This window comes from Cuculus canorus, chromosome 15 (genome assembly GCF_017976375.1).
Source record: "Cuculus canorus isolate bCucCan1 chromosome 15, bCucCan1.pri, whole genome shotgun sequence".
Classification (NCBI taxonomy): domain Eukaryota; kingdom Metazoa; phylum Chordata; class Aves; order Cuculiformes; family Cuculidae; genus Cuculus; species Cuculus canorus.
The window spans coordinates 11,027,791-11,948,080 of record NC_071415.1 but is presented as its reverse complement, the minus strand read 5'-3'; the positions used below and the strand labels follow the sequence as shown (position 1 = coordinate 11,948,080).

Below are 920,290 nucleotides of genomic sequence, written 5' to 3'. Positions count from 1 at the left end.
CCAAAAATGTTTTTTTCTACAAAATGTCTAAAGTGCTGTATTACCTCATGCCGCCGGGTGATGTGACCCAACCCAGTATTTTATTGTCCAACTCTGGAATTAGTGGGTAGGCACTATTACTATTCAAATAATAAAACATGCAAATTGAGTGGGAATTCAGTGCTATTTGCATATATTAAACTATTCTGTTAAAAATGAAGAGCATTAAAATGAGATTTGCTATACAAGGGAGGATTTTCCAAGAGACACGGTAGTTCTGCTGGGAGAAACGTTATAAAAATAGGTGGCTAATAATGAAGGGCCATTCTCTCCTTCTGTGTGTCGCAAAATTATTTCACATAAAAGTGTATTGTCATGCACACTCATTTACTCAGACTCACATGGCTTAATTGATTTTGGAAACCAAAGCTGTAACACATCACCACTGGAGGGAGACATCATTCTTTTAAAAAGCTGTAAAACTTCTGCTGCCATAAATGCACTTCAGTAAGAAAGGGTGAAAAAACAATCTCGAGAAATATAGCTGCTGAATTTGATCCAGGCTGGACACAGTAAATCATGGGTTCTAATAACAATAATAATACAGCATGAATGAAACAGCGCCAGATTAACAGAGATACTTAATGTTTCCACTCTGATCAATACCCCTCAAGTGAATCTTATCCAGGTGTCTGAACTTAGCCCAGGTTAAACCCACCACCCATATCTGTATATTCTCTTCCCTTCTTCCTCACTCCCTCCCATCACTCACAAGCTGTGCTTGCACAAACCCATTTGTGATGTTAAAGTCTCAGGTTGATATTTCCTAACCCTTTATCTGACTGTGACCTTAAGTGTGACCAAAAAACGCTCCTCTACATGACATTATTTTAGTTTTCACTTAACCCCTAGTGGCTTAGTGTCCCGTTTTACGATCATTCAATTACCCCTACTGCTGGTGAAAAACCTCAGTGAGAAAATAATTCTTTAGTGCAACTCAAGGTCACCAGCTGCAGGAGGACAGGGAACCATCAGACAACCTCCAAGTCATACTACTCAGACACTGTTGGACAACTGACAACTGTATGTATGTACTTCAGAGAGAGGCACAGGGCACTACACCTCGGCTCTAAAAACTAAAAGCTTCTGCTAGTAGAACAAAAGAAACAGTTCTGCTAGTAAAAAAAACCAAACAAAAAAACCCAAACAATAAAAAATAGAGTAATTCTACCTGATGTCATGTGGCACGTTCCCAAAGAGGATAATGTCGCACTCGTCCCAGTAGACTCATCCTGTTGTGTTGTTGCACATGTGCCCACAGATGTGTGTTTGCACATGCACAACACGTTCACACATTCTGCTTAAGTTACAAAATAGCATCTCAGCAAGATAAAGCATGTGATAAGAGAGAAATTCCTGTGTGAGGGACTCTCACATTTCAAGTAACAATGAAGAGCCCATGGAAACTTTCAGCTCAGCTGACTGTGGTTTCTGTTTTGAACTTTGTTAATGATACATGCTACCACCTGCTAGCTGCCTCCTCACTCTTGAATTAGGCTAATTATAAAATTAATACAGAAAACAAAGCTTTTTTGAAAAAATAGATTCTCATCACCTCCCCACGCAACTGCATCTCACACCTACAGCTGCAGCCAAACATGGGTTTCCTGTTGTACTCACTGAATGGGGCAATTTCAGAACAAATATAGTTCAAACACTTACAAATCTCTAGAGTGAAATCCTAGCTGTGCTGATAATCAGAGCTTCACCACAGATTTTGATATTTTTTTTGAGACAGTTTTTAAGTTGGTTTTGGTTCTCAATGAGCCTTGTTTATGGAAAGGAGATGATTAATGCAATCTTACAGCATGTGCCATCCTTTGGCTGTTTGCTGACCCGTGTGTCAACTTCCATAAACCACCATATACCTTCTGACAGCAGTCATATGGTCTTCCCTGATGTTTTAGATGTGTTGGCTGAAGTTTGCAAGATCCAACTTGTGAACAGTGATCTAAGACATTAGAAAAGAGCTAAAAACAAGCAGGAAAAAAAACATCATTACCATCATCTCAATTAATTTTATTGCAAGACAAAAACTCATCCCGAAACCAGCAGATTGTCTTAGTGTAAGCATATGCGTATGCCCATTCTGCTTGCTCTTTCATTATACCTTCCAATGGGTTTAGTTACAGCAATGGTTCTGGTCAGTGCTGAGAATTTGTAAGATGTCATCCTGGAGATCTCATTTTCAGACGTGCTCAGTATCCATGATTCTCATGGATTTCTCTAGGACTCTACCGGCAGGACTTCACACACTGGTGGAGTCCAATTATTACAAGGGCTCCACACACTGTTTTATAGTGGACAAGGTCATGGTTTAGTTGCTGCAAGAGCCTACTGTTCTGACTATCATAATAGAAATAGCAAGAGCTAAAAAGAAGAGAAATTCAAATATGTACCCCTACTGCACAGTGCAGTTCAATCTCCCTGAGGCATACAAAGTAAATAGTAGTAATAAAATGTGATAGGAAAATCAATTGGAACAAATGAAGCACTGTCTGTGTTGTATTCCAGCTTCTGTGTCCCATTGTTACTGCTTTGATTAATAAACAGCAATCTGATAATGAGCGAATCAGTTCAGCACCAGGATACGGTGAAGTAAGTGCCGCAGACATGCTACAATGACAAAGCTAAATCTCACCAGCAGAAGGTTCTCTTTGGAAAACTGCTTCAGGAGGCAACTCACAGAAAAACCATTACTACAGCAGGGTAGGCAGTGCTTGGAGGGCAGAGCTGTTTGGGAGAGAAGCTGTTGTAAGCCACTAGATTTCATGTTATATTCATAAATGTGTACTTAGAACCAGGCATCTTTTTCTTCACATTCACTTAATAGAAGTTTACCCCACTGGCTTTCTCTAAGGTGTAAAAATGAAGGCAACAACCAAATATCGGCTCTTAGTATTTTAACAATACAGTAATGTTACTATAAAGAAATCCAACAGAGTCAATATCCAGCTTAGTTCCTTCTGGTACATATTTAGACAGAAATGAAAGGTAATGGAATTGTGTCTGTTTATGCCAGGAATAAATCAGTTTAATTATGAGCTCTTCTTTATTTCTTATTATGTTAATGTCTTTCCTGAAGATTCTGGATGCCCCTGTGACTACGGCTAGAGATTGCCTTGTGTAGCCCTTCCCGAGCACTGTCCTGATGTGCCCCAGTGCCTTCTTAAACACTGTGTTAGGAGATATGAGCAGGGGATTGAACTTCAGCAAGTTTCAGTGCCTGTTTCTGTTTTCTTGCTATTTTGCTAATGCTTTGGTAGATGCAATTACTGCAGGATGTGCCAGAGAATCTTGTTAGCTCCCCACTTCATCTGTGAGCAAAAATTATCAGATTCACTGACATTTCAGACAGAGAGACAAGGAGGAGTGTACATAATTGATGTAAGACCACTAGTTGCAGTGAATTTAAATCAGAAAAAGGAAGCTGTTCTCCAAAGGACTGTATATACCCAGCACTTCGCATCAGGAAATGGTTCCAAGATCTGACTGTGGACCACAAGAAGGCTTTTCTATCAACTTTTGAAAAAGTAGTTAATGGGACAGAGAATAAAGGAGAAAATAGTTGCCTCTTAGCTTTCAGGTGGAATTTTTCCTCGATTGCCAAGGTGAGAAAAACAGTTACTTTCCCAATACCCTACAAAGTCAGGATGGCTGCTGTATCTGAGGGAGGGACTGGTGGAGGGGCAGCTATTGCTATTCAGACTGCTTTGTAGTAAGTAATTCTCGTGTCCTCTGAAAACAGCCCTGCATTCCAGGACTTGTACGTGCCATCCCTTCTCCACTCCATTACACTACTTCCATTTTCCTTGGTGGAAACAGCCTGGTCCTGGCTGTTTCCCATGTCTTCCTCCCTACTCCATTCTGCACAGCTCCTGATAAGCCTGGAGCTGAACTAGCTCTAGTATCCCTTCATAACCTCTAACCTGCGGGCTGCAGGTTAACCTGATGGCAGGACTGGCTGGTGCAGATACTTTGCTGTCTGGCAGTCTCGTTATTTGCCCAGGCATGATGGGGATCATACAAAAGAGCCACCTCTCCATCTTTGTCTTTCTGCGCCTGCAGTTTGGAAGAAAATCAATATTGCTGTTTGTTGCTAAATTGTCAGACAGCTTTTGATGCTAATATCTGATGAAGCAGACATGCTGTTGTAGATATTTACTCTCAAACAGGTTCTTTATCACCCACCATCTGCTTTTAAAGGGTCTTTTTTTCCCCTTTTCCCAGTGACTAATGGTGCATTTAACCCCGGAGAGCCTCTGATCTGAACATCAGAAAGTTTCTGCAGCAGAGGAACAGAAAAAAAGGAGGCGGGGGAGGGAGGGTGGATGAGCTTCCTGTTGTTCTAACTTGGCTTGCTGGTAGAGTTCTCAAATCAAACTAGAAATCTCACCGCTTAAGGCAACCGCCACTCAAATCCTTGATACAGCTGCCAGACTCGCATTATACTTTTGTTCTCAGTGTCTTGAGACCAGAGCAGTGCAGAGCCAGGGCAGGCAGTACCCAGCAGGGACTGGGGACCCAGCCCGTGGTGTTGACCTGCGCAGAGAAGCCACATCCGCTCTCTGTCCACTTGCTGTATCTGTACGAAAGTGTTAACAACACCTTTTTCATGAAAAGCAGTAGTTCTACAGGTGAAAACTATGGGGATGGGAGGCCTCCTGTCTGCTTTCGCCGGCTCAGAGACAGAGATCAAAATTTACATGAGAGTCAGGGGAAAGTCCATGAGAATGGTACAGATTCTCCGGTGTTTGGGTCCGGAATCATCCCTAACAGCTGGAGTTAGTTTGGCAGAAATATCAAGTGTGCAGCATGGCAGAATTCTGTAGTACCTGAAAGATGCAGGAGGAAAATTCGTGTCATAGGCTTTCAGCTTGGTGTTGGCTCAATCAGGTTTTCTCTTCAGCAAAGTGTCAGTCAAATTGGTTATCCCAGTTCCTCCCAGTACTGTGTGGGCAGGAGCCTTGCACAGCAGTGCTATGCCAGGAGGGGTGTCCCAGGCAATGACTGCATTGCCATCCAAGCTGACAGAAAAAAGAACCCTATTCACTCTGCTTGAACCAAAAATCACACCGGGATTTGGTCTTCAAACTTAAAAGGCACACGGCATTGGTCCTCCTTATTCTTCTACAGACAAGTCTGGGAGAGCATAAGGTTTTTCTGGAATTACAGTTTCAATTGCCACACTTGCCTTCGTCTTTTGGAGCAGTAGAGCACTGCACAGAGGAGCTCTGTGGAAGGATCTCAGGGCTACAAACCCTGAATCAGCCCATGTGTTACATGGCGCTGAGAGCAAAGAAGTCTGGAAACTGAGCAAGCACGAGAAATTGGGAAAAGAAAATAACTTATAAGGAAGGAATCACAAAGTCTTGGTGGAAATCTTGTCTTCCTTTTAATGATATATAGAACTGAACAATGCTGTACTATTTGGTTCTCAGAATTGAATGAGAGCAAGAGAGAGAGTAACTGCACCAAAGGGGAATGCATCTGATAGGGGTGTCCACAGTAGGAGCTGATGGATGCTGAATGACTTGGAGTACTTAATTCAAACAACTGCAAAATCCTGGACTGTTGCTCTCCCTGAAATCCCAGACCCCTAACTGTGTCTTGCTTTTCCAGTCTCCAGGGAATAGCATAGTAGCTGCTGCTTAAACATCTCAGCTTCGTGTGCCCGTGGAGTGTTGTAACCCGCGTGGCAGCTCCAGGGTTCACACAATCCCAACTCCTCAGAGCTGCAGTCAGTCTACCTGAATACTCTCTCTGACTTCATCCTTGCTACAGAGTTTTCAAACCTTAGCCCACGAAAATAGCTTGGCATAAAAGAATACAGAAACCTCTAACAGGTTTACAGGCACTTTTCCAGCTTTGGCAACTGTCTCCGCTTAAAGTTCATAGGCAAAAGTCTGCTTTGTGTGTGTTCCTACTCCCTTGCAAATTGTGCTGCCAGAGCTGTCTGTGCTGCAGACAGACCGATTGACAGCTTAGCCTCCAGCCAGAATTCTGATTCAAAGGAATATCAAATTCTGTGTAATAAAGTTTGCATGAATTTTTTACCTGCAACAATTCCCCTATGTCCTGAACTGCGTGATACTGACTTAAATCATACATCATTTTAGCAGCAGAGTTAAACAAAATGCAAAGCCAGATTCAGTTTGATTTTTTTTCTCATGATCATAGACATTATACTGCATCTGATAGCTATAAGCCATTACTTCCATTATTTAGTAGTATATAAACATCAAATACAAAATTTTCTTCACCAAATGGTTTGATCAAATCAACTGTTTAAATGTAGCCTTTAAAAATATTTCAACTATAAATAAAATAAAAAAAATAAAACCTAAAATGCTTTTAGGTAAAAGAAAAAGTATGTGAAAAATCAAAAAGGACTGCTTAGGTATTATTAAAATACTTTAGAATTTTTAAAACTGAAATGACAGAATGGAAACATTTCCATGGACAACGGATTTGGATCAAAACACATTTTCTAAAAGAACAATATCCCACTGAAAATTTTTCCATTTGCATTTTCTAGTGGCAAATTTTTCAATAACATTTTCCAAAGAACAGTCTACATCTGAAAATTTTTCAAGAAGCTCTTAAAGGAAAGAAGTAGTTTTCCAAGAATAGATTTTGAAAGGAGATTATTATTCCATGCTTTACACCTTTTTACAGAAAAAGCAACATAACAATTGCAGGGCAATTGCCCAGACTTTTTGTTTACTCTTCTTTTAATTTAAAATACAAATTGCTGAGAAATGCTTCCAGAATTCAATTAAAATGCTTGAGTAATTTGATTTTAAAATGCATTGGCGTAAATGCTGCTCACCTTAGGCAGACCTATAGGACTGGTATCCAGAAATGCCACTGACAAGCAGCTTGGTCTGAGCTCTGGTGTCCAAGCAAGGCATCCGGATCAAACTTGGGTCTGCAGCTTGAATTTTTCTGTTTATTAGACTTATAGAATTTCAGTGGTGCCTGCAAGTCCAACTATTGATCACAAATCTTACACCAACTGCTGCCTTGGTGCTACAAGAACACCCAAAGAATAGTCCAACACAAAACTTGTCACATCTTTACACTTTGATGAGATCAGGCTGAGATAAGAGTCTACTTTGATGCTGTTGTGATAATGTTTACAACAAACACTTAACAAGATTTCCAGTTTCCATTTTGTTTTCTTCATCATCGCTTCCAGGTTTTCAACCCTACAGTCACTACTGAAGCCCAAATGGGCATTTGTACATTTGCTGAGGATCGCAGGTTTGTATATATTAAATATATGTTTGAGGAGGGAGGTGGTTGGTAGCTTAAAGTAATACCTCACAACCGAGACTTAGCAGAATGAAAAATACTGCAAAGATCTACAGCCCAAGTTCCAAGTTTGCACTTCAAATCTGCCAGCTCAGGACTTGGAATCCACACTGAATCCAACACTCTGACATTTAGGAAAATTCATGGCCTCTTTTCAAGCCCATAGATTTGAATATATTTCCAAAGATGCAGAGGTGAATTTCTTCCAGTTTAGATGGGCAGCCTTTGGATCTAGAGCAGAAGCTCCTCCTCAGCTTGTGTAAATTACAAAAGCCCCTTTGCTCTGTCACAGTTCTGGGAATGTGTTCCAACTATAGATTTGCTCTGAGGTCACACGCAGAAATCAAGGGGAGGGGGATATAGTTTTCAGTACCTCTTCGCTGAGTTAGAGAGACATGAGGGTTGTGCAGCTACAGCACAGAGCTCTGTCACGGGGAACCTCACTTAAGAGAGTCTGGTTGTTCTACATCATGAGTACACAATCACAATGCCTTACAGTATCCGCAGAGTGGGAATTTACAGGAGATGTACCCAGATAACAAAAAGTAAAGTCTGATCCATGTATTCACTCCTCTCTGTTTCACAGAAATAATTACATCTCTTGTTGTTCTCTGCCTCAGTCTCTTGTTCCAATTTTCCCATAAGGTGCTTTACCTCTTCTAAATTACAGATCAAAAAGCTAAATGCTAAAGGCCAGGCTAATTCTCTAGTTTCTTTCGATAGTCCGTGAAAAACCCCAGCCAGTTCAGAGGACCATTCATCTCACCCTTAGATAGCCATCTACAGTAAGTTAGACAAATGGCTCTTTGGAGGTGCATCTCCATTCATAGTAAAAGGAACTTCCTTTAGACTTTGGCATATACCTTTCCTATGTCTAAAGTTAAGTGAGATAAATCACATCCACAGCTGTTGTCTCTGTATAGAGGGCTCAGAAATAAAGATGTGGTGAGAGAAGATCACTGCACAAACAACCATGGCAGCCTGAGATACTTCATCTGCTTCGCCCCACTAGCCATCTGTTCCGGCCGTTCTGCCAGATGTTACTGATCCCTGTGGCACAGCCAGCGGGACACGGACATCCTCTGAGCTCTGTCTGGTGAGCAGTCAGCTGGTGGCTCCTAAAGGGATCTGATGCTGACCGGGCTGAACTTTTTGCTGAAGCAGCTGAGAAATGTTCCAACAGTCCTTCCCATTGCTCAGCTGCGCCCTGAGAAACTATCACAAGAGGAGCAGGAACAAACCACAAGCAGCTGTTACGCAGGGCTGCGTTATCAGAACATAAGAAATGAATGCAAAATTCTCCTGGAAGGCTGAGCTTCTCCAACTGATACTTTCTTACTTCTGTATAAGAAATCATCCAATTTGTTCTATATATACCCCAACCGGTTGTTATTCTGTGCCGTGGAGGGAGCTGCAAATTCTGTATGCAGCCTGTACTTTGTAAAGAGAGGGCAAAAGAGTAGTATCCTTCTGCTTACGCAGCCCAAACAGATGGCATTGGGCAGGTAAAGAGCTCTTCTCTGAGAGATGCTAATATGAACAATCTTTAAAAGAGTAATAATTTGAGAAACACAGCAGCAGCAAGTTAGATGGAAAGCAATGTAAATGACTTCTAGAAGACACCGTTAGTTATAAAATGATGTGCATAAAAGAGAAGAGCAGAAAAGCACAATCACACAAGCCAAAGTGACCCAATCTAACTGAGAGAGGCCAAAAACATCAAAAGCTCATTGCAAAGACAATCTAGCAGCTAATCTAGAGAGGGCAACCAGGCCAGATGTGTTGCTTAGATTCTGTTTGTCTTTTTATTGCCAGCTGCTGCACGCCAGAAGGAAGCACCAAGATGGGGGACTTTGGATGAATACAGAAGCAAAGGTAAATTTGTTATTAAATGCATCTTCAAAGCGAGGAATATGGCAAGGAATGAAGGACCCAAGGGTAATGGGATGTACAACCCTTCATTTGTAGGTCAATTTTTATTGCATTTCAGATCAGCAATTGTGCAAGCCATTATTATCTGGTCAGTTTTATTGAATCAATTTGGCACTCTCAAGACAGTGTCTAACGTATAGAGGAAAAAATTAAAAGACTCAAGAGATTTAGGAGTCTAAGTCCCACTCATTATTAGCGGAACTTAAACTCTCTGAGGAGTTAAGTGCTTTTGAAAACGGGATGTGGTCTTCTAAGTCATGTAGACATATTTCAAAATATTATCCTACTTGGCCACAGCACAGTGTGACGCTTGCTGGTCGCTTGCTGTCAATCACGGTAGAGTGGTCAAGGACTGAGTGGTTCACAGTGATTACTGGCTTATGAAATTCTTCTTTGCTTCTTCTCAGAACAGTCCCTCCTGTTGAGAGCAGGCATGCTGGCAGGCAATGGTGTTGTAGAGAAATACAGACTTCGGTGGAGAAACAGAGAAACCTGTTGTCTGTAGAAGGCACCATGGTATTTTCCATGAGTAAGAAATGTTAAAAACTGAGAGACGTACAAATGAACACGATGCTGACAGGGATAAATGAAATGAAACATTCGCAGATCTAGAAAGATCTGATGTGCCACTGGGACTGAAGACTCTATTTACCTGTAAGTGCTAGTACTACAAAGGAAACCTGCAAAATGGTCGAATAGAACTGGGGTATAAAAAAGAATTGTAATGTTAATTAATGCTAGGAATAACAGCTAGTTTCTTCTCTTCCGATTGAAACGGTTATGGAAAAACAGGGCTACAGAGCTGTTATGGCCATCAGCGGTAGTGTGGCTGTTGATACTAACCAGCCTTCATCTTCCTTAACTGAGTATGTTCAGAATCCCACCTCAGTCTGTGTGTGTGTGGCACATCTCAATTCCATATCTGTTAGCCCAGTTCTCATGCTTTATTCCTATTAGATTCCACTCACCTGTTCTCATCAGACATTTTCAATGAGCCAAATGCGATCCGTATTTTTAACATAATAAATTACCCCAAGCTCCCTCTCAAGACTTTTGTCCTTCTCATATGTTAAACAGCTGCTGTCCCTTAAGAGATGCCAGTGGATGAGAAGTTGTGGTGGTGGCTGTGGTCTGACCCACAGCCCAGATCCCCAGCATCTGAGAGACTGGCTGTGCAAACACAACTCCAGTTCCACTCCATACATACGTTTGGCCAACAGGAAGTCCCCAGCCAGCAAGGGTGAACAGGATTGAGTGCCGGGCACCTTATCAGAGAATTCTGCAAGCCCCTGCTCCACCTGGGTATGTCCTTTTGTCACCAAAGAGCTCCGTATTACTTATTGTTTTTTTATAGCTGATCTTCATCTATCCAGATGGTTTTACGCTGCTCTTCTGCAATCCTGTCTTTTATTGTCCGGATAAGATCTTCAATACTGCTCCATGCATCTGCCTCTACAGAGGCATAAAGACATGGAAGTGCTTCCAGTTCTTTTTCCTTCAGACGGCACATACGTAAAAACTCATCTTCAGTCTCCGGCTTTGGCAACAGTTTCCTGTATCAAATGAGCAGACCGAAAATAAATGTCTTATGTTTTAAGTTAATCCTGTAGTCTCAGCTGCCCCATCAAAAATTTATTTTCTACTGACTATATACAAGCAATAAAAGCAGTGGAAAATACAGTGACTCCAGGTCTATCCTCCCCCTACATCCCTGCTGCCTCTAAGGCAAAATATTTGCTATAGGGAAACAATTTAAAAGGATTGAATGTGGGGAGAGTGCAAATGTTTACGACCTTTCCTCTTCCAGCTAGCATTACCTTAAGAAATGCTGTGGGAGTGCTGAGCGTGGAAAAAACGACATATTCTTCAGTCTCAACTCCCACAATGTTCATTGCTATCAGTGACAGTGAAAGAGTGCTAGATTTGGGGAATTCCTTCTTTCCCCGGTTTTAAGATTTCAGGTAGGAGTCATGGGAAGAAATAGCGCACATAGAAGCACCAGATGAAGAGAGAAGAGGTTCTTTATTTCTGTCAGTGAGAACAGTGTTGGACTCGAAAATTATTCACTGAATAAGACCCAATATCAAATATGCAAAAGATTTTGATACGTTACCTGAACCTCTTGATGTTTTTCTCTGACACTCTGATAAAGAGAACAATAGGATATATCTTGGCTTTGATTAAATCCTTTGTGCAGCTTATTCCAGCTTCCAGGAGACAATGCTTGTTCTAAAAACAAAGTCATAACACATTCACAAAGGCACATTCACTGCTGTGGAATCTTGAGCTAAAGACATCCACACCGTATAGGGTCAGCTGAAAACCTCTCCCTTTCCCATTGTATTAATTTAAAACCTTTTAATCAAATATACATTCAAAGTCCAAACTCCTCCTACTGCCTTAAAACTAGTCAGTCAAATAAAAGCTGAGCTTAGTAGCTTTCTGAAAAGGCTTAAAATAGAAACGGATTGATCTAAAGATGAAAAGTATGATAAAATACCAGCTTTACATGTATATACAAACACATATACGTGCTCTTTGTTCAGAGAGAACATCTACAGCAACTACTTGTGAGAGAAAAAACCAACACTTTAATTCTCCTTTTTTTTCCATGCTGTGCATGAAATCTACTTTACTTGATATGAGATCTGTGTCTTTGACATTGTTATCTTTGTACTGTACACCCCTGTGTCTGAGTTTCAGGCTATCCTTTCTTTTCTCTAGGTCCTTGTATCTCTCACTCTCTCGCACATTCATATATACTTATGATGTGACACGGAACTGAATAAGGGATGGAGCATAGAAAATGAAAGGATATTTTGCTGCATCGATATGGGTCATCACGGGGAATGAGCAAGAATATAAAAGGATATGGCTCAGGATGATAAAGAAAAGGCAAAGCAAGAGCACAAATAAAAGCTGTTTGGGAGAATAAATATAAATCTGAGATTGAAAGTGCACAAGAGAGAGAACATGCAACTATAAATTGGTCAGTCTTATTCAGGAAGAAACAGACACTGCAGACAGATTCACAGATAGCCCGTGGAAGGGATGCAGAGTATTCTAAGCACCTTGGCAGTGACAGCCTCAATGTTGGCAGGTACAATACATTCATATGTGTTTGGATTCTTTTCCCTGCTGAAGATAATAGTCTCCGCTCTTTGCTTCCTTAAGAACTCTTCCTTTGTGACAATATCTGGAAAGAGATGCACATGAGGACAAAAATCAAGATTACATCAACACCTAGAAAACTATCCAAGAGTACTTCACACAGGATGTAAGGATGGTTCGGGGGAAGAAGACGAGCAATGAATTGTCTTAACAGCTGCTTCATTTCTTCCACTGAATTCAATTAAAGCTTAATCTGATCACAGCTGAGCATCTCAGCTATATCCTGCACCAATGAGTCCTTAGGCAATTACTAAAACACTATGAAGGCATTAAATTAAAACAGTAAATACAATTCCAGTACCTAATGTTATATAGTTACATTTCAGGGATGGAGGATGCTGAGAAGTGCTAAAAAAAAAAGAAGGTCTCTTCAGAATAGACTCCTAAACCAAGGATTTAATGTTCCAACATTTGTGTTTAAAGTTTTAAAAAATTTGGCTTTGAGTGTAATGTGGGGTACTGGTCCCTTTGTGAATTGCAGCTCTACATCAAAGCTTTTGTTTTATGTTGCAAGACAGGGGATGTTTATTATAATACTTAACTTTCCAGTTTCTCTGTCTGGATAACTGTAAGACTGTGTACTACGTGGTGGGTATTCAATATTAGTGTAAAAATGAAACGTCAGCTGTGTTTAATGCTGCGTTGTATACAATCCTGCCCTACAGCAATCACAGTACTGCATATTGCTTTAACAGTAAATACTTAGCATGGATGAAAATCAGTCTTTCGAGTAGATCAAATGCACAATCTTCACAGTCTTGGATGAGATAGAAACCTAAAGTCGCTCTAGGGAAGATATTCCTCATAATAGCAAATACTAGAAACAAATTAATCAAAATTTCACATTGCCTAGATGTGCAGTATGTAAGCAGTATGCAAACAGAAAGAGCACTCGCAGCATTTCAGTCTCGAAGGGGCATCCTAGCAACCACATAGCATACACACGGATAATATTCATAGACACAGAATCTCATAACCATGTGCACTGGCTGTCTCAAAAACATTCAAATTTCTCAGATATTCTCAAAAAGCAGGATTTTCAGCTACATATCACTCTGATGTGACTTGAAGTACCTCAAGAAACTATCACATGTGCATGCCCCTACGTGTGCGCGCATATATATGTCCAGATTTCCGACACTGAGGATTAACAGTCATGGTCTTCTTTTATCCCATTACCTGGCTTGCATATGTTGAATTCCAGGGCACCTCCAGAGTTGAGAAGCTTCTGTACCAAGGTCTTGGCAAGCATGGTGGGACTGAAAAGTACGGGGCGCCTGCGCTCACAGTGGATTGGTCTCACCAAGCTATAAGGGATCAGACTGAGCCTCTTATTGATTTCACTTTCGGAATCCAAATCTGAGTAAAGAACAAGACATTTATCCTCTGGTTTCCTTTTCATCAGAGAAAAAGGAGAAATACATGAACCAGAAATAGCATGGCTAGTCATACTGGTCATCCTTTTTCTTTTGCTGGGGTCATGTGTTCTACATGACTAGTAGTATCATGTCCAACCTAGTACTAAATAATTCAAGCACCTTTTGCTTTCAAGAGATTATTTCACAGTTTAACAAGACACTTGCTTGGAGAATCTTTCTGGTTATTACCTTGACTTACTTTGACTTAAATATTTCTTAGACAAAGAGCAAGAAAGAACCTAGGAAGAGCTGCAAAACAAACAGGGAGTTTCAGTGTCCTAAACTTCCTCATGGAAGTCTAAAGCTCAAGGCACTTTTAGTAAAATCAGTGTTTTGGTCACAAATGCTGTTAATTTTTGCAGAGCGGGCCGCAGAGGGTAGCAATAGGAAAGACCTGTGATGTTTTTTCACAGCCATGCTCTTATTGTAAGTGGTCTTTATATTAGTGCTATATGTGTAAAAGCTATTATTATTTTCTATCCATACCTTCCAGTTTATCAGGCGAGGGCTTCTTTGCTTCAGATGAGGTCCGTGCCAGACCAGAGGGCCAGCCAGTGACGATGCGGACTCGCTCATTGCTATTCATACGCTTATATTTGTTTTCAGACCTACTCACAAACTGAAACAGTGAACAAAGAGATTTGACCCTCATTTCATACATTCTTTATTCTCCCATGTATTCATTACCCCACACTTGTTATCTATGAGATCTGAATTACCGATGTCTATCAAAGACAAGGCTCCATGGATCTATTGACGGAATTCTAAGGCTCTTTAAATATCATAGATCTGATCCAGGTCATTCGTTAATCCCTTTTGGGATTTCTTATTTTGTTCTCTGCTTTTAAGCAGCATCTTCTTTTTTCTTCACAGAACTCCCTGCTAACACCAGTACAAGCACCGACATGTCCACAGCAGCGTAACAGACCCACACTATTTGCACAAATATATCACAGGTTATACCCAAAATTCTGCCTCCTTTTTGCTGTACCGTAGAGTCTTAAAACCTCCCAAATGGCACATTTTTACGCTGAGAAATGCTTTCATTCCCCATCCGCCCAACTATTCCTCTATCCAAATATTAACTCCTCCTCCTGTATATTTGCTAACCTTCACAACCATCTTCCTCCACAAGACTTTTTTTATCTTTCACCCACATGGTTTCTGTCACGCTGAGACTCACAATGAAAGGACTATTTTCTGATGGAACCTCATCTCACAGAGACTTGGGGATTTGGTCTGGCCCAATGGATTTGTCCTTATGCTTCAAGCAAAACACGTTTCAGCCTCTGATAGCAGGCACGTTTGATTCATCAAGCTACATTAGCAATGGAAGGCATGCACTTCAAAATAAATATCCCACATCACAAGAGCAGTTAGAAAACACAAGCCATTCATCTTTTTCATATAGCAAATCTCTTTTGATAGGACTAAATTCCAATACAACCTCTAGACCTGCAGTGGGGTTTCTGAAGAGATTAGGATAGCCTGAGAATATCTGCTGCCAGATCCTCTATTTCCAACACTACGCTGAAGATTTGAACTTTATTACCTGTAATATTTGGCCCAAAAGAAAGCTTGCTCTGGATAGGCGAGGGCTGGATTTTGGGTCGTTCTGTGGGGGAGGCTCCTCTGGCTGCAATGTATTCTGGTAAGAAAATAACACAGGAATTTTTCTTTCCCTCCTTTTTTTTTTTGTTGTTTGCTTGTTTGTTTTAAACAACAGCATTTGAGAAACAGAACAAACAGATATTTCATATTTCTAATAGAAGAGATAGTGATTGATTCATATCTATCCCAAATACAATGTTCTAAGCAAACTGTACACATAGCACGGTCTATGCTGAGAAACATCGCTTCTGTTACTGCACTTCCACATTGTTTTCTTCACAGGAGATGGCTCTCATGGCTTATGAAAGAGGTAATTTTGGCACCAAGAAACAGCATATAAAGCTTTTGCTTTCACTAGCATCTCTGTCAGTGATCTCTGCCCCTTTGATCAGTGGGGACTGGAATACAGAAGGAATGTGTGACACTTAACCTCGATTGAAATCAAACCCAAGCACTGGCTACAGCACCTCTGCAGATGTTTGAAACATATAGGTCTTTCAAGATCTAAAATAATGTATGGTAACTAATACACCAGGAAGTTAGTTTGTAATTATGTAAAGATGGAATTATTTGGTCTAAAGAAAGAAAAATCAAATTACTTTCACTGAGGGAAAAGGAGAAATCAGCAAGGCCGTTGTGTGTGAAGACCTGATAATCCTGCTTCTCTCCATAGTTCGTAGGTTGGAAGAGACAGGTTTGTGTAACATGGGACAATGATAGCTCTGTGGATTAGATGCTTCTTCACAGAAGGAGAGAAATAATTCTGATTATTAACTCCAAGGACACAGCTTCTTCCTCATGTGGATATGAAAATGCATTAGAGGCTTACAGGCAGAGAAGAATGAAAAGGATTAAGGTAGAGACAGAACAGATAGTAGACTTCTAAAGTGTACTCCCTAATATCTGGAAGGGTTAATAATGTGCTGATGCTACGTCCACTGTCAGGGACAATATTATTTAAGACAAACTTAAGGTGCCCATCGCCTCAGACAATCAAAACCTACTTTGGGTATAAACAAGACTTTCTGTAAAACTAACATAATGAACAACAATTAGCAGTGGAGCAACCAGTGTTATAAAGACCTTGCTTGTAGACACTTACCCGGAGAGCCCGAAGGGTATTGTATGAACTTTCCGTCTCGTCTTTGCTTCCTCTGTGCATCAGCCGCTGCAGCTTCACCAAAAGAAGTTGCTGGGCTCTGAAAGAAAGGGTGGAATCACACAGATCAAGATATCTCTGAAACCACTCAGAAGAACGCTGAACTACAGTGGGTCTGTGTCTGCAGAAAAGATTAAATAGAAACAGCAGTGAAGGCTGACTGAACCACACAGTTAATGCAGGAACAAAATAATAAGCAGGACTGCAGTGCAGTTAAGGATTAATCTCCATGGCATATTTTCCTATGACACTCTTTGAGAAACCAACATTATTTTTTCAGGTACATCCGGACTCCCCTTTCTAAAACTTTATAACTCATGTTACAGTTTAACATCACCAGGTCTTATCTAAAAAATAAAGACATATACCTCTCAGGGCAGTTTAGGAGTTATTATTTCCCTGTGTAGTGCACATTATTATTATTTCCCTGCGTGGTTGTGGTCACTCAGTGTTACGCTCACCTGCTGTAGCTGGGAATGGTCCCCATTTCCATGTCCTTGTCCATGAAAGGATCAACTCTGGCACACAGCCACTCACACCTCCCCTGGTACATAGTGTCACGAATATGGACAATCTCATCGCATTTCACTGAGAGAGAACAGCAGTCCAGCTGGCTGGAGATGTTCAGGTTCAAGCGGATATAAAACGAATCCCCCGATGTGATCAGCCCTTCTTCCAGCTCTGACAGGAGTTTTCGATAACCTGCAGCAATGGAGGAAGGGGTGAAGCGTGACGGCTCCCGTTCAGACCTCAGCATTGCCGCATTCCTGGGCATCCTCTGGGAGAAGCACACAGCACAGATTTCTGGGGCTCCTCTGAGAGAGGGTCTATTCTAGAGCACCAGTTACACAACAACAAGGTTATGGCTCTTGCACCTTAAAGACACCAACAGGGCATTGATTCAAAAGTGGCTCATGCTGCTGGTATCAGAATCTGTGAGAATGTTCTCAGTATCATAGAATCACAAGGTTGGAAAGGACCCATTGGATCATCGAGTCCAACCATTCCTAACACTCCCTTAAACCATGTCCCTCAGCACCTCATCCACCCGTCCCTTAAACACCTCCAGGGAAGGCGACTCGACCCCCTCCCTGGGCAGCTGTTCCAGTATAATGATACATTTAGGTTAACTCCATTTTCAGTGCTCCACACATGACCTGTGAAACAGAGAACTTCTCAGCCAAGATGCAGACACAACTGTAGCTCTATCCTGTAAGTACAGCTTGAGTTCTGCCACCTATTTTAATGACAAGATATTCCCTTTATTATTAGTTCTAATTGGCACTCCTATAATCTATAGCATGTTTTATCTGCAGTTAAGTGGTTCTCAAAAAAAATTGCAATAGTCTTTCCTACCTTTGAAAACATCAAAGAAAATCAAAGACATCACTTCCTGTGTGATCTATGCAGCTGAAACTCTAACCAGAGGGGAAAAAAAAACCCTGCGAATTTATATATACCAGTTAAAAATGGATTTTGGAATGTAATTTTTGATCCATAACCTGAAATTATCATTACAGGCCATGAACACTAAAATTAAATTCTGTTCACCACACATGAACTCCAGCTGCTAAAGATAAGATAAAGCCACAAAGGTAATAAACAGAGCAACTCCATCAGGTAAATGCTAAATTGACTTCAGCTGGATAAAGATGAGTCAGCTCACCACACTGCATTACAGAAAGCTGTACATAAAAATAAGCTCAATGTGTTTTGTGAGTCATGTTGTTATTGGCCCACCATGTAAATTCTTCAGAGTCCTGTAGTGACAAGCATATGGGCTTTTTTTTTTGTTCTCAGTCACAAAGCTAAAAGCTGGAGCAGTTACACAGAGTCGCTATAATCAACACCAGCGGACATGCTTCAGATTTATACCAATACAAAGGAAATTCTGGTTCTGTCATTCTCATCCAGACGAGTTACTATAATAGACCTGGGGCTATATGAGATGAGAAATACTTTCAGTCTTACCTTCGTGATTTGATTTATACTGGAGTGTCACTGGACCACTGCACCTCTGAATTGTCCAGTGTACTTCTTCCTTTGTGCAAGTATCCAAGGGAACACTCTGATTTTCCCCTTTGATGCAGCCGTCCAACTAGGTATGAAAGAAATATTATTCTCCAGTAGAAGTTCAATCTCTGAGTCAATTACATAATTTTTTCTAAGTGACAATCTTTTTCTGATTAAACAATGCAGACGCTTTCCTATCAAGATGCAGATTAAATTTGAATAATTTAATTTATTTTCTCTCAAATTAGGAATGTTAGCAGTCAACAGAACTGCAACTCTTTGACAACCCCAGGCTTCCCAGTAGTAAGTAGTACAGGAATATCAGTTGTGTTTTTTCCCCTCGTTGGACATTTTAGTAGGAAAATGGTTTGGGAACATTGGCAATGGAGGGAAAACTAAGCAAAGTGTAACTTAGCAGAAGTATTGTTGAACTCTTGCTTATGTGACGCCGGGGAGAGCTATGCAGGTGTGCAGCCCTTCCCATTCATATTGAAGCTGGATCGGTTTCTGTTCATAACGTGTCCAGTCTCAGAATAGGCCACTCAAAGAATGGTTTAGGAGTCATCAAGGCAAGCTAAGTAGCACAAATATCCTTTCAGACAGGAAAGTACTGGGAAGATCAGAGAAAATTGCATTCTAGTCTTTATAAAGGGGCTGTACTACAAAGTACAGCATTAAAGAAAGCATCAGCTGCTCTCATCTCTTCCATATAGAGCTACTGTGACGCGCAGAAGCGCGTGTGTGCATGTTAGATGACCATAAAAGCTGTTCTCCCACATTTTCATAGTCAATAGCAGACATCCAACACTGTTAATTGATTATTTTATGCTCACCAGTAGGATTTGGTGTCCCTCCCGAAGGCCTGCTTTCTCTGCAAGTGATCCCGCCTTGACAGAGCTAATAAAGCTCCCTTTATCATTACCCCCAACCAGAGTGATTTCTGAATTGAGACTGTCTCCATTTAGTGTCACACGCTGGACAGTATGGCAGGAGCTTCTAATGCGACCCACAGATGTGACAGAGGGACGAAAAGGTCTGTGTTCATGAGAGAAAGTAACAGTTAGACAGTTATCTCAGCCTTTAACTGTCACTCCAGGATTAAATTGGTGCATGATAAATGAGAGATATAAAGAAGCTTTTGGTGTTATCAAGCAATCGGATCTAAGGACTCTAAAAGAAATCCTTTTCATCACTGTGTAAGTTCTGGAGAAGAGCATCTAGATAGCCTCAAGTGCTCTGACATGACTGAATGTGGACTACACGGTCACGTGTGCAATCCTGCCTCACCTAGCAACCTGCAGGAGCAACATTACAAGATCACAAGGATAAATTTAAGCCTCTAGAACATTTTGTCTGCCTTGAAGTTTTAGAAATCTTAGGGTGGTGTTGATTGGTTTACAGGATGTGAAAGGGCTCCAAAATAACATGTTATACCGTTGCCAACATAAAGAAGCAAAGACCTAGCACACTATCAGGAGATATTTGTGTCAAATAACTTGGGACATCATAGTCCTGCCATTCTATCTTCAGCAACTAATAAGAGAAATGGAAGATCTCTAGCACAGTAGCCTTTCCCCTCAGTCTCTCTCTAAGGTAGGTAAACTGGCATCACAAATACCTCTCCAGAGAGAATTTTCTAAATATGGAGTTGACATGCTCAAGCTCACAGGCATCCAGGCCTTCTGACTGATGAGAAGAAGAGGAAGAGTGCACTGAAGGAGCTCCATGCGACTGCCTGTCATGGCTGTCATCTGAAAAGAATAAAAAGAATGAAAATGGGTCCTAGATAGAGTGACAAAGATGGAAAAGGGGAAGATGAATGTTTGATTGATCCCAACCAAAACTGAAGGAGGAAATTCCTGATGCAGAGGCATGATTCTTGTCCACAAGCCATGGCAAGGAATTCCAGTCTTGCTTACTGGATCTACCAGATCCCTCTCGCAGAACAGCATGTTGGAAGTGACCTCTGGAGACTGTCTAGTCAACCCCCCTTTATTTTTTTCTATTTAAATGAAATGGCTTGTTCTTTATTTGTGCCCGTTGCCTCTTCTCCGTTCATTGCATAGCACTAAGAAGAATCTGGCTCTGTCGTTTTTACTCTTTCCCCTCTCAACTTGACGCTTTCCGCATTTTAAGGATGGAGGTCTTATCAACCCGCAAACCTCAGCTAAGTACCCTCCATCTATTCATCCAATCTAGTCCTTCTCCCACTAATCTTCTGTTTTCTTATTTCTACACTAGCTGATCCTTTGTTTTCTTGTTATAATGAACTCGACTAGATTTTTTCTCAGACTATGTGACCCATCTTATTTAGACCAGGAGTTGATTATTTGACACTCTCTGTAGCTGATCAACTAATTGCACATCTCATAGTTAAATTGTATATGTTATATCCTCTCACTTACCATCGAGCTCCAAAGCATCATATCCAAAGCTGTCATTGTCCTCTTCAACCAGGCTGGAATTAAAAACAAGGCATGAGATAATGGAAGAGAGAGAGAGAGGGAGAAAGCTGTTCACTTTCCCATTTTCAGCAGATTTCATTAAGTTCTGAAGGAGGAATGTTTTCTGTGAAAAAGAAAGATGTTGGAGGTGGTGCATTAGGCAATTGTGCAGCTGCAGGAAAATAAGTCACACATTTGTGGGCCCAGGGAAGAAATCGGAAGATGGCAGGCAGACAGTATGTGTCAGCCAGCATGGGAAGAATGGGAAGCAGGAAGAAGATTCAGAAGGAAGAGCTGCTAACAGCACTGAGGGAAGGAAGATTTTGCTGAAGACAAAGGGAAGCTGCTGACTGATGGTCTCGTTTGTGTGACTTACACCACATCTGCTTCAGCACTGAGATAAACGGTTGTAGAGTACCTGCAGCATGGCATTTTTTCCATGATAGATCAAAAATGTCACAAGCTCAGTGATGGACAGAGTGACTGTAAGGGAAGTGACTGAGGTGCAGCAGTAAAGGAGTAATTTACCTGCTTGATTTAAAGTCTTTGAAGCATTTTATAACAGCTTAATGGAACCTCGCATGGTTACTCAGATACTTACAGTAACAGAATGGCAAGATGTACCAAGCTTTTGCACAGAAACCATTATGCCACAGCACTGCCCCTCGTCCAACTCCCACTGACATCCTTTCTGGTTTCCCTGCATAAGCAGGGAAATAACGCATCTTTTCCTACCTATTAAATTATGATCTCACTTTTTTTTTTCACACAAATCAAGATCGGATGAACTGTGAAACCTGCAACTTGGCATGCAAACAGCGATTATTTTGAATTATGCTCACAAACAAAATAAAAAAACCTCAGCAGGCTAATTTTAAAATTATAAACCACGGTGAACTTTTGGGCATGCTCTTGAGTTACTTGGCTTTAGTGATTATTAACTCAAAAAATTAAGGTCACATTCAGACCTTGCTCCAGGGTACCTTTTCCATCCACATGCCAGTGGGAAGGAGTATCTAATACAAGGAAGAGTTTCAGATTTCAGTACAGCTCAGTCATCCAGTCCCTTAACATATGGAAGAGAATATAGTCAGAGCCGTGGTGAAATTAGGTCCACAAGATGAATAATATCTATGTAATCTTTACTGCATTCTGTAATATACTGCAAATATTTAAATGTTCAAGCTTGCCAAAGGCTTTTCAAGTTAAGCACCTGAAACATTCAAATCATTAACTGATCAACTCCTTCTCTCCGTCTTGAATGAATACAACATACTTTTAAAAGGGTCTTGGAATACAGTATAGGACAACCTAAGGAAGAGTAGAATAAACTCTGCCTAAACCCTCAGCAGCCTAGAAAATTGTGTGGAACTGGCAGACGATGCCTTCAACTGAAAGCTCACAGGCAAAGCTTTACACAGAGAAAGAGAGGCAAAAGCTGCAGTGTGTCAGAGATCAGTTTGCTTTGAAAAGCATTAAAAATGTAAATAACATTCTAATAAAGACTAGATCTAAAAAAAAGTAGATCTAACACAGATCTAAACCTTCCACCTATATTGCTTTCTTCCAAATCAGTTTGCTTGAGATTTGTTCTCTTCTCCTTCTTCTTGAGACCTTTAGGGAATTTATTTGTAGCTGCCAATATTTCCGATACAAACACTGATGCTATTGACACCAGAACAGTACATCCAAGTATAGCATTGCTATAAACCTTTTAGAAAAGGGGTCAGTGCCATCAGGGGACTGTGAGGCAAGCAAGGTCTCTCTCCTTCTGGCCACTAACTTCCCATTCTCCAGCTGATCCGACTTCATTCGCAGGGGAAGTCCTCAAGGCCGTGACCCGACAGAAGAGGAAGCTGCAGCAGAAGGTGAAGCAGAGGACAATGCATCTCTCTCTCTCTCTCCTCATTGCTATGCTGAGATACAGAGCCCTGAGCCCACGAAAAACCACCTCCCTCCTCCACTTCTCCCTCTACCATTCCTCGCAGACATTCAAGCAGCTCTGCTCTATTTTGGCAGCTTATAGAGAAGAAGGAGGGGCTTTGAGACAAGGGAAGAGGAGAGGGACACAGACACAGGAGCATGGGGCTGAAAAGCCAAAAGTGAAACCTTATCAGTCTACAAAGGCAAAGTACATTCTGTTTCTTAATGTGTGCATTAAAAAGTCAGTGCTGCAGTGGTACCATTGTGTCATTCATCCCCAGCTGAACTGTCAGAGACTCCGGAGTGTTTTGGACAAAATGAGGGATGAAAGACTGCAGCCTTGAGAATTGCAGCAAGTCAGTCCTGCTGCCTGATGGAAGCTTTCCAAGTAGAGACAGACACAAGGACATTTAGGGGCATTTTTACCTTGTGACAACAGTTTCTGGGCATATTTCAGCAGCGCAGCTACCTACCTGCAGTGAGGGGCATCCTCTTTGCACCGTCGGACTATTGAATCATTTCCTGGAGGTTCAGGAGTGGTAGACATGATACTGTCGTTGCGATTTCTCAGGGTTTGCTTTTAAAAACCAAAGTGACAGAAAGGTTATCAGTATTAAATGCGCTATCATTTCTAACTTACAGAAGCATTAGCCTGCTAGCTTGCCGGTGGCAGTCGGCACTGCGAAGCGCACACAATAGTAAGAGAAATTGATTCTACATGTGCAGAATGCTATACGCAAGAGCATTCATATTCATATATTCCGGTATTTTAGCAATGTGCGCAGCTTGTGTCCTGGCACAGTACCTTCTCCTGTGACCACATGACTGGCAGGTTCACCAAACAATTTTAACTTTACTCTCGATGTGTGGCACAGCTGGCGTACAGGAGGAAGAGGATGAAAAGCAGAATGAATGTATACTTATATATATATAAATAATAGGAATGAGGAAGAAAAATACAGCTCTACATACATGAAGTTATTAATCTAGTGCACTGGAAACTAAACTCTGAAATGTATTAGAGGGAAGACAGTATAAAACATCAAAATATCCAACAGATATTCCAAAGAATATTCCTAACCCAGCTAAGCTTATTACAGGTGTTAGGGAATTCTTTCCTGGTTATTCTTGGGTATAATTTTAATTTCCTGGAGGCAGCATTTTTCACGGTGTTCTAGAAAGATGTTTTGTTCTTTGTTATTAACACTCTGCAAGAGCACTCTGTCTGCTTGTCCTGCTGTGTCAGTGCTCACATATGTTTAATGGAATATCTACCTTGGGAGATTATGGGGATATAGCAAGCAGGGAAGAAATGGTTTGGCTATGATATGCAGAAATTTCCAGCTGTGATCTGCACCCCTTTTCTCACTCACTGTTACTTATAGACAGGAGAAGCATTAGAGAACTCAAAACCACCCTGAAAGTTTTCTTCAACAAATTGCAAAGCAGCTTTTAAAGAAAATCTCTTCCTTCGAACAATAAATGTGAAATGGCATAAGGAGACAGCAAGAGGTCATAAATACCTTTGAAATATCTTTAAATAAACATAAACCAATTCTGTGACTTTGGACAAGGCTAATAACATAGTTCTAACAAAATGCTGGTAAGTGGATTAAGGGAGCCTTTGACAAGAGCCTTGAATAGGATCACAGTTGGGATGCTAGTGAAGTGCTAGACTGGATTGCAAAAGCTCTGAGCCACATTAGGAGGGACAACAGTAGACAGGAAAGGGGCATCTAAAGGCTTCTTACAATTTTGCTGACTTCACTGCTGCTGATGGAGTTACTCATGGAAACAGAATTGGAGGAACTCGTATCTGTACGGCCGTTGCTGCCATCAGCCCCATCTTCATCCTGTGCTCTGACTGCTGCGCTCACGGATGACAGGGAAAAATACAGACACCAGAGAAAACTATGTCAGATCTCTTTCAGTACAGTCTTTCACAGATCTGCAACAAGCCATAAGTTATCTTTCTGTTTCAGCTTATCTTGTTTCCCCTGTACTGGACAGAGGCTCCGGGACATGCTCTGAGGGCTACAGTTCTCCCTTTCCCTCCCCGTCAGCTTCCCAATAAAGCACAGAAATGCCCTCTACTCTGGACAGCCTCTCGTCAACTCTTCCTTTCAACTCTGTGCTGTATGTTTTTTTATTAGGTCTATGAATACTATTTGACAAATTAAAGGAAAATCATTTTATAAACCTATGTTTTAACTTCATCATCTGAATCTGATCACCTGCAATAAGATTGGCTCACTGGATGATGCTAACTTTTTACAACAAAAAATTTCCAACAGGGACCAAGAAGCTTGAGATCCCTTGGCAGCCCCAGGTAGCACAGTATCAATGTCTTTGTGGACTCCTTCCCTTCCTCAGCACTTCTAATCTGTACTAACGCACATTACCTGACACCAAACATACAGTTTAACATGCATTATCTTGCAGCGAGAACCACATTTTGCATCATATTTTGTACAACAGTGAACGTGCTGTTACAAATAAATGAAAGAAGTGCTGCCTAGGATGGTGTTTGGTTTGAGAACAATATTATATGAATAAGAGGAATTTGAAGCAGCTCAAACATGAGTTAATGGCAATGAATTTGGTAAATTGGCAGCTGGCTGATGGGTGGGTCAACCTCCCTCCCCTGAACCTTTGCAATGCTTTAGATTTAAAATTAATTCCTTTTTGCTGAAGGAATCCATCAGACGATCACTAGATTAGGGATTTTTCAGCTTAAAGGATTTTTTTCAACAACAAAAAGGAAATAGTATAATGACTTTTTAGTCCAGGTGTTACACCTACGACTAATACTTTTGTAAAATAAGTGGAAAACCAAGTAAACAGAAAAATTAGGTAAGCTACGGGATGTAATACTGTGTTTCTGTGGAGGTATCTCTGGATGGAGAGAAGATTCAGGTAGAACAGGACTACTTTAAATTATGACATTGCTCACTATGACACAAACTGCCTGTTTTTACTGACTCGGACCTAGTTAAGAATTTCCCTGGTTGGCGTGTTTCTTAAAACAACTTAAAGAGATTAAGTGAATGAGACAAAGCAGGAGAAAAGGAATAAGGACATGAGTGCTCTGTCTGACCTTGAAAGTCTGATGTTTTGTTCATGCTGACAGGGGATTTAGCTCTTGGATTTATCTAAAAGAAAGAGGACAAAAATCAGCACAAATGTAGACTATTTGCCACACTCTGTAAACCAGACATGTTCACCCCTTTTTTCACTGTTATGCTGCAATATATTTGTGCTCCTTTAAAGAACAGGACCCAAAATTGAGAAGATATTTAGGTATCCAAACACCATGGCAGTGAATGAGAGTTAACGACCCAACTACTTCTAAAAGTCTAGCCCAAATGCATAGCAATTTCCAGATTCTGCTGAGGGAACAAAGAGACAAAAGGTGAAGTGGGTGCCTTGGGACTGGTTTCAGGCAGCTGTTAATACCACAGGCATCCTTTTGGAGTGAGCAACATAAAAAATGCAGCTCTCTTGCCACAAGTAATAATGACAGTCAGAGCTCAGAAAGGTTATGATGGGCAGGAAGAATTCAAATGCAGATCAAAGGAAAAAGAAGCTCAAACCCCTGAATGTTAGATTGTATATTTTGAACACAGCATTGGATAATAGCTGTATGAATGCAGCTAGTTGGGAAATCATGGGCTAACTCATACTAACCCTTACAGTAAAGTAAGGGGAAATTGCTATAATTTAATTCTAAATTAGGCAGTTAATTTAACTCTAGATTTTGTCCATTTCTTTCTATTATTCCTCCCAGCTGATGTGAGCTTTTCTACTAATGCTTCGTTTTCCATCTTCAGTTACTTCTGTGCTAGACTTTGGGCATTATGCCATTTTTTCCCCCTACTGTTAAGAAGGAAAAGAATCAACTTATTGACGATGGTCCAAGAATGTGACTGAATAGCAGAAGCAAGGACAATATAGCAAATGGAGAGAAGGGGCAGAAAACAGTCTATAAAGCCTGATTATATCTGCTCCTCTAGATGCAAATCACCATAGGGCAAAACCTGACAGCTCACTATCATATACAAATTTATTTCTAACTTTACAGCACAGCACCTTCAGAGGCATGACTGCAATGTGTCTTATGTCTCTTAGTTTGGACAGTCCCTACACTGTATCATTCTATCCTCATATTAAGACATACCTGGATTCCCTTCAGATTCACTCTTCTCTTGAGTCGAGCTTGATCAGGCAAGAAGAATTTGTTGTCTTCTGGAGACTCTTCAGAGGTGGAGGAGTCATCTGCTTCCTGACCATTGGCTTTTGGGCTAGAAGTCCCAAAGGTCTGGGAGATAATGGTAATGGGTAGATTCCGTGGCAAACTCTAAAGAGCAGAAGGAAAAACTTCACCCCAGTGTAGAAATTAATTGTCTTTCTGCATTTATTTCCCTTCCATTCCATGATTCTACGATTTAAAAGCAAGTTGTGGAACGTCAGCCTTTGAGAAGCTATGTGCATGATGCAGACCACTTGAACCCCACTGTACAGAAGAACTCTCAACATAGACGTTTGGTAGAAGGAGATTACTTTTTTCAGTTAATTCATGGAGAGAATTAAAGAAGTCTCCTCTTCCTTCCATATCAAAATATTTTTAAAAGCAAGTCTTAAAAAAACCCCTCAAGTATGTCTTCCTCAGCCCTACCTGGTCATGAAAGTTATTGTCCTTAGAGAGCCGTCGGAGTTTGCACTCCAGGTTAACAATGCAAGCTTCTTTCCGAACCACCTCAATTCGGAGCTCATCATTTCTCTCCTCCAGCTCTCGAATCTGCTTCCTGTATTTATCTTTTTCAATTAGACAATGTGAATACTGCGTCTGAGCCTCATCACGCGAGCGGAATGCCTGCAGTGGAGAAAAGAAACCTGCTTTGCACCTCAGCACTAGATACCTTCTCCTGCTGCTTTTGTTTGTAAGGTGGACTTGGTGAATGTAGACTTCAGAACTGTTAATCATTCACCAATTAACATAGCAGTCAGGACCAGGATGCACCATTGAGAATTAGGATGATGAGGGTGGTTCATTTCCAGCTCCCTCTTGGTTGGTGGCAAAATGCTCCAGAGTGCAAAGAGGATGACTTGACACTAATATAAAGCCCACAGTAGCTGTTGTTAAGACCTTGGTCCTGCCTGCCAGATGCTACGCTGTGGAAACAACCCAAAATTATCCTATGTTTAATTACTGTAATGCAAATTCCAATAAGTAGCAATTTCTCGTGTTTAGTTTTTAATGGTATTTTGGGTTCAATTACCCACAATTCCCCAAAGTGACACATCTGAGATGTAGACTTTTGCTTCTAATTTTCTCCACTTTAACTGTTAGATACCTGGTCTCGCTCCTTTTCCACCTCTTCCAGCTGTATCATCACAGTGTTCATACGGTGCTTGTACATCTCACAGTCTTTTCCTAGTGTCGAACACTTTAACTCCAAATCTTCTTTCTCTTCTAGATACTGGAAATGACACACTGTTAACCACCACTGCTCTCAGAGTTTTTGGGCACCAGCCTGAGATGCTCCATCTTTCTGTCCTTCCATTGCTCACCTTGTCTCTCAAGTCTTCCACATGACGAATCTCCTCTTGGAGATTAAAGATCTTGTTGACCAACTCATGACGATCTTCTAGTGCCTCCTTACGGTCATGTTCCAGAATATCCAGAATGGCTTTGTCTGAATCTGGCAAACTCCGCTTGTCAGCCTGAGGAAAGACATTTTTAAGAGACAAGCAGCAAAACACAAAATAGCATCACAGGGAGGAAAGTAACAAAGACAGTAACAAGCAAGAGGAGTAGAAAATGAACATGGTATTGCAATGGGAAAGCAGAAGAGATGGACATCTGTTCATATTTTAAAATAGTGTCGGAGAAGATGAATAAAGACTGTCAGAATAGTCTGATGAAGGAACTGTTTTACTCTACTGCCTATAATTCGATCCATTTTGGATGCAGTGATAATTCTTAACTTCAAGCCTTGCATTCAAAACTCTTCTCTACTAATCAGCCCTCACTGAGCACAAAAATCACCCTTTGCCAAAGAGCAGGGCCTAAGAAAACCTGCAGGGGAATTTTTAAAGCATGCATAGGCTTTGCAGGGCTCTGCTCAGAGAATGTTAAATATGCCTGGAGTAGCTCGTACCACTGCTTCATTTTCTATAGTGTCCAGCAATATTTTTTTCTTTCAGATTTAAAATTAACAAAATCACCAGAGTAGCTTCCAATAAATAAATTCCTATCCAAAATTAACCATAAATGGAAGACAAAAAAGGCACAAAATGCAAGCAAGCAATATGCACATTTATTTTTAAAGTACTCAGACTAAGCTGGAGATTTCAGTGACATTTTGATTACTCAGTATTTCTAAGTACACCTAAGTATTTCTAGAACAAACTGTCTTTTGTTTATTTATACTTTCACTTAGGAGAATTTCCATCCTACTTTTAGCTATTTCATGATTCTTTCTCTGTTTCTTTACGTACTACAAGACCATTTCAATTAGTAGAAGGGATTCTATGTGGACCAGAACTTCCAGAACCATCTGTGCTACGCCCCTTGTCAACCTTTGAATTGGATTGGTATTAGAACTAGGAATCGTTAGGCACTGCTAGAGGCTACAGCCATTTCAGAAATGTATTCTATTGATAATTTTTTTCAGTTTTGTTTTAAAATGCCACAAGCCTTGTCTAGCCCAGTGCTAAGCACTCTCACATATATCCTAATATTTGACTAAGTTCTTCAAAGAGTAACACAGTGCTAAATTTGATGTATCTCATTCTTTCCCCCCATCTGCCCCAAAAGAAGTTAGTTAAGATCTGTCTGCAAGTTACAGCAGTGTTTTACAGAGCGTTCTGGTAACCAGTGACCACTCAAGTACACAAAGCTTTATCACCCTCTGATTCATTAAGACTTTTTGGCATACGTATGACAATAGCCCAGAATACAGAGTCACTGTCGGAAATTTCTGGGCTGGCTATTTAACATAGCTTTGTAGTAACAGACTGGCACAAAGAACCACAGTGGAGCCAAAACATGGAGTTGAATGCTCAGCAATTAAACAGCTGCACTCTGCACCCTGAAAGAGTCAATCTCTCATGTATGGCTTGATTTATTAGATGATAATTTTTTGGGGAGTAGAACTCCTCATGCATGTGTTTGTACAAGGAGCACTACAGACAGCTGGGAGATGTATAACCAAACTTCTGCTTGTCAAACTTTGCTCTTATGCAGATAAAGGTTTCACCCAACACTTCCCAGCACTACAACAAGTATGCGTTGAGTTTGAGGTGAGGAGCAGTAGCAGAGACCATGACATCTCCTCCTCTTGTTCATAGTTACCCTGTTATGTACTCAACTTCGTGTCTCCCTACTGAAAACCCACGGGAGCTGTCAACACCTCCTCCTCTGTCCCATTCTCATAGCCTCCTCCAGACACTTAGAACCTGAGGGAGAGGCACCAAGGCAGGCAGTAAGGACACATGGAGAATGTGAGACAGTATGGGAGGAAAGTGTGGGGGTGCCTGGAGGCACAGGGTTGAAGCCTGTTGAATCCATCTTCTTGGTAAGCAGGAGGAGTAAGCTGAAGTAGCTGGAATTTTAAATGTAGCAATCTGTTTTTATACCTGAATGATGGATTGTAACTCCTGGATTTTAGTCTTCAGCATCTCATTTTCCCGCTCTAGCTCCAAAACTTGTTCCTTTTTGGGTCGGTTTTCAATATCATTTTTCAGCTTCAAAGACTGGTTCCTCTCCAGCTTGCACTCCTCTTCCACTTTGTTCAAACGATGCTTCAGCTGATCAATCTGGATCAGCCAGAGAGCAGTGAAAAGGAGAAAGAGGAAAGGAAAGGAATCATTCCTAGCTCTGATGTTTACTGCTCTGAAAACACTCTCACTTCCAGGCGAGAACATACTCATAGGTGGAAAAAACAGCTTAAACTATGAATGCTAATAAGCAGCAGATAATTGGGTGTAAGCGTGTGTGCATCAAATATCCACAATTGAACTGCTGAACTCTCCAGCAGAAGCCTGCTATTTCCTAGGTACAAGTACACCTGGGCTGGTTGTAAATTTTGATAACATCTGGACTAGAAGAAAAATGATGGGTTCTCAATCCTTTAATAATAAACAAAGAAGCGGGAAATGGAACTAACACTCGGGAGGCTGACCACACATTGTGCTTTTGCACATAGGCTGGTTGGATTGGGAAAAACATAGGCTTAGAGTTCTGGATAGAAAAGAGAGGTTCCTACAAAGAAAAAGTGGCTTCAAACAGAAGGGGGCTTGGGAAGAAGGTAATGATGATCCTGGCTTAAGGGAAGATTTGAAAATAGAGGTTTCAGTTCTGTTCCAGTGCTGCATGTGAGACTTTTTGAATAAACCACCGGCAGCTGTTGTGCAGACCTGGATAACCGCCCCAAGATATTACTGAGCCTGAAAATGTAAAATTATGTTTTTAGCAAACAATGATGTTCTTACAATTTTGTTTTTAAGTATGCTAGGTTCTGTTAATCCATTACAAATATGAAAATTATTTGCCATTAATATGTATCACTGTAGTTAGCATTTCTGCACAGCGATGCCTCTAATCATCTGGATAAGCAAAGCAAATGAGAGCTCTACACCTTTCGATTGTCAGAGAAGGTCTCGTTTTGCCAGATGCCACTGACGTTCTCCATTGCTGCTCCTGATTAAAGCAGCCCACAGCATTTATCTCACCTCTAACTGGAGGTCTCGGCTCCTTATCACAGCCATGCTCTTCTCGTCACTCAGCTGGGCATATCTCATGGCTAGATTGTAGTTCTCATCTTTCACTTTGACCAGCTCATCGTTGTAGTTGTTCCTCTCCTCCTTCATCTTGTTGTATCTCTCCTGGAAGGTCAGCAGCTCTATCTTGTTTAGTTTTAGCTGCTTTCGCTCATCCTCCAACTGGCGAGACTTAGCCAAGAGTTCACAGCGCTGCATATCTTTTGTCTTTACTTGCTGCTGAAGCTTAATGATCTCATTCATTAGGAAATGGGTAAGGCCTTCATGTCCCTCCTCCACTGAAAATGTTTGAACAGCTTATCAACATCTAATAAAGTAATTTTATACTAAGTAGGGTCAGCAGAACTGAATGTGAAACAGATGTCCCAGAACACGTACAGAGGTGCAGAATATGCACAAACACTTACACATTTGTATGTCTAACTGGCAACAGTACAAATATTATACAGGGCACTATTATCAGAATCACAACATAGATGCACACAGCTTGTCTGGATAGAGTATGAAGGCTTTACACTTGTTGTGTTTCAGCTGAGCTGACAGGCCGGTGGAAACAGCACAGACTTTGTAAGGATAATCTGTACGAGTACAATTAATCTGAATCCCTCAAATTTCCTGCACCTGTGTAGGTCATCTGTATAATTTAGTCCCTTGTTCTGATATTTCTTTTCTTGAGATTTCTTGTATTGCCTATCATTCAATTTGAAGCTCTTCGACTTCATTCAGACAACTGAGATGTTTCTTTTCTTTATACATTACCTGTTAGTAGCTCATTTTGCATTGAAGAGGACTGAAAAACTGCAGAATGCCACTATGAAGCTAGCTTTTATTTCCATGTCTTGCCTGAAAAAATCAAACTCAGTCTTCACAATGGTCCTTATTTCAACAGGCTCCTTTTGGAATGATTCTACTCACCAACAATAGTGGAAAATCTTCGTGTAGGTTCTTTCCCTGTCACCAGTTTGTAGAGTTCAGGGTAGTAAAACTCCAGGCTCTCCAAGAAAACTACATAGCCCCTTTGGCCCCTGGTGTGGAGAATGTCCAGCAGTCGACCTAAGTACGGAGAACAGAGAGAAAGGTGACATAGAATCACAGAATCATAGAATCACTAGGTTGGAAGGGACCCGCTGGGTCATCCCGTCCAACCACTCCTAACACTCCCTAACCCATGCCCCTCAGCACCTCATCCACCCGTTCCTTAAACACCTCCAGGGAAGGGGACTCCACCCCCTCCCTGCTCAGCCTCTGCCAGTGCCCAATGACCCCTCTCATGAAAAATTGTTTCCTGATGTCCAGCCTGAACCTCCCCTGGCAGAGCTCGAGGCCATTCCCCCTTGTCCTGTCACTTGGGAGAAGAGCCCAACTCCCTCCTCTCCACAACCTCCTTTCAGGTAGTTGTAGAGAGCAATAAGGTCTCCCCTCAGCCTCCTCTTCTCCAGGCTAAACAACTCCAGCTCTCTCAGGCGTTCCTGCTAAGACTTGTTCTCCGGCCCCTTCACCAGCTTCGTTGCTCTTCTCTGGACACACTCCAGAGCCTCAACATCCTTCTTGTGGTGAGGGACCCAGAACTGAACATAGTACTCAAGGTGCGGTCTCACCAGTGCCAAGTACAGAGGGAGAATAACCTCCCTGGCCCTGCTGGTCACACTGTTTCTGATACAAGCCAAGATGCCATTGGCCTTCTTGACCACCTGGGCACACTGCTGGCTCATGTTCAGTCGGCTGTCAACCAGCACTCCCAGATCCTTCTCCTCCAGGCAGCTTTCTAGCCAGATTTCTCCTAGTCTGTAGCACTGCACAGGGTTGTTGTGCCCCAAGCGCAGGACCCGGCATTTGGCCTTGTTGCGCCTCATGCCATTGGTCTCGGCCCAGCGGTCCAGCCTGTTCAGATCCCTTTGCAGAGCCTCCCTACCCTCCAGCAGATCCACGCTTCCACCCAGCTTAGTGTCATCCGCAAACTTGCTGAGGGTGCACTCAATGCCTTCATCCAGGTCACTAATAAAGACATTGAACAGGGCTGGACCCAGTACGGAGCCTGTGAGCAGCACAAGCAAGTACCATCTCCTTGAAGTCAAATCTGCTTAAGGTTCGTCTCTGCCACAGCAATGCACTGTGGAAAAGCTGGCTGATTAATTGAGTTCAGTTGAACTCATAAAGTAATGTCACATATTCTTTATGTTTGTGCTGATTGTTATTCTGAAGGACCGTGGGCAAATTGGTCTCTGGAACAGAAATTTCAAAAGAGACGTTTTTCAGCGCAGCCTCTACCAGACAGCACTGAAACGCTAGGATGGCATGCCCTTCAGTGACAAATCACGAAGAACAGCAAGACAGCTGAAAACTTACTCTTGGAATGTCAGTGGTTGCTGCTTGTGTTAACCGAAATAGTTGCCAGGGCTTTGATAGGAATGTGAACCCCATAAACTCCAGTCTGCACAGCACTGGAAAGAATCACTGTTATCAAAATAGCAGCAGCAGGTTCCCCTGTTTACATTAAATCTCCTGTAAATGAGATATAGGGTTTCCATTTGATAATCTGTAATTTGATACAGGCTCTCTCCAGACTTAGCAAAATCACACTGTCCAGATAGGGATGCAGATGTAGCCATTCACAAAATAATTACCTGCTCGGTTAATTTTGGAGGGCAGCATAAGTGAGTTAAGCACCTCATCCTCATCTTGCTCATCGATTACTTTGCACTGCCTTAAGTACGGGGTCAGCTTGGCCGGATTGATGTACCGGCTCAGCACGTGCCGGTTGCATTCCACGTTCTCCCACAAAGCTTCCTCCTCATCTTTCAGTGTCTCCAGGCAGTCTTCCATCTCTGGCTCTCCTCCTAAACAAGAAAAACAATTGGCAAATGAACAAGTAGGACAGTTTCGATCCTGTTACTTTTTAGTGTTTCCGTGTCAGATAGGACGAGTTTAGAATCACTTCTGACTAATGCTGGATTTGTCCTATATTGAAACGGTTTGAATTGAAGCACAGTCTGCCCACCGCTCATCTGGAAAGTGACAGTTCAGAGAAGCGCTATCTTGAGCCTATGAACTATTGCATATTGCTCTCTAGTGATGAATCTGCAGCTCAACTAACTCTGTGAAGGTCTCTACACGTCAGAGAATCCCTCTTCATTTTGGAAGCAATGGGAAAGGACATATTGCCATGCAAGACAGGCTATGAACATGCAGAGCTTAGAGCAAAGACAGATATTTGCTGTGGGCAACTAAGGCTTTCATTCTCGCCTCCTTTGTTCCTCTCAGCTGTAGTGATTTGAACCTGCAGTTTTTCCTGCATATATGTGATGAGCCAATACATGTAAATGACTACACGAGAATATTTAAGCAGTTACATCTGTCTGCCTTCTGCAGCCCTCTATGGATTGACTGATGTGTGGCCATGAAGCCCTTACGAGTTCAGACCTTGCCTTTCTCTCCATGACTGCATAGGCATGAGCATTGTACCACTGAAGTCTGAAAATGTTCTTGACTCATGCAAACATTACCACATGATTTCTGAGTGCTTGATAAGAAATTTCCTGCAAGCTCCTAATTTGTAACCACCTCATTAAAGAAGATTACAAGGCAGGCAATAATGAGGTGAGAAAACTTGCACTGACGTTAAGAGTAAAGAAACTTTGTAAAAATCTTTCCGTCTTAATTTTGTAATAAATGTTAAGCTTTGAAATAAGCTTTACTTTTGCATTCTAGCTTTTTCAAGATCTTGTGATCCAGGTGGCGCAAGGAAGATAAGCTTCTATTTCAAGAGTTATTTTCCCCCATCAGAGACCATTGTATAAGAAGAATGTGCAGTTCTTAGGTCATGTGAGACAAGGTCTGGACTTTATGAGACTTTGCTGGCAATCAGTAACTAAAGACCTCAAAACCAACATGTTGTTTTTCTTGGACCAAAAGAGTTCTCTCCACTTTGTTTTAATTTCCTCAGCTTTCAAATCAAGAACTGCAAAGCAGCCTGCGTTACATCGAACATCATTGGGCTAAATCAGATATTAATCTGTATAGCCAGAGGCTATAAACTCCTGACTTTAAAAGCTAAAACCACAAGTGCTAATCCGCTAAATAACGTAAGTCGGTGTTGCATTATAATGAATGTTATTGTAATGAAATACAGAGAAATCCTAGAAAAATGCACGTACTTTTCTCGATGCTTCCAAAGGCTTTCCCAAATCATCCAAAACCCTAGGCTGGGGTTCAATATCTCTATTAGAAAAATTTGGATGGGTTTCTCATACTATGGGCAGGTTAGACGAGCATTGCCAAAAGTTCTGCTATACTCCTGTACCTCTTCCAGAGTTCCATTTTTGTAGTTTCACATCCTAAAAACCACTTATTTAGCATTTGCTTTGCGAAGTGCGTATAGATTTCAGTCCTCCAGTGAGTGCTATTTAAATGAGCTGAGAGAGATAACATCCTTGGAGGACAAGGAAGACCACATCTGCTCAAAGTGATCCAGAATCAAGGGGGCACGGCTGTAATCATGGGAAAATCGCTCTGGTTTTATGAACTAATCATAAGCTGGATGAAATTCTTACTGAATTCCAGTATTTACATGTGGTAAAGATGACACTGCAGCAATGACCAGCATAAAGGTAAAGCGATAGAAGCAGGCAGCAGTGGGAGGAACGCTAAAGGTGAAATAGCTTCATCGGAAGCACACATACATTCTCATGAACTTTAGTCTCCACCGCTTATTCTGGAAATAACTGTTCCTGACTTCAAAGGTGAATTAAAAAAACACTGCATAATTGGAGAAGCTGAACTTTTGGGAGCAGAAGGCAGTAAAGCAGAAGGTCACAGAGTGCAGTGCCTTAGTCATCCTCCAGGCACAGCTATCTGCCGCGTCTAAAAGCAGGGGTGTTGCAGGGCCTTTCATTTTGGGGACAGTACCAGAATGCTCACAGATGGACCTCAGAGCGCAAAAGAAGCGCTTGCTTGAATTTCATAAAATGCAAGATATCTTGTAATCTGCTGCACCGAACCAGAAATTATTACACACTGTCAGCAGTTCCCTCAGGACATTAGTAAGGGATTTCTCCATTAAATGATTCAAAGAAGAGTTCACTCATCAGCGTAATTCTCAACATGAATACTTTTTCGTACCTGACATTAAAAACACCTTTATCAAGTAGTCCCTCGTGTATGGGCATAATATGTCCATACTGTTATTTTGGGAACATAATGTCTAATGGGAAAGTAATAAGTACATTGCATGAGTGGCTAAGAATTTTTAAAAGGAGATTTCTGGTAGGAAACTCCTGTTAAACGGAGTCTATTATTAGGAGCAAGCCATTAGAAAATACATTTAGTGGAGTGGTCCCTCACTGTCACATAGGAATTTCAGAATCGTCCTTTTGCTTCCTTTGTATTTCCACCTTAGAAATGCCCTACCAGAGGCACAGCTGAACCCCATCCTGGCTCGCTGCGCTGTTGCTAATCGCCTTGCAGGGATCACTGCTGCACAAGAGGTAGCAGTCCTTTCTTCCCTAGAGCTCGGGATGTTGCCCCCGTTGTGCCTCTTTGGCCAGACTGGTTTAAGACTATAAACCCCAGGCAGCTCCTCTCTCTTGTGGAGTTACTCAGGAGACAAAGGCAACGGACAGCTGGTGTAAGTACAGCCCCTTCTTAATGAGCACATATTTCTTTGATTTAGCCTCTAATATAATGTTGAACAGAAAATCAAATGCTTGCGACTGGTTGAAATTTTGTTGTGCTGGTCAAAAAACATATGACAACTGAAACTCAGTGAAAAACCAACAAAGGTATCATATTAGTGGCTTTAATTTTAAGATTTTCAGCAGCACATACATTTTCTAGGTTTTTAAAAGACTGTGTTCCCTGTTCCTTTCCTTCCTTCCTGTGATGATATTGCAGAAAAGTTTTCACCTACAAAATTAAAAATGACAGATTTAAAATGTTTTCAAATGTGCAATCACTTATTTAATCTGATCCCTATTACCATTATCTAGTTTCTGTATTCAGCACCTCTTGAGTTGTAACCTAACACATTCAGAAGTTGCGATATGTCATAGAAATACCATGGCGCCCATGACAAATCACAGGCGTGAAGTTACAGGTTTGGACCGACTTCAACAGATATTAACTAAGAAGAAATAAGAATAGCCACAGCAGTTAAAAAATTGATCTCCTGCCGCTCCTTTCAGTAGTTAGTATACAACATGGCTTTTAACTGCAGGAGGTCTTAATCCAGTAATAATCTCAGCTAGCCCATCTATTTCAAAGGTTTCTGTAGATTCAGACAAATAAAAGATAGAACCCTTTTTTTACAGTAAAAGAAACACTCCATCTCCCTCATCTCCTGTTGTCTCTCAGGGACTGTCCTTCTCTTGGCTGTTACACACAAATGAATCTTTCTATGTGTTTGTTATTTTTTTGTTATATTTTTTCAACTGAAGAAATCACCTTGCAGTTAGAGCTGTTCTCTGTTCTCACCGAGACTCCACACTTTCATATGTCAGTGACACTCTTCACTGATCAAGGGAATAAAGCCTGCAGGCTTCAGAACCAACCAGGGGTTCTCTAAAGCGCTCATCATCAGGGCACATCTAAAGCTTCATTTTTTTGTCATTCATTTCGTGATGGTGCAGAAATTAACCCTTCAGCCGTTTAATTATTTGCATCCCCTTGCTCTGAATTTTTGTCAGCCTGCCAACACCAAGGAACCACCGCAGCAGACTGCAAATGCAGGCTTCAACTAGGTTTTCTGATTTCTTGATACCTCCTTTGTGAAACATGAAAAAAACAGTATTGTCATACTGGGAAGCAGGAGGAAGTTTATTTTGGAAGAGGTGATCTATTTTACTGGTTTGGACTTCTGTGCTTATTGCAGGTGTTCAGACTGGCAGTATTTAGAAAAGAAAACCACAATACACAAAATGTTCATGCAAATTATAAGTTAATGAGAACACACGTTTATGTTAAATACTAAATATGTGTGTGTAAATCAGGAAAGGATTGCACAGGAATTATCACACTTTAAAGCAAAAATAAAGATGAAAATAGCATTTTAAAACTGTGTATATAATTATACTCAGCATTTTGAGGGTGTTGTATTACATCCTCTTTCTATGTATGCGTATCTCTAGACTTCACAGGGCAGCACCCTTTGTCCCTCAGGTCTGTAGAACGCCTCACACCATGAGGCAAAACACGAGCGCGATTTTCTCAAAAGCTGCTTGTATGGATATAAGCAGTTCTGCAATATCAGAGAACCACAAACCCACAAAGGGATTGAGAACTATTTTTAATTTTAGAGGAAAGTCACAGTTTATAGAGTGTGATAGGGAAGTTCTCTTCCTTTGCTTAAGGATGGGAGAGCTCTGTTTGCACTCTTGGCTTTCTGAAATGCAGAATACCAGCAGCTTCCAATTATGTTGGCTGCATTGCTGGATGTTCTATGGTACCAAAAACACCTTTAAAAAGCTTAAACATTGATTGAGAAGACTAAATTTGATTACCTAGGCTTGAAATTTTTTCCCTACCGGTGCTTAAATCTGGACTTCCAAAGGAGATGAGTTAATGTCTTCATCTACCTTTAAGAATTTGCACTGTATATCCATTATTTCCACCTCAGTGTCCCCATCTGTAAACAAGGTGGGTAAGAAGAATTTTTGGTGGCAAAGTAGGACTCATTAATTAGTGACTGCAAAGCACGTGGAACCACCAAGTTGGGAAGGCTCTAGAAAAGCATTTATTATGAGTGCAGTTTTATTACTTCAGATTCTGCAGGTGCTGGGATGCTTCCTGAAGCCGGCAGCACTACGGAATGGACTGGGTTGCATTTCTGGTTTAGGTCACAGTGGCTGTGTGTGGAAAGAAGCATTCTGTATATATCAGAACCTCTCTTTAAGCAAAAGATTCAGCTTACTGGATGCCACAGTTTCAATAAAATACAAAAGAAAAATATAGAACAAGAGATACCAAAGTAATAGAAGAGCAGGGAGCTTTAAACACAAAATAGGATTATTTCAGCACAAATGTATTCTGTTCAATTCCATTGAGTCAATCTTCCCATTACACACAACCTATAAAAACCCTACAAAACTCTAGTAGATTTACAAAGCTTCAGTGAGGGAAAACTAGATCTTCAGTGAAGCCAGATGATAGACACCGTCACAAATTTTAGTCCCATTTCCTGAACAGAAGAGAGACAGAGGTAACCAAAAGAAACTCCCCAACTGGTTCAAAGGGCTCTGGAGGCATATTTGTCTTGTTTCTACAAGCAGAAGAGGGAAAGAAAATTCCCCTCATTTTCACAACATATTTGCTCAACAACAAACAAGTGAGAGAAAAGAAATTAAGAATTCTATCATGTTACTCTTAGTATCTCTGCTGCACAAAAAAAAAAAAAGAATGGAATAGAATAAATCAGAGATTTGTCTCTATTTACTATTCCTGTCCTAGCAGAAGTCCAGAAGAATTAATACAAAGGAACTCCCTTTAATTATCTCTCCTTTGCCTTTATTTACTCTCCCAAGAACAGATCCATATAAAACTCCATATCAGAAAAAAAGAAAGTGTAATGCATACATAAAGCTGGGATCAATCATTAGTATTTAGTCAGTACACCCAAGGGTTTGCTTAGTACCACCTAAGCCAGAAAATACTGTATGCAACAAAGATGCACAAGGTTTTCAGTATTAGGGGATAATATTGCTGAAGAACTGAATAATACATGCGTTGAATTCCACACTTATTACGTTTAGCTTCTGTCTGCTTTTGAAATTACATATGAAACTTATAAAATACTTATCACTTCCTGGATGAAAAAACTATTTACACGTGAAGAATGTTGGTTTGCTCAATGGCACATTGTTGCAAAAGAACCGTAATCAGTTCAATAACACTGATTAGGATCCTGTAATAACCTCTGTTTTATAAAAGGCCGAGATCTACACTCTCACGTTTTGTCTTCTGTCTGGTGAAACTATCTGAAGTCTATGTTTTCCTCAAGTCTGCCAGCTTTAGAACTTCAGAACTTTTATCATCTTCTCACACGGGAAGGAAATGACTAATTTAATCTCAGTAGCAAACCGACAGCAGACTGTGCTACCTCGAACATGCAACACCCAATCGGATTTGGTTGTAGAACATATATTACCAATAATAAACAAAGAAAATGGAAAAATCCTCCCCTACAAATAGCTTAAATGACGTTTTGACATCTCTATCATTTTTTTATGTGTCACTGTTTTCTATACACCACGAAGATGCTTCTAGCTCCCTCAGGAACACCGTCTTAGCACTGCTGATAGAGGAGCAAATTTAGAGAGTGGATTCATGTTCTGTTCCAAATTTCATCCCACTGTTTTACACTTCCTCCTTAGAACGCCCTATAAAGGCTGGGTTCTAGTCACGACTAGTTGCCTAGGTTCCCTCTAGGGTCAATCAAGTGAGATTTGTCCCTTCAGATGGCAATGACTGTACTGGTGATTTGATGTATATTATTCTGTTTTCCCATATTGTTTAAGAATCTGACTCCTAGATTTAAGAAACTGTTAATCCTACTATTTTTAAATTATAATAACATGAAATAAAAAGAGAAAGAAGGGAGGTGAGCAATGAGAGAAAAAAAAAGATGACAGAGAAAGACATTTGCGGATGAAAAATGGTGAGGACAAGAGAAATGGAAATATAAGAAGAGAACAGGAAAAGAATAAGTCAGAGAAAGGGGAACACAACAGAATGAAAGTGAGGAACAAAGTGAGACAGAGATGGTAACAGGAAAGGCCTCAGTAAAGGCAAAGGAAAGGAATAAGGAGTGTAAAGCAAATGAAAAGATAAATAGAGAAGGCCCTGCCACAGACCCTGACACATTAGAAATCAGTGTTAGCTCTCAGCATGCAAATCAAGATAACGACACAATAATTTAAATAAATAATTTACCACCAGAATTTAGTGCATCTGTTTTAAAGGCTTTGCAGCGTAGCAGTGGAAAGCCTGACATTTAATAAATGCTTCAATCTACACACCCTCGATCCTGTTAGGCATGATGATGATGAGGAGGACAACAGAAATCACTGTGCTAATGTGGTACAAATATGTTTATATGTCTAGATTGTTTTTTTTTCTGAAGTGCAGCACGAGCATTTCCATTCAGCTACTGTGTGCTAAAAGCTAAGATGTGAAAAAGAAGCTTTCATCCTCAAGCTACCGAGGGCTCATGAGAATGTTGGTCCAAGAAATGCTTCGGAATTCATTAATAGGTTCCATGTTAATTTTTTCTCCAGACAGACTCACTCTGCTTTTACAGCTGATAATGAGATTCTCACTAGCTTAGGAAGAAGCAGTAGCAAAGCCGGGGGCAAGCATTGGTTGATAGGAATGGTTGGACTCGATGATCCTAGAGGTCTTTTCCAACCTAGTGATTCTACGATTCTATATAGTACTGTGTGATGGAAGGACCGCGCTGTAGATTAACAATCTCCAAATTCAGCAATGACTGACAGTAAGTGCTTAGGCCATTTTTACCACAGAAAAGGTTACACTCCAATCTCAAAGACTGTCAGATAATCACAATGTAATTCACCACAACCCAAGAAAGTTTGAAAATAATATTTCATAAAGCAGGCTTTATAAAATGAGTGGAAAAAAGGACAGAACCCTATATTAAGGATCCTACAGTTGCTCAAAACGCATCAAATACAAAGAATGAATGAATAAGGAGCCAGCTCTCATAGCCTTCATATAAAGATCAACCTTAACAAACAATACTACTCCAAACACATGAAAAATAACCCCCTCACAAACTGTTTACTGCATTATGACAGCAGCATGGATTGATTGCAACGAGAATATGATTCAGCTCAATATTTTAAACGCGCTATGCAAGGGTATAATAGCTTCCTATCTAGCTCGGTGAAGTCTATCTATCCACTTATCTACCCAGCTCTTAATGGCTAACAATATAGTTTGTTGGATCAAATATTGCCCAGTATCCTAAGAGTGAAGACTGCTATAATTCACATATACATTTTGTTCATTTATGGAAATGCATAGCTTCACATAGATAGAAGAGATATCTATATCTTACTCTATCTGTGACTTCTTTGTAACTATTACTTTAAAACAGACCCTAATTTTAAAGACCACATGGCTGCCTTGCCCATGCCAGTTTGACTGTAGATTGAAGAATGACATACATGCCTTACACAAGAAATATCTGTAGTCTTTCCACCTCAGAGCCACTGGGAGAAGGAAGCTTCACTCCTAGTGCAGACTGCCATAGTCTAATATTCTGCTCATTGACAAAATCCTCTATCCTTCTAAACTTGCTTAAAGCATGCATCTCACCCAGCAGAGTACAAGACATGCAGAAGACAACCGGATGCCATTTGACAAGGAAAAGCATACAATAGATCACAAGCAGCCTCGCCTAGGAAGGACAAAACCTCACCAGGAATCAGAAAGAGGTTGCTATTTTAGTGCTGGAAGTTAGAATTCTCCTTTCACGTGGAAATGTGAAATTATACTTGTTTTATGAATAGATTTTTTTCCCACTTATGCTTTCTGGTCACTTCCTCTTCTTATTGCTTTGCGTCCTCTCTGTTCTTGTACCAGTGTTGTGGGACCGTGTCACATTGCTCCGGAAACATACACCCACCATCCTCTCGCTCAAACTTAACCATCTATTTATAGTAGATAGAAAGCCTGGGGGCTGCTTTACTTCCCTTTTCTTCTGAACAGAGGTTGTGGGTAACTTTCAAATATGACACGATCGCAGAGGAAAGTCTTAAAGGAAGTGTTCTTCTGACCACAGAGCTGTGTGCTCCAGATGGAGCCAGAGAGACCTGAGGAGCACCTCAAATAGGTCCTATTTCCCCACACTACTGCAGTTGGGGTTTATAAATTATTCTGATGGCAAAGAAGCTTACCTGTAAGGCCTGCAATTAAGAGCAGGAAAGCAACCTCTGGAAAAAAAGAGAGAGAATTCACTTCCTGTCCTGCAGGAGAGCTCCTTTAAGTCCTTCTATAGCAATTTAAAGCAAGAAGTGTGATTCTTTGCTTAAAGGGACTGTACTTTATTTCTGCGAGTGGTAACCTCTCTAGGACCTTACCTGGCTGTCTTGGGGAAGAGACAACACCAGATACTTGGTAATTCTATATTTTCTACCTTCAGAGCATTGCAAGGAGGAATTAAGTATCTTCCATTGCTTTTTTTCCATAACTAAGTCCATTGCTCAGAGGAGATAGAATAAAATCCTGTAAAGCATCCACGTGGAAAACTTAACCCAGAAGAATTAACTAACTATTGGACTACACTCTGTTTCCATGAGGAAACTCTGGCCACTTCAGTTTATGGTTAACATGTATTTTTTGAAAAGACCTAAGCAGCAAAGTACTAAAATAGCAAGAAATCTGACTATCCATCTTCACCTGAGCGCGGCTCCCGAGAACGAGTCAACATAAGGAGAAGGATGAGATTTCACTGAATTCACTGTTGACTGTAGAAATAAATACTTGTGAAAAGAGCAACTGTAAAGTGATGCCAGAATTACACTCCATCTGTGAACATCCTCGTCTTTAAGCACAGGCAGCTGCTGCTAAAACAGCATCTACCAACGACATCACAAAAACAAGATTTACAGGATTATATGCACCTAAATCCCGAGCTTTAGGAGAAGCTGTTTAAAAGCACAAAGGGTGGTAAGGCATCACAGCCAAGTAAAAGTCAGTGGAAGCTTTGTTTTATTCTCCTAACTTAGGCCTTGAAGCGTAACAATTCCTTATGTGCTATCTGCATTAGCTGTACCTCATAGCATAAAATATCACAAGTTAACAACAAAAGCATTTGCAGAACGTGCAGGAAAGCCCTTGTTTTAAATGCAGTGTTGTATTTGTGTATGAAGTAGGGTTACAAGCTATATTAGCGCTAGTAAACAGCTCCCACACATAAGGATTGATTTCCCCTATTTCTCATTCCGACTCAAGGGCACAACTCATAATTAGGGTCAGATTTTCAAAGAGCGTAGGTGGCATTTAGGCATCAAAATAAATGGCCAGAGTTTTTGCAAGACTTGCCTCAGAGTGTAGGATAAGATAGCGTTATGAATCACAGGGCTGCTGAGCGTTAAGCATCAGGTCTTTCTTCCACACTTAAATTGAAGCTGAGCTCTTTCAAAAATCTTTTTGCCACTGGAGCATCCTTCAAGTGCTAAGCACTTGAAAAATGGGCCTTTAAAGCTTTGTGACGTGCTAATTTTCACATGAATAGGAAACTGCTCTATACAGCACCTATAAATCTGGCTGGCAGCACTATTTAAGTAGTTCTGATTCTCCAGTGTTGCATAAACTTTCCAGTGGTACCCATTGCGCAGGAAAGAAGGCAGAGGCTCTGTGTCAGTGCTCACCTGTGTTAATCCTAACCCTTCTGAATCCATGAAATAAATAGTCTCCTGGCTAAGAGATGAACACTGACGATGCATCGACCTCTTTTCAGATTATTGTCCCCAACTACAACTGAGATTTTAAGAATTAGATGAAATTTTATGCTTTGAACCCTCTGAGATGCAATAAAAGAAGGGTTCTTTCTACATGACTAGCAATATTTCTTTCTATGAGGAATAAAGTCAAAATTATTTTTCTCATGCTCAAAAATTAATACAGTGTAGAAACTATATGAGGTTTTTGATTAGACTCTCCTGCCATAGTTATTTGCTCTATCTATCTTTTTTTTCAAAGCCAATAAGTTCAGCCTTGCAGAATCTATACTGCTGACTCAACTAACTGAGCCAAAACTCATAAAAATCTATTTAAAAAAGGTCCAATGATTTTATTTTCTAATCGTAAATATGACATTTAATTAGCACCTCATTGCTAATGAAGTCACCGTGGAGGCTGAGGAAATAGGCACAGGGATGGAACATCAAGTGTGAAACAAAACAACTGTTATGCAGGAGTCAGTTTAACTCCTGCTTTCTTCCACTCAGGTTTCAGATCATTCAAGAATTATGTGCTGTGTTCAGGCGTTTCCCTCTTTGATGGCAAGGGCCTTCTAGCCTCTCTGGCAGTAATCACTCTAACATGATATAGAATCATATGAAATACAAAATAACAACAGATAAGGTTCACTCTGGATTAGAAAAAGAAGATAGAGCAAGCTCAATTCAAAATCCTATTTTGTCATAAGTTACCCAGCTCCATAACTGTTTCAAATCCTATAAAAGCAATATACTCATCAACTGAGAAAATAACTCACACTATTCTCCAGGGTGCTGCGAACATCAGAAAGATTAAAGGAATTATTTTAAAGGAAACATATGGAGAATTTTAAAAGCTTTGTGAAATTAGAAAATGTGTCCAACCTTTTCATTATTAGAATGCCCAGAATGGGTGTTCTAAGCAGACATCACCATTGATGTTGGCACGCTTAGTGGTATTCTGTCTACTGTGAGCTACCTCTACTGTCTTTCCAGAGCTCTGAGAGCACAGGAGCTCTTGATCTCGTGTCACCACGCCAGCATGAACGGGTGACATGAGTCCAGTCCTTTGCACAGCAACACAGTTAGCTGGGATGAAGGCAGGGACAGGCGTTCTTCTGCTGTTGCTCCACAAGGTTCCTTTCTGAGAGAGCACAAAATACAGAACACCACAGAAGAATGGACTTGATGAGAAGTAGGCAAGCACTGTGGGAGAGCTCTGAAAGGGCTGATGAACTACAGTAACCACAAAACTGTACTTTCTCCTTATAGTCACACTGAAATTGTTCATAGCAACTCAGTGTGGGAGGAAGTGTTTATAGGACCTGTCCTGAGAGCGAGTAATTATTAATAATTCCTGGATTGCTAGAAAAGCTTTCGGAGTAACTCTGTATGTGGGCATGTCCCTTGGCTCCTGTCAATGACATTCTCTAGGGTAAAAAAGGCTTTGTTAGTGTTGGTCCTGGTACTTATGAGGGGGCAACTTCTAATTCTTGTACACTCCCTGATGGGACTTGAAAGCTGGAAACATCCAGCATTATAAACTGTGGTCACAGCATTATAAAAGCTTACTGCTTTGCAACATGACAAAACCAGCTCTTGTTCGTTATCATAATGGAAAGCAGAAGTTCTACATCAAGCACTGTTCTGTGCAGCAGAAAATATGGAAGAACCCCATGCCTTATTTTAACATCCTGACCATTTATCACCCCTCGAATTAGCCCTTTCTGTCCTAGTATCCCTGCTTGCTTGGAAGTAAGCAAGCTGTCAGGAGGTAGACTGGTATTTCACCTTTTTGTATTTATGTTCTTCGTCATTTAAAATACATTTAATACACAAAAATTAATGGTAAAAATTGCAAGAAGAGCTCAATTTACCTGTGTCCTGTTTTCAAAAGTGATGAAAATACACAGGAGCCCATGTTCATTAAGAGAGAGGAGATTAAAGATTCGATTCTCAAAATTTTTGGAGCTTAGCAACTTTTAGAATTGTAAGATGGGTTCTTAGCCTAATTCTTGCTGCTCATTCCTGCCTCTCAATGGGGGCAGGAGGTGGTCCACTGGGAAAAACAGTTTTTTGCATGGTTAAGTTTCAGCTGGATCAGTTTCTCCATCCAGCTCAACACATGACCTTGCAAATACACGTGTCAATAGGTCATAAAAGGTAGTGCAAAATCAGCAACAAGTGGCCAGAGCCAGGCCTTCAGTGGAGCTGCTGCGAGATGAGTAACCACAGCTGCAGAGGCTGAAGCTGTTCAGGAATTTTTGGAACGCTGTCCCATGGAGCTCAATGAGTCAGCATTTGCAATGAAGCTGAATGAAGAGCAGAGAAACTGCAACATCCAGCCAATACTTCCCAGCACCGTTCCACAAATCCAACTGTTTTTTTTTATCACAAGGAAATACGAGTCCTATCAGAAAAATGAAATGCAGCGAAGTTTTAAAATAAAATTTTGCAAAGTTTTAATTGTAGGGAGTCGAAATCTGACCCCAAAAAAAAGTAAAAACAAACAATGTCTGTTTAAAATAGAACTATGCCACTCGCTCTCCTCTGACAACCTTTGCTCAAAATGCAAGGCCAAAAATATCAAAAGTTGCTACCAATTGTCCAATTGCATATACAGCAGGACAATTTTACATTGCTGTTACACTATTATTCACTTGGAATGTCAACCAGCTATAAGCCAGAGATGTTGTCGTCAAGACTGACGTGGGAAACACTTGTCTTTTTATTAGCAGTTGTGGCAACGATGTGAATAGCAAAGTTGAGGTGAGCTGAGCACGGACTACCAGCTTTCTGCAAACAACTGATACGCCCAGTCCGTGGTATCCCCAGTGGACTGGGGATGTCAGTCTCTGTAAATCAGACTTATCCCTGTTCAAATTTCCAGATTGACTCTTAAAATTTTTTTTCTAATGTTTATGATGTGACTCACCCTAGCAAGGAAAATAGAGAATTTAACTTTCCCACTCTACAGTCTGAGGACCAGAAATGGATAATATCTGTTAAAAGATATTCTTAAAGAATAAACCAAGTTTAAAGCAATAAACACACTCTCCTTCTGGATTCTTTCACGCAGACTTCCAGCACTTAGCCAAAAATGTGGCTATTCCTCTTTGAGACAGAAGGGTCCGGCTGGTGGCTCGTAACCCACATCCACCCATCAGAAGGCATTTCCTCTATTCGCTGTGATTTTCTCTGCAGGAAACGGGGATTGTTGGTCTGGGCAGCAGACAGCTGCATGTCTCTCTTGGGCTTGCGTGAGGCCAAATTCGCACCAGAATGAATTTCTGAGACTACAGAGTTCACTGTTTCCACGTGAGTGGCAGAGGAAGGTGGGAAGTAACCCACTTCTAGACACATAGCGCACAATACAGAACGCCAGGATGTGGCCCTGCACAGCCCACGGGGTCTGATGCTCTGATCTGACTCTTTATAGTTTCTCTGCATGTATGGCCAAAGGATCAATTTTGGACCCTGTTGTCTGAAACACAGCACAATGACCTGTCCTACTACAGCCAGCTTTATGTGTTAAGCATTCTTTACGAGAGTAAAGAAGTAGAATAATCTCCTGGATGAAAGTATTACTTTGTCGGTGAGGTCCAGAAACCTTGCTAAAGCAAAGCAGCCCGTCTCTGCATTCCCTCTGATTTTTTATTTTTGTTTTTTTTTGTATGTTGTGCTCAATGCATTGCTTCATTTCCCTTAGGATCAGTTCTAAACTGGAGGTGACAGACACCCTCAGTCCTAAGGCTTGCTCTATAGAGAGAACTTTGTTAGTTATCCTCTCTCATCTGATGTAACTACTATATATGGAATGGCAATTGGAATTACGAGAGGAACGAGACACAAACCAAGACAAATGAGGCAAGTCAGACAAACGGGTCAGACTGAAGGTGGAAAGGACTTGGGATGTCCTGTGAGAACCAAAACCACAGCAACAAACCACCCTCTGCCTTTTCTCATGTTCTTTCCTCACAGCAGCTGAATGTTCAAATTACCTCTACTGTTCCAGTCCCTTTGTGCAGAGACTGTACTTAAATCTGTGCTGATTTCATCGGTTTGCATCCGATATTTTTAATACTATCCTGCTCAAACTGCTTTGGATTTACCCGCTATTATCATGTTGTAATGACACAGTCGCAATGAGTTTGCATTTTTCTGCAGTGCAGAACATGTATCAGGAGTTTGTCATTCAATTCACAGCCTTCAAAGTGGCATTCAAATTCTGACCATTTCTGTCTCAGACCTGGCATTTTCCAACTGTTCTTTGCAGGTGAAAAAGTTCAGTCCTTCCTGATACTGTATTCTCCCATGACTTCTAAAGTAACTATCAAGCCAGATGCTGCTCTCCCAGGTGCGCCAGGCTTGTTGCTCAGTGACTCAAATGAAGTCTTGCAGTTGATAGGATTTAATCCAGCAGAACTGCCTGGATACTGCTCTCACTATGGATATAGGCAAGTCACTAAAACACCATTCTGTAATGTAATACTCCATATGAAATTGCCCAAGTACCACTTTTCCTTCAGACCACAGACTCGCAGATTAAAAAAACCAAATAAACAAACAACTTGATTCAGTGCTTCCAGCCTTGCAGGAAATGTAATACTCCATCACTTGTTTTTTTTTTTTTTCTAACTACTAAAGCAGAAGAAAACCACACTCCTTTCTGCCCTAACAGAAAATTTTAAATATTTTTTTGTTTCATACCACATTGACATCTTTCATGGCATAAACTGCAAAATGAGAAAATAAAAGGCAGAAGGAAACGAAACCTTCTACAAGAAAACAGGCTGAGGTCTCCCTGAAAAATGTGTAACTGGAAATACAAGAATATGTTACTGGAAGGATGAAACACACCCAAAACCTTCTTAAACATTTAAATACTGAAACTTAGTCTGACTTGTTTTGGCAGGAGCTGTGAAGGAAGACTGCAGTATAGTAGCAGAGAAGTGTCTTGTCTTAAGCTTGGGGTTTTTTTTCCCCACGAGAAAATTGTCTCAACAAGAGTGAAAAAAGTGGAAAGAGTTTATGGAATTTTATATTTTCAATCAGTGCAATTCATTAGCAAAATAAGCTTGATGATGCCACTAACTACGTCATTATAAAGTACAAAAACCATGGCAACTACTTTGATGTGGCGCTCAAGGATATGGTTTCGTGTTGCACTTGGCAATGGTAGTTTAACTGCTGGACTCAATGATCTTAAGGATCTTTTCCAACCTAAATGTCTGTGATTCTGTGATTCAGAAAATGCCAAGAAATAGAGATGCAGGAAGAAGCTACTGGATTAGACACTGTGACTTGTTCTTATAATAGACTGGGACGCACCAGTAGACTTTGGAGAGGATCCATGCAAAATTGCAACCAAGGAGGAAATGTTCATTTAAACTCAGGCTTCATGCAACAAATGAGTTTAGACAGTGAATGGTAAATGTCACTGCTATTTTAATTGAGAAGTCAAAAGCCAAATGCCTTCAAATGATCTTATAAATGTGCTAAGCTTTCAGTTCCCGATCAAGGAGAAAAGATTAAATGACCTGTGGCCCTGTAGTTTGGAAATGAAGTGCATTTGGTGTAATCTTTAAAAAAAAGAGTTGAAGCAACCTTTGGGTGTTTTCCCATTCTGCTCAGGATTCAGAATTCACAGAGGGAAACATTTGAAAGGTTTCCTTCTTGGTGTTTCAAAAGTTGGAGGAACTTTTGTGCTCAAGTATACTAAACGCGTGTAACAACTTGTTAAGCATACTCATACTGATTTCAAGTATGGACACGGCTAGATTAGAAATGTTTACATAGATACAAAACTGTAAAAAATGAAAGTGGAAATGATCCATTAGCTGCTAACGATAACCACATATGTACTGCTAGCATACAGCTTTTTCTGTGTTCAAATGGATAAAAAGTCCTTATCCCATTTTACACAGAAACCTGATGTTAAATTTACTCTTCAGAGCCTCAGTTACAACCTCAGGAAAATTTGCCAGCAAACAAACAGCGCTGCAGAGGCCAGTGGGAATCCTTTCACTGCTTACAAGGAAGCTGTATTCCTCCCCTAACTACAGAAAACAGGGAGACTATCAGACCTGAGCAAATAACAAGTATCTTTGTATAAGGCCAAACTGGCTTCAGGGACAAGGACAAACACATCCCTTAATGCCACACAACATTGCTTTACAGAGACAAATTCATTTAGGCAACAATTACTAGAAATAATATCCCATGCACAGCTGTATCTACATTTATACTTTTGACAAAACCACAACGTTATAGCGTTTTGTATGACTTTTCTGATAGGTTTCTAGTGAGATTTGACAAATTTCTCTTCCTCTCGAGCTAATAAACAGATTCAGTGATGTAGACATCATTAGAAAGTAATGCGCCATCCAGCACTGAAAATAGGTTTTGCAGTATAACACAAATATTCTCTTCACTACACGTTCAGCAGTGATAGCAGACAATGCACAACATGTTGCCAGCTTTTGGTGCTACTAGTAATGTGCTTTTATGAGCTGTGAGAAAAAAACCTTGTATAAAAAAGCATGAAGGTCTTACCCTCTGCTAAAACCACAAACGTACCCCCTGTAGCTCCGTGAGCGTGTGAATTCGTGGCACTCCCAAACTACCACCGTTCCTAAAGCCCAAATATCTGGCAGATGATTATAAAGTAAGAGGGGTGTTAAAATCAATGTTCAGAGAAGAACTTCGTGTTTAACTGAAGTCAGTGTGAAAACCGCCAGCTGTGGAGCAATCCACTGCCCACAGCTGGGACACACCACAACGGGGGCTGTGGCAGAGCTGCTGCTGTCAAATTGCACTTTAAACAGACCGGCTCTGTATTCTCCTTTTGCCTGAGAGGAGCAAAGTGAGAGGGTAATATAGGAAGAGAACACTGACTAAAGAAGTAGAGAGAAAGAAGCTTTTATCAGCCATTGGATGTGTGCCACAGAGACCAATTATATACATTTGGCAGCAACCATTATAATTCCAGAGTCCTTGAACAAATCACAAGCAGAAAGGTTACCTTCCTGAAAATGTTCATTGCCATTAAATAACTGACCCAGACTAGAGGGTGAAGGCAGCACTTAACAGAGTTTTGGGGGAAGGGAGGACGTGGAGAATCTTATTACATATACACCTGAGAATTTGTTCTCAAAAAGGAATTGCAGCTTCACTGCAAATACGGTATTCTCAGCAAAGCGAACAGTGTTCTGAGAATGCAAATCCTACAGACAGCACTGACAAAACAGCCTAGACAAAAATAATTTCTAGCTGATATCAGAGGCAAAATTTGACTAAACTTGGTGAGCTTTATGGTTTTACCCTCCTGTTTGAAAGTCACAAGATCTGGTCCCACGTTCCTTGCTCTTTTAAGTTTAGATCACTGTGGAGGCTACTTAGAAAGAAAGCTGCCATAGGTCAAACTCCACCATCAGTTACATAACCTTAATGACCACATCTAAGCGAAACATTTGTATTTCATGAAACACACATTTCAATATCAAAAAGAGAGTTGAGACGTACTGAAAAGCAGGTAGCTCATTCTTTCCCAATAAAACAGGCATAAGACTGGAGAAATAAAGCTGCCTCTGTTTCATCTTCTGTGAGCAATCATTCCACAGATCTGATTAAAATCTATCCGATTAAAATCTACCAAGCAACAGTATATAAACCAAGGTCATTTCATACGTCGCATTCAGATTTCTTCAGCATATCCTAGTTATTTGGGATACATCCTTCCAAAGAAGGTTCAAATTGCCTTTAATTTTAATAGATACATGCAGTTCGATGGTTCTCTTTTCATCCATGTTAAAAGTTCATTTTTCTTTTAATTTAGAGTTAAATCTAATTGGAAATAACTATTCACATAAGAACAGGGAGTCACACACATTGTTCTGAATTTCTGCTCTGGGGCTGGCCCTCTCAATATACCACTTTTCGAGGTAGGATGGAAAGTTTCCCATCTCTTTCCAGCTGAAATTCCTCCTCTGCCAGACACAAGACTCAAGAAACTAGACATACACACACAAAATTGCCGGCTCCAGGTCCCCTTGCAACCGTCACAACCCAAGTTTGACAATGCCCATTTTTAACTCAACATACAGCAGACCATCATGATGAAAAAGAAAAGGGAGGGAGAAACAGAGAGAAAAGATGTTGTCTAAGCCAATTTATTTCTGGGAAACATCAAGGCCTTACAAAAGGAACGAGTAATGGTGGCACAGAATACTGAAAAAACAAAGCACAAAATCATCATATAAGTTTTGCAGAATGACTAAAAGGAATGCAAGAACTTTTCACATCACAAGACAACTTGTAATAAAGCAAAAGTCATAAAACTAACATCTCTTGTTTTATTGTTCTAGGCTAGTGGGATTTTTGCAAGATCCAAAAGACAAAGATATTTTAATGTACCTGTTTCTGTATTCAGGAGAGAATGCTCACAGCTCAAAGGCCACAGTTTTCTAGCTCTGAATCAGAAAGGACATATTATAATTGCAAACATAAAATTTAAGCTCCTTTCACTCATAAGGAGATGGACAATTTGAGAGCAGGACAGATTGCTAAGAGAATTCTCCCACATAATAATTCTCTTATTAATTCAGCTGAGTTTAATATGTGATCTTTATTCAGTCCCCAAAAGCCCACATAAGAACATCCCTAGAAATAAATTTTCACTTTCAATAGTCCTGCTTAAGAACGTGAGGCTAAGAGGCTTCATCAAAGACATGTACTTATTCATCATATCTAGTCCAAAGCTTACCAACTTAAAGAAAGAATACCACTAGATACAGTTTTTAGCCAGGCCTGATCTTGATGACTCACCAGTACGTCTGGTATAAAAGAAACAGGTCGGTTCCAGATCTTAGGAGTAAAATTACTCCCAAAACAGCATTACAGTTGAGAACCTCTACCTCTAAGATTTGAACTCCCATAGAAGTCAAATGGACAAAATCTACACCAGAAGTTCTGTTTTCAGGGTAGGAAGGTGAAAACGTAATTAAGTTTAGCAAAAAGGCTTATGATCACCTAGAACTATTTTTACAGTTTTCCAAAGAGATTTTGAATTGTGTTCTCCCATTTTTTTTTTTTCATCTACCTTGAGTTCCACCACTAAGCTCTTGCTCTGCTGCAACCTGCATATCCTGCAAAGGAAAGAGGAGCTGAGAGACTGCGATACTTCCTCCAGTTCCCTCACAGGTACTCCGCGGGGATGCTAAGGCAGCACAGAGTAAGACCATCTGCATCAGTGGTTCCACCCAATATGAATTGAACATCAAGACAAAAGCAGATTGAGAAACCTGGTAGAGAGTTGCGGTAAGGACTTAGGAAGGAGTGGGATGATAGAAAGAAAAGGTATAGAATTACACAGAGTCAGGGCAGGCTGTATTTGTGAGTGGAGAGGAAGTTACGGTGTGTTACAGGTATTAGAAAATTCTGTTTGTGAGACAGAAGGAAACAGGCAGGATGACAGTAACTCTTTGTTGTGGATGACTAAACACAAGCCTAAGAACTGGAAGGAAGTTTTGCAAGTATAAAACTTTTGTCTTTTGGGATGCATCCCCAAGCCTGCAAAGATGCAAATCCTGCACATGCGCCTGAAAGGCAGGAAAGCAGCGAGTTTGTGCTAGGATAATCCAGTGGAGGGGCACCACCACTGAGCATGTAAAATTCAGTTTGCGGGGCTGTGTGCATGAAAAAGTGGATGGAGCAGGAAGTAGGAGTGCGTGTGAGAAGCTTGAGGAGCAACAGGAAAGGGGAACACAAGACAGAGAAGGAACTGACAGAGGGGAAGGAGCAAAAGATTAAGACCACGGGGGAGGATGTACAGTCTGTTGCACAGGCAAGAAAGAAAAGGTGGAGGGAAAGAAAAGGAATGACCAAGGGGTGCACTTGTCTTACAGAAAATAAGCTTGATGAAAAAAAGACATAAAAAGATAATGAGAGAGATACATTGAGAAAAGAACAAAGGAACTAAGAAGAACAAATTAAAACTGAAAAAAAACCCAAGAAGAAATATTTTATTACTTAGCAGAAAGCTTAAATCCCCAGTGAAGAGATTTAAAGAAAAAGCTGGGGCACAACACACTGGGTAGAACCAGAGACTCCCTGGAGGCCAGTGCTGATGATCAGTCCTTTCATCCACCCTCTTCAGACCTCCACTGCAAATATCCTTCCTATCACAACTATTTCTTGTTCCTTTAAGAATCCTTTTGCACCTGCAGCTACAGCCTGTTTACCTCGCTGAACTCTGAGCTCCAGGTATCGGTGCACGCAAAGTACAGCGAGATTTGCTGAGGGCGAGGAAGGCGCAAATGCAATCATTTTCAAAGAAACATACTGTTGAAAATGAACATAAAAAAAGGTGAAAGTGGAACTTGTAGTGATTAGAGTCAAGTGCTGTCCTAGGAGGTGGAGCTGATCTGACAGCTCCTTTCCTTACCTTGGGTGCTCATGAGTGACCCGGCTGTCTCGCTGCAGCTCCTGCAATCTGAAACTCCCTATGTCGCCTCCATGCAATTGTCGGGGTCTCTCCAGGAGTCTTGGAGAGGTTATTTGTGCTCTGCAGCTGTTGAAAAGTAAAGGAAATGCAAAAAGCAAAACAACCCGTGGCCCCTAAAGTGCCAAAAGTTTTAGCGAGATGCAGGAACGAAAGCAGCAAGTGCACCAGCGTCAGAACACGCAAAGAGCGACACAGAAAGTGAGAAAAAGTGTGTCAGAGGCTGGGAGGGGCGGAGAAGGAAAATGCAAAGACCTGACAGGAAACCAGACTATAAATCTGCTTAGGGTTTTAAAAAACACATTTCTGCTCTCCAGCGATACAGCCCGTTTGCAAATGACTCTGCACGCAGGTGACGGCAGAGCCCTGCAGTGCCGCTGTAAGCAAATCAAGAGCCGCTTTCGCCCCTTCCCCAGGAAGAACAGTGGGCAGAGTTGGCAGCAGCACAAAGGACTGGCTCAGACAGAAGAAGAAGGCTGTCTCCACTGCCTCACATCTGGTCCTCTGGACTTTCAGTGTGTTTCCTTCAGGCTGAAGGGGACCTGCAGAATGCCAGCCTCACTGATGCCTCCCTGGGCACAAAGCAGCAGCCCTTGCTTCTCGGTGCACACGCTGGCTCGAAAGCAAGCAGGAAAGAAAAAACAAAGAAAAGACTGAACAAAGTTTCAAGAACAATAGTTCCTGGCAGAAGGCTTTCTGGATTTTCCAGGGTTTAAAGGCTTTCTGGATTTTCCAAGGTTCTAAAGGGTTTTCCAAGGCTTTAAAGGCTTTTTGAGACAACATCTATTTTAGCAGTCATTGCTTTTTGCTAAAAAAGTGGTCAACGAGGTTTGCTTTATGCAAGAATTAGATTTTACAGTTGAATGGTAGATACTTGAAACAATATATTTTCCAAAGAGAGTCTCTGATGATAGAAAGAACTCAAAGTATATTTTGTACTGCTTTAATGAGTGGCTTAAGGCCACACATGCAAATCCGACTATGTGTGGGTCTCACTGAAGACATTTACCTGCTAGTCTACAAAGCAGAGCCTCCCTCCACAGGCAAGCCCACAACAGCAGAGTCAGTCAGTGCTCTCCCTTACTGTTCTCTCAGTCCCCATCACTGCTAGAAGTGCCCTTCAGAGCTGCTGTCACCTTGCTTTGGAGTCTTTAGCCCGAATCTCTCGCACCGTGATGCGCTGGTTTTTGTTCTGCCGTTGCCTATTCATCTTCTAGGGGTAAAACAAAGCATAAGTATTGCTCTACTCCCAGTCACTCCCCAGGCTTTACCCTTTGCACTGGGTAGATGAACACAAATGAAGCCTCACTGGAGTCAGAAATAGGTCCTGAATATGTAAGAATCAGAGGAAAGACCCCGTGAAAGAAGAATCGCATGTGAGTACACGGGATGCGTGCACGTGAGGGTGACCGTGGCTAGAAGAAAGCAAGCGTGTATAGATCTATGCGTGGGTATGTTTTTATCTCCTGAGAGAAACTAACAGAAAGAAAAGCAGAAACACTAGGAACAATAAGCGTTAAGTGATCGATGACAGATAATTTAGGAATGTGAGAAGGGAAAAAGGATAATGATAGTAATGGAGTGAGAGAATGCGAAAGGAAAAAATAGTTGTTAGAGAATGAAGGAAAACACAACGAATGGAAAGTAAGTATAAAAACACAGTGGAAAAACTATCAAAGGATACAGCAGCATCAAAGAATATAGCAGCGTCAAAGGATACAGCAGCGTCAAAGACAACAGATTGGAGGAAGTGAGATGATAAAGTGAAAAGAAAAACTGTAAGGGAGAAAAGATATGCCTTAAAGTATCATTAAAATAACACTCAAAAGTGTCCTCACCAAGCTGAAAACCTGAGCCCCATGAAAACGAGAGAGCAGAATATATTCCAGGCAGCAAAATGTGGGGGGGAGCTCTGCTCTAATTCTCCCCTATTGTTCCTGTAATTTCACCTTTGCACCTGTACCTGGACTGGTCAGGGCCCAATTTTAGCCATACGGATGACATTGGAAGGGATTCCAGTTCTCTAAATCAAGAGGTCACAGACTAAGGAAGGCCGGACTTTCTCCCGCTGAGCAATACCAGAACATGCTATGCCCCTACCGATTTTTTTTCCATCGAGGACTATATTGTTATGCGCTACTTTTCTTCTCGTGCAACTTTACCAAAAAGAGCCTTTGAAGAAACTTGCAAACTGCATGTGACAAAGTGCAGGAAAGCTTCCTGCTTCGAGCAGCCCAATATCTATCCATGTGATAACCACACGGGTGAGGCCCTGCAGGTTCTGACGGGAGGTGGGGTCGAAACCAGGAGAAAAACTATGAAATACAGAATCGTGGCCTACAATTATTCCATCAAAACCGATATAAGTTATTTCTGAGGCAAGCTTTCTACTGCTCTCTCCAGAAGAAGCTGCTCTGTGTGTGCAACAGAGGAACCATCTTAAGCACAACCAGAGAAATTAACTCTGCTGGTGGGAGGCTTTGAGGCTTCACCTCCATTTAAAAACCACAGATCTTCCACACACAGGTGCTAACCTGAAAGGAAAAACATGCTAGAAATTCAAGTCAAAACTCACTAAGCCTTCTCACAGCTTTCTCCTCTTGATTTCTTCAGCAAACGGGGCATCAGAGACTACAGAACTGCCCCCCAACAGACAAACAAAGCATTAGGTATTATTCATTCCCGTTTCTGCTTTTGTTTTGCCTAATGTTGCACATTACAAACAGCTTTCAAAAAGTACAGTAACCGCTCTGAAGAAGATCCTGCATTTCCCTGAGCCTAGAATGACACACTAGAAGAGAAACAGCTTTCCAGTGGAGCCCGAGCAGCTTTCTATCTTTCTATCACTGAAACTCCAAGACCTAAAATTCTCCTAATCATAAAGACTTTCCTGTCAAACTGAGATCAGCCGAGTGGGATCCACTCAACAATCACAAAGCCACGTGTAACTGAGAATGTACCATCTTAATCTCAGTTTCCAGTGTTAAAAAAATGTCTACGAGGGTGATCAAAGAGCAGAGAGGACTTGGCATCTTAGAAATTCCCCCACGTTGTTGCTGGCCTCCTACTTATTTTACTCAAAGTGACTTTCATTCCATAACATTGTTATTGGGGTCTATAGGGAAAGCCTCTCCTTCTGTCTATCCCACAGGAACTACATAAAATTTGTTTATCCGGAGGAAGGTTATCCTTGTACACTATGACTTCCTATAGAATGCCTTTTTACAGAGTTGATTGATCACCGCGTGGGAGGGCAGGCCATAACTTGGAAATGAAGCTGCTGATAGCTTTAAATAGTGGCAGACTGAAGAGCTGGAAAAAACATGAACACGTGGGAGCAGAAAAAGTCTAAACTGTCCAGCTCTTAATCTGCTGCTCCTGCTCTTCTATTCCCTTCTTCTCCCAAGAGAGCCATCCCAGCCCATGAGGAGATTGCCCTTGACTCCTTATCAGTGTAACAGTCCTGAAAATCCCTGGATGCCAGAAAGGCATTTCACAAACTAGTGATTTGAGAATTAATATATTGCATTTCTCCTGCATGCCTGAGCACAGTAGCATCGTATATATTGATAACACAACCCTTCCAACTCTTGAGTGATCGAAACAGAAGTATTAAATATTTCCCATGTTTTACATATTTTATATTATCAGCCTTGCTCAACTATCCTTAGAGACTATCATTCTTACTTATAGATGCTCGCAATTTATCATTTTTCTCTTGAGATCTGACTTCCAGAACAGAAGTATTTCCCTATTCAATTCACCAGCCTGTGGATAAGCAGCTGTTAGCGTTCATCTGCCTTTTCTAGGCATTAACATCAAAAATGCCCCTTGATCTTAAAAAGTGACACACAGCAGGGTTTCTTTAACACCTTTAGGGGTAATGGTTTAAATCCAGTAGGGAAATGTTCTCATCTATAGGTTTATGATACACATTTAAACAGTGTTTCAATTGCCTGAGCGATGAAATAAGATGACAGTCAAACATATATCAGTGGAAAACGGAGTATAAAATTCTCTCTTTCTTTCGACAGTGCCGGGGCTTACGTATTCTTGCACAAAACGTACAGTCTCTGTTGAGTTTGACAGTATTACGGGATTTATCTGTCTGTGTCAGCTGTTAGCATATTCACCCTTCTTTTAAAGGAAAAGTTAGGTTCAAATCCACTCCAGGAGCTGGGCTCCCAACCCACAGCCCAGTGGATAGTGCCTTGCCAAGAGAACTGCCCTTCACTGACGCAAAGAATCCGATCTATTCTGCCTCTTGGGGCCGGAGGGAAGGAAGCTCCAGATGCTTTGATGCTCTTTCCAGAAAAGTCAGAGTTAATTTAGTGATTACTCCATTCTCTTTTCATTACACATATATTATTAATCAAAACTGAGGATGAGTCATAGCTCAGGTCCTTGTGCTGTTCCTTTTGCTCTTAATTGTATGTCCATAAACTTAAAATCCAAGGATCTTTAAACTTAGTTTCACCGCAACCGATGAGTTAGATATTCATATCCATACTCGACAGATGACGAGATGAAGGATTGGGGAAATAAGAAAGGAATACTTATTCCTCCTCAAAAGTGATAAAAATACAGGTTTTTCACATAGTTTAATTTAAAAAAAAATAATCTTATGGACTTATTTAAAAAACTGGCAAAAATTAAAAAGTCAAGGCAAACATAAAATAACATTTCTTGTTAAAACAAAGGGGATAGGAGGCAATCTAGCTGCTATTACTGAAAAAAAAATCAACAGAGCTCAGATTTTCAGTAGAAAATACATCAAAAAATAATTTTAGCTCAATAACTTTTGTTAAAATTTTTCTAAATAAATTAATTAGTCCTATATCTCATCTTCTGCTCAAAACACAAGGTCATCTTTCCCCGCTTATACGACAGTAGCATTGTCAGTATGTATTCTGATTATTGGACCATGAAGGATTTAGCATATCTGGAATCTGAAGGATGTTCTATCAAACCTGAAATTTAGTAGATGCAGGGAGCGGCGAGTTACTCGCTCTTGCTTGTTTGTTTGAAGTTGGAAGGTTTCTCGTGTTCTCTACAGGTCAACATTTATTCTAATTAAAAATGCGTGCATATTTTTAATAGAGACAAATTGAAAACAATTGCAGAGTTTTAATGGCTTGCATTCTTCAACATTTTCTCCCCTTTTGTTCTGTACAGCTCCTTTAAAAGGTCAGAAGGAGGAAAACTTGTGCCAAGTGCTGTGCTCAGAGAGGCTATGTGCCTCACACTAAAAACAATGTTAGGGTTAATTAATAATATAAATGATGCAATAGCTAAAACAAGAGTTACATATTAATCCACATAGTTTGAAAGGTAAGGGGACATTTTCCATAGCTTAAATACCCAGTGAAGGCAGCACAGACCTGGAAGTTAAGGACCTTTTAACTTTCATAGCAACTCTTGTACAGACATCATCTGTGATTCACATGTTCTAAGGGTGCTTCCCTTACCTCTTCTGGAGGACCGCAGCACCTCTGAACTTCAAACTGTTATATAAATGAGATGTGTCAAAACCAGCACACAACCCCCCCGCCCCCCAAGAGCACAGTGTAAGTAAATGTTATAAACCCAATAATTACTATACAGAGCCAAATCAACCATCCATCTCTGCCAGAGAACAGAAACTGTCTCTTCCCAAAGCTGGAAGTTGAACCCATCCTTAAGGAAAACACACCTCCTCTCTTGCAAAGAAACCACTGCGGGAACACGAGTTAGGAAACAGGAATTTGTCAAAAGCAACTTGCACTAGGTCAGTAATTTGATGGAAGAGTTATCAGAGACTGAACTGGCCGGCATGACTTCCAACATAGCTGATAAAAATCTTGATGCTGTGGTTGATCACGTGTGCTTTTTCTATGAATTGTTACTTATAAATTATTTTTTCAGCTTTGGATATATTTGTTCTTCCAGGCTCTCGTGTTCATTTTCCTTTTAACTGTGTAGCTCCCAAGGGAAGGAAGCTAAGCATTCTTTTAGAAGAGCTCTTAAAAAGCATATAAATAGTGGTTATATATCAGTGAAGATTTTACATATGTTAGATTAAACATAGCCATAAAACTATATGACTTCTATTTATTGATCCATAAATGAATACCTGGGTTTGAATTTTTAGTACTTCTCTTTGAAACAATGGTATAGATTTCTGAAAGCTACGCTTTCCTCACTGTGTGGCAACTCTGTGTTAGAATACTGAATACTTTTACAACTATGCGACATTTATTTCACTTCCTTCCAATGCTCATACATCCACACATATTACCAGCCATAAACTTTGTAATAAACAATAATTCACTTGTCATTCATGGAGTTACTCCTGATTCACCTGATGTAACAGGATGCAGATACCACATGTCAAAGAAAGTCTGATTTTACAAGACATTGCACTAATTACCTGATTTGATGTTTAAATTACCTGATTCTTGGGTAAAACCACAAGAACACTGTGGAGCTTACTGACCCCCATTTATTCACAGAAGTGTGCCTATGTTATACTTTGTATGTAGAAATGGACACAGTCCCTTCATAGAAGAGTTTAACCTGAAAAAAATTTGTCTAAAAATAACAGTACTGCACAGTGTCCTTTAAAAGTCTAAAAAGTCTTGGATAAAACAAAGAAACAATATCGTCTGTTTCTGAAAAAAGATTGAATTATGCATTTATCATATTTTAACTCACCAAAATCTGAAAAACTGCTTCGGAACTTTTAGACCTAAACTTCCAGCGAGTAAAACCCATAAATTTTAAGAAGCCCCAGTGACTCCTAAATTGGACTTGCGGTGAGACAAAGAAGCAATTATCTTAAAAGTATTGACAGAAAGAGGGAACTACTATTTTACATTAGGATCTAGGGAATTATATATTCCCCTTGCAATTACTGCATTGAATTCTTATCCTTACATGATGAAACAAACTATATTCTATATTCTATCATGGATCTGTTGAGCTCTTTCTCTCCTCCAATATAATTGAGGAATTTAACTGTTACTCACACTAATCCGGAAGATTTATCCAGAATGAAATAGTTCTTTTTCTAAATACACCACCATAATCTTTTACTAATTACATACCTGTTGTTAGAGAGTTGCCTTCCTTTCTTCTGAATTGAAGTCATGTGTGTTTTATACTGCAGAATGTGGTGTTTTTCTGCTCATGACAAATGAGCGTGCGTGTGGGAGTACATTTGCTTTCCCTGCATTTAACAGCTCGCTAATAGGTGATCTGAGTTTGTTTTAGCATCATCCACTTAATGAACAAGATGGAAAACTTCCTTCAAGAATGGACAGTAATCCAATCCAGGGAAAAAGCCAAGTGTTTGAATAATTCTATGGTTTGGGTCTTGAGTGACTAACACATTGATGAGAGGTTGTCATGAAGGCTGAGAGTGAAGGTACACACAAAACTATCAGCCTTCTGCTGGCACATTAGGGAACGGGATTCCCAGTAAGTGTTCTCTGAAATCTGTCCCCTATTCTGTTCTTACAGAGTCTGACTCTGGTGACTGCTCGCTGCAAAATGCTCATAAAAATTTGGAAGGAGGAGTTGAAACACAGAATCTGCTTTTTTTCCTCTGGCTTTTACTTTTAAAAGTTGTATCACAGAATCACCAGGTTGGAAGGGACCCACTGGATCATCGAGTCCAACCATTCCTAACACTCCCTAACCCATGTCCCTCAGCACCTCATCCACCCGTCCCTTAAACACCTCCAGGGAAGGGGACTCAACCCCCTCCCTGCGCAGCCTCTGCCAATGCCCAGTGACCCTTTCCATGAAAAATTTTTTCCTGATGTCCAGCCTGAACCTCCCCTGGCGGAGCTTGAGGCCATTCCCCCTTGTCCTGTCCCCTGTCACTTGGGAGAAGAGCCCAGCTCCCTCCTCTCCACAACCTCCTTTCAGGTAGTTGTATCCTTCTATTAAAATTTCTTTCAGTAATAGTACATTCCTAAATTAACTACGTCTATTTCTAATAGGGGAGGGAATTCAAAAGTAAATGAAAAGGAAAAACAGGTGGTCGCCTGAGGCATTTCTGAACTGGTTTCATGCATATGATTGGGGTTAAAGTCCAGCAGAGTTTAAACACCTCAGGGTCCATATCCAGATGCCACAGAAAAACATGACGTGCTTGCCTGGTGCTTTAACCATGTGTGGGCAAGAGGAGCGGGAAGGGTAAAACGGGAAGGAAGCAAAAAGGCTTGCATTTCTGACAGGCTGGAAACCTATACACTAATATCACCTTTAGTTCTGCCTGCCAGAGAAGTGAATAAGACAGAGGGCAGAACCGTGACCAGCTTTTGAAACTGGAACAAAGTGCTGCACCAGCTCTGTCCGGGCAGCAGACAAAACCCTCTCATGAGACCGCTGGAACAAACAGTGGTTTAGTGTATGCTGTCTCTGAGCCCAGCCCAGTCCTTCTGACTATCTCTTTAGCATGTGACTGGGCTCCCTTAACATTTGCAACTTAGATAAAATTATTAGATAAAGTGTATAGGAGGATCCCTATACACTTTTCAAAGTTGCATATTTACTTCCAAGTGTGCTGTAATGCGAGCAAAATTAACTTGGGTAAATAATAGCCTACTGGAATAGCATACATAAAATGCTCTCTGCACAGAGAGTTTACCCAATACATGACAATAATAAAAAGACAGACTATTTTCTAGACTCTAGACAAGGATGAGAAAGAGGGGGGTAATCCTCAATATAGGGATATAACCTCATTTAATTTATTTTTTAACACAGAAGGTCTAGGAAATGTTTCACATTTGGACACAGCCTGCGTATGGAAACACAAGTGAAGTAACTAGGTAATAATGCAGTAAGCAGGTAGGACCTGGAGACAAGGGAGGAGTTGTGAAGATGGGTACATAAGATTCAGAAAACTTAGTTCTTCACAAATACAAATGTACGTGCTGTTAGTAGCCAGCAGACGAAGATCTGCTTGGCCAAAAGCTATAGGTCTCCATAGTTCTGTATAGACAAGGGAAGAAAAACAAACTAATGGAAAAGGAAGGGCAATGAAATTGTCTTATATGTCATACAAACAGAACACTGTCCCGGTCCAAAAACTACACAGCAGTCACTGGTGTAATGACTTGCATGAGAACTAGACTGGTACTGGATGGCTTCATAGAGAACAGAGATGATAGCAAGGGAGAAGAGAAAGCTCTAAAGGTGGAACCTGCAGGAGGTCAGAAAATCATCCATGAATATTGCATTTAAGATGATGAAAGTGAAAGGGCAGAATGGAAAATGAGACCTTGGACACCGAGTATCGGTGGAACAGGCTGCTGAGCAGGTGCAGAAGAAACAGTAATGCTGAAAGTACAAAATCACAGGCAATGGGGAAGATTTTGTACTGATTTATGGAAACAAACCAGGAATCAGCTTACATTTCATAATGATAGTGGTAGTGTTCTGCTTTCAGCAAAAACTAAGAAAGAGACATTTGCTATAAATAGTGCTGTACACTTCTTTAAGCCCTTCATCTGAGGTTCGCAACAGTTACTATTTTTGCCCAAAGAAAGCAGCTCTGTAATATTGACCTACACAGGCAGAAAAAAGCAGGATTTGAAATCTTACAGAACAGACACAGACATTCTCACTACAGACATAAAGAAATGCCCTTGTAAGACATGGCACAACTTAATCCTTATTACATTAAAATCAAGCTCCAACCTTTTTTTCAATATGAGAAACCATTGTGGATGCCTTAGGTATAAAAAACAAGTATGACAGTAAGTAAATAAAGGCCTGATAAGAATGAATTAACAAGAAAAAAAAAGTGAGATAAAGATTCTGATGATGATACAATGCTTTCAGCAGAAGCTTTCACTTTGCTGAGTCTAGTCAAAACTGACAGCCCTGGCTGGAAGCTAAAACTCAAGTGTGCAGAGGAGTGGAGAAGGAAAACTCACGTTTTTTTTCCCGCTGAGTTGAAAAGTGTCAGTTTTCATTTTGCTTTTATAGTTGCTGGAGACCATTACTGCTCACCCCATATTGGCTTTCCCTGCCCTGCAGAAAGTAAATGACATCTGAGAGTGCAGTAACCGTGTGGTTTATCGTCCCATTACATGGTACCCCTACAAAACTACTGCAGGCTGATCTGTACATTTTAGCTTTACATCAGTCGGATGGATCAGTGAACCAGGGACAACTCCTTTTGTTTGTATAAATCTCAACAATTTACACTAGGGACGTAGGAACACAATGACTGCTCTGTCAAGCCTAGAGGAAAGCACGATCATCACAGGAGACCTTGTAGGAGCTTGCCGTCCTTGAAGAGAGGAGGGCTGGGAGGGAGAAGTATCAGTATACGTAGTGGCACGTGCACATGGTTTAGATATTGGGCAAATTTTATTTCTGGAACGAGGCATATACCTAATTTTTAGCAGTTCAGAATGTCTCCATAAGCTGTGAGTGGGTGAAGGTAATGCAGTAAGGAAGGATTCCTTCTGGCACAAACCGGAGAAGGAAGAAAGGGGCTCTACAAAGGCCAAATGCTTCTTTTACATTACAGAAATTAGATTAACCCACTGTGAGATTTTCAATGCAGGCGACACTTGGGGTATGACAGCACCTCTCTTGATTTCTAATCAAAATCACTCCTGTGGAAGGGAAGAGGATGGAGGGGAGGCAGCACCCAGTTATGCTTCTGGAATGATCAGAAGCAAAGGGTAATTAATTCTGTGACAGTGCAAAAGGGAGTAAGAGAATATAAGAACAAGAATTGCCTGTAGGCTCATTGGCTGAATGAAACCAGGTTGTAAAGTCAGAGATTGTAGGATCAATGCACAAATACAATCTGCTGCTCTGCAGCTATCCATAATTGAGGTAGCTGGCAACTATCCTCGAAAACAGTGCACTACTATAATTAAAGATGAAGATTGAAATAAAGTTAGCATTCTAGACCTCAGTTCTGCAAAGTCTTATGTAGATTCTCAATCTTCCATGCTGGGAACAGTCCTGCTGAAGCATTAGTGCATAAAATCATGGCCATTAACAAGCCTCTGTACAATCAGGATCAAGGACTGCATTTTAAATCCCCTGTTGACCCAGGAAGGTGGCTTCGCGAGAAAGATGTTAGAATAAAGTCACCTGGCAAAACATATTGCAGAAATTCTTTGATCCTAAAGCCTACACAAGCTGGCCTATTCATTAACATTTCTGGTCTTCCCCAAAGTCATAAGAGATTACCATGATTGGTGCAGCAAAGGGCTGCAAGTACTACTGAGAAGCAAAATGTCTACATATGTATAAAGCCAGACTAAATTTGATTGCCTTTGTATAGCATCTCCATATTTATATCAATATATTTCATTTCATAAAGCGGTATAAAGAAGATGCTGATTTCTCTGGATTACTTTCAGAGTTGAATATATCAATAGCGTGAAACAGTAAGGTAAAATACATCACAAACAGCTGCACAAGTCCAGCATTTCATCCGATCCAGAGTAAGACATTAGCTACTTTATTATCAATGCAAAAAAAAGGTGCAGAGAAAAAGAGAGGGCTTGGGGTAAGGTTTTTTTCACATGAAAAGTAAAAATAAGACTCCTTCCACGGTGTGCTTGTATGACTGCTTTCATTGCCGCAAGCAAGTTATATCAACCCCCCACACCAGATATCTTCCATTACCTCCACAGGGATGCAGAGCAGGTCATCTCCTACATTAGCTTTTTATTCAAATAGCTAATGACTTCAAACAGACAAAAAGTACTAAAAATAAAACCCAGAAAATTTAAGTGGAATGGTCTTAGAGTCTACAAACTCAGAGGAACTAGGAGAGTCAGAATGAGAAGTGAACTTTCAGGGTCTAGATAAAATGAAAGGTTGATTAAAACATACTTCTGCACATTTAATTATTATATTTGCCCCTATTTCTGATTTTGTTTTCCTTCCCTAACCGCCCTACTCTTTTCCTGGTTCCTGCATGAGAAGAGGTAATTCCATTCCCATGCAAAATCACGTGAATGAGATTTGCAGTTATTTAAGGCAACTTCGCCTCCAAACAGAAGTCCTTATTTGCTTCCCAATGCTGACATAAGAGAGCAGGCAATCATCTGAAAATATGAAACCAAAGAATGCAGGCACTTTGCAATTTCAAATTACTTATTCCCATATATGCCCAATCGTCTGCGGTGTTTACTCTTTGTTTAGTGATCCCAAAGCTGAGCAGTACAACTATCTCAGCTGCCTCGGCACGACTTGCTTATTCCCACCATCTTCATGGGTGACACTGATTTATTCAGCCACCGAGCGTGCTGCGTAGCCTGGGCTAAGAGAGCAGGCAGCAGCTCTCCTTTGGTAAGCAAAACACTTGCATGGTCCCCAGCAGAAGGCTCTCAGCGCGTCTTTGCCCCTGATGTGCCAGTGTGAACAGAAACAAAACGTCCACGTCACAAAGGCTATGAGTGCAGTTCTTTCCGTACCACAAGCAAATTAAAGCAAACCCTCCCTCCCTCCCTCTCTGCCTCCCACCCCGCAGTGGTCTCTCCCCACTGTACCCAATGGGTTCCAACGCTGTACCGTGTTCTGCTATTTCAAAGACTTCATTACTTTTACGAAATATGTTGCAGCACATTTACCAATGCACTGTGAAGTGTTATAAATAATTAAAACTAAACCATTCGTGTCAGAAACAAATGAACGAAGCCCATTTTGCAAGGCAGCATCCCTGATTTGCTTTCATTGCACTCATTTAGAACATTTGTTAATTCTCAAAACCCAGCAGTCCACACAGAGTGGGTCTCCAAAACGTTAGTGGCTGCTACTGAGGTTGTGTCTTCTTTTTAGATGCATAAAGGGACAGATCACTTTGCGTCAATAAAAAACATACAGAATACACAAAACTAACAAGCAACTGCTCCTGGATTTCCCATTTTGTGTTTTCCAAGTGCATGCTATTCTGAATGTCTGTTTTCAAGAACTTTATTTGCATTTTGCATTTGCAAAAGGGCACAAAATATGCAGAATCACACTCCCACTTCCAAAGTATTGGAAATACTTTTAAATATAGTGATAGCTTATATACACCTTGAGAGACTGATACTATCTTGGCTGAGCCTTGACTTCCAATGTGCTTGTTTGTAAGCACTATAAATAATACTGCTTCTTTTTAAAGTTTCAGTTTCACACGGTGAGGATTTATTTTGGGGGTGGAGGTTCGGGTAGGGGTGATCAGACATTCTTCCTGTATTGCTGTCACTACTGTCATTGTCTGCATCACCGACAAGAAAGCTGTGATCAAATATAGGAGAGGATAAATAAGCATATCTCCTCAGAGCTACTGGTGGTAATATAAAGCCATACTGTCAAAAACCCTACTTCACCACATTTTAAAAGATATTCTGGATAGAGGTGAACCTGCAGTCAAATTCCTACATTAAACAGTGAAAAAAAAAATCTCAAAATCAATAAAATGATAGTGAACTTAAAAACGGCATTTAAAAATATTTCAGAACACATATACAGGCACCTGTGGCAAAAATAAAATTCAGGAATAATATTGGACCCTTCCAATTCTGTTCTTTTCATCACAAACTCAGGCATCTCTTTAACAGCTCAGTCCCTGACTGCAGCAACTCCTATAACAGAAGGAGTTCATTGGGCTTTCTTTGCTGGAAGAATGCCCAAGAAAGCTGGAAATCACAAACTTAGGTGAGAATCTTGACAAAGCAGAGTGTTCATCTCTCTTAAATGGCTTTTCTTATTATTCTGCCAAAATATTTCCAAACCCTATGCATGTATTTTTAATACTATGATTAAATTAGTTCATACTATTCCAGTATTAATTATCCTACAAAATTTTGCAACTACTGCAGAGCTATCTCTGGTAAAAATTCATAGGTTTATTGATTGTGTGTCAATACTTTAATTGCAAACAGTTTCACAGATGGAATATTTTTAATCTTTCCTAAGGTTCCTACAAGCTTCTCTGGCCTAATTTTTCTTGTCATTTAAAGAGAAAATACATTCTCAGATATGAAAAGGTAAGAAGGCAAAGGCTCTGCTTCTCTTCTGTTCTATTCTATGCTATTATACATTGTATGCTTTTCACAACACTGAAAGCGGAGAAGTTTGTAGACCCAAGAAACTGCACTTTTCTGGTAGTTTCCCTATTCATAAAACTCTAGTAACACCCTTACCTGCATTCCAAATGCACCACAGAAATGAATGGATTTAATCTTGCTACATTATCACAGCAAAAACACCTATAAAGATTAACATGACGCAAAATTAGGTACCGTACCCTTTAATTTTGAAACCAACCTCTATCACACACGATGTTTCCCAGCACAAATAGCTCCTTGATACCTGGGCAAATTACCAATGGCAAATGCATTGCTCCCCAGAGTGGATATTTGCACATGCAGCCCTGAAATCTGCAAGCGTACACAACCTCGCATAAAACGGGGTTCGAGAAAAAAACATCCTTGCTGACATGAGTCCAAATACTCAACAGTGAGCGGAGCTTTTCTGCTATGCAATGGGATGCTTTATGCAAGGAGATCCAAAGCAATGAGTATTTGATGAATTAAGTTGTAAGGAGATAGGACGAAGCAGATCGTCTGCTCTAATTCATAATGAGAGAGGAATTCTGCCTAGATTCCATTGTGAAAGTCTTCATGGAAGGGCAGTTGAGCTCACTTGAATCCCGCAGCAAGAAATGCCTGTATCCCCACCTCCACAGACTTGATGCAGCACTCAGACGCCAGAAATAAATTTCCCTTGTGTTCAATAGGATAGGAGCATGCATTTACTGAACACGGAGTCTGGCTTCTCCCAGAAGGTACCGCACTCAAGGTCTGAACTTATGCATGTAATTTTTATTTCAGTCCAATCATCTTTATGCATGAACTGGATTTATTTTATTTTTCTAAGCCATTATTTAATACAATAGGCAGTGCAGAAATGAAGAAGTTAATACAATCATTTCTGCAATGTACTACAGGTTTATCTGGCTGAAAAGGTAAAAATGTCAGAATGCATGAAGTACGTCGGAAGTGTCACTGGGCTTGTTTGGTATGCGAAAGAGCACTGAAGAAGGTATTTTATGTTAAAAAATATTTACTCCAAATAACATTTCTCCTACTATACCTGCAGTAATCAACAGCTAGTTTTCTTAAAAATAAAAATCTGTCTGATTTTTACATATTTATAAGGAATGCAAAGCCTGTGGTTAACAAGACTTGGGTCCAGACTGAGACATAAACATGCATAACAGCTTTAACCTGAGCAGCTTGTCATATTTGAGTATTTAAACCAACTTGAACAGTTAAGGTGCCTTCCAGTTCTTACCAGACAAACAGCTCTGATGCCTATTTTGAGGCAACTAATGCTGCAGAGACTGAACACTTCTCAAAGGACACAGATGCTACTCAGTTTTAATCCTGAATGCCCCTTGTATTTGGCATTGCTTACCTTCTACTTTGAACACATGCTGGTTTCAGTTGGGACAGTTAATTTTCTTCACAGTAGCTCGTACGGGGCTCTGTTTGGGATTTGTGCCGTGTTGATAACACAAGGATGTTTTCGTTACTGCCAAGCAGTGTTTTCACAGGGTCAAGGCTGTTTCTGCTCCACCACACGAGGGGCTGGGAGGGGACGTAGTTGGGACAGCTGATCCTCACTGGCCACAGGGTTATTCCACACCACCTGACATCATGCTCAGCATATAAAAACGGGAGAAAGAAGAAGGAAGGGGGGACATTTGGAGTGATGGTGTTTGTCTTCCTAAGTAACCATTACACATGACAGAGCCCTACTTTCCTAGAGAAGGCTCAACGCCTGTCTGCTGATGGGAAGTACTGAAAGAATCCCTGGTTTTTCTTTGCTTGTGTGTGCAGCTTTTGCTTTACCTATTGAACAGTCTTTATTTCAACCCATGAGTTTTACCACCTTTGCCCTTCTGATTCTTCCATGGCAATACATAACTTTCAACAGAGGGAAGCACCTACAGAAAGAACTACTGTCGTCACCTGACTAGAGGATATTTTTATACATGTGAACTTCTTCAGAAACTGAAGTTCAAGTTTGGTCTTGGGTAGACATAGTTATGTTACTGTGATAGTTAAAGAATCATAGAATCAGAATCACCAGGTTGGAAAGGACCCACTGGATCATCGAGTCCAACCATTCCTAACACTCCCTTAAACCATGTCCCTCAGCACTTCATCCACCCGTTCCTTAAACACCTCCAGGGAAGGGGACTCGACCCCCTCCCTGGGCAGCTGTTCCAGTAGCCAATGACTCTTACTGTGAAGAATTTTTTCCTGATGTCCAGCCTGAACCTCCCCTGGCGGAGCTTCAGGCCATTCCCTCTTGTCCTGTCCCTGTCACTTGGGAGAAGAGCCCAGCTCCCTCCTCTCCACAACCTCCTTTCAGGTATTTGTAGAGAGTAATAAGGTCTCCCCTCAGCCTCCTCTTCTCCAGGATAAACAACTCCAGGTCCCTCAACTGCTCCTCATAAGATTTGTTCTCCAGCCCCCTCACCAGCTTCGTTGCTCTTCTCTGGACACACTCCAGAGCCTCAACATCCTTCTTGTGGTGAGAGGCCCAGAACCGAACACAGTACTCAAGGAGTGCCGAGTACAGAGGGAGAATGATACAACATTTAAATCAGTTAGAAATAAAGCAGAACAGCTGACTCTCCATCTCCACCCGGAGAATCAGCTCTACCGGCAAACAGGTGCAAAGTCAGGATTAGGTAAACACATCTTATACGGGGGCTTATAAGTGCTCGTTAAGAACAGCTCAAACCCCATTTCTCAACACAGACCAAGGCTGAAAGGGAGAGCTCCATAAGTAGGACCACAAGCAAGAGCACCTGGAGCTGGAGGACTGCCTGCCCAGCACCAGGCTGGGACGCAGAAGACACTGACTGTTTAGTTACACTGAGACTGTCTGTTATATTTACTCAAGAATGCCTTAGCCACTAAAGTAACATGCAGCAGTGTCTTAACATGATCACCATAACAATGATGACTCTTCATTATTGAAGAAGCACTATTTAAATCACCCCCTTTTTCTATTAAAACATTAACAAAAATTCCCATTAAGTAATCTGCATTTCACAAATGACAGTGACCTAGGTCTGCTGCTGCTAGAAGCACAACTTGCTTTAGGGCAAAGGGCTCTTAACAACCGTCAGTTTGCAGCAAATGAACATTTATCTGATTTTTTTATTTTATTGTATTGTATTTCTGCAATGATGCTTGAAATTAACATTTTTACTCTGTTTTTTTCACTCTTTTTTGACCATTAATGTAGTAAATTATACCAGCAAAATGAGTACAGCAGTTTCATCTATGTCCTAAAAACCTATTAACTTTAAAAGTCTGAGTAGAAACTGCGTAGCATTTTGAGGTTGACTGTCTTGTTTCTAAGGTCAGAGTTGGGCCTACTGACCTAAACCAAAGTGACTCCCGCTCCAATATTCACAAGAAGAATCCTATCAAATTAAAAGCATAAAGCAAAAGAGGAAAAAAGAGCCTAGACATATGGCTACATAATCAAAGCTAAAATAATCTATATCGGGTCAAAGCATCTTGGTGCCCTCCGCAGGCTGTCTTCCTGTGAGGCCTCTATTGTAGTCTTCAGATTTTGAAAAACCGAGTAAGTTGAGGTATTCAGCAAGCTGCGGGATATAATTTATCTTGCTTTAATTTATTGGAACGTGTCTCTATATCACTGTTCTTATTTTAACAAAGAGGTTTTTAAACTGGTAAAAATAAATTTATATTCAATTTATTTCACCCAGTGAAGAATCCTTGAGAAAATCAATTTCCATTTACAAAGGCATCCCAGCAGGTTGGAAGTCCCATTACTGCAGTATTGTACCTCTTACATCCAGGTTTATGTGACATATGGTATAATTTCTTCTCCATGATTCTATTACTTTTGGAAAACTATGTTAAAGCATCATTATAAATGTAACTTAAAAGTGACAAAAGCTGTGAAAAACAAAGGTAGTGCTGATCACCGGCAGTTTTGGTTGTACTTCTGATGATCAACACATGCATTTTCATATTTCTGCCATCATATGAGCAAGCAAACTCCTTATACTTCACCCTCACAACTACTGAGGTATCACCAATAGTCATATTTCTATCTGGTAAGGCATGAAGGGATTCCATACTACTGTTTGTTTATCTAATCAGAAATGCCCATTAAAAAAAAACCACAAACTATTTTCCTGGTATATAGTTAATTTCTTAATCAAACAACGCTATTTAAATGTCTGTAGTGGGTATCCTAATGCTGAACCACTGACAGATGTAAAAATCTTCCGTTTTGTATAGTACAGGATCTCAAAATGTGCAGTTCATCCCCATTGGAGATGATCCGGAATCAGCATTTTCAAAATCTTCAGTTTAATGCTGTGGTGTAGACCAAATATAAGTTAGTGTGACTGGTTGTCACGTACATGGGGAGGTTTGCAGATCTCATAAGCTATGCGACCGCTGAAACTGTTCCTCAGAACCACGCTTGCCTAGATCCCAGGACTGATGAATGTCACATTAACACATTTAGATAGCAGCAGTTACTCTAGTCCACGGCTGGATGAGCAGTTCCCCTCCAAGATGATGCACTCAAAAACCACACGGTTCCATCCCACCTTTCCCTCCCTAAAATCTTCTTCCCCATGCTTGGTTCAAGAAATGTGATTTTTGTGTTTGTTTTTTTTTTACATTTTAGATGACAAGTAAAGAACTATTACAATCATTCATAGCTGCCGTTATTCTCAAAGTATATGTTTGAGTCTACAGACACCGAACAGTTCAACTCTAATAACGTATTCTTCGTATGAACCATTATTTTCACAGGAATTTAAATCATTTTCAGGTTGGACCTCAATTTCACTCTTAATTTTATACTCAGCATAAAAAATGCATGTGTGTGTACAATCACATAATAAAAGGTGCTGTGTATTCCGTCGGAGCTTCTGATGGCATCATAAACAACAGGAGAGGGAATCCAGTGGATTGTGTAATCAACAGAAGCCAAAGCATAAATTACAGCTCTGCAATTCAAACCTGAGCTGCTTTGTATTTCAGACAAAATATTGGTACAACTGCTGTGCAGTTATCAGTCTCTTAGGGCTACTGCATCTGTTTACTCTGCTTCCTCAATAACCTACCCCAGACACACCCAAGTTTGCTGATTTTCACTGCTGTGACTCCTCTTCAAGTATTTCTGGAAAGTTCTGATATTCTTGTACACAACATTTTGCGATCAATGAGCACAACTTCAGGATGAATGCTAATTTAGGTATATAATGGCATACACAGGAATTACGAGGGCTTTTTCTGGAGCTGTAATGCGTGCAACACCGCAATGAATAATACTCCATTCCCCAAGCTAGCACAAGAAAAACAGGGTTGTAAAACTCATAGCCCAAGAATGACACAGCTGAGGTTGCCTTTGCATCCCTGATTCATTTCAAGGTGTGTATTAGGAAGATTTTTTTTCCTCTGAGAGTGGTGGGGCAGTGGGACACGTTGCCCAGAGGAGTCGTGGATGCTCTGGTTTAAGACCAAGTTGGATGAGGCTTTGAGCACCCTGATCCAGTGGAAGGTGTCCTTGTCCATGACAGCGAGCTTGGAATTGGATGATTTTTAAGGTCCCTTGCAACCCAAACCATTCCATGAATCTATGATTGCCCCTTATCCACATTAGTATGGATTTCAAAGGCAACTAAGGGAATCAGATGCTCTGCTCTCACTGAAGTTCTGAAGAACATAACTCCAGCTTTTTAAGAAACTATTGAAAAGTACCATTTACTGTATTTAATTCTACAGTCCTTCTGTCTTACTGAAGGGTAGATGGTTCTTACTAAGGTAATGGCTGAGCAAATGTAATCAAGTTGTTAATTTGAGTATATCTTTAAATCCCATTTCCTTTAGTACAAGAGTAACGAATCTCTGACCAGAAGAAGTGTGAGGTTTACTTTAAAATATCTGAAAACAGAAAAGAAAAACATCTCAGATCTAAGCACTTTCCTCTTATGAACTGGAAGAGACTCAGAAGTGAAAAGAGGAAGACAAAAATTTGTGTTCCTTAAGAATGCACATAATGACCAAAGGCAAAGAGAATGAAGATAAGATTTCCAAATGGGGGAGTAAAGTTTTCTCTCAAGTTATTCACAGAATTATTATGTAGACTACACAACAGAAAATGTCTATGGTCAGTACAAACACTTAATTTTCATTTGCTAACACAAAGTGATTCAAATGTGGAAAATGAATTTATAGGTAAGGCAGCGACAGCAACCATTCCCATCCACGGGTAATAATCCTCCCATGTGACAGGAGGCATTCAATTTTTATAACCTGGACCTATGTTAGGTGACTGGGATCAGAAAATTGAGGGCAATTTGTTCCTAACTCTCCTTTATTGCACATTTTTCACAAGGTTTTAACCTCCAGCAACTCTGGGATTTGAAAAGAGGAGGTATCTCCCTTAGACTATATCCCTACATCCTGCAGCAGACTAAGAGTAAATTCCAGCAAGCCATTAACCGTGTGTGAATCAATAGAAAACAAACAAACAAAAATAAATCCCAGAAGCCAAACATATAAGATCAGAATTTCCAAGCACTTGTCTGATTTATAGACTCTCTCACTAATTCTAAAACCAAGCCTGTTATCAGCCCCCTAGCAGTGCATCAGGAATGCCACACAGCCACTAGTCTTTATCCTTATCTTCATCACCATTTTCCCTCTGCCACTTCAACACAGACAGAAAGAGCAACAGCTATTCTGCTATTGGATATCACTGCAGGCATTTTTGTTCATTAGTTGAATATTATGTACGTGATTGCTGCACACACTTTTGTTGTTACAAATATAGTTGTCTTCTTTATGGATGATTTTTTAATAAGCTAATGTTAACAATGCCCAAAGATGCACATCACGAACAGTGACAGCACGTAAAATACAAAACACACAGAAACTGTGTGTTTGTGTGCATGTGCACAGACGCCAAGAACTAATAGCAAAGAAGGAATTACTTCTATAACTTGTCCTGTTGGAAGACTGACCGTGTTGCAATACAGGACAAGATGATGCTGTACTATGTAGACCTGCATAATGTTTCAGTAATGCAGCAACACCACATCCAGAAGCAAAAGCACCAGGAGGAACTGTTGGAACAAGCTAGAAGTTGAAATGAACATGCAGAGCAGGAGCTGCACAATGCTGACTTCTTCCAAATATAACGTAAGAGTACGGTTTTCCTTTACAAATCTCTTTTAATCGTTATGAGAGCTTCAGGCTTCTTGTGAGCAGTTATAGAGCTTTGAAAGTCACTATTTTTGTAACACGTTGGTGGTGATAGCATTCGTGGAACAATGCCATGGCATATGCCACAGAAACATATCACTGAACTAAAGCCTCCTTCTTTCCACGCTGAACGAAATGTGACACACAAATATGTCATATTCAGAGCTGCGTATGTTCAAGTCAGGCAGTTCTTAACCCCCAGCTCTGAGCAGGCAGCTCCTGCTCTGCCTGTGCTGGCGCAGAGCTGCGGCACTGCTCACACTGCAGCTCATTGCCCCATCCTCAGCACGCACACGGAGTGCCGAGGGGATTTCACCACCTAGAAAGAGCAGGCAAGATTAATCCCCGCTCTCAGTCCACTGATTGCAGAACACTTACATCGCAGACAGAGTTGCTTTTGTCGATGTATCATCCTTCATCACGATATCCGCTAAAATATGCATTGGCAGAACAAAAAAAAGGCTGTTAAATTTCTGTTGGCACTGAGGTACCTTCATACTGCTAGAGAATTTCACAGGGGTGATCAAAATAATCAGCACCCTATTGAGTAATGAAGCTCATACAGCATAAATCATCTTCTCACTAATATCTACATCTCTGAGATCTTATCTTCTCCTAGAAAGAACCTAAATCCAGTGTTCTCAGCTGTGCTGTCCTGTAACACACCAGAAGCCAGCACTTTGTGACAATTACTATTCAGTAGAAAGCTGTTTTTCCACAGCTACAATATTCGGCATGTCTTTAGCATGTAGGCTGTTGAGTCCATATGAAATTAAGTGTCCCATTGACCATATGAAGGGTGAAAGGCCCACATGAAATGTTTTGGTAGCAAAGGTGCCGAAGGGTAAAGAGGCTATAAGTAAAACGCAAGGGGATGGGGAGGGCAAGAGCTCCTGAGTGAACTTCTCTCGTGCTGTCATCCCAGGTTGTGTAAATATTAGCTATGTGAACTGGAATAATGGCTCAATTGTCTGAGAGGATGACAAGTGGCAGCTAAAAACTGGGTCAGGATCAATCACTATTTGCATACCAATTAGTTAATGTTCTTCCTTTTCTCATACCAATAGAGTAAAAGGTAAAATTTCTCTCTTTTGGAATTAAGAGCTTCAAGTGCTTTTCACACGATGGCTTATGTTGTAGTGTTAGAAAATGTGGTTAGTCCTCAGAGGATCTGCTAGAACTCCTTACTCGTGATTTGAAACTCATCTAAGTCCCGGCTTCGTCAACTCTGCTAACGTATCTTAAGCAGTACCGCTCACCTTTCCAGCAAACCAGTGTGCAATGTGTTTCTTCTGGAGCACTCACTCCTCTTTCAGTCCTAAAGTTCTTCTTAACTCTTATGTTTTTCAGCATATTGTGGGACTGACATCTGTGGTTTGCCTCTTATTCAACCCATAGGCCCTTTGTCAACACACCAAAATCCAAACATGTGGCACTCCTGCAGATTCATCATTTAAATCGAGCTTGAATTCCACCCTGTTTCTGTGCATGGCAGATTTATGACAGAAATTACAAGAATCATTCATCTTTTTCAAGTTTATAGTATAGTTCACTGCTGGACCGTTACCTTTCTTACAGAGGCTACTTGCAGTAGGGAAATTAAAAAGAGGAGCAGCTAGATGGAAACTCTTATCATTTGCACGCTGTTCTCGTTCTTATTGATCCTTGCCTTAGTTCAGCCAGTACCCCTTTAGCTCCAATACTTATTTCTAATGAGAGAAGCAGCATCTCAGAGACTATGAATGGTGACTTAGTAAACCCACCACCTTCTAGGCTTATTTCTTCAAGTATTTTAATACTTCAAAGAACTCCTTCTAAATGTTTTAAGAGCTTTAAATTAGTAGCTGTAACCTGATGATAAATTAAAAGTCTTCCCTCTCCAATGAAAAGCAATGCCAAGCTATTTGTATACTTATTGTTTGTTTACACTCCCCATCAAGATATTCCCTGGAAACTGATTCTTACTGCCAGAAGAATTTGAAAACATAAAACAACTTCTATGCTAACTAATCCTGTTCATCATACAACTGCAAGACCATTCATTCCTTGCCAGGCACAAACATCCACCCAAACCTGGGAAATTTTCAATGTAAATAAATATTCAAAGGTCCATACAAGCAGAGCATCGAATTCTTCCATTGGAATGCACGTGAGCGAGAATGTGTGTGCAATCATATCCAAAAGGAATTTCAGATGATGTAAAGTTCTAAATCAAGAGCTGTGGCCAAATGCAGGAATCTCAGTGACTCTGGCTTCTCTCTCCAGACAAAAAGGAAACTCAGAGTCATAGTCATGCACATATGCTAGGATGGACTTTTTATTTTATTTTTATTTGTTTTATTTATTTAACACGGTAGCACTACAAGTCACATCTGGGTTCAACCCCATTGCTCTAGATACTCTATGGCCATATAATGGAAAATAGCTACTTAAAACTAAGCCAGAGGAAAGCTAAATGGATTCTGGCATCGCGAGGGCTGGGGGTGGGCAGAGTGAAGTGTGCCCGCAGTGATTTTCCTAATTATGGATGGCCTCTTCCCCTAGATTTTTTTAAAAAACTAAAGCTTTTGGACTTCTTTCTCATTCCAATGAAAATAGATGCTCCACCAGACATTGCAGGAACGCACACACTTCCATTGATTGCATTAGGAATCACCCCGGGCCAACAGTCAGCAACACATTGGGTTCTTCAGATGGCATTTCTGCACCTCATTCTATTATTAATGGAAAATGGGAACAAATTCCAACTAGTGCAAAGTATTGTAACCAAAAAGATGCAAGATACAAAGAAGATGTTGTCCCAGAACTCTGCTTTTGTATTGGTGCAGCATTGCTTAGAGAATAAAAAATCTACATGCTTGTGAAATCCCAGAGGTCTGTCCTGGTGTTCAGAACTGTTCTCCTCTGGCTTTACTTTAGCTATCTGAAAGCAGAGTTACACAAACTGCCTCTATGTACATTCTTTGCCTAAAATGAATAAGTAATAATGACATTTAACTTACCCATAATTAGAACTTCACATGACAGCTATATCCCATTGGAATAAAGAAACTGTCAAGTCAACTAAAGGAAGCTCATGAGAACAGGAAAAAGAAATTTAACATGAGTTGGATCTCCAAAAATCATTAGCAATTGGGGTGGCATTGGCCAAAAGGTTTCACAGATACAAGTAAAACATTATCCTGAACTAATTTCTCAGTTTCTTCACCTTAGATATTGTCCTACTCGAATTCCACAAACTTTAGAAATACTCAACACTCTACACAGCGCTATATAATCCTAAGGATACATTTTTCCAGTTTATCTACTCCTATGGCACAGCCATACCAAAAATAAACTTTCTAACTGGAGAAAATTTAAATAATTAAGTCCTTGGTTTTTTAAACAGCAAAACCAACAGCCCTTTTCTAAGCATTTGGAGATCTTCACAAGTATGTATCCATCTAACTCACCCTGTTTTCACCACAAATTGTGCACTTCAGTACACCTGAGAATCCAACTAAGGCAGTAATGAAATCCATACACGCAGTATAAGGTTTCTGGAGACATTACTTTGCTAACGCCCTAAAAAGAAAGGCACAGAAAGCTCATTGGTTTCCAGCTGATGGAATATTTACAGTGCCTCATGTCTAAATGCCATTTTATTGCATTCTCCTCGCTTCATTCCCTAGAAATTAAAAGATGTGTGATTAATCAGTTGTACTTCGGGTCCCACAAGCAATTTCATGGCATGCCCTGCCAAACCCATAGCCCAAGTGTGCCATCTAATGGCCCTGGAGTCAAGAATGCATCTATACTACCAGTTTAGCAAATGAAATTTAAAGAAAGCACAACTTCACTTGTGGAGCTGGAGGTGAACTTTTATAATTATTTTTTCTGAAGGACTTATCCACTACCATTTACTGGTAATGCTGAGGGTCTGATGAAATAATTCCTTCAAGGCACTGCAGAATTTTTAGGTAAGCAAGCATCTGAATTTCACTGTGAGGGTAAAGAGTTTTGCATAGCTTTAACCTCACAGTCAAAACCTCACAGGTTACAGGCTGCCCAGAAACCTTGATATCCTGATTGCCTCTATTTACTCCCACTCTTACTGCTGAATGACCGCAATTTCAAGCGAAGTTGTGGTGAGTGGCAGCAATAGATCCATCCTGCTAAATGAATGTGTTATTTCTTTTATCTGTTAAAATACTTACACAGGCCAAGCTCAATTTAGGTGATATCATCTGCTTAACAATGCAGTTCTATAGTCAGGATAGGCGCATGCCTTAAGAAGCATAAGGAAAAAAAAAAACCATGTATGGAGGAACTGTGGAAATACACTTGCAGTGGTGATAAGTACGAACTCAAAGAGAATATAATTACGCTATAAAATAGATATCACAGCAGCATACACTAATGAACGTAGTTATCAAGCAAAGTTCTTAAAAACAGTATCCATCTAAAAATATTGTAAAGGAATTAAAAAGAGAAATGCAGATGCAACTTATTTCATATAACATTTAATATTGGGAAGCATAGCTACATTATAATCATTTACAAAAGTAAGCATTACAAATGTGCAGGGGTTATAGGTTAAGGAAATAAGTTACTTATTTGGTTACATGCTCAGAAATGGAAGTCTAGGAAGGAGGTTTGGGATTTACATTTACATTGCAATTTAGAACAGCTTCCCGTCAATCCCTGTTTTCTACCGCTTGAAAAGAAGATTCAGAAAATACTTACATTTGAATGGCACTAATGATTTATTATAAACACAGTATGCCGGCAGATGAACAAGGGATGGAAAATACTCCTTGACATTCAAACTATTTTCACATGTACTCAATGCTTCCTTTTCACTATCATTAGCCAGTAATGTAAAATCTAAATATTGTCAGATACAAAACTGCACGGCAAGACAGTGTTTATATTATTTATTTTGAAATAACTTACACTATTTCCCTTTTTCTTTCCAAACGTGTCTGAATTCTGTGTCTACTCAACCATCCTACTTACTTTCGGTGGGATGAACTATGTACGTCTTTTGATTCTGATAAAGTCACCCACACAGGATTGCTTTCTCTTTATCTAACATTAATAGTAGGAACAGGACAATCGCATCTGTTTTAAAGAGTTGTAACGTTACAGAATATCTCCATGGTATGTAAGTGTGGTGCTTTAGGAGGAACAATTACTGAAGAGGTGTGTTGACTACCTCAGTGGCACAAGTACAGCAATAAGGAAATGCCTATGCATGCAGCATGCTCTCAAAAGACTACCAGGAGCTGAGATGCCATGAACTCCATTCATAGTTAGCACACGTTAACGACAAACATTCAAATCCCATGCATTCCAACATATGTATTATACATTTTATGCATGTCAGTGCATACACCTGAATTTAAAGCTTAGTGCCATTCTGCACCTTTTGGAATTCTTGGTGAAGTGGGAGGAATCACTCTAGATCTAATAACTCTCTTCCACCTATTGTGAAATCCCACTAATGAAAAAGATGCTTGGATTTCAGATACAATAACCTTGCTCTGCTTATTTTGACTTTCTGGAAAGAGATTATGCTGTTACAGTTTGATAAGAGATTTCAGAAAGCTAGAGGCTGAAAGAAAAAAAATCATCTTATTTATGGGGTATTTAAAAATTACACGATGTACAGCTAAATTTCTGCAGCCATCACCTAATCAGACATTTGTTTACTGCAGCCTGTTCACTTAGAAACTAGTAAACTATTCCAGCCACTGCATGATGAAATTCCCATCTCCAGTGGAAAGGGTTATTGTACGAATACACGCGGCAAACAATCAAAATGCTGATTTTAGGATGCATTTATAGCCTTTAGCCCAAGCACGCTATTCCTGAAGCAGCCTCCTACAAAATGTTCAAGCAAACATGAGGCTCTAACCCCCGCACCGTGAAGGAAGCTGCTCTATACCATGGGATTTCATTTCCACGCCAGAAACCTTCTGGAAGTTGCCTAGGCTGTACAGCAGTGAACTCATCAAAGCAAAAAGCAGGCTTTGTTCAAAGGAGAAATGGGCAGAAACAGTTGTCTTCCTTTCTCAGAAAAGGGATGAAGACGTCCCCACATCAAGGTGTACTTTTTCAGTTTAACCACAGAATTCTCAATATGCTGGCATGGTAATAGATGGAAGGATGTGCAACGGAAAAGATTTCATTTTCTTTTCCTATAAACTCTGGATTGCTTTTGCCTCAGTGATGAAGCTGGTATAACACTCTGCATGCTGCCCAAGCCAACACCAGTAGAAGGATGAGGCAAGAATAAGTTGAGTCAGGGTAGATAACAGAATGAAGTAGGTGTTACCGGGCTTTTTACCTCTCTCTTTCTCACTTCTCCACATTGATACTTGTACAAATCCACACAGAGCCATCTAATCCTGCCCCCAGCCAAGCTGCAAGGTTCTTTCCACTCAGAATCTCATTCCTCTGACAGGCTGCCAAACAGAGAGTTATCCCACAATTTGTCACCTCAGGATTGCTAGTAAAACAATAAAGGAAAATAAAGATAGAAAATACCCAAGAAGAATTAAGGAAGTCACAGCCAAGGCATTTCCGGGGAAGTGAAGTTTAAGCAAGGTACGTCTTGTACACCGTTCCTGTCACAACCAAGGCAGTTCTGCGGGTGGCTACACTAAGACTGCAGTTCATGGAGTTATAATACTACTTCCTTTATTGTGAAAAGAAGAACAAGACCTCTCTACTTCCCATCTTATTCTTTGCTGTGTTGTGCAATTTGTAAATTTTGCTAACAAATGGAAGATGCATTTATTCCCTCTCATTACAACAAACATTGACCAAAGGACTTGGTTTTAGTGGAAAGGCATAGTCGCTGCAGGTGCTGCTGATTAGCAAGGACGGAATCAGTTGATGTTGGTAGACACAACCTTTCCCACTCTTTATTTGGAGACAAAACTTCCTTAATGTATGACTCTCATAATGCGTGCATATATCTTAAGACTGCAATTCTGTATAAATATTTAAATTAAATCAGTGGCAGCTTTCCCTGGTGACGAAATACAAATGAAACTTGCAAAGAAAGGAAAAAAAGTGCTTTTACTGAATGCTACAGAAAACTGCATGAGGTTTTTATGGAAATTTTTCACACCGCTCCCCTTCTCATTTCCTGTTGTCATATAAATAAATCACCAGCAAAATCCTAATTCTGAGCAAGAAATGAAAATATTAAATAAACCAAAGATCTACAGATATACACAGGCTCTGCAAAAGTTATATATTAAGATTTTTTTTTTTTTTAAACTAGGTAGTCACTTGTTCACAAAACAGCCTGACACACTGGGATGAGAGGAAGGAATTGCAGAACTTGCAAATAGATAAAACTGCTTGAGAGGCTGGAATTTTATTTCCTTATCAGCCTCAGAAAGTTACCTGATGCAAAGCAAAGTGCAGACATTGAGCTTTTGTACTTTAAGAAGGCAGAGAAAAAATGGTAATTGCACAGTGATGGCTCTGAGTTCATTGCAAAATAAGTCACCAAAACAGGTGAATAATTCAAATATGACATATCTGTCAAGGTAGAGGAATGGGGCAGGTATCTTCCCATCAACAGCAAGTAGTTAGTAGATTTTCCTCCATCCCTATCATCCTCTAAAGATCTTGAAGTTGAAGAATCTTGCTATATGCATAATCCAGTTTTAGCCAGAATTAGCAATTTGAGAACGTTTCTGTAAACTTTCACATCACTCGTGTCAATATTACTCATCCCAACGTAACCTGTAAGCTCAAAAACCATTAAAAAAGAAGGATTCACTTCAGTGCGAATCCTTCTTCAACAAGTTGGTTGAGCCTGCTGATCCTTCGAAGACTATTCTTTCTGGAGGGGGCAATCTTCAGCATCTCAGCTGGATAGTGGAATAGTTTCTTCCCAAAAGATAAAGACCAGGAAACTTGCAAAACATTTTTCATTCTCATGGTGCGATTGCAGTCATAAGGCTGCCTGAACGCACATCCCATGACTGCATCTCCACTGCTCTGTCAGGAGCCACTGTCAGCAAAGGTTAAGAAGAACCATGAAAACCCTATTCCCGCTGACTTGTAAGAATATTCTGTTGTCAACTTAGGGAAAAGCATGAAGTTATTCAGGAATATCAGCAACCATCTACACGTTTGAAACACTCATAAGAAAGTAAGAATTTATAGCATTAAAAGGTCGTCTACAATTAGTTCTTCCTTCCATCCCAAGGTCCTCGGTTGCACAACACCAGTATCTGCCATCAATACCAGGTCTTGCCTGTAGAGCAGAAGAAATACTTGGCAGCACGTCCTAGAAACAGCCGGAGATTCAGAATGCTCCCAATACCCAGGAACTGCAAGGACATTGCAGCCAGTCTGACCAACTCCATCCTAGCTCCTCTACGGGGCTGACTTCTCCGTTTGTCTAGGCTGGTATAAATGAAAATCTTGGGACAGCTGTCAATGATACTTCCAGGAAAGCCTAGGTAGGAATCCTGAGCAGCAGCTCTGCGTGTTAAGCTGTTACTGGAAGATGACAAAAGGAAACCGAATAGTGCTCAAATAGATATGATGGCAGCTGGGCAAGCACAAAGCTCCTCTTTCAGAAATAAAAGCCTGCTGTATCCCAAGAGTTTACTTTAGTTAGGGAAAATAAGGAAAGGGCAACTAGTTCTCTTGATACTTCTGTGATTCTCCAAAAATAAACTACATCACAAAACAAATTTAGGCACAGTATTTTTATCTATGTGCTGAAAAAGAACACGTAACAGTGTTTTGTATCGCTATTTTAATAATGATGGCTTCTTCCATGGTATATGTGTGGAAATTCATGTCATCAAAAGATAACTGTCTCAAAATTATGAAAGATTTAATGGGGCAGGTTCTATCCTCAATACTTTCAGACAACCCTATTTAAGTCAGTAGTAGTGCATAAATATAACTCTGAATAGAATCTGTAATTTATAAATGAGCATATATACTGCTGGAGTCTGCAGCTGTGTTGTGCTGATATTTAGCCGCTCTATTGTGAGCCTCTGACTCCGATATGAATAAATACACCAATGACAGAATGCACAAGCAGGGTAAATCTCAGGGGGACTGCAAATGGATTTTCTTGTTTGGCTTTTTTTTTTTTAATCATTCCAATCTCCTTTATTTGGAACAAAGGATTTTTGGAGGGAGGAGGAATATAGAAGAACCTGATGAAAATACCATCTAGGTATTTCTGAGTTTGAATTTTCAAGCAGCCCGATGCAAGGTAATTAAACTTACCTCACGCTAAAAAATTCTCTTTGTGAAGAGCAGGTGTGAAAAAGTTTCAGATAGAAACAAAAGAAAACCGTTATAAAGAAGACTTGGATACTGAAGAGTTTTTTCTGGAAGTTCTGGAAACATGTCCCCATCTTTCCCCTCCAGGGTGATGGGAACAGACTACAGTGGTGACCTTAATTCTGACTGGTACAGTTCAGTCCTGTATCCCGACTGGGGGCATCAGCTAATTCTATAGATGGAGGGGGGAAATGTAGGACACGCCTAAACGGTGAACTGCAGACAATCGTGCGCTGAGCATCCTTTGTTGGCGAGTCTGCCTGCACAATGAACCAGCTGGGATCCAGAAGCACTGAGCCATGCTGGGGGCTGGGGGTGTTCTGCTGTTCCCAGGCTCCCTTCTAGTCACCTCTCTTGGGTGAGCTGAGAGAGCACGTCTGTGCCACGCCGAGCCAGAATATGCACAGAGCTGATGCAACAGCTATTCATGTCTACTGATGCCCAGTCTCAAACCCAGCAGCTCACAATAAGTCAAAGAAGGAAAAACTGCCTTCATTTTAGGTACAGTATTTTTCCTGTCACAGGAGAAGTGTTTTAAATCGAAAGCGAGTAATCTCAGATTCATACCACTGTATAGGGGTTCAGAAAAGAAAGGCTGAATGAAAGTGGAAATTCAATATAACCCTAGTTTGCTTGAAAAACATATGATTTACCTTCAGATCAATGGAAAGAACAATGAGTTCGGTTGGAAATCCCTGACTAACAACCAGTATGGAATGAAAAAAATGAAAGAGGTAGGCAAGGTTTTTTTTTTGCTTCATCTAAGACAGTCTTGCTAGGTCAGAGTTACAGTGCCACTGATGAATCACGATACACAGAATTCAAAGCTGAATGCAAATCAAGTTCCACCAAAGTAAAAAAAAAAGAAATGCCTGAACTCTGAAAAGTGCAGATCAAATAAAGCTAAGCAAGATCCCTCTTTATCACCAGTTAATTCAGATCTTGGCCAAACAGCACAACTACAAATCTGAGTTCAGATGTAGGCAAAAAATTTTTTGTAACTTCCTTTAAATGAACCCAATGATTCTGTCTTCCAGGGCAGCATTAAACCTCCGTGGAGCTTAACCAAAATCAAGGGATTACTCTCCACTATTATCCTATAACAAACAGAATAGGTTAATAGCTGTCATTGCCATTTCGAAATAGAGCACGGTATCATTATGCATTGTTAGAACTGACAGGCACACATCCCTATTACAGTACTTCCATAACCTCATACAGTAGCAGCAATGATGTTTTGCAAGATGTTTTGATATTTGCAGAGCTTATAAGATCTTAGCAAAAGCAGGGTTTAGGTTAGATAGGAAAAAGGAGAGTGAAAACAGAAGTGTTTTTCTTCTTATCCTAATTTAATGTTATTTCCTGCACAACACTTGCAACTTTTTTGACATAGGAGAAATGCCTGGAGGAGGCCAGTCTGTCAGCAAAACAGTCAGGAAGAAGTTTATTTATGGAAAGAACAGAGATGCAGTTAAAAAGGAAAATAAAAAAAAAAACCCAAAATACTCCCCTTTGAGAGGAGACAGAAAAGCAGCTCTAGACTAATGAGCCTTTCTTCATCTTTCCTCCTTCCTTGAGCAAAATTATTCCAAAGAAGCTGGACTCCCAGTACTCAGAATAGAGTTGGAAATTGCCATACAGTGTCTCCCAAAGCTTTCTACAAAATAATATATGCTTTGCTTAGGGACTATTTCCCACGGGCCTCCTGCGTGATGCAGTAGTTCCCATCTACATCAGTCTGGTATCCACTCGAGACCTGTCACACTCAGATTTGAGCTCCGCTCCAAGTTCATGCACAAACTTGTTTTCTGCATCAGACATTAGCCCAGAATCACATATCAGTGCAATTAATAACGGCTACTCTTGTTTTCAATGTCTTGCAAATGTTTTTAGAAGACTGAAATGTTTCTCTTCTGCCTAATTGTACTGCCAGGCTTCCCCCCCCACCCCATAAAACTGGTGAAGTAATCACAGAACAAATATGATATGGAAAGTAAAATTATTGCACAGGGCATAAAAATATTATGATCAAAATTACAATTCCTTTCTTTGACTAAGGCACTCCTAAATTGAGCTTGGACAATAAACTCATCTCTCTACAACCTTCTACTGTATCATGATGCTAAATTTTCCTTCTGCACAGTAGACCATTTCTGCAGAGCTCCTAGGGCTGTACACAGAATCTATCGTCTTGATTTTCAGCTCCATTGCACTGTTTTAGCTTATGACAAAGAATCCCTCTACAACACCTGACTCAAGTGCACAAGTTCGGTGAGGGGCTGTAACTTCCCTCACGCACTACTAAAGGAAACCCATGACATACGGCAATGCAAAACATATTTATAATACACTTGCACCTAAATCTATGGGTTAGGCATTGGTATTCTCACGTGAGCGCTACTCTCTCAATTGGAACTGCACCTACTGACTACAATATAATTTTATCTATAGCCCGTCTGGAAGTACAGCCAGCTTTATTGCAAGGAAATGCATTCTCATACATTCTTTTTCTCTCTATTTCTTAGTCATTCACACATATAAATGCTGTTGGTTTCACATTTATCTCTCGCAGCATACTAATTAAATGTTTCAAAAGGCTTTATCCATGGTTAAGTGAAGATAAAAATTTAATGATTTAATTAGCAAGCACTAGGAAAAAATAATAACTAACAAAGGCGGGTACTTTTAGTGTTTCTTACTCTCACATTACATTAGAAGCATAGGAATATTCAACATCGCTTTTCCCTGTATATGCAGTAATAGAGAATGTGGTCCATACCATGCGAGAAGGGAAGTGGGGAAAGAACAGTTGAGTGAATTTTGCCAGTTCTTAGCTGCATGTCGTGAAGGGTGCTTCCTCCAAGGAAAAGGGCATCTTCCTTAGGGAAAAACAAATCAACTATCATTTGACTCCTAATGCTTGAAAGCAGCGGGGGAAAAAAAAAAAAAAAAAAGAATGCTGTTTTCTAAAGGATGAACTGAGAACTGGTTCAGTTTCAATATTTCCTCATGACTTTGTGTTTTGCTTTTCACCTGTCAGTTGGCTGTTTTACCCTCCCTGAACTCTGCATTTAGGGTTTGGTAAAGACAAAATTCTGTTATTTTTTATTATATGTTGGAGAAGAAAAGACTAATTGTTCTGTTTGAATAACTTACTACAATCTAGAATTTATTCTTCTGCTTTTCTCTCCACCAAGATCAGTCTATTGTGAAAATCGCTATCCAGACACTACATATCATTGTCACAGAGCACTAAAGGCAGTTAGAGCTTTCCTGTGGGATGGAGCCATTCTAATCCCACCACTTGGCTTTCCCCCTCCAAATGTGAAGAAGTTGGTTGTAATATTCCATTTCACGTGATGCACTATGCTCCAACGCACATGCCGAATATGAAAACCTAGCATGTAAGGAGATGAAAGGGAGCATGGATTGTTCACTTATTATAACGTATCATTCAGTCAAAGAAGTTAAATGCATCAATACACAGCTTTACTCCCTCAGCACAATTCAGAAGGATCAACGGTACACGTTATCTCCCGCTTTAAGAATTAAGAGACGAGGCCAGAGCAGAAGGAGAGCACAGAAAACACGCATTTAGCTGCAATTAGAATTCCAGTCCATTGTAACATAATAATTGTTTTAGTTCACAAAATTTGCAGTTGGCAGCAGTCTCCCTGTCAGCCATCAGCAAGCCTGCTCTGGAAAGACCAAGAGCTGTGCTCACAATCAGCCCCTGGCAAAAGTGATTGCCATACAGTCACTCAAAGCAATGTGATATGTATATTCTCATCACATTATCACTATTCTTCTCAGCCAGGATCTCCCATAAGAAGCCAGAGCTGGCCAAGTTCTATGGAAGGCTGCGCGCACAGGATAATAAAGCCATGAAAGCTACATGCAAAGGGAGGGTATGTAACAAACACGCAGAGGGTACGTGACTGAGAAGGGATGTAGTGAGAAAACCGAGAAACTGATTCCAGTCATGGAAACCACAGCATGCAACTCCAAGACTTTTAGTATACAATGCTTATTCTGAATTTTATAAACTTAGAATATGGACACCGCTCAAGCCTTTAATCTGCAGATCTCTTGCAGTAAGGATTTACTTTTGCATGCGCTAGTCAACCTGTTGTAAATCTCTGTGTACAGCTAACATCACGCTACCAATGACCAGCCACGAAAGGTAGCATGGGTGTCTGAGAAACCTGGAGAGAGAAGCTGCGAGGAGAAAGCATATAACTGATGTGGATATAAAGAAACACTTGAGGCCAGTTCCAGGTGTTCAGCTTAAAATTCAGACCTCTGTTTTTCAATGCTTAGTTAAGAAACAAGATATGTGAGCCATATATATCGAAGTCCCATCTACTGGACGTCTTTATGCTGCTCATTTCTACACAATATGCTCTCCACACTATTTGGCTTATGTCCTGTAAATCTGAATAACCAAAGATGACCTGTACCATTGCAAAACACTCAAGTTGAAATTGGTTCACAAAAGCAGGTTTGGAGGACAGAAAGAGGAGCAGATGATCTGAACCATTCACTCATTAGAAAGCATCATCCCTTCACAGCTGATATTTTACAGCTGATATATTTTGTTTTGTTTTCTATGCATAAAAGAATCGAGCAAGGAAATCAACAGCTTTGAACTTCGAGCTATACTGAAAGCAGAAAGGGAGTGTTCAACCCCTGGTCAAGGTAAAAAAAATAACACCACCCCTCCACAGTCCTTACAATTAGACTTTTTAAAGTCCTTACAATTATACTTTAGAAATACTGAGTACTTAACTGTAATAATCTGAACGAGTTGCAGTGTATAGCATACCCAAATCTTCAATGTAAGTACATCAGTCTTGCAATGCCCTCACTCTTGCACACTTCACAGCGAGAACCAGCGATGGTGATTCAAACTCTTTCCTGACATGAGGGTTTTCCACACTTCCCACTGCTACAGAGTGCAGTTATCTTCCTGGTGAAATTATGGAGCACCACCTCCCTCTTCCACCAACCCTAACAACACAGGAAAACTTGTGCTATAAATATATTAACAACACTTTGGTTAAAATTTGGTTAAAATGATCACAGGCTTCTAGTAAGCAAAGGTCTTTCGAAAGACAGCTGTTGTTGCCTGGCATCTTTGCAAATTTGCCTATGAGGGGCTTCAAAAGCTCTTTTATAAAGGTTAATTAAGGAAGAAAGAGCCTATGTTTGCAATCCCTTAATTTTCCCTGGAAATGTAAATGTTTGAAGACACTCCAAGATTACTTTCAACTCTTTCAAACAGAAAACTATCGCTGGTGAGATAGACAGTCTTACATGGGCGCAGCCAAGGAACAGAAGCTCCAGCTTAGAATTACGAGTGTAACTTGTTATCTCGCGGATCAGCTGTTAAAAACTAAGCTGGACAGAAGCAAGAACGAGTTCAGCAGTATCTCAAAAAAACATCTACCAGGGATTCTCACATTGGCGTGGCTGTAATAAAAAGTCTATCAGTGTTTAAATCATAAGCCTCGCTTAATTTAACTGTAAAAATTTGCTAGAGGCAGAGATTTGGAATATAAATTTTTAGCCTGACAGCAATTTCCACTTTACACATTTTCAAAACAAATGTGGCAATGTTTCAGTTAGTGGAGAACAAATAATGTCTTAGAAGTCTGTTAGAGGAGCTGAGAAAAGGAGGATCGGCACATTTTAAAGCTGACAAACTCCCATTAATATCAACGCTGACATGTGCTTGGTTAATTCATACTTTACCAGAAACTGCCATCAGGGCATGAAATGTAGAATAACTACAAATGTTTCATAAGCATTCACAGTGACAAATCATGCTTGATTGCCTTTACTCGTTTAAATAGGAAAATTCAGAATATACTACAGAAATTTAGGCTTGATGTTTCTTTCCCAGGTATTTGCTGGACAGAAGTTTTGATCTAAATAATCTCCTTACTCAACAGGATGAGACACGCCCTCACAACACCTGTGCCCTGATACACAGGTGTATCTGCAACAAAAGGATGACTTTTCTGCACAGGAGAAGGGATTATTTTTTTTCTAGACATTAATCTCAGACCCTCAGGATCATAGAATCATCATTAACCTTCCTCAATTTCGTTCCAAGAGCAAGGTACAAATCTTCTATTGGCTTTTGCACATAGAAACTCTGCAGAGGATAATCTAAAGTACAACCACTAAAAATAATTTTATTCTATTACTGATATTTTAAGATGGGTGGGGAGACAGAATGAATTAGTGTTGAAAGTTATAAGGTTTTACTGGATTTCTAGAGTGGGTTTATGTATTACTATGATGCAAATGGCACAAGAATTTGAATAAACCAGATTAGAAATAAAACTGTTCCTCCATAAGTCAGTGAGGAAAGTATGGTCTTAGATGAGTAGGCTTTTTTTTCCTTTCCCATCCAGGCAAAGACAAGAGTGCTAGCATTTTATATAGAAGTCAGAACAAACAACTGCTCTCTCCTAACTGAGTCCAGTCCCGCTGATAACTAGCCTCAAATGTCTCTTTGAATGGAATCACCTTTGGAACAGAATACAGCTTATAATCCCCTGTGTATTATCTTCAACAAGACTAATTTAGACTCAGTATCCACAAATCTGTCCTTTGGAGGCTATGATCATTAATATATTGATTGCACCATACAGGCTTGATAAAGCAAAATACCGTTTCTTCTTTGCAATAGGATTGCTTTGCAGACAAGAAATCAAGCATCTGCTAGCAAACTCGCCCACCTTGATCGTCTGACGTTCCTTTGGGAGTCCAGCTTCTTTAGACACCTTTCAACAAAGCTTCTGTCTTAGTCAGCTTATCCTCCCAGAGGTTTTAACAAATGATCTCACGATTCTTTCAGTGGAACGCATTTTAATTGTTTATCATCCTGTAGATTTTACACCATAACAGAGTAAGGCTTAACTTTGTTAAGGAATGACAGGAGGATCTGCCCAATAAAGAACCCAACAATAATTTTCTTAAAGATAGCTGATGCGTTTTTAAGGTGGTATCTTAACCATAGCAACTTTGCCCAATCCCCCTGTGTTTTCTCCCAACAATCCTCTCTGACTTAATGCTATACAGTCAAAAAAACTCACCCCAACAACAAAGAGTCCTGTACCATGTACACGCATACAATTTCTGAACGTGATGTGCATGATGCAAACCGCTTAACCTTCTTTTTCAACTGGGTTTCACAATTTCCTTCAGGCCTTGCAGAATTATTCAGGATAGATAAGAAACCAAAATTTTGAAAAGATGTAAGAAATACTTAATAGCAAAATTTATACTTCTGTAAAGGGAAAATTCTCTTTGAACTACAATATAACGCATCATGTACTGAACAGTCACTCATAATATACCTGATAAGTAATCTACTTAGAAAAAGATCAGAACCTGGATATAGATATCACACTACACTTGCCTATGACTAAACAATGATACAGCCAAAAGCATAGCCTTCATAGACTTTTCCTGTGGAAATTGTTTTATTGCAGGTTTTAAGTGTAAAGTCATTGTCGGAGGAGAAAAAAAATAAGAAAGGATTGCACTAATCACCCCAAGACAAGGACGAAGAAGTCGGGTTGTGGGGGTTTTCGGTTGGTTACCCCCTTCTTTATGAACACACATTTGTTTCCATTACTGCTGCTCTTTTGTTCCACGTATGTCTTACGATTTTTGTTGTAAATCTGCCAAGTCCTGGTTTTTGAACATTCTGGAAGTATAATGAGCCATCACAACACTAGAAGTGACAGTTGTAGATATAAAACATGAGGCCAAAAAGAGCCAAAGGCACCAGAAGCCTGGACGTATGGCAAAGGTCCACACAGTTTTGGAAGTGCAAATGCGTGTGACGCAAAGCACACATCGGCATGACTCCCGAGACAGCATGACCCGGTGAGCACGTCATGTGTACGCAGTTCCAGGCACACCAGAGACATGTGTCCACAAAACAGGCTCTAATATAGCCTGATCTGCAGTCGAGCCTGTCCACTATATAATTAGCATTTGTGTGTTTTTCACTGCCCAGGACTGTCATCTAGAATCCTATAGATTACCACTTTCCATTTCCCCTCCAGTATTGTAATTTCTGCCAAATGGCCTTAATGCCAGAGAACATAGTCGTGAAATGATTGAAGAATAAATGAACAAACTCATCATATTTGATTTTAACTGCTTTCTACGTTCATTTACATGTTTGTCTCTCAGGCTTTGTTGAACCGCTTACCTTCCGTGTGGCCCTACAATCTCCACTTCACAATTGAAAAGCTTGCTTGCAATTATTTTCACAAAATTAGAAAGACAGTTTGAATTAAGCTGTTATGCTTAATGGATTTCAGTTCCTAAATTGGCAAGCAAGCTTTTACTTATTTCTTAGTAGGTTTACCGATGAACTTCTCTATAATCTACAACAGTTAGAAAGTCCTCGTGTTACACATAAAAATTGAAAGCAAAACATCTCCAGTCACTCAGTATGAAATCCACTGAGTCCACTGGGCTGTCTTTTAACCAACCCCTGGGGAAAAAAAGTGTGTTTTACTGGATGCTATGAAGCTTAATGCACTTAGGCTCTGATGGACCAAGGAAACAATTAATTGCTCCTCAATGGAAAATGCGCCAGTCCCAGATTACCGATAAATACATTTTTGCTTCTCAGGTTATCTCAAATGAGCGGATATGGCTTAAAGAAAGATGGTCTCTGGGCTACGTTGGATTAACACCACCACAAAAGTTGTGTAGCTTAAATTGTACCTAGGCACAAACTGGAAGCCAATTAGCTCTAAAAAGAACAAAGATCATTTGCTCCACTAAGAAGCAAGGCAGCAGGAGTCCACGTTGGGTGAGATTTCAGTGATCTTTTAGTATTGCTGTAATGCATATCAACAATCAATTCTGAAACAGCAAAGACGGATAACTGCAGTGAGCACTGCTCCCTTTAAAGCTCAGGAAAAAGAAAAAGAAGAATGTGATAAAGCAGGACAATATTTCAAATAATGAATGTTTTAAAACATTTATTCTGCAGAAGTTATGACAAAGTTTTATTAAAAAGCTTCCTAGGAAATTCAATTTTCCTATGAACAGAACCCTTCTAAAGAGAAAAATCATTCATTAAAGTGCAAGTCCTACGTCATATAAAAATCTGAATACGCCCTTAACTGCTCGTTTGCTGCTGACAGCTCCGTAATATGTGACTTTATAAAGATTTTAAAAATTAAGTATTTATACTCCTCAATCACTCCTGCCTGAAAAATACTGAGTATTCAGCAATTTTGAAAATCACGCCCTTGCACGCCTAAATGTCGATGTACGATGTTCTTGATCACTAAAGCATCATAGAATTTTTCTCAGCTGAAAGTAAATATTACTACTACTCTGAGTCCTAATTCATCACTCTGCATAGCGCTTTGAGATCTTTAGCTACGAAGGATTACAGATCTATTTCTAAGATCTTTTCCAGAACTCTGGGAGTATTTAAAAGCTCTGTAAAACCTTTCCTTCTTTAATAGGACTTATAGTGTATGTTCTCAAAAGAACATATATGCCATTCGCTTTTATATACTGGCAAATGGAATTCTGTCAACCAGAGTTCTTTTGCCTTAACCTATTCTTTGTTCTATTTTTGTTATTCTGTGATAGGCTTTCCTCTCACTGACGGATGCTGCAGCTATATTCAATGATGTGTACTTTTAATGAAAATAAACTCACTGTTAGCTCGCTAGCCATATCATCATCACTTCATTAGTTTCTGTACATAAGCTGTGTCTGATTAATTACATAAAACTTCTAAAAAAGACAACAAATGCTGAAAAAAAATATATATAAGTAGATGTATGAGCCTAGAGCCAGTAAAAAAGGGTGAAATAGCAGCTAGGCAACCTTCCAGCAACGTCACAGTAAAAGTAGGCTCTGGCTTTTGTTGTTTATTTGATCTGTCCAGAGCTTTTCTCATTTATCAGGACAGCTGGTTTACAGCTATAGTGCACAATTTTTTGAATAATAGTGCATTCATCTTAACCCTATTAAATAAACAACAAAAAAAATGCTCTTGTGACTGCAAAGGGTTTAGCTTTTTTTTTTAAGAAGCTTTCTGTACCTTGAGGCTCGCAGGACTGCTTTCTAGTGGGAAAAAAAGCATATCTGTTTTGAAAGGGTCCAATTAGCAAGTCTCAGGACGCTCAGCTTACAGTGCTTAGTGAAACTGGAGCTGCACTTCTGCAAAACAAAACTCCAGGACAGTGTTCACTCGATAGAAAATGTGGTCAACTGAGAAGCAGGAAATAAGAGGAACAAAAAGAGGAAAAAAAAAAAAAGAAAGTGGGTGATAAAACCCATTCTCCCCACGTTTTCATTTAGAAAGCATCTGAAAGCTTACTTAGAGGCTTCTATTTACTCTTAAGCTTGATAGTGGAGTTTCCCCTGAACGTTCAACATCCCCCACTGGAAATACTATTACTATTTTCATACTTAGACAGAAATATTTATTATTTGTCTTTATGAAATTATGATTTTTAAAATATTGTAAACGATGCACAGGTTGATGAGTCTGGGGGGCATCAGAGCTCGTAGAATCACTTTGTTTTCATGCAGAAGAGAGGGGAAAAAGAGCGAAACATGCAAGTGAAAATAGTCCAATCAGGGCCAAAGAACAGAAAGGAAATCGTACAGCAGTTAAACTGTAGTATTATGAATCCAAGGGAAATCTAGCAAACTCCATAATGCAAACTCAAGCCAAACATGCCAAAGTTTTCCATTGAAGTACAGATGCAGATCCTGAGATCTACTAATTAGTATCTATTAATCTCCACTTTCATATTAATGGTCTTCCTACTACCAAAGCTAAGTTTACAGGATGTCTTTTTACCACATCAAGCAATAAGGATCAATATAAAAAGTAAGCACTCGGGCACAGAAGAGCGCCTTCCAACATCAAAGCCCAACCCAGTGTGGAATGGGTAAAGTACAGACCCCACTCCACCAGAGAGAACGCTGGACTCCTTACTGGTCAGGTGTTCCCAGTAGTGTCCTACGCCACACTGCAGCTGTGTAGCAGTAAATGAAAGGCAAAATCATTCTGTTTGTTGCTCTGATCTCTCTACCTGGTGCCAAATTCCTTTCCTTTTGCTGATGAAGGCAGGTGATCGTTCAGCAGCAGCTCTCAGACGTGCTGTTTTTCGTTCTGCTTTTATCTTTTCTGTCTCATTTTGAAGAGGGCACTGCTTTCTGACAGCAGACAGAGTTGTCCTTTTTTGAACGGAAGGGAAGGAATATGTTCAACATATTCATCCATGACCTGGATGACGGGACAGAACGCACCCTCAGCAAATTGCTGATGACACAAAACTAGGAGGAGCGGCTGATGCACACAAAAGCTGTGCTGCCATTTAGCAAGACCTGGACAGGCTGGAAAGTTGAGTGTAGAGGAATCTAATGAAGTTCAACAAATGCAAGTGCAGAGTCCTGCACCTGAGGAGGAATAATCCCATGCACCAGTACAGGTTAGCGGTTGGCTGGCTGGCTGCAAGGTATCTCTGGAGAAGGACCTGGGAGTCCCGGTGGACAACAAGCTCACTATGAGACCGCAACGTGCCCTTGTGGCCACGAAGGATGATGGTATCTTAGGGTGCATCAAGAAGAGTGATGTTATCCTCATTATCTGTTCTGCCCTAAGGAGGCTGCGTCCGTGCTCAGTTCTGGGCTCCTTTGCTCAAGAAAGAACAAGAGTGCAGCTGAGAACCATGAAGATGACAAAGGGACTGGAAGATCTCTGTTATGAGGAAAGGCTGAGAGATCTGGGTCCAGAGGGCCTTTCCAACCCCCACCAATCTGTGACTCTGTGAAAACAGGGCAGAAAAATAATCCGATTTCTGATGCATACATATCTATATAGAAGACAAGTATACAGAGTAATATATACCTAGCTATATCTACCAATACGCATGCATTGCTCATGCCGTATATAGGGTGTCTTTAGAGATATACGTGTATGCACAGACGTGTGTATATCTATAGATATGCATTCATCCATGATTTTTACATTGGGGAACGCGAGAGTTCATACAGACTTTTAAAATGAAATTGCTCTCTCATACAACATTAAAAACCAAAACTTATAAGGATCTACCAACATGTATTTTCTATTTTGCAGTGGTAAATCATAAACGTGTACGTATTACACGCGGTGTAGTGACAGAGCTAAAACACCAATTTGAAAAAAATAAGCCTGTTCACTGTTGTCGACTCCTCTAACCATTTCAGCAGCATCTAATATACCCAGAGATCCTTAAATAGGGTACGTTCAAAACACATTGCAAGAAAGCAATCAGAAGGTTGTGTATGAACAAATAGCAGCTAGGCAACAACAAGCCATAAATACCAAACGGAGCTGCAGCCCGGAGCTGCCCTGGTGCCCAAGCACAGGACTCAAAGTAGAGAAAGCATATTGGGAGCCTTTGGTAAATCGTGTCCCCAAGGGATGGTCCCCAAGGCAGCGCAAAACCACAGAGCAACCTAAGCACCTCTATGAGAGTGTCATATGGAAGGTATTATGAAGTGAAAAGCAGTATTGTATTACCACTGGTACTGGCAGCTGTGCAAACACAAGGAACCATTTGCTGTCTTTTTATAAGTGCACGGGTGATTGGGGGAAAAACGAGCTAAAAACATGATCTTCCGAAGTAAGTGATGTTGGCTTAGTTTCCAACATTTCTGTCAACAAATCTGTGGGCTAAGGTCATACTCTTGAGTCATTCCCAACTTAGTTTCGGCATGTAGGTGTTATATTAATGTTTTTTATGGCCACAGTATATAAGCCCTCAGGACAATGACTGCAATTCATGGATCTGAGGGGATGATGTTCTCAAACACAACTGCATTAGCTGCTGACCACCACCACAACTACTATGAAAGGACAACGTTCATGAAAAAAGGAACAGATAGCATGTTTTTTCCAGCCTAACCCACAACAGCATCCCATCTAAAATTCATACCCCATTCCAGTTTTTTTCTTTCTGCTTTGCTGCTGCTGGCTTGTATTATGTGCCGTGTCTAACTATTAAAAAGCACGCCCAGTCTTACAGCACAGAACAGAACATCGCAGTTTCAACAACAAATACAGTTATCTTGACCTGACTATTCACCACCAACTTACAGGTAAGAAACGCTTGTTCCCAAGGAAGAAAAGCAGCTCAGCAATGTACAGAAAACGTAGGCTGGGATTACGTATTACACATAGCAAGAAGCTACTTTAGTATTATTTCTTGTCAGCGGTGTTGTCTCGTGGAGGCTGCAGCAAACACTGGCTATTTGTTGTAAAAACAGATGAAAAATTGTGGTACATAATGGAAAATCACATCGTACAAAAGAAAGAATACTGGAAGTAGGAATTGATTTCTAGAGCTCAGAAAACTAAAATTCATGGCTTAATACTGTGACTTGGTACCGCCATGAAGCTTCACATTTCCAAAGAACAGTACAAACACTGCCTAATTGATCCTCATGAATAATTCACTGTTGGAAGTGACATTATAACCCTTGGCCTTTCAGTGTACCACTGAATCTTCTGCCTTATTTTTAAGGTGTAGATTCTGCAAGGCATACAGATAAGCAAGTTTTAATAATTTAACAGAATTTCAGTTGTGAAATACCCCACTACAAAATACTTGTTGATTCTTCCCTATGATCAAGTGTACTGCTCATGGAAATAACTTAAATCCTCATCTAACTGCCTTAAATATGCTACCCTTGCATATGCACTGTATCTGCATATAAAATGCACAAAAATCCTTTAATTTTTAAAAGACCACTTCCCCAATAAAATATTGTGAACCTCTCATTAGTCTCATTAGTGACTTTTCGTGACAACACATGGAAATCATTGCTACAACGAATCATTTGCTACATGAACTCATTGCTACAAGAAATCAGAGGGCGCAATTTAAGTACAATTTAAATAAAGGATCAGACATTTACACAGAAACAACCATAATTACATCAGATAGAATAGAACTAATTATCAGGGCTACAAAACCCCATGCTTCAGACCTTAAGCCAACATTGTGCCTGATAACACACCTTGTGGTGTTCTTTCTTTTTTTATATATATTTTTCTACCATTCACCAATATGTTTTATACTTTCAAATGTCAGATACGACACAGCTTTAAATGAACAACCAGTTTGATCTGTCATGGCAATTCTTAACTACTTAAAAAATGTGGAAGAGACTTTGCAATATTCAATGTGAAAACCCAAACCTACTGGAATCAAGTAGCATAGCAATTATTTTTTAAATGAATGTGCAATAGCATCAATAGTGCTAATAATTTAATTGAATTTCTAATCTGATTTTTCTATTATTAAACATGACAATTGTGTGCAACACACTTCACATTCACTCCATTGGTACCTAAAATGTAATAATCATCTTATCACACAAAATTTTTTACATGACAATCATTAAATGTTCTTTAGTGTACTGTGTATTTGTTGAGCTACATGTATATTTTAATAAAGCTGAGTGAAAAATTTATAGGAAGCCTTTTTGCATCTTTTCAAGCATGAAACTGCCTTACTAGAGACGAAGGACTACTCTGCAAAAGTGCTCAGTGCTATGACAGCTCCAGAATGACACAGATAACAGTGCTCCATACAAACATAGAAGGACAAAGGAGCATTTTACCTTGTGCTCATATACTCGACAGATTTTTCCATTATACACAAAAAATTCCTTGATGTCTTTCTTTCTCCCCTCTTTTACACATAACAGCACAAACATGATTTCACACACACGCAGTCTCACAAACTATAAACTTTTTCCACCTGCAAAGTAAATTATAAATTATAACCCCTGGAGGCTCACTACCGATATTCTCTTAACTCACATGGTCAATAACAATATATAGTTTCATGGCTAAATAGTGAGCCTGGAATTGAACCATAGGGTCCTGCTGCCATTTATAAATTGCTGCAGCTTTTATGATGTCAGCATCGCACCCTCTTTTGAAATGCACAACGTTATTCAGACATAAACCTTGTATTATTCTAAATGTACCATGACTGTAAGGCTGCATCCACATAAATATTACCCCAATGGGAATATATTCTTTCTGGCCAGAGTTGCTGGTGCAGTTCACCAGGTTGAGACACGTTTCTGGAAGGGGGGAAAGGCAGGTAGACTTACCTTACACTTTAAGGCTAAGATCTAACAGAAACCAGACAAAACACATCTTAGTTCAAAGATCACCTTTCTCTTATTGCTCTTGCAAGACCTTGTACTTTGTACTGGAACAAAAGAGTGTCTGAATTCTAGCTAGCCTTGAAATATAAGCCAGAACCCTTCCCATCAAGCTGTGTTTTCATGTGACATATTTAATTCTCGTACCCAGCATAAAATTACAGTTGGAAAACCACATGCCCACAAGTTCAGAAAGAAATAGAAAAGAATTGGGTCAACAAGGAAAATAAGAAAAATAGCAAAAAGAGAGAGGCAGGGGAGAAAAGAACAAGTAAATTTATTTCCACTGCTTGGATATTTTTTCCACAAGAAGTCCTCAAACAGTCAAAGTTCAGCAACTCTGGTGCGCTGTATTATGTGTATAACCTCAGCCTCCTTGCAAATACATCATGGTATTGCCAAAATGACACCATAGGTCTACGGTGGAGGGCAAGGATTTAAGACAATAAAATCCTTCAGTGTGTGATACTTGCTCTGTTTTCTATATATTTTGTGGGGGTTTTAATAAACATTAGGTTTGCCAGATTACTACTATAATCATCATTCTTCTAATGAGGAACAGCGAGAGGATTTATAGATTCTTTCTACGTGAACAACACTACTTTGTCTCTTGACAGTTAGAGGAGATGAAAAAGATGGCACTTGGCACAGTTTGACAGTTTCACTGTTTATTTTATTTAGGAGTTAGCACTGACACCCTACTGCTCTTCAGGGAATTTTTTTCCAGGTCAGTTCCAACATAACGCTCCAACAGTGGCAGAATTAGCGTCGTCTGTCTCTCACCCTCCCTTTCTCAGTGGCCTTGGACACTTACGATAGAATCTGTGAAATCTATAGAAAGGGGGACTACACCGAGAACTGTGACCATCAGAGCTTTCAAGTGAGTTTCGCTGAATATGAACTGATTCTTAGTTCAGATTAATGACCAAGAAGAATGCGTGATGAATGGATATTACGACTCTTGCAGTTGAGAAACCGAAGCATAAGTAAAAAAAATAAATCTGGTTAACTCCATGTGACTAGCACTGTGGCAGGAGCAACGGGAACCACAGCCTCATCCTAGATAAAGTACCTCTGAAGGGAAAAGCATTAGTCAAACTTTACACTCAGCTCCATTTATCTCGGCTGTCTTCGAGAGGACCGAACAGCTGACCCACCATTTGAACTCCTGAATTGTAATTGGAAAGACATATCTCCGCTTAATTTTCTGTAGTGATATCTGTTCAGGGGTCTCCTATTCAGTCTTAAATCTGAAGACAGTCAGGATATACCGTCTACATTTAAATATTTCAGGTATTCCACACAAGTGGAATAAATTTATACCTAAATTAAGATAAATCTGATTCTAAATAGCTCAGACTTCACTTTCTCTGCCTGCCACATGGGTGCAAAAAGGATTACAAAATGCTACTACGGAATTCCACAGGATTCTACTGAATCTCTTTCTGTGCCTATGTAAATACTCCACAAAGGTGCAAATGACTATAAAAAAAAAACAAAACAAACTCAAAAAGGACTCCAAAGCATTAGTTATTATCCACAAATATTACACCTTCTGCAATTCTTCTATCCTTCAGAAATTACCATTTGTACGTAAGCTTACAAAGCAAACACACATAACTTGTAGAAAAATAGGGGTGAAAAGCTTTGTTTACTGGAATAAAGCTCATTTTAAGGCCAAATCACAAGGTAAAGTTCTACTTCTAGCATGTATCAGTGACACAACTTGTTGTTTCACATGTTCATCAACATACAGTAAAAGTTTTCCAGCTTTATGTCTAAACCAATGATTGAATGATAGACTATCCCAAGTTAGAAGACAGCCCTAAGAATCATCAACTCCAACTCGCTGCTCCTCACAGGACTACCTAAAACTAACCCATATGACTAAAAGCCTCATCCAGATGCTCCTTGAACTCCGCCATCACTCCCCTCTCTGCCCTAATTTTGCTTTTAAGTGAACTAATATTTTTACTTTCTTCCAGGCCAACGCAGAAACAACTCAAAACCCACTGCTTCCATTCTAACCCAGCGCCAGCTGTTTCCATGTAGCCTGGCTGTCAGCCAGCCTCCTGAGGGATTCTTCTCTGGTTTGTATGAACAGAGGTCACAGACTGAAGTCCTGGCGAATACAATAACATACTTCAATATATGCTTAATAATACAGCTCCAAGACAACTGAACAAATGCTTATCTTTCAATGTTCCTCCAAGATAATAAAAGGTGAATAAATTCTGAGGTTCTATGGAATGGCCTAGATTTAGGTTTCCCTCAATTTAAGGAGCTCTTCTGAACTTGCAACCCCTGTGTCTGTTAGTACTAAAATCCCTCCATTTCTCTATTTAAGTATACAGAAAAGATTCTTTAAGTCTCTGATGATTACAACACTTTTTAATAACGCTCTTTCTCGTGGTCCTTCTTTCCCAATTTAATCTTTTACCTCAAAACGTCTTTCTGAAGGATGCAGAATGAACAATGGAAACATCATTCAATCCAGTTTGAATCCAAAGATTACTTGACTTTGCACTACTGACACTTTAACAGGTTGATGTCACTAAAATTAATAAATACCATCCAACAGTTGGACCTTAGCCACAGCAAAGTGTTATGAAAATGAATGATGTAGCATATGTCATTCATATATCAAGGTAGGAAGAATCATGGTTTTCCACTCTACAGAATGCCCAAGTCTAATCAGAAAACGTAAGACTTCCTATTCCAGGAAGGACACCAGACTATCAGGTGATTTTCAGTGCTTGAGAAAAGTGGACAATGTAGTCAAAGCAGGCAACGTAGACGTGGATAACTTTATAAGTAGTACGTTTATAACCATATTCTCTCTCTCCCTCTCCACAAATATCATCAACCTGCTTTTCACACAAACTTAGGAAGCAAGGCTTTGCCTTAATTAAGCAAATACAGAATCCACCGGTTTTGTTTCCTTGATCAGCGGAGGTCAGTGGGAGCACAAGGATATACTTTATATTCAGAGTTTATGCACCATCTTGTCTCTGTAGCCACACACCAGAGGATTAGAGGAGAGATACCTAATGTTTGCTTACCATACGAAGAATTTAACTGTGTCACCTGAAGGAACTGCTTAATCTTCACTGGGGAAAGAAATAAAATCATTTTACATCAGAAGGCCAAAACATTCAAGCAGTCAAAATTCTGCTTGTTTTGTTTGTGGATTTTATATTCATGTTTTTTCTACAGGGAAAAAAGTGTTCATGCTTCACGATCCTAAATATCTTCCATCTCTGTGCTATGAAATCACCCAAAGATATAAATAAACTATTCTAAATACAGTTCAGACTGACTGCAGCATTGAATGTCTACTAATGTATGTGACTGTCAGCCAAAATAAATTAACCTCCAATAGAAGTCCTTTTCATATAATTAATTATTCCAATGTCAGCTAAAAGAGATAGGCGCACTCTCACTGTTCCTTCACTTTTCAATGAACTTCTCAAACACGCTGCAGTTAGAAAACTTAATAAGTCTGTATTTGCAGATCTTTCATTGCTCTTCCTAAACTGTGAGGTTGCTGTTTTGGGCTTTTTTAAAGTAAACTAAAGGATCAAGAAAAAAAAATAAAGGATTCCTGAGCAACTTATATATAGTACAGTTTGATATAAAAAATATAAAAGGAAACTCAATGGAATGAACAACATTGAGCTTCGTGCACCAGAATATGGAACTGAGATACAGGCAAGAACTTGTTACTTCAGGCATTTGGCTTTCGCCTCTCTTCTGAAAGTTTGCCCAAACTTAGTAAATCTTTCGAGAATGAGTTTGCATAGCTCACTGGAGACTTGATTTTAGTTGCCAATGCCTTCAAGATTCCACACTGAGAATAGAATAGTTCATTTCGAAAGGACCTACAACGATTGTCTTGTCCAACTGTCGCATTAAACTCACCGCAGTCAAACCCAACTGGACTGCCCAACATAGTTGCAGCTCTTGGCTGCTACGAAATGCCTCCTTCTAAGCTCAGGCATAAACACTTATTCAGAGCCTGCATGGGAATTCCTGCATACTGAGTTACTGTGCTATATAGAAATACTCCAAGCAGATATCTCCAAGATCACTCCTCTGCGTGGAACGGAGCACAGAGCCCACGGGGAAAAAAAAATGCAGGCATGTAGTTGAAATCTGTATTTTGTAAAGCATGGAGCAAACATATGGATGACTATTAATTACAGAGAACCAGGTCACAGTTTCATAGGCTTCATAGTTAAATGGAGCTGTATTTTGCACTTGTAAAAAGGATTCCAGCTGCTCGCTACATCTAAAAGAATTGAGAATTCTAAAATTTGCAATTAAACCCATTTGTTTTCTGAGGTAAAAACTGGTTAAAATGTGAATTCCACCTTAAAACGTAACTTAGACTGTACACACTTATTGCCAAACTGGAGGTAAAGCTCCAAAAGTTTTTGAGAAGTATTTTGGTATTATAAATCTCAGCATTAGTAACAGCATAGATTGGACCAAAAAGAAATCCAAACGTGTTAAGGCCTGGATGTGTATTGTCAAGGCATCAACACAGCCTCAACTGCATTGTTGTGGCAGCCATGAACACGCAGGAGACGGCCACAAATCATACCCAAGTACCTGCACTGGTGCCAATCCACGCTAAAAGAACCACACGGAGCAACGGAGCACCAGGAGAGACCATTGCTAGTCCTCAGCTGCTTCCAATTCCAGAGCTTTCCTGGCCTTTCCTGCTACACCTCTATTCCTACTTCATTTTCATGGTGTTGGCATGTTCTGAAGTGCAAGAAAGTATATTTGAAAGGGAAAAATAGTATGCTTCCAACTCAGGTTTATTATTTAAAACGACAGTGGTACGAACCTATTTATATTGTAATTAGTTAATGCAGAGGTTCTTATCCTCTCTGTTTTTTCGCTAGGGTGACTGCGCTACGATTCCTTGGTGCATATTGAAGCAGGATTTGAAACTCTAGTTATAGTTTCCTCTTTGTTGGCAGTCTTAAGTTTCACTGAAGGGCATTGCTGATAGACTACCGAGTACTGTAATGCTATTTCCATGCCTCCGGATCAATTTAAGTTCAAATATACTACTGTAATTTTCTAGGGTTGCAGTTCTTGGTTTTGGAATAACTATTACATTTTCCTGACATAAATAAGTACCTTTGTGTGTATTTTAAGGATGCTAATATGTATTCTCAAACTTCTTGCCTGGCTTAGTGTTCAGTATGTTTGGGGGGTAACACAAATTGCTTGATTAACATAATGACAGTTTGGAAGGAATAGCTAAAAGCTAGTTGTGAAGAGGTTTGGCCTGGCAGTAATTTGTATATAGAAGCATATATTAAACACCCGGGCAGGGAAAAATCTTAATGCTGTAGGCAAGGTTTGCTACGGAATAAAGATCCATCTCCTTCTGCACAGAAAATACAATAGTTTCCTAACATCACAACATTCCAAGAGAGAATTGGAGCATACACTATTCAATTTTACAAAACTGTTGAATTGTGCACTTGAGACAGTAAATGTGGGCAGCATGACAGACAGGCTCTATATTCCAGCAAAACTATTTTGTGTTGATATTCTGTGTCCGTGATGCATCCAAATAGCTGCCCTGGGGCAAGACCCCAGTGCAATCAACCTGTCAGGTTTAACATAGTTATTCCATGAAAAGAACTTTAATAAATAAATTAAAGACAGTGGCTACTTGCAAAATAGGCTATTCACTACTTTACAGGCAGGTCAGGCATTTCTTATCAGTAAAATAGCAGGTTGCCTTCAGATATTTAGAGGGATAGTTACAACACCAGCAGGATAAACAAAAAAAATGTTCCCCAGCCCTTAAATCCCTTTGCTGTCTATGTCTTAACAAATTCAAGCCAGAACGAACTTGTTTTACTGTCAGCATATTAGACAAAGTACGAGTCTTGTCAATTTGTTGGACTAAATCAGTCTGTTCAGACGGGTCTCAGAACAGAGCTGCAGGTTTGCTTCATACCTGCCCACTTGATTATTTGAAGAATAAAAGAAGTTTTGGGGAAATGAATGTCAAGCTTAGCAAAGCGTAAGTTGCAGGCCACTAAAATAATATTCCCTTATTTTAAATCATTTTCACCCTCTTAATTCATTTTCATTCCAAAGGATTAAAATGATTTTCAAGAAATGGTCCCCCAGCCTCTCGATGCATTGGATTCCGCTGCTGTTCTGCCTAAGCTGCCACAACCTACTTGGAAATAAAACGTTATTTACAAAAGGAATATTTTTATTTCTCAGTTGCTGTAATTTTGAAGCAACAAATATACAGTTGTTTGGTATTTCTTTGGGCACTCAAAGGAGAACAAAGACGTGAACCGTAAACAGTCTGTAAGAATTTCCCGACACCAGGTATTTTGGTTTTGTTGTTTTTATAGATGGGAAAATACAGATGGTGAACAGCAGTAAAGTTTTTTGTTCTAGAGCAAAACATGAAGTCAGCTTCCCAAAGCACTTGCCTTTCTCAGAGAAACAAGGAAATCAGAGTAATAGCCTGCCACATCCTGTTGGTTCAATGGACAGCAACAGTACAGAGCTTTCAGTCATTTGGATGTTGTTATGGGAACTACAAAATTAGAGATCTGACAATTGCAGGTATGAGTAAAAAAAATGCTGGTTTTCTCCAAATTCATTTTGGTTGGTCACTTTTCTCAACGCTAAAAATCAATACGTACTTGATGTAGAAGTCACATCCATTCCTTTCCATGCACTGCAAACCATGGCTTATATTTGATAATAAAGACTAATAAAAAAACCCCCTTATTTTCTGTCCTATGTGATACTGTCAAAACATTTTAATTCTACTCTTGAAAACAGCTTGTTCTGAGATTAGAATTGCCTATGTCAAAATGACAGTCTAGCAATTAAGTCATTACTCAACATCAATAGGGTTGCAAGCATCAGATGCTTAGTATGTCTATCTGAGGCATGAATTTGAATGAAGGGGAATAAAAGAAGTAACAGTTCAACAAAACTGCTGAACACATACTTAACTTTAAACTTGTTCTTAATTACTCTATAGCACGTAGGCCACCAAAAACATAAGCAAGCAATAAGCAGTTTAAATTAATGCCCTATACAACAAGAATTACAGTAAGAGGCCATCATAGGAAGCCACAGATAATACAGAGTTTAATTAAAGTAACCCTCTAATGATGTCATCAGTAGACCACAGTTTAACTTTGTAAATGGCAATTACTCCAGAACTGCAGAATTATTAACCCAACCTTATTTATCAACTCCTCAGTATAAAGCTTTCCTGTAAGTTGTGTGTTAAACAGCATAAATATAGCACAGTTAATTTACCCAAGTGTCAATACCTAATAAGGTTGTAACTGACATTTTTATTGAAGCAAGAGCGCACCTAAGAATAACAAGCTGTTACTTTATGGACAGCCATTAAGGGATTCTTATTAAATGCAAAATCTAAAATAAAGATTATATTCACAAGAGAGTCATAGTTATCACAGTGCTCATCTCAAGCTTTAATTTTCAGAAACCAGTCAAATCCATAACTGCGCGTGAAGTGCTTTTTTATATGATGCCCAGAAGAACACCAAGCACCTCAACATGGAATTCCGAACAACTAACGAGAAGGTAATCACCAAAACTAGCCAGCTGAAAATATTAAAGATGTATGCACGTCTTAAATTTAATCTCTTTCCAGGTTTTAGACTTCTAGTTGCAGATTCCAGAACATGCTTATCTTGGTTTAGGATTGATAGCCTATTATACTTCCCAAGCTTAAGTGTTCTTCTTCCTCCTTATAAAAGGGGAACAGATGTACCTGTTTTTCTTTTAAGAGAATTAAGTAATTTAAAAATTTGTCAATGCAATGCAACAGGAGCAGATTAACAAAACGAAACAACTGGTGCTGAGGCCCCAGTATCTATGCACGTTTCACAGGGATTTACTTCAGACTTGTTCCTGTCTGATCCAATGAATTGAATACCCCACCACATCTTTCTGTTTAGTTTCATCTGACATAAATCCAGTTTGCATGAACTAAGACTGCTCCATAATGCAAACCAAGACACGCTAATAAACACAGACAGCTGGTAGATTCACTTCAAAAGCTCACTCCTGACTCAAGTTAAAATGCTACTGACATAGATACCGATGCCACCACAAACTAATGGGTGAAAGATCTACAGGAGGGTTAGCTTGAAGAAAGCCAAAGCTTTTAAGGTTCCAGAAGTTTTCAGGGATGGCAGTTGTCTTTGCCGTTGAAGCTGCACAACTTTATATGAAAGGAGAGAAAGAGAGGGCAAGAAGGATCTCTTGATTTTGCAACTTCGGAATTCGGCGCTAGATCTGGGGACTGGAATTGGGAAACATGGATTCCAACCTCTGCTCCAAGGAACGTTTAGGAATTTCATTCAATGGCTATCTGAATGTAAGAAGCAGCCTCTAAAGGCTTGAAATTGCACCCCTTGTCAGAGGAGACAGTAAGAGAAAGATCCTGATCACGATCAATTGTTCCTGCGCGTGGGCATATGTAAAAAGAGAACTTTAAAATGCCTTGCAAATCTTACTTAACCGAAAATCCTGAATAACGCACTTCTGAACTGAGGGATCCAAGGTCTGCTCAAGTTCCTTTAGGCATTCCTTCTGGGAATTTGGAACAAAAACATAGCTATAAAGCATGTAAGGAGGAATGCAAGCCAACAAAGAATTTATTAGCTTGGAGGCCTACAAATACCTGAAGCTACACTCTTCAGTTACTTCATGGTTGTGCATATTTATATCTCCTTTTTTTAGCAGCACGACTTCTTAGAAAGTAACAGAGCATGAACTGCCTTTCCATCACACCATTTTAATGATGGTGAGCCTCCACTAAGTTTAGTGAAACTCTGTTGGCAAATAAAAAGGAGAATATAGTCCACAGGATAAAATCCTGGGTCAGCTGTTCAGAATGAGCTTTTCAGAACAACTGATATCCCTATAGATTGCTGAGAGAACTTCAATTCAATTAAAAATGAAAAATAAACAGAGGACAGTTTCTGCCACTTTGGGCACATCGTAAATAGAGAGCAACTGGTTTCACGGGGACTAGAAGACACAACTCAAACACACAGAACAGCAGAATACTTATTAATTGATATTACCCTTAAAACAGTATTTACTCCAGATGTTTAAATATGTTGAGACATCTATGGATGTTCTATATGTGCGTACACATGTGTACATGCGTTACACTTTGTTAATTTTCTGTCCAGTTAATGCAAACTTGTAAACCCATGTTTTATAATTGAAGTTCTTTGTCATTAGAAGCAAACTGCTAAGACACTTCAGAAACATGTCCAATTTCATCTGTAAAGAATGACAGACTATAAACAGCACATTAAGCAGTTTGAAAACCATTCGGGAAAAAATTCAAGACTTAATTACAGAGTTGAAATTATTGAAATTGCTCATGCCAGTGTTAAAAAAACCCTCAAAAATCTCCAATAGAAATTATTGACCCATTCTTGTAAGGCTAATCTAAGAAATACAATTTGTCTTGAGGCTTTCCTTAAGAAAGTAATAATTTAAAACTGTGCTGGTCCCCAATAAGTAAGACTCCAAGACAGTTTTGATCCATTGATGAATTCTTCCTAATATGTTCCCTGAGGTACAGTTTTCCTAAATCTATTAGACATTTACAGTCTTTCAAGATGTGCTGCCTGAGATGCTCTATCACACTGTATTAACTTGACAAGGTAATGCAGCGCTATCTTTTATTTTCATAGAAAGAGCTATGTTTGACCTTGGAACTACTAACAACAGTTTATTACCCTTAACCTTACTAGGAGGACATTCTGATATATTATGGAGAGTTATTATGCTAGACATAAGATACACATCAGATGCACGCAGCAAGTTACAGGGGGGTCATTCAGAACAATATCCTGGATCTACTAAAAATCACAATATTTTTTCGACCTGATACCCAGCTTTCCAAAGAAAGGAAGGCAAATCAAAATAAAGTCACTCCCTAATGATCGAGCCATTTACAAAACACAGGCAATAGAAGGCAAAACAACTCCCTTTTGTTGCTTAGTGGCTTCTCTACTCTGTCCCTATCAGCATGGAATCATGGTCTGAACTCCTCTTGCAATCATAAACAATCTTGAACCCTAGATATAAATATTCCAGTATATATACTTACATATTCGTGGTGATAAAACAAAGTGCAGGCCCTCCCGTCTTATTCTGCAACAGCTTCTGGAAGAGTACCTTGAGTACTACTGCACTGATAAAAATATCACAGCTACACCCGGCGCAGTTGTAAACCCTCCTATGCAACAGATTTTGAGAGTTTATGCATCACAGTAAGCTTCCAGGAAAAAGAGTTATTTGTGCATTAATCTTCATCTTAATAACCCCTTTGCTCCAAATAAATTAGCTATACTTAACTGTGTCATAAGACGATATACTGCAATGTGCTAGAAGGAAAGCTGCTCTTCCATTTTTCTTTCTCAGAATTACTCTCCACATAAATGTTTATCAGGGAGTCAACGCACAGGAGTAAGCTAAAACAAAGGTTCTTTTTTACCCTTTTGATGTTCTTCTAGGAACACATTTACGCGTATTATTTAAAATATAAATATTAAAGTAACTAAAAATAGAATAATTTAAACCCCTTGGTAACTGAAAAATTCGACATCTGTAGTATTTTAAGCAGTGATTTAAGATACAGTCTTTCTTTTTTTTCAGAGTTTTTATAATCAGCTACATTACAGCATTTTTTTAAGGTTCCTTTTATTGACTTTTTTCCAAAACAATAAAGGCTAAGTGACTGCAAGCCCCTGCAACTTGTTAGAGAGATCAACCAATAACAGTAAGCAAGGCACAATGTCTCCAACCACAGCACAAAGATCTGCTCTCACCGCAACTAGGAGTATCTGCTTAAATTAAATCCTGCAGAGATATTAATCTGCTGGAAGTTAAGCATGTATATATTACTGCCGTAATATCCAGGATTTGTCCCCTGCCTGAAGTCGAGTATACATACTAAGTCCTTGTGGTATTAAGGCTTTATTTTGGATTTATATCATTATGATAAAGGGTAGAATATATTATTTAGAGCAGATGCATACAGTGAAAGTAGAAAGGCCACATCTATGAAAGCTTTTCTTGATCTACTGCAACTCCCTGAGACTTCAAACACCCATAGCAGGATTCAGACTCTATCCAGGTATCCAAATGATTAAAGGTACTCGTTTTGTAAAAAATTAATTAAGATCAAATGAAAGAACTCTCTGAACATATGGTTTTGAGGTTTGCCAGCATCCAAGGCCAATTTATCTTTTATTAATCTATGTTTTGTGAGATGTCCGAGACATTGTATAAATCTCCTTTTGAAAGGCTGAAGTCGAGAGTTGAGAAAGAAAGAGCAAGATGCAGATGTTATTCAAAGAATGCCACAAAGCAAAGTTTCTTTCATCAAATAAGAGAAATACAGAGACACCAAACTAGCTTCGTTTGCAATGCATTTCACTGATTAATTTAATTAGTTATTTTAATTCTTTTAAAAAGATTTAATTGTAAATGGCCTTCCTTGCTGGCTTGGTTCCTGTCCAAAGCAAGCATCTTGTTTTTCTCTTGACAATTCTGTCAGAAGTTGGAACTTTTTAGTGTCTTTGTTTTCTTTTTTTCTTTATTGCACATTCAATTAACTCGTTGGGTGCTACTGCGGTCAATGATGATCACTGGATTCAGATGAAACTCAGACCAACCAACCACTGTGCAACAGCATCTTCCTTTCCTCTCTTCCCTAAAGCTAAAAGGCCAGAATTTTCCTCCAGCTTGTGAGGTGAAGATTTGATAAAGCTATTTTGATCCATACTGCAACCTCTCACTAACTTTTAAAGCTAAAAACTGTAGACAAATGTTTCTTTTTTGAGTTAGAAGATTAACACACCATTAGTTATTTTATTGGAAAACCATACTGACCACTGAGAATTATCGCATTAGGAATAGCAAAGATTCCATTTGCAGATTAATTTCTAAATAAGCAACAGCGTCTTCTACAGACAGGGGAGCCTTTGCATTTCTAGGTGAAGCATTCAAAGACCGCTTACCAACTGGAAAGGTCTAAGTGGTTAGATCGGGAAAGGTAAGCTGGCGAACATCAACAATGAACTAAACAGGTTAAACAGTGCAGCTGATTTCATTTCAGATGTTAAAATCCCTTAAATGGTGAAGACCAGCATGGAGTTCACATTACTCAGAACTGATGGCATCCACAAAAGGATTTATCATTTTTCAATTTATATTCTCTTAATTTCACACTTCCAGATGCCTCAGCTGGAGCTTTTCTAAGTGTCACCATACAGATGCCAATTTACTGTTGACAACCTCTACTCTTATTTGTAATCTGAAATCATTTAGCACCACTTTTCAGCTGTGGTCTCTGCCTCACAAGCATGCCTTTCCTGACATACTAAAGATCTATCAAAATAGCATTCTCCAGGAAGGATCCTGAATAACATCAGGCCAAAACCCAGACCTGACAGTTCCCTCATACACACACTTCTTCCACGTACCTTTCAACTATGTTTTTCTGAAGATTTTTAGGTTTATAACTCTAATCTAAAAGGTTGAACATCAGATAACACACATTTTTTTTTTAAACCACAATCATGCAAGACAGTATGGTCAAATGACAGTGCTGAAGTCAAAGTACATTAAATCAAACAATAGGAGATTATCAGTCAACCTTGCAATCTCATCAAAAGCACCAGCATGCTTGTTCAACATCTCTTTTCCATAAAAATCATATCAATCACCACTGATTGGAAACAGTAGAAACAAAATTAACATCTTAACCAGCCTTAGTGCATAAGAACCGGTCTTCAATTAACAAATCTGGGATTACCTGGCATCATGTTTAACCTTAAAATAATTACTCAACATTCAGTTTTCTTTCTTTCAACTGTTCAGTAACTTCTAATGGCAGTTCAAGATTTGTCAAAAAGAAAATTGACAGTTCACAGAACTTCTTGGGCAATTCTTTTAAGAAACCCTGGTATATCCAGTTATAGTATTATATTATTCAAGTATTATAAACAGGAAGGTATTCTGCATTCTTCCTTGTGAATCTCTGAAAGTATTAACTTCAACTAACAAAGAAATGCATCGAACTTTCTTTCCAAAGAAAGAAATATAAACTGAAGTTGCGTCCATAAGAGATAATGTACACACCGCCTTCCTTCAATTTGTTTAGCCCTCGTTATTAATATATTTAGGCTTTTATAGGTTTTTAAGGTTATAGAGTTCATGATTTAGTTAAATAGGGAGTGAATGAACACAAGTTACAACTCAACATTGAAGTTCCACCCTTATGCGCTTAATTTTTGTCCTTGTGAAGGGACTTGAGACTGTCATGACAAGCAATGACATACACGCTCAGCAAAACAAGGCAGCCCTTATTCTAATCTTACATAGCGTCTGATCTGGAATTCACTATAGCTCTAAGGAAAACCAATACATTAACTGCCATGTTTTTTTCGCCTTACCAGTATAAACCAGAAGAAATGATGCCAAAACCTGTAGAGCTGCATCAGCCAAAGTAACATGTTCAGAATTAAGTTCTACTGCTCTATAGCAACCCAGACTGGGTTGAATTTTACTTTATTTCACTATTACTTAAGGCAACAGGAGTCCTGATTACCAAGTGCTTAATATAGCATGTCAGCTCACCTCTTAGTTTGTACTTACATCTTCCTTTCTTGAGAGTGCTGTGGAGCTGCTCCCAAAGGAAGGTCGTATTATAGTCATTTCTGAATACTTAAAACCTGATGATATGCATACAAAGTCAGGAATGAGATCAGACTTAATGTGAAGATTTATAGGTTTTATACAATGTGTTCATTAAAAAAAAGCCAGAAAGACTGTAGCATTGTTATACTATGACTGCCACTCAGATCAAATTTAATGAAGTTTTATGTATCTTAGTAAACTTATTACTAAAAGAAAAATCTCCATCTTTTGTTGTCCCCGAACCTTTTATTAGTAGGATCATACGTACGTATAAACCAGCTATAAGATTAAGACTATACTATAACTCACTAACAACTGTTTTCAAAGTGTATTTACATTCACCCCGTATAAGCGTTGCCCTTTTTTCCATCACTGTGAATTATTTACATCAGAAGTGTTGATTCATGAAACTCGGGTTTCACCAAACTTGACCTATGCAAAACACCCGCATCTGATGTAGTTCTCTGAACTACTGATTTTTCCACGTCCATCTGTCTCGCACTCACTCTGTTCTGAGTACTCTCTGAAGAATAATGCTGGCATCTGTTTTAAGTACAAGCATTCCAAATCACTGCATAGATGCATTACAGAGTAGTTAAGAACAACCAGTGGTTTCATTGTAAATAGCCACAAAGCTTTGCTACTTTCTTTAAAACATAAATTTATTTATTAAAGATTGTTTCATTTTATTTTTACTTCAATATTTCTCCTTTACTTCAACTACTGCAAGCCAAAGCTATCATAATATTCTGCTGCTGCTTAAATTTACCGCTGGTGCAAATTCCTTTGTTGCAGGTGTTTTTTTCCAAGGAACGTGCATTTCATATTGCGTTTACTACTGAAAAGTGAGATTTTGAATCTTTAAGATATAAAAAGACTATACATTGAAATACATTTTCTTAGCTTTCCTAAAAATGGTGCAAGGTTGCCACCCTAGTGGATCGTTTACAAAACGTTTCAGATTAGCCTTTTACAGTAATATTTAATTGCTTTGGAAATTAAAATAAAATTTCCGTAATTAGGATGCATTCTTCCCTCCTGAGCATGAAGCAGCAATAATAACCTTGAGCTACAGCTATGAGAATAGTAAAATGTACCGTCCGTGTCCACAGCCTGGATTTCTACAGAATTAATTTCTGTTAGCAAGATCACGAGAAGAGACCTGTGGAAAAGAAAGCTCTTCAGTGTCTTAACACTTGTCCTATCTTAAAACAAAGATATAATTACTCTTGATCATCTTTAAAAACAAAAAGGCTTATAAGGAAAAGAAGAACCACAGCACTGAGAAGAACCAGTATTGAGAAGCAGTGAAGCACCGATTAGACGCCAGTTGAATTATGGACAGCCAAGAAGAGGGGGTCAAGACAGTCAAGAGAAGGAGAGTTGATGTACGCAAGGATGCAGCCAAGGAGAACAGTGGTGACAAATAAATTATTTTAGCTGTGGAAGATAAGAAACCGCTGGTGAAGATGGTTTGCACCAACTAACTGGGGAAAACTGTTTGGGGACTTGACTTTTATGCCAAAATAGCATCTTTTGTAAAAACCAGCTGGCACAGTTGCTCACTCGCATTAATTCTCCTACTTCGTCTCCCTGAACTGACAGAGTCTGGTCCATTTTTTTATTCATGCAATCCAAACCTAAGCCTGATGTCTCTACTTCAGCCATGGATAAACCTGGAAAAGTCTGGGATGCACAAGTGTAAAGTCCCAAAAGATTAATAGAGACAACATGTCATTAACAGACAAGCAAAACTCTCATTATGGCAGAAAACTCTTTGCTGAAGTGCCGGTAGTGATAGATTCCCCTGGATTTGAATCTTAATTTAAATCACTACTAATCAATAGCTTTTCATGTCCTATGGAGAAAAAAGTAATTTATAACTAAGGTAGCCAACACTGCAGTCCCTGTAAACACCTTCTATGTGCTCTTTAAAGCTTACTTTCTCATTTCATGACCAGTTTATTTTATATGGTAGGCAAATTGTAGACTATGACAGCAGTAATATGGCTGAGATGTTCAGTTATATCCCCTTTAGCAAGTGTGATTGCTCAAACCCTTGTAGTAAATGTTCTCATCCTCCTCCTTGTTAACTGTTTATCACACTGCAGTAAAAGGGATTTTTCTTTTAAGGTTGTTCTATTAGAGTCATGTTGATCAATTCAGGACTGCAATAATGAACTCATCATATCTATTACTTTGCATTTCTCCATTAATTACAGTAGTATGTCAAGAATATGCTATTTTTGGAACATCATCTCCACATATGCATTTAATGCTGTTCTTCAAAGCCATAACGCGGTCCCATCACAAAACGTTCAAGCGATGCTTTTGCTTATTTAAGACAGGGCATTTATATACATCTGACAATAACACACGCGCTTGATAAAAACACAATCTTCAACATCGTTCGGGAACTGCAAGAATGTTAAGTCTTCATAAGATCTTTGTGAGTAAGCACAGGGGAGACAACAATCAGTTCACCAACCACAGAACTAGCATGCTCTCCGAGTGAAACCACGGTCACGTTACAGCATCTTAGTAAAAGAACATCAGGAAATTAAGAAAACCGTAACCAACAGAAATCACATCGGATCTTGAATGGTATACAATGGCTTCAGGTTTTAGTGGCTGTTTGTTATTTTTATTAATATCAAAGTCACTGCTTTGAAAAGTGGAAAACACCATGAAATCTAATCCTATTACAAAGCTCTTAACATTTTATGCTCTACCTGAAACAAGCCCTGCAGCAGCAGTACCTTTTAATATTGTAGATGGGTTTTGATTCAGTTCTGGAGGGGAAAAAAAAAAAACAACCAGCTAACACCACGCTCCCAATAGCCTGATGGTATTCTCTGAAAATTTTCTACCCTACTGTGGTCACGTATAAGCTGATGGATTAATACATTTCAACGGTAATATTACCACAGGATCAGTTGCAATTTAGTAGATTTCTTTTTCACTTCAGGTTTCAGGTTCTGTCTTTTTTTTTTCCCCCTTCCCCTAATCAACTAGAAGGCTGAGAAAGTTACCAAGATGGCACTCATAACTATAAAGGTTAGGTACAACCGAAAGATTTAGTCTTTGTCCAAAGTCCTCCCTAGTATTTATGGGCAATTTCAGACATTCCTCAAAGCGCTCAGGTCACTTATGCCTGGGGCGTCATCTGAATCATGAAAGGGCAACCCCTGCAACCCATGGCTGGATAGCCAGACTGGCTGGTGTTTGAAGACACAGACTTCTTAAAATAAGAGCTTTCTCTACATTCTAGCCAAACTTGACTGGAGCGGAATCATTACAGCCCCTGTCGTCTTCCTCTGGGAGGCTCTAAGAATGTTTTCAAACGTCTACATTTCAAAAACGCCGAACCTGTTGTCTTGATCCTTTATGTTACTTCGCTAACTCTCTACTCGGTAAAACACAGCAGGGCAACGCGGCGAGGTCATCGTGAATTTCTTCTGATAGCTAAATAGGAAAGCCTATTGTTACATTGGGATAATACAGAAACGACATTAGCCCCTTCTCCTGACTGTGCAGACGTTGACCACAGCGGCTTCGCTGGGTTTGACCGTAAACAGCTGTGCTACAGCTCTATCAGGACAGCTCTTCGACTCATAAAAGCTGTGAAATACACGTTTCAGTCTATCCACTCTGCTCTCAACTTTTACCACTGTGCTTTAGAACTGTGCCTTGCCTGTTCCCGGACTCTCGAGCACAATCATATTAAGCAGCAAGCGAAGGAATTTAACTTCGAATTTGCTAGCATTTCTGAATTTAAAATCAGACCTAAGAGGTATATAAATCTAATTCTAATTTCTTTTATGTAAATTCAAACCACATGGAGAAAACAAAAATCTGTCATTCTGTTTGTTTTGGGGCTCTGTAACTGACACCATATTAAGTTATTTAAGCCCAGTAAAACTTAATGGGAGTTATTCTTGCTCTTGCAACAGCATTACTGCAGAAGATACTTCCAGAAGTGTGGTGAAGTCATTGTTTAATGTCTCCCCTGAGACTTTCAGCTATGTAATGTGATATTTTTTTCTTCTCTTCCAATGCTTATTATTGATGTAGAAGCATATTTACGCCATAAAAGCAAAGCAGCTGGCTAGTGACCCTTGGGAACACATCCTTGTTAAGGAAGATTTTAGCCTCCTCCCAATAGTTTACTGCACTCAGGTTGATTTAGCATGCTGAAAAACAATCCTATTTGAAAGCAAGTTACTTTCAACTCACATACTCATTGCTTTCTAAAGCTCTGTCCCTCTTGGGAGAAAAGAGAAGGCAATATAAAAATCTTCTGGGATGATCACATGGTAGTCAATAAAATCGCCCCCAGTTTTGCACTTTAAGTTTTTACGTGAAGGAAAACAGAACTGTAGGAACAAACAAAAAATAGCGTGTGTTTAGACTATCCATATGACCTATACCTTTTGCAGGAAATCCTTCTACCCAAAAAATTAGAAATATTAATTGTTCTACAGTACTGATGATGAAGACCTTACTAAAATATTAACTTCTTGGTTGCAATAGTATGTGATGATTTTGTCGGTTAAAGTGTTTCTATCTCTCTCCATTTCCTTTTCTAAGTTTTTTTGGTAAGGTTTTTTTTCTTTTCCAGTTTAATTTTTCAGGTAAAGTAAATCATCTCCAAGAAAGCGCACTGGTGGAAAATGCCACATTATACAAAATTACTCAATGATTTTAGGGGTTTTTTTTGGTATAAGAACAAATACGAGACAATTACATGGCTTGCAGGACTAAAACAGGCAAGGAAACTATAGCAATTAGCTGGATGAAAAAACTTCACATGCTGTATATTCTATGCCTCAGCTGGGTGCTACCCATCAATGACTGCAAGAACCAGAGACCGCATCAGGAGATGCACTAGATCAAAAGAACCTGCTGCATCTCTCAAAAAAGGGCATATAAATTATTTGTATGTGAGAATGTGTCTCAAAAGGAATTTAGCTAACTCCAAATGCTAGGAAGAGTCAATAAGCTATACCTTAGAACATACAGTCTTGTGAAAGGAAACGAAGAATTAAAGTTGTACAGCATTGGGCAGATATTCCTCTGAGAGTAGTTCCATGATTCCATTTTTTTTAACCTAGAAAGCCGCCTCCGATCCAGTGGCCTGTCTTGACCAGTGGACTCTTCTATTCCCTTCTGTTTTGTCTCAATGACTTACTGCTTATGCAAATAAAATAAATGTCCCACCATACGATATTAATTACACAAAAGTCTACAGCCTTTATACCTCATTGTGGAACACAACAGACATCAGAAAATAACTTTCACCTCCTTTCACTGCTTCTTTTCTTTCAGTTACTTCAAAAAATCCTGAGCAGGCATCCTCTCCTCTTCTGTATCTTTGTGAGCATCAGATTTGTTCTTTCTGCTTTTTCAGGTGGGAGGGCTGCTCTCCTACCAGCCTTCCTGCTACACGTTTAAGAGTTCAGTTCCCCACTTGTTCCATGCACGCAGGAGAGCGAAGAAGCAAGTGTAGAACAGAGGTAGAAAACTGTGCAATGCTTTTACTAGTCTGGAGAACAAGACTTCAGATAATAGTGTTCAAACCAAGAGAAAATCAAGTGCAGTTATTGCAACCAAGGCAAACAGAAAAAAAAAAGTCACAAATGTTGTCCTCAGTGAGATGTCCAAGGGATTCGGTTATTGATTTCGGTTATTGCTGTTGGCAACTCTAAAAGATACTACCATATTTAAATAAGTTTTAAAAAGCCAGGCCCCAGTGATGAAAACAGTTTAGCTTCCTATTCTCCTTGAACAGATTTAAAGTACTACAAGGAAAATGTATTAATTCCAAGAGGAAACAAGCTTTCACTATAACTAAACAAAGTATTTATCTTCTACTGCATCTTGGTTTTACCACTGAAGGTTTTGGCCCTAATGGCAGACTTTAGAGGCTAATAACATAACCACCACAAAGTGCCACCCTTCGAACTGATAAGGAAACATGGACTCCTTTTCTTAGGGATCAAACAATCTGAAATCCTTAACTAAAATTTCCATCAGCAGCCCCACGCTCCTTTGTTAGCGGTACTTAAAGAACAACGAGCAAGCACGCAATTAAATATATTTTCCATTTCCAGTTAAGATGAATCAGTCCCACCCAAAATTACCAGTGAAATAAAAAGCTTCTACGCACTGCAGTGAATTAATTACAATTAATGGTGCAATGGGAGGTACAAACTGATTGTGACTTCCTTGAGGTCAGTTCTCGACACAGCGGAAAACAATCTGGGTTCACTTTGCATTGTTCTCAAAACGGACATATTGAAGGGAAAAATCATAAGCACTGAGTCCTGATATCTGTAGATAATTATTCATGGGGTCTACACACAAAAAAAGGAAAGTGTGACGTGAGAGGTAGAACAGAATCTATTTACGCTCTACTGAGGAGGAGATGGGTGTTGAAGTACAGTTCATTTCTTTCACTTACCATGAAAAAGTGACAAAGCAGGAGAAGAATTTAAGTACAGCAACTTCTTGAGCATAGGAGCAACAAGCTCGCACACGCAGCGGAGAGGGAAGGGTAGAAAATAGATGTCATAAACCTTATTAACCTGTTTGATACCAGAAGATGCACAGGCACCAGTGTAGGTGAGAATCTGGTGGTGAGGACAAGCTTTACCTGGGAGATCCAAAGGGAAGGTCAGGAGGAAACTGAGCAACCGTTTCATGGATTCAGCAGCTGGGATTGAAGAGGGTGAAACTGTGGAGCACCTGCAGCGCGCACAGAGCCCCGGAGCCAGCAAACGCTGCTCACCTGTGCTGGGGTGGGGGGGAAACGAGGAAGACATTTGACCTTTTTGAGCTCTAAAATAATAAAAGGCACAAGAAAAGGGTGCTTTCTTGAATAATACACCTCGGCCGAACAGCTCTACCCGCAGCTGTTACTAATACAACTGAATGACCTTGCAGCTGATGCGCCCATCGGCCGCGTCTGCCCGCACGGCTCCATCCGAAGAGACAGCTCGCCCAGAAGGAGGAGAAAAAAAAAAGAGAGAGAGCAGAACCTGGCAGCTAGTCTTGAACTCAAACATTTGCTAAACTCATTGAATAAAACCAAACCGAGCCCAGAAACTTGGCGGCGCTGCCAGCCTCGCGGGCTGAATTAAACGCAGCACAAAGAGCAGGAAGGGGGGTTAATTTGCACCTCCAGGCTCGCCGGCTCCGTCACATACCTGCTATTTCCCCTTGTTTGCGGCAAATAAAGGATAAAAGGCATAGCCGCCGGGCACGCCGGGGCCGCCGCACCCCTGCCTTCCCGGGCGTGCCCGCCGTGCCCCGGCCGGAGCCGCCGGAGCGGCAGCGGCAGCAGCCGAGCGTAGGGGGCGCCGCGAGCGCGGGGACGCGGGCGATCGTCCCGGTGGGGGCGGCTCCGAGCGGCGGCGCGGCGCGGGGGGGGGGGAGGGGAGGACCCGCGCTGCTGGCTCCTTCCCCGGCGGGCAAACGTGTTTGAAATATCCCCCCATTCGTGTGCGGTGCTCGCAGTCCTACAGCTGTACTACCTCCCCCCATCCTGTAAGCTCCCTCTGCTCCGGGGAGGATGCTCCTCCGCGCAAACAGCCCCATCCGTGCCCCCCCCCCCATCCCATGTAGACCTCTGATCCATGGAGGATGCTGCGCTGCACAGACGCAGCCAAGTTCGTGCCCCCCATCCTGTAACCTGCTGCACCGTGGAGGATGCTTCCCCCAGACAGACACAACCCCATCCGTGTCCCGCGTCCTGTAGCTCCCTCTGCACCGTGGAGGATGCTCGGCCCCCATCCTGTAGCTCCCTCTACTCCGTGGAGGATGCTCCCCCAGACAGACACAGCCCGTGCCCCCCATCCTATACTCCGTCTGCACCGTGGAGGATGGTCCCCCAGACAGACACAGCCCCCCCCCCCCCCCCGTGCCCCCCATCCTGTAGCTCCCTCTGCCCCGTGGAGGATGCTCGCCCCCATCCTGTAGCTCCTCTTGCTCCGTGGAGGATGCTCCCCCCCACACAGGCACAGCCCCATCCCTGCCCCCCATCCCTTAGCCCCCTCTGCTCCATGCAGGATCCTCGCCCCCGATCCTGCAGCTCCCTCCGCTCCGCGGAGAAGGCTCCCCCGCGCATTTAGGGTGTAATTCATTTAGGTGGGGAGAGAGGGCAGCGGGGGGAGGCGGCAAACTGGGCGCCCGGGGGGGGGATGGATGGGCGAGCGCACTACCAGGAAAGGGTTAAACCACTTTGGAGCTGGAGCACCGGGAAAAGTTCAGGCTGCCTCTCGGGGCGGGGGGCAGAGCCGGCAGGGTTTGTGTTTGATCGACTTCGCGCTTAGGCGCTTTGTTTTAAACTCGCGCTTATCCTGGGTGCGTTTTTATAACTACTCGTATCCTTTTTTTTTTTTCTCTCCTTTTTTTTTTTTTTTTTTTTTTTTTTAAAATAGAGGATTGAAGCTTCCACGAAACTTTTTTCCTTTACGGAAGGCGGGACTGAAACAATACCCGACGCATTGTTTAAATGTAAAACCTCCAGCGCTGCTTTGGTTGGTTTTTTTTTTTTTTGACCCTCTCGGTTCGGTTTTATCGCCGCCGCCGCTGTGATCGCGCTTTCCCTCTTGTGTTTACAGCTTCTGGAAGGGAGAGACGCTCCGAGGGAGAACCAGGATCCCCGGGCTGCATAAACAAGGCAAGCAGGAGTCCATCTGAGCAAAGCTGGAAGGATTTTTCACCTTGTTGCTGTTTGTTTCGGGAGATTTTCCCTCCCTCCCTCTCCCTCCCCCCCCCGCCCCGGACACTCTCCAGCTGAGGGTTTGTTTCGTAGCCGATCAGAAGAAAAACGCTTTACGTGTTTGAGGTGATTTTATTTTGTCGTGGTTTCCCTGCAAGAAAGAGATCAGCATCAGTGTTGGAGGAGGAGGAGGGAGACGGGATCAGCGGAGGTTCTGAACGTGAGGGTTACCTGCGGGGGGGACCCCGCCAGCCCCGCCGCTGCCGGCAGAGATTTGTATCCAAAGGAAAATCGGATTAATATAAACTATGCAGAGCTTTGCGGGGGATATCTGGAGGCTACTCTGTCTGCATGGCTAATCTTGAAATTGTCTGAAATAAATCCTTAGCTCAAGGAATAACGAGATACTTTCAATTAGGTCCGTCCCCCCCCCCCCCCTCCCCTCCCGTCACCCGAGAATTTAACACTTCCATTGCGAGGTTTTCACAGGAGAACGGGACACATGCTGGAAAACTCACCGGGCTTCATGGAAACCACAGGGGGAAGAGTTTCCATCAGCGTTGCGGTATGAAAGGTGCTCTTTGGATTGTCTGCTGGTGGCTGAGATGGATCAGCCTCTCTCCGCTTCGGTTGGCGATGTGCTGAAGGATCCGGATTTACTGAAATACTGACGCCCATAAACTTACTCTCTGCCTCTGCCGAAGGCATCGGATGTGACACTGCAGAGAAACATGTGTTTCACATTTCTGACTGGTTGTTTTGGTGCAATCAATACCTCCACAAGAAACATTGACTCGGGTGGCGGTTTTCCTGCCGGGAGGCGCGGGGAGCGCTGCCGCGGGGTTGTATGCAAAGAGAGCACAAAGCGAGGATCCCGGAGCTCCCCCGAAGCGGGGGCTGCGGCTCCCCCCGCGCTCCGGGGCGAAGGCAGCGGGCGATGCTCGGGGAGAGCGACCTCGGGGTGCGGAACGAGCGCTGCCGGGCAGGCGGCTCGGATGGGGAACAGGACGGTGGAAAGAAAGGTGGATGGCGAAATCCTTGCCCGAAGGAATAGCAGGCGAGGCGGAATGATGATAAAGTTAAACTTCTGTTTCGTCTCCAGTCGGGGATGGTGGGCGTTTCTGTTGCTTCGGCTCCACATGTTGCAAGCACTGGCACAAGGTAGGGGAGAGACGGTTTTGTTTATAGAAATGCTGCATCTGCCTGCTAAGAGGAAAGGGAATCTCGCTCGGATACAGAGAAACCCTTTTTACTTTATCCTCATCCGAGGTAAACTGCAGGATTCGCACCAAGCTGATTTGATGTAGGAACGGTTGTTTCTTGAACGCAATCCTTTCTTTATGGAACGGGGATTTACAAACTGTACCTACATGTTTCTCTCCCTGTCTCGTCCTCTCCTTCCCCTGTCCCCACCTCTCAGAGAAAGTCATTAACCGCACGGGGACCAAACCTGCTTGATTTACTGAAATACCTCCTGACATTTCTGTTGTTTTAGGCAGCAAAAGAGTTAACCGCTGGTTGTGTGTGTGTGTGTTTAAAAACACTGTGCACTGGGATAAGTTATTAGGAGAAGGGGACTCATAAATCTGCCGGCTGGAACTAAACCAGGCATGTAAAAGGAATTCTTTAAACGTAAGAATAGTATTCTGTGCGAACCTCGGTTTGAGCATTGTTCATTGCTTTCGGATTGCCAAGTAACATTTACCCGAGACAAAAACTGCAATTGATTCGAATCTGAGCACTTCCACATCAGAGATCCTCGCAGTCAAATGAGTCACTTGCAGACGAGGGTCAGAGTCGACCAATAGACTTTAAATATCAAGTGTCAGTCACTTAGCATGTAAATTCCCTTCCCCAAAAAATTGCCAAATGTAGCCTAATTCTTAATAATCCCTTGACAGAGTAAACAATAAATGGCAGGCAGGAGCATTACAGTTGGCTGCGCCAAATGACATGCTGAACAAACGCAGCTTTCACTTTCTTTTGCTGGGTTGAGTTTTATTGCTGTGTGCATTGTCTGGCTGGAGTGGTCTGTGTGGCACAATGCAGAGCTGTGTGGCGGGGGATGAGGAGTCACTTATTAAAAGCGGAAGTTAATACGCTACGAAGGGGAATGAGCTTTGTGTTTTAGTTCTTTGTTTCCAAGTATTTCATAGGGAACAACGGTGCATTCAGTTTTAATAACTGGATGGGCTTGTGTGCCGAGGAAGAGGGGTTGTAAGCCAAGTCTGCTGTAGTTTGCCTGCTCAGGGTTTGCTGCTGCATCCTCTTGAAAGTTTGGAGCCGCAGGATACAGAAGAGTTTTAATTCAGTGGTTAATAATGGACTCCACCCTCATAAACCTTTCTCAGTGCTTTGTTTGTGCTGTCATTACTTATGTCAGGTACTCATGCTGAGGCCTGCAAAGCCCTAACAGGGGATTGTTTTTCTCAAACAAGGCATACCTGAAATAATTCTCTCTTGAAATTAAAGTACGTGCCACTTTTTTATTGATAGATGCCAACGTGATGCTTCATTTTGGAAGATGGATGCTAATGGTTCTTGCTGTTTACACTAAAAATGCAAAAGTTTTTCATGTAAAGCAGTTTAAAGTGCCAGTGACGCAGGAATCCTTTTAGATGCCATGTAAAAGACTTATCTCTTGTTTAGTAGTAAACTAGCAATTTTACTGGATTGAAAAGTGAATTGAAACTTTTCTTTAGTAGAGAGTATAGAAAAATAGAATATTGCAGTAGCCTGTTTGAGGTTACTAAGCATTAGCTGTAGTATCAGGTTTAGGTAATATATATATATCTCAGGGAGTGATGTGGTGTTGGTGAACAGTCCTAAGGAAAAGTCCTAACACAAAGTTAGTTTTACCCATCAATATTTAATAGGGGGAGAGGAAGCAAAGAGAATAAGATACGTTATTTCTAAGAAATATTGGTGCAGGTAAAGGTCAGAGTCCAGAAGACATTAAACAATGAAAGATAAAACAATTATATGATGCAGAAATAAAACACAGTTTTATTTTTAAAAAGTGCAGAAAACTCAGATTAGATAGTCCTCTAGAAGTTCTTTGATATATAATCAGTATGGAGGTATTGGTGTGGAGCGCTTCTATTAAGTTTTCACAAAATTTATATTCATTTATAACTTAGTGTTCTTTTTGCAATCTGAATCCTAATGGATTCTAATAGATTCATCATTTTAATGCAAAAATTTACTTTACAGAGAAGTTGGCAATTTTTATAAAAAAAAAATTTTCATGAAAATGGAAATACTGCTACAGCCACAAAAAGTTTTTAATGGGGTGATCTGGTCATATGCATGAGAGAATTACATGACTCCAATCTTTTCACGTGATAAAGCCTCCCAACATTCTAAATATATGGGTCATGGGTGTTTTGAATGAATCCTAATACTACGCTATAACCAGCTAACTTTTCCATAATAGCTATTTCAGTATTAAAGAATATTTCAAGCATACTAAAATGCAGGTTCTTAGTTCATAGGAAGGAGTTTAGATAAAGTCATTGAGATTAACTATTTAAATGGAAGAAAAGGTTTTAAACTGCAACAGGTTGCTGTGGATTCTCTAGACTTGAATGATCATCCACGTAAAAGCAGATCTAGAGGCGAACTGTAGGTAAAGGCAATTGTAAAGTCATTTTGTATTTAGCTCTTCAGCTTTTCTTTCTTTTGGTAGTGTTACATAATTAGATGCAATGATTTATTTGATTTCTTTTTGAAAGTGAGTTTAATTCTTAGGAAACGTATAGTGGTTTATTGTATTGAATCATCAAGCATTCTCTTCGAACCCTGGCATTGTTAGTGCAGAACTTCTCATTATGGGGTGACTTTCTGGGTAGAAGAAACATAGAGGTGACGGAGGTGGTGGCCTGCCCCATGCTTATTGCCTGGAGTGGTTCTCCCACTTTGCTAAGTGCTGCAGATCTGCAAAGGTTGACATCTTCAGGCTCTGCTTGTGTGTCTCACCCCTTACTGCGTAGGCCCATCTGGGAATGGGAAACTCATTAGGAAAAATAACCTGCAACAGTCTAAAAACTCTTGGGTGTTTCTTTGCTTGATGTTCTTCATGCCTGCTAGCCCCTGCCATGATGCCTCTTCTCTTGGTATTTCTGTTAAATTTGAGTATTAGGTGCAAGTTTGCCTTGTATGTTGTCAAATAGTGATGGGATGTTAATTGATAATCACTATAATTATCAGATTAGAATTTGAAAGGTGATGATACAGATGAATCATTTTGACGCAGTGACTAACAACCACACTTTGTAGAGCATTTTCCTTCCGTGACTTCTAGCTCTGTGGCCTAGCATGCCTGGGCATAGTCCTCTTGAATACATTGAGCTCGTTGCAGGATTGGAATTTATTAGTTATGTATGGGATTAACAAGCACAGATGCCTACTGAGGTACAAAGTGGTTACTAAAATACTAGAATATTTGTATGGAAATAGAAAAATTCATCTTATTTAAATAGGTTGGAAGTTGATGGAGGCTGCTCTACATGCATCTTAATGGATTTAAGTACCTTCCACCTTTGTTGAAGAGTGAAAGAATACTTAGAAAATATACTTCTTCAGGTTGGCGGCTGCCATTTGGAATTGTTCTAGAATAGATAAAACCAGTACAAATCTGTAAGCTTCTCCAACAGGGGATGGGTATCTTTAAGTAGTAAGAAAGAGAAGCTTGTCTGATTTTTCTTAGTTCTACAGCAGTGGAAGTGTAATCTTTTTATGCTACTTGACCAAATCTGTAATTCAGAATTCTACACAAATTTGAATGTATTTTTAAAGTGATAGTGATATCTATTGTCATTTGACAGAAGCTATGACATGGAAGATAGAAGAAAATGTGTCTGGGACCCAACTTTTTTTAATGCAAATATTCAATCTGGTGTAAATTTCAAATATGCTAAATGCAGGAAGTGGTTTCAAGCAGACTTCAAACTGCATTTGATGCAGAGGCGATAAGCAATTTGTACTGAGTAGTTGCCGGAAGGACTGAGAGATAGTTATATGTGAGGGCAGTACTTACTGGAGAGTGGAAAACAGTCCGAATTAAATGTAGAATGATGCATTTCTAATTCCAAAAGACTCTGGTGCTCTTTATTGGAAACTCATTAATTCGTGCTGGATTTACCTTTTCTGTTCCCTTTCTTTAGATGAACACTTTAAGAATGTGCTAGTTTTTAAGCAGGTGAATTATTTGTATATATAGTAATTAAAGAATTGATTTGGAGGAGCAGATACAAATCTAGTCTAAACAGAAATGTGGTAGAGAGAGTGGGCTTTTTCTGTGGCCATATCATGCAACTTTTAACTGTCTTTGCTGTGGCAAACCTGTGTTTGGTTTGTATGCTTATTTTTTTGTGTAAAAATTACTTAATTTTAAGAGTTCTTAAGTCAAGTTTAGACAGATAGTGTATACATACCTATCGACATTTGAAGTACAGTGTTTCTGGAGAGTGCAGCGTAATAGGAAGACGTGATGAAATAGGTGTTTATCAAGGCTGTTTTCATGTATTATCTGAAGATGCTTAGACTAGAAATGACCTCGGTAGAGTGAGAGAGGTTATGGTGGCACAGTCTTAGAGTTATGCTGGGTGACTTACACATCACTTAAAAAACCGACAGGGAATCTGTGCCCATGGCTTATAGTCCTTGAAAGGTCGTTCTGGAAGGTTCTGTCATCCCTGTGCATAGTCATATATTCTGAATAACAAATATTGGCCAGTATTTAAAGATTGTATGGTTAAACAAGCCACATTAATTTTAATAAACAATCTTAAAGTGAACTGTTAGAAGGCTGTTAAGTGAAGAGCTTGGGTTTGTCTGTATATCAGAGGGTTTTTTTTTGTTGTTGTTGTTTTATTGCTCTTCCCAGCATGTATGTACAACTGGTGAAAGAACTCTTAATTCTAGTAGAAGTTTTTCATGCGTTTAGCAACTTTGTATACAGCTTTACCTGAACATTCTGAATGGACTAGTTATTTAGTTCACTTGGACACTTTCACTGTAATAAATCTGCGGGCAATTAGATTCCTGATGGAGTGAAATCTTGTTCATGCTAAGTTCAATGGCTATAAGTTGGAGAGGGGCAGATTTAGGTCTAGACATAAGGAGGAATTTCTTCACAATGAGTGTAGGGAGGCCCTGGCCCAGGTTGTCCAGGGAAGATGTGGCTGCCCCATCCCTGGAGGTGTTCAAGGCCAGGTTGGGCTTTGAGCAGTCTGAGCTAGTGGGAGGTGTCCCTGCCCATGGCAGGGGGGTTAGAATTAGATGATCTTTAAGATCCCTTCCAACTCAAACCATTCTATGATTCACTGTAGAAATAGACCTTTCTTCCTCCCTTTGTATGTATGCATACATAATGTGTAACTACATAGTTTTTAACAAGAAAATTGATGATTTGTTGGCCTTTTCAAAACTGTGTTTTTTTGAAGTTATAACATAGAAACCAAAATAACTTTCATAAGAGATTAGAAAATGCCAAGATAGCTTGTGCATCTTTAATATGAATTCTTTATGTGTGCATTATAATTAAGTTTAAATTGATACGTATTACTTTACTGTCTCCCTTATAACTAAGACTGAATACTGCTCACTGATCAGTTTTTCAGCATTTTGTTTCCTTCTCAGTGCTTGTCCTCTTCTTTCATTTACATCAAATCTTTTAGATTTAGCGCAAGAAAAAGTCTTGCATGGTCTAAAGGAAGAACTGTTAGCAGCTATAGTATGGCATTAGATTGGACTAACAATTATTACACCTGGAAAGCAGGTGATTGGTGAGATTTGGTTTCTGTTTCTGACCACTGAGTGAGTATTTTCTAGTGAAAAAAGAACCTTCTCTCCATGTGCCTTAGATAGGACCCTTCACCACCCATATAGCTCATGCAGAACAAAAATATAACTCCATGAGAAGTCTGTTCCTGAAGAGGCTGGAGTTACTGGATTTATTTCTGCCTGTGCTGATGTTTGTCTTGTTAAAGACTAATTCAGACAATTTCATGATTTTTAATTCCCTAGGATTCTTCTGATAAATGGCCTCGCGTGTAGCCTTTCGTAGTTATCGAAAAATTGGAGTTGTGTAGTAGTACTTGGCACACTGTCTTATGGGAAGTATATTGTTTCCTCAGTTTATTCTTATGTTATATTCTTAAAATAGATGTGATGAATTTTTTTCATCTAACTAAAACTTTCCGATTCCTTTATGGACACGGTCTTTGAACTGCCACAGCCCTAGGACTTCCAGTAGGTTCTATAGGAATTAGTTCATGTAGCAGTTGCAGGTTTGAATTCAAGGGCTGAGAAGGGAAGAACCTTTTATCTTAATGTGTATACTAACTTAATTACTTTTAAATGTATATGACTGTTTTTGTAAGATCTATTCATTATACAAATTCTTAGCTTCTAGGCATACACGGTATTTGTATACTGTATTTTGAGCATTAGTATTTTTGGTTTAGTAAGAGTTATTTGTTGTTCTGCCTTTGCTACGAAAAATAGTAAATGTTACTAGGTTATATGCTCGGCTGTTGCTAATGATACGTTTTATCTGTGGAATGCCCCTGAGGTGTAATACAAATAGCACCCTCACTAATATTAAAAATGTCGAGCTAGGCTTTTTAGAGGAAGTGTTTTTAAAGTTAATTTTCAGCTATTTAACTCCCTGAACTAGCTCAGACTGGAGTCACACAAGCATCAAGGACAATGCAAAAGAGCTGATGGGAATGGGTGGCCAAGGGCTGTGACCCTGGCAGCCATCGCTAAGATCAGCTTAAATGGTCTGAGAGTTTTCAGGTTCAGACAAAACACAAGGGAACATACGCAGCCTAACTTCTTACAAACATGTGGAGTCTGCAGTTCCTGGGTAGAAAATAGAAAGGTTAGTGCTTTTAAAGGGGTGGTTTTGAAGACTTCACTTTGGACTTATCCTCTGAAAGGCCCTTTCCATGAGTTTCTCCCTCAGTTAGATGGAGTCTTTCTAAGAAAAGTCTTCCTAAAAAAAAGTCTTCCTAACCTAAGTTTGCAAGGTGAGCACTAAGTTAGGTAATATGAATATTCCCCTTAATCCTGTCTGTCTCGAGTCTCCAGACTTCTATAATGGGAATAATATTTTACTTTTTTAAAAAAAGAAACATCGTAACCTAATTCACACATTCCATAGGTACTACTGTGTAGCCTTTGTATCTAATGTGCTGCTTTGGCAGCTAAAAATGATGGTATGATCTCCAACAACTCTGATAAAAGGGAGTCTTTAAAACCACTTAATGCAAAATGTGGAAGTGGATTGTACAGTCTTATGTCACACCATCCAGACAGATAACTTCTGAAGTGTCATTCTTGATAAACGATAAAGCATTTGCAGTTTTAAACAGATAACTTGCATCTTTAATCCTGTTTTTCAAATTTCCATGCTTTATTGATTCTGGTAGATAAATCACTGTCCCTTAGGTCTCTTTAAACCACTTTATGGTCTTTCAAGCCACAAGCCATATATTTTTCTACTAAACTCCTAGGTCTAACAAATTATCTAAAAAATAATTTGTTGTGTATAGGCCTCTTGGACCAGAAAGTGGAGAATAACGATAGATAGCTCCAGTATGTGTTGCCAAAATGGTCCCACATTGATTCCAGGGTGAAACTTAGGAGTTTGTAACTCATTGCTACACAAAACATTGGAAGATCTGGTAGACACTCCTTCCGTTATGCTTAGATTCATATTTTTCTACCTTTCTGTACTGTTTAGCTGAGATTGTTGTGATTTTGGTAAGTGTTTTTAGCATTGAGTTAATAAGACATCTACTCGGTAACAATGCTACCCTGTAAGGCTAAGGTACTAAGAAAATAATACAACTATAATGCAAATATTTGGAATGTTTAGACATTTATAAAGAATACATTTTGTTACAAGCGATGCTGTTTGCTCACCTAACATTTGTGTTGAATACAGACTCCGTACAACACAGTCATTGCTACCTTCCTTGCACATTCTTACTTCTTATCTGCCAAGAAGTGCAAAGGATGTGCATGACTAAAGACTTCTGAAATAACTAAACGGTATGCGATTATTCGGAAAGGAGTTACTATGGTATGCCGTACTTGCAGTTGAACGATAATACGTGTATCATAACATGGAACACATGGCAAGTGCTGAACTGCTGTAGTATCGGATTGTGTGGGAGGAGATAAGGGGAATTTTCTATCAGTATTTCTGTGTGTGCTGATTAGTGTAATTTCAAGTCCACTTGAATCTGTGCATGTAGAGGTACAACTAACTTTTCTTGTAATTAGCAAAGCACGTTGTGCTTTCTTCCCTGGTGTCCCCTTTTCTTAGGAGAAACTCTTTGTCCATGAATAAATATGTCCTTTAAAGTTTTCAAGCACTCTTTGTTTTCTATACTGAATAAAAAACCCCTTTACCTTTACCGTAGCTCAGTTTATACTGCACTGGAAACGCTGCTGTCCCATGGTGAAGGTTGTCTTCATGTTCACACATATGTCTGTCTGTCTTGCTTTGTCCTCTATCTGCTTTGCTTTTTGTCCCAGGTTGATGGAGCCTCTACCACAATGTGATTCTGGTCTCTGATTACTGCTCCTAGGTGTTATTGTAATACAAATAATACTTACTGCTAGGAAAAGACTGAGGTCATAGTTTAAAACCCCTAATTCTACAGGTGAAACATAGAACAAATTCCTTAGTTATCCTCTAACTGGACACAGAATAGCTCTTCTAGGACGCTCTAGGACGTGTTATCTGAAGCAGGGCTTTTATTGTGCTGGAAGACCTTGTTCACAATAGATAATCAAAAAGATTGTTTAATGGTGGGTTATCCCAGGCATTGTTTTTCAAAAATGTCAGATAAGACTAAGAGGCAAGAAATCAAGAATAGTACCTCCTGTGTTTGACCTTTGACTATTTTTATTGCCGTGAAGAGTTAACTTGTTTTTGAAGAGGGAGGAAGTGAAATTACTTTTTGAAACCACTTTTATACACGCCATTTCAAACACCAGATTTTAAGGTAAATGCTGTCAACCAATTTCCTATCTCCCTTCAGATTTTTTTTCCCAACATAACTAGTTACTTCTTTATTATGAGCAATGTTGGGTGTGCCTTAAATGGAGAAAAATACGTGGATTATTGTTAAATTGATTTCCTGTGTTGGCATGTGCAAGCATAATTTTTAAAATTACGTATTTTAAAAAGAAAATAATATTCTTTCCAGTTATTGTAAGAATTTTATTATTTTTTTTTAAGTTCTGTGCCAGCTTCCCTCTTGGAAGCAGTGTGCAAAATTCTTAGCTTTTAAGAACTGAGAGACCTGTGGGGTTTTAGTTCTTTTTTCTTCTTGAAAAGAGTACATATTTTATCTAATAACTTCTGGAAATTTATAGATAGGGAGGTGTTTCCCATTCACAAAGCCTAATCATGCTAGTGCTTGTTATCCATGGAAGGCTAAAATTTCACTTTAAAGTGTTTTTTGTTCATGGAAATTGGAGAATAGGTTAATTGATTCTACCTTAGCTCAATTAACAAAATAAGCTGGTGATGCTCTTGTTTAATGAAGTTATCAGCAGAATAATTTCATGTGACTCTGAGGACAAATCTCACATTTTCCTGCAATTTTGAAGTAGCAATGAATAACAGAGCAAGGCAGATTTCATACCTGTTTTGAAAACTTATTTTGAAGTCATTTATGTAGGACCTAACATCCTTAGTTCAAGTTCCTGTGTATCACTGTGCAATCTTCCTAAAATTTAATTATTTTCATTATATATGATTTATTATTAGCATTTAATGGATGAAATATTTATGTATTTTTTTCTCAGTCTTCAGTTGAGCATTCTGAGTTAATGAGACTCACATCAAACTCAAAACTTTTCAGTGCCGGTAATTCAACGTTACATTCACTATGTAAATGTATCATAATTAAAATGATGCCTTGTCAATCCCATTCAGGTTTCTCATGAGTATAATTTTCAGCTTTTGTATACTGGATATAGCCATGTCTTCTGCTGCTTGAACAGACATATTTATGGCATACTGGTGCCAATAAAGATCTGCAACGTTAAGTGTTGTGCTTGTTAAAATTTGAAGAGTGCAGATCTTATAAGCTCTGTTACAGAAATCCAGGTAAGATCTAAAACTTAAGTTTTTAATGTCATTGAGCTCGACTATAAAAAAAAAATAGTAGCGCAATCCAGTAAGAAAATAAGATGGCTCTGCAGTTGGGCCATCCTACCCTCATGGGCAGAGAAGGATACAAATGTGGTGTCGCTTTCACCCTAAATGCTCTTTGACTGAATAGATACAAATTTTTTTCCAGTTTCTTTTATACATTTGACATTATGCTGAATGCATCTGCTTTAGGCGGTTTGCTCTATAAGTTGGCAGTTGGGGAGACGAGACATAAACACAACGAAAACACAGGCAAATGCTACTCCAGAACTAAAAACTGTCAGCAGAGGAAGCTGTAGACAGACAGAGCTTTAAAACTTACTTCTGAGACAGTGGAGGCTTCCCTGAAATAGCTGAGTCCAGATGGGCTCCATGAAGGAAGGATATTCTTTGGTCTAGTTTCTACTCTCACTAAGTAGGGTTGTGTTTTCATTGCCCTTCAAATTGTTAGTTTCATTGTAATGGTTAATAAATCAAGGATTAAATCAAAGATCAGTCAATTGGGGTTATTTTTCTATACTTACAAATGTCAAAATACGGAAACTTTCACTGCTGGCAAGGATGATACTAATGGGAAGTGATTTGTCAGTATGACTTGGTGGCAGGTGTATTAGGAGACAGTATTTGTAATCGTCTGATTGTATTCTGTGGCTGAGTGCCACCATTGCCAGTGTAAGCTCTTCAGCTTGGGGAAGAACCTCTCTGCTAGGGTCTGATCTCAACTGAAGTTACATCCCCAGAAGTTTTCAGTTGTCATGTGCTAGTGCAGCTGGGCAATAACAAAAAACTGAGCTCCTCTGGCTCACTCTTTGACTTGGCAAACAAAAGAAAGGAGTAACGGTCAGTTTATGCTTGTGTAGTCTGGTCAAAAAGAGATGTTACGTTAATAAATCTTCAGTGACGTTATTTAATATCTATCCTAATGTTTTCGTACAAGTGAAGTCAAAGTTTTCATATTGTATTAAAGTGCTGGATATTTTTGAATTTCCACGCTTATATGTGAACAAATGTTGTTACATGTAAGAATAATTCTTCCAAGAATTTTTAGAGTTCTAAATGTCTATAGAGCTGCTGGACATTGTCCCTACTGATCAGCCAGCTTTTGTGCAGATGTACGCTACAGTGGAGAAAGTGTTAAATGTGACTTTATTAGAATTAATGGCATAACTACGTGTATTTACTTGAAATGCATTGCAGCATGAAGTGATTAGGCACTGGTGCTTTGGTAAATTATGGCGTGTTGCGTGTATTTATAACCAATTAGTGAGCATTGGTGTCAGGCACACACAGTGCATTGTTCCCCACGCTTGAGTTGAATTTGACACCTGTACCTGTGTGTTTAGCAGAGAGTTCTGTTGGAACTATTAACATGTGACAGAGACAGTGGATAGTCACTAACTTGGGAAAGAAAAAACATTTGCTATTGCTGGTTTTATTACAAGATCAGATATAGTGTTATTCTAAGGACTTGACTGTCTTGACTGGAAGAGCTCACAAAACCAGAACTGGAGTTGCCAGATGTGGATTTCTCATAATTGAGTCAAACCTTAGAGTCCATGTGAAAGGCAAATGTCACTTTCATACCTATTTGTAGATCAGTTGCTTTTGCAGATGCCCAACAGTCTCAGCTGCCTTGAGATTCTGGAGAAGTGGCTACATGCTGACTAACCTCTGTGTATGCGTGTTTGGTCAGATGCTGCATCAAGGCACATAAAAACACAAGACACAGCTATTCAGAGCTCACATAGTAAGCTGACAAACAGAATGTTCTGTTCATAGTGATGGATTGGGGATTTTTGAAGCTTTCAGTGGGTTCAAGCTCTCTGAAGTCCTGTTAGTTGATGCTAGTCACAAGTTCTTTTGCTTTTCTTGGTTTTTGTAGACCAAGTATTACAGCTACATAGAAAGAAGTTTTAAATTAACATACTATTATTAGGCATATTGGTACTTTGCATAATTGTATTTTCCAAAATTGCATTTTAATGCCTTTGCCCTGTTTTAAATAATTCCTTTTTAACAGGTTATTTTAACATGTCTAAAAGAATGTTTTGTGTCATTTGGCATTGAGTTAAATAATTGCACCGTTATAGTGTTTAGAACTGTGACCCTCGGGGTGCAGGGTAAGAAAGAAAATACTGTCCTAGCAATGGTTTCCGCTTTTAGGTCCTTCTCCTCTGCTCAGCTGCCTTTACCTACTCCTCTAAATTCTGCAGGCAGAGGCAAAGCAAAGAAAAAAAAGGATGGAACTACAGAAAATAAACCAACCAACCCCAAGTTACAGAAATAGAATGAATAGTGCTCATCTTTAACTAAGGCCATCAAACATCATCTCAGTTTTTAGAACACTAATTTTGGAGGCTTCCTCCTTCCTTTTGTGAGGTTTGTTCCCTTTCCACATGCATTTATTTCAACTCATTTTAAAATGCTTCTGATATTTTAGTTGAAACTTTTAACTTTGTGCAGTGTTTGAGTTTTAAACAATTGACTCTGCTGTGCCCAGCTAATACATATTTAATTACATAAACCTTTCAAACTTTCTTCCCAATGAAACTATCTGTTATACTCATAATATTACTTCATAATCTTTCTTAGTTGTCTAGAACTATGTGAAAACAATGGTATTGAAGTAATTATCAAATACGTTGTGACCTTAATAAACAAGATGCTCTCCTTAAGCCAAACGATATACAACAGAGTGGATTACTCTTTTTCATTTCAGATAGAGACATTAATGTCAGTCAGTGTTATGTGTAATGCTGTGACTTAATTTTTGTGATTTAAATGCATTTATTGCTGAATTTCAGATATCTAAGCATAATTTGTATTTAGGACGGTATCCAAATGTAGTCTAATTTTGTGCCTTGTATATGAACTGAGAGAAACTGTAGGAATTTGTATGATCTTAAAGGGAGATCTCAAATCTCATAAATCTGCATCGTGCAATGTGATCATGTTAGAGTCAAAACACTTTTGGTTATTCAGTTACTTAGTTGTGCTGTTTCATACCGCTTTCTGTGCAGCAGTTCTGTCGGAAACAAAGAGTTCAGATCTCTCAGATGTACCATCTTTGAAGAAACAGCTACAGGCAACAGGTTCCAAGCTCTTTGAAACCTTGGCTCTTTGAGTCCTTGGTAAAGGATGGTCTGTCATCATTAGTGGTCATTTATTAAACGTGCTTTTAAAGTTGTGGGGAAAAAAAATGAAGCGCATTATTACACATTCATGTAGCACAAAAAGGGCCTTGTTTTTTTCTTATATAGTACGCATCTATATTTTTGAACTTGCAAAAGTTATTAGGCTAGTTAAAATTAATGCTTTTGATAGGAGGAAACTAATGACCATCCAAACTAATATCACAAAAAGGAAGGTTAATATTTGTATGACTTGTCTGAACATGGTAACTCATGTAATTTTACTGCCATAATAATGTGACGTGTAAAAGTAGGTGATTTTAATTTTCACATATATTCACTAAAGCCTATCCGTTAGAAATATTCTCTGACATGGTGAGTTTTACTGTAGAATATTTTGAAGTGTTACAAACTTTAAACATTTGTATTGTTGTTATAAAATTAATAGTCTTTCTTGAGGCATTTAAAAGCTTCATATTGGGACAGTTTTAAAACTTTCTGGGAGAGGAATTAATGTGTACAGTAGCGCTTACTAACAAGTATTACTGCAGTTACACAGATTAATTCCAGTGAAGGTCTTTAATGTCAGTGTGTAAATTGCTCTCCTTTTACTGTCATGCTGATCTAATTTTTTTGCTCATAAGTAAATGTGGGGGATTTTGTGTGTGAAAAAGGATGTGCTTCAGCAGGTTTCAGGAACTGCAAAATTAGTCTATCTCCTTACTCATATTGGTAATGGAAGTAATACGCTTTCCAGATAAAAGTAAGTTTAAATGTAAGGATTTTATGATGCAAATACTTGTCTTTTGGGATATATAGTTTTCACAGCAGCTTATAATAAAGCCAGGAGTCCCATGTTTAGGTTTTGGTTTAGTATTTTTTTTGTTGTTTGTTGTTGTTGTGGGTTTTTGTGGGTTTTTTTAATGTTATATTTTGGCTTTATATAAGAGGCTTAAGAACATAAACAGAATCAGGAGATCAAAACCATGAAAGGTTTTTAAACCATGAAAGGTTTTTTAAACAGAAATTTTGTTTGAAGCAGGAAAAGACGAGACATGAGACTGTATCTTCATGTGTATAGTAAGCAAAAAGAAAAAATTAGTACATTTTGACTAATGGTACTTAGCAAGGTGCACAGAACAGTTTGATGGCTCACCAAGTTAGTAAAAGGTAGCCATAATCTTTAGTCTTCTACCGGAGCATATGTGAGATATTTAATAACATCAGATATTTTTTCTAAGTCTTAAATATAGTTACTTATGAAGGTGTTCTAGACAGAAACAGATCGATGAGTTGAGTTTTACTGGACTTGACTCTTCCAGATGTGTAGATCCCCAGTCGTAAGAAGGCAGTAGTGGTCTAAACTCTGTTTGTTCCTTTCACTAGATGCAAAGGAAAGATACATGTTCTCAGTAAGTCAAATATTTAGATTTATCTGGCTTTTAGGTGTTTCACAGTCCAAAATAATGCATGTTAAGCAAAAGGATTTCCTCTAACAGCCATGATTTAAAAAATCAATGACAGAATTCAAGATACCCTGTTTCCTTATGCATTTTTCTCCTTTCTGTCGAAAAATCTTCGTATAAAAACCAGCATCCCATATTCCCAGAGCTTTCCCTTGGCTCACCTGCCTTTACTTGGGTTGTTTGTTGTTGTGCGTTTGTTTTTGGTTTTCTTCTGTAGCTACTGCAGGGACTTACATTACTTTCATTCGCAGAAAGGATGTCCTGTGTGGGAGACAGCAGAGATACTGCATAAATGGCTTTTTCCAGACTGGAAGATGAAGGATTGTTCTTGAGTTCTTATCTATAAATTCCTGATAGTGTCCATCTCGGCAGAGAATAGAAAACATATATCACAAACTGTAAGTTAGAGGGGAAAAAAGTTGAATAGGAAAACCAGCTAAAACCTGCTGGCTCTTACAGAGAGTTTCCTCAGAGCAACAAGCTCTGGGGCTCCAGAGGGATGAGCTCTACTGTAATCATGATTTTGTTGCAATTATGTCTCTCCCAACATTCAGTACCTCATGTTCCAGTTAGTCAAAATGAACATGGAATTGTTGGGTTTGCATGTAATCCACATCTTTCTGTACAACAGACAAGGATTAGTACTACGATACCTAATTATGGCACATTCCATCACTCTTTCGAAAAGGGTGTTTACTTACCAGGTATTGTCTCCTGGATCCCCTCTGAAGTGTGTTGTTTATAAGACTGGAGATATGTAGACGAGTTTTATTTGATTACTGTGATTAGAGTGGCAGAGGAATCCTTCGTCATTTATCTTCTTTAATGTCTTGATGGTCCTTTGATCATCTTGGATCCTATTTCTCTTCATGCATCATCCACAGAATTGTTTATTAAGTTCTGAACAATTAACCTATGCAAACTCTTTCAAGGGAAGATAATCTCAGCAAATGCTGGTGAAGCACTTGTACAATATCAATATTGCATTGATATTGCAAATATCATGCATTAATTCATTTTCTGTATCGGTTTGACACTATGACATAATTTAAGGGAAGAAAAATAGATTTTAATAAGTATAGTTCTGTGTTACTGAATAGGTATTTAGGGAAATTGAAGTACTTTCTTAGCTATGAATAGTAGATTGAAGGAACTGTGCAACAAAAATGCCGTACTGCTTACTTCCTGCAAACCACCCTATTAATTCTATTACAGATTATTAGTAGTGGATCATAAAGTGTGCATGAAGATGAGATTACTGTCAGTCTAACTGAAGAAAATTATAAAGACAGAAGAACCAAACCTTTGAAAATCAGAGTTTGCTAGAAAAATTATTAATATTGATTAGTTCATATGGCAATGCTAATAATATAAAAATCTGCTACTCACAGCTTTAGATTCTTAAAATGAATGCCATAATAATGAGAAAAATTTGCCTTTTCATCAAAAGGAGTTTTACATTTCCTTTTGTTACTTTAATTATTAATCTATTTTTAATCAGTTTTCACATTTTGAAAACTTTGTTAGAGAATTCTAACTATTTTTTGCGAAAGTTCTTGTATAGCAAATTATGTTACTACTACGCAAAATATATATTTAACTAGCATACAGTTTCCTCTGGCAAGCTATTTGGATATTGACATTACATTAGATTAACTAAATTATGTATTATCACCAAGGGCAATATAACAAAATACATGAGGAATACACTGAAGTACACGTTAGTCCATCAACTTTGTAGAGAACCATGTCTTTGGGAGGCAGATAAACATTATTCTGACTTTATTGCTGCTTTGAGAGTTAATGACCATAATAAAGGTAAGTACAGCTCACTAATTATCCATTACTTTTGTTTTTAATAACAGTTTAATTTGCATGTTGGTCTTCTGCTGAAAACACGGGCTTTTAATTGTTCATATTCAATTAGCATTACTTTTCAGATTTTTTTAAATAGGCTCTTAAAAAGTTTAACAGGTTTGTCTAAATGGAGATACCCAATTAAAAATGTGCAAAAGTAGGCTCATGTAAAAATACTGAATAATAGCTAGAAACTTAAAGTTATGTATTCAGTTCTTGTCCTACATGGTTTTCAATTTGGAATGTTTTGGGCCATTATGACTGTTACCAAATTGACTTCTGCATCTTATCTTGGACGAAACGGATCTTGTTTAGACCCTAGGCATTACAGTTTGAAAGGATAAATTATTGATTGTTGACATTTTGCACAATATCAGATGTTTCTCTAAGATCCTTCCTACGAGATGCAATCTAATTTCTTTGATCTTGTAAAAGTAAAGTAGAAAAGCATACTTCAAATTGATTTGGGAAAAAAAAAACTTCTACAAATAAAAAGTTTTTTTCATATTTGCATTACTTAAAATGCATTTTTTGTCTTATAAATATGCTAATCTTTATGAGCTGCTTCTGGTATGACATATGGTATATAATTTTGTTTCAGTTCTTTGACATCAACCTAGTTACTGTTACATAAAAATGTACAATTGGCAGGGAAAATTTCTATAAGCCACTATTTATCATATTTGAGAAGCTGTGGCAGTCTGGTGAAGTTCCCACTGACTGGAAAATGGGAAACACCCTGATCCAGTGGGAGGTGTCCCTGCCTATGGCAGGGGAGTTGGAACTGGATGGACTTTAAGGTCCATTCCAACCCAAACCATTCCGTGATTCGATGATTCTATGATGTGTGGAGAGTGGGAGCAGGTAGCACCAAGCTGGAGCCCACAAGGAAATGTCACCAACTTGGAGTGGGCTGGAAGTGGTGGAGAGGAGAGATCTTTGGAAGCAGGAGGGCTTGGAAAGCTTTTTAGTTACTGATGATCAACTTCACAGAAACATAGGATGATAAAATGGTATAATGTCCTGAGCTGGAAGGGACCCACAAAGATCATCAAGTCCAACTCCTGTTCCTGCAAAGGACAATCCAAATATTCACTGTGTGTCTGAGGCTGTTGTCCAAATGCTTCTGGAACAAGGACAGGATTTGCCTCAGTTTTATAGGCACTTTTCAGGGAATAGGATACAAGAATTTCAGAGTTGAACTCCTTGTGCTGAGGGGCATAACTGAATCTACATTTCATATTCTGGTGAGAAGGATAATGGGTCTTTGGATAAAGCAGTGCAACTAGGTTTCTGTGCTGAGAGACAGTTGCAGAATCTAACAGCGCCATCTATGCTGGTGAACAAAATGGACCAATCCTGTTCTCTGCACTGAAGCCATTTGGCATGATAGAACCATGTGTGGCATAGAATATGGTCTGATATATATAATCCAATGGAAGCCATGTGTTAAATTCTTTAACCTGTTAAAACAAGGTGTGTATACCTAATCTGTATGTTGGAAATAGTCCCTGGTAGACACACTAAACTGAAAGCATGTCCAGGCAATGTTTGGGAGAGTAATAAGTGGTTTATCACTAACATCATGCCAAGGACTGTGTTAACAGCATGTCAGTATGGATGATTAAAGACAATGCCTGTGTGTTTATTGGTATGTGTGTAGCTTTGATGTGAGCAGGGGTTTCAGGCATTTATGTATAAACAAATGATTCAGCATTGTAGGCAGGAATTTGATTGTTGGAGAAGCAGAATTTCAAACTTACCCTTTGTTAACCTTAGCTCCAGCTGACCTTACATCTAATATTTTCTACGCCTTGTTGATGGTAGCTACTGAGAATCTCACATACACAGCTCTTCTCAACTGAGTCTGGATTTGTGAATAGAACTGCCCAAAGCAGATATCAAAAAGTTTGCTATAGCATATACCTATTTGTTACATCTTAAATGTTAAAGCATGTTAAAAATACTTGCTTTTGTTGCTAAGTGTTTTCTGTTTAAATTAGAAGCAATTAAGTATTGTTACATAGATACTTCTGCCTTTTCTTACAAACTTCTCTTGGTCTTAGCTACAGAGGAGGTACTTAATATAGGTGTTTTGGTGTTAAAGACTCTTGGTGTTAAAGAGTTCTTTGCTACAAATTGATAATGAAGAACATTTCCAAGAATTAATTCATTTCTCCTGGTTTTGGAAGGTTGGTTTGATTATGATTTTAATTTAGCTAAATTCCATTCCCAAATCATTGAGCAATGATACCATACAATTTTATTAAAACTAATGAAACGAGTACTCTGTTTATAGGCCAAATTCAGCATGGTACTTCAGCAAAAGCTTAATTTCAACTACATGAGAGATGATGTTATTGATAAATCAAGCATGCTTTATCTTACTGAAGTTGGATCATCATTTGTATAAAAAAACCCTCCCACTCATTCAAGGTTTCCTTAATGAAAAGTCTCTATAAATTAATTTTGGTAAATGGAAAGCATCCTATTAGTCTTGCTTGGCTTTGTTTGCTATGGATTTTTATTATTTTTTTTTTGTATTTTGAGTAGTATGTAGAATTTGTTGTACTTTTGGACCATTAGTTTAATGCTATTTACACAAAAACTGGCAAGAGCATCACTGAAGTTTTATCACATGTTTTGGCTCCATAGTCAGGCAGTCTTTTTAGAATCAACATCTCTGCTTTTATTTTATCTTAAATTGATGTGCACTTAGTAAGAGATAAACTTCAGCTGATCAGAATTAGCACCTATCTAGAGGAATAGACTGTTCAGGTGTGGCTGTGGGTCACCTGTCAACTTTGCCTCTCTCAATCTACATGAAGATCAGGTGTGCTACCGGTCACATTAGGTGTTAATTTCCTTGACCAATCTCTCCTGTGCCTTCCACCCACACCCCTCTGCCTTTGGGCTCAGGAGCTCCATTTGAGCTCTGGGCTGGCTGTTTAGTCCTTGTCTAAGCTTTCTTGTAGGCATGCCCGTCTCCTGGGTAGACCTCCGGCCTGTGTGGTAGGTGGCTTGTCTGCTCCATGAGCCCCTCGGGTGTGCGTTGTAGCTTGCATCTAGTGCTGTTGCTGTACCCATTTTTTTTTGCTTCTCGATGGTCTACCTGGCTAAGACCATTTTGTGTCTTGTCTGGGACTGTCGGGGCATTACATTACCAACAGTTTCCTCTGCCTGCTGTGTTGAAGCGCGGTGGGACTGCACCCTGGGTGGGGAGGGAAGCCCCTGTGCTGGGGTCATGCTTGGCTCTTGGTTTATTCTCCTTCTGGGGACACTTAACCCTGGTGGTTGCTTGGCACTGCTATAAATTTGATGTTGTGTTCTGGGGCGAGCGTTACGGTAAAGAGACTTTCTTAGCACTGGTAGTCGATACTCTTAATCTTGCTCTTTTTCATCAGTGGCAGAAACAGCAAACGCAGCTCTCTGGCTCAGATACAGTTTCCTGGCACCGGTACACCTTTCCATCTCCTCACACCTGCTTCTGAGCCCCTTGTCTGTCAGCCCGTCTCGCCTACCTTGTGTTGTTGAAACCACACTCTTCCAGTCTAAATTTTCCCCACCATGCCAGAAGGCAGTGAGCTTTTTGTAATCATCTGCTGCTTCATGAATGAATTAAATATGCTTAATTTTGAATATTTTTCAAAAGATAAATTAGCTAAAATACAGTGATGCTGCAATTCACTGACTCAAAGAGAAGAAAAAAGCAGAGGGGCTGGAAGGGGATTCAGAGAGGTTGAACAGTTTATTCTCCTGGGTTGTGGCAGGATCAGTCATACCAACACGGTTCCTGACAGATATTTACTTAATGTGTTTTTTAAGCACTTCAGAAAGGGAGATTCCAGAGATTCCATTGTCAATCTGTTTGCTATTTAACTGTAAGGGCAGAATTTTCTTTAGTTCAGAGTCTAATTTCCTTTGCTGCTACCGGTGCTCCAGATTGCTGAAGTAGATGATATTTCAGACACCTGCTATGCGTGATCCTTTTCTGTTTCATGGTTTTGATGAGCCTGTGATTCTTGCAGTGAAATTTGAAAAGAACTGGATGGAATTATCTTTTGCTAGTGAAGTAAACAAATAATTCAACTGTGTCCTCAACAGATTACTCAGCCAAGTTTTGGGGAACTACTTGGAAGGTCTTAAGAGTGCTGGGGAAAATTAGCCGTTAGGATCCTTGTTTAAAAAACAACACAAAAAAGCCCCACAACTCCCCAGCTTTCTGTAGGCATTTGCAATTCTGCAGCCTTCAGCTGGAGATGGCGGTGAAGTTTTATGCTTCTTTCTGACTCGATTCTTCTCAGCCTCATGTGTTCTCAGTATATTCTCATGGCTCAAGTCGGCCGTCTTTCAGGGATGTCTAATCGGAATCCTTTAGTTTTGAACTTGTTTCCTAAGTGTCAGGCACACCCCAGGATCATCCCAGTGTACCTTAGGTCTGTTCAGCTTGAGAGGAAACAGCGTTAACTTATTCCCTAAGGTAGAATTGCAATGTAAAATTTCAGGTTTTGGAGCCTGAAATGTAGCTTCTTTCTCTGTGCTTTGTTGTAGTTACATTAAGCGTTGCCTTCTGCAAGACTGAATGCTTGCAGGCCAGCTATAATGTAAATATACATAAGTGTGAAGAATGTAGGAGATTTCAGTGTTTAATGAAATATTATGTGTGGCTTGAGTGAAATGACATTGTTTTGTTACTTTGACTTGTAGGGTTTGTTTTTTTTTCCCCAAGAAAATGTTAGAGATACTTAATAAAGAAGAAGAGCGTTTGGATGTGTTTATCTTCAGAGAGGAGCAGTAATTTGTAACAGAGGAGGAAAAAACTTATTGCAGTGAGTTTTAAAGAAATGAAAATGAAGCAACGGAGCGGAAGCGTAGTTTTTTTAGAATGGGATGGGATTTTTTTGTTAAATAGGAGGTCATACTTTTGCCAAAGAAAGCTGTTTAGATAAGGATTGGAGTCTACATTTCAGTAGAAGCCAGAAGGTCAGAGGCCCAAGGTAGGAAGTTTGGAATCCTAAATGCTTGAAATCCCTTCAGGGCAGGAGTAAAGCACAGGGAACTGACAAATGGAAGGAACTGCCTACACATTCCTACCACGTGTACCCTTTCCAGAGTGACTTCTTTTAAACTGCGAAGTTGTTTTGTGCTTCAGTTGTCAATCCTAGAGTTGGTAAGCTGTGTATGGGAATGGCTGTAGGTGTGGAGCTCTGGAAAAGAAGGGTATTGAAGTCTCTGCCGCCGGTGGGAGGTCTGCACAGCCTGAGAGGTGGTGGAGCAATGTCACCCCAGAGCTCGACTTACGCGGGAGGCACAGGGAATCATAGAATCACCAGGTTGGAAAAGACCTCTTGGATCATCGAATCCAACCATTCCTATCAGCTACTAAACCATGTCTCTGAGCACCTTGTCTGCCTGTCTTTTAAACACCTCCAGGAAAGGGGACTCCACCCCCTCACTGTGCAGCCTCTGACAGTGCCGAATGACCCTTTCCATGAGAAATTTTTTCCTGATGTCCAGCCTGAACCTCCCCTGGCGGAGCTCGAGGCCATTCCCCCTTGTCCTGTCCCCTGTCACTTGGGAAAAGAGCCCAACTCCCTCCTCTCCACAACCTCCTTTCAGGCAGTTGTGGAGAGCAATGAGGCGAGAGCCCGGCTGGTGGCAGCGCCGCGGGAGCCCGGCAGAGGGCGCCAGAGCGCAAGGCGGGCGCGGCCGCGGGGCTGCTCCGCCCGGGGCTCCCCGCGCGTGGCTGCGGGGCCCGCGGGGACAGGGCCGGTCCCGCCCCAACGACCACGGGATGCTCCGTGCGAGCCCAGGAGCGAGTTGAATGAATAACTCCACAGCGTGCACTAAAAATGCTTTAGAAGCGTTTAGAAGTTGGGAGGATGAAGGATTTGGTGAGACCGCACCTTGAGTACTGTGTTCAGTTCTGGGCCCCTCACCACAAGACGGATGTTGAGGCTCTGGAGCGTGAACAGAGAAGAGCAATGAAGCTGGTGAGGGGTCTGGAGAACAAGTCTGACGAGGAGCAGCTGAGGGTTGTTTATCCTGGAGAAGAGGAGGCTGAGGGGAGACCTCATTGCTCTCTGCAACTACCTGAAAGGAGGTTGTGGAGAGGAGGGAGCTGGGCTCTTCTCCCAAGTGGCAGGGGACAGGACAAAAGGGAATGGCCTCAAGCTCTGCCAGGGGAGGTTCAGGCTGGGCATCAGGAAAAAATTTTTCATGGAAAGGGTCATTCGGCACTGTCAGAGACTGCGCAGTGAGGAGGTGGAGTCTTCAGCCCTGGAGGTGTTTAAGGAACAGGTGGATGAGGTGCTGAGGGGCATGGGTTAGGGAGCGTTAGGAATGGTTGGACTCAATGATCCAGTGATTCTGGATCACTGGATCCAACCTGGTGATTCTATGATTTGATTTAGTTTAATGTTTGAGTAAGAACTTAGATTTGAATGACGTCTCCTAAGACAATGCTTTAAAATCCTTTTTCCAGTTGTGGGGTGGATTTTCCTTCTCCTTTCAGGTGAGGTGTTCAGGGATATGGCTTGGTGTTGCGCTGGATGATCTTAAAGATCTTTTCCAATCAAACGATTCCATGATTCGGTCCAGGAGCTGTACAGGCTCATCCAACAAATATCTCGGGGTTATCGTAATCCGTTTGATTTTTACCACATAAACACGTGTTTGATTTGTGAGGACAGATGTTCAACCTGTTGAAGGATTTGACGAGCTAAGAATTATAGGAAGCTTTTTGACATGACTAATAACTTGTTGGCGATCTAGTTACCTTCTTGAGAGAAAAGGATCCTGGAAAACAGTCTTTGTATGCCAAGGAAGATGATGAAGGGGCTACAAGAAAGTTGAGGAGGGGCTGTTTAAAAAGGCTTGTGGTGATAGGGTGAGGGGAAATGGGTATAAACTGGAGAGGGGCAGATTTAGACTGGACATAGGGAGGAATTTCTTTACTATGAGAGTGGTGAGGCACTGGCACAGGTTGCCCAGGGAAGTTGTGGCTGCCCCATCCCTGGAGGTGTTCCAGGCCAGGTTGGATGGGCCTTGGGCAGCCTGATCCAGTGGGAGGTGTCCCTGCCCATGGCAGGCGGTTGGAACTGGATGATCTTTAAGGTCTCTTCCAACCCAAACCGTTCTGTGATTCTGTGTTTCATGCAAGATCCGCTACTACATTCAATATGCAGCTGTGGTTCCTGTAACTTTAACAGGGTCAGGGTTTTATTGGAACTTGTCTTTTGTGTTATTCTTCATACATCTTGGGCTGTCTGGAAGAAGCAGTGAAGGATACACAGTACAGTTTATTTACCTGCCTAATGGTGTCAAAATGAGCAAAGCTGCTGTTGTACTTGGAAGTTCAGGTCAATTCATTTAGAAATGATATTTTTTTTTAATAGATGGACATAAAACCTATAATTTTAAGAGAACCGACCATACTTTTTATCCAGAATGTGTTTGGTTTGCTAAATACCTTGTGTTTCTTAAGTATTCACCAAGTATCCAAATAGATTACCTACCTCCTGCCTTGTACTAAAATTTATCTTTTTTCTTTTACGTGAAATGAAACGGTTGAATAGAAGTCTCAACTGTACCCCCTGCCTCTTTTCTGTTTCTCCTTTGCCCATACAAATTATGAGAGTTTTTCCTTTCTGTTAAATGGAATCTGAGACACTCCACTCTAGGGACTTCCAGTAGGTGATAGACCTCAGCATTCCAGCTACTGGAGGATGAAAAGATTCTTTGTGTGTGGTTGGTTTGTTTTGTTAACAACAGGAATAGATTAGTCACATAGCTTTTGTAGATAAAAAGGCTGAGTAATTTAGCCTGCTGGCAGAACCCTCCCCTACAAGACTTGTCCTGTTGTATATATAACAGGCAGTTTAGTTTGTGTTTATCTTGGTAGGGAGAATTTTTCTTGAGGACCTCAGTTTGCATCTTAAGGGGTTTTCTTATTTTTATACCATCCTTTTCATTTTATTAGTATTTAATTAAAATAATATTTCACTGTTTAGTAGCTCCAGTTCCCATCTTTTCAACACACAAAGCTTTCACTTTCTTGAAATACTGCTATATTTTTTTTTTAATATAAATCTTGGCACATCTGCCTTTAAACAGCTATTCGAGAATGTACTGCTGTTTATTTTATGACCTTTGCAGAGGTGTGGCCTCTTCCCTTTGGTGAGGAGCATAAGGAGGCATTGCTAAATCTATAACTAAACCCTAGTCAACATGTGTATACGTAACTTACATATAGGGAGTTAAATGACCTGACAGGATAACCGTTCAGGATCAAGTCGCTTTGCTTAATTTGTACAGCAATGTTTTCATCAACATAATGACAGCAGGTAATTTTTATAGAATTTTCGTTTTTATGACAATATCTGGAAATACGTATTTTAAGCTGCAATATATGCAACTCTTAAGCAAGCTTACTTTTCGCCTTTCAGGAAAAGATTAACTTTAGAAGCCTCAAAAGCCTTCTGTAAAGAGAATGCTTTCCTTAAACTTTTAAAGTAGCAACATCACAGTGCTTATGAAGGCTCGTGTTTTAATCAGAATTTTGTTGATATCTTAACTGAAGAATTTCTTCTGTATCAAGAGCGAAAAGAGGAAGAAAGCCTGGTTTTGTAGTGAAGTTTTTAATAATGCCTCTTTTTGCATTATGCCTCCTTGACATATCAAAGATAGAGATCTTCTGTACTCTCCAGTCAATCAAAGTGTCTTTGAAAAGCAGCAAAAGGTGTTGGGTTTTTTTAATGTAATAGCAGTTGGAACCTTAGATGAAACGTCAATAAAAAAAAAATTTAATTGTTTAGTGAGATTGCTTAGATGATTGTTTCACCTAATTGTTTCTCCAGCATAGCTGTGCAGCAAAAGTTATATATAGCAAAATCCATTCCATAAATCTCTTTATCTGTCTTTGAGAACTTAAGGTGCGTTATATAGCGTAGTTTCTTTTCTGTGAATCTTAACAAGTCCCTGAGTAGAGAAAGCAGAAAAATTTCCTAATAGGAAACTGATGTGTTAAGGCCACTCTTCCTGTAGCTATCTATAAAATGGTCAAGCGTTTTTTCAGCGTTTTAAAGATTTTTAGGAACATGTATGTAGTTTAGCATCCTCTACGCTTTCTTGGTCTGAACAGTAATTGTAATGTTTGGAAAAACCCTTATGATACCAATTGTTTTAGGTTATTTACCCAAGAATAGAGTTTTCTCATTAACACTTCATAACATGATATTACCACCACTTTATACGACTTCAACTTAATTAATTTTTTCACACCAGAATTGTTATTAAAATGTCAGACTTGAATCACTTGTTCCTTGGGAGCATTCATATGTAGTGCTGGTAGTAACCAAGCAAACTGGAGTAACTACATTAATCGAGTCTTTTTAATGTAATTGTTCTATTTCATGAATCAAATAGCAAAACTTGCCATGCCTGGAAAACAGTATGCAATAAGAAAGCAAAGAAAAACATCAGAGCTTCAAACCAAAATTGAAGTTTCGGTGTTTCGTGTGACTTTCAAAGGTGTTGCTCGATAGCTTGGTTGTTAGCTGTAAGAAAAGTCAATCAGTTTCCTTAGTGCATGGATTTTGTGAAATGTTTGTTTTTCAACATGGGAATTATCAGACGGGGCTGGATTCCAGACAGCTGGGCAGATGGTTCTTTCTTTTAAAATTGGGCTGTGCCAACGAAGAGAGACAGCTATACAAATGTTAACCCCTAAGGGATAGAGAAATCTCTGTCAATCTTCCCCTCCACCCCCAAGTGTCCATTTGAAAAGAGGAGCAAAATAGCTATTTTGATCCAATTACTGAAAAATATTCTGTTTTTTCAATATAAGTTTTTCAGACTTTGTCTTTTCAAAAATACCTGTCTTTAGAAATATGAAGCAGGTGATTAGCTGGTGTTTAACATCTGATTCTCTATATAATGAAGCATGAAAACCCCCCAGATTTACCTCAGGTAATGTACATATCTGGGGCAGCATCATAGAGATGCAAATATATCTATTTAAGAAAAGTGGTTAATAACTTGCTGCAAAACTGATTTGTGCATGGGATGTAAGTAGATTTATTTTTTTATGTTTGAATGAATTTTGTTTTCTATTCTTAAGACTGAGAGTTTGAAGTCTGTTGCCTAGTAAGAACTACTTTAGGAAACAGACCTAACAATTTGTGATCTTGGAAGAAGAATTTTAAGTTAGCTCTGAGTGTCAGAGTAGTTTAGTTGTTTATAAACAGAACTTTAATTATTTGAAATTCTTTGACCTTTAAAATAAATTTCAGATACTGTTCTGTGCCCAGTCAAATGAATGTTATCTTTTTTTTTTCCTAGTTTTGAAAATAAGAAAGCAGTTTTCTTCTTATCTGCATATTTAGGTGGGCTTTTATTCAGATAATAGAGGCTTGACTAGCAGATGCAGAAGGGAAATTTCATTTTTTGTTGAGAAAGAGCAAGTCTGAGATACTGCAGACAGAATAAACAGGTATTGTTTGTCTTCATTTGTGAAACGGAATTAGAGAGGAAAATTATTCAGACTGACTGATGCAGAGTTTAGTGGTTCAGGACAGGGTTTTGTATACAGCAGCTGAAAAATAAACACTTTCCTGCTTTTTAACATACATTTACTTGGATTGGAAATCAGCTAGCTCCAGTGCACTCAGTGGTCTGTGGAGTCCGAGTTCCCGTCTTAGTCAAAGAAAAGCATCCTTAGTGTGTATAAGGATTCCATGTATTACCCCGTTCAATTTTTGCTCTTCATGTCTGCTATAGAAATTGCATATTAATTCAAAGTTTTGAAAGATAGACTTTGTAGGATGCGTTATTTTTGTTTTCAGACATCCGTGTCATGCCTCTTTTTTTTTATTCATTTACCTTTTCAAACTTTTCTAGTCCGAACTTAGCCTCTGGACTTTTAAAACCAAAAAAAAAAAGAAATCACAGTGATGCAGAAGAACGTTGGTGCTATAGGTGGTTTCAGTGTAAGCCTTTGATTTAGACTGTTTAAGTCAGTTTGGAGAAACTGTCTGCTGTGAACCTGCAGCTAGCTCTTCAAGGTTATTTCACAGTAAAAAGCTGAATTTGGAATGTTAAAAAAAATTAACATGGTGTGGAAACACTGCAAAATGATATTGCGTAAATGTTATGAGGGAGGAGAGTTTATTGTCTAAATAATGATTTGGATGCAAGCTTAAATTATGTGTTATGTATATGCAATACAGTTTTCTTGAAGGACGAATTAAAGTCTAGATATTAAAGCCTTATTTACAGAAAATGTGAACAGTAAAATGGAATTTTCTAGCTTTAGCATTTTGTTTGTTACTTTAAATTCTGTCTTCCCTGGTACCTAGGTTTAATGTTTCATTTAAGTTTTCTAGCCTTTCATTGTGCTCTTTTTTTGGTTCTTCGTTTCTGCTGGTCTCGCTAACAGTGTATATGAAGTATGATCTGTGAATTAACCGTATGTGAATTATAATGTGCTATTGATTTAGAATGGAGGGGTAGAATATGAAATCCAGCCAATTATTTCAATCTGAAAAACTTTCAGTGTTGTTAAAGCCCTTCTGCAGTGCCTGCCTTTACATCTCTTCTTAGACTCTCCTGGCTTTATAGCAGAGGAGTTTATCTTGTAGCTTTTGGGTGGTTCAGATGTCTCCGCTGCCTCGTGTGTGATGTGTAGCCGTGGGACTTGGATAACCCAAATTACTGATTTTTCAACAAAGTGAACGATCAGAACGAATGATAGGAAGAGAAAAGGACACTTAGGGAGGGGGCATGATATTCTCACATCCTTTTCTGTAATATAATTAAAAAATGCTCCAGAAAATGACAGGTATCTTATTTTAGGGTAAATATAGAATCATAGTATAGTTAGGGTTGGAAGGGACCTTAAAGATCGTCTAGTTCTAATGCCCCTGCCGTCGGCAGGGACACCTCCCACTGGATCAGGCTGCCCAAGGCCAATCCGACCTGGCCTTGAACACCTCCAGGAATGGGGCAGCCACAGCTTCTCTGGGCAACCTGGGCCACTGCCTCACCGCTCTCCTAATTCTCCTAATGTTTAGTTTAAATCGGCCCCTGTCCAGTTTATACCTATTCTCTTTGGTCCTATCCCCACAAGCCTTTATGAACAGTCCCTTTCCAGCTTTCCTGTAGCCCCTTCAGGTACTGGCAGGTCGCTATAAGGTCTCCTCTGAGCCTTCTCTTCTCCAGGTTGAGCAACTCCAACTCTCTCGAGCCTGCCCTTGTAGGAAAGGTGCTCCAGCCCTCCATTCATCCTTGTAGCCCTTCTCTGGACCCATTCCAACAGCTCCATATCCTTCTTACATTGAGGATTCAATATAAGCTATTGTTTCGTACACTGAAGCCACAGAAGTTAGTGCATCTTTTTAATTCGCATATTTTTATTTTGCTTTAGTAGAAAATGAATCCTAGGAGTTCATCAACTCATTTGCAGTTTTATTTGGTTATGTTAGTTATAACTGTATGTTTATATTTAATGTAAGACAGATTACAAATATTAATAAATTTGTTCTGCTAGCAAATATTTCAAATCAAAATGTTTGCATTTTGGATGTGGTTATATTCTTGAATAAATAGGAACAAGCATGCATTGACCCATTCAAAATACTGGAGAGACTGGTGCGTATGAATAAAATAGAATTTAATATAGTATCAAACCTTATAGTACATTGTTTTATTTTCAGGTAGCCTTATAGTCTTAAATGACTTCAACAATCAGTGAAGCTTTTCTTATTTTGGACATTGCTGCTTGACTGTTTGTATTTATTTATTTGAACAGTCGACTTCCCATTATTTTTGGCCTACCCACTGATTTTTTATTGCTAAAATTATTTCTGCAAACTGCTTGTCAGCATGTTATGATAGCATACTCTGAATCTGATTTAACCCATGGTAGTTGTTACCAGTAGCCAGCCTCTCTATTCCCCTCTTGGTTTCAATCAGATTTTTATACCTTGTTGGCTGTCAAATTGCCATTTTAAGATCAAGTTGTGTCAATTGAGCTTTTCTCTCCTGGCCTTGGTCTATGGTAAAGTAAAAAGTCAGATGGAATTACCCAGATAGTATTATTAATTTATGTATCTTTCTTCATTTCAGACTTACACGGTGGGTTTTATGCTCTGATGTGCAAATACAGGAATAAAGTCATTGCTACTGGAGTAGAGTTTAGGCCAATGTCCTAGCGAAGTAATTTGGGTCAGGGCAGTATATAGAACTTTGTGTAGGTGAAGCTTTCTGTCTGTGGAAGAACAATTTTGGCACCTTGAGCAGTTATTAAGTTTATTGTATTTGAAAGAAAGAACAAGGATCTGTCTAGATGATCTTCATAGACTCTCGACTTCCACTTGATTTCAAGTGTTCCCTACTACAAGCCATGGTTTTACTTTGTTTTGCTTTTACTTTGCTACCAAGAATCTCTCAATTTTGATTTCTTCAATCTATCTGAAAATACTAAGGAGAAACACGTGTGTGTTCTTAAATAGCGCAAGTGGAGAATTGGTCCTAAGTTTTGCTGTTTGGTTACCTACAAATTGGAATTTGATTGGAATCAGGAGAGAGGGGGTGGTGTGGTTTGTTTTTCTTAAGATCACGACAAAAGAGATTTGTGTTTTCTCTTCAGTGTTGGGAAAATCATTCCTTGATGTTGTGAATGCCTGCATCTGGGTGGGTAACTTCTCCGTAAACATGTCTTTCTTAACTTTGAAACTCCATTCTCAGGGCTTACCCTTTGCTTTATCCAAAGAAATAGAATACTCTACTTGAGTTACTTTGTTTTGATGCAGTTCCAAATCCAGTCAGCAACCAATTAGAAATGAGAACACTTTTGCTTTCAGACCCTTAGTTAAAAATAATCAATAAAATGTATGTTAACATTTTGAATCACATTATTATGATATGAAGACGTGTATGTCTTCTGATTTTTTATAAAGGTCAAGTATTGTGGCAGCAATTAATGGTTGATTGTGTTGTGAAATAGAATTCAAATCTATTTTTTTTTTTTCACATCTGAACACAATATGGAATTAAGACTGTTGCTTAGAAAAGCTTTTAGTATACTTCTGAATCTGGGAAAATGTAGTTTACTTGATGACTGTATTGGCAAGTCAGTTAGCAGAAAAGCTAAAAACCCCATACCCTCCAGGAAGCAGACTTGACCTTCAACCAAGCCAGTGTGGTGTCTTTCAGCAGACTTTGTAACTGGCAATGCACTAATGAAAGATTTCTCCAGTACCTTTATTTCTCTGTAACCAGGTTGTCAAATAGACGTTTTCCCTTTATTTGTATAATTTAATACTATGTCTACTTCTTGTTGTGCTGCTTTATTTAGGATTCCTAAAGCTTCTAGAAATGGTGAACTAGCTTCTACAGCTGATGAGCCAACTTATTTGTTGTGAATAGACTGGTCTTGACAAATGTGAGGGAAGCTTAATTTTTTTATTATTACAAAAAATGAAACTGAAAGGTATAAATGCACCACATTTTCACCGTGTTCCAAAAGCGACCCTTTGGACAAGGAAAAAGGAGAGTTTTTGTCCTAGGCTGGTTTTCATTGAATACGTCTGAAAATAATGGTCTTGAAAAATAATGTCAAGACTCAACACCATTTTTAGAAAAATAGTTGTTCTCATTTGATGTTGGCGTACGTTCACAGAAGTTGTAATCTGCGTTGTGAACATTCAGATTTCTGTAATTTACTATTAGCCAGCTATGGATTGCTTTCAAGGGGATCCAAAAAATGTAAACATCAGATAAGGTAAATGGCAGATAGACAGTTTTTTCATCTAAAAACCGAGTCTTGAAAAATATAAATTCAAAGTTAAAGTTTTGTTATGTGAGAGTGTTGACTTTTTCAGTGTTGCCTTAGGTGTAATTTGCCCCCAACTTTCAGAAAGTATGGAAATCCGTATAGTTTCCCAATTAATGTAGGTTTCAGTTTGATAAGTGATGTATACCTTGCTATTGTGTGCAAATGTCATCTTGTGCTAAATTTCTAGGAGGTTGACATTACACAGAGAGAAGTGCTTTTTTGGAGAAAATTTTCCTGCTTCAGCCTGTCTTCTGAAATGTTAATGGTAAAAGCAAGGCTGTTTCAGAGCAACAGTTGACCTCTTGAAAATATAGCTGCTTGGAAAAAAAAATCCAGTGAAAACATCTTGTGAAGAAGCTAGACACATCAGAAAATAGTGCTGGAGTAAGTGAAAATGTCAGCTCTAATAGTGCTTTTGTTGTACTGGCTCCTGGTCCCTGTACTTGCTTCTGAAGTTTTATGCTGAATGCTGGAGGCACTGGAGGAGGAAGTGGATGTTGCTCTGAGGTTTTCCTTGGATGAATAGTTTGTGGTCATGTTCTTTGATGACACAATTCTCTCAATTATATATGCAGCTTTCTAATTTGTCTCTAAACAATGAATCCAGAGGCTATGTGTTGCCCTTCTTTGGATTTCTTCAGACTTTGCTTCTGTGTTTAAAAAAACAAATATTCTAATTAAGTGTGTGCAAGAAGTCTAAGGAAAACCCAACAAAAGCTGTACAGGGTTCAAAAGGTGTGACTAGAGAGTGCTTCTTCCTTCTTTCTTTGAAAAGCCTTTGAGTCTGGTATCGAGAAATTAATTTTTGAATGAGTAGTTTGTGGCAAAAAGTTGATTTTATCGGTTAATCTTTAAAATATCAAAGATTTCAAAATGAAAACATGTATTTTATTTAAGTAGCAGAATTACATGAAACTTAAATCTGAGCAAAAGATACAGTGATATTTGCAGAGAGAAAGATTTCCTCTGAAGAGTGCAGTCTGACAAGAAAATTAATTCATGCCTGAGAAGGAATCATGAGACTTTGGCAGCAAAGTGCCTTGAAAAAGGGAGATCTAGAAGACACTTCATTTGCAGGCAGTGAATCTATTCACCTAAGCCGACTGCTTTGTTCTTGCAATCAGAGCAATCCTTAGAAGAAGTCAAGTAGAAAGGGAAAATTCACCAAGTAGGGAACAATTTTGCTAGGCAAAGTCATTTTCCTTTCAGAAGTGTTTGAGTGTACAATCCGGGAGAGAATAGACCAAGAAATATATTTTTGATCAATAGAAACACAAGAAAGCTGTCTGAAAATTCTATACCTCTCCCCCACTTTTTATTCCCTTCTATTAGTTCAATAGCGTACAGGCATACATTTTCAATTGCGGAATTTCATTAAACTTGTTTGTGCCAAGTTGAAGCTCAGAACCTCAGCAGAACAGCTGAAAACATTGGTCGACAGGAACTCCAGATGGAATGCAGTGTCCTGACTTCATAAATTTTAGCGTCTTGCCTGAGCTGGGAGTAGTGACTTTTGCTGGCCTCTAAACAAAGTAAAATGAGTCTGTGTAGTAAAAAGGAACAATGTCTTGAAGATGTCTTGGGATTGGCAGGGGCTTTAATACTTTGTTGAAGCCCTCTGATATTCTATGAATCTGTAATTATTTGAAGGTGGTACTGAATAAACGGTAACCATTTTTCTGCATTTGACTAAGTTATTTAGTTCTGTGTTGTTGTAAATTAAATGAAAATTCATGTCCTGAAGTGATTTAAAGATGTAAGAAAGGGGACCAATATTTGGGTATAGTACAATTGCAGTAAACAATTTGTTAGAAGAGTTTGTTCTATAGTGAAGTAGTTAGGGATTCATAGGAATATGAAGTTGCTGATTACTACCTGCTGGCATTGTACTTTGTATTCTAAGATAATAATGAAATAGGCTTTCTGCCTTAGCATTCTTTACATTTATGAATATATATAACTGAATAAATTTCATCAGCTTCTACAAGGATGCTGAAGAGGCTGTGATAGCGCTGATCCAGGGACCTCAGAGGTGTACATAAACATCGGTTGGCAATATGTGATTAAAGAATGCATCTTGAGGCTAGAATCAGGGGCAGGGGGGAGGGAAACATGTTTTAAAGGTATAAGAGCTTACTTAAAAATCTACAGTGAGATTTTTTTGCTGAACTTAGCCCTCATTTTTCCTCACTCATAGTCCTAACTCAATAATAATGTGATTGAAAAAATGTTAAACATATCATTGAATTATTGCTGCTTCTGATTTACTGACACTCCAAACACCATCTGTCAGTCTTCAAAGGAAGACTCCAGTACTACTTTATAAGAAATGCCTTTTTAATATATTTTATATATAAATGCTTTGCATATTTTAAAATATTTTTTTCAATCTTGAGACTGAGAATGAAATTCTTTTTTGACTCTTGTGCCAAGAGTCATTGCTGCTTAGCAAGTGTTCTACCTGATAGTATGCTGAAAACAGAAGTAAAAATTAATGTATTGTGGAAGTCAGTAATATATGAATATGCATTTCATTGTTAAGCGGACAAGAGCAAAAGGCAGAAGACCTGGTGAGGGTCAGACCTGGTTGTATTTGTAGCAGAATGAAAGTGAAGGTAATGAAATGAGCAGGTGAAGGCAAACTAAAAGGTCATTGGATAAACTTCAGTTCAGAAAATATTGCCTTTCAGCAAAACATTGCATGGTGTTTACTGGAAGAAAAATTTCATTGTTCAATTTGAAATATAGAGAAGTTATTAGATATTAAGTGTATCGTGGTAATTTGTTACTCCTTATTGGTAAAATGATTCTGTCTGTCAGTCCATCAGTTTGCACTGGGTCCAGAAGGAATGATCCTTAGAGGAACAGCAGATTACAGTGTTGCTTGTAATTACTAAAAAAAGTGTGGAAGTAGTGTGTATTTTTAAGTTTGAAAAAAAACCACACCAACCCTGTGGGCAAGATCTTGATCTTATCTTAACCTTTAAATCATCAGTATGACCAACAAAACATGAGGACAGTCTTTGACCTTTTTGTATTCTGTTAGTCTTATTGGAGGCTTAAAAATCAAAATAAAACTGTATGAAAATTAATTGTACTGTGTCAGTTTGTCTGATCAACTGAAAACTAATAGTCAGGAAGCTGTAAAATGCAATTTAGTCCATTTTAATAATAAAAAAATGCTACAAGCAATATTTTTATATTGCATAGAATAAAATGCCTACACTAAATCATTGACTTATTATTTTCTCAGGCAAATGCCGGTACAGTTGATGCTTCAATTTTAATTATAATACCACTTAAATATTTTTTTCTTACTGTTATTTTAGTAGCACTGTAATCTTTTTTCCTTATTCCTGTAAAGTTAAAAAGAATTTTTAAAATCTATAATTTGAATTTCTGCTATGGTATTAAGAAAACAAAAGAAGATGCTGTTCTTTCCTGAAATACTTTCTAATGAAGTCTAAGCAGTGCTTGTTTCTCTCTTGAGTGAATTTAAATTTTGTAAGTTTTCTTGAAAAGATGGTGCTTTAAATATGCAAAGGCAAGATCTCAGTTGGTTTCTTTCCTTTTAGGACTTTTTCCAATTTTATACTATCAGATCTTCCCTTTCATATCTTTAAAACAAAACAAAAAGTCTCCCCAACACCCCCATGACTTGTAATAATCTCCTGAGCCTGCAATAGGATGCATTTTAGTGAAGCGGTAAGGTGACGCGTCTGTCCTCCTGCTGCCCTTCAGATGATGGAAAATATTTACACCGTGGTTCCAACCTGGTGTGTGTGAAATGGTCCCTGTTCTGCTATTAGTAGAATTCGGATTGTTCGATAACTCTGCGTGTTTTGAGTCTATGTGCAGCACTGCACTCCAGAAAAGTTTAGATCATGTGTTTTATTCTATTTAACCCTTACTCACATATTGGGGTATCTTTTGCTGAGTATTTGCGGTACCGAATGATTCTGCCCTTTGGGGTGGCGTGGCTGTGTGAAAAAAGGAGCAGCTTATGGTGCGTAAGCACTGGCACGTTCATGTACTCTGCAGCGTTCTGACCAGGGAATTGTGCTTTCTTTCATATGCAGCTCCTGACAGAGCTACTGCTTTAGTTCAATTGCAGAATGTTATGGAAAACATCACAGTTATTGATACTTGGGTAAATCTTTTCAATTTCTTGTCGTTTTTCCAGAATGTGCATCTTACATCAGGTTTCAGCCAGCGTTTGTTCTGTAAATAGACTTCTGGTTTAATTTTGTAATTCTCCCAGCGATTTAGATTTAATTTTCTACTGTCTCTCCTGCTTAAAGGAATTGGATGCCACAGAGATGCTGGGGTATAGTCCTGGTAGGACATCTATAGTAATGAGAAGGGACCAAGAGAAAAGGAGGTGGCTGTCAAGAGAAGGGAGGAGAGGCTGTTTAATGAGGTGGTTGCCACTGTTCCTCATGAAAGCAGCTCAACTGGAAACCACTGCTGTGGCTTTAGTTGTCTGCAGATAGGAGCGAGCCTTCTGCTGGAGTCGCGGACAGTGGTGCTATCAGAGGACACTCACCCTGCCCAAACCTGCTCTGCACTCGCATTTTCTGCCAGACAGCAGCGAGCATATTGATGTCATGGACTCTTTTTCAGAATAGGTAACTGTTTCTCTCCAGTTTTTAGACTTTTTTAACACAGAAGCCGTTTAACTTTCCAGACAAAATTGGTGTAGTTCCTGTTCTTTTAATTGTCTTGGAGTCAATTAATGGAATCCAGGTAGCCTGTGCTATCGTATTGCCCCCAACTGTTTTCCTTTGTTCGCTAGAGTAAAACTGATGGAGTCTCCTTATGGATTCCAGAGTCATGCTTTATTTTCCTGTGTCCTAGAGTCCTCTTTTGGGCCACATTCTTTATGAAAAGAAGTAGCCATACCATAATTTACTATGCTTTAAGACTAACTTTCAAAATATGTGATTTTAACATTTCTGATGATTTATTTGCAGAAGTGCCTTTAAAAATATGAAGTGGTTGAGTTTTATCTGAGTTGATCTGTGTCTAACATTGAAGCTGTGTTTAATGTGCTGTTTAAACTTTGTTTGTTGATTTGACACTTGTCACTTCCATCAGGGAGTCCCAGTACATCTTCTGTTTAATCCTTTTTGTACAATAGCAGATTTTATATGGAAATATAGGTACAATTTTAATAGATCCCAAAGGCAGAATTTTGCTATGAAGTTGCTCTATGCATAAATAAATGAAAAAAAAATGTAAAGAATAAGAAACTAGTGAGAAGGACAGCACAAAAATTCATCGTTAGTTTTATGGCTGTTTCCAGTCTTTCAATGTAATCTCATTGATTTCTCTTAAATTAGTATCTTCTGCTACAGAACCAGATGTCATGTTCACATAATTATGTATGCAGCTTCTAAATTCTTTTTGGAAACAACATTAACTACAAGATTTAGTTCTTCGGTTTTACTATATGATGTACTGAATTATGTATTCATAGAGATAATAAATTTAGATGAATACTCTCTCTGGATTCCTTTACTCTTGTTTAGACATACTGACAGCTCTAGGGCCTTGAAGGAACTTAATTCAGCTCTTGAGCAGGTACTAATTCTCAGAAAATAAATTGGCAGGTAGGCATAAATTTAATTTACTGTATTAACTGCAAAGGGTAAAAGTCTTGCTGATGTAAATGGAGGGCTATGCATGATCAGCATTCCTCAGCTTGCCCTCCTGTTTCTCTTCCTGGATTTATTTTTTTGCTTCCAGAGAGATCTATATGTATGCAAAGTACACACAGGTATACATTTTCATGTGTGTGTGTGTCTCTTGCACCTGCCCTGTGTTTCTGGACACAGCTACTCCTTGGTCATCAGAGCTGGATTGCTGTCTGCTGGACAGTCCCAGACCTGTTACCTGTGCTGACTGAGAAAGCTGATTTGCTTTTGGACATCACTGAACATTTTGTGCAACTTCAATATTTTCTGTATAGAAAATCTAAAATTTTAGAAAACTATTTGCTGGAGTTCTATCTATATTTGAGTTGCACATACTGAGCAAATTCAGAATTTTGAGGAAGCTTTGAAATTGTGACATATAGTTTGTGCAGGGGATGCCTGAATCTATCTGTCTGGAAGAGTCTGTGTAGCCAACTGGGCTCTGTAATGTAAGTAAATGGCCCACATACTTTACTTCCTAGATTGTTAATTGAGGTGAAAGATTACTATGGATCATGGACGACTTCTATAGAGATACGATGTAATTGTATTAACTGTGAACTAGCACTTCCATGAAAATGTTGGGTGTGAGCCTCCAACTAGACAGATTGGTAAGAAGATACTGTATGAACGCTAGTCAGGTCTGGGGAAAGAAACATACTTCAAGAATTTCTATTTTTATAGCTTGTTTCTTATATTTCTGCAGTGACCTCTGATGTATTGATGCACTTTGAAGCCTGTTTTTGTTAGCATTAACTTTTAATGGTCTTGATCAACCGTAATCTAAAATTTTGGATGGTATGTATTATATTAGTCTTGGCAACATCATGTTTTCAGAATTCGGAGGGTGAAGCACAGATTGTTGTGTGTTATAACTTTGCCTCTTGTTTCGAACATTTCTTTATAATTGTTCTATTAAGTATGGTTTTTTTGTTTAAAAGCATGATGTTTTCATTAGTGAATGTAATAATTGCAGAAGCCACAGTTAAGAGTTGCACAAGGTTTTTGTAGTTAATGCATAGGAATATCCAATAAAACCATGATCGATAATGTGAATACCTCTGCAGAGTTTGGCAGTTTCAGACTTCTATATAGTAAAATATTGGTTTATGTTCTTGCTTTCATAGCGAATTCTAATTATATGCTGTAATTATTTTTTATTACTTAAATATTAGCATTCTCTTAAACTATCAGTCCACTCTAGAAAGTAAAATAAACAAATGGGAGTGTCATAATGGGTTTTGGTCAAGGACAGAAACTTAGTAATACATTGTAATCAATTCTATATGGTTTTAATAACTAGGGAGGTGGGAAGTGGTCTTAAGCACTGCATACCTATGCAAGGAAGAATAGTAAGAAATATTAAAAGATTAGATGTTCCTTTCTAGTACCCCTTTGTTGCTCACACACAGGTACTTTGAGAGAGATAAGAGTGCATTTTTTAAATAGTGAGAATAAATGGCAAAAATGTTGATTTGAAATGTAGATTTTCTAGAATGTTTGTCAGTGTTTTAATCGATAATTTTACCATTTGGTAGAACTGCCATTGTTTATACGAATTTTTTAAGTTTTATTATGGTTTTCCTGAAGTGAGCGTGAATGTTGTGTGGAAAGAAATTACCAGGAAGTTGTTACTGAGCTGTGGCAAAGAGGTCATACAGGTCATACGTAAAAATATGATTATAGATCTTCAAATGAAATAAGAGCGTGTCCCGTGAAGGTGGTTTGAAGTGTATTTTTTAATAGGAGGATAGTTCATGATGACAATTCTAATTTCTAAACAAATCGAATGGACTGTTGTTATTCTTAAGGCATTTCTTTCCGCTATGGTCTGTTTTTAAAATATGGAAGTTAGAAAGTTCAAAGCTTGAATCTGAAACAACCTCCTCAGTGCATTACACTCGTTACTCCAAGAAATGTGAAATAAGTTTGACCAATACCTTGGAATCCTAATTTTCCTCTTAGGAAGAGAGTGCTTCCCTTGCCACCAAAACGCTCATAGGAGACTGAGAACTTGCACGTTCTGGAAAGATTTTGGTTTAGAAAAACTGCCGCTAATTATAACATAGCAGACTTCTTACATGTAATATTTAGCTCTTAGGTTTGCACAAAGCGTAATATAGAGTAGCTTTGTGATTATATTCTTAATTTGCTACATTCTGATGACCCAACTCAAGCAGAGTCATTACAGGTAGTACAGATACGGAAGGACCAGCATTCTGTAGCTGAAGATTCCTCCTGTATGCAAATAGTACTCACTGAAGATGCTTTTATAACTAGATAATCTGTGATTACAGTTTAGGAATGGCAAATTGAATGGTGAAATCAAAAAATGGGACAGAAAAGTGGCTGTTCATAGCACGTTTGGGGTTTTTTTATGGACTCAGAAGGACTATTGCCCAGTTCACAGTATTATTTAAATTTGTACTTAAGACCAGCTTTGGAATTACAGAGGAGCTAAAGGCACATAAACCTTCCAAATTAGTCCCTGCTTCCCTTTTCCTTGCCCTTCAGCACTGTTCCTACTGTAGCATCGTGGCTACTTTCCAGCTTTACAGCCCTACCTGTCTGAGGAAGGAAACCACTGTAACTGCTGTACAAGACCTGCTGGAGAGGGTACCGTACCCCAGTTTGGAGTCCTGGGTTGAAGGTCTGTTCCTGTCGTGCGCCTCAGTATGGTCAATGTGTGCAAAGCCGGACTTGCATTGGGACTGTGTCTACTGATGCTTATGTCCCAGGGAAATCAGTTGGACTGAAAGATTTTAAGGAAATCTTTGCTTAACGCATAGACTCAATCATGTATTAAAGTATACACTGAAGTGCTACTGAATTTGCATCTTTAAAAATGGGTCTACGAAGCACTTCTTTGAACTTTTTTAGTATGCTTTTTGCGTATTACCTTTCCTTCTATGTTTTTATAAAAAGGGGCAGTCCCTTCTCTGTCATGGGGAATGTATGTACAGTGATAACATAGGTTACGGAAATAATGAGGAAATTGGATCTCCTTAGGTACAAAAACCAAGTTCTGTTAGTATTTATATCCCAGTCAGTGAGGAACTGAATTACTTAAATACTTGTCATATATTTATTTTGATTCATTAAACCCAATAATTAAGTTTTTAATTAATAAACCAGTAAACAGTTTTTATAATTCCTCATAATTTTTCTGGAACATTCATTAAACTGATTTTGGTCACTATTTAGTGCAATTGAGGTAAATATTCAACTATTCTTTGCTTATTTATTGAAAACGGAGAATTTGTGTCTCTTTCTCAGTGTCTGATTGTTTGCACCTATATGAAATAGGTGGAGAGCAATGCTACAGTGGATTGTAGGGTTTTGTAATGATTTGACTTGCATATACCTCACATAACTGAAAATAGCTACCTGGTGTTCAAGTCGGTGGAACATTCAGTTATTACGGTGCAGTTTCAGTGCAAACTTCAGTACATCCTTAATTACAGAGTCACATAATATTTGCCATCAGATCCGTTTGTCAACTCCATTTGCTGTCCAAAGTTGCAGATGTCAGAATTTTGTACATGTCAACAATTCATTTGTCATAGTTGTTGTATGTTAACATTAAAACCAAGTTAGCTAACGTTGACATCTAAATTGCCATCTTTAGGCTTCAGAGTCAATAACAGCTTTCAATTAATCTCATACTGATCTGAGATATTGTGTCAGGGTGGTGCAGATATAATGGAGCCAACACTGGTTTAGTGCTTCCTTCACTTGTGCGTTTCCTTCAGAAATAAATCATGAAAGTGTAAAACAAAGGTTTCCCAAATATAGTTTTCACAAATTAAGGTTTCTGTTGATGCTGGCAGGGCAAGAAGGTGCTCTTCAAATTATAGCATGAGGTTGATTCTGATTTAAAAAAAAAAAAAGTGGGAGGGAAATCAGGAGAAAGAAAACCAATTTTACGTGTGACCTGTTATGGTAAGCTTTTGAATTGTTGCTTATTGGATACTGAGCATGTATTTGTTTAGACAGATTATATAAACATGAAAAGTAACAACTACAGTTGCATGCTTCTTAGCAATCTTAAATCTACGTTTAAAAATTAGCAGGCCACTACTTGTATCTTTTGCTGAGGCATAAATACAGTTTTAATTACGATGCAGGGTATTGCAAAAAACGTTTTGACTCATGACACTTTGAACAAATGTTGTATTGCTCAAACAGAGTAAAAGCAAACCAAACTTAGTGATTTGTAACCATAAGATTCATAATGAACTTTACTAAAATTTAACAAAAAAAATGGACTGTTATGGTTGTGCTTTTTTTTTGTTCTTTGTAACTCTAGTGTTGTATGCAACTGGAAGAAAATGATAAAGAGATTGAGAGGTGGTTTTGCTGGCTGAGAGAGTTTACTCTTGTCCGTGTTCTTACATGACAGGGGCCAATAGCTGCGATATCACCCACTGCACACCAAGTAAATTGACTGAATTTGGCCAATGACACCATGTTGGAGTCCTTTTAAATGTTCAGTTAATTATCACTAATATTTTTTTTAACTCAGAAGCAAATGTAAAAGCTATGCTAGAATTTTAAAAGAAAAAGTTTAGCATGGCTAACTTGCTAATCTTTCTTCCAAGTGTAAAAAAGCTGAACTTTCAGCCTTGCTGTTTAAGAATGTACGGACAGATCAATAGATCTGTTGTATTGCACTGCAGTTACAATAAGCCAACGCATAACTTAGTTAAGTAGAATCTTTGTTGTTAGTTTTAATCATGCCAGTTCCCTCAAAAGTATCTACACGCCATTGTAGATTCCACAAACAACTATAAAGAGTTGTCATTAGCTGTAGATTTTCTTCAGTTTCTTGCTTCAAGTGTGCCTTGTTAGTATGGAATTCTGCTGAATGTACTAGCTCCAAGAAAGAGAGGCATCTAATACGTCCCAGGATCTTGGTGTAGCATGGTGGATCAATGTCAATTGGACATGCCTTTTTTCTGGAGCAGGACAACTTGGTTCTTGGTTTTTACTTCTTTTGTATTCTGTTTTGCCTCTAGAATGGGATGTGACTTCAGAAAAAAAAACCCTCAGTTCAGTTTTTAGGTGGAATTTTGTAGAGAAGTTTACAACATATTGGTTTTAAAAAAACAAACAAACAGAATTGTGCTATTACTGGGTGGCTGGGGGTTTATCAGAAGCTTGTGGTGTTCCAGATTGCAGACTTGGAGAAATACCCTGCTCAGTAACCTGGGAGGAGAAAACATATTCCTGTATGGATAATGTGAGGAATTCCTGTGTAGTGGAAAATGTGTATGTTTTTGCATGTTCAGTAGCAGGGTGGGGCTCAAGACAGTTCTGTGGGGTAAGAAAGGGGAAGGAGAACAAAGAAATAAGAGGTGCTGGTCAGCTAAGATAGCCAAGTCCAAACAAACCGAGTGGATTGCTAAGAACTATTAACATTTGAATGGAGTTATCTAGGGGAGACAGTTACCAGACATTAACTTTTAGCTATTGTCAGCCAGCAGAGGGAATTCACATCAATTCACTGTGATTCACTTGAAAAAAAGAACTGATATGTCAGAAAATCCTATTAAATACTTGCCTTTCCAATACAATGAAAGAAATGAAATCCAGGATAGTGTTTGATGAAGGACAATACTGCTAATACATGTGTGTATTTCAGTTTTCCATTCTGTAAGAACACTGAAATACTACTTTCTCAACAGATCCCATGGGTTGGTTTGAAAAATGTCCCGAGAAGGGTAAATCTTTGGTCAGAATCCGAGTTCTTTTTGGCTTGTTAGAAGAGCCAGAAAGGAAGGCAACTGCTAAAGACAAGAACTTTGAGTTGCACAGTGTTGGGTTCTCTGGTTAAAAAAAATATGTGGGCATAGACCCCAGGTCTTACGGTGTATGATCCCAGTCCTCATGGTGTACACAAAGAGTGAGAGAGAGACAGAGGTGATGTGTTTTCCCCTTCTCATTGTCCTGCAACGAGACAGCAGGGAAAACAGGTGCTGTTCCAGATGCATTTTCTATTCTTTTGGTTGTAGAAATCTGGAATTCCAACTGTGCTCAGGGGCAAAAGGAATAGGAAAAAAAATGTTCTTTATTTAATTGCTAAGCTATCCGGACATTTTACAGGGTTAGGGTGCTGATAGACCATGATGGGAAGAAAAGAGAGATCCATCAACCAGGGAAAGAAAGAAAGAAAGGGTGAAAAAAAAGGTAAAAATTACATTCATGCCTTAGTGTGTCTTCATCCTTGTGTTAGAAGAAAGTTAGCTGATACCTAATTAGAAGTTAACATAGCAATAATTTTGTAGGGCAAGCATGTGCATGCAATGAGCTGATGTCGCAGGAAGGAAATGACAAGTGCAGAAGAGCATAAATCAACCTCTAGATGAAATCTCTTGTTTTTCATCAGTGCATGAAGGCTCTATAAAAATTTTAACCCTGAAGTAGTTCTTAGTTTTCAGATTTTCTGAGAGGATGGTTGTAGTTCTCAAAGTCGCTAATTGGCTCAAAAGTAATTTGAGATTTTTAAAAAGTGGCAACTTAGTGATATTCTGTGCAGTTTATCTGCTTAAAGTTGAGAATTTGAACTTGACTGAAGTCAAGTGAGCAACAGCTCTGCCCTGATATAGTGGACAAAGGAGATGATGCACGTTAGTAGCAGATAAAGAGTATCGGTAGTGTAAAAATTGTGTTATCTTTTAATTTTTAATTGATACTCAGTGTATATTTTAGTATTTTTCTTACAAGTACTTCTGTATTAAGTCTATAAATTTTGAACTCTGAGGGTGTACATTGAATTGACTTTTTGAATTTAATGAATTTTACACAAACAAAGCTAAGGGGGACTAGCTACGGTAGTATTTACTTTTTTGTTTGATGAATTGCTGGGACTGGGGTGCTAAAGGGCATCACAGTGCAGGTGGTTTCAATACTTTTGTGTTCTTCCTGTGTTTTTATTTGGAACTCTTTAGCTGCTGTTAAAGCAGTAATAATTGCCTAGATGCAGCTGAAATCCTTAGTTCTTATCAAACCCCTCCTGTGTTTTTTCTGCCTCCTTATTTTAGTGTATTTTAGTTTCATTACAAGCCTTGACAACCTGGTATTTTTCTTGTGTTTGCTTAGGCTTCAAATTATGTTTAAAATGATATTTTAATTTAGAGTGTATTTTGTCTTTTATGCTTCATGAGAATGTGGAAGTTTGGACTGTCTTTACAATGCATGTGGTTGCAATATCTTCTTCATATGAAGAAGTTGATGCCATTCATGTGACTTCAAAGCAATTGCAATGAAAAAGTTGAGTCTCTGGAAGAGCTTGCCAAGATTCCATTTTCCAAGTACTTTTGCTTTTTCTAATGTACCGTTGTTTTATAATCCTTGTTGGAGAGAACAGACCAAGACCATTTGATACAAGCACTGTTTTTTTGTGCTTTTTGACTTTGTTTTATATTTGCTAATGAACTATTCTAATAAATTGCCGACAACCGAGAGCCCAGAAGTCTTTTTATCTGCCCCCCTCCCCCCATGCTAAATTATGAAATACGTTATTCTCATTGGGAATCTCCAGGTCTTTTTCTTCCCAAATGAGGTAGAACTGGAGTTCATTTTTACCTGGAAGTAGCAGAAGATTCTCCATGCAAATTGTTTGGCACAGATCTAGGTTTGTGGCTGCCAAGATTACTGTTGAAGTAGATGGAGGGCTACCCTTTTGCCGTCATTACACACTGAACTGTACCTTAATGTTAGTAGTATCCTACTGCTAATATATCTAAGGACATGGGTTGAGTTTCGACAAAAATGTGATCCGGTTTAAGCAAGTTGAAAAAACAATCTAATTGTGAACGTACCTATAGAAAACTCTTTTTCAGAATGTTCGTTATTTCTTTGAGTGAGAAAGGAAACAACATTGGACTCCAGGGAGTTATACATTACATATAATAAAAAATACTTAACAGTGATATAAATGGTAAAGCCAGCTTAAATGCTTTCCTCGTTATTAGTGGGCTATAAAAAACTATAATCAGAACAAGCATGCTGTAAAAGGAAACTCTTGTTCAAAAGAATTCCTTTCTTTCAGTTCAGAAGGAAGCCATCAGTAATTGTATTACTTAGCAATTATAAGGAAATCCCTTTTTGTTTAAAATGATTTATAAGCCTGAGCTAATCCTTCAGTGGTCTGTGGAAATAAACCGAGGCAAAAAAAATAATAAATAAATAAAGCAATTCAACCAAAACTTGAGTTTAATAACAGTCAGAACCGACAATGAACTCTGAATTGTTCGTCTTATGCCTCTAGTAACAGACTCAGAATCTCTGGGCTTGTATGACATTTTTCTGTGGTTTTTCAATTAATATGTGATATTAATATTTGTTACTAACACGATTAACAGAGAAATGTATGAAAACTTTTGGTTTTGGTAGAATACATGCTAGCAAGTCTTACTCTCAGACAGGAAAGTATGAAAGAACCAGTGTCTTTTGTGTTGCAGTGTGTTTTATATGAGTTGTTTGAGAGGATGGTTTGCTTGCCAGACTGGAAAGGCATGGCTAGTGAGGATTAAAATAAAACATATTATATAACATAAATCACTTCGGAGGGTACCATTATGACTAAGATCAATTAAGAAATAGGAGCATCTCAAAGGATTAATGTATAATGCTCTTGCATTCTCACAAGTCAGTAGATTCCATGTAGTATTCTCAAGCTTATATACATAATTTAGACTTGCGCTGTACGTCATTTTGCTTGAGGGCGGACATCTCTCTGCAGTGCCTACCAACCTTGCTTCCTCCAGAAAAAAATGAAATAGTGCTCAGCAGAACATACCTCGATAGGAACAGAAACCCCATTATTTAGATAAAAATGTAAGAGCAGAGATGACTGAACTTCTTCTACTATGAAATTGTCAGCAAGTTAATCATAGCTGATTTATCATGAGATAAATTAAGATGATAGTTTATTAAGTACAGACTAGCAGGCATGCTTTATAAATATCTAGAAAATCTGCTTTCCTTGTAGTTATTAATTATGTATCAAAAGTTATCCACACACATCTAGTATTCATTAAGAAAGACCTTAACGTGATTCTGCCTTCTCACTTCTAGAATTGGGGGCTGTTATAACTTGGCAATGGAAGTTAACCTCGTTTGTTTGTTTTTGTTTGTATTTAACTTTCCACTGTATTTCATTATGGTTGCATGATTCTCTTCTTAAAGCACTGAATTAGAGCCTAAATGGGACTAAATAGCAAGAACATGAACCAGTTCACTTCTTTTTAAAATAAAGGAAGTTTGAAACAGTGATGAGAGGACTATTACTGGATTAGTCTGGAGCTGTGAAGAAAAGACTGCCTAAAATAGCAAAATTGCCTTTCTCCTGGTAGCTTTCATGCTGGCTGTATTGAGGAGTTACGGAAGATCATGAAAGAAGTGAAAAGTAATGTTTTTAAAGTCAGTTGCCCTCCATTTGACAGCTGGCTCAATGTTGTCTTCAAAACCCTAACTTGTCAGTGAGCCTGTGCAGCGGTCAGAATGCTAGGACTGTGACTATTTCCCATGCCAGCCTTTTAATTTTCTCTGCTCTCTGGGATGCGGGAATCTGACCAGTTATGTTTAACATGTTGCGACACTTGAAAATAATTTTCAAACCTGATGATTGCAGTTGTCGTTGTGGAAAATGACTGATGTATTTTTCATGGTCTTTAATAATCTCATGAAAAATAATATTATCTGTTAAGCTTTGTGCTGTTATAGGAATCAGGTATCCCCCTTTTCCAGGCAAACGAAGCAGCTCTCTGCAGCCTGGAAGTTCAGTGCTTGGGGTACGTTAGATCTGCAATGTACTGAGCAGAAAAATGCCATCTTAAGGAGGATACTGATGGTGCCGATACACACGTTTTGATCCTTTCTCTAACCATAAGGTGTTCTGCTAAAGCATATGATTCTCTATTTTGCAGAGCCAGTGCTACTTGATTTTTCTGCTCATCTTCCACGATAATGCTGTTCCGTTAAAAATAACAAATACTGTGAGGCTTCATTCTGTTTCATGTTAAGAGGGTTTTTTTTTTTTTGTTTCCAACGCCTCTTTCATATTGTCCTCTATTGTCCTGTCTTCGTATCTTCTTTCTTTCTGGAAATCAGGCGACCTCAGGAAATTGCTGTTTCAGGAGAACTCTGGCCATGGAGATGGTTGAAGTCAGATGAAACCAATTCCTACACCTACTCTGGCTGTGCCATAACTCACTGTCACTTCAAGATGGGGAAAAACTTTTTATCGGGCATGGAGCAGTAAGACAAGGGGTGATGGTTTTAAACTAAAAGAGGAGAGATTTAGACTAGATATTAGAAAGAAATTTTTTATGCTGTGGGTGGTGAAACGCTGGCACAGGTTACCTAGAGAAGTTGTAGATGCCCCATCATTCATCAATGGAAATATTCAAGGTCTGGCTGTATGGGGCTCTGAGCAACCTGAGCTGGCTGAGGATGTCCCTGCTCACTGCGAGGGGGTTGGACTGGATGACCTTCATTGTCCCTTCCAACCCTAACCATTCTATGATTCATTTTCCTCAAGAAGGCTCGTTTGAGAGTCTTTGTGCTTAAAGGAACAAAAATGAAACAGAAAAATTAACAAAGGAAATTGTGTCTAATATCTCTGTGCCTTCCAGGCACTGTACAATGCTCATTGCTTCTCTGATGAAGTTTTGTTTTCTTTTAGAGAAACGAACTCCCATCTTGTGTCTCAGTTTGCTTCTGCCACAAATGCTCCTGGCAGTTTACAGTCTTTGGCACATTAGTAATTCTGGGCAATGTCCTTTAACATTTCAGATCTAATGGATGGAGAAATCCGTCCTATAACTTTTATTTTCCCTTCTAGTTTGTTTTACATGATGTTTCTAATGTCCCTTTTATTTATGGAAATTGGTTTTGGAACTGGTTGGTTGTAAGAAACAATGAATTCTGGACTGTAAGGTGACTGAGGGAGGTAGGAAGGCTAAACCACCCATCTTTGTTTTTGCTGAAGGAGAGGAGAATTCCAGCAGCACCAAGAGATTACATACATAATGCTAATAATGCAAAATCCTGTTTCTTTGGGGGTTTTGTCAGTTTAAATTACATTTATCATATTTCTGTGCATTCTCAGTGTTGAAAGTATTCATATGAAAATAAAGGTGGTTCAACTGGCAAGAGATTTCAGCTCCAGTTTTGCAAGCAAATGAAGGGGAAATTCAATTAAAAACCTTCTGTTTAATAAGTCAGTAATGTGGTATTAGTTTTCTCATTTGTATTGGATTTAGATGAGAGAAATTATTATTACTGGCAAAAAAAAAATGTTTTTATCCTTTGTGGAACTTGAATTTATTGCAAAAAAACCACAACCACAATGTTTTTTAATGTTGTTAATACTGAAAGAAAGGCAACTGTAAATAGAGAGGTGGGCTTCCTCAACTTTATTTAGTAATTTTGTTACTTTAATGTAACTGCTTTTATTTTCAGTCAAGTACTTGTGTTTCAAGATTGTTTAATTTGTTCTTGGTAGGACTGGGTAGTCTGTTTATGTTTGAAGTAGTATTTACAACTTATGTGCCTCAAGGCTATGGCGGGGTTTTGGCATCATCGGACCAGAGAGAGTAAAAAGTACACTGATATAAACTTTCATGTGAAGAAATTAATCTGGATATGCTTATTCCGTGCATATTGTACAAGTTTTACATCTTGTTTTATGGAGCAGTGTGATTGCATTTAGAAATGAATTTGTTTTACCTTTTCTTACACAGGATTAGCTTTATTGTGTTTTGTTGTCCTTTTGCAGTTGCTTTCATGGAAGGTCTAAAGCAAATCTTGTCACCTGTTGTGACTATTCCTTTGAAATGTGGTGATCCAAACCCCTTGTATTCTTTGCAAGTGTTTTGGAGGATGTTAAATTAAGGAAGTTAATAGGAACTCTTAGTCAAATTGATCATGTCATAACTTCAGTTTATAGGATAAAGCATTGATTGTGACATCTAAGCTATAACCGAATTATGGTGATTACTCACACGGAGGACGTGTAGCACTGGTTAATGACAGGTATAGTGCACTTTGCATTCAGTTCAGTGTCATAACTGTCTTAAAACGTTACAGTACCAGTGCTGTATCATTTCCATTTATGCCTAACTGGATATTTTAGAATTATTTTTAAGATCATGGCTTGCCAGCAAGGTTCTATTATTAGGTGACTTTTTAATGTGGACAAAGGAATACAAGAAGCTGTCTTCTTTCTGTTGTGGTTTAGGATTCTATACGATTCCTGCTTTTCAGCATAAATTCACATATTAGCTTTTCATTTTTATCTTTGAATTTTTGAGTCCTGTTTATGACACTGATATTCAAAGAGTGCCTTGATGTTGGAAGATGTGACTTCTATATATAATCAAATAAAAATTGGTTTCCAGAATTTCTATCAGTGAAGAAGCAGAGTAGAACTGACCTATTTATATTTAATCATAATAATAATAATAAAAGATAACTGGAAGAATATTGCTTTAAATTACTGTAGTGGTATGTGTTGAGTGTCCTGAATACATACATGGATATGAGGGGCAGTCAGAATATAGGATACTTCTGAACAAAACTTTTTGTATCTACACCATGCTCATCTAGACTGGGTGGGTTTTATTTCTCAGTGATATCTGTGGACAGTGTCATTGTTAATTGTCAGGTACTTTTTGGAGTCTTTTGGTCACCTTTTTTTTAATGTCCTCAAATCGTATCTTTTTTGCCATAGAAGTACTCCATGCAATCAATGCCTGAGGGGAAAAAAAACACATTACTGCAGGGAAGAAAAGTAGAAAATACGGTGGTGCTGCCGTAAGTTTTGTCCTTTGGGCATGGCTTGGGTACAGAAATAAACTTCCATGTGCTAAAGGAAACTTTTTTGCTTATTAATAAGCTTATGTTGCTTTTGCTCAAAATTTAAAGCCTCACATTTTAAATACATTGAGTTACTTATAATGGTCATCAGACCGTATCCTGGGCTGCATCAAAAGAATTTTAACCAGCAGGTCAGTGCAAGTGATTCTCACCTTCTACTCAGCTCTCATGAGACCCCACCTAAAGCTCTGTCTTCGGTTCTGGAGTCCTCAGCAGAGGTAGGACACCCATCTGTTAGAGTGTGTTTAAATATATATATATATTCTGATACTATAGCCATACCTCTGTGGGAAGATGATTGTGTCTATACCAACTTCAGGAATTTAGATACCATTCTTTTTGATCTTCAAGATCCAGTTTAGGTGGAGAAACTCCATAGTTATCAACTAGAGAGAAAAACAACTCAGAGTGCAGAACTGTACCTTTTGAAACAGATTTATCAGGAAGAAGTACATCTGTTGCATCCTAGGATTAATCGAAAAAGCTGTGGAGTTGTATGGGAATGTAGAAGTCAAAACTGACCAAATAATTCATGATGTAGCAACAAAAGCAAACATGGGTAAGTAGGTGAGAACAGTTGCAGCTCCTGGGATTGGTGACGTGTGTTACTTATTACTGTGTTGAGAGAGAATAGTAACAGAAAAGGCAAAGGCAAATCTATGTTTTTTACTCTTGCTAATATAGCAAAACAGCTTCAACCTAGTTTTTTGGAGATTATTTTTGCAGTTATAAGGTTAGAAAGATTTATTTCAAAATAAACGCTTTAGAATATGTAGAAAATACTTCCTCTTTCAAAGTACAATTTTTGGGTCAGGTCACGCATTTGGAGCGTGAAAATACTTGCTAGCAGGTGTAATTCTTGCACAAGTAACTCTACTTGAATTCTGCTTTGACTATCGCTGCCATTCATATTTGGAATTGATGTACTTTTCTGCCATGTCAAAAATAGATGAGAATAGTTTTGCAGTTTTTCTGGGAATAGCTGATCTGTTTTTCTGAAAATAATGCTGATTGTTGTTAATCAACTTGTCAGAACTGAATAGTTTTCTGCTTTATCAAAGTGAAGAAAATTGGGACACTAAATAACAGGCTGTGCGGAACTAGGACACTGTGTTTGGAGATGTAGCTCCAGACACTGTAGAGGATTTTTTTGACAGATAAGCTGTGTGCTTAAAGAGATAAATGTTAATCTAATACATTGGAAAACAGACAGATTACAGTGTACTGCGATGCATTCAAATAACAAGACTAAGTTCTATGCACTAGCTACGTCTGTTTCATAAAACTCCATAAACTTACTGTGAAGACTGTGGCAGCAGCTACTAAACTGTATCTCAAGAACTCTTGATATACCAGCCAAACATTAGTAAAGCAACAGCTCAACAAACATTTTTGATACAGAAAAATAATTTTTTTGGATTGGATTGTAGGGAGTTGAAAGAAGATCAACATAGTGCTGCTGTTGTCTTTGTTCTCAGTCAGGCTTCTCTGTCGTTTTTGTTTTCTTTTCAAGTTTCTAAAATAAATATTGTCTGTCCTTACTATGTCCAGAATACTGATGCTTGCTATAGTTGTATGAAATGATCATTTGTATACTCTACAGCATATGATTTCTTCAGTAAATTGTTCAGATTAGTGCAGACACGGAGTACGATACACATGGCAGACTCAAACTTGTTAAATGGTGTAGTTTAATACTGTGTTGCCTCAGGCTTGTATGATAGGACGTATTAAAGAATGATGGTGATCCAAAGAAGACTTATAGAAGCTTCAAGGTGTGAGAGCTGTTCTTGTCATAATAAGACATGTTCTTTTATGGTTAAAGGTAAGATAAGGAACAGCGAAAATGAGCCCATTCAATGAAGTTATCGGTTCTCTGGAATTATTCTTAAATTTTATTAACTGAATATAAGTTTGGAGATGACTTCTTAGAGTTTTGTAGTTTCTAATACATAATAAAGTGTGTTCTAACTTCTCTCTATATACACCTGACTACAAAAGGTTTCACAGGGAACTTACTAGGCAGAGGCAAAAGAAAGAGACAGTATCCCCGAGTAAGGATGCACAATGCTGAAATAATCACTGTCATTTAAAATGTGGAAGCAAACTCAGCTTTTCTGTTTAATATCATGTGTGTGACATTGATATGTGTAAGAGAACACATGCAGATTCTCATGCAGTCATTTGTCTTTGTTTTCTGGGTTCAGAATTTGCATTAAATATTAGTATAACATGTGAGTACATTGTTAGTGTATCACCGTACCAGAGCTGACAAAGACCTGCTGAAAATCCGCCCTGCCTTCATCTGCCTGTGTAGTTCCCAACTGGAACTGTTTTGTGTGGTGCACAACACAGGTGAATTACCTGCCTGTAAAGAGACATCCTCTGTAGTCATTTTATATCCTGTCATGTTTGCTGGACATGATATAAATCCGTGTTAAAGTGCATTGTCTAGTAGAATCCGAGAGGTACCTGGACAAGATCAGTCCAGAATAGAAAAACAAAAAGATGAGTAAAAATAAATTATAAAGTCACTTTTCTAAACCGCTTCTATTGGTCTGGAAAAAAAAAGTCTGTTGGAAGTAATTATCTCTGAACTCCAGTCTGGATGGTTTTGTCTAATACAAGAACATACTGTGATCTTGTGAAGGTTCCCGCTAATTGCATGCGAACCAGTTAGAGCAGAGTCATTTGAGCCCCCGAAAGCAGTAATACCTGAGGCAGGAGATTTTAGACCTTTCCAAAGACATCCACACAGAAAGAAGCTGTGGTAGCAGTTGTCGGCTTGCATTCCTTACAAAGAGAATTTCCCTCTCTCTGAACCTTTATGAAGCCTTTATGGCTTGACACAGCATTAGCAAGGAAGCAGTGAGGTCGTAAGTGCCGTTTCAAAACTGCATTGCTGTTGCAAAGGTGATACCAAAGTGCTACCAAGAGAGTAGAAAGATTGCTTGATATGTTTGCCCATTACATTGAAAGGGGGATTTCAGATGCTAATCGTATCATTTTATATATCTTGGCCCAGCATTATAAAGGATGTTTTGAAACTTCTCCATGGGTACTGAACTTTCTTTCATTGAGTGCTGCTGTAGTACCTGAAACCTACTGTATCAAATAGCAGATAAAACCAGACGGATGGGCACTGCTGTTGCTGCAACAAGGAGCCCTGGAGCCTCTGCACTTCTTACTTGCTATAAACTGCTCCTTTCCTGGGTTTTGTCATCCCGGGGAACCTGGTGCTGGACTTACAGTAACTTCACAGCAAGTGAGCTCAGTTCTGTGTCTGTCTTGTAACACAAACCAGCAGCAAGAGTAGTCATTTTAAGAAAGGCAGACTTGGTTGAGCTAGTATTTTAGAGGGGCTGTCTCATCTTTTCTGGAAATATTTATGAACAGGTGGAAACAGAAAATATAGCGGTTCTTTTTGGATGAAATACAGGGCTGTTAGATAGAACAAGAGTAGCACTTTTAAGATATTTGACTGCACGGCATCTTAGAAGCAAACATTGGGGAGATAAATTATAACGTTCATATAAATATATGCCCATCTAAATTTAACACTGAAGTAAAGATACAGTTGCCTGAGTAAGTGACTGGATTTTTAAAGATGCTGCACACTGAGAATTCACCTTGACTGAAGTGCTGAGCTGGAATCACAGACATCACCACTTCGGCATTTCCTCATCTTATGTATGTACTTCACTTCAAGATGATCACTCTCAGATAATCAAAATACTTCCATAAGTATTTGTAAGACTGGAGGTATATTTGGAAACGGTTTCTTGAGCTTGGGCACAAATGTTAGAGAATTCTATCTGGGTTCTTGTCAACAGTGTAATAACCTAAGTAGGGGTTACAGTTTCTGGTTTGTTTTTACTTAACTGGGCATTTAGCAAATATTGCTGCAGCACTGGAGTACTATTGTACTATAGTTCAATGTGAACTTTGCTGGGTGATTTTAAAAAGTACTAACTCAACCTTGTAAGCTTTGTTAAATGCAGGATTCCTAGTAATTTTAAAAGTAGTGAAACGTATTAGAGTTTATAAAGACATTGGAAAGGTAAATGCTTCTTCGAGCACGTTTTAATTCTGTTGGTAGCATAAAAATGATGTTCAGATCGTCTCTTGGAGGACTCTCATTAGCATTTATGAAATAAAGCAGAAGTGAAGACTGTTATGCCACTTTCCTACAAAATATTTGGTGAGCATTTCTAATTTGCAGAATCACGGTTTCCCATTTCTGCCTATAAATGCTTATTCGGAGGCGATATTGAATAGAGCTATTAGAGCTGAGAGATTGTCCTGTACCACAGATGAAGATCTCTGTGTAGCCACCAGCATTTCATCTTAGTGCATAAGTCAGGGAAATGGTCAATATGCTGGACAAATGTAAAAGATGTGACAAACTTTTTGTGCTATTCCAATTTGATCTTTACCAAATGATGTCTATTATGAAATAAGACAAACGCTATTAATTTATACAACTGCCTTGCAAAAATGGCTTTGACTTAGAAGTATTAGTTTCTGTCACAAGTTGTATTTATTTTTCCTGTGGAGAGAACTCAGTGTGCCAACAATGTTCTGGTAAAAGCTAAAATTGCGCCTATGGTAACAGCAAGTGACAGACTTAATAACATTGCCTTCTTTAAAGATTTGAAATTTCAGCTTAAAAAATGTATGGAATAGGCTTTTGACGAGTGACAAAGCTCCAGTTCTTTGCTTGATGTAGTTTTCAGGAGAATATTTGACTGCAACATGTCGTTCCAAAGATGCAGGTCAGTGTTTCTCTAGTACAGTGGGACAGACCAACATGGTACCAATGCTCTCGTGGCTCTACTTTCTTTATCCCCGCAGTGTTACATTTCCGTATTAGAGGAGTGAAGTGATTTAAGGAGGAGGGGGAAAAATAATTTTTAGTTTCATAAGACAATGTATGTATTTATTGAGCAAATATGGCAGCATTTTATGTTTTCAGAAGGCATTGTACGTTAATAATATTGTATAAAGAATATTAATATTTAATATAGGCATTTATTTTTCAGTGAAAAAAACCTTATATTTTATTGCCAGACAGACTCATGGTAACTGACCTTGTCTAAACTCTGACAAACAGTATCTAAGAAATGATTATATGGACCAATGCATCCATCCTATGCTGGTAAAGCTTATCTTAGAATACATTATTTTAAAGTTATTTTCAGTTTTGAGTGGGAATTAATAAAGTGAATATATTTTCATTTCATTGTTGGTAAGCTGGATAAAAATAAAGTATTCTATCTTATCTTGAATACTGTTATAGCTGTTCAGATTTAGTATTCTAATGGCCTGCTGACCCTCCTTGCTGAGAAATGGAGACTGAGATGCTCTCAGACTATTTTTCATTAAGTGGCTGCAGATTTAAAAATTGAATGAAAGTCATCTCTAATTGCAGGTAATCACAAAGCAAATGATGATAAGGAAAAGGTAATGCTTAGCTGAGTTATCAATCATTTTTTTTTAGTTTATTTTCATTAGATTACCAACTGTTCTTTCAGAAGTAGTACTTTCTAATAGAAATAAATATCAATAAAATTATGAATTAGTTTGTCTCTGTTTGTATCGGTATTTGTCTTGTTTTTATATACATAGACCATTATACTGAGTGCAATTTTATTTAAAGGCAATGTAGTGTAGGCTACTGGAAAGTTAAAAGAGGATGAGATATTTAATATGTTAATTGTACCTTGTTCTCTTAAAAGGATTCAGCATTCTCTCTCACATTTCATGATTATTTGCTGAATGCAGGTAGGAAGCTTGGAATATGTAATTGTAGGAAATGACTAGTATTTTGGTAGTTTCTACCTTGTTTTGCAGTGTTCATACTTTCATTTATTAAAGCAAATAACATTAATTGTCTCCAAGATTTAACATCACCTCCCCTCTCCCAAAGGAAGCAAAAAAAAATCCCAAATTAAGAACCCAGCTCCCCCCACCAAATTTGTTCAAGTGCCCGTGTTAATGTTTTGCTGCTTGAAGAGATCATGGGTGGTAGTTTGTACAGCATGGCCCGAAGAACTTAATGGTAAATATTTTATTGAATAAAGCTTTGTATTATAAAGGGACTGTTCAGGTTGTAATTATCAAACTAAAATCAATATCACTTTCACAGACTGGTACTTTATATGTAAGGGTATTCTTAAATACAATAGTATAATCAATAAACAACCGGACATTTTCCATTTTCAGTAATTAACTCTATCCAGTAGTTTTTCAAGGGACATTCTGCTTTCTGTGCTGTTAATAAGAGTTCTACTTCTTCCCTTAACACTTTCTCAACGGAGCCAAAAAGCCTGGAGAATTATTATTGGGTTTTGAATACATTTAATCTTCCACTGCTTCTCTCTTATTTCCTTTGAAGGCTCAGACACCTATCACCATTGCAATGGAATTGTTAGTTTTTCTTTTTTAAAAAAATAAATATCAAATGGATTTTTTGACCTGAACTGGAGAACCTTCTCCTTCACTTTGAGAGGAAGCCCTGTTTCTTAATGATCCCACTGATCGGGTTTATTAACATTTGGGGCTGCTGGAAGCACACACAAACTGTTTGCGTATGCATTTCCGATCTATTAGGTAATACACACTCCTAAGCATTAATTTAGCTGGTGTGCTGGGAGTGACTGTTCGAGAGGTTAAGGCATAGCTGCTTTATGGTATTGGAGTCAATGTGTATACTCTTTTTAAATTCACTGTGTCAGCAGATCGGTAGTTTTCAGGAATTTTATAAGTATTGCAGCTCTGCCTCTAGCAGAGTCGGAAGCTTTTATGAGGTAGTTGGATTGGGTAGTTGACAGCAATCCCATCCCATCTGAACGTTCTCTTCAGACTGTACAGCAAATCCAGCTTTCTCAGCCTCTTCCCATGCAGCTTTTTTTCCAATTTCCCACTCTCTCGATGCTCCTCCATTTGATTAGTTCAGCTTTTTCAGCGCTGTTTGTGAGGGATAGAAGGGGAAGCTGGATATGGTGCTGCTCTAGACCTGTCTCCCAGGTGCTGACTTGAGAGCAGTAATTCCATCCCTTGACCTTCTCGATTGGCTCTAACTAGTTGTCTTATTTTTACTTGTTACGTTTCCCTAGAAGGAAAGATGGAAAGAGCTAAAAGGGCTCCAGCAGTATGGAAAGATGAGACATCTTTCACTTTCCACTAACATCATCAAACCTAAACTTAACAGGTTTAAACTGTGTTGTAACAGGCTCGTACCCTTGATGCACAGGCACAGCAGGATGTCTCTTTTACCTTGATAAAGGGTGCATCTGTTATCATTACTGGTGGGATTGTTCAACAACTAAATGAAAAACTGGATTGTACTTTAGTGTCTAAGAAAAGGATGCATCAATGCTGGAGATATTATTTTGGATGTGTTTAAAAACAGTATTTGTAAATACTCTAGTATAAGACAACTTGCTTTGACCTTTATATCAGTGAATGTTGCTATTTATTTTGTTTTAATCGGAATTCATTTTAGAGTGAACGAGTGTGAAATTACTGTTTTGAAAGATGAAAGAAAAAAAATCTGTGGTACACTTGTATGCAACAAAAATTCTATTTCTTCTATAATAAGTTGCAGATGATCCATATATTGACTGGATGGAAAGTGTTGTTTCTCAGAATAAACTCGCTTGGCTTTCCAGGAATAGCAAAATAAATAGTTAAACAGAAAATAAAGTAACTTTAGAAAGTAGTGTGTTAGCAACTTTTAAAGACAAAGCCATTAGGACTCTCTACGTGTTTCAAGTTAGTGGAACTAATTTGAATGATCATCCCGATTAAGCATATGTATCCTCACAAGTGTTCATGAAGTTTGTAATGGCCTACGGGAACAAATGTGAGTTTCAGGAGCTGAAATAACTCTTTTTCTAACAAAAAATCATCCTTTACATCAGGATGCAACCAAGCCTGGCAGACCTTTCCTGGCAGATACAGCTGCCAGTGCACAGTTTCAATACTTCCATATCAATACCTTCCATTGGGTAAAAATAACTTCACGGATTTTGTGCAAGGCAATGATTCTGCTTTGCGGAGAGAAGATACAAAACTTTCTATTAAATAGCAGTGCTTTTCTCTTCCAAATGGACTTATATAATTTGAAAAGGATGTTCCATTTCTTGGCAGGGTGGTTGAAACTATGCAGTTCATAAAAAAAAGATATATTTTGGGACACTGCAAAAGTGTATACTGAAATTGTTCCTGAGGTTTGAACGCAGAATATGAAGAGTACTTAATATTTTATAAAGAATATATTTTTTAGCTCTGGTTGACTGCTAAATGAGTTTAGTAAAATGTTTCAGTATGTTTTGTTACTAATATTTTATATATATATATTACTGACAATAAAAATGGCTACAGATTTACCTTAATCATTCACTTCATTTTCTCATTGGTCTTTTTTAGTATATTTGTTCAGTCCCATTTAACCGCAAACCAAATATATGATACTTCTGAGAGCCAGTGAAAAGAATTATCAGTGCACTGTATACTGATAAAAGATACTCTTCCAAAATGAGTTGATAGAAGAAAAGAAAGGAATGGTATTACCTATACAGGGCTTCCAATTCAAGACCACTGATGAAATATCTTTTAAAAAATAATAAAATGTCCTAAACTGGATGCCAATGCAGGGTATTCGTAACTGTGTTAACACATACCAGTGACGATGTTTAAAGTAATAGAGTACTTGATTATAAACCTCAGCAGTATTGTCAAACTAGCCAGCCTTTGATAAAGTAGTGTTCTGTAAATGGTTTGCTTTATAGATTTTTAAGGTGATTTGGTTGATAGCGTCTATATAGAGGTTAAAGGGAATTTTTGCTTATAATTGTAGGAATGAGTTTAATGTAACTATTTTAAGTCTTTCAAAAAACACTGTATATACTAATTATTGAAATTATACTGTTTACTAATATATACTAGATTATTTAAATTATACTGTTTAGGATCTATGCTCGTAGAACACCTGTTTGGTGGTGGCCTCGGTGGTCTCATGGTGAGTTGACTCCAGAATAAGGCCATTTAGACTGTGTGCAGGGAAATCCTAAAGAAATTTAAAAAACTGGTTGCTTGCCAACGTTTCCTTTGCTTTTCCGAACGCACTGATTTAGTCAGCTAATATGATTCCTTTTAAGGAGTGTATTTGAATTGTTGTAATGCTGGGGTAGCTGAATAAATCTTAATACAGTTTACCTGTATCCCTTAATGAAGTTTTAAGCATCCTTATGAGTCGTTCCATTACCTGTACAATTGTCTTCTAAGGACGTGCTTAATTGAATTTATGTCAGATGGGATTTAAAAACTTTCATAATGTATGTGGAATAAGTGTAATAGGTTTTGCTTTGGAATACGATAACCAAGGGACACTTTAATTCCTCACGATAACCCCGTGTCTATAATATTTCTGTCTCAAACAGATGATAGAATCTTCGGTTCCTCTCTTTTCCCCCAACCAGGAAAATAAAAATGAGAAGAGCAGAAAATGAGTATTTTACAGTGGATACTCCATTTACATATATTTCCTGCATATAGGAGCATAAAGTTTTGAAATATATAGGCAGGCAGGATAATTGCAGAAATAAATACTATGCATGTTTTTTAATGCCTTAACATAAATATGATGTACCTGACTCAGTACTATAGTGTCCACATTTCTTTTGCATGAATGTTAAATTTGTGGTTACTCTGGAGATGAGAGGGAATTTTATTGGTGTTCTTTGGGATACAGAAATAAATTAATATTTATAATCTACATTGCTTGGAGGAGTTAAAAAATAGTGGAATAACAGAAAATTCCTGATGGTTTTAAAGCATTTTTAGCCTTGGAGGTTGTTACTACAGTCATAGAAGATTTTACTTAAAACTAAGACTTTTTCTTTTTGGATGTAAGAAATTCTTATAGAACGTGGTTGTGAGAAGTGGAATTGCCAGCAAATACTGACATTTGTAGAAAGAAGGCAGATGGAAAGAGAATTTTAAACAAGTCTATTATTATCTTTAGTATTACTTATTAATAACTTATGCCCCATCCTTTTGAGTAGTAGGATGGAGTTAAGTTTCTTCATGGTAGCCCGTATGGTGCTGTGTTTTGAATTTGTGACTGAAGTGGTGTTGATAACCCACCTGGGTTTTGGCTGCCGCTGAGCAGTGCCTGCCCAGTCTCAATGCTCTCTCTTCCCCAGCAGACTGGGGATGCAGCCGGGACAGCTGCCCTCAACTGGTTCAAGGGGCATTCCATCCTATCAAACACCACACTCAGCAATTAAAAAACCAAACTCCAACCCCCTAAAAAACAAGGGGAGGGGTTTAGTTTGCCAAGGTTGCTGTTGCTTAGAGACTGGGAAGGCCATCATCTGCTAGTGGGAGGTGGTGAGTGGTTGTCTTTGCATGACTTGTTTGTTCCCCCTCCCCATTTCCTCCAGTTTAACTGTGTTTATCTTCACGTCCGAGTCTTCTCTTATACTCTCCCTCATCCTGTTAAGGGAGGGGGTGAGCAGAGGGCTGCGTGGGTGCTTAACTGCTGGCTGGGGTCAACCCACCATGGAGTGTCGCTCTATAATCTACGTTAAGATCAGGAAAAAAAAATGTACTCTTTGATTTTATAAATAAGATAAATAAGCCAGGGAGATCATGTGCCATATATTCAGTCCTCTATCTATTTCCCTGGAATTGCCACAGGGAAGATGCACAGGTCTTACAGCTGGCAGGTTTTGTTTGAAACAGAAATGTGTGTCTTGGACATTTTTCGATAGGTACAAACTTGTCTTGTTTCTGTGTTATAATATCCTTCTCTTCTATGAAATAGAATATAAATATTATAATTCCAGTTTGAGCAGACTGAAAAAAAATGACCCTTGATGTTGTGGGCATCTTATATTATTAGCTTTATCGGTGTTAAATCACGTGGAAGATTTTTTTTTTTCCCCTGACAAAACCTTTGCATTAAGAAATTTGTCTTTATTTCTGTGATGAATAAGCTGGCTTTTATTATTTTGTGTTCTGCTGTTGATCAGTGCCTTGCGTTGTTTCCCTTTGCTAATAACTAGGTAAATATCTCAGCCTGGTGCTGAGCTCATTGATCTTTGGGAAGCCTTTGGTTACTGACAAAGAAGTCTTTCTAGCTGCAAGATATTTGAAGGAAAAATTCAAGTTAATTTGAAGTATGTGTCTCATCATGCAGCTCAGACAAGGTAATATGCCATTAAGAATTAAATTGAGTCTTTTAGCCAAAATGGTTGTTGAAGAAATAAAGATGTTTTTTCTTTCCACTTCTGATCAATTAGAAAACCACAATTATTACACAATACTGAAAATATGAGAAATTCTAGGTTTATATATTCTACGCAGTATGGTACATACGAGTTACTTACTATTTCTTGTCGACTTACTGACTTACAGGCTATTTGCCTTGCATGCTGAATAACTGAGGCTATGCTTAAGAATATGTAGTTAAACTCAAGAGGCTCTCACTTCTTTTGATCATAAGGTAACATGAAATAGGAACGTGGGCTTGCTTGAGCCTGTGTTTTCTATATTGGTATAAGCCTATCATTACTGCAATTGATTTTATGTAAGGTTTAGCCATGATTTGTTATATTAAAAGGAACAAACCCCATCCACACCTATTATGAATACATACGCATTCTAGAAAGACATAATTTATCTAGCAGACTCGGGGCATTATTTAATATCTTTATGAATTATGAGGAAGAAATGTGGGGACATTGGAGGCAGTTGTGACTTGCGGAGTTGTAGGCTGTGAGTGACAGTGAACCGGAGAAGGAATTGCTTCATCCTTTAGTCCTACTGTTATTCGTCTTGTGCATGTAGCAGTGGTTGGTGTAAAGAGTACCTAAGCTGTCCAAGGTAAAATAGCAGTGTGGTAACGGCAGCCAGGCGTGCGGGCGTTGGTGGGAGTTGTGGTCCCTGCTCACAGAATGTGTTGCAAACAAATGCGGTCTGAGTGCAGCCTGACCTTTGGTCTAACCTGTTACAGCCGTCATGTGTTCTCTTTAGGTTTTGCTTTTGATAACATTTGTTAGCTTTAAAATCTAACTTGAAATGAGAAGGAGGGATCCGAGTTGTTGCAAATGACTTATTTGAGAATTTCATGGGGCTGTTTTGACTTATGGCCTGTCATTAGAAACTCATCAAAATGTATTCATGGAGCTTAATTTCATTGAGCTGTCTAGTGTTATTTTTCTGCTTTTTTCTCTGTGAAATATTAAGCCTTGATAGTTTCTTGTGTTTTAGTGAAGTGGTGTGTGTTAATGTTTGAGCATTCTTATTGCCGAGCTCACACTGACAAGTGAAAATGTGCAATTGAAATTCTAGTTTTTAAACTTGGTACTTTGCTGAAATAAATATCTAACATATCTACTAGACCAGTGGTTCTTCGGTGTTCTTGATCCTTCCAGGAATGACATCAGTTATTGCTTAGCATGTGCTTTTCGCTTGCCTTTTTCTGGATGCCATGAAGAATTCCCTACACAAAAACTGAAAACAACCACGTACTCTTCAGCATTTCAGGAGCTAAGTGGTATTTTAAGAATATTGAGGGGGAAGGGTTTGCAGTTGTTTGTGACATGGCTTTTTTTTTTTTTTCTTCTTCTCCCCACCCACCCGTAGTATTTCAGTATTTTCTGTATTGTTTTGTTTTCCTTACGCTCTCTAATGTCACGCTGTCTCCTCTTGTGTAGCATACTGCAGGAATGTCCACTGGAGACTAGGCCAAAGATGGATAAATTTCAAAAAAAGGTTTGTGAGCAGGCTCAGATGCGCATGATCCAAGGATTGAGTAATTTTTACTTATTTAAATTTTGAAATGCGTGTTGATGTGGCAAGATGACATTACAGCTGGACCCTTAAAGTATTAAGGTGATTTGATTAAAACTTAAAAGGAGGTAAATGAAAGGTCAAACTGCTGTCAAACTTCTTACGGCGTGTACAAACAAACTTATCAATGTTGCTTTGAATTTTCCAAAAACTCAGATTATCATAGTTTACATTCTTGGAGCAATTTTAAAACAAAACATCATGGAAAAAAACTCCCGAGTTCCTTTATTTTGTAACCTTCCTAAAATCATGGCAGAGACTTTTCCTAGGTGGGAACATTAGATTCTATTAACATGCTGTTAAGCTTTCTATTTTTATTAATGTATTCCTGATTTATTTATTTGTGCTTGTCTGAGAAGGACCGTGAGCTGACAATTGACTCAGCAGCAATGGGACAGCAATAATCACAATAATTTAGCAAAATACATTTTTCTTTTTCAACATAAATAAGACCATTTATCTAAGGGGGAAACGTGTGAGTCACTAATTTGGAGTTCATCCACTAGCAACCTGTCATCTCGCTTTCTCAAGAATATATTTTTCTGTGTTTGCTCAAAGGATTTTTTAGATCTTTTCCTTTCTCTGTGGTACTGGCGGTCAGGGCAGCAGCTAATTTTCATTGAGTTGACAGTAGCCCTAGCACCCGCCACAAGTACAAAGTACTATAATTTAAATCGGTACTAGGAGTTAAATTGAGCTCAGTCCCCTGGGAGACAGCAATTCAAGTCCTTGTGTTATGCTAAGGAGAGTGAGCAATGGGATATGTTATCGGAAGGAGATTATGAATTCATTTGTTGAAATAAGATATTGAAATCTCCTGGTGTCTCCTCGCTGTCTCCGTGGCCCAGGAAGGATTGTTGTCCTAGCTGAAGCTTGTGACATCCTTTCCTTCAACGCTTAATCCAGTATTAGGGTGCAGGAGGAACACATCTAGCTAGAAGAGAGAAGGAACTTCTCTCCTGTGCTTTTCCTTGCTGTCTTGGTTGTTGTTTGTTTGCTTGGAGAATTCTCTAAGCAAGCTGTTGCGTTTTTTTTTTTAATTTTTCTTTTTTTTTTCCTGGTTACTATGGTCTGAAACCCCCAACAGATCTGGTGTCCTGTATCAGTTATTTAGTAAGAATATTTTTGCATTCAGTTGTTCCCTAGCCTAGCTGCAATATGTCTTTCCCCCCTGAGATTCCTCATGTCCTTTCATTTAACCTTGTTCTTTCTTGCGTTTTCTCTGATGTGCTCTTGTTCTCTCACACTTGCTGTGTCTCTCTTACAAGCTGAGTTCTTAGTTGAAATGTGGTGTAGTAGGATAAATGCCATCAGTTTTGGGGGAGAAGGAGCTGTGTTACTGTGACTGGTTCATACTGAACTATAGAAAAGTTGTTTTGTGGATGACTGGTTTGGGGAGCATAGAAGGAGGACAGGTGAGATGGGGCTTGAGGCATGCAGTGATTGAAAGAGGCTTGGAAGAGGGATGGCCTACAGCAAGCACACAGTGAGAATCCAGCAGCTGGAGAAAGCAGAGGTGCCCACATCCATGTATACTTTGTATTATTTTAAACTAGCAGTCTCCACAACCACATGAAATAGAATCTCAAAGATTCGGCTGGGTGCTATGTTAGTTTCTTCAAACTTCAAGGTAATCCAAGGCGACTTTCTTGCCTGTCACGCCTCTGAAGCTCACAGCATCCCTTCTGTCGAAGAAGTGCTACACACCCTGAGGCAGCTACAGCTCAGGAACAGTACTTGGAAGGTAAAATCAATATCAGTGATGTCCTTGCTGAACTTCAGAACACTCATTAAGCATCTGCTTTAATTTCTCTTTTACTTTGCTGGCATATGAACAAGGATGCAAACTGTCTTGGAGAGCTCTTGTTAATGTACAATATTAAAAAGTGAACAACAAAGTCAACGCTGCATATGGTACAGGTTCTTTTTCCTCAAAACATCGGTTAGTCTTGATAAGAACCTTTCAAATAGGGAGGCCCCACTGCAGCCCCGGTGCTGTGGTGTGTAGACAGTGAAAGTTCTGTAGAATATCACTAAAGACAATTCATATCTTGAACATAAGGAGCATTTTAGAAGATAAGTGCTGAATATTAGATATATGAAGGGATTTTCTTTCAAAATCGACTAACTAGTACCTAGATTTTTCAGTCTTCCTAGCAGCTACAATTTGTGTTTTGTGGATCATACTTGAGACTGAGTGCTATTCCAGTAATGAGGTTAATCTTGCCGTTAAAATTAACTGTGAAGCATGATGTTTACTTCAGGTCTATTCTGAAATGTAGGAGTGCATCTATGATGAAAGTGATGTGTTATAAATAGTTGTTCTGCAATTAATTCTGAATCATCATGCACAGTTTTTAAATTTTCCCAGTAATAGTAGGAAATCCTACCCCCAAGTAGGGTTTTTGTTTAAATCTTTTCCTCCTCACATTCTCCCAACATAGTGCCAAACTCACTTTGTCCTGAATCAGGAACACAGCAGAGCAAAAGGCAACACAACAGTTAAAAAGTGCTCACATCATATCCTTATTTCAAATTTCAGGCAAGCAAAACTGAATTATGTTCCAGGTCCTAAAAGCAACATAATAAAACGTTTTCACACACTTTGACCAGAAAAAAACCCAGAAAAATATATTTTATAGTATGTACAGTAAACCCAGGGAGATTTAGGCCTAGCACTATGTAACATACCACTTCTGCTCTAGAAATGTGTTGTCAATGCAGTGAGTATGGGAACCGCCCTGCATCATCATGTTCCTTCAGGGCTGTGATCCTTGGACCATTCCCATTTCATATCATAGCCAGAAAGGAGACCTGGCCCTCTGGTTATGCTACTAGGCATAAGTCTGGCTGCATTCTGCTGTGACGGTCAAGTCTTACGTTTTATCCAAAGACCAGAGTTTGCCAGAGCCATGTAAGCTGTTTACATGGTTGAGATCCATCAAGGGCATTATCTTAATGCTTTGTTTATCTCTAAATCTTGTGTGGGCAGCGGAATGAGGGTTAGAACCACTGTTTTAAGGTTCTTGAGGTATGCTTAAGAGGTTTTATTTAAAGCTGTTACAATAGAGGGGTTTTTATGAGTTTAGGATTGATGTAAAGAACTGCAACCTCATCAAGTACATTTTGGCCTATATACAAAATAGTCTAAAACTCCCAGGTATTCTTAGTAAGCACTTTGCTTTGTCTTGATTTGAAACCCGTGGTACAGAGTTTCAAGGAGATCTGTCAGGCATCCAGTAGAGCTGTCTCCTCCCATTTATCAGTTTAAATGGTGCTAGAAAAAGTACTTCCGCTCATAATTCAGGTATTACTTCAATGTTTTAAAAGTAATTCTGGTGTTTCAATCAAAAACTTGCTGTCACAATACATGCAAACAGGAAAAGGGCGGCAGGGGCAGGAAGCTGGAAGCACTCATATGACCAGCTCTAATACGACTGCAGTGCTTATTGGGCTGATCTTGAAGGTTTTATGTCATCCTTCATTCACAGAGCTTTAGAATAAATAACAGGCATGTACATCACGTGAGCTCACTTTGAGGAAAAGAATTATGTAAAAAGAAAACTTGCAAGTTATTTCATTAAAAAATAAATGTAATGATAAATACAACGCAGGGAAAGCAAGTAAACTTCTTAAGGATAATCTCAATGTCAGTTGTTTTGTTGGCCCTGTTTGAAGGGCATGGACTCATTCTAGCGTTCTACGTGGTTGGTTGTACTGCACCGGTTCTGTTGTTCCATTTGGAAATGATGATTTTATAGAAAAAGATTTTGGCAGCTGTCCATGCTCAGTTCAACTTCATGGCACATGCAGAATTGATTCAGAATTACAGTGTGTGACCAGGCCATTAATGCAGTGCAATTGCCACTGGCTTCGTAAGTTTGAAATACATAGAAAATCATGACACAAGTGTTGCATAAATGCTCATATGGGAATCTTATGTGGAAATGTAGGTAAACACCACATGCGAGCCTTCTAAGGATAAAAGATGGAATATGAGAGAGTGAAAAATGAGATCTGCTCAGATTGTAATGGTGGATATGTGTTTAGAATTAGTTTGTTAGATTCCCACTATCCTACAAAAAGACAATTTTAATTGATTCTTATGAAGCACTGTATATTTTTTATTAATTGTTTATATTAAATGCATAGCGAGGCTAATCATCTGCTCAGTTGATTTCTTAATATCCTGAGGGATTTTTGCTGTTGTTCTTTCAATATTTGCTTAAGCTAGAAATAAGATACAAAAGGCATTTTATCTTGAACAGAAACAGTGCAGTGATCTGAATTTTGTGTGTTTCTTGTTCTTTCTCAGCAGTTGTTATTTTCATTAACTCATTCTTTATTTTAAAGAAATTACTGCCAAATATGGCTAAATTCCACAGCGATAGCGGTTAACTGCAGAGTAGTGGAGTTAAACAAAACAAAATCAACCCAAAACCCCCTTGAAGTTAATAGTGAAGGTTTTTTTCCATATCCACTGACCTTTTTGAAGGTTTTTATCCTCTGTTCTGCTGCCTGATTACTTAGGGATTCACTGAGCAGTTTCCTTGAAGGCTATTCTTTCTGCTCGCCATTGGCATGAAAGTGCATCTGTCGGAGTGAGACCTCTTTGATCTTCAGAGCGCTTTGTAAAGGTAGATTAAAAAGAAAGCTATCAGGCATTTTTTTGCCCAATGCAAATACTGCCTGTGATTTCAAGTCAGGTAGTGTTGGGGGAGGTTGGTTGGTTGGTTTTTAGGGAATTGAGATTTGGAGTTGTGATCATAGCTTGTTTAAAAAAAAAATCCAAACACCTGAAAATACATGAATGTGTATGGTGCCTTTGGAAAGAAAAAAACAGAAAACCCAAAACAGCCCTCCATGGAACATTTTACGTTATTCGAATTCCAGAGGGATGATGAATCTAGTACCCTCTGAACAAAATGATGTTTAAAAAGGCTTACAAAGGGCTTGATTCCAATAAAGTAATTAAAGCAGAGTATGACTCTAAGTAATCTGAGTTTATATTGAGGTGCTGATGTTCAGATAAATGAAAATTTGCTCTTGCAAGTTAAAACCAGAGTCTGCTATGCTTACAGAGTGTATTACAATACAAAATTTTAAATGATACGTTACTTTTCAGCTGTGTACCTCCAGTGCTTTTAATCTGAAAATGTGTAGTTACGTTTTTTCTTCCTTTGAGACCACGTATTTGTATTGAAATTTTAAATAGTCCATGTTCCTGTTTTAGATGCCTGAAATCAGTTGCTTTGCATTTCAGTAGTTTGAATATCTGCTGGGAGGTGGGAGAGGAAGGATTTTTGAAGTGGAGCATTTGTATAGTGTTTAGAAGGGATAAACAGCAAAAATGCATCTTGATTTCTGCATATAATTGACTTAATAGTTTAAAATTGTAAATAGATACTTTTAATGCATATTTCCCCCACCAAATTTTATTACAGCCTATGTACTTTGGACATGTTTCCCCATTGCTGCAATGTAGCCACTACTAGTAAGATACACCAGTGGTGCATTTCATTTGAGTGTTGATACCCTAAGCTGTGCTGTTCTGGGACACTTATGTTTGTGTCAGCTGAGATGTCCATTTTTTATTTTTTTCGCATTCCATAGATGCCTGATTTATCACACTTTTTTCACTATTGCTTTTTACTTCAATTACTGATGAGATCAAAATATCAATTGGTACTATTTCTCAGAAACATAAATGAATCCAACTTCTTATTGAGTGTAAAGACAGGCACGAGAACTTTTTTTATGGTTACTAAACAGCACAGGTTAAGACAGTCTACAAAATCAGTTTGGGGACTTCTAGAGCGCACCAATCGATACAGTTCCTTTCGGAGTCCTGATGTATCAATTCAGGTTTCCTCAACTTCCAACAGAATGCCTTACTCAACTAGCTAGAGGCTGGTTTGGTCAGTGGCAAAACAGTCTCACATTGCAGAGGCTATTTTTTGTAAGCCCAGCTTACCCGATCACCAGGATCTTATCAGTCTTTTCTGCACAGTGGCACATATGCTAAATGTGGATACGGTATGATGGGAACAGTCTTAGTAGAGCTACAGGAGAACATAAATATCACCCAGTCAGAGATACTAGGTTTTGTCATCGTGCTTTTACACCATCTCTATGGAGTTGTAAAATATTCTCCACTTTTTTTCCTGACAAAACAAAAGTAATTTAATCAGTGAAATCCATCAACTTCCCTAACTAGTCCCTCTAAATCATTAATAACTCAAACAAAACACTGGTTTTGGTACTACCTTCAGCAGTTCGCTATTACTAACATTTTCCATTCAGAGGAACAGCTACTGAGATTTTGAAAGTGAAATATTTTTTATAACAATAGCTGTATTTTGCTTTCATTTCTCTGATTTTGTTACAGTACAGTTGTAAGTTAGGGAGATCTGATGATCATTAGGCAGTAAAAGGAGTTTTTATTACTTCTAATGTATTGCAGGTTTTATTGTCTTTAGTGTTCCTCATTAGTTAACACAACTATTTTGATTTTGGGGCATAAGTACTTATTAATTATTTTATCATGAGAAAAATGAGTGGGGTCCAAGTGCCCTATTAATTCATTTCAGCCGGAAAAATTTCCTTATAGTTAGTTTGGCGAGAGGAATGAGTGAAATTAGCTACTAATGAGAAGATAAGTATAGTAATCTTTTCATGATATAAAACTGTGATTGTCAGTAGGTAGTAATAGGAAATGAGACTATATTTCATGGGACCTTACTTCAGTGTGTGAAATCATTAACATCATCTGATATCGTAAATTGGGTTATTTCACACCTGTATTTCTGTCACTGACTGCTAACTCTCCAGCCACAGATACTGATAAGTTTTTGCTAATTAGAGAGTCATTAATGAAGTAAAGAATATGAGCAATCAATTATGGCTTGTTTTACTAATCCAAACAAAAACTTAATTGCATAAATTTGTCTGGTACTTTCAAGTTTTGACAGTGTATTTGTGGAATGTCAACACACTGTGAGTAGCAGGTGTGACCTGTACAATGTTTTCTGATGTTCATTTGCAAATTGCTTGACTTGTGATATGCAATGATAGATTAATGGCTTGTTAAAATCCACTTTTTTCTGTAAACAAGGACTTCATGTTCCCTATTCGGGTTCATTCTGTTTGCATCATTTATGTGGTGAGGTTTGTGAGAAATAACTCGCGTCTTTTTTTTTTTTTTACTGTACAGATTTACAAGGTAAAACAGTACTATATAAACAAAGTTAAGCTCACCCCCCAACTTCAAATTTGAATGTATTTTTCTTATACGTAAGAAGTGCACATCTTGTGTTTTCTTGCTCCTTTTCTGTCTAGGTCTCTATAGTAAAATAAGATTTCATGCCGATTGCCTCTTATTTATATTTGTTTAAATTTCCTCATGTTATATAATAATAATAAAAGTTACCATTCCAAGAAATGAAATTGCAAGCAATTCTTTTTAGCTCTATTAGCTGTGCAGTGGTAACTCAGCTGAAGTGTACCTTCCTATACAAATAATGCTCCATTATTTTTTCTGCATAGGACCGTAGAGGAGTTTATTCATGGTGCACTACACATCCACTAAAGCATCTGGTGACTAGTGAAGCACGCAACTGCTGATGTCTAATGCACAGTAGAAGAAGGATTGTCTCTGGGTAGGACCATGCTCCGAACACAGTGAAGCTTGTTGGATGTAGAAGCAGCTATGAAGTAGCTTTTAAGGCGGTGCTTCTTGTTGCAAGGTGTTTCACAAGGCATCTTTTGGCATCAGCAACAGCAGCTGTTTGAAGGGAAAAGTAGAAGAGCAGTTTAGTGTTGAAGTGGGTTTGCACAATACAGCATTTCTACCCATATACTTTGTGTGTGTGCTGTCTTGTAATTGGATTCAGCGCACTCTTACGCCAAAATGATAATGCGAGCCCTCTCAAATGATACTAGCCTTTCTGAGGAATAAAGGTGGTGGCAGAGAAGGTTGTGGTGAAGATATTTCGTGATATGAAGTTGGATGACTTTCTAATTGTACTTTTTCAATTTGTCTAGGAGGTAAAATTGAGTAACTTTTGTATCAAATTACAAGTAAGTGTGATTGTGATGGAGTGCACTCAGGAATGCTAAGAAGAGCTCGTAACTTTTTCCCCTACTCAGAACTTTGTGGATACGAAAGTATGCAGTGTCAAATATATATTAGTAAGTTTAATAGTAAGTTTTTTCTCCCCTAATTCGATACTTAAAAGGCTTACACTAAGGGTGTAGGTAGATATACATACAAATTGCTCTGAGGTCATGACATGCTGGTACTACTACTCACATCTGGAAGGTATTTATACAGCATGACAACACTGTACTGTAATGCAATTATTAACATTACTTTGGTATTAACTGATTAAAAGACAAGGGTGGAACGCGTTCTTATTGTCGCATGGTCATTTTTTCAGAGCATATTTTCACGCTAAGTAGCTCAGGTAAGAACGAGACAGCTTGTTCCAAGGTGAATGACCAGAGCTGTCATAGGATGTTGGTAGTGTCCTTGAGAAAGCATCTTAGGCATCAGTCCTTCACTTGAAAAAATCTCTTTCCAAATAGAACAGCACATTTTGTGTCTGCTGAGTGTCACCACTGAAACCCTTGACAGAAGGGGGTTGATTTGGGGGTTATGTTGGCCACAGAACTTGTGAATCTGCTTTCTGTTGTTGCACTTCTGCATTGTCCTGAGTTTGAAGAAGAAAATTCTGAAAATTAGTGTCTAAATAACTAATAGTATTTCAATAAATATTCTGTAGTTGGAGGGTTTTGATTATTAAGCAACAACTTTGTTGTTGAAATAAAGGGTAGGGAAAATTCTAGAAAAGCAGCTTTGTTTTTAATAAAGCCCTATTGATTAATTACGTGGTAAGTATAACCTGATGAAGATGAAGAAGGATTATTAAGTCATGAGTATTTAAACTTAAAACCTGATCTATCATTTAGCCAGAAATGCATGACAGAATCTTTTGCAAAAGGGAAAAGTCACATAAAATGTTTTCTTACATGAAGATGCTTAGCAGGAAGCTTGAAAAACATTCTACCACTAAAGCCGGTCCCATCCTTTGGATACAAACCAAAGAAGCATTAAAATACTTAAAGACATAATTGCTAGATGATTTTCTGTAAAGGCTGATATTTTTTTGTTTGTACTGAAGGAAGGATTAAGTATGATGTATGATGCATTTTCTTCTTGTTTGTGTTTTTTCTTCTAATATTTGGGTTTAGGCTTCAATTAGCTGTGAAATCTACCATTGGAGGAATTATCACAACCATAGCGTGGGCTTGCCAGTAGCTGCTTCATTCTGTAGCTACCAGGCTGCCTTAGCTGGGCTTCTTAACTGGGATGCAAAAATCTTTGCGAGGGACTAGGAATAATTTAGGTTAATATTCCTCATCATCAAAGAGCAATCAGAGGAAAGAATAATGATTCTGTTTACGTCGTCCCCACTCCCCCTTATCTTTCAGAGGACAGCTGCCTGTCATGTTGAGGTGTTTATAGTTGTGTGGTACTTTCTGGTGTTATCACATCCCAATGTGAAAATAAGTACTGTATTACTATTTTCATAGTCTGCATGCTTAATTGGGTCTAAAGAAATGGTTTTATGTTATCCTGGTTTCTGGGAGAGGAAAGGACCTCATTGTAAATCATATTCTTAAGTCCTAATTTGTTTCCTCCTAAATAGTGACAAAGTTACAAGTACTTATCCTTAGAGAAAATAAATATGCCATTAAGGGTTCCTGTGGCATTTGTCAAGCTCCTTTCCCCAGTTATGGGCTGACATCCCTTTCTCCCAGAAAGTAAAGCACTCAGAAGAGCTGCAGGTCTTATAAAAACATTTTATTAAAAACCTATAGGGGATAGGAAGGTTTTCCAAAGCAGCCAGACCCAACCTCTGACTGCCAGCCATTCAGGAAATATTATATACTGTTCTCTGCAGGCGGAGCCAAAACAAAACAGTGTTTAAAGCAAGGCTGTGCAGCCTATCTTCCAGTAATCCTCTGTTGAAGCTACAGAGCTGGTTGATGAATAAATAGCACAAGGTGAATACTAAATATACCCTGTATGTTTAGTTTACCAGGTACAAATAGAAGGTAAGATAAGGGTATGCCTATGCTACAAATAAGATCTGACCAACATCACCGCCTGAAAAAGCTTTTTCGGTGCAATTTTCAAGTAGCTAACTTGAGTCATCATTAGTTTAGCCATAAATAACTACAGCATCCCAATATTCTGCTTAAGAGAGCCACCGGTTCATTGAGTTCTTTGCCAGATTTTCCCAATCACAGCAGCTTTGCGTTCCTGTGGATCTGCTGTTGTTGGTACCTATGCTTGCAGATGTAGAGCTGTGCTCACGTTCAGCACTGCAGTACAAATATACCCTGTGTTGCCGATGTCCTTTGGCATTTCAATTACAGTTTGTAAACCACGTCTTACACGGCAAAACTGAGAGGCAAAGCATGGAGAAGTCCCTTCAGCAATGTTGGAAGCGGTCTCCTCTCCTTGACACCGAGTGCTATGCTTTGTCCGCCTTCAGACTCTCTGACTGAGATCAGGCTGCTTGCTTTGTCCCATAACCTTTCTGAAATACCATGATCCCATCAGTCTTTTAAAATGATTAAGTTTGCTGATTTATCAAACAGTGTTTCAGGATTATAGCTGCTGAATGTAAGGGTATAAGGTTATTGACTCTAAAAAATACTCTCTTTTTCATTTCTGCCTCCCCTGCATATCATATATATCCCCAGTCTCTCCATTTAATAAAACTTAAACTGTCTTTTGTGTATGAACCTCATCTCTCTGACTGTGAATGGGCACTAAAGCATATTTCTTTGTTCATATATCACAGAAAATATTTTTTTCTTAAATTCCTGCCTCACTTCTCAGTCCTGTGTCGAGAACTGTATTAGGAATGCAACTCTGAAAAGAATAGCTGTTCCCCTCTGAAAAGCTTTTGGTTTTTAATACCTACTGAGGAGCTGAAATACTTTCAAGATTTTTTTTTCTGAGTATAAACTGGAGTAAAAGTAAAACTTATATCTACCTTTTAGTCGGGTGCTGTTGTCTTAATACTGACAATTGGTCTAATACTTAATGTTCTCTGATCATTGTGTAGTACCAGACTGTTACTTACAACTCTTCCTTGAGGGGAAAAATTAATACTCAATTATATTATTATGCCTTTTTTTAAACTTGCAGAAATGGGAGAAGGAAGAAAACAATGTTTTTTGTTCAGGGTTAATGGAACTACTTGGTGGCAAGTATATAGAAATAGAAAAAAATTGTCGTTATCCCTGCTTTTTATCTTGTATTGATGACTAATGGAAATAGGAAGTGAAATAGTAAATCTATATGTATGCGTACTAAATTATGAAGTAGCTGTTCTAAGTTATTTCCAAAACAATAGGTGAGAAAGTTAAATTGAAACTTTTGCTAAATTAACAAAAATCAGTGGGCATAATTATAGGAACTAGAAGCTTCATTTGGTAATAAAAATCAGCATGAAATATTTTTCATGTTTTCAGATCTTAGCCACATTTTATATAGGTAAAGTGGCACACGTGTCTCTGCTTGCTGCAGATCTGTAGTGTGTGGAGTCCTCAGCACTTCATCCACTTCGTTCAGACTCGAGCTTACTTTTCAAAGCTATGAAATCAAAGAAAAGACTTCCTACTGAATTCAGCAAGAGTTGTGTGTTCTGCTATAGTTTTAATAAATTACTCCAAGTGACATTTATGCACTACGTATTTTCAGTGCTCTCCTATGCTGTTTGTCTTTGCTTAAAGGACGATGTTAGCAAGGCCTTACCTGTTTTGTGTCCTCAGTATTTAATTTGCTAATCATCATCTCTCTACTGTGCCCCCATGAAGACTCCTTTGACTCATCTGTTAAGTTAATGGATGCATGGAAGCTCTTCAGGAAGGTGTAAATTTAGAAGGATGTATCAGCGGGGAGTCTCTCGTTTGTCTAAAAATGGTAATTTAAAATTTTTAAATAGAAACACAGAGCACGGGACTTGAGAAATTTGGAAGTCTGTGTGTATTTTTTATGACTGCTTACTATAAGCAATTTTATGTCTTCTGCTTTTATTTTTGAACAGACACATCTCTGCTAACTCTATATGCAAAAGAAGTGTTCAGCAATAAGCAGTCAATAGCTAAGTTTTTCTTTAAAAAGTCTAATGTCAGACTAAGGAACTGGAGAGATATTAGAGCAAGAACTTCAGTTGTTCTGTTATCAGACTCCAGGGTTCTGGAATTCTGTAGAACTTCAGTGATAAAAGGAGTTGATTTTTCCCCTATTCATTCAGAAACTCTGACCACCTCACACCTCTTTTAATGCAGTATAAATAAAATGGTATAGACATATTAATGCATTAAAAGGCGTTTTGTTGACTGCCAGCGAGTTTTAACACCTTCTGGTTTACTTGGATGACTTTTCCTCATTTCATCTAGATATTTTAAGCTTTGACGTCAATGGAATGAAAAACAGCACTCGTCTAATTCAGTAGCAGTTTATTTAGTAAAAAAAATGAACAACTCTCTAAAATTTAACTGAAGTGTTTCTATGATTCTTCCAGACAACTAAAAAAAAGATGTGTAAGTCCCCTATCACCTTAGTAGGTAAAATGTGCAGGATATATTCTAACTATTAAATAGAGATTGGCTTGTCCAGGAGACCAGGAATTGTCTTGTCAGTGTTATTCTGTTATCGTCTTGAAAGTGGGCCCACAGAATGTGTTTTCCTGAAGAACAGACTATTTTCATTGTCAAGGAAGAAACCAGTTGAACACGGAATAAGATTTAAACAATAATTTAGACTTTGAGTTTAGGATGTACAAAGAATAGCCATTCCTAGCTTCCGTATTTCCTCCAAAACTGCCTGGTTTGCATGTCTTCAAGTTTTATAGTCATGTTTTATTGCTTATTATGTATCTAATAAATTTGAAGTATCTGAAAATCTAAGAAATTTGATATTACGAACACATTCAATATTGACAGTGCCTACTTTGCTATTAAAATCATATAGTTCAAAAATGTACTGCAATTAGTAACGTATAAAACATTCTCCATTAGCAAAGCTGAGAAACACTTCTTTGTTTTTTTAAACAGTAATATTGCACCCATGCACTCATGAAGTGTAGCTCTAATTTTCTTCACAGGTGGTGAGAATATTTACTAATGTCAGAGCATGTATAGTTCTAATTTATTGTTTCTTTAGTTCTTCAAAACAATTTAAAAAAGAACATGAATGGAAAACAGTTTTATTGAGTAATTTACTGCATGTAAATTATGGACTAAATGTCCCGTTCAAACAATCTTTGCATATTTTATAGTGTTTCTATGGTAAATTATTGATCAGTACTCAGACTATTAAACAACACAGAGCTACTTATTCTAAACAATGACTTAGGGGAAAAACCCGGATACATCGGTTTCTTTTCAGTTGAGTCATACCAGTTCTGCTATTGTTAATTAGGGTACTAGGGAAACAAAGTAAAACTCTGAGGGAGGCCATCAAAGAGGAGAAAAAAAAAGGAGCAGCAGATTTTAATTTGCTGTAATTTGGAATATGCAACCAAACCTGACATTTAAACACCAAAGAAAATGTCTGGGTTTTTTTTCAAACCTTACTTGAAGTCAGTTTTGTTCAGTACTTAGTTTAAAAGTGTTTAACTTCCTCTTAATTTTTGCGTTGTAGAGGCACAGTGTGTGTGTCACCTTCTTTACAGTAGCAGTGGTGATAAAAGTAATGTCGCCTGGTAGTCAGTGCTGCTCTAGAGTGAGTTTTTGGAGCAGAAGGAGAGATTATTTTACAAGTGGCTGTACAATACCAGTTATGATAAAGAAGGAACTTGCAGTTTCTGTCCCCTTCAAAGAGATGACATTTAATTATGGCAATAACTTTTCTGATAGCTGATACACAGTATGGTGTGCATTGCAATTACACAGGCTGGGAGGAATTACGTCAAAATGTTGTTTGAAAATAGAAGGAAAGAAAATACTTCCCCACAGGGGGAAAATTGTTAGAAATGTCTTTTGACTAAGGGGGTAATATAGGCATTTTATTTCTTGTTTCTTTCTGCGAAGGTGGTAAAAGATAATTTGACAAATGCTGACAAATGTGGTAACCTCATCTAATTCCTTCACTGCCCATTTTAATCCCTGATGTGCTCTCCTCAAATAGATGGGCTGGGAGTATGAGGAGTTTTAGATGTGACGCCTTTGCAGCAGTTTCCCGCTGACAGATGCAGTGACCTTATCATCCCGACAGCTCTATCCAGTGTGACAGGCTAGCCATCTGCCTTGTATTGATCATAATTGATTTAAAGAAAGTGATCCTCCAAAGCTTGGTGCTGTTAAACCCCACAGCTAAATAGACGGTTTATTTGGAGGCTTTAACCTTTAGGGTGTTTTTTCTCTCATTTCATTCTGATCATCTGAAAATGTGTCTTCTGGTGGGGAAAGTGTTATTGTCTTTCAAAAATACAGCTTTAAATATCTGAGGTGACTCAAATTCCAGACAGATAAGGACAGAACTGGAGTTCACCATGGTTGAGGTAGCAAATAACTGTTCACTGATCCTGAAGGGCGATGGGATCTTTTCAACTATTTTCCAAGTAAAATATAGATATTTTATCTAGTTCTCCAGCTGTTGTTCTTGTGTAAGTTATATGTATGTAGGTACTTTTGTCTACAGTCTAACAATATCTTGTTCTATTTCAGTAACTATGACGAAGAGGCACAAATTTGCTGTGTAGTCCTGCATATTTTTCTTACTTATTTTTAAAACCTGAAGTAGATCGATGGTCTTATTAGTTGTAATGTTCTTTGCGTTTACAATATAATTGACATTAAAACGTGATAATTTATTTCATCTTTTACATTTGTAATTTAAAAATGTTGCTTAACATCTCATTAAAAAGGCATTGCTTTTAATAAAGTGTAAATCCTGCGCTAGAAATTCTGTAGCGTATGTAGCAGAGAGTCAGTCACAGAGAGACTGTGTAATACTGAATGTAGAAATTCTCTCAGTTCTGAAATACGCCTAAGCAGTAAATAAGAATCGCTTCAATGAGAACTAAAAGTCTGCTGTCTCCAGGGGCTGCTGCTCTTGTACAACGATGCTAATACCAGAGGTTTGGCAAAGGGACTAAAAAATGTGATATCTCACTGAAGCAGCTGAGCTGCCAGCATAGTTCAAGAAGTGAATGGGCATGGGGGCCGGAATCTTGTTTTGCTTCTTAAGGATGATTTCTTCAAGTTCACCAGGAGGACAGTTCTAGAGAAACTTGTATTTTTTGCTCTTTGTTCCTCTTTGAGGGTGAAGCAGTTTAACATCCAGGGGTATAAATTCAGCAGTTTTCAGAAATTCCAGAGGGAAGATTTTCAGAATCACATAGCCAAGACCCAACTCTCCTTTGTGTCTTTTGAAAATCTATGAGAACTGGAGAGGGACTTGAGGTATCTGATACTGTGACGTGTGTTAGAACCGTTGAAAGGGAGGACTTTTGTCTCAAACCAGAATAACTTAATGTTATATATCACTTATCTTAAAAATATTTTGTGTGGTCTCAATGGAAAGAAGGCAGCACATAAAATATCACATCATCTAAGTATATATGCAATGAATTATATATTTAAAAGGAGTCATTAGTCAACTATGTAGAAGGAACAGTTCAGATTGGATGAGGAAGGGATGGCTCTAGCATGAACGCAGACAGAAATGAAATAAGCATTGATGGCCCCCTAGATTGAAGAACCACCTAGAGTCACGGGGGCCACTGATAAAACATACTTTCTGCGTGATCCTTTGCAAATCAAGTCTGATTTGGAAGGGAGGGAGTTTGGGGCTTACTGCAGTTAAGGATCCCGGCTGCCTGGCTTCAGGTGAGGCCATTATGGAGTTACTCTGAATGCTTGACTGTCTGTGGCGAATGACTGGGCCACATATTAAGAATTTTAAGTGGATGTAATTAAGCAAGTATTAATTATATCTTATTAAGATGTGGATAAATCAGGATGAAGGTGACAATTACAAATCACTCTCTATTCTGAAGGTGATGAGTCTGTGTACAGTAGTGCTTGTGGACAACCCTGAGGGACTTGTGTCCTAAAGTGTTTGACACACCGAACATTTGTTCACTTGGATACCACCTTTTTACAAGAATCTCCCCACTCCCTAAGTTATTTAATGGGTATCAATTTCTAGGGATTAATTTTTTAGTTTCATCCAAAACTTGATGACACAGTCCTTTTCTTGCTGCTTAATGTATTCCTGGGGAAACAGTGTTTGTCTATACCAGAATGAAAATGGAGTTGGGTAGTCCTGAAGGACATAATTTTGAGAGCTGTCTCGAGGCTTCTCAGCAGTGTAGGCAAAATATGTTTGTGTAAAAGTAAAAGTTCTCTGCAAGAGGAAGGTTAGTTATAGGGGGGAGGTGATCTCAGTGGGGTTTTACAGTGGGTGTGAGGAGTCAGACAGGGTTATTAAGGTGCTGTCGAAAGGAAGAAAAAAATGGGAAAAGTTGGGTTATGAAAACAGTAGCAACAGAGTATTGAGCTGCAGATGTTTCTTAGTGTTCAGGAGAATATGTATTGCTGCACAGCTGATTGCTGCCTGTTGCACAGGCAGGGGTCAGGGTATCACATATTGAAAATATTTTACCTTCCCCCCAAGCAGTCAGTTGCTAAATATCAGTTACCTATTTTGCCTAGGCCAAAAGTCAACTCTAATCATAATCCTGTTGCAGTATATTATAGCTCTTCCAAAAAAAAGAAGTGCAATATGATATCAATATATTTTCACAAGAAAATGTGTAAACATCTGAAACTTTTGAAAGAAGATGTCTGCAATTCACATACTGTAGCGTCAAAGGGAATGATATTAGAGCAAATGCAGAGTGAAACTTGCAAATAAAATATAAAAATAATTGCAAAACCGAACAAACTAGTATTAGTCTCGGAGGTGGCTTGGGTGGCTAGAAGAAAAGCATTTATGTAACTTCCATGAGAAAGGTTTTAAGAAGAAAGGAGATTATTTAAAGCATGAAAGGCACGGAATTAATGACGATACAAAAGCAGACCAGACACCAGTTTCCTTTGAAAATTTTCTAATTGTTCGGATTTTTTCCTTTTCTTTTCTTTGAAATTAAGAAGCAAAACCTGAGGAAACTTTAGGTGTGGGTGAAGAGAAAGGAGAGTCTGCTAAGATGTCTGCTTTCTGAAGAAGGTTATGCATACTTCCTGATGGAAATTACTGACATTACTTGTTTCTCTAGACAGATAATGAACATGTAGGAAAGTGCTCTTATTGTCCACAGTGCCTGATAATTGGCTGTGCTCAAGGTTTTCTAGTTCTGTGAAGCTTGGGACTAATACCCCTGTGCTGTGACACTTTGTTTTGTTTGTATTGGGTCGCCTTATTAACCATTCAATTGCCTATTGAAAAGAGAACAGGAAAATATTTCTTGCAGTTCGTTTGCAGAAGAGCATTCTTAGTCTTAGTGTTTGGATAATTTATTCTTATATGAAATTCACATAGAATATCTAATGGCAGCATTAAATAAAAAAAAATCCAAGTATTCTAATTTGCTAGGAGGAAAACGATGGAGATTTCTCTAGCTTGGTTTAAAACATGTGGGTTATTCAGGTTTTTATTGTACAGATATAGAATGCAAAGTTCAGAGAGAGATGCATTTCTTGCTGAAATAGGCCATACAGTCACCAAAAGTAAAGGTAGGAGATTTACTCCGCTTTGAAGCGAGATGCTCGCTTACTTGTAATATGCAAGGATAATGGCATCAAAGTGTCTTGAAGATCTTAAAGAATCAATCTTCAGAAAATATAACTCTGGGAAGACAGTATTTTTCAATTACTGTTGATCCAACTTATGTTTGCCTTGTAAATCAAATGTTTTCATATTGATTGGGATTATTTCATCACATTTTGATCAATATAATGATACTGATCCGAACAAGCTTTACTTGTTTGAAGCTGGTGAGGGGGCTGGAGAACAAGTCTTACAAGGAGTGGCTGGGGGGACTGGGGTTGTTTAGCCTGGAGAAGAGGAGGCTGAGGGAAGACCTTATTGCTCCTGAAAGGAGGTTGTGGAGAGGAGGGAGCTGGGCTCTTCTCCCAAGTGACAGGGGACAGGACAAGGGGGAATGGCTTGAAGCTCCGCCAGGGGAGGTTCAGGCTGGACGTCAGGAAAAAATTTTTCACAGAAAGGGTCATTGGGCACTGGCAGAGGCTGCGCAGGGAGTGAGTGGAGTCCCCTTCCCTGGAGGTGTTTAAGGGACGGGTGGATGAGGTGCTGAGGGGCATGGTTTAGGGAGTGTTAGGAATGGTTGGACTCCATAATCCGGTGGGTCCTTTCCAATCTGGTGATTCTATGATTCTATGAAATGTACTATTTCAGTTTGCACTGGGTTTTGCTTAGCTCTATAATGACCTCGGAGGGATATAATAATTTGTATCACTGAATCACCTTGATTCTAAGCAACAACCTGAAATCTCCCAGCAGTTTGTAGGATTCTCCAGAACAGTGTTATACCAGACATTTCAAGAGCAATTCTATTTAATTGCCTGGTGCTGGCTGGATTTCAAAAGAAGCTGACTCTGTATGAGTGTTGCAGGTTTGATGTAACAGGTGGATCTTGTCATCCTGCTGATCTGATTATTAGTGGAAAGCTGTTGCATAATTGTTTTGAAGTAGGAAATTAAGAGTAAAAAGAGCCCATTCCTGTCAGTCTTCCCACTCTTCAATTTTGCTTCCCAGGATTTTGCATTTGGTAGCCAACTTTTTCTCCTGGATACAATAATACTACTTATCTTAAAAATTACGGGCTTTTACTTCTCCGATTGACTACACTGTGAAGCAATTTAAAACTTCTAAGAGTGAAAACTATTAGCTAGAAGTCAATGCTTTTTGAGATCACATCCTTTTAAGATGCTTTCAGTAAATTCAAGTATGTGTTATTCTAAACGTTGTGTATTTTGTTTTTGAAAAGGCATTTACTGAGGTTTACAGTTTATTTTTAGAGATAAATAAGTACTGATAAGGTTTAATGAAGATTACACTGAGTCACTAAGTGTGCATTTATTTTGATAAAGGTTGGTGAGTATTTTTGGAAACGTGGGGCTTGTCTGACTTCCTTTAAAACCATTGAGATCACTGTGTATTGTGAGCACTATTTCACTATTTCAGGATTGGTAACTCACCCTACTTAAAATAGGTTCTTTAATGCACAAGAAAAGATCTCGTCACAGGTTTATTTGGGTTTTCAGTTGCTCTTTATCTCATCCAGCTGAAATTTTTGACTAACGAGTAATATGAAGTCTTCTCAAAACCAGTGAGTTCTTGACACTGTGTTGTATTTAAGACTTTCAGCCTTGTGGAATGACCATGAATTTAAAGTTTTAGGCATTGTTTTTTTTGTTTTGTTTCATTTTCTTCTTTTTTATTGTAGACTTCTAAGTATAAAATACCGAGTGCATAAAGGTACATTGTTTAAAAGAACCCTACACAGAACCTGTACCATAAATCTTGTTTTCTTATGGTTCCAATATTGCTAGCTGTGTTCAGTGTATTGTTTCAGATACTGATGGCATTGTTTCACCTACTGTGGTGGATTTCTGGTAATTAAAATTACATAGCATTGTTGGGAACCTTACTGCAATCATGTCCTCACTTGCAAATGATGAATGCATATAAACTAAAAATATTTAAATGATACGTAATTGCTAGGTTCTTGACTCAATAATTTAGTTAGCTCTAGGGAGAGGGAATGAAAAAGGAAAAATGTTCATTAGGGCTTAGGGATTCAGCCTGGTGTATTAGAAGGAATTGGATTATTCGGTTTACAGTGTTCTTAACAGATTCAATTTCAGCCAGAGATAATTGAAGTGTCGTCAAAGCTGTGTGCATCACTAAAACATACAGAAAGACATAGTCCCATGGGTTCAGTAAAACAATATAGAACAATGTGGAGTAGCTTTTCAGAGATTTAACTGCTATTACATTTAAAGCATATTACAGTAAACTTAGATGAATGCCTTCCTGTGTAATTTCCAGAGAATGAATGTTTAGATTGTTTTCTTTCATTGTTGAAGGAGTCTGTTTAAGAAATTATTGTTATAATCTAATGCCAAAACTTGTGACTTTGTAGCAAGAATTCATCCATGTTTCCAATCAGTCTATTCCCAAAATTCTCACAATTTCTTTATTAACTTTACCTATAAAGGCAGATTTGGATTTTAAATCTATTTTTAACACAGTGAATGACACTAGTGATAAAAACATAATTTAGTTACTGTTTATTGCTAGGTCACAACATATGATTATTGAGAGAGATCTGTTAGAGGACCGTATCAATCACCTTTACACAGGGAATTGACTTATTCAACCAACTCGCTGCCCTGGTCTCTGCTGTCAACGTGTTACTGCACTGGGTTGTGTGCTTTGGGGGTTCTTGTTAGCCAGCCAGATTCTAATGCGGTGTCATAACCTATAAACTCCCTTCATGGTGTAGTACAAAATGGACTTAATCATATTTACTTTAAATTCTGTGAGATCAAGGTGAAGTTAGCAGAGAGTATAGCAAAGAGCTGACATTTCTTGGCCATTAACGAGTTTTCCTGATGTCAAGATACTGATGATTGAGGCCTAGTAGCTGATGTGAGTGCAGAAAAAAATCGCTTGTTCATGACCTGTTTATGTAGATGACAAGAAATTTGGAAGAGATGCAGGCAGAAGCAGGTATGATATATGTGAAACAGAAGTACTAAAAATACTTACCTTAAATAAGCTTTGGAAAAGTTGCTCTTTTGGATGCTTCCTTAGCCCCTGAAGTTTCTTTTCAACTGGTTATCTATAAATATTGCGAATGTTGGGATGAATTGTTGCTTCTCCCACATATTTTATTGGGTTTTATGGGATTTCGTATTGTATTTGGTTTATTTGAAACAGTATAATGCAATTGTTCTTGTGAAAGTAACTTCAGGTTTCTCTACTCCTTTACACTTGCTTTGAAACAGAAATACTTCTTGTGAATTTCCCATTACATTTATTTATAATGGACATCACCAAGGTTTTGGTAAAACATGAATTTTTACTGTTCTTTAGCTCTGAATGAGGTCATCAATTTATATCTAAACTAGAAAATTATTTTACATTTTATAGTGATGCCTACTCAGTTTCTTAACAAAATATTTTGTCTTCCATGAAATCAAAGTACTTAATTTTTTTAATACATAAAAAGATATAAGGAAAATCTTTTTCATATCCACACAGAAAATCATTCTCTAGGGCCACTTCATATCCATTTTAAAGTTAAGATTTTCTTAAGGAAACCATTGCTTTTAGAAGGCTCTTTGAACACTGTTCATATAGATAGAGAAAGCCAGGGAGGAGAAGCTGTTTCAAGGGAGACACAGTGTGTGATAAGTACGTATTACACCTGTAAGTAGAAAAATCTGAAGTGTTGATTTAAGTTATTTTACCTTTATGATCTTCTTTTTAACCTATTGAAATAGGCAAAGTTATTATTGCAGTAGCTATACTGATTTAGATGATCAGAGTTAATTCTGTATGAGCTTGACAAGGTAAAAGCAATAAGAAATGGATTCACAAGATAAAACTTGATGCTTTGTGCTGTTTTCAATTCACTGATTTCAAAGCACTTTGCCAGGATTAACATTCTAAGCCTCCACACCATTCCCAGGAGGAAGTAAAGCATTATTCACATTTTAGAAATGGGTAAATGAAATCCAGAGAGGTTATAACCTGTACAAAGTCACACAGAGGCACTGGGCCTCTGGAGAGCGAAGGAACAGACACAGAAAATTTTGCATCTTGTTACCTGCTGTTACCATGTGAGTAAGAGATCACCTGGAAGACACAAAAAAACCCCTCTGAGACTCAATAGTTTAAGTCACTTTTAACCCATTTAATGGATTTGTAAGTAAGAAGCAGCAGTTATTTCATGCAGGTCTTTAATTCCTAGTGAGTTATGTCATGTCTGACCTTCATAGTTGTTTTCTATGTGACAGCATGCTCATTATTGAATCATATCTACAAAGATAAGACTGCAAAAACTGGCGTATGCTGGTTCGTTGGTGCTGGGGTGAAATGTCATTTCTTCTGGTGCCTGGCTCTGTGAGGAACAGTAAGCTAGGAGATCAACAAGCCTCTTTTTAACTTCCCATTGCACTTGATAGGTGTGAAGATTTTAGTTCCCTATGGGGACAGAAAGACTAAAACGATGGAGAAACTGGGATGATTCCTGTTTCTTTATTCTAAGATGTAAAATAAGTAATATTACCTGTACCCCCAGCTGCTAAATAAAGTCGCATCTTCAAACTGCAGAGTTTGGCAACCGGATTTTGGGTGGCTACTTTTGTTAATATGCTGTACATAAATTCCCTCTTTTCCTGAATGTATTGGTTTGCTTCATGCTGACTCTGTAGTTTTTTTGGCTGTAATACCACAAATCTATTTGTTTATTTATCCTTTCCTTGAATGCAGGCTCTTTGAGTTTATGGATTGAGATCATACTGTGGTATTCATATAGCTACAGTATCGCTATATTTTGGGGGTATGTGTTTAAAAAATTAAAATTCAGTTATGCACGAAAATACATAATATTAATGAACATACTTTTATTATAGTTAGTGATGCTTTTCAGACATTGATTCATCTGCTAGGGAGATCAAATTACTGTTGCATTATGGTTTTCCCTAGTCTGTAGCAACACCAAATAAATGGGATGGAAGCCTGGGGTATTTGAGGCAAGGTAGGATTGTGCTTGGAGGAATGAAAAAAAGAGATGACCTTTGAAAGTACTCATATGGTGGAATTAATGTTTTCTTAATATCTCATTTGTAATTCTTGGTACAGGCTCGTTATTCACCAGAAATGTTTTGCTGCTGTGTGGTATTGCTTTCTAAGCTGCAATATATAGAAGTAGCTGGAATTAAATAATAATAAAACCCCCTCACTTTGCTCTAGCAAGTGAACTTTTCACAAATGATGTAATACTTCCTTGGTTACCTTTGTGTTTCAGGATGGGTAGTATGTTACTTTTGTAGCATACCTTCATTAGAACAATTTCTTTGAATCTCCATAGGGTTTCTTTTTGTACAATGTCTTTTTATTCTGTCTTAGGTACAGTGATCACTGAAGATTCAGTTTAGCAAAGTACTTAGTACTCGCTTAACTTAAAACCTATGAGCTGTCCAACTGGCTGTAACAGAATTATTTATTCCACTTTTCAAACTGTTGCCTAATTGGCAGGTATGATATTGGGTGAGAAATCAGCTCTTATTCTTACAGACCTTCAAGGAGTGCGACTGATGCTTATGTAATTACGATGCCACCTTGAACAGGAACACCTTGAAGGCAAGTGTTTTGCTAATGTCAGAGTACGTGAGCGCGGTGATTGTCAGGCGGAGGCAGAAAGGTGGGTAGGCTACCCTTGAGAGATGATGATCCTATTTCACTGGAGAAAATTACAAATTTTGCAGATGGCAGAACATTCTCTTGCTCAATGTCATTCATATAAAAGGCATTCTAATGAGAAGAAAAACATGTTAAGTGAAGTATGCAAAGTCTTGAGTGGTGATTACCGACTCACAGATTTCTGGCTGATGATTTCCAGGTATACAAAGCCTGGTAATTTGATCAGTAGCCGCTGAGAGCCATTACAGTGTCAGGTGTCAGCAGTAGCGTCAGTGAGTGCACTAGCAGAGGACAGTAGCTGTTTTGTACTTCTGGAGAACTTTGGCTGAACTGACATTAAGCAGTGTATGCTACCCCAGCTCCAGTGCTGTATCTGAGTTCAGCTGGAACTTCTCAGAAGTAATTCTGCATAGAATCATTCAGGTTGGAAAAGACCTCTAAGATCATCAAGTCCGACCGTCAGCCCACCACCACCATATCTACTAAACCATGTCCCGAAGTGCCACATCTGCATAGTTTTTGAATACCACCAGGGATGAGGACTTCATTGCTTCCCTGGGCAGCCTGTTCCAGTGCTTCACTACTCTTTCAGTAAAGAAATTTTTCCTAATCCCAATCTAAACCTCCCCTAGTGCAACTTGAGGCTATTCCCTTTTGTCCGGTCACTTGTCACTTGGGAGAAGTGACCAGCATGCTTCTACACCCCACTTTTAGGCAGCTGTAGAGAGTGATGAAGTTTCACCTCAGCGTCCTTTTCTCCAGACTAAATCCCAGTTCCTGCAGCCGCTTGTCATAAGACTTGTGTCCAGTCTCCTCACCATTTCTGTCGCTCCTCTCTGTTTGTGCTTCAGCAACTCGGTGTCCGTCTTATACAGTGAGAAATCGAGGCATCAGGCTTGCACTCAGCTGGCATGTTACCACGTGCCAGTTACTTTTGTGCATAAACCGATGAGATCACATACCCGGCACGTGGCAGCTCTGCTGTGTTACGCACCCTGATTAAGGAGCCAAGGGGACAAGTAGGAGAAATTTTCAGTCATGTAACAATTTCTTGTGACTCATTCTTGTGTTTGTCTTGAGCGACTGTTTTATTATGTGATACATTCAGTATGGGCATAGCTTTTTTGCGTATATTTTGGTTGCATGTTGTCATAATGACACAGAAACTACTGTCAGTTCAGTTAATTCTTGCTTTTCAATTAATGATCATCAGTATTTTTTGAGAGAGGTAGGATTAAAAAAAAATTTGCATCTGTTCAGAAGGCCAGCAATTGATATTTAAAGCTGCCCTTTTACGCTAGTGCTTCAACTGTACTCTTTTTGGTACTAACTTATTAAGGCTACCCACTATAATTTGGGTGTTGCAATCAGCCTGATATTTAGGTTGTTTAATTTGGAAGAACAATGTTGTATGTCCCGAAAGATGAAGTTCTTTCAACGAGTTGACCAGTCCAGTGGCAGGGGTAGGATACCCATGTGTTGTAACTGAGCAGGACTATTCCGGAAGCCTCCTTCAGAACTTGTAATACTCTTTTTAAAACATAGGCTCTGATACAATAGGATTTGTTTCAGTCGTGATGTAGTGAATTTATCCTTGGGGATACCAGGAAGGGGGAGTTCCATCAACAAGTGTCTCCTTTTCTGTCAAGATCTGATTAGTTGTGAAATTACGAGTAGCATTTTAGACATGGTTACAGTAAAGGTTACAGGCACTCTTTGGATCTGAAATTTCATTTGAAAGCAAAAGGTCCCCAAGGGCTAGTTTAATTTATTTAATTACGTTGTACAAGACTTGGGTAATAGTTTTAGATCAAAGTATAAAAACCAACTTCCAGGCGAATTTGTAATATAATTCAAAGTGGTAAATTGCTAAACACTTCAACGGATTTGCTTCATAGGACAGAATGATACAAGGCAATGGATCGCAGTGATATAGTACAAGTGTAAGCTTTATATTAAAACCATAAATAATAAACTAAGAAAAGTAACTTACTTAATTGTAATGGCAGGATATCTTCCTTGAAAAGATTGTGTTACAAAACTGAATTAAATTGGTCTAGGAAGCCCCAGGCCTTTTATGCATTTCTTACCCCCTTTGGTAGTTTGGATGGGAAGATGGGCTTTAAGTCTAGTATTTTCATAAAATAATTGTATTTCAGAGGGTTCTCTGCCTGCAGGAAGGATTATTTAATTAGTTCTAGGGCTTTCATTATGAGGTGTCTCAAGGTGATGGGTGAAAGCATCTTCGCACTTTCAGATTCCCCTCATTGCATATCTTGAGTGATACTACTTTTCCCTCTTCCTGCTTCCAGTTAAAACTCCTGTAACCAAGTTCCTAGACATGAAGTTTTAGGAATTTTAGAAGCTATTTCACTACCACAAGCCCAAGCGTCTGCCAGCTCTTTCAGTTCTGGGTCTGTGATTCACAACGTGATGCAAATGGCTCAGACGCAGCATCCCCAAAGAAAAGCATTAATGACTCATTTTCCTGAAGTTCGAAGTGCACACAGCAAGAAGTAGAAAGCATAAAAAACACGCTGGTCCAGATCTTTCTTAGACCATAATCTTTCATTACCAGCTCTTTTCATTTACCCTTAAGCAAACTATTTTCAACTCCCTTGCTTTGGGCATGCCGCTCGCTGTGTGTTTCCTTTCTAATCAGTCAGCGTTGACTGTCACTCACGGCGCCGTGTCAGATCACTAATGCGGTTCCAAGGCCAAGGCTCCACTAATGGCAGCCGTTCCTAAAACTTGACAAAGGAGATGGATGACAAGGGGGGGAGGCTGGCGATAAATCTCAGCTGTTTTATGTGGTGTTTGCTAGGCTGACTTTTATCTGAGTTAGTGTTTTACAGTTTTTACATTAAATCTTTTGATGCAAAAGTATATGCTACATCCATCAGAAGTTTTTCCAATTCATCATGCGCGATTTTATAGCTTCTTTTTATAATTTAAAAAAAAAATAGATCAGCAATTTCATTGAAGCCTTCCTTTAAATAAAGGCGGTAGGACGGTTTGCCGTCAGTGTTCCCAAGATCAATATTCCTCTGAAATATAGTGCTCTTTCTTCTGTTTCATATTTAAAGGACAGTTCTGTTTGTTTCTGTATTGATGTGCTGCTTTTTCATGCTTTTCCATCTTGCTTATTTAATCTATTTGGCAATACAGCACTGTTAGTTTTTGCTCAGCTAAGGTAAAAGCTATGACTCATCCAAGAGCTGTCTTAGTGATATCTCCCACTTCAAATTATTCCACCTAAATAAACACTAAATACCTGGAATTTCAATATTCAGATTCTTATTTTTGGAACAAAAATAAGCAGCATAGACTAAAATTCCAGCAAATACAATAGCTTTTTCTAGAATAAACTTAGTGATCGGTTTAATGAGAAAGGTTAAAAATGAAAAGTAGGAATCAAAAACTGAGTTATGTTGCCAAGCTTAGTTTTCTCCATGGTAACTGTCAATATAGTACTAACATTTTTCATATGGATACATTAATTATTACAGCAGAAATAATAGTAGCTTCAGAACTACATTAGAACTTCTTTATACTAACACACAGACGTCTTCTCTGTTGGCAGATAGAGTGAAAAGCTGAAATGGTACTGTCTGCTCCCTGCCTTCTGAGCTTATCAGACATTCTTCTAATTATCTGTTAGCTCTTTTGGCCATTTAACACTAAACTCACTCCCAGTCAATACAAAAAGCTGTTTTAATGGTTCTCTGTGTTGACTGGATATTCGCTACGCTTCTTGCACAAGCCAAATAGAGCTGACTTTTGTTTAAATTCTGCAGTATTGTGACAGATAATAAAATCTACTGCAGTTTCCAAGTTTATAAAACCCTTGAAGCATTGTACTAACCCTAGAATGGGAGAGTCATTTCGTTGAAGTTGTGCACAAACACAAAAATTGAAATCTGCAAGTGGCTAACCAATGTTTCGATATCTATATTTAAATAATTACCTTCAAATGTTTGATTAGTCTTGCAATTTGCTGTTTAACATCAAAGAATCAGTCAATGGTCGTGATTATTATTTGTGCTGGAGTCGCTTCATCGTAAAAGAATCATTAACTGGTGGTTAAACGGTCTGTTCTGTAGTATATAATTTCCAAATGGATATGAATAATTAAAGGTATGGGGTTTTTTGGTGTGTTTTGTTATTGTGGTTTTGGGGTGCTTTTTTTGTCCTTTTGAAGGTTTTCTTGAAACTTGTTTTGGAGAGGGATACTTCCAATGTATTTTTTTTTTTCACATTTACCAGGCTTTGTGTTATTTTTTTTCTTTCTGTAATTTGAACTTTATTGTTTTGAAGGACCGTTTCCTACTAGTCTCCTCTACCCTGCTGTTTAACCGTTCTGGCCCTTTTAATAAGCTTCTTTATTCTGGGCAGTTTCCCCCTACAAAACAATACTGTAGTAAATTTTCTTATTATTTTGATAGTTGTTAAAACTTCTGAAGTCTTGTGTTAAAAATAGATGTTTTTAGGGAAGCAATTATGAAAGGAATTATGAAAGGAATTACATGCTAAACCATTAAAATTTAGGAAATTCCTTGAATTTAAAAGTTTTATTCAAAATATCAGTGAGAAATTCTGAAGCTTGGAAGGAGCTTGTTGGCTCAATATCGCTTGTATTACAAATCGTGTTTAAATGTTACTAGCAGAAAGTAGATTATTTTAAGGATACAAGTTTTCATTGTAGCTAAGCTGAAAGAGCTGTTAAAGTTTATAGTTCAGTTAATAAACTTTAGTTAAATAATTGGATTTATTTAAGTATAAGCTAGAGATAGGAAAATAATTCTATTATCATTTGTCTAAATTAGAAGCCTCAATTTAGTTTTCCTTAAGTTCCTGAAAATTGATGGCTGCATAATAGAGGGGATCCAAATTACCACGGGCATTAAATATAATCTCAGCATTTCTCTTTTGTTGTTGATTTACTGGCTCACCAGGCAATGTGTTGATGCTGGTTGTCCCAACAGCAAGAAGGAACCTCCTGCTGCACCTTATGCTTTTTGTAGCCTGATAGTCAGTGGAAGGGTCTGAGGGTTGAGGCAGAGCAAACTGTAGATTGAATGAGGAATGAAGGTGTAGGGATGTGGAGGGGACCTGGTGTTAAATGTGTGGCTGGACTGATGGTACTTAGGAAGTCATGAATGAAGAAGATGGCTTTTGGGGTTACTGGAATTTGCAATGGGGGGATTTCATAGACACAAGCATGACCATTGATAATTAGAATTTATTAATTCCTTGGCTGACACAGTGATGTGCTTGCTGTACAATACATCTCAGCATTGTACATAAATGAGGTCCAGGAAGATGTGTTTGTCACTCGGGTGTTTTTCTCTCTTTCATTTATATCAGGATTTTTTGCTTGCTCTAATGAATGAACTCCAGATGTTGGATTCCATATGGGAAGTGAAGCCAGCATAGCTCTTCCTGACAACTTGTGCCTGTACTGTGAAAGATGAGAATGAATCAGCATGAGAGATCTGGGAATGATAGTCTAACATAAAACAGATGACTGTCATCTATTATTTGGAGAGACAAAAGGGAGGCAACTTTACTTTTCAAGCAGAGTTAAAGAAATGAACTTTTCCTCTCAATGCAGTTTGTGGCTCTAATTTGGAAACTATTTACAGTCACTTGGGAAATTCAAGAGTGAGTTGAAGGTGTATACTGGGGAGAAAGGAATGGTCGTAGTGGCTTCCGAGTCGCTACAGTAGCTGAGGAAAAAGGGGAAAATAAATTAAAAAAGGGCAAAGAAACCAAACCAACCCCCCCGCTCCACTCTGCTTTTAGCTGTCACCATAATTAAAACAGTTACTAATGGATGTTTGCGTATTATCATCTGACAGGCTGTAAAGTTTGAAGAAATAAGTAGCAAATAAAAAGTAAATTAGTTTTGTGAATCTCTGTTTTCTATTTCATGCATGCCTATTCTTTTCTGATTTTAAAGATATACTAATTTTCACCTTTTTTTTTAAGCAGAGGCAGCATGAACAGAATGCAGTTGAATTAGTAGACCCTATTTGGATTTCAGAATTTCAGGCAAGGTTCTGGGTCTCAGCTTACAGCAAAGACAAATTGTTTTGTGTATTGTGCATTCTTGGAGAATTACAGAGTGAAAATTTACCATGATGCTCCTCACTGTTTTGGAGTACCTTCACTATGTGTGTCGATGTTCCTTTAATGATTCAATTCCTTTAACTATTCTTTTCTTTATCTTTTTTTTCTTTTTTTCCCCTGGGACATGAGTGCCGCCTTCTCCTTCTGGTGTTCTCATTCTCTGTTTTCTGTCTCTACAGTGATCTTGAGCTAACCTGGTTTCACCCAGTATATTTCACAGTAACGCCCATCACCATACCTCTCTTGTATTGCATGTTCACAATGCCTTTGCTGATCTCTTTCTTTGCAGTTTAACTTGATGGAGCTGGTTTTCCTACAGCTTATCTGTGTGTTCTCCAAAACGTGGATATCTTTTAAGCATCTTCTGTTTTACTGCCGATTTCTTTCAAGCAGTGGCAGTACTACATCCTGCGGACCCTGTTGATCCATGCTATTTCTTTATGGATTCATGTATACTTTCACCCTTTGATAATAAATGGATTCATAATGTGTCCGTTGAAATATATATGTCTACAATGGCTATAAACTGGAGAGGGGCAGATATAGACTACACATAAGGAGGAATTTCTTCAGAATGAGAGTGTTGAGGCACTGGAACGGGTTGCCCAGGGAAGCTGTGGCTGGAGGTGCTCAAGGCCAGGTTGGATGGGGCCTTGGGCATCCTGATCCAGTGGGAGGTGTCCCTGCCCATGACAGCGGGGTTGGAACTGGATGATCTTTAGGGTCCCTTCCAACCCAAACCATTCTATGGTTCTATGTAACTTTTAATCATTGTATCAATAGAGAGAAGTATGAGCTGATACTGTTATTACATTTTTCCCTTAAATAGTTTGTTTAGACCAACAAAGGTTCCCAGGAAAGAAATGATTAATTTTTATGACATTTATAATTTAGTGACTGGAATGTCTAATTTTCAGAGAGGAAAAAAAAAGTCTATTTTCCGTGTTTGTTAATAGAAAAAGAGGAAGTGTTAAGAAGAATGAAAGCATTTAATGTGGATCTTGTTACATAAACCTATATCATAATGATGGTGTAGCTACTCCAATTTATTTTGCCTACATATGTTTACTTTCTATAGGGCATATTTGGCTGTGGAAAATTTTTTCTTAATTGCTTGAATTTTGAGCTGAAATACTTTATCCTGATCTACGCTTGAGGGTAAGGTTTTTTTTTAAAGCTTGAACAAAAATGAATAGTTCGTCTTTTTGCATAGAGAAATATATGGCAAACTCACTATTGCCATTAGAAATGAAAAACTGCATCAATTTAGATGAAGAATGACAGTTTAAAATAGTGTGTATACAAGATTTATTTGGAATTCATGAAGCTAATTTTCATTAATGATCCAACACTATTTATTAGAAATGTGTGATATAAATACTTTATAGTTCTTAGCCCTGATGATACCTTCAGAATAAAAGAGAAGAGAGCTCCTTTTACTTGCATGGTTTCTGTGGGCATTTTTCTTTAGTCCAGCAAGCTGTTTGGTACCTTCTGTGCCTCTTGGTTCACTTTAAGTGTTGGGTAAGCACTGAAATGTGAAGTGGACATCTGTTCTCAGGTGGTTGGTGCTCAGTACGCGAAGCAAGCGCAGGTATTCGATGCATCCTGTAACTGTATGGATGATCATAGGTGTCTGAAGGCACAGTGACATTACAAAAAAAGCATGTTTGAGTTAAATAGATCAGAAGGAAAACATGGAACCACTAATGTAGTGTACTTTCACCGAACAATGAGAAGAAAATGTACTTTTGAAAGGTTTCTTCATTCAGATTTTCAAATTATAGATGTATGGGGACTTCAGCAACAAGATTCACGACCAGGTCATCTTCCCGTGAGGGAGGTAGGAAGGAAGGGGGAGGAGAAACTTGACATTGGAGGTTTGAACCCTAGAGGATACACCCCAAGATGTAACTAACTTGTTACATTTCCAGAACTGATTTGTCAATAGGTCCATGCCACAAACTGAGCCCTCCCAGTGGGTTTAGAAAAGGAGGGAGCTAGTGTGTGGCCTCCTGCAGTAGTTACCATTTGATCAGAATCTACTTATGTGAAATGTAACTCTAAATTAATAGAAATTCTTAGTGTGCCTCTCTTGTTTTAGAGATGAAGACCAGTTGTGCCAGTATCTTTACCCACTGAGACGGAGAAATACAACATATTTCCAATCTTTTGCTTTCTCTCCCTTTCTGCTTGTTGGGTACATTTTCTATTTGTTTACTGTAAGATGAGGAACATATGGTTCTGAGTTTCCAGCAAAGTTTATAATTCCAAAGACTACACAAATAGCTCAATTTCCTTGACTTCCAGAATTTTGTTTGTTATGCTTCAGTAGTGTTTTATTATTTCACTTCTTTTTATAAAAAGCTCTTTCCCTTGTAGGTGCAGTTGATAAAATCAAAAGATCAGTTTCAGTTCTGAATCTCTTGAGAGAACTTAGAGCTCTCAAATTCTCTTGCACAATTTAAAGTAAGTTTTCATCTTAGAAGATCACAGATCCCAGCCATTTTGGCTTCCAAATACTATAAAGCTGCCAGAAGAGAAATAATTAATATTTCCTTTGAACCCTGATGTGTGCCAGAAGCACTCATTAGAAGTAAAAGGCTGAAACTTGTGTGATAGCTGCCATGGATTTTGTAGTTTCTTTATCTAGTATATTGATATCCAATTTTAAGGCTCAAAACGGCCTCTGTTACTGATGCAGATATTCTTATGACATGTACACAGCTGTTATCAGACAATGATTTGCAGAGAACAGTTGTAGTAACCCAAGGATCTTTAAAAAGTCTGATGGAGACCGACTTTCAAGAGTGAAACTCCAGGTCAGAATTGCACAGTAGTTTCTGAGTTTTGTGAACTTGATACAAACACATTTTCACTGAATAGTTTTTATTGCTGCTTGCTAAGGTTGTGTCAACACAGCAAATCTAATCCTTCCCTGTATGCCTTGTTCTAAAGAAAGCCAGCATTTTTCCCAGGAAGTCTTTTAAGGCTTTCTACTTGCAATGAAAAATAGTATTAATTACCTTAGAATGAAGGTATGTACCATTAGTCATGCGGCGTGTGGCGTTCTGCTTTTGTACTGTTTACAGGAAAAGAACTCGGATTCTTTTCCTCTATGTAATTTGTATTTGGTTTTTCTTTCCTTTTTGATAATATTGGGCATTCTGATGGGAATTCAGAAAAGCTGAGATTTCTTATTGTTTCCAGAATTCCAGAGCTCTCAGTAGTAACTGCATGTTGCTAAAATCAAATAAACATTGTGTTCTGCACATTTAAGAAATACTGTGTGCATAATATAAACAAGATATTTATTATAATCTTTCTTAGCTATTTTTTTCTCTGCCAGCTATGCAAGCAAAGCAGCAAGGTAAAGGTCCCTCATCCATAGATTTAATCTTTCTTCAGTTCAAAGCTTTGTAAGTAAAAGCAACCATCTGTACAGGACAGCTGTTGAAATCCCTCTCTTACAAGCATTGTATTGGTGCCAAAGTGAAGCTTCTTGCCCTAATATCATTGTGCCCTCGTTAAAAATAAGCAGCCCAAACCCATTCTGTGTTATCCTTGAAATCCATTAAATGATACAATAATTCCTCTTACAACAACAGTGTTCTTTAGTGGTTCTTAATGTAGAGCCTCAATGTATGGGGTTCATTGCATTTCAGCCAGTGTATGTTTAATAAGGAGTTGGCTTTTTTTTTATATATATATATTTCACTAATTTTTGAGTATTCTTTTTATCAGTTAGGTAAACTAACCACGAATTCGTTCAGTCTATGGGCAAATTGTAGAATAACGCAATTGAAGTGATTGTTTTCTTTGTCTCTGTAAATATATTTGTCCTCTCTCTATAAATTTTGGTCTGGAAAAGAAGAAATCTGAGAAATTGAAAACAATACATTTGTAAGGGCATGTATTTTCATGAAAGATTAGGCTTTCGCTAAGTATGTGAAAAAACATTGTCCAGATATTGTCACAGAGAAGAAAAACAGAACATGATAAATGTATAACCTCAAAGAATTGTTTTTCCTATATTTGGTTGGTATTCGTTTCAGAGGCACAGGAGTAAGGGTCAGATACATGTAAGAATTTTTAATGGAGTTTTCTTTCAGTTACTTAATGATGCAGATGATTTTCAAGTACCGGGGCGGGGGGAAGCTAGGGTTATACATTTGATTTTCTCTTTTACAAGGCTTTTCTTATGTCCTTTTCTGTAATATTCTTGCCTTCTCGAGTGTCTGTCATTGAAATCAATTTCAGATGTCAGGAAAAAAGTTAAAGATGTTGGCATTAGTTGTCACAGATCAGACTAGGATGTCTCATTAAACTGAGCAAAGGAGGAGTGTGAAATCACCTTTAATTTTCAGATTGGTTGGTCTTCAATGTTAAACTGAACGTGATTCATGCCTTTCAGAGTAATATGTGATAACGTTTACTAAAACTTCACTTAAATATTAGAAGATGTATTTTTGTCTCTGCATGGTACGAATGATTTTGGTTTCCTGTATTCTCCTTTCTCGGCTGATGGCCTCTAAAAGTGAACTTTCAGAACAAATGTAGAGCAAGTGAGGCATGCCCCTGTTGTGTTGATAATATCAACTTGACAAATGTATTTTGAATTTTGCCTGCAGCCATTAAAATGGAAAGCGAAGTCGCAAGTGTTTTACGGAAGGGTTTTCTTTATTGCTTGTACCAGCAAGTATTGTACTGATTTTGTCAAAGGAAAACGTAATTTCTATAAAGCACTTGCCCTATTGACTCCCAGCTAGAACAATATATTTTAATCCATCATCATGGGTTTTGCTGCTTCATTGTTGAGTTTGCCATTATTGCACTTTTTCTGTTTACTTCTAAGCTGATATAAGCTAAAGGCCAAAATTCTGAACTAAATAAATATTATGTTAATGCTAATTTAAGCTGACTGTTTATTAATAGAAATTGTTTTCTCTACATAACGAAGAAAAATAACAGAGGTTGTTGTTGAACTTTGCATATACAATGTTCATTATTTGGGTGCAGAGAAGGTCAACTCTGGTTCTGCTTTTCTGTCATGTATACCATTTTTATTGATTTTAGTTAGTTATTTTTACAATGGATTGTACTTGAAGTACATTGTAAATATGAAATAGAAGGATAAAAACAATTAGCTTTTGTCAGATACAATGGCTTGGCAGGCAGCAAGTGTGGAGAAGTGTCTTAGGTAATTTAATGTACGATACTTTAATTTAGAAATTATCATTTTTGTTGTGAGGCTGCTGGGTTGGCCTTCGTCCAACAAATGTTTCCTGTAACCATGGAACGTGTTAATTTATTGTGTTTTCACATTAAAACGGTGTCAAAATAAGTACCTGTTGAGTATTGCTAAACAGAGAGAAAAACAACTAATTTGCTTTTTAATGAGCCATTAATAATGTGCTAGCATTTCAGTCTGTTTACTTTTAAGTCAGACAGGATTCCTGGTTGAGCGTGTATTCCAGAAGATCTACTCCCTAAACAAGTCTTTGAAAAGCTGTGCTATTAGAAGACATTTTCATAAACTGCACGAGTGAAAGCTCTGATTGTGACAAACACGTGAATCGGAGTATTTATGTGATAACCCCTTCAAATAATAACTGCAGGGTGTTTGGAATAGACCACAGAAAGTTATATTATATTTGGGCCAAACTGTGTTCTGATTTTTTGCAACTCAGATGCCATTTCCTTTAAAAATAAGAACAGGTACATTGCATCCATTTTGCCCTTGTTTTTCTCTTCTTCACACCATGATGGGATTTAAAAGAACGGAAGCACCCAGGAGGCTCCCCACTACCTTTGCTTCCTGGGGTCACCGATTTCCGCTGTGCCGCAGCGTGTGTGTTCTGCCTCCTATTAGAACTTGCCGAATGAGGTGGGTTTGGAATAGTGTGTCTGAGTATCACTATCGGATTGCAGCTGTGTTCGGTGACCTCCTTAAAGACAGATAATCTATAAACCTCCTTCCAGTACCTGAAGGGGCTACAAGAAAGCTGGGGAGGGACTGTTGACAAAGGCTTGTGGGGATAGAACAAGGGGCAATGGGTATAAACTGGAGAGGGGCAGATTTAGACTAGATCTAAGGAGGATATTCTTCATTATGGGGGTGGTGAGACACCGGCCCAGGTGGCCCAGGGAAGCTGTGGCTGCCCCATCCCTGGAGGTGTTCAAGGCCAGGTTGGATGGGGCTTGGGGAGCCTGAGCCAGTGGGAGGTGTCCTGGGGGGGATGTTGGAACTGGATGAGCTTTAAGGTCCCTTCCAAACCATTCTATGATTCTATAAAAATCTGTGGTTTTGTCTATTTGGCAAATAGATATAAGCTTTCCTTTCTTTTGTCAATTCCCTTTTGGTATTTAAGAAACCATTTCCCAGGTATTTCTAGAGGACTATATTTCTGCACCTTGTACAAGTTTTTTTTCTTTTAATAAAATTAGAACATTTTAGTTTGTGCTTCAGATAATTGATTTTATTTTGAAGTTTCCGGTCGGAAAAACAGCAAATGTGCATTGATATTTTTCAGTCTTATATCTAAATGTGCGAGGAATTGCAGTCTCTGAAGCAGGAGAGCAGTAACTATCATTTGTGAATCTTAAACCTCAAATAGCCCAGGCTGTTTTCCAGCTGGGTTGGCATTAAGTGTCTGGTGAAAGGTGAAACTAACTTTGTTGATCTTGTCTCACCCATTGCTTTCCTAGAAAACAAGTTAGTGCTCATGTTAGACAAAGAACTGCTCTTTGTTTAAAAATAACTTGAAGTTGCCAGTCCTTTCAGAGAATGTAATTATTTCCTCTGGGGAAAAAAAGAATAACGTGCCTTATCTACTCAAGGAAAGCATTGAGATGCCCTTTCCTGCTTTCTTTGTCCTGCAATAATCTGCTTGCTTTTTTTTTCTTTTAAAGAACAATTCTTCTATGAACGTTCTTCTCTAGTGGTGCCTGGTGAAAATAACCTCAGTCTGTATTGTCCTGTGATGCACTCCTGGTAAAACTGTGTAAATCACCAACTATATTTGTCTCTTTCTCCCACGGAGTTTAATAAAGGAAATTCTTTTGATTAATAGCTTTTAGATTTAACAAACAACGCTGTTTTGGGTTATACATCCATCTGGTCCAGTTTCTAAATTGTCAGCTTGATGATGTATGTGAATGTATAGAGCAGAAACAGATGACTGGAGGGACTTGTGAAACCCTGCAGAGAATTAAGTCGGCAGATTGTTTTCCCCAGTGAGCAATTTTGTAGAACTTGTAAACCCGCCCAGGGCTTACCTCTTACAGGATACAGGAGTTCTCGTGACCAAGGTTCCGGCTTATTCCATATTCCTTTTGAATATACATCTTCATTAATGTCAGGTCGTCTAGGTTCAAAGTAAAGAGTAGGGGATTGCTCTGCATTTGTTTAACGCTGCTAAACAGGATTTAGCAAGACTATCTGCATTTATTTGATTAGGCTCCAGCAAAAATGATCAGGTCCTTCAGAGCTGGATTGCATGGGAGTAGGATTATGATGTGGTATACTAAATGTAACGTGTTGGAGTGTGGTGGTGGTTTTCTTCTTTGACAACTTGTGTGTTACGCAGCAGTGAGATGGGACTGAACACCAGGTTGTATTTCTGTTCTGTGCTGTATCGCCAGTCTCTTGTAGGCTCTTCCTGTCTTCTGATTTGCAATGTCAAGTTGGACAGAAAGGTTATGCGTGCACAATTCTCACACTTCACCAGGATAATATTTTCACATCTCTTTAAGGTGACTGAGGACTTGCAGGAAATTATACCGAACTTACAAACCCAGGCTTTGCCTTAAGCAGTTGATCCGCTTTCTCTTTTATGCCCATACTCCCTTTAACAATTTAGAAGAATGATTTTTGTGAAAGGAAGTCTTTTGTCTGATTGTTTGAGAGAAAATACTCAGACTCTGAAGACAGCCTCCTGATTTTTCTTGCATTAATTGCCAGTCTCATTAAAGGTTTTACACTGCTCTCCAAGGCACGCCTTAGCCAGTGATTACATGGTTTCATTCCATAGAATCATGGAATTATTAGGTTGGAAAAGACCTAATGATCATCAGCTCCAACCATACCTGTCTACTACTTAAATCATGTCCCCAAGCACCTCATCTACCCACTTTTTAAACTCCTTCAGGGATGGGGACTCAACCACCTCCTTGGGCAGCTGTTACAGTACTTGAGAACCCTTTCTGTGAAGAAATTTTTCTTAATGTCCAATCTAAACTCCTCCTGGCGCAGCTTGAGGCCATTTCTTGTCCTATCACCTGTCACTTGGGAGAAGAGACGAACACCCACCTCTCTGCAACCTCTTGAAAAACTTTGGTTAAACAGAATTTCATCTTTTTGCAACCAAGTTTGAAGGGAAGTTTTTAAATGCTCTTTTGTCTTTGAATTAGATTCACCATCCTTTTTTCCTTTTTTTCTTTTTATTGTGAACTATCTCGTAAGCACGCTAACATGACTGGTAGATGGTAGTCATTACATGGTTATTACTGTTGTCCAGAGTAAGAGGGCTCATGAAGTTCCACTGACTTGTGCTTAATTTAGTGTTGTGGTGGTGTTAACACAGAGGTGTCGTTTTACTTGCTTGTCAGATAAATCGCACTAACATACAGTGATTACATGAATTACTTCCAAAGGATAGCAATTCTTCAAGTTTACGTTTGTGGACCTTTAGTAACTTTAAAAAGATCATCCTTATAGTAATTTTTTATGTATAAGGACTTCTTTTTCCTCTTTTCTAGTTTGAACATAGTATATTGAGTAGTTATTACTTCTGTCCTGAGAAATCTATCCATACTAGAAGGAAAACAATTTTCCCTTCTATTTCAGTGCATAATTATACATCCTGTATCTATACACACTTCTTATAATGGGTTTTAAACAATATTACATTGATTTGCTATTGTTACATACAGAGTAATAGCTTTCAGTTATTTTGAATTACCTGATTTTAACATACTTGATGTAGTCCTTACAAATGACACAAATAAATAATGAATATTAATAACACCGTGAGCCGTATATCTCTTCAAGATATGTGAGTGCATTAGTACTAGCTCTTAAAATGATTTTTTAACTGACTGGTTTCTTTTATTACAGCTCATAGTGTAGTGAATGCAGTCTTTGAAGTTGTTTTATGATAAAAATTCTGCTCGCACAGTCTTTAAAATTTTAAGCACATTAACTGCAGCATGTTTACAAATGGTAAAGCAATTATCAACTATGATTTTTTTTTTTTTGATTGCTCGGTAGTGCCTTTAGATAGAGATACTGTGTGTTGAACACAGAAATATGGTACTTCAGTAAAAATATACTCCAGTTTGGGAGTTGCAATTCCTTGTTCCTACATACTGCAGGATACACAGTATTAACCTAATAGTTCTCTACACAGAACAATCTGCTGCAAGCCTTGGTATTAAAAACAAAAAACCAAAACCTCAAACCCAATCAACACCTCTCTTCCCCCAAATAAAAACCCCAAGAAGAAAACCACTCAAACCTTAATAAAGTTATGACGTTATTTTGAAACCACTATTTAAGTTCCCTCTCTGCCTAACTGGGGGTTTAACCCTGTCTGACTTATAAATAAATCTTTTATTTTTCCTTTGCATATCCTTTTGATGTATGTCATCCATCAATGTTAGCAAGAACCGTAAATGCATTGATCTATTGCTACACTTGGCAAGTTAAATAACACTTTATGTAAGAAGTATTGATTTATAAAATCCAGTACATGTAATTAACATTAGAACTGTCAAAAGCTGAAAACAGTATTAACTTGCTGCTTATTTATAACCCAAAGAAAATTAAATAAAATATCCAGATTAATAAACTAACTCCTTTTTTTTTTGTCTTTAGATATGTCAGGCTGAGTTATGTTTTCAAGAACAGTGATGTGTTTCTTCCAACTTCTGACAAGAAGAAATTACATATTTCATCAGTATTGTTGAAAATAATTTTATAGTCTCTAGATATGTGTATTATCCCTGAGGTGGTGAAAGAATTCCACTTGGATAGTTCTGAAAGGGGTTAGTGTACAAGATGCAGAAATAAGCGATGATATTAGGGAAAATTAAGGTAGCCCATTTATGTCAGGTTTTCACGGATCCTTTGTTCTGGCCCTTAATTAGTGCCTGCTCTTCTGCATGACAGTACACAAAGGCGGATCGCCCTGTTTGCCGGTAGAGTGTGTTATCCAGTTGTCTACACAAATTATGCCATGAGATACTTTGAGAGCTCTGCAAGGATCACTTTCTGTTTCTGAATAAAGCACTAACCAGGTAACTGTAACAGGGTTTTCTTAGGATGATGGGAATGTTTCAATTGAGTTCTGTGAACTTTGGGCTGTGCTTTGATTGTGGTTTTGTCCTAATTCAGCATCGCATAAGGATATGAACAATCCTGTCTCTGTTCAGTATAGCGTATGATGGTGCGCTTACCACCCTTGAATTCAATGGCACCATTGAGATCCTTTGAATTGACTTTGTTGAGGCAGGCCTTATGCAATTTATAAAGCTATTTACATTTTTAAAGTTTAAAGGGCAAAGTAAGAAAATTACAAGTTACATGTAAACAAAAGAACAATAGCAGAAGGAGTGGGCGTTGTTTTTTAACAAAAGTTTTGCATGAATCATTTCCCCTTTAGTCCCCTTCATCAAAAGAGATGTGTGTGTTTATATTGTCTATGGATATTCATAGCTGCTTTGCTGTTTGGAGATAATTCTCCCCTTGAAATAATAAATATGTGGCTCTACATGGCTTTCAATCTGGCAGCACCTTTGCTGTGCCATTGTTTCCTCTGCTGCACTAGCGTTTCTCTTCTGGTACTTCCAGATGCTCCTCAGCTGCTTACCTTTTTGATTTAATTCATCTTCTGCAGCAAAAACGATGGAGAATACCTCTTATACCAAGGACAAACCTGTGGAAAACACATCTATGTTTTTATCTTTCCTGTTCTCTTAAATGTTCTGTAGGGTTTCATCTTGCCTTCATCCTGCTGTCAGTTGGAATATTTAGTGGGTATATGCATTGATGGGTAGGTATCGATGTGATCAAATTGGCCCTACAGCAGCTGGGGATTGTAGGCTATGTAGTAGCAATAGTAACTTCCTTTGTGGTTAAGACAGTGAACAAAATCCTGCTATATTTGGATTTTTTTCGGTAAAGCACTTTTGCCTTCTCAGGACGTGTGTAACTTTCTGTAAGATATCCTCATGAATATTTCCAAAAATAATTCTGCAGTGTTTTTCAAGGGTGAACTACACTGCACATAACTTAAGAACATCATCTATAGCTTCTTGAGTTTTAATCTTAAGGCAGATATTCCTTGAATTCATGAAACTGTGAATTGAGATTGCCTCCTCATATACAACAAACCCTTTTTTTTTGCCCTGACTCAACTGAAGTATTACAGGAGGTCAGAAAGAGAAACTAAAACACGTGATGTAGAAATTAAACAGGAAAAGGAAACCTTTGTGGGACTTTAGGTTAATACACCAGGAGCTGCTTGAGGCTCAGTTAAAATGATATCAGCTCTTTTTTGTTTTTCTCCTTGGCTGGTCTGCTCAAGAAATCAATTTTTAAGAAAGGAATGATACAACTGTAATTGGGAAAATCTTTCTCAGTGCATTTGGGATAACCAAGAGAGTTTTATGTTGAATTTTAAATGGAGTGATGTTACCGACCACTGTCTTTTTCTGTCAGAATCCAGGCCCTGTAAAAATTCTCTTTTGTGCTTCTCCTCTTTTCAGTTCTGTTTGTGTGTGTCTAATAAAGCTCAAGAAATCTTTTCTCAAAAGGGAATTCTTCTTCAAGAAGTGATCCTGTAGTGATTGAAAGGATGGTCTTTAAATAGCTGGAGAGTGATAGGGAGTAGATTTTATGAATGCAAAGAACAGGTTATGTTTAAGGACTTCTAAGCAACCGTTGATAGTAAGATTTTCTCACAAAAGAACTGCCTTAGCTTTTTTCTGTTGTCTTGTCTCACCATAACATGCAAACGTGTCTTTGTGGTTCATCTAAAGCTGTTTGCAGGGAAAAATGGAAGGAGGTGAAGAGGTATAACAGGAAATATTTGTGCCCGAAAACAGGGTAGAAAGGTTAGAAATATTAAAACAGGTTTTCCTGTAGCAAATAATTTTGTGGTGTCTACCTTAGAATTGTAGAAATTTCTGAGGGAATGAATTGTGAGGTTTGTTCTTTTAAACAATAGTATGTACTAGTCAACATTTGGGAAAAAGATTTGGTGTGTTTCCACCAAGAAATGAGGGGCTTGGAAGCAAACTGAACTCTACAGTGCCATTTAGGTAATTCTGAAATACAGAGCTGATGCTTCAATTAAAAAACTAAAATAAGTTTTAATTAAATCTACTTAACTATCAGTGTGAAACACTCATTCTTGCCACTTGGGACTCCTATTCTATTGGATTATTGAAAGCTAATCATAACTATACATTACAGAGCATTTAGTTTTCCTCTTGGGATAGGACGCAACAGGTATGCAATCTTAAGTTCAATATTTCTTCCATCCAAATCAAATATATGATTGGCAATTACCCAATAAGTAACTTGCCAGTTACTTATTTGACCTGTTCAAGGCACAAAAAGTTACCCATCAAAATCCTGTCTCCCAGTGACTGTGCATTTAAAAGAAATAAATGTCACTTTTTCGAGAAATATGTAGGTTTCCTCACGGAACTTGCTGAGTCCTAAAACAATTTAATTCTATCCCCAATTAAAGCTTTAAAAGCACTATCCATCAACTTTAGCTGATGCTGTATTTGCATTTAGAGATCATAGTAGAGGTATCCAACAAGCAGATTATCTTTCTTATCTGTAGGAGAACAAAAATGGGTAGTGTGGGCTAATTTACTTGCCTTATGAAACTGAGAAAGAAAGATTGATTTAAATACAGTTGCTTCAGCATTATTCCAATATAGAATCAGATATGGTCTTTGATAAAAGTTCAGGAAATCCACTTTAAGGGAATGCTTTATACCATTGTGTGAAAATTCTTAACTATGGCAATATATTTGAAAAATAACCTGATATTTTAATGAAATATTCACTATGATGCATCAGTCCTTTCAAATCCAGGCTGAGAATGAGGTAGTAAAATGCAATTTAAATTTAATTGTTGTACTTGGTGATTTATGTCACACTTCCAACCAAGACGATTTGAATCTCAAATATCCAATATTTTGGGTAGAATAGCCTTCCTGCAAATCAATACAGTTCAAGTGACTGAATGCTCTAATGTATGTTTGACACTGTTGACAGTTTATGAATAGATCATATACTAACTTTCCCAGCATCTCACCAATACATTTTAGAAGGTTTGAACTCAAAAGAAGATTGATTCAAATATATCTGAGTTCAATCTGACTTCCCGGTACATTTCCCAAGATTTACTGTGTAATAATTCCAAATTTTTATGCCAAATAAGCTGTTGAAGTTCATTTCCACAAGAGAATAAAACTTGCATCCAGAGCTAGCACGTGTATGCATGCATGACAGGAACTAAGATAATAAGATTAAAAAGATCTTTTGAAAAGGAAAAAGAGAAAAATCTTTTCCATATCCAAGTTGGGAATAGGAAGAAAATGGACCTAATTCCCCAGAAGGTTCCAGTTATCAGCTGTCAGTCAGTACGGAGAAGTTCTACTCAACTGTATGCGCTCTGAAGCATCAGCTTGTGAATGTCACAGCTGAACTTTAATCTTTTCTCGATGGGATTCTGCTGTCCATAGTTGTACCTGCTTTCTTTGGATTAATGAAAAGACTCTTCCTGTCTTTAGTTTGGGTTTCCTGACTCTAGCTTCCTTTTTAATTTAACTATGCTCTTGTATTATGCATTCAATCCCCTAGATAGATCTTTTAAAATACTCTTTTCATGGCAGTTATCATTAATCTACCTGAAGATGGCTCACATCCCTCTTCCTTGCAAACAATGAAAGTAAAAGCATTTCTGTATTGTTGCTCTTCCGGACTGATTGTTCAGCCTCTGTATATAATTTATTTATCTAGTCTCATTTTCCTGGAAAATGCCTCAGAGATATTATCTTCTTTATTTTTTCTGTGTCAGTTGATTGTAGCTTTTAGACGTGCATGTGAAGAAAGGGTGATGTGCATCATGCTTTGACTAGGGACTAATAAGCTAAAATCAACGTAGGTGTGTTGTTTAATAAACCAATTGTATTTTTCTTTGACTTTATTGAAAAATGTATCTTCTCAGTTAAAAATTTATTTTCAATCTCATCTGTTGGGTGAATTGAGCTATGGAAAGACGGCTGCCGAAATGATATTTGTTAGTGATTGAGCTGTATTTGTTCTGACTTGCTGATTTATGAACAGATTAATCTACTTTTAATATTCAATATTGGCTCACCTAAAAGTGACTTAAAAGTAGAGATACATAACAAATATCAATGGAGGTGGGGGTTTCTAGCCTGTTCTCTGCACTCATTGCATTATTCCTCTGAGCGTGTTCAGGACTACAGTAACAGATTTTCTCAAGATGTGAGCACCACGTGCTTTCACCTGTAAGTGTTGTTATCCAGTATTTCTGGATAAAAAAATGCTAAGATTTTAACAGGGTAGTTGCAGTGTTGCTCACTGAAGATGATGTGGTATTTCTCTGGAGCATGGTATCTTTTCTTTGCTCAGTAGGATGGAGGTGTTCATCTTTAATTAAAAAATATGAATTCCTGAGGGACAGAACTGCAAGATTACTTTCAAGATCTTGTAGCACGCTGTAGTAATTGAAAGATCTATTTGATCTGGCTTTGGTTTATGTATTTTACAAATGTAAGCTGTTAGAGGGATAAGAATCATTAGCGAGAGTTTGTTAATGTGTTTATTAGACAGTATGGTTGAGGTCCCAGAGGTGGTACTCAGTTACTCGGTTTCTGAAGTCTTGTTCACTCATGCAATCCTTATGAGATTAGGTTCCTTTGGTTGACTAATGAGTGGCAAACCCTTAGAATGTTTGGTTTTGTTCCGTTCAGTACAAAGCTGTGCAGTCAGGCTGCCTTCTCCTCTTACAGATTCTTTTTGTGTGTGCCTGAAGATGACTTTCAGGGAGAGCAGCGTATGAGTGAGCTCTCAGCTTTTCTGTGATGCAACTCATCTGCTGGTGCTGGGGAGAAGGTCAGAGTAGGTAACAGTTGCATACAGAACCATTTTTGTATTTAAATGTCAGCATTAATTCAAACAAAAGTGTACAGGCATTTTTGAATTGGGTCCTGGAACTGTATTTTGAGATAAAATCTATCTAAGCATGTACCAGGGAAAGAAAATAGACAAACTCGGTAGTATAATGGAACTCTTGCAGTGTAATGATGCACAAAAGCGAGGCAGACGTGTTTTCGTGTTTTGGAGCGAATTTCCAAATTTTGGCATGTTCAATCCTATTTCTTCTTGAGATTGAAATAAAAATAGATGTGCACCATCCTTTTAAGGACATGAGTCGGGATGTTAGTGAGTTTGATAAGTGGTCTTAATGAGAATTTATAGAACCTCTGTATATGTGCCAACCTTATACTTTCAATAGTCCTTGCAACTCAAATTATTAGTAGTGTTGTTGTTATTGTTATTCTTGTTATTATTAAATTAGTGTAGCTGAAGAACGAGAGAGGCTGCAAGTATTTAGTATTTAGAAGAAAGCAATAGTGTATAGCATGAATGCTTTATTTTTATATTTTGTTAGGCAGAAAGCTTTTTTAGCTAAGGCTATTAATTCCAGTGTTTTATTATTCCTCATTCTAGGACTCGGATAGGCTTTTTATTAGCTTTTTGTTTTGTCCTTCAAAATAATACAAGCTGAGATGGTGTCATGGCTTCTAAACCATTGACTGGCCAAGGTTAGTCTTACGGTGAGCCTTTCCTGTATTTAATGATGTGCGAGTATCCCACACCTATTACATGACCCCCTGGTATCCTCCATCCCTTAGGCAGCTCCTTCTTTCCTACAAGGGAAGATATTTCTTTCTGAGATGGTTTTCATTTTTCCTGCCAATTTTCCTGTTGCCTTTAGATGCTCTATAACAACCAAACTTGTCCTTGTAGGTCTGGTATAAAATTCTGCTTTTCGTTACAGCTTAAAGACGTAAAGCTTAGGGTGCAGCCACCGTTTTGATCGTGTGTCTGAGGTGTGAGCAGCACTGTGCCGCAGCAATGCCAGAGTCAGCAAACCTGTACTGCTGCCTCTCTTCATGGAATCTTTGCTCAGTATCTTATTTTCATTTCTGCTTTCAGTGTCTATTTAGTGAGCTCTGATTACATAATTGATTTTGATAAACTGATGGCATGTGATTGATGAGAAAGTCAGGAATAAAAGATTAGAAGATAAAATTACTTTAAGGGTTTAAGTAAAACTTCCAGAGAGATGGGGTAATTTATAAAGCATGCTCTACACTTTATAAAAATATTCCCGTAGGTCTATTAAATTTTACCTTCTACCAGAATTGGATTGAATTTTGAGAATATTTTTCATGTAATACCGGCTTGATGGTGATGCTGCAAATGGGATAAGAGTTCTGAGTGGGTTGCAACATCGCTGGGTTTGGAATATTTGAGTAGGAAGTGTGGGGCTGAATGACAGACTTGTGGGCAGCAGTCTTTGTCTTTCAAATAAATCATTTGGTCTTGGAAAAATATAAGTTAGAAGGAGTAAGTGGATAATTCAGAGTGAAATAAGCAAGGAGGTTATGCTGCTCGAGTCTGTAAATCGCTGAAAAACAGGATCAACAGATTACTTAGGTAGAGGTTTATAGTGCAGATACCAGTTTCATTGTAATCTCCCAGACTGGCTCATTTCCTTCAGGAAGGAATCATTTAACAAGCTCACTAGCAAGTAGATGTCATTGTTTTCAGAGTACTCAGCACTAATAATCTCAATTTCCCAACTGGACCCTACTACAACCCCTTCCCCTAAACACCAGCTCCTTGCCACTGCCTGTTCATCTCCAGAGAAAACCTGATACCTTAAGTCTTGCAAGGATAGAATGGCTCTCTCACAACAACTTTGGGAGGCTCCCCAAAATATGTGTGAGGCCTCTGAAATTATTTAACATTTCCTTATTGTTTAGAAATATCTTTGGGAAAAAAAATGCTTTTTGCTCTGGGTAAAATAACTGTGTTTCACACTAATGTCATCTAACTCCAGTTTAGAGTTTTCTTTATTAAGGTTTAAAATATTGGTTGATTTGACTAATTAAGAGAAAATAGGAAGTGAGATAACACTTCACAATATTTGCAGTCATTAAAGCAAGCAAACAAAAAAAAGAGCTTTGCAGAATATGATCTCAGTCATGTAATAGAGTGGAGAAGAGTGGAGATGGAAAACCATCACTGATTTGCCTGAGTCTGACTAGTTCAGAGCTGTTCCTATATTCTCATATGTTGCATTTTCATAGATTCCTATATATCCATTTAAAGAAAATATTGCTCATCTACACGGGGCATTAATCAATTCGTTTGAAAATATAATTTTGTAAAATGCTAAAATTCAGAAAGGGGCCTTACCTCAAAATATGTTTTTTTTAATTGGCTTTGTTAGGTTTTGTGTAGTAAGTATTGCTTAAAGATGAAGTTCTTTTTCTCTGCAGAAATAGCTATATCTTTCTGCAGTTAAACTTTAGGAACTAGTGAGACGATTTATCAATACAAACCATCAAATGTGCACACAGCTGATGTTCACCTTCATAGCCAATTGTAGCTAATAGTTTGGCAACAGTCAGCCCGTGACTCCGTGACCGCAGCCAGCTGAAGTGCAGCTGCTACCCCGGGAAGGTACCATTTGGCTGAGGATGAGTCGGTGTTGCTGTGTAGTCTGCGAAGTGATAAAAATTCCCCGATGAGAGACAAAGTGAAAGATAAGGGCTTAGAGAGGTTGACCTCACCAGGCTGAGCTGAGCTGCATACCCTCTGCTGTCTCAGTCTTTGGTGGAGCACCAGAGCACCTGGAAATCCACCGACATCCCTTACCTTGAGCTCTTTCTTCCCTTACGTGTGTCGTTGCTGTCTTGTGACTATCAGCTGTTAAATACTGTAGGATGTGACCTGCGGACTTAAACATCTGAGACAACCTTGAATAGTAAATGAGGTCACTCCCCCATGAACTGTAAAAGATAGCTTAAACTCTTTAAATAGCAAGTATAAAAATACCTGAGCTTAATCTAAAATAAGCTTTAAAAGAAAGATTAGCAGTTTACCTGAACAGTTAGTTGCCCTGGGACAACATTTGTGTAATTTGCTACACATACACCTTGCTGCACTCCTGAAAAGCAGCGTGCAGGAACATTATTCTGTATTTTATACTAAATTGCTGATCTTGAGTGTAGCTTCGGTATTCTATTATAAATGCACATAAACATGTTAATTTTTAGTATAGATGGTACTTGTAAGGTTCTAAGATGAAGTCTGTAGTTCCGACACAGTTACAAGTAGAAATTTGGCGTGTAAAATGTGCAAACCTCCATCTCCCAGAGGTGACAAGGGGCGGGTTGCCAACCAGTGGAGACTTGTAATAAATCTGTGTTTGAGTGGCGGTTTGGCAATTTACCAGTCAAGATTTTTGCTACTTGGAGTATTTTGAGCATTTGTGAGCCACGGGAGAACAACAGTTTGAAACTACATGTGACCCTCGAACATTATTGAAGTACCCTAATTCAAAATCTGTTAGTGGTTTCAGGTAATATAATTTTAACACGTTTTGGTTGGCAATAATGTTGAAAAACACATTAATCTTGCGGTTTTGTGAGGTGTTTTTTTCTAAACTCCTTTTTTTTTCTATCAAAATTCTTCATTTACCCTGAGACTTCTCCTGCCGTGATAATCATTTCTATCCAAGATTACTCTTCTGGTTTGTATTCAAGAAATAAAAAAACCCCTCTGAGTGGATTTAATCCTCGCAGAGGATGGGGGCGAGGGGGAAAAGCCAATGGGGCTCTTCACTGCCTGCCACAGTAGACAGTGCTGAAATTCTTGTATGTATAAACAGTGAATATGGACAAAAGCTTGTCTGAGTGGGCACTTCATTTCTAAGTAAGTTCCAAGGACTAATGTTATAAAGGTCTTGTGAATTCTGCATCTAAAGATAAAGCTTGGTTATGAATATACCAGGGTAAGCCTGAACTACTCAATCATGTTGCCTCTTGTTTTATGATGGACATTTTGAGATGAAATGAGTAAAATGTTGGTGGCTCATACTGTACTTGCTTAAATAGCTTACAAAACTGTTTTCTGTCTGTATTTCAGATGATGTTGCGCCATACTTCAAGACGGAGCCAGGCTTGCCCCAGATACACTTGGAAGGAAATCGACTCGTCCTTACGTGCCTTGCCGAAGGCAGCTGGCCCTTGGAATTTAAGTGGTTACACAATGACAGTGAAATAACCACTTACTCCACTGAATATAAGTAAATAAAAGCTATATAATAGCCTTCGCTAAGTGTAATTGCAAAAAGCCACAAACCAAACACGCTGCCCCCCAAAATCCCCAGTACCTCAAGCCAGCTTTGCAGATACTGATACGTTACCAGGGTGTTTCATCATGAAAGAAGACTTTTTTTTTTTTGTCAAAAAATAAGATCTCTTTAAAAGAATATCCTTTGCTAAAAGTGATATTTCACACTTCAAAACAAGGGTCCTAACCCTTGAATTTTTACATACCAGAAATGCTATTTGCTGGAGATGTAACTTAGCATGTATTTGTAATAAACAGCAGGCATATTCCTTAGATAAATATTATATATGATGGGTTACTCATCCTTGAACAAAGCAAAGCTCACTGGGACTATTCTTTTCGATAAGACCTAAAAGAATGTTGTCTATCTTAAATTGCATACGAAACTTTTGGTTTCACTTCCAAGAATGTGAAAATTAATCTTGTAGTTTAACAAACTGTTCTTCTGTGATTATGCACTTTGCTCCCGGGGCCTCACTGACTCCCTCTCTATTCCCCAACACATCCCATCAGGCAAGAGAAAAACCATACTGTGGCTAATTAGAGCTACAGTTTTGCTGATAGGCAGCAGATGGCTGGCCAAATATCAAAGTGTGGAAGAGCCAAGTTTTGGCTCCTTTTCTTTAAAGAGAGCATGAACTGGGACTCCCCTATGCAACTGGTGATTTCTGTAACCTTATAGACATTTAATATTTATGCAACTTATTTATTGCTTTCAAATTTTGTTGAAGTTACCTAGTGACTTCAGAATTTATAAGGGGTGGGTGTGTGACAGATGGAGCCCTTGTACAGCATTATATCTTTAGCTGACGAAGGTAACTAGTGCACTGTTGTAATTAGATTGCTTAAGGTAGGGAAAAGTTGTGCTCTATCACTATAGACAAATTACAGGATGGATTAGTATAAAAAGGCAGATAATGTTATAATGTTCTACATCATTGCACAAGGTAGTCCAAAATTACTTTTTCCAAAGATTTTAAAAATTAAAATCTGACATTAGTTTTATTTTCAATATTATTTACATTTACAGAGTGATAGGGAAAAAGTTTAAACTTTTTTTGGGTCATTTAGCATCTAAAATATTTAGCACCTATGTTTCAAATCAAACGTATAGATATATGTGAACTTCCCAGAAGTTAAAGACTTTTGATTTTAGATAAAACTACTTAATCTTGAGTAATCACATCTATTAATGATTGGTATTTTCCAGCCTTGAGATACGCTGATAGCTCAAATGAGCCATACACACATATAGATTTGTGAATACTTTCTACAAAGTACAAAAAGTCTTTAATAGCAAAAATAATCACAGGAGGTTTGAGCGTCACTTTGTGTAAATGCCACTTGTTTTGATCAACAATAGCAGAGTCTGTTGTAGTTTCTTGGTAGAAGGAGCTGACAACAGCTTTTAACTGAGTAAGATGCTGAGGAAGTAAGACAAAGAAATGGTGTGGGAGGAGAGAACACATCAATGTGGAATAAACAAAAAGCAAAGGTTAGAAAACAAGCTTTGTAGATGTGGTAATCACTAAGAGACTTATATTTGATGATACTAGGAGAAACCTGGATAGGAAAGTGTGACATTTCAAAACTAAGATCAGAATGCTGTGCTATATCTTAAATAAGTGCACACCCTAATACAAAACAGTATTTTTATTGTGTATCACAGGAGAAGTAAGAATCTGTGCATTGGAACACCCTTCCCAAGCTGTCTGCGTACATATGTCTATACTTTGTTTCTCATCATTGGACTTAAGTTAGTCTAGTGAACGCCCGGTCATGATACATGCTATATTTACTAATTTTGCATTTTTCATATTGTTTTTGTTTGTATTTCTGTTTAAAACATCATCTACAGAGGTGATTAAGAAGATAGGAAAACTGCTGGTTTATAATAAAAAAATAATAGCGATAGAAAACATTAATTTAGAAGTTGCAACCCTACTACTACTATACCACAGAGATAAGCCAAATGAGATTTTGATTCTATAGAAATGCAGAGATTTAAGCTGCCGAAAAGGATTATATGACATAGGTGCATTTGAGTGAATGAAAGTAAGGAAAATATATGCTTAGACATAACAATTCCAGTTGCAAAATTTAAACTTTGACCCCATAATAGTTTGCTTTGCAGTTCTCTTGGGTAAATACTCTGTTCAAACGCATGACTCTTTCCTGTATAAGTGACTTCTGCTGCAGTTTGAATCATCAATCAAAGATTTTTGGTAATTGATATTACTTAGTGTGTCTCAGTCAAACTAACGCATATATTGTAACAGGCTGAAAATGTTCAAATCTTGTTATAACGCACCAAGTGAGTAAAGAACTAATTGGAGTCTTTGCATTTTGACATTGGTGACCCTGATCGAACGGGTTTTCTTTATATAACGATGCTGATGTGCGCACAGCCTGGCTTTTGTAGTGACTGTGCATACACTAGTTTGTTTTAAGAATTTATAAAACAACATTATAAATTCTTTGTGATCTGAGATGCATGTAATGAAAACAAATCGATATTGCTGACTCGAGCAGCAATTTGGCTTATGTCTATAAGTTAAGAGTCTTTAAAGTTCAGGCACTGACTTTTTTCTTCTTCTTTATTTTTCTTTTTTTCTTTTGAATTAAAGTCTGGACACAGTGTGTCTTCCATATTTGATTTTGTGGCCTGAAGATATTGCTACATTTCATAAACTAAGGTTATGTTTAAGCAGCAGTACACTTTCTGTCTAAACTACTTACAAGTATCTGATTATTATATTTGTATTTTTAACATTGGATGTGTTTAAATTTTATTCTATGTAAAAAAAAGTTGGATCAGCTGATGCATAAGTCCCCTACTGAAAAGTCTGAATAGATAAGAAGCTATGTGGCTCTCCAATAAAATATATTTGGTTTTAATTCTGTCTTTACAATTATGGCCATTAAAACCAGTAGATTCACTTCAAAGTCTTAGATGATTTAAAATGAAAGTTAATAATGTTTTGCAGCAATCATTTGCCTGGCAGAGAAGCAAATTATTCTGTAAGGAACTTGGGAAGCCTTATGTGCTATTGATTTCTATCCTGTGCCTTGTATTTTTACCTCTTTTCTCGCTCTATTTCCTATGGCATTCTCATCAGGCAAGAGGCAACAGGGCTAATTCAGAGTTATATACTCACTGCCCAGCAAGTATTTGTGTGCTGGTTGTTGGGTTTACTACTACTCCCAAGCAGAGCACTATTTTGAGGCTTCCTTATCTTCACAGTGCAAATGGTCATAATCGCAGGAGCAAATTTGTCGGTTGCTCCAAAGGAGGTCAGGAGGAGTCAGCTTAGACACACAGGCAGACAGACAACACAATTACCTACAATTTGTGTACTTAGGGAGCCAGGATCTCATAGGAATCACAGCAGATTGCTAAAATTTGTCCATGGGCTCTGTTTTAATTCACTGTATTTTGTTGTCTGATTGATTTGCTATACTGTATTTGATTGTAATTATAATGCAGTGATTATAGACTTCATTTATCACTTAAACTAGATTTTTTTTCCTTCCTCCTTTGTTTTTGTGCTTTCTGATCCTGTTCAGATATTAAGCTCTGTATGTGGGTGTGTGTAGTATGTGTGTGTATGAGAAGAGATGGTTTCTTTTAGAGGAATTAAATTTGGAAGATTAAAATTCAGCAGTTTTATTTTTCCTCATCTTTTCATAAAGACTTTCATTAATCCTACCATAATATCTCCAGAAGGTGACCAGGGGAATATGTGCTTTGATTAATGTTTGTTTAAAGCAGGATTATCTATATTATTCATGTGTTTTATTCACATTAAACTGTGCCTATCGGCTCATTTTCATGTTGAGTAATCAGATGTAGTTGAATGAGGAAGGTGAGCGTTCAGTGACTTCTGAAGCAGAGTGAAGGGCAGAACAAAAACAATGCACTGTGTCTTTTCCACTCTTCTTCTGAGTTACAGTAGTCACGCAGTGTAGTCACCAGCATTTTTTCATTGTAAAGCTTTGATATTTCTTGCAAGTCTTCCTAATGTCTACATTTAGATTACAGTCTTCTTGTGCCACCTCTGAACAAAGTACCAGGAATCTTTACCTTAAGAGTGAGGGTAGATAGAACTAAGGAGAACATTTCAATCTATATTTCGAGAGGATTTGTGGAAAACTAATTAGTATTTATCAAATGTAGCTTTTAAGGCTGGAAGGTATTTTATGCATTTTAAGTACTTTTTTTCCTCTATATAATACAGAAAATATTGTAGAAAGAGACCAGAGATTATATGGGAATGCTGTTTGTAAGAAAAAGATACAACTAAGCGTTTGAGACAGCGTGTGAAATATTAGAAGAGAAATAAGGAATGCCACCTAAAGTAGCACTGATCTGCCATTACGAAGCAGTGCGCTATAATTCTGCATTTTGTCTTACAGGTACATCATCCCAGCTTTGCAGAGGTCGGATGCTGGCTTCTATCAGTGCGTGGTACGGAACAGGATGGGGGCATTGCTGCAAAGAAGATCTGAAGTTCAAGTGGCATGTAGGTTTGAATGGAAGTTATTCTGTGATTCTTTGCTAACTGATTCTTTTTAGGGGGGAAAAAAAAGCAACGTAGCAATAACAATTGCTGTTGTGAGAAGTTATTATATATCACGTTCAATAAATTTTAAAAGGATTGCATCACAAGAAGCTTGCGCTTACTCTTGTTATCTTCTGGGAAACAGTTCAAAGTGGTGCAAAATGAAGTCTTTAGAGCAAGCTCTGAGCTGTTCAAAGCCGTCAAAACCAGTTCATTTGGAAAGAGCAATAGCATGAGAAGACTATGATACCTTTCCCTGAATATGCAGGGATTAAGAAAGGCCATATACCACAAATCAGTATCAATGAAAACAACAACAACAAAAGCCCAGAGGACAGCAGAGGGTATCTGAGATAAAACCATATGGTGAAGACAGCTCCATGAAGGTTTTGGATCATAATCTGTATGATACAAAATAAGCAATTGTTTCACAATGAAAACCTTGCTAATGAGACTTTAAAAGTCAGGTCTTGGCAACGTTCGGAGCCAAACCCTCCGGTATCTGTACTGCTTTCATTTGGACTATGCAGAATTTTTGAGCTGACCTCTGATTTGATATGTAAATTCCATTTGGGAATGTTACATTGATTTTTTTTCAGGAGTTAGTTAACAGTGCTAGTTAACACAATCTGAGAAATACTATAATTTTCTTTTTTTTTCAGTTAACTTATAGACAATATGACCCAAATAAGTTGTTTCACAATAACCATGAAATTAGGCCTTATTCTTTTTTTCAAAGTAAAAACACATAATATTTTTTTAAAAGACAGATTTGTATGCTGCCTGTAAGTAATCTGATATATAGATCAAATTTCTCATCTTCAGGGTCAGTAACTGGAAATTCAGTAGTAGTAAATGTCACTTGATAAGTGGAATTTAGATAAATTGAATTATTTATTAGGAACTCAATCCGTGGAACTGATTCAAGTTAATCACTATGCCATGAGAGAAAATACATGGAATTTCCTGTGTTTTAACATAAAAACAGTCGCAAATGATACCATGTAAGTTTTAGCATCCTTTTCACCAGTGCATTATGTTACTATGTACCTGTAATGTCAGCAATTTCAGTGGTCTGATGTTTGATCTCTCAGTGGTATCATTTCAGAGATGCTGGGAGCTGATGTATAGTTCCACTGCTGCTAAAACGGGTTTTTCCTTCCCAGCCTTCTACCCACCTTTATGCCCCTGCTCTATACTCCTCCGAGTGCTCTTGTGCTCACTCTGATGTATGTCAGACCTTTTCCTGAATATTCTTCTGTATAAATGAATTGTATCAGGTCACAGATTGTCTGGTGTAAGCTGCTACAAGCAGGTACAGCTGCGAGTGGGGTGAGGGACCTTTGATGAGGTTAGAAGTAGAAGGTGGAGCAGGAGAAGATGAGAGTGAGATACTTCTCATTCCGCTGCAGTGAGCTATTAGATTAGCCCAGATGCCTCTGGAGTTGCATCTACAGGTGTGGTTTCAGGGGAAGGCTATGGTAGCTGTACCAGAGAACCTACTCATTTTCTCCTCCATCCCACTGATTGTTCCCTGCCTTGTATTGCAGCGTACCACTCTATCCCTTTAGACTCAGTGGGAAAACTTGTTTGTGCAGCTGTGGGCTGGAAAGCTTCTCCAAAATGGAAAGAAAAAAAAAAAAGGCAAAGCAACAATTAATTTTGTAGTGTTTGTTGTAACAGTTCCTTCCCCGCCATCTGATTGCCTATGCAGCTGTACCGGCAGTTGTACTGGTGTAGTGGAGGGAGCGATTCTTGAGGATGTACTTGTGGGAATGACGGTGAGAAAGAGGCACAGGAATGTCTTGGTACCGCTGCTGAAGAATTTTGTCTCCTGAAAAGACAGCTTTATTCCCCTCAGAACAAGAAAAGATCTGCAGAAAGTGTTCTGTTTCTCCAGGCTGTTTTGTGTATGCGTTTGGTTGTTCTTGGGAGAGAAAGAAGTGTAATTTTAAAGTGTTTACTTTCTCCGGTTTTAATGTTTTCCTCCCAGTTCGTAGTTCTGCATCGCTGAATGGGGTTAAAAAGCTATCTTTTAAGACTTGTCTGCCTGAATTAAGCAGTCTGTCTATAAATTCATTTTCACTGACAAAGAGATTGAGACAAAGCAAAGCAGATCTTAGCTGATGGGGGAAACCTTTTATCTTGAACCTAGAGTGACCTATAGGTTCTGTAGTGAAACTCATCAGTCAAACTTGCACTTCTTTCCTGCACATATTAATCTTGTGTTCTACAAGTTTTAAATACCCTCTTTCTCCTCCACCCAGGGCAGCTACTGATACTGTGTCATTATTTCCTGTATTTTAACGTTTCTAAGCTAAATTAATTGGTTTAAGCTGTATGGATGTAATGATGTATCTGGTATTTACCAAATTGAGTTCTTGGTTGTTCTTGAGAAAATATTGGAAAGCAGCATTCCAAAGGATTGCTAAAGTCATCTTATCCAATCAGCAGGTGTTATGGGGAACTGTACATTAGGTGTTGAACTCAAAAGGGTTCACAGGAGATGCCACTGGATAGAGGATGCTTCCCAATACATGTAAACTCAGGATCTCTAGTGAAAAATGGGAAGGCACAGTTGTAATGTGCATTGAGAAAGATCTGAGGTATTTTGCATGTCTTAGATCTCTGAAGTAACAGGGAGCTTGTTTAATAATTAAAAAAATCTTCTCAACACATGCTAACATATTACTTAGCTGAATGGGAACAGATATTTGTGAAAAAACTGCAGAGCAGATCTTAATTACAGAATGGGCTTAAAAACTCTTGGATTGTGAAGACTGAAATAATCATATGACAGTGAAGTTAATTAGATCCACCTACGCGGTTTGAAACTTCTTTTTAAGTACATGATCTGATTACAGTTGTAAGAAATATGGAGCAACAGAGGAAGTACAATGCTGATTATGTCTGAATAAATAACTTGAAAAATCACAAAGATGATTAAAGCTTCTTTAAAATACCATGTGTTTTTAATTTCTGCTCTTGTTCTGTCTCTTCTCATCTCCTGCCAGCTGCAGACCTGATAGCAGTTTGTGTTTCAATGTCCTTTGCATCCCTCTGCAGCAGAGAACTTGTAAAGAACCCTGTGGTCCTTAAAAAAAAAAGGAATACAGTGGCAGAAACCAGGATAGTTCTGTGTGTGTGTCAGTTTCTTGCTTTAAAGCAAATTAAAATGCATAGAAGTTCTTTGGAAGGTGAATAAGTAGGAGCCTACAGCCCTGTTTATTTTAACGGATAGGAATGTGATACAAAAGGCAAAAGAAAAACAAGTAGAAAACGTTCACTGAATTTTTACGAGGTCTCCATAGATATTTGAACTTGTCTATGAAATAAAACCTTCAGAGCCAGAAGTTCTGCAACTGTGGCTTTCTTTCTTCCATTAAAATTTTCGTTAAAAGCTGCTCTATAATACTCTGGATGCTTTTGTAAATGTCAGAGGTCTAGATGCACTATTTAAATTGTAGTATAGTGCCAGAAGAACTAATAGCTACCAACATGACTGTAGCCTTGTTATTTTGATATCCATTTGGGTATAATGGCTTACGTGCATAGATCTAATTATACATTGGTTTGACTACAAGTGATACAGCTGCATGTCTGTTTGTGTAGCTATGGATAAAAGGCTAAAAAAGAAATTGGTGACCAAAAAATTGCTATAATTATGTACACCATTTACGTGCTTTTGCATTGCACAGGAATTTATTTTATATTGTGAAAGGATTTATTTTTAAAAAACTCTACCAAACCTCAATTAAAACGTCACTTTCAGTTAAAAACAGACTCAGTTATTGGAAAAGAACACTGAGGCCATACAGGACTGCTGACTGATGCACTTCTTGTGTGCACCAGCAGCACTTAGCTTTGCCTTATGCCTTGCTGCTCATACAAATCTGTATTAATCAACATAGTCTCATGATCTGTAGCTTCATATTGACTAATTGTAGCAATGCCAATGACTATTGTAAAATACAGTTATTTCTCTGTCCACTGAAAAGAAATGGGCAGAGAGACAAGAACTCCCAGAACTCGTATTTTTTTTTTCTTTGCAGACATGGGGAATTTCATGGACACAGACCAGAGAAAAACAGTGACTCAAGGACAAGCTGCAGTTTTAAACTTCCTACACATACTCAGCTATCCGAGACCACAAGTGACATGGTTTAGAGACGGGCACAAGATAATACCAAGCAGCAGAATGTAAGTCAATTTAAAGCTCAAAATATCCCCATCCTAAAATATGATTAATTACATTTGATAACACAACTTACATTTTAAGTACGCTAATTAAGGTTTAAAGAGAATAAAGTAGCCTTGTTCTTACGAAGTTTGAGATAAATGACTATTTTAAGACCATCTCTGAACTTCCTAAGCAGTTTGACAAAATAATTCATGTGATTTTAATGGTCCTGGTGCAGCATAAGGGAGTAGATGTGCAGAACGCCTGCACTTCCTTCTCACTATTCATTTTCATGTTACATTTTGGAAAAGTAAATGCTCCTCTCTCAATTATGTTTACTTGAGTGGACTAACTTAATGAATACTGAGATTTTTCTTTTTTAATGTATGAGTCTGATTTTCCTTTTAACATGGAGTTGTGCTTAATGCTATTTTCCTCTCGATAAAATTCTAAATATTGTGCTTTTTTCTCGCTTATCTTTTTAGCCTACAATGACAGTTTTATTTCTTTTTGACTAATTAGCAGCTCACTCACTAATGGCCCAGTACTTGCACTTTGATTAGTTATTATCTCAAGGTGTGCTCATTTATCATTTCCTGAAACAGTTACGAAGCCATCCTGTGTTTTTACATGCTCAGTTTTATTTAGAGACCGAAGGAGTTAGCTGCAACATTAAAAAATGTAGATAAATCTTGTTTTACTTGCCTAATTTATTAGGAAACTGTTGAAGTGCCAAGAATGTTGATGGGTTTTTTTATCTGCATATTATATTTTCATATGTTCAAAGGGATAGATGTGCTAGCGACTGATGGTAATTGGATATTGCTAAGTTCCAGAAGGGTTGGTCAGTCTTTAGAGTTTATATTAGAAAGGGGAAACTCTTCTTGGATTTTAATTTTATTAATCCATGCTGTATATTTTACTGCTGCTTATGTGCATTTTTTAAACCTGAAAGCTAGTGTTACAATCTCTTTGGAACTGTTAAAATTAGTATTGCAGGGATGTGAAGCAACTATGTAATAATTTATGAATAATTTAATAGTAATTTGATGGGAAACAAGCTGGAAGATAAAACAATGGGTTTCTGGGCAATCTCTTGAAGGGAGCTAAGTGACAAATCCTGAGTTATTAACCATTAAAAAGCTACTTCCTCTGCTTCTGCCACGTTAGAAATTTTCTTTTGTCAGTGCTGAGAATACACAAATCAAAAATTTGCAGATGGTGAAAAAAAGCCTTGTTATCCAGGTATCAGACAGTTTCTTGGGAGCTGTTACCGGGGAGCACAATAGAGTGACTTTGGCAAACATGCAGGGTCTGAAAATGAGATTTGTGTGACTTTTCTTGCAGTTTGTGAAGAATAAAAGTGTATTCGTTAATAGAAAAATTTTGATTTTCATAGGCTGTGCTTTACTTTTAGTCCTACCCTCTTGGGACTGTTAGGGTGAAATCACTGTGGTAACGCTTATAAATGGGGAAACTGTAAAGCTGTTCAGTAGTAGGAGTCGAACATACCTAAAGGTTTCCACATGTGTTTTATTTCCCTGGTCAGAAATTTTACCTGAAAGGAGTTTGAGGACATTTGTCTGGCCCTTCTAGGAATTTATGAAAACTTTTGCGGTAGAAGTACACATGCTGAAATTGTGAACCTCCTTGGAAGTTTGATATATATCGAGTAGTAAACCTGGTAAGTTCAGGAAGTGACAGATTTATGGTACACGTACCAATCATCAGTGCAATCTATGTGCAGTAGGTCTGCTGCTCCCTCAATGTATTGGAAAAACCATATAGCATCCACTCACTTATTGCCATCTGTGGCATTCTGGAAGTAAATGTGGCAGCCCTAAAAATACGGGAAACCTGCCTGAGACACAGAGAGGATGCATATAAAACTGTGAGAAATGTAAAAATGTCTTATGGGAACTTGATTTCTCATCTGTGGAGGGATTGATACATTTAACATGTTTTCCCTACACAAAGAGGTGTATCAATGCAACTGATCGGTTTAGCAGGTCATCCAGTTAGACAGATGCATCCATCTGACTGGATCACCTGCTAAACTGATCGGTTACATTGATACAATCACCTTGTATGGATGCTCTTTAAACTGGTTAAAGGTACCTTATGTTACTAAATCAATATAAAGCTTTTTTTAATCCTCTTAAACTAGCTTACGATGATTTGGCCAAATGAGCCAGCTATAACAATGATTTCTGAGAGTGACATCACTGCAGTGTATGCAGACTGAGGAAATCAGTGGCGCTAAAATTGACGACAGCAGTGGTGCTCATGGTACCAAATAATTTCTCTTCTGTGCCTGCTGAATACAAAGTTGGCATTGCCCAATATTTTATCTGTTGCAACTTTAAAGAAAACAATTAATTTAAATGGTTATAGTTTGAGAAGTTATTTCTTACTCGTGCAAAAGCTGTAATGTACACATGCTTTATACTGCAGCATTTTTATGTCATAATAGTGATCGTGATGCTTATTTACACAGGATTACTATCACCACTAGTATGAATTCATTTCACTGATGTAGAAACAAAGAATATGCTGAGTTGTCCTTATGTGAGAAACCTGAAGGAGTAGTTCTGAGAAAAAAAATAATCCTTAAGATTTTTAAAGGATTGTAATTTAATTGACTCTGCAGTAGGCTTTGCCTACCAGGTTTAAGGTAGTAAATGCTAATGTAGTTCTCTTTCCCTGTTTACCAGTATTCAGGACATTTATGGTGAGGGGTTCTGCCAGCTGTTCGGCTTTCCAATAGTAGTGTGTTTCTACGCAGCCAAGATAACAAAATTACTGAATATTCAAAAAGTTCTACTATCACTATATACATTATTTTAAAGCTACTTTACAATATGTCAGATATGACTCTTATTCACTCTTGGTGTTTTCTATTAATTATTTATACACCTTAACACAGTTGCGAGTTCTAACAGATCACAGAATGATAGAATGGTTTGGGTTGGAAGGGACCCTTAAAGCTCATCCAGTCCAAACCCCCTGCAGTGAGCAGGGGCATCTTCAACTCCATCAGGTTGCTCAGAACCCAGTCCAACCTGACCTTAAATATTTCCAGGGCTGGGGCATCTTAACACCACTCTGGACAACCTGTTCCAGTGTTTCACCACCCTCATTGTAAAAAAATTCTTCATTATGTCCAGTCTCAATTTCCCCTCTTTTAATTTAAAACAATCACCTCTTGTCTTATTGCTGCAGGCCCTGATAAGGAGTTTGTCACAATCATGCTCATAAGCCCTCTTCAAGCGCTGAAAAGCTGCAATAAATTCTCTCGGGAGCCTTCTCTTCTCCAGACTGAACAATGCCAACTCACAAAAGAGGCGTTCTAGCCCTGTGATCATTTTTGTAGCCCTCCTCTTCATGGACCTGCTTCCAAAGGTCCACGTCCTTCCTGTGCCGAGGGCTCCAGAGTGGGATGTGGGGTCCAGACAGGGTCTCAGCAGAGCCGATGCTCCTGATCTCTGATGACCAGCAGTAACAAACCTATAATATCCCCTTTCTCCTACAGATCATTAAGTGGAAAAGTATCAATTGTTTAGGATGGAGGAAACAAAAGAGATTCAGCGGATAACTTATTTTTTGCCTTTTGGTAGTCAGAATGGTAATCCCACCCTGAGACTGAAGGGCTGTGATATTTTCTGGGAAGAAGTTTGAGACAGAGGCATTTTTTTCAAACTGCCTATTTTGTTTGATTTAATCTGAATTGTAACATGGTGGAATTTTGCAGCAAATAGCTACGTATTAATTCCCGTTTTAGTGGCATTCGTGCCATAATATTTTGTTAAAGCCCCTGGATAAAAGCAAGAATAGAATGACGAGTTCCTCCTAAATGTAAAGTCAACAAATCCCTGTATAATATATGAACGTGAAGCAAAAGGCCTGCATATACTCATGGGGTTGTTGTTATAGTTTATGGCTTAAGGCAACTAACAAATCTGCAGCAGAGGTAGTGCGATGTGATGGTGTGTGTTTAAAAATTTAAGTCCTAAAATCCACCCCCCCTCGCTTAATACAGTGTGCATGTATATTCATTTTGGGTTTTGTGCATTATCTGTTACCAAAGCCTGAGCTTGATGTTTTAAAGGAATGCTTCTAGATCATGAGAAGGAAGCAGTGTACGTGCTAGAGAAGTATGCTTTGGAGAATTGGAGGGAAGACCAAAAGATTGACAGCGAGAGAAAATAAGCAAGGAGAAGAATTAGGGTTTGAGGTGGTTTTTATTATCTTACATGAAAATTTCCTAAGGAAAAAGACTTCACAGTACACCTAGAGAGATTAATGGTTTCCAAATATACTAGTAGGCTAATGTGAAATTACAACTACACTGTTATCCAGGGTCTTGACTGATGGGGTGATCTTGCTTGTTTCCTCGTCTCATCTTACAGAAAACAATAGACTCTCTAAAGGTAACTGCATCAAAAGAAATTGCTACCCTGAGATGTCAAGTCTTCACCTTGCCTCGCCTGGGTGTACTTCATCAGACTTCAAAGCAGAGCACATTTAACTTTCTTTACACAAAGCATGTACAGTACCTTGGAAAGGCACAAAGGACAGTGGCATTGTCAAGGTCTACAATTGCCTTTCAGTTGTGATACTGAGGAATTAAATTCTTAGTACTCTTAGACAATTTTTTACCCTTTTCTAACTGAAGGACTTTTTCACTGAAAATATTCACTGTTGCCATGAATTCATTCGTTGTTGGTTTCTTTAAGATGAAAACTTCTGCTGTAAAGACATTGTTGCTGTCTTCACTAGCTTTCTGACTGTGAAACTATTTTTTCCCTGTTAAGCTGCAGTTAGGTGAATATTAGCTTATGTCTTTTGTTAGTGGAATTATGCCTGACACAAAACAGGAAAGTTCATTTTTGGCATGTAAAGGCACTTCTAGGCTGTCCCTTTCAGCTGGGTGGATGTTTTGTCACTTACTTAACTATTAATGAACCAAACCACTTTACAAATGCACTTCATGGGGAAGAGGAATTGCATTGCCTTTACGTATACAGGAGTTTAATATCTGTTTTTTTGCAGTAAGAACGATTCATTATGTATTTGAATGTGTGTGGTTATTCCTAACTCTTATGAGACTAAATGTGCTGACAGATTATGGAATGAAAAAATATTAGGCACAAGCAACTGTCAAATATGACTTGCTATGGTCTTGAACACTCGTAATACCTTGCAAATAAGCAAAGCTGGTGGTGATTTACTAGCCATTTGTTAAGGTAAAATTGTAAATATATTAATGACAGTCTCGAAAAACATGTAGGTGTAGCTAAATAGGCATTAAAAGATGAGAAAATTAAAACATCTAGGAATAATAAATCAGATTTGGGGCTGATATTAGCATTAGATTAGTTTTTTGCTTTGATGATAGCGGCTCACTTAATGTGCCATGTATACATTTTTCACTTTAAAACAAACACCACTTCATTTTATACGAGCAGGTCTAGTGACAGCAATGCATTTCTCTGCAAATACTGGCCTGTCATACAACTTACGTTAGTTGCACATAATTACTTTTCACATACACTGGATAATACTTTAATTAAAATTGTGATGATTAGCAGTAGTGAACAATAAATTCAGAGACTGTCAGCTCTGCAGTGTATTAGCTGAGCAATACATTAAAAAAAAAAAGCTAGCATATCTCTTAAGTCTGCTAACGTAATGAGATGGAGGGGTACCTCTCAGCAGTAAGAGATGTGACAAAAACCCATAAGCTGTTTTGGTCAGTCCATACCTTTTAGAGCCACCACGTTGAAGTCAGTACCTGAAAAAGGGGAATATTTGGCACTTCTAAATTAATTCCTTAAACTGGAATTCATTAGTGCCTTGTTATTCATGTATTTACGCAAAGTTCTGCATTGAGTAATTTCAATTTGAAGGAACAGGCAGCACTAGGAATCATCTTACATAAAAGTTAGTGTTATCCCCAAGGCCCACATGCATATGAAAGACTACAGGGAAATCTCCCATCATCTCTTGAAGTGCTCAGTTTGAGTAGTCCTGGGTGCTGTCAGTGGACTGTTTTGACTATTATTGTCTACTGTGTTCAGCAGAGGAAAACGTTAACACCTCAGGGTAAGCAAATCCCAGGATTATTTTCTAAAGCTGTTTGACTTGTCTAGATTCAGCCTCACTGTTTTTCTCTCTGCTTATGATTTGTTTGCCATGGGTTTTAAACATACGTATCAAAAATTAATTTGTTCAGACCTCTTAACTCGTAGGGTGAAATCTCATGTGTTGGTTAGAGGAAGGGAGAGGGAGACCGAGTCGTATTTGGGAAGCGTGTCTGTGCTTAAGGCAGGGTGTGTAGAAGCAACACAGCCCATCCCAGTGAAGGAGAGGGACAGTAGGAATAAAATCGCTGCCAAAGAACAAGTTTTTTAGCCGGGCTCATTTGGAAGTGGCTTTCTCCCCAGACATGGTCCGACTGATGAGATGTGAGGCACATTTTGGGATTTGACCAATATGTTTCATTACAAATTTGGACCACAAACCACGAAGGGTTTTTTAATATATATTTTTTTCATAAGCTAGGGGAAGTTGCTGCCATTATGATAGCACTGTAAAATCCGTATTTTTTTTGCTAGAAAAAAAGAGTGGATGCTTGGAACTAACCCTGTGTTTTAATGGGCCTCAGCTGCTCACAGTATCTTTGAGCACAATCTTCAACAGATGTATCTTTCAATGAAATTTTAAAGATCGTTGTCTGAGAGGAAAATCTGACGGTTGGATATTGTTTTTCCCAAGATGATCACATTTTTAAGAACAGAATCATTTTATGTGCCGCTATGTTTATTAATCATAGATTTGAAATTTGTAAAAGAAAGGGAATGGAAGTGTCAGTAGAAGGAAACCTTTTTGCTCTTAGTGTGATTTAGTTATCACGACTTGCAGTCGAAATTGATTTATGAGTTTGTTGCTTCCTGGGGACAAATGTACTTTGAGAGAGAAAATATGGACTACAGAAAAAGTGTTAATAGCATAACTCTCTGAAAGTCAACTGCACACTTTTTAACATCGTATGCAATTCAGAGGTGGGAAAACACAAAGACTCATTGTCATTGTACTTTGGGGCTCACTTCTTGCTTCTGCTGTCCTTCCTAATCAGAAGTAGTTATGATATTATGGACAAGCTAGGGATATAATCCTTTAGCAACTAATGTGCCTTTGTGGAAAAACATTTTTTCTGTCTGTCTTTGAAATACTCTGTGTACAAATGGAAATATTTTAATATGCAGCCAAGATAAGACTATTTAAAAGCATTGCAGTCATTCTTAAGAGCAAATATGCATTAAAAAAACCCCTATTGCCTTGTGCTTAAGTGGTAATATTTCACAAATCCCTAGGAACAATTTACTTGCTATGACCCCTCACGTATCTTTATTTTTATGGAAAGAGATGCAAAATGCTTGTGACTTATCAAATATAGCAGAAGAAAATGTCTTATGTTTACCAATTAACTTTTATTAATCAAAACTGACTGAAGTAAAATGTATCTGTCAGTACTTCTAACTTTGTGCTACAAAGGATTATTAATTTTCCTTCTATGCAGAAATAGACAAATGCTGTCTTTCCTCGCGATTCTAGTGGATTTTTATATGATGTACACAGGTGTTAAGACATACAAGTTTGTAATTTTATAATACAGATCCATGTAGGATAATTTTAAAAGCCCATCCTTTTGGCAGATTTACTTTCCTATGTGATTCAGGAAGAAAAAAAACCCATGGACGTTTGCACTCTGAGGATGCGTTGTGGCTTTTGTGGTTGGTTTGCATCAATACTACTTTGTTAACAGTATTCAACTTGAATTTAAAGAATTTGGTACGTGGAAGCAAATGTGAAGCAAACCTTACATTAATTAATGCTGCAGAGAGAGGGAGAAGCTGGCAGCCTGCCTATGGCTTATCTCTGATCCTTAGTTGTGAGTGGAATCTTTAGCTCGTTTGTGTTTGACTTTCATCTAACAGATTTCAAATGAATTTAAATAAATTGTAAATGCTCTGTCTGAGGTTTCACTGGTCTGTCTGATCTATATGAGAAGAGGTGATTTTTTTGGCTTTGGTGAGATTTTATAGAGGCATCTTGCAATTAGAAGTGGGAAAAAGCAGTCAATTTGTGCCAATGTTCATATGAAATCTATTTGTCTGCTGCGTGTTAGCACTACCGTTTATTTCTTAATATATGTCTGTGGCTATTTTTATATATTACACAAATCTGTTGTTTTACATGTCAGTACCAATTCTAGGCATAGACAAACCAGGCATCTGTTTATTGGGGTCACCACAGTGATCGCTTGCTTGCTCAGCTTTATTCTCTTTGCTTTTCCCTCTAAACTCTAGGGTGGGGAAAGAGTAGAATAGATCAGCCCGCTTACCTCATGACAGCAGTGACAAGGGGAAAGGAGGAGAAAGGGAAATGCTGGAGGAAGTCTCTGCCTCTCCTCCCCGTCCACCTGGCTGATATGTGCTGTCAGCACTGAAATGAAAACCTTAGCTGGGTCGAGATAGGTGCGTGCGTGAAGTCTGTGGATGCTGGAAGAGAGGTGGATTGCACTGTTTAACTCTGCTGGAGGCGAGAAAAGACAGAGAGAGGAACTTGGAAGGTGGCACGGCCTGAGGAAACAGTCGTAAATCCTAGGGGATGGAGAGGGTGGATTAGAAGGAGGTGGAAGGACAATGGTCTGGGGGTGGTAGTCTTCTGCACCCACTCACATGGCAGAGGGAGTGCCCATGTCCTGAGCACGTGGCCCATACTCGTGTCACCATTTTATTGTGAAGCCCCGCCGGAGCAAAAGGCAGTCCTCCCCAGGAGATCAGAGTAGCCCCCACACCTGTTCCATGAGCTGCCTCGCTCTTCTGTAATTTCTTCCCCCAAAATCTTACTGAGCCTCTCAGTCCAGACTCCCATCACAACCCCCCATTTTGCCACTGATCCCTCCTAGATGTGTGTCCCCTCTGGACCTACCCTCCAGTCTCTGGAAAACTGAACATTGCCAACATTTTGCCTTTGTTTGTAGTGACTTATTTATCAGATTGGAACCTAATGTGTAACTGACAAACGTGTAGGTCAGAAAGCAGAAGAAATATCTAGCAATTTCTAGCTTGTATGTTCCCAGCTACTTGGGTTCACAAAATAGAGGTATAAAGGAGATCTTATTTCGGAAAAGCACTTGAAAGTATTAAAGCTAAGATCTGTACAACAACGTTTTAGGTATTTTTCTGCAGAACCTCAAAGGCTGCTCACCTTTCAAAACAGAGTTTTGCTAGATTTTACTCAATGATTGATCAAGAAACTGCATTTGCTGTTGTTGTTGAGCAACCAATACCATTTGCAAGAATTTTAACAACTCTGCTGCTGTCTGCCAGCTGCCATGTGTTCTTTTCCTACTCCCAGCAAAATACCTCTTCACTGGAAGAAGAGTGCAATACGTTCGGAGTAATCACTAGTTCAAATCACTGATTATTTTAAAACATCAAATCTCATTTTTGGCAATCCATCATCAGTTTCCATGGGAACTGAAGCCGGCCTTAGCAGCAACAACAAGCAGAGTTTATTGGGATACTTATACATTTCAATGGCTGTTGTTAGACAGCTGCATTTTTTGTTTACCCAACAGATATTGCAGGAACGAACTCATAATACATTTTTGAAATTCTATGTACATTTCATTTTAATTTATTTTTATTTTTATTCATATTTTTCATAATTTAGCAGAAATATTATGATGAAGGAGAGAGAAGAAGTCAATAGTCCCTAGCATATGCTGTCAATATTGCATGTTTCCATCAAATGTCCTTAGTATTCTTTCAACTAGGCCTGTGATAGAAAAGAATGGAAAATTGTCCTACACTGAGGGAGCAAACAGCAGGCGGAAGGTCCCATGTTTAAGGGTGGCAGGTACAGTATTGTCCCTTGGTAATCTTATCCCAGAGTTTCTGCTTTCCAAAGTCTTATTTCCTCTGTAAATTTTGTTCCTGAACAACCATTTTCCTAAGCGTGTGACCTGTCTTCCTGCTCCACAGCTCCAATTCCTCTAAGTCTTGCTATTTCAGAGCTCCATGAAACTTCTCTGTCTGTAATTCCTTCCTCCCGACTATTTCTGTCATCGACAACCAAGTTCTTGGGCTGTTTCCATGTTGGACATATCCCCTTCTCCTCACCTTTCCACACAGACACCTTATCAGCTTTCAGCAAAAACCTGAATGGAGTCTGCACTGATCATACATCAGCACAGAGAGCTGTATGAGAGGAAGGAAAGGAGGCAAATCCAAGAAAAATTTTAGTCATACAAACACTACCACTTCTAAACCCCATTTTCTAAATTATGATAGTAAGTAGTAGTAGTGTGGATTTAAATATGCTGTTTTGCTGCAGATTTGTATGGAGTATTTGAGTATCAAAGAGAATAATTGGGCAACTAATTGAATGTAATATTAATATGCATATCGAGCCGCTTTTTTTTCCTTTTCTTCCACTGTTTTAGAATGAAAACCATTGCTTTGTCATTATTTTGTTTCAGAAGTGAGGCAGTCATTTAAGACAAATCTTGAATCTTGAGAAGCTGTTCTATTACAAGGCCTTATAGCAAACAAACAACCCTATCATCTTCTCCCATTTTCTAATACTATTTTTGTCATCACAGCTGAAAGTTGGCTTACAAGGAAGTAATCTGGGGCAAAATAGATCACATGTGCCAATAAACGTGCTGGAAAGAAACTGAGGATGAATTGTCTTGCAAAATAGTAAGAGAGAGGAAATTATTAGATACTCCGTCTACTGCTGGGGTTTAAGGGCAGGAATGCTGATTTTCCCAGGCTCTGAAATTGTCACTGGAGAGTTTCTACTAACATGAAGCATCTCATAAAACTACTGTAGAAGCTAGCAAAAACATTCCCTAGCCTTGTTTGCCAGCTACTAATACACCAGATCTTACTTGGTCAAAATTAGATAAATTAACTGTTCTTGAGTAAAATGGCATTGTTCCTTGATTTGTTGGGTGATCCCAAAATAGAAGTATTTTAGAGTGATTTCTGCTGCAAATCTGGCTAGTTTTTATATCTTTGATTGTATCGCTCATCCCAAACCGAAGTCATGAAGAGGTTAGTGGAAGTGCCTTGAAAATTCTCAATCCTTCCTGCTTTCTGTTGTCGGCACTTTCACAGGATTCACTGTTGCAGTGTTTACCACAAACCCCGCTTTCTAAACTAAATATCTGCCCTGACACCTTTGTGTCGGCTTGTTTATCAGTGATTTATTCACATTTAGTGTAATTATGAACCAATCAGGCTGTATTTTCAGAGAGCTGCATTTGACTGCATACCTACATGTAGTTACACTCACACTGCAATGAGGAGGATGATAAAATGCTCGGTAGGTAATAAGGGTATATAGCAGGAGAGCCTGAGCAGAGAATATTGTGCAGCTACTTTGCTGGCTCCAAGATCTGGTATTGACTGAACCCAACTATGGTTTCAACAGCATTATCTGAAGAGTAAATTAATTTAATTTAGCAGAAGTAGTGAAAATGTTTTGAAGAGATCTGCGAAATAGGTCGTTATGGTATGTTGATGATTTAAAAATTCCAGTACAAGAAATAAGCTAATATGTCACTTATAATTTAATAAAAACAGGGAGTTAGCAAAATCTTCTTGCTTCGGTGAAATAAAGAGAAGCAGCAGTTTAATATTTTAATGCCTGATAGCTTCTAATCCATAGCTGTCAGTGTTAATTTCACTAAATAAAAATCTTTATGGTGCTGAAGGTTCACTAATCAAGACTCATAAAGGTACAATTTCAGTTGTCATCCGCTTGTCTCTTCGGGAAGCCACTTTTATTCAGGAAACAATTCCAGAAAGATAAAAATACCAAGCGTGAAGTAGCGTGTTGAAATACACTTTGCTTTCTCTCATGAGAACTGTAGAGGTAGAACTGGATGAATAAAGAATCTCAACAACATTCCTGATGTTTTTAATTATTTAAGCAAAAATATTTCATCAGTACGAAGTTTTCTGATTAAGGAAACACCTTTTTGAATTCTCTTTTTCTTGCTGGGAGGTAGTAATGAATTATGGGGTCCCTGAGACTGCTGTCATCTACTCTAAAGCCTGCTGCACCCAATGGGATATTCTCTTAATCTGTTCTAATACATTCTGTTACTGGTAGGTGTGAATTTTAATCATTTCTGTAGTAAAATATACATGTCCATCAAATACAGTACTTTTTTGTTCTTCTGATTGGTTTATGTTAGATGACACACACCAACTGTTTTACACCAAAAGCAAAGATAATGCATTATATTTGCTGCACCTTGTTTTATATAAAGCAATATATACACTTGAGCAATATAAAAAGCATATGCATGATGAAAATGGCTAGTGTGATGAGAGATCGAAGCTACTCCCCTACCAGATAATTTGCTAATAGTTTAAGTTTTTAAATTCCCTAATACTTCATTTATGCCTCTGAAATAACATAATAATAAATCCTTCCTTTGTATAACATCAAATAATTTCCAAAGGTTTGCTTTTTTTACTCACACGTGATCCTTAAAAAAAAAAAGTCCACTGGGTTTTCACTCACATGCAAATGCTGAATATCTTCTTTTATTAAACCGCAAAAGGGATTTACCAGAATTATGAAAAGGACTCTGAGCCTGTGCTTTATAAATGCTAATATAAAATCTAGTATTTTAATAAGTTTTTTAAATTTGCATTTTTAAGTATTGTACATTGAGTGAGCTTTGAAGGTGCACCCTCTCACTTTGACATTTACTTTCTGTTGCAACAGTTCCCTACTCCTTTAATATAGTCAGAATTAAGAAGCTGTTTGTACTTTAATCTTTTAACTATCATAAATTATTTTACCCTGTGCTCTGCTATATCTATAAAGTGGAAGGGAAGGTATGCAGGGCAGAGGTATGTGGAGGCTACAGTATGTTCTGCTGGGGATATAGCAATCTTTAGAGCAGTAAAGTGTTGCCTCCCCAACCCACGTCATCACCCATGATGGCAACAAACTGCTCCTTCGTAGAAACCTTTGTAAGTGAAGAACCGGTGTCACCTGCTCAGTCTCACTTTTGTGTTATTGGTAGCATTTTAACTTCAGTGACTGTAGTAAGAAGAATCAATGAAAATATAACTAAAGAGAATAAAAATAGAAACCTTTCTAGAGTAGCTCAGAATAGAACAAACCAGGAGAGAAGATTTAGTCGCCTACTAATTTATATCAGTAATGTTCTAAGCCATTTTGGTATGTGAATGGCTTATGTTATTCTTTCTAAAACCGTATAGTGGTTTAGATTAGTTAATGCTTATTTTTCATTTCAGCCTTCCTTGCTCAATTGTCATGAGAGGATAAATACTGCTTTGTCCTTCGCAATTTTGCCCTATCACAATTTAATTATTCAACATCAGCCAATTATAGAAACATCATGATTGTCCAGAAGTAACTCTGCCAAACTCTGAATTGACCATTTGTATGTAATGTTTATTTTTACCTCAATCAGAATTCTAATCCGTCTCATTATTTTGCATCTTGTTCTATGAGAATGCTATTTTCTTAATACCGGCTTATGAGAGTTTTTCAAATTTCTAGTGTACTACCATATAGTTCTCCGCCATCCATCCTTTGTTGCTACAACTTAGCAAAATTAATAAGGGTGCAGGATGAGTTAATTTCATTTTTTTTATTATTCTTGTGAAACCTCAGATTCTGAGGGAAATTCTTGTGGTATTTTTGGGAGGCTTGGGCACTTCAGGAGCCCTTGGATCATTTTGCTTACTGCACTGCAAATGTAATCCCTGCATAGTGTTTTAATGGAACAGTACTAAAGCATGTACTTCTCTTTAAGCATGTGATAAATTTACTGCATTTATTTGCATAAATATTTACAGGATCTGATCTCCGTTTGAGGATTCAAAAAGCATATTTTAGTCAAGCATTGTTTAATTGAATAAACAAGTTTTTGCAAGAAAATCTCATTCCTTTACAGTTCTTCCAAAAAGTTGCTAAGCAGTGAAGAAAAGCAACACAATTGGATTTTAAAGGTATTTATGACACAATCACTTGACTGGTACATTATAAATTTAAAGGATATTTTATGTTTTTACAAATCTCTCAGCTTTGCTTCGAGGTTCCAAGATGAAAACAATTGTGTTACAATTATCAACTGCTTAAAACTGGAATTAGATTTATACTGTTGTAAAATTCAGGCCACTGCTTCCACATTAGGAAGTTTTATTTCTGTAATTACTTCTGTGTTAGGGTGGTCAAAGATTTGAGTGATTGGAACCATATATCTATGTTTTCTAGGTAACATTTCTAAATAAATATTGTAATGAACAAACTATTTCACTACTCAGAATGCTGAGCAGGAGCAAATTGGATGACTTGAAATCTCTACTTTGATTCCCTTTATTTATAATGCAGACATCTGCCCGTGAGATGGTGGTGGAGTATTCTGTGTTAATAGAGAAGTGCCTTAAATAAGGGCAAAAAATATAATGCCATCACAGATAGTATATTTGCATATACTTATATAGAATTGTCAACTATATTACATGAAATATATATTGTATCAAATCTATATAGGATACAGAAACAAAACAAATCCAGGGAATGATAGGGAAAATATCCTAATGGTTTCAGAATATGGAAAGACAGTTGTACCATGACTTCTACTTTGTGCGTCTTAGTTATCTTCCTGACAATGGGAACAGAATTTTCAGCCATTTGCCGTGGCATATGAAAAGCTCTATTGAGCACAGTATTTGAATCATGAAAGACATAATGGAAATGTCTGAGATTCATTTTTTGGGTTTGCTTGTTTGGCTTTTTCACCATGAGTTGTATCAATGATATGTTCAGTTGATTTAAATAGATGTTTGTTTGTGTACTTGCACTCAAGCTTTGGAATAGTGCAGCTCCTTCCAAATCTAATGGTCTGGGTGCAGGTAACCACCTCTTTTCCATTTGGATCATTCTACGTTACTGTTAACACTTAGCTTTATGAAAGCTAAAATAATGGTAAAGGTAATGAAATCTCATGCTTCAGGGCATATGCTAATACTTACAAATCTGCTTCACGTTTTGTGAGATTAATTAGTTAATTTGCGTACAGCATTTGTAACATAAGTGATGTCAAAGTTATGCCAAGAACTGCTATAGACTGATTGTCTGTGGAACTCAGGAGTTAAGTCCTTCTGTGGGTGCTGTAAAGATGAAGAACAGCATTAGTTTTTTGGATGATCTGTATTTGCTACGTTTTGTATGCTTATAACCCAACTAGTCCTGGTTAGTTTGGTCATTATAGCGGAGCTTGTAGTTCCAGTCTGGCTGTGTCCACATGAGGTCATAGCCTTCCAATAAAGTGTTGGCAGTACCTTCAAACACTTGACAGTCATACTTACTCTTCAGAGTGGGAATTTCAAATAGTAGTCTATACCTGGGATTCTGGCCCTTTCCTCTTTTTCCTTGCAAGGGTGTGCTTATAGCCATCAAGAAATCAAAAGTGGCTTAAGAGGTATGCTGTGAGATTTACAGAGCCTGGAAAGGAGGATTTATATTAGGAAGATGAGGAGTGAAGCTGGAGTATACACCTGAAGTAAAAGAGTGGTGGTAGGAAGTCAAAATCAACAAGTTCTGCCTTGTTCAATGGAAAAAGCTATTCACAATACACAGAGTAAATAAAGGCAGAACAAGAAAAAACGTATTGAAAAAGCTTGTTCAGGGATAGAAATCATTACCGAAAGCAGAGAAAGAGTAGACTGGATTTAACCAATTGTTGTATTTTATTCCTCATCAAAAGGTGCACAAACTTAGCTTTGTAAGTCAACCTGTGCAGATTTGCACTTGAAAAAAGACTTTCATGTGAAATTTACACCCCATGTTATTTTTAATTAGTAAATAGTTAAGAATTAGAGTTGTAATTATGATTTGGCAGCAAGTTTAACTGTGTTGAAACAAACATTTCTCTATAAAGCTTATTTTCACTGAGACTGAAATGGCTGATACTTGCATTGCATGTTGCCTTGTTTACTTTATTATTTTTCCTGGAATTATGTTTGCTGTCATTTGCAAACAAGAGAGATCAGTCTGTTATTTACTGAGACTGAGTAAAAACACAGCATATTATCCAGTTAGAAGACACAGTACACAGAGTAAGCGGATCAGGAAAATGTATTTCGATGCCAGCTTCATTAAGTCGATAATCATCTCAATATATTCTCTTACAACTTCAACAATTAGTAGCCATAGTTTTATTTTCATGATTATCTCTAATAATTTGTACCAAAAAATATCCCCGAGAAAATTCTGTGGTAATTGGAAACTTCCAAAGAAATGTTCTCATGTGTGGAGCAGCAATGAGTCACACGACCAAAACTTGCTCGTTAGTTCTGGATTCAGAGTGGTTGAATTTATCACAGGTGATGTAGCAGCTGCTCAAGTCTGAAGATGTTTCCATCTTAGACCATATGTTTCTTCAAAATATATTCTTGTTTCCAGATACCTCAACACTAGGGCATGGCCACATGGAGACAGCATCAGTGACGTTGGTGGCCTGGTTACACTGGTGCCAGAGTTTAGTGTGACTCTGCTTATCTCTCCTGGGAACACCATGAAGAATTATTTCTGTCCTTGACAAGCAGTTACTGTGGCATTGACTTTGTTCACAGGCTAATTTTTATGGTGGGGATTTGTGCTTAGCTTTTGCTGTTTTAGTAAAAGGTTCTGAAGGCATTTTAATGAAAATTCTTCAGAATTTTCAACACATATAAAAAAAATTAATAAATTATTGACAGAATATGGGAGTAAATAATGCCATAGCACAATCACCATGGAATAAATATCCCCTGACAATGAAATAGACCTGAATGCCCCTGAAGACAGTGGGAAAACCCTGCAGCTGGCTTTCATCTGTGCTGATCTCCTCCCATAGGTGCACACAGACATAGCCGTTCCCTCGTCTTACCCAGCCCATGGTCTCTGGGCTGCCAGCAGCTCCGGTGGTTTTATTGACTGCACTGGGTAGATCATTTGTTCAAATAGCGTCCTCTACTATAGGAAGAAAGTTATCCTGGGCTTTAGGAGTTTAAATAGATTAAATGAGCAGAAAGGAGAGGGAAAGGCAGTGCCAACGCAGCCGTGCTATCTTTCTAACCTGGATTTCAGTCATTGTGATAAGTTGATTTGATAATACTTGAAATCTTTTCTTTTTCCTTTCTATTTTTGTTCGATTCAGGGATTGTTTTCCATAGCATTCATGAATCTTGGTTAGAGAGCAGTTGGTGTTCAGAGAAGCATTTCTGCCAGGAATCTGCCCATTTGAGATCTGAACTGCTTGGTGCATCCTTGACAGTGTTCATGGACAGAGTCCAGGCCAGTAACATGATAGATATGCCCTGTTTGCACTCACTCTTCAAGGCAAGTGGTCTCTTACCTTGCAGACTATAGAAAGTTTGGAAGGAAGATAATACTTGGCTGAGGATCAACTCCTCTCCTCAAAAGTATTCCAAATTTTGATATTGGGTCCCTTTATCACTTATGAGGAAAAGAGACTAGAAACGCTGAACAATATTATTGTATGAGTAGATTGAGTATCTCTTGAAACTTACTGAAACAATGTGAAAAGATCCTTCTTTTTCCAAGAAGAATTTTGTTTTATAAGGTGTTTTCAAAAAATTATAGACAAAAATATTTTTGACTGACATGTTTCAGTCTGACATATTTAGAGTTATATTCTGAACACAGACAATGATCTCTGATGGCATTGCTTAAGAAGAGTATACTCTGTCCCCAGATCAGTGACAGTGAAGATGAGATAGGCTAATAAATATTTTTGGAAATGTTACCAACTGCTGTGGTGTCCAAGATACAGTGTGTTAAAGCCAGTTCTGTATCTCGTGGGGAAGGCTCCTGCCTTTGTGGTTGCAATGTTAAACATCTGCTCTCATTTTGAGGAAATTGGATATTTAGAACAATAACTTATAAGGACATTTGTTACAGAAGCAAAAATCAACAATGGAAACTTTCTATTCACTTTGTGTCTGACTAGAGATGACAAAGAACATCCTATTTCCTTTTTCTTATTGTAGAAGGTCTCTTAATCTTAGACAAAAAGTGTTAAAGTTGTCTACAGTGGTACATACACATTAGGCTGATTTCAATAGAGTAGATGAATTCCTGATACTATAGTTTTCAGTGTGAATTTAAATTCCATGAACATCTTTCATTCATTCACCATAGCTATTCGAGGTATATTATTATTTTTAGCTGACTTTTATTGATTTTAAATAAGTGTTTATTTGACGTAAAGTGTTACAGTATGTTTTCTAACGTGTCATAAAATTCACTGAGCATTATCTGGATTGATTCACACCCAGTATGAAATACGCTGAAAGACCGCTTCCTTGGCAATTTCTTGTTTTTCTGATCATGTATTTTAAGCCTCTCTTTCTAAAATATTATACAGATTTTTCTCACTGTGGTGAGCGGAAAGGCTCATGGACACAAGAAGCCTCACTATTTTCCTGTGCTCCCTGCTGCTTTGTGTATTCTGTCACTTGCGTATTCACTTAATTATATGACAGGCAATAACTGCTCTCTGAGGGAGTAAAAACAACTGTTGAATTAGTTTTTAAATTATATCATACTGCTCTGTTGGAAACCTCTTTTAAATAAATGTTGAGGCTAGAACTATTGATGTGGTTTTTAAACTTTAAATTTCAGTTAGTTCAGATCATTTTAAATAATCTTTCAGCAAGAATAAATCAGGTTTTGTAACTTACAACTTGTAGTTACAGTCTTCGGAGAGTGTAATAGCATGTTTCAAGGAGCTATAAAGTAAAACAACAAGGAAATGTTGCTGTTCCATTTGTGCAGACTTTAAGCGCTTGTGGAACGTAACATGAGATTTTTCATCCGGAAGCAGATCCTAGAGGGATCCTTGAGTATGTTGGTCTAGGTATGGCTTTGATCTAGTGTTTGAGCTTTCACTTAGGGAGCTTACTGGTAAACCTTATGAGGTGATGGTGCTGATCTACTTTGCTCTATTTCTACCCCTCAATAAAAATGGACTGAGAATCACCAGCTGTTGGAGTCTTCACTGATGTGCCACTGGATTGCATGAAAAAAATGTTTCCTCTGTATGAACTGCAAACTGGTGGCTTTGAGGAAGGAGAAATTTCACTAATACCTGACTTCAGTGAGAGGTACTGAGCAATGTGAAAACTTTAAAATATAGCAGGAGCAAATTTAAACTAAGTTAGGTATGGATTTATTGTTAATGCAAACTAGAAATACTTATTTTGAGCAGGTATAAGTGTTCTATGTTTAAAACAAACAGTATTGAGTTGGATAGATGCATAGGTAGAACCCACACAATAGTGTGGATTAAATAGAAGGCTTACCTGGTAATTTATTCTAAGTCTGTTAAAAGACTCAGCTGATTGGTTCTTGTGAGTTTTTAAGAAATCTTTCAGAGCCTGGTAAAATCCAAAGGGCTAGACGACTGCCAGTATAATGCTAGTCCTTAAAAAAACTCAAAAAGAATGACTCTAGTGGCACTTTCATTAGAGGACATCAGTCCTGGGCAGAGTAGCTGAATGGCTCTGTTGGCACTGTAGCAACAAAAATGGTAAATTGACCCTACTTTAATTCTTTAGAGTGTAATTTACTGATTTGTTCTGCCTGAGCTTTGTTTCTGTGTATGCAGAGTGAGTTAATAAGATAGTCTTTGGAAATAACGTGGAAATACTGGAGCAATCTTTCTCTCCTCTTTTTCTGACCCACTTGCCTGATTTTGGCACATACTCAAACAGTTGGTATTGGGAATGGAGCACGTGTTGATGTCACGGCATTGTTTTTCTGCTGGACTAGGGCTGTACCAAGTAAATTGCCTCCTCCGAAGTCTCTCTTGGTCCAGCTCTAAGACGATGGGTGTTAGGAGAGAAAATGATAACCATGTTCATTTTTTGCTGCTTACTATGTAGGTTTTCCTCTGTCTAATTGGACTACATGATTATTGAATGTATAGGACCTGAATCCATTGCTTCTACCGTTGCTTTACTGGTGAAGCAGAAACAAGGGTGTAATTGTTTGAAAAACTTACTTGAAATGTTTAGCATTAATACTGTGCTGAAACATCTCTTTCTTGTTTGCATTTTCTGTCCTGCTCTGTAGCATTAAACACTTTAGGTTTTTTTTCTGCTATGATAATGCTGTATTCTATGATCTAAATATTTTTTAAAATAAAGTCTTTATATCTCTTCTTTTTTTCCATAAACACAAAGACAGATGAATGCAACTTATGAAAAAGTTACTAAATTGGCATATGCAACATTAATTCCAGGATATCTGTGTTACAGATTGACCTGATTTTTTTTTCCATTTTCAATTAAGAAAAAAGAATAGCATAAATAGCAATAAGATGTGGAAAGCATAATATTTTCTCAGGTGAATCTCATTCAAATTGTCAGGCATGCAAATTTTGTTAAGACAAAGATGAGAAAATATTGTCCTTTAAACCAACTTCAATGAAATTATACAGGTTAGAAAAGCAAAGCCATGAACAGTAGAAATATGAATAATTTCTTAATACTAAATGTATTTTCTTTTCGTTTCTTCACTCCTTTTTCCTTTCTTTCCTTTTTTTTTTTCTCTCACTTGCAGTGCATGGACTGTAGAGTTTCATTATTTACTGCATAAATCAGTATTTTATCTTTTGTAGTTGATTTTCAGGCATTTGCTAGCATAGATTCATATAATGGAATTCAAATTGTGTTACTGACTTGCTATTCTGAGGCTTCTAAGGCTTCTAGTGCTTTATCCTTTTATCTGACCCTTGATGAAGCTGTTTGCACAACTATAGACATTATACAATTTTTACTATAGAAGTTGCACAGTTTTGACCTTTTCATTTCACAGATCTCAGTCTGCCTTTCTGAGCGATAGATTGAGAACTTTAGGATGTATTTCATGTAGTTCTATAAAACGATGGCTGAACTAGGACAACGTATATCCCCTCTCCCAACACGCCTCAGGAATTTCCCACATCATTAGTGTTTTCTGCACTGAAGCAGTAGTAGGTAAAAAGGTACCAGTTCTCCACCTCTGCGTGCCTATTGTAATTATCCTTGAAATACAGATTATGAGATGGAAGTTTTGTACATGAGCTTCAGTCATGGAAAGTGAAAAAAATGAAGAAAAATATATGTAAAATGATAAAGGGAAATCCAACCATTTCATTTTAAAGTGATGGACTTACACTGGACACTAACTTCTAACACAGTCTTATTGCTTAGTATAATCCAAAATAATTGCACATATAATTAGTATTCAATTAGCATGGGTTACACTTCTCTAACTGCTACTAACTCTGAATCTTCATTTACAGATTGTCATAAGTTGATAATAATATCTTTTTTCTTTTTTTTTTTTATGGCGTCTAATTGGCTTCTAGAAAAGATAAATTAGGTTTCCATTAGAACGTTTAAAAACGTGCTATTGGCTCAGACTAATGGTCCATCAAGCCCATTCTTTGCTAGTCTTTCCACTAACAAAATGAGATGCCTTAGAGGGAGAGCATACAACTGTTTTCCCTTATTCTCCTATGGCATCTAGAATTTTGGGATCAGAGATGCTTGAGGGTTCATTCCTGCCCAGTTCTTTTAGTATCTGGTTACAGATTTGCTGTCCATGAGTTTATCTAATTCTCTTTTAAACCTGCTGAGATTGTCTGCCTCCATAAATTTACCAGTTTCTTGCTGCTGTTAAATATTATTAAAATTATGATCCAGCTTTTTTGTAATCACAAATATGATTTAGCACAGATCATGTAAGGAATATTACAAACAAAGGGAACATATTTACTTCATGTACATGCAAAGCAAGAGGGTAACATAGTCACAACATAGCGTTTTCTTTCTTTAAAAAATTAGGCAGTAAAATTGGGAGGAAAATTTAATGTAATAGTGAACTATTTCAATATGACAACACAGATCTACGGAAATATCTTTCCTATTTAATAGTTGTAGAAATTGTCTAGGAAAGAGGCTAAACATAATGCTGCTGTGGTAACATTTACAGGTTATACTAGATTTGATGGAATGCTAAAGGACTGAAGCGAACATTTATAGATGTTAGACAAGGTAGGTACAGGATGACATTTGGTTGAAAAATGGAGGCTCTTTCAAAAAAGAAAAAAACCAACCTGGCCAGTGATTTAATGATCAAGAGGTAGCACTTTCTCTGGCAGAGGGAGAGTATTTGAGTCCAGGAGTTCTGGAAGAAAAAATAAAAAAGTCAAAACTTTTTGTATGATCTTTCAGGGTATTCGTCTGACTCTCTAAACTTGATTCAGAAAGAGGACAATATGTGTTTCTCTTCTTTCTTTCATCTTTTCTTCTAGGCTGTTGCACAAAGGGCTAAGTTAGAAAAGGTTTCCTGGGTGTTATGCTGACAGCACCTCTTAACAGATCCAGCTGTGCATTAGTAATATGGAAATGCTTGTACCTGTATCCTGAAATAAGTTGTCCTTTAATCAGTAAAAACCAGATTTTTTTCAGGGTTAAGATTTACCCACCCCTATACAGATATTACTGATATAACTGCTTATACATCGTGGCTTTTGCTGATACAGAAATGCCTTTAAATCTCTAACTGAATTTACTGCGTTAGCAAAAATTCTAAGCCTTTACTAATACAAGTGGAAGAAATTTCTTGAACTCTTTTACTCTACTGTATGCTGGCTGAAGCATTTTCACAATCTGCCCTATCATCACTGCGCTGAGCTGATTAAGGATTACTGTGTTATAAAGACATTCCAGTCAGGAGGGGGATTAGCTATGCATCAATCCATAGCGATAACTCATGAATCATCAAAAAAGGCACTGAATAGCCATGTTTAGCATGGAATATTTTCTTGGGTTAAAACACAGTTCATCAGCTTTTTTCCTCTGTTGAAGTGGTTGCAAAGTCTAGCAGTTTCCTGGGTGATGTCGATGTCAGCTATAGATATGTTGGCTGTTGAAACCTCCTTCCTCAGTTATGGAAGAGTAGATGATAACAGAACGCTAAACAAAATGCCACTTTTATTTACTATTATATTATTATATAATATATTGTCGTATATTATCTATATACTTTTAAGTATATTATACATATCTATGTACTTAATTTATTGTCTAGTTATGATAGTTCCATGCCTGATGATTATCTTCTATTGTAAACAGCAGAGACATCCAAGATATTGTTAGGTAAACATTTCAAGGCAATGTTATATTTGCTGTTTTCTTCAGGAAGAAGCCTTTTGGTTCATGTAACTCTACTGAATTGTTGTTTCTTTAGTTACAAAGCTTATAATTGCAATTAAGTATCTGAAAGTACAGTAGTAAAAATCAAATTTCATAAAACACTAAACCGAGTCTGCTTTAGAAAGCACTTATACAACACTAAGAGAATGGAATGAACTGTAAATTTTCCAATTCCTTGCCAGCCAGAGTGCTACAAAGTACACTCGCAAAATCTGGTACAAAAAAAAATCCATAGCATGTGCTCGCACGACGTTTAACTCCAGTGGGTGTCATCCCTTCTGGTTCCTGCGAGGAGTAGGCTCACGCTAACAGGAGAGCTCTGAAAGGTTATGATTTCCAAGTCCCCGTATGAAAAAGGCTTTAGATCCAGTAGACATTTAGCCAAAAGAATGTAATACTAATCAACATCTGGAGACAAATAGGGTCCTGCAGGAGGATGTTAGCTGTGGAATAAAAGGAAAGAGGGTAATGAATGCAGGTTATGAATAAACAGATTAGAGAAGACATTTCAGCTGTAAGCTCTTCTTAGGGCGATGAGAATATTTATTCTGTTTTTTCCCCACAGCCTGAGATGGTCGCATAGTCCAAGTGCCATCTCTTGTTTGACTCTCTCTACTAGCGCAAATTAACCCGTCTGTCAGTGTTGCTATACTCTATACTGATGCTGAAAATGATATGAAATTGTTCTATTTTAATCTTAGCAACTCTCACAGTAGTTTTCTGAACAGTCTTAAGTAGGTAATGAGTTTGCAGACAGATTAATTGGTTTACACCATTCTTTGACAAATGTAGTCAAGATCAGCAAGATCTTTGGATCAGAACATAATTACAGTGAGTGGCAAATCTGTGTGTTCTATAGCTCGTTAAGCCCCAAATGCAAGATTTTGTGGTTAATTTTTTTTAGTATGAAGTATCTTGAACAACTTTATTTCTGCACTTCTCAGTCTCAAATATCTTGTGAATCCTTTCAACTGATCTAGGTAAAATATTTTTTTATGAGAAATGATTAATTGTATGATAAAAGTCCAAGAAGTCACAGATTTTTAAAAAATATGTTACATTCCCAGTGAATTTTGGTGCTATCAGTGTTTTTTCATCTCTATATAATTCTTGAGAAAATAAACTGGTCAATATCATAGGAGATTTTCTAAATCTGTGAGTAGAACATAAGAACTGTTTGTTAAAATCTTTACAATCTTTTTCCCGGTGAGGGATCATTAAAGAGGTTTCCTCTTCTGATTGACATTCCTGGGAATGTGTTTTTTAAGCTTTACAAGAGTGACACGGCTTTGATAAGGAACAAGAGTGGGTCATTTACTGTGGTTGCAAAGAGACAGTGATGCTCCCTCTGTTGAAGGGCATTGATTTTTCATTTTGGCTTGCATCATAAATAGACACTGAGAAAAAGTACCACTCGATGATTGTTTGCATGGGGAAAGGGAGTTGAGATACTTTTCATTTGAAAGTGAATCTTGTTGCTGCATTGATTTTATCTGACTGCTGTTTGTTTCTGTGTACAGATCTAATGTACAATCAGAATCACTAAACAGGGAAAACAGTTAGTAAATCGTATTATATGTCGTTTTATAGTAGCAGAAAGTATATGATCTGTTTCCATGACTGTAACATAAAATCTGGCTTTAATTTAGCCAAATAGCCATGGAAAATGTTAGCAGTTAGATAGTCTGCTGACCAGGAAAGGAAAATTCTGAGATATAGTCACTTCTTTTTTCCCTTAAATACCAGGTACAGGAGATTTCTATGCCTTCTCTTCATGTAAAAAATGTTTGTTAAATTAGGGAGACTTTTTCATGTAAATACTTTAATTATCGAAGTTTTGGGTTTTTTAATCAAATGGTCACATGGAATTATACTGCTGAGAATGAAACAGAATTAAATTTTTTTAGCAAGTTGCCACCTTGACCATTTTTTAATGATTTATTTATCTCTTGGGAGGAATTTTCACTTACTAAATAACAAGTTCTTCCTGTTGCACCAAAAATTGTGGGTCTGCCTTCATTAAGAGCAAAATTTTACTACTCAGCAATCTGGAGAGTATCTAGCTGGTACAAATGTGATAAGTGCACTAAATTAATTCATTCACTTTCTTCTAATACAGAAAAGTCCTTGAAGGAGAGTGTCACAGGAGTAAAGGAATAAAGAACTGAAAGTAAGCAACCGCTTAAGAGAGATGAGGGATGTATTTCTCATCCAGTTAAAACAGATGAAACCCTATTTGCAAGGCTTCATTGGCATTTAAGGAGAAAATTGCAGAATAAGAATGAAAGATGATGTGCTAGAAAGACTTAAAGAAATGGAGAATATTGAAAAGTGCAACGAGAAATATAAGGATTAATTTTTAGAGTCCATAATTTTTTTAAATAGTCACCACCTTTTTTTCAACCTTTTTATATAAATCCTTATTTCTTCCTTATTGATTCTTATATGTGTCAGTTTTTCTTTATTTGGTTTTCCTTCATCTTCCACGTATTTTTTCTTCATCTTTTCATCTGTAGTTTCTCCAGTTCATCTCCCCCTGCCCGTTTTTTAACCAGGATCCATGAACTGGCCTTCCTTTCCAGAGGTCTTCCTGTGTATTAGATCATATTTGCAGTAATCAGCACAGATGAAATGGGAAAGGCTCCTGCTCTGCAGGGAGTTCCCTGGCATATTTTTGTTTTGCTACAGGTCTTTCTGCAGGGTTTTTTTTTGCTTTTCTGAGCTGCTTTTTCCAGCTAAGTCAAAAGAATAGTAATCTTTATAGGGCTCCTCATCACTGCGATACCTGAGAAGTGATGTTCCAGCTTTTCTGTCAGTCACCTTGTTTCCTCCAAAAGCGCTTTTATTCATGGGATCCTGTGAAGTTTGCACTGAGTTGGTCCATGGCTGAAAAGCAGTGGCAGGCTTTGTGTAGCAGTTATCAATTTGGTCTCCAGAAAGTAAGCCTTTATGTTTAATATAAATAAATAAATAAATAAATAAAAAGGCAGTCTATCTTTCCTGAAACTAGTCATGTCGTTCAGTTTATGGCAGATCTTGTTAACTTACCTGCAAGCTAGACACAAAAGCCTCTCAAAACTGTGTAGGTGAGGAATTGCTTGAGGTAGCTCGTACAGCCAGAGATACAGGGCAAACCTCACGAAACCTTCCCTCAAGAGCTGTTAGCTTAACCTCGTTTCACATTGCAGGCAGATTAACCCTGTGACATAATCAAAGGCTCCTGGTCTCTCAGTGGCTGCTTTGCATCCTTCGGGTTATCCTGTTCTGTGACCTAATTTGACATCTGTCTGCTATGGGTTCCTGAACAGAGTCAGCAGTTCCCAGAGTTCTGATCTTCGGGTTGCCTACATCCCAGAACCAGCAGCAATTCCCTCTCTGAATTCTAGGAAGACTGTTGAAAAGCTTTCATTTTAGTATCTTACCAGCTAGTGTGAGACCAAAGCTTTGAAGACACCTGCCTTCTAGAGGAATTACAAACCCGGAGCTGTACAAGGAAGACTGTGCTTGGTAGAAACCTAGAACAGAAACTAAATGTTGCTGTGAAACTTATTAACTATGCATTTGTTCTTTACTCATCCAGTTACAAACTAGAACATGCCTATTACAAGCCTTCAGGGACCACCCTGAAGATAGGCAGGTTTATTTTGCTTGGCAAATAGAGCAGACTAAAAGAATCCATGCGGTCAGGTGTCCTGGCTCAGGTGACTCGTGGAGCCACAGTCATTTTTTCGCTTCTGATCATCTGAGCATTTACTGAGACACTGGGTTTTTTTAAACATAAGATTTTAAATGTAGAACCATAAAGATTGGAAGACCTCTAAGATCATCCAGTCCCACCATCAGCCCGACACTGCCTTGCTCCCTGAACTGTGTCACAAAGTGCCACGTCTACATGCTTTTTGAACACCGCCAGGGAAGGAAACTCTGCTGCTTCCCTGGACATCCTGCTTCACTGCTTGACCACTCTTTTGGTAAAGAAGTTTCTTCCAGGATTCAATCTAAACCTCCACTGGTGCAGCTTGAGGCCATTTCCTCTTGTCCTATAAGTTGTTACTTAGGAGACGAACACCCACCTCTCTGCAGTCTCCTTTCAGGTAATTGTAGAGGGTGATGAGGTTTCCTCTCAGCCTGCTTTTCTCCAGACTGAACAACCCCAGTTCCCTCAGCTGCTCCTCATAACGCTTGTGCTCCAAACCCTTCACCAGAAGCTTTACATGTAAGGCTCAGGGTGACAATGTATATATGGTGACACATGGAATGACCTATTGATGATCTGCCCAGCTGGAGATGGTTTAATATACACAGAGTAATCCCACTTTATTTTAGAAACATTTACATTGGGGAATTACAACAACCAGCAATTATAAAACCCAGCACCATATACTGATGAAGTTATATAGAAATAAACCAGTGTGAATGTATCAATAAAGATGAAAAAGAAATTGGCAGCTATATCAGCATTACTGGAGGACTATTTTAAGCCACCAAGTTATTTCTGGTTTTCTAATGGGTGTGTTTATGAATGCTATTTGATATGTTTGGGAAAACAGATTCCCTCCTGAATGCGGTCAGACCTAACGTGTTCTGAAACAGGGCAACACGTAAGTGACTTTACCAGATGTTACAGGGTGTGTGCGAGGTGTAAGTGAAATGAAGGCAACCATTTTCTGTAATTTTAGAGGTCAGTGTGACACAATCTATTTGGTTTAAATGTCATCAGCTTCTTGAAGTACTCATGATTTGGAGAATTTCTTCCCTTATTTTCCATTGGTTAATGTGATAAAATGAAAAAAAGCCCCTTTGAAGCTTACACTTGTCATGATGACAGGTTTGCTTTTTGCTTTGCATATTCTGACATCTTCAGTCACAATTCTGTTGTGTTCAAATGCAGTGTGTTTTGATTTACTGTGTGACTGGGATTCACCTTCCTATGCTTCTTCACAAAGGGCTTTATGTAGATACATTTCACATCTTGCAGACAGTCTGTCATCTCCCACAATGAGATGATAGAAATCACGAGAATATAAATATCTCTTGAAGACCATGTCTTTAGCTGGTCTAAATAAAACATCTTGGGCATAAAATACCAGTACTAAGAAGTTTTTCTAAGTGTTTGTTTCTTAAGTAGCCTTAGAAGGAGGCATAGGCTCGGAGGGTTGCAGACAGGCTGAGGAGAGAGCCCAGATGAGGATTCTAAGGAGAACCATGATGTGTGTGAATTGAGTACTGTGTTGCTAACCTATATCAAATAATAGTTTTCAAGTTGTAGTAAGATCTAACGGGAGTAACCGCTTATGGCGTGGGACTGGAGTGACCTTGAATAGATATCATGATGTCTTGAGGACCATTCACAAGTGAGGTACTTTTTAACATGAGAAGAGAAAGCTCGTTCAGTGTACAGTTTGCATTAAACAGGACTCCAAAGCCACAATAGTCAACTATATCAATTATTCATTTATGCCTTTAATCCTTATCTTATTCATGCTTAATATCACCAGCTTACAGCGGCAAATAGTGCAGCTTGACAGAAGTTAATACTTCCTATATTGTGGCCAGAATTCTATAAATTGCCACTTCTTTTGGAGTGCTTTAATACAGACATTCTTCAGAAGATACTACAGATAAGCTTGAAGTAGAACTTGAGTGCTTTTCTTAATGTGAAAAAAACACAGAAACTTTCTGCCTTTTTGTACACTTTTAAATGTGCTTAACTTAACCATAATCTGATGTAGTAATTAAAGAATTTTTTTGTGTTAGTTTTTCATTAATGACTTTGGTAATCTTTTCATCATTAACTCAATTGTCATTCAGAATAAGATAAAAAACAATTAGTTTTTCTTTTTATGTTTTAAGTAGGGTGGTAGTTGAAGAGGCTGTGTTGATTAACAGCTCCCTTTACATGCTATTGCATCTTGTAAAAACATTTTGGTTTTTCCTCCAGGTACTTCAGTTGTGGTCCAGTTTTAAGATTAAACTTCCTACTTTGAAGCAGTTACAGAGCACCTGCAAATATTTATCTGGTGGCTGTTCATTGTAGGCCACTCCTACAAGCTAGTGGATGCTTTCAGCCCTGTCTAGAAGTTGAGGGAGCTTAGCAGTTTTCCATGTACAGCCGTTTAATAAGGGTTCTTCTTTAACAGAAGAAAACCAGCATTCATGGAGTTGCTCTACCTTACTAAGGGGTGACAGAATAGGTCATTAGTAATGATGTCAGATAATGGAAATATATGTTCTGCGCATGAAACTTTGTATCAACAAAAAGGTCAGTATATTATAGTAGTTAGTATATTGTAGTAGTTACATCTAGTCACCAATAATATAAATGCCAGGTGCTAAATTGACTGAAGTCATGGATTAGTGTTCACTCACCTAAAATGTCATAGGAAATCTGCCCTTCATTCCCCGCCATCCTCCAAAATTCAGGACTTGTATACAGAAAGGACAGTTGCCAGAATAATTATTATCATCTCTAAAAAGAGGAATGTTCTTATTTGTTGCTTGTATGGAATATTTATTACACTGAGGTCTACATCTGACCTTTCTTTGGAGTAATTTTTCCAGGTAAACACGACTCCTCAGAGGAAGATAGATGCTTCAATGTCCTGCACAGATTCCCATTAAACAGAAGAGAGCAAACACTGGCTACTTCAAAAATATAACAGGGTTGCTTAGGACTTAGGCTTACATTCATTTTCAGTAGGTTGATGTGATTTGAGAAGTTACCGTGCCTTTTGGTGTCATTGTCCCCACTCAGCTAGAGGCTGCCGTCCTAGAGCAGAGCTGGCCATAAGAACACTCCCCAAGTGCCTACGGGCAAAGTCTGCTGTCCTGGTTTAAACCACAGGGAATGATCTGAGCTAATAAGTTTGAACTGACATTGTGCAAGTAGAGAGCTGACCTGTGGTTTAATAACCTCTGCCTGGGAGGCAGGGCAGAAGTGGTGTGTTCAACCTACATCATGGTCCTAAGTTCTTACCAACCATGTTAAATGAATATAGGAGCATCTCTAGCACATGATATTTTGCACTCTTTTATTGCTGCCTGTAGCTATTCAGCTATGTTTTAACTTCAGGTTCTCTTATAAACTCAGTTCCCATTTTGGTATCGTATCAACAAGCTGTAAATTCTTGGTTTTGTTAGGACGTGACTCTGAACAGATTACTTAGCTTACAAGGATGATCAAGCCAGAGGCTTTTTTAAAGTAGTGAAAAGATAGAAAAAAAAATTCTCTGAGCTAAGAGGATGAGAACAGTGAGGGCAGTAACTTTATTCAGGAATTTAACTTGCCTCTTAACACGTGCATGTCCTGTGTTACAACCATTTTATACTCTTGCACATCTCACAAGGAACGGGGTGAGGTAGACCTAAACACTTAAATTAAATTTAAGTGGGTACAGTTTACGCTATGTAACATACAATTTCTGATCTGTCCCTAGAGATATTGAACTCGTTTGCAGAAAGGGATGTGTATCTTCTGTGTAGGACTTATACAGAAATGAATGGTTTAAAACGTTCTGTGGCCTCACAGTGTACAAAAATAGCCTGAACTGACATCATAACATTGAAAAGAAAGATGATGAGTTATTATCACACCAGCCATCCATTTCCAGCTTAAATCAATAGAATGTATTATGTGACTAGACTGAGCCTTCCTCCAGCTTCTTTTATTTGTTGAGAGGTGTTGTGAGGTGGGACTTCATTTGAGAATTTTGTCTGCTTTAGACAAGCATCTGATATCCTTATGAATTTGGGAGAGTAGGACACATCAACAAAGATAGAATGGAAATGTTTTCTGTTTTTCTTTCAGAATTGGGACGTAGAATTTCTGATCTAATGTCATAATGGCTAAATAAAGAATAATTTTCCCCACCTCTGTCATTTTAGGCAATGTCTGTAGGTGGAAAAGGCTGGAGGACAATTTTTTTTTTGGTCATTCGTAGCATATTTGTACTGATTACTCTTGATACCTTTAAATTAGTTCAATTTATTTGATGTTGTCTTTGGAGAGAAGAGAGCTTAGTCATAAAGGTGCATGGGTACTACTCTGCAGAAGCACTCAACAGTCATCTTAGAGGCATGGTTAGAGAGAGTGTGTTAACAGGCACATTATTCATCTGCATCTGAAATAAATTTTATTTGCTCATTTCAGTGTTAATACCGGAGTTGCATAGAGAATATTGAAAAATGTTATGTTTTACTTTATTTGCTATTCCAATTGCTCAGAAAGGATTCCTACATAATTCCTTTCTCCCATAGTTGTTCTTCCGTGTCTGTCTGAATATGTGCATGTGTATTAATTTATGTGGTACAGAGAAGCTGTAGTTGCCTTATCATTTTCAGCTCTTGTTCTCTGAATGCAAAAGAACATATACAATGTTTACAAGTAAGTTGGTTAATTAGTTTAAATATATGCATTTAAAATTGACCTTATGATACAATGTCTGGGTAGCAATTAAAATAAAACTATTACATTGTTTTCCTTCCAGCTTCTACAGACATTTAGCAGCTTTATGTTCCTACTTTCCTTTACCGTGGAAACCTCTTGGCATCAATGACTCTGTGATCCTGTCATGGGATTTATGGTTGTGGAAATGCAAAAGCAAACAAAGCATAAAGCAGAATGAAAAGAATTGATAAGGTGAATATTTTATAGGCCATGGTCTTATCATTCTGCACCTCAGACCTTAGTCAGATGGTCTTGTGTGTAGCTCTGGAACAGAAGGTCAAAAAGGAGGCTACCACTCAGCATCAGAAATGGGGAGAGCAAGGAGGTTGAAATTTAGGAGGAGCAGTGAGATTTTTGCAACAAAGTTGATAAATAAAATGCCTCTTTCAGCACAGACAGTGATTTCATGCACTCCCCAACTAAGAGTAACCTTGTCAGACCAGCTTTCCTATGCAGGGAAGTTTGAGAGATGGGAGATGTTTTGTGAGGAAGAAATGCTGAATTCAAGTGAAAACCCTTTGGATTGACAATAAGAGTTTTGAAGAGGGTTATGGACTCCTCAACCAAACAAAAAACTTCTGTACTCTGTTGTTCATCTGCCTTTGTTCACAGTGTTTCAGTGTGCACTCTGAAACCTTCAGAGCGAGGTAAAGAATGGAACATCTTTGGGAAAACGATTGCACTGGCTTAATTGAACTCAGTCCTTTCTGCTGGGATACGTGGCCTCCATCCTCCTGTGAAGTGATCTCGTCGTCTGTCGTACTGGAGCTGTATGAGACAGGGGTGCCGTGGCAGCAGGTAATGCCGATAGGCAAGCTGCAGTGCCCCGTGTACAACAGGTTATGTATTCCCAGCATCGCCTCCAGCTCCCCTGTGTCTGTGAGCCATTGCACTGGGCTGACATGCACAGTCCGTGAATCAATAACAAGAACCTGAAAGTCAACTCGGTGATTCTTAGAAATATCTTGATCTTCACCAGAGCTGACAGGGTTTTTTTTCCACCCCCTCCCAGCTCTACATAAGAGTGGAAATCATAAAATACTATGATATCATCTTATTTATTTCTCATCTTTTAAATTTTACAGTTAAATTATCTGTTAAGAATTCTTTAAAGAAATACTGTAACATATTTATTCCAGGTTTCTGCTTAAGGTCACCATAATGTAACGTAGATATGTAGAAGAAGCTGTATTAAATTCCAAATACCTTTAATCTGTAATGTAATTAGTTTGATTAAGACTGGTTATCTCTCTTAATTAGCATATCTTTTAGAAGCATTGACTGAAGCGCTTTTCATGATCACAACCAGTTCTTTATGGATTTAGAAATTCTTTCGTTGTGTCTGTTGCCGGGTTAACTGGAAAAGATCAGATCTCAAAGATGTGAGACACTGTCGCTGTGGAGTAAGCAGTGCTCCCAGAAGAACTGGCAAATGAGGAGAAGATGAAGGAATAGGATTTGTTTAGTTTTAGAACATTAAGAAGGAACAGGATAACATTTTCTAGCACGTATTAGATTATTAAGTGGATGATGATCAGTTTTTCAGTTTAGCCGGTGGGGAAAGGAGGTAGAACAGGAAAAATCAGCATAGTTTCTTGTAAGAAAGATTTAGTTTAGATAGATTTTGGTTTTTTAACTGAAAAAGACTACATACTGATACTTCTGTGTTAGAAGATTTCTTGGCATATCTTTTACAGGTAATTCTTGTAAGTATGATAAGACAATTTTCTCTTTGGAATAATCTAGGTGTTGCCTTTGTGCCTTAGACCGGAGGATTTATTTAGATGGTCTCTTATGGTTGGTTCTATGACTCATGGTTTTGTGATTAAGAGGAACAGGTTACTACTATTGATAGGCAGTTCTTCTGTCAGAAGGTTGGCATAGGAAATGTAGGAAGGCACTTTCTTCCCCAAACTGGTGAGTTTCTGAAGTTAAGACTTTACTTCTCGCTAATGAACAAAAGGCCCAACAAGTCAGCTAAAAGAGGGAGAATAAGCAAATACTTTTTATATAGGAATTTTCACGTACTGTGAATATAATTAAACAAATGTGTATTGGAAAAATTACATATTTTGTTGTTTTGGCTTTAATAAAAATAGTCAAGCTAGTAACACTTAGCAAAAAGCAATGCAGGAAGGTGCTAAGTAGAATATTTCTTGTAGTATTTAGCATGAATAGAAAGTTCTTATTTTTCATCTGCAGTATTACTGAAAGAGTTTATGAGGTGCTTTACAAGTTTCCCATGGTTGAAAGGCTCAGACAGACTCTGCTAACTTACCTCCCATGAGACTGATTCTATGCTGCATAGGGTAGTAAATTTTTACAATCAATTTACTTAATTAATTTAGTAGATCAATTTATTTTTTTCTGTGATGTATTCCTCGAAGGGCTTTAAATTTCTTTTTTTTTTCTTTTCTGACTTTTTTTTTTTCCCCTCAAGCTTTCATGACTTTCACTTTGATATTTATTTACTGAATGTACAGACTTATCATTTTAATACATTATTCCTTTGTGGGTCTAATGGATTAAATTAAAAATGCATGTTAAAAAGTATTGCAAGTTGCATGCCTATTAGTATTGCCCATCAGGGGCTCAGGGAATTTTATGGCTCTGCTTGTGTCATAGGTCCCTGTTAAAAAATCTGAAAGACTTCAGGTGGGAAGTCGCTCAAATTGTTCATTTTCTTAAATATTTCCTCCTCCCAGTTTGTTTCAGTTCTGAAAATATGTACTGCTGCACTTTACAGTTGCATCATCACCATTTTCCCTGTGTATAGCAGCCATAGGAGGAAGTCAAGTGCACTCCTTCCCCATGATTCGTCATATATTTTATGCATTAACTCTACACAAAATGCTATATTTTGACGTGTCTTTCTGGATGAAAGTGATACAATGTCTTGTTGAAGATATAAGAATAAAATAGTTTCTTTGCGAAGTTATCCATTCAGTATGAATTGAGATCAGTAATATAATCCACTAAATCCTTTCTAATTTCTTTATATCAATTAATTTAAAATCGCATCTGTTTTAACTAATTTGTTGTATCATTTCATTCTCAATTTCTGTCCTTTCCAACTCTCTTCCTTCCTTTTTATTGCATCCTTCGCTTGTTCCTATACGCCTCCTTTTTGTATCTGTTGTAAATTTAATTTTCTTATAATACCAAGGACTTTAAAGAAGTTTCATTCGCTTGGTTGGAAATCAATATCTATATTTTTTCATTGCCGTGTTCAAGAATTACTTTTTTGAAGGTTCTGAGAAGATTTGTTTTAATTAACAGACTAGATTAACCAAGTGCATGGCTGGACATCTTCTTCTCCATTTAAGACCAGGTGGTTTTCATGACTTCTTCAAACCCTGCCTGCCCAAAATCATCAGGGCATCATCCAAGAAAATCTGATTAGCTGGCCAAGCCTGCGTCATTCTCAACTTGCTTATGATAGATGATGGCTTCCATATAACATTAGCTTAAAACATTAAAGGCTTGAGGAGCATTTCAATCAGCTTCAATATTTCAATTGATATGCCTGAGCAAGCTGACAAAGTGTATTATTTAGACAAAACCTTTTTATCTGGCTACATGCGAATGCACGCCGTTGATTGAGTAAGATGAATTTCCCTGCTGCACGTGTCTTCAGAAGTTTGGAGATTAACAATTTGTGTCTTGAAAGTCTGAACCATTTAAAAAAATCTCATTTTTTTTTAGGGAATTAAGGTACATATTTTCTGTGCAGGTAATTGCAGATGTGAAGTTGGGATTCTTTTCTGTGTAAGGTGATACTTGTAAACCCCTTCCTGTCCCACGACAATAACAAAATGAACCTGCGGCATCTCAGTGGAAAACAGTGGTTTATAAATAAAACTTAACTGCTCTGAAAAACAAAAAGCAATTTGCATAAAATAAAAGCTTTTCTATAACAGTTTTTCTGTACATATCATGTTTACAGAAAAAGTTCCTGGGAAAGTTTAGGCAAGCATGCGGCTGAAAAACATTTATTTCTGAAAGCCATCTGTTGTAAGAGGTATTAAAACAATTCAGAACAAAAAACTGAATGAACTTAATTTAACTGGTTTTTGAAGGTAAATATAAGTATTTCTCTGAATTGGATGGCTCTGGCAGCTCACATAATATTCATAAGGGAATTCTGAACGGGAAGAGAGGGTTGGATATGACATTTTTTGCTTCCTTGGGCAAACTTTGTTCTACTTTTCTGTCAGAGTAATTTTGAATCCGCATCAGGTAATTTGGCACAGATTAATCTTTCACTTCTCTTTAGGAATCTAACAGACTGTTGTAAGTAGTGAGGAAGAAAAGCTTTTAGAACTGAAACTAGAAATGCTAGCTTATTACAGAGTGAATCATTTTAATCGGCTGCTGGAAGCATTCCACCAACCTCCCCTCCACAGCCTCTGAGATAAGCTTGGGGAACTAATTTTTCTGAGAGGACGACGTATGGGAATAAAACAATTCTTTTCCACACCGTTCCTCCCATTGCTTGCTTCTCACCAAAAAAGTTTGGTTATTCAGAGATCACTAGCAGTTATATCCGCATGACCTGGTATCCAGGCAACCTAGAACTTTGTCAGCGGTAACAATACACAATGAATAACTCCAGGATGATGAAAGCAAACGAGTCTCGTTTGACAAGATAGCGCCTGTTTCACTCTGAACAGCCAGTGTTGAAATAATGATGGCATTAGTCAGGGGAATACAAGAGGTTCAAAAGGGTTTTTGTGACTTTGAAAGTGAATTGCGGCACAGGGAGCCATCACCAGTTTCCTCTTCAGAGATGGGTTGTTATGTCTTCTATTTATTTGATAGTGAATTTTAATGATTTTATTGCTCCTAATCTGTTTCTGCTCTCGGCTCCAGCTAGTCGCAGGCATGCATAGGCTTACGTCTCGGAAATAAACAGTGTTCTATATTGAACATATCTAGCAATATGAATTATCATAAATTAAGTGAAAACTGTGGTGTGTAATGAGGAAGTGATTACATTTTTGGTCACGATTTTTTAGTTAGTGACTCTCCTCCAGGTGTGCCTCACAGCACTTGGCAGCCTCGGTCAGCTGGCACATTGACTCTTCTCCTGCTGAGTGTTCCCGCTCACCCTGGAGGTCAGTAAATCCATAATCTTCTGGTCTGAAGGAAGGCAGAAGGAGTAAGGAGAGTATCTCACAAGACAAAAGTAGAATCTGTACAGAGGGGACTGAACTGATTCAAAAGACTTAGATCTGGAGAAACAGTAGGAAACATGAAAGCAAAGTACAGCAAAAGAAACAGGAAGACGGGGAAATGATAGAAGCGACTCAGCGGGGAAGCAAAATATGTAAAACTGAAATATTCAAATGATGGAATAAAGCAGGAGTGGGAAATGATATGGAAATGAATTAATCAGGCAACAGCTGTATTACCTTAATGGAAGTTAGTTAGGGTCACTGGAGGCCCGTGAAAGAGTTTTGGTGGCTCACTGTGTTGGGAACCAGCGCATTGGAGGTCGTCTCATTTCTAGTTACTCACTGAAGCTTCATCAGGGCTCAGACTGACCAAAACTGTGTACATATATTGGCTGTCTGGCAAACTGTAAGAAATGAGTTCATGGTGTGGGATATCTCCAGCAGATAATGCTAAAGAAGATTTTTATTCTCTTGTCCTAGTGGCTAGGAAGATATGAGAAATCAAACAGTAGTGAAAAGCGCCGTATTCCATCCAGACATTATAACTCGTCTTATCACTTCTTAAAATAAAAAAAAAATGATGATTACAAAGCTGAGTAATAAATAGTGTACTGAGTGGCAAAATAAACGTAGGATGGAAAAGTATTGAACAGAAAAGTAAAAGAGGGGTCACCTACTGTCTTTTTCCACTTCACCTCTCTTTAGTGTATCTCCTACTCAGAATTAAGTTAAATAAGGAGAAATAATTTTATCTACAAAACTTGAAATTGGAAAAGAAAATAAATTGACTTTTGTTTGTAATGAAAAAGTCGTGTGCTAAACTGGGTTTAACAAACAAAAGAAAATTAAGAAGAACCAATAATAAGAAAAGAAACCTCAACTTCCTATTTTGCCTCTTGTTGTCTGTGGTCCCCATTTGGTTTCACCAGTTCAGCGCCCTCCTGTCTCTCTGACACTGTCTGCTCTCAGCCTCCAGAATCTCTCTGGAAGCTCATGGCTGATTTTGATGAAAGTTGACAGAGGGAGAGATGTCTTGAATTCTAAGAAATTTTGATGATAATGTGAAGCTGGATGGAAGCAAGAGACCAATAATGCATCTCGTGTGAGAAAAGCTACAGCCCTGGACAGTAAAGAATCCACGTGGGACCTCAGCCTCAAGGTGCAATCTGAGGAGAGACAAGGCTTTATTGGTTCCCCTGCTTATGGAGCTGATTCTTCCCTTTTAACTTCCTACCAAGGCTTTTACTATTCTTTTCGTACTTTTCTAATCTAGCATATCTTCTTTTTTTTTCTCCTCTGTTCTCTGCACATCCTAAATGAAAGTTGTCTTTCATCAAACGGTGATGAAATGTAGATTTTGGACGACCACAAATTAAGAGTGGTCAAAAATTAACTATTGGTGGCTCAGAAGTCTCAGGAAGGTGAACAGAGGCAGCTGAAATATTCTGACATCGATACATTAGGAACTGAAAGGAACTTGGAACAAACTGGCCCAGTAACTACACATAAGCATGAATGTTTGTGGTTCTATCAGTTTTTGAGAGTTTGAGGTAAATATAGGAATGGGCAAAAAATGTACAAAATGTGCCTCTTGCAAAAATGTGTTAACTGTTATTTTTTGCCCATTAGTACATCTTCTTATGACTGCAGGATGGATCTTTTGTCATGCTCTACCACTAGAAAAAGCAATAACTCAAAGTATCATTTGTAATGCTTCGGCATTATCAAAGGAAATAAAATTACTTCGTCTATATTGTTGTGTACTCTTCCATCTCAGGGTATAAAAGGAGAGTGCAGAACGCAGGAGGATTTCTAGGAATTTAGGAAAGCGAAAGAATGTGTTTGGTGTATATGCGTTTAGGGACATGCCTGGACTTTGCATTGCGTTTCCTGTATTCAGTTTTAGTGTGTAAAGTTATGATAATCATTTGATTTGGAGAATTCAAGGTGAGGTTGCATAACGATGGAGTTCTCTTTGAATTAACAAAAATCTGTTTTCTTGCAACATTTTTTTTTCTATTACCCTGCTAGTGACTGAAGGAAGCTTTAAAAATCCATTTGCTGCACAGATATTACAGTAATTTGTGGTAAAAAACTTCTTGAAACTTTAGAGGAGTTGAAATTTAAGTGCAGAAAGATAAAGTAGCATATAATAAACTACAACCTGTAGGAGGAATAAATGGATGCATATGAAATTGGTGCTTTGCAACTTCATGATATAATAAATCGCAGTATTATATTCAATGATATTGAAGTTTTCTTAAACTGAGAAAATTATAAATATCTACTTTTCTCTTAGAGGGTTTGGATTATGTTTGTCTGCTATTTGGAGCTGAGAAATGTTGAACAGTTGCAGGGATAAGCAAAGAGGATTTTCTAGGTGAGTTTGCAAGCACTTCTGTCTTTAGTGGACTCAGTAGAGCCACAGGAGCACAATCCTTTGCAGTGCTGTGAGCTTCAAGAGTAGATTAGTATCCAGCCAGCTTTATGAATCTGCATTTTTCAGATAGAGGAGACAATGTAGAAGACTTATGGTAAAAAGAGAGTTAATTTAGTCTATTTCTTTAAATGGCACTCTTGCTAAAGAAGCTGAATATTATTAATATAACAGCGTTTGGAGTGATCATTGAATTTACGGTATATAACAAAAAGAAATGCCACATTAAGATACTTTACTATTTTTCCTTGCTTATTTTAAAAATAAAAAAAAAAAAAGAAGGAAAGTAAACAAGATTTTTTTAGAGGAATCTGCAGTTTCCACAGATCTGGAACTGGGTCAGTCTCTAGACGGTATGGGTTAAGTGGCAGATGACTGAATTTTGCTCATTCAAACGAATACAGTATATTCTGTATTTTGGTAATATTGAAGGTAGTCTGACTCATTAATGGGGATCTTAAATTTTTATTAAATTTATTAAATTATTTTTAATTTTAGCAGCTGCAGAGTTTCACTGTTTTGCTACACCTTTGTTTGCAAAGCATGAGACTGGTAGAACAATATTTAGTTTTCAGCTTTTACACTTCAGAATAGATTCTCAAACTTTATAATATAATTCCATTTGTAGTAGTACAAAACTCGAATATCTCCTTAAGATTGGGAGAAGCACATTTTTGTCCATTCTTATAACGTTTTTTTTCGCATAACAGTATTTTTTTCTCTATTTACTTATAAAATCATATCAATTAAATGTGAAATCCAGTAGAGAAAACCTTTGAAGTAAATCTTTGTTACTCATTTTTCTTAAAGAAAAGAACAATCGTATTTGTTGACAATTGATAGACGAAAACTATAATTCTCAAACAATCTGTATACATAGTTTCATGACATTACTTCAAGAGGGCTTGTGGGTGTTTGGCAGCTTTTAGGTTTCTAATGACTATTTAACAGCTACTAATGTTGATATATGTTCAGAGATTGACATCGCTGACAAATTGCTACATTTTTCAGTGGCAGACATAGCATTCTGTGCTTGAAGACTGGCATCTTGCATTGTATGGACAAGCTAACCAGAATGCTCCATGTTCAGAAAATACTGTCAGTATAAGATCAACTTTACCTCGTTAGTATTTTAGATACATTGGTAATGTAAAATATGCAAACTAATTTTTCATCCATCTCAGTTTGAATGCTTTGTGAATTCACACTTCAGTAATCTGATCCATCTTAGACACACAGTCCAAATATCATTACCTGCAAACTGCATGTCCTCCCATTCCTTGGATGTTTTATTTTAAAGATTTGAGATTAGAGAGTTTGCTACTGCTGCAGGGATAGAGAAAAATGGTTTTTTTGAAATTCAAACAGCTTTTCCCAGTGCAGCTGATGAAAGCTTTTTCCGAATCGGTTCTTTCTGCAACCTGCCTTCCTGTTTGCCTCACCTAATTCACAGTGAGAAAGGACTCGAAATGTCTGACCCAGGAGTTTCTTCACTGTGCTTTCTTCTAGTTCTCTTTTGCACAAAAACACCCTAGAAAAGTTATCAGGTCTTTACGTTTGATCACTGAATTGTGGAAGTTTCCTGTTCTTTCAGTATTGCTTCCTGTTGGCTGCGTTGTAAACCATTGGAGACAAAATATTTCTCTTTCTTGTGTCTTCTAACCTGGTATAGAGTATGATTTTTAAAGTTCAAAACTTTGTGCGGAAGAGCTAAAAGCAGCTTGGGCAGCGTAGACAGCAGAGTGGTGTTTCACAGAGATTTTATTTTTGTTGTTAAATGGTCCCTTTTCCTCGCCTTATGCTCTGAAACACAAGGTTTTCAGAGGTAGGAAAAGGAACAGCCATCAGAATTGTGAACTTTAATGAAGGTCTTATGAATACGATTCTGGGTTCTCGAGAGATAGATGCTGGAGCTTAAACTTTATGCTAGAGCTTTACTTGAAAATCATACTTGATGTACGTTGGTTTGTTGGGTTTTTAGTTGAATAACGTACAACAACCTTACAAATGCAGTCACCAGATTTTTCTCTTCTCCTGTTCTCATAAATCTTTCTCCAAATTGATACAGTATGCTGGATTCCTTCCATGCACATCAGTGATCTTTATTGCAAGGAAAATACCACTTGAGCTTTGTGAGTGTGGTTATTAAACTCAAGCGTTCATTCTGATGTTTCGATCCAGTTTGAAATCTGTGTCCTGGACAGGAGTGATGAATGGTGGCCGCTTGCTCCTGCATTCCCCATCTGCCAAATTGTCTTATGTGTAGAGGAAAACAGGAAAGTGTTAATTTAATATGCTTTGCTTTGCTGAGAAAATATGTCTTGATGTGTAAACAGGCACTCCCGGAGGTATACTATCTTATCTACAAATATTTATCTCAACCTTAAAAATCCTCTTCTTATTATCCTTAAAGTATTTTCCAGAATGCATTGTAGTCTTCCGCAGTGTGTTCTGATGAGCTGTCAGTTAAAAGCTGCTTTATGTCTTTTACCTGTCCACCCCGTTCTAAATAAATTAGACTACTTTTAGTGAGAAATTTATTCAGAAGCGCTCACTGAAGAGTAAGACTAAGTAAATGGGGGGGGGGGTTTAGCTTTCCTAAAAATGTTCTTCTGACCCTTGTACTTCAGTTGACTATTGATTCTGTCTTCTCTTTTGTTATCAGTATGCATTATTCACGCAGTGCATAAGTCTCTGCCTATATGTTAATATTATTCATAATTAAACTCTAGAGGGTTGATGAAACTAAAGATATCTAAATAGACATGTTTTTCTCCAGTAAATATTTTCATCCTGATTGACAGTGATAAGATTACTGCAAGGGAGCTGATTACAGGCAAAAACAAACTCAAAGAAAAAGACACTTTGGAAGGTATATACCCCAAAGTTGTCAGGTAAGTCAATTTAAGTTACTCTTTCTTAAGATTTGAAGCCACTAAAGTAAGCATTCTCCAGGGACTGACTGCACTTGTTTAGAAATCTTCTTGAGCACTAATCTCTGCTGAGAAGACACACGAAATATAAAGTGACCTGAAAAATGGCTGCAATATAAACTGTATCCACTTCATTGTTTATGAGACAATGAGTCTGGTTAGGGAACATGACACTGGATGGCAAATGATATCTGTGACTGGAAAGCATTAATTTCTTCTTTTTTTTTTATTTTTTTTATTTGAATTAGGAACACAAACTGTATCCAGGAGTAGCAGAGCCATTATGACACACTGTTTTCCAAATTCTACATTTTTTTTTGATACAGTTTTGTAAATATTACAGAAGAAAAAGAACAATTTGGATCCATGGTTATAATTAATAATACAGTAAGGACATTTACTTTTAAACAGTGAGTTAGATACCTAATTATGTACTAAAGATTGATATCTTGGGTATTTATTGCATTTATATTTAATAAAAAACTATGGAGGTACTTATAATGTGTCATATACAGTTGTACATCTTAACATATTTTTGTATCTCAATATCACATATATATGTAGATATACACAAAGAGATGCGTATACCAACACAGTTTGGTCTTCTCATCCAGTGACTGAAAATTAAAATTCCATCCAAAGATCTCCCTCTGTTTCACCAATATTTCATTTTTTTTCTCCAGGCGCAAAGCCCAAATTGAAACAACTGAACTTTTTGAGTATTAGGTTCAACAGGACTACCCAGGTTTAGTTGGATATAATTGTCTGCAGCTATTTGGGAAAGTCTGAGGATGTGTTTTCCTGTGTCTGAGATCTCTCCTACCAGCTGGTTTTGCCTATGCGGCAGGCGATGCTTTTATCTTGTGTCTTAATATTTCCTCCAAATCCTCAACCCTCTGCTAGAGCTCTCTATTTAAAAATAGAGCCTTTAACAGGCACGGTGACATACGTGTGTGCATCCCGTATCCTTACTACAACATGAATTATATTTGTCTGGGATTAAAGACATTAAAGACTAATTTTGTTTTATGTACCTCACATACCTTCTTTATTGAAAATTGCTTCATACCATAATCTTCAGAACACAATTCTGCATGACATCGGCAGCAGAAAACTAATCTTACTGTTGCATTTGGAATAAGTGCAGCTTTTACCTTCAGATGCTCAGTCATTATTAAAGGGACCTGGAGACATGATATAAAAATGAAAATTTGATTAATTAAGGTGTGGGAGGTGAGGCAGTTCTTTCTGATCATATATGTCGTTTCCTGCCCTTGGTTCCCATGCTGTCTTAAAAAATGAATTGTATCTGCCGTATAAAGAGTGAACGTGAAAGCCAGGCGGAATTGGAACTGTGTAGTGTGACTTCCCTCAGGAATTTGGTTTCAGAAGAAGGACGACTCTTCCATGTCGGAATGAGACCAAGATGACAGCATGTTGCTGTCTGAATCCCTCTTTAGCAGATACTTGTAATTTTATTAACCATTTTTTCCCAGTTGTAAATACCACTGTTGTCAAAGCAGCTGGAAGTGTGAACGGTGGCAGAGGAAGCATAATATCTTCCGGAGTCTGAACAGAAAAGCTGTTACTTAGAAACTCTGGAGAATATAGTCTTGTATTGTATAACAGGATTGCTTTATATTAACTCAAGTGTGGGCACCACTTGGAAACAGTACTCTACAAAACAAATAAAACATCATGAAAATAAAGTGCTTCAAAATTCTCACAAGAGAAAAGCTTTAAGATTAAAAATAATAGTAATACAGAGAAATAAATCTATTAGTCAACTACATCATTTTCCTTAATTCTTCATTGAGATTTCCCTCTCAATGTGCTTTGACAGCAGTTTAAATAGGAAAATTACATTGCTGGATAATAGGATCTTGGATCAAGTATGAGGCACAATATACTTATAGCAAGACATAGTCTTGTCTCCCAAAACCTGGTGTCAAAAAAACTAATAATCAGTGTTGATGATAGCAATAGTGTGCATGTAATTTAAGTTCCGTTCTTTTGTTGTTATCTTGCATGTATAATTTGTTCCAAGATAAACCTTTGCTTCATCACAAGTAGCTTTCAGTTGCCTGAAAATTTACAACAGAAAAATATATTCTCCTTGCATGAATGAGTAAGGATTTCACATGCAAGATTCCAGCTGCCTTGAAAATAGATTTCCTACTGCTGATACGTCTTGTACCATTGATGCAGTTATCTGTGAAGCAGTGAGTATACTGCTATGCATGCATATTCTCTTCTTTATCTGTTTTGTTATGCAATACAAACCTAGAGCATACCGAGATTCCCTTCCTGATGCTTAACTACCACAGTAATGACTGTGCTGGTGGCTGTCATCGTCATTCTTCTGGCAAAATTACACGACTGATAAGAAATCCCAGTGATATAAGCCTGTTCTTCTAATAGTGAGTAAATTAAGGAGAGATAAAAGGGACTAAACACAGTCCTTAGAGTTTTGTTCGCTAATTTAACCAAAATAACATAGGAAATGCCTCTAAGCAGGGTATAGTAAAATGCAAGTGAAAAGTAATTCACGTTTGAAAAAATAATTTGAATATATACATAGTAAAAGGGTTTTAAAGCTGGATATCAGTATCAGGATAAGGGAGGACAGTAATCAGTGCTTTTAATATATGAGTTCTTTGCTCAGGTCTGTGATGTGAAGAATTACCAGGAGTGGCAAAGCGGTGGCTCAGTGGTTCTGCTGGAGTTTGTTGTGGCATACTTGGCAGACAGTGACATTGCACAGGTGTAAGTAGAGGGGTGTTCCTTGCTAGTGAGGATGAAAAAGAGGCATAAAAAGAGTTCAGCTTAATTTTGAATTTTGCTGTGCACAATCGTAAAAGAAATATCTTTTTCATTCCAAACATAGCAGAAGTCATCAGTGTGTAGTTGACAGATATATGTTTGCTTTGCAGGGTTGACAGATACATTTGCTGTATCTTGTAGCATCCTATTTTAGAGTAGAATAGCATTTTATATAAAAATAATGAGTTTATAATTATATAACATAAACAGAATAAGGTTGAAGGGTCCATTGGGTTTCATTACTTCAAAGTGCTGCAATGCTTGCACATTACAGACAAAATTTTACCACTAAAAACAATTCACATGAGACATTAGCAGACAGGAATACAAAGTAGTTAAATGGCCTTAGACTAAGGTAGCTGTTTGTTTTGTAGGATTAACTTCCTTGACACACAAGAGACTTTGGCATCCCTTTTGATGAGGTGCTTTTAATACATGACACTTTAATAGAATACCACAGTGTAATATTAAATTAACAAAGGCAACGGTAAATTATTAATGTTCTTTTCCTCCTCCCTTTCTTTTCTGTCCTTCTGCCCAAAGTTATCTGTATATTGACTTTTTCGAAATAAACATCCAATCTGTCTTGCAGTGCGGTTTGACATCTATCGGTGAAATAGATTTTGAATATAAAAAGTACAGACGTTAAGATTGTCGCGCTGTCTGTCTTAGGCTGGAGCAGCGAATTGCATTAGGACTGCAGTTTTTTTAGAAAGAATCTGTAATAAATCCCTGCTTCTGTGTGGGCGAGTGCCGTAGTCAAATCTGTCTTCTGTGTTAAGGTTTCCAGGATTACACATGATCCAGAGGGTCAAAAAGTGGAGATAACATCAGCTGCTTTTATAGGTGTCAAAAGTGATGCGTAGCAGGTGATTTTGGTAGTATCAATGCAGTATATTGAAAATTCTTCATTCAAACTCGAGAAGCTGTAATTGTCCTTTATATTCTTGAATAATATTATACAGCACCGGCAATTTTGAAAGCATCTCAGTAGTGTCTTTCAGATGGGTAAACTATGGTCACTTGTTAGTAGTGTTTCGCCATTTTTGTAAAATACTGTTATGTGCAAAAGATAAGCCATATGTCGGAATTCACTAAGTCTTCGATGTCTGTGAGCTCAATAATAGCTTTTAGTCTATGCCAGAAGATGAACAGTCTTACACTTGTGGGCGATAATGTGCAAAAGTAAATAAAAGCACAAAATCTTTTTCCATATGAAACTTCTCTACTGCAGTAGTTTTGAAAGTGAGCTGCTTTTCAGTGTTGCTCAAGCTATTTTCCCTACCATGCTATCAAATAGGGTGATGACTTCTTATCACACATCATCAGAATACCACATTCCAGTGACATAACTTGTCAAGGAGAGCTGTTTCCGGCAGGTTCAGTACAAAAAGAGCTTTCTAAGAAGAGAGAGCTGATGTCAAAAGCCATCTCATATCCATCTGCTATCTGCATTTTTTCCCTATTTTTTGGGGGGATGTTATTTTTCTTTTTTTTTTTTTTTTTTTTAATTTAAAATCTAATTAATTGTGGATTTTCTTTTACTACTTGGAATTGGAAATTATGTAGTGGCATTTAGGGCTTCTGATACTCTTCCTCAACATGTCTCAGCTTTCCACTCATACTGGATTGCTTATTTAAACATTACCTCTTTATTTTTAAGAATATAGATCTCTGGGTGCTGTTTTATTTTCTGAAATAGAGCTTTAATTAAATGGCCATATAACTCATTGAAGATCATGATTCGAAATGATAAGAGGTGATTCTGACAGAAAGCAGGGAGCATTAGATCATTGTACATTAAGATCACAGCATAAGGGGCAATGCTAGAAGACTTCAGCCACTGCACTCTCTATTCTTAGAGTGTGAGCATGTGTTTAAGAAGAAAAATCAATGTGTTTTTAAATTAAAATTAAAAAATGAGACAGATATAATCTTTGAGTCTAGAATGTGCTTGAAATATCTGAAGTTGATGCAGCTCACTTGTTCATTCATTGCAGAGCACAGAAACTTACCTTTGATAAGCAGATGCTTTGAAACCTCAGGGTCTGAATCCTTTGAATATTCCTTCCTAGGTCAGACGAGGTTTTTGATTTTAGTAGAGCTGCAGTGAGGATGCAGAACATCCTTGTTTCCCATATATGATACAACCATCGTGTATCAGAGTTGTTTAATACCTTGATTGTGCAAGGTATTAAATGTTCTTGACTTCCTTTAAAGTCAGGAATTGTATCATCTGTCAACACGTCCAATAACATTTTCAGAGTTCTTGTCAAATTCTGCCTTAGAGGAGCGATAACTTATAATCAGTTCTGGATAGAATAATGTTTACTCTCTCTTTTCCCAGATCATCTTCACTACTTACTGTCTATAAGAAGTCATATTCTCTCTTGCACCTTATCTTAGGAGACTCAATTTACATACACAGCAGCAACTGCCTGTTGTCCACTGTGTGTGTACTGCGTACGGTTGGATGTTGTATGAATAGATGTGGTAAGCTGGATAGTGACTGAAGAGTAATTCTCGATTTGAAATGCACGAGGGAAGCCAGAGGGTGAGCGAGGAACCCTGGCAGCAGTTTAGGTGAGTTCATGTGCTGTGCCTCGGGCAAACACTGATTAATGCAATGGCACAGTACCTGGGCAGCTTTGGAATCTGCTGGGAGAGGCTGTTTATGGCAGACACGTGGCATTTTTGGACATAAATTGTCTGCAGTAGAAAGTTCTTTATACTTCTATGAGGAATACATAAGTATATATAATTCTGTAATTCTAAGGCATAAATACATATGCAAGAAAAGCCAAAACATGTTAATTTCTTTCCATGTGGGTAGGAGGCAACATAAGTGAAGTGATGCCCTCATCCAGAGTTTCCCAGCTCTGCCCTTCTCTGTTAAAGTAGATTTATCTGTAGGATACAGCAAGTCTGGCCGGAGAGTCTTAACTGAGGGCATCAAGCAGGAACGTCTGCTCTTTAGGCATATCCAGAGGCAAGATAGTTGTGGCACAGTTACATTCAAACAACAGTAATAGAAAGAAAATAAATGTCAGAAGAACATGGAAAGCTTGACTTATTGCAATTCACTGCTTGCGTCCTTAAAAGCTAAAGCTAAAAGGCCTAGGAACTGAGGGAGCTGTGATACAGGATTTATTCTGACTAACTCTGCATCTGTAAGAAGTAGTTCCTAAATGTGTAGCAGTCTGAGCTTTTCCAGAGGCAGAGTGAGCTGATTCAGCAATGAGCTTAATCCTGCATTTAAACTGAAGAGAGAATTTACTTTCAGTTATTGGTGAAGTGATGAGAATCTGTACACTCTATACTTTTTGAAGTATCTAATTAAAAAGGGGGAAAGGCAGGTAGCTTGATTTTGTTACAGTAATAACATTCTGGCTTGTCTGTAAGCCCAGCTTCGTGTTTGCCTTTCATCTGCATGCTCTGATCAATATCTGTAAGCCACAGCAGTTACTGGAGTCTCACATAAATCCCCTCTCACGCCTGATATTTCTGCTCCCAGTCTTGAAATTGAATTCCTCTCAGCATCTCTAATAACTGTATCACAGGGGCTGCATGTGGGTATGGGTGGTCTTTTGCCTCTTTCCTTCGAGTTTCAGGATTTTTGCAGACCAACTTCCACAGGATTTCCAACCTGTAGTATTTGCATTTGGAAATGCTATTTAAATCCTTATTAATTACTTCTCCCTTTTGCATACAGAGCTGCAACTTCCATTTTTGCTCTGGGAAACCAAGTGCTCTGTGACTTGCTGTGTGTTTGCAGCACTAGTTTTCAAAGCCAAAGTACAGGCTACGTATTCTAGGAATGTTTGGATGTTTTTATAGGCTGATAGAGAGCCACACAGGTATTCGCATGGAGCTGAAGGCCTGTTCAGTGTACAAAGGGTGATTGTTCTGTTCTCCTGTCATCCACAACGTGCAGCAGTCGTTTCAACGGTTAAACAATTCCTCAGAACGGCTTCTGAAAATGTTTGAAGGTTGAAGCACAAAAAGCAAGAAAAAGAAAGTGTAATGAAGACATTAGGACTTGTCCTGGGAACATTGATGTTTATGAAGAGAATACAAATTGGTCTGCCCCTGTGCATGTCACGCTTCAGATCTTTATGTGCCGTTGTTTGAATCTTCTGAATTTTGTTTGTGTATCAAGGATTGTATGACACTGGGCCAACATTAGTTAGGAGGACCAAAATTTGGCTTCAGTCATAACAGTTGCAATTGGTATTTGCCCTACTTGACAGGAAATGTATAGCAGTTTTCTATTTTTATTTCTGTTTTCATCAAGGGATTAGATTAATTCATATGATTCTCTGTGTGTATATATATATATATACACAAACTGCCATTAGCTTGTATGGATAATAGAAGGCAGCAAAAAAGCTCAAAACATTAATCATATGTTTGCTCACTCTGATTTTGAGAATAATTATGACTTTGCTAGATGCTGAGTTCAGGTTCATAATTAAGGAATAAAACATTCTTCCATATATATATATAAAAAAAAATAAACTTTTCCTCTTCTGTTGTTTTAGAAGAACTTTTTGTATTGCACTTAGATGCACTTTCTCTGTAATATTTTATAGCAAAAGGCAGAGAGTTGGGGTTGTTCAGCCTGGAGAAGAGAAAGTGTTGGGGAGACCTTAGAGCAGCTTCCAGTTCTTAATGGGGGGCTACAGAAAAGCTGGAGAAGGGCTCATTTGTCAGGGACTGCAAGGATAGGGTGAGAGGGAACTGTTTTAACCTGAAAGAGGGGAAATTTCAATTAGATATCAGGAAGAAATGTTTTCCTGTGAGAGTGAGGCACTGGCACAGGCTGCCTAGAGTAGTTGTGGATGCCCTGTCCCTGCTGATGTTCAAGGCCGAGGCTTTGAGCAACCTGATCCATGTCAAGGGGGTCGGAACTGGTTGACTTTTGAGGTCCTTTCCAACCCAAACCATTCTATGATTGATTCTATGAAATAAATTAGCTTTTCCATAGAAACCTCCCAGTGATAGCTCTTTGTGCATTGGTGATACGGTCACTTCAGGAAGTAGCCAAGAATACTTTGACCTTGGGTTTTCTGACTGAGGTCAGTATCTTTAATCAGGAGTAATAGTTCTTTGAGAAAAACTTTGCCGAGGTGTACTTTTTTCTAGATGAAGCTTCACTTTCATCAATTGTAGTACGACACGTAGCCACCTCTGGATGGGGTTGCAGATTTACTTTGAGATACCTGATAGTTCCTCCATACTGTTGTGTATATTAAAGCTAATATGTATTGCAAAACACTACTGAGAAGTGCAGTATCATATCTAAATATAAACTTACCTAATTTATCTTCTGCTTAGTTTATGTGTGCAGCTTGAAAAAAAATCCTCCCATTTGCCCCTGTTAACATTGCATTTTCTTAACTCCAAGTTAAACCAGCCTGTGGTTTTTATAGTCATAATGCTTTGTTTGTATATTGGTGCTAAAAATAAATTTATAAGGGGAACAGCAGAACAGTGGCATTGACTGTAGTAAGCTAAGTAATTTTAAGAAAATAAATGCACAAGAAAACTACTTGTTCGAGCCCTTCCAGAAAATGAACTATTTAAATTTATTTCCCACTCTAAGAATCTTTGAGCACTGTCTTTTCAGCAGCTCAATTGTGAACACCAGAAAAGTGACTTGAAATGCTTCCACTTATGAAAACTAAGAACAGCCTCATCACATGAGATGCTCTCTGTGGAACGCAAATGTTTACCATTCATCATTTGGATTTTTCTCATCTGTGAAATATTTCATTGAAAATAAAAAACACTCGTCCAAATCCTTCTTTGTGAAAACATCTAGGGCAAAACAGGCAGTCAGGATTAGGGCCATATACCATTGCTATTCAAGAAAAGTCGAAGCGCAAAGACTGCAGTAAACAAGAAGTTATCATACAACTGATTCTAATATCAGCAGTATCGAACCCATGGGAAGTTTTACGAGTTTTACAACTGCTAGTTATCTATGTATGCATTCAAATTATTGCCTTTCGTTGCGTGGATTTGGAATTGCTTAATTGATTCATCGTCTCCATAAAGCAAGCAGCTAATGAAGATTGCCTTATCTTGTGGAAACAGTGCTTTTGAAAAAGAAGGATCCCAATTTTGTCTGTCCCGATGCTTTGAAGTTCTGAGTGGCAATCATATGCTGCATAGTGACAAATGGGATATTTTAGGTGACTACAGGGGTTTTTTTTTCATTAGACTCGGAGGCATAAGAGGCTGGAATGAAGCAACAAGTTGGAGCTGTTAGTTTCAAAACTAGGGGAAGGACAGTAAAATGTATGGCTTGGTGAAAAAAATACATTTCCTACGTTTTTAATCAAATGGATTTCATATCAGTATACTGCATAATCTAAGAATTAGTTCTCCTTTCTACATTTACTTCCTGGGAAACCCTGATAACAGAGATATTTTTAGAGCACCACATTCTTGAATTAGCAGGTTTTTTTAGTGTTCTAAAATAACATTTCTGCAATTTGGTCAGGTATAAGAAAATGTATTACTGAAACAAACACTGTAGATACATAATTGAAAGTGCAGTATTCTACACTTATATTTTGTAGGAAGAATAATGATGCTATTATTTTGTAAAAGTTATGAATAGAAAAGTCCCTTTTCCGTTTTATTTCCTTTTCATTTACAGATATGTTTACAAGGATAGTGTATGTGTGCTCATAAATGCATGAACGTGTAGTACAATCCTTTTACTACTTAACGTAATGCTTAGATCTGTTAATGGTACACACACTGCACCAGGTAATATGTATTTTATGAACAGAACACACATTGCCAAGTAGTATGTAAGATAATCCACAGTTATCTGCATGCCTTTAAATATCAAGTGGGAGAAGACCATGTATTGGGGTGACCTCAGATACTACAAATACTGTTAGAAAAACCTATGCATGAAACAAAATGCGACTTTTGTGACCCCAGTTAGTGGAGCTGACCGGCAAATGGAGAGACTTTGCAAATAAGATTGCTCATTAATGCCTTATCTAACATACTTTTCTTAACACAAAAGAATTGCTGTTCTTGGCCCTAGTGGACTTGAAACTTTACTGAAATGTCATATGAAGAAATTCTATGAACCGCTAGGCTTCTGCAAGTGGCCTCTTCATATGTGTTTAGTTTATTTAAGAATACTGTGTAATTATCTGTGTGTGAAATCTGCATTAATAATTAGCATATAACTTACCGAGTGTTTTGGGGTCTGTGTTGCTCCTATGCTGTCGCTCTTTGCTGATGTTCTTTTCTGCATGTAGCTACGGTGGAGGTTTATCAATGGTTTAATAGTTTTCGTAAGTCTAAGGTAGAACATCAACTGCCTTTTTTTAGTTTGAGGACTATAGGCCATCAAGAGACCCCAGGGAATGTGATGAAGCATGCTCTTTGTCGTGTTCTCCCATTGTACCGTAACTCCAGAAAATAATTACAAATTCTCTTCACATTTCTCCCTCCTTCCCTGCACATTCTAGAGCTGGGAAAGAGCGAGCCTGGTTTCCAGACATGGGGCCTGGTGTGTTCTGAGCTGCTGGCATCACCCAGGACACGCAGAAAACTTTCATTGGTTTTAATGTTCTTCGTTCCCTCTGTCCTGTTCTGGAATGTTCTGAAGCATGGGATGAAGGAATCTATTTTTAGCTGCTACTCTAGCAAGCATCTGAATTACTTTCTTAGGAGCTCCCAGACTTCGAGGTTTACCTCGAGACTTCTCTTGAATGACTGGAGTCATCCTCATGGAGAACTGAGAGCAGGTACAGCAAAGAGCGAGCAGCAAATCCTCAGAGCACCCGTTGCTGGATTGCCCACAGAGACACAAAAGCCGTGGAGGCACGAGGAAGCACTATCAAACATGATTAACTTCAGCATAAAAAAGCAAGGCATGCACTGAGAGGCTTCATTTGGTTCATATTAATTTTCTTTTCAACTCAATATCCTTTCAAGGCCATGAACCACATCCTGAGGGTCAGAAGTGCTCTCCAGCTAGCTAGAATGATAGAGCATTCGATGTTGTTGAGGTAATAAATTGGAAATAAGTAATCATAAAAAACATGAGAACATCATGATGCTTTTGAAAACAAGCAATATTTCCTCTTTATTACATATATAACCATCCCTCTTTCTTGATGTCATAGCTTAAATATTTCTTAATCAGCTGGCCAGGTGAAGTTTATCTAGGTTATGTAGAGAATTTACAGAACAGTTTTGGAATTATTAGCAGTTATCCTGGGGAATGAATGCAGAATGTGAGCCTGGGATGCAAAACACCAGGAAATGTCATGCCTATTTTTAGGAAGTGGAAAAAGAAATCTGGAAATTAAATGTCAGTCAGCTTACTTCTCATTCCTGGAATAATACTGTAATAAGAAACCAAATAAACTAATTCTAATCTCCTAAACAAAAAAGAAAGGTCATTTAGCATCATATATATATATGTGTATATATATATATATATCTATCTCATATATATATATGTATATATATGTGTATATATTATATATACATATATATGTATATATATATGTAAGAAATAGATTGTGTTTAACTCTTCCGTGATTTGGTAGCAGACTCTATGGATATGAGCGGAGCAGCAGCAGATGTCATACATCTTAATCTCAGCAAGGCTTTTGATACTGCTCAGTAAGTTCTAAGAAAGACTAGTCCTCCAGAAGTTACTACAAAAGGGACGGAAAGCTGGAAAATTGTACTTTGAGAAGAGTTATCAGCAGTTCACCACTTAAGTGAAATAATTTATAAGATCTGCAAGGTTCTCATCCTGATATGATGAACCAGCCAGCAGTCTTGGAAATTGTTTCTCATATTTTGAGTATGCAGTGATTAGAAGGAAAAAGTCAAATTTTGAGCAAAACCATTAGTGATCTCACAGCAGCCAAACTGTTGACAAAAAAAATTGAATAAGTTGTTTTAAAATGTCAGTCTTTTCTGGTATGAAAAATCAGATACATCAGGTTGTAGTGCTCTCCATGCAGGTAAGGATGCAGTGTACAGAATATAATAAATCCATTGCCAGTATTTACTGTATTAAAGTCTCGATGCATGGTAGAAAAATCTAGTAATTTTTCACCTATATCTTTATATCACTCTGAAAACTGTTTGTCTGCCCCTGTTTGTCTACATTGCATGCTTAAGTCCATCTTCTTTCTTTTCTGTGGTTGCTGCTGCATGGTTTGTAGAAGAGTAGTTTAGCAGAAGCTGCTATGTTTTGTGTTATGTTGACAGTGAATCATACTTCCTGCTATTTCTTATTGCACAAATACATCATTTGCTTGTTACTACTGGAGAATGTTTGCATATATCCTAAGGTTTTAGGCTCCTTATAGACCTACTACAACCAGTGCAACTGGAGGCAGCTGTTTGTCGGTAGTTCTTACAGATGATAATACGGAACATAGACACAACTGACCACTCAAAGGTTACCTTTCTGTTCTCAAGGTCAGGATGGTGGATTATTGTTTCAAAAAAATACTGAAAATTTATGTGCAGTGGCTGTAAACATATACGGTTTCCAAAGTTGTGAGATCCAAGTTTGCAGAAGGCTCACAGAGCATTGTCTGTCTATTTAAACTGCAGATCCTTAGGACAAAAATTACATGTAATTTCTTCTTAATGCATGAAAAATACTTGTATTTTAAGGACATTAAGGGCTCTGAGTAAGCATATAATCATTAAATATTCACAGTGTTCAACATTTAATGTGCACAACATTGAATACGCAAAAGAATAATGCCATAATTACAACTCCTGTAATAATTATGTTTTATTGTGGCTTCCTTACTCTTTTTATCCCACAGTTGGTATAAGCTTTTAAGCAGATGCCTTGGTGTTGCTCTTTGTGGCTTATAGGCGGATCACTGCTGTGTTGATTCCGCAGTCATTGTCAGCTATTCAGCAATCCCATTTTTCTTTTACTGTTTTGGCAGAGATGAAATGCAAAGTTTTTCACCTTCCGCTTTCCTGCTTCTTATTTGGCTGTTGGAAGCAAAGCTTAAAGCTTAAATAGGAGAGCAGGCATATCCTCAACAGTAACACGTTTTTCTTCTCCCTGGAGTTCTTGAAGCAACTGACTATTATTTAACGAATGAAACGCAGTCAGGCTAAGGACACAAATAATAGACCTGAGTAAAATATAATTTGAATGGTGTCATTTGTAATTAACAGCAGCTTAGATTCTGTAACTCAAACCTCCAAACAGAAACTTGTCTTGTAGATATAGAATATATTACAGATTTATTATTGTAGATGCAGAATATCTATTGATACAGGATATATGAGGGAGATGTAGTCAATATATATAGACTATATATCCTAGGATGAGAAGTTTATGGGGACCCTTATCAAGATGTGAAAAAACATCATGTAAGCCTGGATTTCAGTTCTAGATCCTTCTGCTCTGAGATAATGGGAACACTGCAATTTTCCCATGAAAAGATTATTATCCATGAGACTCAATACAGTGCTGTGCAAAGTAGTACAGCTAAGAAGAAATAAATAGAATCTGGCACGATGTGGACATCTTTAAATCCCAAAAGACTGAAGCTTATGTAGAATAGTTTGTTCTGTTTGTCCACATCTACCTCTGGTTTGTTCCTGCAAAATCTTTTTGAATCTGTGGGACAAAATTAGCTCCCACTGAGCAGAGGGTACAAATAGAAGTTCCCACAGTCTTTGTGGGAATCAGGTGCTGGGTGAGAAGAAGAAGTGCCTACGAGGTGCCCGTTTGCTAGGAAGCCTGCTGCCAGCTGGGCTCAGCTGGGCTGTGTTGACATCAGCGGCTTCTTGTTATCTCCAGATGAGCTGCAGGTGCTGCCACTTCTCAGCCACATAGAGGTGGTGGAGTTAAAAGGAGCTCAGAGGGTTTGGGCTGATTGCTGCAAAACAACAATGCAGCTTGGAGAGAGAGTCAAAGGCAAGGTGGAAGGTCTCCCAGAGCATTTTGTGGTTGTAGGTAGCAAAGGAGGTAGTGGGGCTGTAGCATCGGATGTTAAAGAAGGTAAGGATTCTGGTTTATTTTTTTTTTTTTTTTTTGTGATGGTGTGAAGATTTAGGGGTATAAGATACAACTTTTGAGAGAAAAAGGCCTTGTTTTGCAACTCAAAATGGCATGTATGTCTTTGTAGACTTAGGTGCTGCTTTGCCATGCAGGCTACACTCGTGCTTCTGCAGTGTAGTGCAGGAGAGCAGCTGTTGTTTCATTGCTGGCTGGTTGGCTTTTGCACCATTTTATCCTGTCAGGTAATTTCAGTTGAACAACAAACACATGTAATTGTGTATTTGTTGTTACTACAAGTATATGTTTCCAGAAAATAAAGGGAATGTGAAAATATTAGGCATATAGAATTACAGTTGTGTTTGGGCAAAGGTTTTATGTCCTCTTTTTTGGTTGAAAGCAGTTCCAAGGACCTGTTTTAAATCTACATTAAGTGCATGAAATATGGTTTAAAGCAGTAAAGCATTGAAATTCAGAGCTTTGGGGTTTGCTCATCCATCTTCACAGGTCACCTTAACATTATCCTTCACGTATTGCTGCAGGCTCCCGTAAGAGGATTCACTGGCAGTTTGTCTCAGGGTTGGGACATGTAACGGGTGAAGCAGTGTGGGCTGCACATTTAAGAGTCGCCACTATGTCAGAGGCTGATAGTGTTGCAGAAGATGAGGACTGGGTGGAAGCGCAGGGTTTCAGGTGGCTCAGCAACCTCCAGTAAGCTTCGGATGGGAAAAAGAATTGTTAGTTCCTAGGAAAATGCTTTATATTAATATTGGTTTTCCATAGAGATTATCAACAAAAGTTATTCTGATACATCCTTGAGGCCCAGAGAATCCACTTTTGAGCAGCAACAGGAATGTAGAAGAAAAATTCCATTACTGAAGTGCTGGATTTTGGTGGAGAGTTTTTCTCTTCTGTTTCTAGTGCTATTGGAGTGAAGAATTTCTTTAAACTGAGAGTCCCTCTGCTGCTTTAGGAGAGAAACCATTGAAACAGTGTTAGTGGTCATGGCAGTTCTGCTTCTGCCGGGTAACTCTTGGTCTCTTCTCGGGTATTCCTTCACTGTTGCCACTCTCTAGTGAAGACTAAACGAAGAGGGAAGAAAATTTACACGTTATATTCATGACCTTTTGGGTGAAGTCATCTAAACTGAGAATACTGAAATTATCTGTAGAGCAATATCGTTACTTATTAAAACTTGATTCTGTGATTATAAAAATCCCTGCTATCGTGTAGGCACTACTAGCTCATTTGAGGCACCGGGGAACTGAATTTCAAGTATCTACTTCAAAAACTGAGGCTGTTGAATGAGCTAAAGGAGGAACTTCAGTACTTCAGTTGACAGAGGGATCAATCAAGGAGCAGCTCTGACACCTCTCTCGAGATGGGTATCTGTGTGTTTTAGCGTAGATGTGTGCCCTCTCTTCTGCTCATTCTCATGCGCAAGTACTCAATTAGAAATGAGCCGTGCCATGATATTCTTTTTCCCAGTGGTCTCTCCAACTTTGTAGAGAGTGCACTGAGCTGAAGTGTAAACTTACATGTATTGAGTAACTGTGAGCCTGCGTTCCTGCCTAATTGTTTTAGCTTTCAGGAAAGTTATGATACTTGGGTACGTGTTCAGCTTCTGTTCTGGGTTAAATGTTAAGCACTTGCACAATGTGGTTTTGCTACCTCAAAACAAGGCTACTATGTGAACTTAGTTTTGTCCTTTTAATAAGTTTTTTATCAACAAATGAGAATTTATCTGATTAAGTATTACAAACAAGCTGTCTTACGATTATTAAATGAACAGCACTTGTTGCAGATAGTAACTTTTCCGATTGTTTTACATGTTTCAGGAAGGGCTGCAGTATAACCAAATACATGTTTTAGCTATTAGTTGTTGGGTAAAGAATATAAAGAAGAAAATAAGTCTACCTAATGATCCTGTGTGACTGTCTTGTTCCATATCTTCTATTTGTTAGCTCTGTTTTTAACATCTCATTTTTAACGTTGTACGTTGCTATCATTGGCGTCCTTGCTCTGGCCATCATATGACTCTCTTTGTCATTCTTTTATATCATATTTTCATCTTGGGAGATAAGAGGTTAATTTTCTTATTTCTTTAGCGAAGTTGCCTGTGGGGTTTATTTGGGCATTGTTTCTGTTTACCTGCTTCTGAGTTCAGTAACAACAGGATTAAGAACTTGGAAGTTAAAAATGTAGACTTCTATCTAATTAAAGGAATTGGCTGTCTGGGTTGTATTTTTCTTTCTCATTAGCATTCTGTTCATCCTGTTTTCTTTCCCTATCTCTCTGTTCCCTACACACTCGGCTTGTAATAAAAGTTGGTTCTTGAATGTAAAGAAGTGTGTTAATGCACCTGGGAAAAACATGTACAGGAAGGAATTGAATTTGTTCTATCTAACTTAGGTAAGATATAGTGGAATGCTTCATTGTTTATCTTCACAGTAATAATCAAAGCATCCTTTCAACGCTCATAAGGATTATTTAAGAAGAAAATTAAGTAAATGTATTTATTTGCTTGTTTTCAACAGAAAAACAATCTCCTATTTTAAGTTTATAGCCCTGCAGCCAAGTGATAAGGGCATTTTAATGTCTTCCTGCATCTATCTTTCCATTTTAATGTGTTGCAGGATTAGGGGATAGCTGATGCTGCCGTTACGTAAATGTGACCAAGTAGAGATCCTCATTACAGGGCAAAGTGGATAAAAAGAGTCAGTCACTGAAGGTGATGGAACTGTTGTGTCTACTGTCCATTAACTCAGTAATAGCACCTCTTCCCCAGATGAGGGGAATCACAGGGAGCAGCATTTTGCTGCGTTGCAGGACCAAATCCCTAAAACCTCTGCAGCAGAAATGTCTGCAAGTAAGGAGATAAATATGTGAAGACAGATTGCAGCAAAGACTTTGGGGGCATCAGAGGTTTTCTGTTCTGGTCTAACTATTATGTAGAATTACTTGCATCGGCAAGATGTTGAGCATTCTGTTCACAACCCCGAGAATATAAGCTAGGCTGGTGGCACACATGCGTGGTTTCCAGAATTTGTGAGTTCTTTCGCCATGTAACTCATAGCTGAGTGTTTCTTCAGCACTGAAAATAAAACTGCTCTGCAAAGCATATTGTAGCCATAAAATCAAAGAAACCAAACTGTGTGTGCTGACACTTCAGGGTTTCATTTGCCTGCTCAATAGACATAGTGTTTATGGATCATCCAGCAAATGTAAACAAGGCAGTCTCTCAGATGCACACTCTCTATCCCTCTTCATTAGGGGGAATGCGTGGTGCTTATAACTTCAGTATTGGAAAGGACGGAGTCGAAGTTCTTTGCCTTCTATGTTACCTCTGGGACTCTTCCTAAAGTAGAAGTTGCTGTCATTCTACCAGAGGACTAGCAAGATTTACTACACGAGCTTTGGCCTTCTGACTTCTTTAAGCTTTACAACCAGATGGCCCGAATATATGATGCTTCTCCACTGCAAGGAAATTTGTGTCATTAGGCTCAGAAGTCAAATAAGCAGTAAGTCATACAAACACATCGTGTATTGATTTCAGGTAATTTAAAAATAAGTGTAGTTGATAGGTAACCTGTCTTCTTGGTTTTGGCAACACCACCTGAGTTGAAAGCAAAAAGTCTGTATGGTCTGTCACTCTTTTAATCATGCATTATTTACATTTTAGTTGGCCTTGAAGTGTTCTTTATGGGATTTGGAGTCAAGGGCTACAGCCGAGTTTCAAATACGACATACAAATGGATCCCAAAGGGGAGCTATACTTCTAAATGTCTAAAGGCTGTCTTCCAGGGCACTTTAAGATGCTAATGTTCACATTTGGTTTTCATAGTTTTAAATATACGTAGTATTACTTTGTCTTGGAAAAGGATGATCAGATTTAGATATAATTGCATTTATTGTCTCAGTCTCTTGAATAAATCCTCTTATAACTTTCTTTTCCACCTTTTAACATTTTGTAGCTTTGCTACACAGCAGCTCTTTGTAAGTTTGCCTTATTTACTGGAAAGAGGGATTCTTCTTTTCTTCCTGCAAAATTTTCAGCTTGTATGATTTTTGACTGTAACATATAGCACAGACCTAACGGAACAGTTAAAATGTTATTGATAGAGCAATATTTTCCAGTTGTTTACTGTGATCTGTTTCACACAGAATTGACAGGAAATCATGTTTGGGTAGAAACCATGACACAAAATGCTGCTGCGCTGTTGTGCAGTTTTCTCTTTATTCCAGAGTTTCCAGTGTTTGACTTCATATGTACATTCAGCATATGATGGAATGTAACCAACCTGGTTTTGAGTTTATGTCACTGTATGGCCGACTTGTAATAGAAATAGGGAGCCACTGGTTCCTCTTAAGTTTCTACTGAAGTTCTGCTTATTTGTGTTCTTTTTTTAACTAGTATTTTCTATGTTTTATTGTCACTAACTTGAATTGTTTTGAAATGTTTACCTTAATGGCATTAAAAATCCCCAAACCCTCTGTGAATGACTGACTTGAAATTTCATCTGCTGTATTATTTGCAATGATAACCGGGATGTTACCGAGTCTGTGGTAGAGGTGTTTGTTACTAGAAGCATTTGTATTCACTGTGCGGGTATTCTGATGAAAGAAGTATACAATACCATCAGTTCCTGGAAGACTGGTGTTTGGAAAGCAATACTCACCTGCCTGGTGTGTATAATTCAGGAGATGTTACAGCAGTTGAAAAGCAGAAAGCAAGAAGTTGCTTTGCCTGAAGTTGTAACAAAATGCCTGTTAGTCAACTGAAACGCAAGGGGAGGGGGGAAGAAGAGAGTGTTAAGATTTAGCACTTAAATAATCCTCTACATCTTTTGAGTGCTAGAGGTATTAACTATTTAAGCCTCTAGATAAATTTTTCAGCATAAAAAGAAATACATACATTTATTATCCTTTTTCTCTCTTGCAAAACACACAGACCGAAAAGCTAAATAACTCACCCAAGGCTATGTATCACTGGCAAACTCCGGGTATACTTGGCTCCCGGGCCTGTGCTCAATTCCTGCTGCGTGGCAATAGTATATGTCTTAATGGTGTGTGAGTAGAAATAACTACACGAAATCCCTATTTTGATGTTGACGACAAATCTAAGATAATGTATAATAACATCGTACAATAAATTTGTAGCAATAACAGAAGTGCTAGTCTCAGCAAACTGCAGTACTGTACGTAGCTAACGTTGGCTGTTGTATTGATCCAGGCCAATAAATGTTTAATTATCTTTCATGGTAAAATTAGTCTAAATAAATTGCTTTATTCCTACCTAGTACCACCATTCTTAAGCAGTAGGAGAGGTTAATGCTCGGGTCACTTGCTGGTTTTTACCACATCCATGCTCTTTGTTTAAAGATTTGGTACTATTAGAAGGAGAAGTAATGTGTCTAAATACTAATGGGCTACTAGGCTATCAATTCTGGGGCTCAGCCGTCGTAGCCTGCGGTGGTGGTTATGGCTTGATCAGAGTTAGAGGAAGAGGTCAGGTTGGGGCTGGGGCGAGCACTTTCACCGTATCCACCGATACACAGCTGCCGTTAGGTTTCATGATTAGAGCCAGCTGATTTCTGTCAATGCTCTGTGTACTCAGTAGATCACTTTTAAATATACTCATGTGCATGTATTTAGCTGCTGAAGAAGGACTTGTTTGGACTGTGAAAGCGGACAAAATGTCTTAGAAAGAGATTTGTATTGACCCATCTGAGATTTGAAATTTTATTCCCAGTCTGTTTGGACACTTCATTTGCTACTATACAGATATCGAGTGCATCAGACTGGGTGTGTTTATACAGCAACAACTGTTCCAAATCTTATTCTCAGCTACACCCATGTGAAAATGGAGGTGGTTTCAAATCGGGTGTGTGTGGAAGGAGAATAATGGCAGAGATGGTGCTAAGACAGGTTCAGGAACATAAATGGAGTTTTGGAGCATCTCAGTAGGCACAGTTGTGTCATGTCTAAATGGATCTGTTAAATATTCTGTTAAGAGGTAAAACTCGTCTTTGTCATTGTTGTATAATCAATTATCTCTTCAGTGCATTGCTCTGTGACAGGGCCATACCACTGCTAATTTGTTTTATAGTTAGTGCAGTTCACAGTCATGTCTTACGTTTGTTTTTAATCTGTAGCATATATCTCAGTAAAATAATGGGATGATGATACAAAATTCAACAGGAAGCTTTTTAATGCTTGACTACAAACCACTGTACCACATACCATTATGCTGACATGTTTTATCGGAATTGAAGATATAATTTAATAACAGAAGTTTTCCTTTCACAGTGAAGGAAAGGGGAAGAATCGGTGTTTAAAAAACCACAGCACCTTGAACAATCAGTTTGGGATAAATGCCATAAAGTGGAGCAATATTCATGGCTATCTGTATCTGAAAATTGAACTAAAAAATCCCAAATGATTACAAATAGTCTTTGTGCTTGCCATCAGTGAAGTCAGCCAGCTGTGTAGATCAACAACGTATTATACTTCTTAACTGCAATGTTTTGGTTAAATAACCCATTTATATTTAAAAATTTCTATTGTTCTTCTTTCCAGTAGTTGCTATCTATGTCCATAGCAACAGATACCAGCATCACAAATGGAGTTCAACGTGTTGATTATAGGATCAGCTGGAGAGAGAAGAAAATAGATACTCTGTTTACAAATATATTGAATGCAGTAAGAGATATATAAGAAGAGGAGACTGGGAAAAAAATGACTTATTTTAGTCCAAGGTTTGGTTTCTGTTGTTGACCAAGATCCATATTTTGTCTTGAAAGTCTGGATTTTTCTTCTAGTTTGAGAACTACTATTGCTGGAATAGCACATCCAGACACACATTAGATAACGCTCAAGAGCTGTGTTTTTAAGCACACATTGGTTTTTCTATCAGCTGTATTAAGTCTTGTTGCTTAAATGTAATAATAATTTAAAAAATAACAAAACCAAAGGAGTAGAATTGTCTAATAATAATAATTAAGTTGCATTAAATTAGAATTGAAGCTGCTGAAAACCTGGGGGGAGAAAAAGAACATTTTAACTTTAGTAGCACAGTTATGAATATTGTTCCTTGTTTTTTTTCTGTAATTGCTTGCTTCTGGATTGGTAGCGTCAGCTCTCAATGAAAACAGCTCTTTTGTGATCAGTTATGTAGTATTATCTTTGGTTTTGTTTTGTGAGTTTTTTTCTTAATCGCTAGACCAGTACTCGATTGATATGAGCACGATTTAAAATATATATTTGGGATAATTAATCTGAGCATCCATCTCGGAGTCTCTAAATCCAAAGACTAAAAATAAGCTTTTCCAAGGGTGAGCTGCTAAGATTTTTATAACAAGACTCAATAGCTGATGATTCTGCTTAAATATGTGATTTTTTTTTTCTAACAGTTCTGTTTGTATATGAAGGTGACTTCTTCATATACATCTTGCGATGACTTCTTTGGTTATTGACTATTTTCTTGCATGTTGCATTTTCTAGATTACTCTTTGAGGTTGGATGGTTGGAGGCAGGGAGTAGATGATTCTGGTGTAGGTTTGAGGATTTTTGATTCCTCTTGACTAGCCCACATGTTGAAATCTGTAACTAAAACTGACTGGAGGCCACACTGGATGAGAAACAGAGTTATTTCTTAAATTTTCCGATGACACTGCTGTTTGCACACCCTGTTGTGAGGCTTGCCTGTTTTGCAGTCAGTTATTCCTTCTTGAATAGAATGTTTTGAACTTGTTCATTGAACTGTAAACCTCAGTCTCGGGGAGAAGCTTGAACAGGTCTTCTGCATTTGGAATTCTAACTCTGTCTCCCAGAGTCTTTGGGACTTTGCCCGCAGATTTAGTAAGTGAAATCTATATTTAGTCAACAAACACCAATAAAAATATTAAATAATGCCAGGCCAAAGACAGGCCCTATGGATTTCTACCTGATTTAACTTTCCAGTCAGGTAATGGATCACTGCTGATTTGTCAAGTACAATTTTTCCATTCAGTTCTGTTCCAACCTTACACTTGCTTTACACCGAACAGATTTTGTGTAATGTGTTCATGAACAAATGTGGGGAATAATGTCTATATCCTTACTAAACCAAGACCTTGCAAGCTCCAAATTTAGCGTCGTGGAATAGGGAAGCCAAGCTTAAAACATGTAAATTCTGCCGCTTCTTACATTTCCTCTTGCAAATGTATCTGCTAAACCTGCCAGTAGCAAGTCGTCCTTAATTTCATGATAGTATTCAAGCTCTGTCTGGTATTTAGGACTGTCTTGGTTATTCCTTGGTGTAACCTTGGAAAGCTTTCGTGACCAGTAATCGCAGTTGCTTCTCAGAAGCGCCTGTTTTGCCGTGGCATACCTAGGGAAGCAATCAATTGGTCACTAGCATTGAGTATTGATAAATCTATCAATACATGGATAAACTAGCATTGATTGTAAAATCAGTTCATTGACTCGTGTAATTATACTTAATATTCAGTGCCTTTGTACGCATAACGCTTTTATTAATAGAGACATTGATTTGCATTAACAATCGATCTGGACCCTGAATAAAGATTTGTAAAATTGGCATCCAGCGACGGCATAGTCCGTTGTTGCTATGGACGTGTTGCTCTGTAGCACATACACTAATATTTTGCTCTGTGATTAAGTTCTGAAAAACAAGAAACTGTTTATGGAAGACATGTAATTAAATAACTTTGACTAATAATTCCCTATCAGAATTGGAGGATGCAGTGGTGATGAAATGCTCACTCTGTTGAGCCGTGCATGTGCCACTGTGAGTCAGGATTTCACTTGAACAGCTGTGTTTTTAACTGTAGTGTATCTGTGTGTTTTTCCAAAAGGGGAAATCCATGGGGGAAGTCTTTCAGTAATTATGTTATTACTCCATAATCTCTCCCTTTTCTGTTAACATCACTGTTACTGTGAGGTGTCTGGCTTGTGGTAAAAGATTGGCGTTTGCTGTGTACTGTGGACAAACCTTTTTAAAAGGTGAACAGAGGTTTTCTAGAAAAAAATCTTATAAAGAGAGATTAATATCCGTATTAGCTAGAGATAATGTTGGAAAAGAGGCTTTATAAAGGCCTTTGTACTAAAATATTGCACACTGATTCATGAGCAGATGGCAGCCTTCTAAGAGAGAGCCTAATCAGGTTACTCTGGTTTTATTATTTTATGTTGGTTTTATAACCTTGTATTATCTATTTATTGTGTAATCTGTTAGACTAATAAGCTAACAAATATCTAACTTTTGGGATTATCTACTTGTAGAGAAAATATTCATATTTTTACTTAAAAACCATTATTAATGGAAATCTACCTATTTAAGATACTGAAGAGTTCATTTGCAGCGTTTCAATAACTGATGCAATTTTCAGTGCAGGAAAAACTTGTTTAACTCCAAAAACTGTCTTAAATGCCTTAATAATGACACCCCCTTTGGAAAATCCCCTTTGCTTCCAAAGGCGTGAGTCACGTTCCACAGATGTTGACAGAATAATTGCGGTGAGCTTTCGATCAAACTTAAAGATTACTTGCACCAGATTTAGAGCAGACATAAGGAAGAATTTCTTCACTATGAGAGCAGTGAGGCACTGGCACAGGTTGCCCAGGGAGGTTGTGGCTGCCCCATCCCTTGAGGGATGTGTTCAAGGCCAGGTTGGATGGGCCTTGGGCAGCCTGATCCAGTGGGAGTTGTCTCATGGCAGGGGATTGGAACTGGGTGATCTTTAAGGTCCCTTCCAACCCAAACTATTCTATGATTCTATGGTTTTTTTTCAGTATTTGGATAAGGCTTCAATTAAAATTCCCAGCGTATTTAAGTGCTAGATTCTGACTGCAATATGTGGAAGTGATGAAAATATCGTTAGGTGCCCATTTACATGTTCAGAACATGCTTAGAACTGGGTATATAAAATGATTTGTTTCCACCATTGCTGCATTTTCCCATCCTGTCAGGCGGCGGCCCTTGGTTAGTCAGCATGGATTGTGGATTACTTGTAGTTCCAAAGGCGCAACTCGCCTTCGCTTTCAGATCAGTCTGTTCTAGTTTTAAGCTGAAAGGGGAGATTTAGATTAGATACTAGAAAAAAAATTACTGAGAGGGTGGTGAGGCACTGCAGAAGTTGTGGATGCCCCATCCCTTTAGGGATTCAAGGCCAGGTTGGATGAGGCTTTGCGTAACCTGATCCAGTGGAAGGTGTTGGCGGGGGAGTTAGAACTTTAAGGTCCCTTCCAACCCCAACCATTCAATGATTCCATTCTGTGATTCTAGTTTCTGTCTGCTTTTGTGGTAAAGGTATCGGTGGAATCCTTGTAGGACATGATAATACTGAACCCCCACTATAACTGCCTACCACTCAGACACGAACGTTGCCGTTTGTCTGTTGGCTGCTGTTCCCTGCAGGCTTCCAGTGAGCTCCAGAGACATTTTAAAAATTCTTCTATTAAAGTGTATGATTTAAAATGCACCTTTTCTCTGTGCATAAGAAATCCCAAAGGATCAGTCTGCTTAGTTTACTTGCTGGTTGCTCCTGTCTTGAAAATGTTAGCTTCAGTTAAAACAATATTTATATTTTTCATGAATTCTGTGCAGGCTATGAATTACTGACAGGTCCACTCCATCTGCTGCAGTCGTCTCCCTCAAATCTGCTGATAAACTGAGCAGCCGGGAATCAGATTTTCCTTGGAACGTTAGCGTGGTGCTGTCATAACTTAAAAGTCATATCAGACAATGAGTACAAACAATAAACCCAGGAAAACGTGTTAAGCCAATGTTAGGTCGCTCTGTGCAGCTGTTGTGGCTGCAACCCTGGTAAGGGTGGGGGCGTGAATCTTCAGATGGTTTAGAAACATTGGAATTAATGAGTCCTTAAAACGTGACTAATTGATTTTCCTGATGCACAGAGCTTATACTTGATCTAAATAAACCTCCCAGAGTCTGCAGCTCATGTCTTGTGCTGTCCCTGTCTTTAGTTAATGAGATTGAAACATTCCATTTTTCACAGAGTTATTAAGAGATCAATAATTCATTTTGGGGTTTCAAATTAGTCATTAATTTAACTTAATGACCCCAAAGTATCGTCTTCTGAAGATTTTATTTTTTTGTCTTCTAGTTGTTTTTTTTTCTGTACAAATTAACATCAAACTTTTCACGCTTTTTTGAATGTGGAATTTGTAATGTTTAGCCCTTCTGTACTGTTCTCTTTAGATTCAAATATACTTCATTTAGTCTTAACAATTTCCTTACATTTCACTCTCAAATGTTATTTTGCTCACGTTGCAATGAATTATTTGTGTATTATTTTTTAAAAATCTCCATTTTGAACAAGTTTCTTAAGAAATAAGTCTCAATTCCCTTTACTCTGGATAAGTATATAATGAGTATAATGGATTAATTATCAGGATTTCCAGCCAGTTTAATACAGATGGTAGCCATATGCATCTCAACAATATTTAAGGGTAACCAGTAAAAATTTAGGTACAGTTGCAGCTGGCATCAAAACCACCTGAAATATATTTCAGTATTTTCAAACAATCTTTGTAATGTTGCTTTCTTTAGAACTGTAATAGAAGTGACTGTAAATGCCATTGTCTTTTAATAGTCAATTATTAGCACTTCCTTGGAATTTTATCTTTATTTGCTTTATCAAGTATCATATTAATTGCATTTTATATCCCCTCTCTGTAAATCCATCACAGTTACTTTGGTTATTTTCCTAAGACAAAATAATAATAAGTTCACTGAATAAAGAAAAAAAAATTATTTTTTTTAGTAGTAGTTTTTATTATAAATCCTGTCAGTAAAGATAATGTAAATGGGATCTTTAGTGAATGTGTGAAGACTGATTTTGAAACTGAAAATATAGCCTTTTATTATTTTCAGGAAGTTTTTATTTATCAGTATTTACCGATAGCGTTATAGAAGTGTTTTCTGTATCCACATTAGAAAATTGAAGTGATGTGAATAAAGTACACAGAGCCTTTGAGCATTGCTATGTTCTCCCTGTAATTTTCTATGGCCCCTCCTACAGGTAAAAACCAGTACGCCGCAGTAGGAATGTGCGGTTACCCTATTGCTTTAAATGCTTTTTCAAAAGCAAAATAGCTGTGAATTATTGTTAACCACAGCATGCCAAAACAGGACGAAGAAATGTAGGATTGTTCATTATTGATCAATTAGCGTATGGATACTTTGACTCAGCGCTGATTCTTATTGATGCCTATTGATGTAGGAACTTCTGTCCGGTATAATAAGTTGATATGTTGTTTCACCCACATGCTGGAGGATATGACTAATAGCACAGCTGGACTCCATGAGGCTTCATAAAGTAATAGGAGGGAAAGCGGGAGCTTCCTGTGCCAAGTATTCTTTCAGATTTCCAAGTTTGTGCCTGTCCTAGCCTGAATTAGTGTCGGCGCTTTGCTCCACAGGCTTTCTTTGGACTTTTATGTGTTCTTTTACTCCTACCTGGTTTTTTGAGCTTCCTGTGTCCTATTCAGTTAAGCCCTTCAATTTTTGCAGGTTTTCTCCAGATTGAAATTCATCTTGCATAGTCAAGGAAGGATCATCTAAGAGATGTAAACTGCAAGGTAACCAACCCTATTGCAGTGCAGATGGATAATGCTGCCTACGAGGGAGTTTATAGAGACATTTGTTATGTAGCAGCCCTACGCAAGAATGGGCGTTACACAATGACATTTATTGACTCCTTCAGGCCCGCACCAGTGCTAACTACAGGCTTGCGCTTTCCTACCTGCTTTAGATTAAATGGAAAGTCTTCCCTCCCTATCTACACACAGATCATCTGCGTATATCAATTAAGCTCTAAATTGCCAGTGTTCTTGTCTGTGATGTTGTGATAATTAGCAATGCCGTAAAATACAGAAAGTTTATCTTCTGAGGTTCTGCTGCCTTTGATTTTTTTACTTCTCCCACCCCAACACTAAACTAGGTGCTGTTATTCCCCCAGTGTCGCTTTTAATAGGCTGGTTTTCTCTTGTTAAGAAGGTTTTCAATAAAACTGACTGCAGCGTACTGGTGTTTGCAAGGACCATCATCAACCTATAACAACGCAGTTTGCAGGCTATCGGTCTCTGTTGTCATTTGCTGTTTCTCGTGTAACTTCTTATTGCCATTTAAACAGTTCTTGTTTCACATGTTATAGCTCTCTGCTTATCACCATGAACATCTTATATGATCTAACCAGAGAAAAGGCCCAGAAACATCAAAGATCTCAAGTGTTACTTGTGAATGTGTTTGAAATCAGGTTGGTTTTGATTCCCCGACGATGAATTAGATGATCAATGAATATCGTATCAATCTGTCAAGTCTGAAGCGTTGCACGGTTCTTGCCTAGTGGATACCATTCTTCTGGTTTCAATGCAATCTTTCTCTCTCCTAAATAGAGCCATCACACTGCAGAATCAGCTGGTGATCCTTGCAACATCACTGACTGATGCAGGAGGCTACTATGTCCAGGCGGTCAACGAGAAGAATGGGGAGAACAAGACAAGTCCATTTATTCATCTCAGTGTAGCGAGTGAGTATTCAAATTCTGGATGATATGCTGTCATACTGAGGTTGCAAACAGTGTTCACAAAAGCCTGCTTTAAGAAAAAGAACCTTGCTCATAAAGGATTTGATCTTTAAAAGAGTTGAACCTTTTCTGCTTGGCTTGGAGCGCATTGAACTCTTTGTGCAATAAGGAGGACCTCATAGAGTATATGCCCTCGACAAATCACCCTCATAGCCTTTTGCCTGATAGTTTATTTTGTGCACGGCAGGTGCATGATGACATCCCTCGCTGTTTGTTATGAAGTTGTGATCATAATTTCTTTTTAATGCCGGGGTTTATAATGTATTGTTTTCCATTGTGCGTAAGTAAACAAGTCACCCTTCTGAGTGCAATTTTATTAATGAGTCTATTCCCAGTCTATGGCATTATTTTTACCTGGAGTTATCAGAGAGTCCCAGGGAACATGCGTTTCATTGTTATTGCCTGTTATTTTACATTGCACAAATTATATGAACACCTCCCATTACAGAGGCATTCCATGAGTACATTTTACAGCAAAGGGGAAGGAAAAGCAGCAGAGCAATGGGGTCAGAAAGACGGCTGCACACAAAATTTACAAACCTGCACGTTCACCAAAAATACGCGTGTGTATACTATTGTAAATTGTAATTGTAAAGCATTTACTAAATGTGTTTGTGAGGAATTAATATTCTAACTATGTAGAATGGTTTGAGTCCGTTTCTCAGGGCATTTGGTGAAAGTGTTTTTAATGTAGCAGCGACAGACAGGGAGTATGTTGGGCTGTGTATAAGGTTTCTATTTCTCATTATAGATATGAGGAAGAGATGACTGGGTAAATTGTTGATGATGCTGGCAACTTCACTGAAGGCTGATCTTCTGGTTTGGGTTTCTAGGGGAATAAGGTTCTCGGGTCCAGATCAGTCAGCACGATGACATGCCTGAGATCTCTCGATCTTGGATAAAATTAGATTCGAGACAATCCTTATGACTCATTTCCTTTCTTGGGAGTCTGGGTTTCTGAGAGGAGATCCAGCAAATAGATTTGGGAAATATGCTTATGTTTGTCAGAAGTTCATCAAAAGCGTTCCTGTGAAACATGTAATTTCTAAGAAAGTATGACTTTTCTGCTAAAATTCCTAATCGGATTTCAAGGAGAGCTGTTGTTACACAAGCAATGGAAGCGCTGTTGGTGGGATCAGAGCTCAGGGAGGGCAGCAGCTGTGTGGTGTAACAGACAGCACCAGAGACAAACCTGTGTTTTCTTCCAGATATGTTTATAAACTAAATGAACTTCTCAGGGGCTTTATGTGTATCTTTCTGAAGAGGAAATAATATTCCAAATCCACTTGTGAATTCTGGCTGTACTGTGGCATGTAGATTGTAAACATTATTATTTCTGACAGTATGAAGAGGTTTGCTAACACTTTAGTAATTTCATTTTTAAAGCAAATTTGTGGTGTTTGTATTATGTGACCAATAATGTACTTCCCACTTTAATTTCGTATCTTAATTAATGCTAGAAATAGTCTGTGATCATGCATGCATAACAAGTGCTATGCCAAGCAGAAGGCAATACGGGCATATGGAATAGAAAACACTTCAAAATGCATACAGACTTGATACCATGAATGCAAAATCTATCTGGAATGTGAAAAATAGGAAAGATTAAATGGATAAAAGAAAATGAAGAATGAGGCAAGATGGAAAGCCAAAAATGGATTTGCTTGCTAAAATCAATATTAGCCAATGAGGTTTTTAAATTGTCTTGATATCCAGGACTACTAATGCTATGGGCACGCTGAAGGAACGTACTGGCCATAAGGTATAACAGTGTCTGTAAAGAAAATGGGATTAACATGATCATTCTCAACTTTGATCTGAGGAAGGAAAGTATGTGGTACTTTAGATAGTGAATAAGCATTTTTGGCCCAGTAACAGAAAATAATCAGGCAAAAATATAGTCCTGAAGCAATACACAGAGAAAAATTGTGGAAAAATGATGTATTTTGAAAGAGTAATAAAGGATTTCAGCAAGTAGTTGGAAACGGACGGTTAAAGATACGTCAAGGTATGGAAGACATCACATTGAGTTGTCACTGTCTGAATCTTATCAGATGTTAAGAGTGATGATGTGTCATTTTCTATTAGAGCATGCATGAAATTTAAAAACAGTTTAATCAAAATCAACTAAACCACAAGTAAAGTGAACTATCCAATCTCTGTGCGAGTACTTTATGTATTAATTACTGAGTACAACCTTGCTACATGACTCAGCATGCATATTGCCACTTTTATTGAGGGCAAAAGGAAAAAAAAAGACTGGAGATAATTCCCAGGGCAGTCATCCACTAAGAACAGTGTTAGATATGCATAGCTTGTTATTCCTTGAAGGATATTGGTGTCAGGCTTGCTCCAGCCTGTAGGAAAAGCACATTTGCAGAATCAGTCTAACAGCTGAGAAAGCTGTAAGCTATCTGTCCTGGTCCAAAATACAAGACTGGCAGTAGGAGAAAGGTGTAGCTCCGAGCTAGGCTGATGATGAGTTATAGGTCTTTGTATTGTAGATTAAAGTTGGTTCCACGAACTGTGGCTGAAACTAAATGGAGTTTGAATGCCGTCTGGAAAATAGTTATTAATTGAAGGAAAGTTTAGTATATTTTATACATGTTGAATAAGAAGATTTGAGACTGTATTTCTGAAATATATTCAACATCATCAACCCCATCATGATGAATTCTCTAGTAGGGCTTTGAGTAGTAAAGGTAAAGATATTTCATTTCTTGCCAGTCTGACCTATAGCTCATTGCATCCAAGGCACCATCAAGTCTTACATCCAACCTTGACCACCTGATTACAAACGTAATGCATGGAAGCTGAATAACTGTGTTATTGTTTCAGAGAATTTCAGGATTAACTCTGTTGGAATTTCTCAACTCACGAGTTGTGGGAGTTAATCTATCACTAAGCTATTGCAGGTTTCTTGGATGTTACTTTTTGATAAAACCAGTTGGGAAATCCTTAACGTTCTTTCCTGTTTCACAGAATCTCAGAATCATTTAGGTTGGAAATGACATCATAAAGTCCAACCATAAACCTAACACTGCCAAGTCCACCACTGATCTGTGTCCCGAAGTGCCAGATCTACACGTATTTTAAATGCCTCTAGGGATGGTGACTCAACCACTTCCCTGGGCAGCCTGTTCTAGTGCATGACAACCCTTTCCGTGAAGTAATATTTCCTAATATCCAGTCTAAACCTCCTCTGGCACAACTTAAGGCCATTTCCTGTCATCCTTTCACTTCTTGCTTGAGAGAAGAGACCAACACTCGCCTTGCTACAGCCTTAGGTAATTGTAGGGAGTGATGAGATCTCTCATCAGCATCCTCTTCTCCAGACTAAACAACTCCAGGCTCCTCAGATGCTCCCCATAACCCCTGTGCTCCAGACCCTTCCCCAGCTCCCACTGCCCTTCTCCGGATGCACTCCAACCTCTCGGTGTCTGTCCTGTACTGAGAGGTGCAAAACTGAACCCAGGATTTGAGGTGCGGCTTTGCCAGCGCTGAGTACAGCGTTTCCTTCTGTTCAACAATACATTTGATGATAATGTCTTAAACTGGTCCTTAATTCTTTAGGCTTTTTTGTGCCCGTTCTCCTGCAGATAGACATACACTGCAGCACAGATGGTCGGATCTCTTCCTAAAGGCTTTGGCTTGTCAGGGGGATAAAATATCATGCCTTTGATCTTACCAGTGTTGGCAGGACACTTACTTTGGTGAACACTTCAATCTTTAAGGCCACCATTAAACTCTTATTTCCTCAAAGGCCCTGTTCCATGTATCAGATAAATTTCCCTAAGACTTTGTCTCCAAGCCTCTACAGTTCTATTATGGAATAATAAATAAAAACTGATGCATGGTATTTGCTGTAGGCTGTGCCACTTATGTCTGAAGGTGTTTTTGCACGGCAAGAAGGAGCAGGGCTGGTAAGAGCTTCCTTAATTAAGCCATAAGGGTCTCTAGTCAAGAGTTTAAGTATTTTTTTCAGCGGGCAGAGAAGAAAAAAATTCATAGGGAGCTTTTTTGTTATCGTAAGGAACTGGCTGCAGTATTCATTGCAACGTATGCAATGCATGTCCCGGTTACTTTATTACATGATAATGTGACAAGACTCTTGTGCTGTTTTAGAAGTTTGAAAAGCCCTGCTGAGATTTTTCTATTATTAACTTTAGTGCCACACTGTAGCTGTGAGCAGTGCTGGCCCAGTCTGAGCAACTTTTAACAGTGTGCGCTGCTATTTCTGAGTTTAGTTGCTGTATTTTATGAAAAAAAAAATTGAGAAAGCGTCCCCCAGTAAGTGATTTAAATGGCAAGTTTGCAAAAGGTGGGGATGTGTAAGCTGTTCTGACAGCTTAGATGCTCCTGCTTCAATTGGTTTTGCAGCGCTAATCATCTGGAACTGCGATTCGGGGCCTTGCTTCTGGACCTTCTTGTTAGGCTGTGAAATATTGAGATGCATGTCGCTTCAATAGATTTATTAGTAAATTAGATAGTCTCAAGACCTATTCATAACACCAGGAGATACAGAGTGTTCTGCAGACTGATGTATTTTTCTGATGCAGGCTTTGTAAAAACAGAAAACAAGATTGATGAAAATTTTAAAAACCTTGCCAGCCAGCATTTCTGAAGAGTCAAAGATAATAAAGCCAATTATCATTTAACGAAGATAAATTTTTCCCTTGAGCACTAGCAACGCCGAACAAAAAAGTAGTGGTGGTGGGGGGGACATTGGGGACTGAAAATTAAACTCCTGGCTTGGCTGCATTGCAATTAATTTCAAATAGCAGGGTGTTGTGTTGCAAGTGGAAGCTGGGCAGAGCAACAAGACGAATTTTATTCTCTTGGGGCAGGCATTGACATGAGGCCAAATAGACCCTGTTTGCCATTGGTTGGTGCCTATTTTGTTCTTCAATTTCATGTATCAAAGCGTAAATTTTACAGAGAGGAAGGGACCTTTTTCAGATTTGCAGGGTTCCGATTTTGCACTAAGAACTTTTGTTTGTTTTTCTATTATAAAGAATCATAGGATCATAGAATGGTTTGGGTTGGAAGGGACCTGAAAGCTCACCCAGTTCCAACTCCCCTGCCATGGGCAGGGACACCTCCCACTGGATCAGGGGCTCCAAGCCCCATCCAACCTGGCCTTGAACACCTCCAGGGATGGGACAGCCACAGCTTCCCTGGGCAAACTGGGCCAGGGCCTCACCATTCTCACAGGAAAAGATTTCTTCTTAATATCTAATCTAAATCTCCCCTCTTTCAGCTTAAAAAGTTTCATGATAGCACAAGATATTTACGTCTCTTTCAGTGTCTTTAAATATGAAATATTTTCTATATTGTTAGGAAAGAAAGTGAGGGAATAGTGCCATGTTACCTTTTGTTGTACTTGGTAGGATATTACTTTGGATACCCTTCAGGCTTGCTAAGAAGAGAAGTTTTCAGAAGATTCTGAGCAGGTATTTTCCGCTCTGGAAGAGAGTATTTCGCTAACATAATTTTTCATATTAACCATCAAGGTTTGTTCAAGTCAGCAGATGTTGAGAATCCTTCATGGATGTGTTTGAAGCATACTGCTGCATGAATTTTTCATAGCGGTTTCCAGCTTTCAGGTGTAGGTAGGAGGGGCAAAAAAAAGGAATGGGCTGGCACCCCCAGGGAATGGATATTTCTGTTCTGAGGTCAAATCCACACGAGCTCTATAAACTTGTCAAACTGTTTTTAGTTCCTGCCAAGGGAATTTACTTTGCTTAGTCTCTCTGGGTCAGTGCCTTTGAGGTAAAATTAGTACTTCAATGATGCTTTGGTTTTTTTGGTGGAGGAACGAGAGGAAGATGGGATGTAATGAAATTGCATTTCTATGCTATTATTGTACACAATTGCCTGAGGTTCTGACCAAATACTGGGGAAACCCAGTGCAGCACAGCTCGACCCTCTGTGCACCGATTTTAATTCCCCCATTGAAATAACAACATTTCTTTCCTTTCCGATTTTCTACACAGGTTTTGCTTTTTCTTTGCCAAGCAGGATTTCCAGGAAGGATATGCTAGTGGTTGTGTCATAGGTGTTTTCACGAGTAAATGTGTGCTTGTTGCTTTGATGGTCACTTAATGTTCTTTTGTTATCCAAAATGTTAATTTGAAGGAGACTATAGCAGTGTTCGCTGTTTAAGACTAAACTTTATGCATAAATTATGTTTAAATACCATCTCTAATACCCTCGTAAAAGACTGATTTGTCTGAATGCTTTTTCTTCAGTTGTAGCTCCAATCTTCTCTAATACCGAAGGGCATAAATTTTTAAATGGGGGTCTTTGTTTCTTTCTATTTTGAGAATAAAATTGATTGAGTACAACTTAAGCACGCTTTTGAGATATATGTATGTATATATTTAAGTCAAATGCATTTTAGTAACAATTATAGCTATAATGAAAAGGACTGAATTAAGTTACTTTTAAAGGTTTGAGGTTGCTATAATGGAACAAATGTTAGCTTAAGCTTTAACCAGAGCTAGGAATGCCCATAGAGGCTAATATTCACAACGGTTTACCCTATTATCCACTGCAAAATGAATACTGTATTGCAGTGTGGAATATTTTTAGATGCATTACGAAGAAATTACAGATGATTATTATGATTTATCAGTGTTCTTGCACTCCAAATTTCATTGGGATAGGTTTTTTTGTTTCTTTTTTTTTGTTGTTGTTTTTCAAAGCTTCAGCTAGATCTTTTCTGTAATTCTTTACCTTTTTCACCTTAAAAGAAAGCTTTCCTTGCTTTTAACCCTAATGATGTGTAGGGAGATCTGTGGTTTAAATGATAGATTGCTAAACTGCAGGAATAATAAAGATAAGCCAAGAAACCTCTGCAGCAGCTTGAGCTTGTCTTTGGTTTTACCCAAATATTCTGTCAGTGCTCTTTCTGATAAATAGCAGAAGTACTTGTGGATCTCTAATTTCTTCTTCCTTAGGATGATTTTTGATAATACTTATTGGCACACGTGATGCACTTTTGCATCTACTTCAGCGTCTGACGCAGGCAACTGGTGTCTCCTCTGCTAGTACTTTTTGCAATGGAAAGGTAATAATAAAGTAAAGTTTCTGTAAGACTGAAAAAAACCTTCTCTCTATAGGAGAGAGAGAAGATTTCTTCTCTCTCTTCTCTTCTCTCTCTCCTCTATGGAAGAGAACTTAAACAGCCAAAATCAGCATAAAACATGTTTAAATAGCTGGCACTTAATTTTCATCATGTTGCATCAACAAATGTAATAAAGCTTTAAATACATGATTTATGGGAAGAATAGTTCTCTCATTTTCTCCCAAGAGCAGCAATACCACCCTGTTGTTATGGGGACTCATCGCTAGCTGGTGAAGCTGAGCATGTGTTCCTTCAGCATATGTACATACATTATGCATACTGCTCTGACAAAATGGAAATGCTCAAGTTTCTATAATCTAACTTATTTTAACATAGCTTGTCTGTTTATAAGGTTTGGGAGTTTGGGTCTGGAATACACACACACACTCAAAATCCTGGGTTGTCTCCTAAATCCTTTATTTATATCTGACACATGCAATTAATCTCTCCCTATCTCTAATCAGTTTTGCTATTACATTCATTGGAGTGATTTGTATCCTATCTCTGTCACTGCTCTGTAATTGATATGTGGAGATAAGAGATTCTTAGAGGACACAAATAAGGAAAGAGAAAATTGAATTTACCTTGCAACCATTTTATAAAATGTGACATACATCAATTATAGATGCCATCCAGGAAAATGCCATCTTGAACAAATTGTGATGATTTGTTGGAAGACCAGCATAAGAGAAATGCCAGAAAACTTCTCTGGACAGAAAAGTATTGCTAGTTCAACAGACAGACTTTTCAATCTCACCGATTCACCAACTTTTTTTTTTTCTTTTTAAAATAACACTGCAGAAGTTAAAAAGAAAATATAATTTTTGATCAGTGTTTTTCTGCAGTTGTGCGCTAATACTCTAGTATGGAATAAGATGAAAAGAAGCTGCTGAAATAAACACTTTTGATCAGACATGAAAAGATGATGTTGGTTACTCAAGATTGAATCATCTTTCATGGGCAAAAATAGTAAAATTGATAGTATAGTCCGATTCCAACTTCACTGCATTCTGCCGTGAAAATATTTCTCTTTTGTTTCTCTTTTCATTTAATTTCAGTGAGAAATGAACTAATTTTCTCATTCTTGTTTAAACACTTTGTACTTATGGTTAGTTCTAATTGTTTGCGTGAACATATTCCTCTCCTTATCAATTTTAGTAATACTTTGGGATCTTTAAAAGCCGTTTAATATGTATTGATAACACCACAAAAAACAAATCTAGTACAAAGATATGATTAATAATACAATAACAGTAATAGAAATCATATAACTCAGAATGATTAATAATACGATAACAGTAATAGAAATCATATAACTCAGAAGATTGGATGTTGTTGACTTGAATAAATGTCGGCCAGTTTGTGGGACTGCAGGACTGGCAAACGGGCTTTTCCTTAGACAAGTCTATTTCTTTATCATGTACACCCAAGATAAACTGCACTCTCTGAAGACTTCCCGAGGAGACAGAAGTATAGCGATTTGTAGGCATTTGTAAAGGGCTTTGCATTTCAGTTTATGTAAGTATCGTGATTCTGAAGCTTTAAAAGGAATAGCTACTGCAGACACGCATATCAATTTACCCCTTTTGAACATTACCTTTTGATCTGTTATGAGTCCCGTTCTGTTATGCCATACTTCTGGATTATGCCAAGTAGCTGACTTGAAATTGTTCAGTTGGTTTCCCATCTTTACACAGTTTGGTGTATTTAAAGTTGCTAAATCCTACTGAAGGTACTTTTTACTGAGAAAGTAAGAATCTGTCTTTTACCGAAGAGAGCTTTAGCTTAAACATGCTATTTTAAGGGGACAAAAAGTCATATTTAGAGAAAAACATCCATGTAATAGATGGATGACAGCTCTTTACTGTTCTGTAATGAGAGAGGTTGTCCTGGCTGGTCAGTGAACAAGAAGGTAAAAAGGTCAAAGCTCCTGCTCAGGAAAATAGTGAGGAACATCTTATTTCTTATGAATTGGATAAACTTGCAGCATGTAATTTTCTTTTTTTTTTTAATTCATAAGAGTAGTACTTGCTCTTCAATTTAGAAAATAAGTAATATAGGAGCCATTTAATGGTGTTCTTCAAACTGCCATTGTGTTAGGCAAGCTTGAAAAGTCTTATAAATGATATAGATAAGGAATACTAAATATGCTCAAAACAGATGTTAAATAGAATAACTTTGCACTTACTTAGTTACTGCAAAAGCCTAAATATGTCCTAAAGATTGTTTTACATATGCTAAAGGTCTGCATGGCAGAACCCCCCCAGCATATTTACAAAAACTAATCTTAATCTCAAGTTTTCAAACATATGGTTGCTCGAGGGTTATCATTTTTAAAAAATCCTCATATTAAAGATATTTTTAATTTCTTCTCAATATGCATCACAGAATAGGAAGATTGAATGAGGGTAGAAACCTCTCGCGTGTCTGTTATGATTCTGCCAGATAGATGCAATTTGTAATTCGGAATGTGCACACAATAGCTGGCGTGTGAACAAAAATGGAAAAACAGCAATTACAACTGCAACATAAACATTGGAGAGTCGGGACATGGAAGATCCAAGGTCCTCTGTAAAATGTTTAATAGTCTTCTTTATATAGAACCATTATGATAAGGCATTTGATTTGATTGTTACTGTTTTTTTGTTCAGTAGAAAAGATGAAAGTTACTTATTTATACGCTGCCCATCTAGGTTTGTCTTTTGAAATCAGCTAAGCAATTTTTCCCCTAAATTTTAACAAAAAGGGTTTAGTAATGGAAACTTACATAGGTTTTAGGAATGATTTGCTATGAATTTTTAAGTAATGTATAACAGAATAATTGAGCCTTGCTATCAAATTTGTAATAGGAAAAAAACCTCAGACTCGATTGAAAACTGAGTTTCTTCACCTGACGTAAGTAAAAGCTGCATTGATTTCTTGTCCACGTGGTTGTACTGTGGGAGCTGTAAATTGCCAGTCCTGGATGTTCATTATCCTCTGTTTTTGTACTCCTCGGTTTCACATACTGCCATTTGCATCTGGGGAGTGGTTAAACATCAGAGTAATTGGAGTTTGGATTTTTTTCCCTACTGACAGTGCTGTAAGGTGATAGAAATGCTGATATCTTTTCATGTGCAGACTATTGTCTCCACTCTTAAGCATCTTAAAAATAATCCGTAATCCCAAACCTTGCCTTTTTATGGCGGATAAATCATTTTAGCTATGGAGCATGGGAATAAAGTTACAACCCCTATAATCTGGGAGAACATCGTTGTTTAATGGTGCCTCGTTGAAAGACTGCAAACATTCTGTGATAAAAATGAAGGAATGCAGCAGCCAGGAAGGTGCACACGACGTCCCGGTCTCTGAGGCCCTGTTTGTGCAAAATTGTTATTACATTTTGCCCGTTTGCTGTTAAATATGTTTACAAGCTGAGAACAAGTAGGTGGCTGCTGTTGTGTATAAGAAAAGTACTGCATTGGACAGCGTGTTCCGTGAAGAAGGAAAGGCAAGAGAAGTGCCAGGTGGGTGTTTTTATTCCCCACTTGTTCCTTAATCTAAGGGGAGATAAAAAGAAAAGCTTGCTTATTTACTTCACGTTAGCTGTGTTTCGATCTGCTCTGCAAAGCCATAAACCCGACTTAGTAAAGACAGTGAAGGTTTAAAAAGGCAGCAAATGCTGGGAAGGAAGCTGAGCACCCACAGCTGCCTTCACCTTTCCTTATGGATTTATCTGATCGCTGTGAGTGATGCTGTCATAGCTATTAAAGAAAGTAATTGGTAGTGAGTGATTAAAATTGCAGATGGCCTTTTCAAGGTGATTATGAATATTAAATCATGTCTGTAAAAGCCAGCTAAAAAGGCCCATGAAACTCAGAAGTGGATATGTTGAGGATAACTGCATTAAAAGAGGATCTTGCAGGCATGCTGTGCTCATCCAACCCCCTTAACCAATCGATCAACCAACCAAAAAGCCCCAAGAGGTAAAATAATTCAAGTGGACCTATTGTACCAAAGGACGTGGATCTAAATATTCGTCTTTTCAGGCTGTAAATCGCTTTATGCAGAGAACTTACTGCATCTCGCTCCTCTTTAAGTAAAATGTGATCCCAAGTCCATTGCTGTCATCATTGAGCACTGATAGGTTGGCCAAGTCCCCTGTGCCATGTGATGCTGTGTCATTAACAGCGATCTTTTTCTGTTCTTTTCCAATTGGAAGTGATTATGACAAATGTTCCTTTCCCTGTCACCGTGGAACAAGGCCAAGGATTACTGTGGGGTGACTTAATTTCATTTGGTGAACTTTATCTCCCAAAGCAAAGGTTAGATAGAAATCTTTTTTTAGCTGAAAAAACCTAAGGTTCATTTTGTTCCATAATTTAAAATGGAGATGCAAACAAAAATAAAGGCAGAGGAAACTAAAAAATAAATATCTTCATTTTGAGCCCTGCTTACTTACATGTATATTTTAATACAAGTGCAGAGATCTTTCACATATGTATAAATAGCTTGTGAACTTGGAGCCTGAAGGATTGTTTTCTTGTGCATATTGTAATTATAGACTCATCACTTTCGGACCAATTTCCTATTTTCAAATAGAAGAATTTCCTATGATTGCTTATACTTCAGCATGTGATTATAGTATTGATCTCAAACTTCATGCTGACCTATCTAATCTGCTCTTAAACTGGAAAACACAATGGGATTTACTGTCAAGGTTTGTATGAATGTATTTTACAATTATAGTTTATTACCTTTGGTGTGACAGGAATAATTTAAGGAGCTTTTTCGCCTTCAGACAGTATTTCTGCTTACCTGAATTTTGTAGTCGTTGTTATGTTACTGCTTTTGTTACATATTGATTCTTCATCTAAATTACTACTATTTCACTTATGGATATTCCCTTAGCAAATCTGATAGAGAATCCTGCTTATTCTGCTAGATTTCTTATGCTATTTCTGACCCTGTTGGCTAAGGAGATGGTCTGTAGCCCCTTTGACAAACTTTTATACCATGGAAGTATTTTAAAAAGCTGTTCTAAAGAAATACCGAAGCATCTGTTGCTGCTTCATTGCCAGTCGGTGCAGCAGGTGTGTTTGAGGGTGGTCTAAGCAGATGCTCAACATTTCCCTTTACCTATGGAAAGACAAGTTCCACTTTGTAACGCAAATAAATCATACCTAAGAAGTTATGAGGAATTAAAACAATAAAAGGAGGGCTTTTTTTCTGTTGAAAGAAGTGATGAATTGGAACATGACAACGTTATGTTTTTCCACTCTCAAGACAACAAGTGAATTTTAACTCTTCAAGAATGTTTTGTACGAAATATAAGTATATATGTGCTCACAGCAAATGTGGCAGGCTGTTTAAAATAGAAAGCATCTTGATGTAGTTTGGATTATGATTTGCCACTCTGCTTTTTGGAGAGGATATTGATTATTTTTATCTCATCAATATAGCGTGTTGCAACTTTGAGGGCCTGGGATCTTTTGGAAACTAGTACTGTTGGCCATGTCATCAGCAAACAAAGAGTTGCGTAAGATGCGATGGGGATAGGAGAGGAAGACTGCCTTTGATTCAGCTGTGGCTGATAGATTTGGTGTGTTCTTTGATGAAGACGGCAATTTGCACTTTGTAGGCTAGTGAGAAGATGTGATCTGGAATCAGCCAGATCTTTTTGAACTTGATAGTTGCTGCTGAATTCCTTTCTGGAATATAACACAGAATTTATTTAAAAAAAAAAAAATAGGCTGGGAAGGTTGCACATTTTTTTTGGCAGCTTGTAGCTGTGCTGATACCTTGCCATTAGCAGAGCCTCTGAAAGAGTCAGCGTGCTAATTACCGAGGGCTTTTTTTCATGGTTTAAAGGTGGAAAAAGCAGTGTAATTTTAAAAATTCAGATAATTTTTTTTTACAAGATTGTTACGAATGCTTTCAAAGGGTGTTTGTAATGGAAGAAGTGACAGACGTCTAATTGGTGTGGCAGCATGAGCCACTGCAGTATATATGTGCTCACAAAGGAGAGGGATGAAGTAACACTGTTTATCCAGAGTTTATGGCTAGCAGATGCAGGTAGATATTTTTCTTGGCTCATTCTTTCACTGCACATTCCAGAGGAGGTGTCCTTAATTTTGTCAAAATATTTCCAGGTTTTGAAACTTAAAACATGGAAATTAAGAATTTACTATGAATCATGACCAAGCTGTTTACCTGCAAGCCTTTATAAGCCCTGTTTGTTGAAGGCAACTTCTTTTCAGAATTGTATTTAAAGCCATAAAGCTATTTTTGGGGGAAAGGATACTATGTGTTTAAAGTAATGGTTTATGAAGTCAGCTGACAGGACTTTATTGCAAAAGATTATGTTTTAAGACTTATCCTGTTATAGTTCTGTGCGGATCTGGTGCTTCGTTTCAGTTTCACTTCATAATGTCACGAGCATCCTTGCGGACCTCTTAGTATCTTAATGCAGCATTTACACATGCTTCGAGCCACAGTATTCAGTTGAACAGGAAGTACAGAACTAATTTGTGTTACTACTGAAGATATTACATTTGTCATAAATGGTGGTTCTTAACTGGTTTGTATTTTTTAAATGTTAATCAGCAGGGGATATGATTTACGGAAGTAATATTTGTGATGTAAAAGTTGGTCAGTCATACCTTTTAATGAGAATTTTCAAAAGTAAATTTAACCTTCACGGTGCAGCGGAAGCTGTGTGACTTCTGTGAATGAGTGCAAACAGCCACCCAGCAAACCCGTCTGTGCTGATGACCCTCCGAACTCTGGAAGGAATGGTTTCTGCAAAAACGCTGGCCTATAATAATCAAATGGCACTGCAATTTTGATCATTTTAGCATCTTACTGTGTTTTTCAGACATACCTATTTGAAAAATAAAAAGAGAGAGGGGACATGACAGACAGTTGTTAGAGGTGCGTGTGCTGTAAAAATAGGACCTTTTGTGAAATGTCAGCTGGTGAAATATGTGGCAGAAGCCCCTCTTTTTTTCTTTCTTGAGGATGCAGTGGTGTGTTTTAAGTGGTCTCTACATCCTTAACAGTAGTAGGCTTGTGGTTAGAATGAGATAAAGGTGAACCAGACTGAACAATCAATTTAAAAGGAAGAGAAGCTTGCATCCAAGTTATCTTAACTTACTATCCTCTACAATTCAGCACTGGGAAAGGAGGGGCTTGCCTTTAGAGCCAGAGTTGTTCCTTTTGATGAGCCCTTAAGAACAATGTAAGATAGCTCTCCTTTTCATCCTTGATCACCACGGGAGCTTTAAAATCTGTGTTTTGGAAAGGAATCCTGGGTAGCAGTCTCTGGAAATGTGCAGAGCTCACCAAAACTGCGTGATAGGTAATATAAAATCGCAATGAAAAGTGCAGATCCCAATTGAGAGCGCTGCACTGAATCACAGAAACACGTATGGTTTGGAATGCTTTGCTTCTATCAGGTTGTAGAATTCAGTTTTATGAGCTTTGTACAAGATGGGGACTTCTTTTTTTTTTATTCTTTTTTTTTTGTAGGGGGAGGGATGTGGTCCAAGAATGTATCACATACAATCCATTTAGAAATTACAAAGTAAGCCTAGGTAAGAATAGGAATCCTCTGTTAAGACCCACCAGGTTAACTAGTGTAAGTAATTCTCATTTTGCCATTTTGCTCTTTTTATCAAACAATGAATTTTGAAAACAGAATAGCCAAGTTGTTTGAGCAGCTAAGGATTTATGAGACTGTGATTCTCATTCGGAAGAGGAGTGTGTGTCTGTGTGAATTCTTTTTTACAATATGCCACCATGATCCTGAAGTAATTCGGAGATTGATTTGTAAAAGATTCTGAATCAATTAAGGCTTTAATCAGCAAGCAGCAAACTTCAGATGGCTCGTGGACTAATTTTACCATCTCCCATCAACATAAACCTAAGCTGGAAAAAGAAAACAATTAAGAGGATGTAATTATCTGTCCTGATTACTGAATTAGAAGAGTTTGTGTTTATCCATTGCTATGTAAAAGGAGAAAACTGCTTTGAAAAACAATTGGAGATTGCTACTAAACTGCCAAGGGTTTGCAGGGTGCAATGTAGATGTTTGCTAGGACAGTTTTGGAGGAGGTTTTTCATCAGAAACTGCCGTACAAGTACTGTATATTCAGCTTTGGAGGCTGTTGCCTGGCAGCTCTCTAGTGTACTACACAAGATCTAGTCCTGAGAGTATTTTTTTCCTCCCTATGCTTAAAATGAGTTTGGATTTTCAAGGCTAAGCCTCCTCTACAATTACTTCTCCAAGCATATATCTGGTACTTAAATCTAGTGATCACAAAATATCTTGCAATTTTTGGAAACTGGGCATTAATGTCAGAGCTCCCGTACCTTTCTGGAAAGCAGGGAGGGGAAAAACATCTCTGCGTGATCAGTCCAAGCAGCCTGTGGTGGTGTCTTCCTGCTACCAAGTGGAATTATGTTACGATGTTGGTATTTTGCTTGACGAAATGAGAATAGCCTATAGAAATAGACCAAATTTATTACGTAATTCTTTCTCAAGCGAGACTTTTGCGTTTGGTAGGATTTTTATTTTTGGCTTAGCAGAGAGATAAATACAGATTTGTGGCAGACCTTTAGTTACCCTTTATATCATCCCAGATTTGATCAGAATCCACAAATTGCATAAAACCTCTCATAAACCCCCAGCTTACAAGGCTACTGTAATTTCTGATTGACTATTTAGCAGAATTTTAATCCTGACATTTTTAACTGCGACGCTGAAGGATTGTTGTTGCATTCTGTGCAAAGTTCAGAATAAATGCCCAGAACTCCGATGAGTTATAGGTCAATTACAGTAACTGGAAGGAAAAGAACCTTAGTAGTATCCAGCAGGAGTGATACTTCTATTTTTTTGTTAATGAGCAATAAACAAGCCTGTCGCCAATCTCTGATTTAAAAAATGTGCCATATAACTTACTGATATAAATGGCATCGTTTCTGCATAGCTGTGTGTCTCCTGGTAGTACTGGATTTATTAAATACTGTTGAAGAAAATTTTCAGTCGAATGGGATTAAAACTGTCTTCTTAAGAAAACTGAACTTTATTTAAGCAGCAAGAGATAAGGCTGCCTCATCCACATTTACTTTGCGGAAGACTGATTTTTATAGTGTTGGTGATGCTCAATTAATGGCCTAGTATATTTTGAAACTTAAGTTGTGTTATTATGAAATAAACTAGAAGTACAGTCACTGTACAAATATAAATTACATCCTATCTGCTAGAACACAGTCGTATAAAGGTCCAACCAGTTTCTCATTTACACAGTGTCATGTAAATTAGTTTAATAGTACTTTAATTTATGCAGATTTAATAAATATATTTGATTTCTGGAACAGTAAAATGGGTTATGGCATTATCGTGAAGGTAATTATTATTGGTGTTGTTGACTGCATTACATTTTTAAATTAAGAAAATCCGTAATGATAGGTATGTTTGAGAGAAATGCTTTATGCTCCTGAAAGACCCTTAGTGTTAATACTCTCTTAATTCTGTACTGTATGCTATCTAGAGTTGCTGGGTTATGATGCTACTGGCATGGTCCTTTGTGAACACCACCTTATTCAAAGAGGAGATAAAACTCTACTTACGTTGTTTTCCTTCGTTATGTAGTCTGGCTAGGTGAACGAGTAATTTTTTGGGAGTAAAAGTGTTTGGGGACGTTCCGGTTGACAAAGCCAGCCCAGTGCAGGGCAGAGAAAAGGGGAAAATTACTTTGCTTTTCTGAAGAGTGTTACGTTCTGCAGAGTCAGATATTTCTGCAGGCAGAAGGCAGCTTTCTTTACTCTAGATATATAAGCTTACAGAGTGCAGCAGAGCAGGTAATCATCAGTGTTGGGTTTCCTTGCAGAGCTTCACGAAAAGCTAATGGAGCACTTGTTTAAAACTGGGAATTTGTTTCATTTGTGGAATGCCGTGTAGAGTACTGAATATGCGAAGACTGGGCCGTGGACGTACCTCAAGGCTTACATAAACACATTCCACAAAGACAGCGTTTGTGATTAGGAGACTGGAGAGAACAACAAATCACAGGATAAAATACAAGTTCCAAAACAAAGGTTTACTCTTACCTGCAAGAATGTACAAGGCAGATAAATTGTTTTGCACTCATCTGGGGCTATAAGCGTTATTGGCAAGTTGTGTATCCACTTTCTGTGCACCCTAAGGTCTAACTGGACAGATTTCTTGATGTATGTGAAGGAGTCACCAAGTTTCAGAATGTAACCCAATTTGGTGGTCACAATGCGGATGTGCTTTGTTGTCAGATCGCTTGAGCAGCATGGATATTGCCATGAGTTTGTGGATGGTGTGGTGAGCAAGGTGTCTTGGACTTACTGTGAGAGGAGAATCAGCAGTTCTGTGGCTGTAGTAGCATTCTTATTTTAGTGTTATCCAAAGCCCTTGTTAAGTGTTGCACCATTCAGATAAATATGTTGCAGTGGAATTGTCCTGTGAAGAAGTTAGTTCAAGTTTTTCTAGCAGCCTTCCATGCAGATTCCTAATGTAGGAAATAAAGCAGCTGAGGAATCTTCTTTTCAAAGAAATTCAGTTTCTCTAAGGGTGTATGTATTGTGTTTCTTTGGGTGGTTGACTTGGAATTCTTACTGATCATTACTGTCTTTGCAGTATTGAAAAAATTCCTCTTTCTTCTCGTAGCTCTCACCTCTCACAGGATTCTGAAATTATTGATGGAAGGGATCTTGTTGAGCAAATTGGCCGTGGTAGTGTTTCACACAGGCTGAAGTGTGGAGGGAGAAGACATTTGTGTGAGATGAGGGAATGTCTAGAACATTTATGTTATGTGGAAGAGTGTAAATCACTATAGGCAGTGAAGCGGTGTGAGGCAGGGGTCTTCTCTTCTGCCAAGCTCGCTTCCTGGCCTCTGTGGATGGACAGACAATGTTTCGAACAAAAGTCAGAGAGAACAGATGAAAGAACAAGTTTCTTAGGGAAACAAGCTTAGGAAGGCTGCTTTTCTAATGACTCGGGGAAAAAGGACAGTCTGCAGTCAGTCTGCTCCTCTAGTAACCAAAGGGCAAATCAATGTTAAATCTGATTTCCCCTGAAGACAGTGGGCAGATTATTGAGAATGAGGAGTATGTGCAGAGCTAGTACTTTGTTTGGTAAAATAGTATTAGTAGTACAGGTTTTTGCCTACCCTGATTATCGCAAGGTTTCTTTATTTACTAGCTGGGTTATGATGTACATTAACAGACATCTTGTCTACAGGAAATCCAGATGGTCTCTTCTCTTTTCTCTCTTCTCCTACTAGATGCAAAAGGTCAGAAGAAAAGCAGCAATGGGAATTCTTGCTGCCAGCACAAGACGCTCTTGACTCTGTCTGCATCAGTACCACAGACTTTAATTTCCTTTACACTGAACTAAGGTTAGACTTACTTAAAGGTCATTCGCTGTGCAGTAGGGTTTGTTTTGTTTTGCCATTTGTTTTATTATTGAAAACGGCATCTTTCCTGAGAAGCAGAGTTGTTTTCCCTGCTATTACCTCCCCTGTTCTTAAGTTGCATTTGAAAGGTGTTTCATTACTTGCTAAGCTCTAAAGTGATCTTTCTGATAGCGATAATATCAACTTGTGAAATCTTTGAGCTGGGAGCTTTTTTATCTCAGAACTGCTTGTTGCATAGAGAGATGGTGACATTTGGAATTGACCCTGCCCTTATTAACTCCAGTTTTGACAGAACTCTGAAATTATCCTGTTATCTTTCTGTCAGCTCCATCAGATTCCTGAGATAAAAGTCCATCATACATTGGACATGACCAGTGCTCTCGTCACACAGTTTTATTTGGAAAGTCAAATGTTTTATCAGCTAATGTCAGAAAAATAACTTTGAAATGTTTTGCTTCCAGTTGGTTGAGGTTTTTATTCTGATACTGACCAGAATTTCCTGCTTTGTAACTGTGACAGCTTCTTCTGTAGAAAAATAGGTGCTGCTAAAAGGATATCGACTCCTCTTGGCATCCATTTTTGAATGTGGCAGGACCGTGAGAAGCCATGGTTTGTCTTATGCCACCTTTGGTACCTGGATGCTTAGTAACTGTTAGAAAAAGCTCCCTCTCCTTCTGTGCACAGGAAGACGTAGTTCCCAAGAGAACTAGCTTCCAGAACTAGATATTTCTACGAACGTTTGAGCTCTAGGCCTGTCTTTAGAAACAGGCAAAGGAAAATTTCTCTATTGAGTCTCCTTCTTGTTTCCTGACCCCCCAAAACCACTGTGAATTTGTTTGTATTGATCATACTAGGTATTTTTCAAGGTAAAATGTGTAGGTTGTTGATTATGAAGAAACAGCAGAAATAAAAGGAATTAAAATGTGGGCTCTTCCTTGCAGCAAAATCACCTGGGAAAAACCTGGGACTGACAAAATATGACAGCCTTAGGATTAAGGATGGGTTGGTTTACTGGATGATGGAGTTCTCCTCTGGGCAGGCATGGGAGGATTTCGTTAAATATTGGTCTTATATAATTTGCTAAATGTGTTCATAACTCCAGATGGCTGGATTTAAAAATAAAATTAATAAATTATCTTTTACACACTTTTAAAGTCTGCTGTTAATAGCCAGGTATATCCAAAGCGTAATATAGAGAAGAATTGATGGGCTGCTGTGAAGTAAAAGGAAATAAAAGTAATTAAGTGTTCTCCTTGCTTAATGAAACGCTGCAGAAGCTTTGAGTCCACAGGAATTGTCAAATATTTTGAATGTTTTTCTAAAAGGAAGCTTATTTGGGGCCAAAAGATATTCTTGGTGTTCTGCTTTCTGGTAGAAAAGTTAAGTACCCTGAGAGCAGTAACTGGCAGCAAAATGTGGCCTTGTATGAAAATGATGTCTGGTGGTGTGGAAGAGCCTTGTAATCAGGATAAGTTTGGCTTAGAGATTACCTTGTTAGCAGTTACAATCCGTCCACGTTTGACATTTTTTATGATGTAATAAATATTGGCTGCTGGTGAGAAGCCTGAATGCTCCCCTCACACCACTGATTTTGAAAATATTTAAATAGAATATAACAATATCTCTGTATGTTCCAAGGAAACAAAGGCAGACTTCTTTCTCCCACTTCATTCCAAGGATGGAACTTCCTCCCAAGGGCAAATTTCCCTAATTAAAAAAAACCCAGAGCCCTATTCAACTCTTTCTTCTCAAACCAAATGCCCATAAAAGAGAGATTTGTCTGCTAAGATGTAAGCACAAAACACTGACTGGGGCTTGTAATAATCACGACAGAAGTTTTTAAAGGGATAGTCCTTTGTTACTGTGTCAGAGCAGAGAGCTATGACTCCTGTGATTTCCAACCAGTTAGTTCTTTCTCTTTTAATGCGGCTGTTCCTGTTACTATGCAATTACTCCATTTGTTTTTCTTTGCGTTTGCTACAGTAAGGCTCTGAGTGGAGACAGAGCTGGAAAGAAGCATGGAGAGTGTGGAGAACATGCTCTGTCTCAAAGCTATCTGGGTATATCTCTAAATCGGAAAAGAACCTCACTGTTCTCCATTTGGCCTCTCTGTGCCATTCTGCCTCTGTTCACACAAACGATCGGGCTCAGTTGTCTTGTTCGGTCAATAGGTTTTGCACTGCCTTGTTGTGCGTGTGCTTCACGTTGCGCATTTCCTCTTCTTCTTTCCCCTCCCTTTTATTTTTTTTCAAGCAAACGTGGCCACGCTTGAAGAGCTTCTCTTGCTTTTAGAAAGTTATAGACTGAGATGGAGCGGAACGGTGATCTGATTAGTGATTAAAACTATATACAGAATGCATAATTAACCTTTGCCCTGCCTGCCAGGGGAGCTGATGCATGGAGCTGATACTGTATCTCTCCATGGCAGCAGCCCTGTGCTACATGCCTTTCCTTTTTTTTTTCTAGAGAACTTTAATCGCTTGAGATAAAGAGCCAGGAGAGAGAGATCAGGGCTGTATTAATCCTCTCAATGGCTTTATAATTTCCCTGCTATTCTGCTGCTGGTAATCAAGAAAAATAATGCTGGCTTAATCCTGGACGCCAAGGTCAATCATCCCTGAGCCTTTTGATAGTAAGGGTGTCATTATGAAAAGATTTTTAATGAACGTAATTTTCCTTGTGTACTTTGGGGCCGGGGATATGTATGTGATTTCTTGTTCCTGGTGGAAGAATATTTCTTGGTTGGAGTAATAATGGGCCCATTTTGGTCATTTTCTAACAGCTGGTTAGGGCAGCAGGACAGCCGCAGTAGACAAAGGCTGTTTTGGAAAATGCTGAGGGAGAGAGTGCCACCAATCTGCCAGGGCTCGAACAATAGGAACAGAGAGGCTGTTTCTGGGGATCAGTGGGTGAGCAGGAGGGCAGAGGCATTGTAACGTGTAATGGTTGAACATATGTCCGTTCTCACTGGGTCTGGACACACAAACTGGAGAGGCACTATTACACCCCCAAATATGTTTTCTGTTGTGATTTCAATCTGCCTCAATTTTAATTCTTAAAAAAAAAAAAATAAACCTTCAAAAGTATTATTTTTCTGTTTCTGGACTAAGGTGAAAAAGCTTCTTAGCTGTTTCCTGAAAGCTGCCATTCTGAGCATCTTAAAAAGCCAACGCTGTCAACAATGCTGCTTACCATCACATTTAACTTAACTCTGCAGTGCTTTCAAGATTAGCAATGGTGAAAGATACGTCTGTCACTAAGACTGAAGTCTGAAAGTGCTAAAAAGGCAGAGCTGGCACTCGTACAAAAGTTGATGTTAATAGTGGGCTCATCTCATGAGAAAACGTATCAGCTGTATTTGTGTTTGGAGAAAAAAAGTGTTAGGGAATGTTCAGTTTTGCCCCTATAGCCAGCATTTCAGTTAATCCTGTTGAGGTTATTCTGTGTTCTTGCTTCTCACATTCATGGTTGATAACATCTAAAAGTTATGAAATGTGCACAGGATATTAGCGCTTTTGCCTTCTGCAAAACCAGCCCTTTCTTCCAGAGCCATCTGTTAGGAATTGCTAACTTTTACCTCTGTATTTTATTAGGTTGCAAGCCACAGCATCCAAACCATAAAGCTCCCTACTTAAAGACAATGGGAGTTTAAGAAAAGAAAAGAAGGGCAAACTGAAAAAAAAAAAAGCCACTCACTACTGAACACTCCGTTTTATCCAGATCCTCTCTCATTGCTGACTCCTTATAGAAAAATACTAAATGCAACTTAAAAAAACCCAAACTAATGCACACTAAGGTAGAGCAGGATAAAATCCATGTTAAGATTTTCATATAATGCAGTAAAAGCCAAGAATTCAAAGGAAAGGGCTTTTTATTGCGCAGTTCTCTTATGTTTAGTGCGTGAGAGTTTTATCTGTCACGGCATTGTCCTGGTTTTGCAATACAGGGTCAAACCAGTTAGGTTGGCAATTGTTGAGAGACTTAATCAGGTCTTTACTTTGAAAGCCTGTACTTCATAGGTGAGAAACCTTTTCTTTCTGGGAATATCCATATTGATAATATTGCATAATTTGACTCTTTCTCAGGAAGATGAAGAAAAAACATTATTCAAGATGCTATTTGAGATTTAACCATTGGGTTTAGATAAGTTGCTGTCAAGAAACTTAGATTTTCTTGCAATAACATACATTGCTTTTTCTCCATGCTGGAAGTTTTTGGGTTGTTGCGTAGCAGTCTTTTTATCCAGGGACAAGATAAATTATATGTTCTACAGCATCATTTTTTTTTGTCTTGGGGAAAAGATGGTGTTTTACAGCATCACAGTCAAAACAAACAACCCAAACCCTAATAGTTTTTTGAGTGATATTTTGATGTGACCAAAACAAATGATAGTTATTCTGTGCAATACATTTTGAATGCAATCTTTTGTGAGTAGGTAGTATTTTAAATGAACCCAATTATAAAAGTAGCTGAAATATTTATAGTGCCTGACTATGGATGACTATTTTTTTAGTAATGTACTTCTCATTGTCCCTATCCTTCTGTATGGAAAATTGGATACTGGAAATCATTATTCTTTTTTTTTTCCCACATATGCATGGTTTTTTAAAATTTGAAATGGATTTAGGCAGCACTTAAGATCTTGTATAAGGTGTGTACTTCAAGCCCCAAGCAGCATGCTGGTTTCATTTGATTTGCTGGTTTTGTTCTAGCAGCACCTTAAACTGTAAAAAATGTACAAATCCTGAGCTCCCAAATCATTTCCATTGGAATGCAGACAGTACACTGAACAGAAATGACAGCTGCTTGGTTTGGTGTCACAATTTTGATAAATGACCAAAAAGGGCTTAATTATTATTATTTGATGGGGAAAAAAATCTTTTATCCAAATTTCTCTCTTTAATCTCACTTTATTTCCCATTGAGAAGCAAATACTGCTGAAAATTGGACTAGTCCTTCAGCTCCCTACCTCCTGCAGGAGTTTTGCTTGAGGCCATCAATGCCGGTTGCTTGTTAATTCCCCAGAAGTTCGTCAGAAGTGCCGCAGGCCAAGGCCATCTTTGCTAATCTAATTGATTTGTTTTGTTATTAAACAAAACAAAACCGTGTTACGGTTTCCCATGGAGTTCTCATTGCTTCCAGGAAGCGCGAAGACAAGCTGTCGGAACATGGCACTGGGGCAGGCAGGGATTCCTCAATAATTAATAGAAGCTTAGGCAACCACTGAGGTTTCCTCTTCTCATTTTCAACTTGGAATCTGGGCTATAATGAAGAAATAGCGTTCCTGGAAGAGAACGCTGTCGTAAGGTAAGGGTCTCTGGCTAGATAATTTTGAGGAACAGAGATATTCTGAAATACGATAAATTTGGGTTCTGGCTGTATTAAAGTGTGTGAGTGCATTAGGTCTGATAATTTCTGATGCGAACTGATTAGTAATTAAGTCTGTTGTTGCTGTCTGGCCAGGATTAGGATGGCTAAAAAGAGCCATGTTTATGCTTTATTTCTCTTGGGTAGAGGATGCATAACCAGGAAAGAAAAATAAAGTTTTCTCTGCAGTCTTTTATAAGGGGAGGTATTCTGATAACCAGTCAGGGTTCGAAGTGTTTGCAGCTGCTTTCTCTATTTCCAGTAGCAAATATAGGTCACACATCAACAATCTGGTGATCTGAAAGGAATTGATAATCCATAGAATCACTGAATGGATGAGGCTGGAAGGCTCCTCTGGAGTCCATCCCTCTGCTAAAGCACGTCACCTGGAGCAGGTCACAGGACTGTCCCCTTGGTGTTTGAACAGCTTCAAGGATGGAGAGCCCACAGCTTCTGGGCAAACTTTTCCAGTGTTTCATCACCCTTTCAGTAAAAAAATAAATAAACTTTTATACGCTTAAACAGAATTTCTTGTATTTCAGTTTGTGCCCTTTGCCTCTTTCTCTGTTGCCGGGTACCACTGAGAAGATAATATCAGTTTACAGTTGTATTTTCTGCAATTTTTTATGAAGACAGTGGGTGAAGTTCCGGCTCAGAGCAGACTGAAGCCAATGCTGTGCTTGTTTTCTTTGTCATTGCATGCTGAAGGCTGCTCTCCGGTAGCCCGGATGTTATTGGCAGCATTCAGCTCTAAAAGCAAAAAAAGAAACATAATGAGCTGTGCCATGCAGAGTAGTTATGTTGGATAATTGCACTAATAGACACTGTGGATTTTACAAAGGCTTTTGTGGATGAAAATATAGGGCACATTAGTGAATAAATCAATGGCAATACATTAATAGACTGTGGCTCTGTTCTCCGCTCACTCGGTGAAACTACTTGATAATGACATTTTGTTCTGTATATCATTTCAAAACAATAGCAGTTTCATCGCTCTTGTAATGATTTTGATAAAATGTTGCATAAATGGAAGGTTTGAAGTTTGACTATTAATGGAATTTAGGGATTTCAGCATTTGTGGAGAAGATTCCATTAATACTGAATATCCCAACAGCAGCATAAAATTTGAATATATGACATGTGAGATCTTGAGCAGTACAAAGTAGATGTTCTAAAGCCTCAGAAGCTGCAGCAATAATAATGTAAGGGGTTTAATATCTTTTTTTTACACTTATAACTTTGTGTATCTGCTATGAAGTAATTTGAGTTCAATTTACCTGTCAGTGTGTAAGGAAAACTGGGGTAGATCTGAAAGATGAAGCAATTAAAGTACTAATATTTTCTTTGAATTTAAATAGCACTTATCATCCAAGGATCCCAAAGCAATTTACTATTATTAATAATAAGGCCTGATTCATATCTAATGCTTTTCATCAGTATTCCTCAAAAGTCTTTACCAAGGTGCATGTCATTAATTCCAATATCAGAATGAGGAAACTGATGCACAGAAAAGATAAAAGTGATTAGCCGAAGATCACTTAGAATCGGGGGCAGAAACAAGGTTAGAAATCACATTTCATAATTCCCAATCCCACGCTCTTCTCACTTAACAAAATTGACTCCTATATACAACACAAGGATAATTAATTTATAGAATTTTTAAGAGCTATGTCAAATAATTTCTATTAAAATAGCTCATATCTGTCATCTTTAGGGGAACAATGGTAGAATAACGTAAAGCAGAAGCACTTAACAAATCAAAATTGATCTGCATTGGTCTGTTGAAGGACGATTATCAGCAGTGATTGTGAGTTGATCTGCGTAATGTACTTGAGGACCAGATGTGCTGATCCTGAAAGATCAGTGAAATTTGCACATAATAATGTATTACCTTGATGTTTTATTTTTGTGTGTGTGTGTTCCCATCTTGAAAAATATCAGTATTTTGAAAGGAAGAGTCCTATTCTTTCCTTACTATTTTGCTGGTAATGAGAGTATATAGTAGAATGTCTGTGCTTTCAGGAAGTATTTGAATCAGCTAATTTTTTTTCCATGTATTTTCCTCATCTTTTCTGTTGCTGGTGTGCATTGACTGGTACCAACCTATTATGGAAAAAATAGGTACTTCTAAGTTCATCACAGCGCTATTTACTTGCAAGAGGCAGCTATCACACAATGAAGCTTTTTGGCAGAATCTAAATACTGCATTGGAAATAGCAGGGCGGGGAACATAAACCAGGAGAATAAAATGCTGGAAATTACCTAATGAGTGAAGAAAAGCATCAGTGACCAGAGTTTTTCCCATCAATGTTAATGGGAATTCTTGATATAAAGCCCATCTCTGTTCCATCTTCCTTTTCTCCCTACACGTATCACCCGAAGATGAAATTGCAAAATATGAATAAATTATTGGAAAATAAAAATTTATAGGTGCTGTAGAAGTGTTTGCATTCATTTGTGAAGATTTGCAAGCAAATTTATTTTTTTTTTTAGTCAAAGTTGAGAAAATACTGATTACAGTTTGAGCTCCAAATTATGCAGATAAATGGCCCCTTTTAATAAGTTGTGATAATGAAGTTACAATGTATTGTATATTAGCAGTGTTAATATTAACCCTTTTGAGCAAGAGGTCACTCTGTCTTTTCTGTGTTGACCCTCGCTGGTCCAATCTGACTGGATGCCAGGATTGCTGATTGATGAAGGTTTCAGCCCAAATCTCATATTCCAGCATAATTCCTTTTCTCCCCTGGTTCTTCTCTAGCATCCCCTGATCCCCACAAAATGATGATTCTCTTCTGTTGCTCTTTGCTAGGGAAAGGGACGAGACATAGTTCTTCCTTGCTCTAGTGTTGGTACCACTGGGGCCAGGTGCTCTGATAGAACACACGCCGCGAGGGTTGCGGGTGCCTCGGGCATGTTGGTTCCCTGTCGTTGTTGAGACTCTCTCAGTTTTAGGATTATAGTAATCTAATGATAACGAATTATCATTTCTTCAAACATTAAAGTCTTTCATAACAGTGAGAAGAGTTACCTTAGATAGTGAGACGATGCTCTAGATAAAAATGTGTGAGTAGCCCCTTGTGGTGATGTGCTTTAAGAGATGATGCTTCTGAACATGTTGTTCATACACAGACCATGCACCAGGCAAATATAAGACTGGAAAGACTAAGAGGTGAGAAATATCACTGAAAACTAGGCTGACAACTTTCTCAAGGATTTGATTGTTGTAAGGAGGATATCAAGAAAGTGATTTTCCTCTTTCTTCTTGTACCAGTTTAATTTGATTATCCTTGCTTGAGTGACTGTCTCATTTGATGGAGAACCTTTTTGAACTAGCCATTGTTTGAGGCCTGCAATGCAAGGAAATGTAACCTTTGAGGCTGTGTGCACTTTTTTCTAGTGCTATGGATAAGAATAAATATCAGGATGCAATTCTGCTCTGTGACTATGGATACCTGTAGGTCACCGTTTCTTTTTTGTTCATGTGAGTCACTGCCAGTGTGCTGAAGCTTCCTGGGCTTCCTTAAATTCCTATGAAAATTCTACTCCATTCCTTTTAAAGCTAAGTACCTTTGAAGGAAACGTATACAAATGAAATGAAAGATTAGAGAAGAGTGGGAGCTGGAGGATCGCTTTGGTTTTCCTGCTTCTGAGGTATTTTTTTATTCTGCGAATATGCTTAAGAAACAAGACCCATAGTCTCTATGCTATGTCATCACCCAGAGTGAAATCATCTTTGTTAGGAACTCTGACAACTGATTTTTCTATCCAGCTGCTCCTGTGGTCACTTGCTTACCCCTCTCCAATTGCTCCTAATTGACACGCTAGCTTGTGTCCTGAACATATTTAATTTGGTAGGGTTTTGGTGAGCATTTTGGAACTACAGCAGCTTGTTTGAGTATATATTGCACTTCTCCCTGCAGAGCATAACAAATGCACGGCTATTAAGCCAGGGTGGTTTCTAAACAGAAAGATGTAGTATGGGTATTTGGGCACCGGGGAGAAGCATAATGCTTGGGGATCCTCAAATCAGAGGAGCAGCAAATGCTTGCATGTTGCCGTGACAGATCCAGCAGATGACAAGAACACCAGTTCCAATGAAACCTTGCCACCATCATTTGTGGAAATCCTGATTACAAATTTCTACACGAAGCCCTTGCTGTGAACATTCATAGATTAAACGAGACAGCTCCTTTTCGAGTTTTACTTCATCTTTGCTGTGTTTGCTCCTGGGGCCATCTACAGCACGTTTTCTGAGATTTAGAGAAAGAGTGAAAAATTACAGTGCATGTAGTGCCATAGGAACATTCTTCAAGATACTGATTTTTATGAAAAAGGAGAGAGGATGGATTGAACGCCAGTCTAGTTATAGTTGTAACCACAATATTTTTCAAACTAAAGGCTATCGATTGTGTCCTTGAACCAGCAGTGATTGTTTTTACGAAGCTTTATGTTAACTATAAAAAGTATTTTAATATTTCTTGGTCTAATTAGGTTCTTCTACAGAAAGCAATTAAACAAAAGAGTTGCAGTCAGTTATATTGATGTTAGATGAGAGTTGTGCAGCAGTGCTTAAGTCAAATGCTGTTAGCAGTGCTAATCTAAATATTATGTTCATTATTTATTCACTGGTTTTTGTATGACTTGTAATCCAGAACTGCCCTAATTATGCTACAAGATTATATGTAGAAAACATTTTACCTTCTATTCTCTACAGGACAGGTACTATTGTAATTATATTTTCAGTTATCTCTTTCATAACAAATGGCACAATAGTTTAAGGTGTGAAATGAAAAAGAATTTTCATGTGGACTTTAATCAGTACATACTATGTACCTAGTTAAACAATGGTGCTACAGCAAATAATCTTAGAAGTAATTACAACTATATAATGTGGTGACATTTTCTATTCAATCTTGGATTGTACTCCCTACATCCCAAAATATCACCCAGAGCATGGATTCAGTATTCACTCTGAAAAGAATCTGAATCTCTTAGCGTACCTGTGCTGTTCTGTTGGATTTTCTACAGATGGACACCAGTACCAAAGTAGTTTGTGAACACCAAAAGAAATAATTATTTTTTGTTAAGTCAAAATAGAGATAACGTTTAGGATACTTGTAGAAGTATTAATCATGGAACCATAGAATAGTTTATGTTGGAATGGACCTTAAAGATCATCCAGTTCCAACCCCCTGCCATGGGCAGGGACACCTCCCACTGGCTCAGGCTACCCAAGGCCCATCCAACCTGGCCTTGAACACCTCCAGGGATGGGGCAGCCACAACCTCCCTGGACAACCTGGGCCAGTGCCTCACCACTCTCATAGTGGAGAAATTCTTCCTTATGTCTAGGAAATAAATGCTAGGTGTTTGACTGCTAGCCAAACCCCCAAAGTTAACAGGTTAAAACAGCGACCTGAGTTGGTCTTGAGAAGCAGATTCTCTTTCTTCCTAGGATATCTCAGTTGTGACTTCAGCCTGGCACTGAGAATAGAAACATCTACGACTTTCTTTTCTGAGCACCTCAGGGAGAAAATCTCATATCTCATATGGCAACTCTGAGAGTATCGGGTGCCAGACATTGGGCCATGACAATGGTGAGGGAGGCGTCTTGCTTTATACTTCTGTGAAAGGAAGAAAAGAAGTGTGGCTTAATTGCCAAAACAGGCTGCACAAGCTGTATCTTAAGTGATGATAGCTAAACGTTAAAGAGCCATTTCTGAGCAAGGACATGGCTTTCTGTGTTGACAGTGACCTTTTTAAATTAACTTTCACCTAAAGAGCGTAGAGGCCTAAAAATGTATTGCAAGTTGTGTTTATTACTCAAAGCACATCTCTATGAAGCATAATGAGCACTTGGCTGTTTTACTCTGTGTATTTGACCATTGTATTGAGTTGTGCACCTTTTTGTGCTTGATAATCGAAATGCTGATTCTTCTTATACTCTAAGATGTTATTATACTTATTCCTTCATGTTTACTTGTTAATAATGAGTAGACATTAAGCCCATTTTTTCACTTGTAGATAACCTTCCAATGTACATCCCAAATTGTTTATTGTTCCTACGTGAGCTGGGAGATAGAATTTCTTTGCAAAAAGAATACGAGAGTTAGTAATAATGAATAAAAGGCATTTGGAAACTGAAAAGCTGACCAAGAATGTTGTTAACTTTTCCTAAAAGTAACAGTGGAAGAACTGACTCTTTGTGTCTTGTAGGAAATGCCATGCATGCTGTGTGCCTGCCTCTCGGGCACTGTGCTGCGCCAGCAGGTTTCTGGGGAGCGCGTGGTACTTGGTGTCTGTGCGTGGCAAACAATGTGCAGAATCACAGGATTGGCTTTGCTTACATTTTTAAAGACAAAAATAGATTATCATGCTGTATTGTTACTTCACTCTACAACAATAGTGTTTCGTAGTGACCTCTTATACAAAAAAGAAAAGTACTTTTCCAAGCAGAGGCACTCAAACTGTTCTTGGCCTACGAAGGCGTTGTCTATTTTCTGATGAGCCGATTCTGCTAGGAGTAAGTCATTGTTTTTTAAAGCCAGTCAGCATTGTTAAAATACAAGGCTATAGGAAATGAAAACTTTTGATGCCTTATTTTTTCATAGCGTAAATTTCTATGTTGTAAAATGAAAATAATTTTGTTAAGTTTCTCTCTGTCACCCCCATCCTGTTTCACCTTTGATGCTTTGTTTCCTAGTTGGTTTTGCATCTATTTAAAAAATCAAGGTCCTGTGTTTCAGCCCTTTCCAATAACTTGTTTTCTGTACTTTTCTTCTTTAAACCTCCTGTGCTCATCTTGGTTTCCTTACTACTCAAATACTGAAATAACAAAGGGGAAATTTCTAAACCTCCTGCTAATTTAAGTACACATTTTATGCAAGATATTTATTTTTTTTTAGTTTGTGGAAGTAGGTGGTACAAATGCTCTTTTACTTGGTCTAGACCAGACACCATCCTTGCTTGATTTCTTATCAATCTAATCACTCTTCCAGAGAGCTCCCACCTTATCCCTATTTCAGCTTCCTTGGGTTATCTTTTTTTGCCCTTCCTCTTAATCTCATTGATATTTATCAAATATTTATCAACAACTTTTGAAGACTCAGATTTATCTTGCCATAGCAGTTCTTACAGATCCTGCCACACCTCTTCCTCTCATTCTTTTCCGATTCCCCAGAGAATATAAACATGCTGCTTGTCCTAAAGTATGTCATTGCCAAGAAATTACTTTGTCATATTTTTAGATCCTTCATATTTATGTTGTATCTATTATTTACAAATTCCTCTTACTTTCAATACTCCTGTGATGATACAGCCTTTCCAATAAATCTAAAACTCTTATTCCAGGCTCTCAACACCTCGTATTTCAAATGCTACAATGCTTTCTTTTATTCCTCCTTTTGTTTATGGTTTTTTTTTTTTTTCTCTCAAGATTTCAGAAAGCTGATCTTGGCTATTGCTTTGATGTTTACACTCATGTATTGTATCTCACAGTTTCTCTCCTTTCCCCACTTTTGAGGTGGTTTATGACCTTTCCCAGCCTTGGAGGCAGCAAGGAGAGATCAGCTCCTGGCTCCAGTCAGCCGTTTGCCAGCCCATTATCTTCTTGTTTTGTTTTCGAAGCGTCCCACCTGTGCTAATTTCTCTGCTGTTCCTGAGTTATACTCAAGAAAAAAATTAAATCCTGTGGATATACCTCATTAGTACTACAAAACACCTTTTGGAAGTGTTTCTGTGCTGGGATGCTTACAAGAAGCTTTGAGTGTGATCCAGCAAGGGAATGTACTGTCAAAAAGAGTTGAATAATTTCCTTCTACTTTCTTGTTTGCCCATCTTTGGGAGGGGGATGTCTGTCTTATACCTGTGCCACAAGATCTTTGAGACAGTGACAGTCTGTTTCATTTTGGTTGATGAACTCTTACTCTAGGAAGTCCCGGTCAGTGTGCTTAACAAGACTTCATTCCTCAGTCTATTCTGTGCTTTGAGCTGGAATTTCCATGATTTGGGGAGCGCAGTTGAGAAAACATCTCACCTAGATAGAGCTTGCTTTCTCTCAAATCCATAAACCAGGTAATTGCTCATTGCAAATACCACCAATGCAATTTTCTTGTTATTTTAAGCTTGTGATTTACATGAAGCTTCGTTTACCTTTGCATTCTCAAGATCCTAAATCCTTTCTCTTTTTTGATATATTGTCCAGGGAAGGTTAGGTGTGCATCTTAATGATTTTCAATTTTGTTCATCTGTGCATCCATCTCTTTCACGGTATTGAGGAGCTTCTGGTGCAGACCTGATTTTTTTCAAACTTTTCTTACATTTACTTTCTAAAATATTTTCTGGTGTTTTATCTGATGGAACATTATGTAAAAAATATGACTTGAATAGATTGTGTACAGAAGTGAAGAGAAAATATGAGGCTATGACAGACTGCAAACAGAACTTTGCCAATTTAACTGAATTTTTACGGTTCTATAGCTCAAGAAATACTTTGGATCTCAAAACTGAAAGGTTTTGAATGGCTCCATAACAGCATCTAATTGCTCTTGCTATTTATGAAAAAGAGAAATCATAAAATACAGAAGTTCAAAAGCTAGCTATTGCACATGCCCAACAATCTTTTTCAACAATAATTTCATAATGATTTTTAGCTTGAGGACTTTGTGCTGTGCATTTGTAGCAGCCAAATTGACACGATGGAGTGTAATAGCTCCAAAGCAGCTATTACAGTCTGTTGGGTAATTAAAAGCTAAATGGAACGTTGATAAATGATCCATGCAATCGGATTGGCTAATTTCTTCACTTTTGTAGATTTAAGTCACTCAAGATGATGCTATAATTTTTTTAAAGTGGGTTTATATTGTTTAAACCACCATGAAACCCAGTTCAGCCTCAATAGGATGTTAAGGAAGATGTCAGGCTTTCTTGGTTTTGTGAATTTTATATATATTTTTTTTTTAATCTCATGAAATACTTTCACGCTTTTGTTGTCCGCTGAGCTCATGATAGAAAGGATAATTTATTTGGAAATTCCTAGGAAATATGACAGCTTATTTGCCATTACCGTCACTGCAGGGGTTCAGCAAAATGATAGACTTTCCTTTGGGGTGATGTCCCTGTAGCCACAGCACAGGCATCCAGGAGCATTCCTCACGCTGTCCCAGCATATTCCTTGGCCTTGGGCTGGGCTGAGAATTGGAGAGGTAGATGTGAACAGCATTACTGCTACTTGCTTTTGTTGTGCTCAGTCTTGCTCTAGATGGCTGTAGTCCCAAAAGGTGAGGATATTTTAGACTTGTTTCCATAGATATTGAAGCATTTCTTTTGATGACAGATTCTTAATCTGAAGCTCTATGGAAGTATGATCTGACCTGTATGTAAAAGGTCATTATATTTCACTGTGTTACGTTATGTTGAGCATAACACCAGAATCACTTTGAGTGATTAATTGAGAATGTGTCTTAGGAACAGAACAAGAGACACCAGAGTACATTTGAGGATCCTCCAGTGACAGGAAAGTAATTAGATGAAATTTGTGCTGTAGATTCTATTCTTGCAGAGATTTTGGCTGTTTTTACCTTTTATTTAAGCAGATTAAGATATATGCTTCAATTTTAACAGTTCTCGATTAAGTTATTGAAACCCATAGTCCTACTGTTTCATTTAAGAAATCAGTTTTAAAGGAAGTTCGAGGTCTGTTAGAAGCTAACTCTCTAGCTGGTTTTTTTTTGGACCAAGAAAGCACAAGTGTATGATAATAGAACTTGTTTTGCAAACACTTCCTCTTTAGAAGGGCTGTCTTGAGGGAAGAATGAAAGGTAATCATGACACCACTAATGAAAATTGATCTCAGTGCTATCACAGTTACAGTTACTACCTTACGAATGTTAAAGCTTCTTGTCAAATTAGTGAGCATCTCCAAAAGAAAAGAAAGAGAGAGGGGGATTGTGTGGTGCCACTGAGCGGATTAAAATGTTTCTACAGTTGTTCAGCCAGATGATATTTTCTTGGCCATAAGATTATGGTGTAATATGAACTCTGAAATTTGGTTTTACAAATATGAATGCATTTATATATGTAGTTACCATAGCTGTAACAGTGGTTCTTGAACTCTTTTGGCCGTGGGAGAAGAGATAACTACTGCAGGCAGATCTCGTCTGATCTTCCTTTGAACTCTATTTAGACTTCCTTTTTGTTTCTTGTAACCCATGAACCTTTAGTTGGAAGTTGGATTTATAGCTGAAGATAAGACCTGTGGTCTCATGTCCTGGTTTTAACGATCCTGCTGCTGCATTCCAAAGGCTGCCATCCTGCAGCAGGTGGTCTTGTGGGTCTTCATGAGCTTTTCTCCTTGGGAAATACTCTGCGGTACAGCTGGCAGTTGTGACTTTTAGCCTGAAAACACCAACCGAACATTAGTGTTCATCAGCTTCCTCTCAAACCATGTTCTGAATAAATCTCATTTCTGCCAGGCGTTATTCATTCAGCAAACCATTCCTTAAATTCTAGACAACAGCATTTCTTTAAAAGATGGACTTATTATGACTGTATTTATATACAGATATATACACCAAATCGTAAGATAAAATGAATTACTTTGTCTCCTGAATTTAAATAGATCAGTACCAAAATATTCTGGCTGAGCATCTGTCCCATGAAGCGACTGTTTAGTAGTGCAGTTCTAAACCTGTACAGAGACAAGAACAAATCTTGGCTTCTGTACAAGCATGTGTGTCTGCACTTGAGAATGAATACAATTTTGTAAGTGTTATGTTTGAAAATCTGTCTTTCATTGGGGACTCAAAAATGTAGTTAAAAGATTTCCTTTCTTATCCTAGACGCTAAAATAGCAACTACATGAGAGTGGTGAGACCCTGGCCCAGGTGACCCAGAGCAGTGGTGGCTGCCCCATCCCTGGAGGTGTTCCAGGCCAGGTTGGATGGGGCTTGGAGAAACCTGATCTAGTGGGCGGTGTCCCTGCCCATGGCAGGGGGATTGGAAGTGGATGAGCTTTAAGGTCCCTTCCTCTGAAAGAGCTATCCCAAAGTACCAGCAAATACTCCACACGTATGAAATTGTGAAATCTTCATTCTATTCCAACTTAAATCTTAACTTTACTTCTCCTAACTAAGCAATTCTTGCAGGCTGTTGTCAGTTCATTTTGTGGACCTGTCTGTCTTAATTCTACCTGGTGGAGGGCCACGTAGTTTCTTTTTTACTGGTTCTGGGGTCCCCTGAGACACGGTCACACGTGTAATTCAGCAAAGTGTTCTGCAGCTCCATCAGAGTTCCCGCAGAACAAGCTGTTTCTGTTTTATTGGTCTTCATTAAACTACATATTATTGCTGATCCATGGGTTGGACACTTCAAACAGGCTTTATGGTGATGCTGATGGAACTGTACTTGACAGATATTTTTCAACCTGCCCAGAGTTAGCTTGGTTTTACTATCATTTCAGACAGCTATTGTAGCAAAAATTATGCTGCAACACAGGCTACCGGATAGGCAATCCATATTTCAGGGTGTAACGATGTTAGGTGTGCATTCAAACTTGTTAAAACTCTCTTTGACTGTAACTACATTTAAAAATGGTTTCAGCCATAGTTACAAGCCCCAGAGGGAACAGGGCTTTGCCGTGTCTCTCCTCCAGGACAGCGCACGCTACCAGCTTCCTGAGTTCTTGCTAGCCTACAGAATAAATGGTGGATTAATCTTCTGTGACTGAGAGAAACTTATGGTACATGAAATTTAGAATGCTGTCCAGACCCTTTCAAAGAGGCTTCCATCTCTTTCAGACCCCAGGCTCTAGAAAATTGAACCAAAAGAATATATGTTGTACTTCTGACAGGACTCCTGTTGTTAACTATTTCTCATCCTTTAATTTCTCGGAGTCAATAAGCTGGTGCTGATGCAGTTCATTGTTTCAATCAGAAACCTGCTTTGAGGAATGCTGCACCTGAGCTGCTGAGACAGTCACCTTCGTCAGCCTGGCTGTGACCTTGCATGCACACTCGTCTCAATCTTCTGGTTCAGCAAGGGCTAAATCTCTCCATTTGCATTTATTTTGCCTTTTCTTACTGGAGTCCTTGACAGAGCTTTTTGTTTAGACAGGGAAGGACAATCTCACCGATATGTAACCTGCTTGTCTAATTCTTCAGTCTTACTAATTGCTAAAGTTGTAATTTTAAATTTGACTGGTGGTACCAGAAGGTCAACTGCATGCTGTTAGGTGGGTCAGGACCTGCAGCTTCCGGCATCTTAATTTGACCTTTGGCAATTGACTCCGTGCAGTTTTATTCCCCATCTTTTCTCCTTAATTGCAGTTGCAGCTGTATGTCTAGCTGCTATTATAAGAACTGAATTAGGGAAATGGAAGAAGTTATTCCATGATGCTTTCGCCCCAGAAGTAGCTGTTTAACCCTGTCATTTTATTAGAGCCATGCATGAAAACCATGCCTCTGATGTCTCTTCTGTCATACATACTTATAATGCTGAGAAAGAACGCTCTCAAAATGATGATAAAATGAAAACTTCAGAATTGTGATAATTTTGACACATCATTACTATGACTGACATGATAAATAAGTCAGGTCATAAGGAATAATGCAGTTCTAAATCCCCGACCACATAAGCTTGCTGAGAGGGAAAAAAGGGTCTATTAAATTTTCTGTATAGAGATTGCAGTCAGTGATGCATAAACAATACATTCTATAGCAACCTGTTCATTGCTCAAGTTGTTATTGGCAGGCGCTGTGGCATTTCTACAGTCATTAAAAGAAGCTATCACTATTAATCTCCAGTCTCAAGGCAGACAGGTTTAACCTGAAGCTGATCATCGAATAATGGTAACATATATTTGTGCTTTGCCGAATGTGCCCTCTCATCTTTGGGTGCATTTCCTGTAATGTAATGAGCAGCGCTGAAGATTCTAGACTTCATTATTAAAGTTAGTAATAACTTGTCTTTTAAAAATACTTTTCCCCTCAAACCAGGGGTGTTGATGAAGGGGAGGAGTTTTTATGAAGCTTGGCAGCTCGTTCTGTGCATCTCCAGTGTTCAGAATATTTATTTTCTTAATCCTTGGTCAAGTAAAAAAAAACCCTCACCCTAATGGTGCCCAAAGGTACACAGGTGTGTTTAGAGAGACAGCTCAGAGCGAGCTCTCAATGAGTAAAGGAATAACTCCGTGGCCAGAAGAATGGCTGGAGATCATCTAGATCAAATTCATATTAATATTCCTCCACTAGAAGGAATTGTTTTTTGATGGATTGCTGAATCAAGTCTTCAAAGATAAACCAGAGAGTAATGTACTAACTAGTAATGTATCCCTTTTCTTTCGAGTGGCCTAGGGAACTTGATCTCACCCTATAGATGCAACTGTAGGTACAGGACTCCTGGGTAAGGGCAGCCATATGGATGGATTCATCAAGTTGCTTCCTTAGAAAGAATTGAAAGGATCGAACCATTTTGATTGCCATTCTCTCTTTCTTCCCCTTCCTCAAGGAAAATTGTCTTTTCCTTTGGGAAATATAGGAATCCATCAACACAGACAAATAGGAAGCTCTGATTCATAAAGGCTACAGAGAGAAAATTCAATTTATTTTTCATTCTTGTTAAAGAGAAAGTTGTATCCCTTCTCGAATATCCCTTAACATCCTATCAAAAATGCGATGGCATCTGCTGTTTAAGCTCTCTAAGTACTCTTGTCCCGGTTCCAACTTTTGGTTGTAGTAATCAAGTGATTAGGGAAAAACAAACTCATCCAAAGTTATGTCTTCAGAAGCAGTTTTTGTGTGCAAATAAAAAAATTGATCTTCTACCCAGGAGAATTCTCTAACATAAATTATCTTTGAAGTATTTAGTGTCAGCACTACGTGTAGTTCACCAGAAATATGTCAGTAGCCCTGTCCACCTTGTCTGTCATACCCAGTGTGCTCATCTAGCTGTTGACAGCAATACTCTCAAAAGATAAAGCAACAGTGGTTTACCCAGCATCTCATGTAACCCTTTTGGTTTGTAGTCTATTATTGATCACAATGGTGGACACAGACTGGAAAGTAAATTTAAAACTAACAATTTTTAGTCTGTTCATTTTCTTTTTTAGGTTTTTTGCTTTGAGGCAAGAGGTGTCACTTGCTGTTGTCTATCAAGGGTCAGTCTTGGGCTTTTTAGGGGTCAGGCAGATGGTTGTTGGGTTTATATGTTTATTTTAATACTGCTATATTTCCTTTTGTCATCTGTACTTCATTTTTTTTTTTCCTTGAGCTTCTAATTCCAGATAGGGCTATATCTGAGCAGGAAATTAATGAGGTCTCAGATTTTACATTAACCTGCCTTGCTAGGCAGGTTGCTCAAATCCTGAGCCTGCTGTTTGAGTACTGGCTGTCAGGGTGCAGCAAGGGCAAGTTGGTCTGTGAGAGAGTTAAGGGTGAGAGCAAGGCAGCAGCAGGGTCCTGACGAGGAACACACCGTCCTACGTTGTCTGAAGGAATATGTCCAATCAGCCAGTCATCACTAGACAAATCCATAGTGACAAGGCAGGTCTAAGCTAATGCCAGGAGGTCAAGTCAGCAAGGTTATAAGGCTGGATGCAAGCATACCTACAGCATATCTCAGGTGAGGACCAAGGTCCTGAGTTTAAATGTAGCTCCTCTGTCAACGGGTGGAGGCCCTGGATGAGATTTCTCATTTTTTTCCTCAGGTAGCTCTCACAAGTTAGCAATTTTCCCATCAACCTGATCCAGGGTTATATAGCTGCACCATATCAGAGCTGACCTTGACCACAGGTGGAACTGTAGAACCTGCTGGTTGGACTCCAGGTCCTAATACTGGTGTTTTGGGCCATGTTCCAGTTCAGGATGATGCTCCTCCAGCTGCTCTGTGGAACTAAATAGCAACCAGGAGTTGATTGAGCATTTTACGCTGACTGCATCAGTGTTCATAGGAGGATTGAGAAGGCAAAGAGATGCTTCTGGTTTGCATCTTGAAAGGACAGTTCAGAGCCTTAAGAACAGCCTTTGCTGGCTTAGTATCAGGACGGGGCAGGCAGTGAGGCCAAGTGCTTGCTAACAGCAGAATTACACACTGACTGAATGTTCTGCAATGTTTCAGACTATTTATTTTCAAATATGTTGAATATATAAATTTAATGTCTTTGAAAAAGTACAGAAGAAAGATACGGCAGAAAAATCACTGTAGAGATGAAGAGCCAGGAAGGAGATTTTTAACACTGGAATGAAACCTGCTGTTTGAATGGCCTTAACATACGCTGTGATCTAGGGTTTAGACATTAATTTGTAATGCTTGTAATAGCTAAAGCTCAGTTAAATTGGTGTGATGACATGTGCCAGAGGCTGTAGACAGCTTGAAACAATAACTGAAGAATGCAAATTGCCTGGTTTATTCTCTTATGGGCATTGCCTGTAGTAAAACCTGGGAGAATACAACTTTTTCCCTATCCTGTCCGCTGTGGACCAGAGATGCTGTGAATAACTGTCCAGCGTTGTCTGAAACTTTGCAGTAGAATTTAATTTAGATTGCCACATCACATTAACAGATCTTTCAACTGAGAACTGACCCGCAAAAAGGGAGTGTGAGAAGGGGAGACAGCTCAAAGCGAGCAAGCTCCCCATGGATATTGTTTAGCAATCTTCTTCCAGTTGGAGATTAGAAAGAAAGAAAAGTTTTCCATCCTGTATTTGAGCGTAGCCTAAAATGTTAAAAGGTCATAATAAGCAAATTGGACTTTTACCTGCTATAGCCTCATTTCGGTAGTGTTTGTCCTTGCCTCGTTTTCACCACATGTGAAATGGAGATAATGGTTCCTCCATCTTCTCCAGAGGTCCCTCGTGTGCTGGTAGAAGCAGTTATTATTTTTCAAGATCAGTTTCTACTTCTTGCACTTTCCAGTGGTAGTAAGTTGTGCTTTCTAATAGTAGGATTAAAGGTTTTGTGTAGAATTAAATCAGCTTTTTTAAATGTTCCACTTTCCCTCTTTGTTGAGTTTTATATTTTATGCAGTTGTATGCATAGACAGGAATCAGAAAAAATGGAGAAAAATCGGCATTTAAAAACTTTTGTTTTAAAGCAGTTTTGGTGATTCTAGTTCGTCTATATGAGAGGATAGACGAACTTGTTTGCAAGATGCTATTTTATCTTGATGTCCTTTACATTGACTGTTGTTATTAGTTATTGTAATAGGTGATTCATGATAAAATATACAATTTTATATCCATCCTGCCTATAACAATGGAAGGTTTCAACCATTTACCATTTTCAAAGATGGCTTTGAGTACCTTAAAATGATTTACAGAAGTTTCTTAACATCTATCAGAAATCTGGTCATTTTGATCGTGTCCATGGCTACGAACCTCAAATTTCTGACCAGCCAAAGAATGGGAAATGCAGAGAAACTCTGATAGCCAACATTTCCAGACCTTTGGGCACCTATTGAAGTTGGAGCTTGTAAATTTTTCCGTTTATGTTATTTAAAAATCAAAACTCACATAAAAACCCCCACCCAAAATAATCAGAGCAAAGCCCTACCCTCAGTTTGTGCATCATTGCTTGCAGGATCGAGGCTAAGCGGTAAGCAAGAAAGCATAAAATCAAGGCAATTACCATATTATGTGAGATAAATTGCTTTATTAAATGTACACAGCTCTCAGTAGATATGTCTGAAGTCCCTGCTTGTATGAGCATGCCACATGCGAGCATGGGTGAGCTGTTTATGAAGCCCCAGAACACTGTACGTCGTGTAGCCTGGACGTGGTTCCGGCACCAGTAACCGCTCACCTTCTTTACAGCAGAAAGTGCAGTCTCACCTGTGTCCCCTTCTAGTTCTGGGGTGCCGTCTGTGCTTGAATATGAAGAGCTTTGTTTGTAAGTTATGGTGGGCTCTTACAAAGCTGCATGAAAGCATTTTCCTGAAATACCAAGTAACCCTTTTCTCTTCCAAAAGTGCTAAGTGCAAATGCATTGATTTTTATTTTCTTTCAGCAACTTCAATAGCTCAACATTATTGCTATTTTTAAGAGTGATAGATAAATGTAAAATATGCTGCAATTGTACTTTATTTTTATATATCACCAGGTTTTGTTTGTTTCAGGGCTTTTTTTTGGTTGGGGGTTACAGGCTTTGGAGGCAAAACGAGAGAGATATTATGGTTTATTTCAAAAAGCTGCTTGTATTTCTGAGTTTTCTCCTGTTTTTTTTTTTTTGTGGTTCTATAGTTAACGCATTTTATTGACTTAAACTGGTGTACGATTCTTTGGTTCCAGAATAGCCAAATGGTCTGGCACACCATATTCTCTTCTTTATAATTACTCTTGAAAGAAAGGAGGAGCAAGGAGAGAGATTTAATATGTGACACTCTAGGGCGTTCTGAGTAGCCTGTAGAGAGGTCAGCAGGAGCTTTTGATCGTACGTGTGATTTGTTGATTTAGTATTTTCTTTCACTGAAGACAGGTATGGATGAACTGCATTTCTAGAACAAATACCACATTAAAAAAATGTAGGCACAAATCACAAAGGCAAAAAACAGCTCAGTGTTGTAGGCTGGTGGGTCTCCTCTGCAGAATTCAGGTTCCAGGTGCTGACTACAGCTGGCTCTTGCCATCCTGGCTTCCAGTTTTCTTTTAGCTGCTTCATTTAGGTTTAATCCATATTTAAACACATGCATTTTATTTCTGTCTATAAGTGAAGGGATTTGTCCTCTTTCATTCTGTGTAGGTCAGCAGTTTTAGGAGATTTTATGTGTATCAAAGAAAGCAGTGTTTTGTTGTCAAGTGGACCCTGCAACATTTTCTTACTGTTCTAGTTGCTCTGACATTCAATAGTTCTGTGCAAACCCAACCCATTACTATTCACATAGCAGAATGATATCATTAAGAGTTATTTTCAGGGCAAATCTGAATGAAATGGATTTGATTAAATATAAACAATGTTGCTACGTTCTGCCTAATCACACATTGCCAATTAGTTTCAAACTGGTAACCCAAGGACAGTTTGCAAAGCAACAGTGTGTTTCTAAACCTAGGGGTGGTTTTATTTCTGTTTAAAATAAAACAAATTGGTGTTACTTGTATCTCAGAAATATATTAATTACCGTCTTAGACAATGGTGTGTTTCCTAAAGTACCATTTTCTCGCTTTATCTTTCATCAATTTCCCTCTGATTTTCCTTATTAAATGTAATTCTGTTGTGACATCCTTGTGTCATATAATGATGATAGACATTTCAAATAAGAAACAGCGTGAAACGCAAAGTTTTGGATGAGCTGGGAGACAAGAGCACCCTGTGGAAATAAGCTTCCGTTTCTTGCTATGGCAGTAATGAGTCCTTGTCATATGCAGAGAGACTGTTTACCATCCATACAGCTAAAAACAGCGACCCAGTCCTTTTCTGAGTAAGAAGTCAATGCAAGATCGAAAAGGCATCATACTCCTAAACTCCTCTCTTATCTGGGAGCAGCAGATAGGAAATCATAAGTACATTAATGCAAACGGCATTTGTACCAGCCAAGTAAGGGACGACTAACAATTTATTTTTAACAATGCTGACACTCCCCGTACTGCAAAAATACTAACAAAGAGCCTTGAGTAATAACTTCCCCTTAGATTTCTCTTTACAGTACTCGCAGCATTCTCTGAGGATGCATTTATGTACTATGTATAAATAGGCAGATACAAAAACCTATTCCATCTTCCAGAGGAGACGCTGGTTTATTCTCACTTCAGAAAATTAAATGCTTATCCATCTGTGGAATTATTTTTGAATGAATAAGTTTGTAGACTTTCTTTAGCTGTGTTATTGTTTGGTCTTTTGGAACATTCTTTGCTTTCACAGTTGTTTTGTTCTTGCTACAGAGGAAATACAGCAATGTGTATTTTTCTCCCTGCTGAGGTCTGAGGCAACCTTATATTATAAAATAACTGAAGATTGATAATCACAAAGGCTGCAAAGGGAAAGTCTCACTTTATTTAGAAGAACATCTGTGCTATAAAGAGGAAGAAAAATTCTTTCTTTTGATAGAAAAATATTTCTTTAGATTCTGAGCTCTGCTCTGTGAGTGATTTTGCTGTTTTTTTTTACTGTACAGTACTCTAAATAGATAAATGAAATTTTTATTTGTTTCTGAGTCTCTGTGACCTTAACAGCTCTTTCTTTTATTAAGGGTTGTATCCCTTTATAGAAGAGAAGGGGAAAAGTAGCATGATATGGTCAGGGGATGGAGAACTTTAGACCATATGGAGTGGACCTGAGGCCCCTCATAACCTATTTCTCAGAATATTATTTTGACAAGTCATTCCATATGTTTAGTTGAGTTAGCTGTTGGAAGAAGGCTGTGGGGTGTCTTCTTGTTTTTCAGATCTGCTCTCTTTATGTAAAGACTTGGAAACAGCAGACCTTTGGGAGCGAGGTAGCAATCTGGATCCCCAAACACGTTTCTCATATATATATGTATAAATAGAATGCGGCGAGGGTTGACCTTGAGCTTAAAATGCTGCTCAGTGAGTGCATCTTCGTTTGAATAGTAGTTCAGCAACAAAGAACAGAACAGAACAATCTCTTTAGTTGAGTATTATATGTATCCGTAGAATCGCTCTCATTTAAGCCCTCATAAGTTGTTCTGTGCATAGCATCTTGGATCTGTAGGCAGGTTTCAAATTAGTTGATTTTTTTCCTTGCTTTCTAAAGTTCAAATCATGTTTCTATGTAGCAGATTTTAATCTCTTTTCTTGGAGTGGATTTGCTGCAGAAAGCTTTGATCAACACCTTGATTACCCAGTAACTGCAAAAATGGCCTTGCATAGCGTTAACAGAGTGCCTCTTGTATGCGCTTTTTAGATAACGATGGCTGATTTGGTGGCCTGTACGAATTTACTGGCACCAAGTGTCTGTGACACAAAAGCCCTTCCTTTCGTTGTGAAGGGTAAGTCTGCTGTGGAACACTTTTGGATTTGTCTTTTGTTTATTCTCAGTGAGGGCAGGTTTAAATTCTTTTCTCTAATCTTCGGGAAGATGGAAGATTTTTAAAGCAGTAGCCAGCTACAGTAGATATTCTGGCCCAAGGAAATCTCTAAAATCCAATAATATTTATTATTGTCATGTATTATTTTCCAGGTATCTGATAATGTTCTCCTGAATCTAAGTTGATACTAGAGAACTCCCAACATTTTTTAAACTTGGAGCCTAACTGCAATTTCGTTCTAAAGGGCTACTCGTCAAGTAATCAATATAAATCTGTGTCTGCTTCCAATGTACCACACCGCAACATCAGGTTCACTTAAAAAGATGCTACAAAGAAATAGATCTTAGAAACTCGCATAGCAACAATTTTACGTATTCGTTTTATGCTCTGTAGAACATATTTAATCTTATATATTCCCTGTGAAAATAGTGCTTCAGTTATTGTTGTCAAAGAATTTAATTTCTACGTAGAACGATGTTTAAACTTATTATAAGTAGAAGAGGCGACTAGATTGTCAGTTGTGTGATTTTTATTTGTGCCAAAGTAAAGAGTTAAGAAGTGCACTTATAAAAAAAAGTGAAGCCACATATGAAGATACATTTGAAAAATAGAGGGTAGCATTTTATTGTCCCCAGTATATCTTTCCTTCCTGCTGCTTGACAGTAAACCAGAATCTGCTGGTGAGGGTTGCAGCATCTGAAATAGCAGCAGTTCTCTGACTCTTGTAAGGCAGCCGTCTCCCCAGCTCAGCTTTTTTTCTGTATTCTCTCAGCTCTTGTCTCACCGCTGAATTTTTAATTTGTAGACAGTTCTAGTTTATTTAACATCCAATTACCGATATATGGTTTATTAATTTCATTTACTTTTCCTAAGAAAGCAAATGGTAAATATCCAGATACATGAAGCGTCAGGATTTTAAGGTGTTAGAAGTTTGTTTCTGTCCTCAGGAGAAAGTGCTTCTTGCTGTCTGCTACAGAAATCCATGCAACCGCTGTCAGATCCCGCAAAACTCTTTCCTTCTCCTAAATGCACGTCTGTTGATATTAAAAGGCTGATTCTCTTATGATGTGCTAAAGTGCATTGGAAATATATAAAGCCTCTTAAAAATAATTTCCACCAATGAGTTATTTGACATAGTTTTTAGACCTGGACGTGTTTTGGACTGTACCAGTGAAACTCCAAAGGCTGTTGTGGGTGCTGGCTGCAAAGGTGCCGCTGGCTGCAGCAGGCTGCTGTACCTGTTGCTTCTCGCATCGCTTTGAAAATGACTCTGAGGCTAATGGATTACACTGCTAGACCACGGATATATTTTTTTCCCTCCTCTTTTAACTGCTGTTGAATAAGATTACACACTCTACCCACTTATATAGCTGATATTAAAGCTATCTGGTGAATTGAAAAGCCACCTGAGTGTTCTTTACCTAGAATAGCTTGAGGCTATGTATTTTTTCATGTTAAAAGCTCTAATGATGTGCTGGATGATAAGTTTCTAGGCAGAAAGGAACTCCTCACTGTGCATGCGGGAAGGTCAGGTCAGTGGTAGAGACTGAACTTCCAAATTGCTCTTTTTACACAAGGAGTTGCAAGAAGGGAATTTCCGAGTGGTGGAGCAGAAATTTGGTCTGCTTTTGAATGTAGCTGATGAATTGTCAGTTGGAGCCGTGTAAATAAGCAGTGGCTTAGTTTCCTTAAAACTTCATGGGACAGCACTAGAAAATTCTTTCTGAAGTAGTCCTGAAATGCCAAGTGTCTTTGTAGAGCTTAGGTAGTAGAAAAGAAGAGGAACAAGTCTGTTTTGTGGAGGGCTCACCCCCAAACAGCAGTCGCTGGGTCACCTGCACTGAACGGCCTGGAGGAAAATGGCAAAATTGGGGTGGAAAAGGCCAGATCCCTTTCTTGTCCCAGTCTTTGGAGCAGAAGTGGTGAGAGAGAAGCTGGAGAGACCATGAACACTGCTGGCCGTGGTTCCTCTTCTTGGGGGCTGCGCTATTTCTGCTGTGTACAGAGATACATTTTATATTTGTAAATCAACTGAATTCTCCCCATCTCTCCCTGTGCCCAGGAATAGACCCTAAAAACTCTCTGGAAGGTTTTAGAAGCTTCTCAACCTGTAGTTTATGCTCTGTTTTATCTAATAAAATATATAAAGCTCCTCTTTGCTACAGTATCTACAGACAAAAGGGTATAAGTCATTTTGTGGATAGAGTTGAATTCTCCATTAATCTTTCCCTAGGGCTAAAACTAACAGCTCTTGTAGTCTGTGTGAAAGCCTTACAAAGGGGAAAAAAAGCTGTTACAAAGGTGGCTGTTATTTGTTTAAACATTTGGAAACATTTATAGTGTGATGGTAGCACTAGCATCTTATATTTTTTTTTACCCTTGCTTCTATTCTTTTGTTTATATATGTTTCAGTGAATCCCTTCAAACTTGTCAGACAAGAAAAGTTTGGCGTGTTTAGCTAAGTAAAATTAAGACTGTGAAGGAGTATGATTGTTTTCTATAAATACTTCAGGACATAAACATCACAGAGGGAGAAAACAGCTATTTAAGCTAAAGGACAGCTTTGGCAGAAGAACAAATGGGGTACATTGACCATGAATGCATTTAAGTTACAAATTAGGAGTGTTTTTAACAGGTTGAACAACAGAGCTCTAGGAAACTTTCCAGCCAGAAAAGTGCTGTTAAAAAAAAAAGCCTCAATGTTTTTACCATAGGCCCCAGTAAGGTCATAAATGGGATTGCACGATGTGATATCGGAGAGACAGGGAACTGGGCTGACCCAGGAGATGCTTTCCAGTCCTCTGCCTCAAACATAGCTGGCAGAATGCTCCACGCACATAAAATATCTTCTTGCCCACATTTTGCATAATTAATATATTTTTTCCACTTTCTTCATTAAGTCTCTGTTTCTGTAATATTATGTCTACTTGAATTAGGAATGTGACTAGTTTCACTCTCTTCAAACCAACCAGCAAGTACATGAAGTAAAGTACATTTCGGTCTGCTTGCAGAATTGCGAGCTTGACTGGGTAAATCACGTGTTTTGTAGGTTCATTTCTCTGAGTAACTTTATTTTTCCAAATTAAACAGATCAGAAGTACTGTTGTAACATGTACAGCGTGTTTCACAGACTCAGAAGGGGTGGATGGAAAAGGAAGGAGTGCAGGTTTCCAGGCAGTGCTTTATGACATGGGCGATTCAGCCAAGATCAGTTTATGCAAAGCTTCTCAACAGTTATTGATGAAATTTCTAGTGATTGCTTCTCTTTGCCTTATCCCCCCTCATACACTGGCTATTTAACTTACCATCTAGTTCCTGTATTTTTGTTGGGTTTTATTCTTCTGTTCACCATCTTTTTTTTAAGCTTCGTTTGTTTGCAGTGGAAATGAATTTTGTGTTTGATCCGTTATGAGCAAAGCTTAGTCACATTGACAAGAGTGTATTGAGTCGATAAATGTAACTGACCTAGATCATTCACTTGTTTGGCTTGTATTCTGTTTCATAACCCTTTTTCATATCTGGTATTTTATTCATATGTTTTGGTGCCTGATGTGTGGATCGAGATGAGGACCGTATATATAAGAATCCACGTACTGTGATTTCAAGCAACAAAGCCATTTTCACTATAAATTTGGTCCACAAAGATCTGATTTTATGTTGTGGCTTATTTCCTTTGGGTCTAGAGTCTAGTTTCTTAGTGGTTCAAGATGAGAAATTATGTTAATATGTACATGTTTGAGAAGTCTTTTAGATATCCTTGGGTACTGAGAAGTCATCATTCTTCTTACACCAACTCTGTACCAGTAGATTGCTAATTATTTTATAAATACATACTTTTGACTCAAAAACCCTCCATCTGGAGTTTTAATGTAATTCGTCAAACTAAACAAATGTGACCAAGAATCCTCCCAGGAAAGTCTCCGTTATTTTTCTTTAATCTAGAAATCTGAGCGGAGACCTGCACAGTGCACAGCAACCTCACGTGTTCCCCTTTTCTTGAAAATTAATACAGTCCTTGCTACAATAAAAGTGAAAAAATGAAATTATAACTTTTATTATCTTAAGTCTCTCATTGTATAACCTGTTAGTAATCACTCTAATAGTTAGGGAACAAATAGACAAGCCATGTTTTAGGGTAGAGTTTTACGATTGAGAAATACGCTTTTGTTTCATTATTTGCATAATGTTCCTCTCTTGTGCCTGCAGGTGATTGTCAGCGGTTGCTACTCTGTTGATCAGACTCCAGTTCCTGTGGTTTTATCTTTTACTGCAAAGGGGAAGGGAAATTAATCTATTATTGATCACGATCCAATTCCTGTTGTATATCTTGTACCGGATAGGGACATTAATCCATTACGGGTTGATAATCCAAACCATCTGCAGGCCGTTCCTAGGAAAAGTGAAAATTTATTCCATTAGATTGTTTGCTTGGGGAAGGTTCCCCCACCGCCCCCTCTCTGAGCAATCCTGAGATGCTGTGTGATTGTAATTTCTCCTCTTTCCACTTATCCCATGTTACATGGGCAGAGAGGTTGGACATTGTTGATGCCATAACGTTGAACTATTTATATGTAATATTTTTACTATTTGTATTGGACTCTATGTCCCGTTCTGCTTTTTTTTCTAACTCAGGTGTCCGTAATATGGTAACATGAAGCTTTGCACGTATCCCTCACAGTGATTGCGAAAGGATTTGTTCATACAATGCAAGTCTGAAAGTCTCTAGCAAGTTTATGGAGAAGGTTTTCAATTTTTTTTTCTCCCTGGATAACTTATAAATGGTTTCGAAGTTCTGTTAAAAGCGTTCAATTTCTCTGTTAGCTTGAAGGTAGTCCACTTGTGATCATTTCTGTGCATTTTTTTTCTCCCATACACAAATTTAATAATATGAAGAAGTAAATCCATTTTTTGGTTAATAATTCCTGTGGGATTCCTTCTTCATTGAAAAAGGAACACTGAGAAGTAATTGCAGTGGTAACTAAGACTAAGGGTGGGAATGACTGGCAGTCAACGTCACATTCCAGGCTCTGCCCCATACTAAGTAAACAAAGGATCTGGGGGATTATTGAGGCAATTCTCCCTTCCTGCATATGGTCACCTTGTTTGTATTGAGTGTCGTGAAAGGATTTGGACCTATAAGCATGTCTCAAAAATAATAGTTGGGTTTTTTTTCTGAAGTCTGTACTCAATGTATTACTTCTTTTCAACAGATAAACAATTTTTCTCACCTCTTATTAGAACTGGTTTGCACTGCGTCTCTCTCAGATGAATTTGAGCATCCATTGAAGAAATACTCTTAATATTCGGTACTGCAAACACAGATGTAGATAAACTTTGCATGCCGTAATGTAAAGTCTGGGCAATAACCTACTGTTTATACATCTCTGAAGGGAAAGCACCTTTTGTATCTTCATCCATGTCACCCGAGTGAGAGTTAATCTCTGTTGGCAAAATTAAGCACCCAAGTGGTTTGATAACATTTGTGATCTTTATAAACTGTACGCTATAATATATATAAATTCCTTGTACTTTACATGGCAATACATTTAGAGATAAACCCACTGTCTTTTCAGAGATGATAAGGCAGCCTGCATGATTATTTTATTTAAATAACAAATTAAAAATTTTACAGCTTATCAGTATTTAAAAATTAGTGTTATAGTCCTCTTGGGACAGGTTTTGTTCTTGGTCAGATGGGAGGATTCAAGAGGGAAGAACAGTGTGATCCAAGATCAGCGTTGTGCAGTCATACACAGCCACTGGTGATAAAAACAAATAGACCATGCAGAGGTGTTCACTCGTTCTTTTTCTCTCTTCCCTCGATAAATCTCTGCTTTCTGCAGAATTGCCAGATTTTTGAATGCCACAGTGGGGGGGAGTTTATGTTTAGGGGGACAGAAACCCCTCAGATCTCCTTTCCATTTTCTCTTTTTTTCCTCCTCTTCCCTCCCACTGCCCACACCCCTCATTTTTCATTTTTTTTTTCTTTTTTTTTTTGACTCTTTTTTTTTTTTTTTTCTTTTTTAAAAAAGTCTAATGTGGAAAAATGGTACTTGTGCCAATTTACCTTAATATTTTGGGTGGTAAATGGGGGAAGTTCGCAGACTGCTTCAGGAGCAGCTGGGAATGGGGAGCACTGAAACAGCTCCAAGAGAAGCTCCCTTCAGTTCTGATGTTTGGTGTTGTGACAGTCAAGCTGCAAAGATTGGTTGGGGCTGGTCCTGAAGGTACTTCAGTTACTGAGCCGTAGTAGATACTGGTAATAATTAAGACAGTGTCTGATGAGAAGGTTTAGAATCAAAGGGAAAATTGAAAATACTGAGACTACTGTGGCTAAAACAGATATTTGCCTGTGGCAGTCCTTCTGTCCAGTCGTCTATTAAGGACTAGAATCAGATTAGAAGCACATCCCTTAAGTGTTTTCCAGTGCCGTTCAGCCTTGTCTCTGCAGTGTCCTACCAGTTCCCCACAGACTTACATCTAATGGTGAGGCATCCCTTGGTTACAGTTCTGAAGTCAGTGGTTTTGCCTAATGTTACTTTGCTTTCTTAGCGGAGAGAAGAAGGGTTCTGAAAGCAGATAGAAAGGAAAGAAGGTATTTTCTTTAAGAAAACATAGAGTATGATGGTCTCCTGTTAGCAAATTCATCTTGCTGTAACTGTGTTCTCATATGCATTTGTATCAATCTCCCATTTCAGTATCTTTAATAAATATTTCCTACTAATGGATGTGAATCAGAGAAATTAAAGCTCTGTCATTGAAATGAAGGACATATGGGAAATAGACCAGTTCTTAAATAATGTGAGACATCTGTTGGGGGCCATGGAAAGGCAGGGAGGGGGAATGATCAGTGATGAAGTTGGCTGAGTGAGGGGAGGCAGGGAAGGAAGAGGTCGTGAAAAGCTAGAAGGAAACAGCAAAGCCGTAGAAAACTTGGACGAGCAAAACTCTGATGAAGTAAAAAAGGGAACAGTGAAGAGGGGGAGAAATTCAATTTTCTACAAAGGATTTTCATAGAAACTGTCTGTTTACTAACAATGACATTCTGCATTGCGTGTAGGTGTAGCATCAGTCAAGTAAAATCATGTCAAGTGTGCTGCATAAGGATGCTGGATAGGGATGGGCTGGCTTTGTTGACAGGTAGGATAAGGAACTTAGAAAGTCTGGGTAGTTTTTCATTATCTGGTTGTTTAAATAGCTCTCTACCTTCCACAACCAGAACAAAGTCTGATTTGCTGTGTCACACCATCAAAATAAAATCATAGTGTTTCCCTCTCTAGATTAGGAGCCTGGCTACTCTGATATTCCAGCCTGTGGATTTCTCACAAAAGATGAAGTTCTGAAAGGGTAGGGTCGACACCGAGATCCCACGTTACAGCCTCATTGAGATTTTTACTCTAAAGTAAAATTAAATTCCTCCTTTGATATTTTGATCTGCCGTGAAACAAAGCTGCAAACCAGGAAACTCTGCAAAAAGAACCATGGAAAAGTCCCCACTGAGTTTTAGTTGGCAGGATTGGGGCCAGAGTGAAATACAGCAAGTGGTTTCTTTTGGCTGCAAAGGGAAACTTAAACTATCTTTGAGTTTAAATAGGAATAGGCTGCTGCCTACGTACTGGTTAGATAATACTTTGAAATGTTGTTTTCTATATATGTGTGGTATGTCTTAAGCTGACTTTTGTGGGTATATTAATATACTTGGAACCCAAGCCCTAACAATTTTGGTGAGCCCTCCATATCACATCTGGATTAGTTCACCTGCTCAAAATCTCTATCAGCAGCCTGCTTTTAACAGGTTTGTTTCAAAGACGGTTCAGAATGAAAATAAGCACATACTTTTGTTTAGATTCTTGTTACAGCTAGTAAGAAAATCAAAGATATCTTACATTTTCCTGATTACAGTAGAGTAACACGCACTTTTATTTTCCATCTGTGCTCATCTGCTTACTCCACAAAGAGCCCATTTGCATATGGTGAACTCCTAGAGGCTACAACAAAGCTGGCTTCTCTTCTTCTACTGGTTTTAGTGGGGTTGAGCCATTCTTCAGAGGAGCTGATAAGTCAAACAAGTGGTTTTCCTCTTTTCCAGATGGAAATAAGAAATTATTCTTGCCAAATTTGTAACTTGTTTCTTGTTATCATTTACTGTTGTAAACCTTCAACTTGCACAGAAGTAGTGGTGAACAGTAATGCTGAGGTTTCCTATTCTGGTTAATGGGCATGAGCCTGGCTTTTGGCTGGGATAGAGGTGATTTTCTAGCTGGTGCCTGGTATGGTGCTGTGGTCAGGATTTGGGATAAAAATAATGTTGATAACACACGGATGGTTTAGTTGCTGCTAAGCAGTCAAGAACTTTTCAGTTTCTCCTGCTGGCCAGCCAGCAAGAAGGTAGAGGGAATATGGGAAGCTGGGAAAGAACACAGCTGGGACAGCTGACCCAAACTGGCCAAAGGGACATTCTATATCGTGCAACATCATGCTCAGTATATAAACTTGGGGAGTTGGCTGGGGGCTGACGATTGCTGCTGAGCAACAGGCTGGGTATCGGTCTTTGGGTGCTAAGTGATTTCATTGTGCATCACTTGTTTTGTATATTGTTTTCTTATTATTATTGTTATTATTCTTTCTCCCGGTGTGCTATGGAACTGTCTTTATCTCAACCTGTGAGTTTTACTGTTTTTTTGTTCTCCTCCTCATCCTACCTGGAGCAGGGAGGGCGTGAGCAAGCAACTGCATGGTGATTAGTTGCTGGCTGGGGTTAGACCACAACAGCATGAGTTATCCTCCTTTGCAGAAAACATTTAATGAACTGGCTTGCTTTTGCATCAGTTTAGTTTTATTTTCATTACTTTTCCCTATAATTCGTTTATTGGATTCTGTATCTTTGGAAATTTTTATTACTCTGTTATCCAAGCTAAAAAATAGCTAATTTTTCTTTCCCAAATGAGTTGCTTGAAGCAAAGTACCTATGAATACATGGGTATTTTAATTCACTTACTAAATGCGTACCGAGAAAATTTACAAGCAGCCTTTTTACTATTTTTTAAGTGTCTGCTGACTGTTGCATAAGCTAAATTATTTACAGTATGATGCCTCACAAAAGAGTAGAAGATTTAGGTTATTTACTTTCCTGATAAGAAAAAGGGATTGAAGTTGCTGTGATATGCTGCTTTGTTAATTTTATATTTGTTCCCCAGTGTGTAAAATCTTTTTAAAGAACTAGCATGAGTATTGGCAGACTCTTTTGAAATGGTATAGAAGTGGTAAGATTAAACAAAACATGAAAAGGTCTTAAAAATATAAGTCAGCAAGTGTTTGATAAAAATAAAAGTGCTCGACAATAGAAAACCTTTAGGATGCTTAATTTATTTGCTCTCTGTTTGAGAGTGGCCCCTGCACTCCATTTGGGAGTAGCTCTTGCAAGTTATGTGTTTAGAATGATACCAAGCTGGGTGTATTGAAACAGTGTGTTTGTACAGTATAATGAAAGCCATCGAGAATGGTCGTGCTGAAGATCTCCCCTTAATGAGAAGATTAAAATCCATGGTGAGGTTGAAGAGTGAAATATGCAGCTGTGTTGCTTGACGAGATCCTTTGCCTGGAACATGTCTGTCCTCACCGTTTGCAGATGTACAGGGTCTTCACAAGGTTTCTTTCTTGCCCATGCAGGTGCCGTAGAGCCTTTTGACACCATGGCTCCCACCATCGTAATCCCTCCACAGAATACCAGCGTGGTAGCAGGGAGCAGCGACATCACGCTGGAGTGTGTGGCCACTGCAAGGTACTGGAAAAGCGGCCGGGTTATATGGAACTCATTTTAATGTACTGCCCTTTACTGAGAACGACATAGGAAGTTGTTTTCATTATTTCGTTATTTTAAAGATTGAAGCAGAATGTGGCAGCCTGGCCTTCAAAGTAACCTTCTGAATAATATTGTTTGTCCAACGTTACTGAATTAAACATTGATTTTTCTGGCCAAATAAGGATATAGACAGAGTTACTTCCTCACCTGTTACTCAGGTGATAAGGAAAAGTAGCCTGATGGTGTTTAATCAGCAGACATATCTTAAGGAAGACGTTATGCTAAGGCTTACTATTTCAGCTTTATTGCCTATTGACATGAAAGGTGGTATTGTTGAGCAGCCTGTGCTTCCCAGTAAATAAATCAACGAGCATCTCCCATGAAGTAATTTCTTACAAACACTCTGATTTTACAGTGTTTATTGCTCAACTGTTCATAATGCACCGTAATATAGAGTTCACAGCATTCCTCCTGTATTTCCATCTAGTTGGGCTTGAATAGCATTGAATGCCAGTGGAACTGAATAGTTGAGGTCTGCAGATGATAAGATGACCGGCTGATTCACGTTTGTCTCTGAGGGCAGAGATGTTCTTGTTATCGTTTATAATTGTTAATATTGTTTTGGTAATTGAGTTATAATGAAAGCACTTCCCATGCAGCTGATTTCCATAGCAGTATTTACTCCTTTTGCTTCAAGATATCAAATTATTAGCACTTAAATTCTATTGCTGTATCAATTAGTTGTACTTGCACTATGCCACGTGAGTAGTCTGTAGGCTTGATGTGTAGAATTAATATATGCATTTGCTTCTTAATAGCAAATGTCAGGGATAGAGAAAGACTTGGAGAAGTTTTATAATCTTATATATAACTGCAGACAAGATTATTCTGTAATATACATGTTTTATTGCTGTATTATTGGTTGTTTTGTTGTTTGCCTTTTATTTTTCAAACTTCAACAGACCTCTTGAGAAGCTAAGTGTAATCTGGAAGAGAAACGGCGTGAAAATAACCACTGGCATTAGCAGTTTTGGGAGACGACTCACTATCACCAACCCAACTTCTGCTGATGCAGGGATGTACTTCTGTGAAGCAGAATTGAGAGACAGCACAGAGGAACCTGCAAGAGCGAAAGCCTTCCTTTCTGTAATGGGTAATTCTCAAGGCAATGTGTTTTTTTAGTAAAACAGGCTCTGGACTGAGATATAATAGGAAATAAAATTGATATTTTAATATTTCATTGACCTTACATTTGAACCTTTCTTTGGAGAACAGAACAAAGGAGGTGAAGGAGAGTTATCTTCCAAATTAATTCAGCTCTTCTTCTCCATGAATATAAATCCATCAAATAGATTTTTTTAAACACTGATGTGAATCTGAATCCCCCGTGAAACTATACATTTAATCAGAAGTTGGAGAAATACAGTAGTGAAATCCTTATTGGGCAACTTCCACATCTTGGCTTTTAGATGCATTAAATCCTGATTAACTCCCAGCTTGCTTACATCTAGTTTTAATATGTCAAGTGCCTGTACTTCCGACAGAAGCCTTTTAGGAGCACTTCTGCGCGCTGTCTGTTGCAAGTGCCGGTTAGGGGGGCAAGGACATTCCCGAGCACACAGGCAGGCGAGATACCATTACTGAGTAACAAAAGGGAGAAGGAAATACAATTAAAATCAGTGCTACGTGCCAGACTGTTGACTCCAAGGGAAGCTTTGGACTTAATATTTTTAAAAGAGCATTGGTGCCCTTTCTCTGATGGTTTCCCCCATCACTCTGTGTTAGAGTTTTGCTGTAGCAAGGAGGTTGTCATTTGGAAATGAACCTTACCGTACGTGTCATATCCTGATACAATAACGCAAATTAGCACATGACACACAATGTAGGGGTTTTTTAGGACTTTTAGAATAAGAGACAATTCGATATTTTAAGGCAGAGATGTTTTTGTAAAGCCTAGCTTTTATGTAATAGTCCTGGTGATAACTGTGCAAGTGTCCTGATAGGGTTATGGCTCTGGCGATGACACAGGTCTCAGCCCTGATCAGAATTCATGCACATGCATTTCTGTAGTGCATTGCAGAGGGAATTCGTGCACAATTCTGTATGCTCTTGTAGCCTTCTGATAATACAATTTTAAAGACTGCTGTATGGTCTGTATTCTACTAAAGCAATTTACAGTAGTTCGTGCTAAATGAGAAAACAGCTCTTCTCTTTACAAAGCTCTGTTCCAGGTTCACTTGAAGCACTGTGTCTTTATTACATTTATTACCAACTAGATGAGGTTTGGTTCCAGTCTTTTCTTTGTACTCTGTTTCTTAGAATTATTACCTCGCAGATTCCCTTCCCTTTAAGAAGCAGAGACAGATTTCACTTATTTATGGGTTTTGTTTAAACTCTTCCTTGTTCGTAAGATTTTATTGTAACTAGTTTAACTTTGCTGCTGTGCTGTCAGATCCAGCCTAATGCAATACTTAAAGCAGCCTCTCAGTTAAAGATTCTTAAATACAGTTACAATAAAACTGAGAAATAATCATTGGGGAATCATATTAAACTAGCACTGCTGCCTTTCTTCAGTAGCTTATCTGCTCTCCTATTTTTAAATGTTTTATTTATTTCTTATCCAGTTTTAGGGGGCTGTCAGGGAATGAAGTTATGAAAAGGCCTGTAGATAAGAACAAGCAGATGAAAGAAAGCAGAAACAAATTGGTTACCAATTACTTTTATTTCTTTCTGATGGAACAAGACACTTCAGTTGCAGGTGTTTACTCAAAGTGTCAGCAAAGCCTGATAGATTTCTTTATTTATGAGTTTCTTGAGCTGCAGGATGGATTTCTAATTCTAAACAGGAAGCCAAATCAAAGGACTGGTAGTTAACGCATAACTTATATTCAGCCTTAGAAATCTTAGATGGATCTGGCCGTCATTTAATTAGTCAGGGGATGGGTTCTAGAGGAAAGTGCAGACAAGATTGGAAGCTAAGAATTTTTGTGGTGTATCCGTCATAGTCTAGTGAAGTAGTACTTACTGAGAATCAAGTACGCTTGTCTGTTTGCATGCATAAAATATCTGTAGCGTGTACATGGTGATAATGAGCTGTACTTCTTGGGAGAATAGCATAGTGTAGACTTAATAAAGGCTCTTAACTAACAGAGAAAGGAAATTTAATTAATAGAAGGGTTTTTTTTTTCTAGAACGATTGGGATAAATGAAATACAGCCCCTTGGTAGTATGATAATGAGAGCTTTTGTGAATTAATAGAAAAAATATGTTGCTATTAACAGGTAGAATTGGGATAGTGACAAAAAGATGCATCAAAGGTATCACAAATATATCAGTCCTTGCCTTTCCCAGCTAAGAAAAGTCGCACAGCTTGAGTGTGGGCTCAGATGGTGACAAGAGCTGTATTAGGAGGCAGTGGAATTTAGTACAAAGGTGTGTACTCAGTTCAAATTATTATTTGTGATCTACAATATTATCTTGATATTTTTGTGAGTAATTCTGAGAGTAAATCTCAGTTCGTAAATTAAAATCACAGTAATATTTGAAAAATGAATTTCTAATGTAACAAGGTAATATTGCGTAAACAGGAAGAAAATAATTTAGTTGTGCTGCACTGCAATTTTCTTCTGAATGTGGCAAAAGCTTTCTGACATCTTCATATTGTTCCAGCAAAGATAAACCGAGATGGTTCCAAACCCTGGTTTTATTAGCTGCAGTTGTTATAAATTTTTAAAGGGTAGCATGTTCCTCAGTTGGCAGAGTAACAGTTTGGGAAAGATTTGTTGCAGATTAGATAAGAGCACATTTGTTTTATCACTCACAGTTTGAGGATTAAGTAATTTAAGGAGTCTTCTCATGAGGAATTTGAAAACTGAGCTAATCTTAAATTCTTTTTCTCCATTTCTACAAGTTCTGTTAGCGACAAATTACAATAGTTATTTTTTAAGTGGTAGTTTTATGGAAAATTATGAGTTTCAGAAGCTTAAGAGAATGAGGAATGAAACCCTTCCACTACACGAAAGCCATACTGCTCTTTAAATCAGATACAGTTAAAGCAAAATCTGAAAGCAATTAGAAAGAACAGCGTGGTATGATGAGGTGTTGCACACAACTGAGTGTTGAAGTTCTAACAAAAGGCAGAAGGAAATACCATTAAAATTGGTGCTACGCGCTAGACTGTTGACTCTAAGGGAAGCTTTGGAGTTAATATTTTTACAGGGACTTTGGTAACCTTTCACTGCCTGTTTCTACCATCATTACCTCTGTGTTGCAGTTTTGGCGTAGCAAAGAAGTTGCCTTTCTGTCCAAAGGAGCAGGGTGGAATAAAGTAGAATCACAGTGGAGGGCTTCCATTCTTTCTGGAGCATTTTTGTGCCTGGAAGAACTACCTTAATAGACATATTATTCTCATGTTGGTGTTTCCTAGCCAGAACTTCTATATCCCAGCTGGATAAATTTCTTTCTGAAAATGGGACAATAAGGGAGTGTTGTAGGTCTGTGTCTCTCTTAAAGGCTGCTCTGTTTCTCATCGGGTATGGATACAGCTTCATGGGATTCAGGAACACACCAGAAAAATTATTGTTAGTGTGGAGGGCCCACCTGTCTGGGGCTGTGATGAACTACAGAGTAGTTCCTTCTCTGTGCTTCTCCAGGTGAAGTGCAGAGATGCCAAAGGGCCGCCTTTGTGCATTGGCATTGTTCATGACTTGGCATTGAACATCTATAACTGCCAGAAGAGAAGTTATTTTCCTCTGCTACTGACCTTGTGCTCAGACCTCTGGAAACAATAGCTCTCGTGGCTCTAGCTTGAACACTTTGAAACGCTACAACTGGTGTCCTGAAAGCAGAGGAAAGAATTTTTCAACGGTGATTGTGTTCTTCATGTATTGTGCTTAAGAAAAGGCCATGATAACTGTGTTCATGTGCTGTGTGTTCGGAAGGAATAAGATTTATCAGGAAAACAGTAATATAAAACATATTTGGGCTTGCCTAAGTTTCAGCAGGGAAAAGTTGACTTTCTGAGGCTTGATAAATCAGAGGAGGTTCTTGAGATGGATGCAGATGTGTTGCCTTGACTGCAAATGTATGCACGGCCAACACCAAAGTGAAGTAATGGGACTTCTGGGAAGTCCAGTTGTCTCTGACATTTGAGAGAAATCCCCCTTCTTTCGGTTCTGCAAACAGATGTGTTCCCTGTGCTGCTATAAGATTTTAGAACACACAGACTGCAGCTTGCAGTAGGGGTAGGAATAAGACACAGAGTACTTTTTCATGTCTCTCTGTTTTAACCTGATATTCATGCAAAGGAAAATCCTGCTTCAAGGAACCTGTTGTACAGTGTGACTTCTCTCCCAGCATGGACAGTCTGATCTACTGTGTGGAGTTATGGACTTCGTGCCTGCAGGGGGACCTCAAGTTTCCAGTTCCTCTTTATTTTCAGGATTTTCACCAAATAAATTAGTTTATGGTTACGCTAGAGAAAGGCTTCCATGTTTGAGGCTCAATTTTCCTCTTTAAATATACAGTCCTGAATTTCTGAGTGACGCAGGAGTTTCAGCTTTGGAGGAGCCCCTGGGGCTTTCTCTGTTCTTTCTGACTTTCATGTATGTATCTAGGATTAGGTCACACATCTCCAATGCAGCTTGAAGGGTACGTAATGGATGCTGACTGCTATCTTTTGAATGTTAAAATCAGTGACCATGTAACTCTGCATGGGGGAAGTTAGAACAGTTGCAAATTTTGCAGGCTCCCAAGGGCTTTGCAGGGAGGCTATCTTTTCAATGATGTCTGTAGAGCAAAAAAACCCTGAAACCCTCAACTATTAAATCATGCATTTATATTCAGATATTCTTTTTCCTCTTTGCTTGTTCTTGCCCTTTTAGTTAAGATCAGTCAAACACCAATACAATGTCTGAACAATAGAGTATCTGTTTCTTTCAGTCTGATCCAAGATGTGACCCCTCTCATTGCATGGCACGTTGCACTGCCAGCAGGGTGAACTGGGTGTAATGGGTCCTTTCCTATTCTAACTATTGTGATTCTATAATTTAAAAAAATTTTAAATGTTTGACCTAATACCAAGAGACTACTGTCATTCCTAGAAATTGCCATGTCTGGGGGCTTGTGTCTGACATGTTATATAGTTTGGAAGACATTGTAATTTCGCTACACATATTAAATTCCAACACATGATTATTGCCTACAACGATAAATGTTCAAATTCATACTCTGTGATTCAAACCAAGCCTTATACATATGCAATGGAGTGATATATACAGACAGCCAGAATGCTCCTTCAGAATGCCATCTGACCCCTATAAATATTGCTGCATTTTTATGGTCTTTCTGATAGTTATTCACCAGGTCAAGCACAGCACCCAAATTTGGATACCCTGGATATTTCACTTAGGATTTATGCTGGGCCAACCGGCCCTCGGGCACACACCTGATGTGCAGATGAATCGTATGACTCGTCTGAAAAGCAGAGAGCCTAGATTTTGATTGTCTAGCACTGTACCTAGAGCTGTTTATTCCACTGTCGGAGTTCTGTTGGAGTCCCTCACCGCAAAGGATCATCCGTGTTGCTGGTTTAAGACACACATGTGGAAAAGAAGAACAACTTGTATGGAAGTCACTGTTGCACTTCCTTCAAAGCCGTAGGAGTGTACCTACACAAATACTGCTCTGATTCATACCTTTAACCACCAAGACTAATGTATATTAGATTTGGGATGCCACAGCACTGTTGTCCTTCTGGTATGCTAGATCTTCCAGAATTCCCTAGGGAATTAGTGTTGGTTTCCTGTCCAGGCTTATCTTTAACACCAGGCAACAGAAGCAGGTAGCTAATAATCAGTACATTGTAAGGTTGCTTCTGGAAGGTTTTCTGCATCTCTGATTATTTTACAAGAGTAAGATCGTGGGCAGTTATCGCCTCAGCCTCTCAACCCCTCTGTGTCGATTGTAGCATTTGGCAGGGTTTCCAGCAGCTTCAGTGGCTGTGAAAATTGAGTTTGGTGGGCTTTGCTGTAAGGGAAAAGGTGGGTCTGGGCCTGATGAAGACTGGAAATCATGTCTTTTGGCACAGCTTCACCTGGAAAGTCCTCTGGGAGCTGTGTGTGGCCTTTAGGTTGCTTCTTTCTGCTGCTTCTGCCATTCTTCTGTCCTGTCTGCTCCTGTTTCTCCCTGCTTCTTTCAAAAAAAGCTGATGTGAATCTTCCTTTTATAACATCACAGTTGCTTTTCCTAAGTGACAGTTGTCACTGACTTCATGTTCCTTGTCAGGTAATTCATTGCTTGATACCTGCTCACCTAAGCATCTCTTAATGTAATAAGTTTTTTTGAGGGTGGCAAAAACAGCCTGTATGGGATTTAAGGGAAGGAGCACAGATTGTAGGACAGGATTTTGGGAGAGACACTGGGAAAGCAGACTGTATAAATATGTCAAGTGTAACTGCAGAAATTGCATCAAAGCGGTGCATAAGCAATGGTCACGGAACCATTAGCATCTTCGCGGTCACATTTAGTGCTTTGCAGCTGGACCGCAGGCCCATGTTGGAAGATAAATCTGCAAATTTATCACCGGTGTGTGAATATGTTTCTGATACGGGAGAGAGTTTGAGAGCTGAGAGCTGGAGGCTGCCAAGTTTAGAAATTGGCTCATTAAGGTCAGAGTGCCTTCTAAAAGGAAGAGTGGAAAATGTGCATTTGGAACTCCCTAATGGGAAGAAAGTACATTTGAACCTCACTAACTGAAGAGACGCCCGTAGAAGGAGCCCAAAGTTAGAAGTGAATGTCTGGATGTGGGTTATGTGTCTGGATGCTGTCTTGTTCCTGCGCTACTTTGGCCACCTTCTCCCTTTGCCTCACCTCATGATCACATTAAATTGCCACAGAATGAAAGATTTGGATTTTATTTTGAGATGGACGCTTATTTGGGTGTCCACAGACAGGCGCATAAAGAAGTAAGGAGGCTAGGCTAGAAGTTTTGAATTTAAAAGATAAAATTCTGGGAAGTGGAGCGCAAGGATATCATCAGACAAGACTTGGAGGATGATATGAGAAGTACGAGTGTACTCAGAGTTAAAACAGGGACTTAGATGAACTGCAGAGGACTCATCAACTTGGTTCATCAAATGTGTCAAACTGTACCATCAGTGAATTTCAATTACATATTCAGCTTTTCAATTTGTCATTTAGATTAATGCATGAGATCATGTGCAATAAATCACAAGTTATTATGCATGTTTATTAATAGCTTTATATTTAGGCAGTGAGGATCAATAATGTTAACACGTGTATATTATTAGAATATAATAAATCAGATAGATTGTTTTATTGGTTTTGCTGGGTAAATGAGTATTCCAGGCTGTTTTGCAACCTCACCTCCTCCTCTGCACAGGATTTTGAAGACTAATATTGATTGACTTTATTTGGAATGAATACTGAAGCGTAATATCCATTGGTGCTCAAATGAGACCCCAGTTCTGTACACTCAAGCAAGTATTTTATTATAGTTAGTGGGAAGGAGTGCTGGGAAAGGGGATTTTGCATTCTAATTTGGTGCTTACTGATGTGTACCTGCTGGCGTGTCACGTCATCACTGTGAAACGACAGCAACGCTTACTATACTACAGGCAGTAGCAGGAGAAATAAGATTTATCAGGATAAAATTAGGTGATTTTTGTTTTATTTGTGAAAGTACTAATGTCCTATCAAGAATACAAACCATGCGTCTGGTTTTCAACCGTGGTTGGTGAAGAGGTGACCTTGAGAAAAGGTCATTTCGGATGACCTTGGACCTTGTTGTAGCTTACAACATTTCTTTTGAACGTACTTGATCTCCTTAAAATAGAAATACAAATAACTTGTTCTCACAAATTACTTATATTGCCTTTTCTGTATTTCTAAAACTCAGCAGTGAATTTGTCTGTGCTACAATAGAACTCTAGTTATAATCAAATAAAATGCTTCTAAAAACAGTACTCAGATGATAATTGCATTGAACAGACTATGACAGTTTTCAGTTACCATGATAATCACTGCAACCTTAATGCCTGTGGGACTTTGACTCGATGCTCTTCAATTTTATGCTGCGTAGAAGAGAGAGTTGCACGACAGCTTACTCTACCATTTCTGGAATCTTGTCTTTGTTTAATTAAATGTCTAATATCTTTTCTTTAGTCCTAATGATAAAGTGTGGATTTTTATGATTGTTACTATAACTTCAATTAAAGCATCAAATCTGTTTACTTTCAAGAAATAAAACAGTTGAGAACATACTTTTTTAATTATGCTGCTGTCTGATCCTGGCGCTCTGACATGCTATGGCACTTCATTTGAAATGCTTCATGCCTTCACGAGGTAGAATTTAGTTCAGATACTGAAGCAAACTGTCCTATAAAAGGCTATGTTGTAAATATAAACCTTTATAAACCTCTCGGGAGGGCCTTTCTGAAAGACGGATTTAAATGTTCCGTGATTCATACCTATAAAACGAAAAGTTGCCCCTGCTTTGAGTATTAATTTGCAGTGCAAGCCCCTAAATCATACCTTAAATTGACTTGACCCTTTAGAATTCATACTCAGAATAACAAAATATTGTTGGCCTCTTTATGATGCTTTTATTACCAAAAAAGCAACTCCAAATAGAGACACACTTCGACAAACTATTCTGTAACACACTATTAAATACAATGCATGTGGAGGCATTATATGATTAGTATCTTTAAATCAACACCTGTTTTTCACTTTCCGGTGGCTTTGTTTGTTTGATTTTGTTTCTTTTCCCCTTTTGACAGAACCACCGTATTTTACGGCCGAGCCGGAGAGTGTGATTTTGGCTGAAATGGAGAAAGATGTGGACATCCTCTGCCAGGCAATGGGTGAGTGCAGATGTGTTCCAGCTTGGATGGGAGATATATGTCTATCCTGTACCTAAGAAAGCATCTTGTATCAACTTTAAATGTTTTGCATTATCACGAGCTATCACAGCTGCGTGTACAAGGTAGAGGGATGGCCTTTGCCCTTGGAAAACTGTGCAGTGCAGTCCTTGTAGTTTAGTTTAGATACAAGTAGTGCCGGCGCATTCCAGTTTATCAGTAGGACAGGCAGGGCACCTTCCCGTTCTTTCGCTCTGGTAGTCTGCTTTTGCTTCGTAGTCGTTGCTGTGTAACAGACATTCCTATGTGGAGCCAGAAAAGTAGCTGAGGTGAAATTGTGGGTTTGGAACCCATCGTTTGCAATGCAGTGAATATTTAAAAAAAAAAATCGAATGTCCTTTTTTTTTTGTCTCAAAATTATAGATCTTTTATACTGAATAGAAATGTCAGTAACTCTTGACATTTAAGTGAAGTTAAGAATTCTGCAGGAGGACTATTACAGGCAGGTTTTAATTGACAGGTGTTTTAATAACATACAAGGCTTTAAATGTTTGGAATTCCACCCAAACCGCAACGGTTTTTAAGATTTAGTTCCAAAGAAATAGAAGGCCCTCCTATTCCAGCACTATTCCTCCTATTCCAGCATTGTAGTCTTGTGATTAGAGCCAATTTGTCTGCGTCACTGAATTGCTACGTGACTTTGGCATGTGACTGAACTTTTTGTTACCTCACTTTCCTGATGCTGAGTTTAACAAGCAACACACACAAAAATGCCATGAGATCCTTAGGTAAAAAGTACACAACCTTGATTAAAAAAACCACCCAAACCTAACCAACAGCTTCTTTGAATGGGTTCTTTCTTCAAGTCAGAGCCAATAAAGAGATTCTTTATTGCATGATTACACTATTTTCACTATGATTTAAGCATTTTTATGCTCTGTGTAGGAAAGAGTCAACAGTGCCTTTTTAGACGGGAGCTTTGCAAATATGTTTGTGTGATAAACAAATGTGTGCAAGGGTACTCTGGTTGATTTAGAATTTCAGAAGCCCTTGATTAGGTCTCTTATGAAAAGGATGTTATAGAAATGAAGCGATCAGGTTAGAAGAGATGAGGTCTTCTTATTAATTAATAGATTTTTAAAAGAAACACAGCAGGATCTGTTTCCAGTGGAGTTCTCCAGGAATCTCTGCTGGAACCTGTGCTGTTCAACAGACTCGGAAATGTCCTGGAAAAAGAGTATGAATAGTAAGATGATAATATTTGCTGATCATATAAAATTATTCAAGATAACCAACATTAAAACTGGCTGCCAGAGAGTTGCAGAAGGTTCTGAAGACTTGAACTGACTAGACAATAAAACGGCAGGCAAAATTATTGAAAGAAATTAAATTACTCATTACTATCCAGAAAAGATATTTCTTCTGAAAATACCAGTTCAGTGCCAAGCCGCGGCTCAAAATATTCGGTACTTGGAAGAAAAGAATAGAAAAAAAAAAATAAGTAATAAGAAAAATAAAAAAATAAGAAATAAGAAATAAGAAAAATAAGAGAATGCTGCTGTATGAATCGCTGGGGCAGCACCCACATCTCGAATACTTCACACAATTCTAACCGCTCTGATGAAGAGAGGGATGTAGAAAAGCTGGAAAAGATACTGAAAATTAGAAATGGTATAATGAGAGGTCTACCATGGGTTTTGAATAACGAAACATTAAATTGACTGGAACAGTTTGTGAAAGAGATGACTGAAGGGTAGGTGCCGTATGGGAGTGTGAGCAGAAGATGGTTCTGTATTGCTTAGTGCAAGAAGTAAAGGAGAGACACAGCTAAATTTTCAGGTAGGAGATGTTTAATAAATGCAAGAGAGTACTTTTTCATGAAACAAACTGTGAAGGTCCTGAGTCCAGGCAGTAGTGAAGTTCAGAAATAAAAATAATTTAGGAAACCAAACAAAAGTTCTGGGACAAAAATCCGGTAAGGAGTATTAAATAGAGCTGTGTGTTTGCAGCCTCTGGCGCAGGAAATAGCTAAAGCACAGGTTACTGGAGCTGAGAAGGTGGAAATAGCATTTTGTCCTTGGGCTGTTCTTGCATTTTGTGCCTAAGCGTCCAAGACAAGACAATTTCAAAGGCAAGAAAAGTGACTAGGTAGACATTTATCCTGGCCATGTGCCACCAACTGTTCCAGCATGTGGTATGACAAACATATTGGCTTTTTTTATTGGAGAAGATTTTCAAGTAGCTGAATTAAAAGTGTTATACCATTAGAGAAATTGGATCGAAAGAAGTGTTTTAATCCTACACAGCTATCTGACAAATCTCCAGACTGTCTCGCTGTCACTAAAAAAGTCCTATCTGCTGTCTCAAAAGTTTTTCATACATTACAAAAAAAAAAAGAAAAAAAAAACCAAAACCAAACCTGAAACTTGGAGTAATCAATCAGTGAGAGAAGTTGTTGACTTCTAACTCATTCTTTCACCTTGGCTCTTCCTTTGAGCAGTTTAGCTCCCAAGGGCATTAATAGGGCAATTATAAACATTCTCAGTAGTTGAGGTTTTGTTGGAGGTATGAGAACCTTTACTACAGAAAATAATTTATTTCTGCTGAACTATTCCAGTGCACATCTAATTTGCTGATGAACATCATACGGGAGCGTGGAAACCTATCTTCACATGGATTATTTTGCTGAGTATATATAACACAGACTTGAAAGTGGCAGGTACTAGTATAGAACATAGAGGGATCTCGATCCGTTATTGCACAAATCTGGCAATTGCTGGTATTCAGAAAGAGGGTAAGTGAAGTGCTGCCTCCCTGCTCCAGGCCAGGAGCTAGAATAAAGCCCTCGGGGAAGTGCAAAACTGCCCTGTACCTTTGCTCCGAATAGGAAGACAGATTGCATTTCCCGCAGCCCCGTTAAGTTCTGTGCATAAAGCCCATTTGCCAAGTCTTGGTGCACTTTGAATGTGTGAGAGACAGATTAATTTTGCAGTATAAGCAGAGATTAGCTGTAAATAAAATTGCAGCTTGCACAGGCGAGCTTTATACTTCCCTGTAATGGAGTTTCAGACTGCGCAGTAACCGTGCTCTGCTGTATATCTTTCAGCAGTCGCTGGTGCTGCCTGCATTTTCAGTGGGTTTCTTTTAAATGCTTTTTCTTATTTGCTTATAGGAAGTTTAGAGCTGCAGACAGCAGTGGTGGTGTCTGGGGACTGCACTTAATTGGGCTTTAGTTCTACCTGTTTAGACAAGTAGATGGAAGGATGCTTTTGGGATTCCCCAGCAGCCCACGGGGACCTGGAGAAGGCTATAAAAAAAAAATAACAAAAATGACAGTGAATATTTCAAGTCTTTTATCCAGGTTCTTAAGTAAGTTAAATTTGGCAAAGAGTCAAGCATCTGTTCCACAGATGGGGAACTGGAGCCTCAAATTGCATAAATTATTTGCCCAAGGTTACAGAGAAAGTGGCAAAGCCAGAACCAGAGTCTGTCTCCTGCCCTCCCTTTTCCTCCATAGCACTAGATTAATTTGTCTGTGAAAAATGGATAGTGCTGCATACGTGCAGGGAAATAAGCTTATTTTATTTATTATTACTAGTCTTTTTGGCCACTCTCATCTTTCAAACAGTAAGGTAGGACTGCTACTCCCTGGAAAGCTGTAGCCCAAAAGGTCTTCAAAGTGTTTTCTTCTGTTCATCATTTTTTCACCAGAATTGTTTAGAGAGGAAAAGAATTAAAATTTATTTGGGGCTGTGGGGAGAAGAAAGGCTGTGGGGTACGAAGAGGGAGAAGAAAACAAGCTGCATTTAACTGTTTTTATAGCCAAAGACGTAGCAAAACGATAAAAAAAAATAAATGTGTACTACTTGGAAGACAAATCTCTCTGGCAAGATCACTAAAGCCCAAATGAATGCTGCTGACAGGCATCAGAGTGCTTAGATAAGATCCTATTATTCCGACTCCAACTTTGAGTAGAGGAAGATATCCGTAACCGAAATGTAGAAAAATAGAGATGGTAATATTCAGTTTGTCAGCTGAGTTGGTGATAGGAAGGTGTATCTCACAGCGATTATAGGATTAGAAAGTTTGCTAATACTGTTAGTAGAATGGGATTTACGGAATAACACCAACGTTAAAGGTTTGAGCGTACTGAAAACAGGATTTCATTATTTCCTAGGTGCGTATCAAGTCGAATGTGTAGGAAAATGGAGTTGCTATTATTTAAACTTGAAATCATTTCCAGGCTTCTCAGTATCAGCAGAACTATTCCATTTTGCATCATCTGTTTCTTCATTACTCAGTGATAATTTGTGTTTGCCCAGGAGGATTTTTAAGAGATGAATAACACTCTTACCGAGAATTCTGAACATTGAAATTTACACTAATTCTGTATATGGGCTGTTGTATGAAATTTAAATTATGCCTATTGCAAGCTACTACACTACGTTTATTCTCTGACAGACGGTGCACTCTACATAGAGGATTTCTTCCTGAGATGATTACATTCTAGATTATGAGTACATTTTATTTTATCAGCAGAACAAAAGCATCCGAGGTGATTGGAGTAAATGATACATGTTTGTAAAAGTAGCAGCAGCAATTGAATGTTGTTTTTCAATCATTCCATACATTGTTTGTACATTCTTTCCAGAAGTTAATATAGCCTTTTTTTTTTTTTTTTAAAGAGAATAAGTACAGTGAGAGAAGATATGAATGAAAGTATAATACAATAGTATTTATCTTTGGGATTTTTAAAATGATAATATAGATCTTGCCGTAGCGCTTTTGCTCTGGAAACTGTACGTCATTGCCAGGGTTGCAGTGAAATTCGTTATCTGCAAATGCTCCGTTCATCAGTGACATCCCACCCGTAATGCTTCTGTGAGACCCTGCTTCTCCCTCTTGGGGCAAATTTCACTCACTCCTGAATTTAAATCTACAGTTCCTTACCTTATTACTAGGGAATGTGAAGTGCTGAGGTTTTAACTGATACGTGCTCAAAAATAGCTACCGTTTATGAAAATGCCATGTTTAGGACTGAGACGACTTAAATGAGCGTGATACCCTTGTGATCCTGTGATTATCCAATCACATAATAAAATATCTGCTTCGATTAGATCCCTGTATAAGGCCCTCAGCATTTGATCAGTGAGGAATTTCTGAAATAAAACATTGATGGCTATGAGGAGCCCAACAGGAACATCTGTGTATGACTGTTCCAGGGCCCTGACATCTCTCGAAGGAAAGAGAATCCTACGCTATTTTTATATACTAAATTTACAGCTACTTCATCTCACCCGACCGGGATGTGATTGCAGCAAAAATATGTGTGAAATAACTGTAGAACACGGACCTGAAAGAGCACAGGAATATGTGGGACTGTAAGTTAGGTCTAGGGTAGGATTTTTGTTTCTCCTGATGTCTGCATTTTTCAAATAACAGGTGAAACTTGAGAGTTAATAAAAAATAATAATAATTTAATAAATAGTAATAATAATCATTTATAGCTAGCTTATGGTTGGCAACATGTTGTTTGTACAGCAGCTCAAACTAAGCTGCCAGATTAGGACTTGACTACAGCCATGTGAGCGCTTCATTTTTTATTTGCAGCTTGCCACTTCCTTTTTATTTTGACATCTTAGCTATAGTAGCACAGAAGAATCTTATTTGGGATGGAAGAGTTTTATAGACTTGCTGTATTGCCACACTGCTGCTGTTTAAGTAGCTTGATACTGGCTTTCAACGTGAAATTGCTGTAAATCTTATTTTGTAGTAGCATGAAATATGATTGGGTAAAGAAAGTAATTTGATAACATGTTTTCTCAACATTTCCCCTTTCACTGTGTGCTGGTTTTATTCCCACATGTTCTGCAGTGTAATATTACCACTGATAATGTAAGATGCAGCCTCCATTTATCTAAAGCAGCTTGTAAAGATATAAATAATTGGTGTGGAAGGATGAGAAACCAGGGATATGACCATAACAGTGCTGAGTATTTTGACTACCTAAAACATGTTTTGTGAAAACCAATAGTGAAATTCTTCTTTCTTTTATAGGTGTTCCCATTCCCACCCTGATCTGGTATAAGGACTCCGTTCCTCTGAGCAAGTTGGAAAACCCCCGCTACAAAGTGCTGCTGAGTGGTGGGCTGCGGATCCACGCGCTGCGTCCTCAGGATGCTGGAATCTTCCAGTGTTTTGCTAGTAATAAAGCCGGGGAGATACAGAGCTACACCTATCTGGATGTGACTAGTGAGTAAGGAGCTGTGATAAGAAAGCGATGAGTTGTCTTGTTGTTTCTGTAGATTTCTGAACCACTCTTTTCTTATGTTGGACTAAGAACCTTGGTTTTCATTGAATGTAGTCGTCCCATCTGTATAGTACGCCAAAATGCTCTCTGTGACCTGAAAACAGTCTGCTGAAGCCTGGAGAAAGACTTTCCATTATCTCAGGGGCTTGAGGTGAACTCTCCTGTTTCATGGTACAGAAGGACAACTTAGTGAAAAGAAAAAAAAGAAAGATTAATTGTGAAATCTTTTTATCTTTCATTTATATTTAAATAATTTATTTCTATAGTGTAGTTAGAGAACTAATTAATAACTAAATAATCAGTTACTGTAATGTAATTCTGTTCTGAATTTGAGCTAGCATGGTTGTGCATGGTATCATTTTATCTGCTTTTTGTCTACGACAAAAATTTATCTGCCTTTTGTCTTCCTCCACATTTGGTGGAGGAAGGAAAGTTCAAATTAAATGTCTTTTTTTTGGCCAAAAAGTCTGATTAAATGGTTTTCTTAATGAAGTACACTCTTCTCTGTGGAAGAATTACGAATCCTAGTAGTCTCTTTTAAAAGCACTTATTAGCAGGCATTTCTGTAATGCTGTAACTCCTCTTCAGGAAGCTGTTTTTTAGCCTGAGAGCAGTTTACATTTGCTGACTGGAATTCCTACTGGCCTCGGAAAAGAAATCAGCCCCAGTTCAATATATATCTAGGAAACTGCTGGAAAAAATATAATACAATGCAATTGGGGGAAAATAAGAGAGAAAGAAACTTAGAAAATATCTTGGACGAGACTTACGTTCTGCGTTTTTTTCCTGACATTTAAGTTTTAAAGTTAATGCCTTTCTCAAGTTACTTTTCGTCTTAAAGAACTCTGTTATGAAGATGGAAGAAAATAGTTTTTGTTTATTTAGATTTCTCTACTTCCCCCCAAACACTCATTTTGAGCTTTATCTTCCTTTTTCTGTAAGCCATCTTACTTGTACATGTACAAGCGTTGATAGATTTTTATTTTCCATGTAGGTAATAAACCGAGTTAGGCAATTCCTAGGAGATGAATAATGAAAGGTTACAGTCACTCCTGAAAGGTTTTCATGTATTATTGTCGTGTCCTTCTCCATGATCGGCCCTATAAAAGGGGATGTAAAGTAGGCCATGACAATAGTTAAAGGATTTTTCTGGTAGCTGATGCATTCTGGTTTTCAAATTTTTGATTCTAGATATTAAACCAACATTTATACAGCCTCCAGAGGATGCCACTGTTACAGAGGGGATGACTGCAGTGCTCAACTGTGAAGTTTCAGGGGCTCCAAAACCTGCTATCACATGGAAGAAAGGTAGCCAACTATTAAGTTGTTGTGGAAAAGTTTTCTTATCCATTTCTGTGATTGAAATTCTGTAGATCTGTTTAATGTATATTTCTTTATTTCTCTGGTTCTGTGAGAAGGGGTTTTCTTGTGCGGCTGGTGTGTGAGCCAGCAGCCTGCATGGGGTGTAATAGTGTTTCGGAAGAACCAAAATTGCAGTGCTTAATCCGTGTAGTCTACGTGACACTAATCACACTGCTTTTCCCTTCTGTGTTTCAGGAGACCAGGTCTTAGCCAGCGGCTCAGTTCAGATCCCTCGGTTCATTCTTCTTGAATCTGGAGGGCTCCAGATAATGCCCGTTTTCCTTCAGGATGCTGGCAATTATACTTGCTGTGCAGTCAACTCTGAAGGAGCTCTGAATGCTTTTGTGATGCTGACAGTGTGGAGTAAGGATAATGCTTTGTTTAAAGTCTGACTTTAATCAAGTATTAATCAGGTTTTGTTATATGCTCAGGAAATTTTCATAAGTAATTATGCTTTTCTAGTTAATAGAGATACTTGTATGATTTAATAGGAATAATGTGTCTATTTTAGGAAAGCTATCTCAAATATCCTTTTTGTTTGTAAAATTATGCATATGAACTTTTATTTTGTGAAAGGAAATGTATTTAGGTAGAGCTTCAATCACAATTACAATTTACTCAGGTTCTGCCTTGGTGAATCTTGCATTGCAAATCAGACCTTTTAACTTGTAGAGCTGGCTATTGCAGTTGGTTTCTGCCTCCAGGAGTCTGCAGGCAGCATAGAACGGGCCACAGTGTTACCGCAGGTTGGCCACAGTTCCTCAGAGCTTTGTGTTTCTTTGTGGCCCTGGGTGCAGTTGGAAGCCAAACCAAAGTACAACAGGCTTCAGCTACTCTCTCACGCTACCGATTGGCATGGCGCAACGCAACCCATCAAATGATTTTGTCCTTCACCATTTGCCCTTGATGTCTATTTTGTCTTTTCCTCTGTTGGGGAAGAGAGTCTGGTCGGTCAGCTTCACCTGTGCTACTCCTAAGTGAGCTAAATTTAAGTGTAATGTCATTTTTGCTGCTAAAGGTAGGAAATAACAATCCCTGAGCCGAGACTAAAAATAGTTAAAAACAATAAAGGTGATGGTGATAAATACAGAAGTGTTGTGGCCCTCTCTCCTTTCCTGTACTTGAAGTACTGATTAGGCTGCTGACGTGTGGTGCATATTTGACGTTTGTTATTCCCCAAACTGTGCCGCTTATATCAGCTGCGTTTTTTATTTTGAACTTGGGAATACCTGCAAATGGTACTGATGGTCATATGGCCATCATAGTTATATCTTATTGACAGTATAGAGTTGTTATACATATCAAGGTGATGTAAGCTGAATGATATCCAGGTGTATGGATCGAGTAAAGGAGATCCTTCCTATTAATTCTCAAAGGCATGGTTCTTGTACATGTTAAAGATAGTTCCTGTTCGCTGTACTGTATCGGAGAAGGAAAAGAGAAGTGGCTATAACCCAATATTGATGTACTAGCAGCATCATTATAAAGCTAGAAAACATACATAGGAACATTGGGAATAATGCTAAAATTCCCACTCTATTAGAATTAGCTTGTAATTTTACTGCTGGTTCCTTCTTGTGCATGTATGAGAGATCTCTGTAGACGCTGATTATCTCGGTAGGGATTTGGGACTGATTAACATTATCCACATATCTTCTATACTCATCCTAGCTGTCTACCTGCTTCAGCTGATGCGATCTGCAGTTGCTCTGTTTGTTAGGCGTAAGAGAGATCTTTCATACTAGATCTGGTTGCTGTAGTTACAGCAGTTATTGTGTTCTGGGTCTCCAAGAGGTGCTTGAATAAAGATGTTTTGAAACATTTGAGTAAACAGTATATCTTTCTTATATGGAAAATTTAGACTACTGGAAGCTCCTCCTTTAACCTTTTTCCTGGATTTGGTAATTGTAGGGTGCCATTCCTTTTCTGGATATTTTTCTATTGTTCTATTTTTCTTTGCACAGATTTTCTTTGGGTTTGTTTTTGTTTTCCCTGCTCCATTGTGTCTTTTTTCCTGACTAAACGTGTGTTTGGATTCATTCATAACACATAACAAACATACTTGCTGCCTTTTGACTTTAGGGAGTTACAGTAGATGCTTCCCACAAGACAAGTGAGAGTTAGTAGAGCTTTAGCACTCTTCCTACTCAGATCACTGCCAGCTCAGATTCATGCCCTCTGCTGCTTTTGCTTCTCTGCATGCCACAGCTTACGACCTCGTCTTGACACAATGACATGAGAGGGAGGGGAGCCTTCAAAGCAAAGACTTGAAGAGGAATGGCCTGCTTGCTTTGAATGACAAATGTTCAGTTGCCTATTCTTTGAGTGAATACCCAAGTCAAAATGCTGTAATTTCTCCTGAACTGTGGTTTGTGTTCCTTTCAGATCGCACTTCCATTGTTCACCCTCCTGAGGACAGCACTGTGATCAAAGGAACCACAGCCACTCTGCGATGTGAAGCGACTCATGATCCTAGAATTTCAATCAGGTTCGTGGTGTCAGTTCTTGTTTGTGTGGTTTATCCGAGTTTAATTTTATAAGCTATCTGAATAGTATTAGGTGGAAAGTTTCAGGACCCCAGATTTTGACACTAGACCCCTGATTAGTGCATTATAAGGTCGTACACTGTATCATTAATCATATAAATCCCCTCTTCCATTTCAGCCTTATGTATTATTTACAATAAGCTATGTTCCACTTTATGACTTCAATACAGCCTTCCATGATTTTACTGTCAAGGTTAATACACTATCAATAAAACCAACTTGTCAGAAGCTGATACTTAATGAAAGTAAAAGCCGAAGAGAAGGAATAGGATTTCAGAAGTGTTTACATTGGGGTGCATGAAAGCAACACAAGAGATGCTCATGTTCTTAGAAGCTACTCAATAGCTAGGTGCTACATTCTGCTTTAACTGTGTAAAGGAAAACAGACTTTGTCTGAACTATTAAAATTTGCAGTAGAGCATTTAGAGGAAGCTCACCGTTTTAAAATAAATTTACCATGAAAATTCATGTAGTCAGAAAGCAAGACAAATGAGAGAAAATGCAAGGAGCAGCTTTGGAGAGTGCTAGAAGGGGGAACTGCAAAAAGAACTTTGGAAAGAAAAATACAAATTTCGTGCTTAACTGTAAGACCATGGGCTATGCTATGCACATCTGACAAGTTGGTATGTGTGTGTTTTAACACAAGAGCTCTTGTAAGCCTTGTCACAGCAGTTTAAGATATTACTGATTATGGTAGTCCAAAAGCCGTTACGGTCTTAGAAGAGCTAGACCAACACCTCAGCTATTAACTTCAATATAATGTTCTAGATTAAAATGCTGCTAAAGGTGGACTTTCAAACTTGGACGCGAGTACTTCGTGTTTTCCATGTAAAATATATAGCATTGATATAAAATATGTAGTAATTTGGATGCAATTACATTGCACATTCTGATCACTGATCTAAAACTAAAATTTGTAAAAGGCACTGTTCCTGAAAGTAACTGTAGGCGCCTGTCCTTTTTAACATGTGATTTCAGAAGCTGATATCTTACAGCACAGTTCAAATAAATCTGTTTTGAAGTTCTTGTAATTATTAACTGAAGCACTGTAATTCTCAGGTATGTGTGGAAGAAGGACAACGTTGTAATAAATCCGTCCAGCAGTTCCAGGATCACAGTAGAGAAAGATGGGACCCTCCTCATCAGCCAGACATGGTCAGGTGACATTGGAGACTATACCTGTGAGGTCATTTCTTTTGGAGGAAATGACTCCAGAGTAGCTCGACTAGAAGTGATGTAAGTGTTCCTTCTTAAATGTACGCTGTGTTTGATTTCAGTTACCTTTGGGCATTTTTCTAGTGTATCCTAGGAGATCTGAGGAGTCTGTAAGTTTGAATTTTGGTGCAGGTTTGTTTAGGGGAAACGAAGCCCAGCTCATTCCTAATTAAATTGCCTTGAAAAGTCCTCCCTTTTGCATGCTGCCATGCTGCTTGGACTTCTAAGTAGCTGGAGCCTCGGAGGTTACTTTCAAGTAGCTGCGTCTCTCTGAATCACCGTGTGTACACGTCCATCTGGTTGGATGATTGAACTCAAGGGATAACAATTAAGAGGCTGTAGTCCACCTGAAGCCAGTAACAAGTGTGCTGCCACAGGGGAATCTAATTGCACACGTCCTGCTCAACATTTTTATCAGTGATCAAAAGGAGATGTTGGAGGACTGTACGCTCATCAGTTTGCAAGTGGCACAAAATGGGTGAGGGACAGTTGAGATACACTCAGGGGAAGGGCCAACACTCAGAGGAACTTAGACTGAGAAATAGGCCAACAGGAACCTTATGAAATTCAGTATGGACAAATGCAACGTCTGCATCTGGGGAGGAATACCCTTTTTCAGTAACACAGGCTGTGCACTGACTGGCAGTAGGAGTTCTGCTGCAAAGAACCCGGGAGTCTTGGTAGACAGCAGCTGAACATGAGCCAGCTGTGTGCCTTGGCAACAAAAAAGGCTAACAGCATCCTTGGCCATGTTAACATAAGCACAGTAGATTGATGGGCATGATTACTCTCTTTTATTTGATGCTTATCAGTCTACATCTGGAATCCAGTTTTCAAGACCAGACTGGATAAACTGGTCCAATCTCATGGCTGACCCTGCTTTGAGCAGTTTAGACCAGAGATCTCCCCAGGTCCCTTCCAGCCTGAGTCTTTCTCTCATCTCATGCTGTAGGGCTTTTCTGTAAAGCCGCTTTGCTGTGATGCCAAGGTTATAGGAAAAAGGTTTCGTCCGATCAATATTTTTTCTCTTAAATATATATCGGAGTAGCTGGTCCCCGGACAGGCATTATTTATTCTTCCATTGTCTTTATATGTAGTTTTTCTGGGGAGAACTGTTTTTACGTATGCCTTTTATTCCTAAAGATCTTTAAGAATAAAAACAAGTAAATGGTTAAAGTGCAGAAAGAAAAGGATTATAAAAATATCATTACAGCGTTCCATATTTTCTATTTCTGTCATTCCACTGGGGTGAAGTGCACTCCATTTTCTTTTTATCACTAAAAACAATAACTGTGGTTTTGGTACATGTGTGGAGTAGATCAAATGAATAAGAAGGTAACGTTTTATGTAGGGTTTTTTCTTTTTTTCTTTGAGTAGTGCCGCATGCTTTAATTTAACTAAAATGGCATCTGTTTCTGCTGGTCATGCCTGATGTCTCTGAGAAGATGGCAACTTCTGCTGTTGGCAGTGTAATGAGTTAACCTCCGAGATTTGCTATGCATAGGGCTGTTTGATACAGCATTGTTCTGACAGTGCCAAGGCTAGATGAGAGGCCCATTTTCAGAGAACGGTCATACATTCTTTCTCTAATTAAGCACTCCTCAGCTCTCCTCCCAAAGTGCATTTTACTGCTGGTTTGAATCCAAGAGCAGGAGACAATTCAAAATATATTGCTGCTATATAACCATACTTGCTTTTCTCTGAGGCAGTTTTTGAATGGAGAGCAGAAAATTATGGAGTAAAGACTGAAAAGAATGTTAAGGCTTGGAATAAGAAGCAAAGCTATAAATATGTGCTAAACACTTCAGCAGTCTGACCATTTCTTAGTCCTAAATAGAAAAGATGCCGTGTGCAACCCAGTACGGGATAGCTGACGTATTTACTTGCAGTTTCCTGTTGACCGGTGAGGAACGGGTTTATACTCTAGAAAACCCAGGCTAGAAGTTAGCTGGGAGAGGCGCATCTTGTCTGTGTTGCTGAGGCTGCATTTCTTGCACCCCAACTTGTTCCAATTGTGTTGTCTGGCTCTCCGTGCACTGGGACTGGCTTTTAATCCCGTAGCTCCTCTTCCTCCAGAGTTCTGTTGCTCATCACCTATCACCTGTTTTACCTAAAGGAATTAAAGAAACATATCAGACCCACTCTTTTAGAGGACTTCAGTAACTGATAAGTCATTCAATCATACCTTGAATTGTGACATTTTATTTCGAAGTAGTGCTGCAGGTAGTGCAATAATGCCCCAAACCATTGCATTCCTTTGCGGCTCTCATCATTATCGTTTGGCTCAGCAGCTCTAAGCTGTGAGAAATAGAGATACGTGATACAACAGAAGTGAAATGAAGAAGAAAATTTGTGGAAAGGAAATGTCTGAAGTAAAGCTTAAATTAAATTCTAGCTCGTACACGAGTGACAGATCTATAGCATTCCCTGTTCTCCCAGATAATTCTCCTGTGCAGAACATTAACAAACAGGGCATGTACATTCCCATCGATGAGCACTTACACTTCAGTGCCTTGAGTAGCACTAATGTCAGACAAATGTTCAGAGGAGGCCTCTCAACGAATTACAGACTGGAGCAGTCTACCAACAGATAATATCGTAGCCTACCTAGCTTTATCTGACAACTCCAATTGTCTCACCACCTTTTTTCCCCCCAGGAGCCAACATGTCTCTCCTTCACCTCTAGGAATGAAGAGAAATTTCCAAAGGCACAAATAAGTTTGTTACTGCTTTCTATTCAAACTGATTCAATTCAAAACCATTGACCTTCAGGGTGACCTTCAGTTATTTAATCTCTGAGTGGTCTGGTTTTCTAATCTGTGAAAAGAAGGAAAGAAAACTTCGTCCTTTGTCTTCCCTTGTTGGAAGACGGGCTGGGGGAAAAAAGGACTTCTCGCTAGAAGAGCATATGCTGGTAGCACAGCGTGGTGTACTTTGGAGGTGCAGGCAGGATGAATCGCTTTTCTTAGCATGTCTATGAGGAAATAAAATATTTGAAAAGGAAAGCCAGAAAACTAATGAAGAACTTGCTAAAGTGCAGCCAAAGGTTACCTTGCTCATCAATTTTGCACTGATGGTACTTGGGCACAGAAACTAATTGCTAGTCAAGATACTTTATTCATTCATTTGTCTTCCCTCTAAATGTGTTTATTCTTCACGTACATCACTTGATTTGATTTCCATGAGGTAAAACATTTGCGAGTGATGTTTCTGTTCTGCAAGACATAGAGTTTAATTTTTTGCTCGCTTTTTTTTCTCCTAGCAGACCTTCTTGACTGCAAATAAAAACATTTGTGGGTCTTTTGATGATGAGCTTGTGCTTCTCTTGCATTCCTCCAAGTCATAGGATTTGATCCTGAAAATAATTGCATTTTATGAAACTTCCCAGCTTTGTTTTGCATACTTTTATAGTCCTGTAAAGACCATACTGAAATACATACAGCAGAAAAACGCTTGTTCCTAAAGCTGCATAAGCTGAGTTATCACAGTGTATCACTCACCTGATGGAAAACTGTGCTGATTCTAGCTCAAAGTATCCTGAGGGTTCTCAGTACATATAAAATATGCAGAATTCCCAATATCTATGCCTGATGATACCTGCTGCTCAGTATCAGCCTGTCTGCAGCCCATGCTAAGGAATCTCTTTATTGTGTGAATGTGACTGAAAAGTACGGTAATGTTGCATTGTTGGAAAATCAAAGCCCTATGCGAGCTTCTGTTATGTCACAACATATAGTAAAATCTTTCAGGCTCTTTCTCTATGCAAAAATGTAGGGAGGACAATGTAATACAAAAATAGACCATTTATTCCTGGCAGCAAGTTCATCTTCTTTCAGTTCTCTTCCACCAGAAAAAAAGAACTGTTATTGTTCTGTCTTCTTCAGAAGCAGGAGAAGAGAGCTAACCACTTAAAATAAAAGCCAGTGGGTTGCCAAGAGTGTTCAGTGTTGCCTTTGTCAATTATTTATACGTGAATTTTGATACTGTTTTTACTAGAGTATTTGTAATTGCTGCTTCTTCCAATTTCTTCCCAATATATCCCATTGAAAAAGTAACTCAATTACTAAAAATAAAAAAGTAAGACAGAGTGACAAATCAAAATGTTGTCTCATTACAAGTGTATCTTCATCTGGATCCCGTATCCCTCGGTTTCGATAGCCCATCTCTTTGCCTTTCTGCAGGGAGTGAAAACAGGAAGGATGTCAACCTTGAAAATATATTATTCTTTCCTCACTAGAAAGAAAGCTTATATTTACTTCTCTAAGCTCTCTATTGAGATGTCATCCAAGAAGTAAGGTTCACTGCTGAGTCTAAATGCACTTGATACTCGAAAGAGAAATAGCACCCAGAAATCCACTCAGAAATACGCTTGTGTCTGTTCATCATTGAAGGTATAGGAGAAAAATAGATGCTTTTAGCAAAGAGTAAGCATAAAATTCAAAAGCCTTTCCCAAATTGTCAGTAGATTTGAGCTTGTGCTGAACACTAAAATGAAATGAAAAGTAAATCTGCGCATTCTGGGACTTGGCAAACCTTTAATTTCAAGAATCCACCTCGTTATAGGCCTATGAGAAACATGAAGCCTCGAAACTCATGGATGCCTTGCAAGAATCCTTCCTGTGTTTAGCAATTGGAAAGGATTCTTTTGCAAGAGAAACTGGAAAGTCCTGAGCAACAGCTGACACGTTTCTTAATTTAAAACACTATAAACTTTTATGAGCAAAGCCATAAGGGCTGAGTGCTTTGTTAGGCTTCCTACCTCAACTTCTTACTACATTGTCAGGTCTAGCAGATGAACCAGCTGCTCCCAAGTGAAACTTGTATGGTGGACCTGATTTAGGAAATAATTTATGAAATAGGAATGGGGCTTTTTATACACTGACAAGAAAACATGTTTCATCTCCCTTGCCTTTTCAGTATTCCTCTCTTCGGTCATGGTCTCCGATTACCTGCAATTGGACCATTTTTCCTGAAATCCCTCCAAACCGTGTCTGGTTTATTTCCCTCAGCAAATAGTCTGCTTTTCATTAATTTTATAAAACACTTTATGTGTTTGCTGAGTGAACTTTTCAGCTGCCCTCTGGCAGTGGTGATCTGACTGAAAACATTAGGGTTTCTGTTTTGAATGTGTGTCATCTGCAACAAGCTAATATTTCTCTCCTAGATTGTCACAATCGCTTCATGTTCCTCTTTGCAAATCTGCTTTTTTAATTGCTTTGTCGGAGTCCCCTGAGGTCACCTTGGTGGCTGGGCCATTAACCCTGGGCTTATCAATTACAGATTTAAAAGTGTCCGTATATGTATTTTTCTATCATACAAAGTAAGTTATGGAAAACGTGCTACCATACAACTCTCCAGCATTAGAGAAGTGAGGTCTTAAGATAACCTATATTGAAAAACCTTCACGTGTTTCCTCTTTGGGGCTCCAGTGAACAAACGAAAGATAATAATGCTGGAATTAAACTTCCAGTGTGTGATCAAGGACTGTTCTGTGCACTGTGTGTTATTGTCCTAAATCTCATCCACTTTCTTGGTGTATCAGAAGTTGAGCAGTTCTAGTCTGAGATCCTCCTTATCCTGAAGAAGGTTTAAAATAACCATTCCCTGCAATGATTTCTTGAATGTTGGCAGCAAGGAAAGTAATCCTCTTAAATGAAAAAAGGAGGAAGCGATCTGTTTTGGGAATGTGAATATTCATGATGGTGGTACGGGTCTCATTTATCATCTCTTCCACACACTATGTGCTAGCAAATGAGAAGGAGACAAAATGTAAGTGCTTGCTAAAGTAGGAGTTACTATTTATTAATCTCTGCTTTTGTGTTCTACAGAGAGACAGGTTCACTTCTGTACTGAAATATCTTTGTAGTTTTAAATATTTATTTCTGTCCAGGTGTGTTTCTTAGGCACTTGTTACGCCTGCCTTGAGGGATTTAAATCCGTAAGCACCATCTGTTGCTGTTCATTGTGGACACATATGGCTAAAAAATATGATATTAGTGGAGATAGGTGTGCTGTATGGCTGCTGCATCTCATGCTACTCAATCTCTGAACAGAAAGTGCCCATTCCCTTCACGCAGCTGACTGATAACCATTTCATGTCAATTTTATAGAATTAAAATCCTAAGGAAAAAAAAAATCCCAAGTTTAAGCTCAGTTTGTGCTTAAAAAAACATGGAAAAGGGAATGTCCCCTCTCCCCCAGAAGTCTTCGAAGAGTTGCACCCTAAGGAAAAGAGACTGAGCTGTAGAGTCTTTCTTAGTCATGTAGCCTCTGTCCTCAAAGGAGCTGTTAATTCAACCCTTCTAAACATATGAAAAGGTGAAACAAGATTAACTAGAAAATGCACACCCTGGAAATAGTCTTAATGTATTCTGGGAGTGTTTATTTAGTTCCCAGCAAAGGAGTTACGTGGGGATAAGTTTGCTGTGAGCTCCCCCTCAGCCAACACTCCTGCATTGCTCCCTGCGTGAGCATTGTCTCCTGGTTGAAGCTGAAGCCACAGCCCATCTCTGAGCTCTCCCTCACGGGGCCTGGAGATAAATAAAGTGGGGACTGGAACTTTAGAGAGCTGTGTCACAACAAGATGTTTCACTCTTTTTCCTTCAGTAATTTCCTTTGCCAGCTTAATCACAAAACTCCTTTTCCGACCAGCTTGCTTAGGACATAATGATAAATTGTAGTGGAGGTTTAATGTTTATTATAATTTAATGTTTCATTCAAAATTAAGTAGCACACTCTTGTAGTCCCTGGGTACATGGCCATATCTCAAAGCCCCACTCCACACTTTTCAAATTGCAGGGTTATTCTGTTCTTCTGCCATTTCGTCGTGCAAACTGGCTGCCCTCCTACTTTGTTTCCAGATCCTTCGCTTCCCTAAAGCTGTTCATCCAGAATTAGGCAATGCTCTGATCAAAATCTGCTTCCGTTGGGCCCATACACACTCCTTCCTGCCCCTGACATTTCTTCTAGCCCAAAAGTCTTAGCTGGTTTTGCATCAGAAGTCTGGAGCCTGGTTGCTGCGTGCCAGGACCTAAGAGAGAATGTAGACAGCCTAAACTTCTCATAACTGAGGCATCCTGAGTGAGTGATTTAATGAAGTTAAGATCTGAATCACACCCTGAGGTGTCATTCCATGTTTACTACAGAAAGAGCCTGGGGTGATACTGCTGCTAATTGGGTTAAGCATTTAAAGTCAAATGAGATGAGATGAGACTTTTGAGTCTCTGGGTTTAGCCTTAGGAAGCATCAACTCTTTCAGCCTAGAGTGAGTGTCTTCCACTTATGTTGTCTCATCATCTGTCCTTTTTTCTCACCACTCTTTGGCTTTTCCAGCAATCTTTCTTTTTTGTCACTAACTCCACAGTGTGTAACCATCATAACCACGTAAACAAAAGCATACGCAGTTTTAACAGAAAAATAATAAACTATTGTCTGGCTCTCCATATGTTCCTCAATCTTCCTGTAGAAACCCAAACCCAGGCCATATTTATTGTTCTGGCTTAAAGCCAGAGTCTGTATTTGCTTTTGTGAGTGGCTAAGGAGTTGCGGTTTTTAAATAACTGTAAGCCTTCAGTAGCGTGATAGATTACAACCAGAAATTACTACGTGTTTAAATTAAGCATGCGAAGTACCTTGTGGCTTTCTGCTCTGGTCAGAGCAGATTAGCGGTGGTGCTTATTGCAGGAGGGTTACCCTCCACTTTCCTGAGGAGGAGCAGTGGATTGAATGGGTGAAAACCGATCATCACTTTTCCTTCACTGTCTGAGGTCTTTGTCCTCCTTAGGAACCACGGTAATAAGGAGTAGAAAACGGGGTCAAATATAACAGCCAAAGGGTTCTTCTCACTTCATGCAGATCAGCATTTAGGGGATGTAGCAGAATTTAGTTTTCTCACTGCACCGTGCAGCCTTTGACTTTCAGCCAATGTGTACAAATGAAATGTTTTTCCACAAATTGCCTTTATGTGGAGAAATTACATGTTTTAATTGAGCTGTTGTTTTATTTTTTGGGTTTTTAATGTTTCATTTTGTATTTCCGTGGGGTTTCTGCAGGCATTTTCACATTTTCTAGTTGGGTGCCTCCAAAAAAATCCTTTTTATAGAAAAGAAAGATTCAACCCATGACAGGATAAGCCTGAATCCCTGAGTAAATCAAGCTGTTCTGTAGCCTAAGAATACATATGGTAATTTTGATTAGTAGCTCTATATGGATAGTGTCAATGTCTTCTGCTTCCTTGAGTATGAAAAATTCCATGTTAAATCATATCTCCCGTGTGTTCTACTGTTTATATGTATTACTGCTGTCACATTGCTGGGACATCACTGTAAGGGTAAAAAAGTGAGAGAGAAAATTTATTGGCCAACTTGTCTCAATCAAAACCAGTGTGAAAATTGTTTTTCTTCCACATTTAGCAACATTTCCATTAGCTCTTCTAAGCATTAACCTTGGGACTTTCAGCATATTTTTTTTTCCAAATAGGATAAAATTTTGAAGAATTCAGAGATGTCTTTCATTTATTTAATTGTACAATAGCTGCTAGTAGTTGTACATTTATCAGCATACGAGTCTGATGTCATGTGCCTGTAACTGCCTCTAAGACTGTAACTGAATGAAATGTAGATTGATTTTTCTGTGCTGTTTTTTCTCTCTTTCTCTTTTCCTTAACAGTGAGCTGCCTCATTCCCCTCAGAATCTCCTGGCCACTCTAAATTCCTCATACAGCCGCAGCGTGATGCTCTCCTGGGTGCGCCCCTTTGATGGAAACAGCCCTGTTCTCTACTACATGGTTGAGCTTTCTGAGAACAGTGAGTATAGTCAAATATGGTTCAGTCTCATGTTCTTCTTAATTATTCAGCCTTCTTTCAGAGTCACCTTTTACTAGACCTGCCAATGAAATATTGCTGTTTGCTAAACGAGAGACACTGTGCATGAAGGGAGAGGCCCTGGATTTTACGCCCAACTATTTGCCCACTGAAAGAGTTAAACAAGAAAAAGAGGCCTTAGATGGTAGAACTGCTATACAGGAAAGCTTTGGTTCCACCTCCACTATTGCCAGCCAGACTTGAGGCACGAATGTGCTTCTACTTGATATCTGTAAGATAGCAATAGTCGTATTTTTTTTCTTCCCATTGTTGTCTTTTTGCTCTGGGTTCGTAGATATCCTTATGTATTTGGAGCCCCAATTTTACCTGAAAACTGCAGGCAGTATAATAGAAAAAAGAACAATGGTCTGTCAGAGGAACAAACTTGGATGTCAGTAGGAGCTACTATCTCATCTGTGTATTTGTTCATCTGTTTTCTTTCCCCAGGTTATCATTTTCCACCCCTCTTTTAGGTAGTTGTTTGAGGGTGCTTGGAAGATGTCCAAACACTTAGCTTCGTGGGTTACAAACTTGGTCTCTGTGAATTTCCACTTCTCACAGTTTTATCATGCTGTATGTCTGGTCCTTTGTGGCTCTCGGTTTGCAAGGTTATTCGGGGACATTGCTAATGCCTTTTTAGGAGTTGATGGAAAGATGAGGTTATATGGAAATCGGTCACCTTGGCAATACTTTCTAATCTCTATCACCCTTGGAGCTGGAAATTCAAGCCTAACAATTGGTTCTTGATGAAAAAATTAAGAGCATCACTTTTTCTGACATGTGGAAATTAGCCACTGCATAACTGAATGTGAAACAGTCCTGATTTCTGATTATCTGGAGAGTGGTATTTTGTTTTGCCACACAGAGAGCTTGAGATGAAACTTAAGCTTCAGATCACATACAAGCCTTTTGCTTTGCAGGCTGAAGTGTATAACTTCTCAGATGTGAAGGTCCCAGCACTGATGATCTTGACATCTCTTAAGCAAAGTGCAGTTTTGTAATCCTTGCAGAAATCCTGAGCCATGCCCAGGACTACTGTCCTTAAAACAGTTCTTTTCAAGCAAAGACTCCTGATCTTTTTGTAACAAATTACTCAGAAAATCCAGTGATCTGTACTCACACCCCCTCTCTGTCTTTTTATCACCACCTTCTTTTTTCATTATCACTCTTCTCTCCTTCCTCTCCTATTCACTACAGGCAAGTCACTGCCCTTTTGCTTTTCCTTACCTGTTCTCTCACCCAAGGATGTTACCCTATGTTTTGTGTTTCCCGGTGGCTTTGACAACACAACCTAATAGAGTCCCAGTCTGGGAACATGATGCAAAGGTACCAGAGCTACATTTACATAGTGACAGCACAGAGCTGGCAGAACACTGGCACTTGATTCCTCTGCTGGGCTGCATTGATTCGGAAGAGTCACTAAAAGAGGAGGCAGTTCATTCCATGCCAGGAGAAATTTGTAAGTTCATGTGCCTTTCTAGCAAGGATGCTTTCTGGTTGTTCTAGTGTAGGAATGGGGTAAATGTGTCATCATTCTAAACGTATTCCTTCACTGAGATTTGCAGAAGACTCAGCAAAAATCAACAGTAGTTCTCCAGAGGTCATGCAGACTCTGAACTCCACGGGGTCCTGTGAACCCTCGCACATTCCGTGATAGATCCAATAATTTTGGCTGATGGCATTGCGATCTGTCACTGAGTCTCATTATCACAAATTGTAGGTGTATGTACTTCTGCAAGCTTGCAGCTGCAAAAACCAAACACAGACTGGGTTTGTTGTGATTCGAGCATCTTAACTCCCAGAAACATTCTCTATCTTGCTGTCCTTTCAGTTTTCATCTATATCTTTATTTATTTTGCTTTTATGTGCAATATCTAAATGGTTACTCATAGAAGTAGGACAAAGAGGAATCCAAGCCCTTGAATGTTTCACTGTTGCTGTGTTCTCTCAATTCATATATTATTGCTCAGCTTTACGGCTGCCAACAGAATAGCAAACAGTGTCAACAGTGATTCTATGATTTCAGTGACTTTGGTTCAGAAAGCTGATTTCACTGTCTGCGTATTGTCACTGTCTTGTTTTGGTTTTTATTTTCTTGAAGTGTTTGGGTTTTAGAGTTATTTTGGTCTCAGTGGCACGTGGTTAATATTTAGTTTCTACAGACTTCCTGCTCCTTTGGAAAACACCACCGTTCCTTTGTTCCACCCCTCCCTGCCCCATCCCAACTGGTGTCTGTGAATGAAGCTGACATTTGATCTTGTGTAGGTATAGTTTTGTCTGATACAACTATGCGGAATCTCTTTGCTTTTCAAAGAAAATTTCCTTCTTTCCTTTCAGGTTGTCTGTTGGTCCCATTTGTGCCACAGAAAAAGCAGCTGTCAAGGAGTTGGCGAGTGCCCTCCATGAACTCATCTGCTTGTGTCTGTCACTCTTTTGCTGTTGGCAGCGGTGCAATGTGCTTAAGGTCCCAATCCCCATTTCCATTCATACATTTAAAGGATAGGGAAGGACATCAGAATTATGATTTATTTTCCAGTGAGCAAAGCTGCACAAGAGATGATGTTCTTAGTTCTGTGGAGCTTTAATACCCGTGTTTTGCTTTGCAATTATAGGTGCCAAAATGTAGCCTAGTTTCGTTCAATTTTTTTAGGCTTTTTGCTTTGAGTAGTTTTCTAATAGCTTTAGGATCCACTGTATATTTTGAACCATGTACCATAAATAAATATAAAATAACAGCATCTGTTTCAGAGAAATAGCTGAAGAGAGTTCAAAATAATGAGTGTAAATTTCAGGGGACTAATTACTCTCTGCATTAGAAAGAGGCGTGTCACTCCACCTGGCATGGATTACAACTCCTTTTCATTAATATCATTTCAGTAAAGAGATATAAAAACCTTATTATAATTAGAGGGAAAAACAGTGGCAGATCGTGCACATAAATTGCTGGAAATAACGAACGACTCTAAGTCACCAAGTCACCTAATTTTCAAAATGAATGTATTTGGCACAGTGCAATAATTCTCAAATTACAAGTATTCACAGTAGACCATGTCTGTGGGTGACTTGAGACATATGGCCTTAAACATTTGAGGGCAAATTTATAATCTAATTTGAAAAACATAGTTCCAGGGAAACACAGTCATTAAGTATTCCTGCCCACACAGAGCCCAGAATGTGAACATTCGTTTGAAATAGGATTTTCAAATAAATAGTACCATACATTGCTGTCATTTGCAGTAATATAATTTTTGGATGTTTCAGGACTTGTTTAGCCCCTGTTGCAATATACCTAGGAATTCCAATGAAGTATCCGCATGGAGCTAGAAGAGGATGGGCTTATTTTACTTTACTTATTAAATTTCAGGGATTAATAGAAAATGATTCTGAATAGACTTTTAGCTGAATAAATGAATTAATACTTAAAGAATTCTGCTGAGTATAATTAAGATAAAAGCCTGGTTTTGTTTTGTTATAGTCTGGGATATCTGTGTTGCGTGATGCAATGCTATAACAGAGATTCATCATATTGTGCCAATGAGGAGATGGTAAGTGCTCCTCTGAATAGCATGTGTACGTGCTTAAATGAAAGCCTATGAATTATCATTCTGAATTTGGTAGTAATATTCAAATGATAAAAATTGAACACATCAAATCTTTGCAGAAATCAGAATAGAACTGTGTTGTACATTATGAATGTGACTCAGATCTGTACATGATAGTATTAAAAGATACTTTTTCTCAGGCCATTGGTAGACCCTATTGAAGTTCTACCAAACAATGGATGAGCCATTTCATTTTTAGTTGAACTTTTTGCAATATCATATTGTTATGAAGATTTGAAAGATTAATTCAGTAAACTCCAGCACTGCAGCAAATTCCAATACTGTCATCTATGCAAAACCCCCTGGAGAAGGAAGGAGATGGAAGTGTACTCCAAACATGGAAAAAACAGATTTCTCAGTAGATCTAATCTGTAGTATTGAATTAGGAATTATTTTTGAGTAATTTGCAATTAATGCAAGAATGTAAGGTAAGTAGGGAAATACAGAAGAAATGTTTCTTGGTGAGTCACTGGTGTCATTAAACTTGAGCCAAGTGCATCCAAAAATTCTTGACAGAACAAAAGTAATTTCTAAACTCCCCAAAATCACATTGTAAACTGGAGAGTAGCCTGTGAGAGTCTTTGTTTCCAATAATTTCACTTGGAGAGGCAATCAGATTTAATTCAAAATACCCAATATCCTTAAGACGATAGACAGCTAAACACAGAAGTTTTTCAGACAGTAGCAATTACAGCGGAAGAGCAGGCGAGCAAAGCCCAGAGTGCGTTCTGGGCAGCTTAAGTTAAATGAGGGATTAGCGCAGCCTGTTCAATCTAACAGAGACTTATTTAATAGTTTGACCTGGCAAGTCTTTTGTCACCATGGAGCTTCTCCAGGCTTCTTGGGACAGGCAAATGACAGTCATCCCTGGAGGAGAAAGAAGTCAGTGCTGAAAATTTTATGGCACGTTTCTGATGTCAGAATTGCTTTTCTCTGTGGTAAAACAAACTTCTGCACAATGCTGGGGTTTGTTGTGTATCTAAGGATTGAGAGCAGCCTTTCAAAATATTCAGGTTTATTGATTGTCAAAAAAAAAGACTTGACATTTAAATTTTAAAGATACTGTGCACACTCCCTGTATCCACTGCTCCTCGACTGAGCAAATCCTCCCCAAACCACTTTCCTTTACGAATCAGAGTGCCCAGGAGATGAATAGGCTTCGTTTATATTAGTTTTCAGTTTAATCTCTCTTCCTGCCAGATCTTTTATCTTCCACCAGGAGAGGAAAAAGAATAAATAAAGTATTCTACAGATGCAGCATATAAACAGAGCAAAGCCCCAAGGTGCCGAAGAGATTAATAGGCCCTGTTGTTGAATCAAACTGCTCACTACATTGAGCTGCTTGGGTTAAGCACTCTCAGGTGGTGTTTACACTAGCAGTAAACAAATGAAATGCTCTAGGAAATGGACCACTACTCAAGTAGCTCATCCAAGGGTATTTCACTCTCTCTTTGGTGTCTGCTCTTCCATTTTCCTCAGGAAGCTGCTTCAGGCAATGGAGTAGGTCAGCCATACCCTAACTTTGCTTACCTTGATTTGTTATTGTGCGCTCTGGCTCTAACAGGATGAACAGTTGTTTATGAAGTCTCAAGAGAAGCTTGATAAATTCTGAAGGAACTAGGGTGCAAAAAACTCCTAACCAATGCTTCTCTAGATTGCATAGGTGTGCTTCCTCTAAGGTCTTTCTAAAAGAAGTTCAGTGTTCAGCTAGGATGAATCACCATCAGGTTCTTGCAGCTGAAGTGACCGTTAGTAAATCATCATCAACTGGCAAGGATGGAACTTGACTGCTGTGCAAATGTCCATCTCCTCCTCACTCAGTGTTGTGCCGTGTCATCATTACTGTTAAAAAGCCTTTGTTCTCAGAAAGCCTTTACTGGAATAAATAACTTTTAAATAGTTTGAAGATGCTGTGTTTGTAGCCCAACTGGCATCACACCTCACAGGACTTAAACTTGCTAAGGAGTCTGCCAGAAAAGCAGTAAATCAGTGGTTTATGTCTTGGTGTGAAGTTTAGCAGCCTTCCACATTTGGGACATCTCATCTTCATTTTCAAGCAGTCGTCTAGGTGACCTGCCAGGAGCTGCAATGCACTTCTGATGAGCAGCATGCACAGATACATTGCCAAGATCTACAGCTAACTCCTCGGTAATTTCCAGAAGTGTTAGTAATTTTGAGCAGAGAGCATGAAAACAGCTGGTATTATTTAAAAACTGAACAAATCTTTAAATTGGCCAATTCCGTTGCTGTACTGTTGCAACACAGAGCAAATGTCACCTCTCCCTGACTACTTCGCTCATGACTTCGGGGAGAATATGTGACACAAGGCTGGGAGGAAAAAAAAAGTCAGTATATTTAATTTTCAACATATTTTGTTTCTGACCTCATTAAAAACTTGAAAATGTAATTTGGGCTCAGTGTGTCAAGTATGGGAAAGGACAACAAGGAGTTTTATTGTACCGCCAGGGCTGTTTGTAGCAGGGAATCTTCCCAGGGAATGATTAGACCGAATGCCATATACCATCTCAAGAAAAAAAAAGATGCAGACATTTAGAATTTGCAGCAGAAGCTTTCTGAGGTCTTACAACAAAGGGCTGATTTGGCAGAGAGAGTCACGCTTCTACACCTGCTTGCAAGCTGGGTAGGAAGATATTCCAAACTGACTGAATTTCATTAGAGTCCTTCCACCAGAGCCACTCATGGGTGTGGTGTTGTAATGGCCTGCCAAACAGATGGGTTGTGAAATACACAGCCCATCTGTCTTTATCATGCTTGTTTCCTCTTTTATTAAAATGTTAATGAATATAGTTTTTATTTATTATGCCATGACATGTGCAGCATCACTTTCCAGTAGACAAATGTGCAATCTGCATAACCGTGTGGGCTGACAGGAAGGTTTCTTCTGCTGAAACGAAACTTCTTCCCAAAGTTCCTCTTGAGGAAAACAAGCACAAAGAGCTTTGAGCAGTCAGAGGCATTTTCTCACTTATGCTGGGCTTCTAACAAGCGCTTTCATCTTTTTCACATGTGAATTATTCCAACAGATTCTCCCTGGAAGGTTCACCTATCAAATCTTGACCCAAAGATGACCGGTGTCACTGTGAGTGGACTAACTCCAGCCCGAACCTACCAGTTCAGGGTGTGTGCGGTTAACCAGGTGGGAAAGGGGCAGTACAGCTCTGAGACCAGCAGGTACAGTAAAAATAAATGCCTATGTCCTAAAGGTACAATAACCTAGAATTACTCAGTGAAAAAAATGCTGATTGTTTGTGAATGAAGAAAATAAAGTTACCTATTGCACAATAATTGGGTAACGGAGCAGTTAGTGTTACCCAGGCCTCTGGAGAGTGCTCTGCAGCTGTCAGTAATTGGTGATAATGGCAATTAGACAATGCAGGATATCAGCACTCAGTGGGAGAGGTGCTCTTATGCTCCCAGAGTATCAGTTGAGCAGAATCTTGGAAATATTTTTTGCTCTTGTGTTAAGCCTCAGCAGTTAGCCAGGGAAGGAGTACAGCATTTACCCAATCATTGCAATGTCACTTCTAGAATTCACCCAGATGCGACGTAGAAGGATGGCTTCATCAAATTTGGTTTCAAATGCATCCCCCTTCTTCTGTGAACCAAAGCTTGCTGTGAGCTTGAATTGCAGAACGGCTGAACTCTAAATGGCTTTTTCAAAATGTGGGAGTTTGATATGAAAAATATTGAAAGAGCTGAAAGAAACAATTTGGAAGGAGTCACAGACACTGGACCTGAGCTCTAACTCATTCAGGCTTGTAATCTTTTTAAAGAGTTGTAGCAGCCTGGGTGATTCAGAGAGAATAAGGTTACCTCAGCTGTCTGTCTTGTTGCTTGCTTAACTGATTTCCTATTATGTTGATTTGTTGTAACTATTTCATGCATGTCTTCAGCGGTTTGATCAGCGTTATATTTCTTTCTAAGTCATCAGACTTTGATAAAAGAAACTGGTTCACATGGAGTGGATACATGAAATAGAAATGTTATCTATCATTTATTTCAACACCCACCTCCATCACGTTCTTTTATACTCAGGTTGATGCTACCTGAAGAGCCCCCCAGTGCCCCACCTAAAAATATAGTGGCCAGTGGGCGCACCAATCAGTCTATCATGGTCCAGTGGCAGCCTCCTCCTGAGAGTGAACATAATGGAGTTCTTCATGGGTACATCCTAAGGTAAGTAATGTCATAGCCTAGGAAATCTGGAGATAGATCTCTCTGTGTATGAGGGAATTCAGAATAGGATGAGTTAAGAATGTATTGAAAACTATTTCTAATTCCATTAAATATATTAGTTATTATTCACAGATGCTGTGGCTGCCCTGGTTTATCATAGATGAGAAAACACCTCTGTTCAAGTGGCCACAAGAGTGCAGGCGCTTGAATTCTAACGTGCCTATACTGGAGAGTCAGTAAGCTGAGGTGTCTGTTAGCTACTCCGAATGGACTGCCTAGATGGACTCGCTCTCTATGGAGCCTCTCAACAGCCAGATAGCTTTTTTCCATTTTCAAAGTGAAGTGAAGCACCGAGCACTCTAGGTGTTCACATGGGAAGTTGGTACAGTGTAGCCTGTGCATTGCAGATGTGGTTTTGCTTATTACAATCTCGGCTTGCTGCTAAAAAGGTTAATTGAATTTATCAGAGACTCAACAGAGCTCCTGCACTGTGGAAGAGCAAGAATAGAATTGATAAACTTCAGGTTTACGCCAAACAAAGTGGAGAGAGGGAATGACGGGTCAGATGCTTCATGGCAGACCTTGATTTGCTTTTGAGGAATCAGTCAATTAAGTAAGATTCTATCAGCCCCATCCATATTTATCAATGAGAAACAGATTTAAGCAGGTAACTGAGAATCCTGAATACATTCAGTCTTTCTGCTTACACAGGATTTATTGTGTTGGAAAGGATGTTGCCACACCGAGAGACTTTGCAGAGCATTTCCCTTTTGTAATTTTTTGGGACTCAGTTATTCACTCCTACTCTATTTAGCTGCAGCTTACTGGCTAATTTGGCATCCTACATATTCTGCAGTGCTAACAGCCAGCTAGGGCTGCACCTTTAGTAAGGGAGACATCATCTAAATTGGAGTTTTTGTGGGAAACTCCCAAGCATTGCACCACCACTGACATATTCCAAGTGATGGTTACAGCCTATTATAGGCAGGCTACTGACATTTTTAATACAGTGTCCTCCAGACCTGCTAAAAGATAACTAAATGCTACAGCTTAAATGCCAACATCCTGTTCATGCTGTGTTCCTGCTTTTGCTGGCATGGATAGAAATGCTTTTGTGATGTTAAGAGCATTGATGAGCTCCCAAAATAGTGCTGGAAAGTTCCTTCTCTCTGCAGGCGGAGTTGAAGTCTGTTAATCTCCCTGTCACCTGCTCAGAGCCTGTTTCAGTGCTAAGCGATTCATGCAAGTGGTTTTAAGAGCTGGCCTCAGTTTGGAAGCTGTGCCAGTCATCAGTAACGGGGAAAGGGTGTTTTAACTTCGGTCTATAGTTAGGATCTTGTCATGAGACTTGAGTACAGCACACAGGGTACAAGTGTTGCTTGTATCAGTTGTTCAAACCAGTCTACTCTATTAAGATTAAGTCATTAGCTATTCTCAATGAGTCTTACTCAGTCTCAGCACTAAGTCCTTGGAGAAAGCAATCCCATAGCCTCCTATTCTGGCAGTCAGTGCTGTTTTCTACATATAGTGCTTTCAATAATATTTAACTTAAATATTTTCTACATCTATCAGCATAATCGATCCCTGTAACATTTCTTTCCATTTAAATAGTGATCATATTCATTATGCACAATCTGTTTGATGCCTACATGCTTTGTCTCGACTACAGAGCAGAGAAACCAGTTATTTGACAGGAATTTAAAATTCTTATATAAACGCAAAGCTATCCTAGGCTGTTCTTCCAAGTCAAATTTTCTGGTCACAGTGCTGTGCACTGAAGAAAAGTCTTCCTGCGCTGTTTTCGGTAGAATGAGGATATAACAAAATGAAAACCACAATGCATCCCACAGACCCAGTTCTCATGACATCCAAGATACTAAGCTGATGGAACACCTGATCTTTAAAAGTGAAGGTGCACTGCACAAGTCATATGGAGTATACATCAAAGTCTGTGGTGAGAAAAATCATGAAGACATGACATTTCTGAACTTGCCTCCTTCCGCTGCCCTTTTTATCACCAGCAGTATTGCATTTATAGGACTGCCATGCTAACAGCATAATAGATTAAATCACAGGAGCACTCTACACCTTGGCTGTTAGGTGTGAGACAGAACATCGCTGCACAAAGAATTTACTTTGCCAAGAAGAGTACATCCTTCACGGGAGACAAAAAGAAAGGAAAAAGTAGATACTGCATGAAGTAGAAAAAGATGAAGACAAATACTCGGCTGAGGGCTGGTATTTCTGTATTTCCATTTGTATTTCATGAATGGAATTACACCAGTGTAGCATTACAAATATTAAGTGTGCCAAAACATGGTCAGGCAAGCAGCTCTTCAGCAGGAAATAGAGGGGTTGTCAATGATTAAGAACTGATCTCTTTATAAGAAGACTTTAGAACAAAATCTGTGGCTGAAACACATGAAGAAGTTGTCTAGTCATAGAAATTGCACCAATTTAACTTAGATGAATTTTAAATTGGACTGTAAGATGTCAATGAAATTGTTCTGTGTCAATAATCTTTTTGGCGATTACTGTGAAGCGAGAGATGAATGAGAGTGCATAAGAGCTGTGTAGTGAATAAAAATACAAATGTTTCCATGTTTGTCTTTTGCATGGAACAGTAATGCCTTGTGTCCCTTACTTGGTCTCTGGTTTTCTGCTTTTTTTGTGAATTAGCATATTGTAAGCAACCATTGTATCCTTTTCCTCAAGGATGGAAAAAAAAGTCTTAGTCACTTCTACCGAGTTGCAAGGTTTGTTTTCTATAATTCAGTTCCTCATAGTTTACTGCCCTAAAGAGACACATCAAAGGGGCTCTGTTTTCTGCAGTACAGGTTTTACACAAGAAAATAGATTCAGTATTTCAATTTCCCATGTCCGAGCAGAAAGTTCATCGGGATGTTCGCCACTCAGCCGTATTTGCTACAGCCCTTCTCCTGGGTTCCAATGCTTAACTAAACTTGAAGTCTCAAACATGTTCGACCCATGTCACATTGTGAAGTAAATCCTGGTGGAAACCAGAGGTGGCAGTGCCTGAGACTCTAGAAGGCCACAGCCCCCTGAGCTCTTCCTTTTCAGATTTCAGAGGAGGAGGAAAACAATGTTTCTCAAGCTGATTTACAGCAGCACCCTGATAAAAATCACATCTGGGCTATTTTTTTGTACTAAATCACAGGTTTTACTAGACAAGCCACATTTAAAAAGCTGTAATTTTTCCATGATCATAAAAAAAGGACAAAATACCCGTTTTGTTTAGCCTTGAGCATGTAGTCATGGTGAGATCAGATTATAAATACTATAGCAGTTAAACATGATATGGTCTTATCAGGAGTTACTCTGTTCTTTCTGATTATTTTTCATTATTCTGTGTATAATTCTGCTGTAAAAGTTTGCATATTGCCTGTTCACAAAGGAAGCTAGTTTGCTAGTCAGGATATTTGCTATAATTGATAACATCTCATTAACTAGCAAATTTTTCTTCCCATATGGTAGGTATCGCCTGGCCGGCCTCCCTGGAGAATACCAGTATAAGAACATCACCAGTGCAGAAATTAACTACTGCTTAGTGAAAGACTTGATCATTTGGACCCAATATGAAATCCAGGTGGCATCTTACAATGGAGCAGGGCTGGGAGCATTCAGCAGACCTGTGACAGAGTACACTTTACAGGGAGGTGAGCAAATCAGATCAATACACCCTTTATAGTTGTCGTTTATAGCACAGTTTCCTAAGGAGGAGATGCACTCTCTGGTATTCCCACAACTTGTAAAATGAATGGTCCGTTCAGTCAAATTTGATAGAAAGCTTAGAGTAGGAAATACAAATTTTGAATATCTAAGTAGAGACACGATGAGACACTGCTACAATCTCTGTTGTAGAAAAAGGTGTGAGTGAATTCAAAAATTATCTGTTTTTGTTGACCCTCGTGATGACGTGTTGCCACACTTACAGGTCAGAGTCAGCCACAGCATAAGTAATAAATAGAACTGCTAAAAAGAGCTGGTATCCCATGGAACAGATTTATAGGACACGTGACAGGCGGGGGCTGAGGTTACTCTGCCAGGAAAGGTAGAGAGAATGTGGCAGTGAATATGCTACATATGCAGTATAGGAGACAAAAGCCAAGTACACCAGCTGCATTAATTCTGATAATCACAGAATACCTTGTTTTAGAAATAGAAAATAAATTGTAGAGGAGCAGTAGAGAGAGAAATATGGCCTGTGGAGAAAGTGTGTTTTGTAGCATTTCAGGAATGCTGCAGACATTTGCAAGAGAAAGATAAAATGATCTTTAAAGCCCTGATTTTTATGCTAAAGCTCTTCCACACCTTTCTGGTAAGTGCTTTAAGAACAGTATAAATTACATCAACAAAAGGATATGTAATTACTTTTTACAACCAGTGTAAGGCATGTTTACACCTCTAGATTGGTATAAAAATCTGTAGGATAATTAAGTATCAGGCCCTTAAAGCTTTCATATATTCCCATAATTGCAAGATTGTGCTGGATTCTGAGCACCGGACAGTACATGGTCTCTATTAGTTATAAAACAATTAAAATATTTTTAAAACTTACAGTTTTATAGTATGTCTGTTAATTTACAATCAGTGAAGAATATGTAGTTGTTTGTTAATTGTTACTACGAGTACATTACAACATGGTTAGGTACAGTTTCAGGTGTAGGAAGATCTTTAAGAAAAAATTATTCATATGCAACCCTAATTAACCACAACAGTAATTAAAGATGGAAGCTATCCATATTTTGTCTTAGGCATGTAAAGTCTCACATTTTAGAGGAGTCTAGACACACTCAACCTCTTTCTAGAAGTATTTATAGCAGACCTTGAAATGTTTTTCTTAAAGTCTTCTCCTTGCAGCCAGGATTAGTGTTTCGAATCCCTCTAAAGACCACATCTCAGCTGAGAATTGGTTTGCACACGGAATTTTAATCTCTTTTGTAAATATGCTTGTAATTCATTACTCTGTTTATTTGCACATTTTAAGCTATCGTAACACCTTAACCTTCCATCTGTCAAGACTCAAGTTTGGACTTTGCACTCTTTTCTTAAACCCTGCAACTGACTCTAATTTCCCTTGATATTATGTGCTGTTATTATCATCCTTTATTGATTGGCTGTCTGTTGTCATTCATAAGGATATAAATCCTCTGTTATAAATTAAGTGTAGTCAGTCCTGCATACGTATTAATGAGCAAGTGTTTAGACTACGGGACTCCTGCAATGGCCTGTTTGTCTTTATGTAGTTCCTAAAGGCCCGATGGTAGGTGGGCATAGAAGAAAACATTGATATTTCCTATTTGTTTTATATCAGTATTTAATAATAGCAGCAAATAACTACCTCGTGGATGCTGCCATGTCCTAGTGAATGACTTGCTGGGTTTCTGTGCAAATCACCAAAGGCATACGGTTTATTCTAAAAAGAGTTTGAAGCCTTTTTACATTTACAGTTGAAAAGGGAGGCTGGTTGGTATTACTATCATTTGAAACTGGATTAATATCAAGACTCCATATGTAGTGCACTACTGTCCAAAGCTCTGATCCTTTGTCTTTCTAGTATTTGGGAAATAATAGAAAAAGACAATGGCTGTTTCTTGCTCTCAAACGTCCCTCCTAAACCAAACCAGAAAAAGTAAGAAAAAGCCATGTGGAAAACTGCCTTGTAAATCATATTCTGATTTTAATATGAGCAGAGATAAATGTCAAAGACACACACTCCCATCTATCCCCTTTTCCTACTACCACCACTGCCACCGCCTCTTTTCTGACACGCATTAAATGATGTGAGCTATGCTGGCAAGAACCTGTCTGTCTGCAGATGAAAAATACCTGAAATACCTCATATTAATCAAGTGTGCTCTGAGTCAAAGCCTGGCAGGAAATGAACACTGGGAGCACATCAACCCATTGGCAGGAGCACATCAGCATATTGGCATCTTTGTCATGGGGAATATTGACTGGCCATAAAAGCTGTAAATTTATACCAGAACCTAGTCTATTAATCCCTTATTAGTCCTCTGGCATTGCTGTAGCCACTGATAACTAATCAGCTACTCAAAGCTCAGAAATCTCGAATGTAGCCAAAGTCACAAGATGCTGAAAGATCTGAATTTGTAGAGAAGCTGGCACATAATGTCAGTTAGATAAAATGTCAGAAAGACTTACTGGCAAAGCACTGAACATCCTAGCACTGGGGTCAGACAGTTTGACTGTCTCTAAATCTTGAAAGTCTTTTCAGAGTGATATTCAGCCTAATCCTTTGATGCTCTGTATATATAGGTCTTTCTTCATCAGAGTTTCTCCAGCTGTTCCTTCCTTTGATGTTACTTTTCACAGGGATTTGTGCCAGCCTTCTGCATAGGCCAATTTTTCCTTATTTAACCAGTGTCCTGCAGGACTTTCCATTGCCGTGTGAAAAACTGAAGTTTCCCAATACCTTTTCATACAAGACCACCTTTGTGAGAAGTAGAAGCATCTTTCTGGATGGTGACAATGTTGTCTGTGCTCTGTACTATCGGACATGCCTACCTTTTCCTGCAGGTTGATTGAGGAAACAGAAGCTTCCATCCTTTAATTTGAGTCTGTCCCTTTTATCTCATTAGCATGAATACTTCTGAACCCTTCTCTCTCTTTGAAAAACTCCCACCGCTCCTTAGAATTAGACAAGGCAAGGTCTGTAGGCAGAAATGTAACTTTCATTCCACTCCTTCTATTGACACTAAACCACTTTGTGTTACTTTAGATGCTATATCTTTCTTCCAAGGCATAGCCCAGAGGCCAGTCTCATGTCCTAAAGTTCATAGGTCTCAATGTGTAGTTTGATATTGATTTCTTTTCCCTTCTGTGCTGTGCATGGACTCCTTGAATGGCCAGGAAGGTCTGAGCAAAAGGCCGTTCCTGAATAAAAGAGTGGGAGAGTCACCAGACTAGAGAATATTGATGGTATGGAGAGAAGGATAAAAGCAAGGTGAGTCTGTTCAGCCAGGTCCAAAGTGGTTTCTTCCTCAGACAGTAGGAGGTGAATCAGAGAAATTTAAAAGGATTGAGACGGAAAACCAGAGTAAACCCAGTTAACTGAAAACTTCCCACTCTTTGTAGGAAATAATCTTGGAACAAGAATCTCAGAATAAGGAGTGTCCTCCACAAGCCTTCAATTTTATCTCAGTGAAAAGACATTTTTCTTGGCAAAACCGTTTTAAAGATCCCCATTCACTTTATTTGGGAAACTTACCAACAACCTTGAAGCATTGATGGCCAAGTTGGGCCCAGCTGCTCCTGTGTAGAACCAGGCTGGAATTGTAGTGGCTGGATTTTATCTCTCTCGGTTTAATCATTATGAAGTGTGATTGCTGTCTACTGCCTTTTTTTTTTTCCTTTTATGTTTTCACAAAGGTTGTGAAATTAGCAGTTGTCTTGGTGAGGCCCCTGGGCCCCAGCACTTAATAAAGTGGTAAATTCTTGTCCTTGTGAGAGCAGGCAAGAAAGGAAAAAGCTATTTCCCAGCTGCAAGAAGCAGAACTCATCAGTTAGCACTGATTCTTATACTCTTGAATTTCGAATATTGGCATGTGTAGAACTGTAGAGACCACTTTTTGCGTCTACCGGCTGCAGTTCACAGCCCAGCAAAGGGTGTAAGCTGGGAGCGTAGAGGAATAGGCTTCACAGGAGGAATTGCTTGCTTCTGCGGCAGACTCCCCACCGCTCCCAGCAGCGACGTGCAGCTTAGCACCTCATGCCAGTGCATTAAAGAAAAACCAGATCTTCACACAGAAGTAAAACCTGCAGTTCCCCGAGCTTACCTTATTGAGACGTGGAAGGGAAGCTGCCACCTCAGCGGTGAGGAGCTCTGGAGGAGTAAGAGGCTTTTCTACAAGCCTTTGTTGAAGGTCTATATTTAAGACCAGTAGTCTGGCTGTCAGAATCTCTGCAGGGTTTACATGCTATTTGCACATAGCTAGAGACAGAATAATTACATGTACACATGCTTAACCTTAATGCCTTCTCTTCTCTCAATTATCTCGTCAGCCAAACTCTTTTAATGGCTTTTATCTAGAGTGCTTCCATGACCTTTTCTACTTAGAATGTTGTGCGTCGACTCGCAGTCCCGGGGGCTGAGCTTTTAACAGATTTCCAACCACGTGAACTTTATCAGGAAGAAAGTAACAGTTGGTTTTGTCTGACCAATTTGATCTGCAAATCTGAGATGACTCCCAAATGGGTCTCCACTGTGAGATGGTTTAGGAATACTTGCAAACATGATGAAGAACAGGTTTAAAAACTGAGGACATAAGCACTTGGGGATTACTCTTGAAACACCTATTTGACATTGATAGCTTTTGTACCACTTGACAAGAACCTTATAGAAAGAGGATAGATATCCACCACTGCATTAGAAAATCCTTTCTGTGGACAGCTGCATCTTCGGGAAGCTACTAAACATGATCTTGAAAAAGTATTTGAGTTTTGAAGTGACCAGAAAGTCAATTCTGATTTAGCTTCTGTGAAACTTCCTTCTTTTTTCTTTTTTCTTTTTTTTTTTTTTTTGTAATGCAGAACTGTTGAGATACCCAAGAAGTCTTTACTATCAGGACATAAAAGAAGAACTTTATACTGACACTTTGAAGTAGATTTGAGATTATAATGCCAATATTGTACTGATTAAAAATCGAATAATGTATTATGTTATGTATTCTGCAGTATAATTAAGCTTATTCGTATCAGATGGAGCACCACGTTTTTTCCATCTTGTAAATGCATCCATTGAGATGCAGATGTTGATTTTTCAATAAAGGTGTCTAAAGAGGAATAGTAATATAAATCATTATTCCCAGCATTCTGAAGGTTTTATGTTTTCCATTCATAATTTTTACCATTTTTCTTCTTCTAGCAGGTACTTTTTGTGTTATGATGATTTATTATTGTTTCAGGAAATTATCTCCTAATGGAAGAAAAATATTTCCCTTTTAAAAAGAACTAACTAATGTGCATTTGGTTATGTACATTTCTAAAGCTGCAGTAAACCTATGCAAGTTCTTGCCTGAGCATTTTTGAGGACTCTAAGGACTGCAAATGAAAGCTTGGAGCTTGTCGATGCAGGTTTTTTCCTCTCTTAAAAAAATAGGCAATATTTTGAATTATACCTAAAAGACTCATCAGACCCTTAGAATAAGATTTGTGTGTTATTGAAATCACTTGAAATTTGTTATTCATTGTACAACATTCATGGAGTCCTCCACTAAAGCAAATAATGCCCACAGAAAGAAAGCAGCATCATGCAGGCCAACCCGTGTTTCAGGGAAATGAGAAAGGCAGTGGGAGAGTCCTGCTGGGAGTGGTTGTACCATTAGCTCTCAGATCACCACTGGGTGTTTCTTATGCTCTGGGGAAAAAACAGACACTTCCTACCACTGGCAAAGTTCTGCTTTTCTTCAAGTGTGGCTGTTGGTGGGCAGCACATGTGTTATGTATAGATTTTCTGTACAATAATTGTGTAACAAAATCAACCTACCTCATATAAATAGAGTTGTAATGTAGCAGTTCAATAGGAGGAAGGGGAATGAGTGGAAAGGATGTTGCTCAGCTGATTTAGACTTCGTGACGGAAGGAGATTAATATATCAATGATATCCAGGTGACTTTCTGATAACAAACTACCTTGAAGGCTTCTAACACAATTTTCTTCTGCAATAACAAATCTCTGGCAGTTACAATATCTGCATATGCATATATGCAGGCAAGTAAGAGCTTTGATGTTACCGTTGATTATTCAAAGTATTGCACACAAAAGCAAATTGAAATATATCTTGTGGCTCTCATAATAAACAGTTTCATCAAAGAACATGAATAGGAAAAAAAAATGCGTTTATTAGGGGACTGTAGCCAAAGAAGCTGGTTACGACTGTAGAGTGACTTTAATATGTATGCCTGAATAGCAGGATGATTTGGTGAATCTCTTTACTACAGAAACTTTATGATGTCTGTAGGTCATTAAGATGATGATATAACTTTCCAAAAGCATATAGACAATTATGATACATGGAAGGAAGTAGGGTCCAGATTCTAATGAAAATTTAAAGTCGTATAAGACAAGTTCTGGGTTTAGAAGTCAATAATTATGCATAGTTCATAAATTGTGACATCAAGGTTTAAATTAAGGCAAGAAAATTCTGAATAATATGCGGTTTCTGAGGTTAAAATAATGTGCAGAACTAAATTTTCCAGCCACAGTGTAGTCCTCGGGGAGTTTTAGTGACACAGGGCCTGAAAGTGGATGTTCTTGTCATTTAAAACCTGGCATCTTTCAGGATTTCTTCATTTCTTAGTGTTGAAAGGTCTGGGTTGTGGATGTCTTTGATAAGCGTATACTGCCCTGCCTCTGTTGGCTGTAGTCTCAATGAATTTGTACACCAGTTAAAAATAATGCCCTTTTTATGTCTCTTTCAAACAAACATTGCTTTTATGGAAAAAGGGGCATTTTTACATTTTTGAACTTAATGTCTTGATTTCTTCTCCATACAAAGATTCATCCTGCAAAAGTACTTTGAAGCTTTAAAAGTTTGTGACCTGCTTCTGAAAAGTATGGAGCAAACCACCATTTCTCAGTGGGAATTGTGGATGCTTTTTAGAAGCGCAGGTCATTGGGCTTTGGTAGAAATTTTCCTTTGGAAGCAGAAGGAACAAAGCTTTCCAGGCTTCAAAACCACTTGTGGTTAGTTCCTCTTTCGTAGAATACAAATGCACATGGCTGTCAATAGTGATGTTTTTGAAGCTTTATTAGAGTTATTTTATAGGATTCAAAGGGCATTAGTCCATTTTTTATACTCAAATAGCAATTTTCTTCTTAAACTTATTATAAGCTTGGTAATTTCAGAAAAATAGATATGTCTGTTAGTATCCTTTCCTCTCAGAACTATAGAAACGACATCCTACAGCAATAAGTTGAAGAAATTGCCTGGAAAGTATTTAGAGAGATATTGTATTAAATAGCAAAATATTTAGGTGTTATTTTTTGTTGTTTGAAAGCAGTATGCCTCTGTGTTCCTTACTTTCTTTTGTATTGAGAAAACATCTGTCTAATTGAATACTTGGCATAAAATGTTTATGCAACTTTTAGTAGATTAGAGCATGTATTGGCTCAGAATATATATAATCAATTCAATATACATGAATGAATATCATATCAAGATAAAATGAGAACATCTCCAATTCCCAAGAAAAATCTATATTGCCTGTGATGTGACTGGTCCTAATTCTTTAAGCAGCGGTAAATAATAAACCGATGCTGTCGCCAGATTATAATTCACAATTAAGAGTTTTAATTGTGTGAACTCCATGTTTGCTTGTCTGATCTGGGGAATTGTGCCGTATTGAAAGACTCAAGAAATTTCTTTCTGAAACTGTTCATCTCTGTGCAGTCATGGATAATTGAAAGAGATATGTTCACCTATCATTACCTAGCTTCTGTCTCAAGTCTTTATGAGAAATTCATCTGTGGTGTAGTAAGCTACAGAAGTCATTTTATCCCCTCCCCTGGAAAGAATCTCCAATACAGAATGAGAAATTAACCCAATTACCCTTCTTTCCAAATCATTACTGGTTCTAGTTTCACAAGAAGTGCATTTTTCTCTCAAGGTTGTTATTACTTCTTGAGTGGCAGTGCATAGCTTCTATATTAATATTTTGTTCCTCCATCCTTCCTCCACTCTGTTTTATTTTGTTTTATTATGTTTGCAGTGCCTACAGCTCCACCACAGAATGTGCAAGTCGAAGCTGTGAACTCCACAACCATCCATTTCCTCTGGACCCCTCCACCCCAGCAGTTCATCAATGGGATTAACCAAGGGTATAAGGTAAATAGAAACAAGATTTCTGTAACTTCAAATAACATTTGCCCTAACAGTCCTGGGATGTAACAATTAGAAATTGAATCTGATAATTTGTGAATCCCCACAGTGATTGTATGTTTTCAGGGGCATCTTACATGAGTAAAATGAAGAGAGAACTGAGAAGTTGTTGCTCCTAACATAACATTTGCTAATCTATGCAAGTTCTGGAAAAGGAGTGTGTCATTGGCTAGAAGTCCTATAATACCTTTGTCATTCACCTGGAGATCTTCCAAAGCCAAAAAGCAGTTTAGTGCCAATCAGTCTGGAAAGTCAACACAGGAGATATGATACTGTGCCACTTGAAAAATCAAATTTGAGATTTCTATTTACTCTAATGCAAAAATCTCTTTCATTTCATTTCATTAGGAACCACGACATCACACTAAATATTTGTCTTAACTTTCCCACTGTGATGATTTGGGAGATATAAGAATGTAAAATTTATTAATCATGCTTGATGACACGGAGTTAGCATGATAAGTCCCTGTTGATGGGGCAACTGGCAATATCTATTACAGTACGCAGAGTAGAGAGTGCTTAACAGAGCACTTGTTGGTACTTTGACCAGTGGAGCGCATGCTAAGAAGGTAGCTTGAGTGGTTTATTTCTGTCTCTCAGGAAGAACTGCTTAATAGAAACTCCTTCAACGCATTGGAAGTAGGGGCATAATAAACAAAGGGTTTAGAATCATTCACGGAAAAAGCAAAGAGAAATCTCATAGGAATCACAGAGCAGGAAAAGTGAAGACCAGGTATCTTTTGTGAGCAGGGAGGAGGAAGGTTGATTTAGGTGTTGGGTGAGCAGAACAGATATGCAGTTCGAAAGACAAGCTCTGAATTGAGGGGTTGTAGGTGGATTTTAGTACCAGAAGACTTGATTCTTCTCTAAAGTTTCAGGCAGTGGTTTAGGCTGGAAGGAACCTTAAAACCCATCCAGTTCCAGCGCCCCTGCCATGGGCAGGGACACCTCCCACTGGATCGGGTTGCTCCAAGCCCCATCCAACCTGGGCTTGAACTCCTCCAGGGATGGGACAGCCACCCCTGCTCTGGGCAACCTGGGCCAGGGCCTCACTGCCCTCACAGTAAAAAATTTCTTCCCAACATCTAATCTAAATTCCACCTCTTTCAGCTTAAAACTCTTCCACCTCATCCTGTCCCTGCCCTCCCTGATAAAGAGCCCCTCCCCAGCTTTCATGTGGGCATTTTCTCACAGTGGTGGAGAAACAAAGACAGACTTTCAGCATATATCTTGTAAAAAAACCGTGATGATTTCAGAATCCTACTGCTGAAGTACTCTATAGATGTAGACAGGTGTGTCTGTTTGTTTCCCAGAGATGGAATCAGCTCTCAGGATTAGGTCGCTGCCAGGGCTGCAGGTGTGTATCCTGAGACCTCAGTGCAGAAGTAGAACTTGGCTTCTGTTCGGACTCTGGAAAATAAAAGCACTTTGGGGACTCAGTGGACTGCAATGCACTGTAATTTTCTGGTGCAAGTCCAAGCGTGGTGAACTCAGTCAAATTTGCAGAAGTCATATTTCAGATTTTTGTTCATTGCTTTATTCAAACAGAGTTTCAGTCTAAAGAGCTTTGGTCTCATCCTATGGCTACTTCTAATTTATGTTTTGATTTCTTTTGCAATGGTATAAAATAACCAAAATTGTAATTTGTGTCTGTCGTTGGTCAGTGAAAACTAGCAAAATTTCTCTTTCCTTTAATTTCTTTGGATTGTAACAGCTTTATCATTCCTGTTTCTCGTAGGGTTTGTGAATTGCAGTAGTAAGACTGTCAGGTACTTCTATGGCATAGTTTTGTGTATGATTTATAAATCACTAGTAGTCAAATCTAGGCCTTTGCTTTTCTTAAGGATTAAACCCATTTTTTCCTGTAACTGATGGAACTGTTCACCTTTATTTTCCGCACATTTCCTGAAGACACTGCAATGAAATGTAGTCAATAAAGAGAAGTTCAGTTCTCCAAAGTTGTAAATGCCAATTGTAACCCACAAAGGTGATTTAGAAAAGAAAATAAAACTTAGTATTCCATCAACCATTTTCCATTTTTATCTTTTCTTTGAAATTTATTTGCATTTCAAGAAGTTGTAAAGTGCACCTTTTGAAATATGAAATATTCCTAACAAAATTACTCCTTATAGTCCTCTAGCTGTGCTTTCTGATTATCAGAAACTACATGCATTGGCTAAATGTGTCAAATATGGCTCATTAATTTCAGGCATCTATTCATGTTTATGAGCCTGAAATCAATACAAGTAGCATAATTTACATAGCTACCGAGCAAGGCCTAGAATTTTAACACACTTGTATGAGCTACACGGTAAGAATTTTTGGATGAAATAAAAATTTCATAAGCACTTTAAAGCTGTAGACCCCTAAGCCGTTAAGGCGATTTCAAAAATTGTTTTAAAATTTCAAAGTCATTTGCCAAAAATGAATTTTTTAGGTCCTCGTTTAGGTACCTACGCATGAGGTGCTCCAGTCTAAAAAATATCGATCACCCAGAAGATCTGCCGAGATGAGTGAAACCTGGAAGAACAGAGCACATCTGACAAGCACGCTATTTTAAATGCATGAAAATGTCTTCAGGAGTATAACTTTTAGAACCTAGGTGCTGAAAATTGTAGTATTCATCTTTACAACCATTTTCTATTCTTTTTGTAGTTGCAGAAGCACATGAATCATTTGCAATGCAGATATCCCCAAACCCCCAAACACTGTAATCCCCTTAGTCTGCTAGGCTAGGCTGGTCAATGGGATGCTGGAGGGCTGTGGGAGGAGAAGGATTCCTTCCCATCCCGCTAACCTCTCTGGCCAGTGGGATCTTTAAAGGAACCCCAGAATAAGATAAAGCATTTATTTTGGGGTAGCATTGAAAGTACTATTCAGCTTTCTTTCAGCAGCAGAGACTGTCCAGGCTGCACAGAGCAGCCCAGAGAGAGACAAAAGACTCGTGTCATACAAATAATCACTCACGATAGTTTTGGCGTTGTTCAGTAGCAGACATCGAGAATTGCAGTACCTCCGTGGTATCAGTATATCCCTCATCACTAGTGAATGTGATACACATCCCTCCAGTTATCACAGTAACAGTGTTATATCCATCTGTTCAGCATCAGAGCTGACAGTAGTTTAACAGCATTGCTTGTTTTTCACAATCAGATTAAGATGGTTTTGGCAGCCAAGCATACTTGCATTCCAAATAGACACAACTTCTGATGAGAACTCATCCCTGTTTAAATTTTCTAGCTTCTAGCATGGCCAGTGGATTCTCCAGAGACTCTGACTGTGGTCACCATTGCTCCAGATTTTCATGGTGTTCATAGCGGCTGTATCACCAACCTGAAGAAATACACTGCTTACTATACATCGGTTCTGTGTTTCACCACACCTGGCGATGGACCACAGAGCCCACCCCAGCTCCTGCGTACCCTTGAAGACAGTGAGTAGTCAACACTGGTGGAAAATGTCAGTGCTTGGATTTTGTTTGGTTGGATAGAAAAGCCATAATTTTCAAATCTGGGCACTTAACATTGGACCCCCAGGATCGCAATCAGTTTGTAATCTTGTCAAGTTACTCTGCGTGAGACAGTGACCTCAGCCAGTTGTCCGTGTGTGTTCTTGTAGCCTGTGGCAAATTAAAGACATTTAATTTCTTTTTCATTATGGTTTAAACCTCAACATTTTTTTTTTATATTGGTCAGAAGTTGAAAACTGTGTAGCCTGGTTCAGCTAACACGCAACACAATGTTTATGTCTGTAAAACCCTTGTGCTCTTAAATCCATGTTCAGGCATCTGAATAAATATGAATTGATCTTCCTCCAAACTGAGCGCTGGAAATACCCGTGGTGGTCAATTTTTAATTTATGATTGTTTCCTTCTCTTGTTCAATATATTGAAAATGTCTTTATCTATATTATATTGCAAGTACTTGTATAAAGGAATCGGGATCATAACAATGCAGTAACTTTTATTTTGCAAAACTAGAATCAAATTCATAGGATGAAATAAAATGAGCTGGATAGCTTAGCATATAAATTAATTCCCACATCAGAAAACGTTTTGGCCTCTGTGGCCCCTTGGAAATGTTTCCTTAAGACATATTTGGGACTAACAAGTCCGCCATGTGTCTGATGCAGATAACTACATTGCAGTGGCCCTGATATCTAACTGTGTGTCCACAGCGCTTCAGTCCTGTCACAGATTGTCATAAACACTGCTGCACATTTTCAAATCCAAATAGGAATTAAAAAAAAGTCTTATACATCCTTTAAGATATTGTTTTTAGAAATACTACTTTACCTTAATAGGGATCTTTTAGGTTAGTCAGTATTTCCATAAAGAAAAATCTGATTATCATTAACATTCACAGAAGTGAGACTCAAAGTGATAATCCAGTTTTTCATGAGATGCTCTTGAAAGAATATGAAGAAAATTAAGGACTTTCCTGTGGGTTTTCCCTTTATGGTTAGTCTCCTCCATGCGCTAGACCTCTGCGCCAAGAGCAGGTTGTAGACTAAAACTAGAAGATCACAAGGACAGCAATTTAACTACCAGAAATCCATGTGAACCATTAATATAAACTCATACATGTTTACCTGGGCTTAAAGCAAAAGACACGGAGGAAAGAAAAATGTGCATTAGGTTCCTGTGTGTGGTATTAACTTTTCTGCCTCTTTTCCTAAAGCAGGGCTTTTGATAGTGATGATTTGTAAACGTGTTCAGTTGTGTGTCTTACGTCCATCTGTCTTTCTCCCTCCAACAACATTTGAACCACATGTCTAATTTCAGTGAGTACAGAAGGGGAAGAAGCCAAAGATCCCTAAGATTTAGTGAAAATTGACCAGCTGGGAAGAGGAAAGAAACTGTTAATTATGAAGGAAAGGCTGCAGAAATGAGCCTTGAAGACTTTGTGCAAAGTGGGAGGAAAGGCACAGTCAAGGCATTAAAGGAGGTGTTGGGAACACATGCTTTTTTAAACACAAGGAAATTCCATTATGAAACATAAAATGAGAGAAAGCCAGACTTGTATTTTGTAAAACATATAAAACTTTTCTTGATGTATGCAGCTGTGTGCTACAAGAAGCTTCAGCAGTAGAGATGAGCAGGAATTTTTATTTGGTTTTGATCCTTCAGAATTGCTTTCCTTGATTTTCACCGTGACTGAGAAGTTAAGTGCTGGGTAGTGTAATGCATCTTTGTGGAGGACGTGTTGAATGTGAGTTACTTCAGGATGTATGTGGTAGGAAACAGGATTCAAAAGGACTGCCATTCATGTTCTCAGGTGATAATTTTCTGTCTGTAGAGCAAAGCTAGGCAATCTTTTAGAGAAAAACAGCGCAAACAGATCTGTTTGCTGATGAACTGTAGGTCAAATAAAATCTGACATCCAGTCAGAAGCAACGTGTCCTGGCTTGGAGTAGCCTGCACCTGTTTTTCATTACGACGTTAAAACTGGACTGCAACCGTGGGAGCTAATTGGAGTAAAGCTTTGTGAGTGTGCGATTTGAAGGTCTGCAGATACGTGCTTCCAAATAGTGCGTAATTGCTGTGCTCTTGTTGGGTATTCCTGAGATCGCTACCAGATCAGCAGTTTTTTCTGTAATGCTGTGATTACTAGATATCACAGAATGAATTTGGAAATTTTCCTCACTAGAATTGCAGAATTGCAAATTCCGACCTACTGGCAGGATTGGGGGTTTTTTTTATCATAGCTGGAGGGGAATGAGAAACTGGACTAAAGTGAAGAGGAAACAAAATACGAAATTGCAGACGAGAAATTGCCAACTGATGTCAGTGGAGCTGGAGGATACTCGGGCAGGGATCCAATGACAGAAGCACAGTGAATATAAAGTGAACAAAAACTCCTTTTTCCAGTACATCGATTGAAGATAGAACAGCAGTTGGATCAAAAATCAGTCAGGATGTCTTCCTTGAAGATCAAAATTGAGGGACGATGGCATATTCTTGACAGTCATTCCATTTTATGCTCTTTCATTGCACACTAGGGAGCTGAAATTTTTAAGAGCTCTTGAGCTTCATCATAAAAATCCTTTAAAAGTTTCACACACTTGTATTCATTTTACGGAAGACAGCTGCCATTATGTTGGACATTTTTAGAGTTGTTTTGAGAGAATCTATCCAAGCAGTGGCTTGGTGACTGTCCTTGGCTGTGACCTTGCATAAGCAAAAAGCCCTTCCTGGGTGGAGGGGCTGCTGCTGGGGTTGTTGAGGGCAGATAAGCTGCACACAGCAGCGCAGGTAAATGCCACACACTGTAGGGAAAACAGCAAATACAGTTGCCTCCAAGATTGCCAGCTTGATTGTTCTAATTAGATTAGATCAAGAGGAGAGCCAGAGAACAAGTTGCACGCGAGTTTCCTGCTGCCACTCTCTTTAGTTTGCTGCGCAGTTAGGGTGATGACTGGGTAGAATAATTTATGTGATGATAGCCAGAGTGTTTCTTAACACCTTGCGTTCTCCCTCCTCTCCTGCAGCTCTCACTGATGTTTCCAGCAGGCTTCCCTTGGCCCAGCTCAGGGTTTTATTTCTTCAACCCTAACCTTGCAGCATGAATCAGATCAAAAGTACATGGGGTTCTCCTGTTAACAGATTTCCTTCTCTGATTGCCAGAGCCAGGAGCGGTGGGACACCTGAGTTTCACGGAGATTCTGGACACGTCTCTCAAGGTCAGCTGGCAAGAACCTGTAGAGAAAAATGGCATCATTACAGGCAAGTATCAGCTGCTATCTCCTTTTTGGTTTTTTTTTAAGTGTGTGTATCGTTGCATTGAAAAAATGTTTGTGTAATAGAGCATTTAGGGAGAATCGGCTACTGCGAGTGCTGGTTTCCCGATTCCTCTTTTGGATAATTGAAATGTCAGCTAGGGCATGTTGTAGAAAGTACGGGTCCAATTACTGGCAGCTCATGATTGTGGTCACTGAAAAGGCAGTCTGTGTTAGAAATCAGCTCCCCATGGAGTTCCTGGTCTTGTTAAATCTTCAGTGACCTCCACCTGTGTTACTAAATTGCTGAAACTTTGTGAGAGTGTTTGGCCTTTGCCCTGAAAGTGGGGGTTCCTCCATGGAGTTTACAGCTGCGAAATCTGGATTGGCATTGTGAAGATTTGCAATCAAGAGCAAGCCTGAAATCAGCAGTGTCCTTCCTCTGTGATCAAACCGTCTGGCTGTGGTCTGCATGACAGAATTTGCATGTCATTACTTAATTTTGTATAAACCATCACAAGGGTTCAGAACTCTCTTGTTTCTCGTTGATGAGCTTGCCATTTGACAAGCTATTTTTCTATTTACTGTATGATAGTGTATACACAACATCAGCAACTTCATTATTTTTCACAAAGGGAGCTATAAATAGTTGAGAAAATTCTAGTTCCTATCAACAGAGGCAATATTGGTTTCAGATGGGAAACTATTACAGCTGCACAGGATGGACATTCTGTTTAACAAAGGCTTTCAAGGATTTTGAAGTGCAAGAAAGCTCCCAAATTTTAAAGTACTGGAAGTAAAAATCATAGTTGGGAAGGGAGAAGATCATTTCACGTGGATCACATTTAAATGTTTTAAAAATATTATTATAACTTGTAAAGAAGAAATACATTGTAGGAGTTAAAAAATAATCAGACTTTCTGGCCCCTGAACATTGAAATATTATATCAGTCTGATTTTCTGAAGCATTTTAATTTAGACAGATCTAATTATTTTGATAGGACTTGCACTTGTCAGTGTTTTCTCTGTGCATCCATAATAGGCACCATTTGTATATTGCTGTATTTTGTATATGGCGAGTGCTTATGCAGATCATCTTATGCCTTTATACCATAGTAACCTTCCTGAAATATGCATTTATTTAAGCGGTACAAGAACAGAAGCTAATGACTTCTGAAAGCAGAGCAGTATTGATTCAGTGAAGATGGCCAAAGCCTTCAAGTCTGAATGCTTAAATTTAGGTACCTAAATCCAAGTGTAGCTATCTAAGTAAAATGATGTAATCATCATCCTTGTTAAGCACAAGAAAACAACACTGTGCTTAGTGTTGTGGAATTGCTTTGCTAGAAACAAGCTGCTGCCTCCCAGAATGGCTTGAAACCCAGTGGAGCACGATGATGGATCATATTATATTTGGGACAAAATATTTCATAAGGAATTAAGTCAAGAAGCTCTATTGTTCATGAAGAAGCATTACTGTAAAATGCCCAGTGAAGTTTATAAGGAAAAAGAAACATTCTTAACGATGCAAATCGTATTTGGACTATGAGAAAAGAATAGCGAAATTGTTTCGTGCCCTTAGTACCTTACAGGTTTATAGAGGGCCTCTTGGGGATCTGAGTGCTTAGGGAGGCAATTATTCATCATTTCTGTTCATTGATATCTTTACTGGACCTTCTTGCTTCATGCAGCAGAGCTGGGAGGAGGAAAGCGGGGAGGGTGGTGCCCGGCAGCCGGCCTGCTCTGGGAAATTGCCCATTACTCTTGCTGTAAATTTCCGTATCTTCCTCGTTCGCTCGGTAAACGTTGATTTATGAGGACCTGGATGTAGACGGACAGTTTGTGATTGGGTGTACTGCTCTCTTGTAGAGAATTTACTCCAGATCAACAGAAAATTATTTCTGAAACTCCTCTGGTCATTAGTTTCCGTTAGGCAGCATTTTGTGGAGAGGGTGTAGCGCCCAAGCAGACAGGCAGGCCCTGTGGCACCTTTCCTATTCTCACTTACAGCCAGAGGAAACACTCTCAGCCCAGGCCACTGGGCTCCCTCGTGCGCGTTTCTGGCAGTGATAACGTCTGTAAAACAGAGCGAGCGGGTTTTTACCAACCACATGTCCTAAAGTTCTGCCCATCTGTCAGTCATTGTGGCTTAAGTGCTCTTTGGGGGTACAGGGGATGTTGTTCCTTCCCTTCAGCGTTTTTTTTCACCTGTTTTTGTTATGCATGCTTACATCTGGCTTTGTGTCTGCTCGGTATGTATGTAGGTATTTTCTCTTTGTGTTTTTTTATGACTAGTATGTAACTATACTTTTGGGACTGAAATATCCAATAGCAAATGCTGCCTTTTTGCCTTTTCTTCAGTTTGCATGTCAACTCAGGCTATTTGTCCTAGTGAATGTTTTTTTCCAGTAAGTAAATACATAGAGACTATGTCTAATGCCTAATGGGTGGGAACACTGGGTCTCATCCCTATAGTCACAGGGGCAAAACCATAAAATATGCGAAGAACAATCACCAACACTTGATGTATATGCAAAGCTTATCCAGATGGGAAAGAAGATATCTCAATCGCTTAAGATTGCCTCATGTGTGCTGCATGAAATTTTCTGTTCTTTGCAAGCAACGAATAGGGAGAGCATTAAAAGTCCTCTGGTTGTCTTCTGATTATTTATTGCTTTGAGCAACCCATTTTGTTTTGTTCTGAGGTGGTACTCCTTGATTCCCTCTGCCAGCCCATGCGTAGGGTTCAAAGCAGGCATAGCAGGGTCATCCCCAGCTCCCAGGCAGGCAGATGCGCCACGGCCTGGCCCTTGCCCAGCTTCTACTCCTGAGTCCATGGCTGCACACAGATATTTTGCTAACTGTGGATGTGGCTACGAGCTTTGTGTCCTCATGTCCTCTGTTGGGAAGTAGGAAGAGGCACAATTGCACCTCCTTTGGACTCATCCTTTCACTCTGTCCTATCTGGAACAGACAGTACCTGTGGATTTTGGAAGAAAGGGATGTTTGCTCTGTCATTCCGTTTGCAACTCCTTCCTGCCTTTTCACTGAGCATCAAATGGAGTGGACAGTCATCTACTGCCTTTCTGTTCTCTATTAATAAAGGCAATAGAGTCCTTATTTTGTCAAAATATTCATACAGATTATAATATTGCCTGCACTACATCAACTGTAATCACTGGTAAATGGTTCTAAAGCCTTTTCAGAGAGCATCAAAACACCACGGTGCCTCTGAGATATCGGTAAATTATTGATTTATGTAATGCCCATTCAGACACTTACTTAAAATTGGTTCCAGAGGACCATTCGGGAGTTTTTCCCCTTCCCCTAGGTAGGGCGTATCCAGACAAGCAGTTGCAGTGTAGCTGCAGTTGTTGAAGTATCACCTCTCTTTACAACAATTAGTGACTGTGTCAGTACTCTGAACCCATTTTTGTGCAAAAATAGGTGAAGACGAATCTCTATCAGTGATGAGAGCTAGCACCAGATGAAGGATACCATCTCACACATCTCAAACTCTTGGAGAAATATTTGTCTCATAACGCTTTCAGTTCATGAGATGACGTTTCCCTGTTGATCAATACCATAAGGTGTTTATTACGTGAGTTTGTATATGTTAATCAACTTATGTTAAACAAAAAAAAAAGAGGAAGGAAAAAAACCTGAAGCCCCACACTGTTCTGAATTCCTCATCTCAAATGGTGGAACAGGAACCCAGTAGGGAGTTTCTCTAGCCAGCTTGCCTCATGCATGGTTCACTCAGTAGGGTTCCTTTCTGTTAGTCCTTTTCACTCACTTCCATTTCACAGGCATTCAAGAGCTATATGTATTTTTTTCTCCCCTTGAGTGAAATCACAAAGAAAGCTGCAATCAAGCAAACTTTTCAGACATGCTCTCTGGAGACTGGCACAGTAAGGTTCAAAAGGGTTCAAACGAGAATAAAGTGGGACTGGGCAGGAGGAGGACAAGCAGATTTGGAGATAAAATTGAGCAAATCAGACAGCAGAAAGTTTCAAAAGTTCTTAGAAGGCAAATGGTTATCGAAGTGAAAAAAAGGAAAGCCCAGCTATGATAGAAGAAGGTCAGAGTGAGCGCAGTTTTGGACAATGCATTGGCTATGCTATGGATTTGAAAGAAAGGATAATGATTCACCCTGCTAAAGGATTTGTGTGAGGAACAAGCAGTGGGGAGTAGAGATTTTTCAGTTCCTAGAAGATTCCCACAATGTTCCTACTTGGTTATTGTCAGATTTGTAAGTATTTCTGGATATACAACAGTGAAGGTTACTTCAGCCTGGAAAGGGAGTATCCCTACAAAGCACATATAGATTTTTAATTAGCTATTCTAGCCAGTGAGAAGGTGGTGTATTTTACAGTGTTTCTTCTTAGTTGCTTCGTAAAATGCCCTAAATGGAAGTCCACCCTTCTGTGAGATTATCCCCAGGTTTCCTGGCCATTTTATAGCAAACACAATGTGGTCATAGAAGAAGAGACAGCCTGTTGAGACTCCGTGTCCGCTACCCCCACCTGTGATCTAATGGGCAAGTGATACCCCACAGGGTAGCTACATCAACTGCTTATTGGAAATAACAGCATCAGAAAACTACTTGGGTATTTTAGCAAGTGTTTATTTAAACTTTTTTTTTTTTCTGCTTCTAAAAGGTGGCCATAATGGAGCAGAGTAGGAAACAAGTGATACAGCCGTTGACCACAGGCAATTCTTGCAGAAGCAGGATTTTACCAGTCTCTGTGTTATTATATAACCGTGCTTTAGAAGAAAAAGTAGCCCCCGCTACTGCTACAGCCCCCTGACTTCTGTGTAATTGTTTTTCAGAGTACCAGATCTCCTGGGAGGTGTATGGCAGGAACGAATCTCGTCTTGCACGCACACTACCCAACACGACGCTGGAGTACAAGCTCACGGGGCTGTCGTCTCTCACCACCTACACAATTGAGGTGGCAGCTGTGACTGCAAAAGGGAGCGGATGGGTCACGTCCTCCACCATCTCTTCTGGTGTGCCCCCAGGTTGGTGAAACTGCATGAAACAAATGAAAATGGGCTGATGCTTCAGGTTTCTGTGTTCAAAAGATCACAAAGTACTTCGGTTCAGCAATAAGAAAAATGGTTTTATTTATAAAGTATTGAATTCCTTCTCACGTAATTTAAATTTCATTTTTAGAGCAGACAAAGTGTTAACGTGAACACACTTGAAATCTGAAATTGGCAGAAACTTGAAGCTGTTTAAAACAAATACAAAAAAAAGTTGTAGAGGTGGCAGAAGGAATGGACAAAGTAATAAAGTTGATACAGTACAGAACCTCTTGACATTTACAAAGTAACAGAAGAATGAAACCTGCGTCAATTCAAAAAGTGTTGCTTTGGAGGAAGAACAGAGTTTGGATCATGTTAAAAAGTATACGATTTTCCATTTATAGGTGGTGTAGGTTACATCACCTATGAGAGAACGCTTGTATAATGACTCTAAAATCTTATTTACAAGATTTGGGAATTGTGGCTTGAGAAAGATTTGTGAGGAAGTAGTCCTGTACTGCGTTGTCTGAGTTACCATTGGGGCACCTGTGATTTTAAGCTTTTTTGCACTTTGGTTTTAAAATTCTACACTCTCCATCATCCCTTATAGCAAGCAAACCGAAAAACCAATTCATACCTCAAACAAACAGTTTCAGTTAATTTATGGGTTATAGAAGTAGAATTTCACGAAGTAGAGCAGTTAGTGTACATCACTGATGATGGTAATCCAGTTTTCCCCTTTTCTAGTATTATTGAACTTTTCTGTATGTCTTGAAGTATGTTTGCCATTCTTTTCCCTAATCGTAGGTAATTGTGACAAGTTGTAGACTGGATCAATGCCATGCTCCCTGTTGTTAGCCAGATAACAGCATTATCCTACTTGGTCAGGGTTAGTTTATCAATCATAGTTCCCACAAATGTGAAGTAAGAATCAAGAAATATTGTATATTCATGCGTACTTGAGATATGTGCCAAAAAGCTGCCCATTTTTTGCCTGTTGCGTTCACACATAGTACGATAATATGAATGATTACTGATTATAATAGTAATTTCCATTACTTGCAAGTGCAGCTACTATTCAGAATTTATTCTAAACAATCTATAATTAATCTCTTTCCTGGGCTTGCCTTTGTTGATAATTCAGATAATATTAAAAATGTAAATGCTGCTGGAAGCTTGACTGATGTGAGGCAAAGATGTGGTTGGGGCTGCAGATTTGCCATTTAGAAGGTCACCCTCTTTATTTGCTACAGAGATTTAAAAAAAATCATCTATTTTATTCAGGCATCAGAAATGCCCTGTAAACTGTTATAGGTCAGTGTAAGAATTACAAAATATTCCCCATACACTACCCAAAAATAGGAGTGTTTTTCTGTTGTTAATATATCAAAGTTTTATATACTCAAAGAAGCTAGTAAAAATTGTCATTTAATTCTGGAGAAACAGAAGAACAGTGGAATTAGGTGACTTGGTGAGTGACGGGCAGATCTGGAGCTGAGAAGTACCTTCCCCCTGAGACACCACGCTTTGTCTGTTGTGTGACTTCTCTAAAATAGTAGCTGTAATTCTGTAGATGAGCACATTCTTTTCTCTTTTGATCTGTAAAAATGTACTGTCTGCTCTGACCAGCAGAAATAGTAATGCTGGATGTAATGGTCTGCCAAAAAAAAGGTAAAGAAAAAAACACACAGCTTTTGCTCTATTTTAATTATTACAGAGATATTTTTTGAAAGAGATAATATTTTGAAATATTGAATGTTAGCCTGTGTTACTGGGCATTTCCACTTCTCATCTGCATTTCTATTTCTTCAGAACTTCCAGGTGCCCCAACCAACCTGGTGATTTCCAACATCAGCCCTCGTTCTGCCACGCTTCAATTCCGGCCAGGATATGATGGCAAAACCTCCATCTCCAAGTGGATAGTCGAAGGCCAGGTATGTTTCTGATAAGTAGCTCTTAATTAGGTACCTGAGGGGTTAAAGAGGGTGTAAATAGTAAATTGCTGTTTGGATTATAGATTTTGTTTAATGTTGAGTCAAAGCTCTTCAGTAAATGGCCTGGTGGTAGCTGTTCATGAGGTCCTGGAAAGGTTGGCGTGCTAGGGAGCTTGAGAGGCTTAGCTGGGAAATATCTATGCGGTAGCCAGTGAGAAAAGGGTCATGTGAATGCTGTAGTTTCCGTTCACAGGAACAAGGGAAAATATATATATATGTGAGTGCTTATCCTTTAATAATTCACATGGATTTTTTTAAAGCAGCTTTGCTTATGTTCAGAGGAACATCAGGTACATCCTAAGCAACACGTACAGCAGAGCTTAAGTTGATCCATTTATTTAAAATAGGATTTGAAACTTGTGTTTAAGTTCTGTTAGGTGCATTTTCAAACCAGATGCAAACCTGGACTCATTACTCATAGAGTCAGAAGTATAAGAAGACTTACACTGAACAGTGGAGATACCATTATTCATAAGACTGAGTATATTTTTCTGTCTTGTAATGGAATATACTGAGGTTTTCTATCCAGGCCTCTAGATATGAATAGGATGAATTCTCTTCTTCATCAGCTTTAAACAGTATCCCTCTTTTTGCTGTCATTATGCCTTGGAGGAGTTATCTATTCCTCATTTGTTTTCCTGACAGATGAGCTTTGCTTCTTCCTTTCCACCCACAGATCTTTATAAATAATATAATCTGTTTTTAAGACCAAATGTTGGACTTCTTACATCACCGTCACCACATAGACATGTTGATACAATCACTTCACTTGGTAATGAGATTGTTGTGAACAAGTTGGTGTATTTTGTACCATTTACATACACGTTATTGCATGTTCCAGAAATAAACACTAAAATCTTATAAGATGGTGGCTTGGCGCATTCTGTGAAGAGTTTTTGTGCTGGAGCACAGCGTTGGTATTGCTAATGGAATTTGTTAATTTTGTGAGTTGCAGAATGCCACTGAAGTAAATCTGATTGCTTTAAAACTGCAATAATAATTACCATGAAGTTCATCTACATCCTTGAAGAGCCATAGGTACAAATAGTTGTTGAAAGGTTCTTGCTTTGCGGGGAGTGAAGGGAGGATCTCTCTTGCTCTCAAACCCTTACCAACATCTCATGTGTTGCTGGAAGAGTCAAGGGGCTGGTGGTGTTGATCCTGGATCCAGGAATACTTTCTCCATTTGGGGAAGGAGCACAGCGTAAGTCTTTGTGGAGTCTGGGCAGTTCTTTTCACCACAGCCTATCTGCAAGTTTCTTCTGCACTGTACCTCCTAGTTTAGCTTTGGCACAACAAGAGGTGTTGTTCCAAGTGGATTTAATTAAAAAAAAAAGGAAAAAATCTTTCTCACATAATTAACAAAATTCATGTAGGCAGAGAAATTGGTGACTTTGTAAGGATACAGCAAATCTTGTATCCAGGATGACACCTGCGTATAATCCTTTGTTCACAGCCCTTTTCTGCCAGCAACTCCGCTCAAACTCTTTCTCTGCTAAAGTGCAGTTTCACAGCACCTTTAGCTGATCTAAAGCAGAGCTCTCGTCCCGCTCCTGTTCCCTCTCCTCATCTCCCCATCACTCTTACCAAGACTTTCTTACTCTGTATGTACTGATTCTGGCATAATTGTACCCAGAGCTGCTACAAGACTTGATCCAGCCAAGAACAAATGAGTTTCAGACAAATCAATTCCCTGCGCAGGCTGTGTTTGATCAGAAGAGCACCATCGCAAGGGAGGAGACGAGAACATGGTAGCAGGAGCAGAGATGAGGGCAGGAATGCCTCCATCCTGACTTCAATCTCGGCTGCCATTGACCTGCCCTCTGGACTTCACGGGTTTTTCTGCCCGCCTTTCAAAGATACACAAGCTTTCACAAAACAACTGCTGGTGACGCTGTGTTCTCTCATACCTTTCATGTATTTGTTCTCAGCAGTGGTGTGTCTGTGCTGGAGCGCAAACTGTTGCAGCATCACTGTTTTACCATAATTGTTCCTGAGGACTATGTTAGATTGAAGGGCAGTGGTGACACCCAACCCACAAGAATACTTTCTAAACAGAAATACAGGCAAGGCTTTTTCCTTCTGGATCTTTCAATCACTCACCCAATGCTTTCAGTAGCACTGTTAAACATTTCATGCCTTAGCATTAAATTAAAAGCCACTTAAGACATTGATTTGCATACTGTGAATTTAAAAGAGGTGGTATTGTTGGAGCGATAGGATCACATCTAACTATAAAACACTAATCTGTATATTCTAGTGTACTTGACAGTTAATTGGCTGAATTAAAGGATAAAGATTCTGACCAGGCAGATACAGGGACTGCATCTCTGTCCATTTGTGATTTTTTTTTGACTGTTCACCTTCTTGAAAGTTTGCGATAAGGTGCAGAGTAGCTGAAAACAGCTAATAGCTTGGGAAAAAAATCTGTTGCAGTTTACTAAGACTTTGTACAGCATGATCCTTCCTGGGAGGAGAATAACTGGGTCAATGTTCCGCATAGGCTGTCAGTGGGTTCATGACAAAGCATGACCAGCAAATTCAGGGTCCTGTCATGTAATTCATCAATTTCCACCTCTGTTTGTCTAGTTAGGTGATAGCTTTGCACTGGACATCCCTTATGTATGTGTCTTCTCTTCCGTCTCTATGGGGAATACCTTTACTCTGAACGTCAGAGTCCTTACAGGCAAAATTCAAAGAATATATATTCATACACACAAATGACCTGCCACTAATATATTTTTTTCTTCTTTGTTTCTTTATGTAACACAAAGCTTCCTTAATAGGGGCAGGTCTAGAAAATGTTCCAAATATTCTGTTTTGGCTAAGCGCCGTTTTTCAGGTCTGAGACTTCACGAACAATTCGGATGAAAAACACAGCCAAGAACTCCATTTGACGTGAAATTGTGTACATCTGGCCTTGGCTGCTGTGTTTTGTGCTGGGGTGTAAATTCGTGGGAGCCACTGTGTAACTAGTTCTCAATTATGTCAATGAACATGAGAGGAGAATTAGGTCTTTAAGATTTTAGTGTTGGTAGACACTGAAATATTAAGCGTTTAAAATCCCATTTCTGTGTTTCTAGCTGTTCTTCTGAAGGGATTTCTTAAAAATCACTAGGCTGTTTCTTTTCCATCTCTCCATCTAGACTCAGAGGACTGGAGGAAACTAGATTTCCAAACAGAGAACTAGAATGAAGTACCATAGCAGTGGCTTTTAAAAATATTTCTGACGTTGTTTTTCCATTACATACAGTATAGTCAAAAGAGAAGGAGGTCTAACGTAATATAAAGCTTCTGCTGACGCTTGTTCATAGGGACCAGCAGTAACTGTCTTGTGGCGTTGACTCACACAGGTAACATGTTCATCCCCAAAGAATTCTGTAAATCCTTCTAATCACCCGGTACTCTCAGATGCAGTTACAGTAGGTATCGTAGACATTTTTTTCTGGCAATTTGCAGCCACGAACGGCTCTGAATCCCTGCTGTTGTTCACCTGGTTTTGTGTTTGCACTCTCAATGTGCTGCAGTCCAGTTTCAGCTTACTTTTGTCGCACTGGATTTTTCCTGGCGTTTTGTCAGGAGAAGTAAGTAAATGACAATATCATGACTGTGCCTTGGTCTGCAGCATCAGGATTTCCAGTGGGTGATTAGAAAAGAAGAGCTCTTTGCCCATCTGCTGAGGCTGATTTGGTTCTTTTGCTTTATTTGTTTGGGTTTTTTTGGTTTTCCTGGTGATTAACATTATTTTGCAGACAGGAGAAGACTTGTGGAAGGGCTGAATGCCATGTGTGAAGAGATGTTGCAAGTTGTGGAGTCATGAGTAAACGGGCTAATATTGAGAGGCTTTGCTTAAAGCCTTTCTGCTGTTTTTAATGAGATTTTGAACGTGTAACATGGTAAGCGGTAGCAGAATTGGAAAAGGGAGTTTCAAAGTAGTAAAACCTTTAAAGTATTATTGCTGTGTTTGCTTGTAAAGCTGTGAGTTGGGAAGTCATTGTAGCTTTAACCACAATTTTATCTGGTTTTGCGGTTCAAGTCAGTGACCCAGATAGGATTCATCCATTGTACGAGGTGATTCTCTTGGTGTCGTTTTTACTTCAGAGGTGGTAAATAAAGTGTCTGAAACTCTGACAATTTTATGCCTTTGCCAATCTTTAAATCAAAAATGGCTGAATCGATTTAAGGATTTTGTAAGGAAAAAAATTGCGCCCAGGCTGACATCCTGTGAACCGAATTTCTCCCAAAGCGATTTCAATGTGTGAGTTATGGACCTCTATAATGAAAACTCTGACATATCTTGAACTATAGTGGAACACAGGGTACCTCTATAATGTACAGAAACATTGTGGTTTACTTTCCTACAGTTAGTACTTCCTAACTGTTCACAATTTTGTAAGCCTTACTATCTTATACAAAATATGGCAAATGATTTTTCATTCCAAATTGTAATTATTTTCAGTTGAAATTTCTTTAAAGTTAAAATTCTGCAATTTGGCTTGGTTAGTGCCTCCCAACAGAAAATGTTAAGTGGCTTCATAAAATATGTAACATTATCCTTTTTATAAATGGAGAAACTAATGCATAGAGAAGTAAAGGGTTCTGACATCACTTCCAATATTGTTTTATACTGTCTCATTTCTGTAATAATAAATGAATATGCCCTTTTATTGAATGTAATGCCTTGGGAGCAGCTGAGAGATAGGAATGAATATGTGCTAACTTGTGATGGCTGATCATTACCGAGAATTATATGAAATGTCTCAGTGGACATAAGTGTTTTTATTGTGGCAATCCTGGGGGCCTCCTGAGGATTGTGACCCGATTGCATTGAGAACCGTTAAGATGCAGAGTGCATTTCTTAAGGGGTTTTTATGCCGATGGTAACAGAAAAGTAGTTGGTGTTCTCATCTGCCTCCTGAAACAATGCAAACAGGAGTATGTGTGCGTCTGTCAACAAACACAATACTTTTCTCAAGTTTGCATACACTGTTATTCAAAATACAGCTACAAGAAACAAAACTCCAAATTAATTTTATTTTATTCAGAGCAGCTCATAGTGGACTCTCTTGCCCCTCAAAGAACTCTTAGCCTTACCATTACCCGTAGTTCTTTTTGCTCCATGTGGGAATGCCTTTATGCTTTCATTCTTGAAACTGATACATTTCCTCTGATCTGACATCAGAGTGCTTCAGAAAAAATAATTTCCCTTTCCTTCAAGAGCCTGAAACTTGGAATCTAGTACAGAACTTGCAGAAGTTAAAAATATAGAAGTCCATCACTGGAAGTTCTCTTTGGAGAGTGATTTCTGAGGTTATTTTTTAATGAAAGAAAATTATTTTGAGTAACGTTGAACTCAAATTGCTTGGCCATACAAGTCAGAGGTCATGCAGAAGTCACCAGACTGTTCACCAAGCCTAACCTACAACCATTCACCCTCCAGTCCTCTTACTTTGGAAAAGCTCCCTACTCAAGCAGCACTCTCTTAAAATATATTCTTGATTCCAGTAGAAGATCTGACCCTTTGAGTAAGTTTCCCAAGTGCTGGCACCAGATCCTGGGAATACTGCAAGGTATTATTCTAACTAAAGACATCTTCTGGTCTGTTTTTCTTAAAATCTTTCTCTGAATCGCAGAATTATGCCTGTGGTTGACATTTTGCTACCTCTCTGTCCCTACCTTTCAACAGAAATCTGTCTAAAATTGGTATCTTTGGACTGTATGTGCTGCTGCTTTGCCCAGGATCCCCCACCTCCCAATACAGGTAGCAGCCACCTGTTTACCAGCAGCTTCTTGAACTCAGGAACAATTAACGTTCCAGGCTTGGTTGGCATCTGCCATATCCTGCCAGGCTGCACCCGTCGTGTCTAGCAGGGAGAGCATTCAAAACAAAAAAGATGTGTCCTGGGATAGCGTTTGAGGGCTTTGCCACAGTCCTGGGCACACAGAAGCTTTTGCTGATTTTCAATCAGTAAAAACTCCTTAACATTTGCACCTTTGCAGCCGGCTGGAAAAAGTCTAGCTGTAAAACAGGCAGGAGGTTTTGGACACCTCTCAAGCTTGAGTCAATGTCAATTGTTCGCAGCCCTGTGGGCCTCTGGGTCTGAACCATGTGGTCCTTAATGTGTATTAATGACCCGCCTGCTGCTGCATAACCATTGAAATCTGTGGTCTTTTTTTATATATATATATATATTTTTCTTTTTTTTGCTACGTAAGAAATATTTTTAAAAGCTCTTACTGTTCTCAAAGTACAAAAAAATTACTAGCTCACCACTGGAGATTATTTGCAGCTTCCAAAGCACTGTGGATTGTTGCTATACAATTACTGCAGCACTTTGAGGTGATGCTGTTAAAAGCAAGGAGTTTTGCAAAAATAAGCATTTACTGTAGGCTTTCTACAGTATTAAGCAATAAGTCTTTTTAATAAAATGTTCCTTGACTGAAAACAACCCTCTCTTCCTTTCTTTCTTCATGTAGGTTTTTTATAAAACTCCTCTTTATCATCTCTCTGGTCTCTGGGTTCACTTCAGGGCTGCTCAGTTGTACCGTGCAGAACTGTCTCAACTTGCTTCCTTTAAGCTTCTGCATCCATGGACTTTACTAAAATTTATGGAGCTCACTTGGGACAGGGAATTTTAAAAGGCTATAATCTTCGCTGACATCTGTTTCATACATTGTTTGGTACATGGCAATGTCCTTGATAACCAACGAGATTGAAAGGCCCGTCAAGACCTGTGCAACCACATCCCTCTGTGCAAGCAGTGCTCTGCTGGGAAGATCACAGAGGCTTCTTTCCACAGTGCAACACAGAACTTATTTCTTTGACCTAATTTTCCTTGTGTCATTTCTTCATGCACAAACATAAATATGCAGCACATCAAGTCCTGGGTGAGCAGAGAACTAAAACATCTATAAATAAATCAGGCTGCTCTTCCTGAATGAAAAAAAAATAAAAGGAGTGACTGGAACCTAATTTTCTATTTGAAGTACTTGGCGTATGGTAGATACTTTGGGCTATGGTGCCTGCTGAGTGCTTTGAGAGTGTCTGCGGATGTAACTGGTATACAGAACTCGTAAGGGACCTGTATGGAAAAGATTAAAGGAAATAGCTCTTTACACAGTGGGTTGTGAGCTTCTGGAATTTGTTACTACAACAGTCTGTGGGAGTAGATAGTGTCAGTAGGTTAAAAAAGAATTAGGGATCTTCATGGATATTACGTCTGTAAACAGATACTAAAGGGAGTAGCTGCCTGCGTACCCTTGAATATCAGCCCGTGACTGTGGATACCAGGGTAGGGTGAGGGAATTGGGCTGCCGGTCCAGCCCTTTGTGGTAGGATTGAAACACCAGAATGAATGTGCTCAGTGCTAGGGAATTAGGGAATCTTGTCTAAGGTCCCCTGTGATTCATCATCTGTGAATCTCCAAACTGAAGCTCAGCCATCTACCACTTCCCTTCTATCTCCTCTTCCACGCCCCTACTGTGGCTTTTACACACACAAGCCTGCCTACTGATGCTTTTTCCAGGGGCTTGGGTCAGAAACTGGCCTTTTTGTGATGCTTTGTTGACTTCCTTTTAAGTCCTGATTCATCTTCCATTTTATCTGCAGAAAGCTGTATGGAAAGTAGTGCTTTTAATTTTCGTCACCATTTTGTCACTTCTAACATAGCTGTAGCTGAGGGACTATATTGGGCAACATGTTGTGATTAATTAATGTGGAGAATTGCACTTGGAAAAGTCTGGTCTAAGTGCAGACCAACAGTTGAGGTTAAAACACTTCTGTTCTTTGACTTTGTTCTTGTTTCTCTGTCTGCATTTCTCTGGCATTTTGCCTCCACTGAGACTTACTTAGTATGCATCAGTTCCTGCAAGTTATTATCGAGGCTGTTTTTCATTTTGTTATATTACTACTTGATACTTTTGTGTTGTGGCAGCGAGACTGAACATGGTATTAGCACTCTCACACTGTTTTCCTGGAATAGATCTTATCAGAAGATCCCAGTGACGTCCCAGTAGGTATAGGAAAATTTGGCTAACTTAGCTGTGGTGTGGCTTTACAAATAATTAGTGCCTTGTCATATAAAAATTAATATCAAATAGATAATCTGTATTTTAAAACATTTATCTTTTAACTGCAGTGATGCCACGTTGCAAATAGGTTATATGGATAAGTCTTTACATAGAGAGAGAGAGTCTGTTTCGTATTCCTTCTTACCTTTGCCATGTACAGGTTGGTGTACTGGGTGATGAAGAGGAGTGGGTGACTCTTCATGAGGTGGAGAATGAACCTGATGCTCAGATGCTGGAGGTACCGAACCTTACTCCTTACACTCATTACAGGTAAGAACAGCAGGTAATTATCTGCAGCATGAAAAAAAACTGAGTAAATAGCAGCAACGAACAGCTTTCCTAATCAGAAACAGCTGGCTGTGTTTTATAATCTCAACAAAAGAGAGGTTTGCTGTTTTCATAGTTTATACTTAGAATTACCTGTCTGATATTGTTAATTGCAATTTACATACAATACAGTTTGTAACATTAAAAAGAAATCCAAGTGCACAGTGAAATGCTTTTATGAGTAATTGATATCCTGTGACTTCCCTCAGCTAAAGCGTACACTGACATCAGTCAGTGACAAATCAGCTGTAGTTAAACTGATGCAAACTTGTACTTACATATTTACATCAGTTTAAGCATCGTTTTATTGATTTAGCTTAATTTGGTAACATCAGTTAGATGAAACCTTTGTTTATAAGAATTTACCAATTTAAGCTTAATAGATATATGCAATGCTTAAACTGATTGAAGTGAATCTACATTATGGGTGCACCCCAGTTAAACGAGATTGATTTTTAAATCGATTCAGTTCAAGTGATGCGTTGCTTTAGTATAGACAAAATTTGAGGTACTCAATCCTAATGAAAAATACTTCATGAGTTAGCTTGCTAATGTACAGACTGGTTGCAAGGAGATGTAGTGGCGCGTGTTAAATCAGCTTACTAGAAACATGTCCATTTTGCACTAGCTGAAGGCCTATTAGCTCGCTCGTGTGGTGTTGTGAGCTGGTAGTTGGTGCAACCAGTAAAGGTCGTATACTTTACAACTAATTCAGTGCTGGTACACTAAATTTCTTCCCTTAATCAGAAGCCTACGAACATATTGGATTTCTCACAGACTCTCCACTGAAGTGTTTTACACCTCATCCTCAAGCGCTAAACGTTTCCCTAAAAGCTCTTTGAAAAATTTTGAACTTGAGCAGAGATTTCTGGTGCAGAGGTTTATGAAAATTATCTTCAGACCGAGAAGATTTTGCTCTCCTCAGAAAGGTGGATCCGTAAAGCTGAAAGGATGGAAGTGAATAATAAAGTGCAGGTCATACCAGAGTTCACCATTCAGTGTCCATGCAAAATAAGCAAGACTTGCACACTTGGCAGGAGAAATGTCTTTGGGATAAAAAATAATGAGGAAGTACATGAAGAATTTGAGGTGGTTATATTTTTTCCTATTGTTAAACTTTTTAGTTTATTTTACTGCTACATCTCATTTCTGTCTTGTATCCATTGAATTCTAAAGTGATCCCGTTAACACTGGGATCTTTCACGCTTCCAACTCACCTTTGGTTTTTTTTTTTCATCCTGAAGCGGTTCCTTGAATTTCCTTTTCTTTTTTTCTGTCGTGCATGTGCAGATACAAGCTGTTTTGATTTTGTTTCAGCAATGAACAGCAATTTTTTATAATATTTTGAAACCTGGAAATTTGTTGCCAGATGGATTTGTCCTCTGCTCAGCTTTAGTCATTGCCCACTGAAGAAATAATTTGTGAGAGCTGATTATCAAATCACATCTTTATTGTCCAACTTCTTTTCTATATTTTATGCCAATGTCTGAGAGCGAATTCAAATACAGTATTTGTTTAATGTGTTTCCTTTAAGGCATTCTCCAGGGATAGCAGATAAATAAACACTGCTGTGTTGACTAGTTCATGTTTTTTCCAAGCTCAGTCATTAGGTCCAAAAATTAAGTGTTTAGTATGAACAGATCATGTATTTATGTGCAAATACTGGATACCTCTAATTGCTTGTGACGGGTGAAAGTAGGAAATGTACAGCTCATCTTAATTATTTTGTGCTTCCTGAAAAAAAGATTTCTCTAAATCTTTTGTGACCCAATAGAGATTTCTATTGTAGAAGAGACAGTTTCAGGCAGACAGGGTATTTTTTAAAGACGTATATCCATATTAAATAACTTAATCTTTCTTGTGCAGGAAGGCTGAAAATGCAGCGCGGGAATAAATCAGCTTCTTTCAAGCAGTAATTGAGGGGAAATGTTATCACTAGTATATTTTTTATATTGACAGGGAATGAGAATATCCAGAGTTTGATATTTTAATACCTTTCTGAATGTATTGTGCAAGCATCGCAAGAGAAAATCACTTAGTGCTAGCATAAGCTCATCAGGCTTGATATAATTAACATACATTTCTCACACAAATACCTAAGTTTCTAATAGACCCTAAGCTAATCTCATTTTCATTTTTTTAATACCTGAGAGGATCTGAAAGCAGTTACCATAAAGCATTCAGCACTGAATACAGAGGGGATCTGCATGTACCGACCTTTGTGAAACGTTTAGAAAGGCCTAATTTGTATTTTTCCATCTTTTTCCTGTTCTGTAAAGAGAGGAATCATTCACTGAGCTCTTACAGCATGCACCACATCTTTTCTCTCTGCTCCAGGTTCCGGATGCGGCAGGTGAACGTGGTGGGCCCCAGCCCGCTCAGCCAACCCTCCCGTGTCATCCAGACGCTGCAGGCTCCACCAGATGTTGCTCCCGGGAGCGTCACTGTGCGCACGGCCAGCGAGACCAGCCTGTGGCTGCGCTGGGTGGTGAGCCAGCCAGGAGGAATGGGGGGCTTGGGATGCAGCTGCTTCCCCAGAGGGTCAGGCCAGCACTTAGGAATGCCTTTTCCTTGCATTCAGCATAAGGAATTATGGCAAAATTACTTCCTTTTTCAGAATAGTCGGAAATCTGAGACTTACCTTAAGTGCCTTATTAATCACTTAAATTGCCTCCTGCCACTATTTCTGCCACTTCATCGGGGAATATATGCTTGTGTGTGAAACCTTGGCTTTTGAGACTCTCTAGTTCCACATTCTGGGTCAACATGCGGGACAGGAATATATAACCTGAGCCAGTTTGCAATTTCCTAAGGCTCAGTTGTTTGCTTTGTACCAAGGAGTCCCCAGAAGGTGCACACCGGCCATTGGTGATCATCCTTCAGGTGCTGAACATCTATGACTCAAAGGCAGCAAACATTGCACGTTACACCCATGTAGGACAATTATATTTACATGAAAGGATGTGGACTTATGTGATAAAATGTAGAAAGCAGTGATAAATTGTGAAGATGCAGTGATTGATGATGTTATTGTGCCCCTTTGACTGCCTCAGTTACCAGCGGAGTTGCCACACTGGGATTTACTTGGCAATTAACCTGCTTCAGAAAGGTTTCTCTTCTCCCGTGTTAGGCAGAATTTTCCGCTGGGGTTACTGTGGTGTGAAGTTGATGAAGCACAAGTTTCCTTTTGCCCAAATGTTAGCTTTTCCGTGCATAAACTCACTATGGCTGAGACTCAGAATCAGGTTAGAAACAAGAGAGGTTTTCTCCTGTCAGAAAGGAATAATTCCAGTTTCTCTGTGGGACACTGCACTGAATTTTGAACCTTAAAAGACCAAAAAATCAAATTTGAAGGTATCGCCTCAGTATCCGTAGAAAAGCCATTGCACTTAATTTGATAGGACCCACATCACTCACTGTGGTTTTACAGTGTGTATAATATGCCCACATTGTTAAACCTTTGGTACTATATCCAGACCTGCATATTTTCCATCAAAATTAACTCAAGGTTGTTTTAAGAGACTTTAAAACATTTTAGAGATGATGTTTCCTTGCTGCGCTACCTGGAAGCCCGGGTTTTGTGACTCAAACTGTGCAGAGTTCAGGAGGAGCAACAGCCACAGCTAAAAATGACCTGACATAGCTTTTTCATGCTTAATAACATCAGTATTTGAAAGTGTTTAATCTCTCTTTTTCAAGACCTGTGTCCCCATGGGAGCTGGGAATTCCTTCCTTCCTACAGAATAAGGGTCACATTTCTAGCCCTGCTTGCCTGTGGGATACAGTCTTCTAAGCTGTGAAATGTTAATGTATATCAAACTTTCCCAGTGATTGAGAACTGAATCTCAGCCATCCGTGGCGTCATGTAGTTAGTTTTATAGGGAAAAAACTCTAAACTTCACGAAGTAGGCTAATTATTTCATATTTTAATCTCTGAAATTGCTTGGGGAGTTAGAATACTAGAATAAATCTCTGCTGATAAATGATCAGACAGAGAGTCAGTAAAAAAAAGTAAAAAATGTACGATAAATGAATTTGTCACATGCTTCAGCAATTTATCATTCATTTCCATAATTAATCACAAAGCTCTGAAATATATTGTATTCATATCGTCTCTGTTCATACACCCACAGCAAGTGGCATAGTTCTGTGAGCTTATCTGTGTGGTTCAGAATTAAGGTAAAAATCAAAAGAAAATTTCAAGCAACACAGGAATTTAGAGACCATGAAGCATAAATAAAACCGAAAATCAACCTCTGAATCTTTTTTGCCTTCCTATAGCCTTGTATGAGTTCACACAGCTCTGGTACATAGCGTGGAAAGCTCTTGCAATTTATGCTCTAGAGGAATATTGTGCTTTTCTTTGTGTCGTTTGCCAGCCGCTCCCTGACACACAGTACAATGGCAATCCAGAGTCAGTGGGTTACCGGATAAAGTTCTGGCGTGTGGATCTGCAATCTCCCACCCTGATGAAGGTTATTAATGACCGATTGGAAAGAGAGTACACAATTGAAGGTCTGGAGGAGTGGACAGAGTATGAACTGCAGATCCAGGCTTTCAATGCCATCGGGGCAGGACCATGGAGCGATGTAGTGAGAGGTCGAACGCGGGAGTCTGGTAAGTCAAAGCACCATGTCTGCTATGAAGGACACATCTGAGAACTTCAGTATTTTCTGCCCTTTTATTCAGCTCTTCTCTTTTTTCCCTCGCTTGTTGATCCATTAAATCTAAAATGAAAGCAAAACCTGTAATCTCTAGATGCACTGAAGGCAAAAACACATGTAGACGTTTGGGGGAGTTATTTATTTTATTCCTAGACTGCTTTCATGTATAAACCTGCTAGTTATTTATTTAAAGCAAACAAAACAACCTCTCCCCATTCCTGCCCCCCATTTGGCAGCAGTGCAGACAACACAACAAGCAGCTGGCATACAGCCTTCTCTGGCTGAGCTGGTCTCTTGTGCTTCTGTCCCTCCCTGAGCATAGAATGGTTTGGGTTGGAAGGGACGTTAAAGCCCATCCAGTTCCAACACCCCTGCCATGGGCAGGGCCGCATCCCATTAGACAGCCTACTCAAGGCCCCATCCAACTTGGCCTTGAACCCTTCCAGGGAGGGGGGCATCCACAACTTTCCTGGGCCCCTCCTGATACCCCATTACCCTTCATTCTTCCCCTTTCTGTCTCTGCCTTCAGGCTGGGACAGATTTTTTTCTCTATCATGATTATGTGAAATTTCATTTTGAGCACTAAATATTAAAGGGTACAAGTTATTTTAGAAAGCTGATTAGCCATATAAAACCAAAATAATTATATGAGCTCTTGATGGAAACTGCCTTCTGAGATTTTGTATACGAGACTATATAGACCTAGAGCACAGGTACTGTATTGTCCTGCTGAATTGTCCGTACTAGCATAGAGTCTTCAACCTTCAGAAGCAAACTCTCGGTCTTAAGCAACGGTAAACTATTGATAGCTTAGGAGCTACAGTAAAGACATATCTTGAAAAGCTGCTCTCTAGCCATTAGCTTCCACAAAACTGTTTCAAAACCTACACTGCATACACTCAATGAATTAAAATTTATATTGCAAGTGAATAACAAATTGGATGAGATATAGTTTAAAAGTTCAATAATAAAAGTTCTTTGTGACCTGTATTTAGACAAGGTTCAACACTGATATTTTTTCTTCATATTTTTTCCTATTTTTCTTCATTAAAAATGTTTTGGAATTCAGTCCTGTGCATACCATACCCCTATAGACACATGTATGCATATCTCTGCAGTCTGTACCACGCAGAGTTACATGGTGGGAAGTGTGAACGTGCTGTACGTGGCAGGATTTGCTCTGCTAGTTCAGATAAGTGGCCTTTGAACTACCCAAGGAGAAGGCTGAACAAAGTCACCCCCCTCTATTAAAGTGTTGCTTTTTGGGAAGTAGTGATTGGAAAGCTATCGCCAGAGGTATTTTAAACAAGGCGTGCTTGTGCTGGGGTTAGAGATAGCATGACCGAGACAAAATAGTTTTGAAGTGTTCTGTATTGTAATAAAAAGATACTGTATTCTCCACTTTTTCCTTTCTGCTGCTCTTCAAACGCTTCTTTTGAAATGTAGTAAATACTAAGATTAGGTGATTTCATAAAACCTAAGGATTATAGTGCTCTTCCTCAGCATCTAAAGATCAGAGGTTACGTATGTATTTGGCATTTTCTCTTGCAGTACTAAAAGAGGGTTGACTTGAAACTGATTGTAGGAGGCACAGAGAAACTGGGATCAAAATAACACAAAGCTGTGATCTAGGCCATAAGGACTCATTTGGATTTTTGTATGTGTTTTCTTTGATACTAACATCTGGTTTCTTGAATACAGCAAGTCTGGGCTCAGACGGTTGGCTATATCTTCTTAAGTTTAGAATGTATAAGAAGTGCTGGCATAGTGGCAAGCCTTGTGAGAGAACTTCGGGGAATCTGCAGTTAGCCTGTATGCACAGTCAAGCAGGGTTGAAATGCAAATAAAGGTATCTAAAGCCAGGGAGAGGGGTCAAAGCATTTTTAGGTCAATCTTCTCAACTATATGAAAATATTCTGTTTATCACTATGTTTTCAAAGTACTTTAAAAGCAGGTGTCCTAAATATTTCTTTTTTTCCATTTGTAGACCAAGAGTCTTAGGGAAGTTGGTTTTTCCTGGTGCTGTGGGTTATAAGCATCCCTCACAGCTGGCAGAGGTGCCTAGGCCAGGATCACATGGTGGTTCATTGGCAGAAATCGCGTTTCTGTGTTTTACACCATCCATGGAGCCCAGGAGGCTAAAGCCTGGGCACTAAATTGGCTCGTGGTATCTAATGGCAGTGTGGCCAGCAGAGTCCAAAATCTTTATTAAAAATAAATTGACACTGGAACGGGTCGCGCAGGGAAGCTGTGGCTGCCCCATCCCTGGGGGTGTTCGAAGCCAGGTTGGATGGGCCTTGGGCAGCCTGATCCAGTGGGATGTCCCTGCCCAGGGCAGGGGGTTGGAACTGGATGATCTTTAAGGTCCCTTCCAACCCTTACTATACTATGAATAAATCTATGCTTGAAGGCTTCTGTTTATTCTGGGATATGTGATCGCATCGCTAATAGCTGAGCACACATGCTGACAATAAAGGAACATGCTGATACAGGTACTCTCTGGTTTCTGAAGCTCTTGGATAGAAAATGTATTGAAACCAAAGAAACTATGAGAGAATAAATGATGCTGTAGGTTTTGGTAACCCAGCTCTGAAAAAGTTGGGAAACCCTAAAATGAAAGTCTGGGATAGGGTAGCAAGCAGCCAGAGGGGAATGAATTAGGATTTTTAAACAGGACAGGTTTTATCAATCCAAAATGTTTTTATAATGTTAGAAATTAAATAACTTGTGAAATTTTACAGTATAAAATAACTGCAGGATAACAAGCTCAGTTTCCTCTCAATAAATTGAAAGTTATGGTAGATACAATATAGAGAAAGCAAGGAAATGCAAAGACCTTTAATGTATTAGAACAGCCTTGGCAGGGCTGCTTCCTTTCAAATGTGCACCCTCTTATTTTATGATTCTATGATTATTTTAAAACAATTAATATCAAATACTAAATTTCCACTTATTAATTGATGTCAGGTGTACAATATGCCACTTTAATTTTTACTTTCAAAAACAGGGATGGATGTTCAGCTAAAATAAGCTTCAAAGATGGAGAGGACCGTTGTATCCCACGATGTAGCTTGCTTAGAAAGCCAGCTTACAGGCTAGCTTATTAAAAGCTGCTCTTGGCCCAGGCAGGGACATAAATCGGCGTCATTTGCTATATATCAAATATGGCTGTGTCAGATGTAGAAAGAGGATGCGTGATCTTAGATGCCAACATGGATAACCTTAAAAATTTGACTTCTTATTGAAGCTCCAGTGTAAAGTACCAGTAACTCTGTAATTTCCTACGTTTGATTTTCTAAAGTACATCATGCAGCTAACAGTTTGCTGGATTGGCTTATCATTTTTTGTTTCCAGTTCATTTTGTTAAAGCTCTGAGATTCATTTGGACACTGTTGCTTGGCTTCCGTACTGTTCTTGAAGGTTACTAATGAGTACTTGGCTTTGGAGCTTATAACAAAGTCCTCAGTGCAACAGTTAAGAAAACCAGCATTAGGGAAGGAAGCTTGCAAAGGAAAGAGGGATCTATATGCTTACACAAGCCACTAATTACTCCCAGCAAACCATAATTTCTTTGAATCAGGGTATCCGGAGCGAGGAGAGAGGTCAGAGAAATGAAGATTACATTTCAGTTCATTCTTAAAAGGTTGATCAAAGTCTGTTACTTGATGAAAGACTTGTGGCAATAAGATTCATAATATCACTTACAGATCCTGCATTCATACATCTGTATTAGAATAAAATTCTCAACATCAATATGAGATCTGGAGAATTAAAGCACACTCAATGAACGCAAGTATTTTTGCCATTTAGGCGATGGACTTAGATTCTTCCCCAGTGAGAAGGGACATTCAGCTGCTCTGGCTGTCGCTGGGAATTAAGAGGAGTCTGGGCTGATAAATCTTCAGATAGACCATTCTCTCCTTTGTTAGCTTTCAAGTCCCCGCGCCAGCAGTGTGATCGTACACACACCTCAAAGCAAGCATGCACGCAGGGCCAGCCTGGGCACAGCCTCCACCTTTTGTCAATCCAGAAACTCTCATGGCTGCTGATCAAAGAGGAAAAGAATTATTTGTAAAATAAAGAAACTTTTTCTTTCTTGAAAGGCTTCAAACCAGATAAAATAAAAATAAATGTGGCTGGAAAGGGCTTCTTTCCTCTACGCATCCTGGTTTCCTGTGACCCACCTCCACCCTTTCTCTCTCCAGAAGTGATTCATGTGGGAGTAGCTCTTTGTGAAGATCTACAGATAAAGTTATGGCAGCTATCCAAAGACATTCATGGCTCCTGGCAATCTATTTTCCTTTAACGTAATTATATCATTGTGGGGGATAAATCTAGGAGAAGATTTAAAAAAAAAAAAAAAAAAAAGCACTTCAGCATTGAAGGGGAAAAAAAATTGGATTTTAGTCTGCTTAGTCTGCTGCAGTGTTGTGTGATGGTGCTCTGTTTCTCATGTCCCAAATAATTGGTAACAGGGAAATTGTTTCAGAAATGACTATCTCTGCGGTTAACCTTGAGTGCACAAGGGGTGGGGGCGGTGCATTTTTTTTTTCAATTTATATTAATTCTGGTGTCATACTCATTATCTCGTTCATGTTGCTAGGAGCTTCAGGAGCTCGCCTTCAAAACAGCAGATCTGTTCTTTCATTCGGACAGCCAGGAAACCATTACTTTTGACAGAGATTTGTGCTCTTTTTTTTTCGTGATATATTCAGGACCTAATCAAGCCTCACTGTCCAGAAGTGTTTGTGCAACGTAACTTGGTGAAATGTTCTCTTGAGGTCTGGCAGGTGCTTCATGCTTTAGAAAAGATTGTACCCTTCAGATGTTGCAAATGCCACGGGGAAAAAAAAAATGCAAAAGGGCAGCATAAAATGTGAACTCTTAAAAATAGCCTCAAATTCTGCTTGCGTAACATCGCACGCTATTAAGCTTGCCTACAAAAGCTTGCAGTTGTATGGTTGTTCTGCAGTGGTTAGAGTTTTAATGGCATGAGAAAACGCAAGATTGCTCTTCTCTCAAGTTAGAGAAAATTACAGTGTTCCTGTGCTATCAGTTCTAATGATGTTTCTAGTTTCATAAGAGCCAATTTTGCAACATAAATGAAGCAGGCATATCTTTCATTTACACCATATCAGTCCCCGAAAATACACCTTGTGTTAATGTATCCGTCTATAATTGATGTATTGCAAATGTTGAGCACTATCACATAATCACAAGGCTTAGAGGTTAAAGAACTTCTTACTGAACTGGGAATGCAATCCAGGGGTTGAAAAATTGTTGCTAACTGTAGACAAGATGATATAATTTCCTTTCAGATAATATAGGAAGCCAGGGTGGCATAAAACTTCATGTTAGAACAGATCGTACCGTAAGATAAACTCCCATTCATAAAGATTTCTAGATTTTGGCATAGGGACATAAAATGTATGGGAAAGAAATACTAGGAGATAGACTTCTATAGAAGTCCAGCAATTTTAACTTGATTCTAATTACTGCAAATATATAAAACTTGAAATTTATTCCTATCTGTCTATATTTACTGTCTGTCTGCAGACTTTGGTTGGTATTAAAAGTTTAGCTCTTTACAAATATGGTGATTTCTGAGATGAACTGGCAAAAAGTTGTGAAGCAGGCTGAAATATAAAGATCTGAATACAGAGAAAAAGGGATTGTCCAGAATCCATTCCAGTTGTTTTGGATTTGAATAGTCCTCTACTGGATCTTGGAACAATCCCAGGCAGATAGGAAGATGGAGCAAAACTGTATGGTACATCTCACCTATTCCTGCTTTTTGGCAATGCTGTATGATTCCAGTTCCCTCTGCTCCTCCTGAAAATGTCTCTGCTGAAGCCGTGAGTTCAACCCAGATCCTTCTGACATGGACTGCAGTCCCTGAGCCCGAGCAGAATGGTCTCATCCTGGGTTACAAGGTATGTAAGTGGCATTACATGCTTACTTAATTTTTAATGCATTGCCTGGCTATGGTTTTGCATTTGTTATTTATTATTCACCTGCTGGATGTTGATTTTATTCCTAAGTCAGCTGGAGAAGATATAGGAATTAAGCTGTTTTTGCGAGGGATGATTGGTGAATATCATCTGAGTTCATATTTTGTGAAAAGGAGGAATCTAAAACATGTACCCCTCTTTTCAGTCCTCGTGTAATGGTCTTTTTTCCATATTTCGTACATTTATTCTGCAGATACTTTTTAAAGCAAAAGATTTAGACTTTGAACCGAAGAGCCAAATAGTGAGAGGTAACCATACTCAGTCTTTCCTGCTGTCTGGCTTGCGGAAATATGTGCTCTATGAGATCCAGGTATTGGCATTCACTCGCATTGGAGATGGAGTCCCCAGCTCTCCTGCAGTTATAGAAAGAACCAAGGATGATGGTAAGTTTACAGATTATTAGAATAAGTATCTTATTTGATCCAACCTTTTAACAGTGCTTTCTTTTAGTGGTAGAAATGTAAACAACAGTCTAAACTAAGGCTATAGGGGCTTAATTTTGGTTAGAATCATAGAATCATAGAACGGTTTGGGTTGGAAGAGAGCTTAAACATCATCCAGTTCCAACCCCCCTGCCATGGGCAGGGACAGGTTGCTCAAAGCCTCATCCAACCTGATCTTGAACACCTCCGGAAATGGGGCTTCTGCAACATCTCTGGGCAACCTGTTCTGGTGCCTCATCACAGTGAAAAATTTCTTGCTAATGTCTCATCTAAATCTCCCCTCTTTCAGCTTGTTTTGGTTTTGTTCTGGTTTGTTTTTTTTTTTTTCAACTTTGAACCTGAAGGACTTGATCCTTACCTGATATAACTCAGCACTTTTCCACTGGTCACAGCCTGAGGATTTGTCAAAACCACAGAAAAACAGTGCCCCATTTCTTCTCTCTCTGTGACTGATGAAGAGGAAAATCCCTTCTAAAATTATACTCTGAAGCTCAATGTAGACAATTTCTATTGAAGACAATTTTTAAAGCCCAATTATAAATTCCTATTGAAGTTCAATCACACTCTAAAAAAAAAAGTAGAGTAATGCAATTGAAAGCAATAAACAAATCTGGGCCCGATTGGACTCAAAGAGAGATATGGAATTTGCAACTTCAGTAATCAATTATCTTTTTTTGTTCCAAAAAGAATAAGACATTGGCCCTGGAAGATGATCATATTGACATCCTTTTGCAACCACCTCCAGTGCTTCCCATGAGCTCAGGGACTCATGGTCATGTGTTGAAGGACCCAAGCGAGCCCCTCACATCAATGCTGCCACATCCATGTGGCGGAAGCATTCCTGCTGATGGGGTTTTGCAGAAATTCAATTAAACTCTTAAAATACTTTTGATTTTGCAGATACTAAAGTTACTTTTAGTTTCATTGCCTTTTCAGTATTAAATGAAGGTTAATATTAGTGTGAAAGGCTTGTGTTTATTGTTCCTAATAAAAATGAGCTGAAATTAAAAAAAAAAAAAAAGCCTGCCTTTTCATCAAATCTTTTCAATAGTAATGGAATAAACATTGGTTTCTACAAGCAACTTCATTAAGGTAATTTGGTTGGACTGAAAGCACATTCAGACTTCTGGCTTAACAAGACATTTTTTATGGAGCGCAGGGAAGGAGGAAGAGCATGCAGGGACAGGAATGGGGGTGGGAAGAGGGACAGCAGCTCCCTGACTCTTTTAAGCCATTATCTAGCACACTGCCTGTGTGGGGACTTGGCTTTTCTTTGAATGGAAACAAAGAGAAATTACTGTTAGCAGAACTCTGCATGGAGATAAAAGGCACTCACTGAAGTGTACATATTGGACTATAATGAGAAATATTTTAAAATGTTTGTTTTAGATAACCCCATTATAGCAGTTTCCTCCTTAAGTGCATGTTGGCAAATGATATAAATTGTTCTTCCATCTCTGTACCCCTGACATAAATATGTTGTGTCTCCTCTGGGCTCAACTTAATTAAAAGTATCGTCAGGGGTAATGCAGGTGGAATTTGTGCTGAAGGGGAAATTTTCCGAATGCTAATGTATGAATTATCATCTCCTTCCCCATGAACCTGGGATGGTCAGTGCAGCCACCAGCCATCTGTACTAATCTGCGTCTCACCTGCCTCAGGTTCTTCTGCTCAGCCTTAAGTGTTTAAAATGCACATGTAAAATCAAAAGGCAGTTCAAAGCTGGGGCTGGTGACAGCGAGAGGAGATATTATTCCATTCTAAGAGGTATGAAACAGATAAAGCTGACATGGAACTCGCTGTAAAGGCAGCTCAGTGACTTGCTTCACAGTATGTAATCAGTGACTCGCGGTGCTGCGGCCAGTTCGCAGGGACTCCCCGCTACGCTGCTGAGGTCAGAGCTCCTTTGTCAGAGCTAAATGCATTTCATAGGTGTGGAAAACACTGTAGGGTGCACTGATTGCGTCGCATTTGGTGTCCATGGGTGCTGGAGGCATTTGGCGATGGACAGGATTCCTCAGAGTGAATTTATATGAGTATGTTCATAGGTACTCCTAACGGTCTTCTCATTGTTGGTGAATACAGCTTGGACTGCCTTCTCTCTAAGGTGAGAAGAGAACCTGTATTCCTCTGATGTGCAATGCTTCCTAGCATGATCTCTGTTTTTCTTTCCAGCCCCTGGGCCACCTGTGAGGCTGGTGTTCCCCGAGGTGAGGCTAACATCCGTACGGATTGTTTGGCAGCCACCAGAGGAGCCCAATGGAATTATTCTGGGTAAGAGGGAGCAGCAAACCCAGAATGAGGAGGAGAGGGCTGGAAACCAGAGCAAGCTCTGGCTGTTGGGCTTTCCTTCCCCTTGCACGTTGGATTAAAAACCACACGTAAGCAAATCTGTGGCTAAACTAAAGAAAATATGTTACTGTCAACTGAGAGACACAGTACCCTGTGGTGAGGAGGAAATGTCTGCCCAGCTCCATGGTGTGTGTTTTCCTGAGCCAGAATTACATGTCATTCATGGCACTGTGTTTGAATTGTCATCTCTCTTCCCATCTGCATTTGGGTTTGTCACCTGTTTGGCTGGGCAACGTTGTTGGGCAGCATGTGTGTAGAGCTGTGGCAGGGAAGAGCTGGATTTTCCTATTCTTCCCCCAACTAACCTTTGCCAGGCATGCCCAACATTTCAGTTTCATGTGCATTTCCATTTTATTGCTTCTTTTGGATAATACTGTCTGACAAGTCACAAGAAGTTAACTCATGTTTGGCTTTTCATCAAGGGAAATAAAGGCAGCAAGGCATGGCAAGCATTTGTGAAAAACCTCCTTAGCTTCCTGCTTTCATAACTCTTGGGTTGCCTTTGCAATGTGTACATCAGCCACTACTTGTACTTAAAACATGAAGACTTTTACAGTGTAAGAATCCATTCTTGCCTCTAAAATTAAAGTAGTTAATAGTTCCCCAGCAATTTTGTGTTCTCTGATGATGTTAAACATATTTTACAGTGGTTCTAGATGGTGAATAAAGATTTGTCTCTTAATTCTGAAATCAGAAGCAAAAGCTTTTGTTTTTTTATCTAGTTATCAGTCTGCCAGGCCTTTCTGCTTCTAATTTCACTGCCATCATGCAGGCTTGTATTCAGTCTTTTAGCAATATTTCCTGAAGCCTTCATTATTGGGTGGAGGATGCCGACTTCGAATGCTTCTGCATTGGTGGCATCCCTTTAAATAAAATATATATATTTAAATAAAGGACCAGTCTTGCATTGTGTTTAAATCTCAAGTCAAGAACTCAAAGTGTTTGTTCAGGTGTTTTGTTTCCCAAAATGGTCCCGATGCCTGAAGGTGCAGGGAAATCATTAGATGGGATCTCAAGGCAGCCGCTGCGGGGATTTTGTGAGCATGAGAATCTGCGTGAAGCTTGGCACTCGTTACCTGCCAGAGACAGAACCACGCAGGGTTCCTCTGCTGCTCAAGGAAGCTTGGCTTCCAGGTTGTCTTGTGAGTTTGATTTGTTGCTTTTTTTTAAGGAACTGTGTGTCCTTGAGCTTGCTCTCAGCAGAGATTGGGATTTGAGTCACAGGATGTGGTTAAGGAGGAAAAAAAGTCATTTGATAGAAATGATGAGAAAGTACAAAAGAGATTTTGCTCTCCCGACTGTGTTCCAATGTCTCATGTTGCTGCACTTTGTCAGCCTTATTTGCTGAAGTTGCAAGCTTGGTGAAGGAGGAACTCTCTTCTATTTTGTTTTTGCACAGTGCTTTCAGCAATGCATCGCTTTCTCAGTCAGTTCTTACTCACTCGTTGCTGTGTTGATGATAAAATCATACAAATGCAGGGTGGGAAGGAGAAGGGAAGGGTGTCCCGTGAAGAATGCTTGGCATACTTAGCATGTAGACAGTTGTCTCTGATGTCTAGAATAGTCTATTCCAAATAACACGTCCCAGAATACTTGATAATCTCCTGACTTGGCTTTTTTGCAACACCAATATTATAACTAAGTAGGTTTATGACCCACTGTTAATTCCTACCCTTTTTCTGCAGTACGCTTCCAGATCAGTCAGTCCCTCTTTTTTATGAACATTAAGCTTTTCCTTTGTAAGTGTGATAATTTGCAGGTGCCTTTATTGAATTTCATCTTACTAATTCCAGACCATCTCTCCTTATCATCAAGATCACTTTAAATTACACTCTTGTCCTCTAAAGGGCTCACAGCCACTCAAAATTGGGTTTTATTTTTGAAGTTTGCAAGTAGACTCATAATTCCATCAGCCAGGTCATTAATGAAAATATTGAACAGAGCCAGACTCATGTCTTATTCTCATGAGACCTTACTTAACAGGTTCTCCCAGTTTGTTAGCAAACTGCTAATAACAACATTTTGACTTTTGATTTCCCAAGTGTTCAAGTGAAAATGTGTAGTGTTTGCCTTGGATTCTGTTTTTCTTGTTTGCTTTTGACAGGACTGCATGCAGCCATGTTAAAGCCTTACTTAAAGTCAATCTGGATCGTATCAACTCTTCCCACCTGGCCAATTACACTGTCAAAATGGAAAATAGATTATTTGATATTTATTATTTGCTCCAGACAAAAACATATTGGCTGTTCGCTGGCACTTTATTGTCCTTATGGTTGCTTGTATATTGACTCATATTTTTTTCCAGGATCTTTCTGGGTATTGAACTTCAGCTTGATTTGTCCATAATTCCTCTGGGTTTTTTCATTCCTCACTTTAAAAGATAGGATACTCTGTTTGCCCTTCTGTAACATTCTGGGATGTCAACTGCCCTCCGTATGTTCTTGAAGATAATCACTAATTATTCAGAGACAGCTCCAGCTAGTTGTATAAGCACTGAAGGGCAAATTTCATCAGGCCTTTCTAACTTGATTATATCTAGCTTAACTACATATTCGTTAACCTGTTCTCTATTCTAGCCTACATTCCTACTTATAGTCTTGTCAGTTTTAATTTTTTTTAAGTACCTAGGTAGGATCAACGTTTTTGTGTGTGTGAAAATGGAGCAATGGAGGCATAAGCCTTCCATTCTTTTCTGTCTCACCTGTCTTTAGCTCATCTTTTCTTCCCAGTGGTCGACTTGTCCTCCTTCTGTCTCTCAGATTTCTAATGTATTTCTAAAATCTTTCTCATTGCCTTTGATGCCCTTTAAGTTATAACTCACTTTTGCACTTTAGCCATTCTGATTTTGTCCCTACATGCTTGTGCTATCTATTTATACACTCCCTTAGACATGTGTCCTGTTTCAACTTTTGTCCAATTTAGTTTTGATTTTTAGGTCATTAGTGAGCTCTGAATGCAAACATACTGGTCTCTTAACATCTTTTGTCTGCATTGGGATAGTTGTACCTTTTCTTTGTCTCTTTTAAACCTGTCGGGTAACCTGAATTCTTTTTTTTTTTTCCCCTTAGAATTCCCTCCCAGGGGAATCTTACCTGCCAGTTCCCCCAGTCCACCTCTTTGAAGTCTATTGTCTTTATTCAACAGTTCTGATTTCTTTATTTTTTTATTTTTTTTTAATAGTAGAAACATTGAGGTTTATAGAGAAAGTAGTTAGCTGCAAATGTCAGGGAGAAAAAGTAAAATTTAGTTATGCTGGGTACTTCTGTGATCCTTCCCAAGAAGTGAGGAGTGCATCAATAATATCTCAAAACAAATGCGTAGCATTCTAAGTAAAGGTTGCAAGTGTGTTTATTTTTCTGTACACCTTTTAACTCTCATTACTGTAATAAACTTTCAGAACAGCATTGTGATGACCCCAGTCAAGTGCACTGAAGTAGAATTATTGGAAAAAAGAAGTTAACATAATTTTGCACCTTGTCCTTCTATTCACTAGTGGGATTGGAAAGAAAAAATACTTGCTTTGCAAGAGCAACTAATGTTCAGAGGCTTTGAACTAATGTTCCTGCTCTGCTAGCTTTGTCCTCTGAGTATACAAGCACCTTTGCAGCTAACATTTTTGTAATCTATATCAAAACATGTTCCAGCATTTCAGAGAGAGATTAGCAGGATGAAATACTGGCAGGCACCAAGAGGGAAAACCACTTGTTTGTTTGTTTAAATATTTTACTCTGGAAGACTGTTAGATATTTCCATTTCTCCTTTTGGGAATGTTACAGCAACCATCTGAGGCTTCATTCCATCATCTTCATTCCATCATTCCATCATTCCAGCATGAACCGAGCTGCACTCGGTTCAGCTGCACCCAATATAGTTCCATCAAATACTATTAAAGAAAAATGGTGCGTTAATATGCGTATGTGTACTAATAGCTACAAGCTCCCCCTAAAAATGAGAGCTCAACCAGCATCCTTCCAGGCCCTGGTTGGTATTCCTCGTGATATCTTTGTATTTAGCATTTACCTGAAGCTTATTGGGAGAGTGTAAGAGCTTCACTCAGAATTAGAACCAAAATTGGATGTAATCCATGTTTGCAAATTCATATTTTGATCCTAGGCTGCATTTGCACACCCTCTAGCCCTTAAACAGATAAGCAGTAGAATCAACAGACTGGATTGCTGCTCCACTAGGCAGACCGTAACCTCCCAATATCATTTGGCTTTCCCTAAGTTCTGTGACAAATTAATAAGTGTTTGTATCTCTGCTGCACCGTGGCCTGCACGAACGGGTGCTGTCAGTTCTGAAAGGCTTTGTATGGTGATGAGCTTGAAAGCTTTTTTATATTCATGATGTGTTGTCATCTTCCTGTCTGTTTGCTTTGGGGAATCCAGTGGTTGTGTTGCAGTGACCTAACATTTAACAGGCAGTTCAGATTTGGCATTTATTGAGTTCAGAAAGCGTAGCTCATGAAACTGTCTGCTGTTGTGCGAAAAATACTTTAGAAGATGCTAATGCAAAAATAAGCCTAGTTTCAGTGAATAAATAAGCTTCTGAAGAGTTGATCTTTTAGAGCTTTCTTTATGCTCTTTTGGCCTGGTGAACAGCAGAACTCCCAATAGCAGAAGAAATTTGGGATCTAATACAGTATGGGGGAAAAAAAAGAAAAATTGAGAAAACTATATTAATCATTGTTATTGACCATCCAGATACTTCAGTAAGATATTCCTTTCCCAAAAAATTTTGCTCTGATCGCCTTTTAAAGATTTTACTTTCACTCATAAACTTTTTATTTTTTATCTAAAATATCTGCAACATTTTATTGTTGTAATCTTATAAGGGAAGGAAGCTTCCTTATTCCTCCACTGCAGCAGCTGCAGTTATTGCCTCTTATAGCCCTCGAGCATACATTAATTTCTCTTTGAACACTTTCCATTTACCTCTATTGATTTGCCTTGTTTGATTTCACTTAACATTTCCTGTCTTCTCCCATCCCTTGTTGCTGAAATTCATCAACTTAATAATTCTATCTTTTTGATCTTGCATTAGCCCTAATTATTATCCAAGCTGTAGTTTAAATACTGTGCCTTCTGTGCCACTCAGAAAAAAAGAAAAGCGGTGCTTTCTATGCCAGTATGTACCCTGGCTGTCCCAAACTCTCTAATAGGAGAAGGTGATGTAGGGATCAAAATTAAGATAGTGGATATGTCTCAAGTGGATTGTAGGTTCAGTAAAAGTGAGCTGAGTTCAGGTGCAGAGGCTGAGTATGTACCTTTGAATCAGACCGAGGGAAGTGTTAAGTTTCTGAAGAAATCTGGAAGGGTGATGGCTCTGGTTTCCTAAACTGCACAATATCTCCAGGAAAATAGATATTTACCCAGACTGTCAGCCAACACAGCAGATGTAGGAGAGGACAGTGAGGGCTGATACTGTTTTTCGCAGGGATGCATTGAAAGGGAGTTGGCGGAGCCTGTCAGAGAGACAGGCTGTGACAAGTGATTTCTTCTTTCTCATGGCTAAATTAGATTTACACCAGCCAAGGATCCACTCTTGTGTAAGTTATTATAATGGCCTAGATACATGGGTGTTCCTTTGCCTAATCTGAGCATGTTTGTAATTGGCTTTCCCGCACAAGTACCACCATTTAGCAGTAAATAGTTATCTTTCTATTCCCTCCTTACATTTTAACTACATTTTATATTTCACAAAGGTTTAGAAAAGAGAAGAAATTGCTCGACAAGAACATGTCCCAGATATCATACTTATCTTTTAATAACTAGATAAATCAACTTTTCTGTTCTTTTAATGTTCTCTGTTTCCCTCCAGGTCTTATTCTTTACGTCTTATGTCCCTTTATCAAACTTCTTTAGCCTTCTTAGTTGCTTCTTCCTTCATCTTTACTGCTGCTGTAAAGATTTCCCCAGTGCTTTTCTTTGACTATTTTCCCCCCTAATTAAGATCCTGCGCTGGGGTTTTCACTCCTGCATTCTTCACATCTGTATAAACAGGAAAGATTGTAGTATATTGGTTCCTTCTCCTTATTGCTGTCTGTCTGTGGACTTTAAAAAAGATCAAAATGTTATAGTATTAAAGCTACAGAAATACTTTGGTGAAATATATTGCACCAGTAATGGGAGAGCTGGTGCTATGGATAAAAGTAGGTAGAATGCAGGTGGAAAAATGAAACGTTGGAAGTGGAGGACCCTAAGACTTTGCTGGGATCTAATCATGCTCAGGAGCTCTCAAAAATCAGGCCACTTTTTATCTGGTAGAATAGAAGAAACTGTTTGGTTTGGAAGGGACGTACAACAATCATCTAATCCCACTGCCTGACTGCTTCAGGGCGGACCAAAAGCTGAAGCATGTTCTTAAGGGCATTGTCCAAATGCCTCTTAGACACTGACAGGCTTGGGGCATAGACCACCTCACTAGGAAGGCTATTCCAGTGTTTGACCACTTCTTCTTTTTGGTGAAGAAATACTTCCTAATCTTCAGTCTCAGCCTCCCCTGGCACTGCTTTGAACCATTCCCACTTGTCCTACCACTGGATCCTAGGGAGAAATTCTCAGCGCCTCCCTCTCCGCATCCTCTCCTCAGGAAGCTGTAGAGGGCAATGAGGTTGCTCCTCAGCCTCCTTTTCTCAAAATAAAGAAGGACCAAAGTCCTTAGCCACTGCTCATAGGATATGCCTTCCAGCCCAGTCTAGCGCTCTCCCCCCAGCTGTGAAAATGTGGCTGTAGGAATGTGTGACAGAGCAACTGCTGTGATGTAGGAGAGGACCCCAGACTGCAGGAGGTGAGACCGCTCAGGCACTGGGAGCCTTTTTGCTGCTGATGCCCGTTTTCAGATGCAGGTGCCCAAGGCGCTTTAAAGGTCTTCAGTGAATCAGGTCTGTACCCAAACCTGTTTGTAACAACAGCGGGCAGGAGCTCAGACCAAAGCCACAGGTGCTTGGAAAGGCCAAGTCACTCTTGAAGGTGTCTCTACAATCGAATCTGTTCCGTGTGAGGCAGCTCTGGCTGTTGCCCCTCATCCCCTAGCAGCTGCCGAAACAAAAAGATCAAGGAAATGCTGGTGCATCGTCAACAGCACTGTGAGAGTCAGCACACCAAAATTAACACCATCTGTATCCCAATTAAATTCCACTGTTTGTGACAGCGTGCACCACACGCAAGTATGGCATTCATTCAAGAGAGTGCAGGAACTCTGTGCCTTCTCTGTGAGTGGGCATGTGGCAATTGTTGTTTAGTCACACTGGGAAATAAATGTCATTGATTTTATCTAATAGCCACAGGTAAAATAAAAACCTCAGTTTTTGTGCACTGACCTTCATGAACAAAGCACGCCAGGTTTGGCTCCCTTTGTTCTTGTTCCAGCCAAAATGTGGTGGGGTTCAAACTCCAGCTGGGATATTGGATCCAAGAGAAAGAGATGGTCTCAGGTGCTACAGACCCCTCTGTCATTCAGAAGATGAGCAGAGGGTTGGCAGAGTCGTGTCACGACTGTTTCATTTTCAGCTGGTTTGATTTGGATTTGTTGGCTGCCCTCTGCCCTGTATAACTCCATGAAGCGTTTAATCATATGCCTGTATTCAGCTTGGGCAGTAAAACCCCACACCAGTTCTGGTATTAATTGATTTTGGAAGTCAGCAGCTGGACTCAAAGTTACCATCGAGCTCCAGAAGTTAGAGCCTGATTCAGTTGCTGGGTTTGCAGAATGGATTTGAACATTTGGCAGCTCCTCTTTGGGGGACAGTTGTTGCTAGTGGTGCGTGAGAACTCTGGAAGCCCTCCTTTGCACAGTTGGATCATTAATAATACAGGCTAAACTGTGAACTCCTAATTGTCAAGCAGGTTGGAATGGGGGTTGTCACTTACAGGCGTCAACAAAATTGATTATTAAGTGCCGCATGGTTGAAGCAGGACCTCACAGCTTGCAGGCTTCTTCCTTGGGCTGTGGGCAAGGGCAGCAGAGTTGAACGACAGAAGCAGGATGCTTTTATTGGCAATTCTGGCACTCTCTGTACATTTACAGGGGAGGGGGAGAACTGAGAAAGAGGCAAGTGCAAAAAGCAGGAGGAAGCCTTTACTTGGGCAGTAGGAAGGCTGTGTGGTTTGGGCAATCCAGCTGCTCCTCGGCTGAAAAACCTGTAGTTTAAACAAGTGCTGAAATTGTGAGAGGGCAGAACAGCCTGAATGTGTGTGCGTACGTGGGCACGTGTGTGGCAGTGGAAAGTTGAAATAGAAAGTGTTGCCTTGAACTGGCTTAACCAGGTGAGATTCATTGCACAGACTCTATTTGTTCCATTACCTTTCCAAATAGGAAAGATTAAAGTGTTTTTTTTAATCTTATTGGTGTAAAGGATAGAAAGTGAAATCTGTTTCCTGGTAGATAGTACACAGTAGACCCTTGTGTGCACCAGTCTGTAATTTGCCTCATAAGGTGCAGTGCCTGACTGGGGAAGGTCTGCCATATCACAGTGTTATGGCATTAAAGGTAATAAACTCCTTTGTTTGGATCTTAGATAAGTAATTATGATAAGTTAATAGTTTCTAGTCGCTGCTAGAAAGACATCCTAACCCTTTTTCTCTCTCTCTTGTTGATGCTGTGGTTTCAGGGTATCAGATTGCCTATCGTCTGGCCAGCAGCAGCCCTAACAAGTTCACGACGGTGGAGGTTGGATCAACAGTCAGGCAGTTTACTGCTACGGATCTCACCCCTGAGTCGGCATACATCTTCCGGACATCTGCCAAGACCAGGCAGGGCTGGGGAGAGCCTCTGGAAGCCACAGTGATTACAACAGAAAAAAGAGGTAATGCTTGCAGCCACAGGTTGAGGTACTGTCTGCTGCCTGCCTGGGAGCGAGTGCTGCGCTTAGGGGAATTTTAATAACAGGCTACAGCCTGTACACCTCTTCCTTGTTGCCCCATAGACCTGCCCCAAACCATAGCAACATCATGATTTGAGAAACTTGGTGAGCAAGACAGACTTTTACGAGACACAGTTCTTCTAACCTGCTGGGCTGTTGGAGATTGATTTTCCCATCAGCTGCTATATTGGCCATACGCAGCCTCCTTCTGCAGTCAGATCCTTTTTTCAGCTCTCTCATTTTCTAGAAAGATTGCAATCTTAAGAAAGTAAGTGATGGATGAACTGTATTGATTAAGGAATGCAAAATGAGAGGCGGAGATCTTGCAAGATTTCTCCATGGCTCCTCCATTGTCCCTCAGTCCTGACCTAATGTGTTAGTAATTACTGTGGCCTTTCGCAGCTACACACGCGAGCAGAGTGTTTGCATCTGGATTGCCCAGAATTGTTCTGCTTCTTGCATCAGCTATAAAATGGTTATTTGCATTCTGAAACCCCAATAAAATTCTGTTCTATAGGGAACCTACTTGAAGAAAGCAGGAGTTACATGTGTATAAATGAAACCAGATGCTTAGATACCAAACATTTTAAAACGTGAAAGACATTTCAGGTATTACAGAACCTGCTCTGCATCATTGCTTGTTTCTAATGCTTTTGGCTCAACTACTTAATTCTCCAGCTTAGAACAGATTTCTAGAGCTGCCCGTTAGAAAAATTGTATTTTCTACTTCTGTGTGAAGATTTTTATTTTTTTTTACATTCAGAGTTAAATAGAATATATTGGTAGAGGACAGGAGTGTGGGCTTTCCTTGTACCATATGCCACGTCCCACCGCAAAGCACTTATCTGGTCTCTTGAGCTGGCAAAGTCAAAACTAGCCAGGGTGATTTTACCAGCATCACTTCCTTGTGCGTCAGTGGATTTTTTTGCCACGTGCCGCTCGGACCTATTGTGCTGTCTGGATATTGGTATTTAAGAAAACTTCTCCTTCAGAAATTCAAAACATGCAACTTCAGTGATTTATAAAAGTCGTAGTTTAGAGAGAAGCACACTTCAGCAGGTAACTAGGGCAGACCTCTGTAGACGCCTTGCAGTATTGTCGGCACTTTTGCATGTGCTTGTGTGCCTGGTCTTGGCTCTTGCCCAAGTCTTGCACTATAAGACAACCAATTCTATTTACTTTTAGTTCTTAAAATGTGCCTTCTAAGCTATCTCTCATTTTAAGTCCTTTCTACACCCTGCAAATCATTTGGTATAAGGACAAGGATTTCCCACGCTATTTGCCCACAATATCTTCCTTATTATTTTCCTGTAACACTTCTAAGAAGAGAGGATGTTCACCTGGTGTTCAGCCACCTGACCCGTAGGGTGCATTTCAACTACTTTTGACCTGTCTGATTGGTGTTAAAATTCCCACTGCCATAGCTCTCTGGGTCGTCTGCAGCCTTCCCAGTGTATAACAGCGCAGTCTTCAGATAAAGAACATCCAGAGCTGGATTAGGAATCTTCAAGTACCTCTGCCAAAGAGACTGTCCGTCAAACTGATTTATCAGCAAAATGTTTCTTCCACTCCTCTCTGGCTGCTGTCAAAGTTGAAGTTTAAAGTCCAATGCATGGAAGTTTCAAAGGAACCCACCATGCCAAATAAAGTGAAAACTCGAAGCCTAGAGCCTCTCCTTTTCAATAAAATGTACTCAGGTTTCCCAGACCATGCACAAGCTGTTGCTGGATACACAATAGCTCAAGGCAAAACTCCCAGCTCGGCTGGAGGAACACTGATCCCTTGTTGTTATCAGTGCTTTAGGGTTATCTTGAATAGGCAAGTGGTGTGTAAAAGGAACCCTTTCTCTTTTTGATGGATGGCTCTGCTGTGTCTCTGTGCATGCTATGGAACCGTGTCCCAGGGCACTGAGATTTAACTGAAGTGATCCCATATGTAACGTGTAGAGAGAAAAATATGTATCCTCACATCAGCAAGATTGATATGAGGAGATGATAAAGAAATTTATTCGGTGCAGCTGTTCTGCTAACAAGTAAATAAACAAACAAACAAACCCCAAACTCATACACATGACAATAAGTATTCTAGAGTGAAGAAATATTTAACATGCATTAATAAAAGTACAATTAATATCCTTGTAGTCCTTGATGCTAAGGTAGCCAGGCACAAAAATTCCCTTAAAAATTTGCAAATTTGGTCACTCTTGTCCTTTTAAATTCCTTATTCCTTGGATAATCCCAATATAAATCTTTATGTTTTACAATGATACCTGTGATTTACAGATCTCAGGTTGTATTATATTTTGTATTATAGGTTCTTTCTACAGGTGTATCCAGAGGTTCTTCCATAGTGCTTGGAATCAACACAGAGGCATGGCACCTTTCGGAATGCTTAACACCAGTGATCAGGGCAGAACTGTGCCAGAAGATGTAAATATAGTGAGAAATTAAAAGGAGTCCATTGAGTCATACAGCCTGGCCGTACATTCCTGCACAAATGGCTCACCTTAGCATTTGCTTGTGGCTAAACTCCAATAAATAAACTCTTTATACTAATGGTTTTGTACAAACCGTCAGGAAGAGTATATCTTGCAACACAGGAGATTTTAAGATCTCCCATTAGCAGCAGAAGGAAACCCAATCGTGGGAGACTGACTGCAAGATCTGACCTGCCCAAAACTGCAAGCTGGTTCAAGCTTATCAGCAGAGAGTATTAAATCCCTGCACGACACTCGCTTCCTCTGATAGAATAACCCTGAATACCTGTCTCAGCCTGTCAGTGTAAGGCATTGACCTTTTGCATTGTACTCAGGCTCTCAGGCTGCTGGCACCGAGGGCTTCCTCCAGCTAATAGCTTACAAATCTTTGGGCACTGATGTCAGCAAGAGGACGCTGCAGAGAAATGCCAAAACATATAGGAAATGGTTTTCGGGGATGGCAGGGAAATGACGTGCTCGCCATACAGAGCTGCAAGGAAGCATGCAGGCAGGGGTGTGTTTATGGAAACAAGTGCTGATGAAGTTGAATTGAATTGCTTCTCAAAAGCAAGTCACTGCGGTGTCTCCAATCAATTTCTGCTTTATTACATGCCACACATTTTAATCAGAATCAATAATCTTCATGATAAACAATTAAACAATTATTCCTCACTCTATAGCATTTCTCTATTGAAATCGATGGAGTGTGGAGACAAAGTGACGGGAAAGGAGATCTATATTGAAACAGTTGGGGACTGGCATGCTTACACCTGCATTACCATTCCCTGCTTCATCGAGAAGGTGTATGGTTAATTACTCTGGAGAGATCTCCCTCAGCATTGGCACTGGCTGGTTTGACTTTGCAGGTTCAAGGTCAGAGTATATGGAGGGAAAAAGAGAGGAGCTCTGGAAGTGAACTGCAGCAGGTACTCAAGCTCCAAGCTGGGTTTGGAAGCAGCAGCAGGAGCTGCTGATGGCTCCTGGTTCTTTGCCAGAGAGAGCTGGTGCAGGAATTCAGTATCAGCTGTAAGACATCCTCTGCTACCCACCAGCCTGTTCCAGCTTCATCCCTTCCTCTTCTTCATGCCCTGGCTGGGGAGCAGCTAGGGAAAGAGGATGCTGTGTGGCAAAGAGAAAACATCGTCCTGTGGAACCAAGTAGTAAGCACAGGTTAAAAAGCGAGCAGGCAAATCCTGTCAAAAGAGTCATCGCAGCTGGAAGGACCGCTGAGTTTCATTGAAGACCAGCTTGGTTTCCTTGGCTGCTGGTCCTAGTGCTTCTTCCTTAATCTGCCCGGCTAAGACCCCTCTGCCTAGTTTGAGGTCTGTTGCTAGGAAAGTGTATATTCAATGGTGACCTTTTATGCAGGGAGATAAGAATTGTGTTTACTGCTGCTCTTTGCAGCAGAAGGTTAGGGAATGAGATGGCTTTCCTACTTCATGGGATAAATCTGCAAGTTCAAACTCCTGTGGCATTACCACTATGAAAATCCGATCAGGCTGCCACATTTTATGTTAGCTTGTACTTCTTCTCAAAGCAGCACCAAATTTTGGTTTAATTGCAGAACGACCAGCACCTCCCAGGCAGGTGATGACACCCCAGAGTGATGTGTCATCACGGAGTCTGCTGTTGAAGTGGGTCCCTGGAAGTGATGGATCTTCACCAATAAGATATTTTACAGTACAAGTGCGAGAATTGCCGAATGGAGACTGGCAAACCTACTCCTCTTCCATCAGCCACGAGGCAACATCCTGCATTATTGAAAGGTACCGTATGATCCCAGGCTAGCATAGAAATTCCCACACTTTTCACTTCCAACAGTCAAGAAGCCAAAGCGAGCATCACTTCTGCTTCATAGTCTTTTTGAGGGAGAGAGTTTAAGTGTGGTTACCTATCCCGTTTTAGAAGTGGTGTTATGAGCAGCAGTTGAGAGATTTGCTGAAGGTCATGCAATAAATCTAATTAAAGTTGGATTGCAATGCATCTTTTTGAAGCCCTTCCTGAAAGCTCAGCATGGGAGATAAGGCTACTTAGGCTAAACCATACGTAGCTACACAATGCTCTGCAAAATATGACTAATTAAAAAAATCTTTTCAGTAGTGACTGCTGTTAAAATCCACTCTCAATGCTGCATTGCAATTATCTCTATATAAGCTTTTCCAGATGAAACGCGAACCATTTTTATCTGTATTTTTCATACTGAAGTTTATAGATAGCATCGGAATGTTTAAACTTTGTTATTCAGGATTCATTATATCCTCTGCGACACTGTTGTAATTAAACTCCTTATAACATCTGTGAAAGCAATTGAATATCTTTGGGAAGGTACTTGTTTTGCTGTCCATTTCCTTTATTGACCAGCTACTATAAATCAGATTATTTCTGAAAGGCTGTGTGCTTTTGGAGATTCAAGCATTCAAAGCATTCAGATACAGTTTTTCCAGCTCTGTTATAAAACCATGAATGGCTATAGTATATGGCAGCTCGCTGGTCATGTGCCAGAAGATACAGCTACCTCATTATCCTTTCATACGACTGTGCGGGAAAAAGAAAACTTGACAATTATAGTTACAAATACAGACCTGATTTTAGAGGTGTTAAACCCACCTTGAATTATACCCAGTATCTTCCCAGTCAAAACCTGTAAAATCAAAAAAGCAACTATATCATTTAGACTTGGCATTGGCATTACTGAAAACAAAAGATCAAGAAGATGTTTGAGCTGCTATAGGTAACGGTGTCCTAATAGGGTGGCACTACTAAAAAAGATTTTGTCTCCTGCTTGCTAGAAGCATTTTCCTGTGAAAGTCTGAAAGAGTAGCACATGTGGGACACGAGAACGCTGCCCATCAGAATGCATTATCCCTTGATGTTTAATCATTCCTTACAAGTAACTACTTGGGTTTGTAGTCAGTGTTACATCTGCCAGCTGATGGCTAGACACTACCAATTAATTAGCTAAATCCCCTGTAACTTAGAGCTCTGCATTTCTACCCTCTGCATGTGACTCGAAAGGCAGCCTCCCCCACACCTTCCCCTGCCAAGCCAAGACAGAAGAATCTTTGTGAAGGTTATGTCAGCTGGAAATCACTCTTTGCATATCTTAAAGCACCGCATAGATAAAGGAGCTGCAGGGAACCTGTTGTTACTGTCTTTATTAAATAATCCAGGTAATGGCATTAATTTGAAATCCAGTAGGAATAAAACGCACTGATCAAGCGGTATGGTCTACAGGATTAGTCAGAAGGCTTCCGATATGAATTCCAGCGCCTGCTGTGCACTGGCTGACCCTGGGCACATTTCCTGCCTCCTCTCTACCTGTCATCCCCATCTGTGCACGGAGGATGAGCCGACCCACGGGTCTGTTCTGAGGGGAGCTCAGGCAAAGCACCTTGAAAGCCAGGTTTTTTGTAGCCATACAAAACTCCAGTAACAGCACATCTTGTCCTTTCCAACAACCCCCAGTCATACGCTGCCTCGTGAACTGCAACTGTTTTCTGGAGCCCGATTCAGCTGTGAGTCCATGCATGTTTTCAGGGACTTGAGCCAATGGGAATCTGAGAAGATGCTGGTAGTAGCAAGGGTGCAAACACCCCCGCGTCCTGAGGAAGGTGAGGGAGGCTACAAAGAAAAGGCAGTGTGGGGAAAAGACAAACTACGCTATTTACCAAAGGGCAGGTGCTCTGTAGAGGCTTGTTCTAAGGGAAGTTGGGACGATGTGGGGAGATTTCATCACTCAGCCTTATTTTTTACATTCCACAGCTTGAACCCGTTCACCTCTTACAAGCTGCGTGTGAAAGCAACCAACGACATTGGAGACAGTGACTTCAGTGCAGAGACTGAGGCTGTCACAACTCTGCAGGATGGTAAGTGAGGAGGAGATGCACGCTGGGGGCATCACTGTGGGATGGATGCTCCCCAGTGCTCCTGGGTTTCCTGAACCCATTGCCATGTGTTCTCCTGTGGGACAGAGCAGTGAAAATTCAACTTCCAATGCAGTTTTGTTCATAGGAGATTGATACAGGTAGTAATGAGACGTGGCTGAATTAATAACAGGCAGCCTTAAGTGTCCTGCTGTGCCCTCTGATAATGAATCATACTTTCAGGAGTCTCGAAATGGAATTAAACTCCGTTTGATTGGCTTCCAAACTCTGCGCTAACCATTATCTGTGCAGAAATTGAATAATTTACAAGAGATCATTAAAAATAAATGTAGAACCATGCATATATTTGAAGAAGTTTCTTCAATTGTTTTCACTCACAATCCACATCAGTCTGCAATATGGCAAAATTGCTGAGGTATAAGTAAGAAAGAATCTGAAGCTCCTGGAAACATGAGCATTTAATCCTGCAGATCAGGGCTAATAAACTGTGAATGACATTGACAGGGCTTTTATTTTTAGCCTTAGAGATCAGCTTCTAATTCCTTGATTGTATAAAGTCAATGCCTGAATGCAGAAGTAGCTTGAATGTCTTGAATGGAGAAAGGAACTCTGCAAAGTGCAAAAAAAGCATCAGTATTTACCCTCAGCCTGGGAAATGGGATAATATTGGCTATACATACACACATATATATATATGTGGTGCTAGGAATTAGCCAGTATTTTATACCATGCAGAGATAACTACTTAAATATGACATTGACATGCAAAAATAGGAAACGATTTTGCAAAGGAATATTTGAAGAATATAGTCTTGAAATCAGAAAAACAGAGAACAGAGCTCAGGAGTGTCCTAAATTAAACAAGAACCCGTGTAATAAATAATGTGCCTAACAGCCTTTTAAAGATACCCTGACTGCCCACCTTCCCAAACAGAGGTTGCTGTATCAGTGCAGGCTGTAACTGGTACTGGTGAGGCAACGCTGACTCACTGTTAAGGAATTTTAAATTTTATTTTTAATTCTCTTTGAATTTGCCTATAGTGAATCTGGAGTTGTGCTTGACCTCTTCACAACACAATGGGGAAACACTGCGAGAGCTTCTCACCTCCTTAACAAACTGAACATTTATTCTGCTGAGCAAACCTGGTGCTGCCACTAGAGCATTGCACTGTGGAGGGCTGTCAGCTCCTGATAAGCCTTCCCTTCTTCTTCGGATTTGAGATTCGGATTTTCTGTGTGTGCATGTGCTATAGGCCATGGGCACAGGAATGGGTTAACCCCTGGTAAATCAAGCTTTCTTAAGTGATCTGTGAATATGTGAGACAGACTCCTAATACAAGGGTGGGCTTGCCCCAGCTGTGATGAAAATGCCATGGAAAATTTGGGAGTAGTTTGCTTACACTTCCAAGTGCACACGCAGCTGGTTTAACTTTTCTTTTCGAATGTATTCCAGTTGTTTGTGAGCAGCTGGCACACTGAAGCTTCCTCCAGATTTATGCCCTCAACTTTTCTCTTATTCCTCCTCAAATTGCCGGGGCCACAGGTAGAGCGAGGGATGTAGAAGAAGTGGCTGATGTCTCCCTGGATTGCAATGTTCGTATCCACCTCATTGCTTTTGAGACCCACCATGTAGTAGCTGGGATAGCAGATTTTCTTCAATGTGCAAAGAAAGGGAATCTGGTGCATAAAGGCTGCCCATTTCCCACCCTGTCACTATAACTGCTTTGGTTACCATTTTTTCTTGTTTAGTTCCAGATGAACCACCCAGTTCTGTGTTAGTAACTCCCCACACGACTTCATCTGTCCTTGTGCAGTGGCAGGTAGGTAAAATGAAAGATTTTGATGTTTCTGGATGATGTTTTTTGGTTGCTTTGACTTGTTGACCTTATTGATACATTTCAAGGGATATTTTCCTGAGCTGGAAGAATTGTGGTACAGTTGAAGGACTGCAACTACTTCCTTATTTTCCTCATCGAGGCATATATTTTAGTGATGGATGGAAATTTCTGGCAGTTGCTTTTACTTTGTGCCCCATGAGAGAAAGCTTAGGGGGGAAAGGTGTTTCTGTAGCAAAGCCAAAGATCGTTGCTTGTACAGATTCTCCTGTCCTTTCGTTGAGATCAGTAGATGTGCATCCTCACATTGAAAACATTCAACAGAAGGTGGCACTGATAAAGATCAGGTAATCAAAGCTCACTTTTGTTCGCATCGCGTATGCCTCCTTCAGCTGCTGAAATAATCAGAGTGTACGCTGTTCCTGAAATCCTTTTCATACCTTTGAGGAACTCCGCATGCCCTTTTGGCTCTTTGAGGGCGAAAAATTGAGACTTCTTCAGAGAACAGAAAAGAATTCGGAGCTCTCTGTAACATTTCTAAGTTGGATGTGGAAGTGTTCATGCCAAGTCTGCATTTTATATATGCGTTTCCTCTGACTTCCTTTATCTTTCAATACTGGCCTCCTGGGAGATGCTGGAACATTGTGTGACCCAGTGCCTGAGGCTTCTTTTTGCAGAGTGAGCGTTAATGGAGGGAAGCCAGTGGGGTACCGCACGTTATCCATAACCTATCCTGGAAAGCCTCTGCCCACCCTGCTCCTGAGACAACGTCCCACACACATAATAAGGATAACTTTGGACAGATTGCATTATAGTGAAAAATGTACACGCGCTTTTACAGTACAGATGGGGCTCCTTGAATTTTTGGAAAAAAAAATATATGTATGAGGGTCTGTTTATTGCTATGCAGCATCACTTTAAAAATATGCCTGGCTGTACTGCTGGGTTGCTGCCCAAGTTCATGCAGCAGCATCGTTGCTTACAGCGTGTTGAACAAATAGAAGACATGTTGAGCAGTTTTATCAAAGGAATTATGGCGAGATGTAAATCTACTGCCTCACCTACAAATAAAGCCCACAGTGAAGGGAAAAAAAGTATTCAAAAAGAGGACAAAGAGGATGTGAGGCATGATGTACCGTAGAAATAAACATTGCCCCAATTGACTGATTATTGGTGTGTAGTTAATGTGAAATAGGTGGTTGTTTAGGTAATTGGATGCTTTTTATTTCATGAAAATGAAATGGGGTTGTTGTGGCAGAACCATCTCAAGGGAGTTGTGGGCAATTATATGTCATTACTAAGTGTATATTAATAGGTCCTGGTAATTCAGCCGTACTATATTTTTCAAATAAACAAAAATCTTCAAGTCCCACAATAGCCTCCAATTAAGAGGAAGTTTCACAGCAGTGTCTAAGAAATAATGTAAACTGAAAACAGCAGTCAGGATAAATGGGAGAGTAGATTTCCAAGCAAAGCTAAATTTTTAACTTTGAGCTGTGTTAATAATTCACAAAACAAACTCTAGATGCACTATCTGTGCTTTCAGCTGCTTGGTCCAATCAGTCCATTATTTTTAGATTTAAAGTAGAAAGAAAAAAAGTAATTTCCATTGAGGTCTGTTGTATCAATAATGCAAGGTTATTTCAACTGTATTGGAGGATGTTGCAGTCAACATCAGGATCATGCACTGTTCTGCTTCAATCTTAGAGATAACAATTATTCAAACTTACATTTTAATCTTTTTTCTTTTTTCATTTTTAAATAGCACAAAAATGTTTCTCTTACCTCCGTACAACATTACAGGCTGCCACTCAGAATCATTTTACCTATTCCAGCAGATCCCTCAGGCCTTCCTACAAAGTTCTAAATAATCCATTACATCAAAAGCAGAGTTTTGTCCGTGAAAGACAGATACGAAGGGGAAGACCTGACCTTTTAGCAGAGTACCCTATTCAGGAAAGAATCATCATTTCCATGGCAAGGAGAAAGGCAGTTTTCAAGCCATTTATTTTCTGAACTTTTCTGTCCTAAATTTAAAGGAAGAAAAAAACTGAGAATCGTATGCAAGCCTAAGAAAATAATGTTTGCTATCAACTAATCAGTGTTGTACCACAATGAGGTATTAAGCTTTATCTGTTAGGCAGCTACATGGAAAAGTAGGATGTAAGGGTCTTTCTCAGCTTCAAGTAGTGTTTTCTTTTCAAGATACTGTAGGATATCTTATTAATAGTTAAAATAGGAAAAGACATTGAATCTTTCCAAGATCACCTTCCTTCTAGATAATAATTAACTGAAATGTAAATCCATGTAATGTTCATAGTGTTTTTTTTCATTGTGTGAATTTTATTTCCATGCTGGATAGGCTTTGTGTTCTTGCAGTGTCTGTTCTCCTTTGTGGTAGAACACTCTGTGTATCTCGGTGGGACAGTGCTGCTTTTATCCTGTCTCTGGAGAAGGCACTTCTCATGCTTTATGTTGTGACTCCTCCCTAGCAGGATGGAGTGATAGATACACTAGGAAATAAGTAAACTATACCTTCTCTTCAAGGCCAGGTTGGATTGGCTTTGAGCAACTGGATCTAGTGGAAGGTGTCTCTGCCCATGGCAGAGGGGCTGGAACTGGATGATCTTTAAGGTCCCTTCCAACCCAAACTATTCTATGATTCTATGACATTTTAGAGAAGGGTCAAGTTCTATGATTCTCCAGCTTGCAAAAGAGATCATTTCAGCTGGTCCATGAGTGATGGTATCATCAGGCAGCCCTGAAGAAAGCTGTCACTTTATTTGGTTTATTCGCTCAGTCCCTTGAACAAGGGAATCTGTCTGAGACTAGGAAAGGCTGTTGTAGAAGAGGTTGATTTATTTGCCTTGTAAAATGGAGTCTGAGAGGGAATATGATTGCCCTTTTTAAAATACATCAGGGAAGTAAACACCCCATGGAGAGAAGAACAAATTAACCCAAAAGGCAATGTTAGCACAGGAACAAATGGTTATAAACTAGCTGTGAATTATTTAAATTAGAAATTACATGAAGGGTTTTAACCACCTCAGAATACTGGAAAGCAGAAAAATTAGCTTGTTTTCTGGTCGAGCTTGCTCTGTTTATGAAAAGAACTTTAAGAAGTCATTTCTGCAGTCTTGAGGGCCTGTTGATTCTCGAGGTCCCTCACAATTTTGTGTTAATAGATCATTCTGAAAAGCAAATGCTAAATAATCGCAGAAGGTGGTCAGATTTTCTCCAAAGGATGGAGAACCGTAATGAGCATGAAACAAGCATGAATGAGATTCTCCAGCCACACAGAGCAAGTACAGCAAGATCTTGGGATTATTTGGATTGCTTTCAGCAGGCTTTTGGCAGGACTGCTGCTTGAGGCGGTGGCTTCTTTCAGGAGCAGCTTCTGCTGCTTTTCCTTGTAGCAGAGAAGCTCTCTTATACTCTGATTCACGTAGTTTTCTTTCTAAGTTTCCATAAACTGCAATGTTTCTACTTAATCCCTTCAGCCCTCACCCAAAGCAAAGTCCTTTGCTCTGAGACAGGACAGCCCTCTCTCTCCTTTTGCCATTATAATGAAATAATGGAAAATTCTTGTCATTTCTGGAAGCAGAATACCAGGTTATTGCCAAGTATCTCCCTCCTTTCCCATAAAAATATTCTTACTTTCTTAATCACAATTACATGTGGTGTTACCTTCTATTGTGGCAGTGTTTCACACCAGCAGTTAACTTTTCCACAATGGACAGAACGTTTTCCTTAGTTAAGTTCTCAAGATTGCTAGAGATCTTTCTGAGTTAAAAGAGAGATCATCATTAAAATCCTTTTCATTTATACTTTCAGCTCCTTTAATTTCAGTACAAGAATCTTTAGAGGATAAATGGCTCAGGGCGTCTTTTCTTCTCTGTAGTTCTTAGCCTGTATTACACTCGTGAAAGTAAATGTTTTCCCAAACATGAAGAATTCCTGTGCTTGTTTTTCTTCAAGGAAGCCATTCAGGCAAAGATCTCCTTCTCGGTGTACTGGGCTTTATACCTGTATCTGAAGGAATGTGTGGGGCTGCTGAAGAATCTTCACTGAAATATTATGCCTTTGAGCACCTTCCTTCCAGCATGTTTGCAGAAGCAAAGGAAGAACCGTACACCCTGTGCTTCTCCAAGCTGTTACGGAGGAGACTTGAATTTGCCTGTGAGACCAGACCTGTGCAGCACACCAGAGTCCATCATACTGTGCCTTCTCTCCAAATGCCTCTCTGAGGCTGTTAGACCTATTTTCGTCTTCCTAATTCAAGCCAAAATGCACCAATGTTATTTTCTCATCATTATTAAAATAATGCCAAATGGAGAATGTTCTGTCAACAGTTCCCAAGGAAAACAGCCACTAAAGAAATTCTGCCTATGACAAAATAATTTCTTTCTTTTCATCTCAGAAGTGAAATTCAGGTTTGCTGTTCCACGGGTGGTGGCCAGCAACATGCGTTTTCAGGGCCATGTTTATTTATCGTCTTTATCGCACACAAGTTTCTGTGGATGACGAAGGAAAAGAGCTCTGCTCTTAGTAGTGGATTAGGTGTCAGTTCTTATATAAAGAACCTTCTGTAATTGCTGCAGCTGAGTGAAATCATTGAAGTTGCCTATAACTTGTATTTTTCGAATTACACAACCTTTGACCTGTATATCGTTAACGGCTCTATTCACCAGAGAGCATTGCGTCCCTTTGCACCAGCATCGGCTTCTGCCTGTTGTGACGGGTGTTTGTTGCAATGCACATCTTAACAAGGCTCTTCTCAATTCTTTTCAGCCACCCAAAGCTGAAAGTCTAAACGGTTTGCTGTTGGGATACCGGATCTACTATCGGGAACTGGATTACGACACTGGATCTGGAACAGAATCCAAAACCATCCAGAACCCTTCAGCTTTAAGAGCAGAGCTCACGCGTAAGCCCATGTTTTGAACTCGTGTTATATCCCGGAATGGTAATCTGTCCTTATACCAGACACTATATGCCCTCTTGCCCCATCAAAATAATGCACAACTGTGTCTAAGAGGACTGAGGATAATTTAGCTTTTACACAATCAGGGTGAAGATGCTGAAAAATGCTAATAACTTCCTTCTGATCAGCATCACTTGTAATGGTACACGCTAATCTATGCCAGCACGCTTAAATTTATGTTCTGTCCCCCATGTATCTCCTGATTTCCTGCTTTCCACTACCTCCATTTCATGATTATCCTGGTATAATTTGTTCTGCCATCAGACAAAAAGGGCTTAATTTTCCTCAATTGGGAACATTTTTCTTTCTTGCTATTTTTTTCATAGTTTAGATAATTGACTTTTCTTTCTTTTTGCAGTATAAGAAAACAGCTTAGGAGAAATTTTTAATAGAATTTTTACAATTTCAATATACTCCTCCCTGTTTTGGAAGAAAATAGCAAAAATAAGCAAGAATTTTAAGGTGCATGCTTGCCATGTTAGTCACTGGGGATTTGGGATCTTGTGGAAAGAAGGTGGAGAGGGAAGGGACTAAGAGAAAAATGAAAAGGATTTTTAGACAAAGCTTAGAACGGAAATCAGAGGAAAGAACAAGCAGAATAATATCATGGAAGTCAAAGATGTGAGCACTCGGTAGCCTGACAGATACAGTCCAGCAGTGAGATGTACTCATGAAGGCACCAGCTTTCGTGCTGGGTAATGTCAGTGGAATATTCAGAACAATTAATACTGACTCTAAGAGCAGCAGAATAGGGTTGAGTGAAACTATTAAGATATTCTGCATCATCTTCTGTGTTTTCTTGAAGCCATAAAAGCAGTTCCTACAAAAGCAAGAGTGAGTTTAGTGCATGTGTGGGGAAAGACGGTGTCTTAAATATAGTTAAGCACCTAACTCTGACGTCCTGCATATCATCTGTGCTGAATGAGACTTCTCAGAGAGTTTTAACCATGACAGAGTAGAGGTGTAAAGCTCCTATAGATATGCATAAGGGTTTTTTTTCCAGACAAAAGCTGAATGACTATGTATACTATTAGAAAATAGTTACTTTGGACGCTGTCTAATCTCACAAGCCATGTAACCTGTAAAACCTACTGATTTTCTCTCTTCCCCCTTCTTGGCTGGCCATGCGTCTACTTTCCTAATAGCAGTAGAGTAGAAAAAAATCCATGCTATACCTATTCAGGGAGTCAAGAGAGAGAGAAAAGGGTAGAGATATGTATTTTAAGAGAAGTTTCCCTCTTTCTCCTCATAATATGACAATTCTCACCTTCGTACACCTCTGATCCTCATTGACCTATAGGTTTGCACAGCTTAGCATATTCATACAATTTGCTCACAGCAGGAATATTGAATTCTGCAAATGAAACTGTGGGAAATCTAACACACGTGTAAAGAAGCGAGTCCTGTCCTATTGTAGCTGCCTGCTCTCTGTGGCCTATGTTCCAGGTCTTTACCCTGCAGCTCTTCAGGGTTTGAATTTTGCATGTTGAAAAATAGGGATGTAATACAGCGTTGAGAGTTTCCATCACAGAAATCGTTTCCTTTTACTAGTTTGTTCTCTTTAGTCAAGAAGTCAGAACATTTCTGTGTTGTATATTTGTGAGAGATTCTCTGTTTGAGGAGGAATTGAAACAGCCCCATGTGAGTGAGATGTTTTTGATGTGTTACGAGAAAGTGATGTGATTTTATTGCCCTTCAAGGTATAGTCCTAAAGCTCAAACTGTGTATGTGTGTGCTGCATCATTTACCTCTGTCTCTGCTGTACATCATTTGCAATAACTATTTCCTTGCACTGTAACAAGCTTTCTGCTTTGCTTACCCTGAATAGCCCAAAGCAGCTTCAAGACAGTGAACAGCAGCTCTGCATTAACGACGTATGAATTAACACGTAAGTGCACATTGCCTTTAGACGAGACTCTTTGTAGTGGTTCAGAATACACTATGGGCAAACTCCTATGGTTCTTCTCAGTGGATCTAGCAGAAATCAGCACAGATTAATGACTCTGCTTACTTGAGTTTCTTTTTCTTTAAGCCTTTGCTTTTCCTAAATCAAGAGACATTGATGATGCAAGTAGGTAGCTGTTGTAAAAACGTGGCTGCTGGGAAGGTAAAACATTATTGACTGTAACAACCCAGTATTGCTGATGTTAAATGAATTTTGATTCACTTGCTACATATTTTTGCAATCCATCTGCGTTTAGCTGTGTCACATCATTAGTCCTGTGATTCAAGCACTGCAATGCTCACGCATTCCATGGAGTTGGAGGCCAGTTTAGAGAGGGCCCAATGAATTTATGTGCATCTACAGAGGTGTTTTCAATTGGAAATGAATAAAATAGCATTCGACAGAGTTAAAAGGCAAGTTGCTTTGTGGTAATGATGGTTCACTAGATAGGTTTTGCCCAAGGCTTTTGAGTCACAGATTGTGATGGGCTAAAAAAAATGAAGCCCTATCCCCACTGAAACTTGCATGCATGAACTCTCATGCGTTCCATTTTCTCCCACATTCACTTAACACTAAAATCTCCCATGTGGTTTTTCATGGCAGCAATTAAAACTTCCCTGTACAAGCTACCTAGTACTATATTGTACATACCTTGCTATTTTTTGTTTGTTTATGAACATAGCACCATTATTGCTTGCTACATGTTTTGCAGTCTGGTCGAGTTTAGTGGTATCACGTCAAAAAGTTAGTGATATATCAGGTATGATTTCTAGTATGCCTGAAACTGGGGAATGATGCTGTGCTCTGAGTCAGGTGTAGGAGCACAACACTTTTAAACACTTCAGTGAAACTGAAATTAGACAGACCTTTATGATTAAGCATATTGAACTTTACCAAACCAATGGTATACTGTCAGCCACAGAGTTAAGGGTACTATGATTCATAGATAGCCAAGAAAATTATTGGCAAAGGGAGAAATTTGGACCCCTGGCCATGTGTGCCTTAATTCAATTCTCATTTACATAGAGCAATTTATATCGTTGATTGCTTTCTTACTCTGATTTCACTGTTAAATATTTTAGATGAGAAATATTTTTGTTAGGATTGATGCTTTCATCCTGAAAATGCAAAATCTGAAATGAAACTGCTCAGGTGCTGCCTCCTCTTATGACGTGTACATGATTCTACTCTATCCTCATTTACATCTACTAATTACTCTCATACAATTGAGTTTTCTAGGGCTTTCTCACACTGCTCTCACTCTCCTACCTCATCTGTCAGAGTAGTTTCTATGTGTCAGCAAAGAAATCGCTTGCCTGATGGCTAAATGGAGTCTAGACTTCAAAGGCTCCTTTCCCATTGTGATTGATGTTCAGGCTGTGGTCACTTTGGAGTGCCATGCAATACTTTGAATAGGACTCCAGACTCCCGGCTGCAGATCATCATCTGCACCCTGCTTCAGCAGTGACGTTCTTGAGCAGTGTATTTGCTAAATGAATCCCGAGATGAAAGTCCCTAGGATTAGGCAAAGGCTTGAAGCCACATTCTTTCCTAACAGTAGAGACCAAAGGGAGCCCATATGTTGAACATTCAAAGCAAAATCCTGCCTTTTTCTGTCATTAAGAATGACCTAGAGTTGTTCCTCTGGCTAGTTACCCATCAGGAATGATTCCTCTTGCTGGAGCAAACACCATGAGGAAAACACTGGAAAATCCTGCCATTTCATTGCAAAGCTTTTTCATGATTATGCAAATCCCGCCATGGTGTGTGAGTTAAGGAAGGGTGGAAGTAGCCAATGTACTATTTAACACTATATTTCTCAAGAGAGAAATCTGGTGATAAAGAGGTGATGGAATCTAAAAGATGTCTGTAATATAGTATGTAATGTAATATTTTACTTTTTCAGAGTTGAAGAAATACAAGAGATATGAGGTGCTAATGACAGCATATAATGTAATTGGTGAGAGCCCAACCAGCACACCAGTGGAAGTCTTTGTAGGTGAAGCAGGTAGGTACAAGGAAAAGAAATTGTTTGTTTTGTTTCTTTTTAAAGTACTGGCATATTTTAGTATTCTCATGTCCAGGAATGGAATTATTGGAAAAATTCCCCAGTCATGATGAGTAACAATTTTTTTGAATGTCCTCTCCTGGAACAGGTTGGCACTGACAGTTTCTTGCCATTTGAAAGCCGTCTGGTCTACACAAATAAGGAAGAAAGGGCATTTGAAAGAAAGAAGAGAAAATATTTTTGGAGTTACAGGCGGATGACTGTTCATACCAAATTAGCTTGAGGGAAAAATTGACTCAAGTTAGAGAAGTGAAAAGTGGAGCACAGGAAAGCCACAAGGGAAAAGCAACAAAACTAGAAAACAAGGGAGACTTGGAAATCTGGTTCTTTTATTTTATAGCTCTTTGTGTAGAGGCATTGCCTGTGCACTAGACCTTGCTGTATTTTTTATGGTTCTGAAGCCAGGAAGACCTTGTGTCCACTTTAATGCTAGCTTTGGGGGCACAGGTGATGATTACTGTCAGGAACATGCTGACTCTGTACCTGCATCTGGGCTCTACAGAAGCCAAGGGTCAGCACCACTGTTCATGCCAACACTTGTTATGGATCCACTGCATGAATCCAGGTTGTATTTATGAAATGTAACTCGCTGATCATTTTTAAATCCCTCCGCTGAAATGCCAGAGGCAGAATTTGGGACGAGACAGTTAACTAGACGCTTCTTTGGCTCTTTGGTGATTTTGCAAAGCCCAGATAACCCACAGCTGAGTCTGTCTTCTCAGTACCTCTAGCTGAGAAGCGTGGGACTGGAATAGCTGATGTCTTTCTCACAGCCACAACGGTGGTGCCGTATTTATGGTGACCCCAGCTGGAGAGAGGCTGGCGCTGAAATAGTTGTTAGTTATGGTATCAATTTCTACAGCAGCATCTTTTGAAGCTTAGAACAAGCATAGGCGACACGCGCCCTCCTGTTGTTCAGTCTGCCACCATGAACGAATCCGATTACACTTTTGTTGTTTTGTCTCAAGGCTAGGATGTAGGAGCTATCAAACCCACTGCTAATTCATTTCATTATTATTCATTAAATATTCTATTGCTCAAAAGTAAGCAAAGCACATTCTTTCAAAGTCTACTGCGCTTTTTTTTTTAAACTCTACTTAACCTTTTCATTTCAAATACGGTGTAACATTCACTATCTCACTCTGAAAACATCATCAATTAATCAGAGCAGCATGGTTCTGGAGAGACAGCTGGCAATATTTACATTTTTTTTTTTATTTAGTTTGTTGCTGCTCCAACTTACTTCTGCAACTGCAGCAAAGAAAGTCCCAAGTGGAGCCAACTGTAGCTGGCTTCGAAATACTTTGCTGTTCCAGAGCCAAACATCTCACTGCTGCAAACGGAGCCAGCACATGCATTTGTACACATGTACACAGCACAGAAAATCAGCCAGGGAAAGTCAGGAGATGCTGTTATATTGTGTCTTTTAATCCCACAGGCCACGTCTTCCATATCGTAACTCAGACAAGGAACAGGGCAATGAGGGAGCCAAACTTGGGAGGAAACTGAGATATCCAGGAGACCTTTCACAAGGCAGGGCTGGTATATCTGAAATTGCAGCATGAGTCTGATGGTTTTTTTGGAAATACTGGATTTACCTCTGGTTAGGGACAATCCGGGTTCATGCGGTAGAAATGATGAATGTAGGATCTTCCTGCTGATTTTCACTCTTGTTGTGTGAAGTTATTGTACTTTGTTATATAACTGCCTCTTCCACCTCCAGAACTGGCTGTGATTTATACTGTGAGTAAAGTGATTGGAGACGGTATTGCAATTTAAGTTTTAAATTGATTTGTGACACCTTTGAGTTAAAGTGTGCTTTTGGAAATACAAGTTTTTTGTTGTTATTGTTTCCTTGATGTTCTTACCCGTGGTAAAGGCAGTTAAGCAGAGCGCTGGAAAAAAATGGGTCCGCTTAGCTTCAGCAATGGGGCATCTGTGTTAAAAATAGAGGAAACCTTCCCAATAAACAAGTGCCAGCAACACAGGCATCGCACTGAACACAAAATGACTGAAGGCCCCAGATAACTTACGTTTTAGTGCTGTTAAATGGTGGTTCATTCTGTTGTAAGGGCTGTAGTAATTCTAGGAGGTGCAAGAACATTCCTTTCTCAGTTGTAAAAAGGAATATAAGGCATCTGCCTTCAGGGGAATGTGTTGAGTTTAGGCCAGCTCAGTCAAAATACCCAATTCTGTGCCGTTGGGTGTTTCACGCAGCATGGCACACCTGGAAATAATACTGACAGCTGATGTGCTGTTCAGCTTCTGTGTCTGGAGCAACCAGACAAGCGGTGCAGGAGGAAGAGTATCTGTAATTCCGTCCTTCCCTCTTGCCCTCTCTCCAGTTAGATTTGAAGATTTTCTTATCATCATATCTGGGTTGGGTTTTTTTCCAGTAAAGGCTCGAGAAGGCAGCGGAGCCTCGTAACAAACTTGGAAATAAAGCCATTAAAACCAACCTTCTGGCAGTTTTGCCCATCAAACGCATAAGGAGCACCTGGATGGGATGTTTCTCTCAAGCCCTGGAGCACGCTGAACTGTACTCCAGCCTCCTCGGGCAGTCGAAGTGCTCAGGTCTTATTTACCTTTGACAGATGGGCAGCGGGAAGATTTGAGAGACAATAACCTGCTGATAGGCAATGGGCCAGACATGAGGAGCAGACCTCTGTATCCTGACTTGCCTGGTGAATAAGGGAGCTGGATGCAAGTGGTTTTGGGGTTTTGCAGGTTTGGGGTTTTTTTTTTTTGCTACAAGTAGAGCAAAACCTTTATCTTCTAATGGTAGCTCGTAAGATCAAAGCCCCAGCAAAAGCTCAATCTTGATTTCTGCCTGGGTGTTTGCAAAACTCTGGTGAGAAGAGCAGTTCCTTCCCCATGCCAGGAGAACGGGCCAGGAGCCCTCAGTGCAGCCAGGAAGGATGTGTGGCCTGTTCAGTCTGAACAGAGCTGGTGTCGTTCCCCCACCTGCCACGAGCATCTGGATCCCTCTCCTCCATGGACCAGCAGATCTTCATAACACTGCCTTTTTAGAGCTGGCTGCAGCTCTGCCCTACTCATTACAGAACCATGTGCATCTCCTGACAAATGACAGAAAAATTGAAAGCCGCCACTTGCAGAAATTAGGAAGGGAGTCACAGCCCCGTCGGCAAGCCCCCTTCTCGCCTTGTTAATTCATTTAACAGTTCAGCTGTCAGGGATGCCAGCTTTGATTGGGAAGGCAGTGAGTGTTCAGCGAGAGGCTGGGTACTGATATTCATCCCAGCCCTAAATGCAGCTGCTACCAGAGGTGCTGTTTTGCTCAACTGAAATTAAGACTCTTATTAGAGCAGCCACTATATCAAGAACATTATTCTACCAGGTCGCTGTCACTACCTGATTGTATGGTGGGTTCTGGAATTCAGAAGACTCCACTACCTGCATTTTAATTAAACAGAAATCACAGGTTTGGAGCAGGCATGCTACACCTAATTTGGGGAGGTGAATAAAATGGAAGGTGGCAATACAAATCCTGTGCTAATGACCTGCAGCCTCCAGTGCTTCTCCCATATACTGCAAAGCTGTTCTGGGTAAAAGATGTTGGAATTCGTAATTTCTTCCAGCAGCAGCTGCTGGAGGAGAGCGCTTGTGTGTGAAGAGGAGGTAGCAGAAAGGTTGAAGTACACTGAGAGACACTAGCCTTTAAACAGGTTGTAAATCCATTTGTCTGATGAGGGGAGTGATGTGTGTCGTTATAACTTCTGGTGACATTGGTGACCTTCAGAATTCAGAAGAACTGATGAGGCTGGTTTGTCGTTGTTGTTCTTTTTAATAATGATCTCTGAGGGCTGGTTCTGCAGCGGAAAAGGGAGGGAGTAAAAAGAGCTGGAAGTCGGAAGCTTCTTAGAAGTTCTCCATTGAAATGACGCCTTGGTTGCTAGCACCATCTTTCAGAAAAGCCGGTTTCCTAGCCATCTCACTTTCTTCAGAGTGGAAGTGTGGCTTGGAAGTGAACGGGACTGGGACAGGAGGGCAGCTGCTTCTTAACTCTCTTTTCTTGCCGTCTTCAAAAACTTGAATTTACCTCTTCATGCAAAGTTGAAGATGCCAAAGCAAGTTTCCCTGCTCTCACTGTTATTTGCAATTATTTTCATCTACCCTCTTGCTTGCAGCTCCACAGGTGTTCCTGGACTTCCCAAACGTTTTTTTTTGTCCACCTATAACTGACACATGGAGGGAAGCTCTGCTTTGCCAGTAACTCAGCTGCCTGGCCATCTCCAGCATTTTACAATCAAGGAGTGAAACCATCTGGAAAGCTCCGAGACCAAAAATAGTGATTTAGGTTTAGGAAAGAGAAAACAAAATACAGAGAAGCAGCCATGCTAAAGAGAAAGAAGCCTCATAAAGAGCAAAGATGACTCCAGGCACCTGGTTGCCCTTTATAAGATGCTTCTGGCAAAGACCTCTTGTCCCTTCTTACTTGATTATCTGTGCTTGGGCGATGTCTCTGTCTCTCATGCTAATGCCAGAGCAGGTTGTCAGAACAGCTGCTATGTCCCTGAGTGTTTTCATCTGTTCCCGCAGGCCTCACTCTTCGTGTGTTCATACAAAATCTACACTCTACCTGGTGTCGCTCCCCATGATAAGTTACCTTCTGGAGAAGGGAGTCCCTCAGCTTTACCTTGGGCCCACCTTTCTCTTATAGCACAGAAGCTTTGTCTCCTTCTGTGCCCCAAATGTAGCTGCAAAGATGCTGTGCAGGGAAGTCCCCTGTGCCTCCTTGTTAACAGCCTACAAGAGGAATGACAACATTTCAGCGCATTAGAGCTGGCAGCTTCAATCAGTCTGCTGTGGCCCCCTTGGCTGTTTTCTCCTATCTGTTTGGGACACGTGGGCCGTGTCTCTCGGAGACTGACTGTGCTTATGCAGATAGGGAGCACGTTGCTGCTGGCGCAGCCAGAAGAACTGGGTGGGCATTTCCATCCCAGACACCACTGAAGGAGGGTAGAAGAAGGGTTATCGTGGCCATTTCATATTGCAGTAGTCTAAAACCTGTCAGCCTAGGGACAGTATCTTGATAAACAAAAGGAGATGGAGGGAAGCCATGGGAAAGTAGTATAATAAATATGTTATTGGTTTCACTTGCTCAAACTTTAAACAAAGGGATTGACCTTGTTGCCACTTTAAAGGCACCAAGCCTTTGAAATGCCTCCTAATGGCTGATGCTTCTGAAAGGCAGCAAAAGGCTGCTTTTGGGGAATGGCAGGGTGTTTGAAGCATTTATTTCCCTCACCTGTCCCCCCTCCTGCCCCAGATTTAAAGAATCTGCGGAGCTGTTCCAATCTAGTGTTCAGTTGTGATTGAGTTCTGCGCAGCTGTCCTGGGAATGCACAGCTCCAGGTGTGACACTGTCCCCAGTGTCATTCTCCCTAAGGAAAGAGAACTTCTCCTCTGTGCTCAGAGTAAGCCGTGTTCTCCAACAACGCGCTAAAAGAGAAAAGTAAATCAAAGTAGAGCAAGAAAGGGAAAATATACGAAGTTGTAGAGGAAAAAAAAAGGTGGTGAGACGTTTCCTGTTCAGACTGGGGAAAAAAAAACCCTCTTTTCAGTTTCTCTTGCATTACTGGAAACCATTACAGCTGTATCCCAGCAGCATTCTATTTCTGAGAGTAAGATCAGCCACTGGGTACATGCCGTCACTATTTCTTGGTGGATTTTAGACTCCGCCAGCCTCGCTGTATATATACATGGTTTCCACTTGGGGCTTGTCTGCAGCAAGTCCAATTTGGATTTGTTGTTCCCATCAATGCAGCTCCACTGGTGGTAATAGCAGTATAGATAGCACTTGGCTGCATTATCGAATCCTGCAGGGCTGTGACAGGATAGTAAAAAATAACAAACTAAAGTGTGCCTACATTAGAGCATTAGTCATTGCTTATGTGTTACTGGTATTGCTGCACTGCTGCGGAATTATGGATATGAATTTCTATATAAACCTTGCCTCCCTCTTCTACTCAAACTTGCTATTTTTTTTAAGGGTAATTTTACATTCTTAATCTGTTTACAGATGAGCACAAAGGTTTCATAATTAAACTTCCAAATTTGGTAGCTTAGCTCAGGATCTGCTCTTATAACGGTAAGGCAGAAAGTAACCGTGCCAGTGTGAGTCTGTGGAAGAAGTGTCCTTAATGTCAACATGTCAAAAAGACATCCCTGCAGCTCTCTGGAGACTGAAATCTAATGTCAAGGCAGAAGGAAGCAAAGTCTAAGTGGGACTCGTACTGCTGTCAAAGCAAGTTATTCTACCATATAGGAAAAGGAATTTTAAGAGAATGCACTGGAAAGCAGCGTCCAGATTGAGACATAGATTTGATGGGCTTATTTGACATCTTTAATTCTGCATTGACAGTCCAGAAGCTCCCTAAAATGATTTGTGATGTTTTTATGCTGCAAGTAAAAGCTGAATGCGCGCCTCATTAACAGCTCATTAAGTTGTTAATATTGGTCATAAGCAGCCTTTGGTACAGCACAATGCTTTGTACAGTGCAGCAGCTCCTGCTTAGCTCTGGTTTAATTACCTCTTTTTATCACGTCTGAATGTAGGAAAGATGTTTCTGTCCAAGCAAAAATATCATCAATTTTTGATCAACTGAGCTTCCTTATCTCCACCACTGCTATCGCTGGTGTGGGTGGTGCTGGGCTGCAATTGCCATGTGATTTTAGCTCAGATGATGAACTTCTGTCTCACGAACCCAACAACTTGATGTCAATTTTCAATACTGACTGTAGCCCACGACAGACAGAGTGTCTGCACTCAAATTCATCATCAGGACTCTTGCCTTTGTTCTGCAGTTGGTGCAAGCAGCAGTGGGAGGGGTAGGACAAATTAGCTGTTCTGCTGCAGTGTTATATGGCCTGTGAAGAAGCGAGTGCAGGGACATCCCTGCACAGTACACAGAGGGTGGAGGGATGAGAAGCCTGATCGTGTATGCAAAGCTTTACTGAACTAACAGCACAGCTACTCCATTAAAAGCGAAGGAATTAACCTTCCCTTCAAAAACATGAGCAATCAGTAGTAAAGTAAAATGGACCATAAATTGCACTGGTAAAGAAGTGGGGAAGCCCTTGGCTGATAACTCATATTGGAGCAGGCACAGGCTGGAGTTTGAGTATTTTTCACTAAAGGGTTATATTTGCAGGCAGATTTCGATTTCCTCTAATTGTGCGGTCCTGCTCTGCTTGTTTTCAGTCATCCTGGGATATGTGAGCAAAACGCCGTAAGTATTTTCATATGGGCCTCAACTCCCGTGGCTTTGCCTCCTCCGTACGGCTTTTTTGTGAAGCCAGCTGTAGAGAAACACAGTTGGTTTTCCTTTTTGACATCTGTTTGCTGTATCCATCGTCAATCATGGAACTGGAGGCATTTCAGGTTACCTGCTGTAGTCTGAAAACAGAAGTTGCCATTTTTTCTTATGAAAGTACGAATTAGCGGTCTTCTGAAACATTTTGGCCACAGCAGTCTGGACACTGAGATGATATGGGGAGATGGGACCGCAGCGGTGGGCTTGGGGATGCTATGGTTGCAAAATAAACAAAGAGAAAACTCTCGCTCACAGTCTAGAAAATATAGATTTACTCTCTCTCTCTCCCCAGGACTAAGAGATCACAGACCTCCGTGGGCTTCCCGGGGTTCACTGACCATTGCAATCTGTAAATCCTAAATTAATCCCTCATGAGGGTCAGCTACCCAAACTTGCATCAAAAGCCACAGCGAAAGGTTATCACAGTGGCAGATCTCACCTGCTCAGTTTGACTTTTTTTTCGATACAGCTTTTAACATTTAGTATATGGCAGACCCAGAGGAGATTCGCCCTGATTATTTGATACGCTCTCTTGACTTTAGTGGAGCATAAGGAGTTGTCGGTGCTTATTAGGCTTTTGTAGGTGCTGCTGTTACTGTTAGTGAACGTTAAGTGGGTGCTTTTGTCGACTGCCATGAACTTGTGGTATTACGATATTAGAGTGTGGGATTAACAAATTATAATGAATGGAACATGTCTGTAAATGGAGGAGGAGTCGTCTTGGGAACTGGAGAGCCTGGGGAAATAGTCTGAAGTAGGTAATTTTGCCTCTGTCTAACGGTTAAACTTTTTTGAGAGAATTGAGAGCAGTACTTTCCCACCCGGTGCTGCTCTCACTCCTCCCAGTGCACATGAGAGACAATCAGGCCAGAGTATCAAGCACTCAGCAGTTCTTCACTATCCCTTGCACCCTTGAACAACCTTCGGTACCTCCTCGGGGGTGAATCCTGCACTCATCAGAGCTGACACTGCTCTCAGTTACACGACTTTCACACTGGGTTAGCTCTACTGGCTTTAGCGAAGCTAACCCTAATTTGCATTGATGTAAGTGAGATGGGATTTTAGCTTGTAGGTTTATGCCTGTATGTTTGTTTGCGCATACCTAATGCTTGTCAGGCTCTTGCTGTTCCTGCTCATGGGTCCATCTCTGCTGATGGGCTGCCTGCCTGTGTCTGATCATCTCCTTGTTGACACAGAAGGAATAAAGGAAAAACCTCATTTTATTATTTCCCCTCTTCCTGTTTTAACCACCTGTGCGCTCTTTCCAGAGGCAGTCTGATAGTTCTGTAAGGGCTTTACCCTTGGGCCAAGTGCTGTTAGGTGGGTAATCTTAGTACGCGGTGTGGCAGCCTGTTTTAGGTTTTATTAGATAAGTAGAACTGTGGACTTCAGCAAAAGAAAAGCGTGCAGGCTTTGTTTGTAGGCTCTGTTTTGCAATACTGCTCCATGAGATTTGCCTCAGTTGTAGGCATTGAAATGCGATCGTGGTAAATTTTTCTGCTTCACTCAGATCGTATTTGTCCCATGAAAATCCTGGATTGCACATGCCTCGTTGGGAAATCTGAACCCCATGTTAAGAGATTAGTGATCACAGCAACAGTGTTTTCACAATCGTTGGAAGAGATGGTGAGGGACAGGATGAGAATTACTTCTGCTTGAGTCACTCGCCAGTTTATGAAAGTTCTTCATGAATAAATCATATCCATGGAGGTTTCCTCAGAACATGATTATCTCCTCAGTTGTAAAAAAATGGCATTGGCAGATAACCTAGAGTCTGGGTCCGTGGAAAGGATGCTCCATTTCTAGTCCTTGTTTCATTTAGTGTTTTTCTGACATGTGCGGTGAATGTCATCTCTCCTTCTTTCCACCCTCCACCTCCGCCTCCCTCTCATATCTCTGCAGATGGTAAAGATATGCCTAGGCAGTGCTGGGAAGCTCCCCAGTGCTAAGCAAAGAAGTTGTGGATGTTGCATTTGGGTATCATTCGCAGCTGCTTTTATTTATGCCTTTTCATGACTTCAAATACCCTTAAAAATTTGATGTGGCAAAACAGAGCTACTGTACTAAGTGTAGTATACAGGGAGGGGGCCAAGTGTTTGCCTATGTGAATAATATGGCACGGAGTAAAGCAGTTGCAGGTGTGCTAGATTCCCAAAGTCCTAACAGCTGTTCTCTTTCTGTTCTCCACCTCTTCTTCCCCACCAAGGTAGATTTGTCTGTTTGTCTTTCTGTTTTTGTATTGATTTGCTTGTGCTCCTTCTTCGTCAGCGTTCATGAAAGCGAGAGAGATGTTATTCAAGTTCTTCTTGTATTGACTTCCATTGTTCTCTTGTACACCAGAAAATGTTTCAGTTTCTCTTGACTGAGCTATGCAACCGTGGAAATCAACACATTTATCAAATATATCAACATCCTTGGGAAAAAAAAGGGTTATTTCCTGTTGCACACGCATGGTGGTTGGGCTTCTCAAAGATGGAGGAGAACAGATTGCTCCTTTCCCAAGACTCATTTCAAGTTGCAGGGCGACACAAGCCTGCTGAAGCTAAAAACTGGCGGAGCACTACGTTTTGCTGCCAAATTGTCATGCTTGCAAAAGAGGGTAGGAGCACTCCAGTGTAATGTTAGGAAATGGAGTTGCATTGGAGGGGTTAAGACCCGCAGCTCTTTTTGGATCTACCTGTCTCACTGCATCTGAAATACATCTGAGCGCACCAGAAAATGCAGTCCTTGGGAAGAGTGCATACTTCCATCACGAAATATAGCCTAGCTTGAAACAGCCAGAAATTGGTGGGAAACATCTTTTACGTTCTAAATATAGCTTGTGCCGCTTTGTCACAGCGGAAAGCAGCTTTGCAGTAGCTGTTTTTGAAGCACAATTAACTAATTGTTATTGAACTAATCAGCATCACTCACGCAGCATTCCTGGCGGCACAGAGGTACTGCTGCACAGGGGAAGTGTTCCTTGCTCCCACCTCTCTTTTCCATATAGTGTAAGAAAATGGCTAATAAATGCTGAATTTTTTTTTCTCATGCTGCTTTTCCTTCGTGGAAGGAGTGACTGCAGACATCTGCAGATACACCTTTTTCTTCTTTCTTGGGAGGTGCCACCTCTGCCTTCCTTCTCTAAGCCCATACTTGCAAGAAAAAAGAAAACCTTGTGTTTTGCTTTGCCACTTCTGCACATGAGTCTTATCAGATTCATCTTTCAGCTTTCTCCTTGTTGTGTTGTGTTTGGCTTATCTACAGCGTAACTTGAGGACAGTGACTGCAAGGGGACAAAAAACTGACCTTAAGTTGTGCCATGGGAGGTTTAGATTGGATATTATAAAAAAAAAATTCTTTACAGAAAGGGTGTTGAAGCACTGGAAGAGGCTGTCAAGGGAAGTGGTGGAGTCACCATCCCTGGAGGGGTTCAAAAACATGTAGACGTGGCACATGTGGTTTACTGGGCACGGTGGGGTTGGGCTGACAGTTGGAGTGGATGAGCTCAGAGGTCTTTTACAACCTTAATGATTCTATGATTCTGTCTGTTCTCCATGCCCCTGCAGGGCAGAACTTCAGTAGAGCGAGGGTGGCTAGGCTAGACGTTTAACAACAAACAACAACACGAGAGTTGTTTTAACTATTATTAAAGTAGGGATACGCTAGCAGAGTTTATGTGAGGATGACAGGGGAATCTGGAAAGAGATCAGTGATTAACATTAAGCAAACATCTGACCAGATGAGCTGATCCCAGTGTGACACAAGAGGATGGATGTATGAACTCTCTCCAAATCCTTTCCAGAGATATTTTCCATGACTGTGTGTGCCAGGAACCAGTGTGTAAACTTTGGAGGTGCTGCGTGTGCATGCTTTAATTGTCAGCACATGCTACATTTGAACATTGCTGTGTCTTCTCTCTTGTTGTTACTCACTAGGTAGATAAGATTACAGCTGATATGTCAGAACATGCTGCAACCACCCCTCCATTATAATGTGTAGACATACAGATTAGAGGCTTTTTAAGCCTGGAGCTGTCTCTTTGTTCTGTGTTTATGCAACACATTGTGCAATGAGATTCTGGCCTCTAGGTGCTAACACCAAAATGCAAATATATTGATTACTAGGGAATAAAAGCAGGCATGTTCACAAAAGCACGCTTTGATGAACTGGGGGGAAAATGCTTGCTAGATAGAAAAGGATCAGAGGTCTTCACAAAACAGAAATTTGCTTGGGATTGTTTGGAACTGTGGGATCAAGCTGATGCACAGCAAATCTTCAGTCTCTTTCACTGCATTTTTCTCGTCATTTTTTTGACTGCATGTTTATTTCAGTGGTTTAATATCGAGGAATCTTGTCCCAGACTTGTCTGTGAGTTTCCTGACATAATACCAGCATTACAGAAACAATTAGAAAATCAGTAGAGGAGAAATCTTTCACTACCGAGAAATTGGAGCAGATATAACAGCAGCAAGGAACGCTTCATAAAAGCAGTTAAGTTTACCCAATGAATCACAAGGATTTGTAGCCCACCTGTGCTCCAGAGCATTACGGCAACTGTCGCTAAGAAAAGGAATAGTAGTTTTGTGTTGACAAAAAGCTCTCAGTGCCTCACAGCCAAGAGAGGAAACATCCCAAGCAAGCAGCAAGAAAAACTAAGGCAAACCTTCTGCAATACTTAGAGCTCCAGTGCAGGCAGGACGGCCACTGGGGATCTTAAGCACCTTCTCTTCAAAGGTTATAAGCATTTGCAAGCTAAAATTGACTGCAGTGTGAGCAGAGCCTGTTCAGTACAACTGGAAAATGAGGGCAGTGATATGTTTAAATATGAATTTAGATGTATAACTTTATTAATGGGCTCATTTTGACTCTTACTGCATTTCCAGATTCGTTGTCTTCACGTGATCCTGCCAACATCATCACAGACTGCAGATGATGATGGTTTTATCCTAATTTACAACCTACTCAGCCTTTCTCCTTACGTTTTGGCTGAGAATTTCAAGGAGACAATCTCAAAGTTGAATTGAAATCAGATAAGAAAAGAAATGTTTACAAATATCTGCATGAGCTTCCAAGGCAGCGTATGTGGACAGACTTAGACCTCATGAATACATACATTTTTTTCAGGGAAAGTGAAACGCTTTCCACCTGCCAAGAGCTGAAGTTGAACCCCCAGGGGTCTGTGTCACTCATGCTATAGTTGATAATGTCACTAACACCTAAAGCAGTGTGGGGTATGCAGCTTTAACCTTGCCTTTTATGTATTCGCAATATCAACAGCCACGAAAATATTCAGAGCTCAGTAATCTTGAACAGCGTTCCTAGAAGGTAAAAGGCTTTTGAATTCACCTTTAAAATGCTCTTGCTTTCGCTGGCACAGGCTGTCCAGATATTCAGTGAATGGTTTGGGGTTTCAAACAGGTAGAGTCTTTAGGGATATGTTTCCTTCTTTTTAAAGTATTTCATTTCACCCTTAATATAATGTGCTGTCTGCACTGAGCCCCATCAAGCGTCAGCAGCACTTTTCTGCTGTCCCTTGCTGTCAACAAGAAATCTGTGCTTAGAAGAGGAGGGACACATCAGCCTTTGAAAGTTGAATAGAGGGACAGACTCACAGGGCACAAAACCAAACAATTTGCATCTCATCGATGCTCTGGGGTAGGCAAGAGAAATGTCTTTTTTTCCACATTGTCTTTATTTTTTTTTTCCCTTCCATCAAATTTTCTGCCGCCGTGCCAGCAAAACTGCAGCTCCAGCAGTGTGTGTGTCAGCGGAGAATGATCACTGGCAGTTTTTAACCATTGTGTTTCTTAGATGTGCTCCAGAAAGGGTTTGAGGAAAAGTGGTGTTTTTCTGGCTGCAGGTTGTGCACGCCAGCGCTGCTCATGGGCGCATCTCGGAAGCAGCAATTGTTCCAGGCGGGCACACAGGTTCCAAAGAAAAATGCTATTGTAAACGCTGCTTCAGCCCTGGGTATTGAGAGCACTTTGAAGCTGTCAGTTCAGGACAGACAGTAGTGTCACTACCCAGAAAGAAAATACATTGCTAAAGCGATCCATTTTCTTCTGTGATTGTACATTTTCCTGTTTCTCTTGAGTATGTCATCGTGTGCAAATCTCTGAGATAGCTTTTCAGGTTGGAACTGTGTGATCAGTTTGGCCTCACACTCTGATGCATGCTGTGAAAGTCTCAAAATGTTGAGATTTTTGGTCCTTAACAGACAAGCACTAGGTTGCAGTGCACGCAGCCAGCCAGCGGCTGCTCCCTTCGCTCCTCCGGCAAAGCGGAAGAGACAGGGTGGCGGTTAGACAAGTGCATCCCTGTGGGCAAACTGTATTTTACTGATGGTCATTGTCACCTCATGCATTCGCTACATCCAGCTGAAAAAGAAACAAAAAAACAAATATAATAAATATTTTTAACTGAGCTCTGGGATAAAGGCTATTTTCAATTTTGCCTTTCACATTTTAATTGTACAGCAATAATTTTGCAATAGAGTTGCCGATGGCAAACATGCAAAAGACATTAACTTTATTTATGTTTTGGATTATTAATGTGGCTGTTAAAATTCCTCCAGTTAGTTTTGATTGAATTGTTTTTTTGTGTGATTCTGTCGTTTAATGGAGCGGTAAATAAGAATTTCTGATAATGAGCCCAAGCATCTGTCACAACAACCTGGCGCTGGTTATTAACATTTCCATTAACGGCAGGGTGGGCAGTGATAATATGGAAACCACACAGTTAGAACAAAATAAATAGTTGGTGTCAGGCTGAGTGGGTGTTAATTACTATTTTATTTTATAACTCTGGGAGGAGGGAGTATTGGTAGAAAAGTGTGACTTATGAAGGTCATTCTCTCTAAAGAAAGAAGTCTCCTGAGGAACAGATAACCGAGGCTATCCAACTCCAGTAGTCAGTGTTTTAGCACTTCTATTTATGGCCCACAAAGGGGCAGAGAGAAGAGAGGCGGTTTCTCAGGTGGTCTGAGTGAAGGCTACGGCACTGTGAACACAGAGAAAGGAGAAGCGTACCCTTTGCCCTGCCTTTCCCTTCTGACTTCTGGAGTTTGAACAGGACACGCTTTGGCACCTTTTCTGTAAACAGAACATGTGCTGTTTTGTTAAGACCTGCCGCAGGCAGAGCCAGCAGGTCGGGAAAACAGACCATCCTTGCTAGCCGCTGGGGAAGAAAATCCACCTGCACCGAGTTGGATCCTGACAAAGGGAAAGACGGTGTGACCCAGGTGCACTCAAAGATTAGTTTTCTAGCACAGCACAATGCAGAGAAGAAATGCCATCAGGAGCCAAAGAGAGCCAGCACGTGTGTGTGAAGGTATAATCAGAGCAGAGCTAACAAGTAGCGAGCTAAAAGTCATTTTTGTCATACATAAAATATTACTTGAATTGATTAGCATCTGGCTGGGTTTGGAGGTAATTTTAGACAGTGTTTTGGCCCTAAGTCATGGAGTGTTGCAAACAGGCTGTTATAAAGACTTGCTGCTGAGTGGGGGCCAGGCTGATGGTGGCGAGGGGGCCGCCTTGCTCCCAGTTACTTTCAGGAGTCAGCGTCACTGCCAAAGGCAAACTCCAAACATTACTGTAGAATGAAGACAAAATTCTCCTTTCTTTTCCAAAGCTACTGGCAGGATTGAGTTGATTCTGTGTCTAACCCAGGCTGTGTGGGAAAGAACATAACCACCTCCAGAGGCTCGGCTGCTCCTCAGTCCGCGTGTGCTGAGACTTCCCTGTGATATATTTTAGATATCTCCAGGGCTGACTCTGTTAGCTGACTTGTGGCATAAACAGTCTGTCCTGGGTCCTTTCACAAAGGGAAATTGCAACCTGGATATGAACTAGTTCTACTTGTCACTATTAATTCTTCTGTCCTCCTTTCTCTCCAGCACCAGCACTGGCCCCACAGAACATCCGAGTAAACTCTCTCTCTGCAAGCCAGCTGGAGCTCGCCTGGGACCCCCCTCCTGCTGACAGCCAAAATGGGAACATCCAAGGCTACAAGGCAATCCTACTATTTCTACTGGTTTCATTTATCTTGCTTGATAAATTGTGAGATAGCTCACTATTACTTGTGAGATAGCTGTACAAACTACAGTTGCCGTCACCGCATAAGGCAAATTAAAACAGCATTCATACTGCAGTGCAGAAATGGCACTAAGTGCCAAAATCAAAAGAGAGAGAATGAGACTAGGGAGAAAGAAAAGGAAAAGTATGTCACTGTTTGTGCAGAAGAAGAGCACGGAGAAACAGGGTATGCAGATAAGGAGGCAGTTTCACTTATGCAAGCAACGTATCTGCTCCAAAAAGCAACAGACGCACAAGAGCTAAGGGCAAGAAATGTATTCAAGAAAATTAACTGAGCTTTCTGTCTATCCAGCGTGGCAAGCCATTAGGAAAACAGAACTTTCACCAAGCTAGAAGCTTGAGCCAGGTCAGATTTAGGAAGAATTATTTCATTTCCTCAACTTCAACAAAATTAAATCATAATATTAATTGCGTTTGGTTCATAAGAGGTGAGGCGCTTTGCAGAGACATGATGTTTAGCTTCTCCAGCATGAGAATGGACCCTCGGAGAGTGGAAATGGGCAAGTCTACAAACAGTGGAGCTTGGCTTGGGTTCAGTGTCTGGCTCTGCCTCTCTCCGTGAATTTAGGTCCATAAGCAAAGAAAAGCCAAGCCAATGTGAATAATCTGGCATCCCTTCTTGGCAGTAACAAGCATCCTTATATATCAATTCATGTTCTTTTCCTTTTGTACGTATATAGATGGCTCTAACAGCTTGGCTTGTAGAGCCAAGGTGGAGTCTTGCCTTGGCTCATTTTCTCAGCTTTCTGGCTTGCTTTGGCCTGTTGTAATGCTCTTGCTGCCAGGCCTGTCCAATAAGTAGGGCTGGCACCACTTTTCCTCTTGGAAACGACTTCTCCAAAGCCTAATTTTACGGTATCAGGGCAAGAATTGCGTAAGGGAAGAATGGGGAAAAATACCTCAACGAACTTTAGGGAAAGTCTTTATCACCCTCTTCAGGAAAGCATTTGCTTGACTGTCCTGCGAACACAAATGGTGAAACCATTGTGTGCACGTGGCGGTGAATTATGGAGCGTCGTATCAGGATTGCAGTGCTGACAGGCAGCTAGCATTTCAGGGAGAGTTTAAAAACTGACCTCTCATCGCTGAACTCTGGCAGCTCGTATCTGCTGTCATTAGGCCATATTCAGCCCGTGCTCTATTTTTGAGTGATGTACTCAGCTACACAGTCGCTGGACTCAGGGGGATTTTGCCAGAGGAAGCAAAAAGATAGGGCACGTGGTGAAAAGTATTAGTATCCCTTTAATGGAGAAGGCTAGAGCAAGGCAGAGCCATCTTCCTGATGTTTTATAGCTGCAATGCCTAGATATTTTCTAGGTGTAGGATGTACTAAAACGTCTCACTGTCTAAACAGATTTATTACTGGGAGAGCGACAACCAAAATGACACAGAGAAAGTGAAGGTCCTTTTCCTCCCGGAGACAACCATCCGGCTCAAAAACCTGACCAGCCACACGCGCTACATGGTCTGCATCTCCGCCTTCAACGCGGCTGGGGATGGCCCCAGGAGCAGCCCCTCGCAGGGCAGGACGCACCAGGCAGGTACGGGATCGTTGTCTTGTCTCAAAGCACAGGCATGGCGATGACTGGCACGTAACTGGGCAGTGGCTAAGGGGAACGGGTGGATGCAGGAGGGAGAGCACTGGTGTTTGGATTTAGCTTTCAGGGTGGGTCATTGCATTGTAATGGTCTTGGAGGAGAAAATGGGATCAAATAAGTGGGCCATGTGGGAAAATGAGCTACACAGCCAAAATGAGAATGGTCTGGCAGAAAGGCCAGTCCCTTCACAAGCTGGTCCAGAAGTAAACTCTTTGTGGGTCCATCTCTGGCCTCTGCTATCACAACTGAAAATCTGAAGGAACTCATCTCCTGTGCCTGGAAATTGCCCAAACAGTCCTGTGAGAGAATTATTGTGCTTTTTGTAATTCCTCCCTTATTTTTTTAAAGCTGAATCAGCAGCCACACAGTCAGAATGAACTGGTTTTGTGCTGGATGTGACTATGCAGGGAGCACTCCAGCACAGGGTGAGGGCGATGCCCTTGTTGGTGGCTATGACGAGGAGGTGTGCATTCAGGCTATATGCTCAAATTGCACCTTTCTGAAGGTCTTTGCTTTCTGTGTCGTATCTTATTTACTTTTGAGGTTCAGTTTTGCAGCTGAGTGGCCCTTTTTTTAGGACAGACTGGGTTTCTGATTGATTACAGGACATTTGGATATAATTGACAAATCCTATTCTCAGCTTGCTCCCTTTAGATTTAGGCTGGGCAAATAAACCAATGTTTTTTAATATATATATGTATACCAAATTGACTGTTTCTACTGCAATTCAATCTGTTTGTAATCTTTTCAGCACCCAGTGCTCCCAGCTTCTTGGCATTCTCCGAAATCACTTGCACTACGCTCAATGTGTCTTGGGGCGAGCCGACAGCAGCAAATGGAGTCCTGCAGGGTTATCGAGTAGTCTATGAGCCTTTGGCTCCTGTCCAGGGTAAGAAAGACCTCGGATCATACATATTCATGGGGAAATGACAGAAAAGTACTATAGTATCTTTTATCTCTGCCCAATTTCCTACTTGCTCTCTGCTGTTTTCCAAGAGAAGCCAGGTGGCAGAGGGTAAGTAAAACAATTCCGCTTTTGCCAAAACTGTTCAGCAAACTATAATATTGTAGAATATAGCTTTTATCTGTCCTCTCTCATTTTCTTCCACAAACTATATTCTGTTTGATTTGAAAAGTCATTTTATGGCTGTCGTTACCTGGTACGGGTGAAGAGGGAGCTCAGCCTGAGTGCCTGATTGTCTCCCCACGTTGCGCTTCGAAATTGCTGAGTAGGCTTCGTCCCAGAATAGTCGTCAGACGCATTTGTGTGGCTTATCACATCATGTGTCACTTCTGTTATCGCAAAGATTGCCCAGGCATCAAATGTGCTAGTCATCACTGGTACAACTGCTGCTTTTGACAGGGGAGAATAACTGTAATAGAAATTTAGTTGTGTCTGTTTTACATGGAGTTTTCAAGCAGCATTTTTAACCCAGCAGTGTGGTGGCCACAAATGTTGCATTAATTTGCCAGAACAGCAACAGAGAAGGTTTTGCAATTTCTCTGAAAACAAATGTAAATTCACTCCAAAAGTGAATTAGAAAAGATTACAAAGTTTGTGGACAGTCAGATTAATATTTTTGTATTCCTGGTAGATTGCCAGTAGTGCAATAGGATGTCCAACTTTGGCAGTGTTACAGCAGGGAAAGTAATTTCAGCCATTGCCAATCCATTTTAAACTCTTCCAAAGAAATAAGGATATCAATCACTGGTATTTGCTTCTTCTGTAAGGAATAAAGATCTGTATTGTCGGAATATCTGTGCCTTATGCACTGAGAAAGTTATATTCAGGAATGAAAACATGAGAATAAAAGCATTTTCAGCCTTTACGGCTGGCAGGTCTGAGCACAAAGAGCTAATGCAGAAAATATTTCTCATTCTGACCAAGAAATGTGCACAGGGTATGCAGGAGGTTCAGGCTGTTTGGGCATTTCCTGCCTTTTATTCATTCCTATACAATGTTTAAGAATACTTTTTTCCCCCTGAAAATATGGAAGTGTCAGATCATGTTTTCTCTGCGTGCATTTGACTTAACATCCTCAGAATCTTTGTTTTCTTTCCTTTTCTTCCCCACCTCTGCGTGTTCTGTCTCTGACTACAGTTTGTCTCTCCTTCCCCTGTAGAAGATTTCTGATGTGAGCAGGGAGGCTATGGAGGGCTTTTCCTTAGATACTAAATTTTTACCTAAATTTGTTTTCCAGTTTATATCCATTTGCTCCTCTGTCAGCATTTTTCTTTTAGCAAACATATTTATACTCCTGGCATGGTAAGCAATCCCTCCCTTGATGCCATCATTTTCCTCCAATAGAAAAGCCATTCCCCTTTACTTAGAGAGCAACGTAGAGCCAAAGTTGTTTGAAGACGGAGCACATAATGGTGCTGAATGCAGACATCGAGGATTGTGGGGCCGGCAGCTGCCGGACACAACGATCTCAGAGGGTCCTTCCAGCCCCAGGTCTCGCATTCCTCCATGCCACCAATACAGTGCAACATTACGGAGGATCGACCAGACCCTCGGGAGCTTTTTTCCTGCATCTTTTGCCTTTACACTCATTTGTGATTTTTGGCTGAGCACTCTCGCTGCTACGCCTCCTGCCTTTCCACTCACGATCCACCGCTTAAAACCCGCTCATTTTGCCAAACTTTACAACAGCAATCTGTTCTTTCGCACAGTCTTCTCCCTGTTTGACCTTTTATTGCTTAAGCTTTGCAGTGTTACGTTTTACACAATCATAGACAACAAAATTGCCCTGCAGCCTTTTTTAACAGTTCCTCTTTTTTGAACATAACTTCAAAATGACAAATGCTTCCTGATTTGTCTCAGAGAAATGAAATAGTACACCTAGGGAAGAAGGGAGCACTTTTACTGCTTCCTCGTTAACCGAGGAAAGATTCCCTGAGTTACAGATTGTATCTGGGAGAAAACTTTGAACAGAAATTGCTTGGATGTTATTCTGTATTTAACTGATAAAAACTGAAAGAAGCATCTTAGTTTGCATAAAATAAGCATCTGGACTGAAAAAAAGTCTCCCTTCTGCATTTTTCTGAAAAGGCAAACCAGCAAGCTGCCTTCTTTAGCGGGAAAACCATTTTCCCATTGCCCATCTTCTTGGTTTGAAATGTGTTATGTACATCTACAGAACCAGAAAAATGCTAAAAGGACTCTGTAAATTTGAGCTTTCTGCTCTGTGAAATATTTTATCCATCAAATTCTTTCCATTGACTTGCTTTTGGAAAATCTCAATGAAAACTAGATTCTTTTTGTTTGTTTCCAAAGTGCTTATTGCTGCTCTGCCCTTCATGCAGCATTGAGAACCTCAGCATGAAACTAGCCATGAACGTTGATGAGGGAAACGGCACTGATTTTCATTCATCTGTGTAAGAAAAATTCTTAGAGAATGAGAAGAGTGACACAAAAATCATGACTTCAGCCTTGTCCAAGCTAATAGCGCTTTGATTGCATCCCGCATATCAGTGGCATTTATACCCAGAAGCTACCTGTGAGGTAGATGTCCTTCGTTCCGCATTCACTTGGTAATGGTGGAAATGACAGGATGAGATGAAAGGAAAGAACCTGGCCCTTGTTTCCTCCTCCAGGCAATGTTGCAGGTTACCTGGCAAAGAAGCAGGTAGAAATGCTTGCTTAGGAAGCAATCTGCAACGCGCAGTCCTCTTCATTTACCTCTTCCTTTCTTCCCAGAGTAATTAGTGAAGTTACATGTGATTTCCCAGTTGTGTTGTAAGGTTTTTTTCTTGTCAGTACTCACTTATCAAGCTTAAACTCTAATTATACTTATCAGTGCTGAAAATTGGCTATTATCACTACTTAAACTCCTGCTAATTCTAAGGAATACTTTCTTAGCAAACTGTTAGATAATTTTACGTACCATCTAGATGGAATAAGCTCCACTTGATCTCTTTTTTACTTTTTTTTTTACTGTAAACTTATCTTACTTTTTATCTGTGCGGCTGTTCTAGGGGTGAGTAAGGTGGTGACGGTGGACATTAAAGGGAACTGGCAACGCTGGCTGAAGGTCCGAGATCTCACCAAGGGCATGACCTATTTATTCAGAGTGCAAGCCCGAACCATCGCCTATGGACCTGAACTGCAAGCCAATGTCACAGCTGGGCCAGCAGAAGGTAAGCGGAACCATAAAAGCGTGTTGCAAGCCAGATCAGTTATAGAAACATGGTCCAACAGTGGGGAATAGTACACTCAGGGCTTCACATGAACTTCTAAGCCAAGGTGAAGTTGAGTCACAGGAGCTCAGGACATGATTTAGTGGGTTTAGCAACTGCCCATGAAAAACATGTTTCCTTTTTTTCCTGAAAGCTAGAAGTCTGATGTGAATAAACAAAACAGTGTGAATAAATCATAATGCAAACAGACTAGCCAGGGATTTCAAAGCTGCAGCCTGACAGCACAGTGCATAATTCTGACTGTACTGCTCTGTGGTGGAGTCAGAACTGGAATAACTCTGCTGAAACCAGCTGAGGTTCCTGGATGTAGAACCAGAAAGAATTTACAATGCTTCTCTCTTGACACTTTGGCTTGTGCAGAGAGAGAGGGATGTGAATTTCCCGATATGTCAAGAGAAGCCACAGGGTGAAGGGCAGCATTCCCTGCTTGGTTGTGTGCTTGTACTGAAAGAGTTGGTTTTCTTATTTCATCGGTGATTTTGATAAGCAGATAATCTCACAAGGTAAATGCCCTCTAATGATACCCGTCTGTCAGGTAAATCACAGAGCATCAGTGCAATGGTTACCATTCTGATTTTGGTTCTTTTCCATCTCAGGAAAATATTTGCTGCCTCTATCAGAGCCACGTGTGGCAGTTCCACCCCTCTGGGTGCGAGCAAGCTTTCATTCTCTCACAGTCCCCTCCACAGCCATTATCTGGGGCAGCAGCTCTGTGGATCCACAGTTTAACTCTCATACCCTATCACAAACAGTATAAAGCAGGAATCCTCTCTAACGTGGCCATGGCACCTTCCCAAGCGAATGGGCAGGTAGCTGTTCCCACCATCCTCTCCCTGAAACTCAGAGGCTGGTTTCACCTCTGAAGTCAGAAATAGCAGTGGCAATGTGCAAACATTGCAGATATGCTAATGATTGAAGTGAAAGCTGTTTTTTTTCCTCTTTCCTTCTTAACAGAGCTACCTGTAAAACTTAGCCATCGGTATGTAACTGCTGGTACTTGAATTAGGGGAAGATTTAGGTCAGTAGCTCGTTGGCCTGGTTGATGTTACGGTGTATGTTGACTAATACTGCTAGATAATGTTTTCCCCTTAGACCAGTTGAACATATTAATACTGCAGTCTGTCTCTGCTACCACCACAATTTGCTATTCTCTTCTCACCCTTCAGGGTCTCCTGGCTCCCCTCAGGAAATTCTGGTGACAAAATCTGGTTCTGGGCTGACACTACAGTGGACCGAGGGAGATTCAGGAGAAAAACCCACAACTGGCTACATTATCGAGGCACGACCCTCAGGTGAGTCATGGGAAACACGGAGAACTTGATGCCATGAGTTCCCTTCCTTCACTCCATGCTCAAAACCTTCCTGCAGTGAAGAGGTTGCTTGTTGTCCCAGTAAGGAAACCACATTTCCTGAGAAGAACACTGTCACCAGACAGTATTAAACGGTTCCTGGAGTATTATGTGGTTTAGCAGATTTTCTCCTGTTTAGGAGCTGTCACAGAAAATTACCCTGAGTGCTCTGGCTTTCACTGTGCTACATCACTGGTAAATCATCCAGCTGATGAGCTAATATAGTTAATAATTAAAACTCACTTAAATGCTTACAGCATCTTTCATCCACAAGGACCAATAAGTACTTGCAAACTCTATTTTGAGGACCACAGATAGAAATCTGTGCTCTTCAACAGCAGAACAGGGCGGCTGTTTTATTGTTAAGAACATAGTCAGGAATTCTAGCACCGGGTATTTAGCTCTTCTCTCATTTCTTGTGCAGGGAGGGCACTGGAGGGGGAAAGGAATCCCTTCACCATGGCAGCTTTTCTTGGTGCTTCCCCATAGCTCCTTTGCTTTGGGTATTTGCATCTTACTGAAGCTGCTTTCCGCTTTTTCCAGAATATTTCCCCAGCTCGTCAAGGTCATTTTAAAAGTAGGCATATGCTCCAAGCTGTTTGCTGCCTCTCCCAGCTTGGTACCCCTTGCAAATTCAATAAGCGCACGCTTTCTTGTAACAAAGTCATTAAGAAAAAGCAGTGAGTGCTGCCAGACCCCTGTGTAATCTCACCTGATAATTTCCCTTCACTCTGACAGTGAATGTTGATAACCATTCCCCGAGTACAGTTTTCCAGCCGCTGATGCATCTACCAGATACTTGTTTCACGTAAGCCGTGTTTGAATGTCATAATGTCAAAAGCTTTGCTGAAGTTAGGATAGATGATGTCTGCTCTTTCTCCTCTGTTGACAAGGTCTGCTACCCTGTCACAGAAGGAAATTAGACATGATTTATACTTGACATATCCATGTTGCCTGCTTGTTCTTTCCTCCTTTACTTCTAGGTTCTTGCCCATTGCTTGATTGATATATTGATTAAATGAATGCTTAACTGTTTGATTATATAGATGTGTCTTGAATTTAAGTTTGCATTTAAAAACAGTTATTTTCATTACATGTAACTAATTAATAGTAACAAATCTATTGCTTTTGTTTCTGTGGTCATCACTGAAGATGCAGATTTCCATAATTGCATCTGATAGAATTTGCTCTGTAGTGAGGTTCTGCTGCGACCCTAAAATTTCCTCCTCATTTCTGTCATTTAACTTGACAATTGTTTTCAGAACAAAGTGAAGGGAAGTGTTTACCTTCTCAAAGCACTGGAGTTTCTCAGAGCGATCATGGGGTGTTTTAATTAAAGGCATAACACGGCCGTGCTTCTTTTCCCTTATGTTGGCTTATTGATTTCTGCCCTTATTTCCTCATAGGTAAAAAATATCCTCTATTAGTGGAACAGCACTGCCTAGATAGCAAGTTAGACCAAAACCGTTCATTGAAGTTCACTTAGCTTCCATTTCCCCAAAGAGGATTTATTGGGTAAGAGTGTTTTAGAGGGGAACCTACAGGCCATGTGCGGATTGTCTGCAAGCTGGAAATTCAGCTTGTGTGAAAGGTGACATTGCAAAGTCATCCGATATTCCTGGGCTTGTCTCACCAAACATTTCACAGTTCATGGTTAAGGATGTAGGATTTGTGGTCCACTCTCTTTGAGTAGGAAGAAAATAGTCCCTCCAAGGCAGGTCTGAGCTGCATTAACCCTGGGTCACTCCTGCTGGCCCCTCTCCACTGATCCTGGAAACACACAGAAGAGGTCTTATTCTCCGTTTCTTGCAACCTGACTGTTGAGGCATTTAATTCCTCTTCAGATTATTTTAATCCTATTCATGCTGCAGCAGCAAATGAAATAGGCATTTGTATGCTGGATCCTCATCCTTCGTTCTGGTTGCAGCTGTAGGAAGCGTGAAATGTGATCCAGGAGAGGAGACAGACTAATTGGAACATTTACTTATTTCACCCAAGCGTCAGCTTCCTTTTTGTGCAGCTTTTCTTCCTCATTTCTGTATGAAGGAGTTTGAAATCTGAATTACGAGCTTAACAAAAGCAGGGAACTAATTCTTCCTGTCAGGGCTGGTCATTCAGGGCAGCTTCTGTTTTAATATAATTCTAAGAATTTGCTTCTGCGCGTTGATTTATATGGATAGTAGAGTGTGGATTGGAGCAACCTTTGTTTTTAAGGAGGAGTTGTCCAAGAGAACAGTTGACTTGCGCCCTTCATATAAAATCAAGGAAGGAAAAGATATTCATCCTTCTGAGATCAAAAAAGGGGCATTGAGCAGACAGATGAAAAGCTTTAGCTTGTTGCCAATATTTAAATGCAGTACCACTACCTTAGTGTTTCACATCTCAAGTGTCATCTATTATAGGCTTCATTACCCCAAACGTTAAATGCTGTATCATCTCATTTTCCCTTCTGTAGCTCCCTGCCAAGACTCTTCCATCGGAGTAGGAGGGTGGCTTTCTGTCAGAAATGGTGAACCCTACCCCCTTTTGTCACTTCCTTTTGAATTTTTCCGTGCCCTGCTGTGTCTCCCAGGGCTCCGGCTGCCCTGCTGGGTTTAGCAGTGGTAGCAGCAGGCAGCTGAGATTGTTCATTTGATCTCCCTGTTTCTCTCCCAGATTTATGGAAGGTGACCAGGCTGACTACCTCCTCTGCATTTTGAATGTACTCAGACGCAGGGATGGAGCAGGTGAAACTGTTTTTTTCCAGAGTGATCTGTGTTAGAGGAAAACATTACAGAAACAGAAGAATTTTTCTTCAACTTCTCTGTCCCCAGTGACACGGATTCCAGTTTAGCTCCTTGTGCGTTACAAGAAATGCAATTAAGCAGCCTCTGTCACTGCCATCATAAGCACTCCCTAGACATCAACTAGGCTGGCCGAGGAATGGGTATTAGATCATGTCTTCAGTTTTCACGTACTGAGGAAAAGTCAGAAATGGCACAACGATGTTAAGGTTCTCAGTGCTGCCAGAGGGAGTGCTTTCACCCCTCTTTTCCCAATCACACGCCACATCCGAGGCTCCTCTCTCTAGATTGTGCTTTAACGGTCAGCATGTGGCCCATAAAGTACTAAGCAGTCTCACAAAGACTTTCCTTCTCAACTATTCCTTATCTACAAAGAGAGTGTTTTTACAAAACGCCAGGATCCACGCTGCCAGGAGTGCACATGGATACTTAACTGCCACCTTCACACAGGTATTTGCCTCCCACAGTCATCTGGAGCTGCAGGGCAGCACTAAGTGTATGATCAATCTGCTTCATGAATTGTGTTGCTTAGGAAAAGCCTTTGACTCAGAACAAGACGATAGAGATTTCCTCTTCTGCGTCCTCTCCCCGACATGTATTTTGGATTTTGTTTGCTTTTCCCAAGCAGGAGATGACTTTAGCCTAGTGGGAGAGAACTGCATCTAAACCTGCTTCTGATAATATTTCTAGCACTCTGGCTGGCCTGAATGGGCTGGTTAAACTCAGATCAGCTACAAATCTTGAGCTTAGGATATAGACAAGTCAGGAAAGTGTCTTCTATTGCTCCCAGAGATGATCAGTTCTATGAAGGCAGCAGGTGTTTTGGAGAAAAACCCGTCTACTTGGGTACGGATTATCCTTGCCAGAAATGCTGGGTTTCACTTCCCACACCCCAAGGGCAGGTCTCACTTTAGTTTCCTTTCTGGTGTCTTGAGTAATGTTTTTATGTTTTCTTCCTTTTCTATTTATTTTTAAACAAATGAGGGAGTGCAGTGTCAAACATGGACACAAACCAGCAGAAGTCAGTAAATTCAAAGTGAAGGGTGCAGCTGCATTGCCGGCATCTGCCATGGGGCCTTTGGTTCGCTTCTGCTCGTGCACAACATGCTGAGGCTGACAGTTTGTCAGCCTTCACTTCCCATTTTTGTCCTTTCTTTAGTTTGCATGATAATCCAGCCCTTCGCCTTTGACAAATACATCCACGTTCTAATTTTGTTCTCTGTAGGAGAAGCGCTCCCCACGTTCCGCTGGACCTTAACTCTCAGCTGCTTCTCCCTTCATAAAACTCCTAATGGGTGATTAGGAGAAAGGTTTACAGCGCAGCTCTCCTCTTACTCAAAGAGGGGAAGGCTGATGTTTAAGACAGGGATAACAGACAGCTTTCCGTCTCCCCAGCTGCAGTATGGCAGTTGTTTGTTAGTGGCCTGAGTTAGCAGAGCTGGAGCCTCATTACTGACTGACAGTTTTATTCACAATGGAGAGTAATTGCCTGTGAAGCCAGGCTGGCCTGTGGGTGCTGTGGATGGCTGCCGCCTGCAGTGCTGCTCCTCGCCAACACGGGCTGGCTGGCACCTGGACAGGAGGTGGCCGGCGCAGGCTGGACATCATGTTAGGTCAGAGGTGGTTTCACTTTCCCATGTCATTCAGATTTTCTCATCATAGAATCGTTTGGGTTGGAAGGGACCTTAAAGATCATCCAGTTCCAACCCCCCTGCCGTGTTCAGGGACACCTCCCACTGGATCAGGCTGCCCAAGGCCCATCCAACCTGGCCTTGAACTCCTCCAGGGATAGGGCAGCCACCATTTCCCTGGCCAACCTGTTCTGGTTCCTCACTGCTCTCATAGTGAAGAAATTCTTCCTTATGTCCAGTCTAAATCTGCCCCTCTCCAGTTCATACCTATTGCCCCTCGTCCTATCACCACAAGCCTTTGTAAACAGCCCCTCCCCGGCTTTCTCGTAGCCCCTTCAGGGACTGGAAGGTCGCTCTAAGGTCTCCTCTGAGCCTTCTCTTCTCCAGGCTGAACAAGCCCAACTCTCTCAGCCTGTCCTCATATGGGAGGTGCTCCAGCCCTCCTTTGAACCCGTTCCGACAGTTCCATATCCTTGTTGGCCCAGGCTTGGGGAGCCACAAACTACCCTGTGCATGGCATTGGCTGGGGTCAGCAGTGGGGGTAACAGAAGCGTTGTCCCCCTTTCCAGGCTGCCACTGTGCAGTCTGGCCACTGTAGCTGCATCAGCAGCTCTCTGGGATCACAAGGATCACACGCTGGCTCCCTGTTTTCTACCCTAGAAAAAAAGTTTGGACAAAGATTCTTTCAGTGGATAAAAAGGGAGTGGGCCAGAAAAGATGAGAGTCCCTACGAGGGAGGAATCTCTCTGAAGAAACATCTGTCAGCAGCCTTTCTGCCTCACAATGTCGCCACCATAGCCAAGGGGACAGAGAGGTGGAAAAGCAACATTGATTCTCAAGGGTAGTTTTTCCAGCTTACTGCAAGCTTTACAGAATGGTTCAATTTACATTTCTTGGTCTGTTGGATATTCTGCACTGTGCACTCTGTGCACTCTGATAGGTTTGAGAAAATGAGTGAGAAAGTGTTTGTGTGAGCAGTTGTGTTTGTTGCAATGTGTTGAACATTCATTTTTATTGTTGCCTTTTCTTCCCCCATTTAAGTGGCTTTCAATGCAAACAAATTGCTTTTCAGACAATTCACAATGGGCTCAAATTCTCTTTTTGCTGTTTACAAATGTGTTTATGAAAGCTCAGGCAATTCTAGCAATTATGGCAATATTTTATAGTCTGTGATGCATCTTCCTAGTATTGGTGGTTGCAACAATCTAACTTTGACAGTGTGTCTCGTGCTCCACCCTCTTCAGAGAAATTAAATCCCAAGCTCCCTTTTTATTACATTGTAAGTTTACATGGTAGAAATAATCTAGCCTTCTATTGCCCTGTAAAAAGGAAGTCAATATTTTATCTCTTGTTTTATAGCCATTGTGATATCCAACTAATACATAACAATGGCACACTATGATAACTTCATTATACTCTGATCATGCTGGTGAATAATGTATTGGTCTGAATTTTAAACATGACAGAAAAATTACCTATTTTTATTGTTCTTTGGTGTTTCTCAAATGTAGTTGGAATAACAACATTTCAGCCTGCTTTCTGCATCCACTGAGACTGCCAATCCTCATGATCAGAAAAGATGCAGTTTGGGGGTTGTTAGTCATTGTGTGTGTTGCTAGACGTGCAGCACAGTACAAATCACTGAGCCAATATTTACTGATGCCAAAGTTAAAACATTCACATGGAAATGCACCTGCAGTGTTAATCAATCCATCTTTGCTGCTATTCCCTGTTGCACAGAAGCAGGCTAAGGGCCAAATTTTGCTCTGTTACACCAGCGCAATTCTGGAATCACTGCAGTGACTCCAATTAGTTTACACTCAGGTAAATGCAAAGCAAATGAGAACAGATTCCTGCCTGACACTGCAGCAGCAGAACAAGGCGCTGAGGGCAGTGCTGTGGGCTCCTGCTTTGTTACTACCTTGAAAACACCTCAAGCTACAGAAGTCATGCTGATGCTCAAATCTCACAGTGCAGAGGACTTTCTTTCAAAGCAAGTAGCTCCTGCGCTGGAGTCGTATCTGTGCAGAGGTTATCATTGTATTCCTGTTGCTGTGGGACATGCAGAGAAAAATAGACCTTGCTTGAACATCTTTGATAAGTAAAAATAAAAGCCCAATGGGATACTTGTGAGGTCAGGTCTATAAGAGCTACGCTGGCTTAGGCCAGCTGAGAGTTTGGCCCCATGCGTAGACAGTAACTTCGTTTTGTCTGTGAAAGTACTGGGCACCAATTGTTACCTAAAAGCAGTCCGTTTAGATTAATGTTTGATTCCCGCACTCAAAATTATTGACTGTCATCTTTAATTATAGTTGGCTTTGTTCTTACTGGTAACAGCATCCATCTTGTTGAAAGTTCTTTGCATTGTAGTCAAATGAATATATGATTACGGGTATGGATTGGGGACCAGAACGGTGCGCGTCAGGATCAATATCAGTATGATTGTTGAGAATCGAGATTACCCTACTGAAACACTCCCATCAGAACGGCATTGTGTTTCCAACAACTCTGAGAGGTTTATAATACAAACAAAAACTCATTCCTGTTTAAAAACGCGTGGCAGAGAAGTGCAGGGCTGACTGTCTTGCTCTGAGGGCTCTGCCATGCTGGGGTCTAGCACACACGAAGGACGTACTGCTACCGATACCTTGGAGCGAGCAGCACTCCCATAACACCAATCCACCAGGCACCAGTTTGTACAAGGCCACAGTACTTCCCACCAAGATCCAAATCTTTCGTTGAGCTGCAAAGCCTGGCTTGTGTTTTCATTTTGATAGTAAAGTCCATTTTGCAACGTAAGAAGCAGACAAAGCCTGTGTGATTGGCACTCATTAATGTCACAGGTTGCTTTTAGTTTACTTTGTCAGATACCAGGCATGCTGATGCTGTGACCTTACCCGATCAGGAGGGACCCGGATGGCTGCAGCTGCTCTAGCCGGCTCAGGTCACTGTGGTTGCTGCAGCAGGTTTTAAAGGAGACCTCTTCCATCTAGACTATTATAAGACCCCCGTCATGAATAAATGCCTTTACAGAAGGGGTCTTGCAGGGCATACTGACGTTTGTGCATATCACTGAGCAGCCTTCAGGTAAGCATGTCCTCTGCTGGTGGTTGAAACACGTAATTAATGACAATTTTTTTTCAGTGAGCAGAAGGAAGTTTCACAGTTCATGCTGTTTCTCTCCTTCCTGCTTTCCTAGATGAAGGACTGTGGGATATGTTTGTGAAGGACATCCCTCGCAGTGCTACCTCCTACACAGTCAGCCTGGACAAACTCAGACATGGTGTGACCTATGAATTTCGAGTGGTGGCTGTCAATGAATTTGGCTATGGAGAACCAAGTGCTCCCTCTGTAGCAGTATCAGGTAATCATGGATTTTTTTTTAAGTATCTTTTCCTGAGGAATTTCTTGCAATTGAGAGAAAGGAAGATAGAAAAAAACCCAAACAACCTAGATTCTCTAGTTCCAACAAGTAATGAAGGGCAGCTTGTTTTCATTTCTTTTAGGATAAAACCAAAGTAATATAGTGGTGAATCAGTATGCTTTACTCTCAAGAGGAAAAATGCGTGTGTGTCATTCTGAAGTTTGACAAAGAACCTTCTTAGGGATGTCATGAGTGTTAATATGCAAGATTTTTTGCCCTAAGACTAATTTACATGCTCAACAATTCATTTGTTTTTTCTTATTTCCTCTCCTTGTCTGTTGTTTTGTATACTCTGTTTACTTCCTTTTATTTACAGGGTTCTCTGATAAACATTTTCTGTCTTATTTTGTATTTAGCTCTCAAAAGATATAAAAGTGTAGTTTCACAAAATTATTCCTGATATCCTCTGTGCTGGCAGCTCCAGTATAGTGGGATGTCTCCAGTCCTCCCTCATCAGAACAGCTCACTGGTGATGCTCTCGGGCTCTTCCCACCATCGCTGCTCTCTTGTGCTTATTCTCAGTAGACAAGGCCTATGGCCTGAATGTGCTTCCAAAATCCTTTTGAGCAACGCAGCACTCCAGTTTTCTGAAGGAACTTCAGTACTTTGAAAAGAAGACTCCACTCAGCTTGCCATGTCTGGGCAGCTCCAGTTCAATGGCCTGTTGTGAAGTGGGAGAGCTTGCCCTCATGAAAGCTTTGCTCAGGTTTCCTCTTACCCTTGCAAAGACATCTGTACCCCAGGTTGCTTTTGAGCAATAGGTTTTGTCCTTGCTGTGTCAGTGAAAACAGACAAGAGGAGTAAAAGAACCTGATAAAGCAGGTTTGTGATTCAAAATCCTGGAGAGTCCCGAGAACCTGGCAATGCTCCAGTATCTGGAGTGGCTTTTATCTCTTTGTTCCTCCAGTGAAAAGCATAAACACCATTCAACAGTTACCCAGCAAGCAAGAGTAGTAAATGCTGCTATCGCCATCACGGCTGCGGCTGCGTCTGTGCTTACACAATTAACCACTTAGCCTGTAAGAGCTGTCTATGGATTTCAGGGTGAGTGCTACCCTTGTTTTTCTCCTTCAGGACAAGGGCATAGACAACCCACTTCAAACACCGAGAGTCGGTGTTTTTCCTATCTGTGATTTCACTGAGGCTGTAACACAATGTAAAGGGTCAGTAATCACGTCAGTCTTTCCTTTCCTGGAAGACATTATTCCTCTGAAGTTGGGCATGCAGCTCCTTGTGATACTTTTTATAAATAAACCACTTGTTTGTAAGTTCTCCACTTGAACAGAACTGTTTAATTCACCTCCTTTTGATGCTTCAGTGTTCCATCTCAAATTGCGGCGTGAAAGTAAGAGGTTTCCATTGAGATTCTCAGTGATAAAAGTATAAAGCATTTTAGGCTGCCCACTTCAGCCAGCACAGGGAGGTACAAATTGCACTGAATCTGCTCAGCCCAGCATGGTTTGTGCAGTTTGCCCTTAGGACTTTGTTGGCCTGGACTGGCCTCCTAGCAAAGAAGGAGCGTAGCTGCTTTTCACTGCTGCAGAATATCCAGTGATCTGGAACAAATTTGAGCTCATATCATCAGGCTTACAATAGACTTGGGTTTAGATCCAGGGCTCAAGACAGACGGGGAAAGAGCGTGCCTGGGTTCGGTGATAGCAAGGGGTTGAAGTTGGTCTCCTGGCATTGCCCATTCCTAACAGCTGTTCTTCTATCTTATGGACTACGGAGAAATTATATACAACTGCTGGCTTGAGCTCCAGCAGTAGCATTTTTTTCACAAAGCTGAGGGATGCTGACCAAGAGAATATCACTGCAAGAAAATAACAATACTTATTACTTTAAATGAAGACTGGCAAGATAAATGTAGAAAGGGGAAGTTAGTATCATTTTGTGCTTCCAGTTGGGATCAAATGGAGTGAAATTACTTGAGACTGCACAAAATCCAGGGAACTGAATTGATGCTCATGTGCTGCACATCAGGCTGGGCTAAGCTGGTGGGGAAATGGTATAAAGTAGGAGTGAGTGTTGGAAGTTAGAGTTAATAGAGGAACTGAAAGACAATGAACCAAGTGTACTTTGTTCCTTGGCACTGGCTGGATTTTTCAAAGAGCTACTGAGGAGCATTTTGGCGGGGAAAGCCTCTTAAAGACTGGAATAATTGTGGGTCATGACAGATATATTGGTGGTTCCTTTGACCCTGGGAGTACTAAGCATACCACAGTAGTCAAGAAGTGCAGGTGTGCAGAGCTGTGGAAATAACCCTCCATCTCTCCAATTGGTGATAACTTCTTAGCTACAGGATTCTGGAGCACTGCTTTGGGTGTGTGAAAAATGCTTGTGGAGATGTTGGCACTGTGATATGCTCCTGTTTTCTTTGCCATCTAGAAGTGTTAGCAACCCCCTTGAAAGTCTGAGTGCAGACTAGTCTATGCTACCTCCTTTCAACACCTCAGTGTCCTCAACACTGTTGTAGATGCATTACTCACTGTGGGGAAGAAGAGGAAATTTTGAAGGAGGGTCAAGAGGAATTATTATTTGGGTTTTGCTCTTTCAGCACAAACAGAAGCCCCTTTCTATGAGGAATGGTGGTTTCTGCTGGTGATGGCTCTCTCAAGTCTGATCCTTATCCTCCTGGTGGTGTTTGCATTGGTCCTGCATGGCCAGAGCAAGAAGTACAAGAACTGCAGCGCAGGTAAGATGTCAGCTCTATGCTATGCACATGCTCTCAAGAACTGCAGGAATTAGAAATGTCTGCCCTCTGAATTCATTATTTCCTCAGCATGGACTCTCTTTATAGCTATTTGGTTTGGCAGAATACTCGGATCTTTTTACTGGTTCGGTAGAAATGGCTTTTGCCCATAGCCATACTGGGCAAAGAGTGCCTGATCTTAATCAGGTTTTGGATGCTAACCAGCCATGGGCTTGGATAGGGTAGCATCTGGAAGTCCCAGGGACTGTAGCAAAAGCCAAGAAGTCTGGGTCAAATGCTTGGCAGAAGACCACAAAAACAGGATGAGCTTCATTTAGCTTTGTCATTCCTTGATAGATGGGGAGAAGGAGAAAGTCTCTGCTTTTCCATGTCTGTACCCAATGCAAATATTCTAAGTCTGTATGTGTGAAGACTATCTCACAACTCTTTTATATTAAATAGAGTGCCCTGCATCTTGCATTCATTTCATAAGCCAAGCTGCAGTTGCTGGGCTGGGGGCCACGCAGCTAGGAGGTGTCTTGGTTATCTGGACCTGTTAGGCTTTAAGGTATAATGAACATCAAACTTTGAATTTTCCTTTAGTTATGATTTTATGTCTCCTTTCTGAAAGAAAACAGGAGCTACCTCCTCTATAACTAGAAATGATAAAATAGTCCCCTTTTAAAATGCTGGATTCTTGAGCTCTGAAATAGGTTTTACCTTTTCTTCTCCTAATATAATAAAGTCCTGGAAGGGTTGTTCACAGATGTAGTTCTCTGATAGCTGCCTCCACCTCCAGCAAGAAATTGCTCTGATGCCAGAAGGTCCTAAAAAAGGCACATTAATGAGTAGGATCAGGTGGATGGGTCTTTGCACTACCCGTTCGTCAGGATTAATGTAACGAAGGATTCTTCCAGGTGGTATTTAGTAATTCATTCCCAAAGTGAAGATCTTTTCTTTCTTTATAATTCATTTCTAACAAGTGTTAGAAAATCAGATTTCGATCCCATGAGATAGAAGATGTGTGACTACTGTGGCATTCTACCAAGCTAATGCTATTACATATTTGTATGCACAGCTCATAGGAAGTCTCTCATCTTCTTAGTTTTGCTCTGTGTTTGAGGGACAGACAGGAAAAGACAGGTCTGACCTGTACTGTCAGATATCAGTGTTCACACTGAGTCTTAACGTAGCACTGAAATTGAAGCTGAGGATAAAGTACCTGTCCACTGCAAAGTGGCAATATGCAACTGGTCCTCATCCCTGGGGCACGAGCTGAGCTCGCATCTTTGGGATTACAAAGAATGAGCATAGGAGAGAATAAGCTTTTGCTATATTCGATCAGAAGAAGTACTATAATTTGCTATATTTTCCCTCTTCTTCCAGTCTCTTGTCCTTTTCCCCGCCTTACATTGTCCAGTGATTTTTCACATCTGTATCTTATCCTCATTACAACTTTGACATCTTTTTCCCATTTGCTATCCACTTAACCTACCTATCTCTTGCTTTCTTTTCCCCCTCTTTTTCTCCTTTACTGCCTTTCCTAGTTTTACTTTCTCTTGCTTTGTGTCAGTCAGCATGAATGGGATTCACGGCACCTGATTTAGGACATCTTCAGTGGCTGCCTGAATTAGTCACCTGCTTTCTGTTTATAGTCAAAAGACAAGAATTAGCACTTTTGGAACACAGTTCATCTGTGCTGTTTTAGATGCTTACGTCTCAATGAAATGCATCCATCCATGACTCCTCCTTCCCCCTCTTTTGGCTCCTCCAGTCAGTTCACACTCCTGATAAGGTCCTCTCCTTAACTGATTGTACTCATTTGCCAATCGGAAAGGGAAAGAGATTTTCAAATAATTAATAATGTAATAAACACAAAGAAGACATTAGCTCTTAGAGTTGTATTTGGGGAGGGGAAAGTGCTTTTGTTTCAGCTGAGTCTTTCATCGCCTGGCTCCAGGTAAAACCATCTCCAACGTGGAAGAGTCAGTCACCCTGGATAATGGAGGCTTCACTGCTCTGGAGCTCAACAGCAGACACTTGAACATCAAGAGTACCTTCTCAAAGAAGAATGGAACCAGGTAAGAAGTTGGGAATACTACACTCTTGGAAGTGGCTTCAGGCAACTGTTAAATAGGTAGAGGAGAGAGACCATTGTCTGGAGAACCTAGGGGGGATTTTAATATCCAAGTCTGCCTCAATCTGTGATTCTGGCTTCTAAGCAAGATTTAATTGTGCCATTAATTGTGCCATTTCAGAGAAATTACACACTCTTCCCATTTCTTAGGTCTCCTCCCCGCCCAAGCCCAGGAGGGCTGCACTACTCGGATGAGGATATCTGCAACAAGTACAATGGAGCTGTGCTGACCGAGGGTTTGGGCCTGAGTGAGAAGCCCTTAGAAGTGTCGGAGTCAGAGGTAAGGGTTTTCTTTTGCCTTGCCAAGTGTTGCCCAGTCACTGCAGACGTCCATTTCCCTGATGAACCCTGGCAAGTTTTGAAATTCCAGTTCCATAGCTGCATTATACTGTGGTGTCATTGTTTGTCTGTCTTAGGGGCTTTAAATGTCCAATTTACCGGGCTGTCTGCGTCACATATTAAAATTAAAATGTCAAAGGAAAAAATAATAAGCAGGACCCAGCCAGGGTAAATTCCAGACCTGGCCTTAGCAGATATTCACGGTTTTCCAGCGTTACATAGAAAGCAAATGCAATCAGTCAGCCAGTGCGTGCTGACCTCTCTGGAAGGGGCTGCACCTCCCGTTCTGTCTGGAGACTGCAAACTTGGAGCACTTTTGGGAAAACATATGTATGCTGCAAAATGACCAGCTGGCCGCTGCTGCTGTCTGGATGAGGCTGCAGGTGGGACACACTTTGGATGGTTGCCTGACTGAAGTATGAGATGTGGTTTGAAGTTTTCACAGTGCCTTTTTTTAGACCGCTACAGCAAACACTGAGATTTGGAAGATTGGCCTTGCGTGGTGATTGCTGCTGCTGTTACACAGGGAGTAAGTGGGGCGTGAGTGGTCTGCCAGGGAGTGCGTAGCAATGGCTCTGAGGTGTTCAGGTTTGTGAATACCCTAGCCCACAGCGTTAGTCTAATTCAAGGGGAGCCGCCTTCTCCAGTTGCCTTTAGACTCTGTTCTCCAAGGAAGGCGGGTGTGTGCCAGCATTGTCCATCTGGCAGTGCTCCATCTTTTGTCTTGTGTGCCCTGTAAGTAGAAAGAAAGTGCTTGTGGTCTGTTAAAGCCCAACAATGGCCAGGGGTGAATAGACAAACTTCAAGGGACATCCAGAAAGGTAAATCTGTCTCTAAAATCTTATGTTGTCAGCTGAGATCCTGACAAACCTGAACTGACAGCGCAAGAAGCGAGCAGTGGGCCAAAGCACTCCAAACCTGACCCTTCTAGCAAGAATAAATCAAGAGCAGCAAGTAGTGAAAGAAGATGACAGTTTTCATCTGTAGCTTTTCTGCACCTGCAGCTACAGCTGCTTTCCCTGGCTACCTAGCTCTCACCTCCTGTTAATTACCATGGACAGCCTGCTGCTTTGTGCTGCCCTGTGGCCGACCCATCATGCAGGCGGCTTTCCTTGGTGGAGCTCAAGCTGCTGTCTGTGCAATGCATGAGCGCTACTCTTTAGATTAAATCCATAGCGCTTTGGTCATGTCACAGTAACAACCCAGCATTAAACCTGTCATTAAAACAGTTTGCTGAGCATGATCGTGAATTTAGCACCGGCACCTTTTGACATTAATTTCAATGCCCCATGTGGTATTTCTTGGTAATGCGCGAAAGTCTACTTGCAGGGTGTCATTACTGCCTTCTATGTGCGCTGTTTGTACAGTGTAGAAGAAAAGGATTTTGGAGGTTTTTTTTCTAAGGCTATTATTAATATTATTTATTTACTGTATATTGCATTCGTGCCTGAAGGTCTCAATTGAGATTCTAGTGCTTTTGAGAATCTGTGTGTGCATGCGAGTATGTCAAAAAAATATGCCTTCTCTTTTTCCTTGGGGCTCAGATAGGCAGCACTTCTGTATAATGTCTTTGATGCTTGGTTGTGGGGTTTTTTTGTGGTGGGGAGTGCTTTTAGGCATGAAATGTTAATACACTCCCAGTAGAGGTAGCAATAGGAGATGCTGCCTTTTGATCAGCCTGAAAATGCTGTTTACATTGGCTAGTACAAACAGGAAGTGAGGATGGGTTAGGGCAGAGGTGAGTATAGATGTTTGACCACTTTCTTTTCAAGTATTCGTGTACCTATTAGCAATTCCTGTTTGTCTTTTCTGTTCTTTTTGTTTCTGTTCTCAAAGGAGATCTTAACAGACAAGCTCGATTTTCCAAGAATTTCAGCACTTCAATCTCTCTTAGCAGGCAGGAATGTTTCCCATTACATGAAGCATTAAATATATCTTTTTCTATAAGAGCTCTACCCTGGTTTGGTCCTCTGCAGCAAAGGGGGTCCTTATGCTGTTTTTTCTCTAATATATCTCTCCATGGATCTCAAATTCTGCTTAATACGATGCACATAAAGGCAGGCAGGGCCAAAACCTGTGCTTTTTGCTTTCAACCCACATGTCATCTTGTCGCTGCTTAGTCTTAGCCTTGTTGCCTGAGGTGTCAAGATTTTATATGGAAAAGAAGGAAGCTCGCTGGCTTTGAGTCTCATGGGGTTTGCTGAACATGAAGAAGCCTGCAAGAAACTCTCAGGCTGACTGACTGCACTCACAGCACAGCTGCCTGGGAGCCTTCCTCCAAGCTCTCTCCCGATGAGGAGAGCAAGATAGGAACACAGAGAAAATTAAGATCAAGCAGTACTCTTAAAATTCATAAATCAAATGGTTAACTTACTCCATGTCATGAAAGCCAAGCACCAGTGCTGTTAATGAGGTTAAAGCAGTTTAATTGGCAGGTATGGAGCAAGAGAGTGCTAAGAGTGTAATTTCTAAATGATTAATAATAATAGGCTTTTAGATAATGAGTCAAATGGACGAGGCTTGGACAGATAATCTGAAGAACTTTGGTGTTCACCATGTACAGAAATTTGATGATATATCTGCAATGTCATCCAGCCACGGAAGAGCAGTTTTACAGGATGGAAAGGGAGGGTGGTGTGTGTTTGTTTGTTCTCATATGTCCTTGTGGTCTCCCAAAACCTGTTTCCAAGAGATAATACAGATTGTGCTCGTTATCAGTCAGTGCTGAACACTGGCAGTGCTCTGGTCTTCCCAGTTCCTCTCTGCAGTCTGACTGACTTTTGCTTTCTTAGCTCTGCAGGAAGATATTATAAATTTCCACTGAACACTTAATACCAAATATGTATTTACCTTGTGTCCAACAAAGTTCTCCAAATGTTTTTGACAAGTTGGGCACCATGTGGTAATAACTAGCTGCAGGTGACACATTAAATAAACAAGCGTTCTCGTGTCCAGAGAAATCTTTTTGTATACCAGGTTACTTTGTCTCTTTTACAGCATATTCATTTCATTCCAACCAAAAGAAACTGCTGCCATCTACATTTTTAGAAATAATCTCATAAGGTTGTTACTTATGCAGTCATTTTAAATAAAAAAAAAAAAAAAAAATAATTGGAACTATTTTCAAATTTCCTGTGGAATACGCTGGCCAACTCTGGTTGCTGACTTGCCTCTGAACAGCACTTGTGTATGTCATGCTATCAATAAAATGCTTAAATAGCTTCCCATTTTCTGTATTTGTTGTTTCATAGGCATCCATACACCTTTGGTTGACAGTCTGTAATGTCACCGCACACCCGATCACACCTCAGCCTATGGAGGTTTCCAAGGTAACAAAGCCACAGTTGCACTGAAGGCAGAAAACCAAAAACAAAGCAAAAAGCCTTGCAGCACTTCTATTTACTCAATAGTTTAAAAAACACTAAAAAGCAATTCTCTAGTATAAGCTGTCTGTATTGTCATGCAAAACAGCTTTATCTTGCTACTCCTTGATTCTCATCAGGGCAGAGAGGGATGCAGATGGCAAATTAGAGAATTTCTTGCTGGTTACAGTACCTTGTTTGGAGCAGACCTTAGAAGATACTTTGGAAACATGAATGGAATAGTCAATTCCTGCCTGTTCTGAAGGAAGCACAAAGAAAATATCTTGTATCTATAAGAAAATATCTTGTATCTTGACACTAACAAATAGATTATCCTTCTGAGCAACAGTGCTAATGATGGCGAAAGTTACTGCAGCAGTATGTGTTTCATGAAAGTCGCTTCTGATAGGCACTGCCTTATTTACACCAAATTAGTGTTGTTTTTCAGTTGATACGCCATTATGAGTAGTGGTATGTATCACTAGATGATATTGGTTTAAATTTCCTCTTTCCACTCATGGCGAGTCCCAGTGACACTGTATTTCAAATGGCAGCAGCCGATCTAGAAGTGTTCCCAGGATTTCTCCTCTTTCTTCTGTTGACTTTTGACAACCTCAAAAGAGCTTGGCTAAGGTACAGAAGTTATATTAGTTTTGTGGGTATTTTTCTGGTAGCGATGGACAGAAATCAAGAGGCTGCATCAGTATTATTATAGCTATCAAGTGTCAGTCTTCTGGATACAGTTTCTTCTCAGCATTTTTTCTTAGAGCTTCCAGGCTTCTAGTTGTCTTTGTTTCTTTATGTCTGTGTGGACACGGTAAGGAGCCACTAGAATTTTGGGGGAAGGAGGGGTTTCTCCTTATGCTTATCAACTCAGCTGTAATCCATTCAAGCAAGGGCTTGTTTGTTTGGGGAGGGTGGCCGAGTGTGTTTGAGTCAGTAGGAGCGATGGTGGAGAGAGCACATCCATGGTAGCTAGACGAGTTCACACCTTCAAGTGCTGCTTCTGATGAGTGATCCACATCCGACTGCCAGGATGGCAGAGATTTTTCTTCTAGATGCCCACATCATCCCACATCTTCCCACACACTTTTAACCTTAACGTTAGACTGTGGAGTTGTAGCACAAGGTTTGGAGACGTAGGCTGGTGCAAAATTGTACCAGCTTGTTTCTTGTTAAGAACAGAGAAACCCAGGGTCTAGGGATCTTTTGGACTGCGGGTGAAGTTGATTGCCTCTGCAACTGAGAACCAGCCTGCTGGAGCTCTTGCTGCCATGCCCTGCCACGCTGCCACATCTGCACTCATCAGAGGCGCCCTTGTGGAGCCCCTTACAAAAAAAAAGAGAGGGCAGTGCTGGCAGAATGCTCCCTGCTACGGTGCCAAGACTCTGGAGCTGCTCTCTGCACCTATTGACTGTGAAGTGGTCCAAATCTGAGGATGTTCCAGGCGTGCTGCAAAAACCACCTGTTCAGGAGAGTCTTTGGAGGGAGTCAGGTGTTGGGTTCCTGCGGCTGGCAGCTGGCGCAAAGAAGCATTTTCCTAGGAGACAGGCTTGCTGAGTTCCTTCTGGAATAATTACTAAATGCCATTAGGGTTGTGTTGTACTATTTATTATGTGTCAAGGCACCTGAAGTTTTGCATTCTTAAAAAAAAATAATCTAACAGTATGTAATTCTGAAAGAGCCAAAGCGTGGTTAATGGTGGAAGGGAAATTTTGCAAAGCTGTGAAATGCTGCTTTGCTCAGAGTTTCAGAAAACTCTGGGAAAAATTTCTCAGCCATGTCAGTCACCCTCTGTGCTGGAAAATGGGCACAAAATAGTATCGAAGCAGCTATCTAAGCAAAGAAGCGGGATGATGGATGTGGTGCCCTTTTCAAATGGTGGTTCACAAGGCATTTGAGAATTGTTCTTCTGAGACCATTAAAAAGGAGCTTTAGAGGAGGAGAGACTAGTTATGTGGCAGACAGGATCAAGAAGGATGTGTGTTTGCTGTGTGGTGTCATAGATCAGAACAATACCAACCCTTTGAAACTAATTGCAGTAACTAACAGTTACGAGCTGTGCTTACCCGTCTCTCTCTCTCTCGTATGTCTTCGGCAGCTACTACTTTGATATTTAATTGCCTTTAGAATCAGTTATGCAGATTATCTGGGGGGAGAGGGGAAAGGGATAAAAGCTTTTGCGTGCTCGAGCCAGAGATTTTGAGAGAAGACATGAGACATGGAAATGACTGGGTAAATGTTTGTGTGTTGTGTGGGATGTGGCTGTTATTGGTGGGAACAGAAGGAAAATGTGCGCTTGGATACCATGGCCAAAGCTTTGCTGTGGTCTCTGTACTCAGTGGAGATGTACGAACCCTCTGTGATTCCTTCGGCTGCACCACAGCAGCAGTACTTCGGAGGAGGGACAGATGCACAAAGCCTATCTGGTTACATCTCAACAGAGCTCAATATTGATATGAGCTTTGAAACTATCATACCACCATCCATGGATGTTTTAAGGGGTAAGATCTGCTCTGAAGACAGGGTTGTATCTGAGCCATCCCAAGAAAGCAACCGCTCCTACCTGGCAGTTCTCATCCTTCTTCTTTTACCACTGGTTATGTGCCTTGTTGTACCACCAGTAATAGATGGAACTATGGATAGAGTTGCTTTCCTGAAAAAAAATTGTAATTTTTCTTAATTTCCTTTCAGTGATCTGACTGATTTTCAATACTTAACGGGGCTTGCAAGCCAAATTCAGAGTACTGTGCAGGTGGCCCGGTCTGACCACCACAAGCAGCAGCATGTCTGGCTAACTTGAGAGCATTTGCATGGAAGATATTCTTTCTGTCCTTGCTTCAGAAGAGGATTCTCAATTGTAATTGCAATCTTTTTGATTATGTGATTAAAAGCTCTTGATTTTCCTCTATGTCTCTACACTTCCCTGCATCTTGTGTCAAAATAGGAACTCCTAGCTCCCGCCGCAGCGTTCTGCAGTGAATTGGAAGGGATTTCTCTGCACTTCTTATTGCCAGCGTTCATCAGGGAACTCTCCCTCTAGCACAGTGCTTTTCTACAGTCCAGCATGTATTATAGTTGGACTACAAACCGTCCTACCCTAAAATTACAGCTTTTGTCAGCTGGTGATATTAAACTTGTCTCTAATTTCTTTCAGAGTGTAAGAGGCTAAATCATAGATGCTGATGGCTGATTTGTTTTATTTTCTTTTCCTGACGCGCCAGGCCACTGACTCAGATTATGAAGATGAGTTGCCAAAGCATTCCTTTGTGAACCATTACATGAGCGACCCCACATACTACAACTCATGGAAGCGGCAGCAGAAAGGGGTGAAGCACCCAACATCCTACAGATATGAGGAGTGCGCCGCCGGCGAGGCAGAACCCTATTTCCAGACTGTCATCACCACACAGAGCTCAGGAGGGGTGTACACCCCAACGGGACAGCCTGCGCCCGGCTCCCGGACTCCAGTGACAGGGTTCTCTTCCTTCGTCTGAGACAGGACTGCGGGATGGAGCCGAACTGCTGGTGGCACTCAGAGGGACACGTCACAGTGACTGTGTGTGTGTATGACCGGTGCGGTGAACTGTGGGTAACTTCTCTATCAGGGTAGAAACAGATGGGAACACGAATGAGGCTGGGGTTTTTTTTTCTGAAGACAATCAACTCTGAAAATATGGAGCTGAACTAGCTGAACCTTTGCTAAAAAAAAAAAGGAATTCTGAAGAGTGATGATTTTAACCACTTGTGAATACTAGGGTTTTTTTAACTGCTTTTTGTAACACTGCTTCAGGAAGCAGCTCCCATGCCCTTCTCTTCCCTCTTTCTTTCTCTCCCCTCCTCCTGCATCCCCGTTCCCAAACAAGGAGGTGAATTCCCTAGATGCAATGCGTGACTTTGTGATGCGATTTGAAGAGAAAACATAAAACCTCCCAGGCTCTTTTTTCTTCCTTTTTCTCTAATCTTTTTCTTTTTAATTTTTCCCCGTCATCAAGGTCAAGTATGAAAATATAGAAAAGGGACAAATTTGGACAAATTTTTCTGTGAAAACCAGACGCCTCCTCTCTCCTCTCCTCATTGCTGCTCCTCACATTAGGAGCACTGGCTGATCAACTTAGGCTCAGATGTTTCACTCTGTTCGCTCTAGGCTCACTACTGGTGTATTTAAACTGAATTACTGATTTGCTTTTCTTTCCTCTTCAAATGGGACCTGCTACATTCTTTAAATATTCCAGCTCCAGGGTCTTTAGAAGAGGAGGTGGCTCGAAAGAGCACTGTAGGCAGCGGTGGGTGAAACAAGTGGTAAGGATTCAGTTACAAGGTCGGTTTGGTTTTGGTGTGGCTCTAATCCTCCCTCGTGGGCTGCATGTGCCATTTGAATCGGTCATTTTTTTTAAGAGTCAAAGGACACAACCCAGCAAGCCAACAGGAATCTTTCAATGAAGACTGCAGTGACGAGCTAGAGAGTTAACTACTTGATGAGGTTTTTGATCATCCAAGTTTTATCTTGCCCTGTCAATAGAAGTTGAGTATCCTTTCTTGCCCAGACTCTGCAGTGCTGCTTACTGGTCTGTAAAAAAGTACATAGTAACTGGATTTGTTTGATTTTTTTATTTTTTTAGTACAAAGACACGTCACACAGACTGGGTGAGTTGGTGTCCACAGGTGCCTTTTATTGATTCTTCAGCTTCATATCTGGGAGAAGCCACAAAGTGTCTCCAAATAAAGCTATCCAGATTTTTCAAGCATTAGGGTCACAAATTACCTTGTGCACTTTTACAGGCTGCTTTGTGCACTTGAAGCGACAGTCTTTGGAAAGGAGAGAAGGGAATTTTTAGTTTATTTTCCATCTTTTGTATAGCTTCCTTTCTGTTTTCTTTTTTTTCTGTCCTTTTCTTGAGTCTGTCATGTTTAGCAGCAAGTTGTTTGCTCACGAGGATGTTGTCAGGGGTTTAAAGAATCCACGTCCAGCCCTTGAAAGGTGAATTTAGAAGTTGGCAAGTCCCTGCCACTCCAGTGTCTGGCATTTCCTCCCAAGTGGATGTTGGTCAGCCAGGAAAATTGGTATCCTGCTGCTTGCTAAGGTCCCATCAGGGCACATGTGAGCACTGTTACTATTGCAAATTTTCCCTGTCCTCTCCAGATGTGGGACAGCTGTGGCACGGGGTGGTGATGTCTTCAAGGCTGGTTGTTGAAGCCAGCCTGGCACTGATGACGGTGGCTGCCTGTTCCTGCCCGTAGGGGCTGGTTAGAAGTAGTCTGGTGGCACCTCACCTGAACAGAGAAGGTACCAAGAGCAAGCTCAACCTTGCTGTCACCTTTCAGTGCCTCTTGGACAGGACAAACAATCTCAGAACTGCCTTTACTCTTTGGCACTGCCTCTAAGCACTGCTGTTCTTGGTGTATACAGATTCGGGATAGCTTTGCCACTGGATTGCTGTTCCTCTCCAAAGGCTTCAGAAAGAAAAAGTTCAAAACCAAAAACTCCAGTGGGTGTGTTTAAGGGGGTTTGAGTTTGGGATAATGATCCACAGCTCATTAGATAGAAGCGATATGCAAAGACGTGGGCTTGAGCCAAAACTCTGTGAGCCATCCCCCTCTCTGCACCTGGATAGGATGTGTGTGGGATGCAGAAGGGACTCCAAAGAGGATGAGGTGGAGCTTACTGCGAAAAGGAACACAAAGCAAACAAAAAACCCACTGCCTTTTGTGCACTTTGACTGTTCTCTTAAGCCATATGAACTTTGCTTTAATTACTGAACTGACAAAAAATTGTTTACCGTCTGAGTTTTTTTGTTTCTTAGACAAAATTATCTATGTGACTTTCTGATTTGTTTTCTTTCTCCTTAGTTATTTCCTGCATCAGATTACGTATTTTAAACACCTTGTATTATATACACGTGGCATAGCAATTGAGTTGCTGTATGATTTTTAATAGCGCTTATCCAACAAGTATGAGAGGTAGTGCTGCAGGAGGAGCCTTTCAAGGGCCACGAAGGACTTAGGGATATAGATTAGTAGAAAGTACATTGAACACTGAAGAATTTACTCCAAAGGAAAGTATAGTGCGAGTAGCTCCATATCTCCTGAATATTGCCAGATCTGAATCAGTGTAAGGCACAGTTACTCCCTGGGGCTGACCTGATACCATTTCCTTGCAAAAAAAAAAACCAAGGAAACCACAGGGAATAAAGGAAATGGACTTTGTGGCCGCTGCTCCACTGAAGGACAACATGGGGAGCGACACGATCCATACAAAGCAAGAAGAACAGACTATTCGCTTTTTATCAGAACCATCTGCAACTGAAAAGCCTGAGCTTGCTGAGGACCTGCTGAGGTGGCTGTATGGCCCTTTTCTTTTGATTGCTGCTGAAATAACAGGTTAGGTGTGATTCCTTTAGGACCTGTTGATCCAAACAAAGGTATTTCTGTTCTCTTCCGGAACACACTAATGTCAGTCTCGGTTATGTTTTGTTTGGGAGTTGGCTTTTCTTACATGTGGGTTTTGTTACTTAGGCAATTTTAGAGCATAGAAGTGAACCGGTCACCCCTAAGATGAGCATAGTGTGGCTGTTCTGCTGCCCAGGATCCTCTGTAGCTGTGTACATGATGCCTGAGCCGTCTTGTTAACATGCTGTACTTGTACAATATGATTAATGGGTAGGTTTTATTTACCTCAGATATCAGGTAAATTGTTCTATCTGGAAGGAAACACTCCATCAGTTAGCAAGAAAGCTCTATTTCATAGCTGTAATCTTTGGGAATCATAGCCTTGAAATACCACTTTTAAACATTAGTTGTCATTTTACAATGATTTCACCTGTCAAATCCACTTCTGTTTCCATCTTCCTATTTAGAACAGTCTTGAAAATTGAAGGCTTGTATTTAAAACACCTTCTTAGGATATTTTATATGTATTTATTTATTTACATTCCCATGTTTCTCAGGTCTCCTGGTGGCTGTTACTAAAAAATAAAAACAACTTAAAGAAATGACCAAGGGAGACATTTCAGAGAACACTTTAACAGTGTTATTTAACAGTGTAATGGTTATTACATTTTTCATGTAATAACCATGGAAATATCCAATTTCCTGCAGGAAAAAATGCCCAAGTCTTCACCCGCCTCCCAGGACTGAGGTGACACCAACCACCACCATCAGTAATGCTCCCGGAACTCCCAATGGCGCTGAACCTCAGGTTCTCTCTGTCGTAAATCGCGTGCAGAAGTGCAAAAGTGCAGGAGCTGTACTGTTCCAGCCCACTCTACATGGAACATTTTATCCCACAGAAGTCCGTAACACGCACGGTGTGTCCCTCACCGTAGCCCACACTCTTGGGTGTAATATTTCCCATTCCCCTCTTTTAATGCTCCAGTGTTGGTGCACAACCTGCGCTGTTCAGGTCTGAGCAGTAGCAGTGAGAAGGGACAGGAGAGGGCACTGTTTTGCTTTCATCAGTGGGAGTCTTTTTTTCCCCACCCTGGGAGTCACTGGTGTGAAAGGTGGAGAGGGCAGAGAGAAGTAAGAGCACAGAGAGCAAAGGGTTTCATCAGCATTTACTAAAGGAATCACACTGCAGCCAGCGATCATCACTGGGTCAGCGATCCCACTTTTGAAAGCAGTTGGTGTTACTGAAGAGAAAAGGCGTACAGAAAAAGAAACTTGTCCATTACCTAAAAGGATTATTTTTATCCTCTTCATTTTGAATGTTAAAGCAGGTGGTGCTTTGTAGATGGGCCAAGATCTCATTTTTTCCTGCTTATACACAGGTCTCTGCCAGAAGCTGCTGCAGTAATTGTTTAGAATAAATATCCAAGCCTGTCTTGACATGGGGGTACGTTTATTATCCTTGTCATTGCTACCCTCAAGAAATCCATTGGGTCATCCAAAGATTATCCAAACCACTCTCCAAAAAGCGGGGAGAGCGAGCTGTTTCTATGTACAGAGCACTGGTGTCTTCACCCGCTTGCTGTTTTCAGATAAGCTGGGCAACTTTTTTCAGAGAAACCTGTTTAGAAAGGAATTTATCAGGAAACTTGAAAAAAAAAAGCCAAAAAACGCACACACAAAAAAACCCCCAAGCAAACACAAGAAAGATAACCTTTGGCAGGGCCATTAGAAGCCTTGAAGTCCTAGAAACCTGTGACATGTAAGACTCAATATGAGCCCAAGACCTCCTATCTTTAGTGATCTCTTTTATCAATAGCAGCCAGAAGAGCACATGCAACGAGGGGTTATATTTGGAGAGGAAATGCCATCACAGAGCAGTTGCTAGATAGGCAAGTTGTACCACAAACAACTTAATTCAACCTGGCATTCCTGCTGGTTCAATCACATTTCTTAGGTTGTTTTTATAGGTTTTTGACAGCGTGTGTGGAGTCCATACATCATCATGGCATTACTAGAGGTCATGTGAGGAGAAGTATGTTGCTGTGGTGTTAACACAAAGCCACACACGTGACAATGAGATTGTACAATGACCATTGAAACCCCCATTGAGAAAGCCACCCTTGAATCTGGAGCACATTGACTCCAAGACTGAACATGTTGGGCTGAGCATGGGCCTTAAATGGCTCTACCTGACAAGTCCCATAAATTCTTTGTATTTCTGCATTCCTTCTTCTCCGCCCCAGCCTTCTCAGACAAATGAAGTTAACTTGCACTTTGTGAAGGTGTAAAGTTTGCCGCTCCCCCGGTAGTACAGAGCCACAACTGATAAGCACACACATGACACATGGGACAGGTGAGATATGTTTGGACAAGGAGTGAAATACCACTGGGACTTGAGATTCAGGCTCTGACTCTAAATGTTATCTGCTCAAAGGTGCCACTTACCCACTTGAAATGGCCTTGGAGCCACAGGACTTGATAAGGACTTCATTATTTTGATGCTGTTTGATCACTGTGCACTTTCTTGGGGCTTGAATTGCTGGATATAGAGACTGGAATGAGGTTACAGAGCTTTATATCAAAGTGTTTTCCCGTTTATGTCTGATTCTCTAGATCTGGGAACAAAGCTTTTCTGCTAATACAATGTGGTGGTGTTCTGCAGGTGGGGCACCAGGAAGTGCCACCAGTGCTCCCCCTTTGATGTCACTAAGCTCCTGGGCAGTTCTGGCATCTGTCATGGTGCAGCGGGAGCTCTTGGGTAGCAGAACGATGCAAGGATGTGGTGTTATGGTGAGTTTGTAGCTGGTCACTTCGCCACCCATTGGATGGAGTCCATCCACTAATTTGGTATCTGCTGTCAGTTTAGGGGTAGAACCACCTTACACGGCTGTGTTTGAGTTACCCTTCGGCTTACTATGGTTATCAGATTGTTGCTTTTACTTCAGTGTCTCCTTGGGGATTTGCCCTGGATTTTTGTTCCACACCTCTTGTTAGCCGCACCTTCACCACTCCACTGTTTTATATGAGAAAGTTACTTCTTCTTTTGCAAACTTGCTTCTAATTAAAAGAACCCTTTTTGAAACATGTACGTCCTTGGTACATTTGTTTTGGGGCGGGGAATGAAGTCTTTTCCCATCTCTTCTGTTGTTTTTGGCTTGAAGAAGTTTCTGGGTGCCTTGCCAGCGCGCTCACAAGTTAAAAGTTCAGGACAGTGAAAATGTAACATGGGCTGAAATTCCTCTGTGTTAGTCCTGGACTGTAAAATCGTATAAATCCCTTACTGCTTTGACTCTCAAATAGTTTCCACCCAAAATTTGATCAGCCTTAAATATTTTGTTATTTCGTGGTGGTAAACTTCCTCAGATCCTTAATACAGGAGAACTGAAACCCTTTCAGAAATAGAAACCCGTGGGGCCACCATTTTATATGCTTTTGTCCACTTACAAATAATATTGGTCCTCCCCTGCAGTGTTGTAGCAGCTGTTAATCGGTTCCCACAAACTTGCTGATGTTGGGGGGACCAGGCGAGATCCCAGCTGGTGGAAACCAGGGCAGCTCCGTTATTCCAGAGTGGTTATTGGTGCCTTTCACCAGCTGAGCATCAGGCCTAGAGAAGTAAACCAAACACAGTCGGATCAGCTACAGCTTTGGTGGGAGAAATGAGGGTGAGAAATCAATGTTTTCCAAGTGAGGGGGGAGGATGGGACATGGACCCCCTCAAACTGCTAAGGAAAGGACTCGTATTCTCCTGCTCCTGAAAGGGATATTATAAATAATGCAGTGTTATATAAATACAGGCAGCCCTCCGCGACTGGTGGCTTGTAATAACCCAGAGGTATCACTGTACCCATTTTGAAGATGAAAATCCTCACGCCATAGCATTTCGTGAACGAGATGTTATTCTGCGAAATTGCCGTGAGATGTAGAAGTGCTTTTTTGAGGTCCTTCAGCTCCAAAGTGTATCATCCTCCCACTTCCAGCCCTTACTTTTCTCGGGACGTGTTTCCTCCCCACGTGTTTTTGTGGTTAAGAGCGGGGCACGGCCATAAACACGGGAGTGGATGGGAAATCTGCCATAGCATTTGTAGCCTAAACAATACCAGAGAAAACAGATTGGCTTCTAGCCCTGCCCTGAACAGCACAAGCAATGACTTGACTGAATCGAGTAATCTGGGCTTTCATTACTGACCCTTTTCCTGGTATTTGTTTCATTTGTTTCCTCTTCTGCCCTCCACATTTTTGCTCCAGGGTTATTTATTTTTCTCCTTTCTCCTTTTATTGTCCCTTTCTTTAAGCCTGCCTCATTGGGGTTTTTTTTCCCCTCCTCCTCTTGCCTCACCAATTATTTTCACTTCAAGCCTGCATTTCCCACAAAATCAAAAGGAACTTTATCTGAACACATGTTTTTGTTGGGTTTTCATTCACTTCCACTGTGCTCCAAGAACAGAAGTCCTTTTGCTTTGCTGTCGTGTTTCCTTGGAAATGCAGGACAGGTCCCTCTAAGGCAAAGCTGCGGCTTCGCAGGCCGCTGGAGACTTTCCTTATGTGGGCGATTGACTCGTTCATCACAGTTCATTAATGAGAACTGAGTCAGATGAGTCTGGCAGTGAAGGCGTCTTGCGAAGTTTTTTACAAAGCAAATTTCCCAACCCCGTGAAACCATTTGCACAATGAGAGAATCTCCTATAGATGGAGAAATGAGCAAACCGCAAATCGTCAGTGCGTGCCGGTGACAATTATGTGTCAAAGGAGGAAGCAACCGACACCCATGATGTCATCCAAAGGTACTTCCCCGTGTTGTGCAAATTCCAGAAGTTTGGTGCCCCGTTGGTGACAATCTGATTCAGATACACATCCTAACAAAGCAACAGTGCACGCAGCGATGAAGGCAGGGCCTTGTTGTTCTTCACTCTGATTCTTGATAATCCCAGCTCGTGTGATTGCTTGCATTTTGTGCATTATCAGACGATGCAATAAAGCTGAAAGGCAAGCCTGGAAAGAAATGTGTAATATAGCCTGGGGCCTCATGCCAAGATAAAATGCGTTATAAACACAGGTGACCTCACCACAGCCCTGTCAAACTGGGAAGAATTAATATTCCACCTTTGGTTGGAGGAAATTGAGGCACAGGCCGACTTTGCCTATGGGACCAAGCTGCAGTGTTTGTGATTGGTATCAGTGTGCCCGAGTGGCTTCCATTGCAAATGTCCTCAGCACAGGGCAAAGAAAACATCTTTTCCCACAAAACAGCAGGATGAGTTATTTTTGGGTCTCGATAAATTATCTGTTTTCCAGCACTATCATTCTTACCCTACCAAGGGAACATGGCTGACCTAATTAGAGTCTAATTCCAACAGTACAAGGCTCAACTTGTAAATGCTAACTTCTTTTTCTTAATTTTGGGTTATTTTTTATGTAGATGCAAGGGCATCTGATTGTAAAAAACATCCCCGCGGTGGGGCAGGGGAGGAGCGAGGCAATTGGATTCATCAGAGAAGGTGAACAATGGAAAATTTGGGATGAAGCAGGGCAAATTTCCAGATTAATTTGTGAGACTGTGTGACTTCTGCTGGGAGGCTGTATCCTTTGGGATTAAACCTCACGTACCCTGATGGAAATTAGGAACTGTTTAACCCCCCACCGTGGAAAAGACTGGCAGAGGAAGGATTCAGCATTTCAGTCCTCCATTTAGCAAAAATGATGGAAGGTGATTGATGAAGACACTTCTGTTGATCCATAGCTATCTCTGCACCATGGAAGAAATTAAAAGAGGTGAGAAAAAGATGCCCAGTTTTCACAAAGCCCATTTTATGAAGGAAGCAAGGGTTAATCCCAACAGCTAAATGCCTGGCTTTAGTTGCTAGAGAAAATCCTTGCGGTGAGGTTGAGTGAGAAGCCTCCTGTCATACCTGCTGGGTTCCTCTGGAGGGATTGTGCCTGGACAGGCTCAGGATGGCTCTCATCCAGCACCTGCTGGTAGGGGTTTAGCAATTCTGAATGAATCACAAGACAAACAGCTTTGTCCCTGCCTTTAGTCCACAGACGGTATGTACCCGGAATAAACAAGCGCACTCCAGGCACTGGAGATGGAAGTGATGGGCCAAATTCTGCCCTTGGGCAGTGATGTTGCTCTGAGTGCCGGGTCTGCCCCAGCAGAGATCCTGGCTCTAAAATATACATTACAGTCACTGGGCTGTTTTTAACATATGTCCTTGTGAGATAGGTGTGGAGGTAAGGGGGTTATGGTAGAAAGAGCTGTATATCCTGTGTTTAAAGCTCATGTCTTTAGGGCTGTGTCATGTTTTGGTTTTTTTTTTCCTGGCTTGACTTCTAATTTGGAAGTGGCTCGGCAGAAATTGAGGTCATTGCAAATGGGGCAATGCCACTTCACTTTCTGGAAAGCTCCGGCTGCTTCATCAAGTAAGCCTGAGCTACCAGCTGAGAGGTCTGAAAGGACAGAGATGTTCTTCTCTGTTACAATGTGAGACAGGCAAATGAGAGGCTGTCCTTGGTGGAGCTGGTGTCCGAGTGCACACAGCGCAGCCCCCTCCGTGCTTTCTGTAATTGGTTTTACGCTGTAACACTGGCTGTGGCTTATAATTTTCTGTCCTTGCTCAGAAATTATAGAGGAGTTAAAGGGAGATGGGTTTCAGCTGTCAGCGCTTCAGGAGCATTCAGCAGCGTTACTGGATGAAAGGAGCAATGTGGTGGTTTCACTCTGCAGAGGTCCCGGGGTTTTGGGCTCGGTGAGAAGGAAAGTAGAAATTGGTGCCAGTCATTCCCTGGCTGCTGGAGCTCTTCAAGGAAGGCGTACATCTGGTGCTTTCCTATTTAGTCCACCCAAGAGGCTTGTTTGAGAGCAAGGTTTGTAAGGAAGAGCCAGAAACAAACAGCTCATGATCTCTTTTGTGGGGCGAGAGGAACGTAAGAAGAGAATTGTTAAAGATGGGGCAATCAGTGAATAAAAGCTTGTTTATAACAAGGCTGACATTTTGCCATGTCCATTAGAAGACTGTTCTGTGTTACGATGTGTTTTCTTTCCATAGGATGTGGAGGAAAGGGAAACCTTTAGGTCTATGATACAGCTGCTAAACAAAAAGCCTGAGAAGCAGCAGCACGTGTGTCCCCTGGGAGTGGTCTTCTACGCAGGGGTCTGTGTCCATGCAGGGCTTCTCTCCCCTTGGCTTTGTTCAGTCCTACCAACCAGAAGGTGGTAAAATCACCTCTTCTCCATGGAGGACTCCATAGTTTAATAGGTTTTTGTGACTCTGTCTCTCTGGAAGATTTTACCAACAGGAGGGATTTTTGTTTGTCAGCCCTGCTCCCCCGAAGTTCTGCATGAGGTTTAATACCATCTTCTATGCCTCATCAATTCAGTCATCATTTCCCCAGTTACTCTAAGATGCATCGCCCCATGTTTAACCTACGAACGTAGGGCCAGACATCACAGCTCAAATCTCCTTCTGTTTATGTTAACTGAGATGGCCCTCAGTGTTTGAATCCTCACATATCTACTTTTCTTGGCCACCTGTCCCCATTTCAGCGCAGAGGAGAGCAGGGTGCTGGCTGCAGCAGGAGGGTGCTGTGCTCTGGGATGATAGTAACACAAACACGGGGTAAGTACCCAATGCCCAAAGGGCAAGCACCCTGCCAGTGCTGCGATAGGGACTGGGAGGCAGTGTGCGAGTTAATATTGAACCAGGATCATTGCCAGGGTGGTGTGGCATGAGCAAATATACCAGGAGCCACGGCAGTGCAACGGACCACATGGATGAGCGTAGGAGGCATCCGAGGCCATGGCTCTGGTGGTGTCCAGGACCATGTCCAGGAAACCCTGACAGAGGGGGGAGCAGGGGTTGTACTGAGTCACTCCTCTCTCCAGGGTATAAGAATATATAGTCTTTTTATAGCCCTGTGCGTATCACCAGGGCTCTTGCAAGCCTCTAGAGAGTCCTTGTGTTTTCTTGTTAAAGAAGAAAGCAATGGCACTGTGCTGATCTCGGTAAGAAGGGTGATGTCAGAGGGGCTGAGGCCATGTCTGCTCATGACCCAGAGGAGGAGGTTCCTTTTGGACCACTCTGATTCCTCCACAGCTACAGATCATTAACCCTGGTAACACCACTAGGGCTGTAAACTATCTATGTTTTCTAACATATAAATGTGCTCATAGTCCAGTGCAACAAAGAAGTCACTGGAGGTTGATGTGACTCTTAATAACAGGGTTTAACAGCTCTCAGAGATATTTCCTATTAAATAAGTTATTATCTAAAATGGGGGGGGGGGGGGGGAGCAACAATTTTATGAAACAGATTAAATCAGAAGAAGCATTGATGTTGACTTGCAGACTGCTGCTGTTATTTTTCACTTATTTTAGCACATCTGTGGCACAAGCGCGGTGGGCAGCGTTCATCACTCTCCCTCTATGGACCACAAGATGTTTTTCTTGGGTCACCAGCTCTGGGCAGACAAGAGATGTGTAGCCCAAACTCAGGCAACTTTTTTCCTTTCTCTTAGACAAGGTGCTGGGATGCCGCCGCAGCAGCCTCACCGGCAGCACTGCCGGGTGGTTTGCTTGCCAATAATGCTAAAAGCTTTTAAATCTTGCCAGGAAACATGATCTGGAGAGCATTCCCCTCTGCTTTATCCCTCCTGGGTGCCATTTAAGTGATATTCATGTTAAAAAAATAGCCTTGGTAAGTACACACTCTACCACCACATTTGGTCCAAAGGGCTGCCTTAAGTATAAAAGCATCACTTTAGTTCGTTCAGTTTGTATAAAATTATGCGACAGTGAGTGTTCGAGATTGTCCCACTTTCAGCTCTGAATTGTGGTAGTGATTTAGTTGGAAGGTGGACTTTTTTATTGACTAGGATTTTCTCAAATCTGTGGAACTAGGGAGACGACTGTGCTCCAAGAGACATGCAAAAAACCAAAACAAAACTCAGGTAAATGAGGAGTTTGCAAAGTTCGCCAGTCACACGCATACCCAGCAGATGTGCCTCCCAGCAGGGATGCTGCAGAGCCCTGTGCAATGACATTCCTGACACTGCCACAGGCTTCCCCTCCGGAGCGTGGTGTGTTCATCCCCATATGGACAGGAGAAGGTGCTCAGATCATGTCACCACCAGGAAAAAAAGTGCTCCTGGTGTGAAACGAATCAGGGGAATGATGTCACTGTTGTCCCCCCTGCCTGCGTGATGGACCACCATGGGTTTGATCAGGGTCTGCATCCCATCGTCTCCCTAGTGTATCACCTTTAGATGAGTAGATTGCTCCCATTCAAACCCATTTTGGACAAACAAGCAATCTCCTTGCATGTGAAGTTGCTGCACAGTTTGTTTACTTTTATTTTGCAGGTAGCTATCAGCTTCATTCTCCTCTGAAGTCTGGTTTTACCTCAGTTTCTGCCTAAGCGAGGAGAAAATACTGAACCACAAACCTGCTTCCTGCTGAGAAATCACAACAGCTGTTAGCAAAGGATATTGGAAAATCAAAATGTTTGTGTGAGGGAAGAAATGCAGCTAATCCCAACCAGGTTGCTGCTGCCCCTGGTTTCTCCTTCTGCCTCTCACTGCAGTTCTTGATGTCCTTCTGGTATGAGACCCCACAAGGGGGAATACTGACCTTTGGATGCAACAGCAAAGGATGTTTCCCAGGATGTGGTTGCATCAAAGTCTCTTATAAGGGGGACATGGCATAAAATGAAGAATAAGCTTCCTGCTGCAGCCCTCTGCTGCAGCACACTGCTGGGCTTCAGCTCTTCAGTGCAGCCCAGGGAAGCAGCAATCAAGCATGTGCCTCCATAAACCAGCTAATTGATTACTGTCAGCCACTGATTACATGAATCATCAAGCTGAGGATGTCTGAGCTGTCATCCTACCAAAAATGGCAGCACTGCCGCTTGGCTTTTCCACGTGGCTGTGGATGTGACCCTTAGACCTGTGGGTGGCTCAGCACCTGCTGCATGTGTTTTATGAAGCAGATAAAATGATTGGGCAGAGGTAAAAAATACGTGGGCACAGCCACACGCAATCTGCTCATGCTGACTGGCAGATAATTGCAGAAGCATTTGGGTTTCTTCAAGACTGATTGTGCTCAAGGCAGATGAGTGATTTTTGGTGCAAGGGAACATGTTGTGCACCTGGGGTCCTCGGCTGGAGCTCGTCTGCCCTCAGCCACATGGGTCTGCCAGTGAGCTCGGAGACATGAGGATGAGACCACGCTGAACCGCACACGGGAAGAGACTCGTGGCCTTTCCCAGTCTGATGGAGGTAAAGGAGACCACGTCTGCAATAATCTTATGCGAACCCACACCTGAGAGCAAACAGAAAGTCCAGGGCAAAACAGAAATGAGAACCCACCCCAAAACACCACGGCAGGGGAGAGCTGGTGCTGGCTGACCTTGTGAGCATAGTGTTCCACCACACCAGCAGGTTGCTCAGTCCTCAACACCTCCTCTCCACATGCCTGTGCCCTGGTGACTCCCTGGCACTTGAGCCACAGGCAGGCAAGTCAGCAAAGCCACCGATGTGTGCAGTGGGACGTCAGGCACAACTCCCATGGACTCAGGTAAGAGCACAGGTTGTGCTACCACAGGACCACATCTTTCTCCGCACTGAGTCTGAGGTCCAAAGGGCTCTACCGGAGGATTACAGACCCCTTTCAGCCCTGGGCAAGTGCTTCACAGCAGGTCTGTCTCCTGCAGCCTGTTCCCTTCTGGACCCTCAATGGGAGATGGAGAAGGACAAGATAGATGGGGATGGGAGACAAGAGGGAAGGTGTATCTGTGCAGACAGTAAACCCCTTGGGAGCTGGATGGGGAGACAGTAGCACACCCTTGGCCCTTCGGATTATACCATTCAGTGAAAGGAATGAAGCCAGCAGAAGCAAGACTCTGTGAGATGAGGAGAAGCTAGTCTGGTTCAGCATCACTGCTGCTGTAGAGAGAGCTGCAGGTCCCCCTTTAGTCCCACATGAATCTCATGGCTTTTGGGTGATGGGCAGGTGGAAGGGGTTAAGTTCATGCCCTTTGTTGCCTTTTCCTCTTGCAAAAACTGCCCTTTCAGCAGTTTCCAATCTCGAGATATGTGGGGCTGGGCACTATATTGACATCTAGGAAGAAACCTACCCATGGGTTAAAGTTTGAGCAATCAAAACAAGACAACTCCTCCTTTGTTGTCATGTGATCGAGGCTTTGGCTAAAAGCCAGGGAAAGAATAAAATTCATGAACCAAGGCTGCTGCTTCACAGGAGACGGGGAGACACGATGAATCTCCTACCAAACTTTTCTTTTGCCACTTGGCTGCTCCTCCTGGTTTTCCTTAGCCTTCTGGTCCTGTAAGTAGAGGTCGGTCTCCCAGGGTGACTGGAGAGAAGGAGAATCCTGTGCCTGCAGCTGGGGAGAGGCTGGGGCCATCACTCTCAACATAAAGTGCTCAAGTACATGAATTAGTGTTAAAAAAACTCATCCTCGGTCTTCCTGTGCTACTTTCAAGACAGAGAGGAGGGGTGATAAATGCGGGGCTGTGGGACTTCTCCATGCCTTCCGTGTGACAGCTGGAAGGAGAGGGGGATGCTGAGCTGGGCAGGGAAGTTGGGGGTTGTTGTTCTGTTTTTTTTTTTTTGCTTTTCTCAGCAAATCCAAAGGAGAAAATACTTCATGTTTCTAACAGCAGCAAGCTCTGTTTGGCTGCGAAGGGCCAGGGTGCCCCTGGCTGGGCTGGGCTATTCAAGCTAGAAGCAGGGCAGTGGAGATGTCTTTGTCTGCCCCTGTGCTTGTGCCAGCAGAAGCCCTCATTTAAATAGTTGTGTTGGTGAAACTGCCCTTTTTCTTATGTCACTCAGGGGAGCTGTAGAGAGCTGTACAGGCAAAAACTTAATTTTGCTGTTATAATGCACATCCTTGCTCGGCTGCTCCGCTGCTGCGCCTCTACCACCTGAGCATCACAGTAGGTCTTTGCAAAGACAAACACAAGGGCAGGTCTCCTCTTGAGAACGTAATCCTTCTGAGACTTCTCTTCAGTCACCCAAATCACAGATCTCTCATCTGGAAAACTAAATGAGGCCCCTGAATAAAGACTCGAGGTGCCCAGGTATACCATGTTTGCCTCAGCTGGGCTGCAGCTCCTTGCAGCTCTTGTCTTCTGTCAAAACGTACCCCAGATTATCTGGTATTCCAAGTGATCCTGCATTTATGAAAGGAAAAGAGTATCCTCAGCAGGTCTGCTGCCGGTGGTCCCAATTTAATCTTTCTCTCAGTGGCAGGAACCAGCTATTTAAGCCCTTAGCTGTGCTCAGGATGAAGAACCTTCTCTTTTAATTGCATAAATGCACCTCACATGTTCTTCGCTTTGCAGCTATGGGATATGGCCCTTCCAGACTTTCAAGAAGTTGGGCATTCCTGGGCCTCGGCCTCTGCCATTTTTGGGAACTTTCTTGGAGTATCGGCAAGTGAGTACCAGCAGCTGCTGTTCCATAGTGACCTTAGATTCTTACTTGTAGCTGATGTTGGTTTTCCCATCCTTTGGACATCTCTTTCCTCTGCCTTTGATTCAGTCAGATGAAAATGATGCTTTCAAGTAGGAAACTCTTCGGATGCACAGAGAACAGAAAAATTACTTTCAGGGTCTGATTGACCTGAATGAGGTGTGCTGTGGTTTTCAACTACTTTGTACTTTAAGTTGCTAGTTTCTCCTTGGATTTCTACCTGCTCACCGGCAGCTGAAATTCTGTTGGAAGCAAAACGAAACAAAGAAATATTGGAGGTGTCTAAGACGGCTGATTTCTGAGAACTGTGTGTTTCTTTGTGCTTTGTGTTTTCCCAATGAAAAGGATGAATTTGCCCCAGCAGTGCTCCATCCAGCCACTTACTGTTGGGTCATCCTGAAACTAAGCCAGACAATTAGATTTCTAAATAAATCTCAGATATTATCAAGTTCCCAAACCTTACCAAACATCTGGGTAGGAGCTGGTCCCAGGTAACTGACTGTAAATGTAGTACAAAATGTATTGTCTTCAATGAAAGAGGTGTTTTATCTTATGTATGCTGGGCTTACAGCATGCATGTGGTCTCTTACTAATGGTTTAGTTGATGCATGGTGAGTGTTATATGTCCCATAAGTTTCATCTTTATATGTAGCATCAGTTAAAACCTTAATGGAAACAAAGCAAAACAAAAAAAAGCCATCATCACTCCTGTTCAGTAACTGCAGTGGAAGATCTCCTGAGGATAAGGCAGTAGCAGCTCTAACTTGTTGAGCTGAGGATGAAAGGACACCCTGGGATCTAGTTCTGCCTGCTAACTCTGCTCGTACTAAAACTGTATACCCTATCTTACCTTGTTTTCTTTACATTTTTATCTCAGGTTGGCTGGAGGAAGTTGAAAGTGGGATATTTCTCTCTCTCTGCTCTCTCTTTTCTCTCCAGTGCAGATGTTGCCTAAGTGTCCACATGCCTCTGAAGAGCTAGCACGCACCCCACAACCACTGCCATGTACAATGGGTCTGTGGGCTCCACCGCACTGCCAGCTGCGACCTGCTTTGATCACTCTTTCCTGGCAAACTGCTCATCTCCTTTCTTCTTTTGCAGGGAATCATGAATTTCGATCAGAAGTGCTTTGAAAAATATGGTAAAATCTGGGGGTGAGTTTCTTTCTGCAGAACAAAACTGCCTGTTTGGGGTGCTCTACAGCCCCAAAATATTATAGAATGGAGAATCATAGAATCACAGAGTCATAGAATGACTCGGTTGGAAGGGACCCAAGAAAGAGAAAAGGTACATTGCCACTGTCTCTCAGCACTGCCATTCCAGCCGTGACAGCTTGGGAAAATCCATGGTGACTATTCAGCTGTCTCTCCGAGGCTTCTCTCCTGCTGGGATTTCAGTACAGTGCAGGGTAGGATGGTGGTGGCCAGTTTGTCGGGGGTTGTCACTTGCTTGCATAAGCTTGGAAAATTATCCTTTTTTTTCTTTTCCCCTTTGGGAGCATTAAAAATTACACAGCAGTGTTAGTGACCTCCGGGCCAGGGAAGCTTGCAACACAGAGAGCCAAGGGAGCTCCCCTTGTCCTCCAACACCTGCCAAATCAGCACAGCCACCTCTACCTCTGAGCTCCAGATGGATTAGTGGGGGAAGGCACCGATCACTTCCCAGCCACGCAGCCTGCCCACAAAACTCCACTGCTTGGTGTCAAACTGAGCCTCATGCCTTTGAAGCTGCTCTTCTGGCTGTCTTGAGCGGAAAGCAAGCTGCAGGCTGCCGCGCTGTTTTTCATCTCGCTCCCTATTTCTCCCAGAGCCAGGGCATGAGCTACCTTTCAACCTGCCTCCTCGCTCCTTGCGCAGTGCTAGTTTTATGCAGGGGCCCCTTATCGTGCTTCTCTTGGGAAGCTCTCAAACAGAAGCAAAATTATTGCATGAAAAAAATCCTATGAGGCTTCGTGAAATCTAACATATTTTTTTTTCCAGATTAAATGTTCTTAAGCCTTTTGAAGATGGCAGCTTCCCTCGGCTGTGACCCAAGGCTCCCTGCCCTTTAGCCCACACCATGGCTTTTAAGATTTTCTGTCTCTCTTGATGGGAAAATGGAGGAGACGGATGAATTTTTCTCCTCTCATTGCCTCTTAGGCCAGACAGGGAAATCTGTTTACCCCACAGGTAGGCTGTTGAGTGTGGATTTATTGAATCCAGCTACCACTTGCAGAAACAGAGCTCAGACAGCCCAAGTGCAGGGGATCAATGTCATGGCAAAAGCTGCCTTTTATCTAAACCCACACTGCTTTGGCAACTTTTTAATAGCACAGACAATTGCTAGAAATGTTCGTGCTGTCTGTGTTTGGCACTTTCTTTCTCTTTCTCCTGTTTTACTACATAATAAAACAGTGTCAGCCTCATCACTTTGGCTGTTTTGTCAGAGGGGACTCAGCTGGCCCAAACCCTCTGGGCTCGAGCAGTCGATGCACGTGGCTTTGACCACCGACAAAGCAGGCTGCTCCAGCTGACCATGAGCGATTGACTAAGTGTGGGTTTCTCTTGGCTTAGGATTTTTGATGGCAGGCAGCCTCTGCTGGCCGTTTTGGACCCCATCCTCATTAAAAACATCCTGGTGAAAGAGTGCTATACCGTTTTTACCAACCGGCGGGTAGGTATCCAGTCCTGTGCTTTCCTCTCCTGTACAGAGTGAAGGGCTCCTTCTCTGAGCTCTTCAGCAAGTAGTTACTCTCTGTTGTTCCCCAGTTTATTGATGGTACCAACAACAAAACTCTGCCAGGCAGTTAGAGAGGCCACTCTGGCTGGGACATTGGGACATGAGCCTGAATGTACCCTAGGACTGATGTAATCTATAACTCTTACACTTTTACTCCCCTTTCTGTTTCTTGCTGGTTGAGGTAGAGCTGATATGATTTCAAGGGCCAAGCCAATGGTCCATGGTTGCTTTGGGTTTATTTACATTGCTGTTGTGAGGAAGGGGGATGGAAACCTTCACCCGTTTCCCTGTATAACCACATCCCTTTTGCTGTAAAATTCTCCCCATGCAGAAATTAGGTCTGAATGGGAGCCTGGAATCATCCCTCTTTATGGCTGAAGATGAGACGTGGAAAAGAATTCGCACTGTCCTCTCTCCAACCTTCACCAGCGGGAAGCTGAAGGAGGTAAAGCAGAGGCCACTGGTACTTTGCATCAATAGCTGGAGGACAACGGGACCATTTCTGAGTACAAAACTTTCCCTCAAATGGGAAGCCATCCCGTTTGTCAAGACCACATTCATTAGCAACTGCATTGTTGTGTGCTGTTCAACAATACAGTCTACCATCTACCATGATGGCTGTCTACCATCATGGGGAGAGAGTCAGGAGAAAGGTATGGGATGAAAAGACACACAGGGTATTACAAACTGAGGCTGTTGGCCCTATGACATATTTTCTTCTTGCTATGCACATCACTAAGATCATGGGTGTCCATTTTCCTCGTGCTCAGGAACCATGTTCACTCCCAGAAGGAATGGGGGCTTAGCTGGACTTGGATCTGCCTGTGGATTTCAGGAGGAGAACCTTGCTCAATCATAGTCAGATGAGCTCTGTGGACCAGTTATTAAAGTAATGTCCAAGGCCTGGCTATCATACCTTCCCCATTACTGACCTTTCTCCACACGCCAAAAAAGTGGCGAGTCACAGATGGCAATACGGAATCGTCCAGGCTTGTTTGGCGGAGGTGAGAGAGTCAACAGTGCCTTCTGCTTTGGTTTGCATTTCAGATGTTCCCTATCATTAGTCATTATGGTGAAAAATTAGTGAAAACCATCGAGAAGAAAGTGGCTAATGAGGAGTTCGTGACCATGAAGGAGTGAGTAGGGCTGGCTGAGTATTGTTTCTGTTCGGGGTGGGAAGGGGCCATTTTCCATGCTGCAGTGTAGATCCCTTGTAAACTACGAAGGCCAACTCCATAGTGGTCATGGGCTTCAGTGGTGGGCTTGCTGAGCTCTGCTTTGTTCAAATGGACTCACTGTGCTCTTCCCTGTTTCATTTTGCTGGGGATACATTTCGAAGGTGGTGTAGGATCCATCCTAGAATACCACAACTCACAGATGTGGTATTTTTGGACATCATTTTTACAATCTCTTTTACAGATGGAAATCGGAATACAGTCTGTGTTACTCTGGGCTGCAGTTCAGTACTTTACAACAACACAGCCTAGATTTTTGACGTTGACAAAACTGGAGGATAAATGCAACTGGGAAAACTTGGGAAAATATAATGCCAGTTACTGCCAAATCACTACAAGTTCTATTATGTCAGGACTCTGCAATGAGTCCTTGATTAAAAGAGATTCCCCCTCAAGCGATTCCCTATGAAGGATTGTTCATAGGTGGGCTCTTATTCACTACTCTGGTTGGGTTCATCCCATTCACTCTCTCTTCTTCTCTACCTAGTGTTTTTGGAGCCTACAGCATGGATGTGGTGACCAGCACTTCTTTCAGTGTGAATATTGACTCCATGAGCAATCCCAGTGACCCCTTTGTCACCAACGTTAAGAAATTTCTCAAACTCAGTCTCCTAAGCCCTGTGTTTATATTCTTAGGTATGACACACCTCGTCTCATACAGCCCTGAATCAAGGTCAGAGGTGGTGCCCACTTGCATTTCCTGGTAGATCTCTCAGTAGCTTTGAGTCCTCTTTGCATACAGGAGTTGCTTAGCACTTTGCAGGGTTGGGTTCACCTTAGCAGATCTGCAGAAATGTATTCCCAGGGAAAATACAGTCAAGATTTACATAGCCCATTTGAGTCTCCGCAGCATCCTCCTATGAGCAGAGACCCTGTTTGCAGAGATGCAACGGTGAGCTTCTGTGTCACGGAGAGCTGTACTTAGTGTGGCATTGTGGCCCTGTAGGGTCACAGAGGGAGGAGATTCTCCAGCGCTATTGCATGCCAGCCATGTTTAGGTAAAAAGCTAAAGGCAACAAAAAGCAGTGGTTTGGATCATGGTCCAGATTTACCCTTTTCTTTTCTATGCTTAGTGCCAGTTTTTAGTTTCTTGGATGTCTTTGAGCTAAAATATGTTGTTCCTTTCTCTCTCTTTTTAGTGTTGTTCCCCTTCCTTATCCCCTTGCTGGACAAGATGAATGTGACTGTGTTACCGTCAGATGTCATGGATTTCTTCAAGGATGTCTTCACAAAAATGAAGAAGGAACGGGAGAAGGGCAGCAGCACAGTGAGTCCAGCCCAGGTGGCCTCTTGTCTTATCCGTGTGGTCCTTCTGACTGCAGGAGGAACTTGGTGGCATCTTCAGAAGCTGTGGCATCTTGCCCACTCTCCATAACTCTCATCAAACCTGGAGAGGGCCAGAAGGATGCCCTGCCTGAGTGTTCATGGAGAAAAATATCTGTGTTCATAGAGGGTCTCCAGTTTGAACATCAACAGGTGTTGAAGTCATGAGCCTGCTGGTTGGGCTGCAAATGGAGCAAATGTCTCAGCAAAGGCCTTGAGCAGGACAAGTTTTGCATCCTCCCCACCCACATCTTCTCTGACTGTCTCTGTTTCTCCCCAGGACCGGGTTGATTTCCTGCAACTCATGATTGACTCACAGAGCTCCAAGTCCACTGAGACCAACTCATACAAATGTATGTCTTGAGATCTGTCCTCCTCTCAGCAGAAAGCATGGTAACTCCTCATGTGGTTAAAGGAAGGAAGAAGGAGCGGATTTGAGTTGTAAATCCTAGGGGAGATTCAAAATCTCAGTACTGGGTCTGTAATGATGTTTATGACATATCAGCCATATTTTATTAGATCCCATTTCCTCGGGTTAATCCTGAGGTCTGTTTGCGCAACAAAGAGCAAACAGAGGGAATATCTTTCACTCCCCTTTCTGCTCTTAAAGACAACAAAGTAATACTCCTGATGTCGACAGCGGTTTTCTGGCTGTACAACAGTGCCAGACCCACTCCTTTGTGGGACCGGAGGGTTAGCTGGATGTTTCCGTTACTAAATGTTAAGCAGTTATGTACATCATTATCTAGATCGATGAGTGGGATCCTGAATTCCCAAGGGTTAATCACCATAGGTTTCACCTTCTTGAGTGTGCTTTTATGCTTCTTTTCAGCATTAAGTGATGAGGAGATTCTGGCCCAAGCTCTTATCTTTGTCTTTGCTGGCTATGAGACCAGCAGTTCCACCCTCAGCTACTTATCATATAACTTGGCCACCCACCCCGACGTGCAGCAGAAACTCCAGGACGAGATCGATGCATACCTGGCCAACAAGGTAAAGGAGAGGGGGAAGATACGGCATTGTTCCCACATGTACCTTGTAGACCCTGAGCCCAAAGCCAAGCTGGGAACAAAATAGAGTGTAGGAGGTGTTGGCACTGAGATTTCCCCTCCTCTGGTCTCTGATACCTGAAGGGGAAGCACCTTGAGGAGAGGTAGTGGGGTGAGGGTTGAAATCCTGTGTTGATAGTCATCCTGATTCCTCTCCCCAGGCTACTCCCACATACAATGCCATCATGCAGATGGAGTACCTCGATATGGTGGTGAACGAATCCCTCCGACTCTACCCTCCTGTGGGTCGGCTTGAGAGGGTTTGCAAGAAGACAGTGGAGCTCAATGGTGTGACTATTCCAAAGGGGATGCCTATCATTATCCCAACCTACGTGCTGCATCGTGACCCGGGGTGCTGGCCAGAACCGGAGGAGTTCAGGCCTGAGAGGTGAGGGCAAGGCGGAGGAAATAGTTGCATGCTCAACTTCAGCCCTGGGAGTGGAAATGGCAGCAAAAGTGGGGAATGTATGATTATAACATTTAAATTAGGCATTTATCATTGTCTGACATCTAGTCCCAGCATTACCGTGAGGGGAGTTTTATGATCTACATCCATAAACTGTGCACAGAATTTAATTAACTGCATTGAAGGGAGCGACAGTGAGAGCAGCTCCCAGCAGCTGTAACACTGAGGGGTTTATGGCCAGATATTAAAACAAGAGCCGTTGGGTGACTGGCACGATGCTGTACAAATCAGCAGTGGAAGGGCAAAGATGGGTAGGAAATAAAACTTAATATTTCAGCTGAAGTTAAGAAACAGTCCTTGCTTAGGTGTCTCTGTCAGACCCTGCAAGATGAGGCAATAGTCCAAGGCAGACCCAGGAGACCCTACGCCCATTATTCTTTAGGTGGCCACAGAGAGGTTGAGAGCTGATCCAAAGAGAGCGGGACCAGATCTGTGCCGTTGTATCAGGTGTTGAAATACACTTGGAAGCTAAGCCTGGTGTGGGGATAGTGATCTTTGGGATGAAATGTAGCAGTAGTATCAGGCAGAAGTTAGGGAGGGAGAAGGATGCTGCTGAAATCACCTATGGATCACCTTGGGTCACCTTGGGTGGAATGCAGAAGGAACCACCCAAACGGGCAGGTTACACCAATTGCTCCAGTAGCTGCGTCCTTACTTCTGTTGACAAACCAGGCATGGGTAGCTGAACAGGAGCTCCTTAAGGATCACTCACTTGCTTTGTTGGGAGTTCATCAGAGGGATGTGCTGATGTCTCAGATGCAAGATACTTCCCTGCTGACTTAACATGGCTGAGACTTCTGCCTGGACCTCACATCCTGGGAATGAAAAACTTTCTGTCATGAAAACTAACTGATCACTAGGAAGTATTACTGAAAATGATCAGTGGCAAATTTCTCTGGGAAGCTGATTGTTCTTTCCTGTTTTTCATGAGGAGAGGAATGACTGGTATGTCTCAAAAGCAACTCTTCCTTTAGTCACACAGAGGGAGAACATTTTGTGTTCGTTCAGTCCTTTGATGTAAAGAGAAGAAGTGAAGCTGTAGACGTGTGTTTTAGGGTTTGAAATCTGGGTTCAGTTTCTGAGCTGAGAGGGAGTTCTGAGGAAAGAGTAGTTATGAAATCCATTAGCATATTTCAGGTATTCCCTGTTCACTTGATGCATCTGGAGGTGCACAGCCAACTCCAGGCAGGAGGATAAGACCAGAAACATAAGGTGTCTGTTGAGAAAGAAATAAGGAACTTAGCCGGGTTCTTCTAATAGGCACAAAATCGCAAAAAGCTTTTGCCTTCCCAGACCGCTCATCACTTCAGATCTGAAAGCTGACACACCGTGGAACAGTAGCACTTTCTAACTTTGTTTTTGTTGTAATCAGGTTCAGTAAAGAGAACAAAGAGTCTTTTGACCCCTACACCTTTCTGCCGTTTGGGGCTGGTCCCAGGAACTGCATAGGAATGAGGTTTGCTCTCCTCATCGTGAAAGTGGCTGTGGTCGTCCTGTTGCAAAACTTCTCATTCAGAACCTGCAAAGATACTCCGGTGAGGACATAGGATGATGTGTTTCATTATCTACTCTTTAGTCCCACTGTGATGGTCCTATGTGCTCTCTTTTGCCTCCTTCTCAGGACAAACAAGGTACTGTCTCACATTGAGATTAAACACCTGTCTTCCCTAAGGAGTCCAGAGACCACTGAACCTTGCCCTCAGACTAGGGTTTTACTGCTTCACACAGACATCAGGGAGGAAGATTTCACTGTGTATTAGAGAGGCATATGGGAATAACTGTATTTAAATCTTCTTAATTAATTTATATTATTCACTACAAGTTACCAATATATTTTTTAAGCCTCTGCAGAAGCAAATTTAATGTTGGTGGAGTACGTCAGGCTGAAATCCCTGAAGTCCTCTGCTTCTCTTTGGGTGACCCTATGCTGTGAGGTGCTCACTCTCCCGTGGTGCACTGCTGTCATCCTTGACCCGGCTTAGGAAGACCCTGCTCAAGAGAGCAGAAAAGGAATATCACTCCAGCACACCCAGCCCGCTCCAAAGCTGCACTTTGCAACACGTCTGTGGCTATTCTCCGTGAGAGATCCCAAGACACCAAAATCCATCTCTTATGGGCCACCAGGCAGCCTCTAAAGGGTAATAATTTTAAAGCAGGTGCCATCTCAGCTAAATTTCAATTGGTGATCCTCTCCGCCTTTGAGGTTATGCAGGATCCCACCAGGTTTCGGGTTTGCCCAGGACCCCCGTGAACACTGCATGCAGTGCTGGTGGGCCAGGCCCTGCAACACAGGGCTGTTTGGCATAAAGTAAATGTGATGGCTGTTGGAAATTATACGTCAAGTAAGTCCTCCTGAAAACACACCAGCTCCCTGTGACTAAGAAGCAGGGAGCTCTATGTTTGGCGTTAGCTTCCAACCCCAACCTGGCTTTCTGCATTGACTGTCGTGAAAGGCATTGCCATTAATACGTTTCATTCACAAGGCGAGCTTGGAAAACCAGAGCAGAAGGGGCAACAAGTGTATTCAAAGGACATTTATTGTAAGAAACAGAAAAATCCTTTCTAAATTATTACTTGGCACGGGTGCTCAGCTGGAATCTCTGCAGATTCAGATTGCAACTCAACTAGTAACCTGGAGGTGAAAGACTGTAATAGTCCATTAACAATGCAGTGACCTATCCACCCTCCCCCAAGTCTAATGACATTTTTCTAGTCCTCTGCAATCTATAAAATTGATTCTTTTTATAACTGCCTTTAATTAAAAGGAGACAAGTTAAATATGTATTGTATTATTGGTGCCCATAGGTTTATGGGGCTCTTTCAGCCTTTTTTTCTACAGAAGATGTCACGTACATCAGGTCAGAGCAGGAGGAAAAAAATTGTGCTGGAGCATCCCTTTGGAATATGTATATGGAAGCTACAGCCTCCTCTGACTCCTCAGCTGACAGCACATTGAGCTCTGAGCCACATCGCTTAAATTTTCTGAAACAAATCTTATTGGGATATGGGGATTTTAATGTAGCTTGCGGGGGGCAGGAGGGGCATCACTCTTGTCCTGATGGGGAAAAGGAGATCTGGGACATGAGCAGTATCAAACTGATGGAGGAGACTTCCCTCCCCTGCAGGAATGCTCTATTCAACACCAATTTTAAATGTTCTTTTTATTGAGATTCCCAGCCCACCCCCAAGGGATCCTGCTGCTTTTCTCTGTAAGGATGCTTTTTCTTTGGTACTCAGGCTGAGCAGTAACCTTAGTTTCATTCTTCCCAGAGAGCTTATTTCTCCTCTAGATCCCCTTAGCACTGACACGCTTCTGTATTAAACAAAATGGCACTGCATGTCCCTCCATAGCCGTGGCTCCCCAGATGGATTTTGGCTGCTTTTCCCTCCACATGCAGAGTGTTGAGCGGTGCACCGAGCTCTTCCTACCATCCCATGTGAAAACCAGAATTCACTAACCAATTTTTTCAGGAGCAGAGGGGTATTAAACTCCAGCTCATAGCTGGTTTGCATGAGAAACAGCGATAGTCCTGGCTTAAGTACATGTGTAAGTTAGGAAATGCATTGAAAACAAGGGGCAGTTGAGACCAACGTGGGCTGTAGGGGTCCTGCTGGTGTCATGACAGTGCTTTTTCCCAGCTTACACGGTTGTTTTGGTTTTTCCCTCCTGCTCAAGATCCCTCTGGTTCTGGACACGAAGAGTTTCATGCAACCGAAGAAGCCCATTGTCCTGAAGGTGGTCCCCAGAGCCCATGCTAATCTGGAGAAGTGAAGGAAGTGGGAACAGATGGGAGACTCTTGTTTGATGGTGCCTCCTCTAACTCTTGAGAAGAGATCCAGACTGATGTGTGTGCTGCAGGACTGTCAGTGGTGCAAACCCCCATTTCACAACAGGGCTTTGGGGTTTGGCCCAGCATAATCACATGAGCATTATCCTAATGACAACTAGCCCCAGATCCCGCTGTCCCAGATCACAATAGGCATTTTGCAAGATCATTTGCACTCAAGTTATTTGAGGTTTTTTTCCTCTTCCTCTGAAGAGGCACTTTTCTAAGCAATTTGATTCCAGACACTGTCAGTCTCTTCTGGCAGTGTAATTTAAATCAAGACAGGGAGAGCAAATTGCACATAGTTAAGTAATGCTACCATTGCTCCTGTTCCTACTGCCTGCTGGGTGACTCTGTATGTCTTCTGGTTTTATTCTCTTGGGAATGCAGAGTTGTCCGGGGCTGTTTCGTTGGGTGTGTGCTATGACCCTGACAAGTGTTAAAGTGGTCACATCCTTGCAGGAATGAACACCCCTGCAGCAAATTTTCTGATACTGATTTATTTAGATCTTCTTACCATTTTAGATGGCTTTTGCGTGATTCAGATTGCAGATGAGTTAACTGGAGGAGCCCAGAGACAAGCAGTTACCTCTAATGACTGGAGATCTGCAGAGTGAGAGAGAAGTGCCCTGCATGTGTTTCCTGATTGTTTGCTTATTTTACTGCAGGCGTGCAGCCATCTCCCGTAGAAGGGATAGTAAACACAGGTACCATCTATAGAGCCATCGTGACACCTTTTAGTCTCTGCTTTATACTAGGCCATTGTAAGAAATGAATAATGATGCAGGGTACAGCGCTGCACCCTTCCTATGTCCTGGAGAACTGTAGTCTGGAAGAAAGATGTTGCCTTTCGCTATTGAATGCTGGAAAGTCTTGTTAGACTTTGTCATTTTTGTAGATTCTAGCAGACCTGTATGCTCACATTTCATATTATGCCTCCAGAAACTGCTACAGGAGGGCTAACTGCAATAAATAGCTCACTTGACTCTTCTGTAATCTACTGACATCAGTTCCTGACTCTGTTCTTTCCTCTATATGCAAGTGAATCTATACGTATAACTTGTAAGCCATTGGCCAGACAATGGCTCATCACCTCTTCCAGCTGGGCTTCCTCACTTTTTTGGTGGGATTCTCAAAGCCAGTCCCTCTGTCTCAAAAATCAGTGCCACACAGTGGTTATAGAAGTCCTCTTTTACAGTTCATTCTTCCACTGTCACCTGGTAGCATCACAAACTATCGAGGGTGTGATCTTGCCAGTCTCAGCCAACATTTCTCTTTCAGTGAAAGCAGAGGGGTTTGATCTCTCCTGCAACCACCTGACATCACGCAGGGTTCAAAGTGCTCTGCATGCTTTCTCCTAAATATCTTATGCACCATCTTCAGTGTACCTTCCACAGGAGGATGTTTTCTGCTTCCATGCTGTCGAATTTCAGCACTGGGTGAAATACTTGCATGTGTGTATATATCTAACCCCATTACTACAATGTATAAAGTTGCTTGCATTCCTGGAGGGTGAAAATATATCCTGAATGAATCTAAGGCGCTACCCCATGTATCACATCATCGGTAGTAAGAACTGCTTCTGATGATGCGGTGTTTAAGTATCCCGCTCCAAAATAACTGGCTGAGCAGAGCTGTTGATGAAGTTAGGTGCTTTCTGGTACAAAACTGGGCTAAGGAACTTCAGTCACTAGACAGCAGGGTTTATATTTCTTTTATATTCTTAGTTAGATAGATAGATCTATGATTATATATTCTTTTTATATTTTCTTCTTATATTTTTGAGGAATTGAGTAGAAAATCCCTAAAGAGTCATAACAGCCTTTCTGCAGCAGATTAAATTCGCCAGTGAAAGACACCCTTGCCTGGAAGTGTGAGGGGAAGAGTAAGGCTGCTTCTCTAGAGAGTCACCAAAGAGCTGGGTGAGAGAGTTAGAAAATTCCCGTCAGCTTGGGCAGCCACAGTTTCCCCTTCATAACCTGCAACAGCGCAGCTCCCTTCTGCCACCATTGTACAAAAGTGACAGTCTGTTTTCCCCTGTTATTGTCCCTTTTTTTTTTTAAATCTATGGCACTGTGTTTGACTGTGGTGGCACCTCTCAGGGGAGAACGACAAAATACAAAAGCAGTCAGATCCCTGGAGAACAAACAGCCAAAAAGTGACTGCACTGTCACAGCGGTTCACAAAAAGGGCCATGGAAAATCCTCAGGTCTCTGCCTTGAGAGATGATAGAGGAGCTGAGGGTGATGAAGTCACACAGTGTCACAGGTCAGGGATGAATTAATAACCTCTTTGCAGCTGTAGCTTGCCTGGTGGCAGCAAGGGAAGGGGTTTGCCTCCTTGCACCATGCCTGTGTTAGAATTAATCACTTATGTACAAATGTCAACACTACGGAAAACATTCTTCAGGATAATCTCTCTCACAAAGCCGCTTAACATTTTAGTAATATGCAGTTCACTGGCGGGTGTCAGAGGATTTCAGCCTCTCTCATCTCTGTTCAATGGCATCTTCATCTGCTGGCACCCTGTGCTGATGAAGCGGGCGAGCAGGCTGCTGCCACTGGCAGCGCCAACATACCTGCGGAGAGACCGACCAGCGGATGCACAGCACTGCTTTATCTCCTGGCACCTACATGGGATTCTGGCAAGAGGCAAATTGATGCTGAAACATGCCAAATCTTAATTTCACTGAATCCGGTCATGCTTAAGAGCAGAAAATGCACACCTTTGCCAGTTCCCACTTGTCTTAGAGAGACGTTTGCCATCCGGTTTTGGCTTTGTGCAATAATTGGGTGGGAACTTGCAGTGGGGAATTGCTCAGATATTGTGAGTTTTCCAGCAGGCACGGTACATGGGACACTGTTTCATGTCTTTATTCCAGTCTGAGCAGTTATCTGGGGGATGTTCTCTGTCAATCCTCTCTGGTCCTGTTGCCAGAGGTAATGACCAAGCACGACTCCTCAGTAGCCAGAGCGAAACAAAGCTATGCTCTTGATCAGCTGTGTGCCTCAGTTTACCTGCATGTAACTTTTTTAAAAAAATTATTTACAGTTAGCCACTAGTGAGCTCTGGTGTATGTCCACCTTTTGCCATGCTTTAATTCAGATCACAACATGGTCACAGAGTGAGCCAATGGGTTTCCTTTTGGATGACACCGAAGTGGAAGTGCTTCAGGATCTCATCTAACACGCTCCCGCTGCTGATAGCTTGAAGCAAGTCCTCTACTCACCTAAAAAAAAGATAGGACAAATATAGAGCCCTCAGTATCAATTCCTTTGCTCTGCATATCCCCCTCCTATGGCACAGCACTGCTTCGTAATGCAACAGCTCCTTCTGTAAGGATAGTCCACCATCAAGCTGCATCATTCAAAAGTGGCCTCATTCATTTGCATTTCAGTGATTTAGGCTGGGTTTCAAGTGAGAGTATCCACTTGCACTTAACACGGTGCTCACTCATTGAAGTGGTATCACTGCTGGGCTTATGTTCTCCAGCACTTTGCAGGCTCTTGGTCCGCCCCCAGCTGTGGAAACCTGTGAGTCGGAGGTCCCTGGGCTGGTCCTGGGCAGAGTGGTCATGCCTGACACAATTTGCAAGGCACTTGGTGCTTTCCTGACCCTGACCCAGGCTTGCTTAGAGGTTGTCCACATTATTGCTGCTGCTGCTGTACTGGACCCGCTGCTGAAGAAAGACAGGTCCCCAGACACCCTTACTGAATGCTCAATTCAGTTAAAATCAATGGAATAATCAGCCCACAGAGTCTGCCCAAAGGTCAGGAAGCAGTGATTTTTTTTCCTGCAGCAGCTTTGGTCTTGAGCTCTTACTTTAGAGTGAGGTTTGCAAGCAAAAACACTTCAGCAGGTGGGTTATAAAAGTGTTATGACTGCCAGTATTAAGCCGACAGGCTAATGTAACAAGTGCATAACAAGGTCCTCTAAGATAAATAGGTAAATTCTTTGCAGCCCTTATTTTGTGGACGACTCAAAAATGAGCTGGTGATAGACATGGTGCAGGCTGGGAAGGTGTCCTGCAAGGCAAAATACAGAAAAACCTTAAAGAGAAGCCCACAAGCCCAGAGGAGGGTGCCAGGAGAATTGGGTGGCAGACTATATGACAGGACCAGGTGGGGAGAACCCCTTTTTCTCACCCTTTCCCACTCCATGGGACCATATTCCATCCCCCCAGCCTCTCCCCATCTACCTGCTGCATAGAGACACCTCTGTGGCTCCTCAGACCTGCTTGTGCCAGCAGCCGTAATCTGCAGTGTCAAAGTACAGAATGGGAGGACACATATTTACCTTTCTAATTGCTCAGGCACACGTACGATATCAGCTGCACATGTGACGTACTGTGGGCTGAATTGGCAGTAACACTTTGATCTTTCATTTTGAAGCCCTGTGATTTAATCCCCGACAGAGCTAAGGTAAACAGCTGTGTTGCTCCTTTGGTGGATTCAAGGTTTCAAGTCAAACAGCAGTCATATAACCACTCTTTTAAAGTTCATATCATTTGAATGTCATATGTCAACCTGCTGCTACATCCACTGAAGGCAAATAGATGTTTATTCCCCTCGCAGCTGGCCAGCAGTCTGACATTCATTATTGAAGCCTTACAGCTGCCAGGGATTGTAGCTACCTGTAGGAGTGCATCTATCAAAGCCTTCCACCTCTTAAGGGTTCTTCCTTGTAATATCAGCTAATACATTTTCGTTCAGGCTCATTTTACATCTGTTGTGGATATGCGGTTGTTTTTTCCTATGTCTGGGCAAGGTCAGGCTTTGCTTTTTGCCCATGCCCTCCAAAATTATGTTGTTAGCTCATTTTTCATGGCTTCTCCTGGGTTCAGACTCGCCGTCACAGTACACCAACCCTTGAGGTCTATAATGTGCACATTCCTCTGCTTGGTCTTAAGGCTGCAGGCAGCCAACAGGACCATGATGCTGGTGGCCCAGCCGTGGCTTCTTGACGCTGGTCCAGCCTTTGGGGCCAGCACTGCAAATTCTGGTTTGAGGGAGTAAGTTCTTGCATGAAATACCTGATATTTTGTAGTTTATTGCACGTTAAAATGTTCAATTGGCTGCAGAAGAGCCTACAGAAAAAAAAAAAAGACAACAGAGATAATCAGATTAGTTTGCATTTAAACACCCTCCTGAATGTCACAGAGCAATTTACACCTGTATGAAGAGTCTGCAGAGTTATATTGAATAAGTCCTGGAGCATTTTACAGCCACTTTGCACGAGCATAAATGATAACATAAGGTGCAAAGGAAACAGCCAGCCGGACAATTACAGAGCGTCTTCACACGCCTTATTAATCCTCATTACAGCCCTCTGCGCTGAGACTCGGCATCTTCCCGTCTCCGACAAGGGCCAGTGAGGCTGTGGAGCCAATTTAGCCACCTGCCAAACTTGCAGTGTCTGAATGCTGCTATTAATTTGTCCTTGGTCCTGGAGAGCTGGATGCCCGCTGCCAGTGCCTCAGAAGCATCTTGCTAACTTACAGTGATAGAAATTTCAGCTGCCTCCTGCCCTACCAGGCTTCTGAGCAGTATGTGATGTTACACTCAACTGTCTTTTTGCCTATTTTTTTTTTTTTAAGCTTATCTCCATAGTGATCTCAGGAAGAAGGAATGGTGTTCATCTGAAAGACAACAAGCCCAGTGCCTTGCCTGTCCTGATGCCTCCGTGAAACAGGTCTGTGTGTGCGTGCAGGGTTGTGAGCCTCAAGAGGCAAGGAAATGGGCTAAAAGAAGGTTATTCAGCCACTCGGAGTGAGAGGCTGGAAGCACCACCAGGAAGTGTCTGAGCTGTTCTTGTGCACTCAGGTTAACAACCCAATATACAGCTGTTGGCATTGCTCTGGGTCTACAGTAACATTTCAAAAGCGTTATGATCGTTTGCCGTTGCTCCCATATTTATGTCTGATACTGAAACTGCTTAAAAGAGAGCAGCTACCTAGTGTTTCTCAGCACTTCCAGAGCTCTTGCTCCATTTCCCACTTGGAGTCTCCTGCTTAAAAGCTACTAGACCTGAACTTTTCCCACTAAAGATGACAAGAAAGACCTGGCAACTGTTGAGCTACACAGGCAGGAAACAGCCTGAATAGTTAGACTGGTTGTACATGGGTAGGAGATTGGCTGTCTAATGTTCTTTCTGGGAATCTTATTAATGTTATCTTATTATTTCATAATAGATATAAGCCATGTGCTAGTTCTGGCAGACTGTAATTGGGCCTTGCCAGGGAATTACTCATATTTTTCATTCTTGAAGGAATGAAGAGCGTATTCAGTTATGCTAACGACCTCATTTGTGTGGATTCCATTCACTTGATATGTCTCGCTTGTGAAGTATTACAGTTAGAGCAATGATTTCTCACTCAAAGTAAACGTCAAGGTGTCTCAAAGCAGATGCTCTCCCCTCCAGATGCAGAACGGATGCTTCTACCTTGTTTGCCTCTCCTTCAGCAGCTGTAGACTCACCCAAAGGCGGTTTTCTGCAGAGCATGTTTGGCTGATGGTTTTACACATCTTTCCTTCTTGGTGTCTTGGGATGCTGTGGGAAACGTGGAGCTCTCTTTGAAACAGGAGGGGGAAAATACTTGTTATCTTTTGCTGCTTTATAAATTCTTTCTGCCTGTTTAGTAACCCTTGTTTGGGTCTTGGGCCTTTTGGGGTAGCATGTAGAACACCATGAGAGGTAGAGTGTCTACCCAAATTCTTGTCTGAGGGGTTTTTTAGCTCTCCACAGGGTATAAAGTGACAGTTTGAGCCACGGAAAATCTTCCTCCCCGTACTTACAATTACACTCCTTTGTGTGAGTATCAAAGCACAAGCAACATATCATCGTCAATAAAAGTCTTTCCTAATTCTTTTTTATCCTCCCCAGGGGGGTCCTTCGAGCCCTGTGGAACCTCAAGCAGCCCTTTAATTCCTCGCGCTTTGGTTCTCGCTGCTGCTTGGGGCCTGTTGTTGTAACAGCCGCACCGGCTGTGAAAAATGCTGCTCCTTAATCGAGCAGAGCGGGGCTGCTGAATGACACAAAGCATTACCTGCCCACGGGGACCCAGCGCAGTGGCTGTTTCTGCAGCGTTATCAAAAATGTTCCCATGCATTTGTTTGTAAAATGTCTTTATCCAGCCAGGAGAAATGTCCCTTGAAGTCAACTAACCAAGTAAATAAATAAAAGTCAAAGACAATACAGCAAAAAAAAAAAAAAGAAAAAAAAAAGTTTCTAGAGGGGAATAAGTGATGGATTGAAAGAGATTTGAGTCTGTTGTGTTGTACAACTCGATGCATGATGTGACAGGAGAGAGTCCTCACCGTGCTGCTTCCTAGTCTTCCATTTTAAATGAAGTCCTAAAAATGCTGATTTAAAAGGGTTGGAGAAACAAAACCAAATAGCCTGATGTACATCATGAACATTTTTGGACCTTCTGAATTGAGGTCATAATGTATGTACTGGCAGCTGTGTGACAATAAGGCTCCTTAACTAAGGTGCAGGAGGGATGCTGGAGCTGCTAGAATTTTTTCAGCATATTCATGCTAGAATCTGAGCAAAGAGAGGAAAAATTTCACATTTCGCATAAAATAATAGCAAGCAACAGGAATCCTGACCCAGAATCTGGTTTAGCTTTTCAAAAGCATCCCTGAATTGTCTCTGGACACCAGAGGAAAATGTTGATTAATACCATTGTTAATGAAAATAAATGTGAGATAACATTCCAAGCACCATGATTGCGTCTCAAAGTACCCAGGGATAGCAACAGATGTAATAAAGCAGAAATCCACTTTGGCTGCCAAGGGATAATGTTTCCTAGTTCAGACCCAAGCCTGCGGGGAAGAACATACCACCCATAGCCAAGCAGCTTGTGACTTTGAAGATCTTGTGTGTTGTAAAGACCATCTCAGAAATGCAGCAGACCCACGGGCAGCTTCCCAGCCCCTGCAAAGGGTCTAATATTCTCTACTGACCTGCATGGGACCTGGATACTGTTCACGTGTATGTTCTTTGGCTTTTTGCATCTGCATATTTAGCTCATTGATTCAACCAAAGGAATTACAGGATTGAAAGAAAATTAATAGTTCCATGCCTAGCCAGCTTCTTATTTTGATTCATTCAATTCTTGTCACTTTGAGTGAACTAAATAATTAATCGTGTTACAGAAAATAATTAGGGCTAATATTGCAGAGATTACACTAGCCAGTTCTAACAACAATGTTGGTAAGAACATCTAAATAACCTGATATTTCATTATAATCTGGCTTGTTTAGTGATGTACAGGTTTGGGGCTTTCTCTCACTCCAGATTTTGGCCAGCTACATTGATTAAATGAGAACTTTTTATAGCTAGTGTTCAAATTACCAAATACTCGCCTAAAGCAATCCCATTGATCAAGTGTATCATTTGTAATACAAATGTTTTTATTAGGAGGTTTTGTTCAAGATAAATGAAGGATCAAATTAACTGGAGATTGGATTGAGTAGAAAATGCTGCAGCTGGATAATTTCAAGCACTGAGGCTGAACATTTCTTTCAAATGATGAGAAGTCATCAACTAAGTCTTAATATAAAACGCACACACACAGAGGCATCTCTGTATTGATTCCTTTCATTGCTATGGCACTCTTTATACAAAACACAGGGCTACAAACCCATCACTTCACTGCAACTAAACCAGTCTGAGATTTTATTGTAGCCAAAATTATGATAGTTATGCTATTAAAATACCAACATGCACCAAAACCCTCTTACTTTTTTCATTTCTCACCCACTTTCTGCTGCCTTTGTTACCATCAAGTAAAACTCCTTGTGCAGCTCTGCTCTTAATCCAAATGCCTCCTTTGCATCCAGAATAGAGCAATCGTTTTCCTCTTTTTAGGAAGGCAAAACCACTAGAAGAGAACCAGCACAAATACTCAACTATTTCACTATTCCAGCATTCATGGATGCACAGCAGGGTCTACACATGATTGAGAGTTTATCCATGACCAGCCAGTGGAAAACGACCACATGAGAGAAATTCTGTTACTTTTATATATATATATATACACACACACATTTTAACACACTCTGAGTTCGGAAACCTATTTGGGATTATATTTTTTGGGCTGACGTGTAGAGCTGTAGATATTAAGTAGTTGCTTTCTGAAATAATTGTCCCTTCTCTACGTCCCGCTCCCAAAGCAACGTGTAAAGTATTTGCTAATACAGGAATTACAGATGTTGGAAGAGCTGCTATAAAGCCACCCAAGATTTACATCTCCGCCGTGAGGTTTCTCCATGGGCTGACTTCACAGGGAGAGGTTTTACAGGCATTCAGGATCCTTTTGATTGTATCTCAAGAGGAATTTGCAATAATTGGAGGAAATCCCTTGAAGCTCATCAGATAAAATACACAGAGTTTGGAAGGAAGCACAGAGGTCAGTTAGTCCCCATGGACAAACTATTTTTGGCTGATTCAGGGACACAGGCCAAGTTTCCAACTTGTGGCTTCATGAAGACCACCAGATGTTTGCAGCCTCACCCCAGCTCCCGTTTGGTCTGCCTTATGGCATGAAAATAGATGTATATCTCCTGAACCTGCTGAGTTTCTTTTTCATTTAGGGTAGAAAGGAAATTTCAGCTCTCCTACCTGGTCGTAACCACTCCTAATGCCTGTCTCAGTGCTCCATCAGTGTGCTAGGCTGGTGCTCAAGCAGTGAAACACATAGCACAGCTTTTAAGGAGAATTATTAATTTATTCATTACTTCAGTGAAAGCAGTAATGAGCCTAGGTGGAAATACAGGTGGCAATGAAAACTTGTTTTCCTCAGATATAATTTGTGGCCACTTCAACTACATGCATATGTGTGCGTATATATATATGTATGCAAATATCATATATATGTAACTTATATGTGGTAGATACACAAAGGATTACATATATATATATGTAGATGTTTGTCATGTTACAGCCCTATTTTGAAGCTTCAGGCTCTGCTTGCGAGGGCTTGTATTTTGCTTTTATGCTGTGGCCAATAATAGCTTATTGCCTTCATCGTAAAAACGTGTGACCATTGCATTTGCTGAAGGAGGCTTAAACTTTGTTTCGGAAAATTGCAGTGTATCGGTGAGAGGTGTATTTTCTCCAGAAGAGCTACAGTTACTGTAATAAAAGCAAGCAAACAATCAAATTTATGAGTTATATTTAAAGAGATGGGGAGTAAGGGCAAATGAACCCCTTTACACTGTAGCCAAGGCTACAGCACAAGGAGGTGGCTGCCGGCTGCCCAGGAAAGTGAGGAATGAAAGCAATGGCAGGTATTGATAGTGGGTAACTTAGTACGAGTCAAGTCATTTTAATTTCTATAGGGAGTCCAGTGATTGAAAGCAGCACTAATGCTTATTAATCCCCCTCCCTCTTTTCTGTCTCCTAATTTCTCACAGCTCAGTGCTCGCTCTTCCTTTCAGCTGATCTCCACTGCACGTGTATGTCAAGATACCTCATGCTACATGAACTGAATACACATAAACCCCTGCAGATTACACCATTGCCTTTCTTAGCCTGTATCACACTTAATATCACTGTGTTAATCTCTGCTAATTGTAAAACAATTTATATAGTTAATTTAATTTCTGTTTAGTAATTTACTATGAGTAAATCTAGATTTCTCAGACTGTTGGAGTTGTTTTGGTTTTTTTGGAAGTGAGATTTTGCAGCATCACACCCATGTTTGGTTCCCAGGGCTGTTCTCATAGAATGAGGAATGATTGGATATACTATCTCCCCAGCCTCCTTTCACAGGCTGATCCCAGGTGCTAGGACAGATAAATTAAAAAAGAATAGAAGTTCATGCTCCTCATAACTCTTCATAACTTCAGGAGAGCTATCATGGCTCGATTTCACCAGGAATTTTTGGTTTGTTCTGGTTTAATAGATAATCTGATTTCAGGGCAGAAAAGCAGGATCTAGGTTTTGAAATGACTTGTGTTTGGCCACCCCAGCAATATAAATATGACAGCTTTTCGATGGTTTTCTGTGTTGGGAAATCTCAGTTAAATTCAATACCCCACGTGTCTTCAGCATCTCCTGGAAAAACCATGGAAGTGAGTCATGAGCTGTTTCATCCACCAAGACCTTTAGTGATGACTGTTGTTGCATAAAGAGATTTCCTCATCTGTGTCAGCAGCTGGGCTGTGTGTGTGGTTGAATCTGCCTGTGAAAGCAGAGGATGTCTGGGAGACAGGCTAATACAACACAGTTTCAGGCAGGGATGCATCAGAGGATGGAGCTTGGCAGGGAAAGCTGAGAAGGGGAAAGTGTGCAGAAGTTGCAGGAGCAAAAGCCTGATTTTTCTACTGTTGTTTTCAAAAGGAGGATGACTCGTCCGGGGGATGTGCCAGGAGTTTCAGTACATGGTTTTCTTTCCTGTGTCAGATAGGCCTGCCCAAGGGGCATAGTGGTGAGGTTTAATTGATGGGTTTTGAGAAGAAGTGTTCCCAATGGCCAAGGAGGCCAAGCTGTATATGGAAGAGGAAGAATTAAAAAAAAATACACGGTTTGGGGCAAAGTAGTTTGGATTTCTGCGTGAGGTTATGGACATGAAGTCCATCTGGTCAAAGAAATACAGTAAAACCATGGTCAACTGATGTCAAAGCTGGGACGTGGGAGAGCTGTTGGTTGCTCTTGTTATAACAAGAAGCATAATCCGAGCGCTGCCGAGGCTAATTTTACATCTGGCTTCACGCGGAGCAGGCTCAAGGATTTCATTATTCAGCATCCACTCCATCTGTTTTACTAAAAAGGTATGCAAAGATTAAATACGGTAATGAATTTGTTTCCAAGAAATTGATATTTTGGGATGGATTAAGAAACATAAGTGCTGTCCTTTCCCTAGAGTGTAAGGCAGGCTGGCTGTGCCTCTTGGCTCTGGTCTCCTCCGTGTTAGCCAGTGTCGCAGAGCAGAACAGAAAATGGCATCACAACCACCATGGCTTTGGGGATTTATTCCTCTGTTTTTCCTACAGACCCCTTCAATTCAAGCTCCAAAAGAAAACAAATTCATTAAATGTCCATCTACATCCAGGCGTTGCGAGTGAGAGAAATGACTTGTTGGACAATACTACAGCTAGCGTTCTCCTGTTCCGATCTATCTCCTGTCAGCATTCACACCTCTGTTGACAAACTGAATTTCACCTTGATTTCATCTTTCTGGATAACACAGATTAACCAGCAGCTGTGTCATTTTTTTGGGTTACTTTGAAAGCATACAGAAGAAGCAATCTTACAGAAGAGGCACGGTTGAGTCTGCCCTCCTAGTAAGTGCTTCAGAGCACCATAACGCTGGAAACAGAGACACCAGAGGTACCAGTGACTTCTGTAAGAATTCAGGAACAGTAAATGTAAATGCTAATGTTATTATGCTGTTTCAATACTGTTTTCTTGTCTCCCAACCAACATCTCCTCTAGGGTTACAGTCTCTATCTTCTCACATTCAGCGTGGCATTGTTGGCGGAGATGTTTCTTGAAGTGACTCTAGGAGATCCCTGAGCATCTAACATGGCCTTCTGTGCAAGGCAAGGATAACCAGCCCATAGTTCAGGCAGGCAAGGACAGAGCTGGTGGCTTCATGTCCTGGAACAAAACCATTTGTATTACACTACCCTGAGTAGTATCTATTACTATATACATATTCACCACTGAGAGATCATTCCCTCTCATTCTATCCAGAGGAAGAGACGTAGGGAATGGAGGCTGTGATGAGATAAATGGTTATTATGAGGTATGGGCATTTTTAATTAGCTCCTGCAGACTGCACCACACTGCTAATGAGCTCTTGCCAAGCTTCCTGTGATTCCTCTTTACTTTTTGTAACTCTGTAATAGTAACAATATAATCATTTTCTATAATAACCATGATAAAACCCAGATAATCCTTCTGTAACTCCTGCATAAGCTTCACATAATTAAATCAGTTGGTGAAACATTCTTGGTCTATGGGATGAATGAACGCGGCACAGCTCTGATACCTGATAAAGAGGGCAAAGCAGAGAGTGTATAAGCCATATCGTCCTGCCCCCAAAGCAGTATAAATCCAGTGCAAGCCTGGAATTGGGTTAAAAAGTAAAACAGTTGTGTTTGGATCTCAAATTAGCCCATCGCTGCCAAAGCAGAGGCCAGAATATTACCAAACCGGTAAATGTGGTCCTGAGGGAAGAGCCTGATTTGCTATAGGTGGGCTGGTGTCTAGGCAGCTGCTGGGCTCCTAAAGCAGAGAGTAGTTCCCAGCGATGGGTGGGGAGGTGTGAGAAGGAAAGAGGGGAAAAGACATCACAGAAGTCTTGCTTTCATCTGGTCTTTAGAAGAAGAGGGAGTGTTTCTCAACAGTACTGCGAAATGCAATTTAGATAAATAGCTGGTGGCTCCTACAAAGAGTTTAGCCAGCCTGTTATCTTTCACTGGTCCTCTCTGATTGATGTACCCTAGGTGATGTCATATGTGCTTATTCTTTTCTTTCTTTTTTCTTTCAGTCAGGAAACACATTTTTCTATAATTACTCCTCCTGTAAGAATTTCTCACGCAGAAGCATATACACATTGCAAAGGAACAGTCTCTCTGCACTTGAATTTGGCGAACAATTGCAGATCTGCTGCCCTCTCTCCAAGAGCCTGGTAATCACGAAGCCTTTTGTGATGATGTCTTTAGATGAGAACCCAGCTTCTTACTTTTCTTATTCACATTTAAGCCTGTAGAATTTATTGTCAACTGCAAGAAGCTTGCCCCTGGGCAGAGAAAGGCAGCAGCCACCCACAGCTGTGCCACAGGCTGACTCTGGTGAGGATCTCTGAGCATAGCTGTTGGAGAGTGGATTGTCCTACCATGCATCCCCATCCCACAATTTCACAGTCAACAGAGGTGGGAAGATCAATAGAGGTGGGTGAGCTCCAAAATGCCCATCATACATTTCCTGCAGCAGCGTGGCCTTGGTAATCCTCAGTGCAAGACCATGCAGTGAAGGAAGGAGAACTTGTAAAATAATTCTGTCCTTGCTCACCGAGAACCCCATGTGCTCACAAGCACCAAGATGAGCGTGTAGGGGTTCAGGGTTACTGGTGGTGACGTGGAGAACAAGAGATGCTGGCTGCTGGCTCCTCCTTGGGCTCTCTCATGGCCAGTGACTTTCTGCTGGGTTTTGGATGAGCATTTTGTACTCATTAGGAGCTGACAGTGATTGGGTTGTTTTGCCTCTCTGTCTTTTCCTACACTCCCACATGAGTCAATAAGCAACACTTCAACTCCTCTGCTTTGTATCTCTCTCCTCCATCACCTATAATGGTTTCATTCATGAGTCTGCCCTTTATTTCGGCTGTATTTTAGTGTATACTGTGGGGTTTTGGTCAGGGTGCCCTGCATGTGATGCATCAGCACAATCCAGTCTTTCACCTCTTCTTCCAGCTCTTCTTCTCCACTGGGTGTTTCCCCATCCAGACCTTCCCATTCACACTCCACTGTACCAGTCCTTGCCTTTCTATCACAAATCTCATGATCCACAGGAAAATGACAAAACAAAACAAAAAAATCCTTCACAGACATAATCATGAATCTCTCCTCTTATTTACAGGGTAAATACCAGAATATAAATGTTAGTGAGCATTTGTGTCCATCGCGTGTCAGCTCAGGTGCCTCTCTCCATCTCCCCATGATGGGTACCTTCGCCTCACTGCTCACCACCACCTTCCCAGCCAGTTTGCTGTTGCAGCCAAGGCTCCATGCAGCCAAACCACTCTCTGGGCTGCTTTAACTGATTCCTCCTGTCCTTTCTATATCCTCCTCAGCTGCCAGCTGCTTTCCTCCTACTCAGTGCCTTGGCCTGGTCTTTGGGCCAAGAAACAATCTGGTTTTGTTTAAAATAATTAAACTCCCAAGAACTAAATAAATTTCCTTGTCTTTCTTTTGAATTATTTGACTTCATTTTCTCTTCTAGTGCTGACACACATTTTTCCCTTCTTTTTTTTCCTCCAGCTGGGCTAACTGAATAGAGACTGCTCCTTGCTCCTCTGTGATCTCCTCACCTCTGAGCATTTTTCTTGCTTTAATAACTGACCACAAGAAGAGCTTTAGAGACTCTGAGGAGTATGGTTACTTTCTTCCTCTTAGGGGAAGGATTGAGAAATGGACATACATCTAGAAGACAGTGAAATGCATTGTGAAATGGGTACAATACCCTTAGAACAAGAGTCCATTTGAAGAAATAGAAAAATCCTAACTTCAACAGTAAACTCTGACAGCTTTTGGACATGTTCTGGTTGGTAGAGCATCCAGATTTTACTGTTTGCAAATTGGGCTCTTAACTGAACCAGGTGCTGAACAAGTGCTTTCCACAGGTCACTGAGTCCAACTTTGTTCTAAATAGCACCAGCCTCAGGCCAAATTCATTCCTAAACTAACTGGACTCATCTCTCACTTATTGAGCCACATGCCCTGGCATGGTTTATCTTCTGTGCTATCCTGTGGCATCGGGAAACACACAGCAAGCTGATTTCTTCTTCGGCCCTCCTGTGGGCAATGCAGCTACACGCTGGCCCTTGTACAGATCACTACCTTTCTGCTCCAGTTATTGCTGCAGTTTATGAAAGCCTGCAGTGAAAATGTTCTGCTCAAGTTAAGGGGAGGTGAAAGGACAGAGGAAGACCAGCATGCAAATACTCAGTGTTGGATGGTCTCCTTTCCTTTGTTTGACCATCTTGCACTTTCCCACATCTCGCACATCCTGTGCTGTGGGAGCCACTGTTAAAACACAGCTCTGCTACCGTCTTTCCTATCTGCTATGTAGACCCGATTTTGATCTTAGGTGCACTGACTTCACTCTGCCGACTACTGAAGCTCGTCTCTTCCCTAGCCAAATGCAAGCAGCAAGAGAAGCTTGGGTATGAATGATCACAGAATTTTATCATCAAAAGTCCATCCCAGTCACCTGAAAGCCGAAGTATTACTTTATATTTTTTTTCCTTTTACTGCTAAGAGGAAAAAGGAAAAAATAACTTCAAAGTTATCTAGTTACTTACCCCTTACCCTGACAAAGGGGTTGCTGGGGTTGCTCTTTTTCTCGGTGCCCATTCTGAAGTACTAGTGCCACATCCACGCTGTCAGATCCAAACACACTTGGGAAAAAAGGGTAGAAAAGATGACACAGATTTAGTTTTTAAGGCGTGAAACATGTTTTTATAATCTTCTGCTTCTTATCCATGCACCAAGCTTGGAGACACTCAAACCTCAACTAGACTGGCCCTAAATTATCAGGCAGAGATTTCCTTTTGTAAAGGAGTGAAGAGAATCTCCTGCCTTCTCCGTACGGGCAGAGTTTCAGGTCCTTGGGCAGAGAATGACTCTGCTCAGGCACTGACAGGGCTTAACCATCCTAACCAGCTTCAGCTGAGCTCTCCACCCCCTCCCATGGTCCTGGAGCCCATTTAAGATCAGCTGTGCACCAGCCGCTCTTTCCCTGAGCTGAGCGGCAGGCACGTAGGTCACTGCAAGCACAGCCATGGACCTGCCTGACTACAGCCCTTCACCATCCCTCTGAAGAAGGAAGCATTTCCACGTAACGCTGGCATGGTAAAGCTTTTCTTTTCTTAAGGATTAAAGCTGTTAGCTTTGTGACTTATGCTCTCGAAGTGTAAGCTTGCCGCAAGGGTTGCAGAGGGGCAGCAGGGTGTTCGTGGAGGTGCCCAGGAAAGGATGGAAACAGCCCTTCCCCAGCCACCTGTGTCCTTTCCGTAGCCACAGCCCCGTACCTGAGCACCACAGCTGCTGGCCTGTGGTTCAGATAACCTTTTCTCAGCTTGCTGCCCAGGCTCTGCACAGGGCTGTGACATCATTTAAGATCTGATGGTTTTGGATGTGAACAAGTGCGAGATCCTGGTGCCCCACGGCAGGGCCATGGGAAGCAGTGTATTTCCCTTCCAGCACACACAGGTTTGCTCTTTCCTATTTACTTCTGAACATTTTTCATTATGATGCTCTTATGATGCTTTAGGGATGGCAACACCAGGAATATAAATCGGAGCTTGTCGTTCACAGGCATCACGTTATTATACGTTAATATGAGCTTTCTGCTAAAATATCACACATTTAGTTGTGAATCTTGGCTATTATCAGAAGCTTGTTATTGGGTTGTTTTCCTTCGGTTTTATTTACACATGTGAAACACTGTGTTTAACGATGGATTGGTTTTGACTGACTGGATCAGACCATTCTGGAAGTCACAGCCTGTATGGTCTCTATGCTCTGATTTAGCAACTTCCTTGCCTCTGTTCCCCTGGGTTTTACCTCTCTTCCTATGGGTGAAGGTAGCAGGCAAAGCCTCTTCTCTACTTCTTTTTCATGGCTGATGTGAAAGCAGAGTCCAAGATACTCCCCCTAGACCAAAAATATGGGGAGAGAAAAAAAAAACAAGATAAAAGGAATCTGTAATTCCGGAAGGATTTGAGGATTTCTCCGGGGAGGGTGAGAGCAGAAAGTCCTCCCTTGTTCTCCCCTGTCACCATCGGCATCAGTCAGCTGTAAAATGCTTCTCAATAAATGAAGGTGTAGAGAGGGGCAGGTCTTGTTATCCTGGGCTGTCTGGGAGGAATCGGAAGGGAAGTATGTAACCAAATTATGCTTTTCGGCTGTGAGCCTCCAGCTGTGTGACATTTCCAATTATCCAAGCACATACATATGGATGCGCAGGCCCCTGCAGCGCCAGCACTCTCTGCGCTTCCGCAGGGGCGGAGGCCTCCGCCAAGACAGGGCCTGGCACGGCTCCGCTGCCATCCCGCTCCCGCAGATGGGCAAAACGGTGTCCTTGAGACCTCCGTGTGACGTTCAGCATCTTTTTGAAGTGTAGTCCAAAGCCTCATCTGGGAGCAAAGAGACTCATTCCCCACTGAGCTGCTCCTCCCCTGATGCTTTCGCTCAGGACAGTGGGCCATTAAGCGAATCCCAGGCGGATAAGTTCGAGTGTCCTGTAGGCTTCTTGCAGGGTCCGAGCAAGGATGCCGTTGTTTCTTCTGAAGGGTTATTAATGATTGGGAACTTCTCCATTGCTGGGGTGAAAGCTGTTCCTCCCACACAGCTTCGATGAGTCACATCGCAGCGAGCTGACACAGGCTGCAATCAAAGGGGCAGCGGAGGAAGGGAAAGTAGCCTGTTACGCTGATCAACCTTTGTATGCAGCAGAAATGTGGGGGAGGGATTCTCTTCTCCTAGGTTTTCAGGAATAGCTGCAGGTTCTGGGCTTTATAAACTTTACAGTAAGGTCTGCTGATCAGATATAAAAAATAGATTAGATATGTTTTCTATAAGCTTCATTTATACTCATCAGACTGCTACAAGTAATAATACCAGGAAATAGATTTGCAGGCAGAAGTATGATTTTTAAGTTAACGATGTTCATTTAATTTCAGCTCTTGTCTCCTAGATGTGCCTCCTCCTAATGCTCTAAATAGCTCCTCTGCCTCTTTGATGTTTACACCCTTCAAATGCATAAAGACAGTTCTCTACAATTCCTCATTTTGCCAAGCAATACATACTTAGTGCTTTTCATCTCTCTCCATAAATCAATCCCTTTCCTCCAACAGGAGCTAGAATAGGATTTTTTTTTTTTCCTTATTAGATTTGTACTGAGAATTTCTTTTCAGAAACAGATAAATGATACAAGGTTTTTTCATGACAAAGCATCCTATCATACATTATTAGCAAACACTTCCACAGCCGAACAGGAATAAAAATAGAAAGTGGGCTATAAAAAAGAATGTATAGCAGGATGGCATCTAATCTCACAGCATGGTACTAAAAGTGGAGCAGTTCCTTCACGTTTCTTTGCAGATCTTCAAGGAAAGATCCAGGAGGCCTAAGAAATGCTTAGCATCTTTTACTTAAGGATTTTGTTAAATTCTGTGTGATCTTTGACATCAAGTTAATGAATTTTCTCCTTATTCAAAAAGCCCACCTACTGCTTGTGATGTGTTTGAAGCTGCAGATCCTTTCTTGCTGGTGTAGTTGCTGCTCCTTCCTTGCTGTTCCTCTTCTCTGCCACTCAGCACAGCATTGGCTACGTACACCTTCTTCCATGAAACTATAACTGAGAAACCACCTGAGTTTAAGTTCTTTCAGATCCCACTTATCTCAAAACCAGATTTTTTTTATTACTGATTTTCAGTGGAATATATCAAACGCTGAACTGCTCGGGGTTCTCACCTTGCAGGCCAGGTTAACAAGTTCATAATGTGCTTTTAAGATTGCTTCTTCTGATGGACCCTTCCCAGGGATCACACTCTCTGACTTAGACTGTTGGCTGTGCTTTAGAGGCTGTGGTGAGATAAGGCTTGCCTGGGAAAAATAGTCACCCTCAGATTTCCCGTATTTCTGAAAGCAATTTTGGTTGAAGTCCAGCAAACCCTGCAAAAATGGATTTAAAATGAAATTACAAATGAAAGATGAATACTCAAATGGACAACAATTTCAGCAGCTATTTGTCAGGAAAGCTTAGGACTTTGGAGATTAGTCTGCCTGGGCAATTACTGCCCTGGGACAGAGGCACGTGCTCGTTGCACTTAGACATGTTCAGCCTGGTGCTGTTTGGCCTGATGTTCTTTCCTGCATTGTTCTTTCATCTATGAATATAAGGAGTGAGGAAAGGAGAGGCTGATCAATGAGTTTATTTTCCTTGTTTGTGGTTTCAGGGGTGAATTAGAGACTTGGAACTTTCCCCTAGGGCCAACCAGCCCAGCCAGGCTGTCTGCTGGATCCCAAAGTCTTCGTGGAAGCCAATATAGAGATAGGCAGAGTCAGCAGGGTCTAAACCCCAAGCGTTTTGGAGATTATTAAGTAAATGTGGCAAATAATTAGCTGTGCAGCTGCAGCATGTATTCAGGGAGGGAGCCTGGGGGTGGTAGCTCCTATCATCTCACAAAGGAGCAGGTGCTGCAAAGGAAACCAATATTTGAATATTTTAGCAAAAAGCCAAAGACCTTCTCTGGATCTGCTGCCAGCGTGCAGAGAGAAGGCAGGAAACCCAATACAAAGCCAAGGTGGCTTTATAATAAACAAAACAAACCAGTGCCAGAAGTTGTTGTGCACTGGGTTTTGTGACCGTGCATTTTAATTTCTTATTGTTTGTGCTGTCCTTAGCATTGGGTTAGCACAGCAGTGCATCCAACCGCTTCCCTGTGATGGCTCCTTGATAGACATCGTTTGTACTGCTGCAGAATTCTGTCTTTTGAAGCACTGTGTGAACTTCGCTGCTTCCACCTCTGGGCCTCTGAAGATTTATGCTCTGGCATTTTGAAGTTTGCTTTTCACTAGTTTCAAACAGCTTTTGAATATGTTTGACTTGGGGTAGTGATTACTAACTTCCAGGGCCAGATCTTTGTCATCCATCATTTCTTCAGATCAAGGTCTTTGTCAGAGAAATAGCAGAAGACCTCTTGCACTAGACATTCAAGGGGCAAATGGACTTCTATCAGGGATGATTTAACTTCTTGATGACCCTTTTGACATAAATGTAAGTGCTGACAAAAGCTGAGACCTGAAGCTGTGAAAGCCATCTATGAATATCTATATATTATTCATCTATGTAACACCCTGAGGTTTACAGCAGGTCCTGGGACAAGACCCGAGGGTAGTGTTGGCATCTAAGCTCTGCCTGGATTTGTCAGGAGGCATCTCTTCATGGTTAGCAACAGAGATTAGGGTCAGGTATGGGTAAGGGGGGGTCTGCAACAGCCCAGATCCAAGGACCGAAAGTACTTGGATACTTTACCTGGAGGGGAGATTTTGAAGTGTTAGCACTTTGTACTTCTCAGTGTTGCTGACAGTGTAAATCTCTGCTTTCCACCTTAGAAAAATAGTATTCTTTTATTATTAAGTTGGCACAAAACAGTCTTAAATATCAGTAACAAAGTGTGATTCTTCTCAGCCAACCCAAACTTGAAAGGTAGACTTTTTAAACTCAAGGGTCAATGTTTTAAAAATTCAAGGTGCTCTTTTGACCTGTTTTAACTGTCCTTCCTGATACGTGCTTAAATGTCACTGCCCCTCTCTGGGGAGGCTGAGAACAGTTTTGCTACTGAAAAATGGATTTCTGTTACTGCTCTTGCTGGTCTTGCACAGAAGTTTAGCACAGCAAGAAAATAACTAAGAAGTAGCGATAACAAGGTTTCTTAAATTCAGGTTGTGGGTTAGTGAATAGCCCAAACTGACCAATTCTTTAAAATAGTAAAAAATAAAGCCCTAAGACAGCAGTGGGTTTGGTATTTAAATGTCTCTGGTAAAGATAAGTTGTATACTTGGTGGTGCAGAGCAGGTAAATGCACTGTGTCATGATCTAGGCACCAAGCTCCTCAGCCCAGACACTCCCTGTGGGATATCAGACCTGGTATTGGCAAGTCTCTCCAAAGACGAAATAGATAGCCCTCTGCCCTTTATATGTGTGTATATATACATATATGCTAGCTAATTCTGTAATAGCACAGGATGACTGTGTTTGCAGTTTCTGTTTCTTTAGGGCAACATTTAGACTGTGAACTCCCTGAAGAAAAGACTACATTGCTAAGTGTTTCCAACACTCCTAACCCTCCTGGGCTTTCATTTCCTGACTGACTTTTAATGTTATGTAAAGAACAGAAATAATATCTTCCATTAAAACTTTATTAGGTAGCTCTTCCACTTAAGAGGGCTGTTTCACTTAGTCCCAGCCAAATTAATCCCGGTTATTGAAAGCTAAACAAGAAAATTCAGCAGGGAGAAGCAGAAAACTACCTGCAGTTTTGAAAAGATGAGGAAAACAAGAGTGGTGTGTTCAGTGACTTGTTTGAGTAGATGCACGTAGCTCAGTACAGCGTCCTACACAACTTTAGTTCAACGGCCAGGATGGGAACCGCTTCGTTTCTTGGCAAGGGGAATCAGCAAACGTATGACCCCCCTCTTCTACATCCAGGTGATTTCTGCTGGAGTCTGTTACAATTATTTGGATCATCAGACATCTGCTCACCTCCATAGATGTTGCTAAGGCTACTAGTGGGCTGATTGATGTGTGGTTACCACCAGAGAGCAGCCTGAGTGGCAGCAGCTGACCTTCTTAGGAGTATCTGTATTTCTCTTCTCTTTCCCTCTGGCTTTTGTTGTGACCTTTGGAATACAGATCAATCCCAAATTGGTGTTTGTTAACAATAAATACCCTAAAATTAGGATACAAGTAAACAAGTTCTGAAAAGGTTAGACAAGATTGAGGCAAGTTGATGCAAAACTCTGTTTACCATACTGGTGGTTTATGTGGTTTATTTTCCAAAATTGTTTTCCAGTCTTATTACCTGCAATTCCAGAGTAAAAACAGCTGGGCAGCCCTAGGATGGGGGACCTATACCTTCTCAGCTGGGTTTCATGAATCCCCGATATAGTCACAGAATTATAGAATAGTTTGGGTTGGATGGGACCATGAAGGTCATCCAGTCCAACCCTTCTGCAGAACTAGATCAGGTTGCTCAGAGCCCCATCCAACCTGACCTTGAATGACCAAAGATTGAGTATCTACCACTTCTCTGTGCAACTTGTTCCAGTGTTTCATCACCCTCAGCATAAAAAATTTCTTCCTAATATCTAATCCAGGGGATGGGTTGTAACTTCTTTTTCTGGGCACTCCGTGGTGTGTTGATGGAACTAGTGTTTTGCCAAGCAAAGATAGGTAAATGCATCCAGCTGTACTGGAGTGGCTTCAGTTCACAAGTGGCATGCGAGGTTTTTCATTTTCCCTTGAACAGTTATATTGCCTTCCCCACTCCATTTGCAAACTTCGACTGCGCAAATATATCAGTATACTTACGCGTTATATGATATGGAGACTGTAGACCATGTAACGAAATAAATTTGTATCTAGGCATTGTACCCAGCCGGGTAGGAGAGCCCACAGAGAACATCACTGATTATCAGCTATGAACTGGTTAAGTAAAAACTTTGAATCATATCATCAAAGGTATTTTGTGCATCTTTGCAGAATCTTCAAGTGTACAGTAACAAAAAAAGCTCTGAGGGGAAAATTAACCGTGTCATGGGTGATATAAAGCTGCATCAGTACCTATAAAATGCCCTGGCAATACAAGAGAATTGAAGTAATGAACAGAAATGCTCAGTTAGAGCTTTTTCCATATTTTATGTTAATCATTAGGGTAGAGCTGAAATTAGCTTTAATTGATATTAAGGGATAAAAAAAAAAGAATCCTCTGGAGAATGAGTCTCTTTAACCTTTAATGATGCAGTAAATAAAATATCCTGTCAACATTTGTGCAATAGTAAGGGTTTTCAAAATTCCATATCTGTATCATGAACGATTCAATATGCCTAATTCTCTCCATTACAGCAGATAAAGGTGATGTCAGTGCATAAATTCAGCTACAGGTTTTCCACATTTCCAAGCTATCTGTCAAACCGTAGTAATTCCCCATGCTGGTTTGTTGCTCCTATTAGGGAGACGGGGAGAGCAAGGAGGGACTGTGAGAACTGAAATCCTGCCTGCTGATTCTCATTTCTACACCTTCTGATGCCAGAGTAGCAGTAGAGAAAATACACCTCAGTAGAGAGGGTAAGCTAAAAAGAGGAATGTGCCTATTCTTCCTTTTGGGTGAAATATGCCTGAAAATGTTTCATTTTTCACTTTAAAGGCAAGGTGCAATTGCAAAAGACTTCAATACTTTAGGGACACTTGGTTTGGTTATAGTCAAGCCATTCTTCTATGTGTCATGGCTCAGCCTGGTATTGAAATGCCTAATAACTGACTTGGTGAAGCACATGAAATATTCCTCTCCTGTAAGCAGGAAACCTGTTTTTCATAAAATCCATTTGATCGTTGCAATCCATTGGAAGTATTGCATCATTTAAGCAAGCTACTGTAACATTGATGGTTACTCTGCTGTAGTTAACTGAGAAACAGAAAACAAATCTCCCCACTTATAACCATTTTTGTCTTTTGTCAGGACTGATACAATAATGGTTCTCAGATGCTTTATGTATCTCCTCTGGAAAGTCCCCAGCAAGCCTTTCTGTGTTTCTGCATACTTACAGAAGTCTACCTGAGCAATCAGCCAGTGTTTTAAGAGGGTGTGTGTTATGCTTGCAGAGTGATGAAGGCTACCACCTTCTCTGAGACACGGTTGAAAAATCTTTGAGTAAAGCCTATTTTTTAAAAGGTTGATGCAATAGATTTTCTTCACTCTTTTATTTGCCCTTCTTAGGGTTTGGGAGGATTTAGAGGAGGAAGTGAAACTGAAGCGTCCCCAGAATTAATTTCTACTTTGTGCTGTGTTTGGAAGCTCTTTCCTCTTGAAGAAGACCCAGCTATCTTGGGATAATACCTTGTCTCAGGCTTGCTAAAGGGATCAGCAAGGTCTAGATAAAGGTTTTATCAGCAAAAACATGTGAAAGTAAACAGTGGTATGGCTGGTTTAAAAAGGAAACAGCCAAACCAGTGAAAACAAATCTGATGCACGCACAGTGACCAGGACCAGCAGACTCCTGGCCAAGTCACATCCATTTCTGAAGGATGGCCAGTGAAGCAATGGAAAGTGCTAGGAATGATGGAGGCAGCCCTTATAAGCAAAGTAGTTTTATGGAGTTAAGACACGGAGGATCTAATTTTCTTCTAGAAGACTCATTACCATGATTTTGTTACACATTATTTATGGGCTGTTATGATAGTCCTGGCAGGTCATAATTGGCTGAAGCCAGAGAATTAGTCACATTTTTCACATTGGGATGAATGATCTGTACAGCTACACTAATGACTTCATTCCTAGAGATGCCACGTGCTGGGCAGGGACTGTCTGTCTTGTTGAATGGCTGGATTAACCATTTCTGGTTCTCAGCACCCTACAAAGGTGCTTGATTTTTGCTCGTGAGATACCAAAATGATATTTCTTTATCTTAAAGTATCGGTTTGGCATGCAAGTGACTTGCTGTCTTCACGATGGCTTCCCCTTTCTCTAACCTTTCTTGAACTCTAAGTTAATTATGCCTAGCACTAATTTTCTATCAGGAAAACACCCTCTTTTCATGAGTTTGTACAAGGGCGTTGCACTTTCTCCATCAAAGCTGGCTGCTGCAGCATTGCGACAGTAAGACAGGTCCAACTCTTCCACTGAAGGTTTTTAGCCCCTGTTAAGAGATGAGCAACGGTTTAAACCGAAGAAGGGCCTTATTGGCAGCCCTTCTAACTATGCCTTTCTGTGTACATAGCAAAACCCAAACAATTTTTCACAGATGATGAATCAGAAGGGAGCACTATAATTGATTTATCTGCCTTTTGGGACAGCGCAAGCTGCAAACTCTCGAATTAGAGCCTGGTAAACATTGCTGTGTCTTCCTGAAAAATGGACAGCTTTGATTTGGTGATTTCCAGTGATCAGGAAACCACTGCACCGTTGACTGGCCACTCCTAAGCCCCTTAATTGCCCTCATTAAAGAACGGACATGAATTCTTGAAAAAATTTGGACTATGCTAGTCTAGATTGCAGCATTTGTATCATGTTGCAATTTTATCTGCTAGACTAAAGAGAAAAACATGTGGCGATGAAAATTATATGACCAAGATTTGGAAAATATGGCCTTGAGGTGAAGGGTGATGGGAGAAATTAGGTGGTGACTTGATCTGGCTTGCAGCCCTTCTGAAAACCTTTCCCATTTCACTAGCATCCTTCTTGTTTCGTAGCTGTCAGAGCCAATGTAATATACAGGGGTTAACCGATGTGTGAAAATCTGATCCAGGAGAACCTCCCACTTGCTATTTTTCATCCTTCCTGTTTATATGGTCAGGGACAGAATAAGTCCTTTGGTCAAAGCATCATGCTGATAGCCGGACCAGCTCACAGGGCACCAGCTCTGGAGCAGTTCAAGAGCCAAGCAGCTCACGGCAGGCTAAAATCCCACCACAGGCAATGCAAAAACCCCATCCCTGGCTCTGGGAGGAGGCAAGGCTTAGCTCTATGCTGTGTCCAGACAGTATCTCTAGGAGCAGTGGCCCTCCTGCAGTGTTATCACCATCTCCTTCAAGCTGTTCCTGCTGCTCTCTGCAATCCATCCTCTGTCACTCCAGTGCAGAAGAGGGTTGGCTAGTGTTGAACTGAAGGCAACCTCTTAATCAAACTGAGGTGGGAGTTATAGTGTTTGCAAAATACTGTACAAACGGGAGGGTTTGATCGCATTAAATGAAGGATCAGATTCATTAAATTAAGTGGAAAGCAATGTACATGGATAATTTCAATGGTTGAGGCTGAATACAATTTTTAAATAGGAAGTGATCAGCTGCTTTACACAACACAGAGCAGCTCTCAAACATTTTTAATGACAGTATTTGTACACACTTTAGTTTAATTAACACATGGCACAAGAGAGGCTTGGTAACTAGGATATAGTCTCACACCAGTCGGCTCAATTATAACACATGAAATTTCAAGCATCAGTACACTAAGAATGTCACCCATCCCTGCCCAGCAAGGTCTGACAGTTTGAATTTCCATCACACCTTGTTTCTCTTGGATGCGACAGTAATTCCTTCTCTCCAGACAGAGAAGTCCCCTTAGAAGTGGATGATCAGCTTCCCATTTGGATTTATTTCTTGTTTTCTGCAATCAAAATTAAGGACACTGCATATTGTCACTGCCCAGTGATCCACATTACATTTCTGACAGCTATGTTTATTAGTAAATATGTAGTAATTGCTTCCAGAATTAACTAGAGCTGCTCTTCTGTGCATGTATGTGTAAGGTAGATTTCCTGCAAAGTGTGATCCCTTTTGTTGGCACAGCACTCATTAGACACCAGAGAATAATTGCAGCCATGGCTGAGTTTTACGCCTTTGGAGGTGCGGTGTTGGTCCGGGGGACTATCTTCAAAATAATTGGGTTTTCTGGTCTTAAGAGTCCAAATGAAAATATCTTGAGAGGGATCTGCAACAAGAAGAGAAAAGGCACAGTTGGAGAAAGACAAATAAGTGGAGATTAAGGGAAGAACTCGGCCGTGGTTTGAACATAACCTGATCTGTAGTGTTGAAGGTGGGCCACCCCTGAGAGTGCAAAGCAACTGGTATTAGCACCCACAGAGGGTAACCGGGCACTTCTCCCTTCATGTGAGAACTTCAAAGCATGATGTGCTCCTCACCTCAGTTTCTTTGCAGGTGTGGAAAGTGAAATGTTGCAATAGGACGATGAGGGCAGCCTTCAGAGTCAGGAGAGCAAACCGCATCCCGATGCAGTTTCTGGGACCAGCTCCAAAGGGCAGGTACGTATATGGGTCTACGGCCTCTTTGTTTTCCTTACTGAACCTGTATAATTACATGGTTGGGGAATAAAAATAAGGCAGTAAAAATGAAAAAGCCACATCTGCATCACTTACTCGGACACCTCTTGCCTGAGCCCTACAGAGATTTGTTTGGCTTTTCAGTAAGATATCTCAGCAATCGAGTGCTGTGTCAGAGCCCCCATCCAGGATGGGGTGGGATCACACTTAAGCCTTTAGTTTAATGCCGTAGAAGTTAAGAGCAATGTGGTAATCTACACACTTCCATAGCAGCTGTATCTATTGTATTCAGTGAGAGAGAAAGCAGGGGTTGTCTGTTACAAGCAAGCCCATGGCTTCAGTCTTGCTGAGAATGAGAGGTTGATACCAATTATAGAAATAACCAACAAGGGAGAAGTTATCAGTCCTCTGAAAACAGAGAGAAAGCAGCTCTGGAAGGATCAACTCTGGTATTTTTTGTAGCAAAGCCTGTGTGATGGAAATAGAATCAGCAAAGAAGACTCTACAGAAAGAAGGTTAGCAATCACAAAACCCTCGCCTTCTACCTACTCTATCAGCAAGCCTAAAAACCGTACAAGATGCGAAGTATCAATGTTGTTCTCCCAATAAGATTATGTTGTTTGAAACCCTGGTTAAGTGTAAAGCTTATTTTCGTCTTAAAAAGATGTTCCCGTGAGTCTGCTATTTCTCATGGGTATTGTTTGTAAAAAGATAGGAAGGACACCATTAGGAAGCTAATCAGAGATTAATACTTAATTACTATGTGAGGGGAAAAGCAGCACGGTATTTCTTCCTTTTTATTACACTTTTTGTACCTTTCTGGTCTGAACTCTTCTGGGTTAGGCCAGTGCTTGGGGTCACGATGCAGGGTATAGGATGGGATCATAACAATGGCTCCTTTGGGAATGGTCACTCCATTTATTTCTACATCTTTCTTGCAGGTTCTCTCAAGCCGTCCTCCGATGGGGAAAAGCCGAAGAGTTTCGCTCACTGTCATGTCAAGATATTCCATTTTCATCATTGCTTCATATGTGAGAGGAGCCTGTAGGATGACAGGAGAAAGGCAAATAGGTATGTTGGCATGACAATTGGATTGTCACAAAATGACTACCAAGACCAGAGCATCCTCAACTGCTGTTGCCCCAACTATGACTCAGACTCACTGAAGAACAAAACATAAGGTAGGAATTGCATAATCGGTTTCGTTTTCTATCTCTGAGTGATGAAAATGCCTGGAAATTCACTTCTACTTGTGCATAGGTGCAGAGTACGGCAAATGACTTTGTGCAGTGGGGTGGCCTGTGAGGTGTCAATGGCCTAAACAAAATAGATGCAGGGCTCAGTTTTTTTCACTGTGTTTATTAGAGCTGTTGAAAGATCTCAGAAGGAAGGTGTTTAGGAGCTAAAGATTTCTCATTGTCTTGACTGCATAAGGAAGGCAGCAGGGTCAGAGTGTCTTCGCCATCACTTGAGGTCCTCTTACCTTGTTGGGAAAAACGGAGTCGATTTCGTTCAGCAGTTTTTGCTGCACATCAGGGTGCAAAGCCAGTTCATATGCCGTGTAGGAAAGCGTGGTGCTGATGGTCTCGTAGCCAGCAAAAATAAAGATGAATGCTTGCGAAAGGATCTCTAGGTCAGTCAGGGCTGTGAGGAGAGAGGATGTGGGGAAATAAGCAAAACTGATGTTGGCTGGCAATCTCAGCAAGGAACAGGGAGCAACAGATGATGGGGTCAAGGCATGTTTGTTATGGTTGTTTTCTGATAACACGCTTATATCTACTCTGTCTGGAAAAAAGTTGTTTGATAGATGAGCCAGATGATCTCCCAGAAATAAATGACTGATGTAGCAGTCCTAATCCCTGGCAAAGGACCTGGAGGATACCCTTTAGCCCCAGTGCTGGTAACAAGGGACAGACTTCTGCCTGGAGGTAGTCAGTAGAGATGGTGGTGACCTGTTGGGCCTTTCTCTGGGAAATAGCACCCCTTACTTTCCTTGTTCCTACAACCCTTGCTCCCATGAGGAATATTTGGATGTTGTTACATTTATATGGGTGATTTGCTTCTTTGCTTCCTTCAGTGGGTGAGTTTTGGGCTTCGATCATCAGCTGCAGAAAATCCACTCTGCCCTGAGAAGAAAAACAGGAGAGATTCTTTGGTGACAGGTCCCTCAGGGCAGATTAGATGAGCAAATTTCACAGCCTAAGCACAGTTTTTAAACTGAAAGCAATCCCAAAATGCACAGGACTTTCTTGTTGTAAAACACAGCGCTTGCGTCTTATTTTGGAAACCCATCTGTCCTTTTCATGAAGGCATCAGGTGGGAGAATAGTGTCTTGAATGAATTTCGGGAAAGGGATCCAAACTCTGAAAGGGAGAATTTTGCAAGGAAGCAGCTTCAATTTTTGAAAAGCTAGAGGGGAAGCTGCAACCCTGCAAGGTGATATTGCTGCTCTTGTGCTGTTTAGTCTTCTCTCATCCTCTGCCTAAACTTCTTCAGGGAGTCTCTTTGAGTTATTGCAAGTTTTGCAAACCCAAGATTAATGTAATTCTAGCAGGCCTTTATCCAGATTTAACTTCCAATCATGGATGTACGAAGTCCACTTGCCTTTCTGCCAGGACTGGTCAGGTGAAGCTTTTCTGACAGTATTAGAATCAAGTGTTTACATTTAAGTAGATTCAGTGGTTTGAGTCATTGCAGTTTGGCTTCACCTTTGATATCATCACCCTTACTATATTTCACTTAAATGGACTTTCTGTCACAATTGCTAGCAAATTCATGCTCGCTTACCTTGTGAGGATCCTTTTCACGATCTTGCTTAATTTTGGTGATGGATCTCATGAAAAAATCGACAACGTCATTGGGGAAGAAGCTTACATTCATCTTGTTCAAAAGCGGACCAATGAATGGAAATGTAACTGAAAAACAAATTGAGAATGAAATTGTACACCGTAAACAAACTCCACCTCCTATGAGATAACTATGGACATTACTGAGGAAGTAATGAAGATAATGAGAATTTATTTCTTATCCTGATTTTTTTTACTTCAGCAAAGCTTGAACTTGCCTTTTTCCCTGTTTCTCTTTCTTAGGACAGTTTGTCTTAATGCAACCCACTTCCAAGTTCCTGTCTGAGCACAAGTGAGGTGGGTATAATCTTTGCGTTAAGAGATGAGCAAAGCATATGCCACCTTCTTCTAAGGCACTGCTTTCCCGGGACAGGATACTTCTGTCTGTTGTACAGCACTGACAGGAACGTGACACAGAAGAGAAATATTGCAAATTCTGAATTCCTTTTTCTCAGGCTGAGCTCTTCACTGCCAGGCCATGCTCATGCAAAGATTTTCAAGATCCCTTCAGGGCTTTTCCTTCATTATAGACATGGCATCTTGAGCTTGTGTACAGATTCCTGAGACCTACAGCACCAGATCACAACCTTCCTCGTGTTCTAGCAAGGTATTGAACCTTGATTTAAGGTTGCAAGTGATTTAAGATCCTTCGGTAAGTTATTGAACCGCTAGGGAACTGTGTGTAATTACAGGCCCCATCCAACACTCTTCCAGAAAATGCACTTCAAATAGAAGCACCCTCCTCAAGCTGAACTTCCTTTTCAACTCCTGAATCATTTTCCAGCGCTTATTTGGATATTGGCTGGGATGATGACAAGTTTCTTGCGTTGTGAATGCCAAAGGTGTAGGAAGTTCTTGTCCATCTCCTTCCCAGAGTTTTGATGCAAAGTTAACAATGAGGAAGCGATAAGACAAGAGCTATTAGGAATTCCATCCTAACTAGTCATGTTATTTTAAGCCCTAGGTGACTGGTTAATGTATAGATGAACCAGTCCCTGGTACGCTTGCTAAAGTCACACTTCACTAGTACTCTGACACCTGAATGAAGTTTACAACAAAAGTCATTTACATGTCAAGATAGCGAGCAGGCTAAAAAAGTTAATATTGACGAACTTCTGCATCTCTCTGACAAAGGGGTCTTCAGGGTTGTTCATGGAGTCAATGTTGACACCGAATGAAGTGCTGGTGACAACATCCATGCTGTAGCTTCCAAAGAGGCTGAGAAAATATGGAAAACGGGCTGTGGTTAAATATTTGGACCAAGTGAATATATTTTTTTCCTAATGCCTATGTGACATTTAAATTTCAAGTCTCATAAGACCTCTTACTCTGGTTTTGAAAAAGAAATTGGATATAAGGTAACTGGAAAGTGCTTATAGTGGAAGGGATAGGTTTTTAGGGAGCTTGTCTCAAGCCTGCATGTGTTTTAAAGTCAGACAGCTTTTTGGAGGATGTTAAAACAGCATGTAGCTACATGAGCAGGTTAGTGCAATGACAGCATGTGGCTCTTGAGTATGTTATCTCCTTGGGAAGGAGTGAGAACACCCCTTGCTTTGAACGTGCCATCAAAATGGTCTTGTTCAACCCAGCACAGCCCGATGATATAAGAAACTGCCCAAATCCTCTCCTGACGAGGCTCTTGTAGGGGAGAGCTTTTCTAGTGTGCAACTACTGACATGTAGCTTCTCCCCTTTGCATCTATGCTGTGAAACCGAGAATAAAATGCACAGGGTTTGTTCCAGAGCCTATGTGGAGGGCACAGGTGAGGGCAGCATGGCCAGTGCCACACTTTGGCCTCCCTCCCCACACCCTCCAGCAGTAGGGCAAGTGATGGATGAGCATCCCTCGGTGCTGTGTGTGGGGTGGAATGGCCAGCAATGGCACACAGAAATTCTGAGTGTGTGCAGTGAAAACTGGGTTTGACTGGGGTTATCTTGGATCTGTGGATTCACAAAGCTGTGAATCTCTCCATCTAACTTCCTTTACAAGGCTTCTCTCTGGGAGTCTGCCTCTAGGAAACTGCACTAACATCCCAGCTTGATTTTTCCCTTTCAAATTTCCAGCTAGGCTTTTGCTAAGCCCAGTCCCTCATTTCAGAGGTCTGCTGCGCTTGGTGAGCAAGGTGCGTTGCCAGTAATGAATAACTTGTTAACAAGGTTTGCTGCTTAGGCTGCTGTACCTAGCAGTTACTTACTCCTTTACAGATACAGTGCTGTCCTTTTCTATTTGCTTCTGAACATTTTTCACCAAAACTTCCCCATAGTGCTTCATTATAGGTAACATCTGTAACACAAACCAGAGCTGGTCACTTAAAGATAGTACATTTTAGTCCTTTAAGACAGACTTACGAAGACTACAGGGAGTTTCATGAATATTTACAAACAAGATCTTTCTGCTAAGCTTTTATTTTAAGTCCATTTTTAGTTTTAAATTAGGCATAAATTAAACAAGCCAGCTTAGTTGCCAGGCTCTGACTAAAGAAATTGGACCCCTGTGGCAATCTCAGCCTGGAACCACTATCTACTGACTTTCTGATTTAGTTTGTACCTGCTCCTCTGTTTTACCTCCTTTAGTTTCCCACTGGTGAAGACTGGAGAGAGCACAGTACGAATCCTTTTCCACTGTTCGTCTTCAGCTAATGAGATAGCATTGCTCAGCACCCCTACTATATCTACATGCTAGAGGAGAAAAAGGCAAGGTGTTAACCCCAGAAAAATATAGCAGTTTCCTTGCAAGGAGGGAGGTATAACAATGTGGAAACCACATCCCAGGCTATTTCAGGGCATTACAGCTGGCCACAGGCTACGATCTTACGAACAGCCTCTCTCAAAACACACATGCATAAATGATCACTTTTCCTGCAATAAAACAGTGATGAGAGGCCATTTCCGTACCCAGAACAGGTAACCCTACAAGCCCAACGCACCTATGTATGTGTGTGCACCCACACCTAACCATGCCACCCAGAGCCTGAATCTGCGAGCTGGAGCCTCGCAGATTCCTGCATGCTCATACAATCAAATTCATCCACATGTGTATATTTATGTAGGTGTGAGAGCAGAATTTGTCTCAAGAGCAGGTGAACAGCTTCCTCTGCCAGTGGGGTATGCAATCCCCAAGCTGTAAGGCAGGGGAACAGTGACATACAGTGGCCATTTACAGTAATCCCTGTAGTGCAGTCACTCATACCCTGTGGGAGCCCTGCTACATGCTTGTCTTCCCCTGTACTTTTTCTGGACTCTAGCACATCAAATTCTTGTGCTCTTACCCTCCGGTTGGTAAAGGTGGAGTAACACTCTTTAACCAGCACAGTTTTAATGATTTGGGGGTCCATGACACCCATCACAGGTTGCCTGCCATCATAAAACCTGGTGAGGGGAGAAGAGGAGGCAGATAAACAATTCCAGATACTTGAAGTGCAAGACTTGGCTGGTGCCTGTTAAATGAACCCTCTCCCATCACCAGCCTTGCTGCTCTGCAGATGACCAAGTACAGAAATGTAGGAATTGGAGATGGGAAAAGGAAGTCCTTTTCCATCTGTTTTTGCAAATGATAAAAGGGGCTAAATGCCTTCCATATTTACTGGGAAATGAGCAGGGCTCAGCCCCTCAAAGGACCACATACTAAACGAAGCAAGTGTCTTCACTTTCTCCCCTGACTTGCTGTGTTTTTCCAGGCACTTAAACACATTATAGTATTAGAAGGAGACTTGTTTGACCCCTTTTAGGCTCTTGAATTGGGTGTCTGGAGACTTGGGCTGACAGCACTGAAACACCCTTGGAGAAGAAACTTGATCCTTGTTTTCATCTTTTTCGGCCACCAGTTCTGAATGTTTTCCTGGAGCAGGTGGAGATGGATTTACACTCTTTCTCCATTTACGTAAAAATATCTTCACCAGACTCCATTTTTTAAAGTCGCTATAGGGACCAATGGATGTATTGCAGAGGAGAAGTGCAAGGGCGTAGCCCAAGTTATAACAGCAGTGATAAAATCTATAGGAGCTATCTGGAGCAGAGCACCAATAGCTGCGCTAATCCCCACCTAAGCAGCACAAAGAAGTCAGCAAACTCTGGATCTGCTGCTTGTCTCGGTACTGAGAACCACTCATTCCTCTGCTGTTGGTAAACCAGAGGAACTTGATCTCCTGGTTCCAGACTCTCCCTTAAGCAAATAATTTTGCTTCTGATTTTTGTTAGGAACAGGTGAGGACCTTTTGTTATGAGGTTTCAAGCAGCCTTCATAGCATAGGTCAAGGCAATTTCCATATAACGTGACTGCGGCACAGCCCTGCAGTCATCGGGATTTCATGTAAGCCACCAAGAGCATCTCATCATTGCTGTGCTTGTCCTGCTGGGACTGACGGGGTTGCAGGCAGGGAAAAGGGAGCTTTCCTAATGAATGTTTTCTCCCCTTTGTATGGACTAAGGTTGTTGCTTTGCCTTAAGAAGTGTGGTTCATACTCACCCCCAGACTTTCCCGTATTTCTGGTAACAGTCATTGTCAAAATCCAAGAAACCCTGTGGAAAGCAATGTAAAAAATAACTTGGAGAGGATGCAGTGGAGGGAATGGTGTTGGAGATGGTAGAATGGGTAAGGTATCTGTAAACTAGCGTTCAGAATTGCCTTCTGAGCTCTCTCCAAAGATGTGAAGGACAGCATAAACGTATATCTTGCGTGTAAATTAGTAATTTGCTGGGACCTTGGCAAAGGGCAGCTGTTAATCTGCCACCCAGGGTGATCATTTGGAGATGCTGTCGAGGCAGGGCCCTGTGGTTTGTGTTACTGAGCCCTTATCCCATGCTGGCCTTTGCACAAACTGTACATTAGAGCAGAGCTTGGCATTTGGAGATAACTTATCATCACCTTCTATTTGTTCAGCTACAGCTATATGAGTAAAGGTGGATATTTCTGGAGCCAGGAAGGCTTCGATCACTTACTTTGCGATAGTTCATGCACGTTCCTATGAAAGGCAGAGGTCTTGGTCCAGGAATGCCCAACTTCTTGAACAAACGAAATGGCCAGGTGCCATATCTGTGGCATAAAAAAAAGACAACCACATGCTATATCGTGGTGGCACTGACGCTGCAGGCTGTCTTAAGCCTGGAGACTGCAACATCCCTTTGGCTCTAAGCAAAGGAGGTTGATTCAGGAGTTGGAAAAAAGTAGCCCAAAATAAAATTGACCTGTAAAAACTGCTTAATAAATGTGGTAAAGCTCACTGCTGCCACACAGAGCTTCAGAGAGATGGCTTTGATGTAGAAGCAGCTGTCTTCCAAAGACATAGGTGTTCTGGTGGAAACAGAACCCAGAGGCCTTTAGCAAAAGTCAGAAGAGGAGCTCATTGCCAAGCAAAGGAGAGGCAGTGAAGGGAGCAGGAAGAAGCAACACCAAGCTTACATGTGTTTATTGAAGAGAAATCAAAGCATTGCCAGAAGTGATGTCCCAAACAGCGTTTTTGTCAAGCTGCTAATTCCATTTATTGTTCTCCCTCTCCTCAGCCCGGCACTAGCTCAGTGGTGCGTCAGGAAGTCTTGTCTTGATGGTTTACTCTTTAGATTTTATTGACAGTTTTGCAGATTTCTTTCCTCTGAAGCACCCTTTTTGGCAGCCGTAAAGTTATTACTTCTACCTCAGGGCCTTCTGTTTCTCAACAAGAGCCCAGGCTGCAGCCCTTTGAAGCTTGTCTTTGGCTGTGTTGAAAAAGCTCCTCAAAATATTTGTTTTTAGTTAGTAGCTGCAGCTTCCCAAGCGAGCAGTTCACTGCGGAAGGGATGTAAAACCGCAAAGGTTTGGCAGAGGGATGTTATCAGAGATCCTCTCTGGGCCACATGGCAGCGGCCGCTCAGCCAGCATCCTAGGAATGCTACCCTGAAAAGCCAGAATTTAGGCTGATGCTTAGGGCAGGAGTTCCCTTGCAGTTAGTAATACTTTTCTAAATTTGAGGGGCCCCAAATGAGATGCGTTCCCCCAGGACAGATTTTGCCAGAGCACAAAAGTGGACCACGTCTTATGGTCCAGAGCAGGCAAAAAAACAGCGAATGGGGTGTTTGCAGGTGCAGAAAGGTTTCACAGAGCTCAGTTTATCAGTGCATAACCTTTTCTGTCAGTACTAGTCACAAAAAGTTTGTGATTTCTCATTCGTAATGCTCGTGGGCAGCAGGGGCTGCAGGAGGACCAGGAAATGCCAGGCTGGGCTGGTTACAAAGCTGAGAAATGTTAGAGTATAGTCTAGGCTTAATTCAAACATGGCCAGGAAAATGCCGTCTAATGCTCTTACGACTAAAATGTGACACGGTTTTCTGCAGGCTGAGAAGGACCATTCAGTGTAAAGCCAGAGAATAATAATTTCTTCTCACCATGGATGTGAACCTGAAATATCTGATGTTCCATCATGTGTGAACTGAAATAGTGCTGCCCCAGATGGGCAAGAAGCATCTGAACATCCTCCCTCTGCTAATGGGCAGTGAAATTTCTATTTTAGCTCAGAGATCAGAGCACAAAGATCTGGGCTTCATCCCTTTCACCACAACAAAATTGCATGTGGCTGCAGAAGGAGGTCGTGTGGCAACCAGTGATCTTAGGTGGCCACAGTTAGTGAAATATGAAGGTTTGAGTCAATAATAGCGGGGGAGTTTCTGAAGAGTCTGCTCCAAACAGGCTTTTGAGTGATCCAAATCACAGGAAACGATTTGAAAAACAGGGCTAAAAGTTTCAGAGCTTACTGAACCACCACAGTTGGAGCATTGCCAGGGCAGACAAATAGATTGTGCTCATGTGCGCATTAATCAGTAAGGTTTGTGGATAGCAACATGCTGTCTCTGCCTACGGGCTTATCAGCACTACAGAGTTTGTCAGTCCAGTCATGTTGGCAGGAGCTGCCAGTGGAGATGCTGTATGTCCCAGCAGAACGGGGCTTTTCAGCCCGATAAACTGCAGTGCTGAACAACATCAGCAAAGCAGACAAAAGCATTTTCACACTAGTATGGCTTCTCTGAAGCTGCAGGGTACACTTCTGCCTGATGGAGTTTGTCTGAAGAGCCTGGAGCAGAGAGCTTGACCTTGCTTTAGGCTTTCTTTTTTTCCTCGCCAAGAATGGGCTGTGGGAATGGGCATGAGATGCTGTCCCTACAGGTGTGCGGCGAATGTAACTTCTGCAAAGTACCTCCCCTGGTCCAGGTGCCCATGCATGTGCATCTTGCCTGGGCACTATGGAAGGAGTCAGGAAGAGTAAAGACTCATCCTATGAGTGCTCTTTTTCTTGTGCCTTTCTGTTGTTCTCCACCTCTGCAGGTCATGCAGTAGGATCTAGTGCCTGCTTCCCCACACAGGGCAACCTCAGTCAGGGAGGCACAGCCTTTCTTAGACTGTATTTCTGTGGAAAATAGCCCCACGGACAGTGATTCTCACTGAAGTCAGCATCCTGCTACTAACGAATGCCTGACACCATTATTATTTGATTATTGTTTTGATTCTTAGTAGCAAGATCATAACATTGTACAGGAATATTCCAAATGTTGGAGCAAGACCGTGCATTTGTACGGACTTTGGACTCCTCTGTTACTTCTTGGAGCCTCACTAGAGGTTGGAGATCTGGAAATTTCACCCACCTCTTTGCTCTTTGGCAGACCACTTGCATGAAAATGAACAGCAGCAAGAACAAGAAAGTGGCACAAGCAAAGAACCAATAACGAATATTTTACTCACAGTATCACGAGGACCATGAAAATAAGAAGAAGGGCCCAGGTTTCCATAGAGAAGGAGGGAAGAAGGTTCATTTTGATTCTTCTCTGGTCAGTTTTGAGTTCTTCTGTCTTCAAGTGTTTGCCCTAGGTCTGTGGGGAAATAAGGGCGTTTTGCTCTTATTCAAGTGTGTGATTTTGTGTGTCCAATCACATGATTTGGGGGCTGTCCTTTCATCCGGAAGGAGGAGTGGTGGAAGGCAAAAGTAGCAAAGTATGCTAATCTGAAAAGCACTGATTACGTGATAGGTAAACGCCTGACTGAACTATCTAAGACTCAAACTATTTAATACATATTTTGTCAGGTATTTCAGCTGGTTTCTCTGTATGTAATAATTGACTTTTTATCGAGTAATGCTCCCAGGCTCCTACTCCAAAATAAATAAAACCAAGTTACAAAGAAAAGGTAAATCCCAAAGCAGGTGTCAGAGTTGGTTTACAAAAGGGAAAGAGAAGTGAAAAGGTTATTCTTATATTGTACGACAAGATCTTTTCTGGCAGCTGAATTAACTTTGGCAAAATTTACGATTTTGTTTAAAATATCTTTCTTTCTGTACGTGTTGTGAAGAGCAAGAGCTGCCTGCTCCTGCCTGGGGTGTGTCAGAGGCAGCTTCTAATGAAGGCAGGGATTTGCCCTCTACAGAGGCTTTAAAGTCCACCTTATTTGCTGGCTTGTGGCCAGGTGTTTTGTAAGAGAAATACGCTTGTTCCACAACTGTAAGCAGTTAAAGCACCACCATTTCCAAAAGGTCAGCTTGTGGCTCGTGAATAAAAAGAGCATCTGCCCTTCTGCAATAGTTGACAAAAAGAGACAAGCAAAGGGAAAACACAAATCTTGTAATGGTTCTCCTGTAAGGATGGTGCAGAAAAGTGGCAGCATCCTAGAGACATGGACATGCTAAGAGAAGGTTATGATGGCAAAGAAAACCGGGCTCTTTGGGTGGTGTTGGTTAGCAGCCATAATGTCAGGGTTGAAGGCTATATGGTTTGCACAGATGTGTACTACACCATCTTTAGGGCTTCATTCAGAACTCTAAAATAAGCAATTCTCTTCCTGTCAGTAGAGCTGCTGTCTTCAAAAGGGAGTTTACTGGATGCATTGGGTGCAAATAACTGGGCATTGTAAATATTTGGCATATCAAATGCCTCATGTCTCTGAGGATGTTGCCGTGATTGGTGCCACGCTGACTGAAAAGTGGATTTCGGTCCATGTAATGATACAAGACACATTCTGAGAGTTGTCATCTTACTTATCTCAGCAGCATTTGTATCTCATTTCACCTTTGCCTGGCCTTTGCTCTGACCTTCAGAGAATTCAGTTGCAGATTATTTTCTAATAAATGCAGTCTGCTTTAGTTTGACATGAACAGGCAAGTTCATGACATAATTGTACAAGCCTGTGTTGGGTCCTGTCTTGCTTGGATCAGATGTTGAAAGAGCATGTGATTAAATAGGTGTTTTGGGAGCTTTGTCACAGTGCTGATTTCCAGGTATCCCCTTTGTACATTTTTACATAGCCTTGAAATCTGAATTTACTGGGCACCAAATGTTCCTGACTCACTGTGCTGGGAAATAGGTTAATACAGTTTATTCATGAAATAGGATTGTTGTAGGGCTCTCCATCCTCAGTAAAAGTAAGTCTGGATCCTTGTCCTGTTTAGCTCATTTATAAGGATAAGAATAGTCTCTGGAAAAAACTGTAAAAAGACAGATAGGTGCAGTCTTGTTGCTGGTTTTGCAGTATGGTCTCCTGATCTCTGCCAAATGGACTATGCCTATTGACTTCAAACAAATAAAAACCCACCATTCCCTTGAGAAAGCTGATAGATAAAAAAAGAAACCTCGTGATTAATCCATGCCAGAGGAAAGTCTATGACCCAGGAATGAATGACTGATTTTCACATCATATGTAAGGCCAGCTCAGAGCTGGATTTATGCCTAACTTCCGCTATATTAAAGCTATAAACCTCTGACACTAGGTTGTAGTGCCCTCTAAACGGCAAGGGGGTACAGCCAGGAGATCATGTTTGAGAGGTGTCTTGGGCACCTTCAGAAGAGAGACCAGGGAAGACTTTTCCTACCCTTTGGCTCTGAGAGGGAGGAGAAGCATCAGCTGTTTGGCATCATCTTTAGCCAAGGCTGAACAGAAGCAGTGGGAAGGAGAACTGCGTGGCCAAGATAGAGCCTACTCTTTCCATTCCTAGTTGAGGTCTCTGTTTCCCTAGATGCAGCTGCACTGAGTCATTGTAGTTGTCCCTTAACCCTACCCAGGTCCTTTACAGGTGTCTTATTCCTTACCACCATAGGCTTTTAGGTCCATCCTCTCCTTTTCTTCCATCCCATCATGGGTTTTGCTGAGCCTACCACCCCAGGCTTCTGGAGCAGAAGCAAATTGCTCAAGAGCATGAGAAAGTGCAAGCACCGATGGGTGTACAATTACACCAACAGGAAAATCCTGCTAGTGACAGACCTCATCTCATTCATGGGTTCCAATGCCACACGTGACATGCAACCCTTACCATTCAGATTGCTGCACCATATAGTAGCTCTCATGTTGCCACTGTGCTCCCAGGACTGCAGCAGGCTGAGGGTGAGAGGTTTAAAAAGCCAAGGTTTGCAGCAAATTCAGAACAGAAGTGAGATGCTTTTCCATTTCTAATGCCCATAAGTAGCTCAGATTAACGGATTAATGGCTTTCAGGAAAGCAAAATAACACCACGTTGTTATTTGCAGCGCAATGAAAGGAGTGCTCCTAATCCATGTTGTGAACAAGGTGTGATGAGCAGGATTTCTTGTATTAATATAATAATGGCTGGGGGTTGGGCAGTAAGATGGAAGAGCACGTATTTCTTCCACAAGCTGTGAAACCAAATGATGTAGGGCAAGCAAAACACTGTAGAATAGCAATTATGACTGGGGCACTGGTGTGGAGAAGAAAGAGCAACTCAGAAGAGCTAGAGCTTTTGGCAAAAGAAATAATAATAAAAAAAAAAGCTGCAGTAGGTAGCACTTGGTGTTCATGATGAAAAGGACTGCAACGCATAAGGAGGGCCAGACTGGATAAGCTTGAATCTTTAGGTCTAAACCACTTCTGAGTACAACCATGAAAGAGTTTCCTCTGAGATACTTTGGGGAATTTGTTTTAGATTCCCAAGGCTGGACTGGTTGTAGTCAAGACTCTGCGGTGCTACTGGGGATATAAATATTGCCAGGGAGTGATATCATTATGGAGTACTTTAAACTCTCTAGATAGAGATCATAAAAAATGCTACTAGTCATGCAGATCTCTGATGAGCTCTGTGGGAGATAAGAGATTTCTGCACTGGAGAAACACCAAACTGGCAAGCAGTGGAACTGGTTGAGCTTCGGTCTTGATAAGTAGTTTAAGGTATTCTAGAAGAACAGTTAGGAGCAAGGTTACCTTGGGCTGAATGAAATGTTTTCCATTAGTTTAATGTAAGTGGAAATATAAACAAAAATAAGTTTATAATTAAGGCTCTCTTTTGAGAGGACAAATTAATGAAACCAACAGTGGAAGCTCTCAGGACCTTCACTGTAGACTGGACCTAGCCTCCTTTTCGAGTCAACAGCTAATGGTATGTCAAGAGACTCAGAATAAACCAAACAACCCTCTATTCTTCTCTTGTGAGACCTCATCTGGAATCCTGTGTCCAGTCCTGGAATCCTCAATGTAAGGAGGATATGGAGCTGTTGGAACAGGTCCAGAGGAGGCTACAAAGATGATCGAAGGGCTGGAGCACTTTCCCTATGAGGACAGGCTGAGAGAGTTGGGCTTGTTCAGCCTGGAGAAGGCTACAGGAAAGCTGGAGAGGAGCTATTCATAAAGGCTTGTGGAGATAGGATGAGGGGGAGCGGCTATAAACTGGAGAGGGGCAGATTTAGACTAGATATTAGGAAGAATTTCTTCACTATGAGAGAGGTGAGGCACTGGCACAGGCTGCCCAGAGAAGTTGTGGCTGCCCCATCCCTGGAGGTACTCAAAGGCGGGTCGGATGGGCCTTGGGCAGCCTGATCCAGTGGGATGTCCTTGCCCATGGCAGGGGGTTTGGAACTAGATGATCTTTAAGGTCCCTTCCAACTCAAATTATTCTATGGAAAAAAAAAACCACCAAACCCAGTGACTTTGTAGCTCAAGGTACGCTACCATGCGTTCTGCTATAAGATCTCCTGGGATGGGAGCTCGTGCTAAAGGCAGAGCAGCCCAGTGCTCGAGCAAACCAGCTCACTGGGGTTCAGTTAGGGGAAGTCCAGCATATCAGTGGCACTAGTCACTCCCTTGGAGGCATGTGCCCAGAAACCTTTGTTTAGTCATCATTAGCAAAATGATAGCTGGGTTGGAAGGTGGTTGCTATGAGATAAATGCCAGGTAGAAGAGCTATTTAATCAAGTTATGATATTGGCACAGGGACAAATGGGTATAACCCATCCACTAATGAATGCTAGACTGGAAATGACCACTGTCCTGGCCTGGAAAGCTTAGGAGTTTTCCCATTATGGGGTTAAAAGAAAAGGGAAAAAAGGGTCAGATAGTGCAAAATTGGGCTAGATAAGATAATACTGGTGGGTGGAGGTAGCAATATATTGAGTTTGTAACCAACACTGCCAGAGTATATGAGGAGTTCACTTTTTGCATAGGCAGAAGACATGGGCAGGCAACTATTTATTTTCCCTGATACACAGTGGTTTAGTTACTCACAGGAAAATACTTCATAATGAAGGCTACATTTTGTTGTCAGTGGTTAAAATATTGATACACTGCTGCTGGATAAAAAATCGATATATTTGGAGGGGTCTCTAATGATACTTTATGTAGTTCTGTGTACAGATGAACGATAGCCTCCTGCACACAGATTTCATTGGGATTTAAAAAGCTCACAAAAAACCTCAACAAAAAAGTAATTAATTCCCCTGGATGTTTTGTTCTATATACTGAGCTTTGGAACTACACAGAAACTAGGACATATTTCTCATGTTTTTTTCAGTTAAATATCCCTGATATATACCAATCTTCCTTCGTAATCTTTACAATATATCATTATATTTCTTTTCATTCTAAGAAATGACAGCTATAAAAGCTCTCTGATATCTGGATAGCTAATTAACGCTGGGCACTGCATTCTTCTGCCCAATCCAATACAAATGTAGTTTTGAGGTTCTCTCGCTTAAACCTTATAAAATGAGTTAATAAAATATCCTGCTAGCTCCGCACGTGACTTTTTACCTGTGATGCAATGAAAGACAGGATTGCATCCCACAAGGGAACTGCAACAACCATCCTGGACAAACGCAAATTAGAAGAGTTGTATTTCCAGTACAAAACGTAAGAAGGTGTTCTTTCCTGGATTTTACAGGGAGGATACCTTGGTAGGGCAGCTGTGCGTGAGTGCTGCTTTGTTACGCCATAATTTTGGCAAAGTCATTACAAGAATTGTCTGCGCATATCGTTGCCGGAGCTGAATTCTGCGTTGGTATTGTCACAGCCTGGTGAAGTCAGAGCACTTGACTCATTCAGAGCAATGGATCTTTTAAAGGGTGACAAATCAAACTGCTCATCCGGAGTATGAGGATTTTGTTATGCAAAGCACTGCATGAGATTGTGCCTAAAGCAGGAATAACGTAATGTCTTCGGTCATTGTCCCTGCCACCACTGCAGCTTTCCACAGGGTGACCTGCTCTGACTGTATCTCAGTAGGTTTGGCTGCACTGTGGTTGTAGTTACGGTAGTTTGTAAGGATTATGAAACTCAAGTATTTGTAATAAGAGAAACCAGAATCCTTTCTTACTGTGCTTTTAGACCACAGATGGCTTGGCTTTCAGTCATCCGACTTGGGGAGTTGTTTTCTTCATTGTTTTTTGGTAGACTGGGATAGATGAGGCTACCCCTCATTATGAAAATGTGCAAAAGTAGTTAATGTCAGGGCTGTTGTGCATGAAGGTTCATCAAAAGGGCTCTATGTGATAACAAAGATTGTAGGGTTTTTTTAAAGCATTTCACCTAAACATGAGTGTTTCCAAGTTGCTGCTTCCTTATTCCCACTCCCTCTGGTCAGATACTTGATCTGTTCCCAGCTACCTGTAATGCTAGAAAAGGATTATCTTGAGGTTATTTTCATACCACATGTCAGTGCACCCTGATAGATCCGTTTTCTCTTCTGTTTTCTAAATAGCATTTCCTCAGGGTCTAAAATTTCAGCTTTAAGTCAGACCTTATTTTTGTTAAAAGTAAATGGGATTATTTTGAGAACCAGTCTCTAAAATTATCCTATGTGAGCAAAATGCGTGAGCATTTAGGTCATCTCAGCTATACAGTCTGTTGTTTGAATCACTCTCTGCTAAGTTCTTTTTAGTATGCATTTGTGTTAAGATAGTTACACTGTAATAGGAAGAAAGAAAAAAAGGAGAAATAAAAGTTGCGTCATCTCTATTGCACACTGGAAATGAGTCTGAGAGGTCAAATGAGTTTTAAGTACTCAGTACTGAACTTGGGTCAAAGAATCCCTGGAAGTGGCTTATCGGGAGCTCGTATGAATAAGTCTTTTGGGATGTCACAAGTTCTGATCTCAGCTCTGTGTGTAAAAACATCTCTGTCTGCCTGATTTGCCCATGCAGTTTACCTTGTTGAATATTTAACTAGTTACTAGCGTATGTGACAGTATTCAAATCTCCGAGCCTGGAAATCCCTAACGGAGGTGTGGGAGAGGACAGGGTCCACCAGAAAAATTTCTACCACTCCTAAGAAACTAGGCATATGTTTTTTCCAAATCAGGGGACTTTTATTTGAGACTTCTGTGCTTCTATGCAATTTTGTGCTCCTCTAGCTTTTGACCTATCCCTCCCAGCTCCCCCCCCCCGGCAGGAGGCACCTTGGCTGTCTTCAGAAATGCTTGACTTGGCCGATGAAGGCATCTCCAGCCCCAAAGCTGCAAATCTTTTGGTCTCTTTGAGGAACAGAGAGCTTATCTTCGCAGCAAGGATGCTTGCTCTGCCCCCAGCTTTGTAGGCTGTTCCTGCTGCTCTTTTAATTTAGAGAGAAGTGTATTTTGGAAAATAGCTCGGCATGCTCTCATCAGACAGCTCTGGCTGCAGATCCATGCTGGTACCAATGCCTTGAGGTGAATTCAGGTGCAAATCTGACAAGACACATATAAATGGCAAGGACAGAAATAGTTCCTTTGAAACACAATTATTCCCTCAGGTTGATGTTCCTGCCCAGCTGCAGTGGGTTCTCAAGGAAAAAGCTCTGCTAGGGAAAGAAGTTTCAAAACATTTTTCTGAAGGCCCTAAAACTGGGCCTCATCCTTTAATCCTTACACACTGGAGAACTCCTCACATACGCAATCTGAGTTTCCAGTGCTGAGTGTCTGTGTGAGGAGTGAGACTCAGACCCTAATTAAGAGATATCAGTCATTGCAACCAGTTCAGCCAGCGGCCCTTGTCCACCTCCACGTCGATTTATTCATTTTCAAGAATTGCAGAAATAACATGAAGTTCAGCAACTCTCAGAGCTGATGCTGAACCTTCTGCCATTTCATCCCTTCACCGGGATGGTTCCTGGTAGTCACCGTGACATTAATTTTCCATGTTAATGAGGGAAGGGCCCTTTGGAGCCCCCACCATACACTTCTCCCTCTCTCACTCCAGAGCCAGCGGCAAGTCCCACCCTTCCCAATAACCTTCAGCTTCTCTAAGCCTAAATGTATGACAAAGACAGACCTTTAAAATGTTGGACAGAGACCCAAATTGAAGGGCACTGTGATAAATTCTGGCAGAGGTTTGACATGATGGGAAATTCATGCCTCCCACATAAATTATTTTCTGCACTTTTCAGGCTTTAGCCTTTTACTGTGCATTTTCAGCAATAAACAGTGAAATATGACATTATTTACTTGTGAAGCACTAATAATGCGTACATGCCATAAAACCTGATGATGCTCTGGAGAGCTCACAATCACCAGCATAAACACAGAACGTGCCGGAGAACCCGCGCAGGGACTGGCGCGTGTGCCCCAGCTGCTTCCCTGGTTTATGCCTCCCTGAAGCATCACTTATCACAGGCAGCCCAACTTATTCCCTGCTGACTTAGCTCCCCAAACACATGGGATGGCCTCTCCTTCAGGGTTCACCTCCCCTGGTTTTATAAACATCCCTGAGCTACTCTATTGCTACCTGACCCAGCTTGTTTGGTAACAAATCCCCGGCGGACCCAAGCTCAGCAGAGGCTGCGAGTCAGGGTAAAACCTGAGCTTTACTAAACCCCACCTTTGGGGATGCAGTGTTTGGACACAGCTAACTTGGCATGGCTTCCTGCAGGGACAAAGTGTCAGAAGAGATTTTCAGCATGTGTGCACGGATAATGCCATAAAGAAACTACTTTAACCTTCCTGCACCATTTTTTTCTTTTTCTTGAGGCTGTTCATGTGGATGTGCCCTGATTTTATGTTGGTAAGCTTTGCCTGGCTTTGTGTGTCCAAACACAGCCATGCCCACACCGTGCCCTCATACTCGCACCGTGTCCTTGGCGCTTCTGTCCTTGGCTTTGTGGGCTGGGAGTTGGCTGGATCTGCAGCAGCAGCAGCCGCCTCCTCTGGGTGAAGAGGTTTGCGGGACGTGTTTGTAGCATCCCAGTGGTACCATTTCTTTTGTTACGCTAAACCAGAGAAGTTTCAGATGAAATTAAAGATGAAGCCTTGCTAGTCTCTGGGTGCTAGAAAGTCTCTGAACCCAGAGGGATTCCTGCAGAAACCCTGGTAAGGGCTTGGGTTAACTGTGCAGGGTACCTAGATAATCCATTGTCATTCTTCGGCGCCTTGGTAGCACAAGGAGCATGGTTTGCTTGTCGAACCCTAAAAGTGCCTGAGAGACAAGCAGTGGCAGCATGGTTAGCCTGTCTGTAAGCAGGGAGGAGGAACGTGGTCTCCTCCAAAGGAAATACAAAGCAACTTTGGCCGTATCTATTATCATTATCGGAGCTGTCAGCTGAGATTCAATACTGAGCTTTAGATAGATGTATCGAGGCCAGCTTCCACGCTGACTTACCACGGCAGCGAAGGAGCCAGCTCCCGTCTCAGTTGTACTCATTTAATCCCATTGATTTCACTGGAGCTAAGGGTGAGGAGGAAGGCAGCAGCGGGCTCTGCAGACCGCAGCTCAGGGAACCAGCTTGGCTCAACACTCTCACCCTCCCTGTACCACCCCCAGGAGATGACAGGGGGATTTGGGGCTCCGGTGTCTTGTGCAAACCCCAGAACCAACACACAACAATGAGCTCTTGCAGAATAAAAGATTTTGCCCTAGATCAGGTCACTGGGAAGCTGGACTTTAACCCTCTCATTTTCTCATTTCTATTGTTGTCCCACTGTGGTGTATTCCCACAGCTTAACTGTTTTGCTCCATCTTAAGGTTGTACCAAGAAAGGGAGACTATTCTAGCTATATTTTTAGCTATACATAGACTATTTTAGCATAAGTTAAGCTAATGTTTCTCTGTTTTCTAACCCATTCCACAGAGCTCTGCAGCATTCAGTCTCAAAGAAGCAGGGCCACGACAATTCTCCTGTCTGTTATACAAACGTTGTGTCAAGAGGTAGATCCTTGTGTGGTGCTCATTTACCTCGAATATCTATGAATTTTTGTAAAAAATTGAACATTCAAGAGCAGTAGTCCGTCTGTTCTATGAATACCACTACAGTTTGCTATCCAGATTAATTAAAGGTTTGCAGAGGCTGTGAATGTGATTGCCTCCTCTTCTTATCTTGTTCTAAAGTCCATGCAATAGCTACTGTGTTTCAAAGTTATATATGTTTTTAAAAAAATCAATAGGAGTGGAGTTTTCATTATCACCAACCCACAAATAAAGTTGTATGAGAAGCAGAGAAGGGAAAACATTGGTGTGGAAATAGGTTTCACCTTTATGTTTACAAGTGGATTTTCCTCATAAGAAAAGCCATTGAAAATCTTAAATGTTACTGATGCAAAACAAACAAACAAAAAAACCAGAAACAAAAACCCACCCGTAACCCACCACCATCACCTCCTGTAGGTGAGGCTGTAAAAAGCATTTGTCTGAGTACTCAGGATCACGTGCTTGAGGCAAAACAGGTACTGGATTGTGGCTTGACAGCAGATTCCTCTGTATCTTTTTCTCTGTGGAAAAGGGCAGTTTAATATTAGGTCCCTACAGCGGCCTTGGTAGGATCTCAAGAGATAGAGACGATTCTGCTCTTTGGCCCCAAGAACTGAACACAGAGACTTAAAAATCTTCCCTTCTCTCAAGGAATGCGGGTCTCAAGTGATGGCTGCTATTAAAATCACCCTTGTTAATTGTTGAGTGTAGCATCTGAGATGAGGGGGGATTTTATCCCTGCAAAGGATACTGCCATCCATCTCACAAGGAACTCGCCATCGTTCCACTTGTGCCCTCCATTGCTGCCACTGCCAGCCAGAACTTCAGATGGAGGAAAGCAGCTTTATTTTACCCAAGGGCTGTGTTGATCTGGGGCATCTGTTGGTGGCTCAGCACCAGCTGGGTGGGCTAGGCTGGGGACCTCAAGCTGCAGAGGGGTTCAGGTATTGTCTCTGCCACTGCGTCTTTTCCAAAAGCCACCACCACGGCCCTGCCAGCTCCAGGGCTGTCACACACTGCCATCTGCAAGCAGCAAGGTCAGCAAAGTTGTTGGTGCCCTTTTAGCCTGCTGTGATAAACACACAGCCACAAAGGTTTTATAACACAACTCAGAACAGGATCTGCCCTTTGTTATCTAAATGAGGTTGAATTTGTGCCAGCACATAGCTAAGAGTCACGGCAGGTTTCGATTGGGATTTCTGGTTCCTGAACAAGGTCTGATGAGGCTCCTAGGTAGCTCCCATTAATCTTCCTCGCCAGCTCCGCATGGCTGCAGCTGAAGACGTTTTGTGTTTCTTTCACTCATTTGCACAAAAGGTGACAGTGCAATGGGTCTGACAGCCAGGACACAGACGGAAAAGGTCTCATCTGAGTTTCAGGCCAGGGATTTCACAGCAGTCCTTTGTCAGTGCCTTGCAGAAATGCAGCTGTAGGAAGAGGTGTCGGTCTGTGCTTGTGAGATCTGGTGTCTTAGGACAGCTTCTCCAGGGATGAAGTGAGCTGCTTCTCATCAGTGGGATCAGAGCACCTCATCTCTAGAGGATTTCTTAGCACCGGCGGTGCAAATGACTGTTCGCTGCACTGACATCAGTGTCAGTAAGTAGCAAAGCCACCTGTGCTTTTCAGCCTAGGAGGCTTCCTGCTCACTGTCGTGTGGTTTAGGTCTCTCCTTAGTATTTCAGGAGGCTTTCAGAACAATGAAATCTTTAATGATCACTCCTCAGCTCTTTGCACAGCGCCTTCACTTCTGCCTTTCTCGCTTGCTAGCTGCATGTCTGTGTATAAACTGCCTTAAACACACCTGGGACAAGACAAAATATTCTCCCTGCTCCTCTCCAGACCACACTGCCAAGCAGAGGAGAAGAAATCAGCAGCCCTGGGTTCACAGTCCCGGGATGCCAAGGGAATTAGTTTTCTATTGAGCCTTTCATTCTCCAGATATCAAAACACTTTGTGAAGTCAGAGCCTGTAGGGAAGCAGAGCTGCTATTTATGTGATCAATAAAAAGTTTTACACGGAGCCTTGGATGCTCACAAAAGATGGGAAAGAATGTAGCTGAAGCAGCTCTTCACATGAAAACAAGATGTTTATTGGTATTGAAACACCCTGCTAAGCTGAAATCAGATGCCAAGTGATGTGAGCTTAAACCAGGATAGTTCTCACTGGGGGGGGGAGAGGAGCACGCTGGCTTTTTGCATAGGACTAGCTAAAATTTCCGTGTCATTATGGGTAACAATAGAAGGATAAATACACAGTGTGGTGAGACAATTGAGGTTGGAGCCAACAGGGACAGAGCCAATACCATTTTATGCATTTTCCTATCGTGTGAATTCTTCACACCTTCAACTACTTTTCCTTGATTTTCTTTTTTTTTTTTTTTTTTGATACAACAGCCAGTAAAAGAAGTTAATCCATTAGAAACCACCTAAGCAATCTCCCACTGAGCTTTATTCCCCACAGACTCATTTTATCAAAGGGAAAGCAGCAAAACTGAGTGACCAAATGCTACATAACGAAATGATTTGGATACTGCCTGCTCTGCCACACACTCAGAGCAGGTCACGTTGCCTGTATGGGCTGTTGGGCTCACGGGGACCATGGCAGAGGGCTGGGCTGGGCTGAAGAGAACATTTTGGGTCTTTACACAAGGCAGCACAGCTCATGCCTTTGCTCTGCATTCCTCCGTCCCCACGCCTTTGAGTGTAAACACATCTCCACCGTGCTTGCTTCTTGCCCTACTTCTTCCCTTGCCACGTCCGAGCTTTGAGCAGAGTTTTCTTTCTTGCTGTGATTCCTCTCTGACTGTGTTTCAGTCCAGTTTTCTGACTGGGAGGTGCAGAGAGACTATTTATCCCGTATATCTCCTGCCTACTCCTTAGCAGGAAAGGTAATTTCACCCCACTCGTAATGCCTTCTTTTCCTCACTCCACCTTACTCACTTCAGAAATGTCCAGTTTGCAAATCTGGACCTCCTGTACACAGCAGATTTCACTTCCACCTCATTTCAAGTTTACCACTCCACCAGTTTTTGTTGTGTTCTTTCCAGTACTTGATAGTTTTGCTCCATAAATAATAGGGTCAGCATCTCATAATTAGTATGAACCATGGTGCTGCGGCCTGGGAAAGGACACATGGAGGGAAAACACTGACTGTCCCCAATGCTTCCTGGGAGACATCAACCCTAAAGTTTCAAAGCAGTCTGGAGGAGGCAGATGGCGGTTATTGCATGCAGATGTAGCCCGTGGAAAGCACAGAGCTAAATCTTATGCTCTGAATATGAAGCCTTGCAGTCTGTGCTGAACAATAGCAGCAACACAGTAGACAGCTTTAGCAGGGGCTCTGAAAGCTGGAATAAGGACTTTATGCAGGATAAACTCAAGGCTTTCTATAAAGGCTCATCTTTACCCTAAATCCTGCTCTCAGCTGTGTCTTTGCTCAGCAGGGTGGGCAATGCAGCTCCAGGTGTCCCATACCCACCACCGCAGGCACTATGTCATACCTGTGCTTCTCCCCAGAGATCTCTCTACCCTGTGCAAACCACAGTCACGGAGCTGTTCTTAATCTCCTGTGTTTCCTCACCACAAGCAGTGCTGCTGGAAACAAGCTCTGAAAACATACGAGAAAAGAGCAATAGGAGATAATAAGTCTTATTTACAGCTTGGAGAATCTGCATTTTAGAGAGAGACACTGTACTTGAAAATCAGAAGAGAGAAAGGGGCACCTTGCAAAATTGAGTGTTGCCTGGGCAACATCAGCATCTGCATCCCCGCATCTCTCTAGCCCCGTGCTTAGCAAATATCCTCACCACAGGGCTTCCATGCATGCTCAGATTTACACCTTGCTCCCTCTCACTCATGTCTGCATCTGCTTCTCCAAGGTGAATATACAAGGATTGGCACAAAAAGTCTACATATGCTGCTGGCAAGAAACAAATCTTACTTCAGTCTTCCAGCTTGTCCTGCCTGCTGTGCTCTGCAAAGTCCCAGGTCTGTGCCTGCATGCAGTGTAGGATTCACCCCGTGCACATGCCTTCAGATGGAGCTGGGAGCAGTCATGCCCTCCCTGTTTGTAGCTGAACCATAGATTCTGTGTATCTGGCTGTGCCTTATCTCAAAGTTACATTTATGTAGTAGTTAGGCTTGAGGACAGATGCTTTTTCCACCCCTACCCCCCTCTCCTGCTTCTTTTTTTTAACACTTTAAAAAGAAAAACACACTCATCTTCCAGAGTTGGGAGTTCTCTTGACAGCAGAACAGTGTGATGGATGTGCCAGGGCATCATTTCATCAGAATACCAAGCCATGAGGTTGGCTACTGCTATTCATTCTTGTCATTTGAATCCTCTTGATGTGTAAGATCACATTAAAATCCTGTAAGAGAAAAGTGCTGCATATCTCCTTGTCAGAGAGGGCTACGCCAGTTCATCCATCCAGCCTCGGGACAGCGCAGGTAGAGGAGAGATCTTTGTCGGACCATTCATTGAAGGTGAAACGAAAACCTCTGCAGATACCTAATCCTAATCCAGCTGCATTTTCCAAAGGAAAAGAAGGACAACTGTCGCAGCATTTATTGCCTGCAGTTTTCTCCACCCCACTCATTAAAAAAAGTCAGGGTTATCCTTTCATCTTGCCAATGACAAAAGTCTTTCTTATGCCTTTTACTCTTCGCTGGTTCTTTTAACATCTTGAGCCACGGGCTGGTGGCCAGATTTCTGAAGGTGTTTAAGTGTTGACAGATGCAGCTGGGTACCTGGAGGGATTTTTCAAAAACATCTTGCTGTAATTGTTTGTGATATTCTTCACTTCCCATTATGATCTCTTTGGTAGCATCCCTACCCCTGCTAGCACTGCATCTCCTATTGCAGAACTGAGTTGGTTTTTTCTTCTTTTCTTAGTTTTAGTCCCAGAACTCTAGAAAACTGTACAAAGGGGGGAAAAAAGGTGGGCAAAATTTCCTGAGATGCTTACATTTGAGTAGATTTTAGTGTACTGATAAATACTGATGGGGCGCTGAGAATGCGCTCGCGTTCATTTATCGCAACAGAATGCCAGTATGAGCAAAGTTTTGTCATAGATGTGATCTTGCTCTGAGAAAAGTACAGAGAAATCAACCATCTGTTCAGTCTGAAATGCAAAATATTCGTGTTTTGCAGCATCATGGCCAAATTTGCCAGTGGATTTTGAACATTTTTGTGTTTTCTTAATTTGCAGAGAGCTTTCTTGTCACTTTTGCCCACTGTAAATGCTGGGGATCGTGTTTGTTATTAATAACCAGGTAACAATCAGAGTGAGATTTGCAGGCAGACCTGCAGCAAGTCGTGGTCTGAGGTTGGCGTCTTCCAGTGGGACAAGCTGCAGGCGCCATTGCAGCCCAAGGCTGTTATTGAAGAGCAAAGGGTCTGCAATTTCCATCCTGCACTGCCATCTATAGTGCAGCGCTGCGCACAGCAAACAGCACTGCAAAAAAATCAAACCAGAAGGCAGAATCCACCCAGCTGAGGCAGCAGGCTGTGGAAAATCTCCAGGCAATGAATTAAATTGGCAATTTAGGGACCATGGCCCGTGTTATGTTGGACTGGATGGGAGTGGTGGAGCTTGGGGTGTGAGTCCCACCTGCTTTCCTGTCTGGGCATCCTTAATTTTGGAGGGGGGGTTTATCCCTTCCAAATCAATACAGAAATCACCAGTTTGCTCTAGGGGACAGCTCAAGGTATACTAAACCAGAAGCGTAAAACCAAAACCCATTTTGACTCTGATGAGCAAAGGGAATTTCTCTTTATTTTTGTTTTTTAAACCAGATGTTGCTTTCATGCTCTGAAACCTCTGAAACAGCTGAACGGATTTTCTTCAAGCTCCTCACACACACAAAAATTCACCTTTGGGCTGTGAACAAGCTTAAGAAATTGCACTGTGATGGAAATTTTCTTTTTTTTTCCCTTCCCTCCTTACTTTTTTTTATTTGAAAAGTTAAAAGGATCCTAAAATAGAAGCTGAGAATTGGATTAAACATCTCTCTGTTAACTCTTAGCACTGCTCCAAGTCTGCAATTATAATTTCTTAAGGTGTCTGGCTTCCATCCCTCTTACATTTCCAGCTGCCACATCTTTCTATTAAAATAACTGCTAAAATAATGTTGAGGACTGGCTCATCTCTGGTGCACTCTGACAGGGAAGCTTTGCCGAGAAAATGAAGATAAAGTCCAGGGTTGGTCCAATTTCACAGGCTTCCAAAACTGACCTAAGAAACTGAGGAAGGAGATGGAGGTCGCAGGAGCTGGGGAGATACTCTCTGTGCTCCTCAAGGCCCATCAGCATCTTTTGCCAGGAGGGGCAGCTGAACGGCACAACAGTGTTGAGTGCCTTGATCTGGGCCATTTGGTATTGGAATATGTATCGTGAGCCCTGCAATTCCGACAGAGCAGAAAAATAGCACAACCAGTTCACCGGCAGGAATGGATAAATACTTCACAGCAGCTTTCCTGACCTAAACCTAGCTAGAAAGGGATATGAGAAATAAAGGTGTAGTTATACCATTTACACAACATATGTAGTTATCTAAGAAATCTTCTAGTATTGTGGCAATTCAAAGCTTGTTCTCATTAGTTCTCTACTTTTCAAGAGGAAGCTCAAGAGCAGCTCCCAACAAAAAGGTCACAAGGGATGCCTGATCCAAACAATAGCCTCATGGTAATAGGCATTGGAAATAGTCTTGAAAAATGCATATACCATACTTTTCTTTATCATATGGGAATATCTAGGATTATTGGATGCTTAGGAAATGTTTTCATTGACAAAGGACAGCTCCTGCTCTCACTATTAATTTTCAGTGACCCTCATCTGCTTTGATGAACCATCTTGCATGAGTAATTACTTCCAATCTGAACACCTAGCAGATGAAGCCCTGTGTCATCCTTCCACCATAGGAGGAAGACGGGCTGGTCTTTCCTAATTAAGCGATTTCAGACACCCAAGAGTATTGAAGATTGAAGGGGAGCCCTTAGTAACCACTGGAAAGAAGTTGGTGAGAGCAGCCCTTTGCACGGAGGAGCCACACAGCCTCTGTGCAGATGGATGTGTCAGCCAGCTTGACCACTAGCTGTTTTAACAGAAAATCATACGTTAAATCAAGCACTGAGAAAGAAATTGCTCACTTAGCTTGGCTGGGAGGCCAGCACCTGGCACAGACAGCTTTTCTCAGTGGAGGCACAGCCACCTCTGACAGGACCTGCTGCAGGGATTTGCCTTCAGCAATGCTGGATGGCCGATGCAAAAGCTGGAGTCTCCGGGGCAGCTTCAGTATGTGGGTGCTGTGTTTCCTGCCCAAGTGTGTGTATTTTTCTTGTTTTTGCACTAAGGAAAGTGGATTGCATCGGGCTGCTTTCTGGAGTTTTGACTTGATGAAGAAGCAAACCAGTGGGCTTGCCAACGGAAGGGCTGACCTGCTTGGCTGCTTTGGGCAAGCCCCGATGCTCCTGGAGAGATGAGATGCAGGTTCATGTGCCCTTTTGAAGGGGCAACAGCTCCTGCTCTTGATCTAGAGCCAGGAAGGGGTAAATCAGAAACTCACTTTAGCATCTTAGCTAACGAAATCAGCGGTAAATCTCCCCTGTTTACATGTATGGTATGTCCTCCCCTTGTTCCTGCAAACTCAGTTCAATTTTCTTTTTATTTTTTAAGTGCATATCTGCAAATAGTCAATTACTCATGTTAGACCTTGCCAATAAATTTCATAGTTTTTATTTGTTTCCCTTCTTATCAGAGTTGGTTTGCTTTAAGTACTGCTGCAGCATGCAGAAGAGGTTGAGGCAACGCCTTGGTGGCCACATAAAACAAGTTATTATTGAACAAGGCCCCATTTTCTTGCAAAAGGAGCCCTTGGAAGACGAAGCAGCTGGAATATGGATATTTTCGTGATCATAAAAACTTCATTTTACTTTTATTGCTATTGAAAAGCCCTAGACAGGTGCATTTCTCATCCAGCTGATTAACCTGAGGTTAGAGGCCGCTGCACCACCAATTACACAGATGCGTACCTGGAAGCGGTGTGTCTCAACCTCTTTCCAGAAGAAAATCAAAAGCAAATTGTTGCTAACGCAAATACAAAAAGAATACCCTCTTTTTTTTTTCATTTGAGACTCTAGTGCAGGCTTGCTACACCCACTTAGGCTCCTTTCAGCTCCCAACATGCCTCCAGGTTGCCTAGCAATCCTAACAATATTTTATGAGGCCTTATTCCAGAGGCACGTTTTGCTAATGCCGAATTTTAGCTACAAGCTCCGAGAGAAGCACGGAGGAAGTCTGAGATAGCATCACTCCAATTTATTACATCCAGGATACAGGAGAAGAAAATAAAATACCAAATTATCACGGCAGACGTTTAGCAATAAGGTCTTGCATCGTAGCCCGTGAGCCAGCCAGGTGGTCTCCATCAGCTGCCTGTACCAACACAACCACGTATTAGTGAATGTGCCAAGGCTCCAAAAGGAACTGGGTGCTAGTAGGCAGGTTTCTGAGCAAAAATCTAACAGAAAGAAATTATGAGGACAAGAAACTTCTGGTTGAAAAGATTCGGTACAACCAACTGTTGCCAACCTAATGATGGGTAGCTCCAGGGAAGCCTGCCTCCATCACCTGGGACTGCACCCCACCGTGACTGATGCTGGGAAGTAAATGGGCTTAAGGCACTGTGGGCTCCAGCACGGCTCGGAGAGTTTAAGGGAGCTCTCTAGCTCCAAATAAACATAACCCAGAATAAAAGAGCCTTTGGGGCTAGAGCCAATGTTTCTGAAAGCAACAGAGTTCCTATTTTTATCTTTCGGTGTGGCTTATACAAACTTGTCTAAGACTCAAATTTTCTATGAGTTACTCCTAATGGTTAGAGTTTTTAAATCCCACCTTTAAAAAGAAAAATAACACCCTTAATTTCATCAAAGATTACTCCATAATAGTAATCTCTTGCTACCATAAACTGAATTTGATTCAACCATTAAACTCTTACACGAGTATTATTTTGTTGTTAAGAATGACCTTTTGTCAAATTCAGCAACTGTTTCATTTCTCTGAAACATGTATTTATAAAAAAACAATCAATAGACACGTTTTCATGCCTTCTTATTTCTCTCTCCTTATTTTTGGAGGGCTTTTAAGGTTTTTTTTCAGTTTTCAGGGTGCAGAAGTTTTTTTCGAAGCAGGTAAACACATCTTCTCCTGCCTGTAAAGCAAAAGCATCAGCATGAGGGAACTGGTAAATGAAAACTACTCTAAAGAAAAGTGAGACCCATTTCATTGATTTTTTCACTGACCAAGATGAAGGACAAGTAAATTGGATTTTTAAATCCTTTCAGTTTTAATGCTGTATAGTATTATTGGTAATGTAAGTAAGTAAAATTGTTTATAGCAGATGTTTTTCTAAAGTTGACAGCGTGCCCTTAAAGTGTACATGATGATTGTAAATCCAAGGTTTTCCAGCACTTATAACAAATGCCCTTATCACAGTAACATAACTGACTACTGCAACCAACAGGAAAGGGGAGTGAAGAATGGGAAAAGGAGAGAGTTTCACACTTAATCCAGGCAGAAAGGAACAACGCACTGTGGCCAATTCTCCACAGCCAACTCCCTGTGGCAGACAACTTTCTGTAGGACAGCTGTCTGCAAGATAAGTCTCCACAGACACTACTCTACCCGAGAGGGTTAGGGTTTGAGTAAAGATTGGGGTCAGGGTTTGGGGCACCCCAAGCAGAGTTATCCCCACAGAGAGCTTGCCATGTACACTTCTCCCACGGAGACTTGGCTGTGGAGAGATGTCCTAGATCCTAATTCAGCATTCTACTGGGAAGCAGTGTAAATGCTGGAAATATAACCAAAGGTTAGGTTTGCAAAATGCTTTAGAGATGCCTGTGAAAGAGCAGGACACTTACAGGGGGCTCTTTCCCCAAAGATCTGCTCCCTGCTGAAAGGCTCCAGTAATCCCAAAGGATTCTTAGGGAAGGAAAGAATTATTTGCAAGTAGTTTGATAAACCATTGGCAGCCAAACCCACAAACAGGTCACAGTGACTTCAAATTTCTCCTACTGGGATGCTACACAGCAGCTGAAGTCCAGCACTGTTTCCACATGCATCCCTGGACACCTTGGTTGGATCTGTGCCAGGGCACTGTACTTCTCGCCTCTGCCCTCAGTCCTATGTCCCTTATTTGAGAAAAAACAAAGCCACGTGAAAACCAGCCACCAAAGCATTCTGCTAGGACCAATCTCTCTGGGAGAGTGTCTGGTGTGTGCATGCATCCTTGGAATGCTCCAAATCAGGAACCTTGAGCAGGGCATGAAAGGCTGAATCCAGCCCTTTTCCTTTATTTCCTGGCATGTCTTGGCCCAGTGGAGTGTTTTTCCTATTGAAAGGAAAGACAGGTTATAGCTGAATAAAAGAGAAAAGGAGGCTGTCCATATCTGGAGGGGGAGTTTGTTGAAGGAACACTTGAACACAGCAATCCGTGATGCCCAGGATACTGCAGGATCTGGGTTGCTGGGTCACAGCATAGAGGTGATGTAGCAAGGAGGCTGTTTACACACATAACCTGCTCGTTATGAGTGCGATTCCCAGATTGCCCTGACCTTTCTTGTGTGGTTTCTGCCTGTGAAAATACAGGAAGGAATTTGGGATCAGGCATGACCACTATGGTTTTGGCAGCACGTTTCACTGGCTGTATATAACGATAGAGATATCATCACAGGTGTGATTCATGTAAAGTTTGGGACAGTAAACATGAAGGTCCTGTGTTTTTTGTTTAAATGCCCTGTAATAATACTGGGCAAATTCTGCAGCTTTCCTGGCTCCTCTACCTTCTCAGGCAGGTTGTAAAAGCAAGATATTTGAAATCTGCTGCTTCCTGACAATGTAGGGAGAATGTTTTCAGCAGCAACAGGCAGTATACGCTACAGTTGCTTGTAAAAGTCCAAAACCATATTCCTTTTGAGCTGAAATGCTTCATGTTTGATATCAGATTTTATACTTAGTGATTCAGTTGGGTTAGCTGTTGAAAAGTATGCAGGGGTTTGGGTTATTTTCTCTGTTCGCATCGATATAAAGTGAGAAAATAAGATCATTCAAAAATGACTAACGCAAATAATTCAGCCCTGGCTTGTGTTATGTATTTCACCGAGGTCTAAGTTGCAGGCCAAATTGAAAGCAAGTTAGCTGAGCAGGTTTGAAGCTTAAAGTGCACAGACCGGTGTAAATTTTATGAATTATTTTAACTGCAACCCATGAAATGGTATTGCTTTTGTAAAATTATCTTGACAACAAATGGTCTTGTTCAAAGCTTTCCAAAATGGGCTATCATACATCAGATGGTCTCTGGCACAGATTCTAGAAAAGCGACAGCATTTCTGCATGGGCAATGAGCAGATCGTATAATATCTTAGGGAATGGCAGAGTCTGGGCATCAGATGTTTCTAGGTCTTTATTGTATTTCTGAGAACTTGCTGTGAAAATACATTCTTGATAAGTGTGATTTGAAAAAAATCCCCGTGAAACCTAAATGAACTGTGATAGAAACATTTCCACCATACTGGAGTTTACAGTAAACAGGATCGCAGCTCATTTAAAAATGAAAAAAGTCCATTACTACAGAAAGAACAATCTTTTTGGGCTGTGCTGCTCTTGGGGGGAAGCTATTAGATGCAGCATCTCATTTAGCCCACTGTCGCCAGGCTCTGAGGCTGCTGCTTAGCACCCAGCACAAAGCACATAGCACCTCGCAGGAGTCAGCCTTGACCGAGCAGGATTTAGGTGGTGCTCGGCTCATACAAGGTCCCACTGTTTGCATGTCTTTTTCTGTCTCAAATATTCCTCCCTTCAGCGTAGCAGCCTATTGGCATTAGTAAAATAGTTATGGTTTTACATTCCCTGTGGCCTTTCAGGTCCGTTGGTTCTCCCACCACATTTCTTACTCACTGGTGGTGTTTTCTTCAACTATCTGCTGATTAAAAGCTGTGCTGGAAAAGAAATAATTCCTCTATCAGTGTATCACCTCCTTTGCAGGCAAATCCTTTTTTATCAGGCCATCTGGTTTAAAACCTGGCTCAGAGCCACTGTGAAAGATTTGTAAAGCTGTTCTGATTGAGTAAAGATATTTAAAGGTGTCCCAGATGGGATTAAGACTTCACTGTGCTCCTCAGACCCTCAGCAGCAGATTGCATCCTCGATGCTGTTGCGAGCATCCCGGGTGTGCTCCTGGTCAGAGATCTGTGTATGCAGACTCTGCAGGCAGGCAGATTTACAGGGGCTGCTCCAGGTCAGGACCGAGGAGCATCACTGCAGAGAGGTAAGGACTGGGGTTAAAAGCACAGAAAACAGGTGGCTATCCCATGGGAGGCTGGGTTAGACACTGTGAGTGTGTGTGTGCCTTTGTGAGACAGATTCTATCATGCACCTGAATATGTTTCAAAACAACAAATTTTATTTAACTTCTTGCAGCCGCTCGGTTAAGAGGAAAATCCTAATGATCTAAGTGCAAACCCCGTTTTGCTCCTGTGTCACAGTGCTGTGATTTCCCTGAGACAGAAAGCAGAATTAAAACCCACCCAACTGGAGAAAGAAATGAGGCTGCTTCCGAGCGCAGGTGCATTGGGGAAAGTAGCTCCACGGATGCAGGGCACATTGTTCATCACTTGCATTGCTTCAAATTACTTTGGACAAAAACCACAACAGTGTTTAAAATCCAGTTGATGGCTGAGGAAAGGGAAATGTGTTACAGGGAGCTGGGCAGCAATTTGAGGGAACACTGCCCTCTTCTTTTGTATTTTATGTAAGTATTTGTGTGATGCAAGTCCTGAAGTCTCTGCTCACTTGCTAATGATGCACACTTTATACCAGTGGAAGCCGTATCACCCTTAACCCCATTAGATTAGCACCGCACTTGGGAAAAATGCTGGGCTGGGCTAGCATGGAGCCAGCAGAGTCTGTTTTCCTTAGAGTAATTGCTTTCCTTCACTCTTCTACTTCTCCTTCCCCAGGTCAGGGCTGTGCACATTCGGCGAGATTTCATCGTGAGCATCAATGTGTTGTCTAGCTGCTGGGCAAATACATCAAGTGGCTCACGCCCAGCATGCAGCTCACAGCCTTCCTTTCAGTCAAAACTGCTTTTCAGTTACACTTTGGTCTGGGTATAGAACAGATTTCCTGTGGTGTGGAAGCTGGGCATCTTCTTTGCTGAATTGGGTCTTCATAAGTATATATTCAGTCTCATGCACCACAATAGCAAGCAACAGCTGTACGAAGTGCTACAGAAAAGCAGCATTTCACTTACAGACACTAAGCGTTTTTAAGCAGACACCAGTCAGCAGATAAATGCAGAAATGTACCCTTTTATCACTGCTTTTGCAAGATTTGTGTTTGCTGAATGCAGTGGTATCTGGGTGACCATAACAACCCATAACATTCATTTGCCCACAACTGATAGCGTGAAACAGATTCCTGCCGTATATCACTGTATTGAGACAGTCAGCGATGACACACTGCCAAACAAATATTTGACAAAGGACAGTCAAGTTTTGCACTGCTCTTGCTCTCCCCTTCCGAGCTGCTTTGTTTGAATGTTTAATGTCTCCTCCTACTTCAGGTTGTCATGCTGCACAGGGGCAGTGGAGCAGGGCAACATCTCCAAATGGGTAAAGATGTCTCTATAAAGTGCCAGGAGGAATTATTTCTGCATGTGCACAGGCAGTGATGCTTGCACAGGATCTCGGCATTGCACCGTGCTAGTGCCTGAGCACAGTCCCAGCTGGCGCAAGCCAGCCCAGAGCTGGGGAGTTTGGATGGCTGACGTTGGCCAAGGGGTCGCTCACATCCAAGCACTGCACCAGTGCCTGGGGACATCGCAGGGGTGGCACAAGGCCCACGCTGTCTCCCCTCCTCGTCCTCAGCTCCCATTAGGGCTGCTCCCCACCTCAGCTCCCTGCAGTCTGCAGTACTTGGCTGGCAGCTCCTGGCCATCTGAATATTTTGGTAGGCAACTTGTAGAGTCAGGAAGTTCAGCCACACCTGCAAACATATGCATCTAAAACCCTGCTGAGGAAAATTAACCACTTTAAAGTCAATCCAGCCATACGGGATGAGATTAATTTAATTCAAACAATTTTGAGTGCATTTACATCAGGCATTTACACTGGGGCAGCCGGCTTGGCTTTAAGCAGGATTAGTTGACTGGAGGAGTGCAAAGCATTTCCTTGTCTGAAGGGCCCTTTGTAGGATGCTGTTGCGGGGTGGATTAGAGCCGAGCAGAGCGTTGGAAGCTGCTGAGCCGAGTGCTCTCTTCCTCACAGTGCAAGGAGCTTAAAGAATGGATGCTGCAGGCAGATGGAATGGTGAGACATGACTCTAAGCATAACCCATCAAGCAGCTCAGAGGAATCCTGTTTCTTCACACCACTTGATCACATTTTGCACGAAGTTAGGCTGTATCTCAGCGGTGGTCCTGGCTTAAGCAGCAAATTCCACTCAGAAGAAATTTCCAGGCAGAAATTAAGTCTTGTTTGAGTAAGATTTGGTAGAATCTCATTGACTGGTGAGGCAAGAGTGTCTCAGTGGCTGCAGAGTGACCATGACACACTTGGACATCAGCATCCCCAGCTCTGCAGACCTGGAGCAGCAAGGCTGTGCCTGGGCTGCTCCGTGCACTCTGGAAGCCTCTGAGCAGCACAAGGATCTTCACAGCCAGACTCACGTGCCAGCCCTGGGGTTACTGCCCGACTGGAGCTGCAAAAATCTGTAGCCGGTATCCAATGTGGGAGAGGTAATGGGACCCAGCCCTGACAGCGACACGCCTCTTGGCCCTACATCAGACAGCTGTGCAGGTCCACAGCGCTGCCTGCAACTCCTGTATTTAGAACCACCGCCCCGCTCCTGCCTGTGCCGGGGTGGCTCCTGCATTGCCAGCCGGGCTGCCCGCAGCGCATTTTCCCATGTGGCCGTGGAAACATTTACTGACAACATCTGGTAGCAGCCTCACCCTATTTCTGATCCTTTGAGGAACAGAATGACAGGATTTGGTGTTCTAGAAAAGTCTAAACTAAAATCTCTCCAAAGCCGCCTTCTCTTCTTTTTTTGACAGGTCAAACAGTGCTCTGATATGAAGTCTCACCTTGCCTGCTCCCACATGCATGCCTACTACCTTGGGTCCCTTTTTAAGCACACTTAACAGCACTCTCATCCTGGTGAGAATGGGCAAAAAGTATGAGTTAGCTCTCCTGTCAGGCAGCATGCAGCTTTGGCTCTCACATGCCAGATGGCCACACTTTATTTTCTAGTCACGAGCATCTGCTGATACTGACCGATTTGGGGCAGGACAGGAGCTCAGACAGACAAGTGTGAACGGAGTAGTTCCCCACTGAGGCCCGGGTTATGCTGCTGCTGTGTGCTGTGACCCCACTTATTTGTTCCTCACCATTTGAGAGCACTATTTCAGCTGTAATTTAATTCCAGGCCTCTGGGGTGGCCACCCTTTCCTCCCAGTCCTGCTCTGGGGACTGCAACCTTTTTGCTGTGCCCGTCTCGGCTGAGTCTCGCTGGAGAGCAGACACTGCCATATAGGAAGTGGTACTGGTGTTTTGTTAGACAGTACTTTTCTTTCTTCCTCTCAGTTGGTATTGAACTGTAGTGGCAAAGAGCACTCTTACCAAAGATGATGTCTCGAGTGAGATGTCTAGCTCAAGCCCTGGCTGCTCAGCAGTCATTAAACATCTCAAGAAAGATGTTCCAGGAACAGGGATGTTAACCTTGTGGTCCTGGACCAATTCCAGCTCGTTTAATTACAGTCTTCATAGCTGAAATTTGCTCTGCACTTTTGACCGGTTATGGGATTTTTTTTTCCCCCATCTTCTCCAAGCTGTTGAGCAGCCTTGCTACGAGCTGCCACATTCCCCACATGAGCTGAAGCAATAAGCAATTACAGCTGCTCCCTCTCCCAAGATTCTCAAACTCATTGTATTTTCTGGTTACTTAACAATTCGGGATTATGCAAAGTGTCACTGGCTCACCTATACAGAAAAGTTTTACCTGTTGAATATGGATAATCTAACCAGTACAGAGTATACACGATCCAAATACATGTTGTTGTTGCTGCAGAGAACATGATCTTTGTCATTCATGTAAGTAACTCATACAATTAACTCAACAAAAATACAAAAAATAATTAAAAGTAAGAAATAATGTAATACAGGCTGAACAACCTACACACGCTCCCTTATAATGAAATATTATGAGGATAAAGGCAGGATATGAGTATAAAAACACTATATGGTATATACATGTATATATGAGTGTATGTATATAAACTCTATTAAAGTGTATTAAAGTGTTTTAAATCACACCTTTGCGTATCTGGGATGACTCTCCCCCTCCAGTAAGCCTTTGCAAACAGTCCAGGGGTATTAAAACTGTGTTGTAATGAAATCCCCGGTAACACTGCAGTGGGGTTTTGGTGTAAACGTAGAATCATAGAATGGTTTGGGTTGGAAGGGACCTTAAAAGATCACCCAGTTCCAATCCCTTTGCCATGGGCAGGGACACCTCCCACTGGATCAGGGGCTCCAAGCCCCACCCAACCTGGCCTTGAACACCTCCAGGGATGGGGCAGCCACAACTTTTCCAGGCAACCTGTTCCAGCGCCTCACCACTCTCATAGAGAAGAAATTCTTCTTTATATCAAGGCTAAATCTGCCCCTCTCCAGTTTATACCCATTCCCCTCATCCTATCACCACAACCCTTTATGAATAGCCCCTCTCCAGCTTTCTTGTACTGGAAGGCCACAATAAGGTCTCCTCTGAGCCTTCTCCAGGCCGAACAACCCCAACTCTCTAAGCCTGTCCTGATAAGAGAGGTGCTCCAGCCCTCCGATCATCTTTGTAGCCTCCTCCGGACCCGTTCCAACAGCTCCATCTCCTTCTTACGTCGAGGATTCCAGAACTGGACACAGTACTCAGACGAGGTCTCCCCAGAGAGCAGCAGAGGGGCACAATCCCCTCCCTCGCTCTGCCGGCCCCGCCGCTTTGGACACCGCCCCGGAGGCGGCTGGTTTGCGGGCTGCGAGATCGCGGTGTCCCGGGGCGGTGCCGCCCCGCTCTGCCGCCGGGGGGCGCCGCGGCCCCGCCGGGGAGAAGCGGAGGCGGAGGCGGTGTCGGTGCGGGCTCCCGCCCCGGCGGCTCCGCCCCGGAGGCCGGCACGCTGGCTCGCTCGGCGGCTGCGAACATGGCCGAAGTCGGGGAGGACAGCAGCGGGGCGCGGGCTCTGCTGGCGCTGCGCTCGGCGCCCTGCAGCCCCGCCGCGCCGCCGCCGCCACCGCCGCCCCCCGCCGCCGCGGGGCCCGTGCTGGCGCGGCTGCAGGGCCGCGAGTTCGAGTTCCTGATGCGGCAGCCGGCCGTCACCATAGGCCGCAACTCCTCGCAGGGCTCGGTGGACGTCAACATGGGGCACTCCAGCTTCATCTCCCGGCGGCACCTGCAGCTCAGCTTCCAGGAGCCGCACTTCTACCTGCGCTGCCTCGGGAAGAACGGGGTGTTCGTGGACGGCGCCTTCCAGCGCCGCGGAGGCCCGGCCCTGCAGCTGCCGCCGCAGTGAGAGCGGGACGGGGAGAGGGGCCCTGGGGCTGGGGGAGAGGGGAGGAGAGGGGCTGCAAAAGAGGAGAGGGGCTGCAGGGAGGAGAGGGGCTGCAAAAGAGGAGAAGGGCTGCAAGGAGGAGAGGGGCCGTGGGGCTGGGGGAGAGGGGCTGCAGGGAGGAGAGGGGCCATGGGGCTGGGGGAGAGGGGCCGAAGGGCTTGGGGAGAGGGGCTGCAAGGAGGAGAGGAGGAGAGGGGCTACAGGGGGAAGGGCCGTGGGGCTAGGGGAGAGAGGAGGAGGGGAGGATAGAATTATAGAATCATAGAATAGTTTCAGTTGAAAGGGACCTTAAAGATCATCTATTTCCAACCCCCCTGCCATGGGGCTGGGTGTAGAGGACCTGCGGGGCTAAGAGAGAGAAGTGCTGGGGGGAGAGGGGCTACAAGGACAAAAGAGGATGAGGGGTTGATGGGGAGGGGGCTGCGGGGAGAGGGGCTACAAGGAGGACAGGGGCTGTGGGGCTGGGGGGAGAACAGTGGCTGGGGGGGGAAGGAGAGGAGCTGTGGGGCTGGGGGGAGAGAGGCTGAAGGGGATGGAGCTCGGGAGAGAGAGGCTGAAGGGAGAACCAGGGCTGGGTGGAGAGGAGCTTTGGGGAACGATGAGGGGTCCCTCAGCCCCACCAAGGTGGCAGGAGAGGGGCCTGAGATGATGGTGGGGAGCGGCCACTGAGGAAGAGGGCAGTGATGGGTCGCCCCAGTGCACAGGGGCCTGAGGTGGCCATGGGGGGCAGCCTGTGATGTAGGGGACAGGGATCCCTCCTACACACAGAGGACCTGAGGGGATGTTGGGGGGACCCTTTGATGAAGGGGAAAGCTTGAGACAACCCCAGTGCACAGATGGCCTGAGGGGATGATGAGGGGCTGCCTCTGATGAAGGGGACAGTGAGGGATCCCCCCTGCTCACAGAGGGCCTGAGGGGACCGTGAGGGGCCACTTGCTTGAAGTAAGTCCCTATGGGTGAGAGACCCTTTGTGCTACAACAGAGTGACCCCTTGCCTGATGGAGATCCTGAGGTGGCAGTGAGAGATGTCCACCTGGTGACCAAACAGCAGGTCCACCTCAGTGTCAACAAGGGATGTCCTCACCTTCCCAGCCTCGCTGCTGTCTGTGACTGAGAAAGGGGGTGATGTTAAGGCTAGAGCTGCTCCCTCTGAGGGAACCACATGTCGGGGAACAGTGCGAGTGCCTCACCTCAGAGCATGCCTGCCGTGGTCATCACCCTCCATGCTTGCCTGCCAACAGGCTCTTGTTCAACTGGTGGCCCTCTAAGGGGTTTCCAAAAGATAAGTGTGTGAAGGACTCTTGTGAGTGAACTAAAACTTGCTACACCCAGGGCTTGTCTTCCCAAGAAAAGATCTAGTGGAAAAAGTTGGAAAACCACTTTGCCAGAGTGCTTATTTTAGGACTGGCAAGTTGGGCGTTGTTCCTGGTGTCTCTCTGGGGTAACAGAAAAAAGAGACAGTAGGACCGGGCCAGGGGTGATGTTGCTTGCCAGGACCCCTGGAAAGCAGGTGCTCAAGGTGTCTTTTCTTCATTGAGGAAGGGGATGGCACTGCAGGTAGGGTTTTCTGTGCTAGCAGGAAGGTGATTGTCTGCGGTGTGATTTAGATAAACTCTCTTGCAGGAAGAAGAATGAGGTTGACATTAATCTATTTCTTCCTCGCAAAGCGTTGTTTATGGTTTCTGAGCACTGTCCAACTACTGCAGTACTTCACCCCGGGGGCGGCAGCGTGGTAGTGGTGGGTGATGTAATTCCCGGGTGCATCTCATCAGGTCATACCAGACAGACTGTGTTTAATGTCATTTCTGAGTGAAAACACACTGTAAAGGCAGGAGATTGGGTTTTTATGATGTTCCACTCAGCTTTTTCTTGTTTGTGTAAAACATCTGTTTTCATCTGACGGATTTTGGCTTTGTTACTGTTTACCTCCAGCACCAGGGTCCTGGAGTTATCCCTCTCTCAACAGCCTGTTGCTCAGGGAAGGGTTTTTTAATTACTCATTTCCTCTGAAGGCATCTTCATTTTGTACTTAGTAATTTAGTTATAACTCCCTAGCTGCTTGCTCTCTGAGGCATTTTGGTTTGTAACGTGTTTCATTTTCTGAAAGATATGACCTTTAGTGTCTGTTTAATTATTCTTGCATTGTAAAACAAGACCACCTGAAGCCCAGGGCATTTCTGCTGTCAGTCCCTCTGGCTCTGGGTTTATCTGTGCAAGCTCTCTCCTCTCTCTCATTCTCTTTCTTCAGCTGGTTAATCATAAGCATTGTGCTCAAACTCTCAAGCACTGGCTTTTTTTTGCTTATTCCTCTCCCTTTCCCTTTGCTCGTGACTCTCGGAGTGGGAATGGCAATTTTCCTTATTCATCACTTTAAAGGGAGGAGTTTAATGTACAGTTATGAGCTCTGCACAATAAGGCATCCTCTTTGCTTGGCTGCTGTTTGAGCTACATAAATAAACTTGATGCTCCTCCCTTTCTGACTTGTAGAGTAGGAAAATGTTTTGCATCAATCTAAAGGAATTTGCCCCCTTGCTTCGAACAGGTAAACAACTCCTTGCCTTCTGCTGAGCAGTCAAGGGTTTGTAACCCAGAACACGGGAAAAAAAAGTGCTGTTGAAACTTGGTGTATACAGACCTGATTGAGGCTTAAAACTGTTTTCCTGTCCACTTTCATCTCCAGTCTTGAAAAACCAGACTATTCCCTCCTGGTCACCACATACACACCACATACATAAGACACATTCCTCCAGTAGACAAAGCAAAGTGCTGATTGGTGCCTTTGCTTTTCTGTATGCTTACTGCTAGCTAACTAATGTCATCAAAAATATGACAAGGTGAAAATAAGTCTTAGCGCACACACTTTACATTACGAACTGGATTTTTTTTCTGGACATTCTTTTACAGTAGCTCTACTGTCCTGTTTGATACAGCCACACCGACTCTATGTTCCAGCAGAACATGCAGCTTATGTTAAATTTCAGGAATTAATGGCCATTCCATTCAATGATTGAGATGGGAGGTCCTTGTGATGTGGGGTAGTCTTCTAATAACGGGTTGAGTAGTTGTTCCCCCCCCTTTTTTTTCCCCTCCACCTGTAAAGAAATATGCTAAGTCCTGTTTCTCTTGGACCAACGCAGTCACTGCTGCTGTTCTATTACAAGCAAGGGAGGTGCTTGTGTGTTGTGAGATCATGAATAGAAACAGAGGAAAAAAGGTGTATTTCGGATGCAGTTCATATTATTTGTTGAAAAAATAGATTCTGAACTCGTAGACTGTTTCTGAGGTTTTGTCTCGCTTCACTTTTCCTGTATGAAACTTCTCTGTAATGAAGCCCTCTCCTTAGTTTGGATGTAGTTATTCCTGAAATTTATGGAAGATTTTGCCAGGAGGGGTGGGGAAGGAAGGAAGAAGGGTTTCTGAGTCTTTCTTGAAGACTCCATGTACTTCGTAACACAACAGACTTGTTCTGAGTCGAGGGCCTTTTAAAAGTTTCGTTATCACTTCCTCCATCCACATCGTGTGTATGGATAGTCTGCTGCAATGAGAATTTCACTGCTGGGCGAGAGCATCATATTTCACAGCTGTGTTGCCACGGAAGATTATATTTCACAGATGTGATGGCATAACTCTGAAGTATAATTTAACAATAATGACTGATGAGGAGGGCATTTCCTAGAGGTTAATGGCAGTTAGAAACAACAGGGGTGGATGAGTGGAGAGCCAGCAATACGACTGAAGACCCCTTAATCTATTTAATTAACGTGTGCCACACTGCAACAGGCATTACATGTATAAATCAAGGTGAAATTATGGAAGTACTTATATAAAAAATAAGTGCTTTGAATCAAATTTTTATTTTATTTTTTAGCTGTGCAGGAAGCTGAAAATCTGTGGATAAAATTCTGTGTATTTTTCTATTAAAAAAGACAGAAACTCGTGACTATTAGCAGGATATGCACTAGATCTTTGAAACTATTGATACAAGCGAAAATGTAAAATGCATCAGGAACCATTAGCTGGATCACTTTTTCCTGCCAAAGACAGTAGTTTTTACAAGTTTACAGGATCAGATTAGTACTGAATTATTAACTTTTTATTTGTTATCTTCAAAATTGATTCAATTTTTAAAAGAAGTGATGATAACCAGTTTGAGATTTCTGGTAATTAATGTGAGCGTTTATTTTATTACGCACACTCCAAACAGAAGCAGTTGAAGTTAAGCTTGCTAACCCGAATTTTAAGCAGCTATGGGTCAGGTTTTCAAGTGCTCCTAAGTGCAAAAGTTCTGTTGACTAAAAACTGCGAATGTTGATCGAACATAGCCTGGTAATAGCACTTGAGCCTTCTGAACTGAGAGCTCAATAGATTGGAAAATGGTGCTTGTCTGTGAATATTTCATGGGATATTTGCTTATTACTTCTGTGACCGTTTTGTATTTTTGCAGTAGTGCAAAATGGAGCAATGAGTAGTGCAATGGAGCCTGAAGTTTTTATTTTTCAGTGTAAATGGATACTTCCAGTATGATATTTTGAAGCATAAAAATAAGTTTGTAAATCTGTTTTTCTTTTAGCATCTAGGAAATAGAAGAAATAAATCGAGTATTTTAGTTTAAGCGTGAAGTACAAGGGAAGTAAATATATGGATGCATGAAAAGAAATTAAAACATGGTGTTAAAATAAAAAATAAATTTATTATGTATATAAGCCCCAATATAAACTGAAAACTGACTCTGCATGTGAAGTTTTATTAAGAGCATGCGGCTTTATTTATAATGGGATTTTCCAAGGTAGTTAATAAACTTGACAAAAATAAATAGTCCAGTACTCTGAGCACGTATCAAGGTGCTCATCCTGTAAAGTGTTATGCGTGCATTAATCTTGCTATATTGTGAGTACACAAGTTCACTTCAGCATTTGGGTAATGGAGTGTCTGCGTTTGGGGTTTAGTAACCAAGCAGAAAGTTGAGAGCCAGATCCAACAGTCTGCTTGTTTCCTTTTCAAAGGGTGATAGCACAGGCTGTTAGCCAGTAACTCACAGCACTAATTAAAGTAAAAAAAAAATCCACAGACTCTAGAAAAATGGAGATATGCACAATGTATCGCAGTGTTTTGGTGACCTCACTAACCGCTCGGCCTCCATTCTTGTGGTTAGAATGATGCCATCATGGTGTGTATGAGCACGGGTATCCTTACATCTCGGTGGGAACTGCAAGCTGTATATACACATAGTAAGGAAATGCTCTGACCACATAACCGCGATTCCAGAACTAGCTGTTTCTGAGATGTTGCCTGTATATGTTGACTCTGATACCGCCTTATGTAGTTTTACTTTTGAAGTATTTTTTTTTGTTCATTTGAAATGTATAGTTTGCTTTGCTGCAACTTGTGGTTGTAGGTTTTACTCTTGCTAGAAACTCTTAAAGATCGACTGCCTTAGTGCTTCGTCTGATACTTTTCATGCTGTTATTTGATTTCAGAGACTGTCTTTGAGAACCAGGTTTCTGTTGCACAGCGAGATGGTGATAAAGGATTACTTGATTTTAATTACAGGTTTTATGTCAAGTAATAATTTTTGGCTAAGCAGCTCAATTTGTCATGGATTATATGAAAACATTTAAGGAAAGTTTCTCTCGTGTGAAACTGCTGCTTGATTTGTTGATTCAAAAATAGCTGTGCTGGAAGTCAGGTTGTGAATACAAACTAATGCTGTGCACAACTCGGTGTACATTCTCTTATGAATTGTTTTAAACCAAGCTTGATTCAGTTTAGCTGTGCCACACTCGTCTTGCACATTCTTGTGCGTAGTCTTAGTTATAAAGGCTTCAAGGTAGTTTTAAGTGGTGCTGAGGTAACTTCTTTGTGTTTAACAAGCTCTCAGTCATGACATGTGTGCTTAGCCGGCTGTGGGATTGTTCCAGATGGTACTGTTGTGGTTTTATATAAATCTAAGGGTTGAATGAGTGTCAGAGTCTTTGATTTTATGAAAACAGGAATAAAACTGATGAAATCTCTAGTAATTCACATCTTAGTTGTTTTGGTGCAAGCTGTGTGAGCATCCTCACTGCAGAGTGTCTGTTTTGGCTTCTGGTGACAAATCAAAACAATGCTGTTCTGCTCCCCTACCTCCAGAAAACGGGACACACAGCCTTGCACCAAATAACTGAAAGCATAACTGACAGCCAGATTAATGTGATTGTTTTCTTTGTAAGAAAGCTCCTAGTGACTGTGCTCTGATAGCCATTTGGCATCAGAGCTGTTCTGTGGGATGCCCAATTCTCGTTTGGTGTTGCCGTTTCCTGGAGGAGTAGATGTGGTAACAGGATGTTGGTAAAGAACAGGAAACTACTTGAATTTGCTACTTACGCCAAGCAAATAAAGCCCTTGTGTAGTAGCTAAGTGTGTGCTGTTGACAGAAATTTTTGCAGCAGTTGCAGCATGTGGAGCTTGGGGAATGTGTTCAACTGTGCTTTGGGGACGTCACTCTCAATGCCGTAGGTTAACAAAAGAGATGTTGGCTGGTTAAGTGCTTCTTAAACCACTGTTCGGAGAGCTGACAGTTACCTCCAGCAGGCTTTCTCATTTAGGGTGGATCTCTGCTAGCACTTGGCTCTGTATCAGTTCTTCTGACACGTGCTAATTTTCTTTGAGCTCCTTCTAGCTCCAGTAAGTGCCTGAGCAGGCAGTGTCGAGTGTTCTGTAGTCAGGGCCAAGGGGCACCGTAACCAGAAATGCTTAACAGACCAAGCTTCACCTTACTGCTGGATAGATGTGGATGAGCCAGCTTTCCCTTCCAATCCAAATGGAAATGTGGCTTAAAGAAAAATCACATGCTTTGAGCTGGTGATGTTAATGAAAATGGAAAGGAATCATCTCCTTTGTTTTCTGTAGTTTCTTTCCTTTTTCTTAATAGCAGTCCAGAGCACAGAAGCCTCCATCACATGTAGCTGTACCTAACACCGGCTTTGTTTTATGAGTCTTTGGCTCAGCCTCCATCCCTCTAGCAATTCCCTGAGATTGCAGGCTCATGGCTAGGATATCCAATTCAGGATTTGTACTTTAAAACATCCAAAGTAGAAGTGTGAAGGCTAAATATGCTGTAGAGCTTAGTCTGCAGTGGTTAAGGTCTTTGTCTTACAATTTAATATGTGTAGGACGGTCAGCAAATGCCACAGGAAGACTGCTGAGCTTGTGTGGTGCTTTCTGGCTGGTAAACTTGGGTAGCTTTGCAGCGCTGGGTTCTGTATCTGAAGTGGCTGGTGGGCGCCAATGTACTACACTGCAAGATTGGCACCAAGAAACATGGGGAGCCAGAGGTTTTGCAGTGATGTTTTGAACGAATCTGCAAGATGAAGAAGTTGAAGCAGATTTTTGTCTCCTGAATGTGGGCTGTGAAAACACGTCTTAATGTACTTCTAGATTTGGTTAATTGACTAATTGTGAGTACAAATTACTGTGTGGTCTTAATGCAGTCACTTCAGTTGGTAGTTCAGTATTAATCACCAAATAGTTCTTTCAAGTGTTTATAAGTCTTCCTATTTCAGTTGACTGCAAACTCCTTATAAAAGCAAATAGATGAGATGCTTATAGAGCAGATGAACCTCTCACTTAGGTAAATGTGAGTGAAAATTTCTATCCTTTGTTTTCATAGTACAGATACAATTTTACTAATGTTTGTTCACTCTTGTCAACAAATGTTTTCTGCTAGTAATTCACATCTTTGGTTTCTTCAGAACAGCTCAAGAAAATGCATGCATACATTCCTTCTGCATGGCACTTAATTTTTATGAAATATATATTTTATTGGACAGTAAAACATTTAAAGATCTTAATGGCCTAATTAATACTCTGTGTCCACTTCTGTCGTGTGTATTTTGCTCTTCATTATCCTACTGCTCCTTTTATCATGGCCTCATGCATTTTTAATCATAAAAATTTTGAGCAGTCTTGAGAGAACACTCTGTTAGAAGCCTGTTCTTTGAATATTGAGCAACTCTAAGTAAGATTTGATTGATAGTCCCTTCCCTCCCTACCTAATCTATTTTTAGTAATTTAAAAGTGAGTTCAGTTTCTTGGGTTGTCATTTGTGTATGTGTGATTTACTTTGGTGCTTTTCCACCCTCCTTTAAATGTACCAGATATGTGATTTTCATGTTGTTTGAGGACATCTTGACAGTTAGGGAGAAATAATGTAGAAATTAATTAGGAGCTTTGTTCTAGATGAGGGAGCAAAGATGGACAGTCTTTGTCTGGTTCTGCTAATATATACTGTGTGATTAGGATAGGAGGATAAGTAGAAGAAAACTTTAAGTGCATTGTTACTACTTACTTTCCTTTTAGAAGAAACTTGGAGCATAGGAGACTTTTCATGTACCGGTGCAATCCACTCCATCTTTTAGAACATAACGAGGAGAGAAAAATTGTGGCAGAAGTGGTCTAATCTCTGTGGCATAGGGTGTCCCTCACATTCTCTCTGCAATGTAACATTATAGCTATACCTCTTTTTTTCTGCTTCATCTCACTTTAAAGAGTGCCTTGGGAAGTCTTCCCACACAAACTGTTTTAATCTTCTATCTCCCTTAAGGCCACATACAGAAGCCACCAACGTTTTGACTAAGCAAGACTGGACTCCCTGCAGAGCCAGTTTGTACACTTGCTAAAGGAATTGTTCTTGAGCAACTTAAGGCCTTTCCTCTCTTGAGGGCATAGGAACTATGGACTCTTAAACACTCAAAAATTCTGATTATGTGGGAGGAGAAAAGGACTGGGCACAGAAAGGAGATTTTATTTCCACCTGATGGATAGATCAAAAATGGTTTTGCTTTTCATGTTCAGTTTGAGGTGTAGCCCAAACTGGTAGGGGCAGGCTCTTGGTGGGGTAGATGTGCCAATTGATATTTATTTATTGATCTTTTTCTTTTTTAATTGTTTCATGGCTTGTGTAACACAGTGTACCTTGGATTGGCTGCCTGCCCACCATGCGTAAAGGGGTGTTGACTGTCAACAAGCCTGGCAATTGGGTGGCTTTGCTTCTTTCTGTCTTGTCCATTCAGCTGTATGATTATAATCTCTCTTTTTCTACCATGTCTCCCTCAGATACTGTCTAATGAAACAAGCCCTAATGAAACTGTTTTAGCACTGCAAAGACCGGCAAGGGAAGTCAAAGGCTGCCACATGCTCTGCTGCTGATGTCTTCCTTTATGGAATATTAAGGCAAGCACTGCAGTTTACTTCAGGCATTCTTGTGAGAAAAGTCCTAATGTGTAGTGGTTCCATAAAAGTGTTGCTTGCATTTTTTGTGTTTTGTATAAACAGTGCAGTGCAAACTGGCTATTAGAAATAGGCGCAATCAAGTAGTTTAGACTTGCACATGATCTGTTTACAGTTGAACATCCCAGATCAGTGCTCCTCTGCAAACACAGCCACAGAATGAATTTGGGAAACAAAATTGTTTTGATGGACGGTGATTCTGAATCCAAGGTCTCTTGCTGACAAGCGAGAACCACTCTTCTCCAGGTGGTTCTCAGTTTCATCCTGCTTTGTGCTGCACAAATAGTGTTGCAAATATGAGAATTCTTATTAAAAAAGCTCTGGCAGAGAGGGACTGGAATCCTGTTCCCTAAAAAGCTGATATTGTAAACTATGAAGTTGGTATGAAGCTTCCAAGTAAGATAAATCTGTTAAAGTAAAATCTTTCCATAATTCTGTATCAAATACTGAGGCAAGGGAAGGGGAGTATTAGAAGATGCCAGTAATATGACAAATTAACCCTAAAATTTCCTGACTTACATATGTGCTGTCACTTCGCAAGAGTCATTGTCGCTTCAGTTGGTTAAACTCCTTTCAAGGAAGAAACCCCACAGCACAGTCATATATGCTGGCAGGTTTTAAAATACCTTAACAGTCTTGAGATTGGTTTACCTTATTAGCAGTCTTAGCTATGTCATGCTAGATGGTCTTTCACAAGCCAGTCTAGTACATCTTCTTCTCCTGAATCACAGGAAAATTCTTTTCTTTTCCTATTATCTAGTAGGAAGGAAGGTTGTTCCTAGGATTCTCCTCTGACTTTTATTTTCGGTGTTGTTATTTTGGAGGCTGTGGGTAGATGTCCCTTTGTAGACATTTGTGTGAGAGATGCTCTGAGTTGCCCCAGACGTTTATTTAGCTGCAAGTCCAGAAGATGTCAGCTTTTAAAATATTTAAATTGCCTCCAGAGCTGCTTTTAAAACGGTAATCCTGGCTTCCTCTACTGGGTATTGAATGGATTGTGAGATGCCTTCAGAGGGAGTGGAACGCACTTGAGTGAACGTTTTGCAAAGCCTGCCTCCATATGGATCGTTTTTTATAATGTACATAAATAGTACATTAGCTCTTTCAAATCACTTTCTAAATGAACTGAACCAGCCTCAAAGGAAAATACATCATAGTCATGCTCTGCGTGTTTGAGCCCTCTTAAAAAAGAGTGTGACTGAATTCAGAGGTTAGTAACATCCCACATGCAAGCTTTCTCTGGTGTATGTATGTGGGGATTAGAATGTTTTCTGGAGCTTTACAGAGGTTATTTTTTTTTGCACAGCCTTTGCTAATGTGTTTCTAGGTACTTCCTTAGATTTGGAAGGGAGAATCTTCTAGGTGGCTTGTGAGACATTTCAAGGTGACTCCTTTAAAAGCAAACCCTACAGTGATGAATGGCCCATTAGAAGAAAGTTGATGGCATTGCAAATGAGATTTACATGAGAATTAAACTGCTGTAGGTATCCAACAAAGATGCTGAAACAAGTGCCTCTCTCTGATGGTTATTAGATTTTATGAACAGGTCTTTTCAAACGGTTAATTTCTCCTCCTTCCCCGGTGTGTAAAAATTTGCCAAGGATCTGGATACTTCTGGTAACAAAGGAAGAGTCTTCCCAAGAAGATGGAAGGTAGGATGGAAATAGAGGTAGAATTGAAGTTGCATGTTGCCTGTGGCAGCTGTGGCCAGATTTCTGTGGTGAAAGGCGCAGGATCTGCGGCAAGCTGGAAATTCCCTGTCAGTTGAGCAAAGTTTTCAAATGTTTGGTATTGAGTTAGGTATGGAAATGAATAGCTAGTGCTACGTGTAGAGGCCAGCTGTGGCGCTGCAGGTAGTTTCATGCCATCACTACGTATTTAATTCTTGGTGCACTGTTTAATTTCTTATTGAAAACTGAACTCTTTGTAGAAGCTGTTACAGGGAAGTTCCCCGGGGTGTGGGTGCAGGTGGGGCTTTTTTTGGCATTGAGGTAGGTGTTAATTGTGGTTTATGATTGAAGGAGAAACATACTTGGTTGGGTGTTTCTGCCAAGATGAGTGAAGAAGGAAAATAGTTAATATTGACCTTTTTCATTTTAAACAAGATCGGTTGGAAAGCCTCTGAGAAGGTCTCAAATTTCGCAGCAGCAGGGAAGGAGTGAGAGATGCTGGTGATGACCATGCTTTGCTGAGTCACTGCTTGTGGTCTCTACTGTGGAAGAATGGAAGCCAGAGTTAGGCGTTTATCTTAAGGTTTGTCGTGGAGGGGGGGAAAAACTCAGCGCATCATGAGTTGGGGCTAGGCAGCCTTTTCTGGTGCAGAAACACTGTGGGCAATTATGTGTGTTACAGCGCTACTATTCACCGTTTCTTTGACATGTCTGGAAAACAACTTGAATGTCAGAGTGACTGCTCACTCCCCGTTGCTGCCAGGATAGCCATGGTCCAGGGGTCCTGAAGCAGCTGGGGGCTGTGCGTCGTTACTGGAGCCAAGAGCTGTGGTTTGACAGTATGCCCTAGGACAAGGGGAAAGTGGATTGTGAGAAGTCCCACAGGAAAGTGAGATGCATTCTCTACCTCTGAGCCCTTGGCGGAGGCTGAGCAAAACCATCTCCTGATCCAAGCCTGTATGCAGTGTCTACCCTTTGAGTTCCACAGTGTAAAGTTTGCCACTGCCTCATAAAGAATAGGTGTAGGACAAGGGTGGGGACAGCAGAATACAGAAATAAGTGTCATTCTGCTTTGTTTCATAGAAGTTGCCGTTCATTGTGTTCTTGAATTAACTTAGTGCAAGTTAGCATGGAGTGGTTAGAATAACCTTGTTTGTCACTGATGTGTATTGTGGGTTTTTTTGCCATAGCATAAAACCTTGGCTGCTGTCAGGCACGCACTAGAATATTTATGTCCACAGAGTGCTATTTTCTTTTAAGCTTCTGTACCACTCCATAGTTCTGCCAGTTTGATCTGTACTTTAGCTTTGTTTAATGGATATTTCCTGGTAGGGTTGGGATTTTGTTCTGGTTTGGCTTTTTTTTCCTTTGAAATATCACATAGGGATCTAAAATGGAGCTGCTGAACTGAACATTAGGCTACGGTATGTATTGGTTTTTGCCAGTGTTGTCTGAGTGGCAACCATATAGAAAGGAATTTGTGTCCTCCAAATATGCCCCAAACTTGACTAACTGTCATGCTGATGAAGAGTCCTCCAGGGCTTTGTGAGAATGCTGGCTTGAGACACATCTTCGCTCTCTGTCAAGACAGGAGTGAGGAGTATGATGGACAGTGGCTGAAAAGGACTCAGATCAGCACTTTCATGCAGCCCATTTTACAGAGGGTCCATAGAGGGCAATAATGACTAGAAGGTGTTCAGAAGCATGTGAACTGGATTTGTAAGAGCTACTGGTTCTGGCACCCAGTCTAAACAGCTATCCAGCCCCATGACGAATGTAGTTAGAGTCCCGTGAGAGGTCCTGTAGGTCCTAAAGATATGTTAACTGCATAAGCAAGGTGAGCTGCACTTGTGGAGAGAGACAATTGATCCTGTCCCTGTGTTCATTTTCATGGTGCTGGCACGTGCGGTAAGCAGGAGAAGAGGAGTTAATTTTAACTTGATTAGCAACACAGAAGGGAATCAAGATGACTGCATTGTAAATGGCAGTGGGATGAGATCAATAAGGGTAGTTTATTTCCATGCATCTAAGTGGGTGTTCCAAGCAATTTAATTTTTCTTTTTTTTTTTTTCGTTTATTTTTAAGGGAGCCAAGAATGTTAATGCATTTAGTCCCTGAAATCCTTCTGTGGTCACAGTTCTGGATACTTTAATGTTGTTGCACGGTGGTGGTGATTTTAAATGAACACCAGGTGCCTGTATCCTGTTCCTTAGCAGTTCCTTGTTTCTCTTTTCTCTGTTACCTGATTCAGCAGCAGGCGGCAAGTTCTTCTTGATACTGGACTCTCCATTTTTCTCCTACTCACCTTTGTTTATGTTCTGGAGCATGTTCAAAACTGTTTATGATTAAACATTGCTCAAACAGCCAGGTTAAGACTTATTGACATAAAGGAGGCTGGGAGGAGGGAGCGGCTGGCTGGTCATCTGTGTCTACTTGCAGCTGATAGTGATGATTATTGAAGTTGTACATGTGTCTATGCCACAGCGGTGGTGTGTCACACAGTCTGCTGTTCAGAAGCACGGGGAGAAGGGACTGACACCCGTCTGCACAGTCTTTTTGCCTTTTGTACACTACAGTGAAAGCTCCAGCAAGGAAGTGTTGTAGGTGAACCCCACTGGAGCTTGGGGTTCTGAAAACATCCCATGGCTTTTGAGTAGGGGACTGCACATCCTGAGGAGAGAAATCAAGCTTTGAAACATGCTAATAGGGTCATGGTCATCTGCAGTTTGAAGCGGCAATCCTTTTAAAAAAGATGCGTACCCCTTAAAAGACAATGGTGTTATATGGAAAGCAAGGAGGTTAAAAATGGGAGATTGGAAGGTGAGCGCACGTTAGGAAAATAAATTCAAATTAAAATACAGAAATACAGAGTTAGAAAGAGGGCAAGTTCATTTAAAAAACCCAAACACACAGTGTTTTCTGGAGCTAAAACAATTTGTTTCCTGGCCCCTCTTAGCTACCTACAAACCAGAGGTGTTAAATAGCTATTTAGCTTTTGAAGGAGTCAAATTTGGGGATTTGTTTATTTTAAAATCACAGATATTGATACTTTCCAGGCTTGTGGGGAAAAAAATGCAATACTGACAGTTTACCAAAAAAATTAGCAGATTGATCAGCCTAACATGGAAAGGGGTTTTTGCAGTTGTAAGATTGATGATGAAACGTGAGATACACACATACCCCAATTTTGCACATAATTTGCATTTTCTCTGAAGATCAAATATTTATTGGATGGTGAAGCAATGGTTACGATAGGATCTAGACCTCTACAGGCTAGAATACCTGATTAGGGCAGCAGTGGTACACAGGCTGCTGTATAGAGTCTCTTAACTCGTTATTTTTATGTATACAACCACACACACAACAAAATAACATAATAGGCTTGCTGTGTGTTACAGATGATATCAGGCATCTGCAGTGCTGATAGTGAAACTTTCTGGTGCTGGCAGCCAACTTCATTTAAATAAAAGCATCGGCTGCTCTTTGTGCCACCCCACTTCTTTGGTGGCAAACTTTCATATCAAGTGTTTGATGCCTGGCCACTCTTTCTGACACTTGGAACACCTCCTTATTGCCAAGCTTCAAAATAAACAGCAGCTTTATGGTTAATTTTAGACTTCAGAGACAACTTACTAAATATTCTCCAAGGCAGCTAGCTGCTGATGTCCTTGGGAATTCAACTGAAACGTTCTTCTCCACTGTTGTTATACTGAGAGGCATGACAAATAAGATGGACTTTAATTGACTGGCAGAGTGGTATTGGGTTAAGATGTGGCTTACCATATGACACAGAAGAAAGTTCACTGTGCCTTAACAGTTTGCTCAGAGGCACAAAGTTGTTTGTAGTTAGGACTGCACGGGGGAAAGGAGCAGCTTCTGTAATGGTGTTGTAGAAGTGGGGCCAGGATTTGCCTTCAGGAAACTTTAATAATAAAAAGAAAAAGACAAAGAAAAACCTCAGCCAGTATTAATTAAAAGATAGATGTCACTGATGATGCAGATTAATTTATATTGATGTAAAATCACATCTGATTTTTGTGGGTGTAGGTAAGACCTAGGCTTATACGTTTAGGACATTGGCAGACTTGCATTTGATCTAGCAATACTTCAGACTGGCGCTACTCCACGAAATCTGTCCTACATGCTGCTCAGCTGCAGCTTGCTGGTGTAAAAAGAAATAAGAGGACTCAGAAGGGGAGGAGGAATTTGTCTTCTGGTAGCAGGACCTGTGTCCAGCACTCCTGGTTTGAAGTTGAATGGCATATTTTGAAGCTAACTCCAATGTTTTGAAATATGAACTATGCAAGATTCAATTACAGCACCACCTCTTTGTTTCTCTGGGCCTTGTGGATGGACACCAAGTAACTACCATGTTGTCTTGGTGTAAGTGTTTAATGCAGTGGTCTTTGTGATGAGCTTTAGTAGAGTCCCTGACCCAAGAAGCAAAAATCTGCCTTGATGGTATTTGTTATAAAAGCCAATTAGTGATATTCTTTTGATTATACCAAGGCTTGGTTTCTGAGATCACCTTACATATTTATAATCCATATGGAAATAATTGTCAGGGTTTTTCTGGACTAACTTTAACATAAGTGTTTATAGTTGGGGTTTGCTATGTTTTAAATAGATAAGTGAATTCATCCCTGGTTAGGTGTGGTTTGACCAGTGTTCCCCTGAGTTTGTAAATAAGTAGTGATAACAATGATAGTATTTCAAGAATATCCTTCAGCTTTTCTGCAGGCATTAAGGTGACTGAAGAGGCACTGCTAGCTGGTTACAGTGGTTTCTGCTGGAAAAGTTCCAGAAAGGTCATTTTTTTAAATTGCACATTCCTGGCTCATTGCATTCTGACAGCTTTCTGTAGGAGACTGGAGCAGCTTTGGGTAGGTTTTTTGGCATTGTACTGAACAGGATTACCCTAAGACCCATCCTGCAAAGCTGAGGTTAGTCGCATCTGGAAGTGACCCATCCATAATGTGAAGTTCCCAGGCAGGGTGGTGACTCCAGAGGAAACCTCCTCCCATTCCTGCTGACTCTCCATTAGATATTTAGTTTCTGTGATATTCTTTCCTGCTCTTCTATGAGGTGCTATTTTGATACTCAGTGAAATTATTCCCTGACCTTGTTGTGGTATTTGATTAATTACTGAAAAAATGGCAACTACGGTATCTTACGTGTTCTTTTTCCTTTCCTGCAGTGTGCTTTACTCCTCAAAGGGGAGAATCTGGAAGTGAAGCTGTGCTTGATGTCTCCAGTAATTGTTGAGGAGTAAAATCAGAACATTATTGAAGAGATGTAAGGGATGTAAGAATAAAAATACAGCTCTTGATTCTTCACTCCTAATTCTCCAGTGTGAAACAGCCTCAAGTGTTCTCAAATGAATGAAAAATTAACTGCCACTGGTTGTTGGTGGTGTTGCTTGATTTTTTTTCAGTTTGCTCTGTGACAGCAATTAGAAGGCTTGCTAGATAAGAAATTGTAGGGAAGACATGTAGAAAAAAATGATTGTTGAAATTTTACAGCGTGGTAACATAGTACAAACTCTCCTGAAGGCTCTGCTTTCAACATCTAGCAGTTGGAGGCTCAAAAAAAAAAAAAAAAATGTGCCCATGTTCTCCTGTGCGTGTATAAAGAAGATCTGTACGAACCAAGCCAGCATTTTGATGGTCTTCAGATTGGGCTTCTGGTATCTCTTTTCCTTTTCAGTCTTCCTGACCAGAGTAGGAGTGTTTACCCTCTTTCCCCTCTGCCATGTATTTGGCTTCACTTGCTGCATTTTCCCAGGGTGGGCAGTGGCCGAGCCCTTGCTATAGGTGAGCACAGTGAGGTGGGATGTCTGCGGAGGCTGGAGGGACTGAAGAAACAAAAATAACTTCTGTGTACGTCTGTGTGTGCATGGTGCTGGCAGGGAGAGGTATCCCAGAGTTTGCCCATACTTTCCTGTGGATGTTGCTGTCTTCAAAGGAGTTTGCTAAAATACCTATTTGAAAATCTGCCTGTGTGTGGAACTGTTTCTCAATGTGTTTGAACCTTGATGAAATGGCATAAAGGGAAGCCCTGTGCAACGGAGCTCAATAGAAACATTCATTACAGCTAATTTACTTGGTGCTTTTAAGAGACATAGCTATTCATAAGTTGTGGTTTTGCCTGATGCTGCTGGTGGTATTTGTTTTAAATAGATACACTTGCCTGCACACGCTCTTTGCCCATCTGAAATCTTGTCTGGCCGTGTTGGAAATCTCACTTTAAACATGGTAATATGCAGTGCTAGGCAAATCCCAGTGTAACCTGTGGTGCCTTCGCATTAGGAGGAAGAAATCCTTTACCGTGTGTATGTTTCCAGCTAAAGAGTAGCAAGGAGCGTAAGGAAAAGGTCTTGCCTGTGACAAAGAGAAACAGCTGTTTTAGAAGCGTTATCTGTACTTGCTTTTCTCAAGGACAGTCAATGAATAAACTGTGGAAGCATGAAGGTACTAAAAAGTACTTATTTTATGCATGCAGACGTGCAAATCTCCGATCTGAGATGACCGCAAACCCACTCCTGCAGACGTGACCTGCTGGTTGCTATGGAGGAATTGCCATGGGTACAGGGCTGTGGGAAGCACTTGTTGGAATGTAGAAAACATTTTCGATCTTTGCTTGGTCCTCTGCATACAGCTGAGTGACTTTGGGTTTGAAATAATTAAGCTGAATAAAAAAAAACAGTAATGACTTTTCTGTTACGGGAACTTTTGAAAATTTCCAGCCTGAGAGTATCAGCGTGATGGCTGATGTGTTTTACCTGATAAAGACCAGAGCTGTTCTCAGAATCAGAAAATGAAACACAGTTCATTCAAAGGCAAAGGCAGTGTTTGGATCATGTGATGCTGAAGTCTGTGGTTACATGCTCTGATTTTTTTTATAATCTGTCATAAATCTTCAACTTTTCTGTTGGTGCCTCCTTTCCTTCCTCCCCTCGATACTTGTCCCCTTCACCTCCTCGGTGTTGGTGCTTGTGTTGCCATGGAAGGCAGGGTCAGGGAACTGATCTGCCTGACAACTTACTCCAACAAAAAAAAAGAAAATCATTATTTCAGCTACCTGGTTGGACTTGCTGTCCTGTTGCTTGGATGGTACCATTAGCATCAGGGTAGAGAGGCAGTGGCTGAGGGAAATGAATGGTGGTGGACGTAAAGGAAGTGCCTTTTACAGCAGAGAAACAGATTTAGAATGTGTTAAAAAATCTCTTTGTGAGATTGAGTGGCATAATTGATAGCTCTTTGGGGAGATTGTTTTAAGGCAGAAGAAACCAGTGAGGTGCAGAATTTTACCTGGTTGTCCAGTTACTCACCCCAGCAAGTCCAGGGTGACCATGGAAAGACGAGGATTTTCAGCTACGTTGGATGCATTTCAGGGGAAGGGCAGATACTCTTTCCAGTAGTCTGGAATTATAGGCTAGTCAATACTAATTCCACTGGATTAGGTAATAGGAATTCCAGTGTCAGTTCGCCTTTACTAAATAGATCAGCTCTAGTACAGGAACAATACATAAGGAGAGGTTAATGCCAGGGCCCCCAGTACACTGAAGCTGAGCTACTTGTGCATCTGACATAAGAGGACAATGGAAAGAGTTGTTGGTGCTTTTTCTGGAAAAAGCTCCCAACAGGAGAAAATTAAAATTAATGAAGTAGAAATAAGGCCACTCTGTCTTGAATTCAACTGTTTCAAACCTGTGCTCACTTACATCTGCATACAGTTTAGTTCAGTCCCAGCTGATACATGTACTTCTTCTTATATCTGTAATGTTAAGTGTGACAGTGTATATTAAATTGTTTTACAAAGCATGCAAGAAGAGTGATTTGTGAGCTCAGGGAAACTGTGAGGTTAGAAACCAGTCCTCCTGATCTAAACTCGTGTTGTGACTTAAAGTAATTATGACCAAATGTTTCAATGGGTTGCTCTGTCTTTTCAGCAGTGATGGAGATTGCTGTACTCCATTATTTGCAGGTAATCTCAGTACTTTCTAAATCTAGTTTTCCTTCAGCTGTGTTAAAAATGGTGACTCTTGTAGATTTTCCTCTAATTAAACTATAGTGGATAATATCAGAGGTGTTTTTGCTGGGAGCTCCTTGTCCTGCTCTTTGTGGTAGTGTGCTTGTATTGCTTGTCTTCAGATTGAATTTATTTGTTCTTCCTGGAATGAATGTGGATTCTGCGCTTCACCATTTACTTGCAGACCCTTTGCTTATCTCTTCTTGAATGCAACAAATTATTTGACCAACAATCACGTTACAGATGCTTCTCTGATATGTGTTTGATAAAGGACTTTAAAGGCAGGCCATCAATAGGATTTCTGTTTTAAATCTGGTCAGATCAGTAGAGCAGTTGAAAGGGAAATAGCAAATGCTGAAAACTCATTCCTTTAAGACTGTGTTAACCTCCAAAATGAACTAAGCATTCTTAAAAACCTGGCAGTTCTGCTGCCTGTGTCTCCTAGCCTAAAGAGATGTGTAAAGAAAAGAATTATAATGACTCTTAAATCGCCATGGTGATAGGTACACACTTGTTATGTTATGTGTGCTTAGACTTACAAGAATAAAATATATTTGTCTTCCTTCCTCCAGAACTCTTTCTGTAGTCTAAGTGCAGTTTTTTAACTTGGAATGCAGACAGTATTAGCCAAGTGATGATGTAACTGCTTTCTTATTGGTATCACTTACAGAGTGTTATTTAGGGAAAAAAAATTCTAGAGTAGGGAGTGGAACAGGAAACTTTGAATGATTTTATTATTGTTATTTTATTATAAAGGAGGGGTGAATAGTATCTAATCTCCTGTTACAGCTCAGACAGCCTTCAGAGCTTGTTGTATGTTTTTATGACAGTCATTCAAACTAATACTCATTTTAATTCACTTGTGATTGAAAGGTGGTTTTGTTACTCATGTTTTTGCCCACCTTGCTGCTGCAGACGGCTGTAGTTCCAGCAAAATAATAATTTTGAGCACAATACTTCTGATGATTATTCCTATCAGGGAGTAAGGGTCTCGTTTATTTTTGTGAAATTGGAGAACATTGATTTTGTTATTTTAGTTACTGAAATGGGGGAAATGCTTCTCAATAATTTGCATTTGGAGAGTTTTGGTTTGTGCTAGGAATGCAGTGCGGTTTGCTGTAGAAAAGCTGAAGTTCTGAAGAGCGTTGGTCTCCTGGGCAGAGTGTAGCATCACAAAGCAACAAATCTTGGGCAATGAATGTTCCCAGCTCAGCTGTTCTCATCGGTCACAGCAATCAGCAAAGCCTTGTTTTTGAAGAAATGCGAATCTGAGGTAGTTGTTCTTGTCTCAGTTTGCTTATCTTTCCGTGGACAGACCTTCGGGGCTTAAGTACCTGTTTAGTTAAGTGAAGCAAACTCTTATCTTTCTCTAAGCAAATATAGTTTGATATTGGGTGTACTGATGCCTAAACTTTACCAGTGAGTCTTTTATGTAGTCCAAGGCACCTCCTTTCAGATTGCTTCAAAGCATTATGGGAATAGGGAATGGATTTATGACTTAATGGGAACTTGATTTTCATGGTTGTTCTTCCCTTAGCTGATTATAGAAGATGAAGAAAATTGGTTACAGGAGGTAATTGGGGCACTTCTCTGTTACAGCTGCTACATACAGTACCTGCATGTTGATCATGGCCTGAAATGTTGGTATTTATCCTACACATGGACTGAAAGGGTGAGAAGTATCCACCTTACCCTCCTGTAACATCGTGTCAGGTACCTTGAAATACCTGGTAATGGTAATAGTCTGACAGAGATGACTGGGGGCAAATTCTCACTTGTGCTGAGAAATCCAACATGATTTTGGAACTTCGTGCTCTTAATAATATATTCTTCTGGGTGAATTATATGTAATTGACACAAAACACACTGGTTTCAGAGAAGCTACAAGGGCAGAGAAGTAGCTGTTTTGTGGGGCTTGTTTGGGATTTTTTTCTTTGACAAGGGTTTCTGTGGGCATCCTTGGTCAGCCTCTAGCTAGTATGGATGTAGTTCTGTTTCATCATGACAATTGCTGCTCTTAGAGCTCTGGCTGCCTACCTTTGCTGATCCCAAGGATTTACTGATTGTAGAGATAACTGCCTTATCCTTGAGAGCTGGGCTACTGTCCATCATAGAATCACAGAATCAGAATTGTTTAGGTTGGAAAAGACCTTGGAGGTAATCAAGTCCAAAATTTAGCCTAACACTGCCAACTCCACCATGAAACTATGAACCTAAGCGCCACATCCACGTGTCCTTTAAATACCTCCAGGAACGGGAACTAAACCACCTTCCTGGGCAGCCTGTTCTGATGCCCGACAACCTTTCCTGTGAAAACATTTTTCCTAATATCCAATCTAAATCTGCCCTGGCACAACTTAAGGCCTTTTCCTCTCATCCTATTATTTGTTCCTAGGGAGAAGAAACCAACACCCACCTTGCTACATCCTCTTTTCAGGCAGTTTTAGAGAGGGATAACATCTCCCTTCAGCCCCGGTTTCCTCAGCTGCTCCTCATAACCTCTGTGCTCCAAACCCTTCATCTGCTTTTTTGGCCTTCTCTGGACGTGCTCCAGCGACTCAATGTCTTTCTTGTAGTGAGGGGCCCAAAACTGAACACGGGATTTGAGGTGCAGCCTCATCAGTGCTAAGTACAGGGGGATGTTTACTGCCGTGTTCCTGCTGGTCACATCATTGTTGACACAAATCAAAGTGGCAGAGGGAAAGTCCAAGTCATGTGGCAGAGGGAAAGATTTAGGTACTGAGAGTTGGTAGTGTGGTAACAGTATCTGCAAGCTTAAAAAGGCAGTTGCAGCAAAGGAAGACAGTCATGCGTAACTGGTTTTGAATGAAACCTTATGTCTGTGTTACTGTTCTGATTCAAACTGTGAAAAGTGTTATTTTTAACAAAGCACTTCTTATAGTGATTCTCGCTGGACCTGCACCTTGGCAGTGTTAGTAACACAGATGCTACTGGTGCATTCACACCCACAGCAGTCAGGAATAACAGGATTTCATAAATTATGGCAAGATAAAGTAGACAAAGATGGTACTGACTTGCTGATGACAGTGCATGTGTAACAGTCTTCCAACTTACTTTTCTGGTTATTCTCTTTTTGCATAATAAACTGGAATGATATATATATATAACATAATATTTGATAATATGTTTAAATATAATACATAACGTATATAAATAAAATTCCACGTTTCCTATATACATTTTTGTATATATCTATTTCACCTTGGCTTTTTCATGATTTGCTGTCTCCATTTTGTCACTATGCTTTTCCCCAGTGTAAATGTAAAACCATGAAAAAAATATATCCAGCATGATTTCCTGTCTCCATTTAAAATGTCTTTAAGCAGCCTTTTCTTGGTCTCACGCAGCAGATCTTAGCAGAGGTCATTTGGTGTGGAACAGCACTCTGGGTGCTCTAACAAAGAAATCAGTGACTGTGACAGCTTCTGTTGAACCTGGTGCTATGTTTTGGCAAATTCATCTCTGTTTCCTTTGCATCTGGGAGTAAAAGGTGCTTTGAGGAGGGAGAGAATAAGTTGGCTCTTTATAGAGTCATGCAGGGTATGGAGTCATTTTGATGGGGTTTTTACCTAACCTTTTTTTTCTGAAGTCTGCTTTGGAGGTGACTGTTTATGTAAAGTCTAGTGCTTCCTACCACTTTATTTTCAGACCTTACGGGGATGAAATGCTTGTGGTTGCTGTCACTGGTTCACCACATACATGAAGGACGCCTAATAGCATGGGTGCTGTGTTGTCAGTGTGAGGAGAAAAACTAACAACTTTGGGAAAAACTGCCTTATTTTAAAAAACAACTTAAAAAACTCTAGCAACATCTTTTATATCACTGTAACCATGTGTGGCACGTGCAGTCCTCCTGTCCTTGGTCCCCAGTGTATATAGAATCATAGAATCACTAGGTTGGAAAAGACCTCCTGGATCATGGAGTCCAACCATTCCTATCAGCCAGTAAACCATGCCCTGAGCACCTCGTCTACCCGTTTTTTAAATACCTCCAGGGATGGCGACTCCACACCCTCCCTGGGCAGCCTCTGCCAGTGCCCAATGACCCTTTCTATGCATCTTTGATAGGAATCATGGATCAAATAGCTCAGTTTAAATAACTTGAAATATATACAGTAATTTTAAAGAATGCATGCTCAGTTCAGCTTGGGCTGTCTGTCTTGTCCTGCTTATCTTCTACAGAAGTATAATTCTCATGGGCTTAAATCCTGCAGAGATGTGTCCCATTCCTAAGTAGGACTGCCTGATATAATTTGAGTGTATCCTCCTTTGGTCAGAAATAGGTTAATTAAGGAAACAATTAGAAAACCTCATTAAAACTGCATTCAGGTTCAGTGTAATGAAAAGTGAGCTTCCTGTAAGAAGATTATTCAGAAATCGTGCTTTTCTGATTTCTCATTGACACAGTTTTCCCAGTATTAGTGTGTGTCCACTGGTGTGAAGCAGTGTCTCAGGCTGAGCTGTTGTCACTGTTTGCATTACTGTGGTGTTTGTGAAAGAGACTGGAACAATAATGTTAAACCCAGGCACCTTCTTAGCCCTCGGGGAGGGGAAGAGTTCTGCAGGAATGTACAATCTATTTTGCATTGCATTTGCATTTTGTGGGTCCCAGATTTTTTACAGCAGTAAGAGCATAAATTGAGATAAATCGTCCCCACCTTGGTCTTGCAGGCAGTGTCAATGCTGGAAGCCAGCACAAACCAGGCTGCAGAAGCCTCCTAAAACTGCGAGCACCCTTGCATATATCCGCTCTGATTTTTCTGGAACTAATTCCTTACAAAATAGCCACATACATGCTAGCTAGCATAACGTGTTAGCATAAAGCTGGTTGTATGTCCTGGGTTCTGCTTCAGTGCATTGGGAAGCTTGTCTTTCAAAAACCGAAATCACAGCAGCCAACAAATTGTTTGCTTGTGTAGTCAGCCCAGCCCAGCCTCTCCGATTCTCTTCCCTCATTCCAGTCTTAGATTGCGGGTAAGTCATGTGGCTGACTCGGATAGCTTTGGAGAGGCTTGCAATGGAAAGCAGTGTTAGACAGGCCTTTTCAGCACACGTTTACTGGTTTAGTTTAGACTACATATTTCAGGTTGATTCATGATTTTGGAAAAGCAGTTAGATTTTTTTAAGATTGCTCATACTCACAGACTGATTGGACTGCTTCACAGTGTTTCGGGTACAGGTATCAGCCTCTTATCTAACGTTGTTACAGCACCAGTAAGTACGGTAGCTTTGAGGAGATAGTGGCACCATCACCTGAAAGCAGTAACGTGTAGGAGATGTGGATCTTGCATTACTGGGGCCTTCTGAAAAGGAAGATCAAAGTCACGGTGGGATGGAGCTCCTCGCTGGTATGAAGCTGCAGTGGTGATCTTCTGGCCTCAACAGTGCTGCGAAACTGCCTTAGGGGTCCGTGCGGGTAGGCCTGTTGAGATCAGCAGCAGGTTGGGATTGCACTGAACACTGTTAAACAAAGATTGTTTTGTCCTTGACTCAGATGTTGAAAAATGCTGAGCACCTGGTGTTACAGCAGAGAATTCCATCACTCTGTGAAAGAAAGCTCAGCTTTTCTCTGGTAAGGGCTTGAGAAATGATACGGGTTTGTTCACAGAGGTATTGAGCCTTCGTCCATGTGGTGTTCATTGCAAATTTATGCATTCTCTGGTTTTTTCTATAAGCAAACCCATGCAGCAGTAGGAGAGCTTAAAATCCAGAGTACTGGTTCAACAGTCTCATTGCAGGTTCATCCCAGTGAGCTGTGTGCCTGCTGCTGGGAGGCATTGCAAGGCATGGACACTGCTGTTTTGAGCTGTGCGTTTGTATTGAGTCTGCAGGGAACCATGTTTAGAAGGGTTAGATAAACACGATTAGGCTGCATTGCCAGCAATGATGTTCTTATTTACTGCATTAATGAGTGCAGGTGATAGGACCTCTGAAGTGAATTAAATGCAACGCAAACTCCTGCTGTACGTAGCAGAGCCACTGTCAGTGCAAGCTGCTGAATGCTGAGCCAGCTCATTTGAAAGATGAGGTAGGAAGTGGGAATGAGGTGGCTATGCCTGAATGATAATTTTGCACTCTTCACGGTGGGTTTCTAAACATTACCTTACAGCAGAACTAGCTTGTGTGGAAGAATCAAGAGCAAGAGAGTATGTCTTTAGAGCTGTGATAGGATGTTTATCTACTTTTGTATCAACAGCAGCAGTAAGATAAGGTGGCCACAAATATGGATTTACTTGCTTGCTACCTTGTTCTGTTACCTGGCAGGGTTCAATAATGCACTGGTTAAAAGAATTATGTTCAGCCTACACCAGCATTTACAGTGCAGAAACAACACTTCCCGTGTGCTTTCATTTCCTCCTGTAGGCAAGATGCTAGAAGCCAGTACAATCACTGTGCTCTGCTGGCCTTTCCACATTGTAACCTGGTTTTTATTTCCTGCTGCTTTAACCTTACGATCAGTGAAATGATCCCTGGAAAGCTTGTATTGATTGCACATTATTGTCTAATTAAAGCGCAATAAGAAGAATTGCAGAACACTTACTCTTACAGCCCTGTGCCTATTGTAGACACTATAAATTAGAAAGCTTTCTGTTCAAATATGGGAAATGTCAGTGCTTATTAACTTCTGAATTTCCCAGCATCTCCTGAAGGCTACAGTTGTGGATGTATGATTATTTTTTTCCCTAAATAGCAATTGGAAAGAAGTGTTATTTAGAGAAGAAATGAAGCCCTATAGGCTTGCTTGCAGGGGCCCTGTTCTGACCCTGTTAGCTATAACTCATGCTTTCTAAAGGGAGGCACTTCTAAATGAATGTATTTTAATCTGAAACCTGCTAGCTGATCCTTTAGCATCATGTGCAGAGATATAAATGGGTATTAGTTATACAATATGTAGAGGCCAGTCTTTAAATAGTGCTAACTGGTCTTACCTGGCGGCTGTTTGTTGCTCTGTTTGGACTTGATGACTCTTGTGCTCCACGTTGCTCATGGTTTGTTGCTTCCTAATAACTTGTACCTTTTTCGGTTATGTGCAAGGAGCAATTATAGTAAAAAATAAATCCTAGGCCTTGATATAGCAGGAACCCAAGAGTTTGTCATTGTAGTTCTGCATCTTGCTTAGTCATTGATTGAATACATGGCCTTAGGGAAATCAGTTATCTTATCCAAACCTTCAGCTTTCATCTAATCACTACATGATACACAATGCACTATGGAACATATGCAGAGATTTGTGACTTATCAGTAATTCTGGCCGGGACACTGGGCAGAAAGATGCTGTACAGAATGGTGGACTGCTGTGCTATGAATGAATGAATGATTCACCAACTGCATACAAAAACAAATATATTTGGATCAAGTGTGAAACTGACTTTTCCCTTTCTTTCCCTTACAGATGTACTTTCCGATTCCCTAGCACTGTTATAAAGATCCAGTTCACCTCTTTATACCATAAAGAGGAAGCCTCATCGCCTCCCCTTCGGCCACTTTACCCTCAAATATCGCCTCTGAAGATTCACATCCCGGAGCCGGATCTCCGGAGCGTGGTCAGTCCCCTACCGTCCCCCACAGGCACTATCAGGTGAGATGTGAGCTCTCCAAAGCGTGCTCTCTCGAAGTTCCGTTGGTGTTCTCTGACACGAGTCTGTCAGCCCTGTTTTGTTTGGTATAGATGGTGCGTGAAATGCCCCTTTAAAAATAATTAGTTAAATATCTGATGTTCAAAATTATGGAAGACTGCTAAAAACTGTGTTATGGTGTCTGGAGGCAGAGCACAAGGGTTGGGGTTTTTTGAGAGTTTAAACGTCTGGGGAGAAGTTGAGTGTTAGTTTCATGCTATAGAGTTACTAATCTATCTTTGGCAATGGAATTAGAAGTATCCATCAAGAGCTACCTATAGGCATGGAAAAGAGAAAGCAGGCAAATATTTTCTGTTAGGACTGCCTGTTTTATTTTTATCTCAATCATATTCTGTTGTTGCTGGGTGGTGCCGATGTTATCTGAAGTTAGGGACAAGGGTGGCTATTGGCACATGGTTTCCTGGGAATAGAAGGAAATGGGGGTAGGATGCTGACCATGTACTGAGGGGCTGCAGCAATCTGAATGTACATCTGTGCGAGTATCCTGTTTTGTAGATTATCCGATTCATGAATGTGCAATAGAAATAACCTGAACATCCAGTTACTGTCTGGAATATTTTCTTTCTCTCTTAGCAAAGAGTTGATGCTAAGGAGTTGCAGAGTAATCTCTTTTAACATCAGAGCTGTTACTTGAAGTATAATCAATTTTATAAAGTGAGGTGGACTCATGGTATAGGATGATATATTAGGTTTTCAAAACTTGCAGGCCTCAGAATAACCAGAGTGTACCTGGTAATAATAATGGCCTTTGGTTCATTTTCTTGTCTGTAGGTTTGTAAAAAGGTAAAATACACAAACATCATCTGACAGTTAACACTAATTCTGTGAGTAGTATTCAAATTTACATGGCTGAGAACGACTTCAGTGTCACAGTGAAGCCAGTTTGGTCTTGCACAGATCTGGAGGCGCTTGCTTGTTTGGGTTTTTCCCTCCGGTCTTGTAGAGCTGCACAGATGTGCAGTGCAGATATTCTAGAAAGAGGGGGCTGGACGTAGCTGTGGTTTCAGTCCTCTGTTCAGGCACTGCTTTTAGTTTATATTTAACCTTCTCTTTTTAGATGAAGCTTGTTGCTGGGAGGTGGGGGGGGGTGGTTTCTTTGCCAACATATGGTAGTTAGTTTCCATTCAGTCATCTTGCGCAAAGCAGCACAGTGTGGTTTGCGTTACTAACAGGGGCTGTGTATTTTGACTCTGCCATATGCCTGCAACTGATATTTGACTCCCCGAGAACGTTTCTTTTGCATAAGGAGAAAGTGGAAATAGTAGTGTTGAATTGTGCTCTGCCTCTAATGGAGTGTTTACCAGGGATGATTAATGATTGCATCTGTTTGTCTTGAGCAGAAGCTAATCCAGCCAAGTCTTCAGAAAACCTCAAAAGACATCTGAGGTTTCACTTGCCAAACCCCTTTCATTTCCGAGTTCCTCTTACAGAGGAGGGGCTGACACATTTGTAAACATCCCTGCTCAGCCCCTTCAGCCTACCCCTCTCCCTCTGCAGGGTCTTGCAGCTCTCCTGCCCTGTGGGACATAGTTTGGGAAGTGATTTGGGTGTTTGTACCCGAGAAAGGGAGTACTCTTCAGGGAGCATGTAGCTACACATTCTGGTTTGCAGGGCAGCTCTCTGCTGTGTTGGTGGCTTCGCAGTGGTGTGCGAGGCTGGCACAGTGTCCTCTCCCCCTTCCCAAGGGCAGGTCCTGGGAGGGCTGGCAGAGATGCAGTGTGGGACCCACACCCCTCTCCCATGGCTGGCTTTGGGAGGTGGTTGCATGAGCTGGGCTCTCCTCCTCCTTCCTCTCCCCCTCCAGTATTTACTTTCCTAATTTGGTGCGTTTGCCTTGCTCCTTCCTGATTGGCCCATGGAAAATTATTGCAGTTTGGAAATCCTGGGCAGGGTGAAATTTCCTTTTTGTAAACTGGTTCCTGGCCCCCTTTTCCTGCCTCCGCCCCAGCGCAGGGCAGGAGCTGTACCTGCACTCCCACTGCCAGATCCAGCGCTGCCCTCCTGACCCCCAGCCCTGCTCTGCCTCCCTGTTTACATTGCAGCTTGCTTCTCTGCAGGTTCCCCGCTGCAAGCATCTGGGGCTTTTTTCCAGCCTATTTATTTTCCCTCTGCGAAGTGCACAGCTTAGAGGGAATGAGTTTTAGTTAAACAAAACCAAACCTGCTACCCTCAGCAGCTTTGCAAAGCAAGATTCCAGCTTACTCCTAGGGAGAAATGTGCTCACTGTTTTCTTCACTAGGTGTCTTATCTCCAGGAGGGGCCATTTGTAGATGTGTTTTGAATGCTGTTGTACAGCTTTAAGGGAAAATGTTGGTTGGCAGCATGCTGTGAGGCTTACACACAGGCATGGCTTATTTCTTCCTGCTTTGAGTTCAAAATTCCTTTTAAAAAAAGTCAGACTTGCATGTTCCAGAAAGGAAAAGGCCTCGGTGGTTGTAAGGACTTGTTAGAAGCAGCCTGTTCGTTTTACGCAACATAAAAAGGGCAGAGCAGCACCAGCTCTCTTCTCAGTAGATTCAAGGCATTGAGAAGCTGTGTGAAAACCATGTGTAGTTTTGTTAAATTTGGGTCTACCTGTTGGGATATAGAACTGACTTACAATTTAAGGAGTTAAGGGACTGGTTTTCGGTGCATGGCTTTAATGTTCTGCAGCTTGCGCTTGGAGGATCCTCTGGATGCCACCCTTACTGGTGGCATGAAGTTCCTCATCTATGCTACAAACACTTCATTTTGCCTGGTTTTGCTGTAAATCCATGATACCTGCATGAATGTGACTCCGTATATGTGTTATAACATTATATGTTCCCAGAGTGGCTTGCGTTTGGATTATAAACAGATCCACAGAGATGAGGTGTGATGTAGAAAGCTATTATTCTTGGTCTCAAAGTCATGCTGAGTTGGAGTTTCGATTTATAGTGTTTAGTTTTCCTTTTAATGTCTTCCAGTTGGTGTTAATGACCCTGTAGTAGTAACTTAACTGTGTTTTGTGAATAGCGTCTCTCCAGCACCGCCCCTCAGGGTTGGGTTCTTTTAGTATTTATGGAAATGAAATTATTTCTGTGTACATGCTTCCCTATTCTAAAGAGCAATTATGTTCTCACTGATGCATTTTTTTAAAAAAAAATAAGCTACAATAAAGAAATACTAACTGCTGTACTACGGAGGTCAGTATTGTTGTTCATATTTTACTGCTGCTATTGCTGGCTTATCTCTGTACCAGAATGAGTGTGGGCTTGAACACTTTGTCTTGTACTTGTTTGTTTTTTCACTGAAAGGGCATGAATACTGCATTCACGCACAGTCTTTATCAGGAAAAAAAATGCTTTGACGTGTAGGAAGAAGAGCCCTTAGAGCCCTGTGAGAACCACTGCTCAAAATGTGTCTGATGAGGCTTTGTGCTAAGAGCTAAACTGGTACATACTTGTGTGTGGAGCAAATTTGTATTTTAAAGAATTATTAGTACTTAATGAGCCTGCTCACGTTCAGCCATTGATGGAATGGGTCAATACCTCGTTTACCAAGAAATTAATGCTATGAATAATAAAAGATAACTGGTATCCTTCTGCATCTTTTGTTTTATAAGCTTGATTAGTAAACCAGAAGATTCAGATGGGTCCATTCCATTAATACACGGCTCCGTGGCTGGTGTCACCACAACAACTTTGGGTTTTTTTGATAATGGGATGGCCTACATGGCTTTGGGATTACAGGCTTCAGATGGGAGCCACCTTTCTCAGAGGGGGAGGAGGGTCTTTGCCCAGGAGCTTGCAGGACGTGTAGATAGGGCTTTAAACTAGACACGGAGGGGGAGAGGGATAACATCAAGCTAGTCCTTAACAAGAGGCAGAAGGACTGGTGTGAGGGATTAGGGAGGATACTTCCCTGAAACACCTTATAGATAATAAAAGGTCCACTGGGAAGGTGATGCAACCGGCAGCGCAGCTGAAGTGCTTTTACACTAACACACAAAGCTTGGGTAACAAGCAGGATGAGCTGGAAGCTACTGTGCTACTAGAAAGCTATGATCTAGTTGCCATCACAGAAACGTGGTGGGATGAATCCCATGGCTGGAATGTGGCTGTCAACGGCTACAGGCTGTTCAGAAGGGATAGGCTGGGAAGGAGGGGTGGAGGCGTTGCCCTATATCTCAGGAAAGGGATAGAATGTGAAGAGCTGTCGTTGAAGAGTAGCCACAAACAGGTTGAAAGCTTGTGGGTCAAAATTAAAGACAGAAGAACCAATGGGAACCTTGTGGTTGGTGTATACTACAGGCCACCCCATCAAGGAGAGACAACCGATGAAATCTTCTTCCTCCAGCTACAGGAGGCTTCATGCTCGCAAACTCTCATCCTACTCAGGGACTTCAACCACCCTGACATATGCTGGAAAAGTAGCACAGTGAGCTGTAGGCAATCCAGGAGACTCCTGGAATAATTTTTTAGTCCAGCTGATAGAGACCCTCACTCAAGGAGTTGCAATACTGGACCTTATGGTCACCAATACAAGCGAACTCATCAGTGACATTAGGATCAGAGGCAGCCTGGGCTGCAGTGATCATGCACTGGTGGAGTTCAAGGTCCAGAGGGATATGGGACTAGTGAGGAGTATAGTCAGAACACTGCATTTCAGGAAAGCAGACTTCTAGCTCTCCAAGGAATTACTCGGTAGGACCCTTGGGACAAGGTCTTCTGAGACACGGAAGCAGAACAGAGGTGGAAAATATAGATGATCTTTAAGGTCCCTTCCAACCCTAACTATTCTGTGATTCTAAGATGTAAGCTGAATTGCTATGGTTTCAGAAGCTATATTTTTTTTAGACCTTATTTCCTTTCTTTTCTTATTTTTGCAAGGCAGAATTAGTTCAGTAACGTGTTGCGTGCTCTGATAGCGGATTACTCAGAGGCCTGCTCTCCAGGAACTGCAGTTATCTTGGTTTAGCCACCAGCGTGTTTTGTGGCCTTTAACAGGTCATTTAAATTCATTGTCTGATTTTTATGTATGCACAGTGTAATTACTACTTTCCAGGAGTGTGTAGTAGATAAATTATGTATTGAGCTTTTATTCCATAAAGCAGAACGGAAGTGTGTGAGCCACGTTACAGCAGACGTGCAAATGCTGGCTATGCTTTGTTTCAGACTTGGCTTGGAAAAAGGCAGTGCTTTTTAATAGGCTCTAGGACAGCTGTGCAACACTATTTCAGAACACTTGGGATTTAATCTGAACCATCACATTCCCTCCAAAGATATGGAGTGGGAAGCTGAATGAACCCTGATTCAGTGGACGCATTCAGTCACTGGAACAGGATGCATAAGTATCACCTGCTTCATTTCATTCAGGCTTTCCTTCTTCCCATAGCGCTATTAGCCACTTAACTGAAAAGCCAATGAAGAGCTCCGAGGCAGATTTTTTGCAGGCTCTTTTGCATTGTCTCGATTATCCATTACTTCCTGCGTTTGGGCAGAGCATACAGCTCAGGTAACTCCCACAATTGGACAGACTGGTGATTATTTTTAATCACCCTTGTCTCCAAACCACAACCCAACTGTTGTGATGCATATACATCACGTAAGAACAGCAACAATCTATACTAGGTTGGGAAGTTCCTATGCACATTTGTTTTGGACAATGGACCGCGTACTAGAGATGTGCCAAGCCTTGTGCAGGAGGAAAGGCTGCAGATGTCTCCAGCTCACAAAAACTTCCTCTTCCCCGATTAGTATAAAATGTTCATTGAATCCACAGTCAGAGTGAGCTCACTTCCTTTCGAAGAGGGGAACCACTGGAGCAGAGACAAGCAGTAAGAATTTCAGCTTTTGCGGATAGCTAACTTTCACTGTGGCTTGTTCAACAGCTTTGTTTTTCTTCAGTGTTAAGTAGGCAGGGTAGCTCTCAGATCTCTCCTTTCACATCAAAATCCAGCTTGGTTTGGCAGTCTCACCACTTGTGATTGTTTCTGAAACCTGTCTGAAACATGCAACATGCAAGGACTTGCCTTTCTTTGAGTTATGTTTTTGGGGCTAGGCCGGGGAAGGAGAGAGCAGCAAAGGATTCTCACTCATTATTGCTGATTGGTGTATCATGGAAATACTTGTTTTGCAAGCTGGAGTGCTGTACTTTGACCTGATTCTTGCTTATTACATGTAAAAAGCATCTCTGTATCTTTTGGTGCCCCTTTTTGCAGGTTTGTGAAGCGAAATGTAGGGGTATCCTGAGGTTTGTGGCTTTTCTCTAACCATAATTCTCATGTGGAGAGCAACACACCTCCAATTTGCATTTGAAGAGGAGACTGGGTAGGGTTTTGTTAAGAAATAGTGAATTCTCCCTTTGTACTCAATAGGAGCTTAAAAAAATTACCTTCTCAGACAGGAATCTTTATATTGGCAGTGTTGCCAAGGTTGTAGCTCTTATCACTGCTGTATCTTTTGTATCTGCTTCACAATTGTGCACTTAGGCAGTTTTCAAGGGCACTGCCCGTGCACATCCCATATCCTAAACCACAAAGTTGAAGAGATTATTTTTTTTTCTCTTTAGCTATGCAGATTTTAAGTCAGGTGAACAATTTTTTGTGAGATCCATCCCAGGTAATCTTTGTTCTTTGTCATAGAGAGGATGGATGCTTTATCCATATACCTGGTTTAAATTAAGCCGCTATAGCTTGATCTGTGCAGGTATCTTTCTTGCAATAAAGAATGAAATTAAGTACTAGGGCAGATCTCCTGCGCTCTCATAGCCCCTCTCCTTCTGTGGAAACTGGCACTGGAGTTTGGGAGTGTTTCTGTTCCCAACTTGTGCATAGACTTGTACTATGACAATAAATCGTTTAACCATTTGTTGCTTCCTTTTTGATTTTCTGCCCCCCCCAGTCTATAAAATGTGGCTAGTATTGAGAGAATCTGAGAATTTTAACATAAGGATCACTGTATGTGTTCAGGCAACAGATTCCTCCGGCCCAGTTTTCTGCCTCAGACAGGTATATTTATGGTAATATAAGAATACAGAAAATATACAGTAATGCAGACTTGCATGCAGTCTGCCTCCACCATTTTCTTGGATCAGGGGCTGTCTCAGAGTGTAAACTTCCTGACCATCTGTCTGATAAAGCCCCGATGGGTTCCCTGCCTTCTTCCTTTCCCCAAGAACTTGTACAATGGCCTTTGCATTCGCATAGACTTTTAGCATCAGCTGTGTCTTGCAGCATACCAGTCCATAGTGCAACTACGCACACAGAAGCACTTTCTCTTGTCTTGGACATGTTGCTTAGTTTCATTTCTCCCTCTGTTGGGAGAGGCCAGGAGCTGAACACCTCCTCTTGGCTTTGTTTTTAGAGGCTCTGTCACCTTGCACCTCAGGTTCTGTCTTAAACTATTTGTTTCCCTTTGGAATTTGTTTCCAATCTCTAATCATCTTAGTTATACCCATCAGTCTCTTCTCTGGATCTGCTGTACCCTTTTTTGAAATGAGAACAGACAAGCCATGCACATGGTGGTGCATCCTATCTTTGCACTCTGATTCTTTAGTTAAAGCAAACTGCTTTGGGACATTCCAGCAGAAATGCAGGAAGTTGTATCTTCTCCAGTAGCTGGTGTTTGTAGGCTTAATTGTTACTAGAAAGTGCTGTGAACTTAAAAGGCTAGATTCTTGTTGGCAGGAGTTGAAAGTGAATCATGATGCTACAAGACCTGTTGCATTCTCAATAGCCAGAAGTGAGCCCTGTGTTTAGAAGGCATCTCACCCACTACATGAGTAAATGAGTTAGAGACGCTGCATTCAGCCCTTATTTTTCTGGCCCTCCAGCCAAAGAAGGGTTAACTATTAAATGGAAAATGTACTGCAAAGGAGAGATGTGATTCAGCATGTGGTTGTAGACTGATTCCAAGCTGAGTATCAGCATGGTGTTTGGGGAACTGTAGCTCAATGGCTGCCTGCAGTCAAGTGGTTCAACTTAAGATGCTGAATACTCAGTGGATATCAAAGATCTTTGGGACTTGTGGCATTAAACATGGAACCACGGGATTAAGACTGTGGGTAACTTCAGCTAGTTTGCTTATACACTCTGTACATACTTCCAATGGTATAAAACGTTTCTTCCTCTCCAAAATGCTCTCTTCTGTAACAGGCAAGCTTAACCCAAATAAGCTTGGAGTGCTTTGTAAGCTAAGATTGCCTGTGTGGACAGTAAGCTTGGATCATAGCAGTAGGTTAGGGTATCCAAGAGCTGGGTGAAATTGCAAACTTAGCTCTGCTTTTCTCAGTCAAGGTTATAGTACTAAAATGGATCAAGTTATCACAAAGTAGTGATGCAATATTAGTATCAACAAATTGTAATCACTGTCCCACACTTGATTTTTTGCTTTATAGCACAAACAGGTGTTTGTAAAGAAAAGTCTCTTTGTTCCGTAATATTTTTAAAGGGGGTCTAAGTGCATGCAAGCATCTCTAGCAGGTCCCCTGCTCTGGGTGGTGAGGAAAATTCCAGGAACTCCAGGAAACTGAGGTCACTGCATTGTGTTTGCTTGTTTTCTTTTGACACCACTATGTTTAATTTTAACTTAACCCTCAGATGGGTATTTTTAGTAAAACTGTTTCTTCGCTCCTTCTGTCCTGTATTAAGGGAGGAACAGATTGTGTCTCTTTGTTTTTTCTAGTAGTCAGCTCCTTCCCCCTTCCCTCTGAAGAACTCTGAGAGCTTGAACATTTAACAACATGTGTTACCCTGTTTCTCTGCATGGGGCGGCTAAAAGTTCATTGTTCTGTACCCCTGTCTCTTGATTGGATCATCGATCCAGGCTGAAAGGATGCAGATCTACCTGGACAGCAGTGCTTCATTCTGGTAAAAGAATAATACCTCTTGCAAATATTTGGCTACTGCTGCGGCTGTCCCAAGAGGCAGCTGCTTCTTTAGGTGGACTATCATGTTTTTCAGTGACTATGTACTGAGAGAGTCTGGCTTTTCTAAAAGTTAATGACACTTCATGTTGGAGGGGCTTTGTCAGCACTCAAGAGAATCACAGCCCCCTGCAGGTTAAGGGTTTCTATCTTTGGTGTTTGGGGTTTTTTTTAAGAAAAAGAAGCAAGAGGTCATACTTAAAACTCGTTATCGACCTCAGAAGCTAAAATTTGAACAGCAAAAACTGGTCTACTTGCTCTGTTGGTCTGGAAGAAACTAATCAGTTCGTGTTTCTGACCTGCAAGGGACAATCTTTGAAGACGTGCTAGTTTTGTTTGTGCAAAGAAATACAGCTCTGTGCAGAGCATGGATTTATTGGAGAACTTTTTTCTGTTCCGTATCTTTAACCTGAGTTTTGGCTTCTAACTCTGGTTTGTTGTTCATGTATTTCTGCAGACAAAGAACAAAATCGGAAAACTCTGTTTCATCCTATTCCATTCCTAGTCTGTGTTACAATAATTACTCGGGTGCCAAACACAAAGATAAAAAGCATTGCTGTGTTTTTAGTTTGTCACTGTTTCATGTATGAAAATGGCTTTCATTTGTAATTATCTACACTTTATGTGAAGTGTGTATGTGGAAAAGCTATTGAAAAATGACAGGCAAATAATTAAATTCACGCCAGCTCCCCATGTGAGTACTAAGACATCAAGAGTGTATTCTGTGGTTTAGCATTATCCACTTCCAAAGCAGGCTCAAAGCGTGGAATAGCAAACTTTGATTCATTTTCCTGCACAAACAGGTCTCTGCTTCTTGAAAGACTAGGTAAGAAATGCCTTTATCTCTGGCAAAGGGAAATTTATATGTATGGGCTCATCAACATTATGTACCTGAAAGCTTCACCTCTGGCTGCGCTTCTGGACAGCATCACCCATCAACGCCGAGGACTCTTGGTTAGCGCTGAAAGGGTTAACAGACGCTATGAAATGGCTGATATATGGGAGATAGGTGTGCTTGGGTCTCCTGCTGCAAGGGTGTGTTGTGGCTGAATATTTCTGTTGCCTTTTTCCTCTTCCTTGCCTCCCCCCCATCCTTTAATTCACTTTTAAAAGAAACCAGTCTCAGTTGTGCTGAGCTCAGCACTGCAGCTGTTTGCAAAGACACCACAAGGAGAAGCAGCGCTTCTCAGTTTCCAGGCCAGACTGTGGTAGGAAACGGTCTTTCCTTACACTGTCAGGTTGCTTACGCACCAAAGGTATTACTCACTGAACAAACAAGGGTAGTCTCACTGTTCTTTCTCCATCCGCATGCATCTATGCGTGAGAGGGAAGGTGTTTGGACAGTAACCTTGTTGAGGAAGGGACCCTATTTCTTTGTGCAGCATTTAGCATGGCGCTCTGCTGAGCGTCAGGAGCTGTATTTAGTTGTGTCAGTTGCTATCGGGCATCTGACTGGTAGGAAAATTGTTTATGCCAGTTTTACTAAATCCTGGTTCCCAGCTGTGGGCTTCTGTCTGCATCATTTCATACAATATGAACTGCTTCTTCTGATATGTAAATCTTGTGTGTATTGTTTTACTTTCTTGATCACTGTTTCTCTGCCCTTACGTAGAAAACACCTGTGATCCTGGGAAGTGCTGCCCTGGCGCTGTACCCCTGGATTCTGGACAGCACAGAATGGAGGAGAAAAAGGGAACTTCAGATTCCCAGACTCATCCTTCTTCTCTCGTCCTTCCAGCCCGGCAAATCAAGGATGTGTGATCCCTAGACAAGCCTTTTCGATTAGTTCTCATCTTGTAGCACTCACTTCTGTGTGCCTGAGTGGAGCTGCAAATTGTAGCGACCTTTTATTTGTTTGCAGCATTTTATCAGCTGTAACAGGGCTTTCCGGCTCAGTAGTTGTTCCTGCAATGCCATCTTGTGGTGGCCTTGGGACTCGAAATGTGTCTTCTCTCCATGCTAGCCAAAGCCTCTGGGTGAGCTGATTGCAGCTCCCTTTTGTTAGCTGCTTTTGGGTGCTGGTGGGTCAAGGAAACCTTTGTCTCCAGCTGTGTGGCACTGATCGGGGTCTGACCTTCTGAAGCTCGTTTGATGTGTTAGAAACGGACCCTCATGGCAGATGCCTGCACTGGGTGTTTTAACTATGATGCTGTAGAAGAACATAACCCATAGCCCTTAAAATAATTCGTTATTACCTGTGTTATGAGGAGCACGGTGTGTTGGGTCGTTCACAAGTTATAATAGCAAACTTTATTTAGTTAAGTATTCATCCCTAATACGGTTTAAGTCTCTCACTATTTTAAGTGCCTCTCTGAACGCAGAGGAGTTGCTTAATATGTTGAGACTCTGCTGCCCTGTGATTGTGGAAAGTGTGGGGTGGGGAGAGGGCGGTCAGGATTTTGTAGAAATTCTAGTTTTATCTCTCATATTTTTTTCTCAATCTGTCTGCGTTTTGGATAACCCACAGAGGCAAAAAAAAAGTGCAGTGTGTATCTGCTTCTGAGTGACCTGGGAGCTTTACTGTGCCTTAGAGAGTAAGAACTGTGTGTCTTGTTTATAAATGAACTAACTAAAAACTGTATTTTCTTTTTGTCTCTCCAGTGTTCCCAACTCTTGCCCGGCCAGTCCACGTGGTGCTGGATCCTCAGGATATCGTTTTGTTCACAACATTACCTCGGATCTGCAGCTGGCAGCAGAGTACGCCGCAAAAGCAGCATCAGAACAGCAGGCAGATGCATCTGGCGGGGACAGCCCAAAGGTTCAGAAAAACATTACTTACCCAGCAGCGCTCACTAGGAGGCTTATTAAGACCTGGCTGTCTATTGCCTTTGGATATAGTAAAAATATTAATTTAATATTTTTGTAATATTTAATAATACTATATATGTAAAGATAATGTGCTAATGATACTTAATGTTTTCTATAATATTTATTACCCTGGATATAGTAAAAAGGTGTTTAAAAATATTCTGGCCATAAGGGTGCTATGTACGGTATCATCTAGGGTTTTGAAACTGTGCCTTCAAACCAGCGTCTTATTAGTGGCAGGTGATGAATTTGCTTGTTTAGCTGCCCAAAATGTGTTCAAGTCATTTACTAAAAGGGTTAAGCAAGAAGAATTTATATGCTTGTTTGATAAATCAAGGACCCATAAAGAAGAGGTGCATTCAAATTCAGTGGTTTATTTTCTCCTTTTAATGAATGGTATTTTGCAAAACACAGTTGGAGAAAGGGAAGCAGGGGAAGAAACCAGATCCGTGCCATGAGAAATCTGTGTTCCGACTCTAAAACAAAAACAAAGGTCTGTCAAGCAAGCGTTAAATGAGGACAGCAGCAAGTAGAATTTAGATTTAAAAATAACTTAGTTATAATGATAGAATTTAATTTTGGCAAGCTGATCTTCAGATCAAAGTTAAAGGTCTAGATCCAAAACCACCTGATTTGGGATTGGGTGGAGAAGCACAATGGCTTTTTTTGTAGATTGAATCCTCCCTTGAGACATGAAGGGCTGTTCCGGATGGAGTAATACGAAGAGCTGGGAATATGTGATCTGGCAAACAAATTAAAGTTCCTAGAATGAAACAAATCCTGCTGGAGAGGGAAGGAACAGGACTCAAGTTTCACATTGGGCTTATTGCTGGGAGGAGAGCTGGTAGAATGATTGCATGAAACCTTTCTAACAAAGTGTAGTTGTAACTGGGCAGAATTCAGAGCTTTAGTTTCATGAACACTGAAAGCAGTAAACATACCCTACACCCTCTAACTCTTTGCTTCCAATTGCTTGTCCTGATTTTTTCCTGTGCTGGTACAAGCATGTGTGGTAAATTCAGTGGTGAATGGAACTGGATTCAGTTCTTTAGTGCTCTTGGCACACAAACGTTTGTGCTAAATTGGAAGGTAGCCCTAATAAAACAAAAGTGAAAGGGAAGAGGGTGATGCTGCTCTTAGGTGCCCCTGATGCTCTCTTAGCATCTGTGAAACTACAGCTCAACGCATTCTTTTAGTTTGGGTCATTAGTACACTCTGGAGTAGGAATTCTTTATTAGCAACTAAATTTCTGTTTGGCTTTTTCTTTAGGATGAGTCCAAGCCACCCTATTCTTATGCGCAGCTAATTGTGCAGGCTATATCTTCAGCACAAGACAGGCAATTAACACTAAGTGGGATCTATGCCCACATTACCAAGCATTATCCATATTACAGGACTGCTGACAAAGGCTGGCAGGTGAGTGCTTGACACTAACAAGCTTTTAAAATACTTTGACGGAGCTTATCTGCTTTGAAATGCATTTATTAAAGATTTAGGACACTGGGAACAGAGTTGCTTTGACTATTCCCAGAATGAATTTGTTTAACGTAAGCTAACTAGTCTGTGAGTGATTAATTTTTTTAAATACTTTCTAGGGCAGCATTACATGTTATATTTGGGCTCTCTGGTTTCTGAAATCCTTTTAATTCTGTAGTTATGTCTTCAGTTTTTGTTTGTTATTGCATGTTCTCACTCTCAGTCATTCCTCTGCCTAGATACTTGCCTGAATCTTGCTTGATCCTCAGCCTTGTCTTTGTTTGGCGTGATCAGTCCAAGCAGATGTCCAACCTAAAACTGAGGTCCCAATTTTCAGTCCTTATAGTACCTTAAATCCTCACAGATATTTTGTTTTCCCTATGTATCAGCTGCGTTGCCTAAGTCACAGTTTGCAAGCTTTGAATCTCAGAATGGGAACTTAGTCTGTGCCTTCCTTGTGGGATTAAAGGAAATCTGACCAGCTTCATAGGAGAGTTTGAATATAGTTAACAGATGATGAATCAAGCTTAAATGTTCACTTGAGGGCTGCTTTCAAAGTTCCAGAAACCTCAGCTCCACCTGCTTTCAGAGTTTTTCTTGGCATCACACCTCTGAGATGGGTGTTTTCATTTGAATGTAATACACTAATGCAGCTGGAAAGACTCTTGCAGCTGCTCATTTCATTGTGTTCAACTGGCAGAAGCAGTACTGCTTGGTACACTTTGAGTACAGTTGGAATAAACATATTTCTGCCTCCCTGGCTTTTCCCTGTAGTTGTAATTAGTTGTGGAATTCACTTTCTGCCATAACCTGCTCAGCGGAGTTGTGCTTTGCGAACCAGTTGCTGCATCCTGCTTCAAAGAGATATGCATTTCAGTGGATGGTGAAGTTAACCTTTCTCCTCCCCTACCAGTGGCATCTAAAGCTTTGCTTGTGAAGAGCTCTAAAGCTGCTATAAAAGCTCTTGTTTTGTTTTGAAAGTGAAAGAGGAATGAGCTTGTGCACACCTGGGCTTACTGAGCCTTTCCTCTAGCCCAAAATGCAGTGCTGCACACAGTCAGAAGTGGGCTTTTGCAGTGAAAATGATAGTCTTGTCAACATCTGGAGAGCTGTTATGTTGCTAGATTAGTGCCATATCAAAAATGAATTCTTCTTGGAAACAGCTTGCATTATAATTGCCATGGATTCTTCTTGGACTGGCTTGCATTATGATTGCCACGAGGTGCAGTGTCCTTTAGGGCGTGTTTGGGCACCCCAGTGATCATTGGGCAGGTAAGAGTTAGCACAGGCATGAGCAGTTTTTTTCTGCTTGCCTAGAATAAAGCCTGCTGTGGGTTACAGTGATGTCCCCTTGCCTCAGCAAAAGCTCTGCTTCCATTGTCTTCCACAGAAAAGTCACTGCACTGCCCGGCTCCAAATCTATATAAGTGATGGTGTGATACTAAGCAAACCCTTTCAGCATGGTTAGTAGGAACTTGATGCGTTTCCCCAGGTTTTCTCTTGCAGTTCTGCAGTGACTTTGGAGGTGTATGAGATGAGTGACTCGTTTCTGTTTTCAGCACTGATTCTGACTGTGGATTTCATTTTCCCAAGCTGTGTGTTGAAACCCATTCATCTTTGTAATATGCGTCCTCAAAGAAAAATAATAATCTCATTCCTTTCCTTCCTGCAGAATTCCATTCGGCACAACCTCTCCTTGAACCGTTACTTTATTAAAGTCCCACGCTCCCAGGAGGAGCCTGGAAAGGGCTCCTTTTGGCGAATTGACCCTGCCTCTGAAGCCAAACTAGTAGAGCAAGCGTTCAGAAAACGAAGGCAAAGAGGAGTGTCCTGCTTCCGAACACCTTTTGGGCCTCTTTCCTCCAGGTAGCGTCAGCTTCCTCTAATCTCTGTGCCAAACTCAATACAAAGGCAAAACAAACAAAAACTCTCCTGAAGTACAGAGAGCAATCTTTACTTCTGTTTATAGTCTTGAGAGATAATACAGTTAAAACGTCCTGAGGCATAGTCTGAAAATTTCTCTGACTCCTTACAAGTTTACGGAGAAAAATCCAGAACCAAACTACAAAAATGCCTCAAATAACGTATCTGGTTTGGCATCATTTCAAAGAAGATCAAAGGACTTATCACTGGGGTGTTTTCAAATGCCAGTCTCTCATTTCAGGAAACCTGTGTTTAGGTGTGGATTAGATCATAGCGGGAATAACTTTAGTCGCATTTAAAACACTCTCCTATAGGGAAGATCAGGTTGATCATGGTTAGCAGCAGTGAAGCAATGGGAGGTGTTCTGTGTAGCCGTTCCAGTCAGCAGTGTAACTGCAGAAGAGAGCTGTGTGCAGTTTTTTCTGAGCCCTGTAGCTGTGAAGATAAGACTTGCAATTCAACACTACCTGGAGTAGCTTCACGTAACATTCCTCCCACACCTCTCCTTTCCTGTCTTTTAAAATGGGGAGGAACAGGAAGAGAGGTTTTCAGCTGATTGGTTTCTCTGTCTTGTTTGTCATTAAAGAGATGATCAGTTCCTCATGTGTTTGGCCACATGGGACCAGAGGTGGGAAACAAGTGACTGGGGAGGGAGACAATGGGAAGAAGGGAGAACAAATGCTCTATAAGCATATGCAGGGCCAGACACTTGCATCTATGGTTCACCCTTCTTCCTCTTTCCCTCCCCATTACTGTGAAACACTGACAAAAGATCCTTGCAGAATGGCCTGAAATTATAAAACTGATCTGAACACAAGGCACTTTCAGCTTCCCTGTCAGCAGTGGGTCTTGAAATGTTAAGCCTACCTTGAAGGTTCTAGTTTCCTACAGCAAAGAATGACAGTGTTAGGTGCAGGAGCATTTATAAGGTTGCTGTGGATCTTTGAATGCTTCCCAGCAAGACTATATTGGGTAGTGTGGAAGAAAGGCTGTCCTGCTGCTAAAGAATCCTGTACTGGGGATAACTCTTGGTCTCTTCTGCTGTGTTGTGGTCAAAAAGTCTGTGCTTGCCAACACTATGTTCTGGTGTTTCAGGAGTGCTCCTGCCTCCCCTACCCATCCTGGCCTGCTGTCCCCTCGCTCTAGTGGGCTACAGACTCCGGAGTGCCTGTCACGGGAGGGCTCACCCATTCCACACGATCATGACTTTGGGTCAAAGTTAGCCTCAGTTCCAGAGTATCGGTATTCACAGAGTGCACCTGGTGAGTTGCTTTGTTTCGTTAGAGGGTCACTTAATTGCATCAAGTGCCATGCTGAGGACACAGCAGGAACACTTTTGCCAGCATGTTACAGGAGGATCTAGGTCTCTCTTCCCACTGTTATCAGAGACTGTTGATGCATATGCACCTTCAGACCATTTTGTCTTTGGGTGAGGGAGCAGGAGATAAAGGAATGTGTAGAAACACATGAGCTAACCTTGAACTGGGTGGCTCTAAAGAACTGACAGCAGAGTAGCCATGGCAGCACGCAGCTCGCTCACTGTAATTCACCAGCCTTCTGGATAAGATCACCTTGGCCACACAGAGCTCTGTGGTGCTGTGGCCATGGCCCTGGTAATTTGTTAAACCCTGGTAAGTATGTGCCTGTCAGCTGTGCTGTAACTGGCCTGACATACAAGGTGTTCTTGGTGAAGTTGGAAGGCAAAGCTCATGAAGTAAAGCTTCATTTTTTTGTGCTTATTGTGGATTTTGTTCATAGAAGTGTGCTCAGATGGCAAGTAAGGGTTTTTTTGTAAGTTAGGAAAGAGAAGGTTGAAGGTGGTGTTTTTGAAGCTTTATTTTATAATCCCCCCTTCCACCCCTGCCAGTGCTGAAGGACTGAGTATTGTGGATTAGAAGTGTATAAGTGAAATGAACGGATGCCTTTTTACCTTTCCTATTAATGTATGTTTCTCTTCTGTTTAGGATCTCCAGTCAGTGCCCAGCCAGTGATTATGGCTGTTCCTCCCCGACCATCCACTCTAGTGGCAAAGCCAGTCGCGTACATGCCAGCATCAATAATGACTTCTCAACAGCCTTCGTGTCATGCAATTCACGTAGTTCAGCAAGCTCCCACTGTTACAATGGTCCGAGTTGTGACCTCCTCTGCAAACTCTGCAAATGGATACATCCTCACAAATCAGGGCACAGCAGGAGGAGAAGCTGCGGGAACAGTGTTGGACTTAGCTGGTGACCACCGAGGTAACTTTTCACCTCCCTTGCTGTTTTGCTTAATAAGGCTTGAGCAGTCCTGGGGGGTGGGTAGTCAAATGCTGTTTCAGTCACTGGATGCTTAGCCCTTCGTAAAAGATGTTTCTCCAGATAAAACTTGAAACCAAGCAAGAGCTCATACATTTGATTTCTCCACCAGTGAGCAGGACAGCTCTGCTCCCTTGTCTCCTGTGGGGAACAAGTCTAACAGACTTTTGAGACTAAAAAACACGCAGTGCTTTAAGTATTTATGTTCTCCCCAGTATCAATATTATGCCAGTGTATTGATCAGCTGGATGTGCCGTAGGAGTGTGTGCTTTTCCTAGCCAAAAAAGATGGCCTGGGAAAGGCTGAAACTCTCTGCTTCAGGATGGCCTTGTAAATAAATGATTGAGCCGTTCTGCTCTGCAGGCCTGAATTCCTGGAGGAAAGCATGTGCTTCTGAAAGTGCAGGCAGGGCCCCATTAAAGCAGTCTTCAAAAACCAGTTGCAACAAAGGCCTCTTTTTAGCCTAAGCTGGAAATTCCAGCCTTGGGGGATTTAGTGAGTTAAATGTTCTCTTGCTGTTATCTAGACAACACCTTGTCTGCTCACCATTTCAGAAGGGCTTAGTGCCACAAGATAGGTGTGTGATGTACCAGCAGCGAGACTAGTTATTCAAATTGCTTTTATGTGGGCAGTGGGGCAATGGTTTTCTCTTAGGGAAAGGAAAAAGACAAAGACCTTCCCCTATTGCAGTAGCAGGACCACTGGCATTTTTGGTTCAGCACTGGTTATCCTGCTTGAGTTTCACTTGCATTCTCTAGAAATTCCTGTCTGGATCCCATACGTGTTCCTGAAGCGCTAACGGTTGCAGCTGTCTATCCATCACCTGCTTCCTTCTTTCATTCGCTAGTTGTCACTGTCACTTGTTCTTTCCTTGCTTGTCCCTCTCTTATTCCCACTTGTTTCCTTTTCTAGCCTCTACCTTCCCTTTGTTTTTCCTGGTTGCTCCATTTTTCTTCCTAATCTCCCTGCTTTTCTTGCCTTTTCCTCCCAGCTTCCCATCAGCCCACCTGCTGGTCTCAGCTCAGTGCTTCTGTTCCATCTAACTCCACTCTTGTTGTCTATTAATATTAAAATGGGGGAAGTCTTCTCTTCCTCTGGGACTAACAAGTTTGTGTTTCCTCCCTGCCTTCTCTGCTTTGGGACCCACAGAACCTCTGGAAGAGAAGAAGGCTCTCTTCTCCTGCATGTCCAGCAGAAGGCTGTCCTGTATCTATTATATGCCTGCTGAATTGACTCCTATCTTGTCCTGGGAAGGGAGATAACTGTTTGAGAGCACTCAACCACTTATCTCCACCCAGGAACTCAACCTTTCTTTTTATTATTTTTTTCCCTCCCACTTGGTTTCTTCCTGTACCTTCATAGCTAGCAGAAGGTTGCAGTTGTGGGAAGACCTCCCTGTAAATTAATCTACGTGCAGGCCTGACAGCAAGCTGTTGCAGTCTGGTGGCCCCAGGCATTGTTTAAGATCTTAATGCCTTCCCCTGCTGTGTGATATTGAGAACCAGGCCAATTTGCCTGTAATTATAAAGTAAGCTATAAGATTTGCAGTGACTGCTGTCCAGATCACAGCTATAATGTGCCAACAATGGAGGGGATGCCTTTTTAGGAGAAAAAGTCACATATATAATCTTGATTTTTTTTTTTTTTTCCCTGAGTGACTTATGTTGTAAGAAAAATGTTCTTAATACTGATAAAGTATTTGTGCAATAGATAATATTTTAGTGTTTTCAAATATTCAGCCCTGACCACTGGTGGTGCTGAGGTATTTTCACATCTGTAAGCCTGGAATATGTATCACTGCTAAAATGTTAATGAGAGTGAAACCTCGTCCTAAACCACAGTGGTAAATGATTGTTGTCTGTTCTGCTCTTAAGCAGGCATAGATGAAAAGCCAACGATCGCATTTGCCACAATACCTACAGCCAGTCGTGTTATTCAGACAGTCGCCAGTCAGATGGCACAGGGTGTTCCAGGACAGACGGTCACGATCCTTCAGCAGGCAGCTCCAGTCGCCATTGGACAGCATCAGCTCCCCGTGCGTGCAGTCACACAGAACGGGAAACATGCCGTCCCCACCAACAGCATCACCGGCAGCGCTTATGGTAGGCTCTGTTCCCATTGCTTTCTGGTTTTTGATTGCTCTCTAAGCTTAGCAGTTAGGTAAAGCTGTAAGGGTTTTCTTTTCATGGTTAGTTATATATCAAGTTATTCCATGTGGCTGATTCCAAAGGTATTCCAATTCTTTAACTTCTGCAGCTATAAATGCCCCTGGTAGAGATCCTTCTGTCACCCTTAGTTTGCTCCTTTTCTCTAGTGGAAAAGTTTGCTGTCTACCATTGCTTCTGAAAGTCCAATGTCTTTCCTTTGTCCTTGACTAGTCTATTTCCTTTGTCCTTTATTACTACTTATATTCCCTGCCTTTTACGGGTTACTTGTTGAAAGTGTTAGTGATTCTTGTGTAGAGCCTATTTTCATTTGTTTTCCTCTGACAAAGAGCCTTTGCTTTCAGCATGCCAAATAATCGAATTTCCATCGTGCTCTTTAGATCTTGTGAAATATGACTCCATAGAGTGTTACAAAAATAACGTACTTTCCCATCTTAAGCCTAAGAGAAATAACATCTATTTCATCAGGTGAATAAATGTAGGATTTCTTATATACGGGATGTATTCTAGTCATTTGTCAAGCCCAATTCTTAAAATCGCATACTAGCTATGTCTTTGGCAGCCTCCTCTTATTGCTTGCTCAGCACCTCAGGTTTTGTCCAGTCAAGGAAAATGACAGGATAGCAATATCCAGGTTTCTTACAGCCCTTTTCAGTGAGGTGCTCAGCACCTGTGCTGTGCCAGGCCTGTGCTTACGGGGAGCTTGAAATGGAGGGCATCAATGGGATCTTGATGGCTTTCATGAAGCAAAGTAGGAACATTTCCACAGAATTTTCTGCCACATCTATTCGCAGTATCACCTGGCTCGCAGTTTTATTGCAAGAATCTTATTGGGGCAATGAAAAAATGATAGCAAATAGGTTTTTATGCAACTAGGAAATTAAGATATAAAATAGATCGTGTAGGTGGAGTTGCTGCTACCCAGCAGTAGTGTTTGTCTCATGAAGAACCAGACAGGTTTTTAGTTAATGTTTGTATGTTAAGACACTCTAATCTCACCAGACTTCTTCTAGCTATCTTGTCGAACTGGAAAGTATTCCAGTTGCAGCTGAGTTTTTTTGTAAGCAGTGGTGAATTTTCTTGCTGACCAAATGGAGTCTGAGACTTTTGACTCATCTGTGTGCAGTTAACTTCTTTTTTAGCTGCATGGTTTAGGTCCTCTAAGTCACTGAACTGTAGCTGGTGTCTGCCCTCATCCTTGCCCTATTTTTTTCCCTTCATCTTCTTGATACTGTACAGCCTTCTTCCCGTGCCTTGGTAGAAGCTGCTGGGCTTTGAAGGCCTTTGTTCTGTTTGCTTTGTTTATTTATCCTAGGGCTCCTTTTTGATGCATTTAGCAGTGAACACGCTACTAATGTTCTGTCATTACATCCTTTGCAAATCAGTCTGGAGGGCAGAGGATGTGCTGTCTCCCAAGCCCCCTTTGGCTGCCTCTGTGGTTGATGCAGAGTCCAAAAACTGCATGTGTGTTGTTTTCCAAACAGTGTTGTGTGCCAAAACCAGCGTGTAAGCACATTCTCTGTCTGGAACTAGAATTGTAGACATTTTTACGGAGGATTGCTACTTAAATCGTCTTTTTTTCTCACCACTTTTCTGAGTGGGGGGGTGAGAGTTTTTGTCAGTACCAGAATACAAGATTGGGAGCCAGAAATTCCTACCTTTTGATCCCAGTTCTGATGGCAGTGCATTTGGGTGTCTGGAGTAAGCTCCGTCCTGCTTGTCTTAAAAGTAAGATGTCGGTACACACAGCGGTTGGGTTATAATCTAGTTTCCCAACAGACCGGCTGTTCTTAGTGTGCCAACAAAGCATACTCTAAGTTGAAGGTGAAGCACACAGATGATGTAGCTTCCAAGAAGTTCTGAGTGTAGGTGGCTGGAGAAGAACCTTTCAAAGAGAAGATGTGCTGTAATTTTGTAAGGGGATTGAGTCTGCCCTTCTGGAGATGAGTGCTTAGCTGGCAATGTCTTGTTTGACAGTGGATATGAAGAAGGAGGTTTCTCCCATGAAAGGGGTTATTACTGGATTGCTGAACTTGCTGTCCTTGTCTCTCCCTCTCCCCCACAATCTCGGCTTTGTGTAAGCCTTACAAAATGGACTCAACAACAACACTTGAATATGTGCCAGCAATCACGTTTGACTGTAGTGTTTTGTTTTCTTGTTTTCTGGAATAGCGAACGCTTGTGCTACTTCACCACATTAATTCTTTCTCTCTCTTGTCCTGCTTCCCAGCGCTTACAAATCCCTTGCAGCTCCTTGCAGCCCAGGCCAGCTCATCCACTCCTGTTGTCGTCAGCCGAGTGTGTGAGACAGGGACCGAAGAGACAGCAGCAGCCTCCTCCAGTGAACCTGAAGTTAAAAGACCCCGGATAGAAGAGTCCAGTGGAGCAGTCCCAGCCCAAACTGGAGTCATCACATCTGCAATGCCACAAGGACAGGCAACCAGTGAATGAAGAACCGGTGGGACGAGCTGGAGTGTTGCGGGGTGGGCATGGGATGGCAGGAGCCCTAAAGCAGCTTTCAAAGAAAACAAACCGCAACTGTTAACAGCTCAAAACATAGCGGATAAAGAGCTCTTTTTAAAGTCAGGTTTATAAATGGGAGGTCAACAGCTGTTAGAATCACAAGGTGCCAAAAAGAATGGAAAACCCCTCCCAAGAACGCATACCTGGAACTCTGTTCTGTCTTTACCTATGGGATTTTTTTTTCCTTTTTTTTAAAAAAAAAAGATTCAAAAAAAAAAATACAGACAACTGATTGTATGACTGCTGGGATATTTTTAACTGTCTTTCCCCTTTTGGCTCCAAGGGGATGGGATTTGCAGTTCAGCATCTAAAGGAATGTAACACAAATACAGTCTGCTCCCTGGAAAGAAAACTCCTCATTTTCTATGCCTTAATACTGTGCTTTTCAGAGGTTTGAACCATAGGACCATTTTAAAAAGGCCACCTAAGGTAATCAAATGCTGAAAGATGGGTGCAGTATCTCACAACAACAGCATTAAAGAAACATGGTACCAAGCTTAAAGAAAAAAAGGCAAAATATTTTGGTTTTTAAAACAAAAATTCTGAATATGAACGAATGTTTATTTATGTGGAGATTCGGGAGGAAGAGTTACAGGGCTCAACCACCTGGATTTCCAGATGCAATTTCTCTCCATTCCCTCTGAGGGAGAATAAGAGGAACTGTGTTAATTTGGTTCCTGTAAAGATGTTAAAAACAAAGAGGTTTGTACCTTCAGTGATTTCTTACTATTATTCATCATTTGCTCTGGACAACAGCCAAAGTATCTTGGTGACTGAGGATCGCATGGGGAAGGATGTCTCCAAAAGGTTCTGTGTGCATTTGATTGATCACATCCTGTGCTGGAGCACCAGATTTTGTTCAAAATAACACTGTAGGTGAAGACATTGCTACTGTCTTTGGGGGCTTGAAAATATTGGTTGTTCTTCTGCACTAAAGCAGCTTGCCTTCACCTCCTGTTGGTAGTGTAGTCCAAACAGAGGGATGATGGTGAGGAGTCCACGGCTGGGTAGGAGTCTGTCACTGACCCTCTGCTGCTGCTAATAGCAAAGCTCCGCATTGTTCTACTGAGAGGGAAGTCAAGAGCTGGGCTGAGGGGCAGCAGCGTTCAAACAATGTTCAATACAAATTCTGTAACAGTGTAGAGACCAAGGCAAAAGAGGCCTTTGATTTTCCACGTGGCAAAAGTCACTGGAGGTCTTGAACAGGTTTTCCAAAAGGAATTTGGAGGTTTGCTTTCATTGCCCGGCTCCCTCTCCCATCTCTCCTCCCTTGAGGACCTTTTGGGTTGGCCAGTAGGCAGAGGGTTTTATTCAAACTCTGTTCCAGGCTTTTCATGTACTACAAGTACATCTTACAAGTTAGCAGATTTGAGTCACTTCTGCCATGGGGAGCAGTGAGTGTGTGTGATGCCTTGTGACTAACAAAGAAATCAATCCCTGCATAGCCTCCAGCTTACCCCTTTGGGTTTATGCCTGTTTGCCGTTCCCTTGGCGAACGTGTCTTCTGGCAGCACAGCAGAGACCTTTTCATTTAGAAATTATTATGGCTTTGGTAATGGCAAAAGAGACTTAAGAGGGATGGGATGTGCCTTTGGTAGGTTATCCCCTACCTGTACTGGTTTATTGTCTTGTACCATCTGACACGCAATCACAGAGCAGAGAGACAAGCCCACCACATAAACGTGCTGCAGAAGGATTTCCCCAGCGGGCAGTAAGGGATACTGTCAGTATGTCTGTGGGGATTTAGGGGGTAAGGCACAACCATACAATATCTGCTGGAATTTCGGGAGGGGAGAGGAAATAATCCACAAGGTGACAGCTGGCATCGCTTGCTCCCTTCTAGGTTTCCTTTCTGTTTGCCAAATCCTATTCAATAGCCAAATCCCACCACTTGAATAAAACCCAGCCATGTTTTATTCTCAAGCCAATTGTTTTGTGAGAAATGTCTCTGAAAGAAAGAAAGAATTTCTTGGTCTCATGATTTGCGGTCACATTCTGCAGTTAGAGGCACACAAAGCATTCAGGACAGTTCATTTGTCTGCGGCTAGGCTTTCATAATTTAAGTGTGTGCCTTTAGTGACAAGTTATTAGATTGGATTTTAGTACTTTGAAATGATTTTGTGAAGGAGGATTGTTACAGACCACAAAGTAATTGAAGCAGGCCAGCCTCCAGCTGTCACTTTTCCTGCTAGGAAGGCTAGGTGTGGCATAGCGGAAAAGCACATGGATTAAGTCTGTGTTTTGTAGCCTTTTCAAAGCCAGAATTCAATAAAGTGGACTTCAAGGAAGAATGCACAAGTGAGAGTGCAGCATAGTTTATCTGTGATTAATCATTACTTTTGGGTGACTGCTGGTTTAGATCCAGGCACGCCTCTGAAACAGCCCCGAAGCTAGGGAAATTTCCTGAAGCAGAGGAGTCTTTGGGTTTTCAGTATGTTGGATGAGTCAGTGCAGGATGGGAAACCAACAGAATGCTATTTAGGATGTGAAACTGCCAAAGTTTTGTGGCTTTTTCTTTGCTGCTGCTTTTCTCTTGGAAAGTCTGAATAATTAGGCCTTAAACTTCTGTAAAGTAGTCCGGCACCGTAGAAATACATCACCGAATGATGGTGTTTTCATAGACCAGCTGCTGCTTTATAGATCCCTCTTGGAAGTCCATCCTCAGGTTGCATGTATAGATTTGTCTCCTCAGTATTCAGAACAGAATAATGCTTTCTCAGTCTGCCTTTTGTGGCTCTCACTGCTGACTGGTTAAAATGCAAGTTGAGGATAAATAACTGTCTTTGATCTGTTCACCCATTCTGCTTGAGATGTCTGGAACTTTCAGTTGATCCTTTCAGGGGAATTTTGCTTTATTGCTCTGCTGCATTGCCCTGCTACTGTAGGAAGCAGCCATGCCGCTTGAAAATTAATTTGTGTTATTGCATGATACTAGGTAAAATAACAGTTCTTACTAAATCCTGTCAAGAGCTATGGAAAAAGGTGATCCTTGTCTGGAGTGCAAGAGATAGGGACATGTTGTTTCAGGCCTCTAGATTAAATCTTTCACCAAACCGCTCAGTCTGGAAAACACCACCACTCTTTTTACATCAGTCCTATTTCCCCAGGCTATCAGTTTGCCATTTTCCTGCAGTGTTCAAATTAATGTGGTGGTCAAATTAAGCTTTCGGATAGAAAGAAAACGTTACCTTAATGGTTATATGCAGTACTTGGATTATTTTAAATTGGTTGTCTAACTTGCAGCTTTTTATGCAAAAGAAACCATCTCATGTCCTCAATTAATTGTATTAACTGAGAGAGGAGTAGGAGGCCTTGCTGCATCTTCTGCTGTCTGTATAATGAAGGTAAAGACATGGAGGATATTTTGCCTTCTGTAACTTGAACCTGGGAAAACTTTAAAACCAAGTTCTTAATTTATTAATTCACTTCTTGCTGTTCCCTATAGATATTTTTTTTTCATCTTAGTGACTAGTTATACTTTGATTGCAGTTTATAGCAACTTTCATCGCCTCAGTTTGCAAAAGCTGAATACAATTGTTCTTGGGTTTGTTCCACTGGAATTCCTTAGTTATTGCTTTGTCTTGACCTTGGCTCTTGTGATACAGGAAGGTTTTTACAGTGAGATCAATTTCATCTGATTTACTGATACCATAACACAGTGCCGAGCACAGAATGGGAGTTCATGATTAGCTCATATATTCTTTTCAACTCTTTTTTCTTCCCATATCTCTCCCTCCCCTATACTATTAACACTGTCCCCTGTAGCATATACAGTCATTTTTATCCACTGACAGGAGCAGCACCTTGCATTAAGCTCTGCCCAAGGCCTGAAGGATGGAAGTACCTCTGGGGTACACGGAGCTCCAGAGAAGGTTGGGAAAGGTCAATTTGGTCACCCCATGTTTAATTTTCATGCTGTGTTTTAGACATGTTACTGTTGGGCACAGCTCATTCACGAGTGTGTTTTCAGATCTTTGTTAAAGCTTTTTAAGAGGAAAGAAATAGTTAAATAACAGCTGAAGCCTTTATAATACTACTGCAATCAATGCCATAGTCTTGCTTTAGGGTTTGTGGGGGGGCAAAGCTGAGTTTGCATGTTGTAGACATCTGTCTTGTGTACAGATTTAGAACTATGATTAGCAGTTAACCTTCCACGTTTTTTTCCCCTTTTTCAGTAGGGAAACACCAGCAGTAAAAGAAAACTTTGAGCACAGAAGGTGAGGAACCTCTGTCTAAGCAAGTGAGAGTGTCTGACCTGAGTTTTCATAGTGTGGCATGGAACACTTTTCACTGACCACTGGAGACATTAGGTGGAAGGCTCTAACTTCAGTTGGTGTTAGCGAGGGGGTTTCCCAATGAGGTATCACTCTGCTGTACGCTGAAGTGTAGGTGAATGTGAAAACATAAGGTGGAAGGAGAGATGTCTCCCTGCCTTATCTAGGTTTGGGAATCTTGGAAGACAAGGATTTAACCTAGTAATATTTCTGTACCTTTCCTTAGAGGATCAAAAGTTGTTTCTTATTGCATCTAAGGATTAAATTCCAGCTGGTTGGTTGCTACACTTCTGCAAGTATAGCCCAGTACCTGTTTGGTCTCTTGCTACAAGACAAGTGTAAGTGTAAGAAAAGAGTCAAAAGAGAACTGAAAATACTGTGGATTGTATTTGTATGTCTGCAAACATCATGTCCCTCTCTTCCAAAGAGGAGTGCCTGCTTGGGTCTTGGGGCTTTCTGAACAGGAGGCAGTGCTTGATGACTTTGGAAAATATCTTTACTTTACCTTATCAAATGATCGTTTCAATCCAATTTGGAACTTGCCTTGAGTTTCTACTCTGATGCAAAATCTTACTGGTATTTTAGTCCTGCTGCTAATAAATTGGACTAGGGCATTAAGAATAGACCTCTAAAAGGACATGACAGCTTCATAATTTTGCCCTTGCTCCACACTGAGCTTTTGAGTTTGCACATGCCATCCTGCAGCATGATCTCTCTTCCTTTGCCAGGCAGCTCCTCTTTCTGCTCCCTATTATAGTTTTTCCCCTCTATTTGTAGTTATTTCTGCCAACTCTGGAGTCCTTTAATCCAGCTCCTAATTTAATGCCATTGCTTGAAGGTCTGCATCTGGTGTGTTAGGTTGCAGTTATACAACAGATTGTTCAGTCATATAACTTTTTGTTTCTTTATGGGTGAAAAATTATATGCCAAAGCTGCTACTACTATAGCATACACTACTGTTGTAAAGTGTAGCTTACAATGGAGCCAGCTGTGCTGCAAAAAAACAGTTACACTACAAGGTCATCTGGATTGCTGGAACTGATGGGACTGGGGTGTGATGGCTTGCATTTTGATCTGGACCTGATGTGAACGTAGCTGTGACCTCATGCTGGAGTGCCTCTCTCTCTCTGTGGCTGCCTAGTGGCTATTGGGCTGTGTTGAGTTAGACCAGCATCTCTCTGCTAGGTGGGTTGTTTGCAGGACAGTGCATGTGGCTGTGCACACATATCTGAGGATATATGGATATATAATAATCAGTGGAAAATAAGTAGCTGTGATGGTGGGCTTTCTGTGCTAGATTGTCTTTCACAGGGCAGTAATACAGTAGTGAGCGTTTTACTTTGGACTGAGCAAGACGTTTTGAAAAATACTTGGTTTTCTTGGAGCACTATATTTAAATTCCAAATTTTTAATCCACTTTTAACCTTTGTATTTATATGTTCAGAAAACTCTTTTGATACCTTTTCAATTTATCAACACTGAATTAAAACCCTTCAGAATGTATGGCTGGTCCTCTCCTTATGCGTCACTTTAAGTTTCAGAGCCTGAGGGTAGTTGTGCCATGTCTACCCCTTTGCTCTCAAGGTAGAAGAAACCATTGATAATTGATGAGTGGCAGCTAAGGAAGAAACCCTTTAAATATATTTTTTTTTGAGAATATTAAATTAGATCTGTGTAAACATAAAATTTATATTTATTAACTCTGTGTGTGTGTGAGTGTATGTGTAAATATAGATATGTAAATGGTCCATGAGTATTTCTTTCTCTTAAATGGTACTTTACACAGAATTTTATACAGTAGCTGGTAAATTCCCGCACCAGGCACTGATTCTGAAAGAACGATGCACCTATTTTTGTAATGAACGTGGGCAGCCAGTAGAAGCAGCTTTACTTCAATGACTGCTTTCATTCCTCTCACAGAGCAGAACAGATGACTTGGTACTTGCATTTTCCTTGTGCAGGAGCCCTGCTTCTGGCTTTGTCATGCTTTCAGCAACCCCAGTGCATGCTGCTTTTCTGGCAAGAAAATTCCCCAAATGGCACTAATGAAAGCTGGAATTCTTTCTCATGTCAAATTGTCTCTAGGTGTGATATCAGGGAGTTCTTTACAGAAGTCTTCTACTCTGTAAGTAATGGGACCTCATGTCTCACAGAGGAAATTAAAGGAGGGTCCATGAGGATGCTGGTATGGTGGAGGAATTCCTGTCTGTCCGTTAGGTGGCTAAGCTAACTATAGTTTCTTTTCCTCTGTGGTGAGATCATTCTCCTTTTCTGATGCTTCTCTCTCTTTGTGGAGCGTGAGGTGTGTGTATCCCCTTAAAAATAAATGCTGTAAGTGTTTTTCTAATGTTCCCATTCACAGGGAGTAAATTTCACCTGACTAGCCAAATTTCAGTTGTGGTTGAACTCCACAAGGATCACTAAATTCACGGAAGTGTGCATTTTATTTAACCCACTTGGGCCTTTTGAGAATTCATCTTAAAAGCAGGTGATACTTGGCTTCCTAATCCTAATTGCTCTTCCAGAGTAGAAAATCCTTTCTCTGTAAGGACCTAAATGAATGCTTCACCGTGGTTTCTGGCTACTGTCCAGTGGTCGGGCCGTGATACTCGAGGAAAGACAGGATTGGTGGTAACGAGAGTAACCAGCGTAGGACCAGTGAAAGGAAACAGCTTTCCTCCTCAGCAGAAGACAGCCCTTGTGAAAACCAGACTTGCCATAGTATTGGTTACTGCTTTATGTCTGCCGCTGAGTTAAGCAGTGCCCCCAACTATCCCAGATCCTGGCACCTTTGCCTTGATCCAGACCTTTCAGTCCTGCTTTTGCTCCTCCTCAGTTTCACTTGAAGCAGTCCAAAATGGAGCCTTACTTAAAGCTAAGAGCAACGTTGAGGAGAAATGTCTGCTGGCTGAAGAGAAATGAGATTTAAATGGAGCAGAAAAAGTGAGATTTCCTTCTGTTTCACTGCCTTGCTGCTAAAAGTCTGGTGCAGAACATCCTAATGTTCTGCTGATTTATATGCCTCTCTTTGAGGGTAGACAGGCTGCTAAGTAGGCAAGTTGGCTCTGTAGCAAATGAATTGCTGTAAACTGAAACTCACTTTATCTTTTTGCTCTCCCAAATGGGCTTGAAGTGGAGGGAGAGGACTAAAGTATTGTTCTTCATGAGATCTTTTTGTTTTCATGGAAAAGAAAACAAAGAATATGAAAAATCTAATTCAAATATGCTGATACAGAAAACAGAATGACTTTAAAATACAAAAAAAAAATCTTCTGAGACCATATATTATCTTGGGTTCTGGACATGACATCTGTACCATGATGGGACTGGCCTTGTCCAGCCCACCAGCCAACCTGCATATAGCCAAGAAGAAAAAAAAGCATTTGAGACTCTGTAGCTATCCAAAGGATTGTTATTCAAAGGACTGTTAAAAGCTGTTAAAGGATAAATCAAAAGATTTATGTGAGCGATGGATGGTAAAGCTGCAAACTCAGATCCAACTCTGAGTATTTGCTTTAACAACAACATAAAAAAAATGCAGAAAAATCTGAATCTCCCCGTTCTGCATCTTTGCATTCGCACTGAGTCCTAGGGGAAGGCTGCAGTGAGACGAGGACCTGAAATACCTCAGTGGCTTGACAGAAGTGTTTTCTACCAAGATCTGGGGGTGCCTTACCCTTTCACCTGGACTCAGCACTTAACTTAAACACGGGGATGGATGGGGGAGCTAAAGCCATGCTTGCATTTCAGTTCCTGGTATTGCCTGTACAAGACACCTCCAGATGTTTTGGGGGTTGTGGTTTTTTTTACAGCCGATATCAAAAGTATTTTTTGTGACTTGTTTTCATTATCAGTGCTTATTAAAAAGCAGGTGTGTATCCCAAGGGGAGAAGCTCCGTCTGGGGCGATAGATGCAAAGTTCATCAGCTTTATCTGGCCGTGCTGCAGCGCTGCTCCTGCAAGATGCTCCACTGCACAGGCAGACCCTGGCTCCCACAAGGGTGGGAGAGTGGCCTGGTCCTGCTGAGGAGGCTGCTGCTCACCAGAGGAGACGGCAAGTGCAAGCATCCGAGGAGCAGGACCCGCATTTCCACATCAAATGGGATACAGTGGGTTTTGTTGTTTTTTTTTTTAATATGGAGCCATACATTTGTTTTTTTAAAGTAATTTGAGATCTGAATGTGATTTCTAATGTATCGAGAACGTTTAATATTTTAAAGCTATAACAAAGTTTTAAATTTCTACTATTTTTTTTTTTCATTTATTTTAACTGTTCTGTTCTGTTACCTTAATTTGATGTATGTGGTTGGGGAATGTTGCTTCTCCTCTTAGCATTTGTTTCTATAACCAGAAATAAAATTATATATGAAAGAGAAAATGCCCTGCAATTGCTTGCTGCTTTTGAGTGACAGACTTGCTTTCCTTCAGGGCAGCATTGCTGGGGGTGAAGATTCCTGCAGCAGTTTGTGTGTACACCCCTTCTCACAATGTGAGGGGACAGAGTGGTTTAGTATTATTTTTCCTTTTACTGCTTCCATTAAATGCTTAGGAGCGAAGTGTATGTCTGGACACCTTGTAGTATTTCAGAGGTCACAGGTATTCTGCTTTTGATCCCCTGTCAGTTAACGTACATATATGTGAGTGTTTGAGATCCATAATGCTTCCCATGGGGTTTATAGACTATTCCTCCGGCTCCAGCTTTCATTTTGTCATTAAGTGAAACATTGTTATTTTGAAAGATAAACTATTTTTGCATATTTTCCTGTAATTTATAATAATTATTTCCTTTACACATATGATATCAGAAAATTGTTCTTTATCCACCTATCTTATAGTTATTTTTTTCCTCCCTTGTCCTAACAAAGCTACAATTTAAGTTCAGGGTTTATTTTAAATAAACAAAGTCATCCTGAGCTCCAGAATTGGAGTATTTTTTAAGACCTCAGTTGACAGCAAGTAGTTTGTGTGTCAGCCTGCTGCCTGCCATAGCTCTGACTGTTAATAGCTGGGATGGCAGGTGCTGCTGTGTCTTTGGAGGGCAAAAGGGAGCTGAGTACCAAAGAGCACAGCTCTAAGCTTCTTCCCATGACATGTCCCCACAGGGTGATGAACAGCGGGACAGTAAGGGCTTCAGGCTTGCTAGCAGTCAGGAGAGACGTTTCCAATGGGGACATGTGAATGCCTGTGTAGCCTTGTGGAAGCTCTGAGGAGCACCTGCTGAGCAGATATTTTTAACACCTCTTGCCCTTTTTGGAAAGTGTGGGTTTTGAACAGTTAAACAGGACATGCGAAAGGCATCCTTGTTGTCACACTCTTAAAACCCTGAACTCTGCCAGTGATGTTTCCTGTAGTTTTGAGTTCAGAGAGCTGCTCTCTTTCATGGTCTGTGGTGTGGTCATAGAGCAAAGCTTCATCTCGCACTCCTGAGCATGGTCAGAGGATGGAGAATAACAGCAGTATAGAATCATGGAATGGTTTGGGTTCAAAGGGACTTTGAAGATAATCCAGTTCCAACCCCTCTGCCATGGGCACGGACACCTCCCACCGGTTGTTCAAAGTCCCATCCAACCTGGCCTTGGACACTTCCAGGGATGGAGCAGCCACCACTTCTCTGGCCAGCCTGGGCCAGGCCCTCCCCACCCTCACAAGGAAAAATTTCTTCCCTATATCTCATCTGAATCTCCTCTCTTTCAGCTTAAAAACGTTTCCCTTGGTCCTCTCCCTGCCTTCCCTGATCAAAGCCTCTCCCCAGCTTTCCTGCAGCCCCTCTCAGCACTGGAGGCTGCTCTAAGGTCTCCCTACAGCCTTCTCCACGCTGAACAACCCCAACTCTCCCAGCCTGTCCTCAAAGGGGAGGTGCTCCAGCCCTCAGATCACCTCCGTGGCCTCTGGGCTCGCTCCAACAGCTCCACGTCCTTCCTGCGCTGAGGACTCCAGAGCTGGACTCGGGGCTCCAGGTGAGGTCTCAGGAGAGCAGAGGGGCAGAGATCCCTCCCTTGTCCCGCTGTTCCCACTGCTTTGGATGCAGCCCCTCGATACAGCCCAACAGCCCCTGGAGAGGCGTTCGCCTCTCCCCGTTCGGCAGGATCCGGCCCCGTTTCCCCGGGGCTGGGACCCGCCATGCCCGACCCTACCCGTGCGGGCGGAACCTTGGTGCAGCAGCACCTGCTCCCCCCCGGGGCCGGAGCGCTGGGACCGCCCGCTCTGGGGGGGCGCTTTGGCCGCGCACCGGGGTGGAGGGACAGCGGGGTGGCTGCTGGCATGTTCTCGGTGGGCGCCGAGAGCCTGCTCAGGCAGGCGAGGTACCGGGGCTGCGGCGGGCCGGGGCGCTGGGGGTGAGGTACCGGGTGGGACTCTGAGATACCGGGGGAGGGCTCTGAGATACCGGCGGGGCGGCTCTGAGGCACCGGGGGCTGAGGTAGTAGGAGGGGCTGTGGGGCACCGGGGAGGGGGAGCTCTGAAATACCGATTTGGGGGGAGAGGGGGCTGTCTCTGGGGCACTGGGGAGGGTTCTCGGGAACCGGGGGCTGAGGTACAGGAGGAGCTCTGGGGCACTTGGAGTCACGAGACGGGGGGGGGGGGGGGGCTCTGGGGAAGGGTTCTGAGATACCGGGTGGAGCTCTGGGGCACCGAGGGCTGAGGTACCGGAGAGGGCGCTGAGATACTGGGGGGGGATGCTGGGGCAGCGGGGCGGGGGGCGCTGGGCGCTGCCTCGTTGAGAGGAAGGATGGGTTTCAGCCCCGTGGTTTCCGAGGGGTCAGGGCGCTGGCAGCGACCGGAGGGGCCGCGGCTGGGGTCCCACCGCCCGCTGCCCCTGGTAGGGAGATCCAGGAGGAGGAGCTGCGCAGATTCGCCTCCCGCCTCGCCGCGCTGCTGCGGAACCCCGAGCTGGGTTCCGAGGCCGCCGACTGCCTCCAGAGGCTGCACCTCGCCGTCGCTGCCACCAAGTACCCTCGCAAGTGAGTGGCTCGCCCTGCCTGGCGCTGGCGAGAAGCAAAGCGTTGCTGCCTTGCCAAAAAAAAAAGGGAGGGAAGTGGTCTTCCGCTTTAAAAAAACACCGTGTTTTGAAAACACTGAGCTTGATATAAACGTCAAGCTCCTTTTGGCCCTTTTTTCCCTATCCCTAAGCAAAAGGTGCCGGCCTCCGTTTGCAGTGAGAGTGACAAGTGTGTGTGTCACTGAGTATTCTTCCAAGCTGTGCTAAGGAATAAAAATCAGAAATGAAAATAATAAAACAAAGAGGGGAGATTGAGAAGAGATCTTAGGGAAAAATGTTTTCCCATGAAGGAAAATGTGAGGAGGCCCTGTCCGAGGTCACCCAGGGAAGTTGTGGCTGCGCCATCCCTGGAGGTGTCCAAGGTGAGGTTGGATGGGGCTTTGAACGACCTCATCCAGTGGGGGGCATCCCTGCCCATGGCAGAGGATTGGATCTGGATTATCTTTAAGGTCCCTTCCAACCCAAACCATTCTATGATTCTGTGAAGACAGGGTTACTGTCAAGGGAAATTATCGTGAGACCATGAGTATGCACGAAATAAATGTGTGGATCCTTTCTTGCCTTGCAGTGATGCTTTGCTGTGACTCTTGCAGGCTAGATGGCGAGTTTGTGGAACTGTTGCAGAAGGTGCTATGTTCATCCAAGTGCCCTGAGCAAATTCAGCTGTTATGTGCTGCCATCCTGAGAGAGATGTCACCTTGCAACAATCTGATCCTCTCCTGTGATGAAATTCAAGATACAAAGCTCTTGAGCTTGGTGTCTTCCATCCTCTTGGCTCAGGTAAATGATCTGCTAAGTCAGAAATCTTCCCTTGTTCACATGGATTTGCTTCCCAGTTGTTCTTTGTTTGCTGGGTTCAAGGAGAGTGAAACTCAATTAAAAGTATCTAGGAAAAAAACAGAAGCATTTCCATGTTTGTTTAAGGAACCGAATTATTCTGCATTATGGACGGAAAAAATGGTAACTTTTTTGTGTTTTGCATTTGATAATATTGTGTAAAATGGTACTGTGTACAGACTGAGGTCCTCAAGGAGGTTTGTAACTAACGGGGAGCAGAAAAGAACATTTTGGTGAGATATATAATAGACTTTAAGTCGGGGCTGCTTGAACCTCTAGAGCAACACAATCAAGAGTGAATTTATTATTGCTACTTTTTCTTTTTATGGCTTTCATGTTCAAATGTAAAAAAATATATGTTCAACCTATAAACATGTAGGGCTATAAATGTGGTTGGCGCTTCAAAGGCCTAGATTCTCCATGGAGAGAAAAAAAATGAGAACCTTCCTGTTCTGAGTGCTGCCTGCATTAACTGCAATTCAGGGAATAAGCTGGAAACTCTTTTTTTTCCCTTTCTTCTACTATATACTTTACTATTATTGTGCCCATTAAAGGTAAAATATTTTTCTGAACCCTTCTGCAACTTCTCCTTCTGAGTTTCACTCTATGATTAGAAATACCTCCTATGCTTCAGATTACTCCTCTGAGTCATACTTAGCTAGAGGAAATGAAAACATAGAAACAGAAAACAGTGACATATTCCTTACGTGCTGCCTTACAAAGCACCTCTTTCTCATATCCAGCCTTTGGATGGTCTTGCGAAAATATGGAAAGCATATCTTGTGTGTTAATTTTTGTGAGAAGACAATTAAAACCATGAAGATACTTTCATCAGTTTTTTTATGTTGCTAAAATTTGTTATGGTTTAGCCATTTCTATCACTTCTCAAACATGGGGTGCAACGAGCAGGAGCCTCACTCATGAAAGCAGCCACACCAGTAGAGCCTTTAAAAACATCTGCATATTTTCGTTTGTCACTACATTGGGTGGAAATCATCCTCCTTCTCTTTGCCCCCCTGCCTGCCTTGGCTCTGGCTTCCGGATACCACAGCATCTGGTGTTGGATTATGAGCTAGAAAACTGCCATTGATTTCAGTTCAGTCAGGTTTTCCTCTGAGCAACAAGAGATGTGTCAGCAACGCACAAAGTAGCCTCATTGTTTGCAGTGGGCTGCGGCAAGGTACCTGCGGGAAGAGTGGGGTTGTCTCTTACATTTTTCCTTCGCTGCACAGATCTCCACCTGCTACCCTTTAACTTCCTTGTCTGTATGTTGCTTTGGTCAATTTATTCACATTTGTTCACAAGAGAAGCACAGAAATTAGCCTCGGTCATGGGTGAGGTTCCCCTTGAAATTCCTCACTGGAAGCTCACCTGCAATTTCCTGATTCCTTTTGTCGATCTAGTACAAGTCTGACTGTTACATGGGAAGTGTCAGAGACTGATGTTTGTCACTGCCTTTAGCAGGCAGTTGCCCAAGACACCCTGAGCAGCGGAGAAGGCTTACTTTTTGTTGGCATGATGATGTTTGAGGAGAAAGAGCTGGTCAAAAGTCTGTATCCGCCTGTCATCTTTAACAAAGTTGTCGTGGACAGAGTAGTTTGACATTATCTCAGAGGCCTGGCTGTAACAGTCTCCAGAACAGGAGGCAGCTTTATTTTCCATGTTGTGAGGATATGGACTAACCAGAGAGTCCTGGCATGTGTCGCAATAGTCTATTTTTCTGTTCATAAATTTAACAGTTGAGCCAGCAAACTGACCACATGGGGAGTAGTTTGTGCTAGTACTCTCTGCTTTAGAATTGATGAATCACAGCGTTTAAGACATCTATTGCAGTTGTTAATTTCCACTTCAGGTGATGATTGTCCATCAAAATACTCTCCTCTCCTGCGATATGTGAATTCACTTTGCAGATGATGGTAAAATAGCCTGTGCTGTGAGTGCTTTTTATGTTTGACATTGATACTGGTGCCTGATGGAGAAGTTTGTATGGTATCGGTCTCTAGCACTAGTAGAAGATTTTCTGCCTAGCTTTACCTCTGCTTTGTTTTTAAGGGAAATAAGAAGAATGAAGTGTCTGCTGTGGGGCAGCGTATTGTAAGAATCCTTGAAAGAAGACTGCCTGAGGGTGACAGTGCTCGGTACCTTCTTCCTGTCCTGTCAAATGTCATCAGTCTTTCACCAGAATCTCTAACTGAAGGTAAATATAAAATTATAGAATACTTTGAGTCGGAAGAGACCCTTAAAGTCCATCCAGTTCAACCCTCCTGCAGTGAACAGGGACACGTTCAACTCAGTCTGGTTGCTCAGAGCCCCATCCAACCTGGGCTTGAATGATTCCAGAGATGGTGCATCGACCACTTCTCTGGGCAACCTGTTCCAGTGTTTCACCACCCTCATTGTGAAAAATACCTTCTTCATATCTTAGCTAAATCTTGTAGTCTAAATAGTCTAAAACTATTATCACTTGTCCTACCACCATGGGCCGTGCTAAAAAGTTTGTCCCCATCTTTCCTGCCACAAGGAGAGTAAACATACTGAGTGATATCTATTCCACCACTCAAAATGGGACTGGGCCTTCAGCTGTTTGGCTGCTTCTGGGGTCTGAGTCTCTGTTCTGCATGGATTTGTATCACAGTCACATGTACCCTAGCTAAGGTCTCCAGGTGCAGTAGGAGTGTGAAATTGCAGCTTAAGCGAGGTGAGAGATAGAAACAGAGATGTGCCTGTGTATCTGTTCACAGCAAAACAGAGAGCGAGCAGCAAAAACAGCCGAGGTGTTTCTCATAAGAGAGGCAGGACTATATGGGTAGCAGTGAGCGGTATATCCTGGTGAGTAAACTGCAGGAGAGCATTCCAGGCTTAAAATGGGGAGGAGATGTGTTGTGGGAGTTCACGGCAAGGTTTGTGTGTGTCACGTGGTATGCAGGAGGCTTTAGAGAGGATGCTGGGCTGCATGGGCTAGACAAGCAGGCAGGATTACCTGCCTTAGCGTCTGCATGTTCTCTGTGAGGGATTTACGCCTTTGTGTGCTGTGCTGAAGCCAGCCATTGCCTGAAGAGATTTGACAGCGTTTTTGCGCCGTCCTCCTCAGAACAGCTGTGAGTGGAGATGAACAAGTACCTCTGAGCTGATCTGGTACCAGAAGCCCTCTGCTCTAGCACTCACTTCCTGAGGGAACAGGCAGAACAATAATGAGAATGAGACTGATCCAGTGGCTAGGTGTGAGAAAAGGACACAGAGCTCTGAACTGAATGTGAGCAATCCTGGATTCTGGAATAGTATGAGGAGAAGTACAGGGTAATCCTCCTTGGCATACCCATTTCTTACTGACTGCTGAATCAGAGAGACAGTAATTGAGGCTTGTGAAAAGCACAGCAATTGAGGGGTAGCATGGGTGTGTTGCAGAGGCTTCTTCTCTGCCCAGTTCAGCAATGACTGTGTGACTTCCCTTGTACAGAACAGACTAATCTACTCAGTAAAAAGATGGCCGACTGGCTGAGGTACGCCAGTGTTCAGCAAGCAGTTCCTCCACCTTCTGGAGGCTTCTTCTCAAGTCCCAGAACCAGACCGGTGAGTGCTGAATTGCCGTGGTGGTCTCACAGGGGCATTTGTTAGTCAGATACCTGCTGGAATCAGCTTCTTTGGGAAAATGGTAACCTAGAAGGGCTGCCATTCTTTGTCACTTTTTGTGGGGCAAGTGGTCAAGACACAGAGGAAATCAAAGTAGGGGGATTTATAGCTCCAAGATTCAGGAGTTCTGCTGTAGATCCAGAGCTTTGATCCTTGAAGTAGTTTTGAGGGATAAGTCTTTTAGTAACCACGTACCTTGGCTCAAAAGCTGATTGTAAACAAGGCCTGTGTCAGAGAGAGGGGAAAAGTTTGAAGTGTATCAGCTGCGGAAAATGATCCAGCACAGTTGGCTTTTCTCTCTCTGGGTAACTGCCCACCTGCAGGTGCCATAGCACATAGAAATGAGGGTTACTTGTCTCTGTGGGCTCAGTGGAGTTTTCCTTGCCTTCTCACTTAGCCTCTTCCTGACAATCTGACTTGGTCATCTTTTCTCCCAGCCTGGCCCTGTCACGGAGGTGGATGGTGCCATCGCCACAGACTTCTTCACGGTGCTCTCGATGGGTCAGTACTACACACAGGACCAGTGGCTGAATGTGCAAGCCTTCTCCATGCTGCGAAAGTGGCTGCTGTGCTATGGGGGCAAGGAGTTGAAGACCCCCAATTCAGGTACAAACTGAAGGGCTGCAGGCCGATGTGGGTTGCACCCCCAAGATGAGGGATGTTTTCTGAGATGAGTAGGTGACAGGAGTCAGTCAAGAGTTCAGAGCTCTTAGACTGGGAGCAGGAAAACTTAGAGAAAGAGTATCACAAAACCATCTGACTGAGTCTTACTGACCATTCCATGAGGAATTACTCATTCGGTGGGTTCCCTGGTTTGAGGCAAAGCCCCATGGGTCACTGAGAAAAAAAGATGGCCTGGGTGGTGAGAGAACGAATCTCCATAGTGTTCTTGTAACACTCCCTTCTTCCCCAGCCTTGTTTTCTTCACAGTACACCTGGGAAGAGACAGCTCCCTCTCTGTTGCTGCGCAGCTGCAAGGGTTACACTGCTGATGACGTGAGCTGATACGGGGTAAACTTTATTCTATAGATGACAAATCAGGAATGGACAGGTCTGTTATGTCCATGGTTTCACCCACATCTAGTCACCTGCTTCCCCCAAAGGAACGTCTGCGGGAGAAAGCCTTTGAGTACTGCCAGCGGCTTATCGAGCAGAGCAACCGACGTGAGTCTTGCCATGAACCCTCCATGGAGCCCTTTTGGTGGTGGTCTTGAAAATGTTTGTGGTGCGCTGCCTCTCTGGGCTGGGATCTCACTCCCTGAAGTCCACAGTCAGGCGCTAGGCATGGAACCAGTTGTAGTCATTGACAAGCCCTGAGCTGGGGTGTTGGGAGGGATTTGGAGGCCATGGTCATGTTCTGCCTCCTACCCGTGATTTGCAGGGGGACTGTGGAACTTGATTCTCATTAGCCTGGAATCAGGATCAGTATGTGTTCACACCTGTCCTGTAAACTGGGTTAGCACTCAAACTGAGAGCGTAATGTTCCTGTTTGGACTCAACGTTTAACTTGGACTCCTTTCTCTGGCAGGACCCCTGAAGAAATATGATGAAGACCTGCAGAAAGCTGTAAGTACACAGAGGTGAGGCTGAAGCTCTTGGAGTTGTGGCATCCCCCATTCTGATTTGCCTCTTTGCTCTCCTGTAGTGTCTCATTGAGGCGGTAACAATCATGGACATCATCTGCAAACAGGACTCCTCCTATGTGTACCGTGCAGCCTCCTTCCTGAAAATCCTGCACGGCAGAATCTGTGGGGATGCCGCTTATGCGAGAACACTGCTGCCCATTGCCCAGTTCTTCCTGAACCACAGTAAGTTATCAGCTTTCACACCCTCCTCCACAATCTACTCTTGTATACTCTTAGCACAGCCTGTTGTCCTGGCAGTTTGTTAGCTGCCAGAGTTGGTAATTCAGCCCTGGCTGTACTCTGGGGTGAGTGATCCCACTCCAGGAGACCAGGAGTCCAGCTGAACTGTCCTGTGCTCTTCAGAAAAACTTAACCCAAATATAAAGGCCCCTGGAGCCTTTGTTGGCAGAGCTGCTGGATAGGGTGTGCTCAGCTACGTGCTCTGTCCTCCTAGGCAAAACAGCAGCTATGGATCCCGATGTAATCTACAAACACTTACTCATGGATATCCCGGCTCAGCTTTTCCACAGCTCATCACTGGCCTTTGAATTTGTCCAGTTCTGCAAAGACAACAGCCAGCTCTTCACTGAGACCTCCAGCATATTCAAGCAGAGCTTCCCAAATCTCTTCAAGGTACAGCTTGCTGGAGCAGCACAGGAGAGAGCCTGCTGCACGTTCCTTTCTGTGCCCCAGAACCTTCTGTTTGCCTTTCAGCGCACCCCAGAGCCCTCCATGGCAGTGCTAGGGAGAGCACAGGCAAGAAGGATGGGCAAAAAGAACTGTTATAAAAGCAAGTGTGTTGGAAGAGAGAAGAGGGTTCTGTGTGTGATGAGCACTGCCAGTGGAGGAGAGTGCATTAGTATTACTGCCAGTGGGTTGGGAAGCGCAGTGAACGCAGCACTTTGTTTCTGGAAAATGTTAGTAAGTTGCTGCTTGCCAGCCTGAACCAGCTGCCAGATGCCTGTGTTCAGCTTCCAGTAGGGTCCCAGAGTTTGACCAATCCCTTAAACTTCTCTGATTTTGCTTTGCAGAAGTGACTTTCCCTTCCCTGTCCCTTTTGGTCACAGTGAGAATCATCTGTGTGCGTGATGGAGCAGCAGAGATAGTGCAGCAGTTTGTGCTTGTTCCTTGCAGTTCTTGGCATGGAACAGCCCACCCCTTATCTCTGAATTTGTGGACCTTCTCCCATTTCTGCTGGATGCAAGCACAGCCATTGAAATCTTCCATTTGCTGCTCGATCTACCCTGTTTAACTGCAGCTCTGGACATCCAGCTGAGGTAACACTACCTTCCCTTCCTCTTGCTTGCTAATCAAGGTCTTGACATTGATCATATTCTAGCACAGGCTTCTCTGAGTCTTGGCTGCCCTCTGGCTGCTGCTGTCATCACAGAGAGGCATCTGCTACAGTCAGGTTAACACATAGCTGCACAGATGGTAGCCTGGTTTTCCTAGTGGGGTGCTGTGCCTAGGGAGAGAAGGTGATCGGCTCTTGTACTTAAGTACCAGACTGTCTTTAGGCCTCAGGGAACTGTTATCATTCCTTTCTCCATATCCAGCTTCAAAACCATTGCCACATGCTGGAATGTCTGCCATGAGCCACCACCTCAACACAGAGATGTGGGCTACCAGATCTTCCCTCTCTGCTCTTACCCCTCTTTTCTGGTTTTGTTCTCCTGGAGGCATACAGAGATTCCTTCTTGAGATCATTAGGAATTGTGAGTCTCCAGAAAGATGGGAAGATAGGATGGGGACTACCTCTCGCTGCTGCACCTCTGCTTTTGTTTGTGTTCCTTGACATTAGCAGCTTTTTTTGGAGCAGACATCCTAGAGGCAAGATGCTGGTGACTTTCATGACTGACAGATACAGAGCTTCATTTTCCACTTTCCCAGGAATGGTACAGAAGCAATTCGGGAACTATTGCCTGGGCCCAGGGTGTCTGGTCATAATTTCTGTCATCCTGATTCTCTGGCTTTCAGAGAGCCAGGATTAGACCAATTTACTGTTCGTGTTTCAGTGGAAAGGGAGTTATTCTATTTTTCAGGATTACAGCTATGCCTTGGCGCATTCTCATAATGCAACATGTTCTCTGTGTGCCCCCTGCTAGGTCAACAGCTCTTCCTACTTCCAAGAGGGCTGCCTGTAACCCAGCTGTGAAGCCAGCCACCTGTCTGGAAGCCTTTCACCATCCCCTCTACAAGAGCACATTCCAATATCTTCTCCGCACCAAGTCTGCTCCAGAGGATGCCCCAGAAGGGTAGGAGGCTGCTGTAGAGGAGACTGCTATCAGGGTTTAGTTCAGCCTTCCAGTTTGGGGAGGTAGCTCTGGGATTTCTGGGAAAGGTATAGCCGCTCTCATCTGAGGTGAAGTGGGTTTATCTTCCCTATATTAACTTTGCCAAGCATTCAAAGGCCTTGGGGGGGATTAAGAAGGGTAGCCAGGAGAGTAGCTGGAAACAAGCCTTCAAGAGTAACTTTTCTGTTGTCCACAGGCTCATTCCGCTTCGGCAGCTGCTGGGATCCCTGGCCGGCAGCCCAAGGGTCGTGCAGTGTGCAGAGACTGTCCCGGTCTTACTGGAGCTCTTTTTCAGGGTGGTGTCAGAGGTAGGACCCCTGGGGGTGTTTAACTCCCAGTCATGCCACGGGGACCTCTTGTTATGTGAAGAGTGGTTGTAGAAGTAAAAGCGTTAAGACACTGCCGTTTCAACAGAGGGGCGCACGAGGGGAGTGAGCATGGTCTAATACTGGCAGGAAACAGCACTAAGCTGCTTCATCTGGAGAAGCTGAAAAGCTCCATGGTGTCAGGCTTCACACTCTTCTCTCAGCCAGCTGTAAAGCATATGGGTGAGAACAGAAGAAGTGTTTGATACCTGCTTTGTGCACTGCTCTCCTCCGGCTTGGTCACACTTTTTCTGTGCCAGCCATCTTATCTGGCTGGTTAGTTTGAGTTTTGGCTGCCGAAGTCACTGGTATTGCTGAAGCACAGCTGTTTCTCAGTTTGCAGATGGACCACTGATAAACCAGCTGGTGGTGCTGCTGCTGCAGAGGAGTGACCAGCTCTATGAGATTCCAGCATTTAAAGATGATGTGTACAGGTGAGATGGGAGAGGAGGCCCATTCGAGCTTCCAGCCCTTCCTCTGGCTGCAGCCTGGCATCCCAGGGCAGCCCAGAAGCCTTTTCAGTTGTGGCCGAGTACCTGCTGTGACACAGCTGGATGCTGCCAGTGTGGTTTCAGCTTCACGATGGTCACCTTGCCTGTGGTCTGACCTCTGCCCATCTCTCTCCTCCAGGGTGCTGAGCTCGCAGCTGGTGATGCTCTGCAAGCTGCACCCTGCACTCATGGTGGAACTGTCCAAGGAGATTCTGGATTTCTCAGGAACAGTCAGCAACATCCAGAACAAGGAAGCCATCTTCACCCACATGGTAAGCAGGACCTGCTTGCTTCTGCCACAGGTTGCTCCAACTGCAGTGCAATCTATCGATCACCTTCCGTTTCCTCCTCTCTGGTGTCCTAGCAATAGCTAATCTGATTTAGCCATTCCCTAAAAATTATTTGATCCCCTTTCCTTCTGCTGGCTCTGAGTACATCTGCCTTCCCTTCAGGTCTGGGCTATCGGAGAGTACGTGTCTGTGTCCTATGACAAGCGCTGCACTGTGGAGCAGATCAATCAGTTCTTTGAGAATCTAGAGACAGTGCTATTTGAAATCACCCAGCTCCGACCATCGGCAAGCACCCGCAGCTACGCGCCACGTGCCATCAGTGTCCTTATGGCCACCTTGACCAAGCTGGCAGTTCGCAGCCAGGACTTGATCCCCAGGTGAGGAGGGATTGCGGGGAAGGTCAAAGGGCTGAAAGGTGTGGATCTCTGAGTCCAGACAGACTTTTTCTAGTGTTAAATAATCAAGCTTGGCAACCAATAGAACCTGAAACTGAAACAGAGCAGAGGAAGCAAGCTGTGGAGGAGCACATTTTGGGGAAGTGGGGTTCGTCTGCTGATTAATGCTCTCTGCATCAGGAGGAGGGGGTGAATAGTCACTGGTGTTCACCTACAACAGAGTCTTTTGGAGTACACAGGCTTAAACAGTGACCTTGCTGAGCACAGAGGTCCTGCCAGCTGATCTTTTATGTCCTTCTCTCCTGCAGAACATCCATGTTCCTGTCCAAGATGAGAACATTTGTGCAGAACCCTGATGTCACCTCTGTTTACTGCAAGGAGGACCTTGAGCAGATCCTTAACCAGGCAACTGACCTCATGAACCTACTGAAAATGCCAAGCATGGCCCAGTTCGTGCTCATGCCGCCTGTAGATGTGGCCAGCACACAGTTTCAGAAGGAGGTGAAGGACTCCCTCCCGTTTGCCCTGAGGCTAGTTACTCGTCTCCTAGAGCCGGCTCCTGGCTTCATGCCAGGATGAGGGCATGAGGTTTCTGAGAGGCTCCAGCCTTTGTTGTAACTTACCAGACTCTGCTGACGCTCAAGCCTGAACTGACAATGCAGAACAGATGATTGTGAATGAAACAGAAAACAGGAATAAGTAGAGCTGAGACTGCTCTTCTGGTTTGAGGCTGTTTGTATTTCTGTCTCCTAGCGCCTGCTGCTTTTCTATCTCCTAAGCTTGCCTTATCTCTCCCTGGCCAGTATGGATTGAAAGTCCGAGTGGATTTGTCTGAATATGGCAGGAGAGCGAATGTTTGCATTAATACCATGCCCCTTTGGAGACAAACTACTTCCCTCCCCTCTGACTTGTTTCTCCCTTGTCTTAGCTACACCCCAGCTAACATGTCTTCATTTATTGCCTCTCTGCTTGCAGCTGATCAGCCAAGCAAAGGCCAGTGCAAGGTGGAGCAAGCAGAAGTGGCTCCATTAAGTCTGCTGCAAGCCCTCACTGCTCTTGTCTTACCATCAGAGCAAACGTGTTTAGATACAAGAGACAGCTACCAGACTAGAGCATTGAGAGATTTATTGATCCAGTTCATTGTTGACACCAAGAGCATTTCTTAACATACATCAGCCCCATGTCAAACAGGCGCCATGCTAAGTTCTGTATCTGCTTGAGCAGTTTGTACACATTTGAGCTGTACAATATTAACAAATGGGGAAAGTAAATAAGGTCCTGCTGCTCCTTCCAGGAGAAGCAAGCCCTCATGCACAGTATTAAATAGCAGGGTTTATTTACAGTCTGTTTCAATAACTGACTGCGCTGTGAGCAACGTACAGCTCTGGGGCTGTTTCCCACCTCCAGGAGTGCCTGGGGAGTCAGTCTCGGTAGGGAGCAGAAGATTGTGCTGGTACCACTGGAACTTGCCAGGGTGCAGGCTCAGTACTGTCTAGGGCAAACCAAGCCTCCCCCGAGCCCTGGCTCCCAGGCAGAGGGGAGTAAGGAGTGCATGCAGTTTGCCCAGGGCTCTAGGCAGCCTTTTTCCTGTCCTACAAACCTGCTGAGCTCTGTGGAGGACGACAGGCCAACCTACGTACTTGTTGAGTGAATCCCCTGGAGCCCTATGGGGCCTTGAGCCTTTGCTCACCTGCCTGGTACAGCTGCATCGGTGGCAGGAGGGATGCATTCTTCCCAGTCCCTGCTGGGATGGCACCGAAGCCCAGTTGGCATGAGCATGGCCTAGCAGAGAAGCAAGGCACTAGTGTCTCCATGAAAGTCTGCCCTGCCCTGAGAAAGGCAGGCCAGGCTGCATTGAATTCCAGTAGTGGAGCGTTTCCCTTGCGTGGAGTTCTCTGATCTCTCTCTCCTTAGCACAGAAACCAAAACTACAGCAGTGAAGTATCTGAGGCTTAATTAAGGCCAACCCTGTTAAGCATCCCTTTTTTTTTAAGCATCACAATCTTTGGAGCGCTGTTGTTGTGAGATGCCATGTGAACATCTGATCTGCTGCCAGAGCCTAGGCAATGTTGGTTTAAGTGCAGGGTGTGATGTAGAGCTTTGTAGCGGGCTATTTTAATAGGGTTCGGCTAAACTAGGTCTCGGTGTCTGTCTATATGTGGAAATCAGGTCGACTTTATCCCATTAATGTTGCTAAAAGCACAGGGAGGACTTTGCAGGAGGGAGGCTGGGTGTGCAGGGAACTGGCCAGCCACACAGTGGAGCTGCCACCTCAGTTCTGCTGACACTGTTGGTGGCAGCAGATAGCAGAGATGTTTCTGGGACATTCAAGACTAACCTAAAGGGAGCCCCTGCTGCCCATCATCACCCACAAGCACGTCAGCAGCACACACTTCTGAGATGCTCTGAGCTGGGCAGGAAACAGGGCAGTCATACAAAGGTCTGGCAAAGCCAAGGGAGAGGACCAGGACACAGTGCCAAGACATCGTTTGTTTGCCTGGGAATAGTGTCAGCCACACCTCCAGCCTGGCCTCGCATGCTGCCAGGCTCGCTCAGGTTCCAGGTGGGACCAACCCACCATTCTGGGCTTGCAGAGCCCAGGAGCAGGCACAGAAGCACTAACCTGATCATAGCCCCTTGGAGAGGGCAACAGCTCCAGTGTGAGGAAATTCTCTGCTGTGAATGGGCTGTGCTGCTGGGCCAGTCCTGGGGGCCTTCTGCCAAGATTGTGGTGCCAGGGCCAGGCAACAGATCTGCTGCACAAGCAAGAGCGAGAGCATCCTTTTCTTCCAGGGGCTCCTCCCGGGACTCTCAGGGAACTGCTGGTCATGGTAGCCCTTTGCTGTAGCTGCTTCCCATTGTGAAGCAGGTCTGGGGACAGTGTCCTTGTAGCCCAGCAGCAGAAAGGCACCTGATTTGGGGTATGACACCAGGAAACTTAACTCCTAGCAAGACATCCTGCTTTGGATTCTGCTCCTGGGTGCTTGTGCTGCCTTTACCACTCCCAGAGCTGGGCACCCTTTTCCAGCCTGATGTGCCAGCACCTCAGGTAGCGACTGTCACAACAAAACGCAGACCTGCCCCACATGCTACTTTTAAATCTCAAAAGTGTTTCAAGTCTTCTCCTGCCAGTGTCAAAGATCACTCAGGGCTGCCAGCATAGAGGAATGGAGGAGCCTGCCTACAGCCCCCCCCAGAGGGGATGGCACCCCCTTCCTGCCCCGGAGAAGGATGACATGGAGTATAAGATGAGGGCAGGTAACTGATCAGGAATGATGCTCCCAGACAGTGCAGTGGGAGAAGCGCGCACCACCCTTGCATGTCTTTTCATCCACTGCGGCGCGGGGCAAGGCATCGAAAAGCAAGTTGAGGGCAGTTGCTGAGTTGTAGTCCTCCCGCTTGCACTCCAGGCTCCTCGAGGTCAGCCTTAACGAGAGCTGCACTTGCAAGCTGCTGCAGAAGGACCCTTGTACCACAAGAACTAGGAGGAAGAGGAGCTGGAACTGATTTTTTTGGCTATTTCCGTGTCCGACTTGGCGACCAGAAACCGCAGCTTCTTCCCTCCAGAGCGGATGAGGTCCACCGCACTGCAGTGAGCAGCAACAGGGAGAGGTCAGTCACTTCTGGTTTCCTGCAGGCTGTCAGCTCCCTGGGAGCCTGCCAGGTCATGGGCATTTGCAAAACATCCCCCATTTGCAGAACACCCCTGCTCTCTGCCTTATGCCTGCTCGCTGTTACAAGCACAGTCTGTTTCTCCTCTGCCTGTAGCTTTTTGGGGTTCCTGGCCTCCATGCAAGTGCTGCCAGGATAAGGGGAAACAAGCCCCTGTGTGGGTACCTGGGCTCTGCCTTGGACAGCCAGGCAGGATGTGAGCTGCTCCATTGCACTTTGAGAGGAAGGTTGGAGTGGGATGAGCTGGAACAGCTCTGCACTGCTGAGGCTCACCTCTGGGGCACTTGTTTATTTCCCGAATGTTCTCTCCAGCTTTTGCTCCCTGATCCCTCTCCCAAACTCTTCACCCAGCTGCCTTCCTTCCTTTCCAGTGTCCTTCAGCAAAACAGCTGAGAACCTGGACCGGAGCATTAACTCCCATTGTGCCAAGGCGTGACTCACCTTTGGTAGTCTGCCCCGATGAGACTGGTGCCGTTGACAGCCAGGATGCGGTCCCCAATGGAGAGCCTGCCATCGGTGGCTGCGGGGCTGTCCTCGATCAGGGTGCGGATGTAGATCCCCGGAGAGCAGAGAGGAGTGTGCTGTTGACAGGGAAAGGTGGTGAGCGACCAGCCGGGGGGGAACGTGAAAGGTTTGTGGTCTCAAAGGAATGAGCTCCCCAGGCAGGATGGCAGCTCACAGCCAAGTGGGTGCCTGATGCCAGGCAGGATCCTGGAGGGGCTGGGAAACGTGACGAATGGGTGCTGAGGACAGTGTTGCTAACAGTAAGAGGAAGGAGATCATAGAATCATAGAATAGTTTAGTTGGAAGGGACCTTAAAGATCATCTAGTTCCAACCTCCCTGCGGTGGGCAGGGACGCCTCCCACCAGACCAGGCTGCTCAAGGCCCATCCAACCTGGCCTTGAACACTTCCAAGGATGGAGCATCCTCAACTTCCCTGGGCAACCTGTGCCGGTGCCTCACCATCTTCATTGTGAAGAAATTCCTCCTTATGTCTCATCTAAATCTGCCCCTCTCCAGTTCATACCCATTGCCCCTCATCCTAACACTACAAGCCTTTGTAAACAGTCCCTCCCCAACTTTCTTGTAGCCCCTTCAGGTACTGGAAGGTTGCTACAAGATCTCCTCAAAGCCTTCTCTTCTCCATCAGATACGAGCCTTCATTTTTATATCAATTTATACACAGAAGTGAGAGGTGGGGGGCAATCTTTTTCTTATTCAGTTTAATTGAGAGTAAAGCATTGTTGTCTCGGGACAGGAGCTCTTTGCTCCCTGCTGTCCCTGGGGCTCGGTGATGTCCTGTTTCCTACTGACTAATGCACAGCCTTAGTAACACAATCCACTGCACTAAGTCAGATAGCAGTGTTGCCTTATGCAACGAGTGGCATTGCTGGCGGAGCCATTTGGCACCCTGTGAGCCTCCCTGCTGCCCTCTGCTTCCCTTGCCTCCCACTGAAGGGTGGAGGAAAGACCATGGCTGGGTCATCTTTCTTCCACAAAGAGCGCTGAGCCTGTGGACAGATGTGATGGACTTTGGGTGCATGGCACAGAGACTGAGGAGCACAGATCTGCCCCTCCTAAAGGATCACTGTGCCTCATTTTCTTGAGGAGAAGCTGCCTAGCTCTTGTGGGAAGCCATTAGCTTCCTTGCTGGCTCTGCTTGGGGTATAAAATATGTCCCACATGTCCCACTCCAGTTATATGGAGGGACATCAGCCTTGTCCCACAGTTGGTGCAAACTCACCAAGCCATCGATCAGCCCCATCCCCAGCCCAATGGGTCCTCTCTCCAGCTCCACCACGAAGACGTAACAGAAGTCATCTGTGGCAGAGCTGCGGCTGGAAGACTCTGGAGTTGGGTAGTCGTAGGGGGTAGGTGAGCATCCTGGCAGGGAAGAGACTGTTTTACCACTCTGGCACCACCCAAACCCAGCTTTACAACCTCCCACAAAAGCTGCCCCGCTAAACCCCATCAAAGTCAACCTCCGGTAACCCCAGGACTGGTTCTCTGCCCGAGCAGAAGCTGGGTCAGATTTTTGCTGTCACCTGCCCTGTCATGACAAGTCCCCACAGAAATGTGTGTGCAGGGAGTGCTGCACAGGAGAACAGCAGCAAACACCCTTGTGCCCCAGTCCTGAGCCCCCAGAGCAGAGCAGCGCCAGCTTTCGGTACCTTCAGGGGTGCTGCCTTTGGTGCCATTCATCCCATTCCTCCGGGGGTCCTGCAGCCCCTTGCCAGTGCCTTGCGGTGACTCAGGGCTCCCAGTGTCGAAATTCAGGGGGGTGGTGGGTGGTGTCAGCAGGCAGGAGGGGTCCGTGGGTGCTGTGCTGGCCTTGGGAGACGGACCCTTGCCCAACTGCAGCTGCTTGAGCTTCTCCTGGAGCTGGGGCTCACTGTTGGGGTGCTCACAGGGGCAGCCGTTGGGGGCCAGGCAAAGTGGGGGGCCCCCATCCAGCTCAGCGCAGCCCCCCAGGGAGCAGTAGTCCTCCTGGGTGATGGAGCTCCCCAGGGCAGTGGTTGGGCCCTCATTCACCTCCAGGACATCTGCCGTCACACGTGCCTCTTTCTTAAGAAGGAGAAAAATGCTCTGTGGGACCCCCCATGGGTGCTTTTCACACCCTGCCTGCACCCCACTACTCTGCCTGCTTTGCAAACAGCTGTCAGCTCTAGCTAAAGCCTCAGCAATACAGACAATTCCAGGGTTGTCCTGGCTTCCCAGCACAGCTCCCACATCCCAGTTTTGCAGCCAGGGCTATGTTGGGGATGCTCAGCCAGCAAGGACAGGACTCTTGGTCATGGCCCTCCTGGGGGATCGCATTAGAGGGACGCTTGGGGAGCACAGCCTTTCCTGTGGCACCAGAGCTGAGTGATGTCCCAGGATAAAAGGGGGTGTGGGGGAGCTCGTGGGTGCTGCAGTCGATGGAAACGAGGCGGGAGAGGAGAAGGGGACCTGCTGGAGGGATGTCCTCCCCAGGGAGCTGAAGGTGAATGGCAGTTGAGCTTAACACCCGCAGCACGTCTTGCCCCCCCGCTGTGTTTTATACGCATTAGCTAATGAGTGCTTTGGTGCAAGCCTGCCTGGCTACGTGGGGACAGGGAGCACAGGGGAACGTGCTGGGAGAAAGGGAGTGCTGCCTGCAGACATCCCCCTTTCTCCCCCCTCCCCACAAACGAGATTGCTGGGACAAGCCTGCCCTTCCAGCTCACCTTCCCACACCCCCCAGGCTGGGGGATTAGCAGCACTAAATCCTTCCAGCAGTTCTGCGTTAGGTCATTGCCGCAGCTCTAGGCTGCAGGTGAGGGCAGCAAGCCCTTGGTGCTGAGCTCAGGGGCAGCTCCAGAGAGACCCGAGACCCTCCTGCCCACCCAGGAGAGGAAGAGCCCCTCTGTGGGGTACAGGCTACCTTTGGGGGTGCTGAGCCTGGCCCCTCACCAGTCGGGGGGGTCTTGCTCTGCAGGCTCCAGAGGAAGTGGCGGATGTAAAGAAGATGCCGGTAGATGTTGTCATCCAACGTCTCCACCTCCAGGTCCACTTTGAAGCCCCCGCTTGGCAGGATGATGGGCGGATGGTTGTCAAAGGACTCCAGCATCTCGTCTGGAAGGCGGAGGGAGAGAGGCTAGCACTGGCTGCACCCTCCTGCCTCCCAGATCTCCGCCATGTGTGATCCCCCAGATGGGACTGCGGATATGCTGAGCTCTGAGGCAGCAGCATCCCTCAGTAGGGAACGCAGAAAGGGCCCCAAGCCCTTCTGGGCACGCTTCGCATCCTTTGCTGGACCCAAATCACAGGGCCATGGTTATTCCGATTGCTGCAATTACTACAGGAGCCCCAGGGAGGGGAAAGGAACTGTCTTGTTTGGTTTGTAAGTAAAAGCTTTGGAGGCATCCTGTGGGTGACCAGAGTACACTGACCACAGCAGCGTTGAGCACGAAGCCAGGGCTCACCAGGCTGGAAGGTGGCCAGGCTCTCCTCCTCGCTGGGCTGCCATGCTGCGATGCAGCCCACATCCATCACCGCCTGGCACTGGCTCAGCACCCGGTGGAGCTGCGCGGGGCTCAGCGCCGGGAACTCGGCTCGCAGGGATGGCCAGGTCATCTGAGTGAGGAGACAGAGCACGGGTGAACAGCAGAGGTGAGCAGCCACTTTCTCAGAGGGGCAGGGGCTCGCAAAGGGGACAGGAGGGAGAGGTCAGGCAAGAAGGAGTGAGCGCAAGCATCCCCTCCTCAGTACTGCCCACCCATGGAAATACCACCCCCAGAAGGGGCAGCTGTGCTGCAGAAGGGACATATCCCTGCAAGCACCCCCAGACACTGAGCAGGGTCTCTCCTGCCCATACCCTTCTTGATGCCGCAAGCTCCTGGCCAGACATCCCTCACCTGGACCAGCTGGGAGCCGGGCATGGCCAGCAGGTTGGCCACATTGCTGAGTTTGGCAAAGAACTGCTGGGCGAGCTGCTCGAAGCCAGCACCACGCAGCCACTCCAGGAGCAGCCGCACGCTCGCCCGCAGCTTCACCCCCTGCGACCAGTGGAAGCAGCCGAGAGAGGAGCCTGTAGAGGCAGAGCATCGGTCAGCACGTGTTGGGGAACAACCCTCCAACCCCCAGTATTTGGCCAGAGCCCAGCCCCTGGCCCAGGACAACAAAATAAATCCAGGTTAATGTCCCCAGCATCCTACAGCTGTAACCTTGGTGGTGGCTGGACCTCACAGGTAATTGGGCTGCTATGTTAATGAGGGCTAAAAAGCACCTCAGTTACAAAGCAGGCTGCAGTCATTAATTTATGAGCTGCCCCTCTGAAGAGCTCTCAGACTCAAAGGGGCAGTGCTCTGGCAAAGGTTAAACCCCTTGTGGGAATTATGAACCCTGGAGCAGCTGGGTCTGTGTTACCCACGCCCCCCCCACACCCCTCCCAGTAACGCTGCTGAGGCCTGACCATCGCCAGCCCCCTCCCTCCTGTACCCCCCTAAAGGCAGCACTGGGACAGACTGGAGTGCCTCCCGAAAGGCTGGTCCCCTATGGTTTACCCAGTCTGGGCTGGGTGTTCAAGGAGGGCTGACCCTTGTCCATGAGCTGGTTGAAGAGCAGGGTGTTGGAGAAGAAGAAGAGGTAGGCAAACATCTGGGAGGTGATCTCTGGGTGCACTTCATACTGGCGGAGCAGGTCCAGCGTTGCCTGGTAGATGAGCACAACCCTTCGGATCTCTTCAGGCAGCGGTGGGGTTGTCCGCCAGCTCTCCCGGCACTCATTTTGGAAGGGGTTGCACTCCAGCAGGGCAGGGAGTGACACATACAGACACTGCAGAGAGAGGGGCAAGTTCACAGCAGACTGATTTTGTTTCTTCTTTTTCCCACAAACCAAACCCTTCCTACCTCCCCATCACTGTGAGGCAAGCAAACCCCACTGGCGCTGCTCTGGCAAGGGGCTGATCCTGCTCAACCCCTACCTCAATGCACTCCAGTGTTGTAGAGGTGTTTAAATAGCGATAAAATGAACATCCGTCACTTTCAGCAGGTGGAGGTGATGGTGTGGGATGGCTCAGCTAAGGGGATCTGAAAACTTGATCTGAACCAGGGCAGCGGCCAACCAGCTGGGCACGAGGGTGAAAGACAAAGCAGGACTGATGAGGATGACTTTTCCCTATGGCTTAAACGGGAGAGCAGCACCTATTTCCCACCTCTGCCAAAGCTAAGGAGGAGCTGAGGGTGCTGGGGGGGAAGGTGCTGCTCCAGCCAAGTGGTGCAGGAGGAACCCATGCGTCCCCATGTGCCGACGCCAGTGGACAGGCAGGGCGGGCCGGCACACAGCAGCCTTTCTCCTGCCTCACACTGCCGCTCTGTTCCCCGCTCCTGATGCCGCCCAGCTCTCGCAGTCCAACGGCGATGGTCCAGGGGCCCCTTTCCATCACGCCCTGAATCACACCATTATGCCACACTGGCTGGAGCCAAGCAGCTCTCCCCAAACGCCTCCCCTGAGCCGCTGCACTGCAGGCAGAGAAACACGCCACAGTGATTCAATACTTTTCCTGGGCTGTGACCAAAACTCGGGGTGCTTCAGCCTAAAAGAAAACACCTCAGCATGATGCAACTGCCAAAGAGTCAAAGCTTAAAAACCCCTCCTGCACAGCCCGAGAGCTGCTGGGGATGCTCATGCTGGTCCTGCGCGACACCACCACCCTCCCCAGGGAGCACACACCTTGGAGATGTAATAGACACACTGCTGGAAGGTGTACATGATCACCTCCTCCAGCACCGTCATCGCCTCCTCGCTGGCTGTGATGGTCGAGGAGAACAGAGACTCCTTGGAACCTACGGGGCAGAGAGGAGGACAGGGAAGCAAACCTGCAGCGACAAGGCAGACTGAATTCACCACTCCCCAAATCCCCAGCATGGGGGTTATTAATGCTCCTGGTCTGGCATCACCCGGCATCCCCAACAGGGGCAAAGAGGTTCCTCTCATCCCAGAGTGCCTGCCTGCCATCTCCCATGGCTCACAACACCGCTGGCACCGCAGCACGGTGGCCATTGCCCCATCCTTCCAACCACCTGTCTGGCCTGTGGATGTTTTAACTTGCTGCATAGAGCAGAGGGTTTCAGAGGGTGATTTAATCCCTTTTTCCTTTTTTTTTTTTTCCCTTTTTTTTTGCTGGCATTAACAGACTCACTGATGAGCCACTCTGCGGGGCTGCCTGCAAACCCAGGTGCCCCTACAGCATCTCCGGGGACAGAAAGCCAGCCCTGAGGATCGAACGTGCCCTGCAAGCGGCCGTGTGGGAAGGGGAGGTTTTTCACAACCTGGCCCCAAAGCAGAGCAGCACCACAGCATGATGCAAGGATGCTCCTCCCGCACAGATCACCCCAGCCCGCACTGCAGAGATGTCCCTGCTGATGAGGATTACAGCAGGTTAGAGGAGCATCTCAGGGGCACCGACCGCTACATGTCACTGGGAATTAGCAGAGCAAAGTCCCTCCAACCGGAGAAGCAAGCAGGGCACTGGGTCCAGCCTTACCTCTGACGTCCAGCTCCTCCTCCATGCTCTGGATGTAGGTGGGCGATTTCTGCTGGACAAAGTAAAGGACCTCGATGGCATTGGCCATCCAGAAGAGAATGTGCTGCAGGTCTGGGAGAAGGTCTGTGATGGTGAAGCGGGACAAGGCAGCAGGGTCCTGGCTGGGGAGACACAGTGGTTGTTTTGGCTGCTGTTCCTCGGCATCTCCACACCAGCTTTTGTGGAGAAAACAGCCAGCCTGTGGCAAGGGCAGAAAGCTTTTGCATCCCACAAGCCCGGCACCCCTTAAGAAGACACTTTGCAAGCAAAAATCTGGTGGCTGTTGCTCTGTGGGATGGCAAAAGGAATTCTCTGAGGACCAGGCTGGTCAAGGGCCACCTGGCTTTCGTGAGGTGCCACATTTTAGAGGGACTCCCCTAATAGAGCTGAACTGCAGCAAGTATTCATGGCTGAAGAGCAACTCTCCCTGAGAAGTATGTGCTGCTCCTGCCAGCTCTGGACGGTTAAACTCAGCCCGCCCGCACTGGGCTGTTCAAAAATAAAACAAAATAAATAAAAAGCATCTGGGAAGTTTCTCAACTGCTTTTTCCTGCTATAGGAAAGGCCTGGGAAGCATCCTCGGAGCTTGTCCTAAAGGAGAACTCATAGCAAGCACCAACAAATTCTCCAGATGCTGCTTTGGAGCCTGGATTGTGGAAACGTTTGGGAAGGCAGCCTCACACCCTGCCAGGAGCCAGGCCCTCGCACCACTCTGTGGCCCCAAGTGGTGCTCCCCAACCTCTGACTCCATGTGCCACCATCCCTGGATGCACACATGCAACACCATCCCCACCTCTGCTCTACAGAGGGGTCTTCAGCATGAACAGGCTGAGACCCTGCACCAGGGCCATCTTTGCTTATGTCTCTCCGGGATGCTGAAGGGACATGCAGAGCCTTGGCCAGGTCTTGGATTGGAAAAGACCCCGGAGCTGCTGCAGGTCCTATTCCCACCATGGAAGCTCGTCTGGTTTTCCAGCCCAATATGTTCCCAAACACGCACCATGACAAAAGGACCAGAGAGGTGAATGCGTGGGCTTGAGCAGGAAAAGTAAGCTGGGAGGGTGGTTTTTAGCCAGACGCAGACTCCTCTCACTCATAGAGGAAGAACTGAGCTGAATTCTCCCCATTTCAGGGCAAAACAAGGAGGGGTGGTGGAACCCCCACTTACTGCTGGGACTGCTTCTCGGCCAGCTCCCGTGTCCGCTCCTGGGCAGGGAGAGAAGGGGAAAGCAAAGTGAAAACCAGTGGAATGGGGCAGCACAATCAACCTCCCAACCAGCACTTGCTCCTGCCAAGCACCAGTCTGGGAGAAGCCCCCAGGGGCATCCAGCAACACCCCCACTCCACCAACACCCCATCCCACCAACGACTGACCCACACTGTCCTCTGGATCATTTTGGCCACTTTGAGCAGCAGCTGCCCAAAGTCGCCCGGCTCGAAGCTGGTGGCCGAGTGCTGGATGCAGAGGCAGAGCAGGAAGGCAGGTGTCAGCTTGTGGTCGTCCCCCCCTGGTTCGATCAGGGTCATGATCCGCCGCAGGAGCACGTCCTCGGCCGCGGGCTCAAACTCCAGCAGCAGCTTTCTGCGGGGTGTCCTGGGGCCACCGACAGGCGATGGTCCCTGTTTTTTGGTGGCAGGGTCCCTCTCTTTCAGCAGGCTGCCACACGCCCTGCAGACGGAGGAACCTTCAGGGCCGGTGGGGTGCAGGGCTCGCAGCCTCAGCAGGGTCTGCGCCGGCAGCGGCTGCGCCTTCATGGGGTCCTTGTAGAGGAGCAGGTAGTAGAGACCGAGGGAGAGGAGGTCTCCGTGCCGCAGCACAACCGTCCGGGCCACCTCGGCGAAGTTGACGGAGATGCCAGCACCGGCGATGGGCTCCAACACCAGCTTCTCCTCTGAGTGATGCCGGGAAGGTCGGAGCTTCCTGATGGTGCAGTGCAGGGGCAAGATGTCGGGGGCTGACAGGCTGATGCTGGGCTTGCTCGCCTGCGTCCTCTGGCCCACCGTGTGCTGCTCGCGGTTCAGAAGGTAAACTAAGCTGTCCTGCCAAGCGGGGAGACGCGGCATGAGCTGGGGAGAGGAGGGGGTAGGGGCCCTCCTCCCCGCTGTGCAGTGGGTGCTGCAGCCTCCTGCCGTCCCCATGCCTGCTTCATCTTTGCACAGCAGAAACACATTTCTCTCTTTATTTTCCTTGCTGCCAACCAGGACAGAGGCGATCTCTGCTTTGGGCATGCTAATAAATGGGCTCAGGAACTTTGAGCATGCAGTAAATGGGGCTGCTTTGGGCAGAAGGAGCCCTCCCTTCCCAGCCCCCCACTCATCGCCCCCTTCCCACGGCTGCTTCTCCTTCCCACTTTCTCCTCCCTAACTGCAGTGAAGCCCCCATCCCCCTTCTGGGGAGAGGGGGACAGCGGGACCCCGGTCAGAGCAGCCGTTCCCCACCCTGCCTTCTCCCCCAGCCTGCTCGCACACGCCAAGACAGCTCACATAACCACACTGTGCCTCAGTTTCCCCAGCTGCACTAGCAGGATGGCTGCAATGCCACTATCACTGTGCCGGAAAGCTTGGAACAGCCAGTTCCTCCGCAGGGACAAAGTAGCCATTAACTATAAGAGCCGTCCCAGTCCTTTCCAGTTCTCCAAGTGCCTCCAGCAGTGGGGAGCAGGGGCTCCCAGACACACCGGTCTCCCAGACACGCCGTCTCCTCGCTGCCTCTCATTACATTCGCCACTAAGGAAGCAGCCTGACAGGGACAGTTCAGCTCAGCCATCACCCATCAAACCAAGCCTCCCTTTTCCCAGGGCAGGGATGCTGCTCAGGGCTTTATCCGTACCCCTCCCAGGGCATCGCGCAGGGGTCCCGCATCCACACCCTTGGAGACAAGCCTGGGGAGATAAGGCTGCGAATCCCAAGCTCCTTTTCCAAAGGATGCTCTTCCCAACCCCAGCAGCTCCAGCCATGCAAGCAGCCCCCCCCCATCCCGAGGTTCGGGGGGTGGAAGGAGAGCAGGGAAGGGGTGCGGGGGGGGTGTGCGGTGCTTACATGCTGCTGGCTGTAGCCCTGCAGGAGCAGGAGGTGCGGGGACTGGTAGAGCGAGTACCGCATGCTGGAGCCGCTCCGCGCCGCGGGGCTGCCGGGCAGGGTGCAGCAGTGCCGGGGGGGCCCGGCCCCGGCCCGCTGCCCCAGGCTGGTCTCGCTGAGGCTGCGCCGCAGGGCAGAGGCGGGGGGGACGCGGAGCTCAGCCCCCGCCGGGCCCCGCCGAGCGCCCCGCGCCCGGTGCCGCTGCAGCCGCCGCGCCTGAGCGTTGATGCCTGCGGGATGGGGAGAGCGGCCGTCAGCATCCCGCGGTCCCCTGGCCAAGGGGGGGGGGGGAATGCTGCACCGAGGGGAGCTCCCCCAGGACCGCAGAACCTCCCCCCACAACCGCAGAACCTCCCCCGAGTGATGCCCCCGCACCCGGGGGGGATGCTGCACCGCAGGAGCCTCCCCCCTGCATCACACAACCTCCCTCCGGGACCACGCAACCTCCCGTGGATGATGTCCCCATGCCTGTGGGGACGCTGCATCACGGGAGCTCCCCACAGGACCACACAACCTCCCCTGGGTGATGCCCCCACACCTGGGGGGAAGCTGCATCGCAGGAGCCTCCCCCCAGGACCACATAACTTCCTCCCAGGACCACACAACCTCCCCCCAGTATCACATAACCTCCCCTGGATGATGTCCCCATGCCTGGGCACCGCAGAAGCCTCCCCCCAGGACCACACAACTTCCCCCCAGGACCACATAACTTCCTCCCAGGATCACACAACCTCTCCTGGATGATGTCCTCATGCCTGGGGGGATGCTGCACCACGGGAGCTCCCCCCAGGACCACAGAACCTCCCTTGAGTGATGCCCCCACACCTGGGGGGATGCTGCACCACAGGAGCTGCGTACAGGACCACACAACCTCCTCCCAGGACCACACAACCTCCCCCGAGTGATGCCCCCACACCTGGGGGGATGCTGCACCGCAGGAGCTTCCCCCCAAGACCACAAAACCTCCCCCCAGAACCACAGAACCTCCCCCAAGTGATGTCCCCACACCTCGGGGGACGCTGCACCGCAAAAGCCTCCCCTCAGGACCACACAGTCTCCCCTCAGAATTACACAACCTTCCCTGGGTGATGCCCCCACACCTGGGGGGCTGCTGCACCACGGGAGCCTCCCCCCAGGACCACACAACCTCCGCTGGGTGATGTCCCCTGTCTTCCCTGAAGGGTGACGCCAGGACACCAATGCAGGGAGCTTTGTGCCCCAATGCCATTGCTGAGACAGAGGTGCCCCAGCCCTCCCCAGCCCCCAAACACCACTGACCGGGGGGGCAGCCAGACTGGGCTCAGCATCCGCAGCATCCCCCACGCACCCCGGCCACGCTGCTAGGGCTGGGGTGGTGGAGGAAATCTGTGCTAAAAAGAAATTTAGCTCAATCTTTGGGAAAAAAAAAATAAAATAAAAAATAAATAAAATAAAAGAGCCTGGATGCTGCTTTCAGGCCTCCAGCACTCGGTGGCCAGCAGCAAGCGAGAGCTGCAAGGAGCCCCTCTGGTCCTCCCCTAAGCCTCAGCCAGGCACGGGAGCTGCAAGCTGCAGCGGACCCTGCCCGCCTGCCGCAGGAGCAGCTGTAATTAACTTCTCCCAAGCATCAATTCGGGCTGAGCTGTCTGCAAGATGAATGAGAGCTGGAGCAAATGTATAGGCCTGGCCCAGCTGCGAAAGCAGCCCCTCCGCGGTGTCCCCAGCCCCAGAGCAGTCCCCACGGGTCCCTCTGCGCTGCAAGCATGGCTCGAGCTCTGCAGGAGAAATCAGAAACGATGGGTCCGATGGGTGATGCTCGTACCTTGGGTGGGCAGCCTCCTGGGAGCAGGTCACCAGCATTCGGGAAAGACGAAAAGAGGGGGGGAAAAAACCTACAGGATGTGTTTGTGGGAGCAGCACTGCAGCAGTGTCAGTGCAGCATGGAGCCAGAGTCCCGCTCCCGGCTTGGCCGAGCAGGGAACAGGCTTCGGGTGAGATGTGGGGACAGCTGGCAGAGTTTGGGGATGGCAGAGCCCAGCGCTGCTTAAAGGGACACTCACGAGCTCAGACCCAAACAAAAATGTCATCTGCCTTATTTGGTGAGGAATGGGCTGCTGGTTCTGAAATACATTTTTTGTTTGTTTGTTTTAAATCAAGTGCTCCTTTGCTGGCAAAACGGAAGAGATGGAGATGAGGAGGGAGGGTGGAAGGAGAAATATAGCCCCTGCTGTTCACATGCCTTGGGATTAGGGCAAGGCATGGCCAAGCCAGCCTGAGCGAGCGGCCCCGTGCCCCGTGTCCTTAAAAAGGCAATATTGGCCCCATCCTTGTAGCCATCACGGCCAGTGGCCCGGCACAGGATGCCTGCGGCCCGCAGATGTGGAATCTGGGGAAGTGGAACAAGCCTGCCCAGGCAGGAGAACAGCCCAAGCCATGCCATGGCAAAGGTCATCCCAAACAGGTCTGCAGGAGGCTTTGGCTCCCCTCAGGAGCCCCATCCCCAATCCACAGCATGGAAACGGGCCAAAAGGATGAAGGATGGCTGAGGAGATGCAGGTCCCAGCCCGGCCCATGGGAGAGGAGGAGGAGAAGGGCCAGATCCTGGGGAACAGCTATTGCTGGAGCTCATTGCACTGGGAGAGAGCAGGGGCTGCTGGGACTGGGGTCCCACTGCCCAGAGAGACACGCCATCACCGGTCCCTTATCTAGGAGAAAGGAAGCTTCTGTATTTATTCTGTGTGGGAAAAAGCTGGTTTTTTTTTACTGTTGATAAAGCCCCCGTCACAGGCTCCCTGCTAATCCCAGAGCTGCGCTGGAAAGATAAACACAGCTTTTTTCCTGAGCATAACAAAGTCTCTCCATAAAACTGGTTTGTTTTTTGGTTTTTTTCAGTCCTCTGGTACTGTTTTCTCCTCCCAAGTATGTGCAGGTTATCCCACCAAAACACTGTGCAAGCATCTCTGACACAGCATGGCCAGGGCAGAGCCGGCAGCCGCTGCAGCCACACAGCACTGCGGATGGGAATGGGGCAGGAGGACACCCTGTCCCTTAGGGAGAGCGGGGCACCCTGGGCAAGGGCATCACTCACCCCCCCGGCCAGCATCCACTGGTTCCCTGCCTCTAAGCCCATCCTGCATCCCCGAGGAAAACATACTGGTTGTGTTGCCTGGGATTTTGGCTGCCTCTTTTTCCCAAGTAGGAAAGAGGTTCCCTTTTCCTGGCTGAGCAATAAATCAGTCAATAAATAACTTCACAGGCCCCAGGAAAGAAGAAATGCTTTGAATTTACCCAGGAGGCACTAACACCAGGTTAGTCCTTCCAAATGCAATTGCTACTCTGACCCTGCAGGGAGTCCTCCCTGGAAGCAGTCGTGCTAAGGTATATATCAAAGGCAGATCCTCAAAGCTACCCGGCAGAGCGTCTTTTCATATAATAGACTTAACTCCCAAGTTCCTCGAGGTGTGCGTGTGATTCAGCCTCCTGGGAAAGCCCCGGCAAGCTCGGGACATGGTGAAATATGGGACTGGTTTGGGATATGAAGGCCATAAAGGTGCAAAGTGCTGCACCCACATCCCAGCACCCTCCAGTTTGAGGGTGTTTTCCCTGGATGCTCCTCAGCCGCTGCCTCTTTGCTCTCGGAAAGGAGCAGGGCTGGGGGTGGCAGTGAGAGAGGCTGTCAATCTCGTTTACTGCAGAGACGCTTTACCTGTGCTGCTAATTGCTGGCATGAGGAGCGAGTGCCTTCCTCCCCAGTGGGAAGCAGCTAATAAACTAATTAGGATAATGGGAAACGGAGCAGATAAAACTCTTAAACTCTTTGCTAATAGGCCACAGATGGGTGTAGAGCCTTTCTCCCAGCCACCAGCAGGGCAGGCAGGGATGCTCTAGCCTGTGTGACACCAGTGGTCCCAGCTCTGCTGCTCTAGTGATGCCCTTCAGGTATTTCCCTGGAGATCCTGCTTTGCAGCATCCCTGTGCTTTTTTCCTACGGAGCTGTGAGCCCAAAATCCCTTTATTTTTGCACAGATGCCGCATTTTCCACACCAGTGCCTCATGACCCTGGAATGGCAGCTGATGCCCAGCAAGGGGACCTCTGCCAGCTCAAGGCTGGTGGCAAGGGTGACCCTGGCAGAGGCACTCAGTCAGTTCCCATCACAACAGGAGTTTTGTGTCTTTTTGATACGCTGGAAGAGGAGGAAGCAGATGCCTCTCCCAGACATGCTGAATCTCTCCCACCTGCCCCGTGGCAGCTTGTGGACGGGAAAGTGTGGTTTCAGCCCTGCAGCATCACCGGCACAGGGAGAGATCGGCGACAGAGCCTGCCACCAGAGCAAAGAGATGGAGAACTGAGATTTTAACAGGTAAGACAAATAAAGGCTTTGTAGCCTGCAGAGCAGACAGCCTAATTAAACACGGGTGTAGGTGTTCTGTCTCAGAAGAGCTTGGTCAGCTATGGAAAATGCCTGAAAGTTAAAAAAAAAATGGAGGATTTCCACCACCCCACCCGGGAGCGCTGAAACAAATGAAGTGATATCTACATTGAAAGCATAATGGGCTTATTTCCAGATCCAGGGCACGCGATCCGGTCAGGAACTGCTCCTCCATCGTAAATCACTGAAGGGTGCTGAGCCCAGGCCAGCTCGGTGCTGCCTGCTCCCACACCGGGCAGCCTGGAGCCTGCTCTTCCCTCCCCACAGCTGCCAGCACACCCAGGATCCAGGTCACGAGTGCGAGCATCGCTTGCTGCAGCCGAGGGGGACAATTTGAGGCTGGGAATGGATGTGACCTTGGGCTCAGGCAGGGAGCTGCCACGTGGCCCTTCCCGCCGTGCGCTATAACCGTTGCACTTGGCTCTTTCCCTTTCTTCTGTTCAAAAGGAGGTGGTTTTAGTCACCACTCTCCCAAAGTGCTTAACGGCTCTCTGCTCCTGGCTGGAGAAACAGCCAAAGAGAAGAGCAAAGCATCCATCTTCACAGCACCCTTTCTGGCCCAAGCTGCTTTCTCTCCATTTGCATCACACGTGGAGCGGGCTGGGCCTGATCCTGAGCATCCCCTCCCTGAGCAGACACAAGCACTGGACACAGTGCGGGATGGCAGGAGTCCTGTCTCATCGTCAGGTGCCAACACATGGCCCCGCACAGCATTAATACAAGGGCTGGGGGCTGTTTTCCACCTCTCCGTCCTCCCCATTTCAAGGCAGGAGACAGGTCCACCCCCACCTCCCTGTGCTGGTGGAGATCTGCCCACAACACAAGCAACCCCCAAGCTGCAAACTCCACAATCGGATTTCAGGGGACCCAGGAAAAATTGCATTTGCAAATTGCAGCTGGTGGGGCTCCAGCAGCCTGTGTTCTCTCCTGAAACGCCCGCGGCTGTTTTTCTTCATGCCGTGTGCCTGCGCTCCTTCCAGCTTTTGTTAAAGCGGATGGAAAAGGAGCCCCATTTCTGCCAGCATGGGACATGTCAGGCCATTTGTTCCATTACCGGTGGGGGGACCTTGGCTCTCATTTTCCAAGTGCCTGGGCTAATTCTGCACCATCTTTAGGTTATCTGTGACAATCGCAACTCTTTCCTACAGGTGTGAGGAACCACTCCATGTCCATCCCAGCAAAACCCTCTCATTGACACCTCCTGAGCCTGATCCAGACCCCTCCAACAGCAGGTCAGATCCATCAAGGGCATCACGCAATTAAAAACCTGATTTAAAACCTTTCCGCCCTTGTCCTCACAGGGCTTTTCACTGAGGGTAGAAGGAGGGAAACTTCATTACTCTGTGCCAGGGTCACTTATTAACGTGCTGGTTCCTAACGATGCACTTATCTCATCCTGCCAGCCCTGGACTCCATCAGGCACCTCCAGGGTGTTCTCCTGCCCTACATTGCTCTCCTTTCATTACCTCTTCATTTTACTTAATCACTCCTGCAGATTTGCCCGGGGTGTCTGGCCTGGGGGATGCCCACAGGGAGATGGGGTGGGGGGGCTGGAGGGCTGGGACAGTGCTCTGCCAGACGTGAAGCTGCTCCAAGGCATGCGATGCCGTGACGCTCGTTCACGCCAATGGGAAGAGTGGGCAGCACTGACGATCTTGTCTGCTGCTGCGCATTTGCATGTGGGGATTTGGTCCGGACCCCTAGACTGGCTGGGGTAAATATTTGAAGGTAGCAGGTACTGGATCTATGCAGAAGAGTGCCAAGTATCAACTCTAGCCAAGAGCTTTGCAGCTAAAGCAGAGCTCTCCTCCCACCCAGCACCACCCCATACCCAGAACATGGGCAAAAGCTACTCGTGTGGGGTGCATCTCCCACCGGCAGCTTCAGGAGGGTTGCAGCTCCCCAGACCCTCTCCTTGCCCCGTGCCCCGCTCTGACCTGCAGTAGTGGTGTCCACATCCTTGGCTGCCAGTTCCTCCACCTCCGCCCTCTTGCGCAGCTCCAGCCGCCGCGAGAAACCTTCTCTGGGCTTCCAGAGGTCCTGGATGAGCAGTGGTTTCTCATGATCCCCCAGGACCCTCAGCCCCTCGGTCTGCCACTGTTTCTCAGGGCCCTCGAACCTCCCGATGACATCGCACAGGGCGTACTGCCCAGCACTGAGCTGGCTCAGTCCGTAGCGCTCCAGGGCTTCCTTCACCAGCTCCCGTGCGCCTGAGCTGCCCGTCGCCAGCACGCTCTTGTAGTTGGTGCCTGCACAGATGTTGCCCCCAAAGATCTTCAGGACACCGGGGGCTGAGAGCTGGGTGGAGAGCTCAGCTGGGTCATCTTCACCACCTGCCGGGGAAGCGGAGGATGAGCTCCGGTCCTTGTAGCTCAGTGTCCGGTACAAGACTTGGGAGAAAATCCGGCTCTGGCGCTTCAGCCGGTTCTTGGATGGTGGAGCCATGGTGGAGGAGGACCCATAAAACATCGCGTGTGAGGCTGTCATGGGGCATAGCTGGGCAGGAAAGAGGAAAAAGGGAAAGATGAGCAGTTTGGAGGCCAGATGTGCAGCAGGAAAGAGCAAGCAGGTTCTGGCTGGTGACCACGGACGAGCCACTGTCACCTCCAAGGAGAAGAGGGACAGCAGTGAGGGAAGGCCATTTCCCTTATTCAACCCAAGCCAGGCTCGCTGGCATCAGTGCAGTTATCAGGATAGATCTGCCCCTGAAAACACAGCTTGAACTGATCCCAAATTTTCTCCATCGTGTATTAAGAGGTCCCGCTTGCCCAAGCAAAATGCAGTGGGAGGAGAGTAGAGCTCAGCAGGACTTGGCAGGGCCCATCCCAGTCAGGAGCCAAGGCATCAGGAGTTACTTTCACTAACGAGTTTATGGAGCAATCCCATTTTTGAGAGGTGGAACAGAAAGCTCAAGTGCAAATTCAATCACTGTGAGGTCACCGCTAAATGCTTTTGCTCACTGAGAGGCACAGGGTGAAAATGGGCTTTAATTAGCCTTTCTAAAAATGTCCTGACTCTGGCAAATCTCTTGGCTGTTGCTAGTTTGTGGAGGATCTTACAGCACATGGTGGCACCACTGACAACGCTGCCCTTGTCACGTTAGCCAGGCCAGGGCTGCAGTGACCTGGAGAGATGTGGCCACGGCCATGAGACTGCTCCCGGTGCACCTTAGTTCCCACGAACAGGCTGGAAACCACGATGCTCTGTGGCTTTAGGCAGACAGTAGCCCTGCCCAGTGTCATCGCCAACACCTGGGACCAGCTTTGAAATCACATCCTGGATGCACAAACACTCAGTGCTCGCACAGCGCTGATAACATCACCGGCTGCACCATGAACTGCTGGTGGGGAGGTCCAGAAAGAGAATTTGAACGTTTCTGATTCAGATAGGAGAAAGGATTTCCCTCACTTCCAGATTCACAATGTGCAGCCTGCACACAGGTAACGGGCAGGGACACAGGGGACTCCCAAAATGTCCCATCTCCATCCATCAGAGTACTTCGATGCAGCTCTCGGCATGACCCAGCTGTGCGTGGCCAGGGAGACGCGGGGTGCCGGCAGCTTGCTGCATCTGCAGCCCCATCTCGCTCCAGCATGATCTCGCCGCTGGCCTCCGCGCTATCACGCAGAATAATGTCTGCCCTGGAAAGCCTCCAAACCACCATCTAATTCAGGAAGAAAAAACGTCCCTGCTGCTAGTGGAAGAGGTCACCTTCTAACCCAGAAACAACCTCCCCACTGTGCATGAAGGACTTCTGCAGGGTGTGCATCCCCCACGACTAAAGGCCCACTGAATGCTGCAGAAAGGGAAACTGAGGCACCAGCAAGTGCTAAGTCTGCAGGAGCCGTCTGGGAGCTATGTGATCCTGCTGCACCCCAAGTCACCTCTTTTTTTTCCCCCCAGTCCCACCTGGACTGTGAAAATGCTGGGGTTTGTCCTTCTTCCCAACCTGCCGGCTCTGAAGGTGAGGGCACAGCTGCTGTCTGGCTGCTGCAGGGCAGAGAGGGGAGCCGGCAGCCGCCCTGGCACATCACTGAACCTGGGCTTAGTGATCAGCCTGTAAAACAAGACTTAGCATCTTGTGGCTTCTACCAGGCCAGCCAAGCCAAGCATTGGCTCCAGCAGCTTCACCGCAGCTTGCTGGGTCTGGTAAAGGCTGTTCTTGTTCACACCTTGCAGCTGGGGAAACTGAGGCAAAAATGGGGTTGAAGCTACAGCTCCCCTCCGTGCCGCTGCTCGTCCTCCAGCTGAGCTTGGAGCTACTGCTGCTGCTGGGGACATCCCTTTGTGTCTGCTGTGACAACTCCTGCGAGCACTGGAGCAGACCCAACCTGGGGAGCAGGTCAGGGCACCGGCAGACAGTTGGCTTCAAGAACAACTTCCCCAGGCTGTTAGCACAGCCCCGCCAGCCCAAATTAAGATTGGCCAGAAGATAAACTACCCCAGTGTCCCAGCAAGACCTTGTCATCAGGGATGCAAAAGACAAAACTTTGTCATCAAATCACCGTTTTCAGTTCGTGGATGTAATCTTCTCTGCCCTGAACTACCTCAAGCACAAAGGGAAACCTTTTAACATTTGCTGCTGGCAAAATTGTTCCTCCGAGCCCACATCACAGAGGGAGTCGCTACTCTCGCTTCTTGCAGGTCCCTGCCTGGTTTTGAATGTTATTTATAGCTCAGCTATTTTCCTGCTCTTTCCATCAAATGCAGCTCCTACAGGGGTAAAGGCATTTCATAGGGTAAAAAAATAACCTGTTATTCAGCGTGTGGAGCAATACCAGTGCGGTTTTATCGGCACCAGCTCAGGCCACCTGAAAAATCACAGCCTTATCCCAAAGACAGCAAAATGTATGCTCTTAATCCCATTGAGGACTTGAATAAAAACAATAAGATGATGATGAGATGGGCTCTTCCCACATCTGTATGATGAGCCACACTGGTCATGGGCATCTCCAAGCAGGCTAAAGGGAAAACCGTGGTGCACGGGATGTTGCTGTGACAGCCCGGAATGCTCCAGGTGGAACCAGCTACCTGGGAACAAACCGGCAAGGACCTCAACTGTTTGGGAACATCTTCCCACAGATTAAGGGGACGTTCCTCTGGATCTGCCCAGCCTGGGATAGCCCCGTATCCCTGCAGGCATCCCAGTTCCCCAGCTACGCCGCCGCAGCCACGCGCTGTTGGAGGACACACACCTGCAGCTAGAGAAGCATGATCCAGACTTTCCAAAGCATCTCGTTCTTCAGCATTCAGTGACATCTTCTCTACTAACAACTATACAAGAATGAGCCAAAAGCCTGTGATTGCCTCCCAGTGGGATCTCAGTATCTTCCACCAGTATCTTCCACCTCCTCGCACGCAGTGTCTGGCCACACCAAAACCTACTATTTTCCCCAGCCAGCACTGTCTGTATTTATTCTGCAGAGCTATGACACATGCTCTTGATATTCACGTGGCCACCACATGTCCTTCCATCACCACCACCAACACTGCAACCACCAGGGACTTTCCTCCAGGCTCCGAGGTTCCTGTTCCCACCACGGGTGAGCAGCTCCTTCCCACTGCCCCCAGCCAGCCAGCCTCCTCTTACCTTGCCATCCTTCTCACGTGCTTTTTCCCCTTACATTCATCCTCTTCCTCAAAACAGGCCTTCACCCCTGTGGCACATCAACTCAGGCAGGCTTCTGCCACAGCTCTGCAAAAGAAAGAGGAAGAGCGGTCCAGGGCTGCTCACAGACATTGGCTGCTCGCAGGGAGGTGGCCTTGGAGGGCTCAGAGATGCTGCAACTCCACTGTCAACGTGAATCGCATTTGCATGCAGTCTACTGAGTTGTATATAAGCCCTACGGCTCAGCATCTCACTATAACCCCCCCTGCCTCAAACTAACCAGCCCAAGCGCTCGCTGCAGCTGAGGGCTGCTGACCCCTGAGAACCCACGAGGGACGTGTGGCTGGTGATGAGCATGTGTGCACATGTTCATCCAGCCACAGACAGTAGATGGGGAAGACCATCTCAGCCTCTATCTAGCTCAGGCTCCATCGTGACAAAAACACAGCAGCCTCTGCGCAGAGACAGAGCAAAACCAGCCATGGTGATGCCCACCAACAGCATCGACTCCACGGCAAAGAGGCAGGGAGAGAACAGCTATAAGAAAAGAAACACTGTTGGAAAGGAAAGGCAAAATTGAGGTGATGGGACCACCAACAACCCTGTGATCTTTATCTCCTTCTCTGAAGCCCACGTGTCCCTGGGGATACCAGACTGGAGACTCCCTTATCCATGAGTGGGTAATGAGTCCTGGACCAGCTCCTTTCCTCAGCAGCCACAGCACGCTGGGACGCTCACCAAGATTTGGTTTTCCTGAATTTCAGTCTGTTTTGCTGGACATTGAGGAGTGCCACCAAGCACTGTCCCCAAACCCGCCCAGCAAAAATCTGCAGGAGCCCAATCAGCGATTATGGAAAAGAAAAGAAAAGAAAAGAAAAGAAAAGAAAAGAAAAGAAAAGAAGAAAAGAAAAAGCATCTGCAAAGTGTCTGCAATGATTTCACAGGTGTTTCTCAGAAATTGCTGGCAGGACACAAGAAATACTTTTTTCTGTGGCTCTGCTGTGATTATAGACAAAAGCGTCATCTAATTAAATCAGGGCCTCAGTGCAGATTCAATCCAGCCCCTCTTGCTGGTCCAGGGCGGTGGTGAGGGCGATGGGAGAAACTTCCCGCAAGGCGACGTGTCATGATGTGAAAGGCAAAGAGCTGCTGAACCCACCTCTGCCACTCACCATTTCTCCCAATGATTAATCACTCCCACCAGTTAAATATTTATGCCTTATTTCCAGTGTGTCTGGCTTCAGCTGCCAGACATTGATTCTTGCCTTGTTTTCCTCTGCTCAATTAACGAGCTTTTGGCTACCATGTATTTTCTCCTCTGCGAGAGTATTTAGATGCTTTAATCAAGCATGCCCCCCATTCCCTTTGGATTTGATTTATGAGTAGACCAACGCAGCGGCAGGCTCATCTCTCGCTGTAAGATGTTTTTTTTGCAGCCCTGTGGTCCCTTCCCCTCAGTTCCCACATCTCCTCTGCTGAGATGGAGAGGCTGTGTTTGGTTGCCATAAGCCCAGGTTTGGTTCTGATAGCGACCTGACCAAAAATGCAAATAACTACTATTATTTTTCAACAGCAACATTTCCCATTACCCTGAAAATTTTCCGTTCTCCGGCACAGAAATCAGGGCAGACACAGAGCTGCCCCCCAGGCAGCTCCTGCTGGAGGAGGGAGCCCCGATATCTGCGAGCATCTCCTGCCGAAAGTGGTGCGTGGTCATTTTATCCTCCAGATTAGGGACAGGAAAACATGGACAACTCCGGTTATTATTTTTGGGTGCAGAAAGATTTCCATTTTCCATTCTGTTCCAGCTAGGATGCCTTTCGCTTGCCCAGTTTACTGCCTGGATTTGTACAAACTATTAACACTGTGCTACTCCGGGTCAGCCCCAGGTTTTTCCAGAAATCGTTTTCATCTCCTTCCAGATTAGTGATAAAAGCACCAAAACGCCAACGGCACGCTACCAACCAGCAGTGCCCAGCAGTGCTAATCTCCTCTGGAAACTGCCTTTGAAACGGATCGGGTTTATTTAATACCGGCTTTCTTGACACTGTATAAAGTCGGCTCTAAATACTGGACTGGACCTGATGGTTTTAATACTGGAGAGTGCAGGTTTTTACAAGAATATCACCTCACACAACTCAAACGCTTTGCTAAAGTGTATTACAGCCAGAGAGTCACCTCTCACGTCGGAGATTGAAATCATTTTGACTTGCCAGCAGTTATTTTCCATATAGCCACGCTGGATGGCAGGAACTGCCGAAGTCTTTAATCAATTAAAGCCTGAGCCAGGTTTCTCCCTCTTCTCCCTGGGGGGATGCTATCAAGCCAATCAACCTGTAGCTACCAGGTCATCTTATTCCCTTTGGGGTAGAGCAGCAACAGTATTAAAACACTTTTTAATCTTCTGGAATTTCCCCAGGGCTCATCCCAGCGCAGGCACAGCACAGATGGGCGGTGAGATTTCAGCTCTAACCATCCCAGAACAGCCACCAGAAAAGCCATTTCTCCAGATTTCTATTTGAAAAAATTCCCTTTCTTTTTTTTTTTTTTTTTTCGGGATGGAAACCACTCAAGTCGCAGTCTCGGTCCAATGGCAGTGACCACAGCCTGGATGCTGTGAGCGGAGGGAGAGGCCGTCCCGGCACTGCAATGTGGAACAAATTATAACTCAGAGAGCAAAGGAAATGAGAACACCCTGAACACGGCGGCTTTGACGTGCGCTCCTCAGCTCCAAATCCTGCCCTTCTGCAGATCCTGTCCCTCCAGCTGAAGCTGCCGGGGCAGAGCCCAAATCCTTCTGTTCTGAATTAGAGCCCCCACTCCCCTCCATCCTGCATCAAATCTTTGCTTCAGAGCCCACCCTTTTCTTACGCGAGTTTTATCCATCTAATCTAGGGACAGACCGGAGCCTGACAATGTCGATGCCAGCCTCGGCGCTGTCTTTAGCCGGATCAAAGCGTGTAAACTCCTTACCGTCCTATTATTAGCAGCAGGCACTCTGCAGGAGCGCCCTGGACTCCACAGCCCAGGGACCACTCCAGCAGGATAGAAAGGTAGTCTCACTCCTGCAAAGACCAATTAAGTTTGTCCTAAAGGCAGCTATAGCTTCACAAAACAAATTATAGCGCTTTTGGGCCTGATTCTACAAAATCAACAGGAGTTCTTTTAGCAGGTTTTCTTTCTTTTTTTTTTTCTTATTTTTTTGCATCATCTTTTCAGGTTCTTTTGAGCCGCCAACGTGCATCAGCTCCCCGGTAATGCGCAAGTACGAACGCCAGCCCTCTGCCCAGGCAGCTCTATTCACACACACACACGCAAGGAACATTTCACAAGAGAATTTGCTTTCTGCTGCCTTCCAAGCAGCAGAGTCTCGGTAGGCTGCCTAATTATAAGGTCTTAGCTATAATTTTTTTTTCAGCGATAATTAACTGATCCTGAGAGCGCTGAAAATAAGCACTTTCCAAGCAAGTAGCAAACTCCCCTGAGTTTTCCCTGCTAAAGTTACAACTCAGCATGAAACCGCTTCAGCCTCACAGGGACACAGACCATCCTGGCACCTCACCGCCAAGATCTGGGATGCCACGACAGCCACACGCAGCTGAATGCAGGTGAAATAGCTTCTGTGGAATAGCAGTGGGGTCCCAAGGAGTGTGCAAGAGGGAGAAGGATCCCAAGGGGTGTGTGATGGGGCAAGGACTGCCAGGGGTGTGCAGTGGGACAAGGATTCGAAGGGGTGTGTGATGGGACAAGGATCCGAAGGGGTGTGCGATGGGACAAGGATCTGAAGGTATGTGTACCAGGACAAGGATCCCAAGGGCGTGTGATGGGAAAAGGATCTGAAGGGGTGTGTGATGGGAGAAGAATCCCAAGGAGGGTGCGATGGGAGAAGGATCCCAAGGGATGTGCAATGGGTCAAGGATCCCAAGGGGCATGTAATGGGAGAAGGATCCCAAAGGGTGTGCGATGGAAATGGATCTGAAGGTATGTGTACCAGGACAAGGATCCCAAGGGACATGTGATGGGAGGAGGATCCCGAGGGGTGTGCGGTGGGGAGAAGGATCTTCAGGCGCCCCGCAATGGGACAAGGATCCCGAGGGGTGTGCGATGGGACAAGGATCCCAAGGGGTGTGTGATGGGAGAAGGATCCCGAGGGGTGTGCAATGGGTCAAGGATCTCGAGGGATGTGCAGTGGGGAGAAGGATCCTCAGGCGCCCCGCAATGGGACAAGGATCCCGAGGAGTGTGTGATGGAACAAGGATCTCGAGGGGTGTGCGATGGGAGAAGGATCCCGAGGGGTGTGCGATGGGACAAGGATCCCGAGGGATACGCAGTGGGAAGAAGGATGCCCAGGCACCCCACAATGGGACAAGGATCCCGATGCTCGCTCCCGCCCGGTGCCTCCGGGCAGGCAGCGGGACAGGCTGCATCTCCCACGGCAACCGGACAATCCTCGCCGCGCTCTCCTCCCGCCTCCACTCTCCAAGGGGACGAGACCCAAACATTCCCTCCCCAGGACCGGCCGCCCCACGGCGGGACGGCGGCGGGGATGCTACCGGGGGGGGGAACCTCGGGCAGGGTCCGTGCGGGCGCCATCCCCCCCCTCCCAGCCCCGGTACTCACCGCGCGGGCTGTGCGGGGCAGACCCGGCTGCGGCGCCCGGAGCCGCCGGTGCTGCGCGTCCCGGGGCGGCGGGCGGAGCGCGGGCGGCGGAGCGCGGCGGGGGCGCCCCCCAGCGGCGGGAGCCCACACTGCCCCCGAGCCCCGTCCGGCAGCGCCGGCTCAGACCTTCCGTTCGCCGAATGAATGAGGCGGAGCGGATCCCGGCGGAGCGCCAGGAGGGCTCGGGGTGAGGGGAAGCCGCCACCCCTGCGGGGGGGCCGTGCCCGCGGGTAACCGGTGTCACGGGGAAGTTTTCTTCTGCAATCCAACAGGAATCTTCCCAGGAGCAACTTATAGCCATTCCTCCCCTGTCTTTTCCATGTGATTCCTCGTAAAAAGGGACTCGCCATGCTCTTGATAGGTACCCTTTATCATAGAATCATGGAAGAGTTTGGGTTGGAAGGGACCTTAAAGATCATCCAGTTCCAACCCCCCTGCCATGGGCAGGGACACCTCCCGCTGGATCAGGCTGCCCAAGGTCCATCCAACCTGGCCTGGAACACCTCCAGGGATGGGGCAGCCACAGCTTCCCTGGGCAACCTGGGCCAGGGCCTCACCATTCTCATGGGGAAGAAATTCTTCCTTAGGTCTAGGCTAAATCCACCCCTCTCCAGTTTATACCCATTACCCCTCGCCCTATCACTCCATGCCTTTGTAAACAGTTCCTCCTCAGCTCTCTTGTAGCCCCTTCAGATCGTTATAAGGTCTCCTCTGAGCCTTCTCCAGGCTGAACAGCCCCAACTCTCTCAGCCTGTCCTCATAGGGAGGTGCTCCAGCCCTCTGATCGTCTTTGCAGCCTCCTCTGGACCTGTTCCAACAGCTCCATATCCTTTTTACGTTGAGGATTCCAGAACTGGACACAGTATTCCAGATGAGGTCTCACAAGAGAGGAATAGAGGGTCAGAATCCCGTCCCTCGCCCTGCTGGCCACGCTGCTTTGGATTCAGCCCAGGATACGGTTCACCTTTGGGGCTGTGAGCACACATTGCCAGCTCATGTCGAGCTTCTCATCGACAAACGTACTGGTACACGGGAATAAGGTCTCCCCTAAGCCTTCTCCTCTCAAGGCTGAACAAACCCAGCTCTCTCAGCCTTACTCCATCTGGTAGGTTTCCTAGTGTTCCCATCATCCCAGCCACCACAGCACAATGCCCAGCTCTCCCCTCCAGTGCCTGGGAATGGTGCCCCATGAAAATCACAGCAGCGCCTTCTTGCCTGCGTGGGCAGCTGCCGGCTTTGGCTAAACAGGTTCTATCAAACCAGCTCCAAAGTCAGCCTGGAGACTCCTGTGGCTACGCACAGGCTGGTGGTTGTTATCAGGAACGCACCGAGTTTTTCAAGATGACACGGTTGCTGATGCTCTGCCTCCCTCAGTTAAAAGCCCTCCTTTTGGTTCAATGGGTGTTTCAGGGGTTACGCTTCGGGTGGGAAGGCGGCTCTGCCACCCAGACATCCTGTGGGAAGACAGCGTAAAACCAAAGTGAAGCCAAGAGGCCTCCCAGTCCAGCCCGATCTCCAGCAGCAAAGAGATGGGTGAGGTAGAAGTTGTGGGTCAGGTTTCAGAGTGAGTTGGGCTTCCCCTGGAAGCAGGAAAACCTCTCCAGCTCACTGGGAAAGCTGCCAGGTCCCACAGCCCGGGGGAGATCCAGCCCTGGCATAATTAGGACAGAGAGGTGCGAAGGAGAGGGCAGAGGGGTTTGCAGAGCCTGGGGCAGGCAGCACCGCCCAGCAGGATCCCTGGTTGGGGACAAATTCTCCAAGAGGAGTTGCTGCCGATGGGAGAGGCTGGTAGGAGCCGGTGGGTGATGGTGGGTTCCCCTCTGGGTCCCGCAGCAAGCACTTTCTGCCCACTCTGCCCCAGGTTTCCCTCCTCCCCGGCATCCTTCATCTCCTGTGGCTGCAGCCCCAGGGCTCGACACATATCCACCACAAACTCAGCCACCACCACAGGAGGGGAAATGACAGGGCCAGAGCGGGCACACAGGGATTGATGTTGAAACCACGTCGGTGAGATGCTGGCAAGCTCTTCGTCCGGCCCCACTGAATTTCCCCATGCGGGTGGTGCAAAGGGCAAAGCGGCACTGGCCCACCCCGGCAAGCAGAACCAGCAGATGGCAATGTCATCCATGCACTGAGGTGAATCGGTGCTCAGCACTCATCGCCGCGAGGAGGACTTCGTATTTCCAGATACTGCTGGGAAACTCATTTCGATTTAACAAGCAGGCATTAGTGAGGTATCTTGAGTTTTTATTTCAATCCTACTCCACAGGAAACATATTCACTAGCGTTATCTTCCTTACATTTGTTTTTAATTTGACCCAATACTGTGTTAAATATAAAATACCAATCAAACAAGAATGGACAGTGAAAAACACGAGATGCTGAAAAGATCCCTCAAACCCCCCTCCACAGACATCCTCAATGTTACAAGTTGTTTAAAATTAGTATAAAATAGGAGGACAATCCGATATCCTGTTCTGTGCCTCCCACACTGCTTTGCAGGGGAAGGAATTTAGGAAGCAAGGGAAAAGGGGGGGACTTCTCAGTTACAGAGAAGCCCACTCAGTAAATCCGGGCTCAAGGCAGGGTGGCAATATTCCCACCGGGCATCTACCCTGCCCTGGATTTTCAGCAGGAGGCTGAGACAAAGTGGCCTCAGAAAGGTCCTTCTGGCACCTCCCCGTGCCTCGGGAGCCCCAGGTGGATTTAGGGCCAAAAGCTCCCAACGGCAAAATGGCTTCTGAGACAATCCCATGGGACAAAGCCCATGGACAAAACGCGATAGTGGTCCTTGGGTATCCTCGGCCCAAGCCGAGGGATGTTTCACTGGCGGCTGAGACAGCTGTGTGCACAATCTGTCCCCAGGGTGCGACATCCCCAGAGGATGGAGGGGGAAGAGACCCAGGCACGCTGAGCCGCAGTGGTGGCCATACCCCACAGTGGCTCCGGGAATCCAGTTCCCTAAACTCAAATTAAATCAAAGCCCGTGTTTGTAAACACCAGTCATCCTCTAAGTGCGTCACAGGGCCCTCACATGAGCCCTGTGAGGTAAGTCAGAGCCTTCACCCCCAGACAGGGAAACTGAGGCACAGAGATGGCAAAAATGGCAGCTCCCACTCTGGGACCCCATATCCCACTATTCCAACCTGAAACATGCTCCACCAACTGCCAGTGACTCACAGCTCATCCTTAGAATCATACAGTCGTAGAATGGTTTGGGTTGGAAGGGACCTTAATGCTCATCCAGTTCCACTCCCTGTCATGTGCCAGGACACCTCCCACTGGATCAGGGGCTACAAGCCCCATCCAACCTGGCCTGGAACACCTCCAGGGATGGAGCAGCCACCACTTCTCCAGGCAGCCTCAGCCAGGACCTCCCCACCCTCACAGGGAAACATTTCCTCCTGATACCTAATCTAAATTTCTCCTGTTTCAGCTGAAAACCATTGCCCCTCATCCTATCCCTGCACTCTCTGATAAAAAGCGCCTCCCCAACTTTCCTGGAGGGTTTTCTGTAGGGCAGTGTTGAAAAGCTGCTCTAAGGGGTTCCCTGGAGCTTTCTTTTTTCCAGGCTAACCCTCTCAGCCTGTCCTTCTGTGGGAGGCTCCAGCCCTCAGGTAATCTTTGTGGACTCACTCCAACAGGTCTATGTCCTTCCTGTGCTGAGGACTCCAGAACTGGACACAGGACTCCAGGTGAGGTTTCAGGAGAGCAGAGCAGAGGGGCTTCTGCCCCTCCCTCACCCTGCTGGTCGTGCTTCTTTTCATACAGCTCACAGTTCAGTTGGCCTTTGGGGCTATGAACATGCATTCCAGCTCAAGTTGAGCTTCTCATCCTCCAGTACCCCAAGTCCTTCTCTTCAGCACTGCTCTCAAACCATTCTCTGCCCAGCCTGTGTTTGTGTTTGGGATTGCCCAGATGCCTTCTCCACTTCTCCATCTGTGGTAAGTGATGGAGCAAGGGCTGGGACCTGGGAGCCTGGAGAGGCAGCAGCAGAAACCGGGCTCACACTGGTTTCTCTTTGGTTATTTGCTGCAAAGTGGCATGGCACTGGAGGCTGGGGGATCCTAAGCTCTGCAGGAGGTGGGACAGAACTGGGAACTCAGCTCCTTGGTACACTGCCAGAGAAACAGAAGACGCAGGACAATGGCTATAAATCTTCTTTGCTTGCCATATCATGCTGAGACCGCTGCAGATGTGATTAATCAAGAGGCCAAAGAGAAATGATGGGAAATCAATGTCTTCAGGGGTTCCCAGGGATGGTGTAGGCGGGACAGAGAGCAGAGCTGTTGTGCTGACCAGCTCCCAGCATGGACCAGACCCTTCTGGTTCCAGCAGCTCTATCGGTGTGTTTGGTGAGCTGGACCAGGTGTGTTTTTCCATCCAGCAGCATCAGGGCTGCTCCTGATGGCTGGGCAGGGGCTCCACAACCCGTTATCCTGCCTCGGGGTGCACTGCTATAGCTGTCATTAGGGGTTTAAAAGCCAAGTATTACTAGAACCTCCCCATCACAGCTCACCTTTTAGGATCCAACATATGGATGAATCTTCCTTGTGGCATTCCCAGGAATGCCAGAAATCGTCCTAAAAGTGAAGTTAAATTTGATACTGTGCAAGAGACTCATCGTCAAACTGGGAGCAGAGAAGGCAGGTGCCCTGCGATCCTAATCCAAGGAGGTTCACGTGAGGAGAAAGAAAATCCCCTGATGCGGTTGGGCTGACCCTATCCAGGTGGATGCAGGAGCAGGATCTCCCCTCTGCTCCCTGCCTGGCAAAGGCACGCGTGCAGCAGAGCGGGGCTGCGCTTCAGAGCTGCTGCCAGAACCAGAGAGGAAAACAAAGTGCCCCAGGCAGAAAAGGTTTGTAGGGACTCCAAGGGTCCATCAAGGGGTGACGTACAGAGTTGTGCACTTAATACTGGCTTAGAGAAAGGATTTTCTTGACGCTGGGGAGTGCTGGAAGACATTCAAGTTTCAATCCTATGTAAGGCTTTGTTGACTCTGGATCCTCCCATCAAGAACCTGGGAGGGGGGCGGCTGATGCTGGCATGACTTAGGACCATTTAGGAGCTAAGCCTGGGTGGTGTCAGCATGCCCCCCCTCCTCGGCTGGGGCAGCCGCGGTCCCAGACATCCCAGGGGTAAAAAGCCAGGTCTCTTCCCTTCCCCTACAGCTCAAGTCCCATGCGTGGCCCACACTAAAATCTCTGGTAGCCAAATCCAGGGTGTCACTAACTAGAGGCATGTGGGGCCAAGGTCCCTGTGGGTTGCTCGAGGTCAGGCAGGTGAGTGAAACCTCCCCAGTGAGTGGTCACTCCTTATCGCCCACAGCCTGTTGATTGGCCACCAGGTTACCAAACCTTTGCCTAAAAAAAGAAACAGTTCCCAAGATTAAAAAAAAAAAAAACAAACAACAAAAAAACTGTTTAAAATCAACCTCCAGGCTCTCCTGACCCTGCGGGAAGGGCACTGGTGGCTGCTGCCCACGGAGTGAGTGGGTGATTTGGGCTGAGCCCACAGGACAAGCTGCCTCCCCGATCTCCTCCATGCCTGCATGTGCTGGTTGGTGCAAATGAAGTCTCTGAGGTGGCTACCAGGATGGTTTTGCCTCCATCGCGCTGGGCCGGTAGAGGTACCTCCAAATGGCGTAGTAGTGGATGCCAGCTCCGATAGCCACGAAGAGATGCCAGATGGCATGGGCGAAGGGGATGCGGCCATCGCTTTTGAAGAAAACCATGCCCAGGCAGTAGGAGAGTCCACCAGCCACCAGCTCTGGGAGGCCATCCCTGTTGGGCTGGGAGAAGGCAGGGAGACAGGGCTCAGCAGTGGCTGCAGCATGCCTGCCCTTTCCCCACCACCCTATCAAGACTAGAAGTGTGTCCGTAGCTGCAGGGTGAAAGGACGACCCTCACTCTGCCATCTGCTACAGCAGGGACCCAGCAGCCCAGCTTGGCCGGGAGGATTTCAACCAACGGAGCCTGGGCAGGAGGTCTGCTGGAGGTGCACGTGGTCACTGCTAGGCACCCAAACCACCTTCAAAACCAACCCAGACTATATAGTATTTGGGGATGGCTTTATCCATCACACAGCCCGGAGCGCACCGACCCACCAGAGACAAACTGGCCCCACTGGGATTACTTTCAGGCTAAGCCCGCATGCTTGCCAGCAGTGGCTTACCATGGAAAGGATGACCAAGGCAGGGAAGAAGCCCATGATAACATAGCACACCAGCTCCACCAGCTTGTACCTGCGACCAACAGAGAAGCTGTTAGGAGGCAAGTGCAGAGGGAGCACCGAGTTTTATGCTTGTAATGAAGTGGCTGTGCTATAGGGAAAAGGGTAGAAATGCCATCACTGCAGCTCTCGTGTCCTCATGTGAGAGTCACACCCCTGTGGTGGGGCTGGCACCCTGCTCCTGGGGGGATGGACCCCCACCCTGGCTTGGCAGCTGCCAGCTCAGAGCCATCGAGACGTCTGGAGCATCTTTGCTTTCTATTTGGTGCCACCCTGTGGAAGAAAAAACTCATGGCAGTGCGTCCCTGCTCCCACCTCCCTCCCACCAAAGCTCCTAAAACCAAGGTGCAGATGGGGAAGGATGTGGTCCACGGAAGTTCTCCACGGCCAGCTGATTAGGAGGCTGCCCAGGGACCCTGTACCTATCTATCTATACATCTGTCTGTCTGTCTTTCTCCATCCTTCTTGCTCTTCCCCACGGCTTGACTACTGTTGGGGCATTAAGAGGGGCTGGCAGAGCTGAGCTGGGCTCTGCAGTACCCACCAGCATGGGGCCAGGTAAAGGCACTCACCGCTCATGGAAGAAGAAAACGTAGATGGTCCCAACAGATGCCATGATCCAGATGATCCAGCGCATGTGGGAAGCCCAGGGACCCAACTCCCGCAGGTTCAGCCTGCAAGACCCAGCTCTGTGGTGAGGTGGGTCTAGGGCAGCACCCAGGTCCAGAGAAATGCTGCCCTCGCCCCCATGGCTGTCCCACCAAAGGGTCTTCCCAACTTGTAAATTCAACTTAAAAGGGCTGAAATCTACAGGACAGGGATGCTTTGTGGGAAGGGGTAGAGTACAGCCTTGAGTAAAGCGAAAACCAGAGAGGAAAACCCTATTTTATGGAGCTGGGCTGATTTTTCTGCCCTCCAGTGGGACCAAGAGATGGGTCCCACTCACCGGTAACTCACCAGGGAGCATATGATGCTGCAATGAAGAAGTAGATCACCATCCTGTCAAACATGTGCAAGCAATGCTCCACAGTCCTGCAGGATGGATGGACAGACAGGTCACAGCATGTGGCATCAAGGGCCTCAAGACCCTCTACCCCTTCCTAAGCCCCGAGCAATCAGGGCTGGTACCTAAGATGCCTCTTCTTCCAGGAGATGGTGTGGAAGATAGTGGACACAATGAAGAGGCCGGACAAGCCAAAGCCATAGATCCAGGCCGAGATAGTTTCCCACTGGTCATCAGAGAGAACATAGAGGATGGAGCTGCCAAGGATGCTGGGCAGGATCCACAGCTGGAAGGGAGAAACAAATCTGGTTTTGACTTTTTGCATTTCCATCAAGCAGCTATAATATAGTCCCTGCTTTTCATTTTAGGTGTTTCTTTTACTTCTGGTCAAAGCTACCATCCATAACGGGCAGGCTGGCCACCCACACCAGCCAGACAGTGTCTTCCTGCATGGTGCAGCTCCAAAATAGCTTCTCCAGGTGGAGGTAGAGAGGAGGAGGAAGGAACAAGGAGAACGTCTATATTTGAATCATCTCCCATGGCTCAGAGTGGGAGCTGCCAGCTCCTGAGGGAAACCTTGATGTGAGGAGTGCTCACTTCCACCGTCGCGTAGGCAGCCCCACAGGGTGCCTGTCATCATTTCTGCTGTGAAAAACACTCCAATTTCAGGGAACTTTGTAAAACGCTTTTGCTCCACTAAGCCCACAGCCAGCTTCCATGGGGACATGGTGGGTGAGAGCAAGGGAGACGCACAGCAGCTTCCTAGGGCAGAAGGAGGGAGAACATCCCCACTCCCCAGGAGAATCTGGGCCACATCTGCCTCATCGCAGCCCTAAGACCCTTGGCAGCTGCTCCAGGGCTGAACATGGACATTTTTAGGTGTTCCTTGAAGGTCTGCAGGAGATCCCCAGAGAGCTGAATACCATCTTCCCTCGCCCCAAGATAATGACACAGACTCACCGCGTGTGTGGCACAGTTGGCTGCGTGCTCATACTCTGTTGGCTGGTACCTGCAGTTGGATGGGACACGGTGATTCATGAATCTGCAGGGAGAGAAACGCATTTAGGGGGTGGGATTTGGGGGAAAGCCCTCTTAGAGGGGTCTCCACAGGGACACTCCCCAACACCCCAGCCTAGAGCCCTACTTCAGCTTGGTTTTGCTCCAGCTATCCTGCAGAAGTGACCCCGACACTGGGCATAACTTGTCCATCCGTCTGGCTCCAAATGTCGACACCCCAGGTGCTACAGCTCTGGCTGAAGCATTTCCTGGTAGCTGCCGTTGCTTGGAGAGCAGAAGGAAGGAGCCAGCTCTGCCTGCTGCTGTGGGCAGGAGAGGGCAGTCATGGCAGCAGTGGGAAGAACCCCAGCAGTGAAGAGGACACGCAGCATACTGAGGGGGACCTGCTGTGGGTTCCTGACCCATCTAGCAGTGAAACCCTCATGTCAGAGCCGTGTGCCCTGCTCCAACAAGGGTATCCTCCAGGACACCTTCAATTTCTGGGTACCACCTGCATCTACCTCCTACCCACAGGAGCTGCACAGCCCCACACAGGCTGCTGCAGGGGGGAAATGCATCACACTCCCTTGGAAACTGGTATCTTTATTTCTGTTTCTCTTAGCCTGAGGTATCAGCTTGCTCTTGGTGTTCAGAAGAATGGATCGTTTTCCCCTGGTGGATCAACATAGAGTAATAAAAAATAGTATCAGGCTTGGCTAGTCCATTGCCAGGTACATAACACTGTATTAAAAGGCAAATTAAATTTGCATCCATGATAACAGGCCGGGGCAAAGCACTGCCTTGCTCGTCATCCTCTTCTGGCAGGGGCCAGCAGTGGAGGCTTAGCGAAAGGGAATAAGAAACACGCAAATAGAGAGTGATCCTTTCCTGGCTGCTCCTGGTAATCAGTGGTTTAAAGACCTTTTCTGCTGTGACTCGGGTCAAGACAGTCAAGCTGAGTGGGCGCCAGTGGGGCTGCCCTGCAGGACCCGGGCTAATTGCTTTCTGACCCCGTTTGCTCTCAGCTCCGGCACCATCTGCAGCACATTTCACAGCTGGGCTGAGGAGCCTCGGGGGCTGGCAGGACCTTGCCATTGGGTGCAGGGTGAACCCTTCGTCCAGGCACTGGGAAAGGCAGTAAAATCCCCTCTTCTCATCCCCAAGCCAACCATGCCCATGCAGACTCCTCTGCCACCTCCTGTCTGCTCAGCCCCACTGCCTGAGCTGCTTACTGCTGTCCGTTACAAGTGAGCCAGGGTGGATTAAATAGCTCAAACAATCAGGATTTGAGTCGGAGGGAGAATGGCCACAGCAGGCTCAGGCATGCAACGCGTTCCCCGCAGGCAGCAGTGACAGCCTGTGCAGGGACCCTGTCCCCAGCCCCTGCCCTGACTCCAGTCACACCCCGGCACTGCGGGAAGAAGCACAGTCATTATCACCAAAAAAGTATCTTGAATTAAGAAGGGAACGCAGAGGGGATTAAGCTCCCACCACTCTGCAAATTCAGGTAAGTCAGGGCTTTGCAAGGTTGTGGCCAGGAAGCACAACTGGGCATCCCTGGGGACGTGGCTGTGCCTGGCGTGATGTTGCCTCCATCCCAGTGGACACCAGGGATGCCCTCCCCATCTGGGCACTCCAGCCACCAGGGCTGGCTGAGCTCCCCACGCCGGAGCCGTGTCCCCCTGGCAGCAGGTCAGTAATGTCCCCAGCGTTGCCAGGAGACTGTCCCCAGCTCCCCTTTGCTTTCTTCTTCTCTTTCTTTTCCCTTATAATAATAAGGCGAGGGGGAACACGACACATCAGACATCCTGCGTGATGTCACAGTTGCTGAGGAAACACATTGGAGGCCTTTTCCTTGAATGTATTTGTTTTAACAAATCCCCTCACCATCTCCCCTCCGTTCTGGCAGTTGCTGTTCAGAGCAATAACAGGGAGCAGCAATGGAGCCAGTTCCCACAGCCCCTCCCTAGCGCTGAGGAGTGCCTGGACCCTTTGGGAAGGGAACCCTGGGGTGTGCAAATATCCTCCCTATCTCTGGAAGAACCACCCCTGCTGTCCCCACAGGATGATGTCAAACAGCAATGCATCCCTGAAACCCAAAGCCATGCTGGTGCGGTGTGCTGCAAACCTCTGCTTCTCCTGGAGGGAGAAACAGCCTTGAGGAGGATGGGTTTTTTTTGACCTGGGGAGGGATTGCTCTTGTTTCCTTGCTCTGCTTTCTAGTAAGCAATATGTGAAGGACAGGATATGGAGCATCATAGATGTGGGACCTGGCTGCAAAGTGCTGGGCAAGCCTGGGTACAGCAGGGCCCTCACAGAGCAGCCAGCATTGTATTTTGGGGCTATGTGGGTGCATTTTTGTTGCCCTCTGTGCTCAGGACCAGAGCTGTGCAAACAAGCACAAGAGCAGCCAGTGTTTGCACATCTCTTGGCAAGGCAGGATGAGTCCCCGGATGCACTGTAGCACCTCGCCCTCCAGGGGAGCAGAGGTCATTTCCTCACCTTCTCTTCTCTCCTGGGATCTTATCTGTCTCCCACCATCCTGGGATGCAAACCATCTATCCAGCTCATGTTATCATACATGCAGGCCAGGGCACAGGGAGCCCTGCGTCACTCCCAGCGTGCAGAAAGTTGCCATACTGATATGGAAACCAGTCTCAGACCTGTGTCCCAGCCTGGACAGACAGACAGACGTGCTCAGGGAGGGCACTAGCAACTCTCATTAGAGCTGATGAAAGCCCAGAGCACCCAAGAGCCCTGTGGGAGGCTGCTGTGCGTTGCCCAGCCTCAGCTCTGTGCTGCTGGGGCCAGGAGAAGGGAATTGCTGGCAGCCAGACAGAGCTCTGGGGTTTTTCAACGCAAGAAAATAAGGATAAGAAGGAAGAGGAGACTGAGGGGAGACCTTATCGCTCTCTACAACCACCTTGAAGGAGGTTGCAGAGAGGTGGGTGTTGGTCTCTTCTCCCAAGTGATAGGTGACAGGACAAGAGGGAATGGCCTTAAGCTGTGTCAGGGGTAGTTTACATTGGACGTTAGGAAAAGTTTCTTCACAGAAAGAGTTCTCAAGCACTGGAATCACTGCCCAGGGAGGTGGTTGAGTCCCCAACCCTAGAGGTGTTTAAAAGGTGTGTAGAGGAGGTGCTTGGGGACATGTTTAGTAGAAGACAGGGACAGTTGGAGTTGATGATCTCAAAGGTCTTTTCCAACCTTATGATTCTATGATTTTCCAAACATAGCCTTGTTTCTCTGCAGCAAGTCTCCTGCCCAGCTGGCTGAATCCACAATCATCACCAGCTCCATAGGCTTGGGGACGCTTTGGCAGTATCCCCAGGGTGGGAGGAAACGAGAGCTGCTTGTCCCCAACACCCTCAAGCCTACACTGCCACCAACCTAGGTACCCAGAAAAGCCATGGAGATGTGGTTCGCTTGACAAAATGAGTCTAGGAAGCCACAGGCAGGGGATTACACACCGGCTGGCTGCTTCAATGGCATTTTAGCAATTGCTTTAGGATAACAAAATCCAAAAAGCACAGAAAGTTTAACCGCCCCCCCTGCACAGCAAGAACACCAGCACAGTCATTTTCAGGGATGTGCATGGAAAGCAGAGACCCAAGGGGCACCTTTTTTTCCCAGAGCCATTTCTGGCAGATGCTATACAGACCAGCTATATGAAGATGGGGGGGGGCTGATGGGATCCGAGCAAGGGTTATTCACTGCAGCCCGAGGGTTTTGCCTGCCCTGCTTATGCCTACTTCCCCCTGGCCCCTTTCCCAGGGAGGGAGACTGAAAAGGGCCAGTGCAGCACGCTCCGGCTGGGGAAACAAAGAGCCCCTTGTCCCATGCAGCCGGGGCAAAGTACAGAGCCGGCTTCCCAGGCTTGTTCCTTTCTCCTTCTCTTTCTCCCATTCTCTTTTTGTGGCTTTGGGATAGGGGTTTTTTGAGTTTTTTGGAAGACTCTTATCCAAGAACAAATTTCTGGCCTCAAAAATCACGCATTTCTGCCTGGTTCTTGCTTTGCCACGTTGCGTCAAAGAAGGTAAAAAGGGGATTAAATTAAATTATTCCTCTGGATGGGTCATGTGGAGCATTGGTGCTTCTGAGCTCTTCTGGGGGCACCAAGACAACCTGCATCAGCCACTCCATGAGCACCACACACTCACACAGACAGAGACGTGGGACGCTGCAGGAAAGATGTCCCCTACATACACGGGGAACAGCCCTAAAGGAGACTCAGGTCAGGCTGTGTTTGGGAGAGATGGGGTTTAGTGTTGTCTTCAATACTGACTCTCTGACCAGCCTCTGCCACATCACTTTATCTCCCTCTTGCCACCCTTTCTCCCTCTCCAAATGAGGATAATCATTGTGACACCCTCTAGGCAAGCTGGTGGAAGGCTAATGTGAGGAGGGTGTAAGATCACCACTCAGATATGGATGGGGAGGTGTGAGCTGGGAGTTGCCTCCACTCCTATGGAGCAGCTCATCCCTCCTCTTGCAAGAAGCCAGTCCAACACCTGACACCCTCAACCCCGCTATAAATCAGACTACACACATGACATGTGGCTGTGTATCTATGTCTTGAGGAGCTGGGCTCCCCCTGTGCACTGCTAAGGCCGTGGCCATGGCTGTGACACTTGAAGAGGCACCACATCCCCTTGACAAGCCCTAAAGCACCAGATGCCAGAGCCGTGCATTGCGTCGTGTGCTGGCGGATGAAGGAGCAGCTGGCATCTCCAAGGTTGCTCCCAGGTGATGCGAATCTTCCCAGACAAGCTAATCTTTACAAGTTTCACCTGCAAATAGCTTATAAAAGGGCTGGGCTTGCTCAGGATTTGGTTTAATGTCTTTGGAGATGTGGTGCTGGTTTGCTGTGTGTTCTCCCTCTTGCCCCAGCAGCTGGGGTGTTTCTGGGCTGTGTTCCCTGCTGGCAGCTCCAAGATATTTGACTGAAAATTGAGGGGATTTCTCCTTATGATTGCATGTCAACACTGATTTTCTTTAAGTAACAGAGAAGCTGTTGAAGCATTGCATCCTTACGGTGGCATCTTGTCAGAGAGGAAGGACAGAGAAAGCTTTTGGCAGACACTGAGCAGCAGAGGTGGTAAGTCCTGCTGGTGCTCTTTGGGTTGTCCCTTGGTAGAACAAGTGTTGGTATGCCTGAAATGACAGTGATGGAGCAGATGTGTCCCTGTAGGGAAGAGTGGCCTCAGACTCCTCTTCAGTGCACGGTCTGGATTTGCCCTAATGAGCCCAGAGGCTGCACACGCAGTGCAGATGCCAGGGCTTGGTCTTCAGGCTTGCATTCACGTGTGAACTGCAGCGGCATCCCTGTAAGCTGGGGCTTGGTGTGTGCCCTGCTTCTGATCCATAATCTGGTAATGCTCCAGCTGCAGTCCCTGGTAAGAAGCTTCATCCCCTTGAGCTTCTCTGTGATTCATAATTAGCTTACTCCTGGTGAGCTGTGTGTGATGGTGCAGCACAGGGCTCCGAGTGCTGCTCATGGACAGGGCATGGTGCCACAGAGCAGGACGGCAGGGATGTGCTCAGAACCCCCTCCCAGGACATCAATTGATCAACTCAGTGATGTGAGAAAGGCTTGGTAGCCCTTCCACCTCGATTGCAGCTACTGGTGGGGAGCTCCCAGACTCTGCAGTACCACGCAGCTGCTTTACCCAGCCCAGGAGCAGTTCAGAAATCCTGTTTTTCTCTCCTACACATTGACATGGGAATGTTTGCCACTGAGAAGCAGAAACGCAAAGGCTCAGGCTGATGCTGCCCAGCATTGCCATCTGCAGAGCCACCCACGCAGACCTGTGCATGGCTGCGTGGCACCCTGTTAAGAGCTGAAACCTCTAGTTCCATGCCCGCTCCTCAGCATTTTCATGCTCCTACGCTAACATATGGTGTTCCTGGTTTGGAAAACTGAGCTGCATGTGCTGTGTGCTTGGGGGTTGGTTCTCTGGGCTGGGGGAGAAGGGACAGCCAGGACAAGCCTGCTCTGTGGACTTCTCATTTGAAACCAGCCCATCCCACGTGAGTAGCAGCAAGATGGCTCAGTCTTTTCTTTTGTACTGCTTGCTGGCATTGTGCAAAGAGCTGTCAGCTTGGCTATGGAGCAACTGAAGTAGTAAACTGAAAGGCTTTTCATCTCAACCAGCATCTCAACCTTTCTTATGGGTAAATTAGGGGATCACCAGATTTCTAGAGTAACCTGCACAGATGCCCCTAGTGCAAGCCTTGCTGCCATAAAGCAAGTCAAAAGAGGCTATAGATTGAATGCTCATTTATCAACTCTGGTTACTCTCATCTCAATTTTGCTTGTTTCCAGCGCTCTGACATGTGGAAACACCTTGGGCTGCCTGCAGAACATCTTATGGCACTATACAGCCTGTGTGCCATGAGAAATGCTAAACAAGTCTGCTTGCTGACGTGGAGATGCTCCCGGATGGGGACCATGAGCTCAGCTGTGTTCATGCTGTGCTTGGCCCTGAGATGTCCCCCATGAAGGGACGGGAATGATCCCCTTGGCACAGCCCGTTGCCACAGCGGTGGTCCCTGGTGTACTCGGGGAAGTAACAGCAGTGTCCTCCCTCCTGCCAGCCTTGGCTCCTCATGTATGTATGTACCTCCTGGGTACGTGAGGAGCCAAGGCTGGCAGGAGGGAAGACACTGCTGTTATTTCCTTGAGTACAATGGGGACCACACCAAAGGTATAGTTGATTCCTGTTCCTTGCTCCTCACCCTAGCAGAGACAGCCACAGGAGGCTTTCAACCCAGGCTGGGTGCAGGCAAAAAACATTTCTGCACCAGTGAGAGCCCACAGATGTCTAGGAGGGCTTGGTTGGTAGGTGGGAATTCAGCAGGTAATTCCCAGGAGGGTCATAGCTGTCCATATTCCCCATCTCTGTACAGGGATATTTATTTTTTTTCTCCAGCAGACTTTCTACTCTTTACGTAGACAATATGTCAAACTCTTCCAAGGCAATTCATGACCCTGCAACCACAGCAGAGCTGTTTGTTTATTCACAACAGATGGGAATGGTGAGTGTTTCCCAAATTACCTCCTGAGCTGGGACTTCTTGTTTCATTTGGTACTCATGAGACTTCCAACAACAGCTGATTAGTCACAAAATGACTCTGATGTCCCAGGTGTTTCATGAATGTTAGGAGGACTGTTTCCAGAAGTGAAAATTGTTATTTTCTCTTTATTTGTTTGGGAAGGCATTGTTCCTGTTCCTTGCTGCCTTGCCTGTGTTGTCCTGAGCACAGAAGTAAGCGGGACAAATCCTGAACTGGCTCTGCTGGATTAAACACTGCAATAGCACAAGGCAGGCAGGAGTGAGCACGACCACCAGCCCCCCTGCTTGCTGCAGAGGATTTGGGCAATCTAGGGGCTGGAGCCTCTAACCCTGGCTGCCACTGTGACTGTGAAATTACAAGGGCAAGTTGTGGTTTCTCAGCTCTGTAACATCTCCCCATGGCAACTCCCGAGAGACAGAACCTGTCTCTCATTGGGAATTCCTGGATGCTGCTCAAGTACAATGATATCTGTAAGTTATTCAGCAAATGTCTTTGGATAACGAAGGTACAGAGGGAGAATCATGCATTTCACTAGCCAGGCAAATAGATACTAGGATATCTATTAGTATTATTTGCAACAGAGCACAGGGCTGTGTCTGATGCTATGGTACCAGCCAGCGCTGCTGAGCGCAGCAGAGGAGGTAACTCCTTGCCCCTGACCTGCTGATCTCTCTCTGCACAAAATCCTTCCCTCAGCAGCAGCAAGCCTTGACTATAAGCTTGAACAAGAACACAGACTTGGATTCAAACTCTCCTGAAGGTCAGCACTGCACAGCATAACTAATTGGCATCTGAAGCAAACACCAGGCACGTGATGCTTGTGGTATTGCGTTATGAGAAGTTGGTGTATTGCATTGAGCCCATCAGACTCTGGACTATGAACAGTACATGAAAATAGTATTGAGGTTCAATTTCACCTGGAGAACTGCAAAGGGAGACCTGAGATCTGTGTGTTTGGTTGTGCCTCTCTGCCTTGCACAGCCCTTGCTCTGAGCAGCCATCCCTTTGCAGCACCTCTCTGGATACCCAACCAATCTCCTTCAGCAGCCAAGCACCCTGCAAGAGCACTGAACTGAAATAACAGTCGTGCTCTTTTCCTTTCCTTTCTCTAGGAGTTGTAGTTGGTTTGCATTGCTTTGTTTAGCTGTGGAGCTGGGGGTGTGAGAAGCGAGGAGGAGAGGAAGGAGAGCCTGGGAGCAGTCCTGGCAGGGCCCTGTTTCTTGTGTTCACCAACTAGCTGTGCTGGGCAGCAGCTTGAATTTCCCATGCATCGTGTTGGCTGCTACCTCATGAAGCTGGCCAGAGTGACGTGCCAAAGAATCACATCAGGCTGATTTCCAATACCAGCTGAAGGAAGGAAAAGACCATCGGGTATCTGTTTCCCAGGCAGCCAAGAGACTGTCCTTTCCCCAAAATCACAAGACGTGAGGCTCACTTTGCCCAATGCTGTACATCTCCGGTGCTGGGATCCCCACCTGAGCCCATCCTGTTGGGTCCCCCAACCCTCCCAAAGGAGGTAAAGGAGCATTTTGAGGGAATACCCCATTGCAAACGATGTTCTGGGTACTTGCTGCCTTCCATATATCTGGCTTCAATGACAGCTGTGCCCTGTGCATCTAAACCCACCTGAGATGAATCCTACCAGTGCTATGTTAAGGTATATGAGTCAACCTGTCCCCACAGAGCAACCAATAAAGGATTGGTCAGTGACATCAGATGAGCCTTGTTTTGTGATATCAATGCTGAAAGCATTTCCCTTCTCAGTGCTTTGTCCCATGTGGGCTGTGGGGAAAGCAGAGCTCTTGAAAAGTATCTTTCTATGTGTGGGAGCAGGAGAGGGCTGCTTTCACTTTCATCACAAAACAAAGGGGGACCAGATCTTCTCTATGCAGTAGCTTTGCTCAAGCTACTAGCCTGGCATTGTTTTTCTTGTGCTTGGGATCTGAACACCCCAATGTTTTCTCTCTCTCCTATTCCTGCTGGCTCTCTTCTCCCTCTCTTGCCTGGAGATGCTGGTAGAGTCATCAGCAAATGACTCCTTGCTCAGTAATTACAGGTGTAGGTAGCAACATGGAAGGTCTTCCCAGTTGCCTTTCCCCAAACTGAGGATTTGCTTTTAAGCAAACGTACAGTTCAGTTTTCCATCCCCTCATGCCAGTAAGGATGTGGCAGTGGCTACATTGTGGACACCACAAAGGTGAGGACAAGCCTGGACCACGCACCTACAGGAGCCTCAGCTCTCCCTAACCTCCTGCTTCTTCTGGGCTGAGAAATTAATGTGTGTTTTCCTGGCTGTTCCTCTCTGTGTTATTCTACACAGGGCAAAATGAGCAAAGCCAATAAGATTTAGAGTCTTTGACCTGAACAAATCAAGTCGTGAACTGCTTTCAGTTTATTAGGATGATTCAGTGCCCTGTGCAGCCTGCAGCTCCCAGCAAAGCCCTCTCCACTGCCTGCTCTGGAGCCACTGAGGCTCACCAGATCCAGTAGCTCTCTGCTTAATCATGTTTCCTTTCAATTATGTCTCTGGATGGCTAAAGTCCAGGAAGCGTTTTCTGTCCCTGTGGGCCAACTGAGCCTGATCCACAGATACATGGGCAGGAGGAAGCAGATCATGTCTAAGGAAAAAGTGGGCCAAAGTGGAGTCAAAGCCAGTGGTGAAGAGGAGGGATCTGTTACCGGCTCAGTGTAACCTGACTGATGAGTGTAGTGATAAAACTTGCACCGATCTGTTGTTCTGCCGGAGACCAGCACTATGTCTATAGGCTGGGAGAAAGGGAAGAGGAGAAGACAGCCTGGGAGTGGAGTGGGTAAACAACTATCTGGTGGATAAAGCAGGAGGAATCGCATCTTCTCACACCCTGTCACTGTGTGCCGCTGCCAGCGTCGTGGCTGAATTTGGCCTGTTGTGTAGGAGATGGATATCACTTGCCATTGTGCAGGCTTCGAGCAACAGGAAAAGCCTTGCAGCAACAGCACATTCTAACTCCCTTTACCCATGGTGGCAGATGATGGAAGAGCCTTGTGGACCCTGCAACACAGCAGAAACCACAGCCAGCCTCATTTATAACCACAACCTGCTCAAATGGCATTGCCTATTCCCACCAGAGTGACAGCCCTTTGCTTTCTTCCCCTCTGCTCCAGCCACGATGCTTCATCTCCAAAGCCCAGCCAGGAGGGATCTGGTGCCCCTCTAGCTCTGAGTTTTCTCCTGTCAGTTCAAGAAGTGCTCACGTATTGACTGCTGCCTTTCATCTCTTTGTTCAAAGCCCAGTGCCTTTGCTGCAGCTTTTGCACAACAGGTCTTTCATCAACACGCTGCGTTTTATTTATTCCTTTTGGCAGGTGTATCAATAGCCAAGTTCCTCCTTTCTTGGTCCTCAGTCAAAATTGGATAAAACAACATTAAAAACAAAGCTATTCCAGGCTTTTCTGGCACAAATAAAACTTTCTCCAATTTTTTTTTTTTTTTAAACAAAGAAGGCCACAGGCAAGAGTTTCTCATCCTCTGAAAAGATGCTGCAAGATGCTTCCAATGCCTTAAAGGGCATTTGCCACTGTGAGCCCTGTGGCTCTGGCTCACTCCATTCCCCATCGCAGAATCTCAGTCCCTGTTCCTCACAGGCAAGGGAAGCTGAAAGAATGTCTGTGACACAAAGGAAAGAGCAGCTCTTGGAGATTCTTTCCGGATACACCACAGCAGAGCGTATCTGCGGAGAGGAGAGCTGGTGTTTGTGGTCAGGGGATGAGGATTAGCCAACTGTTATTTTTAAGCACTAGGCTAAGAGGATATCTGTGGTGATGTAGGTTAGCATCACATGCTGGCAACTACCTTAGTGTGTCTTGGGATGAAAGCCAAGGGAGTACCTGTCTCCTGCTTCCCCATCCAGCCTGGCATCCAGTGAGAGTTGGAGGATGCCCTGCAGATCTGACCTTTCCCACGCCCCACAGCTTCGACTCTGCGCATGGGCTCTGTCCCTGCAAGGCTTTCTGTAAAGCCACGTCTCCATTTAACAAGTTGCCTCCAGAAAGGATCATGACAAGGTCTGAGCACGCTGATTTTGGGTACATCAAGCAACAGGCTGGCAGGTGAGTTCTTCAGTGGGGTACTGGAGGTAGGGGGCAGCCCCTGCTCTGCTGCCTGCCTCCGGAGAGCTTTTGCACTGCTGCCATGGGACAAAGGTAAAGGTTTCCTCCTGCTAGGGGGGTACAGAGCTTTGCTCAGATTCATCTGCCCCTGGCTCTGTCCTCTGCAAGCCAGCTGGGGAAAAAAGAAGTTATGAATTCTCTGTTTTCGCATGGAGTTTGAGGCCAGATGAATTGTGCAGAGCTGCTGGGTACCTCCTGCCTCTCCCCCAGGTAACAATTATCAGGAGGCAGCTACAGCATCAAAACTATAAGCAGGTACTTATGTTTTTGGCAGATTTTGGGGGTGCAAGCATGGATTTTTCCCTCTGGGACACCTGGAAGGAGAGGAGCTAGTGGCTCGAGGGGGTGAGAGGGAGGTCTCCTACCCTTACCCAGCTCAGGTTAACATCCCTCAGAGATGGTCCTGCCCAAAGCAGGCAAGAAACACCATCACCAGTCCTTTCTGGACAAGTTTTTCTCTGGTATCTGACTGTAAGAAGACCACTGGGAGGCTGACCATGGCAGCAGTAGAGCTGAATGCTCCGAGGAGCTGTGCCAGACTGTAGGAGCCTCCAGAGCCAGAAGAACATCCCACCACAGTCACAGGGAGTAGAAAAACTGAGTACCCCTAGCATCCCTCTGGCCATGCATCACCCAGGGCTGTGTGATCCAACTCATCCTCGGCCACCCGGCGTGCCGGGAGGGCTGCGGGTGGCTTTTGTCCCTGTATCACCCATCATGTTCCTACTAAAGAACGCATCTGATACCACAGCCATGTGTGTGGCCGAGTGCCCTCTGACCCGTGCCTGGCGGTGCTCAGGTTTCTCCCTACACAGGTAACACCATGAGGTTTCCTAGCATATCTAAGCTTTTAAAATGAGTCCCTGCTGCTGCTGGAGAACCTCCCTGGGTATTTCATGGAAGGGGAGAAGGTTCCACCACTGGTGTGCATCCCACAGGAGCCCTGCAGAGCCCCTGGGTCCAGGCTGGGGGAGCCACTCCGAGGGGGCTTCACCTGGGTGCAGGGGGACCCTGGGCAACATCGGTCCCTCCTTGAGGGTCTGCAGGCAGCAGGAGGGGAGCTGGGCTCCTGGTTCCCCAGAAGCCAGAGAACAACGGTGAAGTTCCACCCAGCGAAAGGCAACGAGGGCTCCTAAGGATGCTTGGAGTCTCTCAGGGATGCAGAAAAGTGGGTATCCTTCTCCCAAACGACCATCCCGCTCCTCCCCTGGGCTTCGGGGCACTCGGCAGCTTCTGAAGGTTCCCTTGGGGCTCTAAACCCCCCCGGAGCTGAGCCCGGGCAGGGGCTGGGGCTGCCCTGGGGCTCGGGGACCCCGCGCCGACGGCTTTACCTGGCATAGCGCGTCTTCTGGAAATCCAGGAGCCGGGATGCGAACATCGCGGCGGTGCCATGGGGGTCCCGGGAGGGGCGGCGGCGGCAGCAGCAGCAGCAGCGGCTCAGCCCCGGGGCTGGGGAGGGGGACACGGTGCCGCCCGGGGTGTGGGGGGGGGACCCGCACCGAGCCCGCGGGGCGGGGACGGGAGGAGAAGGGGCGGCCGGTCCAGCCCCCCCTTCGGCTGCTCGGGAGAGCGACACGGGGAAAACAAAGGCCACCTCCGGGAGCGGGGAGGGAGCCCCACTGCAAAGAGGAGGAGGAATAAAGGGAGGAGGGGGAGCCCGTCCAACTCTTGCCGGTCACAGCAACCTGCGCGATCCCCCTCAGCCACCCCGGTGGCTTCAAGCACGGCTAAAAATACTCCCCCCCCACCCACCCCCTGTCGCCACCCCCGGAGGATCAAATAGCAGCAGATTTGAATTGAAAATGTGATTAAAGCCCGGCGGGGGGAGGGATGGGCGAGAGAAGGCAGCCCGCCCGCTGCCCCGAGGGGCTCCGCGGTGCCCCCGCTATCCCCGGGGACCTGCTTTGGGGGGCTTTGCTATGATTTATTTCATTTTAATGGTTTCTCCCCCCTCCCCAGTTATTTTCCAGAAGCCTCGGCAGGGTGGGAGGCTCTGCCCCGGCCCCATGGCTGTGGGGTGCCCGTGGGTGGGGACGTGGCTCCCACCATCATCCCACGGTCCCGTCCTGCTCAGGAGAAAAGGGATGAAGCCACACAACGGCAAGGCAAGAATTGGAGATCTCAGGATTCTCATCCCATCTCTATCCTAAGTCTTCACCCCTCTATCCTCTGCATTCCCCGAGCAGTTTTCACAGGAGTCGACATCCCGGTGTATATCTGAGGTGGGGCAGCTCAAAGGGGTGCAAAGAGTGATGAGAGCTTGCCTGAAGGCAGATGGGCATCATCCGTGCCCTCCTTGTGCCAGAGGCTTGCAGGCACATTCAGGCCAGCAGCTAAGGGACAAGAAAGGTGACCTAAGGCCAGCAGCAACTGGAGCAGGACAGCCCTGGTCTCTCCCGTGCAACCTCTCCTTGCTGATGCTGTCATAACATTGATGGGAGGAAGGTGGAACAGCCAAGGACATCTCAACACAAATAGTTAGGATCGTTTGGCCATTTCTATGGGAAATCACATATACACATCTCCTAAAAGCCAAAACAAACAAAAATTGAGGGGTCCCTTAATTGAAGGCATCATTTAATCCTGGCGACTTCTGCAACCCCTTCTGCAATCAGCTCATTCCCCCAAGGGATGCAAAAGGCTGATGCTCCAGGTGCATGCTGCTTTGTGGGATGTCCTCAAAACACACACACAAGAAGGACCCCAGTTCCCCAACACTTGGAGCCAGAAGCAGGGTCAGCCTTCCTGCATGTTTTCCATCATGGATGGAAGATGCTGTTGGGGCCAGGCTGGTGGCACTGGGATCCAGGACATTCAGGGGGAGCAAAAATAAGCCCTATCTTTTGTAGGACCTTCTCAGTGCATCTGGGACTGCCAAGCCTTGTCTCAAAACGGCAGGTCTAAGCTGAGATGCAGACTGAGATCATCTCCAAAAAGCTCTCCCACGCTCTGCCACTGAGCTGGGAAGATTTTTTTAAGTTCCCTCCCCAGCCTTCAAGATGACAGGCTTTGGCAAAGGCTATTTCATGATGCCTGTGCCCTGCCTTACCTTTCTCGGAGCCTGAACAGAGGAGGAAGAGAAAATGGCCATCAACCATGTTTAACAAAACAACCCCATCCCTGAAGCCCCCAGCCCGCAGCTGGAGGTGCTGGCAGGAGACACCTGAAGTGAACCATCAATCCCAAAATAGATCTGTCTCAGAGGGCAAAAGGCAAATTGAATGAAAAATAAGTTACTATTTTTGAAGCCTGAATCCAGTTGTTATGGCAACGAAAGCCTCACACATTGTGCTGGTGAATGGCTCCAGGCCCAGCACTGCCTCCTAACCCGGCGGCTGTAGAATCACTGGCAGTCAGGAGCTGCTCCACAGTGGGATGCAGAGAGGTCCATGTTCACGCCACCCACACCCCACTGCGACACATCCCCTCCCCATGAGACCACATTGCTTTTCCTTCCTCCCTCATCCCCAGTGCTCTCCCCACCTCTTGCAAAGAGCTGAGTAGCTGGAATGATGTTAAGGAGAATGTCTGAAATTCAGGGGTAGTCTGAATCCAGTGACATTTTTGTGATGTCACCAAAATGGGAGAGGGTCTTGCGGAGTTTTCCTTTAGAGAGGGAATGGGTCATGAACCCTGGGGTCCTCCCCAAAATAAGCAAAGTCCCACACCTTACAGGAGTCCTATAGCTGGAGACATCTCTATGCATTTTCCCTTGCTGCCAGCCACGGGTCCCAGCTGTGAACAGTGTGAATGTCTGCACTTTTGGGTGCTATGATGATGGTGTTGGGCTCTCCTGACAGCAGATACGGTAATGGCATTTCCCCAAGGAGCAATGTTTTCCTGCATTTTAAGCTCAAGCCTCAAGTTGTGCCAGAGGAGGTTTGGATCGGCTATTAGGAAAAATGTGTTTACTGATAGAGTGGTGAAGCACTGGAACAGGCTGCCCAGGGCAGTGGTGGAGTCACCATCCCTGGAGAGGTTCCAAAAACATGTAGATGTGGCACTTCAGGACGTGGTTTAGTAGGCATGTTGGTATTGTGTTGATGGTTGGACTCGGTGATCTTAGAGGTCTTTTCCAACCTTAATGTTTCTATGATTCTAAGCTGCTGGAGCCAGCAGATAAGAAAAGAGACAAGCTAGGATTAAAATCTGCCATCTGTTAGCAGGAAAATAAGCTCCCCACAGGAGAATAAACTTTGGATGGGTAGAAAGAACACAAGGATGTGTTGGCAGCAGATGTAGCAGGACCAGCTGGAGGTGGCCGTGGTCCATGGCAGGGTGGTCGCACGGCAGCAGGGTGCTGGGGCAGTGCTGCCTGGGGTTAAGAGATTTGGAGGAGTCTCCTCTCCGGGAGCTGGTTAAAAGCTGGGGAGCCCAGAGGGTCCCTTAAACATCACAGGGCTGGTGAAGGAGATGGCTCCATCACTCCCTGCTCTTGCATGTGCATCACTCACAGCCCTTCCCTGAGGAGCTGGTCCCAGAGGCACCAACCCCAGCACCCTGCTTTCCCCAGTGCGGCTCATTTCCCCGGGATTAACTCTATTCAGGACGAAGCCCTTGATTTCATTCCAGCTTCCAGACATTCGCAGCCCAGTTGCCTATTTGTGTCTGCAATTTATTTCATTCCCTGACAAGCAGCTCCCGGGATCTGGCAGCCCGTGACTCCCCTTGCTCTGGAATTGTCTCCTGCCCACTCCTGGCTGTCCTGCGAGCTGGGGACGATCCCCAATTTCCAATACATCCCTGGCCAAGCCGAGGCCATCGCGCTCAGCTGTGAGCTCCCTGGAACGGACTGTGGCCGGGAGCGGAGCCTGGCGCGCCTCCATCCGCTGAGCCTTGGGGACCTCGCGCGGCACGAAGCAGAACTGCAGAGGCGATGGCGGGCAGGGACCGAGCGGCTTTGACCCTGCAGGGTCTGTAGGGACCATGACAGTAACGTGGCTGTCGAAGCCAAGCCCGCAGGCATCTGCTGCGGGAGCCGCCTGCGCCGGGGTCTCCCACCCAGCCGCCGAGCGCCGCGGGCCCTGCTGAGCTTGACAACACTGCCCTCCTCCCCCCGCCCCTCACGGTCTCCCAACTGAGTTCGGCGCCACGGCGAGCGCGCATGCGCGGGTCCTGGCGGCGCGCCGGGCGCGCGCGTGCGCGGTGCGGGTACGGTGGCCGCGAGGGGCGCAGGCGCGGGGGGCCGCTCCGCCGCCCGCAGCGTAAACAAGAGGCCGGCGGCGATGAGGAGCCCGCGGGTGAGCGGTGGGGGTCGGGGCTGAGCTACGCTGAGTCTGCCCTGCCCGCTGGAGACGCTTGCCGCCCCTCGCCGGACGGGGGTGGCGAGGGCCGTCCCGCCATGAACTTGGCCAGTCAGAGCGGCGACGCCGGCAGCGGCCATCTGCTCTTCGCCAACTTCAACCAGGACAACACGTAAGGGAGGCCCGGCCTAGGGGGACTCGGCGTGAGGCGGGGGTCCTGGCCCGGCCTGGGGGACGGCTCGGCCCGAGGGAAGAGGCCTGGCCCGGCCTGGGGGCACTCGGCCTGAGGAGGGGCCTGGCTCGGCCGGGGAAAGGGCCTGGCCTGCGGGTCTTGGCTCTGCCTGAGGCCGGGGGGTCGGGGCTGGCCTTGCCTGGGGAGAAACTGGGCCTGAGGCGGGGCTCAACCAGGCTGGGAGCCCGGCCTGGTTTGGTCTGAGGTGGGTGGAGAGTTTGGGGGGAGCCCCAGCCTGGGAGGGGGGGCCTGTCTGCAGAGAGGCTGCACCTGAGAGCTCTGTGAAGAGGGGATGCTGAGGAGGCCTGTCGTTTGAGGGACAAGGGGAGTGTGGGGATGTGTTCTCCGCTTTGGAGGGGGCGGTGTGTGTATTCTCCTTTATCTGTGTGTGTGTCCCTCCCCAACCTGGGGAACGTGTGTGTCCCCAGCCCTGTCCTGGTGACACTTTCTCTCCACCCTACTGCCACCCCTTCCCCTGTCAGGGGGTTTCGCCATAGCCTTTGCACCCCCCCCCCCCCCTTCAGATTAGGGTCGAGGTCACCCTAATGACTGCAGCGAGGGGAGACAGAACAAGCTTCCTTCCTCCCCTTCAGTTTGTGTGCCGGGCAGGCTCGTAGGGACATGCAGCAGAGGGTTAATGGACAGCTTGAGCTGTGGTTGCAGCATATTGCCTTCTCCCTCCCCCAGGCTGCTGCCCTGGGGAGATTTTCCTTTTTGTACTTGCGAAGCATTGCTCGCTGTTGCTGTGGGAAAGGCAGGGCTGTTTCTGCTTCTTGATGATGTCTGGCTTTTAGGAGGGCCTGTGAGAAGACAAAGACCTGAGTCTTCCAGCAGGTGCAAAGGCTTCTTCCAAAAGCTCGTTGTAGCTCTCTGTTTATATAGCCTTTATTTTAACTGCTGTGCTGAAGCAGTGTGCCATGACTTAAAGGTATTTTTATGAGCTCGTGCTTATTTATATTTTGGAAAACCAGCCTTTCTCTTGTAGTCCTGGAAATTGCATTTATTTATGTTTCAGATCTAGAAAGTCAGCTCATGCTGCACATCTTGTAAATGATTTAACCATTGCAGCATATTTGGATTACATAGTGCTTATTAGTTTTGATGTGGGGTATTAAAAAGCAATATTTTTCAATTTAATAAATAGCTGGAATTAGAACACTAAAGATTCTTAAGAGAAGGATTTGAGTGTCTTAAATACCTAAGAAATTAAACTGAAGGACAATAACCAAAATAACTTGTTCTTGAGAAAGGAGGAGTTTTGTTCTAGGAAGTGAGTAAGAGGAAATGATCTCAGGTTGGCATCATAGAGGACAGTCCACATGTGTGCTGGTGGTTTTTTCTTTTAACAACTTGTTTGTTTTGCCAGCAATGATATCTTGTCCTCACAAGAGAGATCTCTGAATGTCTTCAGCACATCCTGTAGCATATGGGGATTGTGAGGATGAGATTTATTTATGGTGATTGCCCAGATTGAGGAGAGAGGTCACATCACAGAAAGAAATACTCTATTTGTTTTTGTAGGTTTTGTTGGGGGTGAAGAGATGAGCAAGTGGAGCTGGATAGACTTGAGACAAGAGACTTCAACAGTAAATAATTTGATAAATGATGGGGGGTAGCGGTAGTCTTCTGTATATTTGTAAGTAAATCATTATCCATATATTGATTCAAGCGAAAGACTTTTGCAACAGCTTCTCACATCTTTTCATCAGGTACCATACAGAGCTCACACTGTCGTTGTGCGTGTAAAACATGCCCATGTTTTGCTGAGATACCACCCATTTTTAGCCTATTACTAGATAAAACAAGTCATAATAACTAAGGAAATCTGTCACCTCTTTCTGTTGCAAAGGTGATTATATAAGTTTTTAAGTTAAACTGTGCTGTCCAACTTGGTGATCCAAAAGCTTCATTATTTCTCCTTCCTTAAGGCAACTGCCTGTTTTCAGTTGCACCTCAGCAGTGTGGAGAGCTGGGTGTAGTTAAAAGATCACCGAGTTGTGACAAAAAAACACTTCTGATAAAGGGAGCTGCAGGCTCTACTTTAGAACAAACACAAAACAGAGGTAAAAAGAAAGCAAATATGCTGTAAGCTCATCCAGGTGGTCTTTGGTTTTACACCTCAAAATCTTGTGTGATTTTTTTTTTGCTAATCCACAACTAGGTATGCTAGTTTATCACTTTTCCCATTTCATTTTCATAAATATCCAAAAGTGTTCTTCAGTTTCTGTGCCTATAGCTGATTCTTTTAGTCTTTAGTACTATTACAGAAGCAACAAAAATTTAAAAAGTCTCCTGTTGGTATTTTTTAGTCTCAAAATTATGAGAATAATGCAAAAGGCCACTTACTTTGAGACAGATGAGGCTGCTGGGGGATGTGAAATAAATATCACTTCTTTCTAATAGTGTCTCACAAGTAATCTCTCCAAGAAAAGTAGTAAATATGTAACAATAAGTCTTGTAGGTGTGTTTGTAAACAGCTTCTTACTAAAACAGTTGTCTGGTATAGTGAGTGACACAACCAACTTGCATTCTAGTTCTTGCACAACCACTAAATTCTACTCAGTTTAAGTTCCTTATACTAAATTTATTTGTTGTTTCCCCCCCCCCCACCTGTGATCTTTCTTAGTTTCTTACTTGAACAGAGAGACAAGAAGTCAACTCCAGGTTTATTAGTATATATTCTAGATATCTCGATTGTCCCCATTTACCAGATGAGAAGAACTGAAAGGAACTTATTAGGAAGGAATTACACTTTCCCATGCTGAGCCTCAGAAAGGTGTTACTTATTTTCAGCTTACACGACAAATAAATGGAGTCCTTTTTCAGACAGGCAAGGTAAATGAATGCATGTTCTTTCAGCCAATACATGAAAGACAAACTTTGTTTACGTCTTCCCAGTCAGTAGAGCTCACATCATGTTTAAAGGTGTGCTTTGGTAATTAGAAAAATCGCTGACAGACAGAACTGGAAAACAAATGACATGGGTGCATTGTTGTTTTTACATTTAAAGCTTTTACCTTCATAAGGTGCCAGTTCCACTCGTGCTCTGATGTGTCTTGCTTACCTAGACAGTAGAGCCAGTTGCTTTGTATCCGGAAAAGCTGGTACTAGTGGTAAAAAAAAAAAAAATATAGGTGTTAAACTAACTTTTCCTAGGCATTATGAAGGGTTGATAATTACCGCCTTCTGTAGGAAGAAAGTGAGTCTGGTGATGGTTTTTAGTCTGGAAATATTGGATTGCGAGTAGTTAGAAGCATATCGTCAACATAAAAGTTGCTGTTGCTTTTCCCAGTTGTTGCAGTCCCTGGTGACTGAAGTAGATATTCTCTATCTTGCTTATAAGTTTTTTTCCCAGACTTAACTTTATTTTAATATTCATTCTTGGTAGCTGTGTATGGTGATGTTGTCTCTTGGAAAGGGATCTACGTCATGGCAAGTTTTGTCTTGCCTCTTTATTCCATATTGCCCTAAGCTTTATTTACATGAGAGTTCTGAATTATTGGCTGAGACTGGAGCTCTGCCTGAAAGCACTCCACCTATAATGTAGTAGAAGCAGTTGGTTTGTGGCTTCTCTTTGTTTTCATTAAGTAAAAACATGCAGATCATTTTCAGAAGATGTTGGTGTGTTTGTTTGGGCCCTGGCCCTTTTCCCCAGTGAATCAATCATTGCACAGCTTGGCATGACTGGCATTCTCTGATTGTGAGGCAGAAGCTCCAGCTTGTGGATAAAAGGGAATCATCTGATCAGAATTTGGGTATCCTAGCAGAACCATGCGGCACAAGCTTATAGATGATCTCGTTGCTAGGTGTATTTTAGTGGTTGGAAGACCTTAACAACACATTGTTAGTAAGGCTTAAGCAGTACTTCTGAGTGCTGTTGGTGTTACTTTTGGGAGAACTAAAACTGAGCATGGATACATTTCTGAAAAATTAAACTCCCCTCACAAACTCATACAAGCCTTAAAACCTTTTGAGGGGCGTCTGTCATGTGAGTATGTCACTTTTTACTCAAAGCAATAAGTTCAACATCTCAAATCTTACATGCATCTGTAAATTAGGAAGAAAAAAAGACCACCTGAAGAACCTGCTTGTGAAATACTGCAAGTCAGCAGGCTGTAGAGAAGCCTTACTTGAATTTTTAAAACAAGTGGTTAAGAGACAGCACTAGGAAACAAAATAGTTGCTGTAGATTTGAAAACAGACTTCTGATAAAAGGGTGAAAGCAAGCCTTCCATTTGGACTTCTAATGCGAACACTGATGTGTGCCTTATTTGCAAGGCCTTACGCATGACAGGTATCTGTCCATATACCTGTTCTTTCTGATTTATTTGGGTAAAAAAAGAGCAGAATTAAATGAGTTTCATTCTATGTTCTGAGCAAACACTTGTAGCTCTAAAGTTGTATAGCATGCTTCATGCTGCAGAAGTTGTGTTGTGATTCCCTTACCATGTGATGTTTGGGTCTCTGTAGCAAACTGCATGTGGTAGGAGGAACAAGGGTTAGGTGCTGAGCATTCACTCTTCTGCCTGTCTTTCTCCTAGGTTCAGGTGTCATTTGCCCGTGATCCTTCAGGACAGGATTGCTCTTTATTCCAAGGAGGCTTTAATTCTAAACCAAAAAAAGGAAGTGATCAGGTGGTGCTTGTGCTCAGGGAAGATAGCTGAGAGAAGCAATCATATGTAGTGTTACTTGCTGCTGTCGCAGTAGAGACAGCCGAGGTGTGCTTGCCAGCGGAAATGTTCTTCAGTGTGTGATAATGTAGTCAGACATTTGGCCTGAGAGTAGGGATGTTTACTTGGATTATGAACTTTCTGTTGTCCTAGTGTGTTACTGCGTGATAAGTGATGAGCAAGTGTGGTCTTCTTTTGCTGTAGCAGATTTAAGTTTGTGTTGGTTTTCTTTTAATGTAAGAACAAATCTCCAGTGGGCTATCAAGAGTGTTGCTGATAAATCTGTTGAACATATGAGTTTCTATATTTAGCTCTTGTCCAAAATAATGACATTCTTGATGATTCTTTGGAGACATGTCTGTAAGATTCTGACTTTGGTTTCAGCAGACATTTGGGGTGGGAATAAATAAAGCGTAGTAAGTTTCCTTAGTAATTCTTTTCTTATGTCACTTCATTTCTTCTACTGTTATTATCATTGCTCCCTCTTCATCATAAGCCTTTGTTCACAAAATGTTTTGTCTTTGGAAATTTACATTAGTTTTGAGATGAGGTGGAGCATTAGTATGAGACTATTGCAACGAAAGTAGGTTTAATTAACCAGTTATTTATAACAGTAATGACTTCTGGAGTCATGGTTATACTGCAGCTACAATTGATATTAATCTTTGAGAGAGGTGCCCTTAGTAGGATCTTCCTGATTAATGTAGAATATTTCTGTTTAGTAGTTAAGGTCCTCTATGATATGGAAAGGGAAAAAACTGGTTTTCTTCCTTCTATATGTATATTAAAGAAGCAAAAGAAAACCTGTATGATTATAACCTGCCTAAAAAAACTTATTTCTGAAGAACCAGAGAAACTGAATCGGCTGATTTCCCACTCTAGGTGAGTGCACTTAAAGTGAATGTCAGCATCTTGAAACGAGTGTGTGAAATATCTCATAACACTGCTCGCTTGATGAGGTTAGTTTTAATTATTTATGATAGCTGCTCTTGAAAATACTCTCAAGATTTATGTAGTTTTGGCTCAGGCTACAATATTATCTTTGAAAAAAAAATGGGTAAACTCAGTTTCATAAATCACAGCTCTATTGGTAATTGTGTACTGAGTAGACAACCTTGATGATGAAATAGCTCCAAGTCTACAAGCTAAGATGTGTAACAGAGGCTACACATAATAGGGCTGAAAAACTCGCCTGTGTGTAGCATAATCTGAGAAGGAAAAAGGCAGGTTTTTGGGGGTATTGATTTTATTTTCAATTTCCATCTCTCAGCTTTGAAAATTGGTGATAATAAAGCATAGCACCCACATTGTAAAAGCAGCTTCTGATAAACTGCAGTAGCTTCTTGTTAGCCACTGTCTAGCTGAGCAATAGCTGAATGGCTTATTGATCATATTTCTTCCCCATATGGCTGCACATTTTTTTAGAGGTGAGGTAATTTTGGCTAGATACTTGTTTTGTGGATTTGGCCATTTAGATTGCTATCAGGTGTCTTAAGGGCTTAAGTGTAATATCGATGCGGGAGACGGTGGGGGATTTAAATCATTATGATTATGCTGGTATAACTCAGCCTAGCGACTTCTCTTATTACATATAAAAAGCCTTTTTCCAATAGTTTCATAAGAAGTAATTTGAGAGTACATTAAAAAAACACAAAAAAACCCCAAACCCTCCAAACACAAGAATGCTATTCTAGAAGAGAAACGGGTTGTTTTGCAGTTATGCTTGTATACTGAAATGGGTTTAATTATACTGACTTGAGCTGTCCTCTGTAAACAAAAGATTTGTGACTTCATCACCTTGATCCCGAAAGAAATAACAAAAAGCAGTTGCCATGGATAGAGAGGTCCATCCTGCGCTTTTTAATTTGGGCTTCTGCTCAGTCTAATTACTTTTATCGTGTATACAGCTCGCTTTCGCCATTGTCTAAAGCTTATTTAGATGAGGTATAGATAGTCGTTAGGACAAGAAAAATGGTCTTGCTTACTGGTTTCAGTGATACTGTCAGTAAAACAGTGATACAGCAATATCCTGTATTTAAAGCTGTAAGTACAATACAGGAATCAATTCTGCCTAGTAATGCACTCACTAATAGCTGCTACTTGGAATTCTCTGTGAGGAAATCATCCTGTCTCTTTTGTAGATATTACAAGAAGCCTTGTGACTAGTTATTTTTAACTCAGTTGAGTACTTGTTTACCTTCATGAGGTGACAGTTTTAATGCCATTCTTTGTTAAACTTTTGAAGGAAGCAGTAGGTAATCTAAGAAAAGTCAACTGATTACTTTTTTTCCAAATTACTATTTAATATTTTTTCACAGCATTTGGATTTTCATTGAGTTGTAAAAAAAGTAATTGAGGAAAAACACTGAAGCGTCTTTGGCGACTGACTACCTATTGTCTGCTGAACATACCGGTTTTGTTTGAGGTAAAATTAAATTCAGTATTTCTAAGGTGACTTAGAGGAGCAGCAACAGGATTTTTGTTTTATAGTTGCTTCTCTGTCTCTAAGCCTAATATGCCTTTTTTTAATATCTTTGTTATTGAATCTGGGGAGGCTTAGTTCTCTTTCCTGGACGGTGCTTATTTTAATTTGAAGGTTTAAACCTTCTCAAATGCAATTTCTTAACCCGACTATGCCAGTTGTATTTTCTCTCTAGAAGAAAGGGTCATACCATCATGCAGAAGTTGATTTTATAGCTTGGGATCTTAATTTCAGAGGATAAGACGTTTGAGGAACGTTTTTTAAACTTATGGGTACCTTGAATTTTAAAGAGGGCTCCTTTTAGAGCCATGAGAAGAAAATAGAGAAAGAACAAGAAATCTAGGAATCTGTATTGTATTCTAAATACAGAGCTAATCACTGGTGCATCTGAATTACAGAGAATCGTCTGGCTGAGTTCAGAAGGGCGTTTTGGCAGGCTGACTGGCAGGGTTGGGTTGGAGCCTTGTATTGAATGACTTGCCACAGTTTGGCATATTGAAATACATTTTATTGGAATTTAATTAGTTTTTCTCCATGTGTCTTGGCAGTAAGATTTATGTGAACTATAAGCATGCTAATACACTTCTACCCAACTGTATTTGCTGTTAATTTTCTTCTTCTGTGGCATAAAAGCATCCTCCGCATGGGGAGGGGAAAATAAGAATGCCATTGTCTGCTGCCTTGATGTGTAAAGACCTGCAAGACAAGCCTAAAGGTTTTTAGAGTTTAAAATTTAAGACCTGTCTTTGACTCTGACTGGAAAAGCAATTAAATGGTCTGTGAGCTAAGTGTGAAAATTGAGTAATGGAGGAAAAGAAGGGTTTGTAGTCAGTTTTTTTAAATGTTCTACTATTGTTAAAATCTGTTTAACATCAGTGACTAGCATTTTTAAGAGGGCACCTCTGATCAAAGATTCGGCATGAGTGTTTGTAAGACTGAGACTAACAATGTTCTCTGGGGGTGCTAGAATATCATCAATAAAACCAGAGAAAATTAGAGTTGGCAGTCTTTAATTCCTTTTTATTTTTTTTAGTATGAAAGCTCTTTTGAGGTGGTTGGGGAATGTTACAGTATAAAAAGCAAAAAATCCCCAGACAATACCAGTTTAAAAGGTCTTGGAGGTCACCTCTAATGATGAGGCAATGATGTAATTGGTTTGCATTACATTATTCAAGTCATCATCTTTCCTCCACGCTAAAGCTTTTAGTTTGTGTGCAGAAATAACCAGTATAAATTGGGCAGTGGGCTTGCATTAAGCACTGAACTGTCATCTCATAAAATGTGAAGCAGGATTCCACACCTGGGTAATTCTGAAGCTCTTTGGCCTTTCCAGACTTGAGGAAGCTGGCTGTGTCTGTTGTGGCTTTGTTGGTTGAACTTTTTATCACTTTTATTACTGGGCAAGCCCTGCTGGAGTTCTAGAATAGGGACAGAATCTGCCCAAGGGAAACTCACAGCTGATTTAGTTTATGTTCCTGACTGGCTTATTTCTTTTTCAGATCCCTTGCAGTTGGCAGTAAATCAGGCTACAAATTCTTCTCTCTTTCTTCTGTGGACAAATTAGAGCAGATCTATGAATGCAGTGAGTATCTTCATTTTTTCCCTTTTTTATCACCTCAGTTGGCGTAATTTGGGAAGAATGACATGCTTCATTTTTTCACAGGTGGTTTCAAATTGACATAGGAGGCACCTTAAGTGTATGATGAAATATCACAAACAATTGTTTGCTGGCAGGGTAAAACTATCAGTGTTCTGTATTTAAACATAGACAGTATGTTGTGAATTTGTAAGAGCTATGAGAAGAACTCTTTGCTTTTCTAGTTTTATGTCCAATAGCCAGGCTATGTAGGAGCGGGACAGAAAAGAATTTACTGGTGTGAAAGGATGTCTTTTGGGTCTTTTACTGGCTATTGAGGCAGACAACCACTAATATATGGTTACCAAATAAAGCCTTGATTATCTTTTTCTTTAATCCTAATATTTGCTGTTAGAAAAATACCTTTTAGCATGATAGCTGTAGGTTTACTCATCCAAAAGGGTGAATAATCCAAATTCCCATAATATCGCGATATTGATCAGTTAAATAGGATATGAGATCAGGGAGAAGTGGCATCCCCAGTTTTGCCAGCGGTTCGTTGACCTCACTTTTTTGAGGTGCTAATAAGTAAGGATAGTCATGCACAGCATTCATAAACTCTATGTGAACAAAGGTACCAAAAGCTGCGATGTCAGCATTTATAGTACAATCCCAGTGTACCTTGCTGCCCAAATATGTTGTCTTCAGACTCCATTCCCTAAGTGGCCTGACTGTATGGCATCTTAAGTTTGAAAATGGTTTGTGATTCAGATCACCTATTATCTGTGGTCACAGCCTGGTTCTGTATACAGTCAATGGAGTGAAGTAATTGTGAGGTTCAAATTGGGTACCTGTGGTCAGGTTAAATGGTGTTTCAGGTGCATCTGACTGTTTGAGTCATGGTCTGGTTGTACTAGTTAATTGGTGACTTGAATTCCATTTTATACCGTTGAGTTTAGGTACCTGACCTCTGTAGTATGTGAGGCACTTATAGTATCTGGCCCGATCTCCTCCCAGGAGACTCGGTGAAGATGACTTCTGTTACACAAGACGCTGAATAAACAAACTGAACTTTGCAAGACTGCTTCTGCAAGGTAGTCTGTGAAAGGAAAAAGTACAGACTGGGTAAAGTGCCTTGCTGAAAATCTTGCAATAGGCTGATAAAGCAGCTGGGATTAGAATTTAGACCTGGTGATTCCAGTCTTGTCTTCAGACTGTTCTGCGATGCCTGCACTGGCTTAATGTCTTTGATATTGCAAGGTTTTTTTTGTTCTGGGAATGTTAAGTCCATATATACAGAGCACAGAATGTGAGGTAACATGAAGTGGAAAATTTGATGGTTTGACCTGAGTAAGCCGGCCTGTCTCGACCTCTGCTCGTGGGCCATGCAGTATCTGCAGCAGATGTAGATATTTTATATTAACTGCATGTTTTTTAGATGCATTTAAATAATTTCCCATCTTGGGCTTGCAAACCATGCCTATTTAAAACTTGTTATGGGGGAAGAGGGCTTTCTATGTATTGGGTACCTCCTTCCCACAAGGAAAGGTATCCCAAGGCCTCCCAGACAAGCCTCCTGCCTCCCAGTTTAGTTTAAGTGGGTCTAAAGACTGCGTTGTTTTGAGTAAGCACTTTTAAGGACCCCTCCCTCTTGTCTCTGAGATTGATCTGCCAGTTCTTGTATAGGTGTCTAAAGTAAACTATAGAATATGTCCCAGCTGTCTGGTGTTTGAGAGAGGGGCCGAAAAGAATGGGAGATTGCTTTGTCTGCTCCTGTCACTGACTTCAACTGTGACTGTTCAAATCACCTGGCTCCCAGCTCATTTGATCCCACTGTAAAACTAAGAATTAGATTGCAGGCTGCTTTAAGGCTTAATGAATGCTTATAACATGGTTCATGTTCTTGGATTAAAACTGGAATAAAAGCACAGCTGATCATAATCTAGCTGGTTCTAACCAGCTCTTGTCTGTGATACTACATGCATGTGTTTATGAAAATGTAATCCTGTTGTGTATTTGCTTGTTCTTCTCTCGCTGGTGATACTTAAATTACTTTGCAGTTCTTTTTCTTGTTCCTACTGTATTTTGAACCTGAGTTTCTGTCAGTGCTCACTCCTGTAGTGTACAGGAGAAAATACAGATAGAAAAAAGCCCTGTAATTAACAGCATTGTTATAGGACTTACCTAGTGCTTCTAAACCCATGATTAATTCAGGTCAGCTGAATGTAGGATGTGCAGTATAGCCTGGTATGCTGCTGTTCCTCAGGAAGCATGCATGACTTGGCAGCTGTGAAGAGATTTTATCACTTTTTCCTGTTAGGGGAAGACAAAGGAACAGAGATGTATCCTGTATTTTTCAAGTGAATTTAATTAAAAGCCCATCACAAAGCCTTTCTTTAGAGGTATTATAGTCAGTCTTTTTACAGTGAGACTGAAGGGTTGTCTGTACCTTTTAAGAGTTTTACTTGTTGAAAGTTCTTTCTTCTGTCGGTGACTGCTTAGTTCTTGATAGTGTTCTTCCCTGTGTGCCTTCCCTGCTGCTGACACTGCCCATCAGTGCAGCACAGGACAGTGCTTTTTCCATCTGAATCTCGCTGTTCCTTTGAAGTACCAGTTCTGCCTGCCTGGAAAAGTAACAAATCCCAGAAGCTGTGTCTTAATACAGTTACCCCTGAAGAGGGAGAAGGCTGTGCTCACCCAGGAGTAAAGAGCATCAGACTGGTGGGTTTTGGGTCTCTGTTGGTCTTCTTAATCTTGTAAAAGGATGCCATCGCTCTGAAGGACTCTAGGCTTAAATGGAAAGCTGGTAACCTGTACTGTAAAGCATCTGAGAATCTTTTGTGTTATGTCTCGTTCAAGGAACATGATTCTCTGCAGTTGAAAGTCTATGCATAAATTTATTGAAGCACGTTTCTGTATTTCTTTTTCATGTGTTGTGTGTGGCATCAGGAAAATGGATAAGAATTCCTTGAAAACAAAGTCATTGCTGAAATGCATTATGCCTGTTGCAAAAGTGAGGAAATTGAATTTTCAAAGCCTCTGTGAGCTGTTTTGTCTTTTCTGGAAAAGTACTAAAGTACTGTATTAAATACAAGATTTAGATAAAAGTCAATTATGTTGCATTGAAGACTGAAAATGCATAGTATAAACCTGCTCCTTTTCCTTGAGGAGGCTGTTTCTCTTTCTCTCAAGAATTTAGAGCTTTAAATGTTTTCTGTTCTTTTTCTTGAAATAACTGCTCAAAAAAAAGCACTTTTAAAGCAGACATGTCACACAGTGATGACATTGTCATATGCTGAGAACACTGGACAGAACTTTTTGCAGGGAATTTCTGTCACTGGGGATGAGAACAGTGCCAGTTATTTAATGTGTCTCTTGGCCAAAACAGAAGCTTTCAGAAATAAGCTTTTTTTTACTGGCAGTTTTATGGTTTGGAATGTGTTAAGCATTGAGCTAATCCAGATACTGACTGAAATGTTTGGTTGTTCCATGGATCAAAGCCAAAGGCCCAAGTTGAATCAAGCCTGTCTTGATTTAGTTCTGTAATGGAAGGACAGATGTAGCCAAGAGCTGTGGGTGAGCTGCAGAGAGTGGTAAAACCGTTTCCAGCTTTCTGATGCTGTGAGAACTATGTCCATCGTGTCTCAGGGGCTTCTGGAGGGGAGCTTCAGAGGGGAGAGGGAAGCACACACGCCAGAACTTGGACACCTACCAGCATGTCCAGTACTGTACTATAATGATGAAAGTAATGCTGGTTTATGGCTATGCATACATGCAGAGTTTTGCTGATTCCTTTACAGATTGCTTTGGGTGATTGTCAGATAAAAAATAGTGTATGTGGAAATAAAAAATAAATATTGCTAATCAATGGCTGAAGCAGTCTTAAAACAAATGAGTTTACCAGTTTCTTTGAGTACAATAACCTTTCTTTCTTTATTCATGGAGAGGTGTGATGACCAAAGCCTGTGGAGTTTCTCCAAAAACCCTTCCATGCATAGTATAGCTTTAAAAATGAAACGGTAACCACAGACCCCAATAAACCCCAAAACCTTTGCTTTCCTAGTTTCTGCTGAGATAAGATTGTAAGATTCTGGAAATTGACAATTTGCTATTTTTTTTAATCTTTAGGATTTTTTTTTCTGTTGAGTCTTGGCCGGGGAGTTTCCGTGTTCTGAAGCATAAACTAGCATGGCACCAGGGTGTGCAGTCTCTATAAATCAGTATTTATTGTGTAGATTTTCTGCCTTAAAAACTTGTTATGCATTCCACTTTGAGCTGTTGTGACGGAATGTTTGTGGTGTTAGACTGTATTTTCTTAGATTTCTGTTTCCTGTTGATGTGCTTCGTTCTTCCCTGAAATCTCCCCCTGTTTTTTTTCCCTCCTTATCGTGGTTCCTCAGCTGACACAGAAGATGTGTGCATTGTGGAGAGGCTGTTCTCCAGTAGTCTGGTGGCCATAGTTAGCCTTAAAGCTCCACGCAAGCTGAAAGTTTGTCACTTTAAGAAGGGGACAGAGATTTGCAACTACAGCTACTCCAACACCATCTTGGCGGTCAAACTCAACAGACAGGTAAGTGGTAATTTTGACTAGGGGAAAATGAGGGGAAGGGGTGTGGATCTTGTTCTAGTACTTCCTCTGCTGATTAATGTCTCTTCCTTTGGTGACAGAATTGCTATTTGAAATTAACTTGTACTTTTCCAAGTGTAGCTTCTGTAAGCCCCTCACAAATGATTAATAAGCTCCATAAATGGTTAAAACATTCTTGTATGTTTTCTTTCTGTTTAGCCAATTCCACGTGTGAATTGGCCTCTTGAGGGGGAAAAATGCATAAGGGCAGGTACAGAGTAGGAATTAAATAGCTTTAAATGAAGGTTTCTGGGTTGCTGAGTTACACTGGTAATGTTAATTTTCATTTAAATCAATTTGCAGTAGTGTGTTTGAGAGCAGTCAAGCACACTGGTCAGTTCAAGTGACCGAGTGTAGCGTTGCACTGTTGAAGCCTTGTCAAAAGTTGTATCTTGTGTATCTTCTATCAGATTCTTATTTCTTCCCATCAGGTGGGTACAACCTGTTCTCTGTTGGAAGGTACCTACTGCATGGTAGATACATACTTTTTTTTCAGAATTGGTAAATTAATATAAACTCCAGTTTGATATCAGCACTACGTTCTCTTTCCCATATCTAGAGGCTGATAGTATGTCTGGAAGAGTCTCTTTACATACACAACATACGAGACATGAAGGTATTGCACACAATCAGGGAGACTCCTCCCAATCCTGCAGGTATGTTGACAGAAGTTAGTGTAACTCTGAAAAGTGCATTCTGTGTCAACGTATGACATTTCCTATAGGAACTGTAGCATCGTCAATTCCGCTTTCAAATAAAAGTAACAATTAACTACATGAGCTTTTTGTCTTAAAGCCTACCCATTTAATCCAGGTGAGGTTTTTGAGAACGAATAGACTTTACCTTAAGCTGCATCTTCCCAGTATTTAATTCTCCTAGAGTGGATATGTTGAAATGTTAGGAAGAAGTAGTAGAGTGGCAAACTGGGTTTTGCCAGCACTTGGTATAGATAAAGGCTTTGTCAGGTTAGTGCTTTAGGAGTCGTGGCAGACATGGGAAGTTCTACTGCTTAGTCAGTTATTGTAGCTCTATTGGAGTTCTTCCTTTTCTACTCTATATTAAACTTTAACTTACATTAAATAGTTGAATATGTTATAGATTAACTCCGAGATTACTCATCCTTACTCTTTCTGTTGATACATGTGAGAATAGTTGGAGTTATCTTTGTAATATTTTGATGGATAAGTTCTGGAATGTGCCTCTTTCTAACTCTTTCTGCATCCCTCTTAGGGTTGTGTGCTTTATCAATAAACAATGATAATTGCTACCTGGCCTATCCAGGAAGTGCAACTATTGGAGAAGTACAAGTCTTTGACACCATCAATCTGGTGAGGATCTTCGTGAATGCTGTTTCTACTTCTAAAGATGCGTTTTTTGGAAATTACTTAACTTGCTCGGGGAGGAATTACTAGACACTGCTAACTGATGTGAACCTGTGTGTCTCTTACAGCCAAGCTTCACAGAACGTCAGCAAAGAAAATGTAGACACTCAGATTAGATTTGATAGGTGGAGTTGGGCAAATGGGTGGAGCAAAGTAATTTCTATTTGAACTGTCTTAAGTGCCCTTCTACTGCTTGTACTCTTGATGCACATGCTTCAGCGATAATTTTATGTATCTAGCAGTTACTAAAACAAATATTGAAGCTTTATATGTAAAATAAGACTTGTATTTTCCTTGAATGCTCTTTAAATATGCAGTTTTAAGTTGCAGACATGTAGCTTTTAACCTGTACTGTACTGAGGTTCTGTTTTATTGATTCACTCCTGCAGAGAGCTGCTAATATGATCCCAGCTCATGATAGTCCCTTGGCTGCTTTGGCGTTTGACGCAAGTGGTAGTAAACTTGCCACTGCATCGGAAAAGGTAAGGTGGCTTTTTATTGACTTGTCAACACTGATAAAAATTTAATTTGTTTTGAAGCATTTTAAGTAAGCTTAAGCATGCACAATTTCTTGCACAAGTGCCAAAAAAGAAGGCTTATGGTTATAATGGCAAATCTAAGTTAAGAACTGTTAATGATATTTCACACAATTTCTGTGCTGTGAAATGTCGGATAATAAGGTTATTTACAGCCAGATTAGAATGTATTTATTTAATCAGGGTAATCCTCTAAGTGTTTCTCCCTTTAGTGCAGCATACTTATTAGAAATTAGTTGTCTTGTTTTGATGCTGTCTTCCTAATGAAAACAGCTGAGGTCAGAGTAAAGGGAAGTATCTCTCCAGTCTTTGGCACGTGATGACAAATTGTCAGTCTGAGTTATAAATTAGAAAGTCTGGAGCCTCTACTCTTTGGATAATAAGCCTGGACTATAAAGGTGTAACTGATTGCATCTGATAAAGGCACAAAAGACATCCAGGTGACTGTACTTGTGGTACTTGTCTAGTGTGGTCATTTTCGTGATCAAGTATGACAAAGAGCTGTTCTTGATGCATAGCTTGTTCTCTGCATAAGTGACTCCCACCTCTTGTTGTTTCTCTGCTCTTCAAACACATCCTACGATCAAGCTCCATAAATATTTCATGCTAGTATGCGGTGTGCATCCACGGCAATAAGTTAACAGCAAAATGGTTTGCTGCTTATAGTTGTACTCTGCTCACTAGTGCTAATACACAGTGATTGAACTTGAAATGAAAAATGTTGGGTTTTTTTTTTTTCTTTGCAGGGGACAGTAATAAGAGTGTTTTCCATTCCAGAGGGACAAAAACTCTTTGAATTCCGAAGGGGAGTGAAGAGGTAATGTTCAGCTGGGCTAATTATCTGAAACTCATTCCTTAGAGTAGATTTCCAGTATGTTCTGCAATTGAGTCAGCATTCTGATTTTTCCCTTTGTCTTCATTCATCCCTGCCTCTTATAAGAGCTTCAGCTTGAACATCTTCCAATTCACTCCTCTGGACTTGACTATTCTACAAATCAGTCCTGTCAGAATTGTACTCCCTGTTGCCTTTTAAAAATTTATTGGCGAGGGAACTTGTTTAAAGTGGGTCACCTTTGTAAGATATATTGTATTCTTATGGCAGTTGGAAGCAGTACATCTAATACTCTAGCACTCTTCTAAATCCTGCTAGTGCTGTGATCATTGATGGCCATTGTGAAAGAGAACTATGATTTGTGGTAGTAGCAGCTCTGTAGTTCTGCTGTACTTTATACAGAGACAAGACTGAGTTCAGGTTGTTACTAATTGATCCCCATATCTGGTGTACGTCAGAGTTGAACATCATTAACGGGGATCCTACTCTTGAAGTGCTTTAAGAAGGTATCGGAGAATTCCTAATGCTTACTATGGAAATGTTCTTTTTTTTCTTATTTGCAAAGCAGTGGTGACTGAGAAATCTGCTTAATTACTAGTTAAGCCAAATACTTTGGCTTAATTACAAGTCACCTGCAATCAGTGACAGGAGAAGAGCAGCAGGTGAGTCTACCATACAGCCACAGTTCCTCCCAGCTCTCACATGACAGCTTGTGTGAACAGCTCCATAGTGGTGAATGTGCAGAAAGACTCCTACCTACCAAAACAGAGAAGTAATATTCTCTGAATAGTCAGTTCCCACGAGTTAGTTAACACTAGATTTCTCTTTACACCAATTGATACAGTACTAGAATGTAAAAAATAATGCTTCATTATATTTCCTTTCTTTTCTCACCCCCTCCAGGTGTGTGAGCATCTGTTCATTGGCTTTCAGCATGGATGGCATGTTTCTGTCTGCATCCAGTAACACAGAGACGGTGCATATCTTCAAACTTGAGACTGTGAAAGAAAAGTATGTTTCAGAAGTGCCTTAGGTTATTTTTTTTTTTAAGAAAAAGTCTTTAAAATCAATTATACTCAACAGATGAGTTCTTCAAAGCATGGACAGACTTCTTTTGAACACTTCTGTAAAGTAAGGGGCATCAGAAATCATTTATGAATCAGCACCTGCAGCTGAGCTGCGTACTGTTCTTCAACAGAAATATTTTTTCTATTCGCCAGAGGAGAAATTTGCCATTGTTGGTGGAGGCATATGGAGCAGTTTAACATTCTTTGTTACATATGTGTTTCACCTCTTCTGACACCCATATGGGAAGAGCTATCTTAGTAATACTTTCCAGGTGCTTATAGGGCTTTAAAAGGCAAGAGATAATAGTGATAAACAAGTAACTAAAATCTTGAAGCGTAGTGCTTTCCAGTAGATCTTGCTCTTGTATAATGAACCTTATGAAATGTAGTTTTATAAGCAGAAGTATCAGTTTACAATCAAACGTGCTTAAATAACATGCTGAGGGTACTCTAGGGCATGCTGTGCCCTGTAGCCTAAATGCAGTGTGTTAAGAGTTCACAAGGGTGTTAATTTGTGAAGAGAAACAAATAGCTGCTTTAACATCTTTAAAAATAAAGATATGTTCCCAAGTGTTTACACACTTTTCTAATGTGAAGGCAAAGTTGATCACTTTTTTTTTTCTTCTGACTTGCAGACCTCAGGAAGAGCCTACAACCTGGACAGGTTACTTTGGAAGAGTGCTGATGGCCTCAACAAACTATCTGCCCTCTCAAGTAACAGAAATGTTCAACCAGGGTAGAGCCTTTGCTACAGTCCGCCTGCCGTTCTGCGGGCACAAAAACATCTGTGCACTTGCCACGTGAGTAAAGAAATGGAGCCTGCGTTTACCACCCTGCTGGGTTGCCACGTTGCACTATGGAAAGACTGACACTGTAGAACGTAACTTCATCTCCAGCAGAGCAGGGAGCATGCGGGGTAGTGGATCCCCTGTAATCATTGCAAGGCCTCTTCCAGTTAAAAAGCTGTGTTAGAGCTAACGCCTCACAGTCCTGTGAGAGAAGGAGAGAAAGGCATAGTATTTGGGTAAGAGTAGGCTATTTCTAAGTGTTGTTTAAAGCTGTCATTTAGTTTTGAAAGAACAATGTGGCGAAAAGGCACATGGGCTGATGGTGTTTGCTTCCATTAGTGTTAGGAGGAGTGATACTGTATGGTGTGTTAGCAACTTTCAGAATTAGGCAATTCTGTCTTTGAAAGCAAGTTAATGTTATTCTTGTCCCCAAAATAGCATAGCATTCATTAAAGTTAATTTTGAGGACTAAATCTAGTCTTTATTCTGTCTTCACCAAAGGCAGGTCCCATTTGGTGCAGCCACCAAGGCAATAATCTGAGCAGTAGTAAACTTAATTCGTGGGAGTTTTATATAGTTTTTAGGCTGAATTGACATTCACGTCTGTACTGTCGCTCCTCTCATCTCAAAGCACCCTTTAATTAAGGTAATTAAGCCTTTTAACATTTCTGAATTAAGTAAATACTTCCTGATAGAATATTTGTTTCTGGAGTGGTACAGAGCTTGATAACGGGAAAGTAACTTCTGAATCTGTTTTACAAGGTTATACATAAGTTGCTTGTTTCCTGTAGTATCCCATTAGCCCAAAGTGTGGCTATGCCTTACTATTTTTACACACAATTCTTTCCTGGGTGCTCTATTTAAGTGTTAAGTGTTCCTTGTCTACAAGCAACATTGTGGAAAAAATGGCTTAAAATCGTGGAAGGGGTAGAGAGTGTACTTCCTTAAGTTCTCATTAATCTGTTGCTCTCCCCTAAACCTTTCTAGAATCCAGAAGATCCCTCGATTATTGGTAGGAGCTGCTGATGGGTACCTCTACATGTACAACCTAGACCCCCAAGAAGGAGGAGAATGCACACTAATGAAGCAGCACAAGTAAGTCCACATTAGTTGAATTGTTGTATCTTATTTCTTCACAAAATCCAATTTGTTCTTAAACTCAATTCTGTTCTGCAAAAGTCTAACTTGGAACTACTCACTAATTTAAACCAATCTTTTTCCAGACCTATGACGTGACTGAATAGCTTCAGAACCCACCCTGTGTCTTCTTTCTTAGCATCTTCTACACTAAGCACCATTTTTCCCACAGAAACTTAACACCATCAGATTGCAGTGAAGGATCAATCGCTGTTAGCTGTATGATCCCATTTCCTCTAACTTGGCAGTTTGAGCTGAGTTACTTAGTAGGAACTTGATGTCTGACACCATCCTCTTCATCAATAAATGAAGCAGTTACAGACATGAGAGAAAGATGTTACTCTGACTTCACAGAGGAGGAATCTGGCCTATGAGATTGTTTTCTCTTTACTGGTGTCCTTACTGAAGTTCCTTGCATATACGCCAGTCAACTAACGTTCTGTAGCAGTGCTGGCAAGGCGTTGTTATTTGATAAATTTTGGCAGGAATAGGTAGGGTAGTGTACTCAGATTACTTATGTGATCAGTCATAGAATTAAAGCAAATAACTCACGATGATAATTCAGGCTTGCAGTTTTGATCAGTGTAAAATACTGGTCAAAAACCTGAACGTTTTAAGGTATGACCTATGGTTTCAGTTGTAGATGAAGTGAAACCTCATAGAGGGAGGCTTTTATTGAGTTCTGATTTCTGAAATGCTCTAGTGCCTTCACTAGAGGTTTTTCTAGTATATGTGTGTGAAGCAACCGCTTCTGCTGTGGACAGAGCTGGAGACAGTCTAACATTGCTGAATGGAATGGTTACTATTATTTTTTAATCACACTCTTATTTTGAGTCTTGTTTCCTAGCGTCAGCTGCTAGGTTTTAGACCCTGATGCCGTGTCAGAGGCAAGCATGTCACTGATGTTTTCAGTGTGAAGTATGAAGTGTTGTCATATGCCTTCTTGACAGCCCTCTGGAGTGGAGGGACCAGATTCCTCCTTTCGCATGTCTATATGTATTATTCTTGCACATGTTGTGAGATATTCCTCTGTAGCTGTCAACTAAATCTGTATTATGCCCAGGTAGATCACCTCTCCAGTTAACCTCTCTTTGCTTGGTAGGCTCGATGGCAGTATGGAGCCAGGCAGCGAGATTCTAGAGTCTGCATCCCATGACCGGCCATTGGTAGCGCAGACGTACAGTACCGCTGTGACTAAAGGTACATACGTGCCTTCCTCACCCACAAGGCATGGTAAGGAGAAGGCTGGAAAAGGGGCAGAGCACACCTCTGCCTATTGCTTCATTCTAGATGGCTGCGTGAGCTCGTCTGCTTCAACACTGAGCTTTTCCTAACTGCGGTTGTGATGTGGAGCATTGGTGAGCAGTAGAAAAGAGCCCCTGTGATGTGCAGTAGCCTCCTGTAGATGGATTGCTCATCTTTGCTACTTTCTGGGTAGAACTTCGTCTCGAATTGTGGTTGGTTACTGTAGTGATAGTTGCAGTGCTTGCCAAATGGTTCTTGAGATGCTTTAACAGAATTATTTCATACAGGAGTTCTGCACCCAGACCTTGTGCAAAGCATCTGAATTATAGCCCGCTCCTCATTTTTTAACAGGGTACATAAATGCCCCTTTCATTCCTTTATGGGAATAGTGACCTTTTAGCCTGATTCACTGCTCTGTTAAATCAAGAGACTGAGAACTTGGTTAATGCTGCAGCTCTCTAAGTCAGTGGAGCTTTTCCCATCTCTATATGGCCCTCGGGTCAGTGCCTCTCCACAGAGGAAGGACAGTCGGCACCTATAGCATCCGTACTGCAGTTGCAGCTGTAATGCATGAGTGGAGAGGAAGAAAAACATCAGCCTGCCCCAGAGCGTCAGACTGAGTTGCACACACGCAGAGGAGTTTAATTTTGATCATAAACATCTCTTGGCTGGGAGAAATACGGTCATAATTAAAGCAAACATAGGGTGGCAGTGAAACCATTGCAAATGATCTCTAGTACTTCAGCTCTAACCAGTCACTTTAGATTCAAGCCTTAGTTTGTGCTGCTGACCACCCCAACGATTTGTTCCTTTCTCTCCAGCCTATACGGATGACCTGGGTGCCGTGGGTGGAGCTTGCCTGGAAGATGAAACCAATTCACTCAGATTGGACGAAGACAGTGAGCATCCTCCAATGATCCTTCGGACAGACTAAACTTTGACCTGTGAACTCACTCCTGAAGCAGAGAACACTGGCTTGATGTTTCTTGAGGAATCTCGTGTTATGCTGCTATGAACTTTGACATGAGTTGGGAGAGAGGATGACAGACTCTTACAGTTTTAAGTCGTAGCTGTAGTTCTAATTCTATACAATTGGAAAAAATATATGGTTTTCAATTCAGTGGCTTTTAATCTTGCTTATCTATTTTAGCTGTTTATTTTTTTTGTTGCCAAAACCTGCTGTTTGTGCAGCCCTCAGAGCCTACTAGCTTTGCATGCGTTCATGTGCCAAGCAAGCATAAGAGGGGGAGAGAGAGAAGCCACTTTATAACAAACTCAAGTTTGTATTTTTTTTATATATGTATATAATATTTAGCTTATATAAGGAAGGAGCAGAGAAGTGGTTCTGGAAGCTGAGACTGGTTCTGCACTGACAAAGGTCCAAATGGTTTCCTGAGCATGGGCTTGCAGGCATACCTAGTGACTGACATGCAACCTTTCAAATGCAATCGCCTATTTTTTGAGTTCTCCCTTCCCTTTCCTGGACCATTTTGTTAATTAAAATTCCTTCTGAATGTTGTGTATTTGTGGGACTGTTCTGTTTGCTGAGATGGAAAACTGAAAGTGTTTCCCTGTGTAATGATATAGAATTGATATCTCTATAGAATTGATATATTGATATGAAAGTGCCTTCACAAGGAAGAAAGGAACTGCTGCAGGAAGAAAGCTAGAATGAAGGAATTGCTAGAGACACTGTTTTTTACATCTTTAGTACTTGGTCTACTTATCTGTAGCCCATAGTGGCTGACAAGCTTTCAGGTTTTTTAGAGAAGACTTGGAATGCACTTACTTTCTCTCCTATAGATTGTCCTATTTGCTTGGCAGAGTAGCAATAACCTTTTTTTATACTTTTTTTTTTTTAAATTATCCAAAGCAAGGATTCTGTCAGGACGGATGAAAGTCCCTGTGGAGTGTGGCAGCCCCACTCTTAAACAGCTTTAAGGTTTTCAGCTAGAAGGCATTGCTCTCGGTTCTTGCTTCTCATCAGTCTGGAGCTGTGTACTGCTCTAATAGTGAAGCTTCGTGATTTTTTCCAGATACTGATGTAAATATGAGTGATTTTGAAATATTAATTTTTCTGGATAACAATGCTTTTCTCTTTTTTTATTTGTATTTTTTATTTCCCCTTTCATCAGAGTACCTTTTGTGATCCACTCAAAGGACTGGTTGTCTCTTTGGCAGTTTTGGAATAAATCCATACCTGCTCTGGCTGAGGCTTTCCAAGGCTGAGCAGTGCTGCAGGCTATTTTTAGGGTTGTAACGTGCCTTCTCTTAAGTCTTGGATGACAGTTAGTGAGCAAGTGATTAGCGAAATACGTGGTGCGTGTTACTTTTCTTTGCCAAAATGAGCCTGCTTTGCCTTTTGTGGATCATTGTAGGTTGCTTCCTTTCCCTCTACTGACTGCTTGCAAAGAAATTAAAATAAAAAGACAGGGAAAATGCAGATCTTGAGAGGAGGACAGCAGTGGAGCACTCCAGCTACTTGTGAACTGCCTGCCACAGCTAGACAGTGATGTGCCTTTAGGAGTTGGTACTGTTAATGAGTCTTCTCTTGGGTGATAGCAGGCAGTGGTCTTTGTCCCCAAAGCCCTCTGTGGGCTTCCCCTTCCTCTGATAGCATGGAAGATGATGGTTTTCCTGCTGAGAAAGCTGCTTGTATCAGTGAGGCTGCTGGTAGTCCATGATAAGTGGAAGATGCTTTTGAAAATGAGCACATGTAGCAGAGAAGGGATCAGGTTTGTTTAGTCATTGAAAGCCCTTGACTGTCCTAAGTAGCTGGCTGGAGTGGCTTACAGTGTCCTCTCCAGAACCCAGCACGTTCAAAGCAAACCACTGAGCCACCCTGAAATCTCGCATAGTGTCTTGATTTTAAGCTGTGGCTGACAACTAAATTCCATGGCCTGGAGTTAACCTTTTTCTTTTCTTGCTGTGAGTGCTATCGGCTTTGCTGTGGAGCTCGTCACTGCAGAGTAAAATACAAATCTGGAAGTAACCACATGGTTGGTGAGCTTTGACAAACTGAGCTGCCCAAGAGCTGTCAGATGTCTCCTTATTCCAGACTAATGCTGGTGACATTCCTGGTAACATACTTGGAGACTTAGGATAGGCTCCACCAGTAGAGTTAGCAGTAAACATGCATAAGCAACACAGTTTTGCTAAGCACAAGTTTTACAACTCAAGTGTAACAAAGACTGTCTTACATAGCAGGATATATCTCTTCGTGTAATTACTGCTAAAAACTGAGAACACTTATACTAATTTTACCCCCTTCTTAGCTTTCATGCCTTATGTTCCATAGACGAGTTGAAGATCCCACATTCACAGTGTTTTGTGTCTTCCACATGCTGTAGTATGCTCCTGCTTCTGAGCTGCACGTTGCTCAGCTGCTATGCCCTGCTTGGTTCACTCTCCTAAGTAGGAGCTGGAAGCCAGTTCAAGTAGTCTTCTGTCTTTTGGTTGTTGTTGTAACTGGAAAAAAAAAAAAATCTTTAGAGAGCAAAAATACTAATATTCTGGACTTAATGACCAGGATGGAACTGATAGGGTGGGGCAGGTGGTTTCGTGTAGATGTGGTCATCTGAAGTTCATAGCATGAGAATATAAAGTTTTCCTCAGATAGAATATGACTAATAGAGTTTCCTTCTGATGGCTTTAGGCCCTCAGTAACCACCCTGTTGTGGTGTGCTACCAAAGTTAGAAGTCTTTCAGGCTGGGGTTTCATCCCTGTGACACAAAGATGTTTTCTTTTAGGTTTTTTTTTTTTTAAAAAAGTACCAGAAATTCTGTTTGCAGCTGCATCCTCACCTGTGTATGGGGCACATGATTGCACTGTTGGGCTCTGTGGATCAGATGGTGTCTAAACATTTCTCTCCTGATGGTCTCCCAGCCCTGGGTTCCCCGGGGTAAGCCAAGAAGGCTCTGACCCTGTGCTGTAGCTGTGGGCTTTGAGTCATACAATATGGGAACACCGGTACAGCCCCTCTCATTTTAGACTGGCCTTCCTTGGAAGGACAGCAATTGTTCTGTGACCGTGTCTCACTCTAAGATACGGACTGTGCTGCTTGATGGCTTTTTAACTCTGTAGAGGGTTGGGGACAGAGAGAGAGACACCTGAAACAACCAAAGCCGGGGGGTGGGAAACACATAAATTTGGAATCCGGAACTCAGGTCTTAGTTTGCAGTGGGGTCTGTTCTCAGTGAGCATAGTAGGGAGGGAGCTGTTTCTCCTGAGTGAGTGTAGTGAGTGTACATACTCTGCTGTCTCAACATCTGTCTGTTTAGCCTTTGTATTTCAAGTTCTGAGGCAGAAAGCTTTTATCTGCACTGGTCTCTTCTGTCACTGTTTCCGAAATACAACTGATAGGTACAAATCTAGCAGTTAAGGGCTAGGCCTTGCATAGGAGGAGGAAGTAAAAAGCATAACATGGTTAGTAAAAGCTGTCTCTTCTGAGGCTTTGTTCAGCAAGGTGTTAGTGCGAGTGCTCCCACTGGGATTGGATGTGTGCGTGTACCTCGCTGCTTCAGGTCCTACACAAGCAGGTTTCTTGGGCCTGTTTCTGCAGAGGATGGGGTAGAGCTGGTGGCTTTTCAAGTGTGCCTGAATGCAAAGAGATATCTGAGGAGACTTAATGCAGTGATGGTTACCTCCACAGAGGAAACTCGCATCTGACCTATGCATAATAATAAATGGGGAGGAATGAACTGCAGAGCCACCAGCTCGGTGAGTAGGTTAGCTTAGAGCCCTGAGAAGCTGACCAGGGGAGCACGCTGCGTTACATCCCGTGCTGCGCTTCCTTGGCTTTAATAACAGCGTTAGCACCAAAGCAGTATCCAGTAAGGCGGCAGAATTTCTTTCCTTGTAGATTGCTGAGATATTCAGTTACACCACTTGTGTGTGCAGACGCTCTGCTGCTGTTGCAGAGCAACAGGCTCTTTGTCGCTGGTGGGCATTAATCTCTGCAGAGATCTGGGAAGTTTTATTCTGTACTCCAGCTGTCCTGGCTGGCAGTCGCCTTGATTTAACCTGTCAACATCCCAGAGTGAGGCAGAGCGTCTTCTTCACACGTGCGGAGCAGGCCTTTGTTTTTCTGCAATCTGTGCTGCACCACGAAAGTCTTGCAATGGGGGAAAAGCATGGCTCTGACTAAATAAATCCTTTCAGATTGCAGTTGTACAACCAAAGGAATTCGGCAAATTCCTGTTTTTCTAACCATAACATGCCTTCATTTTAACGCCCTTCAAATTGGCCGATTTTGTAATGGACAAGTTTTTGTTCGGGCTTGAAGTAGCTACAGTTGTGCTTATTACAGATATCTCAGTGCTGTGGCTTTGCCCATGTGGCTGCAGTGATCTGTATGCCGAGTCCCCTTGCACTGCCTTTGCATGTGACCGGCTTGTTCTCACTAGTGGGGGCTTCTTCCCAAACCTGTAGCTCTGAGTTTCTATGGGGCATCGACTCAACCCTTTGCCTACTTGGATCTGTTTGCTCTTGCTTCCTCACCTGGAAAAATCCCTGCATCCTGCAGAATTCGCTCTATTTGGTATCTGTGTTGATAAGTGGAAAAAGAAATCTGTCTTAACATTCCACCTCACCAAGTGTCTGGCTCTCACTGCTAGCCCATCACTCTTTGTAATTTTATAACTGCCTAAGGAATTAAATCTGTGTTGTGATAAGTATTCTGTGTCTTCTTCCTTTTGTTTGCTGCTTGGAGATGGGGCTGGATAAAACAAGGGTGACGCTATGTGTGTTCTGTACTCTGTGGCCCAAACCAAAGTGCCAGCAGTGATGAGCCCTCAGTCCTAGCTGTGCTTTGTAGCCGCTCTCGAAAGACACTGCCAGCTTGGGTTTTGCAGGGAATGGGAGAGGACAAGCTGAGTTTCTTCTGGCACGTTTTGCTTGCAAATGTAATTTTCCCTCTCTTTTTTTTTTTTCCTCCTTAAAGCTGCTCTTCTCGGCACTTGCACTCGTGCGTTTTTCTCCTGCTCCTCAGGTGAGTTTAAATAACTTTATTCTTTCATTTATGGGTTGCATCTGAAGCCATGCTTTCAAATATGCACCCTGTCCACTGTGCTGTGTCACTCCAAGCTTGTTGCTTCTCACCTTCAAGCCCAGGAGGAAGATCTGGAGCAAGCCCATGCCGATGGGTAAGGAGGCGACTCCTGCTTCTCTGTGTATCCTTCCTTTTGCAAAGCCACAATAGACACTGATTGAGGTGGACAAGAGGAGAAAAAGCCTTTCTGTTCTTGCTAACAATGGTGGAGCATGTGATGCTGAGACTTTCCATGTTCTGCATGACCATTCCATGGCGTGGCCTCAGCTGTGAAGCTGCAGACGTCTCATCTCCTCATCCAGCTCTGGAGGGCAATGCTGTCCTGCTGGTGCCATTTGTGTGCCTACATATGCTTTGGGCAAAATAAGCTACGTTAGCTCAGATGAGTGTTTCTAAACTGTACGTTCTCCTTGCTGGTGACATTTTCCATCTTCCGCCTGGAGCAAACGGAAGATCTGAGAGAAGCTGCTGGTGGACTCAGTAAGTGGCAGCAACTTCCAGCCTCAATGGTGATGCCAACAACTCCTCTGTCTCCTGCACCCGGATGGATGTGGTTATCCAGACCCACTGATCTTTTAGGAGGTACGACTGCCCCTCTGCTCCTGCCCAGGGAGAGTAACACAGAATATGCTCTGTAAGCATGGGGAAAATTGTAAATAATATAGGTCAAAGCCAGCCCTGAACTCAGCAGCCACCTTTGTGGTTAGATTGGTGGTTTCGGAGCTGTCTGTTGGTACTAAGCTGACCCATTAAGCCTGAATTCCCAGGGAAGGGACTAAGAAATCTCATCTGCAATTATTTATCTTATTGCAAGGGTAGCCATGGGCTCGTGCCTGCATTTCTTCCCAGTGCCCTTTCTCTTGGTGGTGAGTAAGTTTCTGGGTTTGGCCATGCTGCGGTGGTCTACCAAGTGATCAGTCGCAGAGACTTTGCTGTGCAGAACTTGAGTCCAAGATAAAATAACTTGGAGCAAGAGAACAATTCTGGTGTAAACAGCGCAATTTCTTGGGCTGTGGCTGTGCTAAGTGTGCTGCCAGGAGCAGAGTTACCAGGGAGAACAGCTCTCATGGGCTCACACTGACCTCAGCCTTACTGCTTTGCAGCAAACCTGCATTGATGCAATGTTGCTGGGTTTGGAGCAAGCAGGTAGAAAGCAGCTGGTGGGGGAGCAGCGGGCAGCGGTGACCACGAGCACTGCTCTGATCCTGCCCTGTTTGGGAGCAGCTCATCAACGCCGCAGCACCCGCTCCTGGCTCAATGCTTACCTGTCCCTTTTTCATTCCACATCTAACCTCATCTCAGCAAAGGTTTTGAATGCCAGGCCCTTGGCAGGGATTTCTTCAGCTAATTAATGGTGTGATGTGAACTAATGAGGGCTTTCTGCCCAGCCTCCTGAAGCTGAGGAAATCTGATGCCTTATTTATTTTTTTCCGTGATGCGCTTTATTAAGTACAGGTTATAATAAAAGATTTCGAGATTGCAAAGTCTATGTAAGTGCTTAACAAGGCTTGAGGCTTTTGGCAGTACTTTGATATTCTGGATACTGTTTTGCAGGGGCGAGGGGGGCTTCTGTTCGCACAGGTAGGGGCTATGCTGGGGAGCACTGAGTAACACAAGGAAACGAATCCACCTTGTCTACTGGGTGGGGTACAGACTGTCACCTTTGGGTGCCAGGGACCTGCTTGGCATCTCCTGCTGAACGGGGTGAGCAGGCAGCACGGTGTCGCTGCCTTCCCCCCCCCTTATGCACTTGGGGCAGGCAGGCAGTGCTTGCAAAGCCCTTCCTGGCACTTCGCCGTCTGGTTGCGCAGCAACTCTAGATCAGGGGTGATATTTTATCAGTGGAGGGCAGCTGGAGCGGCGTCCCAGTGGCAGCCTGGGCCTTCTGGTTGCGAAGGGGAGGGAGCTGTGCTCCACCACCACACAGGCACTAGATGGGGGGGTGGGGTGTCCCTGTTCCCCTCGCAACAGTATCCCAACCTTCCCCCACCACAGAATGTCCCTGCTCTCCCATGGCAGCAGCATCCCAGCACATCCATGCTCTTTTCCATGGCACCATCCCAGCCTTTTCCCTGCCTGGATCACCCTGCTCTTTTCCTGGAAGCATCTCAGCTTTCTCCCACCGCGGAGCATACCTGCTCACCCAGTTATCCCAGCCTTCCTCCTTCTGGCAACACACTAGCCTTTTCCCCTTGAAACATCCATGCTCTTTCTTCCCTTCCCCGGGACCACCTCAGCCTTTTCCCCCTCCCCCCCCCCCCCCCCAGATCATCCCTGTTCCTTCCCCAGCAGTATCCCAGCCTTTTCCCCCTGGAACATCTAGGCTCTTTTCTCCCTTCTGCATCATCCCTGCTACTTTATTGGCAGCTTCACTTCTTTCTCCCACTACAGGGCATCCCTGCTTGTCCCTGACAGCATCCCTGCTCCTTCCCCAGCAGCATCCCAGCCTTTCCACCCTGGAACATGCGCTCTTTCCTCTCTTCCCTGGGAGCATCTCAGCCTTCTCCCCGCACGGATCATCCTGCTCATTCCCTGGCACTATCCAAGCCTCTACTGCCCAGCCCAGCCCTGCTCCATCCCTTGTTCCCTCTCAGAATAGCCCTCTGCCCTCTTCAGCAGCACCTTCTCCGCACTGGTGCTCCATGACTCCGAGCAGAGTAAGGTGGAGGGTTAGCCCTCACCCCACTGCTGAGCCAAAGCTGCTTGGAGGGCGCAGAGGGCTGCTGTGTGCCACAAGGCTCCTGCGTGGGAAAGCTGCTGGGAGGCTGGAGAAGGAGCTTATCTGCAGCTGTGCCAGGCTGGGGGGGCACCTTGGTGTGGTCAGGCCATAGCAGAACGATGGTTTTAGCTATGTCTAAGCTGTGTGGAGAGTTTTTGCCTGACTGTGCCACTACTCTGCCATTTTCCTGAGCAAATTTTGAAATTAGACCCGAAAATTAAGTCCTGGCAGGTGGGGGGAAAGCTCTGGGCTTCAGCAGTGCTCACAACCTCTGCTCTTGTCTGAAGTTTGGAGCAGGTCTGGTTTGTAGGGAAATGCAGCCCCCACGCTGTGACCCTTCCCTCTGCACCATCGGGGTACGGGGGGCTCTGCTCCAGGTGCCCCCAGCCCTTCAGTGCCCCACGCTTTCTCTGTATGGGCAACAGGCACCGCAACATCGCAGAGAGCATCTCTTCTCACGCAAAAAACAATTTTGAAAATGAAAGCAGGGAGGTAGAGCTGGGAGACGTTATCTCACTCCTTTTTAACGTTTCTGATAGGAAACCGCCTTTCATCTCTCCCAGGGTGAAAGGCAATTTGCATTTCAAGAGGTCAGGATGTAGCTATTTCTTCTTACCATCTGAAATTAGTTATTAAAAGTCTATTTGGAAGCAAAACAATGCGTGTATGGAAAGATGGCCTCTGCAGGCTCAAATTAACTGCTCCTGTCATCCCTGATTTCCCTGGCTGCTGCTGGAGAATGCTGAAGCGATGAGGTACGGACCCTGCTAGCAATGCAAACACTGCAAAGACATGAGCTCCTCTATAGCAGGAGCTGCTTTGCCCATGGGGAACTTGCCAGGCTAAGGGGGAAAAGGGTCTCCCCTGGGAATTGGGGGGCTTTGCACCCCACGGCCGTGCACAAGCTTGGTTCTGGAAAAGGCGCTGCGGTAAAGATAATTCAATAACCGTCTCCCTGCAAACCCTGCCTCCCTGCTTGCTGCAAGCTCCCGCGCTCACCCAGAAGTGGGACCTCAGCCTGGCCCCAGCAATCCAATTCTGCCTAATAAAAAGGCTCTGGCAGCCCCTGAGCTTGGCCGAGGCTGAGGTTTGCTGGGCTCTGCGTGCTTTGTTTTCTCAGCTGCAGCCTCTGCCCTCCCTGAGCTCACCGCTGCCGCTTATTTATATTGGAGTTTCCATTAGCAGATGCACTCTGGGATATTCAATTACCTATCAAGAGCTGGAGCAATGCAGGCTTTGCTGGAGCAATCACAAGGGCTGGGTTGGCTTTTTGTTCTTCCTTAGGTTTTGGGGGTGCTTTGTTTGCTTGTTGTTTGGTTTTTTTTTTTAACTTGCTTTTAAAAGAAACGTGGAGATGGGTAAAGTGGTAGTATTGAGTGAAAAAAAAAAAAAATGGAGTAAAGAAGGGGAGAAATAAATAAATAATCCTGTTTATGAAATGAAACAGCCTGGAAGAAAAATGATCTCCAGGAAGAAAGCAGCTCCCAGGGCTATTTTTAGCTCCTCTGTTTCTCCCCCCGCCCCCCTACGCAGGCTGTGGGTTTGGTGCATGTCAGTCCCGCTGCTCTCCTTCACCTCCTGAGCGCCAGGTGATGCCTTTTTTATTTTTTTGCATCTTATTTATAGTGTGGAGGCAGAGGGAAGAGCAGCAGCAGGGAGGAGAGACTGCGTAGCCATCACCCTCAGCCCTGGCTGGGAAAACTGGGGCGTAAGCTGGCAGGAGAAGGGGCAAGGAGGAGGCAGGGGCCATGCATCTCCCACACGACCTGTCTCAGCAGTGAGGTTACCCCAGAGCTGGAACCTGACCCTCCTTTTGCTCCCCAGCAGCTTCAGGGGCTGCTCTAACCACCCTCCGAATCCTGGGTGGTTGCGGTTGCTGTGCTCACTGCAGCTCCAGAGGTAAGAGTCACATTTGATGCTTCATGTCCTTGGTGACACAGCAACCAGGGCTGGAGGAGTCCTGGAGATCTCCCCAGGTTCTCCTCCTCCCCCAGGAACCATTGCTCTTCAACCCCTCCCAGCAAAGCTTTCCTCCTGTGCAGCCTTCCCCTTTCCCAGGCATCCCTCCCAACGCCTGTATCCTCCCAAAGCCCATCAGAGCTCCTCAGGTTCTTCCTGGATGGTGCTGCTGCCCCAGGACCCGTCTCTCTGCATCTCCTCTGCTTCCAGCTCTGTCCGAGCGAACATCCGCATAGGCTCCTATCTTTGTGCTTTTATGGAAGAAATACATAATTCTTTTATTATTCAATTAGGAATTTAACACACAATCAGGTGATCACTTTAAGAGGATTTCCTATAAGGCAGGATTTGAATAACCGAGCTACGAGTAATATATTCCCTTAACTGGTTTATTCCTTTATCAGATTTTTTTTTTTTCCCCTAAGCACTTTAATGCATTTACTTTCCCATTGTCGCCACTTTTCTCCGCGCTCTTCCTCCCTCCCCAAGCTTATGCAAATCCTCCATAAGGAGTTTAACGCGCAGTGTGTGTCAATAGTGCCGAAATCTTCGCGACGGCATTAGGCTTCATGCATGCCCTGGCTGATTAAGAGGGGTGGTGGGGCCAGCCCAGCCGCCCGAGCCCCCTTTCAGCCTTCGCTATGGGGCCGGGGAAGGGGCCCCCAGGCTGGGAACTGCATTTTTCTAGAGAAAAGGTTGGAGCTGAAAGTAGCTCTTTTCTTTTGCAGGGCAAAAATGTGAATAGGGAGCGTGGGGCTGACCTGTCTGCTGCTGTTTGCTGCCCTGTCGCTCAGCTTTCAGGCTACTGGGAGGTGTTAAACTGGTGAGGGGGGAACCTCTGAGGGTGGGATGCAAGTGGAGAAGGAAGAGGAAGATGGTAAAATAACCCATGAGCCAACATCAGCACTGGTTTTCTTGCACATTGCTTGGCAGCTGGTACGCAGGCTGCCTTGCCCTCGGGTGCCCACCTGCCTCCCAGACCTCTGTGGGAACGGCTTTGTGCATCACTGGCAGGAAAAGATGATTTTTTTTCCCCCACTAATTGTGCCTCTGAGGGCTTAGGGTGGCTCTGCCCATTGCCAGGGTTCTGGGTGATGCTGCCTGGCCTCACTCGTGCTGCTGGTTTGTTTTCCAAGGAGGTAGCGCTTTGCCGGCGTGCCCATCTTGCCGGCCTCGGCGCTTGTTGAGGGGGTAGCAGCCTCCACAGAGGTGTGACCTGATGTACCTGGTGTGGGGGGACAGCCTGAAGCGCTGGCACCAGGGCATGTGGTTGCCCTTCTCACCTTGGTGGAGCGTTCACTCTGAAACCTACAGATAACTACTTGGACAGGAGGAAGGGGAAGGACTGGGAGGAGGGTGGTGTGGGATAGCACCATGGGAAAAAGGGGCTGTGTTGCCGGTAACTTGCGGTTTCCCCATTTCCAGAGGGGCTTTGTGGCTGCTAGCAAGGCCCTTTGTGAGCCCAGCACTGCGCAGAGCGTGGGGAGGAAGATGACACACACCCATCCAAGGGTGGCTGTCACAGTCTTCTCCTTCCACGGAAAAATCTCATCACCCTGGATCTAAGCAGCCCTGTGAATAGGTGTGATCCGAACCAGCCCTTCCCACCCGTTGTTTCCTCTGCTGCTGATTGTCTCCTTTTTTTATCCCACCCCGCAACTCTGCCTGTTCGTGCAGCAGTTATGCAAAGTTGCAATCAAGGAGCTGAATTAGCAGCTCATCTTGGATTAATTAGTAATGGATGCAAATTTGTTCCAACAAAGAAGGGGGTAGGGAGAATGCAAAGGCTGTAGGTATCCTCTCTGGGTTTCTCCAGCTCTCCCAGGGCAGTTTAGCTGATTTGGGATTGGGAGAGATGCACAGAGTAACCCTTGCAGACGAATTGGTTCATCCACGTGGAAGAAGTTGGTCCTTGGCCTCGGGATGAGAGCTGGGCACCCTGGAGCTGATGTGCTCCATGCTAACTCAGCACCTGCATCTCTCCTGAGCACTTAAACCCAGCGCTTTGGGCTCAGAGCAAGTCCTCCTCCCACCCCAGTCCTGTTGCAAAGCTTGGGGAAAACCCAGTTAATCCCCACGGCCTCCAGTGCTGAGCTCCCGCCAGCTCCGGGGATTTCTGTTCGCCTGCAATCGGATTGTGACAAACCCCTCCAGTTGCATTGAACAAATTCCCTGGCTACTCCCTGCTTCTCGCGGGCCCCAATAATCCCCCAAGTGTAACTCTGGCCAAGCAACGATGTCCTTGTTTAATCCCCACTGTCTCCGTGCAAAGCCAGCGCTGCCAAGGATGCTCCCAGTGCCAGCACGGCACGCTTGGCCGGCGCTGGGAGCAGACCCCAGGGAAGGACACGAAGGCTGCAATGCTATTTAAAGCTTTTCCAAAAGGGGATTGCAGGCTCGGGAACAGCCTCCCCTTCCCAAGAAGTGGAAGAGATGGATGCACAGCACTCTCAGAAGCACTGAGTGTGGTGGTGTGGGAGGGGAGGGCTTGGATGTTTCATCTCTTTGCCCGATGCCCCCAAGCTCGGCGATCTCGGGCACAGTGTCACCCCCTCCGGCTGGAACAGAGGCGATGTGGCGGTGGGCACAGAAAGGCCGGGGCACCCTGGCAGGGTGAGCACAGCTTGGTTAAGGAGCTGGGGTTTGCCACTGGGTTTCTGCGGAGCAGATGCTGGAGGGGACAGCTCAGGGCTGTGCCCACAGGGATGGGGACAACAGGGACAGACACTTCCCGTCATCCCCTAAGGGTTGAAAGCTGTGGGGTTTGGCTGTGCAGTGGGATGCAGACACCTGAAAGGTCTCTCCTTCCTCTCACCTCTGCAACAGCAATGATTAATAAAACCCAACTCCCTTGGAAGGGCAAGAAAAGACTGCGGTACAGGGGATTTCTGGAGACCATCCTAATCCAACATCTTCCGAGCCAAATGAACAAGCTGCGTCTTATTCTGCCCGGCAGGATTAATCAGTGTTCGACCAGGCTCCAGGAAAGTGAGGTGAGGCTCTGAATAGCAAGGAGCTGTGGCGAGATGGCCGCAGGGTGTTAGCTGGTTCCTGGAGCTGAGCAAATTCCTCCTCGTAATCCAGCAAACACTGCCAGGATGCACCCGCTTGTGCCAGGAGCTGTGGGAGAGCAGAGAGAGGCAGGAAAAAGTGGAGAAGGCAGAAATACCTCTAGAACTCTGTGGTTTGGGTGAGGGATGCTCTGTGGCCCATGTTGCTGGATGTGGCAGTGAAAGGAGAGACTCTGGGATGGTGTTGTGTCTGCGCGATGTCCCTCCTGCCGTATCGCTTGAAGGGACCTCAGTGTCTGCACACCATCACACTCGGAGCATCGTGCTTGGCAGGTTTTCTTTGCTGTTAAAGTGGGTCAAGCAGAAACTCAAGGAGCATACGAACTCACCAACCTCAAGCCAGCTAAATCAAAGCTGAATTATTCAGGGCCAGCTTGAAAAATTGAAAAGCTCAGCAGAAGTCAGGGAGAACCCAGCTCATGGGACAACCCTCCCCATGCTCCCATCAGACAGGGACTACTCAGATTCCCGTGCTTGGAGGGCGCCTAAATCCCATCACCCACACAGGACTCTGGCACTTTGAAAGTCATTTGAGTCTAACACTGCCCTTGGGGATGGGGAAGGCAGAGAAAAAGCATATGGATAAGTTCACCCTGAAGGACTCATCTCCCCGTGGTCTCCTACAGCCTCCCCAAAGCTGTAATGGTTTCCTCTAGTAGCCCAGCACGGCTCCCTCGTGTCCAAGGCAGAAACAGCGGAGAGGGAACCCCTTTGTTCCCCAAAATGGGGATCAAGAAGTTCTGTGATTCTAGATGGGATGGTGAAAGTCAGGGGCTTATTATTTGCTATGAGATGTTTGGTTACCGCATCTCTCTATGGCTCAGGAAGCACCGAATGCATTTGGGAGCTGAGATGCTCCTCTGATGCTCCCCCTGCTTTTATAGGACTCCCCAGCTCCACACCTGGGGCTTCAGGATGCGGAGAACCAACTCACAGGGAGAATCCCTGCAGAAGGCAGTGAGTAATGCTGCCTGGCGAGTGCCAAAGCAGCAGGGCCTCGCCAGCGAGCCTTGAAAAGGCGAGCACACATATGCTTCGGCTCATCCTGCTCTTTTTGTAGAGCACTGGCACTGTCTGGGTGCCAGCCAGCAGCAGGCGTGGCCAGGGAACCCCCACCACAGTCACCCCTTTTCTTAAATTCCCAGGGTACCTGACAGGGGGTGATGGGGTCTGGTGTAGGGTAAGGGGATGTAAACCAAGAGTGAGGTGCTTTGAGATTCTTTTAACAATGGCGCTATCAAATCAGAGCTGAACAAAGCCAGTCAAAACAGGCAGCTTGAAAAACAGCCCCTTGCACTTGTGCGCTGAGCTGTGCAGGTGCTCAGCTACGGGGGGAGAGGGGAAGCAGAACCACTAGCCCTACACAGAGCTCAGCACAGCAGTCTGACTCGCGCAGAGCCAAACTCCAGCTATTTCAGACAAGGAGAAAAGATGGAAATTTCCACCTGGCCTGTTTTCCTCCTGAGATGAAACTGCAGGAGCCCCTTTGCCCAGCCCTGCTCCCAACAGAAGGGCGGCTGAGAAGGCACAGCCGGTTTTGTCTCTAATTTCCTCTGGTGTGAGCAGCAGCAGCGTATCCCGCCAGCCCCACACACTGATTTATACAACACAACATTTATTGACTGCAAGAAAATTGTAATTCACAGCCCGGCGCGTTGCAGCCACAGCATGTGAGCAGGGATGGCTCCTCTCCTTCTTCCTGCTGCCGCCATCCTCCCGTGCTCCGGGTGGGGAGAACCCAGCAAGGGTTGGTTTCCCCAGGGCTCTGACCCATCTCAGTGGGAGGGGGGTACCTGCTGTGTCGTGCCCCCAGTGCCTTGCTGCTCCTGCAAGAAAACCCGACAGCATCACATCCCTGTGATGTTTTCTGCAGCCTTGACCAGGAGGGGTGGGGACACTCGTGGTGTCCCTGCCTGGAGCATCCTCTTTGGGGGCACACATCCTCTCCTCGGACAGATGTCCCTGCTGCCCCACGCTGTTGGTTCCCTTTCTCTGCTTCCACGCCCTGGTCATGCAGAGGAGGAGAGATTCCCTTCTTGCTTCCCCAAAAAGCTGTGGAGATTGCTGTGTTCTGCTAGCCAGAGCTGCAATCCATCCACCTGTCCTTCCGCCCTTCCATCTATTCTTTGGTCCATCCATCCATGCTTCTGTCTGTCCACCTATCCATCCATCCATCCATCCATGGGGCAGCTCATACTGACCCCATCAGTCCCTCTTTCACCAAAACCCTTTGCGAGGGGCAAGACCCCATCCCTGCAAAGCTCACACCTCAAATTAAACTACCAGCCCTTCCTTCCTAATTAATCTCTTCGCAATTAGCTCCAGGCGCCCGAAATCCTCCCCAATCGCCTCCAGGTGGTCCCTATAGAGCGGTGCGGCTCATCCCCAAGCTTTTTCCCAGGGCTGGGGGGCTCGGGGACCCCCCGTTGGCGGTGCCCCCGCCGGGGGGGTTGCGGAGGAGGAGCGGAGTGGGGCGGGAGGAGGCGGGGGGCAGGCTCGGGGCGGCCCCAGCTCCCGGCTGGCAGCCGCACTGCCGCCCGGCTCCCCCCGCTGCCGGCGGAGGCTCCGGGATGGCGGGGCCGGGGGGCTGAGCTGAGCGGTGCCGCAGAGCCGCCGCGGCGGAGGCAGGTAAGGAGAGCGGTTCCGACCTGTTGGGCACGGCCGGGACCGGCTGCGAGCGGGGAGGAGCCCCCCCGAGCCCCCTGCCCTGCCCGGCTCCCGAGCATCCGCTCCCCAGCATCCTTCCCGGCTCTCGAGCATCCTTCCCTCCTTCCGAGGATCCTTCCCGGCTCCCCAACATCCTTCTCCGCTCCCGAGCGTCCTTCCCTACTCCTGAGGATCCTTCCCGGCTCCCGAGCATCCTTCCTGGCTCCCCAGCATCTTTTCCCACTCCCCAGCATCCTTCCCCCGGTGCAGTTTCCTCCCCCCTCCCTCCAGCGAGGGGCTTCTCCTTCAACCCCAGCACCACGGGGGTGGAATCGCCTTGTTTATGTCAACTTTGGTGCTTACGAATCTTGGGGGGCCCCTTTCCCCAGAGCAAAAATCTCTTCTCTGCCCTGAAGGGGAAGGCTATGCTGCCCGGGGGTCCCCCGGGGTCTGTCCCTGGGTGAGTCCTCCCACCCCTACAGTGATGGGGGACCCCCTCTCACCCTGCATCCAGAAGGGCTGCAAGGCCCGAGTCCCCTCCCATGTAGACAGGTTTAGATCCAAACAGAGGGGAAAATCCAATCTACCGTGGCGCAGGGATGCTCAGAGCAAGCGGGGCAGATGGGTGCTGGGCGGTTGGTCCAGCACTGTGGCCATGCAGTGAGCACATCCCACTCTGTTCCCAACCCTGCGGCGTCAAGAAGTTTGGGCCACAGTAGGTACAAAGCATTTCCAGCTGATGTCTTCTCCAGGTGGGATCTCTGCTATGGAAAAAAAACCCTGCAATGGGCTTTCCTGACATCCTGGGACATTCTTCCCATTGGGTTTTATTGCCTGGGGTAGCATCAGGTGCAGCGGGGTGCTCGGTGAAGGGAATCACAGCCAGCTCCTCCGTGAGTGATGGGATGGAATGATGTCCCCAGCCAAAATGTGCCCCACTGGGTTGTTCTGCACGGGATGCTCTGGGAAGGGGGTTCTTGGGGCCCACCCTGGTGTGGTACAGCGTGGGGACTCTAGCCTGGCTTTCACAGAATCATAGAATCACCAGGTTGGAAAGGACCCACTGGATTATTGAGTCCAACCATTCCTAACACTCCCTAACCCATGTCCCCTCAGCACCTCATCCACCAGTCCCTTAAACACCTCCAGGGAAGGGGACTCAACCACCTCCCTGGGCAGCCTCTGCCAATGCCCAATGACCCTTTCCTTGAAAAGTTTTTTCCGGAAACCTTTGTCAAGGCTTCCACACAGCCTTGGGGCTGTGGTAGCACTGCTCTGTGTCACTAGTCCCTGCAGCGAGCAGATGCATTTTTAGCTCTAGGCTTGCACTCGCAGGGTCTGTGGGCACCCGTTTGCCACCCATCCCAGGCCCCCCAGCATCCCGTCCATCCTGGCAGCCAGGAAGATGCTGGAAAACCTCTCTGCAAACGTCACGTCTGGCAGGGAGACCAGAGAAATCACTGTCATTGATTTTTTTTTTTTCCTTCCTTCTCTGTCCTAAGCTGCTGTCTTGGAGGCAGTTTGTCTTGCAGCCCCCCTCAGCTGCTGGGTGGTCTGCGGGCGCGGAGGCAGGCTGGCATCTAGCGACTGGCGCCGGTAATACAGAGTGGGCCCTGCATCCCCCTGAACTGCTCCCCGGGGCCTGGGCTGCCATGGCCCAGGGGGATGAACTACATTTTGGGTGGTTCTGGTGGGTTTTCTGGAGGATGACAGATGTTCTGGAAGCTCGTTTTGGGATGCGTTTGGTGAGGACCCTCTTGGTCAGCTGCTGGGGTCTCTCCAGCGTCTCTTCTGAGCATCTCGCTGCTGTGCTGTGGTCCCCTTGGAAAGCAGATCCAAAATGTTCACTTTAAAAGCTAAGTTGCATCCCATACTCTCCCTAAAAAGGCTGCAGGGTTGTCTTTGCCCAGGTTGGGGGTTGTCCCCCAGCCCCAGGCAGCAGAGGTGCTGAAAAGACTCATAGACAAGGGTAAGTGTGTGCTGCTTGTGGGAGCAAGGGCTTCCCAAGGCAGCTGGGATCTTCTCTGGCAGCCGCCCTCCAGGAGTGGTTTTCACCCATTAATTTCTCTAATTGCTTTTGGAAATTGCAGCGGCATTTGGCATTGGTAGCATCCCAATGAGGTGCTGAGCCAGGGTGGGGTAAGTGCTGTGCCTTGGGGGTGGCTCACATGGATCTTCTGGTCACTGCTCACCCCTCCTAAATCCAAACTCCTGCCTCGTGGATGAAGGGGCTCCGCTCTCCTTGGGGAAAGCATCTTTCGAGATGGAAAAAAACATAGGAGCTGCAGCAATGTGGTGGAATGGTGAAGGGTCAGAGCCAGCTCCATGCCATCTGTCCCTTGCAGACCCCTGTCATCACCCAGGGGATGATCCCCACGGGGGACACAGGAGCTGTGACCAACCTGTGTACCTCAGGGGTGTCACCGCTGTCCCTCACAGGTCAGCCACGATGGGCTCTGTGGGTGCCGAGCGCTTCAAGGAGCTGAGCCCAGCGGGGACGCCGGAGGGCAACGTGGTCATGAGCTTCAGCTTTGACAGCTACCAACTGGAGGAGGACGAGCTGCAGAGGGGCAGCCAGGCCAAGGGCATTCTCACCTTCATGGAGCCAGGTGAGGGCAGCCAGGAGCCCAGTTCCCTGCTGGTTCCTCACCCATTTAGGAGATGGAATGGGTTTAATAGCCACAAATGGCTTGAAATGCCACAAGATTGCCTAAGGCCTATTTTCGGACCTGTTTGTACCCACATGAGTCACCACAGCATCTCGTGGGAGGGGGCTCTGCAACTTGGCAAGGGGCTGAGGCTTCATGCCCTGGCTCTTCTGCCTGGCTCACCCCCAGCCTGCAGCTTTGCCCTTTCCCCAGGTGTGGCTCAGGGGCTACCCCTGGGATGTCCCCCAGGGCAGTCCTGTCCACCTCCACAGCCCTTCAACCACCCCTGAGCCTTGGCTTTGGCTATCAAGCCTTGGCTTTGGCTATCGAGCCTTGGCTTTGGCTGTTGGCTCTGCCCGCTCTCAGGTAATTCATCTACTTTTTAAACTCATCAGCCCTCAAAGCCCAGTTTTTTCCTGCCTCCTGGGTCTCTCTCCTTGAAATGCCTTTATATAGGGAAGGAGTTTCTAGGGGTTGGGGCCGTTTATTCATGACAGCTGCAGGGTGCTGGGCTGCTTGCTGCTGGTGGGACAATTTGAGCCATGATGCCCTCATTTTCCGTAAAGGATTTAGAAGCATCAATTGTCATCCTATGTCTAGGTCCGATGGGTGCAGCAGTGCCACTGTCACATGTTTTTCTCTTTCTTTCCGCTTTTGTGGCAGTTTCTGAGGATCCCGAGCCCCAGGATCGATACCACGGAATTTACTTTGCCATGCTGTTGGCTGGGGTGGGATTTCTCCTGCCATACAACAGCTTTATCACCGACGTGGACTACCTGCACCATAAATACCCAGGTAGGTCTCCAGCAGCTGCAGCACTTCCCAGTCACCCCAAAGCTAGGGAGAGCTTGGCCCTGCTTCCAGGGGAGCTGGACCCCCGTCACAGTCAATTACCTGCCTCTCTGCAGGGACCTCCATCGTCTTCGACATGAGCCTCACCTACATCTTGGTGGCCTTGGTAGCTGTCATCCTCAACAACGCACTGGTGGAGCTGCTGAGCTTGCACACCCGCATCTCTGTGGGTGAGTGAGGGTCCCTGTGCCCTGTGCTGGGCCCACGTTGTGCCCCCTTGCCACCTGCCTCCATCTCCCACCTGCAGGCTACCTCTTTGCGCTGGGGCCTCTGCTCTTTGTCAGCATTTGTGACGTCTGGCTGGAGCTCTTCACCCGCAGGCAAGCCTACGCCATCAACCTGGTTGCTGTCGGGGTGGTGGCCTTTGGCTGCACAGGTATGCAGGGCGGTGGGCACACTTGGGGCAAAAATAGCCCAAAAAATAGTTGGGAAATAACCCCATCCCCAGAGCTGTGGTCTTCTGGGAAAACCTCTTGCTCTGATCCCTATCAGCTGTCCCATGTGTCTCTGCGCTGTCCTCTCCACCTTTGTCCAGGCACTGCAGGACTGGCCAGGGGCATCAGCACCAAACCATTCATCAGTACTTGACATCATGATGGCTTTGCCATTTGGGCCACCATGGTGGCTTCCTAAGTCCCTGCGCCTGGTGGCCACTCTTGATGGCAACGGCTGTGGTGGGAGGTCCAGGGAGGGTAAAAACTCCTCTGCTTTTGGGGCAAAGGGACTTTGGGTGCTGCAGTGGCTCTTTGGGAAGAGTGCAGCTCCTGGGTGGCATGGCACGTGGGCCCCCTCCAGGGTTTCTTCCCCCTCCTGGAATTTCGGCTGCAGCAGTAATCCCTCCTTCTCCCCCGGGTGCATCTCTCCTGAAGTGCAGCAATCCAGCTTCTACGGCTACACGGGGCTGCTGCCCAAACGCTACACGCAAGGGGTGATGACGGGTGAGAGTAAGTACCTGCACCAGCATCCAACTGCGCGGGCTTGCTTGGGGAGGACCCTCTCTCATTACCTCCTGGGGGTCCTGCAAGTCAAACCCAGGACCCCGCTGTCCCCAGCCCGGCCAGGTTGTCAGTAGATTGGGGACACCCCAGGTTGCTCCCCAGAAAACTGGTTTTTAATGGTTTCTAAATCACTTGCAAGAACTGCTGAGCTGCCACAGCAAGCTGGGGGTTGGGAGGCATCTGCCAGCAGCTGGCTCCATCATCTCAAGATCATTGCTTGTAGCTCCTCCGCACCTGGAGACACCATGTCCATGTAGTGGTGGGGCTGCTGGGGGTCCCTGAGTTGTGGAGCTCAGTGGGATCTGGTGCTGACAGCTCTCTTGTGCCACCAGGCACAGCTGGAGTCATCATCTCGCTCAGCCGCATCTTCACCAAGCTGCTGCTGTCAGACGAGAAGGAGAACACAGTCATCTTCTTCTTCATCTCCATCGGCATGGAGCTGACGTGCTTCATCCTCCACCTCCTGGTGAAGCGCACCCGCTTTGTCCGCTACTACACCACCCGCTCTCGCAAGGGTCTCCCTGAGCTCCGGGGGGCTAGTGAGCACGGGACAGGCTACTGTGTCCACCATGATGTTACCACTGAAGACGTCCGATTTGTAAGTCAAGGGCAGGTTTCCTCAATGGCCTCTGGGGTCCCTCTCCCCACTGGAGCTTAGCACTGGTGTCCCCTCTGCTCCATGCAGGAGAACCGGCCATGGGGGCAGCTGAGCTCCCCTCAAGGCAGCCCAGGCCCTGAAGCTGAGCTGGCCGGCAGTGGCACCTACATGCGCTTCGATGTCCCTCGGCCCAAAATCAAGAGGAGTTGGCCCAGCTTCAGAGGTTGGTAGTGGGGTCAAGGGAGCAAGCCATGCCAACAAGGTGGTTTTGCAGCGTTTTGTTGGGCGGAATGACTGATAGGTGACCTGTGGCTTTGGGGAAGCCACAGGTCACTCTTTCTCCATGTTCCCAAAAAATTGGGGCATTCTCATCTCTGGAAGCCACTGTTGGGGAGTGGGCAAGACTTTCAGGTTCTGTGAGAGAAGGGCTGGAGATTTTGGCTGAGCTGTGTTGCCCATCCCTGCCAGACATGCTGCTCCACCGCTACGTCGTGTCCCAGGTCATCTGGGCCTACATGCTCTCCATCGCCATGACCTACTTCATCACGCTGTGCCTCTTTCCTGGGCTGGAGTCAGAGATCCACAATTGCACGCTGGGGGAATGGCTCCCCATCCTCATCATGGCCATCTTCAACCTCTCCGACTTCGTTGGCAAGGTAGGAGAGGCCAATACCAGTGCAGTGGGGCCTGCCTCCTTTTTTCTGTCTTCTTTCAAAGTTGCTTGGCTCCACCATGGGTCAGCTTCACCCTGTAGGTATCCACCCAGTGTGAAGTTGCTCACTGGTATGGCCGAGGTTGGGCTCCTGCAGCTGTTGGTCTTCCCAGCATCTTGTCTCCTCCTTGCTGCCCCATTTTGGACACCGTGTTGCCCTTCTGAGCCTCCTCACATGGCCTTGGTTTGATCTTTGCCCCTTGCTGCAGATCCTGGCTGCCCTGCCCTATGACTGGAGAGGGACCCACCTCCTTGTCTACTCCTGCCTCCGTGTGGTCTTCATCCCCCTCTTCATCATGTGCGTCTACCCCAATGGGAAGCCCACCTTTGGCCACCCTGCCTGGCCCTGCATCTTCTCCCTCCTCATGGGCATCACCAATGGCTACTTTGGCAGTGTTCCCATGATCCTGGCTGCTGGGAAAGTGAGCCCCGAGCAGCGGGAGCTGGCAGGTAAGTCCAAGCCCTCCCCGGAATCCCACGTGTGGTGGCCAGAGCACCCTGACACCATGTGTCCCTTCCCACAGGGAACACCATGACTGTGTCCTACATGACGGGCTTGACGCTGGGCTCAGCCGTGGCGTATTTTGCCTACAGCCTCACCAGTACTTCTCACAGTACCTGTTTCTACACTGAAACCTCCAACAGCTCCTTTACATCAGGGTACTGAGCCCTGGGGTGGGGCGATGGGGACAAGATGGAATGCACTTCCCATCATGGTCCCCACCACCCATCTTGGCCCATGTCCCTGCTCAAGGAAGGAACCCAGAGCCAGAAAGCTGCCCCAGGGCAGACAGGGATCATCATCCCATGGGCGTGGGGCTGTGGCATCCCAAAGTGGCCCATGATGCCCAGCCAGGCGCCGCACAGGGCCACTTCTTGGGGTGACATTCCTTCTCCACCCTGGGGGACAGTCCCGTTGCTCTTGGGGGTGCTCCCCATCAGTGAAGCGCAGCTCTCTGGTGAGATGGGGTCTTCTCTTTGAACCAAGCCATTGCCAGGAGGAAGAAAATACTGCCAAATCCCAAAGGGAACAGGACCAGCACTGGGGAGGAGGGTGCCAGAGGGTTGATGAGGAAAAGAGGAAGGAAACGCTCTTGTAGGCCCCAATGGTTCTGGGTGGGTCTTTGCTTTCTATGATGGTGCTCCAGGTTTTCACCAAGACTGGCTTGAAACAACACTTCCTCCCCAAATACGCCAATCTCTGTGTAAGACCCCATTCACTTCTGCTGGTTGGGAAAAAAAAAAAAAAAAATCTCTTTTTTTCTTCTGTTTGTGTCTCGTTTTTTTTCTCCCCCCGACTGTGAGAGAGGCAGGGCCTCGCCTCCCCCTCACCCTGCGCTGTGGGTCTGAGGAGGATCTCGAAGCCACAGCACTGCAGATGTCACCCATGGGCAACGGCTGAGCTTCAGGATTTGTTGTAAGAGACAGAAATGAAGGTGATGGCAGATTAAAGGCCTTTGTAAGCTGCCCAGCCATCCGCCACGCCACTGGCACCGGCCCAGCCTGGCCCTGCAGGCACTCGGCTGCTGCTGCTGGGCTGGCAAAGCCAGGGCCATGCCTGCTGCCCATCCTGTTGGGTTTTGAGGTCCCCTCTGTCACCTTGGGCAGCTGGATTTGTCCCTGGGTCCCATCAGACCCCTGCCAACTTCTGTGGGCAGCGAGCAGGGAGGGAAGCGGCCGAGCAGAGCAGAAACCATCTGGAGAAGGGGCCCAACGCCAGCGGCTGCGCTTGTGCCACAGGTCAGTAGGTGCCACCTCCCAAGGAAGGAAAGCCCAAGGCGTGGAGGCGGTGGGAGCAGGAGGCAGCGAGCAGCAGGCTCAGCACCTCTGGTTCAGCCCCATCAGCACTGGAGGGTCCTGTCCTGCTAAGCCCCTGGCTGAGGCGCAGCTCACACCATAAAGAGCAAATCCAGTGTTTCACCCTCACTTCCATAGTCCCTGCAGGGCTCAGGGTATGGGAGTTGCTGTGACAGTGACCCCAGGGGAAAGACTCATCCTCCCTCCGCAGAGCCCTCCGCTCCGGGGTCCCATCCCATCCATCTGCCGCCCCACAGGGGACGATGGGACGGGCAGGGGCCCCACTTGGGTTGGGTCTTTCCCTCCATACAAAGCAGGGGCTGAGCCAAAAAGCAATCATTGCCACCAAAGGGAGAACCTCCCCCCCCAAGTCAGGACAAGTGAGACGAAGAAAGATGCTCCAGGGGGCTGTTTGGTTTTTTTTTGTTTTTTTTTTTTCAATTAATTTTTTTTTTTTTTATGAAAAAAGATCACACGGAGTTCTCCAACAAACAGAATGCCAAAAGAATTGTTTGAAACAAAACATAAACGAAACAAAACAAAAACAAAAAAAAAAAAAGACAAAAACCTGGCTCTCCTTTCCTCTCGATTGTCTGAAATATCCTTGTGTTCCATAGAAGGCAGTGGGTTTTAAGTGCTTTCTATTTAACATTAGCATAAAATCTCTCTCTCGCGCTCGCTCTCTCGCTCTTTAAAATATGCTCACACAATTTGCTTCTAGAATTGTACAGTACACTTTGAGCGTGGGGGGGTGCCTGTTCCCAGATCATTTACAATCACAATCCAACAGGAAATAAAAAATAATATTCTAAACGTCAGACTGTGTTCATTTCTGTCGTTGGTTGGGGTTTTTTTTCCTTTGTGGTTTTTTTTTATAATTTCATAATTTTTTTCACAGTTTTAAAAAGTTTATATTTATATTTATATATATATTTATATTTATAATTAAAAAGTTGAATCCATTTAAAGACTTATAATACAGGAGGGCTAAAGAGTCTTTTGGTACATTAAAACTGTACAGGCTAGAACCGTCACTATCCGCTGCGCTGAGGTGCCAGTGGCCCGGGGTGGAGATGTACGAGCTCAGCACCATGTGGTTCGTTTAAAGGACGAGGGGTAACTTCGCAGGGGTATCCCTCTCCCCCGAGCCCCGGCCTCCAGTCTCTGGTACACAGCTGGTACCAGGGCGGATAGTTTCCAATCTGTTCTTAAGTGTCTCCCCACCAGAGCCTGGGCTGTCGCTCCCGGCCGAGCCAGACCCTGCTCTGCGTCCTAGCGCTCTGTAGTGCGAGTCGGTAGTTGCAAAGATCAGTGCGTCTCTTGGAGTTTTAAGTGCAAGGATGTGGCATCGTTGTGTGGTTCTTCTCCGGTGTTCCCTCCAGTTGGCTGCAACCTTGAATGTTGCATCGCCGTGTGGTTCTTCTCCAGTGTCCCCTCCAGCTGGGTGCAACCTTGGATGTTGCATCGCCGTGTGGTTCTCCTCCAGTGTCCCCTCCAGCTCAGTGCAACCCTAGCGTGGTGGTGGAGATGCCATGGGTCCAGCAGGAGAAAGATAGTGAGTCAGCTCCGCAGAGGGAGGGAGGAGGTGATAGTGGAGGCTCTCTGGGAGCCATTAGGAGGTTGGCTGGATGGCTGGAGCAAGCTGATCAGTCCTCTCCCCAAGCCCAAGGTGGCAGCGGGGCTCTGGCTGTGGAAACACCACAGGTGCTTTGTGCTCTGTCCCCATTCCCTTCCAATGAGGGGTGAGGGCTTCCCAGGAGCTCCACATCTCTGCTCAGGCAAGGCCTAAGGAGTACAGATGGGCAAGGGATGCTGAAATCCAATGGCCCATGGCCTCCTCTGCTCCAAGCACTGGCAGCAGCAGTTCCCAGTCATTTCCTGTTCCCCTTAACTGCATGCTCCAAGATGAGTTCTTTGCTCGCCAAGCATCACACCATGGACATGCACTCACTCTCCACAGCACCCTTCTGGCAGGAGGGATGGAGAAGATGAGTTCAGGCTGTTTGTTCAAGGCAGTGGGATGTTGATTCATCTTCCACTCAGCCCCTCCCAGCCCGCAGGACCTCTTCTGCCATCTCTGTACTGGGGCCAGCTCTATCCCTTTGTGCTCCACGCTGCTGGCCAGAGGCCTTCAGGGAAAGGGAACTGCAAAAACGTGCTGAGAGGATTGAGACGAGGCGTGGAGAAAGACTCATCTCCTTTCTCTTTCACCCTGTCCTTCCTAAAGGGTCATGCGAAACTAAGTGGGAAAGGGAATATAAGGACGGAGAGGAGCATACGCAGAAGGTTAGTGGGTGTCCTTCCACGTACAGGTGGCTTCTGAGTTACTGATGGGGGCAAATGACACAAAAGGGATCCCTCTTGTCAGGGGATCCCGCTGGTGAAATGATCACAAGACCCATGTGCTTTCCTGGACCAAAAGGAGGAAGGAAGAAGTTGGTCAAGTGTCACCTTACTTAAAGCCACTTCGAGAAGAGCCTTGGGGTTCAAGCACCACCACCCTCCAACAGCATCTTCCTTAAGTTCTGTAACTGCTTCCCCAACCCCGTTCCTTCAGCCCTCTCCTTCCTCCTCGTGTCTCTCGCGCTCTCCTGTCTGTAGTGTGATACAGAAGTCATGAGCATTGAAAGAAACAATCATGTCGTCTGAACAGGCACGTCCTCAGGTTTGTCCTGTCCCTTCCCAGGGGGTGGCATGTGTCCCCTAGGCGGTCAGCAGATGACAGGGACCCCATCGGTGTTGAAGATCATGCCCGTAGTGGGCTCGTAGGTCCCTGCAAGGTAGTAGAGGTCCTCACTGTCTTGGTATTTCTTCGTCTTTAGCATCTGCTCATACTGATCCAGACCAACAACGAGACACTTGTGTGAGATGGTCTGGACATCATTTTCATCCACATGAGAGGACTGGTAGAGAGCTCGCTGTGTTACAGGAATGGAAGGAGTGAGATGGAAAGAAAAGGGTCAGTTAGATCTCTCAGCATGTACAGCATCATCTTCAACATGCAGGAAAAACATCCACCCCAGCTGGCCAGGCTTGTCCTCACATTCAAGCCGAACTCCCCACACATTCCCCACTGCCAGCACAGGTGAGGGACACTGGGAATCTGCACGGGCCCACAGCCAGCACGGACACAATCCGTCCAGTGCACCAACCCTCAGCCTTTGCTCTCACTCAGTGCCCACCGACAGGAACACTGCAGCTGCCCAGTGCACGGACAGGCGAATGCACAGGCCAGGAATTTGTCACCCTCATTTCAGCGATGCAAATGCAACGCTGAGTGCTGGATACCACCCCTCTGTTCCTCCCAACACCCAGAACTCGCAGCTACTCCCAGCCTCCCCAAAATATCCATCCAAAGTCCTGGGCACTGTGGACTTGGCAGCTGAGACAATAAACAAGAGCCAGAGAAGCCTGGGGATCATTTCTCCAGCAGCATTTGTTTTGAAATCCCCTCCCAACCCTCCCTCAACCTCACCAACCTCCATAAAGTCCTTCCTCTGGTTGGATGCCTGCAAAGCTGTGGATAGACTCCTGCCTGATTTCTGATCCCAGCGCTGTGCCCAAGAGGAAAAGAAAACAAAAATGAAAAGCAGGTGAATTAGTTGTTTTTCCATGCCATCGCCTCTCACTCACCACATGTGCCTTCACAACCTCAACCCCCATCCTCAGCTACTGGCAATAAATCCTAAGAGCCTACTGCAAAACACACTGCAAACGTGTGTAAAATTCAGTGTTTCTGAGCATCAGGCCAGTTGTTGTAACAGTGTAAAGCGGCTCAATCCAGCCTTTGACACTCTCTTTGGACCAACATAAAAGACTTTATTCCCCAGCACAACAAAACCACCCTTCCCCTGTGTGAGAAGTAAACACCCCGGGCAGTCCCCTCAACATGGAAGGACAGGGACACCCCCATTATGGTACCAGTACCACACTGGGCCATGGGCGTTGTCATCATCCTTGGGAACAAATGGGAACAAGCAGCTTTGCAGCCTTTTTGGCAATGGAGACCAGCCTACCTTGCCTTCATTGAGTTTCTTCCCAGGGTTGGTTTCTTCTGGGTGATAAAACCATTTGACACGGACCACCATGTTATTTCCCCATGACTCCCACATGCTCTGGATCCGGCCAATGTAGGGCAGATTGGGGCGGCCAGCTGAGAGGAAGACCGCACAGTCTCCAATGCGGATTATCTCCTTGCCCCGGACAATAGCCTTGTAGAAGAGCTTCCTGGCCTTCCCTTTCATTCCTCGTCTCTGCCAAGAGAGAATGACACAGGTGAGCAGCCAGATATTGCCCAGGTTTCCCCCACCCATCACTGCTTGCCCTGTTCTGCATCCCACCCTTTGCTGTGGGCAGAGCCACAGCATGACAGGCATTCTCACAAGGAATGGAAACAAGGCAGGGGGACACGCCACGCAGGACGGCTCCTCCAGACGCAGTGAAGGCCAAACCCAGTCTCCTTGCAAACTGGAGACCCTGGCCAAGGACATATCACACCAGCGGGGTTTCACCGCCCCAGGAGAAGGAAAAAGGCATGGGAAACAGGCGCCACAAGGCAAACACCAGCACAGAGTGGTATGGAGCAGAGGGAGAGGCTCTGTTTACCTGTGTGGGTTTCCCAAACCACTTCCACAGCTGCCGTGCGGGGAGGAAAGCAGCAATCTTGGGCCTGTTCTCCACCGACGGCAGTCGCTGGCGCTTGGCCAGCTCCTTGGTGGTGGGCAGGTGGATGCCCTCACGCTTTTTGGGTCTGCTCTTGTTGCCGCTCTGCTGCGGTGCCGGCTGTTGCACCGGCTGCTGCACCGGCTGTTTCTGGCTCTGGGGGTGGGATGATGCACGGGATTTCCCTGCCTGCTTGGTTTGCTTGGGTGGGAGGGTTTGCTGCACCGAGGAACTTGGTTGAGCCTCAGCTACTTCGTCATCAGAGCTACAGGAGGAATCTTCATCTGTAGTGGAGGAGGAAGAAGAGCTGGAACTCGATGAAGAAGAGGTCGATGAGGCTGAGGAAGAGGAGGAAGAAGAGGATGAAGAGCTGCTGCTAGAAGAGGAAGAGGAGGACGAGTTGGAGGAAGAGAGAGGGGTGGATGCTCTCGAGCTGGCTGAGCTGCTGTCCTGGGCTTCCCCTCGGTTCTTCTCAGCCTCCTCTTCTCCCTCTGACTCTGAGCTGCTGTCGCTACTGTTGCTTTCAGACTCCTCCACAGCTGCTGGAGCTGCTGCCTTTTCTTCCTGGTCCTTTGAAGCAGCAAGGCTCTCTGCTGAGCCATCGAACTTTCCTCCGAAGCTGGCAGGGGAAGGGTCTCCCTCAGCTGCTTTGGCTCGTGAAGATTTCTGCTTGCCCTCCGCACCCACTGTAGGGGAATAGCCCAACCCCAAGAGACTCTTGCTGTCTCTGCGGCTGGCCAGGTTCGAGTCCTCCAGCATCCTCATCGCCTCCTTCATCTTCTTTGTCTTCGGAGACATCACACCCTCATGGTCCAGCTTGATCAGGATTTCACTGTCATGCTTCCTCTGAGCTTTGACCATGGTGCCAAAGTCCTGTGTCTCTTCTGTGGGCCGCCCTTTCTTGGCTTTCGACGTTGAAGCATCACTGGAGCCAAAGGCCGCCAGCGTCCCAGGGAGGTCACCGTAGGCCTCTGTGCCGAGGATGCTGCCGAACACAGCAGGCTGGTAAGTGGCTTGGGGGGGGCTATGCAGCTTAGCAGAGATTTTCATTTTGCTGGCTTTTGACCGCTTTTCCTCTGTGGGGGCAGGAGAGCCTCCAGTCGGCAGTGCTTGCGATTTTCGTGATCCCTTCATGCTTGGCTTGCCCAAGCAGGCCGGCTTCTCTGGGACTGAAGAGGTAACAGGTGAGGACTCAACCTGATCCTTCTCTTCTGGCAGGGTGGCCTCTTCTGCAGAAGGGGAGAAACACAAAAGCATGATGGTATCCCTCCAGATGGACACTATTAGCTCAGATGAAACCGGACACCAAATCTTGCTCCAAGCAACAGCTTAAAGTTGGGGAGAGCAGTGGGGAACTGTGCAAGGACTCTGTCAGCTCCAGGTCTGGCAGTGGTGACAACTTACCAGCTTTCGCCTTGACACTTGGCTTTCTCCCTCGCCCTTTGCCCTTTGACACGGGCTCCTCTGACCCCAGTGTAGCTCCCTCTTTTCCTTCTCCAGTGTCTTTGCTGGATTTACGGCTACGGCGCTTGGTGCTGGGCACCAAAAGGGCCGGAGAAGGCTCAGCACCTGGAACAAGTCAGAGAAATGGTTAAATGCGGTCAAACAACACATAAACCAGAGATGCAACACAAGGAATGTATCCCTGCCAGTTTTGCAATAGGGACTGGGCTCTTTTCCCTATGGATTATATCCCACCTCAGCTCTGCCTGTCCATAATTGATGGTGCAATCTTTGGGACTGAAAGTCTGTAAACTCATCCCAAAATCTCAGATGGCCCAAATCAGGTGGCCCAAAACTCCCTATAAACTTTCCACAGTGGGAAGTGTTGCGCGAAAAAACTAAACAGCAGAACTCACACTGGATCTTGTAGTCAGGTGGGAGAAGCCGAATGTGAGACAGAGGGATACGTCCCGTGTCCCCATCATCAAACTCTACTGTGATGAGATCACCATCTTCCTCCAGATCCAGGGCTCCTGTGGGTTGGGGGAGCAGAAAGTGGGATTGGGGACAAACAGAAGAGTACAAACCCCCTTGTCAGGGGAAGTGGGAATATGGGGGAAGACAGGGATCCCACAGCAGCTCCAAAGCGCCCCGTCCCCTCTTTGCAAGGCTGTGCAGGGAAAGCACAGAAGGCTTGCTCTGCAATGGAAAGTCCCTGATAATACTAAACCAGCCCACCGAGTGTAAAATTTCCCAGTCAACAGCACTGCTCCAGAACATGACAACCATTCTGCTTTGACTTCCCACCTCTTTCCCCTATTTCCCTCTATTCTTGCAGAAATTCACTTCTCTGTTTTCACCGCAGTATCTTTTTTGGGACCTGCATTTTCTAACTACTCTCAGCAATCACAAGCTGTTGCTTTTCACCTTTTCTCCAAGAAAAATAAGCTGTGTTCTCACACTCCCTTCTTGCATCAGCATTGCTGGCCTGGAACTCATAAATAATTCTTCCCTTATACATGCATAGAGCAACCAAGAGTCCAAAAGCAAGAGCAGCCACGGTAGAATTGTCCAGAGCTCTTCACTGGCTTTTTAATGGGACCAGATGGAGGAGCTGATATATCAGAGGCAAAGCTATGAGTGTGCAGGTGATTTAGAAATCTCCACAACCTCAGAAATCTTTGGTGACTGGGCTGGAGTTAATTCTGACTTTATGAAGTGTGTTGAATTTCCGTGATATTTTAAGATCCCAAATTGCTCAGACCATTTCCTACAAGGTCTCCTGAATGAATAGGATGTTACTAAACCAGCATTATGATTGAGTCAGGCATGACCCAGAGGAGAGGAATGGGACAGGCTCTGAGCTCCAGGACGCTCACAGAAGACCTCAGGGCTTCCCCAGAGAAGTCTGACATCCCTGAGGACACACAGGACTGAGACATCCCTGGTTCACAGCACAGAGCAGCCAGCGTGGCCTTACCTCGGACAACTGTCCCAGGGTAGAGGCAGCGGTACTGCTGGCTCCAGTAGGCAGCAATCCTTGTGCCCTCGGGCAGGAATCGCACTGAAGGTGGTTTTACATCAATGATCTGCATCGGGCAAGAGAAAGGCAATTACTGACGTTCTCAGCACTAGCACTAACCATCCCACCACACCTGGCGTGTGGCAAAGTAGCTCTGGAGAAGGTAGGGGATGGTTTCTCTGCTGGGAAATTGCCTCCTGTCTGCTCATGGAGCAGCATGAAGGACTATCCTTGCTGGCATGCGGGTCTAGTGCCCACTGCCAGTGGGGCAGCTTAGCCATGGGGCAGTGACCCACACCAAGGGGAAGTTGTGTCCAGGCTGGCCGTGAAGACAGGATCAGGGCACCCCTGCAGCGCCAGCTTGGCTAGGAAGAAGCTTTCAGGTAGCCTCCTCCATCCCAAAAGAGGGCTCAGACACCAAAGACAGGAATCATCTGGCCTCACATACCGCTTCCTGCAAAAGCTGCTCCAGGCAGTAAATGTGGGGACGGTTTCCCCTCTCACCTTCCACTACCACACGGTATCTGAAACACAAAGGCCTGATCAGACACAGAACGTGGAAGAAATCACCCCGATCAGCTAACACCTCCCTCTGAGCCCTACCACCAGTTTAGTTTGTGAGCCTTTAATGAGAGGTAATTGGATTTTCCTCAGCGCTGATAAACCAGACTGAACTCTTCTTCCATTCCTGCTAGACTCCAACAGTCTCTCTCCAGTCAGCTCTACACAAGCCCCAGATCGATCCCTGTATCCACTCCTTCCGCGTTCACGGGCAGAGCCTGGGTGGATACGGTACCCCTCCAACTCACATGTCTGGTGAATGCACCGTTTTGACATGCCCAGCGTAGAGCAGCTTGTCATCCATGGGGATGAGGACACGCAGACCGTCTTTCAGCTCATCCTTGTCAATTATGCAGGAGCGGGGAGCTGTGAGGTGTGAGAGCGAGATGAGGATTAGAGAGCACCATACGTGAAAAAGCAACCGCAAGGGAAGAAGGAAATCTCATACTCTTGGTGTCCTCAGGTGGATCAGGCTGCCCAGGGAGGTGGTTGAGTCCCCTTCCCTGGAGGTCTTTAAGGGATGGGTGGATGAGGTGCTGAGGGGCATGGGTTAGGGAGTGTTAGGAATGGTTGGACTCGATAATCCAGTGGGTCCCTTCCAACCTGGTGATTCTGTGATCCTCCCATAGGAAAAGGCCAGTAAGGCCTTTGCAGAAAGAGCTCTTGCTCTGTCTCTGGTTCACTCCTGGCAGAGGAAAATTTTGCCCTCTTGGTAATAATAAAATACCAGTAAATGAAAACAGGGCAGCTCAGAGACAGGGCTTCATGTAGACATCACAGTGGGCCACTCTGATATCGCTTGGTTTTCGCAAGACAAATTGACTGGAAAAGTGGTATCCCCACCGCAAGATTCATGGCTTTTGATGAGGACTGTGTGAAAGCATAACAATCCTCCTCTGAGCAGCCCTGGAAAACTTGCCCAGCTCCTCTACATGTACAATTAGCACCCCCAGCCGCTCCTGCCATCACCTGGTGTGGGCGGTCGCTCGACCAGCATGCTCAGTGGGATGTTCTCATCCTCTGAGAAGCTGCTGTCTTGGTTGGGTTCAAAATCCTCCTCTGCCGCCATGCTCTCCATGAGTTTGCTAACAGCTCCTCCTTTCCCTCGGTTCTGCAGGAGATCAAGCAGCACGTCAGCTGGATGACAACAGGCAACAGTGTGATCCCATCTCACCTTCCTCCAGCAAAAAATAACCTGAAGGTATTGGGACAAATTTGTCTCCATCCTCAGTAACGTTAATCACACAGAGAGTTAAGCGGGTGCACTCGAACTCGCTTTTTCATTGAATCAAGAGCCCCATGATCCATTTCTTGCTGTCACCCACAGACGATAAGCATTACACTCAGAAATCATGTGAGAAAACACAGTAATATGTGTTACGAGAGAAGACCAGCCACAGCAATGGAGTAGAAACCAGAGGTGACCTGGCCCACCCGGTGCTGAGGAGGGCAACTTCATCACCATGTCTTTGGTCCTTGCTATCCATGAAGGCTCTCCCTCCTCCCCATGGCAATCTTAGACAAAATTCTGCCTGCTCATTAATTTGATATCAAGTCAAACAAACACCAGAGGGTAGCAGCTGGTACTACTCAATAGTATTCCTCAGATTTTAGGCTACCCAAACCAGCATTTTGCCTATAAGACAGCCAGCAAAGCCTGCATGTCTGTTTTCCCTCCCTCACAAAGCCAGCAAGCCTCCAGTTAACCCAAATTAGAACCAGCCCCTCACCTCTTTTTTCACCTCCTTGGCTTTCACTTTGGCTTTGCTCTTCTTGGTGGAGCCCAGGGCATTCGCCAGGCTGACACGAACATCATGTGGGGAGCTAGGGATGCCAGGAGGAGACATGGACGAGGAGGAGGAGCAACAGGGTGTTTCTTTACCCTTCTTCCGTTGCTAAAAATAAAAAGAAAACATTCCCATCAGTAAAGAGAGGACTGGTAAAGATATGGGCCCAGGGAGAAGGGAAAGGTGTAGTGAAGCAGGATGTGCACAGGTAGGGTGACATTCGGCCAGCAGTAATTTCACCAACTACACCACATCCCACACCTCCCAGCTCTGCTTTCAGACTTCACACATTTTGGGAAGAGCTTTTCACTAGAGCAATTCCTGCCCATCAAACCTTCCCCCAAAGGGATCCAAGGAGATCCCATCTGGCCTCATGTCAGCTCCCATGGGTCGCACACCAATTCTGCCAGGGCATTCCTCACCTTGCTTAGCTCCTTCCTCTCCTTCCCCTTGCTGCCCTCCTTTTTGGGGCTCATGGGTGCCCCCTTGCCACAGCGTGCAGGCTTGGAGACAGGAGTGGAGCTAGCAGGTGCCACAGGGGTCAGCATGGTAGAGGACATGGTGGCATCATGGAGGAAGATCCGCTCGCTCCGGCGCCGGTTCCACAGGTCGTCATCACTGACCTCCAGCCCAAACTCAAAGCTCAAATCCTTGGGGGACTTAAATTTCTTCAGCTTGCGGCCTTTCTCAGACCCAAGCTTGGCTTTGTCAGCGCTCCCAGATCCAGAGTCGAGGCTGCTGGGTGCCTGGCTTGGTGGGATGCTGCTTGCCTCCAGTGGCCCCTTCTTTCCCCGCAGCAGCCCTGAGGGTGACTTCTTCCTGATCTTGATCTCACTCTCGGAGTCGGTGTATTCAAACTCTGTCCCTAGGTGCAAAGGATTTCACCATCAATAAAAGCCCTGGTTGAGCCAAGAGGGGTCACACCCTGCTGGAAGCTTTAGGGCTCCATGGGAGATGCCATCCCTGTTCAACAGAAAGCTTGCTGTTCCCATTTCCAATCCCACATCCCTCAGATCTGCATTTTCATTCTGTAAAACACTTCCCTGAAAATAAGTCTCCCCTGCCCCAAACCAGAGCCCACCCCTTCAGTCAGCATGGTTCAGTGTGTTCCCTGCCTTCATTTTCTCCCTTCTTCCACAGCCAAAACCCTGCAGAAAAGCTCCAAAGAGTAAAGATACTCTTAACATTTACCCCTTCACAAAAAAAAAAGAGTTTCTTGGCTGGAGCAAAGCATGAACTCCACAAGCTGAGCCTTCCGACCCTCCTCTCTGGTCTCACCTTTGTTCCAGGAGAACAATCTCTTTAAGAAGTGGACAAGCCCATGTTTCAAGCTTATTTTTTCCCCATTGGTCATCAGACACCACAGATCTTTCAATTGGCTCAAGTAATCGCCTTAAAGGCAAGAGAGGTAAATGATCTTTTGTCTGTGGCAAATGGAAATCCCCTCACATCAGCCTCTGCTCAGCATCGCCAGCACCGCAGTACCCAGAGGCTTGAAATATTGTAGTAAATTCAGTTCAGTGTTTCCCCCCCACCCCCGAACCTGATAAAGGAGGGCAAGATCATGTGTTTCCAGGGGCAGAAGGGAAACTGTGGCAGGACGCACACACCCAGCAACATGGGCAGGAGGCAGGCAAAGCACTGTGGCTACACAGGCACTGTGCCACACAGGGATACAAACAGCCAAGAAAAAACTTGCCCAAGGTCATGCAGCTGGTCTACATTGCAGCAAGAGACTAAGTCCAGATTTTACAAAGCCATTTACTTCACAGGATCTCATGGGATGGCACAGCACCTCTGAAGATGTGTAGAAACATCAGCAGAGTTTGATTCTCTCTCTCCCAAAAACCAGCATCAGCCAAAGGTCTCTCTTGCATCCTCCTCCAACCTGCTCTGGATCTGCCCTCTGACCAACAAGGTCTAAAATCAGACCTCGTTCAGCAGAATCTCTTTGCAAGTTCAATAGTGAACAGCCCTGCTGTGATAACCATTGCTTGCAGCAGACCCTTGAGAAAGGACATACGGGACTGACAGCATTCACGTGGGTAAATGAAAACGTACGAGACATGTGCATGGACAGCATCTTCTCTCAACCCTCCTCTCTCAAATATGCTCAGTTTCCCGGGTAAATTCAGTCTGCAGGAACCTGCTCTCATCTGCTACCCAAACCTCTTCCCCGGAGACAGCCCCAGCATGAGCAGGAAAAGATTTCTAGATGCTTCCCGTTTCAAGGAGGGCAGGTTACAAGATGATAAGTTCTTCAAAGAAGCTGTTGGAACAAGTTGGCAAAAGCCTAATACAGCAAAGAAACAGTGCTAAAACAAGCCAGGCTCCCAAGAAAGACATCATTTTCCATTCTGTAGCTTGCTATAAATTCCATTACCTCTTAATAAATATTAATAGAGAATTTATAAATGGAGCCCATGTAGATCTGTCTGACTGGGAACAATGTCACCAATGGGCACTTGTGCAGCAAGGCACAGGGAGGGGAAGAAATGAAACTGCTAATTATGTGTAACACCCTGGAACTGAGACAGAGACAGGGACAGAAAGGCAGGATCTGGCACTGCGAACACATGAACAGAGGAAAGAAATGCTTGTTTTGAGTCTTACTATTCAGTTTCTATGAGGAAACTGATGTGATGGGCTGATTGAAGGGGTTTTTCTTCTGCTTCGATGTGTCTGCTTCTTTTGGGTATCTAAGGTCCGCTTCCTTCCCTAAAATGTAACAGCCCTTCACTGCCTTCAGCACTGTGTGCAAGGGGACACGGTATCCCACCGCCTGCCTGCAGCAGGACTGTTCAGGATTCACCAGGCAGGAAAAGAGAAGACTTTGAGGAAGCCACAGGCAGCTGCCCCTAGGGAAGCCATGGCTGCTGCTGCTAAACCTGCCAGACCCGTGACTGGTTCTTGGTTTTGTGCCAGGCGATTGCCCTCACCTTCAGCATCAGGACCAAGCAGCCAAAAGCAAAGAAAGGGCAAGACAATGGCTAGGCAACAACCTGCTCTCTTGCAGCACAGCAGGACCTCCCAAACCTTCTACCTCACGGCACCAAGCCTTACCACGCAACTCACCCATCAGGCTCTGCCGCTCCTCCTTCTTCTTTGCCTTCTGCTTGGCCTCCAGCTGGATGATGGAAAGTGGAGGGGGAACGATGGGGCTGGGCATTGCGCTGGCGGCAAACCTTGCTAGAAGGCCCAGGCCGCTCTCGTCAAGGGCAGGCGATGAAAGCCTGTCGGTGCCATCTGTCCCATAGTCCTCTGCTTCCTCCTCTTCTTCTTCATCCTCCTCTTCCTCTTCCTCTGAGCTAGAATCTAGCACGCAGAAAAGAAGGAGCCCATTACAGATCTCACAGAGTTGTGCATCAGCCACATTTCCACCCCAAACCAATAACTCTCCCGCTGCGCTGTGCTCACATAAGCACTGAGCCGCCCATGAGCTCAGCCAGAAGATGCTGGCCACGACACACACGTGTCTTCGCAGCAATGCAGCCGATATCGCCCTGCCTGCCACCACCCTTGAAAGACACCGCGATACAGAGTTCGGCAAAGAGGATCCATTCAAGACAAGGGAGGGAAGAGTAGGGTGTTGGCAGAGACTTGGAAAAAAATGCCACGCACCCCTTCCCTGCAGCTTTCAGGAGGAATTAAAAGCTTAATTCCTTTGAAAATCCCAACCTCAGAGCTGCGGGATTCCCCTCCCACCCACCACCTCTTCCTCCGTAACAAAATCCATTAGCTTAATTGGAATCAGCATGGAAGGGGAATACCAGAGATCAGCTTGCACCATGGCAGGAGGGAAGGAGGACACAGAGAGGAGAAAGGGCAGGAGGCAAAAATGCAAAGCGGGGGAGGGAAATAATAATAAGAAGGCAATGGATTTGGAATGCATAAGGGGGGGAAAGTGTACATAGTGTTGGAGAAAAGGAGTGTTTAAATGCTCTGCCTCAAAAACTCTCTGTGCCTTTCATTTCCCTCTCTAGAGCTCAGGCTAGGGAAGCCCAGCTCAGCACAGGAGGAAATGCTGCCCGCAGCCCAAAATCTAATTCTGGCAAAGCAATCAGCCTTGCTGCCTGCCTTGGCTGGCACCCATAGTGAGTGGTGGGCTGGGATTTTCCTTAGTGGTGTGCACACAGCAGGTACTTTGGTGGTAGATACTCCGAGTTGCACCTCTCCCTTCCTACAGCACTTCCCAAGAGCCTGTCATCAGCTCAAATGCAATTAATTTTCACAGCATCTCATCCAGTTAGCGCTGGCGAGTGAGAGTCACTACACAAATGCACATATATCACACACACACACATATACACACACATATAGGAGCACAGAGAAAGAGAGATATCTGGCTGCAAAAAGTGGGTCTGGAAAAGTTATTTCATTTCTCTTGAAATTGAGGGCTTAAGTAGGATCATTGAGGTTGCTGGAAAATTTCCACCACTAGCAGAAGCCTTGCTCTCCCCACCTGAGCCCACTCGCCTGCTCCCCACCAGCCGCTCTCTCTGCGTCGCAAAGCCAGCGAATGACAAACCAGATCCCTTCAAAATGAGCTGGAATGAACATGAAAATCCTTTTCTTTTCATGTATGCCCTCTGGGATCAATAAAGACGTCCTCAACACTCAGTTGTTAAAAAAAAATATATATATACACAGTGACACAAGTGTTATTCTTGCACTTTGGATTGTTTTTCCATGACACTAGAAATGCCAGGAATATCAGAAATCAGTGTTCTTATCCCTGCATTTTATCACCTAGAGTAATGGCCAGCTCTTGGCATTTATTTATTTATTTATTTTTATCAAGGAAAGCTTTTCTCCATCACGTACATCAGACAGCCAAAGAATACTAATTTTTAACTGCATAAAAACCCCTTCCCCGTTTCAGTTGCTCAGGCTGGTTCCTTGTGATATAAAAATGTTACTAAATCTGCAAACCTGCAGTAAATACCAAGAAATCCACAGCCCTTCTCACTCCTTGCATAAAAACCACATGCGAAAAAAAAAATGCTGCGGCAAATTAGGATCAGGTTCCTGCCCCTACCAGAAAAGGGGGCACAAATGCTGTTTCTCTATAACGTTTTGCCAAAAAGTAAACAAATCCAGATGAATCCAGCTATTCCGAGACACAGAAACCACCTGCTATAAAAGCAGCAAAACCGTGCTCAAGTTCAATGACACACGATGAGGTATTGAGATCCCCCTCTACGCATCCCATTTGGCTCTGAAAATCAGTAGTTCTCGGCAAAATCAGAAAGAAAATCAATCCGTACGGCCCCTCATGCAGGATCTACAGATACAGCAGAGCAAAGAGCGGCTCGCTGAGCAACTGGGGAGGAAAACAGGCAAAAAAAGGGGAAAGTCTGCAGGAAAATCCCTCCATGACCTGCCCTGTGTGATTCCCCGCAGCACCCTTGGCTCAAGACTTTTCCTCCCTTTGGTACTTAAATATTCTGCATGTTCCGGGGGCACAAGAGTGCCCAGCAGCTACGGTATTTCAAATGCACCAAGGTAAAAAAGATTTAAAAGCCAGGATGAAAGTGGCTATTACTCACGCTACAGCAAACGTGCGATGCCATAACACACCTGGCAGTTATTCTAACCTCTTTCAAATATATGGTGTCACACTACGAAACGACAACTGAAGATAGTCTCGTCAGCATTTTTGCCAACACACTTATATTTATATCTGCATAGCATTCAATTTGCAGCCTGAAAATAAACCCATTTTAACACCTTCACAGCACAGATCCATCCTCCTCCAGCTCTCATGGCAAGGGCAGATCTTGCTAACTCCACTCCACATGCACAGCACCATCCGTGCTCCTCCTCTTCCAAGGGACAAAAACTAAAAAAACGAAACAAAACCAACATATTTGGGGCTCTGCTACAAACCCACAGGCTTCTAAACCTAAGCCTCGAGTTTTATGGTCACGGTGGTAAATAAGCTGCTGGGGTTCTAAGGGCACCTGCAGGGCTTCCTGGAGAGACTCACAATGCTGGTATTTAATGGGAAGCTGAAGATTTACTCCTACTGTTCCCAAATTATGTGTGGGCTTAAAATGAAGTACGCACAGATGCCTTAACACATTCGAAGCCTCATTTTTTTCCCCTGAAAAGGTGATTTTTAGTTAACAAGGGGGGAAAAAAAGACATTTAATAAATCTTTTTTTTCCTTCAATGGTTATTCTGTTAACACTGAGCAAGGGGAGGAGGAAAAAATATTCAAAGTTATTTAAAAATATCTTTTCTAACTGACCTTTTTTAAGAGCATGTATATGTGTGTATATACCCACACACGCAACCACACGTGTACATACAACTCTACAGCCAAAACAAACAATAAATTCATATTTAAGTGCTAGTGATGCCAGATAAACTGGGGCCAAACGGGATTTTTTTTTTTCCTATAATTTTGACCTGCATTAAATCAAAAATCAAATAAAATTAAAACCACTAAACTTTCTCATTGCCGTTAACAGCTAAGCTGTTATGGTATTTTACTGTAGGAGAGCAGTAGATGAAGATTTGTTAATGATGAACAGAAATTGGTTAAGCAATTTGGTTTTTAAAGACTGATGTAACAAGATGGATAGAGGGGGATGTGGAGAGGAAAGGCTTGGGAAGGAGGGAGTAAAAACACACACTTAAGAGTCATTTCACATTGTAAAAAAAATAGCATGACTTTCTCATAACACCAAGCAGGCCTATAGCATACAAAGCAGGCTAAGTACAGGCAGACTTTAGACAGCTACTGGGTCATCAACATCTCATTTGTGTGATCTGTCCAGATTCTGGAGGCTGCTTATTTTTGAACGTCCAGTTTAAGATCGTAACTTTTTTTTTCTTTTTGTCAAACAAGCCAATTCTCACCATTGGAAGATTATTTCCTCCCCATACGTGCTGTGCTGCGGACTCCAGAAGTACTTTTAAAAATATTACAACTATCACATGGGAATGACTGGTTATTCCTCACTGTTGGTTTTTTAATTGGAATAAAAACATCCTTCAAGTCAGGGAACGGAGAGCAGGGAAGAAGGCACTGATTTCTTAGTACTTTTTCAAGGAAAGAAAAAAAAGAGGATGAGGAGGATTGGTCTTTGGCCACTGAAAGCTCATGATATTACCCATCTCATGGTTTTCAAAGGTCTCATGTGGCTTTGGCCCACATTAGTGGTTTCCTCTTCAAGGTCACTGGATGAAAAACCTCATGCTTCGCCTGTTACCAGAATGGTCTGCAAGAAAGCAGCGTGTCCCTACCTCTTCAACCCCAAACCAGACAAAAATAGGTGCTCCTGCAGCCACCCCTACCTCTGACACCGGTATTGGCCGGGCCTTGGCCAGCCGGTTACACTGATATTATGACAGTCTGCATTGTGGCCCAGAAAGCTTTAAAGGCAGTGGCAGAACCTTTGCGGGCAGTGCTATGGCTTCTCGTCTTGGACCCATCTGCAAATCCTCCCTTTTGCTGGGCTTAGGGGTTCTCCAAAAAAAAGCTATGCAAGCAGTAAAGCATTTCTGGAGTCCTCAAACACATACACACAAGCAAACTTTCCATGCAAGGCTCTTCATGGACAGAGGAAAGTCAGAAGTGGACAGCAATCATCTTCAAAATTAAAATAACCAAGAGAATGCAAAGAGCTACGTGTCATTATTCATGGAGGCAACATCGAAACATCTGAGGCTGACAGATGACATAAAGAAAAGTTATTTTGCCTACCTACATAACAATGGTCAAGGTTCGTGTTCATGGCTAGTGACCCTCGCTGAGAAGTGTCTGCCCTACAACCAGCCAACCACTTTGCTTCTTTAGTGCAGCGTGAGAGCAAATGCAAGAGACCGACACAGACATTCAAAGCATCATGGATAGGGGCAGGGGTGAAAGGGTTGGTCAAGCAGCTGCAAGGAGAAAGCGAGCACTTCTAGAAAAGCTGAGGTTATTAATCGTTTTAGTATCAGGGAAAGCCATTAGAAACCCTATTACCCAAATATCCCTTCAAGTCATTCTGAGAAAGAACAACCAAAAATGAAAATAAATTTGCAGAAACAAACAAAACTGTAAGCAATAATCCCTCCCCGCCTCCCCCTCCATGCCCACCTCCCGCCCCAGGAGGTTTTGCATCTTTGGTTTCTTCCCCACCATTAAATGACAACCCAGAGGGATTTACAATCCACTTCCCCATTTGTTCCAGATTCCCCAACCTCCTCCCCTGTCCCTTCCCCTCCCCAGACTTTATCCCATAAAAGTGGGATTGGTTTTTTTTTTCCTAAAGCAGACAGGTTACTTGAAAAATAGACAAAGCCAATTAGGGACAAGTTACCTATCTGCTTACCTGGAGCAAAACCAAAAAGCAAACCCCCAAAACCCTCAAGAACATGGCACCTAAAAAGGATTGATATCCTCAAAATTTCCGAGCAGCAAAATAAACAAAGAAAAAAATGCAGGAAGGAACAGGGAAGGGAAGAATGGAAGTTAACGCAGACTCTTCATGGAAGCGTGGCAATCTCACCCTTACATAAAACCCACTATCCTCAGAACTTTTTGTCTCTCTAAATAACAAACATCTTCCTTTTTTTTTTTTTTTTTTTTTAAAACATACATTTTTCTCTTTTGAGTTTTCTTTGAAATGCAGTGGTGGGTCCAGCCCAGAGCTACATCAAACTGAATCAGCATTCTATATCATTCCACTGTGTTTGGCCATATATATATTTTTTTTTTTTTTTAGTTTAAATTCTCTTCCTTTGGAGGTTGGGTTTGGAGGGAAGAAAAAACAAACAGATGCATGGAAAGGGTTAACATCAAAAAAATAAGAAAAACGAAACAAAAGCAAAACTAACCAGCCCCATTTTCAATTAACAGCCCTCTGAGCGGTGTGAAATACTAAAAGGCTTTTGCTGTGCTACATCCAGATCTGCTGTGTAACACCGATGGTAACAACTGGGGATGCTCTTGCTTAGCATTCAGCCCAGACGAGCTACTTTCTTGCAGGAGCCGAGGGCTCATTAAAATGACCTTTCCCCATGATTATTATTTAATGAGCGTGCTCTAAAACAGAAACCCCTTGTGTCTCTGGAGGACAAGTCTCAAGTAATCTCTTTTCCCACTGAAGTACTAATGACAGGCTGACAAAAAAAAGAAGCTGCAAGAAAAAAAATTGGGGTGAGGGTTAGGGAGGGAAACTGCAGAGTCAAATTTAATGCAGTAACTGTCACATCCTTGAACACCGTTGGTTATGTTTGGGCATCTGAAAAAAAATTACCATGCAAAAACTTGCCATATAAATTCTAAAAAGTGAAAAAGAAAAATTTCTGCCTGTTAAATATTGGGGATCTCACACCCAGCACCCTCCTGCAGCAACGACTAGGACCACGTTTTATCCGCCCGCCTCAAGAACCTATCAAAATGGAAACAAATTGAAAAAGAAAAAAAAAAAACAAAAAATGGGTGAACAGAACAAAAATGAAACCAAAGGGGCTGGGAGGGAAAAGCCTAAGCGCTATCTGGACAAAGGCAGCAGGGATATTTGAATAATAGAGAGTACTCCAGACTAGGTTAATTCCAGTTCTACTCATGGGGAGTGGGAGCAGGAGGGGGATGCAGAGCAGGATGAAGTGAAGCGGCAACCTAATCGCCTGATAAGAGACACAGCAAGAGAGACAAGGTACACAGGTTTAGTTAAAAATGAACTCGATATGTTTAATAAAGCTTGGTATACCAAATCGCAGTACAAACATCAAGTCACACGGCCACACAACAGTATCCCGGTATTAAAATAAAAGGAAAAAGAGAAAGAAAAAAAAAAAAAAAGGAAATGAATTAAAAAAGAAAAAAATAAAGCTCCTTCCAAACCTCTACAAGGCCCATGCCAAAATAAAATAATAAGAAATAATAGTAATAATAATAATAATATAATGGTGGTGGTGGCAGCAAGGAAGAAAGTGAGGGAAAAACTGAAGGGAGGAAGGGAATAGGAAAGCAGGGAGAGGTGGACACTAAAACCCAGTTGATATAAAAGCTCTAAAAGAGCCAGCGAGTAATAATATCACAATGATACAGGTACAAAAAAGGTAAAAAAAAAAATCAATGTCGGGCTGATAAAGCAGGCTACGCTGCCAAGAACAGAGATGGTCGCCCTGGCTCTGACCATCGAAATGTCTGACCCCGACCCCTCGCTTGCCCTGGGCCCCCGCCCGCTCCCACACAGCCATGGCAGAGGGGTGCCTTTGGGGTTGCATTTGCTATAAGCTAGTAACCTTGATCGAACGAGTCCTCCGAGGAGTCGCTGAAGGAAGATCCTGCCTCAGCCTCCCGCAGCAGCAGGCAGAAGGGCTGCTTCCGTCCCGCCACCGCCTTCGGCTTCAGCGGCCGCTCAGCCACCACGCTGCGGGGGACAGCCTTGGGGCCACCGGCCACCCGGCTGCCCTTCCTGACCACCGCGCCGTAGAGACCCGGCGGCCGCGGCTTGGGGGCTGATGGGGGCTGTGCCGGCCACTCGTCCCTCAGCGATCTCTCCTCCTCTGAGTCTGTATCTGCGGTCAAAGCGGGTGGGAAGAGCGTTACATCAGAGAAAGGGGGTTTGGGTTTTTTTTTTTTGGGGGGTGCTTTGGTGCATTTGTTTGTCAAAAGGCTGTAAAGAAGGAGAGAAAAGCAGTTGCAGGAGGAGCAGAGTGCTTCTATGTCCTCCACCGCCAGACTATGCAATCACCACAGGTCTCAGGCTCAGCAAGTGGGAGCCAAATAAACACAGAAATACGTGTTTCCTTCTTTTGGTCAGAAACAGACACTCTCCATCTAGGCCAAACGACTCCTGTGCCCCTTTAAGACAAGATCCAAGGAGTGCTTTTAACTCAGGAGAAGAAAACTACGGTAGATGTTTCTGCTATGAAGATGTCCACCATAAGCGCAGCAATGCCAACTACTGAATATATCGATCTGAATTAGTCTTAACCATGGTTATGTTCATCACTTTGACCTAAATCTCCCTTTCCACATGAACTAGCTCTCCCAGAGGGTTTTCGACACGGCAGCTGGAGCGAGCCCAGCTGCCAAGCAAGCAACACAACTAACTCCAAACGTCTAACTCCCAACAAGCCATCCAAGATGCTCTGTGGTGTGCAATAGAAAGGACACCAAAACGGAGCAGGGACCAAACCTCTTCTCAGTCCCTGAACTGCAGCTTTACAAAATGGGTGGTGAGAAGTCATTCAGTGGTCCCCTCTGGCATCTGATGAGTGGAACAAGAAGTGTACAGTACCCTTGGATGCAATAAAAGCAGGTATGAATGGTCACCTCACTGCTTGTGAACGCACTGTCAGCTCCACAACATTAGGGACATTGTTGTGGGGACCATTCCAGACTGTGAGCAGCAGCAGATGCTCTCCAGTATCAGCCCAGGTTGGGCACTGCTCCACACCTCCACTGTGTTGGCTGTGGAGCTGAAGGAATGAGAGGTGGCTGCTTAGGAGGCCCAAAGCCCAAATACGCAAATGATTTTGGGCATGTGACTTCTGTTAAAATCGGTGAGAAGAAAATGCTCAGCTTGCCCTTTGGATCCAAGCCCAAGGTTTTCAGGACTCCAGATAGAAAATTATGAGGTTAGGAGACAGGAGGAATTGGCGCCAGTCCCACTTCTCCTGCTCCATAAGAGCAGCCCACCAGTCATGGGAGGTGCTGCCATATGCTCGACCTGCCTCCCCAAATCCATCACGCTTGAGTGACCAAACGACAGGCTAAAGCCCTTTCCTTGAACCTGCACACAGCTGAAACACCATGCATCAGAGCTGAGCCATTTCAGAGTCCGTTCCTCAGTGACAACAATCCTCCTGCGCTGAGATTTCTGTGGTTTAGGAGTACATTCCTATACCAGGAGACTTACTGGAGAGAACAGGCGTCTGTCAGAAGCTCCCTTAGGTCTGAGAGGCAGGTTTTGTTCACAAAACCACAGCACCAAAGTGCAAGGGCACTACCAAAGCTCCCTCTGCCACGAGCCAAGGCTTTTAGCTCCTGCAACATTCCATGCCTTCTATCCTTATTAGCTCCAGAGCTCTCAGTTCAGGAGCCATGTGTCTGTCCCTGGGTGCGAAGCACGCTTAAGAGCAGAACTGTTGGGTGGTTGTGTACAGTACGACCAGCCAAAGGCTGTGTTCAAGTTCACTGGACACAACGGCTCCTATTTTGCCATGTATATGGCTAATTCATGCCAAACATTTGTTCAGCTGGAGGATCCCTAGCTCATCATCTTCCCCATTAGTGAAACTTCTAAACCAATGTTTCACCAAGAGATATATTGCTACACACACAAACATCCCATAAGGATTTTAACAGGGGACTTATACAGCTGCAAGGAAAGGAAAAGATGCGTATGCAAGCGAGCTAAGACAATCACACAACCAGTCCTCAGACCATAAAGTCCCTCACGTGCTCTGTGCCATATTGTCTGTCTGAACCATTAAAAGACTCTTCCACCTCTGGTTCTACTGTCTTCCACACACTATCTGCAATTCCAATTTTTCCTTCTCTAACAGGGGCCTCTGCCTCTGCTCCATTTCAGGAACCTCTGCCTCTGGTACACTTTGGGTTCAGAAATGGCAATCAGTACACGGGACACCGGCATGGAGATGAACATGATGAGACAGATGGGAAGGCTGAGCACAGTCAGCCAGGAACCAAGCCATTACACTGGAAGGCAGGAGGATGCTCACGAATATCAGTGTCTCCTGGCAGGCTCTGCCTTCTCCAACTGATTCCATGGCATAACCCTAAAGCCAATCACACCCAACTCAATACGGACTTCAAAAGTCAACCGTTGACCACCTCCTGGAGCACAGGCTACGAGTAGTCATCTGACAGGTAGAAGGAAAGTGTCTACTCCCACCAAAAGCAAGAATGTAGGTCAACTTCTATTTTAAAGCATTTTTTTTCCCTTGCCAATCAGTACAACACAAGCAGAGGCATTGATATTGCCTCCTTCTTGGACAGCAAGTTGGGCGGACAACTCATGCTGACCCCAAATATGCAGCAGCATTGATTAGTCAGGGAGGAGGTCAACTTCCACTCATAAGCAAAACCAGACCCATCTCCAAGACCCCTTCCAAGAGGCCAGAAACCCCTGCCATAAGCCCCAATAACAGATTACACCATAAGAAGAGAGAAATGAGGGGTTACTTACTATAGGAGTAGCTGCTAACTTCTGATATTGCTGGTGAATGGGAAACTTTGAGCTGATTTTTGACTTTTAACCCCACCTCCATCTTCTTCATTTTGGCAGCCACTTTGTTTTTACCTTCCTTGGTGGCTTTCAGTGACAGGCCCAGGTTCTTGGCCAGGCTCTTCTTCTCTTCCTTACTCGGCAGAGCTTCGTGGGGTGGGAGATACCTGCTGCCACCTCCACTAGTTTTCGGTTTTCCTCCCGAGCAGTCGGAAAACTTGAAGGGGGATTTGAGTTTGTCTTGTTTGGTGAGTGAGAGGGCCTTGTCAAGCTTGCTGGCCAGCTGCTCCTGATCTGATGGCACCTTCTTCTTCTTGAGCTTTAACTGCCGAAGTGAAAGGAAGACATACAGGTGAATACAGAGTATATGTCATGGCAGACCTGAGGGATTTTACTTGCTCTCTTAACAGTTCCTCACGAACGCTAGTTAATAAGGCCTCTAAATGATGGGTCTTAAGCCCCACTTGCCATAATCCACCATGGTGCTAGGGAGGAGGAAGAAGATGTCATCAAAGAGCACAGCTTTACACTTAACGAGCACTACAAAATCGCAAGATTAGCCTAGAAAAATACAATTTTCTTCCAAAAGAAAGATGTTCATAGACCAACACATTTTGGAGTTCTTTTTTTCTCAACACGTTCTGGTTTTTAGGATATGTGTGGGTTGGTTTTGCAAGCTTTTCTCTAAATCACAAGGATTAAAAATTTTCTTTTCCCAAAACGCCATCCAAATAAATACGGATTTCCACATAATCAACCAGCTCCAGAGGCTGGGATGCCAAAAAGACCCAAATACCTCTCAGCAAGAGCATCAGCACCACTGCATTACAGCCAGAGCTGTTACACCCTTTTCAGTATTTTCTTGCTTCTTGAAAAAAAGTAAATATACTTTACATGTGCTAAGGCTAGATAACAGCAGCTGTAACTCAGTACTTCGCCTGTATGCATTTTGGATTTCATCAACAGCTTAAAGCTCCAGTAAACATCTCATTGCCTCGACAAGAGCAGAAGAAAACCCTGCATTTAAAATAGCAAGATTGCACTCCTTTTCTTCCCTCGCTTTGGGAAGTCCATTCCCCACCACCGTCTCAACAGGCAAAGGGGTCAGACAAGTCCTGCTCTGGATTCAGAGCCAGTGCAGCACTGCAACGCTCTGGCTGGCTCGAAGACTCTTGCCTCTCTGCTGCCTACCAAAAAAGCCCAACCTCCATAAGCCAATGTGACCCTTTGCAAACACTCCTCTGCTGCACAGACAGTCCTCTCTCATGAAGAGCTTCTAAGCCCACGTGAACTGAGAGCCGATGCTCTAAAAGCAGAAGGAGTTATCCAGCGCAAAGCAGGAAAGAGATCTGCTTTTGGCCCGTGGTTCCATGTTCACCATGAGGGCACTGACCTCATTTGAGAAGCTGGGAGCCACTTCGTGCTCTTCCCAGCTCTGGTTTCTCCCTTTCATCTTGCCACTGCTGCTCTCCACATCCTCGTCCTCCTCCGGGAGGGCCCCTTTGTGCCTCTTCTTCATGCCCTCGCCAGTCTCGGAGTCTTCAGAAAGCAACAAGGACTTGCTCAGTCTGCAAGCCAAGCACAGGATGGGTCAAGGTCGGGGGCTTTCCTCCCTGTGATACCCACCAAGCGCAAAAGTGAGGTTAAATGCCACCTAGGACAGCGGGGGTCCTCAGTGGGAGCCAAGTCCACTGTGAAGTGACAGCATTTTGGACAAGGTCTTCCACCAAACAGGAGAGCCAAGGAGCCTTTCTTGCACATCCCTGGCCACCAGCACAGATGAGGGTGCCAGAAATCAGAGACCTCCCAGGTGGTCTCTGAAAGGAATCATTTGGTGTTGAGTAACAGCCATCGAAAAGTGCCTGATTTGGTACAGAGCAGGAGAGGGAAGCACAGACAGCTCTGCTGGCCCTCTAGGTCTTTTCCCACCTCTACTTTACAGAATCTATCTGTGCAGAGAGAGATTCCCGAGGTCCAGGGAGGTGCCCAGACACTTGCTCTGGTTGCTCGGGTATGAGCAAGGAGGTGGTAAGGAACTGCCACACAGGGTGATGTGGTGTGACAAGGGCACTGCAGGGACTGGCTTGCCCAAAGAACAGGCAATGTTCTTTACAAGCCTGGCCCCCTCTGCGAGAGGCATATGTGATCTGCATCTTCAGTCTTGCTTTGAGATTTTGGGGGGAAAGGAGAGGGTAAATTAATAATAAAAGAACAAACTAAAAAATAAAGTAGGTGAGACTACAAGTATGTCTTTCACTGCTCCCCAGCTGTCTCCAGTAACTATGTGATGGATAACCAGTCAACAGCTCAAGACCTCTACCAAGCCTCCATTACAAGTTCTCATATGCCTTCTCCTTGAAGCTAAGCCTGCTGGCCCACGTCATACTATCACCACAAAGCCACTGACACCAGGCAGCCTCCTCACCTTCTAGGCATTTTTCCCTCCTCACCATCCTCTCCGCTGACCTCCACAGACAGCTAAACCAACACCTCAGCCCCTGGCTGCGGGTGCATCTCCATGCCCCACGTCAGGCTGCTCAAGTACTGCTGTGATGCAGGGACATGCACACACAACATGATCATGCACGCACACATGCACAATTCCAGCCACCTCTGGATGCCTCCAGCCTGTCCAGCCATCAAACATGAAAAGCAAAACACAAAGCCACCGAGAGGACAGATTTTCAGAAGGACACAGTCAGTGGGAGCTGGACACCTGAATCTAATGCGTAGTCTTGAAAGCACATTTGCAAAAATATATAGCACACAGGGAGGCAGTTGGAGATGCCTTTGGAGAGATCTGGTCATCTACGGATGGTTCGATGGCCAACAGTGGGGAGAGCCACGCTGGACTTGCAAAAGAGAAAAAAGAATGATCCAAACACTTGAGAGAGGTCAGGCGGAACCAACTCCCACTGATCAAGAGAACAGAGACGAAGACAGCCGAAACACAGCAGCAAGGCCCTACAAAGTACATAACTTGGAATAGCCCTATCCTTCCAGTTTTTGATATCAATATCCTTGTAATTAGCTCTAAAGCACCATCCGCTCTCCTGAAAACACACAAGGATGCACTCCCTGAGCACTGCCAAGAGCTCACCTACCAGTCCCTGCCCAGCCGGTTGCTCCATATCACCTCACTGTTGCTTAACTCAGCCTGTCCTACTTGCACCCAACACCACAGACGTGTGCTGTACCAGTAGGGAGGAATAGCACTGGCACGGTATTCCCACTGTAAGGACACACTCATGCTAAATGCACACACTTCCACAACACCACTGCTGCCAGACACTGGCCTGCCAACACAACGCCACGACAAGCCCCCGCTGCATCTGAGATGCTCTCCCCAAGTAAGACCCTGGTGCAGCGACCCTGCTGTTTTCCCGTCTTCCCCAAATTCCAGCCTTACTTTCCACTCTTGCTGTCACTCTTCCCTCTCTCCTTAATGGGTGACAGAGCGCTTGATCCAAGTTTCCTCTTCCTGGGCCTTCCAGGGCCTCTTCTCGCCAAGCTTCTACTTTTCTCGTCATGCTTTTCCCTTTAAAAAAACCACACGCTTCACTGTTAACCAAGGCAACAAAAAAAAAAGCAAAGAAAAAAAAAAGCAAAATCAAATTTTGCAACCAAAAATAGGAAAAGAAAGAAAGCAAATAAATCAAAAAAAAAAAAAAGAAGAAAAAGGGGAAAAAAAATTAAAAGAAAGCAAGCAAGAATGGGAGCCAACCCAGAACCTTCGCCTGTCACCAAACTGCTAAACTGAGCTGCTGAAGTCAAGGTTGTCTCTAATACGGTCTCCCAGCTGCATTCACCAGTGATCAGGTTGTCATGTCACTTAGCCTAGGAGTGTACTGTGCAAAGCTCTGGCGGGCCATACCAGGAGGAGAGGAGACAGGGAGGGATGGAGGGCTGTTTTCTGTCCTGGACCAAGAGGCAGCGAAAGTGCCCAGCTGGAAAAAAAAGAGACCAAGTGAGCAGCCTGTGACTTACTCGGAGTCCCTGCGACGCTGCAGCTTCACCAGCTCTCGCTGCTTCTCTTTGTATCGCCGCTGCAGCTCCGCCAGCCTCATCCTGTAGTCCAGCTCCATCGCATCCATGTTCTCGATGGCCGATTTGATGGAGTACATCTAATGTGGGGAGGCAAGAGGGGGCAAGAAGGTCAGGATGTGCCCAGGCCCACACCTACACTGGGGTGGTGCACCCTGGGGTGTCCTTGCAAAGGCGAAGATCTGCAGGCCGGCAGCAAAGCCCTCTGTGCTTCGGTGGAGCAGAGCACCCTCGCACAAGCACAGCCTCAGAGTGGTATCCGAGCAAAACCTGCCAAGCAAAGATGTTCTGTGGCTTATGCATGGGATGGTATCAGTTTTGAGGGAGAGCAACCCTGGGAAAGAACCTGCAGGGTAAAATGCACCCATGGAGTCTCTTTTTTCTTATTTAAAAAGACAGATCAAAACATTCCCTGTCTCGGAACACTTACTTGCAAGGTATGAAATAATTTGTCAATCTCTCCCATGGGGAAGAGTCAGCAAAGAAAAAACAAGGAAAAACCCTCCTGCCACTACCTTTATTTATCCCCCCCAGCCAAAGCAGTAACATATGAGCTCCTGCTGGCTTTGTATTACAAACACCACTTCTAGGGCTGCCGAGGGTCCTGCTGAGATCAATTGTATTGATTCTCAAACAAGAGAGGAAGCTAAAACACACCACAGACTCCGGCACAGCCATGAACGCGATGTGAAGGAAGCGCTGCCTCGCTCTGCTGAATGCAGAAGGGCAGCACAAGCCGGGTGGCAAAGTGCGGCTGGAAGAACAAACTGCGGGGAGTGGATGCACTGTGGCTTTTCAGGCCCAGCCACACTACGAACTACTTACAGGTTCATCTTTTTTCTGCATCCAGCTGTACTTTTTGTTGGGATTCAGCTCTCGAGGCAGCCGGATGGTTTTCAGACTTTCCATAAAGGGGGTGGAAAGCACTTCCATGAGCATGTGGGTGCTGGCAGCCAGCAAACTCTCCAGTGTTGGCCGAACAGGGAAACTCTCTGGGCCTGCTGAGGACAGAAAAAGAAGCTGTAGAGGTTCACTCTCCACCACTCACCTTCCAGCAAGCACAAGGAAAGGCTGATGCCCCTTTCTGGACCATGTCAGCCTAAGGAGCCTCCCAGTCACTCTTGGCCTCCACCTGAGATCTCCCGTTATACCCAGCCATGGTGCAACTGGCAGTTCCTATCACGTCTCGCCTCAGGAAGTTACTGGAAGGTGAGATCTCTTCAGGACCTGCCAAGCTCTTGGAAAGCATCATCTGGAACTACTGGGGCCTCTCATGCCAAGCCCCAACAGTCTGCAGACTCAGGGCTTGCCAGAAGGGTGTTACCCTGGCAGCTCATGTCAAGTGGGGCTCTGTTTCCGCTACACATACCACAAACTGTCTAGACACGGTGAGGGCCCTTGGAAGGGGAGAGCAGTACAATCGCCACATGTAGCTCAGCCTAATGCAACAAAACCCCTGCTCCAACCCCATCCAAAGTACCAGCTGCTCCTGCAATTCAGGGCAATGCTTTTCTTGCTGCCTGGCTGGGCTTGCAAGAGATGCCGCTCTATTCTTCTGTCCTCGCAGAGAGCACTGGGACCATACGGCCAAGGCTGGCCAGACAGCACTCACAACTTACTCTGCAGTTCTTGTTTCCTTTTCTCCAGCTCCATCTCTGCAATTTCACTCAGCAAAGTGATCCCCTGCAGGAAGGAGTGCTCCAAGGTCTGGTCAGGTAACACCTCCACCTTCATCTGGGAGGCAGTAACACTGGTGGTGGTCAATAAGGAACATGCTTGAGGCATTTCTGTGGCAGCCACCAAAGCGTTCATCCCAGCCAGTGGGTCGCCTGGCTTGATGTCCAGAGCGGGGATTTGGCAAGAGATTGCCTCTTCCGTGTAGGAAGGGATCTCTGCCCCCTGCTCCCCGTCTCCGGGGGGCAGGCTGGGAAACTCCCTCCCCCGAGGCACATCAGCGCTCTGCAGATCCATGGCTGCAGAGGCCTCCTCCCGCTGGGGTGTCAAGTCCATCTCCGGCTGCTCGTTCTCTGTGTGCACGAGCGAACCATCATAGTCCATGTGCACAGAGCAGGTTTCTGCTCCACTCCCAGTCTCTGCCTGAGCCTCTGCTTCTGCAGGACAGGCCAAAACCTGGTAAGGAGGTGGGCAGCTCTGAAGGTCTTCCTGGTCCTGCTCCATAGCACCTAGGGCTTCGCCTTGATGCAACAGGAGATTGCAATTGTCCACATTCTGCACTGGGACAGCTGTGGAGGTGGCAATGTTCAGAGTCCCCATGTCCTGTTCACAGATGGCTTCTTGGCTTTCCTCCATCTGCACCTCTGATTTCACCCTCTCTTCCAAGGACTCCTCTTCTGCTGGTGCTTGGATGGGCTCTAGCATTTTGGACGGAGACAGGTGGATGGGCTTGACCTCTGGGGAAAGCTCCATGTGTTCAGAGCCTTCAGCAGGCAGTGGAACGTCAGGAGCCAGGACATCTGCATCAGATGCTGCAGTGGGCTGGAGAAGGTAGGGATAGTGTCTTCCAAAGGAAGGAGGCAAGGACTGGAATGGATATCCTGGGGGGATCTCTGCAAGACATCAGAAGGGACAGGTGTGTAATGGCCCAATCTTGAAAGAATCTCTCTCACTAACGCATAGAGATGGGTTCCCTTCATCTCTTGTCTCTTCCTGTTCTCAAGCAGTGGCTGCTTTGGACTCCTCTCTCCTGACCAAGGTGCCACAGACATCAGCACCCCAGAGGTCCCTTCTGCAACTTTCCAGCACTCTCCTGCAACTGGTGAAAGATCTGCCTCCTTCATCCTTCACCCACCGAGACTTCAGCCCTCGAGCAACCAACCCAGGCTCAACCCAAGGGAAGAAGACAGCCTACAGCCCCAGTACAGATACTGCCAAGACCCAGGCACTGATCCAAATCCATCATATCACCCCTGGTCCTTGCCTCTCCCCTGCCTTTTAGATGAGCTACATGGTTTTCTCTAGGGGAAGGGATGGAAGCAGGAAAGAGCTGAGGAGAAAAAGGGAGGCAGGCACAAACACAACGGGACTCTGCCAAAGCAGGGCTTTCTTACCTGGGAACAAGGCCTGATATGGACCAGCAGCCTCTTTTTCCAGCTCCAGGTCTTTCTTCTCCACAGTCTCGGGCGCCTCTTCCTTTGGAGGGATGGCAGGGGCAGGGGGCGGAGAGGCAGGGGGCGGGCTGGAAGGATGGGAGCTGGGGGTGGCGGGGTAGGAGTAGGCTGGCTGCGAAGGTGGCTCCTCCATCTTTTGGATCACCTCAGCTTTGAGCACAGACACGGGTGAGGCTCTGGGAGAGAGGGGAGGTGGACTCACAGCCTTGCTGTAGGATGTGGAGGCACTGGGAGACAGCACAGGTGGTTTTCGGTGCACCAGTCCCGGGGCAGAGGAGGAAAGGCCTGATTTGGCACTGTCCAGGCTCCGTTTTGTCACCTTCTCTTCCATATCTGCACGCTGCTCGTTCGCCTTCAATCTCTCCTGCAATAAGAATAGAGCAAAACATGACATCTCTACTTGTTCCTGGAAAGTGGCACAGACCTACCACCAAGCAAGACGAAAATATGGTCTTACCAGAAACGCACTGGAATAAAACACACATTCCCAGTGCAACACCATTTTCAGACCAATCTGATGGAGGGCGACACCAATCTATGATAGCTTTCTTTACAAACTCCCAGCTCCAGGAGTCATGTCAAGGGCGTCTCAGCTTTCACTTGCAATGAAAGCAAACCATTTCTACTTCTAAGTCTCCAGCCTAGCAAGCACACATGTAAAATGAAGGCTGAAAACCAGACGACTGCTATAAAAATTAAATGGGTGTAAAACACCCAAATGAAAGTTCATGACTTCCAAAATCATTTGGTGAGCAGGAGCTGGCTCCAGGATCCAGCGTGACTGCTGCCAGTATTGCAGCTGCTTCTCTGAGGTTTGTTTGGAGGTGACCAGGGATGAAACCACTCAGCTAAACAGAGACATCCATAAAGATGGAACCAAGGTCGCGCTGCTGCTGAGCAGCTCTCCTGACAGCACTGCTCAACGGCTTTACCCAACCCCCTCAAAACCAACACCAGCTGTGCAGGATCCACTGAAAGTCTCACATCTCATAGACCAGGGTAGGATAGCTCAATGCATCCATATTCTTGAGACACACTTGCAACACTGGCACAGCTGCTCTTTTTCCCCCAGACACCCCAACTTCAGGCCTATTTCATGGCCAAGCAAGAAGCTCCTGGAAACGTACCACAAGCTGGGCGCTCCTCTGTAGCTCCATAGCATGGGCCGCTTGCTGCTGCAGAATGTAGAGCTCATGCTGCCGCAGCAGCTGCTGATGGGAGAGGAGCTGGAGCTGGTGAGCGTGCTGGAGGGAGCTCCTGGTCGGGGGGTACATGGCGGGCCACAGCGGGGGTGCCCGGTCCATCAGCTCCGCTGGGGAATGAGCAGAGATGCAGTCAGGAAGGCAGAAGGATGGGGATGGTTAGAGGATTCAGCATTGCGCAGGACAACTGTCTCTATCCCAGGCCCAGGGTGTCGAGGATGCCAAACACTGGGCTACGCAGAAATGCAACCAGTAATGCAAAGGGCAAAAGATTCCTCAGCAGTCCCACTGTCACCACCCCATGGGTCCAGCAGCCATCTGACTTGCTTCACGCTCTACACACCCTTGGTTTGACTGCCCCTGGTTGAGCCCACAAGTAGTTTCTCATAACGAAGGACCCAAAGTCTACGGGGTCCTGCAGGCGACGAGGAGCCACTGAAGCAGATTACACATTTCCATCTCTGAAACACACCTAATGAGGCCAGTTCACACCCACCCTAGAACTGCAGCTGCTGGTCCCCACAGGTACACACACTCCTATCTAGCTCTCTCCAGAGCCTGTTTCCTCTCCACAGCCGTAAAAACACGATTCTCAGGGATGTGCTCACATTCTTACCAAAGTGTGGCAAGTGCTCGCTGGGGATCACAACAAGCTGCCCCGACTGCGGGTCTCTGGCAAACTGGTAGGCGGAAGGGAGAGCTCCCCCCATGGCAGGGGGGAAGCCTGGAGTCATGCCCTGGTGCAGGGAAGGGTGACCAAGTCCTGGAAGAAGAAACACCACAGTCACGACTCAAGCGATGCTGGCAGCTCCCAGCCCCAGGAGAAGTCGTGTACTACTTGATTGCTTCAAAACACCTCTTTCCCTTTCCCCTGTGATCAGACTCCTCGGATTGCGCGGTTGTGAACATCCCATGGACACATCGCTCCCTTTCAGGGCACTCACCGTAGGGATGGCCGGCCAGCCACATGGAGGGGCTCCCTGTCCTGGGAAGCCAGGGGTGAGCTGCCAAGTGCGATGCTGGATCTGCAGACCAGCGTCCAGAGCCCGTCAAGGCTGGGCCTCCCGTCACCATGAGGTTGGAGTTCAAACCGTTCGTGGCACAGCCGGACGGGTGTATCCGGGCAAAATCTGCCAGCTCCTTGCTCTCTCTGGTCGTGGGGGCAGCAAGAAAGAGAGTGAGAAAGGGTCTGAGTGATGCAAGTTACTGCATGGCTGGAGAAGCCCAGGGGTATGGACCAGTCTGCTGAGTGAGTGTGTTTGCAAAATAGGGTCAGACGCCCAAGAGCTGTGATGGAGTTCGTTAATATCACATCAGAATAAAATATCCCATCTCTCCATCCCTTTGGAGCAGGCATGGATTTGCAGCAGTTTGTTAGGATTGCTCTGCTGCAAATTCCAGATCTGCCTGGTACCCCACTCAGCGCTCCTCTCCACACCAGCAAGGCTGGTGCCCGGAGCTACAACCCTGTCCCCTCTCCAGACAGGCTGTTCCTGAGCACTACTTGTGGCACTGTGGCAAGAGAACTCATCTCCCTCCAACTCTCACCTGAGCAGCTTCTCCTGATCCCGCTCCAAGCGCCCTGCCAGGAGGTGGCTGTCCCGGTGGCGGTTCCTCTCATCCCCGCAGTCATCTTCTGAGCGTCCATGCCCTAAGAGACAACCCACCACCATCAGCCACAAGAAAGACCCTGGCGAAAGCTGTCCCCTCTCCTTTACATGGAGAGGCAGTACCCTGGGAGCCAGCACACCCCAGTGCCACTGTTGTCCAGACTTTATCACCATCAAGTCCTAAAGGACAGGGCAAGACTGTCTATGTGACCAAGATATTCTCACTAAGGTGGCTCCTGGGTAGCACCCAGATGCACGTGGTTTGCGGTTCGCGTCTCCAAGCCATCAAGGGACCCACTCTGAGGCCATGTCAGTCTCCCAGGATAGGACAGGACCAATGGGACCTTTTTTTCCTGAAGGACAGTGGCAGATCTCCCATCTCAGAAGGAGACGAGTCCCAGTAAAACCGCTGCATCAAACCATACAGCCCTGCTTAGCACACCTTGTAGAGGAGATTTTCTCTCTGCATCTTATGAAGCACCTTCTGCTCTTGCAAACCAGCCTGGGAGCACCAGATATGCTCCGAATTCCTTTCCTTCTGTAACAGGCAGAGCCAAAACTATGGACCCTCACAAAACCTGTGTGCTTCACCCTGTAATTCAACTTGTTAGAATGAATCTGCATCCACCACTGAGCCGTACAACAAGAAAGGGGCTGGTGAGGCAGGGACACATATGGCAGACGAGGGCAAGAGTCCAAAAAGGAGGGCTGGATATTAGGCTGGAGAAACGGCTTGTCCAGAATCAGAACAGCCCTTGTGAACACAGTCTGGCACGGTAGCAACTCCGTCTGTGAGAGGTTAGGAAGCACCTTCACAGGAGCAAACAGCAGCTCTTTGCTTGGCCCTGCAAGGATCAGGTACCGAGACCACCCTTTCCTTATTTTATCCAAGGTCTCTACCCCTGCTACCTGATTTTAGGTTTGCTTTTCCCTAGTTTTTTCTCCGTTTCTTTCTGCATTGCCATTTTTTCCACAATCCCTGTTGCGCCTCTCCATGTTGTGCTTTGGTGCCATGATCCGCTCCTAAATCCCAGCCCTGCCTGCAGCCAGCAGCTGGCCAGCCCAGCAGGGCCAGGAGGAAGGTGTTTGCTTCCCCCCAGCTCTCAGTGCTCTCTGCCAGCCTATCCCCTGCCTGGGCCATGCTCTGCACCCCGCAGGGCTCAGGGGTGCAGCACAGCCTCGCACGGCTGCACCCTGGCTCCCTGGCAGCCCTTTCCAAGGCCCTTGCTCTCCCGCCTGGAGAAAGTTTGGCACACAGGAAAGCATCTCAGAACATCAAGTCTATCCTGCTGACAGGCAGCCTTTTTGAGGAGGGCTCCACTGTGTATTTCCACAAACCTGGACAGCCCGTGGTTTTTTGCTGTCAAGTCTCCAATTCCCTCAGCTTTTACTGTCAGAAGGAATCCACGAACAAGACAACATCTCTCCCAGCTCTTCTCCCCAAGGCTCCCTCCACGTCTTTAGTCAGAAACAAAGATGCTTTAAAACCTGGCACACACCTCTTCCTCCCAAAGGACCTTCCAGGGTCACCACATTTCCCTTGCAGCCTGCCAGGACACTGGCTCAACAATACCCCATGCAACCTCTGCTGTCCAGTTTTACTACACAGCCTCCATGGCACGAGGCACCAGAGCTCAAGAATCCCTCTAGAGCCCCAGCAGCACTCCCTGCCTCTCTACTAGCATCTCCACTCACATACAAATCCCCTTCCAACCCCTAGCCCAAGTTCTCCTCCTTTAGACCCTCTTTTCCTATTTATTTTCCCCAGTTGACACCCAACGGCCTCTTTGGTGTCAGTGATAGGGAGCAAACCCTTGGTTGACTCGCAGCCTCCCTCTCCTCCTCGGCACAAGGTGATCTGACCTCCCCTTCCCCACCAGCCTTTTATTAGAAACCTATTATTCTGTTCTTTTATCTCCGCTCCTCCCTCTCCCATCAACACTACTTGCACTCTGTTATTTACAGACTGGTTTCACCTTTTTCTCATTCCCCATCCAAACACACACACTTTCTCATTCATCTAATTCCCGCCTAGCCCCAGCCCTGCCGACAGGACAGTCCCTCTTCCGTACAGACCCATGATTGTCCAGACAGTGAATGATCATTTTGTCCATATATATGAACATGACGCATGGACCACATCAAAAAATTCAATCAGTTATGCACGGAGGAAAGGCTTAAGTCCGTTTCCTTGACAACCAATGCCCAGCACTAAATACTTGCATTTTACTTGCCAAATACTACAGATTAGCCAACTAAAGCCTGCTTTCTCCTTCTTAAAAGGTCTAAACATTCAAGCACCGTCCACTCAGCGCAAGCAAGCTAATGTTATTAGACGAATATCTCCTGGCACACAAAGGCGGGGCAGCATTTGGGGGGCGAGAGGAGGAGAAAAGCAGTCTTGTTTTCTGTCTGAAAGCCAACTGCATCACTTAGCAACCAGCCCGGAGGTCTGCCAGAATTCAACCCTTGTTTGCAGCCTTTTAGTTCAGCTCAGTAAATTACATTTAACGCAAGCTGGGAGGGTCTGGGATGACTGAACGGCTGAATAAACAGCCCCCTGTGCTGCCCACGAGGTCCTTAGTCGGCTCCCGCCCAGCATGGGGAGGGCAATGGGAGGCAATAGGAACAGGGAGAGGGGCTGCTAGCTGTGAAAAAGCACATCTTACCACTGAGTTTTGGGAAAGGGGAGCAAAGGCAGAAAAATAGGGAAGGCAAAAGCTGAAAATAGAACGCCAACCATTGCTCGCCGGCCACTTGCCCTGGCATCACTCCTTGGCGTGCCAGAGCTGAGCTCTCCCTGCGATGGGCAGCCTCCAGGCGTTTTTTTGCTACACAAGCTAAGCAGAGCACCAAAAAGCTGCCAGAGCCATCCCCCTCCTGCCAACACCATGGCTTACATCAAAACCGTGAGATTAAAACACCAGCACAAAGGTGGATTAAGGGGCTTCTCCACCGCACCCTTTGCCTACAAGGATAAAATACATGGAGAGGTTGACCTCAGAGGTGGACAGAGGGGATGGAAGAAGAGAAAGGGGACTCCCTCTTGCCTGGGGTGTCTCACTCCCTGCTGTGACTTACAACGTGCCTTTGACTGAGAGGCAAACAGATCCACAATTCAGTTCATGCCACACAGCCTGCACTGGTGGGAAGTCCTGAGACAGATCTGGAAAACTTACCTTTGATGCTGCTGAGAGACAATGAGCGATCCCGATCCGCCAAGCTGGGCACCAGTTTGCTGCTGCTGCTGCTGCTGCTGCTACTGTTGTCCTTCTGCCGGGCCACAGCCACAGCGATGCCAACAGGCAAGTGCCTCACCTCCACCTCGCCCTGGGAGCCAATGCTCTCACGGCCAAAGGATTTGGCACTCTCAGGTCTCTCAGGGTCCCTCTTCAGCTGTTTTGCTGGCTGCTGTGACAGCAGCTGCTGCACTTTGGAGGTGCCCAATTGCGAAGAGTCCAACTTCATGTTGCCCAAGCCACCAAAGGGGCTCTTCTTGCCACAGCTCTGCCGGGATGCAGTTTCCTTGGCAAAGCTGCCGCTGTACTTGATGAGGCTCTGCATGGCCGACCCTTCGCCATGGGAGGCAGGGTGGAGGACATCCGCGGCACCTCGTGAGCCCACCACCGAGGACCGCGGCAAGCCGCTGGGGTCAAGGTAGACCTTCTTGGCTTCCTCCTCCGCCCGGGAGACGTGGTTGTGCTGCGCGGCCAGCACCGCCATCTGCGTGGTGGCAAAGTTGCCCATCTCAAAGGGCTTCCACTTCTGCTCAGGCGGTTTCAGTTGACCGTGGTCCAGGTGCTGCCTGGAGGAGTCCAAAGTGCCATAGACCTTTGCTGCTTCTTTGGAGCTGGACCGCTGGAAGCGGTCCCGCTCACAGGGGCGATGCTCTGCCTCTGGACTCGGCTTCAGCAAGTCCTTGGAGGCCAGGAACTCCCTGCTCTCCGGAGACCCCAGCCCTGGCCGGTTGAGGAAGGGCTCCGAAGTGACCTGTCTCTTCAGTGCCATGGAGTTTGCCCTGATCACTGAGCCCTTCTCCCGCAGAGCCTCCATCCTTTTGGCATCACTGTGGCAAGAGAAGTCCTGGGACAAGAGCGTGCGGGAGGCATCTGTGAGGCACCGCTCTGTGGGCGACTGCAGCACCCCCACCTTGCTGAGGTCCTTGTCCTTTGCCTTGTTGTCGCGGGCCTGTGAGGCGATTTGGATGGGCCCGCTCCTCTCGTCGTAGGCTTCAACCGAAGGCACGAAGGTGGGGGCGATGACTTTGTGCTCCCTCCCCAGCTCCTTGGCTGGCGGGAAGATGGTGTACATGCTGGAATGGACGGGCTGCGGAGGGAATGTTGTGGCCGACGTCATCTTCCCAGGCTGTGAGGGGTGTGGAGACGGGCAGCTACAGGAGACGTGCAAAGCACCCATGGAGGGCAGGAGGGGCTCCCCGCGCTTCAGCCGCTCAGCGTGGGCATGCGTGGAAGGCCTCATGTTCTCGTCATGCCGAGCAGGATCCTTGGCACAGCGGTCCTGCTCGGCACCAAGGACCTTCAGCATGGGGTCTCCACCACCGTTACAGTTGCTGAGGGAAGAGCTCTGCAGCGGGTTCTTAGATTTGGGTTCCCCACCACCCGTGCCCCGATTTGGCATGTGCTCGGCCAGGAAGGGAGAGAGACGCTCACCAACCTTCACCGCCTTCTCCACCACGCTTACTTTCCGGTCACTGTCAGGCTTCGTGTCCTGTGTGAGGTCTACCACACTGCGGGGCCGGGGCTCCTCCTTCGGCTTGCCCTCCTTCTTGGTGAAAGGCAGGGACAGATCGCTCCGGCATGCCCTCTCCTTCCCACCAGGGTCTTTCAGGCCTTCTTTCGAGCTCTTGTGCAGCTGCCCAAGGTCCTTCTCCCGAAGCAAAGTGCTTGGCGTGTGGCTGCCCGCAGTCCTCGAGAGGGGAGGTTGGGGGTGTAAAGCAGACTGGCCCGCGTGGCTGGACAGGTAGAACCCATCTGCAGAGCAGAAGCAAACAAAGTTACCACAGGCTCTGACCCCATCAGTCCTACACAGAGGCAGGCGAGAGGTGGAAAACTGGAAGGGATCAGGTTTCAAGGATGCCTCAGACATGGCTGGGAAGGACCAGAGCAGAGGAAACCTGGCAGGAATCTCCAAGTGGGGCTGCAGGACTCTTCTGTCTCTGGTCCACACTTTGTGATATGGCAGCACGTGGGGGCTTCAAGAAAGGACCTGACCAGGTTCCCACACAACACAGCCACATCCGAGACCTTGGTACTGCTAAGACCAGGAAACATCCCCGGATGGTAACCTCGGGGTGTCCCTGCTCTTCATCCTTACCCTTCCAGCATCCCGTAGCTCAGCAGCCAAATAAGCCCAAAGGACAGAACGAGCACCCAAGGGTAACCACAGGGAAGGGTGCACGGGGACTCAGACTCACCCTTCTGTGACTCGAAGAGGCTGTGCTGACCCAGCTGAGCCAGGAGAGGACTGCCAGCACTGGGGGGCTCAAGGTGGCTCAGGGGAATGTACGACGGGTAGAGCCCGTTAGGCAGATGGGAAAAGCCTGCAGAAAATGGGAAACAGAAGAGGGAAACATGTTTAAGCCCAAGCGGCACGTCGCCTTGGAACAAGCCCCACAGGAGCACAGACTGTTGTGGCTGTCGGTCCCTCATGCGCCAGGAGCGGCGGCTGCGAGGACGCGTGTGGTAACGCACATCGCACAGCGGGGCAGGCACAGCCCATGCTGAGAAGCCCCTGTTTCAGCTACCGACCCATCCTGGCAGGTCCCCAACTCGCCCCTCGCACCTCTGCGGGGCTCTAACTTTGCAGCTGGTGGGCTGCCAGCAGAGCGTGCCGCATTCTGAGCTAAGTCTTAAATCTGCAGGCAAAGCAGCTAAACCTCCTGGCTGATAAGCTGTTTTATCACAAGTACAGTGACCTGTGGGTGCAGGCACTCCCCAACACGCTTCCCACTCTTGCCAGCACAGCTTTGCCAACACAGCCTATCCCTGCTGCAGCTGCCCAGCACGGGCTTTGGGAAAACATGAGACCATCCTCCACAGCAGCTCACATAAAGCATAGTTTCAAGTATCCAAGCCCAGCATCTTATCCCAGAGGAAGGCAAAATAGAGCACAGAACTTGCCATCCATCAACGAGTTGATATGAAAGTAGTGCGTGCGTCCCCAGGACCCTGCTGCAAGTGGTCTGGATGCTGTCCTGCACGCTGGGGCCTCCTCCAAGAGTGGCCCCTCAGCAAATAATCAGCAGCAGCATTTCAACAGTGAATGCAATCACCATAATAGTGATAATAACAGAAGCTTTTGGCTCCAGGCAGCAATTCCTCTGCAACACTGCCACCAAACGGCACCTGTGCAGCACTACAAACCCCAACGCTCTGTGAGAACCAGCATCCCAGTTGGTGCCATCACTTAAAAAACGATTAAAAGCCATCAGGAGTGTCTGAAGGAGCCAGTCAAGGCCTGTGCAACCTTCATCCCTCCCCCTCAGACTCCATTAGCAACCGACTTCCCCCAAATTCAATGAGCCTACTGAAAGCAACCCGGCAATGGGTTTGTCAAGAGTCCAGCATCCAACTGGATCAAAACAACATCACACCAAATCCCAAGAGGATACAGAGAAGTTCAGTCCCGAAGCCGCACGTGGAGCACCATCTGCACGAGCAAGTCAATATTTCACATTATTTAGACAGCCAGGATCTCTTTTGCATACATGTTTGCATCTCGGCACATGTGCTTCACTGATGCAGCGCTCCGCACAGCTCCTGGCCCAGATCCATCACGCGACAGCTCCCAGCAGCATCACCCGCACACGCCAACCCTCCAGCAGCAGGACCAGAGGAGCCGCTGTGGCCATGAGGATCAACACAAAGCCTGCTCTCAGCAGATAAAACTTCCCATTTAATCTGGTGTAAAAGCACTGAGCGCACACACACACACACATTCCCACCTCTCCTTGGTAACCCCGAAGCCTTCCCTCTGGAGCATTTCCAAGCATATTTTCTTATCCCAGGGCTGGAGAGCACTGGGTAGCACCCAAGGGCACCGACTCCGGGTTAGCTGCAGCACGTTTGCCTTGGCCGCACCACCTCCACCGCGCTGCGCTGGCACCAAGCCAGCATCTGGAGCAGGAGTGACACATTTCCGAGGAAACCCGAGTCCCATCTGGCAGAGCACATGGTTTCAGCATGGTAAACCCCTTGGAGCACGCCATGCAACACCAGCCCAGCAGCCCCAGCCACCCTCACGTGAGCTCCTTCTCTCAGCCAGACCTCGATCCCGGCTGCAGCCACTCCAGCCGGCAAGAGCACTGGCACGGAGATCACAGCGAGACACATCCCAGGCTGCAAACACCACCGTGCTCAGATGCCCGTGGCCTGACCCCACTTGCACACAGTGCGAGGACATGAAGCCACCTGTAGAGGTCCAGGAAGGGGATGTGATGCATCCCTGCCATCCAGCACAGGGACATCTGCACACAGCTTAAGCTACTGATACCCAGACTGGTACTCATTTTGGTACCGGTTACATTCCCAGTCCTACTGGGTGGCTCCCTGCTTGAGTCATCTTATCCTACCGAGTGTCAGCCCCATCCCCAAATGCTCCAGGGCTTCCTCCACAGCCAGCTTTATCATATCCCACAACCAGGACCTGGCCTCAGCTCGAGAGCTGCAGGAGGAGGAATTGGAAGGTCAGCCAAAAGCATCAGGGGATGAGGAACTGTGGGATGACAGTGGCTAAAGGGCAAGAGAAATTCCCTCCAGCTGCCCAGCATAGGATGAGCCATCACAGCAGTTTTCCAGCTGCTGTGCTGCAGCAAGGAGCAGAGTGATAACGAGTGGCTTCATGTGCAGCCCAAGCTGGGGAGAGGTTCAACTTTGCAGGTGGGGAAACTGAGGCACGGGCAGGTGCGAGGAGCTGCCTGCACCACCCAGTTGACCAGCAGTAAAACCAGAAAGCCACTCGAAGCACAGCCTCCGGTTTATCAGCAACACTGTTTTCCCTTCCTAAGTGCCTGCAAGGAGAAGCTGCCCGGGCTGTATTTACCTGGCCTGTTCCCTGCCAGGAACTGGAGCTGGGGCAGGGAGGAGGGAGCTGAGCCACAGCCTTCCCGGGGATGAACTCAATGCAAATCCAACCTCGAGGCACAGTCAGAGCTTCCCTTCCTCTGCACAGCCCTCCAGCATCAATGCTGGACTGATGTAAGACTTGCACACAGCCTGAAACCTGCTGCCCCGCTCCCCCGGGCAGGACCTGGAGGTGAAGCTGCTCCTTCATGCTCTAAGTAGCTGCATTTGCAGGAGGCAGCCGCAGGCAAGTCGCTCCCTCCTTGGATCTCTGTGCCAGAAAGCGATGCCAACGGGAGAAACTCTACCGCAGTGAGCAACACACAGCTCACCCCAACCATGGGCTTCTGCCAGAAGAAAGGGAGGGGAAAGGGGGAAACCACAACCACCTCCATCTGCCTGGGGCCAGAGCGTTTGCTGAACCAGCGCAAGATCCGCTTGGCCCAGGGACATGCCGACAGGTCTCGGCAGGCTGAGCCACGCTCCTCCAGCCGACTGCTCGCCCAGAGGCGGGCTGGCACTGCACCGCAGGCACAGAGGTACAAGTCGGCAGCACTGCCAGCATCACACCAGCTGCATCCCCCTTCCTTTTCCTTGCCACATCAAATGTGTGTGCCCATCACCATGGTCTCTGGGAAAGGCACCACTGACATGAACCCCACGTGGGTGCTTCGCTGGTGCGGATACATGATCCAAAGCAGCAAAGCTCGGTGGATAGAAGTGTTTAAGTGGCACAGAAATCACCCCTCAAGCCACCTTAACCCTACAAGAAGGTGACAGCCAGTAGCCAAAATGCACATCCCAGCTGGGCTGCCCAGCGATGCTCCAGCGGGTGTAGTGGATGAGCATGGAAGATGGACACACACCCATCCTCTCCTTTCCAGCTCCAGGATGAGTGGGTAAAATGTACCTGCTTTGCACGATTGAGACATAAATCACCAAGGGCTGTTATTAGAGGAACTTGGCGGGTGCAGATGTGTCAGCCCAGTTGAAAACATCGTCTTTGTTCAACTCTCTAAAACAGCACAAGGGGGAAGAGGTATGGCCAGGTGACTCACCACCAAGAGAGGATGTGACTGATGGTGAGATGAGATACCAGCAACCGCACAAACCGCACACCAAACGTCTGGAGGCCGGAGGTCGCACCAGGGGAAGCAGGAGGGAAACGGGCCCCACGTGCTCAGCCCACTCGGGGTTTGCCCAAAGCTCACTGGGAGGAGGGAGCTGACAGAAAGCATTGCTTGGCTGAAGTGGCAAGCAGGTGGACGTGCCTGCAGCAGAGCAGGCTGCTGTGCGCTACTGGTCATCTGGAGCTTTTAACCTGCGGTCACTCTCCATCTCAGCCGCGCTAGTCCCCAGGCCTGAAATTCAGCCCCAGCTGGATGAGTCAGCCAAGCCTGGGGTGGGAAAGAGCCAGGCAGGAGGGGGACACGCTGGAGCTGAATGCATCACCACCACGGACATTGCTCCAGCTGAGAAGCCAAGCTATAAGCCTGATGTGACACATGCATGTGCCAGCGCTGGGAAAGCAGCTCCATCCCAGCCCAGCTGCAGGCAACCAGCCCGCACTTTCACAGCAGTACCATGTCACCTTGCTGATCCAGCAGAGAGGTGATGGCTCTCTTGGGCACCCACGAAAGGTCAAGGAGAGCAAGCAGGAGCAACACAGGGACACTGCTCAATGGGGAATGCGCATCTCCAGTCCAGTTGTCCAAACCAGCTGGTAGCTCCAATGCACCAGGAAGAAACAGCATCCACAAAACCTCTGCTCACGCCCAGGGATCACTCTCTGGTCCCTGCCATTGCTTCAAATGGAATCACACAACAGGATGCAGTGTGTGACAGCCCTGCTGGCCTGGACAAGCAAGCAGGTGGCCATGCGCGATGCCAGTTGCAAAGTGCAGCCTGGAGCTGAGCCCTGGGCATGAGCCATCTTTGCCCCAGAAGCCACAGCCCCGTCACCGGAATACCAGCGGCTTCCAGAGCGCCGGGAGAGGTGAAGTAACTCTGCCCCATCAGCACCATCTGCCCGTTATAGGTTTCTGCCACTTATGAAATATTTCCAACTGCCAGCATCTCGTCCTCTCCTCCGTGGGCTGCGACGGACAGACACACTGCCAGGAAGCAGGATGGCATCATACAGGGCTGCGCAAGAAGCAGTGGCCACAGAGGGGCCTGAGCTGAAAAGCCTTCTCCCATGGTCACAGAATCATTAAGGTTAGAAAAGACCTCATTCAGTCCAACTGTCAGCCCAACACCACTGTACCTACTAAACCATGTCCTGAAGCACCACCTCTACGTGGGTTTTGAATCCCTTCAGGGATGGAGACTCCACCACTGCCCTGGGCAGCCTCTGCCAGTGCTTCACCATTCTGTCAGTAAAGAAAATTTTCCTAATACCCAGTCTAAACCTCCCCTGGTGCAACTTGAGACAAGATTTCCTCTTGTCCAATCACTTGTTACTTGGGAGAAAAGACCAACACCCATCTCACTACACTCTCCTTTCAGACAGTTGCAGAGAACCATGAGGTCTCCTCTCAGCCTTCATTTCTCCAAGCTAAACAATTCCAGTTCCCCCGACATTCCTCACAACCCCTGTGCTCCAGACCCTTTCCCAACCTCACTGCCCTTCTCTGGACATCCTCCAGGAACTCAGTGTCCTGCTTGTAGTGAGAGGCCCAAAAGTGAACAGAGGATTCAAGGTGCGGCCTCGCCAGCATCAAACATACCGGCACGATCCCTTCTCTGCTCCTGCTGGCTACATCATTTCTGATACGAGCCCAAAATGGTCCCTCTGGTGCGAGCCCTGAAAGGCTTGGAAACACAGCAGCGAGGGTTTGGGTTTATTTCCACGGGATGTTTTCAAGGCCGGGCACCTGAGGGAGATTTGCAGCCCTGCTGCAGCTGGGGTGGCTGCTGGGCTCTGGCACGTCGCAAGAGCCGCAGCCGCTGCTGGCTGGGAGCACGGTCACCTCTTCCCTAGTCCAGCTCCCAGCGATTCACAGGCAGCCAACTAGGACAGCTGTCCATGCCACAAACAGCTGGATAAACGCTTACATCCTCGCAAGTTCCCATTCCCTAGCGAGGAGGGAGGGGAACGGGGAGAAGTCCAAGCACAGCGAGTACCCGCAGGCTGCCAGCACCCACAGCCCTCCCACCACCGGCTGCCCGTGCTCGCCAGCACCAGCGCGTCCCTCAGCCTTTCCCTGCAGAAGCAGCAGCTTCCCGGGGGGAGACTTATTTAGGGTTCCTCACTTCCAGCACGCCCTCCCCCCAATCTCTGCCCCACGCAGCACCGCGAGGCGCGGCCGCAGCCATTTCTCATGCACACATTTATGGCTGCAAACAGCTGAGAGCCAGGAGTGCTGACAACGTAAATCTTTGCCGCCTCTTCCTCTGTCTGCGAGGGCAGCTCCAGTGACACCCGAGGCACCGGAGCCACCTTGACTCCGTGCCACGCACGAGACAGCAGCGATACGAGCTCCCCAACACAGCAGGCTGAAACCAAAGCCCTGGATCAGAAGCGCCTGGACCGCGGTGGCGGCCGGTCCCCATCCCCACAGCCCAAAGCCACCGCCACCATCGCAACCCAATGCCTTTCACCTCTGCCCCTGCCCCTGCTGTATTTACACCCCACGCCACAGGGCTGGCAGTTGCTTCAAAGCCTTAATTTACAGCCTCAATTCTCTGCACCCCCGGAAGGTCTTCAATCTCATCCCCTGGATCCAGAACAGCCAGATCAATTTAACTCCCCATTTAATCTTCTAAAGGCACCGGCGAGCTCAGAGACAGCATCCTCCAGCGGGGAGTCCATGCTCCCGGCCTTTGCTGGCTCGAACACCACTGCGCTGCTTTCCTTCAGCTGCAAAAATCACTACCTTAAAAGCCAAGGTGAGTTCCACCCCAAAGCTCAACACAGCTCTCTATTGTTTCTTCTAATTTTATTTTATCCCACGTGGGAATCTTTGTCCAGGCTGCTTTATTTTTAAGTGGTTCTTGCTCAATATTTACTATTGCTTGCAGCTGCGTCAGCACAGGAACACCGCGTGCTCCCGACGGGTTTCCAGGGAGTCCTCCAGCAGCCTTTACCCCATGCCGATGCCGTGCCATGATTTTCCTGCCTCGCTGCCCTCGCGGTGAATCAACCACAATGCCTCCCGCAGCCACGGCACAGGGTGCACGCACAGGGCAAACTGGGGGTCCCTGCCTCCATGGAAATAAATATCACCAGGCTCTGCCCTACTGTTCACCTTCTCCTCATCTGGGAATTGGAACAGCCCCCACTGTCCCGGAGACAGTGGAGGAACTGGGAAGAAGTGGCTGCAATGGCTCAAGGGATCGGTACTTACACCCCAGCTCTGTCCCCCGTGTCCTGCAGACTCGGTTTCCATCAAAACAAAGCAAATGCAATCGGAGGTATTCCAGTGCTTCAGGGCTTGGGGCCACGGGAAGAGGACACTGAGACACCCTGAAAATCTCCCACAAGGTCACCCACCAGCTCCCTGCTGACAGCATCTTCACGTGGGAGAGCAAAAAGCCACTCAGATGGGGCACAAATCCCTCTGGCAGAGGAAAGATGGCTCTTCCTCCCCCTGGAGGGACGAGGATGAAACCATGGATGGATGATACGATGTCTGCACAGCCTGAAACACATGGTCTGGGAAGCAACAACCTGGTCTTACCTTAATCCTGACACACAAACACACTTAACCCAGCGTCAACGCTCCTGGGTCACTGTCGGCTGATACGGCAGAAGCTTCCCCTCTGCATCCCCAGCCTGAATTTCCCCATCACATGGGATGTCTCTCCTTTTCTGCTGGCATAATTAAACCTGACACCCCAACAGGGGTCCACCAAAACCTCCAGGCTCTCACTACACAACCACACAGCTTTCCTCAAATAGCAAGGAGCAACTCGGCGGGGTCTTCAGCTCCACACTTACTAAGATGCTGTATGAAAATGAAAAAGTAGAGATTTTTAACTGTCAAACTGATTAGCAGAATCCCCAGGAATGATGAACCTGGCTGCTAGATTTTAGTCTCACTTTCCTCTCCTTATTTTCTAGGAGAGCATCAAAATGTCTTTGCTCCAGTCTATCCTTCATCACAGTGTTGACTCTCCAGCCACCACGGGCTAGGGCTGACTCTGCTCCTGGCACTCGGCCCATGTTTTCGTTGCAGGCGCTCCCCCTCCTTCATAAGTGCAGAAATGTAACTCATTCTTTCATTTTATTTCTTTATTTAAATCATCCAAACTCAGAAGATGCGATGCAAACAAATGAGTCCCTACTTCCCTGCAGCCTGCACAATTCACGCAGTGACAACCCCACGCCAGCTCCGAGCCACTGTCCCGTGCCTTCGTTAGAAAAGAGCTCATTACCCTTCGCTGCCAGAGCCAGAAGAGCTACGAGCGCTCGGTAGGGGGAGGTTATTGTGGGATGGCATGGGTGCTGGTCCCCGCATCACCTGCACCAAGTGCCTGCCAGGAGCAATTAAATCAGCCTTCAAAGAGTGAGCCCAGCTTTCCCAGCACCATTAGCCGTGCCCTGGAGGGAACACGCTCTATTTTCAGCCACAATGACTTAAGACCAGGTCACCAGCAGGTTAAATGGGACTGTGCAGCATTATCTCCCTGCCCTCCCATTGAGAAATTAAACACTGCTGCGTGACGGGCAGTGGCCAAGCCCTGTGGACGCGCGCTGGGGCATCCAACGGACGGTAAATGCTGCCTGCCCTCTCCTCCTCCCATTTCCCAAAGCTGGCTGCAGCCGCCCACTGCCCTGGCTGCCTCTCCTCTGCACAGCATGAGATGCCACCCTGGGATCACCCTGGTTTGTCCCTGCCTGTCCTTCTGTCCAGCAGAATGAGGACTCGCAGCCACGATGGTGCCCACCACGCCCAACCCCTGGCATACTGGAAGGAGGTCTAGCATCCCCTCCTTCTGCAAATCCAAGCCCACGTGGTGCCAGACCAGGGCTGCTCATCTCACCAGATCCTCTAGAAATCTGGTGGCCCAATTCCAAGACCCCAAGCCACCAGTTTCACCAAGGTTTCACCAAGGCCACCAGAAAAGCAGCATCTCCCCACAGCAGCTCAATCCACTTTGCCAGTAGAGCCATCACCAAAACCCAAGCAGCCACCCCTCTACTAACACCTAGCAGGGAGGTGGCAGCTGGACGTGGGTTTGGTTTGCCTCCCGGGCCCCTGCCAGGCGCAGTCAGCACAAGCTGGGATGACTCAAAGCCCCAGGAGACGCAGGCTCTGTCGCTGCTTATTTTAAACCTCCTTGTTTGCAAAGCGGCTGCCGTGGCTCAGCGCCTCTCAGGGCGTCTTGCAGAGTGGAGTGGCATCGCAAAGGGAAACTGAGGCACGGAGCAGCACGGCACCCTGATCTGGCTTGAATGCTGCAATGCCAACACATGCTCAGCAAACAGCTGGTAACCACTGTACAACACGGGGGTCCCTGCAGCAAGAGGAAATGGCTCCAAGAAACACCCCGAGGCTGGAGCGAGGACATGGGCAATGACCCAACCATGTCCAATTGGCTGCAGCTTCACAACTTCTGCTCAGATATGGCACGGCCAGGGTGGAGTAAGGACTGGAAGCACCCACAGGTACTGCTCTGTGTGCCACAGGGGCAAATGCAACCCTCTACTAGAGCCCAGTGCCGACCTCCACAGCATCTGCAGTGACCAAAGCCACCCTGGGGGAAATTCACCAGCTGGCTGCAGACATCTGAGGGTGGAAGAATGAGATCCACGGATAAAGCATGATTCCATAAGCCTCTTTTCCTTCGGAAACCAGGCTCAAAAGCTCAGCCTCTGCCCAGCCTCTCCCCACTGACCCCACGTTCAGCCCTTTTTCCTTCCAGAGGCTCCTGTCCTCCCTGCATCCTCCTGAACATCAGCTCACGCCACCTTTTCCGCACTAAAAAAGCGCTGAACTATGATGTGATGGGTTCTCTGGGGCCAGCAAACTCCCAGCACCGCACACCTCTCTGCCGCCGATAACAGCAGATAAACGCAGAGGCAAATATTATGGCAGTGTGTTTTAATTCCTGATGAATTATGCAAATTCGTATTCAAATTGAAGCACAGCCCTTAGGCTCTTGACAAATTGCCAACCTGGCCCCGATGTCAGGAGGCAGGGACAGCCAGCATTTCATCAGGTGAAGCACTGATACATGCCCTCTATATGTACACGTGCAAACCCATAAGTATTTGCACATCTCAGCAACGAGACCAAGGAGAACCTGCAAGAACCATTCAAGAGCATCTTTTGCATTTCTTCTTCCTCCTCACTCCATTTAGCCTGGCCAGAGACAGCCATCCAGCTTTCGTGTCCTTCACAAGATGGAAGCAGCTTGTGTTGAGGGTGAGATTCGAAGCAGGAAAGAAGATAAAATTCACCGTGGCTGGGAAGGAGGGAAGGCAGAGGCGAGCAGGAGGGAAAAGCCTAAAACACTCATGCCAATATGAATGTAGGCGCTGAAGCCGAGGCAAGGAGGATGTGTCCGTAACATAGGCATAGAGAGGGCTCATCTGATGAAAGTCGGAATTTCCAATCCCACACAAACCCTGAGCATCCATTAAAAGCAGCGGAAGAATCACCGCTTTGTGTCACTAATCTCATTAGGAGAAAGCTCCGCTGTAGCGCTGGGATTGCAAAGGGAAACCCCGGCACACGGGGAGCCCGGCACGGTGTGCCTGCCTGGGAGAACGGAGCCGGGGGAAAAGGGTGCTGGGCTTTCACCAGCACCCCAGGAAGGCGCCTGCACCCACCTGTACCTGTCTGCCTGGATCTTTACTCACTGGAGTATTATCTGCTTGGCTCGCGTGTGCTTGGCATGTGGGATCCCTCCCCACTGATAACCCAGGAGCTATTTTATTCCCACACGCTACCGGCACTGCCTGCAAGCAGCAAAGAGCCGAATCCCTTCAAAACCCTTCTTTCCAAGCACGCTGCCCATTACAATTTTTTTTTTTTCTTAATTAAAAGCAATTAAACCAAATGTATTAAAAGCATATTCAGCCACGGGGAATTCTGCTAAGAAGGGATCAGGGGCAGCAAGGGAAGCACGGGCAATACATCTAACCGCCAACCATAAAAAGGGCTCTTTGCTCGCAGGAACGTGGCAGGGGAAGATGGATGGTGGCAGAAGCAAGAGCAACCTTTGCAGAAGTTGCCAGGGATACAGATCCAGAGAGACAAGGTCGAGTGCCTTAAAATCTCTGTTATTCCCCTAAAAGGCACATTCTTTCCCAAACACATCACACTGCTCCTTCCCTTGCTCTGAGCCCACCATGTTCAGCTTGCCTGCCTGCATTCAGCTCCCTCAAAATGGCTCTTTGGCCACTGCTACACTGGCAATAAAATCTATTCCCAAGGTCATTTCACTCTTTTGTTGCTATTTCACCGTCTTGCTGGATTTTAAACAAAAAACAGCCTCATATAATCAAGCTCTCCTTCAACCCCTCTTTTCCGCCCATCACCACCCTGATCTAGAGATACCGAACTCACAACTACCTTTCACTTCCCATAACCGTCAGTGACAACAGCTGGAGAGGAAAACCGGAGCATATTGTGCACCCAACAGCTGATCCTCGCGGCGTGGGGAGAGAGCCCAACTGTCACCGCCGCGGCGTTGCCGTACGGCAGGGCTCCTGCCGCACCGTCCTCCCCAGCCAGCACGGTCAGGGATGGATAGAAAGGGTTTGCGCGGTTACCATTCCCTCGGCATTTAAGAGCAGGAGAGAAGTGAATGATAAGCGAAGCAAATAAATAGCAGAGATGGGTTTTCCCCAGCCGGTGGGTGCATGGCGATGCCTGCAGACACCCAGCTGTGCCATCGCAGAGCGAAGCCGGCCAGGAGCGCAGGGCAGGGAAGAAACAAGGGGAGAAGGAAACCCCCAAATCCCCATGGGCAGGGAGGGGCAGTGCCCTGCAGGGCAGCCACACCACAGTGCTCCCCTCCCAAACTTTGCTTTTTGAAGAGCATCACCACTGGAAAAGCCAGCGAGGGGCTGCCACAGCTGGCCATGGCTCCCTCACCCCGGCCCAGAGGTAGGGAGCTCCGGGCTGCCCTTGGCTCCCCTTCTTCCCCAACCCTGCCTGAATTTTTCGGGTCAGTTCAGGGCCCACTGTGCTCTCTGTTTCAGCAGCGAGGCAGAACAAAGCATGCCCTTGTCCTCGGCACCTCAAGCAGGCGATGCTGGATCGCGTTACCTAACCCAGACCAACATCATCTCGTCTCAGCAAGGCAGCTTTCGTGTCAGCACACGCCAAGCTGGCCCCGATTCCCGGCACCACCTCCCGCCCGAAGCTTTAACTGGACCAGTTTAGTACGCGCCGAAAACACACGGGGCCTTGTTTCAACTTGTTGGGCGCTAACCCCAGCTAAAGGAGGTGATCCGACACCCTCCCGCCGGTCGCAGCCGAGCTCAGCCACAAGGCACTCACCTGGAAGGCTGCGATGTTAATTCCCCTTAACAATGTTCATTTCCATATTCATCAGAAGATGGTGAAATGACAAGATGAGGGGTTATTTACTTTATAATTATAAACTAATTTCAGCCTTACCCTGGGTTATCCTAGGAAGGAGATCTAAAATTTCCCTTACGAAAGCCCTGCTCTGCTAACCACGTCTGCAGCGAGATTAATTCCCGGTGATTTCCATTTCTCCAACAGCTGCTGTGCTGGGAAAGAGCAGGAGCCTGTCCCCAACGCCAGAGTCCTGTACGGTGCCCCATACCATCCCTGGGTAGGATTTCTAGCGCTTGCACATCCTCCGGATCAAATTTTCACTGGCACACCACCCACTTAGGCTGGGCCCAGTGGTTGTCCAACCTCAACAAGGAGACTTGGTGCCAGGTAGGAAGGAGAAGGGCTCATAGAAACCATGCTAATAAAACACATCTCTGCCAACACGGTGTACCAGAGGTCAGGTTCCTGCCCATTCAACTAGAGAAGGTGTTACAAACCCTAACACAGCAGAGGATTCCACAGGACCTTGCTCCGAGCAAGTTTACGTTGACACATTAACCCTTGGGCTCTTGCCCATAGTCCAAGCCCAGCGCTTCTACCACCAGCTGCTTGGGATGGGGGCCTCAACAGGGTCAGAAAAAAGGGTGGACAGTCCTTTCCACCTTTCCTGAAGGACGGAAAAGCCACCTGACCAGCAGGACCTTGGGGAAACCATCGGGATATCAGGGAAAAGGAGTTACCAGGAGCACATGGCAAGAGACTCAAAAATGCAGAAGCCCCTTTTTACCACCTCCGTACTTCATCCCCACAGCAAAACCAAAGAGACCGCTCCTGCCTTTGCTCACAGCCTACGAGTTGGCCGCAGGCCCAAGGGAGCTGCAGGGGCATCACTTAATGGCCAAGCGCTTCCTCCACCCCCGGGGATGCCGGGTGTAAACCAGAGAGCGTGACGGGTCAAGCACAACATTCCTGCCCAGCACAGACCAGCATCCTCTCTCCGAGCCCTGCCGGGACAAACACACGGGCTGCTCTGCCTGGAAACACGTATTGAAAAGCATCTAATTTCACCAGGGCCTCAAGGGAGGAGAAATATCTCGGCAGGAAGGGTCTCTGACCAGTCCACGCTCCTCCCGGTGTTACCCAGTGAGCCCCTGCCCCACGGAGCCCCCTGCGCTCAGCCCCTCGCACCACCCCTTGGGCGGGCAGGGAGAGGAACCGCGATTTCAAGGGCCACTAAACACCAATTTTCCTTGCAGCATCAAAACGTGACCAAGGAGAGCCGCGTCCAACCACAGCCAAAATCCCACCACCGGGCAGGGTGCCCTCTTCTTCCAGCTCCGAGGAGGAGTGGAGCACGGCTCAATCCAGCATCACATTGGTGCTGTCTCGGTGTCTCGTATCAGCAAAGATTTTAGCGTGGATGCAATTTAGACGAACAAACTGTGCTTCTGCTGGCACTGCCGACGGCAAAGCCTCCTCTGCAAAATGTGCCGCCTCAGCAGAAGCACAATTCGGCCATTGTAAGGATGGCTACAGCGGGATTTTGCTGGCACAGCAAAGCTATCCTGGGGGGGAGGGTATTATTTTTTTCCTACTCTCCTACCTGGCCCAGCTGTCTGGAAAACTTCTCCCTGGGCACAGCAAGCCTGGAAGCAGGAATGGTCTCCAATCCGCCTTAAATCCCTGCATTCAAATGCACATACTAATGTGGAAGCTGGAAAGCAAACAACCCAAAAAATCTCCCCCTCTGTCTGACCGCTTTCTTTCCTTCCAGCCGCTGCTCTCAATGGATTTAACACAAAGCCAGCTCAGCTCGTACAGGTGTGTCCCTTCTCCCAGACACTGGAAGGTGTTTCTGGTCCATATTTTAATGGAAGAGGCTGGACACCCTTTTATACAAGCAGGGATCTGTTCCAGTAGCCCCTTCCATACACATCCCACCCCAGAAAGGATACCTCACTACATAGCAAAAAGCAGATTTTTATTATTTTTATTATTATTTTAAACTCTGAGAGTCTTTTTTTGCATGCGGACGGTATTTGCTCACCCGCAGACCTGCTGCCTGGGCCCCCAGCAGCCCTGCGTCACCGACTCCGAGGGAGTCTTTTCCACCTCCCCCAAAACACAGAAGCTGCCAAGACCAATGTGCTCGCTGTGGGATGGAGCCGAGACCAGGATGCTCACTTGGACCCGAAGACAGAAGGGTAGGGAAGGAGCAAAACTAGAATCCCCCCCCATATTGTGAGCCGCAGGCTGCGGTGCAGAGCAAGCTCTGCTGCTTGGCTCCATCGATTGCAGCCTCTTTTTATGCAATGTCTTCCCGGCAAGCTCAACCGCTGCCAGGGATGAAATTCCATTGCGAACAGTCACCATCCTCCCCCAGCCCTCGGCAGGGTTGGGAGCACCACACTGTTCCTCAGTGCCTGGAATTCCAGTTGGGAGCACCCCTCTGCTTCCCAGTCCCCAAAACCCCAGTCGGGAGCACCTGTAACCCCAGTTAGGAGCACCCCCGCTGCTCCTTGGCAGTCGTTACCCCAGTCGGGAGTACATGTAACCGCAGTCGGGAGCACCCCGCTGCTCCCCAGCACCCGAAACGCTGGTCAGGAGAATCCTGGTGCTCCCCAGACCCCATAACTCCTGTCCGGAGCACCCATAACCCTGGTCATGAGCACCCCGCTGCTCCCCAGCACCTGTAACCCTGGGCATGAGCACTCCGCTGCTCCCCAGTCCCCATAATCCCAGTCAGGAGCAGCCGTAACCCCAGTCGGAAACACCCCACTGCTCCCCGGCACCCGCAACCCCAGTCAGGAGCACCTGTAACCCCAGTCGGGAGCACCCTGCTGCTCCCCAGCGCCCATAACCCTGGTGAGGAGCACCCCACTGCTTCCCAGTCTGCATAACCCCACTCGGGAGCTCCCCACTGCACCCTAAACCCTCTAAAACCTTGTCCAGGAGCACCTCACTAATCCCCAATCCACACAAACCCAGTCGGGAGCATCCCCGCTGCTCCCCAGCTCCCATAACCCCAACTGCTGTCCTTGGGAACCAGGCGATTCCCAAGCAGACGGGGAATGGCCGTGGGATGGCAGCCCCACAGCCGAGCGCTGGCTCACCTCCCGCCTCAGCCTCCCTTCGCGCCCTTCCAACAAAGGGGCTTCTGTCCCCGTTCCCTGGCCCGCACGGCGGCAGCCGAAACGCTACCACGGAATAGAAACCCCCAGAGAAGAGCCAAGGGTGCAAGGGTCACTGGACACAGCCCAGGCGCCCGTGTTCTGGAGCTGGGGCAGAGCCTGGGCTGCTGGAACGCGCAGAGCCTGCAAGGAAAATAAGAAGTCGGCGCCGGCGATAACTGGATTCTCAAATACGGCCAATCGCGCTATTTTTACAGGGGCGTATTTATTTTAGGAGGACTCTGGGACGGATTCAACAGTCTCTTTCTTCAGCCCGGCGGTATTTAAAGATCGGTTTGAACTGGCTCTATTTAAAGGCTTCGCCTCCTGCCCGCTGTTCTTAACCCCTTGCACAAGCTTTTGCTTTCCACCCCCTCCAAACCCCTCCTAAAAACAAACCAAAGAGAAAAAAATACACAACAAAAAAAACACGCACAACATCAACATCGCGAACGCAAAGCTACGGAGGGCCCCTCTGCCGCGGGAAGCAACCAGCATTCCCAACAATACCAGGAAAGCCATTCAAAAATAAAATTCCCTGCCTATCCCACTGCTTAGGAGTAATGGAAGTTTCGATTGTTAATTCTACGGAGGTATTTAATGGAAGTTTAGCTTCGCCACGAATAGCCGTGCCAAAGCCAATCTCCCCGTGTGAGCAAAGCTTGCCATCATCCCGGCGAGTTGGGAACCAAGGGCCATGGGTTAGGATAAGGGGGATTTTCAAAATATTTCAGAGAAAGGAATATAAAAATAATGAGAACACATTAAAAAAAAAATTTGAGGGATCACCAAACCCATTCCCTCCATCAGGGGCCCCAAATCCAAGCTCAGTCCCAGCCCAAGAGCTTGTGGCGCAGCGGGAAAGCTGGTGGACGGCGGCTGGGAGAAATGCTTTGTTGGCTCGGCTTGGTTGGAGCTTGGAGCCTCCCTCCCAGGCTGCCTGGATTTCTGGGAAACACCAGAAAAGGAAACTTTGGGAGGGGAAATAAAAGAAAACAAAGAAAAAAAAATATCACCCAATACAAAAAAAAAATCAACAACAACAAAAAAGAAACAACAACCCGCCCCGTGCTCAGTTGGGCTTGAGATTGTCCAGATGAATTTTTGCAGGGATCTTATTCTGCTTTAGCAGGAGGGGGAAAAAATGCCCAGGACAAAAGAAAATAAAAAGAAAAAATACAAAAGGGAAGGAAAAAAAGCTGGTGTTTGCCCATGTGCTTGGCTTCCCAGCCGTTCGCTTTACACCTCTCCTCTTCGCACCTGGGAAATTGGCACTGCTGCCCGGTCTAAAACTAATAAATCTTTTTCCCCCCCGATTCGGGCCGCTTCCTTCTCTGCAGATGTTGGCAATCAGGTCTGCGAATTTCAAAGCCATTCAGCCCGGGCGGTTGGGAGAAAAGCAGGTTTATTATTGCAAAACCTGTCACCCTCCCAACGCCTAAAGTAAACTCCGAGTCACCCCTCCACGCCCAGGGGAAAGAAAGGGAAAAAAAAAAAAAAAAAAAGAAAATAAAATAGAGCCAGAGAGGGAAATCAAACGGTCAGAAATCCCTGGCGTCCTTGAAGGGCGAGCTCGGGAAGCCCGAGGGCAGGAGGGTGCAGGCAGATTCCCCCGCGCTGGGAAAGCGAGCTTGGGAAGCAAGAGGGAATAAAAATACATTAAAAAAAAACCGTAATTGGAGAAAATAAATGAAAAGCCGACTGAGGAAAAAAAAAAACAACACTGCACTTTCAATATCTGGTTGGTTTTGTGTTTTTTTTTTAAACGGCCAGGCAGCAGTGGGGCTGCGCGGGGACGGGGAAAGGCGAGAAGGGGGGAAACTACAAAATACGCAGCCCCTGCGTGGAAGCTGCGTTGAAAAATAATAATTACAAAGGGGAAACTAAAAGAATAAGGATTTTTAAAAAAATAAAAGAGATGGAAGGCGCCCTGCCGGCAGCGCGGCGGGGACCGGGCATTGCCCGCCGCTCCCGGAGCGCCCGAGCGGCCGCCGCCGGTCCGCAACGGGGCAAACTGCTCGGGAACGGGGGGAATTCACCCGGGAAACGGGGCATTTGCCCTGCCGGGAGGCTCCCAGCATACCCTTCTCCTCCGCAACCCGATCCTCCGCGCTCCCGGCTTTCCCGAAAATCCGATTTATCCCACAAAAACAGCCGTCTCGGTCGGGATTTTCCTCCGCGCTAACACCACCGCGGGCAGGGGGGAGCGCATTTTTCCCCGCCCCATTCCCCATTTCATCCCCTTATTTCCCTATTTTTCCCCCCTATTTCCCCCACTATTCCCCTAGTTTTTCCCCCATTATTCCCCCTTCCCTATTTTCCCGCCCCATTCCCCTATTATTTCCCTATTTTTCCCCCTATTATTTTCTCCCCATTCGCCTATTTTTGCCCTCTATTCCCCTATTTCCCCATTTTATTCCCTTCCCCTTTCCCCCCTTTTCCCCCTCTCCTGTCCCCTATTTCGCCCCATTCCCGTATCTCTTCTCCCTCTCATTCCCCTACTTCTTCTCCCCTCATTCCCCTATTTCTTCTCCCCCTCATTCCCCTACTTTTCTCTCCCCATTCCCCTATTTTTTCTCTCCCCATTCCCCTACTTTTCCTCCCCCATTCCCCTATTTTTTCTCCCCTCATTCCCCTATTTTTCCTCCCCTCATTCCCCTATTTTTTCTCCCCTCATTCCCCTATTTTTCCTCCCCCCATTCCCCTATTCTTCCTCCCCTCATTCCCCTATTTTTCCTCCCCCCATCCCTCTATTTTCCCCCCTCTCAGCCTCCTACTTTTCCCCCTCCTCTCTCCCCTCATTTCCTTACTCCCTCTTCCCTACTTTTCTCCCCACTCCTTTCCCCCCCAAACCAAGCGAAGCAGAAACCCCTTTGCCGAAACCCGCAAACGCCCCTCAAATCTCTTCTTATTACCGCAGTTTTTTAGCAGCCGGAGGCGCACGGAGTTGGGAGGGGGAACCCGAGGTGGGGAGAGGGGGGTATCTCGCATCCTTACCCGGGTGGGAGTGAAGGCTGATGCCCGAGGCGAGGAACTTGCCGGGCTGGAGGGCGGCGGGGAGCCCCGCAGCCATGGTCCCCGCGGCCGGGGCCAGGCGCCCGGTGGCTCCCAAGCGGTGGCTCTCCATGGCCAGCCCGGAGAGCAGCGGAGGGGGGCCGTGCACCGAACGGGGGGGGGGCCCGAAATCTCGGCCATCCATCATCCAACTCGCCAGCTTCAAGGAGTCTTCCAGGATCGTTGTCGGTGCCCGCCACCGCCTTTTCCCCCCCCACCCCCCCCCTCCCTCCCTCCCACCCCCCTTCTTCTTCTTCTCCTCCTCCTCCTCCTCCTCCCCAAAAAATCAGATGGTTTTCAAAAATAAGGCGTCCATGGTGCGGTGCAGGGAGCCCAGCCCCGGCGCGGCGGTCTCGGTAATGCCTGAAAAAGAGGGAGAAAAAAAAAGGGGCTGGTGAGAAAATTTCCTCCCGGCACCCCTTCCCCAAAATAAACCCTAAAAAACCCACCCGCAGCCTCCCAACGCGGAGGAAGGGGGGGGGGGGGGGAAGTGAGGAGGGTAATAATCCAAGGAAAACTTGTCGAAAAGGGCGGATTTGTTCAAGAAGTATTTTAAAATAATTTATATTTTTTTTTCCTCCTACAATTTGGATTTCTTCTCCCCGTTTCCCCCCCCCTTTCAAAGACAAAACGGGGCCGGGGTGCTGCGCAGCGCGGCTCCAGCGGGACCCGCGTTCCTCCCCGCAGCGCAGGGAAACAAACACAAAACCCACCCCAAAACAACCCCGAAACGGCTCCGAATTATCCTTATTCGAACATTATTTCCCCCCCGTTGGGGGTTGCTTTGCCCCACCAAAAGCCGCCGGGGCAGCGGGAGCGGGCGGCTGCGCTCCCATCATCCCGATTTTTGCTTCTTTTCCCCCATTCCAAAGGCTCCGAAGCGTCGCCTGGGGTTTTTAGTTCTTCTCTCGTTTGTTCCCAGCTCGGGAGAAACGAAAGAGTAGTAGTATTTCCCAAAGGAGCGAAAAAGGAGCGAAAGGAGATCTATAAATATATATATTTATATAGAAACATATCGAAAATGTATCGAAAATAGATAGAAAATGGATATATTTCTAATTGCAGCTCGATTAAACGATCCCCCCCTCTACGCCCGTCGGGTTTTGAAGAGGGATAGCAAAAAAAAAAGGAACAATAAGGAGAAAAAAAGTGAATTTTTCTTCTTCCCCCACTCGTTCCCGGCGGTACCGGAGCCCCGGGAGCTGCCGCTTCGGGAAAGAAAAAGGGGGGTGGGGGGGTGCCAGGCCAAGAAATAATGAAGAAAAGGCAAAAAAAAAAGAAAAAAAAAGGAAAAAGGAAAAAACAAAACAAAAAAAACCAAAAACAAGCAAAAAAAAAAAGCAAAAAAAAAGGCAAAAAAAAGCAAAAAAAAAAAAGGAGAAAAAAAAAGCAAAATGGTTGAAAAAAAATGCTCCCAAAGCGCTGTGTTGAAATTGGGTGAAATTAAAAAAATGAAACGGTGGTTGCGTGGCGGAGCGGGGCGAGACTGCGGGATGGAAATAGTCAAATAAAGAGGAAATGGGTAAAAATCCAGGGTGAAAGGAGCGAGGGGATGGAGACGCGGGTCCTACCTCGGCTCTCAGGCCGCCTGCTCGCGGGGCATGGCGGAGCGGGGCTGGGGTTCGCCGCCCTGCCCGGCTCCGCGGCTCCGCTCCGCTGCTCAGGGGCAGCGAGGGAGCGAGGAGGAGGAGGAGGAGGCAGCGGCGGCGGCGGCGGCCGCGCCATGGAGCGGCGGGGCCCCGCCGAGCTGCAGCATCGCCTCCGCGCACGCACACACACACGGACACACACACACACACGCTCACACACACACACGGCTCAGCGGCGGAGGGAAAAAATAAAAAAATAAATAGCAAAAAAAAATAAGGGGAGAGGGAGCGAGGGGAGGGAAAAAAAAACAGGGAGGGAGGAGAAAAAAAGAACGGGAGGGGAAAAAATAAAAAAGGCCAAAGGGGGAAGGGAAGAGAAGAGAAAAAAAAAAAACCGGCGGCGCCGGGCCCGTGAAACACGCATTGTTCTCGGCGCGGGAGGGGGCGGGGCCAACGCCCGTCCCTGCCTCCCCATTGGTGCGCGCGGCTGTCAATCAGCCGCGGGTAAACAGGCGGCGGTTTCCAGGCTCCCCCCGCCCGCCCGCGCGTCACCCCCCCCCCCCGCGCAGGGGTCGCCGCGCTCTAAAGATACTGGGGGGGGGAAAGAATAAAGAGGGGGCGTGAAGAGAAGGACAGGGGGAGTGAAAAGAGGAAAGGGGGGGGCTCCCCATGACCCCCCCCCCCCCCCTTTCCCAACCCCTTACCCTTCATTATGCGCGGGGCTGAGCGCCTCCCCCCCTCGCCAGGCGGAGGGACGGGATGGGTGTCCCCCCCCCACCCCTCCCCCGCCGCGTTCGGTGATGGGGATGAGAGCCCTCTCCCACGGCCCCGCCGCGGACAAAGCCGCCTTTCAGGCAGCGGGGGGGAGGGCCCCTCCCCTCCCCGCTCCCCCAAAAATGTAGAAAACAGGGTGAAAAGGAAGCCCGTGGGAGGGGACAGCCGCCCCCCCCCTCCTCTTTCCTCGCCACGGATTGAACCAAAACTCCAGTTTTTTTCCCAGCTGGGCGGGGGCACGGCCCTTTCCTCCTTCCCAACTTTTACTTTTCTTCTTTTTCTGCTTTTTTTTTTTTTTCCCTTTTTGCATTCAGCTCCCCCCGGGGGGGGGGGGACGAGGACGCCCCATCCCCCCTCCTCCCCCCCTCATGCACCGCCCCGCTTCTTCACTTAATTAAAAAAAAAAATCAGCTTTTATAACGAAAGAGGTGGAGGAGGGGAAAAAAAAAATCTAATTTAAGCCCAGTATAAATTAAAAAATATTAATACTAAAGCTTCTTCCCCCCCCCCGCCCAGGAGAGTTTCGAGGCTCCCGTTGGAGCAGCGGCCAAAAAACGGGAGAAACGGCCCCAAAAGCGGAGCTGGGACCCCCCCCGCGACACTTTCGGCTTATTTTTATATAATAATACGTGGGTTTATTTATATCTGAGAGCAAAACCTGACTGCGTCAGAGGCGAGGGCTCAAGCCCCGGTGCTTCCAAGGGGCTTTTTTTCTTTTTTTTCCTGTCTTCTTTAGTAAACCAAAAGGAAAAAAAGAAAAAAAAAAGGGGGGGGGGGGTGAGGGGAGGGGGATATTAATGGCTTAATCGCTTTTATGTGGCTTTAAAAGCATATTTTATAAATGTTTAATGCCTTCACGCCCGGACCTCCCCGGCCAGGGGGGTTGGAGTGCCATAAATCAGCGAAATGCTAAGAAAAACCCCGAACCGGGCGTGGCGGGGGGGGGGGGGGAACGGTGCCCCCCCCTCCTCCTCCTCCTCCTCCTCCACCTCCACCCCCGCAGGCTCCGGTCCTTCCTCCTCCTCCTCCTCCTCCTCCTCCTCCCCCCGGCCGGGAGCCATCTTGTAGCAGCAGCAGCAGCAGCTCCAGGCTGGGGCAGCTTTTGAACCACCAGCCTGCCCCCCCCCCCCCCTTCCTAAAAAAGCCCCCCCTCAACCCCCCCATTTATCTCTCTAGACACATTTTTATCATTATTATTAGCGCTGCGGCTGCCCTGGGGGCGGGCACCGTTTACCCACCGTTTTCCAATCGTTTTCCCACCATTTTCCACCTTAACGTTTCTCCTCCCCCCCCCTTTTCTCCTTATTCCCCTACACAGGGACACCCCCCCGCGCAGGGATGAGGGTCGCGGCAATGGAATGAGGGGGAGGGGGGGGTGCCGAGCTGGTCCCACCAACCTCCCGGCGAATCTGGGAGGTGGCAGCCGCTTGCGCCTTTTCTCCGCTTTTTTTTACCCAAAATACCGATTTTTAGGAGGTATTGCGGGGGGGGATCCCGCGAGCAGCCGCCCCCCCCCCCGCCAGGCTCCCGGCGGTTCCCACGGGGCCGCCCGCCCCGGGGCCGCCCGCGCCCGCCCGCTCCTCGCCCTCCACCTCCCCTCCCGTTCTTTTCCTTTAGTTTTCTTTATTTTCCCATTTTACCTTCCTTTTTCTCCCTTTTCCCCCCCTTTTTTCTCTTCTCTTCCCCCCTTTTTGCCCTTTATTTTCCTTTTTTTCCCATTCCCCCCTCTTTTTCCCATCCCCCCCTTTTCTTTTTCCATTCCCCTCTTTTCTTTTTCCCATTCCCCCCTTCTTTTCTTTTTCCCATTCCCCCCTTTTCTTTCTCACATTCCTTTTTTCTTTTCTCCCATTCCCCCTCTTTTCTTTTTCCCATTCACCCCTTTTTCCATTTCCCCCCCCTTTTGTCCCATTTCCCCCCTTATTTCCCCCCCGACTTTTTTTCTCTTCCCCCCCCCCCCCGCCCCATTCGGACACAAAATCCTCTCCGGGCTGCCCCCCTCTTTCCCCATCCCCATGGAGCCGGCAGAGCAGTGGGGGCTCTGTTCCCCCCCCAGCCCCACACCGGGCATTGCCCCCACCCCTGGGGATGCAGGTAGGCTGGGGGGGAGGTAGGGAAGGTTAGTCTGGGGGATGGGAGAAGTTGGGATATGGGGAAACCTGTCTAGAGATATGGGAGGCAAAGCCAACTGATGCCCCCCTCATCTCCCTATGTTTTGGGGGCTGCCAAAGTTTGGGGGGGCGGGGGGAGCTCACACATTCATTGCAAACCCAACGTTCTGCTTTGCACCCTTAGGCTGGGAGACATCCCCCCCCTCCAGAACCCCATCCCAAGCCATGTGTTGGACACCACCACCACCCAATACGCCCCCCCTCCCCTCGGGATCCCCATCCCCAGGCTGGCAGCTCCAGCAGTGGGGGTGCTGTGCATCCTTCCCCCCCCCCCCGCATTTTTAACATGCTTACTACACGTTTTCAGGGTGGGTTTTGGAGCTATATTTAAAGCATGCAGTCAGTGGCTGGATTTAGAAAACCGGGCATAAATCACATTAAGACACGGACGGCGACGATCCCAGCGCGGCGGCAAAGCTTTGCCCTCATTTCATTCCCCCCATCTTAAAAGCAGAACCGAGTCCAACAGCAGGATCCAGAACTGGGTCCAACAGCAGCATCCCAAACCCCCTCCCCAAATAAAACCTTGTGGAGGCAGAGGTGGGATTTGAAAGCAATGGGGGTCCCTGCTGGGATTTATTCCCATGAATCCCGAGGGATTTATTCATCGATCAAGGAGGGGGCAGGGTGAGTTCAAAAGCTCGAGGTCCCTTCTCCTCTCCAGCCCCCTCGCCTGCAAGGAAAGAGCTGCCATCCATGGGGAGGGGGTTGCGGGGTGGGGGGTCTTGATGAGGAGATCCCCGGGAAACAGCTTGGGAACCGAGCGAAGAATTCCTGATTAATGAGCAGAACAGCTTGGGATTTTGTTTTTCTCCATAAATCCTGGCTGATTATAAACCCCGTGCTCAGCCTGGCTGCAGGCTTTGGGTGGGGCAGGGGGGAGCCTGAGAAATCCCCCTCCCAGGGTTGGTACCCAATGCCTGCGACCGCTGCGGGCTGCAGCATCCTTGTACCATCCCAGCTCCGCTGCCCCACTGGTGGGGGACAAGGACCAGGGGGAGACAGGGACATGATTGGTACCCCTCTCCGCCATCCTTCACAGCAGTTCCGATCCCACAGCTCCAGCATTTGGAAAGCCAAACATCTCCCAAACCGCAGTCTGGTTTTCCAGTCCAAATAAAGCCTGATGGGGTTTTTTTTCCCTGCTCGGCACGGGAAGACGGGTGTGCATGCACAAAACCACCCTGATTTCCCTCTTTGCCTGCACACTTACTTGCCCCCAAACCCTGAGTTGGGACACCAATTCCCACCCCCGCAGCCACCCCCCCTCTCCGGTGCACAAACCTGCTCTGTATTTCTTGCACTCTCCCCAAAGCCCCCAGTACCAGGCTTTTGTCACAGCTAGGCTGGATCTTTGACAAATAGGGGTGGGTTTATTTTCTTTTTTTCCCCCTTTTCCCCAATAAAAAGCTTTTTTCACCCAATATCAGGCAAAAAAGAAAAAATTGGCAGGGAAGAGGGCTGACATGCACAGCCCATGGAAAGCTCTGAGAAGAGTGCGAAGCCCAAAGCTGTAATTACTGCCTGTGTTTTTGGGCTGCAGACCAGCTACTAAATTGGGTGTAAGGCACGGAAGCGGCACTTATACCTTTCAGCGAAAAAGAAAATGTGGTTTAGCGGAGAAACGTGAATGGGAAACCTCCCCAAATCTACAATCCCTATATAACACCCCACCACAACAGGTTCTGCATTGGTGAGTTTAAAACAATCCTACATCCAGGCGAGCGGGAATGCTGAGCTCCGAACAACGAGATCTTCTACATCAACAAAGTGAATTGGGGATTTTTCCCTTGATCTGTCAGTTAAATCAAAAATACCCTCCTGGATGCAGGACACGAGCGAGCGAGAGACAGTAGCATGTACTATTTTGAGGTCTGACATAAAATAGATACCCTTGGCTTCAGCGTTTCTCCCGACCCACAGGAGCTGCAGGTACTTTCATATGCATACAAAACATTTTAAAATGGAAAATATTCACAGCTGCTCTTGCCGTTTTGATGCAGGGGGGAGGGAGGAATCGTGGGGCATGTTAAGGAGATATTAAAAGCTATGGTTTGAAGCTCCTAAAGCATTTGCTCAGCGGGAGATCCAGAGAAAGAAGTTTAGAAGTTAACTGCCTACTTGTATGCCTTTGCTCTGTCCTTCTTAAAATTCACCTCTCCTATCTGCTTCTAATTTAAACAAGCAGAGCCCTCCAGGAACTGGAAAATCCAGATTTGCAGCATCTCGCAGGGAAAGACAATTTCCTACACGCCCCCTCCCAACGCGAGGGTCCTGCTGAAGGTTAAACTCAGGAGTGCCAATGGGTTTGCACCGTGTTAATCTCCCCCAATAAAAGACCTGGGGAACACGGGTGAAAACTACCTCGATGTTGGTCCCTAGCTCGGTCCCAATCCCTCTTCCAGAGCCAAGCATGGATTTTGCCCCCGCTGCCAGCAGTAAGCGCTTGTCCCCACGCCGTGCCCTGCCCTGCGTTGCCTTCCCCGCCTGAAAACAAAGTAAATCCATCCACCTCCCCCGGGTACATTATCATGGCTTAAAATTAACACTCACAAATATTTTTTCAAATCCCTTCATGAAAGGCACCAGAAGTGCTAGGTGTTATTAGAATAGATCTTTCACCTTTTAACAGCTGTTAATTGCCATTAAAACCAAACATCCACTGCTTTATTGGACCAGCATCTGAATTTCCGTGTCGCACACGCCACGCATTGCGTGTGCGCTCGGGGCTTGCTTTCCCGCACGTGCCCACCCGCCAGGATGAGGTGTGATGGCTAAATCCTACCCTCATTTTTGGGTCCCCTGATGTCAGGATTGTCCTTCGCCCTCTGCACCCTGCTGCAAATTGTTGCGCCAGACATGCCGTCATTGCAAAAAACTCAATTCCCCGAGGACTCGCTAGGAGAAAAGAAGATGGGATGCAAAACCTTCTTCCCAAAAATACCCTGAAGAAGCAAGCAGGAACCTGCCCGTGTGGAAATGGGTCCCTAAGGCTGAATCCGGCCCACAGCTGCCAGCAAAAGCACGTGCTGGGTGTCAGAGGGATGGAAATAGCCTGCTGTGACATCGTGGAGTAAATCAAAGTCATTAACAGGCAGGGCGGGGGGAAGGCTGGCAGCTCGGGCCTCCCTGCAGCAACAGGCTGGGAGCATCCCTTGCCCCACTCCCCACATCCCACAGCATCCCTCCATCACCTCGCGGCCTGGGGTCCGGGACCACCGCACAGAGAAGCCAAGCACCAAGCAGAGGAGAAACCCTTGGGAAAACATTGCGGCAGGAGTTTTGCCGTGTCCAGGAAGCCACTAACTCCTCGCGTCCCTGCTGGGTGTTTTATGCACCCACCAAACAATCACACCCGCCAGGGAGACTGGATACCTAACCGCTGATGCCAAAACGCATCAGACTGATTCCATAGGGCAAGAGGGGAAGAAATATCTGTGGTTTCCAGCCCTCAAGCATCTTGTTAGACACCAGCGTTCCCTCTCACCCCGAATCCCAGCCCAAAGGGGTGTCCGTGGCTGCCTCCTGGGGTTATCCCTCTCTTTTGCCATCGTCCCAGCTCCCTGCACAGCCCCGAGTGCAGCCAAGGGGGAAGGAGCAATTGGACAAGAGGAGTCCTCTCTGCTCCACAAAGCTCGTCGGCCAGCAGCGCTGGGCTTATAATTATTATTTCCTTAAAGACAAGACGAGCAGCTATAGACAAAAAAAAAGTCTCCTCTTCTCGGAGCTGGAATTTGATGTCCTAACGACTGTTTTGTACTGTGCCTGTTAGAGGAAAGAGCTCGGCAGGAGGGGGAAAGAGAGATTTAATTATAGAGCTGCATTGTGATTTTGCACACATAGCTGGCTGTTGTAATCAGGTTACAAGTGTATCTGATTTTCTTGCCTCCCCTCCCTCTTCCTCCTCTTTCTCTTCCTTTTCTTTTCTCATCTTTTTATTCCCCCCCCCCCAACCCTTTTCCTTTCGGTGGTCCAAATTAGTTGCTTGTGTTTGGGTGTTGCAGAGACAAGCTGTTATTTGGCTTCCCCCAAGGTCTTGATCAAGGGAACAATGTTCCCGAAGAGCCTCAGCAGCTTTTTGCTGGAGAAAGCCGCTGGTTCCCAGCTCCAGTAGAAACCCCTCAGGCTGTGCCAGGCACTCGCATCCCACCACTGCACACCACACAGCTGCCCCTTCCATGCCCTCCACCACATTCCTGCAGATCCAGGATTCCCTCAATAAATAGAGGCTTTTGAAGAAAAGGTGGAGACGTATTTACCTCCGGTGGGGTGGGAGGAGGAAGAGAGAGGAGGAGAAAAGAACGGTTTTAAAAGCAACTTTATATTTTTCTATCCAAGGCAAGTGATACTGCGCTTGGATTGGGGACTGTTGTTGGGTTCATTTAGGAATCTATTGTTGTCCATGTGAATTCTTTTTTACATTTCAAATAACAGGATTATTTCCCCAGGGGGTAATATCCTGTAATTTGAACACAATAATGGGAATAAATTACTTACTTAGAACTAATAAGGACAGCCTGATTCCAATATATATAGGAACTGTAGCAGCTTTGGTTAGTTAAAGTGTAATTGTGCCGACGGATGACATTTTCTTTCAAAGGAATCTGAATGACTTTTAATTAAATTTGCTGGGGGTGGGGAGGAGAGGGAGAGATGCACTGAGAGATCACGGCTCCTGGGGCTGCTGGTGAGTCCCAGCCACAGCACCCCATGCAGAACATCACCACAAGCTGGGCATCACCCCAAGCTGGGCATCACCCCAAACCGGGCATCACCCTGCGGCTGCAGAGTTTCTGGACCAGGCACATAACCAGGGAAGAAGGAAGCTGTCACCAAGCCCCATGGCCAAAGAGGTTGCACGGCAAGAAGAAGGGACAGCTTTGTCCAGTTTAGCATTCCCAGGAGAGCAGATTACCACTATCCAGACAGGACCACACTGCCTCAGCCACCGCTGGGCAATCCCCAGCGTTGAGCATGGATGCTGTATTTTGGCCATTGCTATGGGTGCAGGGATGCTGCCGTGAGAACCTACCGGGCCCCTGGGGCACTCGTTCTGTCCCTTATCCCACCTTACCTCATTGTCCCACTTTACCAGAGCATCACCTCAGCTGCTGCTGCTCCCGATGGGCAGGGAGAGAGATGGTGGGATGGAGGGGAAGATGGGGGTGGAGGGGATAAAGAGGGTGGAGGGAAGGAGGGGAAGATGGGGATGGAGGGGATAAAGAGGGTGGAAGGATGGAGGGAATGTTGAGGATGGTAGGGGTGGAGGGGATGAAGGGGGTGGAGGGGACCGAGGAAGGATGGAGCCCAACCCATTTCCCGAGCTCCAGCCTGGGCCAGGCAGCGGGCAGGGCAATGCCCGTATCCTGCGCTGGGCGCTGCTATATTGCCTCTGTCTTTGTGGAGGAATGGAGGAGCTGATAGAGGACAGGAGGTACCAGCAGTCAGGCAAGGTGGCTCTGCTACTGATATTGCCAATGTTGCCACCTCCTCCCAGGGCGCTGCCCCATGGGAGTTCCCTGGGGAGGGCAGCTCTGCCCAAGGGGCACCTGCCCCACCAGCCGTGCAGCCCAGCTCCTCTCCCTCACCCCAAAATGCCCCTGCAAGTCCCAATCTCTACACTCTCCCCACCATTGGCTTCACTGCCAGCTGCTCCTCAAGTTTATTTTTGAATCAGAAGCGCGCGAGGTTCCCTTTGGAGGGAAAAAAAGAAAGAAAAAAAAAAAAAGCATCTTTCAGCTGCAGCGCTGAGAAAGCCAAGTCCCTGCCCCAAAATATCTGTGAGAGGAGCATCATGCCGCTGCCAGCAGCTCCAGCCTCCTCCAGGACTCATTTTCCTCTGTTTATCTTGAAAATATTTCTGTGCTGAGATCCCACCCCGTGCGGCAGAGCCCTCCGAGGCCGCCTTCAGCCTGACACACAGCCTCTTGTTTATCCAGAGCGAGTTTTACAAATAGCTTATTAAGCCCAGAGGTCTATTTGCCGGAGGAAAAACTCACGAGCAGCCCCTGCAGCCCCCACCGAGGCTCCTGCCAGGTGTCCCGCAGCCCTTCTGACATGCATCGAGCAGCTCAGGCCTCTGCAGTCGCAGACATCGATGTCTGCCAGGTTTGGGAGTTGCCCGTGGATTAAAAAAATAACAAGTGATGGAGTTCGCACTACCCTTGTCCTCTCCTGCTCCCATGGCCGATATGCTGGCTGGGATTTTGGCATGGTACGGGGTTACTGTGGCACTGCCAGCGCTGGATCGTGTGATCCCGCAGCAGCAGCCCCCGGGTAGTTACTGCTTTTTGCCAGACCTGGCTGCAAAGGCTGCTGGTTGTGGGGGATTTGCAGGGATTTGGGTTGCAGGGAGTATGTGTTTCAGGGTTTGCTGAACTCGTCATGCTTTGGGGGTTGCTGAAAATGTACTCAAAGCCATGAGAGACGAGGACAGTTGGATGCTGCATACAGCGGTCCTGATAGGAGCCTGGCAGGACTGCGCCTCAGTTTCCCTGCCCATGCCTCAGTTTCCCTGACCTGGCTGCCCACCCAGCCCTGGAACCCCCCAGGATGGAGTTGGGATGGCGAATTTCAGCCCACAACAAACAGCATCAGGGATGTCCCACGTGGCTCAAGCCTGACCATGGGTACCCCATGGCCACAGGGGATGGCAATGCCGTGCTTGAACACCTCTGCCCCTGCTGCCACTGCTGCCCCTGGCGAGAGAGACCGGAGCCCAGCTGTGCTCCATCCCTGTCCCCGCTTCCCCGCATTGGACTCGGCACCAACCTGGGGCTCCCACCCCGGGCACCCCTTCCCCGAGATGCCCTAAAGCATTGCTCCCGGAGCACGCACCCACGCAAACCCCCATAACACAGATACATTCATAACCTGGCTGCTGAGATTAAATTACCTTCCCCTGGAAGAATAAAGGAAGCATTCAGCCATTTTTTTAATGTCTTTTCCTCTGCCAAGGCCAGACACCACGGTGATGGTCGTGTACAGAGGCAGGGAAACACGAGCCCTTGCCTCCCCCTCCGAGCGTGACCCGGATTCACCCCACATTCCCCCTCCTCTTCTCTGAACATTTAACACCAGGGTGTTAAACTCACCCATGGCAAACTCCCTTACCTTTTAACAGAACCTCTAAGAGCAGAAGTCAGGCAATGCTGGTACAAAGGCAGACAAACCTTCTCCCAGGACATTAATCATTTTCTTTGACACGTTTTGCTCATTAGCCAAAGCGTTTGCCTCAACAAGGGAGAAATTGGGGTCTGGGAAGAAAAAAAAATAAGAAGGGGGAGAAGTGGAATGGGAGGAAGAAATGGGGAAAGAAGGAGCTGACGTTGCTCCTGAGCCACCTGGCATCCCTGGGAGAAAACCCATCCCCATCCTGAGGTTACTGGGACACAGTGACTGCGATACACATTTTACCTTCCCCACCCGTTAATGCCCCGGCTTTACATATTGCTGGAGCAGAGGGTTATTTAAAGATGCTGTTTGGAGGTTTAACTCGCTGCTTTATCTTTTACACGGTTGTTAATCCTGGGGACACATGTTTCCTATCAGCTGTTGATATTTAACGTACAATAAGTATCTTATTAAATCGCAGCGAGTGGCTCCACGCAGACTGTTCCCCCCAAAATTGGCACTGGGGACACCCCGAAGGCAGACGGGACACCCCAGCTCGGGCACTGCTTTTGTATGCACGTGTTGTACCCAGCAGGGAGAGAAATATGGAAAGGTGAAGGCGCCTCTGCAGTGGGAATTCAAGCTTTAAATGGGGTGTGTGAGCCCCTGAGCAGCCCCTGCTCCCACACACAGGGAGAATCCCTTGCAATTTTTTTTAAAATATATAATTTTTAAGGGTTTTCTGGCAACACTGCAGTGGTTGGTGACCACAAGGATGAGCTCATCCCGGACAGGACCAGCTACTGCCTCAGCACAACTTCTTTTTCCAAGGGTCCAGCCCAGTTTTCATAGGATCTGATGTTTTTTTGGGGATAGGGGCTGTAGAGAGAGCAACCCCCAGTGAAATTGCTCTAATCCACCGCACTGAAAAAAACCTCCAAAGGCAAAATCATCATCTGCTCACGTCTGCTTCCAGCCCAGCAAAATATTGGTTCTATTACTTAACATCAGCTCTACATCTGAACCCCTTGGGAGGAGCAGGGCAGAAAACCACACGGTGCAATCCCTGTTCCTCCACAAAAACAAACGTAATGACAACCGAATTGGGCGAGAAATCCCCCCTGCACTGGAAAGGCACCCACCCGTGAGTGTCCTCTGCCCATGGCGGCCCGGCTGTCCCCATCGATGAGTACCAAGGGAGCAAGAGCTGCATCCCAGAGCCAAGTCAGTCCTTTGGGGAGCATTAAAAAAATAAATCACAGCTCTTTGCCTCTCTTCAGCACGAGCTTCTCATTGCTGCGGGATGACACACACTGCCCCCTCCAAAACAAGGCAATTTTTCTGTTTCTAATTTGGGGATTGGAAATAATTTTCCATCCCGGCTTCCAAACTAAGCCATTTCCCCCCAAAAAGCCCCGATCTGCTTTGCAGAGAGCAGTAGAGGGGTGGGTGCTCTCTGAGAAAAGGGTTAAAGTCGGGGCGGGGAAGCTCACAGCAGCGAGCACTAAGGAGCATCCTTCTCCATGCTTGTTTCCAAGAAAAAAAAAATCTTTAAAAGCCAATTCAGTTAAACATAGAGATGCCCTGGTCTCCCTCTGCCACCAGCTGGGGCTGGTCCCATCGGAAAGGGGCCATGCTCCATCCCTGCCCTATGAAGGATGGTGGGAAAAAGAAGGAAACATTTGGGAAGCAGCGCAGTGCTGGGAACCCAAAGCATAAATAGGCATCATTCACCATTTGGAATGTTTTAATCCATATCTACCAGTGGATCCTGCTTGCTCCCTACAAGGCAGGAAAGAGCTGAAGTCTCACTGCACCCCATCCTACCTGGCCTTAGGGACAGCGGGGACACCCCGAAACTTCTGGGCTGACTTACACTTCCACCTCCATCCCTGTGACTCCAAGTTGTGTCACAAACCTCGCCAAGAGGCTCTGGGGGAGCCCCATGCAGCCAAACCCAGAATGCAAGGAGCTGGCATGGGGCGGTGGAAACCCTCCAACCTTTCTCCACTGTTGTGTAAGAAATGCTCAAAAATAATAACCCCTAAAACATTCAACCCTGGGAGCGCGCCTGGGCTGCTTCCCAGGAGGAGCGTGGTTTGCACGGCCAGCCCTGCACACATGCAGGGGGCAAAACATGCCTTCAGGTGCGTTTTGCTCCACAGGAAGGTCAGAATCCCAGATGTTTTCGTACCAAAGATCTTTAAAAAGAAAAGAAAAAGGCAAAGAGAGAGGCACCGAGGCAGAAACGCCCGTCATGCCGAGCGGCCACTGCAAAACAAGTATTTTTCCGTGAGTCACCAGTGGAAAGACCAGATCAGGCATCCCGCGGGTGGGCTCGGAGCCGGCTCCCAGTCCCCGCTGTGGCCAGGAGGATGCTTGGCCAGGGAATGCTGTGTGTGCAGCCCCACACACCTTAGCAGTGCAGGGCTTGGTCCCGGGGCTGGCTCGGGATGCTGGATCCTGCCGGGAGCGCTTCCTGAGGCTGCCAGTAAAATTGCTTTGGGGTCGTGCTGGGATGGAATCAATGGAAAGCCCCGAGCACTGAGGGCCTCCGGGTACGGGGCCGCATCCTGACAGTGTTTAGAGATGAGGAGTGGTGTTTAGTCTGTACCAGCAATGCTGGATTTTCCTGCCCCTCCACCCCACCCTTTTCCCGGCCACCAACACTTCACATCGAGACCCAACACGTGTGCCCTCACCGTGGCCTCGGGGCTGCTCCGCTGTGCCCCAAAACATGTGGGAACCAAAGGAGGCAACAGCAGGGGAGAAATAAAACTAAATAAAGAAACACGAAGGAGCAACCCGAAACAAACAGGTTTGATTTATCGGTGGCGGGAAGAAGGCAAAAGCGTTGACAGGCAGCGCAGGAAAACCTAGGGATTGTAAATCCCATCGGGAGCGGATAAAGCTGATGTGCCTCCATGTGCTGAGAAAGCGGGAGGTTACAGGGAGGGCGGGTAAAGTTTAGGGAATCTGGGGTGTGGGGTTTTTGTTGATAAAAAGGGAGCGAGGAAGAGGAGGGAACGCCACAGCCCTGAGCATCCTCCCTGGAGCAGCACCCAGGGCACGGTGCCGGCTGCAGCCCGGGACGGGACGGCATCGCATCCCAGGGGCGGCTGGAGCTCCGTCCCATCATCATCACCCACAGAATAATAGCAATACTGGCTGTGTTGTGGGTACAGAAACGGCACGTACTTGTTGCTGGCTGGCTTTCCTGGCAGTCCCAGCCAAGATTTGGCTGCGCAGGAATTTGGAAGCTGCCTTAAATCCAGAAAGAAATGAGAAAAAGCTGAGAGTGACTTTCGGAGCACAGTTCAGCTGTGAATCTTTGCTCCGCAGCAGCGTGGAGTGGGGCAGCAGTCGCGGCCGCCCTCTCCTGATGCACAGCGTTAGGGATGAGGTTGGAAATGCAGCCGGTGTGTATCGCATTCTCCTCCATGGGGACATCAGGGGGGGCTCCCCAGCATACCTGGACATTTCCACCTCCCTCTCCCCAAAAAGCCTCCTTGGCTGCGATGCATCTCAGCGTCCAGCCCTCTACTCACCTCCCCTTATCGAGATGGCCCTGATGATTGATAGCACCCGCATGAAACCCCATAAATCCAGCTCACCTTCACCCCTGCCCGGGGCCGCTCTCGCCCCACGGATGTGCTGGCTCAGCTGTGGACCAAAGCTGGGCTTCCTCCTGACCTCGAGATTGACACGGTGGCGATGGCATTGCTGGGAAGATCCATGGCTGGTGGTCGCGCTTGCTGCTCAGTTTGGAGGTATTGAGGAGGATGGGAGTGAAAAAAAGGCAGGAGGTGCTGAGTGCTGTAAAAATTGGCAGTAAAAATGCAAAGACATTAAAAGCCACCCTAGAGCCTCGTCTGGATGCTTGGGAATATGCTCCCCTACCTCTGGAACTCGGCACGGGCAGCTGTCCTCATCCAGGGTAAGTGCTGGGGGCATCTCAGCCTCATACCCACTGGGACTCCGGTTTTGGCTCTTCATGCTCCCAAATCCATTTCCAGGGACCTTCCTTCTGCATCCTGATCCATCGTGTTCATGGGAAATTCAGAGTTTCTTGGGAAAAACAGCTCCAGGGATTACCTGTACCTGGTCAAAACTGCTCCCCACCCTGCGTGGGGATGCTCCCCCCTACCCACAGCTCTCCCTGCAACATTCGAGACGCAGTTTTGGCTGCACATGGGAACAACCACACCAGCTTCAAGTTGGAAATTGGGCTAAATCACCACCATTCCCAATCCACTCTGGTTTCCCAGGCAAAGCTTGGCTACCCCAGCAACATCCCGAGGTGGAAAGGATGCCAGTGGTGGGTGGTACCCATTCCCACGTCACTGGAGGAGGCTCTGGGATTTGAGTAACCCCTCGTCCTGGAGAGCAAAGAGGAGCAGTAAAGCACTTTCCACCGCGGTGATATTTTCTCTCACTTAGGAGAACATATTTAATTAATATCGCCATTACCCTGTGCACTTGCTGTATAAACAAGACCTCTCCTTGATGGTTTAAACGGCCTGAAATCACACACCTTAATTAAGGCCTCCGCCAGGGTAAATAACCGCCCTCGCCGTTCTGCCAGAGGGAAGGAGAAGCCCAGGGCGAGGAGGCAGGTTTGCTGCGGGAAGGAAAACACTCAGAATATACCCCCAAACCCATTGTCTTTGTGTTCCCCAGCTCCCTTCTCAATCAGGGATGGAGACCAACACAGGGAACCCCATGGCGTGTCCCCTGCGAGTCCCTGTGTTTGTCCTAGAGGGACTTTTCTGCCTTTTTGCCCCAGCTACAGGCTCGAGCATCACCCTCTCCTATGCAGCACCTGGGACACGACAGATACGATTCACCATTCCAGCTAGGTTTTAAATATCAATCTTTTAACTCCCAAACTGGAGCTTGCAGGAGTGAAAACCAAGTCTGAAAGGAATGGGATCCCAACCATAGCACTCCCTATTTTTCAGGCATTTCAGTCGGCCGCTTGAGCATCATTTTGGGGAGCAAAGGGCTTCTACACATTGGGCTGCAGCTCACGCTGTCTCTCCCTGCTAGAGAAGCCCTTGAGCATCATGAAAAGGGCTCAGCTTCACTTTAATGGAAAGCTTCTTTCTCGGCAAAACCTCAAAAAAAGGATAGTTTGGGATGACCAGGGGATGCTCATTAGGGATTTGGGGCTGGCTTTGGACCCAAGTACCCCTACCAGCAGTGTAACCCCTCCTCCCCCCGAAAAAAGCCATTTTTGCTAATTGTTTATAATCCACTGCAAAGAGGGGAGGGGAAAAAGAATCCTTTTGCGTCCTAACTTATGCACAGACAAGAAAATGTCATTAAACTAAATGAAACAAACGAATCAAGAGGCAAAGAAAAAAAATCACATTAGCCCAAATCATAAATCCCAGAGAGGGGTATTTACAGGCTGAATTGCCAAGTGCATTGAAACTGCAGAGGATCCGAAAGGCAGATAGCCATAAAGGCAGACAACGGCCCTGAAAAAATGCTTTGATTAGGATCTGGGCAGCATTCAGCCCAGATGTTCATTTGTCAATGAAAGAGGGATGGGGGGGAGGTGAGAAAGGCTTTAAATTAATCTTTACAACTAGAAAGGAGCTTGTAATACACACCATATGGGGAGAAACGTCCTTCGAACCCCTCGCCTTCCCCCAGCCCGGCATGTTTGGAGTCAGGCTGGGACCCCCCGGCCAGAGCGTGTCCTCCTTGGCCCCTCCACTGTTTCATCCCTGTATTTTCTACACACACCAAACACCTCATGAGCCCAAAATGTATGGCTTACCCCCCCTCCACCCCCAACATGTGCTTTTTTTTACCGTGAACAAAACAAACTGCAATTCCTCTTCTAACACCAGCTCTCTTTTATTATTTTCCTTCCCCAGACTCGGATACCTGCTCCCCCCTCCCTCCAATATCCACATGTGGTTTCTTTTTAACCCTTCCGAGATGGCCATGGAGGTGGGGAGAGGAGGAAAGACGAGGCTGTTTATTAAATGCCAGCCATTCAAATTAATTCCCCTAATGGACTCGCCGACATCATGGTGTGCATTTAAATGAACGCTTTGTCATATTTCATAGCCAACCTGCAGCTCTCTGCAGAGCAAACCCGCTGCAAAGCCCGGCCGGGAACAGCAGCAATGACAGGGACAAACCTACGAAGAAATAAAGAAGAATCCAACACAAATCCCAAATGTGGTCTTTAGGGGTGACAATAGAGCTTAGGAAGCTCTTGGAAATTTGCAAGGTGGGGTGCAAGACCCTGAGCAGGGCAAAAAGAGCTGTGAGATGGCAATGAGAGCTTCTCGACTGCATGGAAGCAGGAAAAATCCTCTCGCTGCTGGGGTAGGAGGGATGGGAGATGCCTTCATCAGGCCAGCATGAAGCCATCTCTTCCCAGATGGTGTCTGGGCTCCACCGAGGACCTGGGGAGCCCCATCACGGTGGGGATCAGCCCCAGCACCCCCTGCTCAGGTGCGAGGAGCCGGGGAGGAGGCAGACCCCCATCCACCTCGCACCCACAAGTGATATATCCCCCTGGACCACTGATTCGGGGGCTGACGGCAGAGCTGCCCGGTTGGCGTCCCTTCTCGCGGGCGCAGGCTGGGATGCTGAAACTCAACCCCCTTCTCAGCAAGCTGTTACCACTGCAGAGGCCACCGCCCTGCTTCTGGCAGTGGATCCCTGCTGCTCTTGAGTAAACAGGCCTTCCCCCCGCCGCCCCCAGGACAGCCACAGGTTACTCGCCTTAGCTTTGGCTTCAAGAGCTCCCAGACCTTTCATCGCCCCGATGGAAAGCCAGCATGCACACACACACACTCTTGCTCAGCACGGGCTATGTCATGCTTGCAACTTCTCCTCCCACCTTGTTCCCTCTCTTTCTCCCCGTTATGAGCTGCCAGGGGGATTTCTTTCCACCTTTGAGGGTCCTCCTCCTTTTCTCCATCCTACCCTGCTCTGCTTCTCCAGGGGCCAGAGAATGAGGGGGGCTGGGGAGAAGCATCGCTGCTCCCCTCCTGTTTGCCACGCAGGCTCAAGAAGGGGCTTTTGCACACCACGAGGGCCAAGGGAAGGGCGCACCTTCGTGATCCAGGATTGGGATGTGGGTGGCAGCCCTGGCAATGGGTTTGGCCTGGGCAGGAGAGCAGAGGGAGCAGCGAGAGCTGGCAGCTGGGGCTGCCCTGTCCTTTTAGCCTCACTGCAGGCTGAAGGTCACTGAACACCAACGGGCCAAGAAAGCAAAAAGGATGAGAGCAGGCGCTGGTCCACAGGCTGAGCACAGCAGGTGGGATGCTGGTGGTTTTGCAGGAGCCGAGCTCTGGTGCTTTGAAAGCAAATATTAAATCAGATCCAGTTGATGATGTCTGACCTCATGGGGTATCATCAGTCTAAGTAAAATAGGGGGCGGAGGGAGGGAATGGCTCACTTTGTAGGGGACCACAGGAACAGCAAGAGCATCCAAGAGAGAAACCGGTCTTAAACAGGATCTGGCTTGAGGGGGCAAAGTCCTGGGCTACAGCAGCGATTTGGGGCTGCTTGATCACCCCTGGAGCAAGTGGCCAAAATCCAGCAAGGACGTGTGAGATGTTTGGACAAGCATTCACTCTCAGTAATACCCCTACACAGAGATTTCTTCTCTCCCTCCTCCCCTTTTACCCTTGCACATCTCTGACCATGGGTGTTTCGTGCTCCTGGCTGCTGCCGAATCGCATACCCTGCTCCTGGGGGTCCCGCTGCTCACCCCCAGAGCAGCAGAGCTGGGGAAGGAACGGGAGACCACAGGCACGGGGCGCTCACTGCCCACCCCCAACTCGGAGAGCTGAGATAAGACGGAGCTGGAAAGAGGGAATGAGCCCAATGATGCACCCCAAGACCAGGGAGTGGAGGGAGGACAAGGTCCCCCCGTGTGTCTATCTGCTCTGCCACAAGCGCGGCAGCCCCCGCTACAGACACAGGCTGCAAAAACGTTAATAATAGTCATCATAACAGCCCTTTCATTTTCTTTCAATATGAAAACAAACCGGCGCTGTTTGCAGAAGGTTCTCATTTAGGGAAACATCTGGAGTCAGCACTTCTCCCCCCAAGGGCAGCACAGGGTTCAGAGGATACCAACCCTCGCACTGAGGAGGAAGAGGAGAAGGAGGAGGAAGGAGCCGTTCTGCTGGGTCCCCCCTGGGAAAGGCCGCTGAATGTTTCTGTTTGGTGTCTCCTACCTGGCCCTCCAGCAAGCATGGCACCATCCCAGCCCGGGACGAAGGGTGCGAACCCCTCTGGCACCCCAAAACAGCCCCCCCGGGTCCCAAAAGCGGTGGGAGACAGACAAGGGTTGGCAATGCCTGAGGTCACCCCAGGGCTGAGGAGACACGGGGGTTTGGCTGATGGGAAGGATCCTGGGGACCGACGGGACAGGAGGAGCAGGGGTGCTCCCCTGGGCTGTGAGTGAGGGGGGGAAAAGGGGCTTAGAGAGGTGCAGCACACCTGGGGACAGGGGCGGGTGTCACAGCCCAGCCAGGGGATGTCACCCCTTCGGGCCCCAGCACAGGAGCATCCCCCAACGCCAGTGACACCTGGGATGAGAGGGAAGCCCTTCTGCCACCCTGGGGATCACAGGAGAAGAAGAGTCCTGCCTCATCCCGTCCCTCCCTCCCTGGCAGGTCCCCACATCCCCCATCCAGAGTGGGATGTGGGAGCGGGACTGCGCCCCGGCTGGCCGGTGTCCCCCGGACAGGACAGTCCCCACACAGGCTGTGGTGACACTGGGCTGCAGTGACATCTACTGGGCTCCCACTCAGGGAAGCCCTCCAGGTCCAGGCTGGCCACAGACCCTCCGGCACCGCACAGTCCCACATCCCAACCAGGGCCCACGTTTGTGCAGAGCCCAGGGGCTCCGGCTGGGGTTCCACGCTTCCAGCCCCAACCTCACACAAACCCACCCTGATCCTTTCCAGCTCCCATCCTGACAGCTCCGCTACGTGTTCCTCATTGCCAGCTCTGAGCAAAGCCCCAAAACCACTGCAACCAGAGGAGAGGGACGGCAACCCCCCCAGCACCCATCTCCCTGCGAGGGGTCCCGGGGGGTTATGATGTTCCTGGGAAGACCAAAAAGCTGAAAAACCTGCATTAAGGGAGAAAATGCTCAAATTAGGAATGGGGGTAGGGATGGAAGGGTGGGGGGAGTTGTTTATCTAGAGCTGATTTTGATTTTCGTCTTTCAAATATCAGCAGGATGCTGAGCCTCGCCTCATTATGCAAATAGAAGCAATTAGAGCTCACCCAGGCTCTGCCCACGTGATGGGTTTATGGCACTCGCACAAATCCTTCCTGCTACATGAGAGGAATAACAACAGCTCTCCTGTGCCTGCTCCAGCCCCACCGCGGCCGGGAGCATGGGATGAGTTGGAAAGGCGAGTCCCAGAGCCAGGATGAGCCCCCACCATTGCCACCCATGGGGCTTCTCAAAGCACTCAAGGAAGGATTTTCCCAAGGAAGAGTATTCCCCTCTTCCATGGAGACATCAACCCGCTAGCAGCAAGTCCTCACCAGCTCTTGGGAGGGGATACAAGGAAGGATGGCATAGGAGAGCATCACTTGGAGCAACTTAAAAGCTCTTTTCTCCACCAGGTCAGAAAGTCAGTCCCCAGCAGGACATCCCTGTGCTTTAGGGCTGGTGTCCGAGCAGTTGCGCTTTGCTGAGCACCAGCAGAAAGAGGCAAAGCGAAAACATCTAAATTTCCTAAACTGGGGTTAAAAAGCAAAGAAAACTCACCCACGCACATCACAGCAGCCCCAGTCCCACCTGGGCTGCAGCAGGATGCTGGCGCCGGGCCAGTGGCAGGAGGCAGGGATGTGGCTCCGGTCCCCATCCGGCACTTCGCTTTCCCAGGGACACGCGCTGACCTGCAGGGACCAGACACAGGAGTGTAAATCAGTCGCAGCTCCCATAAATCCATTACCTTCCACCTGATTTACATCCAGGTATCCGGGTGTATTTATTCCCACTACCTGCCTTCAGTTTTCCACCCCCAGAAGAGCACAAAAAAAAAAAAAAAAAAAGATTGCCTTGAATATTGAATATTGATCTTTCTCCTAAATCTCTCTCTTTCTTCCTTCTTCTTTTGGATGCAGATGGAGATTGATGAGCCCAGGCCAGGCCCCTCACCTCTGAGGGCAATTTCTGTCTATGTTTCCGGGCAGAGGAATGAGCAGTGGGACGCCCACGAGTGCTGCTCCACAGAGGACATCACCTACAGGCAAGGAAGAGCTCCCAGGCACCTGGTTGAGCCCGGAGCTGGCATCACGGACCATCTTGTAGTGTTAATGCGTTTAAGCTGGTCAGCATCCCACAGGAACCCCCTGGCCTGCATCCCTGCTCTGTCTCCATCCCGGCACCAGCTGCTCCATAGGTGGGAAGAGCACCCAGGAAGCCCTTCCCACCTCCCCCAACTACAGCCGCTCAGGCTCATATCATCAGGCAGCAGACTGCCGTGGAGAGACGCGTTTCTGCAGCCACACGATGGTTTAGAAGACCCCTCATACTTGTCCTGAAGGATGCAAGTGTGACCCAAAGCCACCGAAGCCACCCAGGAACCCAGCCCCGAGGCTGGAGCTGCCGTGGGGAACCCTGATAGGGAGAGACTTGCTCAGAACTTCTCCACACACTGCAAACACTTAGTGACACCGTGTGAGACACCAGACACAGAAGACCCTCCTTGGTGCTACCACCAGAGGACAGGGTCTGGCTCAGCCGTCAGCTGCAGCGCTCCAGAGCCTTCCCAAAGCCTTGAAGCTTTCCAGACCTTCTCCCTCAGGTGCAGGCAGAGCCCGTGGGCAAAGGCTGGACCAGAGGCTTGCAACGAGGCTGCTTCAGAGGGGCTCCTCCCTGCTCAGGGTGCGAGACCCATCAGAAAGATGCCTTCACCTCCTGATGAGACTCATGCCACGGCTTGGCCACACCGTGAGGGAGCACGATAGCTCCAGTGCAGCCAAAAAAAAGAGAGGTCACATTCCAACAACCCCAGGGCTTGGACACTCATGGGTCCACGGAGGAGCTGAGGAGACACGTAGGGCGCCAGTCAGCTCCCCAGAGCCGCTCCCCTGCCGAGCAGTGCAGGCAGCGGGATCCGCGGGCGAAGGGCTGCATCAGCTCCAGGAGTCGCCCCCAGCCAGGCCATTTGGCAGGCAAAGGTTGGGAAGGAGCTTCTCTTCCGTAACAAGACCGAGCAAATAATTCATAGCAGATAAATAATTCACCAGGAGTTTAGCCTTCCTCTGGCAGCAGATTGTCTGTGAGCTGTTAGCAATTATCCCGTATTTATTTGCGATCCTGAATTTTTAGTTGAATTATTCAGACAAGTTGTTGTTGGGCTGAGGAAAAGCCCCGGGAAAGGAGGCGATACCTGAAACGACAGGGAAAATTATCGTCAGGATGAGTCTGCGGCTAGGGAAGAGACGGTGTTGTTATGATTATTTAGCATCTGTAGTGCAAGAAACACCCAGAGCTGCCACGGGCCCCGGCGGCAAAGCAGAACCGAGCGGATGGAGGCAGAGGAGGCACCAGATCGTTCCATTTCCAGCACCCAGTTCCGCTTCCAGCCAAGAGCCCCTGGACAACCCTGGGTTTTCTGTCTCTTACCAGCAAATTCATCTACTGGGAGATTCGTAGAAGAGGATGCCGAAGGAAAGGCAGCACGAGCAAAATAAATTCGTGTTTCTGTTTGGATGAATATCTCCAAAATTGTTTTAATGAGGTGATCCCCTGGTTCATTCAGCAGCAGGACTGCTCAGCGGCTTTTCTACAGCCACACAAGCCCATGTGGTGGGGACACCCACACTGGTCTTAAGTCATCCAGAGCCATCAGCCCGAGGGCTCGGTCCCTGCCTCCCACACACAGACCGGAGTTGTCCTGCAGAGACACAGAGAGAGGGGCTTTGGGGCAGAAAACCCCCAGCAACCTCAGTTCAAGTGACAAAGATGTTTTCTTGAGCGATGAAGCAATGCTTCCATCAGAAGGGAAGAGGAGCAGGATTGCAGGGACGCAGGGAGTGGAAGCGGCAACAATCAGCAGCAACAACATTGTGCTGTGGCTCCTTGGGCTCCGGCTGCTGGATCTGCACCTGCTCCCAGGAGGTTTCACTCTTCCCTTGGCCAGAGAAGACTGTCCCCACGACTGAGAGCACCAGCTTCTGGCCCTTGCTCTGGCAGCTCTGTCTACTCTACATTCCCAGAAGACAAGACCAGTAAAGGAGAAGACTCAAACCTCACAAGGCAGCCTGCCACCTTTCCCAAGCCATGGCCATGGATCCTCAGTTAGCAGTTGGGCTGGAATTGCCTCTCTTCAATAAGAAACAGCAATAACCCACCCCATTGCAAGCTACAGACCCTAAACCTCCAAGATGCAGAGAAAAGCTGGGCAGGTGACTTCCGAAAACACCCAGAGTCACTGTGGAGTCTAATAGCAACAATAAAACCAAATATGATCTCTGAGTTGGATTTTTTTTGAGCCCATCTTGTGATTTTAAGTGTTTAATTCACATTTACCGGCTCCTGGGGCTGGTGTCGACTGTCCCAGCAGTGTGACCAAGGGGCCTTGCCCATCCCTGTGGTGGAGGACAGCTTTGGCAGAGCTGGTGACCACTTTCCTGCCTTCCCAGGGCCACTCCAGGCACCACAGCATCTCATGGTGCCCAAGGACCGGAGCGAACACCTTTCCCAGTGCCCTCGGAGGGCTGGTGTCCCAGCTACGGTCCTCATTCACAGCACCAAGCATCCCCCCAAGCCAGAAGCTTTAGTAAACCCCCATCCTCCACCAACCATGGCTTTGCAAGACTCCAGAATGAACAAACCTCTCCCTCTGTGAGCCAACTGCCGTCGGCTCCAGATCAATGACATAGGTAAAAAAGAAGAAAAGGGAAAGAAATTTGCATGACTCTTCCCTGACGGATGTTTTGTTCCACAAAAGGAACACAGCTCCTCTGGCTGGGCTGAGATCCTCAGCAATAATAAGCATTTCTTCTATTTTCTCGTGAATTGCTGGTCATGCATTTAAAATTATTTCAAAGAAAGAAAGAAAAAAGCGATCCCCCAGGGAGGTTCTGACTCGGAGGCATGGTCCCCTGGAGAGGCACGGGGGGAAGGAGGAGGTACCAGACCAACACAAACTGCTCTCTGGGCTGCCAGCGCCCACATAAAAGGGGAAGAAACCCACAGGAGGGTTTTCCCACCACCCAGAAGGGACTCACTCACAGGTGTCACACACCGCCTTCCTCCACTTCTTGCTCCTCACACTCACCTGGCTTCTGCCAGCTCGCAGGATGTTCAAGCAAGCAGTTCTCAGCCTGCGGCCGTCTCCATCCCAGCTGGGACAGCTCAGACAGATGGTCTCGGTGAGTCAATCTACACAATTTAGCCCCAATTTGATGAGGGAGCAATTTATTACATGCCACAAACTGTCAGGACTGGCAGTAAACAGGCAGGAGCAGCAGCCAGCAGCCCTGGCACGAGGGGAGATGAGAGCAGAGGTTTGAGCACACAGAATGACCGCAGGGTTGAGGAATGACTCCTCTCTGCCGAGGTTGCCCAGGTGCCTTCAGGATTCAGCTGCTGAAATGAGCTCCCAGCAGTACCAGGATGGGGGAAACAGAGGCCAGGAAGGGTGAGTGGGGACACTGAGGACCCCCTGAGCAGCTCACACCAAGCTTCTCTTCAGTCATCAAGTCTGTCATTGGGTCATGCATCACCGGTGCTTGCTTGGTTTCACTGGCCGCTGCCTTGGCTCTGTCCCCTTTGCCCAAGGTACTCTTTGGAGGACAAAAAAGGCATCAGCGCAGATTAATCTCATCCGTCTTCCTTACCAGTGGCCACTGCAGGATGAGCATCCATTTCTCTTGTGTGTCATCCCGTAGGATGGCCATCAGCTCCTGAGATCACATCCTACCAAAACAACTTGGTGTCCAGAGTTGTGTGTCCTACGTGTCCACAAGCAAAAAGAGCTTTCATACAAAAACCAGATACTTCTACCCCAGCTGATGTGCAAGGAGAGGAAAGGGAGGAGGGGAGAAAAGTGACAGCTGGGATTTCAGAGAACAATGTGGAGAGAAAAAAGGAAGAGGGAGGAAGACGAGCACAGTTGAGTCGCCTGCGGTTGTCAGCTCTTATCAGGAGGAGGGCGGCGGGAAGGTTAGTGATCAGCCAGATCTGAAACCAGACAAAACTATTTCCACATGCCAATAAAACCCCAAGAGCTAAAGGTTTGCAGGGCTCTGAGACTCCCGCGCTGCCTCTAAAACAAAACAGAAGAGCTGGGAAGTTCACTCGGGCAGGAGCTGAGGCGTGGAATGGAGCGCAGTGATGGCATCTGACCTTTCCTTCCTCACCTTCATCCTCATCCCTCCTGGCATTGCTCAGTCTGCATCAAAGGGACACATGGAAAAGCAACCAAGCAGTACAGGTATCGCTTAGCGGGGTCGGTGTTGCTCGTCACTGGGGAGACTCACCTCCCACATGGGTCTGAAATCTGAGAACCTCAAACTCATCTCACTTGTGTCTTCAGCACGATCAGGGATCAGAGGGTTGAAATGACACCCACCACTCTGAAAACAGCCCCGCATCGTGGCAGAGCCAAGGCAGCCCCCTTCCGGAGGAGGCTGACGACCCCAGCCCTCCCCACACTGAGATGGAGACATTCTCCAAGCCACAGCTGAAAGGGACCTGCTCCCACCTGTGTCCCACCATGCGGTGACCTTGGCTGAGCCTTTAACTCACCCACGGCTTAGTCACGGCAACCATAAAACCCAGTGCAATCGCCGAGACCTTGCCGGAGAGGGAAGCAGCTGCTGCCCTGAGCTACTATAAATCACCGCACCAAAAAGCACAGCACCTCCCTGGCTGTAAATCTGCAGGAGCAGAAACCAAAGCAGCTTATCAGGAGAGGCCACATCACTGCCCTGGCCCAGCTCAGCACTTGTGCTGGCCACGTGGGTCTTCCACGCCCTCCTGCTCCTCTCCAGGGAGAGGAAGAGGATGCCCAATTAATATTGATTGCCAGCAGCACCCGCAGCCCTATCGGACGGGCAGCAGGCACCTCGCCTCTCAGCCGAGCTTCGCACCGATCCTGGCACAGAAAGAAACATCTGTGACACCAGCTCCGGGAGGAGCCGAGTTCTCCTGGGAATTGGGTGGCCCTGAGGAGCAACACAATGGAAGGGAGGTGGCCACCAGCAGTACGATGGGAAAGGTGACACATTCAGCAAGGACAGATTTGGGGTATAAGAAAGTGGTCTGCATGGATGAGGCTTTGAGCAACCTGATCCAGTGGGAGGCGTCCCTGCTCATGGCAGGGGGGCTGGAACTGGATGAGCTTCAAGGGCCCTTCCAATCCAAACCATTCTATGATTCTATGAAAGTAGTGAGGCAAGGATGGAGCCGGGTGTGTCGGGACATCAGGAGCTGATTGAGAGCCGGTGATGGTTGAAAAGGCAAATGCAATTTTCGATTTGGGAAGTGTTTTCAGTAAGGACAGAGGAACACAAGTGACATTAGACCAGACAGGAAGAAACTTCATCTGAAAGGCAAACGTTTCAAAGGCAGTAAAATCTTTAGAAGGACAGAAGACTTCCTCCAGCTGAAGGTCAGTACTGATCCAAGAAGGGTACAAACCAGTGTAACTTAAAGAGAGAGGGTATCTGAGTTCTGCTTCCAATCATCAGAGCAAGGAGATGCTGGCACAACCCTGCATAGGAACAGCAGGTGTGAAACACCCAACTGCTCAAAACAGAGCAGGACCCGTTCCTCTGACATGGTCACCAGCAATAACAGGAGATGACAGTCAAACTGAAGCCTTAACCCAGCTATAAATGAAGAGAGACACATTCTGATTAAAACGCTGGGCGCCGAGTTAAAGCCTGATTGGAATAGGCTGCTCACACATTTGTTGACCAGCTGAGCCGTGCTCCTGTGGAGCTTGTAGGGCAGGGGCAGGATTACGCTGGAAATGGGAACATTCCTCAAAATCATACTCCCTGATCCCAACGGCGTCAGTCACCTTCCCCATAGGAAATGAGCCTGCAAAAGATGACAGGCCAAGAAAGAAAATGGTAATGAGAGATTTGGAGTTTGAAGGTACCACTGAAAACAGGTCCCAAGTGGAGAGAAACATTGTCTTGAGTTTTAATAGAATAAAACCTGGTGCAAACACTAAAGCTTCTTCAGGAGCCTGGTGAAAACCCTGCCCTCTCCCACCACTCTCAGTGGTCCTCACTTCCCATGCAAATGAGCTCAGTGATGTGCTGCCCCCACCACCCAAACCACGGAAGAGCTGGGAGGCTGGAGACACAAAATACCTCTTCAACACAGTTGGGACTCTGAACTACCATCATGAATGTGGTTTGTGGAGCTCACCCAAGCTCATGCCCCTTGAGCTGCAACAAGTTCATGTGCTTCTGAGAAGCCTCCAATCCCAGGAAGTACCTCAGGAAGCCACTCAGCTCCATCCACACCACAGCAGGATCTGATGCAGTCCAGGCTCTGCTGCCTGGGAAGCACTGGTATGAAAGCTGTGCTCAGCACAGCCGTCCTGCATGGTCACTTCCACCCTCGAGCGAGTGGAAACCACAGCAGGATTTTACGATGGCATTAAACTCAATGCTCCCAGCACCTTTAGTAGCACAGGACCTGCTCGGAAGGGTTATTCCAGCCTGAAGGGTAGATTTACCAGAAACAAATCCAAATGGAGAAGCAGCCGCAGGGTGTTTGCACCCCTTCTGCCAAGCAATGCTGGGGCCTCCAGCACAAGAGGGCCAACAATTTGTTTCTTCCTCTCTCCTTTCTTTGTCCTAGTAAATTAAAAATAATAATAATGGTAGTAAACTCCCCTTGGCTTTATCCACCCCCACCAGAGCAGATTCAATTAGCAGCTTCCCTGAGCGGCAGGGGTGTGATTTACTCCCAGACAGGATGCGTTAAGTTGTAGGGCAGCAGAATGTTTCCATTTGCCCCCCAACCAAATACCCCTCCCCAGTCTTTCCTACCACTGAGGATCAGATAAGCTTTCCTGCTTCGCTTTGCTTCCTCAGTAACAGGTTTGGGAGGCTGTGGTTTGGTTAAAGAAGCCCCAAAGACACATTCACCTAAGGGAGCTCACGCCAGACTCCTTTCGTCATGCAAAGTGGATGCCATCACCCATCCATGGGATGCTCTGTAAGTCCAAGCATCCCCCAAACCCGTAATGATACCCACTAAGCTGGGCACAACCTGCTTCATAACCGGAGTTGGCAGCTGCTGCTGCTGACAGCCAAAGCACATGGAAATGCCTGTGCCCTAAGTGAATTCCCACAATACCGGTGGAGCTGAAACCTTAACAGGTCCCATACCAAAAGGGTCACAAGGCTGTAGCCACAAGTACTCAGCCAGCTGGAGCAGCTACAGCCACCTCATCCCAGCACCGTGCCCACACGAGGGGCAGCTCTCAGCCCCGCAGAGGACCTGGAAGCACAAACTGTCCTCTTTCCACCCACACATCATCCTTCCAAAGCTCTCAGCTGGGTTTTCACATCGCTTCCCGGAGCCAAGCTCCCAGCGAGGGCTGCAGCGTCCACATGGACATCGGGGAGGAGAGGCAATGTCACGTCAAGCGCTCTGCATCCTGCGATTTCTAGTTGATTCCCTCGTAAAGGGGCTGTAACGCAGCGCGTATTTATACTTCAAACCAGCTTGTTTGTGTAATTGCCAAAAAAACGTAAAAAAAGGACACAAAACAACCCTGCTACAATGACTAATTAGCTCGCTCCTGCCTCGTACCCTGTAAACAAATGTATTTGTAACCAATTTGCAAGCACTTTGCATAAGGGGCCCAGAACACTCGTGCCTGTTTGATGCATTTTGACATTAATTTGATAATAGCGGCTTAACAAGGAATCCAGGCTCCCAAGCTATAAATATGCTGCTTTTCTACTTCCTTTTATCTGCACAGTGAAATAATGTTGTTTTTCCCCCTGCTGCAATAACCACCATCCAACTCTTTCATGAATGCCCTTTACGTCCTTTAGCATTTCCAAGGCTTTTTTTTCTTTTTTTCTCCCCTCCTCCTGGAGAAAGTAAAAGGGTTTTATTAGTAGTATTTTTAATTCCTGCTCATGAGGGGGAAGGAGAAGTGAGGGTAGAGATTGTGCTCTGATAAGCAGCTTCCAGGAGACAGGGATGAAAGACTTTTTTGTTCAGAAATACTCCATCCACCCGTGGCTTCATAGGAGAGAGAAAGTTCATCCTTCTCCTCCTCTTCTCCACTCGCCATGGTTCTCCTGCTCCATGCAGGCCCTCACTGGCACACCAAGAAGAAAATCCAAGCATGGTGAGCTGGGAACAGGACACTGGAGTCCACACTGGTGCCAACCAGAAAGCCACCAAAGTCCCGGCCCCAAAGGGTGGCACTGCAGGACCACTCCACTCCGAATCTCTGCTTGATGGGACTGCAGCGCCAGCCAAAACCTGCTGCTTTCCCAGCAGGCTGGCACTGGGCACCCAGCAAGGCCAGTTAAACCAGGCAGCAAAAACCCAGTTGGGCAGAAAATGGAGGCAGAGGGGTGGAGAAGGGAGGAGGGGACAGCCACCGCCCCACTGCACAGCACTCGGTGGAAATCATTAACAACCCAGACCTGAACATACAAAGTCTTCTTTCCCCATCAGATGGCAAACAAAGACAAGCACAGCCTTGTCCTCCACCAGCAGGTCCCACCCTACCCTCTTCACACAGCTGGGCCTGGAGGACAAGAAGGATCTGAGAACCATCCTCTAAGGCCTGCACATCCACAGGTTGCTGCTCACCCAAAGCTCTCTGATGGCTCAGGGACTATCGAGTGCTCTGGTCACCCAGCCCCATCGGGAGACAGGCAGGAAAGGAGAGAGCAATCCCGCAGGGCAAGCCAGTAGCCTTCCTAGTTTTATAGTTTCTTCTCTTTAAACACATCTTGGATTGCCATGACCTGGTTTGAGGCACTTGTCCAGCCTCCTCCTTCCCCACAGCAAGAAGTGCCTCTTGCCTCGTCTCCCTGACTCCTCCTCCTAGAGACCAATGCTCCATTTGCCCAAATACTGGCTGTACAGGCGAGGGCAAACACAGGAAAACAGGGAGACATTCAAGGGACCCTAAAGACCTCTCCCAGTGCCAAACTGAGCTCTTCATCACTCAACCCTTCATACCTCCACTTCAGTTCCCCCACCTGGAAAACAAGTCATGTCCCTCCTTGCCAACAGATAAGCTGGCAGAGGGCACAACATCAGCACTGACTGGGGAGTGGGCTGCTCTACATGGGCCTTCCCCAAGTTTCCTCCCACCAGTGCATCGTATCGACTACGGTCCTTTCAGTCATTTCCCCTTTAATTCCTCCCCTGGGACGGTTAATGCTGAAATGCCGCGACAAGCCCCGGCGATAAGTTGGAGGCTTAGCAGAGTCCAAAAGCACATACTTTCCTCAGCCTCCTCCCTGCTTATCTCTTTACTCCCTCCCTCAAAAACACGTTTAGATAAAAGTTATTGGAACAATAAAATCCATAACTTAAAACGTGACCGTAAGAGGGCTGGAGGGAGGGTCTCTGCTCCATGCCCTGTTGAGCAGACCTGCCAGAACAGAAAAACAGAGGAGAGCCCATGATCCCCTCTAAAACCCGGTGCAGGACTTTGGATCACTGTGGGGAGAGACCACAGCTCTCCTCCAGCCCTGCCTGAAGTCCTCCACAGACTCACTCACCTTTTAAAAGCTGATCACGCACCAATTTTGAGCAATCTCCTATTGCTTCACCTATCCGGAGTGAGGTAAGCACAGGGGTACACGAGCTGCACTGTTTCACAGAATCCCTATGTTAGAAAAGACCTCCAGGATCACCGAGTCCAACCATTACCATCAACCATAAACCATGCCCCTGAGTGCCTCATCTACCCATCTTCTAAACACCTCCAGGGAAGGGGACTCCATCCCCTCTCTGCGCAGCCTCTGACAGTGCCCAGTGACCCTTTCTGTGAAAAATTTTTTCCTGATGTCCAGCCTGAACCTCCCCTGGTGGAGCTTGAGGCCATTCCCTCTTGTCCTGTCCCCTGCCACTTGGGAGAAGAGCCCATCTCCCTCCTCTCCACAACCTCCTTTCAGGTAGTTGTAGAGAGCAATAAGGTCTCCCCTCAGCCTCCTCTTCTCCAGGCTGAACACCCCCAGCTCTCTCAGCCGCTCCTCATAAGACTTGTTCTCCGGCCCCTTCACCAGCTTCGTTGCTCTTCTCTGGACACACTCCAAAGCCTCAACTTCCATCTTGTGTTGAGGGGCCCAGAAGCGAATACAGGATTCGAGGTGCAGCCTCACCAGTGCCGAGTACAGAGGGAGAATAACCTCCCTGGACCTGCTGGTTGTGCCGTTTCTGATACAAGCCAAGATGCCATTGGCCGTCTTGGCCACCTGGGCACACTGCTGGCTCATGTTCAGCCGCTGTCAATCAACACCTCCAGGTCATTCTCCTCCAGGCAGCTTTCTAGCTGCTCTTCCCCCAGTCTGTAGCTGTACAGGGTTGTTGTGCCCCAAGCGCAGGACCCGGCATTTGGCCTTGTTAAACCTCATGCCATTGGTCTCAGCCCAGCGGTCCAGCCTGTTCAGATCCCTTTGAAGAGCCTCCCTACCCTCCAGCAGATCCACACTTCAACCCAGCTTAGTGTCATCCGCAAACTTACTTAGCATTTCCCATCAAGCTGTTCCTCCTGCATGTTTGTTTTGTGGATTCTTTAATCCAAGTAGGTGCTGCCAGTACCCGAAGCCTGGTTTTCTCACGTATCGTTCTCCTGCACCCTAGAAACAGCAAAGCAAGAGAGCAGCTCAACAGGATGTAGATTTTCTATGGCATTGACCAGCCTTTCCCCGCAGGCAAGGCCAGCAGCTGGCGGGGCTCCAGCTGCTGCACACACAGGGCTGTGGTCCAGCACATCCATCCCACTGCCCACCTCCCCTTCAATATCTGGTGGCAATAGGCCACCACCACAGACCCCCAGCATCCAGAAACCACACATCTGCTGTGGCTGCAAGGGCAGAACTGCTGCTGCCAGAGAAGTTAATGTCTGCAGAGTTTCCATCATCACGAGCAGCCTGAGTTCCCTGCTTCCACCATATCGGCTTCCCCTTCCCACAGTCTCAACCATCCCAACACAACTGCACTCATGCAGTCATGGTGGCATTAATGGGATTTTGGCCACCCCTGTTCACATTCAACCAGACACTTGATTTCAGCTCTTGGCTTCACGCAAAGAAGCGGTGCAGGTCCAGACCGCTGCTCAAGGCTGGAGTGGTCAGAGCAAGACGTAGGTTGCAGCCTTGGGTTTCTCAGAGCAGCAGACCTTCTCCGAGTCACCACGGTTCACTTACCCAGGGATAACGGTCATTTTGTCCCACAGCAACACGGCTCCACAGTTGAGTGCTCAGAGATCCATGCAGGAAAAGCATTTCCTAAACACAAAGTAGCTCCTTTAACATGCAGCTGAGCCCACAGCAGCATCCGCAAACCTCAGACCTGGGGCAATGGAGCTGGAAATCCCATTAGCACCGCTCAGCCCAGTGCTCTCAGCTGGTGCCACTTCCACCGCTCCCAGTCCAGACTGCGGCTACAGCCGAGCACGTCCCTGCCCACTCACATCTTACCACAGCAACTCACCGCACATCGCTGGAAATGCAACACCAAAGCATGTCTCCCGGGATGATGGCTCTGCGCTTTGGTTTTAAAGGGAAATAAGAGGCAGGAGATAATGAGAGACCTGGTTCAAAATCAGTTTCACTCTTTATTTGAAGTCTTACATGCCACCAGCGTACATGAAAGTTGCACATTCAGAATTCGACTCACTACTAGAATGAAGGGCCAGATGAAAACACAAGTGTCAAATGAGCGCACAGATGGAGGAGCCCGGACTGAGGAGCTTGTCAGTCTTTGCGACCAGGCTGCATCGTATCCTGATGGCACTGCGGGTGTGAGAGGCTGAACCCACAGCTTTGAGGGCCACCTCCTTTCGCCATCTCCAGAGCGTTAGTTGTAACCTGGGTCTTCTCTCCTGAAGCAGCACCGTTCTCTTTCAACAAGCTAAACAAGCGGTTTTGGTAACATCTCTACCAGGACTGAGGGTGTTTGGAGACCAACTGCCCATTTAATGCTTTTCTGAATTCCCCTTTCTATCAGTGCCAGTAGTTTTTACAATAAGAAACAATTTCCACCCGCTGTTTATAGGGAGAGACGACAGAAATAGGGACTCTTACACTGACATTTTATTTTCAAAGAAAGTTTTGATAGAAAAACATTTTCCTCAGCAGCCTTGGGCAGGGAGTTGCAGCTTCCACTTCAAAGGACAAACTTCAAAAACAAATCCAGTGTCCTAATGGTTTTGTCCTACATTACTTAATTGTCATACAGCTAATTAGCAATGCCTGATTTCACATTCTCTGTACATAGATGAAGTTCACAAAAGAAGGGGCTACTTAAAACAACAAATAAAACAAGGCACCAGGCAGCCAGACTCCGACAACATTAACATAAAACGTTACACTTTACCATTTAAAAAACTGAAATAAACCCCCCATCATGATTAAACCTATATTGATCTGTCTGCCTTCAGATCTCGGAGCTTTGAGTCTCTGCAAGGAAGGGGGGAGAACGCAAGGCGGGGAGCCGGGGCTCAGCATCCCCGCCTGTGTGTGCATTTCGCCAGCGTGCAGCAGGGATTTTTAAAATTCTAATTATTTCCCTATCACCAAGTAAGCTGGGGATCAATAGATGGTACCAACTGACCCCCTTCCTCGAGTGTCGGGGGGGGGGGGGGGGGGGGGGGGGGAATGAAAAAAAAAAAGCAAGGGGAGGGCGAAGGGAAAGCGTCAGAGGTCAATGCCACAAAACAATAGATATTGATGTCTCCATTCATTTCAAACAGCGGAAAGGTCAATGCCTCCCTTGCTTCATGTTTTATGGCTGAAATCCTGCTGCTAACAGCAACAATGTTAGTAGTCAGACCTCATCCATCCTTTTTTATTATTATGATTATTTCTAACCAGGTTGGCCATTTTGAAAATTTGACGAAAGCTGGGAAGCAGCAGCGAGAGGGGGGAAGAGGGCAGGAGGAGAAGAGGGGAAGCTGCCCTGGAAATTAATGGAAGGGATGGTTTTCATTAGTTTTCGAGCTTGCCTGTCCCCCTACCTACCTGTGCTCTGGTTTGTCCCTCACTGCCCCCTAAAAAATGAAAAGGGCCCGAGGCAACATCCCTTCACTATTAATCATTATTCCCTGTACAACATCCCAATTGGTTTCTATGGAAATGATTCTCCTGCTGGAGTAGCCTGCGCATCTCATCAAAGGGTCGGGAGAGCTGCAATGGAGGGAGGTTCGCCTCTGCATTACCCAGCGCGGCTCCCTGCAGGCAGGGGCGAGGAGCCGGGGCTGGACGCTCTCCACTGGGACCATCCAAGGGGAACTGCACGTCCCTTGGGCAGCCAAAACAACCGTTCCACACCGATTAACTCCACAGATGGAAAAGCCCTGCAGTCCGGAGGCCATGGGGGGATACCCCATCCTAAAAGAGGGCTGTTGGGAGAAAGCACCTCGCACCGCACAACGCACCGTCCCATTCCTGTACGTTGCTGCAGGAATTTTGTGCCTCTGAAGATCAGCAGAGGGGCTGGATCCTGCTCTGCTCCCCTGGGAGTCTCACGTGCCACAGCAGAGGAGGAGGTAGTCGTGTGAACTGAAGCAAGCAGGATTGCTGCTCTGCTACCCACAGGCTGCATGGGCAGCCCCAGCCCTGCCCTCCCTCCTAAGGAAGCGCCATCTCACTTAGGGGGGGGGGGGAGGAAGAGCGTTTTCACTCCAGGATCGCCCTCACACAAGGTCTATGAAACCTCCTCCCCTTGCACAAGTGGGGAAACCAAGGCCAAGCCTCACAGGCGCATCTGACTTCCAATTCCAGGTCCACACCACACTCCTCTCACTCCTATCTCTTCTCCTGCCAAACCACCTGCTAAACAGACAAGCGATCACAATCCAAGCTCTCCTGAACAGAGCGGTCGCTGCCACACAGCTCCCTTACCAAAGGGAGCAGGGGACACACTGCCATTTTCTAAAGAGACCATGAAATCAGCTTTGCAAGACGGCTGAGGAAGCAATCCTTTCACTTACCATCCTTCTAAGAAGTTGACTGTAATACGGATGACTTAGCCCCACCACATTCCCCCCAATGAAAACCACTGCCACTCGTCAGGCCCAGACTCTCCCAGCCTGCAGGAACCAAAAGCCACATCGCTAAACAAGACTTTGGACATCAGCAGAGCAGCAAGCAACTTCTGATTTTACGCATTAATGGCACTTGTCCCAGAATATCTTTCTCACCACTTCATTGGTGGTCAAAGGAAAGACTTCTTCTGCAGTCCTCAGAGGTTGGAGGTCTGATTTGGAGCGCAGCAAAAAACACGCCAGCAGGGACTGGGAATCCTGCAGACGCAGCCCCTGCGAGAAGGGCACCTTCTGTAATTGAATTCATTTGTTTTAGACTATGGACAATGGCATCAGCAGGCTCAGAGATCACCTCGTTAGATGCTCACAGATAGCAGGAGGGAGATTTCTGGAGAGGTGGGGACAGAGACCAGAGAAAAGGAGGGGGAATTTGATATTAAATAAAAGCTAGGAACAAACCACCCGTCTCTGCGTTCTCTTCTCCTCCTCTAACGCTGCACGTCAGTCTCAGCACTGAGTGGGCTCCGAGTCCCATATATTCCTCTGCTCAGAACATATGGTGCTATGTTTAATAGCCCGGCTCTGCCAATTGGGGACTATTAGGGTGGGTTCTTTTCCCAGTGTAAATGTTGCAGAATATAAATTGTAATTAACACCGATGCCAAAATAGCACTTAGAGAAAATAAGCACATTATTAACATCTGGTGAATCCTGCCTGGAGTGCAGAAGCAGCGGAAATTCTCACTCACCATAAGAGGATTTGTAGTAGAGACACTGAGCATTGGCCCGGAGTTGGGGAGTCAAGAGTGGAAGGAGATTTTAGCTCTTTATCACTATTTGTGGTGCTATCTTTATTACCTGAGGGTGACCTTTCCTAGCCCTGATTATAACTGGTAGTATTCGCATCAGGACTTCTGACCCTCTTGTGTGAATACAGATGTCTAAACATTATACTCCAGGCAGCAGAATAACGGCATTATAAAACATGCCTGATTGCCCGCCCTGCTCTAGCAAGACACGAGGCAGATGGGTATCACTTTGCCAAGCGAGAGGTCTAGGTACAGCATGTCTCATCAGGCTCCTCGAACCCCCAAGACCAGAGGGTTAACAGCACCATTAAGCAACAGATGTTCTCTGCACACCAGTGTTTCCCCCCACCCAGGTTTTCCAGGGGACAGGAACAGGCGAGCTGGCGGTTCTGCCAAACTCTTGCCCAGTGCGTATGTGGAAGGGAAATCCCCGCTGAGAGTGGGAATGGCCTTGCTCCTGTAGCACACACCAAACGCTGCGATTCCTCCACAGGATGAAACAGGTCCCCTTAAGCATCAGAGCTGGAGCTCCAAAGCCCCAGCCTTCCCTCTACCTTGCCCCAAGGCTAGAGGCACAAGGAAGAGACAGCAGCTTTGCAAAGGCTGCCTAACCCTTGCTATTTATTCCGGGAAAGAAACCTAGACAAAAGCTAAGCAGAGTTGAAGTGGCCTGAACTGGACAGGGCAGTGATCGCATTCCTGGCAAAAAGTACATGTGATTTGCTGAAGTGAAGGAGGAAGAGAGAAGAAAGCTGTTGGACAGGGAAGAGAGGGATTCAAACAGGTGAACAATATGACAAGAGGTAGAAAGAATGTCCTCGCTGGGAGAGCAAACAGTGGGAGGATGCCAAGAATCCTCATCAGCTCCTCATACTCACCTGCACGGTGTCTACCCTAAGGCAGAGTGGTCCCAGACTTCAGGAGTGCTTGCGGCTCAGCTGCAGCTGTTCTCAGGGGGAGGACAAGCAGCCTCACCACCTTGTTACCAGCAGCAAAACAGAGACTGCTGCTGGCACCCTGTCCTGAGTTGGAACGGGAGGGAAACTCAGGGCAGACAACAAAAGCATGCAGGAGTTAGTTTTAGCATCGCACAGACCAGTGCTAGCAGAAAGCTAATATTAACCTGTTTGTTAACACCGCAACCTATTTGAGCACAAGGATTACCACAGTCTGGTGCAAGATTTACACCAGCAAGACAGATTTCCAGGCAGGTTCACACCTGACTGACGGGAAAGTAAGAAGGAAAAGTCCTCCAAACCCGCGAGGTGCATTGTGGTCTCAAATCAGACCAGGCTTCCTACGAACCACTGACAGCAGAACACCATTTGGGCGATGGCAGCTTATGGAGAAAATGCCAACAAGCAGACGGGGACATCATCTTTGGACAACACTGGGCCTCCCCAGAAAAGCATGGCTCAACACATTAGGGAGCGTCCAGGTGGAGAAGTTAGACAGCTCTGTTTGAGAACTGTTTTGCAGCAGACAGACCCACAGTGCTACCACAAAACACTCCAGCGGAAAGGAAATCCAACTGCCATCCAGAAACATCGCTCCAGGAATTCATAACTCGGCTTTTGGTACAGCTGTCTGATGCTTTCAAAAGTGCTCAGTAAATAAGGCAATATGAAAGTGATCCAGACCACTACCAAGGCCTGAGGAAGTTCTGTGGAACAGAGAAGCTGACTGAAATCACACTGTGAAAATACTTCATAACATCTCTAAAATTAGCATGAGCCCAAGGCATGGCATCTAAGGACAGGACTGGAACACTACATTCTCATCTACACTGCAAGACAGGTTGCATTTAAATCAGATCTGAACCTCAACTTATTCACTGTAGGCACCACTTACCCTAGGACAAGGATTTCCAAAGAGCTGAGAACTTCTTCCACCAGACCAACGGAAACAGCATCAGCAAGAATATATCATGGTCCAGGTGCTAATGACCTTAATTTGTTATTTAATAACAAAAAAAAGAATCCTTGTGGTACTTCTCAATCCAAAAACCCCTTTGAATACCTGTGACTGCATGTGTGTGACTACAAATGCATATCTGAAACACAGACAAGATGTGATGCACTTAAATTGAGCAACACATTTTTGTGCCTCTTAGCTGACTTAGGCTTTCTACTTTGCCAAAAATAGACCGAAGCAAAGAATGATTTCCACCACTATCACAAAGCACACTGCAAAAGTACACAGGGTCCCTTAGGAAATACACCAGGCGACACAAGGAGAGAGCATTGTTAAGTCAGTTTATCTTACCTTTAACTTCAATAAAATAACGAAGCAATTCATATTAACCGCAAGGAAATACTCATCAGATTCCAGAAGCCTTTGAGACAGGATTTTCAGATGCAAGCAATATCCAATAGATGTTTCCCCACTGCAAAGGACCAGCTTTTTTTATTTTGCAATTGCACCTATTTAAAGTGATTGTACAGCATCCAGGGAGGTGGCCAGGAGCTGAAGATGGGGAATCCAGGCCAACAAGAAGCTATTCCATGTGCTCACACTGACCGTCCTTTCCATGCTGTGACAGTCACCACCACAAGTTGGGAGGTTCCTCGGCCACTCTGCTTTTAAACAAGGTAATTTCATCCAAGTGCCGCATGGGGACATCTCTGATCACCTCTGTCAAGTCCTCGTGAAGCAGAGGGAAAATGATGACATTCAACGCAGGGCGGTCTGCCTGGAAACTAAATCAGACACAGATTATCAGCCAAGGAGAAACACAAATTCCCCAGTGCAGGAGAAGAGGATTGCACAGATGTAGACTGTGCAGCAGTGGGGGCAAGGATGGAGAGTTCAGAGGAGGCAGGAGGGGCAGCTGGATGCCAAGCTCTCCCACCCTCCCGTGCGTCAGTGGGAAGCGCAGGCTGAGCTTGCACCCTTTTCAGGGTGACATGAGCCCAAACACAGGGAAGGAGGAAGAAGTTTTAATAAATAAGTAAATAAATCACAACATACAGGTATTCTTAGAGAATCACAGATCCCAAGAGCTCTGCCCAAGCTGGCCGAGGTGCTCAGAGATAACATTTAAACCACCTGCAAACCAGCAACTTGCAGAGCCATTAAGAAAATCAGGCCAGAGCAGTGCCAGGCATGCCCTCAGGGCTGAGCCTGGGATTATCACTTCAGGCTGGGTAGTTCTGCATGCAGAGCCTACACTCTGCAATTAGAGCACAAGCAAGTTTAGAAAGCTCAGATTTGCAGATGTGCGCGTGTGCACGCACTGCAGCCTCCTTTTTAATACAAATTGCAGAAAACCTATCTTGGCACCACAGGAATTTTTGCTGCTGGAGTTTTGGGTTCCAATTTCTGAATCTATAGCCTCAATTGATCCCCTCTTAGAGAATTCTGCATTCTCCTGCCCTCCCAGCTCTTCTTGCCATCATCACATCACTGCCTCTGCCTTCCAGCACCTTGCAAGCAAGAAGCGCCATACGACAACATGAGAGGAGCAGCAGGGCTAGAACTACAGAGCAGAGGAAGAGACCATCACAAGTTAAAGGCATTTATACAATGTAAAAGGACTTTTTTGTATGGCTCCAAGTCCCATCAGCAAGTACTGTACATGATAGGAACCTGCTGAGTAAGAGAAGATGGGGGAAGAGAAACAGTATTACTCAGTGCAGCATAATAAGAGTTCAGTCCTTTAAGGCTAGGAGGTAACGGGAAGTTATGCTATAGCTTAAGAGCTACACCCTTAAGATTAAAAGACTTGTGACTGTTAGCCTCATGCTACCGCGATGCTTCCTCCAAACCCCGTGACGAGGACCAGTTTGTTATCACTCTAAAGGAGGCAGAGCCAAACTGGCAGCATCAGTACCTCAAGGCTGAATGGAGTTGTAGGGGGTCGAAAGGGGGATTCACTGCCCAACAAACTTCTCTAATACAGACGTGTGTCTGGAAAATTCCCTGCTCATCTCTAGCGCTGCAATGGCCAGATTTCTGTCAAACACAGAGGGAACAGCTGGAGATCTGGCTGCTGGAAACACATGTGACAACCCCAGGTGAAGAGCTGCTGAAAAGAAGGCCATGAGATATGGGCACTTCCCAGAGAGACAGAAAAGATGTTCCCATCCACAAACAATTTGGAGCAGAGCTGCCAAAAACGCAGCAGAGAAACTCCCATTCCAAGGCTCGTTGCTCAGTCCTGGTGGGTTAATTTGCCTGAACCTCAGTAGCTGCAGGAGTAAGGATTTCCAGCAGTAAAACTACCCAGGGCAATTTTATATCTTTCTGCATCACAGATCTGCCCTTCATGCCTAAGGGTTGCCAGAAAAGGACATCGCTCCTAGAGTGGATCTGGGGCTTTTGTAGGCACTGAGTGCTTTCTTACTTCCACGGCACTGCTTACAAGAAATCAACCAGCAAATAAGTGCTGATCTGGAAGGCAGTTGGTAAAGCCTGCAGTGAAATTACACAAAATACAGCAAATGCCTCTTTTGATAGTCCCTCCTCCCCCTCAGCTCTTCATGTTTCTTATCCAACACCACAGTCCTGCAGAGAAAATCATGTTAATAGACCAAGTTTACTGAAGTTCATCTAGGAAGAAACAGCCATCTCCCCAAGGCAAAGAAACCTCTGCCTCTTTCTTTGTATATAGACTCTCCCAAATTAGATCTGCACACTGCCTTCTCACCATATACAAATTGTAGTTTATAAGCAGCCTTTACACGTAGCTATAAAACTGAGAACCTAGACAAGTTTACATGACAATCTGCCACCAAGACAACTGAAAACCTCCAACACAGTAAGGAAACCTTCCAGAAAGGCTGGGCTGATATGAGAGGTTTGAACTTGATCTGAAAGAAAAAAGAAAAAAAAGAAAGCTTTGTAATTTTCTTCCCCCTCAACAGGAAACTCTGTGTTACTGCAAACCTTGTAAATTCCATACCCAGCAAGTTGACGCCGGAGAATTCTTTCCATGTACAATTTGCGGGATTTAAGAAAAAAAAAATCAAATGCACATGGCTCACTATTATTCTCAGCTAAATGTGCGTGCAAAGCCTCTCCTTTAACTGCCTGTTAAAAAACACCCTGATTTTAACGAGCAGCTGTCATAATGTTAAACTGGGATTAGCAGTTCCCAAAAGCAGACTCGCTCTGCAATCTATGCTCCTTTAGTCCTTCCCCGGAAGGCAATTCCTTTCTTCGTACACCTGTCCAGGTGGGCTAGATTAAGTGAGAAGCACTTAGAGCACTGGTTTGAAAGGCCGCAGGCACAAGGAGGAGATAACAAGAAGGGGAAGAGATCGAGTTAATGAGTTGCAGAATAGCTCCTGTAATCTTCTTGACGGTTCTTTCCTCATTCCACACCTGGATGGACTTCAAACTGGATCTACTTCTGCAAGCACATGGCTTGTAAACTGAAAACCCGAAGGACAGAAAAGGATGTCGACCTGGGGAGACAAAAGAGCTGCAATTCCAGGCATGAAACCCTGCTTTTTTTCTAGGGGAAAGAAGCCAAGGATACGCTCGCTTGCTCTCTCCTACAAAACCTCCAGACTAAACTCATCATGATTAATTAAACGAAAGCAAGTTTTCTAGGCATCTGAGTAGCAGCCCCTTCAAAACAGATCCTTTAATCAGAAACAACCACCGGGATAACAAAGAAAATACCCCTCCGTGCACATATTTTCCAGCACAGCCTCTGGTCCAGCAGACTCAACACCAAACCAGCAATCACCCAGCGGGAACTTTTACAAAGAGGTCTCTGAAGTGTCCTCATTTGAATGTGGGCACATAGCGGGTCTGGCTTCAGCGGCCAGCTGGAATCATCCATGGAGCTGGGAAATGGATAGCAAAGTGCACCCTGCATCACAAGTTCCTCCTGGCATCAGCAGAGCTATAACCTCATGTTACAGTTAAATCTTGAACAGGTTGCATGTGGCTGAAAGGGTTAATGGTGCTTTGTTTTTTGCCTCCAAGATTATCCCAGAACAGGTGTGGACTGGACACAGGAAGGTTATTTTCAAGTGAACAGCTTGGTAAATAGCCTAACACTACAGTCTCAATTACTTGCAAGCAACGTGGCAGGATCCAATATGTAGGTCAGGGACAAAGTCAAAATGAAAGAGAAGTCAGAGAAGTCTTCTAAAGCGAGGCTGCATCAGATTTCCTTGGTTTTAGCAAGACAAAAGAGTCACTCCCTGGAATGCAGTTATCTCCTGGCAAACACTCTGTGTGTGTTTTCAGACCTACCTCTAGAGAGAGGCCAGTTCCCAGGACTCCACCTGCCGACAGAGCCAAAGGCAGCCCAAAGCCATAGGAGAGTCCCACCAGCCAGCCATAACGATGGATTATGACCCCCTGCAACCCTTTGACCACAGTCCTCAGAAGACGATAGCTCCACTGCATTAGGAACTGCTCCAACTTACCTCTTCTTACTTGTAAGGAAAGGACAAGGCAGTTTTTAGGACTGAGGAATCTACTTCCACTTGAGATTTCCAGAGAAACCTAAGAAAAGCCCCACACCAAGTTCAGACATTTCAGCACATCCAGCTCCACAAAAACTGGCAAGCAGGAATAAGGGCACGCAGGGTATAATTAAGCACTGGCAACAAAAGCAGCACACACCAGATAAAACAAGGAAATGCGGCATATCAGGAGTGGAGCAAGGCCAAACTTCCGACCTCCACAATCTGAGATGAGCTTATGGGAAAAGAGGCTCTAGAGAAGGAAAGTAAGGAAGGAAACCAGGAGAAGTCTGATATGGGAGAACAGCAGCATGGGAACAGAGCAGACTCCAGTTTGCATGACTCTCGTAACAGCAACTCAATCTCCACTGCAGTCACACACCTTCTCCCCCCCTCCATTTGGGCTTCCCCACAGGCTGGTGAGCTGCTTTTGCAGATGCCCAAGTTTCCCAAGAGAGGAGAATTCAGACTCACTTGCTTTTTGCTGGGTACACAGCTTTTTCATGCACTTGCACAAAACTGCTGTTAATCCTCTGCCAGGCACAGCATAACTGTTTACTCTGGAAGACTTACATCTAAAAGTCCAAGTGTGGCATCTGTCTTGAGAGCTTCAGCCAGCGTACTTGAGCCAGGCTGGAAACTCCCATCTCTGAAGCATGGCACGGGGGGATGGAGGAAGTGCCAGGACAAGCCAGAGCAGCCAACAAGTGGCACGACCCAACATCCACACTCACACTTCTCTCATCTTTTAAGGGAAGGCCAGACATAAACTTAAATTTTGTTCCATTGGCCTTGTCCTGAACTCAGTACCAGGGAACTGCAAAAGCTCTCCTCACTTACAGTGACTCCAATAGCATAAAACGAAGCTTCTCCAGAGAATCTTCCAGCCATGTCAAAGAAACTGCAGGTGGGATTCCCCCAGGCCCCTTACTCTGTGAACAGGGAGGACCCTTGCTCCCCATTCATCCACCAGAAGCCTCTAAAGAGGGGTCCGTAGCCTCCAACACAAAGACTCTAAAGCAGACCCATTCCCTAGCACCATTCTCACTTCCAACCCTGCACTGAGCAGACATTATCCTCTAATCTCATAATCAGACTTAAAAAGTTCCCAAGGAAAGCTATTGTGATTCCTCAGGTTGATCTTAATTCCACACAATGAGGTATTTCCTCCATAAAGTGTTTTTCTTTAAGGATGTCTTCCATTCTATCATCTCTACACGGACAAAGTGGCAGTCTCATGAGACCTGCTGTTTCCCCTCACCTCCAGTCTCACCATTACAGCCACCAACGGGAGACTGAGGGGTGTAGATGGGACTCTGGAAGCCATTCGCGCACAGCACTGCCAACTCTCCCATTCTCTTCAATGCAGCATCTTCTGTCACTTTATCGCGTCATGGGAAAGCGGCAACACACGTCAGACTCACCCTGAACAGAGGCAAATTACATCTCTACTGTGATTTCTTTCTGTAAGGCATGAATGACGCTCCACTACTTCTCCTGCGAGCTGAGGTTTATATCAAACGTGCTCGCAGATTGAGGTTCGTACGTTATTTTGCCATCTGAACTCTGCATCAGTCAAATGTGACCGGACAATTAAAGGGGGAGGGAATAAGAACCCAAAGAGTGATGCCAGAGCGCCCAGGACACGTCCTAGGGGAGTGCTCTGCCAGAGCAAGCTGAAAGTTATTTCCTAATCTCCTCCACAAATTAAAAAGCTACTGCAATAACTGCTCAATTAGATTTATTTTACTATGGAAATGCTTTAAAGCTGCAGTTAATGCTTCCGTTCAGCCTTTTACACCCTCATGAAGAGAAAGCACGACAGTACTATTCCAATATTATTTCTCAGCCAAGGAAAGCGTGCAGGAGGAAGACACTCCTTGAAACCTATTTCATGCACAAACCAATCTACCCCCTAAGGAAGGTTTCAGGACTGAATTCCCTTCAAAACACATGAGCCAGCAGTTAGAACAAGCCATTTGGGTCAACCACAGGAATGCATTTAGCAAGGGGGATGTTACTACCCCCAAAGAAGACAAACATTAATATGCCAAACTGGGGATGGTCCCACAGGCCGTGCTGGCTTGTAAAGTATTTGAACCCACCCATAAACAACATCCCTGGTAGAAGCAAAGGTGTCCAGGCCACACCTCAAGCGGGGTAAGCCTTCGCCAAGCCCGCCAAGGAATTCTTGGGTAACGCAAGCTGACAAGGATCCAGTTTGTTATTCAGTCTGTGACAGAATGATTCAGGGGTTTCTAAGAGCAGGAAATGAAACAGACAATGAAAGCTGGAACAGGATGCTAATGATTCACTACACCAGCCTAGCGATACATTAAGTCTTCTGCAATCAGACGCAGGGCCTAAGCCCACAGCACGCTTTAGGCTGTCGGGGTGGGATTGGCAGCTACCGTGTGGGCTCTGGGATCCAGGAAAGCCAGCGGTCTACAACGAGGGACTTTTTCAAGGTCAGCAGGAAGAAAAGGCAGTGAAGGGATGAAAAAAAAACAGCTTGAAAATCTCAAATAAGCCCTAGGTGGTAACACCAGCGTTTTGCAGTGTCAATACAATTGCGGCAGTCAGGTGGGCAGAGCAGGGCGCTAGAGGACTCTGCTGAATTCAAAAATGATCTTGCACTCACTTACTGCCCTAACCACCCCCTCCCACCCAATCTAACAGGAAAAACAATTACCGAAAAGGGCTTTTCTGAGGCCAAGCAAGTCCAGGCAAGAGGAATACTGCAGGGATATCCAGTGCAATAGCAATAAAGGAGGGGAGAATGCTTAGCTCCAAGGTGAGCAAAAATCCATTTGTGATAGTTCCAAGTCCTGTGCTAAACGCCAGGAGGGGGACTGGCTCGCTCAGCACTTTCCAAATACTCTGTTTCACCTCTATGCTCCCACCTGGAAGCCCTATTTCAACAACTGAATCCCACAAGGGTGCTTCATCCCTTCAGTGAGCACCGCAGCTCTCACAGACACACAGGGCCACTGGAATCAGCAGTTTAAGAAAAGATAAGAGTTTCATATTAAAAAGGACAATAACAAGCTGGGGAAAATTTAGCTAATGCTACAGAAGCTTGAATAGTAGGATCTAATTCAGACTGGAATAGCTATTCCTGGAAAGCAGCAGGAGTCCTTTTGTCAAAGTCACTCCAAACTAAGTGGTGGTCACACCTGACACAAGCAGAAGAAGGTAGGTTAAGTTAGTGTTTTGCTTTCTATAGGTCTTGGATCCCTAGAACAGGCAGACTGTCCTAAAACAGTAAAAGTCTTTGCACTTTCCAGCCTTGGTTAACCCTCAGAGTCACTTGAGTCTCACACTCACTTTGCAAAGCCGTTTGCTGGAGACAGGTAACCAGCATGGCTAGGGAAACAGGACAGAGGTTGAACTAGGACTAGTAGCTCCCCTACTCCAGCTCTCGAGGGATGCTGCAGCAGGACCCCAGCCCTCCGCACCCTCTCCCAAGAGCTGTCAGACCCTGGAGACAACAACAGCGCTGTAGGGAGACATGAGCAGCTGCGCCTAGCTACCTGCTCACCTCCCCAAAACACAATTCAGCTGCGCCGTGATCTTTTGCTTCCTGACCACGCTCCCTACAGTGGCTTAACTTGGATTGCACGTCTATAAATCACAGCTCACCTCTGTGCCTCAACATTTTCCCTCTACGTATGGAGAATCCCTAATGGCATCACGCTCAGAGATTTTTTTTTATTTTGCTTTGTGGATTTTTTTTTTTCCATTGTTGCTTACTTGATCTTCTCCAAGGTGTTTTATCAAGGGTTTTTCACAGGCTTTTATTGTCTGGTGTTGTAGTGTCCTTGAAATCATCACAATTACAGAAGCCATCTAAACACTTAAGCTCCCCCCTCCAAAATTCTAAAGGAACAAACTGGAAAATAAAATCTGCCCTTGAGGCAAAGGGGATATTTGCCAAAGCATTTCCCAACCCCTCTTTCCAGCCTGTTTTCTGCTGGTAAGCTTCACCAGGAAAGCAAAGTCTCCTGCACATTTGTGAAGTCCCTGCTAAACATGCCATGTAGCTGTGCCATCCTGAAGTCATCCAAATTCCTTGCCCTCAAGATTTCTGGGGCAGAGCAATACAGGGGTATAAATACGATTATTTAGCATGCAACCCATCAGTAAGCAGCGGGACAGCTTCCATGGGTCACAGCTCCATCTACTGACTATTCCACAAATAACAGCGTGAAAATCCTCTGGGAAAGCTCCCACTGGACCATGCTGCTCCAAGCCCATCCAAGCTGGCCCCAAACACTCCCAGGGATGGGGCAGCCACGATTTCTCTGGGCAACCTGGGCCAGTGTCTCACCACCCTCATCGTAAAGAATTTCCTCCAAATGTCTAATCTAAATCCTTCCCCTTCCAATTTAAAGCCATTCCCCCTCATCCTATCACTCCATGCCACTGTAAAAAGTCCCTCCCCAGCTTTTCTGTAGCCGCCTTCAGGTATTGGAAGGTCACTCTAAGGTCTCCCCAGAGCCTTTTCTTCTCTAGGATGAACAACCCCAACTCTCTCACCCTGTGCTCATAGCAGAGGTACTCCAGCCCTTGGACCATCTTCATGGCCTCCTCTGGACCCATTCCAACAAATCCATATCCTTCTTACAGCAGGGATTCCAGAACTGGGGACAGGACTCCAGATGGGGTCTCATGAGAGAGTGTATTGTTAATTAACAGTCTGGTTGTTTTAACAGGAGAGTTATTTAAACAAAACCATCACCCACTTGGAGCTAAGAGCTTTGGCAAAGTTAGGGTGCAAGAGCAAAAGGGAAAATGTGTTTGTTGGATCTGCTGCTCTCTGAAGGGTGGCAGCAGCTGAGCACCACGTGAGAGAAAAAAAGATGTCATTTTACAAAGAAACTGAGACCAGACCACTGTCACGTGAAACCTGAGGAAGATCAGGGAAGTGGATATGGATCACTGAAGCCACAACTCCCACTCTAACCACTACGCCCTTCTTATGTGCACAGAGTCTCTCTGCAAACCATAAAGGAGATTACCCCTCCCATTCACACAGAAGGAAAAAGAATAAAGAAAAACACCGCAATGATTTATCTGCCCAGAGGGAAACAGTCTTCTCTAAAGCTCAGAGGAGACTTTGTCCTTGCAAGCCTCTTGTTTGCTGATGAGGGCTCCAGATGAGTGCCGTTCTGCTTACTCTGTTTCATTGCAAAAGAGGCAGAACTGAATCAGAGGCTTTTAATGACTTAAATACGTAAACTAATTTGTCCCAAATAGCAACAAACTTCAACTGGAAAACTGCCCGCAAGAAAGCTGGACACCACAGGGCCTGGTTTAGAGCTGTCACAAGACTAGCAGACATGAGAACAACTCTTTTTCTGGGGCCAGTATGACAGAAATACATAGTACCCTTATTTTACAGGGAAAGGGAAGAGTATGAGGATCAGTTCAGGCTTTAAGCCATCACTGTGAAGCAGGAGATATAATACTTACACTCCCATCACCACACCCTGTACAAACACCCTTTCTCAGTACAACTCAGCAGTTGAAACCAGTTTGTTCTCCCCAAATCCGTCCCAGCCTCTTCAGTGACCCAAACCCTTCTGTGCATCCACCTCTGAAGGAAGATGGCATTTTCAAGCCCACCCAGCTCTCCCACCAGCAGCAAACAACTGGTGCATTCCCAGCCCTAGGCCTTTCCAGTTCCCACTTCCATGTTTCCCCCTTTTACAGGCATTGGGGGAATGGCAGTAACTGTGGTCCCTTCTCCTTGTTCTAAAACAGCACTCACTGGGCTGCTCTCATCCTAAACCAGACCACCCCCGTAGTCTTAAAAAAGGAACTCTCATCCTTAATGGGTCCTGAGGAATACAGATCAACTCCTCCGGCTCAAAAAAGGGAGCAGACAAAGGTAGGCTCACAGCCTTGCCTTCCCTGCTCTAACTCCCTCCTTCCCCCACTCTCTCCATGTCTCCCCTGTACACACAGCATCTACACACATTCCAAACGAAGAAAGGGAAAACAAATAAATCACCTTATTTCACTCTGGCCCAAGGATATGTAACTTCAAACTTGCTGCCCAATGGGCTCCATCAATTTAAAACTTGAATTACAGAGGCACTAGCGGCACATTTGTAGAGGAAGCCATGCTGTGTGACCTAGAGCCTTCTCCACAGGTTTAAGCAATGAACTAGCTCACACAGTCACAGATTTTACTGCCTTTGGAGTAGCAGATAAAATGCAGTCAAGAGGAAGTCAATTCCTGACCCCATCTGAAGGTACATTTGTGCAAGGATGAGAATGGGATCACTGGAAAAGTCACGTGATTACAGACACTGATGGCTCGTAGAAGACTCCAGGCTTTGCTTACACATCATCTTCTGTATTTTGTTCCTTCGACTTTATTACTCGAGACATTTGCATGAGAACAGGATCTTTGTTGCTTAGGAGAGCATCTGCTCCCACTGCTTATCCTCCTCCTGCAGTCATAATCTTACGTGACATCAAAATCGTTTCCAGAGCCACCAATTACAATGTCATAGAGGATTATGACTTCAGGTGTAGAATTTGCAGTGGGAGCAGATGCTCTCTTCAGAAAAAAAACCCACACCGCTTCAAAAATCCTGTTTTCATACAAACGTCTCTATTAATAAAATAGAAAAGAAGAAAAATAGTCTGACAGCCAGAACTGTAGCTAAATATAAAAATTGTTTTAGTATTTCCACAAGGCATCAGCTGCTCTTTGGAAAGTTCCCAGGGTTTAAATTATTAAGAGGTACAGAATGTAGTGAGAATCAGCCCATGACAGAGAATAAGAAGGAGAAAAGACTGCAGCACAGCGTATTTCTGCTCAGAAAGTGGACATTAAAATTTTGGCCAGTGCTGCAATGTCATTTCAGAGGGGAGGGGAATATCAAAAATGGGAGCAGCAGATCCTTGGTTCTTTCTAAGGATCTCCAAAGCACAACTGAGAAACATTTTTACAGACAGGAAAAACAACCTCAAAGAATCCTTGTCACATTACAAGGAATTTACTTAGATGTTTCCAACAATCACTATCCCAGAAGGACACAAAGTCTTTTAGAGGTAGTTAACGATCTACCTCGTGTGCAGTTTAGCAGGTACCTCGTGTGCAGTTTAGCAGGTAGCTAAAACAGTCACAGGCGCTTCTGGATGTGATCCGTAGAAGCAAGCCAAGTGTAATAAGTCAGTTTGAAGCTGGAGAAAGGCTGGGTGGGAGGAGCACCCTTTAGGATGCAGTAATAACGCTGTGTGATTTGAAATTTTTATTAGAGCTTAACAGGGCAAAGCAGCAGTAGGTGACAAAGAAAACAGACTGAAGGCGGAGGAAAAGCCTTCCAGAAAAAAACATAATAATAGGAAGTCTGTTGCATGGGAAATATTTTGTGAGATGACTGTCACTATTAGAAGGTTTCAAAACGCCAAGCGTAATTAAAAGCTCTCTTTTCAAATGCAGTTCACGGCTCACACACAAACGTTTCGCACCACGTGAGCCTCAGAACGCTGCAAGGGGCCAAGCAAAATGCATTTAAGAACTGCCAAACGTGCAAAGGCAGTTTGTACCGATTCTCCCTCCCACACACCCCCTGAAGAAAAAACCTTCACAACAACCCTTTAAAGGCTTTGAATTGCGCTGCCAGGGGATTATCAGTAAGTGACATTTATAAGTGATTAGAGGACAGAGAATTATCTTAGTCGCTTGTGGGAAAAGAGGAAAGCTTCAAGGTCAAATCTCTCAGTACTTAAAATGTCGGCAGATGTTTTGTTTATACAAAAAGCGTCATTTGATTTATGATGTAGCTTTACATCCAGAACTTCAACTCAGCCAACAGAACTCAGAGAACATGGGTGGGAATGGAATCAAAAATTCATATAATACCTTCAGATATTTCACTGATTCGCTCTTATTAAAATAAGAGGCTGGTTTGTGTGCCAAATGGTTACACAGTACCTATTAGCTTCTTGGAACAAGTGCTCCAAGTCATATAAACCTTGGCAAGCAAGGAAATGGAGATAAATCTTCAACAGCTCCAGAAATCCCACATCAACACCTTCCCGCACTCACCTCCGGACAATAGATTGCTGGAGGTTTTTGCAAACGGTAAGAGATTCTCCCATAAACATGTGGCACATGATGACCTCAAGGCAGCTGGCCATGAATGACATCACTGCGTCAGACTGCAGAGTCCCACTCCGGGAGACGATGCAAAGCCGCTGGAGAGAGGAGCAATGACTCAGTGCCTGGAAGAACTGGGCACCCGCACAGAAGTACGGCTGTTCCAGCCTAGAAGAATAAACAAAAACCAAGTCAATGGGCAATTCACGCTTGGGTTGCTTTCAGACAAGAGGGAAGACAGCACATTCATGGGGGGCTGGCGAACGGAGCAACTGGTGTCCCCCACCGCCTGTTTCACTTTCACATGTCATAGCCTGCTTGTGACAGTGCTATGGCACAACGAACCCGACTTTGCCAGCTCAGACCTCTTGCTAGTTACTCTTGAACATTGTGTGTTAAAGGACAAGGACAATAACAGGCCCTAAACTGCAGAATCCCAGTGCCCACAGGGAGTAATCCTGGTGTTGCAAGTTTTCCACAAGGCCCGTTGGATAAGATGGGCCTTAGCTCTGACTAGGAGATCTATTCTGGTCTTATAACAAGCACAGCTCAGCTTTTGCTTCCTGACATCCACCGAGCAGTGAGTGCAGATTTAAAGACTTGCTGCTCCAGTGCATCCAACGCTGATCAAAGTGGTCGTCTTCAGTTTACTGCCTACAGAGAAGCAGGCATGAAAAATTCACAATGCACACGTGGTGATACAGAACTTGGGCCTCTGAACCAACACATTGACCACAACCAACCCTCCTCCATCAGACAACAGCAAAGGATCAAAGCTACTGCTCTCCCACAGAAAGAAGAACCATCGTCAGTTCAACCTCTACCTTAAATACTCAGCCCAGAGAAGAGGGACAGGATCCTCCATCAAGGCTACCCACAATCCTGCACCACAGCCCAGAGCAGGACAAAAACCAACATGGTGAGACCATACCTGAGCCCACAAGTGTCTATGATTTAACTGGCAGAATAACAGGATGACTTCCTGTCAGAAACCAGTCTGCAGGAAAGAGAACCCGCTCGGGGCCGGTGCTCGCAGGACACATCATCTGCTTAGTGCAGATTTACTGCAGGGCCTCAGAGCACTTGGGAATCCCAGTCATTGGGTCAGCAAGGCCAAGAGCTCCAAGAGGTTAATCCACTAGGTGACAGCAAGCTGTCGGTCCCAACCTGATCTGGATAATCTCTGCGTAGGCTTTTGTAGTACATGGGAGAATCTCAGCAACTTAATTAATTGATAAATTCTTCTGGTTTAGAGTCTCAGCCTGCGACCGCTGGTCAGGTAGCATCACCTGAAGAGATCCCAACAGCCCCGAGCGCTTTGGGTAATAGCTTAAAATTACTCTTGAGGAAATGGGAATCCGCTCCTATTTTTCAACAGTGTTATGGGTCCATTATAAGTTTAGGACAAAAAGCACAGAAGTCCCTACAACCTCCCAGCAGGTTTCTAGGTTAATCTCTGACAGGAGAGCCACACTTGCAGTACTGCCTTTCACTCGCTAGATGACAATGTTGCTTTGGAATATCCCTTTAAACTCAGCCTGGAAAATGGGAGTGGGGAAAAAAAGCGCAAAAGCAGCAGAGAATTAGCCAAATGAAACGGAAACTACATTATCAGGAGGAAGTGCTAAACATAAAAATCCTCTTAAACCTATATAAAACCTTAGACTTTACTCGAGAAAGAACAATGACAGCTTACACGGCAACGCCTGGCTGTTACAAGGAGACAGCCTTGTTCATCCTTCATTCAAGGCTCTGTGCTGCCTCTCATCTTTATCGCTCTTGGCCTCCATTTCAAAGTCCCTGGAAACTACAGGGCCTGGACTGAGTGAAACAAGACTGCCCATCCAAACCTCCTTCCCCAGACCTCAGGTCTTCCGCGGCTGTTTAGTCTCCTGAACATTAGAGACATTCACGTGACCCAATCCATTAAGCAACCGAATTTCCAACAGCTGCCATCCCCTGGATGAGAGACCAACACACGCTCCTTGCCTGTTACAAATGCGGAGTGGTGGAAAATGAAAGCTCTTCCGAGGCGTATTAGCTACCCTGGCTCTTTTCACTATTCCAATGGATCAGGAACAGACACAAACACCAGTCTCACTGTCTGTCTTTGTGATCATAGGAGTGACCTTGCAGTTACTACTGTTACGCATTTTACACCCATTTTGTGAACAGAGGATGACAAGAGTACTGACAGGTTTTAGCAGTTTCACCAACAGAAGTTGATTTACAGAAAAAAAGAAGCATATTTCTAAAGCAATAACCTTTGTGTTCACATGGACTGGAGCAAGGAAATCATCACACTTCATGCCCTTTGCTTTCACAAGCACATTTTGGCTACTGTGAAGCTCCTATATGCACCCTTTAGTATCAGATCCTTGGTAGGACCCTTTAAATCCTCCCAGGAGAGGAACACCAAGAGGACAAACTCTAAATCCGGAATGCTTTCTATGTATTATCAAGTACAGAAAAAGGTAATAATAAAGAGGCGAGATTTTAATATAAACAGAAGGCATAAAAATATCTCATTGGGAAACCTAAGGAGAACTCCACCTTAACTAGACATTGTAGCGGTCTCTTCCTTCCTGGAAACGTAAAAGATGCATGTGCACACAAAGCCAAGAAGTCAGCAAAGGCATGGAGTATTTGACCTAGCCCTGACAGGCTGAGCGCTCCCAAATATGCCACATCCACTCTTCCTTATCTAAAAGGAAGGCAGCTGCAGCATACAGACTTTTTACTCTTAAAATGCTGGTTAAAGGGCATATCTCAAGCCCTCAAGGACAGCATGCGATATCTTCCTGTTCTCAACAAGTCAGGAAGGAAAATACCCAGTTTTCAAGCTACTGCAGCTACTTTTGACCAGAACAAGAACATTCACGGTTTAACACCAGCCACAACAAACCACGCACCGCATTTCTGGAGATCCACAAACACAAGGGAGATGTCCAGCGGCAGCCCCTCACCTGAGATCTCTCAAACACTTGCAGTGTTTCAGCATGTCCATGAGAGCAGACATATAGACCATCTTCCCCATCATGCCCAGGTTGGCCAATGAAAGAGTCCGCAAGTGCTGGCACTGCAATCCGATGTTAATCAGCCCAGAGCCTGTAAGAATATTTGGCAGTTGTGCTAAGGTGAGGCTCTGCAAGTAAGTCAATTGGCTAATAGCAGCCACCTCTGAATCCCCCACGCTTTGTGCCCGGACACAAGGAGGCAACGAGTTCCGAATTGCTGGCTCGTTGCGGGGCATGGCAGAGGAAAAACTGGACCCAATTATTTCCAAGGTTTCCAAAAATCGGAGGCTTCCCATCAGAGCCCAGAATACTGAAGACTCTATCTTCTGACTTGCCTGGTCCGCTAAGTTCCTTGGATACGTCTGTATCCCCATCCGCACTTTCTTTCCAAACGCTTGAGGCACCAAATTAGATGCCTTGGGAGGCTTTTCCACGTTAGCAGCAACATCTGTGATGGAGCAAACCGGCAGTGCTAGTGAGAGCAGGTGCTTTAGCCTGGACAGGAGCTGGCACAAGTGATTCCCTATGCTTTCCGAGCTGTGATGGTGAGCTGCAGAGAGGTTGAGGTGTCTCAGGTTGCAGCAAGACACGACCAAGCTTTCCAGAATGCTACTGTCAATGTCATCTTCCGCTTTTCGAAACAAGGACTCCGGAGCCAGACAGTGAACACAGCCACTGAGATTCAAACTGGTCAAGCTTTTCAGGTCTTTCCCACCATTAATAACCCTCTGGATCAAGTGACCACCAGATAAGGTGCATCGGCTAAAGCTGAAGTAGAAAGGGTTATTGAATTTCAAGTGTTGCAGGAGCCCAGAGCCATTAATCCAGGCTTTGGGCAATTGTAAAGCATCCAGACGTACATTTCGAGCCATAGAGTCCAGGAGGTTTTTAGTGGCTCCCGTTTCTGCAAAGCTACCAGGGGCAGAAATAAGGAAGGCGTGAAGGTTCTCAGGTGTCCGATCACTTAGCACCGCCAAGTAAAGCCTCACCACCTCCTGATTAACGTAGCCAGGAGCCAGCCTGGCATAGAAGACGCGGAGGTTCTGGTAATGGGGCACATTGCTCTCACCTACCATTAGCTGCCCAGAGAGCATAAAACCTTCTCGTGAGCGATCGAGGATCTCAAAATAAAGCAGCAGTTTCTCAAGGCTAGTGCAGCATGGAACGACACCATACGATGGCGTGTAAAGGGTTTGCTTCAACTCCAAGACACGGCTAAGAGTGGCTTTACACTCACTGCTTAGCTGACTGGCATCAAAACCTGGGTTTACATCTATCGCCAGGGAGCACAGGTGCTGGAGTGTGGACAGCATCTTGGAGAGACGAAGAGAGGTGATGTGGCACCCAGACAAGTTCAGTTTTACCAAGTTCTTGCACCGTGTTACATGATCAATAGTGGAGCTGGGCAGCCAATAGCACCCAGCCATGTTCAGCTGGTAAATCTCTTTTCCAATATCCCTCATCAGCTGCTTCACTTTGTCTTTGTTCACCTGTGCTCAAACAAAAACAGATTCAATGAGATATACAGCAATGAAGTGCAGTTTCCCATCTGATGATGGGGATAAGAGTGGTTAGCGCTTACATTAGGTGGTTCACCTAGCGGTCTCAGGACACTAGCACAGCCTAAGAGTTATTACACGGCTGGTAGTTGGCTAAGTCTGCCATGCTTTAGACTCAAAAATGTAGTTTATCCAGTTTCTTAGTCTGTGCAGTTCTGCATTACTGACTGCCAGGCCAACTCTGTTCAGCAGCCGACAGCGGACCATGCCCATTTTCTAACAGCAAAGGTATTCCGGCAGAACTAGCCATCTACGGAAACTCAAACTGAAAGAAGAATGTTCCCATTCTCCTTCACTCAGTTTCCTCTTCTGGAAATGAGTAAGCGAGACTTCCCCTTGTCCATACCTAGTGATACAGTTCTCATAACGCCTATCCCCGTTCATTCCCAAGCTTTATTTTTGTTCTAACACACACACAATCTCTGGCTTAGCTCACTGCGTGCCTGATAGCAATACAAACAAGATTTTTTTTGCACAACGATATGGAAATGGCAATGGTAACTTTACACAACAACAGCTACAAACAGAAAGTCACGTTTACTTTCATTTCAGCTTCTAGAAACAGAGAGAAGATAGTTTTCACTGACAGTATTTTATATAACTAAGTGAGCACAGAGCTGTTCTAACAAAGCATTCTGGAAAACAAATGCTTTTATAAAACAGTATATTGTTTATTTGATTTCAGCATTCAAGAACAGTTCATTTATGCAGACACATTGGAAAGTTCTACTTGTCAGAATTTATTCAGAAGTCTGATTGGTCTTTATATCTAACAGAAGAAAGAAGCTATTCTCCCCACCTTGTAGTCTTTCTGAAGTACAACTGTATGCGTTAGGCTCTTGTCAAGGCAAAGTGTTGCGAGTTTTCTGCAGGTTCTCCTGACGTTCAGGACAAGGTCTGTGCAAGGGACATAGCTGAGGATGTGCAAAAGGATCTCATCCGAGAACTCCATCAGGTTGACGCCATTACTTTCCTCCTCACTCTCCCCACTTACAAGCTCCTGAGGGGAAAAACAAAAAGAAAAAAAAAAAAAGAAAAAAAGAAAAGCTACTAGCTCAGAAACTTCAGCAAAGCTTGCGAGAAAACAGCTACCCCAAGTCTCATAAGGATTTATCAAGTGAGACAAACCAGAAATGCTTGAATCTTTAAGTACTTCCATCTGCATGAAGAAACCAAAAGCTTTCCCTCTGAAGACAACATGGAGGTAGTGCCACACTCCACACAAAGCCATAGCACCTTCACTCACTCTTTCGCTGTTGGCTGCTTTAGAATGAGGAGAAAAAATTACAGAATCATTTGGTTGGAAAAGACCTTTGAGATCATTGGGTTCAACTGTATCTGTCCACTACTAAACCATATCCCTGAGCACCTCATCTACCAGTCTTTTAAACACTTTCAGGGATGGGGACTCCATCACTTCCCTGGGCAGCCTCTGCCTGCACCCAAGGACCTTTTTGGTGAAGAAATTTTTCCTAATGTCTAATCTGAACCTCCCCTGGCACAACGTGAGGCCATTTCATCTCATTCTGTCGCTCATTACTTGGGAGAAGAGACCAGCACTCACCTCACTACAACCTCCTTTTTGGCAGTTGTAGAGAGCGATGAGGTCTCCCCTCAGCCTCCTCTTCTTGAGGTTGAACAACCCCAGTTCTCTTAGCTGCTCATCTTAAGACTTGTGCTCCAGATCCTTCACCATATTTACATTAATTCCCCTTCCTTTGCAGTGCAGAAAAGTGACTGTCTCTGATTCTTTCCAAATGTAACACAGTCATCTCTGTCTACATCTTTCCTCTAATTGCCACCCATTTCCATAACCCTAACAGTTACATAACTGTGTAGCTATATGTATGCACACACACACAGAACCACAGTCCTGCTTGCATCACCCATGGCTCTGCACCATGCTTAGACCTCAATCATACAAGACCGCGGGGCTGACAGCATGGCTCTGAAGGACATGGGACCCCTTTGCTCCTGCACCCCATCCTCTCTCCCTTCGATGCCAGGGTGACAGCAGCTCCCCTGCAACCGCGCCCTGACCCCAACGGGACCACCTGGGCCAGTGCAGGGACTGGACATGGCTCCCTGCCCAACCCACCGTGCCAGTTGCAGTTTTGGAGAGAGGGGCTGAAATTTTAGCTCCATCTTTACCAAAGACCAAATTGGCATTAATGCCACAGCCCTCCTTAAGGGAAAGGGATCCTGTCCCACCCCACGGACCCTGTAATGCTAGAGGAGGGAAGAGAGCCTGTCACGGCCCCTGTAACCCCAGGGGAGGGAAGGGATCCTGTCCTACCTCATGGCCCCTGTAACCCCATAGAGGAGGGAAGGGATTCCATCCCACCCCACAGCCCCCGTAACCCCATAGGGAAGGGAAAGGGATCCGGTCCCACCCCACAGCCCCTGTAACCCCATAGGGGAGGTAAAGGGATCTGGTCTCACCCCACGGCCCCTGTAACCCCATAGGGGAGAGATCCTGTGCCACCCCACGGCCCCTGTAACCCCCAGCTGGGCGGTCTCGGGGCACATTCCCACCTCAGAACCGGCTCCCGGCCCCTCGCCGCCCCCCGACGGTCCCTGTTTCCCCGGCTAATGCCCCCGCGCGGTCCCACCTCTCCACAGCGGAACATGGCCGCCTCTCGCGGTCGCAGCCGCCCCCGCCACCCCTCCAGGCTCCGCTCAAACCGGCCGCGTCCCGTCCCGGGTCCCCGCCGGCCCCGCCGCCTCACGCTACTTCCGGCGCTTCCATGACGTTATTCCGGTCCGCCCCTCCGCCATCTTGAGCGCGGCCGAGCTCTCGGCGCCATCTTGAGAGCGGCGGCGCCATGGTGGGAGTGGCGGGTTCGTGTCCGCAGAACTGCTGGGCTGGAAAAGAGCTTTGGGATCGAGTCCAACTGTCCTTGTCCTCTGCTGAACTGCATCCCTGAGCACCTTATCTGCCCGGCTTTTAAACCCCTCCAGGGATGAGGACTCCACCGCCTCCCCAGGCAGTGGTGCCAGCGCCTCAGAGCTCTTTCGGTGCAGAAATCTTTCCTGATGTCCAATCCGAACCTGCCCTGGTGCAGTTTGAGGCCGTTCCCTCTCGTCCTGTCTCCTGTCACCTGGGAGAAGAGCCCAGCACCCTCCCTTCGGGCAGTTGCAGACAGGGATGGAGTCTCCCCTCAGCCTCCTCCAGGCTGAACAGCCCCAGGTGCCTCAGCCACTCCCTATAACCCTTGTTCTACACGCACCCCAGGATACCAGTTGCCTTCTTGGCCACCAGGGCACATTGCAGGCTCGTGAGCTTAGAATCATAGAATCATTAGGTTGGAAAAGACCTTTGAGATCATCAACTCCAACTGTCCCTGTCTATTACTAAATCCTGTCCCCAAGCACCTCCTCTACCCACCTGTTAAACACTTCCAGGGATGGGGACTCCACTGCCTCCCTGGGCAGTGATTCCAGCCCTTGATAACCCTTCCTCTGAAGAATTTTTCTCTAATGTCCAATCTAAACTTCCCCTGGTGCAGCTTGAGGCCATTCTCCCTTGTCCTGTTTCCTGTCACTTGGGAGTGACCAACACTCACCACTCTGCAACCTCCTTGTAGGTAGTTGTAGAGAGTGATAAGGTCTCCCTTCAGTCTCCTCTTCTCCAGGCTTGTTGTCCACCAGGGCTCCCAGGTCCTCCGCGGAGCAGCTTTCCAGACAGTCAATATCAAACCTGTACTGCTGCAGGCGCTCGTTCCTCCATAGGTGCAAGGCTTTGCACTTGCCTTCGTTGAATTTCATTAGGTTCCTATCTTACCCTCTCCCAGTTAATCTATGGATGCAACTGGGACATGGATGTGAGAGATGGGACACCCATCTTGACTTCTATCAGAGATGGTGTGGCCAGCAGGACCAGGGCAGTTATTCTCCCCCTGTACTCAGCACTGGTGAGGCTGCACCTTGAATCCTGTGTTCAGTCTGGGCCCCTCACTACAAGAACAACATTGAGGTCTTGGAGCGTGTCCAGAGAAGAGTGACAAAGCTGATGAAGGGGCTGGAGAGCAAGAGCAAGTCTTATGAGGAGCAGCTGAGGGACTTGGAGCTGTTTAGCCTGGAGAAGAAGAGGCTGAGGACCCTATCGCTCTCTGCAACTGCATAAAAGGAGGTTGCAGAGAGGTGGCTGTTGGTCTCTTCTCCCAAGTGACAGGTGATAGGACAAGAAGGAATGGCCTCAAGCTGCACCAGGAGGAGTTTAGATTGGACGTTAGGAAAAATTTCTTCAGAGGAAGGGTTATCAAGGGCTGGAATCACTGCCCAGGGTGGTGATTGGGTCCTCATCCCTGGAGGTGTTTAAAAGGTGGATAGATAAGGTGCTTGGGGATATGATTTAGTAGAGGACATGTATGGTTGAAGCTGATGATCTCAAAGGTCTTTTCCAGCCTAAAGATTCTATGATTCTATGAGCACTGAATGGGTTGGTGCTAATAAGGGGACTGCGGGTACCGACTCATCCCCCTAGGAAAACCCTAAATATAAATCTTTCAGGTTCATTGATCAGTTACACAATGGTCATCAGTCTGGGCAGTAACCAGGCTGAATATTCTAACTTTGGCCATGGGTGTGAGGTATGATCTTTCCCTGATGCACAGAGGGCTATGCAGAAGCCATCCAAGGCTGCTGTGAGCACAGCCATTGCACACAGTGACATCCAAGGGGAGCAGTTGTCTCAGCACTGTTACTATCAGCTACTCATCCCAAATCTCAAGTACAGACAGGACCAGAGCACTGGAATTTCCAGTTACGTGTATGCTTCGGGAATTTTGTTCATAGAAAATGTGTTTTAAAGATGACCCATAAAGGAAGAGGAATAGGGTGCTGCTTTCTTCCCACTTGATTGTTGCCATTTAAGGCCATGAATTAGATTGGGGGTTTTGCTTGGAAATATCAACTGCCTCAGGTCTTGATTACTTATTTTGCTTCTAGGCCTATGAGAAGGCTCTGTAGTTGAAGAGGAAAACCCCTCTTAGCTCAGGTAGAGCATCAGTAAGAGAATCTACCTGCTTTGCTTGTTATGTGTTTCAATTAAATAGAAGGTAATGACAAATTAAATCCAGAGGCTCTTCAGTCAAGACTGACTTGTTTGATGTCTGGGAAAAATACCAACCTATATATATTTGCAGTCATCAGAGAAAGAAGAGACCAGGGTGGAGGAGACCTGCATTTCCAATGCAAATGGCAAGTAAAATCATCGGCAAGGCCCACAAGCAGAGAAAAAGCCCTGCCCAGAGAGCCAGATTGACCCAAGCAGCCTGCGTTAGCTATGGGTTCCCTCCAGCACTGGGGTGCACATGGACCAGACAGCAGCTCACAACCCCAAATAAGAACTGGGAACAGAGATGGGTATAAGAACCTCCCGAGGAGAAACCAGGCTCAGAACGGTTCATAATAAGGGTTGCGCTTTGACTCATGATCCACCAAATAGATGAGCAATGTGGCAGTGTAGATAAGACATGGAGGTTGAGTACAAGGCAGCAGCAGGACATCAGATAGGCAGTAACGGAGGAAGGAAACAAACAGCTACACTGAACTCTGGTATTTCTCTTGATGGTCGCTGGGAGGTGACCAGGCAGTGAGAAGAGAAGCTCTCCTTGCTCCAGGAATGCTCTGCTCAGTGTGGGCACTTGGGAGCCTCCTGTGAAGATGGGTTCACTTCAGGGCTAGGCCATCTAAAGGCAGACCTTGTTCATCTTATGACTAATACCCAGTTTTCTTAGGCCAAAGAAGGCAGGCACATACCATGCTGTCTCAGTCCAGGAGGGCAAACAAACAAATTAATGCTAGTATCAAGATATTTCACTCTCCATAGACACAGTCTTTTAACTGTTCAAGGCCAGACTGACACAGGGAATTTATAGTTTTCTCTCTGGAAAGTCTTTGGGTATTTCCTTCCTCTGATTCTTCTTGACACAGTTCAGACAGCTCACCTTTTTGTCAGCATGACTAAAGCCCAGCCGGACTACAGTGGTCGGAGCTCTTGGTATGCTTGGGTTAACTGCTCGGTCCGCTGCTGTAAGTGATTTTCAATACTTGATACTGTTTAATACCATAAGGCCTGCTAAGGCAGATTACAGATGGGTATAATACAAGTCAGGGCAGGCTCCAGGTCAGCAATCCCTCTGCAAAGACCAACTTCAAAGACCAGGATTCCTCCTGCCCCAAACATAGCCAATACCCACGGTTCCACCCCCAAACTGATAACTTGGAAAGCCCATTTTCTGAAGCTGACACTTTGCGCATTTGGAGGAGACTTCCGCGAGGTGGCCAGTTTTGTTTGACTGCGCTGGGATTTCCTGGGACTTTTACACGCAGGCTCCTCTACTGAAGCAGCAAACGCTGACTAGCGGGAGAACAGGACCCACCCAGCCAGGAGCCTTCTCTGGTCCACACTCCCTGTCACAGCTAACAGACAATGAGGCCCTTCAGGGCTAAATCCTGAGAGCCGCAACCGTCTCCTTTGCCAAGGACATCACTAATTCCTGGCGGTGGCTTGATTCCATAAGCGGCTCAGTGAGGTGACTTTTCAGGTCACCAGCTAATTGCAGGTGAAGTGCCAGTGACTGTCTCCAGCAGGGGCGAAAGTTGGGAGCTCTGAGGGAAGAAAGGGTGTAAAACATGTTTGCTCAGCTCCCTTTAGCTGAGCCAGCTTCCTGTGGGCAGCTAAAGGGAGGTGAGAGTGGGCTGAGTGGCTTGCACTGATCTATGATTGAGTCCTGCCATCTGATGCCTAAGAAATCCAACGTCACCTCTGCCAAGCCAGACAGGGAGACATGCTCAGTTCCATGGGTTGCTGTTTTAAACCTCCTGGTCCCCCTATATCACCTGGCTATTTGTGTGCTGGAAAGGAGGATGAGGAGGTAGCCAGTGGACTACTTATCCCCTGCACATCGTCTCCTTTGAGTCTTGCCCATTGTTGGTGGCTTCAAGAGCCAAGCCATGGCTAAACCATCTCCTCTACCACTCTTCCTGTGACAGTATCCTCTGCATTTTGCCACCTCTGTGAAACAGCAAGGGGTGAACCAAGCCCTCTGTAATGTGATGATGGAGAAACTGCAGTTAAAAAAAAAATGCCCCCTCGCCAGTGCCTGGTGTTCCTGAGAGGAAACCACTCTGGGCTCCCTCTTAGCTTGTCGGAGTTGGGAGCAGTGACTAATGCTCACAGGCTTCCCTGCCTAGCACCACATTCTTTTCTCCAGCATGTAATGGCCCAGAGGAGGAATAAACTGAGCCTTGCTGGAGCAGCCTGCAGAGTAGCTGTGCATGCCATGGCCTCGTGACAGAGAGGCATCAGGAACAGTTGTGAAAGGCTCAGCCTCAGTTTTTTGGGAGGCTGGTTGCCTGGAACAGCAAGTGAAATGGGAAGAAAGGAGAGTAAAACATCCTGCAAATTGCGAACTAATAGAAGGCTTTGTCTGCCACGCTCTGGAGCATGACAATCAGCCAGGGACTCCTGCGCCCAGCAGCTCTGCACCAGCCCATCGCTTGCCCTCTCCCTGTGCCCACCTCTCCCCATCCAAACTGCTCTCAGCCCTCCGCATTCTGTTGCTCTGTGGTTTCTCCTTCACCACCACTATATTTTCTGTTCTTTGTGTCTCAACACATTTTTCCATAGCAATCAGTGGCTGCTTCAGGGAGAGCTGACAGCAGGAGAGGAGACTTGTGGACCAGCTCCCCATTTCTCCATTGCCATCATCTCTTCTTGCCTCCTGGCATAATTTCTGCCCTGCTCCCACAGCTCCCTCCCTCCCCAGGAGCTGCCATTGCCTCCTCCTCACCCCATTTCCCCAAGACCCTACGTTAGAAGCCCCATTTGGGCCCTGCTCCAACCTGTTTCACCTCCCCTGTTGCAGACCGGTGATTCCAGTAACTCGTCCGCCCAGCCTGGTGTCTGCACCTCCAGCCCTGCCAGGCTCTTAGAGCACCCAGGGCAGCCAGGAGGGAGGCTGGGGAAATGAAGGGCAGAAACCAGCAGGCCCACCCTGAATACAGCATGATGCTGGAGCAGGATAAGGCCAGGCAGAGGATAAAAGAGCCAATGGATCCTGTTCCCGGCCTTTCATCTGTGAGCATGACACATCATAGCCATTAGCTCTTCAAAGAGAGGCAGGTTGGAGGAGCCTTGAGAAGCCTAAGCGCCTGTGAGCAATGCTCCAAGGTCTTGTCTACCTGAGCTGGCAATACTCAGCATCACCTGGCTTTGCTCTCCCTGGTCCCTGTCAGCCTTGGTCCTCTTTCTCCTTCCTTACTCAGCAGCAGCTCCAGCTCCTGGGGGCTCACAGGCTTTGCTGAGCCCAACGAGGTCTCAGCTCCCGGCACAGCTTTGAAGGTTCCCATTGTGACCACTTCTTTTTGTGAAACCAGAGAACTTGATCCAAAGAAAGCTGAAGCTTCACAGAAGGTTCAGAAGCCCAGAGGATGGGAACAGAGCCAAGAATCCACACAAACCTCCCTCCTGGCACAAGGCAGGGCTAGAGGCAGGTACCTGCACTGCCCACAGCAAGTCCTGGAGCTGTGGGTGGCACTTACTGTGCAAGAGCTTTCTCCCTCCCCACACCCTTTTCCCAGCCCCACCCCTGCCCAGTGGCCTTGCTCTCCAAAATCAGTTTTTTCCATTTCACAAGACTTCCTCTTGCTTTCACCTGAACACTACTCCACCCAGCAAGCAGTCTGCCAGAGAAGAGTCTCCCAGCCCAAATCCAGGCCTCTCTCCCAGGGCAGGACAAGCTCAAGTACCTGGTGCAGGGAGAAGAAAACACCACCCCCATAGGCCATGGAAGGCTGCAAACCAGCCCAAGGAGCCTTAGCTAAGGGAGCAAACCAGCCACTTTAGACAGTGTTGATGCCACCACCATCCTGCTTAGCTTTCCTCAGGATAAGCTGGTCGTTACAGTGCTGCCACAACACACGCAACAGAGCATTTCAGAAGGTAGTTGGCTCCCCCCCACACACCCAGATCCCTCAGCAGCCCTGTAACTTAATACACACAGCAGCAGTATCTGCACAGGCTCAGTGCAGGGCAGCCTCAGCAAGTGGTGGGTTTGGCAGGCTCAGCTCTCCCCAACTATCACCATGAGCCACCTGGGCTTGCGCATCGCCCAGCCAGCAGCACCAGCGCCCACCTCAGACCGATAGCCAAGCTGCAGGGCCTGGCAAGACCAGATCAGAGGACACGGCAACAGTCAAGAAGCAGTAGAAGAGAAAGAAAATTAACATCGACAGCAGTCAAGCCTCTATGGTGTGCACTTTTATTTGAACTGGTCTTAAGTCAGTGTACAGGTAGCCCCATTCTCCCCCACATACTGGCACCGCTTCTAGACCCTGGGGGGGCTCTAAAGCCTTCATTCACATCCATCACTGGGGAACAGCCCACTTGCTTGACAAATCCAAGAGAAAGGATCAAGTGTGTTTTGTTTTTAAGGCGGAAAGATACAAAAAGACACTTGTTGGGTTACATAATTTACAGACAAGCAATTATAACCTAACACCAGTAACTGGCATCGGCTCCCTCCGAGCTGGGCTGCTACCTTCACAGAGGCGAATAACTTCCTGTAACAATGCATTATAACAATATTTGGAATGACTATTAAAAAAAGAAACAAATGTACAATCAAAGTCCTCAGATGCATTGTAGAACTTTGGGGGCATTCGCTCCAACATGTTTCATTTTAAGACTGCTGACACCTTCACCGTTCCAGTTTTTTAATCCTGAGTCAAGCGCCAAAAAAAAACAAATAAAGCCATGCCAATCTCATCTTGTTTTATGCGCATTTATGGGTTTCAATTCGTCACAAGGGTGTGGGTGTTGGTAACAGTCCGGTTTAGAAGCATTTGCGGTGGACAATGGAGGGTCCAGATTCATCGTACTCCTGCTTGCTGATCCACATCTGCTGGAAGGTGGACAGGGAGGCCAGGATGGAGCCTCCGATCCAGACAGAGTACTTGCGCTCTGGTGGGGCAATGATCTGTAGGAAAGAGGAGGAATCAGTCAGATGCTTAGTGTCATACTACACTCACCGCCCACACATAGCCTGGCAAGGCAGAGCTGCCTATTCCCTTATCTACCCTTAGCCAAAACACCATCAAGTTCCAACGGACTTAAGATACAACCTCACACACCCACCTCCCTCCTCCTTTTGTAGCCAGTATTTATGTTAATCCCATTATTCATACGGTTGGGTGGGTGCCATCTCATCCAGAGCAAGGCCATTAAGGCTGCACCACGTGCTGAAGTACAGTTTCCACCTTCTCTAGTCAGTGTGTATCTTACATCACCTCCTCCCACTCTGCGTTTCAGCATTAACAAGGGTGTCACGAGGTTTCCCGGGCTCCATCCTACCTTGATTTTCATTGTGCTGGGTGCCAGGGCTGTGATCTCCTTCTGCATCCTGTCAGCAATGCCAGGGTACATTGTGGTACCACCAGACAGCACTGTGTTGGCATACAGGTCCTTACGGATATCCACATCACACTTCATGATGGAGTTGAAGGTAGTTTCATGGATACCACAGGACTCCATACCTGTGAGAAAGAAGCAGTCTCAAGTCAGCAAGGGCTCAGACACAGCCAAGGAAGCTTAAGGAGCTACTACAGGCACATCCAGGAGACTAGCAGCCCCTTCACTGTGTAGGCACTACACAATGCCATAGTTCCAACAGGCTCAACACCCAGCTCAGTCCCAAGTCCCTCAAACAGCTTTGAGCTGTGTAGAAAGAGCAGATGACTGGTGGGATAGGACACGCCTTACCACCGACCAGCAATAACACAGTAAATGGCTGCCACATTCTCTTTATCACCCTTTATAGACGGTAACATTGAGGGGAACAAAGAGCTGAACTTACCCAAGAAAGATGGCTGGAAGAGGGCCTCGGGGCACCTGAACCTCTCGTTGCCAATGGTAATGACCTGGCCATCTGGGAGTTCGTAGCTCTTCTCCAGGGAAGAGCTAGAGGCAGCTGTGGCCATCTCCTGCTCAAAATCCAGGGCAACGTAGCACAGCTTTTCCTTGATGTCACGCACAATTTCTCTCTCTGCTGTGGTGGTGAAGCTGTAGCCTCTCTCTGTCAGGATCTTCATAAGGTAGTCTGTCAGGTCACGGCCAGCCAGATCCAGACGGAGGATGGCATGGGGGAGGGCGTAGCCTTCATAGATGGGCACAGTGTGGGTAACACCATCACCAGAGTCCATCACAATACCAGTGGTACGACCAGAGGCATACAGGGACAACACAGCCTGGATGGCTACATACATGGCTGGGGTGTTGAAGGTCTCGAACATGATCTAGGGTGAAAAAAGAAGGGGTTGAGTCAACAGCAGAAACCAGAGTTTCTTGCTACAGGTCTATGCAAAGTCCATGCAAGTGTGTTTTCACTTTGGCCCCTAGATAAGTCTTCCTCTCCATTCCCCTTCAAAGTCCATGCTTATCTTGCCTAGTCTCCACCCACACCTGCCAGGTCAGTCCCATCCACATCACAGCAAGTAAAAACACAAATGCCCATTAAACTACAGTACAGTCACTCAAGGTTGGTAAATAGATTAGTGTCTAGTCAGAAACAGCAGTTAGACAAGTTGCTAGTTCAGTCTCAGAGAAAGCCAGCTTAGAAGAGCAAACAAAACCTGTCAAGGTCCAGCAAAGAGGAGACTCAGGTCAGGAAAGGAAAACCCTGCAAAGATGGCAAAAAGGGAGAATAGTGATGAAGGAGAGGACAACATGGAAGATGAAAGCAGGCCTGCAGCAACATCTGCTGTAGTTCCAAGGTCCAGAGTTTTACATACCTGTGTCATCTTCTCTCTGTTGGCTTTGGGGTTCAGGGGAGCCTCTGTGAGCAGCACAGGGTGCTCCTCAGGAGCTACTCTCAGCTCATTGTAGAAAGTGTGGTGCCAGATCTTCTCCATGTCATCCCAGTTGGTGACAATACCGTGTTCAATGGGGTACTTCAGGGTCAGGATACCTCTTTTGCTCTGGGCTTCATCACCAACATAGCTGTCTTTCTGGCCCATACCAACCATCACACCCTGCACAACAAAGAACAAGTTGTAAGTACAGCTGAAGGGACAGCCCTGCTGTGTAGATAACCTGCTTTTCCCAAAGCTACTTCTCCAATTACTGTCCCCACTTAATCAAGAAAGGCATTCAGCCAACCGCTCCAACACAAGCGAGCCTGGCAGGAGGCTGCGTTCCCCACCAGAGGCTGCAGTGCAGAAGTCTCTTCTGTTATAAAGCCAAATCAAGGGCTTCTTGAAACTCAACACCTCTGGCAGAAACTCTTCCCACCACAAACTCCCCTCTTTTGGCCAATAACGGGCACCCCAACCACCTACCTGATGTCTGGGGCGACCGACGATGGATGGGAAGACAGCGCGGGGAGCATCATCCCCAGCGAAGCCAGCCTTGCACATACCAGAACCATTGTCGACAACAAGCGCGGCGATATCGTCATCCATGGCTGGGGCTGCAGAACGAGAGGACAGAGACAGACATCAGCATCACCGGCCCCGCTCCAGCCATCAAGGGAAGGCAATGCAGGGTCTTCCCACCCATTTCCTTCCTGGCGGCGGCTCCGCTTCGCCCCGCGCCCGCTAGAGGGGGCGGCACCGCCCGCCCCGCGCCTGCGGGACAAAGGAACTCCCTGCGCCCTCCTGCTTCGTGACCATAAAAGGCAATGGATGGAGCGCGTGCAGGGGGGACGCGGGCAGCCCAGCCCCGGCCCCACCCCGGCCGCCTCGGAGGCTGGGCGAGCTCTAGCCACCTCGCCCCAGCAGCCTGGCGGGGCCCCTTGCAAAGAGCATCAGCTGGGCGAGCTCTAGCCACCCCGCCCCAGCAGCCTCGGAGCGTCCCTGCGAGGAGTCATGGTTGGGCGAGCTCTAGCCACCCCGCCCGAGCAGCCTCAGAAGGCTCCTGCAAGAGACCTACGGCTGGGCGAGCTTTAGCCACCCCGCCCGAGCAGCCTCGGCGCGTTCCCACAAGCAGCCACAACTAAGCAAGCGGTAGCCACCTCCCTCAAGCAGCCTCAAAGCGCCCCCGAATGGAGTCACGGCTGGGCGAGCCCCAGCCACCTCCACCTCGCCCGAGCAGCCTTGGAGCGTCCCCGAATGGAGCCAAGGCTGGGCGAGCTCCAGCCACTTCACCCAAGCTGTAGACCGGGCTCAGCCCCACCAAGCCACAACATCACGGGTGGGATTAAAGCCAGACTCCTTATGCAATCGTCGCCCGCCCCAAGAGAGCGAGCTCAGCTCCCGCACCCCCGGCAGCACCCGTTTAATCCGCTGGCAAGGGAGGGGGCGGCGGCAGCTGCCGGCACACGTGCCAGCCCCGCATGGAGCAGCCCGGGAAGCGTAGCCGGCGTCCGGGGCGGGCAGGCTGCCTCCACAAGGGGGCTCTTCCCCTTCTTCCCCCCCTCCCCGCCCCTTGCATGCAGCTTTTGTTCCTATGCAGCACCCTGGGGAGGGGGTGCCGCTCCCCTTCCCCTGCCAAAGAAAAGCCACTTGCATGTGCTTGTGGAAGGGGGACACCGCCCGCCTCCCCCCCCCCCCCGAGCTCCCACCAGAGAGGAGGGGGCAGCGCGGAGCAGACAAAGCCCCACTCCCCCTCCTCGCGACACAATAGCCGAGCTGCCTACAATCCTCTTAGGAGGCAGATTAACCTCAGGAGCAGCGCAGGGGGAGGGTGTGCAAGCAGACCGCTACCAAACCCTCCTCCACCCCGAAACCAACGCAGCGCACAGTCCATGAACCCACCTTTTCCCCCAACAACAACAGCAAACAAAGGGCGCCCCGCGACCAGCCACACCACTTCCCCAACAAGCTTAACCGAATCGCTATTAAGAACAGGACGGGTTTGACCCCTGGTGTCTGGCTCACCTCGGGGGCAGCGGCGCGGCTGGAACGGCGGAGGAGGCGGGAGCGGCGGTGCACACGCGGGAAGGGCAGCAGAGCTCGCGGCTCCCGCCCGCCGCCCGCCCCGCCTTATATGGGGCCGCCGCCGCCGCCGCCTCGCCATAAAAGGAAACTTTCGGAGCGCGCGCTTCTGATTGGCCGCGTGCTGCCCCGCCCCGCCTCGCACCGCCCCGCCCCGCCCGGCGCGCGCGGCAGCGCCCCCCCTCCCCCGCCCTGCAAAGGGAGAATATACTGGGGGGCGGGGGGCCAGTCCCCCCCATAGAGTCCTGCTGTGCCTCGCTGGGGAGTGAGGCTTCCTGCCCTTCCCCCCCTCTCCTGGGATCGCGGTGCTTCGCCCCAACCCCGGGGGGAGCTCAGAGACCCTCACACAAAGCCCCTCGGCTGGGGGAGGCGGGGATTGTTCCCCCCCCGGGCTGGTCAGGATCCCCCCGGCAGGGGAAGGGGGCGACCAGGGGACAGCGAGGTGCGGGGTCCCCCGGGGGGGCTCCTGCCTGCAGTGCTGCCAGCGCCCTGGGTGAGGAGGGGGTTGCCAGCATCCCGGGCACAGGGCACACCAGGAGTCCTGAGGGTCCCAGGGACCCATGTCTGCACCCCTGAAAATGGGGCACACCAGGAACCTTGGGGGTCTCAGGGACCCTCGCCTGCATCCCTGGGGATGGGGCACATCGGGAGTCTTGGTGGTCCCAAGACCCCATGTCTGCACCCCCAGGAATGGGGCACACCAGGAACCCTGGGGGTTGTAGGGACCCTTGCCTGCACACTGGGAACCCTGGGGGTCCCAAGGACCCTTACCTGTGTCCCTGGGGATGGGGCACACCAGGAGCCCTAGGAATCCCAGGACCCCAAGTCTGCACCTCCAGGAATGGGGCACACTAGCAACCCTGGGGGTCGCAGGGACCCTTGCCTGCACCTCCAGGCGTGGGGCACACCAGGAACCCTGGGGGTCACAGGGACTCTTGCCTGCACACCAGGAACCCTGGGGCTTCCACAACCTCATGCCTGCACTCCCTGGCACGGGGCATACCAGGAACCCTGGGGGTCTCCAGGACCCTTGCCTGCACCCCGGACATGGGGCACACACCAGGGACCCGGGGGGTTGTGGCCAGAGTGGGATGCAGGGCCAATGCAGATGCCTGATCTCAGCAGGCAGTGTGACACGGCTCCTGCCAGCCCACTGCCAGGCCTTTGGCCCTTGAACCTTCTCAAGAACGTTGTGGCCACCTCCAGGCACCATTAAAGGCCATGTCCCTATGGTGGCAGTGATACTTGGAAGAAGGAAATGCTCCACCAGCTGTGACTCAGGCACTGAGTCAAGTGGGGGGCCCTGGTGCCCACTCCCCATCCCGCCCTGGGCTGGCGGGGGTCACTGTGGGAACAGTGATTTGGTTAAATTTGAGCAATATTTGTGTCTTTCCCCTTTGATCCAAAGCTTGCTGGAGGAGATGTGGCTGCTCCTGCCGGAGCGGCATTTCTGCAATTCCTGCTTTGGCTGTTCCGATCAAATACTGGTTGGGAATAAAGGTGAGGGCAGTGTCTGCGGAGCAGCAGGCAGCGGTGACAAGAGGGGTTTGCATCTCCAGAGCGTTGTGCGAACATGGGCTGATTAATCAAGTTAATTAAGCAGCCCTGTAAGTAAAGTAGCAGCAGCCACTCGCAATCTGTTGCTGGCTGCAAGCACACAGACTTGTGAGGACCTTGTGTGTTTAATCTCAGTGATTTGAAAACAGCAAAGACAGGAAAAAATTGAAATCTTGGGGGAAAAAAAAACCTAAAAAATGCCTTTTCTCCATGGGACACTCCTTGCTGAGCATTGTGGGAAGGAGGCTGGGGGAACTGGCCCTACCATCAGGGTCTTGAAGCCCACGTCAATGAGCTCTTTGTCACCTGGAAGCCACAGAGATCACAGTGAGGATGAGGATGTGGCCTGGAGGATGGGGCTCCTTCCCTCAACCACCAGCTGCTCTCCCCACCATGGGGTCTGGCTGAGGGGGGAACCAGGCATTATCCCTTCACCCCCACAACATTGCTCCCTGCTGTGGGACAAACAAAGAACAGCAGGAAGAACCTGTAAAAGCTTGCTGAGATGGAGATTTACAGTTACCTGGGAGTGGCTGGGAGACTGGGGGAGATAGGACATCAGGGATGGTTGGGAAGACAATGGTTTTCTATGGGACAGCATCCCCTTCTCCAAGAGGCACCTTGTCCAGGAGCTTGTGGAGGTGCCCCCAAACCCAGCACCATGGCTGCTCCCAGGTGGGTTCTTCAGGAGGCATGGTGTGAAGATGAGAGACAGGAGACCTGTGGGCTCTACTGGGCCATCCTAGGACCATGCCTCATGCCTTAGGGCAGAAGTGGCCATGTCTCATTCCTTCCAGGCTGGAGATGGCCATGGTGATGGAGCAGAGATACTCTAGCACACAGAACTGCTCCCATGGGAAGCCGTTGGTGGAAGGAGACCCAGCCTGGGCAAGCTGGGGTTTCTGCAGGTTCATGCCGGAGCAGAGCTGCTTTTGCATGGTCGTTTCCCTGCCACCTCAGATGGATCCTGCAAGCTTTCTGTATTGCAGCTTCCCTTGCAGTAAAATGGGAGTCATCGCTGTTAATTACCTACCTCACAGGGAATTAATTAATGTTTGCTCTCCACTTTGAAAAGGCTGATTATTAATTAGAAGATTATACGTCAAATAAGGGGAGCCACAAGGCATGGGTATGGCTAATGGCCCTTGCAGGTGTAAAGTGTGGTCCAGGAATATGCTGATAAGGGGTCTGCAGTAAACAGAAGTGGGGAAAAGTCCTACAATAGCATTGAGGTGATGGGTTTGGGATGGGCAACATCAACGGGAGGTCAGGATCCGGTGAGGAGGCTACCACGGCTTATAGAGATTTTGGTTAGCTGGAGGGGGTGAGCATTAGAAGGATAGGATGCTCCACTCCACTGCATTCTGGTGAGCTGGTTGGGTGGAGCGGGGCTGGGGAGCCACGGGTGCAAGATAGTCCTTTAGTCGGGGAGGAGAACTACTAGGCAATTAGCGTCTCTTGATTATTGGACTGAATCAGAAAGCAATCAATCTGCCAGCATCCGGCACACAGTAACACCAGCCCTGCGTCTCCTGGCTTTGGGAGGCAGTGGGATTTGGCCTTGGTGGGGATGGCAGGATGTGGTCCGAGGCACACAGCTGGGTGCCACCGCTTCCTCCCAGCCTTTGATAGCAAAGCCACCAGCCAGTCACCGTGTTCACCAGCCAGATCATGCATGGTGTGACGGACCAAGCTGGCTCCACTGGCCATGGCTTAGAGCTCTCCCCCCATCTGCTCCTGGGGTGTTGCAAGAGCAGAGAGGAAAGAAAGGGGAACTGAGCAAAGAGGTCCCCAGCCATCGTGTTACCCTTGAGCAGACATAGCAAGCTCACAAGTTTTGCTGTTTTGCTTTACTTCTCTCTGCTTGTCCTTGTTGCTCGACTGGCCTCATCTCTGGACAAAACTATCCAGGGGAGGATCCTTCTGGCCTTCACTGGCTGATACAGCCAGGCTTGAATTTCTGCAGTGTGGGACAACACATGAGCTCTCCTTTCCACTCACTTCTTCCAGCCCTTCCACTAGAGCAGCCACACAGGGATGATGTCTACTGCACATTTAGGGAGAGGAAGATCCAAGGGGGGAAATAATCCCAGCAGTTTTGGGGGGTGGCTTGAACTCCTGCATATCCCTTTCAGCTCCTTCGTTGCTGCCCTTGCCATGCACTCGGGCCTCCGCTCTCTCCCTCTTCCTGTCATGACAATGAGAAAAAAAGGTGGAAATTTCTGAAACCAGCCCAGTCGCTTTAAAACATTGTCCCATAAAAATCACGGAGTTTTTTTCAGAGCACTGCCTTTTCCCCTCCCTTCTTGCTCCCTAAGGGGAAGAGGGAAAGGCACTTGCCACATCCCTATTAAGCAGGCACAGGGGCCATCCCAGTGCCTTCCTCTTTGTCAATTCAGTCCTTTCAGCATCAGCTCCAACAGGAATTTGCAGGAGGTAAAATCTAAGCAAGAACACCAGGCCCATCTTCCCACTTGAAAGTGTTTGGGGGCCTCAGCGCAGGCTTCAACTCTCCCTTTACGGGGATTTGTTCAGCATTAAAACCTGAACAAAACAGCCCCTGACATTTTCTTGACTCCTCGCACTGCATTCTCGATGCAAGCTCATCTCCAATGAGCTGCAGACTCTCCTCTCCCCCTTTAAGCATCACTCCCTACTCTCGTACGTCCCTCCCTGAAGTTCCTTGTCCTTCATATTGATCCTCAAGCTCTCTCTGATCAGTGCCTTTTGCAAAGAGAGATGCAAGCCTTTCCCTCTGCAGTCCTCCATGTGCAAGGGACCACTCTCCCCTGATCTGCTGCATCCACATGGATGGGCCAACAGCGCACCAAGCATCTCTTCTGTCCATGACAAAGGTAAATTATGATATTGTATCACAATGGAAAATTGTATTAGTTTATCGCTTTCTGTCTTTGGGCCACTGATAGTCAATTGATAGTGTTGCTGGGGCTGTTGGAAAGGACACAGCCCTACCCACGTAGCAGAGGACATGTGCCTGATTTGCAGCGTGATGTCGCAGGTAACAGGAGTTTGCTGGAGGGGTTGAGGCCTTGAGCTGTGGTTTTTTTTCCACACATTTCCCCAGCCACGCCTGTCCTCACTGCCTCCAGCCCCATCTCTGTGCTCCTGTGCCTTCCGTAGCCCCCTCGTTGCACAGCCCTGAGCTGATCCCTGCGCCAACATTTTCAGATCATGATGCTGGCCCCAGGGTCCCCCACCCATGCAGGCAGTGCCATGCTGGCAGCAGGAGACTGATGCTTCATTCCTAGCCTTGCAGGCAGCTGATGAAGCAGCTGGACACCACACCAGCAGGGGAACCAGTAGTGCCTGGGATGGGCACCCTCTGCCCAGCTCCATCCTGGCCCCCAGCAGCCACCCTGCCCTCCATCCTCCCTAGGCTGAGCTGTCTCTGTCGGAGCAGAGCAAAGCCTTCCCTTCCCCCACTGGTTAAATGTGCTGCTGGTGTTGTCTTGGTTGACCTTGACAGCGAGAGCTGGTGAGGCCCAAGCGTTGAATTGTTTTCACCCCAATGTCATTGCTAGCGCAGCACAATTACACAGGCACAGCCAGACCCCCAGGGCGATGCCGGCGGGGCTCCCAGACTCAGCCCTCCTGGCTACCCTGTGCACCTTTGGAACCCACTTCTCCCATGGTGATGGGACAGGTAGAAGCTGAGCCCTACGCTGGCCTCTTCCTCCAGGCAAAGAGCTTCCTGGCAGTGATGGAGGGCAGTGGAGCAGTCCTGCCCCTCCACCCAAGCCCAGCTTCAGCTTTAGGGGATATTTCCTCCAGCTAAAAACAGAAGGGGAAGAGAAAAAGCTGATACTCCTGGGTCTTTCTCTGCAAGTCTCAGCCCTCTGGCCCGGCTCACCCCACCCGCATTGCCTCCCAAATGCCCCTCCGTGGTGTCGCAGCCCTGGGGAGGGCTTCCCTGCAAGCGTACTCCCCAGGGTTGGGTTACCTGTCCTGCCAAAAGGCTTCTACACATTAGACAGTGCTGTTCCGAGCAGTATGGTGGATTTTCAACTGCTTCTTAATTACTTTGAGAATTGATTTTTCTCGGTTGCTGACAATACAGGCAGGGAAGCAGCTGGATGAGGTTTTCTGCTCATACCGTACCTAGGAAATGAAACAGATCCTGGGCTACCCAAGCACGCTGGGAAATCTGCTTTGATCTCTGCTGGGCTAATGGCACTTTCCATCTGCGGCCTTCAAGCCTTTGGCAGAGGTGACCTATCCCACCTCGGAGAGGGAGGGAAGAGCACTGCCTTTGCTTTCGGTGTGGGAAACTGAGGAGCAGAGAGTGGGGATGCCCGGTGCCCCCAGTTGGGATGGCTCTCTCACCCATGCCAGGGGTTCAGGGGTGTAATCCCAGTTTATCTCCGGCAACAGGGGACACGTTGGCCCAATGTATAAATGAAAGAGAGGGGTCTGAGACAACTGTGCAGTGCTGCTGTGGCTGGGACAGCCCTGAGCACCCACAGCTGGGGACCCTCAACCCTTCGGTAGTCCCAGACCCACTCACAGCTCCTCCGCCTGCGGGCACAGGGATGCTTATTGGATGGTGGGGTTTGTTCATTCCTAGAAGGAGGGATGTGGAGGCGCAGGTCCCAGCCCTATCCCTGCCTGGGCTGGTCCCCAGCTCTGTTTGCGCAGCCGGTGCTGAGCCCTGACGCAACTGGCTCGCCCCAGGCTGGGAGTTGATGATGGAGGAGTGGGACCTGCTGTTATCAATGTCCCGTCCACTCCCCATTCTCCTCTGGGTTAAAATAAACCCTCAGGGGTGATTCAGCCTGTATGGAGCACTCAACCCTTTCACAAGAGCCACTAGAAATGAAAGTCAGCTGCTCTCCATCTCCCCAGCCCCCTCACTCCCTGCTGGGGAGCGGGTGTAGGGAATGAGGACCAGGAGGTTGTCACCTGGTGCCAGGCAGAGCAGGCTTTTTTCTGGTCCCCGTGGCAGGGACAACAGCAGGGTGATGCCACTCACGATGGGCAGCTAGCAGAGGAAGGAGACAGCCCATGTTCTCCACGTGGTGATGCCGCTCCCAACCAGCTCCTCTGGTCCAGCTCTTGCCCAGATCTGCAGCAAACCTGGGGGCAGGCTGGTGAGCTTGCAACAATATCACCCTTCCAATATCATCCAAAGGCTGCTCTGCTCACAAACTGGAGACAAAAGGAAACCACAGCCGCGAAGCCTGTGCACAGAGGTACTGAATCCCGCTGCGTTTTATTACCCTCGCAACCCATTGCTCCCTAAGTTTCCATCCCTCATCTGAGACAGGATTTCTGCGTGTGCTTTGTTTGGCGCATTTCACACGTTCCTGCCGGCAGGAGATAAGATCTCAAAAGAAAGACAAACAAAAGCTGTGGGTGCCATGTGCTGACTGTCGCTCCCCTGACGCATTAAGGTACTGTTTCTGCTCTGCACCAGTTTTTGCTTGGGATTAGCAAAGACACCCCAACATTCATCCCACCGGGGCTGGTCCCTGGGAGACCTGAAAGGGGAGATAGTGATGGGACTTTGGTGAGTTTGTGAGTTTTCAGGTCTGTCCTGTTCTGAGGAGGAGGACAGCAGACCTCTGCTTGCTCCTGGCACTTGGGTGTCTTTGGCTGCCTTGGGTGTCCTCTGCTGCGTTGAGCCTCTCTGGGGTGGTGGAGGTGTTATCAACTCTGAGAATATTTGAAAAATGCACTTAAGTCCCATTTTCATGGGGAGGGCTCACAGGTGGCACTGACCTCGAGGGCTCACAGCTTGCAGGTGGCACTCACTGGAGCAATGGCACTGCCCTGGGGAATCCCCACCTGCCCTGGCCCAGGCGTCCTCAAGGAGCCCTGTGCTGGCACAGGCAGGATGATGTATGAATGCATCCATCCATCCTCCAGCCCCTAACAATAAATGGGGTTAAGACATCCACATTCCTGCTCTCTTCCCTTCCTCACACCAGAGCCATGCGGGGCTGCAGAGGAAGCCAAGACCTCCTTCCAGACCTCCTCCGTCTCTGCACCACAGGCAACAGAGGAAGCCAAGAAGATACAGGGGCCACCACGGCCACAGTGGGGCTCAGACAGCAAACGAGCTGAGCCATGAATGGTGGCTTCTACAGCTTTACAGCCAGGAAAAGGCAAGCTAGCACACAGAAAACCAGAGGGTGATATTCCTACATGGACTTTGCAGGAGACAACCCCAGACTGTCCCTTCTTGGTCCCAATACCACCCCTGTGGCTGTGAGATGGCTGCACAGCACCTTCCATTCTCTGTGAGCCTTTGTTCTTGTTTTGCAAGAGCTCAGAGGAAAACATGGGGGGACAAGGAAGAGGAAGATGCAGTGCACAGCCATGGGTGCTGGGAATGAGGAAGCCCCAAGCCTAGGGCAGCTCCGGCCCTGGCACAGCCTGGGCTCAGTCCTGGCGACAGCCTGGCAGGGCAGAAGGGCGTCCCTGCTTCACCCCAGCATCACCTGGTCCAGATCAGTGCCTGCTTGGGGCTGGCTTTTTGGGCAAGGGGGCTGTTCCAAATCCCATGGGGACCAGAGGTCCCTGCCTAGATCTTGCAGCCTCTGGGACCGGGAACAGTTTTCTCCTGCCCATTTAACGCAGGGCACATTGCTCCACAGCCAAACCAGATCCTTTCTCTTGACTTCTTCCTCTGCTGCAGAGGTTGGCAAAAGGAGGAGATGTGGGAAGGATGTTGGTTGGGATGGTGAGGGTTCCACTTCCTCAATGACAGGCACCCACCCCTCTCTGGGCACACATTTTAATGACTGCAGAGTGGCTGAGGGACTGACCTACCCAGCAGCTCTCAGCACAGCCACCGGCCTGGGGAAGTGAGCCTTAAATGGCAAAACCTGGCCCTGTCTCCGTGTAACCAGACAGAGAAAGAGGCAGCGGAAACCGGAAACCAGAGAGCAGCTGAGGCTGGTGTCCGCCCCTCCATCACTTCACAAACCCTAAATTCCCCAGGAATACCCCTTAGAGATGCTCCTTTCCTTCCTCTGCCTGGACCGAGCGGCAGGGGCTGCCCTCGTGGGCACCCTGGATCATCCTGCACCCTGGATCATCCTGTACCCTAATTCCTGGGGCAGGCACAGAGAGGTAAAAGGTCTCTGTGTTCCCGTTCCCTTGTGCATCAGCTCAAGGAGTAACAACAGACAAGATCCCTCACAATCTCCGGCTGCTGTTTTTGCACGTTAGCATCCAGCAGATGCCAGGGCACCAGTTGCCATAGCGTTGCAGGCCTATGCTACCTTCTAAGATAACTCTTTGCGCTCAGCAGTGAAAACATTTCCAAGCTCCCAAAGGCTCTAGGTACTGGGATGGAAAGGAGCTTGATGCTCACTTATCTCCCAGGGATTTTGAGATGCCCCCTCGAGTCCAGCCATACATAAAGGGGAAACACGGACCTGCTGGCAGCCTTTGCCCTTCTGATGGGTTGATGCTCTCTGCTGGGCTGTCCACAGAGAGGCGGTCAAGGTGGATCTCACAGTGTGGGACAAGCCCACCAGGATCATGAATTTCCTTCCATAGATCACCCGTCCCACCTAACAAACCCTGCACTGCTGCCCAGCGTGTCAGGAGCTCCCAATATTTGCTCTGGCCAGTTTATTTGCCATCCCTTTTCTTTTTGGTTGAGCACAATTCTTGCACTCGGTCTCATTCCATCCTGACAGTGAGCATGCAGCAAGTGCACAATGAGCGTGCAGGTGCTCCTGGCTGATTCTGGGGTGCAGAGCAAGCTCCTTCACCCAGCTGCTCCCATGGATTCGCACCAGGGATGGAGCAGGCAGACCAGAAAGCCACACGATGCCAACACCAAGACTTGCTGTGTTACCGTTTCCCAGCACGTTTCTCCACAAGCGCTCAGCCAGCAGACTCATTAGCTGTGACATCTCATTAAAGGAACCGTCCTTGGGGGAACTGGCTCACGCACATGAATGCTGGTTTTGGCGTCGCCCTTTTCCTCCCCACCTTCAGACGAGAGCAAGGACCAAGCGCTGGGGCAAGACCCATCCATTGGGATAAATGCAGCAACTCCCCTTGCTGCAAGGGAAAATCTGCAAAGAGAAAGTCTCAGGGAGAAGTCTGCACACATCAAAAAGAAATAAGCTCAGCAAAGTCACGATTATTTAAAAACCACGCAGACAGTCGCCTCCCTGCAGCTCTCTTTCAGCTTGCAGAGGAGATGGGTTTCTCCTCTGCCAGGACTGGTTTCCGAGCTCGCCAACCCAGTGGAGACGAAGCTTTGTCTGCCAGCCCCACTCTGCTAGAGTCCCCACCCCGGCTGGCCAGAGGATGGGGAGTCGCAGCACCCGCAGCCCCTGGACATGGGAGTGTTTCCTCCTGGAAAAGGAGTATGGAAACGACCTGGAAACTGGCTCTGGGTGGATTTAATCCAGTCTGATTTCCTCTTCTGTGAGCTTCAACCAAGTCTTTTGAAACTGTTTCCACTCTTAAATAATAAGAGATGTTTCCAGCCCGGGATACTCTCTTCTTTGTAGAAGAAGCAGCAGGCCCTTCATCTCCCTCTCTTGAGGCTGAAGTTAAATAGGACGCAACCACCCCTGTTGGGTAGAGACCCAAATCCCATAATTCTAAACCCAACTTTAAACAACAAAACAGGGCTGCAGGAGACCAGCAGAGCAATCAATCCTTGCAGTCATCCAGCACTTTGCTGTCAGGGTGGTTTATTTTCCCCATGGAAGGTGATGCCACCGCCAGCAGTTGGCTGCTGTCCTGCATCACAGAATCAACTCTGAGCTGCTTCCCATTGCTCAGTCTTGTAGAAAAATCACATAAAGTTATGCTTTGAGGATGGAGACCCCATAGTCTGCATGGAAAAAGTTTCCTCGCCTTTAGCCTGCATCCCTGCAACAGACACTTCAGCCCAGGATTTCTGCCATCGCTCACTGTGGACACAGAGGGCAAGGTGGTCCCTTCCCCGGCTGCGTCTCCTCTGACTCTTTTCCTCTGGACAGATAAAGGGAAGGGGAGATTCCCTGCAGCCCAAGCACTGGGGCTGATCAGCACATTTCTAAAGCAGGTGAGACTTTTATCAGCCCACCATAGCTGGCTCTGGAGCCCACCTCTACCTGCTTGATTTCTAATATTTCACACACAGCGGGGTTGAGCATGACTAGCTCAGCAAGGAGAACAAAAATCAAGATGAAAATGGTTTTTTTTTTAGAACCCTTCACCCTGTCTTTTTCAAGCCTCAGAGAAGCTCAGCTCCTCTCGATGGGAGCTCCTGGTTATGGGAGGACATCACTGTCTCTCCAACACAGGCAGCAGAACCAAGCCATTAAAAAAAAGGACTTTGAGACCCTTTTCCATGGTTTTCTTCTTCTGCTGGCAGGTGCCAGGAGCAGTCACGTTGCTCAAGGAGGTCAGATGGTATTTTTTCCCCATGGGTTGTCTTGACCCAAGGTTGAGCGAGCCCTGCCCTCCAGCCAAACCTGGCTGCCAGAAGCCACAGTTGGGTTGGGCACCCGCAGGGACTGTCCTCCGTCACATTGTTCCCACAGTCCCAGCCTTCGAAGGTTTCACCTTCTCCGAGGTGGAGCAGTGCCTAATGACAAGCGAAGGATGGTGCCACACCTGTAGAAAGCCATTTTTGGAAGGACACCTGGGGAAGAAATGATTCCCATGTTGCTGCTCTGTAATTAGCATTAATTACTGGGGCTTGTGAAACCTCTTCCCCATTTACTCCAGGCAGCACCTGACGGAAACTGTGGGAATCCCGTCCAGCTGAGTCAGCCGGGAGCTAGGAGGGGTACGATGGGTCCCTCATGGGCCAGGTCCCAGAATCC

At 43.2% G+C, this 920,290-nt stretch overlaps 14 protein-coding genes across 32 annotated transcripts; 6 read left to right on the top strand and 8 right to left on the bottom strand.

Annotated features, from left to right (window-relative positions):
• Positions 1 to 1,061: 1,061 nt before the first annotated feature.
• Positions 1,062 to 122,703, bottom strand: CARD11 (caspase recruitment domain family member 11). Of its 2 annotated transcripts, none has more exons than XM_054080721.1 (24): positions 122,596 to 122,703; positions 34,436 to 34,648; positions 32,727 to 32,864; positions 31,764 to 32,089; positions 30,669 to 30,848; positions 28,599 to 28,751; positions 28,382 to 28,507; positions 27,703 to 27,900; positions 27,205 to 27,384; positions 26,125 to 26,179; positions 24,779 to 24,894; positions 23,501 to 23,604; positions 21,066 to 21,118; positions 20,279 to 20,411; positions 19,494 to 19,695; positions 18,619 to 18,745; positions 17,109 to 17,349; positions 16,591 to 16,687; positions 15,430 to 15,525; positions 14,364 to 14,496; positions 13,639 to 13,818; positions 12,360 to 12,484; positions 11,402 to 11,517; positions 1,062 to 10,841 (listed from the first exon to the last, which is right to left on the bottom strand). In XM_054080721.1, exons 2-24 carry the CDS (start codon positions 34,632 to 34,634, stop codon positions 10,637 to 10,639), a joined length of 3,483 nt encoding a protein of 1,160 aa, XP_053936696.1. In that variant the 5' UTR covers positions 34,635 to 34,648; positions 122,596 to 122,703; the 3' UTR covers positions 1,062 to 10,636. The 2 variants fall into 2 exon arrangements, with proteins under 2 accessions (XP_053936696.1, XP_009562887.1); XM_009564592.2 differs by lacking the exon at positions 122,596 to 122,703 and adding an exon at positions 55,710 to 56,017.
• Positions 122,704 to 124,257: 1,554 nt separating this feature from the next.
• SDK1 (sidekick cell adhesion molecule 1) lies at positions 124,258 to 529,339 on the top strand. Of its 2 annotated transcripts, XM_054080679.1 has the most exons (45): positions 124,258 to 125,273; positions 236,923 to 237,082; positions 241,546 to 241,652; positions 245,744 to 245,891; positions 315,487 to 315,620; positions 369,243 to 369,354; positions 370,338 to 370,528; positions 379,176 to 379,259; positions 385,314 to 385,508; positions 386,758 to 386,874; positions 387,124 to 387,291; positions 389,314 to 389,416; positions 390,534 to 390,710; positions 399,357 to 399,493; positions 406,197 to 406,344; positions 407,209 to 407,349; positions 410,845 to 411,026; positions 419,103 to 419,218; positions 422,513 to 422,705; positions 425,898 to 425,996; positions 430,823 to 431,014; positions 432,833 to 432,954; positions 441,245 to 441,354; positions 443,749 to 443,899; positions 445,791 to 446,028; positions 451,893 to 452,008; positions 452,280 to 452,469; positions 454,705 to 454,803; positions 463,493 to 463,687; positions 467,785 to 467,986; positions 469,983 to 470,086; positions 471,853 to 471,923; positions 476,730 to 476,865; positions 478,751 to 478,810; positions 480,774 to 480,875; positions 496,152 to 496,267; positions 497,705 to 497,891; positions 498,700 to 498,837; positions 501,927 to 502,088; positions 503,315 to 503,440; positions 511,111 to 511,275; positions 513,893 to 514,030; positions 515,988 to 516,108; positions 516,315 to 516,444; positions 523,090 to 529,339. In XM_054080679.1, exons 1-45 carry the CDS (start codon positions 124,844 to 124,846, stop codon positions 523,360 to 523,362), a joined length of 6,786 nt encoding a protein of 2,261 aa, XP_053936654.1. In that variant the 5' UTR covers positions 124,258 to 124,843; the 3' UTR covers positions 523,363 to 529,339. The 2 variants fall into 2 exon arrangements, with proteins under 2 accessions (XP_053936654.1, XP_053936655.1); XM_054080680.1 differs by lacking the exon at positions 478,751 to 478,810.
• Positions 529,340 to 537,460: 8,121 nt separating this feature from the next.
• Positions 537,461 to 550,384, top strand: LOC104062521 (cytochrome P450 3A29-like). 2 transcript variants are annotated; one of them, XM_009564590.2, is made up of 13 exons: positions 537,461 to 537,593; positions 538,613 to 538,706; positions 539,844 to 539,896; positions 541,295 to 541,394; positions 541,792 to 541,905; positions 542,508 to 542,596; positions 543,183 to 543,331; positions 543,835 to 543,962; positions 544,299 to 544,371; positions 544,851 to 545,011; positions 545,229 to 545,455; positions 546,906 to 547,068; positions 549,210 to 550,384. In XM_009564590.2, the coding sequence occupies exons 1-13, from the start codon at positions 537,523 to 537,525 to the stop codon at positions 549,303 to 549,305; spliced, it is 1,518 nt and encodes a 505-aa protein (XP_009562885.2). In that variant the 5' UTR covers positions 537,461 to 537,522; the 3' UTR covers positions 549,306 to 550,384. The 2 variants fall into 2 exon arrangements, with proteins under 2 accessions (XP_009562885.2, XP_053936773.1); XM_054080798.1 differs by having other exon boundaries at positions 537,486 to 537,603; positions 549,210 to 550,381.
• Positions 550,385 to 575,614: 25,230 nt separating this feature from the next.
• Positions 575,615 to 587,391, bottom strand: LOC104062520 (cytochrome P450 3A9). The gene is made up of 13 exons (XM_009564589.2): positions 587,210 to 587,391; positions 584,443 to 584,536; positions 583,970 to 584,022; positions 582,774 to 582,873; positions 582,070 to 582,183; positions 581,700 to 581,788; positions 580,575 to 580,723; positions 579,447 to 579,574; positions 578,701 to 578,785; positions 578,143 to 578,303; positions 577,475 to 577,701; positions 576,522 to 576,684; positions 575,615 to 576,310 (listed from the first exon to the last, which is right to left on the bottom strand). The coding sequence occupies exons 1-13, from the start codon at positions 587,278 to 587,280 to the stop codon at positions 576,212 to 576,214; spliced, it is 1,533 nt and encodes a 510-aa protein (XP_009562884.2). The 5' UTR covers positions 587,281 to 587,391; the 3' UTR covers positions 575,615 to 576,211.
• A 26,721-nt stretch (positions 587,392 to 614,112) lies between these two features.
• Positions 614,113 to 667,997, top strand: FOXK1 (forkhead box K1). 2 transcript variants are annotated; one of them, XM_054080610.1, is made up of 9 exons: positions 614,113 to 614,495; positions 640,921 to 641,106; positions 652,652 to 652,808; positions 654,128 to 654,274; positions 656,007 to 656,200; positions 657,353 to 657,519; positions 658,222 to 658,497; positions 660,432 to 660,656; positions 662,950 to 667,997. In XM_054080610.1, exons 1-9 carry the CDS (start codon positions 614,131 to 614,133, stop codon positions 663,168 to 663,170), a joined length of 1,938 nt encoding a protein of 645 aa, XP_053936585.1. In that variant the 5' UTR covers positions 614,113 to 614,130; the 3' UTR covers positions 663,171 to 667,997. The 2 variants fall into 2 exon arrangements, with proteins under 2 accessions (XP_053936585.1, XP_053936584.1); XM_054080609.1 differs by having other exon boundaries at positions 660,429 to 660,656.
• A 5,730-nt stretch (positions 667,998 to 673,727) lies between these two features.
• AP5Z1 (adaptor related protein complex 5 subunit zeta 1) lies at positions 673,728 to 685,156 on the top strand. Of its 3 annotated transcripts, none has more exons than XM_054080649.1 (17): positions 673,728 to 673,786; positions 674,338 to 674,475; positions 675,107 to 675,293; positions 677,403 to 677,547; positions 678,808 to 678,920; positions 679,418 to 679,586; positions 680,010 to 680,144; positions 680,509 to 680,546; positions 680,626 to 680,788; positions 681,060 to 681,238; positions 681,740 to 681,882; positions 682,711 to 682,860; positions 683,096 to 683,207; positions 683,601 to 683,698; positions 683,895 to 684,027; positions 684,208 to 684,422; positions 684,749 to 685,156. In XM_054080649.1, exons 3-17 carry the CDS (start codon positions 675,204 to 675,206, stop codon positions 685,017 to 685,019), a joined length of 2,154 nt encoding a protein of 717 aa, XP_053936624.1. In that variant the 5' UTR covers positions 673,728 to 673,786; positions 674,338 to 674,475; positions 675,107 to 675,203; the 3' UTR covers positions 685,020 to 685,156. The 3 variants fall into 3 exon arrangements, with proteins under 3 accessions (XP_053936624.1, XP_053936623.1, XP_053936622.1); XM_054080648.1 differs by having other exon boundaries at positions 673,728 to 673,818; XM_054080647.1 differs by having other exon boundaries at positions 673,743 to 673,851.
• A 2,733-nt stretch (positions 685,157 to 687,889) lies between these two features.
• RADIL (Rap associating with DIL domain) lies at positions 687,890 to 713,320 on the bottom strand. Its single transcript, XM_054080646.1, has 16 exons — positions 712,874 to 713,320; positions 708,236 to 708,340; positions 704,583 to 705,141; positions 698,198 to 698,466; positions 696,533 to 697,198; positions 696,327 to 696,364; positions 695,120 to 695,280; positions 694,306 to 694,418; positions 693,171 to 693,408; positions 692,490 to 692,662; positions 692,058 to 692,208; positions 691,517 to 691,707; positions 690,285 to 690,678; positions 689,858 to 689,997; positions 688,554 to 688,693; positions 687,890 to 688,027 (listed from the first exon to the last, which is right to left on the bottom strand). The coding sequence occupies exons 3-16, from the start codon at positions 705,130 to 705,132 to the stop codon at positions 687,922 to 687,924; spliced, it is 3,330 nt and encodes a 1,109-aa protein (XP_053936621.1). The 5' UTR covers positions 705,133 to 705,141; positions 708,236 to 708,340; positions 712,874 to 713,320; the 3' UTR covers positions 687,890 to 687,921.
• A 1,756-nt stretch (positions 713,321 to 715,076) lies between these two features.
• MMD2 (monocyte to macrophage differentiation associated 2) lies at positions 715,077 to 734,065 on the bottom strand. Of its 3 annotated transcripts, XR_008452395.1 has the most exons (8): positions 733,700 to 734,065; positions 721,107 to 721,188; positions 720,272 to 720,432; positions 720,101 to 720,175; positions 719,716 to 719,817; positions 719,087 to 719,156; positions 718,364 to 718,703; positions 715,079 to 718,275 (listed from the first exon to the last, which is right to left on the bottom strand). XR_008452395.1 is itself a non-coding variant. In XM_054080342.1 (7 exons), exons 1-7 carry the CDS (start codon positions 733,744 to 733,746, stop codon positions 718,500 to 718,502), a joined length of 741 nt encoding a protein of 246 aa, XP_053936317.1. In that variant the 5' UTR covers positions 733,747 to 734,065; the 3' UTR covers positions 715,080 to 718,499. The 3 variants fall into 3 exon arrangements, 2 of the variants coding, with proteins under 2 accessions (XP_053936318.1, XP_053936317.1); XM_054080342.1 differs by having other exon boundaries at positions 715,080 to 718,703; XM_054080343.1 differs by lacking the exon at positions 719,716 to 719,817 and having other exon boundaries at positions 715,077 to 718,703.
• WIPI2 (WD repeat domain, phosphoinositide interacting 2) lies at positions 732,241 to 764,429 on the top strand. 5 transcript variants are annotated; one of them, XM_054080337.1, is made up of 14 exons: positions 732,241 to 732,308; positions 746,495 to 746,577; positions 750,972 to 751,141; positions 751,758 to 751,854; positions 752,429 to 752,526; positions 752,970 to 753,062; positions 753,863 to 753,933; positions 754,852 to 754,959; positions 755,651 to 755,815; positions 756,791 to 756,898; positions 758,043 to 758,173; positions 759,007 to 759,084; positions 764,128 to 764,175; positions 764,293 to 764,429. In XM_054080337.1, exons 1-14 carry the CDS (start codon positions 732,256 to 732,258, stop codon positions 764,331 to 764,333), a joined length of 1,344 nt encoding a protein of 447 aa, XP_053936312.1. In that variant the 5' UTR covers positions 732,241 to 732,255; the 3' UTR covers positions 764,334 to 764,429. The 5 variants fall into 5 exon arrangements, with proteins under 5 accessions (XP_053936312.1, XP_053936311.1, XP_053936313.1 ...); XM_054080336.1 differs by lacking the exon at positions 732,241 to 732,308 and adding an exon at positions 737,508 to 737,783; XM_054080338.1 differs by lacking the exon at positions 732,241 to 732,308 and adding an exon at positions 737,509 to 737,783 and having other exon boundaries at positions 758,043 to 758,140.
• A 261-nt stretch (positions 764,430 to 764,690) lies between these two features.
• SLC29A4 (solute carrier family 29 member 4) lies at positions 764,691 to 782,027 on the top strand. 3 transcript variants are annotated; one of them, XM_054080334.1, is made up of 11 exons: positions 764,691 to 764,817; positions 777,070 to 777,239; positions 777,942 to 778,073; positions 778,187 to 778,300; positions 778,378 to 778,506; positions 779,000 to 779,074; positions 779,461 to 779,726; positions 779,814 to 779,949; positions 780,195 to 780,382; positions 780,648 to 780,888; positions 780,963 to 782,027. In XM_054080334.1, the coding sequence occupies exons 2-11, from the start codon at positions 777,080 to 777,082 to the stop codon at positions 781,103 to 781,105; spliced, it is 1,584 nt and encodes a 527-aa protein (XP_053936309.1). In that variant the 5' UTR covers positions 764,691 to 764,817; positions 777,070 to 777,079; the 3' UTR covers positions 781,106 to 782,027. The 3 variants fall into 3 exon arrangements, with proteins under 3 accessions (XP_053936309.1, XP_053936308.1, XP_053936310.1); XM_054080333.1 differs by lacking the exon at positions 764,691 to 764,817 and adding an exon at positions 774,456 to 774,612; XM_054080335.1 differs by lacking the exon at positions 764,691 to 764,817 and adding an exon at positions 774,753 to 775,523.
• Positions 782,028 to 782,782: 755 nt separating this feature from the next.
• TNRC18 (trinucleotide repeat containing 18) lies at positions 782,783 to 839,387 on the bottom strand. 3 transcript variants are annotated; one of them, XM_054080329.1, is made up of 28 exons: positions 839,127 to 839,387; positions 820,831 to 820,956; positions 818,576 to 820,387; positions 815,335 to 815,437; positions 814,731 to 814,936; positions 814,403 to 814,549; positions 813,712 to 813,896; positions 812,525 to 812,948; positions 811,076 to 812,023; positions 810,282 to 810,457; positions 809,400 to 809,536; positions 808,822 to 808,950; positions 806,806 to 806,980; positions 805,374 to 805,737; positions 802,459 to 802,734; positions 795,286 to 795,525; positions 792,633 to 793,075; positions 792,154 to 792,318; positions 791,393 to 791,534; positions 790,672 to 790,789; positions 790,311 to 790,386; positions 789,821 to 789,929; positions 788,757 to 788,873; positions 788,302 to 788,466; positions 786,841 to 788,126; positions 786,252 to 786,488; positions 785,715 to 785,789; positions 782,783 to 785,153 (listed from the first exon to the last, which is right to left on the bottom strand). In XM_054080329.1, exons 1-28 carry the CDS (start codon positions 839,329 to 839,331, stop codon positions 784,947 to 784,949), a joined length of 8,793 nt encoding a protein of 2,930 aa, XP_053936304.1. In that variant the 5' UTR covers positions 839,332 to 839,387; the 3' UTR covers positions 782,783 to 784,946. The 3 variants fall into 3 exon arrangements, with proteins under 3 accessions (XP_053936304.1, XP_053936305.1, XP_053936307.1); XM_054080330.1 differs by having other exon boundaries at positions 810,282 to 810,454; XM_054080332.1 differs by lacking the exon at positions 808,822 to 808,950.
• Positions 839,388 to 839,425: 38 nt separating this feature from the next.
• Positions 839,426 to 841,016, bottom strand: LOC128853729 (vasodilator-stimulated phosphoprotein-like). The gene is made up of 2 exons (XM_054080781.1): positions 840,755 to 841,016; positions 839,426 to 839,546 (listed from the first exon to the last, which is right to left on the bottom strand). Exons 1-2 carry the CDS (start codon positions 840,906 to 840,908, stop codon positions 839,470 to 839,472), a joined length of 231 nt encoding a protein of 76 aa, XP_053936756.1. The 5' UTR covers positions 840,909 to 841,016; the 3' UTR covers positions 839,426 to 839,469.
• Positions 841,017 to 873,654: 32,638 nt separating this feature from the next.
• On the bottom strand, positions 873,655 to 898,171 carry FBXL18 (F-box and leucine rich repeat protein 18). Of its 3 annotated transcripts, none has more exons than XM_054080633.1 (5): positions 897,602 to 898,171; positions 895,789 to 895,989; positions 893,380 to 894,920; positions 890,363 to 890,581; positions 873,655 to 878,568 (listed from the first exon to the last, which is right to left on the bottom strand). In XM_054080633.1, the coding sequence occupies exons 1-5, from the start codon at positions 897,617 to 897,619 to the stop codon at positions 878,412 to 878,414; spliced, it is 2,136 nt and encodes a 711-aa protein (XP_053936608.1). In that variant the 5' UTR covers positions 897,620 to 898,171; the 3' UTR covers positions 873,655 to 878,411. The 3 variants fall into 3 exon arrangements, 2 of the variants coding, with proteins under 2 accessions (XP_053936608.1, XP_053936607.1); XM_054080632.1 differs by lacking the exon at positions 897,602 to 898,171 and adding an exon at positions 896,118 to 897,264; XR_008452429.1 differs by lacking the exons at positions 873,655 to 878,568; positions 897,602 to 898,171 and adding an exon at positions 896,118 to 897,268 and having other exon boundaries at positions 890,444 to 890,581; positions 893,326 to 894,920.
• Positions 898,172 to 904,231: 6,060 nt separating this feature from the next.
• ACTB (actin beta) lies at positions 904,232 to 908,995 on the bottom strand. The gene is made up of 6 exons (XM_054080353.1): positions 908,871 to 908,995; positions 907,332 to 907,462; positions 906,786 to 907,025; positions 905,852 to 906,290; positions 905,350 to 905,531; positions 904,232 to 904,975 (listed from the first exon to the last, which is right to left on the bottom strand). Exons 2-6 carry the CDS (start codon positions 907,452 to 907,454, stop codon positions 904,832 to 904,834), a joined length of 1,128 nt encoding a protein of 375 aa, XP_053936328.1. The 5' UTR covers positions 907,455 to 907,462; positions 908,871 to 908,995; the 3' UTR covers positions 904,232 to 904,831.
• Between the last annotated feature and the right edge of the window lie 11,295 nt (positions 908,996 to 920,290).

What these genes read in the sequence shown, in the direction of transcription:
- WIPI2 (XM_054080336.1), top strand. Translation starts at nt 737,710, where the DNA reads ATGAACTTGGCCAGTCAGAGCGGCGACGCCGGCAGCGGCCATCTGCTC. An exon ending in CGGTCAAACTCAACAGACAG is followed by an intron (nt 751,142 to 751,757) that starts GTAAGTGGTAAT and finishes TCCCATATCTAG; the next exon opens with AGGCTGATAGTATGTCTGGA. An exon ending in GACTCCTCCCAATCCTGCAG is followed by an intron (nt 751,855 to 752,428) that starts GTATGTTGACAG and finishes CATCCCTCTTAG; the next exon opens with GGTTGTGTGCTTTATCAATA.
- ACTB (XM_054080353.1), bottom strand. Translation starts at nt 907,454, where the DNA reads ATGGATGACGATATCGCCGCGCTTGTTGTCGACAATGGTTCTGGTATG. An exon ending in ACAGAGAGAAGATGACACAG is followed by an intron (nt 906,291 to 906,785) that starts GTATGTAAAACT and finishes TTTTCACCCTAG; the next exon opens with ATCATGTTCGAGACCTTCAA. An exon ending in CTTCCAGCCATCTTTCTTGG is followed by an intron (nt 905,532 to 905,851) that starts GTAAGTTCAGCT and finishes TCTTTCTCACAG; the next exon opens with GTATGGAGTCCTGTGGTATC.
- FOXK1 (XM_054080609.1), top strand. Translation starts at nt 614,131, where the DNA reads ATGGCCGAAGTCGGGGAGGACAGCAGCGGGGCGCGGGCTCTGCTGGCG. An exon ending in TCCCCCACAGGCACTATCAG is followed by an intron (nt 641,107 to 652,651) that starts GTGAGATGTGAG and finishes TTGTCTCTCCAG; the next exon opens with TGTTCCCAACTCTTGCCCGG. An exon ending in GTATTCACAGAGTGCACCTG is followed by an intron (nt 657,520 to 658,221) that starts GTGAGTTGCTTT and finishes TCTTCTGTTTAG; the next exon opens with GATCTCCAGTCAGTGCCCAG.
- FBXL18 (XM_054080632.1), bottom strand. Translation starts at nt 896,189, where the DNA reads ATGTTGTCTTCAGAGGGAAAGCTTTTGGTTTCTTCATGCAGATGGAAG. An exon ending in TAAAGATTCAAGCATTTCTG is followed by an intron (nt 895,990 to 896,117) that starts GTTTGTCTCACT and finishes TTTTCCCCTCAG; the next exon opens with GAGCTTGTAAGTGGGGAGAG. An exon ending in CAGCAATCTATTGTCCGGAG is followed by an intron (nt 878,569 to 890,362) that starts GTGAGTGCGGGA and finishes TGTCTGATTTAG; the next exon opens with TTTCCAGGCAGACCGCCCTG.
- LOC104062520 (XM_009564589.2), bottom strand. Translation starts at nt 587,280, where the DNA reads ATGAACCTTCTTCCCTCCTTCTCTATGGAAACCTGGGCCCTTCTTCTT. An exon ending in AGCACTGTATCTGTAAAGGA is followed by an intron (nt 580,724 to 581,699) that starts GTAAGTAACTGC and finishes ATATTTTCTCAG; the next exon opens with CCTCTTTGGAAGCTACAGCA. An exon ending in GTGAAAAGGATCCTCACAAG is followed by an intron (nt 578,786 to 579,446) that starts GTAAGCGAGCAT and finishes TTTTCTTCTCAG; the next exon opens with GGCAGAGTGGATTTTCTGCA.
- CARD11 (XM_009564592.2), bottom strand. An exon ending in GCCGAGACCTCCAGTTAGAG is followed by an intron (nt 30,849 to 31,763) that starts GTGAGATAAATG and finishes TGGCTGATCCAG; the next exon opens with ATTGATCAGCTGAAGCATCG. An exon ending in AGGGACACCAAATCCTACTG is followed by an intron (nt 18,746 to 19,493) that starts GTGAGCATAAAA and finishes TTTCATACCTAG; the next exon opens with TTGGACGGCTGCATCAAAGG.
- LOC104062521 (XM_009564590.2), top strand. Translation starts at nt 537,523, where the DNA reads ATGAATCTCCTACCAAACTTTTCTTTTGCCACTTGGCTGCTCCTCCTG. An exon ending in CCCTGTGTTTATATTCTTAG is followed by an intron (nt 543,332 to 543,834) that starts GTATGACACACC and finishes CTCTCTTTTTAG; the next exon opens with TGTTGTTCCCCTTCCTTATC. An exon ending in TGAGACCAACTCATACAAAT is followed by an intron (nt 544,372 to 544,850) that starts GTATGTCTTGAG and finishes GCTTCTTTTCAG; the next exon opens with CATTAAGTGATGAGGAGATT.
- AP5Z1 (XM_054080647.1), top strand. Translation starts at nt 673,778, where the DNA reads ATGTTCTCGGTGGGCGCCGAGAGCCTGCTCAGGCAGGCGAGGTACCGG. An exon ending in GTTGAAGACCCCCAATTCAG is followed by an intron (nt 679,587 to 680,009) that starts GTACAAACTGAA and finishes TTTATTCTATAG; the next exon opens with ATGACAAATCAGGAATGGAC. An exon ending in AGCCAGGACTTGATCCCCAG is followed by an intron (nt 684,423 to 684,748) that starts GTGAGGAGGGAT and finishes TCTCTCCTGCAG; the next exon opens with AACATCCATGTTCCTGTCCA.
- MMD2 (XM_054080342.1), bottom strand. Translation starts at nt 733,746, where the DNA reads ATGTTCGCATCCCGGCTCCTGGATTTCCAGAAGACGCGCTATGCCAG. An exon ending in CAGAAGACGCGCTATGCCAG is followed by an intron (nt 721,189 to 733,699) that starts GTAAAGCCGTCG and finishes CTCTCCCTGCAG; the next exon opens with ATTCATGAATCACCGTGTCC. An exon ending in CCTTGGTCATCCTTTCCATG is followed by an intron (nt 718,704 to 719,086) that starts GTAAGCCACTGC and finishes GCCTTCTCCCAG; the next exon opens with CCCAACAGGGATGGCCTCCC.
- SLC29A4 (XM_054080334.1), top strand. Translation starts at nt 777,080, where the DNA reads ATGGGCTCTGTGGGTGCCGAGCGCTTCAAGGAGCTGAGCCCAGCGGGG. An exon ending in TCTCACCTTCATGGAGCCAG is followed by an intron (nt 777,240 to 777,941) that starts GTGAGGGCAGCC and finishes CTTTTGTGGCAG; the next exon opens with TTTCTGAGGATCCCGAGCCC. An exon ending in GGTGGCCTTTGGCTGCACAG is followed by an intron (nt 778,507 to 778,999) that starts GTATGCAGGGCG and finishes TCTCTCCTGAAG; the next exon opens with TGCAGCAATCCAGCTTCTAC.
- SDK1 (XM_054080679.1), top strand. Translation starts at nt 124,844, where the DNA reads ATGTGTTTCACATTTCTGACTGGTTGTTTTGGTGCAATCAATACCTCC. An exon ending in CACCTATCTGGATGTGACTA is followed by an intron (nt 385,509 to 386,757) that starts GTGAGTAAGGAG and finishes TTTTGATTCTAG; the next exon opens with ATATTAAACCAACATTTATA. An exon ending in GTACAAGAACTGCAGCGCAG is followed by an intron (nt 514,031 to 515,987) that starts GTAAGATGTCAG and finishes GCCTGGCTCCAG; the next exon opens with GTAAAACCATCTCCAACGTG.
- LOC128853729 (XM_054080781.1), bottom strand. Translation starts at nt 840,908, where the DNA reads ATGGCGCGGCCGCCGCCGCCGCCGCTGCCTCCTCCTCCTCCTCCTCGC. An exon ending in CAGGCGGCCTGAGAGCCGAG is followed by an intron (nt 839,547 to 840,754) that starts GTAGGACCCGCG and finishes CCTCTTTTTCAG; the next exon opens with GCATTACCGAGACCGCCGCG.
- RADIL (XM_054080646.1), bottom strand. Translation starts at nt 705,132, where the DNA reads ATGACAGCCTCACACGCGATGTTTTATGGGTCCTCCTCCACCATGGCT. An exon ending in GCCGAGAAGCAGTCCCAGCA is followed by an intron (nt 695,281 to 696,326) that starts GTAAGTGGGGGT and finishes GTGTCTCCCCAG; the next exon opens with CCAGGACCCTGCTGCCTTGT. An exon ending in CCTGGCCACCTTCCAGCCTG is followed by an intron (nt 691,708 to 692,057) that starts GTGAGCCCTGGC and finishes TCCGCCTTCCAG; the next exon opens with ACGAGATGCTGGAGTCCTTT.
- TNRC18 (XM_054080329.1), bottom strand. Translation starts at nt 839,331, where the DNA reads ATGATGGATGGCCGAGATTTCGGGCCCCCCCCCCGTTCGGTGCACGGC. An exon ending in TGCAGAAAAAAGATGAACCT is followed by an intron (nt 809,537 to 810,281) that starts GTAAGTAGTTCG and finishes TCCCCACATTAG; the next exon opens with ATGTACTCCATCAAATCGGC. An exon ending in AGTGACAGCAAGAGTGGAAA is followed by an intron (nt 806,981 to 808,821) that starts GTAAGGCTGGAA and finishes CTTGGCTTGCAG; the next exon opens with ACTGAGCAAGTCCTTGTTGC.